Source organism: Lagenorhynchus albirostris, chromosome 8 (genome assembly GCF_949774975.1).
Source record: "Lagenorhynchus albirostris chromosome 8, mLagAlb1.1, whole genome shotgun sequence".
NCBI lineage: Eukaryota > Metazoa > Chordata > Mammalia > Artiodactyla > Delphinidae > Lagenorhynchus > Lagenorhynchus albirostris.
This window is the reverse complement of record NC_083102.1, coordinates 13,514,420-14,638,082: the sequence shown is the minus strand read 5'-3', so window position 1 is coordinate 14,638,082 and position 1,123,663 is coordinate 13,514,420. Positions and strand designations below refer to the sequence as shown.

Below are 1,123,663 nucleotides of genomic sequence, written 5' to 3'. Positions count from 1 at the left end.
ATTTTGTTTCAGATATAAAGATATCCTCAATCAACAGATATCCACTCACTGTGAACAGCCACGATTCACGGTCAGAAGTTAAACAACCAACTGGAAGTCAGAAATTGCCACAGTTACTGTCAGCATAATACCTGCGAACAGTCGTACATCTGAGCACTTTTACTTAAGCGTGTGTGTGTGTGTGTGTGTGTGTGCGTGTACACACTGACATGTTTCTCTTTCTAGCAACACCACAGAATACTATAAATGGAAGAGACCTTAAGGGCCTGTCTTGTCTGTTCTCTCTCATTTATCACATGAGAAAGAGAGGTTCAGAGAAGGTAACTAAATCAATTACATGATCACCCGGACAGAGGTGGAGCTGGAATCTGCGCATAAGCCTGCCTTGACTCCCAAGCCCATGTCCTTTTTCTTCCATAAGAGTTGGCTCTTACGAGAAATGATCGTGACCACTCTGACAGCATCACTTACTACCCAGGGAAGAGGGTCAGCAGTTTCCTAGTCATAGGACCTTCCACATCCAGACCTCAGACTACCTCCAGGCTCACCTCTCATCATTCCCTGCTCCACTCTCATGCCTTCCCAACCATACTCTGGCCGAATGAGCTACCCAGATCCTCTGTGGCTTGGTGTTTTGCACATTCTTCTCTCTCTGCCTGGGATGCCCTTCCCTGGCTCTCCACCTGGATTACTCCTACCGGCCCTGCAGATGCAGCACAGATACTACACCTCCCTCCTCATTACTCCAAAGCTGGGTTAGTGCCTCTCCCTAGGTTCTACCTGTCCCATCCCTGATCGTGCCCCACTGAAATGAACTGTCTGCTCATTGTACTCTGAGATTCTTGAGGACAGAAACTGTTGATCTGTTTCCCCAGTGCCTAGCACAGTGAGTGACATATACTAAGAGCTCGATAAACATCTGTGAAGTGAATGAACACATCAATGAACGAATGAATGGTGTCTGAGGACCAAGTTCTGATATGTGCCAAAAGCATCCCATCATCCTCTCAAACCTTCATATTCTTCATCCTTGTGACAGCTGTCGCTATCCTTTAAGTGGCTTAGGTATCTCCATCTGTAATTCAGATACACTGTATAGAGAGGCAGGAAATGTGATGGCCCAGACCCCTGATGAAGGCCCAGGGCACAGGTCCTAGAGGAACACTGAAACAGAGAGCTTAGAGGGACACTGGACCAGACAGCCTGATGCTCAAGCATGACTGCAAAGTTAAAACTTACAAAACACCTAAGAAATAAGGTATTATGAAAAAGAGTCAAGAGAAACCTCCCCAAAATGTAAAAAAAAAAGAAACCCACACAAACAGTATCAGATCTGGAAAGACTTCAGATATTGGAATTATAGGATACATTTTTTTTTTTTTTTTTTTGGTGGTACGCGGGCCTCTCACTGCTGTGGCCTCTCCCGCTGCGGAGCACAGGCTCCGGACGTGCAGGCTCAGCGGCCGTGGCTCACAGGCCCAGCCGCTCCGCGGCATATGGGATCTTCCCAGACCGGAGCACGAACCCGCGTCCCCTGCGTCGGCAGGTGGACTCTCAACTACTGCGCCACCAGGGAAGCCCTAGGATACATTTTTGAAAGTGTGTTTAATTCATTTAAAATAATAAAGAAGGGACTGAAAACATGAGTAAGGAGCAAGAGGCTATGAAGAATGGTCAGAAAGATTTGAAAAACCAAAAGAATATTTGGAAATGAACAATATAATAATTAAAAATTTTAAACTCAATATACAATATGTAATAAACAATAAACAAATTTAGACACAGCTGAAGAGAGATTTAGTGGACTGGGGGACAGACCTGGAAATTACTCAGAATGTAGCACAGAGAAACAAAAAGAGGAAAAATGTAAAAAAGAGAAGAGGTGAACACAGAATGAGTCCAACACATATTTGATCAAAGTTTTAAAAAACAGTAATGGAAGGAACTGGGCAGAGACAATATTCAAAGAGACAGTGCTAAGAACTGTCCAAAACAGTAGGAAACATGAATCCTTGAATTCAGGAAGACAAAGAATCCCAAACCAGGTAAATTTCTTTTTAAAAACCCATACCTACACACATGATGATACCACAGAACACCAAAGACAAAGAGAAATTGTACAGGCAGTCAGAGAAAAGGAATGGCAATTACACGATGAGATAACTACTTCACAGAACTAGGGGCCAACTGACAATGAAATAACATTGTCAAAGTGCTGAGAGAAGACACTGACATCTAGATGTGAATAAACAGCAATACTCTCCATTTGTTAAAATAAGGACATTTTCAGGACTTCCCTGGTGGTGCAGTGGTTGAGAGTCCGCCTGCCGATGCAGGGGACACGGGTTCGTGCCCCGGTCCGGGAAGATCCCACATGCCGCAGAGCGGCTAGGCCCATGAGCCATGGCCACTGAGCCTGCGTGTCCGGAGCCTGTGCTCCACAACGGGAGAGGCCACAATGAGAGGCCCGCGTACCACAAAAAAAAAAAAAAAAAAAAAAAAAAAAAGGACATTTTCAGATTTAAAAAAAGTGGTTATACCAACAGAAGAAGTCTTTCTAAACAAGGATACATTGACAATTCAAAAGAAAAGGTAATTAACCCAGAGGGAAGATCTGAGAAGAAACAGAGAATAAACAAATGATAAAAATATGGTTAAATCTAAACAAACATTGATGATATAAATGAACAATAATACCACATAATTTGTAAGGTTACAAAAGATGTAACATAGAGTTAAAATAGCTTGTTACATTGCACAGAAGCTGAAATGGGGGCGTCCAGAAGAATTTGTGACTCACTAGCAGAGATGAAAATCAAGAGTTAAGACAAAATTCTATGAATAGATTTTGTGTGTATACACCAAACTCTGTAACTGATATTTAGTCATATATTTATATAGATGAAATATTTCTAGCTGGTTCCATTAGCATCTGAAAGTTACAAACTTGCAGCAGATAGAAGCTGCTTACTTTTTTATTGGCATATAGTTGATTTACAATGTTGTGTTAGTTTCAGGTGTACAGCAAAGTGAATCACTCATATATATATATGTATATATCCTCTTTTTTTTAGATTCTTTTCCCATATAGGTCTTTACAGAGTATTGAGTAGAGTGCCCTGTGCTATACAGTAGGTCCTTATTATCTATTTTATATATAATACTGTATATGTGTTAATCCCAATCTCCCAATTTATCCCTCTCCCCCCTGGTAACCATAAGTTTGTTTTTTACATCTGTAACTCTATTTCTGTTCTGTAGATAAGTTCATTTGTATGCTTTTTTTAGATTCCACATATAAGTGATATCATATGATATTTGTCCTTCTCTGTCTGACTTACTTCACTCAGTATGACAATCTCTAGGTCCATCCATGTTGGTGCAAATGGCATTATTTCATTCTCTTTTATGGCTAGGTAATATTCCACTGCATATATGTACCACATCTTCTTTATCCATTCCTCTGTTGACAGACATTTAGGTTACTTCCACGTCCTGGCTATTGTAAATAGTGCTGCAGTGAACGCTGGGGTGCATGTATCTTTTCAAATTATGGTTTTCTCTGGATATATGCCCAGGAGTGAGATTGCTGGATCATACGGCACCCTGTTTTTTTTTTAAGGAAACTCCATACTGTTTTCCATGGTGGCTGTACCAATTTACATCCCCACCAACAGTGTAGGAGGGTTCCCTCTTCTCCATATCCTCTCCAGCATTTACTGTTTGTAAATTTTTTTGATGATGGCCATTCCAACTGGTGTGAGGTGATACCTCATTGTAGTTTTGATTTGCATTTCTCTAATAATTAGTGATGTTGAGCATCTTTTCATGTGCTTTTGAGCTGCCAGTATGTCTTCTTTGGAGAAATGTCTATTTAGATCTTCTGCCCATTTTTTTGATTGGGTTGTTTGTTTTTTTGATATGGAGCTGCATGAGCGGTTTGTATATTTTGGAGATTAATCCCTTCTTGGTTGCTTCATTTGCAAATGTTTTCTCCCATTTGAGGGTTGTTTATTCATTTTGTTTATGGTTTTCTTTGCTGTGCAAAAGCTTTTAAGTTTCGTTAGGTCCCATTTGTTTATTTTTGTTTTTATTTCATTATCCCAGGAGGTGGATCTAAAAAGATCTTGCTGCAATTTATGTCAGAGTGTTCTGCCTATGTTTTCCCCTAAGAGTTTTATGGCATCTGGCTTTACATTTAGGCCTTTAATCCATTTTGAGTTTATTTTTGAGTATGGTTTTAGGGAATGTTCTAATTTCATTCATTTACATGTAGCTGTCCAGTTCTCCCAGCACCACTTATTGAAGACGCTATCTTTTCTCCATTGTATGTTCTTGCCTCATTTCTCAAAAATTAGGTGCCCATATGTGTGTGAGTTTATCTCTGGGCATTCTATCCTGTACCATTGATCTATATTTCTGTTTTTGTGCCAGTACCATACTGTCTTGATTACTGTAGCTTTGTAGTATAGTCTGAAGTCGGGGAGCCTGATTCCTCCAGCTCCATTTTTATTTCTCAAGACTGCTTTGGCTATGCGGGGTGTTTTGTGTCTCCATACAAATTTTAAGATTCGTTTGTTCTAGTTCTGTGAAAAATGCCATTGGTAATTTGATAGGGATTGCACTGAATCTATAGATCGCTTTGGGTAGTATAGTCATTTTTAAAATATTGATTCTTCCAGTCCAAGAACATGGTATATCTCTGCATCTTTTTGTGTCATCTTTTGTTTCTTTCATCAGTATCTTGTACTTTTCTGAGTACAGGTCTTTTGCCTCCTTAGGTAGGTTCATTCCTTGATATTTTACTCTTTTTGATGCAATGGTAAATGGGACTGTGTCCTTGATTTCTCTTTCTGATCTTTCATTGTTAGTGTATAGGCATGCAAGAGATTTCTGTGCATTAATTTTGTATCCTGCAACTTTACCAAATTCATTGATGAGCTTTAGTAGTTTTCTGGCAGCATCTTTAGGATTTTCTATGTATAGTATCATGTCATCTGCCAACAGTGACAGTTTTACTTCTTTTTCAATTTGGATTCCTTTTATTTCTTTTTTTTCTCTGACTGTCGTGGCTACAACTTCCAAAATTATGTTGAATAATAGTGACAAGTGTGGACATCCTTGTCTTGTTCCTGATCTTAGAAGAAATGCTTTCAGTTTTTCACCACTGAAAATGATGTTTGCTGTGGGTTTGTCATATATGGCCTTTAGTATGTTGAGTTAGGTTCCCGCTATGCCCACTTTCTGGAGAGTTTTTATCATAAATGGGTGTTGAATTTTGTCAAACATTTTCTGCATCTATTGAGATGATCATATTCCTTTTATTCTTCAATTTGTTGATTTGCAGATTGATTTGCAGATATTGAAAAATCCTTACATCCCTGGGATAAATCCCACTTGATCATAGTGTATGATCTTTTTAATGTGTTGTTGGATTCAGTTTGCTAGTATTTTGTTGAGGATTTTTGCATCTATGTTCATCAGTGATATTGGCCTGTAGTTTTCTTTTTTTGTGACATTTCTGTCTGGTTTTGGTATCAGGGTGATGTTGGCCTCAGAAAATGAGCTTGGGAGTGTTCCTTCCTCTGCAATTTTTTGGAAGAGTTTCAGAAGGGTAGATGTTAGAAGCTGCTTCCTTTAAAGGGTCACACTCCTTCATATGGAATATGACTTTTAAAAATGAATAGATAATAAAAGAAGAAAACCATTTCTCAGAGATTTTAGGTTATTTCATGGCAATATTATTAGGCATTTGTTGTCTTCCATACAGCCTGGCTCTAGGATTTCTTGTCCATGTGTTTTTACTATTTACCTGCCACATTCCAAGCATGGGTAAAAGTAAAGATGGTACTTATTACAACTACAGCAAAGTAGCAGCTGTTCTTCTCTACAGTAAAGGTTAAAAAGTTATAAATTTGAGAATAAAATGACAATATGTACAACTATGTAGCATAAAGATTTTAAAGTTTTCCTAAGAATAAATTATTTTATGTGTCTGTTTGAAAACTCTGCTATGATAGGATTTATTTTGAAATACAAGACCTGAACAGAGAGCAAGATCCCTTTAAAAATGAATCAGAAACATATTCGTAAGTGCACTGGAAAACTGCCAGAGATAAAATAGCAAAGAAAGGAGTGTTTAGTGGCTAATTTATGAGCCCAAGTATCTGATGCAAATGAGAATTCAATCAATTCTGCCTACAAAGGACAAGGAACAGGGAAGGCAAAGTGCTCAAAAGAATGAAAAATTCTCCTAGCTAGTAAAACTGAGAAAACAAAATCTTCTATTAAGAACTGTGAGGTAAGCCAAGCTGTGAAGGTTTTCTTCCCCCTCCTTTTGGCCAAGCCCCAGGAAAGAGAAATCAACTCTAAAGAGACAGCTGCTGAAATACCATGGGAATCACTTCTGTAGTTAATTCAGGAAGAGGTTAGAAAACCCAGGTGAGTCTCTCCCGGCAGAAAAGGCTTTGAAGACTCTAATTTCAAGCTCTGGAGATCAATTTTCAAGCTCTCAAGCATTAGGTCAGACAAGAGTGAAAAGTTCTCTGAGACGATAGAGAGAAAGGAATGGGGATGATACACGCATGATGGGATATCTTGTTAAGATGTAGGCACTGTCCAGCAGGGCTGGGGTTGGGGGGGCCTCCGCTGAGCTTCTGCATGGCTCCCGGGGGGGCCAGGCCTAACCACACTCTGAGTAGCAAGCACTAAGCCAGTTTCTCCTGTATAGACGGAACAACACATACGTATCCAGTGCCGACCCTGTACCTCCTCCTTTGCTAGGTCCCTGCCATGCTCTATGTAACAGAGCAGGAACTGCCCTGGTGCCATGCAGATTCACAGTGATTAAAAATTCACAAGACAAAACCGCAGACACTACAACACCAAAGGTGAACCCCCAAAGTGACCTACAAACTGTGGGTGACAATGCTGTGTCAGCGCAGTTCATTCGTTGTAACAAATGTACTGCTCTAGTGGGGATGTTAACAATGGGTGAGGCTAAGCATGGGTGGTGGCAGGGAGTATATGGGAAATCGCTGTACCTTCTTCTCACTTTTGCTGTGAACCTAAAACTGCTCTTTAAAAAAAATGAAATCTTAAAAAAACAAAAAAAAAACCCATAAAACTTTTTTTAAAAACTCATGAGGGAGATGTCTGTCTCTAGGAATTTTTTGGTCTCACTCCCAATGCAGAATTTGGTGTTTTACTGATATTTACCCTTTTTGAAAGTCATATTTTTCCATCTGGAAATCTTCCCTAAATATAGTAGTCGATCATGGAATCAGGAACTTTTCAAGCTGAATGGATCCTTTAAGACCTCGGCAATCCCCTCGCAATGCAAACAAGGCTCAGAGTGTAAGCTGACTTGCTCAAAATAGCATCAAGGCAGAGCCAGGCTAGAAAGGCAGGTTCATAAGTCCTCAGTGGCTGAATGTTCTTCACACCACACCATGTGAAGTCACATCAGCCCATTTCATTAAGACTGCTAGTGAATAAATTACATTGAAAAACATGCTAAGTTATGTTATAAATGAGTTGAAAGCATATGCTAAATTCTGTGCTACCAAAACCTATGCAAGGCACGCTTTGTGAACTGTGAGGGCCCACCGTCCACATGGGACAGCTCACAGTTGCAGGCATGGGCGCTCAGAAAACAAAATGTCCTCTGAGGGCTGGGCTGGAAAAGCCAAGGGACAGCAGCATCACAAATCTCTAAAGAGGGACTTCCCTGGTGGTCCAGTGGGTAAGACGCCACGCTCCCAATATAGGGGGCCCAGGTTCGATCCCTGGTCGGGGAACTAGATCCCACATGCATGCTGCAACTAAGAGTTATTAGCATGATGCAACTAAGGAGCCCAAGTGCCAAAACTAAGGAGCCAGTGAGCCACAACTAAGACCCAGTGCAACCAAATAAATAAATAAAATAAAAATATATATATTAAAAAAATCTCTAAAGAGCTTTAATCCAAATAGAAGAACCATTACTTTTGCTTCTCTGCTAAACTGTGACGTTTTCAAAACATGATGAGTCATCTCAACTCTGTGGATATTAAGTCTACTACAAAACAAGAGCCCATCTGAATTTCTAGGTGTTTAAAAACAAAAGTAGTCAGGGACTTCCCTGGTGGTCCAGTGGGTAAGACTCCACGCTCCCAATGCAGGGGTTCTGGGTTTGATCCCCGGTCGGGGAACTAGATCCTGCATGCATGCTGCAACTAAGACTCAGCATGCTGCAACTAAGAAGTCCGCATGCTGCAACTAAGAAAGTCTGCATGCCGCAACGGAAGATCCTGCACACCGCAGCAAAGATCCCGCATGAGGCAACCAAGACCCAGGGCAGCCAAAATAAGTAAATATTAAAACAAACAAACAAAAGTAATCAGATAATTAAACCAACACCCAATTTGGCAAATCTTCAGCAACTTTCATCCTTCTAGTTCTCAGGTTGTCCAAAGTAGGATTTTAGTGCCATTATTAAAACCATCCTTCTCCTTTTCCTACTTTTCATTTTTATCTCCCTGGTTTAGAAAAGAGTGTCTCTCTTCTCATTCCTTCTCCAACCCCAACTGTACACTAAATACCTTCTACCAGGAAGGTTACTCTCTCCTCCAACTGGTACTGTTTTTATTATCAAATATCAAGTAGATAGGAACTACTATTTATAAAGATATATTTATCAGGCAGTATATATAATAATATAAAGAACACCTGAGTTCCCATCACTCAGTTTAAGAAAATCAGTATTACCCTTACTTCTGACATCCCCCATGTACCCCTTCCCATCTCTTCCCTTCCCACTAAGGGAACCACCATCTGGAACTATGCATCTCTCATATCCTTTTCTTTATAGTCTTACCATACATATGTATCCCTAAAGAGTATATTCTTCAGCTTTGTATGTTTTCAAACTTTATCAAGATGGAATTATACTGCATATATTCTACTGCAACTTATTTTTTTCACTCCATATTGTTTTTCACCCGTGAGTGGGTTTTTTTGGCATGAAGCTATAAGTCATTCATTTTCACTTCAACATGAATTCCATTATATGAATATACCAAAATTTATTTATCTATTGTTGATGGACAGCTGGACTATTGCCAATTTTCATTATTCCAGACATTTCTTATATGACCTTTCTCACCCATCTCCTGGTACACATATGTATATATAAAGTATTATATATGTTCATGTGTACATATGTGCATTTATGTGTGTTTCTGTGTTGGTATATGTGTGTGTACATGCATGTGTGTGGTGCAGGTACATACATGTATGTGTGTATTTGTGTATCTGTGTATGCATGAGGGGTGTGGGTATATATGTATGGCTATGTGTATGAGGAGTGTGTATTAATGTGTGTACATATATGTACGTGTGTATGCACCCATGAGAACTGCCAGGTCAGAGGATATGGTCATCTGAAACTTTTCTAAATAATACCAAATAATCTTTCAAAGTAGTTGAACAAATTTATCCTCCCATTTGACTGCTGCAAATCCTCACCGATACTTAATACTCCTTAGATGTTCACATTTTTACTAATCTGGACAGTATGAAACCTTATGGTTGTAACTTGCATATCCCTAATTATAATAGACTGATCACCTTGTCCTATCTGCTGGCCACTCACATTGTCTCTTCTAGTGTCTTTTCAGTTCTACTGCCCACTTTGTTATGGGGTTGTCTATCTTTTTCTTTCTGATCCAACGGCATTCTTGATAGGTTTTAGGTACTAATCCTATGTCAGTTATAGCTTCTCCCAGTTTGTGGCTTATTTGAGTCTCTTTATGTGGTCTTTTGATGAACAGAAGTTCTCAGTTTTAATATGGTCAAATTTATCAATCTTTTCTATTATTGTTTGAGATCTGTGTGCGTATTAAGATGGACAGTTTAAGTAATTCTTCCCTACACTAAAAGCCAGAATGATATTCCTATATATTGTCTCCTGAAAGTTTTAAGGTTTTGCCTCTCTCATTTAAAGTCAAATATGCCTGGAGGTATAAGATGCATGCATGCACGCGCACACGTGTGTCTGTGTGTGTGTGCGCACGCGCGTGTGCACTGCTCCTTCAGAGAGTAGGTCGTGCTACAAAAATATGCCAGCTGAACCAGGCAGCATGTTCCATGAGGGGCTGATTCATGCTCTGGTCTAAGCTCCTCATCTTAACTTGGATGGAAACAAGGGTTTGCAGGCCAGCTCACTGCGCAGTCCTTTCTGGGCAGAGGATGCGGGATCTGCATGAGGCCCAGGTGGGGTGGGCTGCGTGGGGGCAGTACTGGCCACTGAAGAACACAGAGAAGAGCAGGAATTTAGGAGGGAAGGGAAGGAAAGATAAAGAGCTCCAAGATGGGGTCAGAGGGAGGTAGGGGATCAGAACATGTAAGGCTTGGTAGCCACAATGCTGAAGACAATGAACAATAAAATAAATGTAACAGGAAGCCATCAAAGCCATTTAAAAGCATGAGAATGGCCGAGACCTTCAAGATGGCGTGAGAGTAAGACGCGGAGATCTCCTTCCTCCCCACAAATACATGAGAAATACATCTACATGTGGAACAACTCCTACAGAACACATACTGAATGCTGGCAGAAGACCTCAGACTTCCCAAAAGGCAAGAAACTCCCCACATACCTGAGTAGGGCAAAAGAAAAAAAAAAAAAACAGAGACAAAAGAACAGGATGGGACCTGCACCTCTAGAACGTAATATGAAGGAGGAAAAGCTTCCACACACTAGGAAGCCCCTTCACTGGCAGAGACGGGTGGGGAGGAAGCTTCGGAGCCACGGAGGAGAGCGCAGAAACTGGGGTGCGGAGGGCAAAGCAGAGAGATTCCCGCACAGAGAACCGGTGCCGACCTAAACTCACCAGCCCGAGAGGCTTGTCTGCTCACCCGACGGGACGGGCGGGGCTGCGAGGTGAGGCTCGGGCTTCGGTTGGAGGGCAGGGAGAGGACAGGCTGCGTGAACACAGCCTGAAGGAGCTAGTGCTAGCCGGGAGGGAGTCCGGGAAAAAGTCTGGAGCTGCCGAAGAGGCAAGAGATCGTTTCTTGCCTCTTTGTTTCCTGGTGCGCGAGAGGAGGGGATTCAGAGCGCTGCTTAAAGGAGCTCCAGAGACGGGCGTGAGCCGCGGCTAAGAGCGCGGACCCCAGAGTCGGGCATGAGACGCTAAGGCTGCTGCTGCCGCCACCAAGAAGCCTGTGTGCGAGCACAGGTCACTCTCCACACCGCCCCTCCCGGGAGCCTGTGCAGCCCGCCACTGCCAGGGCCCCGTGATGCAGGGACAACTTACCCAGGAGAACGCATGGCGCGCCTCAGGCTGGTATAACGTCACGCCGGCCTATGCCACGGCAGGCTCGCCCCGCATATGGACGCCTCCCTCCCCCAGGCATGAGTGAGCCAGAGCCCCCGAATCAGCGGCTCCTTTAACCCCGTCCTGTCTGAGCGAAAAACAGACGCTCTCATGCGACCTACAGGCAGAGGCGGGGCCAAATCCAAAGCTGAACCCCTGGGAGCTGTGCGAACAAAGAAGAGAAAGGGAAATCTCTCCCAGCAGCCTCAGGAGCAGCGGATTACATCTCCACAATCAACGTGATGTACCCTGCATCTGTGGAATACATGAATAGACAACGAATCATCCCAAAATTGAGGCAGTGGACTTTGGGAGCAACGATATATTTTTTTCTCCCTTTTTCTCTTTTTCTGAGTGTGTATGTGTATGCTTCTTTGTGTGATTTTGTCTGTATGGCTTTCCTTTTACCATTTGTCCTAGGGTTCTGTCTGTCCGTTTTTGTTTTGTTTGGGTTTTTTTAGTATATTTTTAGCACTTATTACCATTGGAGGATTTGTTCTTTGGTTTGGTTGTTCTTTCTTTCTTTCATTACACTTTAATTTTTTTATTTTTAATAATTACTTTTTCTTTTTTATTTTAATTACTTTACTTTTTTGTTTCTTTCTTTTTTTCTCCCTTTTCTTCTGAGCCGTGTAGCTGACAGGGTCTTGGTGCTCAAGTCAGGTGTCAGGCCTGTGCCTCTGAGGTGGAAGAGCCAAGTTTAGGACATTGGTCCACCAGAGACCTCCCAGCTCCATGTAATATCAAACAGCGAAAGCACTCACAGAGATCTCCATCTCAACGCTAAGACCCAGCTCAACTCAATGACCAGCAAGCTACAGTGCTGGACACCCTATGACAAACAACTAGCAAGACAGGAACACAACCCCACCCATTGGCAGAGAGGCTGCCTAAAATCATAATAAGTCCACAGACACCCCAAAACACACCACCAGACACGGTCCTGCCCACCAAAATACAAAATCCAGTCTCATCCTCCACAACGCAGACACCAGTCCCTTCCACCAGGAAGCCTACAAAACCCACGGAACCAACCTTAGCCACTGGGGGCAGACACCAAAAACAACTGGAACTACGAACCCGCAGCCTGCAAAAAGGAGACCCCAAACACAGTAAGTTAAGCAAAATGAGTAGACAGAGAAACACACAGCAGATAAAGGAGCAAGGTAAAAACCCACCAGACCAAACAAATGAAGAGGAAACAGGCAGTCTACCTGAAAAAGAATTCAGAGTAATGATACTAAAGATGATCCAAAATCTTGGAAATAGAATGGAGAAAATACAATAAACATTTAACATGGACCTAGAAGAACTAAAGAGCAAACAAACAATGATGAACAACACAATAAATGAAATGAAAAATACTCTAGATGGGATCAATAGCAGAATAACTGAGGCAGAAGAACGGATAAGTGACCTGGAAGATAAAATAGTGTAAATAACTACTGCAGAGCAGAAAAAAGAAAAAAGAATGAAAAGAACTAAGAACAGTCTCAGAGACCTCTGGGACAACATTAAATGCACCAACATTCGAATTATAGGGGTCCCAGAAGAAAAAGAGAAAAAGAAAGGGACTGAGAAAATATTTGAAGAGATTAGAGTTGAAAACTTCCCTAATATGGGAAAGGAAATAGTTAATCAAGTCCAGGAAGCACAGAGAGTCCCATACAGGATAAATCCAAGGAGAAACACGCCAAGACACATATTAATCAAACTATCAAAGATTAAAAACAAAGAAAAATATTAAAAGTAGCAAGGGAAAAACAACAAATAACACACAAGGGAATCCCCATAAGGTTAACAGCTGATCTTTCAGCAGAAACTCTGCAAGCCAGAAGGGACTGGCAGGACATATTTAGAGTGATGAAAGGGAAAAACCTACAACCAAGATTACTCTACCCAGCAAGGATCTCACTCAGATTTGATGGAGAAATTAAAACCTTTACAGACAAGCAAAAGCAAAGAGAATTCAGCACCACCAAACCAGCTTTGCAACAAATGCTAAAGGAACTTCTCTAGGCAGGCAACACAAGATAAGGAAAAGACCTACAAAAACAAACCCAAAACAATTAAGAAAATGGTAATAGGAATATATATATCAATAACTACCTTAAAAGTAAATGGATTAAATGCTCCAATCAAAAGACACAGGGCTTCCCTGGTGGCACAGTGGTTGAGAGTCCGCCTGCTGATGCAGGGGACACGGGTTCGTGCCCCAGTCCAGGAAGATTCCACATGCCATGGAGTGGCTGGGCCCGAGAGCCATGGCCGCTGAGCCTGCGCGTCCGGAGTCTGTTCTCCGCAACGGGAGAGGCCACAGCAGTGAGAGGCCCGCGTACCACAAAAAAAAAAAAAAAAAAAAAAAAGACATAGACTGGCTGAAAGGATACAAAAACAAGACCCGTATATATGCTGTGTACAAGAGACCCACTTCAGACCTAGGGACACATTCAGACTAAAAGTGAGGGGATGGAAAAAGATATTCCATGCAAACAGAAATCAAAAGAAATCTGGAGTAGCAATTCTCATATCAGACAAAACAGACTTTAAAATAAAGACTATTACAAGAGACAAAGAAGGACACTACATAATGATCAAGGGATCAATCCAAGAATATATAACAATTGTAATTATTTATGCACCTAACATAGGAGCACCTCAATACATAAGGCAAATGCTAACAGCCATAAAAGGGGAAATCGACAGTAACACAATCATAGTAGGGGACTTTAACACCCCACTTTCACCAATGGACAGATCATCCAAAATGAAAATAAATAAGGAAACACAAGCTTTAAATGACATACTAAAAAAGATGGACTTAACTGATATTTATAGGACATTCCATCCAAAAAAAACAGAATACACATTTTTCTCAAGTGCTCATGGAACATTCTCCAGGATAGATCATATCTTGGGTCACAAATCAAGCTTTGGTAAATTTAAGAAAATTGAAATCGTATCAAGTATCTTTTCTGACCACAACACTATGAGACTAGGTATCAATTACAGGAAAAATCGGTAAAACATACAAACACATGGAGGCTAAACAATACACTACTTAATAACCAAGAGATCACTGAAGAAATCAAAGAGGAAATCAAAAAATACCTAGAAACAAATGACAATGAAAACATGATGACCCAAAACCTATGGGATGCAGCAAAAGCAGTTCTAAGAGGGACATTTATAGCAATACAATCCTACCTCAAGAATCAAGAAACATCTCAAATAAACAACCTAACCTTACACCTAAAGCAATCAGAGAAAGAAGAACAACAACAACAACAACAAAAACAAAGTTAGCAGAAGGAAAAAAATCATAAAGATCAGATCAGAAATAAATGAAAAAGAAATGAAGGAAACAACAGCAAAGATCAATAAAACTAAAAGCTGGTTCTTTGAGAAGATAAACAAAATTGATAAACCATTAGCCAGACTCATCAAGGAAAAAAAAGAAGACTTAAATCAATAGAATTAGAAATGAAAAACGAGAAATAACAACTGACACTGCATAAATATAAGGCATCATGACAGACTACTACAAGCAACTCTATGCCAATAAAATGGACAACCTGGAAGAAATGGACAAATTCTTAGAAAAGCACAACCTTCTGAGACTGAACCAGGAAGAAATAGAAAATATAAACAGACCAATCACAAGCACTGAAATTGAGACTGTGATTAAAAATCTTCCAACAAACAAAAGCCCAGGACCAGATGGCTTCACAGGTGAATTCTATCAAACATTTAGAGAAGAGCTAACACCCATCCTTCTCAAACTCTTCCAAAAAATTTCAGAGGAAGGCACACTCCCAAACTCATTCTATGAGATCACCATCGCCCTGATACTAAAACCAGACAAAGATACTACAAAAAAGAAAATTACAGACCAATATCACTGATGAACATAGATGCAAAAATCCTCAACAAAATACTAGCAAACAGAATCCAACAGCACATTAAAAAGATCATACACCATGATCAACTGGGGTTTATCCCAGGAATGCAAAAATTCTTCAATATATGTAAATCAATCAATGTAATACACCATATTAACAAATTGAAGGAGAAAAACCACAAGATCATCTTAATAGATGCAGAAAAAGCTTTCTACAAAATTCAACACGCATTTATGATAAAAACCCTCCAGAAAGTAGGCATAGAGGGAACTTACCTCAACATAATAAAGGCCATATATGACAAACACACAGCCAACATCGTTCTCAATGGTGAAAAACTGAAACTATTTCCACTAAGATCAGGAACAAGACAAGGTTGCCCACTCTCACCACTATTATTGAACATAGTTTTGGAAGTCCTAGCCATGGCAATAAGAGAAGAAAAAGAAATAAAAGGAATACAAATCGGAAAAGAAGAAGTAAAGTTGTCACTGTTTGCAGATGACATGATATTATACATAGAGAATCCTAAAGATGCTACCGGAAAACTACTAGAGCTAATCAATGAATTTGGTAAAGTAGCAGGATACAAAATTAATGCACAGAAATCTCTTGCATTCCCATACACACAGATGATGAAAAATCCAAAAGAGAAATTAAGGAAACACTCCCACTTACCATTACAACAAAAAGAATAAAGTACCTAGGAATAAACCTACCTAAGGAGACAAAAGACCTGTATGCAGAAAACTATCAGACACTGATGAAAGAAATTAAAGATGATACAAACAGATGGAGAGCTACACCATCTTCTTGGATTGGAAGAATCAACATTGTGAAAATGACTATACTACCCAAAGCAATCTACAGATTCAATGCAATCCCTATGAAATTACCAATGGCATTTTTCACAGAACTAGAAGAAAAAATTTCACAATTTGTATGGAAACACAAAAGACTCCGAATAGCCAAAGCAATCTTGAGAAAGAAAAACGGAGCTAGAGGAATCAGGCTCCCTGACTTCAGACTATCCTACAAAGCTACAGTAATCAAGACAGTAAGGTACTGGCACAAAAACAGAAATATACACCAGTGGAACAGGATAGAAAGCCCAGAGATAAAGCCACGCACATATGGTCACCTTATTTTTGATAAAGGATGCAAGAATATACAATGGAGAAAAGACAGCCTCTTCAATAAATGTTGCTCGGAGAACTGGACAGCTACATGTAAAAGAATGAAACTAGAATACTCCCTAACACCAAACACAAAAATAAATGCAAAATGGATTAAAGACCTAAATGTAAGGCCAGACACTATAAAACTCTTAGAGGAAAACATAGGCAGAACACTCTATGACATAAATCACAGCAAGATCCTTTTTGACCCACCTCCTAGAGAAATGGAAATAAAAACAAAAATAAACAAATGGGTCCTAACGAAACTTAAAAGCTTTTGCACAGCAAAGGAAACCATAAACAAGACGAAAAGACAACCCTCAGAATGGGAGAAAATATTTGCAAGTGAAGCAACTGACAGAGGATTAATCTCCAAAATATACAAGCAGCTCATGCAGCTCAATATCAAAAAAACAAACAACCCAATCCAAAAATGGGCAGAAGGGCTTCCCTGGTAGCACAGTGGTTGAGAATCTGTCTGCCAATGCAGGGGACACGGGGTTCGAGCCCTGGTCTGGGAGGATCCCACATGCCGCAGAGCAGCTAGGCCCGTGAGCCACAACTACTGAGTCTGCGCATCTGGAGCCTGTGCTCCACAACAAGAGAAGCCACGACAGTGAGAGGCCCGCGCACCGCGATGAAGAGTGGCTCCTGCTTGCCACAACTGGAGAAAGCCCTCGCACAGAAACGAAGACCCAACGCAGCCAAAAATAAATAAATAAAAATAAAGAATTATTCCAAAAAAAAAGCTGCAAAAATGGGCAGAAGATCTAAATAGACATTTCTCCAAAGAAGATACACAGATTGCCAACAAATCCATGAAAGCATGCTCAACATCACTAATCATTAGAGAAATGCAAATCAAAGCTACAATGAGGTATCACCTCACACCGGTCAGAATGGCCATCATCAAGAAATCTACAAACAATAAATTCTGGAGAGGGTGTGGAGAAAAAGGAACCCTCTTGCGCTGTTGGTGGGAATGTAAACTGATACAGCCAATATGGGGAACAGTATGGAGGGTCCTTAAAAAATAAAAAATAGAACTACCACACGACCCATCAATCCCACTCCTGGGCATATACACTGAGAAAACTATAATTCAAAAAGTCATGTACCACAATGTTCATTGCAGCTCTATTTACAGTAGCCAAGACATGGAAGCAACCTAAGTGTTCACTGACAGATGAATGGATAAAGAAGATGTGGCACATATATACAGTGGAATATTACTCAGTCATAAAAAGAAATGAAATTGAGTTATTTGTAGTGAGGTGGATGGACCTAGAGTTTGTCATACATTGTGAAGTAAGTCAGAAAGAGAAAAACAAATACCATATGCTAACACATATATATGGAATCTAAAAAAAAAAAAAATGGTTCTGAAGAACCTAGGGGCAGGACAGGAATAAAGATGCAGACGTAGAGAATGCACTTGAGGACACGGGGAGGGGGAAGGGTAAGCTGGGACGAAGTGAGAGACTGGCATGGACATATATACACTACCAAATGTAAAATAGATAGATAGTGGGAAGCAGCCACATAGCACAGGGAGATCAGCTCGGTGCTTTGTAACCACCTAGAGGGGTGGGATAGGGAGGGTGGGAGGGAGAGGCAAGAGGAAGAAGATATGGGGAGATATGTATACATATAGCTGATTCACTTTGTTATAAAGCAGAAACTAACACACCACTGTAAAGCAATTATACTCCAATGAAGACGTTAAAAATAAATAAATAAATAAAAGCATGAGAATGACACGATCAGAATAATGGTCTAAAAGTCCCTCCTGCTGCAGCGTGAAGAACAGGTTAACCAGGGCCAAAAGGAGATGCGGAGAGATCAGTTATGCGATCACAGCAGTTGAAGCTTGAGATGATGGTGCCTTAGGTTATGGTGGGGGTTTTTTTTAGAGTTTTATGACTCAGACTGTGGCCTGAAGACCATCAGCATCACCTGCAGTGTTGAGACATGCAGCATCTTAGGCCCATCGAGACCCCACTGAGTCAAAAATGCTTTTAACAAGAGCTCCAGGTGATTTGTGTGCCCATTACAGTGGGAGGCACTAGCCTGAGATTTATTTTAGAGAAATCCATGTGGAAATATCAAGTTTGCAAGCGAATATCTGCATCTAGAGATAAACCTGCAAAAAAGTAAGAAAGGGAAGTCCGAAAGGTGGGGGAACCAGTAACGTGCGAGGACGAGAAAAGAGAAAAGGTGTTCAGGAGCCAGGCGGGGTCACCTGTGTGGAATGGCCCTGAGAGGTCAAGAAAAGGAAGCACCCCCTACATATGACAGCAGGGTTCTTTGGCCTTGTGGTGGCAGAAGCCAGGTTGCTACAGGTTGAAGAGTGAATGACAGGTGAGGAAATGGGATTATGTGCAAACAACTTTTTGAGTGGTTTAGCTGTGTAGGACAGGGGAGGGAAGAGATGGCAAGTGGAGAGTCCAGGGAAGGTTGTTTGGTTCTCAGACAATAGATAAGAATCACCAAAGAGCTCATGAAAGGTGCTTCTAAAAATGCAAAACGTCAACCTCAACAAGTGAAAACATCAGACAAACCCAGAGACGTTGTATAAAAGACCTGACTCTTGGACTCCCCTGGTTAAGAATCTGCCTGCCAATGTAGGGGACACGGGTTCGAGCCGTGGTCCAGGAAGATCCCACATGCCGTGGAACAACTGAGCCCATGCGCCATAACTACTGAGCCTGTGCTCTAGAGCCCGTGAGCCACAAGTACTGAGCCCGCACACCACAACTACTGAAGACCGCACACCACAACTACTGAAGCCCGCACACCTAGAGCCCATGGTCCACAACAAGAGAAGCCACAGCAGGGAAGAGTAGCCCCCGCTGGACGCAACTAGAGAAAGCCCGCACGCAGCAATGAAGACTCAACGCACCCAAAATTAAATTAATTTAAAAAAAAAAAAAGATGTGACTCTTCAAAGAGATCTCAAGCTCATAAGACAAGGAAAGACTGAGAAACTGTCACAGTCTAGAGAAGACTAATGAGATGGGACACCCAAATGCAATGGGGCTCTGGACTGGATTCCAGCACAGAAAAAGTGGAGAAAAAAGGGGTGAAATCCTGTAAAGTCTGTAATCTAGTTAACAATATTGTACCAATGTTCATTTCTTAGTTTTAATAACTCTAGTATGATTTTACAAGATGTTAATATCAGGGGAAGCTGAGTAACCAGCTTATGAGAACTCTGTTAATTTTGCAACTTTGCTAGATGTCTAAAACGCTTTCCAAATAAAAACTAAAATAACTCAGGTTCTCATTCAGCAGCTTGGGCCTGGGGCTCAGGACTCGGTGTGGGTATTTGTGTTTGCTGCTGTTCCTACTGTCATGGAATCTGTGTTTTAAACCACGCCATGGGTAATTCTAACCTGAGTACAAGGACCTTTCTTTGTAAAGGGTCGGATTAGGAGCAATGCTGATGGAACAATCCAGAAGAGAGGAAGAAGTGATGAGCCCAGGGGGCAGGGAAGGAAGATGGAAATGGCATCCAGAGGGGAAGTGGCCTTTGATCCTCACCTGGAGGAGAGGGTGAGGGCAGAGAGGACACACCGCACAGAGTTGCTGAGGAGAACTTAAGGGAATTCTGGTCCAGGGTGGGGACGGCAGAGTGACCAGGACAGTGGAGAATGTGTGACACAAACAGGGGAGGGGCTGCCTCCAGACATGAAATGAGATGGCAAGGCTCTACAGTGGGAGCTACAGCCTGAAACCAGAGAGCAGGCTTCCCAGGTCCCACGCGAGGAAAACTGTTGTTCCCAAATCAGTGTTTTAAGCTGCAGTTGGATACAGGGACTCAGCCAAAGAACCATCACTAAAGAGCTCTCTGCACAGAAGAGAATCAACCCCACGGCGAAAGAAGAGTAACTGACGGCCTATCCCCAGTATTTTAAGACCGCAGGACTATGTAAAAACTTCTTATAGAAATCTTCCTTTGAGGACTTCCCTGGCAGTTCAGTGGTTAAAACTCCACACTTCAGGCTTCCCTGGTGGTGCAGTGGTTGAGAGTCTGCCTGCCGATGCAGGGGACACGGGTTTGTGCCCCGGTCCGGGAGGATCCCACGTGCTGCGGAGCAGCTGGGCCCGTGAGCCATGGCCGCTGGGCCTGTGCATCCGGAGCCTGTGCTCCTCAACGGGAGGGGCCACGGCAGTGAGAGGCCTGCGTACCAAAAAAAAAAAAAAAACTCCACACTTCAACTGCAGAGGGCACAGGTTCAATCCCTGGTCAGGGAACTAAGATCCCGCATGCCGCGCAGCCAAAAAAAAACCAGAAATCTTCCTTTGACATCCTTTGTTTCTCAACTTTTATCAAGTCACAGACAACATTAAACTGTCTGATCGCTACAGTTCACATCTGTCACGAACTGAATTGTGTCTCCCAGAATTCTATGTTGAAGCTCTAACCCGCACTGTGACTGTGTTTGGAGATGGGGCCTTTACGGGAGATAATGAAGGTTAAATGTGGTCGTGAGGGTGGGGCCCTGACCCAACAGGACCTGCCCTCTCATAAGAAGAGGGACACCAGAGCTCGCTGGCCCTGGGTGCACTTGCACGGAGAAAAGGCCACGTAAGAACACAGCGAGAAGACACCATCCCTAAGCACAGGAGGGGAGCCTCACCAGAAACCAACCCTGCTAGCACCTTTATCGTAGACCTCCAGCCTCCAGAACGAAGAAAATTAATTTCTGCTTAAGTCACACAGTCTGGCGTTTTGCTACGGCAGCTCGAGTGACCAAGACAACATCTTTCATTCCTGGTTCAAGCAAGAAGCTCTGTGACAGCTTAGAGATTACAAGAAACAAGAGCCTGCGGGCCTCGGGTCCAGCCCTGCTCTCCCACAAGTTCATTAACTGCCAACCCTGAGTAACTCACTGCCCATTCCTGAGTCTCAGGTCCCTCTTCTGCTCATAAGATACAGGGTTACTGAAAATCGCTACCTGAAAAATGGGTGTTAAAGTGTGGACTTTCCATGCACAGGCCTGACATGCGACCCTACGCTTACTTATTCTGTAAGGGTTTCTCAGTCAGGATTCTCTGCTGCAGTATAAACAACTCTGGCTACATAAGCAGGAGGGGATTCAATGGGAGGACACCAGAGGGGCCACAGAACGGACAAGGTAGTTCAGGTTCAGAACAGAGTCGAGAACCAAGGGAGGCTGGGCAGCAGAGGGGCTCACCAGGGTCTCTGCGGGGAGCATCTGCCGATCACACTGAGCTGGGACTGCCACGGGCACAGCTGCCAACAGACCTTCCAGGCCTCTGCTTCACAGCATCACTCCCACAAAGTTCAAAGGCCAGCTGGGAGTGTCCCACTAGCCACGCCTAGGTCACATGCTACACTGCCTGTCAATCTTGCAGCCTTATGACCCTCACACAATAGGGATTCCCCAGAAAGGGAAAGAGTGATCCCCAAAATGACAAATAGCTACTACATCAGTAGCCGGGGGGGGGGGCCTTCAGTTTTAGCTGGAAAAATCCAAGCTAATAAAAAGCTAATAGCTAATAAAAAGCTAATAGCTAATAAAAAGCAAAGCATAGCATACAATCCCAGTCAGAGAGAGAGAGACAACAGCTCCAGAACCTTCCACAGATAACAGAACTGCATCCTGTTCTATATCAAACTTGCTCGGTTCCCCTGAAGAAATCTCTTGCAGTTAGTCACACCTTCCATTTCCTCCTCTAGAGATGGCGATACAGATAACGATTAGTGACTTCACTGAACCATGAAGAGAACTCATGAGCAACTTCAGAAAACAACAACTGCAAGGAAACAATACTGAAATAATGGTACCATGAAGCTTTTTAACAACTCATACTATTATAGTTAAAAACACCAGGATAGCTTCCCGCTGGGATTTGGGACACTATCTCTGCATAATTTTCTCATTTGAGGAGGTAAGGATATTAAAATGTTGGTTTCATTCAAAGCATGTTCCAGAGTATTTATTGGAAGATGTTCTGTTGCGCTTTGCTTTGTTTTATGCTCTTCTAAATAAAATGCAATCCTCTTTCACCAACCTGGAAAGCAAGGCTGTCAGCCCTTTAAGTAACCAAAACAAACTAAACTAAATACTCAATTCACTAAGAACAAAGGCGAAAAAACTCTCAGTCAGCCATCTGTTTCTAAAATAATTTAATTCAAAACACAGTCCCATAACAACAGGGAAAAGGATACCACCAGCTTCAAGATAACCTTCCGTCTCCAATTACACTCGGAGCTGGAATGGCACACGACGTCCAGTGACTAAGCATGAGAAGGCACTTTGCCCCCAGACACACGAGCCCGAGGCCAGTAGCTTCCACACAAACACACAAGCCCAAGACCAAGTGACCAGTAGACATCAATGCCTCCTGGGTGGTTCTCCTCCCAACAGTCAGGAGCTTATGCTACAGGCTCAATTCCTTAATTCAGCTCTAAATTAAGCTTTTATTTTATATCAAAGGGAGCAGGAGGCTTAAAGGAGAGAGGGGGCCATGCCGGCTGGAAGCCGCAGCGTGGACAAAGGCTCCGCGTCTGGACAATGTGGAGTGTGTTTGCATAACAAACAGTAGTGGGTCCACTTGGTTGGAGAGAATATTAGAAAAGTTGGCTGAGGAGCGTGAGAATGTTGGTGGACAATGGGGAGCCACTGGATATTTGGGGCAAAGCTTCTTATCAAAGTTACGCTGCAGAGAAATCAACCTGGCAGAGCAAAGCACAAAACATCGATCTACCGCACACACAGGTACACGGGCGACGGGGCAAGGAACGAGGAGGGTATGACCAGATGGGCATGGGAAAGATGTTACAAGAGAGTCTGCACAGCAGGCCGGTGATAAAATTAGCTACTGATGAGATGGATGGGGAAAGAAAAGAAGAAAAAAGTCCAAGGAGATTCTGAGTCACAGATTCAGCTGCCCACTACAGACAATTCCATTTGAGTGTCTAACAGGCCCCTAAAAAACCCTGATCCTCCCTCTCTGTGCCAGTTAATAAGTCCTTCTCACAGTCAGCTTCTTGTAGTTAACTCTCAAATCCTTTCATCCCCACCACTACTAAAGTCTGGGTCCCTACCACTGCTTGCTCATAGCCTCTGTGACGAGATGGGCTTTCCAAGGTACTGCAGAGCACAGGACGTAGAGACGTTCTGACACCCTGGACGCCAACCCTGCTTCCTTGCTCACCCTGGGTCTGGTTCAAGAACCAGGAAAACCCAGAGCATCCATAAACAGTCCTCCCAATGACACGGAAGAGACTGCTTTGGTAAGTGCTTCTTGAGTGGTGTGGTACACCCCAGTGCGAAGGGCGGTGGCCCAGTAAGGGCTGGGCACCTCCAACATGACAATTTTCTATTCGTGCACAGCGTCCCTAGAGCTGTGTGACTACCTCCTCCCGTGCGCCCCAGCCCCTAGGGCTCTAGGGCCAAGGGAAATTGTGCTAGGAAATGCTGTAACTGTAGGAAATTCTCCCTGATCAGAAGTGTGCTCCTGGCCACGGAAATCAGTCGAGGCTGTGGTCTCTCCCTACCAGCCATAACCTACCCTAAACCCCTAAGCCTCTTCTAGTGCCTCCAACCCATCCAGGGTTTTCTGGCATGCAGAAACGATCAATCCATTTCTGTATATCTGAGGTTTATCTAAAGGAAGAAAAGAAATAATCCTTCCATGACATTCCAGTCTTAAGATCCTCCACGGGTTCCTAAGAGCCTTCAGAAATCCAAAGTCCTCAGCTGTGACACAAGAGCCCTCATCTCCCGGTCACTGCCTGTCCTGCTGGTGTCACCTGCCCAAAATCAGCCCACACTCCCACCATTCAGCATTTTCTCTGACCACCACGCTTTTGGAAAGGCTGTTCCCTCTCCTGGAAACACCCATCCCTCCTTTCCCTAACTCCTATCACACTCCCAGACTTCCTTCTTCCATCATCCCCAGAACCCTGTGTGTGCTTTTCTCATAGAACTTAAATGGCAACACTTGGCTTGTTCATCTCCCTCCCCTAGCAGACTATAAGCTGCTTGGAGGAAAAAACTGTATCTTTCACCAGTCTGCCTCCCAGGTCTAGCCCAAGGCCTGACGTGTCCATTCATTCATCAATCATTCATTCATAAATCCAACAAATGTCTACTGGTCATGGAAGCTAAGTGCTGGGTGTGAAGTGTCAACCAAGACAAAAAGGTGTCCTGCTCACGGACCTCACAGTGGAGAAAGGAGACAATAATTATAAACTGAGAAGATGGCTAAGGAAACAAGCAAGGTGCTACGGCTGAGGATGACAGGCAAAGAAGGTTAAGAAAGATGACTTTGAGGAGGGCATGTCTGAGCCAAGACCTAAAGAACGAGCAGGCAGGAGAAGAAGAGTGGGAGACTGCTCCAGGCGGAGGGGATGGCATGTACAGAAGGCCTGGTGCAGGAAAGATCTGGAGAGACGTGAAAAGAGCTGCTGGAAACGGTGCACAGCCAGCAAGGGGGGCCTGGCTCAGGCGAGGCTGGTGTGGAAGGCAGGGAACCAAGTCCAGGTGGGTGGAAATGCGATGCTGGTGCCCAGCAGAGTCATGGGGGCCAAGGATACAGATTTGGTGATTACCTGCAGAAAGATGGTAAGTGAAATCAAACGACTCCGTCAAGGCAGAGAGAGAGAACAAAGTTGGACAGCCGCACTCTACGGTGCTACGTTCATCTAAGGGGTGGCAGGAGAGCCCCATATTCTACAGCAGTCTGAAGGGGCCACCTTTAGCAATCATACCAAATAGAGCGCTGTTTACATACACTTCTACAAGCTAACTCAGTCGAGCACACAAATTATTCTCATCTTTACTTAATTTATTTCCATTCACTGACAGTCTGCCCCAAACCCCCTTTTCTGCCTGTTTATTGGTATGAAGGGCCTACTGATTAGCAATTATCCACAGTGTTAACTCTCTAAGTTTCTGTAATTACGACCTGTCTTGGTTTATCTGAGGGCTCCCTGGGACTTCAGGATGAGGAATAACATGAAGTTAATGTAAATACTAATTTGCCGAGAAACTAACCAAACCAAATATGCAGATAAGCGAAAAGGCCATTTTCCAAAACTGAGGTTTCTACCAGCCTGGAGAGTTCTATATTTGTTTTTGCTATTTAAAGTGAAGTGTTTAAATGCCACCAATAAACCAATTTTGGCATTTTTAACTTTATTATGAAATTTTCAGACATACACAAAAGCTCAAAGACTGGAACCCATTACCCAGCATGAGTGAACACCAGTTTCTGCTATGCTCACTTCATCTACACCACCCCCCACAGCTTTTTTTTTTAATGAAAGTAAAGCAAATCCCAGACACCATTTATTTCACTAGTAAATACTTCAGTATCACTTATAGGACTTTTAAAAATCATAACTACAGTGTGGGCTTCCCTGGTGGCGCAGTGGTTGGGAGTCCGCCTGCCGATGCAGGGGACGCGAGTTCGAGCCCCGGTCCAGGAGGATCCCACGTGCCCCGGAGCAGGTAGGCCCGTGAGCCACGGCCGCTGGGCCTGCGCGTCCGGAGCCTGTGCTCCATGGTGGAAGAGGCCACGGCAGTGGGAAGCCCACGTATCGCAAAAAAAAAAAAAAAAAATCATAACTACAATCATTATCACAGCCAACAAAATTAAAAGTAATTCGTAAGATCATCTAATTATCCATTCCACACTTAGTTGTCCTTGATGGCCTCATAATATTTTTGTACAACTGCTTTTTGCAAATCAGGATCCAAAACCGGCCACACATTTCTTTGGTAGATGTATCTCCCAAGTCTCTTTTATTCGGTAACAGTTTTCCCCTCCTTTTTTTCTTTTTTTAAGCTCTCACTGTTTACTTGCGAGAGAAAAAGGCCGTTTGTCCCTGTAGTTAGCCCACATTCTATATTTGGCTGACTGTATTCTCATGGTGTCATTTAACATGTTCTTCCAAACCTCGGATTTTCTATAAACTGGGTGTTACATCAAGAGGCTTCATTAGATTCAGGATCAATGTTTTTATCAAGAATACTTTCCATGTGGTCCTCTGTACTTGTCACTGCATCACCACAGGAGGTGCCTAATACCTGGCTGTCCCACTCTGAGTGATACTAACGTTTATTGGGGGCTTTAGGTGGTGACAGCCTGCTCTAGTCATTATAAAGCTCCCATCATCTTCTCACCTAATGATGAAGCAGTCAAGATGATCACTGCTTAAATCCGTTATTTCATGAGGGAGGCTGGGATTTTTAACCCTGCCTTAATTGAAGATATTCCTAACGCTCAGACATATGATTACAGAAAGAATAATTATTATTTGGTATCTGAAACAATAACATATTTGTATGTGTTTGAGAACATTTCTTAAGTCACCTAATTAGGAATTCAATACAAAGATGCTGACTTCTAGACTGTTCTTTAGAAGGATTACTTATAAATCACTGACTTTGCACAGACTAAAGCTCTATGTCTGTCTGTCTGTCTGTCTCTCTAGAGTTCAAAGTTCCAAAAAGATAGTGAATAAGGAATAAAGGAAATCTTGGCAATTACGCCAATTATGAAGGAGCAGGGGAGGAGGAAATAGAAATGGCAGAATATTTCCCAAAGCAGTACATTTATTTCAGTCCCTTTCCAAAGGAGAGATTAATGAAGTACTAAAATAACCTTAAGACATGATGGCTGGGCTTCCCCAGTGGCGCGGTGGTTAAGAATCCGCCTGCCAATGTAGGGGACACGGGTTCGAGCCCTGGGCCGGGAAGATCCCACATGCCGCGGAGCAACTAAGTCCGTGCGCCACAACAACTGTGCCTGCGCTCTAGAGCCCGCGTGTCACAACTAGTGAGCCCACATGCCACAGCTACTGAAGCCCGCGCACCTAGAGCCCGTGCTCTGCAACAAGAGAAGCCGCTGCAATGAGAAGCCTGCGCAACGCAGTGAAGAGTAGCCCCCGCTCGCCACAACTAGAGAAAGCCCGCGTGCAGCAACAAAGACCCAACACAGCCAAAAATAAATTAAAAAAAAAAAAAGACATGATGGTTAAACAGTTTCAATTTCTACTTCTTCCCAAAGCTCTTAACTAGAGTTTCTAGAAAACAGCCAAAAAGAATCTGAATCTTTTTCTTCCCTATTCCATACTCATAGAGGTGTTAATAAACAGTATAATACCTGTGTGGACAGAAGCAGGAACCCTCCCCACCTCCAAAACTGGCAATGAGAGTTAATACCATCTGAAGAATCATTTAATGCCCCTGAGAAAGCCTCTATTAACAGCCAAGCCTCCCAGGGTGCCTGCATTTCCCTCCGCTATGGAACGTGCAGTTCACTGAACACCAGCCTGGGGCGATCGGGAGGGGTGAGGACACGGCACCCTGTCCCCAGGTGTGACCTCCAGGGAGGATGATGAGAGAGCCTTATCTCCGCAAAGCAACGTTAAAAAAACGTGGCAATGACTGCCACTGAGCTGGATACTTTAAAACTATTAAAATGGTAACTGTTATGTTACGTATACTTTACCACAATAAAACACAATGTTGCAATGGTCAACTGAGAGGTTTACAGGCTCTTGTCAACAATAACCACCACTGTGTTACAGCCGCTAGGATCTTATCCTTCTCACTTTATTGGTGAAGAAACCGAGGCTCCAGAAGATGAACTAACTTGTTCAAGGCCCACAATTAGTACGTGGTTTGGATCTGAACCTGGATCCGAAAGCCGCCTATGCCCCTTGCTGTCTCACAACACCACGCTGCCTCTCTGGGGAGGTCTGTTGAACTGCACCCAAGAGTTTTCAGGGGGCATTTCTAATCATCATTCTTGAACAGCTATACACAAAAATCTTCATAATTACACAGCAAACCAGAATTCTATATATTAAAAATGGCTTCCCAATGTGAAAAGAAAACTATGCTCACTGCACCCCAATACAGCCCTATCAACTTGGAGGGCGTTCCACCATATTTAAAAGAACCACACAGGAAAAATAACATCTCGACACAAAATCCACAGGGGCATGAAGCTAGCTCCTGGGTCAGCTCTGCATCAGGACTGCATGAAGGTGCTGCCACGGAAGGACCTGTAACTGATTACGGTTGCTCAGGTCCACGGCAACTTTCCCGCTGACAGGCTTTCGGCTTTGGGCTGGTAACACATTCACGCCCCTACCTGTCAGGGTAAGTTGGAGGTTGGGCTGGAAGCAGGAAAACTCAAGCAATGAATACAGAGGACCGCTACCCCCAGCAATCTAGAAACGGCTCCCCGGGGCCTCACAGAGCAGATGGGCAACTACAGTGTGTCCCTCCGGGTTGCCTATCCTCAATGTTGAGGAAGCTAAGGCAGCTTGCTAGACCCACAAGAAAGAAGCAGGGATATAATGACAGATCTTCCCACTTGTGACAACGATGAGGACAATAGCTCCAGAGTGCTCACTGTGTGCCCGGATGCTTTAATGGGTCCTTCCTGATGGTCACAAAGCCCTAGGCGGGGAAGGTACTGTCAGCATTGCCATTTCACCAAAGGCAGGCATGGAGAGCTCTAGTTGGCCCAAAGCCTGGCAAGAGTCGGGACTAGGACCCTCCAGCACCAGCGACACACAAAACTGTGACCCTGAATTAAGAAAACAACACCCATCTGAACACATTTTAACTTAAAAGCAAAAGAGCTGCCAAAAAGCACAAGAAAAGATGCTCAATGTCATTAGTCATTAGGAAAATGCAAATCAAAAGCACAGTGAGACACCGATTCATACCCACTAGGATGGCCAGGATTTAAAAAAGAAAGAAAGAAAGAAAAGTCAAAACAAGTGCTGGGGAGGATGTGGAATAACTGGACTCCTCATACACTGCCGGTGCATCCACTGTGGTAAAGAGTTTCACACTTACACACAGAATTACCATAGGATCCAGTAATTCCACTCCGAGGTATATACTTAAAAGCACTGGAAACAGGTGTTCAAACACAAACTTGTACAGGCATGTTCGCAGCAGCACTACTGACAATAGCCAACAGGTGGAAACGACCCAAATATCCATCAACAGATAAAGTGTGGTATATCCATATGATGCAGTATTATCCAGCCATAAAAAGAGAATGAAGTACTCATACACGCTTCAACGCAGATGAGCCTTGAAAACGTTATGCTACGTGAAAGGCAGCCAGACACACCCACAAAAACACATATTATTACGATTCCATTTACATGAACTATCCAGAATCGGCAAACCGACAGACACAAAAGCAGATCAGCGGTTGCCGGGGCTGGAGAGAGAGCAACAGAACTAGACAGTGATGGTAGTCGCACACAATACTGCAAACGTACTTAATGACACTGAACTGCAGACTTTAAAATGGTTAAAATGGTAATTTTAGGTAATGTGCATTTTACTACAATTTTTTAAAAAGGCAACCAATTCCAGGGCTCAAATACAAAAACATTTGTATTTGGTGCAAAGTAAACATCCTTATCCCAATTTACCTTTGGTAAGTTCTCATTATCCTCAAGCTGTCTTTCCTTTCTACCAGCGCAGTGTTTCTCAGAGTGGTCCTGCTCTCAGAATCACCTGAAGATCCTTTAAAAATATGGATTTCCAGGCCTCTCCAAGGGGGCGGGACTCAGAGATGCACAGTTTAACACGTGCCCCAGTGCCTTAGCACCACCTCTAAGACTCCCATCCCTGTCCCTCCAGCCAGTAAGCCAGTTGCTGAAGCTTCTCAAAAGGAAAGCGTTAATCACCCCCTTCCCACCTGCTGGCAGCTGCTGTCTGGGTACCACCTCTGAGCCATTAGCATCTGCTGTGTTTAGCGCTCAGCTGCACTTTCCAAGTCGAGACCCCCCGTCCCCCGGCAGAAGCTGACCTTGGCCCCCACTATTTGAAGTTCTTTTTCTGTTCCACTTCTGGTCCACAGAGGTGGCTATCCTGTTTTTGAGGCTGATGAGACTTTCGGGTTTTCTGTGTGTGTACTTCATCTACCAATGTTACGCATTTAAAGTACTATCCATATTTAAAGCATGAACTCACACATGCCATCTTACCCAAAGACTGTGTTTGATTTCTGACTATCCCCACTTTAAAACCAGATTGCTAACATGTTTTCTTCTAGGCAGGCATATTAAAATCCTTCAAAACACACCAATCTTAACATAAAATTATAAAGGGTTTCTTTTAATATATGTAAGTGGCAGTTTTAAAATATATCCACAGTCTAGTTCAACAGCAAACGTGGCGAAGAACACATTTAAGCTGGTTCCCCCATCTCTGAGCTCACTAACCCACCACACTCTGCCCCTCCCCCAGCCTCTCTCCATCCTCTGCCAGCCTCTCCCCAGTCCTGTGTTCTTATCTGCCTCTCATCTTCTCCCTTTCCTCAACTGGTTTCACATAAGAATTTGAAACCAAATAATAAAGTATGTTCATTGTTACATTTACAGAGGGAGGTTTCTATTCTCTGCTTTTAAACACTAGTTACAATTTTTTCTTTAAAAAAAAACTTTATTTTTCTTGTATGTAAGCCTTGGATGACTTCTCTAGAGGAATCAGTGGCCTCTAAAAAGAAAAAGCCTCTTGATTACTGATGCTATTTAAATAAGGAACACAGGGCATCCTCAGTGAGACTTTTAAACCACTCTACTGTCATGATACAATCACTCCTTCTTTTGCTTGGCTATAGGGACAAAAAGTCTCTCATAGACCAAAGATACCCTAAGACAGAATTTTAACTTTAAAAAAATGAAAATAAAGGCTTTATAGCAGTCCTGTTAGAGGCACCTGGAGGTCCCCAGTTCTTTGGAATCCCTGACCCCACCCATTGTCTGTAATCTTCACCCCACTCCGACAATGACAACAAATGTCCCTGCAGTGATCCTGGCCCAGCTAAGGACTACTGTCATGTGCTGCATCTTCACTGGGGAGGCCTGGGGAGGGTGGTAAACCCCCAAGTCACCCACAGCGGTACCCCCATTGCCAACCAGTGTAAGAAAACCACAGCACTGCATTCACTTGGAGAATCAATGAGAGCTAATATCTGTTGACTGCCTGCTATGTGCCAAGCTCTGTGCCTTGCAGGTATCATATCACTTAATCTCCCCAACACCACGTTTTATAAACGAGGAAACTGAAGCTAGAGAGGTCAAGGAACCTGCAAAGGCCAGCTGTTCCATAAGCTGCGGAACTGGGATTTGCATGCGGGCCTCCAGCCCTGTGCCTCTGATCCCTCTGGTCAGACAGTCCAGGCGGTGGTCTCCAAACTGATGGGGTGACACACTCCATTAGTAAATGTTGAACCATGTGAAAGTATGACATAATAAAAGCTAGATTAATTTTTTTAATTTTTAAACAAAACACAATAGTATGCCTGCTGTTTCTGGCTGGAAGCCTGGGATCCATGCTTTAGATAATATACCTACTGGAAAATAGTTAAGTCACTGGTACTAAGAAAACCCACAGTCAAAGATACAAAAACTTTCCTGGTGGTGCAGTGGTTAAGAATCCGCCTGCCAATGCAGGGGACATGGGTGCGAGCCCAGGGCCAGGAAGATCCCACATGCCGTGGAGCAACGAAGTTCGTGCGCCACAACTACTGAGCCTGCGCTCTAGAGCCCGTGAGCCACAACTACTGAGCCCGTGTGCCACAACTACTGAAGCCCGTGTGCCTATAACCCATGCTCCCCAACAAGAGTAGCCACCGCAATGAGATGCCCGCGCACCGCAATGAAAAGCAGCCCCCCGCTCGCTGCAACTAGAAAAAGCCTGCGCGCAGCAACACCCAACACAGCCAAAAATAAAGAAATTTATTTTTTAAAAGTTGCAGAGATTCTGAAAGTTCTCCATTTGCAATCTTAGGAGACTCTTAAACACAAATGCCTAGAGAAGCAAGGGACAGAAGAGGTCCAGGAGTGAGCCTCACAAAATAAAGGGCACAGGGTCAAGGAAAGGGGGCCACAGAGATTCATCCTGGGCCCAGCGCCGCAATTCAGGAAAGCAGGCTTGGTGAGGCCAGGTATTCAGTCATTCCAAGAGAAGACAAATCTACATTTTGATGTGAAATCTCCCGATTTTTAAATGTTGACAATTCTTTCAACATTTAGAAAAAATAAATAAATCTTCAAGCCAATGAAACCACTTTGCCAGGCTCCAGCTCGAAGGCAGAGTACCAGGAGATGTCTGCATCAAGTTAAGAGTTCCTAAAGTTACCTAAGAATCACCTGTGTTCCCTGCGATGAATGCAGAGGCCCAGGGGCACCCAGGATATGGGACAGATCCCAGAACCGCCTGTAACACACCAGGCTCCTAGAGACCCATCGGTATGTCGCACACATCAAGCTAACACAGCTAAGCCAGCCCCCAGAGGGGCGTGGGGACAACCTGTACAAGTTCACAAGTGCAAGGAACAGATCTGAAGTCGACGGCCTGTGCCTAGCCATAAGCCTCCTGACTGACGCCACATTTGCAAGAAGACAGCTGAGGCCATCTTATTTCAAGATCTGCACAAAACTAGTTACCCTGGCAAAACAGGCTGTAACCAAATTTGTGTATGACGTGAGTGCACATGCTAATTTACTGTTTCAGCTCTTAGACCAGGATAGGGATTACCCTGGGGAAAGGGGACACACGGGGAGCTTCTGAAGGGCAGGTGATGCTCTGGTGCTTGAGTTCAGTGTTGTCATATGCCTGTATTGTTTGTGCCGTCGGCCTCTACACTTAAGAGCACTTTTCTGTGTAAACATTATACTTTTAGTTACAAGTAAAGGTGTAGATAGATAAGTAGAGATAGAAATACAAACAATTTCAAAAGCTAAGTTTCTATCCAATTTGTAAAATCCTTAAAACACTTCTAACAGATCCAAACCCTCACACTAAGCCGCTCACTTAAAGCCACTCAACTAAACTGTTAGAAAAAGGAAAGGCTGCCTACAGTCTTCCCTCTGTCTAGCTTTACTAGTCTTCAAGAGAAGAGAATACACTTTGTGAGCTTAAATTTGGGTTATGAGATGAATTCTCAAAAAGCCGTATGAAAATTACCTCTGGGATCGGAATTATATTTGAACACCGTAGGGGACTCATCATTTAAAGACTATGGAAGAATAATCGCTTCCAGTTTATCTTCCTGTGCAGCATCCCCCATCCCTGGTTGCACTGAGAAGGCCTCGGCCTCCCAGCTCAGGCCCAATACTGTGCTGATGTCACTGCTGGGCGATCCGGTCCCCAACACAGCTGCTGTGCTCCTGCCCTCCCCTGGGGCTGAAACCTCACACCCCCATCAGATAACCTCTCCTACTCTGCTGAAACTATCAGCAGCATATCACACGAGGTCCCTGCCACCTTCAACCTCACCTCAGCCCACTCCGTCGCCACAGTTACCTCCCTATCACTCCTTCATCCCCAAGGTCAGGTGTGCCTCTCCCCTCCCCCACCTACACATCTTCTCCTCCGAATAACCTGAACCCCAAACATGGCATCACAGAATGCAGGCTCCGAAGGACATTCCCTCCACCGGCTTCTTCATCTCTCCCTTTTCCTCAGATCTCCCGTCTCGCCTTCTAACATCACAGGCCTTCTCTCTCTGGAACATTGTCTCCTTAACCCGGTTGCTGCTCCGGGCACTATTTCTCTCTTGCCCTTCCCCTCCCTGGGCATTTCCTGGAATGCACAGTTGACCTCCTCTCCCCGCACTTCCTCTTTGTTAGCTCTGCACTCGCGAGGCTGGCCCAGGGGACAGTTTACGTACATCTCCGCAGTTTCTCAAGCAGCTCCCAAGTGAGCAACTGCACGGGCTTAACTTATAAACCCACTCGTTAGATGATAACACCTGCTCTCTCCACAGAACAACTGACTCCAAATAAGTACACCTTTTAACAAAGTACCAAAAACTGAACAAATCATCCCTCTGGGATCATTCAGGGACTGAGTTAATCAAATGCTAATCGGAAAACACTCCTGAAATGACAGAAATTCTATACGTCCTGATGAGCAAACTACAGGAAAAAGGAACACAATATAGACGCCTGAACAATAGCCAGGAATTTAAAAGTACTGATGAACTGATGTTACAGAGTTACCTCTGTAAATATTGCAGGATGCCATGGCTTTTATCTTATTTTTTTTTAATTTTCATTTATTTTATTAATTTATTTTTGGCTGTGTTGGGTCTTTGTTGCTGCGCGCGGGCTTTCTCTAGCTGCCTCGAGCAGGGGCTACTCTTCGTTAAGGTGCGCAGCCTTCTCATTGCGGTGGCTTCTCTTGTTGGGGAGTATGGGTTATAGGCACACGGGCTTCAGTAGTTGTGGCACACGGGCTCAGCAGTTGTGGCTCGCAGGCTCTAGAGCACAGGCTCAGTAGTTGTGGCACGCAGGCTTAGCCGCTCCACAGCATGTGGGATCTTCCCAGACAAGGGCTCAAACCCGTGTCCCCTGCACTGGCAGGTGGATTCTTAACCACTGCGCCACCAGGGAAGCCCCACTGCTTTGTTTTAACCAAACAGTCTGGCTCCAAAGCATAACTAATATGTACTGAAAGAACAGTTTCTGGAATCAGACAAACTGGGTTTGAATCTCCACTAACGCTGGGTTGATCAATCCTGTCCTCAGTGTTTCCATCCATAAAATGCGGAAAAGAACACACGCTCCAGAGTGTCATTAGATAGACTAAGACAACGCAAGGGACCCTTAGCTGCATATCAGAATCGTCTGCGGCTCTGAACAGAATACTGATGCCTGTGTCCCAATCCCAGAGGTTCTGACTGAACTTTCGGGGTACACACTGGAATTTTGAAACTTTGCAGATGATTCTAATGTGCACAAGGTCAAGAACCAATGTACAAACACGTGGCAAGCCATCCCGCCAAAATGCCAGGTCTCAGTATGATCATTCATAATATGGCTTGGGAAAAGAAGAATTCGGGGCTCTAGGTCTAAACAAGATAAGGCACACAGGGACTTCCCTGGTGGCGCAGTGGTTAAAAATCCACCTGCCAACACAGGTGACACGGGTTCAATCTCTGGTCTGGAAACATCGCACACGCCATGGAGCAACTAACCCTGTGCACCACAACTACCAAGCCTGCGCTCTAGAAGCCTACGAGCCACAACTACTGAAGCCCACATGCCTAGAGCCCGTGCTCTGCAACAAGAGAAGCCACCACAATGAGAAGCCCGCGCACTGCAATGAGGAGTAGCCCCCACTCGCCGCAACTAGAGAAAGCCCCTGTGCAGCAACGAAGAGCCAATGCAGCCCAAAATTAATTAATTAATTTTTTTAAAAAAAGATGAAGCACATAAAAGAATCAGGCTAAGGCAAGTGAGCATTTTCATCATCAGGAACCTGAAAGGGAAGATAGGCTTGTTCTGCTCTTCTCAGCTAGTAAAATCAGAAAATTGTCGTTCTTAGGAATAAGTTAAGGACTCTATATATCAAGTGATGTTCATGAAGCTCACTCAGGGTAAAGGAGTAAGAACCGTAAGCTGTTGGTGTGAACTCCCAGGGCCTGAAGCTCTAACCAGCCACTAATATAATAATCACCTAATGGGCCACTTTAGCAAAATATGTATACTCTAGTCTAGAAATGCATGTTTCACCCACTGAAATTTGCGCTTGGCATTAGAGACACTTTTTGTGTGTGTGTGGTAATTTATTTTTTTATTTTTTATTTTCTTAACATTTTCATTGGAGTATAATTGCTTTACAGTGGTGGGTTAGTTTCTGATTTATAACAAAGTGAATCAGTTATACATATACATGTATCCCCATATCCCCTCCCTCTTGCATCTCCCTCCCTCCCCCACCCTTCTAGCTGGTCACAAAGCACCGAGCTGATCTCCCTGTGCTATGCGGCTGCTTCCCACTAGCTATCTATTTTACATTTGGTAGTGTATATATGTCCATATATACACTACCACTCTCTCACTTTGAGAGACACTAACTCTTATCACTTCTGTCACTTTGTGATAATCTTGAGAAGATTCTTGGTTCCTTGAAGAAGAGTTCTTAAAAGGTCCTATAAGGCTTTAAAAAAAAAAGTCACCCTTCCTACATGAAGCACTGCACACCCTCACCCCCGAAAAAAAAAACCTCACAACAAACAAGCTGAAAAATCCATAGTGAAAAACAAAAAAAATGAAAGAAAACGTGAGTGAAATAAAATGAGGAAAGCCACCTTAGGAAAGAATGTAGTGCTACATTCAAAAGGGGAGGTTACGGGCTTCCCTGGTGGTGCAGTGGTTGAGAGTCCGCCTGCCAATGCAGGGGACACGGGTTCGTGCCCCGGTCCGGGAAGATCCCACGTGCCGCGGAGCGGCTGGGCCCATGAGCCATGGCCGCTGAGCCTGCGCGTCCGGAGCCTGTGCTCCGCAACAGGAGAGGCCACAGCAGTAAGAGGTCCACGTACCGAAGGAAAAAAAAAAGGGGGGGGAGGTTACGTGATTCACATTCCCAAAAAGAGAATCCATGGGACTTTAATTTAAAATTCTCAAGAAATAAAATTTCAAGACCTTTTCCTGTAATTTCATCTATCTTCCACACAACACAAATACACACACATGAAACAAAATAAACTAAACAAACACTCATTTCACATCTATTATGACTCATCCATTCAAAGGAGCGTTTTTTTCCACATTCTAAGATATCTGAAATTAGGATGCATTTGCACCAAGGGTGCGCCGTCATTTAAGTGGCAATGTTTTTTCTTCATGATTTCTCTTCCTCAGAGGCACAGAAAATAACTGGCCCATCGCACTCTTGATGGCATCCTTCAATGAAATATTATACTAGTCATCAGAAATAATATTACTCTGTGCAAGGCAAGGGGCCAATAATCTAATCACAGAGATAGGATGTATGCAGAGGAAGTTAGATTAATAATAATTTAAATGAGCTCTTAACAAGGGGCTGTATGTAATATGGATGTAATAAACAGAAACTGCTAAAAGAATATGAAGCAGAAGACATGTGTGCAACTGAACTCTGTCAGTAAAAAATAAGCACTGAACTTTGCTCTGAAGATAGAATTTAGCAAACTGGGGAAGCCTGGGCAGGTGTTGCCTCTGGGGGAAAGAGCATGAGTAAGATGTTAAACGCAGAACACAGAGGGCCCATCTGGGGCATAATTAACCTGGGTCAGGTGGGCAGTTCAGGCGTTCATGTAATGGGAGACAGGGTTGAAGAGGGGGTGAGACTCTTGAGGACCTGAACTGCTAGACTAAGCAGTTTGGAACTGATCGAACAAGCTGGCCTGGCATCCTTAACACCCACTCCCTGCCAAGACGCAGGCAACAGCCGAAAGAACTTCCCCGGGCGCCTGCCCTCTGGCCAAAAATGGTCTGCTTCCTCCCTACGTCTTTCAGGGAATTTCTCTGCCTCTGGGGCCCTCTATTCCCAAAGGATGCCAGAGTGGGTCTTCCACTTCCGCTTCCCCTCCAGATGTGGTCTTGCACCACCCTTCCTGGCTCACTGAAGCTTCTGCCTCTCCAGGAAGGGATTTGGACCATGCAGAGCTCCTCAATTTGGGGGAAAAGATGGCCTTAAGCAAGAACCCGGGACTTCCCTGGTAGCCCAGTGGGTAAGACTCGGCACTCCCAATGCAGGGGGCCTGGGTTCGATCCCTGGTCAGAGAACTAGATCCCGCGTGCCACAACTAAGACCTGGCACAACCAAAATAAATAAACAATAATAAATAAATAAACCATAAACAAACTTTCAAGTTCCAGCAGAGGAACTCTGGCGGAAAAGAAAAGCAAGAACCACAGGAAGATTTGTGTAGTGCAGAAGAAAGTGAGCAGCGTCAGGATCAGGAGACGGGGGACTAAGGTGGGGAAAAGGAGGAGCCGCAGATGGAAGGCAGATCCAGCAACGGCGCGAGAACAGGGAGACAACAGAGCCTTGGAGCATTCGAGCTGTGATGCCCAAGAGGTTGAGGACGCCACAGGAAAGACCCCCAAACAGATCAGCCGGGACTCATTAAGTCACCACCCACGCCGCACTCCTCTGAAGCGCCCTCGGGTGCCTCCTCCATCCCTTCATACAGACACTGACAGGCCCCCACCACGTTCCAGAGACAGCACCGGACTCCTGGGATCTGGAGACGCTGTCCCTGTCCCCAGACTGCTCCTAGTCTGAGAGTAAAAACAAAATTAAAAATAAGTCGCTGTCAGAGTTTCAGTGTGAGAGCATGAGAAGTTCTGGAGCTAGACAGTGGCGATGGCTGCACCACAATGGGAGCACTTCATACCCTGAAAAACTACCCTGAACCACGGTTAAAGAGTAAATCTTATGTATTCTTACGACGATAACCAATCAATCACTGTAATACACGGTGGGAACAGTCAAACCGAGACAATGAACACAGCTGTGGCACAAAGAAGGGTCAGGAAAGAGGTGCTTAACAAAGGAAAGACAGCTGGGGCTGGACCCTGAAGGCTGAGCAGAGGGGATGTTCCAGAAAAGAGCCTGTGTTCCTCCAGCGCCCATCCTCCCACCCCCAGATCATACCCTCAGTCCCCCAGGATCACATCCCCGGTGTGGCCAAGATTCCCACTGCCAAACACCCTCTGACTCCTGGGCTCTGGATCTCGAAAGGTATGCACGGGGTAGTGACCCCTTTATGGGTGAACACCTGTTCATGATGAGATGAAATAGAAGATAACCAGAAAACACGGCTGGGAAGAAACAATAGTCCTGGCCAGGTATTCTCCTTCTGGAAAATTGCTGAACTACACAAACTATAAATCTGTTTCTAAAAATCCCCAAACAGAGGGCATATTTTGGAATAGTTATTCTGGAAAGCATTCTGGTTTACACACACACACACACACACACGGCTTTTCCTTTTTGACCCAGTTATTCTCCTTCTATAAACCCATCCTAAAGGAAATAACCAGAAGCTCAAAGATCTATGTACAAAGAGGTCCATCAGAGCATTGTATAAAATGGCAAAGGATGAGTTACCAATGTAGACGCCAAACCAAGAATGGCTTGAAACATTCTGCTCTGCAAAGGACTACTATGCATCCATCAAGAAATATTTTAAGGAATATGTAATAGCATAGAAAATGTTTATAAGAAAATGAAAATTGCAATATGGAAAATTACACAGATAATATGGTCCCATTTTATGAAAAAGTCTATAATATATACCTGTATGTACTTTTTGTTTGTTTGTTTGTTACGCGGGCCTCTCACTGTTGTGGCCTTTCCCGTTGCGGAGCACAGGCTCTGGACGTGCAGGCTCAGTGGCCATGGCTCACGGGCCCAGCCGCTCCACGGCATGCGGGATCCTCCCAGACCGGGGCACGAACTCGTGTCCCCTGCATCGGCAGGCGGACTCTCAACCACTGCGCCACCAGGGAAGCCCCCTGTATGTACATTTTTTTAAAAGATGAGAAAGACGCATATCAAACTGTTCATGAAATACTACAGTTATTGTTAGATGATAGAAATAAAGGTGTTTATTTTCTTCTAAATATATTTTCCATATTTTCCAAAGAATATATAAATGGGTATTATTTATAATCAGAGATAAATAAACTTTTCTTACCCCAAGACAGAAGGAGTCAACGATATGCAGGAAACTTGGACATTGACAGTATTAAATTTAAAATGACATTTGGGCTTCCCTCGTGGCACAGTGGTTGAGAGTCCGCCTGCCGATGCGGGGGACACGGGTTCGTGCCCTGGTCTGGGAAGATCCCGCATGCCGCGGAGTGGCTGGGCCCGTGAGCCATGGCCGCTGAGCCTGCACGTCCGGAGCCTGTGCTCCACCACGGGAGAGGCCACAGCTGTGAGAGGCCCGTGTACCGCAAAAAAAATTTTTAAATAATAATAATAAAAAAAAATGACATTTAACATCCACAGGGGTTTCAAGTTCAAGGACTAGGTCTGGGACAAAGACGCAGTTTTGAGGCTCAAATGTATAGAGGTGACTCCTAGGGCCAAGATACTGACTAAAATCTTTAAGAAAGAAAAGAGGGTGTGAAAAGAGTTTTGATTTAGGATTCAGGAGGAGGGAGCGGCAGTGAAAGATAAAAGAAAGTCTAGCTTTAAGAAGCGGCTGATGAATCCAGGGTACTATTTTCACTGAGTCATTACTCTGGTTCACTCAGTCGCTCATACAATCACGTATCCATGCAATCATTCATTGACAGGATCATTCTTTTCTTCAATCACCCATTTAAGTAGTCAACAAACTTTCACTGAGGGCCAGGCATGGTGCTAGGCAGTGAGGACACAAAGACAAAAACTGCACCATTTTTCTACCCTCAAGAAGCTTCCAATCTAATTAGAAACAAATACTGCTTAGAGTGGTCAGTGCCATCATAGGGGTGCATGTAGACTGATGGTGTCTAAACCATTCTGGGATTTCTGGAAGGCTTCCTGAAGGAGGTGATATCTGGGCTGAGATTTTTGAGGAGGGAGAAAAATCAGGCAAATGAGGAAGAGAAAAAGCATTCTAGCAGAAGGAACAGCATAGGAACAGCATGTGCAAAGGCACTGAGACATAAAGAACTCAGTGTAGTTCCGCTTAGGGGAATGACCATATGGCCAGAGCAGTGTGGTGGAGAGGCAGGAAAGGGGGGAAAGGCTGCTCCACTATTATAGGCAGATCGAGAAAAATGAAGATTGAACAAACAAAGGACACTGCCATCTGTGGCATCACACTGCCCTTCTGATCAAATGAACTTAGTGAACACCCTGACTAGGAACAGAGCCAAGAGGCCCATGAACGAAAACACAAGCAGAAACCCAGAGTCAACTGATAGATCTCAGCCAACTACGTTGTTAACGCATGTAACTCTGGACCCCATTCACATCCCATATCACTCACTGCCCTGACCTTATCTCTGCTGTCCCTCTATTTTCTCTCCCTCTTCCACCCTCTACCATTCAGCCTTCCTTCCCCAGTGCATTTTATCTCCAAGCACCCAGGCACTCTGCTAAAGGCATGGACTCCTGAGTTTGTCTATAAAATTAAACATTTATTTCCATGTATCTATCTATAGGTGTCTCGGTGTATGTACTGCTATTAACCTGTATACTTGTACACATGAGGCTTCTTTATGTACTCACGTGTCTTTGTGTATGTTGTATTTGTGAAAATGTCTGTTAATACATATTTCTGTCTTTCCTCATCTTTGCCTGAATGTCTTCCTCTGGGTGTATGTACACGCATGTTTCCCTGTGAGTACGTGTGTGTATACAGGTGAAAAGATGTGCCGAGCATGAGTGGGCATGTGACGCACACGCAGGCCACAGGAGTGGGCATCTGCAGCTTCAGCCTGCATGGTACCCACTCCCCCAGTCTTGCTTTGGGGAACACACCCTCCACCATGATCGAGGTACCATTGTCACCCAAGATGCCCATTCCCTCATGGTCAAGGGATGGGCACCTAACCCAAGCCCCAGGCTCTCCCCCCAGAATTGGAATCTTGAACAGAATAATAATAAAGGCTAAAATCCATCCTGTTGGCTGTGCCCTAAAGGAACAGTCTCCGACTTCTACAGCCTGGATCCTGAAGGTGTGGGTCCTGGGGCATCTTGTCAGGGCCACAGAAGTAGAAATCGACACACATATGAACATTTACATAACTTCCCAGCTGTAAAGTTCTGTGATTCAGGAACTATTTTACAACCTGTCACACACTTCTCATGACGACGGCTTTGCCTGGGATTATTTTTAAAACTGTGTTTCTCCCTCCCCCGTTCAGTTTCTTGCTGCCTTACTCTCCCACCAGCTATTCTTCCTCTCCCAGCTCCAGAGAGGACCGGCTTCTGCCTAGTCACCCTTAACTGATGTGGACGGCAGACACTTCTGGATCACTCGGCAACAATCCAATATGACCCAAACGATGTGGCAGAGCTCAGAAACTGTTCCTGTTCAGGTAGGCACGTAAGTTACACTATTAGAGAAGTACACATTTGTTTTTGCACTGTGGCCAAAAGTCCTAACCCATAATTTTTTAATCAAACAACCGTAGTAGTATTATAAAAACCTGGTGTATATTAATGTATTCCCTCTTGGCAATTAGCCAACAATCAAAACTAAAAGACTACCAGAAATCATGACCATAAACAACTAGAAAAAGTACCACTGATCCATCTATTCACTCACTCATTTACTAGTGCTGGGCACTGTGGAATGCAGGTGACCCTAACAGGGACCCCACCATAGGAAAAGGGAATGAAGGTGTGTGGCCGAGAGGCCCAAACTGCACAGGGCAAAGAGTCTTTGTATTTATTTCCCATAAAAAGCCTGCAATTATAACCCAGATTTTATAAATGCAGAAAATGTAATCATTGTTATGATCATTTTTAACGTTGACATTGGTTATCAATTATTTCACCATGAAATATGTCTTGAATGTTTGGTTACAAAATAAGATTTAAATTTATGTTAAATTAGAAACATTTTCTTCTTGATTCGATGATCCATTAACAAATCTCTTTATAAAATTATGTAAATGTTACTGTCAGAGTTATAAGTCAGTAAATTCCAAAGAGCTAAACTGCAGGGTCAAAGTGATGATCACAGAGCAACTGTGTAGGGAACTGTGTCTCTGAGCTAGACATGATCTGTCTTCAAACACTCAAGGACTAATAATTTTCAGCTCCAAATGTCATGGCTGTGTTGTATCAGGTCAGTGCTCAGGACTAGAGGACAAAGATAGAAAAGACTGCCAGTTTCCTGACATGGATAAAATCTGGTCTGGTCAGAAGCTTCAAAAGTTAATCCAAGATAGGGTGAATCAAAGCAGGAATTAGAGTGATGTCCCAAGGCTCAATTGCTCAAAGGCTGACCAATTGAGGGGGGCTACCAGGGTCCAGGAGAAACAGAATTAACCCCTGGAACTCTGTGGCATGGGAAATAGTACAGATGATGTGTCAGAAAATACACACTAAAATGTTTCCAATCCCAGCAGAAGGCTGAACCTCCCAGACACCCAGGCTGGAGCCCAGGCAGCAGTGGCAGGCACCTCATGGGAGTTTATCTAGAGCCCTCCTGGAGGTAGAGCTGTTTCTCCCTCCCATATGGAATGTGCTTTTCTCAAGAAATGCTTTCTAAGGCACGTAGAACTAAGAAGACAGGTGGAGGTGCCTTCCGGACCTTCCAAAGCGATCAAACTATTAGGAAGATATACCCCTACGAATCAGTCAAAGTCTCCAGGAACGTAATTGGTCGGAGTGCTGGGAAACTGCAAGAGCACTACAGACCCCACACAACAAGGGCAATTAGAGGGAATCGATGGACACAAAATGCAGCCTCTCCCTCAGTGCCTTCATAACCAGACGGGCCCCATGCAGGCCATCAGCACGACCTGAAGAGCGGAAGCCATCTCCCCCTCCCTGTGACCTGGGTGACAGCCAATGCCCACACCCCCCAGCCCACCAAAAAGAGCAGAGTTTCTTCTGGGGGCACAGCAGGCGGCTGAAATCCACTTCTAAGTTGTCCTAAAAGCTGTCTCAAGACTTGAAGTTTGGCACTTGAAGGGTACTTTAAATAGGCACCCAGTTAAAGGGCGAGAAACATCTATAGGGTCAATGCAGGGGGATTTTTTTCAAATCACTGATGGAAATGCTGCTTTTTGAGAGCCACCAGGGAAATCTTGTAAGACTGAAGCGATCATAGCAGCAGCTGGATAGAAAATAGATCTATTAAATCAACTATACAGCAAGATAAAATTAAAATTAAAAAAAATAGATCTATTATACTCTTATGGGCTGAAAGAGCCACTATGGAACCAGTCCCAACATGTAGCTTCTCTACCTGACAACCCTGCTGCAGAAATCCCCACAGGACTCAGGGACGATGCTGCTATACACAAATGACCCTCGCGTCCGTGGGCCCTCGACCATTCACCATCACTTTACAGCTTCCGGCTCTACTCCTTCTGCTATGGCCCACTGACCCTACAGTTATAAACCACTGCTTGCACAAAGCTCAACCTGCCCCTGCCCCATCGCACTGAAGTGATGACCACCCTACTGTCCAAAAGAAATGAGGCAACCAGACATTAAGTTCCTCAGTGGCATCATCCCCCCACCCCTCACCTGCACCCACCCACACCTGCACCCATCACTCCCTCTGTCCCATCTGTCTCAGTGGAAGAGGCACCATTCTTCCTGTCCAAGAATGCTCCGGAGTTTGAATCCCTCCTGTCCCAGTTACTAGCTGTGTGACCTAAGGCGAGCTACTTCACCTCCTTGTGTATGTTTCCTCATCTGTAAAATGGAATTAATAATTGTAGCTGACAGGGTTGTTGCCAGAATGAAATAAGTTAATACAATTAATACATGTCGAGTGGCTAGAAGAATGCCTGGCATGTGGTAAGTGCACATTAAATGTTGGTTAGCTATTATAATTCCTATTGCTTTTATCATTTATTTCTGTCTCTTCTGAGAACTTGCCCTGGTAATTGTATCTTTTTCCCCATTATCTTCAACCAATTTGTGCTTGTGGTCGATAATCTCCAAAGATGACCAACCATCAATCCATAAGCACATGCTATTCCATCCACCAATGGGTAGATCCTAGTCCCTCCCACCTCTTGAATCTGGACTGGCCGGTGACTTCCTCTGACCAAGAGAATGCAGCAGGGGAACTTTCAAGCCCCAGATCTTAAATGAACTGGCAGCTTCTGCTTCATCCCTCTTGGAAGCCATTATCTTCAACCAATTTGTGCTTGTGGTCGATAATCTCCAAAGATGACCAACCATCAATCCATAAGCACATGCTATTCCATCCACCAATGGGTAGATCCTAGTCCCTCCCACCTCTTGAATCTGGACTGGCCGGTGACTTCCTCTGACCAAGAGAATGCAGCAGGGGAACTTTCAAGCCCCAGATCTTAAATGAACTGGCAGCTTCTGCTTCATCCCTCTTGGAAGCCAAATATGACAACCTACTACCCTGAGACCACTTCTCTTTGAGAAAGCCCAAGACAGTCACATGGGGAGAGAGAGGGAGGGTATGTGGAAGAGCACGAAGACACTAGACATGTGAGGGAAACCCTCGTGGACCTTCCAGCCCAGTCCCAGTACCAACCACACTCAGCCAAGTCAGGGACCTCAGGCCAGGCTACATGGAGCAGAAGAATCACCCATCTGAGCCCTGTCCAAATTCCTGACCCACAGAACCACTACAAATAAAATATCATTATTGTTTTAAGCCATTCAATCTTTTTTTTAAACATCTTTATTGGGGTATAATTGCTCTACAATGGTGTGTTAGTTTCTGCTTTATAACAAAGTGAATCAGCTATACACATACATATGTTCCCATATCTCTTCCCTCTTGCGTCTCCCTCCCTCCCACCTAAGCCATTCAATCTTGATGCAATTTGTTATGCAGTAACAGATAACTGAAACAATGTTCCCCTTCAGCACTAAAAGAATGCTCCATCGTACATCCCACCTTAAAACAAAATATCCCACACAGTTCTTCCATCCTACATTTACTACTTTATATCACCACTGCAGTCCTCTATTATAACACTTAGCATACTGCTGGACAGTTATTTATGTATAGGACTATCTCTCCTACTGGACTGAGTTCCTTCAGGGCCATGACTGACTGCCATGTTTATCTTAGTATCCCCACATCCAGCATCGCACTCAGCAAGTGGTGGTGAGTGCTCAAAAAGTGTTAGCTGAATGATGCATGCATGTGTGAATGAATGGGACCTCCATACATCTGGTCTACCTGCAGACATGCATTCTGGCACTGGAAACCCAAGACAAATATGGAAGAAACCATAGGATCCAAGAAAGCAAAATTTCAAGAACCAGATTCAAAAGGTGCAGGAAAGAGATAAAGGGAAAGATCAGCATGGTGAAGCCAGAAGCCACAAACTGAAAGCCACTGAGATTTGAGGGTTGTTTCTGCAGCACAACTAGTTTATCATAAGTGATCGAATACATATTCTACAATTACATCAATTACATGTTGTTTTGTTCTCATGAGGAGCTGAACCCTGAATTGGAAGAGGGAGAAGAGGAACTTGAAGGATGCCAATGGTCAAAGTCTATATACACTGTGATTAAAAAAAAAAAAAAAAAAAAAAAAGAACAGTTTCAGGCCTAAGATTTCTGGAAATTATTTAGGTTACACTTTAACATCAGATCCAGGCAAGAATTCAAGGTGTTAAGACGCTGTGTTTTATGAAGAACTAAAAAGGCTCAAGGGGCATATAAAACAATGGAAGTAGGACAGCTTGGTGCACCGGTTGGGATTCAAACAATGTATTTATTTTAAGGTATCGACTTCCTCCCACCAAAATTTCAAAGTTAATGAGAAATTGATTTTTAAACCGGTGGTAGACACCAGTTTATTAATAAAGAGGCTGTATCACAACCACACACTCTGCTGTCAGGAACAAGCTACAGAAAAACAGTACAGTTGAAACAAAGTAGAAATATTATCAAAACCACAAGGAGGGCTTCCCTGGTGGCACAGTGGTTGAGAGTTCGCCTGCTGATGCAGGGGACGCGGGATCCCACCTGCCGCGGAGCGGCTGGGCCCGTGAGCCATGGCCGCTGAGCCTGAGCGTCCGGAGCATGTGCTCTGCAACGGGAGACGCCACAACAGTGGGAGGCCCGCGTACCACAAAAAATAATAATAATAATAAAATAAAATATCCTTGGATGTTTAAAAAAAAAAAAAAAACAAGGATATGATCCAGGACATGATAAGAGAGGAAATGCAGTAAGATAATGTCACTTGGTATTAGGAAAATGATTACCCTCTGTCCTGCAGGATATGGAATATGGGCTCATAATATGAATTTTAACTTTCTGAAATTTTCTATTTTTGAAATTTTTAATTTTTATTTTATTTTATTTATTTATTTATTTTTTTTTGCGGTACGCGGGCCTCTCACTGTTGTGGCCTCTCCCGTTGCGGAGCACAGGCTCCGGACGCACAGGCTCAGCAGCCATGGCTCACGGGCCCAGCCGCTCCGCGGCATGTGGGATCTTCCCGGACCGGGGCACGAACCCGTGTCCCCTGCATCGGCAGGCGGACTCTCAACCACTGCACCACCAGGGAAGCCCTGAAATTTTTAATTTTTAATCTGAAGTAAAACAAAATGGCACCTTCACATAATACCCTAACTTTCAAAAGCCTGCTTCCTTCATTTCTCTTAATCAGTATTTGGTGAGCACCTTCTTCTACGTGTCCGGCCTTGGGTATGCTTTCACAGCCAAGACTTCTGACACACGCAAGGGGCTGGCGAGGGGCCACAGGTGGCTCTGACTGAAGCTCTGGATCCACAGAGCTCACTCTACCAAGCGAGCAAAGCCTGTGAGTGGGCATTTCAATGGCAGAGTTCATGGAGTCATTCTCTAACATGGACCCAGAGCGAAGGAAACTCCCAGGGTGAGGACTCCTCCCACTAATTGTGTGACCTTAAGCAAGTTTGTGAACCTCTCTAACCTCTATTTTCCTCATCTGTAAAATGGGGATAACAATAGTGCCTACCTCATGGAGTTGCTGTATGGATTAAACATGATACATTGCATCTAGCACAATGTTTGGCACACAGCTAGCGCTCTGTAATTGTTGGGTATTATTATTCCCAGGTCAGCCCTGAGATTTCTGCAAGGGAAACCAGAGAAAGGAACGCAAAGGGGACCTCAATCAAAGGCCTGAGTGCCTACTAACAAGCAAGGAAATGCAAAAGAGATTTTTGGGGTTCTTTTGGTTTTTTGTTTGTTTGTTTTTTGGTACACGGGCCTCTCACTGTTGTGGCCTCTCCCGTTGTGGAGCACAGGCTCCGGACGCGCAGGCTCAGCGGCCATGGCTCACGGGCCCAGCCGCTCCACGGCATGTGGGATCTTCCCTGACCGGGGCACAAACCCGCGTCCCCTGCATCGGCAGGCGGACTCTCAACCACTGCACCACCAGGGAAGGCCCAAAAGAGATTTTTTAAAGTAGGTATTTTTTACCTGTGAGTTTGGCAAAGATAATACAGATTGGTAACAGCCTATATTATGGAAAGGTAGAAGCAAAACTGGCACTCAGATTCATTGCTAGAGAGAATGTTGATTGCTTCCATCTTTCTAGAGAGCAACTTGGCAACATATACCAAAATTTAATACATGAATGCTGCTTAGTCCAACAGTTCTATTTGCAGGAATTTATGTTAAGGAAATAATTGGAAAAGCGTGCCAAGATAGATGTACAGGGCTTCCCTGGTGGCGCAGTGGTTGAGAGTCTGCCTGCCGATGCAGGGGACACAGGTTCGTGCCCCGGTCCGGGACCGTGGAGCGGCTAGGCCCATGAGCCATGGCTGCTGAGCCTGCGCGTCCGGAGCCTGTGCTCCGCAACGGGAGAGACCACAACAGTGAGAGGCCCACGTACAGCAAAAAAAAAAAAAAAAAAAAAAAAGACAGATGTACAAAGATGCCCATAGCAGTGGGGTTTTTTTGGTTTGTTTTTTTAAATTTAATTAATTAATTTATTTATCTATTTTGGGCTGCACTGGGTCTTCGTTGTTGCGCGCGGACTTCTCATTGCGGTGGCTTCTCTTATTGCGGAGCACGGGCTCTAGGTGCGCAGGCTTCAGTAGTGGTGGCTCGCGGGCTCTACAGCGCGGGCTCAGTAGTTGTGGCGCGCGGGCTTAGTTGCTCTGCAGCACGTGGGATCTTCCCGGACCAGGGCTCGAACCTGTGTCCCCTGCATTGGCAGGCGGATTCTTAACCACCACGCCACCAGGGAAGCCCAGCAGTGTTTTTTTATCACAGCACAAGTTGAAAGCAATATAATTATCCATCAACAGAGAACCGGGTAAATAAAGTACAGAACATCCACAGCACTGAGTAAAGTCATGATGTGGATCTGTATTTGCTGACAAGGGAAAGGCTCTAGGATAAAGTGTGAAGTGACAAAAAGCGAGTCAGCAAACAGCACGTAGAAGACGGCACTGTTCCTTCACGTGTATGTGTGTGCGCTTATACGTGTGAAAAAAAAGTCTGAAAGGAGAAACACCAAAATGTCATAGTGGTTATATCTGAGTGGAGGGATCTGGGGTGATTTTCACTTTCTAACTCACATCTTTTTGTACCATCGGAATTCACTAAATGTGCAACAAATCCGACGTGTTAAGCCTCGTCACGTCACTCCTCTCATTCTAATTCCCACCTTACCTGGGGTGACGACCAGTCCCGTGACACCTATGATACTCCCACCCAGCACCCACTTCCTCCCACTCCCCTCCCCGACCGTCTCTGCTTTGGGCACACTGGCCTCCTTCCCATCCCCCGACACGGGCACACTCCCACCTTTGCGCTGGCTGCTTCATCTGCAGGGAACACCGCCCCCCAAAGACCTGCCTGGCTCACCCTCTGGCCTCCTTCAAATCTTAAGAGTAAGTGTTACCATTATGGCTTGAACCATGTCCACACACACGCACACACCAAATTCATAGGTTGACGTCCTAACCTCGAATACCCCAGAATGTGACCTTATTTGGAAATAAGGTCACTGCAGATGTAGGTAGCTAAGATGAGGTCACACCGGTGTAGAGTGGGCCTCTAATCCAATGACTGTCCTTATAAAAAGGGGAAATTTGAACACCGACATGCACACAGGGAGAACCCCACATGAAGACTGGAGTTTCGCTGCCACAAGCCAAGGTCTGCCAGAATCCAGGAGAGAGGCCTGGACAGACCCTCCCCACCACTGCCCTTCAGAGGGAGCTCGACCCTGCAGACCTTGACCTGGGACGCCTAGCGACCAGAACGCTGCCGCAATAAACTTTTGGTGTTTAAGTCGCGGGTTTGTGGCCCTTCATTATGGAGGCCCCAGCAGCTAATACAGGCACCCTCTTCACGTGGCCTCCCGCACCACCCAGATTCACACTTCAGCCCCTCACTCCCAAGCCCTTTACTCCTCCACTTCTTCACGGCATTTATCACCTAAAGGTAATTACATCATCATGTAATTACCTTTGTTCACTGATGCATCCCCAGGGCCCAGCACAGTCTCGGCCCAGAGTAGGCTGCTCCAGAAAGATTTGCTGCACAGGTAAACAAACAACTCAGAACCAAACAGATCAAGTCTGGCCTGGCGGAGCTGACTGTCTAGTGGAGGGAGACCCAGAATAAACAGACCCGTGTAAGATGGTGATAAGCGCTGTGGAGACAAATCAGGGTCAGGTGCAAGGAATTACGGAGGGGCTGCTGTTTCTTGAAAATACAGTTAGAGAAGGCCTCTCTGATGACGTGAGACTTGAGCAGAGACCTGAAAGAAGGGGTGCAGTAAACCATGGAGATCGCATCTGAGATAAGAATGTTCTAGGCAGAGGGAACAGTAAGTACACATTAGTGGAAGGAACACATACCATTTTTACAATCAGAAAAAAAAATAAAACTATTGTAAGTCTGAAAATGCATCCAAATATGTAAAAGCCCAATTCCAAGGGCAAGGAAGAAGAATCTGGTTTTATAAATTCTTAAGACTCTATTCAGGCCCAGGATGAAAACTCCAGCCCCTTCCTAGAGTCCCCTTCCCCAGCCCCATCCCCATCTCATCCTCCATCAAATGGCTTTCTCAACAATACAGGTGAGGTGAGGTGAGGTAAGAAGTGATGTATGAGGGACAGGTAAGGTGAGGTGAGAGATAAAGCATAAGGTGAAAGGTGAGGTGAGAGATAAAGTGTAAGGTGAAAGGTGAGGTTAGAAGTGAGGGATGAGGGATGAGGTGACGTGAGGTGAAGTGGTCCTGAGGCTGAGAGGCCCGGAGATCCCTGATGGTGCCACAGAGCCAAGTGCAGGAAATGTGACTGTGGTCCTAGCCACCAGCTGCCGACTTGCCCCCATCAGATCTGGCCTCTGATGGCCTGCAGAGGCCTTTCCATCCCAGCCTGTCAGCTGCCTCAGCCGGCATGTTCCCACAGCGAGCACCTGTCCTGTGTTCCTGCCCTGCCCCCAGGCCACGGTGGCTCCCAGCTCTGATGAATGTTCATTCCTGCTACCCAACCAGCTAGTTCTTATTCTGCCTCACTTTGGTTTTTTAATAACCGTAGTTTTAAAAAACCCACATAAGGGACTTCCCTGGTGGCACAGTGGTTGGGAGTCCGCCTGCCTATGCAGAGGACACGGGTTCGAACCCTGGTCCGGGAAGATCCCACATGCCGCGGAGCAACAAAGCCTGTGCGCCACAACTCCTGAGCCTGTGCTCTAGGGCCCTTGAGCCACAACTACTGAAGCCCGCACACCTAGAGCCCGTGCTCCGCAACAAGAGAAGCCACCGCAATGAGAAGCCCGCGCACCGCAACGAAGAGTAGCCCCTGCTCGCCGCAACTAGAGGAAGCCCACGCACAGCAACGAAGACCCAACGCAGCCAAAATATAAATAAATGTTTTTAAAAAATAAAATAAAAACCCCCATAAAATTTACTGTCTTAACCATTTTTAAGTGTTCAGTGGCGTTAAGTCCATTTACACTGTCGTGCCACCAATCTCCAGAACTTTCTTCATCTTGCAAAACTGAAACTCCGCTCCCATTGAACACTAACTCCCCTTCCCTCCTCCCCTCAGCCCCTGGCGGGCACCACTCTACTTTCCGTCTCTGTGATTCTGACAACTCTAGATACCACATAACTGGAGTCATACAGTTTTTGTCTTTTTGTGACTGTCTTACCTCACCTAGCATTAATGTCAAGGCTCATCCATGTTGCAGCCTATATGAGAACTTCCTTCTTTTGTAAGAAGGAATAACAACTCCCTTGTATGGACGGACCACACTGTGTTCATGTCTGTTGATGGGCACTTGAATTGCTTCCACGTTCACCTCACTTTTGACACCTGTTTGCTTCAGCTGCCTGCAGGTGCTTTTGTAATCCTCAGCTGTCACCACCAAGATCGCTGCAGGGCAATGCAGGACTGGCCGAAAGGCCTCCCAACACGCCCAGGCCGAGGGCAAACAGCAGCAGGAGCAGTTCTCTAAGCGACGTGTCCCACCAGACGCCAGCCCAGTTCTGAACCCGCGGCTGCCCCTTCGCTCAGTTTTCCCAACCAACTTGAAACCTGAATGTTTACGAGCTAAAGACTCCCCACTAACAGGCAACAACCAAAAGTCTTGGAAATGCACCCAACCTCAAGGAAACACTGCCTAGGCCAGAGCTTTTCAAACCTTAGTGTGCAGACAACTCACCAAGGCAGGCCCTTAAAATGTAGATTCAGCAGATCCGGGCGGGACCTGGGTGCGTGCCTTCCTAACGCGCTCCTGAGGCTGCTCCACGCAGCACGCAGCACGCAGCACGCGCAAAGGCCTTGCCACCTCCCCTCCCCTCCCCCACCCCGTCCACACCTATCTCCTGGTTCAGTGCAAGTTCTCCTACAAGATGGCTGTGGAAGACTGTGTGTGTCTGTGTGTGTGTGTGTGTGTGTCTGTGTGTGTCTTCCCCCTTTGAAGGCTCCCAGCAGGATTTCCCCAGCGTTTACAGCAGCCCTTCAGGCTGTCTGGCTCCAAAGTTAATCCCAGCACCCAAAACCACGGTAATGAAGGGTTCCTTCCACAGGCCCCAACGCGAGAACAAAGCAAGGAGCGGGGAGAGTCTCCCATTGGCTCCACAGGGCCGCAAACACCTGCCCATCACCACGAGCAGGAGGCCCCCAAGCCCCGACCTCCCGCTGAGACGTGCCACCCACCGCCCAGGACGGCTGTCACCCCCTCACGTTCTGCCCAGGCTCTGGGCCACCAGGGCCGCAGGAAAGGCAAGCAGAGCGCGCCTGCCGGGCCTGCTGCCGAGACAGGCCTCCCAATTGCAGCCGGGCTGAGCGCCGCCCGGCGATTCGTCCACTCACCTCCTCTTCATCTCCTCCGGAGACCAGTGGTGGTCTCCTTCCTCACGCTCCCGAGCCCCTCTCACACCTGCCTTCTTCTCAGAAGAGGGCCTCGTCCACCATCCCCACGAACGGGGGGGTCAGTCACCAGCCCCTCAGCCCATCTCTGCCCCCAGGTCTAGCCTCCTCCTGCTCTCCTCCAGCCTAAAGTGAATCCCTCCAGGGCTTCCCTGGTGGCGCAGTGGTTAAGAATCCACCTGCCAATGCGGGGGACACGGGTTCGAGCCCTGGTCCAGGAAGATCCCACATGCCGCGGAGCAACTAAGCCCGTGCGCCACAGCTACTGAGCCTGCGCTCTAGAGCCTGCGAGCCACAACTACTGAGCCCGCGCTCTGCAACGAGAAGCCACCGCAATGAGAAGCCCACGCACCACAACGAAGAGTAGCCCCCTCTCGCCACAACTAGAGAAAGCCCGCGCGCAGCAACGAAGACCCAATGCAGCCAAAAATAAAATAAATGAATTTATTTTAAAAATAAATAAATAAAGTAAATTCCCCTACTCTTCCCTGGGTCTCATACCCTCCAAACCCCCGGGAGCCTTCGCTCCGGCGTTCACTGCCGCCCCTTCCAGCCACATCTGTCTCCTCCTCCAGCCCACCCCGTACTGGCCGATTCCTCCCCTTCCTCACCGGCCCCAGGGACCCCTACTTGCCGCTCCCCCTTCACCCTCCCTTAACGTCCTGCCTTATTTCACCCCCGTGAACAGACACAGCACCCCCCAAAGCAGGACTCGGCCCTCCGGCAGTTGCCGGCCGGTTACCACGAAGCACAAACTGGAGTTGAAAAGCAGCCTGTCTGCGGCTGAGCCTCGATCTGAGGAGGGCAAGTCTCAGGCTTCAAATCCTTTCACTTCCCCCTCTTGTTGGCCCTTTTCAGCACCAACGTTTTGAATACTCTGCACCCGCCACGTCCTAGTCCCCGCTCCCGCCCGCATGTCCTACATCCCCGCTCTTCTCCCACTGCTCCATCCACTGCTTCCTCCTCCTTCCTCATCCAGCCCAGACTCCACACGGCGGCATCCCCACCACAGATCCCTCCACTGCCCTCGGCCCTTCACCGCGTCTGCCCAAGATTCCCAAACCTGACTCAAGCCAACCGCCCACGTTCCCTGGCCACACACGGCCAGTCAGATGCTACAGGACAAACGGCATCACATATGCACTGGCGACACTACAGATTTCTCCCATCACCTTAGGCTTCACTCCCAACCTTCCAGCAGTCCCCCCCCCCCCGATTCCTTCCCCCATTATTTCTCCCCCACTCGCTATGGTGCGCCAGCCTGCCCACGGGAGCTTCTTCACTTTGCAGGAATTACCCTTCAGTTACTTCTACTCTTTCTTAAATTTTCAACCACTGTATCTTTACTGATTGTTCCTTGAAGCCTATAAACATGACCAAGTCTATACACGTTTTCAAAATTTCCATCAACCCCACGCCACCATGAAGTGACAGGTGGCAAATCTGGTCACGTCACTTCCTTCTTGCCTAACCACCTGCGGGGGCTCCCGTGGTTCTCGTGACCTCCGAGTCTGACTCCACAGCCTGTGCTCTTGGGACTAGGTTTATGAGGTGGGGTGGGAGTGGGGATCTAGGATGCAAGGGATCAGGAGAAAATGGACACGGTGGGTGTCCTGGGGGTGGGGATGCAGGAGGGAAGAGTGGAGGAGGATTTTTGTAAAAAAGAAGTATTGAATACAATGGCCTTCAGTAAGTCACTGGGCTAGAACATGTACAGGACAGTGAGACAGTGACACTCACAAACATTCAGTAGAAGTAGGACAGTTGCTATAACAAGTGCATTCCAAGGTATCCAACCTGTGGACCTGAAATATAAGAGCTAAAGGGAACTTAGAGATCATCTCAGCGACCCCTTATTACACTGATGAAATAACCCAGGACACGGTGACCTACCCACAGTCACACAGCAAGTCACTGGCTGAGAAGAGCACGTTCAGGTATGTTAACTCACAATTCAATGTGCTTTCCAACAAATCATGCTGCCTAAGCAAATGAGAGAGAAATCATGTCACAGTGAGCTGCAGATGAAAGGTGGGTGGTCACAACTTGGAAACAAATTAGATCAGTGAGAACAGCATCTTCCTATCTGGGAAAATCAACCTAGTGTAATTATAATTACAGTAATTAGCTGCCTCTAGCACCCAAGGCACTGAGAAAAAACCTGTGGCTCCCAGGTCCCCCGTGACTTTTCACAACCCTGCTGGGTTTTGTTTTCAGGATTAAATGAGGCATTTCCTGACAAAGACGGCAGCAGCTGTTCCCTAGGGGCCAGGAGGTGAGGATTTAAAATGACATCCTCTATGCCCTTTGATTCTCAACCCAAAGACAACCAAGCAAACAAGATATAACCAAAAACAGTTTCCATGTCACGATTTTAAATCAACTGTTCTAACAGTTAAAAGACAATTGCAAGATATTAGGTGGTATATCCCCAAAATGCCATTAACTTTCAATTAGGGGTTTATGGTATCTGGATCATTGGTTCCAAGGTGAAGGTGCCTAAAAATCAGCTGTGAACTTGTTAAAAAGGAAGATTCCCAGTTACTACCACCGAAGACTCTAATGTAGGCCAAGGGTGAGCCACAGAAATCTACATTCTTTTTTTTTTTTTTTTTTTGCACTATGCGGGCCTCTCACTGCTGTGGCCTCTCCTGTTGCGGAGCACAGGCTCCGGACGCGCAGGCCCAGCGGCCATGGCTCACGAGCCCAGCCACTCCGCGGCATGTGGGATCTTCCCGAACCGGGGCACGAACCCGTATCCCCTGCATCGGCAGGCGGACTCTCAACCACTGCGCCACCAGGGAAGCCCAGAAATCTACATTCTTAACAAGCACCCGCACGTCCCCAAGAGGCTCGAGGAATCACACCTTCGAAACATTTATCTAAGTCCTTGTTTATAGGTACTAAACCACTCAAAAAGTGTAACAATATTCACCTCAAAAAGCTAATAATAAAATAGTGCATTAAGATAAAAATTTAACATGTCATGAAGCGCAATGAAGAAAAACAAAATGGCAGATTTTGCTAATCAAAATAATCAAATTTCAAGATTATATAAAATTTAAAAGAAAATCCATTTGGAGGGGGAGAACACAACAAAAAGGAGAAAAAAGGTTGTTATCTTTAATACATAAAGAAAAATTTTAAATATATACGTGTGTGTGTATATGTATATATATCACAGGTAAATAAGCAAAAACAGAAAATTCGCAGAATACAAACACAAAATAAACAGAAAATATTCAACTCAAGGGACTTCCCCCGTGGAGCAGTGGTTAAAAATCTGTCTGGCAATGCAGGGGACACGGTTTCGAGCCCTGATCCAGGAAGATCCCACATGCCGCAGAGCAGTTAAGCCCCTGCACCACAACTACTGAGCCTGCACTCTAGAGTCTGCGTGCCACAACTAGTGAGCCCACGTGCCACAGCTACTGAAGCCCATGCACTGAAAGCCCAGAAAGCCCATGCTCCACAAGAGAAGCCACCACAATGAAAAGCCCGCACACAGCAACAAAGGGAAGCCCCTGCTCGCCACAACTAGAGAAAGCCCGCGTGCAGCAACAAAGACCCAACACAACCAAAAATGATAAATAAATAAATAAATTTATATTAAAAATTTCAACTCAAAAGTAATAAAAAAATTAAAGCAACAAGAGTTTTAAAAATAATATTCCATGCTGGTTATGATGAAGTGAAACAGTGAACTGCATAAACTGCTTGGGTTAATTTCAGCATTACAGCTTTACATAAAAAGTTGATTCATTCAACAACCACCTACTGAGACACGTATTAGGCACCCAGCGGAGCCCACGCACAAAGAAATATAGACAAAGCCTTACCTACATAGCTATTCATCATAGCATTATTTATAACAGCAGAAAAAGCTGGAAATAATAAAAGAATAATTAAGTAAATTATTAGGATGGAAACTGTTTTTGAACAATATTTAATGAATAGGGAAATGCTTAAGTTAAATATTGAGTGAAAAAAGTAAATACATATAATTCAGTTTTCTTTTTATTAACGTTAACAAAGGAAAGACAAAATTATTTACAGTGTTAGCTATAGGTTATGGGATTATGGATACCTGTTTTCTGTGCCTTCCAATAATTTCCGAAGTTATCAATTTCATAACTATTATTTTAAGAAAGACTTATCCCTGAATAAGATGAAGAAATGGGCACAACCCTTTCTTTTAATATTGTGGATGTAGGATCTCCTAAAAGGACTCCATTCAAAAATAAGTCCAAAATATTACAATTTGTTTCCACAAGACCAAACTTATAAATGTTTAAACAAGCAAACAAAAAAGGGCACAATCAAAATGCTGAATGAAATAGAAATAGACAAGACATCAATAAAACATAGAAATTTAAACAAAGACTGAAATAAGGGGAGCAACTGGAGGGTGGACTCCATTTAACAAAAGTTAACAAGGAAAGACAAACCTGCGGAAGGAGACGCGAGTTTGCAGGCAGCCACAGAAGGGACTACAGCCTCATCTAGGAGACCCAAGGCAGGAGTAAGACATGCCACTTTCTGACTAATACCACTTACTCTTCAGAAAGAGAACTACCACGGCATGTTCGGCAAAGCCTCCCCAGCCCCACTCCAATGGTGAAAATACAACACTCAGGAAGAGGAGCCAGAGGGTCCTGGTGGCACAGAGACAAGACGTGGACTGAAATGCAGCATCTCTTCAGGATCACCTGCCACTCACCATGCCCAGCTATCCTACATCAGGAAGCCACCCTCCACCACTATCACTCCTCTCAGCCTTCAAGTGGATCGGGGCCACCTTTAAGAGGTCTTCCTTAAGGAGCCCTTTCACTCACTGCCTCTCCTATCCGGGGACAGTCCGTGCAGGGGTCGGCACCTGCTTAGGCGCTGCTCTGGGTCTCCACCTGGATCCTTGAGGACCGGCGCTGTGTCCCTCCCCTTCTCAGTTCCTATCCTATGACCCAGCCTAGAAGCAGCTTTATGATTATTATTTTTTGCGTGCCTCAACCAGGGGAGCCCAATACACCAACCCATGAAGAAGTCTCTGCTTCCGTGCTGTCAGCTCTAGAGCGGAAATATAATTTCAAGTCACCAGGTTGAATATTTGTATTTGGGGTTTAAGGGGGAACAGGAACAGACTTGCACCCACGAGAAAGTTATGGAGGAACAGTACAAACAGCTCCATTTATTCTAAATTTATCAAGAGAATTACTTATATTATCCACAACATCTGCAGCAAATCCAGATGGCCATGTTCACATGGGGAAGCTGAAGAGAGGTTACATGCGTAGAGTCTGGAGTCAAACTAACCTAAACTCCTGAAGCCTTAGTTTTCTCATCTGTAAAATGAGTGTGATCGGATCATGTAAGTAAAATGCAGCACCTGGCGTATAGCAAGCACTCAGTAAATGGGAACAATTAGCTTGCCACGTCCCCCAGCAGATGAATCCATGAGTATCAGATAGGCTTGCTTTGTTGACTAACGCCAAGAGCCCTCTTCATGATTACCTCTTCTCGTGGAAAGCCCTGGGTCTCCGCTCCTCTGGACACACAGGCTAGAACGCTCAGAGGCAGGACTGGGAGCTGAGGAGCTAGGTCAGACAAAGCTGTTTACACTCTGTGTACTGCATGAAAGAGACCCATTTTGTCCCCCCAGCTCTGGTGTAACTCCCTGAGCAGGGCTCTACCCAGTTATGGGAAATCTATGAGGAGGTCTCAGGTGTGCATAAGTCCACGGGTTAAGAGCCATAAGGAGAATGGAAAAGAGATGAGTCTGCACCAACTAGCCTGTGACCTTGAGCAAGTCACTTCTCTGTCAGTTTCCTCTTCAGTCAGAGGAGCAGTTCCATTCTATGATCCCTTAAGTCCCTTCCTATGCTTTTTTGTCCCATCCTCTATCTGGCACTGGTTATAATTCTGACAGTGAGGTCCAGGGACACCTTCAAATGTGTTCCATTTCCTTCCAAAGCCACTTGCCAGTCCTCTGGCACTGCTCCCATGAGAAGGGAGGATTTGGAGTGGCTTCCATGGCTTTCTGGTTTTGTTCAGTGTGCAGCAGCTCTGCGCACTGCTCACTCCACCTTTCCTGCCCCCAAAGTGGTCAAGTGTGTGTGTGCTGGGGCAATCACTGGCTTGCAGCATGTCATCTCAGAGATGGTTTCCAGACCCATCCTCTGTGTAGGCTCGGGGTGGACAAATAAACATTTCAGAGAAGCAATATGAATTAAATCATTTCCTCAACAACAAAACCCGCCCACATGCTTCTTCATAAATCATGCCTCCTAATTCCACGCTAACAGTCAGTAAACTGCATCTATTATAAAAACAACCCTTACTCCTTTCATGCCCTGACACTTAAGAATCACAATATTTTCACATTCTGTTGTATTAATGCCTTTGCAGAAGTAACAGCAATAGCTATTTCCCTGGAAAGATCCATGGCCAGGGCGCTTTCCAAGAGATACTCTTTGAATGTTCTTTGTGTCCTGGTGCACTGGGGGACACCGCCAGCTGCCTGCATCGGGGGGAAGCAGGGCCACCCAGAGTAATGCAATACTGTCTTCAAGCAAACACGCCGAATGTACCCCTTCGCCCCGACAATAAAGTATTTCCAAAAATTTGATGTAACCATATTCATATAGCCATGCACAAATACAATTCCAGTGCCTGCGTTTTGCAGGGAAAATAAAGGCACATTCTGAGATGAAGCCACCAGACCCGCCACAGGCTCCCTGGATAACAGAATAGCTTTGCAGACCTTCAGCAAGATTGGCCAGAACCCGCTTGCTTTTTCGTATTATTTTCTGCGTGTCTTTATTTGCTGGGCCCAACAAGAATGGAAAAGCATCTCAAGAAAGGAGGGCGAGGGAGCGGTGGAGAATAAAAGAGGATGGGCGGGGAAAGCCGGATTTTGAAAATAGCAGCAATGAAGGAAGGCAGGGTCGCGCCGGAGGGTCTCCGCGGTGCTTACCTGGGGCGCACGAGGCCGGCCGGGCCAGCAGCAGCAGCAGCCAGAGGCCGGGGAGCAGCAGCCCCGAGCGGCGGCGGCGGCGGCGGCGGCGGGCGCGGCGGGCGGAAGGCCCGCGGTCGCTCGGCCCCGGGACCAGCGCGACCCCGGCGCGGGTCTTCCCCTCCATGGCCGCGCCTCGGCGTCGGCGCCGCGCGTCTGGCTGTCTCGGTCGGCGCCCCGGCCCGGCCTCGCGGCTTAGCGCTCTCAGGCCCGGGAGGGGCGGCCGCTGCGGCGGCGACTGCTGGGACGGGGTGCCGCGCACCGGCGCGGAGGGAGGCCGGCGAGGCGGGGGCTGGCCGGGGGCCGGAACCGCGGACGGACGGGGGCAGCCAGCCGCACGCCGGCCTCCCCGCTCCGCCCCCTTCGGAGCCTCCAAGCCGCTGCCCGGCAACGCGCGGGCCCGGGCGCGGGCAGGCGAGCACCACCTCCCGGCCGGCCGGGCTCCTGCCTGCGGGGCTGCAGGCGGCAGGCGAGGGGCGCGGGCGCACGGGGGCTGCGCGGCGCGGGGTCGAAGCCCGGCCCGCCCCCGGGATCCGCCTCCTGGGTGGGGACGCGCGGGACACTGGAGGCCTGGGCCCGGCCGGCGGCCGGCGCCTCCCCGACCCGCACGGAACACCCGGTCCGCCGCCCTGATGGCCCGGCGCGTCCCGCCCCCGGGAGCGCCCGCCGGGAGGGAGGCCCACGAGGAGGGGTCAGAGCCGGAAAACCTGGCCGGCGCGAACGTGACGGGCTTCTCGCTCCTCCTCTGGCTTGAGTCTGTGCGGGGCAGCAGGTGTGAGTGGGGCGCCTGCGTTGGTAGGACAGCCTTCGGGGACAAAGCGAGGGAAAGGTCGGGCTCCCTTCCCAGGAGCTCGACGTGCAGTAGAGGAGGCGAGAAAAGGCGCACACAGCTCTACCCATCCTGCCTCCCGTCTAGAGGTCTTGCCTCCTGTCCAGGTCATTGGGAAAGGAACATGCAGGATGCTCTGAGTTTGGGAAACCCGCAAACCGCGCACGTAGTAGGCCTGCAGAAGGCGCCTGCAGAATCGAATTGAAGCAGAGCTGGAGAGACCCACACACGTTTAGGCCCTTTTAGGGAAAGCAACGCGCTTGGGAGGTGAAGAGAGTGTCAAAGGATCAGCATTTGGCAGGGTGGAGTTCAGGGTGGGTGGCTGGGATCAGGAAAGCAACGGAGGGAGTTAACATTGTCGAGTACCTGCTATGCGCCGGGCATCGAGCTCCGAGGACGCCCGGGGGGGGTTAAAGGCCTTGGAACGTGGAATTGGCAGTTTTGGATATCGCCATCCCATTGGAATGCTTGCACCAATCAGGTTATGAAAGGTGTGAATTGGGGACAGTATGGTATTGCCAGGAAGCTATAGTGGACAGTGGAAACTGTGAATCATCCACATTAACAAAAGGATGCACGTTGCTCTCCAGTCCGCTTGCCCTGCTGGGCCCAGCCTTGCAGCGTCAGCCCAACTAGGCTTCTTGCCTGGTGGTAAGATTGTTGGAGAATTCTCCCTCAGAATATGGCTGAGGGGCTTCCCCGGTTGGCTCAGTGGTTAAGAATCCGCCTGCCAATGCAGGGGACACGTGTTCGAGCCCTGGTCCGGGAAGATCTCATATGCCGCGGAGCAACTAAGTCCGTGCGCCACAACTCTTTGGTGAATATCCAAAGAAAATCACTATTGTGAAGAGATATCTGTACTCCCACGCTCAGTGTAGCATTCCTCACAATAGCCAAGACCGGGAAACTACCTAAGCACTCATCAACAGGTGAATGGATAAATGTAGTACACACACACACACACACACACACACACACACACACACACACAGAGGAATATTATTCAGCTATGAAAAAGAAGGGAATCCTGTCATTTGCAACAACGTGGATGGACCTTAGGGGCATTATGTTAAGTGAAATATGTCAGAGAAAGACAAATACCATATGATCTCACTTATTTATGAAATCTAAAAACATGGAGCTCAGGGGACTTCCCCAGTAGTCCAGTGGTAAAGACTCTGCCTTCCAATGCAGGGGTCGCAGGTACAATCCCTGGTCAGGGAACTAAGATCCTGATCTAGAAAAATAAGACAGACATTTAGGTGAAGCAGAGAAGAGAGAAAAGGGAAGCTGCGATAGAATAAGGACTCAAACATCTGGCTAAAGGGTCTAGATTTAACTTTGTAGGCAATGGGGTATCATTAATGATTTTTGGAGATATTAGAACTAAGCACAAGAAGGATTACTCTATTAACAATATATAAGATGATTTGGAGAGAGAGAAGACTACAAGTGGAGAGACCCAATTAGGATAAGATCTTAGCAGTGCATGACTGAAGTATCAAGAATCATAAGGTTTTTCACCATCAAATAGACATTTTAAAAAATTGATTATATCCATTTGTGCCACAGTGTGGGGAAATAGGCACTCCCAGATTCTAGTGGTGGAGGTGTAAATTGGTACAGCCATTTGGGGGGATGATTTAGCCTTATCTATCAGAATTTAAAATCAGCTCACCATCTGGTGCAGAAAATTCCACTTCAATATATATATATATATTTTTTTTTTTTTGCTTTTGCTTTTCTTTCCCTTCCTTCCTTCCTTCTTTCTTTTCTTTTCTTTTTAGCCAGGCTTAATTCAGACAGGTAAATTCAGCCAAATAATTCAATCAGATAAAATTTACCTTTTTTTAAAGTGTACGTACAGCTCAATGGGTTTTGACATGAGTAACTGTCACCACATTCAAGATATGGAACTTTCCTATTGCCCTAAAAAGTTCCCTTGTGCCAGCCTACAGTCTATCCCCTGCCCCTACCCCAATCCCTGGCAACCACCAATCTGATTTCTGTTTCTATAGCTTTGCCTTTCCCAGAATTTCATATAAATGGGATAACACAGTACGTAGCCTTTTGTGTCTAGTTTCCTTTACTTAGCATAATGTCTTGTGATTCATCCAAGTTGTTGCATACATCAGTAATTTGTCCCTTTCTATTGCTAACTAGTATCCCACTGAGTGGCTATACCACCATTTGTTTATCCACTCACCAACTGATGGACATTTGGGCTGTCTTCAATTCTGTTTTGTTTTGGCTGTTATGAATACAGCTGCTATAAACATTTGCTTCCAGGTCTTTGTGTGAGCCCATTTTCATTTCTCTTAAGTAAAAACCTAGGATTCGAATTGCTACGTCATGTAGCAAATGTATGTTTAACTTTATATAAAACTGCCAAACTGTCTTCCGAAGTGGATATAATAGTTTACATTCTCACCAGCAACGTATGAGAGTTCTGGCTGTTCCACGTCTTTGTTAGCTCTTGGTTTTATCAGTCATTTTAATTTGAATCATTCTAGTAGCCATGCAGTGATACCTTGTTGTGGTCTATAATTTGCATTTTCCTGATGACTAATGATGTTGAGCAACATTTTATGTGCTTACTTTCCATTAATATTTCTTTCTTGAAGTGCCTGTTTGAATCTTTTACTAATTTTATAATTGCATTGTTTTCTTATTATCAAGTTGTAAGTATCTTTACATATCCTGGATATAAACTCTTTTTCAGATAAGTATTTTTGCAAATATTTTCTCTTAGTCCATAGCTTGTCTTTTTTTTTTTTTTTTTTTGGCCACACCGTGCAGCAGGCAGTATCTTATTTCCCCAACCAGGGATCGAACCTGTGTCCCCTGCAGTGGAAGCACACAGTCTTAACCACTGGATTGCCAGGGAAGTCCCCATAGCTTGTCTTTTTATTCTCTCTTTTTTTTTAAGATTTTTTAAAAATTATTATTTTATTTATTTATTTTTGGCTGTGTTGGGTCTTCGCTGCTGCGTGTGGGCTTTCTCTAGTTGTGGCGAGCGGGGGTACTTTTCGTTGTGAAGCGTGGGCTTCTCACTGCGATGGCTTCTCTTTTTTTTTTTTTTTTTTGCGGTACGCGGGCCTCTCACTGCTGTGGCCTCTACCGTTGCGGAGCACAGGCTCCGGACGCGCAGGCTCAACGGCCATGGCTCACGGGCCCAGCCGCTCCGCGGCATGTGGGATCTTCTCGGACCGGGGCACGAACCCGTGTCCCCTGCATCGGCAGGCGGACTCTCAACCACTGCGCCACCAGGGAAGCCCCTACGATGGCTTCTCTTGTTGCAGAGCACAGGTTCTAGGCGCGTGGGCTTCAGTAGTTGCAGCATGCAGGCTCAGTAGTTGTGGTGCACGGGCTTACTTGCTTCGCGGCATGTGGGATCCTCCCGGACCAGGGCTCCAACCCATGTCCCCTGCATTGGCAGGCAGATTCTCAACCACTGCGCCACCAGGGAAGCCCATCTTTTTATTCTCTTAATAGTATCTTTTGAAAAGCATAAGTTTTTAACTTTGATGGAGTCCAATTTGTAATTTTTTTTGGCTTATGCTTTTTATGTCCTGTCTAAGAAAATTTTTATCTAACCCAAGGTCACAAATATTTTCTCCTATGTTTCCTTCTAGAAATGTAATGTTTTAGCTCTACAACTCATCTGAGTCAACTTTTATATATTTTGCTCGATAAAGTTTGAAGTTAACTTTTTGCATAAGGTATCCAGTTATTATAGCACTATTTATTGAAAAGACTATCATTTCTCCATTGAATCAATTTTATACTTTTTCAAAATTTATTACAATGTACATGTGGGTCTATTTTTGGACTTTCTATTCTGTTCCCTGTAAGATCTATCTATCACATGAGGGAGGGGAGAAAGCAAGATTACAGTATAGTGTAATTCCATTCATGAAAAAAAAAGTATTGATTGGAAATCCACTTTCCCAGTGGGAAAAGAAATAGAATTGGGAGAGGGGTTGAGGAGTAAATATTTGAAGAGAAATGTTCACTTTCATGGAGAGGAACATTCATTTGTTACTCTATATCTGAATGCATCTGACTATAATAATATTACATCATTTGCATTTTTAACACAAGCATACTGCTTTTGTATTTAAACTTTTTTTAACTAAAAACTTTGTGAGTTTGAGGGGAAATCAGAAAATGGATGAAACACATTCTAGATGTTAAATCAGCTCATGAAATATGAGGAGAGAAAAGAATAAAAGATGATTCAGAGGTTTTGAGGCCATATGTTCAAGGGTAGATCAAAGGAAGCCAGTGGAGAGGCTGGGGTGGAGGACGAAAAAGGTTGGGTGTTGAATGCGCTGCGGGGAGCTGGGCCAACACCCAGGGAGTGATGTTAGCACGAGTGGTGGGTGGTGGAGGTGAGCCTCAGGCTTGGGAGATAAGGCAGGTAGGGCTAAAAGTACAGATATGGAAATCATTTGCACAGAATTATTAGCTAAAGATGTAACAGTGAATGAGTATGCCTGGGAAGAGAGGAAAGCAGAGAAGAGGGCTGAAGACAGGCCCTTGAGAAAGACCTTCATGTTGAAAAAACGGAAGAGGAGGCAATGAAAAAGGCAGGGAAAGACTCTGAGAGAAAGCTGAGGAGAACGACTGAAATGTGATGTCACCAAGGGCCTAGAAGGCCGTTTCAGAAGGCCATGGTCAATGTCAGGGACAATAGGACTGAGAAGATCTCTTTGGACTCGATGACATGGTCATTAAAAAGAAATTTTCTGTTGAAATGGGGGATGGAGAAGGGTAATAACAAGAGTAAAAGAATGAGCTGGTTGGGAAATAATGGAGGCTACAGAGAAAGGTATCTGGCAGGGTTAAGATATGTTTTAGGATAGATAAGCCTGAACATCCCCGTAGGTACAACAGAAGGTGTCTGAAGACAGCGAGAGAATAAAATGCAAGGGAGGGGCTTCCCTGGTGGCGCGGTGGTGAAAAATCCGCCTGCCAATGCAGGGGACACGGGTTCGAGCCCCGGTCAGGGAAGATCCCACATGCCGCGGAGCAACTAATCACGTGCACCACAACTCCTGAGCCTGAGCTCTAGAACCCGTGAAATACAACTACTGAAGCCCGTGCGCCTAAAGCCCGCGCTCCGCAACAAGAGAAGCCACCGCAGTGAGAAGCCTGCGCACCACAACGAAGAGTAGCCCCGGCTCGCCGCATATAGAGAAAGCCTGCGCGCAGCAACGAAGACCCAACACAGCCAAAAATAAATAAATAAATAAATAAATAAAATCTATTTTAAAAAATGCAAGGGAAAGATAATTGACAGAGTAAATTCTCAGAGGTCAGAGGAGATGGAATTAAGAGAAACATGTAATTGTTTTGAAAGGGTAGAGCCAGCAACCCGCGGCCCAGTATCAGGAGAGTGGCTTGATGCAATTAATTACATTACAGTAACAAGAGGCAACGTTATGCTTCTGTTACAATAACTGTGAGGCAACATAAGATGTGTTTGGGTTATAATGTTAAATGGAGAAAAACTAAATATAAAATGGTTTATGAATTGACAAAGCGATGAGTATGACTTGAAAGGAATTGTATAAAACTTAAAATTGCTGTATTAAGATGATGAGATTATGAGCATTCTGTCCTTTGATGTTGTTATATTTGTGCTTTCAATAAAAAAGTCTTCCTCGGGCTTCCCTGGTGGCGCAGTGGTTGAGAGTCCGCCTGCCGATGCAGGGGACACGGGTTCGTGCCCCGGTCCGGGAAGATCGCACATGCCGCGGAGCGGCTGGGTCCGTGGGCCATGGTCGCTGAGCCTGCGCGTCTGGAGCCTGTGCTTCGCAACGGGAGAGGCCCGCGTACTGCAAAAAAAAAAAAAAAAAAAAGGGAAGCCAATGGAAAAAGAGAGATCCACAAAGTGCCCATGACCGAAGATACAAGGTTTAAAACCAAGATCCTTGTCTTGGATGGATTGGACTGGAGACGTCTGTCCCTCTTGCACAGTCTGGTGGCCTTAATGGCAAGTAAGAATGTTCCTGAAGCAGGTTTCCAGGCCTCACCTCTCTGTTGCATTTTCCCTTACCTCCTTCCCCCAATCCCCTCCCCACCACACACACAAACTGTCACAGATCAACTGGCTCAATCCTCTGCCCACACCCTCCATGGCCATTTCCTAATATAGCCCCAAACCCACGGGCAGCTCTCCTAAGACGTGCCAAAAATCCACAGGAGAATCGTGGCAGCAGTTGGTGAAAGAATCACCCTCCTTCTCTGGCATTTTACTAACTGCAACTCACATCTGACTGGGTTCTAAAACTCATGGACTCTGGCTCAAGTTCAGAAGGAGAATAATGATGATACCCTAGCTCAGTTCCTCGTTCTTCCCTCTGGTCATGAGTGCAGATCAATTACATGCATAAGGAAAGCCAAACCCACTCTATGGATATGTCTTAACCTCCCTGCTTTTCTGGAAAACTCTTTCCTCACTCAAATCCCTAGAGGGATACCCTTCCTAGGAGAGATCTCTGCTCTTGAGCCCCTGTAGTTGTGTCCATCACTTCTCCACTCATCCGTCCCTGATCTCCCCAACCTGGGTGTGTTGCCCTTCCTCTGTGCACAGCCCCTGGGATACCTTGGTCACTGCACTGTCCATGTGGAGTAAATCTTCATATGTTTGTAAGTTCTTCAAGGGCAGAGACCTTCTTGTTTTCACCCCTTTATTCCTGGGTGTCTAGTGCAATGCTTGGCAGGTTGTGGGGCTCAATTAATACTTGGAGGTACAAGAACCAAGTTCAAAGCCAGTCTCTTTCCTCACCTCACCCATCCCTGCCCCCATCAACAATTAAGCTAATTAATTAATTAGGGGAACATGAGTTTGTCCATAGTCCTTTGGTACCAGAGCCAGAAGAATGTACCATGGCATCTACTTATCCATCCTTACACTGACAGAGTAACGTCTCAGACTTCAAAGTATGTCAAGAAATGCTGATTCCTGTGCTATATAGTATGAACTAGCAACAAGAGATTGCTTAAAGGGATTTCCCTTGTGGTCCACTCGTTAAGAATCCACCTTCCAATGCTAGTCAGGGAACTAGGATCCTACATGCCGTGGGGCAACTAAGCCTGCAACGCAACTACTGAGCCCGCGCACTCTGAAGACCGCACGCCACACTGCGTGCTGCAACGAAGAGCCCAAGACCCACAGCGAAAGATCCCGCGTGCTGCCACTAAAACCTGACACAGCCAAAAATAAATAAATAAAAGAGATTGTTCAAAAAACATAAAAGGGGGCTTCCCTGGTGGCACAGTGGTTAAGAATCCGCCTGCCAATGCAGGGGACACGGGTTCGAGCCCCGGTCTGGGAAGATCCCACATGCCGCGGAGCAACTAAGCCCGTGCGCCACAACTACTGAGACTGAGCTCTAGAGCCCGTGAGCCACAACTACTGAGCCCGTGCGCCTAGAGCCTGTGCTCCGCAACAAGAGAAGCCCGCGCACCTCGATGAAGACCCAATGCAGCCAAAAATATAATAAATTTATTTTAGAAAAAACATAAAAGGTCACTTCAGACATGACATTAGCTCAGCCTCGTGCAGAGTTTGTTAAGCTATAGTAATTGGCATCAGCAAAAGTTTATTAAATTTAGTGAATAAACTTAAAGGCTCTTCACGGAAAAAGAGAAAGAACCAATCTCTGCCCTTTAGGAAATGACAAAGAATAAAATGACAAAGAAATCTCCAAAGAATAAAATATGCTTACAAAATTTGAATTTTATAGGCTCTGGATGAAAATTGTGAGAAGCCGGATGATAAAATTACCTGCCCACAAACAGCTCTGTGTGGAGCTCATTCACCATTTAAAAGAGCAAATTAAGACATTTCTAGATCAGTGCTGTCCAGAAGAACTGTATGCAATGATGGAACTGTTCTGTAAGTCTGTGCCGTCCAGTGAAGTAGCTGCTGGACACAAATAGCTATGAGCACTCGAAGTGTGGCCAGTGTGACTGAGGAGCTGAATTTTTAATGTTGTTTAAGTTTAATGAATTTAAGGTTGAACATCCATATGTGGCTAGTGGCCACCATATTGGACCGCACAGCTTGACCATGAAATAAAAGTACAATGACTGCCGTGTGGTAAACTAAGTATACAGAAACTGCCAATGTAGAACTCGCTATTCCGATTCAATAATAAATCCTGGACTTGGTCTATGATGGCCATTTGATGATATCTATGGCAAACACCACTTCCTGTACCTGAGTTTCCTCATCTGCAAAATGGGAATAATTATAATAGTAACTACGTCATACCACCCTCAGTACTGTGTCCCTCTAAACTTCTGAGAATCAACTTGAAATCCAGGTTTGGGTGTGAGGGCCTGTCTGCCTGAGACTCAGGCCAGAGCGGAACTCAGGCGCCATCACCCGTGACCACAGAAGATGTTGGAGTGAGTCCCATGTGCAGGACGGATTAGCCATCAGGTGAATAAAAAATAAAAGACGTCTGCAGATGAAACATCTGTAGTGAAAACAAACACTTCATTAATATAAAAACAAAACTTCAGGGCTTCCCTGGTGGCGCAGTGGTTGAGAGTCTGCCTGCCGATGCAGGGGACACGGGTTCGTGCCCCGGTCCGGGAAGATCCCACATGCCGCGGAGCGGCTGGGCCCGTGAGCCGTGGCCGCTGAGCCTGCGCATCCGGAGCCTGTGCTCCGCAACAGGAGAGGCCACAGCAGTGAGAGGCCCGCGTACCGCAAAAACCAAACAAACAAACAAAAACAAAAACGAAAAAAACAAAACTTCAAAAGCTCCCCATCACTCTTCAAATAAAACCAGCTGCTCAGCATGACCTGCAAATGTTCACAGACTCCTGCAGGGACATCCAGCCGCTGGGACCATCCTTCCAGGCATCGTCCCAGGGCCTCCTACTGGGCTCTCCCACTGGCCCTGGCCCTTCACCCACCCTTCATCTGATGGGCTCCTCCTCAGCCCAGTCTTCCCTGACTGCCCTGCCCCCACCTAAGTAAGCGATTCCTGTTAGTCTCTTCTTCCTTAGCATTTACTATTTGAAACTGTGTATTTAATTTTGTGTTTGGTTTCATGTCTTCGTTTGCGATTAAATCATAAATCTCCATGAGGACAGAGACCATTACTTCTTGTTTAGAGAGGGGTATTTACACAATGGTTAATTGCTTAGACCCTTAGGCTAGGACTATCTGTATCTTGTGTCACAGCCCCATCACTTATTAGCTATGATGCATTAGCCCCTGTGCCTTAGTGTCCTCATCTATGAAATAGAACAATTGTAATAGTACCTGCCTCATGGGGTTGTATAAGGATTAAACAAGTTGGTATATCTAAAGTGCTTAGGAAAAAAGCTAGCATATAGCAAGCTCTACTTTAATGTTAGCTATTATTATCCTTTGCCATTAATTGGTCAATGCCTGGTACAGTGCCTGACACACAGTATGTTCCCAATAAATATTTACTGAATTAATGACTGAATTTCCATCAGGCTACTAGACAAATGTTTTGATCTTTTTTTTTTCTAACCATTTTTGCCATCTTAAAGCAATGACAGTAATCCCTAAAAGTATTCTAAATAATTATGACAGTGACCAGTTAATTTATAGTTAGTGTGATGACCTTTTTTTAAATTGAAGTATAGTTGATGTACACGTTAACTTGTTTTTAAAGATACAGATGCCAAGTTAATAAAGTATCTACCTGCTTCTAGCTTCTGAGAGTCCGTTAAATATTATACAATGTCTGTGCAGTGTCTATAATCTTCTGATGTTCACCATTCATTCTGTTGTTGACATGAAGTAATATATTCAGAGTTTTCTTTGTGATCTGCTCATCCTGTAAGCTTGGAGATAAGTTCGGCTTAGTCACACTGTGGTTGACAACACAGGGTTTAGGTAAAGACAGGGTTTAAGACTTTGAATACTGTTTTATCGTTTAATAGCCATGTAACTTTGGTCATGACTTTTCTGAGCCTTGGTTTTCCCGCCTAAAAATGGAAATGTTAATACCTATTTCATAGTGTTGTATGAAAAAGTTAGATAACCAGGTAAGTCACTCAGTATTATAATTGGCATCTAATTATATACAATAATTATTATTGCTCAATTCTTTGTTGGAATTTCATTTAAGAATTTTGTAACTATGTTCAAAAATGAAATTGGCTTCTAATAGAATTTTTAAGGATTTTTCCTTGTCAGTGTTAAGGACAGCACCTATTTAACTCACAGAATTAAGTTGGGATTATGCCGTATTTCTCATTTTTCTAAAAAGGAGCTTTAATTTTTTTTATTACACATTGTAGAAAAAGCAGAATAGGGGCTTCCCTGGTGGCGCAGTGGTTGAGAGTCCGCCTGCCGATGCAGGCGACACGGGTTCGTGACCCAGTCCGGGAAGATCCCACATGCCACGGAGTGGCTGGGCCCGTGAGCCATGGCCGCAGAGCCTGCGCTCCACAACGGGAGAGGCCACAACAGTGACAGGTCCACGTACCGCAAAAAAAAAAAAAAAAGCAGAATATACCAAGAAGCAAAGTTATGAATATTAAAATTATCTGTAATCTCACCACTCCAAAAGAAGCACTGTTAACATTAGACCATACGCTCTTCCAGACACTTCAAATGCATAAATGCGCGCACACACGCACACACACACACAGAATACTGATATAAAATTGGAACCAGACTGTACATAAAATTTTGTTTCATTCAACAATATATTATGAGCATCTTTTTTCACCTTAGTAAATACTTCCAGGACATCATTTTTAATGGTGGCACTGTATTCCCATATATGAACCTATCCTAAGTTGTTCAGCAAATTCCCTAATGCTGGACACATAGGTGGTTTCCAGTATTTTACCACCATAAGTAGTGCTGCATCAGACATTGTGCTAGATATTTTATTAGCCCATGTTCATCCTCTACCCGTCTCCACCATGCTATTTGCTTCAGGAAGCTGACCTTTGCAAGACTGCATCGTTGACCTTCCTCCCTCTCCTGTGGGTTTGATCAATGGGAGGTACCAGCAAGAAATCAGACAGCAGAAAAAGAGGGACACAAGCGTATTTATCTCCCCAGGTCCTCCCTGAAGGGTTACTAGATGGTGGTGTCCATGAACATAAGAACTTGAATTCATCTGGTGGGAGGTTCTGTCCTACAGCTACTCTCCCTGGGCTCCTGTAACAGTCCCTTCCTTTGCACCTTCATGCGTAGGGTGGCGTCCCCATCACTGCTAGCCCAAGTACTCCACCGACCCTTGTAGGCTTCCCTGAATCTGACTCATGTCTTTGGAAATAGTCCTTCGTTACATTCTCTCCACTTATCCAGTTTAAGTGTGCCATCTGTTTCTTGCTAGGACCCTAACAAATATAAACAATTTTGTAACTAAATCCCTCTACATATTTTTATTATCATCACATGATAAATTTCTGAAACTGGAATTACTCGATCAAAGAGATGTATATTTTTACGATCTTGCCAACTTGTCTTCAGTAGACCCTTCCTCCAGCAGTGCATGAGAATGTCAGCCTTCAGACCGCTTGTCCAGCTGGGTATTATAATTTCTTTTCGTCTTTCGTTGTGTTCATAAACACTGCTATAATATGGAGTCATGTCTTCAAAAGTGTGTGTTAGGGGGAGATTACCTATTAATCATTTGAGTCTATTTACTTTGGCTGTTCTTGAATAATTTTTGTGTTGTCCTCTGCTATACCTATTATAAATTGACATGCTAGCCCACACTTGGTCTTTAAGAATTCATTAAAATTTACCTGATTTCATCTTACCCATTTGCGTAAGGGCCGCCTCTACCCCTATACTCTGTCAAAGGTAACATCGTTTTGGGGTCACATCTCTCTTTGCAGAATCTTGCCACTCTTTGGACTTCAGTGACGTTGGTTGACTTGTGACCACAGTTCTCCTGGGCTCAAGAAAAGTTATGATTTTGTAGGTTACCTAGCTTTTTCTTGGGACTTCCTACATCATGAGGTGAAGTACAGCTCCCCATTTAATTTTTTGAAACTTTAATGAAATTTTAAGGATCTTTTTATAAAAGCAAAACATCAAACTATCCAATACCCACATTCAATGTGCTAACAGAAAGAATCGATATCCTGCTTCTGACGTGCAAAATGGAAAACTACTTATATAAATGTCGAGGAGTATGAATTGCTTAATAACGAAAAATGTTCCCCAGCTGCCATGTGCACCTGCAGCAATGTTGAAGTTATATAATTTGTGAGTATCTCCAGAACTACTGATTAGAACACAAAGAGGAGGGAAAATGGACACTGGAAACTACTGGGAAAAAGCTATTTCGTTTTGTAAGATTCTATTGCATCCACGCTATCTGAAAGGCAGGACTTGATAAGTTCATTTGTTTTTGTTTACCTACATTTTTACATCAGTGAAATCCTCTGCAAAGTCTAAAACCACGTTTCCAATGTCGGCACGGCTTTCTGAAGCGATCACCTTTTGTGTTGAGGACATAGTATAAGTGATGTGGAGAAGCATTTCCCTGGTGCCTAAATGGTGTAAATTATGAGCAGAGAGAAGCTTCTAGAGGCCCAGGCAGAGCCCTCTTGCCCAGGTCTAAGGGCAGTACTGATCTAACTCATCTATGTTTTGATAATTAAATGAGTAAAAAGACTTAGAACTGTACTTGTCACACAGGTAAGGTACAGTGAATGGAAGCTGTTATAATTATCACGATTTCTCAACATTGATGAGACATATTAGCTTTATGTATCTTAAGGATACTGATTTAAGTCCCTGTGGCCTTTTATTTATTTATTTTAAATTAATTAATTTATTTTTATTTTTGGCTGCGTTGGGTCTTTGTTGCTGTGCGGGCTTTCTCTAGTTGCGGCGAGCGGGGGCTACTCTTCGTTGTGGTGTGCGGGCTTCTCATTGGGTGGCTTCTCTTGTTGCAGAGCACGGGCTCTAAGTGCGTGGGCTTCAGTTTTTGTGGCCCTCGGGCTCAGTAGTTGTGGCTCGCGGGCTCTAGAGTGCAGGCACAGTAGTTGGGCACACGGGCTTAGTTGCTCTGCAGCATGTGGGATCTTCCTGGACCAGGGCTCGAACCCTTGTCCCCTGCATTGGCAGGCGGATTCTTAACCACTGTGCCACCGGGGAAGCCCTATGGCCTTTTATGTAGATTCCAAGTTCCAAAATAATTCTATTTGGTATTTCTTTAAATGTTAACTATCCCTTCTTGGTTGCCAAAAACGTTCTTTATTATTAAAGTTCAACAATTTAAAATATTTATTCAGATTTCTTGTTTTAAACGATAATATTTGACAGGACACTGGGAACATTTTTGAACTTCAAGCTCGGCTTATTTTTGTTTCCAATTCTAGGAAATGCTCCTCATTACAACCCTGATTAAGCTGCTAGTCTAGTACTTCCTCAGAAATTCTTTTTAATCTACAGTTGTTGGCATGTACATACAATGGAATATTACTCAGCCATAAAAAGAAACAAAATTGAGTTATCTGTAGTGAGATGGATGGACCTAGCGTCTGTCATACAGAGTGAAGTAAGTCAGAAAGAGAAAAACAAATACTGTATGCTAACACACATATATGGAATCTAAAAAAAAAAAAGGTCATGAAGAACTAGGGGCAAGACAGGAATAAGGATGCAGACCTACTAGAAAATGGACTTGAGGACATGGGGAGGTGGAAGGGTAAGCTGGGACAAAGAGAGAATGGTAGTGTATATATGTCCAAATATGTACAAATGTAAAATAGATAGCTAGTGGGAAGCAGTCACATAGCACAGGGAGATAAGCCCAGTGCTTTGTGACCAGCTAGAAGGGTGGGATAGGGAGGGTGGGAGGGAGGGAGACGCAAGAGGGAAGAGATATGGGGATGTATGTATATGTATAACTGATTCACTTCATTATAAAGCAGAAACTAACACACCATTGTAAAGCAATTATACTCCAATAAAAAAGTTTAAAAAAAAATCTACAATTGTATTGCCGTGTCCTAATGCTTAGGTCAATAATTGTGCTGGTAATACTATAACTCTCTTACTCAGTCCTTCCGTGTCTTGAATTTGATTTTTCAATTAATCTTTGGCATTACTGATTGGCTATAGTATAGACTTAATTATATAGTTATATACTTTTACTAAGCATAAAACATTTAAGTATTATCTTAATTTTTATAGCACTTACAAATACATTAAAGTAGTTTTATCCTAATCTGTTTTTCCTCTAGATCTCTTCTAGAGATCCCAAGCAGATCTAACATTCTGCTTGAAATTTGTATTTCTACAGTTGGTTTTGGCTTTGTTCTTTTTGTACTATTACATTTTTTTTTATTGGTCTCAGGCTATTTTCTCCCATTCCTCTTTCTGTGAGTATTTTTCTACTGATTTTTGATGTTGAAGCTTTTGTTTCAGATGCTTTCATTTGTATTTTAGAGGATTTTGGCAGTTCCAGTAGATACTACAAAAAAGTGTGTTTGCACTTTATAGGTCATCCTTTACACCTTAGAAACAAGCTCCAAAAATGTGACTTTACATTTAGGGCATCAACCATGTTAGAAACCTTCAATTCACATGAATAACCTTTGATATTAAAAAAACAAATATAGAATCATTAATGTACTGTTCTTCTTAATGACATAATTATATCAGTATCTTTATCTGTAAAGTATTTTAATTAATGAAATATGAACCAAGAAGCAAAGTTTAGCAGTTAGCCTCACTTTAATGAGGCAAATGTTATGGAAAATGTTTTCAGCTCTTTTCCATTTAAGAACAGTCTTAGTTTCCTCAATAAGGTAGCAAATGAGAACTGGCTCCTTGTGCCACCTACTTACTCAGGTTTCTTTCCCTGAGAACTTCTACCAGTAATTGGTCAATATCAGATTGATCTTTATTGAACTGTGCAAGGAAAATCACTGGGATAAATCTCCGTGTCCTATTTGTGAACATCTAGTTCATCATGCTCAGTAGACAGTGACTGCCAGCATTGTTAGAAATTTGTTGGGTTTTTTTTAAATTTCACATTAAAAAATATTGTTGTGTTTATCAAAGTAATACTTGTAATTACTTTTTTAAATCATATAGATCATAAAGAAATTGAATCCATAATTAATAACCTTCCAAAACAGAAAGCAACAGGCTGAGATGGGTTCATGGGTGATTTCTACAAAACATTTAAGAAAGAAATTATACCAATTCTCTACAATCTCTTTCAGAGAACAGTAGCAGAGGGAATAATCCCTAACTCATTCTATGAGGCTGACATTACCCTAATACCAAAACCAGATAAAGACATAATAAGAAAATTACAGACCAATTTCTCTCATGAACGTATGTACAAAAATCCTCAACAAAATATTAACAAATCGAATCCAAAAAAGTCTGCAAAGAATTATACACCATGACCAAGTAGGATTTATCACAGATATGCAAGGCTGGGTCAACATCTGAAAATCAATCAGCATAATCCATTACACTGACCAACTGAAAAAGAAAAACCACATGATTATATCAATAGATGCAGAAGCAGCATTTGACAAAATCCAACACTCATTAGTGATAAAAACTCTCAGTGAACTAGAAGTAGAGGGGAACTTTCTCAACTTGATAAGGACTATCTACAAAAAAAGTACAACTAATATCAGACTTAATGGTGAGAAACTCAAAGCTTTAAGACAACGATGTTGTCCCCTCTCAGCTCTTCTTTTCAACGTGGAACTGAAGTCCTTGCTAATGCAACAAGACAAGAAAAGGGTGGTACAGCCACTTTGGAAGACAGTTTGGTGGTTTCTTATAAAACTAAACATGCTCTTACCATATGATCTAGCAATCATACTCCTCGGTATTTACCCAAAGAACGTGAAAACTTATGTCCACACAAAAACCTCCACATGGATATTTATAGCAGTTTCATTCATAACTGCCGAAACTTGGAAGCAACCAAGATGTCCTTCAGTAGGTAAATGGATAAACTGTGGTACATCCAGACAATGAAATACCATTCAGCACCAAAAAGAAATGAGCCCCCAAAGACATGGAGGAAGCTAAATGCATATTACTAAGTGAAAGAAGCCAATCTAAAAAGACTACAGGGGCTTCCCTGGTGGAGCAGTGGCTGAGAGTCCGCCTGCAGGGGCGGGGGAGAGTCCGATGCTAGAGGACACGGGTTCGTGCCCCGGTCCGGGAGGATCCTGCATGCCGCGCAGCGGCTGGGCCCGTGAGCCATGGCCGCTGGGCCTGTGCGTCCGGAGCCTGTGCTCCACAGCGGGAGAGGCCACAACGGTGAGAGGCCCGCATACCGCAAAAAAAAAAAAAAGACTACATACTGTGTAATTCCAACCATATGACATTCTGGAAAAGGCAAAACTATAGAGACAATAAAAAGATCAGTGTTTGCCGGGCAGGGGAGGGGAGATGATAGGCAGAGCACAGAGACTTTTTAAGGTAGTAAAAATACTCTGTATATTAGAATAATGGATATATGTCATTATATTTTTATCCAAACCCATAGTATATACAACACTAAGAGTGAACCCTAAGGTAAACTATGGACTTTGGGTGATAATGATGTGTAGGTGCATCCTGGGACTTCCCTGGTGGTGCAGTGGTTAAGAATCTGCCTGCCAATGCAGGGGACACGGGTTTGAGCCCTGGTCCAGGAAGATCCCACATGCTGCGGAGCAACTAAGCCCGTGTGCCACACCTACTGAGCCTGCACTCTAGAGCCCACGCGCCGCAACTACTGAGCCTGTGTGCTGCAACTACTGAAGCCTGTGTGCCTAGAGCCAGTGCTCCACAACAAGAGAAGCCACCACAATAAGAAGCCTGTGCATGACAACGAAGAGTAACCCCCACTCACCACAACTAGAGAAAGCTTCCGTGCAGCAACAAAGACCCAATGCAGCCAAAAATAATGAATAAATGGATTTGCCTTAAAAAAATAATCATAAATAATAAATTTTTTTCATCTTTAAAAATAAACATCTAAAAAAAAACAAAGTAGGTGCATCCTTGCTAAAAACTACACCATTCTGGTGAGTGATCTTGATAATGGAAGAGGCTATGCATGTGTGGGAGCAGAGGGTATATGAGAAACCTCTGCACCTGCCTCTTAATTTTGTTATAAATCTAAAACTACTCTAAAAAACTCAAGTGTGGGACTTCCCTGGTGGCACAGTGGTTAAGACTCCGCACTCCCAATGCAGGGGGCCCGGGTTCAATCCCTGGTCAGGGAACTAGATCCCACATGTATGCTGCAACTAAGAGTTCACATGCCACAACTAAGAAGGCTGCATGCTGCAACTAAGGAGCTGGCGAGCTGCAACTAAGCAACCCGCCTGCCAAAATTAAGATCCAGCGCAACCAAATAAAAAAAAAAAAATCAAGTGTACTAAAATGTAGCAAATAATAAATGCCCAACCACAGGACTATGATTAATAAATGATACATTAAAAACTATAATGCAGCTATCAAATATAATTGTGAATGCTTTCAATTATGTGGGTAAATACTTACAAAACAATATCAATCCAGAAGAGTATAATATGAAATTGTATTTATAGTATACTCTCAATATTTAAGAATATGTGCATGGAAAAAGACTGAAAGAAATATCCTACATTATTAACAGTGATTGTCTCTACACAGTCATATTATGGGCGATTATATGACTTCCTTCTTAATACTTAATTCCTGTATTCTCCAAAATTTCTACAATATTATTGTATTTGCCCCCCCCAAAAAAAATTCTTTTGGAAAAATATTCCTAAATAATAAGGGTAATTCAAGGATACATAATACATTATTTTAAAACTAATAATGAATGTGAGGGGATGGATGTGCTAACTAACCTTATTGTGGTAAACACTTTGCAATATATGTGTGTATACAGATGTATCAAATCATCACCTTGTACACCTTAAACTTACACAATGTTATATGTCAGTTACATCTCAATAAAGCTGTAAAGAAAATTTAATAGAAATTATAATACGGCTTCCCTAGTGGCGCAGTGGTTGAGAGTCCGCCTGTTGATGCTGGGGACACGGGTTCATGCCCCGGTCCGGGAAGATCCCACATGCCACGGAGCGGCTGGGCCCGTAAGCCATGGCCGCTGAGCCTGCGCGTCCGGAGCCTGTGCTCCGCAATGGGAGAGGCCACAACAGTGAGAGGCCTGCGTACCGCAAAAAAAAAAAAAATTATAATAACATTACAAATCAATTTACAAAAATTCAAAACAGTACCTAGAATAAAATTTATATTTTGAGAATATAGCAATAAAAAGGAAATTATTACATACACTTATAACATATAAATGAAATTTATTTATGAATGTTTAGATGCATACACTTGAAAGTTACCAAATAGGATAAAAAATACATTAAAAGAATACATGGCATTATCAAGTGGAGCTTACTCAAGAATTTAAGGATGTTTTAGTATCATGAAAACCATGAATATAATCATATTAGGTAACTTAAATGATTAACATTATATGATTATATCAAAAGATACCAATTCCTACCAAAAGCTTCTAATAAACAAGAATAAAGGATGTTATTTCCCTTATTATAATAGAGAATATTTGTTTAAAACCAATAATTAACTTCATATTAAATGAGGAAATATCCAAAAATATCTTATTACAGTTTTATTTAACAAAAAGATATAATAGAAATACATAAGACAAATATTTTTGCAGCTACAATTTTATATTTAAAAAAAAAAACCAGACAAGCCATCTAATACTGTTAGAACAAAGACAACTCACCTAAAGACAAATATTTTGAAAATCAATAGCATTGTGAAGATAGAGATTCCCATACTTAGTAGCAATACAGATATATTTAGCCAAGAAAGAATTTATGCAATAAGGGATATTCATGACCTAGACAAAAACATGAGCAAATTATAATGAAAGAAATCAAGAAATACGTCAATAATGAAGACTTAATTCCTTGATGGAAAGAGTTAGTATCATAAACATAAGTCATAAAGAATTAATTTTAGACCTAGACAATTCAAACCGAAGCATCAAAATGATGTTTACCTTATATAACACATTCCTCAGGGAAAAAAGATCCTTTGAATACTAAAAACATGTGAGGAGAAAGAGAATCAACGAGAGCAATATGATACTGAATCAACAGATTCAAACGCAGAGTTTAATTCATTATACGGCAAAAACTATTTAACTACCAAGTGTTATAATTACCAAAAAAGTAAATAATGTTTTTGCTCAAAGCCGGGGAATAAAAGCATTGCAATGCAATGTACGAAGTGCTAGAGCTTTGAGAACACTAGGAGAGCTGCCTGTCTTGGGGTCAGGAAAGGCTAACCTGACATTTTAAATAATCTAATTTTGCCAGGTTTTGAGGCAAGAGGAGGGAAGGAGTGGCACTTACAGGGAGCATCATTTGCAAATAGAGTCACAAGATAAAATGGCACATCCCCAAAACTGCAAGTAGGTCAATACACGCAATATTGGGCTGCATTTTAAGAACTCAATTAAAAGTCAATATTTTAAAATCAGAAAATTTATCATAAAAATTTCTGGATTTGTGGCTGCTTTTGACAAATTGGATGATACGTCAAATTGGGCCCCGCATTCCCACGTGGAAGCAAGAGGCAGTTGTCCCTTTTAGATGGGACAGTTTGCCACGGCACTTCCTCTCTTCCCCCATTCCTCTCATATCCACCTCACTTTATCCACTTATCTTAACTTTCTAGTCCCTGTAGGGATTTGAGTTTTATGACTTCTATCCTCCGTGATGGGGACCAATGAAGGTTATGGCAGAAAAAAGCAATACGATTAGGTCTGCATTTCAAAAGGTCAACCAGGCAGCAGGGGGAGAGAAGGGTGGTAAGCAGATCAATGACATCCACAAAAGCCTATTATATTAAAAATTACAATGGGGGTACCATCCTTGAAGTGGAACAGGGGTCCATCTCGTACTTCCTACAAAAAACCCTCCCAAGACAGACTTGAAAACCACTGAGTTATGAATCTGTAAATTAAATGCAAGAGGTGATGAGGGTTTAGAAAAAGGCAGTGTGTTGGGGATGGAAAGAAAGGGGTAGAGAGGATAAAAATTTGCAAGATTTTTAAAGTGGAAAATTCTGCAACACGGGGTAACCAATCTGACACAGGGAATAAGAAGAAAGGAAAAGTATAGGACAATTTGCAGGTTTTTGGCTTAAGTCATTTGGTGCTGACACTCCAAAATAAAGAACAAAAGGAGGAACAAGTCTGGAGGAAAGTCAGTCATTCAATTTAGGGTATTTGGAATTTGTGAAGCCTACAGATGTGCAGCTTCATCTCATAAGCCCTGATAAACTGCCAAAGAAATTCTAATCTGATAACTCTCTAACAGCTGAACCATCAAATTAAAATAAGAGACAGGTATGATTACATAAAATGTTTTTATAGGATGAATACCAATGGAACTAAGATTAAAATGCAATATTATAGAATTGAATAAAATATTGCAACAAAGATTACAAAGGGTCAACAACTTCATATATAAAGGCATAATTATAAGATATATAAAAAGAGGGGCTTCCCTGGTGGCACAATGGTTGAGAGTCCGCTTGCCGATGCTGGGAACACGGGTTCATGCCCCGGTGGTCCGGGAAGATCCCACATGCCGCAGAGCGGCTGGGCCCGTGAGCCATGGCCACTGAGCCTGCGCGTCCGGAGCCTGTGCTCCGCAACAGGAGAGGCCACAGTAGTGAGAGGTCCGCGAACCGCCAAAAAAAAAAAAATATATATATATATATATATATATATATATATAAAAAACACAATAATGTAAAAATCTACTAAGTCTTTCAATGTAAAGGATATGCATTTATACACTATACTGTTTCCATTAAGGATTTAACATGGCTTACAAAAGAAATATAACAGTAAAAGAATAAAACGTAAATAATAATAATAAAATATAAAGATAATTTTTTAATTAGCACCGGAGAAATTGTAACTAAGAAAAAAGAAGCAAATACGCAAAACTTAAGAGCTTTCAGAAATACTGTTGTTGGCAACCAAAATGAAGAGCTTAACATAAGTTGCGTGGCTCTTACTGTCCATTAGGAGAAAACACAGCACCTTCTCACTTTAAAAAGGACAGTTTTGCACACCTCCCCCAATGGAAAAGAAAAGTTTTCATGATTAAAAATTTTCTAGGGGCTTCCCTGGTGGCGCAGTGGTTGAGAGTCCGCCTGCCGATGCAGGGGACACGGGTTCGTGCCCCGGTCCGGGAAGATGCCACATGCTGCAGAGCGGCTGGGCCCGTGAGCCGTGGCCGCTGAGCCTGCACGTCCGGAGCCTGTGCTCCGCCACGGGAGAGGCCACAACAGTGAGAGGCCCGCTTACCGGAAAAAAAAAAAAATCTAAATTAAATAAATTTAGCTTGATGAAAAGCTCACTACGTTGGCCCTATTTCTCAAATGTTATGTTATTGCCAGACAGTTAAATTAAAAAAAAAAACAAAAAACTTTACACACCAACATTTGTGGCTATTAATACAACAAACACAGGAAAAAATTTCACAAAGCTGCTTCTCTGTGGTACCCCTTGATGAAAACAAGGAAATAAACACCAGGTACAACTAAAAAGAGACAGCTGGGTGGGCAGGGGCAGAGAGAAGGGGGGGAAGGGAGAAGTCAGTATGGAATGGGCGAGGTATATAGATTTCTGATGGTCCATCCTGATCACAGAAAGAATGGATACAACTTAGAGGAATGTATGAGCTACGCATCCTTCATACTACAGGAATCTGAGACTTTGGTAAAAGAAATGGAGAGTACACAGAGTGAGGTAGAGATCTCTGGTGAGCACCCGTAAGTTATATACTCTGCAGTGTCGGCTGAGGATGGATCCACGAGAGGTGGATATCATATCATATACAGTCAACATGCTTTTACGAAAATTAAGGAGCCTATTAAAGGCCAAGTCACATCAGCACAGAGGAGGGCCCCAGCAATTAAAGGGCATGTACAAACTACACAAAATAAAGACATATGGAAAAAAGACATACGGAAGGATATTTACTTGCATATATGCATATATATATATATATATATATATATATAAACCCATGCCCCCTGCAATGGAAGCGCAGAGTCCTAACCACTGACCGCCAGGGAATTCCCGCATGTATTTTTAAAGAAATGAAAATCAAGAGTATCATTCGGCAACTATACGTGAAGCAAAAGTAAAGAATAACGTAAAAACTTAATATTGTGTGGATTTTAAGAAAAGAGTTATATTCAAAATTTGTTAGAATCAAAATATCCCAGAATAATGGAACTAGTTAAGCAAACGATGATACATTAGTGTATCTGTGCATGAAAATGATTACACATGATAAATGTGAACAAATATGGAGAGATGCTTATGGAATATTAACCAAAAATTAAAAAAAAGAGAGCATAAAGTGTATGTAGTCCCTGAATACCACAATGTAAAAACTATGTATATGGGCGTACAGAGAAGCACTTGGCTGGGTCTCAGAACAAGTCCGCAGGAGCCTGCCCCTTTAAGAGCTCTGGCAGCCCGGGGAAAGCTCTCAGGAACTACAGGATTTGCCCAGGACTGACCTCATCTACTCTCAGGTTTTACTCTCCCTTTGCCTGTTCAATGTCTAACCTCATCCTCAACCACGCACCCCCAATTTTATCCTCCCAATCTGGCATTTTCTCCTTCTCCATCTTCTTTAATTCTCACCACAACCTGTGAGGTAGGTATCATTATGGCTATTATTAATAAACGATTAAATGAGTGAATGGTTACAAATTAAATCTCAACAGAAGCTTTGTTTTCAGACCTTCCAATTGGACAACGTTCTTCTTATTTCGCTGACGTCCTCTAAGGTTTACCTGCACATGGCTTCTTGGCTGACGCAGCAGGGCCAGAGACCAGAGGACCGGCCTCTGCAGCCCTAGCTACGTGTACTCCTTGTTTCTCAAGGCCCTGGGAATGCTCAGCAGAAGAAGCTGAATTATCTAAAAAGAAGAAGAAAAAGATGAGGTTTCCTGACATACCCCTTTACTCTAAATTTCATTCTACATTGGGATCATCAGCCCAGCTAATCAGATCACCGATAAAACTCCCAACACTTTGTATTTGGAGAGTTCGTGTCTTCCGGAGTAAAATATACATATATATTTATATATCTCAACAGCAAGCAGAAAGTCACATTTCGTAGCTAGGAGAGACCCACTAAACAAGACCAGATCAAGAGAATAACAGGCCCTACCCACAGTACAGGGCAGAATGTCCCTGCCACCATTTAGGGACACAACTACACAGCCTCTGACACTGGTACATGCAGAACCCTCCCTACCTTCAAACCACCACTCATAGTCGGCCACTACCATCCCAACACAAGAAAATTCCATATTAAAGCTTAGGGACTCTGACTTTGATGATCTGGTTTTCCTATCAGCAATTCTCCAAAGCCCACCACCCAATGAAACTGATTTTCAGCTATAAGCAAATCTAATGGAATAAGTACTCTCGCATTGTGATTTAAGAAAACCAAGCCACACTTTATAGACCTTAAAAAAGGACAGACTATGTGGCAATATGAGAAGATATTTATGATGTTGCAGAACGTGAAAATGAAAGATACTAAACTAATGCAGACTTTGACCACCACTGGACTAGTATTTTCTAGTAACAGGACTGAAGGGCCTGTAATTAAAGAGTACCAACCAATTATTATGGATTAGAGTGAGTGGAGTCATATGTGATTTTTATTTTTACTCTCTATTTTCCAAATTCTTCTGTAATGTCGTTAAAATTTCCTAAAAATTTAAGAAAAAACTTTAACTCAATTTAATGAAAGAAAGCCATCCCTACATTATCCTTACCTAGATTCTAGTCACTAGCCCACCTCCCTCCTCTTTTCACCTACCAAAGCGGTTAAGACTGTTCTTCCTACTTCCTGACCCCCAACTTACCGAGGAGCTACACTGTTCAAACACTTGGGCAGAGGCTATTAGCTGGCAGCGCTGAAAATAAACTCCATCCCTTCCCTCCTTTGGTTAGAACCACAGCTCCATATCATAGAATGTTGACTGATGAAGCTTCCCCAAGGACAGAGCAGCAATTAACCTAGGAAGTGCTTTTTCCCCAGACTCACTTGCAGCTCAGCACTACACTGTTGACAGCGTTTTGTCTACCTCTGAGAGTCTCACCTTTATTTTCAAGCATCTTGTGCAGCTTCATGTGCTTGTAGGTAGCAATTATCTGAAAATTAACGACACTTGGAATATTCAATCCTTGGTCCTGCAGCAGCTGCAGGGATGTAGCGTGAATTAGCTGATGAGACCGCTTGCACTTCGGCAGCCTGCACTCTCCCCTGACAAAGGACTTGCACACGTGAAACTTGTTGCATTTATCCTTGAGGTTGCAGTAACCATACAGGGCTTCACCTTTGTTGTAGAGCAAACAGACCTGGTACAGAAGTGAAGCAACACTTAGGACATTCATTTTCACTGTATCTCTTAAGCCAATAAAGGACAGCTTCTCTAAATGGCACCTTCTGATCATCAGTGGCTATTAAAATCATTATGGGGGCTTCCCTGGTGGCGCAGTGGTTGAGAGTCCGCCTGCCAACGCAGGGAACACGGGTTCATGCCCCGGTCCGGGAGGATCCCACATGCCGCGGAGCGGCTGGGTCTGTGAGCCATGGCCACTGAGCCTGCGCGTCCGGAGCCTGTGCTCCGCAACGGGAGAGGCCACAACAGTGAGAGGCCCGCGTACCGCAAAAAAAAAAAAAAGTGGGCAGAAGATCTAAATAGACACTTCTCCAAAGAAGACATACAGATGGCCAAGAGACACATGAAAAGATGCTCAACATCACGAATTATTAGAGAAATGCAAATGAAAACTACAATGAAGTATCACCTCATACCTGTCAGAATGGCAATCATCAAAAAATCTACAAATAAATGCTGGAAAGGGTGTGGAGAAAAGGGAACGCTCCTACACTGTTGGTGGGAATGTAAATTGGTACAATCATTATGGAGAACAGTATGGACACTAAAACTAGAGCTACCATATGATCCAGCAATCACACTCCTAGGCATATATCCAGAGAAAACCGTAATTCGAAAAGATACATGCACCCCAGTGTTCATTGCAGCACTATTTACAATAGCCAGGACATGGAAGCAACCTAAATGTCCATCAACAGAGGAATGGATAAAGAAGATGTGGTACATACATGCAATGCAGTATTACTCAGCCATAAAAAAAAAGAATGAAATAATGCCATCTGCAGCAACACGTATGGATCCAGAGATTGTCATACTGAGTGAAGTAAGACAAAGATATCATATGATACTGCTTATATGTGGAATCTAAAAACATGATACAAATGAACTTATTTACAAAACAGAAATAGAGTCACAGATGTAAAAAAAAAAACAACTTATGGTTACCAGAGGGGAAAGGAGGAGGGATAAATTGGGAGATTGGGATTGACATATACAGACTACTATATATAAAACATAACTAATAAGGACCTACTGCATAGCACAGGGAACTCTACTCAATACTCCGTAATGACCTACACGGGAAAAGAATCTGAAGAAGAGTGGATATATGTGTCTGTAAAACTGATTCACTTTGCTGTACAGCAGAATCTAACACAACATTGTAAATCAACTATACTCCAATAAAAAATTTTTTTCAAGTCATGGTGATATAATATACAGCATAAAGAATATGGTCAATAATACTGTAATAACTTTGTATGCAGACAGATGATTATTAGACTTACCATGGTGATCATTCCATATGTATTTAAACGTCACACATATGAAACCAACATAATATTGCACATCAATTATACTTCAATCAGTAAGCCAAAACACGGTATGCTGCCTATGATTGTGATGCCAATTTTCTAAAATGAACCCATAATTTTAGTGCAATTCCTACCTCCCCCAAAGAATTCCTATAAAACAGTTTTAGGAATTTGAATGATTCCAAAGCTCATCTGAAAAAGGAAAGAAGTGAGAATCAATTAATGAAAAAAAGAAACAGGAAGCCAGAACAGTTTTTTGAAAAATATAAGCATTAAAATAAAAATGTAAAAAAACTCACAAAATGAGTGTGAGTTAAGGCTTCTACAAGACAGTATTAAGCACATATGGTCTTAATTGCTCAGCTCTGGTAAATCTTGAAGCAACAGATTATTGTGACTTGGGGGCTAGGTCTAGGATCTGTTTTCTTTGATCTCCTGTACATTCTGGAACCAGTATCACACAGTTTAATGAAAGTAGTTTATATTTTAAGATATGATGGTTTGAGTCTCTATGCCCAGTTTATTATAAAAGGATATATAACTCAGGAATAGTTGGATGGAAGAGATGCATAGGGCAAGGTATGTGGGAAAGGGTGTGGAGCTTCCATGCTTTATCTGGGCGCCACTCTCCCGGCACCTCCACATGTTCACCAACCTGGAAGCTCTCCTAAAGCCATCCTTTTGGGTTTTTTATGGAGGCTTCATTACATAGGCATGATTGTTTAAATCACGGGCCATTGGTAATTGAACTCAATCTCTAGGCCCTTTTCCCTCCCAGGAGGTGGGAGTGGGACTGAAAGTTCCAACCTTCTAATCACATGACTGGTTATTAGGGAAACCAGCTCCCATCCCTAGGTTACCTAGAGGCTTTCCAAAAGTCACCACATGAACATAACAAAAGTCACTTTTTATCGCTCTCACGTTTGAAATGTACACACTGTTATATTTAAAATGGATAACCAGGGACTTCCCTGGTAGTGCAGAGGTTAAGAATCCGCCTGCCAACGGGACATGGGTTCGAGCCCTGGTGCGGGCAGATCCCACATGCCACGGAGCAACTAAGCCTGTGTACCACAACTACTGAAGCCCGCACACCACAAATACTGAGCCCAGGTGCTGCAACTACTGAAGCCCGCGCACCTAGAGCCTGTGCTCTGCAACAGGAGAAGCCATTGCAGTGAGAAGCCCGCTCACCGCAACGAAGAGCAGCCCCTGCTCACCACAACTAGAGAAAGCCCACGCGCAGCAACGAAGACCCAACACAGCCAGAAATTAATAAGTAAATAAATTAATTAATTTTTAAAAAAAGTAAAATGGATAACCAACAAGGACCTACTGTATAGCACAGGAAACTCTGCTCAATATTATGTAACAACCTAAATGGGAAAACAATATGAAAAAAATAGATACATGTATATGTATAATTGAATCACTCTGCTGTACACCTGAAACTATCACTACATTGTTAATCAACTATAATCCAATATAAAATAAAAAGTTAAAAAAAAAATTTAGGAAATTCCAAGGGTCTTAGGAACTCTGTGCCAGGGGCAGAGACAAAGACCAAATATATATTTCTTATTATAAATCACAATATCACAATACTTGCCCCTTATTGATTTTTTATGTGTACTGTACCTATATTACATACTGAATCTTTAGGAGTGTGGCAGAAAGGAATCACCAGGCATTTTCACACACGAGACGTGAGGTACCACTCCTGCCTCATCCACTGTGCTTGTCCAAGGTCCCTGCTGCCTAAGTGGCCGTGTTTTGTGCCACATGCCACACACCTCCAGTTCCAGATGATTAGACCGAAGGCAGGCTCCTATCTTAAATGCAGCTAACCCATCAACTGCTCACAGAACACTGACATAGTCTAGTATGACAAGATGAGGCTGGACCCAGGGTACTCGGGTAGAAGCCATAAAGAAAAAAATGCATTAAGTTTAACAACCGAAAAATGTTAAGCTTCTATAAGTCAAAAAAACTCATCAACACTAAAGGTAAACAGAAGTTGCACTGCCCCTTCTCTCTGAGACAAAACAGACCGCCCCCCCAGCCCCCCTATAGCTGCCGCATCCTCCTCTCCCTTCCTGCCAAGATCTCTCGTAATACTTTCTTTGGGGATTCCAACCCTTCCGTTTAAAAATTCTTTGTGTATAGCTAAACAGATACAAATGTGCTAATTCTGCCATTATAGCAGTTATAATGGGTACCTTTGGAACAACATAATGTAGTTCCAAAACAATTCAAATTAATATCTAAAGCCCCCAAAAAGTAAATGGGGGGGATATTTGTAACAAATGTGACCAAAAAAGGGATCTGTATCGTTAAAGACATCTTATGAATTAACAGGAAAAGACAAACGCCTGGATAGAAAAGTCAACAAAAGTATAAACAGGTAATTCACAGAACACAGGCTTCGTAATCAGACAAAACTAAATTCAAATCTGCCATTTTCTATGTGACCCCGGGCAAGTTATTTAATCGAGCCTCAGTTGCCTCCCCTGTAAAATGGGGACAGGCATACCTCACTCATAGGCTATTATTAATCAGCTAAGGTATACGAATTACTCAGCATTCAGTAAGAACTCAAAAAAAACAGTAGCCATTATTATTATTTCTATACCACACTTCTTGTGTATAAAAGCCCAATAAAATCATAGACTGCAGAAAGGCCAGCACTGTATCATACCCACCCCCCCTTCCCCTCAGGCTGTCCTCTGTAAGCAGATTGTTGATGTTCTCCCCTGACTTTTTTCAAGGTGCAGACAATATGAGGGTGACTCCTTAGTGACTCACCTCTGGTAAAAGGCAGGGGTCATTCTGCAAAAGAAGGATCCGAAGCTGGGCCTCATTGAGACCAAACAGTCCCTGGTTTTTCAGGACTTGGATGTTGACAGGTATGTGGATATCATGAGAAAGGGTGCAGGTAGACCTAGAACACAAAGGTCTAGATCAGAGGCCCAGATGAAGGAGGGGCCAGACTGTCAAATCCCTTCCCTAGGGTCACTTTCAACTTGCAGGTGAAGTTACGCAATTTTCCATGAACCCATGGATACTACAGTCTAATAAGCTCTGATAATAAGAAAGCTGGGATGAAGCAACTCCCCTCCCAGAGCCATTTAATTCTGAATGAGGATGCTTTAAGGCCAAAGGGACCCCTCCCCCAGTCATCTGCCTTGACAGAGGGTGCCCGTGGGTGGGTTCTGCAGAGGACCGCACTGGGCCTTCTCCACCCCAAGCGGCTGCGCACCCCACCATCCACCAACCTTAAACAGAAAGCATGCCTCCTCCCCCAACTCCGCTTTGGGGGGCTAGAGGAAACCGAGGAAGACTGGAGATAGGAGGCCGCCTCTAACGACCTCTTCCAAATCATCCAGCCCTCAGTTTCCTGGAGCGGGGGAGGCAAACTAAACCGCTCTTTCTAAACCTAGAGAGCACAGACTCGCGTCTGTAAAACTGTGCTCAAGTGGGAAGGGCCGATCTCTAGATAAAGGATCCATGAATCTCATGGGGTCCTCAAATGGCCCCCAAAGGGCCACTGGTGGAAATGAACGCAAAAGTCCCAACCTGTTTATTCCGGCCGTGCTGTGGAAGATCTCGGGGGGCGGGGGGGGGGAAGAAGCTGCAATGTGGGGCGGGGGAAGCTGTTGAGAAGTCCAAGTCCCGACGATCTTCCGCCTCATTCCGCAGCTGGGAGCGCGGGGAGGCCTCCCAGCGAAGGACCCTGAGAGGCCCCTTCCCGGGGCTTTCCTTCCGCCCTTCCGGAGGGGGGCGTCAGGCCCGGACCAACGACCCCTTTTCTTACTGCTTAGCTGGGTCCCGCTTCCGGCTGGCCAGGCCAGGCCCGCGGCCCGTGCGCCCTGACCGCCGCGTCCCGCCCGCCGCCCCGACCCGTCCGCAGCCTCACCAGCAGTCGCGGTTCGGGCACTTGCCCATCATGTGGCGGCGGCAGAGGTGCAGCTGGTCGCAGGCCTGGCACTCGCCGCGCTGGTAGCGAGCGCAGAGGCGCGCGGAGGACACAGCCACAACCCGCCAGGCCGAGGGGCCGCCGCCGCCGCCGCCTGCGCAGCCCTCGCCGGCCGCCACCTCGGCCTCGGCGTCCCACGGGTCCTCCCGCACCTCCACCTCCTGCAGCAGGAAGCGGTCGGGCCCGGCCTGGCGCAGCACGTCCCGCAGCCGGGCCTCCGAGAGCTCCACGTGGCCGCGCAGATCCTGCAGGAACATGCGGCCGCCGTGGGCGCACAGCACCTTGGTGAGGAACGAGCATACCGTGGGCTCCGCCATGGTCGCGGCCCGGCTCCTTGTGCGGAAATCCGAGGGGGGCAGACTCCTCCCAGTCACGTCCACGACTACAAGCCCCGTTCCCGGGGCGGGCCGGGGGGAGGGTGGGCGAGGGGCGGCCGCCCACGGGCCGCGGCGCAGAGAGGCGGGACCCGGGGCCTGGGTCCACCCTGGGCGCGGATCGGGCGGGGACAGACTTGATTGAGCGCCTGCTCTGCGCCAGGCACCCTTCAAGGTTAAGTCCTCGTCTGGAGGGGCTCGTAGAGTCGGGGGGAATCTGAGATACTGGTAAGGGCTACAAAGAAGATGAAACAGGGAATGTGGTAGAAGTTGCCTAGCTGGACGGCGTTAGGTAGCTGGGAGAGGAAGACCTCAGGACCTAGCCACCAGCCACAGTTGAGCATTTGAAATGTGACCAGTGCGAGTTGGAACGTGCTTCAAGTGTGAAATACACATACACCGGATTTGGAAACTTTAGAATGCAGAGTGTAAACTTCATATTCATGATGTCAAACTGATAATATTTAAATAAAATGTTATTATAATTTCATCTGTTTCTTTTACTTCTAATGTAGCTATGAGAAAATGTAAAATGGCTCACTTTATATTTCTGTTGGACAGCACCTGTTTAGACCTGTACATTTACTAAGGAACTATCTTTTTGCCCAACACCACGCTGATTTAATGACTATTTTTGAGCCAACCGCTAATGCAGCAACAGAGTATAAAGATGAATAAAACATAATTGAGGAACTCAACTAGCCGAGTTGCTGTCTTAACAGGGCGGTTGTGAGGATTAAACGAGTTAATGTCACATAAAGAAGCCAAAGAGGAAGGCCACTTTAGCTTCCAGATGCCAGAAGACCTTCTCTGCCGTGTTAAGAAATTTGGATTTACGGAAGACTTTGGGAGGCTACTGAAGGAATTTCCGCTGGCAAGTGACGGTGATCCCTCTGCCTAGAATGCTCCCCCACACCCCTTTCTAGATGTCTCCTTTTTGTCATTCAACTCTGAGCTTAAATGTCTTCTCTTTAGCAAGGCCCTTCCTAAAGTAGCACCCAGGTCTCTGCATGGAACTTATCACTCATGTCTTTCTTCTTACTTATTTATATATTTGTAGAATTCAAACGTGTGAAAGCAGGAATTTTGTGTGTCTTATTCCTTGCTGTATCCCCAACACTTAAAAACAGTGCCTGGCTATATTGTAGGATAGGTGTTTTTTATTTTGTTTTTGTTTTTTAAAAAAATTTGTAGTTGACAATTTTTCAAGCAGGAAATTAGAGGACAGTGAAATAAGCACCCATATATATCTATTTCCTCGTGTTATAAAATCTTAACACTTCGTCCTATTTGCCTGTTTTGGCTGAGAACTTGTAAGTTTCAATTTCAATTTCTAGATAATTCAATCCTAAATACTTCAGTAGGCATGACTTTTAAAAATGGTAAATTTTCCTACATAATCCTAACATCATTTTCATAATTAACAGAAGTAACTGTAACTTTCCTTAACACTTCTAATGTAGGATAGGCGTTTTAGAAAGATCCCTGGCAGTAATGAGAATGGATTTCTAGAAAAGCAGGACAGGATAAGGAATAACAGAAGAGAAACAGGAGTTGAGGGATTATCATCTCAATTTTTATGGTGTTGTTTGCAGTGGGCAATCCAAGAGAAGATGCTCAGTGGGCAGGTGTATTTACAAGTCAAGAGCTTAAGAAAGACTGAAGAGACTATCTATCTGAGTGACATCAGAGTACTAGTAACTGGAGCTGTGAGAGTTGATAAGGTCACTCAGCACAAATAAAGTGAGGAACAGAGATGGGAGGATAGAACCTTGGGGAGTAGCAACATCAAACATTTCTGAAAAATTGAGAGCCTGCTACGGCAAAGTAAATAAACAAATGGAACAAATAACTAAGTGGAAAAACTCAAACATCTGCTCATGCTTGGTTTGATGCCACTTTGTATATTTGAATGTAGGTGTTTTTGACAGCAATGGGTTGGCTATACATTGTTTTATTTACAATGAAGTCCATATCAAATGGCAAATTTTACCTTCACTTTAATCATATCTATGTTGCCATATAAAGGTTTTCTCTCTCCATCCAAAGCTTTATGATTAAAAACGAATGAGGGTCTTCCCTGGTGGCACAGTGGCTGGGAGTCCGCCTGCCGATGCAGGGGACACGGGTTCGTGCCCCAGTCCGGGAAGATCCCACATGCCGCGGAGCGGCTGGGCCCGTGAGCCATGGCCGCTGGGCCTGCGCGTCCGGAGCCTGTGCTCCGCAACGGGAGAGGCCACAACAGTGAGAGGCCCGCGTACCGGAAAAAAAAAAAAAAAAAAAAAATAATAATAATAAATAAAAAGGAATGAGTGGGGACTTCCCTGGTGGCACAGTGGTTAAGAATCCGCCTGCCAATGCAGGGGACACGGGTTTGAGCCCTGGTCTGTGAGGATCCCACATGCCGCGGAGCTACTAAGCCCGTGCGCCACAACTACTGAGCCTGCACTCCAGAGCCCGCGAGCCACAACAACTGAAGCCCACGTGACACAACTACTGAAGCCCGTGCGCCTAGAGCCCGTGCTCCGCAACAAGAGAAGCCACGGCAATGAGAAGCCCGCGCACCGCAACGAAGAGTAGCCCCCACTCGCCGCAACTAGAGAAAGCCCACGCGCAGCAACACAGCCAAAATAAATATAAATAAATAAATAAATTTATTTTAAAAAAAAAGAGTGGAGAAGGGCTTTTGAAGGAGTGACTGATAGGACAATTCTGCTGAAGATCATTTATATTTTTTTAACTTTTGTGCCTCAGCCTGGCCCTGTTCCCACCCCTAAGGTGCGTCAGCAGTTTCCAGCGTCTCCCTGTCTCAGCCCTTAGACAAAAGATGTGCCAACCAACTGCAGGCTTCTGCATCACAGCCACCCCACCGTCCCCTGGCAGTGTGCTAAAGGCTCCTTGGTCATTGAGTCCTGGAATGATGAAGCTGGAAGGGGCAACACACATCCTCTATCCCCCATTGAATAAACTGGTGTCTGCAATTGATTATCTTTTTGGAGATACCTGGAAATAGAGCAAATAAAAGCAGCAGAGCCAAAATTAATATTTATTTCCTTTTATTAGATAATCTCAAATGGAGCTTGGAGAAGAACAGGAAGGAATACAACTACTGAATTATAAGAAGTTGAGCTTACTTAATTCAACAAAATTTATCCAATGTATCAGCATATCAAGCAGTCGGCTAGGTATCTGGGGTGGCACAGTGAACAAGACAGGGTGACTCAGCTCTCATGGAGCTCACATTCTAATGCGGAAAGCAGACAACGCCAGGTTGGACAGATGCTTAAAATGAACAAAGTAAGGCGCAAAGTGTTTTAAAAACCAGAGATCCGGGACGCAAGCATCCAATTTAATCTATAGACGGACTCCTTATGGAGGTTAGTAAGCTAATCTAAAGATGCCAGGTGTTAACTGAGTGGTTCTCACTGTGGTATTTTAGAAATTGACGGATTGTTGGCTTCACAATAATTGCGGACTTTTACTGGCATTGAGTGGATGTAGCTAGGGAAAACAGATGCCCTGCAGTGTATGGGTTAGTCCCACACAAAGAATTATTCGGTACCCTATACGACTTTCTAATGTCCTGTTGGACATTTATGTAGGACTTACAGCTCGCCTGAGAAAATATAATTCCTTTTTTCCTCTTAGACAATCTGTAATTTGTCTCGTCCTATTATCCTTATTTCAATTAACGTAACTACGCTCTTTCCCTTACCACATACAGAGAAGGTATATGGTCTGTTATGACTTACCCTAATACTGGTTTTCATTCCGGTGTCACCCATACTAATAATCTTTCCTTCTCCTGTACTTCTTTACAGGAAATAGCCTCTGATCGACTCTTAAATCCAGACCTATTCACTATAAGTAGAAGTAGGTATCTGTTTCATGATGTCGTATAGCGTGGTCATGCTGAAGCATTTACACATTGATACTCATTTTATCTTTATTACAAACTTCTTTCCTTCTGTTTCTCCATTATAATAGATAGGGCAGTAAATTGATTTCTTAAGAAATTCATGTAGATTGTAGTATCTGAATCATCTCAGGACAGCGAAGGGGATGTTACAAATTGCTCTGAAAGAGGTGAATAGATCTGATAGGGTTTGTGGTTGCCACCATAGTGGCAGTGGGGGAGAGGGCGCTACTGGCATTTAGTATGTGAGAGCCAAGTATGCTGAATATATTGCAATACGTTGGACAGCTCCTCACAATAAGTAATTATTCTGCATGCTATACGAATTTTGAATGTCTCACTAGACATTCGTGTATGACCTAGAGCTCGCCTGCAAGAATATAGTTATTTCCTCATTTTCTCCATTTCGACAATCTGTAGATTTTCTCTTTTTTTAAGTTTATTTTATTTTATTATTTTTTTTTAATTTTTAAATTTTTTTGGCTGCACCACACAGCATGTGGGATCTTAGTTCCCCAACCAGAGATCGAACTACTGCCCCCTGCATTGGAAGCATGGAGTCCTAACCACTGGACCACCAGGGAAGTCCCTAGATTTTCTTGCATAGTATCTTCATTTCAGTTAAGGTGGGTTCGTTCTTTCTCTTATAGAAATAAGTATTATCATATGCAGATAAGTTACTGTATCACTAGTTTTTTTTTTTTTGTATCACTAGTTTTGATTCCAATGTCCACTCGTATCCCTGCTTTTTTATTTTCCCATACTTCTTTATGCAGAATAGCTTCTGATCTCCTACCTTCTTTTAAGTTCAAATTTATTCTTTATAAGTAGATGTAAACGTCTGACTACTTAATGAGGTCTTGTAGTATAGTTGTGCCCAAGTTATGTACCTTTCATCCCCTTTTATGTTGATATTAATTTTATTTAATTTTTACTTTCCTTCTAAAATTGTTTATAGGTAGAGTATATTACCACTGAATTGCATGTTGAGGATAATGAAGAGGATGTTACAAAGTATTTGTCATTAAAAAAAAAAAAAAAAAGGCAGGAATGCTGGGTGAGAACCACCGAGCTAGGTTAAAAGGGGCACCGAAGAACTCGAAAGCCAGGGTGACTGTGAAAGAAAATAAATGAGAGGATAGGGAAGGGAGAGAGCCTCTGGAGCCATGATGATGATTTTGAACTTTATTCTAAAGGCATGATCAGATTTGTGTTTTGAAAGTAAAAAGTTTTAAATTCTTGCTGCTAAGCAAAGAACAACTTAAAAGGCGACAAAGAGATATTTAAAGAGGAAAACATGGGAACTGCTTAGATGTGCAGGGGGAGGGAAAGAAAGGATGACTTCTGCATTTCTGCTTGAGCAGATGTTTTTCTGGGGGAAAAACTGATTTGTTTGAGATAGGCAGATGGAGAGCTCAATTGTGGACATGCTGAATTAGAGATGGCTGTGAAAGATCCAGCTAGAGATGTCCAGTGGGCAGTCGGACAGAGTTGGATACATAGCATCTCTACCATGTGAGGGTCAAGATCAGGAAGTGAAAACTCCAAAACAGAAGCTACCATGAAAAAAATAAGCAAATGAAAATATTTTCGGCAAGCCTCTCAAAAAATAACCCTACCCTAAAACGTATCTTATACATTTGTTACTGTTGGAGCTCTTTAAAAGCCAAGGAGCTGTAGAGATCTCTGCACTGCTCTAAAATCTAATATAAAATCAACTCTAATGCTAATTAATTTTTATAACATACCTGCTGGAAGGAACTGTAACAGGAAATGTTGGCGACTCCTATGCAATGTTGAAAACGAAAATTAGAAGGAAAACCCTGATTCGTAATAAGAAAGGAACTCTTGTTCCAGGCACCTCAGCTGCTCTAAAAACTGATTGTGCTGCAATTCCACACAATCCATCATATTTAGAAAAAGAAGCCCCTAGCAGGTGCGAGGCTTGTTTGGGGCACTGTTCTCTTCGTTCTGATTCTGTCTCACTAGGAAACTCATCTCACCTCCTTAGGGGCCCATCCTTCAGCAGAGGGCCCTGCTCCTCATTTCCTGACGAGCCTCAACTGCCACAGGGAACGACTACAACAGCTCTCAGATTTCTCAGTCGTGCTTGTGTGAATCTGGTTACTGCAACTCAGTCCCCCAAGATACCAACCAACACTTCATGAAAGTCTGACCTGAAAAAAGCCTTCTCTGTAATCATATTAGTTAGAATATAAATGTCTACTTTGCCGTCATTTCGTAGAGCCCAAATGGGCAGTTAACTCCAGTTGGTTGCTTCTCTCTGAGCCCCACTGAGCAGCTTTTTTTATTGAATTTCAGAAAAAGTCAACCTGGATGGAGTGTCCTAAATAAACGTAGACATAAAGAGATGCATGCCCCCAAATCAGTTTCACCACAAAGAAAAGGTATAATACTGCAGTTATGTCCGTGCTAGCATTTAAATTGCCCTTACATTTTTTTCCCCAGTGTATCCCTAAGAATTTTCTGCCAACTTTTCACAATCTTCCATCCAAGATTTGCTTGTACTGTCTTATGTCTTTATTTCAATAGGCATTTTTAAATTTCTCTCAAATTTCCCAAATTAATTTTCTTTCAGTTTAACCAAAACAAAACCATGTCATGCAATAAACTAAAAGAGTAGTTGGGAGAGCAAGTTTGCTGCAATTACAGAAGTTTTAGAAGTGAGCCTGTATCAGTTACATCTAAGGCAGTGATTCCCAAACTTTAGACACGTTTCAATCCTCTTCCTGGCTCTCATCCCCAGAAAAAGTGATTTAGTTGGAATGGGGTGAAATCTGGACAGTGGAATGTTTTAGAGCTTCCCAGATGATTCAGATGTGCAGCAAAGTTTGGGAACCACTGATCAAAGGCATTTATAGGAGAGGAAATGTAAGTTTAACTATTATCTGGGGCAGTCTGGTTCTATAAGTGAACAGAATAGTTATGGCATCCTTTATGACGCTGTAACCAACATTTCTAACTCATCACGCAGGCTTTGTCTGTTTCCGTATATTCAATCACATATTCTGGGTAAATCTGATCTTTCTGAGGGATGACAAAAACAGAGGGATTCAACCTTGTATCCACACAGCTGTCATACCGCAGAGGAGGGCTCATGTAAGCCTTATGTCCTTCAATAAAATCTCCAACCAGGACTCGGGCTACAAACATAACGATGTTTTTGGGATCACACAGGCAATTTTTATGAGAATTAATGGCATCTTTTGTGAAGTAATTTCCTAGAAATAATCAGAAAAAGAAAAAGGTTAAGAATTATTATAAAAGAAGATATACAGTTTATAAGATTATTTACACATAATCCCATGATAGGCATTGACCAAGTATATATGTCAGCAATAGCTTACTGATACTTATAACTTTCCTTTGTACTTAAAAAAATGTTCATTATGCAAGTAAACTTGAATACAGTGTGTAACCCTACTGAAATAACAGAAACATCTGCTACTCCGCAGGATTCACAGGTATGGGGTTAAGCCACCGGATACCATGAGCAACTGCTGATATCACAGTGGCCCAATTCATGCAAGGCAAGTTGAACTGTAATTGATAAACCAAAGATACTCTAACAGAGTATTATATTGTGTACATTCTAAGGAGGAAAAGTCATTTACTACTATGGGAAGGTTCTGGAAAAAGGGAAAATGGGGACGAGATGTAGCACGAGCAAACAACCGACCCTGGCAGAGCTCTTCAGACAGTTGATCCATCGCCTCAATTCTAAAACAACCTCTGATAATCACTGATGTTTCCAAACGCAGCAAATCAACAACCATTTCCTGACAAATTAAAATTTCCTGGTTTTATTTTTATTATTGCCCAATGTTTTTCTGCCCTTTAAAGGAGTATATATTGCAAATTCTGATTTTCTATGCAAAAATTAATAAGTAAAATGAATTTGCTGTATTTACGATGACACACGTTTAATACATTTTTCTTTTCTTTTGCTTGGTGTTATTATTGATTTTTTTTCATAATTAAGATGTTTGAATTCCAGAAATATTGCTTATCCTGAATAAGTCAGATACAGGCCATTCTGGGTAAATGATGTCCAGCTATATTTAGAATTAAAAACTAAAAGTCTGGCTCTACTGACCTACCATTTACACTCCCACTCTCCTTCCCAAACACAGTTAATGGCCTGGTGGGAATACTCTCACACTTGTTTCTATGTATTTACATACACATATGTACATAAACTCTGATAAGTTTTATGTTTATTTGTTCCTAAATGGGATCATGCTATATGAACTGTTCTACAACTTTTTTTCCTACTTTAGTCCAAGAAATCTTGCTATGTCAGTACATCTAACCCCAACTCATTCTTTTTAATGGCTGTATAGGATTCCACTGTAAGAATGCATCATAATTTAATTTAATTAATCCTGAAATTAACTGACGAAAATGTAGGTTGGTTTCACTTTTTTTTGTCTATTACCAGTCATACTTCTACATAAATGCTAAAATATCCTAGTAAATATACCTTTGAGAACCCATGTAAATATTTCTGTAGAACAGACTGCAAAACTATAGTGGCTGAGTCATAGGATATGAGCATATTAAAGTTTGATATCACAAACCGCCCTCTAAAAGTAATCTAAAAATGTTACCACCAATAATAAAATCCTGTTTTCTCCACATCCTTGCCAACATTGGATATTATCTATCCTTTTAATTTTTGTCAATATACTGGGCAAAAAGATCTGATTTTAATATGCATTTTCTGAAGACTAGCATACTGAGCATCTTTTCATATGCTTATTGGCATATTTCATATATGCCAATATATGAACTGCTTTTTCATCTTTTTTTTCTCTGAACTGCTTTTTCATCTTTTTTTTTTTCCTGTTGTATTGCCTTTTTCTTACCGATATGTGACCAAAACAAGCTTAAATTCAAGAACTAGTAGGTCCATCAAGATCTTTTTACAGTCTTATGCAGTGAGCCAATAGGTACTTGGAAAATGACCAGGGATACAAACAAAAGTCAACCCACCACATTTCTACTGTGCCACCCACTCCTCTCTGTGCCAAAGATGCTCCTTCAGCTGCATTCTGTACTGCTCTGTTATAGCCTCCGCAAGCAAACTAGGACTAGAGGCTGTGCCCTCTTTTTTTTTTTTTGGCGGTACGCGGGCCTCTCACTGCTGTGGCCTCTCCCGTTGCGGAGCACAGGCTCCGTGGCCATGGCTCACGGGCCTAGCCACTCCGCGGCATGTGGGATCTTCCCGGACCGGGGCACGAACCCGTGTCCCCTGCATCGGCAGGCGGACTCTCAACCACTGTGCCACCAGGGAAGCCCCATACTTCATTTCCTAAGTGTCTACAAAGAGCAATTCCTCATATGTCAATTTCTAGAACTTCTAAACAATTCAACCTGTTTTGGAATGAAATCTTTCTAAAGCATACACACCTCTCTGATTTTAAAAAAAACAGAACAAACTCATTTTACCCTTTATTTTACTAATACCTCAGATGCAGATATTAATTCTGACATATGGTGTTATAACAGAGGGATGCCCTGTTGAGTTACTAAGGTGGATAGAGCTGTTTTCTCCTATACTAATGACTCCAGCATGAGAAAAAAAAATTGTGTTTGTGCCTTGCAGATCATTTTTCCTCCTTCTCCACTTAACAGCTATTAACTTCCTTCTTGCTGCCTGCCTCTAGTATCTCTTTATTCCCACTCCACACACGTGCTGGGCTGAGAAAGAAAACACTGTTATTGGCATAAGACTAAATGGATTCTGGGGAGCTCCCGAGGATAAACATACATGATCTTTGGCACAGAAATTTTATGGCAACATGGGCTACTTATACACAGTTGTTCACTCTTTCAGACCCTGAGTGACATTCCAGAATGCTAACATTTACAGATAAGTGAATTCCAGTTATGCATGTAAAAGGTGTAAATAGTATGGAATTACTGGTAAAAACAGATTTGACTTAAAGCAATTGGAATTAACCATAAAACCTATTTTCGACATTCAAGGATAGCTGTACATATGTCTTAATGGCACTGAGTTTTTTTTAAAGTTGTTCAATTAAATTTTTTCTATCTTCTAAGAAAGTCTGAGTGCTAATATGATTATTTTTGTTTATCAATGATAACTGAATGAAGAATGACTCTTTATACAGGCATTATAGATCTTTGGAGGACATTTTTATCATTCTCCATTGAGAAAAGAGTAACCATCACCCTAAATAACTGATTTTTAAAAGAAAGCATCCGGCTTTTTTTCTCCTTTTTTTCCTTTTCTTTTCTTTTTTTATGGAACGCTTCACGAATTTTGTGTCATCCTTGAGCAGGCACCATGCTCGTCGTCTCTGTATCGTTCCAATTTTACTATATGTGCTGCTGAAGCGAGCACAGCATCAGTTGTTTTTGTTTTGTTTTGTTTTTTAAATTTATTTATTGATTTATTTTTGGCTACATTGCTGCGTGTGGTCTTTTTCTAGTTGCGGCGCGTGGGGGCTACTCTTCGTTGCGGTGCACGGGCTTCTCATTGCGATGGCTTCTCTTGTTGCAGAGCTCGGGCTCTAGGCGCACGGGCTTCAGTAGTTGTGGCACCCGGGCTCAGTAGTTGTGGCACACGGGCTTAGTTGCTCCACGGCATGTGGGATCTTCCCGGACCAGGGCTCAAACCCGTGTCCCCTGCATTGGCAGGCGGATTCTCAACCACTGCACCACTAGGGAAGCCCGCATCAGTTGTTTTTAAATCATGCTTATATAATCTGGAGTCTACATAAGCTTAAATGATCCAAACCAAAGACCCAACCTTTTAGCCCACTCTCCTAAGACCTGGACTCTGTCTTGTTGCAAATACCCCTTTCAAGGAACAGATCCTTTGAAACCCAACATCCTCTTCCCTCCTTCTGCCACTGCGTGGCTGTAGGCCACCCTCATTTCTAGCCGGGACTCCTGAAACAACCTAATTGTTCTCTCCACCTGCAATCCTGGTCCTGCCCATCCTCTCTTCACACTGTAGCCAGAGACATGTCATTTCTTTCCTAAAGCCATTGGTGGTTTGCAGTTGTCCTCAGGATAAAATCCATCATCCCTTTAGCATGGCTTGCAAGGTCTTTAAGAATCTGACCCCAACCTACGGCTACCACCTCATCTTTCGTCACTCTCACCACACCTTAAGTGTGCTGTGCTGTGCTGTCCACAGCCTCCCTGGCCTTTGTCAATCTCTCGTCTTCATAAACACTCTTCTCTCAACTTTTTTTTTTTTTTTTTTTTGCATAGCTAGCTTTTGTTTGTCCCAGAGATCACACTTAGACTTCACAATGTGCTGATTTTCTAGAGTCTGCTTTGATTTATTTTTTCATTCATTCAGTATAACTGATATAATGGGATAATACTGTCAAAAATATTATGCTTTTTTCCCTCCAATTCTTTATACACAACTATCCTTCATTTAGCCAGACACATACTTTGCCTCAAAGAGAATTAGAATCTTGGAAGGAATATATAAGGAGAAAGAATTATGATCAGCTTTTGATTACCAAAATAGGATCTAGAAATACACGGCAAAAAATGGCAGACTTTGTTAACTAGAAAGAACTCTGAATAAGACCAGGAGAAGGAACCCTCTCCCAGTTGAGAGTCAAAAAGGGCCAACTTGCCTCTGACTCAGTCTTTCAGGGACCTAGGGTCTGGGCCCAGAGGGTGGTCAGTGGCTAAAAGTCAGAGATGACAGGGGAGTCCAGGAACAGAGGAATGCGTGTGTCGCACTCCCTGGTAGAACACCAACATTCCAATGCCCTGGAGACTCTTTGGAGTTTTCTACATAGACACTCAGATTATCTTGACATTTTTGTTTCCTTCTTTCTAACCATTTGGCATCTTGAGGTACCTGGGTGGCAGAATCTTGCACCCTGGATCCTAAACATGTTCCCTGACCATATACATGACCTGTCTAGGGTCTTGAATCCAGCTGGTATCAGGACAGGTCCTTCCTTGCTTAGCCGCCCCCCAAACAAGTGCTTTTTCTAATTTCACTTTGCTTCTGCTTTTTATCCAAATCTGAGTTTTTATAATCTCCTCTGCTGTTAAGGTGGGTGGCTTTCACCTAACTGCTGCAGTTCTTCTCCTCAATCCAGTCTGATCAGTTCTGGGCCACCTTCCAGCCTGTAGGAACTTGCTTACTCACCTGCCTTCCACTCTTCTCCTCTACGTCCTGTTACATGCCTGGTTTCCAACTCCAGTTTATCAAGATGTAACCCAGAGCCCTTCTATCCTGGTAAGACCCAGGCATGTCTTACCACCTCTTACACATAATCATGTATAAATTACACAGACAACAGCCTATCCAGAGGGGTTTCACGTGTGCAACAGGGGTTCTTTTTTTTTCCCTCAGAGAGTAGCCATCTCTTTGAGATCTGCCCCTTGGCCTCTTTTAAGATAACTGCCTGATGTTTTCAAGATTATGGGCTCAGTGGTTCATACCAGTCTGTCTAGACCGTATTAACAGCATCATGGGAGGCAGGACTGGAAAGCCAACATTAAAAATAAACACAAACAGGGGCTTCCCTGGTGGCGCAGTGGTTAAGAGTCAGCCTGCCGATGCAGGGGACACGGGTTCGAGCCCTGGTCTGGGAAGATCCCACATGCCGCGGAGCGGCTGGGCCCGTGAGCCACGGCCGCTGAGCCTGTGCGTCCGGAGCCTGTTCTCCGCACTGGGAGAGGCCACAGTGGTGAGAGGCCCGCATGCTGAAAAAAAAACACAGAAAACACAAACAGAACAAAAACACCCCCTAATTCCATGTAACAGGAGACAGGCCAAGGAGCAGGACCCCTCCTGACCTTCACAAGGGAGAGTGGCATGGGGAAAGGTTCCTTGAGGAACATCCTGCACGTCCAGAGAACTGCAGGCACCCTCCTCGCCTCTTGCATCCATGCTACACAAAGGCGCATACTTGGCCACGAACAACTCTCCCCTTTCACCAAGTTAAAGGAAGAATGACAGCCAGTGAGTAACACTGTCAAGCCATCCAAATACACTTCAGAGCGTTTCAGCACTCTTCTGTTCATAAAAGAGGAGAAACAGACGAAGCATCCAAGAATGTCACTAGTAGAGCCAGTTATGGCCAAGACCCGGGAACACGTATATATATATACACCGTATTTCCATTCTCTAGGAGAAATATTTGTTTGACTTCTGACATAAGAGACTCATGAGAGGGCTTCCCTGGTGGCGCAGTGGTTGAGAGTTCGCCTGTCGATGCAGGGGACACGGGTTCGTGCCCCGGTCTGGGAAGATCCCATATGCCGCGGAGCGGCTGGGCCCGTGAGCCATGGCCCTGAGCCTGCGTGTCCGGAGCCTGTGCTCCGCCACGGGAGAGGCCACAACAGTGAGAGGCCCCGTGTACCACACACACAAAAAAAGAGACTCATAGGAAACTGATGGGTTTAAATGTCACACCTGTTATATTTCACTCAAGATGGTTACTCCGCTATCTCCAAACATTTCTCAGTAGGTATTAGTGATGTGTTTAAACTTAAGAAACTTAAGAAATGCTCATCTAGTCATTCCCCAGCTTAAAACCCTTCATTAGCTTCCCCTGCCCTGGGGTCAAGTCTATTGCGTGGCCATGTCTTGGACCAATTATTCCTGACTCTATGAGGCTGGTGAACCCCACCTGTTCTTAGGAATACCTCTCCAACCTGTTCAGGTGTCCACAGGGCCTGTTCTTTTCATCTACAGCAGGTGAACATTTGCAATCATTAAATTATGTAAAATAATGGTGTGGGGGGGAGCATGTCTAACTTGTTCACCACTGTGTCCCCAGCATGTAGCACATAGAAGGCACTCAAAAATATTTGTTCACTGACTGATTGGCTTCTTGCTTTTGGGGGGGAGGGGCGTTGAATTTAATCTTAGTTATATGAGTTGAGCCCCCTTTGAAAATGTGATAAACTATTACTTGTTCCCTTAAGATGAGTGATTCTTGGACTTGCCTGGTGGTGCAATGGTTAAGAATCTGCCTGCCAGTGCAGGCGACACGGGTTCAATCCCTGGTCCAGGAAGATCCCACATGCCAAGGAGCAACTAAGCCTGTGAGCCACAACTACTGAGCCCACATGCTGCCACCATTGAAGCCCACGCACCTAGAGGCTGTGCTCTGCAACAAGAGAAGCCACCACAATGAGAAGCCCGCGCACCACAACAAAGAGTAGCCCCCGCTCGCTGCAACTAGAGAAAGCCCGTGCACAGCAACGAAGACCCAGCGCAGCCAAAAACAATTTTTTTTTTTTTTTTTGCGGTACGCGGGCCTCTCACTGCTGTGGCCTCTCCCATTGCAGAGCACAGGCTCCGGACGCACAGGCTCAGCGGCCATGGCTCACAGGCCTAGCCGCTCTGCGGCATGTGGGATCTTCCCGGACCGGGGCACGAACCCGTGTCCCCTGCATCGGCAGGCGGACTCTCAACCACTGCGCCACCAGGAAAGCCGAAAAAAAATTTTTTTAAAGAAAGAAAAAAAGATGAGTGATTCTTTGGTTTTTGTTTGGTTGGCTTTTGGGTTTTTGGTTTTTGAGTTGCATGAAGGAATTTAGGAACAAAAAGAAAGAGCTGAAAAGATTTTGTGTGACCACCGGTGTGGCCTGAGATGGGAGAGGCCTCATCTCCCATCTTTGATTAGAACCTAGCAGTGGCAGTAGGATGGGCATAGGTCAGGAAGAGCCATGGCCGGTACTGAGTAGCAATGGTAGACAAAGTCATCAACAAGGGGGAGTACCTTGCAAGATGTATGAGATGCCTTGGTTTCCCCGCCCTGCCCTTCCCGCAAAACACAAATGACAGGAGGGAAGCAGGGCTAAGGTTCAGTAATCAAGCCCCACGGCAATTTCCCACTCTACTTTGGACATTTCAGGTTAACATGAGCTTATTTTCTCTCCATGACGGTAAAAGCCTGGATGTGCTGGTTAATACAAAATAATTACATATATCTCATAACAGGAGCATGTGTAGAGCCTGAGCGATGGTTTCTACTAGTTCGGCTTCTCTATCCCATACAAACCTTTTCCATATTTGGTGTCACAAATTCCATGTATGACCCAGTCAAAATTATTCGCACAGACAGACTCTACATGGGTGCGTCTCACTGCACAAAATAGGATTCGCTCGTCTCTCTTCATCTCCTTTTTCTTCCTAATATAAGAAATGTGAGACTTAGTATCGGGAACATTCCTCCTCCGCTCCCGTTAATAACATTAATCCCAACTAAAGTCTAATCATCTTAAAATTTTATTCTGCTAGCTTTCAGAATGGAGCTACTAACATTAAGGCAACAGCTGTAAAAAATAAATATATGAAAACTTTTAAATGATAGACACATGAAAGCATTTAATTGTAAAGCTGCAGCTGAAAGAGAGAAGCTTGAGTGGACACAACGAAAACACAACTAAAGATTGAAGAAACTGTTGACTACTAAAATGAACCAGTGAATGTAAATCTTAAAAGACAGATCTTCACTAATCCATTCAAACTTTATGTCAAGACACCTGATAATGTGGCCACCAACCTCTCAAAAGCCTTCAAGAGCTTTGCGTTCCGGATCTTCTTTATCTTTTCAATCTTGAAATTTTTCATGGAAGCTTTGAAATGCTCACTCACTTTGGCATATTCCAGAGAGTCATTATTGATCTCAAACAACTAAAAAAAATTTAAAAATATATGAGTGTGAAGCAGGAAACATTTAAGGCCTGATATGTCCATATGTATGGCTGCCTGTGCCACAGAGTATCCTTGCCAGGCCTCTGACAGCAGATGGGATAAGCTGGCTGAGGCCTTCCACATCTGGCAGTCCATTCCGGCGATGAACTAGATGGCATGGAGCCCGTCCGTTCAGGCTGACTTCAGGCTAACAGAGCATTATGCCTGAAGGCAAACGGAGCGTCCCCACCCCATCCCCAGGTGTGTGACTTAGTTAGTCCAATGACCTGGTGAGTTCCCTGCCTAAGGCCAGTGCAGGGGCAGAGGCATTGGAGGTACCCAAGGAGCCCAAGCAGAGCTGCCTGCACCCAAAGCTGGAGTCTGATGTGGAGGCTAAATGATCCAGGAAGAGTCTCGCCCCAACCAGGCGAGGTGATGAGGTAAGGCACACTTCAACTCCCACAGAAACTTGTTAACTCCAACTAACGACAAGTCGCTTTTACTGTGAGTTCCAGTTTTCTCATCTGTAAGGTAGGGAATCGAATATCTATTTTACAAGTTTGTTGTGAGGATCTATCCCCAGGAGATCGTGTATGCCTGGACTCTGGAAACAGAGTGCCCTGGAGAAGACTTGTTCTCTGGGAAAGTGGCACATGACACAATCACCATTTAGATGTCAGCCTTTGCATCTTGATTCAAGGGTGTTGCAGAAGCGATTCACTCACTCCTTCACTCATTCATTCATTCAAATACACACATTTGTAGCAAAGTACTTTGTCCCATCTTTAAACAATTCACCCACTAAAAAGTAAAAACCAAGTACCTCATAGCCAGTTGAGGATGAGGTGCACGTGCCCCGTTGAGGACTAAATACCGAGGTGAAAGGCTCTGGTTGGGTCCTCACCTGCTGATGGCTGCAAAGAAGACAGGAAGAAATTCACCTGGCTCCCCGTTTCATGTGCCCAAATCACCTTCTGTGCTTAACTTCAACGAAGGTGAGGTTCCTCAGAAAACCTCCCCTTTGTATCTTCTTTGGACTCTACATCCCTGCATATTCCTGGTACACACATATCAGTAATCATGCTTTTAAAAAAGGTGGTAATCATTCATAATTTGGTAAATTGTTATTTTCCCATTGATTTAAAATGTAAAAGCCTTGACTCTTTTTTACATTTCTGCTTAACCTTCAAAGGTCCTAATGTGTTAGCATTAAGTTTGTCTTACAGTTTCTTTGTCAAGTGATAAACACTAAAATAGGGGTATAGGGGAAAGAATCCTGCCTTTCCTGGATGAACTGTATTTCAGAGTAACCATACACGTGGGTGTTCTCTACTAACATGTACAATACATAGGGATTTATTGTACAATTTTAAGTTTGAAATTTTCCATAATGAGAAAATTAAATTTTTAAAAATGCTTTAAGGAAAAAAACTCTTTAAAGACCCCCTTCTGGGGCTTCCCTGGTGGTGCAGTGGTTGAGAGTCCGCCTGCCTATGCAGGGGACACAGGTTCGTGCCCCGGTCTGGGAGGATCCCACATGCTGCGGAGCGGCTGGGCCCGTGAGCCATGGCCGCTGAGCCTGCGCGTCCAGAGCCTGTGCTCAGCAACGGGAGAGGCCACAACAGTGAGATGCCCGCATACCGCAAAAAAAAAAAAAAAAAAAAAAAAAATACCGCCTTCTGTAAAATGAAGATTCTTTTGGAATGAAAGAAATTGGCCCCAATTTATATTTTAAGCTCTGATTTCCATACTATGCTAGTATAGTGCAGAACAAATTCAATTAATACGTTGTAAGGTGCTCATCAACAACGCTATAGTTCATTTCTCTTTGGGCTGTTCAGAATAATACTCACAGCCCTTAGTCTGTCCTAAAGCAGTGTGTCCCCTCTGGGCTCATGACAGCAAGATTCAAGCTGGTTCTCTCCACAGCCGCCCACGAACAGTTTTCTCAATTCATTTTATTCACTCACTCACTTAGCTGACTATTTAGTATCGCTACGTACCATTCATCATACAGAATATTTCAAGAGCTTTGAGGAGCTGATATTTGTGGAGGGGAGGGAAGAGGTGGAGGATTATGCTAGGGGAGACAGGTGGGAGTGTACTTGCCGCCTCTCAACACTGCGATATTTTTACTTTATTCATTTGAATGTTAAAAGAACTGGAGGGAAGCTTAGCTGGCTAGGCTGATCCGATTCTAATTCTTGGGAGTTGGAATTAAGAAATTCAGAGAAAATTGGGTAGTAGCGGCAGAAGGTACAGCTGAAGGGATATAAAGATTGGAATAGAGTCCGCCTGCCGATGCAGGGGACACAGGTTCGTGCCCCGGTCCGGGAAGATCCCACATGCCGCGGAGCGGCTGGGCCCGTGAGCCATGGCCGCTGAGCCTGTGCGCGTCCGGAGCCTGTGATCCGCAGCGGGGGAGGCCACAACAGTGAGAGGCCCGCGTACCACCGCAAAAAAAAAAAAAAAAAAAAGATTGGAATAATGAGGTTAAAATTGTCAAGCATTAGCCAGAGAAAAGTCTTAGATATAAAGACAGATATGCACATAGATACAGATAAGGTTGCTGAGTCTCTTAGCAGGGGAATAAGAATAAGAAGAAAAGCAGCTAAGATATACTTGACAAATGTACTAGGATCAAGCCCATGTTACAGATGTGGGGGATGCAGAGTGATTAGATTGTCCAAATGCACACAACTAATAAGCAGCAGGCAGAAGCTGAGCCTAGACATGTAGCTCCAGAGTCCGGCCGTTAACCTGGTCACAGGCAAAGATCTGTGACCCCAGGCTGCTCAGGCCCTAAAGCAGCACTTGGACCCAACTCCCGGTCCTAAGGCCCTCAGAGAGCTCAGCTCCCCAGCCTTGGCTTGTAAAACGTTGTTTTCGCTACTACACCACGTTTATCCCTTTTGTAACTTCCCGTTTCCATGGAATACCTTAATTCTTACAACCAAAAGGACCTAATTAGAACACAGACTTCACACCTGCCTCGACAACTGTTTTACATAATCACTCATCACCCAGGAAAAAAAAAAAATCCAACTCCAAAAATGTTCCTGAGCAATGTAGGTTTGACTGAGTTTCATGAGCAGACAGAGGCGTCACACTGAATCCCCACAGCAAAATTTCCTTTACAAATCCCGTTTCATCAACTTTATCTTTCCCCAAAGCCTGTACTCAGGCAGCTACCACATCCCTTTTCTTCTCTCCATTTCTTTCTCAGCCTCCCACCCCCTATAAATCCACTCAACAAAACTAAAGATATCTAGAAGAACCCACAGCAAAACAAAAACCCAGTAATTGTGCATTTGATTCTTTCCTGGGAACAACCAGCCGTTCCCAGCTGAAGAAGCTGAGCCCAGAGTAAGAGATCTGCCCAAAGTCCCCCAGGAATTGGAGGGAAAGACAGACTTCCTGCTCTAGAAATCTTCCAGTCACGCTGTACCGCTTAGCAAGTACCTCACTCATTGTTAAAGCAAAAGGAAATTGCAGTGTTATGTGAGCAGGAACATTTCAGAAAACAGGGTCCAGATTCATGAGCGACTCAACGAGGTCAACGTGTTAACATCTCAAACGTGTGCCGGCAAGCAGCGTTCCAGACACTCACACTTGTCCATGTTTCACCTGCTCCACATCCCAGTAAGACACAAACGTCGGCCTTCTGACGATATCCTTTTGGGTCTTGGAAGCTATGTTTGTCTGAATCATCCCTTTAGACAGAAAAAACAAAACACAAATCAAGAATCAGTCCTAGGAAATGATTTATTGTTATTTTTCAGAGGCTAGTAACACAGCAAATATTCATGACTCAACTGTACATGTAAGGATCGAGAAAATCCTTTTGGATGGAAATTACTCATGATAAAAACTTGTATTCTTCACTGCCCTTAGTATAAGACCCAGAAAACAAAGAGGTAAATGAGCATTCCTGAATTAATCTAATCTTTAAATCAAAGTCAGGTGGTAAAGAGAGCCAGGGCAGCCAGATTACGTCACCCATGACAGGCTTCAACGATTATGGGTTGGAATGTGGTAGCTATATCTTAGAAGTTTTTTCCTTCCTCAAATGTGAACTGTCATTTTCAATTCACACATGTTGTACACCTAAGTCTAAGCTGCAGGCAGCATGAGCTCTTTAAAATGTAAATCATCGTACATTGCTAGTGAAAGTATAAAACGGTGCAACCACTTTAGAAAACAATTTGGTAGTTTCTTATAAAGTTAAACATACACTGCCCATGCAATCCAACAATCCCACTCCTTAGTATTTATCCAAGAGAAATGAAAAGCTACATCCACACGAGAACTTGCGTTTGAATGTTCCTAGTAGCATTATTACAAGAACCAAAAAGTGAAAACAACCCAAATACCCATCAACAGGTTAATGGCTAAACAAACCATGGTATATCCATTTTTTTTTTTAATTTATTTTATTTATTTATCTTTGGCTGTGTTGGGTCTTTGTTGCTGAGCGAGGGCTTTCTCTAGTTGTGGCGAGCAGGGGCTACTCTCGGTTGCTGTGCGTGGGCTTCTCATTGCGGTGGCTTCTCTTGTTGCACAGCACGGGCTCTAGGCGTGCGGGCTCAGTAGTTGTAGCTCGCGGGCTCTAGAGCACAGGCTCAGTAGTTGTGGCGCAGGGGTTTAGTTGCTCCGTGGCATGTGGGATCTTCCCGGACCAGGGCTCAAACCTGTGTCCCCTGCATTGGCAGGCAGATTCTTAACCACTGTGCCACCAGGGAAGCCCCATGGTATATCCTTACGATGGAATATTACTCAGCAGTGAAAAGGGAAGGACTACTCTATATGCAACAACATAGATGAGTGAAAAACAGTATTCTGAGTGAGAGAAGAGAGCCATATGCAGAGTACACACTACAAGGTTCTATGTATATGGAATTCTAGAACAGATAAAACTAATCTATAGTGACAAAGTAAACTGGTTGCAGAGGAGAGACCGATTGCAAAGGGGCATAAGGAAACTTTTTGGATTGATGGGAGTGTTCTAGATCTTGATTAGAATAGTATTTGCACTCACTGGTCAGCACTCATCCAACTGCACACTTAAAATGGGCGCATCTTATTGCAGCAATTACGCCTCAGTACAGTTTTATATCAACATCAACAAAACAAACAATGACAGAAAGAGCAAATCAGATCATGCCACAGCCCTGCTCAAAACCTTCTCGAGGTTTCCAGCTCATAAAATATTTAAGTTTCAACGTCTTCTCTCATCTCTTACACACCTCCTTCCCATGTGCATGAGCTGCCCCCTCCCTTCCAAAGTTTCCTCCTCAGATAAAAGCAGGCTCTCTCCCATGATTCCTCCATCCTCCTTCTGCCTCCTCACATTGCTTCATTTTCCCCGCAGCTGTAATTAGTTTCTGAAGTTGCCTGGTTTGCCAGCATCCAGAACGGGGCCTAACACACAACTGACACTCTAATACTAGTTTAATGAATAAGAGCAAATAAGAAGTAGAAAGAAAGTAGTCTGGAACACTGCAAACTTCTCTGAACTGGTTTCTATGAACCAAGTGAACAAAATTATGGAGCTAAAATTGTTCAGACTCAGGAACAAGGTATATTGGTTCTCATCTCTCCACCACATTTCACCATAGAGAATACCACCAAAAAAATTTTTTTTAATTTAAGCACATTTTTAATTTGACCATCCAACAGAGGAGATTTTAATTTTTCTCTATTGCCGTCTAGTCGTGGTCCACATGCATACATTCCTGCACTTATCATGCACATTAAATTTTTAAAAAATTCATTTCTGTTTTAAATATAACATAAAACCCAAAAAGTACAAGAAATACAAACTTGGGGTTCTGTCTTCTTCATTTAACAATATCAAATTTTGCTTTTACTGCACAGTTTTCATAATCATAATTTTTAACAACCACCCAATACTCCACTGAAATTTAATACCTTAATGTGTTCAGTCACTACCTTACTGGTACACAAGCTATTCCTCTACTTCAGTACTATAAGTAAGGCTTTAACAGAGACCTTTATGCCTATAGCTTATTTTTTTCTTGTGAATTATTTCCTTAGAAAGATTCCTGAGAAAATAAAAAAGCAAGCATATTTTAATATCTCTTGATATGTATTGCCAGGTTGCTTTCCACAGAAGTTGGTATAATGGCCCTTCAAAGCTATATGACTTAACACACCATAACTGGTACAGGACCCAAATCTCAGGTACAACCTGGGAATGTCAAAGACCTGACAAAATCTCCTTTACCTCTTTCAAAGCACCTATAGGGCTGGGTCCTGGAAAGGCAAGTATCTGACCACACGCAAGGGGTGTCCCACGGATGCAGCCGATGGGACAGTACATTCAGAGGGAGAGCAGTTTCTGCCCTGGTTTTTTACTAAACACAACAGACAGATGGGTAGAAGGTAACCAGAAAATCTTCCTATGGAGGCTCAAATAAACATGGCGGAAGGCAAAGTCTTTAGAAAAGGTGATGGATAAAACCACTGACCTAGATGATGAAGCCTAAAAGGAACAGCAAGGTTCTAAAATTCAGAAGGGGGACTTCCCTGGTGGCGCAGTGGTTAAGAATCCACCTGCCAGGGCAGGGGACACGGGTTCGAGCCCTGGTCCGCGAAGATCCCACAGTGAGTCCGCGGGCCACAAACTGAAGCCCGCGCGCCTAGAGCCCATGCTCCGCAACAAGAGAAGCCCCCGCCATGAGAAGCCCTTGCGCTGCAACAGAGTAGCCACCGCTCGCCGCAACTAGAGAAAGCCCGCGCGCAGCAACCGAGACGCAACACAGCCAAAAATAAATACAATAAAATAAATAAATTTAAAAATAAATAAATAAATGAATAAAATAAAATAAAACTCAGAAGGCACCCACAGGCCCAAGGTCTCTACTGCAATCATCAGCACCTGAGAATTCTGCCTCAGTCTGGGAAGCAGCCCACCTAGAGTCAGAAATTAAGAATGGCAGAGCCGGAAGTACCCCCAGAGACCACGTAATCCAATGCCCCCATTTTACAGGGTGCTCGGTGCTGTCCCCAGCTACTCTGCGTCAGAGCCGAGGCTCCAGAGGACAGGTCTTCTGACCGCCACTGGCTCCCACCCACGGAACTGCCTGCCTTGCTAAAAAGAACCCGGGTCCTGAGCGCAGCACGCCGGGCTACTCCATTCCCACTCCCACGCGGATGCCACAGGCCGGATTCCAGCAACAGGCACCACTGCCAAACACAAAGACTTACCTTGGAAACTCAGCTCGTAGTTTTGTGAACCCGCCTGAAATGGCACAATTCCCCTGCGACAGGATAGAAACAGAGACTCCAGGTATGAAGAGTCGATGTTTGAAATGTGCTCATTGTCTTTCTAATTAAAAAAAAAAAAAAAAAAGGTAAAGACTTCAGGGTAGGCTTTTAAGAAATTTCTACTATGATATTTTATATAACTTTATTTTAGCCGTGGGATTTGAACTGGAATGCACCCTGCCTTTCAAATCAGACTGCCAAGTTTCCTGGGTGGGACCACGTCACACCCTTCTGTAGTCTCCACCGCGGGGCTGAGAGCACGCTCTACACTGCAGAAACTGACCATACCCTTGGTGGAGGCCTGAAAAACAAAGCTCTTTGCAAGTCTTTTACACCTTCTATAAAATATGACTCAAGTGTACAGAGCAACTGGTACCCAACGTGCAGACATGATGTCTAACAGAATCCAACATCCTGCCATGAAGTAGAACATCACAGCTATCAGCCCATCACACGATGAGAAAGCACAGTTTAAAGCTGGTATGAAGGCATGTAAAACTCCAATAGGTATACTGCTGTCCAAATGAGAGTGACCTAGCCCTTCTCCTCTGGCTATAATGAAAGGGGCACCCCCAAAATGGAACGATATAATCTCCAGCCTCAAGGCACATATGATGGGTCTGAACACCAGAAAGGGAAGTAAAGGGAAGTGTGTCATCCTAGCAAGGGGGCAGACTAGGCCACCATTCCATTGTCCCCACCCTATGTCAGGGATGACAGACCAGATATAAGCCCCCAAGAGCAGGGGTTCCCAATATCTAATGGTAAGGAGTTCTTGTTCCTCGTGATCTAGAATGGAAGATGACAGCAAGATCCTGTTGGCAGCCGGTGGTGGGCAGGGGCTCCCAGTCCCTTTAATGACAGGCCAGACTCTGCAGGCTTCCGCTACATCCATCGCATTCCCCTTCCCTAATGGAAATGTCTGCAGGATGTAAAGGGGGAGAACCAGAACAAAAGCTTCCAAGGAAGCCGTCCCAGATAGAGAGGTCTCTTAGCCTGGAGAGGAACATGGTGGCACAGGAAAACTGGGTTCAAGTATTTGCACACAGTGCAAAGCAGGAATAAACTTGATGTGTTTCTGGAGGTAGAACCAGGACAAATGGGAGGAAGGAACAAGAAGGCTAACTTCAGCAGAACTTTCTGAACTACAGTCATGAACAATTATGTCATACCACAACGATGTTCGTTGCAACGGCTGCTGGGACATGTATCGGGATGATTGTAAAAGAGACCGCCATCCAGGGTGGGCAGCAGGAAACTGAGTTTCCATGATTAGATGATTCGCTGGGAAACCATATGCCTTCCTCAGACCCCAGAGAATGGCTTAAGTGGGCAAACACCTGCGAGCAAGGGTGGGGGAAGGCAGCCTTCACCTCTCGGCACCCTGGATTTTTGGGGGTTTTCTTTGTTTGTGCTTTTTTTTTGGCTGTACCACGCAGCTTGCAGCATCTTAGTTCCCTGACCAGGGATTGAACCCATGTCCTCAGCAGTGAAAGTGCAGCATCCTACCACTGGACCACTGGGGCCTGGGTACCCTGGTTTGATGACTTGAATCTCTGCCTTAATTTCCCATCCCCAAAGTCCTGTGCCCCTCAACTGCCTGCTCAGCTCTGCAGAACCCTGTTCCTGGCTGGAAGGAATCTGCAAACTCTAGGTCAAAGCCTTTCAAACTTGAATGTAAATGTAAATCACCCAGATCTTGTTAAAATTTGCATAATGATTCAGGGGAAGTGGGGGAAGAGTTTTGGAGCCTGCATTTTTTTAAAGTTAATTAATGAATTTTATTTTTGGCTGCATTGGGTCTTCGTTGCTGCAAGCAGGCTTTCTCTAGTTGTGGCGAGCTGGGGCTACTCTTCCTTGTGGTGCACAGGCTTCTCATTGCCGTGGCTTCTCTTGTTGCGGAGCACGGGCTCGAGGTGTGTGGGCTCAGTAGTTGTGGCTCGCAGGCTTAGTTGCTCTAGAGCACAGGCTCAGTAGTTGTGGCGCACGGGCTCAGTTGCTCCGCAGCACGTGGGATCTTCCCGGATCAGGGATCAAACCCGTGCCCACTGCATTGGCAGGCGGGTTCCTAACCACTGTGCCACCAGGGAAGCCCCAGAGCCTGCATTTTGAACATCTCCCAGATGACACTGACATTGCTGGTCTGCGGACCTGACTTTGACCAGCAAGGCTTTAGGGTCCGTATCAGCCATATTCACTAGAACTTTCTTTGACAATGGAAATTTCTCTGTGTTGTCCTATACGGTAGCCACGAGCCACATGTGGCTGCTGGGACAGCTGCTGGTAGAGCACTTAAAGTGTGACTAGTGTGACAACAACTGATTCTTAATTTTATTTAAGTTTAATTAATTTAAGTTTAAAATTAAATAGCCCCAGAGACATTGCTTTGGGAAAGATCCCCAGTGTTCTTCTTCCTTGCAGCAAGTAATAAATCCTTCCTTCTCTGGGGGAAAAAAAAAAAATTAAATAGCCACATATGGCTAGTGGTTGGCATACCGGACAGAACGAGGCCATTAAGTCAGTGTCTGAGCATCTGCACAGCCTCTCATGGTTCACGGGGACATTCCTCTGGCTCTGCCCTCACTGTACTCTAGTTCTGAATGGGTGAGTGAATGAATGGTAGAGGCTTCAATTATGCATTCTCCCAGAAGACTTGAATTTATACCTCAGTTTCAGTTACCAGGTCTCAGCTTTTGTCTTGTGCCTACATGTTTGCCTTGATCTCGGCTTTCTAGAGCTATGGCTTGCCCTTGTTCTGGGCAATTCCCTCAGGTCATGGACTCCTGCCCCAAAAGGCCAGCTTTCACAGCTACTAAGCTTGGCTATCTGCTGGTAAACACCTTGAGGGTCTGGATCTGCACCCCCTGACTGATGCAAAGCCCATGACTGCTACCTGGCTCTGCCCTCCAGTCACTCCTGCTGTAACTCCATCCTGCACCATTGCTGCCCACCGTCCTCTCCTGGTCCACCATCCATGTAGGTACAAGTCCTGGTTAAGCACCTGAACTGCCATATATCAATTCTACCTTCCAGAGGGTTCACTGTCAAACATATGCATCTACCCTTTGTTGGCAAAAGTTTCTATTTCTCCCAGTTCCTACCAGAGAGGTTCCTAACCTGGAAATCTCAGTTGCCCAACTCTTTTTTTTTTTTTAAACATCTTCATTGGAGTATAATTGCTTTACAATGGTGTGTTAGTTTCTGCTTTATAACAAAGTGAATCAGCTATACATATATGCGCAACTCTTATTAAAAATTCAGTTGCAAGAAATAAAACCTGTAGGGCTCTGTCTGAAAGCTATTCAGTCCACGCTTTTCTCTAAATATTCTAACCTGTACACTGGATCAAACCAGGTCATCAAACAGCTGTAAACTTGGACCATAATACATAATACACTGAACTATGAAAGAAACCAGGCTGCAACTTATGTTTGTGTTTCAGATCTCCCGGTACCACCATTTTTATTTTACTTGGATGACCAGCAAGGAAAACACCAAACCCAGGGCCTGTTTTCCCGTCCTTCCTTTCTTTTTTTTTTTTTTCTTTTATAACAGAAGTGCCCACTCAATTTATATAATGATGGGTCTAACTAATATGAGACAGTAAGAGTTTATTCACATCCTCAAAGAACACATTCCGTTTCTTACAACAGACAAGTGCCACAGATTCAATGACTATAACATTTTTTGTGTTCGTAGGTAGAAAGTTACATTCTAGAACTGTGCATTTAACACAGACTGAATATCCCAGGGAGAATTTCATATTAAAGACGTTTTATCAGGAAGTTTCTTGATGTTTTACTAGGGGACATGAGTGACAGAACCTGTGTAAATTTAAATATGATCTTTTACCCCTTAAAGTTCCTTTTGGTCTCTGGGATCATGATGTCACTAGAATACAAATATTTTCTAACCCTTCTCCCCTATCTTACTGAAAATTGCAAGTATTTGAAATAAGAACCATTGAGACCTATAGTTTACTATTTTAATTTCATTTCGTTTCGTTTCGTTTTATTTAATTATTTTATTTAATAACCAAGGCTAAAGAATTTGAGTTTATAATTTCTATTTCCACAGGCACCTCACAGAATCACTTTTATGGAACTGCACTTTGACACCATCCTCGGCTTAAATATAAGAAGAGCCCGTACGAAGCTAAATATCACAGGGGTTTTCATGCCGAGGTGCTTGACAGGTCACCGCAGGAGGGGAAAGCAAAGAGCCCTGAGCCCCGTCCTCTTTGCACAGGGCACCTCTGCTTCACCCTAGTTCGCTCATTTAGGTTCTGTGAAAGATTGTTTGATAGCATGTATCTGCCGCTAAGACCACTGGGAAACCGCCATGTACTGCACGGATGGTGGGACCAAGGTTGAGGACCTCACTCACCACAGCACACAAGGTCCCCTCTGTGTGGCCCCGTAGGAGACCCTTTTCTCAGGCCTCACTAACAGAGAAAAAACCGTGCTTCTCCTGAGTAACTGGAATGGTCTTTTCATGGAGGCACAGGGGACCATATAACATAGTGTTTCTTTGCTTGCTTTGACAGCTAGGGAGCGCAGAGCCATATGTGTAGCCCATTCACTTCTAACCCTAGAGAATCTAACGCTGGCGTTTCCTCGTCCCTACTTTGGCTTCATTTCCATCTCTTGCTTTTCTTTTCTCTTTCTCATCACTCTGATTTCATTGCCTACTTAAGCTCACTCACTCCCTCCCTCTCTCTCTCTCTCTCTAATCCTATGAACCAAAGGAAAGAAAGGATACTAGACAGAAGCTCTGCTTATCTAAACTTCTCTCCCGAGAGGCATGGACATATATGCACTACCAAACGTAAAATAGATAGCTAGTGGGAAGCAGCTGCATAGCACAGGGAGATCAGCTCGGTGCCTTGTGACCACCTAGAGGGGTGGGATAGAGACGGTGGGAGGGAGACGTAAGAGGGAGGAGATATGGGGATGTATGTATACGTATAGCTGATTCACTGTTATAAAGCAGAAACTAACACACCACTGTAAAGTAATTCTACTCCAATAAAGATATTTTAAAAAATTAAATTAAATTAAATTAAAAAAAATAAACTTCTCTCCCTTTACTATGTCCCTGTGCGGGTAAGTCTAGAATCTTCTAGTCCATCTGAATCCAGACTCTGACTGCATCCTAGTAACCATCTATATCAGTCTTCTGATTTCTCAGTCCTGCCTCCTCTTCTGGCTGAAAGCAGTAGTCTCTGTACATTTATGTACTAGTACATAGAAAGCTAGCTCAAAGTTCCAGCCCAGGCCCTGATAGCAAGGAAAGAAGGATATTGGCTGGCTCATGGATCAAGGAGTTCCTTAAAAATAATTATAATTTTTTATGATGCAATCGGAGTCCATGCTTGCTGGGTATCATGTAAAAAAGCACCACTTCCTCTACCATGTCCATGCTCCACGGGTAACCACGTGGGTGTCAGACACTGTACTACTAGTTTCTTCTGAAGTTGGCAAGTTTATACAAGAGCATCCACAAGGAGGAGTGGTACTCACCTTCTCTCCATATTGAACCCATTTGTCATGTCCATTTCTCCAGTACCAAATCCATTTTGTGGTGAAGAGAGAACCGGCCGGCATTGTGACAGATGAAGGCGTGGAGAGACGTCGGATGGGTTTATAATCACAAGTCATCTTCTGGAAACTGATTTTATAATTTCCAATAGAAATGCTGAGAGGGAAAAGTTTAGTGTTAACAAAATGCTTCACTGAAACAAAATGCTTCTGTTTTCTACACTCTGGTCTTCCCTAATAAGAGGATAGAATTAAACCTTGAGAGCTGAAAGGGATCTTTGAATTTCCCTTATACAGCTTTCGGTCTTACACATAAAAAAAAAACTGAACTACAGAGAGGTAATGTAACCTGCCTGCCCCACATATTCAACGGTGTCACAGAATGTGTTCTTCCTTCAAAAAATATCCCCCATAGACAACTGTGCCCACACAAAACAATGGATTGGCTCAATGTTTGTTAGAAAGTCAGTTAGAAACTCACAGTAGGTCAGTTTTTTTCAATTATTATTCAAATAGTTATCAAAGTGTGGTCCAAGACCTTTTCGGGAGCCAGCAAGGTCACAGTTATTTTCATAATGATATTAAGACATCACCTGTCTTTTTCACCTTCATACCCTCACAGGTGCACAATGGAGTTTTCCAGAGGCTACATGATGTTTGATTTCACAATAAAGAGATTTGCAAAAATATATAACAATTTCAGTCTTCTCAGTGAATTTGGTTTTGTTTTGTTTTGGAAAAGTTATTTTTATAGTTTTACTTATATACAGTTATATATGCATATAACTATATATAAGTTGGATATATAATTATCAAAAAATGTTATGTTAACATGAATGAGTTTATTATTGTTATTTTTAATGTATCAGTAAATATTTAATTTTTCTCAGTTGTGATTTTTAATATGGTAAATATAAATAGCTATAATCCACATAAACAGAAGTTCTTTGGGATCCCCAATACATTTTAAGACTCTATAGGGCTCCTGAGACCAAAAAGTTTAGGAGTTACTGCTCTATGAAACACCTCCTAGATCAGTGATGTTCAACCAGGAGCGATTTTGTGACCCAGGGAACATGTGACAATGTCGAAAAACGTTTTTGTTTATCACAACTGGCATGCAGTGGGTGGAAGCCAGGAATGATGCTAAACTGCCCCCCCCCCGAACAAATAATTATCTGGTCCCAAAAGTCAATAGCGCTAAGGTTGAAAAACACTGCTTCAGATATACCTGGGGGGAGAAATACACCTAGAAGCAAAACAGCTGATGCCACCCTCTAGTGGCAAAAGGTTGCAACACAGAATCTCCACCAAAAATTCACTAAATTTGCAGACGACACATCCATATTTTTCCCCCCAAAGAATGTCCTTGTAAAACAGGATGCAGCTTATAAATATGGTCATGGGTGGTATCACCCATATCAGCCCTAATAGAAGCAGAAATATAAGGTAGCCTCTTAGAAACCTCCAGGGTAGAGGAAATAGCGAACACGGAGGAAGGTATAAAATGCTAAAGTATACAACAAAATCCTGCCCTAGAACGATATGAAATGACTCAAATCATTTTCTCAAACTATGAAATTAAGTCAAAGCTCTTCTGAGCTCATCATTTAGTACTTGTAATAGTCCTACGATGAGCTGATAGGAATACAAACCAACCTACGCATTGTGTTGTTCTGCGGGACACACTGACAAATATTAACTAAACACATATTTGTGTCCCTGTTTATTTCACCTGAGTTAGCAAATACTCCCAGAGTCCCTTGTAATAGCCAGGCTCTGAGTGACTTCAAACCTGCCCCACTTATGTATTTTTCTTCATTAACTCAGCAGGCATTTGCCATTTTTATCTCAAGAGTTAACCTGAATGGGATTCTGAAGGAAAACTGTTTTTTCTTCTTCCCATAAGCATAGCACTGGGCTTTCTTCTGATGATATTGTGCATCTCACAAGCCAGACCGGCCACCAACTTACTTGCAGACTTGGGGGTCACAGAAGGCCTTCTCAATATCCTCCATGAACGGGAGGTCCATCCAGGTGTTTTCCAGTAACATCTGCCACCGGTAGGGCAGGTGGAAGTGAGCTTTGTTGCACCTCTCTAAAAAGACAGAAAAGAAGTCTCAGCGATTCGGCCAAGTTCACTGCTGACTCTCCCCATCCTTTCACGGCCCACCTTTCCCATCCTGCCCTGAAGGCACATTTCCCAGCTACACCTGTGCTCACGCTGGCCCCTACCTGCATTGCCCCAAACTCCAGGTTCCACTATTACCCATGGAGACTCATCAGAAAACAAAATTCGCTGCTCCCCAAAAAGCCATGTTACCCACATGGAAATCTGAGATCATTATAAATTTACAGTTACCCTTTCTGCACCCCCCACGTGGATTTACTGAGACAAACTGCTCTCCAGCATAGGCAACTGCTTTTGTGTTTCCTTGAAGCCCTGACCTAAAATTCATCTCTCCCAGAAGAATTCCCTCACTAATCTCGTGCTCTTCTGAACTGACTTGTGTTTTGTATTCCCTCAGCCAGTGCTCAGGACTCAGTTTGTTCTTTATTTACGTATTTACTCATTTTACGCAGTTTTCTAATTTGTGCATGTTTTGTTTGTTTGTTTTTGGCCGCACCGCGCAGCTTGTGGGATCTCAGTTCCCCGACCAGGGATGGAACCCGGGCCCCCGGCAGTGAGAGTGCGGAGTCCTAACCACTGCCAGGGAGCCAGGGAGCTCCCAAATCTGTGGCTGTTTTGATGCCCCACCTTAACAACAAACTCATTGAAAAAAGGCCTGCATCATTGTTTAGCTTACTTCTCCCTTGCTTCACTGGCAGAGGGCTGGGCATGAAAAAGATGACCATTCAATGAATGCTTGCTGAAGAATGAATTAATGTTAGAAGTCCATAATACAGGAGTACAGAAAACAGTTCTATTTTTCACAATTTGCATTATGTTTCAACCGTTTTGAAATGTCTAAAAGATGTGTTACTACTTTAGAATAAAAAGAGGCAGACTTAGACATCACAAGGAAATCCAGAGTGGCACTGCCTGGGATTTGGCTGACTCAAAAAGTATAACCTTCCTCACACCCATTAGAACGGCTGCTATAAACAAACAAACAAAAACAAATTAACAAGTGTTGGCAAGGATGTGGAGAAACTGCAACCCTCGTGCATTGCTGGTGAAAATATAAAATGCTACAGCTGCTATGGAAAACTGTGGCAGTTCCTCAAAAACTTAAACATACATTTACCATATAATCCAGCAATTCCACTTGTGGGTATATACCCAAAAGAACTGAAAGCAAATCTCAAACAGTTACTTGTACCCCTGTGTTCATAGCAGCATTATACACAACAGCCAAAGGGAGAAGCAACTCAAGTGCCCATCAATGGATGAATGGATAAACAAAATGTGATAGAATACAATGGAATCGTATTCAGCCTTAAAAAGGAAGGAAATTCTCCCAACGGCTACAACGTGGATAAACCTTGAGGACACTGTACTAAGTGAAATAAGCCAGTGTCTGAAACAGACAAATACTGTGTGAGTTCATTCATACGAGGGTCGTAGAGAAGTCATACTTATAGACAGAAACCAAAATGGCGGCTGCCAGGGGCTTCCCTGCCAGAAGTGGGAAAGGAGGAGTTGTTGTTTAATGGGTACAGAGTCTCAGTTTTACAAGATAAAAAGAATTCTGGAGATTGGTTGTGCAACAATACGAATGTAATGAACCCTACTGAGCTGTACACTTAAAAATATTTAAGATGGTAAAATCTGTTATGTGTATTTTACCATAATTAAAAAGAAAATATTTTAAAGTTAAAGATTTTTGATTTAGGGAACGCAGGGCAGAATCTCCTCTTCAGACACAAGGTGAATGCGTCTAAGACCACTAAGTCATCAAGCAAATGAATCAGACATGATGCCTAGGCCTGGGGTGGAGGCATGAAAGGGAAAGAGTGGTGTAAGAGTGAGAGGGCAGCTCTGTGTCCCAAGCAGCCCCGTGGGAACCATTTCTGCAGGAATCCTGGTGGGAGGCAACAGTGTGGACAGGTGTGGCTCATTGACTGCAACGACACACAAGATGTCGGTCGTGTAGAGCACGGGTCCCTCAGCACACACATTGAGGGGCGACTAGAGCCCACGGCCCAGAAGAGAGGCAATGCCTAAATCACGACAGGACACAAACTTTGAAAATGTGTCTGCTAGGATACTTTTGTTTGCTTTTTGTGTGCAAAAAGATGGGTCCCTGAGTAAGCGTAACAGATCACCTAAAACTGAATTGTAAAAGGAGAACGTATATATCATGCAGTGGTGAAGTGGGTGGTTTGTGCATCTGCGAAATGGGTTAACAACAGAACCTAGGGTTGATGTGAAGTTTAAAGAAGATGAAGTTTAAGAAGATTCTTAGCACTGCACCGGACACACAGTACACAGTAAATGTTAGCCATATTACTATTAATAAAGTTTCTGCTTCTAGAAAGTCCTTAAGTAAGTTACTCACTAAGTTGACAACCCTTATACAGATGGTCAAGACAAATTTCGTTTGAGCCATGTTCATCCCTCGTAGAACATTCGGTACTCGCAACGTCAGATACGGAATCTACAAAACAAAAGAGGATGCATGTGTGCTGACCCTAATATTTAAACCGAAAATCAAGATATCTGGTCTTACAGTGGGGAAGAATATCTGAAATGGGGGCCACGTTCAAGAAAATGCTTATGATTCATGTACTGCTGCTAATGAGAGCCTAGACATGAAAGCAAACATGAACATCTGGGGCACCTGAGAGTTATGTTTATTTCTTAAACCATAGTTGAACTATTCCTGTTCTGAATAAATGTAGCACTTATTCTATACAGTTCTAGGGTTGGTCCTTCCATCTTCATATGTCAATCTCCTCATCAGAAGTGCTCCTTAACCAAAACCCCTTTGCCCTTTAATACTGCTAAGGGACATGCAAAGAGAAACCACTAGCCCTAGCTGCTGTGCTGCAGACATGAGACATGGGGCCCCTCTCTGTCCCTCAGTGACTCACACAGAGTCCAGCCCGAGCCCTTGTTGTAATCTCGCTGGCAGGGGGAACAGACATTTGAGCAGAGTTCCGACCATGGGTCCCTTAGGCTGCAGCTCTGTTGCTTAAGGAAGGTGTAAAATGAGGGACCCTGGGCAGAGTGAGTGCCGCTCTGTGTCGGGGCAGTGGTCTCCCCATGTGTGGGCAGAACCTGGCTTGTCAGCCTCTGACTTTCAGAGCGTAACACGTCTTTCTCCCCACTGACTGCCGACCTGAAGCCCAAACGAGTGGCATCAGTTTTACCTACATCGGTAGTTTCATCTATCACTTTACTAGAGCCATTTGGGGGCACTGTGGACAGACTAGCCCAGAATGTCTCCTCTGTGTGTTTACCATTAACAAAGGCCGTGGCCCCATCGTCGGCAGCCGTCATTTGGCCAGCGGGCTGCACATGGCTGCGAGTCACTCCGGTGTCCTGACCCCTAGGTAAAGATTTTTCTCTCTGCCAACTGGCTGTGGTTTTATGATTTAACAATCTCACGGAAGTGGCATCTGTAGCCATGTCATCGACATTATTATTAAAAAGCGGGAAATGCTGGCTGTCTTGATTCCCACGTCTGCCCTCCGTGTTCACGCAGTCCGAGGAAAGGATGGCCGTGCTCTTTCTGGTGGTGACGGTTTCAGGTATCTGTGGAGAACCAAGAGGCGAGAAGGAGACAGCCTGACTGGAAGAAAACAAACTCTCTCTACCAGTGTCTTGGTCATTCTGCCAGGATGCGGGGCCCTTCCACTTGGGAGCTGATGTCGAATCAAAAGTGACGTAAGTATTGCTGTGATTCCCATAGAAAAGATCCTCTGGACTGCCATTCTCTGCAAACCTCTGGCTTGCTCCCCCTTGACCGGTTCCTCCAAGATTGGACGCCGTAGACGAGCCTGAGGAAGGCGGAGGGCACTTCTGACTTCCCAAGTGCGTGAACTTGTGGGCAAGATCCTTGACAGGCCCATCGTCCGGGGGAGACCCGCGGCCGGTGGGATCTGGACTGGGGGGGCAGGACCTCTGGGCAGAAGCTGCAGCAGATGGAAGAGAGTCCCCGCTGCCCCGGTCTCTGCTCTTGCTTCTGCCTCTGTGTGCCGCGTCTCTGCGATGTGAAGGAGGAGCTGGGAAAGAAAAAGCAAACAACGGAAGTTGGTGTTAACGTGACTAACTTCCCTGCCCTGTTCCGCCTCAGCTTCTCCAGGTTTGCTATCGAAGTTCTATCAAATTACTTTTCTGTGAAAATCTCGAGAAGGTGCTTATGACAATGCAGGAATCTGTCACCCTGCCAGCCCTGCAGAAAACACCACCTATGACCTAGGATAAAGGTCGAACTGACACTGGCTCTGCTTGGCTTCTCTCGTGGGACTTAGATGTAGCCCCCAAATGCCCACACTCTTAGATGGGGCTGTCCACAATTCTCTAGTTCAAGTCACTCACCGCTAGGGTAAATGGAGAGACAGACAAGTACAAATCAGGGAGGAGTTCCCCAAAATCATTTAGAGTTTGCCCATATTGTGATACAGGTGTACCTAAGTTACGGATTCATGACACATAAAACAACAACAACAAAAGAAACTACAACAGAGGTCTGATTTCACTGAAGCTTGAGAATTTTCCAGAGTCGTTCGTCCAGCCCCCCAAATGCCCAAGCTTAAATGAGTAATATCTAAAAAAGAAAAATTGGCCTCTCTCTAGAAACGTGGTAAGTCACACCCCCGGGAAGCAGACAGGAGGGAGGGGGGTGAGCATGTGTGTTCGTGAGTACGTACAAAGTGCGGTGTGCATGCGTGTGATGTTTATAAGTGGGGTGTGCTGTGCTGGGTGTGTGTGCATGCATGAAGTGTGTGCATGTGTGTGTGTGTGTGATAGGCACGTGTGGTATACATGTGACGGGTGTATGTGTGTGTATGGTTGCACGCATGGTGTGTGACGTGTGTCGGTTGGTGAGATATGCATGTATGGTGTATGTGGCATGCGCAAGTGAAGTCTGTGTGGTGTGATTGCATGTGTTTGTGTGGCATGTGTGAAGTGTGTCCTGTGCATGTGTTACACATGTTGTGCGTGCGTGAAGTTTGTGTATGTGTGGGGTATGTATGTATGCAAGTGGTTGTTTTTGTGTGCATGTGGCTGGAGGCTGTGTGTGTGTGTGTGTGTGTGTGTGTGTGTGTGTGTGGTGTGTGAGTTGTGCTATTGTGTGTGGGAAAGAGGAGGAAGAGAGATCCTTTCTCTTCCAAACCTGGGGGCAGCAGGAATATAGTAAAAGCAAGCATCCTCCTCCCATCAACTAAATAGATTAACTAGAAGTGACAACAAAGAAAACTCCCTCTCGCATACAACAAATTTATATTGAGAAGCTACACCAAACCCCATCCTTCCAGATATTCCCCTGTCGAGAGGGCATTGTCGTGCAGGAGAGAAAACATGAGATGTGGAATCAGAACACGTGAGCTCTGCTCCTCTCGAGTCCTCTGCTCCTCTCGAGTCCTCTGAGACCCTGAAAACATTACTTTTCTTGATTCATAGTATTACCCTTCACTCTTCTAAAAATGATTTAAGGCTGCTCACAATAGAACTCACTTAAGGGACTTCCCTGGTGGCGCAGTGGTTAAGAATCCACCTGCCAGAGCTCCCGAATATGACTGCCCCCAGTGCCCATGCCCCAGCGTGAGCACAGCCGCCCCAGCTCTCCAGGAGACTCTCCTAGACCAGCAGCTGTGTGGATGAAAGGCTCTTGGTGCTGCAGCCAGGAGTCAGTGCTGTGCCTCTGAGGTGGGAGAGCCAACTTCAGGACACTGGTCCACAAGAGACCTCCCAGCTCCACGTAATATCAAATGGCGAAAATCTCCCAGGGATCTCCATCTCAAAACCAACACCCAGCTTCACTCAACGACCAGCAAGCTACAGTGCTGGACATCCTATGCCAAACAACTAGCAAGACAGGAACACAGCCCCGCCCATTAGCAGAGAGGCTGCCTAAAATCAAAATAAGTCCACAGACACCCCAAAACACACCACCAGATGTGGACCTGCCCACCCAAAAGTCAAGATGCAACCTCATCCACCAGAACACAGGCACTAGTCCCCTCCACCAGGAAGCCTACACAACCCACTAAACCAACTTTAGCCACTGGGGACAGACACCAAAAACAACGGGAACTACGAACCTGCAGCCTGCAAAAAGGAGACCACAAACACAGTAAGATAAGCAAAATGAGAAGACAGAAAAACACACAGCAGATGAAGGAGCAAGATAAAAACCCACCAGACCTAACAAATGAAGAGGAAATAGGCAGTCTACCTGAAAATGAATTCAGAATAATAATAAAGATGATCCAAAATCTTGGAAATAGAATAGAGAAAATGCAAGAAACACTTAACAAGGACCTAGAAGAACTAAAGATGAAACAAGCAACGATGAACAACACAATGAATGAAATTAAAAATACTCTAGAAGGGATCAATAGCAGAATAACTGAGGCAGAAGAACGGATAAGTGACCTGGAATATAAAATTGTGGAAATAACTACTGCAGAGCAGAATAAAGAAAAAAGAATGAAAAGAACTGAGGACAGTCTCAGAGACCTCTGGGACAATATTAAATGCACCAACATTCGAATTATAGGGGTTCCAGAAGAAGAAGAGAAAAAGAAAGGGACTGAGAAAATATTTGAAGAGATTAGAGTTGAAAACTTCCCTAATATGGGAAAGGAAATAGTTAATCAGGCGCAGGAAGCACAGAGAGTCCCATACAGGATAAATCCCAGGAGAAACACGCCAAGACACATATTAATCAAACTGTCAGAAATTAAATACAAAGAAAACATATTAAAAGCAGCAAGGGAAAAACAACAAATAACACACAAGGGAATCCCCATAAGGTTAACAGCTGATCTTTGAGCAGAAACTCTGCAAGCCAGAAGGGACTGGCAGGACATATTTAAAGTGATGAAGGAGAAAAACCTACAACCAAGATTACTCTACCCAGCAAGGATCTCATTCAGATTTGATGGAGAAATTAAAACTTTACACACAAGCAAAAGCTGAGAGAGTTCAACACCACCAAACCAGCTTTACAACAAATGCTAAAGGACCTTCTCTAGGCAAGAAACACAAGAGAAGGAAAAGACCTACAAAAACAAACCCAAAACAATTAAGAAAATGGGAATAGGAACATACATATCGATAATTACCTTAAATGTAAATGGATTAAATGCTCCCACCAAAAGACACAGACTGGCTGAATGGATACAAAAACAAGACCCATATATATGCTGTCTACAAGAGATACACTTCAGACCTAGGGACACATACAGACTGAAAGTGAGGGGATGGAAAAAGATATTCCACGCAAATGGAAACCAAAAGAAAGCTGGAGTAGCAATTCTCATATCAGACAAAATAGACTTTAAAATAAAGACTACCACAAGAGACAAAGAAGGACACTACATAATGATCAAGGGTTCGATCCAAGAAGAAGATATAACAATTGTAAATATTTATGCACCCAACATAGGAGCACCTCAATACATAATGCAAATACTAACAGCCATAAAAGGGGAAATTGACAGTAATACATTCATAGTAGGAGACTTTAACACCCCACTTTCACCAACGGACAGATCATCCAAAATGAAAATAAATAAGAAAACACAAGCTTTAAATGATACATTAAACAAGATGGACTTAATTGATAGTTATAGGACATTCAATCCAAAAACAACAGAATACACATTTTTCTCAAGTGCTCATGGAACATTCTCAAGGATAGATCATATCTTGGGTCACAAATCAAGCCTTGGTAAATTTAAGAAAATTGAAATTGTATCAAGTATCTTTTCCGACCACAATGCTATGAGACTAGGTATCAATTACAGGAAAAGATCTGTAAAAAATACAAACACATGGAGGCTAAACAATACACTACTTAATAACGAAGTAATCACTGAAGAAATCAAAGAAGAAATTAAAAAGTACCTAGAAACAAATGACAATGGAGACACGATGACCCAAAAACCTATGGGATGCAGCAAAAGCAGTTCTAAGAGGGAAGTTTATAGCAATACAATCCTATCTTAAGAAACAGGAAACATCTCTAATAAACAACCTAACCTTGCACCTAAAGCAATCAGAGAAAGAACAAAAAAAACCCAAAGTTAGCAGAAGGAAAGACATTATAAAAATCAGATTAGAAATAAATGAAAAAGAAATGAAGGAAATGATAGCAAAGATCAATAAAACTAAAAGCTGGTTCTTTGAGAAGATAAACAAAATTGATAAACCATTAGCCAGACTCATCAAGAAAAGAAGGGAGAAGACTGAAATCAATAGAATTAAAAATGAAAAAGGAGAAGTAACAACTGACACTGCAGAAATACAAAAGATCATGAGAGATTACTACAAGCAACTCTGTGCCAATAAAATGGACAACCTGGAAGAAATGGACAAATACTTAGAAATGCACAACCTGCCAAGACTGAATCAGGAAGAAATAGAAAATATGAACAGACCAATCACAAGCACTGAAATTGAAACTGTGATTAAAAATCTTCCAACAAACAAAAGCCCAGGACCAGATGGCTTCACAGGCGAATTCTATCAAACATTTAGAGAAGAGCTAACACCTATCCTGCTCAAACTCTTCCAAAATATAGCAGAGGGAGGAACACTCCCAAACTCATTCTACGAGGCCACCATCACCCTGATACCAAAACCAGACAAGGATGTCACGAAGAAAGAAAACTACAGGCCAATATCACTGATGAACACAGATGCAAAAATCCTCAACAAAATACTAGCAAGCAGAATCCAACAGCACATTAAGAGGATCATACACCATGATCAGGTGGGGTTTATTCCAGGAATGCAAGGATTCTTCAATATACACAAGTCAATCACTGGGATACACCATATTAACAAATCGAAGGAGAAAAACCATATGGTCATCTCAATAGATGCAGAAAAAGCTTTCGACAAAATTCAACACCCATTTATGATAAAAACCCTCCAGAAAGTAGGCATAGAGGGAACTTTCCTCAACATAATAAAGGCCATATATGACAAACCCAAAGCCAACATTGTCCGCAATGGTGAAAAACTGAAAGCATTTCCACTAAGATCAGGAACAAGACAAGGTTGCCCACTCTCACAACTCTTATTCAACATAGTTTTGGAAGTCTTAGCCACAGCAATCAGAGAAGAAAAGGAAATAAAAGGAATCCAAATCGGAAAAGAAGAAGTAAAGCTGTCACTGTTTGCAGATGACATGATATACTATACATAGAGAATCCTAAAGATGCTACCAGAAAACTACTAGAGCTAATCAATGAATTTGGTAAAGTAGCAGGATACAAAATTAATGCACAGAAATCTCTGGCATTCCAATACACTAATGATGAAAAAGCTGAAAGTGAAATCAAGAAAACACTCCCATTTACCACTGCAATAAAAAGAATAAAATATCTAGGAATAAGCCTACCTAAGGAGACAAAAGACCTGTATGCAGAAAACTGTAAGACACTGATGAAAGAAATTAAAGATGATACAAATAGATGGAGAGATATACCATGTTCTTGGATAGGAAGAATCAACATTGTGAAAATGACTCTACTACCCAAAGCAATCTACAGATTCAATGCAATCCCTATCAAACTACCACTGGCATTTTTCACAGAACTAGAACAAAAAATTTCACAATTTGTATGGAAACACAAAAGACTCCAAATAGCCAAAGCAATCTTGAGAATGAAAAACGGAGCTGGAGGAATCAGGCTCCCTGACTTCAGACTATACTACAAAGCTACAGTAATCAAGACAGTACGATACTGGTACAAAAACAGAAATATAGATCAACGGAACAGGATAGAAAGCCCAGAGATAAACCCACGCACACATGGTCACCTTATCTTTGATAAGGAGGCAGGAATGTACAGTGGAGAAAGGACAGCCTCTTCAATAAGTGGTGCTGGGAAAACTGGACAGGTACATGTAAAAGTATGAGATTAGAACACTCCCTAACACCATACACAAAAATAAGCTAAAAATGGATTAAAGACCTAAATGTAAGGGCAGAAACTATCAAACTCTTAGAGGAAAACGTAGGCAGAACACTCTATGACATAAATCACAGCAAGATCCTTTTTGACCCACCTCCTAGAGAAATGGAAATAAAAAAATAAATAAACAAATGGGACCTAATGAAACTTCAAAGCTTTTGCACAGCAAAGGAAACCATAAACAAGACGAAAAGACAACCCTCAGAATGGGAGAAAATATTTGCAAATGAAGCAACTGACAAAGGATTAATCTACAAAATTTACAAGCAGCTCATGCAGCTCAATAACAAAAAAACAAACAACCCAATCCAAAAATGGGCAGAAGACCTAAATAGACATTTCTCCAAAGAAGATACACAGAGTGCCAACAAACACATGAAAGCATGCTCAACATCATTAATCATTAGAGAAATGCAAATCAAAACTACAATGAGATATCATCTCACACCGGTCAGAATGGCCATCATCAAAAAATCTAGAAACAATAAATGCTGGAGAGGGTGTGGAGCAAAGGGAACACTCTTGCACTGCTGGTGGGAATGTGAATGATACAGCCACTATGGAGAACAGTATGGAGGTTCCTTAAAAAACTACAAATAGAACTACCATATGACCCAGCATTCCCACTACTGGGCATATACCCTGAGAAAACCATAATTCAAAAAGAGTCATGTACCAAAATGTTCATTGCAGCTCTATTTACAATAACCAGGAGATGGAAACAACCTAAGTGCCCATCATCAGATGAATGGATAAAGAAGATGTGGCACATATATACAATGGAATATTAGCCATAAAAGGAAACGAAATTGAGTTATTTGTAGTGAGGTGGATGGACCTAGAGTCTGCCATACAGAGTGAAGTAAGTCAGAAAGAGAAAGACAAACACCATATGCTAACACATATATATGTAATACAAGAAAAAAAAATGTCATGAAGAACCTAGGGGTAAGACAGGAATAAAGACACAGACCTACTAGAGAATGGACTTGAGGGCATGGAGAGCAGGAAGGGTAAGCTGTGACAAAGTGAGAGAGAGACATGGACATATATACACTACCAAAGGTAAAATAGATAGCTAGTGGGAAGCAGCCGCATGGCACAGGGAGATCAGCTCGGTGCTTTGTGACCACCTAGAGGGGTGGGATAGGGAGGGTGGGAGGGAGGGAGACGAAAGAAGGAAGACATATGGGAACATATGTATATGTATAACTGATTCACTTTGTTATAAAGCAGAAACTAACACACCATTGCAAAGCAATTATACTCCAATAAAGATGTAAAAAAAAAAAGAAAAAAAAAGAATCCACCTGCCAAAGCAGGGGACACAGGTTCGAGCCCTGGTCCACGAGGATCCCACATGCCGTGGAGCAAGTAAGCCCGTGTGCCACCACTACTGAGCCTGCACTATAGAGCCCATGAGCCACAACTACTGAGCCCACGTGCCTAGAGCCCGTGCTCTGCAACAAGAGAAGCCATCGCAATGAGGAGCCCGCACACTGCAACGAAGAGTAGACCCCCTCGCCGCAACTAGAGAAAGCCCACGCGCAGCAGTAAAGACCCAACGCAGCCAAATAAATAATTTTAAAAAATAGTCACTTAAAATTTCCAAGCCTCAGTTTCCTTATCCATTAAGTGAGGCCAATAATACACCTGCCTTGCTTCACAGTTTTGCTGTGAGGAGCAGTGATGAGATATTTTAGGTGAAAGTCCCTTGTAAATGATAAAGTATTTCTCAAATATTAAAAGATTCTCTCACAGAATCTTAGTTATATATTCTACTTGCTTCATAAAATTCATCTCCTCTATATCCGCTTAATAAAGATATTAAAAAATGCAAGTGTTAATTCCATTAAACAACATCAAAATGCTTAAGAAATTGTACTGATCATTTCAATGATCATAATAGGATGGCTATTATCCAGAAAAAACAGAAAGTAACAAGTGCTGGTGAGGAGGGGGAGAAATTGAGACCCTAGTGCTTTGCTGATGGGAATGTAAAATGGTGCAGCCACTGTGGAAAACGGTATGGCAGTTCCTCAAATATTTAACACTGAATTACCATGTGATCCAGCAATTCTACTTCAGGGTATATACTCAAAAAACTGAGGGCTTCCCTGGTGGCGCAGTGGTTGGGAGTCCGCCTGCCGATGCAGGGGACACGGGTTCGTGCCCCGGTCCGGGAAGATCCCACATGCCGCGGAGCGGCTGGCCCGTGAGCCATGGCCGCTGAGCCTGCGCGTCTGGAGCCTGTGCTCCGCAACGGGAGAGGCCACAACAGTGAGAGGTCCGCGTACCGCTAAAAAAAAAAAAAAAAAAAAGTAGACCGCATTTACCTCTCCACCCAGAGGGTTTCTTCTGGCGGTGCCTGCTGTTGCAGATGTCCTGGATGTTCTGGACCACACGTGAGCTCAGCCCGTGCTCCCTCATGATGGCCAGCACCTTTCTGTCCATCAGGTTATGGGACCGGAAGCAGTTGGCATAACCACAGTTCCCTCGGGTAAAGTGTTCACAAACGTGGAGCCTTTCACACGGTGGCTGCTGGTTACAAATCTGTCTTCCACCCTCTCCCTTATAATTTTTGCATATCTACAGAAGGAAGAAACAATAGTCAGAGATAAAACGTGTTTCTCTATGTGCCACACGTCAAGGAAAGTGTATACAAAAATTTCAGCTGTAATGACCTATATGGGAACAGAATCTAAAAAAGAGCGGATAGGGGCTTCCTTGGTGGCGCAGTGGTTGAGAGTCCACCTGCCGATGCAGGAGACATGGGTTCGTGCCCCGGTCTGGGAGGATCCCACATGCCGCGGAACGGCTGGGCCCGTGGGCCATGGTCGCTGGGCCTGCGCATCCGGAGCCTGTGCTCCGCAACGGGAGAGGCCACAACAGTGAGAGGCCCGCATACCGCAAAAAGATAAAAATAAAATAAAATAAAATAAAATAAAATAAAAAAGAGTGGATATATGTATATGTATAACTGATTCATTTTGCTGTACAGCAGAAACTAACACAACAGTGTAAATCAACTATACTCCGATAAAAAAATAAATAAATAAATAATAAAAACGCAGCTTTTCTTACTTCCTGATAAGAAAAAAAAAGCAGAAGCAAGCAGAGATATATCAAAGGAAAAAAATGCACGTGTATTCCACAATCTTTGATGAGTTCTTTTCAATCGATGACTTATTTGCAGCAGAAGAGGCCTACAAACTAACTGAAGGAAACTTGAATTTGATTAACCTCCTTTGGAAGAATCAACATAAGACGGCTAGCTACAGATAGAACCAAACAGGACCCAAAGGGAGCCCTACATTATAAAGGAACCCCAAAGAGGAAGGCCTGTCTTTGGATATCAATTCATTGTTCTATTAAAAGGACATGTGGAGGGACTTCCCTGGCGGTCCAGTGTTTAAGACTCCACGCGGTTCGGTCCCTGGTTGGGGAACTAAGATCCCGCATGCCGTGCAGTGCAGCCAACAAAAAGGACATGTGGGGACTTCCCTGGTGGCACAGTGGTTAAGACTCCATGCTCCCAATGCAGGGGCCCCAGGTTCAATCCCTGGTCAGGGAACTAGATCCCGCACCATGCCACAAGTAAGAGTTAGCATGCCACAAGTAGGGAGCCAGTGTGCCGCAACTAAGGAGCCTGTGATCCGCAACTGAGGATCCCACATGCTGCAACTAAGGAGCTTGCCTGCTGCAACTAAGATCCAGTGCAACCAAACTAATTAATTAGTTAATTAATTTTTCAAAAGAGGACATGTGGGTCTTACCTACAACTGCTGGAAGTCTAGAATCTAGTCTCAGCTAGGCAGAATGTCAGTTTCTCAAAAGATCAACTGAAGCAGATAATTTGTATATTCCTATGTAAATAGGTATACCTACATATCTAGCTCTACAGAGATGTAGTTCTTACTGAAAGGAGAGCAGAAGAAACACTGTCACTGAGGCCAGACCAGGTGATGCAGGACTAGAAGATGCTGGTTGAAGTCTGCAGCCCTGGAAGCAGCTACATGTGACCTCACATCTGAATTACTTACTTGCTCCCAGCCTCTCTTTCCTTTGCTGTAAAGAAGGAAAATATTTGCTCTCCTCACCTAACCAAGTTGTTGAGCAGATTAAATAATAAAATATGTAAATGTGTGGTGCAAAATATGAAATGTGATGCAAATGTTTGAATCATTACATGAAGAAGCTTAAAGATGAAAACGTTTATAAGTTGTTTCAATAGACTCTGAGCAAACCAGGTCAACACGGGCCACTGTGATGTATCCAAGTGGCAAAGACATGGATTCAGACTCTAACAACAATGACTTAAGCCATATAAACAAGTTCTAAACCTGATGCAAATAGATACCATTGCGATAGAGCCTATGATCCAGATTCAAGACTCTAGACCAACAGTTCTCAAAGTGTGGTCCCTGCACAAGCAACATCGGCTTCAACTGGAAACTTATTAGAAATACAACTGCTTGGGCCCTTCCCCGTATCTACAGAGTCAGAACGGCCAGAGGTAGAGCCCAGCAATCTGGGCTTGACAAACCCTCCAGGTGATTCTGACACACATTTAAAGCTTGAGAACCAGTGTTCTAGAGGCTTGAGTGAAACAAGAATAATTAGTAACTTCACAAATGATACTCTGATTAACATTCCTAGTTCTATGCTGATGTTTAAGTAAGAATGCTCCTGCCAAAACAAATGAAATCATTTCTTCCTTTTAATAAATATATCTCAGTTACACAAGTTTCTATATGAGGACGTCAGATTTGCCTGATGCTTTTATGTTCTCACAGGTCAAGGCAAAGTGGAAGAGTGTGAACATTTTAAGTTTTTGAGGGCAGGCAGTGTGTCTTGTCCACTGCTGCCTTCAGAAGCCTGCCCTTGTAGGAACTCCTGAGTGTTAATTGAATGAATGCAAAACAAACAATAAGTAAAGTGAGACGCAGAAGGATGAAATGCCTTGTCCAGGACCACAGAGGTGGTTACTGGCAGAGTCAGGACTTTGAGAGACATGGAAGGACCATCGTTGACCGACTATCCTTGGAACTAGCTGAACTCTGGCTGAGCCCCTCCTGCTAAAACCTTGAAAATATTCTGCCCTACTCACCCAAGTAGTCACTCCTTGAGAGACTACTCTTGCCCCAAATTGTCAAATAGAGACTTATGTTATCAATGCTCTGGTCGATTTTCCACTACAGGAACCAGCGCCTCAGACCTCTGGTTCAGGAAACAGTGCAGTCTGCTAGTCTGTGATCCTACCCCTGACAAGTGGTAAATGGCAATTAAGTTATTGGCTAAAAATAAACTTCAAGCACAAGCCTTCCCACCCCACCCACTAAGCATGGGTACTGAATTCTTAAATGGGAAAGGGAACCTCAGATGACACTTCAGACTCTCTGTGTGATAAAGGATGACAACGGCATTTTCCTACGAGGACCCTCCCAGCTCTTCTGTCAATGGGCTTTTCCGGGATCCATCAGCAACACCACCTTCTAGTAGGTTCTTCCCTAGAGAAAGGAAGAGCTGTCACTCCCCTTATTCTCCAGGGACGTGATACAGAAAGTCCTTGGTGATTTTGGAGAACAGAAGCAGACAGCAAACCTGATGAGTGACTTTTCCAAACTTCCAAGTTTAACACAAGACTAAGGTTGGACCCCAGGGACACTCCTCTCAAGGGTCACAACAAGACTTCACCTGTCGTCATCCCTTCACATGAAAGGAAAAGGACGGGGTGGGTCTGTTAGTCAACGGGACCTTTAACGAGTTGGTGTGTAAGGCGTCTCCCCATGCTGGTAGCCTGGAGGGACTGAGCTGGTACACAGGCCAAGGGCCATAGGGATCCCAAGACAAGACCTCTAAACCTAGGCTCCTGGAAACGGAGAGAGAGAGAGAGAGAGAGAAATCCAAGTACCTAAATGAAAGAATGCCTGCAGAAATGGCATATATAGTCCTCCTCCACTCTCTCCGTCTCTGAAGACATTTTTATAGACGGCCTTGCACTCCTATCTCTCTTGAGCTCAGTGATCAACTCAAAATCACCCCTCATGTCCTAAGGTTTCTAAGTCCTCAGGGAAACACACTGAGCTTAGAGTCAAAAGATGTTTAACCCCCCAGATATCCCTAATAGCTATCTTGCCATAAATAAAAGCACATCTGAATTTCAACCTTGCTTATCTTTAAAAAAAAAATATATATATATATATATTTATTTACTTACTTACTTAATTACTTATCTATTTTTGGCTGTGTCAGGTCTTAGTTGCAGCATGCGGGCTTCTCTCTAGTTGTGGCGTGTGCGGGCTCTGTTGCCCCACAGCACGTGGGATCTTAGTTCCCCAACCAGGGATCAAACCTGAGTCCCCTGCATTGGAAGGCGGATTCTTAACCACTGGACTACCAGGGAAGTCCCCACCTTTGCTTATCTTAATCTCAGTCCCTTCCACTCATTCCACTTGAGCCTTCCATTATGTTTCTGTGCCTCTCTTTCAGTGTGAAGCTAACTTCTCTACACAAGGGTTTTTCTCAGGTCAGATACCATTCTTTAAACAGCACCCTCTGATTTTCAAGTCAATAGTCCTGTGTGGATGAGACTGTTAATTATCTGCCATTGTCCTCACCTTTCTACTAATAATAGAAGCTTCCAAGTTTTAGCTGGACACCTAGTTACCCAGCCAGAAACTACATTTCCCAGCCTCCCTTCTACCTAAGTGTGATCATGTGATAAGTTCTGGCGAATGACATGGAGCAGGTGCGCTTTTTACAATGTCCAAGTTGCATCTTTTAAAAAAGAAAGCTGCTTGCCTTTCACTTACTCCCTCTCTACATTCCTGTTGGTTAGAAAATGATGACAGTGACAAGAGTCTCCTTGTACCTGGAGGAGGAAGCCACATGTTAAAAGAGAACAGAGATTATCTACTGGTCCAAAAATAGAATGGATATATTATATATAAGATAATAAGGCTGACCTACTGGCCTGAGTCCCTGCGTGACACTGTGGAATCCAGCCGCCTGACCATCGGATACCTACCTGCCTACATCTGGGCAAGACCAAAAGTCAGTAAACTATTTCTGTAAAGGATCAAATGGTAAATATTTTAGGCTTTGCAGGCCATTCAGTCTCTGTTGCGAATACTCAACTCACTCTTGCATGAGAAAGTGGCAATAGACAATATATAAAAGAATGGGGGTGGCTGTGTTCCAATTAAACTACAAAAACAGGTGGCAGGTGGGATTTGGACCATGGACCATGGTTTAATGACCCCCAATCCAAACTGTCAATTGATAGAGAAACAAAGTAATATTTTATTTGAATCACTGCACTTTGAGGTCTCTTTGTTCCAATAACTTAGCCTCAACCAATACACCCTGTCATCTTCCAAAACCCTGCCTCAAAGCCCACCTCTTCCAGGAGGTCACAGGGTTCCCTAGCAGCCTGGCGGGGGAAGCATTCCAGACTCCAATTCTTGTAAAACTTCTAATAGGAAGGAAATTGTTGGAATCTCTCAGATAACTCAGCAACAATCACCTGTTGACGGCCACCTGCAGGCCCTGGTGCTCAGTTTTCTCTGCTCCCATTCCAACACACCCACGATGCCACGCTGCCAACAGCACTCTCCCTGCTTTTCAAACTAAGGAATTAGAACTTACCTCTGGCATAAAAAAAGGGTCATTTTGGAGAAGGAGCACGGCTAATTCCTCTTTGTTCAGTCCAGAGAGTGCATGATTTTTCAGGACCTTGAAGTTATCTTCTGAGAGAATCTCGTGAGAATATTTGCATAAATTCCTGGAAATAAATGACAATGGTCAGTGTTTCCACTTCACAGAAAGTAAAGAAAAAGCAATCATCCAGGGAACTTTCAATGAAAATCAATGCCCATATCCTTTGGTAACTAATACAGGTTGGTCCTGCTTCAAGAGTACACTTTAAAAATATAAATTGATGGGCTTCCCTGGTGGCATAGTGGTTGAGAATCCGCCTGCCGATGCAGGGGACGCGGGTTCATGCCCCGGTCCGCGAAAATCCCACATGCCGCGGAGCGGCTGGGCCACTGAGCCTGCGCGCCCGGAGCCTGTGCTCTGCAACGGGAGAGGCCACGACAGTGAGAGGCCCGCATACCGCAAAATAAATAAATAAATAAGTAAATTGATGGAACACCTAGATGGGAAAAGGGAATATGAGGATTATTTTCACAAATTATACACTTGTATACTTTATGTATTTATTTTTGGCTGCATTGGGTCTTCGTTGCTGCCCGCAGGCTCTCTATAGTTGCGGCAAGCAGGGGCTACTCTTTGTTGCGGTGCACAGGCTTCTCACTGCAGTGGCTTCTCTTGTTGCCGAGCACAGGCTCTAGGCGCACAGGTTTCAATAGTTGTGGTGCGTGGGCTTCAGTGGTTGTGGCGCGCGGACTCTAGAGCACAGGCTCAGTAATATGGCACATGGGCTTAGTTGCTCCGCGGCATGTGGGATCTTCCCCAGCCAGGGCTTGAACCTGTGTCCCCTGCATTGGCAGGTGGATTCCCAACCACTGTGCCACCAGGGAAGCCCCACATATGTATACTTTAAATTATTGCAATACTTCTTCAAACAATGTGTCCTCTAGTATACATTAATAATGTAGGACGAGGAAAAAATGGCAAAGAAACTGATACAAATTTAGTGGAAATGACTGCCCATTGAGAGACAAAGAATAATTAGGATAACACATCTATGGATTGACAATAAAATCAATGCGAGAAGAGAATTCCATTGAACAAACTAAATTAGATGAAATTGTTCCTTGCTTTCTCTCTTCTATGCCTTACATACCAATGTATACCTATATGATTTGTGACTACAAAGGAATGGAACAAGCCCATAATTGTACATTTCAAACAACTCTACAAAGAGATAAAAATCCTCTTCACTTTAAGACTGATGATGTAGGTCTGATAGTACTTTCTATGATGATGGAATTGTTCTATAATCTGAGCTTCCTAAAATGTAAGCCATACATGACTAATGAACACTTGAAATATAGGTAATAAGACTTAAGAAACTAAATTTTCTATTTTACTTTACTTTAATTAATTTAAATTTGAATAGCCACACATGACTAGTGGCTACCATACTGCGTGGCAGAGATTTCAATCTTTGCTATTCAAAATGTGGCAGGAGAATCAGCAGCTTCACCATTATCTGGGAGCTTGTCACAAATTTAGAATGTCAGGCCCCACCCAAGTTCTACTGAATCAAAAGCCGTCTTTCAACAAGATCCCCAAATGATTTAATCACACTGAAGTCCCACAAGCACTGACTTAGACCATTGAGAAACCCAGACAGTACCGATGTTTTCATTAGACAAACATAATGTGACAGTCATCAATGTTCAGCTAACAAACTCGTTCGACTTCTTAACTTACATACGCTCCCTATAATATTGCCAACGTCCTCAGATTTATGGTTTTAACAGTTGCTAATATGATGGGATCTTAATAGTTTCTGGTTTGCTCAACCATTATCAAATTGTCAGGAGGTTAGGTAATGGCCAGATTTTCACTACATTACAACCTTTGTACAGACAACCTTTCTTCTTTTACATTATTTCTTGAGATTTATTCCTTTGAGTATTGCCTCAAAGGACACAATCAGTTTCCCTGCAGTTTCTGTTTCATTTTGATCTCCTACTCTCCAGAAAACATACCAGCAATCTGAGAGCATGTCTATTTCCCCGCCAACACATTAACATAGAGTTTTATCACTTTTGCTCCTTCGGTAAGTAGGAAATAGACTTATGGGGGACTTCCCTGGTGGTCAAGCAGTTAAGACTCCCTGCTCCCAATGCAGGGGCCCCAGGTTCGATCCCTGGTCAGGGAACTAGATCCCGCATGCCACATGGTGCAGCCAAAACAAAAAAGAAAATTAAAGAAATAGACATATGGGGCTTCTCTGGTGGCACAGTGGTTGAGGGTCTGCCTGCCAATGCAGGGGACAGGGGTTCGTGACCCGGTCCGGAAAGAAAATTAAAGAAATAGACTTATGCTTTTAATTTGCACTTTAATTATTAGCAAGACTGAAATATTCCCAAATGTAGGCTTGATGCTTGCATTTCCTCTTACTTATAGTATTTGTTCATATCTTTTAACTGTTTATCTAGTGGAGAATGAGTACTAACCTACAGATTTATAACTGTTCTTTATATTTTTTAATACTAATCTTTACCAGCCTTGTGTATTTCAAATAGTTTTGGATTTTTCCCTTTTGATCAAGAACTTATTAAGGTTGTTGTTCAACAATCTGATTGCTGTTCTATACAATCATATCCTTCCAATTCGCCATTCGTAATTTAGCCCACTGTTTTAATACTTGAGAAATTAATTCCTCCACCACAGCTAGATAACTATACCATTTTGTTTCACCTTTAAAAGAGATATTTTCAACTTTAATTCTTTAAAATATCTGGAGCTTATTTTGACAACCAGCATCAGAGGAGGACAGAAGTGCTTTATAACAACTTTTCTCAATAACGTCTATTAAATTGGACTTTCTTACTATTTTGTTAGAGAGGACTATTGTTTGTTAACTTTTTAGCAAATTTAGAACTATTGGAATCCTTATTATGTTTTTATCAATCTACGGTTCTACTTTGAATCCAATACCATACAACTAAAATGTCCTTTGCACTGTATTTTAAACATTAACAGAATAATTTATCCTATTATTGGCTTATTCCTTTTCAAAAATCTCTTTAGTGTGCTTAACTATTATTTCCTCTCTAGAAATTTTATTCTGGCTTTGTCACTTTCCACAAAAGATCATACTGAGAATCTAATTTGTGTTAACGCCATACATCAGATTGGATATTACGTCATCTTAACTACATTAAATCTTCTGATTCTGGAACAGAAAATATCTCTCCATTTATTCAAGTCTTATTCTATTTTTCTTACTGAGAATTAAAATCTTTCTTTTAATAGTTCTCTCATTTCCCAAATATTAAACATGAATCAGTTGCCACTATTATGTTTTAATTGTTTGTGACTAGTAAACAGAAATGCGAATGACTGCAAAATTATCTTATTGAAACTGACAATGATTTTTTAAATGTAAACATCTACATAAAAGTTATTCTCTAAGAATTAATCTTTAAAAGCCAGTATTCAAATAGTGACTTTTAATAGTCCCACACTATTCACGCTGTCTGCGTGTAAGGCATTTCTGAAGCATTCTAGAATTGCCTTCTTATCTAGCCGTGGAACCTCATGAGAAAAATCAGAATCAACAACCATGGCAGCCACTGCCCAAGCCCTTAAAACCCAGCCAGCCCTCCCCACGCACCCTGGTTCATGCACAATTCAAGGGCAGTCGGTCAGGCTCTGGCAACAGCTTGTATCTCAGCCGTTTTCTCAGGCGTGCTCTCTCCTGGCTTTCTCTACCAGGAGTTCTGGCTTCCAGTGTGTGTCTGCCACTCCTTGATAAAGCTGACCTCAGCTCTCCACTTGCTCTTGGGGTCTGTGCTTTCAGATAACTGCTCCCCAGCAGCCACCACGACCCAGAGTCCTCAGCAGCTGGGCTGGGACTCCACCTTATCACTCCTCCAACCACCACGGGAGGGGCGATCTGTGAAGAGACTCTACAGCAGGAAGGGGACCAGCCTCCTACCCAAAGCAGGAAATCCCTCCATTAGAGCTTTACCAGATACCTGCGAGCTTCATGACCTCACAAGGCCTCTCACTCCACCGGGTACTGACGTTAAGGATCCTCTTGATACGGAACAGAAAATGACCTTGTTGAAACACCCTGCTGCTAGGCAGGTCCTACCCTCTGGCTCGGAGATATCTGACAACTGGGAGGAATTAAGAACCCTTCTGCCCTTTGAGCTCCAGTCCAAGACATTGTGATCACAGAGCCAAGACTATGGTACCTCTCCTGTGGCCAGATTAGGGTCACAGATGAGGACCCAGTTCCTCTCCAGGTCCCAGCAAGATACAGCGTCGGTCATATCTGTCCTGTGCCTGCTCTGTCCTAGCCAAGGAGCAGTGGGGCGCTTCCAAGGTCCTGGAAGTCAACATTTCCTCTAAATAACTGAAGGCAGCCAGACAAGTCTAATAAGAGCCCCTCTGCCTGGAGCCCTGAGTGTCCAGGCTTTACCAACCTCACCCAAGACACTCATGCCTGTAGGAAGAGCCCGCCCAGCACACGCTGCGCTGGCTGGGTCCCTGACGTTGCCCATCTGAGGGCCCAGATGGCTTTTCATTTCTCATCTCCATCCTCAGGCAAACTGCTCGTTCCTCTAGATTCCATAATACTCACCTTGAACTCAGCATGTCATATCTAGCCTTGAGTTCTGACCTGCAGCCCTGTCCCTCGGAGGCCCTGCTCAGTTTTCCCACATTCCCTAGACTTTTCCAAACTTGTTAGAGGCTTTATCTCCACCCTAATTTCAACATAGTGTTCAGGGTGGGGCAGTTTGTGCTCACCTATTTGGGGAGTGAGACCAGAAGCACAGACACTAACATTTATTACATAGTTACTAAGTGACAGGAACTTGCATCTGTTATTTATAACCTACAAGGAAACAGTTTGCTTTTTACTTTGGGAAACTGAGGCTGGGTAAAATGAGAAATCAAAGGTGACTCAAATAAGAGGAAGAGCTGATAATTGAACCCAGATCTCAAAAAGCAAATAAAAACATAATCTGGAAAAATGAACAACAACAGACATGTCTGAAATTTTTCCAAACCAGAAAGAAAAAAAAAAAAAGCCATTCTGGATTATTCAAACTACTGTTCCGTAGCACTAAGTAGAAAATTGAGAGTAGGGTATGAGGAGAGACAGTGCATATAAATCACATATGCCGTGTAGAAGGGACACAATAAATGATAGAAACTGTTGCTTAGGGACTTCCCTGGTGGTTCAAGGGTTAAGACTCCATGCTTCCCCCACTACTGGGCAAACCAAAATTCAAAAAGAGTCATGTAAAAAAAAAAAGAGTCATGTACCACAATGTTCATTGCAGCTCTATTTACAATAGCCCGGAGATGGAAACAACCTAAGTGCCCATCATCGGATGAATGGATAAAGAAGATGTTGGACATATATATAATGGAATATTACTCAGCCATAAAAAGAAACGAAATTGAGCTATTTGTAATGAGGTGGGTAGACCTAGAGTCTGTCATACAGAGTGAAGTAAGTCAGAAAGAGAAAGACAAATGCAGTATGCTAACACATATATATGGAATTTAAGAAAAAAAATGTCATGAAGAACCTAGGGGTAAGACAGGAATAAAGACACAGACCTACTGGAGAATGGACTTGAGGATATGAGGAGGGGGAAGGGTGACCTGTGACAAAGCGAGAGAGTGGCATGGACATATATACACTACCAAACGTACGGTAGATAGCTAGTGGGAAGCAGCCGCATAGCACAGGGAGATCAGCTCGGTGCTTTGTGACCACCTGGAGGGGTGGGATACGTAGGGTGGGAGGGAGGGAGATGCAAGAGGGAAGAGATATGGGAACATATGTATATGTATAACTGATTCACTTTGTTATAAAGCAGAAACTAACACACCATTGTAAAGCAATTATACCCCAATAAAGATGTTAAAAAAGAAAAAGACTCCATGTTTTCACTGCAAGGGCGCGGGTTTGATCCCTGATTGGGGAACTAAGATCCTGCATGCCACATGGTGAGGCCAAAAAAAGAAAAGAAACGGTTTCTTATGATTGGCATTGCGGAGGCAGCAGCACTCATCATGGTCAGGGCTGGATGGAGATCATGTTCAGGTTTAAGATGCAGAAGCTTCCTTCTCACTTTCTTCTGCTCACTCTGTCCCAGCTCCAGGTCCCTAATATTCGCTAGGAGGATTCAGCCAGGAAATAGTGTGAAAGTCTCCCAAGGCCTCTTGGGAGTTCTCAAAGCCAGTGGTTCTCAAAGTGAGGTCCCCTGATCAGCATCACCTAGGAGGTTGTCAGAAATACAAATTCTCAGGCCCCATCCCAGACCTGCTGGGTGAGTCTCAACCTTCTAGCTCACATCAGAATCATCTAGAGGGTTTGTTAGAACACAGATTGCTGGGGCCCACCCCCAGAGTTTCTGATCAGCAGGTCTGGGGTGAGGGCTGAGAATGTGCATTTCTAACAAGCTCCCACGTGATGCTGGTGCTGCTAGCCCAATAAGCACGCTTGGAGCAAGGATGCTCAAGGCTACCTTCTCCGACAGAGAATAATGGGCTCAGCAGAAGGCTGATTCACAGCCACAGGGACTCCCCACCTCCTGGCACGGAAAAGAGCTTGCCCACAAACCATTATGAACTGCCCAGGGGAAAACAAGTGTTTGCAGAATGCTGCTTGCACTTGGAGCAGATAAACTTAAAACAGCATGAGCTGGGATAAGAGGTGATAACTTTTCAAAAAAGAGCGAAGATGACCTTGGAAGAGGCAGGAATGTCTCTCAGGAATCTCAAGCCAAAAGCCTAAAAACAAATGACTTTTTCACTCTTCTCTTCCAGTCACAGAACAAAATGTTACTTTAACCCTGGCAATAAATGCTCCCCCAATCACCGATGACGTCTAGCCTGCAGAGTGGTTCTCATCCCTGGTTACACATAATAATCAACCGGGGAGTGCTTAGAAATACCTAAGCCTGGGCCACACCCTCAGAGACTGATTTAATTTGACAGGATGTGAGACCCCAGATGATTCCCATGTGCAGTCCAGGCTGGGATTGCTGGCCGGGCCTGTCAGATGAAATTCTAAGCTAGGTTCCTGAACTAGATACTCACACGTGTGAACGCTAGCACTTCACGAGTCAGCAAACATAGGGCCAACCCTGGGCTCCACAATCAGACCAGAGGGAAAAGATAACCTTAAGGAAAGTCTTGTTTTTTCACAGTCATTTGTATCAAAATACCCCTTCTCTTCTCCTACTCACCTGCTCGGTTCCCCAACACCTCATGTGGGAGGGTGGACAAAAGCAAAGAGCTAGTCAATTTGTACAGAAGACAGGAAATAGCTCATCATGATTCAAGCCAGGCAAAAAAGGAACCAGGATGTGTGAAAGATAAAATCTAGAGAACACTCATCTAAAGAATAAAACGTCACCAATCAAAACCAACCCTGAAAAGTATCAGTCATGAGACTCCTATCGTCTATATGTTTGTACTTCTGAAGTTCGAGATTAAGTTGCCAGTTACTAGAGGCAGGGATGGTTCACTGAATCTGGAACCCCTAGTCAGATGGGGGAGAACCAGAGGAGACCAGCAGAGAGCACAGCAACAGGGTAAGGAACAATGTCTGGGAAGAGAAAGGGTGAAGCCGAAGAAATCGACCTGCTTCAACCACAACTGTATTACCCAGAACACGTTACGCGCGAAGACGACGCCCCCTGACTGCTGATCGTGATTAGCCCCAGGTGCAGAGGGCCCCCGGCCAGGCGAGGGGAATGCAGCTGGTAGGCTGCAAGACTCTGGGCTGCAGGGGGCAACAAGAGGGGACCAGGCCCGCTGAGGATGGGAGAGGTGGGGGGCCGAGGACCTGATTGTAACCTATAACTGTACCAAGAGTAAGGCAAACAATGCGGGTGCCACAATATTGTAGACAATCTCCCCAGTTTGACTTATTTCTCTGGTCCTTTTAATCAGTGGTTCTCAAACTCTGCTGCCCATTAGAACTACCCAGGGACTTTTTTAAAACCCTGATGCCCAAGTCATACCCTATACCAATTAAATCAGAATGTCCAGGGGTAGGAGTTGGGCACCAGTATTTTTAAAAGATTCCTCAAGTGATTCCAGTGTGCAGCAAAAGTTTGGGACCATGGCCCTAAGTCCACATCAGGACTGAGAAAAAGCACAGGAAGTGAAGAGAGTGAAGGGCAGGAGATGCCGCAGGAGATGTGGGATCTTAGTTCCCCGACTAGGGATCGAACCCCTGCCTCCTGTATTGGAAGCATGGAGTCCTAACCACTGGACCGCCAGGGAATTCCCACCAAAATCTTGATTAGAGACAGTAGGTCACACAAGGCTCCTCTCCTTGAACACGCCTCTTCTCCCTCTGCCACACTTCCCAACATAAATCCCTTTGTAAGTTAAGAAGAATATTAAACTAGGGAGAAAGATGAATTAACTGGTTAATGGTGTTTGAGGATTCTTTCAGTTAGAAAGGGGCAGAAGCTTCTAGAATAGCCTACTTTTGGTGACACAATAAATATTTGTTGACATAGTGGGTAGAATGTCTGAGGTTTCCTGTATGTCTTGTGGTTCTATCATGTAAGAGTAAGAGACATGTCACCCTAACCTTGGAGGAATGCAACACTTTTTTCATCATTTGCTCACTCAGCACTAAAGAATGCATTTCTCTTTGACTCCCTCAAACTCTAAAGACACATAAAACTTGCATTTGCAATCTTCCAGGAAGCGCATCTGCAGATACTGTTTCCGAAAGTGTGGTTCCTGAACCCCTGCAAGAGAATCCTTAGGGTGATGGTTAAACACAAATTCCAAGGCCCCCATTCATCCCTTCTGAACCAGAATTTCTGTTGTGTGATTAGGAATCCACATTTTAATAAACTCTCCCCAAGTGATTCAGATATACATCAAAGCCTGAGAAGTATTGCTGCAAAGCTGGGTACCTACTATACCACAGGGGCAACCCAAAATCGACCCATCAAGGTGTGGGAAAAAAATGTTACAACTCTTTATATTTATTTTGTATCTAAGAAAGTAAAAAATTATTGCCTGGGCTGAAAGAGGTGAAGGATTAGGGAGGATTAATTGGTTAATTTAGAAGGGGCATAAGAGAACCTTTAGGACTGATGAAAATTTTCTGCATCTTGATCATGATGATGGTTACATGGGTATATCCGTTTGTTACGACTCTTCAAAGACTCTTCAAACTGTACGCTTTAAATGGGTATATTTTATTGTATGTAAATCATACCTCAAAAGTTGATTTTAAAGTTCTTTTAAAAGGTAACAAATTAATAAATATTTAATACACAAAGTAAGAGTTATATATCATATGGTTTTTAAATAAATAGATACATAATAGGAGTACATGCTGAAAATGTTCTCTAATGACAGGGGTGAGGAATCAAAATGTCTGGAAACTACTTCCCCAGATGACCTCTCTTAACCTGAAACTCTGAATTGGTCTAAAACATTCTTTTTTTTTGTTTGTTTCTGGCCACCAGGCATGCGGAATGGAACCCATGCTCCCTGCAGTGGAAGCGTGGAGTCTTAACCACTGGACCGCCAGGGAAGTCGCTGGTCTGTAACAGCTTAAAATCTCTTCTTAGTGGGGAAGCATTAAAAGCTCATGAATTAGGTCTCCACTTTCTTCTCTCAAACTGAGTCTAACTTTCGTGCCCCAGTTTGGTTACATTGATTTCTCAATGGACTTGAAATCCTAGGTTCTTCTAGATTCTTTTACTCCTTTTCCACCACCATCTTGGGGCCCTTGTCAATTCCAAAGTAGCCTGTAGGTAAGGATCACAGATGCCAGTTTGGAAATAAATGTGATCAGGAGCAGTAATCAAATCAGAAACTTTTTATGGATGGAAAACAAATCTATACTTATTTTAAATCTTTAATTCTGCCATCTCCACATTATGTAAAAAGTAGAAAATATATTGTTATCAGATGCCTATTTGTCACTTATTTAAGATTGTTTATCTTGATTCACAGTATCACTTATTAAGTTTCTTAGTTTAATTTTTGCAGAAGGCTGCAGAAATTGAAAGTCAAATTTGATCAAATTCAAATAAATATGAAGCAAATCTGAAAGGAGAGCAAAAATTCCCAAATGATTTTTATGGGGCACACACCCCTCCGTGCTGTGACATCACAGAAAGCAGCCTGTCTCTAAGGGCATCAGCCTGACAAGGAGACTCCATGGACACAGCACAATCAGGAACAAAGGAGACGTCCAAGAAGACCCCTCCTGGGTAAATACACCCCCTCAAATGACAAGCAACATGCAAGAGTAAAAGGCAAACCTTGAACACATCTGCTAAGTGAAAGAAGCCAAACACAATGGGACAGATACTGGATGATTCCATTTAGAGGGAACACCGAGAATAGGCAAATCCATGCAGACAGAAAGAAGACTAGAGGTTGCCAGGGGCTGGTAGAAGGAATAATGCGGAGTGCCTGTGGATGGGTGTGGGGCCTCTTTCGGGGATGATGAAAATGTCCTGGAACAAGACAGTGGTGATGGTTGCACAGCATCATGAATGTACTTATTGCCATCGAACTGTACACTTTATGATAAAAAATTAAATATAGTTAAGGTAATTATAGACAAAAATAGAGGACAGAAAAAGAAAAATGCAAACAGAAGCAACAAGTCAGAATTAGACACCACATGAGACAAACTTGAAAAACAAGCACTGGGAATTCCCTGGCGGTCCAGTGGTTAGGACTCTGCACTTTCACTGCCAAGGGCCTGGGTTCGATCCCTGGTTGGGGAAATAAGATTCCACAAGCTGCCCGCCACAGCCAAAAATAAATAAATAAATAAAACAAGCATTATGCCTGCAGCAATTTTTTTTGGATCTGTCTCCTAAAGTAAAGGAAATGAAAGCAGAAATAAACAAATGGGACCTAATTAAACTTAAAAGCTTTTGAACAGCAAAGGAAACCATCAACAAAACGAAAAGACACGTACTGCATGGGAGAAAATACTTGCAAATGATATGACCAATAAGAAATTAATATCCAACATATATAAACAGCTCATACAACTCAACATCAAAAAAAAACAACCAAACAACTCAATAAAAAAATGGGCAGAACTGAATAGACATGTTTCCAAAGAGGAAATGCAAATGGCCAATAGGCACATGAACAGATGTTGAACATCGCTAATCATCAGAGAAATGCAAATCAAAACCACAATGAGGGCTTCCCTGGTGGCTCAGTGGTTGAGAGTCCGCCTGCCGATGCAGGGGACACGGGTTCATGCCCCGGTCTGGGAAGATCCCACATGCCGCGGAGTGGCTAGGCCCGTGAGCCATGGCCACTGAGCCTGCGCGTCCGGAGCCTGTGCTCCGCAATGGGAGAGGCCACAACAGTGAGGGGCCCGCGTACCGCAAAAAAAAAAAAAAAAAAAAAAACCCACAATGAGATATCACCTCACACCTGTCAGAATGGTTTTCAAAAAGAACACAAATAACCAATGTTGGTGTCGAAGTGGAGAAAATGGAACCCTCATACACTGTTAGTGAGAATGTACATTGGTACAGCCACTGTGGAAAACAGTATGGAGGTCTCTCAAAAAACTAAAAATAAAACTACCACATGATCCAACAATTCCACTACTGGGTATATATCTGACAAAAACAAAAACACTAATTTGAAAAGATACATGCACCCCAACGTTCACAGCAGCATTATTTACAATCGCCAAGATATGGAAGCAACCGAAGTGTCCATCAACAGATAAATGGGTAAAGAAGATGTAGAATATATACACAATAGAATACTACTCAGCAATAAAAAAGAATGAATTTTTGCCATTTGCAGCAACGTAGATGGGCTTGGAGGGCATTATGCTAAGTGAAATAATTCAGACGGAAAAGACAAATACTCTATTATAATAATCACTTATATGTGGAGTCTAAAAAATACAACAAACTAGTGAATATAACAAAAAAGAAGCAAACTCACAGATACAGAGAACAAACCAATGGTTGCCATTGGTCGGGGGGAGAATATAGAGGTGGGGGAGTGGGAGGTACAAACTATTGGGTGTAAGACAGGCTCACGGATGTATTGTACAACACAGGGAACACAGCCAATATTTTGTAGTAACTATAAATGGAAAATAACTTTAAAAATTGTATATAAAAACTATTTTTTAAACTTTAAACAAGCGTCATGACTTAAAAGGGCCAGAGACGGAGAATATATAAAGAATTGAAACCACAGTGAGGGACTTCCCTGGTGGTCCAGTGGTTAAGACCCTGCGCTTCCACTGCAGAGAGCGCGGGTTCGATCCCTGGTCTGGGAATTAAGATCCCACGTGCCCCACAGCATGGCCAAAATAAATAAATAAATAAAAACACAATGAGGCACAATTTCACATTCCTTATATTGGTACAATTTGTAAAAGGCTGATGACATACATCAATTGGCAAGGATACGAAACACGGGAATGCTCATAATTTTCTGGTGGGAGTAAAACTTGGTACACAAACCTGGAAAACAATTTGGTATTGTCTCCTAAAGCTTAAATCTGGGAATTCTGGTACTAGATACCTAGGTAACTTCTGCACGTTTACACAAGGAAAGATGTACCAAAATACTACAGTTTGTAATAGCAAAAAAACTGAAAACAATCTATATTTTAATAACAAGAAAATTGATATATAAATTGCGTACGTTTGTACAAAAGAAAGCTATTGTTTATAAAAGAAAGAACTAGAGCAGTTCCTCTCCTAAAACTTGTGGGGTTTGAGGCATGATAAAATGGAGGCCCATGCACCAAATATCTAAACACTTCAAAGTAATTAGTCAAGCTAAGAAATGGTTCAATAAAATATGTTCTAATATATATATATACATATATATATATGTATGTATGTATGTATGTATGTATGTACGTATATATGTATTCTCTCTTCCTATCTTGACAAACATACTTTCATAATGACCCGGAAGGCCAAGTTTGAATTAGAATGCTCAGACTCCTTTGAGCTCTATGAATAGGATGTAGTAAAATGAAGAAAGAAAGCCCCAGGGACATCCCTGGTGTTCCAGCAGTTGAGACTCCGTGCTTCCACTGCAGGGGGCGCGGGTTCGATACCTGGTCTGGAACTAAGATCCCGCATGCTGTGTGGTGCAGCCAAAAAGTTAAAAAAAAAAAAAAGATGAGGAAAGGAAGACAGCCCCCGCTCCCAACTCCAGCCCACCTCTTCTCTTCTCCCCCTCAGGCTCTGTCCCACATTGCCAGCACCATCATACAGAGGCAATGAACATGTCAACCTGTACATCCAAATTCCTTCCACGTGTAGGAAGACCCAGGGAAGAAGCCCACTCAGGCCCTGGAAGTAGGTTTGGGAATTCTAGGGTCCTGGGAACCCAGAGCATAGTCTAGAACAGGGGTAGGGGCCACAGATGGAGGCCACTGGTTCTATATGAGCACGATTCCTTAACCCCAGACTCCTCAATAAGTGAGTAGGTATACAGTTGGGCTGGAATAGGACCTGTAAAGCAGAGGGCGCAGGGCAGAAGTCCATCTTGCCCAGGCCTCAAGATGGTACAGAAACAGGGCTTTGTATATTAGAGGTGAGTCTCAGAAACATTATGCTGTGCAAACAAGAGCAAAATAAAGCAAGTATTTGCACACCTAGTATTGATGTAATTTATAGGCTTGAAAACAGGCAAAATATTCCCAAATGTTGCTTAGAAATAAACACATGGGGACTTCCCTGGTGGCGCAGTGGTTAAGAATGCACCTGCCAATGCAGGGGACGTGGGTTTGATCCCTGGACCGGGAAGGTCCCACATGCCACAGAGCAACTAAGCCCGTGCGCCACAACCACTGAGCCTGCACTCTACAGCCCACACACCGCAACTACTGAGCCTGCATGCCACAACTACTTAAGCCCATGTGCCTAGAGCCCATGTTCCACAACAAGAGAAGCCACCGCAATGAGAAGCCCACGCACTGCAACGAAGAGTAGCCCCCACTCGCCACAGCTAGAGAAAGCCAGCGCGCAGCAACAAAGACCCAATGCAGACAAAAATAAATAAATAAAATTTATAAAATAAAAATAAAAGAAATAAACACATGTGTAGGGACTTCCCTGGTGGTCCAGTGGTTAAGACTCCGTGCTCCCAATGCAGGGGGTGTGGGTTGAATCCCTGGTCAGGGAACTAGATCCTGCATGCCACAACTAAAAGATCCTGCATGCCTCAGCTAAATATCCCACATGCTACAACTAAAGATCCTGCATGCTGCGACCAAAAAAAAGACCCCACATGCCACAACGAAAATCCCTCACGCAGCAACAAAGATCCCGTGTGCCGCAACTAAGACCCAGCACAGCCAAATAAATAAATGTTTTAAAAATAAAATTAAAATTATAAAAGAAACACATGTAGAAACATAATAAATGTGTGGGAAAAATAAATATCGAATGCAGAACAGTGTTGTGGGATTGTAAATTGGTATGCCTATTATGGAAAACAATATGGAGTTCCTCAAAACATTAAAAATAGAACACCATATGATCCAGCAATCCCACTTCTGGGTATATATCCAAAGGAAATGAAATCAGTATCTCAAAGAAATATTTGCACTCCCAAGTTCAATGTAGCATTATTCACAATAGCCAAGATATGGAAACAACCTAAGTGTCCATCCACAGATGAATGGATAAAGAAAATGTGGTTTATATGCATAAGATGAAATATTATTCAACCATGAAAAGAAGGAAATTCTGCCATTTGTGAAATGCTTGAACCTAAAAGACAAGATGCTAAGTGAAATAAGGCAGACACAGAAAGATAAAACAAAACAAAACAACAAAAACCTGCATGATCTCACTTATACATGGAATCTAAGAAAGTCAAACACGTAGAAAAGGAGAATAGAATGGTAGTTGCCAGGGATCTGGGTGGGGGAGGGGGGAATGTTGGTCAAAGGGTACAAACTTTCAGTTATAAGATGAATAAGTTCTGGAGATCTAAGGTACAGCATGGTGACCATAGTTGATAATAAATATTGTATATCTGAAGTTTGCTAAGAGCATTGATATTAAGTGTTCTAATCATCAGGGACTTCCCTGGTGGTGCAGTAGTTAAGAATCCACCTGCCAATGCAGGGGATGTGAGTTCGATCCCTGGCCGGGGAAGATCCCACATGCCGCAGAGCAACTAAGCCCATGCTCTACAACTACTGAGCCTGCACTCTAGAGCCTACAAGCCACAACTACTGAGCCCATGTGCCACAACTACTGAAGCCCGCGCACCTAGAGCCCATGTTCCTCAACAAGAGAAGTCACCGCAGTGAAGAAGCCCGCGCACCACAATGAAGAATAGCCACCGCTTGCTGCAACTTGAGAAAGCCCGCACACAACAAAGACCCAACACATCCAAAAATAAATAAATAAATTTATTTATTTATTTTAAAAAAAAGTGTTCTCACCGTCCAAAAAATGGGAGTAAATAGAGGAGGTGATAAATAGGTTAATCAGTTGATTGAGGGAATCACTTCACAATGTATACATATAACAAACTATCACATTGTACACCTTAAATATAAACAATGTTTATTAGTCAATTGTACCTAAAGCTGGTATGTTAATCTCTAGTTATCACCTCTAAAATGGGGGAGATGATCAAAGGTGAGATTTCAGGGGGTTTTAACTGTGTAATATTTTATTTCTGAAGCTGATTTGTGGGTACACAGATATTCACTGTATGTTTTATACATTCTCGTAAGACTTAAATATCACATAATAAAAACTTTAATGAGAAAATTCTTTTAAAATAAAAAAATAAGATACCATTGTATACCCTTCAGATCGGCATAAATCAAAAAAATCTGATAATACTAAGTGCTAGTTGGCTATAAAATGGGGAAACTGAGACATCAAACATGAAAATGTAAATGGGTACAACCACTTTTACTACACTGATTTGTCAGAATCCCGAAAAGTTGAAGTGGTGCAAGAACTGAACCCAGCAATTCCATTTCCTAATGATCTACCTTGGAGAAGCGCTTGCCATGAGCACCAAGAGAATGTATAGTCATGGCAGCCTGCTTTTTTGTAGCAAAAAATTAGAAATATTCTAAATGCCCATTATTGCAGGAATAGGTGCCGAACTGTGGTGTAAATCATATGGTGAAACACTATATGGCTGTTAAGATAAATAAACTAGATCCTTATAACAACATGAATAGATCTTCAAAATATAACTTTGGGTAAAAATTCTAAAACACATAAAACAATACTACATCTTGTATATGAATACAAATATATATGACAGGAAATTTTTAAATCATGGAAGGGCAGGACACACCCCAAAATGATGACTGAAGTTGCTTCTGGGGAAAGAGGGAAATGAGACTAGGGAAGAGAAAAAAACAATAACCTTAGGCCTGTTATGGTATTTATTTGATTTTAAAATAAAAAAAGCAAAAATAGAAATGTAAATATTTATTCTGGGAGGTGAATTATAAGCTTATTATACTATATATTCTTTTATATAGTATAGCTTTCATTATATACTCAGAATATATATACTCTGATGCTTTTTGTACTACTCTTTGCATTTTTTTTAATTTGTTTTTTTGCGGTACGCGGGCCTCTCACTGTTGTGGCGTCTCCCGTTGCGGAGCACAGGCTCCGGACGCGCAGGCTCAGCGGCCATGGCTCACCGGCTTAGCCGCTCCGCTGCATGTGGGATCTTCCCAGACCGGGGCACGAACCCGTGTCCCCTGCATCGGCAGGCGGACTCTCAATCACTGCACCACCAGGAAAGCCCTACTCTTTACATTTTTTTGGTTGGTTTTTTTTTTTTTCTCAATTTATGAAATTGTCAATTAGTTTTCTTCCTATCTACCCACCCCCACCCAAAGTTTCAGTTATGCAAATGAAAAAGGCATACAAACAGGAAAAAACCCAGAGGAAACACCCACATTAGCAGAAACCACAAAGCTAGTTGCCAGGGACAGCCTGCTCTAAACAGTTAAACAGAAATCAGGCTTGCAAAACAATATCTTGACCTTGAATTAATGAAAGATCACACTTCATAGAGCTACTTGACGACACCAGTAGCTAAGTTAAGAAGTCATGCAGATCTCGGTTCAACACTAACTTTGCCAGCTATCAGCTATGTGACTTTCGGTAAAATTCTAAACAGCTCTAGGCCTGAGTTACCTTACATTAAGATGGGGCTTAGGGACTTCCCTGGTGGTCCAGTGGTTAAGAATCCGCCTTCCAGGCTTCCCTGGTGGCGCAGTGGTTGAGAGTCCGCCTGCCGATGCAGGGGACACGGGTTCATGCCCTGGTCCGGGAGGATTCCACATGCCACGGAGTGGCTGGGCCCGTGAGCCTGCGCGTCCGGAGCGTGTGCTCCGCAACGGAAGAGGCCACAGCAGTGAGAGGCCCACGTACCGCAAAAAAAAAAAAAAAAAAGAATCCGCCTTCCAATGCAGGGGACGGGGACATGGGTTAGATCTCTGGTCAGGGAACTAAGATCCCACATGCCGCAGGGCAACTAAGCCCGCGAGCTGCAACTACTGAGCCCACGCATGCTTTAGAGCCGTCACGCCACAACTAGAGAGAAGCCCACGGGCTGCAACGAAGAGCCCACATGCCTCAATTGAGACCCGAGGCAGCCAAATAAATAAATTAAATAAATAAATATTAAAAAAAAAAAAAAAAAGATGGGACTTACAACACCTACTTCAGGAATCATAGTAGAGATGAACTTGGATACCATCTCTAAAGTGCTTATCATAGTACTTGGTAGACAGTTATTTGTTCAACAAATGGTAGTTATTATTTGTGCCAGAACTGGGATTAGAACTCCATGTGTGGGCGTGTATTTCAGCAAAGCAAATAGAAATACCCAAAATGATGGACCAAAACTAATTATCCAATAGTGAAGCAAGCCCTGCTGTCAACTAAAATGTATAGTTAAAAGCAACATCAGAGAGACTTCCCTGGTGGTACAGTGGTTAAGAATCCGCCTGCCAATGCAGGGGACACGGGTTCAAGCCCTGGTCCGGGAAGATCCCACATGTCGGGGAGCAACTAAGCCCGTGCACCACAACTACTGAGCCTGTGCTCTAGAGACCGCGAGCCACAACTACTGAGCCTGTGTGCCACAGCTACTGAAGACCGTGCGCCTAGAGCCCGAGCTCCGCAACAAGAGAAGCCACCGCAACGAGAAGCCCACGCACCGCAATGAAGAGTAGCCGCTGCTCCCGCAACTAGAGAAGGCCCACGCGCATCAACAAAGACCCAAAACAGCCAAAAATTTAAAAAATAAAAGCAACATAAGAGAAAAGACTGGAACAGCAGAACTGATAGGAGAAAGCCCATCTATAAATAATAGTACTACAGAGGAAAATGTAGAAGTCCAGCAAAAGGCAAGCTATCCTATGCAAACAGAGAACAGTTACCAAACTGAATGGTAACCTCAACATGGGTATCAACTGGTCAACAGCGCCCACCAACCTATAATCCACAAAGAAAGCCCTTAGACTCCCACGTGTCAAGTATTAGAAGATGAGGATTTATAAGTTGCTAAGAAAGGGAAAATATTTTAAAATATACCTGGGAAAAAAATATATTTTCTAGGCTTTTAGGCAAAAGAAAAAGAATTCTCCCAAGGGTCCTTATTATGAGGACACAATGTACATTAATGGATTAAAAATTTGTAATTCCCAAACTCAAAAGTTATATAAAAAGATTTTAAAAATAAGACTGGACCCATACATTTAAGAAATAAGAATTTAACACTCAACTAAAAAAAAAAGGTAATAATAACTTTAATGAATTCTCCAGAGAATCCACCCAAACTTGCATAGACCATATTATTCATATAGAATATATTATTCCTCTTTTAAAATATAAAAAAGTGCAGGTTAACTACCCAGCTTATGAGCTTAAAATGGTTTTGAGTTGCAAACAACAACAACAAATTAATAACAACAATAATAAAACTAAAGTTTCTAAACCTACTGCATGTAACAAATTAAAAGTTTCTAAATATATTAAATATATAACATATTGAAACCATTATGAACTATGACTGTGTAGGTTTTTTTCCCTGAAAATGAAAGTCCAAGTATAGGGCAATCAGAGAAATTTGAACACTAACTGGATAGTATGTGATATTAAAATTATAATCATAGGGACTTCCCTGGTGGCACAGTGGTTAAGAATCTGCCTGCCAATGCAGGCAGCATGGGTCTGGGAAGATCCCACATGCCGCAGAGCAACTAAGCCTGTATGCCACAACTACTGAGCCTGTGCTCTAGAGCCTGTGAGCCACAACTACTGAGCCCTCACGCCACAACTACTGAAACCCACGCACCTAGAGCCGGTGCTCCGCAACAGAGACGCTACTGCAATGAGAAGCCCACGCACCGCAACAAAGAGTAGCTCCCGTTTGCCACAACTAGAGAAAGCCCATGCACAGCAACAAAGACCCAACGCAGCCAAAAATAAATAAATGAATAAATAAATTTATAAAAAGAAAATATAATCGTAAAAAAAAGTGATCATTGTACTGTGGTTATACTAATAAAATAGAGTCTTTAATCTTTGGAGCTACTAAAGTATTTACAAAGCAAATAATCTCTGGCATTTGGTTTAAAATAACACGTTTGAGATGGGGACAGGGATGGGGAGGGGAGAATAAATGAACCAAGACTGGCCTTACTGTACTTTGAAAACTGTTGAACCGATGGGCACATAGGGGTTCATCATTCTCTTTTCTTTACTTTAGTGTATGTTGAAAATATTCATAGTAAAAAATTAAAAGATAAGAAGCCTATGTATTTAAAACTAACAGCCAACACTAACTGGTGAAGAATTTTTCACAACAGAAATGATAACAAAGTCTTCCATCTCCATTGTTATTTGGAAGAGTGTTAGAATGTTCCTTCCTTTTTTCTGTTCTCTACCCTCTTTTCCTCCTTCCTGATTTTATTTGCCGACTTAGATGACTCCCATACACATAACTTCCTGCAACTCAGAAATAGACTTTCAAATTGTTGCCTCACGACATAATAAATATTTATTTTTAATAACAATGGGGCATATTTTTAAAATTTTAGTTTTGCTCTAAACAAATTTTTTAAAAAAATTATCTCATCTACCACATCCACTTAAAACATCTGTCTTTTGTATGTTTTATCAGACAGGTATTGCGAGTGAGTAATCTAAAGTTTTTCGCTCATAAGCGCATGCTGGAAAGTTTGATGACCACCATTTTGGACACTAAGACACCACTTAAAGTTTTTAAGGATGGAGGAAGTGTGACAAGTACTATATCAAGAAAAATAATTTAGCAGAAGTACATACGGATAGGAAAGATGGGGAGAAAGACCATGGTCAGAGAAAATCATTCATTAATTCAACAAGGCATTCATTTAGAAGTGAGATGCGAAGTAGGAACCAGACAGGGAAGGGACGGGATTGGTCAATAAAAGAACTTGGTGTTTTAAGGTATTATGAAGGAGGAAGAAGAGTTTGGGGGTTGGGGGGGAGTGTCACAGACCCTGCGCTGGGGGAAAGAAGATGAGTTCGACAAAGCCTGGCAGGATATTCAGGTGTAGATGCTCCTCAGACCCCTGGAGATGAAGAACCTAGAGTCAGTAGGAAGGCCGGGGCAGCGGATGTACACAAGGAAGCCATCTTTATAGATGTGACGACTAAACCCAAGGAAGTGAGGGCTCTCGGGGAGAGACCTGGAATACAGGTACATCAAAAGGCTTAACTGAAACCTTGGGGCACACCTATATGCAGGAAGCAAAAAAAGAACAAGTGGGAACACAGAAGCAGCTACCTGGGAGATAAGGCACACTGTTTCAAAGTGGTCCCAAAGGTAGGCGGTCAGCGGTGCAGGCCACCGCGGGGCCCACGGGAAAGGAGTTCTGGAAGAGGGCCCATCATTGGTAACCTTGAATAGAACCATTCTGGTCTTGGTGGTGCGGGCTAGAGTCAGATATCAGAAAAGTGATAATGAGGGGAAAGGAGGCGCTTGGAAAGGAAGGCCAAGCAGAGACTCGCAGCTCGCAGCGATGGAGACATATCCCGGGATCGAGTCGGCTGGGGGGCTGGGAAGACCACACAATACCTAGGGGGTAAGGTAGCAGAGAGGGGAAGACTCAAGATTCCAGAGAATGGAGGCATTTTCTTTCGTTCCCAAACCTGCATCCAAATTGTCTAGGCCCTGGCTTGCCCAAAAGTACTTTATCCTTATGGAGGTGGGGAGTTAATCGTAGTCTTCACCGGGGCAGTAGCGCGCTAGCCATATGCGAAGGAAGGTCTGAAGGCGCTGGAGGGAAGGGAACCTTCGAGAGCAGAAGCGCGGGCCCAGCAAGAAGGGAAGCAGAGGAGTGAGCAGCTGGAGGAAGAGTCATCGGGTGCGAGGTCCCCGCGAGGGCGCGCCCCTCACGGAGCAGCAGCCGCGACAGTCCTCCCAGACCGGGACCGGGGAGACGCCCCTCCCTCCCAGGGCACTCACCGCTCCGACTGCGAATAGTGGCACCGGCCCAGCAGGTTGAGCTTGCAGAGGTGCAGGTTTCCGCAGGGTTTGTTGCAGAACTTGCGACGGCAGACCCGGGCTCGAGTGGTGGCCACCACGGACCGGATGACCCCGTCCTTGCCGCCAGTCTCCAACACCACGAAGCGGTCGGGCCCGGCCTCTTCCAGCACCTCGCAGAGCTGCGCCTCGGAGAGCTGCACCTCGTCGAGCAGCGCTTCCAACGCCATGCGGCCCCCCTGGGCGCACAGGATTTTGGTGATGAAGCTGCATACCCCCGGGTCAGCCATGGCGCGCTGTACTGGCCTGGCCGCGGCGCGGGACTCTGCTCCAGGGAGAATCGAAACTTAAGAGTCCCGGGGGCGGGCGCGGGTTGGGCGCGCCCGGGGCGAGGGAGCGTGCGCTCTCCGCCGCCGCTCGCAGAGACCAGCGGTTTCGGTTTCCCAGTAAACCGAAAACCGCTGGTCTTTGGGTCGAGAGGCCAAATCTCACCGTCCTGTGTCAGATTTAAAGTCAATCGCGACGGTAACCTAGTGGAAAGAGGGTGAACAAGCGCGGGCTAATCTGCCGGCGACGCGGCGACCACCGGACGGCTCCTCGAGGGTCAGGTTCCCCAGCTGGGCACCGAGAGGCTTCTCCGGAAAGAAGCGAAACTAAAAACTGATCTCGGGGCTCTGGTGCAGTTTTTATAAACCAGCCAAAGTGACGAATGACGCGAGTCTTGGGAGCTTTCTTGAGGAGTGCTAGGTTCTCTACCCCACCCGTTCCCGGAAAGAACAGACCCAAGTGAGCGCTTGCTCCGAGCCCGGCGCCCTGCCTCCGGTATTAGTGAATCTTACAACTCCACGAGTTAGATACTGTCATCTCACTCTACTTGAGGAAGTAATCTGAGTAAACACAGCCTACAAGCTGGAGCCTGGGAACCTGAGGTTCCCCAAATCTGGGCCCCAGATCGTGGTCCGCCTGGCCAGGACCAATGTGAACTTTCTCTCACACCACCCTTCCTTCTCAAAGGACAAATATTATTGCTCTCCCTCTTTTTTGCCTTCTTATGAGCTCTTTGAAGAACCACTTCTTGACACATTCTTGCCTGTCTATAGTCACTTTAACAGAGGTGCCCCAGACACCGCTTAATCCCTGATAGTAATCAGTCATAGTCGGGAAGGCGTGCTTAGACATATCCCAAGGCTTCAGATAAGTTCCTCTCTTTGGATATTCGGACAAGACCTTTTCCCTCAGTGGGGACTCACTTGGACCCCCAGAGTTGGTATAAAGTGAGAACATTTGAACTACAGAAGATACAGAAAGAAATTTTATCTGAGTTTCTCTTAATCTGACTAAAGCAAATCCTCCTGAAAATACAGCTACCTTTCAACCCTTTCCAAGGGAGTTTCCTGCTAATTCAGTTGCCCTGGAGACAGAATGTCCATTGCAATTAGCATCAAAAAGCCCAGTAGAACCTTCCATACTCTCCCACTGAAGTCCTAAAAACCCCCCTTTTGTTAAATTGAGATGTATACAGTTACTTCAGGCTCTTCCAGGAGGTTTCCATTATTGGAAACTGCGCCCCCCATGCTAAATAAATCTTGTCTTTTCTCTTTTTAATCTGTCTATTGTCAGTTAATTTGCAGGACCCAATCACTGGACTCAAATTGGAAGAGGCAAAAGGTTTTCCTCCCAACACTCCCGGGTGAAATGGGTCATTGATGGGATAAGTAATAAACCTTTTTTTAAATGATAGAATTCAGTTGTCAAACTAGAAATTCTTCAAAATGATTAATGGGCATTCTCAGATTGGTGATTCATGATGATCAGAGTCTCTTAGGAATACAGTACTTTGGTATGAAAACCAGCGAAAGTAGGTTCCCTCTAGCTATTACTTTATAGTTTCCTTTAATCCACTTGGCCTGATTTGTGGTCTGACAGGTTCCCAGGGACTGGGCTTTCAATATCAAATCAATTAAATTCACCACAGTATCTTCTGTGTGGCCCTTACTTTAGCTAGTCACTCTGAACATACAGAAGTTTAAGAAATAGTCCCTGCACTTAAGGAGCTTATGTTTGGGAAGACATGAGAAAACATTAAAACATAAGGGAATCCGTGGTTAAGTGCTGTAACGGGGTATAAAGGAGGTTGGAGAAGAGTACAGTTTGGCTAGAGTGGTTGGGATTAGAGATCTAAAATTCCCCTCAATTTGAGGCCCTGAGAAACAATTTAAGGGGTTGTGGAGAGGAAAAAAGCAGAGATTTAGGAAATTTGTGTTGTCACAGGTTGGGTTCTCCAGGAAGCAGACACTGATATGGAGTTGAGAGTACAGATCTCCTGGAGTGTAACGCCAGAGAAAGTCAGGGGAAGCAGCAGGATTGGTCTGTGAGGGCTGTCAAACCACGATGCAGACCTCACAAGGTCTCCGCCGGCCCGATGGGAGCAAGAGACTAGCCTCGGGCAGAAAAGCCTAGGCCCTTGTACCACTGCTTTGGATGTTCATTGGCAGGGGCCGCTGGAGCAGTGCCTGACTTCAGCTTAGTCACTGAGGTGAATCCTGAAGGAGCTACAGCTGGAGGCGCTCAGCTAAACACACTCCTTGCAGCTGGGGAGCAAGCCCTGCCTTGAAGGGAAATCTGAGTGACGCCCTGTGTCCGCTCTAGTCCACCTTTCGTGCCATGTGGATCTGTTTCTCCATCTGTACTTGGGAAACAGCTTTTTCAGCACTCCGATGGGCCACTCTTCCTGAAAAATAACTTAGAAGAGGGAAGTTAATGGAATGAACTACGGCTTCTGTCATTGCACCTGGTTGTAGGACCACAACTGGCCCTCATCACTTCCCTCCACAACCATCCATTTCTTTTTCTTTTTTTATTGAAATATATTTGATTTACAATATTGTATTAATTTCAGGTGTTCAGAAAAGTGACTCGGTTATACATATGTATATATCTATATTCCTTTTTTTTTATTCTTCTCCATTGTTGTTTATTACAAGGTATTGAATATAGTTCCCGGTGCTATGCAGTAAATCCTTGTTGTTTATCTATTTTATATATAGTAGTGTGCATCTGTTAATCTCATACTCCCGATTTATCCCTCCCTTCCCTTCCTCTTGGGTAACCATAAGTTTATTTTCTGTGTCTGTGAGTCTATTTCTGTTTTATAAAAAAGTTCACTTGTACTATTTTTTAGATTCCACATATAAGTGATATCATATAGTATTTGTCTTTCTCTGACTTATTTTACTTAGTATGATAATGTCTAGGTCCATCCACGTTGCTACAAATGGCATTATTTCATTCTTTTTTATGGCTAATATCCTATTGTATATACTACATCTTTATCCATTTGCTGATGGACACTTAGGTTGCTTCCATGCCTTGGCTGTTGTAAATAGTGTTCCTAAGAACATTGGGGTGCATGTATCTTTTCAAATTAGAACTTTCATCTTTTCCAGGTATATACCCAGGAGCGTGATTGCTGGATCATATGGTAGCTCTATTTGTAGTTTTCTCAGGAACCTCCATACTGTTCTCCATAGTGGCTGCACCAGTTCACATCCCCGCCAGCCATGCAGGAGGGCTCCCTCTTCTCCACACCCTCCCCAGCATTTGTTGTTTCTAGACTTTTCGATGATGGTACCACTATCCATTTCTAATTCCCCTCACCCTGAGGTGGTCTCAGTAGATCACCTGGGTGGGCACCCCAAACCCTCATTCCTAAGAGGTCCAAGCACCTTCTCAGACCACTGTTGTTGCTCTTGTCTTGTCTATTCACAGTCACAGTTGGGCAAAAGAGTACCAACTGACACACAAATAGGTCCCTGGAGTACACACATATTCCTCTCTGCCCCCTCTAACAGCAGCCCTACCTCTTCCTGCTGACCAGGTCAATTACCTCTGATAAGACAGTGATTCCTTGTCTTACTGCTGGTCTCTCAGCATTAGGAGGGCAAAGTGCCTGGTGACAGCCATAACGTGTAATCCAATGGGATATTTGCTGTATCCCCAGGCAAGAATGTGCCCCTTTTGGGGACCAAGACTTCTAATTTCGCAGAACCCGGAATTGTGGGGACAGGGAAGCTCAGTGGATTTGTAGGAGAGCAAAACTTGCCGCCCCCTAATATCACTTTAGCATGTGGATTATTTCCAGCTGAAAATAATCAAGGCCCAAAAGACTCAGGAAGAAACTCTGACCTTCCCACAACTGCCTAAAAAAAATTTAGATAGAGGGTCTGTTCCCAAATAGAGCTATCACCAGAGATACCTGCAAAGAATATGGGCTAGAGGTGGTAGGGGAAACACTAAATAGGGCCTAGAGATCAGAGTCCACTCTGTGTCCCGTTGTTTCTGCCTGACCCAGCAAACATTTATTTACCAAACGTTTGCTTTTCCATCTCCGTGTGAATGGCCTTCTTCCCCTTTGAAGTCCCAAACCACCACCCCCAACATGCTCTTTTGTCTTTAGCTGAAGATGGTATTTAAGGTGAGCGATTCAGCTATTTGGGGGACTTACTCAGTTTTCCTGCATCTCTCCCATGTATACATGATATTAAACTTTGATTTTCTTCTTTTAATGTCTCATGTCAATTTAATTTTTTGACCAGCCAAAAGAACCTGGAAGGGTAGAGGAAAATTTCTTCCTCCCCATTGGGTCATTGGAATGATGCTAACTGGGGCCACTCATGCTTCCACCCATTGTGGAAGACACACCTGCGTTATCTGCCTGAAGGAGTATACTCCGATGTCCTGGAGGAAATATAATCACTGCAGTGTGTTGCCTCCATGCTGGAGCTTCGGCTGCACCTCTAACTGACCATTCCAATATTTTATCTATCCAGCAGCTTTGGGATTACACTGTGTGTGATATGACCCGTAGATCCCATGTTTATGGGCCCATTCCTCTATTTACTGTAAAGAATCTTCTGGTCAGATACTGTGTTATGTGGGATCCCATGTCTGTGGATCAGGCAATCTTTAAGCCTCCAGAGTGGTGCTACTGAGGTTCTGCAGGCAGGAAAGGCAGCCCCATACCTGGAATCTGTCTATTCCTGACACAGTAAACCTCTGGCCCTTCCAGGAAAAAAGATGTCACAATGTCACAACTGGTCACCAAGTATCCTGTTGGTCTCCTTAAGGAATAGTGCTTAGCCTTGGTCTTAATGGCTGGCACATTGGACATTTAGAGGTGGCAGTAGCTATATTTGTTTTGGTAAATGACAGTCCACACTGTAGGTTTTTGTATTGCCTCCATCTCTTTGGCCACTGTAGGCTCTTTGGTACCCATCATGTAGCTGGGGTGGGACAGCTGCTCTGACCAAGGCTGGCTACATTAACTGGCCAAATTACTTTGTCTAGTTGGTACATCTTTTGTAATGGATATTTACTAGTGGGCTTAAAACATTATACAAACAACTTCCCACTTTGCATTCACTCCTATAGTTCATCCATGTGCCTCAATTCCAGCTCTTCTTGTCTCTGATTTTACAATCTTTTTCTTTCAGGTCCTCTAGACACCAGCCAGGCCACACATCACTGTCCATGAGTCCACATTTGTTCTGACCTTGGGCCATTCTCCTTCCACACAACGCAGCTGACCTAGTGCACATCTGAAAGCTCCTCCATTGGGGAGATTTTCCTTCACCACCGTTTTTCAAGGCCTCCCCTAAGTATGACTGTAATGTAGCTGCCTTCCATTTTCAGCTTGTACCCACATACTGAGGGGACTCAGCCATACTCCCAGCTTGGTCTTTTTCTTCTTCCTTTACTGGTTACATGGGACCCCCCTCATATGGCCATAGGTATAAGCTGGTGGAGGGGTGCTGGTGCAAGTGTAATGAGTGACATGGAGATCTGGGCTACTTGTTCATACAGTTTCCTTGTACCCCCTAAATCCTGTATCCTGAGACAGTACTCCTTTGTCAATAACTTCTGTGTACAATCTTATATTCCAACTTACTCGATAGACAGTTCTCAGAATGCTCAGGTTGGAAATCAAAATACAGCACTCATTTTAGAGGATTGACAAGGAAAGGAGAAGAGAGGAGAGGAATTACTTGGGTAGCTAGAGAGATTTTTTGTTTATTTGTTTGCTTATTTATTGCTGTTGTTTTACTGGAAGATCTGGGCATATTTGAAAGTTTCAAAGAAATATATCTGGGGAGAGTGCAAAGCTGCAGTTGCTAGGACACATTAGCGTGATATCAGGCTATGTGAATCAGTTGAACCACCAATCAGGGAGGGAAGCAAAACATACACAAGGCAGTGACGAGTTAGCTATGCTGAGTCATAGAAATTTAAAGTACATAACCATTGGAGGGTTGAGTCAGATGGAATGTCCAAAGTCCATGGCAAACAGATGCTCTCCAGGAGATATGGGAGTCAGAGGGGGCATTAGTCAGCCAGACAGGGGAGGGCAGAGGTGAGGAGCAGGCAGACGGGATCTTCTGACATTGAACTTGGCAGCAACAAGGCTCCCTGGGAGGAAGAGAACTGGGACGGGATGAAGCTGGAGTATACAGGTGGAGGGGTTGACTTCAGAGTGAGAAGGGTCATTTCCCTCTTCAAGGATGAATTTATACTTTGCTTTGGTGGTGTTAAAATGAGGAACTTCAGGCTGCACACCTTTCGATAACACTCGTCTGAAGGCACAGGCCACAGGCATGCAGACAATGGCTCGATGTGGCAGCCAGCTAGGACCCAGCAAGTCTCACCTCCTGGTATTTATACCCCTGTATAGTCCCCTCCCACAATGCATATGACTGATCTCTGTAATCAGTGAGATATGACAGCAATGACAACGTGAGTTTCAAAGCTAGGTCATAAAAAACATTGTGACTTCCTTGTTCACTCTTTTATCACTCACCGTAGGGAAGCCAGTTGATACGTTGTGTGGACCCTCAAGAGGTCCTATGGAAAGGCCCATATGACAGGTAACAAACGCCTCCTGTCCACAACTAGCACTACCTTGCCAGGCATGTGGATGAGCCCCTTGGAATGGGATCCTTCAGCTCCAGCCAAGAGGTCCAATGACTACATCCCCACAGCTGACAGCTCAACTTGAACCTCGGGAGAGACTCTGAGCCAGAGCCACCCAGCTAAGCTACTCAGCAGTATGGGAGCTACTCAGTAACCATGGGAGATAAGAATATTGATTGCTTTAAGCTATTAAGCTTGGGGGTAAATTGTTATGCAGCAATGGATAATTAATACAACATCCCCAAATACACAAAGAAACCAAGGTCCAAAACACAAAGTAATGTGCACTGTGTAAGGAAACTGGGGAGGTAATCAGGTCCAGAGGAGGAATAAAAGAACAGATTAAGTGAAACAAGCAGTTGAGAGAGAGTGGGAATTACAACAGGTTATCAGGTTGTGTGTGACTGGGAGAGACAACGGGGAACTCATGATTTCTGAGACCACTTTATGGAAGGTCAAGACATGGCTGGGCATGGCAGACAGAGAGAGGCCCACAGCAGGCTGCATCAGGGTGGCCTTTCATGGCTTGGGCTTCTTCCTTGAGTACTATTCCCCTTGGGATAGAATAGGACTGGGGCTGTGCCCTGGACCCTATGGCACTGGGTGGGATGCTGACAAGACCACCAGGCCCTAAGCATTTACTATGTGTTAAGTGCTTTAAATAATATGAAGACTTAAACAAATGTGGCATTCATACCATGGAACATTATTCAGCCATCAAAAGGAATGGACTGGGCTTCCCTGGTGGCGCAGTGGTTGAGAGTCTGCCTGCCGATGCAGGGGACACGGGTTCGTGCCCCGGTCCAGGAAGATCCCACATGCCGCGGAGCAGCTGGGCCCGTGAGCCATGGCCGCTGAGCCTGCACGTCCGGAGCCTGTGCTCCACAGCAGGAGAGGCCACAACAGTGAGAAGCCCGCGTACCACAAAAAAAAAAAAAAAGGAATGAACTACTAGTATATCCTATAATGAACTACTAGTATATCCTATAATGTGAATGAGCCTGGAAAACATTACGCTAAGTGCATGAAGGTAAAGATAAAGGTCATATACTGTATGATTCCATTTACATGAAATGTCCAGAATAGGCAAGTCCACAGAGACAGAAAATAGACTGATGATTGTCAGGAAGGCCAGGAAAAGAGTGAATAGGAAGTGACTGCTAACGGGCACACATTTCTTTTGGAGGTAACGAAACCGTTCTAAAATTAGATTAATGGTGACGCACATTCTCGTGAACATACAAAAACCCCATTAAATTGTACACTTTAAAGTAGTGAATTTTATGGCATGTAAATTATATCTCAATAAAAAATAATACGAAGACGGAAGCACATGTAATAGCATTGACCTTGTGCCCAGCACCGTTCTAAATGCTTTCTGTGTATAATTTGCTTAACTTTCACAACCAATGGACCTAGGAGGTAAGAACTATTATTGTCATCTTCCATTTACAGGTGAGAAAACTGAAGCCCAGAGAGGTTAAGTGATTTGCCCAGGTCACACAGCTAAAGCAAGTACTAGAGCCAAGAACTGAACCCAGGCAGTCTATCTCCTGAAGCTACAGGCTTAACCATTATGTTATATCACCTTTCACTTATAAATGATCTCAGGTGAATCTTTTTTTTTTTTTTCGGTACGTGGGCCTCTCACTGTTGTGGTCTCTCCCGTTGCGGAGCACAGGCTCCGGACACGCAGGCCCAGCGGCCATGGCTCACCGGCCCAGCCGCTCCACGGCATGTGGGATCTTCCAGGACCAGGACACGAACCCTCTTACCCTGCATTGGCAGGTGGACTCTCAACCACTGCGCCACCAGGGAAGTCCTCAGGTGAATCGTAAACAAATCAGTGAGGCGGGCTTTAGTACCTCTATTTACAGTACCTCTATTTCACCTCAGAGAATTAAGTAACCCGCTCACACCAGTAGGAGCAGGGGAGGCAGGATTCAAATTCAGGACTTGCTGACTTCAAAGCACACAACTCTATGTCACCTTCAGCTCTTGCTGGCAGCTGCCTTCAGCACTAGGGGATGAACTAAAACGGACCTTCCGAGGATCCGCACCTCAGCAGCGGGCTGACACAGGGAACTTCTTCTTTTAGGAATCATGGGATTGCAACACCTAGTACTTTTCCTGTGTACATGTTATGATGTCTATATTGCTTTCTCATCTTCCAATTATCTTTTCACCAAATAAACAATTACATTAGCAAATCAGAAGTTGAAAATGCGTTTGCTCAGTATCCTCACATAGACTTAGTTTTAACTAGGATAAATGCAAGTTAACTTTTATATTGAAATAAATATTGACTCCTATGTTTTTAATTCATTTCAGTTAAAAATTTGGCCATACAGAAAAATTTGCGAGTTTTCAAATAGGTACCTCTTTTTTATTTTTGGATTATGGAAATTTTCTATATAAAAATAGAATGGTATAATAAGCACTCATGTACCCATCACCTAGCTTCAACAATTATCACCTATAGATTTCTTATTACATAGTTCTCCAATTTATCAGTAGTTCAGCTATGATTACATTATCCTTTAGTACTGGTTAAATCACTTTTTAAAAGGCAAAATGTTAACAGGTGTTAATAAGTGGTTATAAATTTATAGATAATTTACATTTTCTTTTTTTTTTTTTTTTTTTTTTTTGCGGTATGCGGGCCTCTCACTGTTGTGACCTCTCCCGTTGTGGAGCACAGGCTCCGGACGCGCAGGCTCAGCAGCCATGACTCATGGGCCCAGCCGCTTCGCGGCATGTGGGATCTTCCCGGACCGGGGCACATTAGCATGATATCAGGCTATGTGATATCAGTTGAACCACCAATCAGTTTTTCAGTAAATTTACATAGGCATACAACCATCATCACAACCTGGGTCATTTTAACAATTCTTCAGAAACTGCTGTTTTATTGCAACTGCAATAAAGTTGCAAATTCCAACTTTATCTCTTACCCGTGCAACTAGCTTTTGTGTGTCTATGTTATTACATGTTTCGTAACACATTAGATTCTTAGAGCTATAGCTGGGAACAATAGCTTCTTCTCAAGTACACTCAATGCCATATTCTGCCCTTCATAATTACAGCTACAGTTCAAACAGCTTCTACAGGGATTTAGAGGTTTAAAGCAGTATCACAAACTACTGGAAATCAGAGATCTTTTTTTTTTTTTTTTTTGTGGTACGCGGGCCTCTCACTGCTGTGGCCTCTCCCGTTGCGGAGCACAGTCTCCGGACGCGCAGGCTCAGTGGCCATGGCTCACGGGCCCAGCCACTCCGCAGCATGTGGGATCTTCCCGGACCGGGGCACGAACCCGTGTCCCCTGCATCGGCAGGCGGACTCCCAACCACTACGCCACCAGGGAAGCCCCAGAGATCATTTTAATGGATTTAGCAAGATCGACAAGGTTGTATACAGCAGAATAAGCAACAATGCCCTTAGACCTTGGTGAAAGGGGTCCCTGCCCTGGGCTCGGTGCCCTGACTGCACCCTGCACCAGGTGTGAAGAGGCAATGGAGCTGAGGGGTTCCTGCAGCCCTCCGCACCACACTACGGTGCCCAGGACTCGGAATTCCCTGCCCATACCACCCCAAGCCTGTTTCCATACCTGAGCCAGTCTCTTCCCAGCGTGTGTCCTCCCTTTAGGGCTATTGGGGGTGACTGCTCACTGGAGAGCGGGTGACTACCCTTGCACTTGGGGGCTGGGTGGCCACACACATGCAGAGCCTCTCATGGTGCAGGATGGAGAAGAGAAGAGATGGGCTGAAAAGAGAAGGGCGTGGGCTGAGTGAGCACCGGGGGTAGCTCTCTCCACACTGCCACCTCCCCCAACAGCATTCCAAGAAGTCTGAGAATTCTAAATTGGAACGTGACCCTCTTCGTGATGGTGTATTTGTCAAGGCAAGAGGATAAAACATTTTAACAGTCTGCTAGGCTGATTTTAAATTTTTCAGTATTTAGACATCCGGTGTGTGGACCTCTCTTTGTATGGTTTCATTTATACGAAATGTCCAAAACAGGCAAATCCACACGGAGAGAAGATGGGTTAGTGGTTCCCAGAGGGTGGGGGCCGGAGGGGAAACTATGCATGTGCCTGTGGTATGAGTCTTTATCCATGTTTGCATGTATACAAAAGTGTATACATCTGGCAATGAAGATATGCAGTCACCCATTTACTCTCCAAGTGATTGTGGGTGAGGGGCGGGGACAGGAGCTAGAGTGCAAGGAGGATGAGAAAGAATCTAAGAAGTCATACCTGCCTTCTATGAGCTTATGGTACACCTGAGTCTCTACAGGGCTAGTTATTCAGGGGGTATGTAATGTAATTCGACTACAACACAACTATCTATACAGTTGGGAGAATTACTTCACTTCTCCAGATGTTAGTTCCTTAGTCTGTTAATTCTGAGGGTTGGACTAGATGTCCTTTAAAGGTCCCTTCCAGCTCTAGTACTCCATGATTCGGTGATTTTAGACTACCCTTGCATCTGTGTTAACTGGGTTCAGGAGTAAGACAGATAAATTAAGTCATCCACCCAGCACATATTATAGTTCCTTACTGTGTGTGGGTGTTGGCCACAAGCCAAAGCAACAAGGCCAGGGAAGAATGGTGGGATTGAGAAGTCGTAAAACATGTCATAAGCCAATTGTATAAGAGGCTAAAATCACTTGGCTTATTGCACTCAACACACTCAAATTAGTCACACCCAACAGTAAAGAAAATAAAGGGTTTAAGGAACCACTTTGAAGAGAGATAGGGGAAGGGAGGCATCCTCAACGCAAATGGCAGGCACGGGTTCTAGATGTAGGCAGCGGCAACCTGCATGGCGCTGGCTTTTCTCAGCAATCACCTTCTACTCCGGCAGCTTCTGACACGGGCAGTCTCCAGCGAGCGTAGTGCATGCGGTCCATCGAGACCCTTCTCCAGCAACTGCACTCAGACCCTGTCTTTTGTGAGGTACAATCCCTAGGGTGCAAAAGTTACAACCCCAGCAGCAAGGAGCCTTACCTGTGGACAAAAAAATGTTGCCTGCTATTTCAGTAAACAAAATATGCTGTCTGCCATCAAGCCAACGGTCACTGCAGCTGCCCTGACAGTGCATCCTGAGGGGAATTTAGGGTGGAGAAAAAGAGGATACTGGCCCTAGTTAGTTAAGATGCATATCAAAGGAATAATATCAATGAGCCCAGACACTTGCATCTTCCCATACATAGAAAAGCATTAAAACCCTTTACTTGAGATGTCTGTTTTTTGTAATTAGCAGTAATCTTTTGAAGTTTGACTACATTTTTTTTTTCCCAGCAAAAACTCCTATATATCCTGGCTCCTCACTCACCTCTTTGGAACAGTTCTTCAGAGCCATCTGAGAAGCTAATTCCCGGACTATAGTCCTTAGTAAGGTTCCCCAAATAAAACATAACTGTCAACTTTAGGTTGTTCATTTTTTAAAGTCAACATACAGGGGTGGACCCCGAAAAATTAGGATCGCTAAGACAAAGAGCATTGCTCACCACCCATTTCCACAAGAGTTCAGTTGTAACCCACCGCAGTTGCTGACTGACAGTAGGACTCTTAGAGGAATTTAAGGTGAACACAGAATGAGGCATCTGTGCTTTGGACGCACACGAACAGGCAGGTCCCACAGATAGTTAGATGTATATCTCAGGAAGAATTTTAATGACCCTAGATTCTTGCATGTTCCCATACACAGAAAAGCTGAAAAGATTAACTGGAGACATCTGTTCTTTACGATTAGTAGTAATCTTACCAAGATATATGCTTGACTTCAGGTACGCCCTGGCCAAAAATCATGTATAAACTGGCTTCTCCCCTACCTCTACCAAGTAGTTGCCACAGTTTACTGAGTGGCTGTCTCCCAGGCTTTAGTCCTCAGAAAGATCCCGAATAAAACTTAAACACACAACTCACGTTATGCATCTTTCTTTAAGTCTTTCCGCACACCTTTAAAAACAATTTACTGGACCCTGGTGGTCCAGCCGTTAGAACTCCAGGCTTTCACTGACAAGGGCCTGAGTTTGATCCCTGGTTGGGTAACTCAGATCCCACAAGCCCTGTGACACAGCCAACTCCCACCACCACCAAAAAAAAAAATCAATTTACTTATTTGACTTCACACTCCAGTTATCTTAATTTACATATTCCAAATCTTACATCAGATCTTTAGAAACAATCAAGATGGGTGCCACACTGGCCACTGTGACTCCATGTTGGGTTTCCCTATTTATAACAAATCAGAGGTTCTATTCTAAATTCTATGAGCAGGAATCACAATATAACGTCACATCACAAGGGTAGCTTTATCTATGGAAATAAGAAACCGTATTCTGGTGAACTCCCGCCTCCAAACATCGGCTTCCTCGGTTTGGCAGAATTTTTTTTCTAAGCTTTCCGGCACTGCACAAGAGACGGCGATCACGTGCCAGTCAGCGCCCCGTGTTGCTCAGGAGCCCAACGCGATCCAACCCGGAAGTGGTCCTTGAAAATTACTTTCCCGGGAAACTTGTATTTGAAAAACAATGCCATTCTAATTCGCTTTTTCCTAAAGTAAACTCACGGAGATAAGAGTCAAACTCTCGCTGTCAGCCCAGAGAACAACGCTCTTGTCCGGAGAAACTTTCACTCCTGCATCGGTGAAAGCCTAGGGGAACCAAGACGTGGAGGGCACCGGTTCTCCGGCGGGCGCTACTCCTGCACGGACCAGTCCCCCAGCAGGGTTGCTGTGGAGACCGAGCCAGCTTTGTGGATGCCGAGGCGCGCTGAGGCCCGGCCTTCTGTTTGTCTGCAGAGGGGATTCATAAGACTGACGCCAAGATGGTTAGTAGCTTTGAACAGAGAGGGAGAACTCTGAGTAGGTCCTGGGACTGGAGATTAGAGGTTCCAGACATACTTCTGGGTTAAGTCTAGGATTGTCAGCAGAGGATGGTGTCTGTGCCCTCCCCGTGTTCCCACGGGGGACAGGGATGCAGTTGTAAATACATCGTTGCTTTCTTCCCTCCTGCTTCTCCATTTCCCCACTTCTGAGCTGCGCGTGGGCTGGAAAGCGGACCGAGGGAAGGCTGAGATGACAGCAGCTGCGCGAAAGCATCTCTTACCTCACTCTAATTGGGGGAGATAAAGAACTAGGGAGTAGCAGTTTCGTTAGCTCAAACACAGGGTGATGGCCCTTTTAGTAAAATAACATGTTACAGAAAGAATTTGAATACGCTTACCTGGGGTTCGTTGTTACGGATTTGACTTATAAATCCTGGAGCCGTCACTCTCAGTTTAATATTGACCATCGGAATGGGATCATACAGCTCCCTTTGTTGTTTCTTTCACAGATGCTTTCAAGGGCCAAACCTGCTGTAGGCAGGGACCTACCGCATACTGACAAAAGAAAGAAGAAAGGTAGGAAGATTCCAAAACTAGAGGAGCTACTTTCACAAAGAGATTTCACTGGAGCTATTACCCTGTTGGAGGTAATGTCCAAAGAAGGTTGCTTCTTAGGAGGTGAAAAACCAGAATATAGAGGAATGCATGGGTGAATGCTGGTTGCTATGCTGTTGGAACAGGTGGGTGCATTCTGGGACTTTCTGTAAATCTTGTCAGGCCCAGATTCCAGATGCCAAGTTAACTATAAACCCGATTAAAGGTGAACTAAAATGATAGACTTATTTCTCGAGGGACAGTTTTAATTATATCTAGTCCCACTGATGATGAATCCAGCCTAAAAATGTAGAGGGACATTTAATACAGTGTCAGTTCACATGTTGTTCATTCCACCCCCTGACCAATTTATGGTTTATTCCTATTATATGTTATAACATTCTGATCAAATTTAAATAATTCTACCATGTTGCATGCTTATTGTCTAAAAATACTGTATCTTCAGAAGATATTTCAAATCTCTATGGCAGTAGTTCTCAACTTTTAATATGCATCAGAATTAGGGTACTTATTAAAATGTACATTCCTGGACTCCTGCCCTAGGGATTCTGATTCTTTACAGAATCAGCCTACAGTGGTTCTCAGGAACCCGTATTTTGGGCAAGTAGCCTAAGTGCTTCTGATGTAGATGTTCCAAAGATGCTGCACTTTGGGAAACGGCTTTCTGGGAAGCATATGTTATAAAAGAATGAAAGGGTACACCAAAGAATGAAGAGATGAAGAGTTTTGACAGCACAGCCTGGCTGTGTTGTTCCATAATCATTTAAAGCACTACAACAGCCATATTACTCTATCAACAATAAGTGTTTTAATTAGCTTTATGTATCTTTCTCAGTCTTTCACGTATAGTCCTGTGTTTCTTGCCAGTGCTCTGGTATTGAGCACATTGCTTAACTCTTCTGGCATCAGCTTTCTCATCTTTAAAGTGGGGGAGTTGACTTGGAAGGACCATCTAGCTCTGTAAATCAGTGGACTGAGTGGTAGATGCATGTGTAATTTTTGTCAGTCTATTTTCTCTTCTCTCTTTTCTTTGAGGCAGTGACCACACTTTCCTTACTGTGTAATCCCACGCTGCCTGTAAGTTGTCAGGGAGGTTCTGCGCTATGCTTTCATTCTTAGGTAGCCAAAGTGCCATGATGGATGGGAATGGGAACTGCCGTGGTTTAGGATGAGGAGGTGTCATGAGCTCTCCTGTGGCTCCAGGGAATTCCTGGGGCAAATTCAGGGAGACCTCAAATAAGAATTTCTTCAGACTTAAGGCACTGTACTCAAATTCACAGTATTTGGTGAGAGGAGAATTTCTAATATTATGGAGTTAGCTACAGGAGTAAGTTCTTATTCAGACAAGAAAGTATCAACAGATGTTTTCATCTTGTAATGGTCAAGGCACCTGAGGTTTTGTAACAATGATCTGTTTTTCTTTAATTTAATTTTATTTTTAAATTAATTTTTATTGGAGTATAGTTGCTTTACAGTGTTGTGTTAGTTTCTGCTGTATAGCGAAGTGAATCAGTTATACGTATACATATATCCACTCTTTTAGATTTCCTTCCTATTTAGGTCACCACAGGTTAACGATGATCTGTTTAATTTTTACTTTTTTTACCCATGTTTTTGACTTACCACCATATAGAGTGAAAAAAAAGAATCTCACCTTGCCATGGTCATTCAGACTCCTCCTTCAAGGTCTCACTCCTTTCCTCCAAAACAGGGCTTTTCTTTCATTGGCTGATGAATTCATGAATATTTTTTCATAATGGACATAAATGATTAGGTGGTCTTCTAAACATCTTTAATTCTTGCAGGCCCTGGTAAGCCTGTTGAAGGGTAATAGAATGATTTAATGGCTTATCCTCAGTGAAAGGTTATAACCTATGAATAAATGTACGTGTGTGCTCACGGGACAGGTTTGAAGCATGAAGATGAATGCGGGGTAGAGCATGGAGGGGTGAAAACATGGGCTTTGGAGTCCATGGGCTACGGTGGTCCCTGCCACCACACCTACTGGCTGTATGTGGCCTTGAGTCCATCACTTAATTTCACTAACTTTCAGTTATTTGGCATTAAATATTTCACATAATTCTTATGTTCCTTATATATCACCCAGAATTGTTATGAGGATAACTCTTAAATACTTTCTGGAGTAGGGTGTCAGTAAACACAGAAAAACAATTGTGAAATATTTGAGGTAAAGGTAATTGTGCTGAGTTCTGTAGGTATCAGTTTAATTAAACTGAGATTATCTTGCTTCTACAATTTGTGATTTCCTATTGTTCATTAATAACTTAACATAGCAGTGTTTAACAGAGAGTGTACTATTCAAAGTATTCATGATTTTTTTTTTCATGAAATTTTAACGTAAAGTTCAAACGTCATGTTGGGGAACAAGAAGAGGACACTAATTTGTGGATTGGATACTGTGCTTTTCATCTGGGTGACTACAAGAGAGCTTTGGAGGTTAGTTTAAAGAAACTTTTTTTTTAATAACAGAAGGGTTTTGAAAAGTTATTAAGCTTTGTATTATAATAATACACGCTTATGGTAAAATTCAAACAATATAGAAGGGAACAAAGGAAAAAGGAAAAAAAGTCACCCTGTATGCTTTCCTCAATCCTATTTCTTTGTTAACAGAAGTAACCATTGGCTCTTTTTTGATGTGTTGCCTCAGAAATCTTCTGTATATGTTCAAGCATATTTATCTATGTCTGTTTACTTTTTCCTTTTAAATATATACTAATGAGATTGTTCAATATATTAATATTAGTCTTTCTTAAGGAAGTCTTCAGGAGAAGAAAAATAAGCCCTTTTGATAAAAAATTTCACGATTCTTTTCTCAAAAAGAAGTTCATTGTTGTTTTGTGTGGTTAATTTTAGGCATAGGAAAGATTATATTATCTTTATATTTTTTAAGTATAGCTTTGAAAGTTTTTTTTCTTGGTCATTGTAAACCCTGCAATGTAATTAACAATCTATGGAATTATGGATCTAGATAAAATTGTAGATGCCTTATGTCAAATAATTTTTAATTCATAAATGAAATTGTTTGGAACTTTCCCACATATTCTTACTCTCAAAGTGTAATCTAAGGATATTAAAATAACCTGCACTACTAAAATGAAAAGTATCCAAGATCAGGTAATGAGGAAGTGATATGAACAAAAGCAACAAAATCAGTGAAGGAAAAGTGAAGATGTGAAAAGGGCAGAATAGGAGCTGGTAGTATATGTGAAAGATAAAGGAGAAAAGAGAGTAGCCCAAACAGAGTAAGAAAGAAAAAGGGCATCTGGGGAAGACTGATTAATAGTAAAAGAGTTTATGGAGGGACTTCCCTGGTGGCACAGTTGTTAAGAGTCTGCCTGCCAACGCAGGGGACATGGGTTTGATCCCTGGTCTGGGAAGATCCCACATGCTGCGGAGCAGCTAGGCCCGTGTGCCAAAACTACTGATCCTGCGCTCTAGAGCCCGTGCGCCATAACTACTGAAGCCCGTGCACCTAGAACCCGTGCTCCGCAACAAGAGAAGCCACCACAATGAGAAGCCCGCACACTGCAACGAAGAGTAGCCCCCGGTCACCGCAACTAAAGAAAGCCCGCGTGCAGCAACGAAGACCCAATGGAGCCAAAAATAAAATGAAATGAAATAAAATAAATTTTATTTTTATTTTAAAAATAAAATGAATCTCAGAAACTGTCCTTAACAGGGAAAAAAACCCAGAAGAACACACCAAATTTTAAAAGTGTAAAGCCAAATAAACAAAGCCAGAGAACAATTAGAATGAAATGAAATTTGTGGGGTATTAAGGTTATCAGATTTTAAGTTAACTGAACCTATGCATTTTTAATAAGGCATCTTTTTAATGTCTTTTTAAGTTAGCAAAAAAATGTTTTAGTTGCTTTTCATTTCTGCAGTTTGTTAGCCCATGTCAATATTAAAAGGGGAAAAAGAAAACAAGTGTAAGGTTATGTGGACAACAGCCCTGCATGGGTAGGATTGAGCCTTAGCTTCAGAATTTTTTTTTTTTTTTTTTTTTTTTGTGGTGCGCGGGCCTCTCACTGTCGCGGCCTCTCCCATTGCGGAGCACAGGCTCTGGACGCGCAGGCTCAGCGGCCATGGCTAACGGGCCCAGCCGCTCCGCGGCATGTGGGATCTTCCCGGACCGGGGCACAAACCCGTGTACCTTGCATCGGCAGGCGGACTCTCAACCACTGTGCCACCAGGGAAGCCCAGCTTCAGTATTTAATATTACAGGTATAGAATAGGTAAGGAGCATATAGAAGTCCGTAAATGTGAAGTTGCCCAGTCACAGTAAGAACTCCTATTCCATTATACATAAAGGAATGGTCCATTGATTACCCTACTGCTGAAAGGGATCACTGCGTGATGTATGTTTCAGGAATATGAAAATGCAACGAAAGAGGAAAATTGCAATCCTGAAGTCTGGGTGAACCTAGCCTGTACCTACTTTTTTCTTGGAATGTATAAACAAGCTGAAGCAGCTGGATTTAAAGGTAAATGGGCCCTTTTAATATCTGGTATTCTCACTAATAGTAAGAGTCATTTTGAAGATTTTAAAACTTATTTAATTCCTTTTTCTATTGAGGAAAAATCAAGTGACATTAGAAAGCTAAAAAAAAAAAAAAAAGCTTTACTCTTGAAAGAATATTGGATCTTAGCAACTTCATGTTTAAAAAGAGAGTTAATCTGTGTGCTACTTACCCTCCCCAGTTCACCTCCTCAGAAGCTAAAGCCAAAAAGCAGAAGGATGAGAGAAGAAAAAGGGCAAGGTGCCTTTCTTAGGCTCCACTGTGGTAGGAAGTTCATGCTGTTGGTAGGAGTTGGGTATAGTTGTTCAAGCTGTTATGAATGTGCATTTTATAGCTTCTTTTCCTGCTTCTGAATGAGAAGCCAAGTAATTTCAACTTGAAGAATCCAGATTTCTTCCCTTTTGCTTTACTTACCAGGACAGTCAACTTAGGAGAGCTGGACTCAAATTTGCAAATAGAGTAGGGCAAAAGGGAACTATGGGAGGAAAGATTAAGAATAATTAGAGTATGAATCAAATTAAATTCAAAGAAAAGTAGAGAAAGTGGGCAAAAGAATGTTTGTTAGGAAATATGTTAGGGAAGAATGTATTTCAGGGTAGAAATCTGAGAGAATTAACTGATATATACATATTTAGATAGAATTCTAGTTCAGAGTCATGGAATTCTAATTTTCCTAATTTAGTTATAAAGGTCTTTGAGTTATTTATCTCATGTTTCTAGACTTTATCTGTGCCTAGAACAGTTAGACACATGTAAGGTGATCAAGGTAGCTATCTCTCTTTCCATATATATCTTTCTTTTTTATACATTGAAGTATGACTTTTTGTTGTAAAGAGATATAAGATTGAGTGTCTAGAATTAGGAAAATTCTCCAAGAGCACATCTGGAACTTAAGAGGTGTTCACCTTTTTGCTTGGCTCCCTGTTTTAGATGGTAGATTATCATGCCAGAAGATCTATGAAATAGAGACGGGGCTAGTATTTAGGAAAATATGGCTCTGTAATTATGAAAAGGGGATTTCAGAAGGAATCGACAAAGAACACTGGAAGACCAGCTGAATGAGAGTGGATTCCTACATGTATCGAGACGACCGTAACCATTTGCTTCCGGTGTTTGCTTCAGTGTGTGAACTACACAGGGTGGGCTGCTGCTGGAACTGGGAGGAGTGCCGTGCTGTGCTTCAGCACCATAGAGTGAGGAGGAAGAAGTGTGGGCAAGAGCGGAACCTTAGAGCATTTTCCTTCTGGTTCTTGGTGATGTCGCTGCTACTGCAGTAGGACTAGACTAAAATAATACATTAATATATTATAGCAGAGACGTAGCAGGATCCAGTAGGTAAGGATTTGGGAAGATTTATCTGTCTCGTGTCGCTCCTGCAAGGGACTAAGTGCCATAGACAATTGAGTTCTTTAATAAGCACCTTGGATTTTTTTCACAGCTCCAAAAAGCCGACTTCAAAACCGCCTCCTCTTCCACTTGGCTCACAAGGTACTTCCGTTCCTATTTCACACTTTTTGTTTTAATGTGGTAAGATTAAAAAACATTTTTTATGTATATCTTTTTTTAATAGACGTGTAATTGACTTCACACTTTTTGTTTTTAAAATATATTTCTCTTTCTTCTTGTTACCAACAAGGGTGAAAGAAAATTAAGTAGAAAGTCTCGTTAATGGTATTTCTACAACAAGTAGAATACAGGTGTTAATTTTATAGGACTTTCTCCCCCATTAATGTTTTTTCACTCCCCCATTAATGTTTTTTCACTCCCCCATTAATGTTTTTTTACTCTGTTTATTTATTCAGAAATGTTAGGTTTTAGTTCTTCTTAAGCAGTAGTCATTTAAGATTAGTTTGTTTCCACCATCTTATTGTCTCTTAGGAAACAGAATCAACGACACCTTGTCCTGACTCCTGAAAGTAAATACATACCTTTCAGAATTGCCTTATAGCAATAATTTTGATCATGTCATAAAATAATTTTTAAAATCATTTTTCATATTATAAAATTACACATTCTATTAAGCAAAATATAAATATGCAATAAAAGGATATAACATCTACCATATTTAAAGCTAACTGAATTTCAACCTTTTGGCATATCTCCTTTTGGGATAATTATTTTTTATATGCATATTTGTATTTTCATTTGTTTTGCAGAATGGGATTCATGTTAAATATATATTTTTGTATTCTGCTTTTTTTTTAACTTATCTTTGTAGTACGAGTGTATCCCTGAGTCACTAGTCTTAAAAACCAGACTTTTTTTAATAACAATCCATCATATGCATGTGCCACAATTCATTCAACACTTCTAGTTATTTAACTTCCAGATTGGTTTTAATTTTAATGATAAAAATGTGATTCTAACATCCTAAAATGGACTTACTGAGTATGAACAATAAAAATTTAAAGCTTTTAATTGATAGTACTAAATTATTTTACAGGAAGTTTGTCTAATTGTCCAAAGGTAGTATTTGAAAATAATTATTTTTGGTGCATTTAAAAATTTGGGGAATTCCTTGTTGGTCCAGTGGTTGGGACTCTGCTCTTTCACTGCCAAGGGCACGGGTTCAGTCCCTGGCCAGGGAGCTAGATCCTGCAAGCCAGGCAGTGCGGGGGGAAACAAAAAAACTTCATGCTATAATTATCTGTCTCTCTGTTTAGTTCTTTCGATTTTTGCTTTACATGTTTTGCAGACTATCATTAAGTGTTACAGATTTAGAATTGTTATGTCCATCTAGTGGACTGAAACATTTATCATTATGAAATGTCTCTCTTTATCTCCAAAAATCTCTCTTCATGTAAAGACTACTTTGTCGTATTTGTGTAGCTCCACCAGCTCCCTTTTGGTTAGTGTTTGCTTATTGTATCTTTTCCCATCCTCTCACTCTCTATCTTTCTGTGTCCTTCTATTTTAAATGTCTCTCTTATAAACAGCATGTAAAAAAGATAGAGACAGAGAGAAAAAGGAAAGGGAGAAGATATAAAGAAAGAAATAGAAAAGGAAAAGAAGGTAAGAAGAGGGGTGTCAAGTAATTAATATGAGCTGTAACTTAAAGGCTTTCCATTGTTAAGGCTCTGCCTCCAGAGACTATTTTTAAAAAATTTTTTAAAAATATTTATTTATTTATTTTGGCTGCGTTGGATCTTTGTTGCTGCACGTGGACTTTCTCTAGTTGCGGCGAGCAGTCGCTACTCTTCATTGCGGTGCACGGGCTTCTCATTGCGGTGGCTTCTCTTGTTGCGGAGCACAGGCTCTAGGTGCATGGGCTTCAGTAGTTGTGGCATGCGGGCTCAGTAGTTGTGGCGCGCGGGCTTCAGTAGTTGTGGCTCACGGGCTCTAGAGCGCAGGCTCAGTTGTTGTGGCACACAGGCTTAGTTGCTCCACGGCATGTGGGATCTACCTGGACCAGGGCTCGAACCCGTGTCCCCTGCATTGGCAGGCAGATTCTTAACCACTGTACCGCCAGGGAAGTCCCCAGAGACTATTTTTATTCTTTCTCTGAAGGAGAGGTAAAGACCACCAGGAGCTGAAGGGAAATAGAACAGAGACAGATGGCTGAAGGAGAAGGGGAAGTTAAAATATCCATTACGTAGGTGTTGATTTCTGTAACCGTACTCTAATGTGAATCTTTACACGTCTTTTGCTGTCTTACAATTTTAGTTTAATGATGAGAAGAAATTGATGAACTTTCATCAGAATCTTCAGGATATCACAGAAGATCAACTCAGTTTGGCCTCAATCCACTATATGCGATCTCACTACCAAGAAGCTATTGATATTTATAAGCGAATACTGCTAGATAACAGGTCTGTGTCCATTTATGCCTCCTTGAAATCTCATTTTGTTACTTTCTTCTGTACCTAGTTTGGCTGAGGACCTAGTGTCCTTTGGATCTAATATCACCATGTGTTCAAATCTATTTAGCTAATAATCTGGTGAGATTAAGAACTCCTTATTGTCTAGATCAGGGTTTCTCCACCTTTATTTCATTATTGACCTACCAAGGAGGCTTTTTAGATTTTTCTCCCGTTAATTGCCCTCCCATGAAGTTTCAGTACCATAGATATATTGTATATCTGTTTATGTACTGCATGTATATCTATGCTTTATATATAAAATGAGTATGATTTTCCACCTCTCCATAAGAACCAATTTTTGCCCCTTTGTGGGTGATATCACACCTGTTGGAAATGCATGGTCTAGGTGTATCAATTTCAGTGTTTTGGTTACACTGTAGGTAACTTGCTGACAAAATTGGAAACAAATCATTCTGAAGAATTAATGTTCCAACTTTATCACTGACCACTTGGCTTCTCTCCTGCATCCCCAAAATATCTCATACACTTCCCTTCTCCCTTCCTTTGCTTTACTGTCACAATCTCCCACCCATTCCCATTCTCAGTCGTCAAATCTACTTGCCTTGCCTGCTTATTTGAGTTTATACTCGATTAATGATTATGTAAGTTTTTTTAAACATGAATAGGTAGTAGTTGAACTTTTCCCTTTCTCCTCTAGTTGTCATCTTTTACTCTGCTTATGTCAAAACACTTAAATATTATAATACAAAAAGAAAGATGCTACACTGATTATATTCTTCTTTTTTCTTTAAAAGAAGAAATGTCCTCTTTGCCTTGCTGTCCATTTGAGCCATTAAAAAGGTCTGTAGTTTGACAACATTTCTATGAAGTAGACTTAAATTGTTAATCCTTAATTCTTTCATCTAATAGGGAGTACCTTGCCCTCAATGTTTATGTGGCCCTGTGTTACTACAAGCTGGATTACTATGATGTGTCTCAAGAAGTTCTGGCTGTTTATCTTCAGCAAATTCCTGATAGTACCATCGCACTCAATCTTAAGGCCTGTAATCATTTTCGCCTTTACAATGGCAAAGCTGCTGAGGTAGTGATGAAATTTGTTCTTTTTTTTTTTTTTTTAATTTCTATTTTGGCTGTATTGGGTCTTTGTTGCTGTGTGCGGGCTCTCTCTAGTTGCAGCAAGTGGGGGCTACTCTTCGTTGCGGTGCGCAGGCTTCTCATGGCGGTGGCTTCTCTTGTTGTGGAGCATGGGCTCTAGGTGCGCAGGCTTCAATAGTTGTGGCATGCAGGCTCAGTAGTTGTGGCACACGGGCTTAGTTGCTCCACAGCATGTGGGATCTTCCCGGACCAGGGATCAAACACGTTTCCCCCGCATTGGCAGGCGGATTCTTAACCACTGCACCACCAGAGAAGTCCCATAATTGGTTCTTAATTTACTTAATTCCAGTTTGAATTACCCTGTATTTCCCTATAAAGTATGTAAACATACTTTACACCAACAGCAGATTCAACTGCTGGGTAAAACAGTGTTTAGCAGCTGGTGGTTGGAGAACACGTCCTTAACATATGCCCAGATTTACTTTTCATGGTTTATGTCGATAAAGGTGGTCAGTTGTGGCAAAAGAAATGCCTATCAATTAAATTGCTTAATATGCAATGGAGTGGTCCTTTTATATATCGATATTATATAAAATACATTCTTGGAATACTCATTTCAACTAGAGTCCCTGGAGTCTGCCTAATTGGCTAGTTCCCAGCATCAGCAGTTTAATAGTAAACTGGATTTGCAATTTGATCTCATTAGAGTTTTGTTTAGAATAAATGAATGAAGAGAAGTGTATTCTTGCCTTTCTACCTTGAGTCAGTCTTGGGGACCTTGCCAATTTTAGTATAAGGTCCAACCTATTACATGTTTACATTTTGTCCGCACATGTTCTTTCCAGAGTCTGGTATGGGTGGCATGGCTAACCAATCTGCTGTAGGTCTGACGGTGTCCATGTCAGGATACCAGACTGCACTAAAGGCATGCTTTTTCATTTGAAATTGTGTCCATGTAGATTGCATGTTGATTTGGTAAAGTTCTCCAGCAGTAGATGACTATGTCAAAGGTACCTGAAGAAGCTTTTTTTTTTTTTTTTGGTAGCGAGAGGATATAGTTTGTGTTTACCTATGTTAATTTTATTAAACCATTTAAAAGCAGACATTCCTCTAGTAATTTTTATAATGGGCTCTATATTGTATAGTTCATTCTCTCCCCAGACACCAAAGCATTCTGATCTTCTATAGTAAACATGAAATAATCTGTAATGATTCACTCAATTCTTTTTTTTTTTTTGCGGTACGCGGGCCTCTCACTGTTGTGGCCTCTCCCGTTGCGGAGCACAGGCTCCGGACGCGCAGGCTCAGTGGCCATGGCTCACGGGCCTAGCCGCTCCGCGGCATGTGGGATCCTCCCGGACCGGGGCACGAACCCGTGTCCCCTGCATTGGCAGGCGGACTCTCAACCACTGCGCCACCAGGGAAGCCCTCACTCAATTCTTAAAGTACTTTGAACAATTTACCCAAGGTTATACAACTAACAAGTGAGAAATTCAGGTCTCAAACCCTGACTCTAAAGCCCAGAGACTTAACCACTAAAATTTACTGCAAACTTAGGTGTACATTCCTCTTGCTCTTAATTTATATATATACATAATAATATAGCTACCAAGTAATAAGCATGATTATTTAAATGTAATCAAATAATATGGTTATTATATCTTACCAACAAGTAATTGGTAATAATATGGCTATTATATATGATTTTATATCTATGTATAAAATCATACTTATTATTTGGTAGTTGCCTAATTTTCTTTTTTTTTCTCTGAAGAGGTTTTATTACGCACTGAGGGGAGGGAGCTCCATCCTTCTTGGCTGCTGCTTTCCTCCTGGCTGCCAGGACATTACTCAGCTCCTGTCTCTTCCTTTTGGGATGGAAGTGTGTCCCCACCCTTTTCTTGATGAACTTGAGGGCCCACGTGTCCTTGGAGACCTTGAGCAGCTCCGTGGCCCGCCGTTCTTAAGGGGCAAAGCTGCATACCTCTTGGATCACGTCTCACACACACTTGGTATACTTGGTGAGGCGCCCGTGGCGGTGGCTAGGCCTCGGCTTGCTCATGTTATTAGTCACCTTGTGGCCTTTGTTGAGGCCAATGGCCATGGGCCAGCACAGAGCCATGGCCCTGAGCTGCACTGGGGCCCTGAGGGTCCAGATGGTGGCGGATCCTACCTGAGCAAGGCCTCATTAACCTGCTTTAATTATCTTTAATCTAGACAAGCTCATTGAGGGTTGAGACTGTCCTTTGGCATTTGTATCCCAGGACCTGGCACAATGCACACACAAAGTTGCTGCCAACTAAGTAATGGTTGAATGAGAAATTTAAAATATGACTAACAAATTAAGGGTGAATCACATTAGAAGAAGGAGGAGGTTCAAAAGAAGTCAATAAAGATGCAGATTGAGAAAAAGCCATTGGAATTCCTAACTGGGGTTTCCTACTCTGACTAGGGTATCATTATTATTGGGTGTTGAAGCTAGGTGGCAAGGAGATAAAGAGTGAATGAGTAATCACTTGGGTTGAGAATTGTCCTGAAGGATATGGCAGAGGGATGACAAGTAGATGATGAAGAAATAGAAGCAGTGAATATAGGCTGCTGGTAAAAGGAAGAAGAACTGGTTTCAGAGGATAAAGAAATTTTATCCCCTCAAACTGGGAGGGCTCCGGTAGTGATTAAGAGCAGGAGCTTTGAAATCAGATAGACCGTATTCCAATCCTAGCTTACCAGCTATGTGGCTTTCAGTGCACTACTTAACCTCCTTAAGCATTATCTGCAAAATATGCAAGCTAATAGTACTGCATTATTGTAGGTTTCTGTGATGTCTGCAAAGTCCTTACCTTCATATACATTGTAAACTCTCAGTGAACTGAGCAATTATCAAAGATTTCATAGGCTGGAACACAGTCACATTTATAGGCTTCTAAACACCTATTGTTTTGCCTTTTTCAAATCCAGCTTATCTGTAATTACATTTAAAAGGTTTGATTTCTCAATTAAAGACAAAGACTGATGAATTAGATTGCAAAGACAAAACCCTAATATAGGACACAGAAAATTTGAACGTAAAATCACGTATTGATGTTTCATGAGGAATATTTCTTACATGATTTCTATCAAGTTGTCGTGCTTTTAGAAAGGTCATTTTCACTCTAACATATTATAAGATGACCTACATCTTCTATTTATAATTTTATGTTTTAACAGCTTTATTGAGATATATGTAACATACCATACAGTTCACCCTTTTAAAGTATACAATTCGGTGGTTTTTAGTATATTCACCACTATGTGCAATCTTCATCATGGACAATTTTATTTATTAATTTTTAAGCACTTCTTTTTTTTTTTCCCCTCTATTTTTGGCTGTGCCATGAGGCTTGCGGGATCTTAGTGCCCTGATGGGGGATCGAACCCTCGGCCTCGGCAGTGAAATCACGGAGTCCTATCCACTGGACCACCAGGGAATTCCCACCACAGTCAATTTTAGAACATTTCCATTACCTCAAAAAGAAACTCCATACCCTATAGCTATCAACCCCCATTCACCAAGCCCTAAGCAACTACTTAATCTACTTTCTGTCTCTATGGATTTGCCTGTTTGGGATATTTCCTGTAAAAGGAATCATATACTATGTGATCTTTTATGACTGGCTTCTTTTACTTTACCGTAATGTTTATAAAGTTCATCATGTTATAGCATGTTTTAGTACTTCATTCATTTTTATGACCAAATAATATTCCATTGTGTGGATATACCACATTTTATTTTTCCAGTTGTCAGGGGATGGTTATTTGGATTGTTTCCACCTTCTTCCTATCATGAATAATGCTGCTGTAAACATTTGTATACATGTTTTTGGACATGTTTTGAACATGTTTTCATTTCTCTTGGGTATATACCTAGGAGTGGAATTGTTGGGTCATACTGTTTTCCAGAGTGGCTGCACCAGTTTACATTTCCACTAGCAATGTATAAGAGTTTCAATTTTTCTACATCCTTGCCAACAGTTGTTGTTATCTGACTTTTTTTTCTTATCTGACTTTTTTATTCTAGCTATACCAGTGGATGTGAAGTGGAAGCTCATTGTAATTTTGATTTGTATTTCCCTGATAACTAATGAAGTTGAACATCTTTTCATGTGCAGTGAGTGCTGCTTTAAATTTTGCACCCTAGGTAGCTCACTTGCCTCACCTTTATTCCTGGCTGGCCCTGCCTGAGATCAAAGCTATCATAATACTAAAAGATTTTGTTTTTTCACTCAAGTGTGCAGTGAAGTTTTCCAGGGACAACATGATTTCAAAATAGATTGATTGCAGATACAGATATGTCAATCCAGCTGTCATCTGTTAAGCCAGACATTAAAGAGATTTGCAAAAATATAAAACAGCACTCTTCTCACTGAATTTTTGTTTTGGTAAATACAGTTTTTTTAATGAAAAATATGTTATTTGTGTTAATGTGTAGTGGGTTTATTACTACTTTTGATTAATTGATTACTTAAAATTTCTGTTTTAATTTCTAATACAATAAATATGAATGGCTATAACCCACATAAACAAAAACTCTTTGGGATCCTTAATAATTTTTAAGATTTAAAAAAGATCTTGAGGCAGGGGTCCCCAAGCCCCAGACCACAGTCCGGTATTGGTCCGCTGCCTGCTAGGAACCGGGCCGCACAGCAGGACGTGAGTGGAAGGCAAGCGAGCGAAGCTTCATCTGTGCTCCCCATTGCTCCCATTACTGCCTGAACCATCCCCCTGCCCCCCATCTGTGGAAAAATTGTCTTCCACGAAACTGGTCCCCAGTGCCAAAAAGGTTGGGGACCCCTGACCCAAGGCTTTGGAATTACTGCTGTGGACAAGAGAGGAGATTAATAAATGGATTGCTGAATAAGTGTGCATTCCTATGTGACATCAGGTAGAAAAAGTTTGTAGTGCTTAGTGAGAATAATCAAGGATTTAATTATTTTATCCGGAAAAGCTTAGGTACCCACTGATGGAAGTAGAAAAAGGAGGTGAGGAGGTTTAATCAAAATTATAGAGTGGCGGGGCTTCCCTGGTGGCACAGTGGTTGAGAGTCCGCCGGCCGATGCAGGGGACGCGGGTTCGTGCCCCGGTCCGGGAAGGTCCCACATGCCGAGGAGCGGCTGGACCCGTGAGCCATGGCCGCTGAGCCTGCGCCTCCGGAGCCTGTGCTCCGCAGCGGGGGAGGCCACAACAGTGAGAGGCCCGCGTGCTGGGAAAAAAAAAAAAAATTATAGAGTGGCAAGATGGGAATAGCAGAAAGCTGAGGAAGGGGATAAGTGAGTCTAGGACATTAGTGAAGACGCTGTGGAAATGGCTGACCATTTCTTCTAAGGGAAGTTAAGGGTGCACGACAATACAGAAGAGATCTGATAGGTCTAATAAATAATAACATAGAGGGGAGAATTTATGTTAATTGCATCATGTAAATTAAGGCCAATTCAGCAGGAAGGAGATAGTATGAAAATTCAAGACATAGGTGGAATGGTCAGCTATAAGAATCAACCTTAGTTGTTAAAAGTTTGTCACCTGAAAGAAAAGACTAACTCTGTGAGTCTACAAACTTGGGTTCACCAGTTTCAGACTTGCTACTTAGTGTAAGGTTCAGTCACTTAATGTTTATAAGCCTCAATGTTCTCATCTGTAAAATGAGGATAATAGTAATTACATTGATCATTTCTTAGAGTCCTGCAGAACAAGTGGAACAGCATGTTAAATTCTTTGTCAACTATAAAATGTTGTAACATTTTATATGTGATATAAGAACTATACAGTTCTCATTTTCATAAGGCTTTCCTTTTTTAATTTCAGGCAGAACTCAAAAGCTTGATGGACAACGCTTCTTCTTCCTTTGAATTTGCTAAAGAGCTCATCAGGCACAATCTGGTGAATAATAGTTTGCAGTCTTGACTGACTTGAGGCCTACCCTATTTTGGTACATCACAGTGGTTAGAAAGATGAATGAAGGGAGTTATCTCAACAAGTATTTCTCTACTTTAAGTAAACTCTTTCTTGCTGTGGAGGAGAGAGAATGAGTTTAAGGTATCAGGTTCTTTCCTCAAGCAAATCCTTATTGGGAGGGCAGTAATACATAACATTTAGAAAGAAGTGTAAGGCAGTGAGATCCACGTATTCATTTTGTTGGCAAAGACAAAGGAACATATCCCTTTGGGTTATAATAAATGGGAAGGATATTCTGATGAAAGTAAAACTTGAGCTGGTCTTTAGAAGATGGCTGGGATTTATAGGGTTCATTTGTGGCAGGGACATGGATGAATGAATGAAGAAGACATATGTGATAGGTTGTGAGCAGTTTGAATTTACTAGAACAGAAAGTGTACTGGGGCACAGTGAAAAATTAAAGTTTTACTTAGTGAAAAAGTAAAAAGGGGGTTAGGTTTAGGACTGGATTATGATGGCCATTGCTAAAAAAAAAAAACATTCAGATGCAGTTTCAAGTTTGATTCCATTGACTATGCAGTAGAGTGGGTGCAAAGCAGCTGCATTCAACTCAGACACCCGGGACATTGAGAAAATTATTTAATATTGTTGAGTTTCAGATTCCTCATCTGAAAATGGCAATAATAATGACTACTACTTTTCCTTCTGATTTCTCTGTACCTTCTTTGGCACCAAGTCTCTGAGTATGAATGCTGAAAACTATAGTTGTTTTAGACTTCTCTTCCCCTTTATCTCTGATAGCTACTCAGTCACTTAATCCTATTAATTCTTTGTTGGTATTGTCTTATATTCATTCCATTCCTCCTCTAATTCAGACCTCCATCACAGATAGCATTTTCTGTGGTTATTTTTTATTATAAGCTTCTGCCTCTAATCTTTTCACTTCTAGTCTAGTTTACAAATTAAAGACAGATTAATTTTTGTGGAAAATGATGTGTTAGAGGTAGTAGTCTGGAAATTAAACTTGGAAAGAGATTAAGACCAGAGAACAGGTTTAAGAGTTTTCTTAAGAGTAGTGATAGTTGAAGAAAGGGTTAAAAACAGAGAAAAACATGGCTCCAGGAGAGCATTTGTATTTAAGTGGCTGGAAGAAGGAAGATAAGAAAATATCTCAAGAAAGGGCAGGCGAGAAAAAGCACCTAGATAATGTACAGTTGACCCTTCTACAACACGGGTTTGAACTGCATGAGTCCACTTATACACAGAATTTTTTCAGTCGTAAATACTGCACGGTCTGAGGTTGGTTGAATCCTTGGATGTGGAGGAACCGTGGATGTGGGTGGCTGACTATAAATCATACTCGGATTCTCAAGTGTGTGGATGGTCAGTGCCTCTAAACCACCCACTCCACCATTGTTCAAGGGTCAACAGTAATGTCATTTTAAAATTTTTTTCTGATTTTTATACAATTTTTAAAGGTTACACTCCATTTACAGTTATTACAAAATGTTGGCTATGTTCTCTGCATTGTACAAATACATCTTTGTATCCTATCTTACACCCAGTAGTTTATACCTCCCATTCTCCCACCCCTATATTTCCCCACCCTCCACTGGTAACCACTAGTTTGTTCTCAATATCTGTGAGTCTGCTTCTTTTTTGTTATATTCACTAGTGTGCTGCATTTTTTAGATTCCACATATAGGTGTTATCATACAGTATTTGTCTTTCTTTGTCTGACTTATTTCACTTAGCGTAATGCCCTCCAAGTCCATCCATGTTGCTGCAAATGGCAAAGTTTCGTTCTTTATTATGGCTGAGTAATATTCCATTGTATATATAGACCACATCTTCTTTGCCCATTCATCTGTTGATGGACACTTAGATTGCTTCTAACTGTAATGTCATTACAGGTACACATTTTAATCACCTGGGAGATTTTTTAAAATAATGATGGGTGAGATTTTTACTGAATGGTTAGCTAGGGTTCGGCCATGAGTACTTTTCTTAAAAGTTTCCCAAATGGACATAATATACAGCCAGAATAAAGAACTGTTATATGTATGTATAACTGGGAGATGCATATTAGCTAGCAGTAGGAATTATTCTTGGAGGGTGGGATTAAAGAGAAAAGTGAAAAAATGGAAATTTTCCTTTTTCCTGTTGTTAATAGTATATGTAAGTTTTTTCCAATGAATACAGATTACCTTAATGTCTAAAACAAAACCTGAAAAATATTAAGCAATATAAATTGTTGTTATTAACATCTACTTTTGGAGTCAGATCTGAGGTCAAAATCAAGTTATACCATGTACTAGCTTTGTAACATTGGGTAAGTCACAAAACATTGATGAGTCTCCATGTTCTCATATGTAGAATAGGGGAAATTACAGTACCTACCTTATTCCCTTGTGAAGATGAAATGAGGTAATGTGTATAAGGTACCTCAAGCAGTATGCAGCATATAGTAAGCATATAGTAGACAGTGCTATTGTTGTCATGCTATTCCATCAGTGTCAAAACTGCAGGTATGTCATGGAGCAAGAAGACAGAATAGTCCATTGAATTTGGCCAAAGGGGTTAATTTGTGACTTGTAGAGTGAGTTCACTAGTGTGCAGAGAGCAGAAGCAAGTTTTCTGGGAACTTAAGGAGTGAGAGGATGAGAAGAAAGTTGAAGCAGGGAACTACATACTTTTAAAGTGTGGCGTTGAAAGAAAGGAGAAAAATAAGGTGCTATCCAGAGGGAACAGTGGCACCAAGTGGAAGATTTTTCAGGAGAGCAGAAATCTTTGTGCATGTTTGAAGTTGAGAAATGGGACCAGGATTAATGAAATAGAATGATTGATTAATGCAGAAACAAGATCTAGATGGAGTCAGAAGTTATGACATCAAAGAAGATAGATGTAGGAATTAATCTTGGCAAGAGAAGGGAGTATCTCAGACAAGGAGGAAGCAAATAAGGTGACCATACGGATATTTTGATGTAGAAAAAAGAGATTAGGTAGTTTATGCCTGATTGCCTTGATTTCTGTAGATTTATTTGTGAAATAACTGTGTGCCAGATACTGTGCTAGGCTCTGAGTACAGAACAGTATGCAAAACTGTCCTTCATGAATGGTGCTTTTGTTTTAGCTATTCTCTGTAGCATTTACTATCATACGACAACATACTTAAGTTTGCTCTTTGAAGGTCTCTCCCCACCTGAGTATAGCCTATATAGTGACAGGGGCGTGACTTGTTCCTGATGTAGCCCTGCTATTACAATACCAAGCATATAGTAAGTGCTAATGCATATTTACTGAAAAACTAAATGAAATATTACCTACTATGTGCCACACATTTAGCCCACTTTAACTCATTTAATCCTCATGATAACCCTGAAAGGTAGACATTACTAATGCCATCTAGAGGTGAGGCAACGGTCTCAGAAAGAGTATATAAATTCCTTCATGGAGTTTTTGATAGAGAATATCTGTCTAGAAAAAAAGTTTCATTAATTATTGGGTACTTTAAGAGTTTTCTACAGTTCTTACGAGGAGAGAAGGAAATGTATGCAATAAGGTTATGCCTTTATTCTATTTCTTATAATTTAGGATGGTTTTAATTAGGTCAAGGTCATGTGTTTATAGAGAGGGCTTCAAAAATATATTCATCCTTTCAAAGAATAACTGTTGTGTCAGCTGCTTACACATTTCTACCAATAAGTGAACTCATAGTTTTTGCCATAATGCAGAGTTTCTCTGTCTTTAGGTTGTTTTCCGAGGAGGTGAAGGGGCTTTGCAGGTTTTGCCTCCCCTGGTTGATGTCATTCCTGAAGCTAGGCTAAACTTAGTGATTTACTACCTTCGTCAAGGTAAGAAAACTGTGTCTTGGTCTTGCCTATTTAAGATATTTTAGAACATTTAATCTCTAACTGAACTACTTGCTTAATCTTTAAAATCAATTCATAGTACTTCCAAAAATATGTTTGCAACAGGTTCGTAGGACAGAACAAATTTATTGGTATTTATTTGTTGTGCCTTTTCTCTTTATTCTCTCTTTCCTCTTCTGTTGCTTCCAATCTCTCACTCATTCTGTTCTTTTCTTTTCCTCTTATTTTTCTGCCCTTTGTTCTCTATTCATTCTATTTCGGTTTTTCTGTTTTTTTTTCCTTCCCCTCCCTTGTTTCTTCTTTTTCTTGTGTTCCCCTATGTGTAATGTACATCTACATTTTCTTGAGTCTTTTCTTTTTCATCATTAATTGTTTTTATTTGCTCTAATTGTCTGCCTTTCTGTTTATTTGTACCCCCAGCTTCTCATGAGAAATAGTATGATGCAAAGAGAACGTGATATTTGTTTCCCCTAAGTAAGGATAAAATTGTTAGACACATGCCTAAAGCAGTCTTCTATCTACAGTTGTGAGTACAGGGTAGGAGTTACCATGCAGTGGTGCTGGCACTCTGTCAGGGACCTCGGGCTAACAGTGTGGGCCTTTTTAGGTGCATGGTAGAAACCAACCAGACAACATATTCCTCATCGAGGAAAATGTAAGTGTTTATTAGCATATGAACTTGCAAATAGTTCTCTCTAATTTGATATATAAGCACAAAGAAATATGCTTTTGGACGAGAATTAAAGAAACACTTTATATATTTTATAAATTAATTTTTATTCTAAAAATTTTCAAACATAAACAAAACAAGTTAATAGTATGAACATCCAAAATGAACACCCAAATATGCATCCCAGATTCAACAGTCTTCTAGATATTGCCAGTCTTTTTTCATTTGTCCTCCCTCTCCCATTTTTGTTGCTGAAATATTTTAAAGCGAATCCCAGACTTCATGTCATTTCACTCCTACATACTTTATATATCTTTTAAAAAAATGGTTGTTTTTCTTATATAATTACAATGCCATTGGCATATACTTCCCCATTCCTTATTTTTGGCTTGAACTTTTAGGTAGGTGCTCCATGGCTTAATATGGGTTTCCTACAGATACTTGGTTATCTACTACTCAACATTGAACTTGATGGAGAGTTAAGAGACCAAAAAAACAAATCATACTTCCCATGAATGTTTGAAGGATCTTATCGTTTGGGAGACTGTTTCAGAAGAGTTTGCTAGGATACAGATTAGTATAGCTACTTATTTCTTATATTTCAGATGATGTACAAGAAGCTTATAACTTAATTAAGGATCTGGAACCTACTACTCCTCAGGTAATTGCGAATGTGTTGCATTTTTACTAACCAAGTTCTGTTGAAAGTGGAATTTCAGAAGGCATCTTAGAGACGATTCTTGCTTGTAGAATCTCAGGAAAGATCGTATATATTGATCTAGGAATGTTATGTGAGACTTTTTTTTTTTTTATGTGAGACTTTTGAGATGAGAATGAATATCCTGGGCTTTTTGATATTTGTAAACTCCCGTATATGTGGTCATCTCCTCAAAAGAGTTGATGTTTGAAAATACTGAAATCTAGAATTCTGATGAAACTAGATATAGAAACTTATGTCAGCAGTATGATTTTCTGTCCTATGTCTTTGTCCCCCGCTAGGTTGTTAGCTCCTTGTGGTCAGGGATTGTGTCTGTATTGCATCTCTAACACTATGTATACTAAGCACATAGTAGGCATCCCACTCACTGAGTGAAAGACTGACTGAAAACTGTTTCTAGATCTAAACAGGTATATTTCTCCAGTGTATTAAAGGCTTCAGCATCTTTTGTTCTGTTCTTTTTATGAGCCCTCTTAAATAAAAATAGTACCCACATAAAAATTGATAAAGCTAAGGGGAGTATCTATTAAAGAACAGAACCAAGTCTGAAGGGGATACAGGTGAGGCCTCAGGACTCCAAAAGCAAGAATACCTTACAAAGGAGAATCAGAGGATACTTTTTCCTTTTGAGGTAAGGGATCACTAACAAAGGAAGGTTATTATATCATTGGAAAGGGAAAAATATTGATAATATATATATGATGTCATCACAGAGAATGGCAGTGACTGATAAGATGTAAAAATTATTACATAAACATTTTATTGTTAATTTTTTCCACTGAATTGAAATAAAAATAAAACTTAATTCCTGTGAGTATCCACTGAGTTTTTCTGCTTAAGATTGAGAATTTACAAATATGATGAATTCTGTTATATTAATACTTTCCTGGGAAACAAATGAAAGTCTGCTAATTCTTTCATTCAAACCAGGGATAGAACAGAGAAAAGTGACTTTGGGTAACTTTTGATAATATATATAAAGCATTAAATTGATGCAAATGATCTATTTGAAAGATATCTCATAGTTGCACATTCCTTTTAAATTAATTAGTGATATTCCATGTGTCCAGGAGTATATCCTCAAAGGAGTGGTCAATGCAGCCCTTGGCCAGGAAATGGGTTCGGTGAGTATAAAATCACTGGTAATCTGTATCTTGCAAAGTTATGTGTGTGGAAAAGATCAAAATGAACATCAAATTTCAACAGCAGTAAGCTTACAAATAGGCTCTTTTGCAGTTCCTTTTATTTCTCCATATCCCCCAGTCCAGATTCCATTGTGAAAAGAATTCTGTGTTATTTAAAGACAAAAAAAGGGGAATTCCCTGGTGGTCCAGTGGTTAGGACTTGGCGCTCTCACTGCCAGAGACCCGGGTTCAAGCCCTGGTTGGGGAACTAAGGTCCTGCAAGCCGCACAGCATGGCCAAAAAAATAAAATGAAATAAAAAAATAAAGAAAAAATAGAAAGCTACAACCCTAAGAATTGCTGCTTTGGTTTAAAAAAAAAAAAAAAAGCCCAATTGTTAAACAGTGTGTATATATAATAACAAGAGCAAATCATTGCAAAAATTCATTCTTATTTTCACTGACTTTTTAAATTTTTATTTGTTTGGCTGCGTTGGGTCTTTGCTGCTATGTGCAGGCTTTCTCTAGTTGCAGCAAGCGGGGACTACTCTTTGTGGCATGTGCGGGCTTCTCATTGCGGTGGCTTCTCTTGTTGCAGAGCGCAGGCTCTAGGTGGGCAGGCTTCAGTAGTTGCGGTGCATGGGCTCAGTAGTTGCAGCTCACAGGCTGAGTAGTTGCAGCTCACAGGCTGAGTAGTTGCGGTGTGCAGGCTCTAGAGCACAGGCTCAGTAGTTGTGGCGCACGGGCTCAGCTGTTCTGCGAATCCCTTCCCAGACCAGGGATCGAACCCATGTCCCCTGCATTGGCAGATGGATTCTTAACCACTGCACTACCAGGGAAGTCCCTCCACTGACTTTTTTTTAACCTTGCATACCTCTGAGCTTTAATTTTGACATTTGTAAAATGGGAATAATTGTTTCTCTGGAAAGGCTTTTTATAAGTACCAAAATGCTGACTAAAATTAAGCTTTAATTCCTCTGAATATAGCATAGTAAGTTCTTTTTGGAACAAAGTGTAATATAAATAAATCTTTTTATCTCCAGCTCACTCCAAAGTGCTTCATGTAGTAGATAGGCAATAAATAGCTATTGAGGGCTTCCCTGGTGGTGCAGTGGTTGCGAGTCCGCCTGCCGATGCAGGGGACACGGGTTCGTGCCCCGGTCCAGGAAGATCCCACGTGCCGCGGAGCGACTAGGCCCGTGAGCCATGGCCGCTGAGCCTGCGCGTCCGGAGCCTGTGCTCCGCAACGGGAGAGGCCACAACAGTGGGAGGCCCGCGTACCGCAAAAAAAAAAAAAAAAAAAGCTATTGAATAAATTAATGATTTTATTTAATAAATACTCCTTGTTATAGCCATAGCTCCTACCACAAGGTCTGATATATGATAAAAGAGCAATAAATATTTGTTAAATGAATGAATGAGTTCATTTAATGAAGATACTTTTTTTTTGTTGTTGTTGTTTGTTTTTTGTGTTACACGGGCCTCTCACTGTTGTGGCCTCTCCCGTTGCGGAGCACAGGCTCCGGACGCACAGGCTCAGCGGCCATGGCTCACGGGTGCAGCCGCTCCGCGGCACGTGGAATCTTCCCGGACCGGGGCACGAACCCGTGTCCCCTGCATCGGCAGGCAGACTCTCAACCACTGCACCACCAGGGAAGCCCAATGAAGATACTTTTAAGATAGAATTTGGGGATTGGATTTTTTTATTCTTTTCTATCTACCCTAAATAGGTTTTAATTCAATTGCATATTATTTTCTAGTTGTTTATGCTAATAAGAATTAGTACGATTGATTTGGGGAGGATTTATAACAAGGGTATATGTTAAATCCTGACAAATATGTTAAAACCACAAAGTAATACAAGTAATGTATTTTCAGCTTATTCTTCTGTATCAGCTCTGCTTTGTTTTTCAGAAGGATCATATGAAAATTGCCCAGCAGTTCTTCCAGTTGGTGGGAGGATCAGCTAGTGAATGTGGTATGTCTGAATCTGTACTTGTGAGCATGATTTATAACTGGAGTTGGTCATATACTGACTGGTGAAGTTTGATTCTCTGTCCAGGGATATATCTGTTAGGCTTCCCATTATAAAGTAGAAACTCAGACACAGGAGAGAATATTGAATTAGCCCTTCTTAACATCTCAGCTAAAATGGGAGGAGAGGATATATAAATAGAGGAGAATAAGTATATTCTCTAGTTCATAAGAGATTTAAAAATTTGATTCTGTTTTTTATTTGAAATGTTAACTTTTATTGATTTCTCAAGAGCTCTTTATATATAAAACTTTTGTCATGCTGTAGATATTTTTCCAGTAGGTCATTTGCTTTTAACTTTGCCTATGGTATTTTTTTCCCATATAAAAACATATCTTATTTATCTTTTCTATAATGATTTCTTACATGGGTATCAAGCTTAGAAAATGCTTTTTTATCCCTGAAGTTATATAATATTCACCTATATTTCCCACCAGTAGTTTTGTGGCTTCATTTTTATTATTAAACTATCAATCTCATCACTGAAGATTCAGTGTAAGATTTGAGAAAGGGATCTAAAAAGGGCTGATAGTTAGCCAGTGTGAACCAATATGGCTGTCTGTACCAGTTGTCCATGGCCGGCATCTATTCTGATGAACAGTGTTCATGCTGAACTGATTGTTAAATATTCTAATCACCCCTGGATATTCATTTTCTTTCAAATGTTTCACCAAAACTATTTGTTGGATAATATTTTCTTTCCCCATTTCAATTCATTTGTACAACAAAAGTGTATTGTGGTGTTAGGGATACAGTAGTAAACAAAACAAACCAATCCCCCTATGCTTGTGCAGTGTACAGTCTAGAGAGAACAGACTATAAACATAATAAGTAGATTATAGGGGACTTCCCTGGTGGTCCAGTGGTTAAGACTCTGCACTCCCAATGCAGGGGGCCCGGGTTGGATCCCTGGTCAGGGAACTAGATCCCGCATGCCGCAACTAAAAGAGCCTGCATGCTGCAACTAAGACCGCGCACAGCCAAATAAATAAATAAATATTTTTAAAAAATAGATTATATAGTATATCTGTGCTAAGTGTTTTGGGGGAAAAATCTTGAGCAGAGGAAGGAGGATTGGGAGTGGCAGTGGTGAGGGCCAGGTGTTATCCTAATCCTCTGCCACTTCAAATACGCATCTGTTATCGGACAAAAAGTTGGTCAGGATCAGGATCAGATGGTTCCATGGCAAAGTATTTCTCCATTTGAGACCAGAAGTGTTGGGTTGTCTTAGATGAGTAATGATGGATACTAAGTCACATTAGTTGAGTGTGCAGGTGTTGGAGTTGGGTGAGAGAATCAAAGCCCTGGAAAAGATCTGGGGAAAACGGTAGCCTGTAGAACATGTGCTCATGTGGGACTCTGTTAACCGCAAAAGAGATTATCGGTCATTCTTGAGTACTGTGACCTCCATCATGCTGAGGTTTTGTCCACTGAACAGAATCTGTAATTTCAGAATCTAGAAAGATGTCTTGGAATACATTCCTGTCTCTAAATTATAAAATAACTCAAAGTTCAGCTAAAGAGAACTTTTTTTTTTTTGCGGTACGTGGGCCTCTCACTGCTGTGGCCTCTCCCCCTGCGGAGCACAGGCTCCGGACGCGCAGGCCCAGCGGCTATGGCTCACGGGCCCAGCCGCTCCGCGGCATGTGGGATCTTCCCGGACTGGGGCACGAACCCGTGTCCTCTGCATCGGCAGGCGGACTCTCAACCACTGCGCCACCAGGGAAGCCCAGAGAACTTTTATTTTTAATATTATTAAACTATTATTTTAATTAATTAATTTATTTATTTTTGGCTGCGTTGGGTCTCTGTTGCTGCGCACAGGCTTTCTACTTGCAGCGAGCGGGGGCTGCTCTTTGTTGTGGTGCGCGGACTTCTCATTACAGTGGCTTCTCTCGTTATGGAGCATGAGCTCTAGAGCACGGGCTCAGTAGTTGTGGCGCATGGGTTGCTCCACGGCATGTGGGCTCTTCCCGGACCAGGTCTCAAACCCGTGTCCCCTGCATTGGTACACGGATTCTTAACTACTGCGCCACCAGGGAAGCCCCTAAAGAGAACTTTTAGTTTCATGAATACACCTGGTTTCTTTTCCCATTCCATTTCAGATACAATACCAGGGAGGCAGTGCATGGCTTCCTGTTTCTTCCTGCTTAAGCAATTTGATGATGTCTTGATTTACCTCAACTCGTTTAAGGTCAGTGTAGAATTTTCTAGATGACTTTGTATACAAAATACTGTATATAGTATGTCACAGATAAGATACTTTTAGAGTATCTTTTACTACCGCCCTTTTACTGTGGTGGTAGTAGTGGCATCAGCTAATTCCTTAAGATTATTTTTGTGTTTACCTGGTATGACTGATGTTTTCATATTTTATATGTTAATGCTCAGTGTGACCTGTTCTTGGGATGTTTTTCAGAGTTACTTCTATAATGATGACATCTTTAACTTTAATTATGCCCAAGCCAAAGCTGCAACTGGCAATACCAGCGAGGGTGAAGAGGTGGGTACCTGCTTTTGAAGGCGTTTGAATAATTCTATCTAAAAACATTGTTATCTTTTTCTCAAAAAGTTTAAGGGTAAAGGATTATTAAAAGTTCTGTTGTTCTTAGGTTATATTAAAAAGTACAATATAAATAGATATATAGATTTTATAACCACATTCATGTTTTCCTTTTTTGGATAAATTTTATAAAAACATAACATACATGGAGAAAAGTATACAAATCAAAGTACACAGCTTGATGAATTTTTAAAGTGAACATACCCAAATAGTCAGTACCCAGATCATGAAACAGAATATTATCATAACCCTGGGAATGCACCCATCTCCTTTTTGAGTCAGTCTCTTTCCCACAAGGCTAACCACTATCTTGACTTCTAACTCCATAGGTTATCTGAATGATTCAAAATAATTCAATTGAATTATTTAATTCAATTTTGTTATTATTCAACAAATTACTCAACTCATTATTATTCAAATTCTAAGTATTTTCTAGTTTCCATTATGTTTAGAAATGATCTTTTTATTATCTTTGACGATGAGTTATTCTAAAACATGTTTCATGATTTTCAAGTGTGTATGTTATCCTTTCCAGGTTATTTTATTTTGATTTCTAACTGAATTGTATTGTAGTCATAGAGTGTGGTCTGTATAACACCAGTCCTTTAAAATCTGTTGAGACTTGCTTTATTGCCCAGTAGCATGTGCAGTTGTTAATTATTCTGTTCAAATCTTCTATATCCTCACCAACCTCATGTTACCTTGTGATATCAATAACTGAGAGAAGTGTTTTAAAATCAGCACAAAAATTGTCCTTTACTTTTCTCAGTGGGCTGTATAGAATTTGGTCATTTATAATGCTCATTAATCTAAGGCAAGCTGCTATGGATATTTTTATTGTAAAAGCATCTTCACGTTTATTCCCTTTTTCCTCCTCTTACAGATTTTCCTTTTAATCCAAAGTGAGAAGATGAAAAATGACTACATTTACCTCAGTTGGCTAGCTCGGTGCTGTGAGTCTTCTTTTAAATGTTATAGAGGAATGCTTTTATTGAGTGTTTTCTAATTTTGTTTTGTAGAATGAGTAAACTCTGAGATTAAGTGTTGTTAATGCTACTCAGTAAGGATGGCCACGTACATGTGTTATATATGTTTACCCTGTGAATAGTTCTACCATATGACATTGACGTAGCATAAACAGTCCTAAAAGATGCCAAGTTCTTCCTTTAGCCTAGTAAAGCTTCCAGAGTCTGAGTTTACATTGTTTTTTGTTAAATGATATTGTTATGCTAATTTTACCTTTTCACTTTGGTGCAGGCCTGAAAAGTGATAAAATGTCAAAAACATAATTTGTGTGTACTATATAGCCTATCGTCTCTGTCTGTCTGTCTCTCTCTTGCTCCTTTTTTTTCACTTGGTTTTAAAATGTTCACTGAGTTTTTGAAGTCATGGGAAAATTTTAGCAATTAGATTTCTAAGTGAGGCTGGAACTGTATGAGTGGGATTGAATGAATGATAGATGACTTTTCAGCAGATGAGCAAAGTAGGAACTACTGGAAGTCAACCCAATCTAAAAAGATGTAACTATGTAAAGCTTAACTTAAGTATTTTAAGTATGGTAGAGTTCTGATGGGGAAACCAGCTTAATGCCGACAGTGTAAGCTTTCCCATGTAAGGGCTGCTTACCATTACTTTGTATATTTGTAACATAGAACCAAATCCATAGACTAGGAAGATGCAGAAGTGTATTTCTTGTACATTTAAACTTTGTTTCTCTTTGTAGACATTATGAATAAGAAGCCAAGACTAGCCTGGGAACTTTATCTCAAGATGGAAACCTCTGGCGAGTCCTTTAGCCTCTTACAGCTCATTGCTAATGACTGCTACAAGGTGCGTCTGAGTGAGACCTAAGGGGAAAGTGAAGATCGGTATCGCATTGCTGCATTGACTAAATATTAGGGGAAAGTGTCCTAGAGATTAAATGGCTATAGGTGAGAGGATTCGCATCGTGATATCAGAAATGTCATCCCTTTTATGAATAAACTGAACTCAGAGATAGGCAGCATTTCAGGGTTTTATATGTACATAAAACATGTATACATATAAATGAAATATGAAATAATGTGTATGAAATAGTGGTTTAGAGAGGAGGTTTTAGATTTCTAAAGGCTATGAATCTTTAGGTACCATGCAGATAGAGATATTCATCTGGTAATTGGAAGTTTCGTTCTGAAGCTCAAGAATGATGTCCTCTGACATCGAGAGACAAATCTGGAGAAATCATCACCACTTCAATAGTAATTGAAACCCTGAAAAAAGTGAGATTACCGATAAGGGAGTAAAGTAAGAAGAGTAAGAGAGTTGCAAACCAAACCTTTGGGAAAACCATGGTGCAAATAGTAGACGAACTCTGTGTGTATGTGTGTGTGTGTGTGTAGGGAGTTGGAAAGGCAGGGAAGAGGGAGGAGTTTGGGGCCCTATCCTATACATTAAAAGCTTTTTAAAAAGTTAGCCTCAAATTTTGGAAACTCCTATTTTGGGAATATTTCTTCCTGTCCAAAAGACAGGAAAACGTCAGGTAAAGAGAGTCTAGTATCAAATTAATCAATAATAGCTCATTGCAAAGTGAATCATTACATTATAAAGTGAATCACCATCAGTGGAAAAGGATTTAAAACATAGGAAACTTGAAAATGTTTAATAGAACTTGGTGGATGGCAATGATATTAAGTGAGTTAGGGAAGGCAGAGGAAAATAAAACATAAAAGACAGGAATTTAGTTCAATTTTAGATGTATTAAATCTGTGTTTGGGGCTCCCAGGTAGAGATATTACATGTGTGAAATTATCAGGGTGAGCCTGGAGCTCAGGTATTCATGTGAGAGGCTCGGACTAGAGATGTAGCTTTAGAAGTTAACAGTAGTTAATGGTGGTGGTGGTAGTAGCAGTAGCAGTAGCAGTAGTAGCAGTGGAGTATGGGAGAGAATGAGATTAACCAGTGAATGGGGTGAGGAACCACATGGAACACCACTATTTAAGGGATAGAAATAGAAAGAAGAGTCAGTGAAAGAGACAGAGGATGAAGATGAACAGAAGGAAAAGAAAAGAACCAGGAGAGAGAGAAAAAAAGTGTTTTTTATTACTCTTTTTCTTGTTCCTATTTTATCAAATGCCAAGGAGGGAAAATGTCAAATCTGCAACTAGATAGAATTGCAAGAGGCCTGAGAAAGCACTGCTAGGTACAGAAGAGAATTGGATTAGGAAGCAGATTCAATGAGAATAACGTAGACCACAATCTTAAAAAACTGATGTATGATTTCATATATCTAACATTCTTGAAATGACAAAATTATAGAGATGTAGAAAAAATTGGTGATTGCCAGAGGTTAGGGGTGGTCAGCTGGGAGGAGAGTACAGCTTTGTGGTGATGGAATAGATCTGTATCTTGATAGGGGTGGTGGTTACATGAACCTACACATTTGATTAAATGACAGAACTGTACATACACATTGTAGTGATGTCAGTTTTCTGGGTTTGATATTGTGATAATGTACTATAGTTGTATAAGCTATAATGGGGGAAATTGGTTGAAAGGGACATGGGACCACTCTGTACTATCTTTGTGACTTTCTGTAAATTTATAATTATTTTAAAATAAAAAGACTTTAAAAAATGAACCAACTAGAGCTCTATCCAGCAATATAGATGAATTGTAAAAACATATACAAGACACAAAAGAATATTTACAGCTTTATTTCATATAGCTAACATACTAAGAGGCAACACTCAATTATATTGTCTAAAGATGTTTACATAGCTGATAAAACTATAAAGAAGGTAAAAGAACTGATGACCATAAAAGTCAGGCTACTAGTTACCGAAAATAGGGAAAGAGAGGGTTGTAGTGTGGACGTGACACACAGAGCTTCTGTTTTGCTGTCAATGTTTCATTTCTTGACCTGGGTGGTAGTTACACTTACATTGACATTATAGTCATTAAACTGTACATGTATGTTTCCCACACCATTTGGTGTGTTTCTTTACCAAAGAAAAAATTTTTAGGAGAAAAATTTATAGGAAGAAGGATTAACCTTGAAAAGGAATAAGAACACTTCTTTCTGAGAGATATGCAGAAAAGGGGGAAGGAGTAATGAAGGTACAAGAATAATTTGAACTGAAGGAAGGAGAGTTGTGTCTTCCCTATGAAGTATAGAAGAAAGCTAAGCTAAGATGCAGTAGAGATCTTAGGAAATTGGCAAAGGTGTAAAACAACAGTTCACAGGAAAGGAAAGGTAACGAAACCGCACTGAGTAAGGAGGATTGCCAAGCAATTTGAAGACTTCAGTGAACACTATACATTTATGATTGCCAATCAGGAAACCTCATCTAAGCAAAATTTAATGATAGTCAGCATACTCTACAAGGCCAAGGAAATGTGTAGTATATTTGGGAAAGAAGTTTGTCAAAATGAATTAAATGTTTAAAAGACTTGCTGTTTGGAGTAGGAGTCAGTGTACATCTGGGCATTCTGAGACTTTAGGGACAAGGTAAGGGAAAGACCATCCTCTTGGGTTGAGTAGGATCATATTAGCGTAAAATGAATGATAGTAGTCATCTACAGAATGTATTGAGGAAACTTGAAAAATAACCAGTTCAAATCACAGTCATCAGAGTTTATCCTCAAGATTAGAATATGATTAGAAGAAATGACAAATATGTTGATTACAGTGTAACTTGACTATATGTAGAAGAAATGTTATATTGATGAAAACTTAATGAAGGGAAGGGGGTTTAAATTGAACTCATGTACACAAACTGTGATTTTCCTTCTTGTTTTAATAAGGAATTGAAATTTATCTAATTTGCTCATTGCAAGTGTTGTCATTACCCACGCACTTGTTTTATGAAATTATGTTTCATGGTATCTTTACATTTAGTTTCATTCTGTGTGACCTTTTGACTACAAGTATTACCACAGTACTTTCTTTTATTCAGATGGGCCAGTTTTACTATTCAGCCAAAGCATTTGATGTCTTAGAGAGGCTGGATCCCAACCCTGAATATTGGGAAGGCAAGAGGGGGGCCTGTGTAGGCATATTCCAGATGATCTTAGCTGGGAGAGAACCCAAGTAAGTAGACAGACAATAGACACTACCTCTATGCATTTGCTGGTTCCTGGGGGATGAGAATTGCTTTCTTGGATCATGTCTTCTGAACACTAAAAATTATTTTGATGAATAAAAGGTTAAGTTTTATATTTCTATCTGACCTTTTTCCTCCAGAATTTTTATTTTATAGAATCAGATCATTCTAAACTATGTATAATGGGGACATTGAGTATACTACAGCTCTCAAGTATAAGAGCAAGATATATATTTGGCTCCAAATGAATTGTCATTTTCATACAATGCCTTTTTCAATCTCTTCTTCTCTTTTCTTTGCCTTTTGGCTTTTTTCTTGTGTCTCTTAGTTTAGTCCTCAAAGAATTAGAAATGGAGTGAGTGTGGTTAATAACTCTTTTTTTTTCTTTTGCCTTCTCATATTCCAGGAAATACTGAGACATTAAGTCTACATAAAATTAAGTGGCATATAGCTCCATTTGTTAAAGTTAAACTACTTAAAACTAAATTCAGTTTTCTGAAAATAACTTTATGGAATGTATTTGTTACTGATGTATAAATAGAAGATGCGACTCTTTTTTTTTTTTTGGCCGCTCCACGCAGCTTGTGGCATCTTAGTTCCCCCGACCAGGGATTGAACCTGGGCCCCAGCAGTGAAAGTGCTGAGTCCTAACCACTGGACCATCAGGGAATTCCCATGACTATTTTATAAGTAAATAATCTATCAAAAATTACTTCCTGCCTTGTATCTACTTCCACTCCTAAATAAAAGTTGAAAAGAACTTGGGTAGTTGAAAGAAGATACTTGAGGGAAAACGTAGAAAACATGAGAGAACTCTTAGGGAAGAGGGTCAATCGACAGTCATCTATAGATTTGATGAGGTAATAGGGAAGTTTTAGTCTGCATTACTTAAAGCATGAGTTTAAATTTTAATTAAATTTAAGTTACTTAAAATATAAATACTGACATTTGCCAAATCTTGGTCATTAACTTTCCTCTCTTCCATATTTATTAATATATTATTTTTCTTGAAGAAATAATCTATGCCTGGCTTTGTAAAATTTTACAGATATGGCAATGACACCCAGTTTCGGGTGATTACCACCTTAAACAAAGGAGAAATCTGGGGCTCAGACAAGTTAAGTCACTTGTTAGCACAGAGCTAGAATTTGAACCCAACTCTTTGAACCCAGCTCCTTGATACAACTTTCTACTCTGTCATGCAGAATAAGCATAGAAATGGAAATATTTATGCAATATTAAGACAAAAAATAGCATATATATAGATAGTAGAAGTAAACAAGGAAAACTTGGATTGGTGAGAAGGATTTCACAGAATTTCCATTTTACTATGGCCTCAAAAGAATAGAAGGCTAGGAAGTTTGTAATTGGTTTTTGAATGCACCATATACACATATCAGAAGCATATGAAGAACAGTCACAAGTTTATTTTACTTGTTAATTTGCATTCTTTACTGAAACAATTTGTCCTTTCAAATCTTTTCCTCAGAGAGACCCTTCGAGAAGTGCTCCATTTACTGAGAAGCACGGGTAACACCCAAGTAGAGTATATCATCCGGATCATGAAGAAATGGGCCAAAGAAAACAGAGTGCCTGTCTAAACTAGCTCCGGAGTCCTAAGGAGCCAGTCACCACGTTGACATAAAATTGGAAATCATTCTCCTCAAGTTTACGTAAGATGCGGGGCTCTGTTTTACTGACACTTCCTTCCTTGCTCTTCGAGCCTCAAGATCAGTGACTGGCTTGCTTAGACCGAGCCTCCTGGCTGAACTAAGAGCCATAATTTGTGCTGTGGCTCCTGTATGATCCGACGACCAATAAGACTTTGGACTTGTCTGGTGCCTTTCTTCTAAAACTACTCAGAGTCCTCTTATGTGATTTACTGACTTGAAGGAGAATGGCATAACTTTTTTTACATATTAGCATTCCATGGCATTTTCTCCAAGCTGCAATAACAAATGCCTTTAATGCTCAAAGGTCACCATCATTCTGTCATCTTAATTTTAGCCATCTATGTACATTATCCTGTTTTACTGGGAAATTCCATAAAAAGTTTAATAGTGCAGCTCTGAATCTTGGGAGAGCAGAGGTTATAAATAGCTACATGATTCTAAGAATGGCAGTAAGATCCTTTATCAGACTGTCCAGTCATTAATAGATAATAGGCTTATGGGATTACTCTTTCAGTAGTTGAATTCTTGATGATAATAACACAGTTGCAGTGGAGTAACCTGAATATTGCAGTTTTTTTAAAGGTAAGTACTATGAAAAAAATCTGTGTGGTACATTTGAAGATATTCAAGAAACAGTATAAAAATCTCATCAGGCACTTCCCCACTGTAATTTAGGTAACATTACAGGTTAGGTTTTTCTTCATATATCCTGCTGAATAAACATCAAGTTTTGAAAGTAGGGCTACAAAGATTATTTTATTTCTTAATGTAATGTTAATAGAATATGGATCGTGTAGAGCCCTTTGAGGGATTTCCTAATGGCTGGACTCTGTCCTAAGTCGTATCCTGGCCCAATGTTTCCGAGCTCTCGCAATATAAACCCATTACACAACTGAGCATTTTTAGGCTCGCGACCTATTTTCAGAAGATAGACCTACATGTTTTATGTACCAGATTACCTTTGTTTCTATATTACATAATTTTTTTCTGTTAGTTTAAGGTACAAGTATTACAGGTATAGAAAGTGCAGAGCCATCCCTATCCAGCCTGGGAACTGAAACTCATAATTCCTTGAAGCACTAAAGAAGAATAGTGTCAGTTTTCCCACCTATACCCCCAGCATCCACTGTGGATGAAGAATTCATATATAGAATGGAGATGGGAACATGGCAGGAGTCGGAGCAGCTAAGGAAAGAAGGTCTGTGATGGCAGAGAGCCTTTGCCTTCTGGACAGTTGCAAGGGGTTCTTCCAGATCTGCTCAGGAAGATGACCAGTTTTCCAGTCTTTTATTTAGACCCAGATCTAATCAGTTCAGAGCACAAATCAAAATAAACTGACCTGGGGCTTCCCTGGTGGTGCAGTGGTTGAGAGTCCGCCTGCCGATGCAGAGGATATGGGTTCGTGCCCCGGTCCGGGAAGATCCCACATGCCGCGGAGCGGCTGGGCCCGTGAGCCATGGCCGCTGAGCCTGCGCGTCCAGAGCCTGTGCTCTGCAACGGGAGAGGCCGCAACAGTGAGAGGCCCACGTACCGCAAAAAATAAATAAATAAACTGACCTGAAAAACTGAATTTTATAAAACAAAGTTATATCATTTTTCATATGCCAAAGCTTCTGTTCCTTATTATGTTGTTTCTGTTTTTTCAAGAATTGGTTCTCAGTATCTAAGTTACAAGGTGGGTCAGATCTGGACAGAACCTGCTATAATCTTTAGAATCCTTGTGATCGTTACCTCACTTAAAGTATTAGGAAACATAATATTAGAAAAAGACACATGAAACTTTTCAGTGGTTCTTTGCAATGAAATTTGTCTTCCAGTTAATTGCTATTATTTTCAAATTTCCTATACTTGGAAAACTTTTCCACTGATGGTGATTTACTTTTAAATGAGTTCTTGTTGAGCTTAACACTCTAGCTTCTCCCTGCCATTTTCCTGTCTTTTGGGAAAAAAAAGATATTCCAAAAAGAGCAATTCCCAGAATTTTAGATTAACTTTTTAAAAAGTTTTTAATCAGTAGAATTGAGACAAAAAAACCATAAAGACTAGTGTAAGAGAGATACTATCCAATTCTGTTACTAAGGATAGCTACTTCTGAAACATCTTGGTGGGCCTCAAGATTGCAGAGTAGTGTTGCATGGAGAGGGGGAGGTCCAGGCTTAGGATGTAGTGTAATGTGTACAGTTCATAGCATCAGTGTACTCTTCATAATCTGTAGCAGATATTACTTGCAAATGGAAAAAAATTTTTTAATTATTTTTGTACTTTAAAAGAATTATTATATTCCACTGTAACATATTCAAATTAAAGCTTATTATTTGGTTATTTATAGTTTTCTGTTGAGTGTGAGTGCGGGCCCTGGGTGTGTCATGTGCCTTCTCTCCTTTCTTTCCTGACCCCAGAGTAAAGGGGTAGCACAAAGTTTTGGGCTTCACAAGTTATTCTTTTTGAGGGGAAAGTAGATATCCCCTGAGAAGACTTGTCCGCTAAGGCCTGTGATTCCTGCTCAGTCCTATTAGGTTTGGCTCTTTACTGTGTTACAGCCCATTCCAGAAGTTGTTTGACCAGTGCATGATATAACGCCTCATATGTAGAAAGCTCCCAAATACTTGTTGACTGAATAATTAAACATACAGTAACTGGTAGAGCAGGGGACTTGTGAGACCTGACCTCATGTATTCTGGTTCCCATCTAATTGTTGTTTTATGGTGTGCCAAGCATATCCTAGATGCTAGGGATGCAAAGAGAAATAACGCACAGTCCTGATAGATAACCCAGTCTAACAGAAGTATACACAACTAAACACAGTAAAGTGTGACTGTTTTCTCAATAGGAAGAAGCTATTGAGAGATAAAATAAGGCAATGGGAATGTTTGTATCCATACATATGGGACACCCCCTACCTCATTTTGGAGAAGCAACCAGAATGGATCCTGGAACTCAACGGCTAGCAAGATGTCCAGGCTTCTGCCATGTGAGTAGCACATGCAACATATATCCAAGTACACAGAAGCCAAAGGACTGGTTTCCTTCTTTGTGGCTTGATACACTTAAAAAGTTGCAAGCAAGTGGGCATTAAATCACAAGTTATATTTACTTTCTAATGGCAAAATGAATTAGTGATTTACTAGTTCTTGTACTTATGACTTCCTCAATATGACTTAGGTAAATAGTCATCTCTCTTCTTCATCCTATAAAATACTTCTCAGGTTTAAATGTATTTTATGGTAACGTTCAAACAGTCTTCTATTCAGAGATGCTCTCAGAGAAGCAGAGCTAGAGACCTGATGGTTGCCCATAACATACCTCAACTCCGGACTGTAGGAATATGTGAAGATATGAGACGCACACAATAAAACGATAGGTGAATACACTCAGCTGATGTGTGCGTATTGAATGTATAGTATATAGACAAGTTTGCACTCTTTTGCATCAAAACCCTCTCTCTAAATAAAGTCTAGATGCCAAGTACAATAGGGACTGTCCTGGTGGTCAGGGCAAAGGGAAGCAGATGCAGCATGTCCACCACTCAGGCTGCCCCTCAAGGCAACACAGTTTACAAACCTCAGATACAGGAAGAAGTACCCTGCTAGGTGAACATCAGGGAAGAGGACGGTGGGAAGCGCAGACGTGAGCATCCATACCATAACCTATGGGTGCATTTGATCTAATTCAAGTCACCATTTTTTGTATATTGATTCATGTATTCATGTATTTATTTGGTCAGTTACTTATATTTCACTGTGTTCCAGAAACAATTTGAGGTGAGTTACCAAGTATATGTACAAGAAAACTTAACAGATAGAAGGAAGAGTAAAGTTCATACACAAAAGTACATACCAGAATTACCAAAGATGGGCCAGAAATTCACTTTCAAGCTTCCCACCAACCAAAGCAAAGGGGGAAACAAAACCAGATGGAAAGTTCAGTCCATCTGTGTAAATGAACTCCCTTATGGGGAAAAAAAAACACTGGATTTTCAGGGATCTCTGATTGTTGGCAGGGTTCTGAATTAGGTTTCTGCACCATAACTTAGACATAACCAAATGCTTAATAAAAATTTCAAGGGAATCTTACTGCATCTCTAAGTATGTACAGGTCTTTTCTACTATGTACAGTTAATAATTACACATGTCCTTCTATTTTTAATTTCCTCTATATACATAAAATTATAGTCTCCTTTGCCAGTTTTTAACTGAGGAGTAGCTATTAATATGATGAAGCTGAGACATGTTATTCAAGTTTTTAAAATTACAGCTCATGTTAGGATGAAAATGTATGTAACAGTGACATAGAGACTAATTGCAAGGTACTGTAAAAGCAATGAAATTATGGGATAGTATAGCTTATACATTTACTGAGAAAATTCAACAGGGAAAAACATTGTAGAATAGGTCACATAGAAAAGGCTACATGGGGGAAGTGAATCTTAAATGAAACTTGGAGTATAGAATTTAACTATATAGAGAATAAGTCAACGATTATGTCAGATGAAGATAACATAAATGAAGCCTTGAGTAATATTTACAGATGTTTAATCTTAATTTTAATTGTTCCTATTTATCTACTTTCATTTGTTCTTTGAGAAACAGTATGGCCTTTTTTGTAAACTTGTAGTTTCATGCCATGACCCAGCAATTCCACTCTTCAGTATATGTTCAAGAGATACTCATGTCCATGTATACCATGAGATATGGACTCTTGCCCATGTACACCAGGAGATACGTACAAGAATGATCCTCACAGCACTGTGCCCAGGGAAAACCTGGAAACAGCCCAAATACCCATTGACAGGAGAGGAAATCGTGAAATATATATTTATGTTTTTTATAGTTCTATGAGTTTTGGCAAATGTATACAGTCATGTAACAACATATATATGCTATATATATAGATCTATTAATACATATGATTTTTTTGGTATAAAAAAAGCTATTTTTAAAAAAGAATCCCAGGTTTAAGTTCATGCTCACTCTCTATGGTCGCAACCACTATTTGGAAACTGGAATGAGACCTGGGCATCTGTCCAGCGTGTCAGTGGAACTAAAAAGGTAATTATAGAAACATTGGTGACAAAGAGAACTAAAGCTTCTGCTGGGGAAGGTCGGCACAGGTTGCACACAAACATTCAAAAATCAGATCGATAAGTAGCCTTGGACTTCTCAATAGCAACTCTGGAAGCTTTAAAACAATGTTGCAATGCCTTAAGAATTCTGAGGAAAAATTATTTCCAACTAGAAACTGTCATTCAAGTATGTAGTAGAACGAATATCTTTTCAGACATGTATTTAATTTCATAAAATTAGCTCCTGAACTTTGTGCTCCACCAAAAATATGGGAACAAACTAAGGAAAAGAGAAAATGTAGCATATAAGAAAGGGGGCTCCACATTAACAGAGAGAGTGGAGGGAATGCGCGCAGTATGAGTGGGGACGTATTTCAGTACAGCTCTGCTACAGTCTCAGAGATCAACCAATACAGACAAGAGCAGCTCAGAAAGCTTCAGGATGGACTCATTCAAGGCTAAATTGAACACCTCATTTGTTAACGTATTGAGAAGAGAGTTTGGGTGAGAGTTTGGAGATAAGCCTCTAGAAAACAAAGCAAATAATAAGGTGTGCAGGAAAGGAAAAGTAATCATAACATATTTCACGGCTCAGCTGTAAAAAGAGTTTATACGGTCAGAAAACTGTAAGCACTGAACACTGATTCAACCAAAAATTGATCCAATAGTATGGGGAGGGGGTGTGCGGGTGAGAAGTGTCCATGTGCAGGGTATGTGTGAGAAAAAGCTAAATCTTCATATTTCATTGAAAAATGATAAATGAAAAAAAGAGAAAAAGTCTACAGTTTAGTTCTGAGAAGCAGAGGAGGCCAAGCAAACCAAAAGACTGGACAAGCCATATTTGCAGGAAGCACTTTGCCTGTAGCAGTTATGACATCATTGTGAACAGCTCCTTATCAAAGGAGGCGGGGAAGGGACTTCCCTGGTGGCACAGTGGCTAAGAATCTGCCTGCCAACGCAGGGGACACGGGTTCGATCTCTGGTCTGGGAAGATCCCATATGCCGTGGAACAACTAAGCCCGTGCGCCGCAACTACTGAGCCTGTGCTCTAGAGCCCGAGAGCCACAACTACTGAGCCCGCGCACCTAGAGCCCATGCTCCGCAACAAAAGAAGCCACTGCAATGAGAAGCCTGCGCTCACGGCAACTAGAGAAAGCCCGTGCACAGCAACGAAGACCCAATGCAGCCCAAAATCTGTAAATTTTAAAAAGGAGGTGGGGAAGAGTAAATGCAAAACCTTGAGTCTTAGGTAAATACCTGCCAGTGGGCACATGGTCCTGGGGTCCCCCGACATGCATACCCACCAAGATAGCTAGTCCAGGAAAACTCATTTTCTTCAAAGATGCATAACCCAAACAGACAACACGGTTAAGGGTCTATAGACAATTAATACAAACGAAAAGAAACAAAGGAAGGAGGGGAGGAAGGGAGGGAGGGAGGAAAGAAGAAAGTCAAATGCTGGACAAAAAAATATCACTAGAATATTGGTGATGTGTTTATGAAAGCTGTAACCAAATATTCTACTGACAGAAAAGTAGAAAATAGTAGTAGTTCACTGATATTTCATCTTTAAGGTATCATTAAAGGTGACAAATCAAGTAGTATGTAAGCTGTATTTTATAATACCAGGTTAAACATAAAGTATACAAAAAGAGAAAAATAGATGAATTTCATCATCAATCATAGTATGGAATTATGACAATATCCAAAGAAATTGAGGATTAAGTTCATTATAAAATTATCCCATTAGGGACTTCCCAGGTGGTCCAGTGGCTAAGACTCTGCACTCCCAATGCAGTAGGCCCGGGTTCGATCCCTGGTCAGGGAACTAGATCCCACATGCCACAACTAAGAGTTCGCATGCCTCAACTAAAATATCCCGCGTGCCGCAACTAAGACCCGGCACAGACAAATAAATAAATAAATATTTTTAAAGTAAATAAATGAAAATAAAATTTTCCCATTAGAACAAAAATATAAACCTTCTAAATTATCAGAAGTAACATACACAAAACCTCATGGAGGATTTTTTAAAAGGTTTAAAGGAGAAAGCGTGATATAAAATAAGGTGAGAGATCTGGGCTCAAACATACCTTTCATATCAAAATGTAAATGGGCTTAACTCACCTATTAAAAGAAAAAAGATTAACAGATTGGATCACAAAGCAAAACATAACTCTGTGGTGTTTACACATAAATGCTGACAATAAAAAGATGGTCAATAATACGATTAGGCAAATGCAAATAAAAAGAGAGCAGGTGGGGTGGCACAGTGGTTAAGAATCCACCTGCCAGGACAGGAATAAAGACCCAGATGTAGAGAATGGACTTGAGGACACGGGGAGGGGGAAGGGTAAGCTGGGACGAAGTGAGAGACTGGCATGGACTTATATATACTACCAAATGTAAAATAGATAGCTAGTGGGAAGCAGCCGCATAGCACAGGGAGATCAGCTCGGTGCTTTGTGTCCACCTAGAGGGGTGGGACAGGGAGGGTGGGAGGGAGACGCAAGAGGGAGGAGATATGGGTATGTATGTGTACGTATAGCTGATTCTCTTTGTTAGAAAGTGGAAACTAACACACCATTGTAAAGCAATTATACTCCAATAAAGATGTTAAAAAAAAAAAAAAGAAGAAGAAGAATCTGCCTGCCAATGCAGGGGACACGGGTTTGAGCCCTGGTCCGTGAAAGATCCCACATGCCGCGGAGCAACAAAGCCCGTGAGCCACAACTACTGAGCCCACGTGCCACAGCGTGCGACAACTACTGAAGCCCGCGTGCCTAGAGCCCGTGCTCCGCGACAAAAGAAGCCACCACAGTGAGGACCCCGTGCACCACAAGGAAGAGTAGCCCCTGCCAGCTGCAACTAGAGAAAGCTGGCAGACGGCAACGAAGACCCAACGCAGCCAAAAATAAACAAACAAACAAACAAATAAAAAGAGAGCAGGTGTCACAATCAAATAGGGTTGAATTCAGGTCAAAATCATTAAGCAAGTGAAAGAAACACATTTTGAACGATAAAGGGTCCATTTCTCAATGAAGATGTAACAGTTATGAAGAGACAACAAAGAAAATGGCATCAATAATCAAACAGCAAAGTCACAGGATAGCAGTAAATCAGTGATTTCACCACAAAGCAACATCCATATTTCTGCTCTGCCATCTCAGATAGTGGACATCTGGTGGATTGCCTGGTGGACCCCATACCCTTTCTTGGAGCAGCATCCTGCCCTCCGCTCCCAACTCCATCCACCTTATCACAAGTTCCTGGTAGCCATACATTCATCACAATTGTTTGATCTGGGGGTGAGCACCTGACCCAAATAGGTCAATCAGAGAAATTTTCTATGATTTTGGAATTGGGTGTAAAAGTTTCTTGTCTTAGTCTGAGCTGGTCTCTCCAACAAAGATGTTAAAAAAAAATTTGGGAAAGTATAACAAGGCCATATTTTTAATCATGTAACTTGGGGAGCAAAGAAAGCTAGTCCACAGAGAGAGGGGAGCAGAATGAAACAGATTTGAGAGAGAAGCAGCAATGAGACAGAGAGAATATTGCCGGGAGTCTGTGTAGCTTTTCTAGTCCCTAATTCTGGTTCCATCTTCTTGGGACCCGATTGCATTCCTTTCCCTGGGATAGGAATGCAGGAATTACTCCTGCATCTGCTTTACAAACTTCTCTGAGTATCCAACTAGCTTATGTTGATTTCTTTTAAGATACTTGAAACCAAAAGTTCTAGTATTATTCAGTTCTAATCCCACTGCCCTTCTTTCAGCCCTGCTGGGGAATGGCAGTTCATTCCATCCTGCCAGGCCACCATACTCCATTTCTAACTCTATGGTCATGCCTTCCCTTGTTCCCCTTATCTGTATCCTTAAGAAGTCTGTCCCTCTTTCCTCCATAAAGTTTTCTTAACTATTCCAAACCTCTTTGATTTCGCCCTCCTCTGTCCCAAATGTCCATGTAATATTTGTATATTAGGAGAAGAGTTGAAAAATGTTTGCCCAGCTATGCCAAATAACACTCAAAGCTTTTTCCATCTCAAGCATCTAACTTTCATACAAAATCTTTTAGTCTTCTAGCTTCTGCTGTGTGAAATTCCCATAGCCTTGCCCCATGGTTACAATCTCATGGAACTGTTCAAGACTAAGTGATTAGTATTTCATTACTTACAGCACAATTTGCAACAAAACAGTTTCTGCTCAAGGGAACTATTCAACATGAACTCCATGACATTTCCCTTGAAATTGGAAAACAGAAAATTATAAGGATAAAAGCTGAATAGTATATAGAATGTCCATTAATAAGATCACTGTATGAACAAATTGTGGTATATTTGTAAGTGGAATACTACACAGCAAGGAAAAAGAATAAACTACTGATAATATGCAATCACATGGATGAGTTTCAAAACCATTATATTGATTAAATGTATAGAAATATTGAATCACTATGTTGAGTATCAGGAACTAACATAATGTTGTAGGTCAATTATACTTCAAAAACAAACAAACTCAAAAAAAGAGATCAGATTTTTGTACCAGAGGTGTGGGGGTGTGGGGCAGGGGGAATTGGATGAAGGCAGTCAAACGGTACGAATTTCCAGTTATAAGAAAAATAAGTGCTAGGAATGTAATGTACAACATGAGAAATAATTTAATTAACACTGCTGTTTGTTATATATGAAAGTTAAGAGTGTAAATCCTAAGAATTCTCATCACAAGGAAAAATTTTTTTCTTTCTTTAATTTTGAATCTATATGAGATGATGGATGTTCACTAAACTTATTGTGATAATAATTTCACGATGTACATCAAATCATTATGCTGAACACCTTAAACTTATACAGTGCTGTATGTCAATTACACCTCAATAAAACTGGAAGAAAAAATAAGACTTCTGGAGATAGACGTTGGTGGTGGTGATTGCAAAACAATGTGAACATACTTAATGCTGCTAATCTGTACACATTAAAATGGTTAAGATGGTAAATTTCATGCTATGTGTATTTCACCATGAATAAAAATAATGTTTAACTTTTTTTTTTTTTTTTTGGCAGTGCCACACGGCTTACAGGATCTTAGTTCCCTGACCAGGGATTGAACCCTGGTCCTTGGCAGGGGAAGCCGAGTTCTAACCACTGGACCGCCAGGGAATTCCCACAAAAAATAATGTTTTAAAAAATAAACACACACATGGGACTTCCCTGGCGGTCCAGTTGTTAAGACTCTGCACTTCAAATTCAGGGGGCATAGGTTCAATCCCTCGTGGGGAACTAAGATCCCACGTGCTGCGCAATGCGGCCAAAAAAGAAAACACACACACACACAAAACAAACAAGAAAACCCCATTGTGTTGATTAAAAGAAGCCAGACATAATAGTACATAATGAGTACATACCATATCAGTCTGTGTATGTAAGTTTCAAGAACAGGCAAAACTAATCTATGGTGAAAGCAGTCAGAATGGGGGTAACTTCTGTGAGAGTTCTGAGTGGAAAGGAACATGAAAGACCTTTCTGGGGTTAAAGAAACCTTATGTATCTTGAAATGGGTAGTGGTTAAAGGGTTGTATACAAGAAGAAAAATTCATTGTCGTATGCATTTTCCTGTATGTTAAGAATTCCTTAATTTGTATAAAAAATAAATAAAATAAAATTCAAAAGAAAAAAATGATGCCCATAAAAAAAAAGAATTCCTTAATTTAAAAATTAAAAAAAGATGCCAATGTTCAGCTACCAGAGTTGGCTTCAGCTCAAAACAAGCACACCTCGACTATCTCCAGCTGATAGTTAAACCACTTCTGTTTCAAGCCACACAGTGTCCCTCCACAGATCACTTTTCAGTTGCATGTGTCTACATCCAGATATTTTATGTATATATAAATAATAGGGGGGAGGCATGGTTAATCGGCCCTGGTGCTATTTTTCTCATTTCTTCAGAACGGTACCTTTCTGCCAGAAGCCAAACGTATTTCAGTATATCAGTCTTTCCTTTCTTACGTTCTTGGTAAGATTATACTAACAAAACATATTTCCCCTTGTACAACTATGCTATATTAAAAAAAAGTCTACCTATGGATTTTCATAAAAGAAACATATGCTGTGCATTTTTTCACTTCAGAATAAAGTTTTCTAAAGGGAAAAAAAATACATTATTTCCCCCCTTTAGCACAATGTTTTCTCTCTTTGCACAAATAGTAGTATACTAAATATTGTTCTGCATGTTGTTTTTTTCACTTAAGTATAGATCTTAGTGATGAAACATTTTTTTGAAGATTGCTTTAAATTCCAGTGAATATATCGACTTATCATAAGAGAAATGTACATTAAAATCATTTAAATAAATATATCAGCTTGGCAAAGATCAAAAAAGCTAATAGGGACTTCCCTGGTGGTCCAGTGGTTAAGACTCCACACTCCCAATGCAAGGGGCCTGGGTTTGCTCCCTGGTCAGGGAACTAGATCCCGCACGTGGCAACGAAGATCCCGCATGCCGCAACTAAGACCTGGCGCAGCCAAATAAATAAATATTTTAAAAAGGCAGATAACATAATATATTTTCAAGGATATTAGGAAATAGAGACCCTCATGCATTGGTGGTAGAATATAAATTGATACATTCTATGGAGGGTAATTTATCAAATTAGAAATGCACATATTCCTTCATTCAGCAACTGAGTCAGGTTAAGCATATTTCATTCACTTGATAGCCGTTTCTATTTCCTTTCCAGTGAACTATCTGTTCATGTCTTTCCCCATTTTTCTATTAGGTTATTACTGTTGTGTCTCCCTGATCTTTATAGATTAGGGAAATTCACTCTTTGTGAAAGGTGTTGCAATTTTATTCCAGTTTGTCATCTGCCTTTTGACTGATGCTGTTTTTCTTTCATGAAAGTTATTTTATTATTTTTCAAAATTTTATTTATTTATTTATGTATTTATTGGCTGTGTTGGGTCTTTGTTGCTGTGTGTGGGCTTTCTCTAGCTGAGGCAAGTGGGGCCTATTTTTCCTTGCGGTGCGCAGACTTCTCTTGGCAGTGGCTTTTCTTGTTGCAGAGCATGGGCTCTAGGCTCTCGGGCTTCAGTAGTTGTGGCACATGAGCTCAGTAGTTGTGGCTCGCTGGCTCTAGAGCACAGGCTCAGTAGTTGTGGTGCAGGGGCTTAGTTGCTCCACGGCATGTGGGATCTTCCCGGACCAGGGCTCGAACCCGTGTCCCCTGCATTTGCAGGCAGATTCTTAACCACTGCACCACCAGGGAAGCCCCATGAAATTTATTTTAAATAGTTGCAATTATCAATCATACTTGGAAAGGCCTTTCCTAGTGTGAGTTTTAAAAAAAATCTCACCTGATTTCTTCTACAGTTTTTATGATTTCTTTTTTTTTAAGTGAAGAAACTACAATTATTTTTATTGAAAAATGTGAAAGTGAAATATTATATTTATTGCATTATTTTTCTTAACATCTTTTGGAGTATAATTGCTTTACAATGGTGTGTTAGTTTCTGCTTTTAACAAAGTGAATCAGCTATATGTATACATATATCACCATATCCCCTCCCTCTTGCTTCTCCCTCCCACCCTCCCTATCCCACTCCTCTACGGGGACACAAAGCACTGAGCTGATCTCCCTGTGCTATGCAGCTTCTTCCCACTAGCTATCTATTTCACATTTGGTAGTGTATATATGTCAGTGCTACTCTCTCACTTCGTCCCAGGTTACCCTTCCCCCTCCCCGTGTCCTCAAGTCCATTCTCTATGTGTGTGTCTTTATTCCTGTCCTGCCCCTAGGTTCATGAGAACCTTTTTTTTTTTTTTAAGATTCCATATATGTGTGTTAGCATATGGTATTTGTTTTTCTCTTTCTGACTTACTTCACTCTGTATGACAGACTCTAGGTCCATCCACCTCACTACAAATAGTTCAATTTCGTTTCTATTTACGGCTGAGGAATATTCCATTGTATATATGTGCCACATCTTCTTTATCCATTCAACTGTCATTGAACACTTAGGTTGCTTCCGTGTTCTGGCTATTGTAAATAGAGCTGCAATGAACATTGTGGTACATGTCTCTTCTTCAATTATCGTTTTCTCAGGGTATATGCCCAGTAGTGGGATTGCTGGGTTGTATGGTAGTTCTACTTTTAGTTTTTTAAGGAACCTCCGTACTGTCCTCCATAGTGGCCATATCACTTTACATTCCCACAAACAGTGCAAGAGGGTTCCCTTTTCTCCACACCCTCTCCAGCATTTACTGCTTGTAGATTTATTGATGATGGCCATTCTGACCGGTGTGAGGTGATACCTCATTGTAGTTTTGATTTGCATTTCTCTAATGATTAATGATGTTGAGCATTCTTTCATGTGTTTGTTGGCAATCTATGTCTTCTTTGGAGAAATGTCTGTTTAGGTCTTCTGCCCGTTTTTGGATTGGGTTGTTTGTCTTCTGGATATTGAGCTTCATGAGCTGCTTGTATATCTTGGAGATTAATCCTTTGTCAGTTGCTTCATTTGCAAATATTTTCTCCCATTCTGAGGGTTGTCTTTTGGTCTTGTTTATGGTTTCCTTTGCTGTGCAAAAGCTTTGAAGTTTCAGGAGGTCCCATTTGTTTATTTTTGTTTTTATTTCCATTTCTCTAGGAGGTGGGTCAAAAAGGATCTTGCTGTGATTTATGTCATAGAGTGTTCTGCCTATGTTTTCCTCTAAGAGTTTGATAGTGTCTGCCCTTACATTTAGGTCTTTAATCCACTTTGAGTTTTTTGTTGTATACAGTGTTAGGGAGTGTTCTAATTTCATTCTTTTACATGTAACTGTCCAGTTTTCCCAGCACCACTTATTGAAGAGGCTGTCTTTTCTCCATTGTATATTTTTGCCTCCTTTATCAAAGATGACCATATGTGTGTGGGTTTATCTCTGGGCTTTTTATCCTGTTCCACTGATTTTTATTTCTGTTTTTGTGCCAGTACCAACCATACTGTCTTGATTGTGTTTTCATTGTCATTTGTTTCTAGATATTTTTGATTTCCTCTTTGATTTCTTCAGTAATCTCTTGGTTATTTAGTAGCGTATCGTTTAGCCTCCATGTGCTTGTATTTCTTACAGTTTTATTTTCCTGTAATTGATATCTAGTCTCATAGTGCTGTGGTCAGAAAAGATACTTGATACAATTTCAATTTTCTTAAATTTACCAAGGCTTGATTTGTGACCCAAGATATGATCTATCCTGGAGAATGTTCCATGAGCACTTGAGAAGAAAGTGTATTCTGTTGTTTTGGGATTAAACGTCTTATAAATATCAATTAAGTCCATCTTGTTTAATGTGTCATTTAAAGCTTGTGCTTCCTTATATATTTTCATTTTGGATGATCATTGGTGAAAGTGAGGTGTTAACGTCCCCTACTGTGATTGTGTTACTGTTGATTTCCCCTTTTATGGCTGTTAGCATTTGCCTTATGTATTGAGGTGCTCCTATGTTGGATGCATAAATATTTACAATTGTTATATCTTCATCTTGCACTGATCCCTTTATCATTATGTAGTGTCCTTCTTCATCTCTTGTAATAATCTTTATTTTAAAGTCTATTTTGTCTGATATGAGAATTGCTACGCCTGCTTTCTTCTGATTTCCATTTGCATGGAACATCTTTTTCAATCCCCTCATTTTCAGTCTGTATGTGTCCCTAGGTCTGAAGTGGGTCTCTTGTAGACAGCATATACATGGTTCTTGTTTCTATACCCATTCAACCAGTCTATGTCTTTTGATTGGAGCATTTAATTCATTTACTTTTAAAGTAATTATTGACATGTATGTTCCTTTTTCTTCTATTGTGTTTGTTGCCTAGAGAAGTTCCTTTAGCATTTGTTGTAAAGCTCGTTTGGTGGTGCTGAATTCTCTTAATTTGTGCTGTCTGTAAAGGTTTTAATTTCTCCATGGAATCTGAGTGAGATCCTTGCTGGGTAGAGTAATCTTGGTTGTAGGTTTTTCCCTCTCATCACTTTAAATATGTCCAGCCACTCCCTTCTGGCTTGCAGAGTTTCTGCTGAAAGATCAGCTGTTAACCTTATGGGGATCCCCTTTTATGTTATTTGTTGCTTTTCCCTTGCTGCTTTTAATATTTTTTCTTTGTATTTAATTTTTGATAGTTTGATTAATATGTGTCGTGGCATGTTTCTCCTTGGATTTATCCTGTATGGGGCTCTCTGTGCTTCCTGGACTTGATTGACTATTTCCTTTCCCATGTTAGGGAAGGGAAGTTTTCAACTATAATCTCTTCAAATATTTTCTCAGACCCTTTCTTTTTCTCTTCTTCTCCTGGGACCCCTAAATTCGAATGTTTGTGTGCTTAATGTTGTCCCAGAGGTCTCTGAGACTGTCCTCAATTCTTTCCATGCTTTTTTCTTTATTCTGCTCTGCGATAGTTATTTCCACTATTTTATCTTCCAGGTCACTTATCCATGCTTCTGCCTCAGTTATTCTGCTATTGATTCCTTCTAGAGAATTTTTAATTTCAGTTGTTGTGTTGTTCATCATTGTTTGTTTGCACTTTAATTCTTCTATGTCCTCGTTAAACGTTTCTTGTATTTCCTCCATTGTATTTCCAAGATTTTGGATCATCTTCACTATCATTACTCTGAATTCTTTTTCAGGTAGACTGACTATTTCCTCTTCATTTGTTTGGTCTGGTGGGTTTTTACTTTGCTCCTTCATCTGCTGCATATTTCTCTGTCTTCTCATTTTGTTTAACTTACTGTGTTTGGGGTCTCTTTTTTGCAGGCTGCAGGTTCATAGTTCCCATTGTTTTTGGTGTCTGCCCCCAGTGCATGAGGCTGGTTCACTGGCTTGTGTAGGCTTCCTGGTGGAGGGGGCTGGTGCCTGTGTTCTGGTGGGTGGGGCTGGATCTTGTCTTTCTGGTGGGCAGGGCTGCATCCGGTGGTGTGTTTTGGGGTGTCTGAGAACTTAGTATGATTTTAGGCATTCTCTCTGCTAATGGGTGGGGTTGTGTTCCTGTCTTGCTAGTTGATTGGCATGGGGCATCTAGCACTGGAGATTGCTGGCCGTTGGGTGGAGCTGGGTCTTAGCATTGGGATGGAGGTCTCTGGGAGAGCTCTCGCTGATTGACATTACATGGGGCCAGGAGGACTCTGGTGATCCAGAGTCCTGAACTTGGCTCTGCCACCTCAGAGGCTGAGGTCTGACACCCAGCCAGAGCACCACGACCCTGTCAGCCACAGAGCAGTGAGTGTGGCAGTCTCCATTATGAAGTCAGATTATGAGGGTCTACAATAGCCATTCAGCTAGAACAGGCTGACTTGGTAGCAATTTGTCTACGAGGTTGTCTCCAGCAGCCGGTGGCTAAAAGAGTAGGTCTCCGCATGTGCTGCCAGAATGTTAAACGTTTGTATAGCAGTGTTCACTGGGTTCAGTCATGGATTTGGTACAGATCGTCTCAAGAACACCTTACCCTTGTAAGGCTGTGTGCTTGAATCAGCTCCTAAGCCTGAGGGTCTACAAGCTGCAGGAAGACGAGACCACCCGGGGCAGCCTGCAAGCCATGATTCTTGCCACGAACCCTGCTGCTGCCATCGTGGAATCCAGCTTCCCCCGCTGTTGCTGGAAGAAGGCAGGAAAGGCTGCCCCAAGATGGCAGACATGTTGGCACCATGCCTGATTTCACTTTTTACATTTAAAACTTTGATTCATTAGATATTTATCCTTCTGTAAGGTGTGAAATACAATTTTATTCTTGTCTCAGATTTGTCTCCTACATCTTTCCCCATCTTGCTCACTGTGCTCCAGCCACTCTGACCTTTTGGCCAATTCACCAAGTTCACTCCCTACACAGTCTTTTTGCAGTTGCGTTTCTTTTTTTGTGATATTCTGCCTTTGGATCTTCCCAAGACATTCTAGTCTTAAACGTGTCTTCCTCAGAGAGGAATAACATAAAAAGTACTACCATGACATTGAACTGTCTTGAAATCTACCTATTTATGTTAATTCTGTTTGTCTCTGCTATTGTCAATTATGTTTTTCCTATTGCTTAATTCCACAAGGCAGCCATTTTAAGCTTATTGGTAAATTCATTTTGGGTAAAATGGGAGACAGGGATTTGGGGACAATCCTGCTGCTCTGCCTCTAGGATAGAACATTAATGGAAAGGCATTAAAGGATCAGATTGATTTGCTCTTTTTCTATAAATACACTTCTCCATAGGTGCAAGATTACCACACCCTGGATTGAACATTAATCTTCAACATGAGATTTGAGAGTTTGTGAAATTATCAGAATTGAAGATGTTTTAGATACTAATTATTCATAAAAAGGTATGAGTAGCTTGATCTCACAGGATATTTTGTATATAACAAAAACTGAATGACTGATCTTACAGCATTACAGTTAGATAGCACGAATATCTTACACATTTTAGGTAATCTAATATTTTAGACAAAGATATTCTGACTTTGCATTGAACAAGAATTGACTTTGACCTATTCCCAGCCTCTTCGAAGGCCCTCACTCCTCCAAAAAAGTATTTAGGATTTTTGTATGAGCAATTGAGAACTGGGAGGGAACATCATACCATCGATTCCAACACCATCTTTATACAAATAGGGAAAGTAATAGGAGGGCAAAAAACCGGAACCCATTCAGAATTCATCTATGACATCATACTGACTCAAAGAGTCATCAGTAGGTGTTAACATTGTTAATCCGGTTAATTGAATTAACAGAAGGTGTGGAAGGCGAGCCCTTAGATTTGTTTTCCATTAAATGGATTAAAATGGATGGTAATCCTCATTCTTTTAAAGGTGAATTTCAATTAGTTTATTACAGGTGTGACTATGAGACCTTCCCAATTAAGGCTCCTCTCCTACCGGAAATGGGTCATTTAGCATTCCACTTTCAAGAGAGTAAGTCCCATAAAATACCATCAAACTCTGTTGAGAAGAGTCTTTTTTAAAAAATTAATTTAAACAGTTTAGACTTTATGAACGAGCCCATGTTCATCTGCGTGTTCAATTTCCCAACTGCAAAACGTTACTGAGCATTTTACGACCGTGTCACACAATCCTCCCTGCAGCTGGGCGAGAAAAACAGGAGTCGGTTTAGGAACGGGAGGCCTGTGGGAGTCAACGTCGCGCTTTGCGCAGGGAAGCCGCAGGGCGAGTGCGGCTGGAGTTAGCCATTTCCTTTCTTACCCCGATACTTCGGGCTGCGGGGGTGCTGGCCGGGCATACACCGAGGCTGGTCCCTGCGTCCCTCTACCCTTTCCCCGCATCCGCCTTGACTAACCAGCTGACAACCCCAACTCTCTGAAAGCGAGAGCGGGAGGCGACCGGCGCCATAGCCAGATCCGTCCCAGGCACATCTCCGACGCTCGCCTTTGGGCGAGCCCCAAACGCGCCTCTGGTTTCCAGGTGCGAATAGGAAGCTTCTCCGGAAACCCCAGACCCCTCCCCTTTAGGAAGGGCGCAGACGGCGTCTCTGTTTCCAAGGAAACCGGTCTTGCCATGACGTCACTTCCGCTGACCTGTCTGGACTCCAGGCTGTTGGGAGGAAAAGAGGAAAACTGAGCCACAGCCACGACGGTGGATGTGAGCGTCTCCTGTGTGCGCATGCGCCCGCTCAGCGGCCTGCTTCTATTTATGTGGGGGATCCAACATGGCGGCCGCAACGATCCTGGCGATGGCGGTGGAGCCCATCAGAACATAGTGGCGGGGAAGGGGGGACAGTCCGCACTCACGGTGGCGTCGGCGGCGACGGCTGAGGGTGGTGGAGGGAAGAAAAGCGACGGAAGGCAAAAGGAAGGGCAGGCAGGCAAACAACTCGGCGTAGAACCGAGCGCCGGCTCGAGCGAAGGCAGAGGGCCAGAACAGTGGGGATGGCGGAGCCACGCAGAGTAGCGTTTATTAGCCTGTCACCGGTGAGGCGGCGCGAGGCCGAGTTCCCGGGGGCCGAACGCGAGCCCGACTACCCTCGCGAGCCCCCCCGACTGGAGCCGCAGCCGTACCGCGAGCCGGCCCGGGCGGAGCAGTCGGCCCCGCGGGAGGTTGCCCCCCGGTCGGACGCGCAGCCCCCGCCGCGGGAGAAGCCGCTCCCCCAGCGCGAGGTCAGCCGCGCCGAGCCGCCCATGTCGCTGCAGCGCGAGCCCCCTAGGCCCGAGCCGCCGCCGCCGCCGCCGCCGCCGCTCCCGCAGTTGCACTTGCAGCCGCCTCCGCCGCGGGAGTCGGCTTCCCGGGCCGAGCCGCAGCAGAGGCCGTCGAAGGAGACAGTGCGCCTGGAGCTGGTGCTCAAGGATCCCACCGACGAGAGCTGCGTGGAGTTCAGCTACCCGGAGCTGTTGCTGTGCGGAGAACAACGGGTACAGAAGATCCCTCCCTCATCCCCTAGACCCCGGGAGCCTCAGGACCCGTCCGCCTCCCCCAGTGGTTTGCCCCTTCCGAAGCCCACCTTGCGTGTCTCGGGTTGCCCCAGAGGGTGGCTGGAGGGGGCAGGGGCCGAGCGGGTGGACGGGCGGTTGGTGCTGCTTTCCTCTGGTCCCCAGTGTTGGCCGAGGCTCCCACCCGGCTCCACTAACCCCCCCCTCGCCACCGCCATCGTACGCCCGCTCCAAACGCTGTTCCAAGCCGGCTTCCCTCTGCACCTTTCGAAACCTCAGGTTTCCTCTCGGCTTCCCACAAAAAATCTGGGGGCCCTGCACGTTGCGTTGTTGGGTTTTGCTTGCGGAGCTCCAGTTGGGGGACACGCCCCCCAGTCTGAAGCAGAGAGATTGTGTAACCTCTCCAGTATCATCCTTACCTTCATCGCTGTTGTGCTGGGTGCTGAGATGTGCTTCTGAGCGTGGGGTATTTATCTTAATTGAAAGGGGATTTAAAAGTAATCTAAACATTTTCAGAGTAAGGATTCCACTTTAGGATTGGAGGTTACGTGGGTTAGTTATCTGGTTCCTTATTTTTCTCTCTCGTGTTGATATTGGTAAACCTTTTTAGCTTTGTTTTCTCTAGTGTTCATACAATAATTGAATGGGAGGGTGTCTCGTATTTGGTGCCTACCATCATATCCTTGTTTGAGTACATATCATTAGTTTATTGGTCCTACTTGGAGGATATTGCACTTGGCCATTGTAATTTTTGAAGAGTGATGAAAAAAACTTAGCTTTGAATTTCTAAAAACTTTATTGAAAATATATAGGTATGCCTTTGGTGGAACTGGTGAACAATGGAGATAGGAGAGAGGTTCGTTGATAACTAATTTTTATTGTTGGTTGGTGATGTTCAGAAGTAAACTAGAAAGGGAAATGGTAGAGTAACAATAATAAGAGAACAGTTTCCTCTGTTTAGAGACTATGCTCTTTATTAGGTTTTGCTTTAGCACAGGTCTAATGGACTCCAGAAGTCACTTGTTTTATTTTCATCTTCAATTATCTTTATAGTTGAAATGAATACCTTAGTTTAAAAATATCATACTAAACAACGTCACTAGATTTTGTTTATTGTAAGGCCAACTAATCTTTTGATCATTATTTACAAATACTGCTGTGTGGTCAAACCAAAATGAATTGTTAAGGATAGAGATCATTTTGGTCATTTCCACATAACATTTTGTGCTTTAGATTCACTTTAGTGCCCCTGTCATTTATAAAGTGATGCCATTTTTTTCCCCAAAAGATTTTTGCAAATACTGGATTGGAGCATTTTTCAAAAAATTGTACTATGTTTGCTCTTCAAATCTATGTAAACTTGCAGTTTTACTTCCTAATCTACATCATAAGTTACAGGTGATTATATTTGGGAAAAATACATAGTAATGGCTAACATTTACTGATTTCTTACAATGTGCTAGACACAGTTCTAAGCGTAGTACATGGCTTGTGGAATTTAGTCCAGTAGAGCTCCATGAGACAGACACATTTATCCACATTTTGCAAATAAGGAGGCTGGTGTACAAAGTGCTCATATGTGTCTTATTAATACTTTTTTCCATGCTAGTACCAATTCTTAGTAAAGCAGAATTCTTACAATTAACTCATATAGTTTAAATTTAGAAAGTCCTGCCGAAATGAACTGAAATAAGAGTTATAGTAGATATACAAAGACCTCTGTTATGACCCTCTTTATGCTGTAATATTGATACTATGATAAACTAATAATAGATACGTATCTTTTAATTATAAGTATAAAGTTAATTTTGATACCCTATCGTATTAACTTGATAATATCAGAATTAATAGTTTCATGTAATAGGAGAAAGGTGAATAATTCAGTTTAATTTTTCTGTTTACACTATCAATTTGGGGTATTTTAGTCCAGATTTCTTGTACATTCAGCCATATATCATTTGTCATATTCCACTGAACCAAAAAATCCATTGCTTATACAGCGTACCTTTGCAACAAAGATTTGCCAGATTTTCCTATGGTTACTCCCAGTGAACATATTTATTGCATAAGAAAGTGTAGAAAACACCTTTCTAAATGAAGTTGTCACATTTCCATGAAAGGAAATCCTAGGAAGAGAAACCATCAAAAAGCAAAATGTAAGCAATAGAATTGATCTGCAAAGTGGTGATTCCCAAATTTGCCCTCAGGAGGAGTCCAGTTTATTTTTAGTGATGTTGTAATATTTTCAAAATAGTTTTAATTTTAAGTTATTGTAATTGAACGACGTACTATGTAGCAGGGTTAGAGTAGAAAGGGGAGGAAAAGAGATCTTGTAAAATTAAAAGAAGAAAAGTTTCTAAGATTTTGAAATAGCCATCTATCACCCAATAAGATTTTACTTGATAGGTGTTAAGTATAAAAAATCTGTTACATGTGAATACCGTCTGTACTAGGGTGAATTTAAATCATCCCCCTTTGTAAATACGAAATGAACAGTAAAACCCCAATTAACCTAATGCAGTTAGAAATTTTTCTAAACTTACTTCTTATTAATGCGGAAAAACAAATGAGCGTGTGTTGGCAAAATATGGAAAACAAAACCTCGTCTAGGTTGTCAGGACACAGGTTAGCTAAACCCTTAACCTTGTTATCTATAGAGTATTGATCCTTGATTGAGGCTGAGACATTGCAATCATCTCTATCCTGAAAGATTAATTTGTTCACCATTTCTGGCTAAGGGGAATTGATACACAAGAAATTCTTTTTTAACTCTTAGTAAACCAGAAAATCACTTAACCAGGAAACATCTTCCTATAAACATGGTTAATTGAACATTCAGTATAAAAAGAAAATAAATGATTATAGTGTTAATGTGATTATATTGTTACCAGAGAATTCTATGATATTCCATTGCTTGTCACACTGCATGTTTCGGATAACATATACGAAAGCTCTCCTGAAAATGACGTTAATGAGTTAACATCAAGAGACAGAATCATTGGGTCACTTTTGCCTGTGGGTGGTTGGTAATTTTGATATTTACTAATTGTCAGATCTTTTCACCTGAAAAACGTAAAGCTTACTTAGAGCCTTGATTGTGGGTAAGCGTTACTTCTTAACTGTGAAAGAAAGGTGACTCAGTTTTCTTAAGTTTATTTTTATAAACTAGCAAGGGTAAATAAGAGATTTACTTTTGCTGCCTATATAAAGTCTACATAAAATAGTTCAGAATGGTGTATAAGGTGATTCTTATTAAAAATATATATTCGTGTTTTTATATTTGCACATATAAAATGGGTCAGACCAGTAGTAAGACCTAGTATTTGGACTTCATAGTGACATGAAGGAAACTGTTTATAATGGCAAGCAAGTCATGGTGGTTGTTTACTCTGCTTAACTTTAGTCTCAAGTTAAGGCTATGCCCTGAATATGCCTAGTACTTCTTATTTCATCACCAGTCTTTTTCTGCTAGTTCGTTTCCTTTCAGGTCATATGTATATTTTCCATTGGTAACTCCTATTGGAATAAAAGATTCTATAAATATATTACTTATTATAATAGATAATTTAAAAAATTGATTCAAAAATTCCTTTAAGCTTTAAGATGTATCCTTTAATTCTAATGCCCTAGGTATGATGAATTGTTTTGTATTCATTATGTCCATATTTTTCTGTCATATTTTTAGATTAATCATGTCTCAGACTTAATAGCCAGGATCATGTATCTCAGTTTCAAACTGCAAATCTTCATCCCTTCTGCATTTTTTCTTGCCCTTCAGGGCAAATCTGTATCTAATGTTTCAGCTGTGATATATTTTCATTTTTAATTACTGCTTGAAGATGCTACATCAGTAATAGCATCTAGCCTTTTTTTTAAATGGACTTCTTAGTTGTTCATAATTAGATGAAAATAGCATTTTTATCCACATGTAGCTCCTTGTTTTGGGTTTTTTGTATATTGAAATATATATATGTGTGTGTATATATGTATATCTATGAAATGTGTCTGAAAATAGTGAAGGATGTGATGTATCTTTTTGTTTGTTTTGGTCAATAGATGGTAAATGTGGGATCCTAGCTCTGTGTCTGTGTTTGTTTTTTTTAATTTATTTTTTATAAATTTATTTATTTTATTTATTTATTTTTGACTGCGTTGGGTCTTCGTTGCAGCGCGCGGTCTTTCTCTAGTTGTGGCGAGCAGGGGCTACTCTTCATTGCGGTGCGTGGGCTTCTCATTGCGGTGGCTTCTCTTGTTGTAGAGCATGGGCTCTAGGTGCATGGGCTTCAGTAGTTGTGGCACACAGGCTCAGTAGTTGTGGCTCGCGGGCTCTAGAGCGCAGGCTCAGGAGTTATGGCGCACGGGCTTAGTTGCTCCACGGCATGTGGGATCTCCCCAGACCAGGGCTTGAACCCGTGTCCCCTGCATTGGCAGGTGGATTCTTAACCACTTTGCCACCAGGGGAGCCTTGTTTGTGTGTGTTTTAAACCATGCATTATAGTAGATTTTCACTCTCCTTGCTAGAAAGAAGCTATGATAATATAATCTGTTTGTAGCAATTGAACTTTTGTGCTTTGTTTACAAGTCGTATGTATTTTCTGAATGGATTTTCATTGACAGGATGTAGGTGATACAGAGGTGGTCAATGCTAGGCCTCAGCAAAAAGCTGTAGCAGCTACAGATACTCCAGTGCTAACTCAGGGCAGATGATTAAATGTTGATTGTAATAACCTAGATTCCAATAACCTTTTAGAAGCATTGTCTGACCAAAGTGGTTAATCTTTGTTGGGAAGATCTCAAACTAGAGTTATAGGTGGGATTTTCATGTTTACCTAATTTTCTTGGGTTCTTTGGCCTTTTTATTTTTGATGGGGTAACCATAGATCATTTTGTGGGTGAAGACAGTTTGAATTGTTGAGTTCTTAACCACCAAAAAACTTTAGAATGTGTAAGAGTTCATTAAAACTGCAAATATTTTTGCTATAAACCAACATTTCATTCTATTTCCTTTTTTTTACTGTTGAATTTTTTGTTTTCTAATTTTAAAAAAATTTAATTTTTTAAATGAAGTGTAGTTGATTTACAGTGTTGTATTAGTTTCCTTTTTAGTGACTTTTTTATTAAAAATTTTTTTTTCAATTTATTTATTTATTTTTGGCTGTGTTGGGTCTTCGTTGCTGCGCGTGGGCTTTCTCTAGTTGCGGCGAGTGGGGACTGCTCTTTGTTGCGGTGTGCAGGCTTCTCATTGCAGTGGCTTCTCTTGTTGCAGAGCACGGGATCTAGGCGTGGGGGCTTCAGTAGTTGTGGCACGCAGGCTCAGTAGTTGTGGCTCACGGGCTCTAGAGCACAGGCTCAGTAATTGTGGCGCACGGGCTTAGTTGCTCCGCAGCATGTGGAATCTTCCCGGATCAGGGCTCGAACCCATGTCGCTTGCATTGGCAGGTGGATTCTTAACCACTGTGCCACCAGGGAAGTCCCTTTTTAGTTACTTTTTTTTTTTTTTTTTTTTTTGTGGTACGTGCGCCTCTCACTGCCGTGGCCTCTCCCGTTGCGGAGCACAGGCTCCGGATGCGCAGGCCCAGCGGCCATGGCTCACGGGCCCAGCCGCTCCGCAGCACGTGGGGTCCTCCCGGACCGGGGCACGAACCCGCGTCCCCTGCATCGGCAGGCGGACTCTCAACCACTGCGCCACCAGGGAAGCCCTTTAGTTACTTTTTAATGCTTCTAACTTTGTTAATATTTGGAAAAATTGACTCATGTTTTAAATTTAGATATATTCAACTCTGGTTGAAGTAATACTAATATTTCTATTTCTTTTACCATTCACTTTGAAGCAGAAGAAGCCCATTTACATGGAAGACCCGTTCAATGATGATCATCAAGAGAGGCAAGAAGTGGAAATGTTGGCTAAGAAGTTTGAAATGAAATATGTAAGTATAATAAACTTTTCACATAGGTAATTTTATCCTGTTGGCCTATTTTTTTTTTCTGTGACAGTTTGGGAGGGCTGATAGCATCCATTGCTCACATTATCTTGTTCTAACAGATTGAACCCCAATAAATGGTTAGCTGGTCCTATAAAGATTCTGATAGGTTTGTGATGGCTGTAATAGTAGCTGTCATTTATTGTACTCCTTCTAGAGTTCAGGCAGTTTGCTTATCATCAATATCTCCAATCCTTATAACAGCACTCCAAGGTAAGTAATATGGACCACATTTTACAGATGAAGGAACAGGCTCTGAGCTTAAGGTTGAATAACTGATCCAAGGTCACACAATGGCAAGAATGAGGCTGCATGTCCAGGTCTGTCTAGCTCTAATCCTTTGCTCTTTCCACTGCCATTGAGAACACTTTTAATTCCTTTGGTGTAGTAGTTCTCAAGCCTTCCTGCCTCTTAAGAGTTTAAGAGAATGCATGTGTGTACTTCTAGGCCACTGGGTTCAGGATCAATTAGAAGCAGCATGAAATTTCTTTATAAGTATCTTGTCTACCTTAAAATTCATGTGCATTTTATATTCTTTGCCACAGTAGATTGGTGTTTGTTTTAATATAAAAATAAATTTGACTTACCTGATTGTGAAGTTGCTTAATGTTATTCTCAATTTTTCTAGTATAATTGACTTTGTTGGAAGATTCCCCCCTATCCCCTCCCCATTTTTATCTTATGGCTTTAACTACCCTTTGTCTCTGCTAAAACATGACCCAGGAGAAGCAAGACCTTACCCTTTGTGGTTCCCCTGTGAGCATTGAAAAGTATCTCACAGAGATAGGATATCAGCTCACACTAGCTCTGTCATTCATGTTATCTTCAAAATGCAGCTACGGTCTTGGTGGACACTTGTTGGCTCTTTGCGGTAGTGAAGAAACAGTTTGGGGGATGGAGAAAATACATGAGAATATTTTGAAATGTGGGTCAGGTTCTAGGCCATACTTTGCCAGCTACTAGTTGTGTCCATTGGTGAGGTTATTTAACCTCTTTGGGCCATAGTTTTCTTATCTGTAAATTGAGATGTTCAGGTTTTTCACAGCCCCTTGTGGCTCTGTATTCTGTGGCTGTATAATATCTTTAGGGGTGGACTAATGGGTGTTTCCATGGAAGAAATAGCCAAAGTTGTTACATTTGTAGTGTTAATTATAATACAGTGTTCTCAGATTATAAATCCTGAAATAACTGTCTAAACTTTTTATACAGATTAATACATTGGTTAAATTTAATGTTTTAACCAGGTAGTACATTTACATGGTTCAAATTCAAAAATGAAAAAAAATATAGAGTGAAAAATCTTCCTTTTATTCTACTGTCCACCCACCTTATTTCACTTCCTAGAGGCAAGTAATATTCTTGGGTGTCCTTCCAGAGATATTTTATGTGTATCTCTCTATATACATTATTCCTCCCCCTACCCCGCACCCCTTTTTACACATGTTACAGAATGCATTACATGGTTCTGCTCTTTGCTTTTTTCATTTACTATATCTTGGAGATTTTTTTCATATCAGGACAAAGAGAGCTTTTTCTCTCTCATTTTTAAGGCTACATGGTATTCCACTGTATGGACATATCACCGTTTATTTAACTAGTCCCAACATAATTTCAGTTGTTTCCAAAAATTTACCCTTCTGATAGTACTGCAGTAAATTACTTAGTAGCATGCCATTTCATACATTTTCAAGTTTATCTTCAGACCAGATTCCTAGAAGGGGAATTTTTAGGTCAAAAGATTTATGCATTTATAGTTTTGGTATATACAGTATTATCAAATTACCAGTTTCTACTCCCTCCAACACTATATTAGAGTGCCTTTTTTCCCCATGGGTTATAACACCAAGGATTAGATTGCCCTTTGCAAGTGGAAAATTCCTAGCATATCCTGTAAGTAATGTACCTCACGGTTAGCATTAAATCTTATTGGGAAGCTTTTGGATAGTTCTTGGCATAGAAAAACCAATGTTCTGAAGAAGTTGGTTGATGTGTAAAGTTGTTTCAAATAACTAGGATATATACAAGCACTGTCATTGTGCAGGGATGAAATGTTATTCTTGTTATAATCCAAATTAATGGGCTGTATTTCTTCTCTAGATTTTTATTTTGGCTACTGACTCTCTTATTTCCATTCTAAGTAGAGATTTAAAATGTCCTACCTCATGAAGGCTTTATGTGCATAAACCTAAAAGCATGCCATGAATATTATATCCATGAATGTTAAATATGCATATTATAACAAATTATTTGGAACGTTTTAAGAAAATCATCAGGCTAAAAGTGACCTGGAAGAAGATATCTTGCCAGCTCTAGGCTCTAGGCTTCACAAAAGATCACTCTTAAACAACAAAGATTTTTATTGGTGTTCAGGCATATCATATACAGACATCTATATGTATATTTATACATATATGTTGTATATTTATTTATACAAATACTATATATATATTTTTTAAGTAAAAGAAAATATTTTAGATATTTGCAAAATATTAACCCACCAAAGTTAGATTTCTCTTTTTGCAGATGACAAAAAGATGACTTAGTTCTTTGAGGTTTATAAAACACAGATAAAACTTGTATCCCTAGCTACCTTTTCTTCTTACTTTTTTTCCCTTCATAATATAACTTAGATGTCCTTGTCATTATTTCTTTTTTTTAAATTTTATTTACATTTTATTTATTTTTTGGCTGCGTTGGGTCTTCATTGCTGCGTGCGGGTGAGCAGGGGCTACTCTTCATTGTGGTGCGCAGGCTTCTCATTGTGGTGGCTTCTCTTGTTGCCGAGCATGGGCTCTAGGCTCACAGGCTTCAGTAGTTGTGGCACGCGGGCTCTAGAGCACAGGCTCCATAGTTGTGGCGCACGGGCTTAGTTGCTCCATGGCATGTGGGATCTTCCTGGAACAGGGCTCGAACCCGTGTCCCCTGCATTGGCAGGCAGATTCTTAACCACTGTGCCACCAGGGAAGCCCCCCTTGTCATTATTTCTGAAAATCGCTTAAGGTTACTTCTAGCCCTTTGTTTCTTGGAACGAGAGATGGAGTTATTTGTTAAATTTTGTATATAAATAATAAAACATTTGAGCATTTTTGTTGGACATACAAAGAGACATGGTATTTGCCGCCTCCTGGAGAAACTTTCAAAATCATTGGGAAGACAAAACATACATATGACACACAAATTCAGGGCCAAGCAGTGGCCTATGGAAATGAATGACTCTCCTTTGGGGACCTGAAAGTGAGTAGAAGTCCCATTCTTGAAATTGGAAGGAATTTTGGAGACTTGAATGGATACTTTCAACCTCCTTTCTACCCTTTGTAGGCTAGCAATGGATGAGATGCACCAGCAGCAATATATTGTAGTGGAAGGAGCCCAGGATTATGAGTTAATGCAGCTAGATTCTGATCCTCTCTTTGCCATAACTAGCTAGGTGACCTTAGTGCAGGCTCTTGGTTTTTTTATGCTTTAGTATGTGTGAGGGGAAAATAAGGTCTGCTTAGTCAACTTTATAGCACAAGGGTTTTGTCAAAATAAGATGAAAAATAGATTATTAGTGTTTGAAATATTTAAAGTGCTATCTAAATGTGAAATGCTGTTCAGTCACTTAAATATATCATTCTTTTTTTTCTTTTCTGAAAAATAATTTATTTAAAGAGGTAGCAAGTAACTGATTAATTCTGCAAAAGAATAGACATTAAAACACCTAATATTTTTCTCTCCCTTCCAGGCAGCCAGATGTGTGTGTGTGTGTGTGTGTGTGTGTGTGTGTGTGTGTGTTATGTTTTTTTTTTAATTAATTAATTTATTTTTGACTGTGTTGGGTCTCTGTTGCTGCACGTGGCCTTTCTCTAGTTGTGGTGATCGGGGGCTAGTCTTCATTGCGGTGCAGGGGCTTCTCGTTGCCATGGCTTCTCTTGTGGAGCGTGGGCTCTAAGCGTGTGGGCTTCAGTAGTTGTGGCACGTGGGCTCAGTAGTTGTGGCTCATGGGCTCTAGAGTGCAGGCTCAGTAGTTGTGGCTCATGGGCTTTGTTGCTCTGCGGCATGTGAGATCTTCCTGGACCAGGACTTGAACCCATGTTCCCTGCATTGGCAGGTGGCTTCTTAACCACTGAGCCACCAGCGAAGCCCGGGCAGATATATTAACCAGGCCTCTTGATTATCCCAAGGGCTAGACCAATGCAGTGAATTACTTCATTGCATAAAACAGAAATTAAAACATATCATTCTTGTAGAGAATTGCTTTTATTCTGTACCTGTCATAAATTCTTTTTATGTAAACATCTATGTGGTTTTAACCTCTTTTAATTGATGACTCCACTGATTTTGATCTTTTAGTTCAGGCATTCTATTCCAAGTAGCCTTTATTTTTCGTCCTCCAGTCACTTTTTACATATTCTTAACTGTTGTGGTCTTCTTAAAGACTACAACAGATTATTTGGAGCCCTTTAAGAAAATCCTCAGCTGGGACTTCCGTGGTGGTGCAGTGGTTAGGAATCCACCTGCCAATGCAGGGGACATGGGTTCGAGCCCTGATCTGGGAAGATCCCACATGCTGTGGAGCAACTAAGCCCGCGTGCCACAACTACTGAAGCCCACGTGCCTACAGCCCGTGCTCCACAACAAGAGAAGCCACTGCAATGAGAAACCCGTGCACCACAATGAAGAGTAGCCCCTGCTCGCCACAACTAGAGAAAGCCTGTGCGCAGCAGTGAAGACCCAACGCAGCCAAAAAAAAAGAAAATCATCAGCCAGAAGTCGCCTGGGAGAAGAGACCTTGTCCAATCCTAGGCTCTCACAAAAGATCACTGTTAAGCAACAAATGAAGATATTTACTGACCTATTGTTTACTGTCCTTTAGTTACGTTAGTGCCTGAAATTCAGGAGTAGCAAATTCAGATGTCCCCAGTTTCCCCTGATTAATAAGTGAAGCAAGCCAGATGGACAATAAAGGTGGGGGATTGTTCCAAACAGGGGACAGTGCGTGCTCTAAAGGGGACATTGCTACTCAGTTCCAGCCTGTGTTACTTTGTAGGAATTTGGGCTTAGGGTTGCCAGATCTTTCCATTTCTCAAAAGAAGGCTGAAATCTGGATTTTACTCTGTTATCTCTTACTTTTTTTTTTTAAATAAATTTATTTATTTATTTTTGGCTGCATTGGGTCTTTGTTGCTGCGCGCAGGCTTTCTCTAGTTGCGGCGAGCGGGGGCTACTCTTCGTTGCGGTGCATGGGCTTCTCTTGTTGCGGAGCATGGGCTCTAGGCTCACGGGCTTCAGTAGTTGTGGCTCATGGACTCTGGAGCACAGGCTCAGTAGTTGTGGCACACGGGCTTAGTTGCTCTGTGGCATGTGGGATCTTCCCAGACCAGGGCTCAAACCCGTGTCCCCTGCATTAGCAGGTGGATTCTTAACCACTGCACCACCAGGGAAATCTGATGATATCTTACTTTTAAATGTGGGCTTCTAACTAAAACACCTACTGGGCCAAACAAAATGTCCCTCTGTGGGTCAGATTCGGCTCTCAAGCTTTTGTTTGAGACCTTTGTGTACTTGCTTCACTATTTTTTTCCTAATATATTTAAGTCATCAGTTCATCTGCTTTTACATTCTGCCCTTTCTCGTCTGTGAGCAGAGTGGTTGGTGGTACATGTGGGGGCGTGTACCATTTCCATTGTGGAGGAGTGCGTTTGTAGGAAGTTTCAGAGAATGGAGCAAGTTAAACTCAATTGGGGGTTTCCAGATATGGAGAAAAATGGAATGCAACTTGATCTCAGAAAATTGACAAATGTAATAACAGGTCCAGTGACCAAGGAGGTGGAAAGTATAAAATAAATCTTACATGTATAGTTTAAAAAAAAATATTGGATGCATTGAGATGTGGCTGCGTCCAAGAGTGATGTTAGTGATAAATTCTGTGTTTTACTGGAAGGCCTGAGAGGCAAGTTTATGGGCTTTTTGTGGTCTTTAGTATATCTAGCTGTTGCTTGTGCTGGAGAGTTGAGTGAGGGGGAGCAAGCGGCCACCTGAGGGAGAAGGGAAGGCTACTTGTGGAGTATAGGATGTGCCTTATCCTGCAGCAGTTGCTTGTGGAAGAGGATTGAGACAGCTTTGGTGATAGCAGAAATTATGGAGAGTATAGAACCCTGTATTGAATGGTTGGTTTGTGTTTTTTCCCCCATTCTGTCCTATTTTTATTGTCTATGTCATATTTCCTGTTATGTTACTCTTCAGGTAATGTGACACTGTGTATTCAGCACCAATTGCTAAATGTTCTTTTGGGAACAGAGCAGTATAAGTATTCAGCACTTACTTTTACCTAGAGTATATTAAATTGGTTGTTGTACATAAATCTTAATAAATAGCTAAGTCCGAGTTTTGACATTTGACATTTGTCTTGTTGGTTACTGTAGGAAGGAAGGAGGATACAGTTTAAAGAGGCCCCCGTGACTTTCCTCATTCCCAGTTTTAAGGCTCCAAATGTGGAGACTAAATATCCTACTGTCCAGTTCCGTTTTTAGGTGGTTTCTAGGTTGTGTTGTTTTTCCGAGGCCATGTATACGGTAGATCAGGGAATGAGGTTTGGTTTGATGGGTGTAGACTTGTTCTCTAAGCCTTCTAGGGCATAGGATAACCTATGGTGGTTGGCAGATTTCTTTTAGTGATTTTTCTCACTGTGTTACCCCAGCCATCTTGAAAGATCATGCTATCCTAGAATTGGATATAAATTCCATAATCTAAATGAAAGTGCTTAACACAATACCTGATACATCGCAGTTAATACTGCTTGAATCTGAATGACTCTCTAAACAGGAAGACATGTACTTCTGCCAGGCATTTATTAGCATGTATAAAATCACATTATGACTTTAAAATCTGCTTAGTACACCACATAGACTTTGAATACCACCTTTGATAGTACCACCTTTGATGCTTAATTCTTTGTGATTTTGGACTCTCAGAGCCCTAAGTAGCTTCATATTTATTTTAAAAGGGAGGATAGGGACTTCCCTGGTGGCACAGTGGTTAAGAATGCAAGGGACACGGGTTTGATCCCTGGTCTGGGAAGATCCCACATGCTGTGGAGCAGCTAAGCCCGTGCTCCACAACTACTGAGCCTCTGCTCAAGAGCCTGCGAGCCACAACTACTAAGCCCGTGTGCCGCAGTTACTGAAGCCCGTGTGCCTAGAGGCCGTGCTCTGCAACAAGAGAAGCCACCGCAATAAGTCCACGCACCACAACGATGAGTACCCCCACTCGCTGCAACTAGAGAAAGCCCACACGCAGCATCGAAGACCCAACCCAGCCAAAAAAATAATAATAATAAATAAATAAAAGGGAGGATAAGGGTAGATTTGATGAGTTAAAAGTCATTTTGAGCAGTTTTACAAATAAGGCATTTGATGAAATAGAGTTAACTCTGTTTTTAATCAAAAACAAAGTATATTTATAAAAAGTCTTGATTTTCTTTTGGTATGGCTCTTAAAACTGATTTTGTCCAGTTATTTTTTAAAGGATGGCAATATCTTGGAATAACTGTATAATTTCCAATGAAATTGGCTTCTTCATGATATATACTACTCAACTGAGTGGAAAGGAAAAATATTTTTATACTTAAAATAATTATGAATTGTTTGAAAAGTATCCTCAAATATGAGACTGATATAAGTGGATGTTAGAAAGCATTTATGCACCCTATCTGGGAATTTTAAGAATTCTATCTGTTATTCATATTATTAGATGATCATCCACAGTTGCTGAGGCAGTAGAGCATCCTTGGGAACTTCCTGGGCTGGTTTTCCTCTCTTTGTTTGAGCATTATGTTAGGTCTGGTCTCTAAGGATCAACTTGGTAGGGCTTTGGATAAAGCAGTTTGGGCCAACTTGTAAATACCACCACAAAATAAATTCTACTTACAAAGCACAAATACCAGTGTATTTAGGTTCTGTTGGCCAGTAATAGTGTAGTCCTACAAATACAATAAAAATGGGAAATAGTAACCTTTCAAAGCAGTCTGAGGGGTGTGATTTCTTAAAGGGCGAGGGAGACTTCTCCACTCAAATAATTGTTTCTTTAGTGCAGTTATCAATTGTAATTGCTTGCCATGACATGCCCTTTTAAGTCCTTGGCTTCTTTGAGCTAAATAAATTCTCTTCATCTTCCTTCAGTCCCTTAGGAACAGTTGAGAATCAGCAGTTTTAGGGTATTTGGGAGGAAGGTTTTGTATCCGTAAGTGGTGATTATAGAAATCTGTGTATAGTATTTCTGTGCTGTTAAGTCAGCTCTTGACTGTCTTTCCACTGACTTAAATCTCTACCCTTTTCTATTGGTAGGTTAAGAAAATTAGTAAAGGTAGAAGATAAGGTTGTAACAGGGCTGGAACAAACAGGAAGCTTTGTGACCAGCAGATATTTTCTTCTCAGTTATCAGACTAGAGTCTTAGCAGTGTCATGATTCTTCTGTCTTCCACAGGTGATCAATGAAAGCTTATTAGTTAGCTTTCTTATTACCTGAAGGCAATAGGGGGTCCCGTACTAAGAACACTTGTTGTTTGTTTTCCATTTTAGTGTTACAGTGTAATCGGACTTCATTGGCTTGAAACACTGATTATCAGGTTAAAGCAGGTACTAATGACTCAGTAAGCTAGTTTTTTTCTGAGTCATAGTGTGTGAACTAGTGCCCTAGGGGAGTAGATTTAAAGGGGTTTCTTCATTTTAGATGTAGCAAAATTCAAGGGTTTTTTAAATTTGGAAAATAAAATTTGTATTTCTATAAGATGCATTTATTGTGTAAACTGTAACATCAACAACTGGAGGAGGCTAGAGAATTTATCAAGGCAGACTTTGATGCTACTGCAGAGTGTATTTTTGCCACAGATGCTGAAAAAGACAGCAACTCAACATAGGCCCAGTAGGGAAGACGTGATAATATAGTCCTTTGCCAATCTGTCTTGAGTTCCTTTAGGTGAATTTTAATATTTGTGGATTTAAAAAAAAAAAAGGAATTCCCTGGTTGCCTCGTGGTTAGGATTCCTGGCTTTCACTGCTGTGGTCCTGGGTTCAGTCCCTGCTTGGGGAACTGAGATCCTGTAAGCCGCATGGTGCGGCCAAAAAAAAAAAAAAATTTTTTTTTTTTGTGGATTAACTGGTTTGTGCCTTTTTGGCAACTGTCAAAAATTTGGCTCCACTTTATATCATTTGCGTATCACTGGATTTCAGCATAATTGGGGAACTAGAGAATTGTAAGCTGGAGAATAGAAAAAGGAAGGTAGGGCAGAGGGCAGGCCGGGGACTTGGAGTTTTCCCAGTAAGGCCAGAAGGTGAAGAAAAGTAATCCGAGGCCAGAAAAACTGTGCTCTGTTGGCCTCTGTGATGCAGGAGGGAACTGGGATGTGCCAACAGTAATGCTTTGGCAGCAAGCCAGTATTTGGTAGAGCAAAGACAATGTAACCCTGGCTAGTGGAGAGGGATTTAAGAAAGAACCACCATGGGCATGGGTGTGTCGCATATAGTTTATCCAAAACTCTCCCTGCAGTGGGCCTGGGAAGCAGAACCGTATAAGGAGTCAAACAGTAAATGATGTTGAACATTTGATGGTCCAGACCTAAGAAAAAAAAATTCCTTGAATGGGTAGTACATGCACTTAATAAAAATTTGAAAGATACAAAAGATAAAATAATGAAAAGTAAATCTACCTCCTACCCCTAACTCCCAGCTAATCAGCTCCCTTCTCAGAAATAATCACTGAGTTTCTTGCCCAAGAGATCTATGTATATGTAAGCATTTACATATTTCAAAGATTTTTTTCACTATAAAAGAATATATAAATACAGATAAACAGAGAGGAAAATAAAAATCAGCTAATCATCTCTAAGCCCACTTCCAGGCATAACCACTGTTAATAGTTTGATGTGTACCCTTTTAGGGCTTTTAAAAATGCATATGAGCTTATGTACGTCCTCTCTTGCACTTTTTTTAATCACTTGAGTATTACATGAACACATTCCAGTTATTAAAAACAAATTCAAATATACATATTAAGCCAAAGTCTTCCTTCACCACTGCCTCCAGTTTTATCCCTTCCACACTGGTAATGGTCATGGTTATCTACGTGTTACAATTCTTTGAGCATTATATATATAATATATAGCTGTAGATGTATATTGTTGTGTTTTTCTTAAATGAGATCCTACTATTTGTATGATAGTTGAAAAAGCAGTATCTTGTTATGTTAATGTTGTCTCCATGATTACCAGTTAGGTTGAACACTTTCAGATGCTTAGTGAACATCACTATTACCTTTTCTGTGAATAGCCTGAACTATACGTAACATCTGGTGAACTGCTTTTGTTGCCCTCTATATTATTAAATATTCTTCTACCACACTGTTTTAAAATGGCTGTTAATATTGCATAGATTTGTCATAGTATATATAATTTATACCTTTATCATTGTTATGATGCTTTAATTGATATGATTTTTGGGAAAGCTTATACTTCTAAGATCCTATTTTGAGAGCCTATTTTAGTCAGATTAATACTGTTATAGTTAAGTAAAAGCATTAGCCATTTTGGTTACTGTCATTGACAAGAGTCACATTTACTTATTTAACCATTTTATTGCATATATTAGATATGGACTCAGAACTATTAATAACTGCTATCTTTTCCTGTGGTTAACTACTGGTAGCCTTGCCTAGACTTAAATGTTCCTGAATCTGTCTACTTACGCATAAGTTACTTGGACTTCTGCATGTGTCTTGTTGGGCCCATTAAAACAGAACCCATTTGTTTTTCTAGTTTTCCCTACGTACATCTTTTTTAGGCAGCTAGTTGTGCCTAGACAAAAAATACGTTAGGAGAGCAGAAAAAGATCATTGTGATTTTAAGTAGAAAACATCCAGGAGAAAAGGTTTACAACTTGGGCTGAGGGACTTTCTTGGTGGCGCAGTGGTTAAGAATCTGCCTGCCAATGCAGGGGACACGGGTTCGAGCCCTGGTCTGCGAAGATCCCACAAGCCACAGAGCAACTAAGCCCGTGCGCCACAACTACTGAGCCTGCGCTCTAGAGCCCGTGAACCACAACTACTGAGCCCGTGTGCCACAACTGCTGAAGCCTACCCACCTAGAACCCGTGCTCCCCAACAAGAGAAGCCACTGCAATGAGAAGCCCGCGCACCCCATTGAAGAGTAGCCCCCGTATGCCGCAACTAGAGAAAGGCTGTGTGCAGCAACGAAGACCCAACGTAGCCTTAAACAAACAAACAAACAAATAAATAAATTAAATTTATTTCAGAAAAAACCCCCAAAACTTGGGCTGAGCAGTAAAGGGTGGGAGAATTCAGAGAGGAATAAGAGATTATTCCCAATAAGGGGGAAGCATGAGGAAAGATAAGCAAGTGTGCTTGGGAGGAGAGTGGATCTATAAACTGAATGGATTGAAGTGTTCAAGTCAGAAAATCCTAAGAAAAAAGTTGGAAGGGTGGTTTGAGCCAACATTTAGAAGGTATTTAATTACTGCCTTATTAAGGGTTTTGGATATATTTTGTAATAGGTAGGATGCTTCTGAAGCATTTTGAGCAAGGGAATCAGAGAAATATTAGATATTAGGCAGGATGAATTGAGAATCAATATGAGGAAGGAGAAGCTAATTAAGGCATTCATTACATTTAAGTGAAAAACAATGGCCACGATTATAAGCAACAGCAGTTAGAGTGGAGAGGAAGCTGTCGATGTGAATAATCATATGAACAAAGGTTTGTGGGGAGAGAGAGTTGAAGTAGAAATAATAAGGGTTTTTAAAAATCATCATTATTGAAGTATAAATAAATACAGTTCATTCAGGTATATAATTTGGTATATTTTGGTAAATATACATAGTCCTGTACCCACTACCACAATTATGATATAGAAAAATTTCATCACCCCAGAAAGTTCCCTTTTATCTCTCTACAGATAATCCTCTCCCCTTCAGCCCTGGCTCCTGGCAACCTCTGATCTACTTCCTGTTTCTGTAGATTTTTGGTTTTTGTTTTTTCTTTTTCTAGAGTTTCCTATAAATGGAATCTTATAGTCTTTTTGTACATGGCTTCTTTCCCTTATTATAATGCTTTTGAAGTGCACCCATGTTTTGCATGTTATCAGTGGTTCCTTCCTTTTTATTGCTGCATAGCGTATGGATGTACCGCAGTCTGTGTATCCACTTACTGGGTGATGGGCACTGGATGGTTTCCAGTTTGTGGGTGCTAAGAGTAAAGCTGCTCTAACGTTGGAACACAAGTGTGTGTGTGAACATATGTCTTCATTTCTCTTGAGGAAATATTAAGAGAGGGATTGTTAGGTCACATGATAAGTGTGTGTTTAACTTTATAAGAAACTGCCGAATTGTTTTCCAGAGTGGGTGTATCATTTTGCAGCAGCATGTAGGAGAGTTTGGATTGTTCCACATCCTTGTTAATGCTTGCTGTCATCAACCTTTGTAATTTTAGTTAATAATGAAGTTTTAAGGCAGAAAAATAGACTTAATAAAATGGAAATGTCAAGTGGGGGAAGCTAATTTGGAGATGATTGACAGCAGGAACACTGGTTTGAGTTTTGGTATTGAGTTTTATGTGTCTCCGAGTGGAAAAATGACCTCAGAAGTTCTATCACTTCTCCTACAGGACTTTTAATAGAATGATACTTTGGAGTCAGATGGTCATGAGTTTGAAAATTGGCTCTGTTACTTTCTCTATGAGCTTAGACAAGTTACTAGTTTTTTCCAAGGTTTAGTTTTTCCCATTTGTTAAATGGGAAATAATATATGGTTGTACTTAGAATAGGTGCTAATGCAAAGTGAGCGCTCGGTGGATGGTGGCTGTCATCATCATTATCATGATTGGTAATTAAATATATGTTTTATGCCCCCACTAACTTGTGACTTTCTTTCAAATCTCTGCATTTTTTTCTTTCCTAACTCATCTCCCCAACTGTGTTCATTCCCCACCACAATGGCCAGAGTGATTTTGTTAAAGCACTAATCTTACCAGGTTACTTACCAGTTCCAACACTTTCTGTGGCTTCCACAAGTGATTACTTCCACTCATCCTTGTCTGGGCATAAATATCTCAGGAAAGCCTTGATTAGGTCTTCTGTTAAAAAATCCAGTACCACCTATAATTCCCTTTTTACCATTTATTACTACTATAATTATTTAATCTTTCCCTTCTCCACAATACTATGAATATAAAATCCATGAAGGCTGGCACTTGGTAGGTGCTCAGTTAATTTGTTGAGTAGATTATCTTTTTAACTTCCTTTAGGGCAGAGACTTCATATTTAAATCTAAGTTCCTTCTGACATCTAACACAGCGTTCCGCAACCTTTCTGGCACCAGGGACTGCTGTTTTTCCATGGACACATGGGGGTGGGGTTGGTTCAGGTGGTAACGTGAGCAATGGGGAGCAGCAGATGAAATTTCACTTGCTCACCCACTGCTCATCTCCTTCTGTGTGGCCCGGTTCCTAACAGGCCACTGCCTGTTACCGGTCCCTGGCCTGGAGGTTGGGGACCCCTGATTTAACATATTGCTTTCTTTTTTTTTCTTTTTTTTTTTTTTTTTTTTGCAGTATGCGGGCCTCTCTGTCGTGGCCTCTCCAGTTGCGGAGCACAGGCTCCGGACGCGCAGGCTCAGCGGCCATGGCTCACGGGCCTAGCCGCTCTGCGGCGTGTGGTATCTTCCCGGACCGGGGCACGAACCCACGTCCCCTGCATTGGCAGGCGGACTCTCAACCACTGCGCCACCAGGGAAGCCCTCCTTTTTTTAAAAATTAATTTTTATTGGAGTATAGTTGATTTACAATGTTATGTTAGTTTCTGCTGTATAGCAAAGTGAATCAGTTATACATATATTCACTCTTTTAATAAATTTATTTATTTATTTATTTTTGGCTGCGTTGGGTCTTTGTTGTCACTCTTTTAGATTCTGTTCCCATATAGGTCATTACAGAGTATTGAGTAGAGTTCCCTGTATTATACAGCAGATTCTTATTAGTTATCTATTTTATACATAATAGTTTGTATATGTCAATCCCAGTCTCCCAATTTATCCCTCCCCTCTACTTTTCCCCCTTGATAACCGTAAGTTTGTTTCTACATCTGTGACTCTATTTCTGTTCTGTAAATAGGTTCATTTGTACCATTTTTTTAGATTCCAAATATAAGTGAGATCATATGATATTTGTCTTTCTCTGTCTAACTTACTTCACTCAGCATGACACTCTCTAGGTACACCCATGTTACTGCAAATGGCGTTATTTTGTTCTTTTTTATGGCTGAGTAATATTCTTGTATATATGTACCACATCTTCTTTATCCATTCCTCTGTCAGTGGACATTTAGGTTGCTTCCATGTCTTGGCTATTGTAAATAGTGCTGCAGTGAACATTGGGGTGCATGTATCTTTTCAGATTATGGTTTTCTCCAGAGATATGCCCAGGAGTGGGATTGCTAGATCATATTATAGCTCTATTTTTAGTTTTTTAAGGAACCTCCATACTGTTCTCCATGGTGGCTCTACCAATTTACATTCCCACCAACAGTGTAGGAGGGGTCCCTTTTCTCCACAGCCTCTCCAACATTTATTGTTTGTAGATTTTTTGATGATGGCCATTCTGACTGGTGTGAAGTGATGCCTCATTGTAGTTTTGATTTGCATTTCTCTGATAATTAGTGATGTTGAGCATCTTTTCATGTGCCTCTTGGCCATCTGTATGTCTTCTTTGGAGAAATATTTAGATCTTCTGCCAATTTTTTGATTGGGTTGTTTGTTTTTTTTGATATTGAGCTGCATGAGCTGTCTGTATATTTTGGAGATGGATCCTTTGTCAGTTGCTTCATTTGCAAATATTTTCTCCCATTCTGAGGGTTGTCGTTTCATCTTGTTTGTGGTTTCCTTTGCTGTGCAAAAGCTTTTAAGTTTAGTTAGGTCCCATTTGTTTATTTTTGTTTTTATTTTCATTACTCTAGGAGGTGGATCAAAAAGTTTTTGCTGAGATTTATGTCAGAGTGTTCAGCCTATGTTTTCCTCTGAGAATTTTATAGTATCCAGTCTTACGTTTGGGTCTTTAATCCATTTTGAGGTTTTTTTTATGTATTGTGTTAGAAAATGTTCTAATTTCATTCTTTTACATGTAGCTGTCCAGTTTTCTCAGTACCACTTATTGAAAAGACTGTCTTTTCTCCATTCTGTATTCTTGACTCCTTTGTCATAGGTGCATGGGTTTATCTCTGGACTTTCTATCCTGTTCCATTGATCTTTATTTCTGTTTTTGTGCCAGTACCATACTGTTTTTACAACTGCAGCTTTGTCGTACAGTCTGCAGTCAGGGAGCCTGATTCCTCCAGCTCCATTTTTCTCAAGATTGCTTTGGCTTTTTGGAGCCTTTTGTGCTTCCATACAAATTGTAAAATTTTTGTTCTAATTTGATAAGGATTGTGTTGAATCTGTAGATTACACATATTGCTTTTTACAGCATACATTTTTTTTTTAAATTTATTTGGCTGGGTGTTAGTTGTGGCATGCAGGATCTTTTAGTTGCAGCATGCGGGCTCTTAGTTGTGGCATGAGGGATCTAGTTCCCTGACCAGGTATCAAACCCAGGCCTCCTGCATTGGGAGCATGGAGACTTAACCACCGGACCACCATGGAAGTCCCTATAGCATACTTTTTTTTTTTTTTTTTTTTTTTTGCGGTACGCGGGCTTCTCACTGTTGTGGCCTCTCCTGTTGTGGAGCACAGGCTCCGGACGCGCAAGCTCAGCGGCCATGGCTCACGGGCCCAGCTGCTCTGCAGCATGTGGGATCTTCCTGGACCAGGGCACGAGCCCGTGTCCCCTGCATTTGCAGGCGGACTCTCAACCACTGCGCCACCAGGGAAGCCCTATAGCATACATTTTTAACAGATACTTTTGAATCTAAGTAGTAGTTCAAAATAAGCTATGTAACTTAGTAGAATTATTGAGTCAAATATGATGAAGAGTTTTAAAACTTATTTTAGTATATTTCCATTTTGGCATTAATACTTCATAGAAATTTTAGAAAACATAGTAGAGACAAAAGAAGAAAATGTAAGCGTATGGCAGAATTTCTTGGCAGATGCTTTCAGATCGCTTTCCAAGGGTTTTATTGGTAACTCTTATCAGCAGTGTTTGAGCAGTCCTGTTTCTTCTCCATCTTGCCAGAATTTTAAAAGTTTATAATTTGATAGATGAAATTGGTGTCTTACTTTAATTCCATTTATTTATTAATTGCTCTCCATTGAGCTGTAATGTTGCCTTTTTCATATTAAATTCATTCTTGTATTCCTGTCATATCTATTTTAACTCCTATAACTTTAAATATATTTAATATGTGACAGGGCTAGTCCTCCTCATTAGTTTTTGTCTGTGGATTTTTATATTATTAGAACTCTCTCTTTTTTGGGTGAAACATTCCCTCGTGTGTTTAACTGCTTGTGTGTTACTTTTTCTTGGTAGAATAACTTCTAACACACAAATATCTTTTACTTACTTCTTATTCTCACTGTAATTCTGTAACCTAGTGTAAGAGTTCCAGCTTGCAGACCTAGCATATGGAAAAAATAAGGACACTTTATTTATGTGTTGCATTTAAGCATATACATGCGTTTTGTGTGTGTGCGCATGTGTGTATGTGTGTGTAGGTATGTTTAAGTTGCCAGTTGGTGTCTCTTGAGAAGCATTGTTCTTATTCTGAGTTATGCCTTCAGTGGTCTTATTTAGCAAAATAAAAGGGTTGCCACCCTGTGTTGGTCTCCAAAATTGTTTTTGGAACTTGTAAAATCTAAAAACATGAGAGCCATTACTTTATCTCACACCAAAATGACCCTCTTGGTGGTGATGGTATAATAGAAGTTTTGGTCATTGAAAAACATAAACTGGAGTCATAGTTATGGGGATTAGGTTTTTTAACATCAGTATGCAATACAAACATAGCATTTAGTCAGAATTACCTTTACAAATTAATTAGAAAGTAAATGGTACCATGTTGGAGACTTTTCTCAGTAAGTCCATCATATTTGTTTTTTTTCACGTAAACACTGGAAAAGATCATTTCTTTACATGGAAATAAGATGAAACAATTTGCTTTCATTTAAGAGCCATGTTGCACAAAACTCAGCCATCTTTCACCAATTAGAACCAGTGACACTGCATTGAGAGACATGCACTATGGGAATTGAAACCAAAGGAGAGTCATGTCTTGCAGATTTCACCAGTTTTTGCATACATTCATTTTTTATTTTCTTGTATGTCTATGTGTATAAATAAATCTAGGACATTAAAAAATAATTTTAAGATTAGTTTGGATTTACAGAAAATTTGCAAAGAAAATATAAAGAGTTTCCATATAGTTCTCATCCACTTTCCCCTGTAACATCTTATATTTGTAGAGTAGATTTGTTACAACTAACAAACCAACATTGGTTCATTACTATTAATTAACGCTGCATTTTATTCAAATTTTACTATTTTTCCCCTAATGTCCTTTTTTAGTCCCCGGATCCCAACCAGGATACCAGATGACATTTAGTTATTATGTCTCTTTAGGCTTATCTAGACTATGCCAGTTTTTCAGATTTTTGTTTTTGATAATCTTGACAGCTTTGAGGAACACTGGTCAGTTATTTGTAGAATGTCCCTCAGTTTAGTTTGGTGTTTTTCTTGTTGTTTAGTTTGTCATGATGTTTATCTCATGGTTAGCCTACAATTGAGGTTATAGGCTTTTGAGAGGAAGACCACAAAGGTAAAGTGCCATTTGTGTCTCATCATGTCAAGGGTAATGCTATCAACATGATGTTATCACTGTTGATGTTGACCTTGATCACCTGGCTGAGTAATGTTAGGTTTTTCACTGTAAAGTTACTTTGTCTCCTCCTTGTCATACTGTACTCTTTGGGAGCACGTCCCTAGGTACAACTTACATTCAAGGTGTGAGGGGACTTAAATTCAACCTCCTGAGGGGAATTAATCTGCAGAAATCATTTGGAAATTCTTCTAACAGGTTTTTTGTTGTTGTTCTTAGTTTTATTTATTTATTTATTTTTAACATCTTTATTGGAGTATAATTGCTTTACAACGTTGTGTTAGTTTCTGCTGTATAACAAAGTGAATCAGCTATACGTATACATATATCCCCATATTTCCTCCCTCTTGCGTCTGCCTCCCGCCCTTCTTATCCCACCCCTCTAGGTGGCCACAAAGCACCGAGCTGATCTCCCTGTGCTATGCGGCTGCTTCCCACTAGCTATTTTACATTTGGTAGTGTATATATGCCCATGCCGCTCTCTCACTTCATCCCAACTTACCCTTCCCCTTCCCCTTCCCCGTGTCCTCAAGTCTGTTCTCTAGGTCTGTGTCTTTATTCCTGTCCTACCCCTAAGTTCTTCAGAACCATTTTTTTTTAGATTCCATATATATGTGTTAGCATATGGTGTTTGTTTTTCTCTTTCTGACTTACTTCACTCTGTATGACAGACTCTAGGTCCATCCACCTCACTACAAATAGTTCAATTTCATTTCTTTTTATGGCTGAGTAATATTCCGTTGTATATATGTGCCACATCTTCTTTATCCATTCATCTGTCGATGGACACTTGGTTGCTTCCATGTCCTGGCTATTGTAAATAGAGCTGCAATGAACATTGTGGTACATGACTCTTCTTCAGTTATGGTTTTCTCAGGGTATATGCCCAGTAGTGGGATTGCTGGATCATATGGTAGTTCTATTTTTAGTTTTTTAAGGAACCTCCGTACTGTTCTCCATAGTGGCTGTATCACTTTACATTCCCACCAACAGTGCAAGAGTGTTCCCTTTTCTCCACACCCTCTCCAGCATTTATTGTTTGTAGATTTTTTGATGATGGCCATTCTGACTAGTGTTAGGTGATACCTCATTGTAGTTTTGATTTGCATTTCTCTAATTATTAGTGATGTTGAGCATTCTTTCATGTGTCTGTTCGCAATCTGTATATCTTCTTTGGAGAAATGTCTATTTAGGTCTTCTGCCCATTTTTGGATTGGGTTGTTTGTTTTTTTTGATATTGAGCTGCATGAGCTGCTTGAATATTTTGGAGATGGATCCTTTGTCAGTTGCTTCATTTGCAAATATTTTCTCCCATTCTGAGGGTTGTCTTTTCATCTTGTTTACGGTTTCCTTTGCCGTGCAAAAGCTTTTAAGTTTCATTAGGTCCGATTTGTTTATTTTCTAACAGGTGTTTTTTAATTTTATGGAAACAGCATGAGTACTGAATCAGTCTAACATATCTGTTCTTCACAGGGTGGGAAGCCCCGTAAACACCGGAAGGATCGGCTACAAGATTTAATCGATATAGGCTTTGGCTATGATGAGACAGATCCATTTATTGACAATTCAGAGGCTGTGAGTAATGTATCTTTAATATAGCAGCAATTCTTTATTTGGATAGTAGAATTCAAGGAAAAACTAAATGTTTCAGCAAGTGTTTTTACTAACTAATCCCCTTTCTGTATACATCTAAATTGTTTCCAGTTTTATGTGATTACAAATAGTTGAGCATCTGTATACATTTCTCTTTGTGTACTTGAGTATGTATGTAAGATAATTATAGAGTATAAATATATGTGTAGGGTAAATTTCTAGCAGTGGGATTTATTGATCAAAGGGTATTTACATCTTGAATTTTTATTGATATTCCCAAACTTGGGCAGGTGTATTTTTGAAAAGCCTTCCAGATAAGAACCACGTGATCTTGAAGACTGGAGCTATTGGGAGGAAGTTAATCTGGCACATGTCTTTAAAATGTACTTAATATTTTTATTGCTGCCAAACCTTACTACAGTGGCGGTAATTGAATGCCAGGCCTTATCACTGTCTGTTTTGCTCAAGCCCTACAGCTTTTGCACTGGAATCCTCTTTCTCTTATAAAAGGAAGAGGAATTCAGGAGAGCATTTCAGGACTACAGCAGTCCATTGATCACACAGCAAATAAATAAAGGCATGTCTTGTTAGGTGGGTCGGTAAGGTATATGTTCTTACATTCTTCTCAGTGTAGTAGAGTAATCTAATCCCTGGATTATATCCTCTGCAGTGTTCAGTGATTACTTAGGATATACAGAAAGTGACCCTAAGGCCGCTGTTATACTACCTACAAATTAGTACCTCTTTTTCCTGTTACTACAGTGCTTGGTTGTGTAGATGATGACAAGGCATATAGTGGTAGGAGAGTGATAGGAAGGACTTCCAGCATAAGGCGTACAGGATACCCTGTCATACTCCTGTGTTATTTTGGTGTCCTGATATAAGCTGGTTTACAAGCCTAGTCTGTAGAAATAAAATGTTGACAGTGCCTTTGGAGTAGAGAGGATTTCCTGTTACCAAAAATGTTGTCAGCCTTTTTGTAGGTTAGGGCATGGAATGTTTTCAACAGTATTGACCTTGATTTGGCATTCAAGTCAAAAGCCCTAGATTCTAGACCTCACTTGGTTTCTAATTCACTGTGGACCAGGAGCAAGTCTTTTATTTTAGCATCACCCAGTTTTCTCTGTTATGAGTGGCTTGCCCAGCAGAATTTGTACTCTGAGACTCAAGATAATGACATGCTGAAAAGCATAATGCAAGTATAAAGCATTGGTACTGGTGTTAACATTATATGTAAAGTAGATTTTTGAATTCTAAGTAACCCAAGAGGGAACTCAACCATATATAAATGGACATTCCATGTACTCAGGTTTACATAAATAGAATTTTTTAAAAATTAATAAACTTGGGACTTCCTGGTGATCCAGTGGTTAAGACTCTGCACTCCCAATGCAGGGTGCCTGTATTCAATCCCTGGTCAAGGAACTAGGGATCCTGCATGCCGAACTAAAAAAAAGAAAAGATCCCACATGCCGCAACTAAGACCCTGTGCAGCCAAATAAATAAATAAATAAATGCTTTTAAAAAATTAGTAAAGTTAATTTTTTTAGAGCAGTTTTAGGTTCACAGCAAAATTGAATGGAAGGTGCAGAAATTTCCCATATACTACCTGCCCTCACAACACAGCTTCCATTATCAGCGTTCCCCCACCAGAGTGGTATACTAGTTACAGTCCAAGAACCTACATTGACGCATCATCACCCAAAGTCCATAGTTTACCTTAGGATTTACTCTTGGTGTTGTACATTCTATGGGTTTTAACAAATGTGTAATGACATGTACCCACCATTATACTGTCATACAGCATAGTTTCACAGCCCTAAAAAAGTATGTGCTCTGCCTATTCATCCCTCCCTAACACCTGCAGCCACTAATCTTTTTATTGTCTCCATAGTTTTGTCCTTTCCAGAATGTCATGTAGTTGGAATCATATAGTATGTAACCTTTCATAAATAGCATTTTTAATGTTTTCCTTTGTAGCATTCCAAATATTTGAATAAAGTGTTTTTCAGACAGATTTTTATAACCCATAATTGGACCTGTGTATCAGTTTAGAGACTGTGGCCAGCATTTTTAAAGAGAATAAAATAGAATAGAATAGGAGCTGTTAACAGTAAACCACTGGTACATTATGTGATTTTTATTATGTGTGTGTGTTTGTACCATGCACTGGCTTTTGATGTGTAGTATATTTTCCACTTGGGTTGTGGTGAAGAAAATTTGAAAGCCACTGCTCTAATAAATAAGGATAAATTTTATAGGTATAAGTTGTATAAGTTATACAATTACTGACATTTATAGGACAAGTTAGGTCCCTGTTTTATACGAGGAAATTGAACTAAAGCACAGGTTGTTTATTGACTTGCAAAATAATTTTGTATCATTGTCCTTAATAGATTATTTGGTTCTCATTATAATTCAGTAATTCAGACATAAAACACTTAGGAGCCAACCAAATAATTCTCTGTTTTTTAAAATGATTGTATTGCCAGTTGGCCATTTTTGTTTTTTTTTTGCTGTGCCACATGCCTTGTGGCCTTGTGGGATCTTAGTTCCCTAACCAGGGATTGAACCTGGGCCCTCAGCAGTGAAAGTGTGGAGTCCTAACCACTGGACCTCCAGGGAGTTCCCACCAGTAGGCTTTCACTGTTCGTATATTATTCGATAGAGAGTGATAATAATCTGGTTCTAATTAACTTTCAGAATTGTATACTACTTACTACTATAATATCTGAAAATAAATGCTTTTGAATATTATTTTTAGTCTAACACTTATGCTGCCAAATTTTTAAAAGACCGAAAGAAAATGTTTTTGTTATTGAGAAATAATAATAATACCAGACATGAGTAATGCTTTTATTTAGGTTATCTCTTTTAAATTTCACTAGAACTTTCTGAAATAAGTAATATTGTTCCTGTTTTACAACCTTGAAGTATTGATGTTAAGTGATTTATTCTGGGTCACAATAGCTAGTTGTTGGCGAAGGATCTAGTAAATCTGATTCTCAAGTTCAGTGATCCATTGCCTCTTAATACATCGTACTTAAAAGGCTAAATTATACAGAAGTAGAAATATAATGTACATGTGAAACTTATGTAAGGTTATAAACCAATATTACCTCAATAAAAACAAACAAACAAAAAAACCCAGAATATTTCCTGTACCTTACAAAAAAAAAATGCTTGGCACATTTATAATTCACAGTGCAGTGAAGGCTGTGTATTAATCCTTGCTCTGTCACTTATTGGTTGTGTCACTTTAGTGTGGTTGTCAGATTTAGCAAATAAAACTACAGTCTACCCAGTTAAATTTGAAAAAAAAACAAAAACAAAAACAAAGGCTAAATCAAATATGCATAAAGAGTTTGTTCTCCTGAAAAGTGTTCTGATAGGGAAAGCTCAGCAGAATACTGCAGAAGACAGACATTGAACATCCACATTGCCTGGTAACCTAGTGATGAGTGTGTTTTCCACATGAGATGCTGCTTGGTATAGTGGATGGGCTGGGAAACAGTCAGTGACTCTGCCATAAACTAATAAAAGTACTCTGGCAAGATTCTTAACCTCTCTGAATTTGGTTTTCACTTATAAAATGGGAATATTTATTTTCCTTACCTCAAAAGGGTATCAGGAAGATCAAGTGAAATAATTTATATGAAGAAGCATTGAAAATTATAAAGCAGTATACAAGTATATGTAAGCAAAAAGTACAGGTGTATTTATCTTATCATAATGACACATTTTCAAAATAATTACTACAGAGCCTTTTCACTTTTAATCCTTTACTCCTCACATCACTCCTTTACTTGCAGATAGTACTGGGCCCTTTCTGAAGGTCTTGCCTGTGGGTCTTTGTACAGTAGTAGCCCCTCAAGTGGAGCGACAAGAAAGGAGTTCATTCCTTTTTTCTTTTTCTAACTTCATTCCTTTTTGATTCAATATGATTAAATGTACATTCTTTCTTTTTCCATTTTCCATGTAATTTAAAATGATACAGGTTAAAATCATAACTTTTATACTTAGCCTTAATATTTTTAGAATAACTAATATGTTCTGTATATTTTTTGCCCATGGCAAAGAATTTTCCTTACAAATATGACTTTCTTAAAGACTAATTATGTAATATGAAGAAAACCCTTAAATAGAGTTCTGGGGAACCCGGCAGCAGGTATCTTGCTTTTGTTAGATAAGTAGTTCCTTTTTTTCTCTTCTGCCATGAACACCTTCGTTTAGTTAAGACTGGCCTTCCATTTAATGATTGTTTTTTCTTCATCTTCATCAGGTGAGATAATGATAAACCTTAAAATCTAGGCTTAGAGTACATTCAGACTGATTTAGACAATTTGAGTCTCTTTTTCGAAGCCAAGTGCCTCGCTCACTATGGGCCCTCGGTGTATGCTTACCGAACAGGGCAGTTCTTTTTCTACTTCCCTTTAAAACATATATATATGCTATTTTTCTTTTATATGTTTAAAAAATATTCCCTACTTAAAAGCTTAGAGCTAAGGCAGAAGAAATAACCTTTATTTTTTATAATCTCTTTATGAATAAAATTATATACCAATATGGTAAGAAATGAAGTTCATTTGCTGCCTGGACATTCAGTCATTTGTTTTAACTTGTTTCAGTTTCTCATCAGAATCATTTGTCATTAAGAATAGCAGTGATCCTTCAATTTTTCTCGGCAGATGATACATTTAGAATCTGCTTCAGCATTCCAGAAGTTCATTTCTTAAATATTGAATGATCAGAGCTCATTTCTATTCCAGATAGTAACTTTTTCTTTATTTATTCACAAACATCCTCATTGCAGTTAGTTTTGCAGTTAAGATTTAAGGAAGATTCTGACATGGTGATTGAATTTCTTTGACATATTTATAGAATTAAAGATAAGATATATCTGAAGCCTTTTTTTTAAACCTAGTATGACGAATTAGTTCCTGCTTCTCTAACAACAAAATATGGAGGCTTTTATATCAACACTGGCACTCTCCAGTTTCGCCAAGCTTCAGATACTGAAGAAGAAGATATTACAGACAACCAAAAGCACAAGCCACCCAAAGTGAGTTTATCCAACATTGGAACAGTAATGAGAGCATTCAATTAAAAGGATATATTTTTTGATTTTTACTTGTACTTTACAGCTGTGAATATAAGGAAAAGTAAAATGCTAACCATTGTTTAATGAATTTATAGTTAATTACATGCTTTAAAGTAAAATTATGTAGATATGGGGAATTTTATTTTTATATCATAAAATTCTATTATAATTCTAATATAATACTTTCTTTTAAAACTTCTCTCTCCATATCTAGTCTAATAATCTGTTTCTGGATAAGGTTGAGGTTTTAGGATACGTTAAGACTTGATATGGAAATGACTGTTAATAGCTGTTACTTTTCCTAAGATGTAAAGCAAATTTTATAGAATATATATATTGTATTTGGGAAATTAATAGAATGTCCTCAGATAAGCGTTCCTTGAAGTGTGAGCCAAAGACATATTTGTACCAGAATCACCAAAATGTTTGTTAAAAATGCAGATTAGGGCTTCCCTGGTGGTGCAGTGGTTGAGAGTCCGCCTGCCCGATGCAGGGGACACGGGTTTGTGCCCTGGTCCGAGAAGATCCCACATGACACGGAGCAACTAAGCCCTTGAGCCATGGCCGCTGAGCCTGCGCGTCTGGAGCCTGTGCTCCGCAACGGGAGAGGCCACAACAGTGAGAGGCCCGCGTACCGCAAAAAAAAAAACAAAAAAAAAAACACCCAAAAAGCCTCTACCAAACCTTTAACTGAACCAAAACCAGGGGTGGGAGTTCTCATGGACCCAAAGAATCTGCATTTTTAACAAGCAATTCTTATGTGCCCTGAAATTTGAGAAAAACCACTTGCCCTGGATGCTGGATTGATAACATCAGCAAGTAAAGCAGTAATACTTAGGTAAGTTATGCATTTAATCATTTTGTAGATTCCCAAAATGAAAGAAGATGATATTGAGATGAAGAAGCGGAAGCGGAAAGAGGAAGGGGAAAAGGAGAAGAAGCCAAGGAAAAAAGTACCGAAACAACTGGGGTATGTGAAATTAGACATAATGATTGTTGTAGTGTTGTAGCATGACAAACTCTCCTTTTAGAAAGATATATTTAGCATTAATTAGTTCAGTTTAGCTGGGTCTAATTTAATACAGTATTTATAAATGTCAGTGACCTATCAACTTATATTTTAATAATATTTATTAATAAGTAGAAGTCATCTTAGAGATTAAGGTGTTTTAGATCAGATTTACAAATTTGTTAAGTATTTTGCTCATTACAACATTTTATCAACAGGAACCAGTTTGAAGAGATGGTACAAACATTGAACATGTTATTTTAATTTTCCTGTACTAAAACTGAGCTTAGATGCCTGGGGATTGACAATTGGCCGTAGTCTTTGTATAAACGGTTTATGGTTGTTTTAATATTTTTTAAAAAGTCATTGATTTTATTTAGCTATTCTTAACGCTTGTGACTAGGTAATGATATGGCCTCTAAAAAACCAAGTAGAATTTCTCAAAAGCCTTATTAAGTCATAAGAGGGAATTCCCTGGCGGTACAGTGGTTAGGACTCAGCACTTTCACTGCTGGGGCCTGGGTGAAATTCCTGATCCCTGGTGGGGAACCAAGATCCCGCAAGCCGCGAGGCACAACCACGAACAAAAAGAAAGAAAGAAAAAGAAAAGAAAAAAAAGTCCTAAGAATAAATGTTTGTACCTTGCAGTCATAAAGCTACCATTTGTCTCTACTTCTCTATGGCTTTTTTTGTAGAGTCAAGGTAGAGTCAAGGGACAAAAACTTGTGAGAGGCTGGGTTTTCCTCCCCTCCTTAGCAGAGGAGGTACATCTGAATTGGGGGCTGTCAGTATCTCCAGAGTTGATATAGGGAGGTATTTATCCCCTCCTAAACATGAGATTATAGTGATCCCTGAGTCATTAAGAAATTATTAAGAAAAAAAAATATTACTACTGGTTGTTTTAAATATTCATTATTTACAAGTAAACTTCTTTATGAACAAAAACTGTAAGTAATGCCTTTTATTGAATTTATCATTTTCTCAAATTTGTAAACTGATTTCATTCAGCAAATATTTACTAAGTGCTTACTGTGTACCAGACACTGTCTGGGTTTCGGATATATAACAGTAAATGAAACACTGGCCTACCTGTAAGTCACTTATGATCTTTTAGGTTCTGTAGTACACGTAGAAGCATATAAGCCATAAAATTTAGAAAAGATTTTTTAGAGAAGGTGATAGCTAAACAGAGACCACCCTTTCCTCTTAGTCCCTATAGGGAGAAAGTTGTCATTGAAAATTACACGTATCTATCCGAAAGCCTCAGAACGCTGTTCCTAGAATGGAAAGTGAAAAATGATCAGAAGGTAGTAGCAGATAGAATAGGGTCTGGATAGAAGACATGGTAATGAATGAAGGCTCACAGATTGACACAGACATTTTGCATTTCTTTGGCATTTTGTAGCACAAACCACCTGGGGTACCAGTGTGAAGGTGTATTATGTAGGTTTCTCTGGTTGTAATCAACTCTGTTTTCAGCAAAAGTGCATTTCTTTACTTCGTTAATTCTTTAGGTGCCTACTTTATAGATGTGCTAAAGAATGAACATTCCAAACAGAGTAGTAAGTTTAACTTCGTATACTTTCATTTCCTTTTATTTTTTTTATTTTGGCCACGCTGAGGGGCTTGCGGGATCTTAGATGCACGACCAGGGATTGAACCTGCGTCCTTGGCAGTGAAAGTAAGGAGTCCTAACCAATGGACCGCCAGGGAATTCCCTAACTTCGTATACTTAATAAACCAGAGCTCTATTCAGTTTTGTTTATTTCTGTTGACGTTATTTCGTTTTCTTCTCTCTAATGGCCATTCACGTGCCTTTCATAAGTGACAATCCAGATGATGATGAAGATGCCGTTGTAAAAGTGTAATTTAGTAACAAATTTGCTTCCTCACCTATCAAATGATTATTTTAATTCTGTGCCTGCTTATTGGGGTTTTAACCTTTAAAATCATACATAGCCTAACTGATCACTTTTTTCTTCACAGAGTTGTGGCTCTAAATTCACACAAATCTGAAAAAAAGAAGAAACGTTATAAAGATTCTCTTTCTCTAGCTGCCATGATAAGAAAATTTCAAAAAGAGAAGGATGCATTAAGGAAGGAGTCTAACCCTAAAGTCCCAGTGAACTTCTCGACCTCCTCTCTGCATAAAACCCCCTCTGCTGCTGTGGCATTGGGGAATGATGTCTCGGACTTAAATCTGAATAGTGCTGATCCGGACCTCCCCATTTTTGTTAGCACAAATGAACATGAACTATTTCAGGAAGCTGAAAATGCCCTAGAGATGCTAGATGATTTTGACTTTGACAGATTACTGGATGCTGCTTCTAATGGTAGCCCCCTGTCTGAGTCAGGAGGAGAGAATGGAAACACCACCCAGCCAACCTATGCCTCTCAAGTTATGCCCAAGGTGGTACCTACACTCCCAGAGGGTCTGCCTGTCCTTCTTGAAAAACGTATCGAAGACCTCCGTGTAGTAAGTGTGATAATTTTCTTGTGTTTGCTGCACAAACATAACAATAATTACTTTCAGGCAAAAATAATAACCTATAATCCTAACTACTTAGAAGTAACTTTATTTTCTATATTTCCTTTTAAGCATTGGCTCTATGCATAGTCTTTTTCTTTTAAATATAGTTATAACATGGATAAAAGTTGGTTGTTTTATTATCTCACTTCACTTTATATTTTTCTGCATAGGTTTCATAAATATATACATAGTCATGTAAAGAAAATAGAAGAAAGGTAGGAACAAATAGTAACAATGCAGAAGTGTACTTGAACTTGGTCCCAACTGTTGTTAACAACTAGTTATTCTGCAATCGATTTTACCAGCTAATCCTTACCAGCTAATCAGCAGCTTTAGTAAGCATACATTGTGTTCTCACTAGACAAACTTTTAAGAGTTGAGATTTTAGCATTTCACAGTAGATTCCTCTCCCGATTGACTTGGGTACATAATCTTTATTTAACTAGCTGCAAATCCAGGTATGTCAGTACACTTCTCCCTTTAATCTCAGGGAAATATAATTTTGACTTAAAATGTTTCAAACCTTGCTTAAAATGCCTTTTTTTTTTTTTTTTTTTTTTTTTTTTGCGGTATGCGGGCCTCTCACTGTTGTGGCCTCTCCCGTCGCGGAGCACAGGCTCCGGACGCGCAGGCCCAGCGGCCATGGCTCACGGGCCCAGCCGCTCCGCGGCATGTGGGATCCTCCCGGACCGGGGCACGAACCAGCAACCCCTGCATCAACAGGCGGACTCTCAACCACTGCGCCACCAGGGAAGCCCAAAATGCCCTTTTTTAAATTACTTTAGCATGTTTGTTTGAACCCATGCCATGTTTTAGTCCTCTTTTTTTTTTCTCCTGATTACAGAAGTTGTACACTCAATATAATTTTTTTTTTTTTTTTTGGCTGCACTGGGTCTTCCTTGTGGCTCTCGGCCTTCTCTAGTTGCGGTGTGGGCTTAGTGGCCCCAAGGCCTGTGGGATCTTGGTTCCCTGACTAGGGATCGAACCCTCATCCCCTGCATTGGAAGGCAGATTCTTAACCACTGGACCACCAGGGAAGTCCCAATTATATATATATATATATATATATGTATATATATATATATAATTTTTTTTTTTTTGCGGTACGTGGGCCTCTCACCGCTGTGGCCTCCCACCACGGAGCAACAGGCTCCAGACGCGCAGGCTCAGCGGCCATGGCTCACGGGCGCAGCCGCTCCACGGTACGTGGGATCCTCCCGGACCAGGGCACAAACCTGCATCCCTTGCATCGGCAGGCAGACCCCCAACCACTGCGCCACCAGGGAAGCCCCCGATTGTATTTTATACTTAGGGAAAGATGCCCCATAATCAGACATTCCCCACCCCCAACAGGGATAACGACCATTAAACTAATTTTTCTGGATTTTAATCCATGCATTTGCAAATATGTTGTTATTAAAAATAATTGTTAGTCGAAGTATAATGTGTGGATTATTCTACAAGTTGTGTCTTTCTTCTAGGGTTATAGTAACCATTTAAATCACATTTTAAATTTATTAATCTCTATGTTGTATTTATTTCTCTTAACTCTTTCTGAATTAGGGAAGAGAGAGATTTATCTAATTTTTCTAACAACTGACTCATGGATTCTGTTTATCAGTTCTATTCTTTTTTCTGTTTTTGTTCTTTAGCATTTCTTCTGAGGTTGTGGCTTATTAAATTCTCTTACATTTTTACTTATTTTAAGGTACTTTATTTATTAGTTCAGGACTTAGAGAGTTGTGCTCAAGTATCTCATTGCCAGTGTTTTTTAGGTTATAACTTGTATTTACCATAGTTTTTGCTTTGTTTTCTTTTTACTTTTTTTGGTAAGATTTTCACTGTCATTTATTTCTAAGTATCTTTTATTTTACTCATGAGCTATTTTTATTTTATTTATTTAATTTTTTTTGGCTGCACTGGGTCTTCGTTGCTGCGCGTGGGCTTTCTCTAGTTGCGGCGAGTGTGGTCTACTCTTCATTGCGGTGTATGGGCTTCTTGTTGCAATGGTTTCTGTTTGTTGCAGAGCACAGTCTCTAGGCATGCGGGCTTCAGTAGTTGTGGCACGCAGGTTTCAGTAGTTGTGGTGCATGGGCTTAGTTGCTCTGTGGCATGAGGGATCTTCCCGGACCAGGGCTCGAACCTGTGTCCCCTGCATTGGCAGGTGGATTCTTAACCACTGTGCCACCAGGGAAGTCCTCTGCTTTGTTTATTTCTATGCTGTATTGTTTGTTGGCCCATAAAATTCTTGATGGCTAGATCTCTGTTGTGATATTTATCACTTGAAGGTGACCCTTTCTGTGCTATTAATGCTTTTCACCTTGAATTCAGTTTTGTCTGATTTTACTGTAGACTCCTTTCTCTTTATTTTTGCATGGTATAGCTTTTCCCATCATTTACCTTCATTTTAGCTCTTTTTTTTTGAATTCTTTTATTTTTTGACTTATTTTAGCTCTTTCTCTTATAGACAGCATGTAAATGGAAATTTGTTTATCGACCTCATCTGAGTCTTTTTTAAGATTTTCTCTTTAAGATTTTATCTTACCTACCACTGTTATAATGATAATGATATATAATTCATCTTTATTCTGTCATTTTCCTTTATATTCTGTTTTATTGTTCCCTCCCCCTCCTTTGTTTTTCATTCTTTTGCTATTTTCTGTGCTTATTTTTTGAAAAGTATACAATGATTTTATTAATCAAATAGGTTTTTTATTTACTATTCTTAACCACTTTATGTATGAAGTGTAGGTATTATTTCCTTTTTATGGTTAACAAACTTAAGTGGAGGTAGGTTAAATAGCTTGGTCAGTCCACACAACTAGTAAGTGGTGGAGCCTGAATTTAAACACAGGGGTTCACCTGACTCAATAGTACATGCTTTTTGCTATCCCATGTTGCCCCTAAAATCTTTAGTTTCTTTTATGTTTTAAATAAAAAGTGCTAGGGATGTAATCCAGGTTTTTCAATATATAATTAATAATAACAGCTATTATTTATTTAGCAAAAACCTATACCTTGTATTGAGTGCAGTGCTCCTGGGACCCACAGCTTCACAAGACATCATTTATTGTTCAGGAGACAGTTCCCTGACTAGGCTTAGAATACTGTATATACTGTGGAGTCTAATCCTCCAACAATTATGTGAGGTAGGTAGTATTCTTCCATTTAATAGATGAGGAAACTAAGGTTCAGAAAGGTTAAAGCAATTTCCCAAGGCCACATAATTTTTAAATGGGTGAGGCTTGATGCAAAGTCAGCATTTAAAGGCAGGACCATCATGCTTCATAACTTGCACTCCGTCCACTGTGTTGTATGCCATTCATATTCACTTAATAAACAGAATTGATTAGTAATGAGTGTGTTTCAATCTTGTAAGGTGCTGTTATATCTCATATACTAAAAACTCTTTCTGTAGTAGCCATGCTAGGATTAGAACAGCTACTTCCTAACCTCTTAGTAGGAAATTATCAATAAGAAGATTCATTTCACTTATTAGTATCTGTGAATTCTCTGTATTTTTTTCTTTGAAATAGGAGATGGTATTTTTTTCTTCAGGAGATGAGAATTCATTGTTGCCTAAAATGCTCATATCTGTCTGATAAGGACTTTCTTCTTGTTGCTCTTTTCTCACTTTGTAACATATCTTCCACTGTTCAACCTCTTGAGTTCTTTTGATTCTCTTTCTTGAAGTTTAGTTTCCATTCTGGCTTTCTTCCTATATTTCTTCTCCCTACACATACCCAGTCTTCATCCTTTCTAAGAAGCACTGAGGCACATCTCAGAAATTGTCCTCCTCTATTTACAGAATGTGATGTTGTCAAACAGTGTAAAATTATCAATCTGCCGACTGACAGAGTCAGCATGTGGCTTGCTCAGGTTATTGGATCAGGCCTCTCGATGTCTTACATCTTGGGCATCTCAAGATAAACTATCTTTTGTTATTTCCCCAGTAAATTTTGCTTATGGTACAGTGTCTTGGTTTGCATACTCTTTGTTTCTGGTAAACTGGCTAAGATGACAAACACAGTGATGAAATTATTCTTATCCTCATTGAATTAATTGTTGCTTATCCCTTGATAATGACTGTGGCTAATTTTTTCATTGTTAGTAATTAGGTAGAACCCAGACTGGCTGCAGTAAGCTGAGTATCTTTGTACAGGGTGACACTGTTGTACAGTTGAGGTCAGAAAGCTTCTGGTCTGAGTCCTGGATTCACCACTTACTAGCGGTGTGATTTGGGGGCATTATCATGTAACTTCTGTAAGATTTAGGTTCCTTGTTTGTAAAATGGGAGCTATAATACCAATGCCACTGGCTGTTATGAAGATTAAACATGGTAATGAGTATAATATATAGAATATCAAACACGTTGGACAGTATTGTCTTGTAGAAAATGAGACATCTGCTTTCTCTTATCTTGGAGATCACAGCAAGAATTGATAAACAAACCTTACAGATACTCAAAATACACAAGACACCCATAGCACCCATAAAAAGTCTTATATGTGTAACTTTTAAAAAATATAAATTTATTTATTTTATTTATTTTTGGCTGCGTTGGGTCTTTGTTGCTACATGCGGGCTTTCTCTAGTTGCTGCAAGCGGGGGCTACTCTTCGTTGCAGTGAGCAGCCTTCTTATTGCAGTGACTTCTCTTGTTGCGGAGCATGGGCTCTAGGCGTGTGGGCTTCAGTAGTTGTGGCACACGGGCTCAGTAGTTGTGGCTCACGGGATCTAGAGTGCAGGCTCGGTAGTTGTTGGCGCATGGGCTTAGTTGCTCCACGGACCAGGGATCTTCCCGGACCAGGGCTCAAACCCATGTCCCCTGCATTGGCAGGCAGATTCTTAATCACTGTGCCATCAGGGAAGCCCCTGTGTAACTTTTTAAATTTAGGAAAATTCAGAAAAATGAAATACAGACATAACAGGGAAGAATGTTATGTATGCTAAATTTTGTTTCAGCACTGTTTCATTGCCTGCTCATGCCAGGTAATAAGCTGGGACAAAATGAAGTTAATCGTAGCCCCACCCTCAAGGAGCTTATTCTAAGTAAATAGATATGGAAGCGTATAATGTGTAATGTGTTTATTGAGAGTTATATTGACAATCTTGTGTTTCTCTAGGCTGCCAAACTTTTTGATGAAGAAGGAAGGAAAAAATTCTTTACACAGGATATGAATAATATTCTTCTGGAGTAAGTAATTTTCTTCTTTGATTAAGAAACCTTGAAAATTATTTAAACCTTAAGAAGTCATTAAAAAATATAGTAGGCCTTTGAGGTACAGATGCTGAGTGGTTGGCTAGTCTCATGCATTAGCTCTTCCCTTTTGGCCTCACAGCATGTGTGATTAACATTTGTTTCTTAGCAAAACGATGCTTCTACATACATTGGTTCTCCGGGACCCCTTATGATAATCAAAGCTTCCAGTGTTATAACTGCCAGAGCAAGTGACTGCTGTATGGGTTGAATATTATCCTAGATTTAAATGCATTCTTTGTCACGTTATGTGAAAATATCTTTCTGGGACAGTTCTGATTGTTTGTATTAAATTTGGTGTACTTTCCTTCTACTTTGATTCAGATGTGGGGAAAATAATTCCATTAGTATCCAGTGAGGTTTATTATAATTCATACAGACATTTATAGCCAAATGGAAAGTGTGGTTTAATGAAGAATCATTTTTGTGGGGTAGGACGGAGTCAGTGTGGAGAAGACAGATGTTAAGTTGGAAAGGAAAGGGTGAAAGCTGGTTTATGATATAAATTGTATTTAAATTAGTGATAATTTTCAACCTTAGCTAGAGTTTAACATTAATGAAGTTGCACGTTCTAAGACTATGGTCACATAAGCTGTACTTATAAACCTTATAAGGCTTATAAATTTTGACCATGGTTCCAGAAATTGAGTATATAATTGGCTACAAGCAGAAATGGGCAAAAAGGAAGTGGTCCTGGGAAAAGCAGCAAATTCCTCTCTGATGAAAATAATGTATGCCTACTTTTGGTGGTTCAGTAGCATCATATACAAAGAAACAAGGCAGTGTTTCCAATACTATGATTCCTGTCTTTTAAATATATAATGGAGATAGTTTCTCATGAGATATAAAGGTTGGATTAGCTTATTGGTTTTGATAACTATTTTAATTAATGCAATCTCTCATTCTCCTGAAGTACGTAAAAAATCATTTTGGTCTCCATGGACTCATAAAACACATAACCTAGTATGCTAGTAGCATGGAGACAGGAATTTCTTGTTCCTATTCTTTATTTTAGCCAGGGGTTTTCAGATTGATTCTGTCTGCCTGCAGGTGCTTCCTGTCTGTTCCACCTCCTTTTACCTAGCTCCCTTTTAAACCTTAGATTCAATGAACAGTGTAACCATTACTCATCAGAGCTGTCCCAGATTCCAAAATCTGGGATCTGACTATCTCCTTTTTTTTTTTTTTTTTTTTTTTTAACCTAAGAGCCCTAAGTTTTCTAGATCAGGTCTTTTTCCTGTGACTGAGACAGTCCTTTTTTATTTTACTCTTCTGTAAGGGGACAACTCTTTCTCTTCTGAGAGAATCAAAAAATCATCCTTGGGATATAACATCTCAGAGAAGCATCTCTGTTAATTCCTGCCATGTCTGTCTTAAAACGAATCTTCTAGTTTTCTTGGAGCTCATCTGCTTTTTATTTCACTGAGAGTGTGCCTCTAATTCTACAAGCCCTAGTGTTCAGAGTTGAATTTTTTCCCTTTTAGTGACTACTTTCTTATGCCCCCTTGTCTTCTTCTTCTTTTTTTTTTTTTTTTTTTGCATTATGTGGGCCTCTCACTGTTGTGGCCTCTCCCGTTGCGGAGCACAGGCTCCGGACGCGCAGGCTCAGTGGCCATGGCTCACGGGGCCCAGCCACTCCACAGCATGTGGGATCTTCCCGGACCGGGGCACGAACCCGTGTCCCCTGCATTAGCAGGCAGGCTCTCAACCACTGTACCACCAGGGAAGCCCTATTTTCAGCTTTAACTAAGCTTTTATAATGGGGCAAGCCTAGAATGCCTCCTACCCAGAGTCTTGACTTTTAATAAAGAACTAACCACAATATTTAACCAAGTGTTTGTACACAGGACTCATGACCGGAATGATTGTCTTCCATATGAACCTCTGATTTGACCCTCTGGCTCTAATAGGCCTTAAAGTTCTTTTTATTTATCCTTTTGTTGTATTTGGCTTCTCTAATACCAAGAATTTTCAACTGTCAGTTCTAAGGAGTATAGTTTTCCACATTTCATTGTTTCTGAAATTGCAGTGTATGTTATAAGTGTTGGGTACATTTGATCTGGCAGGGTTTCTTTCCTTCCGCAAAAGCTGTTAATTGAATCTTTTCATGCACCTTATATTTGTGAAAATATTTACGTCTGTTTGCACCTTCTTCTATAGTAAAACATGATGATTTGGACATAGTTTGTTGCCAAGGGCCCCAGTTTGGTCTTGACCTTCAAATTAACATCTGTTCTCATCTTTCTACAGTAGCAACTGCCAGATATACTGTCTTCCATCTGGAAGAAACCTCAATTGTTTATCAGTAGGCTTGTCTTGCTGAGAATATGGTGGCTATTACAAACTCTTCCCTTTTTTTTTTTTGAAGTAACTGTTTGGTTAAATACCCTTTTAGCAGGAACTGGAGAACTGGAATAAATTGAACAAACTATTAAATATCTAGTTCAGTGGAGGCACAATAAGGAAAACAAAGAAGGATAAAACAGTCTGTGCGTGTAGCCAGGAGGGCTTTACCTCTTCTGAATCTGTAATTTTTTCAAACACCTTTAAGGAAAAAATACTCTAAGAATTCACTGAAACTGTGACTCTAGTATAGCAGTTGCAGGGTGGTGAGGGGAAGTATGATGTCTCTTTGAGGAAGTGAGTTTTTGGTTAATAATGGAGTTCCTGTGCTTTACCCAAAAATGTAGACTTTGCCCCTGTCATCAAAAACTTATTTGGGCGGGGTGGGGAAAAAATTAGGAGTTTAGGTTTTTTGTGGGTTTTTTTGGCTGCATCGTGTAGCTTGCAGGATCTTAGTTCCCCAACCAAGGATCGAACCCATGCCCCCTGCAGTGGAAGCGTGGAGTCCTAACCACTGGACCACCAGGGAATTCCCAGGAGTTTAGGATACACACTACTATATATAAAATAGATAAACAACAAGGACCTACCATATAGCACAGGGGTCTGTATTAAATATCTCATAATAACCTATAATGGAAAAGAATTTGAAAAAGTAATTTTATATATATATATATATATAAAACTGAAACACTTTCCTGTATATGTGAAACTAACACAGTATTGTAAATCAAGTATACCTCAATTAAAAAAAAAAGAAGCAAAAAAATTATTTGCCATCTTGTTGGGGTTATAAATTCTACTCTTAAACTAGATTCATTGAAATTTTTTATAGCATTACGATTTATGGTTTTGTTTGTTTTTTTCCTTGAAAAATACTGTCTAGGAAATCATGGAAAGGTAAAAGGAGAAAAAAATCACTGCCTCTGCCTCCTTGCTTGTTTGTTACTACCTAAAAGAAATTCTGTACTACTTATTTGTTGTTGTTTTTGGTCAGCATTGAGTTACAGCTGCAGGAACTAGGCCCTGTGATTCGTAGCAGTGTCTACTCCCACCTTGAAGCTTTTGTGCCATGCAATAAAGAAACACTGGTAAAACGTCTAAAGAAGTTACATCTCAATGTCCAGGTAAGAGGAGGAACAATAATACCTGCTTCTGGGGTTTTATAACCTGAAAGGAGACTGATTTCTGTTTGCTGCTTTTGCATACTAATTGCTTTATAATTGTATTGTACATATTTAGTAACCATAGGATGTTCTTTAGTAACCATAGCATGTTGGATCCCCTGGGAAAAAATTGCTTTTCATCAATTGAGAGGTTTAGATGAGACATAATGTTTTCTAATGCTTCTTGGACTAGGTAAATTAACCTCAGTTCCACAACTGACACAACTTTGCCCTCAACAAATAATCTGACATACGTATAATTCAATTTTCTTATTCCTGAAATGGACCTATACAGATATGCTCACACTGACATAAAGACCAATGGAAAGAATCACAGGGTTGCACTTAAATTTAAAGATTATCTAGTGTAACCATCCATGTTCTGCTAGATTCTTCTCGACTACAGTGCCTCTAAGTAATTGTGCAAGTTTGCATGCTTCCAGTGATCAGAAACTTATTTCATTACAGTATCAGGAAGTTCTTGCATATGTTGAGTCAAATCCAAGTGCTTTCCATCCCATTGGTCCTAATTCTCCTTTTGCGTTTATTCACAAATTATGTCCCTTTCTTTACTTCATATAAAATGGGCTTCAGTACCTTCACTGTCCTGATTACTCTTCCTTTAATGATTTGTTTGACTATGTATTTTAAAAATATTTACAACTTGCAAGTTATAGAAAAAATAACTTGGATGCAGTTTAAGATAAAAAAAAAGAACACTTTTTTTCTATGAATAAAGGTATTTCCTGGAATTAAGGGCAAGAATGCAACCAGGAAGGAATGGGAACTGATAATCTGAATTAACTCTGTTTCTCTTTACCTCTCTTGCCCTATCTCACTTTTATCCTTTTATGTGCATCTGCAGATAAGTTTTCTTTATTTCCAAGGTTTTATATTACAGAAAAGCTCCACACAGAGATTGACTGTAGATTTCTCATCCCAATCCATATTCTTGGGGTGAAAACTCTGGTGGTATTATTTTGAGTCAGTCTGAACTTTTCTGGTCGGGGGGTTAGAGTCGCAAAGCACAGCATGGTACAGATAGCGGACTGAGTGTGGTGCTCTGGGTCACCGCAGTGGGTGTGATCTGACAGGCATAGAATTCTTTGTTAAAGGTGCTATACTTCTACTAATAAAATAGTTCTTTTGAATTGAGAAACTGTAGTTCTTTCTCAATTCAAAGCAGGTTAATGAACAAATGAAATTTATTTGAGGTCTCAGATTTTGTGCCTATGCCTGGACATTGACTATGGAATGTTGACTATGGAAGAAAGACATTTATCTAACCCTTGCTTTTCTTTATATGGTATAATCATGTACCTTTGTATCCCTAAACATTATATTGTTTGGTTTGACATGTTTTTGAGCTTCGTATAAATGGAGCAATAGTGTCTGTTTTCTTACGCAGCTTGCTTTTTTACACTCACCATTATGCATCTCAGATTTATCTGTCTTTACATGCAGGGGAACTCCATTTTTACTGCTGTGTGTACAGTATTCCATTGTATGAGTATATCTCAGTTATTCATTTTACTGTTGATGTATATTTGGATTGTTCCCAGGCAGATAGTCTCAGCTATGTAATTCTTAAGATGAGATCACCCAGAAACCATGATACTGGATCTTCCGTTTTTTTAAATGGGATTTTATAGCAGACACTGTCATATGTGCAATAATATTTATTAATTGGTATGCATGAAATAAGTAAAATGCTTGTTAGTAATATTTGTATTTTGTTTTTATTAATAAAATTAATGTTATTAATAAAATGTTTTAATTTGTAAAACACACCTGCCATAACATGATAATTGCATTCCTAAAAATCTTCTCCTTACCAAAAATCACATTTTAAACACAGTTGTGTCAGTAAGAAAAGCAAAGTCTAATATTTCTGCACCTATGACAGTAATAAGAGTATGTTCTAAATAGCTACATATATATTTTGTTACTTGCAAGATGAAATAAATAAATTGATTGATTAAAGCTGTCAGATACAAACCTACTTTTCTTTTTGCCCTGAACCGACATGAATAAGAGTCTCCCATTGTCCTCTTTCACTTTGGCCTTGACCTTGCATTTTTGCTTACAACTTAAGTCACAGTTACTAACAATAAACAAGAAAACAGGATGCCAACATTCTGTTGGTAGTCACCAAACCAAATTGTGCATTCCGGTCCTCCAAAGCAGGATCTCTTCTTGTGGTACTAGTTCCCCATCATAATGGGGATTAACTGGTAGTAGTCTGCACAGTGTAGATTTTGTTCTCTATTTAATCATTTTATTACAGTTAAAGTGTCCATATAATTTACTGGAGTATTTTTAAGAGTGTAATTGAGCACTATTAATAATTATGCTGAGGCAACAGGCAAAAACTGGGACTCTGCTTGGCTTTCTGGGAAGTAGGGTTATCCTAATTTTATTATATACAGTGTGCATTATGAAAAGTCAGCATTTTAGAAGTAATGTCCATATTTGAATATGCTAACATTTCAAATGTGTGATCAATATCTAAAACCCAAATTTCATCTTCTGAGGATCTGCTTGCAAAATAAGTTTTGTAAATATGTTTGAAAAAACTTTCAGTGTTTTTTTTTCCTCAGGATGATCGTTTAAGAGAACCTCTGCAAAAACTGAAACTGGCTGTTAGCAATGTCATGCCTGAACAGCTATTTAAATACCAGGAGGACTGCCAGGCTCGTAATCAAGCTAAGTGTGCCAAGTATGTACCTCTTCTATTTGGACTGGCTTTTGCATTTGAGAAATACTTGTAGCTGTTAGAGATTGGTCTTAAGTGGACTTCATCACCAAGTAGAAATCCACATAAACCACTGAAGTGGTATAATTGAATATATTTTCTAAATGGCAAGTCACTTCCCACTCAACTGCTTTGGTGTGAAAGGCAAAAGGTCTTTTGATTTAGTGTATGGATGTGATCAAAGCTAGAGCTGACACTGGTCAGACATTTCACATGTTGACCTACTTGACTGGTTGAAGTTGGATACAAAAGATAAGTGTTCATGCCTTTATATTAGAGTTTGAAGACCTTATTTACCAGAGCGCTTTATAATGCACTTCAACTTCAAAGTATTATGTGGAAAGGTAGACTCCTCATTTACCCTGTCTTTTGAGTTAACATTCAATTAAGCAATTCAACAAGTATCTAAGGAGCATGTTATAGGCAGTGTTGGGTTGAAACTTTGCTTCATAAAATAGTTTTCATTTTTAGGTTTCAAACAGATGAAGAACGAGAAAAAAATGGATCTGAGGAAGATGATGATGAGAAACCAGGGAAACGTGTCATAGGACCAAGGAAGAAATTCCACTGGGATGACACCATTAGGTAAGATTTAACCAAAACCTTCACTTTTAACCAAATAGCTGATGCAGAAGTAAGGTTTCTCATAAAAAGAATCGATAGTAAATGGAAAACTAGATAGAAGCAACCAAAAGTTAGTGTGTAGGAAAAATTTATTCAAGAGAAAATTAATTTGGTTCTAATATCCTTAGAGTTCTATCACTTTTATTTACCTATAGTACTTTTTATAAGTTAATCTTATTATTGAGTAAGTCATACTGGTTTCAGAGGTGAAGTACTAAATACATTTATATAACCAGTCATCTTTCTTACCAGTATTTCTGTACTCCAAGTGGAGGGTTTAGTTGTAGGACTATCCCTTTTAATCTTTGGTGCCTGGATTAAAGGTATCAAAGGAAATTATCTCATATTGGAAATTTGGCTATAGTACACCGAATGATATATGTTAGAAATTATCTATCTTCATGTCATCTTCTGAATTCTTCAGATAATAGTCTTTATTATTGCTGTCAGATTTGTGTGCTTTTAAAAAATCTGTTTCAAGCTTAATTTTCTACAATTTTGCAGTCAGATTTATATATAAATATATATTTTTAATCTGTTTAGAACTTTGTTATGTAACCTTGTTGAGATCAAATTGGGATGCTATGAGTTAGAGCCAAATAAAAGCCAGTCTGCTGAGGATTATCTTAAATCCTTTATGGAGACAGAGGTGAAACCATTGTGGCCTAAGGGCTGGATGCAGGCAAGGTAAGAAATATGACATCCTAGATTTTATTTTACTTTTTTATTGCTGTTATTAAAGACATATACACACACATATGACATTCATTTTCCTAAGAACCTAGTGTGTTTAACATTCTTTACAGTCATCTCAGATGATGTCTGCTTTGAAAGCTTCACTCACTTAAAAGACAAAACAGTTAGTCACATGGACATAGAGATACACATAAAGGTGATTTTTTTTTTTTTTAACCGACCACTTTTTCTTCTTTGCACGTGAATTTCCTAATAAGAGAAAAGGGGAGGGGGGAAGAAAGTTTTGAACTTTGGAAGGGGAACTTTATATGGGTATCATGAAGATAAGTAACTGAGTACAAGATTTAGAGTGTAGAAAAAGAGGCACAGCCTTAGTGCTATTGAAAATAGTCAATGTAGAGTGGTATCTCTATAACTAAGTGTAGCCCAGTTTAAAGAGTTAAGTAAAGAATGTTAAAATTAATAGACTTGGCTGTCTCAACCTGTCATCCTGAAGTATTCATCTTAAATCAACAGAAATCTGTTAAAAGATTTAAATAAAGAGGTAATATAACACTTCCCATAAAATAGGTTATTGAATTTACTGTACCATTATAAGTCTTTATTTGGTAAAAAAGCAAATAGTAGCCTATTGAATATTAAATGATTAAAATGACAAAGTGATTATCATGTTATTATCTGCTGTGGAAAAATAATTGTGTCCTTTTAATTTTTCCAGAATGCTTTTTAAGGAAAGTCGGAGTGTACATAATCATCTTACTTCTGCTCCGTGAGTAAATGCAGACTCCAGATTGCTTCATTTATATTTATTCACATTATGATATTTAGTAAACAAAAATATCATTTATTAAATGCTAGGTAAAATAGAACTTAAACATACATTTATACAATCTCTGTCTTACCACTGCTTTTTTGTTTTTAAAAATCGTTTAAACTGTTGACTCTGTAGACCTCAGGACACATTTATCTATTAAAGAACTTCTCAGACTAGCCTCTAAAAACTTGAATCCATAATGTAACATATTGGCCTGAGATCTGGTAGTGAGAAGCCATGTAAACAGGAAGGCTCTGGTGGTTTCCTTTGTTCCTGGAGGATCTGCCCTCCAGTTGTTTTGTATACTTTTTTCTTTCCCTCTTAATGACCATCTACAAAGGTAATCTGTTATCCTCATGCTTTCCAAGACAGTTCTGTATATATCTTACCTAGCCTTGCCTTGCAGTGTTTTATTCTACAAAATTAACATACTCTTCATGTCCTTCCCTCTGTCCAAAACTGAATCTTTCATTAGTGATGTATTGATAATTACTAAAGAATTAATTTAGAATTAATTAGTGAAAAGGCAAGGGTCTCTAGTGAAAAGGCAAGTTTTTTCTGTGGTTACATTTTTGGGTGAATACTGGTTAATTTGACAAGGATTTTATTTTTACCTACAACTTAAGGTCTCTAGTGAAAAGGCAAGTTTTTTCTGTGGTTACATTTTTGGGTGAATACTGGTTAATTTGACAAGGATTTTATTTTTACCTACAACTTAAGGCTACTTCTCTATTGCCTAGAAGTGTAGTATTAAGGGTTAATAAAATATAAAATTAGCAAGTCACTGAGAATTTACCGAGCACTGTAGTTCAGTATTCCACTAAGAGATCTGGTTAACATCTGGGTAATGTTACAAAATTCCCCCTCTCCTTGTATACAGTTATAGTAGGTGGAATTTTTTTTTTTTTTTGCGATACGTGGGCCTCTCCTGTTGCGGAGCACAGGCTCCGGACGCGCAGGCTCAGCGGCCATGGCTCACGGGCCCAGCCGCTCCGCGGCATGTGGGATCTTCCCGGACCGGGGCACGAACCCGTGTCCCCTGCATCGGCAGGCGGACTCTCAACCACTGCGCCACCAGGGAAGCCCCCTGTAGGTGGAATTTTTTACAGCTTTTAGGAAGGACACTTTGTTAGTATACCATCAGAGATGTATTGAGTTGGTGTGGTTTTCAGATCTTGCTAGTTTTGTTGTTTTGGGTATAAATTTGGAGTAGTTTGGTTTCATACATTATAGGTTTACTTTGTTGCAGGTGGTTTAGATATCCCGGGGGGGGGGGTATGTGTATTTTTTATGCCTTTATATGTATTTGTGTCAATAATATTTCAGGCCTTTAATTTCCCTATAGTTCTAAAATCACGTTACAATTCAAGTATAAATAATTCATTCCTTTAATTCTAAAGCAAGTGTTTACATAGATCCTTTACCTCAGTTTTTTTTTCTTTTTTAGTAGCCTCATTATTATGGCTTTATGTTTCATTTTGTATCAGAAAGTCGGAATCTGTGTGATAATATGGGCCTGAAAGTCATGAATATTACTGTTGCCTTACGAAGTTGTAGATTTTAATCAAGATACTTGTTAATTTAATTGATGGCATTTTAACTTAGTGAAGTCGAAATATTCTGACATGTGAGGTATTTTAGCTTTTCAACCCTTTTTTAATCTTCAAACATTCTCCACACTGGTTCCCAAAGGTTCCAAGGATCCATGGTATTTTTATTGCCTTTTTTCTGTCATTTTGAAATTTTTTATCTAAATTATTATGTTAAAAATAATTTTCTTTAAAAACTTGAGGATTTTTTGTTTTGTTTTTTAAACAGTATCTCATTTACAACTTCTTAGCATGGTTTAATTTGAGTTTAACGTTCCTTGAAGCTCTTATTCTATAAATAATTACAAATTCTTACCAATTCTTTGAAATAAGTCTCCTTAGGCAGCTTTGTTAGCCTGTTTTGAGTTATTTAACATTTCTTTTTTGGAGTATTTACATTTAAATTTTTAAAAAACTATCATCCACATTTCACATTTTACTAATGGTTTGGCCTTTATTCTAGTTAATTGAAATTGGGGAACATGTTGCTGTATATTCACATATAAACTGAGCACTTATATAACTTATATATAGTTCCTTCAGAGAACTTCCCAAATAGAAGAAATTATTTACCCATATAATTACAAGATTATATGTTACCATTTCCTAATGAGTGACTTAACTGCTCCTGAAATGGACTCCTTTTTAATCTTTTCTCTTAGGGCAAAGAAAAAGGTGATTCCTGCACCTAAACCCAAAGTGAAGGTAAGAATGAACCAAATCTTTAATTAGTGATAATTGGTGACTGTTGAAATACATCCTTATGATGAAAAGGTTATATGGTATTTCACGTGTATCTTAGGTACCATACTCTTAAGATGGGTGTTTTCAAACATTGTAAAAATCCTAAAACCATTGTATTTGGGAGAAGAGATGACTTTGTGGCAGTGGGAAATTTATATACATTAGTTAAATTGTAAGGCTTATTACTACTTAGAAGTGTTGAATAAAATATGACAAATATCTCTCAGAAGCATCGCTGAGGTTGCAAATATAAATATGTAAGAGAAATTCCTAAGGCTCAAAACAAAGAAGAAGCTGCCAGAGTGTTAATCTGTCACTGAAACTTTAGTTGCCTTTAGGTGCCTTTGCTGATTCCTATCACCTTCTCAGAGCACAGCAGATAAGATTTTCTTAGACTTAAATAGGTTGGGAATTGGAATGAAACTCTCCGTAAACCTGGGACTCTCAAAGGATAACATTTTTAGTAAAAGAAAGAACTGGAAAAGAAATCCATTCACCGGCAGAAAGACTAAGAAATTTGTGTATCTTGGCCTGGGTTCTGGATTAGGAGAAGAAATCCTCCCTGAAATTTTTCTCTGGATTAGGAGTTTAATTTACACAACCTGCATGAACTGGGAAAACCTCAAGCTACGAAAATAACTTAAAGTTGTTAGATTAGTATTAACCCAGGGCACTGGCAAATCACATTCACTCTTTAATAATGTGCCTTCATCCCAGGCCTCAAAGGCTTATCACATATATACTGTGTCAAACATGAGTTTACAATCTGAAAATACAGAATACGTGAGGAAATAAGTTACTGTGAGCGAGTCAGTGGAAACAGCCAACAGAATTAGATCCCTAAGAAGGGCAAGTGATGGATTTATTAGATTTAGAACATAAAGTAACTTAAGTTTTTTAATATTTAAAAAAGTAGAAGGGGGCACAAAAAATATCCGATCAAAGTAGACAAAGCAGAGTTGAACCAAGCATAACCTCTAGAAGTGAAAACTATAATCATTTGAAATTAAAATTATAATGAAAGCCCACAGCTTGTAGGTTTTAAACGTTTCCCATAGCCTTCATCTCTTTGAATAGAGTTTCTTTGCTTGTGAGGTTAGGGCCAGAAGGTCAACATTTGCTACTCCATGGTCTTCTTAATTTATTGTATTAGAGGCTCTTTGAACACAGATTAAATAGTCTTCTTTTTCTTAGTTAACCTGCTTTGTCTTCTAATCCAAATAATATGGAGCCAGTATTTCATTAAATCTATTGACTTCATGCTTTGTTTTGACATTTGACTTTATTTTTAAACTCCTAATACCCACCATAAAGGGTTGGTTAAATTTTGATACATCTATTTAAACATATGATTAATTTACCAGAATTCTAATAATGGGTGTGCTGGGATGGTACAGGGGAATTATGTTTTGTTCCTTTCTTTGTGATTAAATTACCCTTTCCTTTTCCCCAAATGGAAAAACTGTATTGCAGATACGGTTTTTTCCTGCCCTGCTGACCTTTAAATACCTATTTCAGTTATAAAGGTAATATAAGGAAATGCTTGCAGGAGAAAATGCAAACAATACAGAAAAGTAAGAAGGAGGAAAGTAAAAGTATCCAGAAATTTCTGCTCACACAGAATAAAAAGCTCCTAACTTTGTGGTACACATCTGCCCTCCCTTCTTCTGGCTGTCTGTCCCTGCCTCCCTTCCTTCTTTCCTTCCACCCATTCATCCATCCATCTAACCATCTATCCATCTGCCCATCCAGTCATTCATTTATCCAGATTGAATTAAGATTTTATATAAATGGAATAATCTGCTTTTTCGGCTCAAATATATATCCTGAACAATTTACCAATATAAATCTACACAGTACTCTCTTGGCTGGATTTACTGTTATTTTTGTAAAGAAAAAAATATTAAAGAAAAATTAAAAGAAAGTTACTTAAAATGGCAGTTTTATACTGGTAACACTCCCAATGTTATTTTGATACACTCTCAGTTTCTGTACTTTTTATAGTAATGCAGCTTTCACTAATCATGTGATTGGTTGGCATGTCAGTGCAGTCATGTCTCATCTGCATTAGCTGTTCATCTTAGCAGACAATTTTGATCTTAATGTAGTTACGCTACAGACTTCTAAAAGGTATTGAGGTTTTCAATCACGACTTTTTAGAATAGAAGTTTAGAGAAATTGCTAAGAAAGAGTGTAGTGGCATTCTTAACAGAAATAAGAATTTATTATTCTTATTTACTCTAATGCCTTAGAAAGTAGGTGGTAAAGACCCTTCCTCTCCATGCTTTCCCTACTGTAGTTAGAGGAAGTGCTGTCATGGTGTAAATTAATGTATAATATAAGGGTTTGGGTTTATTTGGATTTGTCTGTTTTTAGGAAACTAATTGAAGAAACTTGGAAAAGATTTTTATGTAGTTTTATTTCTTCTTAATCATAAATATAAAATGAGTCATGTACTTTATATTTTTCTTAAGAGAAGGATACTTTTTTTTTTTTTTTTTTTTTGCGGTATGCGGGCCTCTCACTGTTGTGGCCTCTCCCGTTGCGGAGCACAGGCTCCGGACACGCAGGCTCAGCGGCCATGGCTCACGGGCCCAGCCGCTCTGCGGCATGCGGGATCCTCGCGGACTGGGGCCCGAACCCGCGTCCCCTGCGTCGGCAGGCGGACTCTCAACCACTGTGCCACCAGGGAAGCCCGAGAAAGATACTTTTTAAATTCTTTTGCTCTTTGAATATTTTAAACTGTGCCCTAATTCTCATATCTCTTCCTTGAATTTTAAGAAAGTTAATTTTTTTTGATAAAACAGAAAATATTCTCTCTTAGGTATTCCAAGTTTTAATTCCTAATGCTCTTGCTTTCTTAGCATAGTGCCTTGCTCATAGTGAATATGTGTGGACTAAATTACAAATGACTTCTACCAAAATGAATAGAAAAGGTAATTTAAGTGTGCTTGAATTGAATCTTCTGCCAGTTTGATGTACCAGTTTCTCTATGCGCTGCCTATGGGTAGCTGTAGGACAGGCATACAAAGAGGCCGAAATGCAAGGAAGCAGAGAGTGAGGGCCAGTATCGTAGCAAACCATACTATACGAGATGGGTAGAATCTTTTTTATATATAATTAATTTATTTTTATTATTATTTTTTTAATTTTTGGCTGCGTTGGGTCTTTTTTGCTGTGCACGGGCTTTCTCTAGTTGGCGGCGAGTGGGGGCTACTCTGCGTGGCGATGCACAGGCTTCTCATTGCAGTGGCTTCTCTTGTTGCAGAGCATGGGCTGTAGGCTTGCGGGCTTCAGTAGTCGTGGCACATGGGCTCAGTAGTTGTGGCTCGTGGGCTCTAGAGCGCAGGCTCAGGAGTTGTGGCTCACGGACTTAGTTGCTCCCTGGCATGTGGGATCCTTCCAGACCAGGGCTCAAACGCATGTCCCCTGCATTGGCAAGCGGATTCCTAACCACTGTGCCACCAGGGAAGTCCCTGGGTAGAATCTTAAGATTCTACCTTAAGATTCTATTTCCCTGGCGGTCCAGCGGTTAAGACTCTGCACTTCCACTGCAGGGGGCTCGGGATCAATCCCTGGTCGAGGAACTAAGATCCTGCATGCTGCACGGTGCGGCCAAAAGATTTAAAAAATACAAATAAAAAAGATAAAGGCAGAAGTTCTCCTAGGTATAAGGAGGATAAAAAGAGAATAGTCTCTGAACAAATGGATTCGGAATAGTATCTGAAGATCTGATAGAGGTGGGTGAGGGGAGAGGAGGTTTCATTAGTAGTAGACCTAGTATATGAATGTTCCTTTGGCTTGGTTTTAAGCCTTCTTAGAATGGCTTACTAAGATGTGGCAGCTGTGTGCAGTACATCAGTTGCTTTGGCTTTGAGCACAGTTCAGTTAGGAGCTCTACCCTCCGGAAAATTATTTTGGTTTTTACAGTCTCTAAATAAGATTTCTAGTAGAATTTTAATTATGAGAATTCCTTTGTCCTTTAAAATCTAATACTTTGTAATTTTTGATTAATCGTTTTTGTTTTTCCAACATAATGCTGTTTATGCTAGGAGTGTAGTCCAAAAAAGGACCAGAAAACTCCTGCATCCTTGGTGGCTTCAGTTGGTGGCCCTTCAACGAGCTCTAGCACATCTGCTGTGGCCTCCACCAGTTCTAGCTCTACACCGGCCCAGGAGACGATCTGCCTTGATGACTCACTAGATGAAGAACTTTCTTTTCATCCACCTGCACTGGATCTTGTTTCTGAAGCTTTAGCTGTTATCAACAACGGGAACAAGGGCCCTCCATCTGGCTCAAGGATAAGTATGCCAACTGCAAAACCTCGTCCAGGACTGAGAGAGGAAAAATTAGCAAGTATCATGAGTAAACTGCCACTGGCTACTCCCAAAAAACTAGATTCTACTCAGACCGCACATTCATCAAGTCTTATTGCTGGCCACACAGGGCCAGTACCAAAGAAACCCCAGGATTTAGCTCATACTGGCATCTCTTCAGGCCTTATTGCTGGTTCTTCAATTCAGAACCCTAAAGTTTCCTTAGAACCTTTGCCAGCCAGGCTACTTCAACAAGGACTACAGAGGTCAAGCCAGATTCATGCTTCTTCCTCTTCGCAGACCCATGTCTCCTCTTCTTCCCAAGCCCAAGTTGCTGCCTCCTCTCACGCTCTGGGAACATCAGAGGCCCAAGATGCTTCTTCGTTAACACAAGTAACAAAGGTGCACCAGCATTCAGCTGTCCAACAGAACTATGTGTCTCCATTACAAGCAACTATTAGTAAATCACAGACCAATCCAGTGGTGAAATTAAGTAATAATCCCCAACTTTCCTGTTCATCCCCACTTATTAAGTCTTCAGATAAGCCACTTATGTACCGCCTTCCCTTATCTACTCCCACACCTGGAAATGGTTCTCAAGGGTCCCACTCCCTGGTTTCTAGGACAGTACCTAGCACCACTACCTCCAGTAACTATTTAGCCAAGGCAATGGTGTCACAAATCTCCACGCAGGGTTTCAAATCTCCCTTCTCAATGGCTGCATCCCCAAAACTTGCCGCATCTCCGAAACCTGCCACGTCTCCTAAACCCTTGCCCTCACCTAAGCCTTCTGCCTCACCCAAGCCCTCTCAGTCAGCTAAGCCTTCAGTATCAACTAAACTTATTTCTAAATCCAACCCAACTCCCAAACCTACTGTATCCCCAAGTTCTTCCAGTCCAAATGCACTAGTGGCCCAGAGTAGCCACTCTAGCAGTAACAACCCAGTCCATAAACAGCCCAGTGGAATAAACATCAGCAGACAGTCTCCCACCTTGAATTTATTGCCCTCTAATCGCACTTCAGGCCTTCCATCTACAAAAAATCTTCAGGCCCCTCCAAAGCTAACAAACTCATCATCCACTGGAACTGTCGGCAAGAATAGCTTGAGTGGAATTGCAATGAATGTACCGGCCAGCAGAGGTAGCAACCTTAACTCAAGCGGAGCTAATAGGACTAGTCTATCTGGGGGAACAGGAAGTGGAACACAGGGTGCTACTAAACCGTTGTCTACTCCACATAGACCATCCTCTGCCTCAGGGTCGTCAGTGGTAACAGCCAGTGTGCAGGTATGTATGTTAGATACATTCACGTGATAAAGCGTAAGATGGTGTAATTTCTCTTGTGAGTCAATTTAATGACTTTATTATAATATCATCAGTTGTTTATGATGACTTATAACTTATGGATGTTGACATCACAGTGATGGAGACACCTGGGAATGAAATTTTTGTTGGGATGTGGATTTTTTTTTATTACATGCTTACTTTCAAAATTTTTTAAAAACACAACTAAAATGCATATTTAAAACTGTACCTTATTAAAGTCCAGAACAAAATAGTCATTTATGATTTTAACATACCTTCACATGTCTCTTCTTTTCCCCATCCTAGTCCCCTTTCTCCTGCCAACTTTCATATATATATATATTTTTTGGTGGTACGCGGGCCTCTCCCGTCGCGGAGCACAGGCTCTGGACGCGCAGGCTCAGCGGCCATGGCTCACGGGCCCAGCCGCTCCGTGGCATGTGGGATCTTCCCGGACCGGGGCATGAACCCGTGTCCCCTGCATCGGCAGGCGGACTCTCAACCCCTGCGCCACCAGGGAAGCCCCATAATTTTTTATTTAATAAAATTTAGACATTCATATTATTTTTTTCCTCTAACCATTTGTCTTTTCGAATAAAATTTTTATTTTGCACAAATTTTACAGTTATTCATATATAATTCTCTGTCAAGTTAGTATCGGTAATCCATTTATACCACACTTTTCCCATTTGTGAGTTTTTAATTTAAATTTATCTCTCATTTAGCAGGAGTACCTAATTCAAGGAATCTTTTCGAGAAGGCTAATGTGAAAGCTGTTTTACTTTAGCTCTTGCATACCTGATAATTTCTGTGCTGCCACACTTGAGTTGATAAAGACTCTTGGGTCACTAACTCCAAGTTTTGTAAATACTGCTCCGCTGACCCTTACTTACTAATTAAGGTTATAAAAAAGTATGAGGCAATTCTGACTTTTTGTTCCCTTATAAGTAATGTGTTTTCTCTGCCTAAATGCTAATCACATTTTCTCTTGTTTCTTGAAAATCAAGTGTTCCCAGATAATGGCTAGGTTTATCTAGTTTTCATTAATAGTGTACCTAGAAAAATGGTAACATCTTTCAATCTCAGACCTGCCCATTTTTTCAGCTCAAGAATATTTTGTTCTATTATGTTTTCTGATCCATTGGCCTAGGTTTTTTGAGAACTCTTTAGCACTCATATATTCCATCTCTCTGCCTTTCATATCATCTTCTCTGTTATTGTTTCCATCTATCTGCCACTTCTTTGTATTCTGAGGCTTTTCTCAGATTTGTCTTCACTTTACTGATTTGGTTTCTTTAACTTTTTTCCCTTCCCCTGAAACATAATCCATGTTCGCAGTAGGTAAAATTCAGAAAAAAAGAAAAGAAAAGCCACCCATCATCCCACCAGTGTTGATACTTTCCTGATAACTCTTTTAAACTCTTCAAGAAAGTGGATTTTACATAATATTCTGTTTCATAAGAAGCTTTAAAAAAATATAACATTTATGATGTTATTTCTTAGCTTCTCAGTTATTCTTTGAAAATATGACTTTTATTGATGTCTGAAATTCTGTTGTCTAAGAAAGTGCTCTAACTTTTTACTGCCTCTTATTTATGTGGAATAGGAACATCTAATGAAATACGTTTCCCTTGGTGTCTGTAGAGGGTCTCTGCTACTCAGTACAAGCTAAGTGTTGGTATTCAATATACACTTAAAACCCAAATCATCACTCTGCCTTTACTAAAGTAGGCTTAGGAATGAATGAATTCTAGAATTCTAATATAGAACAAAATTCAATTAACTGATACTTCATTAACTGAAATCTAGGATAAATAGATGTTTTATCTATATGATTTTGCTTTTATCAGAAATTAAAAAAAACCGATTAGGGATTGTATGTTAAAATTTGAGTTATAACTAAGGTCTAGGAGTTAGTCCACATTCCTGTTTTATTATCTTTATTAAAATGTTGACTGTTTTTGAAATCAATCTTTAATTTGATTACAGGAATATGTGAGAGGATTATAACCGAAATGGCAGTTCCATGCCCCAGATCCTCCTTCCTAGTGTCAACTACTTTTAACTCTCTTAGCTTTTTCTCTTGTGTTTTTTAAAAATTGTGTTTTCAAAAAATAAGAATGAATGGAAGACTATTTATTTTAGTATTATCTTTCAGCTTCTCATTGTGATAAATAAGGCTTTTAGCTCACTTTTACCTTTCCCATTTTCTTCAAAGACTAAAATTACAACTTTTGGTTAAATCTGTGACTATGTAAAATATTGTCTCTGTTGAGCTAAGTGTCATTAACTGTGGTTTCAATTATAAATTTTGGACTTTTTTCCTGTAGTTAAAAATTGCTGTTTTTCCACTTGCTTTGTTTTCTTTGAATTTAAAGTTAAATCTCCCTCTGTCTTTTGTCATCTCCAGAATCTATCAGTTCTTTTTTTTTCCTGGAAACCTTCCTATATTTGATCATTTATCCCTGAAGAACAACTTGGTTTGTTGTTTACCAATTGGTTTGTTGGCAAGGAAACTATGTGGCAAAATTTGTGTTTCTAAAATATAACTACTTCCTCCCTGGTTTTCTTCCTCTCCGAGTGGCTTTCTGATTTGGAGACCTTAGAGTTTCTGCCTTCATATCGGATCCTTTTTGTCTTTCTTATTGGTTTGACTGAGGAAAAGATCAGTAATTGAATAAGGTTATTTCTAACTTCTGGTCAACCTAAGGTTCTTTTTTTTAACATAGCATCTCACTGAAGTCTTATCAGCCACCTTGTGGCCTCTAGATCCTATCCTTCTAGCTGGCCAACACTAAAAACAGGTTTCCTATCTATGCCTATAAACTATTCCACTCCTTTCTGAAAGACATCTTTAGCTGTTTGCAGATGTGAACATGACGGGTCCTGAGGTTAGCAAAAGTTAAAGTCTTTCTGGGTTCACATTATTATCTCTACCTGCTTTTTATTAACTTGCCACTCAAGGCTTTCCTGTTCTTTCTTGCCCTTCAGCTTATTGATTTTCTGTGAATCCTGTCTTTGCCACTTTATAATTCCCAAAATAATTCACTAAGCAAATGTTTACTAAGTGTTTAATGTGTGCCAGGCACTCTTCTAGGTGCTGGGGAAATGGGGTGAATCAAGATCCCTCCTCTCATGGGGCGTATATTCTAGGCAGGAAGATAAGCAAAACACAAGTACTTAAAAATACTTTAAGCGCTATAAAAATAAAATAAAACAGTAATATGCTAAAGTGTGATTGCTACTAACGTGGATCAGGGAGATGGAGAAGGCCTCTTTGACGAGGCAGCATTAGAGCTGAGAATTGAATGAGCAGGAGCCAGCCGTTTGGAGAGAAGAGCGAAGAGCCCAGGCAAGAGGGGGATGGTAGATGTGAAGACGCTGAGATAGGAGAGAGCCTGACGACCTGCAGGCCTGCATGGCTAGACAGCAGGGAAGGATGGGGAGGTGAGGAGATCACAGATCAACTCCAAACCATGTGATGGAGGACCTTGTGGGCTACAGTAAGGGCTTGGGCTTTTACTTCTGTTCAGTGGGAAGCTGTTGGAGGGGAGTGGTATGGTCTGATTTATATTTCAAAAGATCACTCTGGGTGTTGTAGAGAATGGGGGACAGATGTACTCACCAAAATGAAACCCGTCGTCAAAAGAAAAATGTAATACCCACCACAGGAAGAGCAAGGTGCCCGTTCATATCTTCCCCTAGGAATGAAATGTGGAGGCCATGGAAACTATTTTTGATTATGGGGCATTATCCCGAACTGATTGCCTACTGCATGTTGACAGCTTCTCCTGTGTGCTTCCAAATGATATCAACAGTGGGATATCCCACTTCTGGAAGGTCTCCACCTTCTATGAGAGAAACTTAGATACTTAGGTAATCTGGTGTTTCACTTTAGCTTTATAAACAAAAGTGGTTATGGAAGGTTTTTAAAAGCACAGAATGTTAGATACTTATGGCGTGGTGCCATTTTTTATTGCTAATACACGTTACTTAATTGTGAAAGTTGCCCTAATTTGCATTTTCTGTCAGTTTAATGCTTCCATTAGCCTCCTCCAGAAAAGCATAGAAGAGTTCTCCTTATTAGCAGTGTTTCATGTTCCTCACTAGGGGGGCTCCACTTGGGGCACATGGCCTTGGAGTGTGTTCCCCATATTATCCTGAGACTAAAATAGAATTAGATTAAAAAGAAAGAACCCTTGTTAATTCTTAAATTGATGCTGGATCCTTTTTTTGCTTCAGAAGCACTGTTGTTTCTAACTTAGTAATTCTTTCCTAAATCACCCATTTTGTATATCATGGTGGGCACAGTAGAGGGGAAAGACGGGCAAGTAAGAAAAATCGTCAAGTCCAAGCGTAAAGTGATAACGATTTGTACTTAAGTGTGGGAGGAAGTTGCGATTAAAAAAACAAAAAAAGTTATGTTGACTGCGAGCTCATCTTGTTCTTCATTTCATGATGCTTAAAAACTAAGGTTTCAAGCCAGAGTGGTGGCAAAGAATGAAACTACTGATCCTAGCGTTTAACATATACGAGAAGGAAGTGATTGTAGCAGATGATGAGTTCAATTCTGGACATGCCAAGTTGGCGAGTGTTAGATATCCAAGTGGAATTCTTCACTAAACAGTTAGCTAAACAGGATTGAAACTGAGATGAGAGGTCAGAACTATAGGTATAAATCTGAGAGATAAATAAAGGAGATAAGGGAAGGCTATTGGAGAACTAGTGGAAAAACCAGAATAGAAAGCTTTGGGAGGATGTTCTTCATTTTTTTTGTTCAGCAGTGCTGTGGACCATTAAGTGTATAAATATATGATGTAATGTGGCATTTTTGCATGGGAAAATCACCTACCTTGTTCTCATACATTAAGAAATAAAATGATTAGCCCTTAATTAATAATATTTACTGGTAGAAATAATCAACATACAAAGTAAAACTGACCATAGCTAATGCTTATTATTAACAAATATTCAGAGAATTCAGTTTTCTTGACCAAATTTAGAACTGTAAAGTTTTTTACCACAGAAATTTTGAGTTGATAAAATAAGGCTACAAAATTGCAGAAACTATAGTAGATAATGTCTGATACTGGGAAATTTTGATTATAATCTTTGTTGATAAGTACACATAAAAAAAGTCAAAATGGGAAAAAATTATTTAATTGCTTTATAGAAGAGTGTTCAAAGAATTAAATTAGCTTACTAGAATATATTTAAGTAATTTGTCCATGAGAGCTCATGAGTGCTAGCGTATTTCTAAGCACAAACATGGCGTCACAGCCCAGGTCCGGGAGTGTCAAAACACTCTAATTTACCTTTTGCCTTAGGAGTCTAAGTTCAAAAAAGTAGTGGAATTGGAAACCTCTTTCAGGGGTTAACGAGAGGCTAGATAATTTGGAAAAAGGAGGCTGTCATTCAGCAAGTTTGATAATAAAAGGAAGATCCATAAGTCAGGTTTTTGCTAGGGGTTGGGGAGGAGCCAGGAATAACAGCGTGGTTGTAAAACAATGTAAGAGGACTCTATATTTGCGAAGGCAGAGGAAATACGGAAAAGGTGCAGTGCTTGACATTTGTCACAGAAAGTTCTGCATGGGTGGGATTCGTGGCATAGGTCAGGTTTTCAGCTTCTGACGAAGAGGCAGGTAAGGCTAATGGTGAGGAGGACACAGGATGGCTGTTATGATGAAAGTACAGGGTATCAAGTTGGGGGATCTGAGAGAGTAATAGTCTAGAACAACAGCTGCAGGTATTGTGTCGGAAAAGATTGTAAGGCAAACAGTAAAATTACAGAGCATTTTCAGAGACCAAGTTGAAATTATATGGAATAACGTACCAGTGTCAGATCTAGGGGCTAAGAGCAAACATGGAAATCTAAGGTTAGAAATGAGTTGATTAAGAGAGTGAATGGGTGTTAATATAGGCATTGCAGTAACAGTTAAGAAATCTAAACTGGTGATGAAGAGCTGAGTAGAAGTATTTCCAAAGCCAGTATTGGTCACTCTTTGAAATGTAATTTATGCTTCAGTCTTTATTTCTGTCTCCCAAAGTTTCTTTTAGAGCAGATGTAAGACATAGTCTCGTGTCCATGAGGATATTAAGTAAAATAAATCAATTCAGGTTAAAGACTTGATTTCTTATGTATTTTGACCCCTGGTTTCTGCAGTCCACAGCAGGAGCATCATTATTGGCTAATGCCTCACCTCTGACTCTCATGACATCACCTTTGTCTGTAACAAATCAAAATGTGACTCCTTTTGGGATGCTGGGTGGCCTTGTTCCAGTGACCATGCCCTTCCAGTTTCCCTTGGAGCTACTTGGCTTTGGAACGGACACAGCTGGAGTGACAGCCACCTCGGGATCTACCTCAGCCGCTTTCCACCATAGCCTAACTCAGAGTAAGTGCGGCTCTTTTATTTACTTGGCTACCTAGTTTGATAGAACAGGAAACTTCACAAATTTATACTAATTGAGAGTAGTCCAGTTGGAGTTAGTGAAAATTATAGAATTTTTAAAAAAGAAATGCAGTTTATTTCATCTATATATATAAAATAAGTCAAATTACTGGACTCTGAAATTTTTTTATAGTTTGTAAGTGAACTGTCTATTCCACATTTCTATCTTAATGAAATTTATAAGAGGGAGTCAGATTTGCTGGGTTATTTGCATACACATTTATATTTATACATGTAAATATTTTTTAATGTATGTGCTCTAGTTTAAGAAGTCAAGGTCTGTGCTTGCATTAGATAAACTATTTTCATTTTTTATCTAAGAGGGCTCAAATCTTAGTTTTAAGAAGATTACTGACAAGTCTGTTTTCCTCTCAGATTTACTAAAGGGTTTACAGCCAGGAGCTCAGCATGCAGCAACACTTTCCCACTCACCTCTGCCTACACATTTACAGCAAACATTTAATGGTAAGAAAGCCACCTGTTTCTTCCTCTCTTTATTATTCAAATTTACAAATATATATTTTAAGTCTTTTCTGAAAACCATGTGAGGGAACGACAAAGATTGGAAAAACTAATTTTCATGTGACTGAATCCTTATTGGCAACAAACACCTTACAGAAAGGAAATAGGTAAAGGAGATCTTTTATTACATGTGCAGAGAGCCTTTTTGAAGATGTTTGTTATATGGAAATGATGACAAAGAATAGAATTCATAGGACAGTGTACAAAAGTCATGTCCGGTAATTAATCATAGTTGACCTTTATTGAAAGCTTACTAAGTGGACAGTCTTGTGACTACTTACATGTATTAGCTAATTTAACCCTTTCAACAAACCTGTGAATGAGATAACAGTCCCCATTTTACAGATCAGGATACTGAATCAGAGGTAAGCAACTTGCCCAAGATGATAGGGTAGTTAAGTGTTTAATCTGAGATACAAACCCAGGAAGTCTGACTCCATGGCCTGTATTCTTAACTATTAAACTTCTCTGCCTCTTAGCTGTGATTAAATTAACGTGATTTTAAACTGTACACGTTATATATTTGCAGCCCAACTAGATCGCTCTGAAATCTGAAATTGGATAGTGGACACTGGACACAACACTGGCCTCCAGATTCTTGCTCTCACCAGCAGTTGACCCCCATAGAGCGCTGATACTGTTCTGAAGGCCATTTTCAGGATCTGTGAGCCGCTCGGCTGCTCTCTTAACTTAGGAAGGTTGACTGGGGCCTCACTATTCTTTTTGGCCACTGCATTTAAAATTATTATTGAACAAGTTTACAGTTGACCACAATGTGGAAATGGGAGCTTTAGAACAATCTTGAGGCAATAGGTTGTAATTAATCCTCTAAAGCACCTAAGTGGCAAGCTGCCCCAGACTCTCCCTTGAGAGAATGAATACAAAACCACAGTTGTGCAAATGGGGGACCACAAAGTAGGTACAAGTGTCAACAGTCCTGATCTTCCTGGGCTTCTTGATTAGGTTTAAGTGCTTAAGGAAGATTGCCCTGTGACTAAGGCAGTTCCACCCTGGGTATTGATGACAGCTTGGTAGGATGAGTCCGGCTTAGAGCTGTATGTTTGAGGGCAGACCGGTAGAAACCTGCAAGGAATTAGACACCTGGGATTCTTGTGGTTCAACATGACCCCAATAGTCCAAGTGTAGGTACATTATCTTGTTTTCTGGCCAGCACCACTGTTCCAGAGGGAGAAAGGAAATAAGACTGTCGGTATTTTCCAAGTAATTGAAATTTAAAAGTTTATAATTTTTCATTGTAAAAACATTTTGAAGTATGAGACACTAAATTTGAGAATCAGGCTGGGATTTTTGAATTCGAGGACTGCCGCTTTGAGCAAGTCTAACTTGTTTGACCTTCACTTCCCTTGCTTGTAAACTGAGGACAACAAGATGTTTTTAATAGGCTTCTTATGAGAATTTAACAAAAATATTTATTTAGGGCTTCCCTGGTGGCGCAGGGGTTGAGAGTCCGCCTGCCGATGCAGGGGGCACGGGTTCGTGCCCCGGTCCGGGAAGATCCCACATGCCGCGGAGCGGCTAGGCCCGTGAGCCATGGCTGCTGAGCCTGCGCGTCCGGAGCCTGTGCTCCGCAGCGGGAGAGGCCACAACAGTGAGAGGCCCGCGTACCGAAAAAAAAAAAAAATTAAAGCTTCTAGCATGGTACCTGGTGCATAGTAAGAGCTCAGTTAATGTTCATTTTCTGACCTTATCTAAAGACTGGGGTCAGTAAACTTTTTCTATAAAGCTGCAAATAGTAAATAATTTAGGCTTTGTAGTCCACATAGTCTATCACAACTACTCCACGCTGCCACTGCAGTAGGAAAACAGTCATAGACAATATGTAGCATGAGTGTGGCTGGGTTCCAATAAAACTTTATTCATAAAAAGAGGTGGCAGACCATATTTGGCCCACAGGCCATAGTTGCCAAACCCTGGTCTAAAGAATTTCACAGTCCAGTTAATATGAGTATTTTATTTTGGTAATTAACCAAAGCTTCTTTGAGCAAAATCCCACTCTGCCATTTTATGAATTTAATTATGCCTCAAGTCAAATCATTTCTGTCTACAAATGCAAGGGTATAATACCACATTATAAATGGAAAAGTCAGTTCCTTAGATGTTGTCACCAAGTTCATTTTAATAATATTCTGTTTATACAGCTTTTGAAATAATTGTCTTGTTTCATTGATACATCTTTTCTTCAGTGGAGGCAGTTTTTTTGTTTTGCTTATGTTTCACCCGAGTAATTTAGGTTTCACACGAGTTGACTTAGCATTGTGACTTTTGTGGTCTCCTCCAGCCTTAGGATTGTTACTGAATGCAATAATTTGTTCCTTTACACCTGTGTATTTCTGCCCTTTGTGCCTCCCTCTTTTTCTCTCAGGCCTGGTGGGGGCTTAATTTTCCTTGCTAAGGCAATGAATGATCTATTAGAGATTTCTGTTGTCTATAGAGGTCACTAGACCCTACTCATGTCCAGTTTAACTTGAGTGATCAGCATTTTCCCAGTAAAAGTTACATAGCCATATGTAAAACTAAGAAACCATTGTTCCCAGTAGCAAACTTTCCTGCCTTTTACAACTTTTGCCAGGTTAGGACTAAAACAAAGACTCAGCTGGAGTTTTCACTACCAGTGTGGTCCAGTCATTTACATAAATAATTGAGAGTTATTAAATGCTGTGTCATGGCAGGAAATTTAATCTCACTTGCAAGAAAATGAAATTGACCTTGTCTTCTAAAGGAATCAAAAAATGTGTTAGGTCCCTTGAAGGAGAAGGATTATGTCTTTTATGTTTCTTTATAATCCTCACAGCATTTGACACAATTGACAGTGAGGGAGATAATAAATACTTGTTGAAATAGTATTTGTAGGACACTGAAAACCAATTAAACCAGTCATTTGAGATAAGAGGATCATTCTTGTTGAGTTTTTATCTCCTTTATGTTCTCAACCTCTATACTGCTATATAACACGTAAGGTACTAAAGGTTATCTTTTTAGCAATGTCATCATCCACGTGAAAATTAAAAGTTAATTGTTCTTTTTGCTTTGTTTTTATTTTTTATTACATGCCGACCCATACCAATTAAACATCTCTTTTCTCAGATGGAGGCCAAAGTAAAGGGGACACTAAATTACCACGGAAATCTCAGTGACTTCCAGCAAGCAAAGGAGATGACACACTTGGCTGGCTGATGGAATCTACCTGATGGAAAAGTACTCATGTGGTCATAGGGCTGCTGTTCTGTCGATGTTTACATTCTCTCGTCCCAAGCACTGTGGTGAGGAGGAAAAAGAAAAGAAAACATTACTTGAGTAAAGCCAGGTGCAGGAGGAAGAAATGCTTTCGTGCAAAGTTAGTGACCTTTGGTCTCTTCTAAAGAAAGACAAAGTTACCATATTAACTGACTTGAAAGAGACTCAGTTGTCAAACCCACAGAAATACAAATTTGATTTTTCCCTGGGGAGGAAGAAGGAAATTGAGGATTTGGGTAAACTCCATCCATCCTGGGGGTTGGATCTGAACACTTGTAGACATAATTGCATAATAAAAGACAATATATCTGAAATTAGGCCAGTTTGTCAGGAGTAATGATCATGTCTGGGTGGACTGTGCAGCAAATTTGCCACAAAAAAAGTTAATGACCCTGTGTCTGATACAGACAGTAGCTGAGTATAAATCACGTACCCTCAACAATCCTGAACAAACTTGAATCTACTCCAGTGTGTAGCAACTCCTATGTAAGTCAGTGGACTAAAGATGCTTCAGGAAAGTCATTTTAGCACAGTGATATATATTACATTTTTAAGTCAAAAAATTGAGCCCGTTGCTCTTAACAGACAAAACTTAGATGTTCCCTTTTTGTAAAAGGGTCAATTACATCTTCCATTCAGAAGCAGGTACTTAACTCTCTTCTTCAGGTGATTTGTGCATCTGGTATTGACTGGTTAATTCTTATTTCCATTCTTGATGTTAAAATGTGACTGTGTTCACATTTTCCTCTTGAGAAATGGGGATCTTTGATATAGGGCTGTGGCTTTGGTCCACTTAGCCTTTGCAGGCCTGCCAGTATGAACTTTAAATTTCCCCCAACATCACCTCAGGTTCACAACGTCTTCTGTTCTTTTAGCTAGTGGTATTTCAGGTGATTATTAACTATTGATATAAACAGGTATAAGTGAGCATTACAATGCTTCTTCATTGGTCATTCAAATGGCATATATGTATTTTTTTTGAATTTTGAAGATGGTATTTTAAAGGGAAGAATTAAATTAGGATCATTATGTGTACAGGGGATTATTTTTATAACTATCATAGTGTATTTTTACTCCCTATATCCAGTGTAGTGAAATTGATTTGGAGCATTTGGGATTTTAAAGCTTTACTAATATTTACTCAGAGTATTGATATGTGAGTAAACCTGCATATAATAAGACTCCGTTATTACAGCTTCCTCATGCAAATAGCATATTCAACAAAGGACGTTAAGGGAGATTTTTTTTTTTTTTTTTTTTTTTGCAGTATGTGGGCCTCTCACCGTTGTGGTCCCTCCCGTTGCGGAGCACAGGCTCCTGACGCGGAGGCTCAACGGCCATGGCTCACGGGCCCAGCCGCTCCGCGGCATGTGGGACCCTCCCGGACCGGGGCATGAACCGTGTCCCCTGCATCGGCAGGCGGACTCTCAACCACTGCACCACGAGGGAAGCCCCAAGGGAGAAATTTATGGTTATGTTTGGATACATTTTGTTTGGGTTTTTTCACCTCATCATTGTTCTAGTCTCTCTGTTTTCTTCCTATTTAGGCTTCTGAATGTTTTCAGACTGTACTCAAGAATAGTGTAAGCTTGATCCATTAACAATAACAGACTAACCTAAAAAAACCAGCATCAGATTGGTAGTAGCAAGATTCCTTGCATATGTTTTCATTACAAATCATCCTGTTACATTTACTCAGATAAGGGTATTAACCAGGCCCTTTTTTTACTTTCATGAGCAGAAGTTCCAAATAGCTTTAGGACTGTGAATAAATTAGCACAGATCTCTTTAGATCTGTAAGCCTATATTTTGACTTCAGAGTCACATTGGCTTGGTTATAGCAAAAAAAAAAAAAGTTAATAACTGAAAACTTTAGTTCTGAGAACTTGTTACAGTAAGAGGAAAGGATTATTTCAAAGGAATCATTGATATAATTACTTGCCTCTAAGAATTTAGTTTACTGGTAAAGCAAATAAGAATGTTGTATCAACCCTGGTGGATATTTTGGAAGGATATTGGGATGGTGCAGATAGGTTTGACTTGAATTGAGTATGTTTGATTAAAGTTTGTTTGGTTTTTTAACTAGGGAAACGTATCCAATTCTTGAGTTGTTCCAGTGTAGCATACCTCTTGCTTTTATTTAATTTAGAAAAAAGAAGTCTTGCTATTCTATTGGAACTTTCCTTTGGGAAGCTGCCTTTGTTTTACTTCCCGTACCAGGAGAGAAGTCAGAATGCACACTAATCTCTCTTCCTGAGGACAGCTGTGCATGTATTCATCTACATGTGTATATCTGTACACATATATTTATCTATACATAAGTTCATTGGGACTTTCGGTTGAGGAGTAACTTTAATTTCTTAAATCCATGAACTGAATCACGCCATGTGAAGATCCCTGATGACTCTGTCCTCATTAGAGAAGAACAGGATTATCAGTTCTTCCCCAGTATTGTTTATAACTAACCGGTAAAAATAACTGAAGGCCCTTGGCTCTGTGGAGTTCTCATACGTGGAGATTCTGTTCTTTTCTCTTCGGTCTTGATTCTGCGTCACTGCACCACATTTTCACTACCTTAATCCACTCCAGTCAAGACTACCCTTTTCTGTTGTACAAGTGAAACCAACTTCCTTATATTTCTTAAAAAGTATGATCAAAGAGTTACTACATGTAAATACCTCTTTCTTTTCTAGGCCATAACATTGAAAATGGTGTCCATACTGTACAGTCACCTATTTTTACAGTTTGTCTTACTAAAATCATACATACAAATCGGTTATTTTTTAGCACAGAGGCTTGTGACTCATATTCTATTTTTGCACTTGAAAGTCAAATTATGTTATTTTTTAAAATGATGAGTAATTTGGAAAGGATATAGAGCAATGTGTATTTCTGAAGAGCATTAGCAACACCCCGATGTAAAAGTAATCAGCACACAATTATGTCCCATTTCAGCGGGATTTCTTGATTCAGGAAAAGTAAGCTGTTTTCAACTGTCTTGTATTTTAAATTGCCTTCACTGATGTATAAGCTGTTACTGTACATACAAGTTAATCCTCAGTATTCACGAGCAATAATGAATGGTCAGCAGAGTTGTCTCCAGAGATAGCAGTGCTGAGCCTCCGTTGGAGACTGAGAGCAAAGTGTCAAGCTCATTCAGAGCCTCCACAATAGATGTAAGCAATAATTTAGTTATAAGTCGATTATAATTCTTTCTCATATGCTTCTGAGATCAGTGGGTAAAAGAAATCATGATTTTAAAGCAGCCTGAAGAAATTAACTTCTGGGGAAAGAAGTGAGGTTAATCTGAAGTCACAAAATCTTGATATTTAGGGAATCAGAGGATTGTGTTAGTACATTCTTTTATGCCTACCACCCCTTTGATGGATGCTGTTAGCCCAAATTACATTTTTTAATATCAGAGAAGCTGAATAGAGTTTATCATATCACCCAGGTAGGAGGAAGAACCGGGCACACACATGTTTGAATGCTGTGGGTTTGACACCTGTTTGAAAACAACTTATCTGAAAAGATTTTTAACCCAGGATTTTTTTTTTCCCAAAGCAGATCTAAATTGTTTACTACCCAGGTTTGGAAAGGGCAGACACCTCTAATCTTTCTCCTCTTGTTGCCCTCTACCACACCCCTTTCCACCTCTACTTGGTTCAAGACATTTTCTGAAATGGAATTCTACTGTTATTCAAACTGATTATGAGAACGCTGTGTCCCTTGGGATCATCTCTTAGCACTCCAGTTATCTATCAGATTTGCTGCTACATTTGTAAAATGAACTTTGCCTGTAATGGTCAACTTTAATCTAATTTACAGTTCTTTACTTTTAGGAGGTTTTGTCATATAATTTGACCCATGTATAGAATTAGGATACTTTATTTTAGGGGTGTACCATAAAAGCACACTGGTCCCTGTATTCTTTTTATCATCATTTAGGTTTTGAATTTTTGTTTGCTTTTTTGTTCGTTTATGTTTGTTTTGTCTTGTTTTAAGAAGAGTGAGAGAAATCTGTAATCAGGCCAAAATTGAGAACTTGCCCCATGCTTCAGCACTGTAGTTTCTGCTGACCTTATGTTCTCAAAAGGGCACTTTTACTTTCTATTGTGCATGTATGATTGGTTTTTTGTTTGTTTTTGTTTTTGCTTTTAGGGGGCTTTTGTTTTTGTAATAATGATGTGGAAGAAAAATGCAGTAGTAGGTAAATGACTGATTACAAACATGTTAAACAATTTTATTTTATAAAATTTAAGGGGAAGGGTTTAACTCTGTAGATCGTTTCTTAGCTCTGGTAAAATGGCTTATATTACTCCTCTAAAACATACTCAGTTCAGGCCTTTGTCTTTGTTAAGTGCCTTTTTTTTCTTTCTTTTTTCCCTTCTTTTGAAACTGTTCTCAGATATCCTAAAGTACAGGCTAATACGTCAGGGGATTCAGGAGGAAGAATCTCAGAACTTGCCAAGATCATGTCATGCTGTAATATTCTTCCTTTTCCTTATATGAATATGGATATATGTGTAAGATACATACATACATGCATACATATATATATATCTGTATATATATGTATACATATGTAATATATATACAAAACTAGTAGCTGCTGTACCATTGCATCCTTTCTAAGCACTCCCCTATTAATGCTTGCAAAACTGCCTTGTTTATTCCATTGCTTTTAGTCAATTCAAATGGATAGATTGGGAAATTGTCTTTTCACAAGATACTATTTTCCCCCTTTGAATATCTGTTTGTAGAAGTCAACAGCAACAACAACTATAACTATATATATATATAGATATATAGATATATATATAGATATAGATATATAGATATAGATCTAAATAAAATAAGTCAGTTGTTACAAGTAAAATAAATTTAGTGGACTCATTGACTATTCCTGGATGTAATCCACTACTCTGTGCCCTTCAAACTTGGCGTGCATAATACTAGAGAAAGCATCGGAATAACAAGAATCTTAGAGTCTTTCTGGGTCAAGTTGATAAGGTACACAACGGCAGGCAAGACTAAAGACATGGGAGAGCTAGAGTTAGAACCATGGTATTGTTTCTGAGTTTTGAAGGAAGTTAGCAACTTTGTCAATATTAAAAATGCATCATGTATTCTTCTGGGAAATAATTTTTGAAGAATTCATATAGCTGCATATCTGTCAAAAGGTTAATAAACTTAGAAGTAGAAAGACTTCAGATTCTGAGGAAAAACACTCATAACCCATAGCATTCTTGAGAGAGCTTCAGTTTTCTTATTTGCCAAATAATTACATTTGGCTTAATACGATTTAATGGTCATTTATGTTTCTCCCTTGAGCAAAATAACATAATATTCGATAGCTAATATTCATCAGTTTCTTGTTGAAAACAGATGTGACATGTTAAGGGAGACTAAATTGAACCAATCCTCAAAGCCCAGTACAGATATATCTAATAAATGCCCCCTTTTAACTACATTTTAACTGAGGAGACTGGTGGCCAAAAAGGAGAAAGCAGAGGCTCCTGGTGGTGTTACCTGATAGCAAGACTGTTATCAGGTGGCCTCAGTTCAGTCATGTTACTCTTGAATTACTGTGTTTAGGGGGAATATCATTTAACCTTTGTGCCTCAGATTACCCATTAGAAAATTGGGTATAATAATATTCACCTACCTCCCAGGGATATCAGAGACTTTTTCAAAAATATTTTGAGTTTTTCTAAAATGTCCTATATAATTAAAAAAGTATTATCATTTTCCTGCAGAGGCTAAAAAATGTTTCCCTATGATGGGTATAAAAAAGTACCATATGATTTTTAAGTTTAAAAAAAAATCACTGGAATTCTAATTTAGATACATATTTGTTATTTAAACATATTATATTTGTGGTTGGATAAAATGCTTAGTTTCAGGTTAATAAGTGGGGAGGGGGTAAATAACACTAAGTTTCTTAATTATAAGTAGATTTTTTTTAGCCATTTATGGTATTATTACACGTGTGATCTTTGCCAAGGTTGTGGAGCTGAAGCTAGCTAAAGCTTGGACGATTGGTTATTGGAGTTGATAAATGATCCCAAACATTTTATCTGCCTCACTTTGCCATATTCTCAGTCTGATTTCCTTATATTCCTTGTTTAGTGATGGATAGCTAAACTTTTAACTTTCTAAGAATGAATGGGAGTCTCCTCCTTCTTGTAAATCGAGATTGTGTACTCTTGCTGTAACTGTAGGTTTATCCAGCTTTGCACTGAAGGGGCAAGCACTACATACAGTCAGCTGGGTGTACTTTTAGCCAGTCTACCTTTGTAATTTATGCTTCTTCAACCGTGAAAGAGTTGGAGCCATCAACTGCTCAGGTGGTAGGAAAATGGGAGAGGGGGGAGGCAGGATTCTTTTCCTATAGCTGGGGAGGGGGTGGGGAGGGCGGGGGTAGAAGGAAACATGTTTTGCTCAACTCCAAAGAGGAAAGGAAGGTCATCTTATCCTACCCTCCACTGGGTATATTAAGCAGTAATACATAGAATTTTCCTTTTATCATTGGAAACAACAACAGGAAAAAAATGGATGCCGCCTCTCTGAGCTAATTGCTTAGCAACATTTGTTAGGGGGTGTGTGTAGATTTAAATTGTAGCACGTATTCAGGGTCAGGAAAGAGAATGTAGGGGGATGAGGAACAAATTATCCAGTGTAAGTGAGTCAGCAGAAAGCGCCAGGCCCAAGCAGACAAAGCCTCTGGGTTAATTCCCAGAACTGGCTGAGGCCCATTTAATCTCTAGTGATAGGATGTTTTTCCTTAAAAGTCACTTTTTGGTTTTTTTGTTGCTTTTTCCAGATAAAGCCTTAGTTAGTAGCCTCTAAATATCAACTATGCAGATAAACACACAAATTTTCCACACTTTTTCTTTTTTCCATTCTTTAAATAACAGATGTTAATTAAGACTTCTACCCAAAGAAATAAGGCATAAGGGTTTTGTTGAATGTGTGTTTGTTCCTCTAGGGAAAATTAATGGAAACATAAAAATAGAGATATTTTGTGTGTTCATCTATCCTAAAATGTGAACTTTATATTCAAAAACTAAGTACAGATACTGGTGCAAACTGTAGTTAGAATCATGGAATGTCTTTGGGTTAAGATAAAACCATCCCAGTGTTCAATTCTGAGAAAGTTTTAGATTCTGTGGCACAGTGTTCAGGTTTGTGGAGCTAAACAGATGGTCAGACTATAATTAAAAAGCTTTGAATATTAATGTCAAATTCTTATTCTTTCTTCATTTTCTTTAGTCTTCATTCTTCTTTCCTCTAGTCTGAGCTCTTCAGTTAACCATTCCATCAACCAATTGCTACACTAGAATATAAGTTGCTAAGAGTCAGGGGAGGAAAGGTTAAACTGTTTTTCACCTCCTTTTCTCACTCACGTTGGCCATCTATGCTGTGTTCCCACTGAATTCAAAAGTAAAGACTATAGGCATTTCTAGGAGACGGTTTACATCCCAGCACAGACTCAGACAGGGACTGGTAGGATTTTAATCAGACTGCTTTTGAATAACTTAGTATTAAATTACATTTTTCTCAGATACTCCCAAAGTACCGTTTGCTTGAAAGTAACTATTTGTGATCTTTGTTTAATTTCCTCATACTGTAATACTTCTTTTTTCCAGCCTTTCTTACATATGTACATTTTAGATCGGGTTAGTACTTAAATTTTGGACACTTTTCCGAACTGTTACCCAAACAGGTCAAGAATACTTTTAAAAATCTCAGTAGTAAAATCAAAGGGGTCTATATGTCCAGAACTTAGAGTCATCACTGGTGACCTGAATTACTTTTCTCTTCTTTGCGTTAAAAATAGATTTCTCTACTATATAATGTAGTAGCAGCTACATTGCATGGCTTCCTCAATACTTTTCAAGATTATTCAGAAGAGACACAGACCTTTTTTAGGCCTCTTATTTCACATAATACTCTGCCTTGCTTATTTTCATTACTTCCCCTGGAATAAACCTACTTTGCAGAGGTCTGAGTCAGAGAGGCCATATGAATCCTTAGTACCAATTTTACGTTCCTCAGAAAACTCTCTATACGTTATTTACTCCCATTTGCCAATAATAATATAATTCTATTTTAATCTAGTTTTAAAATATTTTGTAATAAAGCACTAATGGAAACCTAACTGAAATACAAACAAGATGATTATTACCTAAGATAACTTGGAGATACTTCTGTTTTTGAAGTTAACAGCTCCATCTACCCTCTAAGCACATTTTAGGAGTCAGCAGTAACCAAGACCAGCCAAGTGGCATGTTTTTCTATGTGACAACCTGCCCTTTATTTGTCACATCTCAGCTATATTATATTTTCTGTCCTTGCGGCCATAAACTTCCCTCCTTTTTTTGCTTCTCTATTCTGTTTGCAGGGGTAGTGTGCCCTGTGCCCGCATATTGGGTTTTCTTTCCTGTACCTGTGAAATTACCAAGAATTACCCCAATTTTGGCCAGAGGCATTAAAAGAGAAGTTATTCTCAGTTGATAAATGTATTACTGTTTTATATAGGTAGTCGGAAAGTTGACCAAGTTTGGCCAACTTTTAAAATCCTGGCTATGTTACATAATTAATTACATATACTTCTGAGACCTTCAGATAAGCAAGGGGCCCTTTCACCAGTAGAGGTAGGTTTCCAACCTATACGTAATTTCCTGGCCAGCCTCCAGAGAAAGGATTCAAGCTTTGTACTGTTCTTTTGTTGGCTGTCATTGAAAAACTATATTATAGAATGTATCAAAAATATCTAATTGTTCTTAAGAAGAGTCTGTAAATCTGGAGCTTGCCCTTGTTTGTTGCTCGCTAAACATTGTAAAGCTTAAAAGAAAAGGAAAGGAAATCTCTGGCTGGTGAAAATTTTGTGCCCCAAATAATGTGTTAATCAAAGTTATCTACCATGGTAACCAAGTGATGAGTGTTTTCTCTTTTATTACAAGCAAGAAAATTTATTTGCAGTTGTAAAACTTATTGTGGGACTGCAGGCCTATTTACTATAAATGATTGGAAATAAGGATTCTGATTTTTAGTCTGGGTTAAGCACATATTTCCAACCCTTGCGGTATGAATTTTCATAAAGGAAAGACTTTTGTTTGGTAACAGAAGGAAAAACAGGACTTATTTATACAGTGAATGTTCACTCTGTAGAGGAGCTTCCCTCCAGTTACACATCATGTTCTTACTTTAGCCGCCTCCACACTTGATATAGATGCCAACATGTTTTACAACGAGTCTTGAAGGAAGGAGCCTACATAATTGTTGCTCCTCCGGGTGAAAGGCCCTGGTTACTGTACTGCATTTGTTTATAGGGAGGTGTGTTTTTGCTAACTTGAAGGGATATACTGTATTTTAAATAAGTGTGTGACTTAATATTTTGGGATTTTTTTTCCTCCTTTAAAACTGGACCTGAACACAGCTTTGAGTTGATATTTGTAATAATCTCAGGACCTGAAAGATTGTAGCATTTAGTGTGTCTTAAAAATTATGTACTGTACCAGCCATGGATTTTTGTAAATATACCTGTCTCCCTTTTTTGTATTATTTTAGTAAAAAAAAAATAATAAATTTAAATACAATGGGGTGGTGACGACATGTGGACGGGTGTGGGTATGTATGTGTGTGTGTTTGTATAAGGCTCTTTTGAGATGAACTGGTGCTTGTTTAATTTCCGGCTCTAATGAGAGCAGGAATATGGACAAACTGCTGCTACTGAACCCTGCACTGAGCCTAGCTGTTTCCATTGCATTTCCTAGTGATTGACCAGGAAATGACTAAGTTAAATTCTTCTTCCCACTGCCATCTTGCCTTTGAATTCTCAGTTCTACACACTTTTTGAACTTCAGTGGTAAATCTTTCCAAACTTTGGGTGGTTTGCTGGTCTGTAGTTTTTAAAGAGCTCTTGTCACTATTTTCTAAGAAGAAAGAAAGACAGGTAAATTTTTTTAACCAAAAAAAAATCACATTTCATAAAATCCTGATGAATTTTGGACATGTGAGAGGACTTGAACATTCCTAAATGTGGATCTGTGAATTTAGTAAATTGACCCCATTGATATACTCTTTCAGTGCAGGGATTTCTTTTTTTTTTTTTTCGTAACAGCCTTGCTCATATTCCAGGTGTAGCTAAGCAAACCCCTGTTTTAAAGCAGGAGCCTTATTTGATTCAGTGTAGATGTTTTCCTGTCTATCCTTTGTGACAGAGCCTTTTACATGAGTGTTTTTTCTTTTTGTATGTGTTATGTGTTTGTTGTATTAAATAAAGAGGAATGTACATATTATTCTTGTGTCTGTTGTATCATTGGACTAACTTGGATTTTAATATCTCATTCTTTCAGTGGTGGTTGAGTATCTCTTGCCTGTTTCACACTGTGCGCGGTGCTGTGGGATACAGAAGTAAGGGCATAGTCCCCACCCTCCATATATTTACAGTTTGCAATCACATGAGAAGTTAAAAGACAACAGATCAAAATTTATCACAAAGGTGTGGTCCATGGCCATCTGACATTTGAGTTCAGAGCAGGGGAGAGATTGGATTGGAAAGATCTGGGGAGAATTGTCAAGTTGATGGCATTTGAACTGGGCCTCCAAGAATAAGTGGGATTTGGCTGGGAAGGAGGAAAAGGGAGCATCCTGAGCGGAGTCAGGAACAAACAGGAAGGAGGCCAGGCTGGTATGAGGTAGACACGGGGGTGAGTAGGAGAAGCCAGACTGTGGGAGTCTGGAATGCAGGCTTACCAGGTTCTTCCTTCAGGTTATAGGGGGTGTGTGTGTGTGAGTGTGCCTCCAGGCTTGCAGTTGTAGATACAGGAATTAGTTGCATAGGTGAGCATCTTTTAGTCTCGTGGAGGACTTCTTTAGGAAAAATATTGTTAAGAGAAAAAATTTAAAATTCAACTTTAGAAATCCAGGTAGAGTGTGGGAAAAGGATGAAAAGACAGAAAGCAACTTGTCAGAGAAATTGAACGGTTTTGTCATTTATAAGTGTATATGTGCATAGAAGATACAGAAAATAACATAAGCCCCCAAATACAAGAGTGGTGGTACTTAAGTGTATTTTCAGTGCATTGTCATCAGGATGAAGAATTTAAAAGGCATGGTCCTTGTGCAGGGAGGAGGGTAGGCTGTAAGTGCTTTTATGAAAAACTAGTAACATATAAGGACAGTTTTGCAAGTGTGTTCTTGAGAGTAACAAGAAATCTGTAGTTAAATAATAAGACTACACTTAACTATGTTGTCACCATCTTGTAAATGTGTGTTAACATATTAAAGGTGCCATTGTTAAACCAGATTTTTTAAACCCATAATTTCCTGAGGCTTATTTGACCATGAAATACTTTTTTTCATGTAACTTCAATTAACATTAAATTATATAAGGCATGTGAAGCACTTAGCCCAATGACACATAGTAAGTACTAGGTAAATGTTAGCTTTTATTATCATTCATACTAGTTCTGTTTTATTATTTATTATATAGTATATATATTTTTAAAGTTTTTAAGAAGAAAAAACATGGCCCAAGGAGTTAAGGATTTCAGAATAACCAAGTCAGTTTAGAGAGCCGAGAAGTAAGCAGGTAGAGATGCAGCCAGTTCTCTAGAGTTGAATGAAGGACAGGTGTCCAGAAGGGGGGCTGGTTCAAAGGAGTATAGAAAACTCCAAAGCAGGAAGTACGTTTTACACTTGTCTGTGTAGTCAAGAAACCGTCTCAGACCTTAGCTTTGGCACAGAAAAGAGTGTGGCTAGTTACGAAAATCGACAACTGTAGATGGAGCTCGAAGGCGGAAGTTAACAAATTGGTGATGGAGCTACTTTGCTTCTGCAAATTTATTCTAAGGGGAAAATGGCCTTGTACAGAGGTTTCTGCACGAGTGTGTTCATCTGTGTTGCTCATAACAGTAAAAGTTTGAACCAATCTAACGTGCTAGAGGGGATTGGTTAAGCAAATAAAAATACTACTACTAAACAAAATTGTTTTAACAGAAGAAATGATTAAGATGTCCATGTATTAAATAAAAGAGCAGTTATAAGTGTTAATACACATAGATAGGCACAGAAAAAAATATATGGAGGGACATACACACCAAAATATAAAGATTGGTGAAATGAATGCTTTTATCTTTATCATTTTACTTAAATGTATTTTCAATGAACATGGATAACATTAGCAAGTTTTTTGGTTTGGGTTTTTTTTTAAAGAAATAGTAGGTGGACTTAGTTGAGGAAAAGGGGAAAGAAATGGGAAGGAGCCTCTTGCTGTCTCATCACTGGGAGAGGGAAAAGGAAATAATTTATTTCTTCCACTCAGACCCTGCTAGATCCCAGAATTGGATCTGGCTTAGAAGGAAGACACCTGAACTGCTTGATTTAAAGTAAAGATTTTTCTGGAAGATTATGCTTGCACTTAGTTAACAAGAAAAAAAGTACCAAATACATGATTATACAGTGAACGCAAAGCATCTTTCCTACCCATGGCCCCATTTTCCTCCCTCAGACCAACCACTGCTACCAATTTCTCCAGTTAAAAGTATAAATATGCATCTGACCTTTTGCCATAAATTTAGCGTACGTATCTGCTCTACCATACCTAGCATTTTTTTCTCTATTATCTTGGAGATTATTCCACACAGTACATAGAGGTCTGTCTTGTACTTTTTGACAGCTTGTAGTATTCCATAGTTATAGTACCATAATTTATTGTATCCATTAATGGGCAGTTAGGTAACTCTCACAGGTCACATTGTGATATCCTGTAGATATTTGCAGTCTGTGTACGCATGTCAAACCAACAGTCAAAAGTTCGTTTTGTGATGGATGATAGTGACTAACATTCCAGATCTGAGAGTTGGTGTCTGGAGTCTGTGGCATCGCTTCATATCTATGTAAAGCTTTGAGGAATACTTGAGAAAAGAAATCTTTTCTAAAACAGTTTTGAAAATTGGAAGTAAAAGAACTGCTTCTAGGTGCACGAAGGGTTGCGTTAGCCTGCAGGTGGGATCGTGAGCTTTTCAAAGGACAGTGACAGCCCCTCTGATGCAGGTGTCATCTAGTAAGATTGCTCTTCCTCATCAGTATGTGCCTTGACATGGCTTGTTTTCTCTGTCTCTGTGTATAGTTACCTCTTCTGTGTCCCTGTGTCGACCTTTCACTATTTCCCACTATCGTTTTTCTAGTAGGGTGACACGGCATGCAGAATAGGCTGACATTAAACAGACTTGGGTTCTCAGGTCCCCATTATGAAGCTGTGGCACTTTAGACAAGATGTGGATCTCCTTTCAGCCTGTTTCCTCATTTCTGCAGGGATAATTTCCAGTGGTGGGGTTTGTTGTTGAATTAGAGACAAGATATGGAAAGCACCTAGCATAGTGCCTAGCACATAAGAAGAGCTAATGAATGGTGGCTACTATTATTCTGTCTCTTTTCTGCCTTTTTCTTCTTAAATTCGTGCTTCCTCTTGCTCTCCTAATTTCCCCAAATATAGAAGTGAAACCAGTGTTTTCAAAAAATCTTAAGAAAAAAAAATATATATATATATAAATAAAAGTACAGGAGTGTATAAGTATCAGTTAAAATTCTTTCATTGCAGGTGTCAAACCCCTGGCATAAAAAGTAAAGGGAGACTGCTCTAAAAATGAAGTCTGTTAAACAAAACAGTTAAGGGAATCTTTCGATTCATGTAAGTGAGCCGTCTAGAGGTAAACCTAGTTTAGGTAAAGCTTTATCGACTGATTCAGTGTCACCAAGAGCCAGCCATCTGTCTCTGCCCTGGCATTCGAAGTGTCAGGTTTCACAGGTAGCCCTCTGACAACTACTGCCTCTCCCTTCATAGCCAATTGGCTGCTGCATTTCCAAACTGTATGTTAGTATGTGTTGTATATAGTTTATTTCTGCTTTATTGTACCTCAAATGCAAAGCAATGCACTCATCATGTGCCTCAATCCATAGCACATGGTTTTCATCACTTAATACAAGATCTCATTCCCTCATTTTATTATAAATTACGTTTCTCCTTCCTTCCTTAGTCCCCATTCCCTCTGTCCCAAAGGTACCCACCCTTACTCTTTTAATATGTGCCCCTTGTTATGCATGCTTTCTTCTATAATTTGTAGTGTTATTTTGTGTGTATGCAATTTTAATTTATATAAATGGTCCTGTGCTATAAATTGTGCTGTTTTCTACTTTTCTCACTTATATTGGTCCATGTTGCTCTCTGTACATCCTACCTGTTGCATAGTATTTCATATGATGCGTCCACCACTCTCTGCATAACCGTCCTCCTAGAGGTGGATACCTAGGGTGTCTCCAATTCCTTATTACCATGAGAAAAGCTATAGGTAGTCTGCGAATTGCCTGTTCATCTCTTCTCATTCTATTGCATTTTCATCTTTTTGTTGTGATAATAATCTCTTAACAGTTTCAGACATGTCAGATATTTTAGTCTATTACCTGTCTTTTTAACTTGGCCTATGCCATCCATTATTGACCAGAAAACCTTTTTTAATAGTCAGTTTTTGTCTAAATTATGTTTTGAGGGGTTTGTTATGAAATATTTCCCTTCCCCTAGATCACAAAGATATCCTCCTACATTCCTTTGAATATTCGGTTTTTCATTTAGAATCCATCTGTTGTCCATTATACCTTGTATAATGTAGGGGTCCAGCTTTATTTTTCTTCATTTAGTGGGCCAGTTTTTTCCCAGCACCATTTAGTAAGTCAGTATTTCTCCCATTAATTTTTGGTGCCATTTTTATCATATGTCAAATACTCATATATGCAATGGTCTATTCTGAGCTCAGTTCCATTCCATTGTTCTTTTTATTTCCATACCAGTATAGACTTATAGTCTCCCTTAATATTTAGTAGGCAGAGTCTCCCTCTTTGTTCCTCCATGTTCACTCAACTAATCGTGAATTGTTATTCTTCTATATAAATTTTAGAATAAAATCTTCAAGTTCCATTCAAAAAATCTAGCTGAAATATTTATTAGGATTGAATTTAATTTGTAGTTTACAAAGAATGGAATCTTTAATGTTAAATTACCTCATTCATGGTATATCCATTTATTTAAATCCTCTTTCATGTCTTCTAGTAAAGCTTTTAAATTTTCTCTGTAAAGGTATTGTTTGTGTATGGATTTCTAGGTACTTTATAGTTGTAGATTTTAAGTATGGTATGTTAATCTCTATTATGTTTTCTAGTGACTTTTGCTAGGATCGGGGAATGCTGTTGATTTTCACAAGTTGCGTTTGTATCCAGCAACTTTGCTGTACTCTCTTACTCTAATAACTTGTCTGATTATTTTATTAACTTTTCAACTGAGTTAATCATACACTGTACAAATAATGGCAGTTTAATCTCTCCCAGTTTTTTTCACGTTTTATGTCTTATTTTAGAGTATTAGACTCTTTAATAAGTACTATGTCAGACAGTAGTTGTGAAAATGCCATCTTTGTTTCCTTCCTTTTTTTTTTTTTTTTTTTTTTTTTGGCCACACTGCACGGCTTGTGAGATCTTAGTTCCCCGACCAGGGATTGAACCTGGGCCCACGGCAGTGAAAGCATTGAGTCCTAACCACTGGACTGCCAGGGAGTTCCCATCTTTGTTTCTTATTTTAACGGGAAAATATCTAAATTTTCTCCATTAAGTGTAGCGTTTATTCTATATTTCTGGTTTATAGTTTTTATGAAGTAAATTCTATTCCTAATTTTCTGGAAATCTTGATCATAAGTATGATTTGAATTATGTCAAGTGCTTTTCCTATAACACCTATGTACAATCAACCCACTTGCAGAAAATTTCTTAGAAATGTATTCATAATATTTTTTATTCTTATAAACTCTGTTGTATCTGTATTTGTTTTCCTGTTCTCATTCTCTGTTTTGTTGATGTGCATCGTCTCCCTTTTTCTTATTCAGTCTTGGCAGAGGTTTGTTCTTATTAGCTTTTCAAGGAACCATGAGTTTTATTGAGTTCATTATGGTTATATCTTTTCTTTTTTTTAAATTGAAATATAGTTGATTTACAATGTTATGTTTTGGTTATACATATATTTTTTAACATCTTTATTGGAGTATAATTGCTTTACAATGGTGTGTTAGTTTCTGCTTTATAACAAAGTGAATCAGCTATACATACACATATATCCTCATATTCCCTCCCTCTTGCGTCTCCCTCCCACCCTCCCTATCCCACCCCTCTAGGTGGTCACAAAGCACCGAGCTGATCTCCCTGTGCTATGCGGCTGCTTCCCACTAGCTATCTATTTTACATTTGGTAGTGTATATATGTCCATGCCAGTCTCTCACTTCGTCCCAGCTTACCCTTCCCCCTCCCCGTGTCCTCAAGTGCATTCTCTACATCTGCATCTTTATTCCTGTCCTGCCCCTAGGTTCTTCAGAACCACTTTTTTTTTTTTTTTTAGATTCCATATATATGTGTTAGCATACGGTATTTGTTTTTCTCTTTCTGACTTAACTTCACTCTGTATGACAGACTCTAGGTCCATCCACCTCACTACAAATAACTCAATTTCGTTTCTTTTTATGGCTGAGTAATATTCCATTGTATATATGTGCCACATCTTCTTTATCCATTCATCTGTCAGTGGACACTTAGGTTGCTTCCCCGTCCTGGCTATTGTAAATAGAGCTGTAATGAACATTGTGGTACATGACTCTTTTTGAATTATGGTTTTCTCAGGGTATATGCCCAGTAGTGGGATTGCTGGGTCGTATGGTAGTTCTATTTTTAGTTATATCTTTCTGATCTATTGTTCTTTTCACCAACAATGTATAAGAGGTTAAATTTCTCTACATCTTCACCAGCACTTGTTATCTTCCTTTTTTTTTTTTTTTGGTTATAGCTATCCTGGTTGGTATAAAGTGATATCTCATCCTTTAGATTTGCATTTCCGTAATGACTAATGGTTTTGGGCATCTTTTCATATGCTTATTAAGTATGTAGTGTATTAAGTATAATTTACTTATATTAGTATATTAAATATATAAAAGTACTTTTTCCAGGAGAGTTTTCTTTCTTTTTTTATATTTTTTATTATTTTTCTTATTGAAGTGTAGTTGATGTACAATATTATATAAGTTACAGTGTACAATATAGTGATTCATAATTTTTAAAGGTTATACCCCATTTATTACTATTATAAAATATTGACTATATTCCCCATGTTGTACAATATATCCTTGTAGCCTATTTTATACCTAATAGTTTGTACCTCTTAATCCCCTACCCCTAATGTTACCTCTCCCCCATTTCCCCTCCCCATTTTTAACCACTAGTTTGTTCTCTATATCTGTGATCTTCTTTTCTATTATATTCACTAGTTTGTTGTGTTTTATTTATTTATTTTACATCTTTATTGGAGTATAATTGCTTTACAATGGTGTGTTAGTTTCTGCTTTATAACAAAATAAATCAGTTATACATATACATATGTTCCCATATTTCTTCCCTCTTGCGTCTCCCTCCCTCCCACCCTCCCTATCCCACCCCTCCAGGTGGTCACAAAGCACTGAGCTGATCTCCATGTGCTATGCGGCTGCTTCCCACTAGCTATCTACCTTACGTTTGGTAGTGTATATGTGTCCATGCCTCTCTCTCGCTTTGTCACAGCTTACCCTTCCCCCTCCCCATATCCTCAAGTCCATTCTCTAGTAGGTCTGTGTCTTTATTCCTGTCTTACCCTAGGTTCTTCATGACATTTTTTTTTCTTAAATCCCATATATATGTGTTAGCATACGGTATTTGTCTTTCTCTTTCTGACTTACTTCACTCTGTATGACAGACTCTAGGTCTATCCAACTCATTACAAATAGTTCAATTTCATTTCTTTTTATGGCTGAGTAATATTCCATTGTATATATGTGCCACATCTTCTTTATCCATTCATCCAATGATGGACACTTAGGTTGTTTCCATCTCCGGGCTATTGTAAATAGAGCTGCAATGAACATTTTGGTACATGACTCTTTTTGAATTCTGGTTTTCTCAGGGTATATGCCCAGTAGTGGGATTGCTGGGTCATATGGTAGTTAGTTTGTTGTATTTTTTAGATTCCACATATAAGTGATATTATACAGTATATGTCTTTCTCTGTCTGACTTATTTCACTTAGCAGGAGAGGTTTCAAAGAGACCCTTTGTGCTGTAAACTTTCTAAGGCCTTGTATGTCTGAATGTATCATCTTTCCATCCTTACATTTAAGTAACAGTTTAGCTGGGTATAATATTCTAAGTTATTTTCCTTCATCACTTAGAATATATAACTTCATTGTTTTCTTTGTCTCCAGTGTCTTTTAGGAAGACTAATGTCGATCTAATTCTTATTCTTTTGTGAACTATCTGCTTCTTCTCTCCAGAAGCTTTTAGCGTTTTGTTTTTGTCTTTAATGTTCTTAAATTTCACTGTAATGTGTCGAAGTTTTGGTTTTTCCATATTTATTCCATTTGGTACTCCATGAGATCTTTGAAATGGAGTCCTTTTTATCTTTCATTTTTTTAAAGTTCTTACTTATGATTTCTTTAAATATCTCTTCCCTAAATCCATTTTCTCTCTTACTGTGATTCATATTGTACAGATATTGACATTATTATTATCTCTTAAATGTTCTTTCATATTTTCCATCTCTTTCTAGTACCTTCTAGGAAAATTCCTTGAGCTGATCTAGATTATTATTCACTTTTCAGCTAGCTAGCCATTGTTTTTATCCAGTCTGTTGGGTTTGTTCAGCTATTACATGTTTCATATATATTTCCATTTGGTTCTGTGTAACTGCTTGTTCCTTGTTATTAGCCTCTTTGTGAGGATCTTTATTATGCTTATTTTAAGTTCTTGATCTGTGTTGTTCCATTCTGGTTTGTCTATTAGGGTATGTTCCATTAATTGTCTCTTTGTTGTGATTATACTCCTCAAGTATCTCATTATTTTCAGGTGTGAGCCTGTTTTTTCTTGGGTTTAGCAGCTTTCTCAGCTAGTGATATATAGGAAGGGGAGAGGCCAAGGTCAGGGCCCTAGCATATGCTTAGTGGGTTGGGAGCATCAGACCCACAAGGTCCCAGGCACCAGAGTCAGACCTTGAACCAAACTGTAGGTCCAATCCTACAGTTTATTGTTTTCCACTAACTTGCTTATACTGGCTTATTTCTGCATGTGTGTGGTGATTTTTTATTATATATCCCTGCACTTTGGCTTTGGGCATTCTTTGAGGCCTTGTTTTAAAGTGTGTTCCTCTAAAAGAGTATTTGAGTTTGCTTCTTCCAGGCTTCTAGGAACATTACCAACCCAGGACCACTTCAAACTAAATGCTCAGCTTAAGGATTTCAAGGACACACAGACAGGAGGACTTTCAGCCACAAATGTATTGGAGTGGTTACTGCTGGTGGTTAAGAATTCTTGTAGAAGGTTCCCTACCCTGCCACCCAACCCTGAGCTGAGGTTGAGACAGATAAGTCTCCTCTTGGTGAGGTCAGGGATATTTTTTTCATTCCCAGCAATAAGGTCATTTGTTGGGGGCTCCATCATTTTGCAAGAGTTTATGATCTGACCTCCTACCATGCTGCTCTGAGGCTTTCTTTCCTTTGGACTGCCTGAGGCAAATTAAAATCTAGACTGTAGGCCACCAGGAGTGAGCAGATATCTTCAGGGCAAATGTTGCTTTTATTGCTCACTTACCTCCTTTCCTCTGACCTCGGTTGTTCTGGCTTCCTTTACTGTCAGCTCAGTCAAACTTAAAAAAATGTATTTTTATGTTTGTTAAAATTTCACCCAGGACTTTGTGTTTTATATGGAGAGAGATTTCTCTGCACATCTAATCTTCCATAATGTAAAAAACAAAAGTCTTATATATAGGTTCTATAAAAAGTTATATCTCTATATAAACACATAATATTAAAATTTAATATAATTAATATAAGATTATACTTAATAATATGTAAATATCAAAAAGTTCTATATTAACTGTACATTCACACAGTCCAGTTCACAAGTCAGACTGTCCCATGCTGCCTGCAGTGCATCAGGTGTCCTGCTGAAAGAGCAGGAGTTCCATAAAGGAGGGTTTGACAGTGGTAACTTCATTTACTAAAGTGGGAATCTTTCTGTGTCAGTTTCACCAGAAACCCCAAAGGCTGAGAACAAAACAGTAGGTGCCAAGTCCATCCACATTCTAAAGGGAAAAGGAGCTAGATCACCTGTGCACCACATGCTAAGAGATTGTGAACTAGATACTGGGAAGCACTGGCTCAGTGCTGGGAAGGAAGAGCTCGGCACCCACCTTCAGGCTCTGTGAGAGAATGTGAGAAGATTCCTTTGGAAGCAGCTGTCAGTATGCTGGACGTTTCCGTTCCGCTCCCCAAGCAGGAGAGGGTGGAGGTGCTTCCTCTTCACCTCATGCCAAATGAGGAGGCTGCTAGAGGACCATTGGGAGAGGATGACACATCCTGTGGAGTATGAGGGACACAGAAACTGGTGTCTGACTCACTCCTAAAAGTGTTAAGACAAATGAGGAGTAGGTGGCTAGCTCCTGGAGAAGACAGAAAAGGAGAGAAGGCTGCAATGGGAATGGTTTACACTCCCAAAGTTTCCGAGTTCCTGTGGGCCTGATGTGGTTCTCAAGAAAGGGAGCCAGATTTGGTCATTTTAAGAAGAAACCCAGCCAAAGGGAACACCTGGACGGATGGAATGACCTGAGTGGAGGGGAGGCTCCTGGAAACTAAGGGGCCGGGGCAGGAATTCTAAGTAACTAGAGAAGGCATGGCCTACAAAGGAACTACAGCTGAGAGATCCCCAGAGAAGGAGAAACTATTGAGAACCTATAAAAAAAGAAGCAACACTGGAATCTGCTGCTCCCGGAGGACACGGACACCAGCTTATCTCTACCAACAAAGTAAGACCTTACCTCTTTCTTCTTTCCCTTGCTGTAACCGGCCCACAGGCCTGGAATAGCAGCCAGCAAGGGGGCAGGAGGTAGTGAGAAACAGAAATGACACTGATCCTGACCCCCGTTCTCCTTCACATTTCCAGACTGGAGGAGGAGAGAAATGTTAAATTAACTGACATTTGAAGTTTTGATCTGATCCTGGATGAGACTTGTTCATACCTAGAAAAAAGAGACTGTTCTTAAAATGATCATGATAACTCTTTAACCTGTTTGTCACCTAAAAGAGTAAAGCTGTAAACTTCATCCAACCATAAGAACAAATCATTACAGCAAGTGTGTAGGGGCGCTCATGAGAAAACAAAGTTGCTTTCTGTTTATACAAGTCTAGCTTGTTCCAGGAAGAGGTTGCCTTTGAAGAGCAGAAGAGTAGGTGGGACGTGTCCTACTGCCCTAACTGCCTATTTTTCACCCTGTGGCAGCCTCAGCTGACAATGGGGAGAGGTCTTATGCAATGACGTTTGGAGTTTTAATGTTAAACAGACTGGACTTTTTTAAAACCAAAGGAAAAAAAAAAAAAGGCCAACTGTCCTGTTATTTCCTAGGAAAGCTGTGTGAGCCACCCACGATTTCATGCCCGAGAGGAAATCCACAAGCAGCAGTGGAAGGAGGAATAAATTGCTCTCTGCTTGTATCTAGCAAGTCCAGCTTGCTGGGTAATAGTCACCTCTACTTCTGAGTATTATAATGTACTGCAGTCTATATGCTACAGGATGTTATCAGTAAGGTTAATTTGCTTAAGAGTAAGACATTTAAATGGCAGAAACTAATGGGAAGTAAACGACATAAAAATCTGTAAACTACACAGATGGAATGATTATCTTGCTGAAAAGTATTTACAAGAGTTGTCAAACTTAAAAATTACCTATTTTTCTTTTACAAAAGAGGCAAGTGTTTCTCATTTGCTGTCCTCCTCTGTGATGACAAGAGGGTATGAGGAGTATGCTGCTGTGTGGTCTGCAGTCTGGTTTTTGGCAGCCAGCATTCATTCCCATATCCTTATGTATTACAGGGGCTAGATTTATGGAAACATTCCCAAACTCCTTGCCTTCAAGGTTCTGGATGTGATTTCTTTCTGCTAGATGTATTCATGTGGTATTTTGTAGGTGGGAGGAAAAAGTGATATTTTTTCTTCTGGCAGCACCTAGCAAAACGGGCAGGCCATGGGAGACTTAAAGTTCTGCCGTAGCTCCCAAGTAATCTCCTATCAGCCCCTACGTGAGCACTTGGGGACCAGCTCTGATCAGCAGTGGGGGGACCTGTATTTTTCTGACCTAGGTGATAGCAGCAACCTCCCAATACTCTGAACTGCTGAACGTTAGTGGCAGCTTTCCTTAACTCCTGCAGCTCTTCTAATAGTGCCGTCAAGCGTCTACTGAATTGAATGCCCTGCACTCAGTTCCTTTCTGCTTGGAAAGCCTGCAGTGCTTTCTCTTTTTCTGACTGAGCCCTGATGGATACAGGTGCATAGCTGATCTTCTGAAAGAAATGAACATACTTAATGGGTCCTTTTAAGCTAAAAGTGATATTTTAAAGCTAAGTGAGGCACTGACTGCCTTTTTAAAAGAAACTCACGCAATGAAGAACTTTGAGAATGGATGTTTAGAAATGTTTTATCACTATGTGATTTTGTTGCCCCAAATGATGTGTTAAACCAAGATTTTCAAAATAATAAAACATACTGTATTACATTGCATTTTCAATAAAATAAAGAATAATAATCTTTCTTTACTGAGAGAAATTAGTACTTTTTTACTGTTAATAAATAAAATAAAAATATTTTCAAAATATTGTTTTTCTTTTTTAAAATATACGTTTTATTTCTATCTTGTGCACGTTTTAAATGTATCTACTACATTGAATCAATAGTACATGTATATAATTTAAAAATAAATACAGAGGGGGAGGCACAGGATTTTTACCACAGTGGATACACAATCAAAGAAGTTTAGAAATCACTGCCTTGAGACACGCCATCTCTAGAATCACGATTGATGGAAGCGAGTGCCTACAAACGTCTATTCTCAGATACACCCGCTTTCATTAGTCCTGGCTCTTTCCCACCAAAATTTCCCCGCAGATTCCCAAGCTCATGGCCAGGTAGCTAGTCACTGCTATAGTTGCAGTGTTAAGACTGGACCTTCAGGGTCTGTTCCTACAGTTTCACTGGGCATAGAAAACTTGTCCCAGAACTCCTCCTGTACCCTCCCAGAGCTTGAAGGACAGAATAATGGTGGCCTCACAGTGGGTGGAGACTGGAGGTAGGGTCTCTCTACTTAAAGTGTGGGCACTTCCCCACGCCAACACACACACACACACACACACACACACACACACACCCTGAAGATGCAGATTCTGCAGGTCATTTGGGTCTGTGCTCAAACGTCACCTTATCAGTAAGGACCTCCCAGAACGCATTAGCAGGTCTCAATCCCTGGCCCCTGGCTTTCTTTTTCTTTATAGCATTTATCACCATTTGATAAATTTTATGTTTTGCTTGTTTATTTGATTATTGTCTGTCTGCCCCTTTCTAGAATGGAAGCTTCATGAGTAGAACTATTCTCCTTGTGCTTTCCCTGGCATCTGGAAATGCCTGCCTCACAGCAGATGCTTAATAAAAATTCATCGAATGACAAACTATTCGCTTTCCCAGCCTCCCCGAACAACATGGGAACATAACCCAGGCCTTGCTAATTAGAAGTACTCAGCCCAGAACTCTGACTCTTAGGTAATGACTTAATCTATTCTGGCATAAGTGGAAGCAGAGGAGCCAGCTACTGCCCGTGTCCTGGAGCGACAGCTTTGATGCCATTGTCCAGCCCCTGTCCAGTGTCACTGTGTTAGCACTGCAACTGCAGTGACTGTGCCTGCTGGTGTTCTCACTGGACCAGATCTGGGACAGACTTTTAGGTGAGGTTTCTTGCCTGTGTAGCTTCTTAGCCTAGTGTCTAGCCTTACCAGGAAGTTCTGAGAATCACCCAGTATCTTTTTAATAAAAATCCCTTTTCTGCTATAAATTTTTTTTAAGTTTAAAAAATAGGCTTTGGAGTTAGATTGCCTGAGGTCAAATACCAGCCTTATCACTGAGCAGTTAGTAAAGTTGGCGAAACCAAGAAACTGCCCTGAGCTTGTTCCCACATTTCTAAGTAGGTAAAATCCGAGTACTACCTCATAGGATTGTGGTGAGGGTCGCCTGTGAAGTGCCCCAGGACACAGTTTGAACCCTGGCAACCCTAGCTTATATAAGGTCAACAGAAGTGTTTTGTTTGACAGACAGTATTGTTTTTAACTGATTGCTAACACTTAAAGGGGCATTGCATAAAAATTCTGGATTTACAACTTCTCTTGAAAAATCAGAAGCTCTGGCAACACTGTAACCACATTCCTACTTGCAACTAGATAGAGCTGAAAAGTCTCGCTCCTGTGCAGGAGGCAGGAACCCACCTGCCTGATTCACTCGTTTACCTGCCTGCTCTCTTCTGTAGGGCTTTGGGTATGTAGCCCTGCACTAGGAATATAAAGATTTTCCAAAGTTGCAAAATTATGAAGTTTGGCTAAATTGTCTCTAAGAACTTTTCTAGACTGATTTGGTTTTCTGTTGACACACAGTAATTCTAAAATTTAGTGGAATTTATTCCCAGACAGCCATTTTATTATCTTTAATGTTTCTTTGGGTTGACTGGGTTTAGCTGGGCAGTTCTCTGCTCCATATGACATTGGTTGAGACTGTAGTCATTTGGGGGTGCCACTGGATTGGGACCCTCAAGATGGCTCACTGAACATCATAATTCATGCTGTCAGCTGAGAGGTCAGCTTGGCGTATTTCAGGACTCTTCATGGGCCGTGGGGTTTTCACAGCATAGTAGTTAGATAAGAAGCAGATTGTGAAAATTGCCAGTTTTAAGGCCTGGGACTCCAGAGAAGTCCCAGAACATTCTATTTTAGTTAAATCTGGTCACAAAGCCAGCCTAAGCTGGCTTTCAAGTGTGGGAGGGGTGAGTAGGATGAGTAATAAGCTTCACCTCTTGATGTAAGAAGCATCATATGTATGAAAGGGGAAGATCTTGGGGGGCCATCTTTGGTGACTAGTGGCTACATAGAGCTAACATTTTATGATTATCTATTTACTCTTGCTTTAGTATAAAAATGGAAGAAGAGTCTCTCTGCAGTTCAGTAAAGAGGAACTCAGAATTATGTCTTATTGCCCCTTATCATAACGTATCAGAGCTGGCTTAAATTTGCTACATCTTAGAAAGTTGGATAAACAAATTTCTACTAAGGGGAAAATAGCTGACAGCATTCTTCTTAACTCCCTGCATATTTGCCTTTTAAATATCAGACACTTGTGAATTACAGGGTGATAAAATGAATATTTTATGAGTGTGACAGGGAGAGATCAATTCATTCACATTAAGTCATACTGGTTTACTCTTGAGTTGATTCTGGAAGTGTCAGGATTCCAGCCCACGTGAAAAATTGATCAAAGTTGGCACAGCTAGAGCTGGTGAACCCTGAGAGGGACCTATGAAGAGAGCCCCATGAGAATGGGCAGTCTGGAGTCTGCGCAGTTGCATCTTGGCTTGTGAGGAAGATGATGAAGCTGAGACAGGTGATATAGCTCATAAAAGGTAAGATTACATAGATAATCTAGAGGAGCCCACAGGAGGTGAAGTGAATCATTTTAACTTTGCCATGCTGACCATAAGGGCCTGGAGAAGTGTCTGACCTAGACTTCCCGAGGAAACTTGAAGCCCAAAAGGTAAATAGGAGTATTAATGCGAATGGTTAAGATTCAGGCAAAGGGAATAACACAAAATGTGGAGAGGGGGGCTTGCCTGGTCCTGGAAGATCCCACATGCTGCAGAGCAACTAAGCCCGTGTGCCACAACTACTGAGCCTGTGCTCTAGAGCCCGCGAGCCACAACTACTGAGCCTGCACTCTAGACCCCATGAACCACAACTACTGAGCCCGTGTGCCATAACTACTGAGCCTGCACTCTAGAGCCTGCGAGCCACAACTACTGAGCCCACGAGCCACAACTACTGAAGCCCACGCCCCTAGAGCCCGTGCTCCACAAGAAAAGTCACTGCAATGAAAGCCCGCGCACCGCAACGAAGAGTAGCCTTCGCTCGCCGCAACTAGAGAAAGACCGCATGCAGCAACAAAGACGCAATGCAGCCAAAAACAAATAAAATTAATTAAATAAATCTATTTAAAAAATGTGGAGAGGAAGACAGAGAAGTTCGGCTACACTGAGCAGAGGGTGAGAGGAGATGAAGGTTAAGACACAGGCAAGGGTCAATTTAGGTAGGGTCCAGTGGTCTGAAATTTACCTTACGGGCAACGGGGAGCCACTGCGAGATTTTAAGCAAAGGGTTAGTCCGCTGAGACTCAGAAGTGACTTGTCCAATTTATTCAAATAGGAAAAGAAACAGAAAATTAGCTCCTAATTGTTTATAATTAACTAATTCCTAGTGAATTAACTAATTCTAATTCCCTGCTATCCCATGTTTACCACTAACCTGCCAATTCAGAAGGCAAGATAACCGTTTCTAACTGGCCACTTGCTCTGCGGAAATGGCCTGTGTTTCAACCGGAAATAAAATGACCGCTACGCACGCCCCCTAATGGCAGGATGCAGCCAAGCCAAGTCCGGAAAGCCGCAACACCGGAAGGGGCCGGCTGTTTCCGGTGAAAACCCAACGAAGCACAAGCTCAGCGGGCGAATCTGGGAGATTCGGCTAGCGTGCCCAGTGCACTCGGCTCCGCGACGTCGTATGCGCGCTTTTGCGCAGGCGCGGCAGCTACCGCGTAGGAAACGCGTACGCAAAACCGTGCGCGTGCCCGATCTCCGTCCGGCGCATCGGTGCTGCTTCGAGGGTAAAACCTTTGGAGCTGTGAGGCGGATATTTGTTCTCTTAACTACAACTCCCAGCATGCCTCGCACCTCATTAATGGTACTAAGTGTAGTTTCCTAGGATAGGTTAAAAAGAAACTGAGATGACGATGACGTACCAAGGAGGAAAAAAATTGAATACGCTGTTTGAGCACTTTATTCACCGAAGCCCCAGTGGCCTAATGGATAAGGCATTGGCCTCCTAAGCCAGGGATTGTGGGTTCGAGTCCCATCTGGGGTGACTATATTTTTGCCTTTAAAATAATAAAACTTTTTACCTTTCCTCCTTAAACAATTATAGTGAAAAATACTAACTTAATTTTACTCTTTAAAGATGGAAAATGTATGCGTGGTTTTTCTAGGTGTGAGGCTACAGTTTGCGAGAATCAACATACTCTCATTTCCTTCTTCTGAGCCGTAACCCCATTAAGATTTCTGCTAAGTCAGTACGTTGAATTTTGACATCCCCTCTAGACATAAAATCTTCTCAAAGTTTTCTATTTCAAATTGACACCCACTTCCGACATGCCCTCATTTTCTTCAGAGTCAATGGTCTGTCAGCGAATGGCGTCTGAAATGACGCAGTCAGGAAAGGAACTAGGACCTTCTTTTCCCTTGCCCGGCCTTTCTCCAGGCTCTTCAGTTACACTCGGCTTTCGTTTGCTTTTGTCTTAACACCTTAGGACGCCGCTCGGTGTTCGATTAATAACTCTCCGCAAAGAAGGGAAGTGAGACATTCCACTGTCCTGCAGTCGATAGGGGGAGCCGGCAGTCTGGTTCCGACCGTACCATTAAGCGGCTGAGCAAGGGGGTGGTGAGGGAGTAAGAGGGGAGTAGGGCGCCGTCCCGCGCCAGGCTCGGACGACGGGAAAATGGCGGCCTTGGGGTCACCGCTGCGTACTTGGCGAGGCCTTCTCCGAGAGTTGCGCTACTTGAACGCGGCCACAGGCCGACCCTATCGCCACACCCCGGCCTATCGGTACCTCGTGAAGGCTTTCCGTGCACATCGGGTACGGAAGCCCGTGTCCGGGGGCTCCAGCGTCCCTTTCCCGGGAAGGGAGGGAGAGTCGGGTCTGGGCAGGGTGGAGCGCGCCTGGTCTTAGCCCTCATTTCTGAGGCTCTGGTTCCCTCCAAACAGATCGAGGACCGGCGGGAAGGCAAAGTCATCCTGGGGTGGAGCCGTCCCTGAGGATTTCATTGGCTGTCTTTGGCCTGTGTGGAGGGGAAAGTCAGAAGGAAGTGAAATGGCGGAAATAGGGACAAGAAAAAAGATGTCCTTGGTGGAGAGTGTAGAGTCCCAGGCCACAGCATCTACCCAACACTCTCCTTCCCGGAGGAGAGCTATTTTGGGAACCGGTTTTTGATGCAGAGAGGAAATATTGGGCGCTTCTTGAAGAGCAGGACTACGCCGCTTCGGGGAATGGTGCCTTGCAGAGCTGAACTAGAAACCTCTAATGAGGTGGTACTGTGAGTTACGACATTAACGCGATATGTGACCAGACAACAGTTTTTCCGCCTGTAGTAGATAAATATGTACATACGGGAGGCCGTCATTCTTGGAAAATCCCTTTGTGAAATCCGCACTCCTTCTACCCCTTAGGCAAGATCAGATGGAAGGTAGTTTCTTTCTTCAAAAGGGGCAACTGAGGCTCGGGGACAGTTGACCTCAACAAGCACATGTATAGGAACAACTAGGCTCTAGGTTACTTGGTTCCCAAATAAGAGTCTTCCATTTAATTGCTGACTCTAGAGTTCCTGATCTGGCTTGGAAAGACGTTGCAGCCTTTCTCAGAAATAATAAATTGGAGAGTCAGCTTGGGCTTTAGCAAAGGAAACTTAGCGTCTTTTGAGCAGTGTGGGAAAGGGGAGAACCGTCATCCTAACTCTTGATTTTCTGAACCATGGAAATTAGAATGCAAAATGTTAGAACTAAACTTCACCTAATTTTTTTATTTTTATTTTTTGCGGTATGCGGGCTTCTCACTGCTGTGGCCCCTCCCGCCGCGGAGCACAGGCCCTGGACGCGCAGGCCCAGCGGCCATGGCTCACGGGCCCAGCCGCTCCGCGGCATGTGGGATCTTCCCGGACCGGGGCACGAACCCGTAGCCCCTCCATCAGCAGGCGGATTCTCAACCACTGCGCCACCAGGGAAGCCCTCAATTAATTCTTAAAAGGTCACAATATTAGGGGCTGTTAGGAACTTGGCTAAAAACGACGAATAAGAGCCACATGGGTGCTGTCTTTTAAGAAGCTTACAGTCCACCCGAGGAGCCATATAACCAAGGACTTAGAATAAACAAGTGCTAAGGGAGTAAATAGACAACAGGGGTCCTGGCATACAGAAGGGGTAGGCTTTCAGGAGGAAATTCATTAACCAGGGACTTGAAGAATAAATTAGAGTTAGCAAGTAAATGGGGGTTGGGGAAGATGAGGTCCAAGTAAAGAAGGTGCATAACTGAAAGCCCAGAGGTGGAGGAACTGACAGGTGAGAGCTGCTAAGGTTTAGGGTGTGGTGGATGAAGTGGAGGAAGATGAGGTAGGTGGTAGGCAGCAACTTAAACTTTATTGGAAATGTAATGGGAAGTCACTCTTAAGATTTTTAAGGTGACATGATTATAGTTGTACCTAATGGAGGCAACATTATTGCCCTTGAGAAGGCCTTGGTAATGGCTCTGAAATTCCTTGGAAATACACCTGAAATTCATGCTAAAAATTCCAGAAACACCACTCTGTGGAATGCATATGAGGATATGGGGAAGGGTTCTATATCCTGCTGGCTCAGAGCTAACTCAATAATCTATGCCCATTTTCTCTCTCCTCTCCCTAGGCTGAAGGGATTCAGTTAGGGAGGGATCTCGCCTTTCTCCATAGAGAAAATACAATTTTCTATTTCATTAGATCTCTTGGTCTCTTGTGGTTCATTTACTGTGTAATATTGCTGATGCTTCTCTCCTGACTCCTCTGACTCAGGCTGAATTAAGATCAGTTACGTTCTGTCCTATACTAACATAGAATTCCTGTTTCAAATTCTATCAATTTAGACTTATATAATAGAAATGAATGTTACCCTTTGTTGATGCTTGACATTAGTGTTGGTCACTCATAAATTTTTAATTATAAAAAGTTAAATTGATTAAAGCAGATGAATTTTATTTTTGAGCAGCTTATAGGTGCCATTTTCATATATGTGATCTGCAAATCTTAAAGCACACATTCTAGTTTTCAGATTCCAAACCTAGATATTCAAGTAAAGAAAGGTCAAAGAGAGACATATGTAGGCAGTGGTGCCCAGAGATTAATCCACACTTGAACAGGGCTCCTTAAGTCATTTGAGGCTATGCACACATCTTTGTCTTATCTTTCCTGCCCCTTTCTCACAGCCTCAGAACATAAAACTAGTCAAGTAAAGTCTGTGTACTAATTTAATCTGGAAGTTAATTATGATGAAGAAAAAACAAAGTTTGTAGTCACTTTGGAATGGATATGGCATTTCCAGCTTCTAAAGGTCATCAGAATACAGATTTTTCAGATGAATAAGTAAATTGTGAGAGCGAGTATAATTAAGTAGTATGAACATATGCATATTACTTTTATTTATAAAACCTTCATTTTGTTACTGGTGAGGACAAAGCTATTTTTCAGAAAAATAAGTTTTTAATTTTCATTGAAATGAAAGGCATATGCCATATTAACCGAAGTCCACAGTCACATAAAATAAAGCAGCCCTTCATTTGTTTGAAGGGGAGAAAGTTCTGTATTTTATTCCTTAGGTGACGTTAATGATCAGTGACCTGACTATATTCCCCATCTCTGCCATTAACCAACCATAGAGCCTCTCTGGGCTTTAGTTCCCTCATTCGTTAAATGAGGGTGTTGAGCCAAGAGATAAACTTTTTTCCAGTATTAAAATTTGAGGACATGATGAAATGCTTCACTGAAACTCTTTGTAAAATTCCTCTTTGATTAACAGGTGCCAGCTTTCCTAATCATCAGCAGTTACAGAGTGCCTCTATATATGTACAGAGTGCCTTTATATATGTTATTAAGTATACACAAACACATGTTTGTATGTCCTCTGCATTTTACTTTCATTCTAGAGAATGCTTGTTTAGTAAATCTTTCTCTGTGGACCTGTATCTGCAGCTGGGCTGTTAATAGAATATCTGACCTTGCTACTTCTCCAGGTCACCAGTGAGAAGTTGTGCAGAGCCCAGCATGAGCTTCATTTCCAAGCTGCCACCTACCTCTGCCTTCTGCGCAGCATCCGAGAACATGTGGCCCTTCACCAGGAATTTCATGGCAAGGGTGAGCGCTCAGTGGAGGAGTCGGCTGGCTTAGTGGGTCTCAAGTTGCCCCAACAGCCTGGAGGGAAGGGCTGGGAGCCATGAAAATGGAGAGATTCCTTGGATGCTGCCTTCATACAAGAATTTAATAATTTCTATCAATATGTATTTATCATTAAATTTTTTTTTAAGTTTAGGGGTTTTCTCTGAAATTTTGTTGACTGAATTTCTCTGAAATTTTGTTGACTGAGGTTTTCTTAGGGAGGTTTCATCTTTACTCTCTGAATTTTCTGAAGTTCCTACACTAGGCTGCTTGATGTTCTTGATTTACTTTTAAAACTCTTTAGTTTTCTTTTTAATTTAAAAAGTAATACAGCCTATTAAGGAATTCAAATGGTACAGACATAAAATAAAGCCCTCTTACCTTTTCCCTTGTCCCTCCCTCCCCTCTCCCAACCCCATTACCAGGTGGTAACGATTACTAACAGTTTGGTGGGCATGTTTCTAGATGTTTCCTATGCATAAACAAACAATTATACATATATACCTTTTATCTAAGTACACAAATATGATGTTAAAGTCCTGGTAGGAAACAGATGGCACACTCATACAGGGTTACTGAGGAGAGTTAATGAAGGGATATTTATAAAGATGTGGGTTGAATTAAGGTCAACAAGACAGTGGGGGGCTGTTATCTCCCAAGCCTGACAGAGTTGACCCTTAGGTATAAGAACATGGCCACCACTCATCTGCAGGCTGCAGGAAGGCCAGGGAGAGGGCAATGGAATGAGCACACTGACCGCTCCGCTTCTGCCGTCTACCCTCCATGTCAAATTGCTCTTCCTTCTGAATTCTGTCTCAGGGTGAAGGGCTCCATAATGCACTTGGCTGACCAAGTCAAGAACTTGGGCTTCATTCTGTATTTCTCTTTCTCCTCACTCTCCAGATCCAGTCAGTAAGTTCTGCTTTTGCAAGAACTGTTAGCATCACTGTCTCCGTCCTAGTTTAAGCGCTGGAAATCTTTTGGCTGAACTATTAAACTAGACTCCTAAGTGGTCCCCTTGCCTCTAAAGTCCTGAATTCCACAAATAAAAATTCTCTGTGAACTACCAATAGTTCTTTATCTGTGCCCCCTTTGTGGTATATGTCAGTTTCTTCTGGTATTATAATTGTAGACGTATAATCTCTTTTTCCCTGGACTGTCAGCTCCTTTAGAGTAAGGATGCTGTCTCATTCATTTTTGTAGTCTATAAAGCGTCTTCCATAGTGACTTACATAGACAATTATTCAGTGTTTTGAATGCAAGGCTCAGTTCTACTCACTAGGAGAACAATCTGAACAAAAATACTCCAAGCACTTCAAAACATCATCTCTTCTAAGAGATTAACATTAGAATAATAGTATTAAGAGGTCAAAACAAGCATTTGTTCAATTGAACTGATCAAAAAAATAAAAATGTTTAACATACTATTTCCCCCTGTGTTATTTCATGGACATGGGTATATTATTATCTGAAGATGTTTTACTTTGCTAAGATGAAGAAAGCAAAAGGATTAGGATAGATTGATGTTTTGATTCCTTTAGTTAAAATATTGTGTATATAACAAATAACTTTTTTTTTCTGGCCGAGCCGAGCAGCTTGTGGGATCTTAGTTCCCCGAATAGGGACTGAACCCAGGCCACAGCAGTGAAAGCGCCGAGTCCTAGCCACTGGACTGCCAGGGAATCCAGGGAATCCCATAACGTTTTTAAAGAAAGAGATTTGAGGCAGAACTGCCGAAAAGGGTAAGAAATACTTACGGGCTTGCAGTCATATAGACCTAGGCTTTAATCCCATCTTTATCATTTACCAGCTGTGTGATCTTGGGTAGGTTAGTTGTCCTGAGCTTGTTCCCTCTTCTGTAGAATGAGAATGCCAACAAGGTGGTTGTAATAAGTGAGAATAATGTTTACATAAAACATTTGCACAGTACATAAGTGCCTGACAAAAAAGAAAAACTTGTTTTCTTCTTAAACCACCGCACCCTTATTCTTTCATCATGAACCCTTCCTCTAAGCCCTATTGCCACCAGTCTTCTGAAATACAGACAACTTATTTCCCATGGTTTAAATGATTTGCTCAGGCCATTTCTGTCCTTATATAATAACCTGGACCTCCTATCAATGGTCTTACCATCCAGAATTAGGTGAACTCAGTGTTGGAAATAGACGGAATTGACTATGTATTAGTGATAAACTTTCTATACTGGGAATGTCCTAAAAGTAGGGACTCCTGAGGTTTTGGCACTGTGTTAACTCACTATAGTTTTTGATGTGGTACATGCTTTATCACATTCCTTTGCTGTCTCCTCTTCTGACTGTCCTTTAACTTCAGCTGCTTCCTCTCACTGAATTCTATTAGTATTTAAATATGCTCAAGCCTCTTCCATCTAAAAACAACTGTAGTTGACCCTTGAGCAATTTGGGGGATTAAGGGCACCAATCCTCCACAGAGTCAAAACTCTGAGTTTAATTTATAGTCTGCCCTCCACGGTTCTGCATCTGCAGATTCAACCAACTGCGGGTCGGGTAGTACTTTGGTATTTATTTATTTATTTATTTATTTTTTTGCGGTACGCGGGCCTCTCACTGTTGTGGCCTCTCCCTGTGGAGCACAGGCTCCGGACGCACAGGCTCAGTGGCCGTGGCTCACAGGCCCAGCCGCTCCACGGCATGTGGATCCTCCCGGACCGGGGCACGAACCCATGTCCCCTGCATCGGCAGGCGGACTCTCAATCACTGCGCCACCAGGGAAGCCCTACTTTGGTATTTATTATTGAAAAAATCCACGTATAAGTGGACCAGCACAGTTCAAACACGTTGTTCAAGGGTCAGTTGTACTCAGCTTTAACTCAAATATCTTTTCAGCTCCTATCTTCTAACTCATTCCTCTTTGCAAACAAATTGAATGTATTCAATGAATTGAATGAATTTATTCAGTGAATTGAGTGAATTTTCATTTTCTACATTTTTTTTTAAAGTCTTTATTGAATTTGTTACAATATTGCTTCTGTTTTATGTTTTGGTTTTTTGGCCGCGAGGCATGTGGGACCTTAACTCCCCGACCAGGGATAGAACCCGCACCCCCTTCATTGGAAGGCAAAGTCTTTTTTTTTAATGTTTATTTATTTATTTATTTTCTTATTAGTCATCTTGGAAGGCAAAGTCTTAACCACTGGACCGCCAGGGGAGTCCCCACATTTTTTAAACTTATATTGAGGTATAATGTACATATAATAAATATACAGGTGAATGAATAATGACAAATGAATGCATCTGTGTAATAACCACACCAATAAAGCTATAGAACATTTTCATTGCACCCCAAAAGTTCCCTTGTGCCCATTTGCAGACAACCCCCCTTCCCCACACCTGGTCCTAGGCAACCACTGACCTCCTTGCTGTAATCATAGATTAGTTTGGCCTGTTCAAGTATTTCCTCCAAATGCAGTCATATAGTATTTACTCTTTTGAGTTGGCTTCTTTTGCTCAGCGTACAGATTTTGAGGTTAATAATCCATGTTGTTTCATGTACCCATTTTATGCATTTTTCATGACCATTTATTCTTTTTTTTTTTTTTTTTTTTTGTATGCGGGCCTCTCCGGTTGCGGAGCACAGGCTCCGGATGCGCAGGCTCAGCGGCCATGGCTCACGGACCCAGCTGCTCCGCGGCATGTGGGATCTTCCCGGACTGGGGCATGAACCCGTGTCCCCTGCATCGGCAGGCGGACTCTCAACCACTGCACCACCAGGGAAGCCCATGACCATTCATTCTTAATCCACTGCAGTCTGGTTTTTCGCCCTCTATTAGAACTGCCTTGCAAATTTACAAATGACCTTCATGCCACTAAACCCAATGGATCATTCCTTCTCTTGCTGACTTGTAGGGAGTATTTGCCACTGTTAACCTTTCCTTCCTTTTCTCTTGGCTTTCATGATACATTCTCTGCTTTCTTCTTTCATTGTAGCCATTTGTCTTCAGTTTCCTCTTCTGTGTATCGCTTATATGTTGGTGTTCCTCATGTTCAGACCTAGGTCCTTATATCACACTCTACATGCTTTCCCTGGGTGATCACCTACATTCCAAGGCTTTAATTATCATCAACAGGCTAACTCCAGTCCAGCCCCCCCTGCCAAACTATAGACCCGTCCAGCGGCCAGACACCACCACTTAGGTGACTCAAAGGCATCTCAAATTCAGTGCATCGGGCTTCCCTGGTGGCGCAGTGGTTGGGAGTCTGCCTGCCGATGCGGGGGGCGCGGGTTCGTGCCCCGGTCCGGGAGGGTCCCGCGTGCCGCGGAGCGGCTGGGCCTGCGCGTCTGGAGCCTGTGCTCCGCGGCGGGGGGACCGCAGCGGTGGGAGGCCCGCGTACCATTAAAAAAAAAAAGAAAAAAAAGAAAATTCAGTGCATCTAAAATGGAAACTCCTTCTTCCCCCATAAAATCCCTGGTGTTCCCTGTTAGTTCATTGACATTCTCACTTAGCCACTTAGAAATCTGAGTTATTCGAGACTGCTTCCTTTTCTTCACATCCTCAGCTAAATAATCGCTAAATTAGATTTTACCTCCTAAGAATCTTGACTCGCTATTGCTGCTACCCTAGCGCAGACCTCTTATCTCCTGCATCTCTTCTCTGAACCACTGCCCTCCCTAATTGGTCTCGTTAAATCCAAATTGTGCTCTTCAATCAATCCATATTCCACTATGTACAGATCTGATCTTGTCTCTCTCCAGCTTACAACCCTTCAAGTTAAACTTTAACAAGGGCCTGCAGGATCTGGCCCTTGCCAAATATCTTGAGCCACATCTCTACTCCCCTTACATTTGACAGTCTAGCCATACCGAAATTTGGTTCTAGGAGCCATGGCTTTCTTTCAACATTCTGCTGCGTGTGGCTTGCGGGATGTTAGTTCCCCGACCAGGGCTCAAACCCACGCCCGCTGCAGTGGAAGTGTGGAGTCCTAACCACAGGACCATAAGGGAAGTCCCCCAGAATTTGAATTTTTTAATCTACATTTAAATTAACAGGAACCATGTTTATAAAATCTTATGTTAGGTATGTGCTCATGCCCCAACGATAATTGCAGTATTAAATTTTACTATATAGCCTTTATTTATTTACTATATTAGTTTATAAATTACAGTAAAATGCAGAGTTGTCTGCTCTGGATGGCTAGCAAAATGTATGCTACTTGTACCTATTCTAATTTTTAATTACCTAGTTTCTAGCATGTATAGATTAAGAGTATATACTGTTCTTATAAGTTCCTGTTTCCTTATGAGACCTTATTCCTGAAGGAATAGATATCATTGCTAGAATGTACACAAAGACATATTCACAGAGGTTTTTGTTTTTTCAGATAAGAGTTACTAAATTTTAAAAATTAAAAAAAGTTTACAAACAAAGAGAACAAACTTCTGTTAATGATAGTCTAGGTAATTTGGATTAACCCTTCTGTTGAAGACAGCTAAAAAACGTGGATGAAATTTTTTTTTTAATTCTTAAAATCATTAAAGAGCTATTAAGATAAGTAGGGAAATACTAGGCCAAATCTTAGAACACAAGAACCAAGAAAAGTAAGTGCAGCACACAAAGGCACATTTTTGGCTTCAGGGCATTTGCCAGTTTAGTAGCAATAGCTTCAGTATTGAAACTGACCTGTATTTTTGGTGGGATTATAGGGCTAGTGAGGCAAAAGACAAAGTCCAGGGCCCACCAAGGTGGGCACGCTAATAAACTCACACTCACTTTAAACTAGGACCCTGGAGTTCACCCTCAAGTTTGAACTGGAAATAAAAAAAGCCCTTGCCAGGCTTTCAGACCATATTTTTGCCATTTTGGTGTCAAGGGAAATTAAAGCATTGAATTTGTATCACGGTGATCCTTGACAAGTACTTCAAGTTACTATCAGAGAAAAATAAAAATCCTCTCTGGAGAAAGATAGCATTATATCCTACTTAGGGCTTATATTATGCCTACACATAGTTTTTCATATACATGTTCAGCACACAAAGATAACTAGACACAGAAGAAAACAAGACCCCATAAGTGAAAACCAGGAAATAGACAACAGAAACAGAAACACAGAAAACATCAGATATTATAATTAGCAAACTCAGATTACAAAACAATTATGATCACTAGGGTCAAAGAACAGCCAACCTTGGGAATTTCATCAAGGAACCAGAAACTATAAAAAATGACTTAGATTTGAAAAACCAAATAAAAATTCTAGAACTGAAAAACTAAAGAATTTAATGGATGGGTTTAACAACAGACTAGACACACTGGAAGGGAGATTAGGGTGAACTATAAAATTTGTCAGAAAAAAAGCATCAAGAAGGTAGCTTGGCAAGACAAGGTGGAAAATGTGAAGAGAGTAAAGAGACATAGAGGAAACAGTGAAAACTTTATTTGGAGGTCCAGAAGTTGATGAATGACAGTACTTGAGAATAGCTAAAAATTTCCTGGAATTGATAGATGTCAGTTCACAGATTCTAAAAGCTCAATGAATCTCAAGCAGAATAAATAAAAATAAATCCACACCTAGATACATCATAGTAAGTTGCAGAAAACCACAGGCAAAAAGAACAAAATTTGAAAGCAGCCAGCTGTCTTCAAAGGAGTGACAGACTGAGAACTGACTTCCCAGGAGCAACGAAGGCTGCAGAATGATAGAATCTACGTGCTGAAAGAAAATAACTTCCAACTTAGAATATCCATCTAGAATTGAGAAAGGCAAAATAAAGGTCTTTTCAGATCAACAACAATGGAAGAGTTCCTTACCAGCAGGCCAACACTAAAGCAAACCCTGAGGCAGGGTAGGCAAACTTCCCTAAAAAGCTAGATAGTAAATATTTTAGTTTTGCAGGCCATAGGGTATGGTATCTGTCACAACCACTCAACTTTGCTGTTGTAGCGCAAAAAACCCACAGACAATAACAAATCAGTAAGCCTGGTGGTATTCCAATGAAACTATTCACAAAAATTGGCAATGGGCTGGATTTGATGGGTCAATTGTATATTGCTGACTCCTGTTCTAAAGTTTAAACATCAGACACAAGGGAAATGACCCCAGATGGAAAGGCAGAGATTCCAGAAAGAAAGCAGAGTGGTAAATAAACAAACATCGATTATATGAAACTTGGTTTTAAAAAACATAAAGAACTGGGAATTCCCTGGCGGTCCAATGGTTAGGACTCTGCACTTTCACTGCCGTGGGCCTGAGTTCCATCCATAGTTGGGGAACTAAGATCCCACAAGCTGCGGGGTGCGGCCAAAAAAAACAGTAAAGAACTAAAACACATGCTTAACAAGAGCATGTATCTTGGGAAGAGGTTAAATGGAGTTAGTTTTCTAGGTTCTCTGTATTATCTCTCTGGGGGAAGTGTAAAGACTTTGATACATTAAAAACGCCCCTTATAACTTCTAGGGTAACTGCTAAAAGAATAAAAACAGACTAAAATTTTCAAACTACTAGAAGGGGAAAAAATGGAATGATTAAAAGGCAGACAAGAAAGGAGAGAAAATTAAACATAAAACAGGTGAGACAAATAGACAAAATAAGAGCTTTAAACTCAAGCACATGTGTAATTACATGAATATGAATGATTAAATGCTTCAATTAAAAGACAGTGAATATCAGACTATTGAAAAAAAACGGTTGTTTTAAAATAAGAGATACATCTAAAATGTAAGCAACCAGAAAGGTAGAAAGTAAGAGAGGGACAAGAACTAAAATCTCTTCACTGACACATAACATTTCAACATTTTAGTGTATTTTCCTCCTAAGGGTATTGTATATGTAATAGGGCATTCCTCTCAGACATATTAATTTGTAAATTTTTCTTTTATTGTAAGTAGTTTTCAAAGGATGATATTCCAAGTATTGGAGTTGTTTGAATTTTCAGTTCTCTGAATAACTGGTGGGAAACTATCTGGTCAGTTACTAAACACTAGGATGATTCTAAGATTTTTGTTGGCCCAGTATGCATTTAAAGGGATCTTGGGGGAATTCCCTGGTGGTCCAGTGGTTAGGACTCGGTGCTTTCACCGGCAGGGCACAGGTGCCATCCCTGGCCAGGGAACTAAGATCCCTCAAACAGCGCAGTGCAGCCAAAAAGAAAAAAAGGATCTTGGTACTATGATTGTTATTTTACGTAAATTTTTTACTGATGTTGATATTAAATTATAAGTTCCAAGACAATGTATATAAAATCTTAATGAAACAAAAAAGTTTACCATTATTTCCTTGCAAAGTACCTATGTCTCATCTTAAGGAATTAATATTTTACAAAAAAAAGTTAAAACCTCAGGGCAAGGCTCTGGGCTAGGATTTTCTGCTAGCTCATTTAGTCCTCACAACAGTGCTATAAGGTATGTATCTTCATTAGACATGAGATTAAGAAATACATCGCTACATGTCCCCACAGTTAGTAATCGGTCGATCTACATCTGGAATGCAGGGTGATGGCAAGCTAAGAACCCACAGGCTTGCTTTTCTGTTGTCAGGGCTGCTGATACACTGAAAAGGCCTTATCCTTCAAATTTAGCTCTCAAGCAGGAAAAAAATTCTCTACAAGATGACCTCCTTTCCTTTGTTAGAATACTGCTTAACTTTTATAGCTTCTAATTTAGACTAACAGCTTCCTGCTATATATATAAGTAACGATGACAAATCCGAATGGGGTAGGTGGCCTGTTTCGTAGTGCAGTAATTTCAGGCGTTATTTCCTGAACCTGATTTATTCCAGTTGGGGGTGCTTAAAGCCTCCTTGCATAGATTAAGGAAGATGACCCAGCTGTCAGATATCCAGGGCTCCTTCTGTAGAGGGTCGGGCAGCAGTGAGAAAGGAGTCGAGGCTACACGATTTTCAGGTGGGCCCTTGAAAACGAGTTAATCGGTCAATGAATATTCGTCAGGAATACGCCCGGATTAGCTCCTAAGACTGCTAACCTCCGTCGAAACGACGGGTATGGTCTCTACTTACTTTAGACTCGGGCTAACCCTCTGGTACACTAGCTAGCTTGGGCTGGTTCGCCAGCACAGCGTGCAACACTGCCCTAGCAGACCTGCAGCCTGGAGCGTTTTCGCGCCCGGGGCGGATCCGGCTCTAGGGTCCGTTGAGGCACCAGAGTCTCGCGAGATCTGGAGGGCTGGGGCGGGAGAGGCCCGCGTGCACGCGCCCGAGAGCCGTTAGGGTGGAACCCCTCCCGCACGGGGCGGGCGGAGCAAATACAGTTGGACGCTAGTTGGTGGAGCCCCCGCGGGAAACGACTAAGCGCGAGGAGCGTGCGCGCTCACGTCGCGGCGACGGTGGCGGCGAGCGGCGTCAGAGCTTGAAGGGGGGGTTGACGTCTTCTGGCGGGTGGCAGTGTTGGAGACGAGAGCTTGGTTAGCCGGTATTGCTTCTGTCCCAGGAACCCGACGGAGAGTGAGGGAACGAGGGTCGCTTTCGGGGGCTGCTGCCTTCCACGTACGCGTCGTCGTGAGGAGCGCAGCCCGGACTCTCCTGCAACCCCTCCAGCTCCCTTTTCCGCACGCCTCGAGGCAGCGGCGGCAACCGAGACAGCGTCTCACCTTCCCCCACCCCTTCCCCTTGTCCCCCCGCCCGAGAGGGCCCGGTCTGCGCCCCACCCCCGTCCGTCCGCCCGCTACGCCGCCGCCATGTCGGCGCAGGCCCAGATGCGCGCGATGCTGGACCAGTTGATGGGCACCTCCCGGGACGGTAAGTCTATGCCAGTGCCCTGGGGGTGGGGGAAGGGATGGGGAAGGCGAGGGAAGGGTCTCCGCGGGCGCACCTGGGCTTGTGTGTGTGGCTGAGTAAGGGGCTCCTAGATTGGTAACACGAGGTCCCGGCTCCCGTCCCATCCAATCAGGGCTGGGCAGGCGGGCCTGGGGGGCGGCGACCGAGCGGATTGGCGGGAACTGCTGCCAATGGGGTCAGGCGGGGCCTGGAGGCCGAAAGGAGAGTTTGAGCCTTGAGTGTTGACTTGGCTGGGACGGGAGAGCCCACGTCTCTTTTGCGTAGGCGGGCGGCCTGTTTTGTCGCTGATTAGGTACCTGCGGACCGCTAAAGCCTCCGCCCCCTGAACTAATTCCTTAACCCAGAGCTTTGGGATCAGTCCTCGTCGCCGCCTTCCAGAGTATCCAGGGAGAACTGGCCCCCATCAACCACCCCCTTACCTGGGTCCGGAGAAAACCTTTACTAGGAATCCAGTCCCAGGGATGAAACAGCCATTCTTATGGGAAAATCTGACCCAAACCATGGTTTCTTGAAGCGGGTGTGTTTGGCCCATTTTGTGAAAAGAAGGATGTTACGGCCTGTTTTTTTCCGAGAGACCTCCATTTTGTTAGACAATTTAATAGAGGCTTTGTTCAGTAAATATTGACAAACCTTGCTTGTGCCCCGAATAGAACCATTTTGAAAATGTGGTGCCCAGTGAAGTAGAATTGAGGGGAAACAACGATCCTTTTAGGCGCTTAGGTTAGAGCTTGTATAGAAAACCACTAATGGCTGGATAGCTTTTTGTCATAGAGAATTTCTAGATAAGATGAAATGCTGATGCTTTTTTGGTGGTGATAATTAGTAATGTACTCTTTGATATTCGACTCAAATCCATGCTAATATGGAGGAAGGGTCTAGTTCACTACTTTTTCTCTTAAAGACAAAGCCAATACTTGCTCATTTTTGTATGTTGCTTGTTCAGGCAAATAGTTTCTTAGCCATTAAAGAAATGCTTTTTTTTGACAAGTTATTTAAATTGTTTGATGTAAGAGAAAAGGCACACTCAACTTTTTAGCAGTCGCTATTATAATTTCCTTGAATGCTTTGCAGTAAAATATGTGAGTAAAACATTTTATCGAATTCAAATGTTTTAGCAGTGTATACTTTGCATGGTTTTTCAGTGTTCCTAGTTCAGTTGTAATAAATACCCACATTTGGAACTTATGTTCGTAGAACGTATAGAAAAATAGGTGTAGATCGCAAACCTACTTGTGGTTGTGTAGAGAGGAGGCAGGATTGGGAAGGAAATGAATTTCATTTGTGTAGTAAAGCCTTGAAAGTTAACGTTAATTAAGAATGCCACTGGAGAAACTTATCAGTTACCATTTTTCACTTTTAGATAAGAATGGCTTTTTATAACATGGTATTGAGAAGGGACTTAATCCAGAATCTTAGCTAACAGAATAATCTTTGTAGTAAAATTATAGAAATCATTTCATTTAAGACATACTTTACATGATCCTTTTAATCCTAGATGGGTACCATTTTGGGTACCTTCTGCATGGATTGAATTTCCTAATTTTACTGGGAGGGTAGTTGGATCAGAGTAACTACTATCACCTGATAAATTTCCAAACTAGGCAGCCAATCTAATATTGCAAAGCTGAATTAAAATGTGTGTGTGTGTATATATATGTGTATACGTATATATATATACACACACATACACACATATATGTACATATATATATTTTTTCTATTTGTGTAATTAGCAGACACTTGGGTTTCTTAAAAATCCACTCTGCTTTGTATACAAATAAATTTATATTTTTATGTGTCTGTTACTGGATTTTTTTTTTGCCTCCAGACTAAGAGGATTTACCAATGAACCCATGTTTACAAGTCCACGATATTATTTAGCTGAAATGACTGGATTTTCACTGCTGTGTTGGGCCAGAAGTAAGAAACATACTACTTTCAAGGAAAAGAATTGAATTTTTTTTAGATACCCAAATTAGTTCTTTTATGTATATAAGACAAGAATCAGAGTATTCTTTTCCTTCTTACCAGATAGTTAATGAGTTTACATACTTCATCTTATGATTCAGGACCTTTAAATAATTAGGACTTTTTTTTTTAGCATACAGTCAACTTGAAGTTATCCAGGGATAGGGGGACGTGGATACCTTCCTGAATAACTCATGTAATTTGAAACCATATAATGGGAAGCTTTGTATTGGACACAGGAACAGCTTACAGGGAATGCTGTTGGGTGTCTTTGGTACTAAGAGGTGGAAATGGGGATCCAAGAGGTGGGAGAAAGATGGAAAAGGTAGGTAGGAGGGTATTCAAAGCAGCTGTGTCCAATTTTTTTTTTTTTTTGAATCCCAGAGACTGACTATAAAGCAACCACTCATTTTGTCAGGGTGGTAGTAACCACCCCCTCAACTCTTAGTGTCCTGTCTGTGAGGGAATCTGAAGTGGCACAGGAGGCCGAGAGTACTTTCTCTTTTACCTTCTTTGCCCCCCTAATGAAAGATTTATTTCCTCTTCCCCTCCCCCAAATTAGAATTTTTAATTAGTTTCTTTTTAAACTCCTTGGAGATTTAAGTCTGTTAAATGTAACTTACTTTGAATTACTTAAATCGGTTAATCATGTAGATTACCTAAACTTTACTGAAATTCTCAGAAATAGGAGTTTTAGTAGGGAAATGGAGAGGTAATTTTGGATCCCTGGGCACTCCCAGAAAGGACAGTCCTGGGTGAGTGGTGGAAGTGGGAGGCTTTGGACAACCAGAGGGCAGCATGATGGTGCTGGGAGGCTGGGCAGGGGGATGACCAGGAGGTGGGAGAGGAATGCATAAGGGAGGTGGGAGGGCCAAAGACAAACTTTGCCTTCTTTGCAATTTTGCCTAGGGCCCTGGTGGTGGCAACCGCCTGTGTGCCACTGAAAATCGTGCCGATGCCTGGCATACTGCATAAATGGAAGCAGGGTACCGCGTGAGTTGAAACATTGGTCACACTATATAAAGTTTGTATATGTGAATCAGTGTAACTCATACCCATGTAACTGGGGGTCTGACTGTATTTGGATTTTTCTGATAAGGCATCATGGGCTAAGGAAAAGAGCACTGGGCTGAGACTCAGGAGACCTGGTTTCTAGCCCCAGCTGTACCTCTAATTGTAACTTTGGGTAAGTCACTTAACCTTTTTTGCCTCAAGTTAAATCTATAATTTGTTAAATGAGAAGCCAAGTAATTTCCTATGTTATCCTCAAAAATGTTGAAAAATAAGTATATTTTAAGTTTTTTAAAAGGGAGGAACCGTAACTAGATATAAATTAGTATCTTATTTTGTCTGAAGTTTAAGATACATTAAATTTTATAATTACCTTTGTTTTAGTTGTTAGCATTAATAGAAGGGAGAGGGGCAAGTTGTCTTCCCCGAACATACTCCATTTGAAAGCAGGGAGGAGCAGCACAGGAGAAGTCAAGCAGCAGTTCAGCTGAATTGTCTGTGTGATGGTTGGAGGAACCTAGTGTCCTCACACAGACTGTAGTTACTTTTGTTGGGTTGGTTTAATTGGGAGGATGTCCCTTAGCTAAAGCCCTTCTGCCAACAAGTGCAGTTTAGTTATGAGAAGTCTCTGGCCCTGACCCCAGAAAGGCCTTGCAAGGTTCCAGGGATAGGAATTAAACAAAATTGAGGGTGTGAATTTAGATTATATCCTAAGTTTAGCAACTAAAGAAGTTACAGAAGGTAGTTTTGGGGATTAAATACCTCTTAATTGCTTATAACCCTTAAATGGGAACAGAGACCATCTCGTAAAAGGTTACACCAGGCCAGAAATGGCATCTGCCCTCAAAAACAACCAGTAGACTAATGGAATTCAGATTATAGATTAGAATTTTATAGCATAGTTAGTTGTCCGTTATGGTTAGGGAATGGTTAGGGGAAGTTGAAGCTTTCAGATAATTTTAGCTGTTTTTGATGGTAATCCTTCTGACCATACGATGTTCTTGCTCAGTTAATAGAGTACATTAGTCATAATTTAATATTTTTGCTGATCACGTATATATATGGTAGTTGAAGTTTATGGGATGTAAAATTAAAAGGATATGCATCCTAGGAGATACCCAGGAAAATACAGTTCAGAAAATCATTTACTTGTACCTAGTACCTAGTTTAGTGATATGTAACTGTTGAACCTATAGGACAGTATGACCTCGCTGGCTTTCTGCAAAATAAATTATTGAATCAACGATTGAAGTAGCGTTTTCTTCAGTGGATTTTTTTCGTAAAATCATCTTTACTGTAATCTGTGTTCCTTGACTTGTCATCAACACTGAGAGCATTTTCTTTTCTTTTTCTCTCATTAACATAATGAATCATTTATTTCTTGGTCAGTTGTAAGTCATTCTTCTATTCCACTTGGATTGTTCATTTTAAGTGAAGGAGGCATAGCCTTTAATGTGCAAATATACATTTTTTTAAATAATTATGGGCTATATCTAACTCTAGAGCTTGTAAATTCTTTAACATTATAAGAAATTTTAGCAAACATAAGGTTAAGTAGTTAAACGTAAACTTAAACAGAGTTTTAGTAAATATTTGATTTTATCGGAAGTCCAGGCATACCAAAACACTGAAAACTCTGTTAACACCCACATAGTGAATCCATTTAAAAAAACTTTAACTCACTTTGAACTCTGAAAGCTATTTGTCTACAGAACAGCCCAGGTGATAATAATATCACCTCTTACAACTCTGCATTGTTCTTGGATTCTCTACAGTTGTTTAGCTCTCCTCAAGTAAATCTATGCTTCTAAGACATTTCTTTTGCTTCGGGTAAAAAAATAAAAGCAAAGAAAAATCATTTTGTCTGTCAGTCCATAAGCTTTATAAGCAGCAAGTAAATACTTTGATTTGGTTTGGGGTAGATGTCATATAAGGATAAATGGTAGTGAGCTACATGTTCAAGATGGGTAGCAAGAAGTCAAGGGCAAGTAGGTTCATGGATGGGGGTGAGGTTTAGTGAGGGTTTCAGTACCAGGTGGTTCATATCAACATTAAAGCTTGATGTTCCTAATGGTGCAGGCAAGTTTGGGGTTGCAAAGATAGGCAGAGGGCTTAAAACAGTAAGTGTGGCCAAGACTAGATAAATGAAGCAGGTACTCCTCAAGAATGGAATTCCAGAAAGGTGCTTGAAATGTTAGTATATTCATTGAGGACACATAATTGATTGTATACCCAACTTAATAGTCAGTCTACTGAGAAGTTGTAGACTGTGAAGATGAGGAAAGTTAGAACATTTTGGGGAGAAAGAATGAGGGAGTGGGAGGGAGGGTAAGTTTATGACAGGAATCTTACGGATTCAGCACCTGCAAAAAAGTCATTCTGTTCCTTTTCAGTTTAAGATCTCATACACTAGCAGCTGCTGGGATAGAAATTAGAAGGCAAGGCCAAAATAGATCAGTTAATCAGTTTTGTAAGATTACTGAGGATAGAGAGAAAAGTAGTTTGTAAAAACTCTGAAATTGGCTACAGCTTAGTGTTTTTGTTTTAACCGAGTAACTTATGACTGAAAAGTCAAAGCCATTAGAAAGTAACATGTAACTCAATCAGCTGAATAAATGTTAATATTTTTCTATTTAACATGGCCTAGAGAAAGGAGTCTTCAAAACTTTTTTCTTAAAATACTCTTACTAGATCCTGATCCTTATGTTCTAATTTAGTTGTGAACCATGTGCAATGATGTTGGCCTCTGTGATTCAACATGAAAAGAATTTAATCAGCTGCCCTTGCTGAATCTTTTGTCATGTCTCCTGAATGCATGGTAAATTGTTTTTATTTTCTTGAGACCTCAGGTTTCTGCCGACATCAGTTTTCTCTTTCAGAGTTAAACTCTCCAAAGCTTTGCTTTTCAGTAGAATAGGTTGGATATTTATTGGATAGTATCTACAGTATATATACACCTTGCTGTTCAGCTGCTTCTATATTTTGTCCTACTACTATGATATACCATATACCCTTTTCAGTTACTTGAGGGTGTGTTTTAGATCAGGGTTGGCGCTATGGCCCACCTGCTTTTTGTAAATAAAGTTTTGTTGGAACACAATCATGCCCATTTGTGTATATATTGTCTGTAGCTGCTTTGCCTTACAACAGCAGAGTTGGGTAGTTGCAACAGAGATATATAGCTGGTAAGCTTAAAATATTTGCTATCTGGCCCTTTAAGAAAAAGCTTTTTGACCATTGTTCTAGATCAGTGTTTATCAAAAATGTGGTGCCCAGATCATCAACCTTAGCATCACCTGGAAACTTGTTAGAAACACATATTCTTGGACGTACCACCCCAGGCCTACCAAATCAGAAGTTCTGGGGATGGGGGCCAGCAATTTGTGTTTTAAGAAGCCTTTCATGTGACTCTGATGCACATTAAAAGTTTGAGAAACTCTGTTCTGGATAAATGTTTCCCAAATGTAAATCACATATATCACCTGTACTATTTTTTACCCTGTTTTCTTTTTGTTTAATTTTTTATGTCAACTCACTTTCTGAAAATTTAAGCTAATTTTAAAATGAAAGTTTATGTCACCAGAAAAATAAATACAATGAAAACAACATGGTGTTATGAGATAACTAGAGTCTGTTGTCACTTACCCTATGCTAAAAATTAGAACTCATTAGCTGTATTAAGTACGTACTAAGCACCAAGTGGAAACTTTTTTCTTGCCTTAATCATGATAAATAATCACTAGTGATTGAGTGGTGTTTAAAATGACATGTTGGTGAAATCATACAACATCTAAAATTATTTTTTGTCCAAATCCTGTACTTTAGGAAATACTGTATTAGTTGCTCATACGGAAGGAAAGCTGCTTGAACTGTATATACCTAAGCCACTGGGTAGAAATGACTTTTCCTTAGAAATAGACAGAAATACACACCCATGAGATGGAGAGATATAGAAGTCCCCAGAGAGGTCCATCTAGACTTCTGGGATGAAATTACGTATTTAGCTTCATCTTACCTTTCCATTAATGTTTTGGTCCATGGTGGTCAGCAATTCTGCAGGATTTCACCAACTTCTTCCACAGTGGGATTGTGAAAGGTGCTGGCTGTGAGAAAAGCTGATTATCAAAGAAAACCCCTGGACTAGAAACTGGGGGGAAGTGCTGTGATTCTGCATTATGGACCGGAACCAGCAAGGCATGCTTACTAGAAAAACAGTTGATTCACCTCAGATTTTAGAATTTTGAGAAATTCTGGTATGAAAATAAATCAAATGATTTAATTTGCCTCATAGTATTAGAGGGAATACTTCCCCAGACATGGTGTTCTGATACTGGCCGATGTGTTTTAGGGTGTAGTAATTGATAGGACTAGAACCTGAATATCCCTAGGTTGTTGAGTTGCTTCACTTTTTTTCTTGCTTTCTTTTTCTTAGAGATTATGGACGTACTTGCTTCTGTTGTCGTTTGACTCTGCAATAAAGTAGTGACATAGGACTCTAATTCTCGAGGGACTGAAAGTCCAGTAGGGCGTGAAGATTGCACATGAACAGTTACGTTTACTTTTAAGTGATAAATTCTGTGATACTGATTGCATATAGGTGTCTAATTTTGAAAAAAGTTCTAAAAAACATAAAAGACCACCAAACACCTATAGGAGAACAAGTGTTATTTGTTCATTAAGTAAAGTGTTACAAATGAAGTCGCTCATGTTCTCCTTCACAGTTTCAGTCCTTTCCCCCAAACGCAATTCTTGTGACTATGTCACGGTTTTCCACGGTTTTCCTGCTCTGTTGTTTCAATAGTTGTAAGGCTCAGTCTCCTTCATGGTAATCTCTGTTTTTCATTTTAACTTCCTTTATCATTGAGTTGTCTGTTGCCTCTGTCCTTTGATATTCTTATTTATTTTTCCTTTTTATTTCTTCATTAGTTTTAGATTTGGGGAGGCTCTGCTTAGCGTTTATAGCTATCACCAACTATGGAGAACTTGTCTCTAATAGACAAATCAGCCAATTACTTTTTCTTTGGTTCTTTTCAGCTATTTCCTCATAGCCAGAGAGAGCTTTCGTTACTTCTAATTTTGTGTATAAAAAGTTCTGGATGATAGAAGGCACCAGATATCCAGAGTAGGAGTATTATTGTATCAGAATTGCAGTTCTGCAAGTAAGTATCAAAATATGAAATTTAGCAGGCTGCAACTTTTTAATGACTGACTTCCCTTTATGACATATACCATAAAACAAATTGTATATAATCCACTTTTAGGACTAAATTTGTGGGTAACTGTTTATTCAGGCTTTTCTAATGTGTGTCTTAAATCTAAGAGGAGGAATATGTTGATCTCCTATAGCATGTATCCCCCTGGAAGAAATGTGATGGCGTTGAGCCCTGCCAGTGACCAAGATTCTGTGCTTGTATAATGAGGGAAGATAGGGTTGTGGCAGGGGTGGAATAGAGCCCTTGGAATGTAGCTACTTCAGTATTTCTTTCTGCACATTTCCTTCACCGTTCTGTTAGCTCTTAAAGACCCTGAGCTTTTCGTCCTGTTACCAAGGCTGTTTCCCAGTCTCATTCCTTATAATTTTTTTATATGGATTTTCATAGACAAGTAGGCTGATAGATTTAAAAAATTATTTTAGCATTATTAATCTTTGGTCATATTCAGCAAGAATGAACTTGTTTTGGAAATTTCTTCTGCAGTGGGCATTGCATTTTTAAAATGTCGGGCTTGTCATGGTGATTATGGTGGGGGTGATATTGGTACCTATTTGTAATGATAAACCTGTAGGACCATATGAAAGAATTAAGAGGGATGGCCTTTCAGTACCCTTATTTTTTGCATTTTCTGGGGGAAAGGAAAGCCTCTACTAATACTCAGTATGATTTTATAAGTTCTGTTAGAAAGAATGACTTGATATTACATTTGGAAGGGAGAATGCCTTAATTAGTTTTTCCCGCTGCCATCTTTGGCTGAGTATTTTTTCTTTCCTTTTGTAATAAATGTATTCCTGAAAAGTTTGACATGTATCGAGTCCTATTAAATGTTTCCAAAGCATCAGTAATCATATAGTGTTAAGACATGGTAGTGAATCTTTTCATAAAATAAACCCTATACTTTGTACTATATAAATATACAATGAATTAAACTGTATTTATTAACAAGGTAACATGGAGTAATAAGAGTTTTTTCTTTTAAGGTTATTATAAAAGTGTTCTTATAGGTGAGCTTTAGGCTAAATTCTAAAGGAACAACAAAGGTAGGTGGGAGATGTTAGTGGATTTGGTGAGACTATTGGAGGAGTGTGTAAAAATGATCGAATTTGTTCTTTGCTATAATAGTTACAGTGAAGCAGTAGCTTTTATCTTGGTTCCACGTGAAGACATAGGGGTTTACTTGTCCATATGAAGACATGTGTTTTCTGTACAGGACAGGTCTCTTCCTGCTCTGTTACTAGACTAGAAATTGGTCTTTATATAGTTCCCACATTATTATGTGGAGTCCTAGCTTATGTTGTAGGTAATAAGAAGGTGGAACATTTGAAGATTTGAGGGCACAGGGAAATGAGAAGCTTTAGGCTTATTCACCTCTCTTTCTAGCTCTGGCTTTCCTTTCACTGAGAGGGCATGGAATTTATTTCAGAGGGAATGTGCCTGCCCTGTCCCAAGCCAACAGTGACACGTGGCCCCTAACAAGTATGCCTGTGGGGAGGGCTTTGGTTGTCACATTGGAGAATGTGGGAGAGCTTTTCCTCTTCTGGCCCCATTTATAAACTAGGATGCTTCCATTTGCTTTGTGTGCTGTTGAGTTTTCTCTTCTCTGTTTTCTCTAAGCTAAGCTCTTAGCTGATTCTGTACAAAAGAAATACTAGTTGTTTTTATAAATTGCTTGCCATTAATGCCTGATAAAATGCGGTAAAATAAGGATTCTGCATACCATTATATATGTCAAATATTACAAAGTTTAAGGTTCTTCTGAAATTACAATACTAAACTCAGTTCACTTTTGCTTAGCCTTCACAGTTGTTGATCACATAGCATGGTCATCCACTCACAGCTTAAAAAAATACAGGGAGCATCGGAGAGAATGGGTAAAGTAAAATTTTGATGTTTTTAAAATAGCACCTAAATCTATGAAAGTTGATTTGATTTATTGTTTGTATGGGTGGGAGAGGGTGGTTGGCGCTGGAAGGGAGGGGGTGGATATTGGGAAAATAGCATGCACCATGTAAAATGATGTCAGATACCATCTAGGCTAAGATTTTTAAGTGTTGCTACTACAGTTTAAGTCTGTTTCAGAAAGGGCAGGACCATAAAATGGCAGTGTTGGGATTTACAGTGGGTTTATCTTTCCCTCCCTACAGATTGAAGGGGATTTTGAGAACAGCAATATTTGAGTAGTTTGGACAGAAGCCTTCTTTTTAGAGTGGGCTGTCCATATTCCCTGAGTAAAACTGCCTCAGTAGCACCTCATGCTCTGTTAACGTGACTGAAAGACCTTGAGAGGAATAATATTTATGCTAGTTTTTATTGTATACCTATGACTCAGGTGTTCTCAAATATAGGTTATGATTCATGAAACTCATGAAGAGGTTGAACAACAGAGGTTAAGAGAGTTGTTACTCTGAAGGTAGTTGCTTGGTAGAAAAAACATTAATAGAAATTTTGATGCTTCCATTCAGATGAAGAACACTTTTCCTTTCAAAGTTCTAAATCAAGTTTTTAATCTCAAATCTCATCATTATAGTTATGTACAAAGCCTAATTAATTAGTATTACGGAGGTCACAGAGAAGAGAGCCTGCCATGTTTTTACGGAGAGGGCATTTTGTTGTTGTGAACTCAAATAACTTGGTCTAACCTCCGCCCCATTATTTTTAAACTTTTTTCTTTGTTTACACATTTAAAATCTGGGTGCAGAAAAAATTAAATCAGATTTTACGCTAAAAATACTATTCTTGCCCCAGCTTTGCTATTCCCCTACATGAAGCCATTTGCCAAAGCCAGATACGACTTACTTATTGTTTCCCAAACCTTCCTGCCTCTATAAGCTTTGTCAAAGGTATTACCGCCAGTTTGGAATGCTCTTCTTTCCCCTTTCCTTTGGTCTAAGTCCTGTCTTTCCTTCAAATAATGGCTTCTACTCATTGCATGAAGCCTTCTCTAACCTCTTCAGTCCTTGGTGGTCATTCTAGTCTTAGAATTCCTGAAGTACTACTATTTGGTAGTATTTCATCCATTACAAACATTCATCTGGCACTTGGATCATGCTTCCTTTTGTGTTACTTGTTACTGCATTTAAATATCCTGTTTCTCTAGGAAAATGAGGGGCTCCTTGAGGGTAGAGAGCTTGTCTTAAATGCCTCTTTGTAATCCCATTGCCTAGCACAGAGGATATGTTCAGTATTGGGCTTGATTCTATTATTTGGATCCAATATTAGTGTAACAGAGCAATTGTTCTTTTAACTTAGGTTATTTTTATAATGAATATATACCCAGAAAACCCAAAGATAAAGTACATTGAATTAATAAAGTAATTCTTTGTATTATAAGGAGATTTGGTTCATATTTGTTCCTTATTAATTATAGTTTCCCTCTCCCCCCTCCTTTGTTTTTTAGTGGGTGCTGTTTTACCTAGTTTCTTTTGAAAAACATGGTTTGGGCCAGATATATTGACAGTTTATATTACTAGTATTTTTATTTTAAAATTCTTTGTTGGTTTAGCCAGATTATACTTTCATGGCTTAAGCCCAAATAAAATACATTTATTAAATACTGTATGGTAATATAGTCAAATTATTTTAAAATGTTAACCTTAAAGTCTCTCAAGTAAAATTTAAAAAATATCAATAAACATATTCAGTTGCTAGTACCTCTCAGGGTATTTCTGTATCTCAAATTATTAGGAATTTTATTATTTCATTGTTACAAAGATTTCTGTCCTGTACAGGCTGATATTTGATAGCTGTATTTATTGTGTTTGCTGCAGTTATCAAATGTTTATAGAGCAACCATTCGTATGTAGTGAGGAGTTATTTAAAAATACTTTTTGGCATTTATAGAAACTGACACTTAAAGGTCCTCAGGGATGATTTTGCTTAATTCATATTTGGAATTGTTCTCATTTTATCTGATAGCAGTGTCTTCAAGGCACATATGTCTTAATATTAGATTTATGTCGTGATTTCAGAGGAAATGTTTGACTAGTAAAACTTCAGAGAATCTTGATTTTAGTCGAAGGCCTGGCTTGTCATATTCTTGAGCCATTAGTTTGACAAAGCACTGAAACAATACTGCTGTTGCATTACTGAAAAACTTAGAAACTTGTAGCAGGGAGACTTCTAGATACGTAAGTTTTTTTTCTTCAAAAATTTGTATTATCTTTAAATTTCTTAGCATAATTTGGGTACATGCGAGAAAGCAAAAAGCCTCTAATAAAGCATTGCCATTCTGGTGTGAGCTCATCAGAGTACCATTCTGACATGAGCTTAAGGCCCTCACCAAAGTCTTGATGAAATATACTTTATAAAAAAACATTTTTCAAAACCCCAGTTTGCCCAAGGACCACTTTACAGAGCTCCAGCCTTGGACTTTTACCTGTGATCAGTCATATTCTTCTCTAGGGTTACACTTGTTAAGTCAATATTTTAGAACAAAACAAAACAAAAAACCCTGATTTTGTTCACTTTTGTTTTCATATACAAGAATCTTTACAGTCAACATGTACTTCTAGATGCTATATTGAAATTGCTGGCAGAGTCTATTCTATACAGACTGAACAATCTGGCCCCTTGTTTTATTTGTAAAGGTTCAATGTATCTATGCCTGCCTACTTCAGTCTGCAAGGGAGTGTCAGAAAGGCCCCGCATTCGCCGAGCCGTGAGTTATCACTAACTTTTCAGATGTGTTAATGAATGTGGAACAAAAGCAGTTGTGTTTAAAAGGAAAAAAGGACCATCAAAATAACCTTTATTATAGTAGCAGGCGTGAACACTAAATTAATTATTCCAAATTGTGGTGTCAAAAATAACCTACTTTAACTAGAGACTAGCCTCTAGAAAACCTATTGTTGAACTGCTCTGAAGCTATCATTTTAGCTATAAATTACTATTCTTAAAATTTTATAAACCTGGTTGTAAATGAATATGTTCTTTAAGTCTTTTTAACCAAATTAAAACAATTTGAACAAAATCTTACCCCGCCTAAAAATGATAGTATTTAGTTGACTTTGAGTTAAGCTTTTCAAAATAAGACCATGTGAAAGGGGTAAAGTTTTAACCTTTTTTGTTATTCACATGTGAAAAACAAATTAATTTAGATAATTGAATCACTTCCTAGATGAAAGTTTTTAGTTCAGTGGTGTTTAAAGTCTATTTTGGTACCAACAGTTCTCGCTTCAGTAATTCACCAGTAGGTTTTCATTCATCAATGACGATATCAGTTTAAGGCTAAAAATAAAACACGTTCATTTTCTAGGGCTTATCATTTTACTTAGAGGAAATGTCCTTAAGAGTCCCCCCACCCCCCAAAGAGATTCTAAGCAAAAAAAATGTAACTAACATCTATATTTTGTTAATATAGTTACCTTTCTTTTTCTTAGATTCTTTAAAGTTTTGAGTAGATAGGCATATTTGATTAGGTTGGGGCTTCTGTTGCTTAGGAGGTGTATTATGTTAAATGAAGACAGAATGAATTTAAATGTACCCGGTTTGGCCATATATAGCACAGACTACATAAAACTTGGAGGTGTGGGACCTTTGGAGGCATTAAAGTTAACATTTCATTTAGGCAGTATGCCTTTGTTTGACTGGTGTGTAAGTCCTTCTTCCAGGTTTGTACGCTCTTAAACACGTTATTCTACCCTCTCTAACTCCTCCCAGCAGCAAAAGGGAGACACTTCAGCTGGAACAAAATAGTGGAAGAAATGGCGTCTGGGGTTCAGTGGGGATTCGCAGTGTGTATGCAATGTTTGCAAGATTACTTTTTATGTTTTTCAATTAATGTAAATAATTAAAATATAAATCAGTGCTTAGTGTCAAGTAGGGAACATTGTATACCAGTAGAAACTCTCCTAGTGGGTCTGCTGCAAGTCACTTAACCTCTTGGGGCCTCAGTTTCCTCATCTGCAGTATGAAGGAGTTGGACTCGATAATCTTTAAGGTCCATTCCTGCTCTACATGCTATGCTTTTCTGAAGTACTCTGTTTAACAGAATGCATTGCTTTCCCACTTTGACTATTTGAATTACATGTGCAGTACACATACTGCAACTGCATGTTGTCTAAAATAGTTTTTCTGTAGGATATTATATAAAAACTAACCCCTCTTGAGCTGATTTATAAATGTGTGTGTGTATAGCCACACATAAAAAGCTAGTGATGGTAGGGCTCTCAGAAAATAAATATTTTCCAGTTGTCTAACCTTGAATGTTATTAACTTTCCTCTATTACAGGAGATACTACTCGTCAACGAATCAAATTCAGTGATGACAGAGTATGCAAGAGTCACCTTCTGAATTGTTGCCCCCATGATGTCCTGTCTGGAACTGTACGTGTTTATTAAATCTATTGTTTTGTTATTGGTATACTACGAAAACAAACTATTTGATAAAGTCTTAATTTCGTGTCACATTATTATTCAGTGATTTTTTTTTTAAACACTTGTTAGCGCAGCAATTTGCATCCCTTATATTCAGGTTGATAATTTAGATCTGTAATAATTGAATTCCTCACAAAAATGATTGCTGAGTTTTACTTTATAATTTTTTCCATTCTTCAGAGCAAGCTTTTAAAAAGCATTTCTTATTTGAAACATAGAGGCAGTTATTATACAGCAGTTGCACTTTCAGTTTAGAAATAATATAAATGATTTTGTTGTTGTTGTTGGTACGCGGGCCTCTCGCTGTTGTGGCCTCTGCCGTTGCGGAGCACAGGCTCTAGACGCGCAGGCTCAGCGGCCATGGGTCACGGGCCCAGCCGCTCCGCGGCATGTAGGATCTTCCCAGACCGGGGCATGAACCCATGTCCCTTGCATTGGTAGGCGGACTCTTAACCACTGCGCCACCAGGGAAGCCCTGTAAATGATTTTTTAAATTGTTTGCTTCACTGTTGAGCAGAGTAGACTTTCATCCAAAACAGTATACATTTTTATTAAGATTTGTGCACATTTGAATGTGGAAATCATTGTGGGGAAAATATACTGGTAAATACTTAAATTTACACAATTTGTGAGTATTGTTGGTTAAAATTCACGTATATTGCTTACTCCTAATGATGTAAAGCTCACTTAATTTAAGTTCTATATCTAGTGATGTTGGTTAATCTTAGAGCATCATTTTAATTTGGTAGATAAATCACATGATGATGGACCTATTTAAATGGGACAGAGGATTTGATTCCCTGGCTTTTGGATTTGATTGAAATGATAACTCACTTTCAAGAGCTTCCATTCACAAGGATAGCAGAGGAGGGCTGGTAGGGCCTAAACATTTAGCTGACTTTGTTATTTGTCTGAAATGAAGAAAAGATTTCAAACTTCCATTTGCAGAAGCAATGAGTTCCCTTAATTAAAGTTGTCTAAATTAGTGGTTTCTTCTTCTTTTTTTTTTTTTTTTGGCCGTGCCACGTGGCATGTGGGATCTTAGTTCCCTAACCAGGCATGGAACCCGTGCACCCTGAAGTGGAAGCTCAGAGTCTTAAAGAGTGGTTTCTTCCTGATAGGAGGAGTTAAATACCCCAAATACATAAGTATCAAGGCATTTTTGATCAAAAACACCACTTTTTCCAACAGTAAAGACCGTCGAAACTATATTATGTTAAAAGGAATAGAAGAGCTAACATTTAAAAAATATGTAATACTTAAATTTTTTTAAGTATAATATTGAAAGGGAAGACATCCAGTTTCTGAGCACTTGAATTAGGACTGTGATAGATAATTAACCCTCATATCTGCTCTTTAGAATTTCCATAATTAAAGTATTTTCTACTCTGCTATAATACAGTTGAAATCTATAATATTAGTAATTATCTGTAGTATTATTTGATTCTTCACATTTATTATTAAATTTAACATATAATGATATTTAAGGCTAAATTATCACTTCATATGAATTTTGAGGATAAGATTAATTGATAAAATGGCAGAATTTAAATTTTTAGTACTTTAAAACCAGCCATAGCAAGACTTTGACATATTATTATATTCTTCAGGTATGGCATTAATAATAATGAAAAAAATCTGACATCACAATTGTACTTCTACATTTTATAATGTATACAGTGCAGTCACATTCATTTATTTTTCAAAATAATTCTGTTGGGTGTATGTTCCATAGTTAGCCTTAATGACAGTAAAGTGATTTATTCAAAATTATTTAGTTGTATTGATTTAAGGTAAAACTGGAACCAAACCCAAATTTTCTGAGCTGTAGTTTTATTCAACATGTTTTCTACTCTGTAGGTAATACTTAATCCTTCATCAAGTTAAATAAAAAGGATTAGTGTTGGTCTTGGACTTTCTTTCTTATAAAATTCTTGCTGGATTTGTAAGAAGCACATTTTTTCAAATTCTAATATCTCTGAAATATGCATCTTAAAATTGATGATAGAAAAACACTATTTTAATTTGTAACATTTTTCTCATAGTACAGAATTTAATGATGAGGCTTAAAATTGATGGTGTCTTGGATCACATGTAAAACAGTTAAGGAAAGCCCTTGGAAAGGCACTTGCCAGGGAAACACTGTATGAGAAATATCTCCTTTTTGTCATCTTAATAGGCAAGAGATTGTCATATGTAAGGATGGGGTTAAGTGGTTGTGAACCTCTTAAGCACAGTTTTAAGGGCTGGCTCTAGGACTTTGTAAGAGTCCAAGGTTGTCACAGTGTGATGTCCTTGAGAACTTGAAGTCATCCACAGAGTGACTTTCTCATGATTCTTATTACTAAAAAGGGCTATTTATAACAGTTTATCCTATGTACAAATGGTTTGTAGTGACAGAGCTCAGGCTTCTTTGGCATCCAGTCTCTGTAGAACACGCTGTTCTGGCACGGAATCTAATAGTTCACACTTCTGTGTGTTGAAGATGCTTGTTTGCTTATTTATTTTTGACATTAGATCAAGGATGAAAAGAACTAAATTGTAACTTTTTATAATGCTTTTTCTTTGTTGTGTAACTGAAGGTTGCCCTTTAGTTTTCCAGACCTTGTTCCTCAGATCTGTCACTTCCAGCAGAATATGACTCATCAATATTCTGGATTATTTAGCAGAATAATACCCAGAAATATATTCTTTGGCTTATTATTATTATAAAAAGGTTGAACTTTATACTGAGCACTTGGAGATGAAGAGTACCGTTTCTAAAAATATACTCATAACTGACAGTATGGAATATTTTTGGAATTCAGTTTTTAAAATATATTTATCTTTATTTATTTATGTTTGGCTGCGTTGGGTCTTCATTGCTGCTTGCAGGCTTCCTCTAGTTGCGGCGAGCGGGGGCTGCTCTTCATTGTGGTGTGCAGGCTTCTCATTGCAGTGGCTTCTCTTGTTGCAGAGCATGGGCTTTAGGCGTGCAGGCTTCAGTAGTTGTGGCTCACAGGCTCAGTAGTTGTGGCACACAGGCTTAGTTGCTCTGCGTCATGTGGGATCTTCCCGGACCAGAGATAGAACCCTTGTCCCCTGAATTGGCAGGCGGATTCCCAACCACTGTGCCACTAGGGAAGTTCCTGGAATTCAGCTTGATGAAAATGCTCCTGTAACATTTTACCATTCTTTAGTCTGGTACTCTGGTATAACTAACTTTTTTTTTTTTTAATTTTATATTGGAGTATAGTTGATTTACAATGTGTTAGTTTCAGGTATACAGCAAAATGATTCAGTTATATGTATATCCATTCTTTTTCAGATTCTCTTCCCATGTAGGTTATTCTGCTATAACTGACTCTTAAGCTAACAAATTAATTAGAGGAGGTAAAATGTAGAACAGAGAATCAAAATAATTGTGTGTATATGTATCTTTAGATTATGGATTTTATAAGAAGCATGAATATTTCTATAATTAGGAAGTTTTTATATTTCAAAGGCATGGATTATTTTCCTGTTCATCCAGAATTTTTTGTTTTAGTCTCACTCTTCTCCTCCTTTGGAACAATTAGTTTTCTCCCTCTTCTATTTACCATGCAGAAAGTAGACAGCATCCCCTTTCAGATTTAGGCAAAACAAAAAACCTAAGTACAGTTGTCCCCCCCCCCAAAAAAAATGAACCACATTATTTCTGACACATATATTCCCTAAGGAAAGATAAGTATATTGAAGTGCTTAAAAAAAAATCTTTCCATTTAGTTCCTAGTGATCTAGGAAAAGGATATATGATAGTAATAATTTACAGAAGGCATTAAATCTAAAGCAGAAACTTGAGATTAAGATCTGCAGAGATGGAAATATATACTCTCATAATGCATCTATCCTAAATTCAGAAGTGGCCACTACTAATTCTTATAGCCTTCATCATAGTATAATTTTAGTGTTGATAGGCCATCATGTTTTCTAGTGTAAGGCCATCATTTTTTTTTTAACATCTTTATTGGAGTATAATTGCTTTACAATGGTGTGTTAGTTTCTGCTTTATAACAAAGTGAATCAGCTATACATATACATACATCCCCATATCTCCTCCCTCTTACGTCTCCCTCCCACCCTCCCTGTCCCATCCCTCTAGGTGGCCACAAAGCACTGAGCCGATCTCCCTGTGCTATGCAGCTGCTTCCCACTAGCTATATGTTTTACATTTGGTAGTATATTTAAGTCCATGCCACTCTCTCACTTCGTCCCAGCTTACCCTTCCCCCTCCCTGTGTCCTCAAGTCCATTCTCTGTGTCTGCGTCTTTTTTGTTTTTGTTTTTTGCAGTACGCGGGCCTCTCACTGTTGTGGCCTCTCCCGTTGCAGAGCACAGGCTCTGGACGCACAGGCTCAGCAGCCATGGCTCACGGGACCAGCCGCTTTGCGGCATGTGGGATCTTCCTGGACCCGGGTACGAACCTGTGTCCCCTGCATTGGCAGGCGGACTCTCAACCACTGCGCCACCAGGGAAGCCCTGGCCATCATTTTATATAGATAGAAAAATTAAGGTTCAGAGAAATTGTCTTTGTCAGATGTCTCACAAAGAATCACAGTATATTATACCACACAGGAATCTTACGGTTATTTTAATCTGAATACTTTTTAAAATGTTTTTTGTTGTGTTGTTAGTTTTTTTAGATAACACAGTTACCTAAGACAGTGACTTTAAGATGTTTCTGAAATGTCCTTAGAGGTACCTCATTCACTGAGGACCTGGAAACAGGCCAGTCCTTCCTATTTTGACGGGAATTTTTACACATTTTAAATACAGGGATTTTTCCATGACATTTTGTTTTTATAAAGAGAGTCTGCAGCTCTGAAATAGAATTTAAGAAAAGCTGATATTGTGAAATACTTAGGGACAGGAATATAGTAAAATTTTATCTGCCTTTTGAAGTGATTGGATGGGAGTATTTATTGGTTGTCAAAAATCCTGAGTTGATTTTACGGTGTCCCCAGTAGGTTCTGGGTTTTATCCAAAATGAAGTTTTTATTAATTGAAACTCCTTTATTGCTTCTCTAACGCTTTCTTTTAAGGCCTGGTTATAATCAATTCCTTGGATACCTACAAACCTGAACTTTAAAACTGCTGAAGTCTCTTTGATAGTACAAATTTAAAGGAGCCATGAAAGTTTAGAGAAGCAGCATAAGTGATAAGAACTAAACCTGCACAGAATTTTCTCAGCCACTCAGTAGAATGTAAGTTTCATAGTAAGGGCAAGGACGTTTTGTTCACTGCTATATCCCCAGCATCTAGAACGGTGTCCCTCCATTGTGTTAAATGAATAATCAATCACCCAGAAGTAGAAAGTGAAATAAATGTTCCAAAAGCTAACTTTGAGTTTCAAAAATTAATGACTGTGGAAAAAGTATTACCTTCTAACAGATAAGGAGCTGGAGGGTATTCTTTTTTTTTTTTTTTTTGCGGTACGTGGGCCTCTCACTTGTGGCCTCTCCCGTTGCGGAGCACAGGCTCCGGACGCGCAGGCTCAGCGGCCGTGGCTCACGGGCCCAGCTGCTCCGCGGCATGTGGGATCCTCCCGGACCGGGGCACGAACCCACGTCCCCAGCATCGGCAGGCAGACTCTCAACCACTGCGCCACCAGGGAAGCCCTGTAGAGTATCTTGATATTGAGTTGCGTATCAAAACATGACAGCAGTGGTTTCACATGCAGATGTGAGAAAATTAGTCTATAGACAGTTTAAACTCATAACCTCTTCTCCGGAAAGGGTTTGTTTTGGGATACGTAGGCGTTTTTAAACAAATGTTTTTAACATTAGCCCAGGTGGTCTAGTGGTTAGGATTCGGCACGTTGACTGCTGTGGCCCAGGTTTAATTTAATCCCTGTTCAGGGAACTGAGATCCCAGAAGCCGCCATGTCATGGCCAAAATTAAAAAAAAAAAAGAAAGAAAACAAAACATTGGCCCAGATGACTGGCTTGAATTTTTTTTTTTTTAAATTTCTATGACCGTCAATTTCTAGAGCTTCCAAATTTGCAAAACTGCCAGATAGCCCAGGTTTTTACCAGATCTGGATTTTGAAGTGTCCTTATATTAATCAGATTTGCTGCTTATATTTTATTCTCAGTTTCTTACAAAAATACGCATTCCTTTAACAAGCAGTAAACCAAAAATACATTTGGTGCTTAGGAAATCAGAGGCGTATTAAGAGCTTCCCAGTGAATAATTAGAGCTTTACTGTTAAACTTTAAAAACCCAGTTCTGTATATAATTTGGAGTATTGTTGGCAAATTGGCACATGAATACCCTGAGCTGTTCAACTTGGGGTACTTCTGTCCTTGGGAAATAACCTTTTTCTGTTATTGAGAATAATCTTGCAGTCATTAATTTCATATTCTTAAAATAAGTTAATATACTTCAGGCTTATGGAAGTGATTTTTTTAAGGGGACCCAGAGACCATGTGTTCTAGAATCTTGTTCTAGTTTAGTCTGTCTCTAATTGAGGTTGGTCAGCATGTTTGTCCGTGACTTGGATTAATGGTTAAATACAAATATACATACATGTAAATAAGATGAACTATTGTGCTGATGTCCAGTCTTTGTAGATCAAATACAAGTTAATTTTACTCTAATTTTTATTCTGTAATACTGAATCAGTTTGAGGAATCTTTTTTTTTTTTTTTTTTTTGTGGTACGCGGGCCTCTCACTGTTGTGGCCTCTCCTGTTGCGGAGCACAGGCTCCGGACGCGCAGGCTCAGCGGCCATGGCTCACGGGCCCAGCTAATCCGCGGCATGTGGGATCTTCCCGGACCGGGGCACGAACCCATGTCCCCTGCATCGGCAGGTGGACTCTCAACCACTGTGCCACTAGGGAAGCCTGAGGAGTCTTTTTAAACTTCATTAATAGAAAATTTCAACTATAAGTAAAAGTAGAGTTGTTGTATAATGAACTTCATGTACCTGTATGCCAGCTTCAGTAAATATTTTACACACAGCTATCTTATTTCATTTATAATTACGTATGTCCTCTGTCCTGCTGTTTGTTTTGGCTTTGTTTTTGTTTTTTATTTGTTTTGTTTTGGCTGCATTGGGTCTTTGTTGCTGCGCGCAGGCTTTCTCTAGTTGTGGCGAGCGGGGGCTACTCTTTGTTGCGGTGTGCGGGCTTTTCATTGCAGTGGCTTCTGTTGTTGCAGAGCACAGGCTCTAGGCACACAGGCTTCAGTAGTTGTGGCTTGCGGGCTCTAGAGCACAGGCTCAGTAGTTGTGGCACACGGGCTTAGTTGCACCACGGCATGTGGGATCTTCCCGGAACAGGGCTTGCAGCCGTCTCCCCTGCATTGGCAGGTGGATTCTTTTTTTTTTTTTTTTTCGGTATGTGGGCCTCTCACTGCTGTGGCCTCTCCCGTCGCGGAGCACAGCCTCTGGACGCGCAGGCTCAGCGGCCATGGCTCATGGGCCCAGCTGCTCCACGGCACGTGGGATCCTCCCGGACTGGGGCACGAACCCGCATCCCCCGCATCGGCAGGCGGACTCTCAACCACTGCGCCACCAGGGAAGCCCGGCAGGTGGATTCTTAACCACTGTGCCACCAGGGAAACCCCCTGTTGTGTTTTGAAGTGGATCTTAAATCTTGGACCTGTCATTTAGGATGACTCTTGAAACATTACAGAGTAGCAAAGACCAATAATTTCCAAGCAAAGCAGAGTGAGGTCTGGAAGTCATTGTTCAAGCAGGTTGTTTTTCATAGCCTGATACTTTGTCAGCATGTTTCACTGTCACATTTATTTCTCTCTCTTTTTTTTTGGCCACGCCATGGCAGCTTGTGGGTTCCCCAACCAGGGATTGAACCTGGGCCCTCGACAGTGAGAGTGCAGAGTCCTAATCACTGGACCGACAGGGAATTCCCACACATTTGTTTTTCTGTACAATGATTCTCAATAAATGCTTATTACCGAAGAACCAGGAATCATCACTTAGTAGTCCCTGAACTCTCCAGATCTTTTTTGGAGATAGGCACAGTTTTATAAACTGCATTTTATGGAGATAGGCACAGTTTTATAAACTGCATTTTAACAAATCTGAAGAAACTAGTGTGTTCTCTGAGGCTATTCATTGAGAAAGGTGGGATAGAGTTATAAATGCATCATTTGGAAGATGTAGACAATGAACACAGAGCAAACATACGGTAAGAACCAAAAACTTGAAACATACTTTTATTATACAGGTGATTAACCACAAACATCAAGCAAAGTCATGGACTGTCTTATCACTGGAAGTATTTTTTTAAATGTGATGCATTCTGTCTTGATGTGCAGGTGGCAAGATCAAATGACTTAGTATAATCCTTTCTGTTGGGTTGGCCAAAAAGTTTGTTTGGGTTTTTCTTTAAGATTGATAGGGTTTTCCAGTAAGATCTTACAGAAAAACCTGAACGAACTTTTTGGCCAGTCCAATAATTTGATGATAGTTACTCACGAAGGGTTCTTTTTAAAGCATTTGGTGTTTACCTATATTGAATAAAACATCTTGAATATATATTACCCCATAGACGTTTTTGGTCTACAGGGTCAAAAAATATAAGCATATATGTTGATGTATTGGATAATGTAATTTGTAAAATATCCAAATTCAGGTAGGTTTTTATGTGTCCCCCCTTTTTGGTATTTATTATAACAGTGTTTGCAGTAATGAAATTTAGGTAATAATGGAATTAAGCAGAGAAAGAAATAGAAAAGGGCAAGCAAGAGGTATCAGATTAATGAGGGCTAAATGGAAAAAGTAAAGAGAATTCACAGTAAAAGTTAAAAAAATTCCCCTTCAAGAAGTGATTTATTTTTTTATCTCTCTGAGAGTGTTGCTAATTGCTGAGATCAGCATTCATTCATTTATTCACTTAAATACTTATTGAGGACCTACTATGTGCCATGTGCAATGCTGGGGATACAGAAGTGGACAGGGGTTTCTGTTTTAGTGATGGGGTCTTACATTCTAATGTTCTTTCACAACCAAGTGTGAAAAGAAATAATGTGATTTCAGGCGTGATGTTAAGTGCTGTGACAAAAATGTGTGGTTAAGTCTGAGACAGTGGGCAAGGGGCTACACTGACAGTGAGTGGAGAAAACTTTTTTTGATGAAATGACATTTGAAGAGATCTAAATGTGAAGAAAAGAAGCCAGTCATTCCTGAGTGGAAGTGAATTTATCATATGTTGCCTCCACACAGAAACTTTTGGTGGTTCCCTATTATTTATATGGTCAAAATCTAAAGTCTTTAGTACGTCTCTCTCTCCCTTGAATGAATAAATCAGTTTGGTCCTCTGTTTTGACCAGACTGATTTATTTATTTATTTATTTATTTTGCGTTACGCGGGCCTCTCACTGCTGTGGCCTCTCCCGTTGTGGAGCACAGGCTCCGGACGCAGAGGCTCAGCGGCCATGGCTCACGGGCCCAGCCGCCCCATGGCATGTGGGATCTTCCTGGACGGGGAACGAACCTGCGTCCCCTGCATCGGCAGGCGGACTCTCAACCACTGCGCCACCAGGGAAGCCCCAGACTGATTTATTCACTGTTGTCTCACTACTCTCCTTGCCCAGCATGCTCATTTTTGCCTATCTCCATTTCTCTGCCTGGAATAACCTTTCTGTACAAACTTAAATCCTGCCTGGCTTACTACACACAATTCCTCTGAACCCCCGTGTAGCACCTGCCCTCCATACTACCGAGTGTGCACTTGTTTTCTCTTATTTATATAAGTTCTTCCTCTCCTCAATTAGAATAGTCTTTGTGGGACAAGGCTATTTGTTTTAATTTTAACTAGCTATCTTTGCATATCTAGGATTAGAAATGGATTAGAAGGTATTTCCTACTATATTCTTCAAAAAAACATACATTAAGAAAAGGTAGAAGAAGAGCTTTATTTTTCTTTATGTACTCAGGAAAAAGTGAACTTGGAGGAAGAACATTCAAGTGAGAATGGGCAGTTAAGAAGTTGGGAAGTAGTAGAAAAGCAGGAACTACTTTGTGCATGCGCAGTGTGCCCCATTCCTCTTCACCCACCACTCATGTTTGACTTGTTAGTTTTGAGTGACAGGATTGGAATTAGGAAAGAAAAACCTTAATTGTTGTTTTAAGACAATAGTGGCATAACTGAAACTCATATCCAGGTTTTGTTATTTCAAGATTTCTTCCATAGTATATACTAGGCTTTCTCTTGTTCTTGAGCTGGGTCTTTACACACACACACACACACACACACACACACACACACACACACACACACACACACTTACTTATTTATTTATTTATTTATTTATGTTTGGCTGCGTTGGGTCTTTGTTGCTGCGAGCGGGGGCTACTCTTCCTTGCGGTGCACGGGCTTCTCATTGTGGTGGCTTCTCTTGTTGCAGAGCACGGGCTCTAGGTGCGCGGGCTTCAGTAGTTGTGGCTCGCGGGCTGTAGAGCGCAGGCTCAGTAGTTGTGGCGCACGGGCTTAGTTGCTCCGTGGCATGTGGGATCTTCCCGGACCAGGGCTCAAACCTGTGTGCCCTGCACTGGCAGGCGGATTCTTAACCACTGCACCACCAGGCAAGCTTCTTGAGCTGGGTCTTGAAGCAGGGACTGACCATGGATGGAAGAGAGATTTTATAAATGTGAGGAGGAAGAAAGTGAAGATGTAAGAAGGAAGGTCAAAGTGTAGATGATTTGTTTTATTTTGAAAATAGCATTGGCATTGGAACAGTATATGGACTGGTTCAAATGCTAGGCTAGGGGTTTGTATTTCCTGTGCTCTCTGTCCTGCTGTCATGGTTTTGTTTCACTTTTTCTCCAGCTGGTATATGTATATATTCCTTTTAGTGCTTTACCAATATTGCTGTCTATTCTTATATATTCCTTGCTGTCTGACAAGGATGTTAGTCCAACCAGTAGTGTGGTGTTAATGCTTCTGAAACAGATTTTATCATGTCATATTTCTTTCCAAGTAGTCGAGCATTCTTGCATTCTTCTCTTCGTCCAGAGTAAGTTCTGCATGTGTTGATTCACATTCAAAATCTTCTAAAATCTAGTCAGTCTGTAATTTGATCCATATAGCAGTCCTGAAGTACTTGAGAAAAGAGAAGTCCTGAGAGATTAAGTGAATTTCTCAGTTAAATGAATAATGAGAGGTAAAGGGATATTTTCTGAGTTGGTCAGTGCCTACTCTGTCTTACTTTTTTTATTATTTTGGCAATATAATCTTCTAGTATAAGGGAAGAAAGCATAAAACATGAATATTTCCCATTATTCATCATCCCCCACCTTCCCAGGACTAAACCCTATTAAGAATTCAATGTACATCTTCCACTGTCCTTTCTGTACATTTACAAGTGTGTGTGCATGCATGTGTGTCTGTGTTCTAACAAATGGAATCTTTGAATTTTTCTCACCTGTCTTGGAGAAGCTTGCATATTAGTGGTCTACATTTTTTTAAAATTTATTTTAAAGATATATATATATTTAATAAATTAATTAATTTGTTTGTTTGTTTATATTATTTTTGGCTGTGTCGGGTCTTTGGTGCTATGCGCAGGCTTTCTCTAGTTGCGACGAGCTGGGGTTACTCCTCGTTGTGGTGCGCGGGCTTCCCATTGTCGTGGCTTCTCTTGTTGCGGAGCACGGGGTCCAGGCGCACAGGCTTCAGTAGTTGTGGCACGTGGGCTCAGTAGTTGTGGTTTGCAGGCTCTAGAGCCCAGGCTCAGTAGTTGTGGCACATGGGCCCAGCTGCTCCGCAGCAAGTGGGATGCTCCCGGACCAGGGCTCGAACCAGCGTCCCCTTCATTGGTAGGCAGATTCCTAACCACTGCGCCACCAGGGAAGCCTGGTCTACATTTTTTAAATGCCAATGTACTATTTCACAACATGGGCATTCCCTAAATTACTTACCCAGTGACTATTAATATGTTAATCGGTTTTGGTTTTGGTGTGCAGTATGGCAATGAAATCCTTGTATGTAGTCTTTATTTACATTTGTTGCTGTTGCTTTAGTTTAATGTCTTGTTTTTTTTCATTGAGAATATAAATTCCTTGATAGCACGAATTTATATTCTCATACCTTTTTGTCATTCCCTTTAGGATCTAGCTCACAGAACTGAGCAAATGTACTAGCATATAACAAAGCAAAAATATTTGCAGATACTTGGAGCTGTTACTGTGTCACGTTTCTATCACTGATATATTCATTAACATATTAACTGCCATTAGCTAAGTTAACCCTTTGATTTGCACTACCGTAATATTTTGTTGATTTTGATGTTCAATTTCCACATGCTTCTGTTCCTTAAATTTTTTTCTCCAAAATTGAAGTGGCTTAATTGATTTTTTTGCTTATAAGAATAACATATGCTCATTACATTTAATTCAACCACTGTCAAAAAATTCAAACAAAATCTTCAACCTCACAGCAATATCTGTATCGGAAGTTACAAAAATGGCATTTTATTATATGTTTTTCTTTGCCATCTTCTCTTTTCTCCGCTTAGTATCAAGAACATTGTTTCTAATGGCTATGTAATCTATTATATGGCTATTCCATAATTCATTTAATCAAACCCCTTTTGCTAGGCTCTTAAAATGTTTCTAATTTTAAAAATCAAAAACACCATTTGTTAAACTTTATTGTTCATTTATCTTTGTGTACTTACTTGTTTCCTCAAGTTCCTAGAAGTAGAATTCCTTAGGCAAATTGTCAAGTTTATTTAATGGTTAAGTCATGGGTTGTGCAAACCTGATCTTCTGTGTAGGAGGGAAAAATAAGAGAAATAAACCATTTTCCTCATGATGCTTAGGGTCCATTTGAGGAGATAATAGTCACCTTCGGAACTTCAAAAGAACAGTTAAAAAGTACTTAACAGAGTCAACTTTATTAAGTAGTAAAACATAATATAAAATGTTGGGAGGTTATAAGAGAATTCTTTTATCAGAAGTAGGTATAGTTATTCGGTCAAAACTTCATGGAGGAAAGGATTTAGGATGGAAAGGACAAAATGCAGAACTGAATTTATCCAATTAAAAATAAGCATTTTTCCAATAATCTAAGAATTTAGATGTCCATTAATTGAAATACCAAGAATAAATTTGCAGAAAGAATTTGAAGTAAATTACTTGTTAAATTTAAAAGTCTTCCTGTGGCTTTCATCATAAATAGTTACTTTAAGTTAAAATAAATAACCAAACATTTTAATTTGTTCAGTTTGAAGCTCACCTATTTCAAAAGAGAAGCACTAGCAGCAGGAGATATCTGTGCACTTAGTGTTCAAAGCACTATTGCACTATCAGTGGTGAAGTCAGGTTTGATTTGGCTTTTGAGAATTGGTCCATGCTTAGTCATGGTGTGGTTCTATCATGGTTCCCTCTGGTGCCTTTTTAATTAGATGACTAGGGTCACGGAGAGCATTAACATCGGCATACTTTCCCTTCACTCACTTTCACAGTGGCAGGTAATTGTTGAGTTTATTTTGGCTTATTTTTTATTTTAAATACTCTTCACGTGCATGACATGATGCCAGAATAAGTGGTTAGTAATGATGTTATGGACAGAGGAAAATAGATGACTAGTATCTAGGATTCTGAAAATTTGCCTTGCTACACGTACTGTTCTGCTGGGTCCCTGAAGAAATACGCACTGAGGCTATTGCGGGGGGCGTGGGGCGGGGGTCTTCATTATAACTAGGCTCTTCTAGCTCCTACAGCTTCGGCCACCAGATCTACTTTGGTGAGCTAGACGAGACCAAAGCTGCAGAGGCTTATAGCCTAGCACAGTGAAAAGCTCAAGTAAGTTTTCCTCCTGGAGGAGAGGAGCACATAGGAAAAAACAGAGAAGAATAGCTCAAAGCACCTTAGAAGGAAAGCAGTTCCAACAAAGAAGATAATCCAAGGAGAGGCTAAGAAGACCTTCCCCTCCAGACCTCAGACAAGTTTTGTCCTGGGGTGCGTCTTGACCACCGTTGCTCGTTAAGTCCAGGGCCCCCGTGCCAGTGTTCTTCTCTGCTCTCTTTTCCTAGTTTGGTTCATTCAACAAATATTAAATATTTATTAAGCATTCTTGTGTACCTGTATGCAGGCCCAGGTACATAGTGGATAAAATAGAAAAAAATCCTTATCCCTTTGGAGCTCATATTTTCCCTTCTGTAAATCCCCCCCAAGGCATATATTACCCCCAGCTCTACTCCTGTCACCAAAATTCCACCTCTGCTACAGGGATATAATTGGGTATTTTTTGGTGTTCATTTTGTTCTTGACCCATGTAGTTGCTTTTCTTGTTTTGGTTGGTTGTGTGATGTAAATTTAAAGATAGACTGAGGAAAGCCTGGAGTTCCTGCCAAAGGATAATATGGGTGGACAACAGAGATGTTTAGGTTAAACACAGGCAATTTATATGTTTTTGAAAACAGATTGGAAATATAGTTATGGAGAGGATAAAAATAAGGGAGATTACTGAAGGAAAGGCAGTAGACGGCTGCTTTGAATATCTGCTGTGTGCAGAGCTTTTTTAGATGTTACGGGGGATGAATGTCAACTAAAAATATTAAAAGATGAGTTAGTACTGAAATAATTGGAACTAGCATAATAAAGTGGAAGGGGTGTTAGACTAGAAATCTGCTAACCAGATTTCCTAATAAGTACCCTGAAGAAGTCAGCCTTTCTGGCCTTCAGTTCCTTTGTCTGTGGAATGGGAATAAAACTGGATCAGTGAGTGGTTCACAACACTGTACATTAAAACTTCTGGGAGGCTTTTACAATTCAGTTTTTGGAGGGTTGGGCTTGGGCCTGTTTTCAGAAGCTTCCACTGATATTATTTAAAAGCTCCCCGGGTCTAGGTTGAGAACTGCTGCACAGGATCAAAGGCATTTCCAATTATGACGTCTTAACATTTTATGAAATAAGCATAGCATGAACAACTATAGCTGTGGAAATCTATGCAAATAGGATTGTTGAAATGATTAATGTTAATTAAGATATTATTATTAAGAAATCAACAGGCTGGTGTAACAAAGGGGGTAACACCATTCTTTTTGCCATTAACTTCTTTCATTCCTGTCTTATTTTCCTGCATGGTTGTTTGTTGGTTTTTTTTGCGGTACGCGGGCCTCTCACTGCCGCGGCCTCTCCTGTTGCGGAGCACAGGCTTCGGGCGCGCAGGCTCAGCGGCCATGGCTCATGAGCCCAGCTACTCCGCGTCGTGTGGGATCCTCCCAGACGGGGGCACAAATCCGTGTCCCCCGCATCGGGAGGCGGACTCTCAACCACTGCACCACCAGGGAAGCCCTCCTGCATGTTTCTTATAAAGAGTGTTTTTCTGCAGTTTTTTCTTAATAAATGTTGCCTAATAAGCAGCTTTGAATTTCCACACAGTTTCAGTTGCTGTTTCTTATCACTGGAAAACTCCTTAGTTTGTTAATCCAGGGACTAATGAATGAGAGTAAGCAATGGGGCCTGGAAAATCTCAGCATCCTCAGCAACACGGACACTTTAGACCATTAGTGTGATGAGGACTTTCATAATGGTGGTGAATATTCCTTATTATTTCTGAAAGGATAACTTTGAGGACATTGTCTATTTATATTTTCCCATTCATTCCTTTACATAATTAAGAACTGAGGTAATATAGTTTTATTGAGAAACTTTTTTTTAAAGATAGTCATAAGATCTCAGAGTTGGAGGAAAGAATAAAAGTTATCTGATGGTTGAATTCTTTATTCACTACCCTAGAGAAATGGTTGTCTAAACTGTATTTGAACCTCAGTTATCTGGCAACTAGCTCTCAAGAAAGCTTATTCCATCTTTGGAAAGCTCTGATTATTAGAAGGTTATTTTCTTATGTTGAGAGGACTAAAGTCTAACTCTCCGGAGTCCCTTGGGACCATAATACACTGTGTTTCTGCTTCATGTTGAAAAGTTCTTCAGTTGACTTTTCACATCTTAATTCTTCTCCAGCTAATTACATCCGTTCTCTGGCTGTTTCGTATAGCTTTGTTTTGAGACACTTTATCTTGTTTATTCATATCACTTTTTTTTTTTTTTTTTTTTTGCGGTACATGGCCCTCTCACCATTGTGGCCTCTCCCGTTGTGGAGCGCAGGCTCAGCGGCCATGGCTCACGGGCCCAGCCGCTCCTCGACATGTGGGATCTTCCCGGACCAGGGCACGAACCCGTGTCCCCTGCATCGGCAGGCGGACTCTCAACCACTGCGCCACCAGGGAAGCCCTATTCATACCACTTTTGAAATGTGTTAGCACACAACAGTGTGTGTTTTGGAGGAGAGGGATTTGCTTTTAAAACCAGCCTTCAATAAGAGATTTCTCAACTTTGCTCATACTGTATTCTGTAAGTTAATTTTGTATCACATAAATTGATCTCAGTCATGCCACACTGTAACCCTTACTTTTGACTAGTAAGTTTTTCAGTTTGTCAGATTTTTTGTTCATAACCTAGTTATTTGTAAATTGGACTTCTTAGATGTAACTGTAGGACTTCATATTTATTTCTTCATACTAAATTTTATCTGGTATATCAATATTTTTGAATCTTAATCCAGTGAATTCACCATCCTTTTAAAAAGCTTGGGATATTGTACAGAATTGATAATCATATCCTTTGTTATACACATGTCCACGTGGTTGGCAACCATGTCAAATAGGCAAAGTCATTTTTAGATAGTATATACAAAGCTAAGGCCCAGACCTATGTGCTGTAGATACTTGAGTCCTGTTCCCTGCTACTAGAAAGTTCCCACTGAGTAACGCTGGCATATATTTACTTAAAGATCTGCTTTCTAAATCTTCTGTAAACCTCGAACACTCTTTTCTTGGCTTTTCCTAAGGTTAGTGTGCTTCCTCTCACTTTTTAGATCCATTTTAAATGTATCCTCTTCGGAAAGGGCTTCTCTGGCTACCTCATCCCAAGTAGCCTCTCACAGTAATGGGAGCATTACTGTTTTATTAGATCACTTAACTTTGTTCAGCGACACAAGTATGGTTTATTATTTGCTTCCCCTCTTCTAGAATGTCAACTCCATGAGGTTGGAGACTGTATCTTTTGTCACTTGGTGCTATGTCCCAAGTACCTGGCATAGTGCTTGGCACAAGTTAGGTACTCAGCTGTCAGTTGAAGGATGACTTTACTGCTGTAATGTTTTGTTGTAGTTTTACTTTGTGCATAATTTGTGTAACAAAAACAAAAGGAATATTTACTATACCTTTTTGAATTATTGTATTTATTTTCACCAACTTTCCAGAGATTCTGTGACATTCCAGTGATGGGATAGCATACCTCTAGTTGGAAAATCTCTGCTTTGCTCTGATCACCTTTAATCACATCTGTAATTATCTTTACATCTAGCCCATTTTTTTCTGTTCAGTATGCTTCCAAAAGGATTTCATGAAAGATCTTATCAGTTGCCCAGATACATGTAAAAGTGGACAGAATTTTAGAAATTTTTGTCTCAGATATGAGAAAAGCCTCTAATTGGGTAAATAATATCTAATTGGAATTTCAAGTAGAAGGATCCTAGTAGATTCCTTATTGAAATAAATATCTACTTGGTATTTATTTTATTTCCCTGACATATGCTTATCAAAGTGGGGCTAGATACTTATTCTTTGTGAAGTTATATTGGGTTTTAATAAATTATCTCTTTACTAGTTCACCTGGAGTCTTGTCTGGAATCTATATCAAGATTACCAGTCTATTGTTTGAGGACTCCATCTTTATTTGAAAATTAGAATGTTATTCAAAGAATATTGACTATAATTCAGCAGTTTGATTTGCTCGTTCTTCTGATTTTATTTTATTTTATTTATTTATATTTGGCTGTGTTGGGTCTTCGTTGCTGCGCACAGGCTTTCTCTAGTTGCGACGAGCGGGGGCTACTCTTCATTGTGGTGCGTGGGCTTCTCACTGTGGTGGCTTCTCTAGTTGTGAAGCACGGGCTCTAGGTGTGGAGGCTTCAGTAGTTGTGGCCCGCAGGCTCAGTAGTTGTGGCTCGCAGGTTCTAGAGCCCAGGGTGAGTAGTTGTGGCACATGGGCTTAGTTGCTCCATGGCCTGTGGGATCATCCCGGACCAGGGGTCGAACCCGTGTCCCCTGCATTGACAGGCAGATTCTTAACCACTGCACCACCAGGGAAGCTCTACTTTGATTTTAAACTAACTTTGTCTTTCTGTGTTAAAGGGCCAAGTGAAATATGTTTTGAGATAAAAGCTAGACGCTCTTCTCAGATTCTGACAGGCTTTTCCTTGTCCATGTGTTCTTAAGTACACAAGTGATCATGGTTCCCATCTGTTCGTAGACAGAATTCATGCGGGTTATTCCATGCAGGCACCAAGTTTTATACCTGTCTGTGAAATTTTGTAATTTGAAAGTCCATAAATAAACATCTGTATGACTTAATCATTATTCTGAAGAGAATTGTGGTGGTTAATGAATTTTTGAAAAAGTATATTTTCTGTTTTAATAATATGTGTCTTTTTTCTCCCCCCACCCAGAGAATGGATCTTGGAGAATGTCTGAAAGTCCATGACCTGGCTTTAAGAGCAGATTATGAAATTGCATCCAAAGAACAAGATTTTTTCTTTGAACTCGATGTATGTCATTTTGCTTCAAGTTAGATTATCTTTTGCAGTAAAATATTTTGAATATGGATTCATATCTCTTAATGGGAAAAGGCTCTTAGCAAATTATCTTTTTTGTGATTACATGAAGGGTAGTACTAAATTAAGATTATGTACTTTCTTGACTAACAATAGTTTTTAAAAATAGGTGAAACTGGGTATTTTAAGAAAATGTGTGAAAGTTGTGCACGTCATATATTCTTTTGAAAATTAAGCATATTCTTCCCAATTAAGGTGGTTGTGATTAAGGAAATACCATCTTAAGCAAATGTAAACAACTAATTTCTAGTGTATATAAAGCCCTTTAATTACTGAATTTTTATTCGTATTTATTTTTGTATTTGTAAATATATATGTAGAGAGAGGGAGGATATTAAGGACAATGTTGGTTTTTTTGTAAAACTAATAGAAGAAATATTAGAGGAAATAGAAGGTACAATTTAGGTATCTAAAGGGCTCAAACTCTTGACTTTTTTTTTTTATACAAACCTGAGAATAATTGGGACTTTTTTTTTAATAGAAAACGTACCAATCAGCATTACGTAAAACATACTGATGACCATAAACCTTTTATGTTTTATCAGTGAGGTAGTAGATGTTTCATTTGGTTTGGGAGATAAAGTAGTAAATAGCGCCCCCCCATCTACTTTTTTGAACTTCCAGGAATTTCTGCTAACGGAAATGAAGTCATCAATGTAAACATAATTTAATATGGGGCTGGAGCAGTCAGGGAAACACCTTAAAGTGATTGTGTTATGATTTAATCTACACTGGGCATAAAATACAGCAGAAATTCACCATGTAGATGCAGGGGTATGGTGTTTTCAATCTTTTTCTCTTATGGTATGGTAGTACATTGTTTTTACATATCAAGTATCTACAGATTAAATTTCTAGAAACAGAATAACTGAGTCAAAGGCCAGTTTTGCCTGGTTGCCCTCCATGAGAATTATCAATTTATACTCCCACCAGTATGTATGAAATTATCTATTTCCCATAGGCCACATAGTGTGCTGTCAAGATTTCTGTGTAGCTTTGATAGATGAAATGTGAAATATAGTGTAATTTTAATTGGCATTTCTCTTATGAGTGAGTTTGAAAAAATTTTATAGATTTAAGATCTGGTTTTATTTCCCTTTCATTGAACTGTCAGTGTACATTTTGCAGGGGGTGGGTGCTATTTGCTAATCTTGGATGTTAGTATTTTTCTAATTGATTTGCACTGACTCTTTACAGATAACGAAAATTAGTCCCTTTTCTCAGATAATACATTGCAATTTTTTCCTATTTCTTTTTTGGTAGTTGTGAGTCTTGCAAAATGTTTGTATAGTTGTCCAATTTATTAATCTTTTAAAAATCTATTCGATTAATTCAAAAGGCCTTCCCTATCCTGATGTGATGAGAATTCTATCTCATGATTTCTTCTGGAATTTTTATGGCTTTGTTTTATATATTTAAATCTGTGATCCAACTTAAATTTATTCTGTTATAAGGAATTGAGGTATAGATCTCCCTTTTTCCAGATAGCTGCTTAGTTGACCCAGCACTATTTATGGATTAGTTCATCTTTTTTTAAAGATAAAATTTAAACTAAAAGAATTAAATAGCTGTTTGTTTCTCATCACAGATAAAAGGTTTTATTTTGCATTTTCATGAAATTCATGGGTTAATCAACCATTTTTAGAATTTGATATGTGTTGAATAAATTTTTATTTTTAAACATTTGTGTTTTGAATTAGTTGTATTTCTCTACAGTAAGATATGAAAGTCTAAATCGGTTGGTTTGGGAATAAATCTTCAAAGTTTACTTTTAAATGAATTATTATTTAATTATAGATATATTAATATATGCCCGATGAGTGTCTTTTATATAAATATTGACCTGGATTTTTGCAGTGTAGACACTTCTAAAATTCTCAGTGGTTTATTCTTTGAGAAAAGGGCAAGTTTTTCTGATTGTAACATTTTCATTGTGAAAAATTTGAAAAGCACATGAAAACAGATTATTAAAAATTATCCGTATATTCAGAAATAATTACTGTTAACATTTAATGTATGCTCTTCCATTTTTTCTATGCTACTTTATTTTACAAAAATGAGATCTTGCTGCATTTAACGTTTTGTAACTTTTTATTTACAAATAAATCATGACCATTTTCTTATATCCTTAACGTGTTCTACTAACACCTTTTTTAAATGGCTGAGGATTAAATTTTCCAAGTGTTACCTGGATATTTAGGGTATTTACAACTTTTCACCATTAAAAATAACACTGTGAAGAACATCTTTGAATATTAATTCCTCCATATACCTCTGATTACTTTCCTTTTTTTTAAAATTTTATTTATTTATTTATATTTATTTATGGCTGTGTTGGGTCTTCGTTTCTGTGCGAGGGCTTTCTCTAGTTGTGGCAAGCGGGGGCTACTCTTCATCGCAGTGCGCGGGCCTCTCACTATCGTGGCCTCTCCCGTTGCGGAGCACAGGCTCTGGACGTGCAGGCTCAGCGGCCATGGCTCACGGGGCTAGTTGCTCCGCGGCATGTGGGATCCTCCCAGACCAGGGCTCCAGCCCGTGTCCCCTGCATTGGCAGGCAGATTCTCAACCACTGCGCCACCAGGGAAGCCCTGATTACTTTCTTAAAACAGATTTCTAGAAGTAAAATTACTAAGTCGGGTCATTTTTAAAGCTTTTGATAACGATTACCTTGGTGCCTTTTTATAAAGGCTGTGCTAGCTTGTGCTTCCTTCAGCAGAGCGTGAGAGTGGCAGTTTCCTTATAGCCTTACCTTTCCTGGGAATTATTTATGTCTATTCTTTGTCAATTTGATAGATGATGAATAGGTTTTCAATTTGTAACTGAACCCAGTTTTGTTATTTTTTTATTCCCATGGTAGCATTTTAAATAATAAAGTTTAACTTGTGAGTAAAGATACTCATGAATAAGATGATTTCTCTTGCAGTAATTGTCTTTTAATTAAACTTTGTAGGCTATGGATCATCTGCAGTCGTTCATTGCAGACTGTGATCGAAGAACAGAAGTGGCTAAGAAACGATTAGCAGAAACTCAGGAAGAGATCAGTGCTGAAGTTGCAGCAAAGGTAAGATTTTCAGTCATTTCATTAATACAAAGTATAGTTCTACCTCACTACTTTTGTTTTAACTTTTTATTTTGAAATAATTACATTCATAGGAGATTGCAAAGACATATATAGGGAAATTTTACATACTCTTCCTTTAGCCTCCCCTAGGTTAACATCTTGCACAACTACAGTACAGTATCATAAGCCAATAAATTGGTATTGGGCCAATCCTTACATTTAATTCAGATTTCACCAGTTAGGCGTATGTGTGTATAGCTCTATGCAGTTTCATCATGTGTTCCTTGGGTAACTACCACCATAATTAAGTTACTTAACTGTGTAGCATCACCACATACTCCCTTGTGTTACCCCTTTAGAGCCACACCCATTCCCCACTAGGCCCTGGCCACCACTAATGTATTTTCCATCTCTATAATTATGTAATATCATTGAATATTATGTAAGTGGAATCATGCAGTATGTATCCTTTTGAGACTGGCTTTTTTCACTCAACACAACTTCCTTACTATTCATACAGGTTGTTCATCAGTAGTTCATTCCTTTTTATTTTTGAGTATTCCATGGTATGTATATACCACAGGTTAACCATTCATATATTGAAGGACATTTGGGAAGGACATTGCGGTTATTGGCTAATACCAATAAAGCTGCAGTAAATCTTTACGTACAGATTTTTGTGCGGACATACGTTTTCATTTCTGTGGGATAAATGCCCAAGGATACAGTTATTGGATCATTTAGTAAATATACTTTTAGTTTTGAAAGCAAGTGCCAAACTGTTTTCTAGAGTGGCTGCACCATTTTACATTGCTGCCAGCAGTGTTAGTGACCCAGCTTCTCCACATCATGCCAGCGTTTGATGGTGTCACTATGTTTCTTTCTTCTCTTTTTTTTGGCCGTGCGGTGTGGCATGTGGGATTTTAGTTCCCCGACCAGGGATCAAACCTGTGCCCCCTGCATTGGGAGTGTGGAGTCTTAACCACTGGACCGTCAGGGAAGTGCCACTGTGTTTCATTTTAATCATTCTGAAAGGTGTGTGGGGATACCTCACTGCAGTTTCAGTTTGCATTTCCCTAATGACTACTGATGCTGAACATTTTTTTCACGTGCTTATTTGCCAACTGTATAACCTCTTTTGTATAACCTCTTCAGTGAAATGTTTGTGTATGTCTTATGCCCATTTTCCAAATGGATTGCTCATATTTTTAATGTTGAGTTTTGAGTATTCTTCAGATGTTCTACGCTACTCACTACCTTTTAAAAATGTTTTGCTGACTACTTATATGCAAAATGTAAATAGAAACGTACAGTGAACCCCAATGGATTCGAAGCCATCAGTCTTGTGCTATTGTTTCATTATTTTAAAAGCAAATTCTAGACGTCATATCATTTCACCTCTTAAACATAACCACAAAATTACATCCATAAAGGTAACAATTTTTAAAAATTATCCAGTATCCAGAATGTGTTCATTTTTCCTGTGTAGAGTTGGTTTGTTGAATCAGAATTCGAAGTCCACATATGGACTTCTGTTGGTTTGACTTTACTACTTTATTTAGTAGCGTCCGGCACATTTTATGAAAACGCAGAATGGAGACAAAGGTACTCAGTAGTTTAGGTGACGTGATCAAATACAGTGCTCATATATGTGTGTACAAAGGGACATGGATTCCTTTGTTTGAGGAGAGGGTTACCTTTAACCAACTTTTTCTGGAAAGTTCCCTTAAGATGGGGACTCTAAAGATGGGTATCCTAAAGTACAAGGAATCTCATTTCTCATGGTTGAAAGAGATCCACAGGTGTTGGCTAGACCCCAGCTGTATTGATTTATACAGTATTGTATTGGTTATATATCACCACAAAAATGCTGTTTAACAGACTACCTCAAAACTTAAAACATTAAATATTTATGTAGCCCATGAGTCTATAATCAGTGACTTAGGCTGAACTTGACTGGGCAGTCATTCCTGTCTCAGCTGGGCTCACTCACATGTCTTCCAGTCGGCTGGAGGCTGCTGAACTATGGCCTAGAAGGCTAGCCTGGCCATGTTCCCATGGTGGTAGCAGAGGTGCAAAAGTATCAAGCCCAGTCATACAAGCATTTTTTAAGCCTTCCCCTATGTCATATCTGCTACCGTCCTGTTAACCAAAGCCAGTTACATGGCCAGGTTCAGAGTCAGCATATGATGGTACTCAGTTACGTAGCAAAGGGCACAGATGCAGGAAGGGTGAAGAGTTTTGGTCGTTAATGCAGTCATTCTGTGGCAGGTATTTACAGAAGATAACATTTTGTTAAAAGTGGTAGGGTAATGATAACAGTTGGGGATTTCTTTGAGGGACAAATATATTGGATTGAGGTAAATTTAAGAAGGAAAGATTACTGGCACAGTACTTCGTTGGGACTGGATGTCCATTTCAGATCCAAACCTTCTGTGCAGAACTTGCCTGGTAGTCCAGCGGTTAAGAATCCTTCTTCCAATGCAGGGGGCACGGGTTTGATCCCTGGTGAGGGAACTAAGATCCCACATGCCATGGGGCAACTAAGCCCACGCGCTGCAATGACTGAGCCCGCACTCCACAACTAAGACCCAGTGCAGCCAAAGGCGAAAACAAAAACTTCTTTACTAATATTATTGGCCACACAGGCTGAGTACTTATTTTGTAGCCAAAGTAAAGACTGTGTTTATGTTATCATATGCTGTTAAAACAATAAGAATGAACTAGATTCCCACGATGATGGTGGTGGTGAGGAGGAGGCATATCAAAACGCAAGGCAAGAATTAATCCTAATGGAAAGACATGGACTAAGAGAGAAGGGTGCCATGTTTGTCTCCTGAGTATCAGTAACGTGCTGCGAGCATGTACAGGCACGTTTTCTCGTTTCTCACAACTTTGTGAGATTATCCGTACTTCTCAGATGAGGAAGTAGATTCAGTTACGTAATATGGCCAATATTGCATGGCTGTCAATTGGTTTGGCAGTTGGACTCTAAAGCCATATCTTTGCTTTAAAGAACATCCTCCAGTTCATTTCTTTTACTCATGTTTGAGCGTATGCTATTTCTTGGGCATTGGAAATACAAAAATGGTATATAGATATCTTTAAAGTGGTGTGATATATATAAAAGTAATGGTCATAGAAGACACAAAGATGGCACAAAGGAGGGTATTGCCCTCTCTGCTTAAGTGTCTTAAGTGAGGGTAAGGTGTGGTGATTGATTGTTCACCAGTGCTTCACATAATAGACTCTTGAGTTGAATCTTACTGAATAGACAGACATACACTAGGCAGGTAAGGGAGGTAATGGACGACATCGCAGGAAGAGGGAGCAGTACGTGCAAAGTCACAGAGGAAGAAAACAACAGGGTAAGTTTGGGAAACTAAATATAAGTGTAGATTTGTTGTGAAGTTGGAGAACAGAAAGAGATAGTTTGGAAAGGTACAGAGAGCCAAATTGTGTACAAAAATGTGTTTTATACTTGGAATGCACTGCCGGAGCAGAGGTTGAGAAGTAATAGTTACATTGAGATCAGTTGTACCCCTGAATTCACTGAAGTAAAGGCAGGCAGGCTCAAAACATCTTGATGTCCCACCAGTTCATTTATGATATGCTCAGAAAGCATTAGTTACACTCATATTGCCTTAGATAATTTATGTCTTTTATGCAATATTTTGAACTTTGGTACATTCTGCTTTTTATTCATGATCTTTCCTGATTCTCTGCAGGCAGAACGTGTTCATGAGTTAAATGAAGAAATCGGTAAATTGTTGGCTAAGGTGGAACAGCTAGGAGCTGAAGGGAATGTGGAGGAATCCCAGAAAGTAATGGATGAAGTAGAGAAAGCACGGGCAAAGAAAAGAGAAGCAGAGGTAACTAAATTCTTTATGGTAGTTTATAGAGCCTTAGTGTCTGTACTTCCTAAAGAACATATATTTGACTAGAAATTATTGAAAAATTACTACTATTAAAGGAAATTTAAACCAGTTTAAAAATATTTAACTAGTTTGTATCATACTAATGGGTTGTATATCAAAATTAGTGGTTGTTTTGGAATTTAGAGTCATTGATCCTATTGAAATTTATAACTAGTAAATGAAATTAACTAAACTAGCTAGTCATACACAACAGTCTCACACACAATCCACACACGTGCAGTCTTCATATACATGGGCACTGTGATACCCTACCCCCTACTCCATGGCCCATGCAACTATAGTATTCTCCCTTCTTACTTAGTACAGTCTGCTAACACATTGGGAGCCTCCTCTCATTCTTCCTCCACAGCACAGATCAAAATCTGATATCCTGCAGACAAAGTTCTATTTTGTTTGGTCCCCCTGATATTTTTTAGAAAATCGAATGCCTTTGGATGAAAGTGTACTTTCCCCTTTACCATAGTCTCCATTGTTCCTAACTGTATCACACCTGGGTTTAAGTTTTTCTTACTATCTAGCCTTTTAAGGCAGAAGCTCAGATAATTGGTTTATTTTTTAATTTTATTGAAGTATACTTTATTTACAGTGTGTTAATTTCTGCTATGTAGCAAAGTGACTCAGTTATACATATGTATTGTTTTCTATTCTGTTTTATCACAGGATATTGAATACAGTTCCCTGTGCTCTACAGTAGGACCTTGTTGTTTATTGCATCCTATGTATACTAGTTTGCACCTGCTAATCCCAAGCTCCCAATCCTCCCTCCCCACACCCCTTAGATCATTGATTTTAGACCATTTAATGCTGTAAGTTTTCTTCTAAGCACGATGGTAGCTTAGAAGGTATGAAACAGATTTTCATATATTGTGTTTTTATTTTCATTCATTTCTAAATACTTGCTAATATTGCTTTGTGATTTCTTTTTTAACTTGTGGGTTTTGAAGGCATGTGTTTAGTTTTTACATATTTGGATTTGTTTTTTGTTTGTTCTTTTCAGATTTTTTCTGTTAATTTTAATTCAATTCTGTTGTGGTCAGAGAACATGTGGTGTGATTTCAGTTTTCTTAAATATGTCAATACTTGTTTTGTGGCCCTGCATATGGTCTGTCTTGGTGAACTTTCCATCTGTACTTGAGAAGAATGATATTCTGCCTTGTTAAGTGGAGTGTTCTATAAATGTCAATTGAGTCAAGGTAGTTAATAGATTTTTTCAAGTCTTCTGTATCCTATTGAGTTTTCTGCCTATGAGAGGAGTGTTGAAGTCTCTATAGTTGTGGATTTGTTTATTTATGCTTTTCATTTTGTCAGTTTTTGTTTTATTTTGAAGCTCTGTTATTAGGCTAATAGACATTTAGGAGTGTTGTATCTTTTGATTAATTTAACCCTTTATTATTTTGACATGTCCTTCTCTGTCCCTGTTAATGTCCCTTGTTTTGAAATCTCCTTTATCTTACGTTAATAAAAGACTCTCCAGCTTTCTTCATAAGTTAAGTTGTGTACTATAAACCCTAGAGAAACCACTGGAGGGGAGAAAAGAGTTATAACTAATAGTAGCAATAAAATGGAATCCTAAAAAATACTTAATCCAAAAGAAAGGCAGGAGAAAAGGAACAAACAACAGATTGGACATATAGAAAATAAATAGTGGCATGGTAGACTTAAACCCAGTGTACCAATAATTACATTAAATGTAAATGGTCTCAACAATCCAATTAAAAAGCAGAGATTGTGAGACTAGATTTAAAACAAAACAAAACAACAACAAAAAACCCCCACAAGACTTAGCTATATACTAGCTACGAGAAACCCACTCTAAATACAAAGACACAGATTAAAGGTTCTAGGCTGGGAAAAGATATACCAAGTAGCCATTCTAGATAGTTTTAATGTGTTAATATCAGGATTTCTTGAAATGTAGTTAATATCAATCCAGAAAATAAATACTATGAATTTTAAAATGCACAAAGTATTTTATAGCTAGTTTATTTCCCCAGAAGACTCTTGGGTAATGAAGCCAGCAATCATTATTACTTTCCTTCCATATATTGGAGTTTTCATAAAACTTCATATATATACACTTGGTGATTTACTAGTATTACCCAGTAGCTCAATATTGTTAGCCTGTTATGTATTATCAGTTGATTTTTACTTAGGACAGTGCATTAAAATGTTTACTTTCCTATTATAGATTGTGTTCAACTGTACGTAATAGGAAACTTAACTTACAATGACTGAACCAAAGAAGGGTTTTGTTTTTCTCATTTAATAAATACTTGAGGTTAGGAAGCCTGGGGCTGGTACAGTAGCTCCATGATGCCATCTAGCATACAAGCTACTTCTAACTTTAAGTTCAGCCATCCTTACTATGTGGATTCATCTTTATGCTTATCAGTTTGTGGTAGCACTATGCCCACTAAGCCTAAAGCCTTTCCTCTATGCGTAAGTAGAAAGAGGAGGAATAACAAGGCACAAAAGTTGAGTTGACTCGTCTTGTGTGTTGTGTTTTCAGTTTTCCTTTTTAAAATTTTTTTATTTTGAAATATTTTAAGAAAAGTTAACACATCGTGTGAAGAATTCCCCTATGTCCTTCACTCAGACTCTTCAACATTTTACCACATTTGCTTTATCATTTCTTCCTACATGAGTGTGTGTGTATATTTTAACTGTTTGACAATAAGTTATAAATATGCTGCCTCTTTATCCCTAGATACTTCAATGTGTATTTCTTAAAAACAAGGATATTTTATTATATAACCACAGTACAGTTATCTGAATTAAGAAGTAACATTGATACAGTACTATTAATTAATCTGAAGACTTTGTTCAGTTTTTGCCAGTTGTCCCAATAATGTTCGTTTCGAGAAAAGAAAATTTTTTTTGTTTAAGATCCAGTCCAGGATCACGTATTGCATTTAGTTATGTTTCTCTAGAGTCTAATATAATCTGGTACCTCAGTCTTCGTTTTACATGATCTTGACAGTTTTGAAAAGTATAGGCTAGTTATTCTGTAAAATGGATTTGTCTAGTATTTCTTTCTCATTAGATTTTTGAGAGGAATACCACTGAAATAATGCTACAGCCTTATCAAAAGGCATGTGTTAGTGGTTTGTTCATTTCTGGTGATGTTACCTATTTTTCCACTGTGAAGTTACTGTGTTTCCCTTTTGTAATTAATAAGTGTCTTGGTATTGACATTGTAAGTATTCTGTTTTCCATTGCTTCTTGATCCACAGGTTATAGCAGCTGTTGATGATTTTCGTCTGAATCTGTTGACTCCTTTTTAAAGAACTTTCCTGTAGATTCTGTCAAGCAGTGTCCACTTATATCTCCTTAGCAAAAGCTACATGGAAGCTTGGAAATGTAATGTTTTTAGCTGGCCATGCTGCTGCCTCAAACAAAAATCAGAATCCTGTTAATAAGGAAAAAGAGTAGAGTGGATACGCAAATCCACTAATATTTATTATTTCATTAATGAACTTAATATAAATAAAATGATTTGAGTACAAGACATCTTAATCTCCATAAGACACCTTTCATCTTTGTCTCTAGAGCTACTCTGTTTGATGGGAAGTCTTATCATTTGTACACCCTGTCTGCATTTACATAGGGGGGAAATGATATGTGGGCAGGAAGGCAGTGGAAGGAAGCTGTAATAGTATGGAAGACATGCAGTCCTTTTCCCCAAGCATGAGCGACTGCTGCTTCCTTGATCCTTCACTGATGTATACTTTTGGGGTTGCTACATCTCATTTTTAACGAAAATTATAGAAAACAGAACATTGAGAAAGCCTTCTAAGAAAGTTGTATCATGTTACTGTTATGGTATTTCTTGACAAAAGAGGCTTTGATCTTTCATTTCCAATGGAGAAGTCCCGAGGACAGAGGATTGGGGTAATGGGGAATCTGTAATATTTGTGACAAAATAGTCATGCTTTTGTGTGTTCATTAGAAACATTTTTGGTATAAACATAGTGTATTTTGTGTAATTGTATGATTTTAATGCAGTTTATATGAACATTGTTTCTGTCACTTTTGTTTAGGAAGTTTATCGGAATTCTATGCCAGCTTCCAGTTTCCAGCAGCAGAAACTTCGAGTCTGTGAAGTTTGCTCTGCCTATTTAGGTCTTCATGATAATGACAGACGACTGGCTGATCATTTTGGGGGTAAACTGCACCTGGGATTTATTGAAATAAGAGAGAAGCTTGAAGAATTAAAGGTACATTGGTAAATTAATATCCCTCACTTTATCCAATATAGCCACTCATTCTTTTGATCTGTGTAAGTTGTCTTTTTGTGTAGTATTCTTGATTGTGATTCAAGACTATTCTTTTTTTTTTTTTCAAGACTATTCTTAACTGTGATTCTGTTAACAATTCATACTGAATAGTGTAGGATTGTAAATGGAAATACCAGCTTGTTTAATGGATGATATCTGAGAAACATACTCTGGGAGGAAGTACTGTTTTGTCTTGGATACGATGTTGAATTAGGGAGGAACCTTGCAAACTGGGTTCTAAAATAATGCCTAAAATTTCCAGTGATACTTTCTTTTTTTAATAAAACGAATAGTAATTTAGTATGATGTTTACTTTAAAGGAAGATTGAAAAAATGATCCAATATTTATTTGAAATATTTTGCATTTCACTAAATAGCAAACTGGTAGGACCTCTAGTTTTATGCTTTTGCCCCCATTTCAGAAAGGACTTAGAAACCAATTTTTTAAAAAGGACAATCACTGTCGATTAAATATATAGGCTGTTGTGAGAAAGGCAACACAGCTCTTATTCGTCTGCTGAGTTCTGAAAAGATAAGCAAACAAAAAAAAGGTTATTTCTAAAGAGGTGAACATAAGCAGAGTCAATGGAAAGGATCAATTTACTTTTCAACAATCTGATGTGGCTAGTTTTTTAAAAAAATGGTGGCACTGTAGCATTTTGTCATGAACTGAGGACTGTCTCAAAGATGGGAAACACTGGGAAGTGACTTTTTGTGCAGTTATCACTGAAATTAACCCAGGATCCATAGTTTGACATTTAAAATAATGTGGAATCAGAATCACCTAGACACGTCTCCATATTTGTAGTTAACTGTGAGCTCGTCTCAGTATTCGGAGTAGCTAGGATGACCTTGGGTAAAGTTTTTGAAATTACAAAGAGAGTTTCACTATAGCAAATGATTGTTTGGATTGAAGTTAAAACTCAAAAATGGTACCTAATTGGGAACCTTTGCAAATATAGACCTAGCAACAGAACTGTTTAGCATTTCACTGGTACTTTTTAAAAGCAGCAGCCTCAGGATTGTAACTAGAAGTCAACAGAAGACATTTCTATATTGGAAATCTTTAAAGAGTTTAGAATTCAGAAGACGTTAAGAGGAGAAGAATCTCGTGAAAGTGACTTTGAAATATTAAGAAGTCATGGAGAAACATGAAATTTTATATGGAAGGGGGGAAAGAGTTTGGAAACCAGACTTGTAAGCTTAATGATTATACCTGACAAAACTTCAAAATGAATTCTTATTAAAAACTTTTTAATGTTAGATATGGTAAAGTTTAGGATAATGCTCACTAAGAATGGGCCCAGTAAATAATGCTTCTCATTTAGTATTATTTGAACTGTCATTGTTTTTTAAGAGAGTTGTAGCTGAGAAGCAGGAGAAAAGAAACCAGGAACGCCTGAAAAGAAGAGAAGAAAGGGAGAGAGAAGAAAGGGAGAAGCTGAGGAGGTATGGAGTAATTGAGTAGTCCAAGTATCTGAAGTTGAACATCCCTGGTTCTAAAAAGAGATGTGATTATACAAGGTTGTAGATGTTAATAAATCTGGACATGAGAAATTTCTGTTTACTCTTAAAAATATTACCATGTGAAACAATGTTTATTCAAGTATGTTAACTTATGGCTGTTTAAGTTAAGGAGATTTCCTTCAAAATGTATGGAAGAGGGAATAATGATTGCTTCACATCTGTATGTTTAGTAAGATATATAACAAGGCCCTTTTCTAGCCCTCTGATTTTCATAATGGGCTAGCTTTGTACCAGGCTGGCATGGAACTATTTTATGACATATACTTGTTGATAGAAGGTTTGGGTATTTTTTTGTCCGCTTCTTTCATTGATTATTTTACATTGTACTTCGATTCTGTATTTCTTCAGTTTAGGAGCTATAAACTGTTAAAATTTTTATTCGTTTATTAATAGCTAAACGTGCACAATTCTTTTTATATTGACATTAGTTGATAAAATCATATTCTTCATATTTAGAATGTTTACATGTTCTGGGTCACTTTTACACATTGGCAGCAAGTTGTGTGGCATCATGTTTATAAATTCAGCAATTTTCAGATGGGAGGGGTATGCCACAAAACATTTACGTGTAGTTCTAACTTAATAGTGTTCCCTTAATTGTATTACGTATCTCTGAAATTTAAATACCTTCTCTTCAGCAGATGTCCCTAAATTAATTAAAATCTTTGATAATACAGGACTAGGTTATGTCAGCTTCTTTCAAGCTTTGATCCTGTTACACTCAGTCTATTTCAGGACATTTAAACTGACTTCATTTGTGTTACATGGCTTGTAACAGGTAATCTTTTTGCACTGTAATGACAAAACAAAACAAAGCTACATATGGACATGTTCCTGTTTAGAGGAACTGCTGTCATTCTTCCGTTGATACATATGTTCTTCATTTCCTGGTAAATTTTACCTCAGAGCTTTATCTCTGTTCTCTTTTGTGTATACTAAGTTTCTGTGGAAATATTGCCCAGTATTGTAATATTTAAGACAATATGAATGGTATTTGAAATCTCAGTTTAAGCTAAAATTCAACAGAATATAGTGCCACTAGTATAAACTATTGAACTGAGGTGATAGTCAAATGAAAAACAAAATTCTTTGCAGGACTACATTTTCACATATGTAAAGTTAATGAGAAAGTACATCACATCTTACTCCTTTAATGACAAATGGCAAATTGCCTTTAACATTAGTTATAAAATGTTAACACTGTTTCAGAAATGGACCTAAGTATGGAAGATGAGGAAATTACTAGTAAGTAGAAAATGACACACAAAATGGGATTCCACCTATGGTATTGAAAAGGATAATGATAAAAATTACTGTCACTTGATGCTTATGATGTGTCAGCCACTGCACTAAAAATTTACCTATATTCATCTAATACTTGAAAGCCCCCTGTGAAATTGTTATTACTATCCCTCTTTTGCAAATGACAGACTAAGCTGAGGGAAGATACATAATCTGCCCAGGCCACACAGATAGTGAGTGATGGAAACAGTTAAGATTTACATCAGGCTGAATCCGAAGTCATGCTGCAACCATGGTATATATTCTCCACCAAAAACCCCCTGTGACTGACTTCCTAGTAACCGTAACGTTAGCTATTACTATCTGTTGAGCTTTAATTATGTGCTAGGAAATATGAAGAGTACTTTATATAAGAGTATTGTGTGTCATATTAAGAAACATTGTATGACTGAATTGAGTGTTCTAGGGATTATAGTGTGAGGTGATAATTACAAAGTATTGTCTCACAGATCAGAAATTTTATTCTGTTCCCAGAGGGAAAGAAGAAATGACAGAGATAAAAATAACGAATTTTTTCCAGGCTAGGAGGTGGTTTTTGGAGATTTAGTGAGTTGTGTTGTGTTTTAGTCTTCTAGGAGCATATTCGTTTTTTTAGAGCCAGGTAGCCTAGGTAAGGGGTATGCCAAAGTGGGGAAGTCTGTAAAGTTTGTGGTGCCTTTTGGAAAAATTTGTGTACATACATACAAGCCTTATATTTATAAAACTAATATAAAAATTAGAAATGAGGATGTAATTTTAACAGTACATTGTACCTTTTCTTCCTTTTTTATAGTTACTTTTCTAAAAATAGATTTTTTTTTTTTAGGTCTCGATCACATAGCAAGAATCCTAAAAGGTAGGTATTATACAAGATAAGTTGTGAAGCTGTGTTTTCCAAAGGTAGTTTTTATAGATTAAATATCTTTCTTAAAATGAGTAATTAGTACTCTTAATTCTTTTGTAGCTCACATTTGAGCAGTGTCATTTGAAAAGTTGGTCAGAAGATACTCATGAGCTACAATTTAGTTTTATCAGAGTAAAATCACAAAGTGCCCTGGAGTTACAGAGAAAGCTAAAAATATTTCAGAGCATTTTATTAAAATCTTCCTTAGAAGCTCAGAGTAAACATGTGACGGGATTTATTTTTAAAAATTAGTTTGGGTCGTACATCTAAGAAACACATTCTGAGAGGTTGTACCTGTTCAAAATATAAATAGTTGGATACATTTTGAATGAGGGAATCCATGGTGAGTTAATTAAGGGGGAAACGAAAATGTTTGCACCCAATCTAGACTTTGAGTTTATTACTTCTCCCCTTGTACAGTGATCCCAAAAAGCTTTGAAGGGGCATTTTTAAAATGCCCCTTTAAATAGAAAGAGGACAAGATAACACTTTGTTTTGACCTTTGGCACTAATACTTGTGGGCTTTGAAGCCTTTTTTTTTAATACAGTTTTTACTAGTTTCTGACAATTTTTCTCTAAGGTGAGGAAACATGGTGCACTTCATCCTTAGTTCTTCACTTGCTGTTCCCTCATTCCTGTCTTGAGCCTTTTTTTTTTTTTTAATTTATTTTTGGCTGGGTTGGGTCTTTGTTGCTGCGCGCGGGCTACTCTTTGTTGTGGTGTGCGGGCTTCTCATTGTGGTGGCTTCTCTTTGTTGCCGAGCACGGGCTCTAGGCGTGTGGGCTTCAGTAGTTGTGGCATGCGGGCTCAGTAGTTGTGGCTCTTGGGCTCTAGAGCACAGGCTCAGTAGTTGTGGCACATGGGCTTAGTTGCTCGGCAGCATGTGGGAACTTCCCAGACCAGGCCTCGAACCCGTGTCCCCTGCATTGGCAGGTGGATTCTTAACCACTGCGTCACCAGGGAAGTCCCCTGAGCCTTTCTCAAATGAGTCCATGCCTACGCAGAGTGCCCTTTCTCATTTTTTTCAAATCCTACCATTCCTTATTCAAATCACATCTTCTTTTTTGAAACCTTCTGAGTATTCTTGACTCTGAAGAGTAACTGTTTCCCAAGAACTTTTTCCCTGTAAACTAGAGCATTTGTTGTTATGAAAGAAAAACCTTATGTTTCTATTAGATGTCCTTACTACTTTTTAGCATCTTTCAGCGGTATTTCTGCTTTAAAACACTAAAAAACTAAGGCATGAAACAGGACCAGTTGTGTCAGCTAACTTATATTGTTGAGTTTTTCAATCCAGGATGAGAAGTAGAAATATTAAATGACGATACTGTTCTTTTTTACTGGTTGGTTAATGCAAGCTTCTCCCTTTGTTGAAGAGAGATTTAAACTCTTTGTACATAGAACATCTTTAGATATTCAGGCCAGAAATTTAATTTCTATTACTCTAGTCCAAGCCACTTCTTACCTCACTATTTACAATAGCCTCTTAAGCAATTTCTTAATTTCTGTTTCTGTTGTCCACTTTCCTTCGCCTCAGTCTGTTTTTTACACATCGGCCAGAATGAGTTCTTTAAAAAGTGAAATAAATCATATCAGCCCTGTCTTCAAACCCTCTAAAGGTCTTCCATTTCATTCATAGAAGTTGAAATCCTCACCATGGCTTTATAGAGTGATCAATGTGCCCTAGGGTAGTTACAGTTTATTTCTTGTCTCAGCATATTTATTAATAGCTCCCCCTTTCCCTCTGTATAATTTAATGTTGAGAGCATCCTGGTTTGAGTGACAAAGTACTTGGTCATCCTGCTTGTTAGACTCCTGATATTACTCTGCCTTGCTAATTTCATTGCAGCCAAAAGGGTTTCTTCTTTTCTTTTGACATGTTGAACTTTCTCTCACCTTAGGGCCTTTGCACCCATGCTCCCTCTACCTGAAGCAGTCTTCTCTGAGCTGGCTGATGAGCTGATTTCCTTACTTCATTTCATCTTTGCTTAAATGTGATTTTATAAGAAAAGCCTTTCCTGCCTATTCGATACAAAAGATGACCACCTTTATTTACTGCCTACGTATCTGTGTAGGCCTCGTTCCGGAGTATAAGCTCCCTGAGGTTAAGGACTGTATTTGCTGCTCAGTCTCCCCAGTTCCTAGAGCAGCGCAGTAGGCACCCAGTAAATGGTGTTACTAGACAACTAGTAAAATGAAATTACGCGCTGGGAGAAATAATTTGTCATAATAGCTCAAAGTGACTGATAAAAGAAAATATCATTTGATAAAAACGTGTATGGAATGAATTTTATCTTTTCCCTCTGTTTCTTTTCAGAAATATTTAATTGTGAAAGTACTCTATTTAGCTGTGGTCGTTGTATCATCTGAATAATGTGCTTTTGAACTCACTCTTCTCATAATTTGATTAAATACCTCATTCTTTAAAGTGACTTAAAATTTTTAAAAGAGCTTTACTGAGGTTTAATTTACACCCCATACCATAGTTTACCCACTTAAGTGTGCTGGTTAATGACTTCCGGGAAATTTAAAGTTGCACAGCTATCACAATCCGGTTTAGAATGTGTCCATCACTTTGGAAGTGGCGGCTAAAAAATTCATACCTTTCTTCCCCGTTGTTTTCCCTCAAACGTTTTACGTCCTCTATATATGCCATCCTCATCCTGGCCGCAGACACAATACACAAGTTAGTTTTGTGACCCAGCGGAGGCTACAGAAGTGTTTTTCCTTCTCTGTACACCTACAAAAAATACTTTTTTTTTTTTTGCAGTTAAAGTTCTCTAAAATGATTTATGCATGTTAATTTTTTCCTCCCAAATTATGTACTACTTGAATAGAGAACTGTCTTAACTGTTCTGATTACACTAACAAGGCACATTGGGGGCATTTAAACTTATTTCAGTGGTCATATAACCTTTTCAATTCAGCAAGTTAGTAACTTTATCCTAAACAATATTCTTTATCTTGTGTCTCCTTTCTGTCCATGTTCATCAGGTACATACTTTGTTTCTAAAGTGTACTAAAAATCTCAGAAGTTTAAATGAAATTGTCCTTAAAGCATCTAGATAATACAATCCCTGGCATGTAGTAGTGTTACAGATTGTTTCCTTCGTAAAAAATATTACTGATGTAAATTTATACAACACTGATTGACCTCTGAGAACTACTGTTTAATTTTTTTTTTACTGTTTAATTTTTATTTCAAAATTCTAGTTTGTAGTTATTAATATACCAGCAATTCATTTTAGCATAGATTTAGCTGATTTGAAATAGTATTGGCGTTAAATAAGGCTACTGAGGGATAGTTTCTCTTTAAAGAGGAGGCTTTAGTAAATGAGAAATGTAGTGCCAACTAAGCTAAAAACTAACTATCTTTTGTAGATCCAGGTCCAGAGAGCATCGCAGACATAGGTCTCGCTCCATGTCACGGGAACGGAAAAGGAGAACTCGATCCAAATCCCGGGAGAAACGCCATCGCCACAGGTCCCGCTCCAGCAGCCGTAGTCGCAGCCGCAGCCACCAGAGAAGTGGGCACAGTTCTAGAGACAGGAGCAGAGAGCGATCCAGGAGGAGGTACTGAGGTCCATAGGAGGATATGGAACTACCTTTACAGTTTAGACTTGGAATACTGGTGGTTTGAACTTGGCATCTGCTAATTTGTACACATTTGTGTGTGAGTGTATAACATTTTTTTTCCTGAATATATGGGTAGTTCAGAAAGAATATACTTATGAGCAAGAGTAAGAAATTGGAACCAATCTGTGCAGAGGTTATTGCTTTTCTCTGCTTAGTGTGTCTTGGGAAAAAGTACTTTATGGGCAAATAATTTTAGGTACCAGTACTGTTAGAGCTTTTCCAGTATGTATTGGTGAATTAGGGACTCTGAGAAGTCCTTTCATTAAGAGTTGTCTGACTTACTGTTTCTGAACTTCCTTGAGCTGGTGTACTTCTTCAGAGCAGACGTTCAGTATATTCTTGTTTATTCTGCACTATAGATATGCATTGTTATATACAGTTAGTTGGGCAGGGCAGGGCAGGTTCAGAATTTTAAAGGAAGTTAGACGTCATTGGCATGAAAATTCAAAACGTGCAAGGAGAGCAGACCCAGGGTGAGGTGTGTTTTAAGGACTTGAATATCTAATCAGGACAAAGGATTAGAATGTGGTAGAGCCTTAAGCACTCATGGTCTGTATAGACCAAGCTCCCCAAACTTCTCAGGTCCCATTATGGCCCTTAAGCCAGGTCATTTCTATGGAACAGAAACATTTTTTGAGTGCCTAGTCTCTACTAATCTTAAGTTGTCTGTGGATTACTCCACATAAAGTTCGTGATAAATTTTTAACAGCTTTCTGCAGATTTTGTTTTTTTTCCCCCCTCAGCTAGCCTTTCCCTGAAACTGCTCACAAACTGCGTTGGATATAATAGGCTCTTTTATTTATTCCTTATATTCTTGCCTTGTTCCAAGTAGGTTCCCTCCCCCACCCCCAGCTTTACTGAGGCATAATTGACAAAGTAAGTTGTAAGACATGTAAAGTGGGCATTGTGGTAATTTGCTCTACATATACATTGTGAAAGGATTCCTTCCATCTAGTTAATTAACACCTCCATCACCTCACATATATTTTTATTGTTTTTGGTGAGAACATTTAAGTTCCACTCTTAGAAAACCAAGTAGTTCTTCAGGAGACTTTAAATCAGTAATAATTGTATACCTTCTACTGTATTAAAAAAATAAGTATAATGTAGTTGAGCAGCTTTATTGAAGTGAGTTAGGACACAGGACTAATAACATCTTTGACAATAATGAGCACTGACAAAGTGCTAAACTGGATATCAGAGTAAATAATACAGGAGATTAGGTGAGGGAAGTACCAGAGTAACAACAACAAAAATGGCTTCAGGGAATAGCCTAAAACCTAGAGTGGGTATAATCCGATTGATAAAACCAGGTAGGAAAAATATTCTGGGTATTATAGGCAAATGCAGAGAATGAGCAGGGAATTGATGAGGGCAGAGCTCCACATGGTGTGAATTCTAGGCCACTTATCTCATTCTTAAAACTAGGCACACAGTACAGTGTCCAGAAAAATACATTTAAAACAATTCTTCAGGAATCTTACCTGCACTGTAAATTTTAAGAATCATTTTGCTGGTTGATAGGTCTAGATAATTTCTCTTGTCAGCTTGGCTACCTGTCATTTTTTCTGATGTCTCTGACCTCTTAAATGTCGTTTTTGGTGGTAGGGATGGAGAGAGGGCATGAAGTCTCCTCTTCTGGGACCTAGTCCCTAAGGGTTCCTCTGTTAATCAAGACATACAGGAAATTGTTCCACCATACCGCCTGACACCCCTCATCTAGTATTTTCAGCATGTTGTTAATAAAGAGGATTATTTTTGTAAAATCATTCTGTTCCCAAGAGCACTTCTAATCTTGATACTCACATTACTTTTTCAAAGCAGTATTTTGTTTTTTTTTGCCAAAAATTAGCAGACAATTGCTACTACCATCTACAGTTACTGTATAAAAGAGAATATCAAGTTATTCCTACATAGTAGTTGAGTTTAAATTTCAAGGTAAGCCCCAGTTAAAGGTCTTTTATAACTTGCCGTTCTCCTGCTCCAACTGTGAGATACTGGTCTCCAATATAAGTAGATTTTCCTTGTGGCCTTTCCGGGTAACAGTTACCCTTGGTAAATGAGAACCGTTTGCATTTTTCTGCTGCGTTCAGACACATACAGTGCAGACTTCAGAGTCAGACTACTTGGATGAAAGTGGCCTTGGCCAAATTTATCTAATTACCCCTCCTGTCTTTCCTTATCTACTTAGTAGAAGGGTGCCTGCTTTGTCAGGATTATCGATAGTTTGAGTGAAATACTGAGTGAAAACTGCTTCTGTAATAAGGACACTGTAATCTCTGGCAGAATACTAGTTGATACTTACAGTTTGTTCTTATTTCTCTGGGACTTACCAGCAATGCGTGTCCTTATTCTTAGGCATCATCTCAATCGTCTCTCTTCATATTCCATTCCTACAAAGACATGGATAGGAATGTGCACTGTATGATTTAACACATTATTTTTAAATTAAGCTTATTAAAACCTTAATTAAGTAGAATGCCAGAAATTGACGTTTAATCTTTCAACCTTTTTGGTTTAATCCTTTTTAACTGTATTTCTAAAACTGGGTAGTAGGGTAGTACTTTTTCCCCTGCCTTAGAAGTTGAAAGTATTACTTAATCAGACCTCAGATCCTAATTCTGAATGTGGGTTAAGTGAGAGAATTATGTAAAAGTACCATGTCACCCGTGAAGAACCATGTCACCCGTGAAGAACCAAATAAATGTAATATGTTACCGATTTATTCTAGATGTTGAAGGTATAGAAGATTCCATATTAATTCTGATCCCCTAATGTCCTTTGGGTTTCCTTTTGATTGAATCTCTGGTATGAGCTTATTACCTTTCTTCTTGACTTGGGTATGGGAATGGAAAGGTGGTATTAAACAGTTACAGTTAATCAAGGTTTATTACAGTGTGATCATCTTTCTCTGTATCTTTTTCTGTCGGTTTAATGAGCTAACTCCGCAGGAATAAAGCAGAGTTTTAAATAATAAATGGTTGCTCAAAGCCATATCATTGAGTAGTTCTCTTACCTGAGTGTTGGCAAACTGTTGCCTGCAGGCCAAATGTGGCTCCACAGCCTGTTTTTATACAGCCAGGGAGCTATGGATGATGGTTTTTATATTAAGGGGTTGACAAAAAGAAAAGGAAGAGTATACCACACTCACATGACCTGCAACACCTAAAATATTTATCCCTCTGGGCAGACAGCAAAGAGGAAAGGGTTCCTGACCCCTGTCCTAAGCCACTGATTTCCATCTGATTGGGAATCTACATTCTATTGTATATTCTTAAAACATTGGATAACATCTTTAAGGTATTGTCTATATATTATTTTTATATTAAATATGTTTGCTATGAACTGGAGAAGCTTTAGGGTTGCCTCGAAGATAATGAGAATGTCCTGTAAATCATTTTGGCTTATGGTTTTTGACCCTTACCTATTTGTCTTCATCCATCTCCTTGTTTTAGTACCCTTGTCAAATACAGTAGAGTGCTCTTTTCTTGGATGCATTCTGTATATCTTCAGCTAATCAGTACCTTAATATTTATCCGATTCTTTCATTTGGATTTTGGGTTTCCCAACACATTTTGCTCCTCAAATTAATATTTTTCAGATCCTCAAAAGAGAGATTCAGAGAACAAGACTTAGCATCACGTGACAGAGACAGGAATTCAAGAGACAGATCACCTCGTGACAGAGATCGAAAAGATAAGAAGCGGTCCTATGAGAGCGCTAATGGCAGATCAGAAGACAGGAGGAGCTCTGAAGAGCGCGAAGCAGGGGAGATATAATTAGCTGTGTACATATCCTCAATCCTTAAGCTTCCTCTGGAGTTACATACTATTGTTTAGTTTACAGCTGTTCAGGGTGACACAGTGAGCAGTTCCAGACACCGATCCAGCTAGGCTAGGTGTATAGCATCTAACTTGATCTGAACTTGTTTTCTTTGATGAAGCCTAAAACTACATCCATAGTTTCTGGTGAACTTGTAATACACTTCTGAAAATACAGTTTTATATAATAAGTTGCTGATGTCTTTATTCTTTCTAGTAGGAGTGATAGTGAATGAATTGTGTTACTTGCCTTGGGATTTTTTGAACATTTGTAAAATGCTGTCTTCCTTTCTCGTCCAAAAAACAAACTTTGGGAATTTCTTTTTAATCCTTCTTCCTTTGACTCCGTATCCCCTGATACCTCTACCCTCTAACTGTAAGAGAAAGGGGTGCAGGGAAGCAATATAACTTCTGTTCTAAGGTTCTATTCCCATTATTAATTACTAGCTGATTACAGTTCAGAACATTTATACTGGAATGTGTGCTGGAGAAATTTAAAGTACCGGGAGTTTTGTTTGTCTAACGGTGCCTATTTTAGAGTGGGAGGTTGAACAGCTGTTGCATTACATGCTTTGCTTTTTTATTGAAATTTTGAAATCAAACATGTCTTGATTTTTCTGTTCTATTGAATAGCTATGTTCAGGATGTTTTGAGATGGGGGGTGGGGGCAGGGACTCTTTCATAAGCACTTCTTGTTTTATTTTGTGTGTGTGGAGTATAAAGATTACACCCTTATTGTAAAAAATAATAAAATGAAAATCACCACCACCATTAAACTGTAACTTGTCTAGTAAATTGTCACTAGAACTACTTGCTGTGGCCATTTCTATTCTGTTACTAATAGTGCCTTACTGTGCAAGGCACCAAAGGAAATAAATATATACTTACAGATGCAAGATGAATTGTTGCTCCACCTGGGCCCTTGCTGGCTATATTCCAGCTACTTCAGGACTGTCTGTAACAACCGCTGTAGAGAAGGACCAGACCTGCAGAAGAAATTGAGTTTATTTGTTTTGTTTTTCTTCACATTGAGCAAATTGAAATAAAAACATGGTGTACCCAGTGTAATGAGACTAACGATTTCTGCATTCAAAAGCTATATACCCACTCGTGTTTAAACAGTAGTTAAAACTTGAGATTCTTGAAAAACAAGAATATAATGAAATAAGGGTCTGTGAGTGAGTATAGTTAAGATCCTTTCAAGGACTATTTCTATCTTTAGTTCCGTAAGTTTTAACAAATTTGATGTGACAGGAACGTAAGCCTCAGAAACTGAAACTAATCATTTTAAGTGACATCAGATTTACATCTAAAGGGGACAAACCTCACGTTCCCAGCTTACCAAGTTGTGCCTCATTAAATGAGGTTTTCCTGCCATATTTGGTTCCACACATTCAGTTCATACAGAGTTTTATCGGAGACCCAGCTGCATCAGCACCCATTTATTTTTGGTTGCTCAGAAATTGTTATCTTCTTTGTTCCTAGTGGTCTGTGCTGTTCTCTTCGATCCTTAAAAGCACTTTAGACTTAGTACCTTAGGGTGTGGAATGAGGTCCAAAAGGTTAAGCTGGTAGGTGCAAGGAAGGCTGTCTGGAACCTGACCCACCAAAGTGATATATGTGGAGTTAAATACCACATATATCTAAGTGGCCACCAACAAACAGGTCAGCAATAGCCAGTGAAGGACATCATCATCATCCAGGGGCTGGGCCCATGGCAGGTCACCTCACCTGCATGTTCCTGAACTGAATAACCCTATTTTAGTAGTAGTAGTAGTAGTAGTATTTTTTTTTTGCGGTACGCGGCCCTCTCACTGCTGTGGCCTCTCCCGTTGCGGAGCACAGGCTCCAGACGCGCAGGCTCAGCGGCCATGGCTCACGGGCCCAGCCGCTCCGCGGCATGTGGGATCTTCCCGGACCGGGGCACGACCCGTGTCCCCTGCATCGGCAGGCGGACTCTCAAACACTGTGCCACCAGGGAAGCCCTGAATAACCCCATTTTAAAAGATCCTTTTAGAACAATTCTGTGGCTTAGATACTGCTAGTATTTGTTTTTGTTTTTAACTTATTTGGCTGCATTGCGTCTTCGTTGCTGTGCACGGGCTTTCTCTAGTTGTGGCAAGCAGGGCCTACTCTTCGTTGCAGTGCACAGGCTTCTCATTGCAGTGGCTTCTCTTATTGCAGAGCACAGGCTCTAGGCATGCAGGCTTCAGTAGTTGTGGCTTGTGGGCTCTAGAGCTCAGGAGTTGTGGCGCACGGGCTTAGTTGCTCTGCAGCATGTGGGATATTCCTGGAGCAGGGCTCCAACCCGTGTCCCCTGCACTGGCAGGTGGATTCTTAACCACTGCGCCACCAGGGAAGTCCCACCGCTAGTATTTGGACTTCAGAGTAAATGTACATTTTTGATAGTCATCCTTGAGCCAGGGTAACCATTCTGAGTTAGAATAACCCTAAAGTCTCTCTCATACACAATTTGGTATTTTTTTTGTTATCTTTAGAGAAAGTTTAGTCACATGTACAAGAACACTTGATCCTCTGGGGATGTTATGCTAAGTATTTTCCTTCAATAAGACCCTCATTTTAGGGACTTACGGTGACGCAGTGGATAACAAGTGGCCTGCCAATGCAGGGGACACGGGTTTGATTCCTGGTCCGGGAAGATCCCACATGCCGAGGAGCCGCTAAGCCTGTGCGCCACAACTACTGAGCCTGCATGCCACAACTACTGAGCCCGCCTGCCACAACTACTGAAGCCCACACGCTTAGAGCCTGTGCACCGCAACAAGAGAAGCCACCACAAGGAGAACCCTGTGCACTGCAACAAAGAATAGCCCCCGCTCTCCAAAACTAGAGGAAGGCTGCACGCAGCAACAAAGACCCAACACAGCCAAAAATTTAAAAAAAAAAAAAAAAAATTTTATTTAAGACCCTCATTTTACTGTCAGCAAGCATTTTCCCCAAAGCTGCATTGCTGAGCTGTATCAACAGTATCAACTCAAAAGAAAAAACCCTCCATTTGTAAGGAGACTTGTTTTTTCCCAGTAAGACTTTCTTACCTTTATGATAAAAAGTTAAACCTTAGTTTTAGGGTTGATTTATCAAGTTCCTGGTATTTTTACCCTCCAAGTTCAAGAGCCTACGTTCATACACAATTTCATAACAGCTTTCAACATTAGCCCTTTGAGCCAGAGCCCAGCATGCATTACAGTTTTGTCATTCAAGGTAGTAATTTGTCATTCATTGTGGCAAATGTAATTTGTCATTCAGTATGGTACCTTTTCAAAAGGGTAGTGTTAGGTAACAGCCCATCACCGTAAGTTTTTATAAACAAATGCTGGTGATAGTTTAAAATGGTAAGTACTTACAGGGTTTAACATTAAAGATCCAAGTAAATATTACATAACTTAATAAAAGTATGCACATTTAAGGTAGATACTCAACTAAGAACAGGTACAGCTATGCAGATTGTTAAGCCATTGAAACATACCCCTCAGTTGGTAATTAGCTGCTGCCCTGAGCTTCCTGCGTGCCTCCCTTGCCCCCAAACCATCCTCGCATCTCTTAGGTTTAGGTCTGGTGCAGCTGAGAATCTTCAGAACCTTGATCCGGCACAATATGCTATACTGATACTTTGGGGGGAAATTTCTTGTCTGTTTTTCCTATCTGGAAAAAAAGCTATTTACATCCGTTATTCATTATACCTTGACTACTGGTATTCAGATTTTCCCAGGGCATAAATAATGCAATAAATACTAAGTTGTTCTTTCTTTTCATTACCTGTTGCAATTTGAAAAGAAAAAAATCTCACCTTCAGCAGAGTTGGGAAAGGCAGGAGAGGGCTGAGAACAGGGGTTTGATGGCAGAGGCAGACTGGGGGGGCTAGGCATGGGACTACCAGTAGAGTGGTGCTGGGGCCACAGGTGAGCAGGGCTCTGTGAGGTACTGGGGGCAGCAGATGTTTCAGAACTGTGAGGTGTACCTACATGTTCTCCAAGTACCAGCAGAAACCAGGATGTCAGAGGTTTTGGGTCTACAAGCACACCTAGGGTCAGACCAAACTACATGCCAGCGTGGCAGGGTTCCGGCTGAAAGCGAGGCATTCAGACGCACAGAACTGGGCTCTCAGTCAAGGATCCAGCAAGGTGAGGCCACATAGGAAGTGCCGGCACCAGAACCTGCAGACGATGCTCTGGGAGAGGCTCCTAGGGTCCCAAACACAATGCACTCCTTTACCTGGATACTGTTGGGTGCTTGTAACACAAGATCCAACTCAAACAGCCTTACACAAGGAAGGGTCTGTTGGCTCACATGATTGAGTTCCATGTGACACCTTCATTCTCAGGTTAGCACAGAGCCAGATATCCAGATGAAGAGAAACGGTTAGCAAACCAGGTTCATCTTGCCTGACATTCAAGGAACTGAAACGCTGAGATTCCAAGATTTGAGACAAAGAGAGGATGTCTTTGCAAGTTAGCCGAGGTAGGAGATGGGAGAACCGATCTCAAGCCTGCCTCCCCGAAGGCAAGGGGCTTTCAGGGTAGTGATGGGATGATGAATAAAGAAGCAGGGTGGCATGCTCTTGGATTGGGAAAATTAATAGTTAAAATGGCCATACTACCCAAAGCATTCTGCAGACTTAATGCTATCCCTATCAAATTACCCATAACATCTTCCACAGAACTAGAACAAATAATCCTGAAATTCATATGGAACCATTAAAAGACCAAGAATTGCCAAAGCAATCCTGAAGAAAAAAAAGCAGGAGGTAGGGCTTCCCTGGTGGCGCAGTGGTTGAAAGTCCGCCTGCCGATGCAGGGGACACAGGTTCGTGCCCCGGTCCGGGAAGATCCCACATGCCGTGGAGTGGCTGGGTCTGTGAGCCATGGCTGCTGAACCTGCGTGTCCGGAGCCTGTGCTCCGCAATGGGAGAGGCCACAACAGTGAGAGGCCCGTGTACCACCAAAAAAAAAAAAAAAAAAAAAAAAAAAAGCAGGAGGCATAACGCTCCCAAACTTCAGACACTACTACAAAGCTACAGTAATCAAAACAGTGTGGTATGGGTGCAAAAGCAGACATGGATCAATGGAACAGAATAGAGCCCAGAAATAAACCCAAACACCTACGGTCAATTAATCTTCGACGAAGGAGGCAAGAATATACAATGGGAAGAAGACAGTCTCCTCAGCAAGTGGTGTTAGGAAAACTGGACAGCCACATGTAAATCAATGAGGTTAGAACACACCCTCTCACCATTACACAAAAATAAACTCAAAATGGCTTAATGACTTAAACAAGACATGACACCATAAAACACCTAGAAGAGAACATAGGCAAAATATTCTCTGACATAAACCCTACCAGTATTTTTTTAGGTCTCCCAAGGCAATAGCAATAAAACCGAAAATAAAGGAATAGAACCTACTCAAACTTACAAGCTTTTGCACAGCAAAGGAAACCATAAACAAAACGAAAAGACAACCTACAGAATGGGAGAAAATACTTGCAAACAATGTGACCGACAAGGGTTTAATTTCCAAAATACACCAACAAGTCATACAACTCAACAGCAAACAACCCAATCGAAAAATGGGCAGAAAACCTAAATAGACATTTATCCAAAAGAGACATACAGATGGCTAACAGGCACATGAAAAGATTCTCAACATTGCTAATTATTAGAGAAATGCAAATCAAAACTATAATGAGGTATCACCTCACACCAGTCAGAATGGCCGTCATTAAAAAGTCGACAAATAACAAATGCTGCAGAAAGTGTGGAGAAAAGAAAAGCCACCTACACTGTTGGTGGGAATGTAAGCTGTTGCAGCCACTGTGCAAAACAGTATGGAGGTTCCTTAGAAAAATAAAAATAAAATTACCGTATGATCCAGCAATCCCACTCCTGGGCGTATATCCAGACAAAACTATAATTCAAAAACTACATGCACCCCCACGTTCATAGCAGCACTATTCACAATAGCCAAGACATGGAAACAACCTAAGTGTCCATGAATGGATAAAGAAGATGTGGTACATACACATACAATGGAATATTACGCAGCCATAAAAAAGAATGAAATAATGCCAATTGCAGTAACATGGATGCAACTAGAGATTATCATACTAAGAGAAGTCAGAGAAAGATGAATACCATTTATCACTTATGTGTGGAATCTAAAATATGACACAAATGAACCTATTTATGAAACAGAAGCACGGACATAGAACACACTTGTGGTTGCCGGGGTGAGGGGGTTGGGGGAGGAATGGAGTGGGAGGTTGGGGTGAGGAGATGTGAGCTTTCTGTTTGGTTTTTCTTTTTGGTTGTGCTGCATGGCTTTTGGGATCTTGGTTCCCCGACCAGGGATCGAACCCAGGCCCCCTGCAGTGGAAGCACCGAGTCCCAACCACTGGACCTCCAGGGAGTTCCCCGTAAGCTTTTATATAGAGAATGAATAACAACAAGGTCCTACTCTATAGCACAGAGGACTATATTCAATATTGGATGATAAACCATAATGGAAAAGAATATAAAAAATGTACGTGTATAACTTAATCACTGTGCTGTACCGCAGTAATTAACACAACATTGTAAAATCAACTATACTCCAATAAAAAAAAAGGGGGCGGCTTGAGGTGTGTGGCGTGTGGGGAAAGGTGATTGGGAGAAGGCGCGGGAATCATTCTGCGCAGGCGTAACTAAGCTATAAGCCTCTGTAGTTTGGGAAAGTCACCGAGCAGGCACCCACGCATTGCTCAGCTGGAGGGTGGGTGGTCCTAACCAGCCTTAACCGGCTCAGCTGCAGTAGATGCAGTTGAGAGTCCAAGTTCCTGGGAAATAACTCACGCACACATCTTATTGTTCAGGCTACGGGCCTTAGAAGATATGCAAGTATTAAAACAACCTTGATCAGTGAAGGCAGGTGAAGTGGATTTGATTAATCCTCATGCACCGTTTCGGTCCCCCAAATCTTTTGATCATTCCTCAGTCTTTTTTTATAACTTTAAAAAAAAATAAAGCATTAAAATTTTTTTAATTTTTATTTTTATTGGCCGCACTGAGTGTGTGGGATCTTAGTTCCCCAAACAGGGATCGAACCCTCACCCCCAGCAGTGGAATCGCGTTTTCTTAACCACTGGACCACCCGGCAAGTCCCTCATTCCTCAATCTTGAGGGAAGAATGGCAATGCCCACCCAGGATACTTCCTGCTGATAAGGCGTGTAGACCTAACAAGGACTTGAGTAATGAAACTGTTTAGTGCTCATTTGAAAATATTCTCTTGCTCCTGATCAAGTTAACATTTTGATCCCAATAAGCAAATGGCACCTACGTGGCAGCTGTCACAGCATTCATAGGCCCGAGGTTGGTAATCAAAACCAAAAAGATGTACCTTCGCAGGGGTGGGGAGCACACAGAATGCCAGACATACTGATAAACTTCCCACGTCAAGCCAGGGATCTGTGACCTACGTTTACCTATTAGACTGTCTTGATCGTTACCAGTTGGGCTGAAACACTTCGATATTAAATATGGAAGGGACATGGGCTGGGAAAAGTAAGTACGATTGCTACAATATCCTGACCAAGTGGGCTCTTGAAGGGGGAAGACACCCAGGATGGTTTTATCTGAGGACTCGAGGAGAGGACCAAATTTCAGCTAAGTCAAAAAACAGAGGACGGGAAATTCTGTTGATTAGCCTAACCTGATGTTACATCTGAGGGCTTTTTATCCTAAGTATCAGTGAAGGTAGGGGGTGGTTGAAAAATTGATGACAGGCATAACCAAGGGGGTCAGCAGGGTCAAATACAAAAAAAGGTTTTGGGTGACATAGGCAACAGGTAGAGAAGTTACCTGCTTTTGCCAGTCTGAGAAAGCCTAATCACTGAATTGTCCTTCCAAGCCTGGGAGGTCAGAAATACTGAGGAGACAAAAATCATTCTGGTAACCTAACACGTTATTTAAGTAACTTGCCTTCTGAAGAATTTTACTTAACCAAAGCCAACACTGCAGCAGTCCTGTTCACCTTATTTTCTTTCTCACAGCTTAAGATCTGCTAGGGGTTCACTTGCCCACTCGGAGAAGTCAGTGTCGGGAGTCTGGAACCAGCTGAGGTTTGGATGAGGATCCGGGGTGTGGCTTCCCTTCTGCAGCACAGTCTCTATTTCCCGTCACGTCCCTCAGAAGGTCCCGTCCATTGAGGACTGAGCTGGCCCTCCGGATGTTTATCCTTTCAAGATTTCAGTCTAGAGGTTCATCGTCTCCTCCTCTAAGAGCTCCCTAAAGGGGTTTTGCTACAAGTCCAAAGTTGGGGCTCCAAATGCAGCAGAACCCAGACACTCCCAGGAGTCCTGTAATTAAATTGTCTCCTGGTAGTAGGAGCTGCAACCCTGGCTGCAGCTTCCCTTCCATCAGGGAGCAAGGCTCTCTGTCCATGTGAGAGTTCAAAACCCAGATGTTTAACAGACGGCTGAGGAGTCTATGCCTTTTTCTTGGACACCTTATAGCCTCGTTCGACCAACAAGTTCATAGCCAAAACCGTATTTTGGTCTGAGATGTCCTTTGTCTTACTAGCAATCAAAGATCGTCCACATACTGGAGCAGGGCTCCCTCGTTTAGTTGAAGTTCCCTCAACTCTTTTGCCCGGATTTCTCCAAATATTGTGGGCAAATTTTTAAATCACCTTCTGCAGTGTCCCTTTGGGAATGGCTGTAGGCTATCCTTTTGGGGGTTGGAACAGTAAAGCCTGCAACGTGCAAGCCTGCTCTGGTGGTACTTTCATGTCCATTTGTCCAGGTGCAAAGATAACCCCGGTATTTAGTAAGTCTCGTATAGGAAGCTGCCTCAGGAAATTCCCTGGTGGTCCAGAGGTTAGGTCCTTGGCGCTTTCACTGCCAAGGGCCAGGGTTCACTCCCTGATTGGGGAACTAAGATCCCGCAAACCATGCGACCAAAACAACAACAACAACATAGAAAGCTGCTTCAGATGAGGCTTCCCCATCTGACAGTCTAGCAGCTGGAGACCAGGCTTTTTCAAGTTTTCTCCAGACACCTCATTTACAAACACAGTCTCAAAAGAAAGTTTAGAAAGCTGGATATTTAAAACAGAGTAAGTGGGGGACTTCCCTGGTGGCACAGTGGTTAAGAATCCACCTGCCAATACAGGGGACATGGGTTCGATCCCTGGTCCGGGAAGATCCCACGTGTTGCACAGCAACTAAGCCCCTGTGCCACAACTACTGAGCCTGCGCTCTAGGGCCCACGTGCTGCAACTGTTGAGCCCCTGTGCTGCAACTACCGAAGCCCACGCACCTAGAGCCTGTACTCCGCAGCAAGAGAAGCCACCGCAATGAGAAGCCCGTGCACCGCAACGAAGAGTAGCCCCGGCTCACCACATCTAGAGAAAGCCCACGCACAGCAATGAAGACCCCATGCAGCCAAATATAATAATAAAACAGTAAGTGACCCCCGTATTGATCAGAAAGTCCACAAGTTGATTTCTTACTGTCCTAGTCACGGGGGGTTCTCTATGCGAGATACTGATGGACTTGGCAGGATTAAGGGGAGCCCCTGGGTCCCTATCGTTCTCAGCTCAGCCATCTGATGTGCCACTTGTTTACCTTCTTCCAGAGTCTTCCTTAGGATGGCACAGTCTCTCTTCCAGGGTCCCTCCTGTTTGCAGTATTCACGGTGGTAGAAATCCCACTACTGATTGCCCAGTTCGAGTAGAAGCTCGGGGCCTCCTACCTTTTGCCAAGTCCCTCGTAGGGTCCTCAGCTTGGTCCGGCTCTTCCCCGTGTAAGGCAGCCGCCAGCAGAGTGGCCTGTTGTTTCGTTCTCTTGTTCCCTTTTCTCCTGAGCCTGGTCCCTGCCGTTGGAAACTGAAGGCAATCTCAACAGGTTGAGACTCGGCATTCCAAGAGCACCTTCTGTTTCTTCTGTATATGGCTGGGTGGGGGGAACCTGACCAATAAAAGTCATATTAACCATATTTAAATTCTCTGGGGCCTCAGACTCTGTATCTGTATAATGCCGCCAAGCTTTAGAGACCCATACGAGAAACTCTGAAAGAGCCTCATCTGGGTTCCCTTTTACCTCTTGTACTTTATTAAAGCTGCTTTGGGCATCCCTCTTTGAAATCCCGCAAGAATACAATCTCAATCATACTCGAGTTTTGGCCTATGCCCAACATTCACATCCCAATTAGGACCCCCTGTTGATATAGCCACGCTCCCAGCACCCCCTACCGCCTGCCAGGGGTGTCTACAGGAAGCACATCTGCCTCCTCCCGAGCTTTATCCAGCACCATTCTATGTTCTTCTGAAGTGAGAAGGGTATTTAATAAATTTTGAACATCTGCCCAGGTCAGGTTTGGAGTTTAAAAAAAAAAAGGATGAGAAAAGGTATTTCCATTCTCTTCGGGTCATCTCTGTAAGTTAGCATAGTGTTCTTACAATTAAATAAATCTGAAGTTGAAAGTGGGAGTGGACCCAGATCAACCCCATCGGCTGCCCGGTCTCAGCACCCACACTCCCAGTGGGGACTCACCTTGCTGGATGTTGCCCCACCTGAGTCTGGGCAGCTCCCTGGCCAAATCCAGCAGCAGGTATGAGAAGGGGGAGCTCACTCCTATTTCTCGACCCTCAGAGACCAGAGGGGCCCAAGCCGGAGGCTGTGGCTCAGACAGTGGAAACGAAAGGGCAACAGCCCCCATGATATAGGGTCAACGGCAAATCATCCTCCTTTGAAATAGCATGAAGCAAAACAGGTTTCCTTCCTTCCCTTCCTGTTGGACCATAACCTTACATCTTCTTTGCGTAGGTTTATTCTGATACAAACATTGTATCTAAAGGTACTTCATCCCATGTTTTTTCTCATTTACAAAATGAATCTAGTTGCAGAATTATATTGTAAATTCAGGATCCACTTACAGGCCATTTTGCTCAGGAGACTAAAGGATATTATGGCCATGCAGTGTTACCAAAAAAAATACCATCACTTTCTTTTCCATGGATTCATAACTGAACGTCTCCCAATTAGGGCTGCAAGGGGGGAACTGAATTAACCTTTCCCATTTTGAAGGGGCTTTGCTTCCAGGTGGTCACAATAATGAAGTCTTTCTAAGGGTCCTTGCCACCATCACCAAGCTCAATCCCCAGCAGTCAAAGCTTAACAACGGAAACAATCAGACACAGAGGGACACAAACAAGACCAACGACAAAAACCCCGGGCCTCTAACCCAGGTATAGTAACTCAGCACCTGTAACCTTCTATATTGTCGGCCAGAATCCCTCCAGGTAGGCAGGCCCCCAGCCCACGATCTGGTCAGGATTATTGGACAATTTAAGCACAGTTGGATTTCTTTAACGTAGTTACTCACCCACAAGATGTCTTCCAAACCCAAAACCGTCTGCTGCAAAATGAAACGTCGGTGGCACCTGGCAGGGGAAATTTGGGGACGGTCGTGGAACAAATGGACCAGGCAGCTGCTTGGACCTTTCCACGTGCTCTCTGTACCAGCAAGGGGCCAAAAAGCCCCAAGCAAAAGGTCCATCTGAACTTCCCCTCCTGCCCGGCTCGCCGAATTTTACCCAACCAGGTTTATCGTGCCCGTCGCACAGCAAACCAAACGCTGAGACGCCAAAGTTTGGGGCAAAGAGTGGGTTTATTCCAGCCGAGAGGGGAGAGAAGGGAGAGAGGGAGAGAGGGGAGAGAGAGAGAGAGGAGAAAGAGATAGAGAGAGGGGGAGAGAGAGTGGGGGGGAGGGGGGAGAGAGAGGGGGACAGAGAGAGAGGGGAGAGAGAGAGAAAGAGTGGGGAGAGAGAGAGAGAAGAGGAGAGGAAAGAGAGAGAGAAGAGGGCAGAGAGAGAGAGAAGAGGGGAGAGAGAGAGAGAAGAGGGGAGAGAGGGGAGAGAGTGGGGGGAGAGAGAAGAGGAGGGAGAGAGAAGAGGAGGGAGAGAGAAGAGAGGGGAGAGAGGGGAGCGAGGGGAGCGAGGGGAGCGAGGGGAGCGAGGGGAGCGAGGGGAGCGAGGGGAGCGAGGGGAGCGAGGGGAGCGAGGGGAGCGAGGGGAGCGAGGGGAGCGAGGGGAGCGAGGGGAGCGAGGGGAGCGAGGGGAGGACAAACCTCAGATGCCGAATTCACCTCTGGGAAAGCGAGCGGCTCAGGGTATTTATAGGATGGCAAATAAAGGAGCAGGGCGCGTGAGGGGTGGGGTTTGTGGGGAAAGGTGATTGGAAAAAGGTGCAGGAATCATCCTTCTGCGCAGGCGTAACTACGCTACAGGCTTCTGCACGTGTGAAAGGTCACAGAGCTGACATCCATGTGTGACCCCTGGAGGGTGGGTGATCCTATCCAGCCTTAACCGGCTCATCTGAGACTCCAAGTTCCTGGACAGTAACTCAGGTAAAACATCTTCATGTTCAGGCTACGTGCTGTTTGGGAGACAGGCAAGTGTTAAAACGACCTCAATTACCTCCATTACCGGAGGCAGGTGGAATGGATTTGACCCATCATCACGCACCGTTTCAGTACCATCGCATCCTGTGTCTGTAAAGAGCATGGCAAGCTTTTCTCACATCCGGGGCCCGGTTGGGGTGTGTTCCCATTTGGAACAGTTAGTGACATCCCTGATAGGCTCAGGCCTGGGCTCCAGAACCAAACAGTGGCCAGGGGACTGGGACTGCGCCACCCGCACGTTTGGCTTCGATGTGTCAGGTCTGCCTCCCAAGTTATCCCTGCTCGCCTCCACCCCCAAATGGGGTCACTGTCAGACCACACGGCTGCTTCACAGTCAGCGCAGGAGGTCGGAGCAGATAAGGGAGAACCCCCAACATCCCCAGTGATTCCTTTGCCTGAACACACCCTCACGCTGGCAGCCAGGCCAAGTGCTGGGAATGGATCTTGTTCTCTGCATCCTCCCACAAACCCGGCGCAGAAACACAACTGATGTTCAATGAACGTGGAGTGAATTATTGACATACATTGACCCACCTGATCTCACTTGATTTGCGCATCACTGTGGCACTGGTGGGAGCTGTATCCTATCACGCCCATTTTACGGAGGGAACAGAGCGAAGCCAAGGTCACCCAAGGTCACGACAAAGTTGCCCAACATCTCTTTGCTCCTGAGCCTGAGGCCGTTCCTGGCATAACGTTGTGAACGGTATGTCCCAGGAGGGAACAACGAAGGCGCAAATGAACTGTATCATTTCTAAAACCTTTTTATATAGCCTTATTTTACTTTTACACTATCTCTAAAGCTGAGAATAACAGAGGAAACGCCCAAATTTATCCAAATTTGGATATATGAGTTACATGTTTTAGCTCCCTGAATTTTTTCTTTTTGAGAAAATTTGGTGCAAATTACTTGAAATCAATGTTAAGCTCTATCAGGTGATGAAATGTGAATCACAAACTACTCCTGTCAAAAATGTTTATATTGTAAAAAAGAATGTGTGTATATACATGTATAATTGAATCACTTTGCTGTACAGCAGAAATTAACACTTTAAGTCAACTATACTTCAACAACAGCAAAAATAGCTTTTTTCAATGTTTATATTGAGTCGAAGCCTCATTTCAGTTTACAGGAAATGAGACACATTCGAGATATTAGTCACTCTACACGACTGGCCTGGTCTTTTCAAAAAGTCCATGTTACAGGGAAGAAGTTCCAGGTTGAAAGAGACTCAAGTGATAACCCCTAACAGTGCTTAAACCCTGACTGGACCTTTGCTTAAATTAATGGAGCAACTAGGGAAGTTGGAGCACAGATTGAATATGAACTTAATTTCATTAAGTGTAATGGTAGAATTGCAACTATGTAGAAGAATATTCTTATTTTTAGGAGATGTGTGCTGAAGTATTTAGGGGTGAGGTGTCTTCATGTCTGCAACTCATTTTCAAATGGTTTGACAGTTTTGTATATACAGACATAGAGTAAATGTGGCAAAATGTTAACAGCTGTTAGATCTAGGTAGAGAGCAGCTGGGTGTTTGTCATGTCATTTTTTTCCAACTCTGTATTTTGAAAATTTTCACAAAGTTGGGGGGAGATCTTAGATTTTTCCATTTGTATCATCACTTTTAAAATGCTCTGTCCTGGTGGGCATATGCGTCTTTTAGGCAGGGTTCTCCAAATATGGGCTCTGGACCATCAATATGAGAATCACAAAAGAAAATATACGAATGGCCACGAGCACCTGAAAAGAAGTTAACATCGGTCGTCAAGAAAGTGCAAATGAGGGCTTCCCTGGTGGCGCAGTGGTTGAGAGTCTGCCTGCTAATGCAGGAGACACGGGTTCGAGCCCTGGTCTGGGAGGATCCCGCATGCCGCGGAGCGGCTGGGCCCGTGAGCCACAACGACTGAGCCTGCACGTCTGGAGCCTGTGCTCCGCAATAGGAGAGGCCGCGATAGTGAGAGGCCCGCGCACCGCGATGAAGAGCGGCCCCCGCTTGCCACAACTAGAGAAAGCCCTCGCACAGAAACGAAGACCCAACACAGCGAAAATAAATAAATAATTAAAAAAAAAAAAAGAAAGTGCAAATGAAAACCACACTGAGATACCACTGCACATCCACTAGAATGTCTAAACATGAAAAGGCTGGCAACACCGAATGCTGGTGATGTGGAGCTACCGGAACTCTGGTATGTCACTGGCGGGTCTGTAAAATGGCGCAGCGACTTTGGAAGACACGTTGGCAGTTTCTTACAAATTAAACACATCCTTACCACACACCCCAGTAATCCTACTCCGAGGCGCTCAAGAAAATTGACAGCCTACGTCCACACACAGACTGATAATCCGAATGTCCACAGCATTGTATTCATAAAAGCTCCAAACTGGAGACAACCGCAGTATCACCCATTAGAGAGAAGAGAAACAGGTTGTGATCTGTCCCTACAAAGAAAGGAGCTATTACCGATACCTGGGGCAACCTGAACGAGTCTTTAAAACCTGGTGCTAAGCTAAACAAGCAGACACAAAAGAGTATGTTTAATGACTATTCTGTGAAATCCTAGAACAAGCTGAAGTTCATCTGTAGACACAGAATGCAAATTTGCCTGGGGCTGGAGATTAGGGAGAAGAGAACATTGACCACAGAGGACACGAGGGAACTCTCTGCAGTGTTGGAACTACTCCACATCTTGATTGGCGGTGCTTACACGGGTGCCAACAGTTGTCAAAAGGTACTCCTGAGATGGGTGCATTTTCTTACCTCAGTGAAGTTGACAAAATATCTACACACTGTTTTTTTTTCCCTGGGGGCAATACGGGCTCTTTTAGACAGCATTTCTCAAAATGTGGTTTGCAGACTGTCTGCATCAGAATTACCAGAAAAGCTGGTAAAAACCTGACTTGGGGGTCGCTCCCTGTGCCCAATCTCAGGATGAGGTGTGTGCTCCACACAGGTGACTCTTCCACAAACGAGGTGTCCATAGCTGTAACCTCGGAGGCCGCTGTGAGCTGCTGGGCCAGCCTGTGTCAGAGGCAGTTCTCCAAAGCTCCATAAAACAAACCGGTACTGGGGGCAACGTTATGAGTGTGGATTTCAGACAACAGCCGTTGGCAGTGCCTGGTGGGAAAAGAAACTAGAAAAATTACGCAGAGGAATTCCACGCAGACCAGCCTGCTGTGGAACCCTTCCAGCTTCCATTTAGTAGAAAGGGAAAGACACGCTCGGAAGGTGAGGCGAGGCTGCAACTTGTGAAAATGTACCTCGGTGAAAGAAATAATGACAGGTTATAAGAAAAGGCAGTCACAGGAATGCTCTCTGAAGCTCATCGTTCTCAAACCAGGCTGCACGTCAGAATCTTTTGGACCTTGCAAAAAATATAATTTCTCTTTTTATCGAAGTAGTACATGAATATGGGTATTTAAAAAAAGTGAATATGGTTTTATGTTAATAGTTCTAAAGGTGGTATATTAAGAAAAAGAAGAAAAACCTCACTACTCCTGTAACCTCGCTCCTGTTCCTTGGAGATAGGCATTTAAGTGTTTTAACCTTAGGTATATAGCTTGATGAATTTTTACGTATGTACCCAGCTCCACCCAGATCAAGATCTAGAGCATTCCAGCACCCCTGAATATTCCCTGGTCCCCCTGCCCAGTTAATACTCCTCCCCTCAGACCAAGACAACTACTGTCCTGACTTCTATCGGCATCAGATTAGTTTTAAGGCAACCACTTTAAATGATTTTTGCCATCTCTTCTAGTATTTGTCTCCACATTTCTAAATAATAAGTGCATACTGCTATTCCTTCGTTTGCCAACTTTGGACAGTAACTAGGAGCTTCCTACTTCGGCAGGTCAAAGGTCACTCACTCTCTTACTCCCCTTCCCCACCAACTGAAGCTGAAAAACTCTGATTTCCAGGCCCCAGCATCACACCACCCACGCTGGGCACCTGGATCTTTTAAGCTCCACAGGCGATTCTAAACAGCGCCGAGCCCAGAGGGCCCCAAGCTGGTGGCCCTGAAGCTGACATTAAACCAGCCTGACATCACCAGACACGGACGTTCGCCGAGAAGGGCTTTGAAGCGAGTTCAACCTGAACATGTCATCAAGCTCTGGGGTTGATCTGTAGTTGAAATAAGAAGAAAGCCATGAGAAACACCAGAGTGCGTCTAAGATTTTTATTGCCTGTCAGGTGTGCTCTTAGCACTCTCCATCCCTTTCTCCCGGGCAGCCCCGCACTCTGTACAAGCTCTTAGTTCAAATGGACCAGTAAAGGTTTCTCTGAGGAGCTCGGACACCTGGTCTGCCTTTAAAGAGGAAGGCTGGTTTGCACATGACTGGCACCACGACCAGAGGCTGGTACAGTCAGTCTCCTGTCCTTTGAGGAAGTCTCTCCAGGCTGGAGGCTAAGCAAACCCTCCCCCCACCTTGCTGCCACTCCCTCCAGGCCGGAGGCCCTTCACTGAATCTCAGTGGGAGACACCTTCAGGCTGGGGTCTTCACAGTTGTGGCAGGAAGAGCAGCCTCACGCCTCCCCACATTTCTGATTTCCTTTCTCCCTCGGACCCCAAGCTTTGTGGTGGCTTCGCAGGCCAAGAGGGGGTGTGTCCTCTCTGCGTCCTCCCAGCCCTGGGCATCAGCTGGCCGGACGCCCCGCCAGTCCCACACGCCAGTCACCGCAAAGAACCTTACTCTCTGCCAACCCCGGGGTGGGGACAGGACCCTCCTTCCTCTCTCCTCCGGGGTGGCCACGTCTCGCGCGCTGCCCTCCGGATGCTGTCGGCGTGCGTGGCCGCCTGGAAGTGGCCTTTGTAGCAATAATGTCATCGCTGCCAAATCCCAAGGCCACGAAATGGGAGACTCACTTCCTGGGCTCGATGAGAAGCCAGGTTGGGATCACCTGTGACCGTTCATCCTTTTTTGTCTCTCTAGGCCTGAAAGGGTGCACACCTGTGACTAGGCAGGTAAGTGGGAGAATGAGAAGTGGCCGTTTTAATGAGGGAGAAACTGAGGCTCAGAAGGAAAAACGCAAAACCAAAAAAACCCACAAGTTCACAGAACAAATCCGCTTCAGCAGCTGGACACTCAAATGGGCGCTCAGCCGCGGGGCCGCAGAACGTCTCCTTCCCCGCGGATGCGACCTCCCTGCGCCAGGAGTCCGCTCCCTGCTTTGCCGAGGCGGGGCCCCTGAGCAGAGCGGGGAGACCTGGAGGCCTGGGTCCGGGGAGGAGGCTGCCCCGGCTCTCAGCCTGGTCTCCCCCAGCAGGCTCAGGGCGGGCAGAACCCAAGTCACTTGGTCCCCCTGGCGCAGACCCAGGGTCTGGGGGAGGCACAGTCCGAAGCCACGAACTTGCCTCCCTCCAGGCCCCCGCAGTTGAGATCCGGTTCTTGCTGGTCTTCCTCCGGGAGTCTGGGGAAGGGCGAGAGGAAGGGAAGGTACTCAGGCTGACGGGCCCTCCCAGCCCTTGTGCCCGCTGCCTGGGTACCGCTGGGATCGCTGCATGGAGCCCGGGGGGGTCTGGAAAGAGCTCTGAGGCAGGAGTTATGATGATGTGCCCCGCCTCTTGCCCCAGGGAGTCAGCTGTGTGGCCCTGGGCAAACCACCAAACCTCTCTGCGCAGCACTCCCCTTATCCATAGAACATGGTGACAGTCCTTCTTGGGTGAATGCGTGGGACCCAAACAAGGGATGGGGTGATGAGGACTAAATGAAACCAAGGGACATCCTAGGCTGGGGGTGGTGCAGGGGGGTGAACCTGGCACGTGGAGGGGAAGCCCTCCAGCCCCTTTGGCACCTGCTGTGGTATCACGTGGGTCACACTGGGGGCCCAATGCTAGCGTGTTGGGGAAAGAGGGGCCGCCCACCCAGGCCCACGGTCACTCACAGCTGGGGTGGCAGAGGGGTCCCATCGATCCAGTGCCAGCCCTGGGGGCCTCGTCGGGCCCCCACCCAGGAGTACTTGGTGACTGGGTATCTGCTCAGGAAGTCCTGAGAGAGAGAAAAGCAGCTCGTCATTCTTCTCGGGCCACTGATACGGCTCACCTGGGGCTTCCGTCCCCCTACCCCATCCCCATCCCAGGTTTCTGCAAGTTCCCAGTTCCACAGCTAGAGAAGCAACTCATCCCTCCCCAAACACCAGGAATTGGGAAGCTGTATTAGGTGCTTGCTGGTTGACAGGCACTGTGCTCAGGACTGAGGACCAGAAATGGGGGCAATCCCATCTCAGCCCTCCCCAAGGGGAGACAGGACGTGATCGCCCATCCCCACGAGCAATGCACGATGGGTACTGAGCGGACAGAGAAATGAGGCAGCTCAGAGAAGAGGGGGTGAAGGGCATGAGCAAAGCTGGGAGCCTACAAAGCAATCCAGGTGACAAACAGCAAGTAGCCTCACTGGGCAGGAGAAGAACGCTAGGGTTGATTAGGCTGCAGAGGCGGCCAGGGAGCAGATGGTCAACAATGCAGTCGCCAGCAAGAGCATAAACTACATTGCATTCATTCCGGAAGTATTATGAAGACCATTCAAAATAAGGGTGAGTATGAAGTCCCTGGGGCAACATGGGGAAAAGTTATAGTACATGAAGGGTTATAGTAAGTGAAAAAGCTGAATTAAAGTTGTGGCATGGACTTCCCTGGTGGCGCAGTGGTTAAGAATCCGCCTGCCAATGCAGGAGACACGGGTTCGATCCCTGGCCTGGGAAGATCCCACATGCCACGGAGCAACTAAGCCCATGCGCCACAACTACTGAGCCTGCGCTCTAGAGCCCGTGAGCCACAGTTATTGAGCCCGTGTGCCACAACTACTGAAGCCCACGCACCTAGAGCCCATGCTCCACAACAAGAGAAGCCACTGCAATGAGAAGCCCGCGCACCACAACGAAGAGTAGTCCCTGCTCGCCGCAACTAGAGAAAGCCTGTGTGCAGCAACGAAGACCCAACACAGCCAAAAATAAAATAAATAAAAATAAAATAAATAAATTTATTTAAAAAAATAAATAAATAAAAATAAAGTTGTGGCATGATTGTAAGAATGAAAAAATGTGTACGCACATGGGCGCAGACACACAAGGAACAACAAAAAGCAAAACAAGTATGTTAGAGAACTAGCGGAGATGCTTTTTTCTTTTAAATAATTGTCCCAGCGTCATCTTATTTTTAGTAATGAATTAAAGCAAAAAATTGTCTTTAAAAAGTTTCAACTTGGAAAAAGATGTTTCAATATTGTAAGTCCTGGTGCAGGGGACTGGTGGATAGAGGTGGGGACAGTGGTCCACACCAGCCCAGTCTTTCCAGAACATAATCTGTGCTACAACAAAAGAGTGGCAACACAGTTCCTATTGCTCGGACGGGTAATTCCACTTTGGGGAAGAAATCCAAGTACATAAAGGGGAGAAAATGAACTTTCGCAAAATTATCACACTGCTATTTGTAAAGAAAAAATGGAAACCACCCAAATGCTCTGCAGTCAGGAAATAACTAGGCAGATTCTGGGACATCAACACGATGGAAACTCACAGAGCTGTTAAAGGTGATGAGCACACGGAAGATGCAGTTACGCAAGGAAACGCAGATACAGAATCACGCCGAGTGGAAAAAAGCAGACCACGCCAGCGAGCCCACGCCGAGCAGCACACATTCGCGTTAGTGACGAGAAGTGACATAGATTTGATGCATGTTCAGTTCTTCCCTAGGAAAGTGTTTATGTTGACAGAGACAAAACCTCTATATTTAACCCTGGGGATTAGAAAGCAAGCACCACGTGATGCCCATCCCCTTGGTGACACTCCTATTTGTCCTTGAGGTCTCAGTTTAAAGGTCACTTCCTGTAGGGACACCATTCTGACCCCCTCCCCTGGGCTGCCACAACCTTCACAGTTTAGAGCATGGGGTGTGGCATTTGGCTTGTCAGTTTTCTGTATCAGACAGTGAACTTGGTGAGCGCCGGGTGCCTGCCCTATTCACCACTGACCACGACAGCCCAGCACATAGTAGACCAGCTCAACAAAACTGGCCCCCCTCCCCTGGGTCACTGCCAATGACCAGCAAGGGTCACAGGTAACAATCGGGCTGTCAGGCCAGCCCTGCTCCCAGAGGTGTTGGTGCAGACGTTCAAGAGAACATCAGCTGGTCAACAGCTGGGAGAAGAGCCAGAAGGAACTTCCAGACTGAAGGGTGCCAACCTTACCCCTTCTGAAATCCCAAAGGCCAGACTGCATCAGGCGCACGTACAGCCTCTCCTGGGCTGGTCGTTTCCTCTCTGGCTGGACTCCACAGGCTGGGGCCCTTGGGCAGGGTTGGGTGGGAGCTTTGGAAGGGATGAGAAGGAACCTGGGCTGGGTTTGAGCTGCGAGTCAGAGGGCACAGCAGCTCCAAGCATCTCACTGCCATGGCTGCAGCAGACTCGGGGCTCCTGCTGGCCAGCCCCGACCTCCTGGCAGCAATCAGCTGCCTGATCGGGAAGACACACCAGAGCTCGGAGCTCCTCCCAGGGCCGAGAAGGGGGCTATCACTGCAGAGTAGAGCTTTGGGGCTAGGCCACCCCATATTCAAATTCTGGTCCTGTGACTTGCAAGCTAAGTGACCCTAGTTAAGTTACCCGACCTTTCAGAGCTTCAGTATGGTCCTCTGTAAAATGGGGAGATGTTTTGTGCACACAGCCAAGGGCATGTAGTACACACTCATTAAATGAGGCGCCTCCAGTCCGTTGGATGGTGTACAAAGCTTCGTGTCTGACTCCAACATATGTGACCTCATTTGATGCCTTGGCATTGCCAAGGTGATCCTTCCCTTCTCTCTGTCCTAGCCCAGGCCATGCGGCTCTCCCTCTGGGCCTCCTGGTGACAGGAGCCATGGCCTATCCCCACCCAGCTCCACCCACTCCATTCCGTCTTTTTCCTTGCAGCTCAGACACCATTAACCTGTTCCCATTGTTAGCAAGAATTATGGTGTGGGAAAAGCATTGCCTGGAGATATAAGTAAATTATAGAAACTTCTGTGTAATTTATGGCTCAAAGGACTGCTCCGTAATGGCACAGGTGTCTGGGGCCTCCATCTACTCCAGCTGGTGCATCTCCAACTTTGCCACCAACGTGGGGGGGAGGGGAACGTGATCCTGAGCAGAATTTACCTGAAATCTCATACTTTACATATTAAAATTAAGGTAAATTGTTTTCCATCCTTTCATACATTTCTTTTTAAAAAACTGTGGTAGGGCTTCCCTAGTGGCGCAGTGGTTGAGAGTCCACCTGCCGATGCAGGGGACACGGGTTCATGCCCTGGTCTGGGAAGACCGCGGAGCGGCTGGGCCCGTGAGCCACGGCCACTGAGCCTGCGCGTCCAGAGCCTGTGCTCCGCAACGGGAGAGGCCACAACAGTGAGAGGCCCGCATACCGCAAAAAAAAAAAAAAAAAAAAGTAAAAAACTGTGGTAAAATATATATATATAAAGTTTACCATTTCAACCATTTTTAAGTGTATAATTCAGTGGCGCTAGGTGCATTCGCACTGTTGTGGGACTATCGCCCACCCCCATCTCCAAAACTTTTTCATCTTCCCCAACTGAAACTTTGCACCCACTCTACAACTCCCACTTCCCCCTCCCCTTGGCAACCACCATTCTACTTTCTGCCTTCAAACATTTCTGCTTTAATATTTAAATGTTTTAAACTACTTAATTTTCTGAATCCTATGATATTTATTCGTGTTTTCATCTTTCTGCACTCAAAACGTGGCTTACAGTCAATGTGTACGTTTCAGGAAGCTTCTTCCTTCCCCGACCCTGCAAAACAAAGCTGACCTTAAACCAATGGCCAGTGAGTCTAATGACTGATGGCACAGAGGCACTGAAACTTGCTCCTTTCCTCTAACCTCTTGGGGAGGACGAGACATGTCTATCCTGGGGCTGCGTGTGCTACTGGCACCTTGGCGTGTCCCTGGGGTCTCGCATCCCAGCTCGTGGAGCCTGGCCTCTGCCAGCGGCCAGCCTGTCCTCCGCTGCTCTTCCCCATACCTGCCTTGGTGCCTCCTGCAGCTTCTGGCCCTTGTCCAGAACTCAGCAGGACTCCAGAGCTCCACAGTCCTCATATTCTGGATTTCAACTGCCTGAGACCCAAATCTTCACTTTGGTCTTTCTGCAAGGGGCTTTTTGGAAGCTCCTTTTTGGAAAAAGCTTATCCAAACTTTGTGATGTATTTTCTGAATATATACTTGCGTTACAAATGATTGATCCTGTTTGCTTAGTTTTAAAAGAATTCAAGCTCCGTTTGCGATGTGGGTAGTTCGGCTCATCTCCCCTCTTTGAGGACCCCCAGCCACAGGGAGGCCATTTGTTCAGCCGATGTCCGAGGTCATGGTGGACTGAACCTGTCTGATGAGAGGCCCGAGGGCAGGGAACTTTTACTTCACCAGTTTTCTGATGACACTTGCTGTGCTCAGTGGGTCTGACTCAGGAGATGGGCCGCTAAGTCCCTGCCCAGCTCGCCCCCCTCGTCAGGTCCAGGCAGAGACTCTCTAGGGACTCACCAAGTTCCCACTGGCCTTCATTTTGTAGATGCAACCAGGCTGGGTTGGGCAGAAAACATTATATTCTGATCTCTTGCCTCCATGGGCTACCATTACTCTAGTATTTCCCCCTAATCATAGTGCATACTATTTGTAGGACATTTAGACAATTTAAAAAAGCTTTAAAGAAGAAGGAAAATAATCGCTCGTAATCTTGACTCCAGTGATAACCGCTATTAATATACTTCCTTTCAGTATGTTTTCTTTGCATATATATTTACCATATTGGGATCACACGTGACTTTTTTCAATCTACATTGTATCTTTTTCATTTCCCCATGTTTTTTGGAAAAATGTGTTATTCCTGGTAATAAAATAATCCATGTTCATGTAAAACATTTTCTCCAGCAGATTTTTATATCCACTTCATGAGAACTCTCCCAGAGAAAAGAAAACTACAGAAGCTGCCTTCCCTGCAGTGTGGGGTGGAATACCTTTGACTTTAGGACTGGGCAGGAAATGAAATTTCATATGTGAGAAAATCTTAAGTAAAATTATCAACTCAAATACAGAAGTATTTTGGGAAGAAAAAAATCCTGGCTAAATAAACCTTATTACAAGAGGCCAAGCATTTAAAAAAAAATAATAATAACCACAAGATTAAAGGAGGAAACATAAAAGATATTACCATCTTAATGTATGCAAAAAAAAATCCAATGAAATTAGACTCATTCATGCTTAAAACTCTTAGTAAAACAGGAACAGAAGGGAACTTCCTTAAATAATAACATAAGGGGGAAAAAAGGATATAAGAATGGGAGGAGATAACAGCAGATGAGAAATGTCGACAAAATTTTGGAAGCTGGACAACACTGATTGGCTTAGCAGACCCAAGAAAGCCTAGTGATTTTTCAAGGAAAGGGTGGAGTGGGAGGAAGCTGAGAAACATGCTAATTTGTATTGAGAAGCCCCAAAGTGCTCAAATATTAGAGGCAAGGTATAGGAAAATGCCAAGGCACAGAATAAAAAGCACTTGCATAAAAGCAGAGATAATGCAGGGAGCAGAAGAGAACTTCCAAAACACTATAATTAGTATTTACAGTAAGATAAGAGAAGATGCTTCATCCTTGAAACAGGAACAGGACACCATACAAAAGGAACATTTGAAGAACCAAAAAGAGTTCTTAAAATTACAAATAAGGCAGCAGAAATAAAAATGAAGAAAAAGACCCACAAAGGACTATTATTGTTAAATTTCAGAACACTGAATAAGAACAAAGGTGAAGACCCTGAAAATTTCCAGAGTTTGGGGTAGGGGGGCTGGTAAGAGTCACATACAAAGGGTTGGGAATCAGCGTGAATGAGACTTCTTAGTGGTCGGACTAAAAGGTGGAAGGCAATGGAGCAAAATCTGCACAATTCTGGAGGTAAACTATTTCCAACTTAGAAATCTGTACCCAGCCAAGCTATCAATCAAATGAGAGGTTAGAATAAAAGTATCTTTAGACATGAAAGATCTCAAATGTCTTCCAGCAAACTTATACAGGGTGTGCTTTACCAAGAAAAGACATGGAATCTAGGAAACGGGATCTCACACAGGAAAGAGGCAAAGGTATATTGAGGATGAAGGTAAAAAGAAATTCCAAGTCAATAGCTGGGTAGCAGGCCTCGTGAGCAGCCAGTCCAGACTGAAGCAGGAGACAGAGGATTCCAGGAGGCTGTCTGTCCATCTCCTGAACTAGTTTTTAGTTTCCGGTTTTTTTTTTTTTTCTGGTCCACGCTGCCCTGCCCACCTTGACCTTCAATCACATATTCCTGTCATATATAACCAGAGCATCGTGCACCTTCCCTTCATAGCATAGATCAATATAGTAATTAAACATCTATTTCTATGAGTTCCAGATTACTCTCTGCCTCACTCGCTGCTCTTAGTCACGTGAAGGTGGAGGCTGTGCTCTTGTGGCTCTTCATGGGATCCCCAGTGCCAAACGCAGTGTAGGTGCTCAGTAAATGTTTATTAAGGCACTGACTGAAAGAATGGTGCTTTTTCATGCATATTAGAACAGCTAATATAAATTCTTGGCACCTGCCCTAAGTTAGATAAAATTAAGCCAAGGTTTGGATCCAGTTTATAGGTCCTTTTTTGTAGCCACTCTCAGACCCACTGACTGGACTATTATTCAGCAAATATTCACTCCTCCCCCTCCACCCCCAGGGTGGGAGTGGGGCATGGACTATACTACCCTGTCCCTTTGATGTTGGGCTTGGCCATGTTATTTGCTTTGCCCAACGGAATGTTAGCACATATGACATGAGAAGTTCTCAGTTCTTGCCCTCCTGCCATTTTTCTTACAAAGAGTTTCTCTCAAGAAGAAGGACGCGAGATTCATGGAGCAAACACAAGCCCAATCCACGGGCTCAGGCCAAGCGCAGCCAGTCTGCATCCCGAAGCTGAGCTGTCCTGCCAGACTCAGCCCACATTAGCCCATCCACGGGCCTCCCACAGACCAGCGATCAAGAGAGAGATGCCTATTGTCTTAAGTCACTGACTTTTGGGGTGATTTGTTACCCAGTATTATTATAGCAATACCTGACTGGAATACCCACTAAATGTAATTTATTTTCCAGACTACCTCTCAGAGGGTACACGTGTGTCTCTCCCACAGACCGGCCAGCACAGACTTGTTCCTGAGCTCACTGTTAAGTGCTTGGTCACCAGGTTGGATGGGAGCATCTCCGCTCCAGCCCTCCCCAGCTCCACTTCCACTTCTTAGAATGAAGAGCAAACTGAACATCTTGGAGACCTGATGTCTGGTCCTCCTGCATGTCACTTTATTTCTCCAGGCCTTGGTGACTTTTTCTATAACATAGAGTTGGACTAGATCTTTGAGGTTCCTTCTAGTACTGAGAATCTAATCTGTAATGATAACCACGCCCCTCTCCTGCCCACCTCCCCCCCTCCTCACCTGGGTGTGTCTCAGCAGGGGGAGGGTAGCATGGTGGGCTGAGCAGAAAGCCTGGCTGGCCTCCCAGGCCTCAGCTTCGGCAGAGAGGTAGTAGCAGTGCTCCATGGACCACATCCAGCCCTGGGGGCATGGCTGGCACCTGGCCCCTGCAGCACAGAGACCACCAGTGAGTGCAGGGTAAACTGTACACAGCTGAATGTGTGGATGTTCAAAAATCGGGGGGGGCGGGGGCGGACTTCCCTGGTGGCGCAGTGGTTAAGAATCCGCCTGCCAACGCAGGGGACACACGTTCGAGCCCTGGGCCGGAAAGATCCCACATGCCACGGAGCAACTAAGCCCGTGTGCCACAACTACTGAGCCTGTGCTCTAGAGCCTGCGAGCCACAACTACTGAGCCCATGTGCCACAACTACTGAAGCCCGCTCGCCTAGAGCCCATGCTCCGCAACAAGAGAAGCCACCGCGATGAGAAGCCCGTGCACTGCAACAAAGAGTAGCCCCCGTTCGCCGCAACTAGAGAAAGCCCATGTGCAGCAATGAAGACCCAACGCAGCCAAAAATAAATTAAAAAAAAAAAATCAGGGGGCAAATCTGGAGGCATGGAACTGGCAAGCCTTGGAGGGGTAAGCAAGGAGGGCAGGCCCTGGGAAGGCTGCACAGCTTGTGCACAAGGCCTCTCCAAGTGCAGGCTGTGTCCACAGAAGGAAGGGGCTCTTCTCCCTTACCTCTGCTCACCGAGCCCTGTGTCTTCACGCTGCATCTGCGTGGGGGGCGTGTCTTTTTCTAATTCTCACAAAGGAGCTAGAAGGACTAGACACCCTGCTGGGGGAGCAGGGGAGGAGAGGGGGAGGAGAGGGGACGGGGAGGTCCCATACCTGCTCTCGAGGCCAGGGCCACAATGGCCACCGTAGACACCGCCAGGAGCACGGCCATGACTGCCAGGGCCCAGCGCAGGGACCTCATGTACATGGGCAGCCCTGCGGGAGGGGAGGGGACAACCAGGAGACACAGGTTAGGAGATGGTCCCAACTCAGGACCATGCTGACTCCTATACCATCAACATGCCCACCTCATCGCCCACCCTCAGGCCCAAGACACCAGGATAATCCACTCAATTTGGGTCCAAACCTCATACCTCGGAGAAAACTGCTAGAAGATATTCCACTTCTTAAATAACTAGAAGACGTAAGATTCTCTTCAAGAAAGAAAGTGGCTAAGAACCATGTATTGAGCATCTGATGTGCATTAGACATAGGGCACAAATAGCTCCAAGGATGGGGCAAGGGCCCCGCACTCAGGGAGCTAACGGGACAGGCAAAGGTAGCAGGAGATCAAACTCCACACAAGAGAGGAACGAAGGCTAGGTTCAGAGTTCGACAGACCCCCAAATTCAAGTTCGAGTCCTGACTCTATGGGCCCCTCAAGTGTTCTTGGTGGTTTTCCTTTTAACATTGGAATCACATCTGCCTCTTCTATCTCTCCAGGTCACTGGAGGCCACTAACGAAGCTTCACACAGAGAGCACCTTTCGGGCTGCAGAGCGCTAGACAGATTGAGTTGTCAGCCGCCCAACGACCTAGGGGACCAGATGGCTGGAATGAGGCTGTGGAGGGCAAAGGAAGACAGGAGGACACTCCAGGTGGGAGGAAGGGTGCAAAGGCTCAGAGACAGAACATGTTCAGGGACTTCCCTGGCAGTCCCGAGGTTGGGACTCTGTGCTTCCACTGCTGGGGGCCCAGGTTCGATCCTGGTCGGGGAACCAAGATCCTGCAAGCTGTGCTGCGTGGCCAGAAAAAAAAAAAAGAACACATTCCGATGCCACATCCTGCCCTGTAGATGGAGTAACCAGGGAAGTCAGAGGGGAAAACTCGAGGAGTAGAACATAGTAAATGCTTAATCACAGCCAGAATTATAAGCAGCTTTCCACCTGGAAAGACACACCCATCTGAAGTAACTGAGCACTCAGAACTTGACCTCTGCCACGACTCAGGCGTAAAATCAATCAGAGCAAACACCTCGCTGCAAGGGGCCCAGGACCCACCCAAATCTTGGGGATGAGGGTCAGGAATGCCACATAATCAGTGTGAGGGTCCTAAGAACTCAATCATTATATTTCCCGAAGCCTGAAACAGCAGGCGTTAGTCTGTGGCAAATATTTCATTACGTTGAAAAGAGTAATTCCATTTAAAAGACCATGGACATTGTATATACCCACCACCCGATTTCCTGTTTGTATCTGGGATTGACATCTCCAGGGTCACACCCTCTGCTGCTTTTCTTCACTGCTCATCCCATCGTCATTGTCTACATTTCAACTACCTTTCCCACCCCACAACTGAAACACCTTCTGCTTCCTCCTAGTCAAATCCCATGGCTGGGGTGGAGCCAGGTTTTGTGCGACTTAGTTTATCCAGTTGGGGCAGGGGGGCATCTTAAAAAATAAAATACAGGGACTTCCCTGGTGGTGCAGTGGTTAAGAATCCGCCTGCCAATGCAGGGAACACAGGTTTGAGCCCTGGTCCGGGAAAATCCCACATGCCGCAGAGCAACTAAGCCCGTGCGCCACAACTACTGAGCCTGCACTCTAGAGCCCGTGAGGCACAACTACTGAAGCCCACGTGCCACAACTACTGAGCCTGCGCTCTAGAGCCCTCGAGCCATAACTACCAAGCCCCCGTGCCACAACTACTGAGCCTGAGCTCTAGAGCCCGTGAGCCACAGCTACTGGAGCCTGCGTGTCACAACAACTGAAGCCCACACGCCTAGAGCCCGTGCTCCACAACAATAGAAGCCACCGCAATGAGAAGCCCACGCACCGCGACGAAGAGTAGCCCCCGCTCGCTGCAACCAGAGAAAGCCCGCGTGCAGCAACGAAGACCCAACGCAGCCAAAGATAAATAAATAAATAAAATAAATTTATTAAAAAAATAAAATACAAACTTCCAAATACAAAGTTCAGCACAGGGGCTCAAAGGGCTCCTGCCAGTGAGAGGCCTGCTTGTGTCACTGCCTCCAGGTCCATCTCCTTCGGCCGGTGGCCTCTGCTCTCCCGGCGGAGCCTGACCATGCTGGACATCACCTCTCCCAGCTCCACTTCCTCCAGGCACTGAGAGCATTCTTCCTCTGAATGTACCCCTCCTGGCACCATCCCAGACTGCCAGGCGCTTTTGTTTTCTCCTGCCCAGACTGAGGACTGCTGGAGGGCAGGGTCAGGATGGCCGTTTCCTCACATCTTCCACACCTGATGTGTTGAGTACAATGTGACAGGCGGCAGCAAGGCTGGACAACCACTGAGATCCAACTGCCGCTCCCCTTCCCCAGACGGGGATGGGACTAAGCACTTCTGACATGTGCTTACACTCTGAGGTTAGTGCTACTCATTGAGTAACGATTTACAGAGCACTTAAGTGCCAGGTGCTGGAGATTCAGTGAAAGGCTAGACTGTCACCTGCCATGCCCCGTGGGGCTCAGAATCCAGGGGAGCATACTTACAAGAGGGATGCTGGAGCTGGGCAGCACAAGGGCCCGTGGAGCATGTAATAGGGACACCTGATCTTGCCTTGGGGACCAGAAGAGGTGACTCTGAACCAACACCTAAAGGGGAATAGTCTCCATTTGAGGATCCAGCTCTTCCCCAGTTTTATTTCTTTATTTTTTAAATTAATTATTATTAATTTATTTATTTGGTTGCACCGGGTCTTAGTTGTGGCAGGCGGGCTCCTTAGTTGTGGCATGGGAACTCTCAGTGGCGGCACGCATGTGGGATCTAGTTCCCTGACCAGGGATTGAACCCGGGCCCACTGCACTGGGAGCACAGTCTTAACCAACCGTGCTACCAGGGAAGTCCCTCCCCCCCAGTTTTAGGCTCTCTGCAAAAGCCAATTTCTCTTCTGGGCTGAGGGCTCCCATATAGAACATTCCCTGAGTCCTTGATTCTTCAGTTTACACCTGGACAGCGCCTCTGGGACATCTGCCCCAAAAAGCAAGGGAAGAGACAAAGCAGTGACGTCTCCAACCCTCTCCACAGTGGTCTCCTCCCTCTTGGGTTCACAAGGAGGGGACATGAAACAGCTGGGTGGCAGCATTACCGCACTGGCCTGGGCAAGTCCCTGAGCCCGTGCCCTAGTGTGCCCTCTTCTTGTAACCAGCTTGATCTAGGCGGTAAAGGCCACCACAGGCAGAAACCACAATGCAGAGATCCTCATCCAAGCAGCCTCCCTCAGACCAAGCTTCAGCCAGGAACTTGAAAGTTCTTTAATCCCACACTTCCCAGAGAGGAAGCGCAAAGCATCAAGTGTCTGCATGCACCCTGCAGTATTTCCTGCCCGGCATCTCCCTCCCCTGACGTCATTCCTCTCCACACCCCCGGGTTACCTGCCTCATGTCCAGAGTATTGTTTCCACGTGGCAGCTCTCCCTAACCATCCAGTCCCAAAGTCTGCCTCTCCCCTGGACACTGGACACTGCTGACCACATCTTCCAGAAACTCTCTCCTTTTTCTGCTTCTCTGCATCCTGATTTTCTTCCTACCACCTACATTTTCCTTTCCCAGTCTGTGGCTGGCTCCTCTTCCTTTTTTTTTTTTTCCGGCTGTGCTACACAGCATGGAGGTGTGCAGGGGGTGCAGAGTCTTAACCACTGGACCGCCAGGGAAGCCTGGCTCCTCTCCCTTTAAATGACATCACTACCTGGAACTCCCAAATGTACCTGCTTATTTCTCCCACGCCTCTTCCCCCATTCTCCATTCTGCAAGGATAACCCAATCAATCCATCATTCAGCTACCCAGCTCAGCAACTCGGGAATCATCCCCACTCTTCCTGTTAGCGCATCTTCATCAGGGCAGTGGCCCCACTCTCTAATTCAACCTTTGAACACTCCCTCCCACCTCTGCCATAGATCAAACCTTCATCGGCTCTTGCGGAACTGGTGCTATCACCTCTTAAGGTCTCCCTTCCTTCAATTTCATGCCTGTCCTGACCTTCCTCCACAGTGCTGGCAGAGCTCACTTTCTAGAATAAAAATCCAACCATGTTACCTCCCCACGACTCACTTCCTTGAGTCCTCACTTCCTTATCATCCCACCCTTTTAGTCACAGACTCTCCTATTATTAATCTGATTAAAAAAAGCTACAAACTTGGGCTTCCCTGGTGGTGCAGTGGTTAAGAATCCGCCTGCCAGTGCAGGGGACACGGGTTCGAGCCCTGGTCCAGGAAGATCCCACATGCCGCAGAGCAACTAAGCCCGTGCGCCACAACTACTGAGTCTGCACTCTAGAGCCCGCGAGCCACAACTACTGAAGCCCACGTCACACAACTACTGAAGCCCGCGTGTCTAGAGCCCGTGGTCTGCAACAAGAGAAGCCACCGCAATGAGAAGCCTGCGCACCGCAACAAAGAGTAGCCTCCGCTTACCACAACTAGAGAAAGCCCGCACGCAGCAACGAAGACCAAACACAGCCAAAAGTAAATAAATAAAATAAACAAATTTATTTTTTAAAAAAAGCTACAGACTCATTGTGGTGGACAGAATAATGTCCTCCTAAAGAAGTCCACGTCTTAATCCTTGGAACCTGTGGATATGTTAGGTTACAAGGCACAGAGGAATTAAGGCTGCAGATGGAATTGAGGTTGCTTATCTGCTGACCTTGAGATGGGTAGACTATACCGAATTTCTGGGTGGGTCCAATGTCATCACAAGGGTCCTCATAAATGGAAGAGGGAGGCAAAAGGACAGGAGAGCCCCAGAGATGGCAGTGGAAAGGTTCAGCCTGACACTGGCTGGTTTTTCTCTTTTTTATTGGCTGCGTTGGGTCTTCGTTGCCGCGCACGGGCTTTCTCTAGTTGCAGCGAACGGGGGCTACTCTTCGTCGTGGTGTGTGGGCTTCTCATTGCGGTGGCTTCTCTTGTTGCGGAGCTCGGGCTCTAGGCGCGCGGCCTTCAGTAGTTGTGGCACGTGGGCTCAGTAGTTGCGGCTTGCAGGCTCAGGAGTTCTGGTGCACGGGCTTATTTGCTCCGCAGCATGTGGGATCTTCCCGGACCAGGGCCCGAACCCGTGTCCCCTGCATTGGCAGGCGGATTCTTAACCACTGCGCCATCAGGGAAGTCCTGGTTGGTTTTGAATATACAGAGGACCATGAGCTAAGGAACTCAATCGCCCTCAGAAGCTAGAAAAGGCAAGGAAACAATCATCTCCTAGGGCCCCCAGCAGGGATCACAGCCCTGCCATCTGGCCTTTAGTCTCTTGAGCCCATATCAGACTTCAGACTTACAGAACTGCAAGATAATAAATTAGTGCCATTTTAAGCCTCTAAGTTTGTGCCAATTTGTTACAGCAGCACCAGAAAACGATACACCTCTCGTGCAGAAAATGTGCTCACACCCAACTTTGCAAAAGTCCCCGCGTGATTAGAGCCCCTGAACTCTACCATGTCTAAGAACCCCTGGCATAGAGGCCCTCGGGGTTTGGAGCCTGTCTAGCTGACCGGTCTCCTCTTAACCGGTCATGCTTTCAGCAGGTTGTCTGCTGGGGAGGCCTCTAGGCCCTCCAGCCAGAAGGCGCGCTACCACCCCCAACTCCTACTCAGCTTTCAGGGCTTTAGCTGCAGGAAGCTTTCCCATGCCCTCAAGTTCACCAGCCACTCCCTTCTGGTTCCTTGTCCAGGATTTTTGTATTTTTCAGGCTCTTTCTTCTTCCCTGCAAGTCGCCACCCGCCACGCGGCAACAAAAAAACTCACACACACCCTAGCACAGTCTGGCCCGAAGTCCCCACGCAGTAGCAGCAGTAGCTGCTGAATGGATGAGTATTAGGGGTCAACTGGTCCTCAATATACGAGAGGGAAAAAAGGAGTCTGGACCTGCGAGAGATCGGCGAGCCGAAGCAAGGAGTCGGGAGACCGCGGTGCTGCCGGGCCGCCACCGCCGTCACGTGATCCTGAAAGACCTCCCCTCGCCTGGAATTCCTTCCACCTCTACTTCTCAAAGACGCTGCGCACACCAAGAGCGAACGGGAAAGTTCTTGGAGGGTCGGGGAGGGAGAATAGCGGTTTTATTCTTTTACTGCCAACAAGTTGGATTATAATTACGTAGACCAAAAGTTACCGACTCTACGCCAGAGAGGCCGGGTGGGGTTCCTCCGCCGCAGTGGCCCAACGCTGGGTGGGTAGCAGGCGGGCCTCACGTTCGTCGACCCCCACCCGAGAGCGCGGCTCCCGGCGCCGGCGCGCGCTTACCTACGAGCTTTATGACGCGGGACAGCTTCTTGTCGCCGTCCATCTCGGCGTGGAGCACGGCGTCCTCCTTGCAGCGGCAGCGGCAGCGGCACGTGGGGGAGCCCGGGGACTCCGCGCGCCCCTCGGCGGGACCGGCCCAACCCTCGGCGTCGAGGTCGCGCTCCGTCCGGGCTGCGGCCAGCGGCGTGCCACGGCCCCAGGTGCCTCCCGGAGACGGGGTCAGCCGCAGGAGCGGGTGCGCTGGGGAGGCGTGATGGGAGAAGGCCGGCGATTCCGGCACCGGGACGGTGAGGAAGCGCGTGGAGGGCGCCGGCGAGGGCGCGCAGCTGCTGCCGGCCGCGCCCACGGACTTCACGCGCACGTCCACCTGCAGTTCCATGGGGGCCCAGGCGCCCCGAGCCGGCTCACCGGGCGCGGCCCTGAGCATCTGCTCTGCCCCCGGCGTCTCGCCGTCCCGGGGCTGCTCAGCCGCGGCTGGGCCCGGCGACGGCAGCTCCGGGCTGGCCGACTCCTGACGGCGGAAGGCGCTGTAGCCCGGGCTGGATGGCAGCAACCGCAGGGGCGCGGGTCGAGGCGAGGGCAGCTTCTTCCCGCCCGACAGGTCCTGGCCCGCGCCCGCCTCCTCCTTCACTGCGGAAGCCAGACTCGGGCTGCTCTCGGGACTCTCAGGGCGTCTTTCCGCCGCGGGGACCTGGGGCTGCTCCAGCTCCGGGACCCGGCTTCCCAAGGGCTCCATTGGGAACTCGGCTCCGTCTTGGTCTTCCCCCGACGCCGCCCGGGCTCCCTCCATTTTATACGCGGAGCAGCCGAGAGGTGCCGAGCGGGATGCACCCGGGCCCAGGTAGGGAGTTAGCTTCGCCTCCCGGGTCGGGACTGGTTCCGACGAGTCGCTCTAAACCGTCAAGCCACGCCCCTCTCCGTCGCCACACCCACTTCCTCCTCCGAGCCAAGGACCCGGCTGGGATTGGCTGTGGCTCGGGTTCTGTTGGCCACGCCCCTTCAGGCCCCGAGCCTAGCCTTTACTTGGCGAAGGAGAAGAGAGGGGCAGAAGGGTCTGGCTGAGGGGTTACCCAGAAAGAGCCGGGAGACGGGTAAGGGGGAGCCCAGAGCGCAGACCCTTCTCTCTTCCTTGTCCCTGGCCCCACCCATTTCCCCCTCCAGCCCTCTGCCATCGTGCTGATTTTTGAGAGTTAGGGAAGGAGCGGCACACCTAGAGGACTCCCCCAAGGCAGAAGTCCCAGAGACATGTACTCTGGAGGCCTGACTCCTACTGGGCTAACTCAATAAAGACTGAGAAATGAATAAGCTTGAAAATGTGTATTTTCACGGCGGGAGAAGCCTGGTCCCCTGCCAGCCTGGTGTGGAGGACAGGGTTCCCAGCCCTGACCAGTAATCTGAATACCATGAAAAAAATACAGATTCCTGGCAGACTCCACACAGACCTACTGAATCTCATAAGGGGATAAGGCCAATTTTTAACAAGTGCCCCAGGATAGGATTGGCAGATAAAATACAGACCATTCGGTTAAATCTGAATTTCAGATGAATAAATAAATAAGTGTTTTTGTTTTTTGTATAAGAACGTCCCAAGTGCTCCGTGGGATATACTTATATTTAAAAAGTATTCGTTATCTGAAATTAAAATTTAACCTGCCTCCTATATTTTTATTTGCCAAATCAGGCAACTCTACCCCAGGGACTTCTGCTGGAGTGATCTTGGTAGCAGCATTTGGAAAGACCACAGACTCGCTACTCCTGAGAGACGGGAAGGAAGCAGGATGTGGAGGGGAAGGATCTTAGGAGGGGAGGTAAACTACTGCAAAGGATGCTCCCTGAAGACAAGCAACTGAGAGAAAAAGTCCAGCAGAAAGAAAGCACTATATGAAAACACTTTATGTTTAATCTCTACCAACCCCAGGCTATGTATTTAATGTGGGGATATATATATATATATGCCTGAAAATGCATTTAAAAAGATGTGGAAAGATAGATACATACCAAAGTGATAATACTAGTGGATTTTGCTGTAGATTGTCTGGGCTGGGGCAGGGGGGAACGTCTAGGAGACTTAACCTTATCTGCAATGTTTCCACTTTCTAGAAACAGAAGGTATTTATGTATATTCTTACATAAAAATTCAATTTTTAAAGAGATGGCATATAGTAAGTTATTTTTTTAGGGCTAATAAAGATTACTAAAAATATGAAAATAGTTCAAAAAGTATATAAAATATAAAGGAAAGGTCTCTTCTGTCCCTCTATTTCACCTCTCAGAGTCAGCCGCTGTCCCTGTTGAGATGGGCTGCTTGTTCATTTCCGGTGTGGACAGGAGCTGAGAGGGGAGCATCCCGACTGGCTTTCCTGCTTAAATATCTTCGCCTGGGATGACGATCATCACATATGTAGTTTATAAAATCAAAGACTTCTTATCTTCCACGTGTTTTGGCTCAGAGCGAGTCCGCGAGGAAAACATGATGTGCGTCACTGTGTCACGGTCCCTAAGAGGGAGACGCCAAGGCCTGGCTCCCCCGGCCACAGCCCACCACCTTGGGCTGGGCTCAGACTCAGAGGCACCCAGGGCCATCTAAATTCCATCTTGAATTTGAACTGTAGACCACAGTGCCTGTGGGAAGTTGGTGGCGCGCACTGGCGCTGAGGGGTCACAAGCGGGGAGACCGAGGGCAGCAAGAGAAGTGGGCTCCACATGCTTGTGATACAAAGTTTAAATATTACAGAAAGACACACTGTAGAAAGTGAAAGTGCCCAGGATTTCATGCCCCAGAGACATCTGTTATTAACATTTCAATATACAGTCTTCTGGATGTCTTTTCTATGCATACACTGACCTCGATTGCTATTATACGTACATATATTTTGTTTCCAAAACTCCACTCATATTAAATGCATACCTATACATGATTTATTTAAGCAGTCTCCTCCTGGTGGACATTTGGGTTGTTTCCTTCTGCGTGACATAGTTCCTGCAGTGCTGCAAATGCTACAATTATAATTCAGTGACCATCCTTCTACATTGTTTTAAAAAATCACTTCTTTGATGATATCTTCAGAATAGATTAATTAAAATGGAACCAAAGGGTGGTCACAATTTCAAATTTGATGGACAGGGCCCAAATGACCCAGATTACCCACAAGAGGCTGAGCAAATGAAGGATGAGAGAGGGTCGTCCACACAGCATCACCAGGACTTGATATTTCCATTCTCCTTAGTCTTTACTAATCTGATGGGTGAAATTTCAACTTGAATTTCTTGAGTTACGAATGAGGTTGGACATACCTTTCTTTTTTTTTTTTGGCTGCATTGGGTCTTCCTTGCGGTGCGCAGGCTTCTCCTGTTGTGGAGCACGGGCTCTAGGCACGCGGGCTTCACGAGTTGCAGCACGCGGGCTCAGTAGCTGTGGCATGTGGGCCCTAGAGCACGCAGGCTTCAGTAGTTGTGGTGCACAGGCTCAGTAGTTGTGGCTCACAGGCTCTAGAGCACAGGCTCAGTAGTTGTGGCACACGGGCTTAGTTGCTCCGCGGCATGAGGGATCTTCCCAGACCAGAGATCGAACCGGTGTCCCCTACACTGGCAAGCAGATTCTTAACCACTGCGCCACCAGGGAAGCCTCCTGAACATACTTTGTTAATTGTGTTACTGAGAAGTCTCTGCCAGTCTCAGGGCCTGTGAAGAGGGCCATGGAGATTCCCTCTAAGGCCCGTTCCAGATCACCGGTTGGTTCCAGGAAGCGGCTCAGCAGGCACCCTTGTCACGCCCTCCCGGAGTTCACTGCTCCAGGAGGCTGATGGTACCGGGGCCACCTGAGCAAACTGAGGAGTTGTAAGAGCATAAACTGAGCCATGGCTGGCTGCTCCTAGAGAGGAAGCAAACACGCCCAGCCCCGGCTCTTGGCCGATGTCACCCCCTGTGGCATCCTGAGCTCTTCTAGGGTCCTTGGATGCACAGGTGGTGGCGGAGGGAGGTCTCTGCACCGCCAGCTCCCTGGCACGGTCCATCCTCAGCTCACATTCCACCTGCTCAGAGGCTCAGGGGCAGCCAAGCCAGTGTGGCACTCCCACCCCCGGGTCCCTGGTCCCTCACCTGTGACTGTCTTCATAGCACTCGGCACTGTCTTCGGCCAACGTGTTCACATATTTGTTTCATTGTTTACTATTTGTCTCCGGCCCTCTGGCAGCCACTGCTGTAACCCCAGGACAGTACCTGGCAGGCCCATCCCCGGCTCTTGGCTGATGTCACCTTGGTGACATATTACGAATATTTATGAAATAAACATTGCCGAATGGGGCGCTGTGCAGGGTACTTGACATACCTTGTCTCATTTCTTCTTTTTCTCCCCCGATTTTTCTCTGACAAATTTTAAACATTAAGAAAAATAGAAAGCACACACAGCGAACTCTTAAAGACCCTCCACCTGGACTCAACAGTCAGCATTTCATCATATTTGCTTTGTCTTTCTCTCCATGCTAATGTACTTTTTGTTGCCGAACCATTTGAATGTGCTTCAGACCTTGCGAAACTTGTGCCTTAAATACTTCAGCATGTATCGCCCACGAATATAGTATTCTGCAGAAGTCCATACCATCCTTACACCAAGAAATGAGCAAGTACTCCATGCTAGATGATATTACAGAGACCGTATTTAAATTCCCCCAATTTTTTTCAAACTAGGATCCAATCAAGTTTCACACAGTGCATTCGGCTGTTATGAGTAAATACTCTTCACAATAACTCGGTGAGGAAGACACTAAAATTCCTTCTTTACCGGAAACCGAGAGTGAGAGAGGTTGAGGTACTTGCCAGGGTCACAGAACTCCTAAGTGGAAGACTCACGATGCCGTCATGCATCTGCGACTGCCAAACATGTCTTTTCTCCCCGTTTCCTGCATCTTGTTCCCCTCGTCCTCTGGGCTCTTGGAGGTTTCTTTCCCAGTCTCTGGTCCATGCAAGTCATGGGCTGGGGCCAAGGAGCAGGAGTTGACCTAGTTACTCAGCAGCCGGGGCCTCGCTTTCAAGTTCCTCCAGCCACCTCCTTACCCCGATCTTATCCCTGTTGTTCTCTGGGACATTAGCTTTCTGCTGGGAGGGACAAGGCATCCTGTTTCTGCCTCAGTTATTTGGTGAAGGATCTGCTTGCAGCTAGAGGAGAGACAAACGTGAATCCAGTGGAGGAACAAACGGTGGCCTTCAGTCAGGTGAGCAGGTAAAGGTAAGGCTGCAACGGGGGTGAGAAAATATTCCACCTGGACGCGTGCAAGCTCATCCAAGGAGACTTGGAAGCCGTTAACAGGACAGGAAAACAGCTCCCTGAGTCACCGTCTGCTTGCTCCCGGCATGTCAAAACAAAGATCCTCCCTTGCTGGGAGCGCCATCCCGGAATCTGCTACAATGCAGTGCACTGGGGCTTGTGAGTTACTGACCTGTGTGAATAGACAGCCCTGATGAACAGATAGTAACACTGTCTATTGAGGCACACCCAGTTGATCTCTCTGGGTCTGGGGCTCAACACCCGGAAAGACCTGGATGGGAGCAGTGCAGGGAACAGGAGACAGGGGCAGAAAGAGATGAGGGGGGGACAAAGGGACATGAGTGCAGAAGCAGCACCCACCGCCTCACACCGCTGCTACGCAAAAGACTTCATCAGGCTGCGTGGGACCCCTAGAGCCACAGTCTGAGAGCAGCAAAAGGAGAAGACAGCAGCGCCCAGAAGCACCTCGGTGAGCGGCATCCAGATGTGGAGGACCCCCCCACACACACCGGGAGCCAAGTCAGCCCGCCGCCAGTCGCAAGTCGCTTGCCCGCGCAAGTCACTAGGAGACTTCCTAGCGAGTCCTCGGGCACCGGGATCTCCCAAGTCAAAGCAGGCCTCGCGAACTCTAAACAAAGGCCTAGAGTATATAACTAGGAAGGCTGACTAAATGTGGATGTTAAGTCTAAGCTAAGATGTTAACAGCTGGAGCATGTGTATTTCAAGACAAAGGTGGTAACTATTTATATAATCAGAAAAAAAAAAGCCGTTTTCAGGAAAAAGAGGGATGGAGAAAAAAGTGGAACATAAGAAAATGTCTCCCAAATACAAGAATTTGGCAAGTTTTTCCAGCACTGCTTGATACAGAGACACACCAGACATTCTAGTCCCCTGAGACGCGGGGGACCCTTGCCTGCCCCGTGTGACCTGCCCCTGAGACGCGGGGGACCCTTGCCTGCCCCGTGCGACCTGCCGCCAGTGGTGGTGATAACCTATCACTGGCAGTCCCCATTCCCAAACTGTTAGGGAAACACTGACTGAAACCGCCTGCCCTGGCCGGGCCAAGACAGTAACAATTTTCATGAGTTATCTTACAACAGGAGGTCCTGGTAAGGAACACGGAACTAACAAGCCACCACCAACCAGAAGAATACGGAAAAGGTCAAAAGGGGAGAGGAGACGCCCGTCCACATGTCCTACCAACGTCCCAGAATCCTCCTCGCTGGAATCCACCGTGGCTGAGCGGTTGCGCGTGCCACCAGAAAGGACCCTGAGCCAGAGTGACTGGCCAGAGACAACCCGGAAACTAATCCCATCACCATGAAGCCTGAGACTGCGAGCCACGTGGCAGAGCAGTCCTCCTGGGTTCCCTTACCAGCTCCACCCGGGCGCCCCTTCCCGATAAAGTCTCTTGCTGTGTCAGCACGTGTGTCTCCTCGGACAATGCATTTCCGAGTGTTAGAAAAGAGCCCACTCTCGGGCCTTGGAAAGGGTTCCCCTTCCTGCAACAAAACTGAGGCCCGGAACCGAAGGGCGGGGACGGCCAGCTAGGAAGGATAAGGGGTCCCTCAACACTACTGTGCAGGTAGCTGGTAAGTTTGGGGCGCATCTCTCATCTCTCATCAGCCTCCCCGTCTAACCCCTTGGTACAGGGCTCTTCTGCCTCCCTGGCCTTCTGCCCTGTTTCCCACTGAGACCCTCTGGAGGTCTCAGCCTCATGCTCAAGCTTGGCCCAGCTGTCAGTGCCTTGATGGGTCCTGGCCACCCACCCTCCTCTTATGGACTCAGACAGCTGAGCCCTTTAGCCCATGGTGAAAACTCACCATTGAAAACCATCTCGGGACTTCCCTGGTGGTGCAGTGGGTAAGACTCCATGCTCCCAACGCAGGGGGCCCGGGTTTGATCCCTGGTCAGGGAACTGGATCTCGCATGCCGCAACTAAAAATTCTGCATGCTGCAACAAAGATCCCCCCCACGGCCACGAAGATTCCGCGAGCTGCATCTAAGACCCGGCGCAGCCAAATAAATAACTAAATACACAAATACATAAATAAATAATAAAAAAGGAAAGACCTTATTAAAAAAGAAAAAGGAAAAGAAAACCATCTCACCCCCACTTAGACTGGATCCTGCCTGGTGTAGAGTTTACTATTCTCTTGTGGTCTGAGTGGCCCCGTCACTAGGGCTCCATCATCTATCTTGGTGGCTCCAGCCCCTGTTCTGCCTGTTCTTGGCTTCCTCCCTTCAAGGAGCTCCCTGCAGCCAGGGGCGGGGAGCCATGTCCACAGTACCTCCCCCACCATGTGTCAATAGTCTTGAATTCTGGTATATGTGTGATTTGGTGACCACCAGCCTGTTTTGTTTTGGTTGTTGTTTTTTTTTAAGATGTTGGGGGTAGGAGTTTATTAATTAATTTATTTTTGGCTGTGTTGGGTCTTCGTTTCTGCGCCAGGGCTTTCTCTAGTTGCGGCGAGCGGGGGCCATTCTTCATCGCGGCGCGCGGGCCTCTTACTATCGCGGCCTCTCTTGTTGCGGAGCACAGGCTCCAGACACGCAGGCTCAGTAGCTGTGGCTCACGGGCCTAGTTGCTCCGCGGCATGTGGGATCTTCCCAGACCAGGGCTCGAACCCGTGTCCCCTGCATTAGCAAGCAGATTCCCAACCACTGCGCCACCAGGGAAGCCCCACCAGCCTGGTTTTTCAGACGAGAGCCCAGAGATCTCCAGGTTCAATCACTGTGTCTGGGGAAACACCATCTGCGATATTGCATTTTATAAGAAATGTAGGGGCTTCCCTGATGGCTCAGTGGTTGGGAGTCTGCCTGCCCATGCAGGGGACATGGGTTTGATCCCTGGCCCTGGAGGATCCCACATGCCGTGGAGCAACTAAGCCCGTGAGCCACAGCTGCTGAAGCCTGTGCGCCTGGAGCCTGTGCTCCACAACAGGAGAGGCCACCACAATGAGAGGCTCACACAGAGCAGGGAAGAGTAGCCCCCGCCCGACTCAACCAGAGAAAACCTGCACGCAGCAGCGAAGACCCAACACAGCCAAAAATAAAATAAATAAAATAAAAATTAAAAAATTTATTAAAAAAAAAGAAAAATAAATATATATTTGGTCTGTGTCCCCATTTCTGGCACGTAGTTCCCAAAACCCTTGGAATTTCTTAAGTGATGAGAGCAATAAAGGTGTCTTTCGTTATGTTTGTAAGGTGACTTTTGGACCACACCAAAGGATGGGTCTGCTTGTCAGGAGAACCAACCATGTGACTAGAGGGCTGAAACTTTCTTTTCTTTGCTCCTTTTTTTAAGAATTTCGACTTTAAAAAAAATATTTGTTTATTTATTTTGGCTGCGCCAAGTCTTAGCTGCAGCACGCAGGATCATCGTTGCAGCATGCGGGCTCTTTAGTTGCGGCATGTGGGATCTTCTGGTTGTGGAATGAGAGCTCTTAGTGCAGCAGGTGGGATCTAGCTCTCCTACCAGGGATCAAACCCGGGCATGCGGGATCTAGTTCCCCTACCAGGGATCGAACCCGGGCCCCCTGCATTGGGAGCGTAGAGTCTTACCCACTGGACCACCAGGGAAGTCCTGAGGGCTGAAATTTTCAGTACCACCCTTGATCTCCAGGGATAGGAAAAGAGCAGAAGGTTGAATCAGTCACCAATGGGCAATGGTTTAATCAATCATGCCTGTGTAATGAAGCCTGCATCAAAACCCAAAAGGATGGGGTCTGGAGAACTTCTGGGTTGGTGAACATGTGGAGATGCAGGGAGAGTGGTGCCCTTGGAGAGAAGGGCACGGAAGCTCTGCCGCCCCTGCCCACATTCCTTGCCCCATGCATCTCTTCCACCTGGCTGTTCCTGAGTTATATCCTTTTATAATAAACTGGTAATCTAGTAAGTAAACTGGTATCTTGAGTCCTGTGAGCCGCTCTAGCAAATTAATCCAACATAAGGAGGGGGTCATGGGAACCTCTGCTGTATAGCCAGTTGGTTATAAGTACAGGTGACAACCTGGACTTTCAGTTGACACCTGAAGTAGTGGCAGTCTGGTGGGACTCAGTCCTTAATCTGTGGGATCTGACTATCTCCAGGTAGACAGTGTCAGAATTGAGCTAAACTGTAGAATAACCAGCTGGTGTCTGAGAATTGATTGGTTGTGTGGGAATACCCTCCCACATGGGAACTGATACCCAGAATCCTTACCATCCTTGACCTCTGCCTCACATTCTGTAAAATTCAACCCCTCAGGGCTTCCCTGGTGGTCCAGTGGGTAAGACTCCGCACTCCCAGTGTAGGGGCCCGGGTTCGATCCCTGGTCAGGGAACTAGATCCCGCATGCATGCCACAACTAAGAGTCCGCATCCCACAACTAATTAGTCCACATGCTGCAACTAAAGATCCTTGTGCCGTAACGAAGACCCCGCGTGCTGCAACTAAGACCTGGCACAGCCAAAAAAAAAATAATAATAATAATAAATAAATTAAAAAAAAATTCAACCCCTCACCTTAGGTAATAGCTGCAGAGATTAACGACGTGTTAGTTGAATCCTATCAACTTCCTTTCTTATTTCTGCATCACTGTTGTGATGGCCAGGGCTCCTGAAGATTCAGAATGGGTAGTAATGTGCTTTTCAACATTCGAGGGCAAGAAATGTCACCTTGCTTTATTTTCCTAAGTCATACGATATCCAGTTCAAGCTGCCACTTATGAAGACGCATGAGAACTTCACTCTGAGTCAATTTCCAGGGCTCCCTCTCGCAAGCAGATTAAACAAGGACCCCAGGATTTATTGGTGCCTTGAAAGAGGAGGCCGATTCTTGGGTTTTGGGTCCTGATTGTGCTGCTGCTTCTGCCTGAGACAGAGGTAGCCTCCAGGTGCTGGTCTTTACCAGGCTTAACCCCACCCTTCGCATGTGGGTGCAGGCAGCTGGGACCTGGGTCTCCTCCTGCCTTCAGACTGGAACGACACCATCAGCTCTAGTGAGTCTCTGGCCTGCCAACTGCAGACCATGAGACTGCTCGGCCTCTATAAGGGGGTGAGTCAGCTCCCAATTATACAAACAGGAAATATAAACATATGAAATATACATACAAACATATCCTTGTTGGTTCTGTTTCTCTGAAGAACCCCGACAAATCCAGCCTTTGTGTTACAGACTCCCTCCTCCCTGGCCAGCCAGCCTCCACATGCATCCACTCATGCCCTCCCCCGGCCGAGGTCCTGCCCCCTCCCTGTCCCTCCAGGGCAGGTCTCTGGCACTGTGGGAACACCTGTCCCCACCCAGTCTCCTCCATCCTTGGGCTGTTTTTGGACTCAGTCCTTGGAGTCTTCCTCTATCCTAAACCTCCTGTGTTATGATTATTTTATGAGTCTAGGCTTTTAAAAATGAAAGCACTCAACTCTGTCCTGGGGCTAGGAACACCTCAATTTCCAGGACAGCAAGTCCAACCGCCCTCTGAAGAGGAAGAAGCAGAAAATACCTCTCTGCTTTGGTAATGAGTCTATAGGAGAGTGAGACGGCTAACCTCGCATCAGACTCTGCGTACACATCAGCTTTGTCTCTTTATGTCAGGAGCAGAGGGGATGAGATGCTCAACTCCAGAGAGGCCCAACCTGCTCATGTCAGAGTCCAGAGGAGGGGCGCCCGGGGCTAAGCAGCTCACGGTCTGTGCTGTTGAATGCACACCCTGGTCAAGAGACCCTCTGCTAGACCCTGTGCCCAGGCCCCAGTGGGTGACTGATCACAGAGGAAGATGTGGGGTCTCCCTGTAAGACCCCAACTACCATCTGTAGGCCTGGCAGTGCAGACCTCAGTGAGGACAAAGAGCCTGGTCTTCCCGGGCAGGGGGAATGCTAGGCTGGATGCTAGGCTAGATGCTAGGCTAGATGGTGGTACTGGAGCCAGCAGGCAGCCCAAGGTCGCTCGGGACAAAAGGTCAGACGAAAGGTCTCAGCAACCGCACAGCCCATTAGGGATCCCCTGACTGTCTTTCGGGCCCTGGACTTGGTTCTGTCGGGATTGAACGGACCTGGCTACCTCTGCTTGTCAGAGGCATGTGGGGTCGCCTGTCGGAGGCATGGAGTCACCTGCCCTCCTAGGCCCTGGTCCATCTCAGTTCTGTGCTCTGTACTGGCTCCCTGTCACCTGCCTCCCCTGAGCCCCTTCGGCCACCTTCAGCCCCAGGCGGGCCTGCTTCCTGAGACCTGTCTCAGGCATTGGAAGGGTTCCAACTTTCCATGTGAGAAAGAGGAGGGGTCTCACACAAACACCGTGTGAGACTTCGCGGGGACCCCCACCCTCCTCAAGAGGGAGAATCCAGGGATTCTCCGCACGCTGCCTCCAAGTCCCGGCCTCGCGTCTTCCCTGCCAGCCTGATGCCGGCACCTCATGGTCACAGAAATGGGATTTGTGAGGCCCTTCCTCGGCCCAGGTTAATAACACTGGTAAAGACCCCAGCCTTGAAGGGAGACCAGGAGCACACGACAGTGTAACTCACTGTCACTAACACCCGTGCAGAAGGCTGGGCTGGGGAGGGGGATCTCACTACGCCTCACTCTTGGTGATGTCATGCAGAAGCTTTCCAAACAGCGAGCGTATTTGTGCAGACCCTACCCAGTCCTGCACGGTAATGAGTGTAACAAGATTGCCAGTCTGTCAAGTACAAGGAGAGGGATGGCTGGATAGAGGTGGTCACAGCACGGAGTGAGGCGGAGATATTCCCAGGTGCTGTCCATGTGCATCGAAACACCCCAGCTTGCTACAAGACGTTAAAGCAAAAATGCAAGCAAGTAGAGAAAAAGAGGCTTCTTTCCCCAAAATAAAAGCCAAATTCATCAGTTGGTGAAGAACCCCGATGTCGGATGCGGAGGCTACTGAAGATCTCTGGCTGCGAAGGAAATCTATTTAAGAAAATAGTTTAAACAGTTTGCTAAAATTTCTTCTTTTATTTCTGTAAAAGTTGATATTGGGCTTCCCTGGTGGCACGGTGGTTAAGAATCCACCTGCCAGTGCAGGGGACACGGGTTCAAGCCCTGGTCTGGGAAGATCCCACGTGCTGCAGAGCAACTGAGCCCGTGCACCACAACTACTGAGCCTGAGCTCTGGAGCCCGCGAGCGACAACTACTGAGCCCACGTGCCACAACTACTGAAGCCCTCGCGCCTAAAGCCTGTGCTCTGCAACAAGAGAAGCTCACCGCAACTAGAGAAAGCCAGTGCGCAGCAACAAAGACCCAACAAAGCCAAAAATAAATAAATAAAATAAATTATTTAAAAAAAAAGTTGATATCTGGCTGTCCCTGTTATAATAATTCAGACTGAGAACTTTCCCTACCGTGTACCATGGATGTACATGTATCTATCTAATATCGATCTGTCATCTATTTATTTACCATAGGGTAGAGTGGTGGAGACGGGTTGGACAAATAGAGAGAGAGAGACAGAAAGACAGAGAGAGAGAGGGAGCGCTGGACCAGCTTCTGTCTTAAATACAAACATCGTGAATCCTTTGGTCAAGTAGAAGTTGTCTGCCCCTCAGTTCTGGTTGATGTGAACAAAAACCCTCTAGGGAGGATTTTCTGGGGGAAGGGTCTTACATTCCTAACAATCCTGGGACCCAGTTCATGGACTCCATCAAGGTTCACCCTCCTCCATAAAGGAACAGACACTTCTATTACTGGGGACCCGTCAGAGAGCCCAGGCCACAGGGAGCCACGTTATATGCCGTTCCGGGACCACAGAACCTAGCCTGCACATTCCCAATTACAGATGCACATGCATAACCCTGACAGGAACTTCAGGGTCCAGACTGGGAGATAACCATTGTCGAGGTTAAAGGTCTTGCTCCCATCACTAACAATTCCCAATTTCATGACGAGCTTCTGTGCTTTAGAAGAAAATTGACTTTACTCATTTACCATAAAGATGTGGGGGGGATGGGAGTTTTTAGGGCAGTATTTCTTAACTGGTTTATCTATAGATTCCTTTGAATCTTCAGTGAATGCTGGGAACCCTCTCCCTAATAAAATACATGTGTTGGGGGTCACAGATTCCCTGAAGCCCACCCATGAACAGCAATGTAAGGACCCCTGGTCTTCTGGCTGAAGCTCTAGCCAGCTGGCTTATCGATTCCACTGCATGTTTGCCCATGAAGCTTTCACAGGCCATTGGAAGGCTGTTTTCCACCTGTCTCATCAGAGCCCCAAAGTGGGATTATGTGACTGTCATATGTGGCAGATTGAAATACCATGACTCAGGCAGCAGGAGAGCCAGTCTGGCCACAGTGCTCAAGATTTAGACACTGTGATTTTGAGCCAGAACTGTGCCATTTCTGCAAGCAAAATGCAACAACCAAAACAGGCAGTTAAGCTATTGTTAATTTTGAGGAGACCTTCACAGTGATGATTAAGACAATGTATAATTTCAAAAGCCTAACGGGCAACCTCCTGCAAGGACCATGACGGCTCTGGCTGAGCAGGCCAGCCTTCCACAGACCTGTGTTTCTCTGGCCGCTGAGACAGCTCAGGGTCTGTTTGGGCTACCAAAACCTCTCTCTCCTTTGTGGTCTGGGGATGCATAAACATGAGACCGTCTGGCTTGTCTGTCTTAGAGATTTTTTCAGTTACGTGGGGATCAGACAGTCTCCTGATCCCAACCTGACACGGAAAGAAAAGCTTTCTTGTAGCTTTTCTGAGCTGAACTTCCCTGTCCCTCCAGCCTCCCCTCCTCCTGTCACCATGGAAATGGGTAGAAGATGAGGGGTTTAGTGCTATCTTTTGGGGGGATCTTAATGTTATCGGTTGAATTGTATCCTCCCAAATTCGTATGTTGAATTCCTAACCCCCGGTACCTCAGAGTGTGACTATTGGAAGATAAGGTCCTCGCAGATGTAATTAGTTCAGGTGAGGTCACTAGGGTGAGTCCTAACCCACTGTAAAAAGGGGGGATTTGGACACAGACATGCATGCAGAGAGAACACCATGTGAACGTGAAGGCAGACTGGGGTCATGCGGCTACAAGCCAAGGAACACCAAAGATGGCCAGCAACCCCCCAGAAGCAGATCCCTGACAGCCCTCAGCAGGAATCCTGCAGATGCCTTGATCTCGACTTCTAGACTCTAGAACTGTGAGACAGTACATTTATGTTTAAGGTACTTTGTTACAGCAGCCCTAGGAAACAAACACACTGACCTGGGCCTTTGACAGGCCACAAGGAAACGCCTCACTGTCCCATTTCAAACATCAAAAAGTGCTAAACTACCCAGATTTTATAGACCAGGTGGCAGAAACATAAACCCACCCTTGGGCCCACCTAAATCTCTGTCCACTGGAACTGTAATGACCTGTCTATAGAGGTGTGTGTGTGTATCTGAGATATTCTGGGACAAGAGAAATGAAGGTGAGCCATTCACAGGCTGGCTTGAGGAACTAGGCTAGAGTCAGCAGAATGGTGCAAAGACATGGCTTCTGCCTGAAAATCTTATCATCAAATACCAAACCTCTGCAAGAGTAGTACTGCCGTTTCTCCCCAGCAGAGCCCCTTGATGGAGACCACAGCACTGGAATAGGTTTGCCGCTCCAGCTAATACACTGAGCACCTCGGGGGGAATTTCTACTTGTGGGAGAAGAGAGGTGAGTTGGGGCCCACAGAAGCCAAGGAGTCCTGGGCTGGGGCTCCATGCAGGGGCCTCTTCTCCAAGGAGCGTCACCAGCTCCCCAAAAGCTGCAGCTGGCCCCTATCTGGGAGAATTAGGAAAAGGGGGCCCCTGTAGGCAGGATCACCGAGAGCAGGTAAATTTGAAAAGTGTACCCCTTCCTCCAGGTGGCGTGGCTTTGTGATCAGGTAAGAGCTGAATTCCAGATCCTAGTGGCCCCCCCGGCCAGGCGCCCTTGTGCAGTGAGCAACTTGCACAAACGTATATGGCAACCTATCCACAGGGCTCAGTGAGCGGTGACTACTGAGAACTTTCCCTCTTTCCCCTCTCCCCATCCCCCTCAATATAGGACAAGGAGGGGAGGAGGTCAGCCGCCTTTGGGAGCACAGTGCTTGTGGAGAGAAGCTATTCTCTGAAAGAGTGGGGATGTGGGGTACGGTGCTTTCCCTCCATGAAGCCAAGTTGACAGCTACAAGGAAATCCCTAGTAAAGATCCGGGGGTCTCTAAAAAAGAGGAGACTGGAGTCTCTTTCCACCTGAATGTTTGCTGAGTTGCAGAAGGCACCTGCCCCTTGGGTCTGTTCTGGAGCAAGTGGACATGGCGGGGGTGAGGTAGCTCAGGGCCAGACTGTTCCAGGAACCTGGGAGGTCAGCCCTCTCCCTTCGCCCATCTGCAGAGTCTCTAACTGGAGGTGTGCTCAGGGAGGGCACGAGGCAGGCCCATCTGGGCTCTCCATCTGGCACCCTTGTCTTCCCGAACACCTTTCCCAGTCCCAACAGAGAGTGGGGTATCCTAAGCCAGAATTCCTCCAGACAGGTCCTATGCCGAGTGTGGCTCTCAGAGCCGAACTCAGGGGGGCCACCGGCCTCCCCTTTTGAAGAACAAATCACTGTCCACCCGAGGTCGGACTCGACCATTGCCCCAGACCCACCGCCCCCTGCGGAGATGGCCCCGGGCCGCGTGTTGCAGGGCAGGGAAGGTCCACCCCTCATCCGCCCCCAGCAAGGCCTGGAACTGGCTCCAGTCCCCACCACAGAGCTTTCCCGCACTCACCAGAACGTTCCACACTTGGAGCACTCCCTGCCGAAGTTAGAACGTGGTAGTACATCCTTGTTGTCACTAGATGGCGACCCTGTGTAAAGGGAAAGCAAAATGCCGCTGGAAGCCGCCCGCCGCCGGGCTGCCTCTTTCTCTCGAGGCGGGGTCCCTGGAGGGAATCAAAGACAGCAGAGGCGGGATACGGGAGGTGCTTACTTTCGGGTCCGCCTGGGGGCTCGGGGGGCGTGGCTCCAGAGGGCAATTCCTCCCCCAGTCCCGGGGTCCTTCCCCAGCAGACGACCCAGGGGCCAGCCCAGCGACCCGGGGCTCCCGGAGCTGTGCGCAGACGCGAGGTGACTCCTCGTTACCGGGTTGGGACCTGTTTTGCCCCCCAAATGCTCTTTTCAGGTGAAGCAGTATCTCAGGGCAAGGACGTGAGCCCTGCGAGATGGGGAGAGAACACTCACCTGCTGAGCGGGGGCCTCCGAGGCACAGACTCCGGGCTCAAGGCCACCGCGAAGGTGGCGCCCGCTCGCGGAAGCAGCAAAACCAGACACAAAACCAGAGTGGCTCTGTGTGCTCACAGCTGTACACTTTAAACAACCACCACCACAATAATAATAAAAGTCTGCAGTGTGCTTGGAAGCTTGTGGAATTGCTCCACAGTCACGCATATCACGGCACCAAAATCGACGCGTTTGAGTTATCGATGAGTCCGTTAAGGTAGAAGAAATGGCCCTTGAGAGCGAATTTTCTGTGGCCCGATTAGACCTCACGCTTGGTGTGAATTCACTCGGCTCTGCGAAAATGCCGAAAATGCTGGCCTCAGGCATCCTAGAACATGCCTGTCCAGGGCTTCAGGCTCGAGGCTCCGCGAGGCCATCGATGTCACCTGTGGGTAATAAACAAACCGAATGAGGGAGGGGGCGGAGCTTCAGAGAAACTTTCACCAGTCGTTTTCAAAGCCAAACCAGGGAACATAAAAATGTTTCAGGGACTTCCCTGGTGGCGCAGTGGTTAAGAATCCGCCTGCCAATGCAAGTGACACGGGTTCGAGCCCTGGTCCGGGAAGATCCCACATGCCGCGGGGCAACTAAACCCGTGCGCCACAACTACTGAGCCTGCGCTCTAGAGCCCGTGAGCCACAACTACTGAGCACGTGTGTCACAACTACTGAAGCCTGCATGCCTAGAGCCCGTGCTCCGCAGCAAGAGAAGCCACCGCAATGAGAAGCCTGCACACCTCAACGAAGAGTAGCCCCCACTCTCTGCAACTAGAGAAAGCCCGCGTGCAGCAACGAAGACTCAGTGCAGCCAAAAATAAATAAATATATTAAAAAAAAAGTTTCAAAGGCTGTATTCTTACCCCACTCAAAATGAAAACAGTTTTTTTTTTACCACTTTGAATCCCTACTTAATTGAATCGTAAAATGTCTGTGAGAAAAACAAACTCTAACCTGCTTTTTAGACCCCAAAATGTTCCTTAATGTCTGGGCGTATTTGAAAAGCCACATACGGAGGCCACTTTCTCATCCTCACCTTTTCCATCAATTCACAATACTGTGGGCTCTGTGTACGTTTCACTTCAGCCCTGAAACAACTCCAGCAGGGAGATGGGGAACTGAGGCTTACAGCAGGGAGGTGACTTACCCATGCCCAGTAGTAAATTAACAGCCCAACTAGCGCTGACATTAGTCTGCGCCATACTACAAGAAGCATTTGCCAAGACCGCTTGTGTGCCAGGCACTGTGTAAGATTCAGGGAACTTGGGGCTAAATATGATGCTTGGTCCCTCACTTCTCTCAGGTTGAAAGTTATTCAATCAGAGAGATGTTGGAGACTTCCCTGGTGGTGCAGTGGTTAAGAATCCGCCTGCCAATGCAGGGGACACAGGTTCGAGTCCTGGTCTGGGAAGATCCCACATGCTGTGGAGCAACTAAGCCCGTGTGCCACAACTACTGAGCCCATGCTCTAGAGCTTGCAAGCCACAACTACTGAGCCCACGTGCCACGACTACTGAGCCCCGCGTGCCACGACTACTGAGCCCCGCGTGCCATGACTACTGAGCCCGCGAGCCTAGAGCCTGCTCTCCGCAACGAGAAGCCACCGTAGTGAGAACCCCTTGCGCCACAACGAAGAGTAGCCCCCGCTTGCCGCAACTAGAGGAAGCCCCCGCGCAGCAACGAAGACCCAACACAGCCAAAAGAAAAAAAAAGAGGTTTAGACAGCAAGTATATACAGTGTGAGTTTTGAGTAAGTGAGAAACTGACCCAGAGCTTATTACCTAAGCAGGAAGAGGATCAGGTGCTGTGTGAGGACAGGTGCTGACACCCAAATGCCTCTTGGGTATGCTGTTCTCTCTTCAGAACGGCACTTAGGAGTCTGAGGGCTCCTCATGCGCACGTGTGATCCATCCTCTTGTGTGATCAACTGATGCGTTCAGTCCGTGAATAATTCTGATGCTGCCATCAAAACCCTTCACACGTTCCTGTCAGTGGGATCAGGGAGACCCCGGCTCAGGAATCCTGCTCTGCTGACTTCCTGTCCTCACGAGGAAACTGGAACATTTCTGACAAGGCAGCCCAAAGGCACAAAGCACGCTTTAAATATCACTCTGAATAATTCATCTTGTGCATTATTTAATAACTCTCTGCTCTGCAGAATGTTTACTTACACAGTATTTTCACTTCAAACTCAAGCTGAACCATTTCAGAGAACTTTTGACCCTGTAATTCCACTTCTGGAAACTTCTTCCATAGAAATACTTGTACAGGGACTTCCCTGGTGGCACAGGGGTTAAGAATCTGCCTGCCAATGCAGGGGACATGGGTTCGAGCCCTGATCAGGGAAGATCCCACATGCTGCGGAGCAACTAAGCCCGTGAGCCACAACTACTGAGCCCGTGCTCTAGAGCCCACGAGCCGCAACTACTGAGCCTGCATGCCACAACTACTGAAGCCCGCACGCCTAGAGCCCGTGCTCCGCAACAAGAGAAGCCACCGCAATGAGAAGCCCACGCACCGCAACAAAGAGTAGCCCCCGCTCGCCGCAACTAGAGAGGGTCCGTACACAGCAACGAAGACCCAACACAGCCAAAAAAAAAAAGAAACACTTGTACAACGGCACAAAAGTAAATATGCTAGAATATTCATTGCAGCATTGCCTGTGCTATTAAAAAATTAGAAACAATTTAAATGTCCATCCCTAGGAGAATAATGAAGTAGTAATAATTATGGTATCTCCAAACTGTGGAATTCTATGTAAGTGTTAAAAAAGAATGCAAGAGAGCTATATGATGTGACATAAGAAGCAAGTTGCAGAATGTATTAACTTTTGTAAAAAAAAAATCATAAATATTTATTTTACCTATATTAAAAAGTACTTAGAAGCATATGTAGTATACCAAATGCAAGCGAAAGTTTAAAATTAAAAAATTTATATATTGTTTGCATGAAAACAGCTTATGTATTAACTTCATAATTTTAAAAATTTATTTTTGTCATTTTAGAAAAAAAGTACAAAGTCAGATTTGGTGAATACAACAAAGACTTGGTGCAAGTTTTTTGGGTCACTTGCAGGTTCCTGTTACCCTCCAGGGAGAGGGCTAATGCCTGAGACATCATTCTCATTGTGAAGTCAATCTTTTGGCCAGGAACAGTTTTTCTTGCCTGCCGAGGTTGCTTCCATCAGGAAATGCTGAGCACAGTTGCCCTCTCACTCCCAGAGCTGGTAGCCAGTGTGCTCACCAGGCGGCTCAGCTTCCATCCGCTGCTCAGGCTCTCATCATGAAGCTCCGAGGGCCGGGGCTGGGTGTGTCCTTGGCCTCTGTATTCCCAGCACCTAGCAATGTGCCCAGTGTGTATTTGATGCTCAATAATTGTTAAAGAATTTGTTGAAGGAAGAGCTTTTGATCTCTCTTGGCTTGATTTTCAGGTTGGGGAAGTGGGATGTCTGTGAAGGTGGCTGGCAGTTCCTGGGTCACGAGTCTGGGGGTGTCTCCTGGGCTCCTAATTTTGGAAGGTTGTAAGCAGATGGCCCAGCCACCTGAGCAGCACGTGATGAAGTCTTAACACACAGGGGCAGACGCTGTCCCTGCCCTTAGAAACGATACCGCAGAGTTGATTTGACGTTTTAGCAATTTGCTGAATGTTTCTGCTACGCGATATCTAGATGTAAACGGTAATCACCTTATATAAATAATGGTAAGTGGGTTCACGGCCAAGGTAAAATCAAGCACTTCTGGGGGCACCTTTGGGGCCAGGGTGCCAAAGAGGGGACTTGTAGCTGCTCTGAGATCCTTCCAAAGATGCTTTGGACCCCAAATCCAGGCCCACCCAGATGCTAGTTTTCTCTTTGTTCCTGAAAAAGGGAGACAGTGCCCAGCTGTGAGCTCTCAGAGCTGAGTCCCAAGCTCCCCTTTCCCTCTGAAGGGCTCCCCGGCTGCTACCCCTGACATAGAAAACATGACAGGTGGCTCTGCTTTGCCCAGCTCCTGGCCCAGGGCCCTGGGGCCTCGCTATCCCAGACCCATTGCCCCTCAGTCAAAATCTCAGCCAGGCCACAGATTCCACGGACCCAGTGATCTTCCCCAGTTTCTGTGAGGTAACAATTCTAACACAGATGCTCTGAATATGACTTAAAGGTGGGGCCTGGTAAATTGATATTTAATGAAAATGTACACATATTCAGCTAAAAATTCAGAAGGACAGAAAACAAAAGAAGTCCCATGCCCCCCAGTTCTGCTGTACAGAGGTAAATACCCGTGAACTGTTTCTTGTATATTCTCGCAAAAACCTTCATGCCTGTACAAGCACACACGCGTACGTGAACACATACGCGTCTTTTGGTGGCCACAGGTGGACACAGACTCTGCTGCTTTTCTGCATCTTGCTTCCTTCTAACTCAGCTTGGAGATTGCTCCAAATCAACAAATACTGATTTACTTTATTCTTTTTAAAGGGCTTTACTATTCCACTGTCTATATGGCAAACATTTGCTGTTTTTTCCTGCCTAACAGCCTGTCCCCTTTCTTCCTGTGACAGTAGCATTTTCTTTGTCTCTTCCCCACTCTCAGTCGTGTGATTTGGGTGAGGATGACCCTGACCTCAGCTACAGGCTTGGACATATGACCCAGACCTTACCACAGAGATTGGTTCGGGGTGGACACATGACCTGGGTGCGGGCAAGGTCAGTCAGGGCCAGGACTTTAACTGAATTATTTAGGGAAGAGAAGCTCTCTTTTTCCTGCTGACCTTGCATCTGGGGAGGTGTGGTCCTGGAGCACATTCCATAGTGTGGAGGCAGAATGGATAAGAATGGAACCAAAATATAGAGCTGCTGGCCTTGATGACACAGTGTAAGAGTCTGGCTTAGGTCTACCTGGAGCCCTTTTGGGGCTCACGTGTAACTTTCAGTTACATGTGCCAATGGATTCCTTTTTGGCCTAAGCCAATTGGGCAGGGCTTTCTGTAGCTCACCCTAGGAAGAGTCTTGCTATAGAAACTGGCATCAAGAAGGGGGGTTGGGGGCTTCTCTGGTGGTGCAGTGGTTGAGAGTCCGCCTGCCGATGCAGGGCACACGGGTTCGTGCCCCGGTCCGGGAGGATCCCACATACCGCGGAGCGGCTGGGCCCGTGAGCCATGGCCGCTGAGCCTGCGCGTCCGGAGCCTGTGCTCCGCAACGGGAGAGGCCACAACAGTGAGGGGCCCGTGTACAGCAGAAAAAAAAAAAAAAAAAAAAAAGAAGGGGGGTTGGCAAGTGACCCTGGAATATGGAATTGGCTGAGTCAAGGAAGGTGGAGAGCCTTCTCTTCTCGGCAGCAAGCTGGCCATTCTCATTACCCAGTAATGAAGCAACTAATTACATTGTGGCCACTCAGACTAGGTGCACTATTTTACTTATATGAGGTAACTAGACTAGTCAAATTCATAGGGAGAGAGAGTAGAGCAGTGGTTGCCAGGGGCTGGGAGGAGATGGAAACAGAGAGTTGTCTGATGGGTAATGAGCTTCGGTTTTGCAGGATGAAAGGAGTTCAGGAGGTGGATGGTGGTGATGTCTGCACAAAATGAATGTACTGAATGCCACTGAAAAATGGTTAAGATGGTAAATTTTATGTTGCGTGTTTTTTTACTAAAGTTAAAATAAAACATACACAGAAAGAAGAAGATACAGCTTTATCATGAGAGGCCCTTTCTGCCTGTGACCTGCAATCCAATATGGCTGAGAGTCCGGTCAAGCGCTATTGGAAAAGCTGAATTTTCTGCAACAAGCCGAGAGCACAGGGACCACAGGCTGAGAGGCAGAAAACAGCAAGAGAGAAAGTTGGGACTTAGGAGGCGAGTACCGCGAACTGACATTTAGGTGTCTCTCGTACGTGTTCGCCTACATGAACTCATTACTCGTAACAACCCACTGGGGTAGATGCTGATTTTCAGATGAGGAAAACAGAGGCAGGAGGAAGTTAGACAAATAAACCTCGACGAAGTAAGGGACAGAGTCAGGACTGTGAGCTGGGCAGTCAGTGGTTCTGTTCCTACTCCATGGCACTGGGACACAAATAGCCTGGAAGCCCCCTGAAATCCCAAGCGGATCGTGTTGTCAGAGAAACCCACACTAGCTCACAAAGCCTCAGTCCCAGGGTGACCTCCAGGCCCTGCTGCACCAGCGCGGTGCCTCTCTCCCTGGATGCAGAAAAGCCCACGCCGCGGGGATTTTGCAGCTGCTGCCTTGCCTACCCTCCCCTTCACTTTCACGTGCTTTAACTTCTGTGGACTCTCCTCCTTCCAGAGAACAACCTTCGGGAAACCACCGGCCATACAAAATTATTCCGGTGCTTCGAAGATTTGCTCACCACAATCCTCTTTTGGTGTGCCCACGTCCAGGAGCTGATGCTCATTTCCTGGGCCACAGTATCATTGTTCAGTGGGTCTCACACTTGGCTCTGGGATAGGAAAATCTCTTGGCCAAAGTCTTTTGACGACCCTCAGTATTTCTGCTTGAACAATCTGTTTGTGTGCGCTACTTGGGGTCGCCAGCATAGAGGGTGTATTAGGGTTAGGTTGAGGATGAGAAAGATTCAGAGTCATCATCTGGCCTGATGGAAACCAGCGAGGACCTAGGAATCCCCTGGAGGTCCAGTGGTTAGGGTTCCACGCTTTCACCGCCCAGGGGAACTAAGGTCCCGCAAGCTGCGCTGTGCAAGCCAAAACCAAAACCAAACGCAACAAAACAAAACCAAAACCCAGCAGAGGACAAACCACATCATCACATCACTGGGGGCCCTGTGACAAAGAAGGACAGGACAGGGGAGTGGAGACTTATTTCAGCAAGACGAGCCACGCTCTAGAGAGAAATACACATCAACTTGACAGAGGGGAGGCTCTGCCCCGGTGGAGAGGAACTTCTTCACCAGAAGGATGTCTCCTCTGTGCCACAAAAAGGACAGTGTCTTCCTGAACCCAAGGGAGAAGGACCTTGAAGACCCCATGGCTCCAAGCAGCACAGTGAGTTATACAACAACACTCACACGGACTTGGCAATGAGACTTTGATTGTAGACAGCCAAGAACAGACTCTGCGAAGGAAACTATGCCCAAACACAGCCATGTAATAAAATATATTCTACCACCAGCACTTAGTCTTCTCCTTGTGTTGGTTTCACAATTTTTTCACTTTATTAACTTACGGACAGTAAAGTGAATTATTTATGTTTGTTGTTATAAATGATCTGTTCCTACTCCTCTTACTGCCAAGAGCTAAGACCTTCCTGGTGTCCCACAGTAATAGGCAGTCTGGTTGCAGATCTCAAGTGATTTCATTGATGTATGGGGAGTAGGCAGTGTGATTTCTCAAGCCCACTCCAAAGGAATAAGCAGAGAAACCTACAACTCGTATATAGGTTCAGCCCTCATCCATATGGAAATACCTTTCCTAATATCCTCCGAGTTCAGCACCTGCTCGTAACCATGAGGACCCACACCATATCCTCACATAATAAGCAGTGAGGAAGTTTCCTTCCAGACGGGGAGACAGGCCAGCAAATGAGGCCCTTGCCTAATTAGGAGGTATTTGTCTTCAGGGGTCTTATCCAGTGACAATTTATCTACGGGTTTGTGATGTCTTGTGCTACATGGGGTCCCTGACATCAAGTGTATCCTTAAATCAGAGACTGTCAACTGGTAGCCCAGAGGCTGAATCAATCATGTAGATGTGTGTGTGTGTGTGTGTGTGCGCGCGTGTGTGTGTGCACGTGCGCTGTGGCTATTATTTTTGGGCTTATACAAGTTTTCTATTAAAATATGAATTATTTGTCAGAATTAAAAATTATGAAGTTTCATAGGACAACTCATCTTTCCAACCCCTTTGGAAAACACCAAAATGCTGGGAAGCGCTGTTAACAGTGGAGCAGCATGGCCACTTGGCAATAACCCACTGACCTGAGCGAGGGGGTCCCCCACAGCCCCCACTGGTAGGATTTACTCCTTCCTTCCTTCCTTCAAATGTCTGCCCCTGCACATTCGGGTTCGCAACTCTGTGCCCTCCTGGTCTAGTAAACACCAACGTTCCAGAACTGCTCAGTGCATGTGGGGAGGCAGGGCCAACCATGACACTCTGGCAGGTAGCAGGATAACCTATTCTCGTGAAATTTTTGTTTGGCTCTCTGCATGTTTCCTAACTGTAAGCAATTCGCCAGGCTTTGTATGTCTTTGCCTTAATAATTGTGGCGGGGCAGACAGCAAGGCAGCCTGAAAATGAAGCTGATCTGTACTAAAAACCTAAGGCCGCGGAAGAGGTGATGGGGTGTCCTGGAGAGAGGGGGCCCTGGGAGAAGTGGTGAGGTGAGGAGGGCGGGCCCCTGCCCGGGAAGGGCAGAGAGGTCTGGGGGCTCCTCCAGGGCAGCAGGGTCGCTACTACTCCATGGGAGCCTTCCGGAGCCACATGGCTCGGTGGCCAGGAGAGGCAGCTCTGGCCCCAGAGCCCCAGCCCCAGCAGAGACTCCGTATCCCAGGAAAGCCAGGAAGCAGGGCCTGCCCGGCTCGGAGGACAGGTGCCAGCCAGGACCTCCTTCATAAGCCTCAGGGACTCTGATACCACCTTGGAAGGACAACAGCCTTCAAACCAGACCGAGATGAAAAGGAATGAAGGACCGACATATGCTATAACACAGATGCCCCTCGAAAACGTGCGAAGTGAAAGAAGCCAGGCACGGAAGGCCACAGAGCGTAGGATTCCAGTGATATGAAATACCCAGGCTAGGCAAACTCATAGAGACAGAAAGCAGGCTCGTGGTTGGCAGGGGCTGGAGGAGAGGGAGATGAGGGGTGACCAGCTTTCTCTTTAGGGTATGTTCTGGAATTAGATAGTGATGATGGTTGCACTATGTCGTGAATATATTATGAATGTACTCAAAGACACTGAATTGTAGACTTTAGAATGGTTAAACTGGTGAATTTTATCTCAATTTAAAAAATGAGCTGGAATTTGCTACCACCTTAGCGGATGGTGACCTGAAGTTACAATTAAGTTAATTTAAAGGAAAAGGAAAAATTTTTCCCCCCAACCTCTGAGTTTGTGGGCGGGACTCATTCCTATTATCTAACCCTAAGACAAGGAGCCTGTATCTGGAGACATAGGAGGACCCAGGTTTACCTGGGATGGAACTCTAGAGACAGGAACACGGAGTGTGTTAGAAGGTGGTAAAAACACTGCCCAAGGGAAGAAGACTGGGTCCTGATGACCTCGGAGCTCAGCCCAGTCCTGGGCTGACCAGCTCCAGACTTCTTTTATTGGACTTTCGAGGCTAAGCCTTTGTTCTTGGGGTCTTCTCTTACAGTCTGCCGAATCGAATCCAAACGAATGTGGCATCCTAGAGGATGTGTGATCTGAAGCATTAGCAGACGTTACGTGGGCAAACTGGTGTGTGAGGGGCTACAGGTTGGGATGAGAAGGACCAAGAGGAAACGTATTTCAGGCAGAGGGGAGAGAATGTTTCCTGGCCTGGAGGAAAGACAGAACACAGTTGGGTGTGTCTGGGGCCAGCAGAGAAGGGGAAGAAGGAGATGAAGCCTGAAATAGGAGCAGGGCTAAGACATGAGGGGCCTTGTAGCCTTGTAAGAAGTTGGACCAGGGCTTCCCTGGTGGCGCAGTGGTTGAGAGTCCGCCTGCCGATGCAGGGCACACGGGTTCGTGCCCCGGTCCGGGAGGATCCCACATGCCGCGGAGCAGCTGGGCCCGTGAGCCATGGCTGCTGAGCCTGCGCGTCCAGAGCCTGTGCTCCGCAACGGGAGAGGTCACAACAGTGAGAGGCCCGCGTACCGCAAAAAAAAAAAAAAAAAAAAAAGAAGTTGGACCAAGCCCACAGGTAGAGGGGGCCCTGAAGGACTGGTGAGGTTCACATTTTACGAAGATGCCTCTGGTGCTGAGACAGGAGGAAGCAAGAGCCGAGGGAGACCGTAAGGAGACTGAGGCTGCGGCCAGACAGATGAAATGGACTTGTACTTGGCGCGGGGCTGTGAGAAGGGAGCCTCTGAAACGGACGGTTCACAGGAGTCGGTACTGATTGGATCTGGTGGTGGGGGACAGAGCAGGAAGGCTGAGGATGAGGAATCATGGGCTGAGAGAGGACGCAGACGTGGGGCTGGGCGTGGAGCCGGAGGTGGCCCGGGCTCAGCCACGGAAAGAGTGCCCAAGTGAAGACCATCGAGGGAGCCCTGGCCTGGGAGTCAGAAAACCAGCCAACCGTGCGCTCGTGCGGTGCCGCCTTCAGCAATGCCCTTGACCTCTCTAATTACGGTCCTCATCCTTAACTGGGGGTGTTGTCAGTTCACGTTTGTCAAGCCCCCTGGCACTTACTAGATGCTCAATGTTAACTGAATCTGAAATGTTGCTCCGTCGGCACTTTGCTCTCTCGTGCTCGCCGATTCTGGCCGAAGACACAGCCCTCACCCCTCTGCTCTGGCTCCAGGGTAGCCCAGAGGAAAGCCCCTCATCTTCCTTGAGCCGCATGAACTTGATTCCCGTTTTAACAGAGGACAAGCAGGAGGCTGCCAGGTGGACCTGGATTAGAAGCCAGGGCTCCCGGCTCCAGGGTCCGCGCTCCCGGCTCCGCAGCATCTGGACTCCCGCCGAGGGGGCGGGAGGCCGGGGGGCGGGGCTGCGGGTCCCCTCGCGCCCCGAGCCTCCTCCCTCCCTGCGCCCGCCCTGCCGCACCTCCCCGCGCTCCTCCTCCCCCGCCCCGGCTCTGCGCGGAGGCTGCGGCTCAGCGGGGCAGGCGCGGCGCGCGGGGACCCAGGCGGTGGCGGCCGCCGGGCGCAGCGGGTCCGGCGCGGGGAGCCGGGCTCAGCCTCGGCCTGCGCCAGCCCCGACCCTCGCCCACCCGAGGCCGGTCTGGGGGGCCCGCAGGGCGCGCGGAGCGCAGAGTGCGCGTCGGGCCGGGCTCCGCACCTCCGCACAGGAGCGCGGGCGCGGCGCGGCGCGGCGCAGCGACAGGCATGGAGCCGGCCCAGGAGCCCCCCGCGCGGGCCCGGCCGCCGCCGCCCCCCGCCGTCCGCCCCGCGCCCGCCCCCGCCGCGCCCAGGCTGCGCTCGCCAGCCGAAGCGGAGGGCCGCGGTCCCGAGGGGCTGCTGCGGCGATCGGGGTCGGGCTACGAGGGCAGCACCAGCTGGAAGGCGGCCTTGGAGGGTAAGCGCCTAGCGGCCCTCCATCCCCCGGCCCGGGGACCCGGGAGGCGGGACAGAGTCACCTTGGCCGGTCTCCCGGTGGGGAGAGCGGGGAGCGCGACTCTGGAACCCGGAGGATTGCCAGGGCATCAGATGACACATTGTGGGGCGGTGGGGAACAGGTAACTGGGGACCACCTATAGTTCAACCTTGACCCTGTCTCTGCAGCTAACTCCCTCTTTGACCTTGGGAGCAGGTTTCACGCTCTGAGCCTGTTTCCTTATGAGTGAAGGGGGACAGTTACTGTCCGGCACTCACCCGATAGGCATATTGAGAGAGTGGCTTGACCCTATAGCAGTGAAAGTGCTTTGGGCAAAGTGACAAAAGCTATGGACCCCGACGCGGTGCTAATGCCCCGTGAGAAGGGGGTTGGGGGATGGGGCGCTGGTGGTGCCTGGAGGGAGAATCGGCCAGAGGGCCTTCCCTGCAAGTCGGGGGTCCCACCTACCTCTTCCAGTCAGAGGGGCTCACGGCCTGACCCCTGACTGGCCAAGGGGGCGGTCACCAAAGTGGAAGACAGATTTCAAGTTCGTGAGTTCAGTTAACTTGTGTGGCCACTTGTGCGTTGTGGGAGGTGCTGGAGCTGCCCGGAGGGCTGGTACTCTGGACACCCGGAGTCCAAAGGCCGAGGACCTGCCTGGATGGCATCAACTAGGGAAGCCCAGGACCTGGATCACCCAACCATTAGGGAAGGAGTGTCAGAAAAGGAGGGCTTCCTGGAGTAGGTGACCTCTTAGGAGGTGTGGAAAGAGAAAGATGGGTGCACCAGGCTCGAGGAGTGACACGTTCAGGGATCAAGTGGCGAGGACTCGCCTGTGCCTTGTGGGGAACTGACCTCCAGAATACCAGGATCGGGGTGGGGCGCGGTGAGAAGAGAGGAGTCTGGAGGGCCCAGACCGTGAGTGGCCACCCAGGCCTTGCGAAAGTGTTTGGACTTTGTCTGAAGCAGCTGTTGAGAGATTTGAAGCATAGAATGAGACAGTGGGGGGCCCTTGGAGAAGTGGTGGTGGCCCAGAGGGGTCAGACCAAGGCCAGGTCAGTGAGGAAGGCGGGGCCGTGGTCAGGGGAGGGACATAACCAGTGCCAGCCAGGGCAGGTGCCTGGCCAAGCAGGGAGAGGGGGGGACAGTTCTGTCAGCATTTGGCCCAAAGGCTGGTAGGCCAAGGGACACAGATGGCCTGAGGAGGGGCTGTGCAGACTCTGAGGGGAAAGCTGGACACCTGGATGGTGATTTGGGACAAAGGAGGCAAAGATGTTGGAACTCAGTGTAGGACAGCCATTGCAGAGGACCTTCGGTCTGGGGAGAGCTGAGCTGAATAAAGGGGGACAAACCCTCTCTTTGTCGTGTATCTTCGGGCTCACTGTTAGATTTGCCTGTGACCCCCTGCTTCCTTCCTGCCCAAGTTATTTCTTGAAGTTGCTCACGCCTCTTGCCTGTATTTCTCCACTCGTTCATGCGGAAGCATCTCTCCAGGGGCTGCCCTAACCTCATTCTAACCCCCAGGGCTTAGGGGCCACTTCAGGGGTGGTGCGGCCTCTTTCAGTGCCTCCGACTGGCTGGCTCCCGTCTCACCTCCCATCCTGACCTTGGCCCCTTCTGCTTCCCACTCCCAGCCATGGCTGGGCCGACCACCTGCAAGTTAGGCTGAAGAAGAAGCCACACGCCCGGCAGGAAATGGCCCAGGGGGTCTCTCAGGACACTGGGTCTTCCAGGCCCTGTGGAGTCTAGCCCACTCTGTGCTCAGTGCCCACCTGTGGCCCAGCCTCGCCTCGCCTGTCTGGACATGGCTCCCTGCCTGGCCCGGCTCTGTGTCTCGTGGCACCTCCGGCCCCTGCCCTCGTTCCCGTGGTCCACCAGGAGCAGCCCCACCCTGGTGCCTGTGGACCTTGGGGGCTCAGCATCTGGGGCCTGTGGGCCTTTTCCACAGGAGTTTTAGGATGTGGAGTCTGTGTCCCTGCCAGGGGCCTCCCCTCCACTGGTCCCGAGTATCTCCTGGGTGTTCCCTGGGCGCCGCGTCTCCTGCGGGGAGAGGGGAGCTCTCGGACCACGATGGTGCTCTCCAGGGTCCTGCCGTGTGCTTATCCCCCCACATTCACGCACTCTTCCTCACCTCCCACAAACACTCCTGGAGGCCCCACTGTTCCAGCGCAGCTCTAGGCACTGGGAACATCCCTGTCCTTGCAGAAATCATAGGACAGGGGCTGAGGCAGCCTGCTGCAGTGCAAAGAGCACTGATTCTGGAGTTGGGTAAGCCTGAGCCAGATCCTTCCACTGCCAGCGGGCTGGCAGGTTTTCAAACTTGTCTGAGCCTCAGTTTCTTCATCTGCTAAGCAAGATAAGGATTTCTGCCTCTCGGGGCTACACAGACAAAGGTGCTGGGGTGTAGGCTGTGTGCAGGTGATCCCTTTCCCCAGTCCCTAGAGCCCGGCATCCCTGATGAGGGAACCCAGGGAAAGTGTATGACCAACTGCTCAACTGAAATCCTTTGACTGCTCGTCTGCCTACTGTGAGTCCACTTCCGGCCCCAAACTGAAGTCCTCATAATAAGCTCAGTCCACAGACCCTGAGAAACACCCATGATGGGATGAGGGGTCTGCCAGGTCTGGGGACCAAGGGGTTTTGCAGCCCTTGCTTAGCCAAGCATCTGTCTTGAGACTTCTTGATTTGACCAAGCTGAACCCTCAGGGGGCCTGTGCTCCTGTATTACCACGTACCGAATATTTATCAAGTACCTACAAAGCGCGAGCCTCGTGCTGGGGCTTTCACAATAGCTGTCGTGTTTAACCCTCACATCTGCCCTTGCAGGGGCTTGGGGAGTGTTGTACCTATCTTACATATGAGGAAACTGAGACTCAGAGAGGCTAAGTGTCTTGCCCAAGGATGCACGTTGCTCTCTCACTCGTGAAATCCCGTCGGGTTTGCCACGAGGCCCTCTGATGTGAAACCTCTTACTCTGTCCTGAGCTGACCAACGTGCGGCTTGGGGAGGCTAATTGGAGAGAATCAAATTGTGCTTCTGACGCATGTAGCTCCCCTCCCCGCGCTCCTGAGACAGCCCTGCCACCTCCGGCAGATGCTTTTTCCTCTTCACAGGTTAAGTGACGTGGAAAACGTCTTAAATCTGAAGCTGGGATTAGAGCCCAGGTCTTTAAGACTCTCCTTCGATGAACAGTTAGCTTTATAAATAGGAAGCCAAACAGAAATTCTCCCGATTGAGTCCTCTCCCTGTGGATATTAACCTTTCCTTCCACCCTCAGCCTTGGGGGACAGGCTGGGAAAGTGATCCAGAGCTCCCGCCTGGGTTCTGGAAAGACTGGAGGTGATGGGAGATGGGAATATTTCTGGCATTGGGGTAGGGAGGGTGAGGAAAAGCAGCCTGGGGGTACAGGAGTGGGGACAGAGTGATTCTGCAAATCTCAGGCTATAGATTTTCCAGTGCTCACCAATTCTGAATTTTTAATGTTGAAAGTTTCTTGATAAGACATAAACCCACAACTTCCTGCTCAAAACCACACACATGCATTTAGCAAAGCCTCTTAAAAATGTAAAAATTACCAAACTCTGCATTTGATAGTTTGTGACAGTCAAGAGTATGCTTTCCAGGCCGTGGCCCTGGCACCTTAGAGACGTCAGCTATGATTCTCTTTTGCACTGTGGATGTGAGGGTGTTGGGAGATCTGTCTGGGCTTGGGTGCCAGGTTTTTTTCAGTTGTTCCTTCTAACATTAGGCTAAGTCATATACATTTATAACATAAATAAACTGCACCCTCAAACTCCATCTAATAAGGGCCATTGCATAGAAGGAAGGACTGCTGAGTTAGACATTTGTTACGGCTTGAATTGTATCCCCCCCAAAGAGATATGTTGAAGTCCCAACTCCCCAGCACCTCAGAATCTGCCCTTATTTGGAAATATGGTCCTTGCAGTTGTAATTAGTTCAGATGGGGGCATACTGGAGCAGGGTGGGCTCCTAACCCAATATGACTGGTGTCCTTATAAGAGGTGGTCACATGAAGACAAAGAGACACACAGGGAGAAGGATGTGACGACGAAGGCCGAGACTGCAGTGACGCAGCTGCCAGCCAACCAGCATGAACGAGGACAAGGCAAGGCAACCAGCACAAACGAGGACAAGGCAAGGAAGGATTTCCCTACAGGTCTCAGAGGGAGCACAGCCCTGCTGACAACTCGATCGTGGACTTCTAGCCTCCAGAACCGCGAGACAACACACTTCTGGTGTTTGAAGCCCCCTGCTTTGTGGTGCTTTGTTACGTCAACCTAGGAAACTAATACAACATTGTCTTGGCGTGTCAGACTCTAGCGCACCCTCTCTCTGTCCACAGCGCAGCAGCCAGAGCAGTCATCCCCATGAGAGAGCGAAGAGAGTCCTCAGGTCCGGCAATGCTGGGGACACAGGCACAGACTCCCCTTTCCCCGAAAGCAGGTGTATATCCGCACGGCCAAGGGCATTGTCATTCAGGGTAGCTAGATTCCCTTTGTGTTCTTTAGTATCAGTGGGTGCTCTGTAACATGCAAGGCAATGACCAAGCCCTGTTTTAAGGAACCCAAACGTGAGTAAAGCACTGCCCTCACCCTAGAGAAGCCCATGGGCCGATTATCATCATGATGGTAACTGCTAACACTGAGGGAGAGCTTACCATGCCAGGCACTGCTCTAAGGCCTATACGTTGAATTCTCATAAAATTCTAAGAGGGAGACACCATTATGACTTCATTTGAAAGACGAGGAAAATGAAATAAAATAGAAGCTAAGTAGCTTTGCCACTAAAAAGTGGCAGAGCTGGGATTTGAACCCCCGTGAAATGGCTGACGATGCTATGCTCTTATTGCAGTGCCAGGGTTATAGAAGAGGACTGAGAGGCATTTAAAGAAGGGAAAGGAGGGACTTCCCTGGTGGTCCAGTGGTTAAGACTCTGCACTCCCAATGCAGGGGGCCTGGGTTCGATCCCTGGTCGGGGCACTAAGATCCCACATACTGCAACTAAGCCTGCGCGAGCTGCAACAAAGACCCAGTGCGGCCAAAAAAAATTAAAAAATAAAAAAAATAAAGAAGGGAAAGGCAGGATTCATATGCAGCTCAAGGGGATTAGTCTTACAACAAGCTGCCCCTGAGGACAGCAGAGCAGACACAGAAGGAGCCCAGCCCTCGAGGGCAGGCGTGAGCCTCTGTTTTTACCGTGCCGGAAGGCACCCACCTCTGGACTCCTGGTCACTTGCCAGTATAGACCGTGCTCATAGGAAGGACTCCCGGATGTCTGTTGGACTTGCAAGTAAAGATGGCAGACTGCGTTTATTTTCTTCCTCTCCCAAAGCTCATTAATACAACCGTAAAGGGATTTTTAAAAGGTCACAAGGATAACAAGAACAGGAGACAAAACAATAGCAACGAGGGGCTTCCCTGGTGGCGCAGTGGTTAAGAATCCGCCTGCCAAGGCAGGGGACACGGGTTCGAGCCCTGGTCCAGGAGGATCCCACATGCCCCGGAGCAACTAAGCCCGTGCGCCACAACTACTGAGCCTGCGCGCTAGAGCCCGCAAGCCACAACTACTGAAGCCCGTGCGCCTAGAGCCCGTGCTCCGCAACAAGAGAAGCCACCGCAATGAGAAGCCCGCGCACCGCAATGAAGAGTAGCCCTCACTCGCCGCAACTAGAGAAAGCCTGGCGGTGCAATGAAGACCCAACGCAGCCAAACATAAATAAATAAATTTAACAAACAAACAAACACATAGGGATCAACGATGGTGTAACTGACACTGAATCCACTGGCCTGAGAAAGTTCAGGAAGCAGAGGAGCAACCTGAATCACAAACAGGAACCCCACAGCGCAGAGACCGGGGCACCAGTCAGCACGGCCGTGAATGAAGAGGGAGCTGAAATCAGGAGGGCTGGTTGAACACTTGTTAGGAAGACTTCAAATCCCCAAATCCTCTCCCCACCCTGTGAGCCCATCCCCAGCCCTCTGCCTTGGGGAGAGAGGGCCTCCAGACACCAACACACTTGAGAGCAAGCAGTTAAGGCGACATTTATGTATTGAGGGCTCAGGTTGGCCTCCTAGCCTCTTTTCCCAGCCAAGCCTATACCCTCCAGGAGGGAAAACAGAAGAGCAGTCTCTAGGGACACTGACCCAAGAGGAAAAACCCAAGGAGGTCAACAAACAGCCTTGAGGACCAGCCCGTCACTCTGCCACGACCCTCACAGTTAATAAGCCCCCCTTCCTGTCTCAGAGGTGCCAGTGAAGTCCTATTCCTCCTGCCTTAATCATGAACAAATAACCAAGGATCTCCAGACATCTGAGGAAAGTCTCTGACATGGAAGCTAGAGACCAAAACAAATGAACAGGAAAAAAAAAACAGTTTGGAGAAAACAGAGATTATACAGATTAAGCTTTCTGCCCACCGCTCCCCCACCCCCTCTGGAGCCCCCCTCCCCCCAAAAAAACCCCTAAAAAACTATCAGTAATATCCTCAGAGAGGTAAGAGAAAATTTTGCATCATTAAAATAAGAACAGGGGGCTTCCCTGGTGGCGCAGTGGTTGAGAGTCCGCCTGCCGATGCAGGGGACACGGGTTCGTGCCCCGGTCTGGGAAGATCCCACATGCTGTGGAGCGGCTGGGCCCGTGAGCCATGGCCGCTGAGCCTGCGCGTCCGGAGCCTGTGCTCCGCAATGGGAGAGGCCACAACGGTGAGAGGCCCGCGTACCGCAAAAAAAAAAAAAAATAGAACAGGATGCTTTAAGAGGGAGTATTCAGGGAACAGCATCAACAAACCCAAAAAAACCTTAGCAGTTAAAAATAATTGTAGAAATAAAAGATTCAGTAGAGAGTGGGAAGATAAAGTTGAAAAAAATCTTCAGGAAATAGCAAAGGCAAAGTGGATGTAAGGGCTTCCTCTCTCCTCTCTGGTGGCTCTTCCTTTTCTAATAAGGGCACTAATCCCATCCTGGGGGCCCTCACCAAGAATGGAATCTGCTGGTACCTTGACCTTGGACTTCCTTGCCTCCAGAATTGTGAGAGAGAGGTGTCTGTTGTTTCAGCACCCAGTCTGTGGTTTTTGTTAGCGCAGCCTGTGCAGACTGAGTCAAAGGTGAAGTAGAATTCCTGATTCTGCCTCATCAGCTTAAAGGAGTTTTGAAGTTGAAATAATGATGAGCACACAGAAGTGTAAGCAAAGGAAAATGATTAATTACAGGGAAACAAGAAGTTGTGTAGAAATAAAGATCATAATACACTGCATAGCTTTCCTGGGAGTAGCATTTACATTGCCCTACGAAAAGAACACCTAATTATCAGTGTAACACAAACTATGATGTTGAGAGAGCAGGTAGTGTGTGAGTGGTCAGGATGGGGACAGTCATGCAGAGAATTAAATCTTCCTCATTACTGTGGGAAGTTAATAAGTAGTGTCTTAAATAGAAAAGTCAAAAAGTATTGACATACGCAAAGCTTTTAGAGATTTGGAGGTAAATACCAAAAGAATTAGCTAAAAGGGTTGGAAGTAGTTGCCTCTGTGGAAGGGGCAATGTTCTTTGGTTGTTAGTTTGTTTAGTGAAGCCTGATAGAATTTCTTGGCTTCAGATCTGTTGCTTTTCAGATCCTTGATAAAGGACCAGGTTTCTTTTCCCAATTGGTTGTGAAGTACAATACAGACAAATTACTAGAAAGAGTATCAGGCACTTGGATGTCACAGCAATGCTGAATTGCTGTAAGTTTCTAGAGACTTCCTCTCGATTTTGGTACTTAGCTCGTCATGGGTGAGTAATGGTGGACAGCCCAGCACTGGGCTGTGGAGACACTTCTTTCATCTATACACACATATAACTTTTTTTTTTTTTTTTCGGTACGCGGGCCTCTCACTGCTGTGGCCTCTCCCGTTGCGGAGCACGGGCTCTGGATGTGCAGGCTCAGCGGCCATGGCTCACGGGCCCAGCCGCTCCACGGCATGTGGGATCTTCCCGGACCAGGGCACGAACCCGGGTCCCCTGCATCGGCAGGCAGACTCTCAACCACTGCGCCACCAGGGAGGCCCCCACATATAACTTTTAAAAGGTTTTAAAAATGGTTAAAAATAGAAAGGGAGTTCTCACCTACTAGGATGGCTATAACAAACAAAAATGGAAACTAACCAGTGTTGGTGAAGAGATGGAGAAATTAGAACACTTGTGCGTTGGCATTGCTGGTAGGATGCAAAATCGTGCAGCAGCAGTGGAAGACAGTTTGGTGGTTCCTCAAAAAGTCAAATGTAGAATTACTATATGATCCAGCAATTCCACTCCTAGGTATATACCCAAAAGAATTGAAAATGGACTCAAACAGATATTTGCCAATGTTCATAGCAGCATTATTCACAATAACCAAAAGATGGAAACAGCCCAAGTGTCTGTCAATGGATGGATGGATGGATGGATGAACAAAATGTATATAATTACACAATGGGATATTATTCAGCCATAAAAAAGGAATGAAATTCTGATGTGCTACGACATGGATGAACCTTGCAAACATTATGTTAAGTGAAAGAAGTCAGACCCAAAAGGACAGATATTGTATGATTTCACTTACATGAGGTTCCTAGAATAGGTGAATTTATAGAGACAGAAAGCAGATTAGAGGTTACGAGGGGCTGGAAGGAGGTGGGAATGAGGTGTTAATGCTTAATTGGTACAGAGTTTCTGTCTGGGGTAATGAAAACATTTTGCAAATAGTGGAAATTTGCAAATTCACAGTGCACAACCTTGTGAATACAATTAATGCCACAAATTGCACACTTAAAAATGGTTAAGATGGCAACTTTTATGTTATGTATATTTTATCACAAAAAACCTTTCAAAGACCTTGTGTCTGAAGTCTAAAAGGGTTCTTTCATTAAACATCAAATTAAAATTTTACGTGAGAACAATAAATATAAATTTAAAAGGGAGAAGCCAGAGGATCGGGAAAGCTTTCGTGAAGAGAATGGAGGGTGTGGGGCAGGATTTCAAGAGACTGCAGTGGAGGAGAAGAAATTTGGGAGCAAAGACCCAGCTGAAGGGCTGTGAGGACGGACTGGGGTATTTCAAGGAGTCCGTCTGGCTGAAACCAGGGATGAGGTAGAGAAGCAGCAGGAGATGAAAGATTGGAAAATTCCGACAGCCACTAAAGGAGTTCAAGTGCGTAGCCCCGGAGGGAGGGTTCTTAAGCAGGGGGATCGCAGAATCAGACAGACCCGTGCTTTAGAACGGCACCTCAGACTGCGGCATCAGAGTCTCCTGGAGGGCTTGTTCAAACACAGCCCCAGAGCTTCTCACTATCAGGACTTGCGGCCGGAGGTGGGGATGGGTGGTGGGGATGTGCCAGGTAATAACCCCTTTCTCTCTCCTCAGACACCACCACGCGTCTCCTGCTGGGGGCCATCGCAGTGCTTCTGTTCGCCATCCTGGTGGTGATGAGCATATTGGGTGAGCATAGATGTCAGAGCATTTATGCAATTCAGTTCCTACACACCTCGTCAAGGGCATGTCTAATTAGGTAAAGAAAGGTTCCAGACATACCGCCAATTCTGTGGGGTCAAAGTAAATAGGAAATAGAGTGTTGGTTCTAGATGAGATTTTAGCCTAAAATAGTACATTCACACATCGACTATACCTGTCCTCTTTGCTAAGCCGTGCAGTGAAAGTGGAGATGTTAACTTAGGTACGTTCACAAAAATGCTTCGGGAATGCAGAACAAACTTGGTGTGTGTTAGTCACGTAATGCTTCTTGAAGGAGACGGTTTGGGTTAAGGGCCTTAGAGATCTCATTCACTCACTCAACAAACATTTATTGAGCCCGGCTGTGTGTCAGGCCCCGGGCTAAGTGTCGGAGATTGTTTTAAATGTATGACATCAACTTCCCTGCCCAGTGGTAGAGGTTGTTACTGCCTGGGGGCTTCCCAGAGGTGGGGAACACATGTGCTAACCCCTGAAGAATGAATAGTTTCCTAGAGAGCAGGAGGTAGAGGGACCAGAGCATTCCAAGGGGGAGAGGCCTGAGAAACACGGAGTGGCAGGTAGGACTGAAAGGGGTGAAGGAGGAATGCAAAAGGGGAAACTGCTACTAAGCAAGGGAGGCGAGGCTATATGACCCTGGGATTTGCTGCATTTAATGGATTCAAGTCAAAGTATGTCATGGCTTCTGAAGGGTTTGCAAAGTGACTTCAAGACCTCTGTCTTTCATCTTCGAGAAGCACCCTAAGACCTCAAAATGGGAGGAAAATCCACTGATAACATCAATTCCTACCAAACCCTCACCTGTAGGGCATGCAGGCTACGCAGGGAGCTGTGAGTACTTAGCAAGGAATGTGGCGAGCGCTGGGGTGAGCCTGGGTTCACCTAGACTAATTGTTACAAATCAAATTGTTCTGTTGCTAGGTTGGGAGGACAGGGCAATGTGTAAACACAGCATATTGAGATTGCGGTAAAACACAAGAGTCCCTGGAGATCCTCGTGGGAATGCATGGCCAGTAGGTCTAAGTGGGCCTGGAGCTCATCGAGCAGGCATGCCAGAGTGCCCATTAATTAACTGGTGTTGGTGTGGTGGTAGCTCCCCTGGGGGCTCGAGTACCATGGACTTGTTCTTGCCTCTGTCCTGGTCTACATTTTAGTCAATCTCTTGTATGAGAACAAACAAAAAAATATGCTTACGGAATCTGCAGGTGAAACACTTCAAAGAGGAATGCTCAATATGACAGATGAAAAAGAAATCAAGATTAAAATTTATCTTCAGAAACTCAAATGAGCCAATGTGATTGAGATGACTGTGGAAGAAATAAACACAAGATCCTGCATTTGGATTTCAATGTGATTTACACATGTTCTGGACAGGGGAGACCTGGCTTAGGAAGAGATCATAGGAAAATAGTTGGCGAGTATGGCTGAATTCCTTTTGGCAAGGAGGCTTAGAGAATCTCATGGAAGTTCTGGGCCTCCTTCCCAGAAAAGTGCACATAGGCACATATAAGCAGATTCTTCTCACTGGAGGTTCTGAAGACTGGAAAACCCACAGCAGCTGGAAGGGGTACGGTGATCACTGCTGGGTGGTGGACCACAGCTGACGTGTCCCAGCCTGTTCTGGTGGCAGCATTTCACTGGTGATGTGGGCACACCGTACTGAGCCGGGCAGGATGGAGAAGGCTCTGGAGTCCCTGCAAGGGACTGTGGAAGGGACGGTGTCTGTTCAATCCTGGAAGAGGGGAGGCAGGGGTCCTTCTTCAAGTAGGAGGTGGAAGACAGACCAGGTCTGTCCGGGTCACTCCAGAGGCAGATCCTGGACCCACAGGTTCCAGGTCATGGGAAGGCAGGTTGGAACTCAAAAATTGCAAAGGATCTTTCCAGCAATTCAGCAGTGTTAGCTGATGAGGGTGTGGCCAATGAGAGCAGGCCCATCGGGACGGTTCCCACCCTGGCTGGAGAGAGAGGACGCATGGCCCCCAGGTCCCTTCCAAGTCCAAGTTTCTCGGGTTCCACGCCTCGGGGAGTTCGGAGAGAGAGAGGAGAGCTTAACCCAGGGGCCTAACCTGCTGTCACTTCCCCTCGGGGCAGCGTCCCAAATTCCTCTTCCTTACTCATTTAGCCACCAGCCTTTTACCTGCCAGGGACTGTGACAGGCGCTCCCCCGAGGCATGTGGCTGATGGGCACCTAAGTGGAGGCAGGTGGAGGGAGTGGCGGGGAGCTTGGGGGGCCCTGGGGGGCCGCACAGAGGCCCGCTGTGCTGGTGGATACTGACCCCTCTTCCCTGCAGCTTCCAAGGGCTGCATCAAGTGCGAGGCGCCCTGCCCGGAGGACTGGCTGCTCTACGGAAGGAAATGCTACTTCTTTTCTGAGGAACCGAGAGACTGGAACACGGGCAGGCAGTACTGTCACGGCCACGAGGCGGCGCTGGCAGTGATCCAGAGCCAGAAGGAGCTGGTGCGTGCTGGTGGGGCGGGGACCTTCGGGGACAGCCCTGCCCCAAGGACCTGGTGTCCCCTGTGACCTGTTTCCAGAGCACAGCCTGGGGTGGGGGGTGCACGTGGGCTCCATGGGGTCTGAGCAGGTCCACGAGGGGCTCTTGTTTCCACCGCTATTGTCAAGGCCAACTATGTCCACCCGAGGCCGGTTTGCTGAGCTCAACTCAGTATTGAAGCGTGAGCATTACACATTATACCTGCACTTGTGAAATGAAAAATCGCGTTGGCTTCTTCTGCTAGTCCAAATCAGGGCCTGATCTCTCATTTAACACAGTTATATCACTAGAAATGTGAAAGAAACACAATTAGTGGGTCCCTTGGCCATTTGGGGTTTTGAGGGCAACAGTTCATGCAATCCAAATTAGCAGAAAATCTAAGTCGCTTCCGTTTTTCTCTGATACACAGTCTGATAGCTCCTTTCGGCAGAGAAAGGCCCAGGAATATGCGGGTAGAAGGACATCCAGCCTGAGCTTTGAGATGTGTCCCAGATAACCCATCGAGTAGGCAGTTCCAGGCTTCCTGAAAGGGAGGAACGCAGGCATGCTGGCCCACTGAGCTAGGAGACAAACCCTGTTCCAGGCTTCCTGGCCCAGTGGTGCACTCCCAGAGCCCGGGTCCCTTGGAGGCCATCGCAGGCAGCTCCACGTGAGCGCAGGGTGTCTGTAACCCCAGCTCCTCACTCTTGGGATGCAGTGAGGCGTCACCCTCTCCACGTCTATGCATCTTGGGAGCCAGTCTTCCAAGCTGAGGCTAGTCTGGGCACGTGTGAGCAGTCAGGAGACCGCACCTGACTCTGAGGTTTCCCTCTTTCCTTGGTGCAGGAATTCATGTTCAAGTTCACACGGAGGGAGCCCTGGATTGGTCTGCGCAGAGTGGGGGACGAATTCCACTGGGTCAACGGGGAGCCGTTTGACCCAGACACGTGAGCTGAGGCTTCATCTTCTGGCCAAGGAGCTTAGACCGGGGAAGCCATAGCCTCCCGGACGCACCTCCTGAAGAACCTGGTTTCATGCTAGCTGGAGCCGCTCACCTCTAGGGTCAGGGGTGTGGGACAGAGACGCCGTCATGATAACGGCTTTACCACTCTCTCCCTGGTAAAGTCCAGCCTGGTTTGGTGGCCCTGCTCCACGTAGGCAACACGTGGGCCCTGCTCCACATAGGCTCCACGTAGGCAACAGAGCTTCCTGCTGCTGGAAAGGGCCCGGGCTCTTTCCATCTTGTGGCTCCCCAGTCCATCTGCACGGCTCAGTGTGGCTCAGGGAAAGGGAGGACATGCCCTGGACATCCCTCTGCGTTGGCCAGAACTTAGCTTCACGGCCACACCTGACTGCAAGGGAGGGTGGGAGGTGGGGCCTCTGTTCTGGGAGGCCACGTGTCACCTAAACCTTGTCACTGTGGGAGAAATGGGATCTGCACCCTGGGCACCAGGAGGGTTCCCTTAGAGAAAACACCTATTGAGGGTGTTGGTGGTGTGTGCAGTGGTGGTATTATTTGTGTGGCCCACGTGGTATGGCGGGGAGTGTGTGATGGGTTGGCGGGTGTGCAAAGCCAGGGACTGTTTGCGGGGCGATGGTGGCAGGAGTCGTGGGTGTAGGGGCAGTTTAGGCTTAGGGAGACGCAGAGCAGCACACACAGGGGAGTAAGAACCTCAGCTTCTGACGTAGACTCTAAGGCTGGAGGACTAGGCCCGCGGAGCCGGGCGGGGGCACAGCTGCCGACCTGACGTGAACTGCGGCCTGTGACAACTCCTTCCCTGTGCCGGCTTCTCCCTGTCTCCTGCACCTGTCTTTGTCCTCACTGCCTCTTCCTTGTTTTCTTTTTTTTTTCCTTGTCCTGCCCTCATCCCAGATCTGTTCTTAGAGCTGCTGAGAACGTCTTGCCCTTGCTGCTCCCACCTCTCCCCTTCTGGAAGCTTCCTGCTCCCGGAACCCAGGGAGCCCTGGAGGCTGGGGTCCCCAGAGCGCTGACTACCTGACAACCAGCGGGCCTTGGGGCCACGCTTCTCTGACATCGAGGTGGTCCTGGCCCCCCTTCTCCCTCTTGGGGTCCTCCTGATGCCCTCTCTTATGAGACCCCAGCTCCAGCCTTGGCAGGGGGCTCAGGTCAGGGTGACCAAATGAGGTGAAGAAGAAGTGTTGAGATTCAAAAGGGATGATGTTAGGCAGGGAGAACCCCCCCTGTGCTAGATACAGGAGGTGCAGGCAGGGCGCTGTGGGGAAGGTGGGTGTGTGGAGCGTGGTCCTAGACGGGGCCCCGGGTTCCTGGGATGAGTGAGCTGAGCCCGACAGGAATGGCGGAGCCGGATGGAGGAGTGCAGGGTGCGTCCCAGAAACACCCGTGGGCATCACCGGGGGGCTGGAGCCGTGATGCACTGTCTGGAGGCGACGGGAGCCACGCTAGCAAGGTCTGTGGGGGCCGACTGTCCCGGAAGGCTGCTCCAGAGGGAAGGACAAGTCATAGGGCCTCTGGGGCTGCCCAGTGACAGGCCGCGTCTGCCAGGTCATGAGTGCCTGGTCTCTTCTCTCCCCGCCACAGATTCCCCATCTCGGGCCCGGGGGAGTGCGTCTTCGTGGAGCCCACCAGGCTGGTGTCGACGGAGTGTTTGATGACCCGGCCCTGGGTGTGCAGCAAGATGGCCTACACATGAGGTGGGTCAGGCCAGGGGCGGCCCTCCAGCCAGCCTCCGAGGCCTGCCAGCCCCGGGCTCGTCTCCAAGCGAAGCAGTGAGGAGGTTGCCTTCTGCCCCTGGGCACTCCCCCAGGCCCCGGAGTCTTGGTCCCTGGTCTCCTTGGCCCCAGGCAGGTCCTGTGGCTCGGCAGTCAAATCCCATGAGTCAGTAGTACAGCAGGCATCTGTCCCCAGCCACACATGCACACTGACACGCTCACGCATGCCCACGAGGGCACACAGCCCCCGCTCAAATTCAGAGTCCACCCTTAGTCACCCCAACAAGTCCCTCCCTGGCCCTATCCTGGAACATTCCCTCCTCCGGAGGCCCTGGTGCTCTGAGGAAGGCTGGGGGCTGACAGGCTGCGGTACTGTCCACACAGATGGGCCCCCTCCCCATGCATCTCTCTCCTGGTTGCTGGGGAGGCCAGAAGGGAAGCCCCCTCGCCTGGGCCCAGCATCCACCGTCCTTGCCTCGCCTGGGGTCTCAGGCAGGCCCCTGCTGTGTCCGCGGTGCTGCCGTGTTGGTCACTGATGGACTAAAGAGACGACTGGCGTCCAGAGAAGTCGGCTGTCATTTGTTCCAGGATCATGGCTTGGGGGAGGGGCATGTCTCTGGGTGCCCGTCCTTGGAGGGACATGACCAAGAGGCACCGGTGTGGCAGGCGGCATGTGTAGCAAGCAAGGCCAAAAACACACTCTGTGGCCTCAGGGCACCGTTTAATGTTGCCAGGCCACTGAGTTATTCTCAGATGTCTGAGGGGTGTGCTCCATCTGGTTCCTTCATTACTATTCAACTCAGCGTGACAAACATTGATCCACACCTACTTCGTGCCAGACACCACACTAGGCATGGGGACCCACAGCTTCATCCCCCAAGGAGCGCACAGGGAGCAGAGGAAACAGCTTGGAAAGCACTAGAACGTTCTGGAACCCAGTTGAAGGATGGCTTATTCTGCCTTAGGGGAAGATGGGGTGAAGAAAGCAGGAGGATGAGCCACAGAGAAGAGATGATGTTCATGTTGGGCCGGTTAAGAGTTTGTGCAGGTGCTGGGGCCCCTTCCTGTCCCCCCTTGGTCTGCCTGGAGAGGAAGCGGGGACAGGGGTGTGGGGGGAGGCTGGCGGTTCCCCTGGGCCTACAGGGGCTGCAGGTGCCACCCTCTCCAATGCACACACGTGGAGCCCAGAGCAAGCTGTGGCCGGGTAGGACACAGCCAGCCCGCGTGGGAGCCGCGTGTGTGAATCTGGGTCCCGGCCCATCTTCAGAAAATGGCTCACAGGGAAACAGGTCCTGCTCTGCTCGGCTCTGTCCTTTTACTGTCAGTTTTCAGACAAAACTGTCAGCTTGGGTTCGTTGAGCTTTTTGAAAGCTTTCCAGGTATTTAGTAAAATCTGGGGATTTTGTGGTTTCATATTTTATCTTTACGGGAAAGCCAGCGTCGAACCTGAGTGTGCAATAAAGAAGCTAAGGGAATTCAGTGCGGCCTGTGGAGGGGTGGCGGGAGCCCACCGCCTTCCCAGCCCCTGTGGGGAAGTGTGTTGAGGGGCTGGGACTGAGGAAGTGGTCAGCTGCCGCTACTGCCGCTTGGGTTGGTCAGGGGTCCGGGTGGTAAGTGGGAGGGCCCTCACGCCAGTTCTCACCAGTATCTTCCCCTCAAAGATGGGCTCATTGCTTTCCACGTGGCACCTCATTTAAGTCTCTCAGAAAGACCCTGAGGCACGTTATGCTGCCACGGGTGACAAAATGTCCTGGACGGGGTGGGCTAGAGCTGTGCTCTCATCCTGTCCTGTGGGTTCCGGCGGGAAGAAGGGCGCCACGACGTGGGTGGGGAGGGAGCAGTGTGGGACAGCAGGGACCGAGGAACCCGGGCCACTGGGATCTTAGTTCTCATTCAATATGCACAGCCTGCTGCCTCAAGGCACACTGGCAGATGAGCTCTCTAGCCTTGGGCTTGCCCTGGGACCGCACAACAATTCTAAGTCCGGTAGAGCTAAGAGGAACTCTGACCCAAGGTCATGGGTGTTTTAAGAGCTCTCTTATCTGTTCCAACGAGGAAGACCAAAACAAAACACTGGCACTCCAAACTTCAGAAACGTTGAGTATTCTTCCAAAGGTTATACACCAACCAGGCACCCGCACCTCCCACGTGGGCGGAGCCAGGCTGGGTGGGCGGGGCCGCGGAGTCGGGTGCAGTTGGGGCCGGCGGCCACAGGTGGCAGCACGGAGGCCGGACGCTCTGCCGGTTTCGGAGCTCGAGCTGGCCCCCCCCTCGGTGGAGCGTAGGAGGAGGTGTTGGGGGCAGGCCCAAGGGACCACCCTTACTCCAGCCCCACTCCTCAGCCCCTCTGGAGGATTTGCCCCTGGAGTTGAGAAGGTGCTTGGCTGGGAGCCTGGGCGGCTGCGCCCTGGGTGAATTTGACCCCGCACGGCAGCCCTGTCCTCGGCGTAGCCCCTGGAGCCGGCAGGATGCGGGTAGAAGGCCGGAGCACGCACACCAGGTCACCCTCAGACGTCCTTTGTGAAGATGGAGGGACGGGGTTTTTTTTTGCAGGAGGACTCACTTGGAGGTAGCGTTTGTTGCCTTGCTGGTGGGTTTCACTAGTGTTTGCTTAGTAAACCCTCCTACAACCTTACAGATGAGGACGCAGGCTCAGGGCGGTTAAGGGACTTGCTCTACTGCTGTACATCACAGGCCTAGGAGGTGGTGGAAGGGGAGGCGGGGTGGAAGGGGCCACCTTGGGAGAGGACGTGGGGTGCCCACAGGCGATTTTTTTCCTGTGCACTTTTATCGTCGTCGTATGGTTTTCAGGTGAATTTCCCATAGGGAGGGGGTAATGCAAATACTGAGTTCCGTCCTTCTCTCCCTTCAAGGCCCAGCTCGAGCTCCCTGGGACTCCTTCCAGGACAGCGGCAGCCCTCAGTGACCACTCCCTCACCCCAGCAACTCCAGCACTTAAGACTGAGCCTCCTCTCACACCTCCGGAGTCTCTCGGAAGTTTTCATCTGTGACTCATCTCTAAAGTCATCTGACCGCTCTTGGCATCTGACTATAAGCCCCTGGATAGCAGGGATTATGTGTCACTGGCCTCTTTGTAGCACACGTAGCATGTGCTCAAAAAAAATTGTTGTATATGACAATAAGATTGCCCCCAAATGTCATCTCTGAAACTCTTTGCCATGGTGGGAGACAGCAGTGGCTGGCCATCATAAGAGGCTCGTCTTTTTGGCTTTGGTGGGCGTGGCTTTTTGGCTTTGGTGGGCGTGGCATGGTTTTAGAGGCCCGGCAAGATGCACTCTTTAGTTTGTTTTGCTTCAGTTAAGTTAGCTCGCTCACATTCCCTAAGCACGTAGATACTGGGCGGGCTGAGTGGAGGTGACAGGGAGCATCCAGGCCGTGAGGGAGGGAGAGCTGCCTTCGCCTCCAGAACATCCTCTGCATCATACACAGAGCCCCGCTGGCGAGGGCAAGGAGCTGGCCGCGAGTGGAAACCAGGCCCGGGGAGGGTTTCCATCAGTGACTGCGGTTGGCGGCTGAAGATTCCTGTGGTCACCAGGATAATTATGCTAACATCACTGTGCTGTTTGTGAAAGACGACCTGGTTTTCAGAAATGCCCACTGTCTGCTGTGTATTTACATCAGGAGGGGGTGGAGGTAGAGGAGGTAACTGCTCTTTCCTTAGTCCGTAAAGAACTCCAAACTGGGAGCAACTATGAGATTCAAACAGGGGTCATCCAGAAAACCTCCTGCCGTGCCCAACAGAGATCCCACGTCTCAGCCTGGAGTGGACACACACTTTGCCTGACTCAGAAGACCTGCCCGAGTCTGGTCTGGGGCCAGCTCTACCAACAAGCAGATGTGTAGCTCAGGCTGCTGTGCTCAACCTCCCTGACCCCAGGCTTCACCTCTAATATAAAGTAGAAATCGTGCCTGCCCTGCCTACCTCACAGGGTTTTGAGAACTGTAGATGTTAGAATTTCAGGGATTAGAAATTATCGACCCAATTCTCACTATCCATGAGACCACGAGAGGTTAAATAACACGTCCAAGGTCACGCATCTAGCCACGCATCTAGTGGCAAAGCTAGATCTCAGGTCTTGTGGCTCCTCTATTCGTTGTTGATGCTATTATTGCACGTATCATGCTTTGTTTGTTTACCTGTCCACCATCCACGCAGAAGTGTAAGCCCCTAGAGGGCAGGGATCCACTCTCACGCCCCTTTTTTCTCTAGCGCCTGGTACATACTAAAGGTGCTCAATAAACGTGTGTTGACCTAAACTGATCTTGACTCCTAGTTCAAGGGCTCCTTCTTCTACACCATGCTGTCTCTGATCTCAGAAATCTGTACTGCCAGTCCAGCTGCCCACAAAAAGTATGCAAACTTGCAGATGTTTTAGAGAAAAAGATAAGATGCTCAACTGCCTTGCAATGTACTTTAGGGTCCTGTAGTCTAGAGCACAGATTCCATTTGAATAAAGACATACACATCTAAGACAAAATTGTAGGAACAATGAACACTAGTTAAGAGCTTATTAGGGCCAGCCATTCATACAAAGTGCCTGGCCCATAGTAAGTGCTTAAAAATTATCATCTTGGGCTTCCCTGGTGGCGCAGTGGCTAAGAATCCGCCTGCCAATGCAGGTGACACGGGTTCAAGCCCTGGTCCGGGAAGATCCCACATGCCACGGAGCAACTAAGCCGGTGCACCACAACTACTGAGCCTGCGCTCTAGGGCGCGCGAGCCACAACTACTGAAGCCCTCGTGCCTAGAGCCCATGCTCCACAACAAGAGAAGCCATCGCAATGAGAAGCCTGCGCACTGAAACAAAAGAGTAGCCCCCGCTTGCCGCAACCAGAGAAAAGCCCGCATACAGCAACGAAGACCCAACACAGCCAAAAATAAATACATTTATTATATAAAAAAAAAACAATTATCATCTTGTTTCACTATGATGTAAATTGAGTAGGGTCTTAGAGCATGCTAGCTTTTGTAATACCCACATTTCAGAGGCCTACCCAAGAGAAGATCTCTTTCTGGCTTGCACCACAGACTAATGCAGGTCAGTGACAGGGAATAGCATTGCTCCATCAGGGTCTTTGAACATAGAGGCTCACACAGGATGTGCTTTAGGAAATGTGGTAGATGTGGCGGCTATGCATCGAGAACTTTTCCTTTCCTCTCATTCTAGGTACATGGAAGGATTGTATTTCCTGGTCTGTTTGAAGGTAGGTGTCAGGTGACATCAGAGCTTTAACCATGGAAAAGTGACAGATGTCATTTCCAGGTGGAAACATTTAAGAACCAGTGCATACTCCTCCATATTCTCCCTCCCCCAAGTCGTGATTTTTTGATTTGGAGGCTCCATAAGACTGAAGCATCCTGGGATGCTAAGTCAGTGTGTGGGGAAGAAGCTTCCCGGAAAGCCTCTGAGGTTTTGGGTTTGTTGTGATCATAGCCTATCTTACCCTAGACTAGACAGGGGCCAGGCCTGGAGGTGGCACACATTCCATCCACAGTCCATTGGCCAGGACAGTCATGGAAGGCTGAGAAATAACTTCCAGCTGTATGCTTGGATACCTGAGATTCTTGATTCTAAAAGTTGAGGATTTTCATCAATTTTGGAAGATTCATCACCTTTGTCTCTAAATATTTCAGCTGCCTGACTCTTTGCTCTCCTTCCAGGACTCCAGTTAAGGCTGTTTGAGATTGTCACACAGGTCTAATGCTCAAGTTTTTTGTCTTTTGATCAATTTTACAAATCAATTTGATGAACTATGACTTTTTAGCAATTTGACTCTTCCAATCAATGACTGAAGTAGCTCTCTCCATTTAACTTTTTAAAAATTTCAGCAACATTTTACAAGTTTTAAGGGTAGAGTTTTTCCATATATTTTGTTAAATTATTTAAATATTTTTATTTTTTATGCTACTGTAGATGATTTTTTTTTAATTTCATAGTTTGTTTGTTGCTAGTATAAAGAATGAATATTGTTAAAATGACCATACTGCCCAAGGCAATCTATAGATTTGATGCAGTTGCTATCAAAATACCAATGGTATTTTTCACAGAACTAGAACAAATAACTTCAAAATTTATATGGAAACATGAAAGACCCCAATTAGCCAAAACAACTTTGAGAAGGAAGAACAGAGCTAGAGGAATCATGCTCCCTGACTTCAGACTATACTACAAAGCTACAGTAATCAAAACAGTATGGTACTGGCACAAAAACAGACACATAGATCAACGGAACAGGATAGAGAGCCCAGAAATAAACCTATGCACTTATGGTCATATGGTCAGTTAATCTATGACAAAAGAGGCAAGAATATACAATGGAGAAAAGATAGTCTCTTCAATAAGTGGTGCTGGGAAAACTGGACAGCTGCATGTAAAAGTCTGAAATTAGAACATTCTCTAACACCATGTACAAAAACAAACTCCAAATGGATTAAAGACCTAAATGTAAGATGGGATCCTATAAAACTCCTAGAGGAAAAACATAGGCAGAACACTCTTTGACATAAATAGCAGCAATATGTTTTTGGATCCGCCTCCTAAAGTAAAGGAAATAAAAAATAAACAAGTGAGGTCTAATTAAACTTAAAATATTTTGCACAGGGCTTCCCTGGTGGCGCAGTGGTTGAGAATCTGCCTGCTAATGCAGGGGACACGGGTTCGAGCCCTGGTCTGGGAAGATCCCACATGCCATGGAGCAACTAGGCCCGTGAGCCACAACTACTGAGCCTGCGCGTCTGGAGCCTGTGCTCTGCAACAAGAGAAGCCGCGATGGTGAGAGGCCCGCGCACCGCGATGAAGAGTGGCCCCCGCTTGCCACAACTAGAGAAAGCCCCTGCACAGAACCGAAGACCCAACACAGCCAAAAATAAATAAATAAACAAATGTGGGGTTTAAAAATAATAATAAAGGTTGGCCCAGTTTAAAAAAAAAAAAAAATTTTGCACAGCAAAGGAAACTATCAACCAAACAAAAAGATGAGCCACCGAATGGGAGAAAATATGCAAATGATATGACCAATAAGAAGTTAATATCCAACATATATAAATAGCTCATAAATATTCAACATACATGAACAGCTCATACAAAACAGCAACATCAAAAAAACCAAACAACCTGATTAAAAAAATGGGCAGAATAACTGAATAGACATTTCTCCAAAGAGTAAATGCAGATGGTCAACAGGCATAGGAAAAGGTGCTTAACATCACTAATCATCAGGGAAATGCAAATCAAAACCACAATGGGATATCACCTCACACCGATCAGAATGGCTATCCTCAAAAAGAACACAAATAACAAATGTTGGCGAGTATGTGGTGAAAAGGGAACCTTCATACACTGTTGGTGAGAATGTAAACTGGTGCAGCTGCTTTGGAAGACAGCATGGAGGTTCCTTAAACTAAAAATAGAGCTACTATATGATCCAGCAATCCCACTGCTGGGTATATATCCAACAAAAACAAAAACACTAATTCAAAAAGATAAATGCACCCCAATGTTCATAGCAGCACTATTTACAATAGCCAAGACATGGAAGCAACCTAAATGTCCATCAACAGATGAATGGGTAAAGAAGATATGGTATATATACGCAATGGAATATTACATGGCCACAAAAAAGAACGAAATTTTGTCATTTACAGCAACTTGGATGGACTTGGAGCACATTATCCTAAGTGAAATAAGTCAAACAGAGAAATAAATACTGTGTGATATCACTTATACGTGGAATCTAAATACAACAAACTAGTGAATATAACAAAAAAGAAGCAGACTCACAGATATAGAGAACAAACACTGGTAATGGCTACCAGTGGGGAGAGGAGGGGGAGGGGCACCCTAGGGGCAGGAGAGTGGGAGGTACAAACTATTGGGTGTAAGATAGGCTACAAGGATGTATGTTACGACACGGGGAAGATAGCCAATATTTTGTAATGACTGTAAATGGAATGTAACCTTTATATATATATATATATATATATATACACATAAATAAATTTATTTATTTTTGATTGCGTTGGGTCTTCGTTGCTGCACGCAGGCTTTCTTTTTTTTAGTTGCAGCGAGCGGGGGCTACCCTTCGTTGCGCTGCACAGGCCTCTCATTAAGGTGGCTTCTCTTGTTGCACAGCACGGGCTCTAGGTGCACAGGCTTCAGTAATTGTGGCACATGGGCTCAGTAGTTGTGATTCGTGGGCTCTAGAGCGCAGGCTCAGTAGTTGTGGCACATGGGCTTAGTTGCTCTGCAGCATGTGGGATCTTCCCGGACGAGGGCTCGAACCCGTGTCCCCTGCATTGGCAGGCGGATTCTTAACCACTGCGCCACCAGGGAAGCCCCAGAATACAACCTTTAAAAATTCTATTAAAAGAAACGGAATCAATTTTTGTACACTGATCTTTTATCCTGTAATCTTACAGATTGGCTTGTTCTAGATTTTTTGGTAGACTGAACAGGGTTTTTAGTTGCACGTGTATCCAATGTTTTTATTAAAGCATAACATGGGCCCCCATGATTCCAGCGCCTGAAATCAATTTCCTTATTTCTCTGTCCAGCTGCTAAGCCAATGCCATGTATTTTTTTTTTTTGCAGTACGCGGGCCTCTCACTGCTGTGGCCTCTCCCGTTGCGGAGCACAGGCTCCGGACGCTCAGGCTCAGCGGCCATGGCTCACGGGCCCAGCCGCTCCGCGGCATGTGGGATTCCCCGGGACCGCGGCACGAACCCGCGTCCCCTGCCTCGGCAGGCGGACTCTCAACCACTGTGCCACCAGGGAAGCCCGCCATGTATTTTATTTTAGCTGTTTGCTACAGCCGTACCTCACTTTCAGGAACTAATGTCTATATTAGTCAGGGTAGGTGAATTGCTGTATAAAAAATCCTAAAATTTCAGTGGCTTAAATATAATAAAAAGACTTCTTTCTTACTTTTTGTGGTTCTGTCCAAAGTGGTTTTATTAGGAGGCCATTAAATCATCAGTGATCTGGGCTTCTTCATCAGAGTCCTTCATCAGCTCTTCCACATGTGGGCAGAAATTTAGGGGAGAGAGTGTGGATCAAAGTATGTGAGTTTTGTTTTAGGGGTCAGGTCTGGCTATATTTAACTGCAAAGAAAGCTAGGAAATATAATCTAGCCCTGTACTCAGCAAGAACAGGAAATGGCTACGGGGAATATCCACCCAGTCCTTGCCACATGTGGCATTATCCCCATTTTACAGATAAGAAAACTGAGGCTTGAGAGGTTAAGTGATCTCCCAGCTTTTACAGTCATAAACAACAGAGCCTCGAACTGAACCCCAATATGGCTGACTCCAAAGTCATGCTCTGAATCGCTCTGCTATGGATAATGCTTTCTCTCCTACTGACTCACTGGCCTGTGCAATCTTAAGACCTGTGGCAATCTTTTCCCCCTTAGAAGGGTTTCCTCCAAGCATCCACTTTTTCCTTCTGGTTCTGGCTTTTATTAATGGGTAATTTGTTCGCTTATAAGCAGCCTGGTCCACGGGCTTAGTCTTCAGCAGATAAAAAGTCTGAGAGCCATGGCAATAAGCCATAAGAAGACATCGAAACAGAACACAAAGAGACATAGAAGCAGATATCAAGTGGTTAACTGACAGGGTATCTGCCCTCCAGTGTTGTTTTATAAGTGCTGTCAAATGCAAAGTGTCTCAGTAGAAGAGACCACATCTATAGATCAGCGCGTGTAAAGAAAGCACTTAAGAATGGGAATTAGGACTTCCCTGGTGGCGCAGTGGATAAGAATCTGCCTGCCGATGCAGGGGACACCGGTTTGATCCCTGGTCTGGGAAGATCTCACGCGCTGTGGAGCAACTAAGCCCGTGCACCACAACTACAGAGCCTGTGCTCTAGAGCCTGCGAGACACAACTACTAAGCCCACGTGCCACGACTACTGAGCCCACACGCCACAACTACTAAAGCCCGGACGCCTAGAGGCCGTGCTCCGCAACAAGAGAAGCCACCGCAGGGAGAAGCCCACGCACCGCAACAAAGAGTAGCCCCCCACCCCCGCTTGCCACAACTAGAGAAAGCCCACGCGCAGCAACGAAGACCAACGCAGCCACAAAAATAAAAAATAAAGTGTATCCAAGCTGCTTTAAAAGCAAAAAAAAGAATGGGCATTAGATGGCCTCCTTACCAAACCAGCCTTGTCCTGCTGTCGCAAGCCAGCCAAAACGCTGAGACGCCGAAGTTCACAGCAAAGAGGGTTCTTCGCAAGGCAGCCGAGCAGAGAATATGGGAGAAAAATCTCAGATCTCAAACCTGCCTCCCCAAAGGCGAGGGGCTTGGGGTATTCACGGGATGACGAATAAAGAAGCAGGGCGGTGTGAAGCGCGGGCGCACGGGGAAAGGTTATGGGAAAAAGGTGCGGGAATCATGGTTCTGCGCAGGCGTCTAACTAAGCTACGGGTCCCTGCAGGTGCCCAGCTGGAGAATCGCCGGTCCTATCCAGTTTTAACTGGTTAAGCTGAACTAGAGGCAGCTGCAGCTCCAAGTTCCTGGAAAACAACTCGGGCAAAGATCTTGCTGTTCGGGCTACGTGCGGCTTGGAGACCACGCAAGCGTTAAAGCGATCGTGATTAGTGAAGGCAGGTGGAGTGGATTTGACTCATCACGCACCGTTTCAGTCTCACAGAACTGGAGGACTGTCTCGCTCCTGCCTGTTTCTTCCCTATAGAGTGAGGATTAGGGTTGTTGCTGAACAGTGGGTTTTTTCCCACCCTCAAGCAGTGCCACGCAGTGTAAGGAACATAGATCTTCTAAGGAAGATCTATTGGAGGCCGTTTGCATAGACCAAGTTGGACCTAAAGCGTGCCAGGTGGGAGGGGGGGAGGGTCCGAGGCTCCTTCGTTAAAGCTGAGTACTGGCAGAAGGGAGGGACTGCACACAGTGAAGAGGTCATGAGGACACCCACCCCACCAGTGTTACCTTTACCCTTTGCTCTTAGTGTATTCTCTGCTTTTATACTTATTGATATTCGCTTAAGCTTAGCTATTCCACGGAAGAGTTAGAAAACATGTAAGTCAGACTCTCACAAAAAAATGTAGTACACCTGGCTGTTTGGAACCGTCTCTTGGGCACGACATCCACTATGCAACAACGTGCCCCCAAAGCAAGGGGAGCTTGGTGACGTGGGAGCACCTCCCCCCAAGGCCAAAGCCCCAGTGGGCAGAGTCCCGAGCTGGCTGCCGGGTGAGAGCACCATCTATCTGTGGCTTGGCCCTCCTCCAGGGGCTCCTTGGCTCTGCTGGGAAATAGCACTTGTTATGGGCGTCTGGAACTCTGCTTCCTGTTCATTATCAGTTCAAGGAAAGAATCTGTTTTTTTAATTTCCCCAGTATTGAATGTGCTTGGAGGAACCTATTGAGCGCAATACGTTTGTCTTTTCACTTTAGATTCATATAACTTGCTGGAGACGCTGGTGGGTAGATCCTTAGACACAGTTGCACTGCATCCCCCTGTTGACACACTCTTATCTCACTTGGAATATAGGGTCTGCTTCTCCCTCCATTTCCATGGACTGTGATCCCTGGCAGTGCATTTCTAACTTAAAAAAAAAAAGTATGTTGGAAGCATTCCGAATTGTCAAAATCTTTGGCATGGGTTTTTATGGAACTTGAATTTTGGTTGAGTTGCACTTAACCTTGGCTGCATTTAGGGTTTATTAGTATTACCTGAATTCTGGGAGACACGGAATTTGGAGGGTGGGAGGGTGGGTGGATTGGACAATAACACGGGCTGAGTAGTTTATTTATCCAAATATTTCTTGACTTCCTACTCTGCCCGGCAGGGTAACAGATGCCTTAGAAATAGAGATGAAAGACAAATCCTTACCTGCAAGGATTTTGGGGTTCCATGGGGAAGGAAAATCAGGAAAGAAAGGTTGACAGTATGGCATAATGAGAATTATGCACAAGGGGTTGGGAACCTGGGCGAGGGACACCCACCTCATCAGGAGCCTGAGGATAAGCATCCCAGAAAAATGACTCAGGCTGGTTCTTGAAGGGCACAGGTGTGAGAAAAGCAGGAGGATCCCAGGTAGGGGGCGGATGCTTGACAGAAAGAGCTCTGGATACAGGAAGGGATGGGGTGGGCGCAGGGCCTTACTCCTCTGAGGCTGAAGGGAGAAAGAGGTGTGAGGCACAGGTTTGTGGGAAGGGGAGGGGTTGAGGGAGCCCTGCGGTGGCCTGGATTTCTCTGGGTTACTCTGGAGGGTAAGGGTTGGGGGTGGAGAGAGTGGTGGGTTTCCAAGTAGCCACAGATGGAGCGGATGAGCACAGACGCTGGCCCGAGGTTCCCGCAGTTCTGGGAGTCTGGGTGGAGAAGCAGAGCTGTAGATGGTTGAAGTGGGTAGCAGGGAGCTGAGGGTATGGCTGAGAAGATGGGTGGAGTTTAGGCTGGTTGGGGACCTTGTGAAACCAGGAGGCACAGAAAAGGCAGGCCCAGGAGCCTGGCAGTCCTCAGGCCCGAGAACACTGGCCATGGAAGCCAGGATAAGAGGGCTGGGTGAGGATATTGGAGTTGCTGGGAGTGTTAAAATGGTGCAGCCGCTGTGGAAAAGTCTGGCAGTTCCTCAAAAAGTTAAGAATTACCATACAATCCAGCAATTCCACTTGCAGGTGTATGTCTTAAAGAATTGAAAGCTGGGACACAGATGCTTACACACCAGTGTTCAAGCAGCGTGATTCACAGAAGCCAAAAGGTGGAAACCACTCACTTATCCATCAACAGATGAATGGATAAACAAAATGTGTATACATACAATGGAATGTTATCAGACTTAAAAAGGAATAAAATTCTGATATACGCTATAAGATAAATAGATGAACCTTGAAAACACTGTTGAGTAAAATAAGCCATACATAAAAGGGCAAATATTGTACGATTCCACTTAAATGATGTAGCTAGAGAAGGGAAATTCAGAGACAGAGTGTAGAAGGGTGGCTGCCAAACAGAAGGGGAAATGGGGAGTTATGGTTTAATGGGCACAGAAAGTCTGTTTGGGATGATGACATTTCTAGAAAGAGCTAGTGGTGATGTTTGCACAACATTGTGAATTTAATTAATGCCACTAACGGTACACTTTATTTAAAATTTTTTTAAAAAAATATTTATTTTATTTATTGAAGTACAGTTGATTTATTTATTTGTCCGCGCCCCGTGGCATGCGGGATCTTAGTTCCCTGACCAGGGATGGAACCCGTGTCCCCTGCATTGGGAGCTTGGAGTCTTAACCACTGGACTGCCAGGGAAGTCCCTCTAACAGTACACTTTAAAGTGGGTAAAATGGTAAATTTTATGTTATGTACTGACTTTACCACAATAACAATAATGTTTAAAACAATGACTGCTGGGGCCTCCCTGGTGGTGCAGTGGTTGAGAGCCCGTCTGCCGATGCAGGGGACGCGGGTTCGTGCCCCGGTCCGGGAAGATCCCACATGCCGCGGAGCGGCTCGGCCCGTGAGCCGTGGCCGCTGAGCCTGCGCGTCCAGAGCCTGTGCTCCACAGCGGGAGAGGCCACAACAGTGAGAGGCCCGCGTACCGGAAAACAAACAAACAAACACAAAAACTGTTGGAAGGGTGAGAAGGCCGTCAGAGGGCATGGTGACTCACCGTGGTGGAGCTCCGGTGGGCCGTCCCGGGGAGGACCTGGTGGTGAGGCAGGCGAGCTAGAGGCTGCCTGGCACTGAAGTCTCGCGAGAGGGCAAGGCCCGGATGCAGAGGATGCCGGCTCCCCACCGAGATCCGAGATCCGGGATGAACTTGGGAAGCTCTTCGGATGGCAGGTGACAGCAACGCCTTAGGCCTCAGGGATGGAGCTGGGGAGCCGTGGGGGTTGGAACGGCTCGGGAGAGTTAGTGGCAGTGAGCATGCTCCCCGCCCTCCGCCCAGCTGCGCGCCCAGCTGCCCGGGAGCAGGTAGTGAAACGACCTCAAAGCCCGCCCTCTACCGCCACACATAGTGGCAAATTTTAAATGCAGTGGTGGGCTGTGAACATGTTCAGAGGTACTGAATACTTTCCGGAGGGCTAAATAACTTACAAAAGAGGTGGCTGGTAACGATAACCTCTGTAGCCTCAGAACTGGTCTGGTTCTAGAATAAACAAGCATGCCAGGCTGAGTGTACAGTGATTCCAAACAGTTTAATGTAATTCCAAGACAAAGTGTGATTACATTTCTACACATATACAATATGCATATGTGAGTTTACAAATTTTAGTTAATAACTCGTTTCACCTCAGAGACCGAAAAAATGATCAAAAAGAAACTGTAAGTAACAAGCTATAACATAGTTCACCACAACGGGACCCCCCTTTCTCACCCTACAGTTAGTAATATTACAATTAAAATAACTATATTCTTCTATAATTTTTTTCTGTTAAAATCATCTCATAAATTTACAATGCTATTATTAGTTTCCAAGACTAATATAAATTCACTCCATTTTTCTACAACGAAAATGATCATTAATTTAGAAGCACACGACGTCATGATGAAAAACACAAGCATTTTAGTAGCAAGGACTTGATCAGTTAAGAATTATTTTTCTTGTAAAACATTCTAAAGCCAAGTAAAATATCCATTCTTATACCTATAATATGAGACTAAGGGATAGGTTACATATAGGCCTACAACACATTGGTTTGTCTTTTTAAAAAAGTAGACATTTATAAATAAAAAAAGAAAAGAGGGACAATTCACATAGGAAAAAGAGGTACACGAGAAAATACTGTTGCACGCAATAATTTTCACAAAGATTAACATGGATTAACACTTTTTATTACAGAAACCGTACAGTGAAGGAACACAACAGGCCAGGGCTTCCATAGGGTAATTGAGCTGAGATGACCTGGTAGAGAAAGATCTGGGCGAGATGGCCCTGGGGAGGAACCGCGTTCCTGGGACCGGTGACCGAGCCTCACCGGGCCTCCTCTTCCCTGCTCTCGTTCTGGGGAGTGCGGCTTTCTATCCAGGGTGTCCTGAATTTGTGGGCAGTTGAAAGGTAAACATTTCTACAGATCCGTTCTCTTTCCATCCTAATGGATACCATTTTTGGAAACGTGATATAGTATCAGAGGCTGCAGCTCAATACATGTGGTCAAAGCAAAACAGGATGGAAAATTCCGGTCATTCTGATGTGCTGCCCCCCTCACTCATCTACGCCCTTGTCGCTAGGGACCCAGAGAGCAGCGGCTCCCCTTTGGGGCCACCTGCCTCCACTGTGGCAGGGTGGTGGCCGGGGCCCGGCGCCCGGCCTCAGGCCACGTGCGAAGGTGCAGCCTGGGCCGCCCCGGGCTCCCCCCATCCACCACCCAACACTGACTCCGACTTCTAAAAGCTCCTCTCCCCCCTTCATCCGTAAAGCTATACTTTTCCTATCAGAAATTTGGTTTGATATATATATATACACAAACATATATATCAGCATCTATATCTATACAGTGATTCTACTAGACTGGAAACTCTGCTGCCCCAAAGTATGACTTCCTGGTCTACTTCATTTGGTTAAAAAAAAAACGCACAGAAAGAGGATGAGGAGATGCTTTGGGGGCCAGAAATGATTGTGCCCTGGGAAAGCCACAGAAGAAAGCTTTAAATGAGCAGTAACACAACAGTGAAAGGGTGAAAGGTGACAGGGGGAGTGAGACGGTGGGGAGAAACCATGCGCCGCGGTGGCGGCGAACAGGAATATCTGCAGGAAGGGAGGAGGGTGGGGTGAGGTGGGGACACTTTAGGTTCCATCCATAAGTCACAGAAAGCTACGAAGGATGGCCGTGGTCAAGTCACTTTCCATCTCCCAAGTTCTTCCTGAGCCAAACTATTAAAATAATAATTAATAATAATAATAATAACAACAATAACAATAATAGTAAATCCATTGCCCCTTCAACCAAGCAGGCGAGCATCTAACAGGGAGGCAAGACCACCACTCACAAGTCTAAGTGGGTCCTTCTTCCTGGCTCTTGAGAGCTTCCTGGGAGTCCTGGGTGCCTGGGCACGGGGCTGTGGTGACAGCAGGGCAGAGGCCAAGGTGGCCACGGGGACAGTGACCCAACACAAGAAGGGGGGAGGGAGTGCCAGGATGTTCGTGTGGAGGCTGGCTGAAAGGCAACCAGAGAGCGAGGGCAGAGTCCCTTTTCAGATACAGCGTATTTACTTAAAAAAAAAAAAAAGCCAATTTCTATACCTTTATTTTTAAAAAATATGATTAAGCCCCAAAGACCATGACATAAAATTCATTTGGTTAATTAAATCAAAGGGAAAAAACCAAACAGAGGAAAGCAGAGGATAATTAGGAGGGGCAAGATGAAAAATATTTTACAATGACATTTCTAACCAAAAACCGTGATAAGAGCATACTGTCAACAGAGTTCACAGCGAAAAAGCAAATGCATTAAAAACAACCACCAGTTCGTTCCCTGGTCCCAGGTGTTCAGCAGTTTTCAAGGTGTTATCTGCTAAAGGAATGCCCTTCAGATCACAGCAGGTCCTCTGCACCAAGGTTGTGGCACAAGAGAAAAGAAGAAATGAACCAAAACTCTTAGGGAAACTGGCTCCTGCATCATGGTGATGGGCCCTCTCAATTATGACCTCTACTCGGACGGATCTCACTGCTCCCCCCCCCACCCCCATTGCCCCTCGGTCCCCAGTCCCCTCCTCCCCCACTCAGCAGCACTTACAATCTCTAGCAAAAAATCTAGATCCCACCTCCTAATGACCTAGGTTTAAAACGAAGTTTGACAAAGAGTGAAAAGGAAACACAACCTTTTACACTTATTTTGTTTTAAAGGAGAAAAGGAACAAATGACAGCAGATAGATGGAAAACCCAACCAATAAGTATGGGCACAGGGGTGTATGACTCTCCCCTGCAAAACGCCAATCAGAATATTGCTGGGGGCCCAGAAATAGCAGCTGTACCTTCGGGGCCACCTGAATCCCAGTGTCTTCTACTGCCCGGTGACTGGAAGTCAGTGGACCGATGAATAAATTAAACATTCAAATCAAGACAGAATCAACAAACCAGGTATCTGTTCTCTCTGCCTCTTCCAAGATGTCAAAGAGAAGGCCTTGACGACCAGTGTGGATACAACGTGGCACGAGATCTTCGCATCTGGCCCAGGCTGTGGACTCACCCCTTCCCTGCTCGACCTGCAAATCCTTTCACATTCTCTCATGTTCCCATGGAAACCAGTAATATGGAAGGCTACACAACAGTACGGGTAGAACACACCTGCCTTGGGGTGCCTTGGGGGAACGTGGCCTCCAACTAAAGAGGCGAAATTGCTGGGGTTTGAAGATGTCAGTTATAAACAGAAATTTTCTTTAAAAAGTACCAGTTTACATGTAAACTATAAAACACTTTAACTATAAAACGTAGCCAGAAATATGCTTAAGTATCCACAGTCAATTATTTAGTTCACGCGTTTTAAAATGTGACTCTCTTGATATCTTAGAAGCCTAACAGCATTTTACAGTAGCTAAAAACATATATACTTAACATGTGCATTTGAAAATCACATTTGATTACAAAACACAAGGAATAATCTCTTCCTTGGTTCCATTTTTGTTGTAAAGATTACCTATTTTCAGAGTTCACTTAAGCAACAATGACCAGGGTGTGCATTAATCGTTATTTTCAGCCCACACAGAGTTCATAGTCTTTTAAATCCCAAGATCAAGCTGGCTACATGATTTCAAAAAAGGCTATAACCAGGATGAATGCCCACATTTGAGGTAATTATTGCCATCAGGTCACAGTTTGTGTAAGATAATGTATCTAAAACCTTCTTTAAAAAAATCTTTAGGTGTTCTGTCAGAATTCCAGAACACCTATTGAATGAAACCAACCAGGATCTCAAATTCTGATCAGCTGGGTTTGCTTCCAATGGAATTTAAGTTCTAGAAGATTCTAGAACTTGTGTAAACTACCTAAGAATTTAGGCAAACATGCCTGGAGCCAGTCAATAAAGTAGTTTTTAAAGTAAAAAAAGAAACGAAAACCCCACCCCAAACAACTGAGGAGATGTTTCATAACAAATGGTGATAGTTTTCTAAAAAATTAAAAATCTAGTCCTAAAGCATTTCTAAATTCTCGCCACCTTTCAAGCAAAGTAAAAATCTTCTGTGTTACTATTAATCTCATGCCTCGGCAAGAGACTCTCCTTCCTTATCTCCTGAAAGTTGGCTAGCTTTTCTCAGTTTACACAACTGTTGCTTTCCATTTCTTTGAGAAGACTATCTCGAAAGAAAACTTTGTTCCTCTTTCTGAAAGTCATCTTGTCTTTCTCCTTCTTCTTCTTCTTCTTCTTTTTTTTTTTTTTTTTTTTTTTTTTTTTTTTTTTTTTAAGCACAAAGAAAACAGTTCCTGGACACCAGACCCACATACGGTATTTACAAATTTGGTGTGAATCCCGCATCTGGTTCTACCCAGAGCTGAAGAGTGGATCGATTACAGAGACCAGAGTTGTCATATTTATCAGTGCAGTAAAAAATAGCATTTTGAAAAAAATATATACCTTTAGTATTGCCTTTCTAGAATTAACTATAAGCAAGAAAAAAAATTATTTTCTTTTTTAAAGAAAAGAACACTTTTTTTTTCTTCACTCTTATAAGAGTTGTTGTAGCAGCACTACTAAAGCTAATTGGTACACTGGAAAGGAATAGAAAATGAACTCTACTATGAATCAAGAAACTCCCCTAAGATTTTCTCTAAAAGTCAAACTAATTCTGCCCCTGCTGTTTGGATCCAATTCAGGACTCTCTCTACACACAGACCTTCTGCTGAGTTCCACGCATGGGGCAGGGGTGGCACGGGGCAACGTTCCTTCGAGACCTTTCTTTGCTCACACACCTAGAAGACAGCCGAGGCTGGTGTCTGCGAGCTCAGTTCTGGAGCTGGGCAGGCCCAGGTTCAGGGCTAGGCTCCCCTACTAGCTGTGTGATCCTAGGCTGGTTACCAGCTCACCAAGCCAGCTACCTCATCTGTAAGGGGACTAGTACTGCAGATTTCATAGGGTCGTTATGAAGACCGAAGGACATGGGATAAACGTGAGCGACTGTCAGAACAGTGTTTGGCACACAATCAATGGGAACATCATTAGATGGTTCATCAGAAACACGAGGCCACTTACTGATGCTAATTCAAGAAGTGAAACAGTTCATATTTTAGTAAAGGTCTGATTAACAAAAAACTTCACTAGAAACTTGGGGATTTGGGGCCACCATGGTATTTTCTTTCCTTTAACGCATGCTGCTTTCTTAGAGGGTCAGCTGTCTCATCAACTCCTTCCTCTGTAAATGGGGGAGGGGGTGTTGTAAATGGCGTGATCTGAGGGCGCCATGAGCTCACACGGGGCTTGGCACGAGCCTGGAGTACTGAAAGCACTCAGCAAATGGTGGCTCTTATTCACTGGAGGGATGTGACAAGTTTTACCAAGAAGAGACAGTCAACGTAGCATTCTAATGCAAGGGCCTGTGATTAGGGGCTCTCGAAGGCTTGCAGGAGTCAAGCTGGGGCACCAGGAAGCTCCCTGCTGGTAGAGGTACCCAGAGCAAGCGTGCCCCACAGGAGGGTCGCTTCTCTGTAAATTCTCACTGGGTCTCAAGGGAAGAACTGGCTTGGAGCTGGCTCTCCTGGGCTTCTGGAAGCTGCAGGAAGGATGTGAGCAGCCTTTCCTAGGTTGGGTCGCTCTAGTGAGCGAGGGCGCCGAAAGCCTCCAAAAGGTTTCTACTGCGTTTAAATGTCATTTCACCGTCTCCACTTCTCCACTGAGTCCAGTCTGTGGAGATCAGAAGTGAGCGTCCTAAGGCAGCAAAGCACTGACACCCCGAGTCCGGCCCCAGCGTGCACCGGACCCTGATGCGGCCGCACCTCCTGGCAGAAGGTCTGCTCTGGCTGATGCCCGAGGTGACGTGAGGTTAGTTAAGCCCACAGATCCGTGCGGTGCCTCCAGTTTCCCAACAGCAGCAGCATTTAGGGTTACGAACCTCCACTCCTCTTACAAGATGAGCACAGTTTTAAAATAAAAGCCAAAAAAAAAAAAAAATTCCAAGTCAGGATAGAGACGAAAGAGGGAGACAAATGGGATCGCATCTCTGACAAAGTCATTATTGCCGGGAGAGGAACGCCACTCTGTCCATATCTGGGGTGTCTTTGAGAAGGGTTCTTTGGCTAAAGAAAGGAAGACTTTCACTTTCCTTTCCAATTTGGTTAGGACAGCTCGGGCCTGCTCAACTCTGAGGCTTCCCCATCTGAAATCTGTAAGACACACCAGAAGGAAAAGACAGAGAAGAAAAGGGAGGGAAGCATGCATGGCCCTGGCTGGCATATTTCTTGGCAGAATTGCTTGGGCTGGCGTTGAGCGGCACCCGGCGAGGCCCGCGACCTGCGGAAGGAGCCCCGGCCTCTCTGCCGCGCCCTCCCTGCTGCTTGGGGGCACCTCGCTTTCCTCTTCTGTCTGTTTTCTGTCCCAGCAGCCGCTGAACAGGCCAGCGAGAGCCCCACATCCTACCCCGCCCCAGCGCCAGAGAACCCGGGAGGAAAGCTGGGGCGAGCCCGTCGGCGCACCGCGTTTCATCAACCACAGCCCATCAGCAATAGCTCCGTAAGCCTCCTCATCTCCTTCCTCCAGTTTCCAAGAAAGTCTGCTCCACTCACTCACACGCACTCACACAACCCAAATCCTCCACCGCAAGCTTGTTCCAAAATGAGTGTTTGCAACACCAAAGGTCTGGTCAAGGGAAATCCGCCCGTTAGCAGCTGGGCTGATCTCACCTTCCCTTCCTTACATCCCACAATCTGGTGTTTGGGCGGGTTGAGTCTTCCAGGGTGAAGAGGACAAGGCCAGCTGGCTCCCACAGCCCGCCAGCCACCCACCGCCAGTAAGGCCGGAATGCAAATACAGTCCAGGAGACAACCGCTGGTTGACCCCAACCCTTCTCTTCCCTCTGCACTCCATCAACCACATGTTCCACTTCACAGTATTAACCGGCACCAAGCCTCAGACTCTCGCACCCATCGGCCTGCTCACCCCTCTCCTTGGAAACAGCCAAACCATCACGGAAGAGGCACTAAGCGCAGAGATACGGGTGCAAATACCCAGAGGGGTCTGCGAGACCCCACCGAGCAGAAGCAAATCGACCTGCGGTCCCTAAGGCTCCAGTTATGAGGTTCTCCTTGCCCGGTCCTTATCAACCTTCCCTTTTAGCCTTAACCACGTTTCCTCAGTAAAGAGAGATGGAGTCAATTCCAGAGCAGATGATGTTCTAAGTTGTTTGTGATCTAAATAAGGACGAGGTCTGCATTCCTCTACGTGAGAGCTGGGTCTTAGGGACGGGCAGCCTTTTATTCATCCTATTGGCCAGGGCGACTCGGAGCTGGGGGGCAGGATGGGAGCTGGGGCAGATGCTGAGGAAGCCCACGCAGGGGCTGGCCTCTCCCACTGGGGTCTTCTCCTGGGGCTTCGGAACCACAGCTCTGTGCTCGGCTGGAAGAGGAAGGCAGATAGCGACTCGGGGAGGGCGCTAATGTTTGCTGAGCGGCTCTGGGCTGGGCATGGCCTGGTGTCTCCCTTCATTAGCTTCAGTGAAGCCAGCCATTCCAGACCTTCCTTTACCCACCCGGGGCCCGGCAGTTTCTGGGTTTGGTGGGTCGCGTGTAGGCACCTCAAGCTGATTTAAAAAGCCCACGGCACACAGCACCGTGCCCTAAGGGGCACAGTCGGAGCCCCGTGGGCCTGGCTCGAGGCCCCACTGTGCCCCTCCGTCAGCCAACTATTTCAGGGGGGCAGCAGCCTGCAATGTCCAAGTAGCTGCTGGACTTTTGTCAGTGTTCCTCTGGCCTCCTATTAACCCTCCACCTTTTTTTTGGCTCCATAGTTTGTCCCTACAATCGTGTGCTGAGAACATGTACCGGGGTTCGGGGGGCACTGAAGAAGTGGGCAGTGTGGTTAGTGAGAGGGAGGGAGGCTGACGTTTCCCAGGGGAAGGTACCACCTGCCTAGCACTTTCCATCAGCTTGTTTACCTCCAGTGGCTTCTAGGAGGGGTCAGTTATCTCTGCACTGAAGGATGTAAGCCATACTCCTCGTGTGCTGATGGGAAAAGGCGGGGACATTTGGGAAAGGGGCTGAGTCAGCTCTGGGCAGAGGGGAGTTTTTTTTTTTTTTTTTTTTTTGCTTGACAGGTCAGTATCAGAGGCGAGGCATGCCCGGGATCTACTTAGCAGGTTTCAGAAGCACAGGGAACATGGGAGAGGACCACGGCTAAGGGTTCAGCCCATGAGATGCCTCCTCAGATCTCCTCTCAGGCCACTGAGAATCTAGAAGAATACAGCATTGATGGTGACCATGGACCATGTTGTCCAGAGCCCAATCTGACCTGTATAGAGATAAAGGCTTTGATTCTTCAAACTTTCGTTCTGTGGGGGATCTTCCTTGACATTTTCCTAATTCCTGGCTCTTTCCTTTCCTTCTTTTTGTTTTTTGGTCTGACAAAACTAGACATCTGCATGTCCCTCCTGTTTACTCAGATACTCACAGGTATAATAAAATTAATTTAAATATTAAAGAGAAAACACAAAGATACTTGGAGTAAATGTGCATTTTAAAACCCCAACTAAAGTATCAAAATGATGATTATGATAATAATTACAATGGTAATAACCAAAACAATTAGTACAATAATATCTTTATGAGCAGCACGAAACTTTCATTCCTGATCTGGAAGAAAAGGAAAGAAAATATCAGGTGAAAGAGCAACTTCCAACTTAAGTAGACAAAATAATTTTCTTTAAAATGGAAGGCTATGTTGTCTTTTCCTATAAAAGATCAGATCTAGAAAGGGCTGGAAGTGAACTGTACAAGGGGGTCCAGGATGCTACCCAATAAGGCAAAAACGCTGGCTCACTGCAGCCACGACTTCTGTAACTGGGCGCGGGAAGATCGGACGGGGCACTGCTGCCCTCCGGACGCCAAGAGTCCAGAACAGAGATGGTTCCCCAGGCTGGCGCGGCTCTGGGAGCCCTCTGGCTCACATGTCGTCCAAAGACTTTCCTCCCCTCACTCTCTCTGGACGGGCCATGTTTCTGTCGTCTCAGAATGACGGCACTTCCCCATGTCCGGATAAAGACGTATTGATCGTGGCACCACGAGGACAGAATCTTGTCCTGTTGCCAATGGCTCCCCGGCGGGCCCGCTGGGTACCGGGGGCTCTGCCCGAGCCTGCCCTGCCTCGAGTGGGACATGGTGTCCTTCCTTCCTTCCGGCCTAAGGCTGGGACTAGGCTGGTTCCAACCTGGGGACCGATTTCTTTGTAGGATAAGTAGCATTTATGCTTGGAGAGGGGAAATTTCCAGAGTTATTTCACATTTCACAGCTAAGAGCTAAGGTAAGGGCTTGGCTTTGTTACTGAATTAGGTCAGATATCACGATAAAAACACCTTTCACAGTAGATCGATCGTAAAGGGAGACCACAGAACGAGGACAGGAAGTGAGGGAGGGTGAGGACGGACTTCTGTCCGAAACTGAGAGCCATCTCTCTGCACCCTGGGAACTTGGCTTTGGGGTCATTAAGGACACGGCATCAAGAATCAAACAATCAGGCCCACCCTTTCAAGTCCCACTGATGACCAGATAGCGTTTCCCAACATTCACGTATTTTAAGAATAATTTGCCATGGACAGAGTGACCCCTCTGCCCTCACCCCCACCAGTGTTCAAAGCCTGAGAAAAATTTCAGAATGTATCAAAGGTGCAAAGAGGGCAAAGGGCAAATTTCCTTGGAAACTGAACTGCCCATGGGAGTGTTTTCCAAAGTGCAGTACAGGACTACATGGTTACCCTCATAAATGTCCCTCCAGCCTCTGCCCACCAGACTCCTCAAAACCAAAAACGAAGGCGTTCCTTGGGTAGGCCTGGGTAACTCGAGGAATGATTCAGCAGCAAACGACGGCTGATGGCTGTCTACAGGGGGAAGGACCCGGCAAAACGGTGGGAGCAAAACACAGCTGGTGGAACCAGAGGAGAGGGGGCAGGGCTGCGAGAGTGAAGCGGGGCGGGGTGGGGAGGGGGCGCGAGTCTGAGAACACGGGGCTGGGCCCGCTACCAGGCCTCCTCTCCATCCCGCGGACAGCAACAGGGAGGCTGTGCCAGGACTGGAGGCTGGAGGCGGCTGCCCGGCAAGGCCAACATTCCTAAAACAGAGATGGGACCTGTGGTCCCCAACGAATGGCAGAGCCCCTGCCCTCCCAACCCTGGGGGCAGAACTGGGTGAGGGTACAGGGTGGGGAGTCTCTCTTGCTCTGTCTCCAAAGTAAAAGTCATCCAAAGCCATCACCATCGTCAGATTCACCCACCACCATCCATCTCGCACATCTCTCTCCAGATCCACGGGCTCACCTAGCCCCTGCCAGCTGCCTGACACCCCTCTGCTAGCAAACAGTCCAGGAAAGACAACAGGTATTAAAATAAAATAGAAATTAAACAAACAAAAAAAAAAAAAAAGAGGAAAGACCAGAGTAAAATGTTGCAACAGCACAGAAGAAGGGCTGAGATGATGTGACTCGCCTCAGCCGGCTTCTTGGAGTACCGTGGAAGTAAACCCTCAACCGCGTCCCCGGTCGCTAAGGCACTAGGAGGGAAAGATGTAAAACCAAGTCTGCGAGAGCCGGCGGCGGTGCCGGGGACAGGAGCGCGGCACCGCGGGCACCCGCGCGTGCACCTGGACCACGGCGCGGGTCACGTGCCTAGGTGGGATCGCTCTTCTTGTGCAATTACATTGAGGAATAGTCTCTTGGTATCGTTGGGGGTGAACACAAAGTAGCACGGACAGGTGCAGACTGCGACATCTACCAGGGTGTCGGCGACGCCGCGGGCCCTACGCTACGTGACGAGGGATGGACTCAAAGAGAAAAGAAATCTTCAGAGAAGAAAAAAAATCATTAATGACATCTGAGGAATATCATTGCTTAGGGATTTATCCAGAGTGCTCAGAAAGAGAAAACGCGCCCTCCTCGCCCAGGGGTCCTCCTTCAGCCCGGCTGCCACCATTGCTCCCAGCAAGTGGGCCAGATCGGGGCTTCCCCAGCCCCGGACCCGCCCCCAGATACCAGCCTCCTCCGGCCACGGCCTGCCCTTTCTAGACGGTTGCTGACCCTTTAGAGTTCTGGAAAAATCCCTAATTCTTATGTTCAATCATTAAAAATCTATTGGATTTTTAATCCAATAGATTAAAACTCGTATCAGGTGTCCCTGACAGCAAATTCTTAAACGCCACTTGCTGCCATATGAAAATAATCTTTGAAAAATTCATAAAGTTCTTCAAACACTGGGCGGCCCCCCCTCCCCCCCCAATTTCTGGAATCTTCCGTGGCTCTCTTCTTCTCCTTTCCAGTCTGGTGCAGAATGGGTTCGTGAGCTGTGGTTTTTTGTTACTGACGTTTTCTTTTTTTTTTCTTTTTCTTTTTTAAAATAAAAAGCATAGATTTCCCCCCCTCCTTAAATCCCTTCCTTTTTAAAATGTTCTCTTCTCCGCTCTCAGTCCTCCTACTTCCTAGTTCAAGTTTCATTTGTGTCCCGTCCCTGCCCCCTGCTCCCCTCCCCTGCCCCGTTTGCATTGTTTCTGTGCGGCACCTTCAGTATAAAAAGCCCAGCTCCCCCCCTCGTCCCTCCTCCTTTCTCTCCTACCCTCTGGCCATCCTCCCTCCCCTCCCCTCCCCTTCCAGTGTTTATATGTAAGGGTACTGGTTGACCTTGGCGGGGCTCAGTGGGTATCCAGTGTAGACGGTGGAGGCTGGAGAGGCGCTGATGTAGGTCTGGTGGGCGAACTGGGCTGGATACTGACTCGGGTGGATGGTGGGCGAAGGCAGGACCCGGGGGCCCATGCTCACGGGGACCTGGTGGACGATGCTGGCTGGGTAGGCGGCGTGCTGCACGGTGTGACGCGCCGAGCCTTGGGAGGCCACCAGGTGGGCCACGGTGCCAGTGGAGCCCAGGGCGGCGGGCGCCGTGTAGGTGTAGAGGTGGGGCTGGGCGGGGAGGTGGGCGGCGGCGGCCAGGTGCGGGTGCACGGTGCCGTGGCTGGGGCTGTTGTGTGGGAAGGAGTATGGCGCCTGGGCCATCGTGGGGGTGATGTAGGCCTGCTGCCGTCGGTGGCTCCCCGTGCGATCTGCGGTGATGTGCTGCTGAGCCTGCAGGGGGAGAAGCACCAGGAGAGGGCTGCGTCATCAGGGCTGGACACGCGCACGCATGCGCACCCACGGGAGAGGCCGCGAGGGGCGGGGGCGGGGGAGAGGAGGGAGAGGCGGGGGGGGGGGGGGGGGGGGAGGAGAGCAAGGTGGGGAGGAGGGGGCGGGGGGAAGGCGGAGGGAGAGGAGCGGCAGGCGTAACAGAAGACGCCTCCCTCGCGCGCCCGCGAAGTGTCAATTAGCCTGGGCTGAGAAGGAAAGCCGTGCCCAGCCATGCTCCGGGCTGGGTGACACTCAGAGCCAGACGCAAAGGGAACGGGAGCCAGTAGGTCCCCCGAGGGCATCCTGCAGCTGTGAAGTGTCGAAAGGAGCCCCTTTCTCTCTCACCGTGAAGTCCTGCTCCCTAAACTGCAGGCTCTCAGACACTTCGCTGTCTGAGGTCACAGGTACACAGGAAGCAGTCCTCTCTCACCTGGAGAACCTAAGTCATGACACGGACGCGGCCTCGGTTTACAGCCAGGGGCACCGCTTCCGATGAAGGGCTTCTCAACACAAACTCCCCCTTATCTTACCTCTGAGCTTCTAAGGAAGCAGGGCCCGCAGTCCACTTTGCAACTCGGACCTGAGTGACCCTCCACACACAGGCTGAGCGCTGCCCGTGGAGACTCTGTCTTGTTCACATTCCCCCTGAATGTCACCCACCTTCTCCGAATCCTCCGGCTCTTTTCCTGGGTGTGAGGTCCCTGTGCGAGGCCTCCTTCACTGTAAGGACTCGCTAGGCCCAACATGGCCGGACCATGGGACCCAGACGCAGTGTTTTACCCTTTGCTGCGCCGAAATAGCGAGACGTGGGCCAGCCTACTTTTAAGCTCTGGCACCACGTCACTAAGCACTTCGGAGCATCAGGCGAGTCATTTTGCTTTGGGCCGGCTCGCTGTGAATCGGGGATCCGCCTCCCCCAAGGGGACCCACAGCAGAACGAGAACACCAGCGGTCACTCGGGGCGCCTCCTGCCGCCACGGGAGGTGGGCAAGGGTGCACCCTGGCGCCCCTGGCGCGCGGCCGTCGGGCGGGCTTACCTGGCTGAGATTGAGAGGTCGCTGCTGCCGGTAGGCAGTGGCTCCAGATGAGCTCCCTGAAGAGAGACCGCTGGTGGAGGTCACGTTGCTGGAGGACTTGGACTTGTAGGAGGACGAGTGGTGACTGGTGGTGACTGTGTTGGAGGAGGAAAAGGTCACAGGTCCGTCACAGGCCCTCAGCTGCCCGGAAGACCCTACTCCTTGGGGGACAACAAGTGGCCTTCCAAGAACCCCTTACCGAGACTGGGTGATCACCATTCAGCAGCACTGCCCCAGACCCAGCGACAATGCCGCCTCTGGGCTGGCGCCTGGCCTGCGGCTTGGGAGCAAACCCCGCTGGACTTTAGAATTACTATCTGGTGACACCGAAAAGCATAAGGAGAGTCTAAGAGACAGAAGGAGAGCTCTCTGCAGCTCCTCGTGTCCCAGCCAGGGGTGCCGCGGGGGGCCATCTGCCGAGATGCAGAGACACGCTGACAGATGCAGCAGCGTACAGAAAACCGAGTCTCAAAAGAGGGACTACATGCCCCAGGGGGAGAAACAGCCGGAATAAAATGAATAGGGCGAGGAGGTTTATATTAAAGAAACCATTCGCGTCAGTTTCGGTGCTGAGTGGTCTGTGAACACCAGCTCCTGGCAGAGTGGGGCTCGTGTCTCCAGGGGGCACAGGCAGAGGACTGTACGCCCGGGTACAGGATGTGCGGAATCAAGTGCGACTGTTCGCCTGCCTCTCAGTGTCTCTCTTGACGTCAGACGTTTCTGTGCTGAAGCTCTGTCTAGATCAAGAGGAAGTGATCCACGGTGAGTGCCAAGAAGCCTTTGGCACAGGGAATCCGGACATCCGCCCAAACCTACGTTGTCCTCCGCAGACTCCCCGACTCTAAAACCACTCACGTGTGAGGGAGCTGCCCAGAGGGGGGAGTTCAAGGGGAGACCCTGGTAGCTGAGGGAGAACCGGCAAGACGTACACAGGACCTCAGAGGCAGGTCTGTTTCTTGTGCTGTTCAGCAGAGAATTCAGAAGATTTCCTGGGGCTGAGCATCGTTGGGAAACACAAAAGCCTAATACGGTATCAGTCAGGCACCCTGGGGTCGCGAGTGTAAAATGGGCAAGTCTGGCAGCTCTTGGGTGTGAAGGATGCTAAGAACGAGTGAAGCACACGTAACAAGGATCAGGCCCTTGACGTAACTGGGTTGGATCAATTCTGTTACGAACCCCAGGGTGATGAGATCAGGGTCAAAGAGGAGCCGCGTGAGGCTGGGGCCGGCAAGAGAGAATGCTGATAATTGTTGATGGAGAGAAAGCTGAAAAGTGAAGGCAAACCAGAAACCGGGGGACAGGAGACCGGGGAGCACAATGAAGTCAAGGGGAGCCTTCTGCTCCCCGAGGCCACAGTTCCCCTCAAGTAAAGGGAGAGCTGCCTCACTGGGAAGGGGGCAGCGCGTCCTAACAGACCCCAAATCTAACCGTGGTTTGGGGCCCAGCGGCCCTCCCATCCTACCCACCGAAGCGCACCCCAGTCGGGGGTGCCCAGGAATTCGTATTCTTCACAAGCTTCCCAGGAGAGCAGGAGCCGGCCAGGCCTTGGTGGACACAGCTGACCTGCACTGTGGAATCGGGGTCTGGGCTCAGGCCAAGCTTGGTTAGACTCTCAAAGGCCCTCCAAAGCCTGGGGGGGGTGGAGGGTGGGGTTCGGGGGACCCACTGTAGGCTGAGGGATGCAAAGCTGCAAATGCTGCCTATCAGGAGAACGTTGTGCCTGTCGATCAGCCATGGTGCCACCGCGCAGGCATCCAACCCTCCCTGCCCTGCCGCGCGTCGCCAGCTGTGTCTGCTGCCTGGGCCCAGCTGTGAGTGGAACCTCTCTGCTCCTACTTCAACTCTCTAGGCATTTTGCGGTAATTACATTTCAGGGAGAAACTCTGAGTGCAAGGGATCCACAGCGTGAGGCTGCAAGTGAAGAGATTAGAGGGCTTCAGATGAAATGGGTGTGACAGAGCCAGGCTACCGTCATCGCGGGCACAGGAAGTGGGACAGGAACTTGTCAAGTTGCCAGAGCAGGGGACCCCAGAATCAGGGAGGGGGTCCTGAAAGGGACCAAGAGATTAAAATACTAATTTCCTCCTGCAGAGAAAGTGACCATGGAGCGGAGAAGGCAAGTGCTGAAGGTCAAGTTCCGGAGGCGTATTTCGGAGCTGGGAGGACAGTACAGAGCTCTCTGCTCGAGCCTTGCCTAGCTGCTCTCATAGATCTGCTGCCCGGCAACAGCCCTGGGTTCACGGATGGCCCCTGGTGGCCCTGTCTGTACAAGGCAGGTGGGAGAGTGCTTCAATCCTGGGTGAGCCCTGGAGGGACAGCCGCATGGCCGTGGTGGAGTTAGTTAACCTCTCTGTGCTTCCATTTTCTTATCTGGAAAACTGGGAAAGTAACGGTGACTGGTGACTACATGTAGGGTCGTTGTGGGGATTACGTGAGTTAATGCACGTAGAAGCTTAGTATCTATCTGGCACGTGTTGAGCCCTTAAAGGTGTTAGCTGTGTTAACTACGGTTGATATCTTTATTAGCGCCCTGTCCCCTGGCCAAAGTGATGCTCAAGGAACAGGTGTCTGCCCCAAGCTGGGACCAGCAAGTTCTGTTTTCTGGGACTGGGAAACTGGGAGCCCGGGGCTCACTGGGTCAGGGTGAAGCAGGGTTCAGAGAGCAGGTGTCGGGCCCCCAGTGGCTCAGACCAAGGAGTTCTGGTTGCTGTCCCGCCTGGGACTTAGTTGTTGAACTTTCTCTCAGCCCTGCACCCTTCCAATAAATTCCTTATTTGCCTTAAGGCAGTGCAGAGTTCGCTCTGTTGCCTCCCAGAAGAACCTTAACTGACCCAAGAGACTCGAGGAGGCTACGTGAGAAATAGGGATCCTTCCTGAGCTGAGACCCACAGAGGGGATTAGCAATGACAGAAAATGGACCGTCACCTGCACAGCCTCTGTCCTGACCTGGGGGGCTCAGGGAAGCCTGGCAGCCCAGTGGAGGTGGCTGAAACACTTCTCACCTTGGCCGTAAATGGGCCAGCGGGGCCCAGGAGGCTGAGGAAGGCTGCTTTGCTTGATTTCTCCAAGCCTAGGACGACTGAGCTAATGGAGGATATCAGCGTTGAGGAGGACCACGTTCTGGGGGCGGACAGGCACCAGAATGAAGTTCCTTCCTGCCCCTTGCCTGTCACTAGAAAGACCGTGCAGCGTGTCCTCACAGGGGAACATAAATCTCTCTTTCCATTGGGAAACTATACCATGGGCTTCCCCAGAGACAGTGGCACTAGGTGCCTTACTGAGAATAACCTTCCTTTTTTTTTTTTTTTTTTGGTTGAAAACATCCCTGAGAGATTCTCAGCCCTTCAGCTGTAGCAGTCCTTGTGGAAATGCAGTGGGGTGAGTGCTCAAAACCGCCACGGGCGGCCCACAGCTCGACGGCTGATGGTGGAAACGGGCAACGGAGCGTGAAAGGCGTGACCTGTGGGCTCCACAGAGCTGCCTCCCCGCCTCTCGCCATCGTGGTTCCCCACAGAAAACTGTTGCGTGATGTGGGACAAAGCTGGCCCTCAGTCCCCTGACCTGTCTTAACTAGGGGGTTGGACTAGTCTTAAAATTTCAGTAGCTCTCAATTTTGTCACCTTCCACATTCCGGCACCAGCACCCGGGCCGACAAAGTTCCGAGCTGGAAGACGTCTAGCCTGCGATGATCCGGCCGCTGCCTCGTGCGTCCTCCACCGTATTTAAAAGGCCAAGGGAAATTCAGCACCAGCTACCTTTTCCCCCGCCTTTATCAATTCCTAGAGGTCCTGCGTAAGGTCTACCCTGAGCCAATCCTTATAGACCATCGTCCCGAAGTGTAAAGGGACCGTTACTATTACAGAGTTCCCCTGAGATGTCCTGGAACATGGGCATCCTCGACTTACAACACGCATCGTCTCCTCCCGTAGGTCTACAGTCTCTGATCTGAAATCCCTGGTGTCACTTTTTTTTTTTTTTTTTTTTGTGCCGCACTGCGTGGCTTGTGGGATTTGAGTTCCCTGACCAGAGATCGAACCCGGGCCCTCGGCAGTGAGAGCGCAGGGTCCGAAGCACTGGACCGCCAGGGAATTCCCTGAAATCCCTGGGGTCGGACACTTTCGAAATCAAGAATTTCCGATTTTAGGTCATGTGGTATATATTCGATATATTAGGTTACCCCCAGTGGAGCCCTGTGCACTACCACGTAATTAAAAAAAAGTGATTATTTCTGCTACAGAATACTGGGACATTTCACCAAGGGGCACAAATATGACTCTGACACAAACAGGAATATGACAAAGGGACTATAAATCGCCTCTGGTTAGTTCAGGTCAGGTTTTACCAACTGACTTTACTGTAAACTTAAAAATCTGGTTTTTGGAGCATTTTGGATTTTAGATTACAGATGAAAAGGAATTTTCCTTCTCCTCCTGTTGGGTAAAAGGGCTGGTCTTGAGGTTTTCAACAACACAGTCTTGAGACCTTCACTGTTATTTAAGCAGGAGAGCCCTTCACACCAAGCTGTGTGCACTTAAGGCTGTGATCTTTATAACTGGGGTACGTGCGGGGCTACCTGAGGACCCGAGGGTGCACGGCAAGCAGAGGTTTGAGGGGTCAATGTCCAGAGTCTCACCTTTCAGATGTATCTTTTCCCAAACAGATGCACCGGCCCTGGGACCCACCGGTTCCCTTACTCGCCTTCTCTCTCATTCACCCTTCTCCCATATTACAAAAGAAAGGCTTCCTTCTCACTCTCTTGAATGTTAAAATGGTGCATTGCCTCCAGGTGTGAGAACCCTAAGGGGCACCCAAATGGGATCATTCCAGAACAAATGGCTCCTGAAGGACAGTCCCGTGAGAGCAAAGACAAGCCCCTCTCAGCAGGAAACACTGAGGGCTGACCAGGCTTGTTTTCTTTCGCTCAGGCGGCCAACTCTTTGCAAACTCCCTACCCCATCCATCCATCCATTCATGAGATACAGCTGAGAAGTGAGGTGGCCATCCCAGGGAGGACTTTTTCTGACAGATGTGAGGTCAGCTCTGGCCTCCTGGGCTGACAACAGGGAGTCTTCCTGAACAGGATCCTTGGGTGAGGACCTACTACCACCTGGGGCTTAGCAGCTCCCTCGTAACAAGATGGCGAACAGCAGCGAACCAGAAAACCAGCCTCCGGAGAGATGCTCCTGGCCGCCCCGGCCCCAAATTACCTGGCCCCAGGCTGTCACACTCCACCAGCGCCTCGCTGGCCTGGGTTTTCAGGGGCGGCACGATGATGGTCCGGGGGTTCCCGGTGCAGTGCGACTCCAGGTTCCCCTTGGTGTCGAAGGTGGCGGCGCTGTGCCCGGAGCGGTGCTGCACGGCGTAGGGGCTGGTGATGCTAGAGGAATCGGAGTAGGGAGAGTCGTGGACCGTGACACAGCTGATGACGTTTTTTCTCTGCTTGGACACAGGGCTGGAGACGGAAAGGGAGAAAGCAGGACTGTGAGAGGCTGGGGAGGGAGACACCAAACCGACGGCGAAGAGCCTCTCTGTGCTCTGGGGCAGGGGCGGGGACAGGCAGAGCCGGAGACGGGGTGGGAATGTGACTTCTGCTCTCCAGAACCCTAGCGGGGAGGCACAAGTGTCACCAGTCTGACCAGTGGGTGTGGGGGAATATGTGAGGACGGGAGAAGGGGCTGGAGGGGGGCCCACAGAAGCTTCTGGAAATGGGGGCAAGAGAAACTTCCGGGCAGGCCTGGGCTGTCCCCTGTGCAGCCGGGCTCAGCTGACCTACCGGGGAGGTGCGTGCAGCACAGAGCTGTGTGGCAGTGCCCTCTGAGCCACCGGAAGGGGACACGAAAGCAAACAGAGAACCCAGCCAGACCCAGGCCACCTGAGGCCCAGGTGTAGGAGAAAAACACCGCCGGGAAGGGAACAACATAAGCTCATGAGGCTCGGGACCTGGAAGACCCAGCCAATTTAGGCAGGAGGGAACAGGACATCCAGGAGGAGCCGGGACGCAGTGAGAGGGACGGGAGAGAGTGAGGCTCTGAGCACGCTGATCCCACACACAGCAGCGACCAAGACCTCTGAGTCCCCTTCTCAGGGGAGGCCTCGCCCTCCTGCAGCTTCCCCTCTGCCTGGCCGACGATGGGGTGGGGGACCGGCACCGTATCTGGGTGAGGGCAGAGATGCTGAGTCTGTGAGGGCGTGGCTCTGAATCCCTGGTCTTCATCCTATAACTGAGACTTAATACACTGATACCAGAAGGTATCAGGCGGAACCGGCTTTGGATGGCTCTGGGCCAGCACATTTTTTCCGGAGATATTTATGTTTGGTTCCTTTGGGAACCAATTCTGTCTGCCTCCAAGCTAGTGAGAGGCTGGTGCGATGACGAATATGGAATTTGTTGCTTATTGGGAACGTTTTAAAAATGGATTTTCATCTATTTTTGTATATTGATCGTCTATTTTTAAGAAATATCTATTGCCTAAATAAGATGGTCAGTTTGCAACTACTTTGCTAAGAGAAGAAGCTGGTATTTATAGAGCACCTAATGCAGCCACAACACCCCCTCCAGGTGTCTTGCCCAAGGTCACACAGTCAGCCACAGGCCACATTCCAAGATCAATCCTACCACCACTAAGGGCGGCAGAGAAATGAGGGAACTCGAGCCCCAGGAAGTGGGAGGACAGCAGGGCTGCTAGCCTACAAAAGGCTGAGGGGCTGGGAGTGAGCCCGCAGGGGGCCTGACGCCCTGCTCCCTGGACCCTGCCCTGCTGACATCTGGGCCAGATAATTCTTCTGGGGCTGCATATTCTGTCCTCCCCGGTTCAGGGTAGAAGGGTCCCTCCCTAACTGTGTCTGTGGATAAGGACACACGCCTGGCAGACAGATGTCTAACGCCAGCATGTGCTGGTGGTGTAGCTGTCCAACCTCTGAGCGATTCAGTCTCCTTATCAGTGAGATGTATATTAATAGTACCTATGCCACAGGCTTGTTTTGAGAAGTGAGAAAATACATGCAAAGTGCTTTGGATGGTGCACGACACCATTTATAGTAAGTGTACTATAAAAACTAGCTTCTAGATGAATGGATAAAGAAGATGTGGCACGTATATATAATGGAATATTACTCAGCCATAAAAAGAAATGAAATTGGGTCACTTGTAGTGAGGTGGATGGACCTAGAATCTGTCATACAGAGTAAAGTAAGTCAGAAAGAGAAAAACAAATATCGTATATTAACACATGTATGTGGAATCTAGAAAAATGGTACAGGTGAACCTATTTGCAGGGCAGGAATAGAAAGGCAGACGTAGGGAACAGACGTGTGGACACAGCAGGGAGGGGAGGGTGGGATGAATTGGGAGATTAGGTTTGACATAAGTACACTACCATGTGTAAAACAGATAGCTAGTGGGAACCTGCCGTACGGCACAGGGAGCTCAGCCTGGTGCTCTGTGATGGCCTAGTTGGGTGGGATGGGGGCAGGGTAGGGGCGGGAGGGAGGTCCAAGAGGGAGGGGATGTGTGTATGCACATGGCTGATTCACTTCGCTGTGTGGCAGAAACTAACACAACATTGTAAAGCAACTATATTCCAATTAAAAAAAAAGCTAGCTTCTACCATGATTATTATTAGTGTTACTTCATTTAAAAACAGGTGAAAACAGGTTTGCAAAAAACATCTCTAGGCAAAATGAATTCTATGAAGGTACATACTTGCTGGAAAAGTTTCTAGTCTAGGAATAAACCAGAGATTGATATGAAAGAAGTTAAAACTCATCAGTTAGGTATCTTAGAGATCTATGCTAGGTGCTACAGGGAATTTCTGTATAAAGAAATATAATACATGTCTCCGCTCTTGGAGGAGATTAACATCTCAGTGGGGGACTGTATAAAAACATGACAAGTTAAACAGTAAAATCTTTAAAATAATCAGTTAAAGAGAAGGGATGTCATAAAGACTTCCACGATGAACTGTCAAGTGAGCTGTGCAGATGATAATTAAGAACTCAAAAGAAGGTGAGGAATGAGCTGATTGCATATATTTATAGTTCTTCATGCTAACTTTGATAAAATGGATATATCTTAATTAATAAAGAACTACACTTCCTACTTATAACAGTTTAAATGCAAAAAGCCCATATGCTTGTTGCTCAAACATAGTTTGAGGTAAACAGTTACCGTATGACCCAGCAATTCTGCTCTAGGTTAAGTACGAAAAGGAACTGAAAGCAGAAACTAACAGATACTTGCATGCTAACGTTCACTGCAGCATTATTCACAATAGCCAAAGGTGGAAATAACCTCAGTGCCCATCAACGGATCAATGGATAAACGAAATGTGATATAGCCACACAATGGAATATTGTTCAGCTATCAAAATGAATAAAGTTCTGATATATACTACAATGTGGATGAGCCTTGAAAACATTACGCTAAGTGAAATAAGCCAGACACAAAAGGACAGACGCTGTGTGATTCCACTTATATGAGGTTTCTAGAACAGGCACATTCCCAGAGACAGATGCAGATCAGAGGTTACCGGGGGCTGAGGGAAGAGGAGTTGGGGAGTTACTGCCTAATGGGTACAGAGTTTCTGTCTGAGGTGAATGAAAAGTTCTGGCAATAGTGGTGATGGCTGCACACACTGTGAATGTATTTAATGTCACTGAATTGTACACTTATAAATGGTTAAAATGGCAAATTTTATTATATATGTAGTACCGCAACTTAAAAAATTAATGTAATAGGCCAAAACCCATTTAATTGTACACTTTAAATGGATGAACTGTATGGCACGCAAATTCTATCTCAAGTTTTTAAAAGTCCATATGCTTATTCAGAAACAAGAAAACAGGCTTCCCTGGTGGCGCACTAATTGAGAATCCGCCTGCCAATGCAGGGGACATAGGTTTGAGCCCTGGGCTGGGAAGATCCCACATGCCGCGGAGCAACTAAGCCTGTGCACCACAACTACTGAGCCTGCGCTCTAGAGTCCGCGAGCTGCAACTACTGAAGCCCGTGGCTCTAGGGCTCATGCGCCACAACTACTGAGTCCACGTGCCACAACTACCGAAGCCCGCGTGCCTAGAGCCCGTGCTCCGCAACAAGAGAAGCCACCGCAATGAGGAGCCTGTGCAAAGCAACGAAGAGTGGCCCCCGCTCTCCACAGAGAAAGCCCGCGCGCAGCAACGAAGACCCAATACAGCCAAAAATAGATAAATAAAATAAATTTATATATATATATATAAAAGGAAGCAAATGGTATCATTGGGGAGGGGACGACTGAGATCTGGCAGAAGAACTAGAAAGTGGGGCGCCAGGGAAAGGCCCCATGCCTGGAAAGTAGGGACAAGGGACCCAAGGGCAGCAGGAATTGTGGAAAGCTGTGAAACTGGGAGGAACCCTGAGAGGAAGGAGAGCCGCCTTAAAAAGCATAGACACGTCCTGGCTACTGTCAATAGAGCTGCAATGAATGTAGTGAGGTGGATGGACCTAGAGTCTGTCATACAGAGTGAAGTAAGTCAGAAAGAGAAAAATACTGTACGCTAACGCTTATATATGGAATCTAAGAAAAAAAGAAAAGTCATGAAGAACCTAGGGGTAAGACGGGAATAAAGACACAGACCTACTAGAGCATGGGCTTGAGGACACGGGGAGGGGGAAGGGGAAGCTGGGACAAAGTGAGAGAGTGGCATGGACATATATACACTACCAAATGTAAAACAGATAGCTAGTGGGAAGCAGCCGCATAGCACAGGGAGATCAGCTCGGTGCTTTGTGACCACCTAGAGGGGTGGGATAGGGAGGGTGGGAGGGAGACACAAGAGGGAGGGCATATGGGGATATATGTATATGTATAACTGATTCACTTTGTTATAAAGCAGAAACTAACACACCATTGTAAAGCAATTATACTCCAATAAAGATGTTAAAAAAAAAAGCATAGACAGGTGAAACCTGCAACTGCTTTCTGTGGGGGGGTGACGGGGCTGGTCTGCGAGCCACGCGGTTAAAGGAAAGCCCAGCCCTCCACCTCCACCCCCCCAACCCCCCCACCGGCACCATCACAAAACGCTCCCCGGACCAGGGTCAGCGCCGGAGGCCATGAGCATGCAGCTCCAAGTGTCCTGCCCTTCACTCTCAGCTTCGGTCACAGCCAGTTCTGCCTGATTAAATGACACACACACACAGTGACTCATCTGGTCATCTCACAAAACGCAGAAATGTTCTGCTGCAGATGCATGGTCTGTGGGTGGCGGACCCCACGCGAAGAACAGAGGCTGGCTGCTCCCAAATGTGTCCTGGGAGCTCGTGCTCTACTCCTGGCGCTGCTGTCCATTTATTGGTGTGACCTCGGGCAGTGGCCTGGATATTGGGGTGACCCTGGATGTCCCTCCAGCTCCAACCTGCTATGACATCCGTTAGGGAGAGTGGCCTTAAAGGAGCCATCGTCATGGTCCCTTGAAGATTTATTATTAAAGACACTTAAAATAGGATTCGCTTTACTCCTAATTTGGAGAGAAAATAAATCCTTTTAGTAAGTGTACCTTATATGTTGACCCAGACCCAGACAATTCCTGCTGACTATATATCCTCCTTAGGTTCTGAATAGTTTAGAAAATGAGCAAATTAAACACACACATACACCCCCCCCCCACACCACTAAGTTTGGCCAAGCCGCAATAAAATTCAAGTTGGACATATTTGGTTGGAATTCTTCAATTGTAGAAATTGTGGAGAAGCTTCAGCTCAATACGAGTACGAATTCTCTGACAACTGGAATTATCTGAACATACAAGGGGCCGCTTAATGAATCAGTGAGCTTCCTGTCACTGAAGGAAGGCTTTCTGGCAAAAGTCTTGTAACAACTGACAGCTTGGTCTAGATGACCCCTCAGAATTGGGGGCCATCTCCCGACAGAAATGTTGAGGAATTCTGCATGTCAGGATCTTGTCATCTACACCAAGGAGTGTGGGAGAAAACCTCTCCGAACTCCTCATGGGTCCCATCCCTTTTATCTGATCTGGCAGTCCCCGTGCCCAAGGAGCAGAGAGGTACAACACAGTCTAATGCTGATCTACCTATCTCTTTGGATTTACACGTGACAGGTTTGGAAAAGGTGAATTCATTTGATAGCTCTGTTTTTAATCTCTTCTATTGTTAGAAATCTCTGTGCTCTACCTGATGTACTATGCAGATTAGAGAACAAATGAGAAATTGTTAAACGAGTCAGCTTAAAAAATGAGCACACGGGCTTCCCTGGTGGCACAGTAGTTAAGAATCCGCCTGCCAGGGCTTCCCTGGTGGCGCAGTGGTTGAGAGTCCACCTGCTGATGCAGGGGACACGGGTTCGTGCCCTGGTCCGGGAAGGACCCACATGCCACGGAACGGCTGGGCCCGTGAGCCATGGCTGCTGAGCCTGCGCGTCCGGAGCCTGTGCTCCGCAACGGGAGAGGCCACAACAGTGAGAGGCCCGCGTACCGCAAAAAAAAAAAAAAAGAATCCGCCTGCCAATGCAGGGGATAGGGGTTCGGGCCCGGTTCAGGAAGATCCCACATGCCGCGGACCAACTAAGCCCGTGTGCCACAACTACTGAGCTTGCACTCTAGAGCCACAACTACTGAGCCCACATGCCACAACTACTGAAGTCCCTGCGCCTAGAGCCCGTGCTCCGCAATAAGAGAAGCCACCACAATGAGAAGGCTGTGCACCGCAAGGAAGAGTAGGCCCTGCTCGCCACAACTAGAGAAAGACCGCATGCAGCAATGAAGACCCAACGCAGCCAAAAATAAATTAAAAAAAAAAAAAAGCTAATCACTTAGAAACTATAAAAAAAAATGAGCACACATTTGACATTACTACTATGGGTTCTTTTGGCTCCTACGTGTCTATTCTACTGGGCTTCATCCCACTGTAGTGTCTAATTATTATTGATAGCTTATCAATCCCATTATGAATTGGTTAATGGAAGTGAGAAACAGTGATAGGAGAAGAATGAGAGATACTTGTTTAAGTGGTCTCGACAGAACATCACTTCCGAATAAAAACCAAAGCTGCCAGAGTTCATGACTGCCTTGCGTTGTGATGGCAAGAGATGATTTTCATCATTTTAAAATGATGAAAAGAAATAAGGAGCTAAGTAAAGAAATCAGCCTCAATGGAGAAAACACTGCTGGAAGATCAGACACAAATCTGTGACCCCTTCTCTGTAGGACCCTAACTGGAATGTGCTTCTGATTTCCATTTGCCAATCACCATCAATTCCGTCCTCCAAGACCTGAGTCAAAACTCATCTCCACCAATGAACTTTCCATGACTTATTTCATGCCTCTGATGCCATAATCAATGCTATATGTGAAAAATACTGCTCTTCTGTTACTATGACATTGATTACTAAACACAGGAAACGATTACTGAATGCACAACTACTGTTCAAAGTCCCCTGCATGTTTTATCCCCTCTAATCTTCACAGCAAAACTATGAGGTGAAGAATATTACAACTTTCATTTTAAGAACTAACTTCAGATGTGGAGAGCTTAGGTCACTTGGTTGTTCAAGGTCACACAGCTGGTTAGGGGCAAAGTCAGGTTGGAACCAAGAGCTAGAATTCTTCTTCTTTTTCTTTTTGTGACTAAGTGTGGTCTTAGTTTATTTATTTAAAAAATTTTTATTTTATTGTGGTAAGAATATGCAACATGAGATCTACCTTCATAAAATTCTAAGTATACAATACAGTGGTGATGACTATAGCTGTGACGCTGTACAGCAGATCTATAGAGCTTATTCATCTCAACTGAAGTGTATGCCTGTTGGTCAGTGACTCCCCATTTCCCCCTACCCACAGTCCCTGGCAACTGAGATTCCACTCTTTGATTCTGTGAATGTGACTCTTAGATAGCTCACGTAAGAGGTTTTTTGCATACTGCACATTTTCTTCAAGGCTGAACAGTATTCCACTGTAAGCACATGCTACATTTTCTTTATCCATTCATCTGTCCATTCATCTGATGGACACTTAGGCTGTTTCCACATCTTGGCTATTGTGACTAATGCTGCAATCCACATGGGAGTGGCTACCTCTCTGAGGTCCTGATTTCCATTCTTTTGGATAAATACTCAGAAGTGGTACTGCTAGATCATATGGCAGCTCTATTTTTAATTTTTTTGAGGACCTTCCATACTGTTTTCCATAGTGGCTGCACCAATTTGTATTCCCACCAACGGCGCACAAGAGTTCCAGTGTCTCCACGTCCTCCTCGTCAACACTCGTTATCTTTTCTTTTCGATAATAGCCATCCCGACAGGTGTGAGGTGATATCTCATCGTGGTTTTGGTTTGCATTTCCCTGATCACGAATAACGTGGAGCAGTTTTCATATGGCTGTTGGCCCCGTACGTGTCTTCTGTTAAGAAACGTCGGTCCCAGTCCTTAGCCCACTTTTAAATTAGGTTGTTATTTTTTTCGCTGTTGGGTTGTCCAGAGACTGCACTCCCTTTTAATCACTAGCTACACGTCCCCCTCCTACCCGCGAGACTGAGAACGTAAGGCAACTGAGACTGTTCCTGCTGCTTCCACCAGGGGCACAGCTGGTGACGGTGGTCTCCTCCAAGCATGGGCCATGGGGTTGTTCGCATGGACAGCTGTCCTGGCCGATGGAGATGACAGCTCCCAAGCCGGCCACCTGCACAGGCGTGCGCACGGCTCGCTATGCTGTTCCCACTCCCTCTCCGCCCAGCTAGAAATAAATACAAGGCCGACTGCTTTTAACCAGCCCTTCACGTGAAAAGAGGGGCCAGGCGACGATGACACCAGGCCAGTGTACTTCCGAGGTATCATGTGCCTTCCAATTTAAAGTCATTAGTGAGAACCAAAAAAATCTACATTTTAAATTGGGTGCATACGTGACATTCGCGTTACATTATCCACATGTTTATATCTATGTGTATGTCTCTCAACATACACACACACACATCTGTGTCACCATTACGGTCACTTTTTACATGACTACCTTCTGGAGAAATCTGAAACAGGGCCTAGAGGGAGCGAAGGGTGGCCCCAGTCCTCACGCATCACGCACAGCAGCAGGTGTTCACTCTCCCTCCACCTCCTGCGCTCCAGCCTGTGAGTCTCTCCGGATCGCGCTGGGTCCATCCGCTGGGCATGGCTCTGCCCTGTGCTTCCCAGCCCGCTCCTGCCCTCCACCCTCTGCCCGGCAGAAGGCAGGGAGGACACCACGAAGTCGCTACACATCTGTGAAAGCTTTGTAACGTGCGGCAGTGTTAGGACAGGTGGCTGGGGACAGTCTGGTGCGGTGTCTCCTCTTCAAAACACAGCGTTTTCATAAAATGCACCCCCTTAACCACTGGGGTGTTTTTTTTTTTTTAAAATAGATTTATTTATTTATGACTGCGTTGGGTCTTCGTTGCTGCGCACAGGCTTTCTCTTCGTTGAGGTGCATGGGCTTCTCATTGCGGTGGCTTCTCTTGTTGCGGAGCACGGGCTCTAGGCGCGTGGGCTTCAGTAGTTGTGGCTCGTGGGCTCTAGAGAGCAGGCTCAATAGTTGTGGTGCACGGGCTTAGTTGCTCCACGGCATGTGGGATCTTCCCAGACCAGGGCTCGAACCCGTGTCCCCTGCATTGGCAGGTGAAGGTGAATTCTTAACCACTGAGCCACCAGGGAAGCCCCCCACTGGGGTGTTTTGAACGTAACCCTGTAATAAAGATGCAGTAGAGTTCCCTCGACAAAACATCCTCTGTTCATCTGTGGGGTGTAACTTAACACCGCAAAGCAATGAGCCCTCCAGATGGCGCTGCGAGTTGGGTCCTTTGCTTCTTCCCTCGAGCTCGACTCTGATGCCACTAGCACAGCACAGTGTTGGCCTAAGTGGGTGTGTGCGCTTTTCCACTGATAAGTGGATGTTAATTTTTCAGGCTGTCTTTTGAGCAGCAGTACATCAGCTTCCTGACTGTGCCTTTTCTATAGTATTTTCTCTAGATTTTCAATTTAGTGTAAAAAAGAACATTTGGGGTCACATTTTTTTTTTGCGTGAACATTTTCAGAGTGATCCCTGTTTAAAATACTTAGCGATCCTGATGAATCAATCTTCTACTGAAGCTCACATTTTCGTCACATTAACGGTAACACACTCCCAAAGTGATGCAGAATACAGCAGTGCCCTGAAGACCTAAGTAAATGAACCCCGGCTACCAGAAATAGATAATTGAACGAACAGATAAATGAACGAGTAATGGAGACTGGGCAAAATGACTTCTAACTGATCAGCTGAAATGAGCCACTCCGGTCACACACTTTGGAAGACCGTATGATGCAGCCTCACGGCCTCTAAAAGACAGTTTCAGCACGAGGCAAGGTTGGCAGAAGGGTCTGAATAATAAGACGTGCACCCATAAACTTTCTCCAAGGAAAGTTCAAGGGAGAAAAGATAGCTTATTCAGCACGTGTGGACAGTCAAATGCTCCTCTGATCAAAGTCATTTAAATATATTTAAAATAGGACTGGTTCTACTTCCTAATCCTGGGGGACCCAGAAAAATATCTGTTTGCTATCTTTAGGCAAATTCTCTAGCCATGACCACAGGGCCCCCTCGTCCAACATCGAGAAAGAGGAGGCTGCTGGGTCTTCCTTGGCCTCCTCAGTTTTTCAAATCTTCTTAAAGAATGAGAAGAGCTGACTTCTGCCCTGCCTGCTGCTAGAGCCCCAGCACTCTGACCAATCAATGCCTCGCCCCAGTCAGGGCTCAGTGAACGTACCCTGGACTCTCCCACTGCCCTGGCCTGGTGCCCTGCACACAGTGGCTGTGACCATGGGTGTGGGCATGGTGGTGGTCAGAGGAAGCACAGGACACAATTTATAATGTGTTGAATTAATGACTGAAGAGAAATCAATTATTTTTGCCGGTAATTAAGACTGCCATTTCCTCAATGTCACAGAACCTGAATCCTAATTCTGCTACTTAGAACTCTGTCAATCTGGGTGAGTCACCTACCTTTCTTGGGCCTCAGTTTCCTCATCTATCAAATGGGACTACAACTACTGGCCTTGTATATTCCATCGAATGATGCACAGAAAGTGCAGGTGGGAACACCTGGGGAGTGTTTGTTATGACTCCCCTCCTCTCTAATTCACTCGCCCCCAGCCTGCCCCTCACGCTCTGGAGCCCTCCTTACAAGGAGGAATTGCTGACCGTCCACCTAACCTGGCAACGAACAGTGCCACATACTGGGGGGCAGGAATGATAATTTTGCTTCGGCATTCTTCTGAAAATTCTAGGCAATTATCGGCTGGTCCCAGAGATTTAGTGACAAGCTTAGTCCTAAAAAAGGTGGATTTACCATTATTTGTCTCACGTCGGCTCTAAAAGACGCTGCCATGTGGTCCGTGCTCACCACCCCTGTGAGCATCACCCCCCCCACCCCGCTCTCTGGCTGCTGTGTTGAGGCTGAGTCACGTGATGGGGAGCGATCGGCATTTCAGGCAGTTACAGGGCTAGCACTGGGGGTGAGCCGCAAACAGGAAATGAGGTCAGGGACACAGAAGATCAGAATCGAGGTGCTCACGGCTGGGAGAAATCAGGTTTGGGAACAAGAACGGTTAGGGTCTAGGAGGGAAGTCTCCACGGTTCGCACTGGAGCACTGACAGGTAGAGAAGCTTCCAGCTGGAGGGCTGCACCTGGGGGCACGTCCTTGTCTTCCCAGGACTGATGCTTTCCCACCAGCTCCTCAGCAGCTCCTCGCAAAGCTGGCCACGCCCACCTAAGGAGAGACCCTCAAATCTCCCTTTCCAATCTGAAGTCCCTTCTTTCCTTGCCTCCCGCTTTTTCTCTCTCATCAGCGGCCCCACGTGCTCTTGATCCCTTCTGCCCACCTCTGAGGCTCCACCCAACACCTATCTCGCTGGAATTTGCAGTCTCACCTCCTCTCCCACTGTCCACACCCATCAGGACCTTTGACCTTGGAAAGCCTCCTCTCCCCTGCTACTTCCTCAAGCTACTTCCCCCTTGAATCCCCACAGGCCTCTGCTAGTTTCTAGGGGGCTGACATTCTGTTTTATGTTATGATGATTTGCAAGCGTCTTACCGAGCTTATTACCCTGCAAACCTCCTGAGGACAGAGGCTGTCTACCTTATTTATGTAGCACCTGTGGTTCCGACTGTAATTATCTTACCAGTGGGGCCAATAGATATTTACTGTGTTAAAGTTTGCCATAATTCTGATATCTAAGAACGAGTAATCGTATTTCCCCGTTTCTTTTCTCATTACAAAATGCAGTCACATTAACGTGGTCACATTACACGGTGGGTTCGCTATGAATAAAATAGCTACTGGTTTCTGTTTGATCCTCTTCAGACTCAAATACACTTTCCTGGGTCCTAAAATATTCCTTTAAGGATCATTTGATCCCTCCAGAAAACACTATCATCCCATTCTGTGCGCCTCCCCTCACACCTGTGCGCTGCCGACACCCGTCTCGATTACGCGCTGGCCTCAGCCTGCAGCTTCCCCCATTTGGCGGAACCTCCCTGGTGCATTGCGTTCCCCTGGGCAGGCAGGCCGTCCCCTGCGCTTTCCACTGTATGAAGCTCTGGTACTCAGCAGCCCACTGTCGCTGTCTGTGGTTGTCGCTTACACATGCACCTGGCAGTCAGCTCCTTCCCTGCTCTCCCCTACGTCTTGACTCACTTGTGAAGTCACCAAGGTCCTCACATGCTGTCAAGTACCCCAGTTCTCTTCTTTCTGGGCCCCGGACCTGCTGCGGAGGCAGCCTGTGCTTTGGCTCGCTTTGCGCTCACGGCCCCGGCAGCGGCCTGACAGGTGGAGAGATGGCTCTCTCAGCCTCCTTCTCCTCAGACCCACTATTCAATTCTCTCTGGAGCACAGAGGTCGAGATTCTGTGTCAATTCAAATGTCAAAATGATATTCCAATCTAGTCAGTTGTCGGATTTTAAAATCACCCTTTTCCAGTTGTGGCAAAGGGCTGTGGGAGGCTTCTGGTCCTTCTCGTGCCTGATGCTACAGATGTGTGCACCAGCTGCTCCAGGCCGGGGGCCGGGCCGGAGCCGGGAGGAGCCTCCCTCTTTGGGAAGGGCCTGCGAGGCACAAGGCACTGGGCAGGATGGGGTATTGACTCAACTTGGGACTGTCCTCCAAAAGGAAACTGAGCCCAGTTCTGGAACAGGCAGCCTGGGAATGGAGCACTGAGCCCCATCCCCCCGGCCCCGTGGCCCCTCTAGCGCCTGGCCCAATGCTAGGACCAGAAATGCTCCACGATATGCTTCTCTGAGACACGCTGAAGCCTAGGCTGGGCCACTGAAGAGGATACTGGAATGAAAGATAACACTAGCCCTATCTTGAGAAGATAAGACACTTAGTTCATTATAAAGATGGGAACGGGATGCAGGAAGAAATAGCTGTAGTGAGAATGTCTGAATCAGTCTATCTGCATATCTTGTAATGATTTTAAGTGTAGGAATTTATTATCTAATCAAAAGGATCTGTGATTATAATCAGGGACATCGTATCCAATCAGGAATTAGTAATTCGGGCCTAACTGTGAATGTTAAGCTTCACATCAGGTCATGGGATGTGCGCTGACTGGCAGCGTGGGGCAGGCCTCCCTTCCCAGGTCCTGGGTCCCAAAGGGAGGAGCCAGCAGGTTGGGACTGTGAGACTTTGGATCTACAAGGTCCCGAGGCCCAGGGGTGCTGAAGGCCAGGGGACCGACCGTTCAGAGGGGCAAGTTCCAGGGGACCATCAGACAGCCCAAGCTCACACCACACTCCGTTGCAGTCTGGCTGGAAAGTGTAGAGAAGAGGCGCTGGCACTAGGGTGAACAGTCTCGCAAGTATAATGAATATTTCTTCCCTCTCCCCAGGAAGCATATAGAGAGTGAAAGGAGCTCTTACTGCTTTGGATTAAACAGCAATGCTCCCTGGGTGAAGAGCCAACTGGCAGTTCAATAGACGGGGTTAATCAGACACAGGAAACTTTCTGATTAATTGGACAATTACCTCAAATTCTGAGAGAGCCAAGGCAGTGTTAGAGAAACAGCCTGACCACCTAGGAATGAATTCAATGCCCCGCGGCAGAGATCTCTAGCGCGCGAGGCTCGAAATACACCGGCACCGCGCCTGATGTTTATGGCCTCACGTCCCCCAAGTGTAAAGGGCCTGTGACTATTTTTTAAGACCAAAGTGACTCAAAATCATTTCGGCTTTCAACAATTATGGAAAATCTGTTGGACATTCCCTTGAAATCACCTTAGGGCTCCAGGACACGGCAAAGCCAAAATTCAGGGGCCGGGAGAGAGGGGTCATCACGCTGGACGATGCAAGGTGGTCCAGATCCACCATAACTGTCTCCGTGCGAGACGGAAACGCAACTCCGCTCCTTCCTGGAGTCTGAAGGTGGCAGAGCCTCACCTGGCGGGGGCATGCTTCTGCTCCTCCTCTTCATCCGTGTCGCTGCTGATGGTGATGACGCTGACCGTGGGGCTGGGGGTGTCAGGAATGACTATCGTCTGCCGCTGCCGCTCCCTGGTGGTGCTGGAGGCCCCGTCGCCCCAGCCGCACGTGACGGAGGAGCTGCAGGCCGGGCTGCTGTGCACCAGGGCGCAGCGCGGAGGCGTGTTCTCCTTGACACGCTTGGACCGCTGCGGGGAGCTGACGGCCTGAGAGGAGGACACCTCACAGGTGGAGACGTTTCTGGAACGATAAAGCCACACACGCTCACGGAGAGGGTCAGACCCGGCAGCTCCTTCCGAGGGGCTTAACTGTCTAGAAACACCAGCTTTGCCAAGTCTCCGTAAAACAGGGAGAGGACCAGGGCACTCAGACCTAATGTGACTGCGGAAGCGGCTGCCTGTGGAGCTCTCTCTTCCAGTTAGCTGCGACACAGACGGGGGCAGCAGCCTGGTCTTCTCTGGGCTCTGGCCTGGCCCCCTGCACCTGCCCCCAGCGGGACAAAGGGAGTAGTCAGGGCTCTCAGGAGAGGGCACAGGGCTGTGACCCAGGACTGGGCTGGTCTTGTGGGGGCAGACGTAACGCCCAGGACTTCAGGGGTGTCTGCCCCAATGCGGCCCCCTGTCTTCAGGGTCGAGGCCCAACTCCCTGAGCTCAATCTGGTCATCCTCCCCAATGTATTTAGCTCTTGTCTGAGAGGTGGAAGAAAAGGTATCTGCACAGAAAGCTTTAGTTTCCTTGCTAATGGCTGGTTTACCACTGATTAAACTAAAACACTCACTTCCTAAGAGTTCCTGGATCTAAAGGATCTAACGTTAAAGTTTAGCTTTCCCTTCTTCCTCCTTTTATGGACATGACCATAAAAGTATCTATGTGGGTATAATTTTTCAAAGAACGATTTTTTTTGGATTTTGACACATGGGCAACACAGGAACCTTACCAGTCTGTTTCAGTTGCAATGAAAAATCAGGAAAAATGCAAGAGGAAAAGGTATGCTTAAAAAGGGACCTTTTAATCTTGATTTTGATCAACTCAAAATTACTTATCAAATCAGCCAATGTAGTTTCTGGTAACTTTGGAGAAAAAAATACCTTACCTTTTCCCCTCCCCATCAACCCTTGCTGACCTTGGTCATATCTGTACAGTGAGATCAAAGCCAGCCTATGATGAAACTTAAGACTGTGATATGTCCTTAGCGATTCTAGCATCTTCTAGCTAAAGGGATGGCAAGAAAGATGAAAATAATTCCATAAAGGCAGATCTATTTAATTTTCTATTTAGTTGATACCAGATATGTTGCTTGTTCCTTTTGGGGGGCTCGTAATAAGAAGTGTTACTGATGAGATTGTTCCATTCTTTGTACTTACCACAGAACTATGTATTTGTTATTACTAATACGTTACCATTTTGAGATTATGTTTTCACTACTCGAGCAGTTAAAATACGGTCCATTTGGTGTTGTTAAAGAAGAGTATGCCTGATGGCACTACCTGACAGGGGAAAGCCTTCTGGTCTTCCCAACTGTTAATGCCTAAGGCACTGGTCTTAAAAATAGGAAAACACCTGATTTTCACTATAGTCATACTGATCTTGAAATGCACTGGCAATGAGCCTTCCTAAAGGCAGCTGGGTGGTGAGGAGGCAAGAAAGAGGGACTTGCCAGCAGGTCAGAGGCCAAGGGTTCTTCCTGCCCCTACCTGGCCAAGGTGAGCTACAAGGAGGCTAAACCCCACCTCCCGGCCAGACCAGGGTTCTGGCGACCACCTACCAGGGTGAGCATGACAGCACGTGAGGATCGAGACGGTGGCTTCTGTTGCCACCCACTCTAACAAAGACACAGGTGTGCTGTCACAGGGCTGCCACGCAAAAGCATTCTGGAAGCCTGCCACTGATCTGACGTGAATTTCCCTAAGTTGTCAGAAACATCCAAATAAGAATCTTGTTCGGGAAGGATGACAACTTAAGGAAGTCAGCTCTTGGATTCGTTTTCAAGTGAAAAAGAATGAAAAAGGGCGGGCCTAATTTTGGCACCTTCCTATACAAGGACGTAGAAAACCAAAATTCACTAGACATTTCCTATACTAGACTTCTCTTGATTAGCCTATTCCAAATAAGCAATTACGTACCTCCCAGCCAGCGCCACTGGAGAGAGATGCAGGAAAAATTCTGCACCCACACAATCTTGATTTTCTTGTTTGTTCGTTTGTTTGGAAATCTCTATTTTTTTAAAAAATTTAAAAAAAATTTTTTTTGGAAATCTCTATTTTTTAAGTCAGGTCTCTTGAGGTATTTACGTACGGTGGAAGACACTCTTTAGAAATGTTTGATGAGTTCTGACAGATGTACAGTCAGGTAACCCCCGTCACGATCCAGATATAGAACTCTGTCATCACCTTGAAAAATTCCCTTATGCTCTTTCCTTGTCAATCCTCTCCTCTCCAACCCTAGTCCCTGGCAGCTCCTGATCTGATCTCTGTCCCTATAGTTTAACCTTTTCCAAAATACCTTATCAATGGAATTAAACAGCACATGACCTTTGTCAATCTTGATTTTTAAGAGTTCATGGAGATGAAACTGGATTTAAAGGAAATGGGAAAGATTATTGTTCTGCTGGTTAGTGTATAGGATTAACCAAAGTTACTGCTTATATTTAAGCAAGTAGCTAAATGAGTTAAATTTCTGACCTTAGATTTCAAAAAAAGCACATTTCTGTACTACTTTTTTTTTTTTTTTTTTTTTTGGCTGCACCGGAAGCCGGATCTTAGTTCCCGGACCAGGGATTGACAGGGCGGCCATGTCCTAACCACTGGACTGCCAGGGAATTCCCTCTACTACTTTTAAATAAAGTTATTATGGTTTTGAAAATGCAACTTCAGAGGTCAGCCTGAGTGTTTTCTAGAGAAGTGGAGAACCGCTCAAGGCCCAGACACTGAACACTGTGGTCCCAGGCCCCCAACCTTTGGGTGCTGGCAGGGTCACCACTCAGACCTCAGAATGAGTGCCTCTTTCAAACCCTAGTGCTCCCCACATGGTCTAGCAAATTCTACCGACCACTTCCTGTCCCACTCCAGGGATCCAGGTCTTTAACTTCCAAGCTCTTCGAGGTCTCCTTCCTACAGGGATAGACTCTCTCACCACCTACCTCGCAGAGGACTGGTGCTGCTTACTCTTCCGGGAGGAAGTGGTGCTGGTAGGTTGCTGCCGCATCACGTGGGCCACGCCCACATTTAAGGGTTGAGCTGCTGGAAGGGTCACATGACCAGTCAATAGCGCCGGCTGCTGCATGATGGGATTGTAATGGCTGCCGTGAGCATGCGTGTTCCTAAAAGGAAGACGGGAAAACAGGCTCTTTACTGGTTTTATAGAAACAGAGCTCGTTTATAAGATAAAGTTCCCTCCCCAATTAAAAGCCAAACTAAAACAAAAAGGTGGGTCTCTCACTACCCGGAGAGTTGTTGAAGGGAGGAGCCACCCCAGGTGACTTCAACAGGTCAGTGTCCCTGGTGCAGTAACATTTAAGTGGTAGGGACACAACTAGGTGAGTGGGAAAGAGGGCATTTCAAGCGGGGAGAATGCCAAGTAGGCAGACTCAGCTTCAGTTCTGGGGAGAGAAAACAAATATTCCCTCCAGCTTTTCAAGTCCCTGAATAGGTGACCGTGCTGTGTACTTTATTTTAGAATTTACCAAGTGTCTTCAGTGGGTGATTCCACTCTGTGAGGGAGGCAGGATATCTTAGTAATACCACTTTATAAGGGAGGATATTGTAGTCTATGTGAAAAACAAACTTCGAAGACTGGGCGCCGTATGTTTCTGGCGTTCGGAAGTGTTAACACTGTAGAATTTTCTCAGCGGCCAGCACAATGCTCGGGCGTGTAGCAGCTGATTAATGAGTTACACGCTTCCTGAATGAACAATTAGATTAACTGAAGGTTGACTAGACATGCATAGAGTTTGGTACTAAGTGAACATTACTAACGTCAGACACATGCTGATAAGAAACACTGCCAGCCATTATCCTGAAAATGGGTTATATGGGATCTGGGTTGTGTGGCGCTCAAAGGCTTATTTTCCCACAGAAATATTAAGAGTAGTGATGAATTAAGAGAATTGCCCATAAAAACCCATTTAATACATAATAAAATGAAAAGGTATAGAATTCATCTGAATTTTTAAAATATTATGAAATTTATCTTTGAAACTTAGGGAGAAAGATGAATAGGAAAAAAAGAAGTAGGGAGACACTTTTGTAGAGATTTTGATAGTCTTTTGGACATTTCCATGAACTTTAGAAACTGATGTTGTAGCTTCTTTACTTTGTTGCTATTTCATCTACAGACATGGCACTCTTTTTCCTTTGATACAGGTCTAGCACTGGTACTTCTCTTTTGTTTATTAGCCATGATCACAGACGTTCTTTGGACCACACATGAAATGGAGAAGAGACTGAAAAGAAACTGTGTTGGCTTTAGGTGTCTTCTGTGGTCACCAGATCAGAGATGAGGCGGGATGAGGGATAAGAAAATACGCATGAGTGAGTGAGTATTGCTGAAATTCAATGAGCTAGAAATGCTGAAAGACAAAGGAAAGAAGGAGTACAGCGTACGTGTGGTCTTTTAGGAGAAGAAGGGGTGAGGAGAAAAACACAACTGGTCAAACAGCTTTCCACTTGGTTGCTGTTCCTAATGAGCTGAAGAGGGAAGGTGGTCTTGCTGAGCATGAACCAGTGGGAATGGGGGAAGGGCAGATAACAGATCTATTTACTGCCTGTCATGTACCAGGCGCTGGTAGGGTAGGTTAAATTCAGTCAAGTGCTTTGTTTCTTTATCTTAAATTTAAACCTCCCAACGATCCTATGAATAGACGAATGTCCCCGCTTTACTGAAGAAGCACCAAGGCTCATACAGGTTAAGTAACTTTTCCCAGGTCCTGCAGGGCCAGACATGACCCCAGTTTTACCTGGTTTGAAAATGCTGCCAATGAGTGGGGGGAGATGTAGGGGAAGTGCTGTCAGTGGGAAGTGAATGGGGCTGTGATAAGCAGCCCGTGTTCCTCTCTTCTTCTTACTAAATTAAATTAGAATTAGTACATTAGTAATTAGAAAATTAACTGGCAGAACAGAGGAAGCTGCAGTTGAGGCTGGACTGGGGGCCTGTCTCTCCACCTCTCGACCTTTTGTCCAGAGCTCTTCGTTCACAGTAGCCTTTCAGGTCAGAAAAGGAGCTGTCAGGAGGCTCCATGGCTGGTATGGAGGCTGTCAAGAGGGTGAGGGGTGCGACCTGCCCTGCTGTTTGGGCTGAGAGACAGTGCAGGGGGCCACGGGAAGCTGGGGACAACTTGGGGGCTGCCATTTGGTTCTGCACTGGTGCAGCAGGGCATGGTGGTGGTGTTGGCGTGGGGTGGGTGGCAGGTACAAGGAAAAGTGGAAAGCGGCCATAAAAACAACGGAGCGACGTGTCAGTGATGAAGCTGGCGAGCGGGATGGGGTGGGGGGCTCTGGAAACAGATGCAGGGGGTGTGGCATGCTGGTGGCTGTCAGCTGGTTGCCTCTGGGGTCTGCGGAAAGTGCACTTGGATCTCGAAGATAATGACTATCAACTGAAGAGACACACTCAGCAAACACATCAGAGTTTATCATCCCAAATAAAGCCCTTTCTGTCAAGCCTCCCCCTGGGAGGTCTGCGATGACTCCAGTGTGCTCGCGTCTCAGAACACCTCGAGAACACTTTCCGGAATTGCATAGGAGCCCCAGGGACTCTCTTCCGCATCCTTTCGCTGGTGACAAATCTTCGTTTTCTGGGAGTGGAATTTAATTCTGAGAAACAACCAAAAAATCGTCCCATGCCAAGTCTGGTGAATTACACTGGTGATCAAATAATGGAACTGAATTTTGGGTTGAAAATGACAACTGACCATAATGTAATGAAGCTGATTTTCTGGTGTCCTGGTACACATTTATTTAAAAATAACCTCTCATTACACTGTAGTCTATTCCACCTAATAATCTTTTTAATTTAAAAAGCAGGGGATTCTGGTACAGGCCAGCCCGGCAGCTCTCTGGGTCAGTGGTAGACGTGCCTCCCATCCCAGACATGCCTGCTGCCTTGCTTACCTCCAGTCCGCCAACTGCTGGGTGCCGGCCATGGTCTCGGGAATCACGGTCGCATGCTGCACCGACGTGTGCGTGGCCACCCCAGTCAGCTGCTGCCACGCCGGGGGAAGCAGGATCTGCTGGGTCCCACTTGGCCAGGCCTGCTGTAGGACAGAGGACGTTTGCTGTCACCGTGTCTGTTAGTCATAAAGTCAATCTGCATGAGTCAAGCACTTACTTTGTGCCCAGAGTTGTGCTCGACCCTGTGATAGGTGTGAAAGTGGAGGCCTGCTCTTTGGCCTCAAAATCCAGGGGAGATAAAATTAGCACGTGGGACGTCAACAGAAGATAATAAGGATATGGGCAAAGAACTGTATGGAAGCAATTCATTCACATTGAAGAATGATTTATTTATAAATTTGCTCTAATGAACAAAGCTTAAAATTTCCAAGAGTTCATTTATTGATTTATTCTGTCACACAATTACGTGCGAGAGATTGAGGTAGTTGAATTGGGCCATACAAGGGTAACTTCTTGCCCTCAAGAAGTTTTCTGTCTAGTATCCTTTATTTAATATTTTGCCTTGTGTTTATCAGTTAGAATCTAGAGGTCCAACTTGTGTTATCTTCTGAATCTAAGTTAACATAATTCTGAGATCACCAAGTATCCGATACTTGCCTGCAACTGAGGGCAGGCGAGTGTGACGTACAATCCTTAGCTGGGACCTTAAGCTTACCTGAGAATTACCTTGACTTTTCCTCAAAGCAAAAATGAGACAGTGGGGGAGTCGCAGCTTGATTCTTCGTAAATATTAAGCGTTTTCTAAGAAGTCTAAAACGAACTTTCTTGATTCCTCCTTGAACAGACTTACACGTGTGCGTGCACGTGCGTGTGTGGTGTTTTGAGCTCTCTGCATCTTCAGTCACTATTCTGCTTGCCTTTGGTTATTAAATGATTCACAGTGAACACAGCTGTCCAAAGCTGGACACTTGAAGGAACACCACTAAGGTAAAATTCCTCTTGGGCAGATCAAGGACTTAAAAGATTTGGGATCTTAGTTATATCTCTCTCTCCATTGGGATGGAGATGACTGACACTGGGTAATTAATATAATGTAGTGCTCCACAAACTGTGCATGTGTTTAATATGTGTGTTTTGGCTCACACGTACAAACAAGCACTTCTGGAAGTGGATTACAAATCTGAGTCAAGGCTTAATAAGCAGTGATGGGTATAAAATGATACAGCCGCAGTTTAGACCTGAGTGGGTCGTTCACCAGGTCTATCCTGTCATCTCTGTGGCAGATGAGACCCAGTGAAATCTCTTATACCTTGTCGATATTGCCTGTTTGCTTATTGATCTTTTTTGATAGAGGCAGAAAGCTCAGGGACCACAGATAAAACAGTAAATGCTTAATAAATGTCTGTTGATGAAATGAAGGAAGCAGTTCTACCAAGGCAAGTAACTATACTTAACTGTATTTCAGGTTTACTGAATTCAAACACAGTGAGCAGAAAAATAATTTAATTGAAACAGTTATGAGCTCAAAAGCTTAAATGAATAACAGTTTCACTGGCAGTAAGATTTCTACTGATTTTGCCTGGAACTTATTTCAGATCTCATAAAAAGCATGTGTTTTGACTAATGTCATTTTAAAATAATACATCTTGACATCAAGCTAAGGACATTATTTTTTCCCTATTTCCCTAAAATGAATATTAACATTTTACTTCAGAGGGAGATATTTTTGTACCTCTATCACTGATTGGTGTGTTCAGCTCATTTCAGACAACACTTCATCAGATATTTCTATAATTTATTACTACCTTATAATTTATAAGGTTAGCGCTGATATTTCTGGATGCATACCGTGTGCCAAGCATAGAACTAAGACCATAAATAGATTTTCTGACTTGCTCTTAAGACCAATCCTGTGAGGTAGGGACTGTTTTCCCCTCCCTTTTCTCAGATGAGTAAACTGAAACACAGAGAAGTTACACAGCTTGCCTGGAAATATGGTAAATTAAACATACATTTACTGCTCTCCCTCTTTAAGCTCAACTAAAATGACAGTGAAGGAATGCACAAAATATATAGATCCCTAGGACAAAGAGAACAGGAAGTGACAATAACAGTTAACAAAATTTTAGAAGCTGTTAACCAGAAGGGCGATTACTGAGTTCACAGACTGAAGGAATCTAAGGACAAGTCTGTATATTAAACTATGAGATGCCTTCACCCCCAGATCCCTGGTATGTAGAATTATTACCCGGCCTCCCCAGTCTCAAAGCAGGAGCCTGGAGGATTCTCTCTAGGGAAACTGACTATTCCAAGAGAAAAAAATATAGATACATTTGACGAGAGGGGATCTGCCAATGAAAATGCTGAGCTCACTCCTTACTGGTCTATACAGAAGCCCACATTCAGCTGTGGAGAACTCCACCGCCCTGCCCCTGAAGCTCTCCAGTTATTTCAGTGCTTCAGTCTTAGATATGAATGAACAGCCAGGGATCTCCAGATTTTAAAGGAAGCTTCTAAGATGAAAGAGACTAAAACAAAAAAATAAAACTCAGAGGAAACAACAACAGTGTAGGAATCAGAAGAAAATTTCAAAAAAATATGTAATTAATGTCCTCATAGAGGTAAAAAAAACTATCTATCTATATATCTCCATGAAACAAGATCATGTATAAGAAGATATATCTATATTCAGAGGACGAGAAAGAACTCTTGGAAATGAGACCTATGACAACAGAAATTAACGATTCCATAGAGTTGAGAAAATATTCGGAAGTAGCATAGTTCGAATATATAGAGACAGAAAGGTGGGCAGGGTCGGGGGAGATATGAAAATCATTAGATCACTTCAGAAACACCAGCACCTAATTAATAAGAATTCTGCAAAGAGGGAACAGAGAAAATGGAAGGGAAGAAGTTAACAAAGGCAAAAATAAAAGAAAATTCTCCAGGTAAAAAGGGCAAATAGGTTGTCCAGGACAATGTATTCTAAAAGACTCACGAGGAAACATGCAGTCATGAAATCTCAGACCACTGTAGACAGGGAGAGTCTTAAAAGATTTCAGAAAGAGAGAAAAATAACCACCACTGAACTTCTCAATGTGCTCAAACACATCAACACATCAAACACACAAGCCTTTTAGAACTCGGGAAGAGTTTGGGGCTGCGTAATAATAGACACAGAGGAAACTAACCCAATGAAAAGATGAGACAATCATTAATTCCAGGAATAACACGCTGTACAGGAAAAGAAATGGAATCATAGTATATTATGAGGCTCAGCTGAAAATAATGATACAATATCGATGATAATAATTAATTAAACTTAAATTCAAAAATAACTTCCCCAAAGTGATACAGCCAGTAAGTGGTGGGGTTGGCACCTGGACACGGGCAGTCAAACTCTAGAGCCCACGCTCTCAGCCAAACTACTGCCTCTTTTTATGGAGATGATACATAACAGTGCTGGCCCTGTTCAGGATCAGGTGCTGGTGGTAACTGCATAAAAGTGGTATGAGAGAGTCTTCCTCATTCATTAACAATATCAGGCACGGAGCAAGACTGACACAGACGGCAAGACAGAACGGTTGGAAAGACTGGCTGAAAGTAACCAGAGAAGGTTTTGAGAAGCATCGAAGCTTTGTATTTTAACAGTTTAAAGAGTCCAAGCCAGTGGTTTATCCTTAGGGAAACATTTAAAGGGGTTCAGGTGGTACACGCTGATTGGCTAGAAGAATGCACAAAACTTCTTCATGGCAGGGCAGAGTCTGCAAGGATCTGGCAACCAGAAATCTCCAAATCCTGGGGGCTCTGAAGGGTCAAAGCGGGTCTGGGATCTGCCATTTGAAACGTGAGATAAATTCAATACTGTATCAATCAAGAACTGTACTTCCCATCTCTCTACCTTTACCTACTCATTCATAGTTTCTGATGGTGGTCAAGATGCCAGCTCTGGCCTGGGGCTTGGAAGGACAGAGGTGACAGCTCCTTTTAGGCGGTATCAAAAAAGCGTTACTGGTAAGGCAATCCATATCACCCTCGTGTCTCTGAAATGAGAGGGTGTGATTACACCTTCTTCTTCCATGAACACATCTTTGGGGTGCCCCAGAGAGAGTGTTTCCCTTTGAGGGACATGTGATGCTGCTGGGAGGTGGGGCAGAAAAGGGCAGAGCAAACAAAGCTAACATGAGGGATGGATTTAAAAGACTCTCTAAACTTTCACAGATAAACTCCTGGAAAAAGTATAACTATTTAGATAAAAAGAAATACGCAGAATTTTGGGATATATTTAAAGTAATAATCTTTGGAGTGCCTGATACCTAGAAATTTATCCCAAGAAAAATGAAGGCGTCAGCTCGCGTGTTTAATTATTGCTTTTTTTCTTTTTTTTTTTTATAGCTGCCCTACTAGTGTTAGAAGTTAGCTTATTTTCGTCCTTTGAAGGGACCATTAAACAATACCTAGGAGAGGACTTCCCTGGTGGCGCAGTGGTTAAGAATCGCCTGCCAAGGCAGGGGACACGGGTTCGAGCCCTGGTCCGGGAAGATTCCACATGCTGCGGACCAACTAAGCCTGTGTGCCACGACTACTGAGCCTGTGCTCTAGAGCCCGCGAGCTACAACTACTGAGCCCGCACACCTAGAGCCCATGCTCCACAACAAGAGAAGCCACCGCAATGAGAAGCACACGCACTGCAATGAAGAGTAGCCCCCGCTCACTGCAACTAGAGAAAGCCTGTGCGCAGCAAGAGAAAGCTTGTGCGCAGCAACAAAGATCCAACGTAGCCAAAAAAAGAGAAAAAACCCAAAAACCTAGGAAAGCTCGACCTTAATAGGCTAACATATTGGCATGAATTGAGTGACAGAAAAATCAAAAGCAACCAATAAACAAAAAGACACACAGTGATGCTAGATAGGACAGGACTTTTTTTTTTTTTTTAAACTTAATCTCTCTTAGGCGTCTCTGCATGTCAAGGCACTTTGGTCTACCATGTCCTTGACGTGCAGGCTCAGCGACCATGGCTCACGGGCCCAGCCACTCCTACTGCAAACAAAAGGGAGCTATGAGGACCAGAGACAGAGGAAGGAGTAGAAGGTGTGCTTTATACGCTGAAGGTTCTCTGTTTACAAACTTGCAGCAAGACACAGCTTTCTGTGCCATCAGAAGCTGGTGTTAGTGGTCATTTGCAGTCTCAGTTTGGACATAAGAACAAAGAGATGAAGAATGGCTAATATCAATCTCAAACAAGCTGTTCCAGAAAACAGAAGAAGAGGTAATAATATCCAGCATATCTTATGAGATTGGTGTAATCTCGATGCCCAAAGCAGATAAAGATTCTACAAGAAAGAGAAATTCATGCCGCTTCTCACTTATGAACATAGATGCAAAAATACTAGCTACAGTGTTTGCAAACTATCCAGAATTGAAAAGCATACAAACACATCAAGCACAACATGATTAAATAAAGTTCACCCTGGACATACAGGGATAGTTTAACATGACAAAATCTATTAAGTAACTTGGTACATTAACAGATAAAGGAACAAAAACACAGGAGCATTTCAATAGATGAAGAAAGAACATTTGATGCAATTTAATATTAATTCATTAAAAAAATTAGCAAACTTGATGAAGCGTCCCTATCAACTCTTCAGAGTAAACAAAATCCCTAATGGCAAGCAGCTAGAAGAATTTCCTTTAAAGTTAAGTTCAAGTTAAGGATGCTCAATATTAACACTGTTATTAAACGTTGTTTTGGAGGGGCTGTCAGCACAGTGATATAAGAACAATAAATAAAAGTTATAAAGATTGTAAAGGAAGAAACAAAACTGTATCATTTGTAAATGAAAAGATAGTCTACATAGAAAATCCAAGGGAATTCACAGAAACAATCAGAACTAATCAGAGTTTGGAAGGATTGCTAGATAACGAACTCAATAAAGAAAAATCAGTTACATTCCTATGAACCAAAGACAAATAATTAGAACATACAGTTAAAAAAGTTATTAATAACAAAACTGTAAAATACTTAGGAATTATTCTAACAAAAGAAAACTTTAGTGAAAGGAATAAAAGGTAATTTATATACAGTTATACCATGTTCAGGGATGACTTAATATTATAAGGATGTCAATTTTCCTAAAAGTAAATATAAATCCAATGCAAGTCCAATAAATACAAACCAGGGTTTTGGGTTTTGTTTTGGCTTGTTTTGGAACCAAAATTCTTATGTAAAGGTGATGATAAAATTCCCATGGAAAAGCGAAGGGATAAGAATAGACAGTGAAATTTTGAAGAACAATATAGGAGCAGGGCTTTTCTGACCAGATACCAGACATATATTAAAGTCATAATAGTTAAGACAATAGGATATTGGAGAGGACAATGGAATAGCATAGAGTGAGTCCAAAATAGACCTATGCAATTTGACTATATTAAAATTAAAACCCCAAACCTCTATTCAACAAAAGACACCATAAGTAAGTGTCTTTGGGAACCAACTTTATTTAAAAACAAAAGTGCCTCTAAACTAACGACATTTTGGTCAAGCTGTCCTTGATGCCCAAAAACAGAAACAGTACAGCATGGTGGTAAAAATACAGATGCTGGTGTCCTGGGTTTCTGTTCTGGTTCTGCCACCTAATTGCCGTGTGACTTTGAGCCAGTGCTTGTGCTTCATTTCCCCTATTTGTCAAAAGGAGACAAATACCTTACTATGTTGTGGGGATTAAATCAATAACAACTGTAAAGTGCCTGGCATAATGAGGATCTATTTGTTATTAAGGTTCAAGTGACATTAAGGATTGATTACTATTATCATTACACCACTATGGTTACCTAAAATTTCCACAACACTTTACATATTTTCAACCAGTTTCACCTCTGTGATTTCATTCTAAGAATCTGTCAGAGTACCTGTGTGAACAGATAAGGAAGGTTCCATCCCAAAGCTTCTGTGATCCTGGTTTTCAACTATAAAACAAAGAGATAATCTCCAAGGCTCTTTTTGGCTTTAAAAAAATAATTTCAATTTTACAAGGAAGAAATGCTAACTGACTTGCCTTGGGTCACAGAGAGTTAGGATTAAACCCTAGGTCTCCCATATTAATTTGCATTACAAAGATACAATGATAATTTCCCCAGACTCTCCCTGTGTCTAAATTTCTTCTTGTAATTGTAAGCTAGATACTTAGGAAGGTAATTCACCTGGGCATCATTCAGAATATTACTGATATATTCTAATGATTTCAAGCATCTAACTCGTTGCCAGGGAGGGAATTAGCGAAGATATAGCTCTTTTGTGAACAACATTAACATGGATCATGGTAATACCAGTAATAATAAAGAAAGAATTACCTGGGCAAGCAGACCTGGTTGGATCTGAAGAGGCTGAGCTCCTGGGGCTTGAGTGACGATGGGAACCGCGTTTTCCATTCTCACAGAGTAGCCAGCATGCTTAGAGGGAGAGGCCTGCAATCCTAGTCCAGACAACGGGCAAGGGGGAAAAGGGCTAAGTGACTGGAAACAGCTGGACGAGGAGAACCTTCCTAGCCCGCTGTGTCAGCTCTCAGCTTCCCTTGGCACTAGATACCGCCTGGTCCTTTGGAAGTCTCCCCTTTAGTTTCTAACTTAAAAAAAAAAATTTTTTTTTTTTCTTTTGGCCATGCCACATGGCTTGCGGGATCTTACTTCCCCGACCAGGGACTGAACCCGGGCCCTTGGCAGTGAAAGTGTGGAGTCCTAACCACTGGACCGCCAGGGAATTCCCTCTAACTTAAAATTTAAAAGAACCACGAAAACAGCCTTGAATGTTTTCAAAGACTAGGTCTTTGAAAGATTAAGGAATCTTTAAAGCCAAAAGTGGAACAGTTATGTTGGCAAATTACAGCAGGAAAACAACTGCTTTTGACATGAAGATATATCTGCGTATGTCAAAGCCAGGCCTTGGGGGAGGAGTGAGGCGGCTGGAATTGCACTGATTCAGACTGAACCACGTAGACTTACACCAGGAGGGTTTCAGAGACAAATTCTTGAGCTTTCTGTGTAAACTGTAACCAAGCAGCCAACTCCAGCTTAGAGTCTTCAGGAGAAGAGGCCGGGGTGCATGGCCAAAGGATCACCTGGTGGGCACGTGGTCGGGGGGTGGTGTCCAGGAAATGCTTTCCAGATAGATTTATATTCGTCACAAGAACTGGGACTAGTTGGCTGTCGGAGATCGGCAATTTTTTACAGATAAGCCACACAGGATATTCCATGTGAGGAAACGCAAGAGCTGACATCAGCATAACAATGGGAACACACACAATGCGCTGATTTACAGACAGCAACTGGGCCTGGGCCGAAACCACTGGCAGGTGATGAGAATAACAAGGCACTGACTTGGTGCCGAAACGTAAGTCCCACTGTTTCTAGGCTGGCCGCCGCAGTACGGGGGCCCTCAAGTTCAGTGATGCCAGGGCTCTCAACAAAAGAAATGAAGAGGGCTTTAGCAGGACAGAGGAGTTTGGGGGCTGGCGCCCCAGAGGTGGTCCTCTTGGAAGCAGGCGAGAGGCTGTGTCCACTCAGCCTTACCTTGGAAGCCGGGTGGACACACGATGAGCGCTTGCTGGAAGGGGTCGGGCCGGGCGCAGATCTGGGCCGCTCCCGTCTGCAGGGGCATGCTCCGCTGGGCCACCGCAGCCATGGATGCCGCTGAGGGCTGGTAGAGTGCAGATTGGTAGTTTAGTATGGAGACTTCAGGATTGGCTAAGGAAAGAGTGGCACTGGTGGAGGTGGGAGCCTAAAGGAATGGTGGGGATTAAACAAAAATAAACACAAATAAAAAATGAGGGAGGTGGCATGTTGGGAGACACGAATCTAAATCAAATAAATGAACTCAAAGAAGAGCAAACAAACAAACGAAAACCAAGAGCAAAAAAGCAAAAACAGAGGGGAGTGGAAATATAGTTGGAAAGTCTCAGGGAAAAGCAGGCACCTGCAGCCCCATGAGACACAGAACCACCTTCGGTGCTTACATCCAGGCCTGTTCCTAACATTCATGGGGCCTGCAAATGCAAGTGGACGCCTGCATATCATGTCTAAATACTGCAAAGTTAAAACTCGGCTAAAGGACTTACGTTCTGCCCTTCCACCTGGACACGTACACTTTCATAACCACCTGGAAGACTGGGTTTGAGTTTGAATCCCTCTTGGATTCCTTGGCTTGGCCACTGGAAGGTGGAGCTGAATGCCTGCCTTCTTTCTCTCCCTGTCCCAGCTCTGTCCCACAACTTGAGGGCCTTTGGGTGCATGTATTTGGACTTGGTGGTACAGTCCATACTGGGGAGGATGAAACCAAGCCTGGGGTGCCAGGTACCCAGAGCTTGGCATGGAAGCACACATACCTGGGGAGGGCCCAGGCAGGGGGCCCTTTTTCTCAGGTCTAAGGGCAGCACTGTTTACAGATGCCCTGAGATGTTTGCAGAGCACCGTTACTGTAAAGAAATACGCTGCAGAAATAGAGACGGAGAGGGACATGCTGAGACTGGGGTTACTTGTTGGAATTCGGTGCCTTCTCATGCTGGCGTTCAACTACTAAAGCTGGAAGGCAGGGAGAAAAGATGCCAGTGGGTCAAGAGAACTTAAATGGCGATGGGTTAGACAGATACTGAAGTTATGTCCTCTTCCCTTTCTCTTCCAGAAAGAGACAGCATTTGAGATTGAAATTCCATGTGAAGCAAAGCCACACACGGAAGGAAAAGAAATTCTAAACTGAGAATTCTCCAGTTTCACCCCATCTTAGTCTTCTTCATGCTGAGCCTTTAGCAAGACAGGTGGAGTTACCTATGGCTTCAGATTCAACCTTTATAAGAGGTTTTGCCACTAGAGGTTACAAGCACTAAAAAAGTAAGGAGGGAAAGAGCCACAAGGATATCGTGGACACATACAAAATCAGGATTTCAAGAAGGGTATGCATGTGTGTCAAATTGGATAAAAAGGATAAAGTCTCATTTTACATGATTTTTATACTTATATTTGATGCTGAATTTCAGTGCAAAGCAAACGAATTTGAAAGTAATCACTAAATTATTTGGCGCCCATGTTCAGATTTTAAGATATTATTGTAACAATAAGTGTCTGTTTTTGCAGCACCACACAATTGGCCTCCAGGTAGTGTGACTGGGGGTGCACGTGTGACATGTGTGGGCCAGCATCTTTTATTGGGTTGGCCAAAAAGTTCGTTTGGGTTTTCCGTAAGATCTTATGAACTTTTTCCATAAGATCTTACGAAGCTGAACGAACTTCTGGGCCAATCTAATTTTTTAATTTTTTATTGAAGTATAGTTCATTTACAATGCTGTGCTAGTTTCTGGTGCACAGCAAAGTGATTCCGTTATATATATATGTGTGTCTCTGTGTGTGTATATTCTTTCTCATATTCTTTTCCATTATAGGTTACTAAAAGGTATTGAATATAGTTCCCTGTGCTATACAGTAGGTCCTTGTTGTTTATCTGTTTTATATACAGTCGTCTGTATTGGGCCAGCATCTGTGTTGCTACTGATGGCACGACTTGTGTTTCCTCTTTGTTCTCTCCATGGCCTCACCTCTCCGGGAAGCTTCCCCACATACACACTTCCCACCACCTGCTTGCACTCTACACACCAGAGACCAGACCCTCCTCACATCTTCCTGCCTCTGGGCTTCCCTCTTCAGGGCACTAGCACCAATCTCCTCCAGTTCCCACGCTGGCGCTCAACTACTCCCCCTTCTGGCCAGTCTCTGGTACTGCTGCTCCTTCCTTCGAAACGTCCCCAGAACCCTCTTTTTAATCACTACTTCCTTAGCTGAGGCCTGTCCTGGTGTCTGGGACCTGTAAGGCCCTGACTAGTGATGCTCTGGCCTCTGCTTCCTCTCTTCCAATTCGTTTTGGACACAGAGGCTAGAACATTCCTTCCAAAAGACTACTTTGTGCATGTCACCACCCTGCTCAAAAATCTCCAATTGTGGCCTAACGAATACTGTATATGCATCTTGGTCTGGCCCTCCTTCCTCACAGTTAGGCCAACCTTCCCATTGCAACGTATCTTCTACTCTTCCTGCTTACGGCACCAGCAAGACAGTCCACTCACTGTGATGGGGCTCTGGTGATGAAGACCAAAACCACGGTGATATTTTGGCAAGGAGTTCACCCGACTGGCTGTGGCCGCCTTAGCCTGAGGACTGAGCTAGGCACTGGGTGGGAATGTTTATTATTTTGGACTCCAGGCCGTAGAGAACATTAGCTCTTCCCACTAAGGAGAACTGTAAGAACACCAAGGGCCCCCAGGGGGCAGCAGATTCCAGGCAGCCTCTCCTACTAGAGTTTAGGCAGAAGGAGAGGACAGGCTGGGAAGTAAAGCTGGGCCTTAGCAACACACCATGCCAGGAATGGCCTGGAAAACAGGGTCAGTGACTCTTCCGTGGGAGTAGGGGACCTGTCGGAAAAGAGCAGATGGCCCGGCAGAGTATTCACACTTCAGGATTAGAACATATACATTCCTTTCCTATGGGGTGGGGTGCTGTTGTCATTAAAGATTGATATTGTCATTATCATTAATTGTCATTATGATTAATTATCATTAATTGTCATTATGATGTTGTCATTAAAGATTGATAAACAGAGGTGTGCTGTTGTCATTAAAGATTGATATTAAGACTGAAAAAAATCTAGGGTCATTTATTTGGTGGAACTGGTAAGGCTGGTTGGTGGGAATAAAAGTAAAAGTCTCTTAGACACCAGAGGCAGCCTGAGTGAGGACTTGGGGATTATTCATTCAGTAACTATTTCCTGGGTGTCATCCATATTTCAAGCAGTGTATTAGGTGCTAGATTCTGCTAATTTTCTGCAAAAGGTTGGAAAGCTGCAGGAAGAAAACCTCAGTTTCCCGGTCCCTTTTTAGTTCTAACTGCTGGAATTCTGGTGACAAGATTGGTGAATTGATTCTCCCCAAGAACTGGAAAAGGACAGATTTTATCTGTCTTGAAAGGAGACCATGTGGACCCAGCAGTGTAGACACCAGGAGCAAGGGCCTGAGCTGGGTGACCGCCAGCATCCCTTCTAGTTCTAGAATTCTTTATCAGGCAGATGTCGGTCATAAAAGGATCACAGCATCTCCTTTACCTTATTCCCACATCAAGACAGGAGAGCAGTAAGAGGTACCATCTCAGAAGTAACTCCCTTAGTGAGTCATTTCTGGGACCTTTCGATGAGCCAGTAGTCAATACAAACAGTGCCTGGGATTCTCAAAGGAAATAACCTTGGGAACACACACTTTCTTACAGAGTTGAACGTGGCAGCAGAGGGATTTTGTCTGTTGTACGTGACATTGGAGGAGTTTTGTCTCCTGACTCAGTTTGGTGGAAAAGTACAATTCCTGTCGCTCACACTATCAGCCCCGCCTGCCTTCCCCTCCGCTCCCCACTCACCTGGTTGTGGACGGTGTTCAGCTGGTTGTTGAAGGTCATGGTCAGGTTGGTGGATGTGCTGGGGGCCACATGTGTGATGAAAGGGGTTTTGCTCTGGTTTACCGTGTCGTACATGTTCACCCGACGCTTGCAAATCTCCATGTTCTGGAAACATGATTTGACGCTGTTCACGCAAAAGGCAGAGACAGAGGCATTAGGGAAGGACAAGAAGGTAAGGTGGAATCCAGGGGAGAAAACGGAGAGAGAACAGTTAATCTAATAAACAAAACAACCGGGACACTTCATGTTAGGTCTCAATTTCCTGGATTTCTCATGCAGCGCCTGCATTTGCAAGAGTCAGCGGTACTTAGATGAATCCCCCCATTGTCTCACTACCTCTTCTCCCCATCCTGGTGGGTAAAGGTTCTCCACCAGCACAACAGACCTCTGGGCTCTCACTGCACTTCCTCATGCTGCTGATCTGCCTGCACCTTCACTGCTCATTCTCAGCTTTCAAGGTGGTTTCTGGCGCATAAACAAACGTATAAGTTCTCTGATTGGGAGCGTTGAACAGCAGTTGATGACCTGCCTCCACCTTCCTTGCGCTCACCCTTTCCAGCTAGTCTAGGGCACCAGCGCCATCTAGGGGTCAGCCAAGGAACTAGCCAACCCAGTACCAGGACCTCGTGCCACGCTTGTTCCTCCCTGGATTGTGTATGGAATGAGAACAATGATCTTAATGATTACTGCTAGTGGCTAACTTTACTGACAGTGTGGTAGTTGTTTGCAAGCACTGTCTCATTCAGTCCTACAGCAACCACGAGGGGAAGAGATACGACCATTGGCCCTATCTTATGAGTAAGGCTGAAGCAGACGGAGGATGGGTAATTTGTCAAGATCAAGAGCTAATCACTGGCAGTCTTCACATACACATGTACATTCTCTTTACCTTCCTTCATTCTGCCTTTCAGTTTTCTAATTCTTGCCCAGTTACATGAAGTAAACTTTCTCTTCCTCTTTTTCTTCCTCCATTGCATTTGTGAATCAAAACAAAACTCTAATTACGAAAGTCAAGTATAGAAGTGTTGCTGACACCAGCATCAAGGACAAGGAAAGCCACGAGTGGCCCTGACCAAACTTTTGAAAATCCACCATATAGTGTCCTTTAGACTTTATACATTGTTTTTCATTCACTTGTGTCTTCTTCTAATTAAACTTAATTATCCTCAAATGGTAATATTCAAGACAATGAATATTAAATTTCAATTTAAAATACTTATTTTTAAGTATAAATAGTTTAATAACAATATAAAATTCTACTATTTTAAGATTACAGATGCATACTGTTTCCACATACTATAGGTAAGTTATATTCTGGGCCAAGCAGGTGCTTGTGGGCTATCCCAAGACATCCTCTCCATGAAAGATGTTCTGAACTGACTTAGACATTCTTTCTGAGTTAATGACTACTTACATTGGCTACACAATGCACACTAAATAAACATTTACTGACTGACAGCCCTGGAGAGGAAGGAAAACGTATTCTCCAGTAACCAAGAGCTAGAAACACCATTACTAATGCTGGTAAGGCCAACATGTTTTGAGCATCTACGAAGTGTCAAGCCCACTGCTAAGTGCTTTCACATGGAGGCTGAAGGAATCAAACAATAGATTTTGTGTTCTTTTTGGACTGTAGTTAATGCATCAACGGTTTTCTGACAATTCAACACAAAGCTTTTAGACTCAGAATCTTCTAGCTGAAACGGTCTGAGTTTTTAGTTTCAGTTAGAGGAAAGCACTTTCACGTTGGGTTCATTCTGAGAGTGGTTTTTAAGGAATCTGTGCACTAGAATCCTGGCGTGGAGAAATGAGTGGAGTCTCTTTCACCTGTTAATCTGGATGCTGGGGTAACCCTGGCCGAGCCCCAGAGGTGGGGTCTCTAGCAGGGCGGTGGGGTGGCCTGGAGGTTTCTTCTAGCCCCAGAGTTCTCCACGGTCTGCCCAACAAGTTCTAGGGTTACCTGGGGATCAGGCCTACTCTCGGGTAAGCCTGGGTATGCGCAAAGACCCTTCTTTCCTTCCGAGGCTTATTTTCCAAAATCTAAGTTGTCAGTTCTTCTCTTGGTCTCACACCAAGTTCTGAATTGGAAGCTGATGCCCATGGATTCCACGCTTGGTCTTCATCCACCACAGTGAAGCACCCTATATCTGTTTCCTTACAGAACCCAGAGCCAGACAGAACCCTGAGGTCATTCAACCAAGCCCCCAACTTTATGCAGGGGACTGTCTCACTGACTTGGTGCAGATGGTAACGGGAGCCCGCTAGTCAGCACCCCTCCATCTCCAATCTGTAGCTGTTTCTCAGTCATCCCACTTCACCCCGAATACGCAAAGACTGATCTTATGGGGCCCCATCCAGTAAATCACCAAGTTTGCCTTTCTTTTGTGGTATAGACTGACACCCCTTGACTTACCCCTACCACACCCAGAAAAAGGACAAATCCCGTAATGAGAGTTTGCAAGGGATGGGTCCAAGTTCCTTCTTTATACAGGAGTTTGGTTGTTTCAAACGTGCTTCTAAATTAGAGGCAGTGTCTGGTCGTTGCAATAAAATTTGACTTGCTCAACAACAGCTAGTAAGGAACAGACCTAAAACTGAGGAAGCACCGTCCATGGTAGGTGCCACACCATCCTTTCTCATATGCTGGTTAAGGTCAAATCCAGCCTTAAGCAGCCCCATCTGATTGTGGCCACGGCAGGGCCCACGATGACCTGCAGCTGTCTCTGATCCGCGGCCTCTTCCCGTGTATTCCCTCTCCCTCCTGACCCTATCTACAATCTGCTGCTCTCTCGAGCACCCTGCTTCTCCCAGCAGACACCCAGGGAGGTGACTGTTTATGCTTTCACATCCCAAGCGCCTCGGGGTCGAGGCGTTGAAGTGCTATCTCTCGTTACTCTCTGTTATAGGCTGAACTGTGCTCCCCTAATTCACATTAAGTTAAAGTTCTAATCCCCCCGTACTTAAGAACGTGACTGACTTTGGAGATGGGATCTTTAAAGAGGTAAAACGAGGTCATTAGGGTGGGCCCTAATCCAATTCCTCAGAAGGAGGAGGAAATTAGGACACAGACATGCAAAAAAGGAAGGCCATGTGAAGACACAGGCAGAAGACAGCCATGGGTAAGCCAAGGAGAGAGGCCACAGAAAAAGCAACTCTGCCAAACACCTAGATCTTGGGCTTCTAAAACGATGAGAAAATAAATGTCTGCTGTTTAAGACACGCAGCCACTCAGTGGTCCTTTGTTATGGTGCCTCCTACTACCCCCTCCCACGCTCAGGCCGCACAACCTCATGTCTTTTCTTTCCTCCTCATTTCGCCGAGGCCTGGGCCACTAGCTCAGTCCTGCCCACCCGGGAGACTTCAGAGGTCACCCTGACTCCTCGTCAGACATCCTGGCTTCTTAGTTCCTTCTCACCTCCAGTGACCTGCGGTCAATTCCAGCCACCCATTCCTTAGACTGTCCAACCGGAAACTGCTTCGCATCCCCCAAATTCAAGCCTAGAAATTCAAGCCTCCCATCTGGTCACATTTTCTACCCATCTGGCTTATTCGACTATTACTATACTAAACGATCTCTGAGCTGATCAGACCACTCAGTCTCTTTGGACCCCTCCCATCTTCCCTTCCTTTCTCTTCTGGCTAAGCCTCCCACAGCCATCACTTTGGATTTCAGTTGCTCCATTGCCAACGCCTATCTCCGTGTCAACCTTTTTCTCTTAGCAGCCCGGCAACACTCCACCTGACGGACCCAGCTACCTCCATCCCTCCACGTCTCTCCATGCCTTCACCTGGGAAGCTCAGTTACAGCCGCGCTATTCATGTCCAACCTCCACGCTCAATGGTTCTGCTCTATTTCTCTGTTCCATTTACTCTGCCACCTCCCACTACCTGAACTTTCGGGAAACATCTTCTGAGCATCCTTTATCTCTAAGCTCTTACTACCAGACACTTCCCATCAGCATCTTAAATTGCTCAAGTCTCTTCCATATGAAAAGAAACCCCACCCTGGGGCCTTCCCTAGTCACCCCTCTATTTTTTCCCTCCCCTTTCCCAGCCTTCCTTCTTGAAAAGGGTACTATCTATTTCTTCACCTCTCAATCTTTCAACCTGCTAAACTGGTTTCTGCTTCTACCATCCACTGAAACAGCTCTCACTAGTTACCAACAACTTCCAAGTTGCCAAATCTGATGGGCATTTTTTTCCAAGCTTATTTGACTTGACCAAGCGACAGCAGACAGACCTCTGTTAAACACAACTCTCACCAGCCATTCCTCTGCCATCAAGCCTTTAATGACTTCCCGTTGCTCTTAGAAGAAAGGCTGAAATCTGTAACACGGAAGGCCCGCCCCTGGCTTATCCTGGGGCCTCATCTCTCCCCGTCCTTCAGCTCCAGGGCCGGTCCTGCCCGTGTTGGAGTCTCCATGCGGCAACGCCCCTTCCGCTCTCGCAGGCCCTTCCACCAGGCACCTCCCTCTCCTTTGGCGGTCCTATCCTCGGGTCTTCCCCGCCATGCCCCAAGCAAGGCCCCCTTGTTACATGCTCTCCCGTCCTATGTGTCCCCTGATAGCATCCTGGATATGTGGGGACCGCTGGTTTAGTACCTTCCTCTCTCCTATAGATTGTAAGCTCCAGCGGGCAGGGGTCCCATCTGCTTTACTCCCCACATACTGCAGCCCCTGGCATAGCACACCGCACAGCGAATGAATGAATGAACGAAAGAACACACCCAGATCCACACTGGACTGAGTCCACTCGTGACCTCTGCCCTCGCACGTGGCTTTGCGTCACAGACGCTGCCATTCTGAGCACCTCGCTTCGTGCACAGACCCCCAGGGTCCGGCCCACCCGGCCTCGTGCCCTCTCACGCCCCACTGTTCCCCCTCTTTGGTGTCAAGAAAACTTCGGCCCAGGGTCCCAATGTGGCCACCACCTGCTTTGATAAATAGTTTTACCGGAACACAGCCTCCCTCATCGGTTTATGTATCGTCTACAACTGCCTTCAGCTCTAATGGCAGCACTGAGCCGCTGTGACAGGGACCGTATGGACGCAAAGCCTCAATTATTTACTATCTGGGGATTTCGGGAAAAAGTCTGCCCAGCCCTGGAATAAAGCGTCGCGTGGGACACCTACTGTGTGCTGTGGGGAAAGTCGAGTAAGTGTGTCATGGTGACAAAGGGGTGGTTCAGGGTCTCGATCGGAGTGATTCTCTTATCAGCGTCTATGGTCAGCATCTTCTTCAACAGGTCGATGAACTCCCGCCGGTCCGCCTTTTCCACCAACATGTCACTCCCTTCCAAATCCGTCGTCATGTTCACCTGAAAGCAAGCGGCGACAGGTTACCAAGAGCCCGCGCGGCCTCCCTCCCCCTGACGCCTCTTAGTTTGCGCCCTGCAGCTCCATCCTAATCTCTCGGTCACCCCTTCCCAACCCCCGGAAGGCTGTGTCTGCCCCGTGGGAGGTGCTGCCTCGGGTCATCACTGCCCACCGGACGCGGCTGTTCTCTCTGCAGGAGAGACAGAGGGAGGGCACGCTGGGAAGGGAGAGGCCACTGCCGGCACCTGCAAATGTATAAACGTGCCGGGGGTACCCGGCTCCTGTTCATCACTTAGGCGGAAATACACCTCACATCACGCCTCACTGCAAAGAACCACAGGATGAAGAGAGTCCTGGAGACGGAGTGCGTGACAATGTGAGTGCACGGAATACTACTGAACGGTACACTTACAAATGGTTTAAATGATAAAAGTTATGCTACATGTATTTCCCCACAGTTAAAAAAAACAATAATTACAACCAAGCGGTAAAAAATAAGACGCAAAAAGGTTTATTTATTTAACCTTCCGAGGGAGATGCTGGGGCCTCAGCACCCTCTTCCCACCCCTACGGTGTGTCAGTCCTCTTGCAGGTCCTGAACTAGGGCCCGAATTATTCAAGTCCCTGGGTTCGCTGGGATCACCTCTGGCCAAGGCAGGCAGGACATCTGAACACAGGATTTTTCTTCCAAGAGCAAAAGCTTATACTAGGATGGCCTTTAAAAGCCTTGTTTTGTGGTGCTTTCTATATTTTCCAAGACGTGCGCGGGAAGGCGATTTCGGTTTTCTCAGGCAATCTAAGCTTCTAATCAACTGACAAGTATACTTTACTCAGAATCATGATTTTTGGTTACACTTCTCTTCCATAAGAGGTGTGCTAAGTCTTTATTGGTCTGTAGCTTTATTTCTCATTGCTTTGAAGAAAAACTCACTTTGGGTTGCCCTGATTTCAGACTAGTTTCTACCCTAAAAATAGCTGACGTTCTAGAATTTTCTCTGGGTACAAAGGTGAGAGGCTGTGGTCCCTCCAGTGAGCTGAGAGAGACTGAGTGCAGTGGGCTGAACTGTGTTCTCGCAGAAGATGTGACTCCTAATCCCTGGTACCTGTGAAATAGGGTCTCTGCAGATGGAACCAAGTTAAAGTCATACTGGAGTAGAGTGGGCCATAAATCCAATGACTGCCGTCTTTATAAGAGAAAGAAGGGAGATTTGGACACAGAGACAAGAGGGAACACAGGGATGAAGACCACATGAAGAAGGAGGCAGAGACTGGCCGGATGCAGATACAAGTCAAGGGAAACCGGGGATTGCCAGGGGCCGCCAGAAGCTAGGAGAAAGGCACGGACAGTCTTTTCCTAGAGCCTGCAGAGGGAACATGGGTTGTTGGTACTGTGATTTCAAACTTCCAGCCTCCAGAACTGCGAGAGAATAAATGTTGTTGTCTTAAGTCACCCAGTTTATGGCCCCTCGTTAAGGTAGCCCTAGGGAACTAATCATGGGCATTAAACTCAAATGTACTAATGGGCTTGAATTCTTCTCGTGAAGACATCAGTAAGATTGTCCAGTACTATTTTACAATTGGAAACCAATAAACTGAAGCCATTTTTAAAAAGCTGGTGTAAGGTTTTTTTAATTTTTTTATTTTTGGCTGCGTCGGGTCTTCATTGCTGCACACAGGCTTTGTCTACTTGTGGTGAGCAGGGGCTACTCTTCATTGCAGTGCGCGGGCTTCTCATGCTTCTCATTGTGGCGGCTTCTCTTGTTGCGGAGCATGGGTTCTAGGCGCGAGGGCTTCAGTAGTTGTGGCACATGGGCTCAGTAGTTGTGGCTCGCGAACTCTAGAGCACAGGCTCAGTAGTTGTGGCGCTGGGCTTAGCTGCTCTGCGGCATGTGGGATCCTCCCAGACCAGGGCTTGAACCCGTGTCCCCTGCATTGGCAGGCGGATTCTCAACCACTGCGCCACCAGGGAAGTCCTGGTGTAAGGTTTTAAAAATGTTCCACAAATCCAATGGTATTCTTCCTAAGGCTGGCATATCATTGTTTAAGGTCAAGGTCAACCACCACAGTTGAGTAATGTGGATTTCTACCCACCATCCTACATTAATTGCTCTCGCAGAAGTCTTGCTGTGCTTGGTTTTTAAAGGGCTAACACTGCATACTCACCCACGGAGCTTACCTGCGCCATATCATCTAAACAGTTGAAAATGTACTTCCTTGCTTCTTTTGACTTAATCCCCGTCTCTGCTTCATGGTCATCTGGTGTCTGGTCAAGAGAGGCAAAAGCCCATTGGTAATATGAATTATTTCCTAGTCACTGTGACTCAAACCTGCCAGCTTCTGCTTCTCCCAGAGGGTCTTTTCCCACCCTTCGGAGAAGGAGACTAGGATTCTTCTTAAAGTGGCCTGCGTACGAATGCCTTCCTCTCTTTAGCCTCCACACTAACTCATCCCTCCTCCTTCCTTCCTTCCTTCCCATGAACACCTGTTGGGGGCCTGCTCTGAGTCAGGTCTGGAGGATCCCCAGACGAGCAAGATACGCCACAACCCTGATAGACCTACATTCTGCCCTAAGTTTAAGGAATAAGGTCAGGTTCCATATGTGGAAAAGCAGAAGCCCTTTTTCCACTTGCTTTAAAATGTTAATTTAATGTATCAAACTCGTATACGTAGAGCTCTCCCTATGTGCCAGGCGCTATTCTAAAGCACGTGAACTCACGTAACGCCCTTCACGACCATCTTAGGGAGGGCAGCTGCCAGCCCATTTTCCAGAGGCAGAAACAGGAACAGAAAGCTTGAGGGGCCTGCCAAGGTCCCAGGGCCAGTGATGGCAGCTGGCTCCGGAGTCTGTTCTGTGTGTCCCCTCCGCCTGGGCCCGGGGTGCACACACCCAGCTCCCGAACTGGCCTCAGTCTAGGAAGCTGCTGTTTCCAATTACTATGGATTTTGGCACTCATTCATGGATCACAGGTAATTAATCCTTCAGATCTCGCTCAAGGACAGCACACCTGGAGCTGTTACGATCCAGGCTTCGATCTGGGAACAGCTGGCCAAGTGGGCCTGAGGCTCTTAACTAAGACGTAGAAGTGAACCCTGCCCCTGCCCGGCCTCGGCCTCTCCCCACCGGGACTCTTTTTCACCGGACCTGACCTTGAGCTGCTCACACTCACAGGTGCCAAACGCCAGCCTCCCGTCAATAGCCTAGGATCCTTGTTTAGCTTCCAGATCTCTTTTCAAAGTCTTTCGCCACCACTGGCCACACATTATCTTTAAATGTATTAGAATATAGTGTGGTTTCTGTCAAAAAAAAACACCCACCCACACTCTTGTAAAAAAAGAAACACCTAAAATGAACACAAAACACACTTAAGACTTGTATTATTTTCTCCTTCCCAGGAAAAAAACATTAATTTTAATTACTAGGCACAGATCAAAGTGAAAGCAAAATACGTTTCTGTTAAAGTCAAAGCACCAGAGTTTACGGTGTGCAATGGTGCGCTCCACCACCTGCCGGCCAGGACCAGCAGACCCCTCCCCGGGGCCTTCGTATGCTGTGTGGCTTAGCCTGCTTCCCTGCCTGGAAGGCCCTCTTCATCCTTCAGGGCCCGGCTCGAATGCTCCTCCCCGACCCTCTGCCACAGCGGGATTAAAGGCTCCCTCCTCCGGCCTCCCACGCTCTGTTCCTGCCGGGAACAGAGCGCTGGTCACGGCGGGGAGGCAGGGCTTGCCACACAGGTTCAGGCTCCCTCTGGACTGGGAGCTCCTTGAGGGCAGGGGGTGGTTCATTTCTCTGTCTAGTAACCAACCAGACAGGTCATTAAGATTCACTGGATTAAATCTCAGGAGTTTAGAGATCAGAGTTTGAGCCGCAAAAGGCAGCAGGTCAAACAAAGTGGTGTTTTTTGGTACGCGGGCCTCTCACTGTTGTGGCCTCTCCCGTTGCGGAGCACAGGCTCCGGACGCGCAGGCTCAGCGGCCATGGCTCACGGGCCCAGGCGCTCCGCGGCACGTGGGATCTTCCCGGACCGGGGCACGAACCCGTGTCCCCTGCACCGGCAGGCAGACTCCCAACCACTGCGCCACCAGGGAAGCCCAAGTGGTGCTTTCTGAACATTCAGATTCATCCACACCATGTATCAACCACAGTCGCGCCTCCCCCGTGGCCGAATCACAATCAGGTCCAGGACCAACGCGCCGCTGTCAAAGGCTCCCCACCGATGGGACCTTCTTCCCTGCGTGCTGGGTGTTGGAGGGGACGCTCTTCCTACCTTCAGCCTCCACAGAGGATATGGCGAGTCTGTGTCACGGTTGAAAAACCTAGTTGTCTTTGTTCCTGCGCTTAATAAATATTCTGCTGGCAAACCCTGTGTTTGTGAAATATACCGAATCTGCAAGAAAAGATGAGAACGAGGTCAGGGCTTTTCCCGTCATCATACATGTGGTACACTGATGGCTCTAGTGTCTTGGAGAAAAACAACAATTTTATAGGGAGAGAGAGAAGTAATCAAAGGAAAAGGGGAAAGAAAGAGGAATAAAGAAAGAAAAGCGAGGCGAAAGGAAGCAAGGTTTGGGAGACAGTGTAACACCGCCTAGCCCCATCTGTACGTCAGGTTATAAATGAGGTGCCAATCCAGATGAAGAATGAGGGCTTGCTGTGCACACCTGTGCTCTCCGGACCCACCTGGTCGTACTCTGAAGCTCCTGGATACAGCGGCCAGCCCAGGAAGAGCTCTGCAATGACGCAGCCCAGGGACCACATATCAATTGCCTCACAAAATGGTAAACCAAGGATGATCTCAGGGGCCCTGGAAAGGAAGAATGGAAAAAAAATCATTAGCAATTTGGAAATGCAGGCAGGTATTTCTACATGAATTCTACATAAAATCCAGTCTTTCAAACCCAAGGTACCATTATTGACCCCCTGAAGGGCCTGTCATTCTCGAGCTGGACTGAAATGACCCCTCCACCCTTTGACTTGGCCCTGCCAATCAGCAGGGAGCCTGGCTGAATGACTGGCCGGGAAGAAGGGTAGGTCTGTGGCTCTAGAACAGACCCCCAGGGAACCATAGCTATTGACTTCATTACCATCACACTCCAGCCAGATGAGCCGAGTATCATTTCAGAGACACTTGGGGAATTATGTTTTGTAGCTGAAAACTCGGGAAACTAACCTTTAGAGTGCCCAGTTTTTACAAAGGAATTCTTAAGTACAGGTATTCTGTTTTCAGTAATATATATAAAACAAGTGGCCTCCACCCAGAATGGGATTACATCCAATATCTGTTTATGCCAACAATCCTTAGGAGTTTGTATCACTTTCCCAAGGAAACACTGTTTTTTTTCATTAGCTTCTAAAAGGTTCTCTACTATGACAATTATAGAACTCTGTTCGCGATACCCAGTTTGGGTATCGATCAGAATTCCATCATAAACCCTTTCCTAACTGTAGAAATTACGTTCCTTCATGTGATAAACCAGGTTACATGCTGGAACTTCTAAAGGAAATCACCTAAACTCAAAGAGAAAATTTCACATGCAGTTGGTAATCAAAACCAAAGACCACAGAGTACCTCTTCTTTTCTAGGAATTGGTCATGATTGCTAAGGGTACATTTTGGAGAAAACCACATTCAGAGTATGAGATACGAACCCAGTTTATGTTTTTTAAAAAAACGTGGCTCGAGGCACTCTGCTGATACATTAGCCCAACTTCTGTTTTCTCTCTCAACTGTCCCCTTGATTAAGCCATACAGGAAGATGCTACTCTCCACCCTTTCAGCAGCCTGGAGCGGAGTGCAGGGAGCGGGGAGACCTTTCTCTGCCTGCGTTATCTTCGCCCAGCTAGCACGAGAGGCGGGGGGTGGCAAGGGAGGGGGTGTCAGAGACACCTCCACTTGGAGCTTCTAGCTGAATTTTCCCTGCTTAAAAAGCATCTCCCCACCTGCTCCTTTAAATTTGCTCTCATTGCGAATCTTCTTTTTCTCTACATCATGGTACTGGAAAAAAAAAAAAAACAAAACAAGAACCAAAGTGTCTTGCTACCCAGTCTTCTGACTTTTCAGGTGTAAAAAGGAGTTTCTTCACTTCCTTGGAGCTGGAGAGTCAGCACTGCCGCCAGTGCTTCCAGAGCTCCACAGTCACGATCTGGGAGGCAAGAGTGCCTGTCCTGAAGCCCAAGGCTGGGTCTCCCCAGGCTCGGGAGAAGGGAGCTGCTGCGGAGGGCGGGGGGAGCGAGCTGCTGCTCGATGGGTCTGCCCTGTGCCCGTCCCCTCACTGCTGGGCATCTTCAGCTGCCAGGGTTTGCCTGGCACTTCGCCCCGTCTTTGGTCTTTTTCTCCTCCAAGCCTAGTAGCTGACACTCCGTGTGAATACGGGAGGCTGCTCTCGCCCTCTGGCACTGACGCCCTGGGGACGCTGGGGGTGGTTTTATGACACATCACTGCCGGACTGTCCTGTGTCATGGGGCCTCCGATCCCAAAACTGGCCTAGGTCACTGTGTCCAGCGCTGCCGCCCCACACCAGGGCTTCCGGAGCCCCCCGATCATTGTGTGTAACCGACCAAATTATTGCAGGTTTCCTCTGGTAATGCAATCTCTTCAGAGGTGGTTTTGGTTTATTTTAAAAAACACATCTTTTAGGAAAGAAGGGAATATTTGAAAAGAACATTACAGAGAGAACAACGTGCTTTTCCTACATGTGTGTCAGAACCTGCTTTGCTTTCTGCCCCCTCTGTCTAGAGTCAGATGTGTCCACCTGCCTCCTCTCCCTGGGAGAGGCATTCTGGTCTGGTCCTGAGAAGCCCCTCCTGTGGCAGCCGCTGCTGCCTCAGGATCAAGCATCGCGGCACCTCTGGCCCCTCTTCCTGTGACCTGTCCCCTTGCCCTTTGCAGCCTGGACACTCCAGTCTCCAGGCTGGGTCTTACGAACAGGCGGCTGCTGTTCCATGGGGAGTCTCTGGATGTGACCATGGGGCTGCCCTTCTGATCAGGTTAATCAACTGGTCCTCATGTCCCTAAGCAGGTCACTGGGAACCTCTGGAAACCCACCTCCCAGATTCTGTTCCCTGATGTTCTGCCTAGCAGAATCCAACAAGACTGTCACGCAAAGGGCGCTCCAGCAATGTTCTTTGGAGAGAAACACTAGACGTGGACTCTGTCGGCTGACGTTACACGGACAGGGCCTGTGAAAATTGTTCAGTCCATTCTCCATCGGAAAAGGAAACGGCGGCGATTCGTGGTACCGTGACGTCTACAGCAGAGGATTTCTCTTGCCGTGACCATAGTGAACAAATGCTTGAGCGTCAGGCAGGGCGGCCGGGAGACAAAAGAAACAGAGGGCGCAGCCCTGTCCATTGGGCCCCAACGCTGGGAAGGCAGCACTAAAGCACATGTCAAGTGAGGTTGAGCACAAAACGTACACAACACACACACACATACACACACACACACAGATATGAAAACAGAGCTAATCCAAACACACAAACTCGCTCCAGCATCTCCCGTTTTAAAAAATCAAGCAGGGCTTCCCTGGTGGCGCAGTGGTTGAGAGTCCGCCTGCCGATGCAAGGGACACGGCTTCGTGCCCCGGTCCGGGAGGATCCCACATGCCGCGGAGCGGCTGGGCCCGTGGGCCATGGCCGCCGAGCCTGCGCGTCCGGAGCCTGTGCTCCGCAACGGGAGAGGCCACGACAGTGAGAGGCCCGCGTACCACAAAAAAAAAAAAAAAAAAAAAAAAAAATCAAGCAGAACGCAAGGACAAAACACGCCAAACCCAAAACCAAACCTCTCCTAATCCCTTCAGCTCCCACAGCTGTTGCCTTAATTCTCTGTTCTCCTTCGAAAGCTGAATCTCTAAAGAGTCATCTCCGGCAGCTTCCACTGCTTTGCCTCACGCATCTTCCCTCCCTCCTCTAACTGAACTTTCCCCTCCGCTCCACTCAATTGCAGAGCTCGCCGAGACCAGCAGGGACCACGTCACGTCCCCTGGTCAGCTTGTAAGCTCTGGAACCCGGGAGCCGCATTTCTTCCACGCAGTTGACCGTTCTGTCTTGTTTTGAAACACGCAGTCTTGGTTTTCACAACACCACGCACTGCCGCATTTGTCCTGCCCCTCTGCTCATGGCTTGTCTTCCTTTATCCAACTGCTACCTGATGGCAAAGCCCTAGGACCCCTTCTCTTCTCTCTTTTCATTCTTTTTCTAGGTAATTCTTATGGGTTGAATTGTGTCCCCAAAAGACATGTTGAAGTCCTAACCCCTTGCTACCTCAAAATGTGCCCTTCTTTGGGAACGCGGTCGTTACAGATTAGTTAAGATGATGTCATCCCGGGGTAGGGTGGATCCTTAATCCCATGTGACTGGTGTCCTTAGAAGAAGAGGGAAGTTTGGACACAAACGCAGATGGAAGATGGCCACGTGAAGATGCAGGCAGAGGTTGGAGTGATGATGCTGCAAGCCAAGGAGTGCCAGGAGCCAGCAGAAACTAGAGAAGGCAGGAAGGGTCCTCCCCTAGAGGCTTCAGGGGAAGCACAGCCTTGCTGCCACCTTGATTTTGGACTCCTAGCTTCCAGAACTGTGAGAGAATAAATATCTGGTATCCTGAGTCATGCATTATGTGGTACTTGTTTCTGCAGCGCTAGGAAACTGAGATAGTCATTGTATCCATCCTTACAGGTTTAAATCCCATTTTGTGTATTTCCAAATGTCTATCTCCATCTTGGACTTTTCTCAGCTCCAGCTTTATGTTTCTTTTCTTTTTTTTGCAATACGCGGGCCTCTCACTGTCGTGGCCTCTCCCGTTGCGGAGCGCAGGCTCCGGACGCGCAGGCTCAGCGGCCATGGCTCACGGGCCCAGCCGCTCCGCGGCATGTGGGATCTTCCCAGACCGGGGCACGAACCCGCGTCCCCTGCATCGGCAGGCGGACTCTCAACCACTGCGCCACTGGTGAAGCCCCAGCTTTATGTTTCTGATGGCCTGGCATCTCCACCGGAATATCTCACAATCATCTGAAACTTACTACGTTTGAAAGGGAACTCTTCTCTTCTGCACTCCGCCCACCACCACCACCACCCCCCCCCCGCCCCGCAAATAATTCCTCCCTCTGTCCTTGTTTCACTAAATGGAATTACCACCCCACCCCGCTGTTACTCATGTTGGAAACCTGGAATTGACCTTTGATTCCTCTCTCTCCCTCTCCATCCTCACCACCCAATCCATCAATATGGCAGCTCCAAAGTACCTCTCAAATTGGCCCCTGATTCTCCATTTCCACTGCCACTGCTCTGGCCCTGGCCACCCATCTCACCTGGAGCTTCCTATCTGGTCTTTCCACTTCGTCACCCCTTCCTCCAGTCCAGTCTCTACTGGCTGAACAGGTTACACGTCCCTCGGCCTGAAGCCCTTCAGAGGCTCCCTGCCACACTTAGAATGAGGTCTCCATGCCCTCCAGGCCCATGGAGACCTCCTGGGCCGGGCCCTGCCCAGCTCGGCACTGCCCAAGTTCAATAAGCTCCAGACTAACGAGCTTCGCCTCTCAGTTTCTGGACCCAGAGCCTTCACGCAGTGTCGTCGCTTCTGCCTCAGATGCTCTCTCTGCCGGCTCTCAGGTGGTGGCTTCCTTCTCATCCGTCAAACCTCAGCCTAACCGTGACCGCCACAGACAGGCGTCCCTCGGCACCAGTGAGTCTCCGTCTACAGCGCCATAAATGTCACTTTACAGCACCTGCCCAATAACCTGCTTACTGTCTGTCTCCCCTGCTCAGCCCACAAGGGCAGCACAGTGCCTGGTGTTCAGTAGCCACTCAATCAGTAAGGGTTTGTTGACTGAATAAGCCTTTATTAAATATAAGGAAGTGCTAAATTACGTGATTCAGATGGAAAGTTCTAAGGCAGCACAAAACAAAGGAGGATGGAAGGCGCAAACCTTCACAGAGGATGGAAGCCTGGGCACGAGGCTTTCGCCCGGGAAAGAGCGGGCCTCTGTGCGGGCGGGACCTGCAGGAGTGGAGGCCCAGAGACAGGCGTGGGCATGCGGCCCCGCTCAGCTGAGCACGGCACCCACAGCGGGGCTGGCGCCGAGGGACGGAGGACCTGTAGGTGGCTCACGAACGAGTTACAGCAAAAAAGCCGGCGAAGGTAGTGGGGGGGCCGGAGGTGGCACCAGGAGAATACAGGGTCAGGACCACAGGGCTGCAGAGGCCCATCCCTTCTCACCTTCCTCTTGAAGCCATAACCCTCTCAGCTCCACCGCTGCGGGCTTGCTGGTGCCCCATGCAATCCAGGCCTCCCTTGTAACTCCCTACTGGTCTCCTGCCTTGGATTTCAACCTCTTCCAATTTACCCCGAAACTCCCCCTCATTCAAAGGCTGTGTCCTTTTCCCTGCATGCATGACACATTGGTCATATATCTGATATAGCCTGTCCCCTCCCCGCCTCCTTCCTCACTCAAACACACCCTGTTTTCTGTGCTGGTGGACCACGTGATGAACATATCGACACGAACCACCAGATCCGTCCAATAAATATTAACTGACCACCTACTATTGTAGATATATGTCCGTGTGTCTGCCCTCTACTAAACCTTCCCAAGGGCAGAGTCTGTGTCTCGTGTGGTTTTTTTTTTTTTTTTTTTTTTTTGGTGCTACGCGGGCCTCTCACTGCTGTGGCCTCTCCCGTTGCGGAGCACAGGCTCCGGACGCGCAGGCTCAGCGGCCATGGCTCACGGGCCCAGCCGCTCCGCGGCGCGCGGGATCCTCCCGGACCGGGGCACGAACCCGCGTCCCCTGCGTCGGCAGGCGGACTCGCAACCCCTGCGCCACCAGGGAAGCCCTGTCTCGTGTGTTTCGATCCTCAGTCTGGCACACAGCAGATGCTCCATAATAATCTGCTCAGAACCCAGGCCATCAGCCCTCGGGTAAGGAAGGCACTTCTCCGGCCCCTCCGTAATCCGTGGGGGAATGAAGACCCTTCTGCTGTGGCCTGGCAGATGCCTGGCCCCTGTTCTGTTGGTCCATAAGGCTCTGAGCTCCTGGATGTTCACAGTCAAGTCTAAAATCTGTTTCTTTTTGTTTAGCACACGTGAAGCACGTTCGATGGTTGCGAAGGTGCGCTTATCCTTCAGTGAAGAAGAAACCATTCTTACCAAGGGTTATTCCACGCCAGAATTTAGCGTCAATCATTCACTCACTTAGCGGAACAATTCAACTGCCGTTTTCCTGAGCACCTACTATATGCCGGGCACCGTGCTGGGAGCTGAAGATCGGAAGCCAGACCCTGTGTCTCCTCTAGGAGTTCACCATCTAGTCAGAGGCCACAGCGGGCCTACGGCTAACACAAAACGCGCGCCCGGCACACGAAAGAGGGGGTACTGCGGGGAGGAGAGGCAAAGCCCAGGGCGCTTCTCGGGAGAAGTGGACAGGTGGGGTGGCCTCCAGGTACAGGGCAGGGTGAGTGCACGTCCCTCCCTGGCTTCTCGGCCATGTCGCTGCTGTACCTCCAGCGCCTAGCACAGCGCCTGGGGCGCGTCGGTGCTCACTATACATCTGTAGAAGGGGTGCGTCTTTCTGTCTCAACCCCACACCCTCAGCAGGTGCCAATTTTCCCTGAAGCTGGCGCCTTCTCCTTGGCAACACCTCCTATGACAAAACACAGACTACTTGGCCTTTCCGCTTCAAAGTTTACATGCTTAAAAAAAAAATCACATTCCAGCTTCTTGCACGGGGGCCATTTCTGCTCTCCGTTCGGCTCCGCAGCAGGTAGGATGGCTGGCTTGGGAAACGGCCTTTCCCTCTGGGCTCAGAATCGCCCAGGTCCTGTCAGTGACTCATCCTTCACTCACCAGCCCGTGGAATCATCTTACAGAGGCTCTTCGGTGCTATTTTGGAACATCAAAAATACTTTAAACATACATGAAGTGTCAGACAAAATTTGCACCTAAGAAAGAGAGAGACTGTTCCTTTCCAACATTCCCATAGTAAGACGTGGAAAATTCTACTTTTCTACAGAAAGAGAATGGACAACTGTCATTTGCGACACACCAATGGTTAAACTTCGATATTTCACTCTATTGGCTCTCCTGACAGTGTACATGGCTGATAAGGCATTCCCAGATGTCCAGATCCTGTGACCCTATAGGGGAATGACCCCCAACAGAGGTGTGGACACCACCCGAGTTGAGAGGAAACACGCAAGATCCCATGTTCACAGGTAGAATAATCCAGTGCCATTAGGCGTGGCTGTATACCGATCTCCTGACGTTGGTAGGAGGATGAAACGAAACAGCATCACAGGAAGCACCTAGCACAGGGCCTGGCATGGAGCAGGCAATCAACAGATAGCACATCACTTGTCTATAACGTGTCTAAGTCCACGAGACAGCAGTTAAATAAAGAGCATCCCTTTCCCTCATTTTTAAGGTCCATTTCCTCCTTATAAGTTGAGACATTAGGAAAACTGTTTAAGTATATTGAAGCATACGCATTAAACATTTTTGCTTCATTTATTTATATGAAAAAGGTACAAAGATTAATATGACCAACAACTAAGTCACTACCATTTAGCTTTAGAAAGAAAACTGCCCATCCGCAGCCCACCCCCTTCCTCCTACCGGGAAGCACAGCTCTAAGTCTGCATTGCCTTTCACGGTACAGTCTCTTCCTCACCCAACCTCCCCCCGGCCAAGTCCATGTCTCCATCAACCACACAGCACACTAATAAAACAAGTGCAAGGTTCACGGCCACTCCCAACTTGGGCAATAAATCTGCAACACTAATCAGAGAGCACAGGAAGAACTGTGCATTTCTGGAAAAATGTTACTCAATTTCTCCAAGTTTTTATTTCACCATCTATAAAATGTGATTATTAATCTTGCCTTTTTTTTTTTTCTTGCCTCTACAGCAGCTTGTGAAGATAAATTATGGTCGGTAGAATTATAAGGCAGTTTGAACTCCTTGGAAGCAAGACACTTTGTTAGCCCATGGTATTTTATACTCACTGATATTATAAGGTGTACTTGAACTGAACTGCAGTGAAAAAAGCCTGTTCCCACAAATATACGTAGATTGAAAGTAACCTCGGTATGGCTAGGGCAGAAGCAATCAAAATGTAAAACTGTATTTCAGATGGGTTGTTAAATCTTATGTTTCCACCACAAAAATAAGGAGACTTGGAAATGCTGACATGCTCTCAGAGCCAGTATTTGAGCTGGTGACCTGGAGTAGAAGGCAAAGGATTACATCAGAGCAACACAGGACCCGAGAAATGGCAGAAATCTGAGGGCTACGAGGAGGCTATTTTAGAGAAATTGGACCCCAGAGCCCAAAGGATCTGCATGGAAGACAGCATGGGTTCATACCATGTCTGGGGGATCCAGAAAGGTCCAAGTGGAGATCAACATAACAACAGAGGCCTGGCTAATCTAAGGTCAACCTGGGACTTGATTTTGAAAAAGACACAGCTTCCTTGGTGAACAGGAGATGTGAAAGAAACAGCTCTGTCTTTGGGGTGCTAGAAAGATGAGGTGAAAGACAAAGGGACTCAGAGATGGAGCTCCAGGGACAAAACACAGGGTGTGGTTGACCAGGAGCCCCCTTGTTGTGTGAGCCTGCACTGAGCCAAGGTAATACGGAGACTGTCCTTATTACCAACGGCCTAGCCAAACGCTGTGCACCCTAAGAGCTCCAGACACACCCCACAGAAGAGTATTTCAGCCCTGTAATAAGCTGAGGATGGCATGTCATCTGACCGTACCATGGCTCTGACTCTAGAAGGAAAGCCAGGAAAGACACCCTGCTTGTGCCTGTGGTGGTCCCAGCGTGATGTTACATAGGCAACAAAATTGTTGCAGAGAGGTTCTAGAAGTTCTACCTTGGGGCCACTGTTGATATCCATAAAACTGTGTGTGAGCTGATGAGGATCCAACACCCTCACTGGTGATTCTGCTGTAATTGAATATCTCCAGCTCTCACCAACAGAAATGCTCAAGACATCAGAACGAACCACCACATCCATATGGAAAGTTGACTTTATATATATATATATATATATATATATATATATATATATATATATATATATATATATAAAATCAACTTCGGTTGACTGTGGGTTTGGCTGTGGTGTTGATGTCATTCTCACGCCACACTGGGACAGCCTCCCAAAGGAAGCGAGCTTCCTTGATTCAACTGACCATTTTCAGTACAATGTTACAATCAGAGTGGAAGTTTTTTGGATTTGGATTGGCAATGAACATCCTGGCTCGGAAGAAGACTTTCCTGGTGTGCCCTAAAGAAACGTATGTATCTCTCCACTCCCGTCGCCCACCCCTGTGCCGACCCTTGGTTCCCAGCGCTGCTTCAGCGTTGCAAAGTGCAAGGCCAAAATCTAACCTTCTTGATTATATACCAGAAAAAAAGGTTGGATCTAGAACTCAAGTGACTAAAATCTCCAAAGGCTTCTAAATGATGCTGGTGTGAACTGGAAACCAGTTCCCAGGAATCTGGAGGATAATATGATGTCAGCCTCTAATTCCTTGTAAACCTCAGTAAGAAATGTTCACAGGAAAAACGACTTGGACTCCACAATGGGTCATTTCAAAGACATGCACACTGCCCTGGCCTTCCTTATCCTCTTGACACGTATCACTGTACTGTGTCTACTCGGCCCATCCCAAGCCCTGTATCTCCCAGTCTGGTCTCTGGGGCTTTTACCATGAAGCCAAGGATTGCTGGAGAAAGCTGGATCTTGCTTTCCAACACCCCAAAGGACTATAATGTTATCAGAGTTTTTTTTTTTTTTTTTTTTGGCGGTACACAGGCCTCTCACTGTCGTGGCTTCTCCCTTTGCGGAGCACAGGCTCCGGACGTGCAGGCTCAGCGGCCATGGCTCACGGGCCCAGCTGCTCTGCGGCATGTGGGATCTTCCCAGACCGGGGCACAAACCTGCGTCCCCTGCATCGGCAGGCGGACTCTCAACCACTGCGCCACCAGGGAAGCCCTGTTATCAGGTTTTATACTCATACTTTCGGCCAAAGAACATGCTCAGTAAATGTCTGTGGAAGCACCTGTCAGCCAGGGAAATGGAATCTCAGGTTTCAGCACTATCTACACATAATGATTCATGTTACACACGTCCTGCTCCAGGTTCTTATAAAGTTAAAAAAAAAAACTTTGATTGTGAAAGATAACACACATACCAAAAGTGCACAGAGCAAAGACATATAGCTCCATGACTTATCAGAAGGCAACGCCCGGTGTCACTCCCAGCCGGGTAGAGAGACGCGGTTGGCATCACAAAACCCCTCCCGTACACTGTCCCCTGTCCGCACGCAGTGGTGACGTACATCGAGGTGCAGACCGCACGCCTCCACCGGGCTCTGCCTTCTCCCGGCTTTGCAGTAACGGGCTCAGCACAAAGGCCCGGGGCGGCCGGCTGAGGGAGAGGAAGGAGACAAAACCTCAGACGTTCCTGTTAGTTCCTTTGGTTGACTGTTTCTTCTGCTTTGCTGCTAGTCTGCTGACTGAAGCTGAGGGTTAAAACCGTGCGTTTAGGGCTTCCCTGGGAAGCATGCTGATACCGGGAAGGCCTAACCCATGTTGTCACACTGTCACCCTTGTCTTCCCGAGGCCGCTCCTCTTTTCTCTGCGCTAGGAGGGAATCTGGAATTTCAATTCCCGTGGACCAGGTGTAGATATAGCCACTTTATTCAGAGTGGTGACGTTTCACCCCCAGCGGAGTGAAAGTGGGCCATCAGGCCGGGAGGGAAGGCAGGCGGGCCTCCTTCACACCTTTGAGTTAGTGAATTCAAAGCTCACTAAGAAGGTACTGTTACTTACCTATGTGCAAAGTATCCATTTAAATGTAAAACTTTCCATTGGTTAACATTTAGCTTCGACTGGCTCTGTAGTGAGTACTCAGAAACGTTTGTCGGGGGAAGGGTTGAACCAGCACAAGGCTGGAGAATCAGGGTGCTGTCCTCCCGGGGGTCCCTGGGCCTGCCCTGCATAGAGGCCCCTGAGCGCCCAGCTCTCAGCAAGTGAACGGTACCGAAGACAAGGCTCATCCTCAGGTTATTTCCTTTCCTACAGCACCAGCTGGTCCTGTGGCTCGTGGGGCTAAATCATGAGGCGTCTTTATGGCTGATGGATAGGGGTAAGGAAGACAAGGCCTGAAGACAGAAACCTGTTCCTTCTCTGAAAGGGAGATGCATTTGGCGTCACTGACTGGAGAACTACCAATGGAGAGAGCGGGCGCCGAAACCTGAGACAGGAAAAGGAATCCACTGAGTGAAGATGCTGAACACACGCTGGGGGTGAATTTCCCCTGCAGCCGCAGGGATATTCCCATTTCCTAAGAGGAGGCTTCCCTCCCGATACTGCGCTGTTCGTATAGAATTACAGAGAAAGAAGGGCCAAAGCCAGCTAATATGCTACCTAAGCAAGTTTTCGGCTAAAGTCAGGGGCCATCCTGGCCGACTGAGTAGGTTCTGGCCCACAAGGTGCAGGACGCGTCCCGTCTCCAAGCGGACAGGCATGAGCAGGGGAAGGCGAGGCTGGCTTTGCTCCCTTGGGGACGTGCACACCGTTCTGGCTTTGCCAGGAGACCAGGCGGGCAGAAGAGGACTGAGGACACATCCTTCACCCAAGTCTACAGCAGGACACGCTGCAGAGTGGACTTAACCACGGTCTGTTAGGACCCGCCACGGTCAGTTCAAGGAGGCCGCACCCATGGCGGCCGGTTGTCGGTTCCGGCAGGAGTTAGGACGGGTGAGTTTCGCCAAACAAAGTGGGCATACATCCCAGGTCTCCAACCAAGGGCAGCTGATTTAGGGAAAACCTTCCAATATTCACCTCTTCCTAAAGGAACTGGAAAACAAAACAAAACGAAACTCAAGCTTGCTTTCTTGTGCTTGCTTGTGTCACGGAGGAAAAACGAAGCTGGCTCTTTGCAGCTGATATCAGGGGCTGCCGGAGAGCAGCGGACACACCCTCTGAGAGGCCCCTGGACCTTCAGCTCCTGCGGGACAGAGGGACAGAGCCCACGGGGGACAGCCCGGGACCTCACGGCGACAGATCCACAGCACACTGCAGACGAGAGCCCGGAAGACGTTTCTGTCGGTGGAAGGGGAGGCGGCTGTCCTCGCAGACGAGGATACCACTGCTCATCTGCCCAGAAACTGTTTTTCTCATCATAACAAGGAGGCTTCTTTGTAATCCAAGGGATGAGACTCTTGGATCTTGCCTCTGGAATGGAGCAGCCTTCAGCAAAAGAGATGAAAATGTTCACTTTGTTCTCTCGAGCACCGAACCCCACTCCAGCCGAGTGAGCTAACCCGCGTGTGGAATCAGGGCGCTGCACACCAATCAGCTGGGGCTCAAGAGGGGGCGTAAAAGGAAGGGAAGGAAGGACTCGAGAGGGAGGGAGGAACTGACCTGCTGGGAGCACGAGAGGAAACAGGGCAGACCGCCCTGGACGCCCTCAGGCATCCCCCGCCTCCTCCACTGCCACCCCCAGTCTGCCTCCTTGGAAAGCACTCCTCTGGACTGCAAGGTTTCCAACTCGAATCCTGCTTCCTCCAGAGCTCTGCCCTGAGGCTCTCTCCTATTCTGTGTCCCACGTCTGTCTCCTGACGATTCCGGCTTTCACTCATCCCTGCTCTGATAATTATTTCTTAAAACGAGAAAACTCTTTTGGCGGCTTCTCAGCTGGACTGGAGGCATCTTGAGGCAGTGGATGGTTCATCATCCATCCATACACCTGGCACAGGTGCTGTGGGGTGAGCTCTCCACAGATATGGACAGTCACGCTTCACACTCACAGGCCGGGAGAAGCGCCGGGCTCACTCTTTTTCCTACCACACGCCCCACGCGAGATGCAGTAAACGCTCAACATACAGATGCGCGCTGCACGGAAGTGAGGGTCTGAGAAAGGAGTAAACACGGGGACCTCCTGCTATTTGTTGTTTATGTATTTATGGATGTACGTGTTTATGTTTAAGGAAAGAGAAGGGGTAGGGAACAAGCAAGCTCTTTCTGGTACTTCTCTGACAGTGGGGATTTCCATGGAGAAATCCGAAGAGAAACCTATAAAGCTTTATTTATTTTTAGTGGGAGAAGCTTGACACGGGAAGTTTGTATCCTTAAAAGATACGTCAGCAGAGGAATGGTGGCAGAAAAGGAGAAACTATTTATCTGGAATTGAGGAAAGGAATAGCAAATGGAGATGGGAAGAGAAGAGGCAGCCAGGGAGATTTTAAAAAATACAACTAAAAAAACCACAAGCAATTAAATGGATGTTTGAAAGAACGGCAGTCATCGTTGGTATGAAGAGCTCAGTTTTTTGGGGTTTTTTTTTTGGCCAAAGAATAAAAATTTTGAAAAATCATTTAAAGTAACCGAGCGGCTGCTTGTCACACTCGCCTCTGTAGAGTGTCAGCTGTGTAAGTAGGTTTTTGTACGTACACATTTAGGCTTGTCCTGGATTCCCCCATGAGATCAAAAGTTCCTTGAGAAGAGAGAGCCTATATTTGCCTCCTACGGAAGTGCTGAGCTGCCGTGCAGCCCGGTGGTGCTCTGCACACAGCAGGTGTTCAATCAGTATTAACCAACTAAATGGAACTAACCAAATTCCGTCCCCTCCGGTTTGAAAGCCTCTGACACAGAACTGTCTAGTTCCTTTTCATTCAGCCTCAAAAAGGGTCTGTTTTTCAAGAAACAAAACACCACAAAATACCCCAAAGATTCAACTCTAGATTCAACTTAGAGGCTAAGTGGAACAATTCTGCCTGACTCTTTAACGATGCTTACTTGCGTGCAAATCAGACAGATGTCTTCCTTCCTCTCTCTTCTGGGGTCCCCTGACTTTACAGAGGCTGATAGGCTTCAGATGATCATAGAGCCCAAAGTTACGGGCCATTGCCGGGGACTCACAGTTCAGACCAGGAAATCAATACCAGTGGAGGAAGTGTGGAGTGTACAACACCGAGTATTTCGGGTTGCAGAGAGGAAAGGTTGATGAAAGAAATAATGGCACACATTCTCCAGCCTAGTTATGTTTTTTTTTTCCTCTGCGATTGCCTCAGTAGTTTAGATGAGTCTCATTCCTGCATATGCACCTTAACATCTGGTGAAAATGAGTCTATTCTGCAAGCTGGGGCTTCAGGTCCATCATCGGTTCCGTCATCCCTCCTACTGAGAGGCCACGTCCCACACATTTCTCACCGGCCCATCTGCATCATCCCCGAGGGCCACTCGCAGGCTTGTCTTGCTTGGCTGGGGGAGCCAGCTTTGGGAGGGAAAGGCAGGGGGCAGAGGTGGGGAAAGGATGCTGCAGGGGTATTTTTTCCCTGTACACAGTGTTCAGTATGGACAAACACATGTGTAGCCTCTGTATTTATCATTAACACCGGGATGAAGTAGTGACTAGATTTTACTATGGGAAGCTGCAAAGCACGGGGCGGGGCGGGGACGGAGTAGGGGGGACCCGAGGCGGGGGGGGGGGGGCGGGGGGGCGGGTCAGGAAAGCAAAATCCCAAATGGAAGAACGCAAACGCTAAAAGCTGGCATCTGAAGGTATTATTCAAAAACAATATGGGAAAAGGCAGAACTGCATTTCCTCTGTTCTTCTAAGGGGAAGTTCAGAAAAAGGTCAGAAAGAGAACAATGCAGGCCATCTATCACAGCAGCCTCTAACCTAGAAAGGTTACTTACCCGCCTGCAGCCTCATTTCTCAATTCTGTAACTACCACCCCGCTTTCCACAGATGGCACGCCATCACGGCCTTATGAATTATGCATGTCATTTCCATTTAGCAGCACCCTTCTTGGTGACCACTGCTAAGGCAGAGTGGATGGGACGGGGCGGAGCGGAGTAGGCCCCTCCTCCAGGTGCGCAGGCAAACGCTGCCCCCTCCGCGCCCCTGAGCCCCGCGCGTAGTGCGCACGCGTGGACTCGCCTTGTGCTCCCCTTCAGTTCCTAGCGTAAGGTTTTGTTTATTGAACAAATAAGCACTAGCTACCAGCGGGGATTTTCCTAGGGGAAATCACAGTGGGGCACTTTTCCTTCCCCTGAACATTTGTATTCAGGAGAAATATGGTTAAAATGAGTATTTAGGGTGGTCAGGAGGCAAAGGCAAGGTGCAGCATGTGTGTGTGTCTATGTTTGGAAGTAGCAGCAGCTCCCACAGAGGAAAGGTGCAGAGAGACAGAGACTCTGCGTGCGTGTGTGTGTGTGTGTGTGTGTGTGTGTGTGTGTGTGTGTGTGTGTGTGTGTGTGTGTGTGTGTATGTTTGGAAGCAGTAGCGGCTCCCACTTGGTCCTGTGGTTGGAGTCGGGGTGGGGAGTTGCACAGGGGGTACCTGAAATAGATCCTGTGGCAGGAACTGAGGTCACCCCTCTCTCTGTCTGACCCTCTGATAACTGGCACCCCTCTCCTACCAATTCAGAGGGCCCCAGGGAATCTCAGGGGGCTATTTGTCTTCACAAATGCTATTAATATATCAAAGAGGGTACTATTCTTTGTTCAGGACACTACTTCTTGGGGATTTTCCTTTCAAATCTTAAAAACACCGTTAGGCTCAGTAGAGAAGTGTCACCTCCGGCAACCGAGAGAACGCGAGAACAAGGAAAGCCCACGAAGCAGACAGAGGGAGGCAATAATTGAAAGGGCTCCCTTGAAAAGCAAATGGTACACTTGAGTCTATCACTCTGAGAGGTGATACAGGTAGAACTTTTAAATCTACTTTTAAAAAGTGATTTTTGACACATTCAGGGATGACAGTTTTAAGATGGGCTATGAAAATAGGATATTTAATTTCTGAGGTTGATCTCAAGAACACAGTAGTAAATGAGATGAATATTAGGGACAAATCACTAGGACATAAATATTATTCCCTTAGGTTTTTCTGGGAGATCAAACACTACTCTCAGTGTCTGATCATTTGTTTAAAAAGGATTTAGTGACTATTGTGAGCATGGCTGTGACAGACAGCTTCCAAGATGGCCCCTAGTGATCCTTACCTCCTGGTATTCAACAGTGAATCCCCTCCCACATGAACAGGGCAGATGTGTGTAGCCCACAGAATACTGCAGAAATGATAACGTGACTTCTGAGACTAGGTTATAAAAGATGTCGTAGCTGCCACCTTGCTCTCTCTTGGGTCACTCACTCCGGGAGAAGCCAGCGGCCACGTTGTGAGGACGCTCAAGCAGTCTTACGGAGAGACCCACACAGCAAGGAACTGAGGCTTCCTGCCGACCACCAGCACCAGCTTGCCAGCCATGACAAAGAGCCACCGTGGAAGATCCTCCAGCCCAGGCAAGTCCTCAGACGACTGCAGCCCCAGCTGAGAACTGGACTGCAACCTTCCGAGAGAACGTGAGCAGAACTGTCCAGCCAAGTTGCTCCCAAATTCCAGGCCTACAGACACTGTGAAATAATACATGTTTATTGTTGTTTTAAGCCAATGAATTGTGAGGTCATGTGTTATGCAGCGGTAAATAACTAACACCCACGTGTGACCACACCTCTAAGAGAGGAGGGATCACGCAAAAGCAGCTTGAGACTTGTTCATCTGACAAGCCTCAGCTGAGCATCCGCCTGGTGCCCAATGCTGTACCTGACGCTCCACCTGGTCCCTTCTCTGCAGGGACAGACACTCTGGATGTCAATCAACGATCACCCTCTTTTTTTTTTTTTTTTGCAGTATGCGGGCCTCTCACTGTTGTGGCCTCTCCCGTTGCAGAGCACAGGCTCCAGACGCTCAGGCTCAGCAGCCATGGCTCACAGGCCCAGCCGCTCCGCGGCACGTGGGATCTTCCCGGACCGGGGCACGAACCCGTGTCCCCTGCATTGGCAGGCGGACTCTCAACCACTGCGCCACCAGGGAAGCCCCAATCACCCTCTTAAAAAGGTAGGTGGCACGACGAAAGCGATGCCCAAGAAGGACTTTCAAGTGCCCAAAGGCAGGAAGGCCTGAGGGATAGAGCAAAGGTTGCAAACTGCTATCCCCATAGGAAGCATCTGACACAGACACGTAAACTGTTTGGCCTGTAAAGAGTTAAAAACTTTTTTTGGAATTAGTTATTAACATTTAGAAATCGAGTGAAATCTCCTAAAAATCTGGATTTCCAGCTTCTCTTGAAAATCCAAAGCTCTCTTGAAAATCCAAAGCTTTGCCAACTCAGGGTTACATGTCTGTGCTTGGCAGCCATCAGCCTGGGCCAAGTAGCGCTGCCCCCTTAAATGGCGCCCAGGTGTGCCCCCTGCTGCGCCCTCCCTGCTCGCTGACTTTCGCTGACTTTCCCCGCCTGGCCCTACAGGCATGTGGGTTTGCAGCCCTTAAGAAAGAGGCGAGAGGCAAGACAAATGGGGTAGCTAAGCAAGATGATTGTTTTTAGCTATATCCTGGGGACTTTTGAGTGGTAGAAAACTAGTTTTCTTTGATTAAACAAAGAAGGTTTAGTCAACAGCTACCCCAGAAGCAAGGGACACTTTAGAACTTAGAAGGAATATAAAACAATTATTACACTTTACACTGAACAGCATGAACTTTAAAAGGATCCCACGTGAAGTGTATACAGTGTGTGTGTATGAAAGTCTCCATTATATAAGACCTCAGCTGAGAGGAAGTGTGATGCTGGAGTCTCACTCTGCTGACCTGGCTTTCTACTATAACAATAATTTACAATAACAGAAGAAAGGAAGGCTCTGGCGCCATAACTCAGTGACTATCTGCCGGATTCTTCCCTCCTACAAGATACAATAATATACCCTTTGTTGGCCCTCGCCCAACTCTCCATTTGAAATAGGATTATAATCAGTTTTCAGAGTGGCTTACTCAGGAATTAACTAGCCAACCCCTGGATAACTGATTCTTGAACAATTCTATACAGTCCTTCGCTAATTTACCGGAAGAGGAATGCAATGTTAACAACATTGTGCTCTTAAGAATGTCCTTCTTAAACACTCAAGTGCTGGGTGGGAGGACAGGGGCCCTTGGACTGGCTTAGAAAGCTGCTCAGGGTGGTTTTATATAAGAGCAAGAGAAAGACACTCTGCCTGCTTCCCCACCCCTACCCCGCCCCACGCTCAGAGAACATTACTGAGTGATTACGTCGTAAACGCAATCATCAGTATTTACTGAGCTCCTAGTGTGTTCCAGACCCTGCTACAGGGTGATACAAAGTCATGGATTCTGTTCTCAAGAAGCTTCGCATCTGGTGGACATGTAGAGAAGGATGAATACAGACAGAAGGGATATATGTCAGATGGCCACCAAGTTTACAGAGAGCAATCACTGTCTTTCACTCAACAAAACTTACTGAGCATCTGCTCTGTCCTGGGCGCTTAGTATTTGGCAATAAACAAAAAAGGTGGTCTCGCCCTCACGGGGTTTACACTCTAGTGGACTTCAGTGACTCACTCCAGGCTGGGAAGGACACAGGAAGGTAGGATTTAACTATGACTGCTAGGGATGGGTAGACTTTCAGCTGACTTTAGAGGGTCCAGAGAAGGCAGAGGGCCTGCAGATTGGAAAACTATAAGCGAAGGCGCAGAGGCAGGAGAACACAAGGAATGTCGCAAGAGAACAAGCAAGGGACACGATGGGCTAGGCCGGCATGAGTAACGGGCAAAAGACACCAGGGCAGCAAACACGAACTCTGCCTTTCTGGGGCCCCGGCCCTGAGGTAAGACAATAAGCTATTCTTTGATTCCTTTACTCAGAAAGTACAGACACAAGGGTGTTTGTCTCTAAGTATGAGTAACTGGAAAAGGTGGTACTGAGACTTATTAAACGCTGTAAGATGGATGGTGGGATTAGCGATCTGATGGGACTCCCAGGCTCCTAGCACATACCATAAACGCCTGACACACCGACCTTGGAAGGAGGCCAAGGTCTCCTGTTGGAGATGCCACTGAGAGCTGAGAAGTGACAAAGGAAGTGAGACACATGGCCTCGGGGAGCAAAGCCCAGGACCCCCGGCCCCGCGTGATGCACATTGCCAAGTTTTCTGTCGCGTTAGCGAGGCTTTTCCACCTGGGCAGTGTTTCTTCCCTCTCAAAGGTGGGGAGGGAAGAAGCAACCCACGCTCCCCCCCGCCCCAAAGTCCGCGTCTGTAACAACCCGAGACGGTTTTACGCACGTGCAGCCCAGCATGTTGGGTGACAAAGAGGCGAAACGGGGTCCCAACGGCGCAGAGACCTGACGGGGCCCGTGTTCACGTGGGCTTAATGGTACGGGACACAGAAAAGCGGCTGCTGCAAGAATGCTGCTCTTCAAGGTAAACACCGTTCACAACATCTTTGGAGCTGCTTCGTGCATTTAGGAAAGGACTAGGGCTTCACTGAGCCTGTCATCTGGCCCCCTCCACCCCCCCACCCCATGACAGCACCAGCACTGTCTCCACGGAGGGGATGGCAGCAAGCGAGACTCCGATTCTTACAAATTCAGCAAAGTTCTGTTTTTGCAAAAAGCACGCCCGTCTCGATAATCCTGGTAATATCAACTCTCAAACCACTCCTTGGATCACCCACCCAATATTTATTTTGGGAACAGTTTAAATCAAGAGAAAAGCTATTTATTTAATAAGTTAAACAAAAGCCGTTGAAAGGGTTCCTTGTGAGCGGGAGCCGGGATGGGGTGATTTCTCAAGTCCTCGCCAACATCATGGTTCTAGGATTCAATTCTGCTTTCCTTCTGAACACACGCAGTTACACAGGCACAGGCAACACGGAGCAGTGGAAGATCACGCATTTGCATGAAGGGCTGTATGACTGCGGAGGGAACCCACTCCGATCAGAAAGCGTCCCTGGGAATGAGGGTCTAAGGCTGGAGCTGAGGGCTGTGAGCAAGTGACTGAATTCCAGGTGCCCACAAAGTGCAGAGTCAACGGCAACAACCACGCTTAGTTGAGGGAACACCTTCACGATAAATGCAAACCAGGGAAACAGCGGACGGAAGTACTGAGAAGGCAAGAGCAAATGAAGCAATTTATGATCGAGAAGCAAATGTCAATCTTCCCTTTGGAACAAAGGGAAGATGTACCATCAGTTAAGCTGTAAGCCGCAGTGCAGAGGAGGTTAGCAGAGCTTCGTGGGGAGACGAGGTGGGAAAGGCCTTCCGCTGGAGGTGGCGGCCAGTTCCTGGGCTCCCGGAGATGCAGGAAGGAGGGACCTGCAGAGCCGTCTGTCTCCTGCTGTAGCCGCTGCACCTCATCCCAGGCTGCAAAGTTTTTGCTTCGGGTTCAGACGTGCTCGCTCCCTCTTTCTTTTCTCCTTTCCCTTCTCTCCTTCTTCCTTTTTTTTTTTTTTTTTTTTTTACTTTTCGCTTTTGGCCGTGCTGCGACGCATGTGGGATCTTAGTTCCCGGACCAGGGATGGAACCTTGCGCCCCCTGCGGTGGAAGCTCGGGGTCTTAACCACTGGACCGCCAGGGAAGTCCCCCCTTCTTCCTTGTTAGCAGTGCTGCCTGCGCCGCCCTCCCTTTCTTCAGCACGTCCCTCTTCTCCCCACCGACCTAGAGCCCACACGACCTTCCTCCTCTGCCCAGGTAACTCACCCATCCAATTTAAGACATATCATTAGATCTGTAGTTTAGAAACATAACTATTAATAGCTTATGATTAAGATTTTAGAGCAAGAGCATTCTCCTGACAGGCCCCCAGAGAACCAGTCAGAGCTGAGAAGGCTGGGGGCAGGGAGTCTGGAGCCCGGCAGATAATTTCAGGGGAGGCCCACCCTAAGGAAACTAGGGAGACTGCTCTCATACCAGCCCTGACCTCCCTCTGCGCAGACCCGCTGGCCTTCTCCTCAGTTCCCACCCTTAGCCTCCCCTGTCTTTGATAACAGACCCTGATAACCTTCAACTCTTTCGAAGTCCATTTAGATTTAGAATGTGCTTTGCCGGCTCTCCACGGATTTCTCCCATCGCTCTTCTCTTTCCTTTGCTGCCTCCTCTTCCTTCTCTCTCTTCGTCACTCTGGACCCCCATCCCCTCCTGTGGGACTGGTCCACTGTTGTTCACTGTCAGGCACTGGCCGTCAGACAGGTGCGTCCCCGGCCCCAGCCTCTCGCCCTCCAGGTCCATATTCTCAAAGACGAAGTATCTCTATTTGGATGCCTCAAACTGAACTGTCACCTTCCCCCTTCGAAATGGGGTTCCTTTCCAGACCACCCCATTGATCCCAGTAGAACCATTATTTTTTCATTTCCAAAATTAGTACCCTCAGGTCATCTCTGCCCATGGCATCTTCCCTTAAATCGCAAGTTTCTGCTTTCTTTGTTCCTCAGTCACCTTTTCCTCTTCCTTCTCAGTGCCACGACCCCCGTGGCTTTATCCGGATTGCTGACAGAGTCTCCTGGCTGGTTTGCCTCTAATCTTTCTCCCTTCCAATCCCATCTAAGATGCTGCCAGACTTGTTTTCCCAGAACCGCTTTCATCATACCAACTTCCTTCCTCCAGAACCAATTTGCTTATCACATGCAATCCAAATTTGAATTGCCTCCCAGCCCCTGAGCAGCCATTCCCGTCTCTCTATCCCATCCTGTCTCTCTCTGTTCAATTCATAACTTCTTCTTTCAGGCCAGAATCTTCCCTTCTTACTCCATACTTTTGTGTGTGGTGCCTTCTCCACCTGAAATGCCTTCCCCTCTCCGATTCAAATCTGAAACATCCTTGGGGTTCAGCTCCACCCCCTTTATTGGCCGTCCCTCCAGGCCTCACCCAGGCTCTGCCCCATCAGGAGCCCCAGACTGCTCTCTGCCCCCCTTGCCACGGTCTCTCCACAGGAGGCATTACATCAGCCCCAAGCCTTCTGTTAGACAATGTTTGCTTTGCCATCACAGCTCATGATCACGCTGTTTACAGTGGGTCGAGTTGACCCAAATGTCCCTTCAGACCTCATCTACTCAATTTTTCACTTTACTGGTCCAAACTCTCGGGCCTGACCTCTGTGGAGCTTTCAGACCTCACCTTTAGCTCATCTCTAGATATGACAGGACCTGCACGTTCTGCCTGCACCCAGATGACCCCTGGCCAGAATGCCCTGCTTGCTAGACCCTCTCTCTTGTTGGTGTATGGTTATGCAGTCCTATCTCTGCCCAAGATTCAGTTTCATTTCTTCCCCCAGGAACTTTTTTGGTGCATTCCAGAACTTTCTTCTTTCCCTTCACTCACCTTCCATTAAACCTAATTGTTTCTAGGTGTGGCAGTTTGATCCCTCCAATTAAGCTGTTAGCTTCTTGATGGGAAACCATGGCATCTTCTTTTCCTGGACACCCACATCAGAGGACCCAGTGTTATACACTAGGTGCTCACCAAGACACAACTGGTTGTCCCATTTTGTCTCACACCATGCACCTGGCCATCATTCTTCTAGATTCCCTTTAAAAGTTCTGGATCAGGGATCGGGAGACCTGGGTTCTACACCCAACTTTGCCATGTACGTACTTTGTTTTCCTGGTTGAGTCTCTTAATTGTTAGGAGCCTAAGTTTTCTCAAATGTAAGATGCTAAGAATAATTCCTACCTGGTCACCTTATATATTGGGGTAAAGGTCAACAGAGTGTCAATATACGTGAAAGACTGTTAATCGTAAGCTTAGTTCACTCACTCACTCAATTATTCAATGGACACCATAGAAATGACAAAGCTGTTATGGGATGATGAGACAAGAATTTTCAATCCCACGAAGTTATTTCCATGGAATGATTTCCATGAGAAAAAGGGAAGGCAAAAACAAAATTTTCCTCATAGAAACTAACTAATGCCAACACGACTAGAAACCAATACTAAAAGTTTTGACAGGGGTGAGCCTTTGGAAGCATAGATTTGGTTTACTAATAAAAGACTTCATCTTGGGTAAAGAGAGGGGACAGTTGGGGTTCTGATGGGTACAGCAAAGTTGGGAAATGCTTCAAAGGTGGGTAAGACCTTGTTTTGTACATTCCCAATCCCCACTGCCCATGAGGCCAGCTGCTTTCTGCAGTCCTCTTTAGGCAGAACCCCAGTACGTTGCTAAAATATCTGATGGTTTTTTGTTTGTTTGTTTTTTGGCGGTACGAGGGCCTCTCACTGTTGTGGCCTCTCCCGTTGCGGAGCACAGGCTCCGGACGCGCAGGCTCAGCGGCCATGGCTCACGGGTCCAGCCGCTCCGCGGCATGTGGGATCCTCCCGGACCGGGGCACGAACCTGTGTCCCCTGCATCGGCAGGCGGATTCTCAACCACTGCGCCACCAGGGAAGCCCGAGAAACTGACTCTTTACACACAGTGGATGTCTAGGGCGGCAGGGCTTCATTCTGCCCTGAAGCCCTGGCTGGAGAAGGTGAGATGCCGACCAGTGGATGTGTTTCTCAGTGAGGCCAGCAGCATGTGGTCGACCAAAACCAATAGGGCCCCTGTTTCTTTGCTGCCACCAAGGGCAAGGGGGCAGGAGGGACTTTCTTTACTCAAGAGCACCGCCTTAAGGAACTCAGTTGATTTTCTATACCCCTGCATCCACATTTCCCTCGCTGCCCTACGTCTCTCCAGGGAGCATCCCTTTTCCTCACCTTCTCCCTGACTTGCATCACAATCAGGCCATTCAAACCAAACTCTCTACTCTGCACTCAGGTACGCATTTCACTCAGCTGAAGATTTTCACAGGCACAACTGCACGGCATTCAGTTCTTTCTGTACTTATTGCAAGTCTTAAACAATCCTTTTCAAGTCCATCCTTTTGCAAGGTTCTCCAGGCCCTGAGCCCAGGTCTCGGCAGAGCTCCGAGCCAGGCTGTGGCTTCTCTAAGTCTAGAGTGACGCTCTTCCCTGGGCTCCTAGGGTCCCAGGCCTGGCCTGCGGTTAAAATGATCATCAAGTCACCACCTCTTGTCATCCTACAGCTTCTGAAGTAGGAACCCGTCTTCTCTTTATTCCCTGTCCTTGGCCTACACCTTTCTAAGGGTGGGTCCCTAGCCTGTAACCTTGTGGTGCTACAGCTGCATTCCATCTCTTTCCTGCCCTTCCTGTCTTGCCTTTATTCCTTTATTCAGTTCTCTCTGACCCCTCTTCACACTCCATCTCCATTCGGGGATACAGCTCATCGTCACTGGTTTTGTCACTTCTAAAACAGACCTCTTTACAGCTTCACAACACATTACTGAATGATAAAAGCAACCCCTATACTTCAACTCCCTTATTTATAATTTTTTTTTTTTGCGGTACGCGGGCCTCTCACTGTTGCGGCCTCTCCCGTTGCAGAGCACAGGCTCCGAATGCGCAGGCTCAGCGGCCATGGCTCACGGGCCCAGTCGCTCTGCGGCATGTGGGATCTTCCCGGACCGGGGCACGAACCCGCGTCCCCTGCATCGGCAGGCGGACTCTCAACCACTGCGCCACCAGGGAAGCCCCCTTATTTATAATTTGGATATTGAGATTCAGAGTAGCTTGCTCCACAGCTCAAAAATCACCTTTGCATAGCTTTATTTGGCAAGAAAACTTTTTATCAAATACAAGCCATTCACTGGCTGGCCATATGAACGTTCCTGGAAGGGCCATCCCCCGTGTACAGCCTAACCATTCCTGGGTGCTACTGTCTGTCTCCTGGGGAACCAATAACGGGCAGGAGTGGGGAGAAGGCAGCATTGGGGGAAAAAGAAAAGCACTGGGGGCTTCAAGTGGGACATCGTAGACATATGAGAAAAGTAAAAACAATTTTCTGACTTAGAACTTCAGAACACACTCAAATAAGTATTATTTGCGTGACCACAGCTGACTTTGCTGTCATGTCTACCACAGGACATGTGCTTTTCCCTTACACACGATTCAGACTTTCTTCAAATCCTTTCTGAAAAAAGAAATAAGAGAAGCAGAATTAAAATCACTGTTTGCTCTCTGCCCACAAGCCATGGGGACAGAGGCTGATCTGAGGTCTGCTGTTGCCATAGGGCCTCCAGGGCTTTGTTACACTGGTGAGTTGGACCTTGCACCTGTGATCGCTTGTCCTCCACAGCCCAGGTGTTTCCAAATCCTGTTTCGATGGCTGAACTCATTTGGGACTCACAGTTCTGTAGGCCGGTGCTGAGAACGGAGTCAGGCTGCCTCGTGCCCAGGGCTCGCCAGTCTAGATACTTAACAAGGAAAGAATTATTCCAAGAAACAGAAGGTATCTGAGTTTCCCTGGCAGATCCGGTGACAGAGAAACTCCCAGCCCTCAGATCTTGGCAGGAGATAGGAAGTGGCTTGAGCACCAACAAGGGGAGCTGTGTACAATGGAAGGAAACAGAATCTGAAAAGTCCAAAGAACATAAACGTGGACGTTCCCTTCTCCGATTTGCTGTCTCACATTCCACAGGCTCATGGCTTCTAACAGACACTCTTTTTTTTTAATTAAAAAATTTATTTATTTATTTACTTAGCTTTGGCTGCGTTAGATCTTTGTTGCTGCTCACGGGGGCTACTCTTCGTTGTGGTGCTTGGGCTTCTCATTGTGGTGGCTTCTCTTGTGGAGCACGGGCTCTAGGCACACGGTCTTCAGTTGTGGCTCGCAGGCTCTAGAGCATGTGGGCTCAGTAGTTGTGGCACACAGGCTCAGTAGTTGTGGCTCGTGGGCTCTAGAGCACGTAGGCTCAGTAGTTGTGGCACATGGGCTCAGTAGTTGTGGCTCTCGGGCTCTAGAGTGCAGGCTCAGTAATTGTGGCACATGGGCTCAGTAGTTGTGGCTCTCGGGCTCTAGAGTGCAGGCTCAGTAGTTGTGGCACACAGGCTTAGTTGCTCCGTGGCATGTGGAATCTTCCCGGACCAGGGCTCGAACCCGTGTCCCCTGCGTTGGCAGGCAGATTCTTATCCACTGAGCCACCAGGGAAGCCCCTAACAGACACTCTATTTGGGACAATCCCGGGGTGTGCTGGTACGCTGGCACTGGGTGGGGGTGGAGCAGGTCATCTGTAATATTTGTGGACTTCTGTGGTGTAAAGACTGCCCCCATGGCTGACTTCTAGCCACCAACAGATGAACTCCTGGCTTGCAAAATTCCTGATTATTTAACCACTAGCCCCTAAAAGCTGGTATAAGCCACCAGCACACCACTGGATAACACATTAGAAACCATGGAGTACAACCCTACAACCAATAAGAGTCTCTTCTGCAGAATCCCTGACAACTCTTCATCAAAGCTCCGTCTAATCCTCCACTGATGAGCTGCTCACTGAGTCCCAATCTGCTCACCCTAGAATCCCCTAGGTGTGCCCAGTGGAAGAGTGCAGGATAAATCTACCTGTCTGGGGTGGTGTCTTCAACATGGCAGCCCTCTACATATTTAGACAGTTACCATAAACCTGGAGGTGTTTCTTCTCCTTACTAAACAGACATCCTCAGATTCTTCAATCACCACCCTTCACATCAAAAGTAAAACTGGCCCCCACAATAAAATGAATAGAAAATGTTCTGTATGTAACATGACCCAAATATGATTCAATGAGAATCATATCCCTATCATCTCCCTTGTTCTAAATACTACGTTTTTCTTACTCTGTCCTAAGGTTGCATTAACTCTTCTGACAGCCATCCTATACCAACGACTCATCCTTACACAACTGTCTTTCCCAAAGCCCCCCAACCCGGCCAACCCTGCATCCCAAAGTCTTTTAATATATTCCACAACTAATTCAGGTTACTTCCATCAATTGATTTTTAAAAACACCATATGCTATGACTATATTATTCTTACTAAATGTTATATGGTGAGCTTGGCTCGTGCTTCTGTCCTACTGAGATCTTTTCCAATTTTCCAGTAACGTAGTTATTCTTCCACAATTTGTGTTACCCACAAACTTGATAAACAAGCCTTTTATGTCTTCATCCAATTCACTCACTTTGACAGAATTCTGCAGCAGCTGTAAAAGACCTCCTTCTACACTGAACGGTTCTTTAACCCATGATCTTTGAGTGTGTTCCTCCCACCAGCTAAAATCCACCAACTCTACCACTGTCCAGTCCATATTTCTTCATCTTGCTCCTAGAGTTTCAAACACCTGTCAAATGCTGAGCTGAAATCTAGGATGTACTTTTAGCAGAAAAGCACTATATAAAGGTAAGGATTTGCCTATGATCCACCCCACTCCCCTGCAGATCTATCCCTCCAGAAGTGTTACGAAGAAAATAACGGGGACCTTATGATGGTTCCATAGCTGCTTACAAACCACTTGCCAGTTAACCCCTTTTAGAATCTTCCTGGGAATTAACAACAGGTTTACCACCCGGGTTCTCACCCAGGTTCCCACAGATCTCTCTAGCTCACTCTCTTGTGTGTTACAGCCAAACCAAGCTTCCTGAAACGCCACTTTCTTTATGTCGCCCTGTGTTCAAGACGCTCCTGGCCCCGCCACCCGACCCGGCCACCGCCCGCCTTCGGCTCTATGTCTGGTGCCTCTCGTCTGTCCACTGCTGGCTACACTAAGTCCTGCTTCCACCACCCTCAGCCCGTAAACTCTCCCTGCCTTCTGCCCTGCTCATTCCTACCTACTCTTCAAGGTGCACCTCAAGCCCCTTCCTCCATGAAGCTTTCCTTCATGAAGCTTTCCTCTCAATTCTGTTCCTCACTGACCTTTGCCTTCTTTGTATAATATTCATTTGAATGTTTACAGCTGTGGAGTCATAGAATAATGGTCTTTACAACCTGGAAGACTGGACTGGAGACCACCAGGCCGAGCTCTCCCTTTAGATTTAGAAGGGAGTTTACACCCAGAGATGCAGCAGCACGTGTAGCTGGAGGGCCCCAGGACCTGGGCCTGAGTGACTGTGCTGCCACAGGAGCTGGGTGACACACCCCATGGGCTCCTCAACTGCCTGAGGCTCAGATACCGGACTATACAGCAAGTTCTGTAGAAAGAGCCACACGGCTGTTGGCTGCCGGTGGTATTACTAGTACCCTCAGCTAGAGGGTGAAAACCTTAGAGTTAACTGCATGGAGAGGGGCCTTATTTAGCTTTAAATAGTGCTATTTATAAGCATTAGGGGCCAAACTTTAAATAACGGCTACAGGTAAAACTGGGTTCATGAGACACTAGAAACAAACAAACAGAAAACATGTGAAAGCTAAATTCAGTTAGACTCTGGGGTACAATCTGACCTTGAGAGACTAGCACTTTCCACCTTCCAACCCTGGAAACTAGTGACAGAGTAACTGATAAGAAGTAACTAGCCCAGAAACCTCCTACACTCTATCTCCAGGTCCCCTCAAGCCCACCTTTGTTTTGAGCGCGCTCCGTCCAGCAACTGTCACCAGCAGAATGAAGTGGTACCTGGGCCTGCCTCCAAGAGGCTGCTCCCATGGGGACTGTCCCTCCTCACACTTGGTCACTGGCTTCACTGCCACCCCCACTTCATGCCTAAACACCCAGGCTTCTCCTAACTGAAGAAACCCTCACGGTAGTAATCACCCTGCTTTCATCTTCCTTTTTCCCCTGTCATCTGCGTTTTTCTTGTCCTCCTTTCTCAACTACTCCAATAAGTTTTTTCCCCTGAAAACTCTCTCCCTCATCCCTACAGCATGGCTTCTGTCTGCGCTGCTGTGTTAGAACATTCCTGCGGAGGCCACGGAGCGTCCCCTCTGGTGGTCTCTGCGGCGGCAGTGATGTGGGTCTGAGGCCACACTACGGCCCTATTTCTCTGCTGGCCCTTTTCCCCTCTCCACCACAGACTTAATCCTCCCCTTGACTTTCAACTGCGTTTTCCTTCTGAGTGCGCACTCGTCCAAAGCACACAAGACTGACAAATCTAATCTCTGCTCCTAACTGCTCCTGAATTCTATACCTTAATTGTCCAAATGAACATTCTACTGATACTGGATGGAGACAACACACCAAACAAGCAGCTCGGAATCCCTCTTCTGTCTTATTATAGGTACTCTGTCCCCAGCCTGTCATCAACACCAACACAACAACGGTTTCCAAATGCTTAAAATTCCTTTCCCTTGGTTACCCTTCCTTCTTCTTATCTCACATTCAATACTTTATGAAACCCAGCAGATTCCTTTTCTGTAAAAGATCTAACGTTGCTGTGTCTTCCCCCATTTTCTCAGCAGACACCCAAGCTATGCAGGCACTGACACAGCTCTTCTGCCTGGACTCCTGTCTTCAGTCCCTGGCCACATTCGTCAATCAATTCACGCCCTAGTCACAATTATTATTCCATTACCCACTTTCCAGAAATCTACAACTGCTCTTTATTCTCACTACGTTACCAAACTCATCCCCTGTTAAATTAGTACCTGGTACTTAACTTTCTCTTACATATATAGTCACCCCAGCTGGGACACCCAGGGCTCAGCTAACCTGACCCTGCTGCTCATCTGAGGATCACCCAGGACTGGGGTTTCAGTGCAAACGCTCATGGTGGGACCTGTTCATTTTGAGCTTTGAGAACGTTCCTCAGTTGTTCTGTTTCCAATGAGACTGTAAGCTCAGTAAGTCAGGGCTTCCCTGTTAAAAGTCAAAGGTCAGTCCATGTCATTTTATGGACTGGCAAATATCGTGTTCTTCCTTGAAGTTTTAACTAGACAGATAAGACACTCCAGAAGGAACTGTCCCACTGTGTGACTATCTGGGGGTTGGTAACGGACTCCCAGAAAGTGCAGCCATTCTTTGCGGGCGCCACAAACAGACACAGTCATTTGCTAAATGGCACCATGAGATACCTTATTTTTCATGCTATGACCTGCAGTCATTTTGACTGATCCTTTCAATTCCTCCTTAAAGTGGTACGGAACAAAAACATGCTAGAAAGTGTATTCAACAACCTTGTAACAATATTAAAAAACTATATTAAAAAAAAATCTGGGGGCTTCCCTGGTGGCGCAGTGGTTGAGAGTCCGCCTGCCGATGCAGGGGACACGGGTTCATGCCCCGGTCCGGGAAGATCCCACATGCCGCGGAGCGGCTGGTCCCGTGAGCCATGGCCGCTGAGCCTGCGCATCCGGAGCCTGTGCTCTGCAACCGGAGAGGCCACAGCAGTGAGAGGCTCGCGTACCACAAAAAAATAATAATAATAAAAAAATTAAAAATATGTATTGCCACTCTAACACAAAAGTTTTTCACTTACAATTTTTTATATAGTCGTAACCACAGTCCACGTACAATTCTGCTTTCTTTCGTCACTGATAGTTTGTAATTACTCTTGTATACTTTTGATCTTTATGCTTATAACCCAGACTCCACCCAACTATTAATATTCCATTTTCAAACTTTTATTCTTCATTGCTCATTTGCTGATTCTGTTGTCTCTAATATTCAATTTTTAGAAAAAATTGTTGGATAATTATATATATGCATACAGCTTTTAAAAATCAATTATTTGTAATTTTAAGGAATGAGATTATCAGGTGAAAGGATATAAATATATTTACGGCTGCTGTTATAATTTGCCAAGTTGATCTTTAGTAGGATTGTACAAACATATAGTTTTAAATTCAGTTTTATAATTTTTGATCTACCTCTTGTGTTGGGTCACTGCTGCAGGGTCCTAAAATAGTGACTGCCATTTCAGAAACGGCATTGACTTGCTGGCTTTTGTAATAAGAAAAACAATAACAAAGGGAAAGCTCTCACAAAAAAAGCCATATATCCTGGAAAAAGTTTGTACATTTGTACAATGTACAAAACATATTGGTTAATCTCCTTTACACACAGAACAATCTGGTTTCATATGTAATAAGTTGTGAATGCTTTCTATTTTACCTGGGTTATCTTTTAGGTAAGACAGAAGAGAGCATTTATTTACACATAAATCAAAATTAACACTATCTTATGCAACAACAGTTAGATAACTTACTATTAACCAAGTAAGTCTGATTAATGCTACATGTTGTGGGAAACAGACATGATTTACTTTTTATTTAACTGGGTGTCTGGTGAGACATCACTCACGTAAAGCACTGATAAGTGTGCTTTATCACATTTATTTCTTCTAGATTGACTAGAAGAAATTAATAAATGAAATCAATTCTATTAGAGTTTAATGCCATTAATTTTGTGATTAAAATTACAAATGTTAATTCAGATTTTCTAGGACTGTCTGGCTAACGTTAAAATTGCACATTTGATTGGATATTAGCTGTTCTATTTCGTTGAGACAAAATCCAGCTTTGAATCCAAGTGGTTAAAAACGGTGAAGTAAAAAAGGACTGATGACTATCCTTTATTCCTCTAAATGTAACTATTTACACTGATTGGCTTTTGTCTATATGCCTTTCAACTGTCAAGATATTTTGAAAATAACGGACCATGGAAGAATTCACGAAGTGGCAGGATCAACTTAACCTGTGCTTTCTAATGCGAGGTGTAGAATTTACAGAAGGGCCAATTCAATTTTCTTATCAAAAACAAAACCAAGAACATGGCCTTAAAATCCCTTCCTTTGGGTTAATTAATCCCTTTAGCTAACAACTACTTTAAAAAATGGAGGTTTATCATTCTGACTAGGGAGTGACCTTTCTGGAAGAATCTCAGAGCCCTCCTCCCACTCAGGAGACCACAGTCTATCCCCTAGGCCAGTGGGTCACTCACTGTGTACTCAGCCTGCTGTTCAGTCATTTAAAAGGATGAAGCATAAACAGAAGCCCTGATCTCTCACTTTGAGGAGCTGGTGATCTGGCAAGGGGGATAGCTACACTGACTTCACATAATTAAAGACAGCGGTACCATTAACAAGCCCATTTTTTTCTTTTGTAACAGGGAAAGATCTTAAAAATTGTCTTCTTAAATCCAGCTTTTCAAGACTCATTTGTGAATGAGAAAACAAGACTATAAAAGGTTCTCCATAAATTATCTGATGAGTATGGTTCTTACACAGATGATATATGGCAAGTGGAGGGATGACCTGAAACCACGTAAACGCAATGGGAAATTCCTAGGTGTCACCGAATTGTTTCACGAGCAACGATACTACCACAGTCACACACACACAAAAACTTAAGTGATGAAGTAGAAAAGCACTAAAGCCTAGGATAACCAAATAGATTGTATCTCAAAAAAGACTTCAATAATGTGAAACTACATCAACTAGGATGGAAAAAAATAGTCTACAAACATTATAAATGTGCTAGTGTGGCTTTTAGAGGAAACTGATGAAATATAAAGAGCTATTGACGGCAGTCATACGGCAATGAGGTCAGCACAACAGCTAGGCACAGGCGTACCTGGCTGAATCTTAAACTGGGATCATTAAGCTTTATTTATGTCTTGCAATGCCCATCATTTTCATCTTCTATTTATGGAGATTCCAAGACAGAGCAAGACGTGGCACAATTAACAGGTTAAATGTAGTTTTTACTAGCTCTACTAAAAGATTTGGTTTAAATTACCCTCAAATTGCTTTCAGACATTGGGCAAGTGAGAACTGATACGGTAAACGCTAAACATTTTCAACTCTCATGATGGGTTTGAGAAGCCGGCCTGAGAAGGTTCAGAAGTCATACAAGAAGCTGTTCTTCCTTCAGTGGACACCTCTCCCCGCACAACTGGCGGAGGGGTGCAGAGTCAAAGGGTCCCCCCAGGTCTGCACCCTGATTAAGATTCTGGACTCTCAGGTGGCAGGAGGGACACGATGTAATTCCTGATCATTCCCGTAGCCGGCAGTGGAGGGGGAGCTGCACCTCTCACTCCTGATATTCAGATCGGATTGCTTTCAGCCAAGTTTAAGTATCTTCCAGCTTTGACGATAACTTGAAAAGCAACATTCTTAAAACCCACAATTTGAAACAGTGAACCAAAGGAGTAATTTGTGACAGAAAGGACATTAAGGTATTTTCATAATACTTGAAAACGAAGTATTACAACTGGAATTTGGTGAAGTGAAATTGGCACGTCAAACACAATAGAAGACTGTAAGAGTGAAAGGTAGAATAACTAAAAGAAACAGTAATTATACCCAAGACAGGTTTATAGAAAACCACACTGGTTAACTTTGTATTTATAGACTTGAAAAGAACTGCGAATGTGACATTTTCTCTAATATTGTGATTACTCTGCACCCATCTTTATGCCAGTCTCTAAAATTGATACAGCCACCATGGAGAACAGTATGGAGGTTCCTTAAAAAACGAAAAAAGAGAACTACCATACGACCCAGCAATCCCACTACTGGGCATATACCCTGAGAAAACCATAATTCAAAAAGAGTCATGTACCAAAATGTTCATTGTAGCTATATTTACAATAGCCAGGACGTGGAAGCAACCTACGTGTCCATCGACAGATGACTGGATAAAGAAGATGTGGCACATATATACAATGGAATATTACTCAGCCATAAAAAGAAACGAAATTGAGTTATTTGTAGTGAGGTGGATGGACCTAGAGTCTGTCGTACAGACTGAAGTAAGTCAGAAAGAGAAAAAAAATACTGTATGCTAACACATATATATGGAATCTAAAAAAAAATAAAGATAATAAAGATGCAGACGTAGAGAATGGACTTGAGGACATGGGGAGGGGGAAGTGTAAGCTGGGACGACGTGAGAGAGTGGCATGGACATATATACACTACCAAATGTAAAACAGATAGCTAGTGGGAAGCAGCCGCATAGCACAGGGAGATCAGCTCCGCGCTTTGTGACCACCTAGAGGGGTGGGATAGGGAGGGTGGGAGGGAGACGCAAGAGGGAGGAGATATGGGGAGATACGTATATGTATAGCTGATTCACTGTTATAAAGCAGAAACTAACACACCATTGTAAAGCAATTATACTCCAATAAAGATGTTAAAAAAAAAAAGTGTTGACTGCAGATCAGAAAGTCAAAGCCGATTGAGAACTATTTATACGATCTGTGTGCCCACATGGATTGGACTCCATTACAGTGCTTTCAGTTGTGAGTAAAGCTGTAATGAAGTGACTTCAATGTATTTATTAGAAACGGGCTTTGCCAGACTCTGAGCTTTGAGTGCTGTAGTTCAGATGGGCAACGCAGACGATTTTAATTATTCCCATTCGTTCACTGTAGGCAGACCTCAGAGATATTTCAGGTTTGGTTCCAGAACACAGCAATAAAGTGAGTCACACGAAGTTTTCGTTTCCCAGTGTACATAAAAGTTATTTTTACATGATACTGTGGGCCTATTGTGCTTAAGAAAAGTACTTTATTGCTAAAAAATGCTAACCATTATCTGACAATGCAGGGTTGTCACAAACCTTCAATTTGTAAAAACTGTAATATCTGTGAAGCGCAATAAATCAGGGTATGCTTGTATTTATAGATCTAGTTTAAAATGACACATTTGAATTTTAACATTATAATACCTTGTTCTGGACTTTTGTAAAACAATTTTTATTAATTTCTTATAGTTTGTCTACAGCTCATTCATTCGTTCATTAATTCAATATTTAATCTAGTGACCACAATGCATGCTGGGCACTGTTTTAGATGCTAGAGATAATACAGTGAATAAAACAGACACACCCACTGCAAACCTCCCTGCCCTCATGGAATTTACATTTTACCTCATATAACACAAGGAATGTTAACAGAATTGATTAGCTGTTGACTTAGTGATTTGAAAATATGTTACATTTATTTAAGCTGGCATGAAATTATACAATATCTTTGATATGGAAGACTAGTCAGGCTTATAAGAATAACTGGGAAAGTTTTAAATATGTCATATCAACTAGTCATTAATTACTGGAGAAAGGTCAGTTCGAGTCCTGACTTCAGAACATAAGGACTTAAAAGTAACATTTTTATTAATTCTGGGGTCAATTAAGATCATTAAACCAGAATCATGATTTATTTAGTCATTGTGGGTTGTCCTCCACATGACTACCTCATCTTTAACTCCTATCATAGTTATAAAGAATTTACACTTTTACTATCCTCAGACATGGTATGATTTAGTATTTTATAACGTATTCAGTATCCTCCTTGCAAAAACAATAATGCAAGTTGGAACAAAGCCTAGAAGGCAAAATTACCACCTGCAACAATTAAGACAAATATCTTAACAGCCATAAATCTGTCTAGAACAGAAAGTCCTAGTGGTTAGAACAGTGGTGATTAGAAAAGCAGTGGTTAGAACATTTTTATGGAAAAAAAAAGGAGGGAGAGGGGAGGTTGGGGGAGAGGATGGCCAGTAAATGCCATTAGAGACCTACAGAGTCACCCCACCTGCTCCGAGGCCTGGGTAGAGGTGAAGAGTGGGCAAAGGATGAGCTGACAATGCCGAGACTGAAAAGAGTGTCAGTCGGGAAGAAACAGAAGGAGCATGTTGGCTGGCAGCAAACGAAGGGAGTGGTGGCAGTCTCCTGACCTTGACAGTGATGTACTCTCGCTCTCATTCATATTCTGTCAGTTCTCTCTCTCCCTCACAGAGGAAAAGTCAGGCAGCCACCAGTGCTCTGAGCACACTGCCAAATCCCCCCTCCCCGAGCAGCAGCCCAGCATTGTCTGCTTCCTTTTATAAGATGAAATGCGGGAGCCCCTGGGGACTGAGGTCTGTGGGGCTACCTGTGTGAGGCTCTGGGCGGGCTGGGGTCGGGTGGAGATGCTGGCCGGGCTGTGGCCCCAGGTGTTTGCATTCGAATTCCCTCTCACTGTTTCAAGTGGGTCTTTGCTGTCCTTCCACCTGCAAGGGCAGTAGGTACCCTAAAGAAGTCTATTTTTAAAATGTTTATCTCCGGCACACTGTCTGGCACCGGGTAAAGCCCATTCATAGAGGGTGGTGTTCAAACACCTGCTGTCTTTCGGTTTGGGGATCTTCAGTATAAACGTAGTAAAGAAGCTATATATAGCCAAAAATGACAGTGATGCCGATAACCAAAATGTGTGTGGCTCTTCACAGTTTATAAGGCGTCTTCCCCGACACCCTCTCTTCCGTCCCTCAGAGCTGTGCTGAAGGCGGCTTATGGGTTCAGTGAGGTCAGATTTCACACTATGCAAAGTGAGGGGAGATTTTTGTTTTTCATCTTTTAATCCTCTTCCGTTATCCACATAGAAAGCAGCAAGAAAAATTAAACGAGAAACTGCTTGGTGTTGATTAGGTAAAATGGTGACTTAAACAAAGGAGAGATCCATAAGGACAAGACAGCCCGAATCCATCCAGGGAGCGAGGTGTGAGCGGAGCCTGAGCAAGGAAGGTGTTGCAGGGCACGCGGTAGAGAGAGGGCCTTCGTCTGGGGATAAAGTAGGAACAGGGGCACAGAGAGGGGAGCCAGACCGGCTAGAACAGAACAGGAAAAGCAGATCTCAGGCAGACTGGCCTCGTCTGGCCCCGAGTAGCAAACCTGGCATGGACCGAATGCTGCTCCTTTCCACGAGAGGAAGAAAAAGGAACACGGTAATCATACTAATCAATTAGTCTTCTGTTTCCAACCTCAATTACCAGAGCAAATTAATTACTTCATTAAGTAGGAGATTCTCCCTTGATTCCAGTCATTAATGAATATTACTAAGTAAAACTGGATTTGTATGTCTAGAACTTTCGCTTTTCATACCCTTGACAGGGCTTAGGGTCAAGACGAGAAAGAGGTGCTGGATATGAACTTGGGACTCCAGCCCTGGCCATCACCTTCCCTCCGTCCAGCCAGGCTCTTCTCTGTAAGAACCATCGAACTGAACTGTCCTTGGAATCCAGATGCCTTAAGCGTCTGCCTCTATCAGTCTTAAAACTAACCCTGGGATAAGTGCTCTCATCTTTTCTGTATTTGTGCTGTGTCTAATTTTAGTTTTATTGTACCAAAATGACTGACGTGGGTTTAACTGCTTTCTCAGATGGGTGTTGGTTCATCCGACGGACAGATGCTCGCTCCTACACTTATTAGCCTGGTGCGTTCTGACTAATTTATGGAACGAGGTAGGGTACGTTTTCTCCAGCAACACATCCTGCTCAGTGACTGTATCATCACCAAACATTTCAAAGTGACTGTAGCTATGTTAAAAATACTAGCTAACCACTGAGAGAGGTGTGGCGGGCTGAAGTCCCTGGCCCCAGGGTATGGACAGCTTGTGAGACGGGACACACACCTACCAACAAACAACAGGAAAAGTCAGGGCCTGGCCAGCTGGGTGGGGCTGACTTGAGTTTTTTGGAAGGAGCTTTGAGGTGGACCCTCAAGCTAGTGCTAAGAGCTAGGAGAGGGCAAGGGTTTCCAGTCCAGGGACAAACTGTGACAAGCCAACTCTCTGATGAGACTCAAAACAACCTACTTTCTTCAATGATGCCTCAACAGATGGCTGCGCTACGCTCCTCCTCGGTGGTTTTCCTACACCCAGTTCCTTCCCCAGTATGAATCACTCCCACAGCAATGTTCCCAAACTACACGTCCCATCAGGTCAGTCCCCTGCTCTGGAGGACCAAGTACAGGCTGTCACCCTAAAATATGGTCCTAAGGTAACTGTATTCATCCTGGTTCCTTCGTCTGAGTAGAGGCCAGCAATCTCCTTCTGCAAACGGACAGGCGATAAATAATTCTGGCTCTCAGGCCACACTGTTCCAACTATTCACCTTGGTCGGCCTGGCGTAAGAGTAGCCACAGACACCTGGCAATGAGTGGACGGGGCTGCCTTGTGGGCCGTGGTTTGCTGACCCTTCTGTAGACATCCCAAGGCTGGGCCCAGCCATGCTGAGCCCTTGGCCGTCCCCCTTGGGCCTTCCAGCCAAGAGACCAACCTCCTTCCACGGAGTCCCCTCACACTCATTACTGGCTGTCAACATCCCACACGCTCTTCTGCCTGCCTCAAAGGCCCCTCCACCGTTACACCCGTCTGCTCCCCCAAGCAGCCCCTTCAGCAGACATTTGTGGGCCGCCCACTGTGTGCCCAGCGCCAGGTATACAGAGCGGAAGGCTGGTCCCGCATGGGAGCGTTAGAGTCTAGTAGGGGTGACAGACAGGTGAGGATGATCTCAACAGCACGGAGGACCCGGATGAAGCTCCCCTGCCTCTGACCTGCCACGGCACCTGCTCTCTACAGCGAAACACCTCGCGCTTCCGCATCTACACCCTGGAGTTGAGGCCCCTCCGGAGAAGACACCTCACATGGTTCCGTGCACACAGTGGGTACTCAAAAAACAGTTAATAGAGTGAATTAAAATTTAAATTAATAGTGCCTCATGTCTACCTGACACATGCATACAAATTTTAGAACTTTAAATAATGTTGAACTTTAAATGATGTCTACTGCATAGCACAGGGAACTCTACTCAATATTCTGTAATGACGTATATGGGAAAAGAACCTAAAAAAGAGTGGATATGTGTACATGTATAACTGATTCACTTTGCTGTACAGCAGAAACTAACACAACAGTGTAAATCAACTATACTCCAATAAAGCTTAATTAAAAAAAGGTGTATCGAACCCACTGTGCACCTCAGATTTAAGCAATGCTATACGTCAATTATATCTCAGTAAGGCTGAAAAGAATTTTAATAAATTTTTAAAAAATAATAAAAAATTTTAGAACTTTAATATTTTTCAATAAATATAATACAATGTTAAGGTGAGGGGACCGATTTCCAAAGAACAGGACCATAAAAGAAACCGGAAATAAGTAGGAGCTGGAGGCTGACGTACGTATTTTTTTACGTATGTGTCAAACAACAACAACACAACAGCTCTGTGACCATCCTTCTAGCTGGCGAAGTGCCTCTTATTCTGTGGACATGCACTTGCGAAGATTACCCTGAGGAGACGTGGCCACTCCGAGTAGATTAGAGAAGTGGAAATGGGGCTATGGAATCGTATTAGGAACGCCATATGCTTGGAGGGACCACCTTTAAACTAAACCGCCTATCAAAACACCTTCACGGGGCACTGCCAGTTATAAATGTGCTATACTCGACTGGGAGAAAATTCCATGAGAGCTTACAAAACCTCACTAGAAGCATTAAAAATTCCTAGCCGTTTCAATATTTGTCATTCAGCAAATGTTAATGTTTCTTTTTGTATTCCTACTGAAGCTTGAAATTAACATGGCTTTTTGTTTATTTCTTCATTTCTGCACTCTTGTCAGCTCATCTCAGGAATGTACTTTGTTAGCCGGCTGCTGCAGAGCCAAAAAAAAAAAAAAAGCCTCAAGACATTCATACCCTGACTAGTAAAAGGCTCTGCGTGAAATTACATTTGTTCTTTAACCTCTCAGAAATAGAACCTTCCGCTTAAAGTAAATATTTAACACCTAGGACGCCTTTATCAAGAAACATTTTGAGACAGACATTAGTCTCTCTCGGTCCCCAAAGCCAGAACCCTGGCGGTGCAAAGTTCTCTGCAGATGATGCCGAGGGACCGTGTGTACAGGGTATGTAGGCTGGAAAGCAGGGGTGAACACAGAATTTTCTAAGGCAAACTGATCTCTGAAAGACACCCCCCCCCCCTCCCCAAGACTCTTTAAGTCTCGTATTTTCAAACCACTCTGGATGCAGGTCCCAGGGAAGGTCCTCTCTGCCCCAGGGCTGTTTGTGTTGGATCCAGACTGCTTCCCAAGGACCCGACTCCGAAGCCTCCTCCCAGCTGGGAACCTGATTTACACCCCAGCTTAGCTGCTGCCCTGACAGCGCTGGTGGGCATGGGGCCTTCAGAAGGAGAGCCCTGACCTGGGGCACTTGGGAGGGAGCAGCCTCTGGCTCAGGTACCCAATATTGAGTTTATGTTGCTGACTTAAAATCCTGCCTCACAGGGTGCCGCCGTGGGTGTTTTGGGGACGCTGCTGTATGAAGGCTTTTGTGGCGGCAAGGGACTGTTTTGAAAAGTACAGACCGTGACAGACGTGGGTACTGAATGCGCCCAGTTACAGAATTATCACAGTCTGTATCCCAAACTGGCTTGAAGAATGCCTCAAATGTGGCAAACCATTTTTAACTGGATGTTAAGATCGGCCATGAGTCTTCGGAAGACAGAATCTTTCTCACATCCGTGGGTATGTGTATGTTTAAATATGCTTGCTGAACTTCCCAGCCAGGACAGAAGGGCACAGCCCCCCCCAGCCCCCGGTTCAGAACATGGCACCTGATAAAGCTCGGAGGACAGCCACCGATGGTGGCTCTGCGTGTCCTTTTAAGGCCGTTTCCACGGGCTGTGTCTCCCGCCTGTCACGAGGACCCTGCTTAGACCACAAGGCCCCTGGGTTACACAGCACCCCCTGTCCCGGGGTACCTGCTCGTGAATTTCCCATGGAGAATATCATGATGCTATATTCATCCTTGTCCTGGCTGACGTTGACTCACTATATGATAAAGCCACTCTTCAGTCTCTATTTCGGGTAGACTATGCACTTCGGGGGAGCTGGTAACACACCTCTCCTAATATAAACGTACAGGGAGGCCATTAAGTGCAGGCCTCTGAAGTTTTAACTGGGTCAATATCTTCACTGCCACATCCCATAACCAACTTGCAAACTAAACTTGCGATGTTTTCTCGGACTTTGGCTTTTAATCGTTCTCTTTCTTGGCTTGTTTTGATAACGCAAGCCGGCTGCTATCCGACGTGAGGACCGGGGACAGGATGGGGGCGAATGGGGAGGAGGGAGGTAGAAACCCTGCTTTTTGGGCCCTTCTGAGTTGTCCTTATTAAAAGTTGATTTCAAAAGTTTGTGGTGAATTTTCAGAACGCCAGGTACAACCGCTCTATATAAACAGAAGCACAAATCCACTTCCACAGCCCATGTCTGGATTATCTGCCGTTTTACACACTGAGCCCCAATGCTCCACCCACCCTCCCATCTCCTCCTCCCTTCAGCCTGGACGATCAAGAGGCGACCATGGAAAATTATCTCCAGCGATTGCTAAACGCCACGTAGGAAAAACGTCACATTTTCTGTGAACCCAAATTAAGCTGTTTGCTCTAAATGAAAATTAGGGATGCCGCAGCCCCTACCAGGCAGCGCATTTAAAGATTCTCACGTGACATGTCCCGGTACCCCAGGGGCAAAAGGTTTTCTTTAAGAAAAGTCTCAGAATGCAGCCTGGACTCTCCGCTGGCCAAGCCGAGTCCACTGCAGCACCCACCGCTCCGGGGAGTGGAAGGCCTCAAGTTCTCCGAGCCAGAATCCCCCCACAGGTCTTTGCCCAGTGACCCGGGGCCTCGCTTGCAGGACAGCCTCCCTGTGGAGTGGGAGTTGTGCCAGCCTGAGTGGGCTTTGTTCTTTCTAGCTCAGGAATCACAACTGCATTCTTCAAGTCTCGTTCCTTCCCTTAATTTGCCACGTCTGTTGCTGGCCCACAGCTTGTGCCACTTTTGGTACAGACCCAGGGTGATGCTGGGCTCATGGTAACACACCGATGTGGCCACTGCCCCAACTTTGGAAGTTTGGAAGTCCCAAAGTCCCAAAGCCCCAAAGCTTCCAACTTTCCTTGGTGCTGCTCATTCCACCCTAGAAGGAAAACATTCTTGACTGCCAATTACTAGCTCAATATTCATGGCATCCCAGCCCCTGATAATTCAGTCCAAGTTACCTTGCCAGTCTCATCAATCACCACCACGTCCATTCACTCACTCCCTTTTTCATCTGTTCTTTCATTCATAAAGATCCCCTGAGGCCTACAGCAAGTCAAGCATTGTGCCCGGTACCAGAGACACTAAATAACACGCATCTCGAGCCGAGTTTCCTCAAGAAACTCACACTTGGGCTTCCCCGGTGGCGCAGTGGTTGAGAGTCCACCTGCCGATGCAGAGGACACGGGTTCGTGCTCCGGTCTGGGAAGATCCCATATGCCGAGGAGCGGCTGGGCCCGTGAGCCATGGCCGCTGGGCCTGCGCGTCCGGAGCCTGTGCTCCGCAACGGGAGAGGCCACAACAGTGAGAGGCCCCCGTACCGCAAAAAAAAAAAAAAAAAACCAAAAAACAAAAAAAAGAAGCTCATGCTTGAGTAGTGTGCATGCACGTGCAGCACAGGGTCCGGACGGAGGGCTCTATCCAGGCGCCGAGGACGGAGGTGACACTTCTTGGCTCCTTAGGGCCCAGCTTGGATGCCGCCTCTGACGGGAAGCTTTCCCTCATCACCCACCCTCCTCTGGGTCCTCGTGGGGCGCAGGGCAGTAATGAATGTGCTCAACCTCGGCCCGCACAGGCATGAACAGTCCTCGATAGGCACCCTGGCTTGTACACGGCGAATGCTCCGTGCGTGTCTACGGCTGATTCAAATGTACCTAAGAGTAAATCTTAGGCTCAGGGTGAACAGCAACCTTCCCAAAGTACTGCACCGAGAACCCACGTTCCTCCTTCTGCTGGAAGGGGCAGAAGCGTGCCAGACGACTGAAGTCAGGAGTCTGCCTGCCGGCCCCAGCTCCCCACTCTGAGTTGTGTGCTTTCCAGACTCTCCTCAGACCCCCCCGGCCCTTGTCCCCCATCTGCATCTGCAGGACAGTAGAGGCCCCGGATGGGGAGCAGGTGGGAGGAGAGGTCCAGGCCCCCGGGGAGCAACACAGCAGCAGGACGAGACTTTCTGGTGGTGGATGGAGAATGCACCTCCCCCCTTAGAGACGAAGCATGTTCACCACTCACGCACCATCCCTTCAATAAGGTCACTCGCTAATTACTGAACAAAACCTTGCTGTTCGTGTGATATGGAGCATTTCCCAGGGGCGCCCGGCTTTCAAACGCAGAGTCTGGACAACGACCACCATGAGCACATCACGCTCATGTGTTTCCTATACACGCATATGCTACATGTATCGAGATAAAAATACTGTAAGACACTGCACTGGCTACTGTTGCAGGGTGACAAATCACCACAAAACTCAGTGGCTTAAAATAACAGTCATTATCTCATAGTTTCCATAGGTCAGAGATACAGTAGCGGCTTAGCTGTGTGGTTTGGTTCAGGGTGTCTCATGAGGCTGGGATTAAGATGATCTGCTTCTAAGCTCACCTACATGGCTACTGGCAGGAAGCCTCAGTCACTCTGGCTGTTGGCTGGAGGCCTCGGTTTCTTTCTACAAGGGACTCTACTGGGCTGCTCACAACAAACACAGATAGATTTTTTTTTTCCCTCCTGTGATTTTGAAGGCTGTAGATGCTTTAGAGAATGGCTGTGAAATATTTAATAGGCTCAGAATCTGAGGACGGATATCTATCTATCTATCCACACACATAAACATGCATGTATGTATATTTTTTTATCTACCCCCCCACATAAACACGTAGGCATGTATATTTTTTAGCGTAAGGCAAGTGACTTACTACTTTCACACTGTTGTGCAATCACCATCACCATCCATTTCCAGAACTCTTTTCATCTTGTAAACCTGAAACTCTGTGTCCATTAAATAATAACACCCACCCTCCCCTTTTCCCTGTCCCTGGCAACCACCATTCTTTCTGTCTGTATGAATTTGGCTACTCTTAGTACCTCATATAAGAGGAATCATACAATATTTGTCCTGGCTTATTACACTTAGTGTAATGTCCTCAAGATTCATCCATGTTGTAGCACGTGTCAAAATTTCTTTCCTTTTTAAGGCTGAATAATATTCCACTGTATCACATTTTGTTTGTCTATTCATCCGTCTATGGACACTTGGGTTGCTTCCCCCTTTTGGCTATTGTGAATTATACTGCTATGAACATGGGTGCACAAAGATTATTATTATTAGTATTTTTGGCCGTGCAGCACAGCTTGCAGGATTCTTAGTTCCCAACCAGGGAATGAACCCAGGACGCCTGCAGTGAAAGTGCCGAGTCCTATCCACTGGAGTGCCAGGGAATTCCCTACAAAGATTATTATTATTTTTAAAATTTATTTATTTATTTTTGGCTACATTGGGTCTTCATTGCTACGTGTGGGCTTTCTCTAGTTGTGGCGAGCGGGGAGCTACGCTTTGTTGCGGTGTGCGGGCTTCTCATCACCGTGGCTTCTCTTGTTGCGGAGCACGGGTTGTAGGCTCACGGGTTTCAGCAGTTGTGGAGCGCAGGCTCAGTAAGTTGTGGCCCACGGGCTTAGTTGCTCTGCGGCATGTGGGATCTTCCTGGATCAGGGCTCAAGCCCGTGTCCCCTGCATTGGCAGGTGGATTCTTAACCACTGAACCACCGGGTAAGCCCACGAAGATTATTTTTAAATGTTTTTAAATATGTAAACGTTGTAAACATTTTCAACCATCCATGTCACTGATACAGTATCATTTCAAGACCTCAGTAGAAAGTATTCTTGTTTCTGAATTAATGGCAAGGTTAGTGGTTGGGAAACTTTAAGGAATGAGGGTAGATCTTCTCTGGACCCGCCCTGGGCTGGGCTCCACCTCGTTCTCCACCTGGTGCAGGCTGGGGCATGGCAACCTGGTGAGTATCAAGAATGACCGTAAAGAAACTCAGGTTTACCTCTATTTAAACATGTGACACTTTGGCTAACACTTAAAAAAAGAATGTTCTATAGTAAAATATATGTGTTCTTTCAAAATCCAAACAAACAGCCCTCTTGAGACAAGTTTACAACAGATCCTGAGTTAGAGCCTCTGCAAAGGAAATATCAATAATTATAACGCAACTTTGGCTCTTACAAAACTCAGATAATACTACTAAACAGCTGGGGTGGGAAGTTTAAAATTTAATAAATAAAAAATCAATAAATATATAAAGAGAAAAGTTCTTCCCTCCTCTCCAGTAGGAAAGCAAACTATGGCCATCTGGCCTATGAAACAATTCCTTTACTAGGCCACGGGTACCCATCACGAGGTGAAACAGGGCTCCGTGTAAAGGAGGGGGGAAAGAGCCGCTGCCTAAGACAGCTGCTGAGGCCAGAACATCCAAAGCCCTGGGGCCATTCCACAGAAGATGGAGCGGGTGTCTAAAGGCATATCCACCCATCTAGGGTTTAATCAAGTGTCAATGATAAGGATTAAAGATAAGTGGTCAGTGATGCAATTTTATGTATTTTTCAAAACTCTAAATGCCTACCACTTAAAAAAATTAATTTGTAACGTTCGACAACATATTTATTGAATTTTTATAACATGCCAGGCGTTGTTAGGTGCTTGGGATATGAAGCACATTGGTGAAGAAAACAGACAAATGTGCTGAACACAGAACATCTGACGTTATTTAAGAATTTCGGTTTTAATTTTAACAAAGAGTGTGGGCGCTAAGTTATCTCCAAGCTTTGTCTCAATCCCCCCTTCCGTGTGTCAGGTCCGCCACCAGGCACCCTTGCCAGGACCAGGAGGCCAGCACTGGGGAGGAAATACTAGTTCCTTGGATTCCTAAACTTGCAAACATCAAGCAGTACGGAGTGGGTCTCATTATCAATCCCCCCTGCTCCAAACTAAACAAAATTCTGGCCAAAACAGCCCAGCTTTGCGCTCAATAATATTCTGAGGCAGTTTTGGGGCTGGTGGATGGATGGGTGGATGAGAGAACAATCTAGATACGAGATGAAACAAGATTTCCCACAGAGAGGCAAAGATCTCTGAGAAGAACCCAGCTAGGGCCCTTCCTAGCCATGCTCTGAACAGCTGAGTTTGAGCACACCCGCGGGTAAGTCTGGCCTTGTTCTCTAGCAACACGGGTTCCTGTCAGCCCAACCCACTGCCAGGTGCTGCCAAGGCTGGCAGACAGACACAAACGTCCCACTGGGCCTGCAGGGACAAGTCCAGCGCCCACCACGTGTGCGCACCCGCGCACGCCGCGTCCCTCCCGCTCTCCCTGAAGCCTGACCGGACCCGGCCCGGGGAGGTCTTGCTCCTGCTCGGCCGTGTGGGTCTGGCACGGACGACGCTCATCCTCCGGGTGCTCTCCTGGCTCTACAGGTTCCTCAGACTTCTCCACGTTCATCCTCTCTGGCTCCTCTCTGGCCACTGCCGCCAACTGGAAGTGTCGAGTAAGTGATAACCTGACCTCTGAATGTCAGAAGCAGTGGAGGGCAGCCCGAGACTGGAAGACCCAGGAAGGTCTGGGAGAACTGGCTTCTTACTCTCCCACCGCTAGAGTCTGGGTCAGATGTCAAGAACCAGAAGGTGGGAGCTGATGGCTGCCGTCGGGGTCTCTTCCGAGGGCTATTGCTGGGGGGTCTGCTCCCAGCTACAGGTACATATCCCAGAGAGCTGGTCTTCTACTTATTTTCTACTACAGCCTACAATTTTGGCATCAGATGTTTCCCTGAATAATGTGGTACGAGATAATATTTGTCTATCACTTGTATGTCTCCGTTGAGACATATTGTTTTTTTAACATCAGAGATGAATTTCCACGTACAATCATTTTCCCTCTTCTTACCTCCTATCCAACCCAGACCCGGAGAATTAACTTAAAAATATTAACGTTCACTACAAGGTGAGTTCTGCTTATGTGTATATTTAATGTTACCAGTATAGAACCTGGAAAAAAAGTTGGTGAAAAGGACCGTTAACACACAAGACTTTGGGGTACTTTCAGTAGCTTTCGTGTATTAAAATATACTTATACAAGGGCTTCCCTGGTGGCGCAGTGGTTGAGAATCTGCCTGCTAATGCAGGGGACACGGGTTCGAGCCCTGGTCTGGGAGGATCCCACATGCCGCGGAGCAACCAGGCCCGTGAGCCACAACTACTGAGCCTGCACATCTGGAGCCTGTGCTCTGCAACAAGAGAGGCCGCGATAGTGAGAGGCCCGTGCACCGCGATGAAGAGTGGCCCCCGCTTGCCACAACTAGAGAAAGCCCTCGCACAGAAACGAAGACCCAACACAGCAAAAATGAAATAAATTAATTAATAAACTCCTACTCTCAACATCTTCTTTAAAATATATATATATATATACTTATACTTTTGCTTCTAGTTTTATTAAGTTCATGTCTTCAGGTATCATTGCAAGTCAAACCCCAGTATTCGCAAGGCATATGAAGAGAAATTCTCAAAATGAAAAAAACATAATTGCCAGTTGGTGACTCAGAGCAATAGCTAAAGATTAATCCTGTCATAGCCAGGAGGTGCCTTTTGAGTGCCAAATTTGCCCAGGGTGTGAATGCAGCCATGGACCCTGTGGTCTCCTCCCCAAGAGCTGGGGAAATAAGGAACTTCTGTCAGGGAGGCCTGCTCTGCTACGGGTGAACACTGACCAAGTCGGGCCCAGGCAATCAGAGAGAAGTGGTTCAATTTGCTAGTGTTAATGGGGCTGCCTAATCCAATCACCACAGTGGAGTTCATGCACAACCCTGAAGTTCTCATGATTAAGGTTTAGCCAGTACAAGTGCATCACCTTGAAGTTATCTATGTCCCATCTTCTCTTATGAGAAGAATCAACTTGCTATCCATTCTGGAATGAAAATAAATATTGCCTGTGAAACGGTCCCAAATCATTTCCATACAACGTCATTTACATGTATTCGCGGAACTGTTGAAAGTGCCCAGTACTCTGCCTGCTACAGGGGAGCTGTTCAGAAATGCTCCCACCTAATGAGCCCAGACTGGAGCTACCCCCCTACAAACCTGCCCATCCCTGCCTGGCCCCCACGTCCCGCTGGTCCAAGGGTGGTCTGAGGGTGATGCCTGACTTCCACTGAACCATGTGGCTCAGAACTCCAATGTCATGGCTTGAACTTTGCTAGAGACTAACTGGGGTCTAGAGGTACCTAACTTGAAATCAAAAAAAGAGGAGGAGGAGGAAAGGGTCAGGACAAATGAGTCAATAACCCTGAGAGACACAGAGCTTCCCTGATGGGGTCAGAGACAAAGGCGGCCCGGGACGCAGGGGCACACGGGGGCCCAATGTCAGGGACCCGAGGACAGGAAGCAGCAGAGACGACAGATTTCAAAGGGGCCGCAGGGCAGTGTTCGGAGGAGGCGTGCCCGGCGGGCCTCTGGAGCACCACAGAGCACATGTTGGCCGGTTAAAGGAGCAGGGACCACACCACCGCGGAAACGCCTGCCTGTGCTTAGTGTCATGAGCACAGGACACGGCGTCGGGGAGCCGGGCTGCGGTCCCACCACGCACTCGGGCCCTTGATGGATGCCGAGCCCCCTCCCAACCTGGGGTCTGATCCCGGCCAAACTCGGCCACGCAGGCCTTCCAGCTACTCCTATTCAGCCCCTGGCCGGGGGCCTGAACCCTAAACCTAAACCTAGTATGTGTTAGACGTAAATGTGCTGAGTGGGACCTACACCGAAGGAGGTGGGATTACATAATCGTCAGATGGCTTTTGGCGCCCCGGTGCTGGGACTCTGTGGGAAAGGTTCTCTTCAGACAAAAGCAAATTCCCCTCCTTGCTATCACCGTCCACTATTGGATATATATGGGGTGAGCTGCAGAGCCCCTACAGTTCTATAGTTTCTATCGTGCAAACATCTGGCACCGCTGCTGATAAAGCTGGGCATCCAGCAACACGGCAGTTGTTGGTCATTTAGCACTCGGATGAGCCCTTTACCATCAGCATTAACAAACGTCAGCGTCCAGGTCTGCGGAGGGAGTGCCAACGAACTTAATGTTCTCCTTTTATAAGACAACACACTAGATATCCAATGTAACTGGGGCTTGCTCTTTAGAGATTTATTTCGCCCCTCATAGTAATATGTTGCTTGGAATCATGTAACTCTGACCTGGCACCACTGTGTGGAACACAATTTATGCATGAGAAACTGGACTAAGATGAAAGCCTGGGTGTCGGGGCAGCAGGCTGGGGCTGGGGACTGCTGGCTTGCCTCCTTTCTGGCTCTGTGTCCTGGGGCAAGGTAGGGTCTCAGCTTCCACGTGTGTAAGTGGGGATGATGAAACGGAGCTGTTCTGATGAGTAAAGGGAATCGTACACAAGGTTGTGCTCTGTAAAGTATACAATTATATTTATATATTAAAAATAAGCAATAAATTAAGAACTGTGTCCTATAAAAGAAATCCAGATATTCTTTGGAATAGAAATATGTATGTGGTACACTTATTTCTCCTTTCAGGGAAGGTACTGAAACTATCACAACCCGGTTGTATAAAAAGAGAAGTTTCCAGAAAATTCTTTATTCAAAAATAAAACTTAAAGGTAAAAGGTATTTACTGTACCGACATGCATAAAATCTACTTTAAAAAAAAAAATAACTAGTGCTCAGAGCAATGCTAGTCTGATGCAATCTCTAACCATAAAGTATCTGAAACAGTATTTTCTTTCTAGTTGAGATATATAAATGTAGTAACATTTGGAGCTCATGTACTTGGCTTCAACGACGACCTAGAATATAATCCAGAAACTGGAAGTGAACTCCAAAAGGCCTCAGAGCGCCACAGACAGGTGTCCTGGAGTCTACACATGAGGCTCACGCGTGCCGCATGGCGAGAGGGTCAGGCCCTCCCCAAGAGCCTGCTTCACACAAACGCCCCTGGGCAAGGGCAGAGCCATGGGGCTGGCTCGGTGTCCCCTGCAATGTTCCCCATCCTGGACATGCACAGCAGACCTGCTAAGGGGTACAGGGCGGGTACTCTCCCCGCGGTGGGGACTGTGGCCCCAGACATTTAGGAGAACTCTGTCCTTTTCTGCAAAATGGGGGTGGGGGGGGCAGTAAGAGCCACGTGATAGTAATTGTACTTTTCTTACTATCTTCCAACTGAGAGAACACAAAATGCCAAAAAGCTACGACAGCCAAGTAATGCTCTTCAATATATTCATCACAAGAACGTCTGTATGCCTCAAAAAAAAAAAAAAAAGTCCTGTGCACCTGTACCAAACGTAACTAGTGAACACACACTATGTGGGGGGAGCACAGAGAGTCCTCCTACATTTGTGACCAAGGCCCAGGCAGGGAAGCAGAAACTATGGGCCTCCAGCTCTGAAATCCCAGGAGTTAATGACTTGCTCAAGGTCACACGTCCAGCCTTGAGGCCAGAATCCAGGTCCTTTGGTTCCTGCGTCAGTATTTTTTCATTACCTTTAACAAGGTGGCTACTTGACTCTGCAGTCATGAACGGATTAGAACATCACATTGGAAGCGGGGAGGGCTCGGCACACTGACAGCAGTGAGCGGAGATGATTGAACCCTGGGAGCTCTATGGCTCAGTGGTTACACAATCACGGGCCATTTTCTTAACCTCTCTGAGCCTGTTTCCTCATCTATAAAACGGCCATAATAACTAGCTGCAAGAGTTGTGCAGAAAAGAGATAATGTACGTAAAGTTTCCAGCACATAATGGGCACTTAATAAATGGCAGCTCTAGTTATTATCTTAAGAACTCAATGAATATAGCTAACAGGAGCCTTTTAACTCTGGAGCAAAGAGAATGAAACACCTACATAGAATACATAAGTGCATCTCTGTAGTTGAGCGCATTTCATCACATCATAATGGTAACCCTGAGGGATTCAGAAAAGGCTCAGCTGAGGGGAGAGCGCCCTTTGGTGGGAGGAAGCTGTGTTTGGGAGTCTGACACTCGGTCCCAATCCCAGCAGCCCTAGTCACTAGCCTTGTGGCACTGGCCATTGGTTTCCTGAAACTCAATTTTCTCATCTACTAAATGGGGATAATAACGGTTGTCATGAGAATTAAATGTAGGCCCCTGGCCTTTAGCAGGTGCTTATTAAATGTCAGAGCCTTTCCCCCTTTGTCTTCTACTCCATATCAGATGGCAGTGGGTGCTTTGATGTCTTCTTGTTAGATTTCTGTCCAGAAAAATGAAAACATTTTTAAGTATGGTGTTGAAATGGGTAAGTTTCAGTCACCTGGAAAACTTATATACACAGGATATTCTTTAGTCTTCAGTATTGTGTGACTCGTGTGAGTATTTCTGAAAAAAGTCTACATTCATTAGAGCACTAAAACACAGTATGCAGCATGCAGTAAGCATTTAATGAATACTTGCTGCAAACTGAATACATGAAAGGAGTGATAATCCAACCAAAAAACAAGCAACTTTTATGTGCATAAAAAGTGCAACCTTGGGACTTCCCTGGTGGCACAGTGGTTAAGAATCTGCCTGCCAGTGCAGGAGACACGGGTTCAAACCCTGGTCCGGGAAGATCCCACATGCCGCGGAGCAACTAAGCCCGTGTGCCACGACTACTGAGCCCGTGTGCCACAACTACTGAAGCCCGTGAGCCTAGAGCCCGTGCTCCGCAACAAGAGAAGCCACCACAATAAGCATGCGCACTGCAACAAACAGTAGCCCACACTCTCCACAACTAGAGAAGGCCCGCGCACACCAACGAAGACCCAACGCAGCCTAAAATAAATAAATTATTTTTTTTAAAAAAAGTGCAGTCTTTCCTTGCAATAATTCGTTCTAAACTGAGAAACAAAAATCTGGAATTGAAAAAGCAGAAACATACTTTTTTTCCTATTCAGTAAATAATCAAGAATGGTTAAGTCTAGGTGCTCTGCACAACTCAGTACTTTGGGTTTCTCAAGTTTCTCTTTTGACCTGGCTGACACAGACTATTTAACTTCGAGTTAGCAGAAATTCACTTCATTTTCCTGACTCATGAAAGAGATGTATTCAGTAAAATCCGTGCCCTCACAACTCTCACACAGTTTGTCCTGCCCAGACACACATGCACTCATAGTGCCACCAGACACCAGATGTAGGGCAAGAGTGAGGTTCTGTCACCCAGCCCAGCGAGCAACACCCTCCTCTCCACCACAGAGATAACGTGGACTGACCGTGACATCCCAGCCACACTCGGCTCGGAGCTCCGTGGGGTGTCCCCCCCCACAGGGCAGGACCAAAGGCACATTCTTCCAGTGCAGAACCACCTCCTGTCTCTGGAGACACGCGGGCACACCGTCCTGGCCTACCTGAGTCTCAAAGGGCCACGGACCAGGGTTCAGCGGTCTGGACAAGACTACCGTCACCTGCCAGCCCGATCACTCCTGTACATTCCAGTGCTGTCCAAGGTCACGCGAGAACAGAGAAAGATGGTGAAACTTGAGGGATGGGGGAAGCAGTGTCTGCTTCGAGTTGGTGGAAGGATGCTGATGAGCGGAGGAAGGTGGGGGAGGAGGGCTGGGAGGAGGGCGATGGTCCCATGTCAACCCGGGGCAAGTGCCTGGGAATCACTTATGGGGCGAGATGCTGCCGCGGCCACATTAGAAATTCCCTGCAGAACTGCTGAACGATGGTACTTTTCTGCCTCAGATGATGGTCACAATATAATGGTGGCGCAGTGGCTGAGAGTCCGCCTGCCGATGCAGGGGACACAGGTTCGTGCCCCGGTCAGGGAGGATCCCACATGCCGCGGAGCGGCTGGGCCCGTGAGCCATGGCCGCTGAGCCTGCGCGTCCGGAGCCTGTGCTCCGCAACGGGAGAGGCCACAGCAGTGAGAGGCCCACGTACCACACACACACAAAAATTCCCAGGGTCACCCCATTTCAGAAGCCAGCTTCTCCTGGCTAGCTGCTCCTCAACATGCCCTCTTCTGGCCACGACTTCGCCATTTTGTCAAGAAAACAAAATGCCCATCTTCAGCTCAGCACATGGGCTTCCCTCACCAACACCATCTCCACGAAAACCCAAGGAAAAAGTAATAAAAGTGACATACAGTTTATGAATATTCATACTGTCTCCCACTGGTGGGCCAGCAGCCACATGTGTTCTAGCATTAGAGGCGGAGGTCCAGGAACAGCGGTCCTTGTCATCAAAGGGACCATCACAGTGGGCAGCTCCAAAGCCAAGGGTGAGGCCTAAATATAACTGCACAGCCATCGAGAGGTCAGAAGCCACCTTTCATCACCGGCCAGCTGGGTGGCCTTGGGGGGTTCACCACACCACCTCCTGGGGCCACCCCATCCATGAAATGGGACTGATGATGTCAACCCAGTTACTTGACGTCAGTGCTACCAGGAGGAAAACTTCTGTACGCACGACACAGAAATGGATCTAGCTGAGCATGAGGACGTTAGAAAGTTTTCCAAGGGGGCCAGAGGAAAGCAAAGAACCAGAACAAATCAGAGCTCTTCTACTGGACAATTTACAGGACGGAAAGTTTGTTAAAACCAGTACAAACTTCCAAGAGGACAAAGAATGTACACTCAAGAGAAAACTGTAGGGAAGGGAGATGTACAAAGAGTCACTAAGTATCCCCCATAAAAGATGGTTTGGACAAATCACCCCAAATCATGGGGAAGCATGACTGGGGAATAAAATGGCTGTAAAAATAGAGTTTAATGAAATCTTATCCCACTTAAGACAGCTTAACTTTGATCACAGCGATTTCTAATTTTCCTTGCTGGGTTCTCCTTGCGAGAGGGGTCTACTTCTGATTCATCGTGGCACACTGCCTGGCTTGTGACAGGTATCCTATAAACGTTTCCTGAATGAAGGGGGAACGAAAAGCTGTAAGTCAAGACTTGGAGAAGAGCAGACACATTATGAATGTTTACAACAGTTCTGGGAGAACTGGTCAGAAGGGGAAAGTGCCTTGCAGACCAGCAGACACCAAGGCAAGGAGCAGGTACCTGGAAAGCCGGCGATAAGATAATGTTTGTGGAACTTTGGTTGGTTTTATGGAGAGTAGGGGGAAAAAAGCAAATATGTAAATATACATGGGGTAATATGCAAATTCCTTTTCCACCTAAAGGCCTGTGAGAATAAAATCTAATTATCTACGTGGCAATCCAGGGGTGGGGGAGGGTGAAACGCAGAGTCTTTACTGATTAGGGAAGACAGTTAATGTGAAAACAAAACCCAGGTACTTTGTACATCCTCTAAATGGCAGGGCCAAGAAAGGGTGTGACACACAACGGGCACAGATGTAAGGAAGGGCAGAAAGGGCCAGGGGGAGGCAAGCATGAAAGAAAAGTACTTGCGTCTCCCTGGGGTCCACACTCTGCAGGGGACTCTCGGCATTTTCTTCTTCAGAGAGGTTGACATCTCCGCGCATTTCCACGGGCCAGGCCCTGCATGCGTGGATTTCATTTAATCCTCACACTTTTCTAAAACAGTGTTGTTGTCCCAAATGTAGGGATTAGGAAGGTTAAATAAGCTGCCCAGGGACATAGTAAGTTGCAGAACTAGAATTTTATTTCAGGTTTGCCTGCTCTAAACCCAGCAATACCATATACTTTAAGAATACTAAAACTGTCATAAACAAAGGTGTTTTTTTTTTTTTTTAGACCAAGATTAGTCTCCCTTATAAGACAGAGGGAGAGAGCGAGAGCCACCCCCGGCTCACCATCCTCACTGCACCTGCTCTGTAGGTGAGATCGTGTTCCTCAGAACAGCACCAACCTACACTTTTGCACACTTGGTGCCTGGGGCCCTCAAAGAGAGTGAAGATAAAGCTCTTCCTTTTCTTCCCGAGTCAAGGAAAAAACAAAACAAAACAAAACGTTCTTTAGTGTTTCAGCCTAGTACCAGGAAAGTAGAAATGACCCTCAAAAATCTGCTTTTGTAAGGATTTTAAAGTCAGCTCCATAGTTACCGCACAAATACAGTTCTCAAAGCTACTCATGTTCAAGCTGGCATTTTTAACAACGCTGGGTCCCACGTACAAATAAACCAAAAAGGGCCCAAATCTCAGTTCCCAGTAAAATCGCATCCCACTCCAACTTTTTAGCCTGAAAAAGTTTTTTTTTCTTTTTAAAAAGTAATTTATTGAGGTGAAATTCACATAACATAAAATTTACCATTCTGTGGTATTTAGTATATTTACAATACTGTGTGACCACTACCTCTACCCAGTTCCAAAACATTTCCATCACTCCAAAGAAAACCCTCTTGCCCTTTCAGCAGTTTCACCCATTCCTCCCCGCTCCCTGCCCTGTCAACCACCAACCTGCATTATGTCTTTACGGGTTTATCTGTCCTGTTCATATAAAAAGAATCACACAACATGAGGCCTCTTGCCTGGCTCCTTGCACCGAGCACGGTGTTTTGGATGTACACCCATGTGGCAGGGTTGTCGGAAGTTCCTTCCTCTTCACAGCTGACTAATATTCCGTCGTAGGGATATACCACATTCATCCACTGCTGGACATCTGGGTGGTTTCCACCTTCGGTTTATTGTGAATAATGCTGCTATGGATGTACAAGTATTTGTCTGAGTACCTGTTTTTAATTCCTTTGGAGTGGAACTGTGAGCATCATCTGGTAATTTTACAATTAAAAATCTGAGGAACCGCCGAACTTTTCCATAGTGGCTGCACCATTTTACATACCCACCAGGAATGTATGAAGGTTCCTGAAAAAGTTCTTTTAAACATATCTAATCTATGAAAAAAAAATCCTGAAATGATTTTTTATTAATGCTGACCTTTGCAGCTCACGAAAGGCTTAGGGGATTTATGTTACAGCTTTCCTTTAACAGTCCTTGTGAAATCTCTAATCCTCAGCACCCCCTCACCCCCCCCCCCCCATCAAGCATGGAGAATATGTTAATCACCAGAACGGACACCCAGGACATTTACAATCTAGCTAGTTGCCCAGGACTAACACTCAGGACACAATTACAAAGCAAATCTAAGTCCAGAAGTTCCATCGAATGCAAGGAGGCATCAAATACAGATTTTTAAATGCAACAAGAATTTATAGCAGACGAGGGAGAGATGCACGGAGAGCCAAGTGGCCAAAGAAAGATGAATAGAGAAATGAAGCCTGAGTAAGACCCTGAAGGACGGGTATAATAAATAAGAAACACAATAACCCCTGGCTTCCATCTAATGGCCGCCTTATGGACTGAGGGGTGCTCTGCGCTGTTACTTCAGGGTAGCCTGGGCAGCAAGCGTCCTGAGAAGGAAAGGAAGAGCTGGGATCCTCAACCTGCCTCGCCAGCACAGAGCCCTACCTCATTTCCCAAGGGCGGCAGGGAGCAAATCTCCTGCAGAAGAACGCCCCTCCCACCTGCTAAGAAAGGCGACGTTGTCGTGTTTCGTTAGAAATGTTCAATTTCTGTGGCAAAACAAACCCAGCAATTCTCACGCTGTGCGGGCAAAACTGTAAGTATTTTAAGTGTGGTGAGTCTGGCTTGCTAGGTGGAAGGAGGGATCACATGAGTATGTACAAGGTCCCTCCCTGCTTCCCCCGCAGTGCCTGGACACCTCCACCGCTACTAGGCTGCGTGTGCCTTCCTTCCACAGCAAGAAATTAAATTTCTGTGCGGAGGGACGCTTCATCGAAGCGCAGGTCAGTGTGACACTCGGGCACACCCTGCCGTGCGAGGGCCGGGCAGGGCCTGGAGTGCGGGTCGCTGCGCCCCACGCCCGGGCGCGGTGCTCCGCAGCGCAGAAGCCCGCAGCACTTGAACTTCAGCGAGCTGACAGATCAACGGCTCTCTACCTGGCACTGCCGTCGTCTGCATCCATCCTGTTTACATTTTGGGGGGTAAGCTCTTGGGGCCGAGGCTGACTGGTCCCCGAACGCACCGAGGGGCGAGGTGCGGGGCTGCAGCACGCCCCGGAGGACGCGCGTGCGCACTGTGGCCGCGCGCCTGCCCCCATGGGCTCTCCCACCCCGACTCGTTCATTTCCGAGCGGGCATAGATGCCGTCTGTTTCTTCGAGTCAAGGACACCACCTTTCGCTACCACCGGGACAGGGTGGGAGCAACAAACAAAACCAAGCAGTATGCAAATCCCAGTGTCCATGCGGAACCAAGCACGGACTCCCAACGTGACGGGAAAACGAATCACGGCTCCGCGGCCCACCCCCCCCTCCAGAGGTCAGGCCGCCAGTCTGTATGAGGGTGGGGAGGGCAGGAGGGCGGACGGGAGCCTGCTCAGACCAAACACATTCCTGGGCCTGCGTGCGGCCCGGGCCTGTGCACGGGAGCTAGAGGCTGTGCCTCTGCATCTGACGTTGTTCTAGGTGTCTTGGCCCGGGGCCCTCCACCAGGGCAGGAATGGCCTGGACAGAGTGGGACACGCAGGCTGCACTCGTGGGGCTGGTCACTAACACGTGGGTGACCCCCGACAAGACAATGACCGCACAGTGAGACGGGGACAACATCGCTGCCCGAGCTACCCTCGGAGTTATGATAACGGTCACATAAAGTTCCTGGAACACAGAAAATGCGAGTCACCATCGTAACCAAAGGCCCAGGCAAATACAAACGGTTAATTCCCCCCTCCAACAGGGTCTGCCCCACTCGGCACTTCTGCAGGTTTCTTTGGTGGCTTCGTGTTCCTGAGACTTTCGTCAAATGGGTGTGTTCCTAAGAGATGCTCTTTCCGGAGGAGCTGCGGCACATTCCCCAAAGGTGGGGGGCGGGGGGAGGCGGCGCGGTACCCACAGCACCTGCAGTGTCATGCACACAGGTATCTGACATCATCACCTGCTGAAGAGAGCTTGTAAAGTAAAGCACCGAGATGAGGATATGGGTCTTTCTATACAAACCATGACACAGAATATGAACAGGAAAAGCTGGAAAAAATATTCTAATGGCTCATTTTCAGAAAATCTATCTTCAATCTTACTGTTTCTGTCTGCACCAGCAGAAACCTCATTTGGGTCCGCATGGCCCCAAATTGAGAGCCACACATGAATACATTTCTTGCGGGGGCAGCAAAGCAATTAACTGGCAACCTCCTCAGAACGGAGCTCTCGCTTAACTGTGTCCCTGGAGTCTACGTATGGTGGTGCCTTAGTGCCTGGAGACGTCCCACCACTGCTGTGTCCACCTGGATTAGCGTGGGAGAACCCTGGGGACACAGGTAGAGGAAGAGAAGAAAAAGGAAAAGGCAGGATAGCAGGGAAAGGCTGGGCATGGTTAGAAACAGTAACCTATTTACAGTCTCCGCTATGCCCAAGGCTCGGAGGGGCTACGTGAGGCTAAGTACAGCGGGGCGAACTCACATAGACCTTCAAGGTGCCCACGGCCCTGGTGTGTTACGTCACTGGCCCAGCTGAGGAGATGGCACGTCAGGGAGGTTAGGAGATTCACCTGAGTCACATGGTTGGTGGGACACTGAGACCCGGGTCTCTGTCTCCGTGTCACCTCCCTCGACGCCGCCAGTGGTGGCTGGTCATTTCAGGTCACTGTAAAGTGGGTTGATAACATCAGCCCTGGTTCTTTCACAGGGTCTAAGAGCCAGACTCTGGCCCCAGGAAGTGCATGACATGCCAGATTATACAACGTCCGAATGTCTCCGGAGGAAGAAACCATTTCTGGCTGTGGCACATCTGGCACTTGGGCTCCACCACAGGAGCCGGACAGGGCTGGGTTCTGGGGCCTGGGTGCAGCGGCAGGCAGCGGAGGCATCCTGGGAACACTGTGGGCTCACACGGGTGCTGAGCGTGAGGCCGGGGCCTTGGAACAGGACTCCGAATTCCGGGCTGGGAACTGGGATGTGGGAGCCAGAGCAGGCAACAGAGGAGGCAACATGGAATCAAGGAGGGAGCTGGAGAGAGAAGGGGCTGTCTTCCGAGAAGGAAAAGGGCATGTGGAAGAGCAAGGAAGGAGGCCCCAGTTCTCCTCGGAACTAACGTAGAGAGCAGCCTGGGTGGCATCACGGGGCACGGGAAACAGGGGTGGGGTGGCCACGAGCTCAGATCTGCAAACGCACGGACCTCATTGCCAGGAGGGTCACAGAAAACCCCCGTCTTCAACCGGCCGCTCTGAGCTGCAGAGGACACCGTGCAACGACATTTACATGCTGCGGGCTCGCTTCTTCCAAGGAAACAAGTGAAAAGTTCCTGTCAGTGGGGAGGGAACGGAAGGAACGTGGCTCTGTGCCCAGCATGTGGCCTTGGGTCACGGCCCAGTTACTGGGGTGCGTGGCCCAGGCGGTGCTCTTGGGAACTGGCCTCATCACGCCTGGGATCACCGCTGGGGACAGGAGCCCCTCTCCAAGGCCCATCACTCAGAATGCAGACAACAGAGCCCACTGCATCCAAGATGGCACGCAGGTGGCCTCTCTTTCGAGGGGATAAAAGACCTTTCCTACAAAACCAGCCACTTCTCTGTAATAAGCATGAATGTCCCCACAGATGAGAGGCCTGCCGTTGGGAAAAGCTGGTTTTAGGAAAGCTATTTTATCGAAAACGATGTTGTTTCACACCTGGGTTTGCTGGCCATGGCCATGATAATGTAAGAGCCAAGGGCAGGGCACTGTAGGCACAGTAAGGCTGGATGACCAAGTTCCACAAAGACTTCATTTTCCTCCCGGACTCCGGCATTTCAGGGGTAACAGCCCCTCACTTCTCTGTTTCTAGCAGTCACTGTCCTTCACTTTTAGAGGGCAAGTCCATGACCTATACATGAAACGGCAGATGTAAAGTAAAGAAACTGTGCGAGAGAAATGCTTCCGTCATCAACAGCTGTTTATTCCCCAGAGTTGTTTTCATAGTTCCCTGGCCCAGCAGTTTCCAGAAATGATTGTTTCCCTGCTGGCCATCCTGTTACAGGATGAACAAAGGTATCTCTTTTACCCAAACACAACACAACAAAAACAGGAAGAAAAACTAGGCAAGATAAAGTTGAAGGGTTTAATATTACCAACAGTTTCTTCGAGATCTTTAAGGGTAAATAGATTCTAAATTTTCACTTGGAATTTTTAAATTTTCGGATGTACGTTCTATGAGTTTTAGCCTGTTACCACCACGACAGTCAGGACACAGAGCAGTGCCATCTCCCGAAGACCTCCCGGCCGCTCGTCGGGGTGAATGTTCACCTTTCACAATGAGAACATCTGACTCTCAGTGCCAGAGCTATCTCTGTTCTGGGGGTTCACATTTAGTTCATTTTTATTTGCCAATGTAAGTTCTAATTTACAAAGAGAAGAGGAACAGAAAGCCTTCACTGGTGGTCAGTGGATGACAAAGAGGCGGCACCAACAGTTGATCCCTCATGTTCTGGCCAAACGACTTTGAGTTTTATAGTCAATAATGACATAAATAAGGTTGTGACTGGAGAGTACACTTCCCCAGTCACACGAAGCAGGATCAGAAGGGGCTCCAAGTATGGGGAACCCTAGGGACCAGCCTACCTGCTGCCACTGAACTCGCACACCCACACTCTCCCCAAGGAGCAACATACATCACATATACAATACACACTAACATATATGCCACACATACAAGGCACACACCCCACGTGTACAACACACACAGCCAACACAACCCCCCCCCGGACACCAACACATCTCACATATACAACACACACTAACACACATTCACACACCACACGTATAGTACATACCAACACACATTCATACACACGCACGCACACGCACGCACACCTTCAGGGAGTCCGTGAGCAGAGTCCTGCCCATCACTCCAGTCTTGGCTCCTGGATCCTTCTGATGTCGGCGGAGACGGACAGTGGATATGGGAAGCACGGCAGGTGGCAAATGCGATGTGACCTCCTGAGGCTTCCCGTGCCCGCTCCCCACTGCCGTGAGGCTTGTGTGCCCAGCCCAAGCGCAGGATTCATAGCTTCACCGCAGGTACACGAGCAGCGGCAGGAGAGTGCCGGGCCCGTGCCCTCCAGGCAAGAATGCTGCACCCGTGTCTCCCTCCTGACTCAGGGGAAGAGATGTTGTTCCTCTCCTCAAACGCTAACCCCTTCACCATCGCACTGGACACTGTCCCTTCCTGACACCAGAGGAAACCCACCAAACGTACTCCGTTAGCGCCTATTGGATGTGACGTACGTGCTGCGCCTCCACGTGTCCACGGAGATGAAAAAGAAACGACAGGTGATCCCAAGGAGCTCGGGAATACTGGGGATGTCGATAGCCTACAATGATACCAGGCCAAGTAAAATAAATGCTAAGCCAGAGGCACACACACCGGGAAGGGGGCCCAGGGGACAGCGTGATGGTTACTTACAGCAGAGGCGAGGTGCACACGGGTGAGCACGCACCACAGCCATCTCGTTCAGTCCTTAGAACAACCTCAGGAACTGCTGTCGTACTTCCCTCATAAGACAGAGAACAATGAGCCTCAGAGAGGTTTGGGAACTTGCCTGAGGTCACACAGCTATAAAGCAGCAGATCTGGAATTCAAATCCAGATCTCTGCCAATAGAGTGATGACGATAAGAATAATGATAATGATGATAACAGTAGTGGCAGTAAAAGTAATATAGCAGCAAACATGGGCTGAGTGCTTGCCTCGTGCCAGGAACACGCTGAGTCATGTGTCAGGAATTTTATCCTCTGCGGGAGATCTTTGCTCATTCAGTTCCTACGTATGAAGACAAAGTTCCGGGGCACACGACTACCATGTCCGTAACATCTCAGAAACAGAAAAGCAGATAAGGGGTTAGCGGCCCAGAGGACAGGGCTGTCTCCACACGTGCAAGGTTCCCTAGTCAGGTCTTGCTGGGCTCGGCCCTTTCTTCATACTGGGAAGTCATTTCTAATTTTCTGTCAAGGTGTAATGGGACATGACAGATGTTGGCTGATTTCAGGGAACTAATCTGTTAAAAGCTGAGTCAGCTGTCTTCAGGTTTTAAATTGAAATCTCACAGGTTGACGGAACGAACATTTTTGGTGAGATGTCTGCTCCCCAGAAGGCTGACAAAGGGGGCCCGTATGATCCAGGGTTTGGAGATGCTTGATGCCATGGGCCTGAGGTTTAGGGCAACAGTGAAAGGACTGTAGGAAGGACTACAAGAAGCTGGGCACGTGGGTGTTTCTGCTGTGACAGTGTGAGTTGAGCTATAAACATGAGGCCACTGATACCATTCATCCATCCATCCATCCACCCATCCATCCGTCCGTCCATCCGTCCATCCGTTCATCCGTTCATCCATCCATTTGGCCAGTTAGTCACTCGCTCATTCAACAAAGGCGCCTTGGGGAACACACAACAGCTACACGCACCAGCAGAGACAACGTGGCAGACAGTAACCCGCCTCCACATCGCCCCACGGTTCTGACAAACTCAGGCTTCAGGCACCTCCCCCTGCTCAGGTGTCTCCTCTCTCAGACACAGCCTCCATCTCCCACCTCTAGTGGGCAGGCTGGCCAGATAAAAAAGGAGAGTGCGGTGGAGGCAAGATTTTTTTTTTTTTTTTTTTTTTTTTAGCGTTTCATTCAGATCTCCCAACTCTCCCCAAAACCAAAATGTGGAGTTCAACTCTGAATTCTTAGACTGCAATACTTAAACTTGCCTACAAAGGCATTTCCCCTGTATTCCCTTTCCGTTTAAAAATGGCACACAGGTCATCGGTGGGGAGGACAGAGCGGATCCCCGAGCACAGGGCTGGTGCTCACACTTTGGGTCCTTCTGGGCTCATGTCACGTTCCCGCTGATCTTGGCCACAGTCATGTGGTCTGTTCTGCTTCGCAGTCTCCCCTGAGTCTCCTCAAACCCACCTAGTCCTCGAACAAGCTCGGCCCAAACAAAGGCACAGGAGAGTCAACACCCTTGAGGGCCCTCGGTCTCAAGGGCCCAGAGCCCCAGCCCCCCCCGGGGCTCAGTCCCTGAGGCCCACAGCAGGAGCCACCCCCAACTCCTCCCGGGACCCCCCACCCCATTCCCTTCCTCCTGCTTCCTGAGGCTTTCTCCCAAACAGACGTGCTGCACCCAAGCCCTGCCTCAGGCTCTGCTCTGGGGACACCTCACCTACGACAACTGCTTCTACAATGTCACCATCTCCATCTCTTTCCAGGAACGAGGGCCACAGCCCAGTACTCGTCACCAAGAGCCCTGCTCCTCCACCTGGCTTTAAGACCCGGGGAGCCAGAGGCCGATGGTGCCAAGGACGAAAGGGAACGCCGGGCTCGAGCTGCCCTGGCGAGGCTGTGGCTGGGCGCTCCCTCCTCCTCTGGGGAGCTGGTGAGGTGGTGGGGAAAGGCTGGCCCGATCTGTCCCAGCTGTGATGCAGAGACCCGCAGCCAGGGGAGGCCAAGGGCAGGGGGGAGGGGGCCCCTTCACTGGGGAGGGCACTCAGGACTCAGAACATATAATACAAGCGGCCCAGGGAGACTGGGCAAAGCGATTCAAAGGCAACATGCTCTGCCTTCTTGGCTTAAGGAGAGATGTCTACACCGGGGTAGACGAGGACAGCGGAGCCTGGCACGCCCACCGCTGGCTCCCCAGGGACAGCTCATTCCATGACCGATTCGGGGGCAGAGCTGCATAGCTGAGGGCACGCCTACTCGTTTCTTGAAACCCCAGCACAAAGCACAGTGTCTGGCACATCTTCGGAATTCAAAAAATTACTTGTTCGATGCATAAGTGAGGATTATAGCTCCAAACCCAGCTGTGGCTACAGGGAGAGTTCAGTAGCTACTAAGCAGTAAGTGCTCCGTCGACTGCAAATTATGCAAAAAGTCACGTGTGTTCACGTCTCCTCTGTCCACCTGCTTCCCCTCCCAACCACCCACCTGGCAGTTCACCAGTCCACCCAGTAACCCCTCCTGTCGCACGCACCAATGATTTTTGGATCTTCACTGTCACCACCATTGAGGCGTAAGGGGTTGGACCACAAGGAATCTAACAACTGGGCCCCACGGCGGGGCTCTCAGCCACCCAGGTAAAAGGGCAAGAGCCCCGTGCCAGGTTGCCCACGGCACCCCACTTCTCCCATTTTGACAGGTCAGGTGGCAACCCCCTCTGTGGGGCAACCGACTCTGGGATCCAAGCCACCTCTGGCAACAGTTCTTAAAGGACAAAAACAGTAATTTAAGAACTGTAAATAAATAACTAAAGCAGGAAGAAACTCCTGAGGTGATGGATCTCTTTAAGGCATAAACTGTGGGGATGGCTTTACCTCCAAACTCACCAAGCTGTACACAGTAAATACGTACAGCTTTCTGTATGTCAATCATACCTCAATACAGTGGCTTAAAAAAAGAATTCACCCTAGAGCTTGCTTAAATCTGTCATCTGGCTCCACCCCCCCGGAGAGCCTGTTCCTTAGATTTCTTTTGCAACCCAGGAATCTCCATTTTTAACAAGCACCTGGGTGATACTTCGGCAGGAGGGTCCTTGGATCACCCTTTGAAAACAACTGGTTTATACCTTGAGCTCAAGAGTGGTGCCAGCCCTCCCATCCTTAGGTCTGGGGACATGTAGATGGCAATTCTGCAGCAAGGCAGAGAACTGGGCCAAGTTTCTGGGGCATCAACACTGCTTCTGCACCTGGGCCCTTGCTCTGGGGTCGCTCTGGTTGGTTCATGTGGTCTGTGAATGTACATGGTTTTTCAATGTCTTTGAACTTGTGTGTGTGTCCTTGCATGTATATGCATGTCTGTTGCGTGTGTCTCCCTCCATGTGGCAGGCATCTATGTACATCAGCATCTTTGCTACAGCTGAGCATTAGCTTCTGTCACCAAGGTGCCTGCAAGCACACCTAGCTGTGCGTATGTCATGCATGGGCTTATACTGTGTTATCTGTGTTTATTCGTGTGACTGTGCACGTGCGTGTGTATAGGCGGGACTGGAACACCAGGGCAGAGATACACTCAAATACACAGAGAGGTTCTCCCTTTAATTATTTCATACTTAAAAAAAAAAAAATTCGATTTCAAATTATTTCACCACACAACTCAAGGTCCTAGAGACAAGTAAGGGAAAACTAAAGATAAGCTAATAGCCCAGATAACTTATTGATTACTTCTCCTCAGAAAAGACACTGCAACTCTAAAAGCTTTTACATATTTATAACCACCTCCCTCATCTGGGTGAATGAGACTGTCAGTGGGTTGAATATTTCACTCAATATTCTCAAGGGTAAACTAGAAGCCTTTCCTGTTGTATCTACTAGTAATAAAACACAAATTAACTTAAAAAGCTAATGCCTGCAATGCAGATGCTTTCAGAGCTCTTCTTTTCAATCAAACCTAACTTCTAGTCAGGAATCTGCACAAGCTATGCAATTTTGGAAACTATTTTTATGACTTTATTAAGTTATGCACCCCCCCCCTTTTTTCGCGGTACGCGGGCCTCTCACTGTTGCGGCCTCTCCCGTTGCGGAGCACAGGCTCCGGACGCACAGGCTCAGCGGCCATGGCTCACCGGCCCAGCCGCTCCGCGGCATGTGGGATCCTCCCGGACTGGGGCACGAACCCGTGTCCCCTGCATCGGCAGGCGGACTCTCAGCCACTGGGCCACCAGGGAAGCCCTATGCCCCTTTTTTGAAGCGACTTAGCGAAAGATATTTTGGAAGATGCCGTGTTCCCTGCTGATGGGGAGATGATGGAGGGTCCCCAGTTTGAGCCAATGAGGCCAAGGTCAGCCCACAGGAGAGAACACTGTCCCCTGGCCATGGCCTAAGCACAGGCCCCGGTCATAATGAGATCCAGATGTGGGGCTGTGGATGCCTCACAGTTGACATTCTACCAATATACTGACTCAGTGGAACACAGTCAGCTGGGGATGGACGGGGCCAGGACTGGAGCTAAGGTCTCTTAACTCTCCTTCCAGAGGCTATTACTTGATACCAGTGGTGGGACTTGAAACCCGGTTCTGGAGGCCAGAGCTTCACAACTGTGCCTTAGGGAAAGCAAAGTCCATAAACAAAAGACAGCAAAACAAACAAACGAACAAAACCTATTCCCTCTTAGCCAACTCTGCAATCACAGTACCAGAATTTAAAAGCATTAAAAGTGTTCACATTTATACTGGCTACTGACGGGGGATGGGGAGGGGATCCCCATTATAATCTAGGGCCTCTTCCCTTTATTTATGAATAACTACTATTGTCTCCTAGCCTCTGGGTGCTCCCCAACTTTTTGCCCCCATTTCAATTGATTAACTTCACTAATATCCTTAACTTCACTGAATTACTCCTTTGTTAAGTCCAAGTCCCTCAAGCCTCCATCAAAATTCTCCACGGTCAGGCCTCCCTCACCTAACCCTTACTTGCCAGCCCAAGCCTTCAACTCCTTGCAGGTGTCACTGTCATCCCCCCTCCCCCCATCTTCCCTTATTAATTCCAATCTCCATGCCTCTCAGGCTCCTCCCACCCCCATCTCACATTTCCTTTAAGATGGACCTCAAGAGTACTTCAATACAGCTTGTTCCCTAAAAACCCTCCCTATTGAGGGAGGGAGACACAAGGGGGAAGAGATATGGGAACATATGTATATGTATAACTGATTCACCTTGTTATAAAGCAGAAACTAACACACCATCGTAAAGCAATTATACTCCAATAAAGATGTAAAAAAAATAAAAAATATAATAAAAACCCTCCCTATTAACCCATCTCGCAAAATCTTTCACTGGCTTTGAATCTCTTTAACTGGTTTTTCTCATCACGGGTTCCCTAGAGTCTCAATGAATATCTGCTGAGTGATCAAACATTTGTAATATCAAAGTATCAGAAATACACTCTAGGCAATTTGTGTCTCTTAATCTCCTCAGAGAAACCATAAACTCCTCCAGATTAGACATCTTGCGCCTTATCTCCTACCCGTCAGTACATCGCAGGACACACAGTAGGCACCCAATGAATGTCTGATGAATTGAACTGAATTAAAATTTATCTCCCCCTCACCTAAAACCACCATGGAATCAATCTGAAGACAGTGTCTGAAACCAAAAGAACCAGACAAAAAAGGTTACATTATTCTCAAAGAGTAGACTACTGGCCTTTTCTTCATGTCCTAAATTTTTATGCACGCCCCACCCTTTTTCTTTGGTCCTGGTAATGGTCTTAAGTGTTTCAAATTAAGTCTAGACAAGAGTATTTTGAATAACCAGAGCAGAAACAAAAAAATCCACACATTTTAATCTCTATCTCCTGCCTGAATGGCATGGCTTTTCGTTTGTTTTTCCTGAGTAGAGCTTAATATTTAGTCTTGTTTTCAGTTTGCTGGTCACACTGACAGCGGAAATACCCCAGCATCAATTTATTGCTTGCTCCAAAAAACTAACTGGCATCAATGTAGAATCAAATGCAGCAGTCCCCCCTGAATCACAGTCAGCCGCGATCCAAAAATATTAAGTGAAAAATTCCAGAAACAAACCATTCTTAAGTTTTAAACTGCCTGCTGTTCTGAGGAGCGTGATAAAGTCTCACAAAGTCCCATTCTATCCCACGCAGGAGCAGGACGGGACTCTTCCCTTTGGCCGACACGCCCTGCCCATTTGCCTCCTAGTAGCCCGCTCGGTGATCAGACCGACTGTGGCATCGTGGTGCTTGTGCTCGAGTAGCCCTTATTTTACTTAATAATGGCCCCAACTGGCAAGAACACTGATGCTGGCAATTCAGATACTCCAAAGAGAAGCCTGGAAAGTGCTTCCTTTAAGTGAAAAGGTGAAAGTTCTCCATTTAATAAGGAAAGAAAAAGAAAGTATGCTGAGGTTGCTAAGATCTACGGTAAGAATGAATCTTCTATCCGTTAAATTGTGAAGAAGGAAAAATTAATTCATGCTAGTTTTGCTGTCGCACCTCAAAGTGCAAGTTACGGCCACAGTGTATGATAGGGCTTGGTTAAGATGGAAAAGGCACTGAATTTGTACAATAAGATATTCTGAGAGAGACACCACATTCACATAACTTTTATTACAGTATATTGTTGTAACTGTTCTATTGTATTATTAGTTACCAATGTTAATCTCTTACTGTGTCTAATCTGTAAATTTCCTATGCATATGGGAAAAAACACAGTGTACATAGGGTTCGGTACTATCCTCAGTCTCAGGGACATCCACTGGGGGTCTCGGAACGTAACCTGGAGGATAAGGCAGGGCTGCTGTAGGGAAACGGCAGGGACTTCCAAGGTACGTTCACAGAAGTGCACAGGATCTGCTTCAGTTCCATCCCTTAGGGTGTGAACTCTTCAAAGGAGACACCATTAAGGACCCCTTTCTCTCTCAGTGGGCCTCCAACCACCGGCACAAGCTCACCTCTGATTCCCCGTGGCGAGTCTTGGGGTGTGTGCAGGGCGAGGACTTTCTCCAGGGACACCCCTCTGGAGACCGGGGTGCAGTGGGTCTGGGGCAGGGCCGTGGCGGTAGTATGTTCTTAACACGCTCTCCAAGTGATTCTTATGCACAATAAAGCCTGTGACCAGCGTGGTTTGATGGTTAACTAGGTAACTGACCTTCAAGTTGGAAGGTCAGGTTGGAAGGGGCTACCCACGCATCAGGGTTAAACAATGAAAAAAGCAGCCTTTGTTTCCTGAAAAACACATGGTCAGGCTTGCTTCACAGGATACCTACGGCAGTATGCCCCGGCCTCGACCAAGCACGCGCCTAATAGCCGGGGGAAACCGTTTGCTCCCCGAGACACACCTACTTTTCCAGGTACACCCCCCCACCCCGGCCCCACGAGGACAGGAACATCTCTTTATATCAGACTGTTTCCACATCACTAGGCGGGGACGACGGTGGGCTGAGACATTTAATACTGTCCCCTTAAAAACAGGGCAGGACGTTAAATGTCCTCCTCTTTGAAAGTAAGGTCGCCAGGGGATGACGGCCCAGCTCAGATACAGGGGGCCCGGGGGACCCAGGCCCTGTCGAAGGCTGGGTCCACAGGGTGATGACTCCTCTACTCCAGGTGGCTCAAACACAGTCTCTCACAACGCAGCTGAAAATGCCGACCTTCTCAGATAACAACGGAGCCTTCTGAGGAGCCTTCTCCACCCACCTCCTCTCCCCTGTAAGAGGCAACACAATCAGGAAACTCGACTGGACCAACGTGGCCGGGAGCTGGCTGTCCCACAGCAAGGATTGATGCCGACCGGGCTGGAGGCTGTCCTCAAACCCTCAAACTGCTGTGTGTGGTAGCAAACTACTCCGGGGTTCAGACGAGCCCCGGGGGAGGAACAGGACGCTGTGACCAATTTAGAGATGAAGCATCACTTCAGGCAGAAACCCTGGGCTGGTTTCATGTTGACGGTGCCCTTAAAAGCAGAGCTGGGCACAGGGGGGCCACCAGGAGGACCCGAAGGACTCTCGCCTTTTTTGGTCAAAGCGGCCACAGGAGGAAGAGGTCCTGCTCAGAAATTTATGCAACAGTCACATGAGGTCTAAAGAAAGGGGTCACATCACAACCAGAGGGAGGGCCTTCCAAGGCAAATGGGGGCACCGGGGCTGCAAGTGGAAGACGGAGAGGGGGGCTAAGGAGAGCCCTGGACTCTCGGCACACGAGCCTTCCATACCCGGTGGAGCGGTTTCTCCTGCCGCCCAGAGCTCCTGCGCTGGGGTCCCCGGTCCCCGGGCACCGGGGCCGACACGAAAGCGCAGGAAGCCTGGAGAGTCTGTCTGCTGCGAGAGGGGTGCCACACGTCACGTGGGCACAGGAAGGTGAGAACACGAGTGAGGCCAAGAGTCCCAAAGTCAGCTTACCCAGTGCATCAAGTTTGGCTATAAGTATGCATTGCCTTTTTTTTTTTTTTTTTGCGGTATGCGGGTCTCTCACTGCTGTGGCCTCTCCCGTTGCGGAGCACAGGCTCGGGACGTGCAGGCTCAGCGGCCATGGCTCACGGGCCCAGCCGCTCCGCGGCATGTGGGATCTTCCCGGACCGGGGCACGAACCCGTGTCCCCTGCATCGGCAGGCGGACTCTCAACCACTGCGCCACCAGGGAAGCCCCTGCATTGCCTTTTAAATAGAATTTTTAAAAGCCTTTTTACAAGTTGCTCGGCTCAAGTTTTAGAAAACATGAATAAAGCCGGTATCGTCCATTAAACGGCATCAAGTTAACAAAATAATAAAAGCCCAAGCAGCCTCGACTTTGCTGCAGTTCACCCTGAATTCAGGCCAAGACCTAGGGTGGAGCGGCCTGGCCTGCTGAACTGGCACCCCCAAGTGTAGAGTGACAACGGCGGCGGGGAGCTGGCCAAGGCACTGGCTGTCCCTCGGATGGGCTGGTGACCCCAGATGGTACCACCCAGAGCTTGCGTTCAGAGAAGGGCACTTTGTAGAGAGCACGCCTGTTGGTCCAGCCCCTGGCCAGCGTCCTCCTTCACCCTCTCCCGGGGGTCCGCAGGGCCTGCTCCCTCCACCTTCAGGCCCAGGCTCCCCTTCCTCGGTGGCCACAGCGCTGGGCTCCCAGCCTCCCCCTCTGCCTGGCTCTGGGGCTGCGGGCCTGACAGCAGACCGCAGGCGTCTAAGAAGCTGGTGAGCGGAGAGGAACCGGGTGGGCAGTACAGATCCACCCCTCCCGGAGCCCAGCAGGGACGCAGATGCGAGGCCCCTCCCTGGATGCTCAGGGCAGGCGGGTGCGGGGAGGACAGCACGGGTGGAGGGGCCTAGACGTGTGTAATTCGGGACTGAGATGAGGGAGGTGAGGGGGCAGTGTGGACGTGTGGCCTGTGGTCACAGACCTCCCAGGGGAAGGGGTACGAGGTCAAGGACAGAGACCCACGGCTGAGGGCCGGGCGAGGGCACCTGTGACAAAGCCGGCCGGCCGGGGGGGTGAGCAAATCGGCAAACAAGGGGTGGGGGGGACGGGTGTGCCTCAGAACGTGCGACGGGCCAGCTGTGCTGACGCGGCTCAAGCACATTCCCCGCCTTTCTCCGTGGCCGGGAAGGAGGTGTGGGGAAAGCACGTGCTCACTCGGGGGTCGGGCCAGCAGGGCTCGGTCACGGAGGAGCCGTGGGATCCTGGGTCTACTGCCCACGTGTCAACCTCTTAAATGTGTTGTCAGCCCCATCTTCTCACGGGAGTTTTAGCTTCGTATCTCACCAACTTCCATTTTCACCAGACCGTTCAACATGCCCTCAGACACAGCCCATCGCCATCTCCCCAGAACAGACTCACTCGCTTCCCATTTCCATCCAAGCCCTGTGCACTGACCACACGCCAGATACGGAGCCAAGAACCCAGCTGCGTCCCGGCTCCGCCATCCAACAGCCCCAACACGGCTGCTGCCCGGACTCGCCCAGGTTATGGGTCAGGAACGAAGGGGTTAGAGAAACGAGGCAACCAGCCCAGTCGCACAGCTCAGCGAGTGGAGGGTTGAGGCTTTCCTGACCCCAGAGCCAGTGCTCTCATCTGGGTCCCACCAGAGCCGCGATTCCTAACCCTGGCTGCGCACTGGGAGCCCCAGGAGAGCTGTGACAAACACTCATATAGGACGCCACCCCCAGAGATGTCGATGATTCAGTTTGCGGGGACTGGGACCTAAATCAGGTTATTTTTTAAAGCCCGCTCCACCCACCGGTGCTTTTGACATGGAGCCAGGGTGGGAAGCAGTATGCCACAGACTTTTACAAGTTGCTCAGCTCAAGTTTTAGAAAACATGAATAAAGCCGGTATCGTCCATTAAACGGCATCAAGTTAACAAAATAATAAAAGCCCAAGCAGCCTCGACTTTGCTGCAGTTCACCCTGAATTCAGGCCAAGACCTAGGGTGGAGCGGCCTGGCCTGCTGAACTGGCACCCCCAAGTGTAGAGTGACAACGGCGGCGGGGAGCTGGCCAAGGCACTGGCTGTCCCTCGGATGGGCTGGTGACCCCAGATGGGCCTTGCCTCTGCCCTCCTGGCTGTGTCCCGGTCCCCAGCGCTGTGCCTGGCTCATGTTAGAAGTGAAATAAATCCTTGTTGAACGAGTGAAGGAATGAAAGCGTCACACTTTCCCACCAAGGGTGCTACAATCCTTCATCTTCCTGAGCCCAAAGTTCTCCCACCACCGGAGCACGCTGACTGGTCCCTAGGCTACAGACCCTCCCTCCTCCCATCCCCTTCCCACATGGGCACAGAGTCATCTTCTCAGAGCATCACTTTCATCCTATCACCCACCCTCTGTCGTTCAAATGTTTCGGCACTTGCTCCACGTTTATGGACACAGTTGCAACCCCTTCACCTGGTATCTAAGACCCCAACATCCTGGTCCCAACCTATCCCTGCAATCAGATTTTCCACCACCCACGGATCCTCTGCTCTGCCAGGCGGGCGTCCTCCCGGTCTGCAGTGCGAGTCTTGCGCATTCTTGCCAGAGGGATCATAATGCGTGTCTCTCTCGCTCCTACACCCATGTCTGGATTCCACCCGTCCGTGACAACCTGACTCCCCGACCATGCCTTTGCTCTTTGCCCACAGGCCCCAGGAATCCCTCCCAACTCTGAAACTCTACACCAAGAATCTTACTCGGCTCCGTTCTTACGTGGCTTCTAATCATCATTTCAATGTGCACATGTCCTAATTTCCCGACTAAATCGTGATCACTTGAGGGCAGCAATCTTACCTCCCAGGCAGTGACCAACACTGCACGTGCTCTGGGAATGCCGCTGGGCATTCAGCATCTCCTGTCTCGGGGCGAACGGCCTTACCTGTAATACCTGGACTGCAAGTAGGTGGAGCACACAGCCTTGGACACGTGACTGGCTGAACCAAAGTCGATGACCTTGACTCTGTACGGTTGTCTAGATGGATCCACCAGCATGATGTTTTCTGGTTTGAGGTCCGCATGGATAAGACCTAGGCTTTTTAGCTTCATCAGGGCTGTGGCAACCTGCTGGAGGACCGGGCGAATGTACTTGAGGGGCAAGGGGCTGAACTTGTTCTGCTTCAGAAAGTCATAGAGGTTCTGCTCCAGCATCTCAAAGACCAAGCACGTGTGATTCTTGTGCTGGAAGCACTCGTAGGCACGGACGAAGTTGAAGTCGTCGGCGCTCTCTGTGCTCAGGCGGGCCAGGATGCTCACTTCGATCTGACCTTGGCGGGCGTATGACGGGTGGTTCTTCAGGATCTTGATGGCCACAATCTCATTGGTGCCCCGCTTCCAGCACTTGACCACTTGCCCAAACGTCCCTCGGCCCAGGAACTCTAAGACCTCGTAAGTGTTGGTCATGGAGCACAGCACCTCATGCTGGACCAGCTGATAATCCCCCTCGCTGTTGGAGCCACTGTTTTTGGAAGTGGCAGTCGAGGTGGTGGCAGTGGCTACAGTGGCCCCACTCGCGTTATTCGGAATCATGGGTGGATGCTCTTCGATGATCTGCACGCTGCTCGTGTTCTCGATCTCCTCACTCTTCCGCTTGAGTCCGCATTTTTGGTAGGTATCAAGAAGGCTCACAGTGCTGCGACGCATGAGGTTGTGTGGTCCGCCGAGGACTGGCCCGGTGACGGAAGTGCTACCTGCTGATGTCACGACGATGTGCCCGGTGCTTCCTGGGAAGATGATGGTCTGCTCGTACGGTAGGCTGGGGTTTGGGATGGGCAGGGAGGCGCTGACGGTCGTGGCGGCTGGCTGGGATGGTGGCGCGTTCTTGTTCTGGCCATACACTTTGCTGTGGGAGCCGTACCCGGTCATGTCCCAGTTGGAACTCGGCTCTACTTTCAGTTTCTTCACGCTACAGAAGGCACTTGATTGAAGGGTGTGAGGGGAGAAAACTTGCACATGTGAGGCCATACCTGTGAGAAAGAGAAAGGCGAAAAGAAATATCTTAGTCACCCTTACACGAATGAACGCGACAGAGCCACTGCGGTTCGGACCGGCAGCATGGGTCCTAGAGTATACTGTCTTCTAACTTCGAAACAACGTCGGAAAAGTGAATCTATTCCACCCAGAAGCACCGGCTCGTCACTCAGTCTGTGGGCTCCAGGGGTTCCAGTGTTCTGCCCGCCACCATCAGGAGGGTGGGAGACTTGCAGGGTGGGAATACATTCAAGACTCAGAAACACAATTAGAATACCAGAACTTAGTTCATTATGTCGTTTTTTTTAAATAAATATTGTTTGTGATAGAAACAAATTCTTCCTCAGTTCTCACTGGGCTGCAATCCTATTAAAACTGAAGACTGTATCAGGTGGCCCAGCTGTCACATACTAAGTTGTCTCACGTGGCCAGCTCCTCTCTGTCACAGGCCCTAAGACTGTCAGGCTTACTCATGTGAGGAAACAGCTTCCATACAGGTCCGATCACAGAGCCACTCGTGATCTGTTGGCTTCTGGATGAACCATAATGACCCCCTGGCATCTCAGTCACCTTAAATGATTCTGTAGGGTTGAATCGACCAGCAGTTGGTCTGATGTTTTCATTTAGATAGTCTGAAATCATTTTATCAGCTTTGTTTTGGAGGGGAGGAGTGGGCAGCACAATTCATGGGCTCTGTTCACTCAGCGCTCCTGCTAAATTTATCTATCAATAAATTTATCTAGAAAGTAATACTATTTCATATCAAAACCTCACCCACAATTTAGATAACCTCAGAAATCTGTAAGACCATAACTCTGGAATGGCTGTACAATTTATAATTATGGTGATAGTGGAAACAAACAAAAATTCATAAAAATTAATTAAGGAGAAGTAACAAGGTGATGAGGAAGGATAAGTCCTTACAGGTAAAAGCAGAAACACTGCCCATCTTCTAAGCTGCAGTTGAGAAACATTTCCTATAAAAGCATAAGGAAAGTGGGGTTTCGATCAAGCACCGCTGGTGTTTAGCGATCCCAGTGTTCGTGTCTCTCTGACCCCGCAGCATTACCTAGGGTGGTTATGTAACATTTTCCTTTTCTCCTCGTCACCCATCACCCTAGTCCACCCTCTCTCTCAGCAACAACCCATCTTCCACTTTGTCCAGAAGCCTGAGGCCAGCAGCTTTGCTGTCCACCTTTATTCTCTTCATTTCAAAACACTCCTGAATTTGCATCCATCCTCTCTTCCATCTTTCTGGTCTCAGAGGAAGAGGTGTCTCTCTGTTCCAACACTAAAAGTTCCCCCTATTCTCACGATTCAGCCTCTCTCATTTTCTCTTGAATGCTATGCTCCCTCCGCTGTCCACTCTGATGGCTTTCAACTTCTCCCTGTCGATTGGATCCAAGTCCTTAGTAGGTACTTAATAAAGTTTTGCCAAAAGAATCAGTGACAATCTTTCTCTTCTGCCTTCACATCTGCACATGGCAACTCCCAACTTGGAAGGTAAGAGGAGTAACAGCCGTATTCTTCCTTTTTGATACTTCCCTTCTTCTCACCTGTAATCAATGGTTTATGCTCCCTTTTCTTCAAGGCCTCACTCCTTAATCCATCTCCCCACACACATACACACACTACAGGACCCTGGTCTTAAAGGTAAACGACTTCCTAATTGCCTAATCCTATGGCCTTTTTTCAGCCTCTAATCCCTTTGACCTCTCGGCAACTGACCAATCTGATACTGCTGACCACGACTTCCTTCTTGATGCTCTTATCTGTGCTGTGTGAATCTGTAACCGCCCTATCCCGCGTCTGACTGCACATTGTGTGCTGGCTGGCTCCTCTTCCTCTTCCTCCTTTAAAATGTGGGCGTCTCCAATGTTTGGACTCTGTTCTCTCTGGATCGAAGCTGTCACCTCTATGCAGGCGACCCCGACACATTCATCACAGGCGAAATGCTCCCTCGTGCCTTCCAGTGACGTATTTCTGCCTCCTGCTACAAAATCAAGGATGATCTTCCAAAGATGAACTCCTTACCTTTTCCTAAAAATCTAGCCATTTCACCCTCCATGATAATGTCTGCATGGCTGTTCATAAAATATTCTTCTAGTCACTTGGTTCCAAACCTTTGAGGATTCTTCTTTGCCTCCATAGACAAGAAGATTTGGAGTCTCATTTCTCTGTCCTTCAAAATGTCTCTTGTAACCATCTCTTTGTTTCTGTTCTTGCTGCCTCTTCCATAGTTAAAGCATTTATCACTCTCCAGTAGACAAAAGCAAGCACAGACATCTGGTCTACCTGAGCACTCTTTCTTCCTCCAATTTGCCCACATTCAGCCACCAGATTATCTTCCTAGGACATTTCTAAGCATGTCACGTCTCTGTCCAGAAACTTTCAATGATTCCTTAGTGTCTAGAAGGTAAATTTGAGGACTCTTAACACCTTCACATTTTTATTTCAACTGCTTTGTTGGCTTCACCTCCAACTATTAACCTTCCTGAACCCTCAATTTTAATTAAGCTGTTCTACTCACTGTTTCTAGAATGTCTCTTACAGTTCCTACCTCCATGCTCTTACACAATTCCCCCATCCGACATGCCTTCACCTCTTCTCTCAGCTTATCCAAAGATAAGACAATTCAGATGCCTCCTCTTCCCAGACGACTCCAACCTACACTGATATCCCCAACTCTCCATTCCTAAGGCACTTACCATGTGCACTGCCCATTTGCCCACAAACTGCATTTCTGCCTTGCAGAATCTCTTGTCTTGAATTGAATTACTTATCTTTTGTGCCATATAACTTTTTATACGTTTAAGTCATGTTTCCATAACCAGGCTATATTGGGAAGGCGCGAGCTACAGGTTATACTTCTTTTTTCCCCCTAGCATTAAGCCGGGTTTGTTACATATGGGAGGCACTCAGTTGATGGAATAAAGCACTCTAACTCATCAGGCTTCAAGGAGAGCTTGGTTTTCTAGCTATACAGCAATTACCAGTCACAAGCACCTACGGAACCTGGCCTCACTCTGGAGAATAAAGAAAAACCTGCCAATACTTTTCCACCCAAACTCAGGCAGAGTCCAGGCAGCTCCTGTCCTGGGGTCAGCAGTCACGTTCTGTCTATACTTCATCCCGGATGTGCTCTCACTTCCCAGCGGCAACCTCAACCTGTCCAACACCCAGCACCTGCTCTGAACCCTACCTTGACCCTGATCCCATAGATCTGACAGAAGCTTCCTTTCTTGTTTGGTTCCTGAACTCCAATACCTACTTGTGTAACATGACTATACTTCTGTAGACAGCCTTCTGCCTGACAAAGACTATTTTGGCTTGCTCATTCAGAATTCACACTTTACCTGTTTCTTCCTATGGTACTTTTTGTTCAAGTCAATCTCCCCTTAATTCTATAATAACACAGAAAATAGCTTTTCTATATTTATCAGTATTAAATAACCACATTGTTCTAGATATTTTATACAATATAGAAATGACCAATCCCTCAGCTTTTAGTAACGTATCCACTGAAGGGGCAAAGCAATAAGCATTTCCTTTATTCTTTGGTATCGAGCTTGCCCCTCACTGCTCCATCCTCAGTGCTTTGTGGCAGGAGGACAGGGAGGGGGGCAGCGAGGGGTCAGAGGTGGCCGAAGAAATATGCTGATGTTACATAAAGGAGATGTAGCTCTATTCTCTGTTTTCACTGTTCCAGAAAAATCTTGGTGGAAAGGCCAGGGTGTAGCAGTGGAATTTTACAGAGGGGAAGAGAATGGCTTATGACTTATTTGCTACTGGGATGACAGCCAAGGGTCATAAAATTGTGGAAGTTGTCACTGGGTACCTCTGGTGACATTCGCGGGATCAGAGAGGAGACCTGCGTGGCTAGAGACACCCTTCGCCGCACCGCCTGCTGCAGACTCTGGCCTGGCCTGGTGTAGCCACTGCTGCTCCTTTATGAGGTCAGCAGCCACTGTTCTAAGAACTAGATTAGCAATTCCCGATGCAGCCTTATTTCCGCCTCCAGCTTGACTGAGATATAACACACATAAAATCGTGGCAGTTGAACGTGTACAACGTGATGATTTGATACGAATATACGGTGCAAAACGATGATCATAATAAGGTTAGTTACCACCTCCACCACCTAATTACCTTTTGTGTGTGTGTGTGGTGAGAACATTTAAGAGCTACTCTCTTAGCAGCTTTCAAGTACACAATACCCAGTTGTTGACTACAGTCACAGGCTGTACGTTAACATCCCAGAACTTATTTATCTTAGAGCTGGAAGTTTGCCATTACAGTCTTATTACCTTTATTCTGTAGCAGGGGCCATTTTGCTCTGTGAAGCAAACTGCTCGAAGAAAATATAGGTAAAGAAAGTCTTCAATAATAATAATAGCAATTATTATTATTACTACTACGGTTACTTATTTTTAAATCTCTAAACTATCTTGTAAGTGATAAACCGTTGCTGATAGTTGCGTAGCTTAGTCTCAAAACAATCCTACAGGAATAACCCAACTTATTGCCAAACACTTCTCCTTGAGAGTATTTTTCTGGAACAAGTACTCCTGATTCGTGGAGAATCCCAGCCCACACCCTTTGCATTCTATTTATTCAGATCCCCAAGGCTGGGGCCGAGGAAGGCAAGGGCCTTTATGTTTTCCACTCTAGGAAGAGCTGTTTCCTCTCATTTCTTTCTGTGTTGACCTTTGTGCTCTTCAAGGCCTGCTGCCCTCCTTATCTGTCAATTTTCTTCTCAGAAAAGGCAGGGGGTTTAACGGGCATTTTCAGTTTGATCCTACGTCACCATTTCAATCACTTTTTAAGTCATCTCTGCCCTTCCTATTTGGTTCTTGGAAGAGGAAGTGAATTTTTCTCCACCTTCCTTGGGAGACTGGGGGGCTCTTACCATATGGGCGTGAGGGCAGGTTTTGAGCCCATGGGGAGTGAGGCACCAGGGAAATCACTGTGAGATAAATCTGCAAAACTCACACCTGCTCCCTAGAGGGGGCCACGAGACCCAGACTGTTCCACAAAAGCCCGAGTAGCCTCCCAAAATAACTCCTGACAGGACTACCGCATTGTCACTCATGTGAAAGCAGTGAGTCACCACAATTTAGAACTAAACTTTCTAAAAGGCACATCGCTGTTACCATCTGTCTCGTAAGAAGGTCGAAATTATAAGCATTGAATATTAGATATTCATCAGGGCCTTGCATGCTTTTTAATGTTACTGATACAAGTTTATGCAGATGTTATAAAAGTGACCAGTAAAAAGCATTTAAAAACTAATTTATTAAAATTTAAGTCAACTTGTACTACACAACTGTAATATGTCCTTCCTTGCATATGGCAAATGAAATACAGCCCCTATAAAATAGGCACTAAAATACATCCTATAGTTAGCAGAATTAAACTCCATTACTTGTAAGAAGTCATTTCTTATTACCACGAAGATGAAAGACTGCTTCTTTCATGCCCCAAACAAATCCAGGTCCCAGCTACCTAGGGTGCATTTCTGACACTGCTAAAGGCAGTGAAAGCACTGGGTCCTCTTTTAGCCATTTTATTCACATGCTCATTTTGCATTTTTAAAGAGATATGCACGAAAGTCTGCATTTCAAAATAATATTTTTAAAACATTTGCCTTCTACTCTTTATTAGAGCTGCCATTTATGTCCATCAAATGCTGCCACACTTGAATTCAAACCCTATTACTCAGGAGTCTCATGATTCTCCAGATTTTAAAATCCTGAGCACCCAGTAAGGACCAGGCTCTGGGCAGGATGTTTTAGGAACAGGGTAAATGTACATCCGACTTTGGGACAGTCCAGAATTACCCTTGTTATTCCAGATGAATTAGTAAGAGCATCCTCTCCACTTTCATTCTTACGAGGGTCCTAGTTCGAAAACTAGGAAGTCAAGTGATGGGTTCAGGCTCCCATAATAAGTGGAAAAACCAGACCTTGACCCCAGAAGTTCAAATCTGGGTAATTCTATGTGCCACTTTGTCTTAATAGGTTAAAGAGAAATTTATTTTTCTAGGGTTAAGAATAATTTTTTCCACCTTAAAAAAAAAAGGATAGTTAAAAATCTTCATGATCTTCCCGAGCTCTTAAGTCACAAGAATTTTTAAAAGGTCATTTGTTAAAGGATTGGCTCATTTAGTTCATTTTTTCCACGTATTTGCCTAGTTTCTTCATAATTTTATATTTCACAATTAGATGAACTGAAAAGTTGCTTCACAATCTGAGTACATTTCCTTTCCATTTCACCACCCCAAAATTATCTACTGGAAGATCAGACTCTGCCTATACTACAGGGATGAGTGAGGGTTCAACTATGATTAAAAAAATAATTAAGCTGAATTCAATTTCACTGGACTCTTATCAAAGCTCGAGAGAAGGAACTATAAGCGAAACAGTGGCACCATTTTTATCAGTATGTAAAGTTTAATTTTGGTGTTGCAGATCACCACTCAGAATCCAGTTATATTATCAAAGAGAACAGAATCATGAACACCTTAGTTTGGGAATTCACTTGGCAGTCCAGTGGTTAGGGCTCCAAGCTTCCATTACTGTGGGCATGGGTTCCATCCCTGGCCGGGGAACTAAGACCCTGGCAAGCTGCACAGTACGACCAAAAAAAGAAAAAGAATACCTTAGTTTAGGAGGTGCCAACTTCCCCACTTCCTGTAGTCCTTTGGCCACACACTTCTACCGGATAGTAAGTATCTGAGAGAAGCTACAGATCTTTCTTTTTTTTGTACCCAGCTGACTGCTAGATCTCTCTTGCATATCACATTATGCACATAAGGTACAGTAACGTTACAGAATATTTCAAAAAATATACAAATGTTAGAAATACGCATCTGAATGGACATTAAAAACGCCTAAAAAGGGTTAATCTGTATAATCACTGATTACCATAATTGGATGCCTCAGGGGGTTGAACAGTAATAGAGAAGTTTTCTTCACTGATATACGTAACAATATCCATAAATTTTAATGACAGTAATCCTGCTTGTCAAGTTTATATATTTCACAAGTAGTAACAAAGATAATTTCAGGTTAGCCCATTTCTAAATAATACATTTCCAGAACAGTGTATACTAAATGTCTATGGGGCTTGTATATCATTTTCCATCAACGTCTATTTATCCGCTAGCTGTGTAATGTTAAATGTGTAGTATATTCCACCAGAGCACAGTTTAGGATCAACCACAAGCTCTACAGCATTCTTTATCAATAATGACAATCACAATACTACTGATTCCATTAAGGGCCCTCTATATAAAAAGACTGGAGTTGGGGACAAAAGGAAGCACAAGACATCTAAGACATCGGCACTGCGCTAAAGGAGCTTAAAATCTCATGGGGGCGCCAAGTTCAGTGCAAAGTAAAAAGGACAACTGGCAATTCTGGGCAACGTAAGCAACTTGCCAAAGTAAATGCAACAGGAGTTCAGAGGCAGGAATCACTATGGGCTGTGGTTAGGCAAGGGTTTACAGGGGAGGTAAGTAAGACTTGAGCTGCGACTAGAAAGATGTTAATATCTTTTGAAGGGCACAAGGACAGTGTTCCAGCTCCTGCTAACTGGGTGTTGGGGGCTTGCAGCCAGCACTGTGGTCTCTGCCCTCAGGAAGCTGAAGCTTTGCTTGGAGACAACAACTTAGGAGCATTTAATACATTAACAAATGCTCACCCCCAACGTAACTACCAGTCTACACTGTGTGCACCAACAGCCTACTTACCCAGAATTGTCCTCTCCTGATAATTTCAATCTTCTAGAAGTAATTTTTAAATACTGAAAAGGCTGGTGTGAAGCCCTACCACTAAAGCCACTCACTTAATACTGACTGTCATCTAACACTCGATTAACAAGTTGTAGAGGGGCTGTCGTTACTGGGTTTGCTCTCTGTGTCAGACTCCAGGTGCACACACCCCACAACCGTAAGGTCAGGTGCATTTCCCGTTTTACAGATGGGTAAGTGGAGTGCAGGGAGATGACACAGTTTGTCCAAGCTCACTTTGCTACTACCAGCAGAGCTGGGATTTGAACTAAGGTCTGCCTGACTACCAAATCTGTGCTGTTAACCCTTCTTCTTCATGCTTTAGGGTCTCGGAGTTAAAGCACCAGATAAGGAGACAGGTAGCAAAACACAAGGCAAGATGAAAGCTGGTGTGTGAGAGGAGACTGATCTAAGGTATGGGGCACACCGACCGCACGCCACCTGGTAACACAATGGACCCCACGACAGCACTCCCAAGTCACCTGCATTTCTCTATCCCCTGGTTATTATGACATCTGGGAAATACAACCACTCAAAACTGTTCAAATAAAATAAATTTACCTCCTGAAAGAGGTAAACTTCACCGGTCTTGGGTGAGCTGACCTGGGCTGTCCTAGCAGTCCAGGGGGCAGGTAATGGGGACCTGCACTGAGGACCCTGCCTGAGAAAACAGAAAGGAAGGAGCAGAAACATAAGACGGTGCGGAGAAGAGAGGCAAGACGCACTGACAGACGGGACGCAAGGGCAAAGGCGAGGGAGCAATCGAATATGTCTGGGGGCCTGAAAGGAGCAGGGGTTCCACAGATGGTGACACGGAAGATGGGAGGTGGTCTTAAAGTGTTGTTTCTCTTGGGGGATGGGATAATGGAATGGGTTTTGAACACGATGAATTACAAGCACTGACAAGAGATCCAAGTTGAAACCTTCACTGTTCAGCTATTCATACTGAAACTCTGAGGCAGGGAAGTGCTTAATTTACCAAAGTTACAGTGTCAGGAGCCGCTGGTCACTGACAATCAAGCATCTAGTACCCATTTGCTGAGCTGAATCCTGAATGAAGATAAACCATTTTGAAAAGACAATGGAAATCAATAAGATGGGCTAAGCTTGCACAGGATGAATCGGAGCGGGGAGAGGGCAAGGTGACCCTGGACCAGTCCATGCATAAGACCAAGGACAAAGGGGTAAGGTCAAAAATATGGCTAAACAAGTATCAGTAGGACAGTGACAAAAATATGGAAAGGGAAAAAGACCGAAATCAAAGGATCACATCCCAAAGAGACTGGGAAAGGAACGGTGTTGCTGAAGATGAGAGCCAAGTGAGCTGGAAGAGCTCGATTTTTAAAAAATTAATTAATTAATTTATTAACTTATTAACATTTATTTTTGGTTGCGTCGGGTCTTCGTTACTGCACGTGGGCTTTCTCTAGTTGCGGCAAGCGGGGGCTACACTTCGTTGCGCTGCGCGGGCTTCTCATTACGGTAGCTTCTCTTGCTGCAGAGCACAGGCTCTAGGCGTGTGGGCTTCAGTAGTTGTGGTACGCGGGCTCAGTACTTGTGGTGCACGGGCTTAGCTGCTCTGCAGCATGTGGGATCTTCCTGGACCAGGGCTCGAACCCGTGTCCCCTGCACTGGCAGGCAGATTCTTAACCACTGCGCCACCAGGGAAGTCCCAAGGAAGAGCTCGATTTTGGAGAGGTTTCACTGAAGGCATTAGTAACAACAGAGAGGAGACGACGTTCTATATGTACCAACAGAAAAACCAGGATGGGAGAATGGGCGAGGGGTCGTGGACCTGAGGGCTGCCAACAACACCTAGATGAAAATGGAATCCATGTGGGTAAAGCTGTTTCCCAGGAGAATTGGTGTAGAAAGTAGAGCAGATGGCAAATAAAGTAATCCTTGGGGGCACAGACGTTGTCAAACAGTATGAGGAGGACAGTATGAGTCACAGTGAAGAAGTCAAGTATAAAACGATGAAAAAGCAAAAGCAAAAAAAACCCAAAAAACAATTAAGGGATTGATCCAGGAGAATGAAAACAGAGAAAGCGCTACTGGGCCTGGCTAGGAATAAGCCACCAGCCCTCTTTTCCCACAGGGTCAGGAGGAGAGAAAGAAGTGGCACTCCCCTGGGAAGAGAACCAAGTGCACCATGTTATGCCCCTTGCTTTCCCAAGAAATATGATTCTCTTAAGGACTTTCAAAATCTTTTACGTCATCTTCCTTGAATCTGCAAATTCTACCATAAGCTGTGTTTCTCCAGTTGAGAAAACATCCTTTTCCTACCATTTGCAAATTCTCCACATATCTATCTACCTACTGGCTCATTATTTGTCCAAATCAGCCCTTATCCACGTTCAGACTTACTTTCTCTTTCTGAAAGTCGCTAACTTCACCTATAACAGAGTCAAGCCTCTCTCAAATTCCCCTTCCTGTGACTCTGCCTCGTTGCCTGGGACTAAGCCATAAACCACTATGGATGTGCCGGCCTTTCACTGCAGTGGGTAAGTAAAGGTAGGCTCTATAAATTGATTATCCAGAGGCCATGGTACCAAGTGTTCATAAGCAACCTAAACATGACCAATCCAAGATAATTCTGGTGAAAAAAAAGCATGATACCGATAAAACAAACATGCTCTTCAGTTTCTTTCTCCAGGAAACTGGAGAATCAATGAAAGGAAAACAAGTGTATAAAAAAAACTCAAAAACTCTGTTTTCAAGCAATAATTGCATTAATTAAGAACGTTAATTATTTAAAAAAAATACTTCTCAACATAGGTGTATGTATTTGCTAGGATGGCCATAACACAACACCACAGACTGCGGGGCTTAAACAACAGCAATTCGTTGTCTTGCAGTTCTGGAGGCTGGAAGGGTGCTGGCAGGGATTGGTTCCTTCTGAGGACCCTGAGGGAAAGGATCTGCTCCAGCCTCTCCATGGTTTGCAGGGGTCTGTCTTCCCTTTGTGCATGTCTCTAGGTCCACATTTCCCCTTTTTAAGGACACCAATCATATAGGATTAGGGCCCACCCTAATGATCTGTAACTTGACTACCTCTGTAAAGACCCTTCCTCAAATAAGGTCACATTCTGAGGTAATGGAGTTAAGAGTTAAACATGTGTTTTTACAGGCAAGGCGGTTAGGGAGACAATTCAACCCTTAACGGAAGGTTTAAGGAAACCAAATGCATTTTACTAACGCATAACCTTCTCAGGATATATTGCCATATGTTAAAAGAACTCTCTCTGTTTTTCCCTCCTTGGAGATAAGACATTCCATGTTGTAATTTCCCTATATCTTGCCTCAATGGACCCAGGAGGGGATTTCAGTTAGTCAAATATGATACAAGCAAAAGCAAAGTGATTATTTCAAATTAAATTCTGCATAAGTTTATCTTACTTATGCAGTGCTTCTGGAAAAGGCCATGCAGGAATGTCTCTGCAATGTATATCGAGGAATAATTGTAGTCATTCTGGTATAAAAGCGAATTGAAAGTCACATATTAATAATACCAAAATGGGAAAGTAAACTAAGTTTCTAGCTCAGATTCTGAGTGCTCCAAACATTTCTGAAGGAGACATGAGTACACTCAAGAGGCAAATCAGGTGAGGGCTGGGCGAGGACGAGGAACTTTCCTTCTTCAGGGCCACTCTCGCCTTAATAGAGCCTCGGATGGGTCTTTTCTCAGACACACTCTACTTCCCTTCTGCTACCCATGTTGCCCTTTTAGTCCAAAGGTGGTAGAGGCTTACATTTTTCAACTTTGCATCTTCTTTCCAACTGAGGATCGCAAGAAGAGAACATTTAAACACATCTGGTGGGATGAAAAAGGTAACACGCCCACAAACCGGAAAAAGAAAATCAGCTATACTTCTGGGTTTAACCCAGAATTTCATTTAAATACACATTTTTCAAAGATCTAGCAGGCTGCTCACATTGTCCCTGAAATGTTCTAAATGAGGCAGTCAAAGTCTCAGCAGCATTAATTTTCAGGTGTTTGAGTCACAACAAATCTTTACAAAAGCACTGTGTCCCCGGACTGAATACCTCAAGAAAGCGGTGAGCTGCAGTGGGGGCAGGTACTGAGGGGTTAGCTACGTGTCTGGCGATGCTAGGGTAAGCCTCAGATTGAATTTTTCTACCCTTCAGAAATGGTTTATAAGGTCCAAATCAAGACTAAAAATCTGGCAGGCTTGTTTTCTCTTTTAGGCAAAAAAGAAGTAGTTATTCTTAAATTCCTCTTACCAAATTATGTGTTTTATTTAACCTTACCCATCCTATGCCCAGCCCACAACTAATTTGTCTTGTGAATTTAATTAGCTTCTCCTTCAGCAATGTTTGGCGCGCTCAGAATCGGAATTGAAAACCTACTTTACTCTTTTCCATTTTGGTGTTCTTATTATTGAGCCACTGTCAACTTTCTTTTACACCAACAAATTATATAAATCTATTACTCTGTTACTCTGGGTAAATTCTATTAAGAAGTGACCCCTCAAGAGGTATGTTGGAGTCCTAACCCCTAGTACCTGTGAATGTGACCTTATTTGGAAATAGAATCTTTGCAGGTGTCATCAAGTTAAGATGAGGCCGTAGTGTGAGTTCTAACCCAATATGACTGGCGTCCTTATAAGAAAAGGAGAAAGGACACAGACACACAGAGAGAATGCCTCATCAGGACAGAGCCAGAGCCTGGAGTGATGTAGCTGCAAAAGCCAAGGAACGCTGAGGATGATGGCTGGGGGTCACCAGAAGCTAGGGAAGAGGCGAGGAACGGTTCTGCCCTGAGTCTCAGCCGGAGCATGGCCCTGCTGACACTTTGGTTTCAGACTTACAGGCTCCAAAACTGAGAGAATAAATATCTGTTGTTTTAGGTCACCCGGTTTGTGGTACTTGATTATAGTAGTCCTAGGAAACTATACTCTCTGGGATGTAATTCAGGATATATTTCATTGAGAAAACATGTTTGTACTCAAGCTACGATAAAGTATTTATAACAACTGCAGAGTCACGCTGGCCGAACAGCAGTCTGCCCTGACAGCCTGTCTTCTCAGCCTCTCGCTTGATAGACGGGAGAAGCATCCTAGCCTTACACGCCCCCATCTGAATTCCGAGGCCCGGAAGGGGGTTGCTAAACACCTCTTCTCTTTATGCAAGTATGTTTGTTCTTCGTGATCAACATGTGACTCCTCTGGAAGGCACAGAAAGGTTCAGTCTGTTCTCACCGGCTATGGCAACAGTTAAGGAGTCCCGGCCAGCACTTCCTTGGACCTGCCCTCTCTAAACCTCAGCTTCTTGCTATTGTACAGACAAACCAGGACAAGAGACCACCATCTGCGTCCCGCCTTCAGTGCAACACCTGTCGCTGCCTCTTGCACTCATGTTTATGTATTTCTTTGAACATTTCTCTCGTGGGCTGCTACCTACCTGCAAAGAAAACTTTGTGAAGATGTCATACAGACCCAGGGATGCCCATGAGGCCAAGTGCACAGACCTCTTTTTCCTGGGTTCTCTTCAAAGACAATATTGTTTCATCCCTCCTCTTAAAAGCACAGTAATATAATCCTTCCTACTTGATTTAAATGGTGACTGCTGTTTACAACAGTAACTCTACGTTACAGCTCCTTTGCTCCTCGGAGAATTTTTTCATTACTCTCAGTTTGCCTTTAGCTGACGTCTGATGAAACTCAACTAGCGATCAATTTGGGAAAAGGTAGAGGAAACGCCGCCCGACGGTGTAAAGGGAGGAAGGGGGGCAGAAAGACATAAAGAAAAGCCGGAGGGATGGGGGAAAAGCAGGCTGGGATGCTGGGAGGGAGTAAGGTTGGGGAAGAGAAAAAGGAAAAAGAAATACAAGATGGGAAGGGAGAACACAGAATGCAAGTGAAATGGTACCGTGAGCACATGCAGAATAATAAAGGAACACTGCGATGTGTTTTGTAAACTATCTAGCACAAGCAACATGCTGCATGGTATTATTCACAATATTTAGGCATGTATCTGTGTGTGGATGTTGCAGATATAAAAACCAGCTGGCATAGGGATCCCTTGGCAGGACAACCAACAGCCCGTTCTAAGCCGCGCAAATTAAAGCGGGCTCTTGGGGCCGCTGCGAGGACATTTTTATGCTGTGAGTCACTGTCATCAAACCAGTCCTGGTGTTGCTGTGACCCAGCAACCCCACAGTGCTGGCCACGGGCACACGGCCTGAGGGGAGGTGCCCACCCTGATGATACCGGGTCTTGCTTCCCACCCCCGGAGCACAGTGAAGGCGTCAGAAAGCTCTCACGTGTCCTGCTCTGGGGCACAGAGGATGGCAGCTGGTGACATAGCTGGTCCCAACTTAACAATGGTTTGTGTTCCAAGGGCTCAATTCAGATCGTTTCTGAGTTCCCAGCCACTGTGTCAGATGTGGGCTCTGCCCCTTGCCAGCTGCGAGTCTCAGCAAGTGATGCAGCCTCGGCACCCCAGCTTCCTCCTCTCTGAAATGGAGACAGTATCTCACAGGGTCCTGGTATGAAGGGAATGAGTCAGTGTCTATCATGCACTTAGAGCAGTGCCTGGTCCAGAGCGAGCTCTACGTAAGTGTCCGGTGACAGAGGGGGAGGGGGAGGTCAGCTGGCTCGCCGAGGCCCATCTAACAAGCAGCACGGCCAACACGCCGGCTGCCTGAGATGAACCAAGTTCACAGGGTACCAGGGGTCCCCTCAGCACCACGCCTGGCCGGACGAGGGCCTCGGTACCCTATTTCTGAATGACCGGACGAGGAAAGACAGAAAAGACAATGAAATGGAACAAGAGCTCATTTGTCACTTATCTCAAATGCTGTTCCTGGAGGGAAGGCGGGTTTGGACAGGAGGAAGCAACTTCCAACGATTCTGAAGAGGACACCGGGGAAACTTGGAGGGATTCAGAAGATTCAGATACAGACTCTATATTTTACGTACTTTACCTTAAAAACGTATGTCCTTCTTTTCTGTGTAACATTTTAATCAAAAGCACAACTCCTGCACTCTACTATATACAAAATGGATAAACAAGGACCTACTGTATAGCACAGGGAACTATATTCAATATCTTGTAATAACCTACAATGGAAAAGAATCTGAAAAATACATAAATATATATACATATTTTTGTATAACTGAATCACTCTGCTGTACACCTGAAACACTGTAAACCAACTATACTTCAATTTTAAAAAACTAAAAAGAAAAGCACTACTCCTGGTCATAAACAGGACCCAGTTTCTATGCACAGTGTACTCACTGCACATTTGTATCTACTGTATAAACTATGACCTAAGCATTTCTGATCGACAATCAGTAAAAAGACTGAAGACTCTAATACATGTGATAATTATGTTTAATAAATTATATATGTTCTACTTTACTCTTATGTTTATTAAAAACACAAAAATAGAGAATTTAAAAGGATGAGATAAAATACACATATTCTAATATTTTCTTCTACATCCCAATAAATTGTTTTGAGCCCTGCATTTTGAAAATCCCTGTTATAACTCGAGTGGCTAAAGCCAAGTAACTTGGAGTTAGTCTTGGCCATATGGTTAAACTTGGCTAATAAAAAGGAAGTGACAAGTGTCGTCTCTGGGCAGAAGCTTTTTACAGCCAGTGTGCAATTTGCCTATTTGGTCCCACTTCTCCTTGCAAACGTAACCAGAGATGATCCCGGGGTGGGTGGAAGGATGGAATGAGGGTTAGAAGGAGCGGAGACCCCAGCTGACTCAAGGGGGACAGGCAGCAAGATGGTGGAGCAAACCTTTGTTATCTGAAGTCCCTGAAATGTGGGGGGTATTTGCTGCCCATCCTAGCCAGCCCTGTAACCTTCCTTAATGCTCCTATCCCTAATGAGCCTGAATTAATGAGGTTGATTGTAATTACCTTTTGACGCTCGTGCGGCATCCTCACCCACCAAAATCAGAGCACACATATTTTAGAGACAACTTAAAAAATATTAAATAGTTCAGTCCCTAGCTTCCATATTTTAGCATCACTTCTGGGCTTTGTGAAAATGCTTCCTGAGATCAGTGGGTCAAATGGTGGAACAGCTCTGACCCTCACAGCTATTAGTGACTTCAGGTGTACATGCATTAATCCCCACCCAATAATTTTCCTGAACAAGTGGAAGGTATAAGATCACCCATCACAAATGCTTCTTGTTTGGCTTGGAAACTTTGAGGCAAATGACTCTGCAGTGACCAAAATGGGAAGCTGCTCTCCAAACCCAAACAGGAGTTTGGCACTACAGAATTTAGGCTTACGTGCCCTCGTGGGAGAACCAGCTGATGCCCTGCGCTGCTGCTGTGTTCTCTGGGAAAAATGGACTTTTCACACCCTGTCCCCAGTTGCATGATGCAACGGTTATGTTCCTGGTAAAGAACAGTCAAGTTCTGACGTCATAATAACCATGAGTATTACTCATGGGAAGCTCACAAGCCTGGCAAGGCACAGGCTGTACCCTCTTTATCACTGAAGTCACCAATGGGTTTAAAAATAGCATTTCTCACACACCCAGGGTACCACTGATTCATTAATGGCAGAACAAACACTATTCTGGACTCCTTACTTATATGGGATTTTGGATTGAGCCGCCTAGAATTGAGGCACAGCATCTGTCATTCCCCTAGTAGGGGTGTTACGCTGTACTGTCTTATAAATAGAGATCTGCAGATCCTAAAAGAAGGAATTCTCAAAAATTACAAACCAGGATTTAAGATGCCATCTTATTTGTGACTCAGAAATGATGAACCTAAAATATAAATAACCAGAATATATATAAATTTGGGAACTATGCCAAACACGCCGAACATACCAAAATAAAGAGGGCTGATATTACAATGATAAGTGATAGCTGTCTCAGCGAAGTCTGTAAAAAAAAGAGTCTGACATTTTTCACTGTTTAGCGGGGAAAGAAGGTATTTGAACCTAGATGCCGGATAGGGGTTCTTTAGAGAGAAATATCCCCGAAGCAGAGAATGTTTTCATAATTTATAGGTATCCATAAAAGCACATAATGCGTTCTGCTCAAGTTCTGTGCTTGGTAAAGCAATCTCTGATTTCTAACAGAAAGGAGGAAATGCCCTTGTATACGCATGTCTAGGGTTATCTTTCTTTAAATAATTCAGATTAATCATCTTCCGTAACAGCGGTCCCAACTTGGCACCAGGGTCTGGTTTCGTGGAAGACAATTCTTCCACGGATGCGGGGGGGGGGGGGCAGGGGGGGAAGGAGGGGCAGGAGATTGTTTTGGGATGATTCAAGCACCTTACATTTATTGCGCACTTTACTTTTATTATTATTACATTGTAATATGTAATGAAATAATTATGCAACTCACCATAATGCTGACAGGAGGTGGAGCTCAGGCGGAAATGCGAGCGATGGGGAGCGGCTGTAAATACAGATGAAGCTTCGCTCGCCCGCTGCTCACCTCCTGCTGTGCGGCCCAGTTCCTAACAGGTCACAGACCGGTAGCGGTCCATGGCCCAGGGGTTGGGGACCCCTGTTCTATAACATTGGTTAGTAAGAATCCGTCCTTCTCAACGTCATAATCCTTGACGAATTTATGAAGTCACATTGCCAAATCTGCCAAGCTGAGGATTCTAGAGGCTGTGGTGGTCACCCAGAAATACCGGCTGAGTGCCTGCTAGGCCCAGGCACCACCCAAAGAGCTGTAGGAAGGCTACAGGCATCGTGAAAAACAGTACTACTGCTTTTCAAGAGACCAACAAGACGAGATGGGTGACGTGGGAAAGGATAACTGACCATATAAGGCAGGCGTAACGGTTACCGACTGACTGCAGCGGTCAGAGGGAGAGTGGGGCACGGGAGAGCACCCCAAGAGGAAGAAGGGGGCAAATGAAGCACAGAGGCCAGGGGACACACAGTGCGCTTAGGAAATAAGATGAGACCTGTTTTTTAATTAATTAATTTTTATTTATTTTACTTATTTTTTTTTCTTTATTTTTGGCTGTGTTGGGTCTTCGCTGCTGCACACGGGCTTTCTCTAGTTGCGGCGAGCGGGGGCTACCCTTCATTGTGGTGCGAGGGCTTCTCATCGCAGTGTCTTGTTGTGGAGTACAGGCTATAGATGCATGGGCTTCAGTAGTTGTGGCACGTGGGCTCAGTAGTTGTGGCTCATGGGCTCTAGACCGCAGGTTCAGGAGTTGTGGTGCACAGGCTTAGTTCCGCGGCATGTGGGATTTTCCCGGACCAGGGCTCGAACCCGTGTTCCCTGCATTGGCAGGCGGATTCTTAACCACTGCACCACCTGGGAAGCCCGAGACCTGGTTTTATGTAAGTTTTATAAGCCATGTACTCCCCACAGGACCTGGGGTAGTTTGCAGGTACAACATAAAAATAAGATAACTTAAAGCAGGACGGAAGCCGTTTAAAGGGAACACAAGGAAACAGAAAGGGTCTGACTGCAGTGAGGGCTCCTGCAGAGAGACTGCAAATGAACTTGGAAAGACTGGAGTCAGATGCGGAGGGCCTTTGGCGCCAGGCTTCGCCTGTATCCGGGAGGTGGTGAGGAGTCGCAGGGGTGTTTGGTGGGGGCGGGGAGAGGATAGGATTAGCAGGGCTTCTGGATGGAAAATGGACTCGTGGCAGAAGCCCAGAGGTAACCTGCTCACCTTGGAGGTGCATCTGGGAGAGAAGATCCTGGAGGAAAGATCCTGGCATCAATGGGAACTAAAGCAAGGTCACAGACAGGAGACGAAGGGGCAACTAAAGACCTTGGCAACTAAAGGGGAAGTCAGGGCAGGAGAGGAGTCTGGGATATCGCGTAGGTCACGGTGACAGATCGAGGGGAAGGCTGGTCCCTTCCTTGGCGTGGCAGAGGGAGGCATGGCGTGGTGTGCACGGCCAGGCCGGCTGGGCGGTGGGCCCTGGGAACAAAGGGGCTCGCGGGGCACGGCGACTCTGCTGCCAGAAAGAGCTCAGTCAGACACACCAGGGACCGGGTGGCTGCAGTGCTCCCCCGGGGAACCCAGACAGCAGAATGCAAGAGGCACTCACTGGCAAAGACTGCCCCCCTAACCCCCAGCCTGCCCGATTCTCGGTGCGTGGATCTCGCAAGCCAGAGGTGGCCTGAAACTAATCAGCGCTTAGGCTGGGCCTACGAGTTACTGACTTGTGACACTGGCCTCAGCTGAAGCTGGGAACACTCTCAGAGAACACAGAATCGTAGTCCTTAGGCTTGGGCACCTACGGCCCTGAGTGAGAACACACGGAAACCCTTATAGAAGCCCATGGATCGATCAGAACAACTCAGCCAGTTAGGGCACCTCATATTACACAGAAGATGTGAGTGGAGAGCATCCGAATGTGTGTTCTCCTGCTGATGGCCAGAGGCAGCGGAAGTGCTCTGGCTCCTTCACCAGCATCAAATGCGCCCTGTTTACTCCTCCAAAGGGGCTGAGGGGACCCGGTGCTGCAAGTTCGTTCTAAGGCAGCTCTCAAAAGGCGGCAAAGGGCAGAAACTGCACTGCTCACGCTGCACCTCATGGCCCTCAGCTGACGCCGTGTGGTCTTGGCCCTGCCACTCAAGCCCTTTGCATTCTTTTTTAGTTAAGCAGAAAATGAAGCTTTCAGCTCCATTTCCACTCTCTCTGCATGAATCCATTTCTTCTTTCTTTCTCGGCTCAAGCTATATGGCTCATATAAGATTCCCACCGAGTTCTTCAGTGACTCTTACTTTGCTAAATATTCTTCTAAGAAATGCTGAATCAAAATAAAAGGTGGGAGGAGGTATGAGAATACATTCTAAGGGGCAAATGGAAATATAAGAAAGGTAAAGGAATAAGCCTGTGGATTTCTTGTTTCCCAGCTTTCACTCCCCTCCATATGTTAAGAGTCATGGGGGTAGTGCCCTATGGAAGTGAAGTCAGCAGCCCAGGAATCTGCTTTCCATACTTACCCCTGCAGTAAAATTCCAGGAAGTCACCAGGAATTCCTTGGAGGAAAAGCTCTAACACCAGGTACCTCAGAACTAGAAACCACTCTGCAATTTCTTTGTCTTCCCTGCATTTCGTCCAAAGTACGGTTGAAAATCACCACAGTCCATTTTCCCCTGGACTGGAGGAAAGTGAGCTGACAATGGGCCAGGGTTGGTAGCACCTGGGAATGTGGGCTGGGCAGCCCGGGCTGTGACCATCTGGCCTCCACTCCACGAGGAGTCCAGGCAGGAAGGTGCCGCGCCCCATTGGTCCTGGGCCCCGCAAAGCGATTCAGAGCCATGGGATCACCACTCAGCCACAACACAGAAAATGAAGGGCAAGAAGATGAGCCTTTCTTTGGTTGCAGGCTAAAATTTGGGAAAAGTTAACAGAACAAAGCAAAAGACCATGGTTGCCGGGGAGGCCGCTTTCCTTCTTCTCACAGGAAATCTTTCCTGCCGCTTTAAGAGCAGAGCCGCACCTGCTCAGATACCAAATGTCAGTGCAGAATGGGGGGTTGAGGTGGGGAGCTGCACCCTGAGTTATTCAGCCAGTGACGAAGACACCAAGTCACTCTTGAGCTAAGGGAACGCGAGCCGGCCCCAGCACATGACTTAGAGAAAGGGTTCAAGTTTGCGAAAAGAAGGGCCACGGCGAAGGAACCCCCGACTCAAAGCTTAACCATCTATACATAGTCCACATGCTTCCCCCGAGCACAAGTCAAGCGGATGTGGGCCACAAACAAGACTGAAGACCTCATTCCGAAAGGAATGAGAACATCACTGGGTCACCTGACAAAACTGGAGTACGAACCGCGGGTTACGTGGGAGTTCTGAATCAGGGCTAAGTCCTCCTGAGTCAGGAACCGCATGGCGTCCTGTTCTCAGGACACAGAACACACGCGGGGAGGGCGGGGGAGCCAGTGCTGTCCACTCAAACTCTGCGCGATGCTGGAAATGCCCGTAACTCCTTCTGTCCCACACAGTAGCCACTAACCACAGGCGGCTACTGAACACTTGAAAGTGTGGCTGGTATGACCGAGGAACTGACTTTTACATTTTATTTACTTTTAATTTAAATGGTCCTTTGCGGCTAAGGGCTACCGTATTGGATGGTGCAGAAATCAGGGGCCATGACATTTATAACTTACGCTCAAATCACTCAGAAAAAGCAGCATTTATGTATATCTAGATATGTACGTACACACACACGTGCGACAACAGAGTAGAAGTGAGAGGGAGGGAGCACGCGAGTGAATGCAAATGGTAAAGCAAATGGTGCAAAATGATAAACGGTGAACCTGGGTGAAGGTACGGAGCTATTCTTTGTATTATTTTTATTTTTGCAAATTTTCAGTAAGTTTACAATTATTTCCAAATAAAATGTTTTTTCAGTATAGGAGGGTGAACATTTATTCATTAATCACTGAAATCTAACAGGGTCCAACTGGAACTTATTTTCAGGTAGGGGGCTGGAACCAGGAAGTTCAGGGCATCCCAAAATTCTGAACAGCTGTTGTGGATCCCAGACGACACTCGCAGTGTCCTCACAGCATGGCTCATCCGCATCCACCACCTGGTGCTTCTCCCCAGCGGCAGGATCAGGGCTTCTCCTCTCTTTGCACTGGGTTCCTAGCCTATACGTCTATGTCCACAGAAGACTTGACTGCAGTGACAAGTTCAGAGCAGTGTTTTAAATAACAGCTTTAGTGACCTATAATTCACGTACCATAAAGTCATCCTTTTAAAACATACAGTTCAGTGGTTTGGAGTATATTCAGAGTTGGGCGATCATCATCACTATCGAATCCCAAAACGGTTTCGCCCCCTCAACAGAAATCCTACACCCTTAGCAGTCCCTCCAGTTCCCTCTCCCCCAGTCCCCGCTAGCAGCCAATCTACTTTCTGTCTCCGTGGATTTACCTATCTTGGATAATTCACATAAATAATATCACACAATATGTGGCCTTTTGTGTCTAGTTTCTCTCTCTTAGCCTAATTTTTAAAAGTTCGTCCATGTTGTAGCATGTATCAGCGTTTCATTCCTTTTTACTGCCAAATGTTCCATTGAACGGATACAGCACATTCATTTATCCATTCATCAGCTGGTGGACATGCGGGTTGTTTCTACTTTCTGGCTATATTTGTGAACAATGCTGCTGAGAACTCAGGTGCAAGAGTCTGTGTGGAGACACATCCACAGTTCTCTTGGGTGTAGACCTGGGAGTGGAACTGCTGGGTCGTGTGGTAACTCCAGGTTTAGCCTTTTGAGGAACTGCCACACTGTTTTCCAAAAATGGACTCCGAAGTCCCCGAGCCTCATGGCGGACAGCGGTCCCGGTGAAAGCCCACGGAAGGCAGCTCCACAGACACGGCTGCCCTCTGTCATCCTGTGAAACAGCACAGTCTCCATTCAAAGCAGGAGTCCGGGGTTGTTTGATTCGAGGTAAATAAATTAGAGCAGCTGCGCGTCGCTCGGTGCCAGCAGCGCGCTTAGCCGCGTGCCGTCGAGGCCGAGCCAGCACCTGGCATGGGAGGCGAGGCTGGCGCGTCTCGCGCTGCTGCCAGATGGAGAGGCTCTCTGTGCACAGAGCAGCTGCAGCAGGACGCAAGCTGGCACTCTCTCCGCCGGTCCCCTCGCCGTGGCGAGGCTGTCTTGCTACCGGTCAAAGCCCAGGGAGAGTGATTTACTGTCGCCCGCAGACTGAGCTCCGAAAACCGCCCACTGAGGAACTGGCAGAGAGAAAGACGTGAAGAGAGCGAGGGCCACGAGGGATCCAGAGAGCAATCAGACGGGGCGGGCGGGGGGGCGATGTCAAAGAGACAGGACCCTCGGGCCCTGTTAGTCCTGATACATTCCAGGGTGAGGGCTAAGACAGAAGCCCAGGAAAGCAGCCAGGCCCCCACCGATGCAACTGGCGGCTCAGTAACAGGCCTGTGGCCCCCCCAGGCTGGTGGCAGACAAATGCCTGAGCCTCATGTTAGGGCACCGGACTAAATTCCTAGGCAGAGTGCAAATTCCGAAGCCACACCAGCTGCTGAGGTGAGGATGATTTCTGTGGCTCCGTCACAGCTCCGGGGAGCCCCTGGGTCCCTTCTGCCATCCTGAACTCCGGGCCCTGCCCCGTCTCATTCTCTTGCAATGTGTCACTTGTCCTTTACCTTTCCCACCTTGGACAAACTTTGTTGCCAAATGTTTTAAATAAATGGTATTCCAAAGGAAAACGGCTACCGAATTTATTTTATTAATTGATTAATTAATTAATTAATTTTGGCTGCGTTGGGTCTTTGTTGCTGTGCGAGCTTTCTCTAGTTGCGGCGAGTGGGGGCTACTCTTCGTCGTGGTGAGCAGGCTTCTCATTGCGGTGGCTTCTCTTGTTGCGGAGCACGGGCTCTAGATGCGTGGGCTTCAGTAGTTGTGGCGTGCGGGCTTCAGCAGTTGTGCCTCATGGGCTCTAGAGCACAGGCTCAGTAGTTGTGGCGCACGGGCTTAGCTGCTCTGCGGCATGTGGGATCTTCCCGGACCAGGGCTCGAACCCGTGTCCCCTGCATTGGCCGGCGGATTCTTAACCACTGCACCACCAGGGAAGTCCCTGCTATCTATTTTAAAAGATACCTCAACCAAGTTTTTGTGTTGTGGGGATGGAAAAAGGGAAGGCAGGTGGCTTGAGATCCTGAATGGCTCCTACTTGGACAGAGTCTGCCCACCAGGCCCCATGCAATCTACATGTTCTAGTCCACCCCTGCATCAGTTTCCACTCAATTCCATGAATAGTCAGCAGTTCAATACAGCTCTGAATTTCCATAGGTAATTACTCCTATCCCATGTGCCTTCACTCTTTAAGTCAGCATTCAATAAATATCCATTACGATCACCATTATTAATTTCTTGATGTCTATAATATGCCTAGCCTTTTAAAATCATAGATAAATGGGTCCCACACCTGATCTAAGGAGAAAAGTCTGAGGAAACCAATATGAACACAGACTCGAGCTTTACATTACTATCTCACCTCATCCTCACACCAACCCTGTGAGGCCGTTGCCGTTACCCTCTCTTTACAGAAGAAAGAGACTCAGACTCACAGGCTTAGCTGACAAAGGTCATAAGCTAGCAAAAGGACAGAGCCAGGGTTCACATGCATGTCACTATACCCTAAAGCCTGTGTGGTTTTCATTAATAACATAAGTGACAACGTGTTAAACATCATACACCCCCTTTCGAGCATGACATGGTTACTATTCGTAAAAAGAGCAATGGAGTAGGAGCTAGAAAGGTTGGCTTCAAGTCTGGCTTTGTGTTAACTTTGAGCAAGTCACTTAATATTTCTGAATGCAGGTTTCCTCGTATGTGAACGAGGCAACAATTCCCAAAGTGTGCTTCGTGACCTGGGAACTGTTAATAACTGTTATGAAAAAAAAGAACAAAATTTCAGACCAAAGCAGTTTAAGAAAGGCTGGGTTAAATCAAATTAAGCTGTTGTCTTTACTGCAGGACTTCTCAGAGACTTTAATGCACCAGTGCACACTGTGAACCTCCAAGAGGGCCACACAATATGCTCCACAGCCCAAAGTTATTTATCGAAGGGAAACTTTTTCTTTTCCACATAAAGCATTTAATGGTTTTTGGTCAAGATGGGAGATTGGAAAATACTGGATTGGATAATCTCCAAGGAATCTTCTAGCTCTAACAGTCAATAATTATCTGATTTATCTTACCCTTCCAAGTAGATGACACACTTTCTGAGGGTAGAATGTGCTTTTCTGTGACATCAAGAAGATGGCAGCCAGGTAGAGGCAGGTCCAAGTGTTCATCAGAGAAGCAAAAGGAGACAGAGATGGCTGCACAATAATGGACACGCATGTCTGGAGGGACCTCCTACCCTTTAAAAATAAGTAGCCATCATCCAAATGCAACTGGACTGGCTTTGGCCTCCAAAGCAAATTTGCTGGGCATTAAAGAGATTTGAAACTGTCCTGACTTAAGAGGAGGAATCGATAATGTCTGTCCACGACACTTCAAATCCACACTGAAGGGAAGGCTAAGTTCTCAGGGCAGACGTGTGGTTCGGCAGTTTCACAAACTGGTGGCGCTGGCTCTCTAGAGGACAGCCCAGGCCAGACTGCCAACGCCTTCACTCCTCTGGAGGCTCCCTTCCCCCGCTGTGCAGGGAGAAGGGGCCCCAACTATAGAGGCCCCGAGAGGCTTCTGGGAGGGGCAGGAAACCCCCCTGGGCCTTGAGGGATGACCTGGATTTGAACTGGCAGAAAAGGGACGGTTATACATGTCAGGTTGGGGGGATGGAGAGAGAGGATGATGGCTGCAAAGGCAAAGGGGCAGCAAGTACAGGACATGTCTCGGGACATGCTGAGTACAGTTCTCAGAACACAGAATAATTTCCAGGTCCTCTTGGTAGCTTCAAGGGTTCCCCATAAAACTCCCTTCTCCTTAAAATAAACCCATGATTTTCCTTGGGACTTTTTTTTTTTTTAATTTTTTGGCTGCGCTGGGTCTTCGTTGCTGTGTGTGGGCTTTCTCTAGTTGTGGTGAGAGGGGGCTACTCTTCAGTGCAGTGCGCAGGCTTCTCATTGCAGTGGCTTCTCTTGTTGCGGAGCACGGGCTCTAGGCATGCAGCCTTCAGTAGTTGCAACGTGTGGGTTCAGTAGCTGTGGCTCGCGGGCTCTAGAGAGCAGGCTCAGTAGTTGTGGCTCACGGGCTTAGTTGCTCCGGGGCATGTGGGATCTTCCCGGACCAGGGATCAAACTGGTGTCCCCTGCATTGGCAGGTGGATTCTTAACCACTGGGCCACCAGGGACGTCCCGGGACATTTTTATATATGACTTAAAATTGTCAGATCACTCTTGGAAAATACGTTACTCATCGTGGCAGCGGCACTGTGGAAGGAAGAGGATGTTCGCAGGTGAACCTCCATGTGGTCTTCAGCCCCGACATCCAGGTGCCCACAGCATGGGGGCGGGATGGAGGATACCCTGGTGCTGCAGCAGCTAAAAAAGCTGTACAATTGCCCCCTAAGTTCTCCATCTAGAGAAAAACCAAGACTTAGAAATAGCCACTGCCCTACAGATTCTGCCAGAGCTCCCTTCCAGACCCTCGCTATCCCTGCTGTTCTAGGTTCCAAATGTGGGCTCTACGATGAGAGCTTTGTGCTCAGAAGAGCTCGTGACAAGACATAAGGGCAGGCATTAGGGCTCAGGATACTGGGCATTCAGTATCTGGGCAGTTAGTTCTCGACGTCACCTAAAAGGTTACAGATTTCTGTGAGAAACCTGGTAGGAGCGATTAACGTTGACTGCGTGCCTATTTATTTTCTTTTATTTATTTATTTTTGCGGTACACAGCCCTCTCACTGTTGTGGCCTCTCCCGTTGCGGAGCACAGGCTCCGGACGCGCAGGCTCAGCGGCCATGGCTCACAGGCCTAGCCACTCCGCAGCATATGGGATCTTCCTGGACCGGGGCACAAACCCGTGTCCCCTGCATCGGCAGGCGGACTCTCCACCACTGCGCCACCAGGGAAGCCCTGCATGACTATTTAAAAGCCAGGCACAGTATCTAAAATATATTGAGAAGTCTTAAAACTCCACAATGAAAAGACAAATAACGCAATTATTTTAACGAGCAAAGAATCTGAGTAGACACTTTTCTAAAGGAGACACACAAATGGCCAAGGAGCTCTTGAACAACGCTCATCATAATGAGTTGTTAGAGAAACGCAAACAGAAACCACAGCGAGATACCTAGAGAAGGGAAAACACATGTCCACACAAAAGCTTGTACACCAGTGTTCACGGCATCACTCATAATAGCCAGGAAGTGGAAACAACCCCATGTCCACCAAGTGATCAATGGACAACCAAAATATGGTGCATCGGCACAATGGACTACTGCTTGGCAATAAAAAGGAGTGAAGTGTTGATACTTGCTACAACGTGAACAAAATGTGAAAACGTTATGCTAAGCAAAAGAAGGCAGACACAAAAGCCCACATGTTCTAGAACTCCATTCATATGAAATGTCCAGGACGGGCAGATCCATAGAGACAGAAGGCAGATGAGCTGTTGCCAAGGACTAGGGGAAAGGGAGGATGGGGAGCGACTGCTAATGCGTCTGGGATTTCTTTCTGGGGGTGAGGAACATGTTCCGGAATCAGAGAGTAGTGATCAATGCACAACTCTGTGGATATACTAAGAACTGAGTTGTATTTCCAAAGGATAAACCTTCCGGTATGTGAATTACATCTCAATAAAGTTGAAAACCAGGCACAAGGGTAAATGCCTGATACATACTGACACCCAGTGAAGCTGAAACGTGTGTTATCATTCGCTTTTTGCAGGTGAGGAAACTTGAGGACTGGCGAGGAAGAGCTAATTGCCAAGAAGGGCCCAGCCGGCCGGGTGACGGGGTGACGGGGTCTAAACTGGGGTCACTGGCTCCAGAGGCCACATTCTGGCCACCTCATCATGCTGCTTCTTGCCAAGATGATAAGCTAACTGGCAACTGCAGAACGGTTCCTATGGAAAAAATAGCACTCCCCGGACAAAGAATCACTGACCGACATAAAATGCTAGTGCTGGAAGTCACATTACGGGGCATCTTGCCAAGTCCCTTCATTTTACAGATGAATAAGTAGAGCTTCAAGGCAGTCAACTGACCTGCCCAACCAAGGCGGCAAGGCCGGTGGGAACGTTCACCCCTCTCCTTTTACAGAAGACGAGCTGGCGTACTGTTCGCTGCAATTAGCCAGGAATGAAAAGGTAGATGGAGTTCACCCAGTTGGGGCACACAGGTCAACAGGTATTCAGCAACCTTCAAACATGCTGGCCTCACACCCGTATCCCAGCCAGAAGATCACTCAAGCCGGTTATAGCTCAACACTATTCTACGGTTACCCTGAAATTTCTCTCCCAACCCCAGGAGTGCTCTGAAAAGTCCCACTAGGGTGCAACTGTTCCAAGGATCCCTCGGAGCTTTTGAACTACTTAGCAGGGACAGGGAGTTCTGGATTCAGCATTTAATGCGAGGATAAAGCACTGGAGACTTAAGAAACTTCCTCCCCCCTAGTCTGAAATGACACTCAGGGGAACCACTTGAGAAGGGAAGGGGAGGAAAGCTGAAGCCAAAGGAATCGCCGCTGCAATCATGGGGTCTCGAATACTCTAAGTTGGGGGTCTTTTCAATGCCTGCTTAATGGCTCCATGGGGATGTCCTGTCTCAAAGTTAAAATGTCCCAAATCAAGCTCACAGCCCTGTTCTCCATCCCACAAACCTGCTCTTCTTCTGTTTTCCCTTTCTCCCATGACTATACTGTCATCACCATTCTCCCTGTGGCCCAAGCTAAATACGCTGCTTGCCTTTCACACACCCCTGGGGCTTGCCTGGGGTCCCCTGGCTCTACGTCCCCCATCCACCGGGCACTAGAGTCCACCTCCGCCCGCGTGTGCTCACCGCAAGCCCTGTCCCAGACTCAATAAATGTTCACTGAATTGAGAGGCCAACCCCATCCACAACTAGCTGAGTCCTTCACAGCAAGTGGCGGCCAAGACAACTGAAACACAGAAAAAGAGGAGATGGGTGACCTCACATGAATACGTCACAGAGAGGTTATTAAATAAAAAACAGAGCCGGGAAGAGCAGAGCAGATGCCGCTCTTTGCGTGTATTCTGCTGGAACGGAAAGGCACACCAAGACAGCGGGGCCACTGACTGAACCTGTAAATTATTAACTATTTCAGCGTGGTCCCCCTGAACTCTCCATTTGCTGATGGCTACTACAGTCAAATCATTATATTCAAATGGAAAAACCTGTGACCTATAACTTGCGCCGGCTGGACCAAAGTAGACACCCACTGTCCCCCGCCGAGCCTCGTGCACCACCGCCTGGAGCAACCTCGGGCTCCCCGCCACCCGTCCGAATCAAGGCCATCCTTCAAAGACCAGATCGAATCAAGCATCCCTGGTCGTTTGGGACCTCAGGGTTTTTTCTTTGTGTCTCGCTGACGGTGCTCATCACATCTTACCTTGCATCCCTTGATCTCTTTTGTTGCTTTGTTTAATCTCGTCTGCAATCAGTTGATGAGTTCTTGGCGAAGAGCAAGCGTGTGTTCGGTGGGCACTGTCACACTGTCTGTGTGCGCGTGAGCCACGACGAGCTATCACTACTTACTGCTGCCCCGCAGCATAAGGCCGTGCACATGGTACAAGCTACCGAATGTGCTGTTGACAAACAGGTTTCCCTCAACCCCGTTTCTCTCCCCAACCTCTTCTCAAACGAAAACCCCTGCCCTCTAAGGCCCAGACATTCCGACTGAATGCCCACCCGCTCACTGCTCAATCAGGAGAGTCCGCCCCTTCCTTCCACGACAGCCCCTACACTGTTAAGAGTCCAGTCTGCTGGAGTGAAGGGGGCAGGGCGAGAGGCAGGCACCATCCTGACATAAAGCGTCTCCGCATGACGCCCCTCCTTTGACTCAGGGTTTAGAAAAATCACAAGACTTGATGAACCATTTGCTTCTCTGTGAAATCAAAATGATAGCTAAGCAGAGTTGGAAAAAGGAGCAATTTTTAAATTATACGGGGCCCCGAGCCAAAGCCAGTGGTGAGCAAGGACAACAGTCATTTGTCCAGGGCTGGCCAACACAGGCATGGGGACCCGTTCCTGTTCGGCGTGAAACTGCATCTGAGAACGCCCGGCTCTGGTTCCATTTTAGGTTCTGAAACCTCCCACCTGCACTCTCTCCAAACCAGCATCCTCTGGCCACACGCTCCACGCGGCGGCTGTCAGTGCAGACGGGTGGTGAGGGGGGGCTGGGCTCCAGGAGCTCCTCCTGGGCATCTGCGCACAGCAAATCGAGCACAAAATACTCCAGGCGCAACCTTCTGCCGTCAGACAAGGTGGTCTAACCTTGTCTTGGCTTCCTAATCTGCGACGATGGGTCCCTCAGGACAGGTCGAGGGTCAGCACACACAACCCGAAAGCAACTTCTCGGCCCGTCTGGACCCCTCCTCTCCTGTTCGTTCATCTGCCCCGCCTCTCTACTGAGTACTGAACCATCTAAGATGATTTGGGCTCCAAAAAGAAGCCCTGTATTAAGCATCTTTTTAGCAAAGCACCTAGAAACGTCAGCTTGCATTACTTCACTTTTATTGCCACCAGTGCTCCGTCAGCTGAGGACAAGGCCACACTCGGGGGCACCAGCAAACCCACGGTGACCCGTTAACCCAACCGTCCCCTGAACCTCAGTAAAGAGCCCACACCTCAGTCTTCTCCTCTGGGTCCTTTCCCACCGCTTCCCTCATGTTCTGGATCTGCACCGTCCAACTGTTCACTAGCCACGAGTGGAAACTTAAATTAAAATTTTAAAAATTAAAAATTCAGTTCCTTAGCCACGCTGGCCACATTTCAAGCGCCAAGCAGCTACACGTGCAGCACGTGGCTGCCAGGCTGGACGGTGTGGGTCTGTAACACTATCATCGGTACAGAAAGTTCTTTAGACAAAGTAGTTCTACACAGTGAAATTTAAACTTAGAGGTGGATTTTTTTTAAAACCATCACCTTGTGGTCTTGAAGAAAATATATTTCCAACCCTAATGGACAAATTGCTTTCCTTAAAAAAAGAAACAACCCAGCAAGGCAAAAGGTCACCTCAGAGCAATGTCCCTCATACAACAAACACTCACATTCTTCAGAAGGTGGTCTGCTTGTCTGTGCTTCTCTTCTTTCTACCTCCCGAACTCAGAGCCTTACATCCAGCTCCCACTCTCCGATGGAAACATTAACCAAAGCACGTGAGTGATTCTCAATCCTCTGCTGGAGTTTATAACTCACTGTTTCTCCATGGGCCCTGTATTAGCTCGCTAGAGCTGCTGGGACACAGTGCCAGGAACTGGGTGGCTTAAGACAACAGAAATGTATCATCTAGACTATATGTTCAAGATCAAGGTGTCAGCAGGGCTGGTTCCTTCTGAGTCTCTGGGAAAGAATCTGTCCCAGGCCCCCCGCCTAGCTTCTGGTGGTTTCTGGAAACCTTTGGTGTTCCTTGGATTGTACATGCGTCACCCCGATCTCTGCCTTTATGTTCACGCGAAGTACCTGCGCGCAAGTCTGTGTCCAAATCTCCCCCTTTTTACAAGGATACCAGTCATATGGGATTAGGGTCCCTCCATTCCAGCATGAACTTATATTAATTACATCTGCTGTGATCCTATATCCAAATGAAGTTACATTCTGAGGTACTGGAGGCTAAGACTTCAACATATGAACTGGAAGGGGGACACAACTCAACCCATAATGGGCCCTCAAGCCTCCAAGGAGAAGCACTCCTCCTGGCACACTACCTGTTTTCCATTATTCTATTAACATGAGACAATCCATAGGAGCTACTTGGCTACTGAGCTTTGTGGGAGCAGGTGGCAACCCAGGCAGAAGCTCATACTACATAACACTGTTTCCATTATCCATCAAGGCAATTCAAGCTCATGATACGAGATTTAATAAGGTCCAAAAGCAAAAACCAAAACCTGGACTTTGCCAGAAGTGCTAGAGGAAAACTGTCACAACTGTCACGGTCCTAAAATCAGTGCTGGGAAGTCCCTCCACGTTCATTCAATCAAGCCACCTCACTGTACAGGTATGATCTCCAGGTAGTATGACAAACACAGATGGAGAAAAATCTCTCCTCCCTCAGACTCCTTAACATAGTGCTCCTTTTCACAATCATCATACAAATCACTGTCTGAGCTTATCAAATGTGATCATAAAGGACAGAACGTCATCCACCAGCACATGGACCCAGAAAGGCGCTTTGGTTCACAGCCCACACATCTGAGTTACAAGATACAAGAGGGTTATCTACAAATCCGGACAGCCTGGAGCAGAGAAAAACAACAGGCTTTAGTGCTAGAAAACCTGGTTTGAATCCCAGCCTCAATACTTATGAGATGAAAGATCTTGGACAAGGTAATTCCCTCCTTAAGCCTCAGTTTAGCCATCTGTAAAAGGGGGAGCATGAGACCCACCTCATATTATGTTGAGAAAGACCTGCTGATGGCCATCATTCTAATAATGACTTTTACTGAACACAGGTGATGTATTCATGATGCCTCCCAACCGGTCTGTGGGGTAAGGTGCCGCCGTTATCCCCATTTTTGAATGAGCAAACTTAGACTTAAGAGCCTAGAGGTAGGTCTCTCTGATGGCAAAGCCATGCCCCTAACCATTTCATGATAGGTCTGGTACACAGTGGGCACTCTATAAATGCTCGTTCCTTCTGCATCCCACCCCTACTCTCTTCCGTGGTACTGAACACACTGTGTTAACAATCCATGCCGTGCTGCCATCCACCACTCCTCACACCTGCACAAGGGTAAGAGATCATCAAAGTCAGTTAGAATAAATGTCACCTCTCTCAGGACACAATTATTATCTCATTTGCCACTTCCCCAAACCCTCCCTCCTCTGTAACCTCCTACTCACTACAGAACACTCCTGGCACTTAGGGGTGGTGTTTCTGCACACTCCCCGCCCCCCCGCCACGCACAGCCTGCTTCAGTCTCCCTACTCATTCCCACCCTTCATTCACACACTTGAGATAACAGGATGAGACTGCGTGGTATGGCTCTTGACGTCCCCACTCTTTTTAACTACTCAGCCTGTATACAGATGACACTGACCCTGGGTGAATGGTAGTTTCTTGGTTATAACCTCATGGTTTTAACTGCTTGGCTTCTTCCTTGGGAGTGGTTAAATAAAGATAGATATTAGCACAGTTTTCCACCCAATTATCCTATTTGCAAAAATAGAACTCTCCTCCGTGAGTGTTTCAAATAGAATCCTTAATTTCTACAAAAGATGTCAACCTTACAAGGTCGATTCCTAAAGCCTCAATCAGTGAGCTAGAAAACAACATGGTAGGCAATGGAATATAACTTCAAACTATCTCTTCATATATATATATATATATATATATAGTACTTTATATATGTATACACACACACGTATACATACACACCTATTCATACACACACACACACACACACACACGCACAGGCACACACACACACACACACACACACACACCAGTTAAAAGAAGTAATGGTTGTAAAGACTGTCTGATGGACACCCAGACCAGCATTTCCACTGGTTGTTTTGGGCACTGCATCACACCACACCGGAAGGCTAGAATTCCACTCGCTGAGTCGCATTCTGATGTTATGCCTCGCGCTTCCGAAGACGACTGACGTGAGAAAGAGCCGTAAGAGCGCAGCTGTCTGTCTGCTGCGGGGATGTGGAACATTCCGATGTGATACCACTCAATTCTTCCCAGATAAAAGTTCACGTGCAAAATTGAGTTTAAAAGACAAAAAACTCTTTGCTTCTCTTGAGGACGTGGTATGTCTTCCTTGTCTGGCAGCAAGAATTACTGAAGTGACCACTTCTCTTTGATCCTATGAAGCTCAGAGACAACGGGAGGCTCAGCTAAAGCAATGCAGGGGTCTCATTGTTGGCACATCTGGGATTCTTTTTTCCTCATGGCTTTGAACTTCTATATTGATTTGCATTTTTCCTGGTCCTGTTCTTAAATTCTTTTTTGTATTGTATGGGTTATTATAGTCTGTGTTTTTATTATACTATAAAACCAATCAGAATTTACAGATCAAGATGAGGTATAAATAATTAATTGGATAGAATTCAATTGAAATAATTACCATAGTAAGTATAGCCAAATTTAGAGAATGCTTTAGTTAAGAAAAACAAGTGACACAATCAGAACAAAACATTAAAAAAAATTAACATGTTGAAGCAGACACTGTAAGTTGCCTTCCTAACAAGGAAGACACTTCCTAACACTTCCACTTTTTCCTCTGGCAAAGCCCGGATCTGGTTCAGACGTCACCACCCCCATGCCCCCAACTGTCACCACCGCCAACCACCTCCCACTTTCCCCCTCGTGACTCAGAATCCAATCCGGATGAGTCTAAGCTGACCATTTCCTGTGCCTGCCAGTCAGGGATCAGGAACACACCTGGTTCTACCTGTAAGAAGGGAGAGGAGAACAGCTGGGGGCCATGGGGAAGGCTCCTTGTTTGGTGAGTGGCTTATCAGTGCGGCTAGAGTCACAGACGGATGGATCGGTGAATGGATGAACAAACATGGATTTCTCCTGGGCCAACCACACATACTAATTGTTACCACCACCAAGTGCTGGATACTAAAGCACACCCGCTGGGAGATACCGGAATGAGTGAGAAATGACAAAAGGCTCAAGGAGGTAGACGCCCTAAGGACTGCGACACTCCTGAGGACGCTGCTCCAAACGCAGCTCTCCAGATTCTCCCTGGAACCGCGGGAGCCCTAAAGGGTCACCTCTGATCAGCGCTTTCAGGATCTCTACACAAGCACCAAATTCCCCACCACTAACAGAGGAACGGCTCTCGCTCTTCCACAAAAGGAAAACAGAGGAAAGGGATGGCGGAGGCCAGGGGAACTTAGTACCCCGCTGGGAAGTACACTCTGTGCGTTCTCTGGACCAGGTACCGCTGCCCCCACGTTTAAATCAACTGCTCTCAGGTCACCAGTAACGCTGCCTTTTCTATCTTTTCCACACCAGACACCCGTGGGCAGCACACACACACGCTCGGAAACATTCCAATATTTTAAATGTTCTCCAACCCACCCACGCGCCCGCCCCCTCCTGCACACAGATGCGTCTTCCTTTGGTTGGGCAGGGGCTGTGTCTCCTTCCTCGCCATCGCCCTGTGTCCTCTGCCCCCAGGTGTCAGTCGCTTCCCACCCTGAGTCTTTGCTCCTCTAGCAGTCCCGAGGACGCCATACTGCTGCCCCAGAGACACCTGAGAGGTAGTGCATCACACAGCTCTTCCCCACTCCCCAGATGGCCTTGCACACAGCACAGCAAAGTAACATTCCTATATATTCCAGTAATCCAGTAATCCCCACTGCCAGACCCTCCCTGCCCTTCCCCTGGTGTGGAGTCTGCATGTGAATTTCTCACTTCCACACTCACCTCTCTCCCTTCTGCACCAAACCACGTCCATACTGCCGAAAAGCCAGAAATCTTCCTGAAGGCACTCAAAGCTAACTCCTTGGGGTCAGGATCACTACACCCAATAGCCCCAGTGCTCACAGCTTTAGGCTTTTGCTTTGGAGGAAATGATTCTCCAAAGTCATCTTCTGCAAAGCAAATCCTACTTCTCACTAACCTGTATTTCCTTCCGGCAGAAAAAACCAAAACAAAACAAAACAGTAAACTCTGCTGAAACACGTGGGGTACTGGCCACACCTGCTCGGCTGAAGTGCGAGGGGTTTTACTTCGCCAGACTTGCCAGGCTGAAAATTACTTAACTTACAACATGAGTCCAATGCCACTGCTACAGGCTGAACGTCCGCACAGCTGATTTAATCACAAGGGGACCTAGGCGACGAACAAGGCAGAGGTGAGTACAGGTTTGTCCCCCACGACCAGGAAGTCAACTCCAAGTCCATGTCCCACAAGAGGGTGTCTCCATCTACGTTACTGGGAGAGCACAGGTGGGCGTCTGCCCCAAGGTTCTTCTGTTCCTCTTCAGGTGACCCAGAAGGTAAGGTGGTGTCTTCCGTTCCCAGCTGAACCACTTAACACAGGGCTCTACACCCAGTGGGCCTCAAATGGTGCTGAAAGGTTGACTTCTGAGGGTGAAGTGCTGGCAAATAACTGGCTGCCTTCATGGCACAGAGGGTAGCAAAGCAGTCACCGGCACGCCCTGAGAGAAGCCTCTGGTTCAAGCCGAGTGGCAGGTAATAGAAACCAGGTTCCAAAAGAGCTCAGCTGAACAGGGTTCGGCTTGTTAGCTGAACTGGGAATCAGAGAGAACCCAGAGCAACCACAGGAGGCTTCTTCACATCGTGCTGAGAGCAGCCCCAACTCTCTCGGACGGTGAACGGCGAGTGCAGGACGAGAAAGGGGAGAGACCGGAGAAAGATGCCCAATGTCATGAGTGATAGAGCAAATTCCGACTTGGGACCATGCAGAGAGAAGGGTATCTCTCAGCTCAGCAGAAGGTCTTCCCAGCGAGATACAAAAAGCCTTGTGCATCACAGTAGCCAGCCTGCTTTAAAAAAAATTTTTTTTAGGTTGAGCACAATAGGGAAAATGCAAATGCAGGGCTTATCTGTGACTCTTAGCACTTCTGAAAATGACCATTTTGAGGGTGGAAGGATGATGTGTTGGTGCACACGGGCATGTACGCACGGGCAGGCAGGAACACACACACACACACAAACACACACACACGGCCCACAGCGACCCACCCAATCTAGCACAGTACAGGCAGTTAAAAAGGTGAAACTGTTGCTTTAATTGTGCCAATCGTGGGATGGGGAAGGCGCCAGCCGAGAAGGCATTTAAAGCAGATTGCCCCATTTAGGGAGATATGATTCTTGGAAAGGAAGACTGGCACTTTTCCTAGACTAAAGGTTGCACTGAATAACCAAGGAGCAGGAGGGCAGCAGCCCGGGCTGCTGGGCTTCAACTGGACTTCAGAGGCGGGCGCCATGCCGGAGCCAGAACCGCTCAGGGCCGTGCTCCCTGCTCCAGTTCAGGGTCGCGTCCTGGTTATCTCTGCGTCTACACCCTTAGAAAGTGGGGAAGAGCTGCAGGCCAGGCCTGAACTGAGGGCTGGAAAGAGGACACGGCACACCAGGCCCTGTCCTTTCATTTCAGAACCATTTAAAGAGAAATAGTTACTTAATCTAAGTCTCTCCTGATAGAAGGAGCGTGAACGGGAGGTGCTCGGTCCTTTGGGTCAATGAACGGGAGGTCACCTGGCTTTGGGTCAATGAAACGCCCAGCTGAAGCTTCATGTGCGCTGGTGGAGAAGAGAACCGATGCATCAGGTTTGGTGGAGGTCATGAGAAGAGCTGGACCCACACACTTCAGACACATTCCCTCCTATCAGGAGTGTATATCTTCTCTCTACAGTCCTGTATCTCAGGACTATACCTTCTCTCTCGGAAGGAATTTTAAAGGTCCCCTAGCCCAGCTGTCCATCTTACACTGGATCCTATTCCACAGCAGTTCCATCAAAAGGCGCTCACCTTGAACACCTCCAGCACGAAAGGAGGCTCTGATCCCCAGGACTGTCCGTTTGTAGACAGATCTGGGCATTAAAATGTTCTTCCTGACAGTCTGATTAACTCTGCTCCCTGTAGCTCCTCAAACCACTGGTTCCAGGTGGGTCCACAGCTACCTTTTTTGATCCATCTGCCCTTCAGATCCGGCTTCTATCTCGTACGTTTCAATTCTCAATTAGTGCCTTTCAGACGCATCTTTTCTTACAGCAAATGCAGATGCTTTAGAACAATATTCTACCATCCCTGTTCCTCAGGTTCAGGTACTTTAGGAAAATCTATCTAAATGAAGGAATCAGTGAATTTATCAATCTCTCTCTTTCTCCTACCCTCAACCCAAACATGCCTGATAATAATATGAGGGTAATAATCTTGTTAAAAGTCACATCTTTTGAACAAAATTGGAGCAATATAAAAATTCAGTATTGTCAGCCTCTAAACCCTTGGACGGCGATCAAAAGTCTCCTGCAAACACACACACACACACACACACACACACACACACACACAAGATCTCACCTATTTCTGTAATTAAAATATCTTTCTTCATATACTGACATTAAAGAGAAATAATTTCTTATTCAATCTTATTTTTCTGGCATTAAATTATTTCCCTTTTCCTACAAAATATATGTATTTCAGCTATGCTATTTTTTCAAAATTTTTATTATACTTTATTTTTTACAGCAGTTTTAGGTTCACAGAAAAATTGAGCAGAAAGCATGGGGATTTCCCACATACGCCCTGCCCCCACCCGTGTATCAGCCACGTACTTTTCAGTGTTCTTCAAGGCTTGCTTGAGACCCTGACCTTAACTAATACCACTTTTTTCTATTGTTAAATGTGATTTGTGTCCACACAACCACCTTATAAAAGAAATTCTGGAACACAGCCCCCCGGTAAACTTAGGACTTCTTAAATATACCCGAGCTGATCTATCTCACTCAAAACTCCCTGTTCCCAGGCTCAGAACACCTTTACCTAATTTCTCATGTTTATCTTATGTATCTTACCTAGGAGTCTCCAACAACAATAGAATCTAGGGCTTAAAATCATCCTCCTGCAAAGATAACGAATCTCCTAGACATATGTTCCAGCAGCTGTCAGTCATTCATTCTAATGTAAGAGAAGGTAGCATTGGCCGTCATAAACCATATATCACACAAAATTGTTTTTACAGGGCTGTTGGATATAACACATGACTTTCTCTCCTAGTGGGAAAAAAACCCCCACTCTCTAATTATATTCTGCCTATGGTAAAATAATTAATTTATGTGTGCTAAACCACACAGTAATTTTAAAAAGTAGAGGTGGTCTAGAAATATAATAGATCCAATCATTCATTCAATAAGCATCTAGTTGCACCAAATATTTGCCAGGCATTATTTAGGCATTGGGGCTTTAGAGCTGAAAGCCCACTCCCTGCCCTCATGAAGTCTCACTAGAGTGGGTGGCGGCAAAAGCAAACTAAATACATAAAGAAATCAGCAAATCAAAGCCACAATGAGCTACCACTTCACATCCACAAGGATGGCTATGATAGAAAAAAGATGGACACAGGCTACAACATGGAAGAACTTGAAAACGTTATGCTAAATGAAAGAAGCCAGTTGCAAAAGACCATGTGTTGTATGATTTCATCTATATGAAATTCCATAACAGAAAGTATTAATACATTAGTGGTCTCCAAGGAATGAGGGGAAGATGGGACTGGGGAATAACTACTAATGGGCACAGAGTTTCTTTCTGGGGTGAGGAAAATGTTATCAAATTAGATAGGGGTGATGACTGCACAATGCTGTGTATATCCTAAAAACCACTGAACTGTACCATTTAAATAGTGAATTACAGCTCAGTAAGGCTGCTAAAAATATATACGAAAATCAACACTCTTTATACATGCAAACAACAACCAATTAGAAGACAATGAAAAACTATAAGCATAAACTTAAGATATATATAAACTATATACAGTAAACTTTAAACATTACTAAAGTACACACACAAAAAAGAACACATGGAAAGAAAACATTATCTTAGATAAGACTCAACACCTTGTAAAGATGTTAATACCCCCTGAGCAATTTATAAATTTAATGTGATCCCAATGGAAATACCAACAGATTTCTTCTGAAAACAAGACATGCTGATTCCAAAGTTCATATGGAAAAACAAACAGGGGGAATAGCCAGGAAAACTCTGAAAAGAAATAGCAATGAGGGAGAACTAGTCCTTTCAGATATTAAAAGACAATATAAACCTCAATAATTAACAACAGATCGACCAGTGGAAAAATCCAGAATCTGGAAACAGACCCCTGGGCCTACAGGAATTTAATATATGATAAAGTAGACATCATGATACTGGGGAAAAAATATAAACTTTTTAATAAATAGTGTCTGGACAACTAAATATTGGAAAAATATAAAGTTGGCACCAAAATCTCAGAACATACCCTAGTATAAAAACACCAAATGAACCAAGATGTAAGTGGAAAAATAAAATTACAGAAATACCAGAGGGAACTTAAAACCTGACATAGGACATGTCTTTCTAACTCTGACTCAAAATATAGAAGCCATAAACAAAAAGGTAAAAGTGATTACATAAAATTAAAAAGACGTTTGAAGGGCAAAAGACACCACCATCAGTGAATCAAAACATATATGACCAAGCAAGAAGAACTACAATCCTGCAGCCTGTGGAACAAAAACCACATTCACAGAAAGACAAGATGGAAAGGCAGAGGGCTATGTACCAGATGAAGGAACAAGACAAAACCCCAGAAAAATAACTAAATGAAGTGGAGATAGGCAACCTTCCAGAAAAAGAATTCAGAATAATGATAGTGAAGATAATCCAGGACCTCAGAAAAAGAATGGAGGCAAAGATCGAGAATGTGCAAGAAATGTTTAACAAAGACCTAGAAGAATTAAAGAACAAACAAACAGAGATGAACAATACAATAATTGAAATGAAAAATACACTAGAAGGGATCAATAGCAGAATAACTGAGGCAGAAGAACGGATAAGTGACCTGGAAGACAGAATGATGGAATTCACTGCTGCAGAACAGAATAAAGAAAAAAGAATGAAAAGAAATGAAGACAGCCTAAGAGACCTCTGGGACAACATTAAACACAACAACATTCGCACTATAGGGGTCCTAGAAGAAGAAGAGGGAGAGAAAGGACCCGAGAAAATACTTGAAGAGATTATAGTCGAAAACTTCCCTAACATGGGAAAGGAAATAGCCACTCAAGTCCAGGAAGTGCAGAGAGTCCCATACAGGATAAACCCAAGGAGAAACATGCCAAGACACATACTAATCAAACTGGCAAAAATTAAAGACAAAGAAAAATTATTGAAAGCTGCAAGGGAAAAACGACAAATAACATACAAGGGAACTCCCATAAGGTTAACAGCTGATTTCTCAGCAGAAACTCTACAAGCCAGAAGGGAGTGGCATGATATACTTAAAGTGATGAAAGGGAAGAACCTAAAACCAAGATTGCTCTACCCAGCAAGGATCTCGTTCAGATTCGATAGAGAAATCAAAAGCTTTACAGACAAGCAAAAGCTAAGAGAATTCAGCACCACCAAACTAGCTCTACAACAAATGTTAAAGGAACATCTCTAGGTGGGAAACACAAGAAAAGAAAAAGACCTACAAAAACAAACCCAAAACAATTAAGAAAATGGTCATAGGAACATACATATCGATAATTACTTAAACGTGAATGGATTAAATGCTCCAACCAAAAGACAGAGGCTTGCTGAATGGATACAAAAACAAGACCCATCTATATGCTGTCTACAAGAGACCCACCTCAGACCTAGGGACGCATACAGACTGAAAATGAGGGGATGGAAAAAGATATTCCATGCAAATGGAAATCAAAAGAAAGCTGGAGTACCAATAATGATAACAGATAAAATAGACTTTAAAATAAAGAATGTTACAAGAGACAAGGAAGGACACTACATAATGATCAAGGGATTAATCCAAGAAGATTTAACAATTATAAATATATGTGCACCCAACACAGGAGCACCTCAATACATAAGGCAACTGCTAAGAGCTATAAAAGAGGAAATCGACAGTAACACAATAATAGTGGGGAACTTTAACACCTCACTTACACCAATGGACAGATCATCCAAACAGAAAATTAATAAGGAACCACAGCTTTAAATGACACAATAGACCAGATAGATTTAATTGATATTTATAGGACATTCCATCCAAAACCAGCAGATTACACTTTCCTCTCAAGTGCACATGAAACATTCTCCAGGATAGATCACATCTTGGGTCACAAATCAAGCCTCAGTAAATTTAAGAAAACTGAAATCATATCAGGCATCTTTTCTGACCACAACGCTATGAGACAGAAATGAATCACAGAGGAAAAACGGTAAAAAACACAAACATATGGAGGCTAAACAATACGTTACTAAATAACCAAGAGGTCACTGAAGAAATCGAAGAGGAACTCAAAAAATATCTAGAGACAAATGACAATGAAAACACGACGATCCAAAACCTATGGGATGCAGCAAAAGCAGTTCTAAGAGGGAAGTTTATAGCTATACAAGTCTACCTCAAGAAACAAGAAAAATCTCAAATAAACAACCTAACCTTACACTTAAAGGAACTAGAGAAAGAACAAACAAAACCCAAAGTTAGCAGAAAGAAAGAAATCATAAAGATCAGAGCAGAAATAGATGAGATAGAAACAAAGAAAACAATAGCAAAGATCAATAAAAAACTAAAAGTTGGTTCTTTGAGAAGATAAACAAAATTGATAAACCATTAGGCAGACTCATCAAGAAAAAGAGCGAGAGGACTCAAATCAATAAAATTAGAATTGAAAAAGAAGTTACAGCAGACACCACAGAAATACAAAGCATCCTAAGAGACTACTACAAGCAACTGTATGCCAATAAAATGGACAACCTGGAAGAAATGGACAAATTCTTAGAAAGGTATAACCTTCCAAGACTGAGCCAGGAAGAAACAGAAAATATGAACAGACCAATCACAAGTAATGAAATTGAAACTGTGATTAAAAATCTTCCAACAAACAAAAGTCCAGGACCAGATGGCTTCACAGGTGAATTCTATCAAACATTTAGAGAAGAGCTAACAGCCAACCCTCTCAAACTCTTCCAAAAGATTGCAGAGGAAAGAACACTCCCAAACTCATTCTATGAGGCCACCATCACCCTGATACCAAAACCAGACAAAAATACTACAAAAAAAGAAAATTACAGACCAATATCACTGATGAATATAGACACAAAAATCCGCAACAAAATACTAGCAAACAGACTCCAACAACACATTAAAAGGATCATACACCATGATCAAGTGGGATTTAGCCCAGGGATGCAAGGATTCTTCAATATACTCAAATCAATCAATGTGATACACCATACTAACAAACTGAAGAATAAAAACCATATGATCATCTCAGTAGATGCAGAAAAAGCTTTCGACAAAATTCAACACCCTTTTATGATAAAAACTCTCCAGAAAGTGGGCATAGAGAGAACCTATCTCAACATAATAAAGGCCATATACGACAAACCCACAGCAAACATCATTCTCAATGGTGAAAAACTGAAAGCATTTCCTCTAATACCAGGAACAAGACAAGGATGTCCACTCTCACCACTATTATTCAACATAGTTTTGGAAGTCCTAGCCACGGCAATCAGAGAAGAAAAAGAAATAAAAGGAATACAAATTGGAAAAGAAGAAGTAAAATTGTCACTGTTTGCAGATGACATGACACTATACATAGAGAATCCTACAGATGCCACCAGAAAACTACTAGAGCTAATCAATGAATCTGGTAAAGTTGCAGGATACAAAATTAATGCACAGAAATCTCTTGCATTCCTATACACTAATGATGAAAAATCTGAAAGAGAAATTAAAGAAACACTACCATTTACCATTGCAACAAAAAGAATAAAATACCTAGGAATATACCTACCTAGGGAGACAAAAGACCTGTATGCAGAAAACTATAAGACACTCATGAAAGAAATTAAAGATGATACCAACAGATGGAGAGATATACCATGTTCTTGGACTGGAAGAATCAATATTGTGAAAATGACTATACTACCCAAAGCAATCTACAGATTCAATGCAATCCCTATCAAAGTACCAATGGCATTTTTTTACGGAACTAGAACAAAAAATCTTAAAATTTGTATGGAGACACAAAAGACCCCGAATAGCCAAAGCTGTCTTGAGGGAAAAAAACGGAGCTGGAGGAACCAGACTCCCTGACTTCAGACTATACTACAAAGCTACAGTAATCAAGACAATATAGTACTGGCAAAAAAACAGAAACATAGATCAATGGAACAAGATAGAAAGCCCAGAGATAAACCCATGCACCTATGGTCAACTAATCTATGACAAAGGAGCCAAGGATATAAAATGGATAAAAGACAGTCTCATCAATAAGTGGTGCTGGGAAAACTGGACAGCTACATGTAAAAGAATGAAGTTAGAACACTCCCTAACACCATACACAAAAATAAACTCAAAATGGATTAGAGACCTAAATGTAAGACCAGACACTATAAAACTCTTACAGGAAAACATAGGAAGAACACTCTTTGACATAAATCACAGCAAGATCTTTTTTGATCCACCTCCTAGAGTAATGGAAATAAAAACAAAAATAAACAAATGGGACCTAATGAAACTTCAAAGCTTTCGCACAGCAAAGGAAACCATAAACAAGACAAAAAGACAACCCTCAGAATGGGAGAAAATATCTGCAAACGAATCAACAAAGGATTAATCTCCAAAATATATAAACAGCTCATGCAGCTCAATATTAAAAAAACAAAGAACCCAATCCAAAAACAGGCAGAAGACCTAAACAGACATTTCTCCAAAGAAGACATACAGATGGCCAAGAAGCACATGAAAAGCTACTCAACATCACTAATTATTAGAGAAATGCAAATCAAAACTACAATGAGGTATCACCTCACACCAGTTAGAATGGGCATCATCAGAAAATCTACAAACAACAAATGCTGGAGAGGGTGTGGAGAAAAGGGAACCCTCTTGCACTGTTGGTGGGAATGTAAACTGATACAGCCACTATGTAGAATAGTAAGGAGATTCCTTAAAAAACTAAAAATAGAATTACCATATGGTCCAGCAATCCCACTACTGGGCATATACCCAGAGAAAACCATAATTCAAAAAGACACATGCACCACAATGTTCATTGCAGCACTATTTACAATAGCCAGGTCATGGAAGCAACCTAAATGCCCATTGACAGACGAATGGATAAAGAAGATGTGGTACATATATACAATGGAATATTACTCAACCATAAAAAGGAACGAAATTGGGTCATTTGTTGAGACGTGGATGGATCTAGACACTTTCATACAGAGTGAAGTAAGTCAGAAAAAGAAAAACAAATATCATATATTAACGCATATATGTGGAACCTAGAAAAATGGTACAGATGAACCGGTTTGCAGGGCAGAAATTGAGACACAAACGTAGAAAACAAACGTATGGACACCACGGGGGGGAAAGCAGTGGGGGTGTGTGTGTGTGATGAATTGGGTGATTGGGATTGACATGTATACACTGATGTGTATAAAACTGATGACTAATAAGAACCTGCTGTATAAAAAAATAAATAAAATAAAATTCAAAAATTCAAAATAAATAAATAAATACACACATACAAAAAACATATATGACCAACTGGGAAAAAATATTTGCCACTCATATCACAAAGAATATATAAAGAGCCCTTAGAAATGAAGAAGAAAAAGACCAACAACATAGTAGGAAAACATATAAAGTTCAAAACACAGTTTGCATAAAATAAATATCAAATGACATTTGAACAAATGAAAAGATGCTCAACCTCACTTATAATAAAAGAAATATAAATGAAAACTACATTGAAATACCTTCTCACCTACCAGCAAAAATACAAAAGTTTCCCAACAGATTCTATGGGCTCTGCTCTAGGGAAACAGGCACATTCGTAGAATGCTTGTTCTAGTGAAACACGGTACAAATCCTAACTGGAGGAATTTGTCAATACCTTTTAAAAGTTACAGATGTATTTACCCTTTGACCATAGAATCCCACTTACAGGATTTTATCCTACAGATGCACCTGCATGAGTATGAAATTACATGTTTATAAGGTGACACAATACAGATGGTTTACAAATAGCAGAGGATTGGATACAATCCAAGATTATGTTAATGTTCCATAAACCTGGTATGTCAACAAAATAGGTGCTCTGTGGCTGTAAAAAAGCCTGAGGATAATCTCTAAGTACTACTATAGAGAGAGCTCCAGAATATATTGTTAAGAGAAAAAGTTAAGATGTAGAACAATATATATGGTATGCTACCTTTTGTATAAGTAAGAGTGTACACACACACACACACACACACACACACACACACACACACACAATTTGAATATGCAAAATGAAAGACTCAAAGGGTCAAGACACTAATAGAAATGGCTATCTATGAGGGAACAAAGTAAAGACTTCATTGTGTATATCTTTCTATATGGTTTAAATTTATAAATTTTTTAAAATTAATTAATTAATTTCTTTTTGGCTGCGTTGGGTCTTCATTGCTGCACGTGGGCTTTCTCTAGTTGTGGCCACGGACTTTCTCTAGCTGCGGCCACGGGCTTTCTCTAGTTGTGGTGAGCGGGGACTACTCTTCATTGCGGTGCGCAGGCTTCTCATTGTGGTGGCTTCTCTTGTTGCAGAGCACGGGCTCTAGGCGCGCGGGCTTCAGTAGTTGTGGCACGCAGGCTCACTAGTTGTGGCTCGTGGACTCTAGAGCGCAGGTTCAGTAGTTGTGGCGCATGAGCTTAGTTGCTCCATGGCATGTGGGATCTTCCTGGACCAGGGCTCAAACCCCTGTCCCCTGCATTGGCAGGCGGATTCTTAACCACTGCGCCACCAGGTAAGTCCCTATATGGTTTAAGCTTAATTATTTTAACTTTCAAACAAAAAAGAAATGTAGAAAGAATAACTTAACAAATTCCCATATACCTGTCATCTATGTTTAACATTGGTGTAGTTTTGACGTTGCGGTCATATAAACGCATCACCTCTCTCAAAAAAAGCTAAATTAAAAAATTTCTTAAACTGAAAAGAAGCTGAAAGATATGAACCTAACCATACGTCAAACTGGTGACACAGTCACCCTGAAGAAGAATTTATTTTTAGAGATTTTAGAATGCAGCTTTTAATTATACAGTTGACCCTTGAACAACACAGGTTTCACCTACGTGGGTCCACTTATACACTGATTTTTTTCAGTGAACATACTGGAATTTTTTTTTTTTTTAGAGATTTGCAATAATTTGAAAAAACCTGCAGATGAACTGTGTAGCCCTAGAAATAAACCACACAAAAAAAAAATCAAGAAAAAGTTAGGTACGTCATGAATGCATAAGATATATGCAGATATGCATGTAACATACAAAATGTGTGTTAATCAACTGTTTATATTGTTGGTAAGGCTTCCAGTCAACAGCAGGCTATTAGTAGTTAAGCTCTGGGGAAGTCAAAAGCTGTATGTGAATTTGTGACTGTGCAGGGGGTGTAGGCTGGTACCCCTAACCCCTGCACTGTTCAAGGGTCAACCGTACATCCTTAGTTGGATGTATGCTAAAGAGAAGACATAATTACAAAGATGTATTAAAGTTTCTTTTGTAGTTTCAGCATTTGTAATAATATAAATGTTGGTGTTTTGAAACTTTATTCTTATATTTATAGGTTATAGAAGAAATAAAGATTTTTTTATAGAAAAGAAAGGAGGTACGATGATTAAATTGAGGAAAGTAAGCGAATGCACAAGGTAATTAAAACTAAACTAAACATGTGTCTGAACTCTTAGTTTTTAACAACATGTACTTTCTAGCTCTGTCCACTGAAACTCTCTAGAAAAAAGTCACCTCTGTAGTAATAACCACCCTTATTGCCCAGATCATGGTCTCTAACACCATTGTCCAATACCACTACAAAGTCCAAGATGAGCCTGGGGCCTTTGCACCATTTAGCAAGAAAACTTTTCACGATTGTGAGGTCCTGTCAAGAGGTCACAGGAGCTAGGTGCGGGGGTCTCACTGCCTAAAGTTGTAACAGAAAGATTAACGATCAAAACATACCAAATCAATAAAAATCCACGACTACTTAATGATAAAAAAGAAAAGGCAGAAAAACTCATTTCTCACTATTTGAAATGGCTACTATGCAACTCCTTAATTTGAAAATTAATCATTAAAGGGTGAGTATTAGCAAAGATCCTGCTTTTCCAGTAAGAACTATTATTTCGGGGGAACCAGTTGGCCCCAGTTGAAGAGGAAAAGCTCTACTTTATATAAGAATTAGGAAAACATCATTTTACAAAACCTAATGAAATGTATGAGTCCAGGCAAGAATTATCATTTGGTGCTAAAACCATTCAGTAAATGGTCTGTATGCCAAAGTTATACCTCACAGATCACCTTTTGGTCTCAAGGGGGAAAATGGAACTGGACAGGGAAGGGTTCGGGCTGCCATAACCCTCATCCAGGGGTCAATCTGAGCTTCACTAATAGTGGGTCCCTGGAAGGTGAAGCAAGCGCCCAGAATCAACTCTGGGGTATTCTAGCCCAAAATGATGAACCTGAATTCATTGAGCCCCTAAGACACAGGAAATAAAGGAGATGAAGAAATTGAGCTCGGCACCACCCTAAGGAAGCAGCCCCACACATCTAGAAGGTGACAGCTTCTATGGGCAACTGGCCTATTTCTTTAGAGAGAGACTGCCAGGTTGGGAGATGAAAAGAAAGTTACAACCAGATGCAGCGTGTGGTCCTTGATTAGATATTGATTTCGACAAACTGGTTTCAAAGGACATTTGAAGGCCAATAATGGAAATCTGAATATGGACAAGGAACTAAAGGAAATAAAGTTGACTGAAATAAAGGCTGTAAATTGTTCATTGAAAAAAGCAGATTACAAAACAGTACTACATCATTTTGGGGTTAAAGAAAAAAGTATGCGTACATATACGTGCACAGAAAAAGACCTACAAGGATAACAGTGGTAATCTCTGGAGAAAGGAAAGAGAAAGGGTGTGTGTATGTTTTGCTTGCCTTTATCTTCTAATTTTTGTAATGCACAAGTGGTGTTTCTATAATACATCTCTTGAAAAAATAAAAGTAGTTAAATAAGGCTTTATATTTCATCACTGCTAATCTACAAAAGACCATCTAAGAAATGATGCGTGACCTTCCTAAAATATGCTAAGTGGTCTGTCCACCGAGAGCACGCAGGATTCTTGGGATGTTCTTCAATTTGGAGCTTTGTTACTTGGATGATTCTCTGACAAATCAAAGATTCTCTTCCCCAGATGATGGCAATGCTGTAGGAAAAAACTAATACCAGTTAAGGTCTCAGAGGGATGAGGTGATGGTTTGAGATAAGAAACGAAAGTCAGTTTTCAAAAGGGGTACCTAAATGGCTCCTCAAGCACGCTTCACCTCCACTTCCCTGTGTGAAAAAACGTTACCAGCAAAGTTCAAAAAAATCTTTAGGAGAAAAGGGAGACCAGCAGGACTGAACACAGCACTCAAGTCCCAGGGAGAAAGCCCTGGACTAGGTGTACCTGATGGCAGAATCACCCTCTGACAATAAAGACACATTCACACCCATTTACAAACTCACTTATCAGGATTTCTTTTCTCTTTAATCATCACTCTCAAACTGAGAAGATATACTAGAGGCTCTGAAAGGGTGACTTCTGCAGGTTTCTATATTGCAGCATCATACAAAGATCTGTACGAACAAAACTGTGCTGTACAATCATGTGCTGAGTTAACAAGTCTTGGAAAGTGTCTACAATGCATGTGAAGGTGACACGAGCAGAGAAGACAGAAATGACAGACTTGGCCCATCTTCCCGGAGCCTGCAGTCCAATGGGGCAGGCAGGTGGAAAACAAAGACACGCGAACACACAGGCACCCGAACACTCTAAGTGTCACGAGGGAAAAGAGCGGCGTGCCCTGCGATCAGAACAGGGGCATCTAACTTACAGGAGGAAGTGACATTTCAGTTGTGACTGCAGAGTGAGCAGGTGCTGGCCAGGCAGAGGGCAGACAAGCACTCCAAGCAGGGAGACTGTGTGCAAAGGTGCTGAAGCAGGAAGCAGCAAGGGACAGTCACGACGGGGACAAAGGGGAAGACTGACCTAAAGTGAGATTGCAGAAATCAGCAGGGGCCGTGCTGTCGCTGTGTTACTCAGGATTTGGGATTTTACTAGAAGTGTGATGGAAGGCGGTTGGCCATCTGAAGTAGGAGAGTGATCAGGTCTGTTACACTTAAAATCCACATGGAAATCGGCTGGAGGCTCAAGAATGGATGGGGGGCGGGGTGGGCACAGGTCAGGCAGGTAGTGCAGACGAGATGCAGAGGTGGGTTAGACTAGGCTGCAAGGGTCCAAACTACAGCCTGAAGGCCGAATTCAGCCCAAAGCCTGTTTGTGTAAGTAAAGCTTTACTGGAACACAGCCCCACCTACTCATTTACGTCTGGTCTACAGCTGCCTTCACTACCACAGCAGAACTGAGTGGCTGTGACAGAGACCATTTGGCCTGCAAAGCCTAAAATATCTACTATGTGGCCCTGTACAGAACGCCTGCTGACCGATGGACTAGCGGATGGCAGTGGAGAGAGAAACAGGTTCACCATACGAAGCAGATCGTATTTATTTGTGGATTCCGTATCTGCGAATTCACCACCTTGCTAAAATTTATTTGTAACTTCAAAACCAATCCTCAGCAGGTGCTTTCACAGTCATCCCTGGGCACGCGCACACTGCCAGGAAAAACCTGGGCTGCATGAAGCCTGATGCCTGTGTTCCCAGTTGAGGTCAAAAGAGGTCAGGCTCTGCCTTCTTGCTTCAGCTCTTATACTATAAGCAAGCTTACTTTCCGTGGTCTATTTCGTACCACGTTTTTCACATTTTTGGGTACTTTTTGCTGGGGATTTTTAAATGACCCCCAAGCATAGTGATGAAGGACTGTCTAGTGTTCCTAAGTGCAAGGAAGCTGTGATGTGTCTCATAGAAAAATGCAGGTTAGGTAAGCTTCATTCGGGCAGGAGTTACAGTGCTGTGGGCTGTGATTCAATGCTAATCAATCAACGATATATATTAAATAAGGTGTCTTTAAACAAAAACACACATGAAACAAGCTTATGTACTGATCAGTTGGTGAAAATATGAGCAGAGGCTGGCAGGAAACTAATCCTAGGAGTGGTGGTCCATCATCCCCTAATCCAGCCTTTGCGGTGACTTTATAGAACATAACTAAGAGCGAAAACCAAGCATGGCTATATTTGGGAAGCAAAAATCAATAAAATTCAGTGATGGATTAAATATGAAGTGAAACGAAGTCGAGGATGACACTCAGGTTTCTGATGTGAACGACTGGGTGGAAGGAGATGCCATTTATGGGAATAAAGATTTCTGGGAGAAGCACATATTTCAGGTGGCTGACCAAGATTTTTTTCTTCGTACAAGTTAAGTTTGAGATGCTTGTGAGACATCCAAATAGAGGTGTCGTGTAGATTGTTGGCTTTGTGACTTCGGAGCTCAGAAAAGAAGTCTAGGTAAAGGCACAGCTTTGGGAGTCACTGACATACAGAGACGATGGTGTTTGAAAGCCCTTGGGAATGGTGTGTGCCCCCACCCGAGCCCCGGGCAGGAGGGACTCTGTGCCTTCCTGAATCAACAGGCAGGTGAATTTCAGTCTTTATCTAGGTGGTTTGATTTGTTTAATATAAAAACACTTAGGGGAGGAAACTAATCCAGTGGTCTATAACTAGAACTGGATAAATGTTCATACCCCTTGACCTAGCAATGCTTCTTTGAAGAACCGATCCTAAAATTCAGACACCCCTTAATGTTACACTGAACGACACTGAGAAATGATTCATGATAGAAAAACCAGAAACAACCTTACATTTGGGGAATGCTACACTAATAAAACCACCGATATTCTCCTCTGCGATTTCTTCAACAGATTCTAAGCTTAGAAATTTCAACCCCTCCAGAGGTTTAATAAATATCCACTTCTGTTTCCTTCAAGCTTTCTTAAAAGACGGATTTTTTTACTCCATTGATAAATTTACCTTTGTCCATTAAAATGCAGGCTGCTTCCGGGGAGGGGTGTGCATCTGTTTTGTTCACTGCTGCACCTCTCGCACCTAGAACAGTCCCTGGCATACTGAATGTGCTCGGCAGACTTTTGTTGAATTTAACATTTTAATCACATAGAATTTATCTTGGTATAATGCTATGAGGTAATAATACCCGTTGCGATTTTTCAAATTGCTATCACGTGGTCCCATTCCCATTTGTTAAATCAGGTTTTCTTGCCCCGCCGCTGCGTGGAGCCTTCTTCATCATCATTAAATGCTCACAGACAACAGGATCTTAACAGTGGCACACCTACTCTGCCCACCGATGGGTCTATCAAGTTTCGTGCCAAATCTGAACCTTTATGGTTTGCTTTAACACATGGCAGAACTGGCCCTTCCGCTGCTCTTATCTTTCAGACCTGTTCTACGCCGGCCACCTTATCTTTCAAGAATACCAACAGAAATCAGTTTCTCAAATTTTAAAACATTTATGCAGATTCTGATTGAAACAAAGAACATTTTACATTGGGAGCAGAACCAGCGTATTTACCAATTTCACTCTCTTATCAAGGAAGGGACTGGGAAGACTTTCCCCTTTGCAGCTAGAGCCTGGGTGGGCAGGGGTGGGAGCTCTGGATCCAGGCTGCCGGGGGGCAACCTCAGCTCAGCTGCCTGTGAGCGGCGGAACCTTCCAGTGCCTCCGCAGTGTTAACACAGCTGGGCAGAACCTACCCTGCAGCATTACTACAGGATTCAATGAATTAATAGAACTGAAACCTTAGAACAGAACTGGCAATACCAAGGGCTTGATAAGTATTAGCTGTTACCACCTTTTCATAACTTTTTTTCTTAGAGGTCTCAGGAAGATTATTCTCAGCTTTCTGGTTTAGCTGCTCAAATGGGTTCATGGCGTGGCTGCCCCTTACTATATACCCTCCTACATGCCAGCTCCCGGACTAAGCGCTTTACACTCACCATCTCGTTTGTCCCTAATGGATGGAGAGGAGGCGGATGGGACAGCAGAGCGGGGGTGAGCGTGGGGTGGGAGGATGTGTGTCTGCAACATCAACGCTCCAGCGCCACCAGCCCCCCGCCGTGGCTGCCCTGCTCCGCGAAGGATCCCGGATCCTTCCTACTCGAGTTAATCGTGGCTCTCCGTGCCGCGTGTTGCACCGACCACTCCAACTGCCCCGTGCGGAGCTGGAGGGCCAGCAGGCCGGTCAAGACAAGAGCACGCTCTGGCATCAGGAGGGCTCAAGGCCTAGCTTATGAGACTTTGGACAGGTTCTTTAATATCTCTAAGCCTCGATCTCCTCTTCCATAAATGGAGACAATCACAAAGCTCTTTATGTTGATTAATAATAATATATTATTACTGTGAGAATGATATCTGTCCATTCTACTCTGAGGCCCCAGTGCCAAACTGGATGAACTACAGACTGGCCGGCTCTGGAGAGAGAACAAGAGAAAGTAGCCCCTGCATGGACGGGCCCTGGAGGAGATGGGGCCTCGTCTCTCCCGGAGCTGAGGCAGAAAGGCTGGAGGCTGGAGGCCGTCTCAGCCGCCAAGAGCAGTACAGCAAATAATACCCTGGCCAGGTCTGCGACTCCCACATGCCCAGGGAAAGTTTTCATCAAAGCAGCTACCATCTGATTTTAAATATACACTGATTTCTCATTCTGAATGCATTCCTCTAAAATAGGGGCTCTCGATTAGAAATGCAAATTCTCAAGCCCCACCCCAGACCTACTGAAACAGAAACTCTGAGCGTGGCGCCCAGCGATTTGTTTTAACAAGCCCTCCTGGTGACTGACGGTTTCCAAAGCTGGAGAAGCACTTCTCCAAAACAGCTCCCTACACAAATACTCCCCAAAGTGAGCCCCAGCGTACCTGCACTTGGACCCTGACACCTACGAGTATAACAAGGCAGAGACACAGCCAAGATACACAAAGTCAAACGATCAGCAGGCAGGTAAGAAGCCTGGCTCGCTGTGGGTAGGTGAGTGGGGAATAATAAGTAGGTGGAAGCAGAGAGGTGAGATGATGTCAAGGGAGGACAGAAGTAGGAGAGGCAGTGAATGTCAATGGCTGAAACAGACAAAACGGAAGAGCTGCTGGACTGACTAGGCTCTCCGTCAAGTTTCACTGTGGGAACAACATACTGGTTCCCGAGCTTTCCTTAGGCAGCAACGGGAAATGGGCACTTCCATCAACCACGCTTTATGGAGCAACTGTGAGCGCAACATCAAGGCCGAGGAGGGAAAGAAAGGAGCAGAGCACCCAGTGAAGCAATCACCAGCCATGACTTGTATCAACAGGAAACATTTTGAGTTGCCTTTGTTGCCCAAGTTTGTAGAGCAACAAGTCCCCTTACCAGCACTGCCCTGAGAACAGGGCAACAGGGTCTCCAGCCCTGAACCCCATACTTTCAAGACCCCAGCCACACCCCTCCCCAAGGGGAGAGGTGTCCCCAGGGTCACCAGCTGGGCCCCTGTCCTTTTCTGGACCATGTTCCGGATCCCTGGGACCCTGGTAATCCCCATCCAAGAGGCCTCGCACCCACTTGTAGGCCTTCCCCAGGCAGGGCCTGTGGGGTGCACACAGGGGCCGAGCAGGTGGCCAGGAGGCACCCCTAGGTCCGCGGGGAGGTGGAGGTGGTCGTAGGTTGGACACACAAACCAGGAACCAGTGGGCTGCAGGCTGCCCTGCACCGTCACCCTGGGATTCAGCAATGTCAAGTCAAGCCATCCCTTCGTGTGAAAGTCTGTGTGTTCAAATACTATGAAGGGTTACTCACTGGGATGGAAGAGCTTCCAAGGGAGGTGGGAGGCGCAAGACGGAAGGGACCCCAACAGGATCCTCTGTGGGGTCAGAATGGCATGCCTGACAACAGGGATGGGGTTCAAGTTTTGGTCACATCAAAGAGAAAGAATGACTTGAAGCTCTACCTTGGGAAATTAGCATTTTTTAAAAATTAATTAATTTTTATTTTTGGCCGTGCAGCGCAGCTTGTGGGATCTTAGTTTTCCAAACAGGGATCGAACCTGGTCCCTCTGCAGTGAAAGCGTGGAGTCTTAACCCCAGGACCGCCAGGGAAGTCCCAGCATTTTTTTTTTTTAAAGCCACTTAATGACTGAAAAGTGCTCTGAGGTTCTGTGAAACTCATCACAATTGTACCGATTTCTCTTCTGTGATTTTTTTGTTGCTGTTGTTAATAAGTAGTTTGTGGTGACAAGCTGCGAACATTCTCAGGGTAACATAAGGAACAACTTCCTAACAGAAGACTCTTTAAAAACCAGAGCTGACGGCATGTGGCCTTGCTTTGCTCGGGACAGTGGGAAATAGCCCCCCAGGGATGGGCTCGGGGAGGTACCGTGGGCGGCAGGGCACCCAGGAGGACCAGGCCCAGGACCTCCCCCAGGTCTGGGAGAAGGTTCGCGGCTGTGACAGCCTCGTGGGAAGCACACCATGGAGCTCCCGCCGGCAGTGCGGCCCAGTGAAGCCTCACTCAGTGGTCACTGTCCTGGAGTTTCTGCGCCCACGGCCGGAGCGACTCTCAAGGCAATGTTGAGGCAGCCTCTTCAGTGCTCTGGGCCTCAGTTTCCTCCAGTGTCAAAGGTTGATACGAGTGTGTGAAGACTGACCCAGTAAGATCCTGAGACACTGTGATCCCAGGGTAGAATAAGAGAGCCTACCAAGAGAAGAGAGTCTCTAGAAAAACAGAATCGGTCGTCCTTTGGTATCTGAGGAGTGCTGGTTCCAGGACCGCTGTGGATACCAAGTGCCTAGTATGCTCAAGCCCTTTACATAAGACGGTGCAGTGTTTGCGCATAACCTACACGTATCTGCTTGTTTACTGTAAATCATCTCTAGATTACTTGTAATACCTAATACAATGTGAACGCTATGTAGATAGTTGACGGGTGCACAGCAAATTCAAGCTTTGCTTTTTGGAACTTTCTGGATTTTTTCCCCAAATATGTTCAATCTATGGTTGGTTGACTCCATGGATGTGCAAGCTGTGGATATAGCGGGCAGACTCTAAGTATCATGCTAACACCAGCAAGCTTCCCTGGTCCTAGATCACAGCCATGAGGGGTGAGGAGGAAACTGGAAAGGAGCAAATATTTACTGAATGCCCGGATTAGGCATGCGGCTAAGTGCTCTGCCACGCTCTCTTGTGTGACCTCAGCAACAGCCCAGCTCCATCACCACGGGGAGCTCGCCTCCCCCCCCCGCCCCCCCCTCCCCCGCACCACGTGGCTCACCCTCTGCTGCCTCATCCCCTCTATTACATCCAGGCCAGGAAAAAAATTACCTTGTTCAAGTATCATTTTGATTATATTGGTCCCCTTTTCCACACCACAAAATGTCTCTCGAATTAGAACCCGTTTTAAGCCTTTCAACAACTGATCCCAAACGCGTACCGTTCTCGGCTGCTGGTCTATTTTGTGCTTACCACTCCAGCCAAGCAAAAATGACCTTGCAAATGAATTCCATTATGCACTCTGCTTGTTCACCTGGTTACACCAGCACAAGAGCTTTGACTGTTTCTGCTGTCGCTCTGGATAGGAAAACCTCACTTATCCGACATCTTTGGAAATAGGCCGATCCACAGAATTGATCTATATAAATTAATTTTCCCTCTTCCAGTAACTTAACCCTTTAAGAGGCCTTAAATCCTTTTTGGGGAGTAAGTCATGGTATAATTAAATGAAAGAGTTTCTTTATTTTAACCATTTTCTTATGGAAACATTTCTGTAATACATTAGAGAAACTCCCAGTCTCAGTTAACAGAACATAATGAATATTGATTAATCTTTTCCTGATGGCGCAGGTCATCCTTAATGAATAACAGTGATCACAGTGTGCTGGAGCTTCAAATGTACCTGCCTCAGGGGTGTGTGCCCCCGATCCCTGCCCCCATGACGAGTTCCCCTGAAATTCACTTTCCTGCAGAAGCTCCTGCTATCAGCCTGGATTCTGGTTGAGTCGGTGCAGGGACACAGAACTCGGGAGGGTGTAACTTGCTGCCTTTCTGCACAATTTTAAGAACTTACACGCTGCTTTTTGTCAGAGCTCTGTAAATTCTTCATTGGGGAAAGAAGATCAAACTTCCATAACAAGCAATGAACCAGAGTTTTCCAAACTGCCTTACCATGTGACTTTTAAAAGGATTCCAGACACACAGATCATTAAAATTTGCTTCCTTAATGTCGTGAAACTGGAAGTTCTATACAGAACTGGCACGATGGGTCACTTTTCTTATGATGAGCCCTTGGAAAATCATTTTATATTGTGAATAACCATTCTATAGGTTGAATCAAAAGGGTAATACTGATCTAGAGGAAAATGGTAAAAATATGCGGGGAAAAAAACCTTATTTCATCAGAATGCAATCTGTAACTCTGTGAATCCAAAGTGTCATAACCCAATGTTATGGCAGGTTCTACAGTGATCTTTCACTGAGGATGGACAGTACAACCTGGGGGAAATGCTCTTGTCCATTCATATATTAAACTGCATTCTTTCTGTGACAATGAAGGTTTTATAAAGTCTACAGCATTAGCACATGCAAGAGTCAATCAATTTTAATTCTACTTAAACACGGTGGCATTTAATTAATCAGAACCTACTAGAGCAAAATAAGTTAGGCAAGAATTGCTAAAACAGGCCACTTTCAAAAACACTACAAATCTCTTAAATGCCGTGTTTAGAAATAAGTGGCTGTAAAACCACAAAACTATTTTGCAGTTTTACAGGTTTGCTGCTAAGGAAACCATGAACAAGACGAGAAGACAGCCCTCAGAATGGGAGAAAATATTTGCAAATGAAGCAACTGACAAAGGATTAATCTCCAAAATCTACAAGCAGCTCATGCAGCTCAATAGCAAAAAAAACAACCCAACCCAAAAATGGGCAGAAGACCTAAATAGACATTTCTCCAAAGAAGATATACAGATTGCCAACAGACACATGAAAGGATGCTCAACATCACTAATCATTAGAGAAATGCAAATCAAACTACAGTGAGGTATCACCTCACACCGGTCAGAATGGCCATCATCAAAAAATCTACAAACAACAAATGCTGGAGAGGGTGTGGAGAAAAGGGAACCCTCTTGCACTGTTGGTGGGAATGTAAATTGATACGGCCACTATGGAGAACAGTATGGAGGTTCCTTAAAAAACTACAAATAGAACTACCATATGATCCAGCAATCCCACTACTGGGCATATACCCTGAGAAAACCATAATTCAAAAAGAGTCGTGTACCAAAATGTTCATTGCAGCTCTATTTACAATATCCAGGACGTGGAAGCAACCTAAGTGTCCATTGAAAGATGAATGGATAAAGAAGATGTGACACATATGTACAATGGAATATTACTCAGCCATAAAAAGAAACGAAGTTGAACTATTTGTAGTGAGTTGGATGGACCTAGAGTCTGTCATACAGAGTGAAGTCAGAAAGAGAAAAACAAATACCGTATGCTAACACATATATATGGAATCTAAAAAAAAAATGGTCATGAAGAACCTGGGGGCAAGATGGGAATAAAGACACAGACCAACTAGAGAATGGACTTGAGGATGCGGGGAGGGGGAAGGGTAAGCTGGGACAAAGTGAGACAGTGGCATGGACATATATACACTACCAAATGTAAAATAGACAGCTAGTGGGAAGCAGCAGCATAGCACAGGGAGATGAGCTCGGTGCTTTGTGACCACCTAGAGGGTAGGATAGGGAGGATGGGAGGGAGGGAGACGAAAGAGGGAAGAGGTATGGGGACATATGTATATGTGTAACTGATTCACTTTGTTACAAAGCAGAAACTAACACACCATTCATTGTAAAGCAATTATACCCCAGTAAAGATGTTAAAAAAAAGGTCTGCTGCTTTTTTTTTTATTGGCAACTATTTCACTAGCTTACTTTTTAATGGCAAAGTTACCCATCAGAAAATCACAAGTTGAATGGCTTTGCCTATCGTATCTTTTGCCTTTTCCATTGGCTCTAGACCAAAGATGGAGGAATACGGGCTGCAAGTCTGACTTGTAGCCACTCTCAGGAACACCTCACTTACTCGTAGAGAACCTGGAAAAACAGGTATGGCTTTCGCTGACTCAGAACCTCTAAAGAATTTGACTAACTGTCCTTTCTAAACCTGGACGAATTACACCGAATATTACACCAAATCGTCAAGATTCTTCTGTGCACTCTCTCCTCTTCTTTTGAGAGTAGTTCAACTTTTTTTTTTTAATGACTTATGTCAGCTGCATTCTGTTTCTCAGACTAAATTCTCCCAAGGTCCTTTCCTGCTCTGGGCTCCACGCTCCCAACAGGTGGAGCTAGGTTTTCTTTTTCTACAACTTCCTTCCCTGAGGGATCTGCTGAGTGACCACCCCATCTATATCCCCACCAATAAGTACCACAAAACTACCTGGAATTAAAGATCTCAGCCAGGCAGCAAAGTCAGGAATTAATTCTCCGACAGCCACGTAAGATGAATGGGTCCACTGGCAACGGAGCCGGTAACGCCAAATGCCAAAACCAGAAAGTCTCTGAGCAGCATGTGCAAATCAGAAGTGTAATGTGTTTACAAAGATATAAGATGTAAGTAATGAAAGAGGAAGATGGACTCTTCTGCAAATGAGAGATGGTAATTTCCAGGGATATTTCTAAGGAAATTTGTAATAGCTATTTTCTACATTCAGAAATACTTTTTTGATTCCAAATAAAGAAAATATTTCAAGAGAAAATAGAGAAGTGGGGTCTTTCCTTTATAACTCAAGAAACATGAGCACGTAAGAATTAAGAACCGATGCGAGGGTGCGTGCACGCACACACACACATTAAAGGCATTCCATCTTGAGTCAGACCACGGTCCGGTGAGCTCATGTTTAGTTTTGACTTTCACTTCCCATGCACCCTGAACTCGAGGACAGGGACCCTGCATAAACGTTTGTGAAATGGATGTTTTAAAGACATGCCCTGCCTGTAAAGTGGGTGTGACGGTGCCTATTTTGTGGCTGTTAGGAGGACAAGCGAGTCAATGTGGGTAGAGCGTATGCCACAAATTAAGTCGCAATTACTGCCATTAACTTCAGGCACCTTGGTTTCTTTTAGAGGAAAAAAAAGACCTTTCTATATTCCAGGTTTTCCATTTTCTTTCTCTACCTCCAATCCCTCCCCCACCCCCAATAGGGTACTGCCATACAAAATGGAACTATTATGAGTTTGGGCCTTTCAAGTTCACACTCCATCAGAGGTTATATGACATCTGCTGGCATTATTCTGAACCTCGCCTTTGACAGCAACCCGGAGAGCTTGGATTGTCATCGTAAGACCACCAGAAAGCATCGGCAAATGACATGTTCAGAGAACAATAAAAAATGTTCATGTATCATACCCTCCTGATCGTCACTACTTTGTTCCATATACACCTCAAAGGCGGTTCCTTTAAGATTGGTCTCTACGGGAGGAAGGAAGAGAGAAATAAAGAAACATAAAAAATAAAACACAGGGACCTCCCTGGTGGCGCAGTGGTTAAGAATCTGCCTGCCAATGCAGGGGACACGGGTTCGAGCCCTGGTCCGGGAAGATCCCACATGCCGCAGAGCAACTAAGCCTGTGCGCCACAACTACTGAGCCTGCGCTCTAGAGCCTACGAGCCACAACTACTGAACCCGCGGGCCACAACTACCGAACCTGTGCGCCACAACTACTGAGCCTGAGTTCTAGAGCCTGCGTGCCACAGCTACTGAAGCCGGCGCACCTAGAGCCCGCGCTCCGCAACAAGAGAAGCCTCTGCAATGAGAAGCCCGCGCGCAACAACAAAGAGTAGCCCCCACTCACCGCAACTAGAGAAAGCCCGCGCGCAGCAACGAAGACCCAACGCAGCCAATAAATAAATAAAATAAAATAATAATAATAAATAAATAAAAATAAAATACGAAGAATATGAGCATCTGCAACTTGCATAAAGCACCAAATTTTCTTCTGTAGGAAAATTATGTTTGGTGCACTGATCCAGAGCCTGGCTCATGGTGGGGCGGGTGCCTCCCCTCTGAGGAGCCCTTGGTAGGGAAGCCACCTCTGGGCGCTCCCTCTCCTGGGCTGCTGCCTGGGTTACGAATGGATCCTGATTAAGGGCAAAGATTATCTTTCATACTTTGGGATACTTTCCCAGAGGCACAGCTGCAGCCCCTGAAACTCTGTTCTAATGGCTTGTTGCCTCATTTTTTAAAGTGGCATAGAATGTGCCACTAGAGAAGAGAAATCCTCTACCTGAAACCAGCAGAAGCTCAGCGGGAATAAAGAATCTAGAAAAGTCACAGAGGGGGTCCAAAAAGGCTCTTTCTTCTGTGGCCATAGGGGGTTTATTGTTGCTGGTGCCCAAACTGGAAAAGGAATAGCAGGAGATCAATAATTGGAATGCTGCTACTATTGGTTTTCTAAACTATTTGTGGGTTATTCTTTCCCTGGAGTCATCATGCCTGTAAGCAGCTCAAAAGCTAGAGGGATTTAACACGCACTGAGAAAATGCCTACTACAGCCAAGCGCTTTACCTGTACTCGCTTCTAATGGAGCCCTGGCACAATCGAACAAGGCTTTAAAAAACAAAGCTCAGCGGAGTTAAGTAACACGCCCCAAAGCCATATAGCTAGATTCAAACCCCCAGGTTTCTCTGATTCAAGTATCGTACCACACTGTCCAGGATCAGGGATAAAATTAATGAGCCTTGATTCACTCCTCAAATGTGGTAAGAATGAAAACAATATTTATACTTCCTCATTTTAAAAATATAAAACATAAACACAGGAAAAGATATTTTTGAACAGGTGTCATCAAATTCTCTTAATGGAAGATGATTCAGAATCCACTTCTTGGTAGGTGTCTTCAGGCCCATCTGATGATAGACTTCAGCGCTACAGTTTTGGGAACTCTGACTGATAAGCCAACACTAGTGGACATGGCACAGCCCAGGGACAGTGGAACACAATTAACGTGGGATTTAGGGTCCTCTAATTCAGAACCTATGGCACTATAGACCTTTGTGGTTGGCCTTTGCACTACATATTGGAAAAAGCCTTGCTAAGCAAGTTGATGGAGTAAACATAATTGCAAGGCGAATGTTTAACCTTCTAAAGAAAATAAACCTTTTTAAAGAAGTTTAACTTGATCAGTAACAAGCCACTGAAAACTAATGTGCTATTTATAAACCTATCCTTAAAAGCAAGTCACAGAAGACGGATTATACTTTCCTACCCATTAATTTGTATTATCAAACATACCCTGTTTCCAACAGAGCATTTCTCTCTAAAAACCTGGCAGCTCAGAATGCTCCACTAATGCACTCAGGTCTTCACACCAAATTCCAGCTTGGGGCAACTGCACCCCATTTAAACAAATGAGTACACCCCTGAATTCCAGCTGAAATGCCTCACCTGTCATTATCCTTCTCCTGAGAACCCCATGTTCAATCTTTCAGTAGCTTAAAAACTATTAGAAATCACTCCTCTTGGAGAATTCCACAGGAAAAGCCCTGCTCCTTCAGGATACACACAAGGTGTCCATGTGCTCTGATGGGGATACGGTAAAAATCAGGTTCGCTAAATCAAGCAGACGTCACCAAGGAGGGAAAAAGGAGGTCACTGGAGTCTTAGAGGCACTCATAGCAGGACGGAAATGTGGGTTCCGCAATACAATGCCTGATTATAGAGGGCACCTGTCTGTTTTAGAGCATGACCAACAGTCTCTTTCGAAAAAGACCCAGACCTAAGCTTGTGCAGAGTGAAGCTGGGACTGCTTGAGGAGGGGTGAGAAGACTAGAAGAATGACAAAGGTATGCAGAAACTGTCTCAGAATCAAAGGGCACAAAGCACAGGAATAATTAAGAGAGCACACAGACAAGACTGAGGGAAACCCAGGGTGGACAGGGGGGACCAGGCAGGTCACCTGGGACACAGACAGCAGGCTTGCAAATTTAAAAAGTGAGGTCCTGAGACCTTTGAGATCGGTGATGATTCTTACACCACAACATCTTACACACCCAGAGGTCTTTATCTGGTGTCATGCACTAGAAGAGCACTGTTGGAAAAACAGGAGTGCCAAGTCTTGGCCTCAGGGGTATGGCCTACATTCCATATGGATTTAGAATGCAAGGGAGGAGAACAGCACAGTTCCCAGGATGGCTTTCCACAAAGTTGACTAAATACATCCCAACCCACACACCCAGCCCCTTGTGAAAAGGGAAAGCAGCCCTTTACTATAGTTCTCAATTCAATGCCAAGTTCCTTCTCCAGTGCTCACCCGGAGTGTCCAGCAGAGGGAGTCTCAAAAGAGGTACTTAATAAAGAGAAAATTGTTTCATTTTAACACTCCACAGACAGTGGAAGCATTGACTGTAGCCCCCTCCCAGAGACACAGACAAACAATGAACGCCCGACTGGGTCCTCCTAGCGGGTTCACAGAGCCACCGGCTCGCTCTTTTCTGCGTGGTGGAGTGATCAGAAATTTCGTTTTGTTTTGCTGAATGGTTAAATGGACCTTGTGTTCTTCAGAATCAAAGAGGAAAGCCCCTGGAATAACATCTCTCTGTTGCCTTCTAAACAGGCCCCTTTGTTTCTAAGAGAGTCTGAAAAAAAAATATTTACAGTCCATAGGTTATTTACAGCCTCGTTATCCAGGACCTGACTGGTAACTTTATTCCACCCAGAAACCTAATTCATTTGGAGCCCTGGAACTAATAACAGATTTTCTTTTCAGATAAGTTTTTTTTTAATCTGCCTTTATAACAGAGATAAAACTATTAATGCGTTCCCTGTCTCACTCGCCAGGACAGCTCTCCGGATTTACAGAGGATTAAAATCTCCTCGCCCCTCCTCTCTGTTCCCCCACAAACCCCTGCCCCTCTCATTTGCTATTTCATCCACAGAATATCTGAACAAAACCGAAAGAAAGCCGGATGGACTGACGCTAAAAGTATGTAAAGGCTGCTACTTCAGTGATTGCACGAGAAAACATTTTCACGATGAAAATGACTGAAAAAAATCAGGCACCCTTTGGTTCAAAATTCCTCCTACTACAAGCACACAAAAAACACACCGAAGTGTAAAAACTTAGTTGATTTCAGTTTGATTTCTGCCTGGAAGCTGACAGAACTGACTGAAGAGAAACGAAAGAGAGAGGGAGTGCAGGGGAAAACGTAGCGCTCGTGCCCTTCCGTTCCTTTCTTTCTTCCTAAAGACAGATCAGAAAAAGGACCCGACGCCAGGTGAAGGTGCACGACGCAGGTTTACCCAGACCGATCGAGACGAACAGACGTCTTGGCTGCCTCCCCGACTTGAAAACCTAAACTACATTTTCCCCTTACACACGCTAATGCGGGGAGATTTTAGCCTACTGCATTGTTCTGCCTGGGTCTGAAATGGACTTTTCCTCCCGACCCCCTCTCATCACCTAGCCCCGTACATTCCGACCCGACAGCCCCCCAAAATCAGAGGCTCGCGAAGAATAAAGGAGCGTGGGGTGGGAGTGGAGGGAAATGGGAAGGGAGCTGCGAGGACAGAGAGTGGAAAGCACATCCTCTTAAAGGTAATTTTCTTTGGGGGAGGGGGGAGGAGGAAAGCTACACCGTATCACCTTTATTTATTCCAAATAAATAAAGAGCACCGTCATGGGTCTGTCTTTTCCCCGGCGCCCCCTCCTAATTTCTTTTCTTCGGCCAGGAGCCCACCCTCGCACCCACCAACACCCGCCCCCCCCCCCCCACCGCCTCTTTCTCCACCCTGGAAATAAGATCTGTTCGATTCCGGATCCCGGCCGTTCGCTGGGCGAGGGTGGGGGCGGCGTGGAGGGGGCGGGCAGCCGGTTCGAGCCCCGGGGGTGGGGCGCGGAGGCCGGGCGCCCGGGGGCTGCGGGCCCGGGGGCTGCCCGGCGAGGGGCGGCGGGCAGAACAAAGCTGCGGGGGCCGCGGCGGCTAGGCGACGCGGGGCGAGCGGGGTCGGCGGGCCGGCGCCGCTTACCTTCGTACACGGGGGCCATCGGGGCCGGGGTGTCCGCGATTCATGGCAACGGAGAAGGGAACGCGGCGCGCGAGCTCGGCCCCCCCAGCCTCAGTCGGAATCTGCCATCTTGAGCCTGTGTCTCCGCTCTCCGCGCAGCCGGGGCCGCCAGCGCCCGCATCACCGCCTCACTTGGCCGGCGCCGGGGGAGGGGGCCGGGCGCCGCCGCCGCCGCCGCCGCCGCCGCGGCCCGGGCCCTGCGCGGGGCTCCGGGGCAGCCGGGCGGACGGGCGCAGCGGCCGAGGCCGAGGGCCGAGCGGCCGCGGCCCCCGAGCGGGTCCGCGGTGGGGCGGGAGCCGGGGCGGGCAGCGCGCGGCCAGTCCCCGGCCGGGGCTCAGCTCAGCATGGCTGTGTGTGGGGGCTTCGGCAAAAGTTGCACGGGAGGCGGAGGAGGGGCGGGAGGAGCCGGGGGAGGGGCGGGGGACGGGGGCGGGAGCGGCGGCCGAGCGCGAGCGAGCGAGCGAGCGAGCCCGGAGAGCGGATTCCGCGCGCAATCGAGCGCCGATGGCACGGATGCGAGGCGGGGAAGGCCGAGCCTAGGGCAGGAGCGGGCGAGGCCAGGGAGGCTCGGCGAGGCCAGGGAGGCTCGGCGCGGTCCGGTGTGCACACGCTTCAGCTCTGATTGGCAAAGGGGAGCCGGTCCGCAGGGGTAGCAGCCAGAACTTTGTGTGTGCGCGCGAGCTGGGCGGGAGGGGGAACAGACCAGAAGGGGAGCCCCGGCCGGCAGCGGCTCGCCCTTCTCGCACCTGGTTGGCGCTCCCTGAGATCGGTGTGCGATGAATGAATGGAGGAGTGGGCGCACGCCGTCCTCGCGGGGAGGATGAGTAAGCGGAGGAGCTTTTGAAATCCAAATGAGGTCAGAGATGCAGAAGCCATTCCGAGCACGCTTAAGAAATGCAGCCCCCGGGTGGTCGCTGGATTCCTGCGGGAATCAGGTTTCCGCCCGGTCCTCACGCCTACGGTGTCCTGAGGGCACCCCGCAACCCCCATAACCTGGACGGGTGGTTCCCTCCACCTGCCTCAACGCTCTCTCCGAACAGGGCTTCAACTAAACACGCTCCAGACCCTCCCCAGCCCGAAGCCTCGCCAGTTCACTGCTGCAGCTTCTTCTTGGATTCTGTGATGGGATGCCCTGCCGTCGCCCCCAACTTAAGAAGACTGGGGCCTCCTCTTAGTGACACATAGATTGATCATAAAAGATATTCAGTGGATGGCAAGCAGCTTTTTTAAAAAATGAAGTGTACTAGAATAGAAAAGATTAGACCCATTGCCCTTAGTAAGAGTACCCGTTTATTTCATAAACCTTTTGTTTCAGTTATATATACTGAACAACTGTGCTGGACCAGGATACAAGTTGTATTTCCTGCTGTGGGTCATAGGTCAAAAGTTTGAAATCTGTATTTGGGGAATATAAAATAATGAACAAACCCATTATTTTCCCACTACCTCTTATCCTTTCCAACCTCCATACCCTGTCAGCACACCCCCCCAAAAAAAACCCAAAGACAAGCCCTTTCACACACTTACCTAGTTTTGTTAGTAGCACATCATTCCCCCTTTGTCTCAGGATGGCCTTTGACCCTGCTGTCTTCCTTGCCCCTATATTCAGTGCTACACTTTACACAGCTTCTCTTAGCCTAATGTGACTCACATTTGCAGAATCCTAGATTACCATTGCTAAAGGGGGTCTCAGAGATCATGTGGGCCAGCCATGCCCTTTTAGAATTGAAAAGATGACGCCCAGGGAAATGAAGTATATTGCCCAGTGTTAACACAGTATTAAATCTTAGAGTTCAGTATGGAGATTCCTTAAAAAACTAAAAATAGAACTACCATATGATCCAGCAATCCCACTCCTGGGCATATATCTGGAGAAAGCCATAGTCCAAAAAGATACATGCACCCCAGCGTTCATTGCAGCGCTATTTATGATAGCCAAGACACAGAAGCAACCTAAATGTCCATTGACAGAGGAATGGATAAAGAAGATGCAGTACATATATACAATGGAATATTACTCAGCCATAAAAAGGAACAAAATTGGGTCATTTGTAGAGATGTGGATGGACTTAGAGACTGTCATACAGAGTGAAGTAAGAAAGAGGAAAAACAAATATCGTATATTAATGCATATATGTGGAATCTGAAAATAATTGGTATAGACAATCTTATTTACAAAGCAGAAATAGAGACACAGACGTAGAGAACAAACATATGGATACCAAGGGGAAAGGGGTGGGGTGGGATGAATTGGGAGATTGGGATTGACATATATACACTATTGATACTATGTATAAAATAGAAAACGAATGAGAACCTACTGTATAGCACAGTAGGAACTCTACTCAATGCTCTGCGGTGACCTAAATGGGAAGGAAATGAAAAACGAGGAGATACATGTATACGTATAGCTGATTCACTTTGCCCTACAGTAGAAACTAACACAACATTGTAAAGCAACTATACTCCAATAAAATTTTTTTTTAAAAGGCAGAAAACAACAATCAATCAATCAGTCAATCTTAGGGTTAAGCTCTTGGCTCCCACTCTGGTGTTCTTTGCTTCGTACCATTCATTCATTCCCTTTTTTCTGTCCCCCTGCCATCTTTTACTGGTCCTCATCCCAGTTCACCCTGAGCACTTCTACCTTCAAAACATACAGTTTTGACTATGCCAGGCTCCTGCTAACAACCTTCAAGGAGTCAACCTGTGCACATAGGGCTGAGTTTCCTAGCTCCTTGGCTCTGAATCAAGGCAGGCAGGCTCCGACTTACCTTTCTAAGCACATGAGTTCAGCAAGTCCCTGCCTCTCCAGCCAGACTGGTTTACTCGTGGTCCTCTCCCAACCTTGCCCAGCTGTGCCTTTGTGCCTTTGTCCAAGCTGCTGCTTTCCCACCGAGGATGCCTTCTCCATCTTCTCTCTTTAACCAGATTCCACCTGTGCCTGACTCATTTCCTTCACAAAATGGCCTGAGGCAGCATGAGATTAAGACAGACCTGATTCCGATCCCAGCTCTTCCACTTAGTAGCTGTGTGAACTTGATCAAATTATTTAACCTCTCTGATCTTCAGTTTCTGCATCTTAATTATAATGAGAATAGTAATAATAATAATATTCTTCCCTTGTACCTATAAGTCTCTATCATGACCTTTACCATACAGGTATAATCTCTCGTCCCCTTTCCAGCACTATCTAATAGAATTTTATGCAGTGCTGGGAATGTAACCATTTGTGGCTCTGGAGTGCATTAAATGTGGCTGGTATGACTGAGGAACTGAATTTTTCATTTTAATTGATTTTAATAGCCAACATATGGCTAGTGGCTACCTTATTGGATAATGCATCTCTAAAATGTTAAGCTCAGTGGGGGCAGAGACCATCTTGGTTGATGTTGTACCTCCAGCAATGAGCACGCTGCCTGACACATGGTAGGTACTGCAAAAATATTTGTTTGATGAATAATAGCTATCATTTATAGCATGCTCCCTTGTGTCAAGCACAACACCAAGAACTCGGTGTAACTTATTTCGTACAGTCCCAATCTAACTGATTTTTTATCTTCTCTTTCTCCTGCCCGTCACACACACTCTGTTGGGCTCGGCATACTCCAGTCTAGATGGCTGACTCTCCTTTACTGTATTGGCACCCTGTCCCCACAACTGGGTTGGCAGCATCTTGGGGCAAGGTCCATGGCATACTTGTTTGGATGTCCCTCGGCTCAGGTCTTGCACTGATTCATGTGTAGTAGCTGTCTCTAACTTCGTCCCCGCTGCTGTGTAGCCATGAGTGACTCTAGGCAGTCTCACTCTCTGGAATACCTCCTCTGTCCTCCCAAAATTCATATGTTGAAACCCTAACTGCTGGTACCTCAGAATGTGACTGTATTTGGAGATGGGGCTCTTTAAAGAGGTAATTAAGTTAAAAGGAGGTCATTCGGGTGGGCGTTAATCCAATATAGCTGGGGTCCTTATAAAAAGAGAATTAAGACAGAGACACCAGAGGAAAGACCACATGAAGACACAGGGAGAAGGAGGCCCCCTGCAAGCCAAGCAAAGAGGACTTAGAAGAAACCAACCCTGTCTACGCTTGGATCTCAGAGACTCCAGCACTGTGACAAAATTAATTTTGGTTGTAAAGCCACACGGTTTGTGGTACGGCAGCCCAAGCAAACTAATATATCCCACTAGAAGGCAAATTAAAATGAAGAAAGATCATTTGTGTCAACTGAAAACATCTTGAGGGCTTCCCTGGTGGCGCAATGGTTGAGAGTCCGCCTGCCGATGCGGGGGACACGGGTTCGTGCCCCGGTCCGGGAAGATCCCACATGCCACAGAGCGGCTGGGCCCGTGAGCCATGGCTGCTGAGCCTGCGCGTCCGGAGCCTGTGCTCCGCAACGGGAGAGGCCACAACAGTGAGAGGCCCGCGTACCGCAAGAACCGTCTTGGGTGTGGAAATGGAGTCCCATGAAAGAAGAGGAAGATGGAACCCAACAGACAAGCCCCGCCCACCTGCTCTTCAGATCACCGTGCCCAAAGCCGACCCATGTGATGCACAACTTCAGTAGAAAACGTTCAGCTGAGCTAGCACACTTGGCATCGTATAGATGGGAAATGTTATTTAAATGAATTTAGATACGTTTTCATGATTTGACAGATTGAATCTGCTTGCCTGTCTCCCTTCCCTCCAGTGACAGCAGTCAGGTGAGAGGGGGATATAAACCCAACAGCGAAACTCCACTGAGGGAGAGCGGGAGAGCAGGAAGGGAGAGAATCTGAGACGGAGTCCCGGGGGGCACCAGTATTTGAAAGATGGGAAGAGGGAAAAGAACAGGAGAGAGCAGGGAAGGAGGAGGAAAACCTGCCCGGATGGTCCCTTGACATCCTAGGGCAGAGACCATTGCAAAGGGAGGTGAGGTCAGCAGGGCTGCGTGCTAATCAGGGGTCACACAAGACGCGTGTGGGGTGCATCCAAAGGACTGAGCAACAAGAGTTACATTAGTGCCTTTAGTGAGACTAATTATGGGGCACATGTAGGGTTCTTAAATTCAGCCTCCAAAGAATGCGTAGTGTTTGACAGGGGGAGATGGGAGGAAGGGAGGAGGGTCAGGGAGGCGCCAGAAGAGGGCACTAGAGAGCATTCCAGACCCAGAGCACGACCAAAGTCCCGGGGTGAGACACGAGATGGGCCCAGGAGCTAGCACATTTGGCTTAGAGATAGTATGCATTGTATTTTATTTGTTTAATAAACACATTAGCACCTAGACAGTGTTCTAAGATGTTTACAAATATTAGCTCACTTAACAAATCCAGTATTTTACACTACATAGAACTCTAGGTTGCCGATAGACCATTTAACTTCGGTATGCTACGAGAAACATAATAAAGGCAAGAGAACTGGAAAGGATTTAGTAACCACCTACAGCAGTTACCTCTTCTAAATCTGCTTTCTACCAAATGGCATGAGTAATATCTTTCTCAGGGATCAGTAGAGTAAACATGGAGGAGCTTGGACCTCGTTTCAAGTTCATTTTGCTCACAGGACAAGTGACAAAGGGTCTTTTCTTCATTTATGCCTGCAGTTGTGAAAATGCACACCATTTTGTTATCCTCAACACCATATTGTTATCCTCAAAGGATATTGTTATCCTCAGGGCCACAAGATGGAGAGATTTTTCTCTGTGATGTACACATTCAGGTGTGCATGTCTTGTTCTCACTCTCAGGGTGCTCACCGTCTGCAGGCCCTGCAGGTTGCACCTCATTCAGACTTGGTGTGTGTTGCCCTCATTTGCCTTCCTGGGCCTTATTTCTGGGTCGGAGGCTGTGGCTTTGTCTTTGAGGATGTGGCCAGCGGGAGGCAGTTCACTTTTCCGGATTCATCTTTCCAGATCTCACCTCTTTTTTGGCGTTTTGCTCTTTGTGTGTTTTCCTCTCTCTCTCTCTCTCTCTTTTTTTTTTTTTTTTTTTTTTTTGCAGTACGCGGGCCTCTCACTGTTGTGGCCTCTCCCGTTGCGGAGCACAGGCTCCAGACGCGCAGGCTCAGTGGCCATGGCTCATGGGCCTAGCCGCTCCGTGGCATGTGGGATCTTCCCGGACTGGGGCACGAACCTGTGTCCCCTGCATCGGCAGGCGGACTCTCAACCACTGCGCCACCAGGGAAGCCCTCCTCTCTCTTTGACAATGTATCTGTCTCATCTTCTTTTCCTCTGTATCTTTCTACCTCTTCCACACATTATTTCTTCTCTCTCTCCTTTCCCCTTTATTATGATTCTGTTTCTTAACAAGTCACAATGCAGGCCTATATTTGTTTTACTTATTCTTAAGAAATTACTTCCTATTTCTGCTTTAAACCTTCGATCGTCGGAAATGATACATTTTGCGTGGAACTGGTGTTTAATAACTACAGGACTCCTTAAACAAAAGCTTCAGGGGCAGGGCATTATACCACAGAGGATGTGAAAGGCTGGACACTGCATTCAAATCAGGAAAAACAGGAGCTATGGCTTTAAGGGCAAAGGGTAGAGTGAGGCTTGGCAGGGTGAAGGGAGTCTGTTTGTGGAAATGGCAGCCTTGGAGGAATTACACCAGCAAAATCAGGGGAATAGGGAAACCATTCATTTTCTGCTTCTGCTCCTAGAAGAAAAACGATCAGACACCTGAACGGGGATACGGGAAAGGTAAAGAGAGGCAGGAATGGCATTCAGCAGAAAAGAGTTATAGAAAAAAACCAACTCACAAAAAACCCCAAACCACAATCAGCCTGTGAATGTAAAACAAGCTGTGATGTAGACACAGAGAAGATGGGGTGATTTTGTTGGAGGTTTCAGGAATGGCAGATTAGGGTGGATCTGCAGGAGAAAAAGAAGCAATCCAGCCCTGCAGGGAAATTTCTGTGATGAGGGAAGATGGGTAATAGCTTGGTTTGCCTGACATGCGGTCCAGGCTGAACTTGGATAAACTAGGCAGACATGGCAGAGAGAGAAGCCTCTAGCTCAAGAGTGGATGCAGAAAGGAGGGCAGACACAGGAAGAGCTCTTTGAAAAGCCCGAGGGTCCGGTTAAGCCAAGTTAAACCTAGCTCAGTGATTAATCAGTGGGATTGAGCATTTCTGTGCTGTGCACAGTTTGTATCGTAAAGTCTCCTCCCCCGGCATGAAAGAGCCTGCCCCTATGTGGCAACCCCCAGAGGGAGATTGACTGGAATGGCAGAGGGCTGTCAGGGCTGGCTCTTTGCTCTGATGTTGCCGTGAGCTCTTCGATGCCAAATCCAGTGCCCTTTTCCAGCTCCTCCCCTGGTTGATCTCTAGAAACACATTAGTTAGATGCTGTTAATCCCTTCATTGTTCTTGAATCAATCCCCTCCCTTTTCATAACAATGCACTTATAAAATTTCCCTTCAATTCTCTTGGTCATTCCTTCTCTCTCCCTTTCTTCCTTCCTTTCTTTCTTTCTTCCTTCATTTCTCTCTCTCTCTCTCTCTCTCCCTTTCACTCTCTCTCCCTTTCTCTTCCTGTCTTCCTTCCTTCCTTTCTTTTTCTTTCTTTCTTTCTTTCCTCCCTTCCTCCCTCCCTCCCTTTCTTTCTTTCTTTCCTTTTTCTTTCTTTCTTTCCCTTTCTTTCTTTTCACCAAGAAATTCCATTCATCAAATGTTCAGTGATTGCTTACTATGTGTTAGAGTCTATAGCGGGAGCTGGGAGTAAAAAGGGAATAAGCCACAGAACCCCTTTTCAGGGAGCTCCGGTTCAAAACTACCAGGTAAAGTGTACAATACAGTATGGTGAGTACAACAGTTAAAAGATGCACATGGTCAAAAGCTGGCACAGAGAGACAAATGGCAAGGAGTATGTTTATAGGACGGGGGTAGATGGGCGTCTGTGCCCAGCAGCATGAATTCTGGCTTGGGGACAGTATGTAGAAAGGCATGTGTGTCCAGGATCCGTAAGAAGTCTGAATACTGCTAAACACAAAGAGCAGTGGTCAGGGAGGGATGCCAAGTCAACGAATTTGGGTACATAGTCTATATGTGCTAGGTGTGGGGAGAAAATGAGTTCAATTTTGAACTGTTGAGTTTAAGGTTCCTATGAGATATTCAGATAGGAATGCTCAGTTACCAAGTGGGTGTAGGGGGCTGGGGGCTAAAAAAAATTTGAGTCATCAGTATATCATGGGTGGCTAATCCCATGGGAGCAGGGAGATCACACAGGGAGAGGTTATATATACATGGTGGTGTTTCTCGAAGTGTGGTCCTTGGGTCACCCGCATCAAAACCACACAGGGGCTTTCTAAAGATGCAGATTCCTCGGGGGGAATCCCAAACCTACTGACTCAGGAATCTCTGAGGGTAGTGCCTGGAAATCTGCATTTTAAATTCACCCCCGAGAGAATACAGTTATAACAGGGAAGTTCAACAGCCACTGGTCTGGGGCAGCCACTGGTATGAGAAGCTAAGAGTTTAAAGGATGGAACTCAGAAGGGGAAGACCTAATCCTTCAAGGGGCTGTGTGATTTTCTCTAGGATTAGGTGCTACCCCAGAGTCCTGACATCTTGGAGATGAACTGACTTGGAACCACTAATTTCCAAGCATCTTGTTAAGTGAGAGGAGTGAGGTCTTTTTTTTTTTTTTTTTTTTTGCGGTTACGTGGGCCCCTCACTGTCGTGGCCTCTCCCGTTGCGGAGCACAGGCTCCGGACGCGCAGGCTCAGCGGCCATGGCTCACGGGCCCAGCCGCTCCGCGGCATGTGGGATCTTCCCGGACCGGGGCACGAACCCGTGTCCCCTGCATCGGCAGGCGGACTCTCAACCACTGCGCCACCAGGGAAGCTCTAGTTTTTTTTTTTGTTTAAAAAAAAAAAAGGTTCTTTTGTCATAGAATTCTGAGGACTTTCACTGTACGTGTGAGATAAATTTGAATTTTTAAAGAATTTCTTTTGAAATGTGGCAGTATCTTCAGCTCACGTTCTGTTTGCTGTGGGTGATACACTTAATCAACATTCAGAAACTGCTGATTTGCTTATCTTTTCTTGAGGAGACATATACTGCCTGGCTGATTTGAGCTAGCTTGTCTGGTTGAGTTGGATGTTTCAATAGAAGGCAGAACAAAAACGAAAAGTAAGATTTCTTTTTAATATTCTTAAATTTCCTTGTGTTCTTTCAACACTGTTTTGCTGATTCTAACTCCTGAACGTTAAATCCTGTGTTAAATAACCACTGAGAGGGGAAAGTGGTGAGCAGCAGGGAGGGGTCAGAGTTCTTTCTTCAGGAAAATAGGCTGGTGAATAACAAGAATACATCACTGGGCACCTGAGTCTGAACTTTGGGCAAAGCCAGGCCATGCCTGGAGAGCATGTGCTAGAAACGGGCTCAACAGGGCATTAGGTATGAGACCAACCCTGCCCACCTTGTCCCCCAACCCCCGCTGTCCTTCACTGAACCGCATTTCCCTTACCCAGTGTTCTTAAACTTTTTTTTTTTTTTTTTTGCAGTACGCGGGCCTCTCACTGTTGCGGCCTCTCCCGTTGTGGAGCACAGGCTCCAGATGCGCAGGCTCAGCGGCCATGGCTCACGGGCCCAGCCGCTCCGTGGCATGTGGGATCTTCCGGGACCAGGGCACGAACCCGTGTCCCCTGCATCGGCAGGCGGACTCTCAACCACTGCGCCACCAGGGAAGCCCCTTAAACTATTTTGTTCCATGAACTCCCTGGAAGTCTGGTGGAGCCTAGGTACCCCTTCTTAGAGAAATGCTTTTAGATGTATTAAAAAAACACATAAGGTTACAAAAGAATCTAATTACATTGAGATACAGTTATTAAATATATGTTTCTTTATCGATACATTAAATAACAAGACCTAACTGAAGGCGCAATAGTTACAAAGTAGTGATGAATATGAAAAATAGTTCAAGTTGCCCATAACAACTGTCAATATGATATAAAAATACCTGTGGCTTCCATTGGTGATAAAATCACAGGTACTGCAATTACTCTTGTGGTTGGCTGCCTACAGTCAGATTTGAAGATTTAAGGTTCATGAAAATAAAGAAGTTACTTTTTTTCCCCATCTAAGTTCACAGATCCTCTGAATTGTATCCATGAACCCCTTGTGGGTATGGAACTCCAAGATAAGAATCCCTGCCCTTATCCTATTCTGCTATCTTTCTGCAGAGTATTTTTATTACTTTCTAACATATATTATTTACTTATTTTTAAGTTCATTTTTTACTGTCTGATTCTCCTAATTAAAATGTAAACTCCAGGGCTTCCCTGGTGGCGCAGTGGTTGAGAGTCCACCTGCCGATGCAGGGGACACGGGTTCGTGCCCCGGTCCGGGAAGATCCCACATGCCGCGGAGCGGCTGAGCCCGTGAGCCATGGCCGCTGAGCCTGCGCGTCCGGAGCCTGTGCTCCGCAACGGGAGAGGCCGCAACAGTGAGAGGCCCGCGTACCGCAAAAAAAAAAAAAAAAAAAAAAGTAAACTCTAGGAATTCCCTGGTGGTCCAGTGGCTAAGACTCAGCGCTTTCAGTGCAGTGGCCCAGGTTCAATCCTGGTTGGGGAGCTAAGATCCCACAAGCGGCATGGCGCAGCCAGAAAAATAAGGCAAGTAAACACACAACGGTATGGTGTGATTAATGCTCTGATGGACAAAGGGCAAGAGCTGTAGGAGGGTAACTCATGAGATCCTGAGGCCCATGAAATTCAGTCTTAGAGTCAGACTCAAGGACAGTCCATTGGCTCCAAGTAATTTCAATTTTTTTTTTCATTTCTGGAACAGCACAAAGGTGGGTTCAAACTCATAGTGCATGACAAGAATAATTAAATCTCCTTTTATTTTACCCCCAGATTTTATTTTCTTCTCTCAGTCACCCCAGGATTTTGTGGTACAGATTGACAAACTTTTGCCTTCCTTTTGGGGTTGAAGGAAGAAGACAGGGCAGAAATTCCATGGCTGGCAATTTCAGGGTTCTCTTTGGTAGATAATGAAAAAGAGAGGGCTGTGGATGCCCCCTTAGTGGTAATTTTGCCCAGACATTCCAGGGAAGTGATTTGTAAGCCAAACACTGAAGGATGAAGAGGACAGGGGAGTGTTCCCGACAGCATGGGGTCTGGAGAATGAGAGATCATGGCCCCTAGCTGGGGGAATTCAGTCTGCCTAGAACATAAGGGATGAGTAGGAAGCTGGCAAGAGGAAGAGTGATGAGAAAGGTGGAATGGAGGGAGATCAGAGGGGCAGCAGAGTCAAGTCACACAATGCTTTATAAACCTCATCAAGGCATTGGGATGTGTCCAGAGATCATGGGAAGTTAGGGAGTGACAAGATCAGAGTTTTTAAAGCACTTATTGCGTGCAAAGTGGCAATAGATCAGAGGCCGTAAGATTAGGAGGCAAAGAATGAGGCAGACCTGGGCCATGGTGATGCAACAGTTAGGAGAAATGACTGGTTTTAAGAGACATTCCAGGGCTTCCCTGGTGGCGCAGTTGTTGAGAGTCCGCTTGCCGATGCAGGGGACGCGGGTTCGCGCCCCGGTCCAGGAAGATCCCACGTGCCGTGGAGCGGCTGGGCCCGCTGAACCTGCGCGTCGGAGCCTGTGCTCCGCAATGGGAGAGGCCACAACAGTGAGAGGCCCGCGTACCGCAAAAAAAAAAAAAAAAAAAAAAGAGACATTCCAGAGCTGGAATCTATAGGCCTTAATGACTAGTCGTATGGGGAGGAAGGGGGAGTGTTATGGGTTAAATTGTGTCCCCCACCAAAAAAAAAAGACATATGGAAGTCCTAACCATCAATACCTCAGAATGTGAGCTTATTTGGAAATTGGGCCATTGCAGATGTAATTAGTTCAATTAAGATAAGGTCATAGTGCAGTAGTGTGGGCTCTACTCCAATATAACTAGTGTCCTTAGAAGAAGATGGCCGTGTGAAGGTAGAGACACAGGGAGAAGGCCATGTGGAGACAGCGAATTGGAGGGGTACATCCATGAGCGAAGGAATGCCGAAGATTGCCAGAGAACCACCGGAAGCTAGGAAAAGGCAAGGAAGTATCCCCTCCAGGTTTCAGAGGGAACACGGCCTGTAGACACCTTGATGTCAGACCTCTTGCTTCTAGAACTATGAGACAATACATTTCTGGTGTTTAAGCCACGGAGTCTGTGGTACTTTGTTACAGCAGCTAAAGGAGACTCGTACAGGAGGAAGTTAAGCCACACCAGAGCGGGGAACATGCAGGCTACTCTGAACTTTTATTATTACAACCATTACAGAGAAAGAGGAGCTGGAAAATATGAACATAAATTAAAAGGAAAACCCCAAAATGCTTCACATCAATTCAGAAATGCCTGAAGCCCCACAGCTGCTGCTGGAACTCGGTCTCCTCAGGCCCCGGGCTTGCCTGGTGGTTTAGATGAGGTGATGCGCGTAAAATTGTTTTGTACACATAAAGTGCTCTGGGGGTGTGAAAGTTTTGTCTTCACTTTAATTAAATAAAAACACAAGGTCATGTGTTGGAGTTGTCCCCACAAATAGTTCCCACCCACAGGCCTGGTGACATAATTTGTGGAGACCAGGGCAAGTTGAAAATGTGAGCCCCTGGTTCAGAAATTATTGCGAATTTCAGGACAGTGTCAGCAGAGCATCAAGCCAAGCACATGGTCCTGTGCACCTGCCCTTGGAAAAGGGGCAGCCAGACCTATGGGGGGGGGCGCCTTAGAATGCTGAGCTGTGCCCAGAGCACCATAGGATTGGACTGGAGGGAAGAGGAGAAGTGGGGAGAAAAGGCTCAGGGTTGAGGATGGAGGGATGAACGTAGTGCATCGAATGGAGAGTGCCCTGCCCAACAGGGGACAGAGGTTAGGCAAGACTGAATACAGCACACATGTAGACAGTTAGATTGGGCCTGCACTGAGGATAGCCTTTAGTGCCAAGCAGAGATGTTCGACTCTATTTCTATAAGCAATGGAGAAGCACTGAATATTTTCCAGCAGGAGTCCAAGTTGGTAGAGAGTGAAAGATGGAAAGGAAGGGCTGGGAAACAAAAGCTATAAGGTTTTGAGTCCAGGTCAATCCTACCTTGTAAACTATTCTCAAAATAAGACTTAACCCCTCTCCCCAGCTCTCTCTGCATAACACCTGCCTATATGCTGAATGGTGGTCCTTGGGGTGAGGGTGTGTCACTCTGACCGGGTTTAGCACACCCACACCCCAGACATACAGACTCACCTTTCGGTCTGCTTTGTAATAATTTGAGAAATTACAGAAAATGCCTATACTTTTAGTATCTCTTTATTAACAAAATGGCCACCCGAGTGACTAGGATTTGATGATCTTTTTACTATGGTCTCAGCTCACTGCATCCTGTAAGAGTATTTTTTTCTAGAGTATTTTTAGGTCTGTATGTGTAGTTCTAGGTCAATTCCTCCTTCGACCGACACTGAGCTTTAACTGTTGCTTCGTAATCTGAACAGTATGGTTAGTTAGGCCCACGGGTGAAATGCCAAGGCATCTGTTTATATGTTCCATCATTTATTTCCTCTTCATCATCAAGTGTACATAACTTCTACAGTAACTTCCCCTTTATCCCACATACCTGTGACCACGTGGCAATCATTCTATCCCAAACAGCTGCATCAAGATCTTAGGCTTACTAAATAATTTGTCTTAGCTACAGAGTCAGTGGAGCTTTAATTTAAAATGCAAGTAGGGACCAGGGGGATCCTTTGGGTTTCACGGTTGAATGAAGTATTCAAACGTGCCCCACTTCTACTACTACTACTAACAGCAGGCTGATGATTTTTGACAACTGGAACGATTCAAGTCCTGTTAATTTCCTTTCATCCTCCTTTCTTTTTCATCCCCAACTGTTTTCTATTCATCTTTTATCCTACTTTTAAAGCAAGAAAAACTGAAATAATTATTTAGAAAATCTCCCCTCCTGTCAAGACAGCAAAACCTATCAGGCAAGAGCAATTGACAAAAAGTGCTCCAAAAGAGAAATGATTCCTTAAACTTCCGGAGAAAAGAAATCAAGTTTGCACTGTGATCAAACTAAACCAAGTTACGTGGTAGTAAGGAAAATCTTTAACGTCAGACCATTTTTCCCCTTGCTCCTGTGCATTCATTCTCATGGATAAGGTGGGAGGTTTAGGTCTCTATATGAAATTTGGATGAGTTAGTGGATGTTAAGAGAATGGGTAACAATGATGGCGCTATCGATTGAGACAGGTTCTGGATTTCATATCTGGTTATTCATTTTAAAAAACCCAAACAAACAACCAACCGAAACCCTAATACGTACAGTGGAAGCCACGGCCTCGGTTCCGTCACACACCTGCTGTAACAGATCAAAGCTAACAATGGCCTAACACAATGGAAGTTGATTTCTCCTAACATCCCAGAGTGGGTGTTCAGCAGGTGACCTTTCATGCAGTGATGCAGGGACTGAGGCTTCCCCCACTGCTGTGTGGGACCTCAGAGCCCTGTGCTTCCAGCTGGCAGACAGGAGAGAATGGGGGGGTCCCAATGGGAGGTTTTCGTGGGCCAGGCCTAGGAGTGGTGTCCCTGTCTTCCATCCTCACTCCAAGGGCTACAACTCAGTCACGTGGCTCTACCTAACAAGAGTGGGCTGGGAAACGGATCTTCTCCAAGAGAAGGAGAGCAAGTTACAGGAAGACCATACAGTCCCTGAACCTCCAAGGGCCCAGTTCTGCACTGGGTCATGTTCAAAGAAACATAGGTTCAGCCTCAAGAAATCATCACAGTAAGAAAGGTAAATTTAAACCCTGGCTGCTGTCACTCAAGAAAACTTCAGAAAAGAATTATCTTCTAAATGCACAAACTCTGGAAGTCTTCTTGCGTCTTGACCTTTGCATGTGTGTACCCCGTACACACGGCAGCCACCTCCCAAAGTCCTCTCCTCCCTACTCCAAGCTCCTGAATCCCTTTGCAACTTAGATTGCTCGGACTTTTTCCTCCCTTTCACCTTAACTGTGCCTCACTTAGCCCTCTAGCCTTCGATTGCCCCATCTGTGAAATGAGAAACTTGAACCAGATGACCTTCATGTATTCAACACTCAGTGAATATTTATTAAGTGCCCGCTGGGCTAGGCCAGCTCAGACATTCTCAGGTGCTATGAAAAGGGCAAAATGCTTAAATCAGGGACTTTCCCTCAAAGTGGCAGAAGTCTTATGAGAATCCATACCCCACGGGGTTGTTTAACAGCCCCTTCATGTAATGAGGAAATAGATTTTTCTGATAAAAATAAGGTCCTTCTCTTTGTGTCATTAAGAAATGGTCAATGAAATTCACTGCCATTCATGAAAAACAGCTTATAGAACTGGAACTACCATTTCTTTAAAAAAGGCATTCCCAATTTGGGGAATCCAGTTTACAGAAGCAAAAATATCAATATCTAACAATACAGGCACAGAAGTATTTAACAATTTATTATTTAATACTTTATTGTAATTGTAGTGGCCAAAGACTAGACTCGACTGAAGCAGGACATTGGGCAAATCTCCCCAAACCAGAGGATATGATGCAGCTACCAAAAGATAACATGTTTGAGTTATATTCATCAACATATCAAGTGAGAAGAGTAAGTTTCAGAGTAAGGTGCCTCATATAAGCCCACGTGTATAGAAAGAATTTGGAAGTCCCGAACTGTGCTGTGTGTCTTAGTATGATCCTGGTGAAAGGTGCAGAAGGCTGCTAACCCCAGTCTTTCCACATCTAGGATGACAAGGGTCAGGAATGGAGATGTGAGATTATTAACTTTTTCTTTACTCATTTCTGGAGTGGGTTTTTTGTTCCATCTCTTGCAATGATTGCATACTTTGGAATTAAAACAATTTAAAGTATGATTGAAAGATGCTAAACAAAGATGCATTTTATAATGACATATGTAAATGGGTGGTAGTTCTCATGAAATTTAGAAAAAAGAAGTGAAGAGGAAGAATGTGTCTGTGTATCTCCACATTATAATATTCTTTTCCCTGGGAAGGCAGTTTCCAAAGCCAAGCAGGGCTGGTGTGTGTATCAGGCTATGCTATTCTCCACAGCAAGTGCAGCCCAAGACTCCGATTCCATGCTTAGCAAGCTATCTCTTCTTTAGAAATGTCATTTACCAGTTTTGTGTATATCAGAAGGTAAGTGCCCTGGACCTAAATATTTGGACCGTAGATCTCTCACTCTAATACACTCGTGCTGTGATTTGGGAGAAAAAACAAAGCTAGTCTGTGGTTTGGTTAGAAAGCATCAACTCCTCAGATCCTGGTGACTGTTTGGTAAACTGAAAAAACAGAGTTACCAAAACCACAAGGTTGAGACCTGGACCACGGCTCCGCAAGATTCTGCAGAGATACAGCCCCTATGAGGCCAAAGAGCCAGCCAGCCTCACCCATGATCTGTTTGGTGGTTGGTTTCTGGCCTGTGTTATCACCCACTCTCGTCTTTATTCTCTCCGCAGTTCCCAGAGGTTGAAGACGCTCTCTTTTAGGTCAATTTACTAGAGAACTTAGCCCAGCATCTACGTATAGTTTATTGACAAAACAAACAAATTAAAACAGTGATGGCCGTGTAGGCGGTTATCCTTCAGGAATTCCATGAAACAAAGTTGGATGAATGGTTAGCTGGTCCTCTTCAGCCACCAGGGATGTGAGGCAGTGAGAGGGCTCAGGCACCTCATCTACTTACACAGTCATAGGAGCCGAGTTTGCTCTGAGCCAGGGCTTTGACTACTAGGTCAAGTCTGCGGCAAAGGATGAATGAGGGAAGAGAGAAAGGATTACTGTCACTCCTCTCCTCCAAAAGAGATGTCTTGGAAAATGCACTTTTTAATTTGTAAGCGTCATTTGGTATTATTTGAGGCTCAGAGAAGAGACCATAGATAAGAAATAAGGCAAAAGAGTAAACACCAAGAAGGGTCATGTGGGCTGTTTGCCTGCAGCCTGCCTAATTCATGGCTGACTAGGCAAGATGTTCAGATCAGATCACCAGTTTCTACATATGTAATCGAATGGTTATCTACCAGGTGGATGGCATAAGTTAACACTTCTTGAGGAAGAAAAATAGCATAAAGCATTCCTGCGGGTATCCTATTAGTCATTGGTACATTTTTAAAGTATTTATTGAACACCTACTATGTGCCAGACACTGTTTTAGTGCGTGGCATACATCAGTGAACGCCTCTGTCTCACAAGCTTGTAGTGCAAGACAAAACAGAAACCCAGAAGAAATGAACAAATAATATCCAGGCGGTATGTGATACTGGCCAGATGAAAGATTCATATTGTAAATTCTATTGACTTTTAAGGGATGGAAAGATCGCAGTCTGCTGAAATAGTCAAGAAAAGCTTAAATTTTGAGCCAAACATTTAGGGATAGATTTGATTTAGAAATCAGAGAAGAAAAGGAAACATTTCACACGAGATGGGACAGCATGATAGCGGGAACATTTAAAAGTGCTTTACAGTTTGCGGAGCATTTTCTCATCCATGCTGTAGAGGTGAAAATGAGCAAAGTTTTTCAGAGTCAAGTTCTGAAATGAAGCTGACTTATCAGAAGGGAAACATCCCTCCTTTCCCCTCTACCCTTCCTTCCTGATCAGGGTTCATGGTTTCATATGGACTTGCTAATCTAAAGCCCTTCTACAGGGGAATTTCTCCCCACAGATGTGGCAAAGGGAGCCAGGAAGCTGTATTCTTCTGGATATCTCGCGTGCGTGTTGTGTGCCAACTAACAGTTGGCATGGGACACTTTCTATTTGGGGTGAACACGACATTTTACAGCTTATAATCCCAAATTAAGTAACTCCTGGACTTTGAAGGACTTCTCTTTCTTAGCCAATCTTACTTCTCATCCCTTCCCAGGTCAAAGTAGATCTATTCTTCCTCCCTATTTCGCAGCCCCATCTGGCTTTTCTACTTCTCTCTTGCTATATGCTGCTTGCTCCACCAAACCAGGTCCTACCATCACCCTTCAGTTTTTAGATCAAGCCCTACCACCTTCACAAGCTCCTCTCCATCTATAAGTGCCAGTGGTGATTATTTGCACCCTCCTGATCTCTGCAATGCTTCTTACTATTGGGAGGAGGTGTAACGTATCCCTTTGAGAATCTGATGAATGCACATACACATATACACAAAAAATGTTCCTAATTTCAAGAGACTCATGTTTCTCTGAAAACATCACTTTATAGAACACATTTGTTTGGTACAAACCATATACTTCAATGCTTTCAAATATACTTTTATATTATTTTGTCTAACGTATGTCTTACTGTCATAATTAGACTAAACTTGAAAATAAAGCTATTTTAGAAATTTTTGGTAACCCTCTTAGAACTAGATAGAATGTAGAGCACATGGGAGGTATATAATAATACAAAACAGAATGGATAAACAAACTGTGGTACATCCATACAATGGCATATCATCCAGTGATTAAACCAAATGAGATATCAAGCCACAGAAAAACATGCAAGAACCTTAGATGCACATTGCTAAATGAAAGAAGCCAGTCTGAAAAGGCCACATGCTATATAATTCCAACTATATGACATTCTCGAGTAGGCAAGCCTATGGAGACGTTAAATAGATCAGTGGTTTCCAGGGATACAGGGGGAGGGAGGGATGAAAAAGTAGAGCACAGGGGATTTTTAGGGCACTGAATCTACTCTGTCTGATACTATAATGGTGGATACGTGTCACTACACATTTGTCAAAACCCACAGAACGTACAAACACAAAGGGTGAACCCCAGTATAAACTGTGGGCTTTAGTTTATAATAATGTATCAATATTGGCTTGTCAATTGTACAACGTACTACACTAAGGTAAGATGTTAATAATAGAGGAAACTGGGGAGGGGATAATAATGGGAACTCTCTGCATTTTCTGCTTATTTATCTGTAAAATTTCTAAACTTCTAAAACTGTCCTAAAAATAAAGTCTATTAATTTTTTTTTAAGAAAGAGTTTCAGATTTTGACCGTAGCCTCTAATGACTATTGGGATAAAGAATAGGCAACTCCTAACGCAATGCATGTATTTGAGGTTTTCAAAGGTTGTATCTATTGATGTTAAACTCAGTTAAACTTGTTGCTTGACATCAGGTCGACACAATATCCAGGATTTTTCAATGAACTAACCGAATTAGTAAGATGGGTTCTCATGATATAGACTCAGCCCAATCCTAATGTCAATGAAAAATTCAACATTTAACACACAAATTTCAATGTGAAAAATACTATTAGCTTATAACTAGTGAGTCTTAGACATAAGCAGAAAGAAACCCCACCAAGACATGGTAGTTATTTAAAAGAGTTCTTTTCTCTTGGTCTGTCTCTCTATTCCTAACAGGAGCTTTGAGGAAAAGTCGTATCTATCTGGAACAAAATGAATATTTGGAACCACAGAACATCAGTTTAGCAAGTAAAGGGCCAAATTCAGTGTCTTGTTCTCAATTTTGAAGGAACATAGTTAGGGGTGACTGACCCAGGAAACTTCTCCCCCGAGGCTGTTTACGCCTGAATTGATTATTCTGAGGTCAGACAAGGATGTTGGCCACAGTATTAGCCATTTACCCCACATTGATTCCTACACAGTATCATCTTGTTTGGTTTTTTAAAAGCTCAAATTGATGGAATGAACCATGCCAAAGTCCTAGTATTCTGTCCATCTTAACAAATAAAGTTAAGCATGTAGTGATTCAGCTGGTTGGGTAGAAAGTCATCCATTATGAAAGTTTTTTCCCTCTCCTTGGCCATCCTTTTCTATTCCAAACAAATCTCCCAGCTCTTGACCTTCTTGTTTGCTGTTTGGCCTTGGGGGGAATGGAGGGAAAGAGAGAAGAGTTAAGTCAAGGGTCAGCAAATGAAGGCTCCCACATGGTCAGTGGGTCGCTCTGCAGTCCCCTAGGGCCACTCACAACGGAGGATACAGTGGACACAGTAGTCAAGCTTTCCAAGAAGGGCCACGATGCCCTCTCAGTGACTCTTTTGACCTCAACCACGGCTCTGGCCGTGTGAAGCATTAATTTGATTCTGCTTATTATCTTCTTCAATAATTATAAAAATAATGTTTTCCAGATAAAACAAAGAGACTACTTGCTTCAACTCTTCTCAATCATTCGTGATGTGCATTCAAAGTGTGTAGCCTGGGGTCGCCATTGTATACACACAATAAATCTTAGTTTATCTGGAATCCAGGCGGTCATGAAGCCTGGATGATGAGGGTTTTTTTTTTTTTTTTTTAACAGACAAAAGTCAGGGAGGGCAGTCATTGCTCAGACAATGCGATTCCAGCAAGTGCTGTTCTGAATCTCTGAGCTCTGAAGGGAAGAAGATGGATGAGCAGGCAAACTGAGAAGACAAGTGAGCCAGAGGGAAAGGAAGAAGTTGCTGAAGCAGGAAGAGAAAAAGGCATTAAAGGGGAGGAAGATAAGAAATGGAAGCTAGCAGAGGGGGAGAAGCGAATTGTCAGCAGGGGAGGAAAACCAGGGAGAGACCAGGGAGACCTAGTGGGTGGGCCAAGTTTTCCGTGTGCTGTGAACAGGGGCAGCCAGGTATATTGGTCTGCAAACCACATTATTAGCTGCCTACCATATGGCTTCTGAGATATGTGGGGAAAGCAAAGGCAGAAAATAAAATGTTAGTCAGTTGTTCTAACACTGAAAAAGAATCTGTAAATTTTGAGAGGTGTGAGAATAGGAACCCTCAAAGTGGGAGATCAGTGTCTTTGTACATTTCATATATTGAGGTTCAAAGAGGACATTTCCCCAAACCATGGTAGTTCTCTTTCAAATAAAGTTGTTTCAGACCAACCATAATTAATGTTCCTAATGGTAACCCTGAAGCATGTCAAGAACCTAAAGGAAACTTCTGAATTTTCAAAGATTAGGTATGTTGAGTGCAGTTTGACTAGTGAATGCCAGTTGAATGTTAAGTGTGTGTTGCTATATTCTCGTTTTTGGGAGATTGTGAATCCACATGTGAAAGATAGAATCACCCTCAGTTACCTAGCATGCAGCTCATTTGGCAACCAGTCTGGACCTTAGATCCTAGTTCCAATTCTGTAACTCTATCTATTGTCTAGTGGACATTTCTCTCTGAGAGCCCTGTCGTCATTCAAAAACATTATCAGGAACAGCCTTGGACTTCCCTGGTGGCACAGTGGTTAAGAATCCGCCTGCCAATGCAGGGGACGTGGGTTCAATCCCTGGTCCGGGAAGATCCCACATGCCACGGAACAACTAAGACCGTGCACCACAACTACTGAGGTTGTGCTCCAGAGCCCGCGAGCCACAACTACTGAGCCTGCGTGCCACAACTACTGAAGCCCGCATGCCTAGAGCCCATGCACCGCAGCAAGAGAAGCTACCGTAATGAGAAGCCTACGCACCGCAATGAAGAGTAGGCTCCGCTCGCCACAACTAGAGAAAGTCCTCACACAGCAACAAAGACCCAAAGCAGCCAAAAATAAATAAAATAAAATAAATAAATTTATATATAAAAAAAAAAGAAGTAGCCTCATCTCTCCACCTGTCCTTTTCTGGAACATTGGCACCATTCATCTCTCATTGCACCTTTGATTCTCTCTTCTTTATCTCCGTGGGCTGCTAAATATTTCTTCAAAATCTCTCAGTCCCTCCTCACCATTCTCACTGCCCTGAATTAAGCCCAGGTCTTAATTTACTGGCCTCCCTCTCCACTCCTTTTATTCACAGCACACACGTCCTAGAACAACTTTCTCATCACTGCTTTCATCTGGATCCGATCTCAGAGCCCACAAGTTTTCCCAGTTGCCCTGGCCGCAAGCCTAGCCGGCCCCACCAACTCATTATATGTCTTATCTGCTCATTTCTGGGCACCCTAAAACGGCATCTTCTCCAGCGGGGAGCGAGGTTTCACGCCAGAAACTTGTGGATCATCCTGTACTCCTCCCTCTCTCCCTTAAACCATCCATCACCAAGCCCTGAAGATTTCCCCCCGGTGCGTTCACTCATCTCCCCCTTTGCATCTCTACAGTCACCACACCGGAGTTCAGGCAATCATAATCATTGATAGCTCCAACTATATACCAGGACTTGTTCTCGACATTCACCTGTATTTCCTTATTTAACCCTCACAATAACTCCATGAGGTGTATTTCATCATTATCCCCCTTTTATAGATGAGGAAACTGAGGCTCAGTGAAGTAAATTATCCAAGCAAATAATTGGTAGAACCAGGATTCAAACCCAAAGAGTCTGGTTCAGGAATCCATGTGCTTAACTTTTATTTTATATTGCCTCTCTTCTGTATATTTTCTTCATTTATGCCTGTTTCTTTTCTGTGTCTGTTGTTTCTGGTACATGGAGGGCAAAGAGAGACTGAAGAAAGAAGCAGATTGGTAGGTAGCGGGGTGAATAAACGAAGGAGCTTACCCGCAAGGCTTGTCTTGGGCTCTGCAGGACGAGTACGTCTCCACACCAGCCCACCACAATGTCAAGTTTATAGAGAAGCCTTAACGGGGCTCATTTACATATTCAGTCCAGATGGTTTCAACAACACCTTACTGTCTCAAGGCTGCATCCTTGAAACAGCTCTTAGTGTGGGAACAGTGGACAAAACATTCCAAGGACAGAGGAGGTGGTAAGGAGCCTCCCATTGCCCCGGTCCAGCTCATGGGTCAACCTGTGGTCACATCCTCCAGCAGTGTTGGTTGAAATCACCAGGTACACTTTCTCAGATGGATTTAGGGAGGGTCCCTGCCACATCTGGGAGGAGCCCAGCCGCCCAAGGGCTTCCCTTTTGGGGTGGCCAAGCCTCATTCCTGGGCCTGGGACACAAATGCTGCTGGTCATGGGGTAGAAGGATGTGTCCTTCTCTAGCGGCTTCTCCCTGACACCGTAACTCAGCTCCAGCACCAGGAGGGTCTGTCCCGTGCCATCTGCTGACACACATCACTTTCTGGTGAGTCTAATTTTAGGTCTTCCTTCTCATTTTGGTTCCCCTTTGCCTTAATATGTAGAACAAATCCCTAGGTTTTTTTGGACAATTACATAGAAGATTTTAGTGCTTCTCTGGCAGGAAGCAAGATTTCTTTCTTTTTATTTAAAAGAATCTGGGGGTCCTCTCAGTGGTTTCTGGGGGCTGGGGGCTGGGGGTTGACTGCCTGTGTTCTGCTCCCCTCTTTCCAGGTTTCCCCCTCCTTCTTCCTTTTCTCCCTCTCTCCTGCTTTTTTTTTTGGCATGTTAATCGAATCTTTATTTATTTTTTTATTTATTTAATTTTTTTTTTGGCTGTGTTGGGTCTTCGTTGCTGCACGCGGGCTTTCTCTAGTTGCAGCAAGCAGAGGCTACTCTTCATTGTGGTGCATGGGTTTCTCATTGCAGTGGCTTCTCTTGTTGCAGAGCACGGGCTCTAGGCACGTGGGCTTCAGTAGTTGTGGCACGCGGGCTTCAGTAGCTGTGGCTCACGGGCTCTAGAGCACAGGCTCAGTAGTTGTGGCTCACGGGCTTAGTTGCTCCACGGCATGTGGGATCTTCCCAGACCAGGGATCGAACCCGTGTCCCCTGCGTTGGCAGGTGGATTCGTAACTACTGTGCCACCAGGGAAGTCCCTCTCCTACTTATTGAGACACTCTTCTCCTTTGCCTTCCATTATGCTTGGTTCTCAAAAGAGATTCTCTGGATGAGCCTCTCCCTACACTCCTTTTCCATCTGCACCTTGCTTCTCCCCTTTGCTGCATCAGCTGCCTGCTGATCTTTCCACTCTAGACACTCTCCTTGGTGAGCTCACACGCCCTAAAGGTTTCACTATTATCCCCACGTCGAGGGTGTCCAGCCAAGGGCCCCAGCCCGGATGCCTCTGAAGCTTCCTTTAAACAGCCAGTTGTCTGCTGGATAATCTCCCCCCGTTCTCAAAGACCAGACATCGCAAACTCAGCATGTTGGAAGCTGCACTAGTCACCTTTTCTCACAGAATGTGCGTCCTGCACGGTGAGCGAGTCCATCTAGCGCAGTAGGCTCTAGTTCGGCCGGCCTCCAGCCAGACAACACTCCCCGCTTGTGCGAGGGTGATCACCCCCTCCTAACGTCCTTTGAAGCCTCCAGCCCCAGCTCCTCAAGGTGGCCTGCAAGGTCACGGGGGATTTGGCCTCTCGATCCCTGCTCCCTGCTGCGTTCTGTTCGCAGATCTCTGCACAGCTTGGAGGACTTTATCTTCTGTGGCCTTGTCCTTGCCTGCTGGTAAATGGCCTTCTGGGGAGGATCATCCCTGATCTATAGCATTTGTGACTCTTCTGGTGTAAATACTACCACCACGGCAGATTTCAGACTAACATGACGTGGGACTTTCCTGGTGGTCCAGTGGTTAAGAATCCGTCTTCCAATGCAGGGGACAAGGGTTCAATCCCTGGTCGGGGAACTAAGATCCCACATGCCGTGGGGCAACTAAGCCCTCGCGCCGCAACTAGAGAGAAGCCCACGTGCTGCAAAGAAAAGATCCCACATGCTGCAACTAAGACCCAATGCAGCCAAAAATAAATACATCAGTAAATATTAAAAAAAAAAAAAACAAACTAACATGACGTGAAGTTGGGAAAAGTAGCAACCATTAGACAGTATTTCCACCATATACTTAACAATAGCCCTAAAAAACCTCAAGGCATAGATAATAGTAAAATGTAGGAAAATAATTAGGGAGTAATATATTTCTAGTATTTGTTACCTTTGCTTTTAATGTGATTTATTTAATTGTAAAAGAATATAATTTAAATGTTAATAATGATCACGTTTCACAACCAGCTTGCAAGACTGAACATTTAACGATCGGTCCTCGTGAGCTGGTTTGAACCAGCTCCAGGGCACCACTGACCCCTTTCCCAGAGATCCCTCCGCCCCACTGACATCTGGTCAAGGGTTATTAGGAGTCAGCTCTGCTCACGCTGGGAACGTGCCTCTTTTTTTTTTTTTTTTTGGTACAGGGGCCTCTCACTGTTGTGGCCTCTCCCGCTGCGGAGCACAGGCTCCGGACGCGCAGGCTCAGCGGCCATGGCCCATGGGCCCAGCCGCTCTGCGGCATGTGGGATCTTCCTAGACCGGGGCACGAACCCATGTCCCCTGCATTGGCAGGCGGACTCTCAACCACTTCGCCACCAGGGAAGCCCAACGTGCCTCTTTTTTGTCTCCATCATTGTTCTTTCCACATTGAGTCTAGTTATACACCTGTCTCCCCTCCTAGTCCGCGAGTGTCTCAAGGGCAGAGGCTGTGTCTTTGTAATCCCAGTACAGTGCCTGATACGTACTAGGCACTCAGTAACCTATCGTTTAAATAATTGATGATGCCTTTCCTATTGGTACCATCCCATCCTCATCCATATCCCTTCCCATCTACTATGGGAAGGGTCTTTGGCTGCAGATGGAACAGTGTTCAGGTCTCAGTGAAAACAATGCTTGTTGATTGGATTAGCTGACCGAGTGCACTAGAACGTTTACAGGTAAGAATAGTTTACCCACATACATTAGAGGTAGGAAAGGGTGTGCTCTCCCAACAAGTCCCCAGACATGGGGTCCCCATGCCCTTGCCCATCACAGCTCATGTCTATAGGGTGCAAATTCATCACTTGTGGGAAAGTGGTCATTCAAAGCACTTGTACACGTTTGATGTTCTGCAGACTTCAAAGCTCAGATTTAGTCTTTTTTTACTGAATGAAAATTAACATTCTAAATCCTCATTCTGACAGAAAATCAGACCAGGCCACCAGGAAGACAGAGTGGAACAGGGACTGAGCATTTTTACGTTAACAGGTAGCGTATTAGCCACGGGGATGGATCAACGGAAAAGGAATCTGTAAATGTCCCGATGGTATTGATTATATTTTTTTCAGTTTTTCAACCAAATGCTTGTCATTTTAATGAGATAGACTCTAATTTCTCAGCATTTTTAGAGTCATGCATATTTTTTGTAGCTGATTAAACACAGAGACTGTAATCTAGAGTGACACATCTGTAGAACGTAGCTGCAGCCTGAGAAGGGGTAGCAGTGCGTTTTCTAGAATTGTGATTTTATACTTCACTAGAATGACTTGTTTATATAAAGGAATCTTTCTGTTTTCCAAGAAGATTCAACAGTTCCATTAAGCAGCAGCAAAAGCAGTAGTCACTTCTCCCTAACAGATTTCAATCTTAGCAAGACTTATATTTCACAAATAAATATTTAAAAGCAAATCATAACAGAGTGAAAACCAACACTACCACACATACCCAAACTACACCAGTTAGTCTGGGTCCACTTCAAGGAATTAGGTGTTTCTGAAACCTATGTCTATTTCACTGTCTCCCTAAAGAAAAGTTTAGTGTCTTTACGATTCTATCTATACACACACACACATCAATCTGAAAAGCAAAATCAAAGGACTGAGCTCACTCAGATTTAACTCTAATGCAAGTAAGTAGAATTTGAAAGAACAAGCTTTTCGACTGGATTCAGCCTAAAGGATATTGAGATTTCTTAATATCTCCTTTCACAGGTGAAACATTATTTCTTGCCTACGAGGGGCACAAATCTATATATACTCTGCACATACGTCACTCTTTGTCACCTTGGATAATGAGTCCCTTCTGTGGTGGACAGATGTTTCTAAAGAGTCTAAGATTCACGAGCAAAAGGTATGTTGCAGGTGACAGTGGTGCCTGTTCTGAATGGATGTGTCAAAAGAGAGCTGTGCCCCACAGCTTGTCCGGCAGCCGAATAAGCCCCATCAGAGGAGGACAGAATGGCATGGGCAGGCTCTTTTCGCCAGTCTTTGAAAAGACCAGCATCTTAGGAGACTGAATCTCTCTGTTATTGATGATTCTGGACTAGATGTGGTCCCCTGGCATGATTGAAGCTCTTGGAACTATGGAACTCACTTCCAGAAGGAAAATCTAGGCGTGGTCTATAGACTTGAGAAGTAATTGTTAAAAGAAAAAAATAAGGGAAAGAAGAAAAAAGGAAAAGGACTTTTTCACTCTGACAAGAACCACAGGAGAAGTTAACCCTGAAGATGGAAACAGCAAATGACCTTTGGTGAGGGACATTTTCTGAGCATTTCAAGCAGGACTGACTGCTTTATAATACTTCAGATGGCATGGAAAGTTCTCTATCATGAATGAGAAATATCCTCTTTAAAATGAGCAAAGCCTTAAGTTAGTCCACACAACAGTGTCTGGCCAGGTGGAATATTTCAATCTTGCACTTCCTGGCCTGTACCCTTTAGAGCAATTGCATCTCGTAAATTACAGGAACGTGCCAAGAACAGGTGGTTGAGACATGGGGATGGTCGTAAGTCTGGGGCTCAGTGGCTTCCAGCCCCCAAAGTCAAGGTTCTCAAGTGCTGACCTTGACACAACTGGAATTCCTCCCATAGAATTGTCTTCCACAGGTGGAAATTCAGTGTCTTATGTATATTTCTAATCACCATCCTTGAAAAGCCGCAGTGTATAGGAATGTTAAAAGAGCTCTCTTTTTCCATCACACCATAAAAGGCTGGATGGAAGCTCTTTCTGAAGCAAAGATAATTAGGTTGAAATGTTGTACACTTTGTGGCCAAGGCTGAATTCCTACTGAGCAAATATGCACGAGCACAGGGAGGTGATATGGACCCCACGCTGCCAGGGTGAGCTTCTCAGACTCAGATGGAAGAAACACCTTCCATGAAGTTATCCTCCTATCAGATGCTTGCAGCCCAAATCAGAAGTTTTTCTAGAAGATTTTTTTTTCCATTTCAAAAGTAATACATATTCAAGCTAGATTTTTAAGAACTTCAGACAAAACATAAGGAAGAAAATTTCCTTTGTTTTCTCCGTAAGTACATGCAAAAGCATGTCTTTTTGCCCTGTGTCGCATTCTGTGGATCAGGTCTCAGTAAAGACAGCACTGTTTTTAGAGACAGGTTTCAAAATGAGTAGGAGGGTCACAAAAGGAGTGGAAGTAGAATATAACATTTCTCCACATTCCCACTCCCTTTCTTTGGGGGAAAGGATGGAGATCCTCAATGCTCCTGCACGAGTAACATGGCACCTGATCAGCTTCCCATGAAAAATGGACATCCTACTTCAGCCAAAGTGCTTTGAACGTCTGCAGAGAACGTGATGGGTCACTCGGTTAATCTTCTGAGGAGGAGCCGTTTTGCTGGAGGACAAGGCATGGATTTTTCATATCCAGTCCTTCCAATATGTGGTATTCTGGACACCTGCCAGCATTGGGCCAATGATGTCCTTTTGGGATATGTTTGACCACCCACCTTGGAGGCATCTTATCGTTCCCCTCTTGTGTAAGTCATTCCACACCACCACAGGGCTGGCCGCCAAGAAAAAATGCTTCTGCTGAAGGGGCTGAGGAAAATTTACTGCCCACTGGACTGCTTAGAGCTTCTGGAAAAGTTTTCAAGATGGGGAGTTATGACATTTGGGACCCAGTCTCGAAGGTAGCTGGGATGCAGGAGGCGAGGGCAAAGTGGGAGCCTCCAGGTCCTATGCTCTCTCTCTTCTCCGGGAGCAAAGTCTTCGCCCCCGGTCTATCGGTGTGGTCCAGCTTCCATCTCTCTGTCCAGCCCCCTGTGGATAGTGTTTCTACTGGATTGTTCGTGTGGCTTGAATGCCTCCCTCCCCCCGCACCACCACCCCTCCCTGCCTGCCCTGGATGGAACACGGCAACCCTTCACTACAGACGAATCATCTAAGAGGAGAGTAGTCTCTGAGTCCGTCTCTCTCGGTAGCATTGTGAAGAGCAGGCTTCCTTCCTTCCCTCAGCTCACTTCTCCATCCACTCGGGCCATGGCCTGGGCAATCAGTCTGTTCTCCGTGGAGAGGAAAGCCTGAAGCACAGCGCTCCAGCTCTCACGTTCTCCCTCAGGTTTGCTGGGAAGGTTGGATGGTGGGTTCACGTCAGATTCAGGAAGCTGGACTCCAACTGCTCTCAACATGATGGCGGAGCCGTGTGATGAAAGCACTGTCGGGCCAGGGGCACGTGGCCCAATTTCTAGTCTTGCCTTTGCCAAAGTTCACTGAACCTGACCAAGCTGGAAAGTAACTGCTTGGTCAAGCAGGCACTCTCTGGCCCTGCCTAAACCCCAGGATGGTTGTCACTATCCGATAAAAGAACAGATGTGGGAGTCCTAGTACAGGTGGGGAAATTAGACGCAGGTTCTGAAGCTGTGTAACAAGAGAAGGGTGGCTTTGCCGGAACTGAGCTCCCTAGAATTGGGGGAATTCAAGCAGAGACCAACAGCTTCCAGGGGTGCTATGAAGGTGGAAGGTTAGACTAGGTGCCTGGAGTCTCCGTTTGGTTTTCCAAAGATTGTGATTTTCCAGACTTTTCCGAAGATGGTGATTCATGCCCAAAAGAGATCTGACCTGGAGTCCTCACACAGACACTGCCTCCTGTGGTCTTGACTGGGGTCTGACGTCCTGGGTCACCGAGCGGCGAGCTCCCCAGGCACTTTCCTCATCCACGCTCCTCTCCCAGGCCCTGTCCCTGAGCCTCTCACCTCATGGGTGTTCCAGAGTGTTTCCTAATGGATGATGCCATGCTTGGCTCTCCTGACCTTAGCTTGGAGCCCAAGTCCTGTCTCAAATTCAAACTGGCTTGGTCAATTCACATAACTTGTTGGGAGAAGGAGAGGTGTCTTCATGATACTGACAATTAGTGTGACTTGAATCTCAGTGTTGCCATCCAGGTGTTTCATGTAATGGGCTGTGAGTTTCAGGCAGACGTTAGGATTGTGGGTTTGAGATGAGAACCTGGCCTTGCCCTTCCGTGGCTGTGAAAGTAGCAGAGGGAGCAGGACAGATGGGAGGACAGGGCATGCATGAAAAAGAGACAGACAGATGGGAAGATGTTCAGCAAAGGAGCCCGTGGGCAGAGAGGTTCCCATGCAGCGCCCAGGCAATTCTCCTAGCTTCTAGGTAGCCTGACCAAGCAGGCAGGATAATTCGGTCACTTCCACGAAGAGGGTGCCTCTTCAGATGTGCATTCTGCTAATTCATGGCTCATTTGACAAAGAAAAAGCAGAGACTAACACACCCCAAACTGGTTTTGTTGGTAAACAGCATCCAACTGTTTTCTTATTAATTTACCTTGGCAATACCTCTCTATTATGTAATTATGTGGAATTTCAGACCCATATTTACTTCTATCCCACACACACCTTCTGTTCCTCCATCTTCCCACTACCATATTGAGAGAAAGGACACAGATCTTCTCTTAGCTCCCGCAGAGCCGCAAATAGTCCTATTGGGAGAGAAGACAGATGTCGTCCAAAGAGTGGGGTGAAACCAGGGCTGTGGCAGGAGGAGGTCACGTAGTAGCAGGCAGGATGGGGAGAGGTAGCACCTGCTAAGCAGGTGAGCAGGCATGACCCACCCACAGGAAATGCAGAATAGAAATTTCTGGAATAAGAGCTAGGAAAAGCAAAGTGACAAGTGTTCATTGTGAAAGAACCTAGTTTGAAATAGTTCATGTTGATCCTTAGGGAGGATTGGGCAATTCCGGCCAGTTTAGTACACCTGTCAGGGAAAGGGGGAAAGCTGAGGCCTTTCCTGAGGGAAAAAGGAGGGCATTAGAGACAAAATGGGGGAAATTCATAAACGAAAACCAAAGAATTGCTAATACGCTGCCGCTCAAATACAGCAGCACTTCAGACCTGCGGTGTCCCCAGAGGTGCTGTCTGAATCTACTGTGTAGGTGGACGGAAAACCCTCTAGGAGAGTTCTTTCAGCGGGATGGGATTCTGGTGGTTTGGGTAGGGCTCTGACTTTAGCATGAAAGAAAATCTCCCGTGGTGCTTTTAACGCAGAGCTAGGGGCCAAAAGCTCTATTCTCAAAGAGCCCGTCCCAGACCAGCAGCAGCAGAGTCACCTGGGAATTTGATAGAAATGCAAATTCTCAGACCCCAGCCCAGCCCTACAGAATCAGAAAGTGATGGGGGGAGGGGAGGCCCGGTCGTCTGTGTTTTAAAAGCCCTCCCACGTATGTCTGACGTCCACTCAAGTTTGAGAACCGCTGCACTAGAGACATAGGAAACTTGAGATGCTCCTTCCCTTAAAAACGGCCCTCCCTCCATCTTGCCCATTTCTTTCAGAAACACCACCCATGTCTCCTTCATCCAGGCTGGGAACCTTGGAGTGTGCCTTGCAGGGCTGCTGTGGAGCGTGGCGGGCACGGAATAACTGAGTCCAGGGGTGCTGGTCACCCGGGAGCTTGCTAGACGAGACAATTGTCCAGCAGGCGGAAGTAAAGTGTCCTGGGGAAGCCATGCCTTTTTCTAATTTGCACCAAGTCAGGCTCTAATCAAAGGCGGGGCTCTTGCCCAGGCTCTCGTCTCTCGCTCTCCTTCCCAATCCGTCGTCGAACCCTCCAGGCGTTCTACCTATGGAGCATCTCCTGAACCCACCCAGGTGTCCACCAGCCCTGTTATCCACTTGTCTCCTGCCTCGGCTCTACTCACCAGGTCGCCGCAGCAATCTCCCAGTGGTCTCCCTTGCCCCCCCGTCCATCCTTCTCAACACCATCTGGTACATGCCCCTCCCTCCCTCCCTCCCCATTCCACCGCCCTTTCACTCACACACACACACACACACACACACACACACACACACACACACACACACGTGCGCACGCACGCACGCACGCAAGCCCGCACGTGCACACGCCACAAGAATCTCTGTTGCGTGCAGGGTAAAGTTCACACTCATCCTGGTACCCAGAGGCCTCCTCCCGCCGGCCCCTCCCTACGGCTCCAACCTTATCTCCTAGCCTTCTTCGTGAACCCTCTGCTCCAGCCAAATTGGTCTACTGGTAAAACCCTGATAAGATAAGCAAGTCAAATTAGAGCCAGTGAACCCGGAACAGGTACAGGCAGCCACAAGGGTGTCCGGCTGGCTGCAGAAACTTCAAATGCTTAGGAGTCCAAATGGATACTCTTGGGTCTTTGATAAATAGTCCCATACTTAGATCAAGTGGAGAATGGTACGAAGGACTCAAGGACTCAACGGTGCTTTCTCTGTATCTCTTCCTTTCCTTTTTTATATCTTTATTATAAAGTCTAGCTTTAGAAATGATTTTGTGGGGTTTTTCCAATAAACTGATATATTTTATAGAAAATTAACCAAGTGCTTGGATTATGGGAACAAATCTCAGTTGATTTTCAGGTGTTCTTGCAGAAAGAGCATGACCACGTACCTTCATGACCCAAAGAACACTATTGCCATCTGGTGGTTACTACCTGAAACTCAGGCAGAAGTGCATTTATTCATTCAACAAACATTCCGTGAATACCTATTGAGTGACAGACAGGCTTTCTCCTGGCTGCTGAAAATACATTGTTGAATCAGAAAAGGTCTCTGTTCTCAAAACATTTACATCTAGAGGGTAGACATGCAATTAGTCAGGCAACCTCAGTGGAGAAAGCTTGGGGTGCTATAGCAGGACACGGAACTCATCATCATGGGTGGTCCTGGAGGACTTCCTTGAGGAGGTGACATCTAGCCTGGGTCCTGAAAATGCACAGGAAGGAGTCTGGCCTGTTATAGGAGGGTGAGGATATAAGATGACACAGGGCTTGTCATAACTCAGGCGGGCACAGGTACAAGGCAAGCTGGGACTTCAGTGCACAGACCAGTGCAGACAGGGAGGGAGCTGGGACCAGTAGAAGCAGAGGCTTGACAAAATGTTCAAGGTACAAGGTTGACTTCTTCAGACAGAGCAAATGTTTTTGGCTCACATTGTCCACTGGCATGTGGAGACTTGATGCTTGATTCAAGCAGCCCTACAGTCTAAGAGGGTCTAGTTGGGTGGACAAGTCTTGTCTAGTTGGGTCTAGATGAGCATCACACGTGGATGGATGGCACCAATGGTCTCATGGAACTGCAGGCTGGCTCTGGCAGTGAATTTAGAGCAGGACCCCAGCTAGCAGCTGGGGCTCGGGAGGTAGGCTCAGCCTCGTGGAAGGGGTTGGGAAAACTTGGTCAGATGTCAGCACTCCATCATTGTGGAGGCTAGATCCACTTTCTCCCTGATCCCTGAACTGATTGCAGTCTGCTGTCAAAACCCTGCGGATGCTGGATTCTTCTTTCTGGGCATGTCGTCTGTCTCCACCATGCCTGCCCCACCCCCTGTGGCTAAGAGGTGAAAAATGGCTGTTCCAGACACTAGCTTGCCTTAAGGCAGCTCCAAGACTTGCCTTAAGGCAGTCAAGCCATCTGCTGACTCTCCGCTTCACAAGCAGAAGGATGCCTGATTGTCCACATGTAGCCACACTCTGCCACGAGCAGTGCCTCGAGAGATTCGATGACAATTTAGAAAGTGCGAATATCGGACAAGCTGAGATCATGGGTGACACATATTGACAGGCTGCGATGTGAAGGAAATGGGATGGGCCATGTCTGATTAGCAATATCAAGAGCAGCCTGTCGTCGACAAGTCCGGATCCTGCCTCTCAATGACGCCCACAGCCAAGGTCCGGGTGGTGGCACTGCCTCAACATCCCCACTGTGTGACTGGGGACCTGGGCGATGTTGACATGTGGAGGTTAGACTATTTATTATCTGATGAGCTCCATACTCATTTTAATAATGAGACCAGTTGAGATACAGTTGGCGTAAATAGCATCACGTCACTCTCCTGCTTAAAGCCCTTCCTTCAATGGCTCCCCCTTCCCTTGGGAAGGAAGTAGTACATTTTGCACATAGCCCGCCAGGTCTTAGGTGCTCTGAGCCCCGCCTCTCCTCCCCCACCATCCAGTCTCTCCTTTCCCTTGCCCAGCGCCTCCCGGGCAAGCTGGTCTCCTCTGCATTTTTCAGGCACCCCCAGCACAGTGCCAGGCACCGAGCACAAACTCAGCAGATAAATGTTGATGAATGAACGAGAGGCAGGGAGGCTGCTAAGAGACAGTTGCAATCTAGTGAGAGATCACAGTGCTGCGATTTGGGTGGATCTCTCTCCAGATACAAGCTCTCTGAGATCAGAAACCTAGCTTGTTTGCTGCCCCTCTGCCTAGAACAGTAGCTAACACTGAGTAGATGCCGGTATATTTATTGAGCGAGTGAAATGAAGTGGAATGAATGAAAGAATGAATGGATAAAGGGAGTGGTAGTGAGAAATGGGAGAGACTCAGTAGGCAGGACCAATAGGGTTTGGTGATTAATGAATGTGGAGGTGGGGAGGGGCTGGGAGAGAAGGAAGAGGCAAGGATGAGCCCAAATTCCTGACTTGGGCGCTGGGGGGAAGGAGGTACAATTCACTAAGATGAGGAACTCGGGACAAGGACGAGGTTAATGGAGGAAGGAGGCTGTGCTGATGAGGCCAGTTCTAGACACTGCGAGTCGTAGCATCTGTAGGATATCTGTGAGAAGAGGTCCAGTGGGCGGCTGGATATATTAGTCTGAAGCTCAGGAATGAGAACTGGGCTGGAGAGAATAGATTGGAGAGGGATCAGCCTATGGGTGTTAATTTAAAGCCAAGTCAGTGTATGAGATTGCAATGTGACAGGCGGCGTGGCTGTATAATGATACAGAAAATATGGTCCCTGCTCTCATAACCAATACAAAATCAAAATTTGATGTAGACCTTTAAACTGTTTACAAACCCATCCATGTCTCCATAGCAACCTTGAAGAGAAGAGATAGTTCTGTCCTTATCTCAGGAGGGAGACACACACAGATGGCGGCCGTGCCCTAATGCAGGAGATGTTCTGACTTCACGTGGGTCACACAAAGAATGGCACCTGGCAATTCTACACTAGCTGGTCCAAACCTGTGTCTTCCCCCACGTCTCAGCCATGGGGCCACAGAGATGGACAGAGAAGTGTGAGTCTGTCCTTTTCAAATCTCCTTTTCTCTAGTTCTGTCTCTACACCCACCACCCCACCAAAGCCATCCTGGGAGTGGTGGTAATGATCAAAATTGCTGAATCCGAAGGTACTTCGGTAAGCACCTCACCTGGTTTTTCTGTAACATTCACGCCTGTGGCCATTTCCTATTTCTTTCAACAGTCCCCCCGTGGCTTTGGTGGAAACGATCGCAGACCATGTGTACGAGTGCTTCCCATGCGTCAGGGCTCCACTGAGCCTGCTCCACGGTACCTTGTTTTCCTCACAACAGCCCTGGGAAGTATGTACAGTTATCCCCACTTTGCAAATGAGAAACAGGCTCCAAAAGGTTAAGCAGCCTCCCAAGAGCATCGAACTAGAGAGCTGAAGTGCTTGGATTTGAATCCAGGACTTCTGAAAACAAAAGGCTGTATCTTTAAGCACTAAAATAGAGTCCCTCTGCTGGTTCTGCTGCTGTCTCCCAGATCATCCTTCCTCCACCTCTTTTCAGGCCCCTCTTGGCCCCTCCCCTGCAAGGCTGCTCTCGTTACTGTTCTTTCTGTGACCCACTACGAAAATAAAACTCCTTCTCTGGTCCAGGTTTCTCTCCTGACCGCTCCAGGGTCTGGAGTCCTCTGGCGCGTCCTGACCTGTGTGGCCACCAGGGGCCTCGTGCTCAGCTTGCTCCCCACTGAAGTCACAATCACTTCCCTCCACTCATTCCTTCCCCCAAGTCCTTATTGTGCTGTACGGCACCATATGGGCTCCATCCAAGGAGCCAGAAATTGGGGGGTTATCTTCAGCAATCCTTTACCACCACACCCAATAACCAAATACTCTTGATTCTGCCCTCCCAGTCCTCTCTTCCCCATTTCCACATCTACTATTTCATTCAGACCATCCTCTCTTACCTAGACCAGTGCGTCTTCGCTGGTCTCCCATCTCAGCTGTAACCCACCCAATCTGCCTTCTAAGGAGTATTCCTAAAAATCCAATCACGTTGCACTCAATTTTTGGTCCTACCCTGGCTTCCTAGGATAAAGTGTGTGGCCCACACTGCCTTGCCTGACCTGGCCTCTGAGTATCTGTCCCCTCCACTCACCCCCAGCATCCGATGCTCTCAGGCAAGCCCTAGACGTGCGCCCTCTCCCAAGCACATCTGTCCTACTCTCATCTGCATGGTCATCAGTCCAGTCTAAGCTCAGATGTCATCTGTTCAAAGCCTTTAAAAGTCTCCTTCCTCCTATTTTTGCCCCCTCTGTGCCCTGTCTATTTATGTCACAGTCCCTCTAACGCTGACAGCATGTAGGTGTTTACCACTCTGCTTCCCTATCCTGGAAGCTGAGTTCCTTGGAAGCAACACCTGGAACGTGAGGCCTTATACGTTGGGTTTCCACTCCTGGTGCCAAGTGCCTACTGACTGTCCAATGCGTGTGTGCTAAGTGATGGAATGAAGCGTGGAGGAGCCTCTGAATCCGACCCCTGTTCTCAGAAACTGGACAGGGAGTCCCTAAGATACGGGATGACGTTGAGGAGACTGGGCTGCACTGGGGCTAGCTGAGGTTTCCCACCTTCCAAAGGGGCCCCAGTAGCTTCTCCGTGGAGATAAAGCAGCCGGCAGGCCTGCACCATCACTTTATCTTCCTTAACTGCAGCAGCTCTGCATCCCAGGAGCGGAAACAAGCTACATCACAACTGTGGGCTGCTGGGTGAACTATGAATATTTAAACCAAGATGTGGCTTTAGCTTTAGTGGATCAACCATTGGGTTTAAAGCCAGAAGATTAGGGTTTGAGTTCGTCGGCCTCTAGGATTTATGAAATGTACGATTTCCGACAGTCTTGTAACATCTCTGAACTCTTTTTTCCCACTTGGAACCCAGGAATGAAAAGTCCTGCTCACCTACTGCCCAGGGTTGCTATGAGGCTGAAACAAGGTTATAGGTCAATATTCCTTGACCATCTACAGTGCTGAGGAAACACTGTTGTCCTTTCCCTCGGGGTCCTGCAGGGCAGAGGGAACACGCTCTGAGGCCTCAAACCTCGTCAGAGACGTGGGGCTTCGTGCAGGCCAGGTGGGAAGCTTCCGCAGAGGAGGAAAGCATCCGCACAGGCAGTTTTTAAACACAGGGAACATGGAGGAAATACCACAGAATTTATGGAGTGAAAGCTTTAAAAAGAAACACGAGACTTAAGTCAAAACAGTTGACTCAACTCTGGGGGAGGCGTCTGCCTGGAAGTAGGAGAAAAAAGAGCTAGACTTGGAGTGGGTTGAGACAGAAGGGTAAGCTCTGTGGAGTGTCCTATGGAGCAGGGAAAACCTCAGTACACAGCTCGGGGGAGGGAAGCTGACTGTCTCTGCAGAGGGTAGCACCTACTTGCATTTTTGAAATTCCACTTTTGAGAATGTTGCTTGGGCTATACTCAAGCAAGGCCACAGTGATATGCGTAAGGATGTTCGCTGAAGCCTCATTTGTCGTTGGGAAAACTTGCAAACAGCTTGAATGTCACTCAACAGAGGATGGGCTACACGAATTACAACACATCCAACCAGGGGAATCCCGAGAAGCAAATGATGTATATCTCTGGGTATGAACATGGAAAGATATTCGCCATACGGAGAATGAAAAGGCCAGTTGTAGATGGCATGGATATGATGATCTTGTTTTCATAAAAACTAAAAATACACCTGTGCTTGCATATGCATAGAAAAAGATAGGGGAGGGCATATGCTAACTGCATGCTAAGAGTTTGTCTCTGGGAGTTGGGATCATAGGCTATTTCCTATACAGTTCTGTAGAGTTGGTTTTTTAAATAGATATATATTGAAAAGAAAATATCCAGAGATATTTTCTTCCCTGGTGGACCAGTGGTTGAGAATCCACCTGCCAATGCAGGGGACACAGGTTCGAGCCCTGGTCCGGGAAGATCCCACATGCCGCGGAGCAACTAAGCCCATGCGCCACAACTACTGAGCCTGCGCTTTAGAGCCCACGAGCCACAACTACTGAGCCTGTGTGCCACAACTACTGAAGCCCACGCGTCTACAGCCCGTGCTCCACAGCAAGAGAAGCCACTGCAATGAGAAGCCCACGCACTGCAACGAAGACTCAATGCAGCCAAAAATTAAAATAAATAAATTTATTAAAAAAAGCCAGAGAATAAAGGCCTAATATTTAATTATGGTAAATATCATGGCAACAGTCTGCTCCCATCCTGGAAAAATCCCAACCAGCGTGTCCCTGCATTGTGTCACAGATACCGAAATTGTGATACATCCTTAATCACATCATTCTCCTGATGAAAAGCCTTAAAACCTCTCATATTTGACCCTTCCACTCCATCCCAATTCACTTACTGTCCACAATTCACTGAGTATTATCTCTGCTCTGAGGCGAGTGTAGAATGGGGGTGATTATCTCTCCACGGCATTTACAGCTTCCACAAATCACACAAAAAGGGTTCCAACAATATTAGTTGGAGGAGTGAATGTGCGAAATTGATGTCACTAGGGGAGGTGGTCACCCCTTAGGACATCTCTGAGCTGGTGGCCAGCATCAAAGCCGTCTCCGTGAAGCAGGCAGGGCCTGTGCTAGGCCCACAGGTCCGCGGCGGGACGGGAGGAGTACATTCTAGATGCAGATCCTGAAAAGGAAGATGAGGGCCCTGGGCTCTGTCACCAGGCAGCTGTGGGACTTTGTACCATCACTTTCCCTTTCTGGGTTTTTGTTTCCCCCTCTGTAAATAAGAGGTCACCATGGGCTTGGTCAACAGACTTTCCAAGCACTTTCCTAAAAGCACAACATCTGGGCTGTTCATAAATGTCCCTTAAGAGGGATCCTGTGGGCGAATGCACTTGGGGAATGCTGTTCTCTGCACCCCCCTCTCGGAGAGTTCCCATGCACATCGGCAGGTTCAAGTTTCCGAGAGGTCTTGAGTAAATAAACACGTATCAATGCTCACACCAGCATTTCTCACTTTCATTTCACCTTGGAACCTTCATTTCTTTTCCTGAGCATCTTTCTGTTACAGACATTGGTCTAAGTAATATCCGAGGTTCTTCCAACTCTCTGAATCTGTGGCCATGATGAACCACGCCAGCTCTTGATCCTCCCACATCCCACACAGTGGTGCCTGTGGCTGAAAGCACCATATTTCTGACGGCCCTTGTGGAAGCACAGCTTGGTTTTGTGAGGAGGACACACAGATCCGTTAACATCTCAGTATGGTACTGATCATATGGGACAAAAGAGACATGGAATATGGAGAGAGGACAGGAAGTCCTAAAGGGCTGAGCTGGAGCATGGGGCACTGGTCCAGATGTGATGCAGCTGTTGGGGGACATCTAAGTAGAGATGCAAAATAGGGAGTCAGGGCAAATGGTTAGAGAAAGGGGAAGGTGCTTGGAAGGTGCTCGGTACTTGTGTGGTTCACTCCCTTATTTGTGGCTCATCTATGCCTCTGGATTTAACTACCATTTGCGTATTGGTACCTTCTATGTTTGAATATAACCTTTTGATTAAGAGTATGGGCTTTAGAGTCATACATCCCATGCCTCAGTTTCTACTTCTCTAAAATAGGGTTAATAATAAGCGTTACTTCATAGAGTGGTTTATGAGGATTAAATGAGCTAACATATCTGGATGTTCTTAGAATAGTAACTCGCACATAGTAAGTACTTCATAAATGGTATTGTCATTATTCATTATTATGACTTACATTTCTAGCTGAGATTCCTCTGTGACTTGACAGCTCCACTCTGATGTATCCCAGGCATCTCAAACTTAACAGGACCAAAATTCAACTTTTATGCACATAGCATTTTTTCTATTTTTTTATTTGTGATTATAATTTGAGTTGTTTATGTTGCCATTGGCCTTTGGTATCATAGCCCTTGAAGTAGATACTTCATAATTAATATCACTTTGTCCCTACTGTTGAACATTTTTCACTCTTCCCAATTTTTTTTCTTCTTTTGATGTTTTCTTTTTTTTAAATTGAAGTGTAGTTGATTTACCATGTTGTACCAATCTCTGCTGTACAACAAAGTGACTCATTTATACACATACACACTTCTTTTTGTATTCTTTTCCATTATGATTTATCACAGGATATTGAATATAGTTCCCTGTGCTATATATTAGGACCTTGTTGTTCATCCATTCTAAATGTAACAGTTTGCATCTACCAACTTCAAACTCCCAGTGCATCCCTCTCCCTCTCCCCCTCCCCCCTGGCAACCACAAGTCTGTTCTCTATGTCTGTGAGTCTGTTTCTGCAAAACCCAGCTTTTGATTTTCCCAACAATACCACACCTTTCCCCAGCCTTCCTCATCTCAGTGAATGGTGCTCCCTCAAGTCAGGAACCTGGGGGGGTCAGACGTGCCACCTCCTTCCCCTCCCTTCTGCAGCCAATCCACCAGGAAATTCTGCAGAGTCAATCCCAGAATAGATTTCTAATTCCTCTACTTCTTTCTGCCTCCCATCCCTATTCTAGTGTGAGCAGCCTCATCTCGGGATGAACGAAATAGTCTTCCAAGTGCCTTCCTACTTTTCCTTCAATGAATTCTTCACGTGGAGCCAGAACAACTCTAACAAACAGAAATACGACCACATTGAACTTCCCTGTGGTTAAGAATCTGCCTGCCAATACAGGGGACATGGGTTCAAGCCCTGGTCCGGGAAGATCCCACATCCCGCAGAGCAACTAAGCCCGTGAGCCGCAACTACTGAGCCTGCGCTCTAGAGCTCGCGAGCCACAACTACTGAAGCCCGCGCGCCTGGAGCCCATGCTCCGCAACAAGAGAAGCCACCGCAATGAGAAGCCCATGCACTGCAACGAAGAGTAGCCCCCGCTTGCCGCAGCTAGAGGAAGCCCGTGTGCAGCAACGAAGACCCAACGCAGCCACAAATAAATGAATAAATAAATTTATTTTAAAAAAAAGGAGAAGAAATATGACCACACGAAACTGCTAAGTTGCACATCAAATGAAGCCCAGGCTTCTCACTGTGGCCCTGAGCTGTCTGCTCTCTGTCGATGTCTCCACCTCCCCAGTTGCTCCCCCAGTTGGCCCACTGGACTCTCTCAGGTTCCCACAACACGGGGACTTCTTCCCCACCTTAGAGCCTTTATCTTTTTATTTATTTATTTATTTTTGCCGTACGCGGGCCTCTCACTGTTGTGGCCTCTCCCGTCGCAGAGCACAGGCTCCGGACGCACAGGCTCAGCGGCCATGGCTCACGGGCCCAGCCGCTCCGCGGCACGTGGGATCCTCCCGGACCGGGGCACAAACCTGTGTCCCCTGCATCGGCAGGCGGACTCTCAACCACTGCGCCACCAGGGAAGCCCTAGAGCCTTTATCTTGTCACACTTTTTGGCCCGAAGGCTTTGCCCACGGCTCTTTACCGCAAGGTCTCCTCCTCACCTGAGACTCTCAGCTTCAAGCTTTCCTCCTCGGACAGATTTCCTCCCACACTCTCTTAATGGGTTACACCAGTCATTCCCAGTCACAGCCCCATGTTCACAACCTTCAAAGCACCGTTCTCAACTTGCTATTACTTATTTCTTTGTCTACCTGTCTACTGTCTGTCTCTCCCCAGAGAAAATTCTCCAGAGTCTAGTACTTCTATTTTCCAAACTCTGTAGACTCAGCACAGAGCCTGGCCCCCATACGTGGTGAATAAACAAATGAGTGTCATGGTGAGTGAATGATTTCCTCTCTGAAACACCCTTCCAGTTACTAAAGGTATCATACGCTGACCAATAAGCAAAAAATAATTCTGTCTACCTTAGATAAGCTCAGAGCTAGAACAAAGGACCCATACCTGAGCCAATGGATATGCTATTAGACATTTAAAAATCCTCCAACTCATGATGAGAGGGCTGACCCGAGGCAAGATCTTCAGTCTGTCCCAACAGGCAATCACCAGGGACCCCACTGAACCCACAGGTGTCAGTGGACCCCAGGAATGAATAAACTTAATGGGATGGATATCCTCAGTGCAGCCAGCGTTCTTCATCAGGCTGATGTCTGGCCTCAAATTTTTCTGGGACATTCAGTCTCCTCACCCATATCATCATTTAATTACAAATTAATTTTTTAAAAGAGGAGTCTTTCTTTTTTTTTTTTTTTTTTTTTTTTGCGGTTCGCGGGCCTCTCACTGTTGTGGCCTCTCCCGTTGCGGAGCACAGGCTCCGGACGCGCAGGCCCAGCGGCCATGGCTCACGGGCCCAGCCGCTCCGCGGCACGTGGGATCTTCCCGGACCGGGGCACGAACCCGCGTCCCCTGCATTGGCAGGCGGACTCTCAACCACTGTGCCACCAGGGAAGCCCGAGGGGTCCTTCTTTAAGGACTACTTGTCACAGCAGAAACCTATGGTTGCAACCATTTTCTTTCCCAGCAAACAGGGAGCCAGTTCTGCTGCTGCTTCCCGGGGAAGTTAATGTAAATGTTTATTGACTGTACAGTCATCAAGAAAATAAAGTTGCTGATTCACTGCCTTACACTGAAACCCTTTGTTTTTCCCTCCTCTTCCTTCCTCTTTATAAGAAGACACTTCTGAGAAAGAGCACATTTCAGGGACCCACTTGATGTGATGTTTTCTTGGTTGCCTAAATCTTTCATCTGCAGATCGTGGTTCCTGTAACTGCAGGGGGACCAGCCCCACCCTTTCCTCTGGAGGACCACCCCTCTAGGGTCTCTGAGGAACAATGGAAGTCGTGGGGTTCCTCAGACTGGAAGCCAGTGGCCCCATGGTGATGGTAGCCCTGTCAGTGGTCCTCTTGGTTCTCCTGAAGTGGTAAGTGCAGCCAGCATGTTCCAATGACTGTGACATTGTCACAGGAATAGCAGCCGTGGAGCCCTGCTGGAGCCGGGGTGGGGTATGTGGGAGTGTGTTTTTCTTCCCCTCTAATCTAGAGGGAGTTGAGTATTAACACAGTTTCAGAATTGAAAGCAAACAGCCAGGTTAATCTTTTGCTCAAATGCACGAGATGGAGGTGTCAGGAAAGACTGGTGATTCAGTGGCTGAGAACGCTACACGTAATTAAGTTCGAAAGAGATGGAAAAAGCAACAAATTGGAAAGGTTTGGGGAGAAGTAGCTCCTTGCACCCCCATCCTATCTTCTCACCTCGTTTTTCTAAGATCCTCTCCCCAGGTTGCATTTACAGCAGATGCAGCCTCTTGGGTCTGATGACATTAAAAACAAAAAAAGATATAGGAGCTGTCTGGCAACGTGGGCCACTTCGTAGAATGTCATTGACAGGGATTTCTGTAGGTTTAAGGGCAAAGTGGTGGAACTAATTTCCTCAATTTCTAATATTTGATGGAAGGGAATGGATTCCAACGAACGCAGGGTGTGCAGTGCCACAAAGTCTGAGACCCTGGGGGAATCTCAAATTTAAACTGGGAGTAACCTCCCATGATTTAGTTAATTCAACAGGAGGTTTTCTGAAGTCTGGCTTGATCGAAGGCTGGATGGAAGGCCCCACAATATGTTCTGTTTGTGCATATTCACCCTGTCGGCAAAACTTATTAAAGTTACCCACTCCATCAAAAGCACCTGCATTTAGGCAGCTCTGGTTTTTGAGGGGAAAGTGGAAAAAATAATGGAGAACTTCAGTTTGAACAGAATTTCAATTTATGTCTCCGGTAGTAATAAAGCTTCCTCTAGATTAATAACTGGGAAAGTACTTTGAAAAGCATCAAGCATTATGCAAATGTGAGGTATTATTCTTTTGGAATTTGCATAGCTGAAAATGGAATTCGCGTCTGATGTTCTAGGATGATGAAATTACCTCTTGGAAATTGGCTCTGAAACCCAGCTTCAGTCCCAGTGCTGTTTTGCTTTCTAACTGGTTTAATTATCTTTTGAACTTTTCTCAGTGTGGCTTATCTTGCCTTGAAACCAGCCACATGCAAACCCAGGAGCAAGTGGTACCCCCTCTCCCCCCCAACTCCATTCATCCACCTCAGCTTCTGCTCAGAGACGAGATGCACTTAGCGCAGTGCCGGACACGTAGCAGGTGCTCAGTAGATGTCAGCCACTATCATTAACTATCATTTATATAACCTAAACGCACAGGAAAATAAGTCTTCAGTGTATATTTAAAATTTCTCATTAATATGCTTATTAATTTCTCATCGACAGTTGTGCTCTGATTGTGATTCTCAAAGTGTGTCCAACCTGAGGCCTCCAGGTGGTCTCGCAGCATCATTGTTTCCATCGCACACTTCACTGCGCTTCTGTTTCTGTCTTTATTGGGTCTTTTTAATTTCCGTAGTCTTGACTTCCAGCTCAGTGCCTGATATACAGTACGACCTCGATAAACATCTGATGAATGGATGAGTGAATGGCATACATTACTGTTGCTCTGGTCACGGAAAGAGGCATGTGTCCTGACTGATAAGTTGGCTGTAACTGGGTGTTTCTAATCAGCGTAGATCAGAGTCACGGCCAATAACACCATACCATTCAGCAAGGCAGTTGTGCATTTGTAATCTGTTCTGGGGCCATGCTAATAACCTGGGTCAAAGACACAGAGATAGGAGAGATGCATGAAGCAGAGATGGTGAATAGGAAGCGAGGGCCGACTTCTATTGGTTCTTGCAAAAATATTTATGGATTTGTTCATGTGTGCCCGGCATGGCGTGAGGCCCTGGTACAAGGTCAGAAAACAGGAGGTCTGGATCAGATGCCCAAGGTTGGGGAGACGTGGAGGTTCTGGGTGAGCTCGGTGTCTGTTGAGGAGAACGCCGAAGAGAAGGAGGCAGCAGGAGGGAGTAGCCATGGCCGTGGCCGTGGCTCTGGTGCTCCTGGGTCTATCCCTTGATCAGCTCAAGGTCACCATCCTTGGGCTCTCAACCCTCCTCTTCCAGGCAAGACTCCAGGGAGCCTCTGAGCAACAGACATCAGCTTGAATGCGGCAGGGCCTCCCTCCAGCTTCATTTTCTCGACAGGGTGCATGTGGGAGGCAGAGGGGCACTCTGGGAGAGCTGGGGGTGGAGAGACCCTCACAGCCATGTGGCCCCCGAGGAGATCTTGTGGAGGGTGCTGTCCTCAACGTTTAAACTCCTTAGTCTTTCCTTTAAGAGTTCCCCCTGCCATTGGACCAGGCAAGTGTGCAATGAGAGCCTTGACTCTGGAAAGGTAACAAGAGGAGGACCACTTCTTGTCTGCTCAACGAGCCTAGGAGTTCTTTCAAGGCAGGACAGAGGTCCTGTATCTCACTGCAGTTCTGGAAACTTCTGTCCATGACTCAGATGTTCTTCTAGCGTCTGGTTGAATGCGGGTAAAGTGAAGAAGTACACATTCATCAGCCTAGCACCCGGGACGTAGGGTTTGATCCCTGACTCAGCGGCTTCATCCACCAGGCTCTGACCCCAACCTGTGGGCCTGGCAGTTCTGTGAACAGTCACGTTGCTGCAGGCGTCTGTGCCTCTGCCCTTGTTGGTCTCCATGCTTGGAATCCCCTTCCTCCTCTCTTTCCTTCAAGGAGCTCAGGGGCACCTCCTCAGGGAAGCTTCTCCTGTTTGCCCAAGACACTGAGAAGTCCTACTCACTGTTGTTTTCCTCATCACTCTCATCTCCACAACCACCCTTGCATGCAGTTGGTGCCTAATAAATGTTGGCTCGACTCTCCCATGGCATTTTTCTTTCTTTCTTTCTTTCTTTTTTTTGGCCACACCATGCAGCTTGCGGGATCTTAGTTCCCTGACCAGGGATTGAACCTGGGCCAATCCTGGACAGTGAACCACTGCACTGCCAGGGAATTTCCATCCACTGATATTTTCTTGCTGGTTCTTCTCTTAGGCATCACAGCTCAATACAAATCTAATTCTTCTGCCCACGTGCGTCACCCTTTTCCTGAAAGCCTATTGTGTTTTCAGTTTGGACCAACTTGGTGTCCACGTTTCTAATAGTTACAAGTGCACTGTTTTTGAATCTCCACTCACCTTGTACAGCAAGACCATGGCATGTACTTAATAAACACTTCTTAATTATTAAGTGTTGTGTGAATTTAGAAAGAAGACAAAAGAGTCAATTTCATCTAAAAAGAGACTAATATAACATAGGCATAGATTTTGATAGTTTTCCCCAAACTGCATTTGACACAATTTTTTGATGACAGTCACTTAAAGTGACAGTTATGAGGCTCAGCTGTGTGCACTGGGGTCTGAGGAGATCACGGCTGTTCCACTGGGGCTGGAGATGAGCTGGTATGTAGAATACATTAGCTAGAAGCCCATGAAGCACATGCGAAGGTGATCTAAACTCGTGATAAAACATTTTTTAAACTCATTTTTTCTGTATAAAATTGTTGGAAATGCTGACTTCCGGAAGAGATTTGATGTACAAGAAATAAGTTGTGTGAGTTGAATAGTGGTAGAGGCAATCTTAAGTACAGTGTATTTAAACTTTCAAGTGTACCTACGAACTGGCAGCTTTTGGTAAGATGAGGGTTTCTTTATTAAGAAAGAGTGTAAGGACTCCCTATATAATTATGTACAAATTCATCTGCCCCATCCATACAGACAGAAAGTAGATTAGTGGTTGCCAGGGGCTGGAGGAGGGGAGAAGGAAGTGACTGCTGATAGGTATGGAGTTTCTTTTGGGGCTGATGAAAATGTTCTGAAATTAGACGAGGGTGATGGTTGCACAACCTGTGAATGTGCTAAAACCACTGAATCACATACTTTAATAAAAGGATGAATTTTATGACGTGTGAATTATATTGCAATAAAAAAATTCATGTACCCAGAAAAAAAACAAAAAAAGAAAGAGAGAAAGAATATAAAGAAATAGCCCCGATATTAATAGTGGTTTTCTTCCAATGGTGGGATTATGGGTGATTTTTTTCTTCCTTTAGTCTTTCTGTATCTTCCATATTCTTTTTTTAAATGAATATCAATTATTGAGCAAAAAAAGAGAACTTTTACTAAAAAGAACAGGGAATTGCTCCTCTCTAGTGCTGAAGAGGAAAGCAGTTTTATGCTTTGGGCATAGAGGTCTTGAGACTGTAAGCTAACTATTTCTACAGCAAAGTGGAAGGTACAGGGGAGTTTGGGGTAATCAGGGAGCTTCTTGGCTGATGAAGCAGTGAGAAAAGTAAACCGTGGTTGTTGCATTAAGTAACTAAACAGTCAAAGCAATTAAATATATAAATATGGTGGAAACTGAGAAGAGTTATCTTGGGAAGGTGGAAGGGCTTTCAACGCCAAGCTGCATTTATATCTCAGGAGCCTGAGATCCAGAGGTATAAATCAAATGGACATTAAAATAGGAATCAGGGTAAGTTAGTGTTCTGATCTAGTCTCATTCTAAGACCAGGTTAAATTAAATTGTGAATGGTGATTATTAAGACTACAATGAAAAAGTCCATCCCTGTACTTGGAAGTTTCTTTCTCAGAGAGCTTCCTTTACATGTGGAAAAACTGGATTCTAATTCTAGACCTACATCTAATCACAGGCCATATTTAAAAGAAACCACTGCTCTCTGGGATGCAAGATGGTTCAACATATACAAATCAATAAACATGATATACCACATTAACAGAATGAAGAATAAAAAATCCTATAAGTATCTCAATACATGCAGAAAAAGCATTTGACAAAATTCAACTTCCTTTCATGATAAACACTCTCAACAAACTCGGTATAGAAGGAATGTACCTCAACATGATAAAGGCCATAGTATATGACAAACTCACAGCTAACACCATAATCAACAGTGAGAAGCTGAAAGTTTTCTCTCTAAGATCAGTAACAAGACAAGAATGCTCACCCTTGTCGCTTTTATTCAGCATAATGCCAGAAGTCCTAGCCAGAGCAATTAGACAAGAAAAGGAAATAATGGGCATCCAAATGGGAAAGGAAGAAGTAAAAATACCTCTGTTTGCAGAGCATATGATCTTATATATGCAAAATCCTAAGGACTCACAAAAAAAAACTGTTAGAACTAATTAATGAATTCATTAAAGTTGCAGGATAGAAAATCAGCATAAAAATCAGTTGTATTCCTACGTACTAACAACAGATTATCTGAAAAAGAAATCAATCCCATTTACAATAGCATCAAAGAGAATAAACTACTTAAGGATAAATTTAAGGAGGTAAAAGATCTACGCACTGAAAATTATACGACACTGATGAAAAAAATGGAAAAGGTTGCAAAGTACATGGAAAGATATCCTGTGTTTATGCATGGGAAGAATTAATATTGTTAAAATGTTCATACTACCCAAAGTGATCTACAAAGTCAATGCAACCCCTATCAAAATTCCAATGGCATTTTCCACAGAAATAGAAAGAAATCCTAAAATTTGTATGGATCCACAAAAGACTCTGAATCATCAAAGCAATCCTGAGAAAGAAGAACAAATGTGGAGGCATTGCAATTCCTTTTTTTTTTTTTTGGGCCACGCAGCTTGTGGGATATTAGTTCCTGACCATGGATCAAACCTGTGCCCCCCTGCAGTGGAAGCACAGAGTCCTAACCACTGGACAGCCAGGAAGTTCCCCATCACAATTCCTGGTTTCAAACTATATTACAAAGCTATAGTAGTCAAAACAGTATGGTTCTGGGCTTCTCTGGTGGCGCAGTGGTTGAGAGTCTGCCTGCCAATGCAGGGGACATGGGTTCGTGCCCCGGTCCGGGAAGATACCACATGCTGCGTAGCGGCTGGGCCCGTGAGCCATGGCTGCTGAACCTGTGCGTCTGGAGCCAGTGCTCCACAATGGAAGAGGCCACAGCAGTGAGAGGCCCGCGTACCGCAAAACAAAACAAAACAAAAAAACAGTATGGTTCTGGAATAAAAACAGACACATAGATCAATGGAACAGAATAAAACATCCAGAAACAAACGGTCAATTAATTTTTGACAAAGGATTCAAAAATACACAATGGGGAAAGGATAGTCTCTTCAATAAATGATGTTGGGAAAACTAGATAATCATATGCAAAGTAATGAAATTGGACCCTTATCTTATACCATAAACAAACAAAAACCTCAAATTGGATTAACAACTTAAATGTAAGACCTGAAACTGTAAAACTCCTAGAAGAAAACAGAGCAAAAGCCCCACGACATTGGTCTTGGCAATGATGTTTTGGTGTTTTCGACACTAAAAGCACAGGCAACAAAAGCACAAATAAGTCAGTGGGACTGCGTCAAACTAAAATTTTCTGCACAGCAAAGGAAACACTGAACAAAATGAAAGGCCACCCAGTACCTTCTAGATTTACTCCATGACTGCTTCATCTGTTGATGGTCTTGCTTGGGCTGGTCTGTGCTGAATGCAGCTGCAGCTGCTGGTGGTGAAAAAGAAGTCAGATAAGACCCAATGGGCCCACTAGTGACTGCTCCCTCTCCCACCTGGGCCCCCTACTCTTCCTCAGTGGCAGTTCCTATGGTGCTGATTGTCCCAGGAGCCGGGAAATACTCTCCGGAAGTGGCTTTTGGGGGCCTTTTAGCTTCGTGCATGATTTTTTTTTTTTTTTTTTTTTTTTTTTTTGCGGTACTCGGGCCTCTCACTGCTATAGCCTGTCCCACCGCGGAGCACAGGCTCCGGACGCACAGGCTCAGCGGCCATGGCTCACGGGCCCAGCCGCTCCGCGGCGCGCGGGATCCTCCCAGACCGGGGCACGAACCCACGCCCCCTGCATCGGCAGGCGGACTCTCAACCACCACGCCACCAGGGAAGCTCTCGTGCATGATTCTTGCTTCTCGCCTTCCAGCCCCAATCCTTCAGCCTTTCTGGGTCTCCAGCCAGTCACAGGTGGCTTTGGAAAGCAGAAAGGTCTTGGTTTAGGTCTTGAAACGCAGGGAAGGATTAGCAGAGGAGGGTGGACATTTTAGGTGGGCAAGTATCACAGGTGTAGGCAACATTGGGGTTTGTAACATTTGGTGGAACAGACCATTCAGAGTGTGAATAATAGATGCATTGTAGAAATACATTTTAAAGGCCGTGGATAATTTCCAGCGTCCCAGAGCATGTAGAGAAGGATGAATGCTATTTGCCTTTTTTATTTTTTGTGCTTTTGTCTAGGCTATTATGGGTACTTCAGTTTAATAATTCAGTGATGAGCGTGGAGATAAAATTGAGCCCCTTATGAAAACTAGGTCTGTGTTTCCTTGAGGGCCATTTTCACACAATATTATTTTTTGTTTTCTCTCTTTTAAATAGCTATACACAATATCCCCAGCCTTCTTCTCACTTTATTGATTTTCCAGAACGAGAGTACGAGTTGTGATTATAAAGTAAGGTGACTGATTATTTTAGCATACATACCAGAACTTATACAGCCAAATGAATTTTATGACCTTCCAAGGCAGTTTCTTGATAGGCTATACCCTTACTGCAGATATGCCATATCAGAAAACACATTCTTAGCACTTTTCTTTGGGAACCGTCCTTGCTGTGTGAATGCGGTTTTTTGACCGCCCTCAAGGCAACAAATCATCGTCTTTGTTGAGAACGGATTGATTTTTTAAAAACAGCCCCAATTTTGGCAGCTAAGTGATTAGACAGGGTAATATTATTTTTAATCCAACACAAAATATGATTATAAGACAATAAAACTTGTGGTTCTTTACTGAGAAGTTTATGAGGCATTTCTGGAAGCCGGGGGATTCTGTCAGGCCACACTCATTGGGTCTATGAGTTGCTCTTAGTTTAGCTTTGTTTTAAAGAAAACAGCAATAATCTTAACCCTTATGGTTAGACCTCTTCTTATCTTGTAAGGAATTCTGGCTTGTGGAATTGGTAGCATCGACTCTTTGGTCAGAGATGAAAGAAGAATCTCATTCATTCTATAAACAAAGCAGACCGTCGGATTTACGTCGGTGCCTTACTGAGCTGCTTGAGTCAATACTACTCTCCCGGGAGGACAGTGGTTCTTCCAGAAATAAAGCCACTGAACGGACCCTCCCCTCCACCCCCGAGTACCATGATAACAACCTACCAAATAGGCTGTCATCTGCCACTGAGGGCAAGGGCCTCATCTTTGGGAACCTGAACAGCGTGGCAAGGACTTGTTTCTGTTTGTAAAAATGACGTACGTCTCAACAAGGGGGCGAGACTTTGGGGAGAGCAGGGACAGGGGGCAGGTCTCGCGCTGCTGTGGATGGGCACTTCAATTATTAAGTGCCATCTTGTCCCTGGTTTGCCAGAAATCTGTGATGCTGCACAATGTCCTGGGGGTGGGGGAGGGGCGTCATCTGAGTGGGGAGACCCCCGCCATCTCAGGTGTCTTTGGGCCCCCAGGCAGAGCCCAGTACGGGGCTAGCCTGCAGGGTCATCCTAAACCTCTGGGTGGCCTTGCGAAGGCGTGTTTCTTAGGTTTCGCCTCAGCAGATGGAAATTCCTGAATATGGTCCCAGAAACAGATGGCTTTTTTTGCTCCAAGTTTTCTGGGAAAATCGTGTCAGAGAATGACAGCAAGGCCAACCTCTACCAAGAGTGGCTTCAACCACAACCCCATTTCCCGAGCCCTGCCCAGAACACCCCAGAGAGAGCCAGCTCCGGGCACCAAAACCAGCAGCTGCCTCCTCTGAGCTGGAAAGCGCACTGAAGTCCTCCCCGAGTCTCCTTCCTCCACCCCTTCTCTCCACACTCTGCCTGCACATCACAGACTCCTGCTGCCCGAATGCCCTCCCCTCTCTGTTTCAATGAAATCCCACCCACCCCTCAAAACCTTGTCCAAACGTTGCTCTTCCTGAACGTCTCCTTAGCCAGGCCAGCCCTCAAGAGCCTGGCCTCCTTTGAACTCCAGCAGTGCCTGCTGTCCCTTGGCACACACTGTATTATTCTACTGTTCATGCCCGTGTCCTATTTCCTGGCCTGATGATAAGGCCCTGAGGGCAGGGGCTGCATCTTAAGACGGTGAGTGCCTTGTGCATAGTAGCTGCTCAGTAAACGTTAATGATCACAATCACGGCGCTGCTTCCAAACGACTGCCGTCACGTGCGCGTGCAAGCTAGTCTCCCTCTGACCGGCACACTAGTGCCACCATGTTCTCAACATCTGGCAGAATGCTTTGCGTGCGGGTCATTGAAAGAGTAAATAAATTCCTTCTTAGTTCATACCCTCATTGAATGCTGAAGGCTTTCTAGGCTATGTGCTGGGTCTACCTCATTGATGGGCTATGGACCACATGCCCATGAACTCAGATACATAAAGTAACGGTCACGTTATAAATGAAAGGGCAAGGCTCTGATGCAAAAGGAAGGGATGGGATAGAATGCAGGACACAGCCATTTAGAAGATGAGGTATGCGGGGAGCACAGAACACTTGGTGTGTGAGCGGGGCGTCCTGACCACAGTGTAGGGAAGGGGACGCATCCAGCCCCCAGCAGAGGCATCAAAGGGCAAATACTTCCTTCTTCACTGTTTCATTAACCGCTGATCCCCACGGTTCAAAGCACCGCTACCTAAACTCTTCACCAACATCTACTGTTTATATTATTTCCCCATAGGTTCTGTGTTCTATTGTCCAAACAACGATGTATATTTAAGTAATGAATGATTTATTTTCCCATTTTAATTATTCAAAGACAAGCTGATGGAAGCTCTGCCAATGAGAACAGTGATCAATGAGAGAACCAGCATTAGGGTACCAGGTTATAATTCTGCTCCGAAGCAAAGAAACTTGACATTTTAGTTAACCTGCACAATCTTATTGTCAATAAAGGCACGATTTACATTTAGGCTCTTTGCAATGTTGAAAATGTCTCACGTACCCCCTTCCTATCTTCGCAAATCAATAGGCATCCGGGAAGCCCAGGCTGTGAGCATTGTAAAGCACAGTCAGTTATACATTTAATGGTTTCAACACTGTCTGTACACAGAGAGTGACCAAAATTGCTAGCATCGTCTCATGATATAAGGGAGATAACTGGGAAGTGCTTAGGAGAAATATGGCACTGTGGAAATCAGCAAGACCTTTCCAGTTGAGGGCAGATGCACTTTGGGCAAGTCACTCCATCCTTGCCAGTTTCCTCACTGATAAGAGAGGGCTGACAGTCCCTGGCTCTCAGCATACGGCATCCTTTCCACCCAGCCCCCCAGGCCAGCTCTCCCTCACCCCTCCCAGTTAGCCCAGTCTTGTTTCCTAAGTGGTGTCTGAATCCTTCTTTCCCCTCTTTCTGCTCTTCTACTCTGTAGTTCAGGATTTCAAGAGCGTCCCTTGGCTGGAAATAGACACCCAGCTGATTTCCCTACCTCGTGTCTTGTGCCCCTCAAATTTGTCCTCCAACTCTGCAGCCGGAAGAACACACCAGAATCTCACCGCTGCTTCAGAAAACCCTCCCGTGGCCCCTCCCCGCCTGGGGAACCGGTCTCCCTGGCTGGCGCGGGAGGCCCTCTCTGACCTGGTCCCATCCACTTCCGCGTGGTCACCTCCTCACCTGGCCCCTTGCTCTCCAGTTCTCCCCACGCCACACTGTTTGCCCTCAATTTCCTTCCCTCTCCTGGGGTGCTCTTCACCCCTTCATTCCGGCGAGAGCCCTGCATCTCCTGTGGTCTTGGCCCTACCGCAACCGGTACCTTCTCTCTCTCTCGTACCACTTCCCTGGCTCCCCCATTAGAAGGTGACCAGAACTGGGTCTTACCCAGCTTTCCCCTGAGGTGCCTAGCACTGTGCCTGTACACTTCTGCTGGGTAATAGGCATTCGATGATTTGTTGACCGAAGCTGAATTAAGAGGGACGGTGTATAGGATTTCGTGTGGCACACGCTTGGCATATAAAGACACAAACTCATGTTAGCGGCTCTTTGCTGCTATGAATATCCTCATAGAGAATTTCCATTTATTTCTGGATGCATGTCACTGCAGCCAGCTGCCACCCCTACATGTTATAAAACAAAATTTCACTGAATTGAACTCTGAATCTCAATAAAAATTTCATCTTTATAATTCAGGCAAGACTGGGCTGTGGGTTGAAGTTCATCTCTGCATGAGGGAAGGCTTGCTAAACAAAATCTTAGTGCAAAGGTGACTGTTGAACCCATTTAAGAAAATAAACTATTCCCAAGCACGTTAGCCGACGTTAGTTCATCAACACCGCCTTTAAAAAATACACTAAAACCACTTCACTCTCGGCTGCCTTTCCCCACATGTGTAATGGTCCAGAGCTTGGGCTTTGGAACCTGATTGCCTGGGTTCAAGTCCTGGATAGCTTCGTGACCTTAAGGAAGTTTTTAAGGTCGCTGTGCCTCAGTTCACCCAGTTTTAAGTAGGGATAATAACAGTGCTCACCTCACAGCGTGCTGGAAGGATTAAACTCGGAGCCGTGCTGGGCACGGTTAATGTTCAGTAAGTGTTAGCTATTGTTACCCCATTATTAACTGCAGGTTTGGACTCCACAATAATCGCATAGGTGCTAGGTAGGTAGACCGTGGTTTTTATTTTATCATTTTAAAATACCGTTTGGATTTCTCACATGATCCCCAAGACTGCACTGAAGTGAACAGTGAAGAGAGCCACGTGTCAAACACGTGGCCTCATTTTGAACGATCTTGAGCTTATACCATAAGGTAGCTTTTGGTCTTGAACAAGTAAGATGGGGTTTAAAAAATACCTATTGGATTTAGCAACTAAGAAGCTTTAGGTGATGTTGGAGGTGGTAAGAATAGACGCCAGATTGCAGCAGGTTTAGAAGTGACTGGGAAAGAAGAATAGCCTTTGTTTCACTGGTTGACACGTGCCTCACCCTTGGGTTTGAGAACTTGAAGTGCAAACGATGCATAGCAAATCAGTAAATAAATCCTGGGAAGTTCTCACTCTCTTCTCTCTCACAGACCAGACCTCTGGTTTCCTGCACACTCTTGTCCAAGCCCCTTCCTTCGTCATCCCTTTATTATGACACCGTAAACGTTTCTTTGCAGGTTCAGTTCTCTCCCGTCTTAAAACATACAAGTGAGTCAGCCGACCAACAGGCACCTCTTCTCTGACTACATGCTCCACCTCTGCCACGACTGCATCTCATCCTTCCCTTCCCAGTCAAGACCCCACGCTTGCTCGCTTTCTCAGTTCCCATTCACCCTCAGCCCTACAATGGGGCTTCTGCTCCATTGCCCACCAAAACGACTCTCTCCAAGGCCACCAGTGAGTCCCTGGTTCCTAAACAGAATTCACATTTCCCAATCCTTCTCTTTCTTGAGTGCTTTGCAGTATTTGACTCTGATATGCTTAGTCTCTTACTGTTGGGTTTACTGCAGGGCCCTCAGTTGTGTAGGGGTAGAGAAAAGGCTGAGCACCTCGAATATAGTCCAATGGCCTCATTTTACAGATAAGGAAATGAAGGTCTAGAGAAGTGAATTGCCCTGTATCAGTCAGTTACTGCTGAAATAACACTGTGTAACAAACCACCCCAAACTCACTGGCAAAGGACAACATTTATTTTTCTCATGGTCTGTGTGTTGGCTGGGGTAGTTCTGTTCCAGGCTTGGGTGGGGTTCAGATCTGCTCCGCATGGGTTTGTGATGGGGTGTAGGCTGAAGAGGATACTTCAGGAAAGTTCTGCTCCTGATAGATCACAGGGATGCAAGAAACGCAACAGGAAATAAGCAATGTCTCTTGAGGGCTCAGCCTTAAAGTGGCTTAATGTCAATTTTGCCCATATTCCTTTGGTTAAAGCAAGCCACATGCCCAAGCCTAACATTAATGGGTTGGGGAAGAAGACTCCATTGTAGTGGGAGGTACTTCAAAGTCATAGCACAAAGGCTGATGATGTCGAATTTTGATAAAGGGAGGGCATGAAGAGTTGGGAGGAATGGTTCAATCTACCACATGCTTGAAGATTGCACATGTGGGTTGTGATCTCTGACAAAAGAGCAAGAGGCCATGAGTGACTAGACAAAACAAAAGAGGAAACAAAGATAAAAACAAACAAAGAGCAAACAAAACAAAAACGTAAAGCTAATGGAAGTCTGGATTTTTATCATAAATGACAACAATGATCTCTGAAAAAAGAACAGACATTGATGGGACGTTTGCCAGCTGAGGCAACGAGATGGTGAGTCACAGTGGGTCTTGGCTGTGAAGTGAGGAACTAGCACCAAGAGGGCTAAAGCAGGGTTGTGAGCTCAGTGTAGGGGCTCAGCTTGGACCTGGGCTGAGCCTGGGGGTGAACCCAGGAATATCTAGATGAATAAGAGGTAGAGATCAAGAACTGACCAATGATGGAGCTACAACATACCCTGAGAAGAGTAAATATTGATTCAGGGATGGGGTAGGGGAGAAGGCAGCTGTCACTTAAAGGATCCAATTCTAGTCTGGAAAAGCAGGATTGAGGGAAAACGTTCCTCAAGTCCAGAAAGACCAGAGGAAGCCTGAAAGCGGAGAGCCTAGTGTGTTCACCATACCCTGAAATACAACAAGCAGGGGCTATCCTCATAGACTGTGAGCTGTATCATTTGGGACAAATTCATTGTTCTATACTTGGCAATACATGCATGTATGCTGTTATACCAAGACACGGCTATGGCTGGAAACATAAACTGCTCCAGAATTACTATAAGTATTCTCACGGGTGCTGGGGCCCTACTGAGTTATTAAAGAAAAAATATGTTTTAGGATGGTCGCTTGCCCTTCCAGAAACTACCCCTTGGTGCTGGCTAGTGGCTGAAAGGAGAAAGGGTGTGGTTCAGCATCACAAGCCCTGTTAGACACAGTGAACTGAGCTTGAGCTCTGAAAGATACAAATTACATTCTCCTCTAGGAAGCTGCTGGTGAATCTCAGTAGTGACGTGCTCTTGCAATCCAAAATCAGCCATGAACTTTCATTTCCTTTTTTGCTCTAAAAAGGATATGCTGGCTGAAACAACTAAAATATAGATTAGTTAGCATACTAATAATAAATACCAAAAAATACACGCCTCAATATACAAAAATCCCCACAAACAAACAAACAAACCCAAAGCCCAACGTTCAAAGTGAGCCAAGGAAAAATGTATTTGAATTAGCGTTTTCTTTCATTAGAGTCAGTTTCTTTCCATGTTGCCTCCTCTGACCACAGGGACCTGTCCCCATCCACATACCCAGGTGTTGGCCTTTCCCATGGCTGGTGACGGCTCTGATGGTCTTCGTACTGGGTTAAGTAGTGTCCTCCCACCCCCAGATTCATGGTCACTTGGCACCTCCGAATGTGGCCTTAATTGGAAATAGTGTGTTTTTAGGGGCAACCGAGTTGTTCATGCTGAATTAGAGTGAGTCCTAATCCAGGACTGATGTCCTTATAAGAGGGAATTTGGACACAGAGACACACAGAGTGAAGATGTTGTGAAGACACAGACACACAAGGAGAACATCACGTGAGGATGGAGGCCGAGATTGGAATGATGTGTCTGCACAGGAACTCCAAGGACTGCTGGCAAACGCCGGAAGCTAGGAAGAGCAAGGGAGGGTCTTCCCCTGGAGCCTCTGAGCGAGCTTGGCCTGGCCAACATCTTGATATCAGACTTCCGGTCTCCAGAATTGTGAGAGAGTAAATTCCTGTCGTTGTAAGCCCCCAGTTTGTGGTACTGTTACAGCAGCCCTAGAAGATGACTGCAGTCTCCTTCCCCTCATGAGCCTTGCTGAGCCAGAACAGACCAGTCGAAGGCCTGGCTAGAGGCTCAGGCTGTTCAGTCAGAGAGACCAGGCCTGGGCTGCGGGCTGGCCACTGACCAGTGTGTCAGACACTGGGGCTGGTCTCTACGTCTCAGTTTCCCCATCTGTATAATGGACATAACAAGGATGTTGGTGGAGATTAAAGGCCACCCTGTTTATAAAGTGCTTGGTACAATGCCTGGCCCATAGCACATGCTTAATAAATGTTAGCTGCTATTATCAGCCATATGGTTTCCACCTCAGTTTGAAGTTTCCCCGATTTTACTTTTCCAGTAAGAGTCAAGTAGATATCTGTTCCCTTGGGGATGTACCATGGCATCTGGCACAGAGTAGGCACTAAAAACAACTTTATGGAATGAAGAATGGCACAACTACAACTCATCATAGGAAGAAACAGCTTACAGACTTCGTAAGTTTTAGTCACCATCTGGAAAAACCCAAGGTGAAACTTTGGAAGAAGAATGTACTTGAATCAAATTTGTTCATGCTGGGGCATAGGGATGGTCCCTAATGATCCTTGTCCCCTAGGATTCACACCTTTGCTTAGTCCCCTCCTGCACTGTTCCAGAGTCAGTCGGGTGACCAACAGAATACAGCAGAGGCGACAGTGTATCACTTTTTTTTTTTTTTTTTTGGTACACGGGCCTCTCACTGTTGTGGCCTCTCCCGTTGCGGAGCACAGGCTCCGGACGCGCAGGCTCAGCGGCCATGGCTCACGGGCCCAGCCGCTCCGCGGGCTCTCTCTCTGCCTTGGGTTGCTTGTTTAGGGGGAAACCAGCTGCCATGTTGAGCAGCCCTATGGAGGGCCCATATGGTGAAGCCTGCCAACAGCTACATTAAGTGGGCGTGAATGTGATTCTCTAAGCCCAGGCAAGCTTTAGATCACTGCAGCCTCAGTTGACAGCTTGACAGTATCCTCATGAGAAACCCTCATCCACAAACCTCCCAGGAAACACCCTCCCAGATTCCTGACCCTTGAAAACCATGTGAGATGACAAATGATTGTTGTTTAAAGCCACTTAGGAGATGGGGGTAATTTGTTACACAGCACTAGATAACCAATTCAGGCGATGAGAAAGGAATGGCCAGGATGAGCCAGGACTGGGACCAGGGACTGTAATGGGAGACATTATAAAACACAGGAGGCAGGCAAGAGGCCAAACCCAGATGGGTCAGACATGCAGATGGTCAGGCGGGTTCTGTGGGTCTGCACATCTGGTCCAGAGCCCAGGGGGGTGAGAGCCACAACCAACCACATCACTGAGCAAAAGTCACTGAGATCTTGGTGACCTTAGACTGGAGACCTTGTTTTACACAATTTCCAGTTGGACCTTCAGTTGACCGCTGTAGCTATGGGGTCATCAAAGGCCAATGAGTGAATTTGCCAAGAATTAGGTCAACACAAAGATATGGAGATTATGGTAAAAAACAAAATGCGATGGGATTATAAGTTTTGAAACACTCACCATATTCTTTTGTTATTTTGACTGCCTAAGTTCTTTAAGTTATCTGCCAAGCTGGGAGGCAGAATGGGATTTCCTAGGCCTGTTCCAGGCTATTGGGCAGGTCACAGTGCAATAGAAAGTTGGAAATATTGGCTGGGTTTATGAAGATGTACATCAAATCCAACTGGCAAATGTTTTCTGAATGCTTACTAGGCTAGTTATAAGAGAATTTAGAGTCATCTTGTGCACCTTGTACAGGTACCTAATGCTCCTTACCCTCCCTGTGGCTACTCAGGGATATTGAGACTCAACAGGCGAAAAAACAGTTCCTTTACTCTTTGCACAGGCCAGGTTTCCTCTTTAAATGGACCTGTCCTTGTTTCAAGTCTTGGGGTCCTGTTGACTCAGTGGCAAATCTGATCAGTTATTTGATCCCAGGGGATAATGGAGTCCCGTGAATGGCATCTGTCTTTTCACAGGGGCATCAGAGTCCTTACTCCACAGAAGCGAGCAAAGCTTCCCACACCCTCGATCTTGTAGACTGGTCGAGTTCTAGGCAATTTGCTGCTCTGCAAATGTAAAACAAGAGACACAGAGGCTACTAGCTAAGGGCACAGACTCAGAGCCAGACAGCCTGGGTTTGAATGTCAGCTCCTCTACTTACTAGCTGGACAGCCTTGGGCGAGTGATTTAATCTCTCTGAGCCTCAGTTTTCCCAGCTGCAAAACGAAGATGATCATAATAGCACCTCCCACACAGAGTGTGGAGAGGAGTAAATGCGTTAATGTGTGAAGCACTTAGAACAGCTCCTGGCCCCTGGGAAATAGTCTGTAACTGTTCGCTATTATTATGCAGGATATAGAGGCAAAAGTAGCCCCCTCTGCCTTCTCTGGGCTCAAATGTAATTGTCTTCTGGGGTTCACTCAAGGCAAATGTCTCCCTTTCACAACATCTAAAGGGTTCTTTAAGGACTTCATAAAAACAAAAGGATTAACTACAGATGACTAAGCCCACATGATGGACACAGAACCAGGTACAGTAAATAATGAGCTTAGGCAGGATTATATTCCTACAAACAATACACCAAGTTCTCCTGTTCTTTGTCTGCAATCCCCCTACCATGAAGGAGCCGGTGGCTAAGGAGAATGTCTCTGTGTGCCCAGGATAATCTTGGGTGGGCTCCTGGAGGAGGCATCCCTCAAGCAGAGACTTGAATTCAGGATTTGCCAGGTAAAGAAAAAGGCTGGGTACACCAGGCAGAGAAGAGTGTGCTGGGAGCAGGGTGAGGTAAGCAGGCACCTGGGACACGAGATTTAAGGAGGCACTCACTCTCAGGGTCGTGTAGGAGCAGGGTCAGCACCTGCACTTCCCTGGGAGTGAGTGCCTCCTTAAATTTTGCATCCTAGATGCCTCTCTTGTGTCACCTTAATCCTGGCCCTGGAGAAGAGCACAGGTAAGAGCCTGGAAGGGTGAAACAAGTCGGTATAACTAGCAATGTCCAGGTCATGAAAGACTGCTTGAGGACAGAGATCACCTGGAGTGAGGCTGAGCAGTTGGGCTGGGGCCAGATCATCAAAGGTCTTATGCGCCAAATAAAGGAGTTTAGCGTTGGTCTAAAAGTGACAGGTAGCCAATGAAGAATTCTGAACCGGTCCACAACATGATCAGATGTGCATGTTAGCAAGATTCTTCTGGCACTAGCACGGATGGCAGATTGGTGGATGAGGGAAGAAACTGGAGACTGGGAGGCCAATCCAGGACTCTGTTGAGTCCATGCCCGAGGGACAGACAATGATGGCCTGAAATAGGGCAGTGCCAGTCAGAAGTAAGGAGAACTCACTAGAGAAGTGGTTTGAAGGTAGAATTGACGGTACCTGGTGATTGACTGCAGATGAGGTTTGATGGGAAGAGTCAAAAATGGCACAGTTGGGCTTCCCTGGTGGCGCAGTGGTTGAGAGTCCACCTGCCAATGCAGGGGACACGGGTTCGTGCCCCGGTCTGGGAGGATCCCACATGCCGCGGAGCGGCTGGGCCCGTGAGCCATGGCCGCTGAGCCTGCGCGTCCGGAGCCTGTGCTCCACAGTGGGAGAGGCCGCAACAGTGAGAGGCCCGCGTACCGCAAAAAAAAAAAGAAAAAAAAAGGCACAGTTTAGAAACCATGGGGAGTTATTAGGTAAGATAAGAAGTACACGGACGGCAGTTATCAGGGCTTCCCCAAGTCCAAGGGAAACCTCCCCACGGCCCATTTGTTTTCCATAGGATGCAGTCTCTGGGGGTCAGATGTGTCTTACCCTTTGTACGGTACCCACACTCTCTAAGTATTGCTGACCTGAGATGAGCCACTTCCAGACCCCATCCCCCCATCTACTCATTGGCTTTCCAAGTAGCCTTAAGGTTGTCCAAGTCCTTTTAAAGACTGTGCAGCTGGGCTCAGACCGACACATCACCAAGTCCAGCCTTCCATTCTGGACACGCAGGCCCCAGGGCTCTGACCTGCCTGCGTGATCCGGCCTGGGGCTCTGGGAGGCGAGGGAGGGGACGCAAGGGGGTGAGGGCCTGTCGGGAGGCTGGCGAAGCTTCAGCCGCTTGGGAAGAGCCTTACGAGAGACAACTGGGATCAGAAAGGCAGCTGGAGGGCAGCTGGGTTCTGAGGTGCCGTCCAGAAAGGCTGAGGCAGCGACGCGGGGGAAGGAGGGCCCTGTTCGGGGGGCCAAGCCCGGAGCAGGGGGAAGTACTAGGGCTCACGTGGAGGCACACGCCGGGATGAACTTCCTCGGAGCTAGGTACAGCCACACGCACTGACCTTGTGCTCCACTAAAGGCCGCAGATCCCTTCCCATGAACTTCAGGGAAGGTCTCCCGCCCTTCCTGCACTTGAGAAGTTTGGAAGATATCAGCTCTGCACACGTTTCCCGACATTCTCAGAAAAATAAAGGGAGTGAAAAAGCGAGTCAGAGCTCTTTAAAACATTAATTAAAGACACCATCGTTTCCTTATTTAACTGAGGGTTGCTACCTCATTTGGGATTATTAGCAAAGCGAGACAGCCTTTGTTGTGCTTGACAAAGTGATTAACTCAGACTCTAGGTGAGTTTTGGCTTTCTCAACATCTTTTGATGTGCTAAGATTCCCCGGTGAGAACAAACATCGTCAATTACTTAAACAAGCCATTACCCTGAGAGCACGATTACCAGTGAGGCCCAGTCTACTAATTGGCAGATGAAGAGATAGAAAGGAACTCAGGCTCTGGCCTGGACCCTTACCTGTCAGGGAGGAGTGAGAGTCTTTTAAAGTGTCTCGCGGCGATGTTCCTGCTGATCTGGGATGACCTAGTTATTTTTCCATCTCCGCAAAAATGCATCTTGGGCAACTTGAGTCTCTAAAACCCAGAAGCTGCCCGTGGTTCTCGGATGAGAACCTCATTCTCCTGGGCAGGGCTACAGGACTCAGCGTTGGGGGAACACAGAAGCGTTCACAGAAGCAAAATTCTTGCTTCGAGGGAGTTGGTAAGAAATTCTTTGGCTTGCTTCTTCCCTCACAAGAGCCAAATCCTCCAGCTTCTGGGACAAGTGGGATGAGGCCGGGGCTTCTGTAGGATGCTACGTCCCAGCTGACAGTCCCCTGACACATAAGGAATTCGAGGCCTAAATAAAAGAAGCAGGTTTTCATTTTAAAATATATAAACATATAAAATTAAAGTTATAAATTTAAATATATTATAATAAATTAAAATATATTTTATTTTTAAAATATTTACTATAAATATTTTTTTCTCATTTAATTTTTATTGGAGTATAGTTGCTTTACAACGTTGTGTTAATTTCTACTGTACAGCAAAGTGAATCAGCTATACGCATACACATATCCCCTCCTTTTTGGAGTTCCTTCCCATTCAGGTCACCACAGGGCACTGAGTAGAGTTCCCTGTGCTATACAGTAGGTTCTCATTAGTTATCTATTTTATACGTAGTATCAATAGCATATATATATCAATCCCAATATAAATATATTTTTTAATGCACTAAGCTATGACTCTTTTTTTTCCCTCTCCCCACCTAGAAGAGAGGTTTTGGGGAAGATTTTTTGCTGCATTTATATATGTCATTGGTTTTTCTTGTGGGCGGAAGGGGGAACTCAGTCTAGTTAAATTCAGTCAAATAACCAATACTTAAAAAAAAAATTCTAGAAGTGTTTCATAAATATCAGACACCTCACTGGTCTTGTCACATAATTCAACTGCTCTATTTTTAAAATAGAAAGACGAGTCACGTGTGTATTTGTATCGTGAAACTACTTTCTGTGCTATCTTCATCATTCTTCTCCTTTAATTCTCACTGGCATGAAAGGGCAAGGCGGCTTCCAGAACGCTTCCGTGAGAAGTGGCAGAGAAATGGGGAACTAAGGCAGAGGCGGGGCTGAGGTCCTCTCCCTTCCTTTTTTCTTTTTTTTTTTTCACGTCTTTATTGAAGTATAGTTGCTTTACAATGGTGTGTTAGTTTCTGCTGTATAACAAAGTGAATCAGCTATACGTATACACATATCCCCATATCCCCTCCCTCTTGCGTCTCCTGCGCCACTTGCTGCCTTCGGTCCTAGAAGGTGTCAGCTAGTTTTCTTGGGTCGGGCTGGGCACCGGGAGGCACACCTTAGAAAGCAGAGCTCACTCAGTGTTAAGGCAGGTGCCCAGCGCTTCCTCCACAGGAACTCCCAGAGCTCGCTCTTCTCAGGGGCCTCCTGGGACACCACCCCCTCAAAGCAGCAGCCTCTTCCAGCACCTTCACCGGCTATGGGTGACACAGTTCTTCTTTACCATGCCAGCTTTCACCCTCTATCCTCAGTTTAATGGACTTTTGGAAACTGGCCTGCTTTGGAGGTCCCTGTTGTTTGAAAACTAGCCTTGGGGGAAAATAATAAGCGTAAGGACCATTTGCCATTTTTTTTTCCAGTTCAACACATATGTACCATCCAGTGGTTGGACAGAGGAAGGGCTCTTAAGTGATCAAAATACACTTCTGACACATGATGCTTCTTTCCTGCAAGGATCATAATGTAAATGCTTAATTGACTGCTTGGCATCAGCCATTGAACGTGTGTCGGGTCTCCTAGGCTGTAAGTGCCACGTTCCTGCAGCTTCCCTGGCACCCAGCACATGCCTGGCTTGTAGGAGACACGCGTGTCCACCTGATGATCCTTGTAACACGTCACCTGTAACATGTCGGTTACCATTAGCCCTAACAGTGACGAAGGATGTCATTCCCAGGACTATTCCCCTTCGTGAGGGTAAACTGCTATCGTAGTTTGGAATAAATCCAATGTCAGAAGCAGACCAGCTCTCTTAGGTTCTGAGAAATGAAATACGGGACAACAAGGTTCATTAGAACTGATTCTCCACGTGTACTCTGAAAAAGGACTGAGCTTTCTTCATCGTTCTCTGGCCGTGGTGTTAGACTACAAGCTGAGCCAGGGCAACCTAAACAGAGCACATTTTAAAATGTGGCCTATTTGGACCAGCCTTGAGAGCCCCGTCTTCCTGGAAGTGCCCTTCTGGACCGTCCGTGCGTGGCCAGTGAGATCATTCTAGGGATTTCCTGGGCTTTAAAATTTCCCATTGTAAAGTGTTTATTTTTACTGTTAGTTTTTCTTTTGTTTTTTTTTTTTTTGTTTTTTTTGCGGTATGCGGGCCTCTCACTGTTGTGGCCTCTCCCGCTGCGGAGCACAGGCTCCGGACGCGCAGGCCCAGCGGCCATGGCTCACCGGCCCAGCCGCTCCGTGGCATGTGGGATCTTCCAGGACCCGGGCACGAACCCGTGGCCCCTGCATCGGCAGGCGGCCTCTCAACCACTGCGCCACCAGGGAAGCCCTTTACTGTTAGTTTTTCTTTAGGGAAGTGGTAATGGTTTTCATTTATGGTCATGACATAAAGTTTCCTTTTATTTAAGTTTATTTGAAGGGAAGTTGGAAGCAAGTGCTAGCCTAGGTGATTTGCAGATATGGCAAAAATTGTAAAGATGTTGTACAAATGACTGAATTTAGAAGATTAACCTCTTAACGCCAATTGAGATTTATTGACTCAACTGACTGAAAAGTTGGGACAAAAATGGAAAAGTTAGGGCTTCCCTGGTGGCGCAGTGGTTGAGGGTCCGCCTGCCGATGCAGGGGACGCGGGTTCATTCCCCTGTCCGGGAAGATCCCACGTGCCACGGAGCGGCTGGGCCCGTGAGCCATGGCCGCTGAGCCTGTGTGTCTGGAGCCTGTGCTCCGCAACGGGAGAGGCCACAACAGTGAGAGGCCCGCATACCGCAAAAAAAAAAAAAAAAGGAAAAGTTAGTTAACTCTATGCATTATAGTAACCAACAATGGGGTGACTTTATTGTTTTTAAAGTGTAGGCTTTTCTGTAAAATACTTATCTGTCTGCTGGTTAGGTGGTAGGGCCCCTGAAGCCTGGTTCGGGGGCGCCTGAGGCAGAGTCCGAGTGCCTTGCGAGCTCTGGGCGGGGCTGCTACCCACCCCTCTGCAGCTGGGTCATCAGTTCTCTCTAAACAGGAAGCCCTGATAACCTCATGGTCTTCACCCCAGACACTTCTTTTCAAGCACACTCCAAAATACAGTCAGCATCTATACACAGTGCAAGCTGGTGCGGTAGCTGAATAATGGCCTCCAAACACCCTAATCTTCAGGACCTGTGAATTCCACTTTATATGGCAAAAGGGACTCTGAAGTTGTGGTTAAGGGTCTTGAGATGGGGAGAGTAGCCTGAATTACCTGGGTGGACCCTAAGTGTAATCACAAGGGTCCTTATAAGAGGGAGACAGTACAAGTCAGAGTCAGAGGAGTTGATGTGATCCCTGGAAGCAGGAGACATTGGAGTGATGTGGCCATAAGCTAAGGATGCAAACAATGGATACTCTCCTGGAGTCTCCAGAAAGAACCAGCCCTGCCGACACCTCAACTTCAGACTAGTGAGACTGATTTCGGACTTTTGGCCTCCAGAACTGTAAGATAATACATTGTGTTATTTTAAACCACCAAGTGTGGGCTTATTTGTTAGAGCAACAGTAGGAAACGAATGCAGTTGGGAAAGATTAATTTACTGAAACAATTCCTTAACTTTCTGATAGGATTCACCATATTGATCTTTTATGTAATGTACCACTAATACATTCAAAATAATTCTAATTACAAAGGATTCAATTCACAAGTTTCAAAATCTATTAAAGTTTTTGAATAGGCATCCACATGGCTGAAATCTCAAACATGATATCATGAAGTATTACCAAGAAATACAGTGGAAAGTCGTCTTTCTGTTACGGTCCCTAGATATCATTTTCCACTAAAAGGAAACAGAGTTTCTCGGGATGATGGCTGATTCAGGTCTGGGGCAAGAAATGTACAAGATGTACCTGGAACAACTTGTCATTTCAGAGAGTGGGGAGGCTGTTCTCCCAAAAAGTACTCGGGAACAAACTTACACGTGCTCCCACTATCCAAAGATGGCACAATCTGATGAAAAAAATAACCATTGCAATGGATCAAAACACATCAAGTATGTTTGAATTGATGAGTTCGTAATGATACAAAAATAGCATGTGCACCCAATGTAAGATGTTATGGAATCAACTCATTATTTTGAAAACGAACACTAAAAGGAAAGAATCAAGCATTGATCCTACTTTTCTTATGTGAACTGTCCTTAGCAGAGGAGGGTAAATTCAGAATTATTCCAGCTAATAAATGAAGAAATATCACCACTTTGCAGCCCCTGGTGAATGAATAGATTTAGGTGGTAATCCTCACAGCTGCTAAGTTCATAATAAAAGAGACAAGTAGATTGTGAACCTCCTGTGGAGAAGTCTTGCAGAAAAAGCCTCTGGATCAGTGGTTTTCAAACTTGGTTGAACACTGGAAACACCTGAGGATCTTTTTAAGCTGCTAAGGCCCAAGTCACACCTTAGGCAGTGAAGTCAGCACCTGGGGGTGGGGCGTGAGGGGGGCGTGGGGCGGATGGGACACAGGCGTCAGAAGTTTGTGAAGCTCCTCCAGCTTCAGACAAATTCGGGAGCCAATGGTTTAGATTCAGCTACTAGGACTGCAGAACGGGTTAATCTACACCATGGGAAGCAACCAGCAGAATTCAGACTGCGGGAAACCCTACGAGACACCACCTGGTTTTGTTGTGTAAAAATGCATAGGGAAAAATGGGGGTGGGGTGGGACTGGAAGGAGAATTTAGAGACTTAAAAATACTTCAGAGGCATCTGACCCAATTACGAACATATGGCCCTTATTTAGAGCCTCACTCAACAAACATACTGTAAAGAAAAGTTGTGAGACAATCGGGGAAATTTAAACACTGACTAGGTATTTGAGGATACTAAGGAACTATTTTTATTTTGAATTGTGATAATGATACTGTGGTTATTTTTTGAAAGAGTCCTTATATTTTAGTAAAGGGTACGGAAATATTTACAGTTGGAATGATTTGATGTCATGGATTTGCTTCAGAAAAATCTGGGCATGAGGTGGGGGGGAGTAAAGCTGAGACGAGATTGGTCACAAGTTGATAATTGTTAAAGAGAGTGGTAGGTACCTGGGGATTCATTTTACTGTTTTGCCTACTTTTGCATTTCTGTACTAAAACATCAAACTAAACATCTCCTTCCTGCCTCATCCTCATCCCCACAGTTCCATCTGTACAATTGGTAACCTCTGCAATTAACTTCTTATTTAGACTTATAGAGATCTTTTAAATAAACGTACAAGCTTATACAAATAGTTATTTTTGTATCCCCATTTTTTTTACATAAATGGAAACATACTAAACTCAATTTTCTGCATCTTACTATTTTCATGTAATACTGTATCTTGATGGCTTTCCATCTTCGTTGCATAGTATACTATGAATGGATGCATCATAATTTATTTAAACAGTCCCAAGCAGATGGGCATGTAGGCTATTCCCACTCTTTTGCTGTTATAAACACACTAAAATAAATACCCCTGTACATATTTATGTTCACATATATGTGTAGAATAAATTCCCAGAAGCAAATGTGATGGATCAGTGGATAAATGCATATGCAGGATACTAGCAAAGAACCCTCCTTATGGGCTTGTACCAGGATAGAAGTAGAAGAGATGGAGAGAAGCGGGCAGATATGGAGACAGAGCTAATTTGAAGATGGAGCTGAAAGTATTTGCTGACAGATCCTATGTAAAGTATGAAAAATAAAAGAGAAGAATTAAGCATGTCTAATATCAGCCAGCTTCAAGTAAGTTCTGCCTGGGTAATAACTGACGCCCTTCATGTCCTCAACAAATCTCAGTGATTTACATCAACAAATATTTATTTATTTATTTATTTATTTTTGCGGTATGTGGGCCTCCCACCACTGTGGGAGGGAGGAGCACAGGCTCCGGACGTGCAGGCTCAGTGGCCATGGCTCACGGGCCCAGCCGCTCCGCGGCATGTGGGATCCTCCCGGACCGGGGCACGAACCCGCGTCCCCTGCATCGGCAGGCGGACTCTCAACCACTGCGCCACCAGGGAAGCCCAAATATTTATTTCTTGGTCACGCTAAATGTCTATCATGGACCACTTCCTTCTTTGCTCATCATCATCTTCATTGCAGAACCCAGGCTTCAGGAAGAGCTCTCATCTGGGAGACTACTGGCCTCATGGCAGAGGGAAAAGGACAAATGGCTCATCATGTGTTGCTCTCAAAGCTTCTGCTTGGACATAGCGCACATGGTGTCTTTTCATGCTCAGTTGGCCAAAGAAAGTCACGTGATCAGCCTTATGTAAACAGGGTAGAGATGTATAATCCTCCAACTGGGAGGGATTGTCATATTTTAAATAATTACACACTCTACCATGTCTCAAAGGTTTCTGGCTTGAGCAATTGGTGGGTTGTGGTTGTAACAGTGATACAGAGATGAAAGAGGAGAGAGAACTTTAGGGGGAAAATTGGGTTCCGATTTAGGTATGTTAAGTTTTAAATGCCTAACACACAACAAAAGGGTGCAGCCAAGGTGGTGTCTGGATAAAGACGAGCTCAGTGGAGAGAATGGAGCTAGAGATAGAAATGTGGAAGTTACTGACATATAGATGGTGTTGAAAGTGATGGGACTAATAGAAGGAAAGGAGCCAGAAAAGACGCCTCTGAGGATCAGCCCCTGAGGAGTGATGTCATGAAGCCAAGAAGAGAGAATGTCTCAGGAAGAAGGAAATGTTCATCTGTGTCGAAATGCTGCTGAGAAGCTAGTAAATAAGAAAAAAAAACTGGCAAGAAATTACTGGATGGACAAGATCAAAACCATGGCTGACTTTGACAAGGGCAGTGCTGGTGAAGTGGTAGGTACAGAAGCTTACCTGGGAAGACGAAGAGACTATGGCTATAGAAGGGAAGAGAACATGTCTAGATAATGCTTTTAAGGGATTTTACTGGGAAGAAAAAAGAAAACTAAGGCAATGGCTGGAATCAAAGTAGTTTGCTTTTTTCTGTGGATGGAAGACACTAGAATATGTTTGTATGCTGATAGCAGTGATCCAGTAGAGAGGGAGAAATTGATGCAACAGAAAGAAGAAACAGTTGAGAATTCTGAGTAAAAGCAGAAGTGAAGCCCTTGGCTTTAGAAAGACAAAGGCTCTCTTCCTCTCTCATCATGGTCATCAGCTAATTAGTATCTGTTATTACTATACCTTTGGTTTCTAAGAAACCTGCCTTTGTTCTCAGTATATTCTCTGCCATGTTCTCATGCAGTGGCTTACCAACAACATCTTAGCTTAGAGGACAGAAAGAAACAGGTTAGTGGCGTTCATACAGCACCTGTTTGAAATGTGACAACTCTGACTCAATCACTTAGCAGCACTGCCACCTTGGGCACACTAATTAATCTCCTTAAGTATTAATTTCCTAATCAGTAATATGAGAAGAATATTTATTTCTACCTCTATATAATTGTTGGCAGGCTCATACAAGACAATGTATAAAAAGTTCTTGGCACCGTCCCTGGTACTTAAGAAAGATTAAAAATTATTATAAATTATAATAATAATCATATCCCTCTCTTTGTCTATGTAAGTGTATTTTTCTTGTGCTGTGACAAAGTTGTTGTCAGACTACTAACTACAATGACTGTTTTTGTGGTTCCTACTGGGGAAAGAACTGCACAGTAGTCCTCCTTTTCTTCCCCAGAGGAGTGAAGATTATAAGAAGTCTCCTTTTCTGGGTCTTTGGGAACAAATTATAAACGACTGTTACTTAATTTCATGGATAGAGATGGACAGAATTGAAAAGCAATGGGAAAGTCTTTCAACTCCAAAATATCTGTCCCACTGAGTTTTGCTTGTGTGCATCTTACAGCACATTTTATATTCAGAAGTCTCCTATTAGAATGAAACTATCAGACAACTAAAGTACTACATTTCAAAATGTGTGGGATGCAGCTAAAGAGGTAATAAGAGGGAGATTTATATCCTTAAAAGCATTTATTAAAAACAAAATAATACTGAAAATAAGTGAGCCAAAATGTTAAGAAGCTAAAGGAGGGACTTCCCTGGTGGCACAGTGGTTAAGAATCTGCCTGCCAATGCAGGGGACATGGGTTCAAGCCCTGGCCCAGGAAGATCCTACATGCTGCGGAGCAACTAAGCCCATGAGCCACAACTACTGAGCCTGCACCCTAGAGCCTGCGAGCTATAACTACTGAGCCCACATGCCACAACTACTGAAGCCCGCACACCTAGAGCCCGTGCTCCACAACAAGAGAAACCACTGTAATGAGAAGCCCACACACTGCCATGAAGAGTAGCTCCTGCTCGCCACAGCTAGAGAAAGCCCGCGCCCAGCAAAAATAAATAAATAAATTTATTTTTTAAAAAAAGAAGCTAAAAGAAAACACATACACACCCACACACAAAACAAAGAGTAAACCCAAAGAAAATAGTAGGAAGATCATAATAAAAAATGAGCATAAAATAATGAACTAGACAACAGCAAAAGAGAGAAAACTAGAAACGATCAACAAAAGTAAAAAGTTGGTGTTTTGAAAAGATTAAATAGACAAACCTATAGAAAGACTAATCAAGGAAAACTTTTCCCAGAAAACTAGGAATGGAAGAAATGTCCTTAACCCAATGAGGGATATCTGTTAAAAATCTACAGTAAAATCTTATACTTAATTTTAAAACATTAGATATATCCACATAGAGTCAGAAATAAGAAAAAGATGTTCTCTCTTACTGTATCTTTTAAACACTGTACTCAAGGTCACAGCCAATGTGATAAGAAAAGAAAATGAAAAGTGAGACAAAAGGATTAGAAAAAAAAAGAGAACAAACTGATATTATTTGCATAAAATAGAATTGTCAGCATAAGATATCAAAGAGAATCCACATGTAAACCAGAAGAACTAATAAGAAAGTTTAGCAGGCTCATGATTACAAGATGGGCATAAAAAACCAAATGGTGTTCCTACACATGAGCAATAAAAATAACCAATATATGTAAACAGCAAAAAGATACTCTGTGCATAAAATTACAAAATGTCACTAAGATAGAGAATGAATCAATGGAGAGATATAACATATACACAGATGAGAAGACTCAGTGTTGTAATAACATTGGTACTAATTTATAAATTTAATGCAATTCCAATAAAAATTCCAAAAGGATTTTTCATCAAACTAGACTAATTCTAAAATTAATATGAGAAAGTAAGATATACTTTCTCTATACCATATACTCTCTACATAAAAAGGTGTAATAGAGTTATAATAGTGAGGCATTGGCATAAGTCAGACAAATGGATCAGAATAGACTCAAGCGCCTGTCTTACGGAGGTGTATGATGGAGGCAGCATTATAAATCATTGGGCAGAGAGGGGGTGGTGCAGCAAGCACACTGTCTCTTTGCCAACCCTTTATAGAGGTGCACTCAGCTGTGGGGCAAGATTATTTTTCCCAGGGTCCCAATGACTTATCTGTTCTGATGGGCCACCTCCTACTGTAGAACCTGGGTTAACACATCATCCTCTGATGATTGATTTGGCTTCTCAAATACCTGAAAAGGAGGTGCTCTGAGTAGATACATCAGTTTCTTGCTCCTGGAAAAGGACACCTACTCTTATATAAATTAGTTAATGAACTTTCTGGTTTGCAGGTTATATCTTAGGAGCTAACTTAACTGCTACTAACTGACACATGAATGAATGTACACTAGATGGTTTCCAGCCCTGAGAGCAAGGTCAAGAGAGGGCACTGAACATGAAGATGAGGATGTGAAAAGAAAGATGAGGTGCTAAAAGGGGAACTGAGAAGACCTCATATGGAAACTGTTTCCAAGAACTCCTGTCTTGAGGCATGACTGAAGCAATTTCTATATAGTTTCTTTAATCGTCATTGTAGGGGAAGAATGGGGCAAGGAGGAAGGAAACAGAACTTAAAGTCAACTAACAAGACTGTAGCTAGTTATTTTCTAAACAAAGTCTGTTCAGAATTCATCTGCTAATCTTCCTCTCCCTGCCCAAATGTGTACTTGGAGTCAACTCACAGTCACCTATTGATGACTGCTCATTTCCCAACTAATTTTTTTTTTTTTTTTTTTTTTTTTTTGCGGTACTGGGGCCTCTCACTGTTGTGGCCTCTCCCGTTGCGGAGCACAGGCTCCGGACGCGCAGGCTCAGCAGCCATGGCTCACGGGCCCAGCCACTCCGCGGCATGTGAGATCTTCCCGGACCGGGGCACGAACCCGTGTCCCCTGCATCGGCAGGCGGACTCTCAACCACTGCGCCACCAGGGAAGCCCCCAACCAATTTTTTAACCAATTGGTGTAGCACAATTCTGCCTGCCACCTAGATAAACTGTGGTGGGAATAAAGGGGGAAAAGAAAGAGTAATTTCAAAGCTGGGAAATATTTTTTAAGTTGGAGGACAAGGGATGGCAAAAAAGGTTCTCTCTCTCTCTAGGAATGAAAATAAATGCAGACATCGAGATACACTGATGTGTCTACAAAATTTGGAAAAACTTTATGAGAGTGTTTGGTGAAATGGATACACTGACACTGAGACTAACTGGGACAAACTCTCTGGAAAGCAGTTTGGCGTTGCACGCCAGTGTTTAAAACCAGTGACTCAGGGATTTCAGATCTGGATAAGCTTCCTGTGTAAAGTGCCAGAAAAGCTTGACGCATAGAGATGTTTATTGTTGTGGCATAACTTAAATTAACTAAGAAACTGAAAACACCCTAAATATGTAACAATAAAAATAGTTTAGTAAATTATGATATGTCCACAAGAGGAATATATAGCCATAAAAATAATATTCATAAAGGATTCATAACATGGAGATTTTTTTCCTTATGGTAAATGGAAAAAGTGGAAATATAGAGAAACAGAAAAAAATTATAGAGAACAGGATCTCAGATATATAAAAAATATACTCAGAAAAAACTACAGTTATAATAAAATGAGGGTAGGCTTTCTCCCTAATATTTCTAGATTTTTTTGCTCAAATTTCTGTCAAGCATTTCAAGATTCATTTTCTGGAAAGCTAGCATACCTCATCTTCAGCTCCCATGTCTTAAAATCTTTTGAAGAGGCAAAAATGTAAGCCCTTGTCTAATAAAGTTTCTGATGTGGTCACAACCTTTTATGGAATTGCTGGCAAAGCCTTTAATGGTCGTGCATGTCACCAAGCGTAGAGTAACCATGACAAAGGGCTTCTCTTCTTCAAAGTTGGGACAGGTGGGTTACCTCGCACCGCCCGGGCTTTGCCTCTTCCTGGAACACCGTGATTTTTATCCCAGGAAAATTGATACTTGCCAAAAGAATCTTTCACCATTTCAAAAATATAAATAGCCACTGAAATTTCCAAAAGCAGCTCACTAAGTAGACATTCTTTGATAGGGATTGTGAAGACATAATAAATGGGCCGAGGAGCTGGCTGTTCCCAGAAGCACACAAGAGAGAAACCAACTCCTCCTCTATGGCCGCTGCTCAAGAGACACAATGAGGGACTCTTGGAGGACAAGTCATTGTTTGACTCTTTTCTACTTTGGCTCCAACCTCAATCAGCTCATCTCTTTAATACACAATTTATCAAAATGTCCCCCAATTTATCATGAGTGGCTTCTTGGGCTAAGCGATGGGCTGACCACTCTTGTTGAATGCATCAAGAAAGGGCTTTGTCTTGGGGAAGACAAAGTATTGGGGAATTTCTTATGTTGAAAATGATCCCATGTGGTTCCATTTATTTTGAGAATGGACAGTAGAAGGAGCACCACCGGTACTGCAGGATTCGTATCCTATAGGGATAACTGACTACTTTGGCTGTAGAAGTGAAACCAAAGGATGCTGTCTGAACCTACTACATATCCTTTCCGTTGGCGTTTTCCAACTTAAGTATCCTTAATGTAAACAATGATAGATGTTCATGTTCATAATTGTGGAATACACTTGCATTAGTTCCCATCAAAGAGAAGCTATTCTAAAAATCGCAAGATGGTTTCCAGCCCTGAGAAACGGTGGCTGCGTGATGTCTGCCTATTACCTGATTTACTAGCATCCCTGGCCACCAGCACGTTTTTGATGGCTCAGGACTTAATGGCCCAATTTGACATAAAAAATTTCTTTCACAATGACAATTTTAAAAAATCATACATTTATTTATTTATTTTTGGCTGTGTTGGGTCTTCGTTGCTGCGCGTGGGCTTTCTCCAGTTGCGGTGAGCAGGGGCTATTCTTTGTTGTCATGCGTGGGTTTCTCACTGCGGTGGCCTCTCCTGCTGCGGGGCACAGGCTCCAGGCACACGGACTCTAGAGCGCAGGCTCAGCAGTTGCAGCGCATGGGCTCAGCTGCTCCACGGCACGTGGGATCCTCCCGGCCCGGGGCTCAAACCCGTGTCCCCTGCATTGGCAGGCGGATTCTTAACCACTGTGCCACCAGGGAAGCTCCCCACAATGACAATTTTTAGGGTAACAGGAGACATTTAAAAAAATTATCTTTTCATTGACTCTCTAAAACTCATTCATGGGTATTCCTGGTGTACCAGTTTCCTAGAGCTGCCATAACAAAGTAACACAAACTGGGCTGAAAATACCAGAGTTTGTTGTCTCACAGTTCTGGAAGGCAGAAGTCTGAAATCAAGGTTTTTGCAGGACGATGTTCCCACTGAAATCTGTAGGGAACAATCCTTCCTTGTCTCTTCCTAGCTTCCAGTGGTTTACTGACAATCTTTGGCGTTTCCTGACTTGCAGCCATGTAACTCCAATCTCTGCCTCTGTCATCACATGGCATTCTCCCTGTGTCTCCATGTTTCACATGGCATCCTCTTATGAGGACACCAGCCGTAATGGATTAGGGGTCCACTCTACTTCAGTATGACCTCATCTTTAATTACATTTGCAGCCACCCTATCTCCAAATAAGGTAATATTCTGAGATACTGGGAGTTAGGACTTCAACTTATTTTACAGGGGTGCGGCGGGGGGGTTGACACAATTCAACCCCTAACTCCTTAAGTCCGTGGATTCTGGTTTAGGAGCCTGTTGAGACAGAGCAGAGCCTGGGACCAGAGAATATGAAACATGGATGCAGAGAAGGAAGTGGGAGCAAATGGAACCCACTTTGCAATTTTGCTCAGAAGTCTGGAGACAGTGATCTCTCCCTGCAGATTTTAGTTCAAGGTCTCTAGTTACTGATGGCAACATTTGGCCAATTCCTAGCTGAAGATGCTTAAGTTCTATACTTGACTCCAGGCTGCAAACTGAAGTTTATGGTTGTGTCCAGAACATTCTCTGCTGATGCCATATGCTTGGAAATGTCTGAATTTTGTGCAGAGACACACAGTGGTATTTTTGTAAGTGGAGTTACATAATTAGGGCATGGGCTTGCATGATAATTAGCATGTGTAATTAGGCACAGACTTCTTGTCCTTTAATTAGACAATCAAGACATCTAATTACAAAATTAAGATGTAATTACGTGGCCCAAGATCGACATATTTCTTTCTACCCATTAGAGATTACATTTAGAAAATAACTCACAAAAACTGATGAAAAAATGAACTAGAAACCAGATTTGAGGATGTTGAAGGGAGTGTTAAGTGGACTGGTAAGTCTCCTCTGGTCTTTCCTCTTACACGTGAAGGGGGTTATTTAAAACATCATAGTCTACTTGAGTCACTTTTACACACTCTGCTGTCAACCTTTGGCATACACACTAATGAAGAGGAATGTTGGCATGACTAATCCATGTAATTCACACATGGCCCTTGAGTGTGGTTTGTAATTACACTTGAACGTGGACTTAAATGTGATGTCCTGGGGATTCATTCAAACCCAATAATGCAGCTAATATGGTGGAAACCTTGCTCGGGAAAACTGGGAGGAGAGCCCGCTTTCCCTTTCTGCCCTGGCTTGGCTCTCCCTGTAGCCACTTTAAAGGTAGATGCTTTGCTCAGAATAACACAAAACAGTTAACCTGTTGTCATTTCCCTGATTATTTGAGTATTCATTGCAATGTTCTTATTTTAAGTGCTCCTTATTGGACAGCAGGCAGCAAAGGGGAAGGTCCGAGTCTACAGCAAACATTCCATCTTTCTAATGATACATGAGTCTTAGAGCAGTGGGGTTTTTTAACTGCCAGTACTCCTTTGAAGTCTGGCTATATGAATATTCTCCATATTTTTCCTTGCTCTTAAATTGAGATTTGGCTAATCTTTGCATGATGCTAAACACCCAGTCTGACTCATTAATTTTTCTGAACTAACTGAACTTTTGACCTAATTGGCTGGCTGATTAGGGATTACAGCCATATGTCCAGGTTTTTCTAAGCCAATTCTGACTTTCACTATGTTATCCCTCTGTTCCCATAAACTGTTGAAATATCCTAGTAATTCCAGTGTTTTGACAGCCACACTGCACTCCTCAGACTGCCGCTTTCTCCTGGAAAGTGGCACAGAAATCTGTCGGGCCACGTTTCCTGATTTGGGGTAAGGAAAATATGCTTCCCATATGGTTTCAGGCCATGAAAACAGACATAAGGAGTTTGTAAGTGCTTGGTGATGAGGTCTTGTCTCCATGGTGTGTCCCTTCCATCCCTATTTTTTATTTTTCTCTATTAGGCCATGGAATGGGATGAGGGATATGTCCAGGGGTCAGTTTTGACCAAGGAAAACCACATATTTGCACAGAGAACTGATTTTTGCCATTGTTACTTTTTTTGCTTTGCCTTGTAAGACAATTGTTCGTGGTAGATTTAAAGGCCGAGCAGCTGAAGTGGGGAGAGGTGCAGTTTGGTTGTTTTTTTTTTTTTGGTGGGGGGATGCCCACGCTGCACGGCTTGTGGGATCTTAGTTCCCCAACCAGGGATCGAACCCGGACCCTAGGCAATAAAATTGCAGAGTCCTAATCACTGGACTGCCAGGGAATTCCCAAGGTGCAGTTTAAAAAAAATTTTTACTGGGACTTCCCTGGTGGTCCAGTGGGTAAGACTCCGCGCTCCCAATGCAGGGGGCCCAGGTTCGATCCCTGGTGGGGGAACTAGATCCCGCACACATGCCTCAACTAAGAGTTCGCATGCCGCAAGGAAGATCCCGCACACCTCAACTAAGACTCGGCGCAGCCTAAATTAAATAAATAAATTAAATTTTAAAAAAAGTTACTGATGGAGGGCTTCCTTGGTGGCGCAGTGGTTGAGAGTCTGCCTGCCGATGCAGGGGACACGGGTTCGTGTCCCGGTCCGGGAAGATCCCACATGCCGCGGAGTGGCTGGGCCCGTGAGCCATGGCCACTGAGCCTGCGCGTCCGGAGCCTGTGCTCCGCAATGGGAGAGGCCACAACAGTGAGAGGCCCGCGTATCGCCAAAAAAAAAAAAAAAAAAGTTACTGATGGAAATTGTAGGTGGGGAAGGGTCATTTGGGCTACATCATCTCTAAGCGGACTTCCAGCCAAGAGATCTGAGGATGACTTGATCTCAAGCCTGTTATCGGGAGGAGTTTACTGAGCTCTATTCATGCCACTCCCTCACCCCTAGGCCTCCACCTCTTCAGTCCTTAGATGCTGTCAACTGGAAACTTTCGCTACCCTTACTTCTAGTGAACTCAATAATTCTGATTTCTAACAGGGCCAGAAGTGTGACTGCAAACCTGTGTCTTGGTTTTTAAAACGTGCTTTTCCCTTCAGGTACTCCACATCAGCATTTTCAAGACTAGAGAAGTTGGGCATCAGACATCCCAAGGCTTCTCCTTTTATTGGAAACTTGACATTTTTCCGCCAGGTAAGGGCTGCCTTCCACTGTCTTTCGGCATAAGATGCTCTGAGCCCAGTGCAGCTTTACCCACAAAGCATTGCTCTCGTCTAGGTCGCCCACACCCAGGGAGGTCTATGTGCGAAGGCGCCACAGAATGAGCCTTCCTCTGCTTGCATCAATTCTTATGTGATGAGAATGATTCCTCACTGATCACTCGTCAATACATACTGAGTCCTGGTATCCATTCATTCATCCAAAAACCCAATTAATGAGTGTCTAAGGTGTGCCAGGCCCTGGAATGTGGAAGAAGTAGAAGTTGCCCATGCCCTAGCGCTAGCCTGGGTGGTAGAGATGGTAGCTGCGGTTGTCCTTCAGAGGAGAGAGAGTTCCGTCAGGGCTAGAGTCATCCTGGAGGACTTCCTGGAGGAGGGAATCTACAGGAGCGATAGACACAAAGACAAGGACACACACACCAGGTGGGGAGCAATGACGTGTGTGATTGCACCATGTGAGAAAGAGGGCACAGCTTGGGAAGCAGCCTGGACTAGAAAGAGGAGATTGGGGAGTGCCAGGGAACACCACTGTGTGTGTGTGTGTGAGAGAGAGAGAGAGAGAGAGAGAGACAGAGAGACAGAGAGACAGAGAGACAGAGAGACAGAGAGACAGAGAGACAGGCTAGATCACTGACAGTCCAGAAAGGCAAGTGAAGAACTGTGCGTGTCCCATCACTGGTGCATAGAAGTGGGGAGGGGACACCAAAGAGGAAGATTTCTCTGCAAGGGGGAGGATTTAGGTCAGGTCTGTAGAATCCAACTGCTGTTGAGGTCTGTCTGGATGTGAAGTGGTGAGGGCTTGGCCCGGGTGGAGATGAGAGTGAAAGAGAAGAACAGCGGGGGCAAAATTAGTAACTCTTGTGGCGAATTAGGTGTGGAGGATTCAAGGGAGAATGGCTGTGAGTTGACAAAAATCAAAGGTCGGGAGGTTGGCTGGTTTAAGGAGGTACCTTTGATTTGCCAAAGTAACATGGAAGTGGAAATGCCAGAGGGCATTTGGAGATAGGGGCCCAGGACTCTATCTTCGGAGGTTATTTTTTTTTCTCACGTTGGGTTTTCTCAGAAGCCAGATGATTTATTCTGCTAACTCCTGGGGGTGCTGCCACCAGACCCGACATCAGGAGCCTACAGATCCTGCATGTGAAGAGCCACTAAGCCAAACAAAGGCAGGAAGTATGAAATTGGGGCCAATCCTGATAATATCCCCTGAAGATCTCTTTAGGATTTCCCCACCCCTGCCCCCGGAAAGGCTGGCCCTTGGCGTTAGATAGAAAATAACATAGACTATTTCTGTCCTTTTTCCTTCCCATCTCAGTTTCTCTTCTGTTCCTTTCTGTCCCTTTCTCAGTCCAACACCCCTTTCCACTCTTCATTGCTGTTTCTCTCTTCCCAGCGTTCTTTTTAAACACCTCCTTCTCTCCTCTCTAGCTCAGGGGTGGCCAGGCCACAACTTTCAGCCCACAAACAGCATCTCATCAAGGCTCCCCATGAGCTCCTTGGAGCAAGTGTGAAGACATTTCTAAGTACCAAAACAGAACAACAGACCAGATAGGAAATTAAAGCAAATAAATGTCACATATTTCTGGGGGGAAATGATCAGTTGCCTTCAGTCAAGTAATTAACTTAGTCTCAGCATTTTGAGGAAAGCTGTATCCCCGTCGATGTGACAAGAACACTGTGCCCTGCCTCTGGATAATTTCCACATATGCTCCCTTTCTGCTCGTCATCCTTGTAGCTGCAAACACTGCCAAGTTCTTGCTAGAACACAGTTATTTCACTGACCGTTTCTATAGTCACATGAGCTTTCTTTGATAGATGGCAAGCTTAGACGGCGTAGCTAGATTTAATGAGCCTGGGACGGATTTCCATTAAGAGCATCCACCTCTTCTACCCCCCAACTCTCTACTCTCACCCACACGTCGTATATCTGCCTGACCACTCCATTCCCACAGCACAAGTCTAGAGCGTTTTCCTGTCCACTGGCTCCATCCCAACCTGAGAATATTTTCATGTTTACTTCTTTCCCACAACACGATGGATCCAGCCATCTCCAAGCCTTCACCCACACCATCCCCCTGTGTATATCTGCACACATACTCCACCCCTACAGCACAATGGGTCTAGCATTTTCTGACCCTCTACCCCTACTCCACCCCATGTATATCTCCAGGAATCCTCCTTTCCCACCCCAAAGTGTGTCTAATATATAAAGTCGCTCTAAGGTTCTTATGCTTTGAATACGTTGATTTTAGTTAAAATTTAACTTGGATCATAATTCAGAATTTGTGATAATTTGGGTACACTCAGCAGACGTTTATGCATATAGTGGCTGTGAAAAGAGGTTTCGCCCCCCCAATAATAATAATATAAACCAAATGGCAGAGGAGAATGTGAACATAGTTGAGAAAGCAAAAAATTTGCAGATATTTTAGCAGCAATTATACAAAAACAGGATAAGTACAGATGATCTCTTCTGTCCATTAAAGCAGAGCTGACTGAGACTTTCTCTTGGCAGTATTGTTTTTTCACGCCACTAGTGTTTTTTGTTTTGTTTTGTTTTGTTTTGTTTTGTTTTGCTGTACGCGGGCCTCTCACTGTTGTGGCCTCTCCCGTTGTGGAGCACAGGCTCCGGACGCGCAGTCTCAGCGGCCATGGCTCACGGGCCCAGCCGCTCCGCGGCATGTGGGATCTTCCCAGACCGGAGCACGAACCCGTGTCCCCTGCATCGGCAGGCGAACTCTCAACCACTGCGCCACCCGGAAAGCCCATCACGCAACTAGTTTATTCTAATACTCCAAAATACTTGAAAACAATATAACTTCAATTCTTTTTTATTGTTTATGTAACTGTGTTCTCACTATTCCAGACTTTCTTTCTGAATAAGTTTGAATATTTGAAATATTGTTTCATCTGATTCTTACTACAGTGCTCTGTTTGCTGCAGGGTTTCTGGGAAAGCCAGATGGAGCTCAGAAAGCAATACGGACCTCTGAGTGGGTAAGAGGGAAACTCCATTCTTCTACCATATATTTTGATTTGTGTGTGTTAAATTGATATGGAAGGAAGGACAAGAATGGGAATGTGGCGTGTGTTTATAACTTTTGAGGATCCACAAAGCGAGTGCCCAGCAGTATAGACAGGGCTCCTAGAGAAGACCCCAGGGGTCCCCAGTGTGCACGGTGCTAGCCTGAAGAGCACCACTTCCCAGCCTCTAAACCCTGACCATCTGAGTCAGGCCCTGGGTGCCCTGCCCATCTCTCACTGCTGTGCCAAAGGTGTGCTGCAAAGGACACAATGGCCCTCCACACCTCAGTCTAATTTGCCTTGACAACCCATGGCAAGTCTTTCCCCACGAACTTATCTAAACCTTACTTGGACCTGTAAAATATGCTGTCAGCTATATGGCCATATAATCTGTTATCCGACACAGTACACATCTGAAAGTTAAAGGGGATGCGATTCCCAATTACCCCAGGACAACGGCAGAAACTAACAAAGACTGACCTGGATATACTGGGTCACGTGGTCACCCTAATTCTCAGCCACATAAAGGAATATAGGCCTTCCCCTGATGTTTCCAGTATTTTCCCCCTTTATGCTTCAGAGTATGCTTCTTTAAAAAGAAAATTCGAGAATCTGACAAACAAACCCATGATCAGACCATTTGCCCTATTCAAGACTGAACAGACTTGAATCACGTTGATTCTCAGCACACATCCTTCCACACTGGAGTCCTAGACATTTTCCCTCAGCTACTGGATGGATGATTTTTGGTAGTTCTTTTCCAGATTTTCAGGTCTCTGATAACTTTTTTAGGTGCAGCGAAATTCTGTGGTGTCCCTACTGTATATCCTAACGGGGTCCAGTGGTTTGTGAGCCCTTCTATCCACACGACATGACGCTTGCTCCCCCAGTGTTGATTTTCAAAAGGGATTCACTTGTATTCTTTGTGGAGATGCCAGGAGATCCATGGTTTTGGCCAAGTTCTCCTTAGTTTGCTATCACTCTTTAATTTACTATGTAACACTGCAAAGGTAGTACATGAAGATATTCTACTGGATGGTCTCTGATTAGTTTGTTATTCCTGGATAACAAACTACTCCAAAATGCAGTGATTTAAACACAATAAGTTATTATTGATCATGTGCCTAAGGGTTGGCTGGAATTGGCTGATCTAAGCTCGCCTGGCTGGGAAGCTCCGCTGGGCTTCCTGGTGCTTCTGCAGGTTCAGCTAGGGAGGTGGCTCATCTAGGCCAGGCCCAGCTGGGGCAGCTGTGCTCCACACACTTGTTTCATCCTCCTTGGAATGGCAGGCAAGCCAGGGCAGGCTCTTCTCACGGTGAAGGCAAAGGGTCAAGAGAGCAAGCCCCCAAATGCAGGAACATTTTAAGTTTCTGCTAACATTCTATTGGCCAAACCCAAAGTCAAGGCAGAAAGCACGCTCCGCGTGCAGTGAGGCCAAAGCAAGTTACTTGGCCAAGCCTGACACTGATGGAGCAGGGAGATGTATTCCTCTAAAGGAAGAGTGGGGAGATGGTGCGTATTTTTAGTAATAGGGAACTCCACCTCACTCTCTAAGACCCTTTTTAGCTCGGTCTTTACTTACTTTTTTTTTAGTTCATAGCTTCCTGCTTTAAGCATAAGAGGTACTCAAGAACTTATCTTTTCAACAGTCTCATTCTGCAGTTGACTTGACATTGACCTTGGAGACTGTCTCATACATTTCTGAGACATAGCACTGACTCAGAAGGACGGTGGCTTCCCCAGAATTAGATAAAGGCCTTCCTGAGTTTGAGTTCTAGGAATTACCTCCCTGGAGTACTTCTGTACAGATTTTCAGAGTACAGCCCTTGGGTATTTTTAAATAATTTTTAAATGTCAGATGAAGAGTTTAAATTGCACTGTATTAACTGGTGGATTGTGTGGTGGTGGTGGTGGTGGTGGTGGTGGTGGTGGTGGTGGTGGTGGTGGTGGTGGTGGTGGTGGTGGTGGTGGTGGTGGTGTGTGTGTGTGTGTGTGTGTGTGTGTGTGTGTGTGTGTGTGTGAGTGAGAGAGAGAGAGAGAGAGAGAGAGAGAGAGAGAGAGAGAGAAACAACTGATTTCCTTGACAACAGGATGTCCAATCAACTTTCACCCCCAACTCTAAATAACACAAGGTACCCTTTTCGTTTCAAGAAAACTTAAATCATAGAGAATGGTTTCAAGTGAGGTTGTAGAGAGAGAAATCGCAGTATCAACTCTGGTAAAAAGGGAAAACAATGAAAGGTGATGGCATAGTTTCTTCATACAAAGCTATCAACTTTTTCTGCCTTAGAAAAAATGATGAGCCTTACTTAAAATGCTAACTTCTTTTTCAATGTGTCCACTGCTGGATGGAGAGGCACTGCGGTGGTGGGGTGAAGTCCTGTCTGAGCTCTGTAACCTGGGTGAGACTCAGTATGCTCACCTCTTCAGATGAAAGGGTTGAACTAGTCTATATTTAAGGTCCTTTCTAGCCCTAAAAATGATTTTGTTACTGCTTAAATTTGAACAAAATGGTTTCACTGACTGGGAATGGCAAGGATGAACCATGATCAATGAAAGATCCTTCTTTTAGGAAATGATTTGGTTTGAATTGTCTTCACTTTTAGACTCCTTCTGTCATTAGGAAACATCATTGATCCCATATTGGTCCCCTTAAAATTGAAATAGTAGATTGATTCATCATTTGACAAGTGAAACCCCATGCAGTTGATGCCATACAGAGATGCATGTGTCCTTAGATGACAGGGCAGTACTATACGTTGGGAGAAAATATGGGCAGAGAGGGTCTTCTCTTTACTCTGTACCTGAAAACCAAACCTGATGATTATTTATGCTTATTATCTGTTGTCACCATAGCAACTCAGTCAGAGTTTCGGTCCCCAAACTGGAAACCTGCTTCTTCCCCTTTTCTCTTTCCTGCTTTGAGGAAGGTAGTGCTGGAGAAGCCTTCTGCTGAGAGGGGTTGACAGCACCAATGTTTGTTACCATCACCATGACCACCACTGAGAATCCAGTGTCTTCACCCAGTGTCTAATTATGCTGCCTTCTTTGCCAGGCCCTGTGCAAATAAAAATATGCACATTGTCTCTGGCTCCTTTGAACTTGACTGTAAAGCAGGAGGGCTGGCATGCACACCTATACAACTTTTCTTCACAATTCATGATTAGAACGCTCTGCACGTTAGCTCAGAAGCCCCCTCCCTTACCCTCGAGGGGTACGTCCCAAGACCCCCAGTGGATGCCCGAAACCGCAGATAGTATTGAACCCTATGTGAATCATGCTTTTCCTGTATATGCATACCAATGATAAAGTTTAATTTATAAATTAGGCACAGTAAGGATTAACAACAACAGTAATGGAACAATTATAACAATATATTGTAATAAAAGTTATGTGAATGTGGTCTCTCTCTCTCTCAGAATACCTTACTGTACAAATTTAATGCCTTTCCATCTTAAATAAGCACTTATCAGGCACTGTGGCCGTATCTTTTACGGTTTGTGGTGTGGCAGCAAAACTAGCAGAAATTTCTTTTTCCTTCTTCACAATTTCATGGACGGAAGATGTGTTCTTACTGTAGATCTTGGCAACCTCCGCACATGATTATTTTCTTTCCTTATTCAGTGGAGAACTTCCACCTTTTCACGGAAAGAAAACACTTTATAGCTTCTCTTTGGCATATCCAAATTGTCAGCATCATTACTCTTGTACCGTAGGGCTGTTATTAAGTAAAATAAGGGCTACTTTAACACAAGCCCTGAGATACCACGACAGTCGATCTGGAAACTGATTTGGCTCCTAAGTGACAAATGGGTGGGCTATGCTGGACAAAGGGATGATTCACATCCTCGGAGAGTGGAGTTTTATCACACTGCTGAGAACATTTTAACACTTATGAAGTGTTTATTTCTGGAATTTTCCACTTAATGTTTTTGGACCACAGTTGACCACAGGTAACTGAAACCAGGGAAAGCAAAACTGCAGGTAAGGGGGGGACTAATGTACCCCTGGCAACATATTATGAAGAAAGAAAGGCTTTACTGCTTTAGATAACCTTCAATTAATGATTACTTGTTAACTCCTTCAGTCTGAGATTGAGCCCCAAACTGGATTTATATTCCTTCCCAAACCCTAAAAGAATAGTATCAACATAATCATCATACATTTGGGATTGAGTGTAAACAGGATAGAGATTATGTTCCCTCCAATTCGTGACTGACTTTGTAAGCCAGTGGATGACAAGCGTTTATTGTGCTGTTACCGTGAATTACTTAGAAATACATACACAGCAGCCTAAGTTCAGCTTACGTGCAACTCCTAAAGGCTCCTATCCAAAGCCCCTTTTCCCCTTATCTCATCTCTGCTGTAAGTGGTAGCTCTGCAGTTATTCTTTTATTTAGCCTCATCCCCATTTCTTTTTGCCTCCCGCATCGCTTTCATCTTGATTTCTAGTAGACCCTCAGTTCCGTCTTGTTGAATTTGACTTCCATGCTTCCTGGTATCCATCACCCATGCCCCTCCATTTGATTCCTGTATCCATCCCTTCATCAAGCCAGATTTGTTGAATAATCTTATAAACTCCCATTAGAACATCAGGTTGTAAGTAGATAAACATACACATTGCACATAATTCATAAAGTACAAAGACACAGAAAAAAAGTAAAATGGACTCCCACCTCGGACCCTCAGCCAGTTCTCCCCAGAAGCAAACTCTGTTATCAATTTCTGAATACTCAAATGAATAATATATGATAGATGTAGTTCTCCACCTTGCTTTGTTCATTAATGATATTGGGGAAACTGTTCCGTTTCAACACACTCATTCTTATTAAATGCTGTTCTATTTTTTTAAAGATTCCACTGTATGGATGTATGCTAATTTTAAAAAGAAGTTGTCAGTTGATGAATGCTTTTTGCTTTTATAAACAATACAGCAGTGAATATTCTTGTGTATACATCATTACTATCTTGTGTAAGGATGTCTGTAGGATAAATTCCTCGAAATGGAATTATCAGGTCAAAGATTATCTACATTTTTATTTTGGTAAATATAGCTAAACTGCTCTCACTAGGGAGCAATTTACACTCCCATAAACCAGTTGCATATGAAGGCAACTGGTTTCCTCACACATTGAAAATGTGTGGTCACAATTTTAAATCTTTACCATTTGATGGTAGTTTTAACTAGCATTTCTCTAATTATGAGAAAGTTTGAGCATCTTTTCATAGGTTTAAAATTTCTGAAGAATCCTTTGCCACTTTTCTATTGGGTTATTGATCTTTTCCTAATTTATTTGTAGAAGCTCTTTATTTATGAAAGAAAATAGCTCTTCACGAGGGGTCTGGGTCACTGGAAATCTTCTGCTTCTTCATTTAGCGGCTGATGGGAGTGTTCAGTTTGTGAAAATTCATGATCGGTACACTTTTCAATAATGTATATGATTCTTTTCTGTATATAAGTGTATTATACTTTAATAAAATGGGTTTTTAAAAGACTTGCAATGTTACCAACCTGCTTCAGTCAATATACAGTAATAATTCACCGTTAAAAAAAATAGCCCTTTATGTTTAATATATGTTGCAAACATTCTCTCCTTTTTATCACGTCTTTGACTTTGTTTATTGTGTATCTCTTCCAATCAGAAAACATTTGTTTTTGTATTGTTGAATTTAACCTATTTTAATGGTGTCTACATTTTGTATCTTACCCAGTAAGGCTTTCTCCACTAAGGATATATATTTTTAAACTTCCATTTTTTTCTAGTATTTTTTATTTCATTTAAAAATTTAGATATTTGATCCACCAGGTATTTATTTGAGGGTAAGGATGGAAGTAGGGATCCACCCTCATTGTTTCCAGATGGTGGCGTTCCTTCTGGAAATGCATCCTTTCCCAATTGATTTAAAATGTCATTTTTATCATTTACTGGTTCCTATATGTATTTCTGACTTCTCTGCTCCATTCTTCTGCTTGATCATAGGCTAGTGTCACGCTGAATACTCTTGTTTGGTACCTACAGCACCTTCTTATACCTAGCAGCAACAGAGTATTCTAAGAACATCTTTGTAAGTATCAGAATCTAAAGCAGTCTATCTCCCAGGGTACCTTAGGTCTCTGCACTTAAAAAAAAAAAATCAATTTAGCAAATATAAAGAAGATTTTAGCATAAAGGACCCGGCACTTAGACCCAAAGTTCACGCCCACAGGAGGTAGATGTGTCTCATATGCCTCCAACTTGGAGGTTCCTAGCACCATGTTTTATTTAACTACCCAGCACGTATGAACTAATAACACCTTGTCACCAGGCAATGAGGAAGCTGAGGACTTTGGGATACATACGGAAAAACATGTGGCATCAGTAAAGATAACAGTAGGATCGTTCAGACATTTTTTTTAGGCTCATTTAAGATTCCATTCCAGGAGGAGAGCGTGTGCTCCGGAACTGACTAAGGTGTGAAAACTTCTCACGTAAGCGCGCTTCACCATCGTGCTTGTGTACTATTTAGATGAGGTTGAAGAGCCACATAGAGATGGTTTACTTTAATGCAGTCAAGTGTCTCTGTCATCAACACGTGGGAGGTTTGCTGGCCTACTTCCATAGATCCAGAACTCTGGGAACTGAAAGGCCCCTAAGGACTCAGCCTGTTGCACCCTATGTCACGTGACTGCTCTTTGCTTTAGAAGACACTGAGGCATCTGAATATGCTGGACTTGAAAATGAGGGAGAGGACGGGTTGGGGGGAACTATGGCCGATTTGTTGGAAAAAATACAAGTATTCAGACTCACACTGGGCAGCTGGTATGGGGAGGTGGTTCTCGTTTTTAAACTGGACTGAGCTCCATAGAATCATAGATGTTGAAGAAAGGCAGAAATCTTAGGTTGAAGTGAAGCCACAGTTGCAAAATTGCCTCCCAGACAATGCGCAGAAGTCAAACTTTTAAGTTTCTGCTAATAGGGAGTGCACGCCTCAGAATAAGACTCACTTACTGAGTGACCTAAAAATGAGGCTCCGTTTTCAGAGGAATTGATGAAAATGAAAACACACCATGATCACTGAGAAAACACAGTACCCTTGAAACTGTGGAATGAGGTACAGAAATCCTAAATTATCCTCACATTTCTGGCCATAACGCTAGACTGGGGGCAATATTGGGGTCCCCTAGCTTGGTAAAAGCGGAATCTTTTATGAGTGTTGAAAGCAAAGCTTAGGATCACTGGCTTCAAGTCATTTGAGTCTGAAACCAAAATGAATATGACACCTGATGGTCCCTATGTCATAATTATTGAGAATCATTTCAGTGAGTTAAATATCAATAGTCTCACTGGTCAATATAGATCAATCACTAACACTCAGCCCTTTAGGCTACATTTTTAAGTGAGTGTTTATGAAAGCATTACTGTACTTTAGGGGGCACCTTATTTTATAAGAGCAAATACCCTGACAAAATGGGCTGATTTGTTTTCTAGGAGGCCATTGAGAATAGGATGAAAGTCGCCAGCAGGAATATATTTGACTGTTATCACCGATCCAAATGCGTAGCCCAACAGGTAGAATTATCGAAAGAACAATTGTCCTCAGACACCTAGGCGATTTAGACCAAAAAGAGTAAGAAGAATTCTATTAGAGCCCCAGTTTTCTCAAATGAAATTTTAATAGACTCATTACTACAAAGCTTCCTTCTTCCTTATGGTTTAAGGCTTCTTCCTTGTCTTCATCCAAAGACCCTTCTGAAGAGTACCCATTTTTCTGGCCTTCTGACCTCCTCCTTTACCCCTTATTTCACACCACTTTCTTGCCCCCCATCTTCACTCTACCTGCAGGTGACGGTTGCTGCATATTTTAGTGACTACTGCTGTCCAAGTTTTTATGACCCACTCTCTTAAAGACCAAGAGCCTATATTTAATTCCTCTTGTTGGGGTAGAATAACGTCAAATAGAGCATGCCAACTTACAATAGAAACTGGGGTTTAAACTTCAGCTCCGACTCTCTTTCTATCTACCACCTGTTAGCTTAATGGATTTGGGCCAGTCAATTCCCCTCTTGGAACGTCAGTTTTCTCAGATATAAAACGAGGCGCCTTGAACTAGATCAGTGACTTTGTTTAATTATAAGCCTCAGTAAATAATATATTTTACATTATGATCCTGTACACACACACCTGAAATAAAAGTTTTACTAAATATCTTTTACTATAAAAGATCCACTTGGATCTATTCTATTCTCCTACTCTGTTCTATTCTACTCTATTTCATGAAAAAACAAAACAAATACAAGCTGGTCACGACCCACAAAATTGGTTTCATAACCACTAGTGAGTCAAGGTGAGCAATTTGAAAAGCAAAGGTCTAGATGATATCTGACATCCTTTCCAGTTCAAAACTAGGTGACTCAACTCCAAAAGTCTACATTAGAAAAATTTTATAAGCCCCTGGTTTTGCTCCAGTGTGGTTTAAGATTCTGAGAAACTTCTGACAAAAGAGATTTTGTCAGCTGCAGTAGAATCTAAGATGAAACACTATTCCTCCAGGGATGGGGTTCTTGCACTATGTGGACCTGGGCAGAGACCTTGCTGCTCGATAGTCATTCCTTCTTCTTTAAAATCATAAGTTGAAGCATTACCAGAATCTTACAAGCTAAAAACCTTATCAAAACATATTAGTTGACAATATAAAACATCTCTCCCTAAGATTTCTGCATTGATTGTAAATGTCTAAGTAAGTAATTATGTGGATGCCCTATCTTAGCTAGGTGTGCCCAGTGGATGGCTTAGTTCCAAGAGGTGGGGCGGCAGGAGGGAATGGCTTAGGGACCGGAAATCGCCCCATTCCCTGGGATGTCTGGGCATGGAAACCCGACCAGGCTGTGTGTGCTGACAGAGCAGGTTCCCGCTGATGAGCAAAGCACAGCATTCAAAGGGGAAGAAATTGACAACTCCCCATTCTAGTAATCACTGGACGGTCCAGGAGAAAATTGCCCACAGAGAAGGTGTTGGCTGGATGGTGGTCAGGAGTCCACTAAAGCAGGAATCAAGAAGGCCTGTCGGGCTTCCCTGGTGGCGCAGTGGTTGACAGTCCACCTGCTGATGCGGGGGACGCGGGTTCGTGCCTTGGTCTGGGAGGATCCCGCGTGCCGCGGAGCGGCTGGGCCCGTGAGCCATGGCCGCTGAGCCTGCGCGTCCGGAGCCTGTGCTCCGCAATGGGAGAGGCCCGCGTACCGCAAAAAAAAAAAAAAAAAAAAAAAAAAAGAAGGCCTGTCAGTGGACATTAGGGCACAACTAGGGGGTGATCTGGGCCCTGAGAAGAGAGTCTGGCAGGAGAACAAGCGGGGCCTCAGTGGGAGGAGCCTGGGGAAAAAGTCATGTGCAGATACCCAGTCCTAAGAGTGAGAGCATGATGTGGGGCCCAGGACTCAGAAACCAGCCCCAATCCCTGTTATCAGCTGGGGACAAAAGGTCCATCCTGGCTGGGACAGAACGAGGCCGAGGATGCTAGGGACTGGTCCACCTCTAGGGGCAGCTGGACTGGGGGTGGGGGATGAGCACCCAGCTGGGAAGGCAGCCACAGATCTTCAGTTTTGCATTCCTTGACGTGTGTTTCCAAAATCCACCAGTATATCAGGTTCAAAGTGGAAGGGGGTTCATGCTCCATCAGGGACAATCAAATCTGGTATCAACAACCTCTTTATCCCCCCAAATGACAGCCCTGCACAGATGTGTTCCCAAACAATAGAACATCTCAAATTTCAATTGCGTAAAAGCTGTTTCTAGTTAATATTTTCGAATAATGAATTTCATATTTAATTGTATTGTACCTGCAACAGATCCAAGTTGTTCAACCCAGAATGCAAAATAGAGTTATGTAACATAGTCATGAATCACTGTGGCATTTGCCAAGGCGTTCTCCCATCTGGAAGTAGGTCCAGAGAACAAATGGCACTACGCATATATCTTCTGTCAAGAACTCTTTTGCATAGATAATCTCCAAAATTGCACACATTTACCCAATTCTTATGGCTCTTAACCCTAATTAACTGAGAATGCAAATAGCTTTCCCATTCTATTCAAAAAGATGAATGACGAACCATCTTTGATTTCGTAATTAAAAAAAAATTTTTGCTAAATTCAAAGAAGCAACAAATTCCCAATTCCCATGAAGCTTAAAGTTCCTCTTTGATCACTATTTTGTGAGCAGAAAAACTTTTCCCAAACAAATTCTCAGAACCCTTGAATTATTAAAAAAGTTTTAAATTGTGTTCCTCACATAGGGCAAAAGGCGACAGCAATACATGTCTAAACTAAATCACTTTAGATACACAGTGTAAACTTTTAAACACAAAAAAAGTCATACACCATCACACAAACATTTGAAATTCTACTAAAGTGTGAGTAATCAAAGTTTATCTTTAAAATGGAACATGTTCTCCGTTCTTCCTCAGGACCCTTAAATCTTTCAGAGTTTGGGTTGTTTACTATGCTTTCCAATTCTTCCTGGTCAGTCTTATGTGTAACATTTCTGCAGCTGTGCACATGCAGTAATTCCCAGCAAGGCACTGCCAAGTTTTATGATGCCTACATACCTGGGGCAGATCATAGAAATCTAACTACTCAAATAAGTGCCTTGGGGGCTTCCCTGGTGGCGCAGTGGTTGGGGATCCGCCTGCCGATGCAGGGGACACGGGTTCGAGCCCTGGTCCAGGAGGATCCTACATGTCGTGGAGCATCTAGGCTCGTGCGCCACAACTACTGAGCCTGCGCTCTAGAGCCCGTGAGCCACAACTACTGAGCCCGCGGGCCACAACTACTGAAGCCCGCATGCCTGGAGCCCGTGCTCCGCAACGGGAGAGGCCACCGCAATGAGAGGCCCGAGCACCATAGTGGGGAGTGGCCCCCACTCGCTGCGGCTGGAGAAAGCCCATGTGCAGCAACAAAGACCCAACGCAGCCAAAAATAAATAAGATAAAATAAATTAAAAAAAATAAGTGCCTTGATTATTTTTCACATCTCAAGACCATGCCCCTAACAATCTCTCCCCCATCTCGCCCACAAGCTGCAAGAATTTTGCAACCCACTATATCAACTTTTCCATTCTGGGTGAGGCTCTCAGTTTATTGGCCTGTTTTAAAAGGCTTGACTCTCTGACATATTCCCCAGGCTCCCCGCATTAACCACTAAGGAGGCACTGTTAGCAGATGATTCTATTTTTGCCTCTGCTTAAAGCAGAACTTACTAACCTTTGCCCTGAGTGCACGGCTGGTGGATGGCCTGTCCCCGCATGGTAGGTGGACGTGGGAAGTGTGGTCTGTTGTGGTACAACACCCACTGGCACCTACTGATGCTACTCAGACTACGGGGGAAGTGGGCATCCAGGTATTAATCGAAACTACTGCCCTTCACAACTGGACCCCCGGGGGAAGGGAATCCAAGCCCTCCCTAGTTTGTCCCCCTCTATCTTCTCCATTGCTAACATAGTACCTGGGGCATATGACCCACCAGAGAGGCAGTTCTTCAGTGGACTTTCCATTTGCCTTTGAAAGTTGTCTGTAACTCTTCAGGTTCTCCTCTCCATCTCACTGCCAGACCACAGGGCGTTTCTTATGATGGACACGGCCCCTGGATCCTTCCGAAAGACTCCAGCCCGAAGATTCTTAACTGATTCCCCCAAATCTTAGACTTCTCTGCTAGAGTTTGGGTTCTCCAGACCACCGCATGAGCAAGAAGCCTCAGCTCTTTATCCTCCTTAGGCTGGGGGCCCGCTGTAATGCTTTATCTCCAACCCTGAACGGATGCTTAGAATCCTGAGTTCCTCCCTCCTCCAGTCCATACTTGTTAACGAGCACCAGGCTTCAGGGCCTGAGCGCTCACAACTGACACCCACAGAATAAAGATTTCATCTCAGCAATCGGAATGGGGCTTCGTGCTTCTACAACATGGTCAGCAAGAGGCACTCTGTGACCCACGGCCGTGGGATGGATGGGTCCTCTGCTTCCTAGCCACCTCCAGATGTTGAGGATGGCATGAAGAACTTTTGGCTGGAGGACTTTGTTTTCTTGTGTTAAAGTACAAACGACATAACATTGCTCATCCTAGACATTTTTCAACGTATAGTTCAGTGGCATGGAGTACGTTCACATCGTCGTGCAACCATGACCAACATTCAGCTCCAGAGCTCTTTTCATCTTGAAAAATGGAAACTCTATACCCATTAAACAATAACTCCCCATTCCCCCCTTCCCCTAGCCCCGGGCAACTACCATTCTACTTTCCGTCTCTGTGAATTTGACTAGTCTAGGTACCTCATATTGGTGGAATTGTACAGTATTTGCCCATTTGCGACTGGCTCATTTCACTCGGCATGATGTCCTCAGGGCTCATCCATGGAGCATGAATCAGAATTTTCTTCCCTTCTAGGGTTGTATAATATTCTATTGTACGTATATACCACATTTTGTTTGTCCATTAATCTGTCGATGGACACTTGGGTTGCTTCCACCTTTTGGCTACTGTGAACAACGCTGCTATGAACACCAGTGTACAAATCTCTCTTCAATACCTCCCTTTCCGTTTTTTTTTTTTTTTTAGATCTGTTGAATATATCCAGAAGTGGAATTGCTGGATCATATGTTAATTCAATGTTTAATTGTTTGAGGAACTGCCATACCGTTTTCTGTAGCAACTGCATTTGGAGTTGCAATGCTTTATTGTTCCTTTTGACAGTGACTGAGTGGCCATTACTTCTTGCCTTCAAACCTCACAAGTGAACTCTAGAAGAAATATAAACTTCTCCCTGTGCTCCGGAACCTAACTGGTCAGTGTGAGTGACACGTTTCTGATCAGAATGCAAGGCCCCCGTGATCTGGCCCCAACTTCCTGTTGACTACAAGCCAGTGAGCACATTCTTTACCAGACTAGCCCTGTTATCAACAAATGCTCGTACTGCACCATAAATTCAGTTCGTTTTAATAAATTCCCAGTAGTCCTTACCCAGAGCCCTTTCTCGCCTTATCTCACTCCTCTCTGCCAGGCCCTTTACAATTTATGTGTTTGCTTTTCGATTCTGCTTTCAGCCCCCTCCAAGTTTCCTCTTTCCCACCAGGTCACTGTGGCCTTTGTGTCTCATATAAATTTAGCCTTCTCTGTCTGGGACTCTTTCTTGTTCACTGGGCCCACACTTCTCTCCCTGGCACCAGCCCTTCAATCTCCGGGCTTCCTACCTAAAGTAACTTGTCAAGATCATGTCCTTGTCATTTGTGGCTTGTGAGTTTTCCCTCTCTGTGTTTCTTTCACTCAGTCTTTTCACCGTTTTCAAGGCCTGTGTTCCAGCTTTGTGGCCCTTTGCTGGAGGAGACATACTGAATCCCCCCGGTCCCCCCAGGACACAGCATGTGCTCTCACTGAGAGGCTAGCTAATTCCATGCTATCCAGGTAAAGGAGAGCTGGCAGGTGGCCCGTGGACCCAGGCACATAGGCTTGACAAAAAGTTTAGAAATTTTGGCTGAGATATTGAAAGGGAGACTATAGAGGCTGACGATATGCTAGGAAAGTGTGAGGACAACCTCTCTGCAGTGGCAGGAGAGGAGATGGACCTAAGGAATGGTGCTAAGGAAGTGGGTTATTGTGCAGATGCACAGAATAGAGAAGGGCAAGGCGAGGGGTGAAGGGGGAGGATGGAATCTATAAAAGACGAACAAACAACCACTCTAACAGCCCAGGTGAGTGATGACAGTGATTTGGATCATCAGAAACAGAAGGAAAAGAGAGGGAGACTTTTATAAAGGAAACGTGCTGTACAGCAGAATTGAACTACTCACTGATGATAAGGATAAAGACGACTAGTCAACGTTAGTCACTGAGGTTGGCTTTGAATTCTAGAGACAAAACGGTCATTCCCACCATCATGAGGAGATGGAACATGGCAGAGGGAGAGACAGCTCCATCCTTGCCACCATAAGTTGTAGCTACAACTGCGACATTGGGTCCAAGTTGGCTTGGGAACAAAGCACTCGAAGGATTACCTGGCCACACTGGGAAGGAGTGGGGAGGGGGTGAGTCCCAGCCCACGCTTGGAATCTGGAATCTTCTGCCTCTCATCCTTCAGTGGCATTTCCCACAGTGTGTTCTTTGGACCATTTCCATTGAGAATAATAATTGTTACGTGGAAATAAAGTGAGGAGTTCCCCTTGGCCAATTGCTGGAAACACTGGGCTAGTCAAAGGAACACAGGTCTCTTTATTGCAGGACTTCTCAGAACTGTTCACATAATAATGTGCATGGAAAATCTCCAAGTGAGAAATTTAGTATGTAGTGTGTTTATTTGACCACAGACTTTTTTTTTTTTTTTTTTCCTTGCTGGAATATCTCTTGGGACTAGACTAGAATATGGAGAACGGGCATTGAGAGAAAACACTGATCTAATAAGCGGTAGCATTTTACTCCTAAAGAATTCCACATTGAAAACAGGCATCGATAAGAAGAGTTTACGTCACCATTGTAAATGATCAGTGTTGCCACCAGTAATTATTAATCACCTCCCTTTCAAGGTTGTGTGGGTGTATGTGTGTTTATTCTGTGGAGCTGTGGAGAACTGGGGACACACTGCCACATGTTCTGCGTGTTTATTGATTCCCTTTTAGCCCCACACCTTTTCCTCTCCCCTTCTATCCCCAGAAGACAACCATTCCATTGTTCCATTGTGCTTAATGTGTATTTTTTTGGTGCAAATTCTTGCAAACTGGGTAATATGGTCTCATATATGTTTTCTTTAGCTTACACCAATGGTAGTGTCACATAGCTCGTTCTATCCTTTAGTTTTTTTCACTTAGTGCTATGCTTTGAATCTCCATCACGATGCTGTGCTCCCATGGAGTCTGTTGCCTCTGGCTACCGCCTATCACTGCAGCAATTCTCCACCCGGCTTACCCACCCGGTTTCCCGGGGGGGGACACCCAGTGGCGTCCAGCAAACAACGCCGCAGTGGACATCCTTTTCTGGGCCCTTTCTGGCCCTGTGCGTGCTGTGTGTCCTGCTTTTATGACGGTAAGAGAGAGATATCTTTGTTCCCTGGGGCCACTTACGTAGTAAATTATTACTCCATAGCAGGTTTCCAGTGCTCTGTCTGGGTCTTGTCCTTTCACTACCATCCCAACAACCTTTCGAGTTTACCTGGGCTGACTGCATGAGCTTCAGTTTATATAGAAACATCAGTGCCTTTAAGACGAGAATGACACGTGATCAGTAAGAGGCGAGCACGGGGCTATGTGGGTTCTCCTTGTTAATCCAAAGCCTTTTTCTGTCCCACTGTCCCTTATTGTTGTTCCTTGGACACTCCCCGAACTCCTGCTTTTGGACTCCAGCCCTAACAACACGTCACGTACTGTCTACTGTACTGCTGTCCTGCTAGAGCACAAACTCCATGAGGACAGGTACTCTGTCTCTTATTTGCTGGGATATTCCCAGAGCCTAGAACAGAGTCTGACACGCAAAAAGTGCTCAGGAACTATCTGCTGAATAACCAAAGGAATCTCCTCTGAGCACAAGCCTTTCAGAACAAATTTGTCCCCAAGAAAACCTCAAACAGGAAGGTCTAGTTATGTTGCTGATTTTGGTCATTTGTATTATTTCTCTGGGACATAACGAAAGGACTTGGGGGAAGTCTCTTGTCCTAAAATCAAGGCTTTGGGTAGAAGAGTCTGTAATCTCTCCCCATCAGTGACCTACGCTCCATCAATCCAGGAGTTAGCCCATAACAGTACAAAATTGACTTACTACCATGTCAGGCCATCTTGGCTATACAGGGTAAGGTGAAGGGCAGGCTCTTATGACGCACTGGCTGGGCCGCACTCACTCAGACCATTGGTATCCCTCCCCAGGGGCCACCCTCTCCTCTAGCCTAACTCTTAGGGGTCTGCCTAGGGTGCCAGAAAGAGCACTGGATTCGGAGGCAGAGCTGGGTCTGGTCTGAGCTCAGCTCTTCCCAGCTGTGGGACTAGAACGAGTGACTTAACCACCATCTTCGCCTTTAAAAATACCTGAGCGCCTGCCTACCTCCCAGGTCTCATGTGAGACTAAAGGAACTATCAGTGCTCTCCATGAGCACAGCCCGCCCAGGGAGCAGGGATCCTGGCCATGATGCCTCAGCCCACCAGGGCGGGCTCTGAAAGGCCCTCTTGCAGCCACCTGCCATCCCGGGGCAGAGCTCACAGCAGTAGCCCGTCCCTAGCCAGCTCTGGGGTGAACTTCCCCAGTTCCTGTATGTGGGTACTCAGAAAAATTGGGGAGGCATTTCTCTGGCCTTTCATGCCTCCTCCTGGCTGTGGGGCTACTCTAGGCAGATGGCCTGTGTCCAGGCACTGCCCACCCAGGCATCTCACCTCTTTGGATCTCTATTTTCCTAGCTATGAAATGGGGGCATTGGGCTAGAATGATCATCTTGAAGCTTCCTTCTATTTCTAAAATACTATGATCTGTGCTTTAATTATCCCCCCGCCTCTTGTTTCTCTCCAACTGCGTCTAAAATTCTTTGGCCATTAAATTCTCCATTCTCGAGAGTTCCACATCTGGGCTTTCTAATTATACCTAGCCCAGGACAGCACATTCCTCTGACGGCCTGGGGTTCCTGGTCACAGTGTCTTTTCAGAACTGATTCTAGCTTTTGCCAAGCCCCTCAGTTCATACTGAGTCCACATATCATTGGGGGAGGGGAGATTTTGCTACGTACTCTCACACAAATATATGTCCTGCACATATTCTATGTGATAGGACACACACACGCACACGCACACGTATACACACACACAGAGCTCTCTCTGATGCCTGAGAAGCTACATGCCTGGGCATAACCGTGTGGGCACAAATATTCTGGGACAGCCAAATGACTATTTTAATGTTTCTCTGTCCCTGCAGTGCCATCTGACTATTTATTTAGTAGCTTGATGCTGTTTGCATGAACAATTTTGCCTTATAGGCAAAGTTCTTCATGTTTATGATTCTTGCTGTGAAAAAAATTGCTTGCCTAACATCTGTTCTGAATTTGTGTTTTCTTTCTTTTTATTTATCTGTTCCCTATTGAATTCCATTTGCGCCAAGGACAGTAACTTGAACTGGAATCGTCAGTGTCCTTCAGGATTTCTATACACTTCAATACATCTCTTAATTACTCTTTTTTTATTGTTATGAGATATACATATATATCCATAGTCATGCAGGCAGATTGGTTTGTAGCTTACCTCTGCCTGTCCCCCTCTGGGGAATAAGTTTTATTAACTGAATAAATTAAATGGGCAGGTATATCCAATAGAGTAGAGAAGTTTATCATTATAGGTTCGTCTCAGATAATTTTCCCCCTTGCTGCCCAGTTCCCTCGTTTAGCCATAGCTCTGTTTGGGAGAGAGCTTGCCTGGAGCTTGAGGTGGCCATGGCAGGGCTAGAAGGGCCCTTCGTCTTGTGGATGAAAAAGCTCCTCCAGGCCGGCTTATGTGAACTCAGACCCAAGTCCTCATTAATCCCCTGTTCTCACTACTTAGAAACCCACCCAGGGACCAAGCAAGCACACCCCCAGCAGTAGCCTAGAAGGTCCTTAAAGAAGAGCGCTGAGACCTATTTCCTACCCAACACCTCAGAAGTCCACCAGGTGTAGAGACTGTGACCCCGAGACTCAAGGGACTTGCCCCAAGTCACCCAGTTCTAACTCCAAATGCAAAGCTCGTTCTACCATCAGGTCCCCACTCCTCCTGGGAGGGCTGTGCACTCCTCCCCCTCTTTATGACCTCTCCCACACTCACGTCAGTCTGTGTCTATGTCTTCCAATGGCACAAAGACAGACGAGACGGTTCCCCCACATCTGGGAGAACTCACTGCGGGCCTCACACCAGACATCGTCCACTCAACAGCTATTTTGACCTCCGCTGTGTGTATAACACTGAGCTGATGGTGGTGGGAGATACCGCCCCTCCCTTTCCCCAAAAGTATCACTCATGTCTCTTTTCCTGAAGAAATCTGGCATCTAATCTAGAAGAAAAACACAGACCTGGTCCACGTTGCACAAGAATGCCAGGTAACGAGTGACTATGCCATGTCGAGCAGACAACCTGAAGCCACAAATTGGGCAGAATCATGGGCCAGTGAAGGCAGAGAAGCCTTCCAGGAGGAGGAAGTAGTCAAGCACAGACTTGAATAACGGGGAGATGAAGAGGAAGAGAGAAGAACGGTCTACCCAGTAAGAACAGTTGGAGAAGGACTTTGGGGTGGGAATGGTGGGAGGCGGGGAAGTTGACAGCTGGAAATGGAGACACAGATGGATCGACCGGTTGCCGTTAGGTGACCCTGGAGGGAAGCTGGAGGCTCTCTGCCGACCACAGTCTCTGCGGGAGTGGGATCTGAGTAGCACAACTCGGCCCACCACGTCATGGAAACTTTGGTTCAAATGAGATCTTTGGCAGAGCCCTTGGGTTGCAATGGGGGCCCAGCTCCCAACGGTGACTCCATGCATAGGCAGACCTAAGACAGCCACCAAGGTAGGCGCCCAGGTGAAGAAGCCAGTAGGGCAGACATGCAGGTGATGCCCCTGTCAGTTGGTAGAAGAGAAGGAGAGAGAGTGGCCCACACGTTTCAGAAGGGACAGAGACCAGTGACTTTGGGAATGCAAGATAAAGATGAGCAAAGAGACACAAGGTTCAAGTCTGGCTTCAGATCTGCCAGTGGCAGGAATTGGGAAACCAGGAGGACAAGAAGTGATTTCTCAGAACTAGAAAGGCAGTCACAGAATCATCTTCCCATTTACTCATTGGTACGAGGCACTCTGCCAGCTTCTTGGGGATGAAAGGAAAAATAAGACAGTGCTTTGTCCTCAAAGAACTCACAGAGTAGTAAGGAGCCTGTTAAGAAATAAAACACTGAGATGCAAATCAATAGAGGAATGGACAAGGTACTATGGGAACTGCGGGAAGCAAAGGGTCTGAGAAGAGTCCGCAGAAGAAGGGACAGGTGACCCGACTGTCAGAAAGGTTTTCCAGACAAGATGGAGACCAGGACTTCAAATGGAACCATAGAGAAATAGTGCAAGTGTGGGGAACCACAAATAACTGTTTCACAGCAACACTGTATGGCTGTAGTTCCCAAACTGTGCACTAAGGCCCCCAAAGGTGCCATAGGGAATTCACAGGGGCTTCCTGGGATATCACGGGGAACACAGCGACATCTGTTGGTCATGGTGAGAACTACTTTCAATGTATGCGCATTCTTTTTTCAAATGTCTACTACGTTGTTACAACATGAATATTTATTAAGTTGTTTGGGCATAACTGCTTAAAAATGAGACTGTTGGGTACTTCTTTGGGCCTTGCAGGGGGCATGAAAAGTTACTGAGTCACTAAGGGTACCATGAATTGAGACGGTTTGGAAACCTTGGTGGAAGAGGAGTGGGACAGGGAGAGAGGTTCTGCAGAGCTCCTTGTTACAGTCAAGAAGTTGGACTTTTTTCTTTTTTTTGGTACGCGGGCCTCTCGCTGTTGCAGTAGGAGTTAACCTGGCAAGATAAAAAGAAGGAGGGCTGTTCCAGGGAGGCAGGGGAACAGCATGTGCCAAGGCCCCCATGGATGGGGGAGGTGATGGAGAGTTTCAGTAAATCAGGTTGGTCATCAGTACCGGCTTTGGGGTGGTGGGAAATAGGGAGGGATGAGGCCAAAAAGCAAGGCGGGGGCTGGGTTGTGAAGGACGTTGCAGTGATACAACGTGCTAAAGACTCCCAGAGGCCTTGATGGAGACAAACCACTGAAGGGTGTGAAGTAAGAAGTGATGCAATCAGACTCGCATTTTGCAAAGCCCTCTGTAACTGAGTCAGGGCCCACGTGTAGACAAGCAGCAGGTCAGGAAAACCAGCCAGAGTGATGGAGGCATAAATCTGAGAAAGTCCATCCAGGAAGTGAAGGACCAGAGACTCCACCAGTATCTGAGGGCAGGAAAAGGGAGCCGACCAGGCCCCGGGTACCGCAGAGAGGCGAAGGGCTGACTCAGTCCATCAGGCTCTGCAGGGCTCTGTGAGGTCAGGGTCAGTCCCCAGGCATGAGCGCCCTGAGGCTTCCCTGGGCAGGAAATGCACACCCATGACTGTCACTGGCTCCTCCAGAAAAGTGTCCCTGGCAGCTTGAATGGGCTCCGCCTCTTGTCTAACTCAAGACTGCCTTGGTCTAATGACAGATCAGGTGGCTAATGAGAAAGGGCAGTGTGCTCCACCGAGCCGGGCAGGGACAGACCCGCAGGACTGCGGGGACCGTGCTCTCTCCGCAGCACTGAGTGCCGCCCAGCCGAGGGCCCGCTCCTGTGAAAGCCAGACGCCCGGCGCTCCCAGCACTGAACGCCTGCTTAGCTCCCTCTGAATGTTTTGGAGGTTGAGAGTCTCTGACGCTCACCACGTGATCTCCAGCAGTCAACGCTCACCCTTCCCCGCTGAGCTGCCCACCACTTCTGTGTCTACAGTCCAAGCCAGAGGTCAGGCTTAAGGGCAGGACAGCAGTTACCCTATTAGCATCCTCCACCTGCTGGGACACAGCCCTGTCACCGAGGCAAGGATTCATCAGTTGCTCGCTGGGTAGCAGCTGTCAAAGTTGCTAGAGACCCTCATCAATCCTTCAGCCCCTACCTGGAAAGCAGAAGTCTCTGGAAGCACATTCAGATTGCTTCTGCTAAAGCGAGGGAAAGGAGCGGCATGTCACCCGGTCTCCTAGGGGCACTTCTCACCCAGCTTCTTCATCCCCTACAAAGTGGCACCAGCCGGGTGCAGCCCCCCTCCCCGGGAACAGGGGCCTTCACTCCTCACGGGGAGGTTATCATGACCTCATGACCGGCATTTGCCTAAAACCCTACTGTGGACAGTGCATTCTCATGTTTCTCATCTGACCCTCATAACAGCCTCTTTCGTCAAGGAAATTGGCTCAGGAAGGTTGTGGTTCGCCCAAGGTGACACAGCTGTTAAATCACAGGGCAGGGCCTTGAACCCAAGTCCTAGCAGCTGCACCACTGCCAACACCCACCTCGACTCCTGAAAGACTCAGTGGGGCCGATCCAATGACAAAAGTCCTTTTTCTTTCCTTTTCTTATCACAAAAGCACTCATTGTAAACACTGGAACATTAAAGAGATGCACAACATGAAAAGTAGAAGTCCGCCACGATTTCCTGATCCAGATACATGCACAGTTAGCTAATATATCTTACTCTAGAGTTCTTCCAGAGAGCTCGCCTGAGCCTATTGCCTGACACAGAGTATGTGCTCAATAAACACTTGTTGAATGAACTGTCAGATAGGCTATTATTTATTTCCACAACTGTATGTACTGTTTCACAATGTGCTTTTCCATTCAGCTGTGTGACTTGGACATCCTTTCGTGCTGGTGCCTATAGGTACCTCCTGATCCCCAGCCTTTAGAACTCGGCCACCCCTGATGGGGGCAGGCCTTCCGGAACAGGGCCAGGCAGCGCACAGACTAAGGGCAGCAGTGCACCAACCTCGAGTCCCAGAAGGCAGCTGTGAACTAGTTTGGTCAAACTGACTGGCCAGTTTAAAAAAAAAAAAAAGAAAACGGCTAATTAAACAAGTCAAACAAGTGTTGTTTTTGTCTGCACAATACTTTACTGATTTGCCTAAATCTTCTCTTCCACCAGGTGCTTCAGAGTTGAGTAAGGACATGCTTATGTACCTACATAAGTATCAATGCATAACTGGCTAAGAACTTTTTGCCCCCCAAAGTGACTATACATACATTTAAATTAGCGGGAAGCAAGAAGTTACCTTCACGATTGGGCTGGGGTTATTTAAACCAGAAGCTGCTCTGGATTTCCACCTTTAAAAGACACAGTCTGCGCAGCTGGAAGCCTGGCTGCTTGCACACCTCCTCAGCACTGGGGCTGTTCCACTGAGGCTGGCCCGGGGAAGCGTGTCTCTGGTGCAGATGGGTGGCAAGGTCGCGGCCAGGGGCCCAAGCTTTGGCAGCCGTCAGACTGGGATCAAATTCCTGTCTTGGGCAACTTCTTAATGTCTCTAATTCTCAGCTTCTTATTCTGATAAGTGGGTATGATAACTACCCCGTCCATTTTCTATGAGGATTAAATGAGATCCTACAGGCCAGGACACTTAGAACAAGGCCTGGTAGGTAGTAAGCACTCAATAAACACTAACGATCGTAGTTTCCCCAAAGGTTCTGAGAAGGGTCCTCAAGCCATTCAAATACTTCACTGATACAGGATGTTCTTTCACGCCCTATAGAGAGTAGACTTAAAATTCAAAGACCATAATTCAATGTCCTTTTTAATTCATAAGAATTAGAGGATTTAAAGATAGAGCAAACTGCGGAGATTGCCTAGGTCTACTCCCATATTTCAGAGGCGAGGAAGCTGAAACGCAGGGCATTTCCAGAGTCTGCCGACGACGGTTGTCTGACTGAGTACCAGAGCTGGATGATCCTGGATCCTGACTCCCAGGCCCTAGCCCATGTGCCTTTGCAGTATCCCAACCCACCTCAGGAGGCAGTAAGACGCGGCCATACATTCACACCAGTGTATGAAACTGAGATCAGACCCTCGTGGGGAAGTAACGTTTTGAGAGGCAGAATGGCATAGGTATTCCAGAAGGTTGAGAAGGAAAAGGGGCACCGTATTAGTTAGGACTTCTGCATTACAAATGATAGAAACTCAGCTCAAACGAACTTAAAAGCACAAGCTAACTTAAGCTTGGAGGATGCAAGGAAGACTACAGGAAGCAGACCTTGACCTGGAATTTGTACGTCCTTGACATTCTCCATGTTTGTCTTAAATTTTTGCTTGTCCCTGTTAGAGCTTTCTGCAGGCAGTTCTCACCATGTGGTAAAAGATGGCCACCAACAGCTCTGGATTCATATATTCCCAGTTTAGCATCTCCAGGAGAAAAAACAGAGCTTTCCTCATGTAGTTTCCATGTATATACATCCAATGAAGGATTCTGACTGGCCCTGACCCAGTCATGTGTGTCCACCCTGTGGACCAGTCACCGTTGCCAAGGAGATGAGATACCATGATCGGCCATGCCTGGATGTTGAGTCCATCCTTGTGACCAGAGGGACAGGGTGCTATCATCGACAGCTCCTCCAGCACTGCATGGAATGGGAGAGGGTGCTTCTTCAAGGAGGGCTGGGCAGACAAAAACAGTGGAGCCGTCCAGGCACCCAAAAGGAAAAACAAACTTCATTTACATGTTTCTCTGTTCAAGATCTTTCCAGGAGCTCCTCAAATTGCAGAAGAGTATTTGTGTAAATATAAATTCACAAGATGACACAATTTACATGTAAAATGGGGCCAGTTTTCTCACGAGGTTCATAAACCAGCTCTGAAGCAATTCTAAAGAAATTGTGACAAAATTGTTTTTAGCATTAGCAATATTACTAGAAAAAAACACAAAGACTCCCAAGGTGCCTACTTGGAAGGACAACTTTCATTTGAATGTAGAAGTATTATTTTGTTCTTTTTGAAAAACAAAAAAAATTTTCTTGGTAATAACTAAATCAATACAAATATATTACCAAAGTATGTGTGCATCCCAATGTAAATGTTTCCTTTTAGATCTAAGAATTTAAGGAAATGAGAATGGGTGTGAATTTGAGTTAAATATAAAGCAGGGTTTTTTAACATGGGGTTTGTGGGTCCCCCAGTCTGGTTACTGTCAATCAATCAGAATCTCCTGGAGAGCTTATTAAATTTAGAGGGGACTCGGTCCCACCCCAGAGATTCTGGTCAGGTAGGTCTGGCTAGGTCCAGACATCATTATTTTCTGAATGCTTGGCAGGTGTTTTTGATCAGTCACTGAGGCTGAAAACAACTGCCCTAGGACAGTGTTTCTTGAAATGTGGGAGTAGTCATCTTGCATCAGAATCTGGAGAGCCTGTTAAAATGCAGACTCCTAGGCCCCTCCCAGGCCTACTATATCTGATCCAGTGAGGAGCAGAGCTGTGACTCTATAGTTTAGTAAGCTCCCAGGTGACTTTTATACATTTTAAATTTGGGGGGCTTCCCTGGTGGTCCAGTGGTAAAGAATATGCTTTACAATGCAGGGGACGCGGGTTGGATCCCTGGTCAGGGAACTAAGATCCCACGTGCTGCAGGGCAACTAAGCCTGTGGGCCACAACTACTGAGCCCGCGCACCTCAACGAGAGAGCCCGCGTGCCACAAACTACAGAGCCCCGTGCCCTGGAGCCTGTGTGCCACAACTAGAGAAGACCCACACACCACAATTAGAGAAGACCCACACGCCACAACTAGAGAGAAGCCCGTGCGCTACAATGAAAGATACTGTGTGCTGCAACTAAGACCCGACGCAGCCAAAAATAAATAAATAATAAATCAATCTTAAAAAATAACCATTTAAATATTTTGAGATAATTATAGATTTACAGGAAGTTGCAAAGAAAGTACAAAGAGATCCTGTGTACCATTTACCCAGTTGCCCCCAATGGTTACCTCTTGCATAACTATAGTACATTATCGAAACCAGGAAATTGACATTGGTACAAACCATAATACCTATTCAGATTTTATCAGATTTACATGCACTTGTGTATGTGTGTGTCTGTGTGTGTGTGTCGAGTTCTATGCAGTTTTATCACGTGTAGGTTTGTGTAACCGCTACTGCACAGCTAAGATACAAAACTGTTCCATCGCCACAAGGCTCTCTAGTTTTACCTTTTATAGCCACACCACCCCATCACACACCACACACACACACACACACACACACACACCCCTATCCTTTGGAACCTACTAATGTCTTCCCAATCTCTATAATTTTGTTATTTCAAAAATGTTATATAAATGAAATCATATAATATGCAACCTTTCTAGACTGGCTTTTTTCACACACAATTCCCTTGAGATCTATCCAAATCATTGCATGCTTCAATAGCTTGAGTTTTTTTTAATTGCTACATAGTATTCCACTGTATAGATGTATCACAGTTTGTTTTACCATCACCAGCTGAAGAACATTTGAGCTGTTTTCAGTTTTTGTTTATTACTAATAAAGGTGCTATGAATGTTCATGTGCATGTTTTATGAGAACAGAAGTTTTCATTCCTCTAGGACAAATGCCCAAGAGCACTATCGCTGGGTCATATGGTAAATACGTGTTTAGTTTTATAAGCAACTGTGAAACCATTTTCCAGAGTGACTGCAATGTTTTATGTTCGTGTCAGCAATGTATGAATGATTCAGTTTCTCCACATGCTCATTAGCATTTAATGCTATTTTTAAAAAGTTTTAGCCATTTTGAGAGATGTATAGTGAGATCTCACTGTGGTTTTAATTTGCATTTCTTTAATGGCCGAATGATGTTGAACATCTTTTCATGTGCTTACTTGGCATCCATGTATCCTTTTCAGTGAAATGTTTGTTCATGTCTTTTGCTCATTTTTTAACTGGATTTTTTGTTTTTTAACTGTCGAGTTTTGAAAGTTCTTCATATATTCTAGCTGTGAGTCCTTTGTCAGATGTATGGTTAGCAAATATTTTATTCCAATCTGTTGACTGTCTTTTCATCTTCTTAGCAGGTTTCAAAGACTTTTTTTTTTTTTTTTTTGCGGTACGCGGGCCTCTCACTGTCGTGGCCTCTCCCGTTGCGGAGTACAGGCTCCGGACGCGCAGGCTCAGCGGCCATGGCTCACGGGCCTAGCTGCTCCGCGGCATGTGGGATCTTCCCGGACCGGGGCACGAACCCGTGTCCCCTGCATCGGCAGGCAGACTCTCAACCACTGTGCCACCAGGGAAGCCCCAAAGAGCCTTTTTTTATGACATCCAATTTATTGATTTATGTCTCTTATGGATTGCACTTTTGGTGTCAAGTCTAAAAACTGTTTGCCTAGTCCTAGATCCCAAAGATTTTCTCCTAATTTTTCTAAAAGTTTTGTTTTACATTTAAGTTCGTGATCCATTTTGAGTTGATTTTTTATATAAGGTGTGAGGTTCATTTTTGGCCAATGTATTGGCCAAATTTTTAAAAAATTCTATCATGACTTATTCCAAAACATCTTTTTGTATATCACTTTTTATAGCATAATTTTCTTAGTGGTTACATAAATGTACATGCTTAATTTATCACTATCTACTGGTATCAATGCTTTACCACTCTGAGTAATGTGAGGAAAACTTATTTTCATTTTGATCCCTTTATCCTCTTAGTTTTAAAATATAATTATCTTGGGCTTCCCTGGTGGCGCAGTGGTTGAGAGTCCGCCTGCCGATGCAGGGGACACGGGTTCGTGCCCCGGTCCGGGAAGATCCCACATGCCGCGGAGCGGCTGGGCCCGTGAGCCATGGCCGCTGAGCCTGCGCGTCCGGAGCCTGGGCTCCACAACGGGAGAGGCCACAACAGTGAGAGGCCCGCGTACCGCAAAAAAAAAAAAAAAAAAAAAAAAAAAATATATATATATATATATATATAATTATCTTAAGTATTTTCTCTAAATATATTGTACACCATATCAGATGGTGTTATAATTTTTGCTTCAATCATCAAATTTAAGAAACATAATTGTTTACCCACTCCATTGTTCTTTCCTTTCCTTTCTGAAGTTCCAAGATTTCTTCTGTTATCATTTTCCTTCTATTTGGAGAACTTCCTTTAGCCATTCTTTTTGGTTTGGGCGGGGGGCGGGGTTTGTTGTTTTCTTTTTGGCTGCATTGGGTCTTCGTTGCTGCGCGCGGGCTTTCTCTAGTTGCGGCGAGCGCGGGCTACTCTTCGTTGTGGTGTGTGGGCTTCTCATGGCGGTGGCTTCTCTCGTTGCGGAGCACGGGTCTAAGTGCGCAGGCTTCAGTAGTTGCGGCGCGTGGGCTCAATAGTTGTGGTGTGCAGGCTTAGTTGCTCTGCAGCATGTGAGATCTTCCCGGACCGGGCAGCAAACCTGTGTCCCCTGCATTGGCAGGCAGATTCTTAACCACTGCACCATCAGAGAAGTCCCCTTTAGCCACTCTCGAAGGGTAAGTCTGTTTGTGACAAATTATCTTAGTTTTCCTTCATCTGAAAATATTGTTATTTTCTCACCTTTCCTGAAGGATATTTTCACCAGATGTAGAACTTGTGGTGGACGGTTTTCTTCTTTCAGCATTTGAAAAATGTGTCAATTCCTTCTGGCCTCCATGGTTTCTGAGGAGAAACCTGCTCTCCTTTCATTGGTGTTCCCTGTAAATAATACGTTATTTTTTCTCTGGCTGCTTTCAAGATTTTTTCTATTTTTTAGTTTTCAGAAGTGTAGTTATGATGTGTCTTGGCATGAATTTCTCTGGGTTCCTCCTACTGGGGTTCACTCAGCTTCTTGAATCTGTACGTTTTTGCCTTTTGCCAAGTTGGAGACATTTTCAGCCATTCTTTCTTCAAACCCAGGTGACATTTTAAGTTTGAGAAGCATTGCTCTAGAGTGGGCTTCAAGGGTCCAAGAACCCCTCAAATTTTATCTGAAAATGCTGTGAATGTCCATTTTTCTTAGGAGAATGTCCACAGCTTTCACTAGATTCTCGAAAAATTCCATGACACGCCCCATAAAGTTTACAAAAGCACTGGTTTATGGCCTTATTGGGTTATTTTTGGTCTTCTTGGCTAAAACCAATTTTTCAAAACTAGTTAGTATTCTTCCTCCTACCACATCTGTTGCATTCCTGTGTCCCAGAGGTTTCTCTAACCGTTTTGGGAAATATGATCCCTCAGATGAATATTTCTGAGTGCCCGACACGTGCCAGACAAATACTTCCCCCTGGTTAGTGAGAAGGGGAAGAGTTAAAACATTAAAGGCACTTTTAGCTCATGAGAAGTTTTAAGTACCTAAGAAATCAAAGTAAACTTTGCTCCTTTCATGTCGTGTGACTTTGTTCCTTACTGGTCTGAGCTGGATGTGCCAGTGATCACATTACATCCTGAAAATATAATTCCATATACAGTACTAAAAACGTGGCATTATGCAGTGGGCCCACTTGTCATCACTCTCGTTTGCTTTATACACTTGGTAGCCAAGCACACGTAGTTCCTCCAAGCAGTCTTGTCCCTGGAAAACTGCACAACGGATGCGTCTGCCTGGTACACCCTCGCTCACCTTCGCCACCCACCTTCCTGCAGTAACTCTCGCTCATCTCTCAGAACTCACTTTAGGAAGCACCACCTCTAGGAAGACTTCATTCTCTCTTCTCCAGGGCTTGAGTTGGGTGTGTCTCCGATATCACCCATGCTTGCCAGATGTCACAGTATATGGTGATTACCTGTCACTGCCACCAGACTGTGAGACCCTTGGAGGCTGTGACCGGGTCCGCACGCTTTTGTGCCCCAGCACTTTTGAGCCCCAGCACTTTAACAAACATAACACGTCCTTAAGCGCAGCTTCCTGTGGGAATTCACCACCACCACTGACTGGCGAAGCCTCTCCTCCATTTCTTCATTCGTGTCATAAGTATCTCTTGAGCTTCTTCACAGGTAGGTGTAGCAGGATTCCATAGATGTTTGTGGAATGAAAGTTGGTGTTAGATCATCACAGCTCTGCTCTTCCTCAAGCTCAGCCATGCATTTCCTCATCTTCTCCACACCTTTACCTCCTATTTATCTTTTATCCTTCATTCTAAGCCACTGTGAATTCTTTTTGGAAAGGAGAAGAGGGCAGATAAATACAACACATTTTAAAGTAATTTTCTTATTCCTCCCAGGTACTATCTTGGTCGTCAGATGTTTATCGTTACCTCTGACCCGGACATGATCAAGCAGATATTGGTTGAGAAGTTCAGTAACTTCACCAACAGAATGGTATGGAATTTTCTTTCTTCGTATGGATGGATGGGGAATCATTCTAAGATGCAAGGACCGCACATCACATCTCACAGGGATGTGATTGGGCCTTTTGTAGGGTTTAGATCAGTTCAACTCAAAACTGTGCTCCCCAGTGAATTTGAGTTTTCAAAAGGGATGTATAGGACGCTACAAAAGAATGGCATTTACATTTAAGAGACGCTTCAAGAAAGCTAAACCTCAAGAGGAGTTGAGGCTAATAAAATTCTAAAACCGGGAGGGTTTTGAAAGCTGTGTTCAAAGCTGGAGGAATCCAGAGGGTCAAGTGACCTCAGTCAAGTGACCGAGGAAGACCGAGCAAGGTTAATAAACATCGGAGGGAATGCAAGATATCAAGCTTCCCGCGCGTACATCCTTCCCAGAGAGTATAAACATCTTAAGGCTGGAAAAAGAAGACAAGTAACATTACAAGGGAAATTCATCCCCAAGTAACAAGTCTCTAACCCACTAAAGGATGTACATATTCCATCTTTTTTTGAAAGCACATATCCTGCTTTTTATCTTTGATGAGAAATCCCAAAGAATTGAAGAGGTGACAAAATGGCAAAGCTCAGTGCTGTCCATATTTTCCAAAAATGAGGAGATGAGAATTCTAGGAGAGATGATCAATAACGTTCATGTTGATTTTTGGAAAAAGTCTAAAGGGAGTTGATAAATAGTTGCTTGTGAGAATTCAGAGAATCACTATGAGCCAACCTTTTTTTTTTTTTTTTTGGCAAATTAAACTCATCTTCCATTCTTATAGGAGTAGTAAGCAATGTAGGCACTCTTTTGTTGGTTATTTGACAAACTTCTGCACACTTGCCATATATACCAGGCACTGTCTAGGTAATGATTAGAAAGAGATAGAAAACTCAGTCTCGTCCTTGAGGAGCTTATAGTCTAATGACAGAGGCAGAGAGGAAAGAGACCAGTACAATACGGTACGGTGAGCATGGAAAACACTGCACCCTCCAGGATGGGAACCAGGAAAGGCTTATTAGACGTAAGGTGACTGGGACTGAGTCCTAAAGAAATTAGCAGTAGCCCCCTAGCTTTCTGTACTGGTTGAGCTGTCCAGAGTGGGTTTTTTTTTTTCCCTCATTAAATTTCACAGGAACTTATGAGACTGGTACAATTATCATCTCTATCTTACTGACAAAGATACTAAGACTCAGGTTAAGTGACAACCCTGGTCACATGACTCACAGGAGGAAGATTAATAGGGTTTAGGTGCCATCTCCCAACTCAAGTCCAGGGCTCTTTCTACTGTCACTATTGTAATAGCTGCCTAGGTGACATCTCTGGACTATCAAGGTTTCATTGAGTAATTGTTACTCGCCCAAAGCACACTCATCTTCCGGCCCCAGAGCACCATGCACACTTCCAGGCACCACGTGGCCACTAGAAGGAGGTGATCTGGGAGGGGGTGATCGCCTGGCCTGCTAACTCCTCCATCACCTCAGAATGGCTGAAGGAAATACAGAAGCTTAGCCACGTCTCTGCCTCCGTTTGATTCTCCCCCCAGATACTCTGTTGTTACTCCCCTGTTCAAAGTCCCCTGAAGGTTTTTGTGGCCTCGGGATTTTAGAGACTGAGTCTGATGGTTAAAGGCAGTCATAGATTGCTGCTCCCCCAGACTCAGCAAGGAAGGTTGATTAGAGAAACAGAGGAAGCCAGTGAGTCAAGGGCCCTGACCACCAAGCCACGTGCCGGCAGGCGTGGAAAGCACTCCAAGGGCTGCCACGGCTCTTGGCCACGGCTGAGCCTCTGAGCAGTGAGATGGGACACGTCAGCCATGTGCCTCCATACCATCATGTTCACATGACATCCAAGATGTAACCAAGGTATAAGACCCCTCGAACTGACCTGGAATAGAGCTGCTCTTGGATTGATGTCCAAGGGGCAGACACACACTCAAAATACACGTTCAAGCAGAGGGGACCAAGTCAAGCTGCCCAGTTTCAGTCCATTTCTCCTCCAAACCATGTGTCTACCCTCCCTATTTTTCCCCACCCCCTGACTAAGATCTCTAGGCCCCAACCTCCAAACTGTGGTTCTAATTTCCTTCTTTCACTCAACACAGTGTCCTCAAGACAAAGTTCAAGTTCCTCAGGTGAGATTTAAGGGCCCCTATAATTTAGATCCATTACATATGCTCCCACCTCAGCTCTCACTCCTCCCCAGTACAAGCAGTCACCCCAGCTGGAGCGGCCTCTCCATTCTCTCTGCAACCTCTCCAAAAGCCCTGCCCCAGGGCCTTTGCTCATGCTGACACCTCCACTAGAATTGGAGACAGCACAGCAGTGGGTCTTATATTTACTAGCAATGTGAACTTGAGCAAATTACTTCTTTAAGCCTCTCATTCTTCCTTTGGAAAACAGGGATATGCTCTGCCTTATTAGGCTGTTGTAAGGCTAAATGAGATGATGTGTGTAAGTCCTGCTTTACACGCAGGCAAGACAAGTTTTCACCGTGCATTAGCTGCTATTAACAAGAAAATCCTCCACTTCTCCTACACCCATCCGAACCCTTGGTATTCGTCCAGATTCTCCTCAAATTCTGCTCCCCCCATGAAGCTTTCCCTACCTCAACCCTCATTTACTTTTCCCCTTCTCTGAACGCTCACAGCATTGATCACCTGCATCATTCATTTTCACAATCGCTCGCGTCGTGCCTCCTAGAATTTACCATGAATGAGTGCATGGCTTTCACCCTAACTTGATTAACTTTAAGCCCTGTCCTTCTCTTTTTATACCCCAGGGCCCAAACACATAACGACTACTCAGTATCCGATATATTCTCGTTCAAGCAGAATTGACTCTCCATCAACTTGACATTCTCCCCAGAAGAACTAGGTAGTACCTGGAGATTCAATATGTACATCCTCTTGTAGGTCATTCACAAACATGTAAAAAGGTCCATCAAAGATAAGATCTCTAGGAAACCCCAATGTTGGTAATTTTCCATCTGGGAATGTAGCCACTTATCCTAAGCTTTGTTTATGGTCTTTAAGCCAATCCCATATTCATGAGGAAACAATACTTAGTGACTCAATCTTCAAAAAACCAACTTTAGAGTGGGATTTTCTCACAGGTTTTGAAAGTCAAATTACATTGGGTTCTGTGGTTCCCCCTTATCCATCTCCTTATTTATCTGCTCAAAGGACTCAAGGAGATTAGCGTGGCACGATTTTTTCTTCCTGACACCATGCCACCTTCCCTCTGATAAGCCATGTTTACCTAAGTGTTCAGCAATTCAGCTTTATTATACATTCATTCAGTAAACATTAAACACTTACTCCATGCAAGCTTCTACCAAATGGTCCCTTGTGAGACAGAAAATACCTCAGCATATTAGTTTGATACATGAAGTGAAAAGGAACTTAAATAACGCGTGATTTCATTTTCCAGCTGTAAGAACCCATCTCTGCTCACAAACCCAGGCTTGACTTCTGTGTGCCCCTGACAGCCTATGGAGAGCGGCCGGGATGGGGAAGCTGGGTTTAGCTCTGAAATTTGGTGTGACCTGTAGGCATCCCATGAGGGACTGACAGAGCACACTGGCTGGAGTTGGGACGACACCACAGGGAACTCGCTGACATAAGTCAGTATTGAGCAAATACTTGAATTCAAAAATTGTTGAATGATATATATTTTTTCCAATTCAAGAACACCTGGCTGAACAGACTCTATGGCTTGGACCCAGGGTGGCAGCTCCTATATCACGCTTCCCCATTCACATTTTCAAGGCGCTCAGTTCCATGGAACGTGACTGCTTTCTCTTGCCCGTTTTCCGAATGGACCCCTTGGGCCTCTATCACTGCCCTCAACACTTCCTCAAGTTGCTTCCAGTGGTGCAACCACAGTTTATCTGTAAACCCCAATCAGTCTCCTTAGCATGATAGAACCTCAGTTGCCCCAGCACGTCTGGACTTGGCTATTTTTATGCAGGTATTTTTAATGAGATCCTCTTGCTATCGGGTACTCAATGAGGCCACGCGGGCAGCTCTCTTTTTATTATCTGCGGAAACTGGAGCTGGGTCCACTTGATTCAGCAGAAATGGTCCTAACCAGCAGTAGAACGCTGTACTCCTGGCCTGTCATTAAGGCCCAAGTTGGGAAAGCCGTGGGAAAGGTGCTGAGAGGTAGGGAGGCCTTTGGCCCGTGTTGGGTTGGTCTAGTTGGATGCGGGAAGGGAGAGGGGGGGTGTGTTTGATCACTAAACCTGCTGCCAGGAGCTCTGAGCCCTGGTCTGAGATGAGCATGGCAAGCAGGTCAGGCAGCAGGCATGCCCACTGCCAGGTTCCATCACATGTTTGTGGAGTGCAGTGGAAGGTGGTGGTGGTCACCCATGTGTGGGGTGAGATGCCAGCCCTCAGGGCCTCACAGGCAACATGGGGGTCAACTCTCCAGGCACCGGTTCACACCATCGACTCACATCTAAAGCCACGTGATAGATTTGGGGAGTGGTTTTATCCAGGACCCCCAGGGCCTGGCTCCCCAGGTACAACCTCTCCAAGGCTAATTTCACGCTCTCAGCACACGGATGTCGGAATCATAGGACGAGTTCCTGTGAAACCACGCAGCACTTGGCACTGGCAGAGACTGCTAAAGTTCTGAGGCAAATACGGCCCTGGAAACCTTATTAGCCCCTGTGCCTACAGCAGTGCCCCATCCCGGGGGCAGAAGCGCAGCTGGTCACAGAGCTCGGGAGCCAGGCAGACTCCACCCGGGGCTCCAGATGGATCGGGCCACCCGTGCTGGACCCCCAGGGACCTGCCTGCTGCTACCCAGAAGGGACAGAGGGGCCTCAGGAAGTTAGCCACAAATATGCCTCGCCCACACCTGCAACAAGTCCCTCTCCACCAACAGTTTTTGAAAACTAACTCATCTAGAGTTTCTGGTCCCCTTTCTCTTAAATAAAACATCGAGTAAAAGAAAGCATTCTGGTTTTCAAATGGGTGCAGGGAGATTTACGTTTAAATGAGAATGGTTTGGCCCATGACTTAGGGAAGCTCTTGTCACTGCATTCAAAACCTGACTACTTTTTTCAGCTTTGCATTTCTTTTTTTTTAAATAAATTTACTTATTTATTTATTTTTGGCTGCATTGGGTCTTCGTTGCTACGTGCGGGCTTTCTCTAGTTGTGGCGAGCAGGGGCTGCTCTTCGTTGCGGTGCGTGAGCTTCTCATTGCAGTGGCTTCTCTTGTTGCAGAGCACGGGCTCCAGGCACGCGGGCTTCAGTAGTTGTGGCACACGGGCTCAGTAGTTGTGGCTCACAGGCTCTAGAGCGCAGGCTCAGTAGTTGTGGCGCACGGGCTTAGTTGCTCCGCGGCATGTGGGATCTTCCCAGCCCAGGGCTTGAACCCGTGTCCCCTGCATTGGCAGGCGGATTCTTAACCACTGCGCCACCAGGGAAGCCCCTCCTTTTTTTTTTTTTAACATCTTTATTGGAGAAGGGTCAACTCACATGATGGGTCCACAGCTCCAAGAGGTAGACGTTCTTACTTAAAAGACCGAACAGACTGCAGAGAATCAGAAACCCAGGTGTGCAACCTCATTTGCCTGACCCCTGTCTGTTTTGAGGCAGGTCTCATTGTTTTATGTGAAACATTGTGCTGTGCACTGGAAACCCTGCAGCCTGAGCTGGGAGCTTCTCATCCCGGGATGGGCTGCCCACAGATCACTCAAACCTCCCCTTCAGAATTTCCGAGAAGTGGGGTACAGGCTCTAGGGATAGGGGCTCATCGCTCAAGGCAGGTTATTTTTAGTAGTTATTTAGACTACTGGGAAGTTCTCCTTTAGAGGAGCTGGAATTTTCCCCATAGTTCCCACTATTGAACCTAATTCTACCACCCTGGGTCAAAAAAAAGAGCCAAATCTCTTCCATGTAATACGCATTCAATAGATATTTTTAAAGTACAGACTAAGGACCACAATCTGATCTTGCAAGCCTTCTCTTTCCAGCTACGCATTCTAAAATCTGTCAGACTGTCCCCTCACCAACCGACTGCTCTTCTGAAATGACCAACTTGCCACTTTCCCTCTTCCAGTATCGTATCTAGAAATGAAAATAGCTTGGTTACTCTAACCAACGCTTCTGAAATCTTCCATCAGAGAATGAAGAATTCTAATGGGAGTTGTAGGCTGAAGGGAGAGTATTGCAAGCTGGTGAGGGAGACAATGCTGACATATTGCACAAGGGCTGGATTTGTCCTCCAAGGGCAAGATAAAAACTATCACGGAGCCAATCCTTAGGTCTAAAGGACAGAGACAAAATCCAGTCAACTTTGACTCTTATCTCCAATTTCCTCTGTTTCATCAGAAGCCCATAAACCACCACCCAGCTTTCCTTGGAAAGAAATGCTTTAGGACAGGTAGCGTGGCAGGGGACCGGCGTTTGCCAGTATACAGAATGTACCATTTCCTCCTTTGATCCTGGAACCCAAACAAATGGGTTATGTTCTAAAAATTCCATAAAACCACAATTCTGTAGAGTGACCACAGCACTCCTAAAGAATTTTATTCTAAATATAGAGAGGTATTCCTCTGCAGAAAAAATATCCCAGCAACTTGGTTCTAATATATAATTAAATCCCCCCAGATACTCTGCAGTTACGTTATAGGTTATTTTGAGTGTTCATATTTTATCAGAAAATTATCATTTTCCTCTGAACAGGAGTTTTTACAAGGCTTTTGAGTTAACGGTGGCTGGCTTCATGTTTCAACTATAATTAAAACAGTGAAAAGGAATAGCAAAACCGTATATCACATGCAGTTCTGAAGAATGCTTTGTCCTCCAGTCCCCCTACTTCCCCTCACCCTGCAGCCCTGGGGCTCAGGGCTCTGAACAGCTGTGAGGGCCCCCAGTTTTGACCGTTTGGTGGGAGTAGGTGGTCTTAGGAAAGAAGGGACTGGCCTGGGAAGAAGGGATAAGGAGACCTCATTTTCTGTGTGCTTCCAGACTCAGCTGGACTGTCTCCTCCTCAGAGAAGGCTTCCTGGCCATTTAATCCCCTATCATTTTCTCACCTCGCTGCCCTCTCTCCCCCTTCATAACACCCACTTTCCCATGAAATGTAATGACAGCTATTTGTTAGTTTAGGAGGTAACTGTCTGCTTCCCCACTAGACTATCAACTCATTGAGGGCCAATGCAATGTCTTCTCTATTCAGCACCGTATAGCCAACTTCTCGTGTATATTAGACATTCAACAAACATTCGCTGAACGAGAAGAACGAGTGAATGAATGAGAGAAAGAACACAGAAACATCATGACAGGAAGGAGTTCTCTTGCAACAGCTCTGTTGGGGCATATGCTTCTGAAGGACCCTCTTTTTCCCCTTTCCCTCTCCTCCCCCCACCCCCAGGCATATTCCAAAGACCCAGACACGAGTCTGTCAACTCCTGGCCCAACGTAACCAATCCAGCCACACAAAACCCCTTGCCAAATAGATCAGACATGAAACTCAATCCCAGGAAAGACGAGCCCACCTCCAAGAAGCCAGCTGTTGGGTCCTCCGGGAACCCCCACTCTGCAGGGGGTCTGCAGAACACACAGACGCCGCTGAGTTATTTACGGTGATAACCACAGAGTCACAAGATAGAACTGGGCCAGAACTGGGCGCTTCCCCATCTGCTCCCGGTGGGTCCTCGGCCATGGATCTAGAGACCATTGTCCATGAGCTTTTATATTCTTTACATCCTTGCAAGACAAGTCTCCTAATTATTGGTCACGGGTGACTGGAACCAGAGTGTTTATCGTGGACTGTATTGCCACCCAGGAGTCTTGGGCTCCCTTGTGTCCTAACTCTCTGCTAATCGCTTTCCACCAGGCATCAGGTTTGGAGCCCAAACCGGTAGCCAACAGTGTCCTGTTTTTACGTGACAAAAGATGGGAAGAGGTCAGAAGTGTCCTGACGTCTGCTTTCAGTCCTGAAAAGCTGAATGAGGTAAGACCTGGGAAACGCAGACTCTCTTCCATGAAGAGCAGGTTTCCTCTCTCCAGATTATGATGGGAGCCGGTTCACTTTGCGTCACTTGTCCGTTGCCCTGCCCGCTATGCCCGTCAAACCTCCCTATTATTCCCAAAGCACAGGAAACTGTACTGGAGTGTCTACCCTTTCTCTAGCCCTCCGCAGCCCCAGTTGCCATGAATCTGTAGTGAGTCAGCAAGCACTCAGGGCACTTCTGCTAAATCCCAAGGCTCTGTCCCCGGCACTTTGGGGGCACCCAGGAGAAAACTGGAGGGGCTCTCCTCAGACTTTCATGTGTAACGGATCACCTGAGAATCCTGTTAAAATGCAGATTCTGATGCAGTAGGTCTGGGGTGGGACCTGAGACTCTGCATCTCTAACAAGCTCCCAGGTGACGTGGATGCTTCTGAACAATGAACCACACTTTACATAGCAAGGAACTAGAGAACATCTTGAAATGAAGGTGAGCTTTGAATCAAGTCTGAAATAGGGAAGAGATGGCCATGGATACGAGGATGTCCTTGGGCAGAACTCTTGGGAGGGGGGTGGGCATGCCCAAGTTAATCTTTGTGGCCAGGTCAAAGGGCAAATTCTCATTTACAAGATGCTGTTAAACCCGGGGCTGCCGCCTTCCCCCACCCAGGGACCCACCCTTCCCTACCAGCTGTATAAATAAAACTTACTGTTTGTCCTGCTTCCTGACCAAGTGCTCTCACACCTGATCCTCACTAATGGCCCCTCAATTGCTCATCTGGCTTTGATGCCTGTTCTGAATTCTGCAACAGCAACAGCTCATGACTGAGCCCTTGAGCCCTTCTGATGTGACGTGGCTGAAGGGTTGCCTCGGTGTGAGTCCCAGGTACATGGGAAACTCCAGAGCAAGTGCCCTTCCAGAGTCAGCCACCACATCTAGCTGTTGCAGAACGCCTGGCCTTGGAGTGGCCTGTCTTCAGTTCAATACATGAGAGCTACTCTGAGCTTCAACTCAAGAGGTTCACCCATATGGTCCTGCTGAATTCCTCTAAGTCTTCTGAAGTCCCCCAGAAGAGGAGAGGGTTCCAGACTTCATAATTAATCCCATCCAAATAAACTCAGAAACGAGAGATCCTGCCCATCCTCAGTGAGGTTTTTCTGTTGTTTTCTTTCCTCAAGGCGGTTTTGATTTGTGTTTCCATACGTAGCCTTTACATAGCCAGCTAACACTCACACAGCTCTTACCATGTGCCAGACACCACTGTAAGGCTTCCTGCTCGTATTAGCATACTTAATCTTCACCACATCTCTGTGAGGTAAATACCATTATCAATCCCATTTTACAGATGAGGAAACTGAGGCCCATAGAGATTATGCACTTCACATCACATAGCTAGTAAGTGTGGCAAAGCCAAGGTTAGAACCCAGTTCCAGAATGCTCTTAAGCTCTCTGCTTGACTGCTTCTCCTATCTTGTTCTGAAGCTCCCTAGGACTGTCCTAGGGACTGTCTGGAGGGTGGTGGAAGGGAGATGAAGCAAATGGGACCTCTTTGGAAACCTAGGGGTATCAGAAGCAACACTCCTCCGTTTGCTGCCTAAGTTTGGAACCAACTGAGGTACGGAAACAGGTTTCAGACAGAAACCTCCTTTCTCACTGGTAAGGCTGTTTGAGAAATACAGCCTGTCTTCTGGTGGTGTGGGCTTGCTAATGCTTCACCCGGAGTGGGCAGCTGCAGCCCCCCCCAGCAGGAGGGCAGCCGAGAGCGCACACTAACATGCCCCCCACCCCGTCCCCCCAGGGCTGGCCCACGCAGGCTCAGTTCCTTCTTTAAACGCCTCGGCCTGATAAGGGAGGGCAGGACCCAGCCTTTCTCAGCCTCAGGTACACACTGGAGTCATCTGGGGAGCTTTGCAAACCATTGCTGTCTGGGTCTCACGTCTAGATTAAGTTGGTTTGGTTTGGAAGGCAGCCTGGGTCTGAGGGGATCTTACAGCTCCCCAGGCGATTCTGATGTAAAGCCAGAGTTGGGAACCACCACTGGTAGAAATTACCCACAAGGAAACATGAGGAGGGGGGTACCTGCTACACCTGGAACCAGGAGCCCTGCGCCACAGTCAGCCCTGTTATATACTGAGGTTTCATGCGAGAATTTGTTTGAAGGAAGGGCCTGCTTCTTTAAAAAGTTGTAAAGCATTATTTGGGTCACCTTTATTACACCTAGTCACTAAAATGCTGAGTTAACCAAAAGGGGAAGGCTGGGGTGGAGAGGTAGGTAAACCGTGGCTTGACATAAGGAGCTCCAACACGTTGCATCCCACTTCCTCATTTGTGAGTAAACAATGACTTGACAATGCTATAGATACAGAAAGAATCTTATCATTTGTTAAAAAATAAATTGATGAAGGGTATCTGATTTTTTTTTTTTTTTAAGTAAGAAAGGAAGTTTTTTTGACACTGAAGACGAAAAAAAAAAAAAAAGAATCTTATCAGGGTCTAGATTTCTTTAACACCCTACAGGACACACTCCAGAAACTGATACAGCATCATTGCCCAAACAAATTCAGGGCTCCTGAAGTCCCAAGCATTTTCTCCTTTTGGTTCAGAAATCAAATTCTTAGCGCCTGAATTAGCTGCAGAAAATAGAGTTCCTCCAAGTGGTTCATAGCACTGAGACGCCTAGTAGCCGTAAATAAGAGGAAGGGGGAAGGGAGGGGGAAGGGAGGGGGAAAGGAGGGGGAAGGGAGGGGGAAGGGAGGGGGGAGGGAGGGGGAAGGGAGGGGGAAGGGAGGGGGGAGGGAGGGGAAGGGAGGGGGGAGGGAGGGGAAGGGAGGGGGGAGGGAGGGGAAGGGAGGGGGGAGGGAGGGGGAGGGAGGGGGAAGGGAGGGGGAGAGAAATTTTCATAGACAGATTACCCGGGTTTTGCTTCAGATCTAGCTCATTGTTTAACATATTCTACAAGTGAACTTAAAGCTCCATTGGAAATCATCTTTCTACTCAATATAGTTCAATTTAGGTTCTTGGGTTTCTGTTGAAAGGATGCCATTCCGGAGCAGAGTTAGTCACCCTCGTCCCCACCTGTGGAGAATTTAGACCTGGTGAATTTAAGGTGTCTGGGAGGCATCTAAGTAGATGCATCAGGCAGAAGTTGGCTGCAGATATAGAGCTCAGGAGAGAAGGGTAGGAAAGATGGTCATCAAAAACAGACAGGGGGCTTCCGTGGTGGCGCAGCGGTTGAGAATCTGCCTACTAATGCAGGGGACATGGGTTCGATCCCTGGTCTGGGAAGATCCCACATGGCGCGGAGCAACTACGCCCGTGAGCCACAACTACTGAGCCTGCGCGTCTGGAGCCTGTGCTCCGCAACAAGAGAGGCCGTGACAGTGAGTGGCCCCCGCTTGCCACAACTAGAGAAAGCCCTCACACAGAAATGAAGACCCAACACAGCCAAAAACAAAAAAATGAAAAAATAAAAACACAGACAGTGGCCACGGGGATATAATATACAGCATAAGGAATATGATCAATAATACTGTAATAACTTTGGGGACAGATGGTTACTAGATTTACTGTGGTGATTGTTTCATCATGAATGCAAATGTCACACCAGTATGTAGTACACCTGAAGCTAATAGTGTACATCAACTATATTTCAATTTAAAAAAAAAGAAAATTTTTACAAGAGAGAAAACACAGGGCTTCCCTGGTGGCGCAGTGGTTGGGGGTCCGCCCGCCGATGCGGGAGATGCGGGCTCGTGCCCCGGTCCGGGAGGGTCCCGCGTGCCACGGAGCGGCTGGGCCCGTGAGCCATGGCCGCTGAGCCTGCGCGTCCGGAGCCTGTGCTCCGCAACCGGAGAGGCCACAACAGTGAGAGGCCCGCGTACCGCAAAAAAAAAAAGAGAGAGAAAACACAGACATGGGTGAGGTCACCCCAGGAGTGTATATAGCATGAGAAGAGGGCTGGGGAGAACCATATATAAGTGAGGGGCAGAGGAGAGACCTACAGAGATGACTTGGGAAGAACAGCTTGAAACTGAAGTCCAGGAGAATGTGGAAGGGAAACGCTTTTCAAGGAGGAAGGAGCAGACAAAGGTGTTAAATGCTGGTTAAAAAGAAAGGAACATGAGGACTAAAAAGTACATGACAAAGATAATAGTTTTCAAGGGTTAAGCCAATATCTGTGTGTTTCATGCTCCATAAATCACGTCCTGGATTTTCTCTCCCCCACGGAATCATTGCTTCAGAAGGAGGCGGCAGTGGGCAACTTCCAGAACGAGGAGGTCTTTGCTCAGTTTTGCACATGAGGCTTTCCTGAGCCCTACTGAGACAATGGTCTTGGAGTTGCGAGCTTTGTTGGGAGTGAAAAGTTTTCCTAATTCCTAAAGCAGCTCTTTGTATATGAAGAGCAGGGTTTGAGGCTCTGAGCAAGGAGTGTCACTCTACACCAAAGCGTAGACCGGATGGAGGATCTTCCTATCCTACGGAAGATGGGTGGAGGGGAGAAAGATGGGAGGGCTGGTTGCCAGACGTCAGTGTTCTGACTGCCTCCTCCTCCAGCGCCCGGGACCCTCCAAGTTTCTGGATGCTTCCCTGGACTTTAACCTCACATGGGCTTTCCCTTTCTAGTCACTTGTTCTCAAACCCTGTGTGACCAAGGGCTGCGCCCAAATCACCTAGTACCCTTGTTTAAAACACATAATTCCAGCCACCCCAGGACCTACAGAATGACAATTTCTAGGGCGACTGAGAATCTGTATGCTTTACAAGTGCCCTGGCACGATCCTGGTTACAGCCCTGTTGGAAAGCACTGGCGGGGCGAGTCCTCCTCTTGGTCCCTCGTCTGACCTTCTCAGACCCACAGACTCCCCAGGCTTGTAAGAGCTGGGCCCCAGAACCCCATCCTCCTCCCCTGCTTTATTTTTCTCTGTGGTGCTATCACCAGCTAACATTCCATTTATTTTACTTATTTTTTCTTTATTGTTAACTGTATAGCATGACACACATAACGGACACTCAACAGTGATTTGTTGGATTGGAGGATGGATGGATGGATGGATGGATGGATGGATGGATGGATGGATAGGGAATCACAGAACCAAGAAGCTTTCTACCTAAGGATATATGTTACAACTGAGATAAAAGGGAAACGAGGGAAATAATTTCATCAAAGAAAAATTACGTAAGAGGATGTGGCCGCTTGTTGGCTTTCTCTTTAGAGGGTCTCAAGTCTAGGCATATGTAGAAACAGAGAAAGCAGGTCACAGAGACGCAAAGAGGAGAAGAAGGCTCCCCGAGGGCCTGGGGCAAAGGAGACAGAAGAGAGAAGCTCGGGGAACCCATGGGAGCCCGCACTCCCCCGGGACATGGGAACCTGGCTCAGTTTTCCCACAAATAGCTATGGAATGTCAATAATCTCCAGTCCTTTCTGAATTAGTAAGTTGCTTTGGGACTTTTATTATCAAACTTGAGAGTTTATTCTTGAAATAAAGATGTGTTTTCCCTTGGAATTCTGAGGCTTTTTCCTTCAGCCCCTGGCAGCCTAAGTTAAGTACTTTACTCCCTGTGTCTGTAGGTGTCATTAATATTCATAAAGTTCTGGATGGCACTGTCTTTATTTGTGTGGATTTTAGGCTGTCTTGGCCAACAATGCCTGAAAGTTACTTTAAAATTAGCATTCTATCATGAATCCATGGTTTTATTTAAAATAAAATTGGTTTTGGGTTTATGTCTTACCAGAGATAATATAGAGAGATAGAGAACCAGTGAAAATTTCATCAAAATCAGAGTCCAGTGACAGACAAATTATCGGGATTTATAGGAAAGGATGGCTGAGCATTGCTGGGAAAACAACTGATTTTTTTATTAGGGAAAATTCTGTCTGATTAGCCTATCGGAATTTTCACCCCATCTCCTAAGAGGTTAATTGTTTTTAAAGGGGCAACCAGTAGACTTGGATTTTTACAGACTCTTTTGCTAGATTCTTTACCAAAGACTATTAATAAGTAACACTGGGATTGTGTAAAAATTTATTATGGGTCAGGAAGTAAATAGATTTAGTTTCAAGAAACAAAACTGGGGCTGAATTAATCCTTCTCTGAGGAAATACATAAATAAGGGGATTCCCTGGGGACCCGGGTTAGCACTAATTTTATTTTTAAATTTTATAATTCATCTGAGAGAGGGAGACGACCATGAAATTTATGCATTTGTATATTTCTCTAAGTTCTTCTGGTTTGAAAAATATTAAATCAGTTGGAGTAAGTTTCTAAGACTCTTCTAAGATTGTGTAAGTCAGCACAAAAGTGTCAGATAACCTTCAGTGTAAGCAAGACTAAAATAATACATTTAGGAGAAAAGCATGTAAACCGTACTTATATGATGACGAACTTCAAGCTATGAATAACTACCAGGGAAAAGGATTTGAAATTGAGGATTGGAAAGGCCCCATGGTCATCTAATTCAGTAAAATATTGTAAACGGGCTTCCTCTACACATAGGGATTCACTGTGCATATTAAAAGTTTGGGGGGAAAACTGCAGTAAATAAGTCTGTTTAATTTTGTTTATTCTGGGTTCAAATAAGTTTTCAATAAGTGAAAACATGGGGCGTTAATATCATAGTCGGCTACTGAGAGAAGTGAGGCTTTTGAGCACCATGCCTTTGGAGGCAGATGCATGGGGAACTCCATTACCAAGTACTTCTAGCAGAGACCAAGCTCCACATTGGATGGACCACGGATCCAACCCAATACGGCAGCTCAAATCTTCTCAGTCCTCAAAGCCCCATAAAAGTGGTGGACATTTGCTCATTTGTCCAGAGAACTAAGCTGATGGTGACCCACTGAGTGGATAGAAGAGACCTGGCAGCTCCAAACAGGAGAGCCTGAAGCTGGCTGTGTGTGTCACCCAAGAGTAAGAGCAAATCATATGTCTGCACATGGGGACTCAGCTAAAGAAAAGTCAGACTAGACTTCCCTGGTGGCGCAGTGGTTAAGAACCCGTCTGCCAATGCAGGAGACATGGGTTCAAGCCCTGGTCTGGGAAGATCCCACATGCTGTGGAGCAGCTGAGCCCATGCACCACAACTACTGAGCCTGCACTCTAGAGCCCACGAGCCACAACTACTGAGCCCACGCGTCACAACTACTGAAGCCCGAGCGCCTAGAGCCTGTGCTCCAGAACGAGAGAAGCCACCGCAATGAGAAGCCCGCGCGCAGCATAGAAGACCCAACGCAGCCAGAGAAAAAGAATTAGCTTCAGCATTTTTAATGACCTTTAAATCGCACATAATAAAATCTTGATTGACCAGACTATTTATTAAAAAAAAGAAAGAAAGAAAGAAAGAAAGAAAAGTCAGAAAAATCAGACCTACAGGGAAGGCTAGTATCCCTCCCAGTCACTGCTGATCCAGCTCAATGCCTAAGTTTTCACTTTCATCCAGATGTTTCCTGTCAGGAAGACACAGTCAATAATGTACGAATCTTAAAGACGGAGACAGATGTGGTTATTATTCCCTCTAGGCCTTTCCTGCCTTGGAGAAGACATATTGCTCGGGGATGACTACAATTTTTAAAAATTTAAGTTGATCTGGCCAGCTTATGAGTAAATGCCTAGCCATGACCATTTCAGAGCAAAAGTCTTTGCAGAATTACAGTCATCATCACAGTTCAGTTTGGCCTTTAAATTTTCACTGTAAACGCTTCAGACAATCACGCACGAGGGCTTCTGTCACAGAACATGGTCTTCCTGCAATGTTGGAGCAAGCAGCTTTCTCTGGGCTGCATCTGCCTCCAGAAGCCTATTTTTAATATTTGCTTTTATTTCTTAATCCTTCCAGACAATAAAAATGAAAGTCATTATAACCAAGTATGGCTGTGGTAATAAATACTTCAGAGTCCAAAAATACATTGTCCCTGCCTGACCAGTTGCCCAGTTTCCAGAACGTCTAGGTATTTATCTAGCAGCAAGAGACCATTATCCTGCAGCACAGTTGTATTCCACTGACACCTAGTCTCCTAATTAAAACTGGTATAATGATGGACTGTTTAAATTCTGGTTAAGCATGTTCCTTTTCCATTTGCATTCAAAAGAAAACATACTCTTCATCATGGGCACCCCATCCTGGGTTATAATTTGGTTTTCCTTTGCCAGCATCATAATGTCACTCTGACTTGCCGCTGGTTAAATCTAAAAGAGCATCTAAACGTGCCTCCCAGCTTGCCTGTTGCTTGGCAACACCAGTGGCCACCACCTCATCAGGGTGAGTTCTCATTGGTTACAACTCTTGACAGGAGCCACTGACTTATTAGAAATGACACTTGATTATTCACCTAGACGGCTAGAGCTGATACTTAGCAGCGGGAGATTTTGCATAAAATAAGTCATGGATATTTTTAATATCTGGGTGGCAGAAGGAGGCTACAAGTTTCGTTAACTGGTATTAATTTTACATTTATTAGTCACCAGTTTAGAGCACTCTAACATATTACTTTTCTATTTTCTAATCCAACAATATGTTTAAATACCATCTCCCATCTCCATTAGCTGACCCTTATTTATTCAGAAAATCCCCCCTCTGATGAGTTCCTAAACAGCATTATAAACAGGTCTAAGAATGCCAAACAGAATGAAACATTAAATTCATAAAATTCAACCAATATTTATCAGCTCCTGTCTTTAAGGGGTTTATAATGTAGAAGGTGCAGAAACTCCTACATTATTACCAGGACAGTGACAGAGCGCACATCTTCTCTTGAGCATCAGAAACCACGTTAGGGGGCAGGACGGGGAGCAGCATTGGAACTGAGCCCTGAAGATCTTGCTGAGTTTTGACGGAGGGAGAAGGTGCGTTGCAGGTGGAATGAGCGGCAGGAACAAAGGCATCTAGACAGAAAGTACAGGGTGTGTTCAGGGACTAGAGGAGTACAAATTGGCTGGAACACGGTGTACGTGGAAGGGATTAGTGAGGAGAAACTGGAAGAAGACGTAGAGGCATGGAGTCGGCTGTTCTGTGTCAGGGGAAGGCTTGGTACAAACTTCACTGTAGAGTGAGGAGCTATTAAATCCTTGAAAGCGGCGGGGAGTAAGGAAGAGGGCTTCCACTTCAGCTGTTTAGCCTCCAAGATGCCAGACGTCCCCTGGACCCTGGGGCGGAGCAGGGAAACCTCAAGTGGTCCCTCTGGAGTCTCTGCTCTGCCGTGGCCCCCAGGCGGGTGGTTCCCAGGGGCCGTGTTTGATCTCAGAGTGGCAGCCTCTGCTCGGGCTCTTCTCTGAATCTCTCTTCGTGTATGGACAGGTGCGGCACCCAGCCTACACACCATCCATGTGGGGGGGTGGAAGGGGGGGTGGGCATCTCAGTTTAGAAGTCTGAGTTGACACAGGAGAGACACTCTCCCTGCTCAGGAAACGTGTCTCCCCCCAGCACTCAGGCTGACTCCATTCCGCAAACCTCCAGGAGCTCCAGAGGCTTAACTGTGCGTGTTTGCTTGCTTTTCAAGTTCATGGCATCAGAGCTGCATTGAGCAAAATTATAACCTAGAAGTTAATTAACTGAGGAGCAAAAGGAATGTGGATGCTGATTTTGGAGAAAAAAGCAACAAGCCAGGAGTCAGTGGATCTGGAGTCTCACTTTTATTAAATTATGTAAGCATAAATATAATCAGATTCTGCCTTTTAGATCTTTATGTAATTCTGAAGTCAGTGCGTCAAACAGATGCCAAAAGGCCTTCTTAGGGATGGCATTGCTGGAGGCTTTACTGCCCCCAACTAGGAAGCTGCCTGCTCTTTCCATGGTCCCCAAGCAACTGTCTCAGCTGCTGCTTAGTAACCTCGGAATCCTAGCATGTCCATGGAAAGGGACTCTGCAGCTCATTGCAAATAGCCCCTCAGTTGGGAGTGAGTGAGGACTCAAGTTCAGAGAGATTCAAACGACTTGTCCAAAGTAAGAGGTAGAACCAGCATGGGTCTCAGGTCTTTCATTCAGGGCCAGCTCCCAGCAAACTGCACTGCATTCATGCTGCAATGGAAAGAGCACCTCACTCTATTAACGTTTCTTACATACCTTCTATGTCAAGGCCCTCAAGGAATATTCAGTCATCCTGTTCTACAGAATCAACTGAATGTGTTGCACTGTGCTCATTTCTAACAGAGCAAATACCAAAAACTTCAATAATACATGACAACATACAACAGTTGCCAGAAGACGGTGTCATTGAAAGTGTATTAGTTATCTCTTGCTGTGTAATGGATTACCCCAAAACTTAGCTTAAAACAACAACCCTTTATTAGCTCATTGCTTCTGTGGGTCAGGAATCTGTGCATGGCTTAGCTGGGTGCCTCTGCGTCAAGGTCAAGTAGTCAAGCTGTTGGCCTGGGCAGTGATCTCATCTGAAGTCTTAACTGGGAGGAGATCTGTTTCTAAGCTTACGCACATGGTTATTGGCAGGATTCAGTTCTTAGCGGGCTTTGGAGGGTAGGATAAGAAGCTTGTTCTATGTGCTAAGAGCAGGCAGCTTGTTCTATGTTCTAAGAAGCTTGTTCTATGTCCTAAGAGCAGGCAGCTTCCTAGTTGGGGGCAGTAAAGGCTCCAACATGCGATCCCTAAGTCAGTGGGAATCTCCAAAGAATTTTAACAAAACATTGCTCAGATGACAAGTATTTTCAGAAGACCAATCTGGTGACTGAGTACAGGATGGATTAGAAAGTGAAAAGACAGGAGGCACTTTCAAAAATTGTTTTCTTAGTACACCTATGTGCCAGGCACTATACAAGGTACTCAGACTATAAAGATGCTTAAGATATGGTCCTTGTTCTCAAGAATCTCACAGATGATCTCATAGATGATGCCTCATAGATGATAGCTATGTTCCAGGCTACAGGCAGCAAAGCCTGAATTAGAGTGGTCCCTAGGGAGAAAAAGATGAGGGGACAGATGTAAGAGAGGCAGTGATGTTAACATGGTGAGGCAAGACAGGTGGATCCAATAGGACACTGTCCGCGTGGAAGAAGAGAAGAGAGAATGATGCCGGGCACCCCAACCAGTCTGGGAGCATGGGACTCTTCCAGAGGACAGCCGCCAGGCTCGGAACACTCACTGCCTTCTAAAACTTGCACACATTTTGTTTCTAATCTTGGACACAACTCTTCAACAGAGGTATTATTATTCCCATTTTGCAGATGACTAAATAGACTTATTGAGGTTAAGCTCTTTGCCCATCACACAACTAGACAGTGCCAAGGAGAGGAAACCTAATTATTGGCTTTGAGTGTTTTCTCTCCCCAGGCCAAGTGTATTTTACAACTTCAGAGTCTTAGCCTCGAGAAGACCTCTCTACCTCCTGGAATTAACTCTATTGTCCTCTGTCTACACCTTGATTCACACTTGCTCAGACTCAGTCAGTAAAGATTCCATTTTTTTTTTTTTAACTAAGCAACTATACAGTAAACTCCAGGTGAGCAAGGACTTCCTTCCGTGGAGAATTTCCTTCCCAGGCTGCGGATGGTGCTTTTTCCTTGATGGTTACTGCTAGTTACCAAAAATCTGACCATCCGTACACTCAGCATCATCTATAAAAAAGATAACCAGGGGGCTTCCCTGGTGGCGCAGTGGTTGAGAGTCTGCCTGCCAATGCAGGGGACACGGGTTCGAGCCCTGGTCTGGGAAGATCCCACGTGCCGCGGAGCAACTAGGCCTGTGAGCCACAACTACTGAGCCCACGAGCCACAACTACTGAGCCTGCGCGTCTGCAGCCTGTGCTCCACAACAAGAGAGGCCGCGACAGTCAGAGGCCCGCGCATCGCGATTAAGAGAGGCCCCCGCTCGCAGCAACTAGAGAAAGCCCTCACACAGAAACAAAGACCCAACACAACCAAAAATAAATAAATTAAAAAAAGAAAAAGAAAAAGATAACCAATGTGAGAGGTGAGAGATGCAAAATGGGAAACTTTATCCCCAGGCTTGGCTGCTGGACTATAATCCTTCCCCCAAATCATTCTTTTTAATCATTAATTTAAAAATTAATAACATTACTATTTTTTCTGATTATGAATATAACATATGTGCATTATGAAAAAAATGTGGAAAAACCAAAAATAGAACTCACTCATTATCCTACAAAGAAGATGAAACAGAACAACCAAATGAGAGTCTTTTGTTAAGATCTGTGTGATGATAGCATTGTGCATTCATCTGTGCATGTGTGTTTGCACAAGCCACCTATGCCTGCTTGTCTGCAAATCTAGGGGAATAACTGTGGGGTTTGTGGATTGTATAAAGATGATTGCAAGCCCATCAAAGAGAGCTTTTGTTTGTATGCAACTCGTGTAAGAGTAAATATTCCATAACTGCTTGGGTATAAGGCAAGGAAGCAAACCTGAAGTGATGGTATTGTCCAACATACAGATCATGCTCCAGTCTTACAATATTTTCTCTGCATCGCTTTTTAAAACATTTTTCATATTACATGCCCCATCTCATATCACATTAACCTAAATAAAAATGTCATTATCCATTCAGCTCAACAGACAGCAGGCAGAGTGTGGTAGAAATTATAATCACGCCAGCCGACGACAAAGCATGCTAATCACAGCACGCAGAAGAACTGATGGTGGGCAGCTGGTCCAGCCTCCACTTTGCACTGTCCAGGCATACGATTGGATGCACTATGGAGAGACCCCTCTTTACCTCTTTATACACAGGGCATGCTTCTGAAGAGCTGCGTGTAAATCAAATTTTATGTTGCATCCCAGTTTTGTTGCATGAAAGAAGCTTCAAGCTTGATATCTAAAGAGACTTCCTTTCAAACAGTATTCTTCATTTTACCTTGTTACTATCCCTCTGAAATAAATCTAAAAGACATTTTGGTATATGAGATTGCATTAAGGTAGAGTTCACTTGTACCGCTAATTTTATTAAAATAATGGAAGGAATGTAGTCAGTGAGCTAGTCGTAGAAATGTGACTTAGATAGTACTAACTTCTCCAGCATTAAGTTAGTCAGAGATTTACTGAGAGTAAAAGCCTAGAGGCTACTAGAAGTGACCCGTTTGCCCACACTTTTGTACTGATGGATTATTAAATTGATGGCTTGTGAGAATTTAGAAAAGAATGCAGCAGTCATAAGCGTCCGCTCAGAATTACCAAGATAGTAATTCAGGATAGTCATCCTCATTTTTTCCTTTTCTTTTTTTTTGAGCTGACTTCAGGATAGGTAGATGAGGTAAATTATACTTGTATTCTGGCAAATTACTTGACAAGTCCTCCGCCACCGACATTGATAAGATGCTGCCTGGTGGGATATTTATTTAGGTTCATGCACAGCTGACCAAAGAGCTGGAAACAGTGATACTGACCAATTCCGTGGCTGCCTAAAGTCTAGTGGAGGGCCACAGCTCTGTGTCCGATCCTGTGTACACAGCGACAAACTAAAGGCTTAGAAGGCACACTGACCAAATTTCAAATGGAACAAAGAAGGAATAGCCAGGGACACAGGAGATGACACTTGAATGTGTGAGCACACCCTTGGTCCACCCACACTGAGTACAATCACCCCAGTGCTCTAAGCCCTTATGGCTTGATGAGCAGAAAGTTCTTTTTCCCCAGATTTCCTCTCCAGATACTCCCTCTAAGAGTCCCGGCAACAAAATACAAGGGGAGGGTCTCAGACGCTCTGCCATCCCTCCACTGGGTGTGTAGGTGTGTTCTGCTTTGCACATCTGCTCCTTGACCAGCTGTCCATAGGTGCCACCCAGGCTACTGTCCCCGCCCCGGGCCATGGAGCCCTGAACTCAGACTAGCTCACTCAGTCTCACTCAACAGGGGCGCCCTTCTGCTTCTCAGGACCAACTCCCACAGCCAGCAGTGGGGTCCCTGGGGACACAGTACTTTCCTTACATCCCAGAGCACATGGGGCTGGCTTGGAGGGGGCCATAGGAAGGAGGGGTCCAACGAGACCGTGTGATCCTCCAGCCTCGGGCAGCAGCAGCCCAGGCTGGCCCCCCTGCTGGGCCTCTCCAATCACCTGACTGTCTCAGGGCAGGTAAGAGATGGCTCTGCTCAGAACAGATGGTGGGACAACTTTCTGCAGTAATACGTGTTAGGTCAGTGTAAAGCCTTTCCAACGAATGGACCCTCAAGGGTCAAAAAATCAACTGCACGTGATGATGACTCATGGAAAAAAAACCTTGTGGTTTTCATTGACCTGAACGTCAATATTTGTCTGTGTTATGTGTCTTCTCAAAAAGTCAACATGTACCCCTGGCTTTGCGACTGACTTGCAGGGAAGGGATCCATTTAAGATTTACGGGATTGCACCTGAAATGCTGTTTCCATTTCTACTATATACCAAGTGCTGTTCTTAGTGCTGGGGATACAAAAATGAACAAACAGACGAAAGTCTCTCCTGATCTCAGGAACTGATATTTTGGTATCAAAAAAGTAAACTCTAAACGTAAGTAACATTTCAAAGTATGTTTTCCATAAGAAATGCTCAGAACAATGTATCACAGCATGTTGCTCTAGCTACAATGTTTGCCCATAATGTACACTGGTTAAAAGGATTCCGCAGCCATAAAGAGAAACGAAATTGAGTTATTTGTAGTGAGGTGGATGGACCTAGAGTCTGTCAGATAGAGTGGAGTAAGTCAGAAAGAGTAAAACAAATACCATATGCTAACATGTACATATGGAATCTAAAAAAAACCAAAAAACTGGTTCTGATGAACCTAGGGGCAGGATAGGAATAAAGATGCAGACGTAGAGAATGGACTTGAGGACACGGGGAGAAGGAAGGGTAAGCTGGGACGAAGTGAGAGAGTGGCATAGACTTATATATACACTACCAAAATAGATAGCTAGTGGGAAGCAGCCGCATAGCACAGGGAGATCAGCTCCGTGCTTTGTGACCACCTAGAGGGGTGGGATAGGGAGGGTGGGAGGGAGACGTAAGAGGGAGGGGATATGGGGACATATGTATACGTATAGCTGACTCACTTTGTTATACAGCAGAAACTAACACAACATTGTAAAGCAATTATACCTCAATAAAGATGTTTAAAATAAATAAATAGATGTTAGAAAAAAAAAGATTCCCCTCGTCGTTTCCGACTTGGCTTTTCAAACATACAGGAGAGAATAAAAGGTCACGTGCGTGCCCATCAGGCTCCACAAAGAATTCCACCCACTCAAGCCGGACTTTTGGGGTCAATGTAGTGGGTAGCCAAAATGAGACCGAAATTTGTTGAAGGTGCATCACAGCTACATGAACGTTCATAATACCATTCTTTCTTTCTGTGTGAATGTTAGGTGTTTTCCATAATAAAGACATTTTAGTATTAAAAAAAGAAATTCAGTAGTTGTCCTGCATGGGCACTGAAGGCTTTTAAAGTCCAGGGTTCCCTATATTTGAAGGTTTAAACAGCTTAAGCAGAAGTGAATAACCGTCCATCCACATGCTGTACAAATGACTTTCGTACTGAACAAGAAGTTGAAATGGACGACCTTAGGTTCCTTTCAATACTGAGATTCTATATGCTAGTGGAGGATCTGAAGTATAATTGGAACCAAGCAAACAGGGATTTGGGCTAATTCCAGAGTTGGTACATATGGATTGTGGCCTATTTACTCTCTAATGCTAACCAAATGTCACGAAACTGAGTACTGAGTCTCATTTCTAAGCATTTAATGATCATTTTCATAATTATTTCACAGTATTTACTCTAAATCCTTCCTTCTTTTTGCTTTCAAAAAAAAACCAGATTGCTTCAACTAAAATAGACGTTTACAGCGATCGTATTTTATAATATTTGTGAGTATTAGATCTTCCTCTTGAATCTTAGGTGCGTGAAAGCTACATTCGAAACGATGACCATTTTTCCGGGAAGCACCGCATATAACCTCTTCATCTGCAGCTAATTTAGGTGTGCTCCCTGCATGGTGTCCTAATTACACCTCTGTTATCTGCTATCAGATGATACCTCTGATCAGACAAGCCTGCGACCTGCTCCTGGCCCACTTAAAGCACTACGCAGAATCCAGGGACGCTTTCGACATCCAGAGGTAAGGGCGCCGCGTGGCTACATTACAGATGAGAAATCACGCGTTTGAATTGCTGCTTCTTGTAACTGTACGTAATTGCCAGACAATTACCTTGGGACCAGCAAACTATGGAAATGCTAGAAGCTCCTAAAAGTATGGGTGGACTGAGAAGAAGAAATGAAACCCACGGAAAATGTGAAGCAAACGCAGACGAAGCCCAGGGGGTTGTGGCTTGTGGAGGGAACCCTGAGTGGGCAGTGTTTTGTGGGTGGACTTGCCCTCCGACCTCTATAGACCCAGGAGTGGGCAAGATATGTCTGGGCAGAAAGGACAGGGTCCTGGGGGGCGGGGGGTTGGGGGGGAGGAGTCCATGCATTTTTAATTCAAGAAAAACGGTGGCACGCCTCAGGCTAGAAGCCAGGACTTAGTGGTGGGCCCTCAGTTTAAACGACTGACTGTCTGGCTTTTTGCCTAATTGTCCTGTGCTAAATTATGGTTTATACCAGATGAAGAGTCACACAGCAGATTAGCCAGAAGCCAACTCGCTCTTATTATCATTGTTAATAAAATAATAACATAATCATCACCAGCATTTACATTCTACCGTATTGTTTACAAAACTCTCTCCTCTACATTCTCTCTGGTCATGAGATGGTGAGTTGGATAAAGATAAGATGGGCCCAGCAGCCATAAAAACAAAGTAAACAACTCTTAAAACCAACCTTTACATCATCAACAGTTAGGATCAGAAGAAATCACATTCAGTAGTCGAATTCTTGTTTTGGCTGTCACAGGGAAATGTGTCATCGATTATAGAAACGTTTTCAGTAAAAACAGTCAGAATAAAAGACGTCACCCGGAGGAAATGTCGTGTAGTCCTTGACGATAAGTGATTGGTTATAGGATTTATGAAGAAAAGGAACTAAGCATGCGCCTACCTCAAGCCAGAAAAACAGACCTTTTCATTATAAAAGGATATGAACACCCCGTGTGAGCCTTTTACAAGCAACCTGCTACCCCTATGACATAGCAAAAAAGAATTATTCTAGCTTAAAAGGGCCATTTGGGGGGCAGGTTTCCTAGAGCCTAAGAGGTTAATTTTTCTGAAGCTACTGCCAGACCCTTTTCCTTGTGTTTGTTTCTAAAGTGCAATGTGTGTTTCCTATAATAATATACATATGTTCACGAAGCTGGTACCAAAGTTTGTCTTGTATTTATTTGAGCCTAAAAGGGCCCCGGTTTTTTGTTTGTTGCTCTTACGAAAACTGTAAAATCACTAGGAAGAAGAGGGAGACAGAGCTAATAGAACTAGAAAACCAGGCTGTGAATTTCATCAATCACAATTTGCTGTACATCCATCAATCGTTAGGCCCTGGCCTTGGATGGGCTCTGCAAGGCCTCTGTAAAGCACATAGGCTTCGGGTCAAGTGTTTTCCCTCCTTCCTGGGGAGGAAAATGTAAAGTGTACGTCTTGGTTTTGACTGAGTCCGGTTTGCAGCTACCGGAAGGCTGAAAGTTGAATACCTGAGGCTCTCCTCCCCTCCCCCAACTTTGTCTAGATGGGCTGTTATGTGTTTATGTTTCCCCCTCAAATTCTGCTCTCATGCCCCCAGGATCTAATCCTGGGGGCTGCTCTCCCACCACCTCGCTTCGGATCTGCCAGAAGCTCCCCTTTCAAACAGGTAGACGATGGAGTCGTGCCCCTCCAGGAGTGCGTATGACGGGGAGGCCCGTGGCTGAGTCCTTTCCAAACGCAAACTGTTCTCTCTCCCACAGGTGCTACTGCTGCTACACCACAGATGTGGTTGCCAGCGTCGCCTTTGGCGCCCAGGTGAACTCCCAGAAGGCTCCCGGGCACCCCTTTGTGAAGCACTGCCGGCGCTTCTTCGCAACCTCCATCCCCAAACCGATCCTGGTTTTAATTTGTAAGTGCAGCTCCTGTGGAGGGGGGGTAAACTGGGCAAGTTGGGCAGACCCCGTGACACCCCGGTGGCCCCAGGCAGCTTCGGGGCTCAGCCCCTGCCACCTGGAAAGGGTACTCAGGGTGTCTCTGAGAGTCACCCTGCAGAGTCTGCCCTGCAGAGCCCCTGTTTTCCTGGAGCCGCCCAGGCTCCTCTGCACCAGTCTGGCGCCACTTATTACCAACACAGGTAGCCCTGGCCTGGCTCATCACTGCCTTAGCGAGCATGGCCGCCGTGCACCGGGCTGAGTGCTTCGCCTGCATCGCCTCTGTTAGTGCTGGTTTTCACCCCATCAGGAAGGCATTCTCCTCCCCACTTTACAGATGAGAAAACTGAGGCTTAGAAAGGCAGAGCCAAGACTGGAACCCAAACCTTTCATTTTCTAGGGCATGTTTCTCACCCCCAGCAGATTCCTCCTTAGAACCCTTCTCTGCTTGAAGCCAACGCAGAGTGAATTAGAAATCATATGTGATGGGTGACTAGCAGATTACCGAATGCTGTGGAGACCAGTCCATTTATTTTATTTCTGTTTTAGAAGTGAGTTTTTACCCTCTGGCCAATTCCAGTACCTTCTTGCTTCTTATGGAAGCAATGAAGTGTTGTTATTATGGTTATTGATTATTGCCATAATTCCTAACCATTCTGCTGGGCTGGTAAATTCTATTCATTCCTTGGTTAGTTTCATTCCCATTTCTGAGTCAATTTCTGTGGAAGCCCCTGTTGCCTCCCTCTGCTCTGCACTGACATCGTAGGAGTTGTCGCTCTGGGGGTCCAAGCAGCCTCCTCCTTCGCCCCTCACCCTCTGCACTCCAGGGAAATGCCCTCGCGTCAACCACGGAGCGCCCTGCAGGGCAGGTGGGTCCGTTGTTCCATGGCTGCTGCCACTCCAAGCCCTCCCTCCCTGCTGCGTCACTTTGGTTCAGGCTCCCGCTGTTGAAAAGGGGCGGAGCATCCTGAGACCGGTGTGGGTCCATTAGGGTCCTCCCACCCGGCTCCCACACATGCCTGTGCACAGTAGGCCCACCGTGAAGGCTGAGGAGCTGAACTGAGCTGAGCTCCCCAGAGACGGGCTTGGCCCATGGCCCAGGCTACCGTCCAAGAGGGGACAAGTGTCCCTGACCCGGGGAGCCTCGTCATGGAGGCCTGTCATGCCCAGGGCATGGTGGCAAGGGCACAGGCTGCACGTGGTGTGCAGGGACGTGCCCACAGGGGACGAGGCCAGCATCCTTGTCAGCAGCTGCAGCGGCAGCTCTTAGAGACAATTCAGGTGGCAGCTCTGGGGAAAATGATCCAAAGGAAAAACGAAAAATGCAAATGACCAGAAAGTTAAGTAAGTAGATCGGCTTCTACTACTTGCTAAGACTTGAAACATGGCCTGCAATCTGTTCTTTCCTGATGAAGTACAAAGACCTTGGACCCTCATCTCTAGGACCTGGGAAATTAACTTATAAGCATGAGACTTGAGGGGTAGATGGAAGTGGGGATTCAACTGTACAGACGTTTATGAAGGGCTTACTATGGCAAGGAAGGGGAAGGAGTCCCGAGGTAGAATAAGATAGAACCCTGCTCGGAGCAGCGGCAGATCAGAGGGGAAGAGAGGCCTTCAAAAGACCGATTCAAGGCCAGGGCTCGCTTCCTGGCAACAGGCATCTAATAGCCCTGGTTTATTCTCACCCCCTTTTCAATGCCACTTTTGTTTTTCTCTTTCAAGTATCATTTCCATCCATAATGGTCCCACTGGCCCGGATTTTGCCCAATAAGAACCGAGATGAACTGAATGGCTTTTTTAACAAACTCATTAGGAATGTGATTGCCTTGCGGGACCAGCAAGCAGCAGACGAGGTAACGTATTTTAATAGGACACAGCATCGAAATGGAGTAGAAGCTAAGCTGGCATCGCTGTCTGTTTTCTCTCCCTCCAGTCCCAACCCCACACACCCACGCCATGCTGTCCTTCGGTGGCCTACCCCTTAGAGCTTGCCGGGGCGGCCGAGGCGGGGCAGCGAGGAGGGGTAAATAAGGAGAGAAAGGTGAAAGCAAGCAGGAAGGGCGGTGGGGAGAAGCCCAGAGCAATCTGTCCACACTCTGACCCAGGCGAGTAGAATTCAAGCTGTCCTCCCCCAAGCCCACGGGCCTCCCTATTTCAAGCATCACTCCCAGCCCAGGTTACGGGCAGCCTCAGAGAGTTTTCTGGGTAAATTCGCCCACGTGTTTTTCATCGGTGTATTCTTTATATTGAAAAACAGCAAGATGGAGCTCTACAGCACCAACAGCATCATCATTAGAGGGGAGTTCAGGCAGCTGTCACCAGCCCCGCGTTCCCTTTCTGCGTGGAGGGCGTTGCTGCAGAATGCGTGGTTGAGGGCTTCGCGTGCTTCACTGAGACCTAGAAATTTCTTTCCTCCTTGAAGACTTGCCCTATGCTTGGCTCACAGTAGGAATCGAGTAAATATTTGTTGACTGAACTTGGCTGAGAATAGAAATAGGAGTTTTCAGTGTTAAGGAAAAGAATTTCAATATTGCATGTGCTCATGCACGTATAATGCTATTCTTTATGGCCCTTACTGCAGTCAAGGAAACCACGTAAAAGGAAGAAACAAGGCTGAAGTGTCTTCCCGAGCTGACTTGTGTCAGATGTAGCTGTAGCGTGTTTTCTCAAAGACTGGGCGAAAAAAAAAAAAAAAAGACTGGGCGGCTCAGGCGGGATCACCAAGCGGGGGACGGAGGTCCAGCGCTGCAGCATTGGCCGAGCGTGAGATCAGGGGTCAGTTAGTGGCTGGGAGCACGGAGCAGCCTCAGGCACAGCCTCGGCCTGCCCGGCTTCACTTTCTGGATCCTGTGCAGCCAACGTGTCCTAGACCAGAAGGTGACGGAAGCTCACAGGTGCAGACGAGCTCACAGCCCTTTGGCCCAAACCACTGAGAACTCAACCTGCCGCCCTTAGAGGTGTGGGAAGAATCAGCTCCCTGGTGTCCCTGGCCCAGCTCTGCCGTCTAAAAGGACAGACCGTTCTCATCCAGGTTCATGCCTCTCCAGGGTGAGGATGGAGCCCGGGGAAGGAGTGGCGAGGGAAGTCCCATTTTCAAACCTTAGTATTGCGGTGAAGGTCCTCCTTCACGCATATGGGGCTTGTCACACACCCCGCCCCCAGCCTGAAACCCACTGGTTGTAGAATCAGGCTGAAAATTCTAACCCCGTTGCACCAAATAGCTTACTAAGAGGTGAGGGGTTATTAAAGGTCCAATTACTGGGATCGCCTCAAGCTTTTCCTTTTATAAACTCGAGAGCTATTCGTTTCAAACTATGAGCTGATCTGAGAAAAACCTCCCAACCACAAATCCAGGACTGCCCGTGTCAAGACAGAGCTATATGGTTACTAAGAAAACTTGCTTTAAACCCATCTAAACTCTGTAGACATTCCATCAAGCAGATGTGTGTTTGTGCAGTGGAAAATGCAGCACAGATGTTAAAAGGTAAATATTTTCCTAAGCTCTGGCCGATGGGTGGATTAGACACCTACATCTATCAGGGTGCATATTTCTCTTGGATATAACCATAGACCAGCACTGTTGCAGTCCTAAATGGGCAGTGTTCAAATAGCCTCCGTGATGCAGTGCAAACAAAAGAAACCCATCTACACTAATGCTCCTCTCCAGTGCACAGGCCCCAGAGAGCAGCCCTTTCCTCTGGCCTCTGGAGCTGGAGGTTGAGACAGATTTCTGTAAGGCTCCATAGCCCTGAAGCAGCCTGGCTGAGCCGGGATGAGAGGAAAGGGTGCTAGCTGCAGCTCTGCCACGGGGAAAACCCAACAGTGTGGATGTGCCTGTGCCCTCCCTCCCATCATTGCCCCCACACGACTCCAGCAAAGCCACAAGCAAGCCTCAGGGACCACAGCTGTACCGCACCCAAGGAGTTTCACACGTGCCGGCCAAGAGAGAGCCCGGGGATGCTCTGGGGTCCCCAGCTAGCATCCAGGAGCCGACAGAGCAGAGGATGCTCACCTCCCACACGTGCCATCGTGCCCTGCCCCGGGACCAGGGGTAGAGTCCCAGTTGTTGACCAGGCAACAGGAAGGCAGCTGGCGGAAAGCCAACCCTTGTGGATGCCATTTGGGAAGCAGAACGAGTAGGGCTAGGGTGGAAGGAGGGTGGAAAGGGCCATTCTCTCAGCCATTCCCACCCAAGCAGACTGGCAGGACACTGAGGCCCTGCCTCCTAAGTCTCAAGGTTCTTGCCACCCACAGGCTTAGCTGGGAGCCCTGCTGGAATCTCAGCAGACACCTCCCAAGGTCACAAAGCTGGGAAGCAGCAGAGCTGCAAACGTCTCATGTCTCCAAGGTTCCTGCTCCAAGTAGCACGCAGTTGCGAGCAGATCCAACACAGCCTTCCTCAAAATGCACGTAGGGCGTTGCATGTTTATCTGTGGAGTTATTTATTGCAGAGCTAACATGTGCTCAGCACAGTACAGGCATGGTGTGCGAGCGGGGTGGGGCAGGATCCTGCCCTGGAGACGCAAGCGACCCCACGTGACATAACAACCACCTTAACAGATGCTAACGTGTGTGACATAGATTATTACTGCAATAGGAATTCAGAAGCCAACCGGTTGAGACAATGATACAACAAGTAAAGTTCTCTGAAATTATCATTTTTTCTGTTGGTGGTTCTAATGTTCTCCCTTATGCTGTTGAGTCCCATAAACTTCAGAAAAGAGTAACGTATTGGTTGTCACTCTTCACATCAAAGAGCTGTTCAAAGATGGGATGTGCCAGGTACACACTTTGTCAACCCTAAAGCCATACGTAAACACTTCCATTGCTACCATTAGGGGTAGTAAAAATATAAAGAATATGCAGATTGCTGATAAGGAAGGTAGGGGGAAATGGTAAGAAACCTCTAACCGCTTAAATGGGGTAGGAGATTACTGAGGATAAAAAGGACCCACAGGAGGAGGCTAGGCTAAGGGATGCAAAATACAGACTGGAGACTTTGAAGACAGGCTTTACCAAAGCTAGTTCCCTCCCCCGCCCCCAGGTCCTGTTAACTCCCTGCTGTGAGAAACACATGGCGCAGAAGTAAGCCTTGGACGGTGGGGAAGTGAACAGTGGAGCACGTGCTTTGATTTAAATCCATATGATGCTTCAGTTGCTTTCTTGCTGGAAAGACCAACCAGCCAACAATACAAACACGGACAAAGTAAAAACAATAAAAGCCCCCCTGGTTTTCCCAGCTCCTCAGCTCACTGTGAACTGTGGGGTATGGATGTTGCTAAACATTTTCTATGCAGGGACAAACATAATTAAAGATATTGTCCATGTTCTGTTCTTACAGAAATGAGATTCTCCTATGCATACTCTCCTGCAACTTGCTCTTTTTACTTACCGAAGTGGCTTAACATCTTCTTGACTCAGCCCAGATAGAGCAGCCTCATCCTCTGTAACGGCAGCATCACAGTCTGCTGCTGGCCGCGCTAGTCTCTGAACCAGTGCCGCAGTGAGGGATGGGCAGGGGGGTTCCAGGTTCTCTCCATCTCAGACAACCCTGCAATGAAAATCCTCGTTCCTCTCGAGCTCTTTAAAAGCTGCATGTGGACTTCCCTGGCAGTCCAGTGGTTAAGATTCCGTGCTTCCACTGCAGGGGGTGTGGGTTCGATCCCTGGTTGGAGAACTAAGATCCCAAGTGGAAATATAGTGTCCTACACATGAAACCTATATAATGTTATAAACCAATGTCACCTCAATAAAAATAATAAATTTTAAAGAAATTTTTAATAAATAAATAAATAAAAGCTGCGTGTGCACATCTTCTTTTGTGCTCCAAGAAGCCTCTCTTATGTGACTCTAAGGCCAAAATATGCTCTTCCTTCTTTTGTTCCTTAGAGGCGGAGAGATTTCCTCCAAATGGTCCTGGATGCCCGACACTCCACCACCTCCGTGGGCGTGGAGAACTTTGACATGGTCGGGCAAGCCTTCTCTGCCACTGAATGCACAGTGAATCCTTCCCAGCAACACCAGCCCAGACTCCTGTCCAAGCCTTTGACTGTGGATGAGGTGGTGGGCCAGGCCTTCATCTTCCTCATCGCCGGCTACGAGATCATCACCAACACTCTCTCTTTCGCCACCTACCTCCTGGCCACCAACCCTGACTGCCAAAAGAAGCTTCTGAGAGAGGTGGACCATTTCAGCGAGAAACATGTGAGTACAGCTGTCCATGCGATTGTATGTTCATAGAAGTGAAACTTATTTTTGATAACCATCTTGCTAAAATCACATTCTAAGTTTATAAGGATGCCATGGCCCGCCTTCCCAATCTCTCTGGGTTAACGAGTAAAATGGAGTGCTCAGAACAACAGGGAAAAAGAAAAAAAAGAAAAGAAAAATTGTCCCATGCCTTCATGGTCTGGGGTGGACCATGAAACCAAGCCTGGCTCAGAGAAGCTGCAGAGTCCCGGGCAGTCAGGGTCAACGATCAGGGATGGGGAAGGAGGTCTGGTTTCCCAATGCTCTGTCTGTGGGGTCTTCATGCTCAGGGAGGTGGATGTGAGCCGGGAAATGGAGCCAAGTGGAAGGCAGAAGCAGGCCTAAGGATGGGCCAAGTCAAAGCCGGAATGGAGATGGGGGCAGTGCTGAGGAATAGGTCTGTGATTGGAGTGATGTGAAATGGGGCCAAGTCCAGATTCTAGATATTCCTTCTAGATGGGGCTGCTCTTTGCTGGACTGGAAGCAAACTTCCAAAGGTGCTGAGCTCGGCTACTGTTTTTTCTGCTTATGTGTGTACTGCTTTGACTTATGAGTTGTTAAAGAAAGTCATTTAAAAACTCTGTGCTTTAAAAGGAAGACCACCATAATAGAAATCTTTCTAGTACATTCTGATGTAATGACTATTACATTCACAATGTTGGGAGGAGGCCTGTTCCATTATTGGAACCGTCAGAAATTTTTTTCATATATTGAGCTGAAAACTGCTTCCCAGGAAATTCCACTTCTTTATCCCACTGGGGAAAGTAGATGCAAGGTGAGGCTTTCTTTTGGAAACTGCACTACCTGTGTTACTAATTGCCTCAACTTCTGGCTCACCACGAGCTTATGGTCCACGTAAAGTTCTGTGACGTTATGACATCCGCCAAGCCCGGTGTCCCCAGTCCACTGCTTGGACCATTGATCTTCTGAGCATAGGTGCAAGAGTTTCGATTTATCCTGATTATGGCTCAAGTCAGCCAAGATAATTTCGAATCTTGATTCTACCATCTGTCATATTAGCAATTCCTCCGGCTCTGTGTCATCTGAGACTTGCTAAGCATGTCTCCTATTTCATCCAAGTCATTGATTAAAATGTTGAGCAGGACAGGTCTTCCCTGCAAGTTGACATTGATCTATTAATCAATATTCTTTGGGCATGGAGTCTCAACAAGCCATGAATCCATTAACCCTACTACCTACTTCCACCACCCATCTCACCCCATTTCATAGGTAGTTGTGGGGTTTTTTCAGTTGAGGAGGTCAAGGAGGGAAGGACCAAAGATGATTGGGGTACATTACTGCAAGAGAGATAAGGGGAGCTGAAGGTATATTAGGATGCAGTTAGGGCAGGAAACAACCCCAAATGATTTAAATACACACATAAAAGGAGGGAGGTACTTATTAATACAGATCACTGAGCAGCTAAGGGGTAGATATGGCTTCAAGCAAATCTTTATCGAGGCTCAAAGATACGCTCAGGTCCCAGTTTCTCCCCACTTCTTGTTTGTGCTTCCTTCATACTGGTCCCATTCTCAGTTGTGCCCTCGTCTTGAAGCCCCAAGCAGCCTGCTAAGAACACCTGGGACTACAGGTTTCCTTGCTCATAACCAATGGAGAAGAGGGCCTGTGACCCCAAATTCTCAGCAAGAGTCATCAGGTTCACTCTGGTCAGAATGCTTAAGTCACTGCCCATTCTTGAACGGACTGTTGTGGCCAGGGGAAGGGGGGCATGCATGGGCCTCAGTCAATCAATCCCACCCCCAGAATCAGTGGTACCCAAGTCAGACGTCTGCAGAACTTGGGAGAGCGACCTCCCAGAGGAAGCTCCGACAGCTATCCCAGGAAGGCGGTCAAGGCAGGAGAGGGAATTTAGCCCCCTGGTCTCAAATAAACCAGAAGGCCGGTCAAACTAAAGACTTTGAAAGCATCTAGAGAGTGGTCAGCCATGTGGTGGACACGGTAGTGGCCTGGAGAGGGGACAGCAGCTCTGAGAGGTAGAAGCCATGATTCTCACCTTCAGGGACTTTAATTGCCAAATAAAACAATAAGTTATGTCTATTTCAACAATCCCTCCTTCCAAATGAAATTCTCCAGGGCAACAGAAGGTAGCACTTAATCAGGTCTAGAATGTGTGGTGTCATTCACAGAACTCGGGGCTCCGGGAGTCTGTCCCCCCAGCTACACTGGTTATGTTCACCTGCACAGGGAGGGTTTCCATAGGCCTTCATTCAGAGGCCCTCACGCACACAACCCCTTACCTCTGACATGGCCTAGACTGATCTTGACCTCAAGGAGGGTGATACGATCTCACTAAACCCTGGCCTCCTTCAAATCCCCCCAGCCTAGGATGGGGGCTTCTTTCCCCAGAGAACGACCTCCCGTGGGGCTGTGCGGAATGCATATGGGCAAATAAACAGATTTCAGGAGGTAAAGTTTTTCAAACTTCAGTGTACATAAAATCATCTGGGAAGATTGCTAAGATGCAGAGTCCAGGGCCCTTCCTGCAGAGATTCTCATTCCATAAGTCTGGGCCAGGGCCCAGGAACCTGTATTTTAAATACACATCCCAGGTGATTCTGACGCAGGCGGTCCCTGGTTCCACCTTGAGAATACAGCCTTGGACTCTCAGGGTCCAAAGCCCTGCCCCAGCCATGACAGCCCCTGGGTCATTTTCTTTCTCTAGGTAACAGGTGGGACTGTCTCTGAGAAATGGGAATATATAGAGCTGGTCTTTTTAAAAAATAAATTTGGTAGTCACAATAGTGTTAAAAATTGTATAGCCTTGCACGTGGTACACACGCAATAAATAATTTTAGGTTTTCTTTTTTCTTTTCTTTTCTTTTTTTTTTCTGTAATCAGAGTTCTGTTAATATGGGCCATCTGTCAGAACATGGAAATGCAGTTTAGATGTTCACACATTAGATATTTTCCTGAAAATATTCCTGAAAATTGGCATGTAAAGTATGACTTGTGATAATTTTCCTGCTGGTTTCCATTCAACAAATATTTTCTGAGTGCCAGTTAATACCAGAGTCAGGCTCCAGACCCTACATCCAAGGACGTTCTGACCTAGTTCTTCCATGATATCCCTGTAGAGCCCTGCACATCTCATTAGATGGTCTTGTATTTGTCAATGAGGTCACTGGATTTGAGCTCTAGAGTTTCTCTTCCCTGAGCCGTACCCTTTTTTTTAGCAATGCCCTAAGAGAATCCAACAAAAGCTATGCTTTCTCCCCAAGAAAAAGTATGTATATGTGTACTGTATCAGGATTCTTTCTGCTGACAGTAATAGAAAACTCAACCGAGGCTGGCTCAGAGAGTTTATTGACCCACGTAACTGAAAACTGCAGAGTAAGCTTGCCTTCAGGTATGGCTTGACGCAGGGGCTCAAACTCCGTCACTGAGACCCAGGTTGCTGTCTCTCCCCCTCTCTCAGCTCCAGTCATGCTGGGCACACTCCGTTCTTAGACAGGATCTCCCCTAGTGGTCTCAAGACAACTGTGTAACCAGTATGTTGAACAGCCTGAACTAAGTGAACATGGAATCCTGAACACGGAATCCTTTTGTGTTTTTTCCAATTATTTCTTTTAAATATGCTCTGACAAATCTCATCCCCTTTCCTTGATGATACTTCGGACAGATCGCAGAGGTTTCTGTTCCCTTTGGCCTTAAATAACTCAGCAGTCTGGTCCAGGCTAAAACTTCAGTCTCAGATCCAGTTCAATGCCCGTCCATCCCCTTAGCTCAGGCTGACCTACGGCCTGAGGAAGCTGTCTGGGGGAGGCGGTGTGGTTTGTTCTTCACCCACCTTCCCCTCCTTCCCCGGTGTCTCCTGTACCCCCATCTCCTCCCAGGGGTGGGGCTTCTAACAGATCCCTAAATCCTCTCCTAGCCCCTCCCCTGTGGTATGAAGGTGTGTGGCCTCTGGTATGAAGCGGACGGATGCAGGCGTTATTCAGAGGGCTGACTCCTGCGACCACCCCATATCCCCACAGTTCCCTGATGGGGGAGGGGCTCCTGCCTCACAGCTGCTGGGTGCTGGGGTCTCCTGGTGGCAGCCAACCCTCTTAAGCAGGGTACTGGCAAGGTGGCTGGAGCTGACCAATGATGCCTTGCAGTATCTGAGTGGCACACAGGAGTCACACATCTTGGCCACACCCACAGGGGCTACTCCCTCTGCTGTCCCCTCTCTGTGCCCTGACATCTCTCTCCAGTTACTTTTCCTTTGCTCACATAGGTAGAGAGGGCAAATGAACAATTGTGCTGCATCAGCAGATGGCCGCCATGCTCAGGTGGCTGCCTCGTCTCTCTAGGAACGGTTCTTTTGGAGCGCCCCCCGACCTCCTCGACTCAGGACAGGAGAACTCTTCTCCAGGCTGAAGACCCCTTGCTCTGATACGTTTTCCTTAAGTCCCTCTCATCTTTTCATGGGCTGAGGATAGGGGCAGTGGAGAGCTGGTTCAGGTCCAGCATGAAGGAAGAGTCTCTGTCCTGGGGGTTCTCAGTGGAAGTCTTGCAGCATCTCACTGATAGACACTGGGTCATGCGCCTGCCTCTCAGCCCATCAGCGGGGCTGAGGGGAATATGATGCTCTGACTGGCTTAGACCTGGGTCACTCCCCATCCCTGGAGTTGGTGCCACCCAGAACTCAAATGGAGGAGGAGTGGGTCCCTAAACCCCTGTTACTAGAAGTGGGGTGAGTGGCTGCTAGGTGGCCAGAAAACAGTGTGTCCACCCATGTACATGGAATCCATGCTCTCCAGATTAGAAGCTCCCACTTTCAAATTCTGTGCTGTGCAATCCCACTCACCTTTCCCCTGAACGTGTAAAAACAAGCTTTCCAAAGCTGAAGGTATAAATCCAACAGTGACTAGTACTGCCTGCTCTTTTGCACTTCTAAATGATGTGTACTTCTTGTAAATCATGTGGTCACTTCACACCAAGAGCCTGGCGATGTCCACAGAGCCAGCCAATGCTTCTTCATGGGTTAGAGTGATGCCCGGGTTGGCAGTTGGCCTTATAGCCTCCTTTACCAGTGAAGATGGGAAATTGTCGGTGGTGAGGCCACTAATTCAGGGGCTCTCCTTGAACAGAACTAAACTTCTGGCACATATGGGGGCACCCCAAGGCCATCCTTCACTATTGGGGATTATCTTGATACATGCTTTACGCCCCACGCATTCAGCGTGGTAATACCCCATCTCTCACCACCCTTTCTGACTCAAGTGGCCTTGACTGCTTTTCTCCTTTCAGGGCAGAGATCTCTGTTCCAGTATAAAATACAGCTATAATACAGTCTATAATGCATGCCTCGGGGCTGCTTCTTTCTAGAACATGTATGTTTTCTCCCAAATCATCTGGCTTTGGAATTGTGTCTGGCCTCCCCTCCTTTCACAAAACTTTCTTTCTCAAGTCACCAGTCTCATGGAGAACTCTCTTTTTTCCCCCACGTGTTTCCTCAGTCATCTTAAAGGGGAGGTACCTTCAATAGGGGAGGAGTGGGGAAAGATTTGGACCATTTGGACCACTTGTAAAATTGAGAAAACACACAAATTATTTAATAAGACCTCTGTAGTATGGGTGCTTCATTGTGTTCTCCAATATCTAATTTTGAAAAGGATGAGAAGGAAAAAAAAAAAAACTTCTTTCCATATAAATTGTTTTTGCTGTAGCTTTAGCACTTTATGTTGAAATTATTGACTTTTGATCTGGCTAAACCATTCTCTTTCCTTCTCTTTGGTGCTGGACTGTGGCAGCCAAAATTTATGACCCATCTTCCTTCTGCTTAATTTGTTGTTGTAAATCTGCTGTGCAGAACCCAGTTGTAAATTTATCACCAATTGGACTAGATTGATACACAGCCTCTCTTCAGGATAATGTGAACACAGTGATGCCTTAGAAGGAGGGCCAGATTCTTACAACTTCTCTTGAAGAGCTGCTTTGTAACCACTATAAATACCTAATTAAAATACAACTTTTTCTCTTAAGGGTAAAAGAACATTCTATGCTGCGTATTTCAGCTGATTAGCTCATGCTGCTAATGTGAGCAAGGGTGAGGATTTGTTCCTTGAAGTAGCCAGAGGATCTCAAAGGAAAAAGCATATTCTGTGGCTACACACTCACACACGCACACGCACGCACACACACGCACACACGCACGCACACACGCGCGCACGCACACACACGCGCGCGCACGCACACACACGCGCACACACACGCACACACATGCACACACAGAGTCATTTTGCCCCATCCAGCTGTTTCATAAATACACGTCCTTTTTCACAGGGGTAGGGTTGGGTGGAAAAACTGTGAATATCTTAACACAAATTCATCCTCACTATGGAAAAAAAAAAGTCTCCCAGTTTGGATTCCACTCAGGGTCAATCTTCAGGGCCATTTTCACAGGGAGGAGGCCAATCTTAAATTTGATTTTAAGATTCAAGTGAAAAACTGGAAATGGGTTTTTCCCCATTGAGAAGGCTTCCTGCCCTATGCCCAGGTCTGCTGGGGCCCTGCTGTGTGACAGTTTAGGAGGGGTGCACTCAGCTGCTCCCCTGATTCAATCTCCCAGCCACACGGGGCTTAGTGGTTCTTCTGGAAGCTTCCCTTTCCTACAGATCCCATAATAGTACAACAGAACACAAAGCAACGAGGTACAAAGCAAGAGACAGGAACAAAGAACAACTTAGAGCTCTAAAGTCAAACTGTGAAACAAAGACGAGAACCGGGACGCCGGCACGGTGAGGTTAGTGTCAACAGACGGCAGTACCAGCCTTAGGGTGGAACGCCTCAAAATATAATGTACACATGAATCCCCTGGGGATCTTGCTAAACTGCAGGTTCCGATGCAGTAGGTCTGGGGTGGGGCCTGAGACTCTGCATTCCCAACGAGTTCCCAGGTGACGCTGATGCTGCCAGTCCACGGCCCACCCTCTGAGCAGCCAGGTTCCAAACCCTAAAGACTGCACCTCCCTCCGTTGTGAAGTACGTAACGAGTATTTCTTTCTTTCTTTTTTTCTTTTTGCGGTACGCGGGCCTCTCACTGTTGTGGCCTCTCCCGTTGTGGAGCACAGGCTCCGGACGCGCAGGCTCAGCGGCCACGGCTCAGGGGCCCAGCCGCGCCGCGGCACGTGGGATCTTCCCGGACCGGGGCACAAACCCGCGTCCCCTGCATCGGCAGGCGGACTCTCAACCACTGCGCCACCAGGGAAGCCCAAGTATTTATTTCTAATGATAGCTAAAGTACTGACGTTCTGCCAATGATTTGCCTTTTGTTAATAAAGTAAAACAGTTCCAAAATTCTTCCAACAATAATGGTTTCACTCTCACTTGACTGAGAGAGAGAGAAAGTGATGCAGGAATTAATTCTGGATGTGTCTTCAGAAGTGTACTGCCTATAACCCTAAAATCATCTTGCTTCCTTAAATACAGTTGTCCCTTGAACAACACGGGGGTTAGGGGTGCCAACCTGCTGCACAGTCAAAAATCTGCGTATAACTTTTGACTCCCTGAAAACTTAACTACTTAGCCTAAGTAATAGTAGTAATAGTAACTTAGCCTAACTAATAGTAATAGTAATAGTAGCCTAAGTAAAACTCAGCCTACTATTGACTGGAAGTCAATTAACATATATTTTGTGTGTTAGGTTATACACTGTATTCTTACAATAAAGTAAGCTAGAGAAAAGAAAATGTTAAGAAAATCATAAGGAAGAGAAAATACGTTTACAATACTGTCCTGTATTTATTAATACCATAAGCTTACTTCGTCTGTTTACAAGACGAATCATCTGTCAGTACCTGCATCAGTATTGTCTTATATGATACAAAACACTGCAGATGTTACAGGTGCTACTAACACTAGACAGCAAAAAGGAAAAGATAATGTTAAAAAGAAATTCATATTTATTTACAGCTATAATGATTCATGCACTGATCATGAAGAAGCAGCAATAATATGCTTGCTTTATGGTGGCCTAGCCTATATACTAATCAGTATAAAATTGTGTATGGCACACAGTACTATAGTCACATTCATAATACAGTATTGGAAACATAGTTACGTTTTTAAAAAAAACCACTGACCCATGATGACAGGCTGATACAGTTTCTCCAATTAGGAGAGAAGCACACTGTATGTAATATAATTATTTGAAAGCAAAGTTATAGAAGAGTAAGAAAACTAACACATTATAAAATTTTATATTAAATATCACCTTTATGCCTGTGTAAGGATAGACTGGTATCTACATATATTTCATGCGTGCGTGACATACCTTTTTCTTAATTTTTTTGATATTTCTAGGCTACGTGGTTTGTAAGTTTTTTCAAATTGTCGCAAATCGCCAACAATTTTTCCAAAATATTTATTGGAAAAAAACTACTTATAAGTGGACCCGTGTAGTTCAAACCCGTGTTGTTCAAGGGACAACTGTAATGTCCTCCGGAGTCGGGGCTGGGGATCTGGGGGGGAGCTTTTGAGTTGATTTAAAGTTGTTTTCAAGGCAGATGAAAGGGGCAACCAAAGCCTTCTCTCCAGATTCACGTGTAGACTGGGCATCTGTCACATTCGACAGGCACCCACCTGGCTGGACCTCTCAGGCAGGGAGCTCCATCTGGACCATATGCACCCCTAATGAGCCCTTGGTGTATACAACGGCTCTGGGTGTCAATTGAGAGGCCATGTCAAAGCACCATGGTCAAAGAGAACTTCCCTGATGCTCTCTCCCCGGGGGCCCAGAGCAAAACCTGTACTGCAGAAGCAGGGGCTGCAGTGGGGGAACCCTGGAATGTGTCCAACTTGCTCACTTCCTGTCCTTCTTTCTGGAAGTGTCTGACCCAGAGAAGCAGAGTTTCTCACCCTTCCCTGGAATCCCAACAACTAATACCAGAGCAGAGAAGTCTTGACAGCCTACAAGAGGGGCCTCTCTGGCGTGTACCTGGACCTCCATCTTGGAAGTTAAGATTTGTGGTTACTGCTTCCAAAGCACCAATTCTGGGAAGGAAGAAGGAAGACAGGATGGGAGGCATCTCTGGGCCCCATCATGAGACAAGGCAAGAGTCTCCAAAACAAGGTGAACAGCTAACCTGGACTGGGGACAGAGGCCCCGGTTTTAAAGTTCTCAGAAACACAAACCACCCAGAACTCAAACTCTTCCACATCGGCTGGAGACATTCAAAGCCCGTGGCCACAGTGACCCCCAGAGAAACTGACCCACTTTGACTTTGAACTGCCCCCAGGGGCTTCAGCGATGGCAGCCACATCCCCCGGGCTTGTGCCCTCCAGATCCGGGCGGCTCCCTGGCCTCTTGCTGTCTTTCCTCTCCCTCCTCGTCCACCCCATTTCTCTGTTTTCTCTCTTTTCTTCAGTGTTCACAGCACCATTTAGGCTTCTTGCTCTCTCTCTTTCCCGGATCCTTATTCTGGCTCTAGGATCCAGAGAGACACAGAAGCTTCCCCACTCCGCCCCGTGACCCACTGCCAACTTGGGAGCCCCTGGCCATCCCAGAAGCCTGTAACTGCACAGTGATGTCCCACTATGGGTGCGCTGTGGGTGGTCACGTGGGAGGCTGCTAGGAAGAAGGAGGGACTTGCAAGTGGGCCTTTCTGGGCCACCCGGCTTAACCAAGTGTGGTACTTCCGCACCGTGAAGTGCTGTGAATTTTTAGCAATGAATGCTCCAACTCCCGCCCTGCCTTGAGTCCCTGCAGAGCAGTTCCGTCTCCGTAGAGGAGAGGTGACCCGCGAAGAGATGTTCCCCCTGGGAATGGGGCACACCGATCAGCATATATTTGGCATCTTTCATGTGGCGACTCAGAGTATTTTATATTCAATATCTGGGCCTCTAGAGGGGCCAGGCTTTGCAAAGCAAATAAGCTGGTGGCGTTGGTTCACATCAATCCAGGAAAGCGAGAATTGAAAACAAACTTGGGAAAGTGAACGCCACAGGTGAAGCTTGGTGTTCTGTGGGTCCACTTGGCATTGAGCTAGATTCTCAACTGAATGGCTCATTTATTTAACTACTGCTCACATTATGGGCTCTTAAGACATCAAAAGTATGTGTTTTATTCCCAACAATTGGCTTTTGGAATAAACAAATGAACACATACTTTTTTTAAAAACTTCACTGGACTCTGTTGACCAGTGGTGGAGTAGGAACCTCAGAATGGTGACATCCCGGGCAAACGTAAAGACTTTTCAGATAAGACTTTTTAGATCTACCCATCGCTAGGCATCAGATTTCGCCATTAGGAGGTGCTTCCTTTGTTTCAACACACATCCATTATTAAATGCCACTGCTCTTGGGAGGGGTGATATACTCAAGTCCCCACTAGGATGTCAGCCCCATGAGAGCAGAGACTCTGCTTGTCACACTGGTATATCCCAGGGCCTCCCAGAGCGCCTGGCACACAGGAGGCTTGCGACAATGTATGTTCATTCCTTTTCTAACTGGAGACTAACTCAAAGCAAATTTGAGGGAGGGAGTCGTAGGGAGGTTACTGCAAGCTAGAAGGAAGGAAGCAGACCAGAGTCAGCGAGAGAAGGCACCGCCGAGGGAGATGCGGGCAGGTGAGAGGGCACTCGAGGCCCCTACAGACCTAGTCGTGCTCCCACAGGGTTCCCATGGGGCTCAGAACCTGTCATGCCAAGGAAAGGAGGGAACCTGGGCCCTCAGGGTCCAAGGAGACTTTAGGGGCCATGTAGGGCAGCCTCCCACCCAAGACCAATACCTGAGAGAAGGGCATGCCACTCTGCTTGAATGCTCCCAGGAGCAAAGGACTCACTACCTATCGTCCTCCCATTATCCTTGATGAAGCTCTCTCTTCCTTACTGAGGGCTGAAATCTGCCTCTGCTGATTGCCCACCCACTTGCCTTTGTCCTACTTCTCTCTCAGTTCATGGTATTTGTCCACTAGCAACCAGCAAATTAATAGTTTCTGTCTAGGGGGCCACTTCCACACTCACTAATAGTCTGTCATCAGGCATCTCAGAGACAGAGAGAGGAAGGAAAATTGGGAAATCAGTAGAGGATAAAGAGGCCTTTCTAAAATGTTTACTTTTGGTCCAGACAGTCCATTTATGTTCAGTTTTCTGGTAAGTCTGTTTTGCCCCAGGACTGTGGACAGCATTATGTTTTGTTTTGTTGTGTGTCGTGTTTTCCTTTCCCCCCAGCATTGTGGCTTATAGCTGAATATGGTACATGTGACAATATCAACCACGTGAGCCTCCTACTCCAGGCATAGGAATATTCCAGATCAGAGAGAATGTCTGACTCCCCTATGAATTGCAATGTGTAAGGTTTATAAAGTTAAGCACTTAGAATTCTGTCTTTAAAATTCAAATATTTAGATTGGGTCTCTAGGACACAAAAGGCAACACCTGTTTCTCACTCGCTTCATTTGATTTTTTTTTTCTTCTTTTTGGTAGCACAAGTTGAGTTTCAAAGACTCATTCCTTGAATGTTCCCTATAGGAGGAATGTAATTAAACTCCACTGGCCTCCCCCTGCTGGGACCAAGCTGGGGCCAGAGCTGTAGGAAACATAAGACAGATACCCTGCGCAAAGAATCCTTACTATACGGATGAGAAGAGAATCAACCTTCCTCTGGTTATGAGCAAGAAGCTTTAGAAAGCCACCCAGGCTCTTTTTGCAATGGGCTTAGTCTCCAAGACATTTTAATTAGTAATTTAAGACTGGAAGGAAGAGGATCAACTCCTCACCTCCTCAGTGATAGGCAAGGACTTCAGCTCCACGAGAAACCGGTTCAAGTGCTGAGAAGGAGGGAGGCCCGGTGGGAGGGTGGTTCTCGACAAACTTTTTCATGGAAATGGCACAGCTAGGTATCCTGCCCCGTCATTCACTGTGTTTGGGGTCCCACTCGTTGAAGGTGGTTCTCAGCCCTTACCGAGGACAGGCATCGCCTCTTGCTGAGATACCTGGCAGGTGGCGAGCCAAGAAGCGCTCACTTAGGGAGGGGCTCTCAATCACACTTGGACAAAACTCGACTTCTCTCTGACCGAGGAGCACTGCCCCCCAAAGTGCCAGGCCCAGCCCTGCCGAGGGCCCACACGGGGGCATAGAGCTGCTACTCACTGGCAGTGTGACGTGGGTGACTGGCATAATCTCTTTGTTCCTCAGTTTTCCTATCTGTAAAATGGGAATAGCAACAGTGTGTAGCTCATAAGTCTGTCGTGAGGCCTAAGTGAGTGAATCCATGTACGATTCTGGGCACAGTGCCCGGGTGTTTATGTATATATATATATATCCCCCTGTACTCTCATCCCCTCTCTGTGCCTCAGTTTCCTTATCTGTGAAAGGACTAGACCTCTTCTCTGCTGGCAGTGATGACGATGATGATGATGATGATGATGACGATGATGATGATGGTGATGACTGAATGTTTACATGCCAGGCCCTAAGCTGAATATTTTACATACAAAAGTTAACTTGATTCTCACGATAACTTTATGAAGTAGCAACTATCACCATCCCCATTTAAATGATGGGGAAAGACAGGCTGTATAAGTCAGGGAGCCCCAGAGGACCAGAACCAACAGGAGAGAGAAAGGGGGTAAGACAGAGAGATTTTAAGGAGCTGACTCCTTCCATTGTGAGGGCTAACATGCCCAACATCTGCAGGGCCGGCCAGCAGGCTGCAAACTCGGGCAAAATTCCATCATGCAACCTTGAGGCAGAATTTCTTCTCCAGGAAACCTCAGTTTTTGCCTTCAGCTGATTGGATGAGGCTCATTTCCTTTATCAAAGGTCATCTACTTAAAGTTAACAATTGTAGGTGTCCGCCACATCCACAGAATACCTTCCCGGCAACACCGAGATTAGTGTTAGGTTAAATAACAGGGCACTACGGCCTAACCAAATAGGCACAAAAGACTAACCATCACAGAAGCATTCAGAAAATAAGCAACTTGTCAAAGGTCAGACACTAGGAAGGGCCTAGTCTGGACTGGAGCTCACATCTCCGGCCAGTTAATCTCTGTTCTTCTCAGCACTGTCTCTAGCATTCACGAGTCTGCAGTTATTCCTCAATGGCTTGTGCCCCGCCTCGGGGGGGGGAGGGTCAGTGACGGCGCCAGCATTTCGCTAAAGAGGGGCTACCGGGCTGCCTTCGGAGATGAGTGGCTTGCAGTTGTGTCTGCACCACACATTCATGGCATTGAGAACATGTCAACTGCCCAGGGCACACAGCGTCACTGCCCAACTTTGCCAGCGCCATCTTTGCCCTGTCATCCTGGCTCTCGGCCTTGAGGATAAGGAAGATCCTGGGTTTGTTGGGGCTTTTTCAGGGTCCGTTCTCTGAGTTTATGAATTCTTTCTTCATGGCCCACAGTGTCGAGATGAAGAGTGCGGGGACAGCTTCTTCCCTGGTGCTCATACACCCCTGGACGCTTACCCTACGAGGCAGGAACATTCCTGAAGCAGGAACATCGTACCCCCAGGCTGCTTTCTACCTCTGCAGACACCCTTCTTGGTGCTTTTCTCACTTTTCCATGAAGCTGATCTTGTCTCGTTCATTGTGGAAAGTTCTCCTCTTGCCATCCCAGACTTCCTCTTTGGGTCCCATGACCCTGGAATTTCCCACTAGCTGCTTTTCCTTGTAGTTCATTGTCACTGTATTCTTTGGTAAAGAGCATGAAATGTGCATCCGAGACGTTTGTCTGGCAGCCTCATTGCCAGCCTGCTCCCCACCCACCCCCGCCCCCATCTGTCCATCCCTGTGCCACAGTGGAGAGGAGCACTGTCCTCCCTCTGCCCGGGTCTCTGCTGGACGCCAGGTTTGATGCTCTCCTGGCTGGAACCAGCTGTTAACTGCTGCTGAAGCCATGTGCATCTTGATTTAGGAAAGTCCTTGGGAAATGGTCAAGAGCCAGGGAACAGCCCTGCATCCTGAGACTGCAGAGGTGCCGCCTGCCCTCCACCCAGAAGTAGGCTCTTCCTGCCTGACCCTTCCCTGACATCACTGCCGCAGGCCGCTGCTACCCTCGGACGCCACACAGAGCAGGACCTCCCCAAGTCCCCAGAGTCTCTGACTGAAGTGGGCTGAGGCCTGGGGTGATAGAGCAGACCCCAGCCCGCCTCGGTGCAGAATCTGACTTCAGGCAACGAGAGACGTGCTCACGGTTCCTTCTCTCATCCACGCGGCCGCTCAGACCAAGGGCCCACGTGCAAATCAAGGCCCAAGAGCCGCCAGGGGGATCCCCACGTCCTTGAGAACTCACCAAAAATCCCACTTGCTGGGATCCACCCCAGGGGTTCTGACGTAGTTGGCCTGCCATGAATCCCAGGCATCCCTTCTTTAAAAGCCCCCAGGTGATTCTCAGATGCACCAAGTGAAGAGCCATGGCCATACTCCCATGAGGTGTATACTCCCATGAGGTATATACTCCCATGAGGTGTATATGCAAGCTGAACTTCAATAGTGACCTCGGCTCGCGCTGTTAAGGACGAGACTCATTTTATAAATACGCTGCCTAATGACTGCAGCTGCCTTTTGCTTTTTAGAAGGTCACTCACTCATCGGGTCACCAGAAAGCAATGGGTTTTCTGTGACCGTTCTGTCATTCAGATCCAGCCCACCCAGAGCACCAAGAAACAAAGGCCCTGCCCCGCGAGACCCAGAGCCCCACGACGTGCTTGCCCTGGAACACTCAGCAGACCCGCTTGTTTGGAAGAACTGCTTAGAATTACGGTCCTTCAGTCTGGAGGATACCAAACACAAGAGGTCATCTGGTCTGTGCCCCACCTCCAGGAGTGGGAGAGGCTATTTCTCCATCTTACAGATAGGAGGACTGAGCCCCAGGGAGGTTCCGTCAGGCCACATCTTATCTTTGAATGAAGGAGGTGTGTTTCTGGCTGCCCTGGGCCTTCCCCTCCTCCATCCTCTCACCTTTCCCTGAAAAGCTCCTTTAATAATTCCCCAGCCTGCCCGCAAATTAGTGATTCGTAGACCTAAAAGATACTAACGATGGTGGCCACCACCATCATCATCGAAACGGTAAACATTTATGAAACACCATAATCATTCATCATAAATTTTATGTGGTAAATAAATTTGACCTAACTCTATAAAGAAATAGGCCCTTGGGCTTCCCTGGTGGCGCAGTGGTTGAGAGTCCGCCTGCCGATGCAGGGGACACGGGTTCGTGCCCCGGTCCGGGAAGATCCCACATGCCGCGGAGCGGCTGGGCCCGTGAGCCATGGCCGCTGGGCCTGCACGTCCGGAGCCTGTGCTCCACAACGGGAGCAGCCACAACAGTGAGAGGCCCGCGTACCGCAAAAAAAAAAAAGAAAGAAATAGGCCCTTGCAAACCAAGAATGTTACATTAATTAGAAATCTTCCAGAAGCATCTAATGGAAAAGTCTCAGGTTCCATGACACACGTACCTACCATTTGGCGGTTTTGTTTCTGGGCTTCAATCTCTGTGAATTCCTTGTACAGGGTCAGGGCCATCATCCCTCTTCCCGGCTCTCAGTCTGTGACCTGTAGCCGGTTGTAACCCTTTGCTGTTTACGTGAGCTACGTTAAGGTCGGGTGCAGAAACACCCCATGTCCAGCTTGGTTTTACCCAGGAGTGATCCTTAGGGATCAAGTGTTCCCTATAGATTAATACTGATAATAATTATGATGGAAAGAAGAGGAAGAAGAATTACTATTCATTGAACACATGCTCTGTGCCTGGCGCTGGGCCAAGCAATTCTAACAGCCAATTCGATATTTTCTAAATATAGAAAATAGTTCCCACTTTAGAGATTAGGAAAGTGAACCTTGGAGATTAAGTGATTGGCTAAAGGTGGAAGCAGAGCCCAGATGTGAACTCAGATCCATGGGCTCAGAGCTCCTTGGCAGGGTTTTGGGAATGACCACCTGGTCTGCAGGAGATTGTTCTACGAGAGCAAATGGTTGGCCACAGCACACCTTTGGGACACATTGATGACCATTTTGCTAGCACTGTGACAGCTGGGTCTCTGTCAGGGTGTTGGGGAGTCCCCAAAGTCCTCCTCTCTTGGGTGTCCCCTCCCTGCCCTCTGCTGGGTCTCTGTCAGGGTGTTGGGGAGTCCCCAAAGTCCTCCTCTCTTGGGTGTCCCCTCCCTGCCCTCTGCCACCAAGTACCTAAGGACATTATCAGAATAATGGCTTTTTTACTTGTATCTTTGGCTCTGAGAAACTAAGAAATCCTAGCAAGTCAAGATGTGTCTGTCTTTACCATAAAAACAACAAACAGATTAATTTATTTCAACAACCAATAAACAGATCACACAAAATTAAAATCCATAGCGAAAGAAAGGGAAAAAACCCTAAGCGAAGAAGTACAGTTTCTTTCTACTTAACATTTGACAAATGTATATTCTCCTCACCTGCCCTTGGGTGTCTTAAAATTCTATTGATATTTCCACGTAAAAAAATTTGTTTCCATGTAAAATCTACCATATCAGGAATGCCCCTATTCATTCTGTCCCTTGGGTTTCAGAGAGACAGTTTCTCCCTTTGGGAATAAGTCATACGTCAAACCTGTCATTTATCACCGTGTCTAGTAGAATATTTCTTCCTGTCCCTCAAATTTTAGCTTCAAGCCCACTTAATAAAGTCTGTGAATATCCTGAGAAACATCCTCCTTAGGCCATGAGATTTCTGGGGAGACGGGCCATAATCTAGCAAAGCAAATCCTGTCCATTGCTGGCATCTAAACAGTATCCTGTTAAATGTCCATCCTTGCTTTCCTTTTCTACAACTGAAGTAAGGAAGAAAACATCGTCCATGCCTCCACATCTTACTTCCTACAATGAATATAAAAGCCTTGGAGATGCACTGCGGTTTTCTTCTGGTTAGTCCATTCGTGTCCATGCAAATCAGCTGAAGTGAGAATTGGCCCATGGGTTTCATCCACCTCTGCTGAAGCTCCCTCTTGGACAGAAGTTTCTAGAAATCAGCACTTCCTAGTTGACTATGTTAGGTCATTAGAGGCCTCTCCTTCTTCAGCTGGGAAAGTCAGTGACCAGAAAAACAACAGATTTCCCCCTTAGAATTTGTTTTTCTCAGTCACTTTCAGAAAGTCAGGAGTCAGCAACCTTAGAAGTAATTTCACTTCCTATCCCCGCCTCCCCCTCTCCTTCCTCCTTCTCCTCTTAGGCAGAATGACATGCTTCTGCTTGTTGACCCCTAGACAGGCTCAGCTGTTGACACCCTGAGTGCAGGATCCTCTTGGTCCTCACATCTGGGCACATAGTAGGTGCCCAACGTTAGCTGAATGAATGAATGAAAGCTAACATCGAAATAAACTTAGAGATCATTCAACCTAATCCCTTTATTTTGCAGACGAGGAAACTGAGGCAAAGGACATTAGGAGACCACCCAAGACCACGCTGTTTGGGTGTGGTTTCCTGACTCCCAGGCCCATCCTCGTTTCTCCCTGTGTTCTAATAGCCTGTCCTCCTCTCCTAAGACAGAGTGTAGATGGTGTGCCCTTGTCCCTACCCGCCACTGCTGGGGAAGGGAGAGTTCGAATTTGCAATGTGGGGGCAAGCACAGTACACCCCCAGCACGCCACTTTTGAGTCCTTCCTCAGTGCCTGTATTTTCTCTTCCAGATGAACAAAGAGCCCTTTTTAAATTGTATAGGCCTCACCTGCCTTACTCCTGTAATTTCTGCTGCAAACAGCCTGCCTTCCAAGCCTGGCCTGGCAATCTTCGAAGATTCCTTAAGGCCATCTGGCTCCCTGCCCTCCTGTAAGCTTCTGCTGTCCGGACCCCTTTGGGGATGTAACGTGTCCTTAGCAAGATTTTTACCCCTACTTTCCAGAAGAGACATGGGCATTTCATCCACAAATAGTATTCCACACTTTTTAAAAAAAATTATAAATTCTTAAAAAAAACACCCAAAACTGGTGGTATACCAGGAGCCTTCAAGAGGATGACGGTCATCAGTTAAAAAATTAAGAAAATCAGCCTGAAGATAAGGCATATCTATTATGCTCTGAATATGAAATTAGCCAACTGGTGGCCATTTCTACAGTGATGCTATAGAAAGGAAAACAGCAGAAATTGCTCTTTTTCCCTTCACCAAGAAACGTGAAGGCAGAGATCAAACACCAAATTTTTTCCCTTCTCGCTTGTCCAGTCAAGCCAACCTTCACAATGCAGTGTTTATCGGTGGGAAACCGCCAACTTCTAGATGGAAGACAGGGGTGTACTCTCCTGTTTTTCACTACCAAGCTGTGTTTCTTCTGAAAGGCATTAAAATGGAGGGAAAACAACAATTGACAACTGGTCACTCACTGGGATTGTTTTGAAGGATTCGAGACAGACTATAAGTAATTCAGTGAGTCACTCACAAAGACCCTGGCTCTGTGCGTTTGTGGCCGTGGCATTTGGGCAAAAGCCAAAGGTAATCAGCGCCACCAAAATGCAGAGCAAAACTCTTATCAGAAGATGTCATTTTTATCTAAATGCAATTTTTTTTATCACTCATCTGTTTTTTTTTTTTTTAACATCTTTATTGGAGTATAATTGCTTTACAATGGTGTGTTAGTTTCTGCTTTATAACAAAGTGAATCAGTTATACATATACATATGTCCCCATATCTCTTCCCTCTTGCGTCTCCCTCCCTCCCACCCTCCCTATCCCACCCCTCCAGGTGGTCACAAAGCACTGAGCTGATCTCCCTGTGCTATGCGGCTGCTTCCCACGAGCTATCTATTTTACGTTTGGTAGTGCATATATACAATTTTTATTGGAGCGTGATGACATAGTGAATAACTTAACATAAATTTGCATAATACAATACAGCTGTTAATTTATGAGCATATTAAAACACAAAGTTTTGTAGTTTGGGGCACTTAAAAATCTTACACTTTCGGGCTTCCCTGGTGGCGCAGTGGTTGAGAGTCCGCCTGCCGATGCAGGGGACACAGGTTCGTGCCCCAGTCCGGGAAGATCCCACATGCTGCGGAGCGGCTGGGCCCGTGAGCCATGGCCGCTGAGCCTGCGTGTCCGGAGCCTGTGCTCCGCAACGGGAGAGGCCGCAACAGTGAGAGGACAGCGTACCGCAAAAAAAAAAAAAAAACTTACACTTTTGAAACTTTCCCTCCTGTTTGCTGTTTATTTATTACTTACCTAGGGTTGCTGGATAAAATACAGGTGTCTGGTTCAATTTAAATTTCTGATAAACAACTAATCATTTTTTAGGATGAGCATTTTTCATGCAGTATTTGGGACATACTTCTATTAAAATATGATGCATTATAGATCTGAAATTCACATCTAATTGGATGCTTGTTCTTTTATTTGATAAATCTGGCACCTTGATTCTTCCTTCATGAACACCTGAGCCTCTACTGGCTCCTTGCTGGCAGGGCGAGAGGGACTGTGTGCAGGGAAGGGCCTGATCTCTGGCCCTTGGTATCTTCATGCAGAGTCAAAAGGGATCAGGTTATAGAAGAGACAGTGCAAAGGGGAAAACTGAGGCAGGCAGACAGCTGTGCTTTCTTGGCAGCACTGGGGGTGTCTGAGCTATGTTTTTCAAACTTGTTTGACCACAACCCATCATAAGAAACATAATGTATAATTCACCCCAGTATACACATACCTATGTCACTGAAACAAAACTTTTATGAAGCAATAAGTAGTCTTCTACTTGTGATAGAAGACTCTGTCTTCTTTTCTGTTCTATTTCATTTTTTAAAATTCTGGTCTTAATCCCCTAAATTGAATTCATAGTTCCCTAAAGGACCATAGCCCACATTTTGAAAAACACTGGGTTAGACAGTTACAGGTCAGGAAAGTGAATGAGGAGATTTAAAAAAAACTCCACTTTACGAATGAGGAAACATGTCAGATCAGTTAAGAGACTTTCCAAGTCCATTTCACTGATTTGTGGCCAAACTAGGAATGAAACTTAGGTCTCCCAACACCCAAGCCTGTGTTTTTGGTTTCATTCTACCACACTTTCTAGCATCCATCTTCCTGTTCTCCAAGTTACAATCCACATTCTGAGAGCAGCATTTTTTTGGCTTTATTTTATCTAATTACATTACATCTATACCATTTTGTTATCACTTCATATTCTTCTAAAATTTCCAAGATTTATATAAATTTCTGATCTAAACTGACTATGTCATTGCTTATGACATCCATCTGACTTATATCAACATTTAAACTAACTCATCTTGGTACTTACCCTTTGATCTTGAGCATCTTACTGCCCCCCTGACCCCAGTCTTGTCTAGTGAGACAAGTACCTCAGGAGATCTTTCCAGTGCCTCTTCCCTGTGCCCACCCCTGGACGGGCACTGTCGGAGACGTAAGAGAAACATAAGAACAGTAACTATTACTCGTTAGCATTTGTTCTCCCTAATCTATGAAGTTGATAGAGTATCTATTATGAATATTGCCTTTTATAAAAGCGTTGAGAAAACATTGGCTCAGAGAGGTTAAGTGTCTTTCTCAGAGTCACACAGCAAATACAGAACTCAAGTGTTCTTGCTCTCTTACACTCTGTCGTCAGGACATGGAGGTCTGCTAAGCTGAGATGCCTGCAAACTGGCAGGAAAAAGACCCCAAGCCAAGAGATATCCATGTATATTGTCTATGTTTCTCACACGCTAAGTCTAGATTTTCAGAGCACATACACAAGTTTCTGGAACATTATCATTCAGCTTACTATCCTCTCCGTGGCCACCCACCCCACACCTTTTATTTTCTTGTTGTAACAAAAAAATCCAGAGAAATGCATGGTCTCTGAAGCACCATTCCCATCCCACCTCTCGCGAGTCTACAAGAGTCCATCTTGGCTTGCAGCATCCACGTTCAGGGACTCCCTCCAATATTTTTGTTAGCTCAGCAGTCAGTCAATTTGCGCAGGACGTCGGTCTGGCGCTCTCCCTCCACCCCGCGGGATGAGCTTGCCATTCGGCTTCTCCTGGTCCCAGCGGCGCCTGCTTGAGCTGCCAGTGGAGAAGGTGGTTCTGGCAACCCCACAGGGCTTGGCGCAGGGGAGTTGCAGCCACCCCTCCAGGGAGGTGCGAAGCAACGATGCCCACAGCAAGACCCACAGACAGAATTCTGCAGGTCCATGGCCCCTGTACCAACTGATCTTCACCCATCCTGGAGGGAGCCAGGCTGATTGCTAAGAGCACGGGCTCCGGGTCAGACTCCCCACCTCAAAGCCATGCTGAGCCCCCAAAGCAGCCATATGACCCTAAGCCTCAGTTTCCTCAACTGTAAAAGGGGATAATAATCATATCTGATTAAATGAGGTAACATGTAAGTACTCAGCACAGAGCCTGGCACCTAGTGGCCCTCTAGAAAAATCTGTTTCAGTTTTGGTTGTTTCAGATCTTCCCATTATCCACACCTTACGGATCATTCCAGAAACCCTAAGTGGCCACATGTCCCCTCCGAGTGTTCCTCCTTGCCTTGCCGCCAAGCCTCTACTCCACCCAGGGTCTCAACATCTGCTCCCCTCGGAAAAGAGGGCCCCTCCCCTGCCACCCCTGGGTCCCTCACTGCGTGGTTCCTCCGAGTCCCACCCACTTTCAGTCAGAACTTTTCTGCCCTCCTTTCCTTCCAGCGAAACTCACTCTTTCAACATCCCAGTGGCCAAGACACTATTTTCTGCTAGGAACCAACAACATGATAAAATTACCAAATCCGAGGACTTGGAAGGATTTCCAAGGACTGTTGGTGGATCCCAGCAACCCAGGCTGGAATGCCCTTTCCCAGGCCCTGCCGGAGGATGATCCTCCAGCTCCCTCCAGGAATGTGGGCGCCCCTCTTCCATCTCACATGGCGGGACCAGACTGCTAATCCATTGATCTGCTTCCCTATAGCTTCCACCCATGGCTTCAAACTCTGGGACCACATAGAATAACCCTCTTTTTTTTTTTTTTTAATTGGAGTATAGTTGCTTCACACTGCTGTGTTAGTTTCTGGCGTGAGACCCAAGCGGGCCTTCTAGGAGCATCTTCAGGGAGAAACCAAGCCAAGGAGCTGGTCAGGCCTACAGAGAAGCGGTCAGTCCTGGCTGGCTGAGGGGCGGAACCCAGGGCACCAGCCTGGATGGACCCGGGGAGGCTCTACGAGGCTGTAGCTGCAGCAGCGGCAAGCACTCCCCGAGGCCTGTGCGGCCCAGGCAGCGTTAAGTGCTGTCCACGAACCAGGATCTCTGCCAACTACAACCCGATGGAGGAGGATTAGTACTGTCCCCATTTCACCGGGTGAGAAACTGAGGCTGAAAGTTAAGTTGGCCATGGTCACACAGCTGGTAAATGGTGAGACACCCATTCAAATGTGGGCAGTATGGCTCCTGTGTGCTTTTAAGCTCTGTGTCACCTTGGCTTCCAGGGTGGAAGTTTGAAGTGGGAAGCAGGGGGCAGACCCTGGAAAAATTCCCCAGGCTCTCTGCACAGAGCTAGACTTTCTACAGTGTTCCAGAAGCTGTGGGCTTGGGAGGTTAAATGAACAGCCCCGAGCCCATACTCAGCCTTTATCTTGCAAGGCTTCCCTCGGATATAGCGTAGGGTCCCCGGTGATCCCAGGGTGAACCACTGTGAATCAAAATGCAAGAGGAAGATGCTCTTCCCCTGCGCTTTCCATGGCAGAGCTCAGAGGCCTGGGGGAGCCCAGAACCCGGGTCTCACTTCCACCCACCAACAGAGACTAGAGTTTCAAATCCACACATACTGAGTGAGACGCCAGAGTGCTCGGCGCAGAAGGTTGACCGACAGTTCTGATGACCCCGGCCAGAGACTGGGTGCGTTTTCTTTTGACTGCATTTCACTTTTTGCAACTCGTCTGGCCATTATTCTTACAGGAACCCCCAGGACCAAAGGCTCCTTCCCCGACCACAACATATAAAGCCTCACCCCGTGTTTCCCAGCTTCACCCCGTGTTTCCCAGCTTCATTCGTCATAAATCAGTTTTCAGGGCCTCTGAGCCTTAAACAGTCACCTAATTATAAAACACATGTTTGATTATGACACGATCCTCCCACTAAGATTACTCATCAGGAAGGTAACCCACGGGGATATTAAGAGCTTTCTGAAAGGCGTTCCAGACGTTTTTACTTTAAATCCGTATCACTGTTGCCATATTTTTAATGTATCTTTTATAAAAGCCACTGGGAAAATAAGTAATCTGAGGGGTCCCAAAGATCGGAGCAAGCTGACCAGGCCACCCTTGCCTTGACCTAAGAGATTCTGTGGGTCACAGGCCCTCCTGGAGCTCAGAGGGCAGCGGCACTCATAAAGGAGGGGTGTTTCTTCATCAGGCGGTTTTTCTCAATTTTACAAAATTCAACTCCCAAACCAGAAACCCAACCCTACCTAGCATTAGTCTAAGTTTTTGGAAAGGACTCTCTTGTCTTCACTGGGGCAGCACCCGCAGCGTCCTGTGAGCGGGGCCGAGAAAACAGATATCAGCACGACTTCTGTGGAAGGCGACGGTTCCATGTGGGGTTAACAGGCCTTGAGAAGATCCCGAGGGCGCCCCTCCTTTTGCTGGAGTTTAAGTCCATTTCCTCCTGCCAAGCCCTTAACAGAAATTAAGAGCAGCTTGGCACCATGCTATTTTCAGTAAACTCTGCAAATATACTCACTGGTCTGACCAGGACCCTCAGGGGTGGCCCACGTTGGCCCATTGTTCTTTGAGAAGAGTCCAGAGCCAGCTGGGGGCAGCGAGAGAAGGCGGGTCAGCAGCCTGGGCCGGGGAGCCACCACCCCAAATTCAACTCCAAAGACTATAGGGCAGAGCAGCGGCTGCCTGTGGGCCCAGCGCCTCCCCAGATGCTTAGGGACATTAAAGGACGAGGCCACAGAAAACAATAAGGCAGAGCGACCCATACCTAACACACGAGAGCAGATGCCACAGAATTCTCCTCTGCTTCCTCTCCCTTCCTGGGAGCCTCGGGGTGAGACTGGGCCTGGCCAGCTGGAGCACCTGGCTGGCACCCGGGGGGACTGTGAGGTCTCTGCGTGGCCCCCTCCCCATCTCCCTGGTCTGGGTTTAGGGACACTCAGGACGCACCCAGGTCCTCCCTCTTGCTGGATCCTCCCAGCCGGCCCCTCACGTGCTTCTGCCCGGCTTTATGTCCCGCCTTATGAAGCATCCACCCCTGTTCCCCTGCCACGCCTACACATCCCCGAGTGTCCTGCTGAATGAGGAAGGGAAAAGCCCTCCTTTCCTGTTTGTCTTTACCTGGCCTTGTCATGGCCTCTGGAATTGAGGAGACGGGTCCTTCGATGGGCCCTATGAGCCCCTATTTCTGCCAGGCTCCACCCTCTCTCGGCCTACTGACCTTACACACAAACCCTTCCGAGCCTCAGTTTTCTCATCTGTAAAATAAAAACTCAGTGAGATGATCCGGTGAAACTCACCCCGGGCCGCCCCACAGAACTGGGTCAGTAGTACTCAGCGTAGCTGCGTAAATTCACCCGCCTAGAAAGACAGTGCTGGTCTGCTCTCTGCCCCTCCCCCCACGCCGGGCTCGCCCTCCCTCCCCGACCTTGTCCCCACTTCCCCGCCCCTCACTCAGGGCCTCGGCTCTGGGGGAGACAGAGACCAGCTGCAAGGGCAGCAGCTGGCGTCTGGGGACGCGGGGTGTGCTCTGTCCCGGCACGCCTCTCCTCTTTCATAAACGCACGCATGGGTCCGGCATTTACGGGCAGATACACCAGCTCCAGCACGAGAGCCGCCAGCAGCCTGGCCTCCTGGGGGAAGTGGCAGCCGGCCTCCCAGACCCGTCTGCTGTGCAGCGGGCCCTGGCCCTCGTGTCCTCCGGGGAGCCCAGCCTCCTTTGTCTGCTGGGAGGTCATCCCACCACCCCTCGTCCTGACCCCTGGGGTGCAGGGTTCTGAGGCTCTCAGCCCTTGAGCTCCTGAGGGCCTGACATCACCCCATCATGGTCAGGAAATAGGGCCCCCCAGACAGACCTTGCCCAGCTCAGCTGTGCCCACCCTCTCAGGGCTGCTTCTCTGTCCCCCGGGTGCTGCCACAAGTCCCCCCACCTGGTCCATGTCTGTGGACTTGGCCCCAGGCTCTCTGCACCTGCGATACTGCAAAAATCCCTCCAGCCAGCTGGTCCCGCCTCCCTCAGGGTCTCCTTGCGCGACACGGTCACCTCTGGTACCTGGAGGGACCCCAGTCTGTCCCCACCTCAAGGTTAAGTCCTTTTGAGAAGCCCCACTCCTGTGCAGGGGGAAATGCAGTCAGGCTGCGAGGCTGATGGAGGCCGTCTGACACAAGCAGCAGACACGGAAGACAAAAGAAACAAATGATTCCTTAAGATCCAAAACAAATTGCCGTAATTAACACGTGCCGCTGCAGCCATCCATGGGCTGAGATGCGGTTGGCGCGAGGCAGAGGCATAAACCACAGAGAGCACGCGCTCCAATGAAACGGCAGTAAACGGTGCGGCTGTGAGGGAACTCGTTTCAGTTTTGTTCCAAAACCTTGTTTAAGTGCTTTTATTGTTTGTGTGAAAGAAAACAAATGCTTTTTGAAAACCGCTTCAGCATAAGCCTCACCTTCCCTGGGAAGTCTTTCCTAATCCCCCCCACCCCACCCCGGGCAGATGGGGTCCCACGATGGCCCCTCCAAGCTCCCGGGGTACCCACGCTTCCGTCCATCAGAGCCTCAGCAGCGGGGTGTCCCCTGGGCTTCTCTGCCTCTGGGGACCGAGAACTGCCCATCTCCACCCCACCCCTAGGACCATGTTGGGCACACAGCAGGCATTAGGTGACGGCCAGCCCAGCAGAATGATTGTCAAGGCATGGAAGGGGTAGTTTGTAAACATCAAGGGGACCCCAGAGGTTGCCTAGGGGACCCTTGTAGGACAGGGGAAATTCTTGAATGGAAGGGATCTTATTAGCAAGCTCCCGAAAATAAATAAATACTAAAAATAAAAGCATAAAGGTAGGAACACATTAAACAGAACCTTTTATCATGGGAGGGCGGGTGGGGAGTAGTGACTTGCCCTCATGCGGCCACAGTCACCCTTCTGGGATTTGTTCCACGTTAAAAGAACAGCCCAATAGCAGAGGTGAGAAAACCAAAAACGGATAACGAATGTTAGGCCCAGGGTGGGGACTGGGTGGAAGCCCCCCGGGGGCTGGGCAGCTCTGTCCAGATGAGCAGCTGCCTGCTGAAGGGGGCGCTCCTAACTGAAGCCTTTGTTGGATGCTTGGAGGGAAGGAGAGGGGCTTGGGCTGGGAGAACTCATTCCATCCCAGTTCATTCCATGAGACCCTCCCCATTCCATGAGGGACGAAGCTCGCAGGTCTCATTTCAGGGAGGCCCACGGTGACCTTCTCTCCCTCCCTGCAGGCTTGATGGGGCACATGAGGGAAGGAGGATGGCATGCAGTAGACGTTATCTCTCCCCACGCCCACCCCACAGAGCTGAGCCTTCCACATCCGTAACATGATAAGAGGGGCAGGATGTGCCAGGCCCCTCCTGAGAGGCCTGGTGGGGACCACCTGCAGGCCAGCTGGCAGGAGCCCGGCCGTCTGTCCTTGGCAGCCCCCTTCACCTGGGGCCCCAGCCTGCACCCGGCAGACCAGAGGCCGAGGCTTGAAAGCCGCATCTCAGCTGCTCTGAACGCAAGGCCCTGAGGCACGTGCCGGCTGTGATTTCCTCCCACCCCCAATTTAATTTAAAGAAAAAAAATTTCCTTCCCAAGAACCTCATTCTTATTTATCCAAACCTACTCCAACAGCTCCCAGAGAAAGGGAAGGATGCTTTTTTGTACCCAGGCCCACAACAGTGGGGAGACTCAAGTTAGCTATTACTCTGAGGCCCATTTTTATTCGCTTTGCCACTGTCGAGGTCACTCTTGGCAAGGAAGCCTTTTCACTAAAAGCCACCAGCTGCAGAAAAGGGGACAAGGCTAAAAGTGCCTCGGGTGGAAGAGGTGAGGAAGAGGTAGGAGGTGGCCCTCAGACAAACCCCAGCTCTCCCAGGGCCTGGTTGTGTGGCCTTGGGCAAGCCACCTGAGCTCCAGAAACCCCGTCTCCTCCTGTGCAAAGTGGGCTCTTGTGAGGACCGGACAAGATGATGGGGAGGTGCTCAGCTCGGTTCCTGGCAGATGGAAGAGTTGAGGTGGGTCTCCAAGGACCAGCCGCCTCTCAGCTGTAGCCCCTGCTGCATCTTCTAGGGTTTATCTTCCAGTTTCTTCCTCCTCTGATGACAGGAGTGGGGACTTCTCACCAGCAGCTCCCCCAAGGCGGCCCCCACTAAATTCTTAATTCTCATCGGCACAACTGTTTCCATCCCTCCTGGGATGACTCCAGGCTTGCAGCTTCTGCTCACAGGGTCACATGTGTCCCAAAGCAGAAGAGTCACAAACCAAACTTCCTAAGAAAACCCCCTATATGGCACTTATGAGGAATCCTCACTACAGCCCTCAAGGTGTGGTTTCTCCCCATTTTACAGATGAGCAAACTGAATGTCAGCATGGCTTTAATAACTTGCTCAGTGTCTTCCAGCTAGATCTGACCAATTCCACATCTCCACTCTTCCCTGTTTACAATTCTGCCTGCCGGTCCTGAAATTCAAAATCTCAGGAGTTCATTATTTAAAAAAGAGTAAATTGCTCTCTAGACTTTTTTTATAACTTCAAAACGTACTCTTAACTAGAGTTGGGTTTATTTTAAAACTGAGCTGGGTTAATGGATTTTTTAAAGAGTAATAAGTGAGGGGGCACTTCCCTGGCAGTCCAGTGGTTAAGACTTGGCATTTTCACTGCCGAAGGCCCGGGTTCCATCCCTTGTCAGGGAACTAAGATCTCGCAAGCCGCGTGGCATGGCCAAAAAAAAAAAACAATTAAGTGAGAATTTCTGTATGGGCAAAAGTAAGGGCAGGTCACCTCACCTCTCTGGGCTGTGGCTGTTCAACGGGACAATGCAAAGGTTAAACTCGTGTCACTTCCAAGTCTCTGCTCTTTTCTCCCAGTCACATGCCAGCTGAGAACACTGGGCGACCGACTCTCCTTTCCCCTAAACTGGCCAACAGATATACCTCACTTCCTGCATTTGTTACAATCTGGTACCAAACGCCACTTAAAGCCTCTGGATATCGTTCTTGGGAAAGGAGATGTTTTTTCTTTTTCTGTTTCTTTTTTTTTTTGGCTCAGGCCTAGCCCTCCCCGCTTACATCCTGAGCTGTAAAAAGGGACTGAGCAGGCAACAGAGAATTTAAAATAAGCTGGGGGGGAAAAAAAAAATCCTGCTACAATAAATCGCATCACAGTGGCGATCTCTATCTAACCAGAAAATTCTCAGCCCAGACAATGGCTCATTTATTTCCAACAATATTCAATACAACAGAATTCCAGGCCAACAAAAGGATTTCTACAGGTTCTTGGAGTTGGTTGTAAAGGAGTGTAACCTACATAGAAAAGAGAGCTGTTCAATTATAGATTCCCAGGCGTGAGGGAGACCTTTGTAAAAAAAAAAAAATTGTAAGGTGGTCTGCTGAAAATGTGGCGTCTTCCCCGGGGAGCATCTCGCCTCTTGGCAATGCAAGGTCGAAGCACCGGGCCCTGCCCGGGAAGGGCGTTCAGGTGAACATCTGGGTCAACATGGCTGCTGGTGGGATGCCGAACGGAGCCCACTACCCGAGGCCCTCAGATGATACATTTTATAAACATCCAGGCAGGCAGCCTCGCAATACTCCTGGGCTTTACAAATACATTTAGATTCCATGGTCAGCGAGACTATATTCTGAGCATAGGCGGGAAAAAGGCGGCAGGAAACAGGAGGGCAGGGAGGGGTCTGGAAGCAACCTTCTAAATTTAACATGCAGTTGCTTTTAGGCCAAGTGGATGAAAAATGAATTCCAGTGCTTAAAGCTCTTATCTCTGTTTACCGTTTCCCCAAACAGTAAGTGACCCGGACTATGGCTTTTAGACTGAATTATCAACCAAGATGCACACAGGAATGAGGGATGGGATGCTGGGGGCTGGGCCAGGAGGATAAGTAGAGCAAGCTGACCGCTGGCTCTCCACCTTCACGTGACATTTCCTCGGCCTGGCAGAGTGATGGGGATCTGATGTCACAGGCTGTCCCTGGGTGGGCCAGGGCGCAGTCATGATGCGTCAGACCACCCCAGACATGGAAGGCACCATGGAGTCAGCCCCCTCCTGTTGATGAGGGATCCATAGATATCCTACAGCGACCTTTTCAGACGCTCAGTAACAGCTTTTGAAAATCTCCAGTGGGCACGAGGCTTGCCTGCTTGGTTGTTACGTTCTAGTCATTTGAAAATTCTTCCGTATGTCCAGTCAAAATCTGTCTTTCTGGGACTTACTGTTGGGCCTGACTCCATCCTCAGCACCTACATCCTTTTCCTTTGTCACGTGCCTGCCACTCAGACAGGTGACAATGCCCTCACTTCTCCCCTTGGTTTGCTCTGTTCTCCTGAATGCGTTCAGTGTGACTCACAGAAGCATGTCAGTCCCGCCTCACTCTCTCTGGCTCCATCCCTCTCTCCCTGCCCATCCCTTGACCCCATGGATGCTGGCTTTGGCCTCACTTCCCTCCTCCAGTTGACCGACGCAATGGCCTTTCCCGTCCCTCTGCCACCTTCCCCCAGGCAGCCCTCGCGGTTCGGTGCTCAGCTCCGTGCTTTCCTCTCCTACCTCCATCCCAGAGCACTCACGCATCTCCGTGGGCTGAACTGGACGCCAACCCCTGCTGGGGCCCCCAGCACCGGCCTGCCAAAGCCGAGCTCCTCCTGCAGGAGGGCAGCCTTACCCAGGTCGGTCCTGTCTCCGTCTTTCTTCCAGCCCCCCAGGGATGAAATCTGGAAATCGCTTTTAGGTCTTCATTCCCTGACCCCTTATATCCAGGGATTCACCTCGCCGGTGAGTCATCCTTTCTACCAATGACTCTGGACGTTACTCAGAATTACCTTGGGAGCTTTTACAACCAGACTAATTCCTGTGCCCAGTCCAGACCAATTAAAACGGAATATTTCTGAGTGGGGCCCAAGCATCGGCAGGGAGCAACCGAGAGGGAGACTCACGGCTTGCACTGCTCCCCTCTTTCAACCCCTTTTCCCGTTCTGACAGCTGACAGTGTCATCAGAGCTCATCACTTTTGCCTGGACTCCTGCTGTCATCTCCGGTTTTATTGCCCTATCCCCCCAACTCTTCCAAATATCCCTCCATGTCAATATCAGATCACAAAATACCATTTTCAGTATGTTACCTCTACTCATCAAAAACCTTCAGTGGCGGGCTTCCCTGGTGGCGCAGTGGTTGAGAGTCCGCCTGCCGATGCAGGGGACATGGGTTCGTGCCCCGGTCCGGGAAGATCCCACATGCCGCGGAGCGGCTGGGCCCGTGAGCCATGGCTGCTGAGCCTGCGCGTCCAGAGCCTGTGCTCCGCGACGGGAGAGGCCACAACAGTGAGAGGCCCGCGTACCGCAAAAAGAAAAAAAAAAACCTTCAGTGGCTCCCTCTTACCAAAATAACAAATCTTTGAACAAGTAGATGGTTTCCCGAACACATAATAAGTTGTAGGTATGGGACTGTATCTTATCACCCCTTTCCCTTTTTTCCTCTCCCCCAACACTCGGCTAAGTGCCTGTCAGGTACTTGACGTCTGTCTGAGGAGTGAACAAAAAATATTTATCTGCAGATTAATTCCATACACTCTTTCCCCAGCGCAGAAAACGGGCTGGGTGCTTTAACTATCATTTACTGAGGGGCTTATTTCTTTAAACATCACATATAATCAACTGTGGACGACCCATGCTAATGGAGAGAACCAAATCCTAAATATTACAAGACAGCAGATAATTCAAAAACTCGAATCTAGTTGATTTGGGAACGTGTTTTATGCTTATGAGGGCTTATGTCTGGTAACTGAGACAATTTTAAAGTTAGGTAATTAGATGTGTCTTATTTGTTCCTATCACCAACCCCCCCCACCATACACACTATAGGAATACATAACACAGTTCCCAAAATAATACACTATTTTTTCTCTCAACCTTTTCCTGAAATAGAGATGGTGGTTACATTCCAGCACACTGGAGGGGGCAGGCAGAGGGAAGAAGAGAGGAACCCACAGTGACAGTAAATAGAGGGGACAGGGGTGTCAACGAGCTGCCTTTCAACTAATTCACCGTTAAAATTTAGGCAGTACACACACCAGTTTGTAAACCGTTCACAGTATCTACTAAACCTGACCACACACATCCCCTGTGACCCAGCAATTCCACTCCTAGGTACATACCCAACAGAAACATGACTTACGTTCACTGAAAGCCATATACAAGAATGCCCCGCTTTATTCATAATGGCCCCCAAACTGGGTACAACGCAAATGTCCATCCACAGCTGGAAGGATGAACAGATGTGGAATGGACACACTGCAACTCACACCACACCACCGATGAGTCTCAAAGACACAGCAGTGAACACAGAAAGCAGGTGCAAAAGCCATCGTACTGGATGTTCCATTTACACAAAGCTTTTTAAAAGGCAAGATAACCTCTTGTGTTAGAAGTCAGGATAGTGGTTGCTTTTGGGGGGCTATGACTGGAAGGGGTCACGGGGGCACTTCTGAGGGCTGGAAATATTTTGCATCTTGATCTAGATGCTGGTGACACAGGTGTGCTTTGTGAAAATTCACTGAGCGCTACACTTTTGTTTGTGTTCTATTTTTCTGTGTGCATGTTATTCTTCCAGAAAATGTACAGAGGAAAGTAAGGGAGGGATGAAGGGAGGGGAGATAAAAGGAGAGAGGGAGGGCAGTTTAGGCAGCAACGCATGATGGAAAATCCTTGGAATCTGGAATCTGAAGATCTGGGTTTAGTTCTGACTCTGCCATGTACTAGCTGTGTGACCTTGGACGAGCCACTAACCTCTCTGAGTCTGTTTTCTTCATCTATAAAATAGGCAACAAAAATGCCCTAGCTGCTTCACAGTGCAGTTGTGAGGACCAAATGGCATAAGGGATGTAAAAATCCTTCAGAAGGCAGTACAGTACTGCAGGAAGGGAAGTACCATTGTTATCACAGATCTCTGCAGACAGGAATTCCTGCAGAGGGTCAGCACCATCAACAAAGCTGAACCCAGGGCCGTTGGCGGGGAGGGCTGACACCGTGGTGTGTGTGTGCAGTTTACGTTCTTTCATTACATCTCCTCACCTAATCCCTTAATGGCCTGGGCCTCAGAGTACAAGAGCACCTGGAATAATCCCTGTGTTTATGTGATATGGGTTCTGTCTCATTCCTTTGAAAGTGGATATAAATAGATGCTATACACACTCTCCTAATTACCTTTTCTAAGGTGGGGGTGCCCGTCTACATCTAAATCTGCCACATTCTTTAGACCGGCACACGGGACTGTCTGGGCATTGGCTAGGCAAGCCAGTCATGTTGAGAGAAAGGAACCCGCCCCATGCCATCCCTCTCGGGTCGCCCCGCCCCACCCCCTTCCCCCACTGCTTCTTGCTCCAGGCCTGAAACGACTCACTCAGAACATCTATGGATGTCAAAGCTGAAGAGTTAGAGCTGGAAGGACCCCAGCACCCCAGTTTAAGAAGTGGTCTGTGAAGAGCCCAGGCCCGGGAACTGCAGGCTTTTCTCCCGGGGTCAGTGGGCAAAAGGGCAAAGCGAGAGCTGCCAGGTTTTCCACGGTAGGGTTTCATCTTCTAGTCTGTGTTCTCCAGAGAAGGAGTGCAAGTGGAAACCTCAATTTTTCCCGTGGCTGTCTTGCCCCCGCTGCCCCTCGGCTGGAACCCCAAGTCTCACGGGACTGCAAGTTCCCAGCTTCTAGTGGGCAGGTGAGGGCAGGCATGACCCCGCCCACTGCATGCAACACCAAGTCCAGCACGTGCAGGTGAGCACTTAGCAATACTATCTGATGCTGCTACTTCTTGGGAGGAACAAAACTGAGGCCACCCCCCCCCACTTCTATTTCCTTTAGGAAAATAAGAAAATACTAATTTCTCTATTAGGTCCCTGAACCTCCAGGAAAAATCTTTTTGAAAGCCATGACATTTTAATTTTCTTTTTCTCATTTAGACTCCATCTCAGCACACACCCAGTGTGAGGTGTACGTGTAGGTGTGAGTGACTCAGTGTGTGTGTGTGTCTCTGTGTAATTTGCAGAGAAAATGGCACGCAAAAATCCAAATGTAGCAAAGTGAGATTAATAGGCAAGGGCAATATTTCCTACTTAAAAGTATTTATCAGTAGATTTTTCCATAGAGTTCCCTTAACCATCAGGTTTAGCTGCTGCATTTAAATATTGGTTTATAGAGCCTAAACGAAATGATAGAAAGACTAAGAGAACAAGGAACTTAGAAACAAAATTAGCAGTGACTGCCCACTGAAAAATCAAATATAGATGAAAAAGTCTCCCTGAAAATTAAAGAACTCTGGATTGAGAACATAAACCATAAGGCAAAGATTCCGTTTGCTTTTTTTGTTTCTATTTTCCCCAATATTTAAGAGTTAGTATTTCCCAATATTAAATATTATTTTCAACCTTCTAAGGGTACAGTTACTTGTTTTACAGAATCAGTCCCAGCTGAGGTGAATTCTATAGGATTGTATAATCGCTTTCCTCCTTGACACATCCTTACAGGAGAGTTTAAAACGTAGAACAGATGATGAAACATGCTCCCTGCCTCCAAATACGTTTAACCAGAAGTACTGTCTGCTTGTCTGGTACCTTAGTTTCCGGAGACCTTTCACCTTTACCATCTCATTGGCTCTGCTCTGAGAGATGGGTGGGGAAACATCATGACCTGGAACTTAGAGACCAGGTGACCTGTTGATGTTGCCTTGGTGACTGGCCCAAGGCCAGGGCCGCTGGGCAATGGATCCAGGACAGAATCCCTGGCAGGACCTGGTGACCACCCTGAGGCCTGGCCCAGGTCAGGGAGAGAGGCTGCACGGGCATCCTCGTTGCGGGGAGAGGCAGATTGATTTTAAGTTTCCTCCCAATTCTAATTCTGGGTAACATGGCCTGTGCTACAGGCTCCCAAGAGGGCCCTAGGGGATCCATTTTTAACATTATCTTTTGGAACCCCAGACGCTTAAAGTGCTTACTGGCTTGAAATACTCTACTCAGACCTCCTGAGTCCCCCAACACTCCAGGCCAAGCAGACCTCCTTGGCCCTTACCAGCACAGACAGAGGGCCTGGCATGCCGAGGGTGACAACACAGGGAGGGCTGGCGCAAAGCTCGGCCCCGGCTCCCAGCCTCCCGCCTGCAAGGACGCGGCTTCTATTTAAACATCTGGGGTGAGCTCACCAGCCTTTTCTTCCAAGGAAAAGCACTTTCTTGACTAAACTTCCCTTTCTTTCCCTTTTTCACTTCAAATAAATTCCACCCCCACCCCCAGTTTTAAGTGTTAGTTTTGCTAGACGGCAAAGAGAAATATGCAGCACGCATAGAGCACGCCCACCTTTTCCATTTCATTTCCTGACGGCCACGCCCCCATCAGGTACCATGCCCCCTGCATTCACTCGCGTCTGCCCCGGCCCAGGTCGCCCTGCACAGAGGCCTTTCTCTCTCCTGCGCCTGGAGCGCTGCCCTCCGTCCTCCAAGATGCCCCAGAACAGCAGCTCTCCCTGTCAGCCAGCCTGACACAACCATTTTTAATTCTTTAACGCATGTCAGAGTCTTTACATGGGCTCTTCCACACACTATTGCTATTTCAATTTCTATTTAACACCTTACATTTTAATTTGTATTCTCAAACTTTATTTTTTCAGAATAACAATTAATAGTTATTCCAGTTAAACCGATTTTTTTAAGCATGAATAATTTATATTTCTTCCACCAAGGAGAAAGTAACCACTAATACAGATTTAGTTCTACTATATAGGTATCTTTCTTTTTCTTTCTCAAATTACAAGATTACATCGTTTTCTTTTTTAGCCTGCCGATGTAGTGGATTACGTTGATTGATTTTTGAAATAGCCTATCATAGCTAGAAGAAATCTCACTTGGCTATAGCACCTTAACCTTTCATGAAGGAAAACTTTAACCTGTACAAATTGTCAGAATAGCTGAGAACCTGTGTCCCCATCACCCAGCTTCAACAGATGGCAGCTATGGCCCCTCCAGTGTCCCCACCCTCGCCCACTGCCATTGTTTAAAACATCCCAGACATCGTATACATGTCATCTACAAACATTTCAGTATATATCTCTAAAAGAAAAGGGCTCTTTTCTAAAACTTGACAACCAGAGGCTTCTCTGGTGGCGCAGCGGTTAAGAATCCGCCTGCCAATGCAGGGTACACGGGTTCAATCCCTGCTCCAGGAAGATCCCACATGCCGTGGAGCAACTAAGCCCATGTGTCACAGCTACTGAGCCTGCGTTCTAGAGCCCACGAGCCACAACTACTGAGGCCGCGTGCCACAACTACTGAAGCCTGGGCGCCTAGAGCCCGTGCTCCGCAACAAGAGAAGCCACCGCAGTGAGACCGCGCACCGCAACGAAGAGTAGCCCCGGCTCACTGCAACTAGAGAAAGCCCGCGCGCAGCAATGAAGACCCAATGCAGCCAAAAATAAATTTTAAAACTTTCTTAATGCTTTAAGAAAAGCAAAACAAAACAAAACATGACCACCATACTATCCTCACACTAAAACCCGAATGGACCATAATTTCCTAAGTGCACCGAATATCCACTCAGGGTCCAAGGTCCCATGATTGCGTTATAATTTTGTTTTTAGATTGGGTTTGTTTGAACCAGCACCCAAACAAACCCATCTACTTTTCACTGGCCTTTCTTATTCATCATAAATATCCCCGTTTAGACATCACTTCCTCCTGGCAGCTTCCCCGATCCCAAATGCTGGGATGTGTGTCCCTCATCTGCTCTCCCACAGCACCTGCGCTCACCACTCTATAATCCGCAGCCCTGGTTTGCATCCTGAGACGGACTGTAACCTATCCGAGGACACGTCGGTGCTAGCACAGTGCCTGGTCAACAGTAGGCACCAGCTCTGCAGGTGAATGAATAAGTAACAAATGAGTTCCCACACGGGACTGCTTCTCCTGCCCCCGCCAAAGCCCCTTCTGTAACATGACCCACGTTCAGTACAATGACTTGCTCAGAAGTCTGTTTCCCCCCAGAGCAGAGACTTACTCATTCTGGGATTCCAAACACCCAGCCTAGCACCTGATACCAGTGGGTGTTCCCTGAGGCGTTGGCTTTTCTACTCCACATTCTATCTGTGTGACTTTGAGCTCACAGCCTTTCCTCTCTGGGTCTCACGTTGCTCATCTCTATAATGAAGAATTTGGATTCAAGATTTCCAAGGTCCTTTTGGGTTCAGTTTGTGATTCGGAGCAGCAGCCCAGCCTCGCAGGGAGTCTCCATTTGCCATACGCTTGCTGCCCTCTGCTGGCAGGATTGGTGCAGGACATTCCCCCCCCTCTATCCCGGATTTTCCTGAAAGAACTATAGGCGGGCAAAAACAGGTCCCCAGGGGCGAACTGGTGCGTGAGTGAGTGGGCGCTTGAATTGCATTGCCTCACCTGGATCTGGTTAAAACGTAGAGGCCTGAGCCTTCCCCGACCCCATCCATCCACGCCTCCAGCAGAGAGGATCACGGGGGCAGGTCAGACAGACAGACTCACGCAGTGGTGTCACGCCCTTGGCTGTACAGAACTAGTACCCAGGCCCCCACCTTAGACCAACAATCAAACCCCTGGGGGGCAGGGCTCAAGCACCCTTATATATTAAAAGCCACCTGGTCACTTCTAATATTCGACCACATCAAGAACTGCTGGACCAGCACGCTGATGTTGACATGTGTATCTTGAGCCCAAAGCTAAGAAGTGGTGAAAAGCTCATCCGGGGAAAATAAATGAAGACTTGACTTTATAATACAAATTTCCCTTGGCCTAGCTTTAAAAGTTCCCTTTCAAGTACTGACAGCTTCCCAGCCAATTCTGTTTGAGGAACCAATACCATTGACTCATTAGGGATGCTACTCCCAGATCTGGTTTCTTTTTCTTTTTGAGATATATTGAGAGTTCTATATTTTGGTGCACAGTACCACTGTTTTGTTTTGTTTACATTTCTGCATTTGTCAAGACTCCTTTGGTTGCAGATAACAGAATTCAGCTGTCACTAAGTTAGGTCAAAAATGGGAAATTGGGGCTTCCCTGGTGGCGCAGTGGTTGAGAATCTGCCTGCCAATGCAGGGGACACGGGTTCGAGCCCTGGTATGGGAAGATTCCACATGCCGCAGAGCAACTGGGCCCGTGAGCCACAACTACTGAGCCTGCGTGTCTGGAGCCTGTGCTCCGCAACAAGAGAGGCCACAACAGTGGGAGGCCCGCGCACCACGATGAAGAGTGGCCCCCGCTCGGCGCAACTAGAGAAAGCCCTCGCACAGAAACGAAGACCCAACACACCCAAAAATAAATAAATAAATTTGTTAAAAAATAAATAAATAAAGGGAACTTACTGGAAGAGTACTGAGATGCCACCCACAGGGCTACTTGCCAGGAGCAGATGGCAATCAGGACACCAGGAAACGGTCTTTTGCCTCTGCTTCTCCACACATCTAACTCATTGCTTCTTTCTCATGGCAAACGGGTTTTCTGCTCATTAATCCACAAGGCAGAACATGGCCACCAACAGACCATAACTCACCCGTGTTCAGCTTCCACCTGCTGGAGAAAAACTCCTTTCTCCTCTGTCTCAGGTCCAAATGTCCAGGCTGGTGCCCTCGTATCAGAGGCCCACTCTTGGTCCAATCAACCGTGGCCTGTAGGGCTGACTATATAATTTGTCGGACCTGAGGCAAAATGAAAAAAGCGGGGGACAGCGCCATTAACAGTACATATGGGGACTTCCCTGGTGGCGCAGTGCTTAAGAATCCGCCTGCCAATGCAGGGGACACGGGTTTGAGCCCTGGTCCGGGAAGATCCCACATGCCGCAGAGCAACTAAGCCTGTGCACCACAACTACTGAGCCTGCGCTCTAGAGCCAGCGAGCCACAACTACTGAGCCCATGTCCCACAACTACTGAAGTCTGCACGCCTAGAGCCTGTGCTCCGCAACAAGAGAAGCCACCACAATGAGAAGCCTGCGCGCTGCAACAAAGAGCAGCCCCCGCTTGCCGCAACTAGAGAAAGCCCGCGAGCAGCAACGAAGACCCAACACAGCCAAAAATAAATAAATTTATAAAAAAAACAACAGTGCATATAAAAGTTCTTCCTATCTTCTTTCATCTCTCAAATTATCACAGTGGTTTTTTAATTTTCTATTTAATACCAGTCTAAGTAAAGAAAACTCTAAATTATACATTATTAGCACGAATTTTACCACTCATCTCTGGATCATGCAACACCACAGTTTTAAATGTTAAGATCAGAGCATTTAATGCACATGCAGAATCACTGAATTACATAATTTGTATTTCGTGACTCACGGGACAGAAGAGACAAAGACAAACCAAACTATTGATGACTGGAAGGAGGATGAGAGGGTGCGCCAGGCTTCCCCAAGGGGGCTCGCCCTGGGGTGTGGGGACACGGGGTGGGCTGGGAGAGCCCTGCCCTCTCTGGCCAGCCCGCCAGGCCTATGAATCCTGGGGCAGTGTCTAGGGAAGCGGAGCCAGGCGTCCCCCCTTCCCACAGGCTCAGCCCCCAACCCACAGTAGGCAGTGACTCTCAGAGATCTTTAAACCTCTGTGCCAGGACACGTGTTGTACCTGGACCAGTGGTGGGCAGAGGCTTGCCCGGGCCGACACAGCCATGGTGCTGCCAGCCCGGGGCAGGGACGGTTGACATGTGCCCACCACGAGATGCTTCAGGGTGAATGCACCCCATTCCTACCCTCTCTGTGCCTGAGCCCAGGCCCCTGTCGGGGGTGACGGGCAACAGTGGTCCAAGGGCAAAGCAGAGACGGGTGGCCGGGCTGGGCCCCAGGCACAGGGGCAAGACAGCAGGCAGCCGAGAACCCATCCCGGGGAGGCGGCCAAAGTGGGACCACTCGTGGGCGAGGCTCCAAGCCCCCAGCACATGCTCCATGGTCCCCTCAGACTCTACTCCCAAAACACAAATTCAAAGATAATGACGATTAAGAATCTCCAGATGGCAACCCACAGAGCATTAAACCCCAAGCACAGGGCCCCTCTCCTTGACCACGTGTTTATCGGGCCCACCCTCGTAGCCTGCGATGGAGGTGGAAGTGTAGGGTCGAGAGATAACCCTCTAAAGAAACAGTTCCCAGAAATGAAGATGGAGAATGTTGGAAAAGCCAACTGTTTTCATTTTTGCCCTTCAAATTCGTAAACATTAGACTGCACATGTTCTCTGCAACTGGACTTTTTTTACTCAGTATTTTATGCACATTATTAATGGCCACACTACATTGATGGCTAGACTCCAATAGATTAGCTAAGATATTTACCAGGGACGTCAAGCCTCCACGTGTCCTGGCCCCATCACTCTCCCCTCTGCCCCTCGCATAAAATACTGTGTATTTTATGCACATCACTAATGACCACTGGAATAGAGCCTACGCAGGGCAGCCCTGTGGCAGCTACTGCAGGGCCGGCAAGATGGACTTGCCCCCAAGTGCTGCCCCCTGCTGTCCTGAGAGGGGAGGACAGAAGCAAGCCAACCTCCCAAACTGAAGACTCCTCTTTGATTAGCATTAAGTGATTTAGAAAGATGAGGCTGTCACCTATCAGGCAGGTAACTTCACTCAAGCTCTCTTGGGAGTGGGGAGAGAGGATGGGAGTATCTGGGGGAAATCCTTCCTTGCGGAAACTAGCAGAGCAGCTAATAAGCTTCTATAACCCCACCCTAACTCATCCCACTCACATGCGAGCCCACATCCAGCTTCTCAGTTCACCATCACCTCCTCCTCAGGCCACGGGGTGAGGGCCAGAGGGCGACAGGGTCACCCCAGTGGAAGTCGTCGAGGGGATGCTAGGGTTCCCCAACACGGGGTGCTGGAGTTGTGCTTCTCCACACCTTCCTCCCTAGCAGATGCTGGTAAATCAACATTTACAGCTTTTTACAATCTGATGAGTGAAGACCAAAGCTCACGGTTTTAATTTGTATTTTTCACCATGGCAACTCATATTTGTTCTGTCTTTTGCCTCCTTATTTCCTTTGACCACTTTTCTGATGAGTTTCTTTTCTGACTGATTGATTGTAGCCCTTTGGGTTTTTGTTACCATTGATCCTTTCTAGATGTGGTGATTTTTGTTGTTGTTGCTACTTTACTATTGGTCTTTTAACTTTATGATGTGCCCATTACTACCATGTGACAACCTCTCTGAGCCTCAGTTTCATCATCTAAGAGATGGGAGAACAGCTGTTCCATTGGTTTGCTGGAGCATTAAATTAAGTGTCAACAAAAATGGTCAATAAACAGGGCCATTCCCGGTGGACCAGTGGTTAAGACTCCACGCTTCCACTACAGGGGGTGCGGGTTTGATCCCTGGTCAGGGAACTAAGATCCCACATGCCATGTGGCACAGCCAAAAAATATAAATTAAAAAAAAGAAAAGAATTAATAAACAATCAATAATAAGAACAGAAAAGAGTTTTATTTGAACCAAACTGAGAACTAGCCTGGAAGCCCACTTCCCAGATTACTCTGAGAAACTGTTCTGGAGAAGCAGGGTTTTCAGTCCATTTTTATATCTTCTCAGAACAAGGAACATTAAACGGGTCAGGGTTACATTTCTTCAAGGTTAAAAAAAAAAAAACCCCCAAAAAAAAACAGACCAGCACGTACACAGCAAATCAACATGGCCTTGGCACCTGGGAAGGGAGACTTATCATTGAAGAAGTACAAGCATTGGCGTCCCAGGAAGAGAGGCATTTAATCTCTATTTTTAACATGGACATTCTTTACTTCTGGTCAGTGTGCCCTTTCCTTTAATAATTAAAGCAGATGTACAATGTATGTTTGGTAAGCCACAAACAGGCTATTTTAGTTAGCATAAAATTCAAGTTAACTCACGTATAAGCCAGATTGGCTTTCCTATATCTCAATATGTAAAAATTTCTTTCCTCATAAGGGAGTGTGTACAATATGTAGCCTGCCAGATCTTCAGCTCTCAATAAACGCTAGCAGTGCAGCTGCTGCCATTGCTTTATTACAAACTTCTCTGACACTCAAAGGCCCCGCAGTCCCAGGCCTGGCCTGGCCATCTTCAGTGACGGACAGCACTGGGAAACAAGCACGACAGAACGTGCGGAATATTCTGATAGAGTGCTAATCTAACGCAATTCGCATAGTATCACTTTTCATCTTGTGGGTTTCCATTTAAGTCTGTGCAAACATTGGAGCTGGGACTCTAAAGTTAGCAGAAAAGACAGAATACCGTGTGACTCGGTCTAACTCAACATTCTTTGTCATCACCCCTCCATCAGCCGGCCCCTGAGTACCGCCACCTCCAGAAAGACCTGCCCTACCTGGACATGGTGATTGCAGAGACCTTGAGGATGTACCCACCAGCTTTCAGGTAAGCCTATACTGCAGGGCCCCTGCACCCCAGGACCCCTTCAGCATCACTGTTTGGAGTCCTTGTTAGTCCTCAGTCTGTCACCACCTGGGTTATGAAGAATGCTGGACCCAAGCTCCTGGAGGTCGAGGTCTGAAACTTGGGTTTTTTAATCCCCTGGGGCACTGGACGCCATGCCTGACATAGGGTCACCATAGCAATAAATGTCTGGCCTATATTCCTATATGTTACCCATGTTTTCAAAGCGTCATTGGTCTTTTCTTAACATGACCTTCCTCCCCAACCCAAGCCGAACTCTGACCTCCTAGCCCTTAGATGGCTTTTGCTGCTCCCCTGGTCACTTCATTCATTCATTCACCAACTATTTATTGAGCATCTGCTCTGTGGCCCGCACTGGAAAATCAGCCAAAACAGATAAAATGCCAGCCCTTGGAGTTGATGTTCCAGGGGAACTTCCAAGGCCTGGGACGCTCCTTCTTATTCTCCAGCACTCCACACCCGTCCCATCCTCAGAGCTCCAATCCAAGACTCACCACTCCAGGAAACCTGGCCCGCCTCACCCATTCCCTGCCTCTCCTCCCCCAGCACTTTGCACGCTAACTCTACTTCATATTATATTTTTGGATAATTCTCAGCTGCTCTGCAACATTTCACCAGTGTGCAGTCATCCAGTCACACCAACCTGTAAGTGCCTTGAGAGCAGGACTCAGGTCTTCTGCTTCTTTCAAACTCCCCCAAAACAAGATGTAATCGAACCAGGCTGGTTCACCCCGCGCACAGCAAGCCAAGTGCTGAGATGCTGAGGTTGTCAGCAGAGAAGAGATACATTCACAAGGCAGCCAAGCGTGAGGACAGGAGAACAAATCTCAGATCTGCCTCCCCTATGGCAAGGGGCGCTGGGTATTTATGGGACAAAGCTGTGGCGTGGTGGGTCCTGGGAGCATGGGAAAAGGTAATGATTGGAGATGAGAAAAAGGTGAGGCAATCGTAGTTCTGCACAGGTGCAGCTAAGCTACAGGCTTCTCCACGGGACCCAAGTTCAGAAAACGTCTGCGTTAGCGCATTCCGAGGATGGAGTTTTGGGCCCTCTGACGTCAAGAGGTCACCAAGCGAACACTCGCGCATGCCCAGTTGGAGGGTCGGTGGTCTTAATCAGTCTCAACTGGCTCAAGCTCCAACTAGACACAGCTGACTCCAAGCTCCTGAAAAACAACTTGGGCAAACATCTTATTGTTTAAGCTACGTGACGCTTGCAGGACACGCAGCTTTTTCTGTAGCAACAATTACAGCCAGCTTGATCAATGAAGGCAAGTTTAATGGGTCTAACTGATGAGTACTCTTGGTTTCAGAGGCATCCCATGGAGCACAGGGGTCTTCACTTAGGTCCCCAGGCCCTTAGAGAGTGACACATTGCCAGATTTCAGGTTCTAGAAACAGAAGCGACACAAAGCATTTAACTGTATATCATAAATTCCACTCTGCATCTCTAGGAAGTAATGTACCACAGAAACCATATGGAGATAACTTTTGCCATTTTAAAAAGAGAAAATGTGGATGATTTGTAGGTATCTCAAAATTATATTCCAAACCGAAAATATCATAGAGAGTGTGGTTGTAGATATTGTCCAAAATGTTCAGACTCAGAGCCAATATAGAGAATTCCTGGGGTGTGAGTCAGATCACATCATCCTCAAGCACACATGGTTTCAGTCTCCTGGTCTGGGAGCAGACAAGGAACGCCAGGGCTCGCCTCATTGCTCTCCTGACGCCAGCATTAAGACCTGATTCCACAGGCCTTCCCCGACTTCTTTAGGAGCCGAGCAAACTGTCATCCAATCTTTGTTTCTGAATGATTTATACCAGCTTCCTTCCAAGGGAACTGTGGGCAGCTGCTATACACGTGAAATTCAAAATAAGACATTCAGTGATAAAACAGAACAAAGGCTGTTTAAAGGAAAGAATCCTTTACAGGACCCCAGAGATGGCAGTAACTGGGGTCAGGCTTGGTAGCTGAGACTCCTGGCAGAGAGGGAAACCAGCTGAGTTGAACAGTCATATTCTCTAGTGGGAGGAAAGTGTATAAATTGATCAAAGACACATCATTTCCTGGATCTAAACTCAATCAAGAATTCATCACCTGAGACCTGGTATAGATGACATGTTGAGAGACAAAGTCAGCAGTCTCTTCAACACCAAAATTCTGCAGTCAATTCTCCTTCTGACCCTTTATAAACAGCAAAGTGTAAAAGGAAGTCAGTGAAGGCATTGCTCTGGGGAACCAGGATGCTCGTGATCTGAGAGTATCTGGAGGGCAGGACAGGACAGGACAGAAACCAGAGTATCTGGATGAGTTCGTTAAAATTCCCAGTGAAAATATAGAGCCAGTTCTCCATAATGACAGAGCGAGTCTAGACATAAAGTCAAGACAGTCTCGGTCCCGCCCTTAGTTTACTGTGTGACCTTGGGTAAGTTCCAGACTGTTCCGGGCTTCTGTTTCCTGTGTGTTCAGAGGGCACACAACACCTGCTCTGCCTACCCCAGAAGTGTTGGGAGAATCAGTGGGACAGTAGATGTAGAAACGCAGTACCCCTGCAGGCAGTGTGCCGTGTAAGGTATGAAGTAAAGAAAAAGAAGCACAGAGCTTAGAGTTGAATGGCCTGACCCTGTGTGGTTCCAGTCTCGGGCAAGCCACACTCTCCCCTCCCCATACCTACTCCACTGGTGTTTTTAATCATATCACTCTGCTGACTTCTGTTATCAAACAACAGAAGTGAGAGAGGCAAGTCATCATTATTCTCACCCAGACAAGAGGCCAATTCGTTTTGGCCCTGGGCATAGGATTTGGAGGTGAACATAGCGACAGTGAGAATTTTATTTTATATTTTATTTTACTTTATTATTTTTTAAGATTTTTTTTGATGTGGACCATTTTTAAAGTCTTTAGTGAATTTGTTATAATACTGCTTCCGTTTTATGTTTTGGTTTTTTGGCCACGAGGCATGTGTGATCTTAGCTCCCCGACCAGGGATCGAACCCATACCCCGTGCACTGGAAGGCAAAGTCTTAACCATGGACCACCAGGGAAATCCCATTACTTTATTAATTTTTAAAAATATGTATTTATTTGGTTGCACCAGGTCTTAGTTGCGGCAGGCAGGCTACTTAGTTGCAGCAGGCAGGCTCCTTAGCTGTGGCATGCGAACTCTTAGTTGTGGCATGCCTGTGGGATCTAGTTCCCTGACCAGGGTTCGAACCTGGGTCCCCTGCATTGGGAGCACGGAGTCTTAACCACTGCGCCACCAGGGAAGTCCCTACTTTATTATTTTAATCTTAGAAAAATGCTTGGCTTTTCCCAAACACTGACACACTTGACTGACACCTTTATCCATAAAAAACTCAACATGGCCTTTGTGGAAAACATAACAATTCTCACTGAAGTGTTATTAATGTCAACCCAGGAACCCAGGCAGTATAATTCAGCGGATTTTTCTGGCTTTGTATGCAGTCTAGCCAGATAGGAGGCCCAACCACTTACAGAAGGGAAGCCCCCATTTTCCGGCTTTTAGGGGGTCTTGCATCCAGGTCCAAGCTATTTCTGGTAAAGATGAAAAAGAAGGAAGTCAAAGTAGATCCTTATTTGATTGCTCAGAGCTGAGGTTGCGCACGTCAGAGCCCCCTGCCCGCTCTGATTTGAGTAAGAGTGTTTTGTGACTTAGCCCCAAGCACAGAATAATTGCATTAGGAGCTTCGGATCTGAATGGGTGTCTCACAGCCCTGGCCTTTCATGTTCCTGATATATTAAAGGCTCATAATAGAGTGATGAATGCTGCAAGGAGCTGCTGGTACTCTTAATTTCTTTTATAAGCAGGAACAGGGTATAACAGTAATTAGTATAATAACTGTATCTCCTCTGAGATATCTAGGGAAGCCGAGTCCTGCAACCTGAGGTAAAAGCCATCCTAGATTGTTTTTAGTTTTTAAAATAATTATTTATATTTACCAAAATGATATGCTTCTACTTAAAAAAAAAAACACCTAAGAAATACAGAAGAATCCAAAGAAAAAGCTGTCAACCTCCACCCCAGCCCCATCCCTTAGAGGAGGTGATGGTAGAAGTTTAGGTATTCTTCCATAAACTTCATGTTCATATGCAAACATATGTAGTCTAGCCTTTTAAAACAAAACATAAATGGGATTATAACATTGCCAGTTGGTAAAATAAACAATCTGACCAAGATGTTTTCCTCCCTAGTAGCAGTTCTCCATAGCGACACAGACAATGAAGGGGAACAGATTTTCAAACCCTAATCTCCTGTAGGTAAAGCGAGGGTGTGTGTGCGGGGAAAGAGGTCCCAGTGGGAGTGGGAAGAAGAAGGAGAGGTGGCCGGCGGAATAACCCTGCAAAGCCTCCACTTCCAAGGCACCTGTGCACCGCAACACCAGGCATAAAATGGGCTCTTCAGTCTTGATGGGTGGCTGAAGGAAGGAATGGAGGAACCTAGAGACCACAGGGTCCAGAGCAGCATAGGGTTAATGGCCCAAGAAGGGATGGGATGGGGGGTGGGTCACTATCCCGGCCACCCCGGGAAGAAGGCGGACCCTCCTGTCCCCCAGCCTCATCCCACACTGCAGACCTTTGCCCCAGCATGGCCACCCTGGAGCTCCCCCGTCTCTGCTCTGCCTCAAGGCGGGGGTGACCCATGTGTCCCCGCAGGTTCACACGGGAGGCGGCACAGGACTGCGAGGTGCTGGGGCAGCACATCCCCGCAGGCGCCGTGCTGGAGGTGGCCGTGGGCGCTCTGCACCATGACCCTGAGCACTGGCCGCGCCCGGAGACCTTCGACCCTGAGAGGTGAGTACTGTCCCCTTCAAACAGGCTCTGGGGGATGTGAGTGTGGGGGGATTGGAGGCGCCTGCCAGGAGACACAGATTTAGTAAAGTCCCCCAAAACTCAAAAGTCATGGCAGTGAGACATTTTTTAGGCATAATTCCTAAAGGAAATAATTGTACCATTTTTAAAAGCCCAAAACATAATCCAGAGATTTAGCATTTCCACAGCACTGCATACAGGTAACAAGACAATTTTTTTAAATAAATTTATTTTAATTATATTTATTTTTGGCTGCATTGGGTCTTCGTTGCTGCGCACGGTCTTTCTCTAGGTGTGGTGAGCGGGGGTACTCTTCGGTGCGGTGCAAAGGCTTCTCTCATTGCGGTGGCTTCTCTTGTCGTGGAGCACAGGCTCTAGGCGTGCGGGCTTCAGTAGTTGTGGCACACGGGCTCAGCAGTTGTGGCTCGCAGGCTCTAGAGCGCAGGCTCAGTAGTTGTGGCGCATGGGCTTTGTTGCTCTGCGGCATGTGGGATCTTCCCGGACCAGGACTCGAACCCGTGTCCCCTGCATTGGCAGGCGGATTCTTAACCACGGTACCACCAGGGAAGCCCAACAAGGCAATTTCAAACGGGTGTCCACTATTTGTTTTAAGAAACAAGGACACATTTCAGGAATGCATTAAAAAGTAGCAGAATGTTGTTTCCTTTTTTTAAACTTAATGCCTGTTCCAGTACAAGAGCATCAACAATTTCTACAGGAATTCATGAGAACCAGCTACCCTAACATGGTAGACCTGGATCCTCTCTCCTGTCCCCTGCATGGATTTGGTCCATTGTCTAGATTTCGGTTCTAGACTCCCAATTTAAAGTGTCTGAGCAGGCATCTACACGCCCTCCTCATCAGAGTCGACGGATATCGCTTCCTGGCAAATGGGGGAGCTGGCCAGCCTGCAGCTCTGTTCCCACTGTTAGTGGCTCCAGCTTCCTGTTAATGCGGCCCCAACTCTACAACCTGGTCCCTGGGAAGCCATGGGCAGTGGGACCCAGATAAATAACATTCTGCTGCCCAGCAGCTCCTGGAATTATGGTAAATATCAAGAAACATAAACAGCAGCTGCAAGGCTTGCAGCATCACCTTTGAAAACAAAAAGTGCATTAATACGATGTAGAAAAGGTGGGTCAAGGGCTTCTTGGGCCCATAAAGTCCAGAGGTAGTAAGAAGGGAGCTGTGGTTGTCACGTAGCGTTACTGTCACAGAACACACGTGGCAAATGCTGTCATCTGGGAGCAGATACGGCAATTCATTCTGAAGAAGAGCTTCCAGCGGGTCAAATACTGCCACCCCCAGTGGTTCAAGTTTCAGTGTTTAAACCAGAAAGGTGAGTGTGGGCAGGGAGACAGCTGCCCAGCATGGCATCAAGAGACAAACTGGCAGGACATGGCCTCCAGAGGGGTCTGGTGCCCAGGGACTCTGCTTAGGAAGGGGATGCCGGCCAGCCAGTGTCACCCTCTGGCCACTGGGGAAGTTGGAGCCATGGGTGAAGCGAGAGCTGTGGTTTCTTTGAGACTTTCATCCTGGATTCTAGGGAGCCTGCAAAGCTCATTAACAACACAGTGAATTCATCAGGAGAGGCGGAGAGGGCCATGCTGACGATCCAGGTGATTCTGCTAATTCAGCGGTGCCTTCGGGGCTTTGCAGGACAGGAGGAGGGGAGCCGCACGGGAGCACATGGATCAGTGGCCACCAGCTCCAAAGCCTTAGGGACTGACCGGTCCAGGAAAAAAACAGGATCCTGTAGACCGAGGTGGGGTTTAGGCCTCACGTGGTGGGAGCGTGGCCTCAGATGATGGGGTCCCTCAGCCAGAGCCAGTGGCTGAAGCCCCAGGAAGGGAGGTGGTGACCCAGGCCAACGCTGACCGTGCTGCCCCGTAGGTTCACAGCCGAGGCCCAGCAGCGCCAGCGGCCCTTCACGTACCTGCCGTTCGGGGCAGGTCCCCGGAGCTGCCTCGGGGTGAGACTGGGGCTCTTGGAGGCCAAGCTGACGCTGCTCCACGTCCTGCGCAAGTTCCGGTTCGAAGCCTGTCCCGAGACTCAGGTGAGCCCTGCTGCTCCGGGCGCAAGGGGTGCCCACCCCAGTTCCCTGATGCCTACGGTGGCTTCCCGGCTCTGCGTGAGCTGGGGCGAGCTCCTCAAGCTCTCTGGGTCTCAGTTCCTTGATCTGTGAAAGGAAGTAGCAGTAGCAGAAGTAGCACACCTCCTCCCTCTTCTTGTGGGGTGAGGATTGAATCAATCGTAAGTGCTCAGATAAGCTCCTGGCACATAACCCGAGTCTGTGTTATCTATTATCATTCTTGTCCTCTGTACAGCAAGGCTAGACCTCACCATGCTGTAGCTCTCCCCTCTTCAGCAAAGAGAACCCAGTAACCCTGCAGAGTAAATTATGATTCCCATTCTTCAGATGAGGAGCTAAAATAAAGCTCAGAGAGGTTAATAACTTGCCTGACGTCACACAGTTGGACTGCACACTCCTTGAGATCAGGGACCAAAAGACTGTCCTATTCATTGTTGGAGGCTCCAGCACCCAGCTTCAGGCCAGGCATGTGGCAGGTGCCCACTCGGTCATTCAACAAACACTGATGAACAAAGGAATGAATCGCCGGAGAGTGAAGAAATTGAGGTTCAAACCAGATCTCACTCACTCTCAAGCCCTCCCTCTTTCCTCTACATGTAGCAGCCTCTCTGCACAGTATCAGCTGCTCCCCACACAACCCGAACAGTGCTCTCCTCTGTGCCTATTCACTACCCCTCAGCACGGCTGCAGACCTGGACAGGAGGGAGTAAGGGGACAGATAATAAGGACACGATGACAGATGGTAACAACATCTAGATTCAGAGAGTGGCATTGCCTCTGACAAACAGGGAGACTGGGGCAAGCTGCTGGCTGGGGAGGAATAATGAGCTGGGTTGAAATACAAAAGGCTGAGGAACTGTATGTGATGATGTCCATAAAGGTCTGATGGTTAAGGCTGGAGGGAGGGAGGGGCAAATTGGGAGCAGAGAGCCAAATCAAGATGAAGGAGCAGAGGAGAGCAGGCCCCTGCCTGCCTTAGGCATTCCATGGGTACAGGACTTTCTCTGGGGGTTTGTCTCATTTACCCTTGATCTTGACATACAATACAGCAGCCAGACCAATGCCCCAGAACACTGCTTATGCCTGGCACTCCCCCAGCTCAAGATCCAGCCCTGAGTCCCAAGCCTGCTGGGTCCAGGGAGAACTCTGAGCTCACTTTGCCTTCCCCACCCCAACTTCCCACTCCAAGAGCCTCCCACCCACTCCTCCCTGCCTGCTCAGTCTGTTGCTCCTTCTGGAATGCCATCCCTCCCCCTTCCCCACCCCCAGTCTAATCCCATCCTCCAAGTCCTTTGGTGTTCCCTCAAATCCCGAAGTGGTCCCTGAGAAGCCCTGCTCACAGGGCGTCTCCTATTCCTAGCCCCACCCGAGGCACCAGTTCCTCCAGGAAGCCCTCCCTGACTTTGCCAGCCACAACAGACCTCTACTTTCTTTTTGAAGTCCAAGTGTGCCTGTAACTGTCTGATACTGTAGCCACTAGCCACGTGCGGCTGTTTATATGTTAATAATAAATCAAATCAAATCAAATCAAAAATTCTGCCCCCATTTGCATTAACCCCACTTCAAGCATCGAGCAGCCACACGTACTAGTGGCTACCGCACGAGATAGGGCAGGTCTAGATCGTCTTGTTTCTTGAGCATATAACTGGTCTCCCATCTGAACTCTCAAGACATCTGAAAGCCCACCCGGCCCCAGCACTAGGGCCTTGTGACCCTTCTTTCCTTTAAAGGTTTCATGGTAGCCACTGAACAGTCCTTTTACACGCAGCTCAAGAGGACGCCCTGCTTCTTGAGTAATTCTGTGGCTTTTCTTCCAAGTCCTCCATCGGTCTGCCTAAGCTGGACATAAGGAAAGCCTTCTGAATGGCAGCGGGCCTTCAGCAGGGAGCTCTCCCCAAGCCCCTGGGGAGTGGTCTACTCAGTTACTGGCTGGGCCCCAGGGTGAGAGACGAGGGGAGATGAGGAAGGTCTGAGGCTTTGCTCACCACTTTCCAGTCATGTGCCCTTGGGCAGGTCGCTTGTCCTCTCTGAACCTCCATTTCTTCATTTGCAAAGTGAGCTGCTCCCACCTTAGGCAGGCTTATTAGAAGGATAAATGTGGGACCCTTCCCCTGCGGTATTTTATTAACACGGGAAAGGTGGTGAGCCGCCATCCAACACCCGGCCCAAGACACAGCTCTGCTGCTTCTCAAGGTCCCCCTGGGGAAGCTGCTTTGCTCACTCCCAGCCTGCCGGCCCTCAGCCCTCAGCCGAATTCCCACAACCCTGCTTCACGGCCCGTTCTGAGGAAGTTTTCCTGTCTGTAGGATTAACTATGACAAATATCTTAATTTCCTCTATTTTAGGTACCGCTGCAGCTAGAATCCAAATCTGCCCTAGGTCCAAAAAATGGCGTCTACATCAGGATCGTCTCCCGCTGACGAAGTCATGACCAGCCCCTAATTCAAAGAAAACCTTCATGTGGAAATTCAGATTTTTGGAAAGACATCACCGAAGCAACTGAAAGCGTGCCTGGCATATGAGTATAAAAGAGGCCACTTACGTAACATTTCCTAAATGCTTAATAAATGTTTGTTGCACTTAGTTTTGACTTTGCCAATAGTGTTTGAGCAACGGATCCACCTCTCTGAATCAGCGATTGCTGATAAATGAGTGAAAACGTAGTTTTGACAAAATGATTGAGTACTTGGATTTTTAAAGAAGTTCTGGCCTCAGGATGGAAGGAATCGATAGGGCAGGGGACACATGGACGCTCAGGTGAGTGGTCCTGACGGCCCCAGCTCGGGGGCCTTTTCAGCGTCTGGTTCATTTAACTTAGAGAATAACATTCGTCAGAAGCTCAACTTCAAATGTGGTTCAAATGCTTTATCATGCCTCGATTTTCCTAGGTAGGCTACTACTAACTTTATAAGTTTAATGTGCAGAAAAGTGATAGAGGCTGAAGTGTACTTTTTCTTTTAAAGAACATCCTATCTTAATTTTGATCAAATAATCAAAATACAGAGGTGAATTTTTAGTAAAAGTAATTATTGTGTTCCTGAGAAGCTCAAATGCAACAAAGAACTTGCAAACTGAATCCCGGATCTGCCACCAGCAGCCTGTGATCATGGCTGCTGCTCTTGCCACCTCTGTGCCTCTGTTTCCTCACCTGTAAAACAAGGCTGCTGACCCAGGTCACAGCGCCCTCCTCTACTTAACATCCGAACAGTGCAAAGGGGCTGATGTTGTATAAATAACAGAGCAGGGACCCGCAAGCAAGGCTGGGCTACCCAGGCTGAGCCACCTTTACGAAGTGCAGGCTGTTGCAGGAGAGCTGGGAGAAGGGGTCTCCCGTACCCACGGCTGCGAGCAGCTGCTTCTGCTGTTTGCCCTCCCTGCGTCCAGCACGCCATGCTTCCCCAGAGCGCTCCCCTGGAGACTCCCCTCTCAGAATATAAAAGAGGCCAGCCTCACGACTCTGTTGTCAATCACTCACACACACACACACACACACACACACACACACACACACACACACACACACACACACACACACACACACACACACACACACACACACACACACACACACACACGTTTGCTCTGGATCCTACTACCTCTGCATGAAAATTCTGAGAGGTCTTTTTGACTTCTTCCCATCACAATGCCCACCCCCTCCAGTGCCCACAGGAACAGCTGCCCCATGCTCCCACCCACAACTGAGCTACATGTACCCCATCCCTTTCTCAAATGTCCAGTCCAGGTATTCGCCAGTGTGCTTTCTCAAAGGTCAGCAAGTGCAGAGCCCTCGGCAGTCTTCACAGTGCACCCGACTTCCCTGGAGCGTTTCATCATCTCCCGCCCCAGGTTTCCCCTTGCCACGCTCCTCGCCCACACTCCCAGACGGACCACTCTTGCTGCTTCCCACTACCCAGCTCCCAGCAGCCTTGGATCTGAGAACTACAGGCAGAGGCATCGTGTGGAGACTGGACACACTGTATCAGGAGGCTGGGGAACGGGAAGGAAGGGTGCAGGTGAGGAGAGGACACCTTGCTGAGGACTGAACCTGAGGCCAATGGGACCAGCCATCCAGGAGGAGGCAGATGGCCTTATGAGGCGGAGCCATCCTGCCGGCCCCTCCACCGCCCAGCAGAGACCCCTACCAACCACTGTGTGTGGAGGACACAAGAACACACCACCTGCTCCGTGCCCACAACACAGTGCACAATAGTGGATCTGGGTTTTGTGGGGCTTGAAAGCTGAGTTCAGGGAAAGAAAAAAAACAAATATGTAACTTGCAAATTTAACCAAAATGTATGATCATGCAGCCATACAGCAGGGGTCCCTCCTCAGGCTGTGGAAAGGGTCCCAGCAAATGAGGGGCCACGAACCTTCAGCTTCATTGGCCGCATGATAAATCTACACACAGCCTCCCCGAGGCCAGTAACGGGGGCTGTTATATCCCGACCCCCAGAAAAGTGCCTGTACACAGCAGGCGCTCAATAAACAGACACTGAAGAATGAGCTGCAGCCATCACCCACGTCAGATAAATATTCTTTTATTCCCAGACTCTGCTGTGACGTGACGCTGCAGCACAGGTATTCAGATCTCATGGGGACATAAAACCCTCATTCACAGGGTGCTCGGTGCAGAGGCACCTGCCAGGGTGAGTGCACTTCCTGGGTGATGGTGACGGCTGCTAGGACTAAGGGAGACCGACAGGGACTCAGTGACACCACACAGTAGCCATGGTCCTAACAACATGATATATGGGCCAATTTCAAGGCTGGAAGCCCAGGAGAAGCAGCGGAAGAGCCCCCTAGATTAGAGACACAGCAATGGACACAATGACTGTGCCTCACCGGCCCACAACCCAGGATTTCCTGCACCAATGGCTGCTGTGTCATTCGGACAAAAACAAAACCAGGTGCCACCAAGACCCTGAAAAACCAAACCACTGAAGAGACAGAAACTCTTGAAAATTAAAACCAATCGATAAAACAGTGTCTGGAAACTCTGTGCCTGGGGCCAATCTGCAGCAAAGTCAACAAAGAGTAAAAAACAAAACTTTTAACACCTGAGTAAAAAGCAATAATGGGTTCACCTACAATCACTACTGGCTAGTCCAAAAGTGACTTAAAAGTGAAAATATTATCAGCCAGAGATTAAGAACGTAACTTCATCACGAAGTCAATGTTAAACGAACAGCTCATTAAAAATTTTTTGTTTAAAAAAAAACAACTTTCCCTAATAGCTATTTCAAGTAAGATCAGCCAGAAAGGCATAAAACCATCGGGGTGCTCACTGCCGAACACCGAAGAAGGACGCAAAGGTGAACAGGCTGGTGGTGGCGGCAGTGGGCCCGGGGGAGTCGGTGTACTGGATGACGTACTCTGGGTAGGCCTGGTGCTTCTCGAAGACCACGAAGATGGAGGGGTCAGACACGCGGTTCACGCAGCTGTCGTACAAGACGTCGCCCTGGCCCTCCTTCGCCGGGGGACGGACGAAGCTGGCGTTGCCTCGGACGAATTCGCCCACGAGCACCCGAGCCAGGAACATCGTGTGGGACTTGGTGTCAGTTTTGCTGTAGTGGTGGGAATACGCGGCGTCCCGGGCAAAGTAGCTCCCTGCAAGGACACCAGGGCTGGGCTGGGCACCGGGGGACAGCCCGCGGCCGGAAGAGGCACGCCAGTGTCCTGCAACCCGGGTGAGGCCAGTGGCCTCTGCCCTCCCTCAGCTCCCGTCTTTCCAGCTTTTCCCTTGTAAGGAGCATCAGAGGGGTCACCAAACTCTGAGACAGAAAACTCCTTTCAAGTTAAGATCTGTCACTCAAATCCTAAAGGTCTCTGGACACCTCATTACTGAGCCCCCATCCCCCGCCCAGAACCTCCGTTTCCTGAGCCATAAAACGGGGCTGTCGGGCCCGTCCTCCCAGGGCTGGTGTGGAACGTGGCTAAGACCCCACACAAGGAACACGGTGCAGACACCGGCAGCCCAATGTACAGATTCATGAGCCCTGTCGAATGGGGGCCTGAGCTGGAAGCTGCGCCTACATATTCAGGTTCACAGCCCACCACTGGCTCTTGTGCACCTGGACCCCGCAGCCGTCAGCATGCAGGACGGAAGCTAACGGATGGACTCGGCAGAGGGGATGCTGACTGCAGATCACACCACTACGAGACTCTCTGCATCTAGTAACCGTGTCGTGGTTACAGAAGAGAATGTTCTTGTTCTTAGGAGGTGTTACGGGGTGAAGGGGTATGCTGTATGCCGCCTACTCCCAAATGGTTCAGAAATAAGGGAAGGGGTGATAAAGCCAATGTGGAAAGTGTTCAAGCTGATGAACTAGGTAAACTTTACATGGGAGGTTTCTTTTTTTAATATTATTCTTGCACCTTTCCTGTGAGTTTGAAATTATTTTCAAACAAAGTTTAAAAATAACTAAGAGACAGGAAAACGGGGAACTCACATTATAGTAAGAATGACATATTTACATGAGCGTATCTGAGCATTCAGATTTCTACTCTAAGGAAACAGCACAGGCAGGTGGGGACCTGACTCAGGGCTGGGAAGGGTCCCACAGGGATGCAGACCCATTTCCCAGTGAAGCCAAACAACAGCCTAAGCAGGGCCACCCCTGCTCAAACCCTGGGTCAGGCCTAGGGCTGCACACAGGGGGATGAGAGTAAGGTGCCGCCAGCTGGGCATCCCACATCCTGGCCAGTGCTGAGTCTGAACCGCTGGTTCAGCTCATGCTGGTTTCCCCCACGCCCTCCATCAATTTGCTTTAAAGTGGTTTCCGAGCCCTGGACAGCAAGGCAAAGAGGGTTCTGCCAGCAGAGGCCGCCTCGCACTTACCCTTGCCGTAGGAAGTACCATGAAGACCACTGACCCGCCAGTCAAAGTTCTGCTGGCAGATGGCGTCAACGAAACCGGTGCTGGTGCCGTGGAACAGCTGCCTCTCATCCACTGTCTTCCCGCCGTTTCTCTTCTGCATCTGCTCCTTCTGCCTAGAATCACGGGAGTGAACGTGCTGGCGGCAGAGAATGCCTGCCACCAAACACAGGCCACCCGGCCCAAGAAACACATTTAATTAGATGTGTCATGAGGCCAGGAGCCACAGGTCCATGAGACTCCAGCCATGGGCCAGGGGCCAGAAAAGGCGAGAGCAGGGCCTGGGTGAGAGCAGAAGGAAGCCTTCCCTCCAGGGCTCCAGGCCTGCATTGCTCCATGAACCCCCAAAGCAGACAGACCAGCCCTTGGAAGGCAAGTGTGCTTCTTCCCACCACCCTGCTTCCGCCTGGAGCTTAGCCAGGGGAGCTGGAAGATGCTGGCTGGGGGTGGGAGGGAGGGCCTCCTTCTCCCTCTCCTGTAAGTTACCTTGATCTCATCACTGGAACCAGAGTTCAGATTACACTGCTCCAACCTCTTGTGGGGAAGGTCAGCAGGAGCCCAGGCCCACTGCAGTGACCTGATGTGGGCTCCTCCCCACACAAACAAGTGCCTGAGAACATGCCAGTCCTCAGGCACAAGAAGGAGACCCCTGCTCTCTGGCTGCCAGGACAGCAGCTTTACACTCCCCAGGGTGTGGGTGGCTTATTCGGACCCGTCCCCTGTTGGTCTTCAGGGAGGCCGAGGGCACTAGTGCAGGAGCCAGCTCTGTCTCTAGGGAAGCCGCAGTCTCCCATCTCCCTGGAGGAACATGCCAGCACTGAGCTTGTACGGATGAGGAGGTGGACAGGAGAGGGAAACAGCTCCTGATCCCAGCAGCACTGGACAAACAGAAGCTGCTTTCTCGGATTGTCCCTGCAGCCTGGGGCATGTCTGGTAAGCAGCTGGCTGAGGGGACAGAGGCACCAGCCCACCAAGAGCGAGCCCCCAACGCACCACTGGTAGACTTCCCAAAGGGCCACATTCTGGACCCGCTCAATCTTCTGAACGTAATAGAGAGGCATCGTATGGGTGAAGAGTTTCCAGATCTTTCGAAACTCCTCTGAGGACGAAGGGAGGGTGATCCTCTGTAAGGGGCAAATATTTTTACTCTGTTATCATCAAAGTGTAGAATATACATCTCTTCCCAAGGCTGCTCATGAAATGCCAGAACCACAGGCAAACCCAGACGGCGTCTACCACGCTCCCCTTTACTTCAAGGGGCAGTCTCTGCAGGCTCCGGATGCACGCTATTTGTGGTCACTTCTCTCCTCTCCACTGTGAAGCCAGCCTAAAGGACAGGCAGGCAATGCTATGTGAGTACCACCCTGGCTGCCCCCAGCACACCGCTGCTCTTCTTCTGACCCCACACAGGGCCGACTACAGAGTCGACAAGACCACGGAGCTGGTGCCAACAGATGTGGCACACACACATCTGGCAGAGAGGGGGCAAACCCTGCCACAGGCAGCAATGCTGCGTGAGCCCCACACACGGCGAGCACTGAGCGAGAGGCCAGGCCGGCAGACAGCACACAGAAGCCCAGGAGCTCAGCAAGACCCGCGGGCGCCCCTCCCTCCCAGCTGAGCCCACCCTTCCCTTAGCGTCTGGCTCTGGGAAGCAACATTCCTGATAAGCCCAGAAGCTCAGCAAGACCCGCGGGCGCCCCTCCCTCCCAGCTGAGCCCGCCCTTCCCTTAGCGTCTGGCTCTGGGAAGCAACACTCCTGATAAGCCCAGAGGGGCCCCTGACTCAGAGCCCCCAACTGTCTCACAGAGTGACAAGCCACAAATCCCTGCCCTTGCAGCCTGGACCCCAAGCAGCCTCCCTGTTCCTGGCTCCACGGGGCTTGGCCCAGTGACAGCCTGACCCGGGATCACCGTCCTCCCCCACCGAGTGCAGCTGTATAATAACCACCTCACCCCGCAAAGACCCTAAATGGTCAGGACTCTGTGTAAACATCCATGGGTCTCTGCAACCCAAAATCTGACTTTGGTTTCCTTGCTCCCATCTCACTAGATGCCACCAAACCCTCTCCCTCAAGCCCTGCCCTCCCAGCATGGAGCCTGGCAAGGACTCCCGCACCTATCATGGCCCGCGGCTCGGCCCCCTGACCAGGACACTCCACAGCTCGGCCCTGACCTCCATCTCCTGTCCCCCAGCCCCCGCCTATGCACGCCCTCCACCGAGACACTCCGTGTCCTGACTTGGGTTCCTTCCCCAGCCAGTTCCCATCAACTGGCGTGTCCTTCCCCACCCTCTGCCTGTGTAAGCGCCAGCCATCATTAGGTGTGGACCCGGTGACACCTTCCTTGATCCCTGAAATACAGTCGCCTGGTCCCCTGATGGCCGAGTACTGTGTCTGAAAGTTGCCCAGCCCTCCACACGTCCTGCCAGGGCTGCTGGTGTCTGGGTGTGTTTGTGCGACTCCCAGGCACATGTTGGAAAAACCAGTCTGCACAGTGCTTGCCAGGTCAGAGGCCAGTCAGGGTGCTCCATGTACATGGGGCGTCATCGGACACCGGCCTGAGCTCTCTACTCAACTCAGCGTGGCACCCACTGCAACTCGCTGAATAGACTGTCCTTCTCTCATCTTCTAGTAAGTTCCTAGCACCTCCCAACAGCAACTCCCCTTCTAGATGGTCCTCATCACACCACACCTTCTGCTGGCTTCTTTCCCTTTCCTTGCTTAGTAAAACTTTTATTAGCTAAGCAGCTCTTAAGCTCCTTATTTATGCCCTTCCTAGAAAATTTCCAGTTCGTCATCCTCCCTCCACCATACATCCTCTCCCCTCGAGCCATGGCCACCTCCTGGGTAGTCATCTAGCCGTAAAATCCCCAAGATCTGAAAGAAACCAAACCTCGCACGCACTTCTCAGAGGAGGAGGACACAGCATGGTCCACTCACACTCACCTGTGTCTAAGGACACCTCCTCCCCAGCCTGGGGCAGTGCCAGTCTCATACCTTAAAGCCAGTGTCCGACAGGGCCAAGTGGTCCCAATGCTCAGGGATACTCTTTAGGCCTTGGGAATTGACGCTGTTACAAAATGTAAAGAGAAACACTTAGTTTGTTCTTAGACATAAGTAGGTTTCCCAGAGGTGCCTCCAGCAGCCGAGGCCATCAGTCTTGAGCGTCAGCATATGGTTCTGTAAAAGCAGGGAGGAGGCGAGGAAGCACATAACCACACTCTCCACCACGTAACAGCACTTCCATCTTTGCCGATGTGGTCAAAACCAAAACCAAACCCAAAACCAATCAGGCACGAGGGATCCATTTCTCACCTGCATCCCAACTCCAACACATAAGGGACTGAGCATATGACTAAAGCAGCACACCCAAACCCTCATCCATGATTCTGAAATTCAAAGAGCCCTGAAACTTTCATTAAAAACAGCCTCAATGGGACTTCCCTGGTGACACAGTAGTTAAGAATCCGCCTGCCAATGCAGGGGACATGGGTTCGAGCCCTGGTCCGGAAAGATCGCACATGCCGCAGAGCAACTAAGCCCGTGCGCCACAACTACTGAGCCTGCATTCTAGAGCCCAGGAGCCACAACTACTGAAGCCTGCGCACCGCAACTACTGAGCCCGCATGCCACAACTACTGAAGCCTGTGTGCCTAGAGCCCGTGCTCCACGACAAGAGAAGCCAGAACAATGAGAAGCCTGTGCACCTCAACAAAGAGTAGTCCTGCTTGCCGCAACTAGAGAAAGCCTGCGCACAGCGAAGACCCAATGCAGCCAAAAATAAATTAAATAAAAAATAAATTAAAAATGCTGTGAATTCAGAACACAATGATAAAAAAATTTTAAAAACCCAACAGCCTCAATGAAACTAACACAACCTTGTAAATCAACTATACTCCAATAAAAAACAAATTAATTTAAAAAAACAGCCTCAATGACGTATAACTGGCAAATAAAACAGTTTTTAAAACATAAAATTGATGTCAAAATTCATTTGGAAGTAGAAATTTGACTTGAACTGCTAAGAGGCTACTTGTGGTCTATATATATTTCCTTCTTAAAGTGACTATGCATATTTTTACTGCAAAAAATATTAGCATGTTTAATTGCATATGTCACATAATACAAAGCAGCACATGCTCTTTCTGAAAATGAAATAAAAACCCATTTCTAAAAAACAGATGGCCCAAAGGATTTAGAAATAAGGACTGTGAAACTCTAACTCCAAATCATTCCTATTCAGTTTCAGAATGCTGTTCTTCCTACAACAGATCTACCTTCTGTTTCTGCTGGCATGAGACGTATACCTTCATCCTAAACCTCAAAGAACTCCCACAAATAACTTTCCTAGGAAAATGGCACAGTTTAAAAATAACTAAAGAAAAGGTCCCACAAGCACGAATCAACCAGAAACAGACCCATGAAGACTGAAGATGCTGAAATTACCAGGCAGATTATAAAACAACTATTCTTTCTATGTTTAAAGAAATAAAAGACAAACTTTAAAACATATGCAAGGTGAAGTAAATCAGAAAAAGAAAAACAAATACTGTATGTTAACACATATATATGGAATCTAAAAAAAAAAAAAAGAATGGTACTGATGAATCTAGTGGCAGGGCAGGAATAATGACGCAGACATAGAGAATGGACTTGAGGACATGGGGGAGGAGGGGGAAGCTGGGGTGAAGTGAAAGTAGCATCAATATACGTACACTACCAAATGTAAAATATTAGCTAGTGGGAAGCAGCAGCACAGCACAGGGAGATCAGCTCGGTGCTTTGCGATGACCTAGAGACATGGGATAGGGAGGGTGGGAGGGAGCCTCAATAGGGAGGGGCTATGGGGACATATGTATGCATTATGACTGATTCACTTCATTGTACAACAGAAACTAACACAGTATTGTGAAGCAATTATATTCCAATAAATATCTATTTTAAAAAATCATATGCAAGGAACAGAAAACTGTTAAAAAGACCTGGAGGGTCTGAAAAGAAAAAAAACAAACAGAACTTGTAGAAATGAAAATACAATCCCTGAAGAAGTTCAATGGACAGGCTTACTAGCAGATGAGATGACCTAAAGAGAGGGTGAGCAAGCTGAAAGGTAGGGGCAGTGAAATTATTCAGAATGTGGCGCAGAGCAGGAAGGAGACAAACAAGGCAGGGAAGAAGCCAAGACACGGAGAGCAGAGTGAAAAGGCCTGAACCTGGTCAGAGGCAAACTGAATCTCCAAAAGAGAGTAGCTAGAACAGCATGGAGGCAATTTTCAAATAGAACTAATGAGACAAACCAACCTACAGACTTAAGAAGCAGAAAGGATCTCAAACAGGACAAATAAAAACACATACCCAGACACATCACAGTGAGAGTGCATAATACAAAGACAAACAGAAAATCTTAAAAGCAGCCAGAAGGGGAAAAAATGTGATTCTGGAAGAAAGCATCAGTTAGACCAACAGCTGATTTCTCAAAAGCAGCAATGGAAACCAAAGCACAGTGGAGTGATATCTTCAATGTTTCAAGAGAAAATAACTACAAGTAAAATGTCTACACCCAGTGAAAATATCCCTAAGATTGAGGGCAAAATAAAGACGTATTCAGGCAAAGAAAAGCAGATTTTTTTCCCAACAGATCTTCATCTAAGGAAATTTGAAAAGACAGAGAAAATGGTGTAAGTGGGAGTAAATTTAATGAAACAGTCATAATGTAAAAAAGCAATGTCTCATGAAGTTAAAAAATAGCAAGTCCAGAGGAAGGTAAATGGAATAAAGTATGTGAAGGATCTTGTGTCAGCTGGTAGGACAGCAAAGATACTGACTGACTTATACCTAAGTGAAAAACTCATGTTGTATTTTCTAGAGTGGCCTTAAAAAAAAAACAGTAATAGAGTGTATAACTTCCAAACTAGTAGAGAGGAATAAATTAAATGACAAAATATATCAAAAAGCAGGTAAGAAAAAAATAAGACAATCATATGAAAAAACCTTCATGGAGGATGAAAGGACAGTAATGAACTAATAAACCAGATACCTGATGTATAAATGCCATTTCAATCCTTAAACTTCTGAATATGGAGATCATGTTCTGTGACTCCATTAATTATGTAAATAGACGATTTGTTTCTAAAAGTGACCCACACAAGAGTCCCAGGAGGTCACAGAGGCCCAAGCAGACTTGCTTGCTGGAGTCATGACCACCAGCTACCGTCACACAAGTTAGAGGGAAGCACGACGCACTTCACTGCACCAATGTGTGTGACATAGCAGGGAGATCCTGAATCCCTCGTTTCTTACTCTGAATTTAACCAAAATAACCACTCTTATTTCTGACATGTGGTGTCTGCCATGGTCCCCTGACAACTAAGTAGAGTGACAACAAAAGAGATCCAGTCTCAGAAAGGAGACAGGTAAGTTTTTCTAAACTGCATCTAGGGTAGGCTCTGGATAGGGAGAGACTAAAACATGACGTCCAGAAGTAGGATGACTCATAGTTAACCAAAACTAAATCCAGAAGCAATTCACAGGAGAGACTGAAACAAAATTTAACTAACTAAATAATAAATATTTCTGCATGGTAAAATACTTCATAGACAAAGCCAAAAGGCAAACAACAAACGAAGAAAACACAATGCAATTTATATAACAAACCGAGGGCTGATCTCCCCATTAGATAGAAGACTCTTAATGTTTAAGAAAAATACCAAAATGTTGAGAGAAGAATGGACAAAACGACAAAACAGTCCACTGAAAAAGAAAGGCAAATGGCCCTTACATGTAGGAAAAAATATTAAACCTCATTTATAAGAGAAAGTACATTAAATACACTGAAACACCCTTTCCCACCTACGAGAACAGCGAAAATCCAAGAGCTTGATGACTCCCTCTGTTGGCAAGGGGGAGGGAAGCAGGCACCTCACACATTCTGGGGTGAGTGCATTAACGGTTCCACCCCACAAAGAGGAACTTGCATTTACCTTCTAGGACTCTAACCTGAGGACCCACCTCCACAAATATGAAATAGCATATACACCAGACATCCTTTGTGGTATCATACTTGTAACAGCAAAACACTGAAAAAGGGCAAAACATCCCTCGAAAGTGGACAGATTAAACTATGGTACATGCAAATGATGGAGAACTGTGAAGACAGAAACAGAATTTAGAAGACTTCAATGAACTGAAAGGGAGTAATTTTTTTTTCAATATTTGTATATACTGTGAAATGATCACAACAAATCTAGTAATGATCTATTTTTAAGCGAAAAACAAAAGGTACAGAATAGTATATATAGAATGTTACCTTTTATGCAAGAAAAAGAAAATAAGATACTTTTATGTATATGCATTTGCTCATTTTTGCAAAAATAAACACAGAAAGATAAACCAGAAACTGATGAAAATGTTTGCCCATCATAGGAACAGTGTGGAGATAACAGTGAGAATACTGACTGCTGAGTGTACCTTTTCATATAGTTTTGACTTTTAAATCATGTTTTACACATAGCCAAAAATAAATTTTAATAAGAAAGGGAGGAAGGAAGGCACACTTGGCTTCGAAGGAAACAGGGAGCGGAAACCCCAGGAGGCTACTTTGTTAGACTCACAGGTACTCTATTTGCTTGGATTGATAATACCTTTTCCCTCTAGCTTCTTTAAATGACCCTGCCATGCTCCACAAACACAACCACTGAAGTACATCTGTGAAATCTTAAAAGAAGAAACAGAAACAGAAACACTGTAAGTTCTCTGTGAAACAGAAACGAGCCAGATTTCTCCAGCTGATGGAAGGTGCAGTCCGCTAACAGCAGCGCTGGCTACAGCTCTGGCTACAGTCCCGGCTTGCTGTCACACACCCAGACTAATGGGCACCATGGTATCTCTCACCATCCATGCCACCCTCCCCCAGTAAGTGGCCGTGGGGATTGGAGAGAACTGACCCCTCCCCCAGCTCCAATCCTAGCACACTTGCCTCAAGTCTAAAACTACTGATTCAGAGGGGTCTGATCAGTTTGCAAAGTTCACAGATTTGCCTATCAGCTGCAGGAGGGCCCTGCCTGCTCCTAAATGCATAGAAGGCCAGGCACTACCCTTGTGGCTTCTGGCAGCCTGTGACATAAGGGATCCCACCCTGGGGATGAAGTTGGCCAATTAGTGCCTGCAGCACCTGTTTTTGGTATTCCATGATATCCAAGTACTAAAATAATGGGGTTTTATTGGTGTAATTTTTGGTGTATTTCAACATTTACAAAAATTCAGGTCTGTGACTCAATTATTCACTTGTAAAGACCAGCTGATGAGCTGGCTTCAAGTCTAGAGTGGCTAGCAGATCACAACAAGCAGCCCTATAGTTACATGTCACAAAGCCTCTACCCACAAGGATAATCCTTTCTCTTGTTTCAAAGCCTTTCCAACTTGTAGAATATGCATGTCAGTAGTCAAACTGCTACAGGTGACTCTACACTGGAATTGCCATTCATACATGACACAACTGGAGGAAAAAGAGGAACTTAAAATCCTTTGTTAGAAACAAAAACCACAGTTTGCTCCCAGAGGAAAAAACCTGACTAACAAACATACACACAAATGAACAGAAAAACCCCAAGGGCTGTTTAAAAAGATTTCCTGCAAGTTATAAAACAAAAGATATAATCACTTGAAGATGGAAACAGAAAATATCAGGAGTTAGATTATTACTATTTCCTCACCATTCTCTAAGTTAGTCTAAACTAAGAAAGAACTTTTTGGCTTCTGGAAAGATCTGCACAAGAATACCTGATGTCTCAGTAACATCACTGGCAAACTTAAAGATAAAACATCTAATTAAGTGATTTTTCTGGTGTCTTTTTCCTTTATTTTATGTTGTGTTTGGCTTATCATTTAATGCTTTGTTAACTGCATCTGCATCATCATTAAAATGATTATACACCAAACATTTACTTTTTATAAATTTATGTTGTATTTTATAGCTTTATAATATATGCTACTATGTTTTCATTTGAATGTGGTAAATATACACTGATTTTTCTGTTTCATGAAGCCTCAACCTTCTTACAGATCACTCAAATGAACAGCAGCACTTTGGTATTAAGTGAAGGAAAGTACAAATACACTCAGAGGAGGGCCAGGTACAGGAAACAGAGACAGAGAGTGCCAGGGCATAAGTCTGCAAGCCAGCTAACCCTCTTAATGCTGTAGCTAGTCTGAGTAGGTTCTGTACCTGCAGCAGAGCACACAACAACTGATACACACACAAGTTCCCCAAATGCCACCTACCAGGTTTGCTTCAGCTTCACATCCTGGGGAGATACGAATTTGGGTCTCCGGCAAACGTTTCTAACCGTGCCATAGACCAGGTTTTTCTGAACGAAGTCTGGGAAAAACAAACAAACACACACATATACACATATGGGATAGCAATGTTTTATAAACACAAATTAAATGGGTTGGAAAGCTAATCCAAATGTAAAGCTCACAATCAGTCTGTTAAAAAAATAAGGCAATTTTACACATTTCAAATATTCAAAAAGAAAACAGGTACCTGTAGGAGACTGGGTTTAATGACTAGATGAATGATTAGTAATTGACATATCAATTATACATGAGTGCTTTTAAATTGTTCCTTCCAATCTTGTTTAAACTATTATTTTGCTCAGCAATTTTTCCCAGCTTGGATATAAAAAAGCTTCAGGCCAGCCTGAGACCGATTTACCCCATCTTGAGCCAGTGGAATTTAGAGTTAATATAATAATTTTACTCTTATGAGTTTTTTTTCTTACTTTGACTAAACTTACCCTACAGAAATACTTCTCAACTTTTTAAAAACTGGACTGTCTTTAATAAATGAAATCCTTGCCCCATGCCCAAGATTCTCAGATTCCTCCTGAGGGCAGCAGTGGGGGGACAGGGGAACTATCGTTCATGTTGAAAAATCACTATACCTCTAAGTTGGACTACATGTCCCGACCCACCAGGAGAACTCTGTCAAGTCTTATTTTCTGCAGTAGAGTACAAACAATTTTCTTTCACTTGAAAAACTAACTCACCCTACTGCATTTCAGCATACACCCAGTGATCACCTAGGCGACACTGTGTCCCTCATGCCACAGCCCACATGGTCATCACGATGGGCACTCCTGGGGGGTCCCCACATTCTAATCGGGAGCCCATATAATCCAGAGATGGCTACCACAACCCCTTCAGTTACCCATCACTCAATCTCCCACCAATACTCTGCTAATTAGCTTAAACGGGCTTTTTATTGGTCTGTTGACTAACACTGCAATGAACCCGAAATGAGCTTTTACTGGTGAAGTGAAAAGGTATTCAAGATAAGTGAACTGGATAAATATATGCGAGACCCATTCCCCACCGTCCCCTAGACAGGGTAAATATGAGGCCTTCTCCCTAATTTGCCCTCAAAGAGGATACACTAGGCGAAGTCCCTAAACAAGCCCTGATCTTGGGGCTTCTGCCCAACTGATACCAGCTAACAGACGTCAGAATTCTGCCTCTGGAGTCTTGGCATTTGCCTTGAGCGACTGTTTCACGACAGGAGTCTAAAAGGCAGAGCCAAGTCTTCCCTGATCCTACAGAATGAGTCAGTTGTGCGTGTTTCTTAAACGTTCCTGCTTCCTCATAAATATTTAGTTAATAAATGTGAGTGGTAGGTTGCGGTCTGAGACTTGCTTTCACTCTACCTAGCAGTCAGGTTATGAAGGGAGAAGTTAACTCACCTCAAAGTACTTCTGTGGCTACTGTTATGTACCAACCAACAAACAAAAGAATTGTGTCCACCCAAGTGAGCTTGAGTGAGTCTGCAGCAAACATGCTTTTTCTTGCAGTCTGCAGTGAACTCAATGTGTGTGCTCTTCCCCACCTTCATCTTAACTGTTCTGTCCCCTGGGGCTGCTGCCTATGTTGAGAATGATAAAGGCTACATCTGACATTTCTGTTTGATCTGTTTTGATATAGTCCAGATACTTTAAAGAAATACTTCAAACTATGGTCAGCAGCAGTCAGATGGGTACTAGGTGTATAGACTTGTTCTTCAGGCCTGTCCTGACTTATTATTTCATATATTTCTCACCATCCCCTTTAATGCACTTGAGTTTATCAGACTGTGGATTGCAAACCACCTCACATATGACTTGTGTTCCCCAGCTGACACTGCAGACTGTAAGCAGTTCTCGCTGTAGAGTAGAAGAAACTTTTAGGCTCTCTGTACAGGCACATTGAGAGGGCAGCAATTCTACTTTAAGTAAAACCACAAGTGCTACAAACCACAAGCAAAACCAACTGGCTAAAAGCAAGCAGACAGAGTGGATTTAGGATAACTCACCAAAAACACTTGGCTGCCCTCCAAACAGAAGGTCCACAAAAATAAAGAAAATAATAAACTATGCTTAAAGGAAGGCCCACTTAATTTTCTTGAAAAATGATGAAAACTCAGAGGGATTCAGAGTTTAAAATGTGAATTTAAAGGCAAAACTGAACTGAACAGGGATGGACTGATAAATCTCTGTGAAAATGGCTTGAGAGAAGCCACAAAAAACCTGAAACTTAAAAAAAAAAAAAAAAAAAGTCACAAATAAGCCACTGGAAGGCCTGACCAAAGGGCGTTTGGTCTGTTTCCGTCTGTCTGCCTGTCTGTCAAGGCAACCGGAACAAGCCAAGGCCCAGACTCAGGATACCACGAGCAGAGCATCTGAAAATCTGCTTCCCAACAATTTTTAGTTGAAGTGTGTGCCTACCACGTGTTTAGCCGGCCGGCCATCTGTGCTGAAGGTGTCTACAGAAAGCAGAGCTGCACAGCAGAACCACTATGACACGTGTCAGCGACCTGGACACAGGGACGCCCATGGCCTACAGGACAACCGTCACTGCCCACAGGCTGATGCTGCTTGTCCTCCACAAGGAGGACTCCTGTCCCCTCCTATCAGCCCCCAGGCAGCTCCCCACCCATCCCTCTGGCGGGCCTCTATGCCCCCTTCCAGTCTGGCAGCGCTTCAGGAGCAGGGACCACCCCATCCTTCTCTTTCCTGGCTCTCAATGTGTGTGCGGACTTTCTCCAGGGTTAAAATGGAAAAGGCAAAGCCAGCAGATGACCAGGTCCTGCTGGGTGAGTGCAGAGGGTCAGGAAGTATCTTTTTTCTTTTGGCCAGATCAAGCAGCTTGCGGGATCTCAGTTCCCCAACCAGGGATTGAACCCAGGCCACAGCAGTGAAAGCCCGGAATCCTAACCACTAGGCCACCAGGGAACTCCAGGAAGTACCTTTGAAGTCTAATTCGTATGTGTGCTTTCCTGCCTGGAACTTCAGAGCAGCAGCCTGGGGGTCAGAGCCTGCGGCACAGTACGCCAGGTAGGCCTTCTCCACGTCGCTGTTGCTGACGCTGGTCACGGGGTGCTCCACGCCCTGTGAAGGCAAAGCCAGATACGAGGTGAAGGCAAGAAGAAGACAGACGCTGGGGGCCGTCTGCACCACCCACAAATGTGCCCACGGTGGTTGTTTGTGTCCTGGGGGAGGCCGAGGAGAGGAGCCGGGCACGGTGCGGTGGCAGGAGAGGGAGGCACAGGAAAGGAGCCGACGCAACTGCCTCCTGAAAGCTGCTCAGGAAACAGAAGCCCATACACGAGGACCCCGCTAACCCGGACAATGCATGGGAGCGATGAGAGAGAGGGCATTCAATTACTCATGACGGATGATACAACCCTTCAAAGGAAGGTGAAACATCAATGGTGAATTCTCAAATGCTGCTTCACTGAGGGCCTGAGCGACGCTACCTCCTCTGTCCCTTGTTCCCACCACCCTTTAATCAGAGTTCAGTTCTCCTTGCTGTTGTCTTTTTCTGGTCTCTTGGAGAGCTCTATTTTTTCAATTATCCATTTTGATCCCTCACCCTCTTTCCCATTACCTACATGATATCAAAGATTTTGGAATGGACTTGAGTTTGAATTCTGGCTCTCGAATCTGTTTCCTCTATAACCTCAGCACGTTATTGGAACCTCTCTGAACCTCAATGATCTCAACTCTATGACAGGAATAACAACAGAATTTAAATCATACTCATGTCATTATACAATAGGACCATCCCATCCTCAAAGACCTGGAAAAATGATTAAAATAAGGCACAGAGAGCCCTTAGCACAGTGCCTGGAACAAAAAGCAAAGGTGCCGCAGAAATAGAGGCAGATACCTGGGCATAGAAGTCTGAAGTTTGGAGAGGAATCTGGTCTACAGACAGAGATGCAGACATCACTCAAGGTGGCCACCAATGTCAGAAGAGCTGGGGTTCAGGCTAGACCCCGGGAAACGCCAACATTCACAAAGAAAAGTAGAAAAAAGAAGCCCATGAAGGAGACAGAGGAGGAGCAAAAAAGGAGAGTGAGGCTCAAATGTGACATATGAAACATTTTTTCAATAAAATAAATAAGAACTTTTAAAATTTTAAATAAACAAATCAAACAAAACAAAAGCAAGCACACAGATACAGAGGACAGACTGGTGTTACCAAAGGGGAAACAAAGGGGAGGTGAGGAGAGGGTGAAATGGGTAAAGGAGGCCAACCGGTGACAGATGGAAAATAAACCTTTGGTGGTGAGCACGCTGCAGTGTATGTAGAAGTCAAGATACATCGCTGCACACATGAAACTCATGTAATATTAGAAAACAATAAGTAACTGAATAATTAATTTAATCTAATTAAAGAAAGAAAGGAAAGGAAGGAGGGAGTGGGCAACAAGCTGGGTGGAGACTGGCAATGCCACAGGATTTGGCACCTGGGCCCTTTGCCAGCGGCTATGGCTGGTGACGGCTGTGCTGAACCGGGTCCCACCTCCTGCAGGCGTTCCATGAATGGTGACCAGATGAACAGAAGTAAGATTCTGGCAAGTGGAGGAATAAATGGAAGTCTTCCCTTTCAAGCAGAGATAGATGGGTTGTTTGGGTACAAAAGGGTGAGGGCAATCGTAGAGCTTTTAGATCAAACCAAAGGAGATCACAGGAGAGGGGAAAAGGCAAAAGGTAAATCGACACAAGAAGACTGTTGAGAATAATCCAGCCCGGATACAGGTTGGGGTAATGCGTCGTGGAGCCCACCACCTCAGGGACGGCAGGTTCAACGTGGGAAAACTCAGTGGGCCAAAAAAGAGTAACACATTTATACACAAGATTAGGTTATGGATTAAACTGTAACCCCCAAAAAGACATGTTGAAGTCTTAACCCCCAGTACCTCGGAACGTGACCTTATTTGGAAATAGGGTCATTGTAGATGTAATTATTTAAGATGAGATCATACTGGAGTAGGTGGGCCCTTAACCAACATGACCAATGTCCTTATAAGAGGACGGCCACATGAGGAATGCTACTGATGAGCAGGTAGAGATTAGAGTGATGCAAATACAACTGAGGAACGCCACAGATCACCAGCAAACCACCAGAACTGAGGAAAAGACAAGCAAGAATTCCCTACAGGTTTCAGAGAAAACATGGCCCTGCTGCCACCTGGATTTCAGTTTCCAGTCTCCAGAGCTGTGAGACAACAAACCCCTGCTGTTCTAAGCCACCTAGTTTGTGGTACTTTGCTATGATGAGCCAGGAAATTAATACAGGGTGGAGGCAACCTGGACCTGAAATTTGGGCGTATATCCTGAGCTCAGGCAGAAAAGAACCCAGCTTTTATGATAATCAAGAGAAAACTGTCTTGAACTGGCAATTAGCAGAAAACTAAGAAAGAAATCCAATTATAGGGTGACATCAGAAGTGTGTGGAAAAGGAAGAGCTAGAATGGACAGGTCACCCTATGAGGGGCCCTGCCGTTGGTACAAAATGAGACCATACAGCCGAAAGTCACCGAGTCCGCACGTGCACCTCTGAATGCACCAGCGTGTGGTATGTTGGTAAAACCCACAGTTTATTCCCAGAGATTCTCGCTATTCTAAATACTCAATGTTCTAAACTATGCACTCTGGCTACACTGCAATAAAGGAGTAGCAGCCTAGAAAAGAAAAAGGGAAAACCCTGAGTTCGGTTATTTGGAGGAGAAAGACCCCTGTCCCCAAAGTTGTGACAACGCAGTTTCTGAAGTCACCCAGGGTCCCGTATCATCCCACTCAGCTCCCAGAAGGGGGACGAATCACCAAACAAAACGTGAGCGGCTGTCACATTTGCCAGTTGCTTCTTGCCTGCTGTGTGTTCCTCCATGACGCCTCCGGGTGAGCTCCACTCATCATCATCTCTCCCGCTCAATGCCAGGCTTGGCCTCTGCACCCCCCTCCTGACCAAACCCAGAGCAATGCTGGAGAGCCTCCCTGGACAAATCCAGGGAAGACAGAAGGAACCCCCAGGATGCTCAGAGAGGGAGACGGGTTGGGAAGAGGACGGACAGAGCAGTGAAGCGGGAAGGCCGGCACTGGCAGAAGTGGAGGGGAAGAATGAGGGCACAAGCCATCTCCTGAGAGTGACCGTGTCCAACTGGCCAGCGGGCACAGGCAGCAACACCTCTGTCCTTCAACTGGCCAGTCTAACTCCTGAGGATCTGCCAGGTACAGGCACCACGCTCAGCAGGGGGGCACACCAGTGGCAAAAGCTCCCATGAAGCTCACATTACCGAGTCCCAGAGAAAAAGATATCCCAAGTGCAGTAGAAACTAAAGCCTTACTACTATAGCATCTTACAACCCAGAAGAATACAAATGTCTATTAGACCACATATCCCAATTTTCATTTGGGAGAAGGTGTCACTATTGAAATGGTGACCTCCCTATACTTATACCTCTACAGGTAACCAGGGGGCTCCCTTTAATCTGATTCATCCACAAACATCTTTGAATAATTAACAGCAGCAATTATTCGACACAGATACCAAATCAACAGCTGAAATCAGTCAATTTTCGTATACTTGCCCACCTTCTGTAAAGTTGCCGCTACAGATAAGGCAGAAAGCTAGCTGTGAAAAGCCTTCAGTTTTATTCCACAGCTACACAAACACTCCAGCACACACAGGCACTTGCTCTGGAGTTACTGCTCAACAGTAAGAGAGGCATCTTTCTACCCCATTTAACGAAATGTGATCTCACTACAACTAAAGTCATTCAGTCCTGATGAACAAACAGATAGCTAATTGTTCAAAGATGGAACCTCATACAAATGAACTCTAAATTATCCCATTTTGCCATAATTCCTGCAAAGCAAGTGTGTCATAAGGGGACCTGGGGATCTTTGGCTCTGTCAAGGGCTCCCCAGAGCAATCCTTGTGCCCATGTTTGGAAAGGCTCCCCCATCACGGACCCTCAGGAAGGAACACTCACCCTCTTTCCGTGACACTTACTTGTCTTCCATACTCCTGCCAAAAGCCAAATTCATCGTTCCAGTACCAAACCCACTCAGTGGTGAGGACAAAGTGTGGAGGTTTGGTGAGCGAGGAGGCCGTGGAGAGGCGGCGAGCCAAGGTGGAACCAAACGTCATGGAGTTAAAGTTCAGAAAACCAGTGAGAAAGCTACTGGTGCACACGATCCTACAAAAGAACATGAGAAGTAAACTGAAAACCCACCAGCCACATGGACTCAGATACTCAGCTCCCCCATGGTCTTCTAGATACTCTGCTGGAAGATGTGAACATACATGTGACCTGAACATTTACAAAAATGTGTTGGGGTGGGATGCGGGACCTGCTTTTTAAGATCCATTTTGCTGTGTGAAAATAATAAAATCACAGTAATATGGAAAACCTGTTATCATGACATTCCTTTCACTACACAGAAAACGCTGGTTAAAATATTCTTTTTTAAAATGCATTGCTAAGATAGCAAGAAACAGAAATCCTCAGAAGCCAAAAATAGTTTAACATACATTGAATGCATGTGGGCCAGCCCCTGTACGAAGTGCTTTGTACATATTAAGGGATTAAGTCTTCATAACACTGAAGTTGCAACTTATCCCCATTTCACAGATATGAAAACAGAAGCCCAGGAAGGTTCAGAAACCTGTCCAAGGTCAAACAGCTAATCGATGGCAGAGCTGGGGTTTAAGTCAAGCAGTTTGGCAGAACAGCCTGTACTCTGAGCCACCAGGATCTATTCCCTTTCCAAATGCTGAAGTGCCCCAAGAGCAAACGGAAGGTCTGGAACCAGATAGGTGAATGAGGACTAAAGCCAGTGGCTGTCCAAGGGCAGTGTCAGTGAGTAATGACAAAAAGCCCTATCTTTAGCAGCAATGAGGAAACAGAAAACAAATGTAGGATCTGAATATGGTCAGGGGTCAAATCTCCGAAGAGACACTTCTGCATAAAACCATGATCCTAAAAGACTACATATATCCTTAGTGAAGGGAGGCCAGGAAAGGAATCTGCTTTGCAAAGAAAGTCAGCAAGGAAATTTGCCTGTGTCAGTGTTAGCTTTGGATGGAAAGGAAGAAAACTTCCACTGAGAACTCATAAACCACTCAGGCCTCACAAAAGTTAATTCACACTTCCTGCGTGAGAATTAACTTGAAAGACTCACCGTGGCAATTCCCAGAGAAGCAAACACAAATCCCCTCTGGAAGGAATTCACCTTCAACTCAGGCCTCAAAAGAATTTCCACAGGTAAAGTTTCAGCAAACATGGGCTTACAATCAAATAAATCAGGAACAAGACACCATGAGCAAAACCCAGCAAAAACAATCAGTCCACCAAAGACAACAAACATTAGAGTTCTTGGATATAAATATGCAATATGTATGAAGTGTTTTTGAAAGTTAAATTAAGTATCACAAGTATGAGTTAAGGATAAAGAAACTATAAGAAACTGGACAGCCACATGTAAAAGTATGAAATTAGAACACTCCCTAACACCATACACAAAAATAAACTCAAAATGGATTAAAGACCTAAATGTAAGGCCAGACACTATAAAACTCTTAGAGGAAAACATAGGCAGAACACTCTATGACATAAATCACAGCAAGATCCTTTTTGACCCACCTCCTAGAGAAATGGAAATAAAAACAAAAATAAACAAATGGGACCTAATGGAACTTAAAAGCTTTTGCACAGCAAAGGAAAACATAAACAAGACAAAAAGACAACCCTCAGAATGGGAGAAAATATTTGCAAATGAAGCAGCTGACAAAGGATTAATCTACAAAATAAATAAACAGCTCATGCAGCTCAATATCAAAAAAACAAAGAACCCAATCCAAAAATGGGCAGAAGACTTAGACACTTCTCAACATCACTAATCATTAGAGAAATGCAAATCAAAACTACAGTGAGGTATCACCTCACACCAGTCAGAATGGCCATCATCAAAAAATCTAGAAACAATAAATGCTGGAGAGGGTGTAGAGAAAAGGGAACCCTTCTTGCACTGTTAGTGGGAATGTAAATTGATACAGCCACTATGGAGAACAGTATGGAAGTTCCTTAAAAAACTAAAAATAGAACTACTATATGACCCAGCAATCCCACTACTGGGCATATACCCTGAGAAAACCATAATTCAGAATCATGTACCACAATGTTCACTGCAGCTCTATTTACGATAGCCAGGACATGGAAGCAACCTAAGTGTCCATCGACAGATGAATGGATAAAGAAGATGTGGCACATATATACAATGGAATATTACTCAGCCATAAAAAGAAACGAAATTGAGTTATTTGTAGTGAAGTGGATGGACCTAGAGTCGGTCATACAGAGTGAAGTAAGTCAGAAAGAGAAAAACAAATACCGTATGCTAACACATATATATGGAATCTAAAAAAAAAAATTTTTTTTTTAATGGTTCTAAAGAACCTAGGGGCAGGACAGGAATAAAGACGCAGACGTAGAGAATGGACTTGAGGACATGGGGAGGGGGAAGGGTAAGCTGGGACGGATTAAGAGAGTGGCATGGACTTATATATACTACCAAATGTAAAATAGATAGATAGTGGGAAGCAGCCGCATAGCACAGGGAGATCAGCTCGGTGCTGTGTGACCACCTAGAGGGGTGGGATAGGGAGGGTGGGAGGGAGACGCAAGAGGGAGGGGATATGGGGAGATATGTATATGTATAACTGATGAACTTTGTTATAAAGCAGAAACTAACACACCATTGTAAAGCAATTATCCAATAAAGATGTTATTAAAATAAATAAAATAAAATAAACTATAAGAATGAACCAGATAGGACTTCCCTGGTGGCACAGTGGTTGGGAATCTGTCTGCCAATGCAAGGGACACAGGTTTGAGTCCTGGTCCCAGGAGATCCCACATGCCACGGAGCAACTAAGCCCGTGTGCCACAACTACTGAACCTGCGCTCAAGAGCCCACAAGCCACAACTACTGAGCCACGTGCCACAACTACTGAAGCCCGTGCACCTAGAGCCCATGCTCCGCAACAAGAGAAGCCACGACAATGAGAAGCCTGTGCACCGCAACAAAGAGTAGCCCCCGCTTGCCACAACTAGAGAAAGCCTACACACAGCAAGGATGACCCAACACAGCCAAAAATAAAAACAAACAAATAAATAAATAAATATATATATAAAAAGAATTAACCAGATAACTTTGAAATTAATATTATTAATTAATATTATTAATTAACCTTTAGAATTAATTAACCTTTAGAATTAATATAATAATTAAAAAATTTAAACCACAATAGATAGGACACAGTGCAACTCAGACAAGGCTGAACTACTGAACTGGGTGAACAAGTGAAGCAATTCCCCTGCATACAGCAGAGAGAATGAGAGAAGTTAAAACACATAAAAGATAAAGTAAGAAGACCTTAACATATGTCTAACCAGAAGTTCAGAGAAGCAATACTTGAAGAGATCATGCCTGAGGAGCTTCCAGAATTGATTAAACATAAAGCCTCCCACTCAGAAAGCACAACAAATTATAAGTAGATTAAATAAATATAAATCCACACATAGACAGATCTTAGTGAAACTGTAGCACCAAAGAATGAAGAGATATTTAAAGTAGTCAGAGAGAAAAAAGAGATTACCTATCATGATGGGTTGAACTGTGTCCTTACAAAGATATATTCGAGTCCTAACTCTTGGTACCTGTAAATTTGGAAATATGGTCTTCACAGATGTAATCAAGTTATGATGAGGTCATACTCAATTAGCTTGAGCCCTAATTCAATGACTGGTGTCCTTATAAGAAGAAGGAAATTTGGACACAGACAGAGACACATGGGAGAAAGCCATGAGACAACAAAGGTAGAGATTACAGCAATGCAGCTATAAACCTGGGAATGCCAAGGAACACCAAGGACTGCTAACAAACACCAGGAGCTAGGAAGAAGCAAGGAAGGATCTTCCCCTGGAGTCTTCAGACAGAGCATGGCCCTGCTGACACCTTGACTTTGGACTTCCAGCCTCCAGAACTATGACAATAAATTTTTGTTGTCTTAAGTCACCAAGTTTCTGGCAATCTGTTATGGTAGCCCCAAAAAACTAACACATTTATACTGACAGCTAACTTCTAAATAGAAGCAATGGAAGCAGAAAACAATGGAATAATCTTTGAAGAACTGAGAGAAAATACCCAATAAAACTATCTTTCAAGAATGAAGATGAAATAAAAACACTTTCAGACAAACAAAAAATACATCTGCCCCTAGACTCTCACTAAACTAACTTCTAGAAGATGAACTCAAAGGAAAATGATCCTCACAGAAACATATGAACAAAGGAATTGTGCGCAAAAACAAAATGGTAAACCTAAACATCCATCCACAGATGAATGGATAAAAAAGATGTGGTACATATATACAATGGAATATTACTCAGCCATAAAAAAGAACAAAATAATGTCATTTGCAGCAATGTGGATGCAACTAGAATTATCATACTAAGTGAAGTCAGAAAGAGAAAGACAAATACCATATAATATCACTTATATGTGGAATCTAAAACATGACACAAATGAACCTATCTATGAAACAGAAACAGAAACATGGACATAGAGACAGACTGGTGGTTGCCAAGGGGGAGGGGGAAGGGGGCTGGAGGAGGGATGGAGTGGGAGGTGGGGTTTGGCAGATGTAAGCTTTTATAAATAGAATGGATAAACAACAAAGTCCTACTGTATAGCACAGAAAACTATATTCAATATCGTATGATAAACCATAATGGAAAAGAATATCTAAAAACAGGTATATACATGTATAACTGAATCACTATGCTGTACAGCAGACATTAGCACAACACCGTAAATCAACTATACTTCAGGGAGTTCCCTGGTGGCCTAGTGGTTAGGATTCCGGGCTTTCACTGCTGTGGCCCATGTTTAATCCCTGGGCAGGGAACTGAGATCCTACAAGCTGTGTGGCGAGGCCAAAAAAAGAAAAAAAAAAAAACCTATACTTCAATATGAAATAAATATTGATTAAAAGAAAACATTAAAAAAACCAAAATGGTAAACATTTAAATTTAAACAAATATTGACTGTATAAAACAAGGCTAATTTCTAACTTCTGGGATTAAGAAAATAATAGAAGCAATATTTACACAGTACATCTTACATGCCTGGCATTGTTCTGAGTGTTTTACACACATTCTTTTAATTCTCAAAATAACACTTTGATATAGGAACTATTATTTTTATCTACTTGACATATGCAGAAACTGAGGCACAGGACGGCTAAGTACTTTTCCCAAATTCACACAAGTAGTATATAAGTTTGAATGGAACTAGTCAGGATTCAAGTGTTCAAGATTCTTTTATTGTTCAGGAGAATGATAAAAGGTATAGATTAGCGTAAATTGTTAAACTAAGGTATGTTAAGTTACAGGGTCTGTTTTCCAGGGTAATCACTAAAAGAACAGAAATTCACTATGTAACTTCCAAATTAGTAGATGAGGGGGAAAACAAAAAATCAAATGTGGAAACAGCTAAGAGAAGATCAAAAAGGGAAAAGAAAAATAGAAAAAGCAGGTCAAATAGCAAAAACCAAAACAGACAGTAGAATAAATAAATTCAAATGTATAGGTAATCACAACAAATGGATAAACCACAATATTTAACTTTTGATTAAAAGAGAAAGATTGTCATACTGAAAAAATAACCAGTTCTACAGTGTTTACAGGAAATATAACTAAAATGTAAACAAAAGAGCTTGAAAGTAAAATAGTGAACAGTAGCTTAAAAAAAAGCTGGCTTAGTTATATATATTAATATCAAACGAAACAGACTTAAGGCATAAAAGCATTACTAGAAATAAAAAGCATCCACTTTCTATTGCTAATAGGCTCAATTTAACAGGAAGATAAAAGTTTTAAACTTCTATATACTTCATAATAGTTTTTAAATATATACAATAAAAATTGATGGAATTACAAGGAGAACCGACAAATTCATAGTGAATGTTAACATACCTTTGAGTAACTGACACAAGAAGCAGACAAAGAAATCAATAAGGATAAAGAAGATTAGAACCACACAATTAACACACTTCATCTAACACCACATCCAAAAGACTCTGCATACACAGAATTTTACCAAAACTAACCATGTACTACACCCATAAAGCAAGCCTCAACAAAATTCGAAGAATCTCTTATATAGCCTGACCACAATGCAATCCATTTGAATTTAAATTTTAAAACTAATTTTAAAAATAGAAATAAATCATGGGTCATCTAATCTATGAGATCAAAAAAGGAGAAAAGTTTGTTCCTCTAAAAAAGAAAAATATTAGTAAAATTAATAAATCTCTGCAAGATTGATCAAGAAAAAAGACAGGGAGAGAAAAAAGATTAGAACTGTAAAAGGGGACAAAATTAAAGATGGCATAGACACTAAAAGGGATATTATAAGTAACTTTATGACAGTAAAAGTTTGAAAATAAATAAAATGAACAAACTCCTAGAAAAAATATCAACTTACCAAGTTGACTCAAGGAAAAACAGAAAACCTGACTGGTCCTAAAACAATTATAAGAAATTGGGTCAGTAGTTTAAAATCTTCTCAGGAATTAAACATCAGGCCCAGAAATTTTTAGAAACATGATCATTCAGGAAAAAAATAATTCTAATTTCACAGGATTTTTTCAGGATAGGAAAAGAATCCATCCCAATCTCATTTTTATGAGGCTAGGAATTTCATAATATAAAAACCAGGCATCATTTATACTGTACACCTGTAACTTATATAATATTGTACATCAACTATACTTCAATTAAAAAAACAGGCAAAGACAGTATGAAACAATTATAGACCAATCTTATTCAAACGTAAATACAAAAATCTTAGACCAAATACTGGCAATACAAAGTTCACCATCATGTGCATATGTGCATGTGTACACAGGCTACGTATGACTTCAGTCTGGGAATGCAATGGACTTAACATTAGAAAATTAATGCAAATCACTGCGTTAACAAGTAAAGGAGAACAAAACATTGGCTCTTAATTAACATAGAAATAGCACTCAATAAACTTCAATTTCCATACACAATTAAAAAAAAAAAACTCCTGGCATACTAGAAATAAAACTAGAATTGATTAGCAATGCCAAAGGTTCCAAACATTCACACATGCTTAAGGAAAAACATTTTAAAATTACTCCTTTTACAATTAGGAAAAAAAGAAGAAAAGAATAATCTTCCAGCTATCACCACGTCTATTCAGCACGATACAGGAGATCTTAGCCACTATAATAAGACAATAAAAAGAAATAAAATGTGTAAGAATTGAAAAGGAAAAACAAACTGCTATTCACAGATATTAATTTCTATACAGATATCTAGAACATATAGATAACTATACAGATAATTCAAATAAATTATCAGTAGATTCTGAGTTAAGGTATTTTAGTAAAGTTGCAGGATATAAGATAGAAAAGTCAACTGCATTTCTACACATCAGCAGGGAGAAAATACAGCAACAAAAAAATGTAACTAGGGATGTAAGGCACAACATGATTAACTATAGTTAATGATGCTGTATGGTAATTTGGACGTTGCTAAGAAAATAAATATTAAAAATTCTCACAAGAAAAAAAATGGGTAGGGGTTAACTATATGAGGTGCTGGATGTTAACTAAACCTACTGCAGTAATCACTTGGCAATATATACTTGTGTCAAGTCATCGTGCTCTACACCTTAAACTTCTACAGTGTTGTATGTCAATTATCTCTCAAAAAAACTGGAGAAATTTTTTTTGAAAAAGGAAAAGAAGAAGCTAATAAATCCCTAAAGAAAAAAAAAATCTAACAAAAAAAAAAATCTAACAAGACCTTAATGGAGAAAATTAGAGAACTACTGAAAAATAGTAAAGAACGTTTAAATGAGATGCTATCACGTATATGAATAGAAAGCCTTGGCATCATTATGATGTCAGTTCTCCCCAAACTGATAATAGACAATGCAATTTCAAGTTAAAAAAAATCACAACAGTGTTTTTTGTAAAAACCAACGGGCAGATTTTAAAATTTCTAAAGAGGAGCAAAAGACCAAGAGGCAAGACAATTTGAGGAAAAATAAGGTGGGGATTTGCCTTATCACATGCTTAAACGTACTGTAAAGCTCTTCTACATGAGAGAGTGTGATGTTGACACAGAGACACACAGACCAATGAAACAGAAGAGGCCAGAAACAGAGGGTGTGTATTTGCTAACTCAACACCTGACACAGACAGCACTGAAAACAGGTGCAAAAAAGATGGCCTACTTACAAAAGCAGTACTTAGCAGCTAAGTCTGAAATTAAGCTATAAAATGTATTCACATTTTGCCAAATCTGGCTCAGTTTTGGCGGGTTTAAAAATCGACTGACTTCTGGAAATGAATGGTAGATGGCTGCACTACAATGTGAATGTGTTTAATGCCACTGAACCTTACACTTAAAAATGGTTAAGATGGTAAATTTTATGTCTATTTTATCACAATTTTTAAATTTTATTTTTTTGCTGAGTAGACTTTAAGACTTTTTTTTTGCTGTTCTTTCGTCCGTAAGAACATATCTTTCTAAAGATGTAGAGTCGAATTACAACATATTAAACAAATCACTTGGAATATTTCTTCTCTATGCGGTTTATCCTTTATCTCATATATATTTTGGTTCGTCTCATTTTGATTTTTGTTTTGGTTTTTTTTTTTTTGATTTACTTTTTGAATACTTCTTTTTGTTTTTACTTTTTTATCCTAACATTTTATTTTTTTAATGGCTTACTTCTTTCTTTAAAATTTTTTATTTTATATTGGAGTATAGTTGATTAACAACGTTGTCTTAGTTTCAGGTGTACAGCAAAGTGATTCAATTATACATATATCTATTCTTTTTCAAATTCTTTTCCCCTTTAGGTTATTACAGAATATTGAGCAGAGCTCCCTGTGCTATACGATAGGTCCTTGTTGGTAATCTATCTTAAATATAACAGTGTATACATGTCAATCCCAAACTCTACATGTTTTAAATATATTTTTAAAAAGTGGTCTTTGGAAAAACTGGTAATTCATCTGCATAAGAATGAAATTGGACCTACACTTCACCACACGCAAGGAGAGGTTAATACAGTTCTTAAAATGTTAAAAATTTTTAAAGAAAATTCAGGACAAATATTTTATGGTCTCAGGATAAGGAAGGATTTCTTACGACACAAAAGGTATAAAACCTCCAAAAAAAAAAAGAAAAGAAAAAAAGTATAAAACTATAAAGGAAAGAATGGATAAATACTTCTCTTCATTAACAGATATCATAAGCTGACAGGAGTTCATTTATTTTCAACACACATTTAATACTCAGAAACTTGAAGAGTTCCAAAACTAACTAATGAAGAACACAACCTTCCCCCTCAACAAAACAAACTACAAGCATAGACATTTCACAGCAGAAGAAGCATAAATGGCCACTGAACATGTGAAGAGACACTTCACCTCACCAGGACTCAGGGATATGAAAATGGAGACCTTATTTTACACCGAAGACTAGAAAAGCGCAGACGTCAGACTACACCAAATGTGCAGTACAATCACTGTGGAAAAGAATCTGGCATCCCCTGGCAGAACTGAGGAGGGACCAGCCTACCTCCCAGCAGGCGCACCCCTGAACACCTACCCCAAGGAAGCCTGCACACACATGGCCCGGGAGGAGCGTCAAGAACAGAGCCCTGAGAGAAGCCTCCAGGCAACAGTCCAGAGTAGCTCCATTCAGATGAGGTTCAAGGACAGGAGAGACTATCTGTGCTGACAGACGTTGGAACAGCAGTGGTTTACAGGGTGGGCACTGACTGGAAGGGGGCAGGAGGGGACCTTCTGGGTGATGAAAATGATCTACAGCTGGATCAGAGCGTTGGCTACTGCAAGCGTACGTACCTTCCTCAAAACTCACTGAACTATATACTTAATATCTGTGCATGTCACCGAGTATAAATTTTAACTTAAAAAGCCTCAAAAAAAAAGGAAGAGAAAGAGAAGGAGGGACGTAGGTAAGAGCTGGTTATGTGAGCCACTTAATCTTCTGAAGGGGGATAATTTGTTTCACATGCTTTACCAGTAGCAATTTGCACATAATTGCACCCTAAGCACAAATTTATTTTATCCACTCAAAAAACGGGCTCAAATTCTCTTCTTGGCAACACATTTTAGCAAGTTTAATCCAAGATTTGAAAATAAGGCTACCCAGGACTTCCCCATTTACTCTCAACTGACTAAGTGAAAATACTAGGACATACTTAGGAAAATAAAAAAGGTTGAACAATAAACAGTAGTTCAGCTGTATGACTTTACAGGCAAAGGCTGTAAATGTCACAAATGATTGCCTCTTCCTTTTCTGGACTAATCAATGAGGATATATTTACATGATCAATCCCAGCATCAAATAATTCAGAACTTACTTGGTACCCACCCCTTCTCTCCCCATAGCTCCTCCGTGAAAAAAGAGGAAGATGGGGCAACAAGGGCACCAGCCACCAGCAGGACCATCAACTCCCAATTTCGTGCAGGGAGCTTCCCGCCTCCTTACTCTGTGTGTGCGTCTGTGTATGAAGCCCATCAAAACTAAACCCTTCTGTGTCTAAACTTCCCGTACCACACACAAAAGCCCAGGCACAAAGCAGACACAAGTGACATATTTCATACCCGTTTCTTGCAGGATTGCAATAGGCCTCTTCAATAAGGTACATTTTGTTCAGATCCTTCCACGAGCCTCCATCTAAGACTTGCCACCGATATGGCAAATGGAAGTGAACTCTACTGCACCTCTCTGAAATAAAGATATAAAGAAGTGAGCACACTGGCAATACACAGCCTGGCCCAGTCCCACGGTTCTCAAGGGGTATGGGGCTGCCTGCTGACCTGGGAACATTCTGGAAATCTGTGAGGGAGCCTTTTTTAATGCAGTCATACCTGAGCATTTAGATACCAAACACTATGCATTTTAGGATATACACTTTCCTTTTATGTCTCCCTTGTTAATAGGACATTAAACACATTAAACTGATTTTTTAAAAACTGTGTGTGGTGGGTTACATTATGTATGAATTTCATGTCATGAGAGTAAAGAAGCTCATCATGAGATAGACGGTCGAAGGCTCCATGTCTGCAGGGGCAGTCTGTCGGTGCATTACTGCTATACACGTGACACTTGGATGGGGCGTGGTCACACCAGAAACGGGAGCAGGTTCGTCTCTACCAGAACCATCCCAACCCCAGCAGGTCCTACAGCAGGTGAGTCAGCAGTGTGGTTTCAGCCCACCTTGATCTTTCTGGCTGCTAAGTTACTCACCCCTCCTCAACACATCCCACCCCCCAAAGGCATTGTACACACAGCCCGGGTCTACGGTTTCCATCCAACTACTCCCCCATGCCTTCCGTGTGCTCCCAGGGCCTGTACCTCCTAGCACCTCCTGCCCACCTTGCCTTGGCTCATGCCAGCCGCTCACCTGGAATGCTGCCCACACCCTCCCTCTACCTTTCAACAGACTGTGAGGTTCTGGTACATCCTGACGGAGGAATGTTGTGAGAGGAAAGAGAGACACGAAAGAAGAGCAATGGGAATCTTCACACTGACACCTGCAGGATTTATACTATTAGGTAGAAAGATACATAGGTGTGGAATGCCTCTATTTGGGTAAAAGAATAGAAAAAACAAGATTAGCCAGACTCGGACTAAATACACATATATGCACACATTAGTCCTTGCTGTGTGTGGGGGGGTGGGGGCGATGGGAGGACTGGGTGGCGCAGCACAAAGTTATGAGGAGAGATTTGTTTTGAATTTTGAACCGCAAAAATATATAGTCCAAAAAATTAAACATCTAGTTAAGTGAAAAAAGATACAAAAGAGCGTTCATAGAGTGCACCTGTGTAAAGAGAAAGACTAAACATACACACTTGTGCTTGTATAAAATCTTGATGGAAAAATATTCAAGGAACTAGTAATAATGACTGTTTCTGAAGGGAATCTGGGTGCTGGGGAAAAGGGTTGTGACGAAGACATTTCTTACTGTCTTTTGTACATTTTTAATTCATCTTTCAAAATAATAACAGTGAAGCATGGCTAACTTGACACCTGAAAAAAATTAAAATTTTCTAACATCGTACGCAGTCTTTCAGGCAAGTCTTAATGCCACTTCTTTCCCAGAGACCCTGCCAGGGAGCAATGGGGTGGCAGGGACCGGGGAGGAAGTGGGGAGACGGCCTGGGCTTGTCAAAGACCAGGCTTGGGTCCAGGCCAACAGGGCTTAGAGAACAGGAGGAGGGACCCCAACCAAGGAAATCTCTGCCAAGTTCAACCAGGCTGGAAACAGCCCCACTGGGGAGTCAGGATGTCCTGACCTGTCCAGAGTTAGGGCAGGGATGGCTCACACCAGGCCAAACGGAGCCCTCTTAGACTCCTGACCAGGGGTGTGGACAATAAAGTGATAACCAGGGGCTCGACCTGAAGAGATAAGGCCACAGCTGTGGTCCAGAGGTCACGACCAAATAAGATTTCCTGTTTCCTCCTAAGGGGCACTAAGGGAAATGATGAGGAATGAGTGTTCAGTCGCTCATCTATACAGCCCAGCACAGGTGAGTCCTGGACAACCTGAAGAAAGGCTCTCCCCTTAAGAAGGCACCTGTCAGGGTAGGAGCACCACCCACCCCTTTCCAGGCTGACACTTCCTTGGGAAGGACATAGGGGCCAGGGGAAGGCACTGTGAGGCCTGAGGCTTCTAGCTCTTAATCCAACCTGAGCATGGAGCCCATGCTGCTCACAAGCTGGCAGGTGCCCTGAGGAGGAGGATGCCACGCAGGCCACTGCAGCCATGAAGATGGCAAGAGCGGAGTCCTAGCTCAGCGCTGGGGGTGTAAAGCCCCTTCTCTGCTACAACTTTCCTGGTCCTTCTGTCCCGTCTCTCAGTTTCCCACCCTTCTTCCAATGTTCCCCACCTCACTGTTGCATTCCCAAGTCTAGGTTTTCTAGAAGGTTAGTCACAGAAACCAAATCAAATTGGCAAAGTACCCACATCCACATCCCCTTTCTCCCTACTTCCCTTAAAATGACAGATCACAGAGAAGAAGAAATCCAAAAGCACTGGAAAACAGAAGTACCATCAAAAGACCAGAATTACTAAAGAATTCCTAAAAATATGAAGCAGTAAGAACCAAACCAACAAAGAGAGAAAAATACATGCAGAATATGCAGAAGAGAGCCACCCCAGAAGTAGGAAGGAGCTGGGGGCTTCACAAACTCAGAGTCAGATGTAACAAGGAGCAAGAAAGACACCTGGACAAGAGCACTGAGAGGAATCAGGACCCAGTGGAGCAAGTGCCCCATCAGTGCCTTGCTTGTGCCCAGCAACCTTGTTCTTTGTCCCATGGAACACGTGGGTGTGGATATAGGGGCTGGAGAGAGAAGCATGCGAGAAAGCCATCAAAGCCCCCGCCCTGACCTTCGAACATACGCTAGCAGCCCCCGCAACCAAGCAAGACTTACCGCCTCTTCCCCATTAAGCCTGGAATCAGAATCGGCCTCCACCAGTAGGCACAGGGATTTGAGTACCAACATGGGCACACAACCAAGAGCCACCCAACACACGAGGAAAAATAACACAGACAGGCAGCTAACTCACACAGAAGAATCAAGCCCTAAGGAAATAATTTTTGGAGAAAACAGATCAAGAGAAACAACCAGACCTAAACATAAAAGCTAAGCCTATAAACTTCTGGGAAAAAAAAAAAAACCATAGGAGAGACATTTTCCTGGGCCTGGAAGAGACAAAGATTTTTAGGGCACAAAAAACACAAACCATTAAAAAATATATTAAATGGACATCAACATAAAACATATTCTTCCAAAGATACTGTAAAAAAAAAAAATGAACATGAAAGACACAGACTGGGAGAATATATTTTCAATACCTATATCTGACAAAGACATGAATAAAGAATATTCAAAACTACTAGAAGTCAATAATGAGAGATCAAACAACCCAATAAAAAAATGGGCCAAACAGTCACAAAAGACCACACGTTGTATGATTCCATTTATATGAAATATCCAGGCAAACCCAGAGACATAATGTAAATGCCAGGAGCTGGGGGGAGGAAAGAATGGGTAGTGACTGCTAATGGTTATGGATTTCTTTGGAGGTGATGAAAATGTTCTAATATCGACTGTGATGATGGTTGCACAACTCTGACTACATTAAAAACTATTAAATGGGTGAATTGTATACTATATGAAATATACTTAATATCTTAACAAAACTGTTATCTGCCTGTAAAATAGGCAAAAGATTTAAACAGATACTTCACAGAAGACATACAAATGGCCAACAGGCACATGAAAATAAATGTTAAATATCATTACTCATCAGGGAAATGCAAATGAAAGCCACAATGAGATATTACTCATTTGCTAGGATGGCTAAAATTTATAGGACTGACAATACCAAGTGTTGGCAAGGATGTAGAGCAACCAAAACACTCACACACTGCTGGTGGGAAGGCGAAATATATCCACTTTGGAAGACAGTCTGGCTGTATCTCGTAATGTTAAACACACATTTATCATATGATCAGACATTCCACTTCTAGGTCTTTACCCAAGAGAGGAAGACATACATCCACATGAAAACTTGTACATGAATACTGATAGAGGCTTTATTTATAAAAGCCCAAAACTGGAAACCCAAATGTTCATCAACATATAAATGGATAAACAACTTGTAGTTAATCCATGCAACAGGAGAATACATGCTGTATGATTACATTTATATAAAATTCTGGAAAACACACATCTACTCTACATCAACAGAAAGTAGATCAGGATTGCCTTGGGTCGGGAAACTGGGAGGTGAGGATCGACTGTATAGGGGCATAAGGGGGATTTTTGGAATGAGAGAACTGTTCCGTATCTAGATTATAGTGATAGTTACAGGGGCAAACATACTTACCCAAACTCAAAGCGTATACTTAAAATGGGTGCATTTTATTGTATGTAAATTATAACTAATAATGTTGATTTTTAAGGCTATATATATATATATACATATATATATACACATATACACACACACACACATATATATGTATATATACAGCACATATTCCTTGACCTAGTATTCCATTTCCAGGAATCTATCTATGGAAATACACACGTGTACTCAGATGCTCAAGGGAAAAAACTCACTCTAATCAAATACTACAAAGTTGTTTTTAAAAACCCCATAGACATACACATACACACTAATGTAGAAAAAAATCTCAAGGACACACCATTAAGTAAAAGAAGCAGATTAAATAATGTGCATGTTCCCATCTGTTGAAAAATATGTGAAACAAATATGACCACACGTCACGTGTTTACCTTCAGAGAAGGCTGAAGGAAGACTTCAGACTTTACTCTGTATCATTTCACTCTTTTACAAAGTGAAAGTATTCATGAATTGCTTGGGTAGTTTTTAAAGACTGAAAACAAAACAGGAAGTTTTGGCGTTTGTTTTTTTTTTTTTAAGCAGAGTCACCAAATTTGAGAAGGAATCTTTCTTCAATCAAAGCCCAGGACAGCAGCAAGAACAAAGGTTTAGTGAAAATACAGTCTCACACCCACACCCACACAAAAAACAAGATTTGCTACTTCTGATAAAAGAGAGAATGTGGAGAGAAACCCCAAACTTAAATAAATACTCATCCCCCAAGAGTGAACACAGGTGTCTCCTCCTGAGGGAGGGCATTCCTAGGTTCTAAGGTATCTCTGAGACTACAACCTCCCTCCATAAGGGACACTAGACTGGGCATCCAAGTGCCTTTGCAGGTCTCTGACCTCACGCTACGTTGACCAAGGGGCAACACTTGACACTCATTTGCTGCATGAACCAAACAGTCATGCTCCCCATCTACAGTTTGATCTTTAGAAACTCAAGTAATTCCTACCACCCTCAACTCCTCAACAAAATCACTGAAGTGCCACCAGCTCACAATTAAGATGGCCTGACCCTCTCTGGACGGCGGGGAGAGGACCTCGAGGGGTGGTGTCAGAGCAGAGCTCTGGGAACCAGAAGCAGTTATCCCGCCCACAAGTGGATGAAGGGGTTTCCCCTGACTCACCTTGAAAGGTACAACGTTTCCAGATATGGAACAAGCAAATCTGATCACTCTCCTCTTGGTTGGCAGTGTTTGGGGACACAGAACCTGCATCTCTTCTTTCTACAAAGAAACACTGCAAAGATGTATCACCGATGCTTCTGACACGGAGTTGGGGTAGTTCAAGGTACAAAGGAGAGAAAAAAGGATTCATTCATCCCTCTGCACGAGGCAAAAGTGGGCAAGGCAACCTCACAAAATCTTATAAAGTTCTGGATGAAAGGACCCTCAGACATAAGGTGGGCCCTCTGCTTTTTAGGGAGGAATCAGGGAGCCCAAGGTCACAGGGCTGCTTGCCAAATCCAGGATGTCATTGTTGGGGGCTGGGGGTGAGTCTTTTCTCAACTCTGGCTGTGCACCCAATTCACTAGGAGACCTGTTTAAAAATAGAAGTGCCCGGCTCTACCTCAGATTGACTCAATCAGAAGCCTTCAACAGTGGAACCTGGGACACTTTTTTAATAGGGGGGAACCACTAACCAACACATTTTCCTTCTGTATCTACTGATGTGATGAGCCCAGAGAGCAAGTGAAGGCTGCATTTTATCAACTAGATTTGATTGCAAAAGCAAATACTTGTCAATGAACTATTAGAATCGGGTGCCAATACCAAGAAAAAAATAACAATAAACAGAAAGCCCACAATTCAAAATGAAACCTAATTTAGGTTAATTATAAAAATTGTAGGGACTTCCCTGGTGGCGCAGTGGTTAAGAATCCGCCTGCCAATGAGGGGCACACGGGCTGGAGCCCTGGTCCAGGAAGAGCCCACATGCTGCGGAGCAACTAAGCCCGTGCGCCACAACTCCTGAGCCTGCGCTCTAGGGCCTATGCGCCACAACTACTGAGCCCGCGAGCCACAACTACTGAAGCCCTTGTGCCTAGAGCCCATGCTCCACAACAAAAGAAGCCACCGTAATGAGCTCACACACAGCAGTGAAGACCCAACGCAGCCAAAAATAAATAAAAATAATTTTTTTCAAATATTGTAATATAACAAGAGCGTGCAAGTGCTCTCAAAGTTTACCTTTACTAGAAGTGCTTCAATGAGCCATTACCTAATAATTACACTTCGGTGGGCCCCAACTGCCACCATATAAGCATATAAAACTCATTAGCAAACCCTCCCTATTTTGTTATTCATCTTCCCTGTTGTTTTATAGGCCCCTCAGACAGCCACAGGCTGCACCTTAAAACCCACACCTGTGGAGCCTTAGAGCTGGCCTCCCTCTCCCCCCCAGGCGCAGGTATCCTCCCCTCCCTTTCTAACAAGGCCATAATCCAATTGACACTTTTAACAAACTATTTAAAGCAAAACCTGTTTGCTTCTAGGCTTCTTACTGTTGAAAGAAACTAACCAAAAATAATTGAAGAAAATGTAAAGAAAAAACATATGACAAGGACAACTTTCAAATATAAAAATCAGGTAAGATTAGAGTGATAAGTTTGTTTGCTGGTCATCCTGGCACTGGTATTTTAGGAAGTGTTCTATTAAAAATCCTAGATTATCACTACAGCTAACAAGTGGGGGGGAGCCACGGCTCACAGTCACTAAGGTATAAACAAGGCCCAGGACAGTGGCCAGCACATGGCCAGGACTCAAATTTGTTGAATGACAAAATGGATCATCAGAATGGCCAGCCTACAGCAGATACTGTGAAAATCCAAAGGACACCAAGGCATCACAGCCTCCCTGAGGGACCATGGTATTCACATCCCAACCAACAGGTACTCAAGAAATGCTTATTAAATAAACAATCTCTGTTCAAAATCCCATTTGCCTGTCACTAAGCTTGATATTTCTCAAAAAAATTTTTTTAAAAAGTGTCCTGACAGATTCATCCATTCAACAAATGTCTCAGTGCCTACTGTGGTCGGCACTGTCTAGAGATGAGCGGTGAACAAAGTCAATCTGCAGTGACGAAAAAGACCCATTCATGTCAAGAAGAAAGCTAAAATTAAAATATGCTTCATTCAAAAATAAGTAAGTAAATAAAATATGCTTCATTCACTCATTAAAAAAATATATATATATGAACAGAATGCAACGCAAAGGATGGCCCCAGAGTTGTACAGCACGGCATTAACTCTGGGGTCCCTCACTGGAAAACAAGCTCTCCAGGGGGGCAGAGGGAAGACTGGATAGGGAGAAGCAGCATCTCCCATCTCTGTGCAGATGAGGCCCAGAGAGAATTCACCCACCCTCGACACCAGTCGGCATTTGTTTAGAATGTCTTGCTCGTTCACAGCTCTGACTTCAACTCATCTTCACAGTCCCCACTGGCCAGCAGTGGATGGCCAACTGCATTTTACTAGAAGCAGCACAGACTTGCCCAAAGTTACACATGCCATTTAGCAGTCAGCTGGCATCCAGGAGCCCCAGCCCAGAGCCTTACCAGAAGTCCCCTGTGACACATAGGGAGAAGACGGCACTCTGATGGAGGGAGAGCTCTTATTCTTGATGTCATGAGCATTTCTGTAAATGGAAGGCAGCCTGCTCACCAGCTCTGACCTCATGCCCAACTTCTCCAGTTTTTCCAGGTTCTCAGAATTAGAGAAATCATGGGATCTCTTACAGCCAGTGCCAAACTTGCATTCACCCTGTGAAAAATACTGGCAGATGTGGAGTTTGACACATTGCTTTTTAAAGGAACAAGAGCCATAGGGTCCATGTCCTTTGTTGTAATGAAGGCAGATCTGTTAACAGAGAAGGAAAAAAGACAGCAGCTTAGAAAGGCCTCACACAACACCACCTCCTTACTGAACCTACTATTACTTCCTACTAGAGGAAGAGGTTCCTCCAGAGACCTAGCCAAGGCTGCGATCCCATCGCGACACTGGTCGCACAGCTCTGAGAACACCCCTCACTCTAGATGGACGCCGCTAGCACATGCCCTTGGTAAATGGGACCCGGGGAGGACAGCGGACTGCTCAGAACAAGCCCCTCCGCCGGGAAAATCCAAAGTACATCCAGCTGATCAGAGCTGCTCCCTTCACATGAAACAACATTTTAATGTAACTCACACAGCAAACCTTACGCTACTAACAAACCTTACACGCTACCTACCCCCTGCCCCCACTGATTCACCAACTCTCTCTAACCCAGGGCCCAGTTTCTCCCAACACTTTTTTTCTCCAATTCTAGGTCAAAGAGGCTCTGAGAGTTTAAAGTATCTTCAAGAAAGCCAAATACAGCCCTTTCATTTCCCAAGTGCAAAATGAGACTCAGAGAAGCTAACAGGCTTGCCCTGGGTCACACAGCTGTCTAACACACCTGGCACATACAGTACCTGCTGGACTGGGTTGTTGGTAAGGTGGGGCTTGAACTTGAATCAACTGTTCCTTTTCCTCTACATTCCACGTTCTTGGAGATGGGAACTAAACCAGAGACCACCAAGGGCCCACTCACTCAACTCACAGGCATTACACTGAACAGAGGGCTACAGAACCCAGGCCCAGATCAGCAGGGGGTCCCTTCTGGAAATGGAAGCCCCGAGGGAAAAGATCAGAGGGAGCTGGGCCCTAACCTTGATCCTGCCACTTACAAGCTGTCTGACCTTGGGCAGGCCACTCACCAGCTCTGAGATTCCGTTTTTTAATCCCCCAAATGGGAATAATGCCACCTACATTGCTGGGCTATTGTGAGAATTAAATAAGAAATATACCAAGTGACTAATACAATGCCTGAACACAGTGGGTGCTCAACTCATGGTGGCGGCCCCCAAATGGTCAACTGATAAGGGGGCTAGCCTGAGAGTAGCAGACCCGGCAGGAAAGCTGCCCTGGATCCGAGCTTTTGGTCACAGCCCCCATGTGTTGGCAACTGTGTCCTGAAGCACCCCACACACCCCAGGAGACAGAGGCTGCGCATTCCAGGCCGGTCACCTGCTGATTCAGTTCTCACACCACTAACAAGGTGATCACTCCAAAAAGTTAATGCCTACCCTCCCAACACAACCTCGCCCCAACTCCTGCCCGTGACACAGGAGGCTGTATGGCTAAGCCTCCACCTTCGCATTTCTCTCTCCCCTCCCCCTAAGTCCAGGTCGTGCCGACTTACACACTGTGCCCTGACCAGGTAGGCTCCCCGTTCTCTGCCTCCCTCTTCCCACACCTTCATCCTTCACTCACCCTCCAGCACCCAGAGCAGGCACCATCTACTCCAGGGCACCTTCCCCGGTGCCCAAACTGTGCCCCCGAGACCAGAGCACTGACTCCTGCTAAAGCACCTACAACAGCACCTTGCTATCATCCGCTACTGTCCCACCCAGTAGCTGTGCCCCCCGGAAGAGCAGAAAGGGTCTTTCACCTCCTTACCACCAGTGCCTCATCTGTAATGGATTGTCAACAAAGGTTAGGTGAATTAAATCTATACTAGTTTTCAAAAGGCAAAGGAAAACACTTAATACCTGTTACGTGCCAGTCGTTTGCTATGTAGCATCCTTCTCAAATGGGAGGTTCCAACTGAGTAATAAGGAAGCACTGTCATTAAAATATACCCATCTAATCCCTGTTGCCTCATCCAAGAAGCAGTGCCAGGGCGTCCCATGGAACCTGTGCTGGCCACAGAACGACCACTCAGACCTGCCACAGAGCACAGGCAACTCTCGGCCCAGCTGCTGCCCTTTGCAGCCGCCCTCTTTACACAGAGGGAGCTCCCAAGGGCTGCTCTCAGCCAATGACCGGGCAGGTTGTTCTGGGGAGACACAGGATGCCAACCAACAGGGACTTTAGCTCAGAACTTTTCGCTGGCTGGGTAGAAGCTTCCTGAGAACTGCACTGCAGTCAGGGTCTCTTCCTACCGGGTCCCTTTCCTTCCCCTTCTCCTGCCACAGATGTCAGAGCACCAACACCATCTGAAGCCTTCCCCACCTTCTTCTGCTCCCTCCCCAATAAATCTCTCACACTTCCAATCCCACCTTGGTGTCCGCTTCTCTTAGGACTCAAGCTAGTCCATGACCATTGCAGTGAGCTTCAAAACAAGTGGGTGGTTACTGTCTGAAATGCAGTATGAGAATTCACATCAACCCAAGTTAGAAAACTGCCCCACAGACCTCCGGGGTCTGGTGGTACCTGCATTTTTCTAAGTCCTGCTAGACAGGGACGGGCCAGCTGGAATCTCTCACTCCCTCCGCTCTGTGTGACAACTGGCTGCAGCCACTGGCCAAATGGGCTCCCCCAACCTCACAGAAGCCCTGCAAAGGAGGTACCAGCCCAACTGACATAGAGGGAAAGGAGGCTTCAAGAGGGAGCAAGGTTGGCACAAGATCTCAGGGCTAAAAATCAGCAGAGCCAGGAGCTCAGTCCAGGTCTCCCTCCAGGCAGACCCCAGCGATCACAGTGCGGCCCTTGGCCTCTCTTCCGCCATGTCTTCCTGTCTCCCCACCTACTGGTCCCTCCCTCATCACTTACACTCAGGCCCACCCTCTCCTGGCACTCACCTCCGGCAAGAGCAAGGGGTCGTTCTGTAACAAGAGCACGGAGAGCTCACTGAAGCTGAGGTGGTCCACGCCCTGAGTTTTCAGCACGCGCATGTTGTGTTCGGACGTCAAGTTGTGACCGTTCCTACAGTCCTTCCTGCAAAGAAGCAGGGCTAGGGTCACAGTTGAAACGTCTCCCCAAAACCCTTATGTTGAAGTCCTAACTCCCAGTACCTCAGAAGTGACTGTATTTGGAGTCTTTCAAAAAGGTGATTAAGTTAAAATGAGTTCACTGGGGGGCCTAATCCAATCTGACCGGCGCCCTTATAAGAAAAGGGGATCAGGACACAAAAGGAAGACCATGTAAAGACACAGGGAGAAGAAGGCATCTGCAAGCCAAGGTTGGCGTCGGGAGACACCAACCTGCTGACACCCTGAACTCTGACTTCCTAGCCTTGAAAACTGTGAGAAAATAAGTTTCTGTTGTTTAAGCCACCCAGTCTGTGGTACCTTGTTAAGGCAACCCAAGCAAACTAATACAGCTGGTAAAATCAATCTTTAAGAAAAATTTTCAGGAATAGTTCCTGACATTATTTAGAGGCACCAGAGAAAACCAGCATGTCTATGCCATGAAAAATCATAGTGCTTATTTACAAAGGAAGAGATGGTGCCTTGCAAGCACCTCTCAGCAGGCTTTTGATGAGAATGATGGAGCCATTCCCCCAGTCACAGCGTGCCCGTCTCTGGGCACTTACTGGCATTTAACATTGGCTGAATAAATGAGTGTGGATACAGGCGTGTACACACACACACACACACACACACCCCACTACTGAGGCCCAGCCCTTTCTTCTGCTCCCCTCCTGCATTCTTTTGATCAACAAGCCCCTCTTGAACACTCTCTGTGAGCCAGGCACTGGCACCACGCCCCAGTGATCCAAAGATAAGCCTTCAAATGATCACCTGAGTCAACAGGACCCAGAAGAGTCAGGTAAATAGCATTTGCTTGACTCAAGACACTGCCATACCTATGATAAGCATCTCAAAAGAAAATTGAACCCCTGGATCTACTCCCCCAAACCTGCGCCTCCCATGGGCTCCCCCATCTTAGTAAAGGGCAACTTCCCTCTTCCACTGCACAGGCTGAAAACCTTGGAGTCATCCAACTCCTCTCCTTCTCTCTAGTGGAGACACAGACAATGAGATGACTCTAAAATGCTGTGGGAAATGCAAGGTCAGCTATGCACAGGATGCATCAGCGCAGAGAGGGGGCACCTGAGCCTGACAGAAGTGGGGGAAGCAATCAAGGGATGGTGCCTGGAAGGTATAAAACCTGAGCCAAATACTTAGGGTTGAGGAACCAGGCACGGAGAGCAGGGAAGAACATTCTAGGCAGAGGGGCTTGGTAATTACGATGATGATGATGGCTACTAAAACTCATTGGGCATCTCCCACAAACCAAGGTTTGCCTAAATGTTTGGTTTCATTTTGCCTAAATGGGTTTGCCTAAATGTTTAGGGTTTGCCTAAATGTTTCGTGAGTTAACTCGTACTGTCCTCAACAAGCCTATAAGGTGGGTAATACTATCCCATTTTGCAGATGAGGGAACTGAGGCTCAGATAAAAACTAATTTGCCCAAGATCACTCAGCGGGCAAGGAGCAGAGCCAGGGTAGAGACAAGGCAGGCTTGCCTTGGAGCTGGGCTCTGAACCACTGTGCTCACTGCCCCCTAAGCACAGGATGGAATTGGGGACCTGGGACCCTCCCCAACTGTCGCCAATGAACAAAAGCAGCAGTGATGATCTACTTCTGAGACAGCTGACCCTGTGGTTGAGGAAGACAAGTAACTTCGCAGGGAAAGTATAGAATGCGCAGCTGACCACACCCACTCTCCCTTATGCAACCCAGAAACAGCCAGAGAAGGAAGGTTCAACAAACTGTCCTGTGTAAACCACAAGGAAGAGGGAAAAAAGAAGAAAACTCCGGATCAACCAGGCCAGTAAATACCAGATTTCCAAGACAAATAAAATCTGACCCCAAATTTTGGGAATTAGCCTAATAGGGCTGCCATCTTTATTTTACCCACTACGGACATTAATAAGGCCCACCAGTGGTCCCCGTCATTAGGTCCCTCCATCCACCATTTATTGTGTCTGCCTTCCTCTCCAGGTGTGCCCTCCTTCCGCCCGCCCGGAGGTGCTGCCTCTCCACCAGCTCCCCCTGCGGGCCCGACTGCCCCAGGGCTCCCTCCACTCTCAGCCTCCACCCGGATCAAACCCACTCCTGGTGCCGCAGCCATGGCATACACTGCCCAGCAAGTCCCAAAACTAGCATCTCAGGGCCCTGGTGATCCTCCCAAGCTTCAGACCTGGATAGCTACCCCCTGGGCACACTTTGAAACAAAACCCTCTCCTGCTCTCTGTCAACAGTAAGAAAGGGAAGTCAGCTCTGTGTCAACAGTAATAAAGAAAAATGAGTCATCGCCTCTTGGATCCTGTCACCACCTCTCACCAACTCTCCCAAATTCCTCACACATACGTCCCTTCCTCTTCAGGGTGCTTCCCAGGGATCACATCTCCCAGCTCCCCCTGCACCCAGGCAGAGTCATGAGACATCCTGTGGTGCAGGTGCCATGGACAGAAAGATAGCTACCATTCCAGACCCGGCCCATAAAAACCTCCCACCAGCTCTCTACTTGCCATCTCCTCCACCTGCTCCTCAGAACCTGATACCCAGATGGCCTTAGGAGCCATGGGTTGAGGAGGGCAGAGTCTAGGTCCGCCAGCCTGGGTCCCTAAATGACTGTGTACATCAAGGTCCCTACCCCATGCTGACTATTAAACCTTACCCTTAGACCTGATGTGAGCAACAAATAATGTCCACCATGTTACGGCAGAAAAAAGAAAAGAAACTAATTCTTCTAAATAACGGGGCTAGCTTCCAAACAGGTCTGCATCACATCCTCCTCTAAATAAGCACCGCACCACTAAGATCTCTTCCTCAAACGCACACCTGATGGCTACTCGCCTGCCATTTGACGGGCCCCATCACCTTCAGGGTGAGGTCCAAATTCTTTAGCATTAACCTCATTAATCCACTCCACAAATCTCACTGAGCACCTGCCAGGCGCCGAGCACAGAGCTGAGGGCCGGAAAAGGCCAGCCAGGGCCAAGACAGAGGGGCCCCTGCTCTCCGAGTGTTCAGTTCTACTGAAGGAATGCGCGGCCATGACGGGCGCTATGAGAAAAGTAAACGGAACAATGTGATGGAGAGGAAGCAAAGTGATGCCTGAGTCCTGAACGATACAGCAGGCAAACCAGGAAAGGCGGTCCAGGAGAGCAGAGGTCACGAGATAGACTGGGAGTGTTCCAGGACCAGAAGGGCATCAACGGAGGGGACCAGGATGGAGGGACGGCAGGGACCAGTTCCCTGAGGGGCGACGGTAAGGAGCTTGCATTTTATTCTAAATGCAGCAGAAGCCACTGCCGGCTTGTAAGCAAGTAAGAAAGGTTTCAGAAGAGTCCTTCGGCTGCTGGGCACAGAGCCCGCCTCTGCGTGGGCCCTCGCGGCCAGCTCTGGAGCCCGGGGCGCTCTGGAGCTCCGAGCAGAAGTCAGCCGCAGCCCCTTTCCTTCTGGAGCTCCCTCCCTCTTCCCTCGGCCAACGCCCTCCAGCCCCACCCCGGTACGGCCCCTCCCAGGGAGTCCCACCCCCTGCTGGGCTCTAAGTCGCTCTCCGAGACCGCGGGGGCCCAGAGGACACCGCTCGACGCGGAGTCCGGCGCACAGTTCCGGGGATTCAGTAAATGCTCGATAAATGTTCGCTGACGGGAATTCCGGGGAGAGGCCAGGGAACAGCCACCTCACTGTCGCCCCCGAATTTACGAAGGGCCACGACCGGGCTGGGAGCGAAGAGGCCGTCTCCCCTCGTCGGGCTCCAGGGCGCAGCGCCTTACCTGTCCCTCAGGATCTTGCACTTGCCGTAGAACACGAACCTGCAGAGGTGCAGCTGAGCGCAGAGCCCCACGCAGCTCGGCTTCGAGCCCTGGTACGCGCCGCACACGCGCAGCGGCGATACGGCCAGCACCAGACGCTCGACGGCCGCCGCGCCGTCCCCGGCCGCCCGCCGCACCACCGCCAAGCGCCCGCGCTCCCGCAACAGCCGTTCCAGCACGTCCCCGCCGACGCTCGCCCGCAAGCGGCGCCGCAGCTCCTCCAGCTCCAAGGCGCCCCCGGCCGCGCACAGCGCCTGGGTCACCTCACGGAGGACGGCGTCGGGAGCCATGGACGTCGAGCCTGGGACTGGAGGGGCGTGGGCGGTTCCCTCGAGGTGGAGACGCCGGCCGGAAATGAAACCGAAAGCTCCTCAGGGCCTGGGGGGAAACAGAATCCGGCCTCGCCACGCCCCCGGCCCACAGCTGAGCGGGGCTCGGCGCCTTCCGGCCCCAGCACCCCCAGCGGCTCTAGGCCTCACGCCCTCCCCGTCGGAAGTCCGCAGCCGCTTCTTTGGCGTCCCGAGGATTCGTCGCCGGGTCCCTCAAAGTGGTGAAAGAATAAGAGTCACCACAGCCTTGGGGGCCGCGCTCGGCGTTCTCGAAGCGCCTTCGCCTGGACGAGGTGGGTGGGGCCGCCCGGGAGCGCGCGCCGCCCCCTCAGAGTCCGGCCTCGGGAAGTAGCGCGGCTAGCTGACCCCGCACCTTTGCCCCCGGCGCTAGGCGGCGCAGCAGGGAACGCCCACCTGCAAACGGCCGGGCTGCGTCGCGGAAGCCGAACTCTAGACGACGCTCAGGGAAACTGGGAAGAGGAACAGGGGCTTCGCCAGGGGAAAGCAATCACGCTGAATTGGAAAACGGGCTTAAGTGTTAGCCTTCTTTTCAGTGCAGGCAGTGAATCCCTTATTTTAAACATGAAAGGGTATATCCTTTTAAAAATAAAAGCCGTTTCTCCCCACCCCTGCTGAGTGAAGATGGAATATTAAAGGCCATTGGGGGCACAGGGACCCTCACAAGCGTCGCTGATGGAAATGTGAAGTGTTAGAGAGAGCCCTTTGGGAAAGTAATCCCGGAATAGTTATTAAAATGTTTAATGGGACTTCCCTGGTGGCGCAGTGGTTGGGAGTCCGCCTGCCGATGCAGGGGACACGGGTTCGTGCCCCGGCCCGGGAAAATCCCACATGCCGCGCGCGGAGCGGCTGGGCCCGTGAGCCATGGCCGCTGGGCCTGCGCGTCCCGAGCCTGTGCTCAGCGGCGGGGGAGGCCACGGCGGTAAGAGGCCCGCGTACCGCAAAAAAAAAAAAAAAAAAGTTTAAATCGATAGCAAGAAGAGAATCCCCTTTGTGTGTGAATGTGGCAGGATATTTTTGAATGGGCGTCGAGACAGCTGAGGAAGGACCCAGTGCTGTTGGCACTGACACTGGTTGTAGAGAGTACGCAGTAGGAGGTACAGGGAAAGTGGGAAAGGAAAGTTGAGGGGCGGAAGAATTGTGGGGAAAAGATACAGTATTACATTAACTTAAAATGAACATAAAATTCTATTTATAGTATTACTACGAAAGTGCAAAAATCTATTAAGTGTATGGATCAAGAGTAGATAGTAACACAGACAAATAAAAATGAATTAATTAGGGGATGGGATGAGGGACAATTTTTCTCTTGGATTTTAATTGTTCTTTTAATTCTTTTAAAAAATTATTTTTATACAGCAGGTTCTTATTAGTTATCTATTTTATACATATTAGTGTGTACATGTCAATCCCTATCTCCCAGTTCAGTTCATTCCCCCCCTCCCCCCACCTTGGTGTCAGTACGTTTGTTCTCTCCATCTCTGTCTCTGTTTCTGCCTTGCAAACCGGTTTATCTGTACCATTTTTCTAGATTCCACATATATGTGTTAATATACAATATTTGTTTTTCTCTTTCTGACTTACTTCACTCTGTATGACAGTCTCTAGGTTCATCCACGTCTCTACAAATGACCCAATTTCGTTCTTTTTTATGGCTGAGTAATATTCCACTGTATATATGTGCCACATCTTCTTTATCCATTCATCTGTTGATGGACACTTAGGTTGCTTCCATGTCCTGGCTATTGTAAATAGTGCTGCAATGAACACTGGGGTGCATGTGTCTTTTTGAATTATTTTTATCTCTGGGTATATACCCAGTGGTGGGATTGCTGGGTAAATTTTTTTAACTGTGTAAAAAATTATTAATAAAATTTTATTTTTAACTTTTAAATTTTATTTATTTATTTTTGGCCACACCACGAGGCTTGTGGGATCTTAGTTCCTGGAACAGGGATTGAACCTGGGCCCCACCCTCCATGAAAGCACTGAGTCCTAACCATTGGACCGCCAGGGAATTCCCTTAACTTTTAAATTTTAATTGTGGTTTTAGTATTGTTTTGTAATAAAAATAACATGTTTTAAAAAAGAAAGGAAGGATGATGCTATTATCCGAAAACTGGGTTCGTTTCTTGGTTGGGTGTTGAGCCAAAAGATACAACCAAGCCAAAGATCGACTGGGAGAAGGAAGGATTTATTACCTGCAGCAAGTAAGGAGAACACGGGAGAGCTTTCGCAAAGCACTGTCTCCCCAAACAGCAAAATTGGGGAAGTTTTAAGCTAAGGGTAAGTGCATATTCATGAAAGGGCTTGAGCAGAAGTCAGCATAGAATTGGGGCCAAGTTGACAGAGCCCAAGCTTTAGTTAATTGAAGTCATGAGGTTCAGAAAAGTCAACAGTATCATCCCTTAGGTTCCAGTTTATCTGGTGGTTGAGCACCTGAGGGAGGTTTAAATTCTGCAAAACAGCTCAAGTAAGTGCTTCAGACTAGTCTTTACCATTGAAACAGAACTGGGAGTCTTTACAACTGATTTGTTATCTTTGCTCTTGTTACTTCTCCTGCCTAATGACAGTTCGTTCTTTTGTTCCCTTAAGACCATAATTACTGAGACCTGTTCAAGGGCAAGCATTGTGTCCAGGCCTAGATCTCAAAATGGCTTAGGCCTAAAATGGTTTCTCTCGTGTCAAGAAAGCCATGCCATGGGACTTCCCTTGCAGTCCAGTGGTTAAGACTCCACACTCCCAGTGCAGCAGGCATGGGTTCAATCCCTGTTCGGGGAACTAAGATCCCATATGCCACACGGTGTGGCCAAAAAAAAAAAGAAAGCCATGCCTGGTTTTCTTTCTCCAGGGATCCCCTACCTTATCTGCTTACAATATAGCAATGGAGGCATAGATTGTAATGATGCCTACAAATCCAGGAAGGCTAAGGACTGCCACCAGTCACTAGAAGCTAGGAAGAGGCAAGGAAGGATTCTTTGGAGCCTTCAGAGGAAGCGCAGCCCAGCCGACATCTTGATTTCGGATTCTAGCCTCCAGAACTGTGAGAGAATAGATTTCTGTTGTGTTAAGCCCAGTTTGTGGTAATTCGTTATTGCTGCCCGGGAAACTAATTCAGGCTTCTATTTTCCAAGTGAGATGTGAAGAAGGATTCTCAGCTGCAAGTGGGGCTAGAGTGGAGACCAGGGAGGGAGAAGATGTAAGCCCGGGATCGTAGCTTGTTTCAGAGAATGGAAGAGCAAGTTTCCCACAAAAACACAGGCGTGCTAGACAATATTAAGTCCCATGTAAGTCTGAGGATCATAAATTTAAACTTAAACCAGTCAACCTGGTTATGCGATTGGTTTTTTTTCCAGCAGAGATTAGTTGCTTCTGAGTTGCAGGGAAGTTGGGTTCAACTTGGATTGGGGTTTTACCTTTTGAGAACAACTTGGAGGGAGATCAGGACAAGTTGTAGAGGGCCTTTGCAAAGGGGAAATTGTCTTAATAGATCATGGAAACCAATCTGGGTTGGAAGGAGAGCAAAGGTGAAGGGAGTGTAAGAGATAGTGGGAAAGATCAGGGGTTGGACATCCAAGTTAGACCAAAAAAACCATTGCAGGAATGAAAACCTGGGGGAATACATGACACGTGATAAAGACAATAAATAAATAAAGACAATAATACAAATTATACAAATGACAGTGAAGACACAGAAGGTAAAAGAGTTGGGAGGATAGAAGATGGTGAGTGGTGACTTGAAACATAGTAGAGACTTGCTTATGAGGCAATTAAATCCTCTTATAGGGACTGAGCCTGTTTTGAAAGGTCCTTCTACTGTTTGTGGGAAGTAGCAGTCACCGTGGGCAAACCTCAGTTGTTCTGGGAACAGTCACTGCGTGACCCCTCTTTAGTGTGTATCATGGGGAAGTGGGAGTCTCATTGTCTGAGCAACCGTATAACAGGACTTTGTTGTTGTGTGGCTTGACAACACTGCCTTCCCAATACCCTGCCTTACACAGAGCCGGTCTCTGGGTAGGAGGGGAGTACACAGCAATCCCTTCCCTGATCATCACCCTGCCCAGGAGTAAGCACAGCAAGCAGCACCCATGAAGGGTCCTGCCTCAAAGCTCTGAAAATACTGCTCCGTGGAATCCAGTAACTCCTTCAGGAAGCACGTTTTCCTTTCCTTTTGGTAGGAAAAAAAAAAAAAAAATCCTTTCTTAACCTAATTAATCTGTTTTGTAGTTTTACACAATAACCATGAGTATAATCTGTATATTCAAATCAAGTCACACCTATATACAGTAAAGTTTGCAAAGCATTACCATAAAGTTTTGTTTCAGGTTCTAAGGGAGGGAGGGATTGGGGGAGGGAATCATGAAAATGAGGACTATCTGTTTGTTCATGTGTTTATTCAATGTATTTTTAGTGAGATTTGTGCCAAACTCTGGGGAGGTGCTAATGACAGGAGAGTAATACATGTAGTCCTAGGCCTAAACGCAGGCTGGTTGTTCAGACAAAACAAGGGACACTGCTGAGTGAGAAGCACAGCGATGGGAGCACGGACAAGGCTGAGAGCTGGGGAGGAGGGAGGGTTTCCCCCCTGGTGAACTGCTGTGTCCCGTGCAGCATCCTGACCCAGCCCAGCCCTGCTAGGTCACCAGTGCAGAACCCCAGGGAGCAGCAGGGCCTGACTTCTGATGGGTGTGAATGTGTACCATGGTACAATTAGCCTCCTTAGGGCAGCTAATCCATACCCTGTGGTAGAACACATTTGTCTTTTTTAATTACAGATTTGATACTTTATTTGAATTAGAGAACAAAAATCATTAAACCAAAGTGTGTGCAAGTTCCCAGCCTCAGTGATCTCCCCATCCCTATTCCCAGTCCCCAGAGGTCACCGGCCACCACTAACTTGGTGTGCGTTATTCCAGAACCTGAAATGTATCTCAAGTTCCCTAGGTATGGAAGCTTCTAGAATAAATGCGTAGGGGAAGGTCAAATACTGTTTCTTACTATTCTTGTGAATCTTTTGTCCCAGGTTATATTTGCCTTAGAAAAACTTAGGAAATTTACACATATTACTGTCTATTTTTAGGCCCTTTATGGTTCTCCAGCTCTGGCATGGAAGGAATGGGAATCTACGAAACTTCAGAATTAGCCGTTCAAAAAGCCTGAAGAGTATTTCTGGGACCGAGGGTGGGAAGAGCCCGGCAAGGAAGGGGAGATGGGGGAGCCCAAAAGCAAATGAAGATGAGGAGACAGACGTGGATGGGAGTGGGGGTGAGAGAGGAGCCAGGGTCCGGAAGGCGTTCGCGCTGGCAGAACCCAGAACCATTTTTCTCTTTCTCCTTCCTCACCTGGGCCGAGCCACTCACCAGGGCCAAGGGGCAGCGCGGGAGGCATCAGCACATCCCCGCATCCTTGCATCCCGCAGGGGCTGCGCAGGCCCGCGGAGGGTGCACAGGCACGGCCTCTGTGCAGACCCTGGGGACCGCAACCGTGGGAATTCATGCTCGGTTCATGTGTCACGTGTCCCTTGTGTACAGCCCGAACTTCACTAGAAGGTGAGGTCCTAGAAGAGAAACCGCACTCTTTCATGTGTGCCCAGCTCCTGGGGAAGTACAGACTCAAAACTTTAGTTGAGTGACAGGAAACGTCTGTAGGAAAATACATTTTTGATTCAGAATGGGTGCCTACAAAGACAATTTTTGAACAAAACCTTTCCTAAAGACCATCTATTCCTTTTCAATAACTGAAAGTACACAATAATTGAAAATAAGCAGAGAAATAACATGGCCTTTAGAGTTGGGCTTTGATTACAGTCTCAGTCCTACTCATTAGCAGTGTGAACCCGGACACGTCATTTACCCTCTGGCCTCGGTTCCATCTGCAGGATGGGAAGGACAGCACCTGGCTCGTTGGGCTGCTGTGAGGAAGAAAGGAAAATATGCGTGGTCCACAGTGAGGACTCAAGCAAAGATACCGAGGGCTCCTCTTCCAAACCCTGCCTGCCTGCACATGACTTAAGACGCCACCCCTCCCGCACTCTCCGACGCCCCGCATCCCTACTGGTGTATCTCACCGTCTCACTGCTTGGCAGAAACACGGAAATCCGGTTAAAGTCTAAGGACAGCACGTCCTGATCATCAATTCTAACAGACGAGCTTAATGAAGGGTCAACACCCCCAAAGGCTTACAGACAGTATGCGGATTTTTACCAAAGAACAGATTTGTTCAGATCCGGGTTTCCATCAGCTGGACGAAAGCAGGCCAGGAAGTAGAAAGGGGAGGTGTAAACGTGCCCTGGGTAGCACTCCTGTGAGGCTGTTGAGGTGTGTGCCCTCTGCACCCCCTACGCTCTTGCAGGTATTGGGCAGTGAAAGAGCTGAGGCCTCAGGCCCTTCGGTTGCCTTGCCTTCCAGAAACCAGCGCCACTCGGGCTGCTCCTCCCCGCTCCCTTCGCAGGCCCCTCTTCCGCCCTGAAGCGCCGCCCCCACTGGTCCTGCTTCCTGGGTCTTCTGTACCGGCACACTCAGATCCCCCCAGGCCTGGAGCTGGGAGCCCCCAGAGCACCGTGTCCAGAAGGCCCCTGGTCCTCCTCGGTAAACTTGCACTTCTGCCCTCACCTGCACGAGGCAGCCAGGCCCAGGGCGCCTCGCTCTCCCTCGCCTTTCACAGCCACAGAAGCTCCCTGAGAACTGGGGCTGTTTGTTCACCCTGTAGCTCGGGCACTAGAGCTGGGCCCGGGACTCTGCAGGTGCTCAGGAAACGTCTGCGGGGGGGCCCAGGCTGGGGACAACGAAGGCTCTTAAGTGACCGTCGGGAAGCACCCGCACCCGTGGCCACAGAGCAGCCTTTTCTCCCCAGTCACCCCTGTGTTCCTCTGTTTCAGCAACTGCTTCCCCAGCAGCGCATCCCATAAAGCAATAAGACGCATTACTTTTTACGTTGAAACCTTCAGAACTCGTAAGGAGCATAAGTTTGACACAGTTTTTCACATTCTTAAATAATTCTCCCAAGACTCAATAAGCAGAAAAAGGGAACAGAAAGTCAGAGCTGGATATAGAATTCAGATTTTTTTCTTTCAAAGACACATTTTATATAACTTTCAACATTTATGCTTTCAAACAAAATAAGCAAAAAATACACCGAGTGCTAAAAAAAAAATCAGAACAGAATTAATACCAATTTTAATTTCAATATTTTAAAGTACAGAAATTGGAAAGCAGGAATACCAAATACAACTTTAAACAAGTCACTTGTCCTCCCCTATAATAACCAATGTAAGCTACTTAAAAACTTACCAATTTAAAACAGAAACAAAATAAATACTGTACACTTTCCCTGCCTGCAGGCAAAAGATGGGAAATACTGTTATGAATCGAAAAAAAATGCTCTTAAAGCTTCAGCATCCCACTTCCCAGCCACACTTCACTCTGTCGTCACACAGTGTGCTTCTCTATTCAAAGGACACACATGTGCACACACACTGACCGCCTATCCACACAACAAGACACTACTCTGCAGACACCCCGAACGAGAAAGGCTAACAGTCACCTGGGACCATGGGCATGAAAATCAGCTCAGGAAAGTCAGTCAGGCTAGCAAAACATTACTACAAAACTAGTAAATACCATAGCCAACAACTGTCCCTTTTCAAATTTCACAGATTTAAACCCCCTAAAACCAATACTACCCCTCCCTGTCACCACCCTTTACCCTCCCCCCACCCCCCACAAAATCAAACAAACCTGCTGAAGCACTGGCAAAGTTCGACATTTCACAGTAAATGTGAAAGTTCATATCATATAATCTCATTAAAATGAACCTTTTCACCCTCTTTCCACAGCATGAAACTGTTATGGCTTAATTTATATTAAAAGTAGAAAAGTCTTTTCGGAAGGAAATGCAGTCTGCCCAGACGCATGTGCATTTCCTGATCAGTGCTATTTCATACCTAACAACTGCATGACTTGCTTTGCAGTCAGAAGCTGTTTTCGGAAAAACTGAGGTTACAGCTTTTGATTCAGTCTAAACCATAAATGTAAGGCCCTTAGTTTGGTTTAGGTTTCTTTTGCAAGATAAAATAACCTTGGGGTTCACTTAGCAAGTTACACCTCAGGTCCCTGACTATAACGTGGAAGTTACATGTATGCTTTGTAAAAATAAAAGGTGAATCCTATGACTCTTAGAGGGAAGAAATGATTCTAGGCAAGGAATCAACTCCTCATTATACATTACACCTCCTGCTGGTAACAGTTACCAACCAAAATCCACCAAAGAAATATAAGAGTATTTCTGGGTTATTTTATTCCTGCAAAATAGTATCTATTCCAGCACTTATGATCACTGTTTTGGTGAAAAATCTTGGGGGAAAATAGCTGACATTTTGAATAGGAAATGGCCAAAATAAAACTGGGTGGAGACAAGGTTTATCTTTGATTAAGTTCCATTTAGGGGTGCTTTCTGAAATAAAGAAAAGTGAATTCAGGATGTCACAGGTCTTGCATAGGTAAGCTACTTGGAGGTCAGGGGCTACGTGGTAGCCAGGGTTTATTAGTGAAATAGTGCAGAGCAGATAAACTTGTTGGAAGAATCACTGAATACAGTTTCAAAAAGGCTTTAACAAAGAAAATGTAATGTTGCGCTTGTTAAGACAAAGCTTCAGGACACTAGGAAGGACAGGAAGGGTGAGAGGGAGACTCTAAGGGGTAGAATGCAGCTTAATGAGTATTATTTTCCCATACCCATTAAAGGGGAAAAAACCCCACCATAACAGAATAAAACCACAGTCACAATAAGCTAATTGCTTTGAAAACAGGCATTTGCTTCTTAACGTCCTTAACTTAAAAAATTTGTATGTAAGGGATAGCAAATATTTGACTTACGGCATGACGTTCACTGAAAAAAAGAAAGCAAAAATAACGGAAGGGCTTTTAGTAAGGCTTCATTATTAAAATTACATTACGTTCAACAGCAATGTAGTGAGTAGTATGTGACTTCTTCCCCTTTCTTTCCACCTGGCTTCTAGAAAGTGTATCAACATCACCCGCCACAGGATGAGCAGAGGCCTCACAGTGTCACAGAACAGGGGCTGTTGTAGGAAGCAAAGTACCAGAGGTTTGGGATCCACTGTGACCCCAGGCGAGTCACTGCCCTCGCTGGGTTTCATTTGTCTCTCTTCTTAAGCTAAAGATCTGATGTTCAACCTTCTCAAAACTGCTTTAGATGAAGGTCTACGGCATCTGAAAATGACTATTGATCTTTAACTTCTCTTTTTGGAGGAAGCAATTAGCTTAATAATTAACGTGAAAAATGAACTTTTGAAAAAATTTCAAATTTATATAAAACCCTCATCTCTTAATATGAAATCATAAAATGCTTACATACTGCAATAGCTACTTCTGGCAGTAGTGTACTGGGCCATACAATTATTCATCAGCTCTTTGGGGAGTTGACTAATCACTATAAAGAGCATTTCTTGAAAAAAGCAGAATCCGGCCGAGTCTCCCTACACTACAGTGGTTTGTTTCTCTCTCTACCCAACGAGCCATGGTTGGCCAACTCAGAGCTGTCTTTGCTGATCCCCATCTATCTACCATCTTATTTTCCTGCTCTAGTACCATGGATGGTTGTTAAATCATTTTCATTCCATGACTTATTTTACCTTATGCTAGTGCCCTGAAGAGTATGCAGAATCTATGAAGCAGTACTCTTTGAGAAAAACCTAAAATTATCTTTTAATTACTTTAAATCATCTTAATGATTACTTGAGGATAAACATTCTCACTCTTATCCATAAAGTATCTCATCCCTTTTTCTTTCACTTCATGCACTGATTTTGACTTTAATTCAGCATCTTGTTAGAGATTCTTCAGATTTTTTAGATAGCAAGTTCTGGGCATATATTTGATATGAAGCAAATTTTATGAGTAACAGCAGTTTTCATTTAAAAATGCATATAGGGCTTCCCTGGTGGCACAGTGGTTGAGAGTCCGCCTGCTGATGCAGGGGACACGGGTTCGTGCCCCGGTTCGGGAAGATCCCACATGCCGCAGAGCGGCTGGGCCCGTGAGCCATGGCCGCTGAGCCTGAGCGTCCGGAGCCTGTGCTCCGCAACGGGAGAGGCCACAAGAGTTAGAGGCCCGCGTACCGCTAAAAAAAAAAAAAAAAAGCATATAAATGTGCATTTGTTGTCAGCTGTAACTTAAATAATGATAAATCCTCTGCAAATATGAAGTGTTAATAGATTAAGGAATGCTTTTCTGTGTTTTTCTTAACTGCATTTTGATCCAAATTTACAAATGCAAAAACTAAGACTCAGAAAGAATAAATGACTTCTTCAAGGTCACACAGCTGAAACATAAAGGGCAGAACTTGGACAAACACCGAGGTCTTCTGCTCCCTTTCATGCTGTAACATGCCCCTATGATTACGAACATTTAATTATTAACTTTTGAAATGTTTTTCGAATTTTGAAAATATAAAAAAACTTTTTTTTTACTTCTACCTCTACAGTTGTATAGTGTATCTCTGTTAAAACTAATAAAGTTTTGTTTTATGAATGGGCCCTCTTGCTTAAGTTTGCTTAGAAGTGAAAATAATACTGCTTATTTCCTGGAGAAGATACCTTCAAGAGCAAACAATACAGCTTCAACTTTATATGCCCCCCACAGTACTAAGTAGTGCTGGGCACATAGTAGATGTCTGATAAATACCTGCTGATCTCATATGAATAAATACAGTAGAGTTCATTAAAAAGGCAATAACTAGGATTATTAAAAAATAGAGCAAAAAAAATAAAGCAGTATTCAGTGCTAAGTAGTGATAAAGATGGGCTTCTTTTCTGAGTTTATAAGATGGTTTCGGTCAGAATTTTCAATTCTGTATGCTTTAAAAATTAACTGATACTTATGAAGTTCAAAGTATTTCTAGGTGTTGAACTATTATAAACTGCCAGCTTTGTACAGTTTACACCGTTAATCAATACTGGAGAGCGTAATATTATGTGACGTTATGAATTACAGTACAGGGGATCCCAGGTTAACAGAAGTCACTTATTTGAATCAATACAGGAAAATGATTACCTACTACTACACTTAAAATTGCATATGTTAAATCGTAAGTGTTTGACATAATTTGTATTTGCTTATAACTAGCTAAATGCCACCACCGGTGTCTTCCTAGGTTGCAGGGTCTATACAACACATAATAAATGAGACTGAGGGAAAGGCTGTCTATTGCAGTCGAGTCCAGATGCTGTTACTTCAAACTTCTGTCATTTCCACAAGATAAAGGGATGCATCACAGCCAGTGATTTTACAAGAGGTTTGACAAGGAAGTCACTGGATCAGTGGCTGGATTTTTACCAATACACAAAAAGATTACATGTATTCTGTTTTAGTGGTTATTTCATGTTACTGAAAGTTTTTTGAACTTAGCCAGTTAATGGGCTAACACTGCCAGAAATGAATCCACAGTTCCTTCACTTAAAAGTTCAACATACTGGCTACTTAAAATTAGTATTCACCAGCCTAAGTACACAGGGCAGATACTGGCTACAATTTTAATTCATAAAAATAAATTATTTATTTTCATTTTTATAGCTAAGAAAAAAAAGGTAATTAAAAATACTTAGAGCTGTGAAAAATGTAAAGGCAACAAAAGAACCCAAATCATAATGTAGCTGGAAAAAGAAATTATAATTCTCAATGCTTAAACTAACACCAAAACATGTGTATTTTAACACTAAAATGGTGTCTACAGAAAACCAAAACATCACAGTAATATACTGTGTGGGGAAGGTGGGAGAAACAGGCAGACCCACATTTTTGACGTCTTGAGCTCTGATGACCAACAAATGACTGACTGTACCTACCTCTACCTAGTTTGGGCATAGCGTACAGAGTTTAAGTAGGCCTATTATAGACATTTAGTACTCCCATAAAAATTCTTCTCCCTGACACCCAGATAAGACCCAGACAGTGGTCCAGTCACTTGGACCAAAAAGGCTCATTTGTAAGATATTTCATATATATTCCATGAAATATTGGAACGGAGGCAGAGTAAGAAATATTTCTCTTTGAAAATACACATTTGAATGTGACCATGAAAGATAATGGTATAGACTTTTTTTTTCTTAGCTCTTCAAGTGATACTTAATACAGAAGGGAAAGTCCTGCTACCTTGCTGAGTAAAAAAAAAAAAAAGACAAATCCATAATATGGCCGTATTTCTTCTCCATAAAAATAAATTTTATCCAATTTGCCTATATTTTCTTTGTAGGAACTTGTAAAATGCTCTATTGTCAGAACTGGGAATATCTCCACCGCCCCTCCCCCCCCCGGCAGAAATCACTTGTTTTTATGTCATGGGGGGAGGAAAAGGAAAATATAAGCTATTGCAAGCAACTGAAAACTGGCACTTAGTAAAAGTTGTGCACAAAGGAGAGAAATGATTCCTTAAAGCTCAACCAGATACTTAACCTCACTATGCACTGGTTAAGTTAGGATAGATGGAAGAAACTGCAAAAAGCACCCATTTTACTCCAAATCCGTATCTTAAATAATTCTTTAGAAGGTTAAGAAATAAAAAACTAAACACACACACACACACACACACACACACACACCCCCAAATCATCTACTCCAACATGCTTGCTTCTATACAACTTAATATAGTATAGTCTTATTATATTACGGCTTATTATGCAGATTTGAATATTCTAAGTCAAACCATATTTCATATTTTCCAACAAATTAGGTATACAGAATAAAAGCGTCATAAAATATAACCTCTGTGGCAGGTGTTGGTCCTGCCCTCCAATACCAGTAGTATGAAGAAGGCCCTCTGTAGTTACAAATGTATTTGAAAAACTACAAACATGACAATTTAACCAAACTTATAATACTTTTCCCACAAGTAGGAAAAAGATATTAAAGCTGTACTCTTTGGGACCCAGATATCATCAGCAAAAAATGAAAATGCAAGAAGCCTATTTTTCTATTTAGAAGAAAACTGCAATGTCAAATGAAATGAGACATGTGGGGTCTTCTATGTAGTTCTTACACATTGGCTATGAAAGTATTTCCCTGCAAAGAGAAGAGTCTTGTGTCGTTATGAAATGATGGGGAGTGCAGAGGGAAGGTGGGATATAGGTAATCGACCTGGATAACAGTATGCACCTTGGATGTTAGCAAAAGCGAAGCTAATAGCTTATAAAAAACACATGAATTATATAAAATAAAATGATTTTCATATACATCTTAATTTAAAATAATTAATGCATCAAATCCCTGTTTAAGACTTTAACCTGAATAGCAAATTTAAGAGTCCAGACTAGTTACTGTTACCGTGGCTCTTCCCCACATGTAACACACACACTATCAAAAATAATTTAAAAACCTTCACATTCTTAAATCTAAATTAGTGAGATATTTCTCCAGAAATCTTCCAAATAAATAGCTTTAAAAAAGAAAGAATTTAAAAGCTGTTAACTTTAAAAAAAAATCTGTTAAATAAATTATTGATAATTCTTTACCCTACCACAGAAAACAAATCAAAACACTACCAACAACAAAATGAAATTCAAGCCCTGACAAGAGACCCTTTCCAGTTCAAGGTCTCTTTTTAAGGTTCTACCCTCCTTCTTCCTCTCCCCACCAGGTCCAAAATGGTTATTGCTGAGTGGGTGTGGCACAGTGAAAATGCAGCATCGGGTTCATTTTGTTCTTCAGGCAGTGTTCCCTACGGTACATGCAAACTGCTTCAGCGGAGGCGTGCGGAAGCTCCAGGCTCCCGTACCCCGAGACCGGTCTCCGAAAGGAAGAGTGACCACAACCGCAGCTCCGTCACACAAAGAAACGTGCGTGGCCATTTCTGTTCAATTTAAGGATCTTCCCAAGACGTTGTTTGGCTGTTGCCATTCCTTTTTTTGGACGTTTACCTGTAACATACAGAACACCAACAACAGCATAAATAACAATGAAAATTATAGGTGACAGCACCGGGAAGATTTAAACGAGGGCGACATGGTAGGCAAAGGCTTTTCGGTGTTTTGAATGAGCAAGGTCACACTTCTGGAATTCCACTGCTTAAAACTCTTCCACCTCATCATGTGAGAGGGAAGGGCCAACCTCCTTCACTAAGACTTGGGAGACCTCCCACGCTCTGATCCCTGCCTATCTCTTCAGCACGAGCTCTTACCCGATCCTGCCTCAAACTGTGCTTCAGCAATGAAACTGAGGGCAGTTTCATACATAACCCCGTGCCGTTTCTCCCCGTTGTCCTGTGGGTCACACTGTCTCCTCTGCCTTCGGTGCTGTCTACCCTGTCCCTTCCCCCACCTCAGCATGGCTAACCCACTGTCAGCCTCTCCAGGATCTACCTCCCCCTCCAGGAAGCCCCTCCTGCTCCTCGGGGTTGACTGAGGTATCCTGCTTCTCTGTCCCCATAGGAACCTGTGCACGCTCTGCTATCGCTGCGCTGTCTGTGACGCAGCAGGCTGTGAGCAACGTGAGGGTACAGACGATGTCTATCTAAACTGCTACTGTCACCAACATACACAGTCAGAAATGGACTTAACCCGCACGCATGCAGCAGTTACCTTTTGTTGCCTGGTTGCTGATAGGTGGTGGATTTGATGCAGGTCTCTTGGTGGGGTGAAGGGGCACTGAAAAGGAAGTTTCACCAACAGGCCTTTCTGGGCTTGCACTGCCATTACTTATCTCGCATGCTCCTGACATCAAGCTTGAACTCTGCATATACTTTCCATTCTGAGGGCTTGAGCCACTGCTGTCCACAGAATTCCTACTTTGTACCTTCTGACTGATTTCTGATGAAACTTCCTTTCTGATGCATTTCTGGCCTCTACTTAGATCCTAAAAAAGAAGGAAGGAAATAAGGTCGAATTTTTAGGGTTCCTTTAAGATAAGTACAGTATTTAACCTCTCTATGCACTAACAATTCAAGGGAGAGAAGAAATAGATTACTGAACTTGGTTTTCTTAACATGTAGTAGCCTCAGAAAACCACCCCTCCTGAGGGCCATCTCATTCCAAAACCTAGAATTGCTGAAGGATTCAAGTCTTGAAGATGCCTCATAATTTAAGTCGAGAAGAAAACATAGATAGATAGACAGACAGACAGATAGATAGATAGATAGACAGACAGATGACTGGTGGGTCTTGAAATCAAAACAGAGAGGGTCCTGACCAGAATTAAAAAGAGAAGGAAAGGTAAACTCGAAAAGAGCATGCTGCAGATGTGATGTCTCACGAAGCTAGTTTTAAGTGTGTGTGTGTGTATATTAAAATGAATTTCTGATTCTGTAACAGTCAAGTAAGTTTTAAAAACAGCATTCAACACAGACTTGCTTTAAAATAGTCTCACAAATACTGTTGAGCATGAAGAAACAGCTGTTCGATTTGACATACCTTTCTAATACCTCGCTAGACTACAGTCAATAGAAATTCAATCTTCTCTAAGGTGATCTTGCTAATCATCTGCCCCTACTTCTTTATTTTCAGACAATTATAAAAACAACCATTAGATTTAAATAATAGCTTACTTTTAATACTAAATCCTATAATGCTAATGAGTTATAAATTTTATAACCAGTGAGGCACTATAAAATCATACACTGAATAAGTGAATTCTTAATAGTTCAGGGATTTCTTAGCTGACCTTTGACCCTGGAGCATATCCTTCCCTGAAGAGAACTTGTACTTGCCTTGAAAAAATAACTCGGTTCTTTTTCTTACTATAACTGTAATTGATAAGTATTTAGAAAATACAGATAAGCCAAACGAAGAACATAAAAACTACCCATATTTCTGCTACTCAGGGAATGCTTGGGGTTGGGGAGGCTTGAGGACTCCGCTCTGCCCCATGAGAATTCTGATTCTTTCTTCGGCTGTCATTTTCCAAGGTCTGCAGCAAAAGGTCATACTGCTTTCCTTGTATGGTGCTACTGGTAAAGTTTTGGTTTTTTTAAAAGGTATTTTGGGTTCGTTTTGTTTGGTATAAGCATTCATACACCAGGGTCCTAAAACATCAAGTGCCTTCTCTTAGAGCAGGGACTCTTAATCTGGAGTCAACGAATGGTCTGGGGTGAGGGTGGGCACAGACCATGAGAAAATGTAAGCACAAGTCATATTTATGATGGACATTTTTCTGGAAAGAGAATCCGTAACTGTCATCAAATTCTCAAAGAAATTTAGAATCTAAAAATATCTGACAGGGACTTCCCTGGTGGTCCCGCCTTACAATGCAGGGGACGTGGGTTCGATCCCTGGTCAGGGCACTAAGATCCCACAGGCCACGGGGTAACTAAGCCTGTGTGCCACAACTACAGAGCCCACGTGCCCTGGAGTCTGCGCGCCACAACTAGAGAGAGAAAACCCACACGCCACAAATAGAGAGAAGCTGCGCGCCTCAACAAAGATCCCATGCGCCGCAACTAAGACCCGACACAGCCAAAAATAAATAAAATAACATTAAAAAAAAAATCTGACAAACAACGTCAGAAACTAAAAGGATCCTTGTGGTACTTTTTTTTTCCTTTCATGTTTCATTCTAGCCAGACATAACCTAAAGGTGTTGGCAGCCAGGAGTTTTTAACTGTTTTCTTAAATAAACTGTTCTTTTCCAGATCACATTCTATCCATAAGCCTTTCATCAGTCATTATATCACAATCCCTAAAAATGGAGAGCTGTTCAAATGTGCGTTTAATGGTCATTTTTAAGCTCTCCAGGTCTAGTGGTTGATTACTGGTTGCAGCTTAAAAAAAGAAAGCCAAAACGGAGCCAATGACAATCTATTTGAACGCTTCAAACCTTGAATATACCTGACGATTAAATCTGGAAGTTGTATCAAATTGTTTAATCCAGGAAGAACTCCTCAAGTCTTGATCTTCAGTCTTGACGTGATACCCTAAAGAGAAGCTTTCATTAAATGATCTTCGCACAAACTGGATCATAAAAAACAAAGTTAGCCTGCTACTTAAAATTGAAAGTAAATTTATATTGACATTTTATTTTGAAATGAATATACTAACTCTTTATTCCTATACTTTCACCACACTCTTTTCCCTCTCAAAAACAAAACAGTCACTGGCTCTCAATCTAACATGTTAATTCTTTCAAGTCTCCCAATGACTGCCTTTCTATGGCAGGATTTTGTGCCAGATGCTGGAGGACCTGGGCCAAATTCTATGGCCATCTGCTGTAGATGTAAAACCAAGTGCAACAATACTTTCTCTAAAAGTAATATATTTTCCCATATAGAATAAAGGCATATGTTTGCCTGCATTTGGCAGCGTTTCCGTAGAAGCTTTCTTTTCAAGGGACAAAGAGATTACAGGGAGACAGAATGGTATAGTGGAAAGACAGACAAACCCAGATTTGAATTTAACTTCTTCCATTATCCATGCATCTTAAGGCAAGTTACTTAACCTCTTTAAACCTCAGTTTCCTCTTATACAATAAGCAAAGATTTTGAGATCAAACCGTCTAGTCCTGGGTTCAAATTCCAACCTCTGAACAGCTATGTAAGTATGGGCAAGTGAAGTCCACTAAGTCTTTTTTCCTTTACCTGTTAAAGCTACATTACATACACCCAAAATGTTGTTTCGAGAACTAAGTGAAATCAATGTCAAGCTCCTGGTACTTAGTTAACACAGTTAGGTGGGAATGAACACAATGTCTACAACAGACTTCAGTTTTAATGTGGTACCATCTTCTCCCCAATCCTCCTCAGATTTTTAGGGAAATAAAATTTTTCACCAAAGGCAGACAGAAGAAAACACTGTGTGGCATCACTGATAATGCCACCGAGTCTTGTCTCTTTCCTAATGCTTCCTTTTTGAGTAGGAGAGAACATCCTCAAGCAGTAACAGTTCAAAGCTTGCTTCCACAAAAGGAAAAAGAGTTGATTGTTCAAACTTAGCACGTCAATTAAGACACCAAAACATTCCCTCCACTCTGACCCGACTTATAAAAGGGAAACAATACTGTCTTGTGACAGCCAGTGAACACAACTCTTAATCCATTAATTTACATTTTGAGTTCTTATACTTGCATCTTACATTTGTCAACATTATGTATTCTTTTGCCAATAGGCTTAACACCATTTCCAACTAAAGATGTGCAATAAACAGTTCTTATTCATAATCTCTAACCTCAACTAGGATGACAGGGCTATTAAGGTGGGGCTTATATGTTATTTTTCAGAGACTTATAGTTTATGTTTCTTACCACTTTCCACTGGCTTATCACAGCGATACAGCTGCCTAACCTCATGGTTACTGCTGCGGCAGCTGCTGGGATCCTGGAGAGAGTGTCTTTCACCACCGCAGTCTGTGCTTTGTATCTGCCTTTGTAAACACGTGGAATAGTGCAACCCTGCCATAGACAGCATGCCCTGAATAGCTTCTTCCTCTGTGCTCGTCGAGGTAGGACACTCCCTGAAGGGCGGATCAGCAAAAAAGAACCTTTTTAATTCTAATAAAATTTTTGGTAAAATTTAAAACAAAACAAAAACCCCAAACAAAACAAAGCAACAAACGTTTTCCTATCATTTATATCACAATATAATAAGACTACCATCATCAGCATGCCCACCTTTTAACTGGAATTTCGCTCCTAGACGGCTTCTGGCTCTTTTGAAGGAAGCTCCTCATCAAATTAGATTCTTCCTTAAAGTTTGATGTAATTTCTTGTTTCTTTTCATCACCTGAACTTTCAGACTCTTCAGTGGTAAAATTATTTTTCTGAGATAATTAAATGGAGGCAAATCTATATAAGAAATCTGAACAGGTCTGTACAAACTAACCAGAAACACTTTATCCATCTAGGGAAAGTGAGAATCCTAATTATCATGGAATTATTTCTGTATTTCATATGAAAAAGTAAAAATGTCTAATAACTACAGTAACATAATTCCTTAGTTAAAAAAACCCACATAGTACAGGTTTTCTTTAAGGCAAAATGAAATATAACCTATGAGAGAAATACGAGAAACATGAGAAGAGTATCTCCCTCCACCCTTTCCAAAATCAGACAAAAGCTATGTCGATCAGATGTAAATAGTCACATGATGGGACGTGTGTGTATAATTACCACTGCAGAGAAGGCCCTGTGCCACAAAGGTCAGAGAGACAGGCTTTGGGAAAGCTGTCATTCACTTTCCTCCTAGGTAAAGGAAAGTGGGTGTTCATCTTTTTGTCACATAACTTTAAGTTAAGGGTTCCAGGCGTACCAGTGTGGTGCAATCAGGTCCAGAGTCTTCTGAATCAGAAATATCAGAATATTCTGATGATCGATTCCTGAGTTCTGATTTCACACTTGTTAAAAACCCTGAGAAGGAAAATGATGAGAGAAAAATAGAGTCATTAGAATTTGAATAAAGTGCCACCCAAAGCCCGTCCAGCTCTGTGAGATGCCTCACCCGCTCCTGCTCTGTCCTTTTCTCACTGCTCTCATTGTCTTCATTCCATTCCTCCCCCATGGACTATCTCCCTAACTGACCAAGATACAGATTAACGTGTATTCTTAAAACATCTGGGGTATTTGTTGAATATGGTGATATAATCCTTATATGGGTGGGTTGACTGTTCTATATTTCTTTCCAGAAAAAAACCTCTAACACTAAAATTAGCTTGCAAGATGCTTTTCACTTTCCGTTGTGCATTATTTCTCTCGACAGAAAACAAAACAAAATAAACTCTCCTAAGCCTAAGACACTGTCAGGTAGACAGTGAATCCAACAAGCTTGAACCAGGCTCCAGCCCTGCCTCTCTCTTGCCGGGAGCACTCCTCAACAACTGTTGGGTGAATTCCATTGATAAGCCCGCCGTCAGGAGAACAAAGGCAGAGTCGGCAACTACAGCAATACCGAACTTACCCAGAATTAGCAGGACTGAGGTATCCAACATGGATTAAATAATGTTAATCACCCGGAACATTTACTTATCAAGTACTAAAATATTTAACTCCTTTTTAAGATAGAAGGGTATATGGAGGCCCTGAAAAATGTTGAGAAAATGAAGACTTCATTCAAAGAAGAAAGATCTCGAGGAGGAGGAGGTGTTACTATTCATCACACTGATGATAACCAATTAATAACCAAGTAGAGGCCTTCTTGTCAACAGGCAATCAAATAAAACAATACACGGACTGCTAATAGCTTCAGATCAGCCAGTTATATATGTCTCCTAATTCTGAAAACCATATGTATGTTAGCTAAAATTATCACAGAAATAGGATTAAACTTGCAACTTTATTATTTTATTATTTGGAGTAGAGGCCCGTAAGATGCATGAGCTTCATGTGACTCTTGTAAAAACTGTTACTAGATGAGGGTGTCACTGGACGGCGACATCCTCGTCACTAATACCACCGTCCCTGGACGCCACCCCTCACTTGGTGGTCACATCTGGCATTTCTCTGATGGGGAGACGACTCAGAAATGCTCCAGACTTCTCAAAAGAGTATCAGGGACACAGAAATTGTAATCCTACTACTGATTTAAGCACTTTAAAATTAGCAAGTTACTTTACACATTATTAGCACATTGGTAACGAGCAGACCTTTAAAATGACCATTAAAACAAACATACTGTTAAGTGGTTTCTGAGACGCTTCATTCTCCACCCCCTCTATTCCTGAGCTCTCTTCCATCTTCACTTTTGCCTTTTTTGTCCTTCTCTTATCCTCTTCATTTTCACTGTCTGCTGTATAAAGACTCTGATCTGTAAAGGGTTGTCTCTCATCCCTGTATACAGTGGGAAAAACAATCGAGTCAGAAAACAGTGCAACCATGTAGCCAAACGGTATTAAACCCTCCTTAATTTACAGAGAAAATAGAGAACTAAGACACTTTCCCCATATTTCAGGCAGCTGTGCAACGGTCTGGACCAGGGATTAAATGAACAGAGGGAATCCACTGGAAACTAATCTGTTGGATACTTTGATCTACTTCACATACTTAATTATCCTTCCATTTGTCAGCAGTAACCGGAGATCATTATCTTTCGCTCTCCATTCAGGTACCGTGGAAGATGGCTGGAGATGTTTGTTGAATTTTCCATTCAGTTTAGAGCTCAAAATGTCCTTAAAGTATAAAAACAGAACTTACTTAACCTCCGCCCTCAAATATACCAGCTTGACAAGTAAAGAACTGTATACCACCCAGCAACTCCCCCACCCCCTCCCCAAGCCTTGCATGCTGAAGAGCGCTGGGCGGCCTCCGAGGCCAGCGCGTTTGCAGTGGTGTGGCACGAAAACTAAATGGTTCCTAAAACCAAAGCATGAACCCGGTTCACCCTTCTGTAGGGCCAGTTAACTATAAAACACATTCTATAATGCAGAATATGAAATCTCTATCAGGTGAATTCGGACATTTCACTCTGCAGAGAGCTGAAAACCTGAAGAGCTGGAGAAGTCCTGCCTTCACGTGTCTGAATTCTCTTTGCCTGGCTTCTCCCTGCAGAAGTACCAGCTGCTGGGTCCTTTCCAGTCACCCTGTCTTTGGCCTAATCTCTAGTCTTCCCACCAGGCACTCCCAGCAATTTACATGTCACCACCCTGCCATCACCGGGAACAAAGGCCACCGGGTGACATAAAGGCACAACAGTAGCTGGTTTTCAATACATAAAGAATATTTCCTTTTCGTGGCAGTAGTTTTCTTTAATAATAAATAGAACCTTTTATAATAAGCTAAATCTTCTCCTAGAGGGCTATGGGTTTAAGGCGGTTTAGAACAACAAAAGCTTAAAACAGTATAACTATAATTATATAAAATTTAAAATATTTAAGGAAGTTTTCATTTCTATATAGCTTCTTTAAATATGTTAATGAAGAGATACTGCTATCTTATTCATTTTAAATTATCCTCTACTTAAGATGTAAAATCATGGATGACATGGACCTCACCACATGTCATTAGCATGTTTTACAAAGGCCCTACGTTGAGCTCATGACTGCCCCACTGCTTCTCCCCTTTGTCCATTAGGCCATCACTTCTCAAACTGCAGTCATGGGTTTCACAGACTCCCAGCCTAACAGTTATCCATGCTGCTGCTGCTGGGCCAGGAAAAGGCCCTCTGCACTTGCTCTTCCCTCTGCCTGCAATACTCTTCCTCCAGTCTATCCATCTGACTTCTTCTGCTATGTAAGTGGCATTCAAATGCATCCACCTGAGAGGCTCTCTGACCACCTTAGCTAAAGCAGCCAGCCACCCGAGCCCTTTTATTCTCTGGCTCTACTGCTTTCTTCATAACATTTGTTATCTGAAATTACATTATTTTAATATCTGCCTCTGACTTCAATCCTTCCAACTTGAGCTAGGATGGAAGCTACACCAGGGCAGGGACTTAGGTTATGCTCACTCTGGTATCTTCTCCAGAGCCTAGAAGAGCACACGGCACTTGGTAAGCACTCAGTAAACATGTCGGCAAACAGATGAGATCTGTTCGTCCTACTTCTACACTGAAGCATGTCCCTGTCACGAGCAGAAGCGCTGCTGACCCCTACAGCACTAAGCAAAGATCAGACAACAAGAACGGCCGGACTGTTCTCTTTCTACAGTCCTTCTGAAGGCCTTTCAGAAACGACCAAGTCTCCCGTGTGACCATGGAACGGCAGCTTGCCTCTTCCCAGGGACACATCTCCAGTCTTCTGAGCACCTCCCTCGTGTGGAGCTCCAGGATGTCTAGGTTAGAAGGAGTTCGGACATTATGATCTCGAAGTTTCCGCATCCTTCGTCGGGAATGGTATGGGGAAGCTGCTTCATTTGAGGATCGTGAAACTGGACATACAGTAGGAATTCCCTGAGATTTAACTGGTTTGCCGTTTTCCTCCTTTAAGAATGAAATTCAGGGTATTTTTATGACAAGGCCACAAACATAACCTGACTCATCAGCCATAAACATATTCTAGAAAACAAAACACATTCAGTTTAATCATATAAACAAAAAACACCGAATGATAAAGCTTGAACGGCTCTGCTGAGACCTTTTCCCCTTCTCTCCCCCACGTGATACACTGTGAACATATTTCCTTGCTTTTCAATGTCACTTTAGAGGCTGTGCCGCATTCTACTGTAGAGATATGGCATCATCTATTGACCTAATAGCAATGGCAATTATTTAGGCTGCTTCCAGTTCTTGCCTAGGATGAAATTCTTTCACACACATAATTGCATAAATCAATAAATGCTTTTTAAACCAAAGTCACACATCTCTATGTAGCTTTAAAAATTAAAACTCTATAAGCATATCATGAAAAGCGCAGTCTACTCGTCCCCATCTGATTCGCTTTCTCCAGAGGTAACAACTTGCAAGTTTTTAAGCATTGTAGTAACATACACAGAATTTTGGACCACATAATATATGTATATGTAATTTATACGTAACGTATATGTAATTTACCATTTTAAAGTGTAAAATGCCACAGTTCAGTGGCGTTAGGTGCATTTCACATTGTTGTCTAACCATCACCACTATCCATCTCCAGAACTTTTTAATCCTCTCAAACTCTTAAATAATAGCTCCCAGGCTTCCCTGGTGGTGCAGTGGTTGCGAGTCTGCCTGCCGATGCAGGGGACACGGGTTTGTGCCCCGGTCCGGGAAGATCCTACATGCCGCGGAGCGTCTGGGCCCGTGAGGCATGGCCGCTGAGCCTGTGCTCCGCAGCGGGAGAGGCCACAACAGTGAGAGGCCCGCGTACCGCAAAAAAGAAAAAAAAAAAATAATAATAATAACTCCACTCCTCCTTAGCCCCAGCCCCAGGCAACTACCATTCTACTTTCTCTATGAATCTGACTACTCTAGGAACTACATGTAAATGGGATCACACAATATTTCTCCCTTTGTGACTGGCTTATTTCACTTAACACAGTAACTTCAAGGTTCATCCATGTTGTAGCATGTGTCAGAATTTCCTTCTTTTGTAATGCTGAATAATATTCCACTGTATGTATATAACACATTTTGTTCATCCATTCATCTGTGATGGGCGTCCGGGTTGCTTCCACGTTTTCGATGCTGTGAATAATGCTGCTATGAACGTGTGTGTGCACCCTGCTTTCAATTCTTTGGGGTATATACCCAGCCCTTCCAACTCTTGTAGCTGCTTTTTTTGTTGTTGTTGTTACAGTTATTTGCCTCCAAATGTCTAATGAACATGTTTAAACTGTTATTTCTTGGTTTTTCAGCTTCAGACATTATTGAATCCCTACTATATAAGATAAAGTCTTAATCTTTGCACACCTCTCCTAAAGGCACACACACTTTCTCTTCCTTCAGTATTCAGTATTTAAATTGGACTCAATGAAAATTATTTACAACCCAGTGCCATGTAACATACTATTATTACCTTTACTTTCTTTTACATCCTTTGACTTTCCCTTGAGTTTATAATTGCCTCATCTCCATCTGTTTTGCTTCCTATGTATTTATCACTAATTGATCCCCAAATTCCCACTAGAAGAATGCAAACATTCAAACACATTAAGTAATTTATCAATCTTTATATTTTTCTTTGGAGACAGACCTCCTAGACAGGCAGGCCTGATAAAGCACAAGATGCCCAGGTAAATGTGAATTTCAGATCAACAACTGATAAGGAGCCTTTCATTCTCCTGCTCCATCCTGGACTAGCTGCACTCTGGGCCTGCACATGATACCAAAGGCCATTCCCGACCTGCTCCCATTCTACCACATAAAGCTGCCATCCCCACCCCCCATCTCTGGCTGTCACTCCCTACCCTTTTCCCCTCCTCTATTTTCTTCAGAGCACTCCTTTACTCCTGAGTCCTTAAAATATTTACGGCCAGCCTCTTCCTACTAAGCTCCATGCAGGCAGGGCCTCTGATTCCTGATGGGACACAGCACATAGTAGGTACTCAGTATTTGTTGGAAGAATGAATTCCAGGGCTCCTCCTTTTTCGGTTTACTCTCTCCCAGAACATCCTCTAAGAGTCTCCTGAGAAAGGAAACATGGAGGGAAACTGTTGGAGACCTTGCCTCTCTGACATCTTTACCATCATATTTGACTTATAGCGTGGCTGAACGCGGACCTGTAGGTTGGCATCCCTCCTATCCCAGAATGTTAAAGAGTCTGCTTTATTGCCTTCTAGTCTGTAATGTTACTGTTGAGAAATCTGATATTATTCTCATTCCCATTTCTTTGTATATGACCCATACTTCCTTCTTTGATGCTTTTTAGGATATACTTCATGACATGTATTCTAAAATGTGACCAAATGTGCCTTTGAATAGGCCTTTTTTCACTCACTGTACCAGGCATTCTGTAGAGTTCTCAATTTGGGAAGGTGTGTCCTTGAATTCTAAAACATTTTCTTTGATTATTCTTCTGATAATCTTGTTTTCTGTGTTCTCTCTCTCTGGAACTCACATTATTTTGACAGTGATTGTGTAAAACAACCTGATTTTTCTGTCCTATTTCTGTCTTTTTTTTTTTTTTTTAAACTCTGGGAGAGATTTTTCCAACTTTATCTTCCAACCATTCTACTAAATTTTGTTTCTATTTTATTTCTAATTTCCAAGAGCTCCTTTTCTTTTTTCTTTGAATGTTCCTTTGTTAAAGCTTCCTGTTCTTTTTTCATGGAGGTACTATTTACTCTTTTCTCTCTTCAGGGTATCAGTTATGGTTGAGTTTTGGGCTAGAGACTTATTTGCTTATTGATTGTTTCCTCTGAATACTTTTTTTTCCCCCTTTTTATCCTTATTTTTGGTCTTTGTCTTAAAAAATTTTCTTGGCTTTCTATGCATTTTCAAAGGGAAGCATTAAAAAGCTATGGTTTCAAGAAATGGTGCTAAGAAAACTAGATAAAAATATGGGGAAAAATAATGCCTTAATTTACCTTACGCTATGTATAAAATTTCAAGATTGGCCATTTACCTAAATGTAAAAGCTTCTAGAAAAAAAAGAAAGTATCTTCAAGACCTTGGGTCGGCAAAGATTTCTTAGAGAGGACACACAAAAAGGTACTAACTATTTATAAAAGAAAAAGATTTTATAAATTGGACTCCTTCAAAATTAAAAATTTCTGCTCATAAAAAGACACCATTTTTCATACGGACTATATCTCAAGGGAAAAAAAGTAAAAAAAAAAAAAAGACACCACGAAGACAATGAAAAGGTAAGCCACAGGCTGTGGGTAAATATTTACTATTATATATATGTATATATCTCATATATAATAATATATCATCTGTACATACATGAATGAATGCATGCCAAAGGACAAAGAACTTGTGTCCAGGATATACAATAAACTCCTAAAAATCAATAATAAAAACAACATAATTTTTTAAATGGGCAAAAACTTCAAACAGATACTTCATGAGGGAAGATATACAGACAGCCATGCACACAAAAAGGTGTTCAACATCATCAGTCTTCAGGAAAATGTAAACTAACACCACAATGAAACAATTTTCATATTCTCTGCAATAGCAAAAATTAAAAAGACTGAAAACACCAAATACTTACTGGCAAGGATATGGAACAACTACAACTCCTGTGCATTACTGGTGAGAGTGTAAAATGGTACAGACACTTTGGAAAACTGTCTGGCAGATTCTCATAAAGTTAAAAATTCATTTACCCTATGACTTAACAACTCTACTCCCAGGTATTTATCCAAGAAAAATGAAAACATATATCTACCACAAGACACACAGGTTGCTTATAACAGTTTTATTCATAATGGCCAAATCTGCATATAACCCAAATATTCATCAACAGAAGAATGGAAAACAAACCGTGGTATATTCATTTAACCGAATACTACTCAGCAATGAAAAAGAACTACTGACACGTGCAACATGAATGAATCTCAAAAGCCTTATGTTTAAAGAAGCCAGACACAAAAACACTATATGCTGTATGACTGCCTTTATCTGAAATTCAAAAATAGGCAAAATTAATCTATGATAAAGCAGGACAGGTCCGAACAGTGGTAGCTATGATAGTCCAAGACTGAATAGAAGGGGGCAAGAAATGACCTTCTGGGGTGATACAGATGATTTTTAGCTCAACTGGGGTAAGGGTTACACAGGTATATACTTTTGTCAAAACTCGAATTGTACTTTCATGACCTGTGCGTTTCACTGTATGTAAAAAGGAAAAAGCTAATTGGGAGCTCTGTGTGAGTGGGGCTTTATCAACTGATGGGTTTCACTATAGGAATCTGGGTTGTTCCATCTGAAGGTTTCAAATTGTCAACATCAGCGGATCTTCTTCTTGGCCTGGGAGGTACAGGCCAGGCTGCCAGTGTTTTGGGGAGCCACGTGGAAGAAGAATCATTCACTATGTAGATTGTCACTTAATCCTCTTGTTTTCAGTACGGTACCCATCACCCTCAGCTGGGTTCAGTGGCCAAAGTCCAGTCTCAAGTTCAACCTCTAAAAAATTAAATCTCTAGTTTTTTGCATGTGTTAAGGCAGGGATCTGGAGGTCAATTTATTTCTTAAATAGACCTTTAATCAATCCTGCTTTCAACCCCACCTCCACTGTCATATTCAGAGGGTCCTAGTTTCCCTGATTGCTGAACTTTTTGAAGGTTTTACTGTACAAATAAGATCTGCTCTGGTCTTCTCCCATTGCCCACACAGGTTTCAGCTCTCTCTGGTCTGCTAAGTCAGTTACCGCTTGAACATTTGCTTTCCAGCTTCCAAAATTTTGTCGGAGTCTTCATCTCTATTATTCTCTTTGTCTTCAGGGGATATTGCTTTTTATTCTTTTACTATCATTTTGGTTCCAAGAGGTGACAGTGGTAAACAGGTACGGTCATGTACAAAGTTTAATTGGATTCCTCTTATTTACTTTATTAAAATAATGCTAAGTCAAGGGATATGCCAGTTAGAAAGCATGAACTATTTAACACTTCCAACCAGCAGCACAAAAATAAAGAATTTTATCTTTGCCAATCTGATAAATGATCATTTGAAATCATAAATTATGTGGCAAAATGTACTTGAATACTTTTTCGCATACTGAGAATATTTTTCATCTTTTTATTGGATTGGCCATTTCTATGTCTTCTTTGGTGAAATACCCATTTATATTTTCTTTGTACATTTTTCTACTGCCATTTTGCTTCCTTCTGTACTCCCTACCCTCCAATTAAAAAAACAAAAACCCCAAAACAACAAAAAAACTTTGTTGACTATTTTTGTCCAATTATTCTTCCAAGTATATTTTACCATTTTCAATTTGTGATACTAATTTGGAATTGACATATTTCAGAAATGACACTCCCACTTATTCAACTATAGTTTTATTTCTCTTAGTAAAGATTTATAGTTTTTTCATACAGACCTACACCTTTCTTATTGAGTTTATTCTTAGTTTTGGTTGTTATTATATATCATATTTATATATGTATCCATTTACATATATATTCAAGATTAAATATGTGACTTTTGATTTTAAAAATCCATTTATATGCAGCTCTTCAAAAACAGAAAATAATTTCCTACCATATCTGAACATATTGAGAATTACATGAAATACTCTATCCAAGGATATTAAACCTAACATTTTAATATTTCTTAGACGTACACCTCTTTTCATTCCCCCAAACACAGCCCTAATCTGAGCTGTGTCAATTAGCCGCCATTCCTCCACTTAATTTCCTTTCAGTTCAAGCTGGATACTAACAGAACCACCTTCCTCAAGAATTCCTTTAACTAAAACCCCCTTTCTTTAATACCTAGAATAGCTCTAATTAATAAATTAAAACACCTAATCTAAGACTTCATGGGCTTTTATCAAAGGGCATTTACCTGAACAAGTTGCTGTAATATTTTCACTCAAGTGGATCTCCTTGCCCCACCTTACTTGTGTCATCCCTCTTTCCAATTCAGTTTCACCCAGCTCTTACTCATCTTACCTTTTCTCTTTCTTTCATTTCTTAACATGTATTCATCTCTGCATTGCAGAAATGAAGGAGATCTGAAAGTTTTGTTTATGCTGTATTTTTTTTTTATTTTTGGAGTAACATGAAGAACCTGAAGTAACCCGGTAACTGCTTCCTTATTACTTCACTATGATACAATACCCCAGATTTCTCCGTAGGACTTTGGGAGCCTGAAAACCTGAGACTCCTTCCAAGACACAGTGCATTCTATTTCTTCTAAGAGTGTCAGGGCTTTCCAATGTTTGCAGTGTGGTGGTAGATCCAAGTGCTTCTCAAAGCAGAGAGTAACCAGGCATTTAGATGATAGTTTCTACTCTTACCTCTATTGCTCGAATCACTTTAGAAAGTTCTTTAATAAGATGTCCAGGTCTAACATTGTCTGGAATTTCAAAGGCATGTTCAGATACAAGCTGTATTTGGATTAACAAAGATAAGACAACCAAAGTTACTTACATTTTAAGATGTAAAAACTAATTTACTAAATCAATTTTCAGGTTCTCTAGATTTTACAGACAAGGTCAAATACCCACAAGTCAGGTCTCAGAGCTCATGTGGTTGGTTTCATATCTTCTAAGGAGATCCTTATTAACTCATAAAATCCTCTTACCTTGAGTTAAAAATGGACTTGTCTTACTGTAAATTTTGTTCTATATGGACTCCACACCTCAAAGCCTACTGTAATTCTAACTACTACTATAATTAGTAGAGAAACTAACTAAATTTAATTCATAATAGGTAAGGATCTGTAAGGGGGAACACAGGCACTAAAATAGTCCTAGTTTCTCATGAGAAATCTAATACGCCAAGTTTTTTTCTTTTCACATTGAAAGTGAAATAGGGAAAAGATCCCATTCACAGGAAAGAGGAATTAATTGGTGAGTTACCATATCCACTGAACTGCAAACTGCTGTCATTACTTATTATGTCTATTTCCAAATATTAATCTGTATATCTAAGAAAGTTTTGACCTTTTAGGCACACTTAACGTACTAATTGTTACTTCTGCTTTACATCCTCTCCTTGGTTTAGCATAATTTGTTAAAACAAACTAATGACATCAAGATACAGTTGAGTACTTTACGAGTGTTGACTCATAAATCCTTTCAACAACACTCTGACAGAGATACTATTAGGACTCTCACTTTACAGTTGAGGGCCTCAAGCACAGGTTAGCGGTTTATTAGCAGCATTGCTAAGGCTTGAATCCAAGCCTCTGACTCCAGAGTTCACGCTCTAAGCCACTATGCTAAGCTACCTCTCATCTTAGAGCAAGGTGGACAGTTAACTGCAAACATCATGCTTTTAAAAGTGCACTTCAAATGCAATGAATTAACAGTATGTATTATTTGATGAGTTTTACTGTGCATCAAAATCACCTACAAAGTCTGTTAAAAACAGAGGTTCAGATCCTATCCCAGATCAATTAAATCAGAATCTCTCGGGAAAGAAGCAGGGAGTTTATTTTTAAAAAACTCTAAAGGCAATTTTGATAAACAGACAAGTTTGAGAACAACTTGTCTACAGCCTTCAGAAGGAAAAGAATGACATGGTTTTTGCAACATACCCTTTGTTTTTATCTTTTTATATACTATATACTTTTGTAATCTGTTTATGCCTTTACTTGTCATTTAGATGATGACATCTTTGACATTGGAAGACATGATTTTTATTTTCCTGAATGCTTCCACAGTGCCCTTACTCTTAATGGATATGCAGCAATGATAATAACATGAAAGGGAGCATAAAATTATTGGGAGGGTAACCTATTAATTACTGTCTCCCAATATCTTTTAAGAGGGGGATTTTTATTTCAGGTAGACATTTGAGAAATTAGCATGGGAATGTATTTTCATCAGCTCAACTATTTATCATTTATTAAAACATTGTATGTAAAGTTCCAGGAAGGAAATGAAGATTAGAAAGTCCCTGTTTTTCAAGAGCTTATAAACTTAGACAAGAGGACATGGACACATTACTTTATGGACATTACTTTTAAGCCCACTGGCACAAGAGATATGCTACGGACGCATAAGGAAAGGACATACTGCTTCCAAACGGAGACCTGGGATGACCTCTTAGAGGTGGTGGGATTCAAATGCAAACTAGACCACATTTTAGGGAAAAATGGAAGTCTCCTGCTTGAACCCTGACCTCTCTTTTCCTTCGTTCTTACATAAGACTAGCAGAGGCATAACAGCATAGGCTTTGCAAACGCAGAGACTGAGCTTTAATCCTAGCTCCACCAGTTGTCTTGGGCAAGTTCTTAAGCTCTGAACCTCAGCTTCCCCATATGTAAAATGGGGATACCAAGAGTACCCCAACCTCATATAGTTGTTTTGAAGAGTAAATGAGTTTATGGATATAACAACTAAGCACAGTGGTTAGCACACTATGTGAGCTCAAAGTTATATATTATTATTCTATATCTACATGTTCATTTCTTAGTCAATATCCTAGATATACTCAACTTTACTTTCTTTTTGAGGTTAAAAGAAATACCAAGGTACTTCATTCTCATAAATATAAACATAAACCAGCACATTTGTATATACTGTCCAATAAAATGCAGGTTGTACTTAAAGCATGATTTCCATTCCTTCTACTACTCCAAAATAACATAAGGACTCTGTTTTCCTGACCTTGCCATGTAAAAATTAACAATTAATTCACCAAAGACAACTACTTACTTCTTTTTTCATCCATAATTTTAAAGCAGTATGCAGCGCTTTCACTCCCTGTACTAGGTAAGTCTGAGGCTGGAAACCATCTTCTCTCAGTTCTGTGGCAATGAAGTTGAGGGGGAAAGGAGTTAGTGCTCTGCGACAAAGGGATTAACTTTAGGTTTTGAGTAACCACCAAAGAGCAAACAAGTTAATGGAGAAATAATAAACAATCAGTTGAAAAGGTGAGAAAGAAAAAGAAACAGTATTACATTAAATGTAGTTGTACTAAATGCTCCAGTTAAAAGAAAGCTCACACACGTAAGGCTGAGTGAACGACAGGCCACAAGAGGATCAGCAGGAATCTACTCACAACAAGTCTAAGAATGGACACAATTAAACTAGTTTAGTGAGCGACACGGTGATAAAACTGAAGAAAAGGATTTCACAAAAGTCAGGATGGTGGTTCTCTCTTGAAGGGAAGGAGGAGGGTGCAATGGGAAAAATAACTGGGCCTCTCTAAGGTAGCAGCAAGGCTGTTTTGCTTACTTTGGGTAGAGCTGACCTGAGTGACAGCTGTGCAGTTCTTTCAACTGTATGAGAGAGTATGTGTATGCAGTGTGTGACCTACACAACTGACTATGGGCATGACACACTACGTTATTGTAAAGGCAAATACACATACACACATACAAATGTCTCTTTTGGGCTTTAAAACCAAATTGATTATCTAAAACTCATGCAAAATATATTAGATGTGGTCTTAAATTCAGGTAAGGTGAAACAAAAGCAAAAGATCTCACTTCTGCTCAGTGTTTAATTTACTTACATGAACCCAAAATTGGTTCACTGTTTTATTATTACTAACACTAAACACAGTTAAGAGTTTCATATAATCCACACTTATTTAACCCATCATATAAACCTTATTAACAGCCTGAGCTGGAAGATAACAGGCCATAGTAGAAAGTTAAAGGGTCAGGAATAAAAAAACAACATAATGCGGGGTAACAAGACCACCATTCCTGCTTCCAGGATGAATCCTAAGACAATGGCAATCGGTATAGTGGTCATCTGGCTCTAGCCTTAGTGGGACTGGACTGACTCACTAATATTGCCAGGTAGCCTGTACTGATATAGATGACAAAATGGAAACATTTTAAAACCTCACCTACAAATATCCTTTTAAAGTAATCGGGTTTTTTTTTAGGTTTTTAATGTATAGGTTCATGTTTTCAGTGAGACCTCAATATTTCTGAACTCTCAATGGTCTAAAACAAAGGTTAAATCGTTATTTTAAGACTGAACAATTTGCTGCTTGTGGCTGCAAGGGGAACAGCAAGAGTTTGTCTTTTAGATAAATTTTTAATTTGTTCTAAAAAGTCGACTGATGAGCCCCTCTTAGACATTAAGGAAAAAGCATTACCCCAGGTGTGTATGTATGTCAGTGTGTGTGTGTGTGTGTGTGTGTGTGTGTGTGTGTGTGTGTGTGTGTGTGTGTGTGTGTGTGTGTGTGTGTGTGTGTACGTGTATGTGTTAGTGAGAAGAGAAAGATGGAAAAAGTGCTCTGAATTTTCTGAATATTGAATTGCCAATCTCTTACCTGGAGAGTTCAGTAATTGGGTTTTATTTCCAGAAAATAAGGACATTTGTAAGTGTTTTTATAAGTGTTCCTATTTTCCCAGGCTTCTACTCGAATAGGGGACTATGAAATTTACTGTCCAGTATTTTACTGAAAATCATATATTGCAACTCTATGGATCTACTGTGACATCCCTGAAGCCAAGAAAAATACCCGAGAGCACTATTCCTCCCCATCCACGGGATCCCACCTCCATCCTGTACAGCTGCACCACTGTCAAGACACCTACCTCTACACAGTGCTACAAGGTGTGAGACGGGGTTCTACTGCTCTTTCCTTCCAAAGAAAGTGAGCTTTCCCCAGCCCCCCTTTTAAGGAAAGAAACCATAAATGATTTTTATCATTTAATTCCGTGCATGCCATCCTGGGAAATAAGTTATTGGTAGTTTTTTTTCCTTTTACCTTTTCTTCTTGTGTAACATTTAAATGGGGAAGACCCCCAAATGTTTAGACTAGACTTTATTGTTTAATCTGCTTATATCTCTTCTTCTGGGAGTTAATTATAATAGTAGCACTGGGACTTCCCTGGTGGTGTAGTGGTTAAGAATCCGCCTGCCAGTGCAGGAGACACGGGTTCGAGCCCTGGTCTGGGAAGATCCCACATGCCGTGGAACAACTAAGCCCGTGTGCCACAACTACTGAGCCTGTGCTCTAGAGCCCACGAGCCACAACTACTGAGCCCGCATGCCACAACTACTGAAGCCCCCGTGCCTAGAGCCCATGCTCCACAACAAGAGAAGCCACCGCAATGAGAGCCCGCGCACCGCAACAAAGAGTAGCCCTCACTTGCCGCAACTAGAGAAAGCCCGCGTGCAGCAACGAGACCCAACGCAGCCAATAAATAAATTAATTAAATAATTAAAAAAAAATAGTAGCACTACTGGCAAACTGACTAGGAAAGTTAGACAACACAAAAACCAGATGGACTGTATTTTCATGGGCATAAGTGCACAAAAAGCAAAAAATAGATAAAAGTGGAAGTTACAGTGAGTCTCCAACTTGACTGCTCAAAGATTATTAAACCAGTAATAAAACATCAAAATCTGAAATTCCACATAAAAGAGGTGGTACCTTGCAAGTTTAAAGGGATATATTTCCCACCTCCCTTGAAAAGAACCATTTTTCTTCAACTATAGATGCATAGCCTGACGCTAGCTGGTTTGTGCCAACAGGTGCCTTATACTGGCCACATAATGGTCATAATGGTAATGGCACAGACACCACCTGATTCACTCAGGACATGAAAATTATTCCCTCGATTTTTTAAAAGCAAATGTTTGGGAACAAATACTAGGTAACAGTCCCTTGGCTTCAACTGCATTTTTGTTAGTGAGGCACTTTTACGTGCCTGATACTGTGTGCAGATGACTAAAGTCCCAGTGAAAGGAACATTTTTCAGTATTACCTATGTGGTTCTGATGCAGCTCTTCATATATCTGATTTTTATGCCTAAGGACTAGAGATTTTCTAATTTGCTAAAAAGGTTCTGAACAGAGGAAAATAATGCATTTAAAAAACAAAATAGGGGGCTTCCCTGGTGGTGTGGTGGTTGAGAGTCCGCCTGCCGATGCAGGGGACACGGGTTCGTGCCCCGGTCCGGGAAGATCCCACATGCCGCGGAGCGGCTGGGCCCGTGAGCCATGGCTGCTGAGCCTGCGCGTCCGGAGCCTGTGCTCCGCAACGGGAGGGGCCACAACAGGGAGAGGCCCGCATACCACCAAAAAAAAAACAAAAACAAAAAACAAAATAGGGACAATAGCCACACCACATTTTAAAAAGAACCTCTCTTTCTATGAGTGGCTTTTAGTGAATTTAGAAGTATCATGCATCATATGAAACAACAAAATGTACAGATTATTTATTACCTTTTAGGGTCTCCAGCAAGTTTTTGGCTACAAACCAACATATGGCTTCAAAGAAAGGGAATTTGAAAAGATCTGGTGTTTTTAGCCTTTTTTCCATCTCATAACACCTAAATAAATAAGAGTTGAAGAAATTTAATATTAATATTAGCATTTCAAAGTTAAATGCAGACAATCAACTTAACTAAAATAAGCAGCCCACGACGTATAAGACCAATCGAGTAGTGCACATCGCTCAACACCACCACCACACGTGGGTAAGACTGAGCTGTGATCTTACTCAGGTCCGCCCTTAACAGATTTGACAGGATACTGAAGAATTTACAGTGGGCTTCAAAAAGATCACCCCTTGGGATCTGTAGCCTAGTTTTAACAGAAGGAATTTTACAAGGGTTCCACTATAATAAACAGAACGATGTGTTTAGAAACCGGCTGCCTGTGCTGGACAGCACTGCAACACCCTCTCACGACATTTTCTTTAGGCTCTACTAAGCATTCAAGCTCAGGACCACACTTGGCAAGGGTCAAGGTGAGAAGACCTGTGAGAAACCACAGCTCGCCACAGGGTGAGTCTTCCGTGGGAGTCTTTGCAGCAGTCCACACAGCCAGGAGCCGTCTTTCCCCAGGGACAGCTCAGGTATAAAGAAACAAGATTCGTACTTGGCAAGTGTGGGAGCTGCCCTAGCTTAAAGCTGCATACCCCCCATAAGAGCCAGAATCTCTTGTAATAACTCCACAGATGCATGGCTTCCGGGGCTCCCCAGGGGCAGGCCAAGTTATAACAGTCACACTCAGGAAAGCCCAAAGACATGGCTTCCTACTAGGTATTTCTAGTTCTGCCAGTACTGATGCGGTTTATCAATCAGGAATCATTTTACCATAAGCAATGTTGCCTTGTAACAGTCTTCTCTCATTAGGCTACCAGGGGAAGTTATTACCCAAAGGTCAAATTCTCATGCAGAAGGGGAAATAGCTGTTAATCCTTTACCACAGCAAAATTAAAGCAGGTGTTTTGACAACGATCCTAACTTAGGGTTGCTCTGCCCCAGCAGCATATGTCACACCTGAGTCTGACTGGTTTTAGTTCAATTCCCTCACTGTAAAAATAGCCAAAGGAGAGCCTATCCATTTCTACAAAAGTCTGAAATTTGGGGAGATACCTAATCTCAAATTGAATAAACTATTCTTTTTGTTTTAGATTAGAAAAGCATCAAGGTGTTCTCCTGTCAAAATCTTAAGACAATACTTTTGTTAAAAGTTCCTAATAATTTCTCAGGGCCTATCTCCATGAGATCTCAATTAAGTATGTTGCTGAATTTTTTTTTTTTGACTTTTAGAACTAAGTCCTATTTAAGAAAGGACAAAAGATCCTTTAAATACTGATGACACAAACCTGAGCTGCATGCCAATGTTAAGGTTGTGCAGAAAGTTCCCCCCAAAAGCCATACAGTCCTGAGAAGTGAGCACAGCATGAATCCACCCTGAAATGGTTAAAAGTATATAAATCAGTGATTTTTCAATATTCAAACCACACAAATGTGATATATACCTATTTTAAGAAACACAAAATATCAAAATCAGTTTACCTCATACTTCAGTGCTAGAGAAGCTAATGTCTATTACCATCTAGAGGTTCAATGATTCAAATATGTATTAAATGCCTATTAATATGCCAGCCTCTGTGCTGTGTTTAAGATAAATGGATTGACCCAATTAGACAAAATTACGGTGCAGGATAGGTGAAGGTTTCTGTGGTTGTTGCTGTTTCAGTTTTTTAGCTTAAAAACACAATCTACTTTATATTAAAGATTTTACTCTGAGACAAGTCAAATCTGGTTAGAGTGAGGCAAGCGCGTTTTCATTAAATGAACAACGGGACTGGCTGGACGCTTTGCCTCCCTAGTGTCATCCTGAAACAAGTGTCCTTAGGGACCAAGCAGAGGAGGATCAATGGAACTCAACCTGGGACCTTCCTCTAAGAAAGAAAAAGTAGATCACCCACATTTCATTAGGCAGGGTTATGGTCCTATAAATATAAATGCTGGCAATCAAAATGATATTTTCCCACAAAGTCAAAATGTTTTCCCATAAAAATGTTTTCAAAGTGAGGCTCATTTCTGAGATGATGCTAAACTTTTGAAAGAAAGGTCCGTAGACTGAACATAAAGACTTCATATAAACATAAATCAATATACACACATACGTTTGCATGTAAAAGTTGACTGTTAAAATAGACAGATCCCATTTTCCTTATACTTTTCATATTCTGATCCCTCATTGTGCTGTAACACAATATCAAAAAACTCCTCCCAAGACTGGCTTTCAAGTGGTGACCACGTGTGTGCTCAAAGGCCTTGAGCTTGACCCTGAAATCACAAATTTGAAGTCTCTGCTGGCTTCAAATTCTGTAGATCAGTGGTCCTCAATGGAGGCAGTACCACCTGTAGAGTGTGATCTAGACAGTTTGGTGGGCTTTTTTTTGTCACAGTGATCAGGAGGCACTACTGTCATTTTGCGAGCGGGAGCCAGGGATGCAACATGCAGGACAGTTCCACACAGTAAGAAATTGTCCTCCATTAGTCAGGACTTTCAAATTTCTGCTGGGCATTCAGATAGGTGCAAAATCTGTTATTAACTGTCTGAGCCCAGAAACTATAACTCCATTCATATGAAACAAGGATCTTTTGCATGGTTTTGGCACAATTTTCTAGGAATATAACTAGGTAGCCTGTAAACTGAAGGAAGTGTATCAGTTGCCAACTACCTTGGGGGGGAAAAAAAAATCACACTATCTACGGCAGCAGTTCTTCAAATGTGGTCCCCAGACCAGCAGCACCAGCCTTAGCTGGGAACTTGTTAGAAATGCATATTCTCAGGTCCACCCCAGAGCTACTGAATCAGAACCGCTGGGGTTAAGGCCCAGCACTCTGCGTTTTAATAAGCCCTCCAGGTGATTCTGATGGTCAATGAAGTTTGAGAACCATTAATCCACACCAGAGCTACAGACTTTGAACTACCAATTACACGCCTGTACTGGTTAGCTGGCCTGTGCATCATCCTGACTTCTAATGCTGCTGTGCCTGAGCAGGGACATTGTAAAATGGTGTATTATTATAAATTACTTTTAATTTCCTCTTTATATTCTAATTAGGTCATTACATCAATGGGGGGGAATTACTGGTGCAGGAGGTTATATTAATGATAAATGTGAATTCAAGATTTTTGAAGTGGGCATAACAAAATATCTGTCATAAGAGGGAGCTTTGGGGGGCTTTAAGGGAGGGGCTTTAAGGGAGGAGCTTAGCCCATTCACAGTGAAAATACTGATACGTATCTAGATTTATAAATTCTGGTAGTTCCAGGCATTGATTCATTCATTTGCTCAACACATACTTCTTATTATATACTCCAGAGGCAAGGTAAGAAAGCAGGGCCTGTAACAGATCCTTGCAAACTGTGTAGCCATTAAGGTCACCCAAATCAGAAGAACACAATTCTCAAAACCACTGACCTGGAGAGTCCATACCCTGCATTTAGTCACGTCTCAAAATGACAGACCTGATACCTATACTTGAGGCTATAGCTAAGGCTGGTACTCAATCCCTTCCTAGGGTCCCTCAAAACAGACTCATTGCCTCCTAACTGCCCCAGGACAGCTGCCCAGATTCTTACAGCAGGCTTGGGCCTTTGACATCAATGTAGAGCTGACCAGTTAAAATTAAAGGGAATTTCATCAAAATTTTATGCAAAGGACATTATCAAGAAAATGAAAAGACAACCCACAGAATGGGAGAAAATATTGCAAATCATATATCTGATAAGGGTCTAGTGTACAGAATATATAAAGAATGCTTACAGCTCAACAATAAAAAGACAACCCAACATAAAAATGGGCAAAGCATTTAAATAGACATTTCTCCAGAGAAGATATACAAATGGCCAATAAGAGAAATGCTCAGCATCATTACTCATTAAGGAAATGCAAATTAAAACCACAATGAGATACAAGTACTTCACACCCACTAGAATGACAAAAATAAAAAAAGATAACTACAGTGTTGGTGAGGATGTAGAGAAACTGGAACACCTGTACACTGCTGGTGGGAATGTAAAATGGTGCAGCCACTAGGAAAACAGTTTGGCAGTTCCTCAAAAAGTTAAACATCATTAAACCATATGACCCAGCAATTCCACTACTAGGTATATATAACCAAGGGAAATGAAAACAAACCGGCACACAAAAACTTTCACACAAATGTTCAAAACAGCACTATTCGTAAGAGCCAAAAAGTGGAAACAACCCAAATGTCCATCAACTGATGAAGGGATAAATGAAATGTGGTACATCCATGCAATGGAATATTATTTGGCCATAAAAGGCAATGAAACACTGACAAGGGCTACAACATGGATGAGCCTAGTAAACATGATGCTAACTAAAAGAAGCTAGATTACAAAAGGCCACGTATTATATATGAAATACCCCAAACAGGCAGATCCGCAGAGACTGAAAGCACACTAGTGGTTGCTAGGGGCTCAGAGGGGGGGAAATGTGGAGTGACTGCTAATTGGCATGGGGTTTCTTTTTGAAGTGATGAAATGTTCTGGAATTAGATAGGGGTAGGGTTGCACAGCCCTGTTAATCTACTAAAAACCATTGAATTGTACACTTTAAAAGGGTGAGGATTATGGTAGATGAATTTTTCTAAATAAAAATAAAAGTGAAGGCAAATGACATAAAACACAATGCCAAAACAAGTCCTGACTACAAGAGAAGCCCTCTAGGGCACAAAAAAGTGAAAAGTCCAAGATCAGAATCATCTCTCGGGCTATGCAAAACTACTTTCCAAACACATTAAAGTCAGAGATTTCAATCAAAAGCTGACTCCATGTGATGAGTATCCACTATGGGGAGCGGGATGGGATTAAAACCTTACCTGTAGGAACAAATAAGGTATGTCCCTGCTTTACCACACATTTGTAGCATTTATCCACCTTATCTCCAAAGAACACTTCACTCTGGGTCACAGATGAACTCCAAGATTCATAGAGTGCCAAATTGTCATCTGTTGGCTTTATCAAATAAAAAACCTTCTCGCCCTAGGAGGAAGTAATCACACTATTTTTGAAAAAGGAAATGCCATTCTAGGATGGCCTATATTGATGTAATTTCCCAATACAATGTTCTAAATTAAATTAGATAATTATCAGATTTTTTTAAGGCTCAAAAAGACATATTTCACATACCTGATCAATAGCTATTGCCCTTAATAAGCATCTTCAAAGGAGCTAAGGCTCCCGTCTCAAATACGACAAGGGGTCAATAAAGCAGGGATGGAAAAATAGTTACAAGAGAGGAGGGTAAAGAATCACAAACATCCTACTGATCTCATTTTCAAGGTAGAGAAGTAAATACATGTTAATAGGCCCCAGGTTACAGAGAGTCATCTCTGCAAACTTTGCCCTTTCTCCTAAGACATATAATAATACAATTATTTTTAAAGATCTGTGAATAAACTTTCTTTAATGAACTAACCCTTTGCTTTCTCACAGAGGAAAGGAAGAGGAGCTCAAGGGCACAGCATCAAACATAGTCCAGAGCATTGCTGATGCACAGGCATGTGATACTGACGAAGATTTGGCTCTAGATCAGCACTGCCCGAAAGAACCTTCTGTGACGATGGAAATGCTCTATATCTGTGCTACCCAATATAGCAGTTATGAGCCCTATGTGGCTACTGAGCACCTGAAATGGGGTTAGTGCAAATGCGGAACTGAATTTTAAATTATATTTAATTATTTAAATGTAGCCACATGTGCCGAGTGGCTACTGTACGGAATAGCACAGTTCTAGATAAAGCAAGGTGAATATAAGCTCCTGAGGAGAATTCGTATTTTCATGGGCATTCCTGACTTATCCAACTAGCTGTCTTTAGCCTCACCTTAAGGTCAGAAGCAATTATTACTGTAATTTTGCTCCTTCTCAGGTATTAGATTCAGGGATTAACTGGTAACTGACTAGGGGGAAGAAGAAACAAAAAGAGACAAAAGTCTAAAAGAGATTAATTTATAAGATGGGGGCAAAAAAAGGGAATCTATATAAATTAAGAATTCATGGCTCCTCCATTACTTGGGATTAAAAAAAGAAAATCATAATTCTTCTTTAAGTATTTAAAATGATAGCTCCCACTGAAAAAGTACAAAACACTTCCCTCTTTACAAACGTCATTTATAGCAAATGAATATACCCATGGAAAAATAAGACTGTACGTTTTTGTGATTAAGTGAACAAAGAAATACCCCAAGCTTACCCAGAGGACATGGTACCAAACTGAAGTCCCACCAAAGTCAATGTGGAAATCTGTGTAGCTGTCTTGAACTCCCATTAAGCAGTATTTCTGAACAAATGGCTTGGGAAAGACTGAATCATCAGGCCAATAATTTTCCACCCAGGAAAGTTTTCTGGCTATATCAGGAACCTCCACCAATTCAGACATCCTTTAAAAAAACACACACACACATACACACACACCCACATCATGCAAATTAAAACTTCTTAAAATTTCATCTCCCATTTCAACCCAAACCAAGAAATTAACTGGAACTCACAGCTAACAGCAATACTTACAGTTTGAGGGTACCAAAGCAAAATTTACAACATAGCTATATCACTGGACCACTTTAGAAGTCACAGTTACGTTTTTTACTAAAAGAAATTCATCATTTAACTACATTTTAGCTAACACTCAGAAGGCTAAACCAAAACGTCCAGAACTACTCACTTTGTATCTGAAAATTCAAGGCTGATCACATTTAACACTTTTGGTCTGTTAGGATTCATGAAGTATTTAACATAATTGTGAAGTGTCATTTTGCTGTCTGCCTGCCTTGCCACATCAATGACATCTATCACTTTGTCACCACCTGCAGAGAAAAATTATAGTCTTATTATTGCGCTTAAGAATTTCATCAATAGACGCCCTACACAAAAATATTTTAAAGACTATATTTACTTGTATGATAATTAAGCCATCTATAAAAACTATATAGCCTAGACAAAGATTCTTCCTATACTTTTTAAGTCCAACTGGAACTTTTGAACAAAGGGATGACTTTTGAAAGAAAGAATAAAGCAATTAAGACAGAGCTGCATAATTAACACTGAGTGTAAAAAGTTATATGTTTACAAAGCTTTCTACACACCAATGATTTCTTGTGCAGCTCACGACAAAAATGCATATTACATTGGTAGGTAACAACTGTGCCGCATTCCTCATGCATAAAATAAGGGGACTGACTTTTCCCTTTCACTTCTTTAACACCTAAGATTCTGAGTCCATCATTTTGGGAAACCAATCGGTCATTGGGGAATTAGTGAACAAATTAACCAGGACAAATAATTTCTGCTTGCCTGGTAGTGTCTTCTCTTCTAATATTCTGCTTCAAGAAAAAAATGAGTGGTTAGGAAGCAAAAACCAGTTCATATTAGGGCCTGTGAAATGCGTTCTGAATTGGGATTAATTTACAATTGTCCTATAAAATCATGAGGTATTGCTTGCTCAACACTGCATCACCCTAAAAAGCATAATTAGTTTTACAATGTCCTGTAGGATAAGGTGAAATTCAAAATATGGCAATACTTAATCTGAAATAGGAAACAAGTGACATTTTCTTACTTTAATGTAACTTTATATAAGTTAAGAAAGTATTGCTAAATAGACTATTTTATACTTACGAGGCAAAACAATTCTGTTAACTGAAGCATTCTGCAGTACTAAAAAGTTAGCTATCAAGTACTATGAACGTTTTTCCTACACTTATATTACACTAGCCATTTACTTTACAGTGCTATCTATGTAAACAGGTTTAGGTGAAACCTCAGCCTCATCCTCTAATTTACCAAATAATTGAAAACTAGCTGAATGTGAAGTCAGACAATTTAATTGGACTTCCTCAGTGAAACAATTATCAATGTCACCAATGGATCAATAAAGGGACAAGTTCTCAGATACTTCATGCTCAGGAGATAACATACTCTAAAGAATAGACAGTTTGAGTCAAGATAGATTTGAGATCTAATCCTCAAATAATCTCTGTTTTGTTGACAAGGAATGAGACCTACACAGAGTCAGCTTTATCTCTAAATACCCTGATGCGAATGAAAAAAGTGACTGAAAATGTCAACAATATTGCAACAGGTGAAGGGTCTTCCACCTTGTTTCTTATACCTTTCCGGGCCTCAATATAAAAAATTAGGTCCAGGCATCGTTAAATGGCAGTATCACCAAGTCATTAATATAAAAACAGGTTTGAAAGTGAGCTCCTCCTTTTCACAGCCTTCCTCTAGGCAGCAGGAGGTCACTAAAGCAGGATCCAGAGATCTTGTACCTGAATGCTGCTACAGAGGCCTAGAACCACCCCGATTTCCCAAAGCCTTCTTCCTCAGTCTGCAGCTACCCCTCCATAATAACTGTTCCTAAGCAAGTATCAGGAAATTTTTTTTTTTTTGCGTTACGCGGGCCTCTCACTGTTGTGGCCTCTCCCATTGCAGAGCACGGGCTCCGGACGCGTAGGCTCAGCGGCCATGGCTCACGGGCCCAGCCACTCTGTGGCATGTGGGATCCTCCCAGACCGGGGCACGAACCCGCGTCCCCTGCATCGGCAGGCGGACTCTCAACCACTGCGCCACCAGGGAAGCCCGTATCAGTAAATTTGATGACAACAACAACAACAAAAACAGTAGGATGAGGCGGAGTAAATAAAAATATGCAAAATGTTTTTTTCTGTCTTTCTGAATGTAAGTCTCCTGAGAAAAAAATAGTTTTCAACATAGGTAATACTGAATTTCACTTTTCCTGACCCAGAAACGGAACTAAAGTAACATCTCTTCATTCAACTTTTAGTATTTTTAGGATAATACCAATTTCACTTTTACCATGTTTTCCCAAGTAATTAAAGGAATCAAGTTCGTACCTACATAACGTTCCACGTCCATAACAGAAAAAGTAGGTGGAGGGAGCCTGAGTCCTAGATCATCTAATTTGGGGACCATAATAGGGACTTCAAATCCATGTTTCTCCAGGTATCTTTGTGTCAGCTGGCTGCCATGCATCTTTACAATGATTTCATCGGCACTAAGGAAAGCATAAGAGTAACATGTCATCTCTGTTGATAAGTTCAGTTAAGAAAGATAATCTGGTAATGGGTTAATTCATATACTATATTATTATCTACATCAGTGGTTCTCAACCTATCATACCTAATTCTCCTTTTTATAACAAATGTTGTATAAAGCCCCTTTTAGTATTTTAAAGTAAAAGTCATAGATAATTACTTCAATCTACATATAATTGGAAAAATATATATGTATTATATAAAATGCCTTAACTATAACAAGAGAAAAAACAAATTAGTTTCCAGCAAAATACGTATTTCAATATGTAAATGTTCAGGTAAACAACACTAGAAAATATAACAAAATAATAGGATGCTTACAATCGACTGTAACGAGTGGCTGGATTTAAAAGTAACAAGATCAGAAGCCACTCCACACAAGCTGCATAGAAAACCAGAAGAGCAAAAGGGAGGGGGTACAGTAGAATAAAAGCTGGTTAGGATAAGTAAAAACAGACCAGATTTTATCTGGCTATAAAAGTCTACACAAATATTTGTTAGGCATTGCAAAGTCTCACCGGACACAGAACACTTCACGTTGTCCTGCACACTGGGGGATGACTAGCGTCTGTGGTCCCTACTCTTTGAGACAATGTCCAAATGCCCCAACTGAGAACTCCTGGTTTCAAAGATCTGCTATCACCAGTATTTAATAAATTTTAACACGCAGTCACCTTAAGCCACTAAAAAGGGTTGCTGAACCTCCAGCTGCCCTCTTTGATGATTAACACATTCTAGGCATTACACTTAAGTGTGGTTTGTCCCTTTTCACTATCCCCTATCTAACCACAAATCAAAGATCTCTTTAAATGGGGATATTCTAGATTTTATCTTCCAACTGCTCACAGAATGCAGCTGCTATACATTCAAAGTTAAGTGCAACACTTGCATCATAGGTTAAACACAACAGTTTCCATTTATACAGTCAGATCTTAACAGTCTTGATGTCATCTGTAGCCTAGGTGTCAAGGAGAAGACAGGAGAAACTGGGTCTCTGAATTACTGAGCTCAGATCTTCCCACCTTCTCAATAACAGAAGGTCAGTTTAAGGCCTAAAAAAATCAAGACAGACTTTTCTTGGATAGTCTTGTAAGTGGAGGGCTCAGAGCTCCTTCACCTGACTCACTGAGTTCTGTACTGCCTTTTATTTTCCCCATAAACATCCACAAGTGTTCCTTCTTCCCCAACCTCTGAGAATTTAACAATTCCTTAAACTCCAACCTAAGGGAGAATCTTAAATCACTTGTACTCCTCCATCTTAAATGTCTGGTGCTTTACCTCCCCCCATTGATCAAAAATATGTAGATACAAGTGCTTAAAAATACAGGCACATCATTACTTACAAGAGGAAAAAACTGGACACAAACTAAACATACACCATAGTGGGACGGTTAAGTAAATTACGGGATATATATATACATACACACAACACACACACACACACAATTGCATACTACACAGCAGTTAAGGAGTGAGGTAAATTTGTGTATACATACAGAAAGATATCTATTAAACATAACAGTAAAAAAAGCAAGTTGCACAACATATGCATAATGTAACCCCATTTTATTTTTTAAAATTAGATGTATATATACATCCATACACCTATACACATAAATGTTTTAAAAGTTATCATTTATGTAAAAAAGGGTCTCAAAAGACTTTGTCTTAAAGTGGGGGGGTCGGGGTAGATAGTTGGAGTTCACTTTATTTTATACACTTCTATATTAATCACATTAAGTATGTATAATTTAGTTAATTATTGTCACCCTGCCACAGTTTTAAATGATGTGGAGGTTCATGGAGTTACATTAAATAAAACCAAAGACCTTTAACTAGTGGTGAGTACAGTGTGGACACTTGTGACCGTCTCTGGAACCTGCTCACATCTGTGTTTAATACTTCGGCCGAGAAGCCACGGGAATCACTGGGCCAGGACTTTTAACACTACACTTTTGGGTTACAAACCTATTTTAAAAAACGAAAGCTAAGGCTCCTCTCCCTGAAAAATTCACATTCACATGTCAACATGTCAACTGTTTACACAATTTTAGGAAACTCACAAGCCTCTCTGAAGCCAGCCCATAGAGCCTGGCTGAAAACTCTGGCCCTGGGCTCCAAATCAATCAATGAAAATAAACAGACATTTCTCCAATGACTTTGAAACTCATAAAGGAGAATATCTGAGAATAAGGCCTTTGATATCACAAAAATCACGTGGCGATCACTGTGTTTCATTTTTTTTTTTTTCTCCCAGTACGTGAGGGAGCCAACAGTAGCTGCTTATCATTTATGTTTCTGTTTAAGGGAGGGGAACGGCCAGGTATCCTAAAGACGAAGACAAAATAGGAAGGGTTTTATAGTTACATGATCGGAAATAATTCCATAATAGGCTGCAGGTGATATTGTGATTGAAATTTAAATTGTGCTTCCCCTTTTTAACAAGCCTGGATATGATCTCGTGTAAAAAGCCTATTAAGCATTATCACTTTAAATAGATGTCAGGCAGCGAGTAGGAAATGATCTAAATTAGCATGGTTAAATGCTGTATAATGCTTTTGACATTTGTTCTTTGAGCCACAGATAACTCAAATACTTTGCATTATCTTCAAAAAAAATAAAAAAGCCTAGTCCTGTTGCCACCAGAGGCTAAGCAATGGTTGTGGGGACTTCTGGCAGACGTAGGGTGGAGGCAGATAGGAAAATAACATAAGAAAAAAGCAGAGTATGAAAACAGGTGTAAGAGAGGTGAAGGAGAAAGAGAAGCAGCAGCTGCACAACATAAGGAACGAAGCACGGGAATAAGTGCCTTAGATCAGTGTCTTTCAAACTTTTTGGACTGAGACCTACAGTTAAATACATTTTTACCCAGTAATCCAGTACACATGCACGTAACGAAGTTTCCATGACACTATGCTTATTTACTCCTATTACTTGCAATGTACCAATATTTTCTATTCTGTTTTATTTTCAAAAAGTAAAAAACTGATTAAGAATAATAATGGCTTGCAACCTGACGTTTGAACACGCTACTTTAGATAATGTCACCTTATTGGGTAACATTCTTAAATGTTCTTTGGTCATAACAGGTTTCCTACCTTGGGAAGACTCGAGAACGTAATTCCTTCACAAAAGTTCTAGTTCCAGCCTGCACTGGTTTGGAACCATCATCAATTTCTGTGTAGTCGTGCCTGTGCCAGTTCCTCCTCTTTTTCACTGGATTTTTAGAAGATTAAAAAAAGAAAGCATTTTTGTAACTGGTGGTACTACGTACTTTCTATAATCAATTATAGTCTATACAATCAGAAACAACAATGGTCAAGTACAATAATACTCACATTTTTAAATACATTTCTAAGGCTGAAGAAGTAAAATTTAATGTTGCAATTATAGGCAATTAACTGTGGGTTTTAAAAACTTTTTATTTCAAAAATGATTTTAAAATTAAATCAACAAATTCAAATTAGCAGATTGAGCCTTTTATAATATCCACATTTACACATATAAAATCTCACAATTATTTAAAATCATGATTTTCACTAGAACATTAGGTCATGATACGATTTTTATGGATCATCCACATCATCCCCTGAGGACAGGGCCTTTGATCCCACAGCAGAGATCTATTTCAACAGCACAGTTCCCTTCTCTGTTATGTCAGGATTTATTCCCAAAATAAGCATGGTTACACTGACACAGAGAATAGCAGGTGACTGCGTCATAGCGAAAGGAGGACAATTAAGATGACAGAATAAATAACCTCTGGTCAGATCTAACACTCAGGTCCCGTGATTCTACAGCTCTGGGAGGCTACAACCTTTTTTTTTTTTAATTTATTTTTCATTTATTTATTTTTGGCTGCATTGGGTCTTTGTTGCTGTGTGTGGGCTTTCTCTAGCTGCAGCGAGCGGGGGCCACTCTTCGTTGCGGTGTGCAGGCTTCTCATTGCGGTGGTTTCTCCTGTTGCAGGGCACGGGCTCTAGGCACGCAGGCTTCAGTAGTTGTGGCTTGAGGGCTCTAGAGCGCAGGCTCAGTAGTTGTGGCGCATGGGCCTAGTTGCTCCGCGGCATGTGGGATCCTCTGGGACCAGGGCTCGAACCCGTGTCCCCCGCACTGGCAGGCAGATTCTTAACCACTGCGCCACCAGGGAAGCCCCGGAGGCTACAATCTTGAATAAGCACAACAACCAAAATCAGGACACTTGGCTTTGACTCCTAGTTTAGTCATAACTTGCTCTGCAACCTCGGGCAAATCTCTTTAACGTGTCTGGGTCCAGTTTCCTCAATGTGGAAATGAAGGGAATGAGTACAGTTTTTCAGACTGTGTTGAGAAACCCTTAATAAAAGGGAAGATGGAGAAGAGGTTGAGGTAGGAGCTCTGGACCTCATTCCTCTTTCCCCCAGAGGGGCAACACCTACATGTCTTTTGTGTGGCATCAGTGTAAGATTTCAGTTTTACTGTTTTTTTTCTTTTAAGTTTGAAAATCACTTTTAAGCCTAAAACCTCCATGATTCTGGGAAATGTACTGATGTCTATAACTTACTTAGAATGAATCAAAAAATAAGGTGGATAGACAGTGGGATCGTTACACAGACAGATATGAGATAAAGCAAGTAATGTAAAACGTTAATAGTGGAATCTAGATGGTAGGTTTAGAGGTACTCGCTGTAAAATTCTTTCAACTTTTCCTATATGTTTGAAGATTTTCATAATAAAACCTTGGGGGAAGGACACAACTCTATGAGTCTAAGTTATTTCAAATCCTTCACCTTACAAAGATCATAATAATAAAATAATGCTGGATCCTCAAATGGATAAGAAGTCACACTAAATAATCAATAGGGGTGGAAATCAGGCTTATTCATATCTAAGAGTCTAAAACAAGATTCTCAAGTAATTTATGGCAGTCAGACCCCCAAGATGGAAGAGAGTAAATCCCGTTTTTTAAAAATGTCACGGAAAAACTGACAATCATTAAGCAACCTTCCTAGAAAATACCATTAAGGTGTCCTTTGTGTGTTACTATTTTTTTTTTCTCACTTAAAATCAATTCTAAAATTCAAGGGTATTTCATTCCAGGCTTTTTTTTTCCTACAAATACATAGATACATAACCCCATTTTATTTTCAACTGGGATCATAATGTTTATCCTGCTTACCTTTCTTATCGTGGGCATTTTCTCCTTATTAAACATTCAAAAACAATTTAAAGGCAGCCTAGAATTTTAAGATGTAAATGTAGATGCATCTTTAAATAAAGATGAAATTAATATTTATATACATAAATCTGTTTCTTGCTATATATTGCAAACCTGCCTCCAGAAAAGTGGTAACTTACTCACATTCTTGCCAATATATATGAGCAGCCTATTTGAAAAGCCCCAGGTCAACAGTGGGAGGGAGGGAGGGAAAAAGAGGGAGAAAGAACAGACTGCCTATTTGAAAATAAACAATGATGTTACACTGTTTTAATTTTCATTTTGGCGGAATAGATTAGAATTCAAACACATTTGGGATTGGACAGCTATGGGTTCAAATTCCAGCTCTGCCCAATAGCACATGAAAGACCTAGTAAGATAATTTTTCTCACATCAAGGTGTTACAAATATCAAAGGAGATAACATAGGTCTAGTTTTTCTTAGCATAGTGCCTGGGGCAACCAATATGCTGCCAATTACTTCTCTTTTCTTTTAAATGTGCTGACTTGCAGGATTTTAACAGAAGGCTACACTGTCCTGTTGGGCCAACATCCTTAACACATAAAAGCAGTCGCTGCAAGAGCTGACTGAATTTCTTAAAGGAAGGAGGCCAGTGAAAGAACATTTTAATAGTGGTCATAGGGAATGGAGAGAGAATTTTGAGTTTAGAGTGCATGTGCCTGAGGAGCACTGAGAATATGTGTTTAAGTATCAGGCTGGTTTTTTTGACACTGGACCTCGAACAGAGTTCTTAATTCCCATTAAGAAGGTAAAGTCTAAATTCACCATATTTATGGATATTATACTGTCTCAATGGTATCTGTAGTAAGGATTCCTGGGGAGCTCTCAAAGAAACAGGAAATCGTTGGTGGCAAGCAGAAGAGGCTTAAGACCAAAAGGTATGACCCAAATTAGGGGCGAGGGTGAGGGGTGAGGAGCAGTGGAGCCTTAAATCAAGATAAAACAGATTCCTGGATCTTGGGCATTTTCCTAAAGGGTACTTAGAGTTGGACTTTTGCCCAGAAGACAGCCAATGCCTGATCTTATGTTATTCAAGGAAGAGAAGCATATGTAGGGGCAAGTAACAGTCAAGCTTCCCTCTGAAGTGTTGTTATTCAAAGTGCAGGTCATGATCCATTATGGGTTGTGAAATCAATTTAGTGAGCATGACAAGCTTTTAAAAAAATTAAATCATATAGGAAAAAAGAAAATAGAGTGCATTACATTTAGTAGTGTTTTCTTTTTTTTAAGTTTTTTTTTTTTTTACGTGGACCACTTTTAAAGTTTTTATTGAATTTGTTACAATATTGCTTCTGTTTTATGCTTTGGTTTTTTGGTTGTGAGGCATGTGGGATCTTAGCTCCCCGACCAGGGATCGAACCCACACCCCCTGCATTGGAAGGTGAAGTCTTAACCACTGGACCGCCAGGGAAGTCCCTGCAACAGTGTTTTAAACACTACATTATTCTGATTCATAGTAACCCCTTTAACATTTCATGGAAATTAAATTCAAATTATTTCATTTTGGGGTTATTTACTTAAATTCTAAATTCTGTTTCCCTTCTTGACATAACAACCCAGTATGATTTATTTCCTCAAAGAATTACACTTGGTCAATAATTACTTCAAGTTATATACTACATACTTCAGTGCTACACAAAATAAGAACCTTTAAAACATTTATATTAACAAATTAGTCAATTACACGTGTAACAATTCTACCAATTTGCTAACCTCAAATTTTATACTGCGTAACTAACAAAAAGGATAATCTGTATTTTACAAAAAAATATTTTAATACATTCATATAGCTTAATTTGTTAGATCTCTTAGAAAGAAACTGATAAATTATTAATATTTCTAACAAAACAGATAAGCAGTCAGTTGCTCCTAAGTCTCTTCTGAAAAGATCACTTGCCCATAACCTCAGGACAAAATTTCTATTTTAAAAAAGTATTAGGAAAAAGGCTGCATTCAAAATAAAGAGCTTGTATAGGCCACCTACATCTGACCCAAGCGTGTATCAAGGTATGTTCGGGAAAAGCTCAGTTCTAAAATGACTAAGTCTACAGTTTTTCTCTTTAATTTTATGAACACAAAAAAGCTAGCATGCAGTCTAAATTTTTAAGAAAAGAAATAGTTACAATCCAAAGGCTTTAAAATCTCTTCTCTACTCTCATATTTGTACAACAATTAATATTCCCATCTATTCCTCTAAAGCATCTGTAAAAGGCTAACAATAATATCGTTTTGTATGTGTTGTTGGTGTACTCCAGAGGACACGTGAGCTTCCCTGCCCATGCCCTCACGCCTCAAGAAGAGTGCAGGCAAAGACTTGGTCTGGCCTCTGCCTTCCGTGGGACGGGGACTGTGGGGAAGTTGCTTCCATCACAGAGGATAGCTGGGCAGGACTCTAGGCCATACGCAACAGCATGACCTAATTCGGACAACAGGAGTAGTACTTTAGCATATCGGTGCCCTAATTTTCTCCTAAAAGTATAATGTACGTGTGTGCATTAAAGTCTTATCCTATACTGTTCACTGTCGCAAATAGTACTGGAAGATTTTTTCTTCTTCTTCCAGTTTTATTGAGATATAATTGACATACAGCCCTGAATAAGTTTAAGTTATACAGCATAATGATCTGACTGACACACATCATGAAATGATGACCACAGTAAGTTTAGTGAACATCCATCATCTCGTGTAGATACAATAAGTGAAATAGGAAAAAAAAATTTTTTCCTGTGATGAGAACTCTTAGGAGCCACTTTCTTAACAACTTTCATAAAGAACATACAGCAGTGTTAATCATATTTAACATGTTGTACATCCCTAGTACTTATTTACCTTATAACTGGAAGTTTGTACCTTTTGACCATCTTCATCAAATCCTCTCCCCCATCCCTGCTTCTGGTAACCATAAATCTGACCTCTTTTTCTATGAGTCTGTTTGTCTTTGAAACATAAATGACCAACAACACTGTGTTAGTTCCTAGCACACAACATACTGATTCAATATTTCTATACACTTCAGAATGATCACTACGATAAGTCTAGTTACCATTCTTTTTTTTTGTAAGTTATAGAGATAAAAACAGCCAGAATCAGAAAAATTTTACTTTATTGCACTTCGCAAATTGAAAGCTTTGAAAATATGTATTTGAGTTTGGGGGCTTTGCACTGGCAATTAAGAAGGATAGTATTTTTTTCACTTAATGTTTTGACTTGTTAAATAAGTTATTTAATAATTCAAACAAAAACTGTATTCTCAACATCTTCAGAAAAATCTTCCTTATAGTTCTTGGTGGGTATAATATAACTAGTCAGAGTATCATTAAAGTATTGTCATGTACATATTAAGTTCTAAAGTTCAATTTTTATTTAAGCTTCTAGTACTTACTCAAGGAGGAACCATGTAGAACTGCACAGTTGGGACAGTGATATAGGTCAATGTCAACAGCATGATGTTCTTCTACTCCAACACAGCTAAGATAAAGAAAAATAAAGCCAATGTGTAAATAAGGTGAAGATTTTCACTTAACTATAACAGATTGGTTAGAATTTAGCTGAGAAATGTACAACCTCACCAATAAACTTTGTAAAGTACAGAAACACATGCAAGAATAAATTTAATTCTCTTCCTTTCATACTTGCTGAATAATTGTGTGGTTGAATATGTGGGAAGTGATTCACTACTAGCAGCAGTAGAGACAGCAGAAGTAACATAATTATAAACCATAAAACCCTCAAACCATTATGTAAGTACTACCTGTTATGGACTAAATGTTTGTGTCCCTCCAAAATTCACATGCTGAAGCTGTACACTCCTGTGTGACTGTATTTGTAGATAGGGCCTCTAAGAAGGAAGTAATTAAGGTTAAATGAGGTCATAAGGATTGGAGTCTTAATCCAATAGGATTAGTGTCCCTATATGAAGAGGCACCACAGAGCTCACATACCCTCTCTCTCCCCTCTCTTCTCTCTTCCTCTCCTTCTCTCCTCCCTGAGCAGACTAAAACACCACTTAACTTTAAAATATGACTGTCATCAGCAGAGGTGATTAGTAAATTTGGGTAACATCACTGACATGGTGAGAGCACTGAGTCTTAACAGTTCTGCTTTAGGTCTCATATCCCTAATTAACCAGTTAAATTAGTTTGAGGCACTGTATCTGGAATACTCCATAGCAGCAGCACTTAAATAAAAATAAAGTTTAAGGGGACCACCTAAGAACTGATAAAACTACATAGTGACATCTTGAAAACAGGAGTAGTTCACCAAAGAAAGACCACAGCAGCTTTGCTCACTTCCCAAATAACTTATTAGGGTAAAAATTTATACATGTTTGGACTCCCAAAAAGTTTCAGAACAAAAACACAACCACAACTAGGACTTGAAAAAGAACCAAAGCAGACCTAACACAGAATTTTGGGGCATCAGTTGACAGGTGTAACAGTGGAAGAGAAAATTAGTGAAATGGATGACAGGCATATCATTCAGAATGTAGCAGAGAGAATAAGATGGTGGGAAATACAAACAAGACTGTAAGAACCACGAAGGATAAAATGAAAAAATGTATAACATACATTTAACCACAGCCTCAGAAGGTAAAGAGAGAATAGGGGTAGAAGCAATATTACGAGCTAACAGTTAAAAATTTGCAGAAATAATGAAAGACACTGATCTCCAGATTTAAGAAACCCAACATATCCCAAGCAGGATGAATAAAAAGTCTACATCTAATCACATCATAGTAAAACTGCAGAAAAACAAAGTCAGAAAATTTCAAAGCCATAAGAAGAAAAAAGCACAGATTACTTGCAAGGATGAGAGACTTCTCAAAGCAATAATGGAAACTAGAACACATTAGAATATCTTACATGTGCTTAAAGAAAATATCTGCTAACCTAAAATATTAACCAAGCGTTCAACATTCAGTTAAAATGTGTTTCGGGGAGGGGGGGGTAAGTAATTGTACAACCAAAAACTGAGAGTTCACCTCCAGCCAATCCACAGTAAAGAAAATGCCAACAGATGTACTCCTGGCAGAAGGAAGATGATCACAGAGAGGTCTGGGATGCAAGAAAAAACGGAAAAGCTAAGAAAAGTAGAGTAATAAATATGTGGATAAATCTATACAAACACTGACTACATAAAACAAATAATGTCATGTGAGGTTTAAATATATATACAAAGAGCTAAAACACATGACAATAGCAGCATTTGAGTCAGGAGAGGACAAATGGAGTTACAGGGTCCCGAGGCACTTATACGAGAAGGAAAGAGAAGGTAATGATTACTGTTAGACTTCAATAATAATGAGTTGAGAACCCCTATTATAATTTCTTGGGAGACAACCAAAGAACAGAAACAGAGAGCATAGCTCCCAAACTAGTTGGGGGCAGAGGGTGATTAAAAAGAGGAGGGGAGGAAAAAGAGAAAAAAAAACAAAAAGACTAAAATAAGGTATAAATTCAAATATATCAGTAATTATATTGTATGCAAATGGACTAAATGCTTAAGTTAAAAGACAGATTATATGGCTGGACTTAAACAATACAATTTGCTGGTTATAAGAGACATAAAACAAGGATACATTAAGACTGAAAGTAATAGGATGGGCAAATAAATACCACAAAAATAGTGATCAAAAGAAAGTACAGCTATATTAAGCAACACAGAATCTAAAGCAAAAAATATGAGATAAACATGTTCACTTTATAATGATAAAAATTTCAATTCACCAGGAGGACAAAACAGTAGTGGAGATTTTGACAATTCTCTCAGTATCTGATAGAATAAACAGGCAAAACAAAAATCTATGAAATATACAAGATTTGAACTGCAGGATTAAAAAAATATGGCCTAATGAACATTTATAGAATCCTACACCCAACATCCATAGAACACACATTTCTTCTGAAGTACACATGGACCATTCATAACAAGTGATCATACACTGGGCCACAATCAAATTTGAAGGTCTGAAATCAGAAATTCTCTGGCCACAGTTCAAGATAGAAAGCAATGACAAAAAGTTAACTAGAAAATCTTCATGTGTTTAGAAATTAAGAAATAATATTCTAAATAACCCGAGTCAAAAGATAAATCATAATAAAGGCTAAAATTAATGAATTAATAAACATCTACCTCAAAAAAGTTACAGAAAGAATAGCAAAATAAACCTTAAAAATACAGACAGAAGGAAAACCAAAAGAACATAACTGATGACACGGAAAACAAACACAGTAGAGCACTGAAGCCAAAAATTGATTCCTTGAAAAGACTTGTAAACCTCTAGCAAGCTCAAGAAAAATGAGATAAAACATAAGTAAACAATGGTAGGAATGAAAAGAGAGAGAAAACTATAGATTCTATACATGCTAAATGCAGAAGAGGGTATTATGAACAATTTTATGCTAAAAGATTAAAAAATATAGATAAGTCAGGCAAACCTGAGTCACAAAGAAAAAAAATATTTGAATAGTCCTAAAATTGTTACTTATATTAAAAATTATCCCCCCCTCCAAAAAAAAAAAATCCCAGGCCCAGATGGCCTCACAAGCAAGTTCTAGCAAATATTAAAGGAATAAATAATTCCAATATTATATAAAATTTGCACCAGCAAGTAGGAAAAAAAGACTTACTTTCTAACTCATTTTATGATAGCATGACCTTGATACTAAAACTTGGAAAGGATGATACAAGAAAGGAAAATTATAAGTCACTCTCATTTATGAGCAAAGATGCAAATAGCAAGTTTGGTCTATCTCTGGAATGCAAGGTGGTTTTAACACTAAAAAATTTAATCTGTGAAATTTGCTACATTAACAGATTAAAATAAAAAACCATATGACCATTTAAAAAGAAGCAGGACAAGTATTTGATAAAATTCAACATTTATTTATGATTAAAAAGCAAACAAAACCCCTTAGAAAATTAAGACTACAAGGATACTTCCAAAATCTGGTAAAGGGTACTTATAAAACTCCTATGCAAATAACATGAGAGCAGTCTCTTTGAGATAAGAGCAAGACAAGAATGCCTGATGCTACCACTTCTAATGAAACTTACCCTGGTGTAGTAAAATAAGAAAAAGAACTAAAAGGTATAGAGATTGGAAAAGAAAAAGCAAAGCTGCTACTGCAAATGCTGTGGTTACACATGTAGAAAATGAATCTGTGGATAAATTACAAAAATCAATAAAAAGAAAGGTGGCAAGATACAATACCAGCACATAAAAAGTAATTGTACATCCATATACCAACATTATAAAGCTAAAAAATGAAATAAAACACCATGCACAACTGCAGAAAAAATGTCAAGTATGCTGGAATTTAACAAAAACTATGCAAAGACCCCTTTAAGGAGAATTATAACACATTATTAAGAGACTTTAAAGAAGACCTAAATAAATGGAGATATACATCATGATCATGGATTTGAAGTCTAATATGTAAAGATATTAATTCTCCTCAAATTGATTTATAGATTCAATCTAATCCCAGTCAAAATCTGTAGAACTTGACAGGCTGATTGTAAAACTGATATGGAAACATAAAGAGCCAAGGATACATAAGGCATTCTTGGGGGGGGCGGGGGGGAAAGAAAAAAGCAAACTCTCTACCAGGTATCAAGACATATTTTAAAGTTGTAGGAATGAAGGTAATACAAAACTGATGCAAGAGCCCCCACACAGACCCGGGCATATGTGGACACTTATGCAGCAAGGACAGACTTTTCTGTAGGAGGTCCTGAGACACCATTTATATATCTGTATGGGGAAAAAATGAAATTAGACACCTATCTCACAACATAAAAATTTATTCCAAAATAGATTAGAAACACACATGAAAACACACGTGAGAGGAAAACTACAAAGGTTGTATAACATAAAATCAAAATATCTTTATGACTTTGTGGTAGGAAGTGTTGTCTTAATCAAAACATAAAATGTACTATCCATAAGGGGAAAAACTGGTAACTTTAATTATACTAAAATATATAGTTCATTAAACTATAAAGAATGAAAGGATAAGCCAGAGTGGGAGAAGACTTTACAATAGAGATAACCACCAAAGGAATTATACCCACAGTATAATAAACTCCTACAAATCAATAGGAAAGGGGAGGGGAGAAGAGGGGAGGGGAGAAGAGGAGAGGGGAGGGGAGGGGAGGGGAGGGGAGGGAAGGGGAGGGGAGGGGAGGGAAAGGAAAGGAGGAAAGAAAGAAGGAAAGAAAGAACCCAGTAAAAAAAAAATGAACAAAAGATGTAACTAGGCACACAATAAAAGGAAATACAAGTGACTGATACACACATGAAAATATATGTAACCTCATAAATAACTGGAGGAATGCAAACTAAAACCACAATATGCTCACCATATTGACTAAAACTAAAAAGTCTACTGATACCAAATGTTGAAGATGATACGGAGCAATGGAAACTCATATACCACTGGCTGGAGTAAATTTGGCACAGCCATTATGGAAAACAATTTTGTAAAAGAACTGAAGAATCCTATATTCTATGACCAAGCGATTCCTCTTTCAGGTACATGTACCTTAGAGAAACTCATGCACGTGTGCACAAGGACACTATACAGGAAAGGTTACAGAATCATTATTTCTAATAGTCCATTAACAGTAAAATGTATAAACTACAGTATATTCTCACAATGGAATTCTGCATAATAAAAATGAAAGAACTAGAGACCCATGCAATAACTGAATGAATTATATGAATGTCAATATTATGTTAAAAAAAAGACAAGAATATATACAATGTATTCTATTTATTCATAAAGTTTAAAGCCAGGCAAAGCTGAAGTACAGTGTTTAGGGATTAAACTATAAAGAAAAGCAGAGATAGATCGTAACAGTAGGATCACAGATTCCTCTAGGGAGTTGTGATCTGGAAAGGATTGCGGGGAGGTGTCTGGATCCTGGGTGGTTGTTATTACAAGGGTATATGTTTTATAATCATTCATTAAGTTATATATTTATATTTTAGACACTTTTCTGTGTTCTTTCACAATTAAAATATTTTTAAGGATAAAATTCTATCTACAATAATATAAAAAGATTAAGCAAACAAAAACCTTGAATTAATCTAACAACTGAAGCAAAATATCAAGAACAATGTATCTTAAAAATCTGTGGGGGCTTCCCTGGTGGCGCAGTTGTTGAGAGTCCGCCTGCCGATGCAGGGGACGTGGGTTCGTGCCCTGGTCCGGGAAGATCCCACATGCCGCGGAGCGGCTGGGCCCGCGAGCCGTGGCCGCTGAGCCTGCGCGTCCGGAGCCTGTGCTCCGCAACGGGAGAGGCCACAACAGTGAGAGGCCCGTGTACCGTAAAAAAAAAAAAAAAAAAAAAAAAAAAAAAAAAAAAAAAAAAAAATCTGTGGATATCCCAAAATAAACCTGTTCTCATTTGAGGACTCCAGTACAATTGCTTCCATAAAGTCTTTGGGAGTCTGAGTAGAGTTTGATGCCATCAAGACAAAAAAAAAAAAAAAAAAAAGTCAAAACCAGTTGTCAAAAATAACATATTTCCATTTGAATATTCAATCCGTGTAACTGAATCAAGTACTTGCAATTTATTTCTATAGAACAGAAATTTCTTTGGTTTTATCTGTCCAATTTAGATATACTTCATTTATTTCCACAGAAAGCAAAGGTGAATATGCTAACTGTTTAGAAAGTTTTTTTAACTGAAAAACTATCAATTTCCAATCCAATAAAATAAACCTTACGCAAAATTTTTTACTTATTTATGTACAACCTACTGGGTCCACGGTTTTTTATAAGACATCCAAAAGGGTTTCTGTAACCCAAAGAAAAGGTTAAGAATCATTGGATAGTGTATTCACACTTCCCAATTTCAAAACTTACTTACAAAGCTACAGTAATCAAGACACTATGGTACTGACATACAGATCAATGGAACAGAATTGAGAGTCCAGAAATAAACCCTTACCATTTAGGATCAACTGATTTTCAACAAGGGGTGCCAAGATCATCCAATAGGGAATAGTCTTTTCAACAAACGGTACTGAGACAAATACATGCAAAAGAATGCAGTTGGACCCCCACCACACACCATATATAAAAATTAACTCAAATGGATCATATATGTAAATGTAAGACCTAAAATTATAAAACTCCTCAAATAAAACATAGGAGTAAATCTTCATGGCCTTGAATCAGAAAATGGTTTCTTAGATCCAGCATCAAAAGCACGAGGGACAAAAGAAAAATAGATGAATTGGATGTCACCACTACAATCTGAAGGCTTCTGTTTTCTCAGCTTAGTTTAGTGCGAGATAATCAGCCGAGTCTGGAAAGTGGTAGAGCAGTGTGAGGAAAGGAAATACAAAATAGTTGACCTGAGGAATGAAGACCAAGAAACAGTAACACTGCTAGGTAGCACTGAGACTCCACCTGAGGTCTGTGATAATGAATTCCAAGTGAAATCATCTCTGCACAGCTGTGTGATTGTTTTCGTTTTCTTAGCAATGTTCAACCATGTGGCGCAGGCCCAGAGGAGGAGCTTGGGTCCATCGAGAGTTGGGGTTTTGCAGGCAAAGACTAGAAAGGGAGTTGAGGATATTTACCAGGGAGATAATATAATGATGAACCATGAAAGCGAAACTGGACAAAAGGGGCATGAATACAGAAAAAGGTAGTGAAAGATGGTGAGATGGTCTTAGGGGGTCTCAATATGTTCTCAGCACTGACTCAGTGGAAGGTCTTGAACAACCGATCTGTAAGAGGCAGAGATGATGCTCAAAGAGTGGGATGTTCAGAATTTAAAGTTTCTGAAGTAGTGCAGTCTATGACAGTGATAAGGTACAAGTGTAATAACAGCAGGTTGCTAAAATGGAGCAAAGAAAAGGGTCACTGGAGGTAAGTGAGAAGGTATCTCTACATTCAGTGAAACAATTCCAAACCACACTTCCCTGATTTTGGTGCTACTCCGACCAGAACAGAAACTCAAGACCACAGAAGCCAACTTGACACTTCTAGAAACTCGTGGTTTGTCTCGTCATACCTTGACTATGGCCACATTCCTTACGCTTAAAAAGTGATGGTTACACCAAAAGAATTATTGAGAAAAAATTGTTGGATATATCCTGGAAAACCTAAACCAGCATACATCATGAACTAAAGTATGAATATCTAAGATACATATATAAGGGTGATTCCCATAAAGTTTAGGGAAGAAAGAGAAGACAGGGACATTCCAATTAATTAAGGACACTTCAGCAAAACTTGGCTAATGATCCTCAAAGACCCACGGTTCCTCTCTCCAGCTTCTGCTCTTCACTTCCACACTCACCCTCTATACTCTCTTTTACTAAAATGTCAGTGATATCTTCAGGTTTTGACCATTTCTAATCAACTGGCAAAACATTTATAGCTTACATTTATCAAAATTTTTCAGAACTTAATGGTAAATTTGGTAAATTAATAAAAAACAGTACATCTGATAAATCAGTAAATCTTAAAAACAATCCTTTATATTAATCACATAAAATATAATTTTAAAAATCAAATTAAACATAAAAATTAAATGCCCCTAGACCAAGAAGGTTATATCAGATCTTTGGACGGCACTAAAAGGAACTACTACATACATTTCAGTTTCTCTCTCAAAGGGAGGGATAACTTCTCCCATCCCTCAGCCCCCGTTAAAAGAATTCTAGAGTCACTGTAGCTTTAATAGATATGTTAAGAGCAAATGCAGTAGGACATATAAAATGCAGAACTCTGAAAGAAAACTTTCTAAGAATAACTTTCAAATCCCCTTTAGTCTCTCACTCCATTTAGTTCTCTTATAAAACTTTCCTTCATATACAAATCGCTCCATTTTTTCCTAATGGCAAAATGTTCAATGTTTATTAGACCATTGGGAGTGTGTGTGTGTATATGTGGGGGGGGGCGTTTCCTATAGGGGTGACAATCTGGCCTTTTCTGAATAGCTTCCATCTATAGAAGAACAGCCTCCTTGCCATTTGGTGAGTATGACAGTGACAACTTTAGCACTTTCTATTGTCTTAATCTTCTGAAATTGTTGCTTAGCTGGCTTCTTTTTTTTTTTTTTTTGACACTTAACGAGAACAGAATTGAATTAATGACTAACCAGAATTCCCTGGGATCTGCCTAACATTCTCTTTTTTCTGCTTGGATAATGCTCCCATTTATATTCCCTCCTCTTGGTGTTAGAAGAGTAGGTGGCCAAATTCTTTAAGATCTTCCTGCCAGTGGACTTCATTAGATATTCCTCTTGCTTCAAATGTTCTCCCCATTCCTCACCAAGGAACCGTACACTACCTAGGCTTCAAAGCTCAACACAACTTCCTCCTCCTTGGTGAAACATCACTGGATCACCCCATATAAAGTCCTGCAACATTTTATTCACACACAGTTCCACTCACTGATGTCTAATATTGAGCTATTTTACACACCCTATTTCCTGAGTTGAGCTCAAGACTTCTCTCAGGACCACTTACAGTGCCCTCTCAACATGATGATCCCAGTAAATTTCTGTTGATTATTAACTGTGCTGAAAACTTATTTTAAAATTGATCCGTTGTGGTAAAGTTATAAGCAGCTTAAAAAAAAAAAGTGTTCTGCTTGAATTTTTTAAGAATTTGGTATGGGAACTAAAGGCAACACAGTTGGCAAAAAAGGGGAAGATCTTTCAATGTATGAATTAGTAGATTTCTCATCTTTCCTTAGACGGTAGTAGGATGTAGCAATGAAATTCATTCATTTAAAATTGTGCTTCAGTGCAAGTTTTCGCCTGTGTTTCAAAAGTTCATCTTTCTACCCAAAGGCGATTTTTATGACTTCTTCATAGAGGACTGAGTCATCCATTGTGCAATCCTCAAAGCCTCACACTAATACCATCAAAGAGCATGCGGAGTGGCCTTTGAGATGAATTAACACCAGGAATATAGAGGGCGGTTTATAACCTGCTCTTCATATTTCCTTTCATATCATAACTCTGGGGTCAGCTGAGGCCTTGGGACAACTATAAGTCAGGCAAGGATTGCCCAGTCTAGTTTCACGCCACCAGAAAAACAGGTGTCAACTGGCTCCAGTGGGATGCATAGATTTTTGGTTTGGGGACTTCCCTGGTGGTGCAGTCAGTGGTTAGGAATCCGCCTGCCAATGCAGGGGACACAGGTTCAAGCCCTGGTCCAGGAAGATCCCACATGCCACGGAGCAACTAAGCCCGTGTGCCACAACTATTGAGCCTGTGCTCTAGAGCCCGCAAACTACAACTACTGAGCCCGTGTGCCACAACTACTGAAGCCCACGTGCCTGGAGCCTGTGCTCCGCAACAAGAGAAGCCACCGCAATGAGAAGTCCACGCACCGCAATGAAGAGTAGCCCCCGCTCGCCGCAACTACAGAAAGCCCGCGTGCAGCAACAAAGACCCAATGCAGCCAAAAATAGGTAAGTAAAATAAATAAATTTAAAAAAGAAAAAGACTTGGTTTGATTTCTAGCTCCAGTAGTTTTGACTTTGAGCAACTTCCTTAATTCCTCTGAGCAGTTCTCCTAGGATTAAATAGGACAATGTATGTAAATATGTAAAGCATATGGCTTAGCATATAATAAGAAATAGTACAGTAAATATTATTAAGTAATGAATAGTAACCATTAATATTATTATGCTTCTATTAGGTACCAATCATAGCTTATACAACTCTGGGCTTATTACCTATGAGGTTGGAGCCCACGCAGGAAGTTTGGCTTTATGACTAGGCTTAATATTTTTTTCTTCAGTGATGCCTCTTCAGAACACAATTAGACACTCAAATGGCCATTCTTTAAGGGAAAAAGAAGAGAATTCCTTTTCAATTTTTAATTCCTTTTTGATGGTTGAGTTCTCTGGAGTCAGTCTACCTATGTTAAAATCCTGGGCTACTACCTATATGTGCCTTTGGGTAAATTTCTCTGTCTGTTTTTGGTCTCATCTGAAAGGATGGAGATAATGACAGTATCTCCCTCAAAGTTAAGAAAATTAATTAAGTTAACAAACATAAAACGTTCAGAATTGAAACTGCAGAACAATTGTTTTGGTGGTCCAAAAATCTTACTTTGCTAACCGGTATTAGCTTAATAGGTTGATATTCCTGCTAAAAGTACTAGGATGCCAACAGGCATTTCCACTTTTAAATTGCATTTTATGCAGTGTTTTAACCCTAAGATACTCTATTATCAATTATCAGCTAAAGCAAAAATTTATAATTTGCATATATGAAATATTTTCACTGACAATCAACCTGGTAGTTTTTTATTAAACCTGTGGTTTAATAAAAAAAAAAAACCCAACTTCTGTTATTCTCTTGCTGACATGTAAAGCTCTTTTCAAAAAATTAAGTGCTTTTCTTTACAAGTTGAGTATGGCATTGAAGATTTTATTTTCTGACACATTAAAGCTATTTACTGGCATATAATATGCTTAACTATATTTAATAAGGATTTTGAATGAAGTGCATACTCTGAACCAAATTCCTTTGGTTCATAATAATCTCAGAAAATTAGATAGTTTTTCTACCTCTAATAGCCAGATCATGCTTCCAACTGTCCTAGGGCTTCCTGAATTATTTCCAACCAGCTGACTCAGAACATCTATGTTAATAAGGGTGAGGGAGGACGACAATATAAAAAGGAAATGAACAAAGAACATGAAAGGAAAATAAGAGGGACTGAAGAACCAAGAGGTAAGCTCACTGATACAAAATGTACCCCTTAAAAAGCTGAAAATCCTGTTGACATGCTTCTAATAAAATTTGTCCCAAGATGAATGTGTGAAACATATACATCAAATATAATTTACATGCTGAACATTATACTACTTGCCTCTAGAGCACAGAAAACATGCTTGTTCTCGTCACTGTCTATCTGACACCTGAGTACACAGGGTAGGCAACGTAAATGGTAAATGGATTAAAGTATCTTTACAAATAAGCATAAACAAACTATTATCTCAGGAAGGTAATAATTTCTACTAGGATGCTCTAAAGAAAGAAAAGCTGCTTTAAATTTATGAAATATCCAAAAAGCTAAGTAGATTTGCTTTTCACCACCTTGTGGTCGTTCCACTAGCTCTTCAATCTCTCAAACTAATACTCTCTTACTCCTCTTTAGGAATCTACTTTCTGCCGGTGCAGCTATGCCTGAGGTATGCCAACAGTGACTAAGGAACGCTATAGTGCAAGTGGTGCCCAGCACATCTGCTGTTTCATGAAGACGGACTACACTTCTACTTATAAGCAGTGAAACAGCAAATAAATGCCAACCCAAAATGAATATTATGTGAGAATTTAATAAGAACTTTGTAAATCATCTTAGGGGAGAAAAATCTTGCCATGATGATAAAGGATAAACAGTAGCAATCACATAAACGTTTGCTTGGAAATGTTAAGTTAATAAAGGAAGGAATTAAAAACTGTGCCATCATTATGTACAATACTGCCTTCTTTTTTGGCTATGTTAGGTCTTCGTTGCCGCGCGCGAGCTTTCTCTAGTTGCGGTGAGCGGGGGCTACTCTTCATTGTGGTGCATGTCCTTTTCATTGTTGTGGCTTCTCCTGTGGAGCACGGGCTGTAGGCGCGTGGGCTCAGTAGTTGCAGCTCGTGGGCTCTAGAGCGCAGGCTCAGTAGTTGTGGCACACGGGCTTAGTTGCTCCGCGGCATGTGGGATCTTCCCGGACAAGGGCTCGAACCCGTCTCCCCTGTATTGGCAGGCAGATTCTTAACCACTGCACCACCAGGGAAGTCCCCACTCACAGAATATTTACTGACAGAAAGCAGAAATTCCAAGCACATTAGGGAGGCATTAGTTTGGGATACTATCCTGGCTGTAAATACCCTATTATACTCAAAATTAAATATGAATTTTGCAAATATAAAGGGGTAGAAAATGGACGTGAGGAGGAAAAAATAAATAACGGGTGACTTTTTCTTTCGAGATCTCAGTTTGAAATATCCTTTTTTTTTTTTTTTTTGCGGTACGCGGGCCTCTTACTGTTGTGGCCTCTCCCGTTGCGGGGCACAGGCTCCGGACGTGCAGGCTCAGCGGCCCAGCCGCTCCGCGGCATGTGGGATCTTCCCGAACCGGGGCACGAACCCGTGTCCCCTGCATCGGCAGGCGGACTCTCAACTACTGTGCCACCAGGGAAGCCCCTAAAATATCCATACTTTTTGTCAATGTAAAAGGATGCATTATTCCTGAATGTTCAAGTTTAGTCGCAGGTATATAATCCCATCGTGCAAAAAAGATCTCTGTTCATTACAGATTTATATATTATGCCCATTTATTCTGTTCTCCTTTCTTGTAGCTTCTAAGTGTCCTTATGTTAGCTTGATTTTCCAAGTAGCGTATCTACTAAAAGAATACATAGATTAAATAGATAAGTAGAAATAGATTTTTTAAAAAGATAAACCAATAGCCATCATGTATTTTCATTTCAACCCAGCTGACCGTTTTAATTCCCATTGTGAGCATGGCAAGGAAAGCTATATTTTCCAGGGTCTAATGACACCTACAGAAGATTTAATATATGCATGGCTAAGAGATCACACCCTGGGATAAAAGACAACAGGAAGTCATAAACTTCTATATTGAGGACACTTAGTGATGAGTCAACTACAAAGGGCAGGAGTCAACTCAAGCCGATCTAGTTCCCTAATAACCTTTCTCCTCTTGTAAACAGTCTTCTGTGCCCAAACCTAAGGGGAGAGACTACATTCTGAGTGAAGCCAAGAGAAAGGATTCATCTTAGAGAACTTTCTGTTGGGACAAAAACTAAGGTTTCTAAGGGGGACTACTTAACACCCTTAGCAGGCTTCTTCATTCTCAATGAAGGATGAGTTAAGAGTAGAGGTTTGGATCATGGAAAGCCTGACATAATCCTTAACAAACATCCCTACATGAAGATTTCAAAGAACTTCAACAAAATTACAAATCAGAAGTACCCATCAAAAGCAGGGGCTTCCCTGGTGGCGTAGTGGTTGAGAGTCCGCCTGCTGATGCAGCGGACACGGGTTCGTGCCCCGGTCCGGGAAGATCCCATATGCCGCGGAGCGGCTGGGCCCGTGAGCCATGGCCGCTGAGCCTGCGCGTCCGGAGCCTGTGCTCCACAACAGAAGAGGCCCGCTTACCGCAAAAAAAAGCAAAACGGGTAATGCTGAGCTGTCCAGAAAAGGTCAACAGCAAACACTGGACCATCCTATTGCAAAACATACAGTAAGGGCAAAGTGTTAAGTGTGTAATACGTAGGGGTTTTTACCTATTAGATCCATTCAGAAGATAACATCATTATAGGTTCCTCAAGGTTCACTTTGTAATTCTTCTTTATTTCCACTAGAGGTCAGATGACAAATGATTGGCAAATACAAGAAAAATACAGGTAGTCCTTGCTTTGCATGGTAGTGTGGGAGCATAAAAATAATTATGCAATTGAAACTACACAAAGCTATCTTCGTAATCAATGGGAAAATTACAGTTGTCCCCTGAGCTTCAAAAATGTTTGTTAAAACATTTAAAACTCTCTTACTGTTGGTTATAATGTATGGAGAAATGAAAAATTCCTAAAACATTTACTTAGTACACTGTAATTTAAACCATTATGCTCTTAAGGTTGCCTTCACTAAGTGCTCCTGGCTGCATATCAAGAATCTCTCAAATGGTGGCAGTGTCAACATTCCTACCATCAGTTACTCATTTTATTATTTCATTTATGCTCAATTTAAATTTCACTTCCAGAAACATCACTGTTTGTTCTTTGCTGGACCTTCATCTTTATTGACCACTTCCCTCTTGTGATTACCCAGCTCTGTAGTACGTCACGCTTATCAATGGGAAACAAGGAAGCAGTACAACAACACCCTTTCCTGTCTGTGTGTGAGCTGAAGAACAGATGCCCAGCTGTTGTGGACACACTGACTTGCTGACCTGCATACTGAAGAGCTAGCAGCAAAATCTATACTTTATTTGCACAGTTACTATATCATGATGACCAAAATTTGAATCGTGTCATGGGGGACTAGTATTTAACTAAACCATGGCGATAGAGCGATATAATGAGAAATATATATTTGGTCTTCATCCCTGGCTCCTGGCGCAAGAGCACCTAAAACCCTGGTAAGTTCCCGAGTGACGGAGGAGTGTCTTTTGTTATTCATAACAAGCCCCCTTCAACCACACCTGAGTTTATGCTAATACGGTGGCTCTAGGTGGGTCCCTGGATAGCTTCAGTATGGCTGAGCTTACCAGAGGAGCCAACCAGGATTAGAGAGTGAGAACTTTCAGCCCCACCCCCCAACCTCCAAGAAGGGGAGAGAAGCTGGGAATTAAGTTAATCACCAATGGTCAATGCCTTAATCAATCGTGCCTACACAGTGGAGCCTCCATAAGAACCCTACCCAAAGGGGTTCAGAGTGCTTTGGTGTTGGTGAGTGCATTCACGCGCCAGAATAGCGGTGCGTCCCAAACTCCAAAGGGACAGAGACATGTGGGACCCTTCAGGACCTCACCCTATGTACCTCTTCATCTGGCTCTTCATTTATAACCTTTATAATATCCTTCCTAATAAACTGGCAATAGCAAGTAAAGTCTTCCCTGGGTTCTGTGAGCCACTAGAGCAAACTATCAAACCTAAACAGGGGGTCGTGGAAACCCCCAATTTGTAGCCAAGTCAGACAGAAATTTATGTAACCCAGGAATCCAGTATTTGCAATCGGTGTCTGAAGTAGGGGGGCAGATTTGTTGGACTGAGCCCTTAACCTGTGGGGTCTACACTAACTCCAGGTTATTACTGTCAGAGTTGAATTAAACTGTAGGATACCCAGTTGGTGTCTGTAGAGAACTAGAGAACTGGAGAACTGCTGGGTGTAGAAAACCCACACATTTGGTATCAGAAGTGTTATAAGTAGAGAAACAGTTTTCCTTTGTAGGGTGACCGAAATCTGTGAGAATCAGAAAGGACAAAGTGCGGACTGCGTACACAGCGTTCTCTAAAAGAGCATTTCTTAAACTATCCCACAGGAGTTAAGGGTACACACACAAAGATTCCATAGTCAAATAAGCCTGGGAGATGCTGGGCTAAGATCAAATCACTTTACTTACCAGCAAGACTTCTTGGAGAATTCAACAAATTGATGTGCACTTTGCACTTACCAGATGGGGATCTAGAAGGGGGCTATTACTTCCCACCTTAGGAATGTGTTATAGAAGTTAATTTTCAGACTCACCAGCTGTGAAGAATTTACTATAAATGTAATGTTTTATAACTATAATTGTTACAATTTAAATTCACAAACTTTTTTTTAATTTACAATTTTACAACTGGTACAAAGTACCAGCACATTAAGTGTTTTGTGAAACCACTCCCTTAACAACAAAGGATACCCAATTAGTGACAGCATTACCAAGCGTTTACAGCACACATTATCGGAAAGCACCTGAGCAAAAAGAGTCAATAATCGATAACACACTAAAACTTTTTAAAACTATCGTTTCAAACTGAAGAGAAACTTATCAAGATGTTTGTCCCAGATTTCCCTTATCACAATATAATCAACAAATATGTATAGGGCACCTTCTAGGCTCAAGCCTAAAGACTGTGTACCCTTACTTTAAAGAGCTGACAATTTTGTCAAAATACACAATCTCCATAAGACGCAAGATACACCATATCTCTATGCCAGCATCTGATTTTCTTCTGGGCAAAATCACCTATGAGCCAGGACTACCCTTCCCCACAGAGCTTCTGTCCTAAGGTAAGAATTCAAAGCTACTATCTAGCACCATGAGCTCTCTGACTTCAAAAATTATAACCTTGCCTGTCAAAACTATTTAAAGGATATTTGCCAAGTCCCTTTTGCATAGCTTGACTCCATTCCTGGCTAGGCCCATCCTACTGTCACCAATGTATCAGAATGACAGAATGGGCAATTTAAGAAGACCTCTTATCAGATTCCCCATCAAAATTCTGAAGTTTTTCTCTAGTTAAGAAAACACAGAAAATTAGATGCAGCAGTGGGGACTGGTTAAAGTAGATAAGAGATAGCAGGAAAAAGATATAGCAAGGAAGGAGATGAAACACTATCAATGAATTGCTCCCACTGGCCTGGAGCAATTGAGTGCACAGATGAGATGGTCCAACACATGCCAACAGCTCACGGGGCATAGAGAATAACTAAGGTCCACGATGTTTAGACATTAAATGATATAGTATTCTATCAAGAAGAGCATAATATATTGTTGTTAAAATCCTTCCAAAAATAGTTAACACATAAAGGATTTTATCTTCTGGGCTTCCCTGGTGGCGCAGTGGTTGAGAATCTGCCTGCCAATGCAGAGGACACGGGTTCGAGCCCTGGTCTGGGAGGATCCCACATGCCGCAGAGAAACTGAGCCCGTGAGCCACAACTACTGAGCTGCGCGTCTGGAGCCTGTGCTCCGCAACAAGAGAGGCCGCGACAGTGAGAGGCCCGCGCACCGCGATGAAGAGTGGCCCCCACTCGCCGCAACTAGAGAAAGCCCTCGCACAGAAACGAAGACCCAACACAGCCAAAAATAAAATTAATTAATTAATTTTTTTTTTAAAAAGAATTTTATCTTCTGAGTAACTTTTCTGGGATACTCAGCCACATTTCACAAGTAGAATCTTTCAGTTACAGGAAAATCTTACTTAAGTAGACCATAACATTCCCCGAAGATAGCAATGCTGTTGCTAGTTTTTTATATGCTAATTAATCTGTAAAATGTTAACACTTCATTGCAGTTGTTCCCAGGCTAAAAGGTTACTTACTACTATGAAATGCTTCTAGCATTTTAAAAAGTAGGGATTCAAAAGGAATAAAGGAAGGAAGAAATCAATTAAAACAGCTTCAAATTAAAACCCTATCACACATAAACTCCAAGTCAAGGCATCTTTTCAAGGTTGTACCAGAAAACTATTCAATGAAGTAAGCAAGCAGCTTTCATATTCTACTTTGACAGTCATGGTCCCAAAGCATCTGCATACAGACATAAGTAAATAAAAACACACTTATTATACAGGCATTAATACATGAACATGACCATCATGTAAAATATCTATCTGCTATTTAATAAGTGGAATCCAAACTCTACTTTCAAATCCAATTGTCTTATGATCACTCACTTATGGTCACTCTTCACATAAACAATTTTCTACCCATTTAGGTTGGAGTGTCCCAGAAGCAGACCCTGACACACGAATCTGAGGGGGTGTCCATATGGGGAGGTGGAAGCACTGGTCTCTGGAAGCACTGGTAGGGGAGCGGAAAAGGGGGACAGGGAAGGAGAGGAAGCCATAGCGGGCACCTTCACGAGCATTTGCCCCTTTGGGGACATCTGGAAGACTACGCAGAAGGGGCTTCAGGGTGGTCCCAGCAGTGGAAGAGGAAGCTAGGTATTTATCCACTGTCTCCTAATCGACAAAGGTTGAGGGCTATCCAGAGGCATTTACTCCTCAAATTTCCAGCCTGCTTCAAGTACAAGGTGCTGAGCACCTGTATCCAGAAAAAGCCCTCAGGTCAAGTCTCAAGTGCTTTCAACAAGAAGTATTCCAGAGACGGAGACACAGACAGAACTAGAGATAGAGATGGAAACACAGAAAGCCAGGGGAGAGTGATGGGGCTTCTGCAGAGCCTGCTACCTGTGCAGCATTTTAGTCTACCCAAGCTAATATGCAGACATACTGACATGTGTTCACTCTTTGTACACATACGCTCATCTTAACACTCACTGTGCTCTTCACCCTTCTGTCCATTATTCCTCCATCCTCTCTGGGATGAATAATGAACAAGTATATACATAAAATACATATAAATAAAGTTATTAGAGGTAAATAGGTATAGACTAAGTAAATAATATTACTAATTAATAAGTAATATTTAATACTTAATTCCTGAACAAAGATTAAGGACAAAATAGTCCAGCTTGACGAGGAAATCCACAACTGATTTGTATACGTGGGAAACCATCACTGGAACTCAGCAATTCCCAGAGGGAGAAATAATCATTCCTACCAACTTACTATATATCAGTTCCAGAGACAGACATAAAAGTGATGGGTTTTAAAGACAAATTTTGTCCCACCTCTGAGAGCAGCCTCAACTCTGGGTTCACCTACCACGAATCCCTTGTGAGACTGGATCACTGTGCAGAAACTGGACCAGGGGAGCAGGTGGAAAGAGGGCAATCGTCTTTTAGACAAAAGAGATTAAAATATTTTAGCTATTTTAAGTTCCACAGAGAAAGCAGCACTTCAGGAACTATTTTTAAATGAAGAAGGAAATCATGGTGATGACCAGGGAATTTCCAGAGAAATTATTTTTGCTGAAGAGGAGAGTGTTACCCTAAATTACACTTATGTACCTGCGGTGAGGGGTGGGGGGAGGGTTAGAGGGAGGGTAAACTCTGAGAAATGGGGTGGGTCTTAGAATGAGGAAAGAAAACAAATGAAGCTAGGATAGGTAGAAGAGATTAGGTCATGAAGAGACAGCTAGAAGGCAATGTAAAGCATGGGCGGTGAAAGCAGGGAAAAGGCATATTAGCAGGTGGAGGTGCAGGCCGTAATATTAGTTTCTTCTCCGTTTAGTATGCCACAATATTGTACATGGGCAAAATACGCACTTGACACTACCTGCTTTCCTTCCTCAAGAGATGAACTTTATGCTGTAAAATGAACCCAAATGCCTTCTATGGCTCAACCATTCACTCATTCAAAGCACTATCCGGACACTGGAAATACAGCGATGATAAAATCAATAAATCAAGTGTCTGTACTCTTGAAGCTTACATTTTATTGGAGGGATACAGACACATAGGAGGCTAGTACAGCCCAAGTGAGCAGTGGCAGGAGATGATGCCGGATAGAGAGTGTGGGGACCACCTGCAGGGTCTTTCAGGCCACAGGAAGGCTTCTGCTCTGAGTGGGATTCTTTAGAGGGTTTCAAGCAGAAGAGTCACAGGGTCTGACATTTTAAAAGCACTACGGTTTTCTGTGCCGGCAGAAGGAGGGGCATTAGTTAGGGGTCTACTGCAATAATCTCAGTTTCTATAGGGAAGGGATGTGAAAGTGATGAAAAGCGGTGAGATTCTGAAGGTAAGCCAATAAAGGATTTTAATTAATCCCTTATTAATAAAGGATTTTGCTGAAAATGTAATGCAGATTATGAGAGAAGCAGCAAGGGTGACTCCAAAGATTCTGGCTCAAAGGAGTTGCCATTGACTGAGATGGAGAGATGGGGTGAGTAGAGCTGATTAGGAAGGGAGCTCTGGAGTCTGACTTTAGATACACTAGAGGATAGGATGCCTACTATTCATCCAAGTAGAGATATTAAGTTGGCAACTACATATTTAAGACTAGAGCTGAGGGAAGAGGTCTACAAAGGAGATAAAAATTGAGGGATCATCCACATACAGATGAAAGCTCAAGTGGTGGGACCAGATAAACGCTACCCTGCGGTACTCCAGTGACAAAAGATCAGGGAGATAAGAAGGAACTGCAGTGAGCAGTGAGGGGGAGGAGGGAAGAGTGAAGCACCAGGAAAATCAGTAGAGGGATTTCCTAGAAGCCAACTAAGGTGAAACTCATTGGTAACTTTAGTAAGAACTCTTCCAATGGAGTAGTAAAGATGAAAGCCCCATTGGACTGGGTTCAGAGAGAATGGGACCTCAATTAGATAATGAGAGGAGGGAAGAAAAACGGCTGGAGGCATTAAATATGGACAATTCTTCTGATGAATTTTGCTATAAGGGGAGAAAAGAAATGAGGTTGCAGCTGAAGGAGGAATATAAGGTCAAGGACTTTTTTTTTACATGAAGTTATATATTATTTGCACACTAACGAGAAAAACAATGATATTGTGAGAGAGGGGGTAATGCCGAAGTCATGTCCTTGAATAGGGGAAAGGAGATGGAATCTAATACACCTAAGGATAATTTCCAATGACTTAGCAGCTTCCTTTTCTTCCTGAAATTACATTTCCAGAAATTTCCTAATTCTGAAAAGAGATCTCTCCAGGGCTTCCCTGGTGGCGCAGTGGTTGAGAGTCCGCCTGCCACCTGCTGTCTGCTGATGCAAGGGGACACGGGGTCGTGCCCCGGTCCGGGAGGATCCCACATGCCGCGGAGTGGCTGGGCCCCGTGAGCCACGGCCGCTGAGCCTGAGTGTCTGGAGCCTGTGCTCCGCAACGGGAGAGGCCACAACAGTGAGAGGCCGCGTACCGCAAAAAAAAAAAAAAAAAAAAAAAAAAAAGAGATCTCTCCATACTAAAGCAAACTTCGGCTCACATATAAATGACTGAATGCAAGATGTGTAGCACTGACACTTCAAAAACAATGACTAGAATAAAAAATGTCTAAAGGGGAAAAAAATGTCATTTATTTGAAGACTATATGCTATTTTGACAAAATAGATATGCTACCTTTCATCATTTAAGGATCCCTTCTTTCTGTGGGTGTGTACAAACCTTCTAGTTACTTTTTATTGATCTAGTTCAAGGTCTACCAGAGTGTAGAGCTATGCATACCTGGAGGATCAGACTTCAAGCAGGCTTGAAGACTGTTAGAAAGATGGCACACAAGAGAAGAAGCTGATCCACAAGTCATCCAATCTTGCCATAAGTACTGAGGAATATGCTGAGGTTGTGAGCAGTTACTCACACCTGCTGGGGAGGCAAGGTCACCATTAAAATAGGGAGGAACCCAGAGGACCCCAGCACCGTCAACAACGTGAGAATGGTTGAACCTGATGGGATCCAGTTCCCAGATGGCATCATCATTGGCAACAGGGCACCTTTATGAGAACTGGAGGCCGGGGAAGCTTGTCCTGCCAACGGGACAAATTCTGCTGGGCCTCCTGCTTTATAGAGCCATTCTCATTTGGTTAAGATCTTCAACTCTCTACTTCCATTAAAGAAACCTGTATCCTTTCCCGTCTCTGTATTACCCTTTTATCAATCACCATCACCCTCCTGACAATCTTACACATAAACATTTTAGGTGATGAATACTCTTTATCTCAATAAATATATCTTTCCTCACAAATATTAAAATATGTAGTGAGCAGTGCAAACATATGATTTAACAGAGACCACTGTTTAGGACAAAATTAAATTTAAAAAACCAAAATCCATTTAAAGTTGTTTTAAAGAAAAATATTAAATAAATATTAAAAGTGCAACACAGATATGGCACAAACCATGACGGTGGTCAATAAAAGCTTGAAATGTGACAGTGGTAATGAAACCAAAAATCACTGATGTGGTGAAGAAAGAAGAAAAGTCATGCATATCTTAAAATCACTTGATCTTAAAGTCCTAAGAAAGCCTGTACCACAGTCTTCCTCACTCCTGGCCAAAGAAACAAAAGAACCTTTCAAAGCACTGGAACTGTTGAATGAATCATGCAGCAGCCCTGGGGCCAGGATAAGACTCAAAACAAACCATCCTGCAACTGGCAGGAGGTAAGTGGGTAGATTCCCTGGGTAACACTCCTGAAGGGACAGGCAGCCCCAACGAGGTGATTCTGAGGGAAAGAGGTGTGTGAAAGATCTTTGGAGCTTTCAGAGGATAATCATTTCCAACAAGGGGTTCAAGAAATGAGAAAACAAGTTCAGATCAGGGATTCTGATCTCTCCTCCCACAAAGGGAGAGGCAAGAATAGGAAAATAAGGCAAGCAGAGCCCAGTGCTGACTACTTGGCATTTGGATGGTTGGAAAAGCAGGCGTGAGGAAAGAAGTCCCTGACTCGAATAGAAGGGACTCTGCTCTCCCAGTAACCATGGCATCTAAGGAAATGTTGATCCTCTGATATGCAGAAAATAAGGACAGGCCAGCAAAAAAAGGAAAGTGACTTCAAGAACCAGACACACAGAAAGCCAGCCTTAAAATAGGAAGAATGTAAGAGAGGAATATGAGTCAGACCTGTGAAAAGTTAAATTAAGTAAAAAGACTAGAATTCCTCTAATCTGCAGACAGCTTATATCCCAAGGTTCCTTCATAAAGTAGTAAAGTCAAAAAAGACTGATCACATGTCAACAGCGTGGCGTGTGTGACAGGTGAGGCACTGTAGGAGGAGGTGACACAGAAGAAGAAAGCCCCAGGAACCCACAAACCCAGGCTCTGGGAGAGAATGCTCCCCTGTGGTCGGTCACCACAGAAAGCTTCCGAAGTCATTGGTGGGAACCGGCCAGAAAGCCTCTGCCTCGAGGGTACCTTTTGCCCCATACTTCGTCACTTAATGGCTCAGTCAGGATGCTTTCCAAACTGCTTCATTGTTCCGACTTTTGTTCATGTGTTTTGTTTTGTTTTAATAATCTGTGGGGTTCCTGGGCAGTGTGAATATCTCCAGGTCTTCCAGACAGATTCCAGGACCATTTTCTTTTCTTTTCTATATTTATTAATATTAAAGTATCCATAGGACACTGTATAAATCAAAAGGACCACAGTGGACTACATTCCAGTTTCTTTGTCAAATAGGACCACTCATCTGACAACAGAGTGCATTAAAAAACACCAAATTGGGGCTTCCCTGGTGGCGCAGTGATTGAGAGTTCGCCTGCCAATGCAGGGGACATGGGTTCGTGCCCCGGTCTGGGAAGATCCCACATGCCGCGGAGCGACTGGGCCCGTGAGCCATGGTCGCTGGGCCTGCGCGTCCGGAGTCTGTGCTCCACAACGGGAGAGGCCACAACAGTGAGAGGCCCGCGTACCGAAAAACAAACAAACAAACAAAAAACACCAAATTACCTACAATGGTATAGCTTCCTCCAGCTTTTTCAGTTTCATAATTTATTGCATGATAACAGACTGTTATGATTACTAACTGATAAATAGAAGTCAATATTATGCTTGAATTTCTGTGTTTTGTGCTCAAGTAAAACACTTCCAGTTTACAAAGGAAGAGTTCAGCACTTCTCCACAAAGCATTCGGAAAGAGTTTTATTTCCCCCTCCCCATAATAAAATACAAATTGGATATGGCATTGTATTTCCTCTAACAATGATTTTTTGATGTATTAGAATCACCAGATGAATGCAACTTACATACTGGTAAAGAAGTATCTTACGTTTGCATAGTTGCTACGTTTAAGTTCATCAAACTTATATTTCAGTACCAGCGTTCCTTATGCTTCCTGTCTTTGATCCACAGTCCCTTTAGAAAATAAACTGTAAATAGGACTACAGCTAAAAACAATTTCAAAATGTATAATGTAGGAACTTACCTTAAGAATACGTAAATGCTCATCAAGAATAAAGATACACACACACACACACACACACACACACACACACACATACATATATACACATTGCAGCACTGTTAAGTAAATACAAGAAAAAGAGAGAGAGGGAGAGGGAGAGAGAGAGAGAGAGAGAGAGAGAGAAGAGAAACCAGATGAAGAATTCCTCAACAGAGAACCAGGTAAATTATGGTAAATCCACAGAATGGAATTCTACACAGCCATTAAAAAAGAATGAGATACCTGTATATGCTGATGTGAAAAGCTCTCCCAGACCTCCAGAATATTTTAATAAATGAAAAAGAGCAAGGTACAAAACCATGTATACCGTATGAACCATATGAACCCTTCATATACGGATGGAAATTCAAAATTGTTAATGGTGTTTACCACTGGGGAAAGAGGACTGTAGGAAGGAGACAAGAGACTTTCACTTTTCACTTTTTTATCCTTCTACATTGCTTGAATTTCTCACCAGATTTTGGGGGGTTTCTTTTTGTTTTTTAATTACAAGTTATGTGGTCACAGGAGACATGGACCTTTTTTAAAATTCATCATTTTACTTCATATTGCTTAAAGCTAATAAATATTATACACTGAATTTTTCCTTTAATATTCAATAGAGGATGCTAATGAGCCAATGAATTTCAAAACTAGTGATGAATGGAAAGAATCAAGCTTTTTTGTTTGTTTTTAGGGAATTCCCCCATCTTATTATCATTATTTTTAAAATTTATTTATTTTATTTTTGGCTGCATTGGGTCTTCGTTGCTGCACACGGGCTTTCTCTAGTTGTGGCGACACTTCTCTTCGCCGTGGTGCGCGGGCTTCTCATTGCGGTGGCTTCTCTTGTTGCAGAGCACGGGCTCCAGGCACGCGGGCTTCAGCAGTTGCGGCACGCAGGCTCAGTAGTTGTGGCTTGCAGGCTCTAGAGCACAGGCTCAGTAGTTGTGGCGCACCGGTTTAGTTGCTCTGTGGCATGTGAGATCTTCCTGGACCAGGGCTCAAACCCATGTCCCCTGCATTGGCAAGCGGATTCTTAATCACTGTGCCACCAGGGAAGCCCAAATCAAGCGTTTAAATCTACCTCTCCTATACAAATGGTAACCAAAGGAGTAGATGAAGGAAAGTTTTCTCTTTATAGAAGTATTCCAGCTAACAAATGAAGAAGAAATTTTAAAATTAAAATAGCATTTTGCAACTGCTAATGAATGAATGAATGGATACTGGCATTGATCAATGGCAGCAAACATGACAAAAAGAGAAACAACCAGACATTTCATGCCTCCTGATAGAAGACTACACCACCCACTCACAAAATATTCTTGGCGGGAAAAACCTGAATCTGATCAAGCTTGTCTAGCTCCAACTACCAATTTACAGGAAAGAGAGGAACATGTTGAAAGATACTGCAAGGATGTAATAAGCAAAATCCAGAAAGTGGAAAACTTTAGAGGATAAACAACCACTTTCTGCAACAAATAAATAGCAAAGGAAAAAAGAGAAACGAGGAAAATCTACAGATCAGGGTTTTCCAACAGCTGCACTACTGACATTTAGGATCAGATAATTCTCTCTTGTACGAGCTGCCCTGTGCAGGATGTTTAGCAGCATCCCTGCCCTCTACCTACGACATGCTGGGAACAACCCCACCCCATCCCCCTGCCAAATTAAAAATGTCTCTAGACATTGCCAAGTGTACCCTGGGAGGCGAAATCCCATCCAGTTGAGAACCACTGCTACAGATTAAGAGACACATCAACTAATCATAATGTGTGGACCTTATTTGGACCTTGATTCAAACTACAATACCAAAATTTACTGTATTTACCATTTACTATACCAAAACAGTAAAAAATATTATGACATTTATGATACAACTGAAAATTTGAATACTGATGATATTACACAATATTCAGTTATTTTTAGTTGTTTTAAAGGTATTGTAGTTTTTCTTAAAAGAGGCCTTATCTTAATAGATATACATGCTGAAATAGTCACAGATATAATGACACATCACCAGTTCACTTCAGAATAACACCAAGTGCAAGGGAAATGGGGGCAGGGTTAGATGAAACAAGATTGGTCATGAATGAATTGATAATCACTAAGGTGGAGTGATGGTTATCTAGAAGCTTATTATACTATCCTATTTATTTCTGTTTATGTTTGAAAGTTTCTCCAAAAAAACCCACAAAAATTGAAATTAAAGTCAAAACCATCGTGGTGGCTAGCAACATTCAGATGAATGACAAACCAATCCAGTGAGTGAATCTTCTTTTTTTTTTAACATCTTTATTGGAGTATAACTGCTTTACAATAGTGTGTTAGTTTCTGCTTTATAGCAAAGTGAATCAGCTATACATATACGTATATTCCCATATCCCCTCCCTCTTGCGTCTCCCTCCCACCCTCCCTATCCCACCCCTCTAGGTGGTCACAAAGCACCGAGCTGCTCTCCCTGTGCTATGTGGCTTCTTCCCACTAGCTAGCTATTTTACATTTGGTAGTGTATATATGTCCATGCCAGTAAGTGAATCTTAACATTCAACTAGTTTCCATTAACCATCCCATGTATGCTTGCTCAAACACATGCAGGGGCTCTCAGAATATATAAACAGATGATTCTAAAAAAGAAAAAAAGAAAAAAAAGAAAAGAAAGAAAGAAAGAAGTAAGGAAAATGGCCCTCAGCCCCGTGAAAAATTGTTCAAACTCACTTGTAATTAGAGATATGCAGATCAAAACATGGATACCATTTGTCACCTATCAGATTGGCAAAGGTTAAAAACATAACAACACATCCTGATGACAAAAATGTGGAGAAAGCTGCACTTTCCTACACTGCTGGTGGGAATGAAAGCTAGTCCAACCATTCTGGAGGGAAATCTGGTAATCCTGACAAAACAATGCACTTAATCTTCTGACCAAGAAATCCCACTTCTAGCAATCTAACCTGAAGATATACCTCCATTAATATGAAAATACATATGCACAAGGTTATTCATTACAGCATTGTTTGTAACTATAAAATATGATAAACAACCTAAATGCCCATACACAAGAAAATGGATGAATAAAACAGGGTACATGCACACAAAGGAGTACCATACAGCTGTTCAAAAGAATAAAGAAGAGCTCTAGGAACTTACATGGAGTGATTTCCAGTGTACACCGTTAAGTAAAAAAAAGCAAAGTGAAGAGTATTTATCGTATGCTACACAGTGTAAAAAAAGTAGATATAAGAAAATACACAAGGATCTGCACATTTGTGGGAAAACGAACAAAAAACTCCACACAGAAAGGATAAACCAGAAACTAAAGAGAGTGATTACTCGTGGGGATCGGGGAGATGGGGGATCGGGATGGGTAGGAGGAGTGAAGAGGGCAAGACACTTCTGAGTATTCCTTTTCATGTAACTTCTGGCTTCTCAGAACCACAGTAATGTTCCACATACCCAAAATATAAACCAACAATTAAAACCAACCAGGACAGAGGAGGAATCCAAAATGCAACGTAAACAGTAACAAATAAACCTGAACTATATTACAAATAAATAACACACTAAAGTAGAAGAAAAGAAGTAAGTTAACTTTAGAAAACGGTTTTCTGCCTAGATACAATAAGGCTAAAAACAAAACAAAAAAACCCCTCCACACAAACACTGTAATCTACCTAGCAAGCTGGGTTTCTCAGAAGGGTATGGGTTAGCAATTTGAGAACTACTTTATGTACTTTATGTATACACTAGGATTGAACAAATAAATATATTGTAGATAATGAGAGCTGCATTTCTGTTAGTCAACAAAGTCATAAGTAAGGAAAGGGGGAAGTTTAAAATGAACCCTGTGGTGTTAGATTAGAATCAAAGGTATCACTATAAAGTTTTATGGTTTTAATACAAATAGACATAAACACAAATACAGGTGTGTGTGCATGTGCGTGATTAGAGTATTTCCTAGCTCTGTCCACTGAGAACGTCTAGAAGCAATGAGCCTACAGAGTGCCAGACCCTGGTTTCTAACAACGAGTCTCCAATAAAAGGAACCAGGGCTCACACAAATACATACAAAAATCATATGTCGGACTTCCCTGGTGGTGTAGTGGTTAAGAATCTGCCTGCCAATGCAGGAGACACGGGTCCAAGCCCTGGTCTGGGAAGATCCCACATGCCATGGAGCAACTAAGCCCGTGCTCCACAACTACTGAGCCTGCACTCTAGAGCCCACGAGCCACAACTACTGAAGTCCACCTGCCTAGAGCCCGTGCTCCGCAACAAGAGAAGCCACCACAAAGAGAAGCCTGCCACTGCAACGAAGAGTAGCCCGGCTCGCCGCAACTGGAGAAAGCCCACGCACAGCAACAAAGATCCAACACAGCCAAAAATAAATTAATTAATTAATTATTTTTAAAAAATCATGTTACCATTTATTCATACCATAATTAAAGGAAAAAGTATAATATTAATATTAATGGAAAAGTAAGAAGGCAATCACTACATTAATAAAATGTAACTTCCAAAAAGAATTAGATGCTTCGTAGCAGCTTCAACATCAGCACTGACCAACTGTTCAAAAACTGTGCAAATTATTGTGGGGTTTCAACTGCTCAAACCAACCAAAGCTTGCTTTATAATCAAATTCCTTTACTTACTCCTGTTCTGTTCTTATTCTTGAGCCCCACGATGTCAGATCATCAAATATAAAGGCATTCATCCCCTTTAGGTGATCAGTAAACTCAATTTCATACCTAAGAACGCAGGATATGACAGCATACCAAGCAGAAATCTGCCCCAAACTGATGGTTTAAAAATTTTTAAAGCTTGATGAGAGAACTGTATGTTAGTGCCACTAAGCATTCTGAGATAAGACTCCATTTCACAACATATTTTAGTTCAAATAGCAAAATTGACTATATATGTAGAATACTATTATAAGTGAAACATATGAAGAAAATACTCATATATTCTCCTATGATAAACTGTCACATCAAAAAAAGATGTTGAGAAACTCAATAAATGGACTTTTTTTTTTGCGGTTCGCGGGCCACTCACTGTTGTGGCCTCTCCCGTTGCGGAGCACAGGCTCTGGACGCGCAGGCTCAGCGGCCATGGCTCATGGGCCCAGCCGCTCCGCGGCATGTGGGATCTTCCCGGACCGGGGCACGAACCCGTGTCCCCTGCATCGGCAGGCGGACTCTCAACCACTGCGCCACCAGGGAAGCCCATAAATGGACTTTTTGTCTCTTACAGGGAGATACATATTCACCTATTAAGTTTATAATACTAAAAGACTTGATCATTAAGCGGAAACGTAGATAAAACAAATTTTAAAAATAATTCCCATCCTTAACATTAAAAAAAATCAAAATACGCTCCAATAAGAAATCCATTATAATAAGGATGAAACAGTTAATTATAAAACTTTTCAAATACTGATTTCATACTCTGTTCCCAAGGCAGTTATGGTCATTTTAAACATATTTACGCCACAGAAAATAATTTTAATAAAGGAAAAAAAGGAAGATGTTTACAGATGCATTTCTCTGGAGCTCTGGCACATCTGTTTTACCTGCATCACACCCCTCCCCCACCCCCACCCCACGATAGAGACAGAGATCAGGTCTGGCTCTATGACCTTCTAGCTCTGCAGCCCTGGGAAAGTTACCGACCTCTCAACCCTCAGATTCCTCATCTGCAAAATGGAGATGATAGCAACACTTACCCAGCAAGGTTACAGTGAGAGTTAGATGAGTTAATTAATACAGCTAACGCAGTTAGAACAGTGCCTAGGACTTGGTAAAGCATTCAATAAGTGTTCGGCTGAGTACCTGGGACTCTAAGAGTGAGTAGCTGAGAAACTCCTATCCAATAGCATTATTCTAGGTAAAATGCTGCCATCCCCGTAAACCAGGCTCTTCGTTCATTCAAACTTCAGGAATGAAAATTAATATAGGACATTTGTAAATTACCAAAACCACTCAAACATTTAAAATCATCCCTCACCTGGATTATCACAATAGCTTTCTTACTCACCTGCCTGTCACCTTTGCCTCCCCCTCCAATATTTTCTCCATGTAGCAGCCAGAGTGAACCTTTTAAAGGTTAAGTCAGATCGTTTATTCCTCCACTCAAAATATTTGACTATTTGCTCTGAGTGAAATCCGAAATTTTCTAGTGTTCAAATGGCTCCTTCGCAAAGCCTTCCATAATCACACCGTATGATAGTCTTATACCACCCCCAGTCCTCTCTCTTCTCCTAACTCAATTTTTCTTCACAGCGCTTAGCATTCTTTTGTCATGTATATTTACTCATCTGTCCCGCCTCCCCACCATCCCCACCTCCACAGAATGTAAGTTACAGCATAGCAAGGACTTTGCTTTGTTCATTGCTATATTCCTAGCACCAAGAACAGCGCCAGGCATACTGCAAACTGGGCCAAAGCCAACATCATACTCGATAAAACACAAGAGGCAGTCCCTTGTGTCCAGAAAAAGAAATGAAATAAAATTACAAAATACTATGTGTCAGCTACTAAAGTGGCAAATTTTTAATTTTTTAAACTTTTTATTTTAATGTTTGAAGTGTTATAAAGCTTTAAAAAAATCTTCAGTGCCCATACAGCTCAGTGAACTTTTCCATCTGTATACACTCATGTAACAACAACCCATGACCAAGATATAGAATATTTCCTGCACCTCAGAAGCTCCCTTGAGCCTCCTCTCAGTAAATACCCCCAGAGAGGTGAGTATCAATACTAGTCTGACTTCTACCCAATTATGCCTGTACTTGAACTTCATATAAGTAGAATCAAACAGTATATGCTTTCATGTCGGTCTTCTTTTGTTCAACCTTATATCCATGGGATTTACCCACGTTGTTGCATACATCAGTAGTGCATTCCTTCCTTATGGCTAAGTAGCATTCCATTTTATGATTATACCACAATTTATATAATCGACTACTGATGACAGTTAAGTTGCTCCAGTTTGGGGATAATAGGAATAGTGCTGCCATGAATGGGCTTCTGGGTTCATGGGTCTGTCTTTTGGTATCTGCAGAATGGCAACATTTTTGTTTGTTTGGGTTTTTTTGGGGAGGGCTGGGGGGAGGGAGATAATGGTTAATAATACCTTAGTGAGAACCCAGGGAAACGCAAATAGGCAGTAGGTGAGAGTATAAACTGAAATAACCTTTCTGAAAGACATTCTGGCAATAGGCACAAGAAGCCTAAAAATATCTATGCCCTGTGACTAATAATTCTACTTCAAGGAAATTTCTTATTGAGTATTTACATGGGCCAGATCTTCTTCTAAGTGTTTTACATGTGTTAACTCATTTGATTTATTCTAAGGAAACGATTAGAGATGCTCAACAATGGTTTATTCAGAAGGATGTCAATCAACCATCCATCATTAGGAAATAGAAGAAAAACTAGTAAACAAAGTAAAAAACTAACAAGAGGAGAATGATTTTGAAATGTATTGTACTTCCATGAAATGAAACTCTATGCAGCCACCGAAAATGTTTCTCAAAGATCATTAAAGATATAGGAAAGGGCTTCCCTGGTGGCGCAGTGGTTGAGAGTCCGCCTGCCGATGCAGGGGACACGGGTTCGTGCCCCGGTCCGGGAAGATCCCACATGCCGCGGAGCGGCTGAGTCCGTGAGCCATGGCCGCTGAGCCAGCCTGTGCTCCGCAACGGGAGAGGCCACAACAGTGCCCGCGTACCACAAAAAACAAAACAAAACAAAAGATATAGGAAAAAGTATACATTAATGAACGTTAGGTAACAGTAGAATACATAAAATAAATTCCTTGTTTTATTTTTAAAAAGACATACGTATACCTTAAATGTTAAAATACTGGTAATCATTGGAAGACATGGGTAATTTCATATTCTTGATTCTCTTCTGTACCTCCCAATTTTTCTACAATATGTTACTTTTGCCAATCAAAATGAATATATGACTAACAAGACTAATAAATAAAGGTGTTTACATTATAATGGGGAGACAAAAGACATTATAATACAACTGAATTAGGGCAATGATGCCGTCTTGCATAGGATGATATAAAAGCTCTACGGAAAGACATCTATCCTAGAGATTAGTAGGGGGTAGGGCATTGTCAAGAAAGACCTCCATTGTCTTACTTCCACCAAGGACTCAGAGAGGAAAAACTCCGTCTCTAGGTTGGAAGGAACCTGCCCAGGAAAATCCTGTTAATTCCTCAGCTTGCTGCCCCTAGGGTATCAATTACATGTTGTACCCTGGGCACATGTTCTTCTCCCCTCTCACTTACCGAAAAGGCTTAGGCAGACTGAGGGACTGGAATTCCTGAACACCAAGGATGCAGTCAAAGTTCAAAAGCCTCAAACCTGGAGGAAGCTGGTTCCATCTGCCCTCATGCCTGGCTAAAAAGCATCAAGGGAGGATCTTCCTTCCCACTAAGGATAAATTAGGGCAAAAACTTTTCGGATTTCCAGATGTCAGAAACTCCAGGCAGAGTTAACCCAAATTTATACCAAAATCTACTGACTCCTTGAGTTTAAAAAATTCTTCTACTCGAAAAAAATAAAAGCACCAAGAAGTTATACAGGAAAGACAATTCTCTGTATACACCCTCCTACCCTCTCTTTCTCTTCTGCAGATGGACCATCCCTGGAAACCAAAGGAAAGCTGATCATGGGGGTTAAAGTTGTACTTTGGTACTTTAGGGCCAATTCTCACATAAACAAATGACAGTTGTTTAATAATTAATACCTAAGGAACATTTTGCTGTGTTCAACAAAGCATTCATTTTGTGGTACAATAAACAAAGTAAATATTGATTACAGGAAAAACATATGGACCCCAAATTACCAATGTTTCATTAAGAATTAAACTTGCTAATAAACATGGCAGGGCATTATCACGAAATTTTCTAACTTTTGACATCTGAATCACATTAACTTATCAAGGATTGCTGGTCAAAAAAGCCCTGGGTTCAAAAAGCACTTTTCAAAGTCACTTCCACAGATACAAAGTCACACAAATCTATGTGACAAAGGAGACCATACTTGTTTTGGCCCTGCTCTCCCTCCTTCACACACACCCTCTTTATTCTCCCTTCAACTTCTCCTATTTACGAATTTGTATTTAAATGTATTAACAAAATTCTCCATAAACTACCTGCAGCTTTTCATGGTTATAGTGTTAATTAAATTAAGATAAATAAAATTGTTGTCAAAAATATATTAACCTATCAAATCTCTACATTGTACCATGGGACAAATTTCTTATGCAGCTAAAATAGTTCTTTGAAAAAAATAAGAATTTACGTAATCACCAGGGATTTGGGTTTTATTCTATATGTAACCTAGATTTTTGGATAATCTCTATTCTGGTTCCTATGATGGGAAAAAAGGATGTAGAAATAGAATTGGCAAGACTTGGTATCTTCATATTTCAGTTTTACATACAATCAAAATATAGGCGAAACATCGGTTTCAAGTAATAAAAAAAGAACTTTAGATAATTTATTCTTAATTACAAAGCAGCACATTTGCAATAACATTCCCAGCATATACCAGACTATTGAAAGATTATCTGATATACAAAATAAGGATGCTGTCCTTCTTTTACAGTGACAATTTGTTGTGTTTTTTCCCCCCTCTGTTGTTGTGCTGTCAGAACTGTGCAACCTGAAAACTGATTAAAACTAGCTGTAGTTGAAAATTAAATAAAACCAACTGTACCTAGCACTAAACACTGACAAGAACGCTGTAATTTAACTGGTTTTCTCTCTCAGGTCCAGTAGAGGGAGACTAAGACATCTGGCCTGGTCGTGTAGCGTTTCTGCAAAATTGGGGAGGGGGGGAGCGGAGGCTGTATTTAAATGTCCTGCTGTCAATCAAAGGACACTTCCTACAATCACAGTCACCATATCTGCTCTTACCCGCGAGCGTACTCTCACCCAGATACGACACGAAACGGTGCTCGGGAAACCTGCATCACCTAAAAGTGACCGCAGGCTTTGCCACAAGACCCAAATAAGGACTTTGGGAGCCCAACCTCAACTAGTTTCTTTGTTTAAATGCCTGCGAATCCCTCCCACGCCGGAGTCAAGAGGCTGTGGCGCCGCCCTTTATTAGCCTCACACTTTGATTACAAAACACACGAGTCGGCGGCTCGGCGGCGGAGGCGGCCCAAGCTCTCACAAACGTCAAACCCGAAACACAGGCGGCGGCCGAGGCAGAGGGCGACACTCGCCGCCCCCGCCACCCGACCCGAAATCCCCACCGTCCGGCGAAAGTTGGCCCGCACCAGGCCCCCGGGCACTGGCCCCGGGCCGCCCGGGTGTCGCCAGCCCCTCGGGCGACGGGAAATTTCACTCTTTGTAAAGTTTGGGCTGCGGCGTGGGGGCGACGCGGGGGGTTGGGGACGAGAGGCTGTCCCTTCGGGCCCCGCTGCCCACTCCATCCGCTCCACCCCCGCCGGGACGGGTTGCGCCGGGGTGGCGGGTGGAGACCACGACCCGAGCCGCCCCGCCGCCCTGCCCGGGACCCCCGGCCCGAACTTCCGACTGGCATCTTTCAAGTCCCCGAGAGTGCCTCATCTGTTGCTCTGTTTACTCCGCGGAGCCCCGCCGGGCTGGCGCTACCGACGCCCCCGTCTCAGCGCCCCGCAGCCGAGGAAGTTTGATAAAGACCGGGGAAGGGGGCGCGACCGCGACCCGCTGGCGGAGGCGAGGGGAAGGAGGGCAATTTCTGGAGACCCCGGGCCGTGGCCAGCCGGTCGCCGCCCGGAAGGAAGGCGCGGCGGCCGGCCGGGCACGGCGGCCGGCCGGGCGGCGACTCCGGGCCGGGAGCCCCGGGCGGGCGGGGCGGCAGCGGGCTGCGGGTGCGGCGAGGGGCGGCGGGCCGGGCCGGCGCTCCGCCCGCCGCCTCCGCCGGCGCCTACCCCGGCCGCGTCCCCTCGCCCCGGTCTCCTCCTGCCAACTTCTCGGCTGGTCCTCTTTGTTCCCGTTTGTTGTGGCGACTCTTCGCCCGGCCGGGCGATCCCACCAGCCCCCGTAGCCCGCCCGGCGCCCGGCGAGCCCGGGGCCCCGCGCGCCCCGCTGCCCGGGCCGGGGGATCGGCGCCGGGGCCCCTCGGCGCTCGGCGCGGCGGCCGGGCGGAGGGCGGCGCGGGCGGCCGGAGCGGCGAAGGCGGCGGTTGGCCGGTGGCCGGCGGCGGCGGCGGGGCTAGAAGGGGCTTATTTACCTGCCGTGGAACCAGTCCTTGCAGATATCGCACTCGATCATGAAGCGGTTCACGTCGTACGGCTGCCGGCACACACAGTACACCGGCGGGGGCGGTGGGGGCGCCGAGGCCCGGCCCGGAGCCGCTACCGACACGGCTGCCGCGGCGGCTCCAGCTGCTGCTCCCGCGGCCACCGCCGCCGCCGCTCCGGCCATCTTTAAAAAACACACACACGCTCGCTCGCTGCTCCGCTCGCCGACTGGAGCGAGCGCAGCCGCCAGCCAGCGCCGCCTCCTGCAGCAGCCGGAGCAGCAGCCGCGGCGGCGGCGGCGGCGGCGGCGGCGGCGGCGGCGGCGGCGGCGGCGGCGGCGGCGGCGGCGGCGGCGGCGGCGGCGGCGGCGGCGGCGGCGGCGGTGCCTCAGTGCGCGCGCGCGAGGCCACAGCCGGGCGCTGGGTGGCGGGGAGTGGGCCGCGGACGGCGGGCGGCGGCGCGCGCACGACGCGCGCACGACGCGCGAGGTCCCGGCCCGGCTCCTTCCGGCGCTCCGCGCGGGGCCGTGCGTCTCGCGCACGTCGTCCTGCCGCCGGCGCGCGCGCCGCGTTCCTCTCGCGTCAGCCCGGCGGAGGGACAGGCTGAAGGGCACGCGGGGCGGGGGAGGCGGAGGGAGGCAGAGGCTCCCTGAGGACACGCGCGGTGGCGCGGCGAGCGCGGCCCCGGGAGGAGGACAGCGGGCGCGTGCGAACAGCCGGCTCCGGCGTTTCTGAGTGAACGCAGAGGCCGGGGAAGTTCCTGCGCAGTGAAAAGCGGCGCACGCTGCGTCTGTGCTTTGGCTCTCCGAACCGAGGAAATTAGAGCCCCGCCAGGGCCACCTCCCGACCGGGGGAGAATCTTAAATCAATTAGCAGCCGCCCCGCGACCTCCGTGGGTCCGAGCCTAGGATTAACAGCACAGCGAGCAGGTTATGCCCTGCTGTGGGGCAGGAGTGTGCTGGGGAGTCATTCAAACTTCCTAAACGTCCCACCCGAATTCCCACCGACCGGCCAGGAAATTAGTGTTGATGGAACCACTGGTGGGTGAAGGAGGTTGTTCCCAAGAGGAATTCATTTAATGGCTGTGAGCCGAGAGGGACCAGCCTTGAAATGTGGGTGGAGGAAGGACCGGAGAGGAACCCGGCATGTTTATAAACCACGCGACTTAGATGCGAATATTTTCAAGTTCCCAGTTTGGAAGATAAGGATAAAATTCTAAATGACAGTGACACCTCGGAAAAGGACTACTACAAAAACCAGATAATACGGTACTTGGCACATAATTAGGCCACTAATAAAATATATTTGAATGAAAGATGAGATTGATAAGAATAAAAAGAGCTAACACATATCGAATAAAAATAGATTGCCTTGTTATAACTACGCGAATTGGAAGGGATGTTAAGAATTATGGAATCACAGAACATTGTAAATCAACTATACTTCAGTAAAATTATATATATATACATGCATATATATAGGAATTATGGAATCAGATATTTGTAGCTAAATTTCGCAAGCATTTCTGTCGTTGGTAAAATCCCTATAGCTCTCGTCTCATTCAGCCCCAGGCAGAGAACCACTGATCTAGTCTAGCCTTTTTTTTTCTTTTTTTTAATTTACTTATTTATTTTTGGCCGCGTTGGGTCTTCGTTGCTGTGCGAGGGCTTTCTCTAGTTGCGGCGAGCAGGGGCTACTCTTTCGTTGCGGTGCGCGGGCTTCTCACTGCTGTGGCTTGTCTTTGTTGCGGAGCATGGGCTCTAGGCGTGCGGGCTTCGGTAGTTGTGGCACATGGGCTCAGTAGTTGTGGCGCACAGGCTTAGTTGTTCCGCGGCATGTGGGATCTTCCCGGACCAGGGCTCGAACCCGTGTCTCCTGCATTGGCAGGCGGATTCTTAACCACTGCGCCACCAGGGAAGCCCCTAGTCTAGCCTTTTTATAATTGAGGAAAGTAATTAACTTGCCTAAAAGCTCAGATCTGGGCTTGAGCTAAAGTTTTTAAGTGTCTTGGTTCTACAACCAGTCCTTTTTCTACCACACCATTGCTTGTCACATATTTTGCAGGAAAAGAAACACCTAGAAGTCAGAGTTGACCACAGAGGGAATGAGTTCGAAACATATTTCTACTGGTGAAAAAAGAAAAGTTACTGTAACTCTGGCATATGTTTAGAGGCATCCTGGATTCAGGTAGTGAAAAGAGCCTTACATTCAGACCCTGCTTTGTAGAAGCTGTGTGACCTTGGGCAAGTCACTCCATTTCTCTTGAATTAGATCCTTGAAGATCTCCTCAAAGAAAAATTATAGATAATAATATATTCCTTAACTACCTCACAGAGGCTTTATCATAAGCAGAAGAGATCATGTATTTTTAAAAGTACACTGTAAAGGATGTGTGTTGTCATGGAAGTGCAGGCAGTGAAAGCTATCATGTTGGAGTTGGGGTGAGAAGGGTATCCACACAGGGACATGCCCTGGTAGGGGGTGTTCTCAATGCTGGAAGGGCCGCCTGACCCTGGGATATCACCGTGGGTGGAGTGAGGAAGGTGGTCAAGCAGAGGAGGAGGCAGCAGTGGTGAAGGGAGATTGGCTATGAACAAGAGGATTGATCCAGTAAGTAAATATATTAAGGAAAATGGGAGCCAATTTCTCACTGTTGAGGAAGAGATTACAAACATAGAAAGAAAACTAGAATGAATCTTTTGGTAGTGAACTGGTAATGGAGGTATCAGTCTATTTCTATTTATAGAAATAAATATAGGTGTATAAGTACATGCACACTCTGTCCACTTAGAGGGTCTGGGGCACAACAAAATGATGAGTATATCTAGCCCAGATCTTGCCTTCTAAACACCATTCTCTTCATTTTTCTTCTTGGGAAAACGGCTGATTCCAGGACTGGAGAAGAGAAGTACAGGATGAGACTAGAGCCCCTCGTTGTGCCAGAAAAAAAGGGCATGTGCAAGGAATAATGGGGCATGCCAAAAGGACACAGGCCAGCTTGTGTCCCAGATCTGGGGCAAAATAAAAAATAGTAATGTATTTAAACACATTGAATAACATAGGAAACCATACAGATGTAAATAACACAAACTGAAAGTTTGAAAAGGATTGGAATATTTGCAAAGTATCTCCCCATCAAATTCTTACTAATTACAAAGACAATTAAAGTAACTTTACAGTGGAGAAGCCTGGCAAGCACCATCTTAATCAAGCGATCAAGGGCCATCAGTAATGGGACAAATCAGAATCATGCACCACCTAATAGGATCCAGTGAGCATACTAGCATCACTTCTGTGTATTTTTGCCTGGTCCACTTAGTTGAGTCTCCAGTTTGGAAACACAGCTAGTTTCAAAGGCACATCAAAAAATCAGCAAGAATAAGAACACTATAAGGCATACAAATCTGTAAGGAAAGGTTAGAAAACTGTAAACACAAAGATTTGACCTGGAGAAGAAAAGAATGAAGGCTAGAACTCTGAATAATGCCAAAATTTTAGTGACAATCTCCATGCCTAGTAATTAAGAGCATGTGTTTGAATTCCACAATCTACTATCTCTATGACAACTTACTAACTGTTGGGTTTTAGTTTTCTCATTTTAAGGGGTGATAAGAATATCTACCTCACACAGTTAGGTGCATTAAATGAGATAACAAAATGCAGGCCACAATTCTTAGTACATAGTAACCCATATAGCTACTAGCTATAATTATGAGTAATTATTTTACTTGTTTATTAATAATAATAAGGCCGAAGAGCACCCAGAAAGTTACGAGGGAAGGCTAGGAGAGTATTATTACAAAAAAGGGGGAAGAGAATTTCAGAAAGAAAATATCCTGAGGGAGGGATACATTAGGAGATTGGGACTGACATATACACACTACTATATATAAAATAGATAACTAATAAGAACCTACTGTATAGCACAGGGAACTCTACTCAATACTCTGTTATGGCCTATATGGGAAAAGAATCTAAAAAGAGAGTGGGGGGGCTTCCCTGGTAGCGCAGTGGTTGAGAGTCCGCCTGCCGATGCAGGGGACACGGGTTCGTGCCCCAGACCGGGAAGATCCCACATGCCGCGGAGCGGCTGGGCCCGTGAGCCATGGCCGCTGAGCCTGCACGTCCTGCAACAGGAGAGGCCACAACAGTGAGAGGCCCGCATACCACAAAATAAATAATAAAATAAAAAGATAGTGGGTATATGTATTTGTATAACTGATTCACTTTGCTGTACACCTGAAACTAACACAACAATGTAAATCAACTATACTCCAATAAAAAATTAAAAAAAGAAAATCTTGAGGAGAGACACCCAGCTCCATGTCAGCATTGGTTGGCAACGACTGTGGAGATACCTCTCTGCCTTTCTCCTTTGCAGGTACCTACCATACATCTTCCTTAATTTTCATATCAAATTGAAGTCACTCTGTGGATTGTTTTTAACACTCCACTTGTCCATAAACCCTCATTTCTTTAAAAAGAAATGTTTGCTCCAGCCTAACAAATCTGCTTCCCACTACTACCAATACTGGTCTATCTCCATGACCATGTCTGCTATTCCCTTCCTCAGTATTCCCTCTCCTTCCTTTTTCTTCAAAACACTGTTCATGACTTCCCCAATGCAGGGAACACGGGTTCAAGCCCTGGTCCGGGAAGATCCCACATGCCGCGGAGCAACTAAGCCCGTGTGCCACAACTACTGAGCCGGGGCACTAGAGCCTGCGAGCCACAACTACTGAGCCCATGCTCCACAACTACTGAAGCCTGCGTGCCTAGAGCCTGTGCTCTGCAACAAGAGAAGCCACCGCAATGAGAAGCCCGCGCACCTCAATGAAGAGCAGCCCCCCTTGCCGCAACTAGAGAAAGCCCGCACACAGCAACGAAGACCCAACGCAGCCAAAAATAAATAAATAAAAATTTAAAAAAATAAAGAAAGGAACATGGTAGAATCAGAGCACTGGGAAGGTGGGTTTTGAACAGTGTTTTCTTTTTTGTTTGTTTTTTTAATTAATTAATTTTAATTTTTGGCTGCGTTGGGTCTTCGTGGCTGCACGTGGGCTTTCTCTAGTTGTGGTGAGCGGGGGCTACTCCTCATTGCAGTGCGCAGGCTTCTCATTGCCGTGGCTTCTTGTTGCAGAGCACGGGCTGTAGATGCGTGGGCTTCAGTAGCTGTGGCACACGGTCTCAGTAGTTGTGGCTCACGGGGCTCTAGAGCGCAGGCTCAGTAGTTGTGGTGCATGGGTTTAGTTGCTCCGCGGCAAGTGGGATCTTCCCGGACTAGGGCTTGAACCAGTGCCCCCTGCACTGGCAGGCGGATTCTTTTTTTCTTCTTCTTTTTTTAACATCTTTACTGGAGTATAATTGCTTTACAGTGGTGTGTTAGTTTCTGCTTTATAACAGTGAATCAGCTATACATATACATATATCCCCATATCTCCTCCCTCTTGTGTCTCCCTCCCTCCCACGCTCCCTTTCCCACCCCTCTAGGTTGTCACAAAGCACCAAGCTATGTCTCTGTGCTATGCGGCTGCTTCCCACTAGCTATTTATTTTACATTTGGTAGTATATATAAGTTCATGCCACTCTCTCACTTCGTCCCAGCTTCCCCTTCCCCTTCCCCATGTCCTCAAGTCCATTCTCTATGTCTGCATCTTTATTCCTGTCCTGGCAGGCAGATTCTTAACCACTGTGCCACCAGGGAAGCCCATAACATGTTCCTTTCTATAAGTAAAATTTAATTTGCTATTACTTGTGTGCTCCTCAGGTCTTCAGTCAGTGCCTATACTTTTCTTTTCCTAGAGGATATTTACTTTTCTTCTTACAGATTCAGAAACAGAAGGCGCTTGTTTCCGAAACGCTATCCATACTTGAAGAAAAAACAGAATCATTAGAAAAAAATGTTAACAAAAGAAAGGAAATGGTAGAGTATTTAGCTGTAGATCTGGTCATTTCTTTGGTGAAGAAAGTTATAGACTTTTGGCCTATGCAATGCAATTTGAGGATCCTGAAAGAAATTACCCACCCCAAGTGGTTTTCTTTATCGGTCTGCCAGGGTGCGTAAAATTCCCACTTTTACAGTCATCCCTTCAAGGTTGGGTAGAGGGTCCTGAGCAAATACAGATATACCAAGTGTGAGAGGTATCCCACTGATGGTGATTTCTGTGGAACACTAACACCCACACTAAGAAATATTCTGGGGGTGTGATGAATTGGGAGATTGGGATTGACATGTATACACTGATGTGTATAAAATGGGTGACTAATAAGAACCTGCTATATAAACAAATAAATAAAATTTTAAAATTAAAAAAAAAAAGAAATATTCTGGGGACTGAAGGTTTCCATAGTCAAGTAAGTTTGGACAAGGCTACATACTGTGACTTCTGCAGTTAAAAGAAAAAAAAAGAAAAGAAAATCTGGAGCCTGTGTAATTTTGACTCTGCATCTCCCAAAATCATTTGACCTCTTAATGTGTTGAAGTTTTCTTTTCTCATAATAACTATTAATGTCCCACAGGATGAACGTATTCTGGGAACGCTACCTTGAACCACTGACATGTCCTAAATGATAGTGGTTTGCTCTTGTGTAGCACTTTATGCTACTTGATCCTCACGATAGCCTGTTCATCAGATTAACTAGAGTAAGCAGGGAACAGCCTGCTTCAAGTTGTAGGAGAAGATAGAAAATTTGATTTTACAGAGCTGAAGGGAAGAGGAAATGTCTGGTTAGAAAACATCACCTGGACTTCTCTGGTGGCGCAGTGGTTAAGAATCCGCCTGCCAATGCAGGGGATGTGGGTTCGAGCCCTGGTCCGGGAAGATCCCACATGCCGCGGAGCAACCAAGCCCGTGCGCCACAGCTACTGAGCCTGCGCTCTAGAGCCCAAGAGGCACAACTACTGAGCCCTCCTACCGCAACTACTGAAGCCCGCGCACCTGGAGCCCGTGCTCCGCAACGAGAAGCCACCGCAATGAGAAGCCCGCGCACCACAACGAAGAGTAGCCCCTGCTCTCCGCAAGTAGAGAAAAAAACCCGTGCGCAGTAACGAAGACCCAACACAGCCAAAAATAAATAAATTTAAAAAGAAGAAAAAGAAAACATCACCCAAGGAGACTAGATCTTGAAGAGGAAGTGCATGGTTGGTGCTGGGAGGAAGGACCGCAGGGTCCCAGGAGAGAAGGCAGGACCCCAGCACACAAAGCTCGGTAGCTGTGTTGACAGCCTGATTTTCTTTGCTTCTGCCCCAGGAGCTGGGGAAAATTCTAAACTGATGGCCCAGTTTAAGAAGTTATTAAAGGAAACTGTCAACATGTTGAACATATTCAATCAACATGCAAATTTAAGAATAAAACAGTGATGAGAAAGTGGTATAAATGAAGGCAAAGCAGATGTGACATTAGTAAGGAAAACGAATCAAAAATGTAGCCTGACATTACATACCTTCTGAAGGGACACAGTATAAAGTACACAGCTTCACGTATGAAGTATTCTTTTTTTTTTTTTTGCGGTACGCGGGCCTCTCACTGTTGTGGCCTCTCCCGTTGCGGAGCACAGGCTCCGGACGCACAGGCTCAGCGGCCATGGCTCACGGGCCCAGCCACTCCGCGGCATGTGGGATCCTCCCGGACTGGGGCACGAACCCGTGTCCCCTGCATCGGCAGGCGGACTCCTAACCACTGCACCACCAGGGAAGCCCTATGAAGTATTCTTGCTAAAAATGTTTAACCTGAATGTAATTAAGCCATTAGACTTAACTTCCGGTTTACGGGAAATTCAGGAGATAGCGCAGCAAGTTGCAAGATACCACAGGGAATTAAGACCCATCCAATATGTGAAACCCTCCACAAGACAACTGGCTTAGTCTCTTTAATAAGGTGTAATTAAGAAAATGGGAAGGGAAGGGCTTCCCTGGTGCCTCAGTGGTTAAGAATCCGCCTGCCAATGCAGGGGACATGGGTTCGAGCCCTGGTCTGGGAAGATCCCACATGCCGCAGAGCAACTAAGCCCGTGCTGCACAGCTACTGAGCCTGCGCTCTAGAACCCACGTACCACAACTACTGAGCCTGCGCTCCACAACTACTGAAGCCCGCGCGCCTAGAACCCGTATTAAAAAAAAAAAAAGGAAAAAGGGATGGGGAACAGGAGAGAGGAGGAACACTGTTTTAGATAAAAGTCTTAAGAAAATAACCAAATATAAATAGATAGGTAGATAGATGATGGATGATAGATAAAAGACATATTACTCAGCCATAAGAAAGAATGAAATAATGCCATTGCAGCAACATGGATGGACCTAGAGATTATTATACTAAGTGAAGTAAGCCAGACAGAGAAAGACAAATATCATATGATATCGCTTTATATGTGGAATCTAAAAAAAAAAAGATACAGATGAACTTACTTACAAAACAGAAATAGACAACAGGCATAGAAAACAAACTTATGGTTATCAAAGGAGAAGGGATAAATTAGGAGGTTGGGATTAATAGATACACACTACTGTATATAAAATAGATAACCAACAAGGACTTACTGTATAGATCAGGGAACTATCCTCAGTATTTTGTAATAACCTATAAGGGAAAAGAATCTGAGAAAAAATATATATATATACATATATCTGAATCACTTTGCTGTACACCTGCTGTTCACAACATTGTAAACCAACTATACTTCAATAAAAAGAAAAGAAAATAACTAAATATAATTTATGAACTTTGATCCTGATTCAAAAAAATCTAGAAAATACAGTTTGGGGGATAATTGGGGACATCTTAATATAACGTGGGTATTAGATGACATTAAGTATACATTGATTTTCTTTGCTGTGTTACAGTATTGTGGTTTTGTAAAAGAATGTCCTTATTTTTAGGAGACACATGCTAAGGCTTGAAAGGTAAAGCATTATGATGTCAGCATTTGCTTCGAAAGGCTCAGCAAAAACAAAAAAAAAAGAGGAAAAGAAAGATGGAGATGAATGAAGCAAATACAATAATATTAACAGTTGCTGAATCTAGGTAATGACGTGTATATGAGTGTTCATGGTACTAGCCTTTCAGCTTTTCTGTATTTTTGTAATTTTCCATAAGTTTAAAAGTCTAACCTTTCCTGAGTCTGTTCTGAAGTTAAATAAATGATATTTTTGTAGTGGATAATACCTTCTAGAGTTACACCTGTCTTTCATAAATCAAAGTGCTATGCGATTATTATTTTGTTTAAGCTTCACAACCCAAAGGGTTATGAAATAAGAGGTAGAATTTGACCCTTCTGAAGGGGAATAGGGAGGGGTACTTTTTACAGAGAAAGTTTCCTAAATGCTCCTAATGCTGTGTCCCCACCACTCCACCCCTTGTCTAATGAGATGATGTTACTCACGGGCGTGTGCCCCACGTGTTGATAACCACTCTGTTAGACTAGTCTCCATACAAAAACCTCCACCCGTGGGACTCCCCCGGTGGTGCAGTGGATAAGACTCTGCGCTCCCAATGCAGGGGGCCCGGGTTCGATCCCTGATTGGAGAACTAGATCCCACATGCATGCCACAACCGAGTTTGCATGCTGCAACTAAGGAGCCCACATGCCACAACTAAGGAGCCCGTGAGCCACAAATAAAGAGCCCGCCTTCTGCAACTAAGACCCGGTACAACCAAATAAATAAATAAATATTTTTTTTAAAAAAGAAAAGCTCCACCTGTGCCCCACTCTAACCATGAGGAAAAACATCAGGCAAATTCCAATAAAGAAGAATTCCATTTTACAAAATACCTGAGAAGTACTCCCCAAAACTGTCAAGGTCATGAAAAACAAGAAAAGCCTGAGAAACTGTCTCAGCCAAGAGGAGCCTAAGGAAACATGACAATTAAATGTAATGTAGTGTGCTAGATGGGATCCTGGAAAAGAAAAAGGACATTAGGTTAAAACTAAAAAAATATGAATAAACCATGAGCTTTAGTTAATTATGATGCATCAATACCAGTTTGTTAATTGTAGCAAATGTATTGGACAAGTGGAGGATGTTAATAATAGGGGAAACTTGGTACCTGCGTATGGGAATTCTATATTATCTTCTCAATTTTTCTGTAAATTTAAAACTGTTCTTTCAGGGGCCTAGAGCTTAGAGCTATCCCATAATCACAAATGCTTTGGATTTGTTACTATTTTGGTCTATCAAAAATTTCTTGTGGGGCTTCCCTAGTGGCGCAGTGGTTGAGAGTCCGCCTGCCGATGCAGGGGACACGGGTTCGTGCCCCGGTCCGGGAAGATCCTACATGCTGCGGAGCGGCTGGGCGTGAGCCATGGCCACTGAGCCTGCACGTCCAGAGCCTGTGCTCCACAACGGGAGAGGCCACAACAGTGAGAAGCCCGCGTACCGCAAAAAAAAAAAAAAAAAAGCTCTTGTGTACATTACCTACAAAATCTCCATGTTTCAATTACCAACACATTTACTAAAAAATAGTTACAGAGGACACTAGATCATGGTTTCCCATTCTGAGTTCTTTGGTACTTCGATGCAGTTGGAGATGATGCACCTGGTGGGGTGAGCAACATGTTATTAACAATGATTCAGTCTGGAAATTTATGCATGTCTGGGTCTGTGTGTATTGTGTACTTGTTATTAGCCCCAGAGGTTGGCAAAATTTTTAAGTATGTATTCATCCATTCATTTATTATTGAGTGTCTACTCCATACATCTGGTAGTTGCTAAGAACACAAGAATAAAAGACACATCCCCTGTCCTCAGTGGGCTCTTACCATAAAAGAGATAAACAAGTAAATATAAAATTCTAACATAATATGCTAAGAGTTTTGATGGAGAAAAACACAAAGAGCTGTGGCAGCACATAGGAAGGACATCTAACCTGGACCGGGGTTGATCAGGGAATGTTTAGTCCAAAAGGACAGACAAATATTGAAATAAATTCTATGTCCTTCACCATCCTTATTTATGAAATAGTAAAAATTTTACTCTCCAGGCAGTATAAAGAAGTTTCACTCCCACCTCAAATAGAAGTGGTAGGGGTGTGTGTGTGTGTGTGTGTGTGTGTGTGTGTGTGTGTGGGTGTGTGTGTGGGTGGGTGTATATATATATATATATATATATATATATATATATATATATACATGTTTTTGGTTTTTCAGGTTATAAGAAGCAAACCAAATAATCAAGGTAGTACTTACTAGTAATGAGGCTGGGGTGTGTATCTTTAAAGGGGACTGAATGAGAGGCAGTGGCAAAAATTTCTTGTATAACAACAACACCAAACACTTATTAAGCATTCAAGGCGGTGTGTTTAGCAATACTATAAGTATAAAGAAAAATTTAATAAATAGAAAAATTTGATAAATAGAGAATTATGGACACGTTCTTCTTTTTTTTCTTGGCCATGCCACACGGCTTGCAGGATCTTAGTTCCCCAACCAGGGATTGAACCCGCACCCTCCGCAGTGAAAGCACCAAATCCTAACCACTGGACCACCAGGGAATTCCCCAGTGGACAACTTCTTAATAAATTTTGTTTGCATCCTTATTTCAGGGGTGATTCCTCCTTGTTTCTGATTGATGCAGTTAGCAGTCACTCCTAATGATCAATAAACAAATATTTTTAAAATGCAAAGAATCTCTTTCAAATTGAACCCAAATGACAAGTAATTCTTTTTTTTTTTTTTTTTTTTTTTTGCAGTACGCGGGCCTCTCGCTGTTGTGGCCTCTCCCGTCGCGGAGCACAGGCTCAGAGGCAATGGGTCACGGGCCTAGCCGCTCCGCGGCATGTGGGATCCTCCCAGACCAGGGCACGAACCCGTGTCCCCTGCACTGGCAGGTGGACTCTCAACCACTGTGCCACCAGGGAAGCCCGACAAGTAATTCTTTTGTGACCTGAAAATTGCAGCATGAATATATATGTAATAAGTTTGGATATTGTTCATTGTCTTTGAATTCTTCATATATGACTTATAAATCTTTTGCCTATGGATAACTAATTTACAACCTATTAAGTCTGTAGATTTAATTAAATTGTGAGTCCTGCCTCTTAATTTTATTGCCTCACATATTTATTCTTTTATAGGTTGTAATTAAGAAATTAACATTAAAACCAAAATGGGTTTTAAGTTTAAGTTTTGTTTTCTAATTGCACAAAAGCTACAAAATACTACTAAATAACTTTCTTCATAGTATTAGAGATAGAGTTTAGAATTCCCAGCTATCTTTTCCTTAAGTACTTAAAAATAGGAATTAATGTACAGTCAGCCTGAATATTCAGGGCCAGTCATGGGAAAGAAGCTTATATTCTCTTATGTTTGAGGAAAAAATAGCTTTAAAGATGATTTTTAACAAAAATACTAAAAAGAATTACCTTAGAAAAGAATTACCTGCAGAAACAAAAGTAAGTTTGGTTAATAAGATTTTACTGAGGTCTGTTTCATATAAGGCAGTATACTGGATGCCATGAAGAAAATGAAAGAAATGTATAAATGGTTCCTGTTTTAAGAAACTTATAATTTACAAGAGTAAAAAAATAGTGAGCAAAGAGTTAATCATGTGGTACACAGGCAGCCCTGAAAATCCAAGATTTTCAAAGGACGTGGTGAAAAGAACATTCAGTCAAGAACAAACACAGAATTTCAGCACAGATTTGTATAAAAGCTGTGAGGAAGACCAAAGCCTAGGATGAGCTGGGCCTTGCCAAAAGAAATTCAGGACAACTAAAAGGACTCTTTAATCTATATTTAGAGTGAGAAAAAGAACAAGGAAGGTGTAGGCATGATGGTAGGGGCGGATGGCGTAATATTGACAGATGATAAAGCAAAATTCTCAACATCTATTTAATTTTCATCTCTTATCAGAAGATGTCTTTGGAGCTAGAAAATAGTCTCTGCCAAAAAAAAAAAAATGGTATGTGAAACTATGTATGGATTTGACCCACTTGTTTGTAGCAGCATGGGAAGATTAGAAAGGTTCTCTATTTGAAACTAGATTTAGCTTATTGAGTGGGCCAGAGGGAAGTATCAAAGTACAGGAGAGGCAGAGGCAGGTGGTTCTAGAGACACAGATCCAGGTGCAGATGCACGATGGATCAGTTTATCCACCGGAAATGGGAAAACCAGATGACAATGCCAAGAAAGCTGTTGGTGGTAGGACCAGAAAGACAAGGTAGCAGAGAATGGAATCTAGAGCTAGTATTTATATACATATAAAACAACCTTAATGAGAGTAGTATTTTGATCCTTGGACTTTTCTAATGTGGAAAATAGGACAATTGCTAAGGCTATGCTGCTAGCAAGAGGAACAGGTGAGATTTGACCCCAGGTCCATATGACTTCACAGTCTCTTTCCTCTGTATGCTGAAGATAGCCCAATAACATGGAATCCGAAGGATAATAAACTTAAAAATCAAAGGCACCCATTGGCATCAAGGAAGTCTGTGAACAGCTATGAGGGCTCCTGTCTTGGGACTGGAGTTTAGGAGTTGGGTGACCTTCTCTGGGCAAAGAGACTGGTAGGAAGAAAGTTAGGTACTAGGCCTATGTGATCTTGGATATATCAAAAGAATGACCTGTCACAGGGACTACGACAGAGGCCAGGAATTAGAAATACAATTCAAGGAAGGATGACTTGTTGCTGAGCTGCTTAAGTACTTCCTGATAAGATGCACATGCAACTGGTAGAATGGTAAAGGGAAATCCCAGGATTGTAACTGAGCAGAAGGCCAGGAGAGCAATCTGTCAGATGAGAAAGGAGGACAGAAGGACAGGAAGACAAGAGGAAGGTTTCCAGGGACTAAAAAATAATGAAACTGACAGGTTGCTTGAAATGATCTTTTTAACATTAGAACAAAAAACTGATGACAGACATAGTTGCTCATTGGGGCTAATTAAAATTAATGAGTAAGCACTTAGAAAATAAGCAAATTAAAATAGAAGTTTATTTATTTATTTATTTACTTTTAATTTATTTTTTTGGCTGCTCTACGCAGCTTGTAGGATACTAGTTCCCCGACCAGCAACTGCACCCGGGACCTCAGCAGTGAAAGCACGGAATCCCAACCACTGGACCGCAGGGGAATTACCAAGTTGATTTTAACTTTAGGACAAACTAAAGTTGTAAGAGAAAGGAAACAATCAGAGTACACTATGGGGTTCTATAGTGAATCCTATTTAAACTATGATTATTGATTTTTTTTTTTTTTGCAGTACGCGGGCCTCTCACTGTTGTGGCCTCTCCCGTTGCGAAGCAACAGGCTCCAGACGTGCAGGCTCAGCGGCCATGGCTCATGGGTCCAGCCGCTCCGCAGCATGTAGTATCTTCCCGGACCAGGGCACGAACCCGTGTCCCCTGCATCGGCAGGCGGACTCTCAACCACTGTGCCACCAGGGAAGCCCCTGATTATTGATTTTTTAAAATTGTAATATAACTGTATTTAGAAGATGGAAAGAACAGAAGAGGGGGAGGATGGATTGAAAGAGTTAAATCCTCAATAACAATAACAGGAAGTCAATAGGTAATGTCCAAAATTGATAAATAGTCATATAAGTATTTTATTTAGAAATATGGAGTTAAATAACAGAAAAGTGGTTAAAAGAGTTCAAGGAGTTGCCAGTAGAGGATGGGCCTGGATGGCATGGAGGTGGGGAGCAAAGGTAGAGCAATGACAGCAGAGGACTGCTTTTTTCACTGTAAGTCATTTCGTACTATTTGATTTATCACTTACATCCTTGTATTATTAAGAAAAAATTGCTAACTTTTTAAAAGCAGATGGGATTTGATTGACTGAAAAAGGGAAAGGGGAACCACACCCAAACTAATTGTGGATCTTCCCAAGAAAGCTTCAGAGAAGCTTCAAGCTCTAGTCAATATAGTTAAAGACAAGGAGTGAGCCATGGAACAATCATCAGATAACTCATTAAAGAACTTTTGAACCACCTGGAACAGGTGTACCCTCCCCTTTCCTCCTCAGAAACAGGGTTGCTGGCGGCAGCAGCTTTGCCCTAGGCCAATAGTTGTCAGACTGCTGGGCTTGTTTTCACGCTTGTGAAAACCCAGATTGCTGAGCCTCACCCCCAGAGTTTCAGTAGGTCTAGGGTGGGGCAGAGAATTTGCATTTCTAACAAGTTCCCAGGTGATGTTTAGGCTGCTGCTGGTCTGGTACCACACTGAGAACCCCTGATCTAGGCAGAAGCTAGAACTTCTCTCTAAAGAAAGTGGGCAGCATGCCTAAGGAGGGCTCCTAATAAGGGTACTGAGAGCTGAGAGAGAAATGCAGCAGAGCTTAGGTAACTCCAGGCCTCCACAACAGACACCAGGAAAAAGAAGGAAGAGAAGAAGGAGTAAAAGATAAGGACAGAAATACACTGAGCTGCTATTTTCCCAGAATAAAGCCCTTCTTCCTTTGATAATTGAGAAGTCCCCCAACCTGCGGGCCTGATACTCACAGACCTGATCTGAATGCCTGTAAACACTCCCTGGCCCACCTACCTAAAACTCACACAGTAAGGGCTCCCGTTCAAGGAAGAGCCATGTGGATAAATTACAGAAAAAGCCCAAACCAGCTCATACTAATAATGAGAAATGTGTATTATAAATGTGAAGGGACAAAAAGCCATGTGAGAAAATCAACGGCGTAGAAGAGAAGGACTAATGTGGAAAACAAACACACAAAGAAACAACAACTCACCCTAGAGGAAGCATAATTCAGGAACACAAGAGAAATACACCTTTTTCTTAATTCTAATGAGTAGCCTCAGAGAAAGTTGAGAGCAAATTTCAAGAAAAAAGAGTAAGCTGCTATGAAACAGGAGCCTTCACAGCCCCTTCAGAATTCCTCACGGAGTTGGAGGAACCTAAAAATTATGACTATTAGAGTAAAAGAAAAAAAGTGAAGGAGGGAAATAATGAATGAACAAAGCTAAAGGCCAAATTAGTGATCTGGAAGATAAACCTAAGGACATCTCCCAGAACATAATGCAAAAAAGACAAGCAAATAGGAGATATGTGAGGGAAACTGAGACACAGAAGATGAAGAAAGTCCAATATTTATCAAATGGAAGTTCTGCAAGGAAAGAAAACAAAGAGGGGGGAAAAATCAAAGAAACAATGAGGAGAAAATCCCCTAAGCTTAGGAATGAAATGAATTATTTCAGATTAAAAGGGCCCACTGAATGCCAAAGCAAAGCAGTTATAATGAGAGCCACAGGGAGGTGTCCTTGGTGAAAATCCAGAATAAAATTCAGATTAAAATTTATGTATGTATGTATTTATATTCAAAGTTTCTAGAAAGAGAAAGCATGTTACCTGCCAAGGAATAAGAATCAGTCTGACTTCAGACTTATCAACATGGCTAGATGCCTGAATGTCTTCTAAGTGGGTCCAGCTTCATAATTTGCAGGGCTCAGAGAAAATGAAAATGTGACATTCCATAAAAAATTATGAAGAATTTCAAGATGGTGTCAGCAGAGACTTAAACCAAACAAGGGCCCTTTTAAGCACAGAGCCTCATTAATCTGTGTTTCCTTTATTTCAGGCCATTCTCGGCTTCCAATGCTTGTTGTATTTCATGCCACTCTCTTTCTTGGGGTGGACAGGTCTCATGCCAGTGAAGGCAGCCCTGCTTCCAGGTTCTGAGAAGCAAAGACTTTGAACCTAAAATCCTATACTCAGCCAAACTGTCAATTAAGTAGAAGTACAAACAGATGTTTTTGGACTTGTAAGAATTTAGAAACTTGGACACCTACCCTATGTGAAAAAAGTATCTGAGTAGTTTTCAAAAACAAACAAAAAACAAAAACAAAAACCCCAGAGCTTCCAGAAGAGCAAATCAAGGACTCCAAGAAATACAGTGGCTTGAAATACCAGAAACAGTGTTAGCTGAGAATGACCTGGAAGTAAAGGAAGTTTAAAAAATAGGGGATACATTAGGCATTGATGCATAAATAATTTTTCTTTAAGCTTCAAAGATTTAATGACATTGGATTACATTCCTTCCCTGCCAATCATTGTTGGTTCAGTGATGAATAATATTTAAATAATTATAATATTGTAATGGCTTTTTAAATGATTTTTATTTTTAGAATCAATCTATAGTCAAAACACAGAAAACGTTACCTATGGTCACAGAATGTAAATATTTTAAATCTTGATAATGTAAAAAAAAAGTCTAATAAAGAAATGAGAGGCAGATGAGAAAAGGGAGGAAAGTGTGCAAATTTCTTCATCTATCAGCAGAGAGTCAATAGGATCTGCCTGAATTTGATAAACCCAGAAATAAAGGTTTTAGTATTTTATGTGAAGTTGTAAGATATCCCACAGAAGAACTAAAGAACTGAAACAACATATCTAATAAAAACTGGTTAGAGAAAGTAGGCAGCATTATAGATGTGTTAAATTCTTCATTTGCACAGCAAGGAATTAGTAGATACTTTCTACATTGATAAATCAGGAAAGAAAGTCATAAAGAAATTATCTGGGGTTCTATAATAACCACCATAAAACGTAAAACAGAAAATCTTTACAATGGGGGCTTCTAAGGAGTGAGTCTGAGGGATCCATTTGGGGAAGGGAATGTGATGTTTATTTTCCATCTTATACTTTTATTTTATACTTTTCTGGATCGTTCTAATTTTGCTATGTGCATGCATTGTTTCTATAATTACAAGTCAGTTAAGCAAAAAAAGAAGGCAACGAGAGAGAGAGGGATCAGTAGCAGCCGTTACGACTTGAACTTATCTTTCTTTCCTGGTTACTAGGCTGGTAGATCACGGGAACTCACTACACCATGTCCCACTCCCTCTTCTAGGAGCCAGGGGTGCAGCAGTGAACTTTAAAATTAAAACAAGTAACTGTCCTCATGGAACTTGCATCCTAGTGTAGGAAGCTGACATCCTAGGTGATAAGGTCTAAATAAACTTCAATTAAGGAAAGGCCAAGGGGATAACTGGGTGGTAGTTTTAGATTGAGGGAAGGCCTCATGAGAGAGTGACTAAATGACTAAGATGTGAAAGTGATGAGGGACTGGTCATCTGGCTACCTGGGGAAAGCATTCCAGACAGAAGAGCTAGTACAAAGGTCCTGGGGCAGGAATACACCCTGTAAGTTCCAGGAACAGCAAGGAGACCAGAGTGGCTGGAGTGGAGAAAGCAAAAGGGAGTGTTGTGGGGGCAAGAATATGAGAGAGGAAATGGGATAGGAGCTAATACACCGTCAAAATTTCCTTCTAACTATATGGTGCATTTATAATTCTATAAACTGCATTATCAAGCATATTCTTGACAGGCAAGAACTATCACTTCAACTAGGCATTGATGAGAACCAAATCACCTGTGTACAAATTTATATGCCTGATGAGTGAAAGAATTTTCCAGACTAGCTTCTGGCTCCATACATTTAAAAACCTAGTTTCTCCTCCTTTATTCACATGTTTCATATCAAATTACTAATTCTAACCCTGCACCTTCCTGACATGAAACATGGTGAATCAACACAGTGGGCAGTGGGAGTGTACCTGGTTCACAGTCGTGTGATGAAGCTGGTTCATTGTGGCTCACAGGAGTACATTGGTAGGGTTTCAGGAATTTGGTGAGTCAGTTGTTAAACAGAGACATTATTAAAAATTAAATAATACAAACTTCCAATTAAATAAATAATAAAACCAAAGATAATAAATACTCAAAACTCATCATATTCCAATTATCTCACTACGTTTTACCATTACGATGCTCTTGAGGTTGTTTACATCTATTGAATCTGTATGATGCAAATACTACCTAATGGTGTATACTCTTCCCAACTCCACTTACAGTGATGTCAATTGACAGCTTGAAATGGGCCACGGTGGGAGTATTTACACCATAGAAATTGACAAACTTTACAAATCCAGTTGCTAAACATTTACTAGTACACCACCACCTGGTAGCCATTCCTACCCCAGGACAGCTAGCCAGATCTGACTACAACCTATGTGCCTATGTTCCACAAAAACAAAAAATGAAACCGCAACTCAAATTTCCCTTAGCTGTGGCCACTCTCCCATCACTCAACAGGAGGAGAAGTGTGATGGAGAAGAAGTCGGAGTGGAAAGAGGCAGTGGTTTCAACCAACTGCAGTTAAAATATCTTTTGCAAATTTTTAAAAAACAAGATTATGTGAACACTTTGCTAGGGCACCTCCTCAGGCATTGGAGGAAGCTCCAAAAAGTTAAGGGCCCTGAAATGTAAACTCCATTAGCTTCATGGTAAATCTGCCTCTGCTCCAGAACTTTCTAGATGTTTCTACTGTCAACAATGGCTCCTGCCCAGGGCCAAATTTAGGGCTGGAGGCAAGTGGGGTGTGGGGACATCGAGAGCCCTGGCACCAGACACTTTCTCCATGCTCTTTTCTAGGACTGCCCAGTGGCTCTCGTGCACATACTCTGGAAGTACTTTGCATTTCCCCTGCACTCTTTCTATCTGAAAGAAACTGCCCTTGTGGCATGTATTTCTTATCCTTAGTTGCCACATCTGTATTAATTTGCTATGACTGCTGCAACAAAATGCCATAGACTGGGAACTGTAAACAGTGGAAATCATTTTCTCATGGTTCTGGAGGCTAGAAGTCCAAGATCAAGGTGTTGGCAGGACTATTTTCTTCTGAGGCCTCTTTCCTTGGCTTGAAGACAAACATCCTCTTGCCTCTTCACATAGCTGTCCCTCTGTGCTCTCATGCTCCTGGTGCCTCTCTCTGTGTCCAAAATTTCCTCTTCTTATAAGGACACCAGTAAGACTGGATTAGGACAGACTCCAAAGACCTCATTTGAACTTAATCGTCTCTTTAAAGATTTTATCTTTAAATACAGTGACATTCCGAGGTACTGGGGGTTAGGACTTCAACAGCTGAATTGGAGGGGAACACAATTCATCCCATAATACTATCCTCCCTGGAGACACTAAGCCTCAGAGTCTTATCCTAGCATTAATAATAAAAAGACTGCTAAAGGACCTGACTTATCAAGAAGGAAAATACAGCAGTAAGCATTTCAAAATCTATCACACTGTTACAGAATTATTCAATAGAGATCCATAGAGAATAGGGTCAGAACTAGGGCCAGTGTCTGGAAGCTACAGGGAAGCAGGTTTTAGTTTTGTGTGAAAGTGCTGTGCAGAAGTGGTTCTGCCTGGTACCCAAAGAGCTCTCCATCACCTGATGCACTCAAATAGAACTCAGTTGTCAGAGAGAGGTGCCCGAGCAGAAGCTGGAAAACTAGTCAGAGGGTATTCACACACCAGATAAGGTTTTGAATTAGATGACCTTCAAAACCCTACTAACCCCATATTCCCCAATTTTTTTCACAACCAAGATGGCAAACACAGCACTAGATTTAGCAAATCTCTTATTTAAAAAATGTAGAATAGGTTATAATTCAAAACATACTTCATAACTTAGAATTATGGCTAAGTAATTTTAAGTCATTTTTCTTTAACATTTTATCTGGGAAAGATCTGAAATGATTGAAAAGCAAAACAGAAACAAAATTTCCCAAGCTCCAAGATTTGAAATTCAAGAAAAAGATTCCAGATCTCAGCATGAAATGATCCAAAATAGGCAATATAATTTTCACATCTCTTGGAAAAATACTGAGTCATATTGTCCACCCACATCTTACAAAAATAACAGAAGTCCAATGATTCAAGCAAGATACACTCTGCCATTGTCTGAAGGAAACATTTGAGTCATTCAGGAAAATGAGAAGCAAAGTACTGTCAGTGACAAAAGTTTAAATTCCATGTCCCAAGGAAAATTTTGGAGTGAGGAATTCTTTCCAGCTTCAAACATGCCTTTTCCTCGTACCCTGGGATACCCGAGGGCCAGAAATCACCCTCTGCCACGAGAACAACACAGAGCACTTGTTGAACAGGCAGAGTACGGCCAGGAGTCCAGTGAGCAGTGACTAAGACTCGATCAACTTAATTGACAGTTTGGCTGAGTATAGGATTTTAGGTTCAAAGTCTTTGCTTCTCAGAACCTGGAAGCAGGGCTGCCTTCACTGGCATGAGACCTGTCCACCCCAAGAGAGTGGCATGAAATACAACAAGCATTGGAAGCCGAGAATGGCCTGAAATAAAGGAAACACAGATTAACCTTCTCCCCAGGGAGAAGGTTAAACATCCTGGATGAAGGGTGCAAAAGTCTTGCTAGAGACCCTCACGACCCACAGGGCAGCTGGAGGCCACACCTCATCCACCCTCTGAACTCCCTTCCTCTCCCAGACTTCCTCTGTCTTTTTCTGGACTCAGAAGCCACAGCCTAGCCCTCTACCCATGTCTGTATAACCCCTGCCCTCCCTCTTGCCAAGCCTGTTCGGTGCCTTATCCCCCTTCCTTGCTTGTACATCCTTGCTCTCCTGTTCCCCATTAACCCTTTTCTCTCCCTTCCTGCAAGCCCAGGTTTCCTTGAGCACTGCCTAGCAGAGGGTCTGATGGCAGTAACTATCCAAGAAGTGTCTGACCTGGAGAAAACGACAACAAAGCCAGAGGAATTCTAAACAAGCTGTCACTCCTCTAGGAACTGATCTAGCCATCTCCTTCTTCCATGAGAACTTGGGTGCCTCTCTTTCCTCATTATCCATCATTATCCAGTCCCTGGTATTCTGTTTGCATCATAAGGACTTCACTGAAATGCCTCCCTCACCCCCAGTCAAATGAATAAAAAAGCGTCTTTACCAGGCCCTATGAATTCTTTAAAAATGTTTTTCTCACTGACCCTCTCTCTCTCCCATCCCCTCCTTCCTTCCTACCACACACCTGGATTCTGGCAGTCCCCAGCCCCAGAATTTCTCCAAAGCTTTAGCTTCTCACTCCTCCAGTTCAGCTTGAGGCATCTTCCTAAAGTACCTCACTGATCCACACTGGCCTGCTCATGAAACTTCAGTGGATCCCCATCATCCCCTAAATGAATGAATGAATGAATATATATATGTCATATATATTCATATATGTATAAATATATGAATATATATATATGTGTATATATATATATATATATATATATATATATGTCGATATATATACATCTCGACAAAGCCAAAAATCTGTAAGGTAGGCCGGCAGGCTGGAGACCCAGGAAAGAGTTGATGTTGCAGCTCAAGCCTGAAGGCAGTCTGCTGGCAGAATTCCCTCTTCCTTGGGAGAGACTGGTCTTTTTCTTAAGGTCGTTAACTGATTATGTCAGGCCCACCACCCGCATTATGGAGAGCAATCTGCTTTCTCAACGTCTACCCATTTAAACATTAATCCCATCCAGAAAATACTGCCTTAATACTGTCAGCTTGTGCTGCTATTTCAAATATCATAGACTGGGGCTTCCCTGGTGGCGCAGTGGTTGACAGTCCGCCTGCCGATGAAGGGGACACGGGTTCGTGCCCCAGTCCGGGAAGATCCCACATGCCGTGGAGTGGCTGGGCCCGTGCGCCATGGCCGCTGAGCCTGCGCGTCCGGAGCCTGTGCTCTGCAACAGGAGAGGCCACAACAGTGAGAGGCCCGTATACCACAAAAAATAAATAAATAAAAAATCATAGACTGGGTAGCTTAAACAACAGACGTTTACATCTCACAGTTCTGGAGGCTGGGAAGCCCAAGATCAAGGTTCTTGCCAATTCAGTTTCTGGTGAAAGCCTACTTTCTGGTTTGCAGATGGATGCCTTATTGCTGTAGTCTCACATGGCAGAGAGAGAGAAATCACCTCTCTCACATCTCTTCCGATAAGGGCACTAATCCCATCAGGAGGGCTCCACCTTCATGATGTAATCACTTCCCAAAGGCCCCACCTCCATATACCATCACATTGGGGATTAGGGCTTCAACACATGAATTTGGAGGGACACAAACATTCAGCCCATTGCAAATGCCTTCACAGAAACATCTAGAAATATCTGGGTGTTGTGGCCTAGCCACATTGACACATGAAATTAACCACCATTAACCATCTCCAAACTCTGAGGTTGGCTTCCTCAACTCAAGACACCACTGAGCTCCACTTGGCTCTTCCTCCCTTTACTGCAAATGGAAACTCTCCAGGTAGTGATCTGGGGGAAATTCATGATGCTCCTCAGTTGTTTCTATTCTTTCAGGTATTATTGTCTTGCACTGCCTGTTGTACCATGGCTGAAAAATATTGCTTCATATATTTTGCCTGGTTTTTAAATTGTTTTAGATGAGAAGGTAAATCTGATCTATGTTGCTCCATTATGGCTAGAAGCAGAAGTCTATCTCTGCATCATGCTACGAAGAGGGCTTTGTTCATCTACATGATCAATAATAGTGTAAAATAGCATTTTTGTTTTCTGATTTTAAAATGAGTCTGTTTATCACAGAAAACTTTGTCACTACAGAAAAATACAAAGAAAAAAAACAGTTCACACATAATCTCTTACATTTTGCTGTATAATCCTCCTCTCTTTATGAATACGTTTATGACTATTATTATTATCATTAGCTCGGTAAACACTTTTTTAAAAAATTAAATGTATTTATTTATTTTTGGCTGCGTTGGGTCTTGTGCACACTGGCTTTCTCTAGTTGTGGCGAGTGGGGGCTACTCTTCCTTGCGGTGTTCGGGCTTCTCGTTGCGGTGGCTTCTCTTGTTGTAGAACACGGGCTCTAGGTGCACAGGCTTCAGTAGTTGTGGCACGAGGGCTCAGTAGTTGTGGCGCACAGACTCTAGAGAGCAGGCTCAGGAGTTGTGGTGCACAGGCTTAGTTGCTCCGAGGCACGTGGGATCTGCCTGGACCAGGGATCGAACCCATGTGCCCTGCATTGGCAGGCGGATTCTTAATCACTGTGCCACCAGGAAGTCCCTCGGTAAACACTTTTGAATGAAACCACTGAAAGGGCCAGGGACCATGCACAAATTCTCAGAGAATCCCCTTTACTCCTTGCAGGGGAAGCAAATCGCTGCACGCAGGTAGATAGAGCTGCTGAACGAGGAGGTCCCTTCTTGAGGAGATTGAAGAGTTTGGACAAAAGGAATTTGAATATAGAGGCCAAACCTGATCAGCTTTTGAGGTGTGAGTTGCCTAAGTTGGCAGGCCCCAAAGCCCCTCTTTCCAGAACAAAGATACTTTCCCTCCAGGAGAGGAAAGTAGAGAGGGTGTCTTGTGGCATGCCAGGGAGTCTAGTCTGAAACGTTGGATGCCGGATAAAAGGAGGGCAGAATAGATCTGAAAGGGCACAGGTGCTCAGCCCTGCTGAGGCGACGCCCTCTGCACCCTGCTGGAGAAAGGGTCACCCCGAGTTTCCTGACTTCACAGATAAAATGCCCTCATCCCCTCCTCCTCCTGCCCTGCTCACACCAGGTGGACCATGAATATTGGTTGGAATCGTGAAAGAAATATATGATTAAGAAGGTCTCTGAGAAGCCAAGCCTTTTTCTGGAAAGCTCTGTCTCTCCGAGATGGCTTCACCTTAGCGTCTCGTTAGTACTGCCCACACTGGATCTGAGGTGTCCTACACTCACTCCACAGGGACAGGGGGTCTAATTAATTGGTTCACAGACGCTGAAGTTTTTATCACCCTTCGCTTTTCAATTGTCTGACCCTCAACCATTGTTTAGGGGACCAGGCCGGCGACCTTTGACTCCTGCCATTGACCTCTGACCTCTCAATTGCTTTAGGTGGCTCTCTGTCTGGGAGCAATGGGGGAGGCTGGGGAGGGGAGAGGGAAGTTCAAGTGTCTACCAAGCGTAAGTAGAAGAAACTCTGGATGAGAATCCAACAGAAAGCACTGAAATAGATAGCAACAGAGTACAGGGAGAGCGTCAGAAAACCAGATCCTTTTCTGTGCATTAAACACCAGTGACCCTGAGGCTGGAGACAGCCAAGCAGCCTCAGCTCAGATAAGCTCATCGCACCCAGAAAGCCATCTTCCATGGTAACCATGTTTCAGTTCTCATTGACAGGGCTTAAGCAAGAGCCCCCATTTCCCCTCTTTCTCATCTCGGTCCCGGAAGGCAGGCAGGACGTTATGGGAGATGAGAGCACAGGCTCAGAGCGATACACACCAGAGTCTGCACCTCCAGCCCCCAACCAACACCAGTGAGACCTTGGGGGAGACTCCCACGTACATGGTGGGGCTGAGTTTAAGAGCACCTGCCTCACGAGGCTGTTGTGAAGAGTCAATGAGGTAGGAGTATAAATTGTTTAGAATGTCCCTGGGACACAGCAAATCCCAGTAAATCTGAACTGTTATTCTTTTATTTTCCAGAATTTCTCTTTGCATGTTCCTTTAATTATTTGGTTTTATTTAAAGAAATTATGAGGGTAAAGGTGTAGATTGTTACAAAAAGTTGAAGACATGATGAAACAAACGTTTCTGGTAAAAAAGAAAAAAAAGGGAACAGGGACACTTGGGGAAAGAGAAATATATTTAATGGGAAAGACACACAAATGCCCTCTTAAAGACTGAAAAAACATTGATATTTGGGAACATTAAAATGTACAACTTGTTCACAGAATGCTTTATATAATAACTATAAGAGCATGGCTTACCTAAGCATGAACTGTAAACTTATCAGTTGACTTTATTGTTATATGTTTTGAATTCTTTTTGTGAATGAAACTCCAAAATGTCAAAGGAAACTGACTTGTCAGTTTTTGACTATTTATGAGAATCAGACAAAATCTAGGAACTAGGGGTTGGGATAGGGGTCATCCTCACAGTAAAACAAAGCAAGTCATTATGTTCTCTGCACACCGTGTCCTCCACTGTGTCAAAAAAGATACAGAAAGCTCTGGTTTCCAGAAAAGGAGCTGAGAATAAAACGAACCCAGATTCACAGAGAACATCTTTTTATCCTCCCCAGTGCTCTAATCAGTCTTGTTTTGTGTGCTGCCACTAATGTCAATTTCTACTTTTTCTTTGTTTCCTTTTTATCACCGTCAAGGATTTTGGAAGAATGTCATTTCATCCAAACTAAAATGAATTGACTTATCTTTTCCATGCTAGATTATTTCTGGAACAAATACATGTAATTTGTTTGTTCACTCAATAAATATTAAGGCCCCCCCACAGTGTGCCAGGTACTGTGGTCATGGGTGTAAATACAGACATGGCCCCTGCCCCTGAGGAGCTCACAGGCTGGGGAGGAGAGAGACTTGTCCAGAAGTAAGTGCAGTGCAGGGTTACAGGAGCAGTGTCAGGTGCTCGGAGGGGGCCCTGGGGGACAGTGCCCGTCCAAAGGGAGAGGAGGCTAAGTCTGCCCATGGGTGGGAGGGTTAGGAAAGCTTTGGGGGGGATGCATTTGAAGACTCCTTTTCAGGTACACTTTCCAAATGGACTTCCTCCTTCATATTCTGCAGTACTCGGGGGGTCTCTGGAGTCATCGGGGGCCACTACTTGCAAAGGCCTCATGGAAGCACGGTGGGAATATTTTTAGTCTCAAAATTAGCTGACATCATCAGTGTTACTCGTGAAGAGATGACTGACAGAGAGCTCAGCCTAGCCTATGTTTCCTCACTCAGTCAGTTTCTGTTCAATGCCTACTGTGTGCCCGGAGGTTAGTTTTCCTGATGGCCTTCACGGAGCTCCCCCAGTTCAACCCAGAAGTCATTCTTATCAAGGACAATGATCCTTATATCTAGAGGTCCTTTGGGCACCTCACATTTAACTTTAAAGAGCTTCTTTGCTTTTTATAAATGCTCATAGCATCTTATCAGGGGACCCCTTCCAAGATTCCCTGCAGAGTGTCAGTGTTGTTTTTCTTCCAGACATTCTTTTCTTTTTATCTTTTCCTGGAGATGGTATCTACCCGAGCTGCTTTTATGGGGATAACAAAAGGTCACGGCTGAGAGATGAGTATCCTCTCAGCAGTAATATCTTAAGTCTTAGTATAAGGAAGGGTGTGAAAGGAACAGGAGTCTGGGTGGAAGCGGGGTGAGCAGATGGACTGTGGCAAAGTCTTAGGGGGGAGCAAGCCACAAACCTTGGGCTCCCAGGGTCTCAGGAGCAAGGGGCCAGCGCAGAGAGGGTGGGGAAGGGCTGCCAGACCCTGTCACTGCCCCACCTGCTTCCCCCTCTGTGTGAACACCAGGTCCTAAAGATAGAGCCCTCCTCTAACTTTTAGAAGAATTTATCCTCTGGACTACCTTCCCCAGATTTAGGGACAAATAGATGTAGGCGACCTTGAACAAGGAGGGCAATTCCTGGAAAGGGACTCAACTCGAGAGCGAGCAGCCACCTGCTCCCAGCAGCACCCGCAGAACCCACTACTGAGGGGTGTGGTTACATAATAAGTGACTAATCGTTACCCCCTACTTCTCACTTTGTGTCTACACTGGATGATAAACATGTTGTAGGAAAGACTTGCCCTTCCAACTTTAAGTGTCCCTTAATCACCACGCCATGCCTCTTGAAGGCCTCCCCAGACAGGATTACCCCATGGGCCTGCAATGACCGTACTCAATCCTTCATGCTACAGGGATGCCAGCCACAATAAACGGGCATGCAGAGGACTGCATCCTGATTTGGGATTCCTTGTCTTCCGATCAGGAAGCTGCGGGTCAAGAGTGCCTCTCAGAAACTCAACCTCCTGTTGACTCAGAGTGCGACACTGGGCTCCAGCCTCAGCATCACCTGGGAACTCGATAGAAAAGCAAATTCTCAGCACAGCCCAGACTTATGCATCCGAAGCTCCAGGGGTGGGGCTGGTGACGAGGGTCCTAACAAGCCCTATTGTGACTCAGGTCCACTCTTCGGGAACATGGCTATAGTTATGTAGCCTACAAGGGCCCACACCTGGCTGGGGAAGACAAGAACAAGCACAGGAAGGACAGAGTATCAAGGGCAGGGTGTCCATCCAAGGACTCACCCTGGCCCAGGAAACAGGGGAAGGAGCCAGGCAGGCCTGATGCCACCTGAGATGAGGTGTGACAAAGGGGGATGAGCATCTCTGTGGGTGCCCCGCCTCCTGCTGTGTTCTAAAGGTCTCCAGGCTGGGCTGTCGTTTCCTTATTGCAGTTGAAGGGAGGTGCCCTGGGTGCTACTTCCTTGGCTGAGAAAAAACAAACTTCTGCCCAAGCCACTCCCCTCTGTGGGAAGCAGAAGTGACACAGAGCCATAGACCGGAGGAAGGGGGCTGACTGGGGTCCTCTGGAGACACCAAGACTTTCTGGTTTACTTTGATAGCAGAACCCCCGCCATCCTAGGAAAACAGAAGTGGCTCCCTCAGGAAGCTGGTTCCATTTCTGTAACTGCTCACGAAGCAAGAATTTCCTGAAACCTGTACGTGTTCCGGACTCGGAAGACAGAGCTCTGTCTGATAGGTTCATGGAGCCCAGTTAAGAGAGAGCGGACTCACTCACCTGAACAAGCAGCAGATGGACCGGCCTGTATCAGGGGGAGGAAGACACAGGAAGACTGAGGAGCCAGGCTGGAAGGAAGGAAAGGCCCTGAGGCCAGGAGGGGAGGAAAGGAGAGGAGAGAGTTGGGGGCATGAAAGTGCAGGACCAGAAGCCAGGAGCCTGGGAGGCCAGGGAGGAAACAAGCCCTGCTAGAGCAGAGAATCCTGCAAGACGAGCTGGGCAAGGGGTCAAGCCAGCCTGGGAGCCCCCTCCATAGGGTTGCCAGATAAAATACAGGATGTTCGGTTCCATTAGAATTTCAGATAAACAAAGAATAATTTTTAGTATAAGTATGTCCCAAATATTGCAAGACATTTTTGTTCTAAAATATTATCTGTCGTTTATATATTTTATAATTCCTCATTTGCTCCTCAGTAGTATCTTATGAGGCAGTTCTAGCATCACCATCATTCCCATTTTACAGACGAGAAAACTGAGTCACGGAGTTGCCCTCGGCCACACAACTAGCGAGTCTGTTTCCACAGTCTGTGCTCTTAAATTCTAGGCTACCTTGCAGAGTTTGGAGTCCCTCTGACCTTGATTCAAAGTCTGACTCTGCCACCTACTAGGTGATGACCTAGTAACAGTGACCTCTGGCAAGTCACTGAACCTTGCTGAGCCTCAGTTTCCTCGGATAGTTGCTGCCTCACAGGATTTTGTGCGAATTAAGTGAGGTAATTGAACAAAAGGGAAGTGCTCAATAAATGGTATTTTAATGAGGAGGAAGAGGAAGAGGAGGATGGTGGTGATGCTGAGCCTTGAAACCCAGAAAGGGGAGTCACTTATGACGCTACGAAAATGAGGAACCATGGCCAGGCTCTGGGGTGGTAGCAGAACCTGCCATTTCTTTGGCCATCTCACGCCGCCTCTTCCCTAATACCTGGTCTGCTCAGTTCCCTAACTTGTCTCCCTGTCCCAACCTATAGGCACTGAGCTGCCCCATCCCTCGTGTGTCAGAAGCTTCCTGTCTGGAGCTCCCAGGAGCCTCGGAGCCCAGAGTCTCTCGTTGCTGGTGGCAGGGCTTCGCTGCCTGCACTTCTAGCTCACGTTCCTGACTGGAAGCAGTGCAGGCTTTTTCCCCTTATCTGTCAGTCCCTCAGTTCTCTGTCCAGATGTTCCTACATCCCAGTTCTTGCTGCCATCAGGGGAAAAAATCCAACAGATGGAGCATTTTGCGCCCATCACCAACCACATATGACAAACGGTTTCCCCTCTCTGTTATGGAACTCAGCCTAATTCAGACTGCCAGTGCGCATGCTCTGAACTCCTTTAATCTACATATCTTCTGAGTAAGATCCAGAGAGAAAATATCTGGTGATTGGGTTCAGTTTTAATCATTTCCTGCCTTCTCAGGACAAGTCAGGTCTCAAGTTTCGCTCTGGGCCCCTCAGCTTCCCACTGAAGCAGACCCCCCTCCTCCAGGTCTCCTTAGCAACGGGGCATCCCTGACCGACCAACCTCACATTCTCACACCTGGGCTGGGCGTCTGAGGTGCCGGGGACCCAGCCCTCAACCAAGAGTGCCTTCTGCTAGGACTGTGACTGTTTACATGTTTATGCCTCATGATTTTTTTTTTTTTTACCATCAGTGCTTCATGTAGCTATCAATCCTAGTAAATAAACTTTAAAAATGTCAGTTCTGTCATTGGAACACTCTGCCTCCCAGGACTAAAAGAGCCACCATCAGCCCTGCCCTTCTATAGCCCTGACTGGCTCTCATTCTGATTTGTGGGACTCTTTTGTTCCAGGTTGTGTTTTAAGCAGTGTGGATTACAGCAGAGAAAAAGAGAGAAAAGATTCCTTCCTTCATGGGGCAAATAATATTTTGGACCCAGATTCCAACCATGTGGTCACTCCCAGTCTGTAACTCACTTTCTTGTCTTGACCTTCTGGACCAGTGGCCCCTGTCTCCAGACTGCCCACCAGGCTCTGGTTCTGCACGCGCCTACCTGCCAACTGTTACGGGCATCTCCAGATCTCGCCTGTTCCTGTGCCCCTCACCCATGTGGCCCTTGTAAGTCTCTAGCTTTTCTCAGACCCTCCCAGCCCTAGTGCTGACTCCTACCCTGAAGACCCTCAGCCGCCCACCCTGCAACACTGACAGCACCAGAATCTGGCCATCTGGCCCTCAGAAACTGTCCCCGGCTCCACGCCAAGCTGCACTACAGACCGGCCCTCGGTTCCCTAGGAAACCACAGGCTGAACTGGCTGCTAAGTCAACGGAGGGTTTTGACCATGTGGTTGGCCACCTGGGCAGAAGCCTTGCTGGTTGCTTGCTTACCTGGCACTTGCCCTTCCTGAACTCTGGAGCCCAACCCTATCTGAGTCACCTGGGCCTTGGAAACCTGTTCCTTCGGAGTCATCTACAGCTTGGAAACCCAGTCCTGCTGGATCACAGGCACCTTGGATATGTGATGAGTGCCCTGCCTTCATTAAATCTTTGGGCCTCTGAAATATTTTGTCTTGTTCCTGGTGTTCCTCCTGGATGTCCTAGGCCTGTGAGAGCTGGACTCCAAGAACCGGCCACCCTGTCCCTAGAAACCAAGTCTCTAGGTCGGCAGAGTCTTGGTTACTCTCCTAGATCAGCAAAACCCCGCAGCCGAGTCCTGCCTTCACTCGCCCCTCCACTCACTCATCCACTTATCCAGGCAACAAACGTTTACAGAGCATGTGCTTTGGAGCCACATAATGTGCTAGTTGCCCAACAAGGAATGGCAAGACATGCTTCCTGGACTAGAGGAGCTCACAGCCCAGTGGAAGGTGTCAAAGTAGATCTAATCCATTTCAACGATGTGACTGGTATCACCGTGGGATGGAGCAAGTTCCAGATACCAGGGGAGCACCTAGGAAGGGCATCTAACTCATGCCCAGGGGGTCAGGGACTGTCTTCCTCAGCAAGTGGCACAGGGTCTAAGCTGAAGCCTGAACGGCGGCAAGAGCTGGTGAACAGGTTCAAGTGGGGATGGCAGATCTCACGTGTGAAAACCCACAGGGAGAGCAACTCAAAATGGGAAATTGAAAACATCAACATGACTGGGGCAGCTGGAGAGGCAGGCAGGACCTTCCCATAAAGGAACTGGTTGGTACTGTGAAGGTGATGGGGAGCCGCTGAGGGAGTTTAAGTGGTACCCACCCCACCTGCTCTACCCTTAAGGACCAACAGTTACACTCTGGGAAGCTCGCTCTGCCATCTGATGGAGAATGAATGAGAGCGAAGGCAAGGTTGTGGGCAGGAAGAGGTGACTGGAAGGATTCCAAGCATGTGATGATAACAGCCTGCACCAAGGGAGCAGTAAAAAGTACTGGGGATGTAAGAGCAATGGGACTTAGTGGTTTTGACTGGACATGAAGTGTGAGGGGAAGGGAGGGGTCTGGAATGATGCCCAGGAGGTCAGGATGATGGACGATGGGAGCGTGCCATAACCGCTCATCAAGGGATAGAGGAGGAATGAGAAACGAGGTCCTGAATAGGAAAAGCAGTGCTGACTTAAGGTGGCCACGGGACCTCGAGTGAGGGAGCTGTGTCTCCAGGAGCCATCTTGGCCAAAGACAGAGGTCTGAGAGGCGGCGTGCCGAGTAACTGAAGCCACACGCACTGCTGAGTGAGAAGAGCCAAAGGCTGACGGGGGAATTTACATAGTCTTGGAACTTCCCTGGCGGTCCAGTGGTTAAGACTCCGCACTTCCACTGCAGGAGGTGTGGGTTCAATCCCTGGTCGGGGAGCTGAGATCTCACATGCTGCCTAGCCAAAAATAAATTTTAAAAATAAATAAAATGATGAAGAAAGAAAAAATATTATTTAAAAAAGAAATCTGCATAGTCTCAAAGTGTCTTCCATACATGACACTTCTATTAACTATGACAAAAAAGTAACTTTACAATGGAGAAACCTGCCAGCCACCACCTTCACCCAATGATCAAAACGAACATCGCCACTAACGTGGCAAATAGACAACATGGGCCTCCCAACATGATGTACTGAGAAGGAAACAACATCATTTTTGTTACATTCCAGCCCAATATGCATAATGAGGGATCAACAGACAAATCCTTATCGCAGGACATTCTACAAAATAACTGGTCTGTGCTCTTCAAAAATGTCAAGGTTCTGAAAGACAAAGTGAGGCTAAGGAACTGTTCTGGATTAAAGGAGAGTAAGTAACAAACACAATAACTAAAGAATTCAGTGTACGATCCTAGATTAGGTCCTGTAGCAGGAAATATAAAGGTTTTTTTTTTCTTTTCCTACACTTGCTTTGTGATAATTAGCAAAATTTGAAATAAAGTTTATAGTCAATCTAGACATTAGTACTATATCAGTGTTTTTGTAACTCTGATCTGACTCGTATCACTGTACTGTGTAAGAGAAAGCCCTTTTAAGGAAATATCAATAGATGTATTCAGAGCTAAAGGAGAATTATGTCTACAGCTTACTCTCTATGGTTCAGGAAAAAAATACAGATAGATAGATAGATAGATAATAGATAGATAGAGAAAGAAAGATAATAGATGGTCCGCAGATAGATAATGATAAAGCAAATGTGATAAAATGTTAACTGTTAACATTGGGGGAATCTGGGTACAGGTACACTGGAATTCTTTGTGGCATTGTTTTCAACTTTTCTGTAAGTCTGAAATTATTTTGAGGTGTGTATTAAATGCTGGACATTTATTAAGTGGAGCTGAAACTGACTTGTGAGTTGTTCCTCCAAAACTTTCAACTCCCATCTCTACCCCTTCCCTTCCTTTGCAATGTAACTAAGCCTTCAAATAGCATTTTTTTAAATTGTGGTAAAAAAAATGTATAACATTAAACTTACCATCTTAACCATTTTTAAAGTGCACAGTTCAGCAGTGCTAAGTATTTTTACATTGTTACGCAACAGCTTTCTGTAAGTCTGAAAGTATTTTTAAATAAAAGTTAAAAAAAAAGAAAAGAAAAGAAAAGAAAAAGGCATAAGAAGAGGAGCCCTGGGAGGAGACAGAAAGAATAGGCACAGAGGAAGGAAGAAAACAGGAGACAGTGATGTGATGACAGCCAGGGAGGAGAGTGTCAGGTTGCTGAGCAGGAGTCTGTGGGGAGACGAACAAGACAAACAAACCACAACCCCGTGAGTTTGCTCTGGAAAAGAGCTCCACTCTCCTTCCACAGGCGCTAACGGTGGGGAGGGAAGCCTAGAATATTCTTTGAAACCACTGACCCCACGAAAGAAAAGTTGGCTTCAGAATGTCTGCCAGTGTTTCATGTGGCTGAAGGTGGAGATCCCGGGGTACAAGGGTGTCTTGAGGGTAAGTATAGGGGGGCTCACCCCCCAGGCACCCACCCTCACTCTCGCCGGAAAGGGAACACTGAGTCAAAAGGGAACTGAAATTGCCCAGCGTAGAGTTACTTTCATGGGCCTTTGGTGACCTCAGAGACAGAACTTTGGGATGGGGCCTTGTGACTAAAAGAAGCTCACGTACAGGAGGAGATTTCGGGTAGGGAGCAAGGAGGCTCCAGCAACAAAGCAGGAGACAGCGGCCAGGAAGAGAGGGTGCCGGGAAGAGATTCCACAGTGCCAGTGGCCGGTGGGTCCCAGGTACGTGGGGCAGATGCTCCGTGTTCTCTGCTTTCTCTTCTATGCTGTAATTCCCCGGAAGCATCTATAGACTTGAATTAATGTCTCTTTCAACCAGTGGAACCGAGTGAGTGATGTCCTTGGATGTGAAGGCAATGGGCGTGTTCCTATCTAGGGATAATGCAAGTCAGAGAGAGCTTGGACAGCCCGTAGGAGCAGAAGCAGGGCTGAGATAGCCACAGGAAGGGGAGTGGGAAGAGTTAGAGAGAAAATTGCAAGAGTTTAAAAACATACAGGTACCATATGCCCCCTGAGGTGGGGCAATCCTCAGAAACACTAGGGGTCACACTTATGTGTGTTACTTATACCTACATGCTGAACTTTCTTTGTTAAAGTAAAGAGTGACCGGGACTTCCCTGGCGGTCCAGTGGTTAGGACTCTGTGCTCTCACTGCTGTGGCCCTGGTTCAGTCCCTGGTTAGGGGACTAAGATCCCACAAGCTGCGTGATGCAGCAAAAAAAAAAAAAAAAAAAGTAAAGGGTGACCTCAGGGAGCCAAAAGAATTAGCGATACTCAGGCCACAGAAGAATTGAAACTTGTTATTGGGGCTGTCCATGACCTTGGCAGGAACAGATTCCGTGGAGAGATGTGGCACAAACCCGCTCACAGGGAACCAGGAGAGCATAGGTGGGGAGAAAGGAGAGGCCGCTGGTGTAGACAGCTTGTTCAAGGTTCTTGGCTATGAAAGGAGGAAAGACATGGGTAGCGGGAGTCGTCTGCCCAGAGGTGGAAAGGCTTCTGGTTTGTTTTAAGATGGGAACGACTTCAGAATATTTAATTAATGGTGAGGGGGAAAAACCAGTAAAGAGAAAGAGATGGAAGATTTAGGGGAGAAAGCAAACAAGAGCAGTGAGATTTGGCTGGTTCTAGGGCACTGCATGTTGGAAAGAACCCCAAACCCTATGAGATAGGCGCTTGGCCCAGACACTGGTCAGGGTGATGTTCCGAAGTCCCAATGTCATCATTTTTACTTTGAGCCTTGGGAACTGATTGGCAGAATCATTAAGACCAGGCCTTTCTACTCTACCATAACCCCCTAAGTGGTGGGGACCCTGTGATGAATGGGTGACATTGAAGTAGACTAACATTTCCTCACAGCCTACTAAGCGTTACATACTTGAATACATTTAATTCTCCCAGCAGCCCTAAGAGGAGGCATGATTATCGCCATTTCACAGATGAGCAGATTGAGGCTCAGAGAGATTGAGAACCAGCAGCAAATGGCAGAGGAGGGAAACAAGCCTGGATCTTATTCTGAAGTCCATTTTCTCTTCACTCTAGCCCTTAGGAAATATACTCTAGGCCCCTGAGTCAAGAAAATTATGTCTGATTACCTACAGAATCATAAAAGCATGAGCAAGCTTTTTTCCTGAGGCCTCCCCGAATTTTCAGAATTATGGAAATGCATCCATCTCCCAAACCACAGAGACCTGAGCATACATAATCTGTCCAGTTCGCCCCTCTTGAAACCCAGAAACTTTGCACCATGGCTCCTAAGTTTCTCCCCGGGCCATGGAGCATTAGAGCTGCTGAGATCCACAGAAACATAACAAAGCAGATAAGAGAGGAGTTCATCTGGCTTGGGCTCCTCTCCTGCCTCAGCTCTGGTTGCTCCCGTTCACCTCTGAGGCACCTCCAAGAAACCCCAGGACTTCATGGAACAGTTTAACAACCACAGCTACTGGTCATAAGGTCTAACTTTTTTTTTTTTTATGAAGATACTGACGCTCAAAGAAGTAAAGTGATCTGCCTAGGGTCACACAAAGAGTTAAGTGAATTATAAATCCCAATAAGCTGTTTATATCACAGCTTCTATATCCAGCTTTCTCTGACTGAGACTTCTAGTTGCCTACCCAACAGCAATGTTCCTTCTCCCCCTTGGGATAACAGAACCCCAACTATTCTGAGTAGCACTATACCCTGCTTAAAGAACTAATTTTCCCAATCTTCCTCCAACTTGGTTTGGCCATTAAGTTCTAGCCAATGAGTTGTAAGCAAAAGTATAGTATGGTTCTTCCAGGAAGTCTCTTTGTCCTGCTGCTTGGAAGTCAGATGTGATGGCTGGAGCTCCAGCAGTCAGTTTGGGCCATGAGGATGAGGCACATTGTCTAGGGAGGGCAGACAGTGCTGGAAAGAGCCTGGGTCCCTGAAGACAGTGAAGCTGACATAATGCAACTAGACTATGTATATGAGAAGCCATTTAATATATTTTGGTTAAGTCCCTGTTGTTGTGCTGAATCTGAACTAATTGATACAAATCAGGAAGAGTTTCAATAGTTTTCCCTAAGCCCTAAGATCAATTCCCAACTGTATGGCCCAGATGCATATCTGGATCCTGAGAAGGTATAACCAGCAGCCTTCTACTCACTCTCAAAGCCTCTGTGTGCTCTGTTTCCTGAGGCAGGAGGCCAGCCCAGCTGCATTACTAGTCTTTGGAGGACCAGGTCCTCTGAGCCACCAATACAGGCTCATCAAGAATTTGTAAGTCTATGTCTGGGCTCTATTTCCAGAACTCCCAAAGCCCAACCACTTCCTGAGCCTTCAAGCTGCTGTTTTCCCTTAACCTCAGAAAACCCCTGAGGTTGTGTGATTATGAAACCCAAACGGGGGTCAACGAAAATCACAAGAAGTCAGGAAAAGAGACTAATTAACCTCGTCCATAGAAACTCAGTAAAAGTACACTTAGTAGCCGTGAATGAGGCAAAATAAATCTGTAAATATAAAGAGGTTAGAGTCCAACAGTGATAGAAATAGCTAGAATGGGATTCTCAAGACTTCAGTAAAGTTTTCCATCGAAGCAACCAATTCAACCGTGTTAGAAGAGAACAGAATGTAAGAAATTTCCACCTACTTCCCAGTGACGAGAAGCATCTTAAGAAATGCAGCCCTGTCTGAGCTTAGCAGGTCCCTCAGTTGTGCAAGCACTACACCATCACTGGAGTTCTAGCCCCAGTGCTGGGAGTGAAGTGGGGAGTTTTTACCCGTTAGGGAGCTTGATCTCTGGGACAGTGTGGTTCTTGTGCACGTTCTTTGGGCTTCATCCTCTTTCTTCAACTCTTCCTCTCGGAGTTATTCTGTCCACAAGCCCTCACCTTCCCAATTTCTACTGGGGAGTTCCTGATACTGCATCAGTTCACAGCTCCAGCCGCTCACCCAGGCTCTGGTCTCATTTCAAGGCACCCTCACCCTCAGTATCTCACTGATAACCTGCCTGGATCAGAAATGGCTCTCCTTCCCAATTTCTTCTCTGAATATACAACCACCAGGCTTGATTTCACATTCAGAATTATTTTCAGCCTCCTGTCCTTTCCCCCCCAACATTCAGTCAGGCAGCAAGTCTTGTGGTTCCTCTGAAGACATCCTAAATGCCTTCACTTCTCCTCCCACACTCCCCGGCCCTGGGCTGGGGCGCCTTCCCCCGCACTGCCCCACACAGCACGTCTGCCATTTCACACCTTCAGCACCTTCCTTCCTCTAATCTGCCCCACATGCGGTGCGCAGGCATCACTGCCACTGCTGATGTTTCATCCCTTGCGCCTCTGCAGTAAGACGGGCTCACAGGGGTCGAAGGTCTTCCTCTCCTCCTGGGGGCAGACAGAAGGGCCCACGAAGTCCACAGCAGCCTGGTGTCCCGGGAGCGAGTGGGGAGACAGGCTTGGGTTCTCCGGCACCGACTGGCTGTGTTGCTTTCTCCATAGAATTGGCCTAAGTGCCATGGCTCAACCTCCTTCCCACAGCAGAGCCTTTGCTTTTACAAAATGCCAGGGCCAATGGTCATTCCAAAGCATTCCATTTTCGTTGTTGACAGTTTTCATTGTTGCAAAGTTTTTTGTTATTTTGACCCCAAATTGCTCTTACTCTAATTTTGCCTGCTGGCTCTTGTCCTGCCCCTGGGCTGTCTCTGCTTTGCTCTGGAGTTACACAAATCAACCTGATCCCTCTTTCACACTGGGGCTTTTCATACTCGAAGACATTTCTCCCGTGCTTTTCTCCTGCCTAAATGCTTTCAGCTCCTCCAGCTACTTCCTAAATGACTTGGTTTCCAGGTCTTTCATCATCTCCCAAATTCATTCATTTATCCAATAAATAATTATCGTGCACCTACTTTGTGCCGGATCTTGCTGGGTGATGGGATATAATGTTGAAAAGGAAAGACTTGATCTATTTTCACGAAGCTTATTTCAATCTAGGGAATGCTTGAGTTTATTCTTGTTCCTCTTAAAATGTGATAGCCCTACTGAAGGTAATAAACTTTGTCCCTAGGACCAGTAACATGTACAATGGGGCTGCTATGTCCCCTGTTACCTTCCTGCAACTTGAATTTCATACTCAATGGAAGTAGACAAGCACTGGACCTGGGGTCCAATTCCCTCTCTGTCACTTAAGGATATAAGCCTCTTTGAAACTTTGATTTTCTATGCATAAAATAGGGGTAAAAAATACCTTGGCTATCTCTCTGCATCATTCTGAGGAAAACATGCACATACACCCAGTTTTCAGCAGACTGGGATAGAGATTAGATTGCTTTTAGATCACGACTCCAAATCACACTAATTCTGAGGCTCCAGGTGAAGGCAGGCCCTCAGCCCCACCCCTGCAGAGTCTCCCCTGGGTCTTTCAGGAGTCCTCAAAAGGGTCCCCCAATTAGTCCCTGTCATTAGCATGTCCTTCTTCTGCCCTGGCTTCTCTGGTTGAGGTCCATGACACCCAAACCACCAGTAGAGCCTGGGGGCCACCAGAGGATGAGAGTGATGGCTATTCTTCATCACAATTTTATTCCATTTAATGTATTTATTCCACCAGTTTAATGGCACAGTGCCCATGGGGAGCCTACCAGGCTCCAGGCCGGGATGGAGGGGTGCTGCCATGCCCCAGAGCCTCACACCCTGATGACCCAGCCGTGCTGATTCTATTCGTAGGTGGAGAAAATGCACCTCCCACTCGTCCACTCCGCTTCTCCTGCAAGCACCTTTCAGCAAATACCCCCTCCCCCTCAAAAAGCCCAATTAATGAAAACACCAATTTCCACAGGGCTGAGTTTAGGAATCTCCAGTCATTTGCACCCCCTGGATTCAGAGCTGGCTCAGCTTGACGAATGATTAACAGGCTCAAACCGGAACTGTGAACCTCTGCACTCAGATGACACGAATGGTGGCTTGCCAGCTTCCCTTAGGACAACGAGGTGCACCTGCTCATCTGGGTGGCCTTCGTGAAACAAAAAGAGCCTCTGCCCCAAAGCTGAATTGAAACATCCACTCAGAAAACAGGAAGACTGCTAACCTCCCTCCCAGCACCCGGGCTGTCCTGTGGCGGAAGCCACCTGGCCACACTGGAGCAGGATGCCAGTGGGAAAAAAGCAAAGGGCGGGGAGCCTGGAAAGTAATGCTGACAGCGATGTGGCAGAGATAGTACAGCATGTGGGGAACACAGAGGTTCAGAGAAAATCAGGCAAATGAAAAAACAAAGCTGTTATCAACTCCAGAGGAAGACAAGGGTTGTAGGAGAAGTGGGTGTGGTCCTGCAGCATTGCCTGGCTCAGCGGCTAACAGCATTTGTCTGGTCCTAATAATGTGAACACTAATCATCTCATCAGTGTTGTGATATAGGGACACGGTGGGGGCAGGTGACTCCTCAGCTACCACGGTTAGAAGCCAACAGGTCGGGGGTTTCCCTGGTGGCAGAGTGGTTCAGACCCGCCTGCCAATGCAGGGGACATGGGTTTGAGCCCTGGTCCGGGAAGATCCCGCATGCCATGGAGCAACTAAGCCCGTGGGCCACAACTACTGAGCCTGCACTCTAGAGCCCTCGAGCCACAGCTACCGAGCCCCCGTGCCACAACTATTGAAGCCTGCACGCCTAGAGCCCGTGCTCCGCAACAAGAGAAGCCACCACAATGAGAAGCCCGTGCACCGCAACAAAGAGTAGCCCCCGCTTGCCACAACTAGAGAAAGCCTGTGCACAGCAATGAAGACCCAATGCAGCCAAAAGTAAAAACCAACAAATAAATTAATTAAAAAAAAAAAGACATCAACAGGTCATGTCCAAAACTGAAAAACCGAGGAATAGTAATAGAAGCATATTATTTAGAACAACAGAGGTAAACACCAGGATAAAGGCTATAGAGAGCGGCTGCCTCTGGAGAAAGCCGGGGGCAAAGGATGAGAGCGACGGCTATTTTCCATCGCAATTTTAATATATCTATTCCATTTCACATTTTAAACTATGTCCATGCGTCATTCTGTTGGAGAGAGAGGAGACCATTTTATATAGAACAGATCCTCTTAGCTTCTATAAACAAGGTTTCAAAAATCTCAGAGCTCTGTGGCAGCTGAGCAGCCATCGATATGCGGCCGCATGTATTACTTACCAGGCCGTGCAACAAAGTACTACAAACTGAGCAGCTTAACCAACAGACATTTATTGTCTCATGGCTCTGGAGGCCAGAAGGCTGAGGTCAAGGTGTTGGCAGGGTTAGCTCCTTCTGAGGCTGTGAGGGAGAATCTGCGCCAGGCCTCTCTCCTAGCTCTGATGATTTGCTGGCAATCTTCGGCCTGCCTTGGCTTGTAGACACGTCACCCATCTCTGCCTTCACATTCACAAGGCATGTGTTCACATGTTCACTCCCTCTGTGTGTATCTGTGTCCAAATCTCCCCTTTTCATAAGGTTTTGTGTTTTGTTTTTTTGGGTTTTCTGTGGCCACGCCACGTGCCTTGTGGGATCTTAGTTCTCCGACCAGGGGTTGAACCTGGGCCCTTGGCAGTGAGAGCGTGGAGTCCTAACCACTGGACCGCCAGGGAATTCCCACCTGGTTCTTTTTTTTTTAACATCTTTATTGGAGTATAATTGCTTTACAATGGTGTGTTAGTTTCTGCTGTATAACAAAGTGAAGCAGCTATACGTATACATATATCCCTATATCTCCTCCCTCTTGCGTCTCCCTCCCACCCTCCCTATCCCACCCCTCTAGGTCCCACCACATTCTAATTTAGTGAATTACACCTGCTATGAACCTATTTCCAAATAAGGTCATGCTCTGAGGTAGTGGAGGCTAGGACCTCAACATATACAGGTGGGGGGCACAATTCAACCCATGACACTGTGTTAGAACTGGGATGTGTCATTGCTATCCTTTGACACAAATTGGCCACTGTCAACGGACATCTTAGTGTGGAAGCCTTCCTGTGATGCCTCCATACTTGCCACCTGCTGCTCCCAATTCAACTCAGCAAAGGCCCATCCCTCTTCATTGCTCCCTGAACACACACCTCGAAAAGGCACTCTTGGGACTTCCCTGGTGGTCCTGGGTAAGACTGTGTACTCCTAATGCAGGGGGCCTTGGTTCAATCCCTGCTCAGGGAATTAGATCCCACATGCCACAACTAAAAGACCCTGCGTGCTGCAATTAAGACCCGGCACAGCCAAAATTAAATAGATATTTTAAAAAAATAAAATAAAGGGCACTCTTGCTTCCTGCCAACACAATACCAGTCACTGTGCTGTCCCACTGTGTCATTTGTCCCAGTTTCCCTCACCCATCCCTGCTCAGCCACCAGATCCTTACCTGTTCTCCCCTTCCCTCTGATTCGCCAGCTCCTTTTCCCCTCACCTGGACTCAGACCAGGATGTCCCTGATTCCCCACAACAAGAACGTGTAAACTGAATCCTCAGCACAAAAGAACAAAACACTTCCATCCACACGTGTCTGAGTTACACAGCCATGAGCAGGAGTCCTTACCGGCCACTTACTAATTGAGTGACCACTTACTAGTTGGGTAACACTGGGCGACTTAAGTTCCTGCAGCTGCATCCCTACCGGTAAAGTGGGAACATTAATAGTAACCTACTTCCTAGGGTAGATGATATAAAGCATGCAAAGCCCATCTGTTATTATTTTTACAATTCCCACGTGTTACTCCTTTATACCTTCTTCCATCCTATCGTGTTAAGAGCAAAGCCTGGCTGTGCTTGACCTCCCACCAGCCTTTGATTGAAGAGAGGCCCTCGTTGAAGCCCTGCTGTGCGCCTCAGTTAGCAGTGCTTCTGCAGCTCCTGCCACCTCCCCATCCTGTCCTGCTAACACCCCAGGGACAGCTCAGCCCGACTGCTGTCCTCCTGGGTCGCCCAGGGCACATTTGTCTGTAGGACAGCCCTCAACACACTTGCCTCGGGTAACTGAGGGGCCTTCAGGACACTCCCCAGCCCAAAAGCAGCACTTTTAAAACACTTCTTAAAAAGTAAATGATTCAGGGCTTCCCTGGTGGCACAGTGGTTAAGAATCCGCCTGCCAATGCAAGGGACACAGGTTCAAGCCCTGGTCCAGGAGATCCCACATGCCGTGGAGCAACTAAGCCCATGTGCCACAACTACTGAGCCTGCGCTCTAGAGCTTGCGAGCCACAACTACTGAGCCTGTGCTCTAGAGCCCACGTGCCACAACTACTGAAGACGGTGCGCCTAGAGCCCATGCTCCGCAACAAGAGAAGCCACTGTAATGAGAAGCCCGTGCACAGCAACAAAGACCCAACGCACCCAAAAATAAATAAATTTTTTTAAAAAGTAAATGATTCAATAAATGATGTTGACTCACTCTGTGCAATTTTAAGACAAAGTTAAGTTACATTATCCATGTCATTTGACTCCCTCAGGCCTCAAAGCACCCAGCTGAGTGCTGGAGAGCATGTTTGTGAGAAACTTCTCCAGTTGGGAAGGAAGGACAGATCAAGTCTGGGAGCAAATCTCTGTGGGAAGACATGCTGTGTAGTTTGTCTTGGAGCATCCTGGTCAGGAATTCCACTCCCAGTACCATTTGGAGATGGCTCTCAGTAGAAAACAGCAAAACCGTAAACATTCCTAAAAGAATTCATCAACGTCTGCTGCCTGTGATTCCTGTAGAACTCGTCCCAGCAATAGAACTTTTAAGTTTCTTATTTGTAATAACAACAGTGATGAGAAGAATAGCTCACCTTTCATCCTGGGCTGACTGTGGTCCAGCCACTGTTGTGTTTTGCGTAGTTTGATTCATTTGATTCGCCCAATTAACTTTTAGTGAGGAGGTCCTCAGGAAGAGGGCTCCGTCCTGTAGCTGCCTGACCCTTAAGCCTTCAAGTTCTCTGTATAAAGTGAGGATAATACCCATCTAATAGCGTTGTGAGGATTAAATGAAGCCACGTAGGTAGAGAGCACTTTAGCCCAAGATTTTCCATTGTAATTTCATAGATACAGAGAACTGAATGCTACATTTGAAAAATATGTACTGTATTAATTTTTAAACAACAGGAAATGGAAATTTTTGAGATCCATTCTAGAGTATTTCAACGGGCCCTTCAATACGTCTGTCCCGGTGGAGGTGAACTTGCAGTGCTGTTTGATCTCTGGATCCCAGTAGCCAGTCTCTGCTAAGCCTGGCGTCACCCCACATCAAAGGAGACAATGCGAAGTCAGAGCAGCCGAAAGGCGGCCCACACTTCAAAGGGAGTTCCTCTTCCGGAAGTTGTTAGAGCCTTTCAAGGAGGGTAAACAGCAATACATCTCAGGGGACTCCCAGCGAGCTACAGCTACATCCAACCGTCTTCCTCGCTGGGACGCGGCCCTTTCCGGGGCCCAACCGGTACACCGGAGAATGAAGACGCCGCTCGGTGTAGAAGATGTTGGTCCCGTGCCTTCCTAACTTCCCTGCACATAAACGAGCAGCCAGGAAGCCCCATCACAGGGCGGGCCATGACGGGGGTGCCCCGTCTTCCTTCCTGCCCGTTGTCAAGTCCGCACCGACAGCTCTGATTCCTGGGCTTCCGTCCTTTGGCTTACATATTGGAGCACTGTGTTTAAAAACCACCAACATAAGTAAAATACTCCTCTTTGGGCCGGGGGTGGGTGGGAGGGTGGGGGCTGAGGCATGGGGATGCTGGTGAAGGAGAAGCCTAAAACGATCTGCCTTCTTCTGAACAGGTGCCCTGGGTCCAGCATTTGAAGCCCCCCTCCCGGCCCCCCTGCCGCGGGCCCTTGGCTAAGCCGGCGGTAGATGCGCGCGGGTCATCACACCCACCCCCACCTGTCTGTGGCCCCGTTTTTAGCGAGAGGCAGGCTGAGGCCTACTGGGGAGCTTCCCGGCGCTCCCTTTTACAGCTAGGGGGGCGGCCGAGTGGCGCTGGACCCTCCTGTGAGCCCCGGGGTACCCGGGTAGACTCGCTCGGCGCGAGTACTCCCCCGGCCCTCCGCAAGACCCCGAAGCATCCCCCTTAACCCCCGGGCACGTTCACATACTCTTCACACCCTGTTCACTCCCCCGCCAGCTGGCACCTTCCAGACGCCTGAGAAACCTTCCGTCCAGCACGCTCGCATCCCCCAGGCCCCCGCACAGCCCCTCAACCCCAGCGCGCTCACACCCTTCTCGCCCCCTGCGTACAGCCCCGACCTCCGCGCGCTCGCGTCCCCGGACCCCCGCACGGTCACACCTCCTACCCAGGCGCGCCTCCCGAGGGCGCACCCCCGGCCCCCTCGGACCCCCGGCCGAGCAGGCGCCGGGCGGGGGCCGGATGCGCAGACGTGCCGCACGTGCGCCGCGCGGTGATTGGCAGCGCCGGCCCCGCCCGCGCCCCCCACCCCCACCCCCCAAGCTGTCCGCCCGGCTTGCGGAGGGGAGTCCAGAGCCCGGGGCCTGCCGGGGCGGGCAGACCGGGCTGCGGGGTTCGCCGCCCGGGGAGGCCGGGGAACAATGTGGCCTGATGGGAAGTGTGTGTGGCGGGGAGGGGGGAGCCGCTAGAAAGCGCCCCTAACAGCACCCGTGTTCTCTAGCTTGGTGGTGTTGGACTAGATGCTGTTCCTGCCGAGTGAAAATACTTTCTGTAAGTGATGAAAGAAACGTCCCCCTTTATTCGGTTATTGACTGGGGCCCAGTGCATTTAAACCCCAGAGATCTTCAGTCCACTGAGGAGGGGAAGAGTTAGGAAGGTGCCTGAGCATTTTGATGCAGCTGGTGCTGGCCTGAGAAAGTGACGGTGGAGGCACAGCTCGCATGGCCCTGAGGATGATGCTCCGCCTCTGAGTGGAGGACCAGAAAGATGTCCTTTAAGGGACCGGTAGTGGCTGGGTTTAGCTGGGGAACGTTTCCCAAAGGAGGCGACTTGAGCAGAGGCTGTAGATCCCGGGCCTAAGACTAGAATTGCGGCCCGGGACAGACTGAGCGCGCGGAGGAAGAGGGCGCTCCCGGGGACTGATGGGGACAGGGGGAGGCGAAGGCGCAAGCAGCCCTGAGTGGTTCTTGGCGGTGAACCGCAGAGGAGCTGTCTTTCCTCATCCCCGCAGCAGTCAGCCAATGAAAGATAGGCGCAGGGGGTCCCCAACCAATGGAAACCTGCCGCCTGCGGAGGAATTGCCACTGGAAACATTGATGGAGACCTGGCCCAGCGCTTTCTCTTGGGGGCTGCTTTCCCAGAAGCCCAGGACAGGTGTGTATCAAGGACCAAAATACCAGGAGCGAGTTCACTTATTCAGCCATTCGGATTAGAGCGCCTGCTGTTTGTAAGGCACACGCCGTGGCCGGTGGAGGGGGCAAAGGAAGAAAGGGAGGAGGGCAGAGGGACGGAAACACGCTTCCAGTCCTGAGCGTCTCGGAAGCTGGTGAAGGGTTTCTCCCGCTTTTCTATGTCCCGCGTTATTTTCCCTACTATAAACGTTAGCAACTTGTGATTGTGTAGTGCTTTAGTTTCCAAATTGCTTTCACAGGCGTGATCTTACTTGGTAATCCCTATAACCTAAAAGACAGGTATTATTACTCATATTTTACTAGCGAGAGAAGTGGCGCTCAGATCAATTGAATCATATACCCAAAGTGTCACAGCTGTTAGTGATAGCGTTGGGCCTAGAACTCAGGTGTCCTGACTGCAAATCCAGGGCTCTTTAAATTTATCAAAGGAAGGAAACCAGGCCTGCTTTATGATCCTGGTGCCCAGGGCACACCCAGCAATTAAAATGAAATCCAGAAGGACTGGGTTAATTTTTTTTTTTTTTTACTTTAGACATTGCTCTTTAAAAAAAAATAAATTTATTTATTTATTTTTGGCGGCGTTGGGTCTTCATTGCTGCACGCTGGCTTTCTCTAGTTGCGGCGAGAGGGGGCTACTCTTCGTTGCAGTGCACAGGCTTCTCCTTGCGGTGGCTTCTCTTGTTATGGAGCATGGGCTCTAAGTGCGTGGGCTTCAGTAGTTGTGGCGCAATGGCTCAGTAGTTGTGGCTCACGGGCTCTAGAGCACAGGCTCAGTAGTTGTGGTGCACGGGCTTAGTTGCTCCGTGGCATGTGGGATCTTCCCCAACCAGGGCTCGAACCCGTGCCCCCTGCATTGGCAGGCGGATTCTTAACCACTGTGCCACCAGGGAAGTCCCCATTGCTGTGCCACCAGGGAAGTCCCCATTGCTCTTTCAACTTGCCCCTTAAAACACAGGTTAGCTCTGCTGTTATACACCTACGTGCGTAGAAGAGATTCCAGTGACTCACTGCCAGGAAAGCCAGTACCATAGGTAAAAGCAAAATGAGGAGAATGAGGATGGGTTACCAGCTGTGGACTTCCTCCTCACCCACAGCCCTCAGGCCAATGGGAGACCTGAGGCCCTCTCTGTCTTCTCTCATATTGGTCTCCATCTGGAGATACTGCTTCCTGTCCCATGGGCTAGGCTTTGCCTGCCTAAAATAGGCTACACTCAAAGGAACCTCTGAGGCCTCCACCTCAGCCACCGCCATCACCCCACCCCTCCCCTGGCCACAATGACATTGGGGATTTGGGGGGCGGTGTTTACGCTTTTTTGGCTCTAAGGCATGTGGGATCTTAGTTCCCCAACCAGGGGTCAAACCCAAGCCCCTTGCATTGGGAGTGCAGAGTCCTAACCACTGGACCACCAGGGAAGCCCCTGCTGAGATTTTTTTAAATGCACATCACTGAGCACATCTCTGGATTGTGATTCAAGAGGTCCTGGATGTGTGTTATTCGTTTTGTTTTCTTTTAAGTACTCTGAAGTGATTCAGATAACCAGCTAGATTGGGAACCCACAGATATAGAAAGACTTCCATCAGAAAATTTGAGGTAACCCAAGTGTGAAATTGGCAGGTTATTGGTTAGATGAGGAACCTGTTATTCAGATGTTCATACTGCCTAAGCATGTGCAGGGTGACAACTCCATTCATGAGAGAACCCAAAGGGGAACTAAAACCCCTCAAAGAAGGAAAATTCTGTGTTGAGTAATCTAAGACCTTAAAGGAATGTAAGGCTAGGGAACTGAGAATGGGTGGTACCTTACTTTGACTAAAATAAAATTTTAAAGTCCGTACTCTAAATAGAGGTAAGGTCAGTGACTCACACCTTACATAACTTCCATTCTGATCAATGGGCACTGTTTACTTTATTTCTATTTATCATGCCTTACCCTCTAGACCAGCACTGTTCAATACAGTAGCCACCAGTCACATATGGCTATTGAGGGGCTAGAGGCCTCCCCAGCAGACAACCTGCTGAAAGCTTGACCGGTTGAGAGGAGACCGGTCAGCTAGACAGGCTCCCAATACCGAAGGCCTCTATGCCAGGGGTTCTTAGACATGGTAGAGTTCAGGGGCTCTAATCACGCAGGGACTTTTGCAGAGTTGGGTGTGAGCACATTTTCTGCATGAGAGGTGTATCGTTTTCTGGTGCTGCTGTAACAGATTGGCACAAACTTAGAGGCTTAAAATGGCACTAATTTATTATCTTGCAGTTCTGTAAGTCTGAAGTCTGATATGGGCTCAAGAGACTAAAGTCCAGATGGCAGGGCTGTGATCCCTGCTGGGGGCCCTAGAAGACGATTGTTTCCTTGCCTTTTCTAGCTTCTGAGGGCTATTGAGTTCCTTAGCTCATGGTCCTCTGTATATTCAAAACCAACCGGGACTTCCCTGATGGCGCAGTGGTTAAGAATCCGCCTGCCAATGCAGGGGACACGGGTTCGGGCCCTGGTCTGGGAGGATCCCACATGACACGGAGCAAATAAGCCTGTGAGCCTCAACTCCTGAGCCTGCGAGCCACAACTACTGAGCCCACGTGCCACGACTACTGAAGGCCGCACGCCTAGAGCCCGGGCTCCGCAACAAGAGAAGCCACCACAGTGAGAAGCCCATGCACCACAACGAAGAGTAGCCCCCGCTCGCCACAACTAGAGAAAGCCTGTGCGCAGCAACAAAGACTCAACGCAACCAAAAATAAATTAAAACAAAAAACAAAACAAACAAAAAAACAAACTAACAATGGCTTCCTGTTGCATTTAGAGCAATATCTAAGCTCCTCTCCTTGGTCATAAAGACCCAGCCTACTTCTCTGCCTCATCGGATATCATTCTCCCCAGGGCTCACTGACTGTCCTGCTTTTCACATGTGCCTGGCTTGTGCCCACTTCTAGGCATTGGCATTTGCCTTTTCCTCTGTTTGGAAGGTTTTCCCTCCAGATCTTTACAGTCATTCATGTCTCAGCTCAAACATAACCTCCTTTTTTCCTTGAGTATCAGTTAGAATGTTGTTGGTCAAAAGAAACAAGAAACCCTAATTGGCTTAAACATCGAAGGGGATGTAGTGGCTTGTGGAACTAAAAAGTCAGGGCCCTGGATCTGTGTCTCTGTGATTCTCTGATGTTCCCCTCTTCAGTGGGTCAGCTCTGTCCTCATGATGACCTCCTGTACGTTAGCAAAATGGCTGCAGCAAGCCCTGGCCTCACGTCCATATCCCACCTCATCCAGAAAGAGAGTTTCTTGTTCTCCAACACTCAAAGGAAAGTACTGCACTTCACCTAACCCATCACTTAACCCAGGAGACTCGCACATGCTGATTTGCATATCCCTGAACCAGTCGCTGCTGAAAGGACCCAGATTAGACTTAGGCAGCTAAGGCCCCATCCCACCCAAATCTCTAGGCTGCCATGTATTTGGGAGATGCTGATGGGTGCTGGGGAGGCCACCAGCAGTGTCCCCCAGAGCACTTTACCACCTCAGGGCTGGGCAAACTTTGTCTGTAAAGGGCCAAAGAGTAGATCATTAGGCTTTGTGTATCTCCTAAGGGTTTATTTTGTTTTATAATCCTTTAAAAATATAAAAATCATTCTTGGCTCATGGGCCTTACAAAAGTAGGCCAAGGGGTGGATTTGCCCAAGGGTCGTAGTTTGCCAAGCCCCTGAGCCAGCCCATTATGATGCTTGTGGTGTCTAAATTTACTGTTAATTTGTTTCCCTTGACTACAACATAACCTCTGTGAGAACACGAACTGTATCTGCCTTCTCAGCACCTAAAATAGTGATGGGCACATAGCAGATGCTCAGTAAGTGCTCACTGGATGGATGCCGAAGAAAAGTTCATGGCAGAGCACGTCAGGACCCAGTGCCTAGCTCTGACCTGGGTTCTTCTGCCCTCCCTGTCTGGGGGACACAGCTGCCCCATACTGACCAATGGAGGAATGGGCAGGGCTGCCACTGGCTCACAAGGTGTCTTTACACAAATCAGGAAAAGATAACGCTTTCTGGCTGGTGCAGCCCAGCACCCAGGACCATGGTGAGTGAGTGACAACTGGACTCCAGCCCCCACTTGCCCCCTTGGAGGGTACCCTTGGGTAAGGTGCATCTTGCATGGTTGCGTAAAGCAGCTCTGGGGCGGAGTTCTAAGATCTCACCTTTTACTGTTCCCACCCTTGATGGCAAAATCCTCTGCTGGTGCTCTGCCTACTTTTACTCTCTTTTCTTTCACCAACTCCCAATGCCCTCTTCTTCCAGTTTTCTTCAATAAAATGACTACAATTTGCATGTATTGAACTGAAATTCTCATTTGGTACTTGGAAGTGTATCCAAGTGTATAGAATGTGGCATACGGGGAATTACGGCTGAGGAGGGATTTCTGCCCTGTGGATTTTCTACACCCCATGAAAGACAGTGGGAAACGAGAAAAAGGACCAACCAAAGTTGCCAAGGAAATAGGGAAGCTGCCATAAAAATACAGAGTAATACATTGAGGCTTCTTCTCTCTGGAAAGACAAAGGCTAAGAAGGAATAATATCTGTTTGATCATGGATGTTATGGTTAGTGGTCATGAACTCATTCACCCAATCCTGAACTACAACCAGGGGGCTCTGCTTAAAGCTTGAGAGAATGATGTTTAGGAATAATAGAAGAAAATCAGACTTCACTCGGTGGGTGGTAAGCTCATGGAACTTATTACCCCAAGCAGGAGTCAGACTGGAAATTAAAATGCCCAGTACGCTGTGGAACACTTTGTTGTTGACAGACCATAATGACTTAGGAAGGGGAATGAGGATGCCTTGAGATATTGGGATGTGCTCTTGGAGGTTGCAGACAGGGAGCACAACTGCCTGTTCACAGCCCTTCCCATCATGCCCTTGGCAGAGACAGAGCTCTGAGCGAGGCAAGACCCAGAGCTGAGACTGCCCCTGCACGCCCTGGGCAGTCTGGAAGATTGCCTTGCTGAGGGGAGGGGATCTCATAGATGAATTTCCCCACTTGGGTTTCCTTAGGCCAGCTACAATCTTTTGCTGAGAATCCAGGGGTCACTGAGACAATAAAATGATGTTTGTGGAAACTTTACATTAATGTCTATTCTGCCCAATGGGAACTCACCTGCTGTCATTACAATAGCTAACAAATATTATGCACTATGTGCTATTATAAGCACATAATCACTTAATCCTTCTAACAACCCTGTAGGATGGGTCGCATGATGTCATCATCCTATTTGACAGATGGAAAAACTGAGGCAGAGGGAAATAACTTTTCCAAGGTCTCATAGCTAATAAGTGATCCAGGATTGAAACTCAGGCTGGCTGACTCTGGAGTACACACATAACACTTCCCCATTAAACTGGGGTTCAGGCCACTCCTGCACTTCTGCTGGGGAGACACCTCTCAGCTCCAGTCAGGTGCCGCCAGGAAGGAATGCAGACCCATTTTATCCATTTATTCAAGAAAAGTTATGAAAGTCAACACTGGGGTCTAGATCAAACAAATCCAGCTAAATCCCCCGAACTCATCTGGCTCCTGACTTCTGCTCTGTCCACACTAGCTCTCCAGCAATATGCCTTCGGACAGGTTGCTGTGATCCATGTCCATGGACACAAGTCACTAGGCGTGGGCTCTGAGCAGAGCAGGGGAGACTGGCAGGACATGCGTACAGAAGAACCTCAGGGGGGCAAAGGCTGCCGGGCTGGGGTGCTTCTGGGGTCTGTCCCCAAAGGAGCCGGCTTGCTGGTCCTGTCACTCAGCAGTGATTAGTAATCTCTCGGGTTCCTTGCAGTTCCAGGACTCAAACAATCTATGAATGTCATCACAGAAAGGAACATGTAAGGCTCTAAGGCAGAGAGTTGTTTGATGTGTGGGAAGATAGGCTCTGTGGAGTATAACCTGATCACCCATCCTAAGCCCATCAACCACACAGAACGTGCAGAACCCAAGGCTACGTGGTGTGGTGTGGGCTGAGAAATCTGGCAGGACAGAAGGCAGGGCACGGAGCCTGTGGCATCAAGTGGAGCCTTCCTACAGGGTCACCCCAAAGGCTGGGCAGCTCGTGCACTGCGCCTTGAGTGCACAGGGAAGATCGGGGGCCTTTTTCTAGTTTGCACAAAGGCACCGTTCACTAAGCTGAGCACTCATGGGGCTGTGTCCCCCCAGAGGAGGGACCTTTTCTAATTAATATCGAGTTCCCATATATAGCAGGGGACCCTGAAGAAGTCTGGGGTGCTGCTGTACTCTTCCACACACCCCCACTATATTCTATTTCTTTCTTTCCATCTTTTCTACTATTGAGAGTGCAGGTAGAATTTGGGGGTCCAGGAATTCTACCCTGGTTCGCCCACCCCTCCCTTCATGCGGGGCTCCTGGGGACTGGGGCACACACATGGGATAAAGGCAAATAGCACAGAGCCTGACACACCATCGGGGGGGCAGGGACACCAGGATCCAAAGCTCTGACTCCCCTGCCCCCGACACAAGCCCTGGGAGGAAGACGAGGGAGGGCCAGGAGGCCAGGCTGCCAGAGGACCTTGGTTGTTTCCTCATTCCGTCCCGAGCTGGAAAAGCCAGTGAGGAGAGCAAGGTCACCCAGCCCCCGGGAGCAGGGAGTGGGAGAAACGCGGCACATGACCCCTTATGGCACAGGAGCCCCACCCCCTCATGAGTCTGGCTGAGCCAGTGCCCTGGATCCTGACCAAACAGATTATGGCTTCCCCGGAGGGAAGCCAGCAGGGGCGGAGGCTCTCCCTGTGCAGGAACAAAGTCTCACGGAGTCCTCACAGTTTTCCTTTTCACAGATGAGGAAGCTGAAACGCTGGCTAAATAAGGATAAGGAATTTGGTCAAGAGCACGTAACTAGGAAGGTGCAGAGCTGGGCTTTGAACCTGAGGGGGACGCTGTGGCGTTTGCCCAGGTTCCCCTTCGGGACGGAGGACAGCTCCCAGCCAGTCGCTCCCCAGGAATGGCCCTGCCTCAACAGAGAGCTGCCTCATCCAATGTCCAACAGGGGCCCCTTCCTGGGGGCGGCCCAAGGCCAGCTCACCCGTGCGGGGCTGGAGGTTTGGGATGACGCTGGGGCAGAGCGTGGGGCTTTGGCTGCACCTGTGCTGCACTTGGACATCTTCTGCCCTCGCTGGCTCACAGCTGCTGCTGCTGGGAACACTCGCCAGGAAACACTCTGCACGCGTCTCCCTCTTAGAGGTGGCTTTGGGGACATCCCACCTAAGACACCTGCACGCCCACATCTATGAAACGCTGCCTCCCCTCCTCAAGCTTGCCAGGATGAAAGAACCAGGAGTCCAAACAGGGGAGGCTGAGGCAACCCGGAGATGAACAACAGCGGGAGGCCACCCCCCCACCCCCCACCCCCCACCACCCCCCCCCCCCCCGCCAGGCTGGAGGGAGAGGAGAAAGGGGCAGTGATATCCGAGCCCAGGGATCACCCAGTGGAAGCTCTAAACACAGTTGGTCACACTGGGTCTGTCTGGGAGAAACGGAAGCTGCTACAGGAGACACCCCTGAAGGTGGGAGTGGGTGGGTAAGACCCTGGTTTCTCCCTTCTTTCCAGCTTGAATTTTACGATTATGGACAACTTACACACACAGGGAGTTTAAACCTAGGTTGAAATTTGCACATATTTGGGTAATATTAAAAATTTAACATTTTAAGTCTGTTCTGGATTGATGATCATTTTTTCTTTTCAAAGGGAAACATTACTGTAGAACGATATGCCAGGGGGAGGACCCCAGACCATCGCCAGCCCCGGCCCCAGTGCCAGCCAAGCCCTTCACACCCTTAAAGGTCCAGAGTTTCTATTGCTTTTATCCTTTCTGGATTGGGGGTGGGTAGCCTTAAACAGCCCTGAGAGCCGGAGGATTTTAGGGCCAGAATGGTTCCTAGAGGTTTCCTTGTTCACTCATTCTACCCCAAGCCCAGAGCCCTTTAGCGAAGCTTGGACAACCCATCCCATGGAGGGGGCCCCACAGCTTTGGGGGACTATCAGTCCTGGGGATTGGAGACACATTGGGGCTTTTTAATCTCAACCTAGATGATTGCTTCTCTCTCTCTCTGTGTATGTGTGTGCGTGTGTGTGTGTGTGCGTGTGTGTGTGTAGTCTCCACCTTTGTAGTTCACAGAAGAATGGTTGTCTGGGCACATCTTTTAAATATACAGGAATCATTGGCATTGGTAATAGATTGTGAATATATTTGATTTGTATTCCAATGGACGGGAAAGCTCCAGGAACGGAAACAAGATCTAATGGAGAGCTGAGGATGGGGGAGCCTGGCCCAGCTTCTGGCTCCAAGGAGGCCAGGCCCAGCCCTGGAGACTAGCTCTTATCAGCCGGCTGGGGACCTGGGCAGAGGCACATCTGCTTCTGTTTATTCTTCCTCTTTATCTTAATGGGTCCCCCCACCTATCGCTCCCTGGAATATCCCTCACCACCACTTGGATACTCAGGTACCTCTCCCTGCCCTGGGCAAAGACCCAGGGAGGGAGGGGATGGGGGAGGACAGGCCGGACATTTGGTGTCTGGGTTAAGGCTCCTTACTAAACGCCACCCCAGGCTTAACTGGACGCTAAGGTGAAGGTGGCAAAGAAGGAAAAGAGTAAAAGGCCAAAGACCTTCCTCCTGGAAAGGAAACTGGCGGGTTTCTAGGAGCAACCTTAGCTCTAAGAGAAATGTAATTACATTTAAATTTCGGGTTACACCTAAGCTAATAACTATAACTGGAAATTCCTGTGGGAGCAGGAAGTTTTCTCTCATTAAGAGATAATAGAGAGTCACTCGCCCTTGAACCCAGAACAGTCAGTTTCAAGCCAGGAGGACTTTACTTAGGTAGGGCCTCTACCAGCCCACAGGGCACCTTTGTGCAAATTAGAAAAAGGGGCCCCTTCTTGCAGGTGTCACAGCCCTCGACTGGGCGAGTCACCTCTCCCAACTTCCTCAGCATCCTGGGCCAACGAGAACCAGGACACAGCTACATAGTCACAGCAGCTCTCCCTCCTGCCCCTATCTACCCCTTCCATTAACCTGTACAGCTTAAGTGCTGAACAGACCACCCCAGAAACAGAGAAAAATTCTGCAGCTATGAGAAGCTTGGAAGGCTTTTACGCTAACTTGGTCCAAAGTCCCTGCTCCAATTCATTCCATGATAAGGCTTCTGGTTGAGTTGCTAATCACATTCCAGGCCTGGCCCAGGTTATCCTAAACTGTGATTACTGGCAATTTAGAATCAATGAGGAAGTTACCAAATTTCTCAAGGATTTCTTTCTTTAAATTTTACGTAATGCCTATCATCTTAAAGCATGGGGTTTTTGTTTTGTTTAGCTATAGACATAATGAAGTTCAGTTCTTTTAAAGCAGTTTCTCTTTTTGTAGCAAAACTGGCAATATGGCATGGTGGTTCCAAGCTCGATTTTGGAGTCAGAATGATCTGAGTTCCGATTTTAACTCCTCCACTTGCTAGCAGAATGGTCCTGTGCAATTAACCTCTCCTCACCCTGGTTTCCTCATCTGTAGAAGGGGGATACATAAGTGTATTGACCACAAAGAATTAGTACATGAATTGAATGAGGTGATGCATGGAAAACACTTGCAGGGTGCCTGCACACAGTACCTAACAAACATTAGCTATTATTAAGCTTATTTTAAATGGTAAGGAAAGCGACACCTTACTTATGGGTAATTGAGAAGGATGGGCTTGTTTCCTGTCCCTTGAACAAATGGCCAATCCCAAGTCTCAGGCAGGAAAAGTGAGGCTAGGGCATCACATCGTGCCAGAAGACAAGGAAGTATTCAAAGACATAGGAGCTAGCTGGAAAGGATTCCTACTGGCCAAATTTGAAACAATTTGAGCATCAAAATAAATAATGACTACAGTTGGTAACACAATGAATAAAACAAAATCCACACGTTCACAGTGATATTCAAAACAAAAGAGAGAGGGAGGGAAATACCAGCCAATAAAAATGGAAGGAATGATAGAATTGGAAAACAGTACTTTGCAGCCCCCAGTAAAATAAGTGATTTAGGCAAAGATTAACAATGGAACCATTGGATGAAAGGTTATCGGAGAGTAAGATAGTCTCATTGGGTTAAAATAACACCTACAAAAAAAAAATAACACCTACAGATGACTTACAAATTACAAAGTGGAAGATTTTTCTTTACAATGGAGAGATCTGGTAGTCACCATCTTAACCAAGCAATCAAACTGAGCATCACTAATAGTGCAACGATTATGCATCTTCTGATGTGATATAATCCAAAATACACAATATGCCAAAGTGATTAACATACTTCTAACCAAGCCTCATGACCTACATTCCAGTTTACAGAAAATACAGGGATAGAGGAAGAGTTAAATTATACCAAGAGAAATCAAAAAGACAAATTCACAGTGTGGAACATACTCTAAGACAACTGACCTGTGACAAAGGCTCTCTCATTGACCAGACTTTAGTCAGGTTCCTTTGAACCCTCTTTCCACTAGGCCTTGACCTTGGTCCCCACCCTGTCTTGGGCCTACCCAACCCAATCTTAGCAGAGTGCTGCTAAATCATCCCTCCACCCTCGCTATCTGATCACCCTTAATATCTGATCCAGTTCGTCCTCTTCTACCCACGACAATGTCTAAGGACTTAACCTATCTTTAACAAGATTCCCCCTGCCCTGCTCCACCACGTCTCCTATTAGTACATCTCCATCCACTGACTCCCTCACCTGCTCTTTGTCTGTAAATTCCCACCTGTCCTTGTTGAATTTGGAGTCGAGCTCCCTCTCTCTCCCCTGTTGCAATAATCTTGAATAAAGTCTTCTTTATAGTCTGAGAATCTTTTTTCTTTAACACCTGGATACTTCAAAGAATTAATGCCTTTTTTTTTTTTTTGCGGTACGCGGGCCTCTCACTGTTGTGGCCTCTCCCACTGTGGAGCGCAGGCTCCGGACGCGCAGGCCCAGCAGCCATGGCTCACGGGCCCAGCCGCTCCGCGGCATGTGGGATCCTCCCGGACCGGGACACGAACCCGTGTCCCATGCATCGGCAGGCAGACTCCCAACCACTGCGCCACCAGGGAAGCCCTAATGTCATTTTTTAAAAGGGTGGATTACTACAGAATAAAAGAAATTAGAGAAATTAAAATAATTTAATTACATTCTTTTAATTAGATAGAATTAAAAGAAGTTAGATAGCAATCAAATGAATATCAGATACTTTGGATGGATCTTGACCAAAAAATTAAAAAAAAATCTGCAAAAGTTATTTTGAGGACAATTGGATCCTTTTGATTATGGATTGGAAATTATAGAATTATTCTTAATTTTCTTAGGTGTGGTAATGGTATTGATTATGAGGAGAATGTCCTTACTCCTATGAAATACCTGCATTTTGGTAACTCCTGTACTTAGAGGTTGTATTCGTTTTCTAGAACTGCTATAACAAATTACCACAAACTGGGTGGTTTACAACAACAGACATGTATCCTCTCTCAGTTCTGGAGGCTAGAAGTCTCAAATCAAGGTATCAGCTGGACCATGCTCTGTCTGAAGGCCCTAGGGGAAGATCCGTCCTTGCTTCTTCTTACTACCTTCTGGTAGTTGCTGGCAATCCTTGGTGTTCCTTGGCTTATGACAGCATTAACTGCATCTCTGCCTTCACGGTCACTTGTCCTTCCCTGTGTGTCTCTCTGTGACTTCAATCTCTCTCTCCCCTTACAAGCACATCAGTTATTGGGTTTAGGGCCCACCCTAACCCAATATTCTCTCATCTTAACTTGATTACATCTGCAAAGACCCTATTTATAATAAGGTCACATTCACTGGTACCAAGATGTTAGGACTTCAGCCTCTCTTTGGGGGGAATATAATTCAACCCACAACAAGAATAAAATGTCAGGATGTCTGAAATTTACTTTCAGATGTCTCAGCAAAAGATTTTATAGTTAGAGAAAGAGAGAAAGGGAAAAAACCCCCAAATGTCATGAAATGTTAATAATTGTAGAATCTAGGTGGAAGGTAGAGGGTGAGCATTATAGTCTTTCAACTTTTCTGTAAGTTTGAAATTTTCAAAATAAAAAGTTGAAGGAAAAACAGATTCCTAGCAATTCCTCCATCCACAATCCTGTTCCGTTTCGTATATCTGAGGCAGACCCAGGAATATACTTTTAATAAAGGTTCCCTTTTGGGGGGGGGGCGGGGCACACCACATGGAATGTGAGATCTTAGTTCCCCAACCAGGAATTGAACCTGCGCCCCCTGCATTGGAAGCATGGAGTCTTAACCACTGGACAGCCAGGGGAGTCCCAGGGTTCCCATTTTTTAATAAGCACTTGAAGGTGATTCTAATGCACTGCTAGGGTTGAAATGTACTAGTTGATGTCATAAACTCACATGGATATTATTTATATCCCCTGCCACCTTTTACTCTAAGATGTTTCCTTTTGAGAACATAAATTTATGTAAAATTAAATCAACCAACACAGCATGCACATACATTCATACAAAGATGGTGAATATTTTAGTGAACACTGATTAATGTAACAATGTCTAACAATTTATTATTAGATATGTATTTCACAATAGAGAAATATATCCAAAGTAAATTTATTTCCCTTGAACATCAATAGGCTTCAGCTAGGATTTTTTTGATCCCTCTCTCTGCTCTTATCTCTCTTCTGGATATATGCCTTTTTAAAAAAAAAAGTGTCTTGGGCTTCCCTGGTGGCGCAGTGGTTGAGAGTCCGCCTGCTGATGCAGGGGACGCGGGCTCGTGCCCCAGTCCGGGAAGATCCCACATGCCGCGGACCGGCTGGGCCCGTGAGCCATGGCCGCTGAGCCTGCGCGTCCGGAGCCTGTGCTCCGCAACGGGAGAGGCCACAGCAGTGAGAGGCCCGCGTACTGCAAAAAAAAAAAAAAAAAGTATCTCAACTCATATTTTAGTGGGGTTTTGGGAGGAGGCTGAAGCTTATACACATGTTCAATCTGCTATGTTTAATGGGGAGTCCTCAGAACCCCCAGTTTTCAACCCCAGTTTTATTGAAGTCAGCTTCCTCATGTAAACTAGCCCCAATTTCAAAATGGAAGTCAAGGAGAAATGTGACTCAGTTCACACAGTTTGAAGACCACTTTCCAAAAATGCTTTTGGCCTGTGTGGTTAAGTCTGAATGATCAGTCTGAGTATAATTGTCCGACCATCATGTGTGGACTGTGTATATGCAGCCCAAACCCATAGCCCCAGCCTTGTCCTTTCTGATGAAACACCAGTGCCCACAAACAGAAGGTTCCTCTTCTCTCACCATGGAATAAACAGGAAGGTCTCTTGGGACTGTGGTCTTAGGACTATAGCTCTGCCCCTAATTTCTGCAGACCCTTTACCAAGAACTGAGTCATTGCAACACCACGCTCAGCCAGCTGTCTCAGCACAAGAAAAGCTTTGCTGTGGTATGAGGTTTTGTGGGCTGCAAATTACATCTAGGTCAGCAAATTAAACTCCACAGGGTGGTTACCAAGTTCAGCTTCATCTAGCTAAAGGGCTGTCTGATTTCACCCTTTGGGCATTGGCCTTGGATACAAGGCCCATCTGCGTGTGTTTAAGGTACAACACTTCAGGCCTAAACCCCTCGATGACACATGCCTAAACTCAGAATCTTATTTACTCCACCAGGGCTCTGGGGTATGTGAGAGTAACAATACTCCACCCCAGCAGATATATTGAGATTTGTGTGTGTGTGTGTTGGGACAAAGTGGGGAAGTGGCGCTGTATTCCTTTGTTCCTCAGTTTCACTCACTGTTTCTTTCCTGCCACTTGAGTTTCTTTCCTGCCATGTTGACCCAATCATGAGCCTTTTTTCTCAGTTCCCTTCCATGGAAGTTTTTCAGAATGATTTCACAACAGATGGCCAACTGGTCTACTACCTAGATAGAGCTTTACAAAGAGAGTATCTAGATGGGGTAGGGTGTGTCACCTTGGTTCAGGAACTGGGTTGCAGATTTATAGTGGATAAAGTCTGCAGAGATTAAATCTTGTTAAAAATTCAAAACAAGCCAGCAAATACTTATGTGAAGGCCTGATGCTATCTGGGGCTCTGGAATACAGAAAAGAAAACCAGAGTGGCTGTCTTCCAGGAGCTCTTTAACTATGAAGGTAGGATTAACATTCTAGTGGATAGCTACATTTTTCACTACCTAGCACCCATGCATGCTTTTCCTGGTAATAATACCCCAAGTTCACTCTGAGAAGAACCCCTCCTCCATCCTTAGTCTGTGTGCTTTCAATGCCTGGTTCTAGAGCTGAGGTATAGACTTAAGGCCAGGCCACAGTGGTTTAGAGATGGGCATGAAGCCTAATAAAAGCCAATGATATACATGAGATGTTTGCTGATACTGTTTGGGGAAAGGTATGAGATACTTTTTGCTAGGATTACCACCAATAAGGATGATGTGAACCTGGAGCTGCCAAAAGCCACACGATGGAGCCTAAGAATGAGGCCAACACAGCAAAAGACAGATCAGAATGAAACAGAGAAACTGACTTCCTTGGTCAAGCCATTCTTGATGTTCCATATATTCCTAGACTTTTCTGCTAATTGTCCCAGTAGTTATTTTTATTTGTTTAAGCTAGTTAGATGGGGATTTCTTTAAGATGCCACTAAAATGCTCTGTGTTGCAACTAAAAGGTTGAATAGTGTCCCCCCCAAAATTCACATCCACCCAGAATTTCAGAATGTGACCTTATTTGAAAATATGGTCTTTGAAGATGTAATTAGCTAAGGATGTTAAGTCGAAATCATCTTGGATATAGGGTATGCCCCAAATCGAATGACTGGTATCCTTACAAGATGAGGCGAAGACTAAGAAAGACACAGAGACACAGAGAAGAAAGCCATGTGAGAGAGACAGGGATTGGAGTCATGCTACTAAAGGCTTAGGAATGCCTGGTGCCACCAGAAGCTGGGAAGAGGCAGGGAAGTGTCCTCTGACAGAGCATTCAGAGGGAGCATGGTCCTTCTGACAGCTTGATTTTGAACTTCTAGCCTCTAACTGTAAAATTTCCATTGTTTTAAGCTAGGTTGTGTCCTTTGTTACAGCAGCCCTAGGAAACGAAAATACTGTAATATGTGAAATAATTCAATAATTTATTGGCACCTAATATGTGTCCAAAGAGGTTTTAGCATAAAATTCAGAGAAAAGGGATATGGAGAATGTAGAGGGATATTTGAGCTGGGACATCATGAAGCCTGAAGAACTGTCTGCCCCAACTACCTGCCCCACCATGGGTGCCTCTGGAAGTTCCTGGAGAAACTAGAATTTATGGTCTCTGAACTCCTCTTTCTGGCCTTCTGGCAGGCCATTCTCCTAACATATGGACTTCTTCAGCAAGAAAATGAGCTCTGTTGGATAGAATTGAAAATATTTCTCCTAGCTTGTTCTTTGTCTTTGTTTAGAGTGATTTTGGCCCAGTAGAATTTTTGTTTATTGGTCAAATTTTTAAATTTCTTTATGGCTAATTTTTCCCCCCAATTCCCCTGTGTTTTCATCAAGTGTGCTGTACTGTGGAGTAAGTTATTTCTTTTCCAATTTTTTTCTTCTTGTGGTAAAATACACGTAACATACAATTTATTATCTTTCTTTCTTTTTTTTTTTTTTGGCTGCATCGTGCAGCTTGTGGGATCTTAGTTCCCCAACCAGGGATCAAACCCAGGCCCCCAGCAGTGGAAGTATGGAGCCCTAACCACTGGACCACCAGGGAATTCCCTTAATCATTTTTAAATATATAGTTCATGGTATTAAGTACATTCGTATTTTTATGTAACCATCAACACCATCCATCTCCAGACCTCTCTTCATCTTACAAAACTTTAATTATACCCATTGAACAATAACTCCCCATTTCACCCTTCACCCAGCCCCTGGCAACCACCATTCTACTTTTTGTCTCTATGATTTTGACTAAGTAAAACGTAGCTTTCTTTTATCTTTACTGTGTTTCCCTTCACGGTACTTCCATCACCTTTATTGGGTGTTCCCAAAAAATAGCAACAGTCATAATAGTACCATTTGTTGTGTCCAGGCATTGTACCCAGGGCTTAAGTACAACGGCTCTAATCTTTCCAGTATCTCTACAAGGCAGGTAGTATTCTGCCCATTTTACAGAGGAGGAAAGTGTGGTCCAAAGAAGTTACACAAATTGCCCCAGTTAAGGGTCTCACAGCTCTTAATTGGAAAAGGGAAAAGTTGTGCTCGCGTTTGTCCAAGCCAAAGCCACAGCTCCTCTTACAATACCATTCAGAAGCCTTCTATCTATGCCCTCAGACTACAGACTGCTGATCTTGTCTCTCAAATGTTGATTATTCTATACAAATAGATGGAGAGATATACCATGTTCTTGGATTGGAAGAATCAACATTGTGAAAATGACTCTACTACCCAAAGCAATCTACAGATTCAATGCAATCCCTATCAAACTACCACTGGCATTTTTCACAGAACTAGAACAAAAAATTTCACAATTTGTATGGAAACACAAAAGACCCCGAATAGCCAAAGCAATCTTGAGAACGAAAAATGGAGCTGGAGGAATCAGGCTCCCTGACTTCAGACTATACTACAAAGCTACAGTAATCAAGACAGTATGGTACTGGCACAAAAACATAAATATAGATCAATGGAACAGGATAGAAAGCCCATAGATAAACCCACGCACATATGGTCACCTTACCTTTGATAAAGGAGGCAAGAATATACAGTGGAGAAAAGACAGCCTCTTCAATAAGTGGTGCTGGGGAAACTGGACAGCTACATGTAAAAGTATGAAATTAGAACACTCCCTAACATCATACACAAAAATAAACTCAAAATGGATTAAAGACCTAAATGTAAGGCCAGAAACTATCAAACTCTTAGAGGAAAACATAGGCAGAACACTCTATGACATAAATCACAGCAAGATCCTTTTTGACCCACCTCCTAGAGAAATGGAAATAAAAACAAAAATAAACAAATGGGACCTAATGAAACTTAAAAGCTTTTGCACAGCAAAGGAAACCATAAATAAGACGAAAAGACAACCCTCAGAATGGGAGAAAATATTTGCAAATGAAGCAACTGACAAAGGATTAATCTCCAAAATTTACAAGCAGCTCATGCAGCTCAATAACAAAAAAACAAACAACCCAATCCAAAAATGGGCAGAAGACCTAAATAGACATTTCTCCAAAGAAGATATACAGATTGCCAACAAACACATGAAAGAATGCTCAACATCAGTAATCATTAGAGAAATGCAAATCAAAACTACAATGAGATATCATCTTACACTGGTCAGAATGGCCATCATCAAAAAATCTAGAAACAATAAATGCTGGAGAGGGTGTGGAGAAAAGGGAACCCTCTTGCACTGTTGGTGGGAATGTAAATTGATACAGCCACTATGGAGAACAGTATGGTGGTTCCTTAAAAAACTACAAATAGAACTACCATACGACCCAGCAATCCCACTACTGGGCATATACCCTGAGAAAACCATAATTCAAAAAGAGTCATGTACCAAAATGTTCATTGCAGCTCTATTTACAATAGCCAGGACATGGAAGCAACCTAAGTGTCCATCAACAGATGAATAGACAAAGAAGATGTGGCACATATATACAATGGAACATTACTCAGCCATAAAAAGAAATGAAATTGAGTTATTTGTAATGAGGTGGATGGACCTAGAGTCTGTCATACAGAGTGAAGTAAGTCAGAAAGAGAAAAACAAATGCTGTATGCTAACACATGTATATGGAATCTAAGGAAAAAAAAAAAAAGGTCATGAAGAACCTAGGGGTAAGATGGGAATGAAGACACAGACCTACTAGAGCATAGACTTGAGGATATGGGGAGGGGGAAGGGTAAGCTGTGACAAAGTGAGAGAGTGGCATGGACATATATACACTACCAAACGTAAAATAGATAGCTAGTGGGAAGTAGCCGCATAGCACAGGGAGATAAGCTAGGTGGTTTGTGACCACCTAGAGGGGTGGGATAGGGAGGGTGGGAGGGAGGGAGACGCAAGAGGGAAGAGATATGGGAACATATGTATATGTATAACTGATTCACTTTGTTATAAAGCAGAAACTAACACGCCATTGTAAAGCAATTATACTCCAATAAAGATGTTATAAAAAAAAGTTAATTATTCCTAGTTTGACCCTCATAGGAAAAACTTATTTTCAATTATTGCATATAACTTTTTCACCTTGTGTCCTAGTTACAAAACATAGCTCTATTAATATCACGGGAGAACAAAAGGAAATAGTTATTAAAAAGCAAATTCTATTCCCCTTGGTCAAATTCCAAAGTATAAGACAAGTATAGCCTGTGGCTCCCATGCTCTGGTCCCCCCTCCACTTTCTGCTCTCTCTCAGGTGGGTGACCTCCAGCTGCCATCTGGTTTTGTCCTAACTACAGGAAAGCACAAGAGAGTTTGAACTTTGCCCCATTTGAACTCTTTTTCCTGTGAGAGAGCTGTGCTTCATTTAAGGAAGTGCAAACAATGGTGAATGATACTTGTATGTTTGCTAGGGCTGCCCTAATGATGTGGCTTACATGACAGAAATGTTTCATACTTCTGGTGACTAGACATTCGAGGTGAAGGTGTGAGCAGGGTTAGTTTCTTTTGAGGCCTCTTCCCTTAGATTGTAGATAGCTGTCTTCTCCTTGTGCCTTCATATCGTGTATTAGTCTGCGTGGGCTGCCATAACAAAATACTATAGACTGTGTGGCTTAAACGACAGATATTTGTTTTCTCACAGCTCTGGAGGCCAGAGTCCAAGATGAAGGTGCTGGCCTGGTTGGGCTCTGGTGAAAGTTCCCTTCTTGGCTCAGAGGCAGTCACCTTCTCACTGTCTCCTCACATGGTGGAGAGGGTTCTAGGGGTCTCTTTCTCTTCTTACAAAAGGGTACTAATCCTGTCGTGAGGACCTGTCTTAGCTCAGGCTGCTATAACAAAATACCATAAACTGGGTGGCTTATAAACAACAGTTTATTCCTCATAGTTCTAGAGGCTGGAAGTCTAAGCTCAGAGTGCCAGCATTGGTCATGTTCTGCTGAGGGCCTTCTTCCAGGTTGCAGATTACTGACTTCTTGCATCCTCATGTGGCAAAGAGCAGAGCACAGGAAGCAAGCTCCCTTGTGACTCTTGGAAGGGCACTAATCCCATTCACGAGAGCTCCACCGTTATGACCTCATCTTATGCTTATTAGCACAGAAGCCAAACCAAAACCAGCAGTCCCCTGCCCTAAGCTTTCTCACCACCAGGATCTGCTTGTGGTAGCCAATGGCAACTCTTCTAGCTATTTTCTCTGATACTTATCTCCATGTTTAAGAATACTGTGCTTCTACTGCTATTTCTTTTGTTTTGTTTTCCTTTTTGGCCACGCCACATGGCTTGCAGGATCTTAGTTCCACGACCAGGGATTGAACCCCGGGCCAAGGCAGTGAATGCACTGAGTCCTAACCACTGGACTGCCAGGGAATTCTCTACTGTTGTTTCTTAATTTATCATGTTTAGACATTCTCCACCGACTCTGGTAGGTGAGTACCTAACTCTCTCATGTACAGCCATCACTTCCCCTCCCCCATCATCCCAACATAGCACAACTTTGGAAGAATAAATAGTTGGTATTTACATTATAATGATTATACAAGTATCATTCACTGCTGAGCCAAGTGAATATTACTTATCTCTGTTCTCAGGCAGCCTTCAGTATTCCTAAAGTTAATGATGGCCTCGTTTTTTTAATTCATTTTATGTTCTATGACTCATCATTAGTGTTCTCTAAAAGCTTTAACATCTCTGCCAAAGGCCTTCCCATGATATTTTCCATATGGTCAAGCACATCAGCTCCATTTCTTCTTCCCCAGAGCCTCTCAGGAGGCCTCCTTCCTCCTGCACCCAAGCTGACTGGGCTCTGGCTTAATGCTCTGCTGTTAGTCCTAGGACTTTGCTCACACCTCAGTGATGGATACCCTAGTCCCTATGTTGAGGATCCCACCTCTCTCTCTCTCCCTCTCTCTCCTCCCTCACTTTAAAAAAATTTTTATTTCCTCCTTGTAATGAAGGAGGAAGTGTCTATTAGTGTCCTAATAAAATTCACTTGAGAGTGTACTCAGATAATTTTGTGACTGGGTGAAAAACTAGGCATTGCTTAGAGCACATCCTTTCTGAGTTTTCTGATTTTGATTCTATGGGGGCTCTGTGCATTTCATTGCCTTTGAGCTATTTCACAACTCTGTAAATTGTAGGTAATTGATAGCAATGCAAAATAATTCTTATCTAGAGATATGCAAATAAATAACCCACAGTCCCTCTCCCCACCCCATACAAGGCTCCCTACAAAAGGCAGTTTCATATCCGTTTATAAATTCATTTCAAAATTCCTTTTTTCCATATAAATTTGTGCTTCCTTGACATCTTTAAACTGGTTGTAACATCTTACTGTTTCCCTCATTAATAATGAGGTAAGATATTTTACATACGTTCATTTTATATTTGTGAGAGTCATGATTTTACCTTTTAAAAAATATTCCTTTAATAGAAGTGTATTTTTAAAGTCACTGAAGTCTGAAAATATCTTTATTCTTCTTTCACACTTGAGTGATAGATGGGTTGGGTATAAAATTATAGGTAAAATACCCAATGCCACAACTATACCCCAATTAAAAAAAAATCCAATGCCACTTTGACTCCTGTTTCTTTGCATATAACTAGTTTCCAACACTCCCCCTCCATCCTATTTGTTTGTTTGTTTGTTTGCTTCTTTATCCATGGGATTCAGAAATGTCATAATAATACGCCCTGGTGAGGGTCTTTTTCACTCATTCTGCCATGCACTTCAGTGGATCTTTACATCTAGAGACACTTGCCCTTCAGGTCTAGAAATAAATTTATATATGATTTTCTCTTCCTGGAACTCCTTATATTTGGATGTTGAATGCCTAAATAGATCTTCTAGCTCTCTCATCTTCCTCACCATTCTCATTATTGTATTAATTTGTTTCCCTACCTATTAATGAGGTTGAGTAGCTTCCATATTTAATTGTCCACTTAGCTTCTCAATTATTCTTTTTCTATTAAATAGAATTTTGATGTAAAACAATTGAATATAAACCGATAGCTTGTCAGTATATCACTACATTTCAAAGGATGACAATTTTGAGGAAGATTGACTTATATCACCTAGGTAAAATTGGTGCCTTGTCTTTTTTTTTTTTTTGGCTGCGTTGGGTCTTCGTTGCTGCATGCAGGCTTTCTCTGGTTGTGGCGAGCGGGGGCTACTCTTTGTTGCGGTGCGCGGGCTTCTCACTGTGGTGGCTTCTCTTGTTGTGGAGCACAGGCTTTAGGCTCGCGGGCTTCAGTAGTTGCAGCACGCAGTCTCAGTAATTGTGGCTCGTGGGCTCTAGAGCACAGGCTCAGTAGTTGTGGTACATGGGCTTATTTGCTCTGCGGCATGTGGGATCTTCCCGGACCAGGGCTCAAACCCGTGTCCCCTGCATTGGCAGGCGGATTCTCAACCACTGCGCCACCAGGGAAGTCCCACCTTACTTGTGTTGCTAGCCACAGAATTTCCAACATTTTATACACAATCTGGCATATAATAGTTGCTAAATATATCTTTGTTGAATAAACCCTCAACTTATAGATTCCTACTAAATCCTAATCTAGTTCTTCCTCCAGGGTTAAATAGTAAATAATCTTTTTTAACTTTTCATTCTGGAAAAATAAAAATAATATTTTTCAAGTATTTGCTATTTGTCCTGTTCTAAGCTCTTTAGGTGTGGTGATTAATTTAATTCTTACAACAATCCAATGAGATAGGTATTATTACTATCTGCATTTTGAAGGTAAAGAAATTTATCTGAAAGCTTCATTAGCTGAGCTGATATTTGGCTCCAAAGATTATACTTTTAACCATCATATTAGATGCCTCTTTGGTTGGCTCAGCTCACAATCCAATTCTGATCTATTTATAGTAGCTGTCAGGCACACATTGTTGAGAAGAATTCTGGGGCAGCATTTAGGTTGCATGGAAAAAGTAATCTGCCTTGATTGATTAATGATGTCTGCCACAGGCCCAGGAATGGCGAGTCAGGGTTGTTTTTTTTTTTTTTTAAACACTGCTTACTCATTCCTTGGAGAAAGAGATTATCTTTGGGGTTATACATAGCTCTAGTGCTTTTGAAATTAGGGCATGTTGACATCCAAAGTGTTTAAAGGCTGTTTTGTTTCTTTGCTGTAGCAGGAGAATATTTTAACTGCCTGTTTATAATTTATCTGAGAGAAGCACTGGTAATTAGGCATCTGATCACTCCTCTGATTCCCTTGCTTCTTCCTTTTCCTGTGATAACAGAAAGTCAGTAAAATAATCACATTGCCTCATGATACCAGTGGGCCATATAAAAAGCCCCGTGATGTTGTTTTTCCAATCACTGGTTTTCTTGACAGCCAGCATTTAAACCATTCCAAACACCTCTCCCGTCAATCGTTAGAAATGACCTTAGGATTGGTCTCTTTACTAACCTTCCTACTACGTCCCAAACAGTTTTACAACTTGGCTTCAGCTGCAGGGCAGTCCAGCTTTTAAAGGAATTAAATCCCTTTCCCAGAACAGCCATTAAACAGAACTTAACACAGTTTTAAGGGAGGTATAAAGTGACTTTTTCCCATCTCTCCCCACTTTTCAAAGTGCACGTTTACACTCAGAACCAGCATCTATTTGTTTAGGACAGTTTATAAGGTGTTCACTATTCACTTTCTCATCCTTTAACAATTTTTTTTTCCAGCTAAATAATATATATTTATTGAGAATTCCTGGGATGGCTGTTATTTCCTCTTAACTACAGGGCAGAAAACCAAGCAGAGAAAAAAAATTCACCAAGAAAGCCCACGGCCCTGATTCCTCTGGCTGAGCAAAGGGAAGAGGAAAGTTGCTCCAGGGGGCAGTGCTCACGAAGGCAACAGCATTTTGCAGGAGGCCTGCGGAGGAAGTCCCATGACACCGGGGGTGGGTGGAGGCTGCTTCTCCCCCAGTGGCTCCTCTATTTCAGTTTCTTGAAGGGGCTCTTCTGGCCCTTGATGACGCCTTTCTCTTGGAAGTTCCACAGGGCCATCAACAGAAAGCCAAGTGTGGCCCCGGGTTGTAATAAGCATCTTGGAGATGGTGGGGCTGCTCAGACCTTGCCCACTTTGCGGCGGACAGGGCTTCCACTGAGGGGGATGCTATGCGCCAAGCGTCCCCCATCAGGGTGAAGAAGGAAGACCTCGGGCTGCCTCCCAGACAGATGCTGCAGGTCAGCAGACCCCCACAGAGCCTCCAGAGGGACCCTTGCCACTTCAGCTATCCAGTCTGCGACCCTCCCGTAAGGCGGACAGCCTGCTGCCCCTGGGAAGGAGGGGCATCTCGTCTTCCTGTTGACACGGCACCTCCTGGGACGGTGCTCACATGTAAGACAAGAAGCTTCCACCACCCCTCTGCCATCTGCTGTATCCCATGATCTACAATGTTCAAGCTCAGCCCCAGAGAGCCCCCTCCAGCACACATCCCACAGACCTGCCACAATCTTGGCATGCACAGCAAACCCACAGCCAAGTGTGCCCGATCTGAACACATCTTCAAGGCCCGGACCCTCGCTGGGTGTTCCTTTTCTGCTGTTATTTATTTGTAATGTTGTTAATGTGAAATCACATATGTATAGTCTAAAAACAATACTAAAGCCAATCCCCTAGTACTCATAACCCAGGTTAAGAAATATAACATTAGTAAAGCTTTGGGGCTTGTGTTAGTTTCCCATGGCTGCTGTAACACATGATCGCAAACTGAGTGGCTTAAAACAAGGGAAGTTTATTCTCTCACAGTTCTGGGAGCTAGAAGTCTGCAGTCAAGGTGTCTGAAGGCTCCTGAGGAAAGTCTGTGCCTTTTCCTAGCTCCTGGTGGCTCCCAGCAATCCTTGGCGTTCCTTGGCTTGTAGTTGCATCACTCCATCTCTGCTTCCATGGTCACTGGCCTTCTTCCCTCTCCTTTCTCTTATAAAGACACCAGTCATTGGATTAGGACCCACGCTAATCCAGTCAGTATGACCCATCTTAACTTGATTAAGTCTGCAAAGATGCTCTTTCCAAATAAAGTCACATTCACAGGCAATGGGGGTGAGGACTTGAACATATTTTGGGGGGACACAATTCAATGTCCTACAGAGCCCTTGCTGTGTTCCTCCTCCATCATATTCCTTCCCCGAAGAGGTAACCACTTGGCTGATTTTTGCATTAATCTTTTTTTTTTAACCTTTAAAATAGTTCACCACCTAAATCTGTATACCTAACACAAAAATTGTTGAGTTTTGAAACGCTGAGTTTTAAGCACAAGTCTAGCTGAATAAGGTAAGGGCAGTACTGCCGTTTCTGGATGAAGGCTCCCACGATGAGATGATCCAGAAAGAATCTTCAGCTCAGAAAGTGTTCAGAGCCCCGCTGGGGGACAGTGGGTAGTTTGGAAAACTCAGCACTCACCAGAATTAGGGCACTTGTGTGGACAAGAGACTGGGCCCCTGGCAGGAAGATGGCTGGGTAAGTGGGCTGCTTCCTGAGTGCTGGTAAGCTCACCCGGGATGGTGGGGAGCCCCTAGGATGGCTCCCATGATCCCTCCCTCGCCTTCACTCCCACTTCCAGAGGGACCGGGGCTGATGTTCCTGTACACTCTAGGGATTCCATGGCTTCTTGCTTTCCCACCGGCCCCCTGTGACTCCGCCTTTCAGCTCTGCCACTTCACCCTCCTCCTGGGTTTGTATATTATCGCTTAAATCCCTCTGCTGTAGTTTGAGTGGAGTTTCATTAGGGAAAAGATGCATGTGCTCAATGTACCGTCTCCACCTTGAGAGCTTTCTCTTGGTCTCACTTTTCTACTGAGCTGTGTTTTAGGATTTCTTCCTTCATTCACTCAATCTGATGTCTGCAAGGCTGGGCTGTCAGGAGGGACAGAGCTGACAGTAGTTGAGCTGACAGTAGTTGGGGAGACAGACAAGGAAATCGGTCGTTATGACGCAGCAGTAGTGCTTAAAATATGGTTCCTGGACCACCTATGCAAGCATCTCCCTGACGTTTCGTCAAAATGCTGAGACCTGAAGGTCGGGCCCAGGGAGGATAAAGACTCCAGACGGGGGAGCAGCCGTCAGCTATCTGAGGCTGGTTGGAGCCAAGGCTGGGGAAGCCCACCCAGAAAAAGTGTGAGGGGCCATGCACTGGCCAAGGACTGAGTGGGGAGAACAGCAGTACCTGTGGGCTGAGCACAGGGGGAGACTGAGAAGAAGAGGTGGGAAGATGGCGTGTATGTTGACGGCTGTCATAAAGGTTCCAAAATCCACGTTTTCAAAAGTAGCACAGAAACCAGTCCTGTGTGATCCCCTTACATGAGGTACCTAGGGTCGTCAAATTCAGAGAAACAGAAGGCAGAATGGTGCTTACCAGGGGCGGGGGGAGGCGGGGCGGCGGGAAGCAGAGTTTAACAAGTATAGACTTTTAGTTTTGCAAAAAGTTCTGAAGACTGGCTGCACAACAATGTGCATACATTCAACACTGCTGGACTGCATACTTAAAACTGGTTAAGATGATAAAGTTTATGTTATGTGTTTGGGTTTTTTTTTTTACCACAACAAAAAATAATTTAAAAAGAAAAGAAAAAAGTAACACAGAAACCAGGGCCTGTTTCTAACCTTCAAAAGTTCCTTGATTGGACTCCCTGGTGGCGCAGTGGATAAGAATCCGCCTGCCAATGCAGGGGACACGGGTTCAATCCCTGGTCTGGGAAGATCCCACATGCCACGGAGCAATTAAGCCCGTGAGCCACAACTACTGAGCCTGTGCTCTAGAGCCACGAGACACAACTACTGAAGCCCGTGTGCCACAACTACTGAAGCCTGTGTGCCTAGGGCCCGTGCTCCTCAACAAGAGAAGCCAGAGAAGCCCGTGCACCGCAACAAAGATTAGCCCCCGCTCGATGCAACTAGAGAAAGCCCGCACACAGCAACGAAGACTCAACACAGCCAAAAAAAAAAAAAAAAAAGTTCCTTGATTCTTTACCCTTTTGTGATCAGGCTGACTCAGCAGACCAGCGTTCCCCAAATGACGACAAAGCACCAGTGTCTGCTCATCGCCACTGGGGCGTGAGGGACTTTGTCTCCCCTACTTATCCAAGAGCACCCCCGGACACCGCATGCCAGGAGACGCAATCTAAGTAAAGGCTTGAGCCGGAAGCCAGGTCTCAGCATCTCCTCCAACCGTGTTGCCCCCTTCCCGTCCAGCACCCCCAGCTAATCAACCAAAGCTAAGTCTTGTGTGGCAGTTCCTGAAGTTTGCCTGTCACCAAAAGCTTCTGCTTTGTCTCCAAGGGCTCCAGTGTCCACTTCGGGTCCTGTGGTTTAGCCTCTGGAAATTCAAATGGATTCTGGCTGAATTCTATCACAAGATGGACTCTACACCCTGCCTCCTTGGTGCTCTGAGTAGGCCAGGTTGGGGGCATGATGGGTTATCAGGCTAGTGGGAGGGGAACGTAACTTGAGAGGCCCAGTGCATGTGGGGCCTCGAGATGGGGTCCAGCTACAGGGCCTGGCTCTGGGGAGCAGCACGGAAAGGTCTAGAGCTTCATTCAAGAAGTCACAGACTCTAATATAGTAAAATAATTAGAGCCAACACTTAGCACCAACAATGTGCCGGGCATCCTTCCAAGACCTTAATATTGATATGTGTGCACGAACTCAATGAATCCTCCCAGTGAACTTATGAGGTCAGTACTACAGCCGACTTTACTGATGTAGAAACAAGAGCACAGGGACGGGGTCTCTCTTTGCTGCATCTGCTGTGAGAATGAAAGCAATCAGGCAGTCGACGGTCCAGAAAATGTAGACATCACTCAGAGGGATGCACAGGTGTCACGAAGGGTCCCACAGGAGGCTGCAGAGGGATTTGAATCACATCAGGGTCGAACTCAGTCTCCTTGGAAGGAAAAAGAAGAGGCTCTGGGTGGACAAATAGTGGGGAAATAGGAAGGAACTGGCTGTGGTTTGCACTGTCGGTTGTCACGTACAGAATGTAACGGAGGGTGTTACCCCGGCTTCCGTTTCAAGATGAGATCTGTGTGCTTCCCCATCACCGTTGTCATTCAAGAGGACAGGTCTCTGGTTGAAATCTGGAATTTCTTGTATGAGAAATATATCAGCAGCGTTTGAAAGTATTTGAACCAGGCGTTGCTTGTCAGTGTCTCAAGCCCAGAAAGAGGAGTTAATTCTTAAAGGAAAAGACATTGAACTTGTATCAAATTCAGGTTGTTACTTTGATCCTGCAAGCCACAACGGTTAGAAGGAAACCCGGACACTTCTGGATGGTATATGAACAAGTCTCTGAAAAAGGAACAGTTCAGCAGGCTGATGGAGATCTACGAGTTGTCTGGCTATGGAAAATAACTAGATGGCGGATCATTCTTAAGACCTATTTCTAATAGGTTTGGTGGTTTGTTTTTTTTTGCGGTACGCGGGCCTCTCACTGTTGTGGCCTCTCCCGTTGCGGAGCACAGGCTCCGGACGCGCAGGCTCAGCGGCCATGGCTCACGGGCCCAGCCGCTCCGCGGCATGTGGGATCCTCCCGGACCGGGGCACGAACCCGTGTCCCCTGCATCGGCAGGCAGACTCTCAACCACTGCGCCACCAGGCAAGCCCCCTATTTCTAATATTTTAAAGATGTAGTAAAGGCCCTCTATTGAAGGATCAAAAGGACGGGGAGGTTGAACTACTTGCCCAAGGTAACCCTGTCAATGCGAGGCAGAGCCAGATCTAAACCCAATCAGGCAGACTCCCGAATTGGCACCCTTATCCACCCTGCCACCTCTCTCCCAGCTGCTTGTCTTCAGGTGGCAAATCAGACAGGCAGCCCCTCAGTGGGGAAGCCAGAAGAGTCCAGAGCCCGGCTGGGGTCCGTCATGGTTCCAGATAATCCGATGGTGTAGAGAAGGGTTCAGCCAGCCAATGGGTTGGGTTGTGGGCAGAGAGTTCCAACCCCAGAAGGGGCTGGGCTAGAGCTAGGCAGGGAACAGGGCAGGTTGTAGTCCCAGCAAAGGGCACCTGGGCCCCTTTGGCTCTGAGCCATTTCCCTGTTTCTGGGCTGGGACCCCAATGGGCCGACCTGAGAAGTATAAAAACTGTGACAGCAGGGCTATGACACAGACATGTAGAATTTGCTCTGTGGCCCCGAACCTGTCTCATAGCAGCAAACATAGCAACACAGGCAACCTGGTTGGCACCTGGCTTCTGGGCCAAAGAGGGTGACTTAATGACAAGGTCTCATGGGTTGATGGAGATCAAGGAGAAAAGGGACAACGTGCTGGCGAGAGCACCAGTGGGTTCAGGATGGGAAAGGCAAGCAACACAGGGCAGGCATAGGTGGAGTCATCACCAAGGGTTGCAGCAAAGCCCCCAAAGTTTTAAAAGCCTTCAGGTTTCTGTGAACTATTGGGGCCTACATATAAGACATTGCTTGAGTCTTGTAAGTGCTGGTCTCACAGCTCCTTTCCCATCGCACCTCAGCTGTTCCTCACCATGCCAAGCACCATGCTTAAGGCCTGGCCTCAGGGCCTTTGTACTTGCCACCCTCAGCCTATAACACTCTTCCCCAGATATCGTCACTCGCCGCAGGCCTGTGCTCCAAGGAGGCTGATCAGGGAGGCCGTCCCTACAAAGAGCACCTCCCTTCCCTGCCCGCCCATCCTTTACTATCCCCTTGCCGTACGGATTGTGTTTTCCAAAGGTGCCGCAGCAATCTCTCCTACGCCACGTGTTCTTTCTCTGGCCCCTGGAATCTGGGGTCCCTGTCACTGCTCTAACCAACAGAATACGACAGAAGTGACGCTGAGCCAGTCCCAGGCACTTCACCGCTCCAGCAGCCTCTGATTCCTGCTTCGTGGAACACTTACTCTTGGAGCGCTCCTTCCAGAGCCCAGCTGCCAGGCTGAGAAGCTTGTGGGTAGGCCACAGGCAGATGTGCTGGTCAGCAGCCTGCCGAGCTCCTAGCCAGAGGTCAACATCCACGGCAGCCAAACGTGTGAGGCACCTCGATGTCCGACCCAGCCGGTCCTTCGGATGACTCGAGGCCCGGCCGGCATCTGGCTGCATCACTTGTGAGACCCCCAGCAAGACCCACCCTTATGGGCCCAGTCCACCAAAGAACCATGAGAGAGAATACAAAATTGTTGTTTTAGGTCACGCAGTTTCAGGGTGGTTTTTTTCCACAGCAGTAGTCATCTGGAGGATGTACCCTGCTTAACTAGTTTTCACAGCACCTATGCACTGTCTGATAGTATATAAGCTATTTGTTTATTGTCTTTTTCTCCCTCTTGTTTTTGTTTACTACTGTACTCTTAACACTTGAGAGGAGTGCCTGGCATGTAGTAGGAGCTCAATAAATATTTTCTAAGTAGATGAATGAATCCAAAGACATTTTCCCCAAAATCACAAAGCAATAATCAACGTGATTCTATTAGTTCTCAAGAGGCTTAACACTGGGTCATCCTGAGCATAGGTTAGGGCATCAGATGTGGTTGTATTTATTCACTCAACAGCCATTTATTGAGCTTCTATTACGTGCTAGGCCCTAGAAATAAATCAGCGAACCAAAGCAAAAATTCCTGCCCTCATTCTAGTGGGGGAGCAGGCAATAATATAAATAAGGAAAGTATACCATATATTAGAAGAGGGTAAGTTGCAAGGAAGAAAAATAAAGCAGAGAAGAGGGAGAGAGAGTCCTGGGGTCTGGCCGGAATGTTAAGTAAGGTGGCCCAGTGTATTGGTTTGCTAGGGCTGCCACAGCAAAGCACCACAAACTGGGAGGCTTAGACAACAGAAATGTATTGTCTCACAGTCCTGGAGGCTAGAACCCAAATAAGAGAGACAGATTCTCTGCAAGTATTTTGCAGTTTAGAATAATGTAATATGGTTTTAAGTTAATAAAACAAAAACTGAAAAATGAGACAGTACAGTAACAGAATGAGATGAAAAGGGAGGTTGCAGAGCTAAGGAAATAAATTGAAAATACTATGATTATAGATATAATAAATAAATTAGAAAAGAAAAAAATAATCATGGCTGAAAATCAAATTAACAGCATGGAGGAGAGACTTAAGATAAAAGAAGTCGAGGGAAAAGACACAGAGATTGAAGCAATTAGAAAGAATGTGATAGATATAGAAATCAAAGATGTTCTAACTTAAGGACGATTGATGTCCCTTGTGTACAGATCTCAACAAAAGGAACTTAAAATTATTCAGAGATATAATATAGATTTATTATAAATTTATAAATATACATTTCTCTGACTTGAATGAAAACTTAAATATGAATATTGAAAAGATCATGTATATGTCAGGAAATTTTGTTTTAGTATAACCAACATTGACATACCTGTTTAAGATTGAGTGTCAAGATTTAAAGGAAAAAAATTGTTCAGGGAATTCCCTGGTGGTCCAGTGGTTAGGACTCCACAGTCTTACTGCCCAGGGCCAGGGTTCGATCCCTGGTTGGAGAACTAAGATCCCACAAGCCGAGCAGTACAGTCAAAAAAAAGAAAAAAATTGTTCAAACGTTCTGGTAGAAGGAAAAATTAAAAACAGATCACTTTTAAAGGAGGGAAAAAATCAAGCTGGTCTCAGACTCCCCTTACAGCAACATTCAATGCCAAAGGACACAGAGTTGATCTAAAAAGAACTGAGAGGAAAAAGTGTGACCTAAGAATGTCACATTCAATCAAACCATCATAGAAGCAACAGGCAGACACTCTCAAACATGAAATAATTCAGAAACTATAGTCACTTCTTAAAAAAAAAAGTATTGATAAAATCTATCCAAGAGATGAGTCAAAATAAAGAATTCTAGAATAGGGACATCACATAGTGGAATAGATGATAGGCACTGAATCCACTTAAAGAGAGAAACAGAACTAAAGGGAAAAGCAGTATAAGCAAAAACTGGGAGTGAGGAGAGGGGAAAAGGAAGGCAACGAAACAGTATTAATCACTTGATCTCTTCTAGTTTGGAGTAAATCAATTCTATTTAAAACTGAAATGTGATTTCAAAAACTAGTGAATTCAACCTCTAATGGTTATCATAATTCATAATTTTTTTAGGCTTAGAAGATTATTTTAGGAATTAACATCTCTTGCAGTGAAGAAACATTTATCTTAAGTTGAGCAATTTCTTCTGTTGCACTTTCTTCTTTAAATTCAAAAAAAATTAAATAGACTTTCGATTTAAACCAGTATATATGGTAGAGTGCATTAGCTTCCTAATTCTTCAGCTCTCCCTGCATCCATGCCCTTTCCCTGTAACTTTAGAGTTCTTCTCAGTTGAGCTTTAGAGTTCTTCTAGTGAACTCTAAAGTGCCCTAGTGATGTCTGGGTTGGCCCTGTGTATCAGTCAGGTTCCAATCAGAGAAGCACACCTGGCATGAGTGGAGGAAGGGTGCAAATGTTTTCCTGTGCCCGATAATAAATATTCTAGGCTCCAGGAGCCACGTAGTTCCTGTCACACCTACACAACCTGGTCATTGAGCAGCCATAGATAATATGTAAATGAACAGGTGTGTCTGTGTTCCAATTAAACTTTATTTACAAAAACAGGTGGCAGGCTGGATTTGAGCCATGAGCCGTATGTAGTTTGCCAACTGCTGGGTTAATATGTAAGGAATTTACAGTGGAATGAGACCTTACATTTGGGGAAGTGAAGGTCCAGGAGGGAAGCTGGAAGATCATAGATAACGTCACCTATCAGTCAATCTGAAACCCAAGCACATCCAACCACCAAAGGGGAAGTGCAAAGGGAAAGTTCATGGGGACATCAATGGGGCAAGCCACGGCTCTGAGTGGCTGCTACTTCTCTGAGTTGCTGCCCAGTGACTAGTGGTGGACCTGAGGCCAACAGGATCAGCAGTCAGGTAGAAGAGCTGAAAGAGGGGTGGAAGAGGCAAGGACAAGACAGAACCGACCAGCACTTCTCTGTGTCTGTCATTGCATCTATCTGACTACGGTGACCTTCAGAGAGTAATGTCTGGTGCTTCATTCCTGCCTTTCAAACCTCATATAAATTCCTCTTTGGGCCAGCTCTACAGGTACAGGGATTCTGGGAAATGTAGTTCCAATTGAGCCTATTTGACACAATACAAACCACCACAGTCCACCTCTTGTCAACTTCACATCCATACACACTTCTCTGAATCACATTTAACCTCCAAATAAACACAATAGCAAAATCATGCATTCACCTAACGTGATACAATGATCTTTTATACAACCAAAACACATTAGCCCTCTTTCCAAAGGAGAGTACAAAGCACATAGTCTCTTTACCCATCTTTGGGTGATGTTCATTCCTCTTCTAGTTCATTCCCTCTTTGAGATCCTGTAACTTCAATACTTAAATATAAAGTTGCCTTATTAGCACATTTCACTTAGATGGTAAGGGAATAAGAGGGAAAAAAGGAAATAAAAAAATTACACAGTCTAAGTTAAAGCAATGCAGTTCTGCTTGTCATGATTTCTATTTTTGGAGAGGAGCTACCTTTAAGGTTATACTTCTTAATAGTTTTGTTCATCCTGGATTTACCACCTTCTTCTTTTTCTCCCTTAAGAAAGGGGAATAGGGAGTTCCCTGGTGGTCCAGTGGGTAGGACTCCTCACTTTCATTGCTGAGGGCATGGGTTTGATCCCTCATTGGGGAACTAAGATCCCACAAGCCGTGTGGCGAGGCCAAAAATTAAAAAAACAAACAAATAAATAATGTCAAACAAACAAAAAAAATTAGATATTCAAATACATTCACATTAAAGTAAGAAGAAATACTTATAACTACTACAGTCCTCATTTGTGTAACTTGTCACATGATGTAGCTGGTATTTAAAACTTCCTTCTCCTCTACCAATTCCATATCCCCTTTGTCTTCAGCAAGAATCTCAGCTGGTTCTTGCCTGACAAGGTGACCCAAACCTTCATTACTGAAGGTACTGTGACATCAATAATCCTACCTGGGGCTTCCCTGGTGGCACAGTGGTTGAGAGTCCGCCTGCCGATGCAGGGCACACAGGTTCGTGCCCCGGTCCGGGAGGATCCCACATGCCACGGAGCAGCTGGGCCCGTGAGCCATGGCCGCTGAGCCTGCGCGTCCGGAGCCTGTGCTCCGCAACGGGAGAGACCACAACAGTGAGAGGCCTGCATACAGAAAAATAAAAATAAAAATTACAAAAATAATCCTACCTGAATTGCTCTGTAATTTTCCATGAACTTTAATCACAGGACATAGTAGTTCTAAGAGGCGCCCCTGGGATATTCTGCTTCCCAGACCTCCTCCTCACCCACATTGTGAAGTGGCCTTTCCACAATTCTATCAAGCCAGCTCCTTCCAGATAATGGGGGATATGCTCAGATCAATGAATTCCATGAGTAGGAGCCAACTGTCTCACTTCATTTGCAGGGAAATGAATTTCTAGTCAGAGCTGTTGCTGTGTGGAATAACTTAACGGTGGATAAGGCCCTCTGTAAGTCCACAGATGGTAGTTTTGGCGAAGCATTGTGGGCAGGAAAGGCATATCTATAGCCAGAGTAAGCATTCTAGTAAGAACAAAACTCTGCCCCTTCCTTGGTGAAAGTGGCCCAATGTAACCAATCTGTCACCAGGTAACTATCTGATCACCCTGGAGAACAGTGCCATATCAGGTCCTCTGTGTTGGTCTCTGGTGCTGGCAGACTGGGCACTTGGCTGTGGTTACAGCCAGATCAGCCTTGGTGAGTGGAAGTCCATGTTGACGACCCATGCATAAACTTTATCCCTGACATTGGGCAGTGGCTGGACTGGCTGGGGAAGGAGGCTGACTGACATCCACAGAATGACATTCTGTCCACCTGATTATTAAAATCCTCCTCTGCTGAGTCCACCCTTTCATTTCCATTCAGAGAAACCTATTTGCCTACCTGTTCTCCAGACCTCCTTGTCATCAATTTTCCAATCATGGTTCTTCCAAGTCCCTGACCGTCCAGCCAAACCAGTAGCCACAGCCCATGAATCGATGTAAACCCATACCTCTAGCCATTGCTCCTTCCAGGCAAAACAAACAACCAGATGAACTGCTCAAGTCTGCCCACTGGGAAGATTTTCCTCCATCACTGTCCTCCAGATCTCTCCACAGTGGGATTGTAGCGCTGCATCTGTCTACTATGCGTGGCAAGGTTATCAGTGAGGGTGTTTTCGCCTGCAAGGAACACAATATCCAACTAAAAGTGGCTTATATGATAAGGGACACATTCCAAGAACAACATCCAGGGGCAGAAAATGCAATGTCAACAACAAAATGTTACACTTTTTAAGAGTAAGTAAAACTGTCTCCAAAGCAGGGCGTCTTCCCTGAGCAAATACCACTTGGAGAGCAAATTCAAAAACAAAACTGGGTCTCGGCAAGAAAGAAGGTAGGAGGGCTGTGAATGGATATGAACCGTGAACAGGGTCTGCTCAGAAAGGTTAGCTCCTGTTCTATCTGGTTGGTTTGTTGTTTTTTCCTTTGTACTTGTCTATAAGGCTTGAACTTCTTGTTTTATTATGGTAAAAACACATGACATAAGATTTATCACTTTAACAACTTTTAAGTGTACGGTTCGGTAGTATTTATGCACATTGTTGTATAGTAAATCTCTAGGACATTTTCACCTCTCAGAAATGAAATTCTGTACCCATTAAACAACTCCCTTTTCCCCCCTCCCCCGGAAACCACCCTTCTACTTTCCAAGAGTTGGACTACTTTGTGCACCTCGTGTAAGTGGAATCATAACGTATTTGTCCTTTTGTGTCTGGCTTATTTCACTTAGCATAATGTCCTTAAGGTTCGTCCACCTAGGAGTATATGGCAGGATTTCCTTCTTTTTTAAGGCTGAATAATATTCCATTGTGTGTGTGTGTACCAATCACATTTTCTTTACCCATTCAAGCATCAATGGACATTTAGGTTGCTTCCACCTCTTGGCTATGGTGACAAACACCTGGGTATACAAATATCCCTTTGAGATCATGTTTTCAATTATTTTGGATAAATGCCCGGAAGTGGTATTTCTGGATCATATAATAATTCTATTTTCCATTTTTTGAGGCAACTCTATACTGTTTTCCATGGTGGCTACACCATTTTACATTCCTACTAAGAGTGCACCAGGTTTCCAATTTCTCCATATCCTCACCAACACTTGGGGGGTTTTTTGGTTTGTTTGTTTGGTTCGTTCGATTTGATTGTGGCCATCCTAATGGTCATGAGGTGACATCTCATTGTGGTTTGATTCGCATTCCCCTGATGATTAATGATGTTGAACATCTTTTCATGTGCTTGTTGGCTATTTTCATGTCTTCTTTGGAGGAATGTCTATTCAAGTCCTTTGCCCATTTGTTAATCAGGTTTTTTGGTGGTGAGTTGTAGGAGTTCTTTATGTATTCTGGATATTAATCCCTTATCAGATATATAGTTTGCAAATATTCTCTCCCCTTCTGTATGTTTCCTTTTCACCCTGTTGATTATTTCCTTTGGACTTGAAGTTTCTATAATTGAATATATCATCTTAAGGGAAAACTAAGAAGCTGTCACAGATCAAAGGGGACTAAAGAGACAGGACAACAAACTATTATGCTCTGTCTTGATTGGGTTCTAGAACAGGAAAAAGACATTAGTGGAAAAACTGGTGAAATCCTAATAAAATCTATATTTGAGTTAATAGTAGTATATCAATGTTAACCTCTTAGTTTTGACAAATCCACCATGGTTATATAAGACATTAACATTAGGGGAAGCTGGATGAAGAGTATATGAGAACTCTCTATACTATCTTCGCAAATTTTCTGTAAATCTAAAACTACCCCCCCAAATATGTATATATTTATATAAAATTATAAGTCATTATCTAAAATAAAACAAGATGGGATAAGCACTTACCCTTAAGGTTGATAAGAAGATTAAATGAGCTGGTGTCAGTAACACATTCACAAAGGGCACATAGCTAAAAGGTCAATAAATGCAGGTTATTATAATAGTTATTACATTACCTCTAAATTCCCTTCTACCTCTTGGATTCTGTGAACACTGCTACTTGGTGGCAGTGTACATACACACAACTTCCGTTTGGGGAAAATAAAGTTGCAACACAGTTCCACTTGCTGGTTTCCTACTAAATATAACATATAGCAGTTCTGTTTAACCCACTCCATTTTCTTCTTTTAAGACCATGAGAAAGATTGCCAGACTAACACACAAGTTTTGAGAATGTGAAAAGCTCTTTGAAAAAACTTTAGTAGATTCTACCCATCTTTTTCATCTTCTGCAGGCATTATCCCTCTACACCAGCCCCCTTTTCTTTTTCTTCCTTTCTTTCTTCCTTTCTCCCCTCCGTCCATCTGTCCCTGCCTCCCTCCCTTTCTTTCTTTCTGTCTTTTATTTTCAAACTCCTTAGAGCTGGAGGACAATGTCTTCCTTTCCCAAAGAAAAGCTCTCTAAACCTGCAGTTCCCAGTCTTTTTAATGTCACAGATCAAGTTAACTTTTTAAAAAAGGGAAAGGGCTGCGGGTAATTTACAGTTTTCAATTTGTTATTTAACTTATAAGGGAGTTTTTGTTTTCAAATCACTGTTACTATCACCAATATTTCATTAAAATGCCAGCAAAGGAAAGGGCAGTTTAACATCCAAAATGTAAGAGCAGCAGAATCTCAAAATAAAGTGTCCTTCCAAAAAATCATAGTTGCCAGCTTACTCTGTTATGTCAAAAATTTTTAAATAACAGAATATCCTAAAAAGAGTCAAACACAAAGAAACATCAACATAAAATGTTATCTTAAGATACCACACTGGGGCTTCCCTGGTGGCGTAGTGGTTGAGAGTCCGCCTGCCGATGCAGGGGACACGGGTTCATGCCCCGGTCCGGGAAGATCCCACATGCTGCGGAGTGGCTGGGCCCGTGAGCCATGGCCGCTGAGCCTGCGCGTCCGGAGCCTGTGCTCCGCAACGGGAGAGGCCACAACAGTGAGAGGTCCGCGTACCGCAAAAAAAAAAAAAAAAAAGATACCACACTGCATTTTCATTTTTAGATTGTGAACATTGCATACAAGTAAAAGAGGCTATATAATGTGCATGGCTATATAATGTGCATATACTCTACAGTTTAAAGAGTAGTAATAAAATACACAGCTATGAACCCACCACTAGTAGAAAATACAGAATATTCCTAACACTTTGGAAGGCCCTGGGTGGCCCCCTCTTCCTCTCCTGTTTCCACAGAATACCACCTCCTTAGTACTTAGTAATCGTTTCCTATCTTTTCTTTATATTTTACTAGCTACATCTCTATCCCTGAACAAGGCATTGATTAGTTTTGCCTGGCTTTACTGCTTCTATGAAAGGAATCATATTGTGTGTGACTTGCTTTTTTTCCACTTGATTTTTCCAAAATCATGGTTTTTCTTGATATAAGTTGGGCATCTATATCCTGCAGAGTTTTACAGAGGAGCTGGGAAGTCCAATTCACTTACACAGCGGTCATGGCTGACAATCCCGTTTCGCCCGTGCACGTGGACAGAGGGAGCCAGGCTCCCAACACCCTTAGAGTGCTCTTTGGGGTAAGCCGGGGGCTTCTATGGGCCAGACAGGCCAGGGTCCCTAATGTGGGCTGCAGGGGCTGGACATCGGCTGGTCACTTCACTCAAGTGGCACAACTCTAGGCTCTGATCACCACCCAGTGCTCAGAAAATCCTCCGCAAAGGTGCTGAGAGCAGGCAAATTTCACAGCCCACCCAAGTATGGGCTGGTCTTGGAAACCACGCTCTGTCTGTTAATAACCTACTAGGTTAACATCCCTGCATCCCATCTCCTTCACCGCAGGTAAGGAGAGGCCCAGGAAACTTTCCTCAGACCTCTGGATCTCTCTCAGAAAAGATCCTGAAGATACCAGCCCCTAGTGATGCAAACTCTCATGCCCTACACAAGACCAAAAGAGTCAAAAGTTTGCATCTTAATAAAATAAGCAGGTGACTTGTATGCACATTCAAGTTTGAGAAGCACTGGCCTAGATCCTTCATTGTGTGTGTGTTTTTAAGTGAACATTTTTATTGAAGTACAACACACATAAAAGAGTGCTAAGTCTGGGAAAAGAATCTGAAAAAGAATAGATATATGTACATGTATAATTGAATCACTTTGCTGTACACCTGAAACTAACACAACATTGTAAATCAACTATACTCCAATATGAAATAAAAAGTAAAAAAAAAATAGGTGAGGGAGATTAAGAGGTACAAACTTCCAGGTGCAAAATAAATGAGTCGTGGGTATGAAATGTACAGGGTGGGGAATACAGTCAAAAACTTTGTAACATGTTTGTATGGTGATCGATGGTAACTAGACTTATCATGGTGATCATTTTGAAACGTATAGAAATATTGAATCACTATGTTGTGTAACAGGAACTAACATAGTGTTGTAGGTCAACTGTACTTCAAAAACAAACAAACCAACGCATAGAAAAAGAGATCAGATTTGTGGCTACCAGTGGCAGGGGATGGGGGGAGGGGGGATTGGATAAAGGCAGTCAAAAGGTATAAAATTTCAGTTATAAGATAAATAAAAATGAGGGATGAAATGTATAACATGATAAATATAATTAACACTGCTGTATGTTATATCTGAAAGTTGCTAAGAGTGTAAATCCTAAGAGTTCTCATCACATGGAAAAAATTTTTTTCTATTTCTTTAATTTTGTATCCATATGAGATGACGGGTGTTCACTAAACTTATTGTGAAATCATTTCATGATGTGTGTCAGTCAAATCACTATGCTGTACACAAACTTCTACTTGCTGTATGTCAATTATATCTCAACAAAACTGGAAGAAAAAACATGCTAAGTCATAGGAGTATCATTGGATGAACTATCTATCACAAAGTGAATCCACTGGTGTACCCAGCACCCAGGTCAAGAAACAACGTTGCCAGCACCCTAGAAGCCCTCTCTCCCACATACCCTCCATAACCAAACCCCTGCTCACCAAAGGTAACTAGAACTCCAGTTACTAATAGCATAGGTTAATATGGTCCATATGTGTTCTCCATATAAGTGGAATCATCTTGTATGTATTCTTTTGCGTCTGGCTTCTTTTGTTCAACATTATGTTGGCAAGATTCTAAATCCTTCACTAGGAACCCCAGCTCTCCGCTGTGTACTTACACATTGTATACTGGTGGCTCTCCAGGTTCCTGCATCTCTCATCTCCAGAAAACTGTCATAATGTGAAATAAAACCCCTTTATTCAAATAAATATTTACTGAGCATCCAGACTCTGCCAGAGATTGTGTTAGGGGCTGAACCCCAAAGTGTGTTGCCAAACTGAGACCTCTGTTTCAACGGGGCACCTTGCCTGAGTAGTTTGGGGGAATGTGGAAGATTCACACTGGTATGTGAATTCAAACTTTGAAAGAAATTTATTACCTGCCCTAAAAAACACCCCAAACTACAGCTTAGCACACAGTTACCAAGTAGCAGTGGGGCTTCTCACTTAGGTCTTTTGAACGCATCATAAAATCTAGGTCCCATACGTTTCTGGCCCAGTTATTTCTACTTTTCTTCAAATGTGATTTGGCTAATACTGGGATTCTCCTAGCTCAAAGTTCTAACTCTTTCAAAAACTTTTGGCACTCGTGCTTCGGGGCCTTCAGAAATAAATTATGTGCAGATACTCACCCCTGGTTTCCCTGGGGACATTTGTGGTTCTTAAATCCTCTTTTCTAATTAGTTCACCCCAAGCATTGCTATGAGACCAACAGTCAGTCACCTTCTGTCTGGGCGTCTGTTTTCTCATCTGCAAAAAGAAGGAAGTGTACTACATCAGAGGTGTTTAATCGAAATCCGCGGATTTGCTAGGGAATCCACTAATCCCTGGAAATGACATGGAACATTGTGAATGGGTGTGTGTTTGGTGGAAGAGTCCGGAATACATCGACTGCCCCCACACCAAATTAAACACCATCATGTGGTCCCCAGGAACCATTTTAGCACTTAATATTCTGCAGTCATGTGGCTCCTTGTGTCAACAGAAGGGCTTGATTTTTGCTTAGTGTCTGGCTCCAGCTGAATCTCAAAAAGAAAAGATGGCCTTGCTTTTTAGCTTCTGTAGATTTTTCTGCCTTAACAGAAAGGATACTGTAAAATTGCAGGGCCACGCAATAGCATCTCTCTCTGATCTCTACAGGTGAGATAACATCAAGGGTCCGTTCCTTTAAAATAGCCTGGGCCCGAATTGAGTCCCTTTTTTAATATGACCTCAATCTGGGTCCTATTGTATGTAGCTGGCTTGTTTCCTAAACGCTGTTATCTACTGGAACCCTCGGAACCCACTGGTGGGTCTGGCTCTTATAATCAAATAGATGTGACATACCAAGATACTCTCTGATGAGTTCAACAACCCCATTTTCTGTACCCAGAGAAAGGGCTCTGCAGCAGCCCCGCATGGAAAAGGGCACCTTGGTTTGCCTGCCCAGGCCGGAGCTGGCCTGTCACCTGAGCAAGGGGGTGAAACAGAACACTTCCTTTCTCTCCAAGGCCAGAGCTCCTTATTTCACACATAATAAGATTAGGTTACACGTTCCCTCTGTGTGGCTGGTTCCCCTAGCAGTGCCCTAGCAACAATTTAAGCCCAAAGTTTTCATTACAAACTGGCTCGGTCAGTATAAGGGACCGTCCTGTATTCCTTACATGGAGCAAGACATGCGGACTTGTAAACAGTGTTCTTTTTTTTTTTTTTTTTTTGCGGTATGCGGGCCTCTCACTGTCGTGGCCTCTCCCGTTGTGGAGCACGGGCTCCGGACGCGCAGGCTCAGCGGCCGTGGCTCATGGGCCCAGCCGCTCCGTGGCATGTGTGTTCTTCCCGGACCGGGGCACGAACCCGTGTCCCCTGCATTGGCAGGCGGACTCCCAACCACTGCGCCACCAGGGAAGCCCTAAACAGTGTTCTTAATCGTTATATTGCTTTCACTGCAGACAAAAGAGGTGATTTCAGAGCTCATCCTCTTCCTACAAATATCCTTCCCTGCTCACAGTTATGTAAAGAAGTAGAGCCACATTTTCAACCCCTGCTGCTCCAAGTGTGGGCCCTGGACCAGTAGCATCAGGTTCACATGGGGGCTCGTTAGAAATGCGAGATTCTTGGCCCTACCCCAGACCTACTGGACCAGAATCGGCATTTTAACCAGCTCTCCAGATGATCCCTAATCATGGGCATTTTAAAATTTGAGAAGCACTCCCGAGGAATCACCCAACACCGCACTAATACTATGTTTGTGACCTTCCAGCAAATAACGATCAATAAACGGGAGCTTCTTCCTTCTCCCTCTTAAAACCCAGAGGACCACCCGGGATGCTCTGAGGAAGAAGGGGGAGTAAGAAAAAGCCCAGAAGAGGAGAAACTTGAAGAGAGAATGAAAAAGAGGAAAAGCAAAGAGAGAAGGGGAGATGTGTGGTGTGGCGGGCAGCGTGAGGGCCCAGGGTCTTTGCATTCCCTCCACGGGGGCTCCACACCCGAAGCTGGCTGATCCCACCTTCATAGCCCTCTCCAGTCACATGCTGCCTCCTGTGTTTACCTGTTTAATAGTTTTAAAACTCGGCTCACTTTTCAACTCTGATTACTTTTGAGAAGAAAGTTCACGTCCTGGGGTTTATGTGCTTGTCATGTTTTTTTCTAATACACATTAAAATAGATTCATGGCTATTAACATTCCATTAAATGTTGTTCGTAAGCCCTCCAGATGATCCCTAGTGATGTGGGAGACACGTGGGACACCTGCCCCAGGGGAATGATCGTCCCAGTGGTACAGGAGGTCCCTTAGAGCTGGCACAAAGTGCATGAGGTTGGTCCTACGTTCTCATGCTTTTAAACTGCACTGCGGGACATGAGGTGTTATTCAGGCTAAAGCAGCAGATCACACTCGTCCAGGGCCACTCATCTAGAACCTGCTAAATTCTTAAGGGTATGGGAAAGAGCTTGGGATAAAGCCCACAGAGTAACAAGCAAATGTTCACTCAGTACTCCAGGTAACTCAAGGTACCTTAGGTTTACTAAACCCTGTCAACTGGGCTCAGAGCACAGATCTGAAATAAGTAAGAAGCCCTCATTGGGCTGTTGCTTGGCCTGACGGAGGCTGGGAATTTCTGGTCTCCTATAAGATATCACCACCCCTTTCCTTCACTCTGTCTGCACAGAGTTTTCAGCAATTTATAGAACACGCTCTTCCCTGCGTCTTTTGAGAAGAGGGAGATGCAAAAGAAGCCAAAGAAATTACAATGTGAACACACTGAGGTGCTTCTTGTTAAAAGAAATACACAGAAACCAAAAATTCCAATAGAAAACAATAAATAACCAAGAGGTCAGAAACACACACTAGAAAAGAAGGTAGCAATCATTTTAATGTGAGAGTTAACAGCAGTTTTCAGGAATTTAACAGGTATACATACATCGAGGTGACAGTGTCTTTTCCACCTCCACTGAGAACATGACATAAAAGGAATAGACTCAAATCATAGCAAGAGTGCAAAGTAACTTTGACTTGTTGGGGCTATTAGACTCTGATCCAAACTAACAAAGGAAATAATGGGCTCGCCTCGGAAGATCTTTTTTAAAGGATAGTTAAAAAAATATTCCCCCGGTTCTATTGTGGGTTAGGTGAGCTTGTGACTGGATGTCAGGGGTGAGTCTATGGATCCTTTCAATCCAGTTATAAAAAGCTCCTAGGACCTCAGTCCCAGGCCCTGCTAGTGGTACAATTAATTCTATCGCATTCAATATTGCTTGTGATAAGTGAACCATCAATGGACTCTGAGCCTTTCTGTTATTCATGTTTCTGTGCTTCCAAGAAAACGGATCTTCTTACAGAGCCTTCTGTAAACAGACTTTCTACAAATTGTATACAGTATATTAACTGCACCATAGGAGAAGGGAGAAACGAGCTTTACTGTAAAACTGAGAACCTTCTGTAAATCGGTTAAAAAACTAGATGGAAGAGCCCACCCAAGGTAAAAGAATGAATTAGTCTCATACACAGTACAGAAAGTCAGTGTGGCTGGCAGGTTCCCAGTGCACGTAAAGCTGTGAGCACAGTGCCTCGCTCTGAGGACGCAGGCAATACGTGGACGCTCTTAAAATATCACTATCGGCCTTGTATGGATACTGCTATTGGCTTAACCTCTGCTTGTACACAGGGGCCGGGGCACCAGGGATCAATGTTTCATCTCATGCTCACCAATCTCTTCATCTCTGCCCAGGAGCCCACAGTGGTTCGCATCTAAGCTCCAGACTAGCGGCCAAGTTCGCCCTGGCTGTCGTCTCCCTGCACCTGGGTCAGGCAGCCTCCTCCCTCCCTCTCCTCCAATCAGCATCAGCTCCTTCTTGCTTAGACCTTTCCCACTCCCCCAAGAGCAATGAGATGAAAACAAATGGGTTGGGCTTCCCTGGTGGCGCAGTGGTTGGGAGTCCACCTGCCGATGCAGGGGACACGGGTTCATGCCCCGGTCCGGGAAGATCCCACATGCCGCGGAGTGGTTGGGCCCGTGAGGCATGGCCACTGAGCCTGCGCGTCCGGAGCCTGTGCTCCGCAACGGGAGAGGTCACAACAGTGAGAGGCCCGCGTACCGCAAAAAAAAAAAAAAAGGGTTGAAAATCATTCGTATCAATTGGATCCAAAATCCAGGTTAAAGATGGCTACGGAGGACGTGAAGGAGCCCAAAGCCCAGCCCCTTCTCCTCATACCTCTATTCCCTCCAACGTCCTCTGCAAAGTCACCAACAGTCCGTGGCCCACACAGTTCATGAGCACGGAGGAGCTTGCCCTGCCTCCACGAAACTCTTCAAGCGAGCAAATATCTGGAACTTCACGGCAATTATCAGATATCTGAGTTACTAGAATATATTATATATGTTTTAAGAACCATTTAAGATAGAGGTCTGATTTTACTGCTTTTGGTCAAAGGCCAGAGTAAGATTACAGAGCAAGGAACAGCACAATGCAATCCTCAGTTAGAGTCGGAGTGAATAACATTTCAGAGGAAATTTCAAAGGAGGAATGATTTCTGGGTCAATTTAACTGTAGAGTCTAAAATAACTTCAGCAGCCGACTCAAAAGATAAACTCTAAAAGTGCTGTGTGTGTCTGTGTCAGAGAGGAGGAAACGGACCTTTTCTGAGCTATATCTCAAGCGCATACTGCTTAGAATTATCCCCAAGAACATTCTGGTGAAAGGATGGACTGGAAGAGTCTCGATGTGTCACTCATCAGTCAAGGCTGCCGAGTGGGAAATGGGTCCCGGAAAAGGCTTGTCTCGGTTTGGGAAAGATAAAGCTGGCTGGGGAGAGATGCATTTTGCTCAAGTCTAGTCATTGCCAACACAGTGTCCACTGTGGCCTGCCTGTGGGGCAGCTGACGCCCCAGCTGTAGAGACATGCACTGATGAGAACCTGGCTTCTTCCTTCTGGTTATTCTGCCTTGTGCCCTTGCATGGGTTGAACTGTGTCCCTCTGACCCCCCAAAAGACATGTTGGGGGCTTCCCTGGTGGCGCAGTGGTTGAGAGTCCGCCTGCCGATGCAGGGGACACGGGTTCGTGCCCCGGTCCAGGAAGATCCACATGCCGCGGAGTGGCTGGACCCATGAGCCATGGCCGCTGAGCCTGCGCGTGCGGAGCCTGTGCTCCTCAACGGGAAAGGCCACAGCAGTGAGAGGCCCGCGTACCGCCAAAAAAAAAAAAAAACCTTAAAAAAAAAAAAAGACATGTTGGGTTCCTAACCCTTGCTCCCTGTGAACATGGCCTTATTTGGAAATAGGGTCTTTGCAGAGGCCAAGTTAAAATGCGGTCACATTCAGTTAGGGGGGTGTCCTTGGGAATAGGGAAAACAGAGTTGGAGACAGACACACAAATGGAGGATCACATGATGAGAGGCGGGGAAAGGGCCACGTGACAGCAGAGGCAGAGATTGGAGGGGTGCATCTGTAAGCCAGGAACCCCAAGGATTGCCAGCTATAGAAGGCAAGGAAGGATCCTTCCCTAGAGCCTCAGAGAGAGCCTGGCTCCGCTGACACCTTGATTTGAAACTTCTAAGCCTTCAGAATTACGAGGGAATAAATTTCTGTGGTTTTAAGCCCGCCGGTTTGTGGAACTTTGTACAGCAGCCCTAGGAAACTAACACATCCCCAAAGTGCTCTGACCTCTCCTCCAGGTAAAACCCTCATCCCTCCTCATCCACGTGGCTACACATGCCTGGGACCCCACGGAATCCACAGTCACAGCTCTCCACATGGAGCTCCCCAAACAAACACAGACATACTTTGTATGTAACTACTGAATTGCAGATGTCTTAGACTTTTTTTTCTTTTTTCTTTTTTTTTTTTGGCTGTGTTGGGTCTTTGTTGCTGCACACGGGCTTTCTCTAGCTGCGGCGAGCGGGGGCTACTCTTTGTTGCGGTGCGCAGGCTTCTCACTGCAGTGGCTTCCCCTGCTGTGGAGCACGGGCTCTAGAGCGCGGGCTCAGTAGTTGTGGTGCATGGGCCCAGCTGCTCTGTGGCATGTGGGATCTTCCCAGACCAGGGTTTGAGCCCTTGTCCCCTGCATTGGCAGGCAGATTCTCAACCACTGCACCACCAGGGAAGCCCTTAGACTTTTTTTTAAACTTTTATTATGGGAAAAGTTTTTTTCACATTCACAAAAATAGAGCAGTATAATAAACTCCACAACAATTATCCATATTTTGTCCATTTTATTTCATCCAACTCCCACCCAAGTTTATTTTGCATGGAAGGATGTCTGTGGCATTTTAAAGCAAACTCAAGGCATCGTTCCAGGTCATGTGTAAATGCTTTAGTCTAAACTACTTCAGACACATTTTTTTTTTTTTTTGGTTATCTTTGAGTAGTGTGTACTTTATTAGCTATGTAAGAGGAATGAATAGCATTTTATGTCTGGGTCCTCTGTTTCTTTTCTATTTTTTTTCAGTTCAGTGATTTCTAATATATTCACAAAGTTGTACAACCATCACTACGATCCAGTTTTAGAACATTTTCATCGCCCCAAAAAAGAAACCCTGTACCAGTGAGCAGTCACTCCTTACTCCCGTACCCCCCAGCCCCAGACAACTACTAAGCTACTTTATATCTCTATAGATTTGCCTATTGTGAACATTTCATATAAATGGAATCATCACACACATAGTCTCTTGTGTCTGACTTATTTCACTTGGCATAATGCTTACAAGATGCATCTATGTTAGAGCATGTACCAATACTTCATTCCTTTTTCTGGCTGAGTAATATTCCATTGCATGGATATACTGTATTTTGTTTATCCATTCACTAGTTGATGAAAATTTGGGTTGCTTCCAATTTTGGGCTATTATGAATAATGGTGCAATGAACACTTGTGTACAAGTTTTTGCGTGGACACATGTATTTCTCTTGCTAATTTACCTAAGAGTAGAATTGCTGGATCACATGGTAACTCTATTTTAACATTTTAAGGAACCACCTAACTGTTTTCCAAAGTGGCTACACCATTTACAAACCTACCAGCAATGGATGAGGGTTCCAGTTTCTCCATAAATTCTGCAACATTTGTTACTGTCATTTAAAAAAAATATATTATAACCATCCTAGTGAGTATGAAGTGGCAGGTATCTCATTGTGGTTTTGATTTGCATTTCTCCAATAACTAATGATGGTAAACTCTTTCAGGTGCTCAGTATAACTTCTTTGGAGAAATATCTCTTCAGATTCGCCTATTTTTTAAAATACTTATTTATTTATTTTTGGCTGTGTTGGGTCTTCATTGCTGTGCGCGGGCTTGCTCTAGTTGCGGCGAGCGGGGGCTACTCTTCGCTGCAGTGTGCGGGCTTCTCATTGTGGTGGCTTCTCTTGTTGCAGAACACGGGCTCTAGGCGCGCGGGCTTCAGTAGTTGTGGCTCGCGGGCTCTAGAGCGCAGGCTCAGTAGTTGTGGCTCACAGGCTTAGTTGCTCTGCGGCATGTGGGATCTTCTTGGATCAGGGCTCGAACCCATGTCCCCTGCACTGGTAGGAGGACCCCTAACCACTGCGCCACCAGGGAAGCCCTCTTTGCCTATTTTTTAATTGGGTTATTTTTCCTTTTACTGTTGAGTTGTCAGAGCTCTTTATATATTCTGGATGTAATTTCCTTATTAGATTTATGATTTGCAAGTATGGTCTCCCATTCCATGAGCTTTTTCATTTTCTCAATGGTGTCCTTTGAAACACAAAAGTTTTCAATTTGATGAAGTCCAATTTGTTTATTTTTTTCTTTTGTTGCTTCTCCTTTATCTAAGAAACCACTGCCTGACTCAAAGATTTACTCCTACGTTTTCTTCTAAGGGTTTTATGGTTTTCGCTCTTACATTTAGGTGACAATCTCTTTCTTAATTGAAATATAGTTGATTTACAATACTGTATTAATTTCAGGTGTACAGCAAAGTGATTCAGTTATCTATATTTTTTCAGATTATTTTCCATTATAGGTTATTACAAGATATTGAATATAGTTCCGTGTACTATACAGTAAATCCTCGTTGCTTATGTTTTACATATAATAGTTCATCTCTGTTAATCCCATGTTCCTAATTTATCCCTCCCACCTCCCTTTCCCCTTTGGTAAATATAAATTTGTTTTCTATGTCTGTGAGTCTACTTCTGTTTTGTAAATAAGTTCATTTGCATCATTTTTTAATATTCCACATATAAGTGATATCATATGATGTCTTTCTCTGTCTGACTTACTTCACTTAGTAAGATATTCTCTAGGTCCATCCATGTTGCTGTAAATGGCATTATTTCATTCTTTTTTATGGTTGAGTAACAGTCCATTGTTTATACATACCACCTTAAACCAATACCAAAACTTATACATACATACCTTAAACCAATTGTCTGTTCACAGACACTTAGGTTGTTTCCATGTCTTGGCTACTGTAAATAGTGCTCCTATGAACACTGGGGTACTTGTATCTTTTCAAATTAGAGTTTTCATCTTTTCCATATATATGCCCAGGAGTGGGACTGCTGGATCATATGGTAGCTCTATTTTTTTTTTTTTTTTTTTTTTTTGCGGTACGCGGGCCTCTCACTGTTGTGGCCTCTCCCATTGCAGAGCACAGGCTCCAGACGCGCAGGCTCAGCGGCCATGGCTCATGGGCCCAGCCGCTCCGTGGCATGTGGGATATTCCCGGACTGGGGCACGAACCCGTGTCCCGAACCCATCTCCCCTACATCGGCAGGCGGACTCTCAACCACTGCACCACCAGGGAAGCCATATTTTTGTTTTTTTAAGGAAACTCCATCCTGTTTTCCATAGTGGCTGCACTACTTTACAGCGATCTATTCTGAGTTATTTTTTGTATATGATGTGAGGTAGGGGTCCAAATTTATTCTCTTGCATATGGGTATAGACATTACACTTTAATTCTATTTCTTATTAACTTGTTCTATGATACTGTATATCAGTTTTCCATAAAACATCTTTTAGATGATTTTCTTCAGACTACAGCCTAGAATGATAAAAAAGAAAACTCTCATGAAGAAATATTTTAAATGAGGAAGTGGTTAGCCCTTCCTGCATTGCCTGTAATCTATAATTCATTTCCCCAATTTTAGACTTTTGCCCTTTTCTTATAACATGCCATAATGCAATCTAGCACTTGCTTGACTCAGTCATAACAGTACAAATTAGTTCTGCCCTAAACCTCAACTGTTCACTTTAAAAAATTCAATATATGTATATGTATAACTGATCTACTTTGCTGTACAGCAGAAACTAATACAACATTGTCAGCCATACACCAATAAAAATTAATTTAAAATATTTTAAAACAAAAATTCAATATAATTAAGACTTTGGGTATAAACAATGTGCCAGTCAGTTCTGGTAAATCAGAGATAAAAAAACAGGTACTCTGCCCTCACATAATTACAGCCTAGATAGGGAGAGGAACAGCATGTACACAAATAATAACACGGGGTGAGTACGAACACAGGAGGGAAATAGTGTCCGTCTGGGCGGGTTGGGAAGACACAATGAAGGGAGGGGACTAGAGCAAAGTCTTAGAACTAGGCCCAGACAGGGGGTGCCAACATCTGATACCAGCTGGATAAGGACCTTGTTGAGCCGAGACCAGACACCTCATCTATAGTGACTGCTCCCCACTCATCCCCAGCAGATCATATCGCTACAGAGACGCGGACCCAGGAGAGCCAGACTTTCTCATTTTTTTTTCAAGAGAAATTAGAAAAAAATCTGATTTTATGTGTAATTCCTCATTTTTAAAAGTCATTAAGTAATCTGAATTTTAAAAACTCTACACTGGGTTCCTAAACAAGCTAAACATAGAATTACCATATGACTCAGCTATTCTATCCCTAGGTATATACCCAGAAAAACTGAAAACAGGGACTCAGACAGATCTTTTTATGCCAGTGTTCACTGCAGCATTATTCACAATAGCTAAAAGGTAGAAACAACCTAAGTGTCCATCAACAGACAAACAGATAAAAATGTGGTACAGCCACACCGTGGGATGTTAATCAGCTATAAAATGGAGTGAAGTATTGGTACTTAATATAACACGGACGAACCTTGAAAATGTTATACTAAGTGAAATAAACCAGACACAAAAGCACAAATATTATATGATCCCACTTATATGAAATATCTAGAAGAGGCAAATTCATAGACAGAAAGTAGATAAGAGGTTACCAGGGGCTGAGGAGTTATTGCTTAATGGCTATAGAGTTTCTGTTTGGGGTGATGAAAACATTTTAGAAAAAGACAGTGGTGATGGTTGCACAACATTGTGAATGTAATTTATGCCACTGAATTGTACACTTAAAAATGGTTGAGATGGGGACTTCCCTGGTGGCGCAGTGGTTAAGAATCCGCCTGCCAATGCCAGGGACATGGGTTCAAGCCCTGGTCCGGGAAGATTCCACATGCCACAGAGCAACTAAGCCCGTGCACCACAACTACTGAGCCTGCACTCTAGAGCCCGTGAGCCACAACTATGAAGCCCGCACGCCTAGAGCCCATGCTCCACAACAAGAGAAGCCACCACAATGAGAAGCCTGCACACTGCAACAAAGAGTAGCCCCTGCTCGCCACAACTAGAGAAAGCCTGCGCGCAGCAACAAAAACCCAACGCAGCCAAATAAATAAATAAATTTATAAAAAATAAAATAAAATGAGCTTGGTAAATTAAAAAGAAATTCAGAGGGGAGATAACACCTGGTCATGGGAATCTCTAAAGGATTCATGAAGGTAATGGAATTTGAGCTGAGCTTTGAAAGACAGGTAAGAAGGCGAGGCTGCTCCAGAAGAAGTAGCTTGAGTCAAGGTTTAGAGGAAGAACAACAGAGGGTATATTTTAGTATGGAGTCCAGGCCAAGTAGAGAGGTAGCTGGAAAGGTAGGAGGGGACTGGGGACAGGATGCCATGATTGCTAAATCAAGAATTTTCCATTTAATTTTGAGCAGAAGAACGAAGTTCTCAAAGTTGTCCCTGAGATTGATTAGCTAGGCATTGGTGTACAAAATATATTGAAAAGAGGAGACAGAGGCCCCTAAACAGCCAGGTGAGAAATAAGGAAGGTCTGGACCTGACTAGTGGCCACAGGATGGGAATGAAGGAGCGAGTGGGGACAGGAAGGGGGCTCCTTGGAGGGTAATGCATAGAAGCCGATGGCTGCAAGTGGAGAGGGAGGGTCAGAATGGGGCAGAAGGTGGTGGCGCATTATTTAGGGTATAGATGATTTTCAATTCATTTAACAGTGAAGATGAAGAGAGAGGGTTGTATGTTGAGGGGAAAGGTTTTGCGGCATCATTTTGATTCGTGGTTTTTGTCTGTGTTTTTAGGTTAGGAGAGACTGAAGGACTAGAAAGAATTGGTGCCCTGTGGGAGACTGGAGATTAGAGAAAGAAAGAAGAGTGAAGTGATGGGGCAGAAGTAGATAAGAGGGAGAAGGGTGGAGAGACCTGGCACAAGGTCAGGATGATGTAGACAGAAGTGAAGGGGGAAAGGGTGGGAGAAAGTAAAGAGACAATTTTTTAAAATATATATACATTTAACTTTTTGCATTTTGGATGAATAAACGTATTGTTTTGAATTTCATTTCATTTATTTTTATATAGCAGGTTCTTATTAGTTATCTATTTTATACATATTAGTGTATATATGTCCATCCCAATCTCCCAATTCATCCCATCACCACTACCACCACCTCCGCCTTCCCCACTTGGTGTCCATACGTTTGTTCTGTACATCTGTGTCTGTATTTCTGCCCTGCAAACCGGTTCACCTGTACCATTTTTCTAGGTTCCACATATATGCGTTAATATACGATATTTGTTTTTCTCTTTCTGACTTACATCACTCTGTATGACAGTCTCTAGATCCATCCATGTCTCTACAAATGACCCAATTTCGTTCCTTTTTATGGCTGAGTAATATTCCATTGTGTATATATGTACCACATCTTCTTTATCTATTCGAAGAGACAATTTTTTAGTGGAGAAGAAGGAAGATGGCTCCACACTTATCAGTAAGATAAGAAATGAAGTCATCTGCTTCAGGAGACGGGCCAGGAGTGATTCTGATGGTTCAACAAGGGCACGTCTACTGCAGAAGGTGACACAGGGAGCCACGAGAGGAGGAATTAAATGATTGCCGAGTGTCACTGGGGCCCAGATGAGGCTGGAGAGCACACATGTGCAGCAAACTCACCTGGTGGGCCAGCCATCAATGCCTGGCACTCTAAGGGGGAGAGAGGGAAAAGCTATGGCATTGAGAGGGTGGTTCTAAGTATGCTTAAGATTTGTGTAATAAAAATCCAAGGAGTGAGGCATTCTTGGATCATAGAAAGCACATTTTTGAAATGGTCAACTAAGGGGTTTTCTGAGCTTTGCAAAGAAGCAAGAGAAGGCAACCTAGACTGGGAGAATAAGAGATCCAGGGTCTGAAGGTCATGGTGAGTGGAGGTGGGAAAGACAGAAAGAGGTTGTGGTCCTAAAATGTTCTGAAAATTGTTGTAAACTCTTAGACCAAATATGTTAATATGTAGTGACATTAGTGGTTCATGTTGAGGAAGACTTTCAAGGCTGTGTCCAGGCTCAGTTGGACTCAGTGCCTTGGCCATAAATTAGTGATGTCTGTCAAAGGCAAGGGAAAGGAGAGGAGAGCCAGGATCATAGCCTGTCAATCCTGTGAAACGTGGTCAGAGAGATTTTTGAGCTGAAAAGGCTGGATGAGGAACAGTCCCACGTGATTACGAAGTGCAATAAGCCTAATGTCGTCATGGGTGACTGCAGCGTCCTGAAAAAGGAGGCACTAGAGTAGGAAGTCTAGAAAACGAGAAGGGTGGGATGTTTGGGTGGTCAGTAACATGGACATTCAATTCCTTGGCAGTGATGGCAGTAAACAGGCTGGGACACTATCAGTCCAGCACTGAACTCATTAGAGAAGAGAGAGAACTTCTTGAAGTCGGTAGATGGACATGGTGATGACAGGTGGTATAATCAGGGAATCCAGCACACAGCAGGCGCTTACTAACTACTTGTGGAATGAAGGGAAGCGTCTCTAGGGGGCAAGGAGTATACCATTCCCTTCTCCTGCCCTACAAGCCAAGGAGCTGACAAGAAAAGGAGCCACTTGTTGGGAAATGACACAATCAGGAGAAAGGCAGATGGGCGCCAGCAGGAATGGGTCTGGGAAGGGGGGACAGAGCCGGAGGAGCTGAGCCCTGAGGGACTGCAGAGGGCAGGCTGCTCCCAGGACTCAGAATAAATTCCAGATGATACAGGCACTGCTCTAGGGAAGAGCATGTGGATAATTCAAGGAAACCCATTCCCGCTTTAATAAAACAATTCAGAGCACAGGTCTTCCTGGGGGTGGCTTCATCTCATCTCTTACGTGAGAGAAGCTTCCTGAAAAGAGAGCAGTGTGATAGAAACCAAACATAGGACTTCCCTGGTGGCGCAGTGGTTAAGAATCCACCTGCCAATGCAGGGGACACGGGTTAGAGCCCTGGTCCGGGAAGATCCCACATGCCGCAGAATAACTAAGCCCGTGCGTCACAACTACTGAGCCTGCGCCCTAGAGCCCGCGAGCCACAACTACTGAAGCCCACATGCCTAGAGCCCGTGCTCCACAACAAGAGAAGCCACCGCAGTGAGAAGCCCGCGCACTGCAACGAAGAGTAGCCCCCGCTCGCCGCAACTAGAGAAAGCCCACGCATAGCAACAAAGATCCAATGCAGCCAAAATAAATAAATAATAAATAAATTTATTTTAAAAAACCAAAAGAAATCAAACATAGATCAGGGGTCTAGACCCAGCTGTGCTAACCAAGCCTATGCCCTTTGGAATAAATGCCGAATGACCTCATTCATTTATTCATTCATTCACTCACAGTGCCGCAGTGTCCTCACTTTACAGTGGGCCTAAATCTCTGTCCTACCCATTTCATGACATTGATCTGATGATAAAAATGAAAGCGACTTCAAAACACTTCACCTTTAAGTGCCCCAAGTTGCCTCACTGAAATGAATTTTAGATAACTATCCCTTGTGCTTTAAAATACTGTGTAATGTGTTGGAAATAAATGGGTCATCTGCCAGGGCTTAGAATTAGCTGTGACCCAGAGACCCGGTCATGTTCATTACAAGCGCTGACCCCACAAAAGTGAAGTGTTTTTCACACCCAACCTCCTCCTGTTTCCTATCCTCACGCAGGGTATAATCCACACAGCCCCCAGTGCTTCATCTTGTCCAGCTCTTTTTGGAAATAAAAGCCCTTGGATATTTTGTTACTAAAGCTGCATTCTCTTCAGAGTGTGTATGCCATGCAGCCACAAGGAAGGGAAAATAGAAAACGTCTAGGGCTGTCCTGGTGGTGCAGTGGTTGAGAATCCGCCTGTCAGTGCAGGGGACACGGGTTCAACCCCTGGTCCGGGAAGATCCCACATGCCACAGAGCAACTAAGCCCGTGCGCCACAACTACTGAGCCTGTGCTCTAGAGCCCGCACGCCACAACTACTGAAGCCCACGCACCTAGAGCCCGTACTCCGCAACAAGAGAAGCCACCGCAATGAGAAGCACGTGCACCGCAACGAAGAGTAGCCCCCGCTCACCACAACCAGAGAAAGCCCGCGAGCAGCAACGAAGACCCAATGCAGCCAGAAACAATAAATAAATAAAATAAAATAATAAAATTAATAATTAAAAAAAAACTCTAAAAGAATAAATTATCATTCTCATCCAGACAGTGCTATGTCATTCTAGACAAGCCACCGAAACTAGCTGTGTCTGGATGGCCATAAGGTGTCGTGGAACAAGTCTGGTGATAGACACACGCAGAGCTGGAAGCAAGGAGCTCCCGCTGTGAAGAAGGAACAGGGACACTTCAGTTTTAACTCGAGTGGATCCAAGAAAATCAGTGCTGGGAAAGTGGCAAAGAGGAAAGTGACTTGCTACAAAAGTGAAGTGGGACACACAGCAAGAGCCTTGCATCAAGGAGAGAATGAGAGCTCGGCTGAAGGAGATCCTGAGACCCAGGGTCTGTCTCGGGTCAACCAGACGAAGAAGGATGCTTTTTTTTTTTTTTTTTTTGCGGTACGCGGGCCTCTCACTGTTGTGGCCTCTCCCGTTGCGGAGCACAGGCTCCGGACGCGCAGGCTCAGCGGCCATGGCTCACGGGCCCAGCCGCTCCGCGGCATGTGGGATCTTCCCGGACCGGGGCACGAACCCATGTCCCCTGCATCGGCAGGCGGACTCTCAACCACTGCACCACCAGGGAAGCCCAGAAGGATGCATTCTCAAGCACTGCGTGGCATTAGGATGATTTTTCAACTAGTGATTCTGCTGCGGGTCAAAGGGGAACAAAGGTGGTGAACTCTGGGCCTGGGTCCACACTGGAGGATTGGTGTTGAGAACGCTGGGCTATTCTCTCCATTAGGACTAGGATAGGGGAGGACCAGCCAAGAGATGTGGATGCACCTGGCTGAAAAACTATCCTGAGAAGGAAAAATCCAACAGCTGTGATTTCATAAATACATATAATTCTTACTGAGCAAGGGGACAGAGAAAAGAATGAAGAGAAGAGAGTGGGACAAAGCAAGAGAACAGAACGCCCATCCAATTGGAGAGGGGCAGGACATCACAATGAGAACTACTGTAGGGTCAACGTAGGAGCACTGTTCAGCTCAGTGGGGCAAAGTGGCCCCGATTTTAGATAGGCCCCTAAAGTACCCCCTCTTCCAAATATCAGGATTCCTCTTCTTCTCCAAATTTCCCCAGGGCTTAGTGCAGACAGGAGCAGGAAACCCTTCAGGAAGGAACAGTCCAGAACTGGCACCCTCTCCTCACGGGCACGGCCTCCAGCATCACGGGCCTCCCCTCCGCTCCCAGCCCAGCGAGACTGGGGAGGACACAGAATCGCAGTCGGGGAGGAAGCCGCGGGAGGCCTGACTCACCCTATGCTCAGCCGCTCGGACCACGAGTGGGCAGGCCTGCGTGCAATGAATCACTGAGAGCCTGACTGCTATTCTGAGTGCTGCCAAGGACACGGATGCTCTTGTTGGCACCCTAGCACCCTTCACAGTTTCTCTCCCTCCCTGTCTGGCTGCCAGGAGACGAGTGCTATAGGAACTGAGTATTTTCATTTTTTTTAAAGCCCAAGACAGACTATCTAATGCTTTCTATTCTTCCTGCATCCCTTCTCAGTTCCTGGAAATCACCGGTAGGAGACTAGGACAGAGAGCCACCTCCGTCCAAGCCCAGCTGAGGCGGCCTTGCTGAGAAGCCATTCCAGGGAGGAGCAGGGGAGGGCAGGGCATACCTTGTAGAATTTCCCAAATGAATCACCTGGCTATTTATTTTGACTGAAAGTGCCCGAGAAGTATGTAAATTTAAGTTCTAAATTCTACAAGGAAAAATCAGACTGGTACCTACAGCTCTATATAACTGCACAGCACTTGGATTAATTTCTTCATCTTTCTAGCTCCCATGCAGCCTATGATGACTTACATCCATGCAAGCCATGTAAAGAGTTAAGTGCTGTACAGACTATACCAAACTCACCAAATGCTACGGGACTCAGTTACCAGGAATTTAAATAAGAAAGAGTCTGTGTAATATCCCCGTACTACTCTGTATTAAATTATAAGATCCACAGGGAAAAGTCAGTCGTCCTTCATCCTCTCACCACTGCCTGTGTCACAGACCTTTGGGGATGGGCTTTTGGAAAAGCAAAGCTCATGCTTCAGGAAGATGAGAAATGTAGGATATCCCCCAACAAATATTTATTGGATATGAGGGAGGGCATCGTGGGTGTTACAGAGATGAAGGAGGCATCCTCAAGGAGAGTAAATCTCGTAGGAGAGATAAGATATGTACACAAATCATTTTACACAAGCACAAAGTAACTAAACATAGAGTTACCATATGATCTAGCAATCCTACTCCTGGGCATATATCCGGAAAAAATGAAAACTAACTCGAAAAGATACATGCAGCACCCCAATGTTCACCGCAGCACTATTTACAATAGCCAAGACATGGAAGCAACCTGAATGTCCATGGACAGATGAATGGATAAAGAAGATATGGCGTATTGGGAATTCCCTGGTGGTCCAGTGTTTAGGACTCTGCGCTTCCATTTCAGGGGGCATGGGTTCAATCCCTAGTCAGGGAACTAAGATCCCACAAGCCATGCGGCATGGCCAAAAAAAAAAGATATGGTGTGTATATATACAATGGAATATGACTCAGCCATAAAAAAAGAATGAAATAATGCCATCTGCAGCAACCTGGGTGGACCCAGAGAGTATCTTACTGAGTGAAGTCAGACAGAGAAAGACAAACATCATATGGTATCACTTATATGTGGAATCTTAAAAAATGATACAAATGAACTTATTTACAAAACAGAAACAGACTCACAGACTTAGAGAAGGAACTTATGGTTACCAAAGGGGAAGGGTGGGGGGAGGGGATAGTTTGGGAGTTTGGGATTGACATGCATGCACTGCTATAATTAAAATGGATAACCAACAAGGACCTACTGTATAACACAGAGAACTCTGCTCAATATTATGTAAGAACCTAAATGGGAAAAGAATTTGAAAAAGAATAGATACATGTATATGTATAACTGAATCACTTTGCTGTACACCTGAAACTATCACAACATTGTTAACCAACTATACTCCAATATAAAATAAAAAGTTAAAAAAAAACAAACAGAAATAGACTCAGACATAGAAAACAAACTTATGCTTACCAAAGGGGATAGTGATTGGTGGAGGGAGGGGAGAGATAAATTAGGAGTATGGGATTAACATATACACACTACTATATATAAACTAGATAAACAACAAGGACCTACTGTACAGCACAAGGAACTATATTCAATACCTTATAATAACCTATAATGGAAAAGAACCTGATAAAGTGTATGTGTGTGTATGTGTGTGTGTGTACATATGTATATAACGGAATCACATTTCTGTACACATGAAACATTGCAAATCACCTATACTTCAATAAAATAAAGAAGTAAGTAAAAAGTAAGCACAAAGTCCTACAGGATATGAGGAAGGAGAATTATCTGGTTTGATGAAAGTCAGGCAAGATTCATGAACTGTGCCTTGGAGAACAATACAGTTCCCGAAAGGGAAGACACAGGGGTAATGCCAAAGGTGCAGAAAACTGTCTCAGTTTTCAACAAGGATGTAGGGAGACAGAGCTGGAGAGGCACACTCGGCTTGGACGTGCAGCACCTTAACGACAAGCTTGCAAGCTCAGCTTGACCCAGCGGATGTGCAGATCTCACTGAAGATCCTCAACAGGGTGAGAGTCAGGATCGAATCAGAGTCTCCAGAAGCTCAGTCTGGAAGCTGCCGTCAGGATGGATCAAAAGGGAGAGAAATCACAGAACTACTGTTCTGGTCCAGGTAGGAGTAATGAAGGCATGAAAGATGGTGGTAACAATGGGGATGGGAAAGGAAACATGTGTACAACGTTACAGAGGTGAGTAAACAGAGCCTGAATTTTCACTGGATGTGAGGAAATGAGAGAGAGAGAGAGAGAGAGAGACGTCAAAATGACTCTGGAAGGGCTTCCCCCATGGCACAGTGGTTAAGAATCCACCTGCCAATGCAGGGGACACGGGTTCAAACACTGGTCCAGGAAGATCCCACATGCCACGGAGCAACTAAGCCCATGCGCCACAACTACTGAGCCTGCGTGCTGCAACTACTGAAGCCCACGTGCCTAGAGCCCATTCCGCAACAAGGGAAGCCACCGCAATGAGAAGCCTGCATACTGCAGCGAAGAGTAGCCCCTGCTCGCCGCAACTAGAGAAAGCCCGTGCACAGCAACAAAGACCCAACGCAGGGCCGCCCCCACCCAAAAAAAAAAAAAAAAAGACTCTGGGAAACTAGGAACCACCAGAGATAGATGTGCTTTTTCCACTAGAGAAGATGAATTTATAAGCCAGAGTGGCTGAGGAAGTGACAGTGCCATTAAAAGGCCTATGGAGGGCTTCCCTGGTGGTGCAGTGGTTGAGAGTCCGCCTGCCCATGCAGGGTACACGGGTTCATGCCCCGGTACAGGAAGATCCCACGTGCCGTGGAGCGGCTGGGCCCGTGAGCCACGGCCGCTGAGCCTGCATGTCTGGAGCCTGTGCTCCACAACAGAAGAGGCCGCAACAGTGAGAGGCCCGCATACCGCAAAAAAAAAAAAGGCCTATGGATATGAGGAGGAGGAAGATTTGGGGGATGGTTCCCCCTTGCGAGGGCTAAGAGGCCATGTAGATGCTCAGAACACAGTCAAAAATACTTATGAGAGAGATCAGGGTGAAGAGAGAAATCTGGGGGTCATCTGCATGGGGGTGACAGTGGGAACTGTGGGACACAGCAAAGAAAAGCATTCTGAAGGTAGAACCAAAGGAAGACCTACATTTAGAGAATGGAAAAAACAGAAACAAAATGAGGCAAAGCAAAAAGGATAAGTATTTACTGAGTCCCAACCACATGCCTGTGCTCAGAGATTTGAATATACTGTCATCTGTGAAGCACTTTTCCCATTTTACAGATGAGGAAACTGAATCTCAGGTAACCCACCAATCAACCCAGATGCCACATCAGAAACCCAAGAATCATTCTCTCCAAATCCACCTCCACGTCTCACAGTCAATTGCAAAATGCCTTGTTTTTTTTTATAAATTTCTTTTATTTATTTTTGGCTGTGTTGGGTCTTCATCGCTGCACGCGGATTTTCTCTAGTTGCAGCGTGCAGGGGCTATTCTTTGCTGCGGTCGCAGGCTTCTCATTGCCATGGCTTCTCCTGCTGTGGAGCATGGGCTCTAGGTGCGCAGGCTCAGTAGTTGTGGTGCACAGGCTTAGTTGCTCCATGGCATGTGGGATCTTCCCGGACCGGGGCTCAAACCCGTGTCCCCTGCATTGGCAAGTGGACTCTTAACCACTGTGCCACCAGGGAAGCCCACAGCATGCCTTATTAAGTTTACCTTTGAGGGCTTCCCTGGTGGCGCAGTGGTTGAGGGTCCGCCTGCCAATGCAGGGGACACGGGTTCGTGCCCCGGTCCGGGAGGATCCCACATGCTGCGGAGAGGCTGGGCCCGTGAGCCATGGCCGCTGAGCCTGCACGTCTGGAGCCTGTGCTCCACAGCAGGAGAGGCCACAGCAGTGAGAGGCCTGCGTACCGCAAAAAAAAATTTACCTTTGAATCTTCCTTGATTCTACTCTTTTCCTCCATCCTTACTCTAGGCCCTCAATTCTCCCCTGCTTACACAATAACCTCCTGTCTCCAGGTCTCCCTGTTCATGGTCTCACCCATCACTAGTCCATCTCTTTCCCTACTGCCCAAGTGGTCTAACACACAAATCCAGTCCTCACAAACCCTTCAGAAGCTTGCAAGGCCCTTGATGAGACGGCTCTGCTAACTCCAGGATCACCTCTGGCCCTTCACTTGCAAGCACTCCATCCCCAGCCTCGCAGACCTACCTGAGGTTCACAGAATCCAGCCACATTCCCTTCTCTGCACGTTTCCTTTCTTCCAAGACCATCTCCTACAGTTCAAGAGCAATTCAGGCATCATAACCTCAGGTTGTACTAATCTTCCCAAGGACCCGTTTTCTGTACTCCTCACTGCTCTGAGCATACCCACATCACAGCACTTATCACACTGCAAGATTTAACCCATATGACAGTCTCTCTCACTGTATTAGCAGCAGTTTGGGGGCAAGGATTTGCTTTTATTCACTGGTCTCTAACACTCAACATTTCCTGGTAGAATTAATAAAACAGTCAATTCAAACCCGAGTCTGATTCTAAGGTTCACATTCCTTCCACTATGCTGTAAAGTTAGAGTAGAAAGAGAAACTGGATAGTGTAGGATGACAAAAAGGCAAGAGGCTCTTTGTTAACCCACAGCTAACATACTTACTGGTGAAAGACTGGATGTTTTCCTCCTAATATTAGAAGCAAGACAAGGATGGCTACTCTCACCACTTCTATTCAATACTGTACTGGATGTTCTAACCAGGGAAATTAGGCAAGAAAAAGAAATAAAAGGCATCCAGATTGGAAAGGAAAAACTAAAACCATCTCTATTCCCAGATGATGTGATCTTGTATATGAAAAATCCTAGCAATTCACAAAGTAATTATTGGAACAAAAAAAAAGAAGTTCAGCTAGGTTGCAGGATATAAGGTCAATATACAAAAATCAATCGTATCTCTATATACTAGCAATGAACAAAATGAACTGAAATTAAGCAAACAATTCCATTTACAACAGCAACAACAACAACAAAAACAACCCTTAAGAATAACTGTAACAGAAAAAGTACAATATTTGTACAGTGAAAACTATGAAACATCACTGGAAGAAATTAAGGAAGACCAGGACTTCCCTGGTGGCGCAGTGATTAAGAATCTGCCTGCCGATGCAGGGGACACAGGTTCGAGCCCTGGTCCGTGAAGATCCCACATGCCACGGAGCAACTAAGCCCATGCACCACAACTACTGAGCCTGCACTCTAGAGCCCGCAAGCCACAACTACTGAGCCCACGTGCCACAACTACTGAAGCCCGCGTGCCTAGAGCCCGTGCGCCACAATAAGAGAAGCCACCTCAATGAGAAGCCCACACAATGAAGAGTAGTGCCCGCTTGCCACAACTAGAGAAAGCCCGTGCAGCAACAAAGACCCAACAGGGCCAAAAATAAATAAATTTATTTAAAAAAAAGAAATTAAGGAAGACCTAAATAAATGGAAAGACATCCTATATTCATGGACTGGAAGATTTAATATTATTAGATGGCAATACTCTCCACCTAACTGATCTACTGCGACGAAGAGCAGCCCCTGCTCACCACAACTAGAGAGAGCCCATGAGCAGCAACAAAGACCCAACACAGCCAAAATAAATAAAATCAATAAATAATTTTTTAAAAAAGACAATTCAATGGGGAAAGAATAGTCTTGCCAACAAATGATGCAGCGGGATAATGATAGCCACATGCAAAAGAATAAAACTTGGACTCTATCTAATACTACATACAAAAATTAACTCAAAATGGATCATATGCCTAAATGTAAGAGCTAAAATAATGAAAGTCTTAGAAGAAAACTTACGAGTAAATCTTCATGACCTTGGACTAGACAAAGATAGCTTATGTATGACACCAAAATCAGAAGTGACAAAAGAAAAAACAGGTAAATTAGACCTCATCAAAATTTTAAAAATTTGTGTTTCTAAGGATACCAGCAAGAAAGTGAAAAGACAATCCACAGGATAGGAAAAATATATTAAATCATATATCTGATAAGGGACTTATATCTATAATATGTAAAGAACTCTCACAACACAACAATAAAATGACAAATAAGCCAATTTTTAATGGGCAAAGGAGACACATCTCCAGGAAGACAAACAAATGGCCAATAAGCACATGAAAAGATGCCCAACATGATCAGTCATTAGAGAGAACCGCAAATCAAACCACAGTAAGACACCACTTCAAATCTATTAGGATGACTAAAATTTTAAAAAGACGGACAATAACAAGTGCTGGTGACGACGTGGAGAATTTGGAACTTTCGCAGATTGCTGGTGGGATTGTAAAATTGTGCAGCCACTTCAGAAATTAGTTCAGTAAAACAGATAGCTAGTGGGAAGTAGCTGATAGCACAGGGAGATCAGCTCGGTGCTTTGTGACCAGCTAGAAGGGTGGGATAGGAAGGGTGGGAGGGAGGGAGACGCAAGAGGGAGGAGGTATGGGGACATATGTATAACTGATTCACTTTGTTATAAAGCAGAAACTAACACACCATTGTAAAGCAATTATACTCCAATAAAAAACGTTAAAAAAATAAATAAATAAAGTTGTTTGGCAGTTCCATATGTTAATTATAGTTACCATATGACCCAGCAATTCCACACCCAGGAGACCCAAAAACATACATCCACATAAAAACTTACATACAAATGCTCCTAGCAGCATTATTCATAATAGCCAAAAAGTGGGAATAACCCAAATGGCCATCAACTGATGAGTGAATAAACAAAATGTGGTGTCTGCACATAATTCAGTCATAGAAAGGAATGAACATGTGACAACAGACATGAGCCTTTGTCTCAATTGTACCTGTGAGATTTTTAACTTATGGAAGTGACTGAGTGACAACAAGGAGAGGTCAGTGCCATTGAAAGATTTTTATTACTCACGGTGCCTGAAAGGCAAGCACACCACACCCACCGGGCCCTATGGGGAAGCTTCAGTTTGGGTCAGGAGGAGGAAGGAGCCAGGGAAAGCCTGAGCCAGAGCCTTTATTGTGTTTTCTGCAGGAAAGGCAAAGCAGGGCAGGGTAAAGAGTTTAGGACTGACTAGTCTGAATAATTCTGGCAGGCTTTGGGAAGGGCTGTCTCTTAGTTGTTTGGCACCTGGCCCTCGTTTGACTTAGGGCAGGGGAGAGATTAGCTTGGTGTGTGAGAGTTTGATAAAGGACGTGGTTGGTTCCTGGTTGGTTCGGGGTGTGGGCTCTAGACTGGATCGTTTACGTACGAAAAGTGTGCTACAGGGTGAGCCCTTTCCTATCTCTCAGAGCCAGCTAGTCCTGGGAGGGGCAGCGAGCCCACAAATGCCAGAGCATCAAGAATACAGAGAATAAGATGATACAATGAAGACAGCTGGCCTTCTGATGAATGGACGCCAAACAGACAAATACAGGATCTAAGAAAACCCAGTTAGAACAGCCTAGAAAACATCACCCTAAGTGAAAGAAGCCGATCACAAAAGACCCTGTATTCCATTTATACGAAATGTCCAGAATAGGTAAATCCACAGATACAGAATGTAAATCACTAGTTGCCAGAAGCCGGGGAGAGAGGAGAATGCAGAGTGACTGCTAAGAGGTACGGGGTTTCTTTTGGGGGTGATGAAAATGTTCTAAAATTAGATAAACCCGTGACTATCCCTAAAACCACTGTACACTTTAAATGGGTGACATATATGTGTAAATGATATTTCAATAAAGTTGTTATTTAAAAAAAAATACAAAGAAAGAGCGGTGTTCAATACTTTCACAAATAAGACATCAGAGGGGAATTTCCTGGTGGTCCAGTGGTTAGGACTCTGCACTTTCACTGCAGGGGGCCCGGCTTCGATCCCTGGTCCGGGAACTAAGATCCCACAAGCCACACAGCATGGTAAAAAAAAAAAAGACATCAGTGGAAGAGAGGTGTCACTACTACTTACCCTCAGATCTCTGGTCTCCCCGATTTTCTAGCTAGAGATGAGGCTTCATGCAAGATCTCAACATTAATCCAGGAAAGAAAGTCCTTTTTGATATATGAGCAGGAGAATAACACCACAAAAATACTGTTTAACAGGATTATTCTGAGAGTTGAGCATGGCACAGACTGGAGCAGGGAAGCCTAGAAGAGGGACACCAAAAATAAGGCCATTGAGAATAATTCAGGCAGCGGAAAATGGCTTAGAAATCAACAAGAAAGATGAGCTAGAAAAGCAAGTGAGAAAGAATCAGCAATGCCTGGAAGCTGAGGACAAAGGAGAGAGAAAAAGATGTATCCACAAGTATCCTTAAGGCTGGGGGCCTGGGGAAGATGGCGTTGCCACTGACAGTTAAAGACAACCCAGAAAATGTGAGAATTACGGCACAGTGGAGACTCCGGGCCCAGTAATGCGAGAGCGCTACTTAATGAATAAGGATGAAAATGTGCCTTGATGCCTAAGTTTACTCAAAAATGCTTCAAGCAGCTTATTAAACAAAGACCACTAGGAAAGTTATGTGGGAAGTGGGTTTGCAGGGACTGGGGTGAGAAAATGAACTCTATTACACTGGGCTGCCAGCAGGACATCCTGGTGATCGCAAGGCAATTTAAGATTGGAAAATGAGTAACAAATTGGGGCTAGAGAGAAAAAATTGGTAGTCATTGGGAGGTTTTAGAAAAATATGAAACAGCGAACTGTGTAAAAGAAGTACTGGAACTGGACAGAGAAAAATTAAACACTAACTAAGTTCTACCACCTACTTGCCAGGCACTGCATGAGAGGATTTTTCAAAATGATTAGAAGGTAGTCCTGACTTTCTAGAGTTTTGTGGACGAGTGATGACAAAGCTAAAAATAGAGTATGAACGAGAGCGTCTGGAACACAGAAGATGAAACAATTTTGTCTAGAGAGTTTTCTTACGACTGAGGATTAGGAGGAAAAGGAGATATCAAAATGGAGACAAAAGTGGAATTCAAAGAATAAGAAGGTAGTTAACGACATCAAAAGTAAAGAACAGAGACGGCCAGCTTTGATCAGAAAGCAATGCTTGGGGGAATAGCTTCAATAAAAATTTAAGATTAGAAGCATAAAAAGCTGAAAGGGAAAGAGGGAAGTTGTCTCCAAATATATCAAGAGAAAATATATATCTGTGTTACTTTGGAAGAATTAGGACAAATGGAAGACACTGTAAGATTTCACTCAGGGGGCTTCCCTGATGGTGCAATGGTTAAGAATCCACCTGCCAATGTAGGGGACACGGGTTTGAGCCCTGGTCGGGGAAGATCCCACATGCTGCGGAGCAACTAAGCCCGTGCGCCACAACTACTGAGCCTGCGCTCTAGAGCCCGCGAGCTACAACTACTGAGCCCACGTGCCACAACTACTGAAGCCCGCGCACCCGGAGCCTGTGCTCCGCAACAAGAGAAGCCAGCGCAATGAGAAGCCCGCACACCGCAACGAAGAGTAGCCCCTCCTCGCCACAACTAGAGAAAGCGTGTGCGCAGCAACGAAGACCCAATGCAGCCAAAAATAAAAACAAATAAAATAAATGAATTTTAAAAAAAAAACAAAGATTTTCACCCAGTAGAGCACATCTAACAACGAGAGCCTCACAGGGAGAGCATGGCTGAGGTGCGCGTGGGAAGACCATCCATTTGGAGAACAGGTTACTATTCATAGTAGGGGGATGGTAGAAGCAAGGTGTGGAAGGGAAGGTTCAAGGTCTCAGCTGAGAGGCCTGGAGGATTGAAAGACGAGAAAAAAAAAGATGGAGAGAAGCTAATCAAAAGGAATGGAATTTAGAGTGAAGTTAAGGCATCAATTCCTGTGCAAAACAGAGAAATGCCCAAGTGGAGAAACTCCAGATAATCCTGATCTTTCAGTAAAACAGGTGGGGCATCACCAGTGGTAACAGAAGGCTGCCAGGTGGGGGGACCGAGAACTTCTGAGAGAATAACTAGCCAGGAGGGTTTCAAAACCAACGGATGTAAAGTCATGATGAAATGAAGCACATGTGGCTTTCTGGTGCTGACAGGTGCAGCGGGCAGGGTCTTTGGAACTTTGTCTCCCCCTGCTGAGTCAAGAGGCATGAACGGCTGAGACGAGGAAAGGAGCCCAATAGGAAAGAACTGTTTCTTTTGGCGCGCGGCGGGGGTGGGGGTGGGGGGGGGTGGGGGGGGTGTTAGAGAGAGGAAAACATAAACATTGATTTTTAAAAATCACCTTATAAGTTAGATCCTGCAGCATTAAATGAGCTGCTATGCGAAAAACAACCAGCAGAAAGATGTGGGAAGGGGGCCAGCACTGGGTCATCCCTGTGGGCCACGCTTGCTAGTCTTTTGGGGACTTCCCTGGCCGTCCAGGGGTTAAGACTCCATGTTTCCATTGCAGGGGGCACGGGTTCAATCCCTGGTTGGGGGACTAAGATCCACACGGTGCGGGGGGTGGAAAAAAAATCTTTGCTAGTCTTTTCTCTAAAAGGTTCTTCTCTTAAGTAGCCCATCCCTTTATCCAGACGCTGCTTCAACAGCCTCAAAGTGACTGCAGAGATAGGGACCTTTCCCTCAGCCAGGACACAGGCTTGTTTTGAATTTCAAAAGTTCTGTTAAATTATCTTCTCTCCAAGACCTTGTTCACAGAATCATTTTTACGTGAACCCACCTAGTAGAGCAAACAAGGATGAAACCTATCTCACGACTAGGGGCATTTGGGGAAGGGTATCTCTTCAGCCTCTATTTTAGTCACTGCTCCTTCATCCCCCAGGTCCACCCTCCTGGCTCCAGAGCCGTCTCTCTTTATTTTGTAACCCCATTCACATCTTAATCCCATGCAACAAAGGCAAGTTATGTATGCGATTCCTTAGGTATCGTTTTTTTTTAATGAAATCCACAGCAAGAGTTAGGTTCCTGAAACTTTCTATGGTGAGCCTAGGAAAACAAACAAAATGCTAAATAAATACGCAAATGTGCACATACACACACACAATCTAGGACTATGGTATACTGATGTCACTCTTCAGGGCCTGATAATAACTATTAAACAAGGTGAAGGCCTTTGAAGTACTTGGATGAAAGGTTTTACCTAAATACAATTATCCCATTACAATCCAGATGAACATTCCCATCCAACAGCGTGGCCTTTTTACCAGTATTTCACTGATGAAGTTATGACAACATCCTTGTGATTAAATGGGATTTTAAATGGTTTCAAATGATTTTGCTACTTGTTATCTAATTTCTGAAAGGGCAAAAGGGAAAAATAAGTTATTTCTTTAATCAGAGGGCAATGGCAGGCACTAAAAGCTGACTAATAGCATTTTAGATATAAAACCGTCATTCAAAGTTAATTAAACATTCATTAGAAGGAAGGGTAAGGGAATTCCTGGCAGTTCAGTGGTTAGGACTTGGTGCTTTCACTGCTGGGGCCTGGGTTCAATCCCTGGTCAGGGAACTAAGATCCCACAAGCCTTGAGGCGTCGCCAAAAAAAAAAAAAAAAAAAAAGACGGGTAAGAGCAGGGACCTTGGTCAAGAGGAAAGAGGCAGAGCTGGCTCAGGTGGGCATGGGATATCAGCACCTCCACCAACTCCAGGGCCGGGGGAGGACAGAAGACGTCACAATGCAAGAGTCTGTCAGGTGGCAGATCTTCCTAAGCCTCAGGCAGAAGGACCAGGAAAGAGGGAAGAGATGCTCCTTAAAAAGGCAAACCTGGAGCGGAAGGCGCTGCAGAGAGGGGCCCTGGGGGGCTCTGAGGGGCACTCAGTCCAGCAGCAGGTGCGAGCTGGAGGCAGTTTTAAGACAAAGCTTCGGACTTCCCTGGGGAACCTGCCAATGCGGGGGACATGGGTTCCAGCCCTCATCCGGGAAGATCCCACATGCCGCGGAGCAACTAAGCCCGTGCACCACCACTCCTGAGCCTGTGCTCTAGAGCCCGCAAGCCACAACTACTTAGCCCACGCTTCACAACTACTGAAGCCCGTGCGCCACAACTACTGAAGCCCGCGTGCCTAGAGCCCGTGCTCTGCAACAAGAGAAGCCACCGCAATGAGAAGTCTGCACACCGCAATGAAAAATAGCCCCCGCTCGACGCAACTAGAGAAAAGCCCGCACGCAGCAACGAAGACCCAATGCAGCCAAAAATAAATAAATAATGTTTTTTCTTTTTAAAAGCCAAAGCTTCGCAGCGTCTGGCAGCCCTGCTCACCTGCAGGACTCTGGCGCTCGGAATTCGAGAGCCTTGCACAGCGTGTACCTTGGAAGGAAGCCCAAGATAAGATTAAAGTCAAATGAGAAGAGGCCAAGTAGCATCACGGAAAAAAACACTGAAGTCAGAAGACCTGGGTTTTGATTCAGTCCTGCTGTCATGTACTAGATGTGTGACCCTGGGCAAACCCATGAGCTTCTCAGAGCCTCAGTTCTCAAATCTAAGGACCACAACCACGGGTCCTCCTACCTTACAAATGCAGTGGGGATAAAAGAGAGTAGTGGATGGGAGGGCACTTTTAAAAGTCATGTACCAGGAATTCCCTGGTGGTCCAGTGGTTAGGACTCTGGGCTTCCACTGCAGGGGGCCCAGATTTAATCCCTGATCAGGGAACTAAGATCCCACAGCCGTGCGGCATGACCAAAAAAATAAAAAATAAAATAAAATAAAGAAAATCAGGCCAGGGGACTTCCCTGGTGATCCAGTGGTTAAGACACCATGCTTCCATTGCAGGGGGCACGGGTTTGAATCCTGGTCTGGGAACTAAGACCCCGCATGCCACACAGTGCAGCCAAATAAATAAATAATAAAATAAACTTGTTTAAAAAAATAAAAGAAAATGAGGCCAGGAAGATGAGAAGCTTAAAAAAAATAGAAAGTTGTGTACACACATGAAGCATTGGTGGCTCAGGCACAGAACTCCCTTTCAAATATTAGTCTTGATGTACATGTACATATGTATATATTTATATGTGTGTGTATAGTTAAATGTAACACATAATTACATATATATATATATATATATAGTCACCTAGAATTACCTGTAACACATATATAACCATTTAAGTGATTTGTATTATCTGTGTTCACATATATAAATTTCATACTGAATCTGATTTTATTCTGGATATATGCTGGAACAAACCTGGTCACCAGAGGGACTTTTCTGGGTAGCACAGTGGTTAAGAATCTTCCTACTAATGCAGGGGACACAGGTTCGAGCCCTGGTCCAGGAAGATCCCACATGCCGTGGAGCAACTAAGCCCGCGAGCCACAACTACTGAGCCTGCGCTCTAGAGTCCACGAGCCACAACTACTGAGCCCGCGTGCCACAACTACTGAAGCCCGCATGCCTAGAGCCCATGCTCCGCCTCAAGAGAAGCCACCGCAATGAGAAGCCCGTGCATCACAACGAAGAGTAGCCCCCGCTCACAGCAACCTAGTGAAAGCCCACACGCAGCAACGAATACCCAATGCAGCCAAAAATAAATAAGTAAATAAAAACTTGGTCACCAGAAATGGTCAGGGCATTTAAGGAAAAGCAAAAGGAAGATGTGCCTGAAAGTACAGAGGCCACAGGGGAAGATAAACCAGCTGTCTTGATTGATGGTTGCTGCGACCTTGGACATGGAGTTGACTCTTTCATGCTCACAATTTAACTGAGGAAACAACTTAACCAGAAACAACCAGAGAACAAAATAAGGCAGTAAAATCACTCGGCCTGGGCAGACTGCACGGTCTATGTAAGGACTCTAGAATTTTAAGGAAAGGAAAGAGCATTAGAAGTGGGGTAATCAGGAAAAGCTCCACGGAGATGAACATATACACTCTACTATATATAAAACAGATAACCAACAAAGACCTACTATATAGCACAGGGAATTCTACTCAATATTTTGCAATAACCTATAAGGGAAAAGAATCTGCAGAAAAAAAATATATATACATATGTGTAACTGAATCACTTTGCTGTACACCTGAAACTAACACAACATTGTAAATCAACTAAACTTCAATTAAGAAAAAAAAAAGCAAAGTCCCACGGAGGTAGGACATCAGGAGCTCAGAGGGACAGACAGAACTGGAAGGAAGAGGATGGGCCAGGTGAAAACACACAGCAGGAATAAAGACAGCAGCCTGAACAACATGGGGTTTCTTCTGTAGCAGCAAGCTCGCCCTTCACTGTGGCTTAGTTCTCCAGGAGAGCTGATACGGCTACTGAAGAGCCTGAGGAGAGGACAATGCATTCTCTGCCCCACGGCCTGGCCTGATAACCTGGCCATTTACTGTGGGAGGTGGTGTCATGTTGTAAAGCAAGGGGAAGAGCCACATGCAGGGTCAGGGAGCCACACTCCACTCGACCCCCCTCCACTCCTTTTCCTTCCACCTCTTCCAACACGATCAACATTTACGCAGCACCAACCATGCAAGGAACTAGGCATTGGAGAAAAACACCAATAATCAGGGCTTCCCTGGTGGCGCAGTGGTTAAGAATCCGCCTGCCAATGCAGGAGACACGGGTCCGAGCCCTGCTCCAGGAAGATCCCACATGCCGCGGAGCAACTAAGCCTGTGCGCCACAACTACTGAGCCTGCGCTCTAGAGCCTGCAAGCCACAACTACTGAGCCCACGTGCCACAGTTACCTAAGCCGGCGCGCCCGGAGCCCATGCACCGCAACGAAGAGCAGCCCCCGCTTGCCGCAACTAGAGAAAGCCCGCGCACAGCAATAAAGACCCAATGCAGCCAAAAAAAAAATGACGACCAATAATCACCTTGGGGAGTTAGATATAAAAACAGGTTAGACTGAAGCAGCTAAGGACCAAATAAGTAACATTGCTATTGCTACCAAAAAAAGGCGAGACGATGGGGGGCTAGTAAGGCTGTGGCTGGAAAATGGTTTCTTGGACTAGATGGTGCTTGTCCAAGTCTTGAGGAAAAATTAAAATTCAGAAAGCAGAGTTAAGAAGGGGTATTACAGACCAGAAGTGTGAATCAACACTAGAAGGTAAGCACTACGGTGTGAATATGTTAATACTTAACACTACTGAACTGTATACTTAAAATGGTTAAGACGGTACATTTTATGTTACATGTATTTTATCACAATTAAATATTTTTTTCATTTAAGAAACCAAAAAAAAAGAGAAAACAAACCAAAACACAGGTGCTTCCAAAAAAAATGTAAACTGATATGAACACACATTGCCATTTGTAGTCAATAAGCTAACCAGTCTGATTTTGTAGAAGGTTCGTGTAGAGAGACATCAGGAAATTCGGTAAAGAAACAAACTGAGGGACTTCCCTGTTTGTCCAGTGGGTAAGACTCCGTGCTCACAATGCAGGGGGTCCGGGTTTGATCCCTGGTTGGTGAACTAGATCTCGCATGCCACAACTAAGACCTGGTGCAGCCTAAATAAATAAATAAAATTTTTTTTTTTTTAAAAAAAGAAA

At 44.3% G+C, this 1,123,663-nt stretch overlaps 12 protein-coding genes, 2 long non-coding RNA genes, 3 other non-coding genes and 2 pseudogenes across 38 annotated transcripts; 8 read left to right on the top strand and 11 right to left on the bottom strand.

Moving 5' to 3' along the window:
* Nucleotides 1-78,086: 78,086 nt before the first annotated feature.
* On the bottom strand, nt 78,087-91,330 carry ZC3HAV1L (zinc finger CCCH-type containing, antiviral 1 like). Of its 2 annotated transcripts, none has more exons than XM_060156580.1 (5): nt 90,827-91,330; nt 89,716-89,851; nt 85,295-85,553; nt 83,972-84,097; nt 78,087-79,265 (listed from the first exon to the last, which is right to left on the bottom strand). In XM_060156580.1, exons 1-5 carry the CDS (start codon nt 91,201-91,203, stop codon nt 79,093-79,095), a joined length of 1,071 nt encoding a protein of 356 aa, XP_060012563.1. In that variant the 5' UTR covers nt 91,204-91,330; the 3' UTR covers nt 78,087-79,092. The 2 variants fall into 2 exon arrangements, with proteins under 2 accessions (XP_060012563.1, XP_060012564.1); XM_060156581.1 differs by lacking the exon at nt 78,087-79,265 and adding an exon at nt 79,499-79,979.
* A 2,969-nt stretch (nt 91,331-94,299) lies between these two features.
* On the bottom strand, nt 94,300-161,590 carry ZC3HAV1 (zinc finger CCCH-type containing, antiviral 1). The gene is made up of 13 exons (XM_060156579.1): nt 160,988-161,590; nt 139,439-139,574; nt 134,125-134,377; nt 125,093-125,857; nt 124,189-124,287; nt 121,661-121,784; nt 119,669-119,843; nt 114,087-114,207; nt 110,467-110,569; nt 107,680-107,770; nt 106,726-106,856; nt 106,222-106,352; nt 94,300-98,418 (listed from the first exon to the last, which is right to left on the bottom strand). Exons 1-13 carry the CDS (start codon nt 161,293-161,295, stop codon nt 98,156-98,158), a joined length of 2,700 nt encoding a protein of 899 aa, XP_060012562.1. The 5' UTR covers nt 161,296-161,590; the 3' UTR covers nt 94,300-98,155.
* On the bottom strand, nt 101,462-101,567 carry LOC132525022 (U6 spliceosomal RNA). Its single transcript, XR_009542154.1, has one exon. It is a non-coding gene; the product is annotated as a U6 spliceosomal RNA (small nuclear RNA).
* A 13,113-nt stretch (nt 161,591-174,703) lies between the features above and the next one.
* On the top strand, nt 174,704-210,138 carry IFT56 (intraflagellar transport 56). 2 transcript variants are annotated; one of them, XM_060156583.1, is made up of 18 exons: nt 174,704-174,806; nt 175,313-175,450; nt 177,783-177,875; nt 179,812-179,926; nt 181,401-181,450; nt 183,626-183,771; nt 184,693-184,864; nt 190,717-190,791; nt 194,558-194,660; nt 195,954-196,009; nt 197,137-197,190; nt 199,103-199,166; nt 201,329-201,417; nt 201,643-201,726; nt 202,670-202,739; nt 203,510-203,616; nt 206,721-206,854; nt 208,357-210,138. In XM_060156583.1, the coding sequence occupies exons 1-18, from the start codon at nt 174,804-174,806 to the stop codon at nt 208,466-208,468; spliced, it is 1,665 nt and encodes a 554-aa protein (XP_060012566.1). In that variant the 5' UTR covers nt 174,704-174,803; the 3' UTR covers nt 208,469-210,138. The 2 variants fall into 2 exon arrangements, 1 of the variants encoding a protein (XP_060012566.1); XR_009541905.1 differs by lacking the exon at nt 203,510-203,616 and having other exon boundaries at nt 208,357-208,493.
* On the bottom strand, nt 185,234-187,000 carry LOC132524921 (large ribosomal subunit protein eL36-like; annotated as a pseudogene).
* TRNAE-UUC (transfer RNA glutamic acid (anticodon UUC)) lies at nt 207,464-207,536 on the bottom strand. The gene has a single exon. It is a non-coding gene; the product is annotated as a tRNA-Glu (tRNA).
* Nucleotides 210,139-226,539: 16,401 nt separating the features above from the next.
* LOC132524529 (uncharacterized) lies at nt 226,540-227,448 on the bottom strand. The gene is made up of 2 exons (XR_009541904.1): nt 227,347-227,448; nt 226,540-227,149 (listed from the first exon to the last, which is right to left on the bottom strand). It is a non-coding gene; the product is annotated as an uncharacterized LOC132524529 (long non-coding RNA).
* Nucleotides 227,263-294,329, top strand: UBN2 (ubinuclein 2). 2 transcript variants are annotated; one of them, XM_060156552.1, is made up of 17 exons: nt 227,263-227,964; nt 233,814-233,909; nt 253,284-253,385; nt 258,328-258,465; nt 259,371-259,474; nt 261,500-261,989; nt 267,169-267,239; nt 270,643-270,772; nt 273,412-273,530; nt 274,038-274,151; nt 274,734-274,877; nt 275,605-275,655; nt 277,952-277,994; nt 282,086-283,636; nt 289,818-290,049; nt 290,482-290,571; nt 293,734-294,329. In XM_060156552.1, exons 1-17 carry the CDS (start codon nt 227,485-227,487, stop codon nt 293,781-293,783), a joined length of 4,005 nt encoding a protein of 1,334 aa, XP_060012535.1. In that variant the 5' UTR covers nt 227,263-227,484; the 3' UTR covers nt 293,784-294,329. The 2 variants fall into 2 exon arrangements, with proteins under 2 accessions (XP_060012535.1, XP_060012536.1); XM_060156553.1 differs by lacking the exon at nt 274,734-274,877.
* On the bottom strand, nt 292,238-679,071 carry HIPK2 (homeodomain interacting protein kinase 2). The gene is made up of 18 exons (XM_060156554.1): nt 678,887-679,071; nt 613,642-614,725; nt 541,383-541,506; nt 540,970-541,089; nt 538,881-538,967; nt 536,522-536,706; nt 531,352-531,514; nt 527,476-527,683; nt 526,261-526,382; nt 518,908-519,050; nt 515,940-516,119; nt 512,759-513,040; nt 498,537-498,781; nt 493,291-493,424; nt 491,777-492,214; nt 480,071-480,122; nt 479,600-479,848; nt 292,238-292,279 (listed from the first exon to the last, which is right to left on the bottom strand). The coding sequence occupies exons 1-17, from the start codon at nt 678,903-678,905 to the stop codon at nt 479,622-479,624; spliced, it is 3,813 nt and encodes a 1,270-aa protein (XP_060012537.1). The 5' UTR covers nt 678,906-679,071; the 3' UTR covers nt 292,238-292,279; nt 479,600-479,621.
* Nucleotides 320,925-320,997, top strand: TRNAR-CCU (transfer RNA arginine (anticodon CCU)). The gene has a single exon. It is a non-coding gene; the product is annotated as a tRNA-Arg (tRNA).
* FMC1 (formation of mitochondrial complex V assembly factor 1 homolog) lies at nt 321,554-325,235 on the top strand. The gene is made up of 2 exons (XM_060156577.1): nt 321,554-321,766; nt 324,941-325,235. Exons 1-2 carry the CDS (start codon nt 321,629-321,631, stop codon nt 325,142-325,144), a joined length of 342 nt encoding a protein of 113 aa, XP_060012560.1. The 5' UTR covers nt 321,554-321,628; the 3' UTR covers nt 325,145-325,235.
* On the top strand, nt 334,352-391,593 carry LUC7L2 (LUC7 like 2, pre-mRNA splicing factor). 12 transcript variants are annotated; one of them, XM_060156564.1, is made up of 13 exons: nt 334,352-334,807; nt 337,724-337,807; nt 347,625-347,695; nt 348,697-348,770; nt 349,268-349,362; nt 367,916-368,014; nt 371,031-371,141; nt 374,870-375,013; nt 379,120-379,296; nt 380,714-380,805; nt 382,991-383,020; nt 386,450-386,641; nt 390,306-391,593. In XM_060156564.1, exons 2-13 carry the CDS (start codon nt 337,790-337,792, stop codon nt 390,481-390,483), a joined length of 1,281 nt encoding a protein of 426 aa, XP_060012547.1. In that variant the 5' UTR covers nt 334,352-334,807; nt 337,724-337,789; the 3' UTR covers nt 390,484-391,593. The 12 variants fall into 12 exon arrangements, with proteins under 12 accessions (XP_060012547.1, XP_060012549.1, XP_060012550.1 ...); XM_060156565.1 differs by lacking the exons at nt 334,352-334,807; nt 337,724-337,807 and adding exons at nt 342,352-342,373; nt 344,833-344,909 and having other exon boundaries at nt 391,416-391,593; XM_060156563.1 differs by lacking the exons at nt 334,352-334,807; nt 337,724-337,807 and adding exons at nt 342,352-342,373; nt 344,833-344,909.
* Nucleotides 406,659-424,573, bottom strand: KLRG2 (killer cell lectin like receptor G2). Of its 3 annotated transcripts, XM_060156562.1 has the most exons (5): nt 423,672-424,573; nt 417,318-417,419; nt 416,445-416,590; nt 408,865-408,968; nt 408,155-408,390 (listed from the first exon to the last, which is right to left on the bottom strand). In XM_060156562.1, exons 1-5 carry the CDS (start codon nt 424,459-424,461, stop codon nt 408,270-408,272), a joined length of 1,263 nt encoding a protein of 420 aa, XP_060012545.1. In that variant the 5' UTR covers nt 424,462-424,573; the 3' UTR covers nt 408,155-408,269. The 3 variants fall into 3 exon arrangements, with proteins under 3 accessions (XP_060012543.1, XP_060012544.1, XP_060012545.1); XM_060156560.1 differs by lacking the exon at nt 416,445-416,590 and having other exon boundaries at nt 406,659-408,390; XM_060156561.1 differs by lacking the exons at nt 416,445-416,590; nt 417,318-417,419 and having other exon boundaries at nt 406,659-408,390.
* On the top strand, nt 451,118-470,260 carry CLEC2L (C-type lectin domain family 2 member L). Its single transcript, XM_060156576.1, has 6 exons — nt 451,118-451,307; nt 460,723-460,797; nt 463,119-463,285; nt 464,148-464,248; nt 465,862-465,974; nt 468,866-470,260. The coding sequence occupies exons 1-5, from the start codon at nt 451,118-451,120 to the stop codon at nt 465,971-465,973; spliced, it is 645 nt and encodes a 214-aa protein (XP_060012559.1). The 3' UTR covers nt 465,974; nt 468,866-470,260.
* A 42,377-nt stretch (nt 679,072-721,448) lies between the features above and the next one.
* TBXAS1 (thromboxane A synthase 1) lies at nt 721,449-872,127 on the top strand. Of its 2 annotated transcripts, XM_060156550.1 has the most exons (13): nt 721,449-721,537; nt 756,974-757,067; nt 760,037-760,089; nt 788,813-788,909; nt 796,767-796,883; nt 812,842-812,930; nt 814,686-814,834; nt 816,582-816,712; nt 820,749-821,063; nt 862,502-862,593; nt 867,308-867,445; nt 869,357-869,519; nt 871,901-872,127. In XM_060156550.1, exons 1-13 carry the CDS (start codon nt 721,449-721,451, stop codon nt 871,973-871,975), a joined length of 1,602 nt encoding a protein of 533 aa, XP_060012533.1. In that variant the 3' UTR covers nt 871,976-872,127. The 2 variants fall into 2 exon arrangements, with proteins under 2 accessions (XP_060012533.1, XP_060012534.1); XM_060156551.1 differs by lacking the exons at nt 796,767-796,883; nt 812,842-812,930; nt 814,686-814,834; ... (4 more) ...; nt 869,357-869,519; nt 871,901-872,127 and adding an exon at nt 790,294-790,348 and having other exon boundaries at nt 788,813-788,908.
* Nucleotides 868,289-919,023, bottom strand: PARP12 (poly(ADP-ribose) polymerase family member 12). Of its 5 annotated transcripts, none has more exons than XM_060156546.1 (13): nt 918,356-919,014; nt 914,424-914,559; nt 911,379-911,679; nt 908,948-909,046; nt 903,494-903,617; nt 892,763-892,949; nt 888,708-888,849; nt 885,710-885,806; nt 879,428-879,500; nt 877,423-877,553; nt 876,394-876,545; nt 874,928-875,162; nt 868,289-869,642 (listed from the first exon to the last, which is right to left on the bottom strand). In XM_060156546.1, exons 1-13 carry the CDS (start codon nt 918,682-918,684, stop codon nt 869,630-869,632), a joined length of 2,019 nt encoding a protein of 672 aa, XP_060012529.1. In that variant the 5' UTR covers nt 918,685-919,014; the 3' UTR covers nt 868,289-869,629. The 5 variants fall into 5 exon arrangements, with proteins under 5 accessions (XP_060012529.1, XP_060012531.1, XP_060012530.1 ...); XM_060156547.1 differs by lacking the exon at nt 868,289-869,642 and adding an exon at nt 869,930-870,057; XM_060156548.1 differs by lacking the exon at nt 874,928-875,162 and having other exon boundaries at nt 918,356-919,023.
* A 7,445-nt stretch (nt 919,024-926,468) lies between these two features.
* KDM7A (lysine demethylase 7A) lies at nt 926,469-1,006,964 on the bottom strand. Its single transcript, XM_060156543.1, has 20 exons — nt 1,006,751-1,006,964; nt 971,611-971,696; nt 966,109-966,226; nt 962,810-962,970; nt 960,619-960,760; nt 960,148-960,334; nt 958,774-958,936; nt 955,230-955,317; nt 953,840-953,946; nt 950,360-950,451; nt 947,993-948,082; nt 941,374-941,583; nt 939,711-939,835; nt 939,343-939,497; nt 937,984-938,081; nt 937,347-937,495; nt 936,981-937,189; nt 935,573-935,658; nt 933,332-933,605; nt 926,469-932,671 (listed from the first exon to the last, which is right to left on the bottom strand). Exons 1-20 carry the CDS (start codon nt 1,006,942-1,006,944, stop codon nt 932,577-932,579), a joined length of 2,829 nt encoding a protein of 942 aa, XP_060012526.1. The 5' UTR covers nt 1,006,945-1,006,964; the 3' UTR covers nt 926,469-932,576.
* A 69,015-nt stretch (nt 1,006,965-1,075,979) lies between these two features.
* Nucleotides 1,075,980-1,079,779, top strand: LOC132524920 (large ribosomal subunit protein uL6-like; annotated as a pseudogene).
* A 5,521-nt stretch (nt 1,079,780-1,085,300) lies between these two features.
* LOC132524105 (uncharacterized) lies at nt 1,085,301-1,088,353 on the bottom strand. The gene is made up of 3 exons (XR_009541794.1): nt 1,088,284-1,088,353; nt 1,086,396-1,086,564; nt 1,085,301-1,085,527 (listed from the first exon to the last, which is right to left on the bottom strand). It is a non-coding gene; the product is annotated as an uncharacterized LOC132524105 (long non-coding RNA).
* Between the last annotated feature and the right edge of the window lie 35,310 nt (nt 1,088,354-1,123,663).

What these genes read in the sequence shown, in the direction of transcription:
- ZC3HAV1L (XM_060156580.1), bottom strand. Translation starts at nt 91,203, where the DNA reads ATGGCGGAGCCCACGGTATGCTCGTTCCTCACCAAGGTGCTGTGCGCC. An exon ending in CAAGATGCTTGAAAATAAAG is followed by an intron (nt 84,098 to 85,294) that starts GTGAGACTCTCA and finishes TCTTCTTTTTAG; the next exon opens with ATAATTCAGCTTCTTCTGCT. An exon ending in AGCCAAGAAGCCATGTGCAG is followed by an intron (nt 79,266 to 83,971) that starts GTAAACCTTAGA and finishes TGCGGTACGCAG; the next exon opens with GCCTCTCACTGTTGTGGCCT.
- ZC3HAV1 (XM_060156579.1), bottom strand. Translation starts at nt 161,295, where the DNA reads ATGGCTGACCCGGGGGTATGCAGCTTCATCACCAAAATCCTGTGCGCC. An exon ending in GGCCACGGCCTTTGTTAATG is followed by an intron (nt 124,288 to 125,092) that starts GTAAACACACAG and finishes TTTGTTTTGTAG; the next exon opens with ATTCCGTATCTGACGTTGCG. An exon ending in GGGTTCAATATGGAGAGAAG is followed by an intron (nt 114,208 to 119,668) that starts GTGAGTACCACT and finishes TTTTTTAATTAG; the next exon opens with AAAGACAATGAGCACATTTC.
- IFT56 (XM_060156583.1), top strand. An exon ending in GAGCTATTACCCTGTTGGAG is followed by an intron (nt 175,451 to 177,782) that starts GTAATGTCCAAA and finishes TTTAACGTAAAG; the next exon opens with TTCAAACGTCATGTTGGGGA. An exon ending in ATACCAGCGAGGGTGAAGAG is followed by an intron (nt 201,727 to 202,669) that starts GTGGGTACCTGC and finishes CTCCTCTTACAG; the next exon opens with ATTTTCCTTTTAATCCAAAG.
- UBN2 (XM_060156552.1), top strand. Translation starts at nt 227,485, where the DNA reads ATGGCGGAGCCACGCAGAGTAGCGTTTATTAGCCTGTCACCGGTGAGG. An exon ending in CACTGGGATGACACCATTAG is followed by an intron (nt 274,152 to 274,733) that starts GTAAGATTTAAC and finishes TAATCTGTTTAG; the next exon opens with AACTTTGTTATGTAACCTTG. An exon ending in TGGTAACAGCCAGTGTGCAG is followed by an intron (nt 283,637 to 289,817) that starts GTATGTATGTTA and finishes TGGTTTCTGCAG; the next exon opens with TCCACAGCAGGAGCATCATT.
- FMC1 (XM_060156577.1), top strand. Translation starts at nt 321,629, where the DNA reads ATGGCGGCCTTGGGGTCACCGCTGCGTACTTGGCGAGGCCTTCTCCGA. An exon ending in AGGCTTTCCGTGCACATCGG is followed by an intron (nt 321,767 to 324,940) that starts GTACGGAAGCCC and finishes CTACTTCTCCAG; the next exon opens with GTCACCAGTGAGAAGTTGTG.
- LUC7L2 (XM_060156563.1), top strand. An exon ending in GGGTTCAGTGGGGATTCGCA is followed by an intron (nt 348,771 to 349,267) that starts GTGTGTATGCAA and finishes CCTCTATTACAG; the next exon opens with GAGATACTACTCGTCAACGA. An exon ending in CATAGCAAGAATCCTAAAAG is followed by an intron (nt 383,021 to 386,449) that starts GTAGGTATTATA and finishes TATCTTTTGTAG; the next exon opens with ATCCAGGTCCAGAGAGCATC.
- KLRG2 (XM_060156560.1), bottom strand. Translation starts at nt 424,461, where the DNA reads ATGGAGGGAGCCCGGGCGGCGTCGGGGGAAGACCAAGACGGAGCCGAG. An exon ending in CCGCGTCATAAAGCTCGTAG is followed by an intron (nt 417,420 to 423,671) that starts GTAAGCGCGCGC and finishes CCCCTCCCGCAG; the next exon opens with GGCTGCCCATGTACATGAGG. An exon ending in ACCCCTCTGCCACCCCAGCT is followed by an intron (nt 408,391 to 408,864) that starts GTGAGTGACCGT and finishes GCCCTTCCCCAG; the next exon opens with ACTCCCGGAGGAAGACCAGC.
- CLEC2L (XM_060156576.1), top strand. Translation starts at nt 451,118, where the DNA reads ATGGAGCCGGCCCAGGAGCCCCCCGCGCGGGCCCGGCCGCCGCCGCCC. An exon ending in TCCAGAGCCAGAAGGAGCTG is followed by an intron (nt 463,286 to 464,147) that starts GTGCGTGCTGGT and finishes TCCTTGGTGCAG; the next exon opens with GAATTCATGTTCAAGTTCAC. An exon ending in GAGCCGTTTGACCCAGACAC is followed by an intron (nt 464,249 to 465,861) that starts GTGAGCTGAGGC and finishes TCCCCGCCACAG; the next exon opens with ATTCCCCATCTCGGGCCCGG.
- HIPK2 (XM_060156554.1), bottom strand. An exon ending in TTGCAGTCCAGGTATTACAG is followed by an intron (nt 541,507 to 613,641) that starts GTAAGGCCGTTC and finishes CTTCCTTTCCAG; the next exon opens with GGCCCCTGAGATCATCCTTG. An exon ending in ATCCTCTGTGGAGGCTGAAG is followed by an intron (nt 538,968 to 540,969) that starts GTAGGAAGAGCG and finishes TCTCTTGACCAG; the next exon opens with ACACCAGATGACCATGAAGC.
- TBXAS1 (XM_060156550.1), top strand. Translation starts at nt 721,449, where the DNA reads ATGGAAGTCGTGGGGTTCCTCAGACTGGAAGCCAGTGGCCCCATGGTG. An exon ending in GTCCTGAAAAGCTGAATGAG is followed by an intron (nt 796,884 to 812,841) that starts GTAAGACCTGGG and finishes ATCTGCTATCAG; the next exon opens with ATGATACCTCTGATCAGACA. An exon ending in ATGTACCCACCAGCTTTCAG is followed by an intron (nt 862,594 to 867,307) that starts GTAAGCCTATAC and finishes GTGTCCCCGCAG; the next exon opens with GTTCACACGGGAGGCGGCAC.
- PARP12 (XM_060156544.1), bottom strand. Translation starts at nt 918,684, where the DNA reads ATGGCTCCCGACGCCGTCCTCCGTGAGGTGACCCAGGCGCTGTGCGCG. An exon ending in TGTGTCACAGGGGACTTCTG is followed by an intron (nt 909,047 to 911,378) that starts GTAAGGCTCTGG and finishes GTTTCTTTGTAG; the next exon opens with AAAGAAGAGATGCAGGTTCT. An exon ending in GGCAGGAGTATGGAAGACAA is followed by an intron (nt 888,850 to 892,762) that starts GTAAGTGTCACG and finishes TTGCCTTCACAG; the next exon opens with GGCGTGGAGCACCCCGTGAC.
- KDM7A (XM_060156543.1), bottom strand. Translation starts at nt 1,006,944, where the DNA reads ATGGCCGGAGCGGCGGCGGCGGTGGCCGCGGGAGCAGCAGCTGGAGCC. An exon ending in ACAAATGGAAGGATAATTAA is followed by an intron (nt 939,498 to 939,710) that starts GTATGTGAAGTA and finishes CACTGTATACAG; the next exon opens with GGATGAGAGACAACCCTTTA. An exon ending in GACCTGATTGCACCACACTG is followed by an intron (nt 937,496 to 937,983) that starts GTACGCCTGGAA and finishes TAATTATCTCAG; the next exon opens with AAAAATAATTTTACCACTGA.